This window comes from Mustelus asterias, chromosome 14, assembly GCF_964213995.1.
Source record: "Mustelus asterias chromosome 14, sMusAst1.hap1.1, whole genome shotgun sequence".
Lineage (NCBI taxonomy): Eukaryota > Metazoa > Chordata > Chondrichthyes > Carcharhiniformes > Triakidae > Mustelus > Mustelus asterias.
The window spans coordinates 13,923,800-15,077,232 of record NC_135814.1 but is presented as its reverse complement, the minus strand read 5'-3'; the positions used below and the strand labels follow the sequence as shown (position 1 = coordinate 15,077,232).

Genomic DNA, 1,153,433 nt, shown 5'->3' with positions numbered 1-1,153,433 from the left:
CCTGTGATGAAGAAGGCAGTTATTGTGCTTAATAATGCCGACAATATGCAGTGCGGAAACAAAGAAGAAAAGCTTTTCAGTCAACCGTGATTAATGAAAAACCAGTCGCTGCCAGCACAAAGTTGGCTGCAAACCAGAAGCTTATTTGATTTAAGGATAGACAATCCATGGAAACCTTGAATTGTCCATTCCTGAGCCAGCTACTGTGCAGGATCATCCACCATTATTGCTCACTCACCTTTTTTTCATTTCCTCTTCTCTGCTTTTCTTATCTCTAGCTACCTTCCCCCTCATTTTTTTTTTCTCCATCCCTATAATTGCGCTGTCGATTAAGCGAATGTCATTGCTTCATGCCTGAATAAACCAGATGAAGAAACTGGCCTGCTTTCAGAAGAATCGTGTAGTTTTCTTTTTCGATTAAACTGACGTGTATACGCTTACATGAGAGTGAAACCTGAGGAGATCCACCTCGAGAATGTGTCACCTAAAGTCATCCCAAGGTGTTATGTACTTGGGAATATAACTGCATATCGTGAGGCCTCTTCATCAAAGCCACATTAAAGCCTTGGTCCTTTGCTCGTATAATAGGGTGTCACGGTGGCTCACAGCGCCAGAGACCCGGGTTCATTTCCCAGCTTGGATCACTGTCTGTGTGGAGTCTGCACGTTCTCCCTGTGTCTGTGTGTGTTTCCTCCGGGTGCTCCGGTTTCCTCCCACAGTCCGAAAGACGTGCTGGTTAGATGCATTGGCCATGTTAAATTCTCCCTCAGTGTACCCAAACCAGCGCCGGAATGGGTCACTGTCTGTGTGGAGCCTGCACGTTCTCCCTGTATCTGCGTGTGTTTCCTCTGGGTGCTCCGCTTTCCTCCCACAGTCTGAAAGATGTGCTGGTTAGATGCATCGGCCATGCTAAATTCTCCCTCAGTGTACCCAAAAGGCACCACAGTGTGACGACTAGCGGACTTTCACAGTAACTTCATTGCAGTGTTCATGTAAACTTTCTTGTGACAATAATAAATAAACTTTAATACAACCGTGTTCTTCATTCTATTATAATTTGCACAATTGTGGTGGAGTGGACTGAGATGGGGTGGGGGGGGGGTGGGTGGGGGTGGGAGAGGGGGTCTGTGGGAGGTGGCATGATGAGTTATGAAAAGTAAGAGAACAAGTCATCAAGATGGACTCTCCTAGACCAGGGAAATGCATATCACATTCGCGTTGTGTGGACTTGATTATGCTGCATCACAGTTCTTGTTAATCTTGACTATCGCTCAAGAAAAGGGGCAATTGCAAGTTTATTTCTACTGAGAACTAAGCTCAGCTTAGTTGAATCAATATGGACATTTAGCTCCCAGCTAAATGTAGCTGCATGAGCCACTGTAAATGCAAAGAATTTTCTTGGAAATGCTCTGCAGGATGTAACAAATATTAAACTGCTTGTGTTGAGTCTGTCGTGTAACATCCATGTTGTATCCACCTTTGCCCATTGTGCTGGAGTTTGAATCCAGCTAATGTGGACAAGTTGAGAAAGAGTAATATTAAATAATCTGTGTTGTCACCACTCATCAGGTTAATTTTAGAGTAAAATAGCCTTTGGCTTTTAGACTCATTTGCTTGTATTTTTGCCTCTGAGTGTGAAGTTAGAAGGTTCAAACCGCAATGGCAGAACTGAGTAGAGAAACAAGACTGGAGGCGAAGTGCAGTCTTGAGTGATTATCAGAGGTGCCGTTATTTAGATGAGACATTAGATCTGTTACAAGTGCATGTGAAAAAAATCCTGTCACATATTGAGGGTGGCATGGTGGCACAGTGGTTAGCAATGCTGCCTCACAGACCCAGGGATGCAGGTTTGATTCCAACCTTGGGTGACTGTCTGTGTGAAGTTTGCACATTCTCTCCGTGTCTGCGAGGGTTTCCTCCGGATGCTCCGGTTTCCTCCCACAGTCCAAAGATGTGTATGTTAGGTGGATTGGCCATGATCATTGTGTGGGGTGACAGGAATAGTGCGGGGGAGTGGGGCTTAGGTAGGGTGCTCTTTCGGACGGCCAGTGCTGACTCGATGGGCTGAATGGCCTCCTTCTGCACTGTAAGAATTCTATAGATTCTATGGAATTTGCAGACAGGAACAGAATCTTCTAGTCTAATATCATTCTCCTGCATGCTTCTGTCAACATTCCTCTCTCAATGAACACCACTCGCAACAGACCATCTCGTCATTCAGTACTTCTTGTTGGAAGGTGGGAAATGCAGACAAATTCTCGTTGTGTGCTAGTTTGCCAGCGCCTTCCCGCCTCCGGCCTCTTCTCATGAAGGTGGTGTCTGGGAATTGGCAGGCAGCCAGTCAGACTAATTAAGGTGCCAGGACACTTTTCACATGCCATCTGGATTGTCCAGGGGCCAGGAACACATACTGCAAAGCAGCCCAGCAGGAACCCGATGGGTCAAAAGGGCGACAGCTATGGACACCAGGAAGGTTATCAGTCAGCGAATTTCCCAGCCCAGTCAATAATTGCCTTTAATTCCACTCTAGCTAACAATCTTTGATAAGGGGCATCTTCAAATGCCACATGGAAGTGCACAAAAATAACAAAGACATTTTCCTGTCCTCCACTTTAGTTACTTCTTCAAAAATTTCAAACGTGTTCATCAGACATGACCTCCACTACCTCTCACCGATCTGCTGAAAATGTTCAAGGTGTTCAGCCACTCCATCTTTAATTATAGACTCTCCTCATTTCCCGGCAACAGATGTTAGGCTAGGTGATGTACAATTCCCTGGTTTGTCTCCCCCTCATCGGGAATGTAATCCAATTTTGAGTTTTACCTCGTAAATCCCAAATGTTTGCCTGCTGCGCCTTATGATGCAATCTGGGCCCCTCAATTAAATCGACAACCTCGGAAGTGCTCCTTGCTGTACCATCCTATCCAGTTAAGAACACTTCAGCCATTTGTTGCTTGAGCTCAGTGTACGTTACTGTCGTGATGGAGATAAATCACACAGACTTCAATGTCCATCTGGAGGTCATTTGCTCTGACAGTTCTTCATGAAGTATTATTAGTCCGACGGGATCTAACAGACCAGCAGGGGGGCATTTGATCCACTGTGCCCGTATTGGCTCTTTGAAAGAGTTGTCCAAAGGAGCCTGACACCCCAATCTTCCCCCCACCCCCCCTCCCCATCCCCCGTAACCCTGCAAATTAGTTCCCCTCAAATGCATGTCCAATTGACTATTGAACATTCCTGTGAAGGTTGATTCAGGTAGCGCATTCCAGATCATAATAACCCTCATCAGAGTGAATTGTGGCAATTTAATTGCTTAAGAAAAACATATAAATCCACTCCATCAGTTACGATTATCTGCCATTAATTAATCTACGACCTATTCTGTCAGCACATTGTCCCTGGTCCTTGCAGCCACTGAGAATGACTGACCTTGAACTGGAATTAGTTGATCATGCTGATCCAACAGGAAAGTTGATTAACTGTTCAATGTAAGCCGTGAATGTACTTGAACTCCTTCTTGTGTCATTGCTCTATACTTTTAGTATTATTTGTTAGCTGCACACTCAAGCAGAAACTTGGGGCACAGATTAAGTAGATAGTCAACATCTTTTCCCAAAAGTAGCACAGTCTAAAATTAGAGGGGCATAGGTTTAAGGTAAGAGGGGAGAGATGCAAAAGGGTGCAGAGGGGCAATTATTTTTCACTCAGAGGGCGATGAGTGTCTAGAATGAGCTGCCAGAGGCAGTAGTTGAGGCAGGTACAATTTTGTCTTTTAAAAAGCATTTAGACAGTTACATAGGTAAGATGGGTATAGAGGGATATGGGCCAAATGCGGGCAATTGGGACTAGCTTCGTGGTAAAAACTGGGTGGACAAGTTGGGCCGAAGGGCCAGTTTTCATGCTGTAAGCCTCTATGACTCTATGACTCTAACTAAACAACAGGATCAAATTAGACCTCACGTCTATGACCAATCGAGATTGAGGAATCCGTAGCATCTTTTTTTCAGCCATTATTAAATGCAACGCTGACCAGAAATGTAGAAAGTACAATTTGCGGCTCCAGGACCTTTTAGTGGTGAGGTATGTCCAATCAATTGGCCTTGGGGGAAGATTAGCTTTCCAGACACATTGCACACAAGCCATATCTCCTAGTTATCATTCTAAAATTCTCATTGCATTGCATTTTAACAAAGTTTTTCAAACGGTGAAGCACCCTTCTGAAACAGTCATGGGCGAGACGAGAAGGTGTAAACCATCTTTTAATCAACCATAAATCTAGTCTATTTTGTTTCAAATTTCATCCGTCTCTGTACTAATATTGACTGTTGATTAACCAACACCTCAAAATTAAAGTTCTTATCCTCCTATCTAAATCACTTCCCCGGCCTCACCCTTTCCTTAAAAAGCATCTTCCAGTCCTTTGAGAAATGTTCTGTCAATGCTAATCTTTTACGTATCACCCAATCTCTTCGCTGTGCCCCTGAACTCTAGAATTTCCTCCTGAAAACCTAATGCATCTCCCACTTTCTTTTTTTTTGGATTTGATTTCATTTATTTTTGTCATATGTATTGAGATACAGTGAAAAGTATTGTTTCTTGCGTGCCCTACAGACAAAGCATACCATTCATAGGGTACAGAGGGGAGAGGGAAAGGAGAAGGTGCAGCATGTAGTGTTACAGTCATAGCTAGGGTTTGGAGAAAGATCAACTTTATATAAGGTAGGTCCATTCAAATGTCTGATGGCTGTAGGGAAGAAGCTGCCCTTCAATCAGTTGTTACATGTTCTCAGACTTTTGTATCTTTTTCCCGATGGAAGAAGGTGGAAGAGAGTATGTCTGGGGTATGCGGTGTCCTTGATTATGCTGGCTGCTTTTCCGAGGCATCGGGAAGTATAGACAGAATCAATGCATGGGAGGCTGGTTTATGTGATAGACTGGGCCATATTCATCATACCTTGTAGTTTCTTGCAGACTTGGTCAGAGTAGGAGCCATACCAAGCTGTGATCATAGAATCCTACAGTGCAGAAGGAGGCCAGTTGACCCATCCAGTCTACAGCGACAACAATCCCACCCTATTCCTGTAACCCCACGTATTTAGCCTGCTAATCCCCCTGACACGAAGGGACAATTTAGCATGGCCAATCCACCTAACCCACAAATCTTTGGAGCGTGGGAGGAAACTCATGCAGACACGGGGAGAACGTGCAAACTCCACACAGACAGTCCCCTGAGGCTGGAATTGAACCCAGGTCTCTGGCGCTGTGAGGCAGCAATGCTAACCACTGTGCCACCATGCTGCCCCAAAGCCTACTGCACCTGGTATTCCTAGGCAGTCGCCCATCCAAATACTGACCAGGCCTGAGTCTGCTTAGCTTCTGAGATCAGACGAGATCGGGTGATTTCAGACTAGTGTGACCGTAGGTTGCGATATATTTGGAAAGGATGCTTTTCAATGGTGCACGTTCTTTAAGACAATCTTCAAAACTGACCTCTTTGCCCAACCGATGATTTACTTTTCTTAAAATCTCCTTCAGCTCGGTGTCAATTTACAATTGATGGTCTTTCCATTGAAACAGCTGACATTTTCCCGTGGTAAAGGTACTTTATATAAATGCACGTTGTTGCGTGTTTTTGTTATTGCCATTGAAATACACCTAAAATTATTTTCTTATTTTTTACATATAGCAAAGTTAAAACAATCAGAGTTCACTGGCTCCAGGGGGCAGTTTGCATTGCAGGGTGAACCCATTTGTGCAGGAATTGATTAGTACATCTTGACAATTTTCTTGACTTTACTGGAAATCCAAAAATTGAAACAATGAGAGCTGTTTCCCGTCTGATCACACAGCATAAAAGTAGAAATGCAAGATGAAACCTGGCAGTATTACTATCATACCAGCTTATTTGCTGCTCCTGAAAGAATATTTGAAACAAAACTAAACCTTATATGTGCAAACGTATGAGTAATTCAATCATTATTTCTCGACAATACTAATCTCTCAAGTAGCATCATGAAAACACATTACCCAATCATTACTACATTGCCAACATAAAAGCAAAATGCTGCGATGCTGGAAAACTGAAGTAAAATAGAAATTGCTGGGTTGTCTCGGTAGGTGTGGCAGCATCTGTGGAGAGAGAAACAGAGTTAATGGACAAAATTCTCCCAAGACCCCACCAGCAGGTTCAATGCTGGGCAGGAGGAAGTGGGGGTGGGGGGGAGGAGAATTCGGTGGGAGATCCAAACAACAGTTTTATGCTGGTGTGAATTTCCACGGGATCTTCTGCTGGTGCCTGCCATGTTGAATCAGAAAAATTTCATAATATTTTTTACATTTCATAGAATCCCTACAGTACAGAAGGAGACCATTCAGCCCATCGAATATGTACCGTCCACAATTCCACCCAAGTCCTATCGCCATAACCCCATGTATTTACCCTAGCTTGTACCCCTTTTATACTAAGGGGCAATTTAGCATGGCCAATCCACCTAACCCACATACCTTTGGACTGTGGGTGGAAACCGGAGCACCCGGTGACCCAAGTCAGGAATCCCTAGTGTTGTGCATGGGATCAGAGGTGAGCTGGCAAGGTGGATACAAAACTGGCTCGGTCAAAGAAGACAGAGGGTAGCAGTGGAAGGGTGTGTTTCTGAATGGAGGGCCGTGACAAGTGGCGTTCCTCAGGGATCAGTGCTGGGATCTTTGCTGTTTGTATATATATAAATGATTTGGAGGAAAATGTAACTGGTTTGATTAGTAAGTTTGCAGACGACACAAAGGTTGGTGGATTTGCAGATAGTGATGAGGACCATCAGAGGATACAGACCAGTTGGAGACTTGGGTGGAGAGATGGCAGATGGAATTTAATCCAGACAAATGTGAGGTAAATCATTTTGGAAGGTCTAATACAGTTGGGAAATGTACAGTAAATGGCAGAACCCTTAAGAGTATTGATAGGCAAAGGGATCTGGGTGTACAGGTACACAGGTCACTGAAAGTGGCAATGCAGGTGGAGAAGGTAGTCAAGAAGGCATACGGCATCCTTGCCTTCATTGGCCAGGGCATTGAGTTTAAAAATTGGCAAGTCATGTTGCAGCTTTATAGAACCTTAGTTAGGCCGCACTTGGAATATAGTGTTCAATTCTGGTCGCCACACTACCAGAAAGATGTGGAGGCTTTGGAGAGGGTGCAGAAAAGATTTACCAGGTATTGCCTAGTATGGATGGCATTAGCTATGAGGAGAGGTTGGAGGAACTTGGTTTGTTCTCACTGGAACGGTGGAGATTGAGGGGTGACCTGATAGAAGTCTACAAGATTATGAGAGGCATGGACAGAGTGGATAGTCAGAAGCTTTTTCCCAGGATGGAAGAGTCAATTACCAGGGGGCACAGGTTTAAGGTGTGAGGGGCAAGGTTTAAAGGAGATGTACAAGGCAGATTTTTTACACAGAGGGTGGTGGGTACCTGGAACGCGTTGCCGGGGGAGGTAGTGGAAGCGGATACGATAGTGACTTTTAAGGGGTGTCTGGACGAATACATGAATAGGATGCGAATAGAGGGATATGGTCCCCGGAAGGGTAGTGGGTTTTAGTTAAGTCAGGCAGCATGGTCGGTGCAGGCTTGGAGGGCCGATGGGCTTGTTCCTGTGCTGTAATTTTCTTTGTTCTTTGTTCTTTGACTGAGGCGCGGAGAAATCTTTTCACCCAGTGTGTGGTGAATCTGTGGAATAGATTACCACAGAAAGTAGTTGAGGCCAAACGTTATGTGATTTCAAGAAGAAATTAGATATAGCTCTTGGGACTAAAGGGATCAAGGGATATGAGGGGAAGGTGGGATCAAGATATTGAATTTGATGATCAGCCATGATCAAAATGAATGGTGGAGCAGGCTTGAAGGGCCGAATGGCCTACTCCTGCTTCTGTTTTCTATGTTTCTATGATTCCAACAGACTCATATCACACCTGGAACTGACCATGCCCATTTCAAAGCAGAACCAAAGGAACGGATAAGCTCACCTCGCTAGTAGAGTCAGGAGCTGGAACTCTACCACCTCACCTGCCATGGAATTGGAACGGGTGAGGGTCCGACAACAGAAGTCTTCCTTGACCTCGGGTGGGAATTTCCAGTCTCGCCCGAGCAAGGCCACAAAATCCCGCCCAGTGTGTCTGCCGAGACAATGGCTTCCCAGTGTCCAACCCTCAAAATGGATGGTAACTCTTTCAGCAAATAACAACTGGGACGTTATCTGAGATCAAAGCCAGTTCCAGACAATGGGGATAACCATCCCTTTTGGAAGTGGTGAAAGATGGTCATGTGACTTGAATGACCATTTTGAAATCACCACTTGCCTGTGAGAACTGAGAAATTCCCAGACAGAGATTTTAAATTCGACCTGAAAGGACTCCAACAGCCTGGCTGAGGGAGCAGATGATTCCCACTTCACAGCTCCACGAAACGTGCTTGAATTTATAAGTCTCTGATCAGCACCTGCCAAGCTGTCTGAACACAGAGAGCCCATTGTGCTGCGTTTCCTTCCAGGATTTTCATATTGTTATCTCCAACCAGAATTCATCAGAACTGAACATCGCCACAAAGGACTCTGATTTTGGACTCTGGAAATCACGTGAACAAATATTCATTTCTGCAGTCCTTGTACTCCACAATGTTCTTGTTCTACCCACTTTTTGTGTGTGTATATACATACATATGTCTGTGTCTGTGTGCATTTGTGTGTGTGTGTGTGTGTGTGCGTGTATGTGTGTGTGTGTGTGCAAGTATGTGTGTGTGCATGTATGTGTGTCTGCATGTATGTATGTCTGTGTGTATGTGTCCATTGGGGGGAAACTTTCCCATTCCGGCCAACACGGGAAAAGAACAGGGGACGGACCATGCAAAGGTCCATTGATCTTGGGTGGGATTATCCTGTTTTGGGGAGCGCGGCCGGACATAGGATCAGTCAAGCTAGGAAAGTGTTTATTTGGAGTCAGGGCAATTATGAGGCTATTAGGCAGGAAATTAGAGGCATAAATTGGAAGGAGGTTTTCTCAGGGAAATGTACAGAAGAAATATGGCAAATTTTCAAGGAAAATTTGTCTGGAGCTCTGCACAGCAACGTTCCAATGAGACAGGGGAGTTATGGTAGGTTACAGGAACCATGGTGCACGAAAGCTGTAACGAATTTAGTCAAGAAGAAAAGAAAAGCCTACAAAAGGTTCAGGGAGCTAGGTAATGTTAGAAATCTAGAAGAGTATACGACTAGTAGGAAGGAACTTAAGAGGGAAATTACAAGAGCAAGGAGGGGTCATGAGAAGGTCTTGGCAGACAGGATAAAGGAAAACCCCAAGGCATTCTACAAGTATGTTAAGAGCAAGAAGATAAGATGTGAAGAAGTAGGACCTATCAAATGTGACAGTGGGAAAGTCTGTATAGAACTGGTAGAAATAGCAGAGGTACTCAATGAATACTTTACTTCAGTATTCACAATGGAAAAGGGTCTTGGTAGTTGCAGTGCAGACTTGCAGTGGACTGAGAAGATTGAGCATGTGGACATTAGGAAAGAGGATGTGTTGGAGCTTTTGAAAAGCATCAAGTTAGATAAATCGCCGGGGCCGGATGGGATGTACCCCAGGTTACCGTGGGAGGCGAGGGAAGAGATTGCTGAGTCTCTGGCGATGATCTTTGCGTCATCAATGGAGCCGGGAGAGGTTCCGGAGGATTGGAGGATTGCGGATGTGGTTCCGTTATTCAAGAAAGGGAGAAGAGATAGCCCGGAAAATTATAGACCAGTGAGTCTAACCTCAGTGGTTGGTAAGCTGATGGAGAAGATCCTGAGAGGCAGGATTTATGAACATCTGGAGAGAAATAGTATGATCAGAAATAGCCAGCACGGCTTTGTCCAAGGCAGATCATGCCTTACGAGCCTAATTGAATTTTTTGAAGATGTAACTAGACACATAGACGAGGGAAGAGTGGTAGATGTAGTTTATATGGATTTCAGCAAGGTGTTTGATAAGGTGCCCCATGCAAGGCTCATTGAGAAAGTGAAGGGGCATGGCATACAAGGGGACATTGCTTTGTGGATTCAGAACTGGCTTGCCCACAGAAGGCAAAGAGTGGTTGTAGATGGGTCTTTTTTCAGCATGGAGGTCGGTCACCAATGGAGTGCCCCAGGGATCTGTTCTGGGACCCTTGCTCTTTGTGATTTTTATAAATGACCTGAATGAAGAAGTGGAAGGATGGCAAGTTTGCTGATGACACAAAGGTTGGTGGTGTTGTGGATAGTGTAGAGGGATGTCAGCAGTTGCAACGAGACATAGATAAGATGCAAGACTGGGCGGAGAAGTGGCAGATGGACTTCAACCCAGATAAGTGTGTGGTGGTTCATTTTGGCAGGTCGAATAGGATGAAAGAATATAATATTAAGGGTAAGACGCTTGGCAGTGTGGAAGATCAGAAGGATCTTGGGATCCGGGTCCATAGGACGCTCAAAGCAGCGTCACAGGTAGAGGCTGTGGTTAAGAAGGCGTATGGAATACTATCCTTCATCAATAGAGGAATTGAGTTTAGAAATCGGGAGATAATGCTGCAGCTGTATAGGACCCTGGTCAGACCCCACTTGGAGTACTGTGCCCAGTTCTGGTCGCCTCATTACAGAAAGGATGTGGAAGCCATAGAAAGGGTGCAGAGGAGACTTACAAGGATGTTGCCTGGATTAGGTGGCATGCCTTATGAGGATAGGTTGAGAGAGCCAGGTCTTTTCTCCTTGGAAAAGCAAAGGATGAGAGGTGACCTGATAGAGGTGTATAAGATGTTGAGAGGTATTGATAGAGTGGATTCTCAGAGGCTTTTACCCAGGGCTGAAATGGTTGCCACAAGAGGTCACAGGTTTAGGGTACTGGGGAGTAGGTACAGAGGAGATGTTAGGGGTAAGTTTTTCACTCAGAGGGTGGTGGGTGCGTGGAATTGGCTGCCAGTAGTGGTGGTGGAGGTGGATTCGATAGGATCTTTTAAGAGACTTTTGGATAAGTTCATGGAAGTTAGTAAGATAGAGGGTTATAGGTAAGCCTAGTAGGTAGGGACATGTTCGGCGCAACTTGTGGGCCGAAGGGCCTGTTTGTGCTGTAGCTTTTCTATGTTCTATGTTCCATGTTCTATCCTCCCCCAGCTCCCACTCACCCCCCCCCCCCCCCCCCCCCCCCGCCACTCTACACAAGCTAACCGCCTTCCCTGCATTATCTACTCTAGCATCTTATCGCTCAAGCCCCTTTATTGATTCTACCAGTTACCTGGTACCAAAAAGTCCAATTGCTTTTGCCTATGTCTGCTGGTTCACTACTTACCCAGCAAGTTTACACACCTTGAGTTCAATTACACTGGGGCTTCTGCCCAACATCTTGCAGAGGCATCCCATTTTCCTGCCCTCTTTGATCTGGACCAATAGTTAGCCTTTGTTACATTTACTAGCTTTGGGATGGCACAATGGCACAGTAGTTAGCATTGCTGCCTCACAGCACCAGGGACTCGGGTTCGATTCTCAGCTTGGGTCACTGTCTGAATGGAGTCTGCATGTTCTCCCTGTGTCTGCGTGGGTTTCCTCCGGGTGCTCTGATCTCCTCCCACAGTCCAAAAGACGTACTGGTTAGGTGCACTGGCCATGCTAAATTCTCCCTCAGTGTATCCAAACAGATGCCAGAGTGTCGCGACTATGGAATTTACACACTAACTTCGTTGCAGTGTTAATGTAAGCCTACTTGTGACACTAATAAATTAATGTTAACTTTAGTTCCACAATCTTTTTTACAGACAGTAGTAATTGCTGTTGTAACTTATAATTCAGTTACCTACTAAATGACCAGCACTTTCCTGAGACCACCAACCTGTTTGAACAGAGAGATTTGTTCTAACATGTAGTTTGCATTTTAGAATTATTTGGATCACTACACTATCAAAGATAAGGTTGTATCATTACAATAGCGTGTTAGTAAATGAATAATCCATGATAATCTTTAGTCCACTGTGATACCTCTCCAGTGTTTGCTGATTTCGTCTCAATGTTTTAATGTTGTCCCTCAATTCACTGTCGAGTTGCAAATGTGTTAGCTGTCAACATAGTGTAATTTTACAATGTAAGCCCTATCGCAGTGCCACCTACAGCTGTGACTGGAACTCTAAGTAAATATTGACACACTCACAATGCAACTGATGAATCCAAAAAAACAGGATGAAAGGACAAAAAGTACTAGAAAGGCACAAGGAATGTTGGCCTTTATTGCAAGCGAGATAAAGTATAGAAAGCATGCAAGTATTGCTGCAACTGAAAGACACTGGTGAGACCACACCTAGCGTACTGAGTACAGTTTTGGTCTCCTTCTGAGGGAAGGAGAGACTTGCACTGGAAGTAGTTCAGAGGAGACTCACCAGGCTGAGTTTTGGGGTGAGGGGTTCATCTTTACAGGGAAACGTTGAGCAGGTTGGACCTATACTCACTGGTGTTTAGGAGAATAAGAGGTGATCTTATTGAAACATATAAGATTCTGAGTGTGGGGTTTGGGGGAGGGGTGTGCGTGGTGGCAGGGTAGATGCTGAGGAAGTTTCCTTTCATGGGAAAATCATGGGCGTGATGGGTGGATGAAGGATGTGGTCGGGCCCACTGACCCAGAAGCAGAGCATAGGTGGCCACAGACCCACTGGGCCCGATTTTACCAATTGGAGCCTAAGGGCGGGATCCGGGCATAATACGGATCTGAGCCCGGAATCCTCTTTGCAGCGCTCCCATACTTGTTTTGCCGGCTCCGGCCCGATGTGCGCTGTCGGCGGGGCTTAGCACTGGCGGACCGATCTGAGTTGTGAACTGCGCATGCGCAGTTCGAAAAAATTCCGAAGCAGCGCGCCCGGGCGCGAAATACAAAACAGCAGAGAGAGCAGAGAGGGGAGGGAACGGATGGACTTGGGAGAATCTTGCAAACTGCAAATAATGTAGCATCCTCTTTGTGCTGCCTAATTATCTATGGGAAAGGTAATTAAACTACAGTGTCCTAGTGAGCAAGTAGTGACCTGTATAATACATTTGTGATCTGTAACTGGATTGTTGATGCTCAAATGTTCAGAGTCCTGTGGTGAACTTGGAAGAATTGTCCCCGTGGTGGAACTTGGTTGGAAATAAGATTCAAGGAGATTACTACATCTGGGAAACCAACCATAGTGAAAAGAAGCTTGTATTGGCAATACTTCTCTCACATTCCATGGCAGATGTGCCCCTACTTATGAATGTGACTTGCATGGGCAACATTGGGTGCAGCTACTGTGCCTCTGGAGCAGCCTTGGATCCTTTGTTTTCATCTGAACATTGCACAGAATTAGAGGAATCCCCTTTGGAAGATAATGTCAAAGTTATAATCGCAGGGACTAAAAACCTGACAGTCAAAAATCTGGGTTAATATTCCAGAACATGGATGGGCGGATATACATTTTGGAATGTGAGAGAAGTGTTGCCAATTCAAGCTTCTTTTCACTATGGTTGGTTTCCCAGATGTAATAATCTCCAGTTACAGAGCCCCCATGCCCCCGAGTCCCTCCAGCCACATGCTGCACACAGTCACAGCCCCCCCATGCCCCCCAGTCCCTCCAGCCACATGCTGCACACAGTCACAGCCCCTGGTAACATTGGAAGGCTGCAGCAGTGCTATCTGCACTGTATGCACATCTTCAGCCTTCAGCCTGAAGTGAGCTGCAGTGCTAGGATCCAGCTGCACTGCAGGACCCGAGGTCTGTGCTGCCACACGGACATCGGAGTTCGTGCACTGCAACAGCCCCCCCTCCCCCCCACACACTCGCAGATACGCCACGGACCCAAGACAGCGGAATAGCCGCCACTCAAGACACACATAAGTACCGGGGAGCCTCCGAACACAACGCGCCTGCCTCCTCACCAACCCTCACTGAGGAAGTGCCGGCTTCCGACTTTTATTTACTAGGTCGTTAAAAACACGGACGCGGATTGGGCCGCACGGTGGTAAAGTGGGATTTGGCGGTAGAGTTGGGCGCGCGCTTCATTAAGTCGATTTAAATGCATGCAAATGCATTTAAATCGGCGGGCCACCTGATCCGGGTGCAGGCCTGGCCCACGCCCGAATTGGGTGTTGGTAAAGCCGCGCTCTGCTCGGAATTGGGTGCGCACCGCGTTAAAGGCCCGACGCCCAACTTTACCGCGATTTTGCGCCCGAAAACAGGCGCGAAGTTTTGGTAAAATCGGGCCCACTATCACACACCTAAAGAGTACGGAGATGGGCTGGATTGAAGGTCTGCCTCAATTCTTTGTGATTTCATTCCATCTTTTATAGAAGACACTTGATTGGATTTGATTTATTATTGTCACATGTATTAGCATACAGTGAAAAGTATTGTTTCTTACATGCTATACAACAAGGCATACCATTCATAGAAAAGGAAAGGGGAATGTAGTGTTACAGACATAGGTAGGGTGTAGCGACCGATCAACTTAGAGCAAGGTAGGTCCATTCAAAAATCTGACAGCAGCAGGGCAGAAGCTGTTCTTGAGTCAGTTGGTACGTGACCCCAGACTTTTGTATCTTTTTCCTGATGGATGAAGATGGAAGAGAGAATGTCCGGAGTGTGTGGGGTCCTTAATTATGCTGGATGCTTTTCCAAGGCAGCGGTAAGTGTAGAAAGAGTCAATGATTGGGAGGCTGGTTTGCTTAATGGACATGGGTTTCATTCACAACCCTTTGTAGTTTCTTGTGGTCAAGGACAGAGCAGGAGCCATACCAAGCTGTGATACAACCAGAAAGAATGTATTCTCTGGTGCATCTGTAAAAGTTGGTGGGAGTCGTAGCTGACATGCCAAATTTCCTTAGTCTTCTGAGAAGGTAGAGGTGTTGGTGGGCTTTCTTAACGATAGTGTCTGCACGGGGGGATCAGGACAGGTTTTTGGTGATCTGGACACCTAAAAACGTGAAGCTCTTGACCATTTCTACTTCAACCCCACTGATGTAGACAGGGGCATGTTCTCCACTCTGCTTCCTGAAGTCGATGGCTATCTCCTTCATTTTGTTGACATTGTGGGAGAGATTATTGTTGCCGCACCAATTCACCAGATTCTCTATCACATTCCTGTACTCTGTCTCGTCATTGTTTGAGATCGACCCGCTACGATGGTGTCATCAGCAAACTTGAAAATGGAATTGGAGGGGAATTTGGCCACACAGTCATAGCTGTATAAAGACTATAGTAGGGGCTGAGGACACAGCCTTGTGGGACACCGGTGTTGAGGATGATCTTGGAGGAGGTGTTGTTGCCTGTCCTAACTGATTGTAGTTTTGGGTTAGGAAATTCAAGATCCAGTCGCAGAGGGAGGAGCCGAGGCCCAGGCCATGGAGTTTGGAGATATGTTTTGTAGGAATAGTGGTGTTGAAGGCTGAGCTATAGTCAATAAATAGGAGTCTGACCTAGGTGCCTTTGTTATCTAGGTATTCCAGGGTTGACTGTAGGGCCAGGGAGGTGGCGTCTGTGGTGAACACGTTGCGGCAGTAGATGAACTCTAGTGGATCCGGGTAATCTGGGAGGCTGGAACTGATTCATGCATGACTAAACTTTCGAAGAATTTCATAGTGATTAGGCCCTCTAACCCTTTTCTCTGACATGCTCTCCTCCAGTACCCCACGCAACCCCCGGAGCCCACCATACCCTCCATGCAAGGTCAATGGCAACTCATGTCCTCTACCACTCCATGACCTCTCATACCCTCCATGCCAATTCAATACCAACACATATAGCTCACCAACCTCCATGGCCCCTTGGACTTTCCATGTCACTTCTATTGCCACTCACACTTTATCTCCTCTGGGCGGACCTCAGGAGTCATGTGGAGATGAAAATGACTTCTAACAACCTAACACAGATTTCACTCCTACACCCCTGATAGTGAAAAAAAACTCCCTTTTATAAAAGCCATTCAAAGCAATTAAATCTCGAGTGACTAAGCTCTCATCAAAGCAAACTTCTATTCAGACCCCACATCAAAGAAAGCTAATTCTTGCAAAAGCTCTTTAACTGTCATTCAAACTGTGAACTCAGAAACCCCTGTTGAGATCATCGTAGCCCTTTAAACTCATCCAAGCATTCATAATGATATAATAATGGCACTTGTGGAAACATCAATGAACTATTTTATTGACCAGATGCTACTTTCTTTTCCCGAACCTACTCTGATCAATCAAAGCATTCCAGCTCTGACTGACATCTGCAGGAAATTATTAAAAGTTTAAAAAGTTTGTTTATTAGTCAAAAAGACAGTTACATGGATAAGATGGGTATAGAGGGATATAGGTCAAATGCGGACAATTGGGACTAGCTTAGGGGTTGAAAAAAAGGGTGGCATGGACAGGTTGGGCTGAAGGGTCTGTTTCCATACTGTAAACCTCTATAAGTCTATGGGGCAGGTGGGACCTGTACAAGAAGGATGGGTTGCATCTAAACTGGAAGGGTATAAATATTCTGGCTGGGAGATTTGCTAGTGTCACACGGGAGGATTTAAACTAGTTTGGCAGGGGGGTGGGAATCAAAGCAAAGGTGAATCAACTGAAGGGGAACCAGAGAGTACGGCCAGTAAGACTCAGGCAAGCAGCAAGCAGGGTGGAGTTGCTAATCAAAGAGGGTCTGGTGGACTGAAGTGCATTTGTTTCAATGCGAGAAGTGTAACAGGTAAGGCAGATGAACTTAGAGCTTGGATTAGTACTAGGAACTATGATGTTGTTGCCATTACAGAGACTTGGTTAAGGGAAGGACAGGATTGGCAGCTTAACATTCCAGGATACAGATGTTTCAGGTGGGATAGAGGGGGATGTAAAAGGGGTGGGGGAGCTGCACTACTGGTTAAGGAGAATATCATAGCTGTACTGCGGGAGGACACCTCGGAGGGCTCATACAGCGAGGCAATATGGGTAGAGCTCAGGAATAGGAAGGGTGCAGTCACGATGTTGGGGGGCCACCCAACTGCCAGCGAGAGATAGAGGAATAGATATGTAGGCAGATTTTGGAAAGGTGTAAAAGTAACAGGATTGTTGTGGTGGGAGATTTTAACTTTCCCTATATTGACTGGGACTCACTTAGTGCTAGGGGCGTGGATGGGGCAGAGTTTGTAAGGAGCATCCAGGAAGGCTTCTTGAAACAGTATGTCGATAGTCCAACAAGGAAAGGGACCATACTGGACCTGGTATTGGGGAATGAGCCCGGCCAGGTGGTCGATGTTTCAGTAGGGGAGCAGTTCGGGAACAGTGACCACAATTCAGTAAGCTTTAAGGTACTGATGGATAAAGATAAGTTTAGTCCTCAAGTTAAAGTGCTAAATTGGGGGAAGGCTAATTACAACAATATTAGGCAGGAACTGAAGAATGTAGATTGGGGGCAGATGTTTGAGGGCAAATCAACATCTGGCATGTGTAAGTTGATAGGGATTCGGGACCGGCACATTCCTGAAAGGATGAAGGATAAGTATGGCAAGTTTTGGGAACCTTGGATAACGAGAGATATTGTGAGCCTAGTCAAAGAGAAAAAGAAAGCATTTGTCAAAGCTAGGAGGCTGGGAACACACAAAGCAAATGTGGAATACAAGGAAAGTAGAAAGAAACTTAAGCAAGGAGTAAGGAGGGCTAAAAGGGGTCACGAAAAAGCATTGGCCAGCAGGATTAAGGAAAATCGCAAGGCTTTTTATACACATATAAACAGCAAGGGGGTAGCCAGGGAGAGGGTTGGTGAACTCAAGGACAATGGAGGAATCTATCCCTGGAGCCAGAGGAAATGGGCGAGGTATTAAATGAGTACTTTGAGTCAGTATTCACCAAAGAGAAGGACTTGGTCAATGAGCTGAGAATGGTGTTTTCTCCTCAGGCAAATATCATGGGAAGGCTTATCTCTCTGGTAGATGGTGACTGAAAGAGCCAATTCTTCAGGCTCCTGAGCAGTCAGGGTACAGGACCTCCTGGTTTGGAAGGGCTCTGACATGAGCAAATTCCTTCCATTATCTGCACCTTGCGTCTGCTCGGAGGCTGCTTCCCTAGGTGTTCAGCACCAGCTGATTCTGTCAGCAGCTGTTGCACAATGTTAGCCAGGGAAAGCTGTCTTCTCATCTGGTATTTGATACATTAGCAGGGTACGCATCAATCTCACTAACCAGAGCATGGTTGATGATAACATACTGCTTTTGGCTTTCTGGAATCCTTCATCCGTGATACATGTCCTGCCCAGTGCAATTCGTGTTGTAAGATTCTATTCAATGTTGGGCAGATTGGCTCTGTTGAGAGCTACAATGTTTCTGATGTAGTCCCGCTCTCTGATATTCAGGTTGGATTGACAACAGCTTTGAAGGGAGTTTTTGACCTTGGACAGTCAATTGTCTACATCTTTGTTGACAGTAGTATCATTTGAGATCATGCAGCTTAGGTCGGTGAACTATTGGACTGCATTGAAATTTCTACCGTCAATGTTGTTCCACTGCAGAATGTAATTTCCTCAGGGAAGTTGTTGGTACAGCACTTCTGTTTTCTTCAGGCTAAAAGTAAGATGAAAGGCATTTGCTGCCTCAGAGAAACGGTGTACAATGACCGACATTGCCTCCTACACGTGCCAGTTTCACAATACGTCCTTCCACTCTTTTTGTCGGCTGCTGCATGTTGGAAGGGCAGCTGTTCAAAAACAGATGTGTATACCCTCTGTCAAACCAACCTTTGACGCATAAAGCATCACACTGAAGAAAATAGCGAAATAGGTTGGTGCCAGAATGCATCCTTGCTTAATGTCATGAAGCTGTCTGACAGTCCATGGACCAGGGTTCAATTCCAGCCTTGGGTCACTGTGTGTGTGGAGTTTGCACATTCTCCCTGTGTCTGTGCGCGTTTCCTCCGGGTGCTCCGGTTTTGTCCTACACTTCAAAGGTGTGTGGGTTAGTTTGATTGGCCATGCTAAATTGTCCGTTAGTGTCGGAGGGATTAGCAGGGTAAATATGTGGGCTTATGGGGATAGGACAAGGGTGGGATTGTTGTCGGTGAAGGCTTGATGGGCTGAATGGCCTCGTTCAGCACTGTAGGAATCTATTCTGCTCAACTTGACCTTTCTGGCCTTGGTGGAGTTGATGGAAAATGGTGAGGAAGTTTGTTGGGCACCTGAATCAGGATAGTATCACCTAAAGTCCACCCTGGCTGACTGCAGGAATTTTGATGAGAACTACAAAGAGAGTGTCCAAGCCCACCTCTTTTTCTCTACACATCTCCAGGACCTGTCTCAACACAAAGGTCACACCTGCAGTTACCCTGTTGGGTCTGAATCTACACTGACTTTCATAGAATCTCTGCAGTGTTGAAGGAGGCCAATCAGTCCATCGAGCCTGCACTGACAACAATCCCATTCATGCCCTATTCCCACAACCCCACATATTTATCTTGCTCATCCCCCTGACATTAAGGGACAATTTAGCATGGCCAATTAACCTAACCCCACCTTTGAAATGTAAGAAGAAACTGGAGCACTTGGAGGAAACACACATACAAACACGGAGAACATGCAAACTCCGCACAGACAGTGACCCAAGGCCAGAATTGAACTCAGGTCCCTGACCTGTGAGGCAGCAGTGCTAACCACTGTGCCGCCCTTTCAGTGAGGCTTTTGTCAGACCAACTCTATCTTGAGATACTCTGGTCAAAATTTTGCCTGCAGTGGAGAGCAAAATTAAAATCACACGAAACCCCTCAAATAAAAAGGTTTTCAGCTGAAATCTATAAACAGGGAGGAGCTGTGATCCTTGATAGGCTTACAGATCTGCTTACAGCATACTGGGAGAAAGGACAGTGCCTCAGGGCTTTTGAGATACATTGATGTCTCCCTTTACACAAACAAGGGAGAGAATCTGATCTACAGAGGCATCGGGTTGTGTTAAAAAGTCATAGGAGGGGAACATTTAGATCAGAAAATTGTAAGTAGATAAGGTAATTAAGAAAGAAAAATAATGCAATAGAAATTTGTGTTTGACTTAATCAAAGAAAGACTGAGGTTTACATAACGCTTTCCACCACAGGATGTTTCAAGGTGCTTTACAACCAATGAAATTACTCTTGAAGTGCAGTCACTGTTACGCAGGAAATGCAAGAGCCAATTTGCACACAGCAAGCTTCGGCAATGTAATAATGACCAGATAATCAGCGATTGTGATATTGATTGAAGGATAATTATTGACCAGGACACCAGAGATAACTCCCCTACTCTTCTTCAAAACAATGTCCTGGGGTGCTTTCACACCCACCCGGGTACATAGATTGGGAGGGTGGGGTTTTCTGGCCATGCGCACCCCAAGATGATTCTCATGGCGGGCGGAACCAAAACATCTTACCCGTCCTCTCGGTTTAAGTTCTCTTCTGAAAGATGGCACATCAAACAGTAAATAAATTAACTTTGCTTAGTATTCTGTGATTCTGTAGGCTATGGGTCAAATGATGGCAAGTGGGATTAGGTGGGCAGGTCAGGGCATTTCATGCATCGGTGCAGACTCAATGGGCCGAAGGGCCTCTTCTGCACTGTTGTATTCTGTGATTCTGCTTATGAGCATTATTCAACTCTCTGTTGTTCCGATGGCTAGTTAGCGGGTTAACTGATATGTCTTAAACCTTCAGTAACTCCGGGATATTGGGTTAATCACAATGGCTAAGCTGCTAAAATAAATCTGCCAACTAGTAAATGAAAACTTCAGCAAAACATTGTAGCTTTAGGATTATTGGAATGAAGCAGAAATAGTCAGAAAGCTGAATTATAAAAACAAAACTATAATTTTATTGCAAAATATCCATCCATGAAAGACATATTCAATTGAAAATTGGAATACTGCAAGGTCGGGTGCTTTTTCATTGCATTGTAAATGTGACATGGGAAACTTAAATACAGTAATTTGTATAGCTTTGAACACAGAGGAGTAACCAGCTATTTTAGTGCCTACGACCTGCTGTCATTCAGTGACCGAATTACATGGTACTGCATAAAATGATAGTGATAAAATATTGAACCCATTTCATTGCTGTGCAGAATTGCCAGTAGAGCTCTGCGCATGACTATGATGATAACAAAAGAAGTGAAATGGAATTTGCTGAATGTTGTGGTTATAATTGTGTTGAAGTCCCAAATCTTTGAGTTTTCATTAGTGAGCATTTGTAAAGTCCTGCCCTGGCTCATTTCTGCTATCTTGCTCTGATAATCGACTCACGACTTTAACCTCATGTGTCTCCTCTGCCACCCAGTTATGCTTATACTATCCAGCGAGGGTTCAGTGTCTGCCACAAGCTGCAAATCATGACTTCCCATCATGAGTTATGACACCCATATATTCATTTGTAGTTGCTGCAGTGCAGACGATAATTTAATGGGAATTTAGGGCGAGTGTGGGATGGTTTGAGGGGCAGTTCATAGAATCATAGAAACCCTACAGTGCAGAAGGAGGCCATTCAACCCTTCAAGTCTGCACCAACAACAATCCCAACCAGGCCTTATCCCCAAAACCGCCCATATATTTACCCTGCTAATCCCTCTAATGTATACATCCCGGAACATTAAGGGGCAATTTAGAATGGCCAATCAGCCTAACCCGCACATCTTTGGACTGTGAGAAGAAACTGGAGCACCTGGAGGAATCCTATGCAGTCATGGGGAGAATTTGCAAACTCCACATAGACAGTGACCCAAGCCAGGAATCGAACCCAGGTCCCTGGAGCTGTGAAGCAGCAGTGCTAACCACTGTGCCACCGTGCCGCCCAACTTAGGACTAATACAGATGGGAAATACACAGTAAATGGCAGAACCCTTAAGAGTATTGTTAGGCAGAGGGATCTGGATGTACAGGTACACAGGTCACTGCAGGAGGAGAAGGTAGTCAAGAAGGCAGATGGCATGCTTGCCTTCATCGGCCGGGGCATTGAGTTTAAAAATTGGCAAGTCATGTTGCAACTTTATAGAACCTTAGTTAGGCCGCACTTGGAATATAGTGTTCAATTCTGGTCGCCACACTACCAGAAAGATGTGTAGGCTTTGGAGAGGGTACAGAAAAGATTTACCAGGATGTTGTCTGGTATGGACGGCATTAGCTATGAGGAGAGGTTGGAGAAATTTGGTTTGTTCTCGCTGGAACCACAGAGATTGAGGGGCAACCTGATAGAAGTCTACAAGATTATGAGAGGCATGGACAGAGTGGATAGTCAGAAGCTTTTTCCCAGGGTGGAAGAGTCAATTACTAGGGGGCATAGGTTTAAAGGAGATGTATGAGGCAAGTTTTTTATGATGTGGAGATGCCGGCATTGGACTGGGGTAAACACAGTAAGAAGTCTCATGGTGTTGTGAGACTTCTTGCTGCAAGTTTTTTTACACAGAGGATGGTGGGTGCCTGGAACTCGCTGTGGAGGAGGTAGCAGAAGTAGATACGACAGTGACTTCTAAGGAGTGTCTGGACAAATACATGAATAGGATGGGAATAGAGGGATATGGTCCCCGGAAGGGTAGGGGGTTTTAGTTCAGTCGGGCAGCATGGTCGGTGCAGGCTTGGAGGGCTGAAGGGTCTGTTCCTGTGCTGTAATTTTCTTTGTTCTTTGTTCTTTAGCAGTAAATTTGGGAACGAAATAGATGCACACGCAGGAGGGCTGAGTAGCTTTTGTTTACTGTGTAAGTTCAAGTAAAGAACTTATTTAATTGTTTGGGATACATATGAATCCATCAGCAATTTAGTTTGGCATTTAGTTTATGGATGCTTAATGATTTATGCTGTATCACATGCCCCACTCTAATTAATTGTCCTCGGCTATATTGCTGTTCAACACTGTGTCATCTTTTACGATTCAACCCTGAGCCAAAAGATTGATTGGTTTTTTTTACATTCAGTAGATTTATGAAATGAACAAACCACTGTAGTTACTATTTACCAAATACAAACAACTGGTTAATCTTTACTTGAACTTACACAGTAAACACAAGCTAATCAGCCCTCCTGCGCATGCATCTATTTTGTTCCCAAATGTACTTAATTCAGCGCTAAGTTGGGAGCCCATGTCCTGTGATTCATGGCGAGAAGCTTAGGCAAAGAGATTGAGAAAGACACACGTTTGTAAACTGGGCCCTGTTGGAATGGAGAAGGAGCGTAGGCGCTGGAGAAGGCAGGAGATCATTTCTCAACAGGGGAAGACAGAAGGCAGAGAAGATAAAAGTTGTACAACTACAATTCAAAGAGAACAAACAAGGAGCAGCCAGAACAACTAATAATGAGTACACTGAGCTGTGTCAGTGACAGAGAAGCTAATTTAAGCTGATCAAACACAGTGCTACACTGCTATGGCACCACATCACCAAAGAATTCAATGTCACATTGTTTTTTTTCCCTTCCCACACCTAATGGTACACAAGGCAGAACAAAGAACAAAGAACAGTACAGCACAGGAAACAGGCCCTTCGGCACTCCAAGCCTGTGCCGCTCCTTGGTCCAACGAGACCAATCGTTTGTATCCCTCCATTCCCAGGCTGCTCATGTGACTATCCAGGTAAGTCTTAAATGATGTCAGCGTGCCTGCCTCCACCACCCTACTTGGCAGCGCATTCCAGGCCCCCACCACCCTCTGTGTAAAAAACATCCCTCTAATATCTGAGTTATACTTCGCCCCTCTCACCTTGAGCCCGTGAACCCTCGTGAACGTCACTTCTGATCTGGGAAAAAGCTTCCCACCATTCACCCTATCTATCCCCTTCATAATCTTGTACACCTCTATTAGATCTCCCCTCATTCTCCGTCTTTCCAGGGAGAACAACCCCAGTTTACCCAATCTCTCCTCATCGCTAAGACCCTCCATACCAGGCAACATCCTGGTAAACCTTCTCTGCACTCTCTCTAACGCCTCCACGTCCTTCTGGTAGTGCGGCGACCAGAACTGGACGCAGTACTCCAAATGTGGCCTAACCAGCGTTCTATACAGCTGCATCATCAGACTCCAGCTTTTATACTCTATACCCCGTCCTATAAAGGCAAGCATACCATATGCCTTCTTCACCACCTTCTCCACCTGTGTTGCCACCTTCAAGGATTTGTGGACTTGCACACCTAGGTCCCTCTGTGTTTCTATACTCCTGATGACTCTGCCATTTATTGTATAACTCCCCCCTACATTATTTCTTCCAGACTTTCACCTTTTCCCATATAGGTTTTCTTTTCCCTGCAAAAGGTTGCTAGCCTGTTGCCAGAGGTTTATAGCTTGAGGGGCACCACTCCGCATCAAAAATGGCTGATCAGGAATCCCTCCTGCTCTTACTGTCTACCATTAGAGTCATAGAGGTGTACAGCATGGCCATTTGGCCCAACTTGTCCATGCCTTGTTTTTACCATTAAGCTAGTCCCAATAGCCCACGTTTGGCCCATATCCCTCTATACCCATCTTACTCATGCCCAACTGTCCAAATGTTTTTTTAAAAGACAAAATTGTACCAACCTCTACTATTACCTCTGGCAGCTTGTTCCAGACACTCACCAGCCTCCGTGTGACACTCCAAATCCTTTGCATGACCCGTCCCCTGCTTGCTACAATTCCCGTGGCAGGCGAGATGGGAAAATTCCAGTAACTCTGTTTCCAACTCCGCAGATGCTGCCTGAGCTATTGAGCATTACATAGACTTTCTGCTATTAACTTCTATACCTGATTGTATCAATAATTAATTTCTAATTTTGGCAAAGTGATCATGAATAACTAAAGTAATAAGAATCTGATTAGTGGAACAGAGTGCAACTCTTTATTCAATACATGAGTGTGAGCTTGATTTATTATTTTCTAAATAATGGCAAAAAGTGACGATAACTTATAGATCTTATAGAAACATATAAAATTATGAAGGGAATAGAAAAGATAAAAGCAGGGAAGTTGTTTCCACTGGTGGGTGAAAATAGAACTAGGGGGCATGGCCTCAAAATAAGAGGAAGCAGATTTAGGACTGAGTTGAGGAGGAACTCCTTCATACAAAGGGTTGTGAATCTGTGGAATTCTCTGCCCAGTGAGGCAGTTGAGGCTGCTTCATTGAATGTTTTTAAGGCAAGGAGAGATAAAGGAATTAAGGATTATGGTGAGCGGGCGGGTAAGTGGAGCTGAGTCCAGAAAAAGATCAGCCTTGATCTTATTGAATGGGGGAGCAGGTTCGAGGGGCCAGATGGCCTACTCCTGCTCCTAGTTCTTATGTTCTTATACTTACTGCAGACTTGACTTTCTAGATTCTTGTAAAAAACAATTATTATTCTGATTCATTTCTGCTACAAGTGTCAGCTTTAGCTACGCATGCATTGTTTTCAAAAACGTAAAGTTTATTTATTAGTGTCACAAGTAGGCTTGCATTCACACTGCATGAAGTTACTGTGAAAATCCCCTAGTCGCCACACTCCGGCACCTGTTCGGGTACACTGGGGGAGAATTTAGTATGGCCAACGCACCTAACCAGCACGTCAGACTGCGGGTGAAAACCTGAGCGCCCGGAGGAAACCCACACAGACACGGGGAGAACATGCAGACTCAGCACAGACAGTGACCCAAGCCGGGAATTGAACCTAGGTCTCTGGTGTTGTGAGGCAAGAACGCTAACCACTGTGCCACCCCAATGTAATAAAGTGAATAAAACACTGCAGTAAAACAGTTCAGTCATGTTCCTCAGGTTGATCTTATTCACTCATTTTTACTCTATTGAATAGAATCACAGCATTCAGCGTATAAAACGTCAGATCCACAATGTCAACACTTTTGCTTCTCTGACACCTGGAGCATGTGATCTTGCTAACTTTCTCAAAGTAATTGCCTTTCCATTGAACTATTCCCAGTTCTCACTAGCGTTAACTCACGTCTTCCTCTAGGTGTTTTTGTTTGCATCTTATCCATATTTTCATCAGTCCAATGTCATTTGTATGATGGGGAAGTGATGGCCCAGTAGTATTATCACGAGACTATTAATCCAGAAATTCAGCTAATGTTCTGGGGACCCGGGTTCGAATCCCGTCCATGGCAGATGGCGGAATTTGAAGTCAATAAAAGAAAATCTGGAATTAAGAATCCACTGATGACGATGAAACCATTGTCGATTGTCAGAAAAACCCATCTGGTTCACTAATGTCCTTTAGGGAAAGAAATCTGCAGTTCTTACCCGATCTGACCGACATGTGATTCCAGAGCAGCAGCAATGTGGTTGACTCTGAAGTGCCCTCGGGCAACTAGGGATGGGCAATACATGCTGGCCAGCCAGCGACGTCCACATCCCATGAGAGAATAAATAAAAATTGCACCAGCTCTCAGGAATTAGTGCAACCCTGCCAAGCAGATTAATCTATGATTCCATGAGCCAGTACATCAATGCCATGTGGATTGCAGACTCATTAAGCTTATGTACAGTCACAGTGGGGGAGTAACATATTTTCTGCATTTGATGTTTTATGCAATGACTCTGCATCCGTCTGTGTGAAAAAGGCAAAAACAAAGAATAGAAAACAACCCCCTTGTAAACATCAAATGTGTTCCTGGTGAGGTGGAGATGGAGATTGGGTGGCATGGTGGCACAATGATGAGCACTGTTGTCTCACAGCACCAGGGACCCGGGTTTAATTCCGGACTTGGGTGACTGCGTGTGTGTATGTGTGTGTGTGTGTGTGTGTGGAGTTTGCACATTCTCCCCATGTCTGCATGGGTTTCCTTCGGGTACTCCGGTTTCCTCCCACAGTCCAAAGTTCTGTCGGTTAGGTCGATTGGCCATGCTAAGCTGCTCCTTAGTGTCCAAAGTTTTGTAGGTTAAGTGCATTAGTGGCAGTCTGGGTAATTTGATGTCTCGGAGAGTTGGTGCAGACTCGATGGGCTGAGTGGCCTCTTCCTGGACTGTTGGGATTCTATGGGGACGATTCTCCCATCCCGACCCGCAAAATGTCTGGCGGGTCGGGGTGGGAGGTGCGCGTCGCCGGCCTTGTTCCGGGATTTGCGCATGCGCTGGAGGTGCATGCGCGTCTTCCAGAGCAGGAGAACAGTCACTGGTCAGACCACACTGGAAACCGGCAGGAAGGTAGGTCAGTAATTTGAATATTTTAAAAATATGTTTTAAATGTCTTAAATTTAATTATTGGGAACTTACCGGTCCCGATTGAATCTTCCACCCCACCAGGACTACTTCATTCCAGCGGGGTTCAGACTAGCTCCCATGTTTGGGGAACTCATGGGAGATCCCACTGGAATGAAGGGGGAGCAATCAGGGCCCCCCAGAGGGTTGGGTGGTGGGGAGGTTGGTGCCCCCTGGGCAAGGGCACTCTGGCAGTGCCAGCCTGTGCCCCCTGGCACTGCCCAAGGGGCAAAGTGCTCATGCCCAGGCGGCACCTTGCCAGCTGGGTACTGAGCAGTGCCAAGAGGGCAGGGCCTGGGGCGATTGGTGGGGGTGGGGGTCCTGCTGCCACTCTGCATTGGGATCGGTCTGGGATAGAAGGAGTGCAGTTATTGGGGGGGGGCTGGGATGGTCGACCGAGGGGGGGGGGGGGAGGGCTTGCCTCCGGGAGGGGTCTGACCCTCAGAGAGTTCAGCGGAGGGGTGTCTGCTGGGATGGGGGGGTTAGGGGATCGCCATTGCTGGAGAGGGGTGGGCTGTACATCAGGGCGGTCAGGGCTGGCCTGGGAAATGTTGTGGGGGGCCACAATCGGGCCATGGGTGGGGTTGGAGAGGCAGCACTGTGGGGGTTCTGGGCTGGCCAGCGATCGAGCTGGCCAGCAAACGGGGAGACTGAAAGATCGGGACCACTGTGTATGCAGAGTTCCAGAACTGTCAGATTCTGGTGCAAATAAGCCCCACCCCCCTGGATTTTTAATGAGATTCACGATTGGGACCTCTGCAGTGCACAGAGTGGGGAGATTCGAGTGAGAAGTTGAACTGACAAAACTGTCGTGATCTGGAACAGTTTTCCCACCAATTCAGCACTTTTGGGAGAATTGCCCCCTATGATTCTTTGACTCTAAGAAAACTCCCTCTACCTTCCTTATGAGCACATTTCAGTCCGGAAGAACCACCCTCTCTGCTTATTATTGAAAAATTAGTAACATGTTGTCCATTTTCCAGAAAGGCCAAAGAAAAGTAGTTATTGTATCAGAAATTATATTGGTGATCTTTTTCATGTTAGAGCAGATGTCACTCTTGGCACCTGACTTCAGAGCAGATCAGTGGCTGGGAATTCTGTGGTGGCTAACACACCCTCTGTCTCCCCAAAGCATTTCCACCATCTATTCGACATAATTGTGGGCGGCACAGTAGTACAGTGGTTAGCACTGCTGCCTCACAGCGCCAGGGACACGAGTTTGATTCCTGGCTTGGGTCACTGTCTAAGTGGATTTAGCACATTCTCCCCGTGTCTGCGTGGGTTTCCTCCGGGTGCTCCGGTTTCCTCTCACATTCTGAAAGACGTGCTGGTTAGGTGCATTGACCCGAACAGGCGCCGGAGCGTGGTGACTGGGAGCATTTCACAATAACTTCATTGCAGTGTTAATGTAAGCCTTACTTGTGACCAATAAATAAACTTTACTTTTAACTTTAACTAGGAGTGTGATAGAACACTGGCCTGGAAGAGTGTAGCCCTGACAATACTTGCCCAGGGATGTGGTAGTACGTCTCTGCCAGAATCTCTGTGAGGCTCCCACACCACATGGCCTTGGAGGACATCCACTGCCAGTTGCTTTGAGGTTACTTCCACCCTGAACTTATTTGCCAGCGGATCTTTCCAGGAAGCCACTGAGGACTTTGCAGAATCTCACAATCGGCGATACATAAATTCATAAGGTAGGTGACAGGTACCCTTTCCAGTAATGCTCTCCATTATGTGGGGTTCCACATGGACGAAGCAAGACAGGTTGCCAGAGTTGTGGGATTCACAGTGATTTCAGGTTTCCTGTCGGTACAGGGCACCGTTGACTGCATGCATGTGACCTTGAGAGCTTCCTGGCAGCAGCCTGTGAGATTTATTAATAGGAAACGCAGAATGTCAAGCTCATTTGTGATCACAGAAAACAGATCCAGCCTGTGGTGTGCTAGCTACCCCCATACGAATCTTGCATCTTGAGTCACCTGCAGGTGCTAGACATATTTGAGGGACCTGAGCTCTTTCAAGGTTGGCTCCTCAGTGAAATAGCTAATGATGCCCATCCATCGGCATCTCTGTCCATTTCTAGACATTCCCCTGGCTCTGGGTGATGTGCCCTCATGCACTGTATGGGCAGTATTGTACTCAGTCTCACATTAAGTCCAGTTTCTGTTTTTTTTTTCTGCCACCAGCCATTTTGTTTCAGCCACTCATCCTTAAATGGCTCATTTGTCTTTAAACAGCAGGTGCATCACACAGATTTCCTACGTCCACTTTTCACCAAATCTTAGGAAGTAGACAGAATGCACACTGGATGGTCATGTCAAATGGACGTTTAGATTGAAGGAGTTAACACGGGAATGAGCTTGCAGAGCATAAGTAGCCAGCTCTACATCGTACCCAATGCTACAATGAGAAATGTGTCCAATACGGAACAAATAGGGGCCTTCGGGGACCTAATGCACAGCATAAATAATCAACAATAACTAGAATGAACAAATTCTGGCAAGTTGGCATTTTCTTTTACTCAAGAGATGCTATCAACATTTTACAAGAATTCAAAGTCTGCATTAAATCAAATGAAAAGCACTGGCACCAAAACAAGGAGTCCTATGGTTACAGCTGTCGAGACTGCCTGCATTGAAATCACTGAATACCTCAATTGCCCAAGTGTACAGTATTATGATCCCCGCTGATGTTATAACTGGATGGGAAGATCCCAGAATGGAACCCTGGCTCAAAATACCCTAACTTTAACGTTTTATCAAACGTGAAGAAACAGAGTCACAGGACTGCTAGTTAGTTTTAACAATAAGAAAATACTTTTATTAAACATGAGACAAAATGGGTTTTAATACAATATTCCTTTACCAACCTCCCCCGCCCTTTGGCTTAACAAATTACACAAAGGTTTTACAATTAATACAGATGACAAAGTACATTTAAAGTGACAATAGTCTCATTAGCACACAAAGTTAGTGTCTGTAGATTTCTCGTCAGAAACCCCCAGATGCTTGTCATATGAAAATTCCCAAATTCCACTCAGAAAAACCATATTTAAAACCTTTTCTCAGAATAATATGTTCCTTTTAGCAGTTTACATTCAAGAATCCAGTCCTGATTTTGCAAATGACACCTTCAAACAAAGCTTCCGTTCCACACTTAACAGGGTGTCCATTCCAGGATTTTGTTCCAATCCCTTTAGGTTTTCATTACCTTGGCTGACTCTCACAAATGTTGATATCCAGCTAATACTTTCTTCCCAATTACTTTAGAGTTTGTTCCCTGATGGTGGTAAGACATTCCAAACTTTAGGATTGTTTTAAAAACATTTTTCTAGCATTCTCACCAATCGATTCCTTCTCAACTTTGTTTGGGGTCCATGAACAGTATCCTGCTCTACATCCAGGTTTCCAGATCCAGCCATCCTCTGGAGCTGGCTTTCTTGCACAATACTCCATTATACAGCTTTTCTCCTAGCAAATGGGGTGGCACGGTAGCACAGTGGTTAGCGCTGCTGCTTCACAGCTCCAGGGACCTGGGTTCGATTCCCGGCTTGGGTCACTGTGTGGAGTTTGCACATTCTCCTTGTGTCTGCATGGGTTTCCTCCGGGTGCTCCGGTTTCCTCCCACAGTCCAAAGATGTGCGGGTTGGGTTGATTGGCTATGCTAAAATTGCCCCTTAGTGTCCTGGGATGCGTGGATTAGCGGGTAAAATATGTAGGGATATGGGGGTGGGATTGTGGTCGGTGCAGACTCGATGGGCCGAATGGCCTCTTTCTGTACTGTAGGGTTTCTATGATTTCTATGAAAGTTGAGAGAGATCTAACTCTCTAGCTTCTCCTGGCAGAGTTGAGAGAGAGCTGTTCACTGCTCCATGACCTGCCTCCAACTGCCTCTGGGTTCCAGCAGCTAAAACTTCAGAACAAAAAAAGTGTTTTGCTTTACCTTACAAAGGCCCATAGTTGCTAAGCAACTATATTTATTTTTCATACCATAGCCCTCTGAACACAATAGATTTCCAACTTGAATTGAAACTAATCCCAACATATACAAGTATCTTGATCTAGCATGAAACCTAACTATAAGTTTCTTCCAGGCACAGAAACATTACATTAAACCTACTTAAAACTATAGCCTATTTCTAATGTTTACCAATACAAATGAAAATCCCTTAAGACTACCTTTGGTTTCCTAACATGAAGCCCTGGCAGAATCACCAGAAGAGATTTCAATCAATGTTGTAAGGATGGTTTTCAATTAGATCTATGCAGTTATAGCAACTAGATAGGCGCAGTTAGATACTGCATAACGTCAGATATCAAAGATATGAGTTAATTTGGGCTGCATGGTAACATAGTGGTTAGCAATACTGCCTCACAGTGTCAGGGTTCAATTCTGGCCTCGGGTGATTGTCTGTGTGGAGTTTGCACATTCTCCCCGTGTCTGCGTGGGTTTCCTCTGGGAGCTCCAGTTTCCTCCCACACTCCAATGATGTGCAGATTAGGTGGATTGGGCATCCTAAATTGACCCAAAGGGCAGAATCTTCCAGCTGCACTTGCCCCAAGGCTGGAAAATCCCGCCCGTGGTCAAAGGACCTTTGCATGATCCATGTCCCGCTACAATCCCTCAGGCAGATGGGATGGTAAAATTCTGACCTTAGTGTCAGTGGAATTAGTAGGGTAAATACATGAGGTTACAGGGGTAGGGCCTGGGTGGGATTGTGGTCAGTGCAGGCTCAATGGGCCAAGTGGCCTCCTTCTGCACTGTAGGAAATCTATGATTCTACAATTCTATGAATTCCATGATATATGGTGCATCATTAAATAATGTAGGTTGAGATGAACATGACAAGTAATGCAATAAAAATAACACTGTAAGACAAAATAACAAACTGGGAAGCATTAGAAAGTTCTGCAGAGCGGGAATGGATATATTAGACATACAAGTGATATAGAATAAAAGTGGCAGAAACTTCAGTATACCCAGAATAAACACTGAAATGATGGGGCATTCAATAAAGCACCAGTGAATCATTGATGTCTTGTAATAACGCTAAATAAATGATATTATAATGGATGTCCCGAGGAAATAATTTAATCAAAACACGTTGCCATGTTCAAATTTGTGTTCAGTTTTAGTTTAGTTTATTTATTGGTGTCACAAGCAGGCTTACATTAATACTGCAGTGAATTTCCTGTGAAAATCCCCCAGTCGCCACACTCCAGCACCTGTTCAGGTACACTGAGGCAGAATTTAGCGTGGTCAATGCACCTAAACAGCATGTCTTTCAGACTGTGGGAGGAAACCGGAGCACCTGGAGGCAACCCACATAGACACGGGGAGAATGTGCAGACTCCGCACAGTGACTCAAGCCGGGAATCGAACCTGGGTCCCTGACGTTGTAAGGCAGCAGTGCTAACCACTGTGCCACCGTGCCACCCAATTGTCATCATGGCATATTGTACAACCCATGCTGATTAAAATTGAACATGTGTTTGTGAAAATCCCACCTCTGCTGGATAATCATAAAATCCCTACAGTGCAGAAGGAGGCCATTCGGCCCATCGAGTCTGCACCGACAACAATCCCACCTAGGCCCCATTCCCGTAACCACAAATATACGCCGCTGATCCCTCTAACCTACGCATCCCAGGACACCAAGGGTCAATTTAGCGTGGCCAATGCACCTAATTTGCACATCTTTGGACTGTGGGAGGAAACCGGAGCACCCGGAGGAAACCCACACAGACGCGGGGAGAACGTGCAAATTTCACACGGACACTTCAGACAATGAAGAATGTTTACAATACAAAGTAGAAGGGAAAGCCAACACAAATACAGTCTTCGAGAAATGAACACAAGTTGTTCCAATATTCTGCCTCAAACAAAATGGATTATATTGATTGAAATAAAATAAACATGTCATGTCAAGATTTCAGTTAAACAGTAAATGTGCAAGTGAAGATGTTGCCATCATTCCAATTTGTGTGCATTCCCGACTAATAGGCACCCCTGTGATTGATGCAAATTTGTGGCTGTTCCGTAGAAGTGCAGTTTCTGGCCTTTAGAACTTCTGGATGAACAAATACCCCACGGAATTTATGCTTTGTTTGCTCATGCTGCTGCAGATTGCACAGATATAAGAATCTGCCACTCCAAATTGTCCGATGATAAGCTCACTAAAGCTCAGGAAAGTCAGGGGGCAGAGTTGAATATGGTTGCCATCACAAAGGAGAAAGTGCTAGAGAAACTAAAAGGTCTGAAAATTGATAAATCTCCGGGCCCAGATGGGCTACATCCTAGAGTTCTAAAGGAGATAGCTGAAGAAATAGTGGAGGCGTTAGTTATGATCTTTCAAAAGTCACTGGAGTCAGGGAAAGTCCCAGAGGATTGGAAAATCGCTGTTGTAACCCCACTGTTCAAGAAGGGAACAAGAAAAAAGATGGAAAATTATAGGCCAATTAGCCTAACCTCAGTTGTTGGCAAAATTCTAGAATCCATCGTTAAGGATGAGATTTCTAAATTCTTGGAAGTGCAGGGTCGGATTAAGACAAGTCAGCATGGATTTAGTAAGGGGAGGTCGTGCCTGACAAACCTGTTAGAGTTCTTTGAAGAGATAACAAATAGGTTAGACCAAGGAGAGCCAATGGATGTTATCTATCTTGACTTCCAAAAGGCCTTTGACAAGGTGCCTCACGGGAGACTGCTGAGTAAAATAAGGGCCCATGGTATTCGAGGCAAGGTACTAACATGGATTGACGATTGGCTGTCAGACAGAAGGCAGAGAGTTGGGATAAAAGGTTCTTTCTCAGAATGGCAACCGGTGACAAGTGGTGTCCCGCAGGGTTCAGTGTTGGGGCCACAGCTGTTCTCTTTATATATTAATGATCTAGATGACGGGACTGGGAGCATTCTGGCCAAGTTTGCCGATGATACAAAGATAGGTGGAGGGGCAGGTAGTATTGAGGAGGTGGGGAGGCTGCAGAAAGATTTAGACAGTTTAGGAGAGTGGTCCAAGAAGTGGCTGATGAAATTCAACGTGGGCAAGTGCGAGGTCGTACACTTTGGAAAAAAGAATAGAGGCATGGACTATTTTCTAAACGGTGACAAAATTCATAATGCTAAAGTGCAAAGGGACTTGGGAGTCCTAGTCCAGGATTCTCTAAAGGTAAACTTGCAGGTTGAGTCCGTAATTAGGAAAGCAAATGTAATGTTGTCATTTATCTCAAGAGGCTTGGAATACAAAAGCAGGGATGTACTTCTGAGGCTTTATAAAGCACTGGTTAGGCCCCATTTGGAGTACTGTGAGCAATTTTGGGCCCCACACCTCAGGAAGGACATACTGGCACTGGAGCGGGTCCAGCGGAGATTCACACGGATGATCCCAGGAATGGTAGGCCTGACATACGATGAACGTCTGAGGATCGTGGGATTATATTCATTGGAGTTTAGGAGGTTGAGGGGAGATCTGATAGAAACTTACAAGATAATGAACGGCTTAGATAGGATGGACGTAGGGAAGTTGTTTCCATTAACAGGGGAGACTAGGACGCGGGGGCACAGCCTTAGAATAAAAGGGAGTCACTTTAGAACAGAGATGAGGAGAAATTTCTTCAGCCAGAGAGTGGTGGGTCTGTGGAATTCATTGCCACAGAGGGCTGTGGAGGCCGAGACGTTGAGCGTCTTCAAGACAGAAATTGATAAATTCTTGATTTCTCGAGGAATTAAGGGCTATGGGGAGAGAGCGGGTAAATGGAGTTGAAATCAACCATGATTGAATGGTGGAGTGGACTCGATGGGCCGAATGGCCTTACTTCCGCTCCTATGTCTTATGGTCTTATGGTTACAGTCTGATTGATGTCAGTCATGCTGCAATTGGGAAAGAGTTAATGACATAGAAGATGAGAGTTGTGGTCACCTTGATGGCCACTAGCAAGTCAATTGTCACCAACGTTTGCCCCTCTAAATCAATCAGCAAGACCCAACAAAGATCTATTATTATCTGCTTGCTGAGATAAATTGAAGGATAGTTTACATATTCAGTTCCTTTTTGCGAGCAGTCTCCTGCATCCACGAGGTTACCAATCTGATACTCACACATTCTTTTAGCTGTGAGCTTTGTGCTGAAGCAAATGCTTGGTGTAGCTCTTTCCCCTCCTTCAGTCTTGGATGGCAAAACTGACCATGTAAGTTATCTCATTATTTCAACTAAAAAGTGCAGTGGTGCAGGTTTAAGGGTCACTGCTTGCCCCTTTCATTATTTCCTGAAAGTAACTTAGGGAAATGGAGCTGGATTTTACTATGGTGGATGGCACGCGCCCCCAACACATCGCATCCCACCTTTCCTCAGGAGGAAAATTCAGCTGGATGCCAGCTTGCTCTATGTCAACCTGCCTTGCAGCCATAACATGAGATGGGCTGGCTAAATTGTTGAAGAGTGAGACTTCTGCCAATCACTCAATAGGAAGCCCCCGCCCTCAGGTGCTGCTGTCCAATCCAGTTGACTGACAGTTCCAGAGTTCAGTAGTGGGTGCTGCTGGGACTGCAGGAAGAAGACTGAAGATAAACATGTCTGCTCTGAGAAAGTTGGTTTGAGGGTGAACTTCCTAACCCACAGACCACAATCAGTAAGGATAGGCAACAACACCTCCTCCACAATCATCCTCAATACCGGTGCCCCACAAGGCTGTGTTCGCAGCCCCTACTATAGAACACAGAACATAGAACAGTACAGCACAGAACAGGCCCTTCGGCCCACGATGTTGTGCCGAGCTTTATCTGAAACCAAGATCAAGCTATCCCACTCCTTATCATCCTGGTGTGCTCCATGTGCCTATCCAATAACCGCTTAAATGTTCCTAAAGTGTCTGACTCCACTATCACTGCAGGCAGTCCATTCCACACCCCAACCACTCTCTGCGTAAAGAACCTACCTCTGATATCCTTCCTATATCTCCCACCATGAACCCTATAGTTATGCCCCCTTGTAATAGCTCCATCCACCCGAGGAAATAGTCTTTGAATGTTCACTCTATCTATCCCCTTCATCATTTTATAAACCTCTATTAAGTCTCCCCTCAGCATCCTTATATATACTCCTTATACACCTATGACTGTGTGGCCAAATTCTCCTCCAATTCAATTTTCAAGTTTGCTGACGACACAACCGTAGTGGGTGGGATCTCAAACAATGACGAGGCAGAGTACAGGAATGAGATAGAGAATCTGGTGAACTGGTGAGGCAACAATAATCTCTCCCTCAATGTCGACAAAATGAAGGAGATTGTCAATGACTTTAGGAAGCGTAAAGAAGAACATACCCCTGTCTACATCAACGGGGACAAAGTAGAAAGGGTCGAGAGCTTCAAGTTTTTAGGTGTCCAGATCACCAACAACCTGTCTTGGTCCTCCCATGCTGACACTATAGTTAAGAAAGTCCATCAATGCCTCTACTTTCTCAGAAGACGAAGGAAATTTGGCATGTCCGCAATGACTCTCACCAACTTTTACAGATACACCATAGAAAGCATTCTTTCTGGTTATGGCTCTTGCTCTACCCAAGACTGCAAAAGATCGTGAATGTACCCCAATCCATCATGCAAGCCAGCTTCCCATCCATTGACTCCATCTACACTTCCCGCTGCCTCAGCAAAGCAGCCAGCATAATTAAGGACCCGATGTACCCCGGACATTCTCTCTTCCAACTTTTTCCATTGGGAAAAAGATACGAAAGCCTGAGGTCACGTACCAACCGACTCAAGAACAGCTTCTTCTGTGCTGCTGTCGGAATTTTGAATGGACTTACCTTGCATTAAGTTGATCTTTCTCTACACCCTAGCTATGACTGTAACACTACATTCTGCACTCTCTTGTTTCTTTCTATATGAATGGTATGCTTTGACTGTATAGCTCGCAAGAAACAATACTTTTGACTGTATGTTAATACATCTGACAATAATAAATCAAATCAAATCGCTGAACATCATGTGTTTATGGTTCAGTTCACTGCCATTGTACATCATATTAAGGGCTTTTGAGATGGCTGAATGAGGAGATTTTGAGGCTTGAATTTTTTTTATTCATTCGGGGGACATGGGCGTCTCTGGCTGTCCAGCATTTATTGCCCATTCTAGTTGCCCTTGGAGGGCAGTTGAGGGTCAACCACATTGCCGTGGCTCTGGAGTCACATGTAGGCCAGACCAGGTAAGGACGGCAGATTCCCTTCCCTAAAGGACATTACTGAACCAGATGGGTTTTCCGACAATTAACAATGGTTTTGTGGTCATCAGTAGATTTTTTATTCCAGTTTTTATTTTGAATTAAATTCAAATTCCACAACCTGGGTCCCCAGAACATTAGCTGAGTGGATTAATAGTCTAGCGATAATATCACTTGGCCATTGCCTAGTGAATGTTTTAACATGAACCATTTATTGTTAACCTTGAACTATCGACAAATCCAATTTCTGGTCACGCATGGGGTTGTTCTATGCAGGTCACCTGCTTTTAGAGCTCTGTTTCTTGACTGTTGTTGAGAGTGACTCTATACATCATGCCATGGTGGTATTCTCCCACGTTAACCCTTGTTCTGCTGAGCACTTTTATATTACAATGCATGCAGGCAATAAGACAACATGGACAATGTATTTTTCAGGTCAATGGGCTTGTTAACAAGTGTGATGTTAGTGTATCTTTAAGAGATTTTTTAAAATATCATGATCTCTGCAGCTCTCATCGTCAGTGTACCTCATGTTCACAGATTTAGCTGATGTCATCGGTGGGAGGAAAAAGAAATTGTGGGCAGGTCAGGTGACAAGGGTTGTTTTTATTTTCAGTTCTGAGCTGCAGTTGGGTTTCAGAAGGGACAGCAAGTTAAAATAAGTATTTCCCTCTCTCCCTGTTGTTTTGAACATTCTGTTGGTTAGCTGAAAACAAGATCTTGTTTTCCTGAAGGGTAAAGTTTGCTGTTGTTGGGGGCTGGACCAGAGTCTCTCTTGTGCTTTAGGAAGCTGTCTTTTCTTCGAACTGTTCTGAGTCGAAAGAGCATTGGATTGCAGAATTCAACTAACGGCCTCAATCCCAGCGTCAAGTGAGCATTAGTCTGTGCTGTGTTAAACCTATGAAAAGGGTTTTTTGTTGTCTATGGGTTTTACTTTTAATTGGAACACATTAGAGATATTCATTAAGGATTATACATTGCAGTGGTTGTTTTGTTTCTTGTTTGTAATTGATAAAAATTCTTGCTAATTTTCTTACTATACATGTTAACTATATTCTTAAATAAACTTTGTTTGATAAAAGCTCCCCAGTGGGTCTTTTGATATCACACCTGAAGTGGAACATATCATGTTTGTCCTAGCCAAATTCAAGAGACAAAACTTATGATTCAAGTGGGCTTCATAAAACACTTTGGAGTTTCTAACCTGAACCATAACACAAGCCAAAATGACTCCTAATTATTTATTTATATGGCTCCTCTTCAATAGCCCAGCTGGTAGAACAGAAGACTGCAGAGGATTAAAACTGACATTCTTAGGTGTTGGTTCAGTTCTGGATTGAAGGAAGCACCATCTGTAATGGGTGGCATGGTGGCACAGTGGCTAGCACTGCTGCCTCACAGTGCCAGGATTAAAAAGATGCTCCAAAACTGAAGACTTCTAAGAGCCTTGCCCACAGAGGGTTTAGCCTCAGCTCAAGACAAAAACATAGAACAGTACAGCACAGAACAGGCCCTTCGGCCCACGATGTTGTGCCGAGCTTTATCTGAAACCAAGATCAAGCTATCCCACTCCCTATCATCCTGGTGTGCTCCATGTGCCTATCCAATAACCGCTTAAATGTTCCTAAAGTGCCTGACTCCACTATCACTGCAGGCAGTCCATTCCACACCCCAACCACTCTCTGAGTAAAGAACCTACCTCGGACATCCTTCCTATATCTCCCACCATGAACCCTATAGTTATGCCCCCATCCATCCACCCGTTCTTTGAACGTTAAACAAGCTGCATCAGGTTTGTGTGAAAAGAGATTGCCTCTCAACCACTCCTCTCCAACATGACTATTAAAGGCCAGCCCTGCTTGATGCCTTGATGTCACCCACTCCCATCAACTCACCAATTCACCCACATCTGCATGTGGCAGAAGGGCCTGAAAGAGCATTCGGTGGCCGTCCCATCCATTGGTTGGAGGGTAATTTATGTTACCACAGTCTGGTCCCTACTATCCCACTGTCAATCTTTTCATCACCATCTTGCCAATCTCAATCTGGTCTAGGAGAGGAAATATTAACCTCAAAAAATCAACCACATTGTGAGGATTAAAGGTCATATTGGATGAGGGGGTTGTTGGTTCCCTATTCTGAAGGACATTAGTTCGGGTTTTGCAATAATTGCAAGATGGATGGTTGTTACACGTCCCTGTTATGTGTTATTTTGGTGTTGGGCACATTAAATAAGTGCACTCACCTTCCAACCCACCCCTGAGCTCACCTCCATAATACACTATGGTGGGCATGAGCCAAAAGTGACAGTCTGTCCACCATATGTAGGTAAATAAGTAGGAGTCATTTCATCTTGTTAACAAGCCCATTGACCCGAATAATACATTGCCCATGTTGTCCTGCTGCCTGCATGCATTGTAATATAAACATGCTCAGCAGAACAAGGGTTAACGTGGGAGGATAGCATCGCCCACCCATGGCATGGTGTATAGAGTCACATGGTAATAACCTCTCAGGGAACAGTCCAGAAACAGAACTCTGAAGGTAAGCTACCTGCATAGAACAATTTCATACGTGGCCATACATTGAATCTGTGAACAGTTATGTAATATGATCATCATCCCTGGTTACAGCTCACAATTGCCCAGAATTATTATAGTCAGTGGCCAACATGTCTTTGTGAAATCAGGAATACATGATCCCAGATTTCATTCCAGTAAGTTAATCACTCCACTACCTAATTAGAGTTGTTTTGCGTCCACGCAGAGGAAAGGGATAAGATAAGGAGATTGGTTCCCTTTATTTCACAATTACAAACACAAATGCATGATTTGTCATCACAGATTACATTATAACAAAATACAGAATAAATTATTTATCTGTGTTAGGATCACAAGGGCATCAAACTACCGGTGAAAACAGCATGGGCAGCATGGTCAGTGCAGGCTTGGAGGGCTGAAGGGCCTGTTCCTGTGCTAAAATTTTCTTTGTTCTTTGTTCTTTGATGCTTCCAAAGTCTACAGTTTGTTTTCAGATTGGAGTTTACATTCATTAGCATCCTAAAAAGTTGCACATATGCAAAATGTGCCCCTTGCGTTTAGAAACAGCGTAAGAGTTTTAACAACACCAGGTTAAAGTACCTGGTGTTGTTAAAACTCTTACTGTGTTTACCCCAGTCCAACGCCGGCATCTCCGCATTTAGAAACAGCAACAGGTGGTTTAGTTTGGGTGCAAAATGCAATTGAAAAATGAAATGACATGTCCAAGCTGAAAAACTGAATGATTTCTCCTATGAACGGTCTTCATTTGGGAGAATAGAATATTTTTAGAAACATTACCCAGAACAATTTCACGACAATTCTCATGTGAATGCGTCACTAACCAGATTGCCACCTTTCCAGTAACAATAGCTCAGTCATACTTGAACAACTGGTCTCCCTGGTATTCACAGGCAGTTAGTGAACTCTTCACATCTGAAGTAATTGAATTGTCAACACCCTTTACTGCAAATAAACCAAAAGCAGGGATTGCACAACCCGCTGGCAAAACAAAATCAGAGAAAAAGCATGTTATCTTCAGTTTAGTAGGCAACTGTAAATTGTAGTTAAATTTCAAATGAAAGGAAGAGAACTTTACTTGCGTCGCATATCTGCTAACTGGTGACATAAAGCCATAAAGTTATTATGGCAAAGATAGAGGTCATTCGGCCCATTGGGTTCCTGTTGGCTCCCTGCAGAAAAATTGAAACAGTTCCATTCGTTGCGTAAAGACGTTCTTTCTCACATTCCCTACATCTCTTGTTCCAACCCTTAAGTCCGTGTCCCCTAGCCCTTGCGCCATCAACTTTTGTTCCTCTACCTTTTCTAAGAATGTAATAAACTCATACACCTCTATCAAATCTCCCCTCAATCTGCTTTGCTGCAAGGTAAACTGTGCCAGTTTCTCTAGCCTAAACTTGTAGCTACAATTCCCCATGTTTGGGATCAATCTGGTCAATCTCCTCTGCTTCTCTCTCAAGGCTTTTATATCCTTCCCAATGTGTAGTGACTATAACTGTGTTCAATGCCCTTGCTGTTGCCTAATCGGAGTGTTATAAAAGTTCAGCATAATTTCCCTGCTTTTGTACTCAATTTCTCTATTTACGAAGCCCAAGATAAGTCTATTTATTAATCACAAGTAAGGCTTACGTTAACACTGCAATGAAGTTACTGTGAACATTCCCCTAGTTGCCACACTCTGACGTCTATTCGGGTACACTGAGGGAGAATTTAGGATGGGCAATGCACCTAACCTGCACATTTTTGGACTGTGGGAAGAAACCGCAGCACCCCGGAAGAAACCCATGTTTCAGATTCCACTCAGACAGTGGCCCGAGCCGGGATTCAAACTCGGGTCCCTGGCACTGTGAGGCAGCAGTGTTAACCACTGTGCCACCGTGCCGCCCACTTGTGCTTTGCTCATTACTCTCTCATGATCACTTATGTTTTGCTCATTACTCTCTCAATATGAGTGGCTGCCTTCAAAGACCAATGTACATGAACCCTCTGTTCCTGCACACAGTGCCATTAAGTCTATATCATCTTAGTCAAGTTTATATAAGTCTGAATAGTGTCTTGTGCATTATTCCACCATTGGTGGCCATGCCTTCAGTTGCCTTGACCTCACTATGTCATTTACCTCCTTTAAGACACTTTTTAAAACCTTCCTCTTTGATCAGAATTATTGGTCATCTGACCTAATATCTGTTTATGTGGTTATGTGTCGTATCACCATCCTCCATCTTGAAAAATGACACCCTGACTTACTGTTTTGACTTCAGCCAATTTTTCATCTCGGCTGATTCTAGCCCTCCCTGATCCATTAGCCTTAATTTTGTTCTCATAGAATCAGAGAATCCTACAGTGCAGAAGGAGGCCATTTGGCCCATCTGCCTGCACCGACCACAATGCCATCCAGACCCTATCCCCATAACCCCATGCATTTACCCTAGCTAGTCGCCCTGACACTCGCTCCACAGGTGCTGCCTGACCTGCTGAGTATTTTCAACATAGAATCGTAGGATCATAGAAATCCTACAGTACAGAAAGAGGCCATTCGGCCCATTGAGTCTGCACCAACCACAATCCCACCCAGGCCCTAACCCCAAATCCCTACATATTTTACCCACTAATCCCTCTAACCTACGCATCTCAGGACACTAAGGGGCAATTTTTAACATGGCCAATCAACCTAACCCGCACATCTTTGGACTGTGGGAGGAAACCGGAGCAACCAACGGAGGAAGTGTTAGGTTTTTTAGGTAACATTAAAACTGACAAATCCCCAGGGCCTGATGGCATTTATCCTGGACTGCTCAGGGAGACAAGAGATGTAATTGCTGGGCCTCTGACGGAAATCTTTGTCTCTTCATTGGACACAGGTGAGGTCCCTGAGGATTAGAGGATAGCGAATGTGGTACCGTTATTTAAGAAGGGTAGCAGGGATAACCCGGGTTATTATAGGCCAGTGAGCTTGATGTCCTCCATGGTAGGGAAGTTGTTGGAGAGGATTCTTAGAGACAGGATGTATGCGCATTTAGAACGGAACAATCTCATTAGTGACAGACAGCATGGTTTTGTAAGAGGGAGGTCGTGCCTTACAAATTTGGTGGAGTTTTTTGAGGAAGTGACAAAAACGGTTGACGAAGGAAGGGCCGTGGATGTCGTCTATATGGATTTCAGTCAGGCATTTGACAAAGTCCCTCATGGCAGGTTGTTTAAGAAGGTTTAGGCTCATGGGATACAAGGAGAGGTGGCTAGATGGGTAGCGAACTGGCTTGGCCACAGGAGACAGAGGGTAGCAGTCGAAAGGTCTTTTTCCGGCTGGAGGTCTGTGATCAGTGGTGTTCCGCAGGGCTCTGTACTGGGACCTCTGCTATTTGTGATATATATAAATGATTTGGAAGAAGATGTAACTGGTGTTATCAGCAAATTTGCAGATGACACTAAGTTGGCTGGACTTGCGGATAGCGATGAACATTGTCGGACAATACAGCAGGATATAGATAGGCTGGAAAATTGGGTGGAGAAATGGCAGATGGAATTCAATCCAGATAAATGCAAAGTGATGCATTTTGGAAGAACTAATGTAGGGGGGAGTTATACAATAAATGGCAGATCCATCAAGAGTATAGAAACACAGAGGGACCTAGGTGTGCAAGTCCACAAATACTTAAAGGTGGCAGCACAGGTGGAGAAGGTGGTGAAGAAGGCATATGGTATGCTTGCCTTTATAGGACGGGGTATAGAGTCTAAAAGCTGGAGTCTGATGATGCAGCTGTATAGAACGCTGGTTAGGCCACATTTGGAGTACTGCATCCAGTTCTGGTCGCCGCACTACCAGAAGGACCTGGAGGTTTTAGAGAGAGTGCAGAGAAGGTTTACCAGGATGTTGCCTGGTATGGGGGGTCTTAGCTATGAGGAGAGATTGAGTAAACTGGGCTTGTTCTCCCTGGAAAGATGGAGAATGAGGGGAGACCTAATAGAGGTGTACAAAATTATGAAGGGTATAGATAGGGTGAACAGTGGGAAGCTTTTTCCCAGGTCGGAGTTGACGATCACGAGGGGTCACGGGCTCAAGGTGAGAGGGGCGAGGTATAACTCAGATATTAGAGGGATGTTTTTTACACAGAGAGTGGTGGGGGCCTGGAATGCGCTGGCAAGTAGGGTGGTGGAGGCAGACACGCTGGATTCATTTAAGACTTACCTGGATAGTCACATGAGCAGACTGGGAATGGAGGGATACAAACGAATGGTCTAGTTGGACCAATGAGCGGCACAGGCTTGGAGTGCCGGAGGGCCTGTTTCCTGTGCTGTACTGTTCTTTGTTCTGGAGGAAACCCACGCAGACACGAGGAGAACGTGCAAACTCCACACAGACAGTGACCCAAGCCGAGAATCGAACCCAGGTCCCTGGAGCTGTGAAGCAGCAGTGCTAACCACTGTGCTATCATGCCACCCCTTGGGTGTGATTTGGAGCTCGCACTCTCCGTAGACGGGATCACCAGCACGGGCATAAAATGAGGAGAGAATTGGGAAATGCGATTCTCTCCAGAGAGATGATGTTTCCCGATTTTCCCCACCCCTCGCCAGTGACGGCATGAGGTTCATGGTCAAAAAAGGGCAGGAGGATCCTTATTTAAATAGATGTCAATAAATTTTGATCTGATTAACAGGATCCCCTCTCATGACGCCACGTCAACAAGGTTTATAACAGGTTTGGCCAGTTGAGGGGGTCCCTCTGGGGGTGTAGAATTAAGTATCGCCCCCCCGGGGCAGAGAGGGACATGGCTGGTCACTGCTCTGGATGTGCCCCTGGCACAGATTGACACTACAAGTTTGGCATTACCCATTCGCCCTTTGTATTTATATTTCAGACTTATAGCATCGAGAGTATTTACTTTGATGTTTGACATATGGTGGCACCAAAGATCCATAAAATGTTTTAGTTTATTTCAACCGCTAATCAAGTGCTCTTGAGAAGTATTCCAGCACTTTTTTGATTATAGTTTCACAATGATCAGAAACCCTCAGTGAGAGGTCAAATCGCTTACGCAGCCTTTTATTGTGTGGAGATAGATGTTCCACCAAGTGATCACTGGTAAATTGGCTCTCCTTTCTTTCCATCTCTCGGTTAAGCACAACAGGTGCTTGAAAAGCATTTGCTTGCCAATTTAGTGAGCATTTATCCATTTAAGTACCGTGACTAAAAAAATCATCATAGCATCATATAGCGCAGAAGATGTCCTTCAGCCCATTGAGTCCGCACTGACGCATTAGAAACACCTGAACTCCCATGTAATCCCATCTGCCAGCACTTGGCCCAAATCCCTAAATGTTATGATGTGTCAAGTGTTCATCCAGGTACTTTTTAAAGGATGTGAGGCAACCCGTCTCTCCCACTTTCCCAGGCAGAGCATTCCAGACTGTTACCACCCTCTGAGTAAAACATGTTTTCCTCACATGCCCCCAATACCTCCTGTCCCTCACCTTGAACCTACGTCTCCTCATGAATGACCCTTCAACTAAGGGGAACAGTTGCTCCTTATTCACTCTGTCCATGTCTCTCATAATCTTGTACACCTCGATCAGGTCGCCCCTCTCTGTTCCAACGAAAACAACCCAAGCCTATCCAACCTCTCTTCACAGCTTAAATGCTCCATCCCAGGGAGCATCCTGGTGAATCTCCTCTGCACCCCCTCCAGTGCAATCCCATCCTTCTGATAATGTGTCGACCAGAACTGCACACAGTACTCCACACTGAGCTGTGGCCTCACCAGAATTCTATACAACTCCAACATGACTTCCCTGCTTTTGTAATCTATGCCTCGATTGATAAAGACAAGTGTCCCATATGCTTTTTTCACCACCCTACTAACATGCCCTTCCACTTTCAGAGATCTTTGGACAAACATGCCAAATTCCCTTTGTTCCATAGAACTTCCAGATGTCCTACCATCCAATGAGTGCTTTCTTGTCACATTATTCCTTCCAAAGTGTTTCACCTCGCACTTTCCAGGGTTAAATTCCATCTGCCACTTATCTGCCCATTTGACCATTTCGTCTATATCCTCTTGTAGCCTAAGACATTCCGTCTCACTGTTAACCAATCTTTGTGTCATCTGCAAGACACACATGGATCCTTGCAAGCTTCTAAAAGAAAAGAACATTGTATTTATTGCTGTTAACACCCTAGAGATGAAGAAAGTAATAAAATCGTTCCAACTCACACCCACGCATAGATCCAAGATACGCACGCGTAGATACACACATATACACACACACACACACACACACACACACACACACACACACACACACACACACACACACACACACATTACAAGGAGGGAGGATAGGTTAAATCACCTGAGAATCCAAAAGAAAATCAATCATACACAAATCCTATAGGTTGATGCATTGGATAGTTTCAGGCTGAGTTCGGTGATTTTTCCAGATTCTGTGTGAGACAATTTAAAGCCTTGGTTTAATGATCTCCGCTTTTTATTCTGAAATCTTGAAGATGCTGCGAGTGGTGTTTGTCTGGTCGTATACAGGCAGTGCACACATTTGCTGCAGACAGAGATCATTAATTTTCTTCTCACTGTTATCCACTCTTGATCTGAGTGTCTCTGACCCCGGAATAGCAGTTTATTTTCCAATGCAAAAGGTTAGCTTGCTATCCCATGACCACCATTCACAAATGAGCCAGTTAGTAAATACAATCAGCAAGCTGGAGAACCTTCATTGGAAATCCATTGTTTAGAGGGATTAGATGAAATGATGTGGAGATGCCGGCGTTGGACTGGGGTAAACACAGTAAGAAGTTTAACAACACCAGGTTAAAGTCCAACAGGTTTATTTGGTAGCAAAAGCCACACTGTGTGGCTTTTGCTACCAAATAAACCTGTTGGACTTTAACCTGGTGTTGTTAAACTTCTTACTTAGATGAAATGGTCAGTGGAGTCCCCGACTCAGCTGGGGTCCATTGTCCAAATTGATTGAGTCCACTGGCTTGGTTTACACCCACCTGAACGAACAGATTATGGCCGGATGCCTGTAGATATGTTTTTTTGGGGGTCAGACAGAGAGAGGACATGTCCCCTTTTCTTCGTGCTCTGCCACCTTCCTTTTGGCTCAGGTCCAACCATTGTTGCCCCCTGTGACGCCTTGCCCTTATATTTTGGCTTGTTATCTTCTTGTCTCCAGGGCCTTTCCCTTTTTTATATATATTGTTACTCTTGTTAGTTTTTTCTTGTGTGGGGTGGTGAATGAGGGGGTACTCTCATGTTGGGGGGGGGGGGTGTTGGGAAGGCCTGTGTTGTGGGGGGAAGAGGAAAACAGGGTGATGGTCTGGTTCTGCCGTATTTTAGGTGGTTGGGTGAAGGTAGTTGTTGAAGTGGTGTGTGTTAGGGGGAGGGGGCTGTTAGGTTTGGGGTTTATGTGTTTCTGGGGGCTGGGTTGGATGTCAAGGTGGTGTGTGTGTTGGAGAGTTTTTTTGGGGGGGTTTCCTGGCTGGGGAGATTTTGTGTCTGTTGCTGAGTGGGGGGTGGTGTCGCAGGTGGGCTACTGGGGGGGCGGGTCAGGCGGTTGGGGCAAATGTCCTGGGGGTTTCCTGATAAGGATATTGGTGGGTAGGTTGTGGGTTGAAGGGTGGTTTGTTATCTTCCCATGTCTTGGCACTTTTGCCTCCCGTGTATGTCTGTTTGGGTGGGTGCGGTGGTGGACTCCTGGAGTTGGTGGGAGGGGGTGACTTTTTATTTGTGTGTGTTTTATGTTGTGGTGGACAGGATGGTGTGTAGTGGATTCGGGTAGTATGTATCAGATTGGTGTGGGGGCATTAGTTGACGGAGCAAGGGGGTGTAGGGACATCTTCGTTTTTCTGGGTTTGGCATGAGGCAAGAACTTTTGTTGACTTTTTGACCATTTATTTATTTATTAATTAGTATCCAAAGTAGGCTTACATTAATAATGTAATGAAATTACTGTGGAAGGGTGCACTGAAGAAGAATTTATCATGGCCAATCCACCTAACCTACGCATCTTTCGAGTGTGGGTGGAGACCTGAGCACCCAGAGGAAACTCGCAGACTCCGCACAGGTAGTGGTGCAAGTTGGGAATCCAGCCCAGGTCCCTGGCGCTGTGAGGCAGCAGTGCTAATCATTGTGCCGCTGTGCTGGCCCATAAATGAATGATTTCACATATATTATATTATTTTAAAGTGATATAGCGGGTTAGTTCATAGAATCATAGAATCCCACAATGCAGAAGGAGGCCATTCAACCCATCGAGTCTGCACCGACCACAATCCCACCCAGGCCCTATCCCCATAACCCCTTGCATTTATCCTAGCTAGCCCCCCTGACACTAAGGGGAAATTTAGCATGGCCAATCCACCTAACCAGCACATCGTTGGGAGGAAACTGGAGCACCTGGAGAAAACCCACACAGACACAAGGAGAATGTGCAAACTCCACACAGACAGTGACCCGAGGCCAGAATTGAACCCGGGTCCCTGGCGCTATAAGGCAGCAGTGCTAACCGCTGTGCCACCGTGCTGCTCCCTTAGGAGTGTTTCTTTTGTTAGTGATGGGAAGTTACCCTGTGTCCAGGGTTCTTTCCAGTGCTCAAGGTGATTCAGGGAGTATAGACATTTGCATTTTCAAGGGAGAGCCCTTTTGTTAGTTGTAACGAGTTAACCTGGTCCAGGTTTCTGTGCGTTCAACCCCCTAAATAATTTTTGATACAAGGCAATATTTTTTCCTGTTCCCAGCTACATTATCACACGTGAAAATGAATTAAAATCCATCTGCTATTCCATAGCTCATTCACTTAACTGGTTCTTATTACATATCATATACTACATTGAGTTTACAGTACAGAAATCAACTGGTCTATACCAGTGTTCACTCTCCATACAAGCATCCTCACACCTGGCTTCTTTGGACCCTATTAACATATCTTCCTATTCCTTTGTAACTCATCGACTTAAACAGCATCCTCTAAAATGTATCTATACTATTTTCAGCTTGCTAATGTGATAGCACATTCCATATCTGACCATTCTCTGCGTTAAGAGGGTTCTCCTAAATACCCTTGGGGGCTTTGGGCAGTAGGAGGTCATGGGTGGAGACCTTGTGGCCAAACAGGCCATCTAAAATGGCGATTTGTAAAGCACTCTGGGACAATCGGGCAAAACTAAAATGACAGGCTGCAACCTAAAGGCAGAGACAAACAGGCTGCAACCCTGACGGGTGAATAAACAGGATATGGGTCATCTCCAGGATGAAAGAGACTTTCTGGTCACACTGGGTTGTGTACCAGACATGAGGGCGCCGTGGCCCCTTGTTTGGGGGGGAAGGTGTGAACTCTATGTGCCTCCAGCACCTACAGGCATGGCCATTGGGTACACACTCAGAAATCGGCGTGGCAGCACCTGATTGGACTCTTATCGATCAGGGTGATCAAGCCCTAATCGATTGATTAGCAGGAATCAGGAGACCGCCCAAAAAGGACACGAAACCAAGGAGGGATAAAAGCTGCTGCACAACAGAAGAAGCTCTCTCGCTCTCTCTCTCTCTCTCTCTGACCCCATGAACGAGCTACAACACCGGTGACCATCGCCAGCGACGACCAGCATGAGGAGAGCCACCACACCCGGGAAGGAAGGAAGACCAGAGCCAGAGTGCCAGACCAGACCAAAGGACCAGACTATGCAGAGGACGACCGAGACCAACGCACAGATAAAGGCCAATATCTGCTTGGGTACTCGCCAGTCACGCAAAGTTAAGTTAAGGTCTTATATTGGATTTGAATTCTAGTATTTTCTGTAAGATAACTTATTGTTGGTTGGGTGGGTGATTATTGATTGTGTGTCTTAAATAAATATTGGTTGTACTAACAAGACGTCTACTTGCAGTTATTTGTCCACCGTATAAGGATTAAAACAGACTGCGGCAGGCACAACAACCTGAAGGCATATCCCCTGCAGTCAGCCAAGTAGTTAGAGAGAGAGGTCAGGAGGACATGTTGAATAGTGGAGGGGTAGCAGGGAGCTGCCAGGTTTCCATGTCGAGTTTAGAGGAGCACTCTTACTCCTCCTGTCCTACAAGGTAACAAAACAAAAGAATTGTGAAAGCACATTCTTTGTAATCATAGGATCCCTACAGTGCAGAAGGAGGCCATTTGGACTATAGAGCCTGCACCAACAACAATCCCACCCAGTCCCTGCCCCTATAACCCCACAAATGTACCCTGCTAATCCCCCTGAAGGGTAATTTATCATGGCCAATCAATCTAACCTGCACATCTTTGGACTGTGGGAAGAAACTGGAGCACCTGGAGGAAACCCATGGAGACATGAGGAGAACATGCAAACTCCACACAGACAGTCACCCAAGCCAGGAATCAAACCCAGGTCCTTGGCACTGTGAGGCAGCAGTGCTAATCACTGCGCCACCGTGCCTGGGCCTCTTCTGACACCAGATCCACTTATCACACAATTCAGAAGACATTCCTGGAGCTCAAATTGCATATTTAATACAGGATTCCATTGACTGGCAAACTCCTCTACTTTCTCAGAAGACGAAGGAAATTTGGCATGTCAGCTACGACTCTCACCAACTTTTACAGATGCACCACAGAAAGCATTCTTTCTGGTTTTATCACAGCTTGGTATGACTCCTGCTCTGCCCAAGACCACAAGGAACTACAAAGGTTATGAATGTAGCCCAATCCATCACACAAACCAGCCTCCCATCCATTGACTCTGTCTACACTTCCTGCTGCCTCGGCAAAGCAGCCAGCATAATTAAGGACCCCACGCACCCCGGACATTCTCTCTTCCGCCTTCTTCCTTCAGGAAAAAGATACAAAAGTCTGAGGTCACGTACCAACCGACTCAAGAACAGCTTCTTCCCTGCTGCTGTCAAACTTTCAAATGAACTTACCTTGCATTAAGTTGATCTTTCTCTACACCCTAGCTATGACTGTAACACTACATTCTGCACTCTCTCCTTTCCTTCTCTATGAACGGTATGTTTTGTCTGTATAGCGCGCAAGAAACAATACTTCTCACCGTATGTTAATACATGTGACAATAATAAATCAAATAAATCAAATCTAATATCCCCCCATTCTGCTCAGAAGAAAAGAAAATATTCTTGCATTTATATAGCACCCCTGATGACCACAGGAGATCCCCAAGTACTTGGTAACCAATGAACTACTTTTGAAATGTTGTCACTGTTGCAGCACAGCAGCTAATTTGCCCACAGCAAGATTCCACAACAGCAACACGATAATGATCAGAAAGTCTGTTTTCTAGTTGGCACGCAGAAAAATGGCCTGGACACCAGGGACAACTCCTTGCTCCTTTCCAAATATTTACATTCAGCCGAGATTGCAATGAGGTTAAGAAACCCATTAGGAAGATGGTACCTTTCTCAGTGCAGCACTTCCTTAGAGTCAGCCTGGACCTTCCTCTTCAAGCCCTGGAGTGGGGCTTGAACCTACAACTTTCAGAACCACCAATGGAGCCATAGGTAACATGTTGAAAATGCTGCCCGCAGGAAGGCAGCAGGATTAGAGGCACTAAGTTGCTGTGGTTAGGTTAGCTGCCCATCTGCCCAGTTTCCAGTGGGCAGGAAGAGAATCACTGCAGCACAGAAGGAGGCCATTCAGCCCATCAAGTCCCCACCCTCTGATAGAGAACCTTACTCAGACCCGATTCCCGTAACCTCACATATTACCCCACTAATCCACCAACACATCTTGGATCACTAAGGGACAATTTAGCATAGCTAATCAACCTAACCCACATTTCTTTGGACTGTGGGAGGAAACCCACGCAGACACAGGGAAAGCGTGCAAACTCCACATAGACAGTCACCCAAGGCCAGAATTGAATCCGGGTCCCCGGCGCTGCGAGGCAGCAATGCTAACCACTGTGCCACAGTGCCACTTAATTGAGCTCTATTATCTTCTCCCCCCTGATGGCAGTCACCTTGCCTCACCTACACAAATTAACACAATTGAAATAATGGAAAATTTAGCAAACTGTTGTGTGGAAGGGTAACACAAAACAGCTGTCACTGAAATATCTGTCTCCCAGCACAGATGCTGAAATAAAGCACAATATCATAGCAGGTTCATTGCAATAAGAAACATTCTGCCAGTAACTCACACGGCAAAAAAACGCTGGATTATTTTATTTGTTGGGCTTTAATTTCCCTGTACCTTACTCATTGAGTTAGGTTGCTGGAGGATCTAATTCTCCCCTCATCTATTCAGGCCCCCTTTTCTTTCAAATTTTGAAAATTTTGCAATGCACAGTGAAGCAAGGGTGCCGACCTCAAAGAAAGCTACACTGAAAGATTTAGTGGTATCAGTGGGGAAAACATTTCAGCTCTGTGTCGCACATTTGAGAGTTCTTAAATGGAGAATCCTAGCATGGAGCTGCAGTGATGTCATCAAGCATTCCAAGTAACCAAGCACATTAAGGTAGTCTCACAGACAGCTAACCAGGAAAGATGATAGGGAGATAACGGTATTATTGCTAAACTATTGATTCAGAAACTCAGCTAATGTTCTGGGGACCCAGGTTCGAATCTTGCCATGGCAGATGGTGGAATTTGAATTTAATTAAAAAAACCTGGAATTAAGGATCTACTGATGACCATGAAACCGTTGTCAATGTCAGAAAAACCCATTTCATTCAACAATGTCCTTTAGGGAAGGAAATCTGTCATCCTTACCTGGTCTGGCCTACATGTGACTCCAGAGCAACAACAAATGTGGTTGACTCTCAACTGCTCTTGGGCAACTAGGGATGGGCAATAAATGCTGGCCAGCCAGCGACGCCCATGTCCCAGGAATGAATAAAAAAATGCAAAGCTCTCGAGTCAATTTTTAAAAAATAAATTCAATGTGGAACAATATAAAAGTTGTGACATGCACATGAGCAGTGTCTGGAACATTGTGGAAAAGTTTTAAAAACAAATCTTCACTTTTTAAAAAAAGAATGAAATCTTATAGTTAAACTTCATGTTGACATTTTATAACACTCTACGCATCCCAAATTATTTTTGCAGGGCTAGATCTGTTGATTAACATTAGAAGATATATTACTTAGATTGCTTTTGAAAAGTCAAGTACAGCTGACTGGGATTTCTAATAGCCACGTGGCAGCAGATAAGGGGGAAGTTCCCACCACTCAACCAAGATTGCAAGGATCACTGGCTCTGGGATGGTATAGGGGTGGGGATGGCAGGGGGTGGTGGGGTGTTTAGTGGCAGATTCCAAAATACACCCTGAGGCGAAGCTTTGACAGACATGACAGTGACTTCAAACCTTCCATGTTAATCTTCACTCTCCTTAAATCCTTAAAATGCGGTCATTTCCAGAGGGATAATAGTCGGAATTCTCCGGTCCCGCATGCCCCGCCACTGCTGCTAGCGAGAACGGGACAATTTGGCACTCAGCCAAAATTCCATGCGCTGCAGCGGGACCGGAGAATCCTAGCCACGGGCCAAGTTGGAGGATTAGGGCCCATGACTGCAAACGCTGACAGTTCGTTGCTAAAACCTCCCTGCAAAGACTCCGGCCAATGTCGCACGAGTGGGAGGCGTAATAAAGCTAAACATCTTTAAGATAAGATATCTTTTGCAATATCTAACCACAAAGCTAAATAGCTCCTCAGGTTCTACTATAAAGTTCTCCCAATTTGAAAACAAAAAACAAAGCTTTTAAAATGCCAATCAGGTAGCTGCTGGAACTGTTTATGACATTTTTCTTCCCTTGCGGTGAAACACGCTGTGTGATATTATTGACACAAATTGCTTCACCCAAGTTGCTTCTGAGCTATTTCAGTTTTTCTGATCACACACCGGCTTCTAGTTTGAAAACATTTGATAGGTGCACAGGACATGTTTTTTTTAACTTGTGTCAGAACAGTGCAAACAAAAGGCTTCCGTGCCTTAAATGATTTACTATTATCGTGTACATGCAAGTATGCAAAGGACAAGTTGTTTCAATAGAATTAACTAGGGAGCAGTCACTTATGAAAAATATTATTCAACTTGTGGCATAGGCTTGACTTAATTGATATATTATAAGCCATAAGAAGGCATTTATTGTCACAAATGTTCTGCGTGCTTGAGCGCATGGCAACCAAATGTCACAGTGTTATTTCACAATGTTCTCATTAAATTGTCAACGTATAATAAGCCATGAATTGTATTTTGTTTCTCAGCCATGATTAATACACATAATTTTATTTCTGTCATTAAATTCCATCTTATGGTTAATTCTTAAGAGGGAATATTTATTAATTATGCTAAATCATAATAAATCCCAATCATCTGCGTTTTTTGTCAATGTCCGGCAGTTTACACCAGGGAATGGCATTTCATAATCACTGCTATTCCATCAGTGGATACAACTGAGGTGTAACAAGTGCAAGTATGGGTACTGTGTCATATGCGTCTTTGTAAAGTAGAGGTGTTTGGCGGAGCAATGATTAATGTGGGACTGGAGAATAGCACCGGGCATAGTAGATGTATAGAGTCACATGGTGATAGATTCATCAAAAAGTCAAAAAGGAACCCGTAAGGGAGGGCGTGGGGGGTGGGGGGGGGGGGGGGGGCTGCTGGCAGGCAGCTCCATGCATGGCATTATCTGGGATTTGTACTTTGTTAAGGATTACCAATAAATGGCTCATGTTTAAACATACAGGTCTCAAGATCATCAATGAGACATGAAAAGAACCCAGAACACAAGAGATACAGGCCATCTGACCACTGCCAGCAACATCGGAAATATACAAAAAAGGGTTGGAAGATTAAATGCAATATTTTGATGAGGGCAGATTGATATAGAAAAAAAACATAGAACCATAGAAAATTACAGCTCAGAAACAGGCCTTTTGGCCCTTCTTGTCTGTGCCGAACCATTTTTTGCCTAGTCCCACTGACCTGCACTTGGACCATATCCCTCCACACCCCTCTCATCCATGAACCCGTCCAAGTTTTTCTTAAATGTTAAAAGTGACCCCGCATTTACCACTTTATCCGGCAGCTCATTCCACACTCCCACCACTCTCTGCGTGAAGAAGCTCCCCCTAATATTCCCTTCAAACTTTTCTCCTTTCACCCTTAACCCATGCCCTCTGGTTTTTTTCTCCCCTAGCCTCAGCGGAAAAAGCCTGCTTGCATTCACTCTATCTATACCCATCAAAATCTTATACACCTCTATCAAATCTCCCCTCAATCTTCTACACTCCAGGGCATAAAGTCCCAACTTATTCAATCTCTCTCTGTAACTCAGCTTCTCAAGTCCTGGCAACGTATCTGGACAATTTATACCAAACATAGAATGAGTCAGCTAAAGATTGTGCATAAAGAGTGCCTTCACTGTCACTGGGTCAAAATCCTGGAACTCCCTCCCTAACAGCACTGTAGGTGTACACAACAAGGACTGCAGCGGTTGAAGAAGGCTGCTCACCACCACCCTCTGAAGAACAACTGTGGATGGGCATGAAATGCTGGCCTAGGCAGCAATGCCCACAACTGCAAATGAATCTGGAAAAAAGCTCCGAGGCAGCTAGTCAATCTGGAAGTGAAGATCTTATGGGGTCGAGGAAGTCAAAAGAATGAAATAAATTACATTTCTCTATGGAAATCTCAGCATGATTATGCTGAGATTTGCAGCTGGGTAGGGCTGTGATCTCCACTATTACCCTCCAAACTGCCACAACAAGCAGAGGCGAATTTACCTGGACTCATTCACAGTATAGTGCCCAAAGCTCCTGGAGGCTGAGTCACAGCTGTGCCACGCCTGATGTTAGCTGTAGAAATTAAGTTGTAATCCCAGCTATGGCCAAATACTTAATTCACTTTGTTCTGTAAGATTAAGGATGCTCACTTCAAATAAAGCAATAAATATAGTGAAACTATAGTTGAAAGCAGTTACAAAATGCAAAAGCTGGTGTGGAAAAATTTAAGTTACAACATTTGTGGAAATTAAGTTATGACAAACAACTCTGTCAAATAATGGAAAAGATTATTAGCCAAACAAGGCCTTCGGTCTGGCCTTCAGTAAGGCCAGTGCTTACGCACTCAGGATAAGTGACTAAATCTAAAACCTTGTTCCATAAACACTGCATTCCAGGTTAGGACACAGGATGGCAACCTGTGGCAATTACCAAATAGCAAGGTATGGGGACATATTATGCTAATGAAGGATCCTCAGGAGACAGTTTTCTATTGGATAAGAATGGGCAAAATGCTATGCTATGATTGGTGGATATATATGCAAATGAAGGGTTAGAAATCATAGAAATCATAGAAACCCTACAGTACAGAAAGAGGCCATTCGGCCCATCGAGTCCGCACCGACCACAATCCCACCCCCCATATCCCTACATATTTACCCACTAATCCCTCTAACCTACGTATCTCAGGACACTAAGGGCAATTTTTAGCATGGCCAATCAACCTAACCCGCACATCTTTGGACTGTGGGAGGAAACCAGAGCACCCGGAGGAAACCCACGCAGACACGAGGAGAATGTGCAAACTCCACACAGACAGTGACCCAAGCCGGGAATCGAACCCAGGTCCCTGGAGCTGTGAAGCAGCAGTGCTAACCACTGTGCTACCGTGCCGCAAGTTACTCATTTCTCATTTGCTGAAAGTTGCTCATTTCTCATTTGCTGTAATTGACTATAACTATTAGATTTTCTGTATGAATCAGCAGAACACCCTGCAATGCTGGGCACTGCATTGTGGTCTCACTCGTGCACAAGTTATTAAAGCTCGGAATTTGAGTACTCTGGGTTTAAGTGTTGTCTGTACCCAAAGTCTACAACAGTGCCAAAGGGTGGCAGTTCAGGTTTAAAGTTTAAGTTTAAAGTTAAACTTTACTTAGTAGTGTCACAAGTAGGCTTACATTAACACTGCAATTAAGTTACTATGAATTCCCTAGTCACCACACTCCAGGGCCTGAGGGAGAATTTAGCATTCCCAATGCACCTAGCCAGCATGTCTTTCGAACTGTGGAAGGAAACCAGAGCACCCGGAGGAAATCAATGCTGACTCGGGGAGAACAAGCAAACTCCACACAGACAGTGACCCAAGCCGGGAATCGATCCCGGGACCCTGGTGCTGTGAGGCAACAGTGTTACCCACTGTGCCACCATGCACACGTATCCTCAGCATTTTTGGCTTTTTCTCCTTCACTCTGACATGAATGTCAGCTGCACCCTCATTTATATGCAGCCTACAGAGAGAGGCTTGAAATTGATTGACAGATTTCATCTTCTTTACAGTGCAGCAAGAGGAACATGTCACAGCTGCCCTGTATTGCAGCACTATTGCATTGCTCAGACAGAGTTCTTGGAATTGACAGCAAGTTTGTGGTCCTCCTCTGACACCACAGCTTGTTCCTGTTCACCTATACCCTGTGAGTCATCAAGTGATATCTTATCAAACTCACCAACTGCCTCTTCCAAGATCTTGCAAAGGTTAGTGAGTGGGATGCAGCATATAGTCAGGTCCTTGTCTTGTCCTGACCCAGTGGCACTGCTGACAGGCCTAAAGTGACAGTACCCAGTGACTAATGTTAGCTCCAGGACAGACGCCAGCAGAACTTACTTTGCATATGATGTTTCTGTGATTGTGTATGTAGGAGTGAGCAAAGTGAGGCAAGAGGTGGAGATTGCATACTGCTAGCCCTCATCTCATGGAAATGCTGTTTACATTATTTCTTATCCCCGTAGTATTCTTTAAGGCATGGCCATCCACGTCTTTTCTGAGCCACTCAAAAGGGTTATGATTTCAGCGTGCTTCCCCAATTCCATTTTGTTCCCTTCAATTAGGTGGCAATTTTTTGCATACGCAATCTTGAGACATAAGCTACAGGAGTGCAACGACAGTGAAAGATATATACAGGAAAAGGGCAGCTACTTCACCAGGCCTGTCACATACGGACATGTCGCAATGTGTGTACATGTTGATTCCATCCACCCCAACCTCCCCACAATTTTACGCTGTAGCAGGTGAGGCCAGTCCCACAAACCCCCCACTCCAATTCAAGTCTTTAAGTTGCCAGTTATTGAGCATTCAAGCGGCTGTTTCCAGACCAGCTTCAAGTTTCAGGCTGATGAGATCAGTTTTACGGCTCAAGCGGGAAGGGGGGCTTGGAGGGATTTGGGGTCAGGGTGTTGGGGGGGTGCCTTCACCAGCAGTTACCTTTTAATCTCGGGCGCCTCCCCTTAACAACAATACCTCCCTCCCCAACCTGTCTCCCAGACGTCCCCCACAACCCCACTGCCTCACCACTGACACCCTCATCCCCTTCTGTACCCCATGTCTCCCCTATCCTCCCCACCCGAAGACCCTAAGACTTACCTGACTTATCTGTTCCTGGGATCCCGGGACCAAGGCTCTGGGGGCTGCTTGCAGTCCCAGTCCTGGCCACTGCAGCTTGTGGCGCTACTCGGACTAGGGAGCTACCAGCCATTCAGATTGACTGGTAGCTGACTAAGGCAGACGTCCTCTCTTGTGAGAGACAGAAGTCCCATTCTTAGCCAATTAACACTCACTGTGGCGTGAAATCGTTGCAAGCAGGGAGTGCCATTGAGAAATCCCACCATGCTGAAAATCCTAGCCCAGGTACGCACTCAGAGGGTGGGAATTTCCAGCCACGCCCACCCCCAAGACAGGAAAATCCCGCCCGAGGTCAACGAACGTTTGCATGGTCCGTGTCCCGCCCACTACGATTCCCATGGTAGGCGCGACAGGAAAATTCAGCCCAGAAAGTGTAAACTCATGTGCCCACACTGACACTCTTCATTACTGATAAAAATAGGGAAATGCTTAAGTGCTTAAAGCAAGGTAGTTGTGTCTCCTTGAAGCTGCTAGAATTCTCATTAGTTTGACTATCTCCATTTGTGGAAATATTCATCCTCTGATGAATTTTTGACGTCTTTCTGCTTTACGACATGATAGAGAAAAGATGAGACGCCTTTCGGAATGGGTAGAAAATAATCCACCTGCCCTTTCGTCTGCCGTCTGGAAGATTTGCTTTGCAATGTCAGAATTTATACTTTTAATTAATACAGCCTTAATTAAATCGAATGGTAATGAGCTATTTCACTTGCTGTGTGGCGCAATCACGAGAGCCCTTTAACCTTTTGCATTGTTTCCATCGAGGCAAAGATAAGAATATGACAATTGAAGTCGTAATGACTTGAACGATCCAGTCCTCTCCAGATGCAGATGAGCATTAGACGATTGGGTGATGTTTATAATTATATCAGTGCGTTCGAATGTTTGTCAGTTCGACAGCAATCCAGGAGAACAGAGGCTGACACTACCTTCATAATTCTTCTCAACAGCTTCCGCCAGTAAGTGACTCATTAACCAGCTGATAAGAGTTTCAGTACTGCGCACACCAAACACTGAAGGGCAAAAATTCATTCAGAACTGTTTTGATTTGTGATCTGCCTGTGCCCATTCCGATCGAGACGGCTATTGCACAAACCTCACACTGCATCCTCATTTTAACAATTGTAATATTGGGCCTGGAAGGGACCCACGGTGCCACTGGTTAGTTCTTCCAAGTAAGGAGTCTAACAACACCAGGTTAAAGTCCAACAGGTTTATTTGGTAGCAAACGCCACTAGCTTTCGGAGCGCAGCTCCTTCTGAACGGTAGCTGCTCCTAGTTCTTCCAAGGCAGCCTGTACCTCTTAATTTTTGATTTGATTTGATTTATAATTGTCACACGTACTGGGATACAGTGAAAAGTATTGTTTCTTAGAAACATAGAAACTAGAAGCAGGAGGAGGCCATTCAGCCCCTCGAGCCTGCTCCGCCATTCATTTTGATCATGGCTGATCATCGAATTCAATATCCTGATCCACCCTTCCCCCCATATCCCTTGATCCCTTTAGCCCTTAGAGCTACATCTAATTTCTTCTGGAAATCAGACAATGTTTTGGCTTCAACTACATTCTTGAGCTCTGTAGAGACAAAACATACCATTCATAGAGTACATAGGGGTGAATTAAAGGATAGGGTACAGAATAGTTTATTATATTTATTTATTAGTCACAAGTAAGGCTTACATTAACATTGCAATAAAGTTACTGTGAAATTCCCCTCGTTGCCACGATCCAGCACCTGTTCAGGTCAATGCACCTAACTAGCACATCTTTCAGAATGTGGGAGGAAACCAGAGCATCTGGAGGAAACCCACACACACATGGGGAGAACGTGCAAACTCCACACAGACAGTGACCCAAACCAGGAATCGAACCTGGGTCCCTGGCGCTGTGAGGCAGCAGTGCTAACCATTGTGCTACCGTACCGAATATAATGTTATAGTAACAGATAGGGTGAAGAGAAAGATCGAAAGTCTGATGGCAGCAGGGAAGAAGCTGTTCTTGAGTCGGTTGATGTGATCTCGGACTTTTGTATCTTTTTCCAGATGGAAGAAGATGGAAAAGAGTATGTTCGGGGTGCGAGGGGTCCTTGATTACGCTGGCTGTTTTCCCGAGGCAGCGGGAAGTGTAGACAGTGTCAATGGATGGGAGGCAGGGGAGATGCTATCAGTCGAAGGAAACTGCTGATGGCTGCTTGTACTGATGCTGGCTACAAGAGCTACATAAATGGAGAATCAGTGAGAAGACAAATTCAAAGAAGTGACATTGGAGGCCTTAGTGATGGAGGTTGGTAGGAGGAGAGAGGCTATGTTCCTGTGGGTGGGGGACCAAGAAGCATTCAAGGATCAACCTCACAGGAGAACAGGACAAGTGACCAATGAGTCCAAGGCCCTAATTTTGGTGCTGAGGACCTTGAAACAGTGCTTCTTGAACTTCTTGGTCAATAAAATCATTGATCAAGAATTTCAACGATCTTATGCAGGTCAGTGAGTACATCATTACATGCCAGCTCCCTCCCATGGCACCATTAACCTCTCACACTGCTCAATATACCATTCTGCCATCACTCATTCATCAATAGTCCCTGGCAGTCTGGGATCGCATCTAACATGCAGATTCTGTACCTCACTCTCACGCACTCTCCAATGTTGCCAGCCACACACCGATCACTTGATGCCTCCACTTACCTCCACGTATGCAGCTGGGCAGGCAAATCACTCAAACATGGCGCAACACAACAATTGGCATTCTCCCCTGTCTTTTACAGGACAAGGTGCCCCATAGACACAGGGAGCAGAGCAGAACCATGATCTGTTCAATGTGAAAAGAGAATAGGTGGATTGAACATGCTGCATAAGCATGGAGGAAATGTCTATGGGATCTTTAATATTCACCTGAAGATTTACCTGTTCCTCTAGTACGAAACGCTTAGCATCTCATTGCACTTACAACAACAATTGAAACGTACATATTTCCAACACTTGAACTCAGTTGATTTTCTTCCAGCGCCTATAGTAGCTGTTCCACTCTGTCATCCAGGATGGAACATTCGGAATAGGATCTCTTGGAATATTTTTTACGAGCTCACGGTTTGTAGTCCAGGTAGCACATCAACTGCAGTTTCTATTTCCAGATCAGTATACTGAGAATAGGCACAAACTGTTCAATGCTACAGTGCTGAAATCTTCTATCAGAAAATGGTGCTCCGCAAATGAAGTTCCTTCATTCAATTAGCAGTGGCACTTAATTAACAAGTGGTTAATTAATCAAAGCATTCATTGGATTAAAATGTTACTGTGTGAAAAGAAATTTCGCATTAACGGAACAAGGTGCTCTAATTTCCTGCACATCTTGAAATTGATCATTTATTGTTGGTTAAAATGATGGAGAAAACATTGGAATTAATCTATTTTACGCGAATGTCTCAGATTGGCTTACGCTCAGATTCTTCATACCAATCTAAATGGAAATACGACATAATTGAAATCAATTTACTATTGTAGACATGCTTTTATAGTGTAAGTATTAGCTTCACACTGATTTACAAATTGCAACTTGATTTTTTATTCACCACGTTTCTCCTCTGCTTGTCATCCACACAGTCGCTGTCATTCCCACAATTATTTTATCCATTTGCCTATTTGTTTTTACATTTTCCGGCAATTTAGCTGCCTTTGTAACACTGTAATCTGAAAATGCGTCAATTCCATTAAAAGTAATTTGGAGGCTCTTTTAAACAATGTCCTTTATAGATTTGTTTTTGTTTGGTAACAGACACGTGAAATCTTAATAGATGAAAGAGGAACAAACAGCATAATGGAACACCCAGTAAATAACTAATAGATGCAGTGCCTGTGAACAAGGATGTGGGACTCATAGATTTTTCAAATCACCAGTCATTGTTCAATGATAGTTTCTTCATCATCAAAAATATTGTTACAATCTTATTTGATGAGTGAGAATGTTTCACCCTATTGGAAATATTTTGTTAGAGCGACTTAACACCTCTTGACTACTGATGTGATGCTCTGACAAGTGAATTGACAGCAATGGAGTGTGGACGGGCGGTGGTCCAAAGAGTAGCAACAATACAGCAGGATATGCTTGCTTCTTAGTCTACTGCTATCAAAGAGTTCCCAGTGCATTGCTAGTTTGTTTTTCTGCCTAACTCTACACTACATCATCCTTATGCTCGCATGCGTTGTAATTTTGAGCATGGCATCACTTAAAAGGAAGTGTGTCACACAGTCCAGTTTTAGTTTCACTTTTTCACACAGCTTTGCTTTGCTGTCAGTGTCTTCAAGTTTATGACTATGTCTATCTGTTTTCATGTGGCTGGTCTTGATAAATGAAGCCACAATGTGTTTACCCGATGCCTGATGAGCCTTAGTCAGCAACATAAAAACACCATAGCATGTATACGCAAAATTTGAATAGCCCCATTTTATTCCAGGGAGAGTTCAGTAGAAATGCAAGATTAAAAAGTGAATCAGCAAATGAATAAATGAATTGCACGAATACCATTTTAAAGAGATGGGAAGAAAGTTTTGTTCAGATTAGATAAATAAGGCACACTGAAGTAAATTGAGAAAATAGTTAGAAATTGCTATTGTGAGCTCCCACATTGGTGGGTAATCTCCCCATTGAGGACCTGCTACTCAGTATGCTGGGGTTTATGAGCATGCAATTTGTTGTGGGGAATTTGAATAATTTAAATGATGTCCAAAAATTTATGTCTAAAATCTTAGACTTTATTCAAAAAACTCACAAAAGGCAAAGCTTTTGTTCAAAAGACATAATAAAATTTATTTAAAACATAAAGTCAAACAGGACAAACAAAATATAAACGTATGGCCATTCCAGAGATCTTCCAAAGGTTAAACAGCTCAGGTTCAGAGTTGTAAAACCTCTCCGAGAGATCTGAGGCACTCAGCCAAATTACAAATCAGTTATAGTATTCTGTTATCTATAATTCCTCCTTCCATTAGCTTTGGATCGATTTCATTTAACAATTATACATCAATACACACTTTGTCCGATACTGGGCCATTCACAATTTGCCAACCAGAATAATGCTTTTTCACTGGTCCATATAGTACGGATGTCACCCTCTATCCTGCCAAAACTAACTTCTTGATTGCTAGGCACCCACAGACACTCTCCCCAGGCGTCTAAATGAACTTTTCCCACTGGCACATTGCCAAATGAATAACATGTGAACCTTGGGCCCGAGGTACGTATCGATTCTGTGTCTAGACAATGAATGCCGCTATTCATGAAGTTACAATATTTGTTCCACATGTGCAACATTTCTAATATCTCTTCCTGCTATCGAAGGGATATCCACCCAATGGTTCTCGGCTTCTGACCTAAATCATTATACATTGCGGCATCTTGTTCTTGGCCAAAGAGAACAATATATTAAATACATTCAATATTTTGATCTATATAATACATACTTTAAAATAATATTTACTTATTTTAATACTGCTACTGCATGCACATATGAGTAAACTGTCCATATTAACTTGTTATAAAGAATCATTTAACCCCTTCTTGCTATCCTGCCCCCTCAAAGACTACATATGTCTGTGAATCTCACCAGCTGATCTGAAATTCCCTTCTACACAATCCATTTCACCATCCAAATTTGGCAATTGCATATGTTCAGTGCAAAGTCACGAGGGGTTGACTACGAAGTCGCTGTAGGCATGCAATGTTTTAAATGCGCCCTTATGAAAATGAAGATAAAATTCAGGGAGAACCTTGCATCAGAAATTTGAAGATATCTACAACAATTTGGATCGAATTTCACACAAATGGTGTTTGCTTTCTGCTCCCTGTTCCTTTTTTTTGTGGAGCAGGGGCAGAAAAATGGCTGGCAGAGATGCTGGGTGACACCAGAGGAGTGCTGTTCATGCTCACTGATATGCCAACCATAGCTATAGACCCAGGTACTTGCAGCCTGGCTATAATTGGGATGCTGTAGCCTCCAAAGGATTGGGTTTCATAGGAAGACAGATATGGAGCTGTGGCAATTGTTTAAACAGATAAATTTAAACATTTGGATCACAGCAGAGGAGTCATCAAAATACCCTCAATCTTTCATTTTTTTTGTCCATTCCCACCCAAAATGTTGACATTATTTGAGCATTCAAATGCACTCAGCAATCATTTGACATTAAATGTTCTAATTTAGAATGAGTTTTGCATGCAGTCAGCAGCATTTTGCCATCTTTGACATGAAATGTGATCAAATGGCAAAAGACATTCTGACATAGGGGGACTAAATTAGGCTAATAGAAAACATAATCATGGTTTGAGAACACAAACACAATTCTGACTTAAGAGTGCATGATCTTCGACTATAGAAAGTGCTGACAAGATGTTGTCAATATAAAAGACAGATCTAACTGAAAAACAAGTATTTCTCATTTAAACATGTATCTTGAATTTCTAAAATAGACACAGCTTATTTCTTAGAATATATTTTGTAAAACCTCAGCTAGCGGCAAGATGCAGCAGGGTCTGTTGGGATGGGGCAGTGAGACAAACCTGCATTCTATAGGACAATGGTTTTACTGAATGACGCCATCTTATCAGAGTTGTCGGGAACCCAATGCCAGCTTGATGAATGGAACTATGTAGCTCAAAGCTGATAACACAGGTGCAAGACAGACATAAGGATTTTCTAAGGGTCGGACTAAGAGTCACGTGGGTTTGAGTCTGTGGGAATATTACCTTTAACCTTTGCTGTGTTGCTGGACAACCAAGGGAGGTAACATCCGAAATTAAGGACAAATAAGATCCCATGAGGTCAGGATGTAAATTGTTATTGGTTGGGATCGGTGACAGGGGTGATTATTGACTGATTTGTGTTAATGTTTGCTGGGCTATGCCTACCAGAAAGGTGGGAAATATAATTTTGAAAATGTACAATTACCCTCGTATTTTACCTTGTATTTCAGAGTGATATTGGGCTGCCCACATTCTCTACCTGGAGTGCTGGGCTTCTTTATATCATTCTCCCATTCGATCGTTTGGTTAATCAAGTCATGTCTTAGAATCAGTGGACTGAGTTTGTGAGTCTCTGTGTTTAGCTTAAGTTTTAGCAATACATAGCCTTGAAAAAAAACCCATCAACACATTCAAAGCTTTCAAATGTGCTCAAAGGTGGCACATGCCCTCCAGCAATCTGCATTGAAAAATAAAAGAACATTCATTATTTAAATATCTAAATTTATTCTGTTTTTTTCATTTAGTCCACAATACTAAATTGTGGACTAAATTTGCTTGAGAGCACTCACCAGATCCCCATCAGTTCTTAATTCATTTTAATCTCAGGGTCTATGCTTTCCATCTGCACACCACCCTGCCAATCTCAGGGTCTAAGCTCTCTAACTTCCCACCCCAGTCTCAGGGTTTAAACTCTACCTTCCCCCCACACCCCCTATCTCATGGCGTAAACTCTCCCCTAACCCCCAACCACATTCTCAGACTTTTTTTTGAACAAAAATTAAGAAACTTGCCCTTCCAACAGAAAGCCTAGCCGAGCTGGGGACTTTCACAGTATCTGTTGCATTCCTCCAGACAAACTGACTGGTTGTGAAAAAAAGTTTTAAAAGAAAGTTTATTTATGAGTCACAAGTAAGACTTACATTGACACCGAAATGAAGTTACTGTGAAATTCCCCGAGTTGCCACACTCCGGCGCTTGTTCGGGTCAATGCACCTAACCAGCACATCTTTCAGACTGTGGGAGGAAACCGGGAGCACCCGGAGGGAACCCACGCAGACACGGGGAGAATGTGCAAACTCCACACTGACAGTGACCCAAGCCAGGAATCGAACCCGGGTCCCTGGCGCTGTGAGGCAGCAGTGCTAACCACTGTGCTACCGGTGTAACAAAGCACTGCCTCTTAAAGCAATCCCCCCTGAAACATAAAATATTTGAATAGCACACTATCATCACAATCAGTAAAGTAAAAGTCACAGTGGAAAGCTTATAAATCTTAACCTCAGCAAATATTAGTGCTGGTATTTGTCTGTGGTTTTGAAATCCTGCAAGAGTATCAAATTTGTGTTAGCCAGATCCTAAATTGTGGGTGAGGTCTGGTAAGGAACCAATAATCTTTTGTTTGAAGCAGACAAAGTTTGAGAGGCAAGATGTCTACTACGTGAACAAAGCAACAAGATCCCATGTTTTGAACAAACAAAAATAAACTGTATTATACAAGATCAGAAAGACAAAACAATTTACAATGTCTTATATACTATCTTACACAGTCTTATACGCTAGATTCAGTGTACTTTTGTGGTACATGTGAATTAACAGGCAAACTGTAGTCAATCAAACTTGACACAATAAATGACAGATGCGACCAAAACAGATTCCACGGATTTCTCAGAAACCCACCCAGCTATTTGTCACACTGTGGTTGGAATTTTATTGCCTCATCCACCCTGGAATTGGGGTGGGCGAGATTCGCAGAATGGAATTCTCCATTGGCCTCGGGCGGGGTTTTACGGGCCTCACCCGAGCGAGGTTGTAAAATGTTGGCCTGTAAGTCAACCAATCGCACAGGCGCTCCATCTCCCCCTCTCGAGGGTTTCCAACAATAAACTTTGAAAAACTTGCATTGGAATTCTCTCCCAAAGTCTCTCCTGCTTGGAAGGCTTCAATATTGGCCCACTTCACAGCGTCTCAATCTCACCTTCCGAGATTCCGTTCACTGGGTTCCTGAATACACTCAAGCATCAGCTTACAAGTACAAGTTCAGCTCTTCAGCCACACTAAGCAAAACACCACAGACCCGAAGGTGTCTTTTTTCCCCAGCATGGAATCACCATCACACAGCATCCTTCTTGGATCTTCAGGGCTTCTTCTGAACCCTCTTTGATTATCAAAGCTTCTCCCAAGCCCATTTCACTTGCAGTCTGCAACCCCCCCCCCCCCTCCCCACCCCACACCACCACAGCTCTTTCTCTAATTGGAAACTGTTTCTCCTTTTTGTAACTCAATGGAGACCTGTTCCTGCCCCCTGTCTCTTGTCCCTCTTTCTGGGACACCTCTTTCTACCACGCCATTCTGCACCTGGTCACCTGACCTAGGTTTTCACACTATTATTTTTCCTCTATGTGAAGGCATGTAAGGCCTATCCTGGCCCTAAGGGTGCTAAAATATGCAAACCAAGCATGTGCAGCCAGTTCCCTGCATGGGAGGCCCAAGATTCATCAGAAACTGGAGTCCCCAACCTCAAGGTAAGCCTGAGTTTTATTATTGGGATTCTTAAGGCCAACAGCAGCTGGACGGGTAGTCTATCAGTGAAAAAGATGGTCATCACACTTGTTGTTGGAAACAAGGGTAAAGAGGATGGGTGCGAGGAGTTTAAGAAGACAGTTTGTAGTGGAGAAGTGAAGCTGGGAGGGCTCTTCTTCTCGAAATGCCATTAGAATATTTTACCTCCACCTCAAGATCCAACTGGGACCCAATTTAACATTGCTAATGAAAGATAGCAATTCTAGATTGGATCACTCGCTCTGTGCCCCATTAAATTGTCAGCCCCCTGCTTCCTCACCATAAATTCTACAAATTGAGTTAAACTGGCTTTACAAAGACAAGGAATATAAATAACACTGATGAAGCACACTTGAGCATTAAGTTAAGTGATACAGTTAAAATTTATTTCTCATAGACCAGTAAAAATCATGAATGAACAATTCAGGAATAAGGGGCGGCATGGTAGCACAGTGGTTAGCACTGCTACCTCACAGCGCCAGGGACCTGGGTTCGATTCCTGGCTTGGGTCACTGTCTGTGTGGAGTTTGCATATTCTCCCCGTGTCTGCGTGGGTTTCCTCCGGGTGCTCCGGTTTCCTCCCACAGCCTGAAAGACGTGCGGGTTAGGTGCATTGACCCAAACAGGCGCCAGAGTGTGGCGACGAGGGGAATTTCACAGTAACTTCATTGCACTGTTAATGTAAACCTTACATATGACTAATAAATAAACTTTGGAATAAATATCAGGCTAAGAGCACAATTTCAATAGGGATGGGAATGTTCTTGCATTTCAAACATTAACAGAGTTGGAGCCCTTTACGAGCTGCAGTTGTACATGATAACCTGCCAGGTAAAAGTCTGACCTGGAACCGGATCTGAATGATTTTTGTATTAAACTGAAGCCGGCACTGACCGGTGGCACACAGCATGTCAAGAATCCATATCCATTAGCATTCGACTTTACTGCTCAACTATTTCTCCAGCTATTAAAATTAATGGGCAAGGCTTCTCGTTGGCAGGGCAGATTCGTACAATTACTGCATGACGTCTTTACCATGCTTGGTGATCAACATTATCAGCAGCATAGTCCTTCAGGCTGATTCCTGATGGATGTCCCCAGGCACTTTATCCTCCACTCTGATTTCAAGCTCGCAATCACTGACATTGTTGCTGAACCCAATGAAGAACAGGAAAATCTAACTTGGCAATGTCAACTCCCACTAAGCAATTAGAGGTTTAATTGCCGTAGGACTGCTGCAGCTAGGCAGTGCTCTCCACTTCCTCAAGCTGAAATACTGCACTCCCTGTCATTCTGAGTTGACATATTAGGACCGCAGCAACTGCTGGAGAGTTTACAGGATAATCAAGTTTGCTAATGTTTGTTTCTTCTTTTAATCACTTTAGAATAGTGCAGGATAGTGTGCGTGGCATAGTTCTCTGGCAGCCTTCTCCAGCAGACATCCACAGAAGCATAAGAGAACAGAATCATAGAATAGAATTCCTGCAGTGCAGAAGGAGGCCATTCAGCCCATTGAGCCTGCACCGACCACAATCCCACCCAGGCCCTATTACCGTAACCTCACATATTTACCCTGCTTATCCCCTGACACTAGGGGCAATTTAGCATGGCCAATCAACCTAACCTGCACATCTTTGGAGTGTGGGAGGAAACCAGAGCACCCGGAGGAAACTCACGCAGACACGGGGAGAATGTGCAAACTCCACACAGACAGTGACTTGAGGCCATAAGACCATAAGACATAGGAACAGAATTAGGCCATTCTGCTCATCGAGTCTGCTCCGCCATTCAATGGCTGATATTTTTCTCATCCCCATTCTCCTGCCTTTTCCCCATAACCCCTGATCCCCTTAGTATTCAAGAACTTATCTAGCTCTGTCTTAAAGACCTAGCCTCCACAGCCTTCTGCGGCAAAGAGTTCCACAGATTCACCACTCTGGCTGAAGAAATTCCTCCTCATCTCTGTTTTAAAGCATCATCCCTTTACCCTGAGGTTGTGCCCTCTAGTTCTAGTTTTTCCTACTAGTGGAAATATCCTCTCCACATCCACTCTATCCAGGCCTCGCAGTATCCTGTAAATTTCAATAAGATACCCCCTCATCCTTCTAAACTCCAACGAGTACAGACCCAATGAGGCTGGAATCGGACCCGGGTCTCTGACGCTGTGAGGCAGCAGTGCTAACCATTGTGCCACCTTGCCGCCCCAACTCTGGCTCAATTATTTGGGCATGACTGCATGATACGGCCAGCAAAATAATAACAAAACAATAGCAATTTGTTTGTGCATATATCACAACTTGAATGTAGCAAAGCTCCCCAAGTTTTTGATTTGATTTAATTTGATTTATTATTGTCACATGTATTAACATACAATGAAAAGAATTGTTTCTTGCGCGCTATACAGACAAAACATACCGTTCATAGAGAACGAAACGAGACAGTGCAGAATGTAGTGTTACAGTCATAGCTAGGGTGTAGAGAAAGATCAACTTAATGCAAGGTCGATCCATTCAAAAGTCTGACAGCAGCAGGGAAGAAGCTGTTCTTGAGTCGGTTGGTATGTGACTTCAGACTTTTGTATCTTTTTCCTGAAGGAAGAAGATGGAATAGAGAATGTCCGGGGTGTGTGGGGTCCTTAATTATGCTGGCTGCTTTGCCGAGGCAGCAGGAAGTGTAGACAGTGTCAATGGAGGGGAGGCTGGTTTGCATGATGGATTGGATTACATTCACGACCTTTTGTGGTTCCTTGCGGTCTTGGGCAGAGCAGGAGCCATACCAAGCTGTGATACAACCAGAAAGAATGCTTTCTGTAAAAGTTGGTGAGAATCATAGCTGACCTGCCAAATTTCCTTAGTCTTCTGAGAAAATAGAGGCATTGGTGGGCTTTCTTAACTATAGTGTCGGCATGGGGGGGACCAGGACAGGTTGTTGGTTAGCTGGACACCTAAAAACTTGAAGCTTTTGACCCTTTCTGCTTCGTCCCCATTGATGTAGACATGGGCATGTTCTCCTTTACACTTCCTGAAGTCAATGACAATCTCCTTCGTTTTGTTGACATTGAAGGGGAGATTATTGTTGCCACACCAGCGCAGAATCGAACAAAATTTCACGTCGAGTCACATGTGCTGATATCAGGGCCATAGCCAAAACTTTGGACAAGGGGTAAATTTCTAAGGAGTATCTTAAAGAAGGAAAGAGAGGCAGAGAGATTTAGGGAAGAAATTCCAAAGCATAGGACCTTGGCTGGAGGAAGGGATGGCGGAAAGATTAAGATCTGTGTTGGTCAAGAAGCCAGAGTTGGAGGAGTTCACCGTTGTTGGAAGTCTGGAAGAGATTACAATGGTAGGGAGGTGCGAAGAAATGGATGGATTTAAAAACGAGGAAAAATCATTTACTCTGAGGCACTGCTTAACCAGGAGCTAGTGTAGGTCAATGAATACAGGGGTGATGTGGGACTTGTTGAATTTGGATGTGGCCAGCAGAGATTTAGATATCTTCAAGTTTATGAAGGGTGGAACATGGAAGACCAACCAGGAGTGTATTGGAATAGTCAAGTCTCGAGGTTACAAAGATATGGATGAGGGTTTAAGCAGCAGGTGAGTTGAGACGGGTGTGGAGTTGAGCAATGTTACAGAGCTGAGAATAGGCGTCTTAACTTAGTGCAAATGTTTGGTCAGGAACTCGCTAGGTCAAAATATGGCACTGAAATTATGAATAATCTGAATCAGACAGAGAGAGAGGGATGGATAGGTACATAAGTAGTATTTTCCATTTATAGGATACTGATGCCAATCCAAAAAGAAGTTCCGCGACCACACAGTTCAGCAATGTTGTAAAAGAATTACAGTGCATGCGCAATGCCAGGTTGATCACATCAAACAACATGTTTCTTTGGTTGTTCGGAATAGGCAGAGTTGAGACCGTACTCAAACAGTTCACGCTTGCAAACCCCAAAATGAAACAGCTACTGTTGAGTGTGATTCTGCATTTGGTCAGCACTTGCAGAGCAATCCTGAGTGTGTAAACAGCTATGGGAGGCGATGGCCTCGTGGTATTATCACTAGATTAATAATCCAGAAACTCAGCTAATGTTCTGGGGAGCAGGTTCAAATCCTGCCACGGCTGATGGTGGAATTTGAATTCAATAAAAAAAACTGGAACTAAGAATCTACTGATGACCATGAAACCATTGTCGAAAAAACCCATCTGGTTCATTAATGTCCTTTAGAGAAGGAAATCTGCCATTTTTACCCAGTCTGGCCTACATGTGACTCCAGGGCCACAGCAATGTGGTTGACTTTGAACTGCCCTTGGGCAACTAGGGATGGGCAATAAATGTTGGCCAGCCAGCGATGCCCATGTCCCACGAATGAATTTTTAAAAACCCATTTATGATTAGTTGAGCTTATAATTTGACACATTGTAGTTGACTCTGAACAGCCATCTAAAGTCACCTCGCAAGCCACTCAGTTCAAGAGTAATTAGGGATGGGCAATAAATGCTGGCCCAACTTGTAATGCCGATATCCCACGACATACATTCATTCACAGGGATTCGTTCACTGCAAACAAAAGGAACATGTTCAAGCCTTGCACATTTTATGAAACTGGCCAATCAAACTAGACCTGCTAACCCTTTTCTCCTGTAGTATAAACTGCAGTGATTGTTTGAAATTTGGAATTCTTGCATTTGTCCTGTTGACAAATGCAAATACTTTGACAACACGTCTCTTGATCCAGCAATATAACTTTAGCCCATAAAGCTGGTTGGTAACTGCAAGAATCTACAATTCTGGAAACTCAAACAATTTGGAAAGATTTTTTAAGCTTTTAAAAAAAGACTATGGCTTGAATTTTGCACTTGCTTGGGTCGGCGGGCTTGGAAGTGGATGTAGAATCCGTTAACGGATGTAATCGCATTTTTAATGTTTAAGGCAATTAAGGGCCATCCAGTGTGAAATGTCTCTTTTTACTGGTCAGAAGGGTTATAAGACCATAAGATATAGGAGCAGAATTAGGCCATTTGGCCCATCGAGTCTACTCCATCACTCAAACATGGCAGATAGGTTTCTCAACCCCATTCTCCGGCCTTTTCCGCATTACCTTTGATCTCCTTACCAATGAGGGATGGATTAGGAGAGTAAACTAGCTCAGAATATAAAAACAGATAGTAAAAGTTTCTACAAATATATAAAACAAAAATGAGTGGCTAAAGTAAACATTGGTCCTTTAGAGGATGAGAAGGAATAATAATAACTGGAAATGAGAAAATGGCTGAGGCATTGAACAAGTATCTTGTGTCGGTCTTCACAGTGGAAGACACAAATAACATGCCAAAAATTGATGACAAGAAGGCTATTGACAGGTGAGGACCTAGAAACTATCAGTATCACAAAAAAGGTAGTGTTGGGCAAACTAATGGAGCTAAAGGTAGACAAGTCTCCTGGCCCTGATGGAATGCATTCCAGGGTACGAAAAGAGATGGCCGGGGAAATAGCAAATGCACTAGTGGTAATTTACCAAAATTCGCTGGACTCTGGGGTGGTTCCCTCAGATTGGAAAACAGCAAATGTGACGCCACTGTTTAAAAAAGGAGGTAGACAGAAGTAACTATAGGCCGGTTAGCTTAACTTCTGTAGTAGGGAAAATGCTTGAATCTATCATCAAGGGAGAAATAGCGAGACATCTGGTTATAAATTGTCCCATTGGTAAGCATGGGTTCATGAAGGGCAGGTCATGTTTGACTAATCTGGTGGAATTCATCGAGAATATTACATGCACAGTGGACAATGGGGAACCTGCGAATGTGGTGTATCTGGATTTCCAGAAGGCATCTGACAAGGTGTCCCACCAAAGACTGCTGCATAAGATAAAGGTGCATGGTGTTGCGGGTAATGGATGGATAGAGGATTGGTTAACTAACAGCAAGCAAAAAGTAGGGGTAAATGGGCGTTTTTCTGGTTGGCGATCAGTGACTAGTGGTGTGCCTCAGGGATCAGTGTTGGGACTGCAATTGTTTATGATTTACATCGATGATTTGGAGTTAGGGACCAAGTGTAGTGTGTCAAAATTCGCAGATGACACTAAGATGAGTAGCAGAGCAAAGTGTGCAGAGGACGCTGAAAGTCTGCAAACGGATATAGATAGTCTAAGTGAGTGGGCGAGGGTCTGGCAGTTGGAGTACAATGTTGGTAAATGTGAGCTTATCCATTTTGGTAGGAATAACAGCAAAATGCGCTATTATTTAAATGGTAAAATATTGCAGCATGCTGTTGTGCAGAGGGACCTGGGTGTCCATGCGCAAGAATCACAAGGAGGTAGTTTGCAGGTGCAGCAGGTAATTAAGAAGGCAAATGGAATTTTGTCCTTCATTGCTAGAGGGGTGGAGTTTAAAAACAGTGAGGTTATGTTGCAGCTGTATAAGGTACACCTGCAGTACTGTGTGCAGTTTTGGTCTTCTTACTTGAGAAAGAATATACTGGCACTGGAGGGGGTGCAGAAGAGATTCACTAGGTTGATTTCGGAGTTGAGAGGGTTGGCTTATGAGGAGAGACTGAGTAGACTGGACTAGACTCATTGGAATTCAGAAGAATGAGGAGAGATCTTATAGAAACATATAAGATTATGAAGGGAATAGATAAGATAGAAGCAGGGAAGTTGTTTCCACTGGCGGGTGAAACTAGAACGAGGGGGAAAAGCCTCAAAATAAGGGGGAGCAGATTTTGGACTGAGTTGAGGATGAACTTCTTCACAGAAAGGGTTGTGAATCTGTGGAATTCCCTGCCCAGTGAAGCAGTTGAGGCTACCTCTTGAATGTTTTTAAGGCAAGGATTTTTGAACAGTAAAGGAATTAAGGGTTATGGTGAGTGGGTGGGTAAGTGGAGCTGAGTTCACGAAAAGATCAGCCATGATCTTATTGGATGACAGAGCAGGCTCGAGGGGCCAGATAGCCTACTCCTGCTCCTAATTCTTAAGTTCTTATGTTCAATTAGGAATCTATCTATCTCTGTCTTAAATGCACTCAATGACCTGGCCTCCACAGCCTTCTGTGGTAATGAATTCCACAGACGCACCACTCTCTGGCTGAAGAACTTGTTCCTCATCTCAGTTCTAAAGCATCATCTCCTTACTTCAAGGCTGTGCCCTGGGATCCTGGTCTCTCCTAATAATGGAGACATCTTCTTCAAGTCCACTCTGTCCATGCCTTTGTGTAAGTTTCAGTGAGATTCCCCCCCTCATCCTTCTAAACTCACTCGAGTGCAGACCCAGAGTCCTCAAACATTGGGTGAGGGCAGGAGCTTATCGGGTGCCGGGTCCAACGTCGACCTCTTGTGGGATTCAAAAGCAGCAGAGGGGGCTCCTTGAAGGCTGTCAGGGGACACAGAGGGGGCTGTCAAGCTCGAGTTAGGAAATTTTGTTCAGAATAGCAATGGCATCGGAACTAAAAAGGTGCTTGGCTTTGTCCATCCGTCAATAAGATGCCCAACATCTATTTAGGGATTCTTGCCAGTAATTAGGGTGCTCTGAGTGGAGTCGGGTGCTTCAGATCAGGATTTCAGATCAAGCATAAGACCTAGCAAATTCCTGCAACCCTGCGGCTTTCAGTTTTTGGATGCAAGGTTTGTCCCCTTTGTGCAACTGGTGCCATAAAAATGGCCAATATGCCGACTCTCAGAAGCAGCAGATGTAACTGTCTAGGTTGACAGAACTTTGCAATAAACAAATGTGAATAAATAGAGCTAAACATCCAGCTGGAGAACTTCCAAACTCTTTGAAGGAAGAAGCATCAAAAGATTGTGTCTGAGCCTCAGGGCAGAAGCTGCCAAACAAAGAAAGAAGACTTTATTCAGATTAAACAATTGCTATCATGAGATTCTCTGTTTCGTGGCCCAGGTTGCTGTGGAGTGAAGTGTTTTACAGCAGGCCCTGTTAGTTAAACATTTCCCTCATGCTTTAGACCAGTTTGCTGGAAGTCAGGATTGACAACAGCACAGCAAGAATAATGAGGCATTTTGGACCTTGAAGAACATTGGACCAATGGTCATAAAAGCATAGAAGCCTACAGGGCAGAAGGAGGCCATTTGGCCCATCGAGTCTGCACCGACCACAATCCCACACAGTCCCTATCCCCATAACCCCATGCACTTACCCTAGCTAGTCCCCCTGACACTGAGGGACAATTTAGCATGGCCAATCCAACTCACCCGCACATCCTTGGACCGTGGGAGGAAACCGGAGCACCTGGAGGACATCCACGCAAACACAGGGAGAATGTGCAAACTTCACACAGACAGTGACCCAAGCCAGGAATCGAACCTGTGTCCCCGGCGCTGTGAAGCAATAGTGCTAACCACTGTGCTACCATGCCGTCTTAACTGAGATTTAAGAATTGAGAAAGAAACGGGAGAACAATAGCGAAGGTGGCTGTAAATTAGATTCAAATCATATATAGACAGAGAAATAAAGAGAGGGTGGCATGGTGGTTAGCACTGCTGCCTCACCATGCCAGGGACCCAGGTTCAATTCTGGCCTTGGGTGAATGTCTGTGTGGAGCTTGCATGTTCTCCCCGTGCCTGAGTGGGTTTCCTCTGGGTGCTACAGTTCCCTCCCTCACTTCAAAGATGTGCAGGTCAGGGGGATTAGCCATGGTAAATGTATGGGGTTATGAGGATAGGGTAGGTTGGGGGGTGGGCCTGGATAAGATGCTCTTTCGGAGACTCGGTGCAGACTCAATGGGCCGAATGACCTTCTTCTGCATTGTAGGGATTCTAAGGTCTGTGGTTCGATGGATTGTATTAGGAATGAAAGAAGAATAAAGTGATAGATACAAACCGTAAAGTATAACATTTGAAAAATCTCCCCTTCTCCTGCCTGTAGGAGTGGAACTCTAGAGTTTCAGATGTTCACTTTCTCGGCCTTAAGGTAGTTGAAAGGGACAATAAATTTTCTCATAAAAAGGATCCTTAGCCTGTTAAGTACCAGCCCTAACTTTCCACAGTGAGATGAATTGGTAAATAATGTGAAAATGCAGTCATTTCTTAAAGCTCACAGGGAGGTTGACAGTATGAGGCTGATTGTAGAGGGGTATGTGCCATCCAGCAGTTTCTGGCCATTCACAACATACATGGTATCTCTTCTGCACTGAACGAGTTACATATTTGTAATCGTTGTGTCACCTGTTCTCAGGATCAGTTTGAACTTAACGTTTATGAATAGCTGTACCAGGCTAATACTAGTTAAGTAACATCTTACCATCATCACATTTGTAAACATTATGCAACCAGTGCAGAACACTGTACCATTCCATTCACTTGATGGCATCCTCAATGCCAGATTTACTTTTTCTAAATTAATTTATGGGATGTGGGCGTCACTGGCTAGACCAGCATTTATTGTCCATCCTGAGCTGCCCTTGAGAAGGCGATGGTGAGCTGCGTTCTTGAACCGCTGCAGTCCCTGAGGTGTAGATACATCCGCAATGCTGCTAACCTACCTGATAGTTTGCTAGCTTGGAGATACCAGCTTGGTTTCCTTCCAGACATTAGGCGGGATTTTACGGCCTCACTCGTCCCGGAACCGTAAAATCCCGCCCCAGGCCAATGGACCTTTCCATGGTCCGCCCCTCGCCCACTCCGATTCCCGTGGCAGGCGGGACGGTAAAATTCCGACCATAATTTTGGCAGCCCTCATTGTTCATGAATTCCAATGATCTAAAGTTTGTCTCTTTAGATCCCATTGACCTAAAGTTTGCTGGTCCATTAAAAGGTCCACGGCACACAACAGTCCATGAAAAACTCTTTCCTGCAGTGCTATCAGGGCATTCCCGACCTCAATTCACAATTTTATGTCCATTTGTAGTCGCTGCTGAGGCAGCCCTAGCAAGTCAAGCAGTCTGGCTGCTGGTTGATTCCATTCTTCTGTTGCTCCTGGTCCTGACACAGGGAACAATCTCAGCATCCTGAAGAGGACATCACCCAGAATAAAGTGACAGTGGGTGCCATTACTTTTAACTCAGGTGGAGAACCATGGCACCTAAAACTGGCACCTGAGCCCCTGGTCACAAATGCTGAAACGGCAATAAATTACTATTGATAATCAACCGAATCAATGATTCATTTTACAACTTTAATAAATGGGATTCTTCAAACTTCCACTTCAGCCATAACCTTATCCAATGACTTATAATTCTCCAAAAGATGATTTGGTAAATAAGCATCAGAGAACTGTATACAAGTATATTCCAATACCCAGCCCTGAAGAATCCCAGGTTTATGTCGTGCATGGATTGTATACCTGTCATCACTACTTGCAGGATGATATCATAGAAACCCTACAGTTCAGAATGAGGCCATTCGACCCATGGAGGCTGCACCATCAACAATCCCACCTGGACCCTATCCCTGTAACCCCACATACTTATCCCACTAACCCCTCTAATCAATGCATCCCGGAACATTAAGGAGAAACTTAGCGTGGCCAATGCACCTAACCCTCACATCTTTGGAGTGTGGGAGGAAATCTCAGCATCCGGAGGAAACCCACGCTGACACGGGGAGAACATGCAAACTCCACACAGGCAGCAAACCCAAGCCGGGAATGGCACCCAGGTCCCTGGAGCTGTGACGCAGCAGTACTAACCACTGTGCCACCATGCTTGGGATACGAAAGGAAAATTTAACATGGCCAATCTACCTGTATCCAATGTCCCTCTACCAACGTATGAGAAGAATCATAGAATCATTATAGAGTCATAGAATCCCGACAGTACAGAAGGAGGCCATTCGGCCCATTGAGTCTGGACCAACCACAATCCAACCCAGGCCCTTTCCCCGTAACCCCATATACTTATCCTGCTAAACATAGCCAATCAATCTAACCTGCACGCCTTTGGACTATGGGAGGAAACCGGAGCACCCAGAAGAAACCTACGCAGACACGGGGTTAGCGTGTAAACTCTGCACAGACAGAGACCCGAGGCCGGAGTTGAACCCGGGTCCCTGGCACTGGGAAGCAGCAGTGCTAACTACTGTGACATTGTGCTGCCCACAGGAGCATAGTACTGCAATAAAAGCTGTTACTTAGTACTTTTTCCCCCTGCCTCATCTGTTTATTGCCTGCACCACACAGCATTCACAGGTTATAGTGAAGGCAACCTGTCTGCTTATGTTGGCATTTTAAAGTGGAGTAACTTCCAATGGATTGCCTCACATTACAAAGGCAGCCGAAGGAAATGGCAGTCCCTGACATCTTGGTTACTTTTCTCTTGCTACATTGTGTTCCATACTTTCATGTTTGTATGTGTTAAGAACATAAGAACATAAGATCTAGGAGCAGGAGTAGGCCATCTGGCCCCTCGAGCCTGCTCCGCCATTCAATAAGATCATGGCTGATCTTTTCGTGGACTCAGCTCCACTTACCTGCCCGCTCACCATAACCCTTAATTCCTTTCCTGTTCAAAAATGTATCTATTCTTGCCTTAAAAACATTCAACAAGGGAAAAGCAAGTTACTGTGGATGCTGGAATCTGAAACAAAAAGAGAAAATGCTGGAAAATATCAGTAGGTCTGGCAGCATCTGGAAGGAGAGAAAAGAGCTGACGTTTTGAGTCCAGATGACCCTTTGTCAAAGCCCTATGAGCCTATTCAATGAGGTAGCCTCAACTGCTTCAATAGGCAGGGAATTCCGCAGGTTCACAACCCTTTGGCTGAAGAAGTTCCTCCTCAACTCAGCAACAATTCGCAGCTTGGAGCTGAATATTATGGCTGCACTCCTTTCAAACATCTGCATAACTTTAATTTCTGGGAAAAGTTCCATTCATTCTTTGAGTTCATCTATTTTTCTGCTGCTGCATCCAACTGCAAAGCAATTAATTACATCCACTGGAGATTAAATTTTTATGTTGTCTGAAATAAGTCTACTTGCACTATTTAGATTTGAACAGTAGCAAGGATTGTTTCCGATCATCATTTTTTCTCAAATGTGCTCAAGGGTGAAGAGTGTGAATTAGCAATTAGTTGCTTCTAATTCTTTCTTAATAGGCTTCACACAAAGCTATTAGTTCATTCAAACTGGAAAACAATTCAGTAAAACATTCATTCCTTTGAGCAGATGGTGTTAACTGCAAGAGACAAGAATGAAGACGTTAAATTTCACAACTGTCAAGTACAAATAGTGTGCCATAAAAATAATTTATAAAAGTCACGTCATTCCTGTCCAATCGGAACACCATTTTGTGATGTCAGGAGCAACTTCCAGTCAGTTGAAAGCGGTTTGAGATGTTAAGCTTCAAGCAGGCTGCAGCCGTGGAAACCTGCTGTTCAGAGGAGTCAATGTTGGAATTTAGCAACTAGAAACATTTCTAAAGTCCTTCCAAGTGCCTCACCAGCAAAATCCTATCTCATGTTTATCACTTTTATTAATGTGTGTGTGCGTGTGTGCGTCTCTCTCTGCCCCACTCGCTGTCTCTCTTTCCCTCTCTCTCTGTCCCTGTCTGTCTCATTCTTTCTATCTCTGTCTTTTTCTTTCTCCATGTCTCCCTCCCCATGCCTCTCTTTCTCTCTCTATCTCTCTATCTGTCTCTCTCTCTCACCCTCTCTCTCTGTTTCTCTCTCACTATTTCTCTCTCTCTGTCTGTCTGTCTCTCTCTGTCTGTCTCTGTCTCTCTCTGTCTGTTTCTATCTCCCTGGCTGGAATTTTACCGGCACGCCCACCTGAATCTCGTAACATCGTGCCCGAGACCAATTGAGATTTCGGGGTGGGCGTGCCGGTAAAATCAGGGCTTCTGTCTCTATCTCACTGTCTCTCTCTCTCTCTCTCTGTGTCTCTTTCTCTCTCATATATATGTTTCTGAAGTTAAATGTTCCAAAGGTACACAAGGAGCAAATTGATGTTGAAGGTGGATTTGATTAGCTTGTATGCCAGACCGAGTTGGAATTCCACGTTTTGGTTTGATTTGATTTGATTTGATTTATTATTGTCACATGTAGTAACATACAGTGAAAAGTATTGTTGCTTGCACGCTATACAGACAAAACATACCGTTCATAGAGAAGGAAACGAGAGAGTGCAGAATGTAGTGTTACAGTCATAGCTAGGGTGTAGAGAAAGATCAACTTACTGCAAGGTCGGTCCAGTCAAAAGTCTGACAACAGCAGGGAAGAAGCTGTTCTTGAATTGGTTGGTATGTGACCCCAGATTTTTGTATCTTTTTCCTGAAGGAAGAAGGTGGAAGAGAGAATGTCCGGGGTGCGTGGGGTCCTTAATTATGCTGGCTGCTTTGCTGAGGCAGCAGGAAGTGTAGACAGAGTCAATGGATGGGAGGCTGGTTTACGTGATGGATTGGGCTACATTCATGACCTTTTGTAGTTCCAGTTTAAGTTGGCCATCGTGCAGTTTTCTCCTTTCTCACAACCATTTGTTGTCATATATGCAAGTCTACTTTCAATCTTCATAGAATCAGACAATCCCCAGAGCGCAGAAGAGGCCTATTGAGTTTGCACCGACTCTCTGACTGAGTATCTGACCCAGGCCCTCTCCCCTACCCTATCCCTGTAACCCCACACATATACTGTGGCTAATCCATCTAACCTACACTAAGGGGCAATTTAGCATGGCCAATCCACCGAACCCGCACATCTTTGGATTGTGGGAGGAAACTGGAGCACCCAGAGGAAACCCACGCAGGCACGGCGAGAATGTGCAAACTCTACACAGACAGTCACCCAAGGCCGGAATTGAACCCAGGTCCCTGGAGCTGTGAGGTAACAGTTCTAACCACTTTGCCACCATACTTGTTTGACATCTCTTTCTTTTCATGCTTAAGTTTTATAGTTTACTTATTAGTATCACAAGTAGGCTTACATAAAGTAACAGGTGCCACATTCCGGCACCTGTTTGGATGCACTGAAGGAGAATTTAGCATGGCCAATGCACTTAACCAGCACGTCTTTCGGACTGCGGAAGGAAACCGGAGCACCTAGAGGAAACCCACGCAGATACAGGACAACGTGCAGACTCTGCACAGTGAATCAAACCCAGGTCCTTGGCGTTGTGATGCAGCAGTGCTAACCACTGTGCCACCATGCTGCCCATACGAACATAGGCACAAGATAGGCTATTTATCTCCTCATTTCTGTTCTGCAATTCAATGGAATGATGGCAGATCTGCAACCTACTACTTTGGCTCCATATCCCTTAATTCCTTTGGTTATCAAAAACATATCTCAAACTTAAAGTTGCCGGTGATCTCGCATCAATTGCCATTTTAAACTGTTCCATCCTCCTACCACCGTTTGTGTCGAGAAGCATTTCCTAATTTCATTCCTGAATGGTTTGGCTTTCATTTTTAGATTGTGCCCCCATGTTCAGAGACTCACCAACTAGCAAAGATAGTCTACCTCTGTCCACCCTTAACATCTTGAAAACTTTGATCAAGTTAGCTCTTAACTTTCTAAATTCCAGGAAGTGCAACCTTAGTTTGTGCCATCTCTCCATGTAACTTTATCCTTGGAGTCCAGCTATAATTCTAGTAATTCTAAAGCTAAAACATCATCCCTAGGGTGTTGTGCCTACACCTGATTGATGTACTCCAGGTGTGGCCTAGTTAGAGCTTTTTTTCTATTCAATTGTGGGCCATGGGCGTCCCTGGCTGGCCAGCATTTATTGTCCATCGATAGTTGCCTGAGGGCAGTTGAGAGTCAACCACATTTCTGTGGCGCTGGAGTCACATGTAGGCCAGACTGAGTAAAAATGGCAGATTTCGTTCCCTAAAGGACATTAGTGAACCAGATGGGTTTTTCCAAAAATCGACAATGGTTTCATGGTCATCAGTAGATTCTTAATTACAGGTATTTTTTATTGAATTTAAATTCCACCATCTGCATGGTAAGTAGCCTCACAACACCAGGTTAAAGTCCAACAGGTTTATTTGGTAGCATGGAGCTTTCCGAAAGTTTGTGCTACCAAATAAGCCTGTTGGACTTTAACCTGATGTTGTAGAAAGAAATCATAGAAACCCTACAGTGCAGAAAGAGGCCATCTGGCCCATCGAGTCTGCACTGACCACAATCCCACCCAGGCCCTACCCCCATATCCCTACACATTTACCCACTAATCCCTCTAACCTATGCATCTCAGGACACTAAGGGGCAATTTTAGCATGGCCAATCAACCTAACCCGCACATCTTTGGACTGTGGGAGGAAACTGGAACACCCGGAGGAAACCACGCAGACACGAGGAGAATGTGCAAACTCCACACAGACAGTGACCCAAGCCGGGAATCGAACTCAGGTCCCTAGAGCTGTGAAGCAGCAGTGCTAACCACTGTGCTACCGTGCCGCCCTGAGATTACTTACTGTACCCACTGCAGTCCAATGCCGGTAACCCCACATCTCACCTTCTGCCGTGACAGGATTTGAACCCAGGGCCCCGGAACATTAGCTAAGTTTCTGGATTAATAGTCTGACGATAACACCACTAGGCCATCGCCTCCCCTGTGTAACTTTGTATAGTTGCCGAAGGGTCATCCAGACTCGAAACATTGGCTCTATTCTCTCCCCACAGATGCTGTCAGACCTGCTGAGATTTTCCAGCATGTTCAGTTTTTAGAACATAGAACATAGAACAGTACAGCACAGAACAGGCCCTTCGGCCCACGATGTTGTGCCGAGCTTTGTCTGAAACCCAGATCAAGCTATTTCCTCCCTATCATCCCGAAGTGCTCCATGTGCCTATCCAATAGCTTCTTAAATGTTCCGAAAGTTTCTGACTCCACTATCCCTGCAGGCAGTCCATTCCACACCCCAACCACTCTCTGAGTAAAAAACCTACCTCGGACATCCTTCCTATATCTCCCACCATGAACCCTATAGTTATGCCCCCTAGTTACCGCTCCATTCACCCGAGGAAATAGTCTTTGAACGTTCACTCTATCTATCCCCCTCATCATCTTATAAACCTCTATCAAGTCTCCTCTCAACCTCCTCCGCTCCAAAGAGAAAAGCCCAAATTCCCTCAACCTTTCCTCATAAGACCTACCGTCCTCATAAGACCTACCGTCCAAACCAGGCAGCTTTTGTTTCAGATTCCAGCATCTGCAGTATTTTAGTTTTATTTCGAAATGTTAGAACTTCATTGAGTGTATTTCTTAGTGCTCTCGATGTTACTGGTACTCTACTTGAAAACTTAGACTAAATTCTGCACGCAACGGCGTTAACTAGCCCCACCCACAGGCTTCTGCAGCACAATTCAGAATCGGTGCTATTTTTTCAGGCAGAGTGCATATGGGGGCGCCGGAGAACGGGTCTAAAAGTCGGATCTGAAACACTCCCAGATTCAGCACTTAGAATCAAAGTGATAAAATCAGACCTATTGTTTGTTTCTTCACTTGTCCCATTTCAACTGCTGTTGACTCTTCACGACTGAATCCTTTATCGCATAATGTCTGCTGTCTTCTGCCTAATTAAAGTCCTTCCCTTTTGTTATTTTTCCATTTCACCTGCTTAAAACCGATTATATTTCTAACCTCTCCCAGTTCTGATGAAATATTATTGACCTGAAATGTTAAAGGTGTTCCTCTCTCCACAGATGCTGCGAGACCTGTCGAGTGTTCCCTGTGTTGTCTGTTTTTATCTCAGATTTCCAGCATCTGCAGTATTTTGCAGGTGGGGCGGCGCAGTGGCACAATGGTTAGCACTGCTGCTTCACTGTTCCAGGGACCTGGGTTTGATTCCCGGCTTGGGTCACTGTCTGTGTGGAGTTTGCACACTCTCCCTGTGTCTGCGTGGATTTCCTCCGGATGCTCCGGTTTCCTCCCACACTCCAAAGATGTGCGGTTTAGGTTGATTGGCCATGTTAAATTGCCCCTTAGTGTCTTGGGATGCGTAGGTTAGAGGGATTAGTGGGTAAATATGTAGGGATACGGGGATAGGGCCTGGATGGATTGCGGTCGGTGCAGACTTGATGGGCCGAATGGCCTCTTTCTGCCCTGTAGGGTTTCTATGATTCTATGATTCTATGCACTCAGTTGCGAAACCCTACATTTGAAAGTGATTTTTAAGTCATAATTTGATAAGGGAACTTAATCGAGCACCTGAAACTACGTCAATTGTGAACATTGATTTGCTTGCAAGTGTGGAAACCATATCAATTACAAATAGCAACCGTTCACCTGACAACATTGGTATTAAACCCTCGTGAATCAGTGATCAGCTAGCTTCAAAGTGCGCTCACAGCAAGTGCTTGGCCTGTTTAAGCACTCAGTGAGAATGTTGTTGAAAATTAACTACGTCCCACACAGCCCGTACTTGGAAATTTGCTTCCAGTTACTAATAGTCGTTTATGAATGCAGAAGATTGCTTCCGCAGCCTTGAAAACTGTGATAGGTTTCAAGAGTTTTTGAGTGCTTTTAATGAATCCTGTCGGACAGGATTGTGCTTTTGAGTGCTTTAGTTATCATTCCAAATTACACCATTTGAAAGCAGATCAGCTGTGATGGCTTCCGAATTTTGATAAACACCCAATCAATGTCAGATCTTCCAGATATTATGTTGTTACTCAGCATGCGACTGCATTGCAGCAGTGAATGTGGCACCCCAGGATATATATTCATAAACAATATGTATTATATAATGCCTCTTTAATCACTAAAAACCCTCCAATCAGTAACTATTTTCCTAAACGAAATAAAATTACCAATCGACTTTTATAATGAAACCTAAAGTCTATTATGACTTGTTTTCTTTGCCTCAGATGTGCCACAGGGTCAGAGTGGTGCTTCATTAGCAATCATCTCCTCTTTCTGCTGTGAATTTCTGTAATTCTACCATAAACTGCATGTCGCCGCCATTCATTAGATGCCTATCAGGAACATAGTTGGTCTACCTCTGAGTTTGCACTTCTCCATTCTCTTGTGGCATTCCTGTGTCATCCCAAGAAGCTTTTCCTGCAGTGTTTTGATTATGGTTATTCTGGTGATAATAGGGGCCAGAATCTTTTGGTCAGCGAGTGGTGGGATGGAAGCCTCTGGGGTGTCTGTTTCCACCCATGAGCACCAGGAGAACGTGGCTGAATGGTCAGCATGAATTGTGGCCAAGCGTACACCCTGTGCCAACGGCGGAGGTAGGAGCTTGGCGGGAACAGAGTTGACCAGTGATCCGGGGGGGAACATAAAAGGAGGCCAGACAGCTAGAAGAAGGCTGCGAGGGGCTGTAGAGTCATGGAGTCATAGAGATACACAGCATGGAAACATGCCCTTCAGCCCAACTTGTCCATGCTGACCAGGTTGCCTAAACTGAACTCCATACCCCTTGATCCCACAAGGGCCACATCCAGCTCCCTCTTGAACACATCTAACAAACTGGCCCCAACAGCATTCTGCGATAGAGAATTCTATAGCTTCACAACTCTTTGAGTGAAGAAGTTCTTCCTCATAGAATCATAGAATCCTACAGTGCAGAAAGAGGCCATTCGGCCCATCGAGTCTGCACCAACCACAATCCCACCCAAGCCCTATCCACATATCCCTACATATTTACCCACTAACCCCCCTAACCTATACATCCCGGGACACTAAGGGGCAAGTTAGAATGGCCATTCAACATACCCCACACATCTTTGTACTGTGGGAGGAAACCAGAGCACCCGGAGGAAACCCATGCAGACACAAGGAGAATGTGCAAACTCCACACAGACAGCGACCCGAGCCGGGATTCGAACCCAGGTCCCTGGAGCTGTGAAGCAGCAGTGCTAACCACTGTGCGACCGTGCCACTCCAGTCCTAAATGGCTTACCCCTTATTCTTAGGCTGTGACCCCTAGTTCTGCACTTACCCAACATTGGGAACATTCTTTCTGCATCTAGCCTGTCCAGTCCCATCAGGATTTTATATGTTTCTGTGAGATCATTCTTCTAAATTCCAGTGAGTACAAGCCAAGTCGATCCAGTCTTTCTTCATATGTTAGTCCTGCCGTTCTGGGAACCAGTCTGGTGAACTTTTGCTGGACTCACTCAATAGTAAGAATGTCCTTCCTCAGACGAGGAGACCAAACCTGCACACAATACTCAAGGTGTGGCTTCACCAAGGCTCTGTATAACTGCAGTAAGACATCCTTACTCCTATATTAAAACCCTCTTGCTATGAAGGCCAACATGCCATTAGCTTTCCTCACCGTCTGCTGTACCTGCATGTCAACCTTCAGCGACTGTTCCACCGTGACACCCAGGTCATGTTGCACTTCCCCTTTTCCTAAACTGCCACCATTCAGATAATAATCTTCCTTCCTGTTTTTGCCACTAAAGTGGATAACCTCACATTTATCCACATTATATTGCATTTGTGAACTATTTGCCCACTCAGCCAACCTGTCCAAGTCACCCTGCAGCATCTTAGCATCCTCCTCACAGCACACACTGCCACAAAGCTTAATATCATCTGCAAATTTGGAGATATTGCATTCAATTCCTTTGTCCAAATCATTAATGTATATTGTGAATAGTTGGGGGCTCCAGCACTGAACCTTGCAGTGCCCCACTAGTCACTGCCTGTCACTCTGAAAAGGACCTGTTCATTCCCACTCTCTGCTTCCTGTCTGCCAACCAGTTCTCTATCCACACCAATACATTACCCCCAATACCATGAGCTTTAATTTTGCTCACTAATCTCCTGCGTGGGACCTTGTCAAAAGCTTTCTGAAAGTCCAGATACACAACATCCACTGGTTCACCCTTGTCCACTCGACTGCTCACAGCCTCAAAAAATTCCAGAAGATTTCCCAAGCACGATTTCCCTTTAGTGAATCCACGCTGACTTGGACCGATCCTGTCACCACTTTCCAAATGCTCAGTTATTACATCCTTAATAACTGACTCCAGCATTTTCCCCACCACCAATGTCAGGCTAACCAGTCTATAATTCCCTGTTTTCTCTCTCCCTCCTTTGTTAAAAAGTGGGGTTACATTAGCTACCCTCCAATCCACTAGAACTCTTCCAGAGTCTATAGAATACTGGAAAATGATCACCAATGAATGAGGGCCACTTCCTTGAGTACTCTGGGATGCAGAGCATCAAGCTCTGGGGACTTATTGGGTTTTAATTCCAGCATTAAGCATTGTGTGGGAATTATAAGATGTGCCCTTCTCTGGCCAACAAAAAAATTAACATGACTTGTTAATCTTAACGGGAGGGAATGAGTAGACTCCTGTGCAAGACATCTCAGCTATAAATGACGGACATCTATGTTAACCAGTTATTGGTTGACACTCTGACTTATTCAACACAAGATATATGTTTAAGGAGAAGCATTGGCTTAAAGCTGAGACAACGGCCGTGATTCTCCCACTACTTTTCTGTCGGGTCCGGCCGGGAGACGCACGTCTGCGGCCTTGAACGGGAATATGCGCATGCGCAGGGAACGCATGCACATCTCCCAGAGCCGGCGAGCAGTCGCCGGTCAAACCACTCTGGAAACCGGCGGGAAGGCAGGTAAGTAATTTAAATATTTTTTAAATCTACTTTAAATAAGTAGATTTGCTAATTATCAGGACCTTTCAGGTCCCAATCGAATCTCCCACCCAGCCAGGAGTATTTCATTCTGGCGGGGTTTAGACTAGCTCCCCACATTCGGGGAACTAGCAGGAGACCCCGCCGGAATGAAGGGGGGGCAATCAGGCACCGCAGGGGGTCAGGCGGTGGAGGGGTAGTGCCACCGGGCATGGGCACCCTGGCAGTGCCAGCTTGTGCCCCCTGGCACTGCCCAAGAAGCAAAGTGCCCATGTCCAGGGGTCACCTTGACACTGACCATCGGGCATTGGGCAGTGCCAAATGGGGGGGGGGCCTATTGTGGGCAGAGCCTAGGTGCAAGTGGTGGGGGTGGGGGGTCCCGCTGCCACTCTGCATTGTGATCGGTCTGGGATGGAGGGAGGGCAGTGATTAGGGCAGGCTGGGGGTGGGGGGGTGGGGGGGGGGGGGGGGGGTTGGTCTGCTGGGGGCGTGCCTGCAGTGGGGTCTGGGGGGGTTCTGAGCTTGGGAGGGGTCAGCGTGGGAGGGTCCTGCTGGGGTAAGGAGGGTGGGGGGATCACCACTGCTGGGGGGTGGGGCCTGGACATCGGGGCGCTCTGGGATGGGGGTGTCAGGGCTGGCCTGGGAATTGTTGTAGGGGCCGCGATTGGGCCGCGGGGAGCTGAAAGGGCAGCACTGCGAGGGTCCCAGGCTGGCCAACGATCGAACTGGCCAGCAAACGGGGGTTTGACAGTTTGGGGCCACTGCGCATGCGCAGAGTTCCAGAACTGTCAAACTCCAGTGCGAATAGGCCCCGCCCCTCTGGGTTTTTAATGATATTCACAACTGGGACCTCTTCAGTGCACAGAGTGCAGAGATTCAGTTGAAAAGCTGAATTGTCAGAAGTGTCGCGATCTAGAACAGTGTTCCCGCCAATTCAGCACTTTTGGGAGAGTAGCCCCCAACATGCGTAATTAGCTAAAAACTTATTTCATTTTTTACAAGTTATAAACCAATTGGCTATTTCTAACAATTGACTGAGGCAAGCTTTCAACATTTTATTGGATAAAAAATAGGTCCCTAGAAACCATTTTGGTCGAGAGAGATGTTGAGAGAGATGTAGGGAGAAAGATAGAACATAGAACATAGAACATAGAACATTACAGCGCAGAACAGGCCCTTCGGCCCACGATGTTGCACCGACCAGTTAAAAAAAAAACTGTGACCCTCCAACCTAAACCAATTTCTTTTCGTCCATGAACCTATCTACGGATCTCTTAAACGCCCCCAAACTAGGCGCATTTACTACTGATGCTGGCAGGGCATTCCAATCCCTCACCACCCTCTGGGTAAAGAACCTACCCCTGACATCGGTTCTATAACTACCCCCCCTCAATTTAAAGCCATGCCCCCTCGTGCTGGATTTCTCCATCAGAGGAAAAAGGCTATCACTATCCACCCTATCTAAACCTCTAATCATCTTATATGTTTCAATAAGATCCCCTCTTAGCCGCCGCCTTTCCAGCGAAAACAATCCCAAATCCCTCAGCCTCTCCTCATAGGATCTCCCCTCCATACCAGGCAACATCCTGGTAAACCTCCTCTGCACCCTCTCCAAAGCCTCCACATCCTTCCTGTAATGTGGGGACCAGAACTGCACACAGTACTCCAAGTGCGGCCGCACCAGAGTTGTGTACAGTTGCAACATAACGCTACGACTCCTAAATTCAATCCCCCTACCAATAAACGCCAAGACACCATATGCCTTCTTAACAACCTTATCTACTTGATTCCCAACTTTCAGGGATCTATGCACACATACACCTAGATCCCTCTGCTCCTCCACACTATTCAAAGTCCTCCCGTTAGCCCTATACTCAACACGTCTGTTATTCCTACCAAAGTGAATTACCTCACACTTCTCCGCATTAAACTCCATCCGCCACCTCTCGGCCCAACTTTGCAACCTGTCTAAGTCTTCCTGCAAACTACGACACCCTTCCTCACTGTCTACCACACCACCGACTTTGGTGTCATCAGCAAATTTGCTAATCCACCCAACTATACCCTCATCCAGATCATTAATAAATATTACAAACAGCAGTGGCCCCAAAACAGATCCCTGAGGTACACCACTTGTAACCGCACTCCATGATGAATATTTACTATCAACCACCACCCTCTGTTTCCTATCCGCTAGCCAATTCCTGATCCAATTTCCTAGATCACCCCCAATCCCATACATCTGCATTTTCTGCAGAAGCCTACCATGGTGAACCTTATCAAACGCCTTACTAAAATCCATATATACCACGTCCACTGCCTTGCCCCCATCCACCTCCTTGGTCACTTTCTCAAAAAACTCAATAAGGTTAGTAAGGCACGACCTACCTGCCACAAAACCATGCTGACTATCACCTATCAATTCATTACTCTCCAAATAACTATAAATCCTATCCCTTATAATTTTTTCCAACATCTTGCCGACAACAGAAGTGAGACTCACCGGTCTATAATTCCCGGGGAAGTCTCTGTTCCCCTTCTTAAACAATGGGACAACATTCGCTAACCTCCAATCTTCTGGTACTATACCAGAGGCCAACGACGACCTGAAGATCAGAGCCAGATGTGGGTAGATGAGCGATGTTTGGAGAGGTGTTCAGAGCTGTTGGTTTTTCATGCTACGCATGTTTTCAAATCTGTCACTTCACGTCCTACTCTGAGAAGGGTGGTAAAAAATCTGTTCAATTGTTAAAGTCTTTCTCCTCTTGCTGTGAATTATAGAAAATTACTGCTAATTACTGTTAATTGATGCTTTGCTTTTGATCTTTCTGATTCGTTACCTTTTTAATAGCTAATAAACTTTCTGAATTCACCATTTAAAGTGTTCTTTTTTGTTATATAGTTGAGTCTCTAGAACCTGGTGTGATTTATAATTGGTGTCTTTTGCAAACAAGTGAATCCCATAAATCTTACTTCAATTAAATTAAGTTTCTGAGAGTGTGCATTTTTTTGTTGCTATTTCAACACTGCTGCCTCTCTCTTGACTTAACTGAAAACTAGATGTTTGGTAGTCAAATATTTTCATCCATCTACTCATGGGCTGGATTCTCCAGTCATTCATGCCAGTTCTCTGGTCCCACTGCAGTAAGAGTTTTAACAACATCAGGTTAAAGTCCAATAGGTTTATTTGGTCGCAAATGCCATTAGCTTTCGGAGCGCTGCTCCTTCGTCAGATGGAGTGGAAACAGTGAACAGACATTTGGCTGAGCGTCAAATTCTCCATCTTTGCTTATAGTGGCGGTGGGGCCTGAATGGCTATGGCTTTGTATGACCTGGTAAGAAGTCTCACAACACCAGGTTAAAGTCCAACAGGTTTATTTGGTAGCAAAATCCACTGGCTTTGGTAGCAAAATCCTGACAGTGTGTACAGCCTAAAATGTTGTTAGTTTCTCCTTTCCAATTATTTTTTGTACTTCAGTGTGTGCAGAGCCCCGAATGTGCTGATCTTAGCCACTTTTAAAAATGCGTCCTTAAATTTGTATTTTCTGGATGCTGTTTTCCAATCTTGTTATGCAATGGTCAACAGCTCACCTGATTCCTGCTTCAGGTCTTGAAATTCATTTTTCTCACAACATCTCTCTCTACCAAAATGGTTTCTAGGGACCTATTTTTTATCCAATAAAATGTTGAAAACCCGCCTTAGTCAATTGTTGGAAATAGCCAATTGGTTTATAACTTGTAAAAAATGAAATAAGAGTTAGCCCATCAGTTTTTAGCTAATTACGCATGAATTCATGTTCTGACAATTTGACTTTGGCTGGATATATATGTTGAGGTTTTTCAACAATGTCTGGGTTTCTGCTGTCTTCTTTACTCTGGTTCCAGCTTTTAGACAAATTCACCTTTCCCTCTTTCCCACAAGAGGATGTATGTGACCCTTGTTCTTAAGACCTTTTGGCAAGATACTGAAATTAACACTTATTTATTTTAACTTTTCAAATGTCTCCACATCATTAGCTGCATTGGCCATGCTAAATTCTCCCTCAGTGCCAGAATGTGGCAACTAGGGGATTTTCACAGTAACTTAATTGCAGTGTTAATGCAAGCCTACTTGTGACAAATAAATAAACTAGCTAAAATAATTAGCCTCCCGATTCACCATGTCCTAGAGCTGTATGATTATTGCTGTGACCACTGTTTCATTTTCATACAAGTTTCTCAGTTTTTTATTTCTCATTCTGGCACCAGTTTCAATTTAGTTCATTATTAACGTTGTTTAAAATGTTTGAGTTTTTGCTCAAAATACAGGAGCTTCATTGACTGTATTTCTTGCTGCTCTCTATTTGGCTGCTGGATTGATACATGGTTACTTGAAAAATGACTGCAGCGCGACAGTGAATGTGGCAGCCCAGGATAAACTCATTTAATAAAACCAATATTCAGTAAATTAAACAAACGGGAGGTCAAGCATTGTCACTAAAACAGAGCATCAAAAGGAAATTAATAAATTAAATCAAAATGTCATTCCAGGGGGTGTTGTTGCACCCCAGTCCCCACGACGCTCTCTGGTTGTGGAATGCCTGAAGCGTGTTGGTGGACACCACATGCTCCCTCCCCAAGGCTACCTGGCAGTGAATGCAGCCACAGTAGAGGGGCAGACAGTAGTGTCAAATAACCCCCTCAGCCGCAATCCACGATATATATTCACACAACAATTAATTCGTTACAAATTATATAACAATATAACAACCCTCTTTCCACATTTCTCCTTTTCCCCGTCTGCCTTTTCAAACTTTCCTTGCCCAAGGGTGTTGCGGCCAAACGCAATGCCCCGAATATGCTTCACATGACAGAACAGGAACCTCTCTGGTGATTCAACCCACACTAGACAGTGCATTTGACAAATGAGCTTTTGGAAAGCAACCAGGAAGATCAGGTAGCTGATATCATTTGTTTAAGCAATGATTTGTTGCCCGTATGTGTGCTGTTATTCATTTAATAAGAATAATTGGATGAAGGGAAATTTATCCTGCAAGCAAGTCTTCACTTAAAACACGTCAAAGCCATTGTGATAAATCAAAAGCAGCAACTTGAGAAAAAGGAAGCAAAATAAGAATTGGCATCTAGGAACATTGGCAATTATCTAGGATTAAAATGAATTATTCTATATTATTAAATTTCCAGTTTGAGATAGAATAACCATTATACAGATGTAATTTAGTCGTTTATGAGCACTTACTGTTCTTGTTTAAGATTTGTTTTGTCAATATAAGATACTTTAAAGTCTCTGCATGTCTTTTTTTTGTATTACATTTGCACTAGGTATACTGTGCATTGAATTTCCTGCTTCCGACCAAAATTTCACAATTATTTGTTCAAGTTCTTTGTTCCTGGCAAAAATTAATTAGCTTAAAACTGATATGAAGGTGACCTCATGATCAAATAACTTCTCAACACATCATTGGGTGGAAGTTTGTTTATGATTCTTTTGAAGTAATTTGATTTTCAAAATTCATTTTACAGGATGTGGGCTTCGCTGCCGAGGCTAGTATTTATGGCCCACCTCTAATTGTCTTTGAGTAGGTGGTGGTGAGCTGCCTTCTTGAACCGCTGCAGTCCAAAGAGACCAAGGAAATTTGGCATGTCCGCTACAACTCTCTCCAACTTTTACAGATGCACCATAGAAAGCATTCTTTCTGGTTGTATCACTGCTCCTGCTCTGCCCAAGACTGCAAGAAACTACAAAATGTCGTGAATGTAGCCCAATCCATCAGGCAAACCAGCCTCCCATCCATTGACTCTGTCTGCACTTCCCGCTGCCTCGGCAAAGCAACCAGCATAATTAAGGACCCCATGCATCCCAGACATTCTCTCTTCCACCTTCTTCCTTCACGAAAAAGATACAAAAGTCTGAGGTCACGTACCAACCGACTCAAGAACAGCTTCATCCCTACTGCTGTCAGACTTTTGAATGGACCTACCTCTCACAAGGGTGATCTTTCTCTACACCCTAGCTATGACTGTAACACCACATTCTGCACACTCTCCTTTCCTTCCCTATGTACGGGTATGCTTTGTCTGTATAGCGCACAAGAAACAATACTTTTCACTGTATGCTAATACATGTGACAATAATAAATCAAATCAAATCAGTCCATGTAGTGTCGGAACACCCACAGTGCCTTGGAGGGAATGTGATGGGGAGCGCGGGGGTTGTGGTGTATTATGTTTGTGTAAAACAAAAAATAAACAGGACATACTTTGTGTGGGTTGAAATAATGTTAGGGAGAAGCAAGTTAGGCATTTCAGAGAATAGCCTGTCATGCTCTTGAGTGGACTGCCCCATTGTATCGATATGGGTGTTTTATTCAGAAGGGATATTTGTAACCAATTACAAATTGAGAACAGAATGTTGGATAAACAAAGTGTTACATGAAGAATTTTTTTTAAATGGTGGAATCGCACTCAATGATAACACCGAAATGAAGGAAAGTACCTCTGATGAGTAACTTGATGCCCTGGGGGAGGCGATGGTCTTGAGGTATTATCGCTAGACTATTCATCCAGAAACTGAGCTAATGTTCTGGGGACCTGGTGGGTTCGAATCCCACCACGGCAGATGGTGGAATTTGAATTCAATATAAAATATCTGGAATGAAGAGTCTACTGATGACCATGAAAGCATTGTCGATTGTCGGAAAAACCCCACCTGGTTCACGAATGTGAAATCTGCTGTCCTTACCTGGTTTGGCCTACATGTGACTCCAGAGCCACAGCAATGTGGTTGACTCTCAACTATCCCCTGAAATGGCCTAGCAAGCCACTCAGTAAGGGCATCTAGGGATGGGCAATAAATGCTGGCCAGCTGGCAATGTCCATGTCCCACAATTAAAAAAAGTCTTCATAAATCTGCGTCACAAACACAGAGTCCGTGGGCTTTGACACCATAGTTCGCTTCCCTAGGCGGGCCTGAGACATTATCTGCCTTCCTCTTCTTCAGGGGACCCCCCCCATCTCTGAACTGCTACTTGAATTGGAGGACTTGACTCAATCCCACACTAACCCCCCAGAGCAAAACTCTTGTGTGAGTGTCGTTCACATGGAGCTGAGATATTTTCTGTCTTGAGAATCAATGGTCTAATTCTGGCCCAAAGTGACAATATAACAAAAGTATTCGCAACCATTAACCTTTCAGATTTTCAAAATTGCCTTTCCTGAACCCTCATGGATGGACAGGCCAACCCGTACTAATCACGGAATCATAGTAACCCTACAGGGCAGAAGGAGGCCATTCAGCCTATTGAGTCTGCACCGACAACAATCCCACCCCAGGCCCTATCCCCGTAATCCCACTAATTACCCCGCTACTTCCTCTAACCTACACATCCCGGGAGCTATGGGCAATTTAAATGGTCAGTCAACCTAACCTGCACATCTATTTTATGGCTGCATACAGGAACTGAAATTATACAACTGAATTCTAATGGCTGCCATGGGGTGGAAACTTATCTGAGCCAGTTTGTATTTGAATTGGGTGAAATAAATCTTTAAAATGGGTCATGGGCCTTTATTCTCATGAAATGAGCAGTAGATATTAGTGGGGGTCAGTTTAGCTCAGTTGGTTGGACAGCTGGTTTTTGATATAAAGTGATACCAACAATGTAGGTTCAATTCCTGTACCGGCTGTAGGTGCCGCCTTCTCAACTTGTCCCTTGCCTGAGGTGTGGTGAACCTCAGGTTAACACCACCAGCAGTCAGCTCTCCCCCTCAAAGAGGAGAGCAGCCTATGGTCATCTGGGATTATGACGAGTTTATCTTTAGATACTAGTTCATTGGCAGTTCGCTGAATTGGGTGTTGAATATCTGGCAACCTACATCTGAGAATAAGAATGCTTGACGCTCCTTACACTTTTCTCCAGCAAGTAACCCCCAACACCCAGCCCCTCCCACCCATCCACCCCACCCCACCACACCTCCCCAAGGCCTGTAAACACATAACATTAATTTTGAAGTGTGACATCAGTTGAAGCAATATGTGTATCTCTGTGTTGCGACATATCGGCACAGTGGTTAGCACTGCTGCCTCACTGCGTAGGGACCCAGGTTCAATCCCCGGCTTGGGTCACTGAGTGTGTAGAGTCTGCATGTTCTCCCTGTGTCTGTGTGGGTTTCCTCCAGGTTCTCCGATTTCCTCCCACAATCCTGGTTAGGTGCACTGACCATGCTAAATTCTCTCTCCGTGTACCCAAACAGGCGCTGGAGTGTGGCGACTTGGGGATTTTTCACAGAAACTTCACTGCAGTGTTAATGCAATCCTACTTGTAACACTAATAAACTTTATGGGTGGGATTTTACGACCTCGCTCGGGCGAGGCTCATAAAATCCTGCCTAAGGCCAACGGAGAATTCTGTTCTGTGAGCCTCGTCCACCCCAATTCTGGGGCAGGTGAGGTGGTAAAATTCCAGCCTATACCTCTGTGAGCACACAATCTTTTAGTATGGAACAATTGACTGGATTTTCCAAATTGGCACCATGACTGAGACCAAAGCTAGATGGGCAATTATGGACAATTATTCAAATAAGCTGATCATGGAAAAGTGCAACAAAATAGAGCCAGAATTGGACTCATAACAAAAAATATCCTCCATCGAAGCTGAGAAAAGGATTTGTTAAGGCCAGGCCTGCCCTAAATCTTTGTGAACTTTCTCTATTGTTGGCTTGGCAATCACCTAATTAAGGCACTTCTGAAAGCACATTTTCGTAATTGAGGAAGATTAAGGCAGCGAAATGCAATTTGCTGATTGCCAGAGGTCTGTAACTTTCCCATTTGCTCAGCTGCAAAGTGAAGCAAATTGGCAGCCTGCAAGTGATCTCTGTGTGTTCTTCACTGGAAAGAACATTTTGCAAGATCCTTGCTGCTGGGTCCACAGATTTCACAAAATGATATTTCCAAGCAGAGTGGAGACTCAAATAATTTAACCTTGCATTTCTGGTATTCCACCGATTTTTCTCTGATTTTACTCACCCAAACTATTCATGATTTGCTGAAGTTCCTTGCTACATGAATGTAACCTACTAACTATTTTCCGTGTTGGGCTTTATTTTCATCGATGCAGTTCACCGACTGCTTTGGTGATTCCGGAGAATTGAAGAAATGTAGCGATTCTTTCCATTCCTCCATTGGAAAATCTATTGTCAGACACGGAACTAGTTCATGAAGATTGTGATGATACTGTGCCTTTAAGAAATGTATTTGCCATATTTTATGTGCAGGGTCTGCTGCAGCAGTTTGTTGATCAGAGCCATTCTGTCTATAAGCAGCATCCCCCATTGTTTCAGCAGCAGCAGAATTGATCTTTATTGATACCATATTTATTTTAATCTGAACTATTGCAGAGTTCTGTTGTTTTGAGTTTTCCCCTGGGATAGCGTACAGTAGGGCTTGATTAGGTTGATTGACAGGTAAGGTCATATGACCGAGTGAGACTAGGCCTTCACAGAAAACTCAAGGCAGTCTGCTTTTGGGATCCTTAGAGAGAGGTCACTTTCTCAGTGAGGTCTGGAGACTGGAATCTGTCAGGAAATAAATCTCTTTCTCTGAGATTCTCTTGTCTGCGAGTTGAGCTTTCTCTGGAAGTTGTTGCCTGAAAGTCAGAAGACAGGTGTCTGTCTGGATCACTCTCCAGAATTGTCAAAAGTCTGGAAATCTAGTACCTACATAAAGAACTTTGGTTTCTGTGTTAATTGGTCCTGAAGAAGGGATTCATGTCTTTGCAGGATACTGCTAAATTGAAACAATAGAGATAGCTAGCTGTTAAGAATTATAGTTTGTCATATTTAAGTATTTTAGTTGGTAAAAGTTATGCTAATTCTTTTTGTTATATTCCAACTGTGTTCTTCAATAAAGGTGATTTTGATAAAAGCTTCCTAATGAGTCACTTGAATCATATCTGGAGTGAATTGCTTTATGTTCCCCCTCATGCCAAAATTAAATGTAAAAGTTAGGGTCTAGGTTCACTTCATAAAATGCCTTGGAGTGCCTGATCTAACTGTCTAATATTAGAGGGCGTGCACTTAAGGTGACAGAGGGAAAGTTCAAAGAAGATGTGAGGGGCAAGTTTTTTAGACAGAGTGTCTGGAACGTGCTGCAATGGATGGTGGTGCAGGCAGATACGATAGGGGTGTTTAAGGGGCTTTTATATAAGCACATGAATGTGCAAGGAACGGAGAGATATGGACCAAGGGCAGGCAGAAGGGATTAGTTTAATTTGGCATTACATTCGACACAATACCTGTGCTGTACTGTTCTCTGTTCTATCTGATCCTTAACAGGATCCCCAGATAGGGCTGGGTTAGTTTCTCTCAGTTGCACTGACAGGTTGGCACTCGAATTGGCCTCACTGCCTTCCAGCTAGGAACGGCAAGAAAAAAGAAAACAGCCTTCTCCTTCCTCCTCATTATAATTTTTAACAGAGGCTTCTTGAATTGGCTACTGCTCTCTGTGTTTCTTTTTGGCTCTTCTGGGAGACAGGGGAAGGAAGAGATGGCGCCGAGTAATAAATGCAGCTAAAGAACAGGACTTGACACTGACAGACATGATGACCTCTTCTCATCCCAGATATTTAAAGAGTCAGATGAAAAGGAAAGCTGAAATATTTTCCCCATGTGCAGGCATTGAAAAGAAGCAATGCTTTAAATTTATAGCTGTTTGTTAGATGTTTCTCTCTGCCTTCTTCCATTTCTCTAGCTGCCGGCACTTGACCTATGCTGCTCCTGGGAGTTTTTGCTAATTATACGAATGAGTTCACGTTTTGGAATTAAACGAGTCAGCCCGCTATCATCCAGCCTGCACCACACCGCCGCCAACTATTCCCCAGGTAGATTTTGTTCCTCTTGCAAAATTGGGGCTCTGAGTATGGCACTTGAATGAAGCAGCCGATACATGGAGACTTTTAACAAAGCATGAAGTCAGTGCCCGCAACGCACAAGGATAGAAAATTCAATGATTTTAAAAACGATTTTAAATTAACTTAAGTTTATTTATTAGTATCACAAGTATCACATTAACACGTCAATGAAGTTATTGTGAGAATCCCCTCCGGTGCCTGTTAGGGTAGGCTGAGGGAAAACCTAACGTGGCCAATGCCTCTACTATTTTATTCATAGCATCATAGAATCGCTACAGTACAGAAATAGGCCATTCAGCCCATCAAGTCTGCACTGACAACAACCTCACCCAGGCCCTATCCTCGTAACCCCATGTATTTACGTATGCTTCTCCCCCGACGCATGCTTATTCCCCCTGACACTAAGGGGTAATTTAGCACATCCAATCGACCTAACTTGCACATCTTTGGACTGTGGAAGGAAACTGGAACACCCAGAGGAAACCCACGCAGGCACAGGGAGCACGTGCAGACACCACATAGAGAGTCACCCAAGGCCGGAATTAAACCCGGGTCCCTGACACAGTGTGAATCATTATGCCACCATGCCGCCTTGTGTTGTCATTTTGTGTCATGGATCAGAAGCAATTCCATGACCAGAAGTTCCAATATCTGGGAATCTGAGGTGCGACTGCAACCAAAGAACAATGCGAGTGACTTTCGAAGGCTTTAATGTAAATAATAGTAACAGCTGCAAGAATAGGTTCTGTTTAATTACCACATTTAATGTTGAAAACATTTTCTAAGGAACTTCAATGAGATTGTAAATACACATTTTAAGAAAACATCTCATTTGCAAAGAGGTCAGAGAATCTTTACCTTTTGGTTAAATTCACAATAAATAAGTCATCAGGGGCGGAATTTTCCCATCCCACCTACCACAGGAATTGTAATGGATGGGACAGGACCAGGCAAAGGTCCGATTGTCTTGGGTGTGATTTTCTGGTCTTCTGGTAAGTGAAGAGGATGAGGACCAGCAAACTGGAAACTGTTGATATGATGTAGGGTATCAGAGGAATCACAAATGCCAGTGGGAATTGGCACAGTGGATTAGGACGCTATTCTATTAGGTTAGGTACTTGGGGTTGAATCCAGTACAGACTCCCATGTTTTGAGCACAGCAGATGTTAAGTTTTGAGCAAACCAAGCCTCAGAGGGAAAATTGACTCATCGGCAATACCTTTATTTTTATTCTAAAAGCAAGAAGGAAATGCATTGAACTCAGCAGCTCAAAATCCAGGAATACTTTCAGAATTTTAGAATTAAAAGTAGAAGGTTTATTAACAGGAAGAAGCGAAACTTAGGCACACAAGATTACGGTTACAGGGTTACAATTAGCCTTACAAAACATCCTGCCAAAAAGAATCCCTCCTTGGTCAACACCACAAATAAACACCATCCTGGCAACAATCCCTTATAGATGGATAACTATAAAAATCCGGTAATAATGGCTTTTCAAGGCTTTTCTGGCATGACTGATGGCTAATTCAAACTGAATCTCTTTTCCCAGACCATTACTGTTTTCAGCAGGTCTCCCTCACAAACCCAAGCCCTCAACCCTCAACATTGCTCCTTAAATATCTGCCTTACCTTTCATACATGATTCCTTAATCCTCAGCACTTCTTTGAATTTAACATTTTAAAAATATGAAAAATCTTTCATGTTTTCTAATGGCCTCCACTTTTAGGTCAAATAAAATTTAATAACCTTCCCTTGATTACCAATTAAACCTTTGTGAGCTTGTTTTACTTCTCTTCAACAGCTGAAAAGAACAAGTCTCTAGGTATCTCCCAAAGCAAATTTCAAAACTTAATCTATTTACTTACAAACCACTTGACCAGGAATGCCTAACATGTACCGAGCATCTTTATCCCTTTCCCATTAGCTCAAGGTAGCACGGTGGTGCAGTGGTTAGCACCACTGCCTCACAGCGTCAAGGACCCTGGTTCGATTCCTGGCTTGGGTCACTGTCTGTGCGGAATCTGCACGTTCTCTCTGTGTCTGCTTGGATTTCTTCTGGGTGCTCTAGTTTCCTCCCACAGTCCAAGAGACGTGCTAGTTAGGTGCTTTGGCCATGCTAAATTCTCCCTCAGTGTACCCGAACAGCTGCCGGGGTGTGGCGACTGGGGTATTTTCACAGTAACTTCATTGCAGTGTTAATGTAAGCCTACTTGTGACACTAATAAATAAACTTCAAACAACAAATCTTTCAGTCCCTCCCAAAGCAAATGTCTAAAGTTTGTCTGTTTACTTAAAAGCCACTTTACCAGGAAAGCCTCTTTACAAATACATGAACCTAGCACCTTTATCCTTTTCCCATCAACTCTTCCAGACAAAAATCTCGATCAACCTTTTCCAGCTTAATCAAAACACATACACATGAACCACCCCCGCGCACACACTTCTATACAAAAAAAACAAAATATTCCCCTACAAAATGTTTTTTAAAATCATCTATTCTCAAACATAGAATGAATAACATTTATTTCTGTCTCTGCTGGATATAAGGGCTCTAAGAAAATTGACTTTGAGCACTGTCATCTTCTGCACAGCATGCTTACAATTTGGTACTGAATTGGCAATTTAGTATGTTACAGAGGAGAAGATAAGGATGCTTGTTGGGGAGATGGAAGCATTTACATTGATCCACAGGTGTGCTTTTCTGCACATTAGGGTTGGAAAGGTGGAAAGTAGAAATGCATTGACACTTGGCATCGGACATGATGGTGACATTTCACTGTGTGCCCAGACTAGGAGTCGAGGTTTTCCTGAAATTGAGCCTCAGGTCCTGTTGACATTAATTGGGTGGGCTGCTGGTACAGGTGGTATGGCCAAAGACAGTTAGTGCATTTTGATAACTTTAGTTTTAGATTGGTGGCGCAAAGAAGTAGCAAGCGTGGAGGGGCAATGGATGTTAATTGTATAGTAACTGAAGGCATCCAGGTTGTGGGCATCACTTCGGGATTCGGCTGTGCCCCTATATAAAGGAGAAAACTGAAACTGTGGTGGTTGGATTCGCAGGTGCAACATGCAAATCTGTGAATAAAAGCTAAGAAGTGTGTAAAACGCTAGGCTCCAGTTCTATCCTTTAGCCCCTGGCTATCTGGAGTAGAACAATGGAGTGGGAGCGGGATTGGGAAGGGAGTGGGCGATTCCTATCCTTCACCAGCACTTGTTTTGTTACACATTAAAAACCATTCACCTTTAGGTGGCAATTGCCTAGCAACAGCATAAGAACCCTGTGACCTTCTCAGCTCTACAATACTGAAAATTAGCGAGGTGACCTAAAACTGGCATTAAACCCCTCATTGATGCATTTAAGAGTCTAACAGCTGACAAATTGTTCAATGTAACATCAGGGAGGCGATGGCCTAGTGGTATTGTTGTTAGATTATAAATCCAGAAACTCAGCCAATGTGCTGGGGACCTGGGTTCAAATCCCACCACGGCAGATAGTGGACTTCATATTTAATGGTAAAGAATATCTGGAATTAAGAATCTACTGATGACCATGAAACCATTGTTGGAAAAACCTATCTGGTTCACTAATGTCCTTTAGGGAAGGAAATCTGCCATCCTTATCTGGTGTGGTCTCCATATGGTTCCAGAGCCATTGCAATGTGGTTGACTCTCAGCTCATAATGGTCAATAAATGCTAGTCAGCCAGTGGCACCCATGTCCTATGAATTAATTTAAAAATGGAATCTTTCTGGTGGCCTTTGGGTGTGGGGTGCTAATCCCTGAAGATATTTTTTTTTAAAGTTCCATCATTTCCACTCATGTTATCAGCTTTATAGAAAAGGAAAAATAATAATCAGACAAAAAGAAAACATTGCTTGAAGGTGAGAACCACTGAGAGATTAGTCTAATGTCAAGGCCTTTATGAATAACCTAGTCATGATTTCAATATAGTTTAAAGTTTATTTATTATTGTCACAAGTAGGCTTACATTAACACTGCAATGAAGTTACTGTGAAAATCCCCTCGTCGCCACACTTCGGCGCCTGTTCGGGTACACTGAGGGAAAACTTAGCATGGCCAATGCACCTAACAAGCACATCTTTCAGACTGTGGGAGGAAACCGGAGAACCCAGCAGAAAACCATGCAGACACAAGAAGAACGTGCAGACTCCACACAAGCAATGATCCAAGTTGGGAATTAAATCCAGGTGAATGGAGCTGTGAGGCAGCAGTGCTAACCACCATGCCTCCATGTCACCCCACAATAATTGGTGATCTGCAGGAAAAGAAAAGCGTGAAAACAATATTTTTTCTCAAATACGCCATACATACCCTCGCTTTGTAAGCCAGATCGAAAAAACACTTTGGTGGCATATTGGACACATATGTGTTTTAATGTTAATAGTCTTTTGTTCACAGATTTACACCTTAAAAGAGGTGCTGGTACTTTGTTTTTCCATGAACCAAACTGCAGTATAATTAAATCTGTCCTATAATCTGCAGTTCTAGATCTTCAAACCACACTGCACTCCAGCAAGTCCGAAATTAAACAATATAACTTATATTTTTCATCAAGGGATTATTGTTAGCAACAATTTCACCATCCAATGTGCCCAGCAACTCAAAATAACATAATCTGGAGGGGACAGTACTGTCTTTGATAATTCATTACCACCAAGAGACAGATGGCCTGAGGTTAGATTTGTATTTATACAAACATTTAACTCTTGCCTTCTGCTATCTGACACAAAGGGCCCGATTTTACCATTTTCATTCTAAGGGCTGAATTTGGGCGCAATTCAGATCCGACTTGGAAATCAGGCGCTCCCATTAGCACTTAGCTCAAAAGAAATCGCGGGTCTGAATCGCGCCGTGGGCGAGGCTTAGCGTGCCTGAAATGATCGGAGCTCTGAACTGCGCATGCGCAGTTAGAAAAAAATTTGAAAAAGCGCACCCGTGTCAGATCGCTCCCGGGCCGCAAAAAATGGAGAAAGCGGCCCAGGAGTGAAAAGTGGGAGCGATGGACCCCACAAACATCACTGTCCCCCTTATCCACCCACCCCTTTGCTACCCAGACCCATTGCGACCCTCTGCCCCCTTCCCCCCCATCGATCGCCTGCAGAGTGGCAGCAGTCCTTCCATCCCCCCCACCAGAGATCCATCTAGCCTCCATCCCTCCCCCCCACCAGAGATACATCTTACCCACCTCCCTCCTCGCCCCCCCACCAAACCAGAGAATGATCTGGCCTCACTCTGCCCTCCCCTCCCCCCCCAGAGGTACATCTGACCCGCCTCCTCCTCCCTCCCCACCCCCTCACCAGGGAATGATCTGGCCCGCCTCCCTCCACACCCCCCGCCCCCCCCCCTCAACCAGACAATGATCTGCCCTTCTCCCCCCCCCCCCCCCCCCCCACCGATCTGAGTCAGAGAGCTGTTGGAAGCTCTGAACTCACCTCTTCAGCAGCTGGAGTGCCCGAAACTGACTTTTCTTTTGCATGTCCATTTCGGCCCGATTCCGGATTGGCGAACACGGTGGTAAAGGGGAAAATGCTGATAAAATTGGGGGGGCAGTTCATTAATTCAATTTAAATGCATGTAAATTTACCGAGGCCATTCCCTGGCCTCGGTAAAGTGGCCATCTGCGCAGATGCGAGCGCAGATTGTGTTAATGGCCTCATGCCCGACTTTACCACGTTTTCATGCCCGAAAACGGGCGCGACGCAATGGTAAAATCAGACCCAATGGGTGGGATTTTCCAGCCACATTCGCCCCAAGGCTGGAAAATCCTGTCTGAGGTCAACAGGTTTTTGCATGGATTGTCCTGCCCACTACAATTCTTGTGGCAGGCGGGGTGGGAAAAGTCTGCCCAAGGTGCCTCGATAAGCACCTTAATTGACCAAATTGACTATCTGCCACTAACAGTTGGGTAAGTCTCACCCACACTGGAAACCACCTCCTCAAAATTCGCCGGAGGTGAGAACATGTTGGCTGACCGGTAACGCAAAATTCCTGGCATGCCTTCTTCCAGATCCACTTCCACAGTTCTGTGAAAATTCAGCTTGATATAGTTGACTGAAATTCCCCTCTAAAGAAGGCCTTAAAAGTTTTACAACAAATGGCTTATTGCCTTTGGGAAAGTAATGGAGGGAGTGATGATTTGCTGGTATCCCAAAGCATTATTGAACACCTTGAGAATCATACTATACAACAATTGACTCTGATGTACAGCCAGTGACACCTTGAAATAAAATCAAAGTACAGGAGTAACAGAGCTTTGTCATGAAAATATATTCTCTTTCCTTGCATGTAATTTCTGATGTTATAATTGCTGAGTTAGGTATACATATATATATACCTAACTCTGCAATTACAGCATATATATATGTGTTATATCATAATTTAAAGTACACATTCAATTTTTCAGACATTTTCAGGGTCTTAAAAATCACACTAGGAAGCTTTTGAAATCTTGATCCATTCCGAGTTGGAGTTATAATACATGCTGTTCGAAACACAATTGGTCCCAATGATTGTCTCCCAACACAATCAACACATTTCCTACAATGACTCCCCTTACAACCATACATGATCACTTTGGGAGTTCCCAACATTCCATCCTCATAATTCCTTGCTTGCATCCTTCCCTTTGCCAAAGTCATTACCGTTATGGGAGCTTCTTCCTTGCATATAAACACAGGAGATACACCAACACAGTACCATCATTTTATTTAAAGTTTTGCATGATGTCAGATTGCTTTGTGCTATGGTCCAGGCCATAAACTTCAAGGTGTTTTGTGAAGTTAGCCTAGACCCTAAGTTTTACATTTCAGTTTGGCAGGGGTGAGCATACGGTGTTTCACTCCAGATATGATTCAAATGACCCACAAGTTTTTATCAAAGTTTATTTAAGAACACTGTCAGGATATAAAAAAGAATTAGCATTACTTTGACCAATTAAAAGACTTAAACATGATGCAGTGTAACTCCTAACTCCTAACTCCTATCTCTGTTGTTCCAAGGTAAAGCAACATCCCACAGACATACACCCTTCTTCAGACTTAGCACAAAGACAAGTATACTCACATGATACTGGATTTTCAACTTTGTTACGCCTATAGACAGAAATCCAAGACAGCCATTTTCAAGAAGGATATATGCTCAAAGCAGCAAAATTTCAGAGAAGTAAACCCAGTCTCTGGCAGCGTCCAAAAACAACCACCCAGACAACAGAATCGCCAACTCCAGAGAGGGGGGAAAAACACTGCTGTCTCTCTCAGCTTGAAGTTTAACAACACCAGGTTAAAGCCCAACAGGTTTATTTGGTAGCAAAAGCCACACAAGCTTTCGGAGCCTTAAGCCCCTTCTTCACCTGAAGTTTACTCAATCGCTCCACATACGACAATTACAGGAAGGATGTGGAAGTCATAGAAAGGGTGTAGAGGAGATTTACAAGGATGTTGCCTGGGTTGGGGAGCATACCTTATGAGGATAGGTTGAGTGAGCTCGGCCTTTTCTCCTTGGAGTGACGAAGGATGAGGGGTGACCTGATAGAGGTGTCTAAGATGTTGAGAGGTATTGATTGAGTAGATAGTCAGAGGCTTTTTCCCAAGGCTGAAATGGTTGCTACAAGAGGACACAGGTTTAAGGTGCTGGGGAGTAGGTACGGAGGAGATGTCAGGGGTAAGTTTTTCTCTCAGAGGGTGGTGGGTGAGTGGAATGGGCTGCCCGCAACAGTGGTGGAGGCGGATTCGATAGGGTCTTTTAAGAGACTTTTAGATAAGTACATGGAACTTAGTAAGATAGAGGGATATAGGTAAGCCTAGTAATCGCTAAGGTAGGGACATGTTCGGCACAACTTTGTGGGCTGAAAGGCCTGTATTGTGCTGTAGTTTTTCGATGTTTCTATGCTTCTAATCACACCATCCCAGGAATCAGTCAGGTGAACATGTGCTGCACTCACCCCATGGCAAATGTATCCCTTCCCAGGCAAGGAGCCCAAAACTGCACACAACACACCAGGTGCAGTGTGGTCTCACCAAGGCCCTGCACAGTCGCAATAAGACATCCCCATTCCCGTACTCAAGTCTTCCTGTAACAAAGATCAACAAATCACTTTATCCTCCAACTGTCCACTGTACCAGCATGCTGGCCTTCAGCGACTGCCACATAAGGAAATCCAGATCCGCCCTAAACATCAACATTTCCTAATCTATCATCATTTAAACAACTCCCTGCCAGTCTAATCCCGATTGCAGTTGTCTCCTTGGCTGGTTGCTCATGCTGAATCAGCAATGGCGATTAATTGACCACTTGTAGGTCATAGTTGGCGCAAGGGCAGGTGGGTGACTCAATACATTTCCACCCACTGTTTAAAATTCCAACAGAGACAGGGTAGGTGACAGGCACAACCTACACCTGCCTTCATCCCCACCTGCCCTCACCCTCATCTGCCAACCTGCTCCTGGTAGGGGAGGCGGGGGTGGGGGGGTACAAAATTCTGCTCAAAGAGTAATCATAAAGGCTGGTGGAATGTCGTTCTTTATCTCCAGGATCCTAGAATTCAATAGCGAGGGAGCGGTTCTTCAGTTGTAGAGAGCCTGGGTGGCATGGTGGCACAGTGGTTGGCACAGCTGCCTCACAGCGCCAGGGACCTGGGTTCAATTCTTGCCTCAGGTCACTGTCTGTGTGGAGCTTGCACACTCTCCCCATGCCTGTGTGGGTTTCCTCCGGGTTTTCTCCCACAATCCAAAGATGTGCAGGTTAGGTTGATTGGCCGTGCTAAATTGACCCTCGTGTCAGGGGGATTAGCAGGGTAAATATGTGGGGTTATGGGGATAGGGCCCAGGTGGGATTGTGATCGGTGCAGACTCAATGGGCTGAATGGCCTCCTTCTGCACTGTATGGATTCTATGATTCTACCTTGAGTGCATTGTTCACTTTTGGGCATTGTACCTCTTAATATCAACATTGCAAAGAGTACAACACAGTATTGCCAGAGTGGTACCAGCGCTGAAAGGGTTAAGTTGTGATGGTTGATTGCATAAACCTAGCTTATATTTCAAAGGTTTACAAAGTCTATGGATGATTTAACTGAGGTGTTTAAAATAGAAAATGGATTCAATAAGGTGAAAATTTCATCTGATCAGGAAGGTTCCAAAGTCTCAAAGTCAGAGTTCACTCATTTAGGAGTGTGATCAGAAAATACTTTTTTTCACTCTATCTGGAATTAAGAATCTACTGATGGCCATGAAACCATTGTCGATTGTCGGAAAAACCCATTTGGTTCACTAACATCCTTTAGGGAAGGAAATCTGCCGTCATTACCTGGTCTGGCCTACATGTGACTTCAGAGCCACAGCAAAGTGGTTGACTCTCAACTGCCTTCAGGCGACAAGGGATGGGCAATAAATGCTGACCAGCCAGCGATGCCCATGTCCCACAAATAAATAAAAAATAACATCAAGATAGCATAAATCTGGAACACTCCTCCCCAAAAAACTGAAGCAGTGGATGGAGGAGGATCGATTGAAATTTTAAAGATTGAGACCACTAGATTTCCATTGGTTTCAGCTACAGTGGATATGGAACAACAGTGGGTATATGGAGTTGAGGTACCGATTAACCATGATGATATTGAATGATGGAATGTGCTTTATACTAGTAGACTTTTAGGGCCAGAGCAAAACTTTGATTTCATGAGATTATTGAATATGCCATTGCTCTTAGTTAAACATTCTTCTGTCCCAATAAAGAGCTTAAAACAGTAATTAACTGTAAGTGCAAGTCTAAACTCTGAAGGTCCTGGATTCCTACCAAAAGGGAAGTCAATGTTGTGCTTAATAACAATATATATTGGCCGTTTTATCAGGAAGTTACCAAGAAAACTCACTGCTTTTGAGATGTAAGTCACATAACAACAGGAATAAGCCATTCAGCCAATTAAAGAAAATGCAAGTGAAATGCTACTTCAACCGAAAGGCAAGCCTTGGCCAATGAGTGGGGTGGGGGGAGAGGAGCGGTGGGGCAGGAGGTAAAGGGACGGGTGTTGCATCCTGCATCCTTTGTGATTGCATGGGGAGGTGCTTTGGGGAAGGGATGAGTGGTTGGGATAATGGAGAAGTGGACTAGGGTGCCACAGAGGGAGCGGTCCCTCAGGAATGCTGACGGGGGAGGGAAGGGGAGATGTGTCTCATGGTTGCATCATGCGGGAGTTGGCGAAAATGGCAGAGGATGATCCTTTGCATGTGGAGGCTGGTGGGGTAAAATGTGAGGACAAGGGAGACCCCAACATGATTCTGGGAGGAGGTGAAGGAGTGAGGACAGAGATATGGGGGATGAGTCAGACATGGTTGAGTGCCCTTTAAACGACCGAATATGGGAGTGGAGGGCTGGGGGGTTCTCAGTTAATGAAAAAGGCAGAAACATCGGAATAATTTCCTTTGAAGGTCACATCATCGAAACAGATGCGATGGAGAATGCAGTAGAATCCTTACAGGAAGCAAGGTGTGAGGAGCTATAGTTCAGGGAGCTTTGGGAGTTTTTGGGTTTGTGATGAATGGTGGTAGTTAGTCTATCACCAGGAATGGAGACAGAGAAATCAAGGAAGGGAAGGAAGTGTTGCAGATGGATCATGTGAAAGTGAGAGAGGGATAAAATCAATGCAATTTTCCATGTCCAGTCGACACCATGAAGCAGCACTGAAAAAGAGTCATACGGATATGAAACGTTAACTCTATTTCTCTCTCCATAGATGCTGCCAGACCTGCTGCATTTTTCCAGCATTTTTAGATTTCCAGCATCCACAGAATTTGCTTTTATTTTTTCTCTTTGCACAATTGACCACTCGGCCAGTAGACTGCATTTTCTGGAAGAGAGCTTCCAGTGGCTCTAAGCGAGTTTCCCAGGTGTTGTTGCACACTACGCAATTGGCTAAGTTTACCACTACCTGGTTCATTGGCCTTTGAAACGTCGCTGGGGCACTGGGGAGTCCAAATATCATGACTTGACACTGGCATAACATGCCAGAGCTACAAAGGCGGAGGTTTCTGTCCCATCAAGGGAAGCTGCCAACACCCCTCAATTGGATCTCCTTTTGTAATGTAAGCTGCTTTACTTATCCTTTCTATGCAGTCTTTCAGAGGGGTCAACTTTCCAGTACTTAATGCACGAGCACAACTGGGGAGCTCCAGCTACTGCCGATGTACTCTGATAGCTTTTCTGGGCCTAGCTGAGAAGGGTGTCGGCTTATCACCAAATCATAGAATCACTACAGTGCAGAAGAGGGCCATTTAGCCCATTGAGTCTGCACCGACTCTCCGACAACGCATCTAACCCAGGCCCATTCCCCCGCTCTATCCCTGTAAACCCGTACATTTACCCCACTAATCCCCCTAACATACATATCTTTGGACACTAAGGGGCAATTTAACATGGCCAATCCACCTGCACATATGCTGGAGTGTGGGAGGAAACTGGAGCACCCAGAGGAAACCCACGCAGACATGGAAGAACGTGCAAGCTCTGCACAGATAATCACCCAAGGCCGCTATTGAACCCAAGTCCCTGGCACTGTGAGGCAGCAGTGCTAACCACTGTGCTACCATGCCACTACGGGATGGGGTGTCTCTCACATCCTCCAGGTCAGTGGCAACGGGGCAGACCATTACCTGCTTGTCCCTTCATCAGAAGGAGATGGGCTTTGGATGTCTGGTGCGAGCTGAAACATCTCTCCTCGCCTCCCTTTTAGCCATTCCCGTCTGCCTTTCCCTCCTTCACCATGGATGGTGGCCTTGTATTTTAAATCAATTTGTTCCGTCTCATTTCAAATTCCTGAGTCTCAGTTAAAGATTTCGAAAAATAATGTTTCAAAAAAAATAGCTGCAGCTCAGTGAAATTAGAAGCATGGATTTCTATATCAATAGTTATATTCAGAATTCAGTTAAAATTCCATTCTTCTGTAGCCTTTTGAGCAGCTATTTGCACAATTGCCTTTCCAATGTGAGGAGTTAAAAAGCCAATTGAAATTGCATTCCATTAGGGGGGAATAGTTTTGACAATGGAGGTGGAATTTCAATAAAGTGAGATTTGAGTATTTGTTCTTTTTAACCTTCGCTCTTTATCATTGGGTTCTGTCTCCGTGCCTGACAATGAAACTAAAAAGAATCAGAGCAGGTCAATGGCAGAAATACACAACCTGCATATTTGTGAAATTGAAAAATGTAATATCTTCATATTGCTTGGTGCTGGATGAAAACTATTAGGTTTCAGTGGCTTCTAACTAAATATATATGTCTGTATATAGTTTAGTTCCTCAAATCTATGTGACTTAAATGAGCAGAGTCATTGAGAAGGGTGCATTGTGATGGCACTTCACAGAATCACAGAATTGTTACAGCATAGATACCTGTCGGTGCCTGCGCCAACTCTCCGACAAGCGGCATACCTAATGCCACACACCCGCTTCTCCTCATAACCCTGTTCATTCTTCCTTTTCAGATATTATTCCAATTCCCTCATCGATGCCCTGATTGAACTCTGCCTCCGCCACACCCTCAGGCAGAGCATTCCACACCTTAGCCACACACTGCGTGCTACGTCATGTCTCCATTGCTTCTTATTTTAATAACTTTAAATCTGTGCCTTTTCAATCTTGATCCACCCACCAGTGCAAACAGCTTTGCCCTATCTAGTCTGTCCAGGCATCTCATGAATTTGAATACCTCTTTCAAATTTAACCTCAACCTTCTTTTCTCCATGGCAAACAGCCTGAACTTCTACAGTTCATCGATGTAACTGAAGCTCCTTATCCTTGGAACCATTCTCATGAAACTTTTCTTACACTCTCTAATCACATCCTTCCTAAATTGTGGAATGGGCGTGATATTCCAGTTGAGACCAAACCAGTGTTTTATTCAGGTTCAACATAACCTCCTAGCTCTTGTGCTTTATGCTCTGATTAAAAAAGATTAGGGACAGACTTTTCCTGTCCCACCCACCACAGGATTCATAGCGGGCGGGACAGGAAATTCGGCAGATCATGCAAAAGTCTGTTGATCCTGGGCGGGAATTTTCGGTCTTGGGGGCGAGTGGAAAATCCAGTCCTAGGATTCTGTAAGTTTTATTAACCACTGTCTCAACTTGTCCTGTCACCGCCAATGACCAATGGACTGATACATAGAAACATAGAAGATTGGAGCAGGAAGAGGCCATTTGGCCCTTCCAGCCTGCTCGCCATTCATTATGATCACAGCTGATCATCTAATTCAATAGCTTAACCCTGTTTTTCCCCAGAACCTTTGACCCCATTTGCCCCAAGTATACCCAGGTCCCTCTGCCCCCTGCACCCCTTTAAGAATCAAATCCTTTATTTCATATTGTCTTCACATTCCTCTGCATTAAATTTCACCAGTAAGAAGTCTCACAACACCAGGTTAAAGTCCAACAGGTTTATTTGGTAGCAAATACCATAAGCTTTCGGAGCACTGCTCCTTCGTCAGATGGAGTGGAAATCTGCTCTCAAACAGTGCAAACAGACAAAATCAAGTTGCAGAATACTGATTAGAATGCGAATCCTACAACCAGCCAGGTCTTAAATGTACAGACAATGTGGGTGGAGGGACATCCTTTCCTGCAGCATATCAGGTAGACAATGTTGGCCGAGTTGCAAGAGTAGGTACCGTGTACCTGGTAGATGGTGTTCTCACGTGAGATGATGGCATCCGTGTCGATGATCCGGCACGTCTTGCAGAGGTTGCTGTGGCAGGGTTGTGTGGTGTCGTGGTCACTGTTCTCCTGAAGGCTGGGTAGTTTGCTGCGGACAATGGTCTGTTTGAGGTTGCGTGGTTGTTTGAAGGCAAGAAGTGGGGGTGTGGGGATGGCCTTGGCGAGATGTTCGTCTTCATCAATGACATGTTGAAGGCTCCGGAGGAGATGCCGTAGCTTCTCCGCTCCGGGGAAGTACTGGACGACGAAGGGTACTCTGTCCACCGTGTCCTGTGTTTGTCTTATGAGGAGGTCGGTGCGGTTTTTCGCTGTGGTGCGTTGGAACTGTTGATCGATGAGTCGAGCGCCATATCCTGTTCTTATGAGGGCATCTTTCAGCGTCTGGGGGTGTCTGTTGCGATCCTCCTCATCCGAGCAGATCCTGTGTATTCGGAGGGCTTGTCCGTAGGGGATGGCTTCTTTAACGTGTTTAGGGTGGAAGCTGGAGAAGTGGAGCATCATGAGGTTATCCGTGGGCTTGCGGTACAGTGAGGTGCTGAGGTGACCACGACACCACACAACTCTGCCACAGCAACCTCTGCAAGACGTGCCGGATCATCGACACGGATGCCATCATCTCACGTGAGAACACCATCTACCAGGTACACGGTACCTACTCTTGCAACTCGGCCAACATTGTCTACCTGATACGCTGCAGGAAAGGATGTCCCGAGGCATGGTACATTGGGGAAACCAGGCAGACGCTACGACAACGGATGAATGAACACCGCTCGACAATCACCAGGCAAGATTGTTCTCTTCCTGTGGGGGAGCACTTCAGCAGTCACGGGCATTCAGCCTTGGATCTTCAGGTAAGCGTTCTCCAAGGCGGCCTTCACGACACACGACAGCGCAGAGTCGCTGAGCAGAAACTGATAGCCAAGTTCTGCACACATGAGGACGGCCTAAACCGGGATGTTGGATTTGTGTCACATTATCAGTAACCCCCACAGCTTGCCTCCTGGACTTGCAGAATTTCACTAGCTGTTCTGTCTGGAGACAATACACATCTCTTTAACCTGTGTTTAATGTTCCCTCCACCCACATTGTCTGTACATTTAAGACCTGGCTGGTTGTTGGATTCGCATTCTAATCAGTACTCTGCAAGTTGATTTTGTCTGTTTGCACTGTTTGAGAGCAGATTTCCACTCCATCTGACGAAGGAGCAGTGCTCCGAAAGCTTATGGTATTTGCTACCAAATAAACCTGTTGGACTTTAACCTGGTGTTGTGAGACTTATTACTGTGTTCACCCCAGTCCAACGCTGGCATCTCCACATCTTAAATTTCACCAGCCATTACTTATCTTGCCTGTGTCCTTTTGAAGTTCTATATTATTCTTCTCACAGTACACAATGATTCCAAGCTTTATCCAAAAAATTTTAAATTGTACTCTGAACAACTGCACTTCAATCACTCCATTTAAAATTTGACCACTGTAAAATTACACCCCATGCAAAATTTGACATAATTCATAACCAGGTTAACCACAATTAAAGCTAAAAATACAGTCAACTCCCATCATTCATGATCTCCTCCATCGCGAATTTGTTTACCCTCACAAAAGTATTTCTGCACCCAATCATGATTTAACAATTGAAACATCCCACCTAAACATAGCAAAAAGCTTCCATGTTGTCTTTTCCACATTGAAAGTATGCAATGTGCATGTGCCGTCTCGAATTGCACGTGATTTGCTGTGATTTACAGAATACAGTAAATTCCAACCAGTATTTTGCAGTGCAGGTACAGTCCACCACTTGACTAAAAATGCCCAAGGAAAGTGATAATGCTTGAACAACACATCACAATCGTGGATAGACTGAAAAACGGTGCAAGTGCTACCATGTTGGCCAAAGGAATATTCTGTCAATTAATTCACAATCTGCTAGAATAGGTAGTATGAAGAGAAAGTAAGGGCCTATGTTAGTGTCAGAGTGGCATATTGGCACAATGGTTAGCATTGCTGCCTCACAGTGCCAGGGACCCACATTCAATTCCGGCCTTAGGTGACTATCTGTGGAGAGTTTGCACGTTCTCCCCGTGTCGGCGTGGGCATCCTCCAGGTGCTCCAGTTTCCTCCCAAGGTCCACAGAAAATGGATTGGCTAGGCTAAATTACCCCTTAGTGTCCAAAGATCTGTAGGTTAGGTGGATTTGTCATGGTAAATGCATGGGGTTATGGGGAAAGGTTGGGGGAGGGGGAGGGGGAGGGGGAGGGTGGGGGTGCGGTTAGGTGGGATGCTCTTTTGGAGAGCCAGTGCAGACTTGATGAGCCAGGTGGTCTCTTTCTGCACTGTAGGGATTTTATGGTTCTGGTAGTCGTACCATCAGGTTAACTTTTGTATCTAGGAGAGATCCACACAGAGAAAATAAAGGATCCCAGTTAATGAATCCAATCATTGAGTGATTTCAAGAAGATATGAGATATAACTCTTGGGGCTAAAGGGATCAAGGGATATGGGGGGAAGGCAGGATTAGGATATTGAATTTGATGGTCAGCCATGATCAAAATGGATGGTGGAGCAGGCCGAATGGCCTATTCCTGTTTCTATTTTCTATGTTTCTATGTATCATTTGAAATAAAACACTTGAGTAATTGTATCAACACATAAAAAGTACTCAAAGGCATGTTGCTGGTGTCACTGGTGATGTTGAAGGAAGTACAGAAGGTGCCTCTACTTTCAAAGTATTCTCCAAAGCATTCTCTGCCAGCAGAGGATGATTCAAACGCTGCTTCGGGCTGCAATAATGTGAAGTTGCTGGACAACTTTCACAGTAACTTCATTGCAGTGTTAGTGTAAGCCTACTTGTGACACTAATAAATAAATAAACAAGGCTGACCATGTAGCTGCAGGAGAGTTTCCCCAAGGCACTGTATGAATACATTGAGGAGAGAGGCTATTAGGCAGAGCAGGTCATCAACACAGATGAAACAGGCCTGTTCCGGAAGAAAATGCCAAATAGGAACCACGTTTCGAAAGAAGAAAAGACAGCTCTTGGTTGTAAAGCAGCAAAGGACAGATTGATATTTCGACTGTGTGCCAATGTGGCTGGTTTTAAATGTAAACCAATGCTGGTTTCTAGGTCAGAAAACCCTCCAGTTTATAACAGGAAAAGTAAACCTCAGCTGCCAGACTTTTCTCAGGCTAACAGAAATTCCTGGGTTACAGAAGGAGTATTTGAAGACTGGTTTGCCAATTGCTTTCTGTCAGGGATCTGGACTTATCTGAGGGAAAAGAAGCTGTCTTTCAAGGTCTGACTAATCCTCGATAATGCAGCTGGACATTGGCACACTCTCTCGCAGAGAGATTTCCAAATGTGGATATTTTGTTTTTACCCCCAAATATAACCACACTTATCCAGACAATAGACCAGGGTGGGTCATTGCCTCATTTATGGACTACTACGCCTGATACTGGAGTTTATGTAGCTCAGTACTGGAGTGACTGTAGCTCATTACTGGAGTGAGTGTAGCTCAGTACTGGAGTGTGCGTAGCTCAGTACTGGAGTGAGTATAGCTCAGTACTGGAGTGTGTGTGGCTCAGTATTGGAGTGAGTGTAGCTCAGTACTGGAGTGTGTGTGGCTCAGTACTGGAGTGAGTATAGCTCAGTACTGGAGTGTGTGTAGCTCAGTCCTGGAGTGTGTGTAGCTCAGTACTGGAGTGAGTGTAGCTCAGTACTGGAGTGAGTATAGCTCAGTACTGGAGTGTGTGTGGCTCAGTATTGGAGTGACTATAGCTCAGTACTGGAGTGTGTGTAGCTCAGTCCTGGAGTGTGTGTAGCTCAGTCCTGGAGTGTGTGTGGCTCAGTACTGGAGTGTGTGTAGCTCAGTACTGGAGTGACTGTAGCTCAGTACTGGAGTGTGTGTGTAGCTCAGTACTGGAGTGAGTGTAGCTCAGTAATCTTAGTCTGTATAGCTTTGTACTGGAGTGTGTAGCTCAGTCCTGGAGCGTGTGTAGCTCAGTCCTGGAGTGTGCGTAGCTCAGTCCTGGAGTGTGTGTAGCTCAGTCCTGGAGTGTGTGTAGCTCAGTCCTGGAGTGTGTGTAGCTCAGTCCTGGAGTGTGCGTAGCTCAGTCCTGGAGCATGTGTAGCTCAGTCCTGGAGTGTGTGTAGCTCAGTCCTGGAGTGAGTGTAGCTCAGTCCTGGAGCGTGTGTAGCTCAGTCCTGGAGCGTGTGTAGCTCAGTCCTGGAGTGTGTGTCGCTCAGTCCTGGAGTGTGTGTAGCTCAGTCCTGGAGTGCGTGTAGCTCAGTCCTGGAGTGTGTGTAGCTCAGTACTGGAGTGAGTGTAGCTCAGTACTGGAGTGAGTGTAGCTCAGTACTGGAGTGTGTGTGGCTCAGTACTGGAGTGACTGTAGCTCAGTACTGGAGTGTGTGTAGCTCAGTACTGCAGTGACTGTAGCTCAGTACTGCAGTGACTGTAGCTCAGTACTGGAGTGTGTGTGGCTCAGTCCTGGAGTGTGTGTAGCTCAGTACTGGAGTGAGTGTAGCTCAGTACTGGAGTGTGTGTGGCTCAGTACTGGAGTGACTGTAGCTCAGTACTGCAGTGACTGTAGCTCAGTACTGGAGTGTGTGTGGCTCAGTCCTGGAGTGTGTGTAACTCAGTACTGGAGTGACTGTAGCTCAGTACTGGAGTGTGTGTAGCTCAGTACTGGAGTGTGTAGCTCAGTCCTGGAGCGTGTGTAGCTCAGTCCTGGAGCATGTGTAGCTCAGTCCTGGAGTGTGTGTCGCTCAGTCCTGGAGTGTGTGTAGCTCAGTCCTGGAGTGTGTGTAGCTCAGTACTGGAGTGAGTGTAGCTCAGTACTGCAGTGAGTGTAGCTCAGTACTGGAGTGTGTGTGGCTCAGTACTGGAGTGACTGTAGCTCAGTACTGGAGTGTGTGTAGCTCAGTACTGGAGTGACTGTAGCTCAGTACTGGAGTGTGTGTAGCTCAGTACTGGAGTGTGTGTAGCTCAGTACTGGAGTGACTGTAGCTCAGTACTGGAGTGAGTGTAGCTCAGTACTGGAGTGTGTGTAGCTCAGTACTGGAGTGACTGTAGCTCAGTACTGGAGTGAGTGTAGCTCAGTACTGGAGTGTGTGTAGCTCAGTACTGGAGTGACTGTAGCTCAGTACTGGAGTGTGTGTAGCTCAGTACTGGAGTGACTGTAGCTCAGTACTGGAGTGCGTGTAGCTCAGTACTGGAGTGACTGTAGCTCATTACTGGAGTGTGTGTGTAGCTCAGTACTGGAGTGGGTGTAGCTCAGTAATCTTAGTCTGTATAGCTTTGTACTGGAGTGTGTGTAGCTCAGTCCTGGAGCGTGTGTAGCTCAGTCCTGGAGCGTGTGTAGCTCAGTCCTGGAGTGTGTGTTGCTCAGTCCTGGAGTGTGTGTCGCTCAGTCCTGGAGTGTGTGTTGCTCAGTCCTGGAGTGTGTGTTGCTCAGTCCTGGAGTGTGTGTTGCTCAGTCCTGGAGTGTGTGTCGCTCAGTCCTGGAGTGTGTGTTGCTCAGTCCTGGAGTGTGTGTAGCTCAGTCCTGGAGTGTGTGTCGCTCAGTCCTGGAGTGTGTGTAGCTCAGTCCTGGAGTGTGTGTAGCTCAGTCCTGGAGTGTGTGTAGCTCAGTCCTGGCGTGAATATAGCTCAGTACTGGAGTGAGTGTAGGTATGCACTGGAGTGTTTGTAGGTCAGTACTGTTTAAGAAAGGGAATAGAAATGACCCTGGTAATTATAGGCCATTTAATCTTACTTCGGTGGTTGGTAAGTTGATGGATAAGGTCCTTAGGGATGGGATTTACGACCATTTAGAAAGATGCGGATTAATCCGGAATGGTCAGCACAGATTCGTGAAGGGCAAGTCGTGCCTCACAAAATTGATAGAATATTTTGTGGAGGTAACTGAGTGTGTTGATGAAGGTAGGGCAGTTGATGTCATATACATGGATTTTAGTAAGGCGTTTGATAAGGTCCCCCATGGTTGGCTAATGATGAAAGTAAGGAGGTGTGGGATAGAGGGAAAGTTGGCCGATTGGATAGGTAACTGGCTATCTGATCGAAGACAGAGGGTGGTGGTGGATGGAAAATTTTTGGACTGGAGGCAGATTGCTAGTGGAGTGCCACAGGAATCAGTGCTTGGTCCTCTGCTATTTGTGATTTTTATTAATGACTTAGAGGAGGGGGCTGAAGGGTGGATCAGTAAATTTGCTGATGACACCAAGATTGGTGGAGTAGTGGATGAGGTGGAGGGCTGTTGTAGACTGCAAAGAGACATAGATAGGATGCAAAGCTGGCCTGAAAAATGGCAGATGGAGTTTAACCCTGATAAATGTGAGGTGATTCATTTTGGTAGGACTAATTTAAATGTGGATTACAGGGTCAAAGGTAGGGTTATGAAGACTGTGGAAGAACAGAGATCTTGGGGTCCATATCCACAGATCTCTGAAGGTTGCCACTCAAGTGGATAGAGCTGTGAAGAAGGCCTATAGTGTGTTAGCTTTTATTAACAGGGGGTTGGAGTTTAAGAGCCGTGGGGTTATGCTGCAACTCTACAGGACCTTGGTGAGACCACATTTGGAATATTGTGTGCAGTTCTGGTCACCTCACTATAAGAAGGATGTGGAAGCACTAGAAAGAGTGCAAAGGAGATTTATCAGGATGCTGCCTGGTTTGGAGGGTAGGTCTTATGAGGAAAGGTTGAGGGAGCTAGGGCTGTTCTCTCTGGAACGGAGGAGATTGAGGGGAGACTTAATAGAGGTTTATAAAATGATGAAGGGGATAGATAGAGTGAACGTTCAAAGACTATTTCCTCGGGTGGATGGAGCTATTACAAGGGGGCATAACTATAGGGTTCATGGTGGGAGATACAGGAAGGATGTCCGAGGTAGATTCTTTACTCAGAGAGTGGTTGGGGTGTGGAATGGACTGCCTGCAGTGATAGTGGAGTCAGACACTTTAGGAACATTTAAGCGGTTATTGGATAGGCACATGGAGCACACCAGGATGATAGGGAGTGGGATAGCTTGATCTTAGTTTCAGATAAAGCTCGGCACAACATCGTGGGCCGAAGGGCCTGTTCTGTGCTGTATGGTTCTATGTTCTATGTTCTAGTACTGGAGTGTGTGTCGGTCAATACTGGAGTGTGTGTAACTCTGTACTGGAGTGAGTGTAGCTCAGCACTGGAGTGAGTGTAGCCCAGTGTTGGAGTGAGTGTAGATCAGTACTGGAATGAGTGTAGCTGAGCACTGGAGTGTGTGGAGGTCAGTACTGGAGTGTGTGGAGGTCAGTCCTGGAGTGTGTGTATCTCAGAACTGGAGTGTGTGTAGCTCAGTACTGGAACGTGTGTAGCTCAGTACTGGAGTGTGTGTAGCTCTTTCCTGGAATGTGTGTAGCTCAGTACTGGAATGTGTGTAGCTCAGTACTGGAGTGAGTGTAGCTCAGTACTGGATTGAATGTAGTTCAGTACTGGAGTGTTGCTCAGTGCTGGAGAATAGTTTATGCTGCAGCTCTTCGACGCTGAGTTGCGGTGTCTCTCTGGCATTTCCTGTAAGTGATATTGAACCGCGTGGCTCCTCCGCACTTACGTACGGATTCCCCGGGACCAAATAGCTGGCGCAGGGAAACGTGTTGTGTGGCAGGACAGTGGAATGAACAGCTGCTTTTAAAGAGGAAGAGAGAGAGAGAGAGAGCCAGGCAAAGCGGAATGTGCGCTGACATGGTCAGGAGTGGAGGAAGAGATCACTGAGCTCGCCCAGTCTCCAGATTCAATTGCTTCAAAACATGGACCCACACACTAGCAGAGAACGCTTCCTCTTCGCCTTTTCCCTCTCCATTATCAGCCTATGGATCTTCCTGACAACTGCACATTCCCGTAAGTACACCCTCTCGGTTTATTACTGGGGAAAGGAGGCTGAGAGAAGGGAATTGCAGACAAATCGGTGGAGGTTACGCAGCCAATATGAAGCCAAATGTCAGAAAGGACATGTTGAGGTAACGTCCCTGGAAATATATCAACCGTACTGCAGAGTGGTGATGATATTGTGTATAATAATGCCAATTAAAGATTCGCGCTGGTGTAGTGTTCGTGTTAATGCACCCGCGGTATTCGACGTATGTGCAAAATACTTTATGATCGAGTTTGTTCTCATGTTTATACCATGATGCCACATGTACAAAGTCCAGAGTGCCTAAGTTTTTATATTGGGTGAATCCCGCCATCTACTTGAACTGCCGTTTGCGCTGTTCTGTCTGTGCGTTGTGCAATATGACTCTGTCCGTGGTGCTGAAAGCAGTTCAGGCTCCGGGAACAGCACCGGACAGCTCCTTCTCAGAGTTGATGCTTTGGCGAGGAGTTGCTGCAGGGACCCGGAAGCTACTTAGCAAAGCATTGCCGTGTTGTGAGCTCCGAGTCAGATGCCAGGCAATGATGTACCGGCCACCTCTCCACATGCCGTTGTATTAAGCAAACGTCGTTGCGAAGAGTTAACGTTTTCATACTTCACAATGGCCTATACTGAAATTATTTTTTTTCAACTCGACTTGTCCAATCTTCAGATATCCGCATTCAATAAAGTGGGTCAGTGAGAGAGCCCTATTTTCAGGTTTCACTTGTGAAACCACTAGGATTAAGGGTACCCTAAATACAGACAGACTTAAGTGTGTATGCGTTGAGGTGTAGCAAATACATTCTACCTCTGTCTGTGCTGTGTCTGTGCGAGGTGGAGAGAAGGCTCGGGGGTGGGGATGGGGGCTGGCGGTGTGGAGGCGCGTAAGGGGGTGGGGGCCGGGGTGGGGGAAGTGGGTGAGAGAGGAAGGAGAGATACATAAAGCTAAATTATCAATTGACACCGTAACTTAAATTGTCCTGTTTTTTCAAACCATCTGCTGAAGGTACACCGAGGAAAATGTTGCACATCAAAATTCCTGAATGTTTTTATCCAGTAGATGTGACAAAAACGAACACTAACTGCAGGCTACTGTATCTAATTAGCTATGGGGTTGCTCCATTGTCTTGATTGAAGGATCTTTCCTTTTTAATTTATTACAATAGTTAGTTGGTTACTTATAGACTGTAGTTATACTGTCACGCTTGCTTCTGTGTAAATCCCTTTTGGGTGCACATTGATGGAAATGCGTGACTCAAACTTGAGAGTCAGATTCTGATTAAAGACCCCTGAATCTACTAAAGCCAGACAATGTGAGACCTCCTCCAGTTGGCAATCTTTATTCTGGGCAAAACTCCAATTTTATCAGCTTTGTGGCGGTATTTTATTCCTACCTATTTCAATTGCATTCAAATTTAATGGGTGGAAGTGCCACAAAAGCATGTTTCATTGAATCCCTACAGTGCAGAAGGAGACCATTCAGCCCATCAAGTCTGCACCGACCACAATCCAACCCAGGCCCTACTCTCATAACCCACATATTTACCTTGCTAATCCCTCTGACACTAGGGTCAATTTAGCATGGCCAATCAACCTAACCCACACATCTTTGGATTGTGGGGGGGAAACTGGAGCATCTGGAGGAAACCCACACAGACACGGGGAGAATGTGCAAACTCCACACAGACAGTGACCTGAGGCCAGAATTGAACCTGGGTCCCTGGCGCTGTGAGGCAGCAGTGCTAACCACTGTGCCACCTTGCATTCTGGTACTGTTTCTGAAGTCTGAAGAGATTCCAAAAAAAGCCCAGTCATTTAAATAACATGCTATCATCAAACTACACTTTCATCAATTCATCCAAGGTCATATTTCATGTATGCATTAATTTTTAGCATTTTTTTATTAATGGCATTTAATATACAACAAAAATAAAGACAAAGAAGATTTTAAAGTCTGTGGAACAACAGGTAGGAGACAGTTAAATTGAGTCTTGAATATGCAACGTTATAGGGAGAGCAATACTTATAGCTTAATTCAACATAAATATGTGTGCTTATTTATCTGTGTGTGTGTGTATGTGTGTTTGTGTTTGAGTGTGTGTGTGTGTGTATGTGTGTGGGGGAGTGTGGGGGTGTTTGCGTGTTTGTGTGTGTGCATGTATGTGTGCGCAATGTGATGGGGTTGTGTGGGGAGATCATAAAATCATAAAAATCCTACAGTGCAGAAGGAGACCATTCGGCCCATCGAGTCTGCACCGACCACAATCCCACCCAGGCCCTATCCCCACATATTTACCCACTAATCGCTCTAACCTACACATCTCAGGACTCTAAGGAGCAATTTTTTTTTTTAACCTGGCCAATCAACCTAACCCGCACATCTTTGGACTGTGGGAGGAAACCGGAGTACCCGGAGAAAACCCATGCAGACACGAGGAGAATGTGCAAACTCCACACAGACAGTGACCCGAGCCGGGAATCGAACCCGGGACCCTGGAGCTGTGAAGCAGCAGTGCTAACCACTGTGCTACCGTACCGGCAGGGTGATATGAAAAAATAGACATTCACAGCAGAAAATTTAAAGTTATTGCCTCTTTCAATATTCTTTATAAAGGATATTGAGACTCTCTTGACTCAACCAATGAATAGTTCAGCAGGATGGAATGGGGGAATGATTTCCGATTCAATTCTGGATTTACCGATGATTTCTGCAGGGATTAAAGAGCATTTTTAGATGAAGGAAAGGTAAATTTCCTACTCATGGTCATATTTAGCCATCCCTACTGAAAGTATCCATGTGTAGGGATTGAACTTGACTCTGATACTCACTCTCAAATAATCTGACAGCAATCACTTTTCATGCCACACATGAAGGATATCTAAAATAAAAACAGAAAACATTGGAAATGCCCAGCTGGTCAGGCATCACCTGTAGAGAGAGAAACTGAGATGTTTCAGGTCGATGCCCTTTCATCAGCACCAAAGGTCATCCACCTGAAACATTAACTCTGTTTCTCTCTGCGCAGAGTCTGCCCAACCAGCTGAGTGTTTCCAGCACTTTCAGTTTTATTTCCATCATCTGCAGTACTTTGCTTTTGCATGCAGGATGGATACTGCATCTGTTATGTTTGGTACTGCACTTCAGTAAGGATCTGACAATGCAAAGGGGAGAGCAGAAATAAAATTGACTGAAATAGGAGAATATAAACAAAACTACAAAATTAGATTGCTGTTAACATGCTTCTTCTTAGTTTGCTTTTCCGGTAGATTTTAAGTTTGTTTTTAAGTGGTGAGTGATAAGGACTTGATTATGAGTCAGCTTGGAGGTGTTACTAAGCTAAACAAGTGTGGGAGACCTGTACTAATCTCACAATTGAAACCAAAACGCCTTAGGTTAAGAATTACAACTGACACCATTTCAACTTTTTATTTAAAGATTTATTTGATTAGTGTCACAAGTAGGCTTACATTAACACTGCAATGAAATTACTGTAAAAATCCCCGAGTCTCCACACTCCGGCACCAATTCGGGTACACTGAGGAAGAATTTAACATGGCCACTACACCTAACCAGCTTGTCTTTTGGACTGTGGGAGGAAACCGAGGCACCCGGAGGAAACCCATGCAGACATGGGGAGCACGTGCAAACTCCACACAGACAGTGACTCAAGCCGAGAATCGAACCTGAATGATAACCACTGTGTAACTGTGCCACTCCACTTCTTCATGCATATAATGTGGCCTTGTTATAGTACCTTGATGTACCTTGCACATATTTGGCTCACAGGCTACTAGCTTCTCATCCATGCAGCACTGTGTTCATCAACTTGTGCCCCGAAGGTCTACTCCATGACTGACAGTATGGTGTCAGAGTTCTTGGGTTCCGTGGCAGTATTATTTGGCTATTAACCATTTCCTTTTTAATAAAACAGCAATGATTGCTATTCATCGAGCACTGCTCATTGATTTTACTGCATGGAACGAGCCATTTGGCTCAAATGGTCCCTACTGTTTATGCTCCTGCCTCCTCCCACTACCCTTGAAATCACCTTATTAATGTAATTCCTAAGATGCAGGAAAACAACTTGGTCTTTTTACGACGAGGAGGAAAAGGATATCACGGGATCCAGGGTGAGGTATCTATATGGATACAAAATTGGATTCTTCACAGAAGCCAGAGGGTGGTTGTAGAGAGTTGGTTTTCAAACTGGAGGCCTGTGACCAGTGGTGTGGCTCAGGGACCAGTGCTGGGTCCACTGTTATTTGTCATTTATATTAATGATTTGGGTGAGAATACAGGAGGCATGGTTAGTAAGTTTGCAGATGACACCAAGATTGGTGGCATAGTGGACAGTGAAGAAAGTTATCTCCAATTGCAACGGGATCTTGATCAAGTGGGCCAGTGGGCTGATGAATGACTGATGGAGTTTAATTTAGACAAATGCGAGGTGATGCATTTTGGTAGATTGAACCAGGGCAGAACTTACTCAGTTAATGGTAGGGCGTTGGGGAGAGTTACAGAACAAAGAGATCAAGGGGTATATGTTCATAGCTCCTTGAAAGTGGAGTCACAGGTAGACAGAGTGGTGAATAAGGCATTTGGCATGCTTGGTTTCATCGGTCAGAACATTGAATACAGGAGTTGGGGCGTCTTGTTGAAGTTGTACAAGACATTGGTAAGGCCACACTTGGAATACTCTGTGCAATTCTGGTCACCGTATTATAGAAAGAGTGCAGAAAAAATTTACTAGGATGCTACTGGGACTCGATGGATTGGGTTATAAGGAGAGGCTGGATAGATTGGGACTTTGTTCTCTGGAGTATAGGAGGCTGGGGGGTGATCTTAGAACATAGAACATAGAAACATAGAAAAACTACAGCACAAACAGGCCCTTCGGCCCACAAGTTGCGCCGGTCATGTCCCTACCTACCTAGGCCTATATATAGGCTTACCTATAACCCTCAATCCTATTAAGTCCCATGTACTCATCCAGAAGTCTCTTAAAAGACCCTACCGTGTTTGCCTCCACCACCATTGACGGCAGCCGATTCCAATCACCCAGGTTTATCGAGGTTTATAAAATAATGAGGGGCATAGATCAGCTAGATAGTCAATATCTTTTCCCAAAGGTAGGGGAGTCTAAAACTAGAGGGCATAGGTTTAAGGTGAGAGGGGAGAGATACAAAAGTGTCCAGAGGGGCAATTTTTTCACACAGAGAGTGGTGAGTGTCTGGAACAAGCTGCCAGAGGTAGTAGTAGAGGCAGGTACAATTTTGTCTTTTAAAAAGCATTTAGATAGTTACATGGTATGATGGGTATAGAGGGATATGGGCAAAATGCGGGCAATTGGGACGAGCTTAGGGTTTTTTTAAAAAAGGGCAGCATGGACAAGTTGGGCTGAAGGGCCTGTTTCCATGCTGTAAACCTCTATTTCTCTATGACTCTATCATGAACTTGAGAAAAGGGAGGGAATAGGGAAGAGAAACTGAAAGAATTGTTGTTGAGGAGGCTTTTGAAAGAGTCTTTGTGGAGGTGGGGGGAGGAGAGCCATATGGAAACATAGGGAACTGAAGAGAGAGAGAGTTGCACGAGACAGGAGCATTGTGGCTTCCAGTGGGAGAGCAGAAGGTGTGTGAGGGATGAGGAGAAGTGCATTCGCAGAGGAACAGAGTATATGCATGTGGAGGAGGTGATCACAAATCAAATGTGGCATGAGGTCATTATGAGATTTATAAGAATTAGAATTTGGAAATCACTAACTGGCCATAAGGAACTAATGGAGCTTAAAGAGGACAGAGGTGAAAAGTGTGCAGCTCCATATCAATATGGCATGAGCTGCAAATGCTTGGATGAAAATGTGTGGAATGGTGAGATGGAGAGGCTATTGAGAAAATTAAAGCCGAAAACAGAAGAGGAACTGGGCAAGGAAGCAGAGCTTGAAGTTGAATAGCATGCTATGGCTCTCAATCTCTTGACTCAGCCTGAGATATTTGCTGGGATGTTTGATGGAATTGAGGCCAGTGTCATGGAGGTATTGATGGAAGCTATAGAGGATTGGAATAGATTTCTGGATGAAGTATGGGCATCAGTCTGACAATTTGAGGGTGTGGCAGCAATCTTTGTGATAATGAAAGAGACAGTAGATGAGGAGAAGTGACCTTTGTAAGATAAACATCCATAGTGACTTAACCAGTGCCATGTTCTTGTCCAGATAGAGCACAGAGAGGGAGGCAGCAAAATAGATGGGTTTAAGGAGGAAACTGTAGAGTTTAGACCCTAGATGGTTGAAGGCTAGGTGGGTCAAAAAGAAAAGGTTGAGAGGAGCCTTAATCAAGACCATCAGAGTGAGGTGCAGAGTTGGAGGCCTGCAGGTGATAGTAGGTAGGACTGTCGTGGGTTACAGAAATAGGGAAGGCTGAGGGATTTAACTAGAAGGGATTTAACAGATAGTGACATGGATTAGCAAAAGTATCAGTAACTTTTAAAAACATATTATATCAAAAATATGGAATTTGAAGTTTAAAGCTTTTGGAGTTTAAAGTTTATTTATTTGTGTCACAAGTAGGCTTACACTGTCATGAAGTTACTATGAAATCTCCCTCTTTCCAAAAATATGGACTTTATTACTATAATGGAGAAACTTGGCATTCAACTAACTTAAATGACATTTTATGTAACAACCGGTCCATTTCATAGTAATTATTAAGATATGACATTAAAAACCCAGTTGCACCTCATTCAATATTATGTACTTTTCCAAGGTTTTTGTTTTGAGAATAAGAGTGCAGAGTGAACATTTTCATCAGCTCAGTGATTTCTAGTTGTTTGATGTCTGGAGGATGGGATGAGGGGACCTCAATAGCACCCTTATGGAGAATGCAGAATTACTGACAGCAGCTTCTGCATTTCCCTGTTCAGCGACGCATATGCAGACTCCAGAAGCTGCTGTCAGTTTTGCTGTCATTACTACCAGAAAATCCCAGCCATAAAGTATTTACAACCTAATGTTGGCAAGAGGAATTTCCAGATTCCGGATTTAGAGGTACATAGAGTGAAAATAGTCCTTCTTTCACTGAAAAGCTAACACTGCTGATGGCCAACTTAAAAAAAATAGTGAACCACGTGTGAACTTTAAAGTTCACATTGCGCTGTACACTTTCCATGGCGGAATCCTGAGGAAGTAAGCACAAATTACAAGGTTGACATCCAAACCTTCGCAAGTTGCACTCGAGTTCGATTGGATATTTCCGGTTGCTGCAAAGCTAAATCTGGAGCAATGCAAAATGTGCAAACAAATCGTCCTGTGACAAACTCAAATCAGAATGACTTTCAGTTAGATCTAAACACCATGGTACGATAAACATCCAACAAATTACTCATTTGGATTCGGAGTTGCCACTTTGACTTTAATCCTTCCTTTCTTCTTAGCGCCAACTGTCGAAGGTGTAAATTAAAATGAGTGTTAAGTTGGAGAAGGAGGCTAAGACATGGTGATGTCAAGGCATCAGTGGTTCTGTTAACGTATGACAGTTGACATTCTGTTTCTCTGATCTTGCTAGTTAAAAGATAACTGGCCAGACTTCAAAGGTTTGCCGCAGAGTGATCATTCAGCACTTTCAATCCCACATATGGAGAAAAGCTGCTCTCTTTTATACAGCATATATGCATCTGATAGATATGATGCATTGATGCATATAAATAAAATGTGTGTGTGATATTTGTGCAGTTCTGGTTCCGAGTAGCATGGAGCAGGACACCAGAATTTGTTCTCCTCGCTCTCTCAGCCACAACTTTTTTCTTTTATAATATTTCAATGAATGTTTTTTTGATTTGATTTATTATTGTCACATGTATTAACATATAGTGAAAAGTATTGTTTCTTGCACGCTATACAGACAAAACATACCGTTCATAGAGAAGGAAAGGAGCGAGTGCAGCATGTAGTGTAACAGTCATAGCTAGGGTGTAGAGAAAGATCAACTTAATGCAAGGTAAGTCCATTCAAAAGTCTGATCGCAGCAGGGAAGAAGCTGTTCTTGAGTCGGTTGGTACGTGACCTCAGACTTTTGTATCTTTTTCCCGAAGGAAGAAGGTGGAAGAGAGAATGTCCAGGGTGCCTGAGGTCCTTAATTATACTGGCTGCTTTGCCGAGGCAGCGTGAAGTGTAGACAGAGTCAATGGATGGGAGGCTGGTTTGCGTGATGAGTCCATTATGCTTTTTAATCCTGGCATAATGACGGTGGTGAGAAAGGTGTACACATGCCTGGAACATTGGTCTGCAGGTGAAATTCTGTTCCAATAATCTGTTCACACACAGACACCGATTTTACAGGTAGCCGGGTGAAGGGGGCAGGGGGAGTGCGGCGGAACTTCAGAGAGGCTCGGTTTTGCTGAATGCAACAGCCCCTGGAACAGTGCCTGGTAACAAGTCAGTTTGGCCAGCGAGCGGGTCAGCTGGCAAAACCAGAAACTAGGGACTGTCGTATGAGGGTTGCAATTACTCCCGACGTTTTAGTTGAGATGATTATTGTTTTTTTTTGGACGTAAAGAGAAATTCGAGGCTTGAGATTAGATTCCCAAACCTAATGTCGACGGCAGTCTATTGGAATGGGCGATTGATTTATCGAGTGCTGGTGAGTCGGGAGTAATGCAACTGGAATGCATGGTCTGCAAACACACACACACGCACAACGTCCTGGCTGTGATAGCCTGAGATCAGTTTCTTGGTCAGGGCCCTTGCTGGTCCCCTGCTATTCAGCACCAAGGGGAGTGGAGTAGGCGGTCCGCGAGTTACAAAAAAAGCAACACAGGCGGCGGGAGGGAGAGAGGAGCACAAAACGTGTGAGGCTGGGGTGAGGTGTAAGGAAACTGGAGAACCATTGCCTCGAGGGTCACCCAGACTTGAAACGTCAGCTCCATTCTCTCTCCACGGATGCTGTCAGCCCTGCCGAAATCTTTAGGCATTTTCTGCTGATTTTTGTGGAGTGGGGGGTTGGGGGGCGGGGGTGTGCTGGGGAGAGGGGCGAGAGAGTGGGAGACAGAAATGGGAGGAGGGAGAGAGACCCAGACAGGGGGTTAGGAGGTTGAGAAAGACATGCAAACACAGGGAGGGAGAGGGAGAAATATAAACTGGGGGTGGGGAAGCAGAAACCGGACCGGGGGGCGGGTGGGGGGTAATGGGGCAAGTGTTCATGTTTTGAATCTCGCTGTAGCTATGTTTATGAACTTTCTGTTTGGAGTCTTAAGGCCCGAATCTCACCTCCCTGAAACGGGGCTTCAATCCTGGGAATCAGTGTAGCGAATCCGCTTTGGTTTGGGTTTTGTTTTATTTATTGTTTTTACAGCTTGCCATCTATTGCCAAAAGTAAATAAAAAATGTACAAATGCTTCATTTGGAAGTTACTTACACCCATGATAATTTTGTCAACTAGGAGGAATTTGCTTCGTGTTTTTCTTGTAACGTAGAAACCGCACAGAATTTTGACTTAAATATTACAATGCCTGTTCTTGAATGTTCTCAAAAAACCCCAGAAAATGCTGGAAAAGCTCAGCAGGCCTGATAGCATTTGTGGAGAGGGAATAGAGCAACGTTTCGAGTCAAGATGACCCTTCTCTCTCGCCACATTTGCTGTCAGACCTGCTGAGATTTTCCAACATTTTCTGTTTTTGTTTCAGATTCCAGCATCCGCCAGTATTTTGTTGTAATCTTGAATGTTCTCAGTTTGATTTATTCGTTTCAGTAGAAAATAAAATTGTAGATATTTTATTTGGAGCTTGTCATTCTGGCATTCAGCCAATGTTTCCTCATTTTTGTCTGACCTGTTACACTGCCGGGTACATTGAAGCCTCCTACACGGCCGCACACTCGCATATCTTTCAGGAGAAATTGTCCTGGTGTTCGGCCCCTTATGTTAGATGGTTACTGAACTCGCACCCGTGATGCTTCGAGGAATCATTGCACTCAGCCAAGCTGAATACATTCGCAAACAATAGGTAAATGCCACTTTGTCAAATGTCATGCGATTAAATATTCCATCAGTTGTCCCCCATGATCAAATTTTTAGGAACAGGTCAAACTGGAGACGACAGCTTACTTGAGCAGTTCCTCCAACTCTACCTTCGCAGACAGATTCATTAACATTTCGGTAAAAAAAACATGCTAATATTTCATGAAACCATGCCTAAAAAAAAAGTAACAAGTCAACATCTAATTTCTAACGAAAAGTTATTGACCAAAATGTTAACTTTAAAGCTCCCGAAATAGCTGTTTCCTGACCCAATATTTCCAGCAACAAAAACAGAAAATGCTGGAAAATCGCAGCAGGTCTGACAGCATCTGTGGGGAGAGAATAGAGCCAACGTTTCGAGTCTGGATGAAACTTCGTCAACTCTAAGGCGCCTATGTGAGTTAATTCCTCCTGCTTCAAGGACCTGCAACGAAACTAATGAACTCACAGTGATAATTAATTCGACTTATCGAGTGAGGAACAGCTTTTTACCTGAAAAAAAGTTTATTCCAACAACAGGTTTGCCAAAGTGGGAACGGGACAGCCGGTCATTGTACCATACATTGCTTGCATTATCTCTCTCTCTCTCTATATATATATACATACAATATATATGCATAGTATGTATACTATATATCCTATATACGCACTATATATGTACTCAATATATAAAATATATGTATATTGTGTGGATATATATCCAAAGATGTGGGTGTTAAGTTGATTGGCCAGGCTAAATTTCCCCTTAGTGTCGGGGGGATTAGTGGGGTAAATATATGGGGTTACGAGGATAGGGCCTGGGTAGGATTGTTGTCGGTGCAGGCTCGATGGGCCAAATGGCTTACGTCTGCACTGTAGGGATTCTATGATTCTATGAAAAATGTGTGACTCTATGCTCTATTACTCGACACACACACACACATTGGTTTTATGTGGTGTTGGAGCCAGGGATTTCAGTACGTACTCACTTTATTGATTATTTGTTACCTTACTTTCATATTCCCTGTCCCAAACGCGATTCTCCCAGTCTGATTTTAATGGGATGTGTCCCAGGACCCAGAGCGATAATGGTAGATATCGCTACCCAGAATGCACAGCGCGGTAGAATATGCCCTATCTATTACAGTGGAACTAGACGCGCAGCCGCAGAAGGAGCTCTCCCTGAGCAGCGGCACTCAGTAACTCGTTTTACATTTTCCTGTCTGGAGGCAAAGAGTGGCATTATGATTGGATATTTAATATTTATATCAATATTAATGTTGCAGAAGGGTGAATTATTAGGTAATTTGATCCTAAAACTGGGAATAGCTTTTACAATTTATAACTAAGTGCAGGGCCAGACAAATGGGGCCAGAGGGTTGATTGGAGGAAAGAACTAGCTAAATGGGACTGACACATGCAGCCAGGGATTCTGTGAATGTTCTCAGGGTCACTCAGTTCCAAACTTCATTACAGCCTTGGTACAATCATGAACAAAAGGAGTTGAATTCTGGAGGTGAGGTGAGAATTGCTGCCCTTGACATCAAGGAGACATTAGACCAAGTGTGCAGGTTAGGTGGATTGGCCATGCCAAATTGCCCCTTCGTGTGTCCCTAGATGTGTAGGTTAGGGGGCGGTTAAGGGGATTAGCGGGGTAAATATTTGGGGTTACAGGGTTAGGGCCTGGCTAAGATGCTCTGTCGGAGAGTCAGTGCAGACTTGATGGACCAAATGGCCTCCTTCTGCATTGTAGGGATTCTACGATGCAGAAGGCTGGCCTAGTGGTATTATCGCTAGACTATTAATCCAGAAACTCAGCTAATGTTGGGAGACTCGAGTTCGAATCCTGCCTCCGCAGATGGTGGAATTTGAATTCAATATTTATCTGGAATTAAGAATCTACTGATGACCATAAAACCATTGTCAATTGTCGTAAAAACCCATCTAGTTCACTAATGTAATTCAGGGAAGGAAATCTGTCGTCCTTACCTGGTCTGGCTTACATGTGACTCCAGAGCCACAGCAATGTGGTTGACCTGGGCAACTAGGGATGGGCAATAAATGCTGGCCAGCCAGCAACGGTCATGTCCTATGAATGAAATTTAAAAACTTCTCAGTGTGACATCAACAAACCCAGTAGTGGGAAATGAGGGGAGCGTCTTCACACTGGATAGTTACTGCGCATACTCCTGCCAATGAGAGTCCTACTGAGGTCTCTCTCTCTAAACAGAAATCCTTCATTATTGCTTTAAAGAAGTTCTGCCATCCATCCTCCCAGATCTTGGGGTGTAGGGGACAATTTCAAAGCTGGCAGATTGCATGAAACTTGAAAGTGTTGTAAATGGGAAAGAGAGCAGTGTAGAACTTCAAAGGACATAGACAAGTCGACATGCCCCCATGCCGACGCCTATAGTTAAGAAAGCCCATCAACGCCTCTACTTTCTCAGGAGGCTAAGGAAATTTGGCATATCAGCTACGACTCTCACCAACTTTTACAGATGCACCATAGAAAACATTCTTTCTGGTTGTATCACAGTCTGGTATGGCTCCTGCTCTGCCCAAGACCACAATAAACTACAAAAGGTCGTGAATGTAGCCCAATCCATCATGCAAACCAGCCTCCCATGCATTGACTCTGTTTACACTTCCCACTGCCTCGGCAAAGCAGCCAGCATAATCAAGGACACCATGCACCCTTCTTCCATTGGTAAAAAGATACAAAAGTCTGAGGTCACGTACAAACTGACTGAAGAACAGCTTCTTCCCTGCTGCCATCAGACTTTTGAATGGGCCTACCTCGCATTAAGTTGATTTTTCTCTCCTCCCTAGCTATGACTGTAACACTACATTCTGGACTCTCTCCTTTCCTTCTCTATGAACGGTATGCTTTCTCTGTACAGCATGCAAGAAATAATACTTTTCACTGTATACTAATACATGTGACAATAATAAATCAATTCAAATCAAATCAAAAAGTTGGTGGAGTGGGCATATAGGTGGCAGATGAAGTTCAGTGCGGGGAAGTGTGAGGTGATGCATTTTGGTAGAAAAAACATAGAGAGACAATATAAAATAGGGATAAATTCTTAAAGGGGCGCAGTAGCAGAAGGACCTGGATGTACATGTGCGTAGATCATTGAAGGTGGCAGGACAAGTGGTGAGAGCAGTTAATAAAACATATGGGTATTCTGAGCTTTATTAATGGGGCGCAGAGTACAAGAGCAAGGAGGTTGTGGTGAAATTATACAAGACAGTAATTAGACCTCAGCTGTAATATTGTGTACATTTATGGGCATCACGGTATAGTAAGGGTGCGAATGCATGGGAAAGAGTGCAGAGAAGGTTTACAAGAACAGTCTCAGGAAGATAAATTTCAGTTATGTGGATAGATTGGAGTGGTTGGGCTTTTCTCCTTAGCGAGAAGAAGACTAAGAGGAAATTTAATAGAGATGTTCAAAATCATGAAGGGGTTGGACAGAGTAGATAGGGATAAATTGTTCCTGTTGGTAAAAGGACCGAGAGAGAGGGCACAGATTTAAAGTGATTTGCAAAAGAAGCAAATGAAGCAAAAAAAAACTTTTTTCACAGCGAGTGGTTGGGGTCTGGAATGCACTATCTGGAAGTGTAGTGGCGGTAGGTTCAATTCGAGGTATTTAAGAGGCCATTAGTTACTATATAGAAACAATGTGCAGGGGTACTGGGAAAAGGCAGAGGAATGGCACTAAGTCACAGTGGTCATTTGGAGAGCCGGTACAGACACAATGGGCCAAATGGCCTCCTTCTGCAGTAATTTTGTGAGGTTTGCTGTGGGAAAATGCAACCACAAGTGCACAGCTCACAGAGTTCCCAAACCTAAAATGACCCCATCGTTTGTTGGGGACCAAGGCGAGATGATTTCACCCGTGTCTTGTGACGCTTAATGTTTCATCAGGTACATCAACATTTTTGACTGACTGTTTTTGAAGAGTTTTCAATTCAAACCTCTTGTGTAGTTGTGATATAAACATGTTGAATGGTCAACAATCAGTCGTGATTTCTGATAAAGTGATGGGAAGCTTGGGAACATGCTGAGGAACCTGAGTGCAGGAGTTTCCAATCAGATGGAAAGTACAGTTAGAGGAAAGTGATGGCCTACCTACAACATCAGTCGCAAAGTGTAGGCGAGTGTGGTGGTCAGATGTCATGTGATCTTTCCAAGGTCAAAGCAGTGCAATTTGCTTCTGTTTGAGTCTGGGCTGTTGCTGGTTCTTTGAGTTCAGTCAGATGTACTAAATGGTTCGTTCATCTCAGCAGTGACTCAAGTGGAGGAGAATATTACAGTCACCCTTTATCATCTATTCCAAATCTTTTTTTTTCCTTTGCATAGATCAAACAGGTTATACATCCTGTCTATGAATCCAAATGAACAGTTGGAGTTGGAAAAATATCAAAGTTAACTTTCTATCAGTATATGCTATGTGACTACTTCAAACTTACACAATTAGATAAAACTTACAGCACAGAAATGGGCCATTCTGCCCATCTATTTGTGCTTCTGATTATTATTTTTCCCTATTTCGAGTTTGCTTGTTCTATGTGTGTTGTCATATTCTTCCAAGTAGAAATCCTTCCATTTCTGTATATGGTGACTACAGATTAGAAACAAAGATATAGGAATAAAAGGAGGCCATTCAGCCCCTCATATCTATTTCACCATTCAACTAGATTACGACTGAGCTGCATTTTAGCTCCACTCACGCACATTTGCTTCCTAATGCTTAATACACTTGTGAAAACAAAGTGCTGTCAGTGTCTGTTGTGAATGCAACACAGCAAGAAGTCTAACAACACCAGGTTAAAGTCCAGCAGGGTTATTTGGTAGCAAAAGCCACTAGCTTTCGGAACAGGCTGTTCCTTCGTCAGGTGGGTGGGAGTTCTGATCACAAACAGGGCACAAAGACACAAACTCAATTTACATGAATAATGATCGGAATGATGATTAGATTGAATTGAATCTGATCTCCGGGTAAGCGTTCTCCAGGGCGGCCTTCACGACACACGACAACGCAGAGTCGCTGAGCAGAGACTGATAGCCAGGTTCCGCGCACATGAGGACGGTCTCAACCAGGATATTGGGTTCATGTCACACTATCTGTAACCCCCAAAACCTGCCTGGATGTGCAAAATCTCACTAGCTGTCCTGTCTGGAGACAATACACATCTCTTTAACCTGTGCTTAATGCTCCCTCCACTCACATTGTCTCTACCTTTAAGACTTGATTAGCTGTAAAGACTCACATTCCAATCATTATTCACCCCCTCCCCCATCTTCTCCCCATAGCCAGTGGGGATGGGATAATTTGGGAGTGGACAGGACAGTTGCCAGACATGACGGACATAAGAAACAGGAGCAGGACTAGACCAGACACCCCCTCAAACATGCCCACCATTCAATACGATGGTGGCTAATCATCGACTTTAGCTGTGCCTTGCCACCTATTCACAATATCTCTTGATTCCCTTAGTGGCCAAAAGTCTGCCGATCTCAGCCTTAAATGTATTCAATGATGGAGCATCCAGGACTCTCTGGGATAGAGAAATCCAAAGGTTCACAACCCTGAGTGAAAACATTTCTCATCATCTCGTTCCTAAATGATTGACCCCTTATCCTGAGACTGTGGCCCGCGTTCTATATTCCCCAGCCAGAGAAACAATCTCTCAGTGTCTGCTCAATCTCTACCTGCCAGCAGCTGCTCTGGAGCTTACACTCCCACTCTGCTGGTGCTTAAATTGAGAATTTGTGATTAAAATTGCTACAGTGACTGGCAGGCATGAAAACAGCTCCTCAGAACGTATGCTCTCCGGGAATTTGGGCGTGTTGAAATCCATCTCAGTGAGCCAACAACTCAGTTAATTCAGAATATCAAATAAATGTTGTGGAAGGAAAATATTAGGGCAACCCTAGGCAATCTCAGACTTTATAGCAGATTGCATTCAGTAAAGATTAAGATAATACCAGCCCGAGCTTCGTCATTAAGGACATTATGTAAATTGCCACCTCTTGTTGCACCTGCATATAATCTGCATGACAATAATTCCAGCAATTAGATAAGGAGGATGAGGGTTACTGATCTCACTGAAACAGTGCTACGCAGTTTGTTGAAAACATATATTATGTTGCCTTTCATGGCATGATAATTACCTTCTCCCACAAAAGTCATTGTCAGTCTAAACATCCATTACAACCTGGTGAAACTGTGGATGGAAAGTGCTTCACTCATTTCTCTTCCTCCCTCTCCCACCCAGTATTTTTTGCTTCTTTCCTGAAGGCAGTGATTTAGCTTGGTGGGCATCCTTCATGTAAGATGCTGGATGCTGTGCAGTGGCCGAAACAGCTTTCAGAGCTGGAAGGTTGTGGATGGATTGATACAGGCCAGCAGATTGATTGGAAAGCCTTTGTTCCTGCATTTATCTTCTAAATCTCCTAAAATTGGGGCAAGTGTCCTCAGGTTCGGAGGATTAATTTGATTTGATTTATTATTGCCACACGTATTAGTATACAATGAAAAGTATTGTTTCTTGCGTGCTATGCAGGCAAAGCATACCATACAAAGAGAAGTAAAGGAAAGGGGGCAGAATACAATGTTACAGTCATACTAGGGTGTGGAGAAAGATCAACTTAATATAAGGAAGGTCCATTCAAAAGTCTGATGGCAGCAGAAAATAAGCTGTTCTTGAGTCAGTTGGCACGTGACCTCAGACTTTTGTATCTTTTTCCCGATGGGAAGAAGGTGGAAGAGAGAATGTCCGGGGTGCGTGGAGTCCTTAATTATGCTGGCTGCTTTGCTGAGGCAGCGGGAAGTGTAGACAGAGTCAATGGATTGGAGGCTGGTTTGAAGTGACGGACTGAGCTTCATTAACGATGTGTTGTAATTTTTTTGCCATCTTGGACAGAGCAGGAGCCATACCAAGCTGTGATACAACCAGAAAAATTGCTTTCTATGGAACATCTGTAAAAGTTGGTGAGAGTCATTGCAGACATGCCAAACTTCCTTAGCCTCCTGAAAAAGTAGAGGCATTGGTGGGCTTTCTGAACTATCACATTGGCCATGGAGGGACCAGGACAGGTTGTTGGTGATCTGGACATCTAGAAACTTGAAGCTGTCGACCATTTCCACTTCATCCCCGTTGATGTAGACAGGGCCATGTCCTCCACTGCACTTCCTGAAGTTGATGACAATCTCCTTCATTTTACTGACATTGAGGGAGAGATTATTGTCGTCGCACCAGTTCACCAGATTGTGAACACATTGTTGACCTTGTCCAATAGTTCTCATTAACCAGGCAACATTCTTGTTCTCTGTGGAATGTATGGTAGAAGTGACAAACAAAGCAATCCTTTTCACATCTGTATGGCATGGCAATAGCTGCACTTCACCAACTGTCAAAATTATTTGGATTGAGGGTAGGTGGGGAAACTGTTCAGGAGTTCAAGCACAGTCCAAAAATATGCAGGTTAGGTGGATTGGCCATGCCAAATTGTCCCTTAGCATCCAAAGATGTGCAGGTTAGGTGGATTGGCCATGGTAAATGTGCGGGGTTATGGGGATAAGGTGATGGGGGTTGGAGGGAGAGGGGGGCATTGTTGGGTAAGATGCTCTGTCAGAGAGTTGGTGCAGACTCAGTGGGCTGAATGGCCTCCTTCTGCACTGTAGGGATTCTCTGGTTCTCCACAAATTCCTTTTTCTGCTTCCACATTTACTTTACCAGCTCCTGATAGTTTCCAGCCTTTCAAAAACACCTGGCAAACACCTCCAAATAAATCCTTTCACAGACTTGTAGAAGCAATGCGGAATTTGCTGTTCCCCATCCGGTGAGTTTGCGGCACCTGCACTTTTCGTTGTGCACCAAGCATATTGAAGGAATCGGTAAACAGAATATCCTGTTCCGTACACGGAACAGGAAGCAGACTTCAGCAGATGGATCAATACCAACACACACTGTTCCAGAATACACTCACCCCTGCTGACAATCACGTAACGATGGAGCTGGGGAAACAAAGTAAATCAAAAAAACTTTTCTTTTTTCCCAGCTTCGGCGTCTTGACTTCTGCTCCGGCAAACCAGGATCAAAGATAAATGATGGAAATTTAAAAAAAACAAATGCTGGAAACACTCAGCAGGTCAGGCAGTGTTTGTGGAGAGAGAGGGAGAGTTAATGATTCAGAGCAGTGACTTTTTACATTATGCGCAATTGAAACTCACATCAGGTGTGATGGAATTGAGGTACTGTACTATCATCAAAGTAATCCTTCTCAGTTCTCTTTCTTCCTGGTTGCGATGTCCTTCTCTAATTGCTGTTTGTATATTCTGGCAGCCAGTTCTATGTACAGTATTCAAGGAGAGGTCATCAAGCTGAAACCTGAGGCTGTATTCCCACATCCCGCCCCCCACCTTCCCCACTCCCCCACAGAGACAGGGGGAGTGGTGCAGACTCAATGGCTGAATGTCCGTCCGTCACACCGAAACCAGAGTCAGGACTGTCTTCTGGTCTCAAATCTGTCTTTGGTGATCAAAGTCAAGACTGCCATGTGGGTAAATCCTTCATTGGCACAGAGACAGGTTCCTTGTCCAGTTTAAGGTGATGAGGGCGAGCTCTCGATACTCGAAGGTCAATAAGAAAGAAACCTTCCCGCTTCAGAGAAGCACCCAGCTGAGTACAAGCCAAGCCGTTGGGAGGGCGCCTCAGCAAGAAGTTGCCACTTTCTAAAAAAGCTTTAATTTAAAAAAAAATGGCAAACAGCAGCCAGTCACCCCTGTGGCAGTAGGGGTGGTAAGGTGGGCATTGACAGGGGGGTGGGGGGCGTCTCTTGAGGGTGACTTTTGAATGGACTTCCACCCAGACAGGAAGGGAGGCCTTCCAGGAGTATTGGTACTCCAGCTTGCCACTCGATTGCTGCATCCAAGCCACTGATGCTCCCCTTATAGCATCAGAAAACTGGTGGGAAACTCCAGTCAGCATCTATTACCCAACTTTAACAAGGTTTAGAGATTAAAAGAATGGGAGACAATCTTATCGAAACATGAGATTCTGAGGGGGTTGGACAGGTGAGATGCTGAGAAGATGTTTCTTATTGTGGGGCAATCTGGAACTAGGGGCACAGTTTCGAAATAAGGGCTTTCCCATTTAAGTTGGAGAAGAGGAGGAATTTCTTCTTTGAGCAGGCTGTTAGTTGTAGAAATTCTCTTCCTGGGATACCAGTGGAACCTGGATCGTTGAATATATTCAAGCTGGGATAGACAGATTCTTGATCAACAAGGGAATCAAGGGGGACAGGTACGAGTGTGGAGTTAAGGCTACACAATCAGACCAGACATGGCTTTATTAAATGGTGGAGCAGATGTGTGGGGCTGAATGGTCTCTTCCTGCTGCTACTTTTCAGCTCCCAGTCTAATTGCCTGCCCTCCTCATGGATGTGGGGAGCCTTCCCATGCTCCAAACCCATGTTGAGTAAAATGGCCAATGCTGGGAATGGGGTTGGGAATGAGGCACACAGGCTGGTTTTGTAATTTTCGGGTCACCTTTCCCTCCATTCCCACTGTTGGTGAGGCTTCAGCATTTAGTCCATTAGCTCTGTTCCTGTCTCCACAGACTCAGCCTGATCTATGAAGTGTCTCCTGTATCTTCTGCTTTTTCTTGTTGATTTCCAGCATTCCAATGTTTTTGTTTTAGGACCAACAATGATTTTACGGGGTTCCTTATGAAGGCAGGAATGATGGGATTGGAAAGCACAGCTGGAGGCCATTCTGGCCATCAAGCCTGTGCCAGGTCCCTGAAAGCAGTACCTAATTACTCTCACTCCCCATCGTACTCTTTTGAAAGTTACTATTGAATCTTTTGAGTTATAGCTCCAACAGCCCGTAGTTGGGAAGATGCTAGAGTCCATTATTAAAGAGGAAATAACAGAGCATCTGAATAAGAATGGTTCGATCAAGCAGACGCAGCATGGATTCATGAAGGGAAAGTCGTGTTTGACGAATCTACTGGACTTTTATGAAGATGTCACTAGTGCGGTTGACAGAGGGGAACCGGTGGATGTGGTGTTTTTAGATTTCCAGAAGGCGTTCGATAAGGTGCCTCACAAAAGGTTGCTGCAGAAGATTGGGGTACACGGAGTTAGGGGTAAAGTGTTGGCGTGGATTGGGGATTGGCTATCTAACAGGAAGCAGAGAGTTGGGATAAATGGGTGCTTTTCTGGTTGGCAGTTGGTGACCAGTGGCGTGCCGCAGGGATCGGTACTGGGGCCTCAATTGTTTACCATTTACATAGATGATCTGGAGGAGGGGACTGAATGTAGGGTATTCAAGTTTGCTGAAGACACGAAGGTGAGTGGGAAAGCGAATTGCATGGAGGACGCGGAAAGTCTGCAGAGAGATTTGGATAGGAAGGAAGGAGACAAAAGGCGGGTAACTATAGGCCGGTCAGCTTAACGTCTGTAGTAGGGAAAATGCTGGAATCCATTATTAAAGAGGAGATAGCAGGGCATCTGGATAGAAATGGTTCGATCAATCAGACGCAGCATGGATTCATGAGGGGAAAGTCGTGCTTGACGAACATGTTGGATTTTTATGAAGATGTGACTAGGGCGGTTGATGGAGGAGAACCGGTGGATGCGGTGTTTTTGGATTTCCAAAAGGCGTTTGATAAGGTGCCCCATAAAAGGCTACTGAAGAAGATTAGGGCACACGGAGTTGGGGGTAGTGTGTTAAAGTGGATTGGGGACTGGCTATCCGACAGGAAGCAAAGAGTCGGAATAAATGGGTGTTTTTCCGGTTGGAGGAAGGTAACTAGTGGCGTGCCGCAGGGATCGGTACTCGGGCCGCAACTGTTTACCATTTATATAGATGATCTGGAGGAGGGGACGGAGTGTAGGGTAACGAAGTTTGCAGACGACACAAAGATAAGTGGAAAAGTGAATCGTGTGGAGGACGGAGAAGATCTGCAGAGAGATTTGGACAGGCTGAGTGAGTGGGCGAGGATATGGCAAATGGAGTATAACGTTGAGAAATGCGAGGTTATACACTTTGGAGGAAATAATAACAAATGGGATTATTATCTCAATGGAAACAAATTAAAACATGCTACCGTGCAAAGGGACCTGGGGGTCCTTGTGCATGAGACGCAAAAGCCCAGTCTGCAGGTACAACAGGTGATCAAGAAGGCAAATGGGATGTTGGCCTATATTGCGAAGGGGATAGAATATAAAAGCAGGGATGTCTTGATGCACCTGTACAGGGCATTGGTGAGGCCGCAGCTGGAATACTGTGTGCAGTATTGGTCCCCTTATATGAGGAAGGATATATTGGCATTGGAGGGAGTGCAGAGAAGGTTCACCAGGTTGATACCGGAGATGAGGGGTTTGGATTATGAGGAGAGGCTGAGGAGATTGGGTTTGTACTCGTTGGAGTTTAGAAGGATGAGGGGGGATCTTATGGAGACTTATAAGATAATGCGGGGGCTGGATAGGGTGGAGGCGGAGAGATTCTTTCCACTTAGGAAGATAAAACTAGAGGACACAGCCTCAAAATAAAGGGAGGTCGTTTTAAGACAGAGTTGAGGAGGAACTTCTTCTCCCAGAGGGTGGTGAATCTCTGGAATTCTCTGCCCACTGAGGTGGTGGAGGCTACCTCGCTGAATATGTTTAAAGCGCGGATGGATGGATTCCTGATCGGTAAGGGAATTAAGGGTTATGGGGATCAGGCGGGTAAGTGGTACTGATCCACGTCAGATCAGCCATGATCTTATTGAATGGCGGGGCAGGCTCGAGGGGCTAGATGGCCTACTCCTGCTCCTATTTCTTATGTTCTTATGTTCTTATGATAGGCTGAGCGAGTGGGCGAGGATCTGGCAGATGGAATATAACGTTAGCAAATGTGAGGTTATCCACTTTGGAAGAAATAATAGTAAATTGGAATATTATTTAAATGGAGAAAAATTACATCATGCGACTGTGCAGAGGGACCTGGGGGTCCTTGTGCACGAATCGCAAAAACTCAGTCTGCAGGTGCAGCAGGTGATCAAGAAGGCGAATGGAATGTTGGCCTTTATCGCGAGGGGGTTAGAATATAAAAGCAGGGAGGTCTTGCTGCAACTGTACAAGGCACTGGTGAGGCCGCAACTGGAGTACTGTGTGCAGTTTTGGTCCCCTTATTTGCGAAAGGATATATTGGCCTTGGAGGGAGTGCAGAGAAGGTTCACCAGGTTGATACCAGAGATGAGGGGTGTAGCTTATGAGGAGAGATTAAACAGATTGGGTCTGTACTCATTGGAGTTTAGAAGGATGAGGGGTGATCTTATAGAGACATATAAGATAATGAAGGGGCTGGATAGGGTAGAGGTGGAGAGATTCTTTCCACTTAGAAGGGAAACCAGAACTAGAGGGCACAGCCTCAAAATAAGGGGGGGCCGGTTCAGAACAGAGTTGAGGGGGAACTTCTTCTCTCAGAGGGTAGTGAATCTCTGGAATTCTCTGCCCATTGAAGTGGTGGAGGCTTCCTCGTTGAATATGTTTAAATCACGGGTAGATAGTTTTCTGATCGATAAGGGAATTAGGGGTTATGGGGAGCAGGCGGGTAAGTGGAACTGATTCGCTTCAGATCAGCCATGATCTTGTTGAATGGCGGGGCAGGCTCGAAGGGCCAGATGGCCTATTCCTGCTCCTATTTCTTATGTTCTTATGTTCTTAACAGCACTCAAAGCATGAAGAGCTCCCGAACCATGTATGACCCACCTTGACACGCAACCCACCATCAGATTAATACTTCCACCTGTCATTCAGATGATTAATTCACAGCTCAATTATGTAACCAGCATAGAGGATTGCTGCATAACTTTGCATAGTTAATCCTGTTGCAGATGAGGAAGGTTACAGACCAAATTTTTCTGAAATTATTACCGTTATGCAGCGCTGATGCTAAGAAAAAAAGTTTATTTTTTTGTGATTTTTCATAGCTTCCATTCAGGTAAGCTCTTCCCAGATGAGGTCTATCATGACCAAGTACATGGCACAATGGCACAGTGGTTAGCACTACTGCCTCACAGCGCTAGGGATCTGGGTTCGATTCCCGGCTTGTGTCACTGTCTGTGCGGAGTCTGCGCGTTCTCCCCGTGTCTGCATGTGTTTCCTCCGGGTGCTCCGGTTTCCTCCCACAGTCCAAAAGTGTGCAGGTTAAGTGGATTGGCCATGCTAAATTGACCCTAGTGTCAGGGGGATTAGCAGGGTAAATATGTGGGGTTACGGGAATAAGGCCTGGGTGGGACTGTGGTTGGTACAGACTCAATGGGCCGAATGGCCTCCTTCTGCACTGTAGGGATTCTATGAATACATCAAAGTTCACAGGTGGGATTTCCCAGCCAATCCCTCCAGCAGGACCTTCTGATCCCGTTTTCTGCGATCTCCCACCATGGATTCCCTGGCAGCGTAGGGTGTGAACAATAGGAAACCCCATTGACAGTGGAGGGACTGGAAGATCCCACCAGCAGCCAAAGGTGGGCTGTCGTTGCCATTGTAAAATATGGCCCAGGGTGGGGGAGCGGAAAACCCTACCCAAAGTTTCAAGTCTGTGTGACTCTTCCTCAGAGCTAAAGAGAGGGAGAAATATGATGGATTTTATACTGTTAAGAGGGGGCAGAGCTGGTGGAGCAAAGGGGAGATTTTAACTTTGGTTGCTAAGCTGATTCAGATCCAGAGATGTAAGGCATGGTCAGTGACACTCTGCATCAGATAAGCAATCTGAAAGTAAGGGAACCCAAACCTTTCTTCAGGAACAAACGACAGGTGGCCTGGTGTGAGAGGGCGAGGGGGTATTTTGCATCGTGGCAATACATGCATGGAATATTAACAAAAGAAGAAAGGGGAGGTTTAAGATGGAGGAGAAAGGTCAAAACCTAAAGTTGCCAAACTCAACGTTGAGTCCCGAGGACCATGACATGACCAATTGGAAGATGAGATGCTGCTCCTGCAGCTTGGGCCGGGCTTCATGGAGCATTGCAGCAGGCCAAGGATGGGTGTGTGGGCATGAGAGCAAGTTACTGCTGAGTCATGTATTGCCTCTTTGCAAAACACCACCGCTCCACCATCACACCAGGCCATCTGTGTTGCTGCTTTGTGTTGGAGTTTCTATAGTTTTACACATTCTCACTCCTTTCGGCTCTGACATTCGAAACATTAACTCTGTTACTCTTCCTGACAGATGCTGGCAGACCTGCCGAGTTTATCCAGCGTCCTCTGTTCTTGCGTCAGATCCTAGCATCCCACGGTATTTTTTAAATTTATGTAAGCCTTTATTTCGGGAAGAAATTTGACTTTTTCAAATAAAATAAACATTTCCCTCCAAGTTTTGAACTGGGCATTGGGAATTTTTTCAACCAATTTATAAAACAAAATCCCACTAGATTTACTAGCTACTTGAATGGAGATCACAAGGAGGATTTTAAGGCCTCACTCGACCCAAGACTGGAAAATTCCACCCGAGGTCAATGGACATTTCCATTGTCTACCCTTCACCCGCTCCGATTCCATGGCGGGCGGGGCGGTAGAATTCCAGTACACATATTTCAATGAAGGTTTTAACAGCTGGTTAACCAACAGTGAAATAAAGTCACTGTTCTCAATTGCTAGTGATTAGATCTGGTTTTCAGATGTCAGGTTGCACACTATTCCGACCAGGTGAGAAAAGTTGAATTTGCTCCCCTCTATTCAGCTTCCATGATTGGTCAAAAAAAAGGTTCAAACTTCTTTTTCATAGGGGTATGTCTTTTCCAAATCAGAATGCGTTTAAGTACTTAAGTGGCGAGCAACAAGGAACCAACCAAGCTCTTCTCGAATCAAATAAAGAGCAAATTTATTAATCACTAAACCAAAAAGAAAAAGAAAACATAATAGTCACACACACACACACACATTATCAGAATTAAGGGAAGTTAGAATTCAAATAAAAAATGGTTCAAAGAATATACAGTTAAGTGTTCTTTAACTGTCCTAGAGGCACAGATATTTTAACATTGCGGCTGATTTGGATGAACTGGTTTCCTGGATGGGGTCAATTATTATGAGGATTGCTGGTAGATTTCGAGTAAAGTTGGCTTCTGAACTGGGTAATACACTTGTTCGAAAAGAGGGAGAGGGGGAGAGCTCAGCTTTCAGCCTCTCTCTTCTGTTGAAGTCTTTCTTGCAGTCTCACTGCAGTGGCTGTAGCCTTGCCTTGAAATATTCCACCCATTGTGTAATTCCAAGAGGTTTTGGGTGGATCTGCCTCTGACAGCCATTGTTTCAATATCCAGTGGTTTGCATTTTATGATGTGGAGATGCCAGCGTTGGACTGGGGTGGGCACAGTAAGAAGTCTCACAACACCAGGTTAAAGTCCAACAGGTTTATTTGGAATCACAAGTTTTCGGAGCACTGCTCCTTCATCAGGTGAGTGGAGAGGGAGGTTCACAAATATGCCGTGTTCGTGAACCTCCCTCTTCACTCACCAGATGAAGGAGCAGTGCTCTGAAAGCTCGTGATTCCAAATAAACCTGTTGGACGTTGCATTTTAATATCACTTTCTTAGACAGTGATCGGTTTTGATGGGTTTCTGAATTACAGGGAATATCTTTCTGTTCACACTCCCTTGGAGGTGGTTGGTTTGTTTTTTGTTCAGCTTCACCTTCACCTTGGAAGGTGGCATGGCCTTTCCAAAATGGTTTGTTGTGTCCCATTTCAAATTACAAAATTTCAAAGTCAGTCAGAAGTCTGTAAATCTGAACTTTAGAAGTCACTTGTGAACCAAGCTTTACGTTGCAGTAAACTAGTGATCAATGTCTCCAAAGCCCATACGGCAACTATAGTATTGTTTGATAAAAAGCTGAAAGAATGGCAAATTTAGGCATATTGGATCCAAACCTCTATTATTTCTCACACTTAAGTATTTTCTTAACCCTTGAAAAGCATTATAGTATGAGGAAAAGTTGAGCCTGTACTCATTGGAGTTTGGAAGAATGAAAAGTGATGTTATCGAAATATATAAGATCTTGAGGGGACTTGACAGGGTAGATGCTGAGAGGAACTTTCCCCTTTTGGAGAGTCTTGAACTAGGGGACACAGTTTATAAAATAGCATTCTCCCGTTTAATCTGAGATTAGTTTTTTTTTCTCTCTGAGGGTCATTAGTCTCTGTCTCAGAGAGCAGTGGAGGTGGGGGTCATTGAATATATTCAAGGCCTAGTTAGATAGATTTTTGAATCAACAAGGAAGTCAATGATTATAGGGGGGAGGCAGGAAAATGGAGTTAAAGTCACAATTGGATCAACCATGATCTTACTGAAGGGCGGAGCAGGGTTGAGGGGCCAAATGGCCTACTCCTGCTCCTATTTCTTGTGTTGTTGTAACTTTGGCCTGGATCTTCATCACAGTGTAGCATCCTCTCATTGTGGCAAAAGTATTGTAAAAAGGCCAACATTTCTAAGTTCCATTCACAAGACCAGCATTTTCCATCTTCGTGGAGGCTGGATTGAAGTTGGGTCAGAGTTCGCGCATTCACAATTTTCAGAGGTAGCTGGTGATTAAAATCATCTCCACTGAAATGGCACTCTGGAAGAACAGGAGTGTAGAAACTGGAGCTTGCAGTTTTATACAGGTAAGATGAAGCCTGAACTGGAGTACCCACTCTGGAGAGGTAAGGAACCTTTTTGGGATGGGTTGCAGGACACCTCTGGGAAAGATAAGTGTCAAAGCTGTCAAGAAACTGTCCAAGGATACTAGCTGAGTTGGCATGGAAGGGAAAAGAGCAAAAAGTGATGGGGTGGCATGGGTTGGCACTAAGTTTTCACTGGTGATATGGGGCAAGGGGGTGGGTCCAAGTGCATTAAGTTGACACTGGGATGTGAGGAGCCCTGCAGTGGGTAGAGGGTAACTAAGTTGGCATCAGGGTGTGGGGGCAATGGGAGTGGGTGGGTGGGCACAAGTTGGCATGGATTGGGCATAGGGAATGGGGATGAGCACTGGAGGAATTATTTTAGAGTCATTGGGTGGAATTTTACAGCCTTGCTCGGATGAGACTGGAAATTCCTGCCCGAGGTCAACGGAGATTTCCATTGTCGGACGCTTGCCTGCTCCGATTCCCTGGCAGGCGAGATGGTAGAGTTCTGGCCATAGACTTATAGAGCAATACAGCACGAAAACAGATCCCTCAGCCCAACTGGTCCATGCTGACTATGGTGTCCTCCCAGCTAGTCCCAATTACCTGCATTTGGCCCATATTCCTCTGATCCTTTCCGATCCATGTACTTATCCAAATGCTTTTCAAATGTTGCTATTGTATTTTGTTTTATTATTATTTTTTATTTCTTTGAACACAATGCCAGGATACATGCACAGCAGCCTACAGATTTGTTCCAGGCTCACCTGCCCTGATTCCTGTTTCAGCCAGCCCAAACATTCCACTTGCAGAGAGCCATTTTTAAAGGGCAAGTTCAACGAACTGGGAAATCTGAGTCACCTGTTCTATAATTTGTGTGGCTCGGTGCCAGACTTTGCCCAATAGCGATCCTGTGATGCACCTCATGATACATTACTTCAAAGGCACCATGTCCATGCAGTTGTTGTTATATTTGAATATAGAAGTGTCTTGACTTTGCTATGAAGCCAAAATTCTGTGAATTCAAATATGCAGTGTTTTCACAGATGGATGTAGCATATATACTTACTGTCAGAAGTGTGCTTGAAGAGCCTTTACACCAAATATGCTGAAAATAGGTTCTTTCAACTCTACATGATGCCCTGCCCAATGGTCTGACTGAGATCTGACAAAATCTGCCCAGAAGAATCATAGAATCTACAGTGCTGAAGGAGGCCATATGGCCCATCGAGTATGCACCGACCACAATCACACCCAGGCCATATTCCCATAACCCCATGCATTTACCCTAGCGAATCCCCTTGACACTGAGGGGCAATTTAGCATGGCCGATCCACCTAAGCCGCACATCTTTGGCCTGTGGGAGGAAACCGGAGCACCCGGAGAAAATCCATGCAGACAAGGGGAGAATGTGCAAATTCCACACAGTCACCTAAGCTGGGAATCAAATGCAGGGGTCCCTGGAACTGTGAGGCAGTAGTGCTAACCACTGTGCCACCATGCCACCCTTAAATAGCCTTTGGAGAAGTAAGAGACAGGATTTAACATTGGACTCAAAGCTTTACATCTTCATCTATTCTCCCAGCAACAACATTGTCTGTCAAATGTACATTTTCAATTTTGTTCTTAAGTATTTTATTATTTCGCATGGTCTAACAATGTTTTATTTTTAATTTGCTCATGATGTATTAGCTCTTACCTTTCTATTCAGGAACTAATTATATTTGTGTGTGGTCACCAAAATAAAAATAAAATTCTATGTTTTGGCTGACTGCAGGAACAGTGAATCATACTGGGAATGATATTTCAAAGCCTAAATTTAATAAGATAGTGGCAAGAAAGAATCAATTGAACTAATTCCCCATTAGGAATTGCTGAAGAAGCGTAGACACACTCAGTGATGATAGCCACATATGCATAATTGTATATAATGATAAATATTCATCCTAAAAGTGCGTGGAGTAACTGCTGTGTGCTAGTAATGATTCAGTAAAGGCAATGTGTTCATTTGATGTGGATGGTGTCTTTCAATGGGATGATGTCGGACTCTGAATTTATAAACACGAATGTTAATGCTGGGGAATATCCTGCAGCATTTTCCCTTCAATTGATGAAGCCCTGGAGTTCCTTCCATGAAGCTCTCTGACTGCTTTCTTTTTAGCCAGTCCGTGTAACTGATCTCTTCAACCAAACCTTTGGTCACCTGTCCAAATATCTCCTTAGCTGACTCGGTATCAAATTTTGTTTGATCACACTCCTATTAGGTGCACCTTTTACTGCATTCAAAGAACTATATAACACAAGCAAACTGCCGTTGCTGTAATACCATGAGATAGAGTACCGAGCATTATGTTTTATATTTTGTAAAGCTAGTATGCTGACGTGACAAGTTCACACATGGCCAGCACTGTTCTTACTATTTCCTAGTCTGGCACTATCCGTTTCTCTCACTATCCTTCACACCTTGCTGTTCCTCTCTCGTGTTACCTCCTGGTTCCCACACTCCAGCCAAATTAATGTAAACCCTCCCCAACAGCTTAAGCAAATCTCCCTGCGATGGAATTGGTCCAGGCTCTGTTTGTGTGTAACTGGCCAGGCTTGTACAAGTCCCACCTCCCCCAGAACTGGTCCTAGTGTCTCTGGAATTCCAAAGCCCTCCCTCCTGTATCATTGTTCCAGCCACATAAATATCTGCTTTATTCTCCTATTTCAATATTCACCTGCACCTAGTCCTGGAGGTAATCTACAGATTACTTTTGAGGATCGAGCTCACTAAGTTCTGACTGCAGGACCACATTTCTCTTTCTGCCTATGCCATTGGTGCCAATGTTGACCATGACACCTGGCTGTTCACCCTTTCATCCTCTACCTCCACTCTATCAGAGAGTGGTCAGCCTGTGGAATTCGCTACCTCAGATAGTAGTTGAGGCCAAAACATTGTGACCGGAATTTTACCATCCTGCCTGCCACAGGAATCAGAGTGGCTGAGAGGTGGACAATGGAAAGGTCCGCTGACCTCGGGTGGGATTTAATGGTTTTGGGACAAGCGAAGCCATAAAATCCTGCCTTGTATGTTTTAAAAGAGCAGTTAGATATAGCACTTGAGGCGAAGGGGATCAAAGGATATGGGGGAAGGTGGGATCAGGCTATTGAGTTGGATGATCAGCCATGATCATAATGAATGGTGGAGCAGGCTCGAAGGACCGAATGATTTGATTTATTATTGTCACATGTATTAGTATACAGTGAAAAGTATTGTTTCTTGTGCGCTATATTGCTGCTCCTATTTTCTATGTTTCTACCCCTTCAGGGTGCTTTACAGTGACTCACTGCATCAGTTATTTTTATTAATTTATTAGTCACAAGTAGGCTTTCATTCACACTGCAATGAAATTACTGTGAAAATCCCCTAGTCGCCACATTCCGACGCCTGTTCGTGCATACTGAGGGAGAATTTAGCATGGCCAATGTACCTAACCAGCGCATCTTACTATTTGTTTGAAAGTACAACTCTGATTTTTTTCTCATTTGTTTGTGTGTATTGCTGGGTCCTTCTCCCTATGTGTATACCTACAGTAGGTTCCTCTCCTCTTTCTCCCTCTCTGCACTGATCTGTATGTGTGTGTGTACCTGTAGTCTGTCTCTCTTTTGCCCTGTGTGTACTTGCACTATCTTGCCTGTATAAACCTCAATTTTCATTTATATTTCTAATCAATGCATGAAACCTCGAGATATTTCTAGGGAGGCTGCCGTGCTAGTCTAAAATTCAATGTTTCTTAAAATCCTAGAGTGTAAGTTCAAACACCAAATTTTATGAAAACCCGTTTTTGCAAAAAAATCATCCAACTCATTAGAGTCAACTCAAATTCAGATTCTGCAGTGAGAGTGGGACACCTTTGCTAAGGCTCCCCTGAAGTAACGGCTTAACAAGCTCTCTTGAATAATAAATATTCAAGGCTAGCTTTTCATCCACATCCACTGAATCATAGAATTTGACCAAGTTTTATTTTAAACTGTTGCCCTGTAAAATATTTTGATCTGTAATGTCTTCTCATATTTATATTGTTAAAAATGCCAACACCTTCTATTTTTGGATCCCTCCCTTTTCCTGATTAATATGGTGGCCTTCAGCAAACTCATTTATTGGAATGGGGTCAACTTCCTTATATTACATCACCGATAAATCTTAAAAGATCTCCAATCCCCCCTCAACTTAAAATTGTAAAATAAAACACCTGAAGACAATCTATTCATCACCCAACAGAATCTCTGCATCCAAATCCCCGGTTTCATCCTTGGCTGTTTGTTCATCAGAATCGAGAAATGTTCAATCTCATTGTCCTGACTCTGACTCTGAGCCCAGCTTCAATTCCCATATCCAGTACACTGTCGGGATTAGTAATGTTCACCTCTGTGACATTATCCACCCTCAGAAATAAACTTACGCTCAAAAATTCCTTTCCGTCACCTTCAAGGTCAACATATTGAATTGCCCCAAATTCCATTCTGCATAAATCCCAACCTATCCAATCTCCACGCTCACATCAAATCCCACCATAGAACGTCACCCATTCCTCACTAGAATGCATCCAGTCCTCAATGCTACAGCACTTTGATTTCAAAATCTTTGCCCTCATTTATAAATCCCTTCACACTTTTGTCCCTATTTATTCCTCTCCTTATGTGCTGCTATGTGTTACCTCCTCCTGTGACTTTAGCTCTTTTTGCATTCCTCCCTCTTTCTGCTCCATGTTTGGTCACAGGGGCTGGATTTTTACTGCCCCACCGGCCACAGGAATCAGAGTGGGTGAGAGGAGGACAATGGAAAGGTCCGTTGACCTAGGGCAGGATTTTACGGTTTCGGGACAAGCGGGCCGGAAAATCTCGCCCAGTGTCTTCAACCACATTGGGCGATATTCTGGAATGTTTCTTTCTCAGTCCTTCCATCAACAGGCTCCTCAAAACCTGAATAGAATAGAATAGAATAGAATAGCATAGAATAGGAATAGAATCCCTGCAGTGCAGAAGGAGGCCATTTGACCTATTGAATCTGCACAACAAATACCCAGGCTTACCCACTAATCCCCTATACTACACATCATGGGACATTAAGGGGTAATTTAGCATGGCCAATCCACCTAACCTATACATCTTGGGACACTAAGGGGCAATTTAGCAGAGCCAATCCACCTAACATTGCACATCTTTGTTCATTGTTCCCAACTATTCTACTTTTGCCCATCTTGCGTGTCTACCTCTGTTACGTACTTTGGTACATTTCCCCGTGTTAATGACACAGAATAAGTGTGTGATTTTTTTGTATGATGTAACCTAAAATGTTAGGGGTGAAAAATAAACACTGGCTAACTATTTTCCAAACAGTCTTAACAACATATCTGTTGCTTTTATTGTATAAATTTGGACAAAAGAAATGACTATTTTTAGAAATTATTGAAACAAAAATAATCTCCTTGTCATCCTTGTTCTGGTTATATGTTACTTTTCAGTAACGTCCCTTTGGACTTCTCTTGCTCTCCACCCAATTTGTACTTTTACCTTGTATCTCTGCTTCTATCATTTGTTCTCTCTATAAATATTTACAACTAGAGATTTAACCAAAGATCCAGGGACACTAGCTGAAATATCACTGCACCGAGAGAAAGTAAAGTCAACACAAGGAATACTTGATGGCCAGCAGGGAACTATGTTTTTCCTTCTGCTTTGGAATATTTATGGCACATGTTCTGATCGCTTTGAAATTGTTTACTGGTACAATCTGCTTAGTTGTTGAAACAACACCGAGTGAACAGCGAATGTGTTTATTAACAAAAAATGTGCAAAAAAAAGGATAGGCTTACAGTCTTCAACCATTTTTTCACTCCCTGCGGCTGAGAGGCATCGTGGACTTGTGGGAGACAATTGTCTGAACTGTATGTATGAAGGATTGAACTTAATTTGTTTTTAAACTGGAGGTGTGTGGGGGGAGAAAAAAGTCCTTCCGTTTTTGTCAAGGGGGGAATCCAACCACTTACCCAGATGGATTCACTCAGTTAAAAGTAAATTATTAAAATAATTGATTAAAAGACTCTGCTGGGGGCTTCCTCCACCTTAGCTGCACATCAGAGGCAAAATTCTTGGTCATAATTGCGATCAAACTGTGCAGGAAATAAATCTGCACCCTGCAAAGAGGAAGGGCAAAAACTACACAGTTTGCCACGGGCAAGGCCGCGAATTGTTTATTTGAACCCTAAACATCATGGTTTTAAGTTTATGCCTGCTAATATGCCCCTATAACAATGGAAGAAAAATCAAGCCTAAACTGGTGAAATACAAATTGTTGGACAGTTGAAATATCGATCCAATGTTGGTAGCTCAAATCTTTTGTGTTCAAAGATTAAACAGTCCACATTCTGTTTTCTTCAGCCCTTTCATCAACTCATAAATTATGCAGGCAGATGTTTGAAAGAATGAATAACAGCAAAATAGTACAGTTGCCGAATGTTTCCAGTGTGAGATTAATCAACATAAAGTAGGACGTTGGTCGTGACAGTGATTATAGAATTCCAGCCATAGAATTGAAAACAAGAAGTATGAATTAGAATATTTATTTCGTTGTGAAATCATGGAAAGAAAACAAAATAAAGAGTGGGAAAGAAAGATGGGATTAGGGAGAGAAACTTTAAAAAGTCACAAAAGGAACATTTATAAAAGTAATTAAGATACCAACATAGGATTTAGGAGCAGAAGTAGACCATCAAGCCTGCTCTGCCATTCTATAAGATCATGGCTGATCTGGTTGTGGCCTTAACCCCAAGTAATCTGTCTGCCTTTCCGTAACCCTTGACTCTGTCCTATATCAAGAATCTATCTAACTCATCCTTGAATTAATCCAAAGACCCAGGCTCCACCAATTTCCAGAGAATGAGACTCCAGACTTGTAGATGTACATTTTCTGGACCAAAGAGGTTGTTGGGCAGTAATTAGGAATGCGTAATGATGTTAAATATTCATTTACATCTGATTGGACAACCCTAACCAGAAACCCATTGATAGTGGTGGGATCTTCTAATCCCAATGGCAAGTCATACTCCATTGCCACGAAACATGCCCTGGGAAGCGTGGAAAATCCCATCCCTACTTTTCTAGTTCCATATTGGCAAGTAACAAATAACATGTTGATTACAACTGGTGCTTGCTTACTCTGTTCAAATATGTTGAACACAACAATGCAGGTTGCATATAAATATCAAAATGGCTAACATATTCTGGGACACTAGCTGAGATCAAAATTGCTGCTAATGCCAGTAAGGCATTGTTAAAAAAATAAAGAATTTATGTGCAACATTTTGTAACTGTGAAATATAATTACCTGGCTGTATTGAGAAACAAATCACTTCCCAAAACTTCCCAATATTAAATAGATTAAAAATGAATTTCTGGTTGCGTCCATCATGGGTCCGTAAATTCCTGCCAAAAGTTAATGGACCCTTTGCTGCTCCGTCAATGATTCCCATTCCACATTACAACAGTGACTACATTTCACAAATACTTAGTGGCTGCAAAGTGTAACATCGCCTGTCTCTATCCCTGTCTCATCTCACCCAACCTTTTTGTCTGGTGTAATACAGATCATCTTTCTCGTTTGAAAAAATATTTTATTCTTTGCGTTAAAAGTTCGTCAGTGGACAAAAGAATTTGTTCAGTAATCTTCCAAGGTTTTCTAAAAAAAGATTAGGATCTATCAAATCAGGTTTCACTCTGGGATCTGAGTTATCCGGTATTAACATCAGCTGGGATTACAAAAGTAAATGGTCATTCATGCTCTTAAGGACTCACAGAAGTATCCCTTGGCTGATAACCTACGCCGTAAACTGTACCCAGGCATCTTTTAGGATTTCCGGTGGCTTCTGGTCATCCAAGGGAAAATGTGTCTCCCTTCACTCATTCAGTGCCTGAGGAAGGTCCATCAATGAAGCAGTGCTGAACTTCAGAGGAGATCCTGCAAGGACTCTGTGACATCTGTCCGGTGATACAGTTCAGTCCCTCAATGTGTCCTGCAGCCCCAAAATGCTCCCTCCAGCTGGCAGGGATACTGGCTTCTTGGAAAACCTTTCACTTTATGATTCAGCTCCTTCCAGCACCCACTTTCCCTGGATTTTTACAGCAATTAGTGGTGTTGCTGCCTTTTAGAAATGGCAACAACACCTGCGGCGGGATTGTCTGGCAACGCTCGCCCCAAGATTGGAAAATCCCGCCCGAGGTCAACGGACCTTTGCGTGTTCCGCCCCCCCCCCCCCATCCGCGACGCTTCCCTTGGCTGGTGCGATGGAATAATTCCGCCCCTTGTGTCACGTGCTCTGCGCCCAACACCTGATCGCTTGCGCACCTGGCGCCAGTTCCGTTAATTAGCCAGTTGACGCATGATTGTGTTCAGCTCTCAATACAAGTTGTTTTTGGTGATGTCACCTTCGTGCTCAGGTAATGAAAGGCGCTATATAAATATAAGTCTTTCTTCTTTCAGTGCCTGCAGCTGAATGTGGAGGTCAGACACACACCTGGTACAAGACCTTGTCCCCCATTCCATGAAGCATGCAGGTGGTATCACTGAATGTTTGGTCGCTACAGTGCTAGTAGCATCTCTTAAGCAAGAGTCGGATGGTGGGGTTGGAGGGGTGGGGTTGGGAACTGGCCAGAGTTGTAATTATTCCTCAGTTCATGTGGCAAGGGGGAAGAAGCGGGGAAAGAAGTGGCCAGTTAAGATGACATCAAGTGGAGCATTCCTGCCCCTCATATTTCCACATATAGTAAAGCCGGAGGAGCCTTAATGCCAGCGAAAACTGGAGGCATGGGCAGGAGGTGTGCTCTCACATACACCCCTCACACAACAGGAGAAAGTAGAGTTGACGGCATGTCCTCAGCATCATTTGGAATCTGACTCACTGTCCATTTAATTTGATTTGATTTATTACTGACGCATAGAACATAGAACATAGAACAGTACAGCACAGAACAGGCCCTTCGGCCCACGATGTTGTGCCGAGCTTTATCTGAAACCAAGATCAAGCTATCCCACTCCCTATCATCCTGGTGTGCTCCATGTGCCTATCCAATAACCGCTTAAATGTTCCTAAAGTGTCTGACTCCACTATCACTGCAGGCAGTCCATTCCACACCCCAACCACTCTCTGCGTAAAGAACCTACCCCTGATATCCCACCTAATATCTCCCACCATATGTTGGAATACAGGGGAAAGTATTGTTTCTTGCACGCTATACAGATGAAACATAGCGTTCATAAAGTACACAGGGGAGAAGGAAAGGAGAGGGTGCAGAATGTAATGTTGCAGTTACAGATATGGTATCGAGCAAGATCAGCTTAATATATGATAGGTTAATGCAAAGGTCTGATGGCAGCAGGGAAGAAGCTGTTCTTGAGTCAGTGGGTACATGATCTCAGACATTTGTATCTTCTTCCTGATGGAAGAAAGTGGAATAGAGTATGTCCGGGGGGGGGGGGGGGGGGTCCTTGATTATGCTGGTTGCTTTTCCGAGGCAGCGGGAAGTGTAGACAGAGTCAATGGATGGGAGGCTGGTTTGTATGATGGACTGGGCTATGTTCACAACCCTTTGTTGTTTCTTGCGGTCTTAGTCAGATCAGGAGCCACACCAAGCAGTTCACTTGTTCATGCAGGACAGGTGGGCTGTACTATGCAAGATGCACAGTCGGTGAGTGAAGCACTTGTGCATTTGGAAATTGCGGAGAAGCCTTGTGAGATGCACAGGGCCTTAAATTAATTCCAAGTTTTCTACCTTCTAACATTCCCAGCGCGTACTCCCACTGCCATGCAATGTGGCGGCGGATGGCTCACTTCCAGTCAGAAATGTGCATGCACTTCCTGCCTCTCACACTGGGACCTAGGAGGCTGTTTAACTGAAAGGTGGCCACTGTGTGATCGAACGTCTTTGGTGAATGGTTAAGATGTGGGGTGGGATTTTTCTCCCTCTCCGCAGTGTGCTTTGCACCGGCAGGAGGTGGCGTGCCGCTCGCTGGCAGCGGGGTCTCATGGTCCCGCCATTGTCAATGGGGTTGAACGCACTCTTGCCACCTGGGAACCTGCAACAGGGGTGTGCTTTCAGCAAAATCCTGCCGGTGTGAACAGCAGCAAGATTCCAGCGAATGAATATAATACATATCAACATCGGAAAAGACCCCTAATTAGGCCTGAGACAGATGGAGGACAGATTACACCTCAGCAGCTTAATATATAGTAGCTGATTGAAAAGTACCTCAAGAAATTAAAGCAGTGTGCAAGTTACATCTCGCGTTTGCTGTCCAGAGTTACAGATGTCAAAAGAGTCGAAATCTGGGCCTTTGACAATGTTAAAATGTGGGTTAAGCTGAGAGAAACTTGCAGTGATAATCAGGGTCCCTTGAATGACTATTTCATTTTCAAAAGGTATGATTTACTTCTCATTTTCCTCTACGCGGCCTTCACAATTCTCTGTTACAGATGATGCCATCTAATGGTTAAAGGAAAAACATTGGCTCTGGGTGATGCCTGTAGAATTTGTAATCCTTCCATTGCCTGCTAGTTGATGCATTTATGACTTACTGAAGGTGGGTAGAGCTCTTAAAATAGCTGCAAATGTTAATATGCCATCAAGCATGTCAAGTATTTCTGTGAGAGAATCCAAGAACTCACTTAAAGAGCGGCAGGTACATTTTATTGCTGTTCCTGATGCCTTAGCTACTTCTCAGGCTAGCAATCAAATCAGAAAATGCTGGAAGAACTCAACTGGTCAGAGACTGGAGGTGGGGAGAGAGGGGGGGGGGGGGGTGGGTGGGATGGTATGGTGACGCGAGCAGAAAATCCAGAGACTTGGGAAAGGCAATTCTCTCGATAGATTGCGGTTTTTGATTTTCCCTGCCCCACGAGGTTCACACCCACAAAGAGAACCTCATTTAAATAGATTCTCATGCACTTAAGTATTATTAATGGCCCTCCGCCACATGACCCCCCCCCCTCCCTCACTAAATATTCAGAAGTTACGTTGGTGAGGTTTACAACCGACTTGGCCAAATGAGAAACAGTCGGAAGGATCCACCTGAAGGTGAGTATAGCCCCTGAGTGGAGAAGGACATACCTGGGTAGTGCCTTGGCATTTCTCCCTGGCCCTGCCCCCTCAGCGCAGGTTGGCAGTGCCAACCTGACAGTGCTACTCCAGCAGTGCCAACCTGTGTGAAGGGGCTGTGCCAGGGGCTGGCCCCAGTTTGAGCCTCATAGGGTGGGGTGGGGGAGGGGGGGGCGGTGAGGGGGATTGCAGGCACGGAGGGGTGCAAGGAAATATCAGAGATGATTGTCAGTGGGGGAGGCATGGTGTCGGGGAGGCGGTGCGGCAGCGGGGTTAATTTGTTTTTTGTTTCTGTTCAGGGGGTCGTTTAAAGATGGTGCCCTGATCTCAGTGGATCTGGTCATCCTGTGCTGTCAGGCCCTACCCCACCTGAGTGACAGCATAAACTCCACCCACTAATCTTTTTTACTCAAAGAATTTCAAGATCCGGAGAGAAACTTGGCCGGTGGAGATGGAGAGTTACACATCGGGTTTCAGTCTGAGCCTAGCACTTTGGGCGGGATTTTCTGGCTGCGTCACCCCAAGACCGGAAATTCCCACCCGAGGTCAACGGACGTTTGCATAGTCAATGTCCTGCCCGTGGCAATTCCCACAGCGGGCGAGTAGGATGGGAAAATTCCGCCATTTGGTAAAATTCTGTCCAGTATCTGTGGGGAGAAAAACAGATTGCATGTTTTAGTTTGATGATCTTTCATTAGAGCAGGTTAATGGAACAATGGACATGAATGTTTAGGATGTATTGAAATTCCCTTCCTATTTTATTGAAATCGTTCATCAGTTTACTAGAAATTGGATCACATTTTTGCTGAAACGGGGAAGAGGAATTTACAGTCAATGCTTTCAGCATTTGTACCTACGTGTAAACATCTTAATGTTAATTAAGGCATTATTTATGCCTTATTCTGACCTTCCCGTTGCTTGCCATTTCAACACACGATCCTGCTCCCATGCCCACATATCTGTCCTTGGTCTGCTGCAATGTTCCAGTGAAGCTCAACGCAAACTGGAGGAACAGCATCTCATCTTCTGGCTGGGCACATTACAGCTTTCCGGCCTCAACATCGAATTCAAAACTTCAGATGATTAGCTCTACCCCACCTCGACCCCTTTTAAAAAAAATTATTTAATTTTTAACTGTTCTCTACCTTTTATTTCTTTATTGTTTTTCTTTATTCCCCCCCCAACTCTTTCCCCCTATTTTATCCCCCTTTCCTTACCTTTTCTCTTCCTTTGCTTCCCTTTCCCCCTTTCTCTCAATTTTACCTCTCTCCCATCTCCACCTTCCCATCCATATTTTCATCTGTCACAGTTTACCCTCCAATTTCAGCTTCTCTGCCATTTGGCTATTCGCACACCTTCTATTCTCTCTATGGAGTGCCATTAGCAGCCTTTCTCCTGGTTTCTGTGACTATGATTCATCTTTCATTCCCTCGCCCTGCAGTATAAATATCTCCCACTTTCTATGCCTTTCAGCTTTGCCAAAGGGTAATCTGGACTCAAAATGTCAGCTCTTTTCTCTCCTTACAGATGCTGCCAGACCTGCTGTGATTTTCCAGCATTTCCTCTTTTGGTTTCAGATTCCAGCATCTGCAGTAATTTGCTTTTATTTTAAGGCATTATTTATATTTGGTGACATGTTGACACAGCCCTGACCGACATGAATTTGTTTTGTTAGCATTCTTTGACACCCTACCAAACTGTGCTCTCGTTAGTTTTAGCTACACACACAATAGCCACATAAACTCTGTTAATAATAGTGTTTATAAAGCTGGACCAAAGCGATGCACAGACTTCAGGGTACAAATAATATTAACTGCATAGAAAACTTTGAAAACAAACCTTGCAAATTCCTTATTCTGCTGAAAGCTTTAAGTTTCAGAAACAACATATTCCATTGCACATCACCAGATTTATCCCATGGCTTTAGATTGATTATGGTTTTAATCAAGCATTTTTGCTTTTAATTTCATTATCTATTGCTTTTGGAGCAGTATTGGCTGATTTGCTGCACAATTTATGCATTATTCTTATGCAGCATGCAGTCAGTCAAGTGCGGATAATCTCACGGGCTGTAAACTGCTACTGCCTGTGATAGCCAAGTAAAGTTAAGTGAGGAATTCTCTGAAGCATTGAGTGGTCTAGACTGTCACTAAGAAAGGTTTGGCCTCTGGGCAAAAGTTAAAGTAAAGTTAATTTATTAGTCACAAGTAAGGCTTGCATTAACGCTGCAATGAAGTTACTGTGAAATTACCCTAGTCGCCACAGTCCAGTGCCTGTTCAGGCCAATGCACCTAACCAGCACGTCTTTCAGAATGTGGGAGGAAACCGGAGCACCCGGCGGAAGCCCATGCAGACACAGGGAGAACATACAAACTCCACACAGACAGTGACCCAAGCCAGGAATCAAACCCAGATCCTGGCTGCTGTGAAGCAGCAGTGCTAACCATTGTGCTACTGTGCCGCCCAGGCAGGAGCTGTGAGGGAAAAGAGGAAAAAGTTATAATTTTCAAAATGCTCTTTTCTATGTATCTTCCATTTTCCCTCCCTTTCTGAGTGCGGTGCCAAAGTGACAACTTTAATGGCACTCGCTGGGTACTAATGTGCAAGTCATTATGTAATTTGTGTTGAGGAAGCGATACCCCGTGGATTATGAATCACCATAAGTTGCTGTTCCGTCTTGCAGAGACACCTGGCTCACCTTCAACCTCCCCACTGGTTCCATGAAATTAGATGCATGAGGGGAAATATGGCACTTTTCCCGATCGTCAGATGTCTCAAAGTGCTTTGCAGCCAATTTAAGTTCTTCCGAAGTGTAGCCACTGTTCTAACGCACGAAACACAGCAGCTGATTTGTGCAGTGGGGAGATCAGTGGTGGAGCCTCCCCTGGAATTTATACCCTGGGATGGGTGTGTGAGCGTGTGTATGGGGGAGGTGGGGTGCGGGGGGGGGTTGGGGGGCAGAAGACCTGTCTACTGAGAGTCACCAGCCAATCAGAGGCAGGCAACTCTGCACTGAGCAGCGCCAGGGCTGCTGCTAGAGAGACACCCATACCCCTCCCCACCTCCCCCACTCACTCCCTACCCTTCCTCAACTGCCCCCCTATGATGGTGGCGGGAGGGGAGGCGGGGATGGGGTGTTAGAGACAGGGAATAAACAAAAAGGATGGGGAGAAGGTGCTAGCATTTAGTATCCCTCCTCACACCCTTTTTCATTGTCCAGTCCCTCTATCAGGTTCCGGGGGGACATATCTCGGCCGGAGATAACAAGCAACCCACCCACTTTCTCCTGCCGTGTGTGCACACGACATGGGGCCAGGCCTACTGGCATCTGGGTAATTCCCTGTGGCAGGGCGATGAGGCCCGTAACTAGCCATTAGTCGGAGGTGGGGTTCTTGCCGCTCAGGATGTAATTCTTGGTGGAGGTGGAAAGGGGGTGGAGTTTGGGGTATGCTGCCATCCTGCCCTATTACAAACCTCCAAGCTCGCCACCGGGAAGAGTGGCAGGTCAGTCAGCAGCTGCATTCTCAGCGGGCGTTTTGGGTGAGCGCTCCCTCACAAATGGAAAATGAACAGGAGGAACAGTAAAGGAATTGGGAACGGGAATTAAAACGGGGATGGCTTGCAAAATGTCTGCGTGGAAAACGATAGATGGTTAAATGGCTGAAGAGCGGTTACACTTTAAGCAGGTCATCTTCTTTCTGCCTGCCCTTTCCTTCGCCTCCTCCCTTTGATCTCTACCTGTTGTATGGTTGCTTATTCCTGAAATTGAATGTCGGAAGTAGAAATATGTTTTACTCTGAACACTATCCTCAATTATATTGGCCAGCCAAAATCAATTGCTTCCAGCCAGAAAGAGAGATGAGGCGTGAATCATTCTATTTTGGTCCAGATTTTATTATTTTCTTTTCAACATAAGAGCGCAAATCAAAACTGCGCAGTAACAATTTAAATTTAAGGAGGAGTTAGAGAGATTTTTAATTGGGAATGGGTTGAAGGGTTATGGGGAGAAGACAGGAAAATAAGGATGAGGAGCATGATTGAATGGCAGGACGGACTGGATGAGCCGAATGACCTAATTCTGCTCCTCTATCTTATGGATAAACTTATTGTTGTTTACTGGATGATTTGGATTTGGGCAGACCTACTTTGTAACAAATGCAAAATTATTCATTTCAATGCCAGTGTCATAATGACGAGATTAATTCCATCTGCACACTTGAATGTCAATTCAGTTATCATTCTAAAGTAACCTGTACTTCAAGTAAATATAACAAGTATGCTCTCTGGCCACAGAAGAAAAGATCCCTAAGTACTCAGTTATTTTGTGTTTACTTGACTAACACAGGAAATTAGTACATTTCAAGAATTGTCAAGCCAATACTCCTGTTAAAACTGGTTTGACACCATTGTAGCCTTTGTCACGAGCCACGCTGATGTTATCGGTGAGGATGTCCCAACTTGAAACATAAGTTTGTGGTGGTGCATAGTTTTGTTTTTGGAATGATGTGAGGAGTCACATGAAAGCTCGGTGAGAATAATCAGTCCAGCTATCATAAAACAATTATTAAAGACTATTTATTAAATTAAAGAGACAAATAAACATGAATAGGACGACAGTACTCCAAGACAATTAAGCATATGAATCACTAAACACACGCACCATTTATGCAGAAATTACCCCTTATTCCAAAATATATCTACAATCGCTGAACTCTTTAAGACCTCCAAACTAAATAAACCTACAAGTCAAATCCAGTTTATAATTACCACACAGTACAAGGCTGAGGATCAAGCCTGGAAAACATCTTTTCCTGGTCCAGTGAAGATAGTTAAACTGCTCTTAAGAAAGTTTCTGCACTGTCTTGGCTCGAAGATTTAGATGCAGACCTGGCTGTGAATTGTGGATTGGCCTCTCAGGCTGTTGGATGTCATCTGGCCTGCCTGCTTCTGGCAATTATACCATTTTTCCTCTTTTATTCTTCATTCTGAGCATTTGGCTGTCTGCATCTCTCAAATTCCTTGACTCCAGAAATTCGCTGTGTATACCTCCACTGATTTCTCAGTTGCCTAGGTAAGCTGCTTCCTAATAATAGGACAATTTGCAACTTGGTTCTGTCTAGATGCCTGCCAATCTCAATACTGGGAAATATCACACCTTTTGAATATTGGCCACTGCTATCACTAGGCAGGTTTCTACCTGTTGTTGGGCAGATTGCATCCGATCATGCCTTGTTAAATTCTTGGTACCACTGTTCCTAGGCAGATCTATGACAGTACATTGGCAGATTAAGTTTCCTGGCACGTGAGGATTTTCACTGCTCCACGAATGACCTCCCGGGTCTCCTCGCTGCTGTCCAAGAGATGGAGCAGATTTCTGAAGAGGATTCCCCTAAAATAAAGATGCAGCAGTATTTATTTCGAGTTGTGTTTCGCCTGCAGTGTCCTGAACTTTCCTATACTTCTGGGTTAAGGTTATTTACTTGTTGGGCCCATTGTGGCTCTCCCTTGCCTATTGGCTCTTGGTCCACCAATTTAAAATTCCTGATAACACCTTCAAATCCCTCAATGGTCTGAGCCCTTCCAGCTCTGCAAATCTGAGATACCTACACTGCCCCAGAATCTGCAGTTCATTTTGCTTTTGTCATTTTTTAACCCATGCATGAAACACGAAGGCCAATTTTAACCTAACCATGCAGTCGGGAATCTGGTGGGATCAAATTTTATTCCCCAGTGAATTCCTTTAAAAAAGAAACTTAAAAAAAACTATGGAGTATCTTTTATTATTTATTAGTGTCACAAGTAGGCTTACATTAGCACTGCAATGAAGTTACTGTGAAAATCCCCTAGTCGCCACACTCCGGCACCTGTTCAGGTGCAGTAAGGGAGAATTTAGCATGGCCAATGCACCTAACCAGCACATCTTTCGGACTGTGGGAGGAAACCAGAGCACCTGGAAGAAACCCACGCAGACATGGGGAGTACATGCAGACTCCACATAGATAGTGACCCATCCGGGAATCAAACTCAGGTCCCGGGTACTGTGAGGCAAAGTGCTCACCAGTGTGTCACCATACCACGTGTAAAACTAGAATTCTGCCCGATCTGCCAGGGCTCCCACCCAATGTTATATTCTTCTATTATTCCAATATCATTTAGGAACTATATATTCATGTGTATGTATGCACGGGTCTCCAGAGTGTCACATCACTCATTACAGTACGGCATTCATGGCGCCAAGTTTGAATCCATCCATGACAAAGTAGCCCCACTTGATTGGCACCCCATCCACAAACATCACTCCCTCCACCACTGACACACAGTGGCAGCAGTACGTACCACCTACAAGATGCACTGCAGGAACTCAAAAAGGCTCCTCAGACAGCACCTTCCAAACGGATGACCACTACCACCTAGAAGGACAAGGGCAGCAGATACATACGAACATCACCACCTGAAAGTTTCCCTCCAAGCTCACCCACCATTCTGACTTACAAATATATCGCTGTTCCTTCATTGTTGCTAGGTCAAAATCCCGGAACTTCCTCCCTAACAGCACAGCGGCTGTACCTACACCCCAGGAACTGCAGCGATTCAAGAAAGCACCACTTTCTCGAGGGTAATTAAGAATGGGCAATAACTGTTGGCCCAGCCAGCAATGCCAACCTCCTTTGGATGAATAAATAAAAATGCAACAATGTCTCAGTCCACCACACATGGCGTGAGATTCATGAAGCAGATTCAGTGGAGGCTCCAGCTTTTACTGTTTGAGAGTGTGATCATTTCAAACTTCTGGGAACCACAGGCCTTATCGCGAAATTCGGTTAAAACATTTTCTCATCCAATGTTACTGGAAGTTTCCCCAAAATGAACGAGGCTCCAATTTGTGTCTAGGTTAGTTAGCGATAAGGTTTGGCTTTTGCATATCTGCCTTGCTGGCAGGGAGGGGTGCACTTGCTGGCACATCAGAAAGTTGCCCCACGTGCTGCTGTGTAACGGCCCGAACATCACGGGCAGTGTCAGCCAGAGTTTCTGCTTTGATCTGTGAGACTCTTTGCTGTCACCACTGTTTAATCACAGGTAAACACTGAACATAATTACTGGGGTCACCGATTTATGATGATTGACTGAGTTTAACTGCAATTTTATTGCACTGCCTTGCTCAGGTGTTAAATTACCTCAAGGAGCATGTTATTGCAGAGGGGCACATATAGTCCAGTCTTATTTGGGCAATCGCTGAACATTCAAGCAACCTGGGGTAGCTGAATTCAGGTGAGAATTCCTTGATGTTATATTAAATTCAGTGACGTGCAGTTCAAGCATTGTTTAAATGGTATGATAAGGTTATAAATCATTTTAAATGAGCAAGTTCTAAGGCTAGGAAATTATGTGCAAGATTATACAAATCCATAATGTGTTTGTGTCATATTTGTTTCTCCACTATTTTATATAATGGGGTTTATATCTGTTGAAAGATCATAGAATCATAGAATAATAGAATCCCTACAATACAGGAGGAGGCCATTCAGCCCATTGAGTCTGTACTGACCACAATCCCACCCAGGCCCTATTCCTGTAACCCTCATTTACCCTGCTCATCCCCCTAACACATGCATCCCAATTTGTGATGTATGTGCCTTGCACCTTATTATTTTATGGTGATAGATATCAGGGTCTCCTGCCATGGTGAGGAGATAACTTAACCCGCACATCTTTGGACTGTGGAAGGAAACCAGTGCACCCGGAGGAAACACACACTAGACATGGGGAGAATGTACAAACTCCACACAGACAGTGACCCGAGGCCGGAATTGAACCCAGGTCCCTGGCGCTGTGAAGAAGCAGTGCTAACCACTGTGCCACCATGCCACCCGCAGATGCAGGTTAGGTTGATTGGCCATGCTAAATTGCCGCTTATTGTAAGGGAGATTAGCAGGGTAAATATGCGGGGTTACGGGGATCGGGCCTGGGTGGGATTGTTGTCGGTACAGGCTCGATGGGCTGAATGGCCTCCTTCTGCACTGGAGGGATTCTATGATTCTATGAAATAACAAATAATTTAATGTAAATATATAAGAGCCTCCCCACTGATGGCAGGGGAGGTTTGTATATTGAGCAGATGTTGGAGGACAGGGTCGATACGGATTAAAAACATGTTTATGGGAAGAGCATCCCAACTTGTGATGCATGTGCCTTGCACCTTATTATTTTATGGTGATAGATATCAGGGTCTCCTGCCATGGTGAGGAGATAACTTAATTTAAATCAGACTCACACAGCACAATTTGTTGCACAGGTTTCCCAGATTGCTTTTGTAACTTACTCCATCCCTACAGCCCTCCAAGACGATGGTGTTCGTCCATTTTTGTCTCTTGCACATCCTTGATTTTAAACCTCTCCAGCATCGGTGGCCATGCCTTCAGCAGCCTGTGCCCTAAACTTTGGAAATCTCTCCTGGATAATATTTACTTTCCAATCAACGTTGTTAAACTGGATGATCTGGCCATCATCGCATTGTTTTTGGAGGAGCATGCTGTGCTCAAATTGGCCGCTGGACTTCCTACGTTCCAACAGTAAGCACACTTCAAAAGTTCTTCAATTGGGACACTCCGAGGTCATGAAAGGGACTATACAACTACAAGCCACTTTCACTCTTTTTCCATTTCTCTCCCTCCCTCCTTAACACCTTCCTCTGGAACCTTACTTTTGGTTACCTGTCTTAACAACCCCTTTGATGGCTTGTGTCAGATTTTGTTTCCTGTGCAGCACCTTGGGATGTTTCATTTCCAAGGGTACTATGTAAATGCAAGTTGTTGTTATTTTAGTGGAGGTTATTTTAGTTCAGTCACTAGTTTGAAGTTAAAGAAATTATTAGCCAAATACAGATGTTAGCCCCAAGCTAACAAAGAACAAGGAACAAAGAAACGTACAGCACAAGACAGGCCCTTCGGCCCTCCAAGCCCATGCAGACAATAATGCCCTTACCAAAAAGTAAAGTTTATTTATTAGTCACAAGTAATTTTCTTTGTTCTTTAGATACGGTAGTGGCTTTTAAGGGGCGTCTTGACAAATGCATGAATAGGATGGGAATGGAGGGATATGGTCCCCGGAAGGGTAGGGGGTTTTAGTTCAGTCAGGCAGCATGGTTGGTGCAGGCTTGGAGGGCCGAAGGGCCTGTTCCTGTGCTGTAATTTTCTTTGTTCTTTTTTCTTTGTAAGGCTTACATTAACACTGCAATGAAGTTACTGTGAAACTCCCCGAGTCGCCACAGTCCAGCGCCTGTTTGGGTCAATGCACCTAACCAGCATGACTTTCAGAATGTGGGAGGAAACTGGAGCACCCGGAGGAAACCCACACAAACACTGGGAGAACATGCAAACTCCACACAGACAGTGACCCAAGTTGGGAATATCGAACCCAGGTCCCTGGCGCTGTGAAGCAGCAGTGCGAACCACTGTGCTACCGGACTAAACTACAGAAATAATCTTCTGCCCTTACTCGGTCCGTATCCCTCTATTCCCACCCTATTCATGTACCTTAAATGTTGCAGATGTGCCTGCTTCCACCGTGGGTAAGTCATGGGTAAGCAGGTCTCTGAAAGGTTTGAGAGAGGAGTCAAGTTACTTTTCAATTGACTCAGTGGAAGTGAATTGTTCAGCTTCACAGCCAGATATTTGGAAGGATCCAGACGCATAGAATCCCAGAAACATACAGCACAGAGGGAGGCCATCCAGTCCAAAACCGCGAGTCTCCCCTGCAATACCTGAACCACTATTAAATTCTGGGGGGCTCCGGGATAATTGGCTCATTAACGTAACTAACTGGTACCCCACCAGCATTGGGTGGGATTCCTACATTGAACCCTTCCCACTCCCAACTTGGGATATTTGGCCTGACTCCAAAAATCCAACGTGGATATTCCCACCCGATTCACCCAAACTCCCATCATGATGACCACTCCAGCCAGCTCCATTAATTTGTGCCCATTCGAGGAACCAGTGCTTTATATAGGTTCACCATAAGTTCCGCACTTTAGTGTTCTGTGCTTTCTATATGTTCTGGATCCTGTATGCCTGATTAACCAAGTTTGTCAATCTGCATCGTTACCTTCAGTGATTTGTGTACAGATACCTCCAGGTCCCTTTGCTCCTGCGCCCCTTTTTAGAATTCATAGAAATCATCATAGAAACCCTACAGTACAGAAAGAGGCCATTCGGCCCATCGAGTCTGCACCGACCACAATCCCACCCAGACCCTACCCCCATATCCCTACATATTTTACCCACTAATCCCTCTAATCTACACATCCCAGGACACTAAGGGCAATTTTAGCATGGCCAATCAACCTAACCCGCACATCTTTGGAATTGTAACCTATTTTATTTTATATTGCCGTCCTTTATTCGTCTGGCCAAACTCATTCCCAGTTCTGAGTAAGGGTCATCGATCTGAAAGATCCGCTCTGTTTCTCTCTCTCAGTTGCTGCCTGACCTGCTGAGTCTGTGCAGAATTTTCTGTTTTTATTTCAGATTGCCAGCATCTGCGGTATTTTGCTTTTGTTACATTGTAGTTCGTTCCTCGTTGACTTGTGCTTTATCAACTTCCCCCTCTTCCTTCTTCAGTGAACCAACAAACGAGACTATGCTTTTGTCTTCCAACTCCAATTCTGTCAGGAAAATATACGCATGTTTAGTTTGAGAGCTGAATGGTTTGTTAAGTTCCATAGTAAATTGTAAGTAGCAAAACAATACAAAGCAAGAATTTGAATTGTTACAATACAAACTACTTGCAGGGAATTTCACCAGGTTGTTGGAGGTGGTGAAAGAAAATCAGAGAAAAATTCATTGGGATGGTTTGCTGATGACATGTTCCCATCTCTATCTGCTTTTTCTGATGATGAACTCAGTCTGATGTTGGCATCAGAAGAGCATGATTCAGCAATTTAGTACAATTTTCCACAGATATAGCAGTTTTCCCATTGTCGCACAGGCTCCGTGCTGTGTTAACAGCTCGGCAACTCAGAGGCAGAGGCCGCACAGAAGGAAATCATAGTGGAGAAGGCTTTCTAATCTTTAATGGCAAAATTGTATTGCCATTCAGAGAGATCGGAATTCTCTGACCTCACCCACGACTGGGATTCTCCTGTCCCCTGCAGTGAATGCTAAGCGTCAAATTCTCCAATCTCGCTGGCAATAAGGGCGGGGCATACGAGATCAGAGAATCACAGCCAGAGACTTGCCATTGCGCAAGAAGCCCCTGGAGACAGATGTCTCCAATGCTATTGGGAGTGATTCAGTGACAGTCACACACATTAGACTGATTGCTCCTCCTTTGCATCCCTCTGCAGCACTGAGTGCAGTCATTTAGGCAGTGTTCAATGGAAGCTACAGGATGGGGGTAGAGGAGTTTGCTCACTAATCCACCCTCAGAGTCCACATCGCCTCTTTGAGGGAAGGCCAGCTGACGTAAGTTCCACTTGAATGGACAGTGTCAGGCCTTCCCCAAATTCAAGGACCTCAGGGGAGGAAGTCCCAGGTAGCTCCATTGAATAGCAGTGCCACTGGGATGATGGTGGTTGCTGTGGGTATGGCAGTAACCCAAAACCATGTATCACCACTGAACGATGTAGAGGTGCCAGCGTTGGACTGGGGTAAACACAGTAAGAAGTCTCACAACACCAGGTTAAAGTCCAACAGGTTTATTTGGTAGCAAACGCCACTAGCTTTCGGAGCGCTGCTCCTTCGTCAGGTGAGAAGGGAGAGCTGTTCACAAACAGCAAACAGGACATATAAAGACACAAACTCAATTTACAGAATAATGATTGGAATGCGAGTCTTTACTCTAATCAAGTCTTAAAGGTATAGACAATGTGAGTGGAGAGAGCATTAAGCACAGGTTAAAGAGATGTGTATTGTCTCCAGACAGGACAGTTAGTGAGATTTTGCAAGTCCAGGCAAGTCGTGGGGGTTACAGATAGTGTGACATGAACCCAAGATCCCGGTTAAGGCCGTCCTCATGTCTGCGCAACTTGTCGGCCAACGTTGTCTACCTGATACGCTGCAGGAAAGGATGTCCCGAGGCAAGGTACATTGGGGAAACCATGCAGATGCTACAACAACGGATGAATGAACAACATTTGACAATCACCAGGCAAGACTGTTCTCTTCCCGTTGGAGAACACTTCAGCGGTCACGGGCATTCGGCCTCTGATCTTCGGGTAAGCGTTCTTCAAGGCGGCCTTCATGACACACGACAGCGCAGAGTCGCTGAGCAGAGACTGATAGCCAAGTTCCGCACACATGAGGACGGCCTCAACCGGGATCTTGGGTTCATGTCACACTATCTGTAACCCCCACGACTTGCCTGGACTTGCAAAATCTCACTAACTGTCCTGTCTGGAGACAATACACATCTCTTTAACCTGTGTTTAATGCTCTCTCCACTCACATTGTCTGTACCTTTAAGACTTGATTAACTGTAAAGACTTGCATTCCAATCATTATTCTGGAAATTGAGTTTGTGTCTTTATCTGCCCTGTTTGCTGTTTGTGAACAGATCTCCCACTCACCTGACGAAGGAGCAGCGCTCTGAAAGCTAGTGGCATTTGCTACCAAATAAACCTGTTGGACTTTAATCTGGTGTTGTGAGACTTCTTACTGTGTTCACCACTGAATCCCAGAGCTATGGATGAGATGATTCAGGAAGGGCGTTATGGGGGGTTTGGGTTGGGGGGTGGGGCGGGGGGGGGGGAGAGATGGGGGGAAAGGGTCTGGCAGCAAGGGTAGAAGAGTGGCTCTCAGCGAGCCACCTCCACCTATATCAGGTCCTTTTCACAGGTGCTAAATGCCTTTCAAGGAGGGACCCACCTGGGAGTCCACAAGCAACCCAGCAAGGGTTACTTCTCATGTTCCCCGCTTGGCAAAGTGGTTGCTGCCAACCTCAGCAGGATGAGGCCCCTATGTGGGAATTGATTGCTCATTTAAGGACCTCAACTGGTGGTGGGGCGGGAAGACTGTCCCCGGGCCAGCAGGCTCTTAACCGGGGTGGAATCAGGAAGGCGGCGGGGTCACCATGTACCACCGTACCATCTGATTGAATGCTGGTCCCACCACAAAACCTGCCTGGAGGAGGGCATTAAATTCCGCCCAGTGTAAGCTGCCATCTGCCCTTGCAATTGAGTGTGTTGACTCGTTTTCTTCCCTGTCAACCCTAATTGGGTTTCTTAATTGGGCATCTTCAGGTGGATTGAACCGGAAGGCGTGCTGCTGTTGCAAACGAGATCAGGAGCTGAGCAAATTTCTAAGCCGGAAAATTTCAGTCCCTCACCTCTTTCTTGTGAAAGTGGACCCGTGGCTCTTTTCATGTATCTGAAACAGCTTAAAGATTTGCCCCGAAGCCAGTGGAGCTATTGCTGTTTTCTCACGTCGTGCCAGAGCTTCACATTCAGAATGTATATCACTTATCAGAAAATGGCCTTTGGCAGTTCCATTATCCTTCATCTCGACTTGCTGCTTGATGTGCCTCGGGGTTTCTATTCATGGCCTGCCAACCTTCCCCTTGCATGTCATCACATTTACGGCACCTGTTCTATTTTTTCTCCTGCTATCTGGTGAGAGGAAGAAAGGGCTTCCTATGAAGAGAAACATTTATCCCAGTATGTATAAAAGGAAAGAAGACTCTCTCTTAACTTTATAATGCCGATGCTTCCATGAGAAATACCATTTCAGGTCTTTTCTTTCCTTTCCCTTTATCTGAGTGCCTGCCTTCAACTCAGCAACTGCCCAGTGTGGCACAATGAAAATCAGCAATTGTCATCTCTTTGAAGACTCATTAGGTATTTTGACACTATTAACTCACAGTTTTAACAACTTGTTTTTCTTCTTTCCTTGTACACGCATTTTTTCTGGATACCCTCTAACTCTATTTCTGATATTTCATCTGTAAAATCTTCATGTTCCGATGAAGGGCTATTGCTGAAATACCGATGTTTGCTTATCTTTACAAATGCTACCTGACTAGCTGAGTTTTGAGGGCTTATTCTTGCTTTTGTTTTCAGATTTCCAGCATTGGCAGTAACTTAGTTCCTTCATGATTTCGGCAAATGGTCAATCTGTGATTTTGATTTTGATTTGATTTGATTTATTATTGTCACATGTATTAACATACAGTGAAAAGTATTGTTTCTTGCCTGCCTTACAGACAAAGCATACCGTTCATAGAGAAGGAAACGAGAGAGTGCAGAATGTAGTGTTACAGTCAGAGCTAGGGTGTAGAAAAAAGATCAACTTAATGCAAGGTAAGTCCATTCAAAAGTCTGACAGCAGCAGGCAAGAAGCTGTTGTTGAGTCGGTTGGTACGTGACCTCAGACTTTTGTATCTTTTTCCCGAAGGAAAAAGGTGGAAGGGAGAATGTCCGGGATGCGTGGGGTCCTTAATTATGCTGGCTGCTTTGCCGAGACAGCGGGAAGTGTAGACAGAGTCAATGGATGGGAGGTTGGTTTGTGTGATGGATTGGGCTACATTCATGACCTTTTGTAGTTCCTTGCAGTCTTGGGCAGAGGAGGAGCCATACCAAGCTGGGAGGAGATCCATCAAAAGAGATCCATCAAAGATGCCAAAAGACAGTACCGGACCAAGTTAGAGTCCCAGGCTAGCCACACTGGCCCTCGCTGTCTATGGCAAGGTCTACGAGACGTAACAGGCTACAAGATGAAAGCATATAAAATCGCCAGCTCTCTGAAACACGCTCTCTGGGGAGATGGTGGAAGCAGTCAGTTTGGGGGCATGGTGGCACAATGGTTAGCATTGTTGTCTCACAGTGCTAGGGACCCAGATTCGATTCCTGTGCTTGGGTCACTCTGCGGAGTCTACCCGTGTCTGCATGGGTTTCCTCTGATGTGGGTGAGGTTAACTGACCATGATAAATTGCCCCTTAGTGTCAGGGTGATTAGGAGGGTAAATATGTGGGATTACGGGGATAAGACCTGGGTGGGATTGTTGTCAGTGCAGGCTCAATGGGCCAAATGGCCTCCTTCTACATTGTAAGGATTCTATGATTCTATGAATTTCTTTCTGAAAATAACATTTTGGGATACTGTGGATGAGTAATTTGTAATGTGATGTGATAAGTGTGGAGGGAAAAGATTGCTTTAGATTAGAACTAGATGGATTAAGGGCTGGGCCAGTTCACAAAGCTCTCTACAACTGGCGTTTCCCTCATGTCTGGACCTGTTGGAGACTAATTGGGACATTGATTACCATGATTATTCCAATTGATTTGCTCCGTTATCAATGTATCATGCGAAGGCCAGATTAGCAGGCAAACTAGCTGAACCTTGACCTTGTTTTGTTTAGCAATGTTCAGTTGCCCGAAAGGAAACTTGGAATAAAAATCAGGCATATTTCAAATAAAAATATTAAAATAATTCAATTGGGCGTGACTCTTGCAGAGAATCTAACTCCTCTTCAAACAAAAAACAATGGGAAATGGATCATGTAAGAAAAAGAAGTATCAAATTTGTTTGTTGAGTTCAGTCCTTGTGAAGAAGTGCTCAGTTTTGAAATGCAAGAAACACCTTTGATTTGAAGAGCTGCCCGAGAATATCTATTTGTGCTACGCTTTTCTTTATTCATTCACAGGACGTGGGTACAGCTGGCCAGCATTTGTTGCCCATTCCTAATTTTTAAATATGCTTTACTCCATTAGAATTTATATTTAGAATCCCTACAATGCAGAAGGAGGCCATTCGGCCCATTGAGTCTGCACCGACCACAATCCCACCCAGGCCCTATTCCCGTAACCCCACGTATTTACCCTGCTAATCCCCCTGGTACTAAGGGGCAATTTAGCATGGCCAATCACCTAATCTGCACATGTTTGGACTGTGGGAGGAAACCTGAGCACCCAGAGGAAACCCACGCAGGCACGGGAGAATGTGCAAACTCCACACAAACAGTGGCCTGAGGCCGGAATCGAAACCAGGTCCCTGGCATTGTGAGGCAGCAGTGTTAACCACTGTGCCGCCCCATTCTCAAAGCTACAGAGCCAATGTGCAGAGTGGACTGGCCAAGCCGTTAATCCATCTCCTTGCTTGCTCCAAAAACCAAATCAAATTGAATCCAATTCATGACCCCCACAAGAGAAACAAACAAGGTCCAAGCTGACAAGAAAGGGCAACACACCTGATCTTGGGATTTGATCTGATGCTTGATCTGAGCCAAATTGCCCTTGTGAAGGTCGTGGAGAATTGGCTCCTTTTTTAAAAAGTTTATTTATTGGTGTCACAAGCTCACTTACATGAACACTGCAATGAAGTTACTGTGAAAATCCCTGAGTCACCACTCTCCGGCGCCTATTCAGGTACACTGAGGGAGAATTTAGTGTGGCAATGCACCTAACCAGCACGTCTTTCAGACTGTGGGAGGAAACCAGAGCACCCAGAGGAAACCCACATAGACATGGGGAGAACGTGCAGACTCCGCACAAACAGTGACCCAAGCCAGGAATTGAACTTGGTCCCTCATAATGTCAGGCAGCAGTGTTAATCACTGTGCCACCTCCTGAACTAATGCCAATTTTGTATGCCTTTCCAGTGTATCCACACTAACATCAGGTTCCCCAATATTAGAGGGGGATGAAAATTGCATTTCCTAACCCCTGCGTGTTTAGCCAACTGAATCAATGTACATCTCCTCTGTTGACTCGTGAAGGAATTCGCCTGGTCAGGAAGATCAAGGTCGTAAGTAAAGTGCAGCAACTTTTCTGAGTGTTTTTTTTCTGCGGCTATTAAACCAGCAAACCACTGCCTGAAAGCAAGGTGATTGTCTGGCCGGGGTGGGGAGAATGGAAGGAGGATTTTCTTAAAGGTAAACCTAACACACCTGAACACCAGCAAGAAGGAGCTCGGTCTTCAAGCTCGGCCTCTTAAGGCAAGCAATCTTAACAATCTGCTCTCTAGATTGGCAGCAACCCCATCCCCATCTACAGTGCAAAGATGCACAAAGGGACTAGCAATAGCCTGAAATGCCTCGCTTGCTCCCTCCTCACACAGTTCAAAGGCAGGGGAGGCACCATCAGGCCGTAGATGATTTGACCTATGTCTTAGGTCCGGAGATGAAGAATCATGACGGACACAATCTCAGATTAATTCCCGTACCTTTGGGGAACTTTAAAGAAAACAGCTTCAACTAAATCATATCATTATAGCTGGGGGGAAGGCGGGATCAGGGTATTGAATTTGATGATCAGCCATGATCAAAATGAATGGCGGAGCAGGCTCGAAGGGCTGAATGGCCTACTCCTGCTTCTATTTTCTATTATCCTTTAGGTGAGGAACCTGAGATGACTGTAAGTAACTTAAAAGTGATTTTTGACCGAAAGCCTGCTGCTTTGCTCACTAGGGCTCTTCCTGTTGATACGTATCTCCATTTTGGAGCAATCTCCATGTGGAACCCTTTTCAGGGGTTTGCAAATAGAAGACAGTTTGTGAATCATACACAGTCCTCTGCAGGATCTGGATTGCTTAATTGGGTGCATGATTGCCTGTTAGTTGGTTAGCGTATTCCCGAGTTGTCTTGCATTGGCTTAGCTGCTAAAGAAATTCTTCATGTCACGCTTAAATACCTGTCTAGTTTCAGTCAGCCTCCACTGATTTCAGCCAGTTTGCTGTGATTAACAGTTCTATTCAATTCACTTTATTCTATTCAAATTAGTGCAATTAACAAGTTTCAGTGTAATTAAAAAGTATTGCACCCATAAGTTTTCCCTATCCCATAGTCCGTGGTATACAAATCAACCCAGTGTATACAATGACCCCATTTTTCCAGCCCCAACACTCTGGTTTTTGGTATAAAAGCTGACCCCTTATTCAGCAACTTCACACTATACTTGCATTAGTAGCCAGGCTCAATTTTCTATCCCACGAATGCATGTTTTACTTAACTGGGCTCAAGTGATCAAAGAGATCTATGGGCTGTGTTGCAAAAATGTGCAGGGGGTTTAAGACACATCCAAAGAGTGGATCCCATGTGGCGAATGATGAAAAGAAATTAGTCTTCCATCAAAACGCTTGAAGTACGAAACTGGCTTCAAGTTAAAAGTCATAACCTTTGCTGACACAGTCAAATGACTGTGCTGCAGTGAGGGAATTTGGTGTCAGCATAAAACTGGTACGAGAATGGATGAAGAAGGAATCCACTTGAAGATGGTGCCCAAGACCAAATGCACCAAAAGAAAGGGACCAGTCACTGGACTGATCTCGAGAAATACGTATCCGAATGGGCCCGAGAGGATCGTCCAAAAGGTTTCATTGTCAATATGACATGCATAAATACATTGCAGTGAGACAAATCAAATCCTGAGTCCAGCAAATGTTTCAGAGCAACAGCTAGTTGGCGTAGCCATTTCACGGAACAGAAATGAATAATGAAGGCCAAGATTTCCCAAGCACTACCAAAAGACCTTGGAACATAGAACATAGAACAGTACAGCACAGAACAGGCCCTTCGGCCCACGATGTTGTGCCGAGCTTTATCTGAAACCAAGATCAGGCTATCCCACTCCCTATCATCCTGGTGTGCTCCATGTGCCTATCCACATAACCGCTTAAAATTATTAATTTCCAGCAATCCTTCATCAGACAACAGCAAAAATCGCAAGTACCCATTCTGTCATATCGCTAACTTGTGTGAAACACCAGTGAATTTCAATATGCCCAATAAACCAACTGTGGAGTCAAAAGACTCAAAAACAGCTCCAGGTGATAAACCACAGGCCATGAGAAGACAAGGTTCTTGGTGGTACTGGCCTACATTTCTAATGGAGCAAAGTTAAAGCTTATTGTGATTTTTAAACATAAAGACATGCTGAAAGTCAAATTTCCATCAAGAGATTTTTTGCATGTCCAGAAAATTAGTTGGATGGGTGAGAACAGAGCGAGGATTTGGATCTGTGGATAAGGCATTCTAATGGCTTATCAAAAGATTGCAGCTTATGAGAGTGGAACATGTTTTAGAGTCCATATAACCAATGAGGTCAGGAGATGGTCTGTGAAAAATATCACTGACGTTGAGGTTAAACAAAGATCAATCTTTGTATCTGTGCCTGAACAAGCTATTCAAGGATTATGTCCATGCTGAATGATTTGATTTGATTTATTATTTGATTTGATTTGATTTATTACTGTCACATGTATTAGTATACAGTGAAAAGTATTGTTTCTTGCGTGCTATACAAACAAAGCATATCGTTCATAGAGAAGGAAATGAGAGAGTGCAGAATATAATGTTGCAGTCATATCTAGGGTGGGGAGAAAGATCAACTTAATGCAAGGTAGGTTCATTCAAAAGTCTGACAGCAGCAGGGAAGAAGCTGTTCTTGAGTCAGTTGGTACGTGGCCTCAGACGTTTGTATCTTTTTCGCGATGGAAGAAGGTGGAAGACGGAATGTCCGGGGTGCATGGGGTCCTTAATTTTGCTGGCTGCTTTGCTGAGGCAGCGGGAAGTCTAGACAGAATCAATGGATGGGAGGCTGGTTTGCCTGATGGATTGGGCTACATTCGCGACCTTTTGTAGTTTCTTGTGGTCTTGGGCAGAGCAGGAGCCATAGCAAGTTGTGATACAACCAGAAAGAATGCTTTCTATGGTGCATCTGTAAAAATTGGTGAGAGTCGTAGCTGCCAAACTTCCCTAGTCTTCTGAGAAAGTAAAGGCGTTGGTCGGCTTTCTTAATTATAATGTCGGCATGGAATGGTGGATGGTTGATAGACAAAATAAACCTTCACAAAGTGGAAATAAGAGTGCTGCCACACTAGATATTTTATGTAGTTTCATCCTCAAATCATGGGATGCAATTAGTGCACAAGCTATCATCAGATCATTCAATTTCCAGTTTAATGAATGGAGAGGAAGGTGATTCGCTGTGGAGGGATGATTTTGGGGCAGCCAAAGAGTGGTGAATCTATGGAATTCATTGCCACAGAAGGCTGTGGAGGCCAAGTCATTGAGTGTATTTAAGACAGAGATAGATAGGTTCTTGATTGGTAAGAGGATCAAAGGTCACAAGGAATAGGCAGGAGAATGGAGTTGAGAAACTTATCAGTCATGATTGAATGGTGAAGCAGACTCGATGGGCCGAATAGCCTAATTCTACTCCTATATCTTATGAAGTGTAGGGTGTAGTCTACTGCATGTATTCGATATGACGTACACTCTATGTGAATGCTGGGAGGCACATTATCTGAAACAACGACCATTTCCTGACTACGTAATTCCACTGCGACCACTGCAAAACGTTTTTATGTGTTGGCATATGCAATGTTAACATAGGTTCATTGGAAAATTGACTTCCTGCCTAATGAACAGGCCACAACCCAGTGCCTAGGATCACTGTTCAGGAGATCCATTTTCTTGTATTTCAGGAAGGAAATGGAATGGACCTTAAGTAGTAGAAATGGATACACATTTGAACTTGAAAAGGAACAATTTGTAGGGATTATGCGGAAGAGCAGGATGGTGGGACTTATTAGGAAGTTCTTTCAAAGTGCTGCCAGTTTGGGCTGAATGACCTTGTTCTGTACTATAGAAAAGCTGAAATCGATGATTGAAATATAAATGCTCAGTTTTTCCAAGCTTGTTTTACGATTTTAAGCAGTTGCGATTTAACAATTAGACAAGCTGAAATTCTTTTATATCGTAGGAATGGCCAGCTGGCTTTCTAATGGTTATGTTTGCAACCGGACATCCAGATGCCTGTACCTCAACTAATTTAACCTTAAAAGCCATCTTTCACAGTGTTGTAAAGATACCAGTGGGCGGGATTTTCCTGTCGCACTTGTCCCAAAACCGGAAGATCCTGCCCAAGGTCAATGGACCTTTACATGGTCCATCCCTCACCCACTACGATTCCCATGGCGGGTGGAAGGGGAAAATTTGTCCCTTTGTATCAATTGAAGTTGTGTTTTTTAGACCTTCTCAGGCTGGAGATGGTGCCAGAGTATAGAAGAAATCTGCCCTGAACTATTCACTTAGAAAGGAAAATGCAACCAGGTGAGGTGGACCTGACACAATTGCTGGAATTTTATTGGCATACTCGCCCCGATTGCCAGTTGGCCTTGGGCGGGATGTTACGAGCCTTGGGCAGGTGAGGCGGTAAAATTCTGGCAAATATATCAAATAATCCTGAGCCTACACAGATTTTCCTCAATTTAGTTATTTTGCCTCACAGTTCTGGGCTGCGGTTTTGAATACACAGTTGAAAGTCCAACAAACATATAGCCTGGAATTTACTCCATGCTGGTTTGCCATGGTAACTGTACTTGTGTTGCAGCAGGACTTGCAAACCCAAAGATGTTACCCTCTTGGGGAAAACTCCCAGTCTGCTTCCTGAAATAGTCAGGAAGGAATCACTAGGAGGCTGGTTACAACAAAAAACTTCAAGGGCCGAATTTTCCCATTCCACCCACCACGGGAATCGGAGTGGGTGAGGGGCAGACTGTGGAAAGGTCCATTGAACTCGGACAGAATTTTCCAGTTTCAGGGTGAGCGCAGCCGGAAAATTCCACCCAGAACCTGTTTGGCTTCTTTAGGTGAGTGAAACACCCAAAGGATCATTACCAAACAGCCTTTAATGCAGAGACATATAAGGAGATATTTGGAAAAGCGACCCCCCATAGCTTGGTCAAAGAGGTAGGTTTTTAAGAAGTTCCTTAAAAGGAGGAAAGAGAGGTTCTCTCAGGAGAACTGACAATAGGAGTAAAAAATGAAGCAGTTATTGTGTGGCAAAAAGGAAAATTTATTCTCAGCACTTTGCTACTGGAGAAGAGTCTTTCTTGATACTGTTTCTTGTTTGATTATTTCTTAATAGACACATGAATACATAACATATATGTACCGTTGAATGACAATCTGGTAGACCAGTGTCTCCAAGATATTGCTGGAGATGTTTAGAACATAGAACATAGAAAGAATACAGCACAATCAGGCCCTTCGGCCCACAAGTTGCGCCGGTCATGTCCCTACCTACCTAGGCTTATATATAGGCTTACCTATAACCCTCAATCCTATTAAGTCCTATGTACTCATCCAGAAGTCTCTTAAAAGACCCTATCAAGTTTGCTTCCACCACCACTGACGGCAGCCAATTCCACTCACCCACCACCCTCTGAGTGAAAAACTTACCCCTGACATCTCCTCTGTACCTACTCCCCAGCACCTTAAGCCTGTGTCCTCTCGTAGCAGCCATTTCAGCCCTGGGAAAAAAGCCTCCAAGAATCCACCCGATCTATACCTCTCAACATCTTGTACACCTCTATCAGGTCACCTCTCATCCTTCGTCTCTCCAAGGAGAAAAGACCGAGCTCCCTCAACCTATCCTCAGAAGGCATGTCAACCAATCCAGGCAACATCCTTGTAAATCTTCTCTGCACCCTTTCAATTATTTCCACTTCCCTCCTGTAATGAGGTGACCAGAACTGAGCACAGTACTCCAAGTGGGGTCTGACGAGGGTCTTATAAAGCTGCATCATTATCTCCCGACTCCTGAACTCAATCCCTCGATTGATGAAGGCCAGCACACCATATGCCTTCTTAACCACCTCCTCTACCTGCGAGGCCGATTTAAGAGTCCTATGGACCCGGACCCCAAGGTCCTTCTGATCCTCTACACTGCTACGAGTCTTACCCTTGATATCATACTCCTTCATCCCATTTGACCTGCCAAAATGGACCACTACACATTTATCCGTGTTGAAATCCATCTGTCACTTCTCCGCCCAGTCTTGCATCCTATCTATGCCACGCTGCAGCTTCTGACATCCCTCCAAACTATCCACAACACCACCAACCTTTGTGTCATCGGCAAACTTACCAACCCATCCCTCCACTTCCTCATCCAGGTCATTTATGAAAATGACAAACATCAAGGGTCCCAGAACAGATCCCTGGGGGCGAAGGAATTCCAGAGCATAGTGGCCAGGTAGTCGACAGGGCAGCCATCAGTGGTGGGACAACTGAAAAGGAAAGAGAGAACACAAACTGTTGACTTAAGTACCAGGGAAGCAGATAAAATGGCAAGGGTGTGAAATGGGAGCGTCGCCTGCTAATGAAATTAGGCAAAAGTTGCAGACAGAAAGCCCTTAGGTATTGTGTGGCTGGCACCAGTGCCTTGAAGGTCAGTCTTCTGTTCCAGCAAAAATGTGGGATGATTGTCCAATTGGCACCCATTGGGATTTGATGCCGTTTAATTTTTAAATAAAAGTTTGAAAGTTTATTTATTAATGTCACAAGTAGGCTTACATTAACACTGCAATGAAGTTACTGTGAAATTCCCTGATCCGCCACATCCAGCACCTGTTCATCCAGCAGCACGGTGGCACTATTGTCTCACAGCGCCAAGGGCCCGGGTTCGATTCCCGGCTTGGGTCACTGTCCGTGTGAAGTTTGCATGTTCTCCCCGTGTCTGCGTGGGTTTCCTCCGGATGCTCCGCTTTCCTCCCACAGTCCAAAAGATGTGCAGGTTAGGCAAATTGGCCGTGCTAAATTCTCCCTCAGTGAACCTGAACAGAGGATTTTCCCAGTAACTTCATTGCGGTGTGAATGTAAGCCTACTTGTGACTAATAAATAAACTTTACTTTACTTTTGTTCGGGTACACTGAGGGAGAATTTAGCATGGCCAGTGCACCTAACCAGCACGTCTTTCGGTCTGTGGGAGGAAACTGGAGCAACGGGGGGGAAAGCCCACGCAGACACGCGAAAGCTTAAGGTTCTCACCAACCAAATTCAGAAAAAGGATACCAACTGCAACAGTTAGCACTGAATTTACAAAAGGACCAAAGATATTAAATTGCAGTTTTTTGTTTTGCTTTTTATTTAAAATTGTGACGTGAAGTGGAAATTCGATTAGTAATGCTTTATTGACTTTGCGGCTTTTTCCACAATTATTTTCACCTGAATCTACAGATTTAATATTTGTGACTGCTAGGGCATGTGTGATAGAAAAAATGTAACTAAGATCTGAAATATTTTAATTGCGTAATCAATTATTTGGATTGATATTGTATTGCAGTTTATGCTTAATGTCAAAATAATAATCCTAAGTGCTCTGCACATTCAATTAAACAATGCAAATGAGGTCCTTTCAGGCAAACTGACAATAGGAGTAAAAAAGTGAAGCAGTTATTGTGTGGCATTAAGGAAAATTTATTCTCAGCACTTTGCTACTGGAGAAGATTCTTTATTGGTACTGTTTCCTATTTGATTGTTTCTTAATAGATACATGAACACATAATATATATATTGTTGAATGACAAACTGTTGGGTAGCATTTCCAAGTTAATGAAGTTTATTGTGTGTGTAATTAATGTTCCCCTTTACTTTATGTTAGAGTAGGTAACAAAATCTGTTTGTTCCTTTGCAATAATCTCTCTTTTAATAAGCCATAAATGCCATAGGCCAATTTCTCAAGTACAGTGAAACACACTTAATGCCTATATCCAGATAGCATCCTGTGTATGACTGAAAATTAATTTGTTACTTTCCCCACAGTGTGTTTGCAGAATCTGTTTAAACATGTAGTGGCAAAATTAAATACTTTTATATCAAGTACATTCTGAGCGTTAACCTTTTGGGTTACCTTCTGAATAAATTAAGATATTGTTGTGATGCCTGACTGCTGCCTAGTATTTTGTTATTATATATAATGTTGCAACAGTTGTAACTGTCAGAGATTAATGATGGAAATTTTAGAGTCATTACAATTCTTTAATATTTTTCAGGTTAGTTGTCTATTTTTTAATACAGTCAGTTTACAGTGTATAGTATAAAAATTGTAAACAGTTTGGCATGGAAGTAATTCTGTGTTGTAGCTGTGTTGACACCTTATTTTTAGGTATGCCTGGTGCTGCTCCTGACATGCACTCCTCCACTTCTCATTGAATCAGGGTTGATCCCCTGGCTTGATGGTAGTGGTCAAGTGGGAGGTATGCTGGGACATGAGGTTATAGATTGTGATTATACATTTTTTTAAATTAATTTTTTTGACTCTACCCTTAAAGTTACAAAGCCAATGCTCAGAATGGAACGGGCAAATCCATTCCTTGCTTGCTCCAAAAACCAAATCCAAATTCCAACGAAATCCAATTCAAGGTCCCCACAAAAGAGACAACAAGATCCAAGCTGACAAGATGAGATATTGCAGCCCATCTTGGGCTTGGTCTGATGCCGGATCTTAACCAAAAGGCCGAGAAATGATGATTCTGGTTGTATACAGTTCTGCTGCTGCAGATCACCCACTGAGCCTCATTGTTGCCGAGACTTAAGTTGCTAGATTTGTTCAAAATCTCTCCTATTTTACATAGTTATCATTAAAACCCTACAGTGCAGAAGGAGGCCATTCGGCCCATTGAGTCTGCACCGACAACAATCCCACCCCACGCCCTATCCCCACAACCCCACACATTTACCCCACTAATCCCTCTAACCTACACATCCCGGGAGACTAAGGATCAATTTAACATGGCCACAAAAACAAGGGGAAAGGCTGCTAATGGCAGCCCCTCGAGAGAATAGAAGGTGTGAATGGCCAAACGGCAGAGAAGCTGAAATTGGTGGGTAAACTGTGACAGATGAAGATGTGGGGGGAGGGGGGGGAGATGGGTGGGAGAGAGATAAAATTAAGAAAAAAGGGGGAAAGGGGAAGCAAAGGGGGAGAAAAGGTAAGGAAAGGGGGGATAAAATAGGGGAAAAGAGTTGGGGGGGAATAAAGAAAGACAATAAAGAAATAAAAGGTTGAGAACAGTTAAAAATTAAATAAAAGAAAACAAAGGGGTGGAGGTGGGGTAGAGCTAATCATCTGAAGTTATTGAATTCGATGTTGAGACCGGAAGGCTGTAGCGTACCTAGCCGGAAGATGAGATGCTGTTCCTCCAGTTTGCGTTGAGCTTCACTGGAACATTGCAGCAGGCCGAGGACAGACAGAAATATCTCCCACTTTTTCTATGCCTTTTAGCTTTGACAAAGGGTCATCTGGACTTGAAACGTCAGCTCTTTTCTCTCCTTACAGATGCTGCCAGACCTGCTGAGATTTTCCAGCATTTTCTCTTTTGGTTTAAATGGTGAGATTGAAGGAGGGGTTTTCAAAGAATGCAGGGATGACGGTTACGCCGCCAGTGGTGGAGTGAAGCCAGTGTGGGCGGGAGGATGGAAAGAGAAAAATAATGAACCTTTCCATACACATTTAGAACTGAATAATCTCATTAGTGACAGACAGCATGGTTTTGTACGAGGGAGGTCATGCCTCACAAATTTGGTTGAGTTTTTTGAGGAGGTGACAAAAATGATTGACGAGGGAAGGGCCGTGGATGTCATCTACATGGATTTTAGTAAAGCGTTTGACAAGGTCCCTCATGGCAGGCTGGTGCAAAAGGTTAAATCTCACGGGATCAAAGGTGAACTAGCTAGATGGGTACAGAACTGGCTTGGCCATAGAAGTGGAGATGCCGGCGTTTCCACTCCATCTGACGAAGGAGCAGTGCTCTGAAAGCTTATGGTATTTGCTACCAAATAAACCTGTTGGACTTTAACCTGGTGTTGTGAGACTTTTGGCCATAGAAGACAGAGGGGAGCAGTGGAGGGGTCTTTTTCTGATTGGAGGTCTGTACTAGTGGTGTTCCGCAGGGCTCTGTACTGGGACCTCTGCTGTTAGTGAAATATATATAAATGATTTGGAAGAAGATGTAACTGGTCTGATTAGTAAGTTTGCGGACAACACAAAGATTGCTGGAGTTGCGGATAGTGATGAACATTGTCAGAGAATACAGCAGGATATAGATAGGCTGGAAAATTGGGCAGAGAAATGGCAGATGGAATTTAATCCAGATAAATGCGAAGTGTTGCATTTTGGGAGATCTAATGTAAGGGGGAGCTATACAATAAATGACAGAATCATCAGGAGTATAGACACACAGAGAGATCTGGGTGTGCAAGTCCACAGATCCTTAAAGGTGGCAGCACAGGTGGAAAAGGTGGTGAAGAAGGCATATGGCATGCTTGCCTTTATTGGACGGGGCATAGAGTATAAAAGTTGGCATATGATGCAGTTATATAGAACGTTGGTTAGGCCACATTTGGAATACTGCGTCCAGTTCTGGTCGCCACACTACCAGAAGGACGTGGAGGCTTTGGAGAGAGTACAGAAAAGGTTTACCAGGATGTTGCCTGGTATGGAGGGTATTAGCTATGAGGTGAGATTTAGTAAACTAGGGTTGTTCTCCCTGGAAAGACGGAGGTTGAGGGGTGACCTAATAGAAGTTTATAAAATTATGAAGGGTATAGATAGGGTGAACAGTTGGAAGCTTTTTCCCAGGTCGGAAATGACAAACACAAGGGGTCATAAGTTCAAGGTAAGGGGGGGGCAAGGTTCAATACAGATATGCGGGGGATGTATTTTACACAGAGGGTGGTGGGGGCCTGGAATGCACTGCCAAGCAAGGTGGTTGAGGCAGACACACTAGGATCATTTAAGACTTATCTAGCCACATGAGCAGACTGGGAATAGAGGGATACGAACGGATGGTCTAGTTAGGAGCGCATGATCGGTGCAGGCTTGGAGGGCCAAAGGGCCTGTTCCTATGCTGTATTGTTCTTTGTTCTTTGTTCTATTTGGTCGCAAATTGGATGTTTGCAATAGTAGCAATACAAAAAAACCTTGGGTTTTTTACATGACATTATTTCCACGACTGTGGAGTTTTCACTATTACACAGAAATAAGTATGGATTCAGGGTGGAAATTGAGGAAAATTGAGAGTTAGGGAAGCAAGAGGGAGAAAAGAAAACTGATATCCAAGTTCTTCAATTTATAGATTATTGATACAAGTATATATTTTTAGAATTAGGGTAATACGATAATCCAGAAAACTGATCAAGTGAGTTATTTGGATGCTTTACTACATGAAAGGTGCTACATAAATGCATTTTGTTGCTTTTATATACAGTGTGTGGGGGGGTCAGCAGGGGGGAAGTAATTGTTGGGGGTTCGAGTTTAGCCTAGATTGCTAAGTAATCATTTTTGGTGTGTGAAAATACAAAGAACAAAGAAAATTACAGCACAGGAACAGGCCCTTTGGCCCTCCAAGCCTGCACCGACCTTGCTGCCCGACTTAACTAAAACCCCCTACGCTTCCGGGGACCATATCCCTCTATTCTCATCTCATTCATGTACTTGTCAAGATGCCCCTTAAAAGTCACTACCGTATCCGCTTCCACTACCTCCCCTGGCAACGAGTTCCAGGCACCCACCACTCTCTGTGTAAAAAATCTGCCTCGTACATCTCTTTTAAAACTTGCCCCTCGCACCTTAAACCTATGCCCCCTAGTAATTGACTCTTCCACCCTGGGAAAAGGCTTCTGACTATCCACTCTGTCCATGCCTCTCATAACCTTGTAGACTTCTATCAGGTCTCCCCTCAACCTCTGTCGCTCCAGTGAGAACAAACCAAGTTTCTCCAACCTCTCCTCATAGCTAATGCCCTCCATACCAGGCAACATCCTGGTAAATCTTTTCTGTACCCTCTCCAAAGCCTCCACATCCTTCTGGTAGTGTGGCGACCAGAATTGAACACTATATTCCAAGTGCAGCCTAACTAAGGTTCTATAAAGCAGCAACATGTCTTGCCAATTTTTAAACTCAATGCCCCGGCCAATGAAGGCAAGCATGCCGTATGCCTTCTTGACTACCTTCTCCGCCTGCTTTGCCGCTTTCAGTGCCCTGTGTACCTGTACACCCAGATCCCTTTGCTTATCAATACTCTTCAGGGTTCTGCCATTTACTGTATATTTCCTATCTGTATTAGACCTTCCAAAATGCATTACCTCACATTTGTCTGGATTAAACTCCATCTGCCATCTCTCCGCCCAAGTCTCCAACTGATCCATATCCTGCTGTATCCTCTGATGGTCCTCATCGCTATCCACAAATCCACCAACCTTTGTGTCGTCCGCAAACTTACTAATCAATCCAGTTACATTTTCCTTCAAATAATTTATATATATATTACAAACAGCCAAGGTCCCAGCACTGATCCCTGAGGAACACCACTTGTCACAGCCCTCCATTCAGAAACGCACCCTTCCACTGCTACCCTCTGTCTTCTTTGATGAGCCAGTTTTGTATCCACCTTGCCAGTTCACCTCTGATCCCATGCAACTTCACCTTCTGCACCAGTCTGCCATGAGGGACCTTGTCAAAGGCCTTACTGAAGTCCATGTAGACAACATCCACTGCCCTATCCTCACCAATCATGTACAATGATAAGCTAATGAGGCATGCCAGTAAGATGCAATTAATGTATTGCCTATTTGTTTGACTAAATGTCCGAATTTAAGTTACTCCATTCCATGTTAATTTTTATTTTTGTTATTGTGAGCACTGAAAGGCACCAGCAGAGTCCACTTTGGGACTTTGGAAGGATAATAATCACTTCGGTAATGACTTTGGAAGCAAAATATGGATCTTCATGGATGATCCCAAAGTAATCATGAGAAAAAGTGCAGCCATATTCAAAAGAATTTGGACCTTTAGGAAGGTAATTGGGCCACTAGGCCAATGTAAAAGAATTGGTTTGGGTGGTAGGAAGCCATGAGATAGTTATTAAGACATCTATAAAACCATCTGTTAATAGCAAGGTGTATTATTTAGCTTCGTAAGAAGTCTCACAACACCAGGTTAAAGTCCAACAGGCTTATTTGGAACCACGAGCTTTCAGAGCGCTGCTTCTTCATCAGGTGAGTGGCACTGATTCACCTGATCAAGAAGGAGTGTTCTGAAAGCTTGTGATTCCAAATGAACCTGTCGGACTTTAACCTGGTGTTGTGAGACTTCTTACTGTGCCCACCCCAGTCCAACGCCGGCATCTTCACATCATGGCTTTATTTAGCTTATGTGACATAATGAAATGTGCTTCACAGAGGTTGGGGACTCACAATCTTTGGACTGTGGGAGGAAACCAGAGCCTCAGGAGGAAACCCACGCAGACCAGGGGAGAAAGTGCAAACTCCACTCAGGCAGTGACCCAAGCCAGGAATCGAACCCGGGTTCCTGGCGCTGTGAGGCAGCAGTGCTAACTACTGTGCCACCGTGCCACCCAATACTCACACCCCATAAAAGAGTAAAAACAAATTTATCTATTCACAACCAGTTCTTCTTCCAATGTGACAAACAATTTAAATATTCTTGTGGGGTGGGGCAAGTGTGTGACAGCGAGGAGGTTCTGGGGAGAAAATGAGTTAAACATGAGGCAATTGGATTTCAGAACATTATACAGTGAATGTTTAATATTAAGCCACAAAGGGAAATGTTAGATCAGGTGATTAAAAGCTTGGTCAAAGAGTGGATTTTAAGGAGTGTCTAAAATACAGAAAGCAATAAATGGTAAAATGACTCATATCACATTTTTTTAAAAATGGTGCAGTATATATTGTGTTTGGGCGTGTCAGGTTACATGGAAATGCATTCATGTGGAAAATTAGGCCTCCTTGTCTATCTGCTTAACCTGAATTTGAAGATGGCTCCTCTGGGATTTGACTCATCAAGAGTTTGTCTTATGTTGAGAGGAGGGACTTGATGTAATTGGGAATTTTTAAATTGTGACAATCGAGGCAGATCGCAGGAAAATATTGATGAGAAAGTTGATTCCAACTCCTCCACCTAGAAATGATATATCGTCCCCCCATCCCGTCCGCACCCCCCTCACGCGACCATAACCCCAGCAGGAATGTGACGGAATACTCCCCACTTACCTGGATGAGTCCAGCTCCAACAACACTCACATCATCCATTATGAAACAGTCCTCGGCATCCCATCCACCACCTTCAACATTCACTCTCCCACCACCGACGCAGAAGTGTGTACCATCTACAAGATGCACTGCAGCAACTCACCAAAGCTCGTTCTACAGGATCTTTCAAGCCTGCAACCTCTACCACCTCAAAGGAGGAAGGTAGCTGATGCACGACCTGCAAGTTCCCCTCCAAGTCACACACCATCCTGACTTGGAACTATATAAATGTTCCTTCGCTGTCCATGGATCAAAATCCTGGAATTCTCTCCCTAACAGCACTGTGGATGTGGCTACACCTCAATGGATGGCAGCGGTTCAAAAAAGCTGCTCGCCACTCCCTTCTCAAGGGCACTTAGGGATGGGCAATGCATACTAGCCTCGTCACCAATTCTCACATCCCATTAAAGAATAAAAACAACTTTATGTATTAACAACATAGTTCTTCTTCCAATGTGACAAACAATTCCAATATTCTTGGTGGGGGGAGGTGGGTGCGTGGCAGCGGGGGGGGGTTCTGGGGAGAAGATGAGTTAAACATTTTGATTTGATTTATTATTGTCGCATGTATTAGTATACAGTGAAGAGCATTGTTTCTTGCACATTATACAGACAAAGCATACCATACATATACAAGGAAAGGAGAGAGTGCAGAATGTAGTGTTGCAGTCATAGCTCGGGTGTAGAGAAGGATCAACATAATGCAAGGTAGGTCCATTCAAAAGTCTGATGGCGGCAGGGAGAAGCTGTTCTTGAGTTGGTCGGTACGTGTCCTCAGACGTTTGTATCTTTTTCCCGATGGAAGAGTGTCTGTCCGGGGTGCGTGGGGTCCTTAGTTATGCTGGCTGCTTTTACGAGACAGCAGGAAGTATAGACAGTGTCAATGGGTGGGAGGTTGGTTTGAATGATGGACTGGGCTTCGTTCACGGCCCTTTGTAGTTTTTTGCGGTCTTGGACAGAGCAGTGGCCATACCAAGCTGTGATATAACCAGAAAGAATGCTGTCTATGGTGCATCTGTAAAAGTTGATGAGAATCCTAGTGGACATACCAAATGAGGCAGTTGGATTTCACTGGACCTGCATACCAAGTTAAAACGTGAAGCCATTGAGGAGAAAAATGTAAATTGATGCAAGAGGGAACCAAATTGAAAGAAGCAAATAAGAGATGTGATGAGAAAGTAAGTATGTGGCACTAAAATTAATTGAAAAGGAGCCTGATAGCCTTTTTTTGTTTATTTTACATAGAAATATAAATATATATTTTACGTAGTCATCTGTGGTTTAACTCACAACGATGCAGTCACTCAACTCCTTGCTTGATGAAACTGCAAAAAATCCTGTTGATATGTCACTGAGTATTTTCCACATAAATTACTTCCTGGAGATAACAAAGTGGCAGTGCTCCAAAGCTAAGAGTAATTATCACTTATCATACTTCTCTGGATAGTTTCAAATTAATTAATAATGTTCTGTGATTCAGTGCCACTTGAAACGGAAAATTAAAACGAGAAGATTAAAGCAGCTCATTGGATTTTTCTGCTCATCATTTCTCTTTGGTAAGGTGGTTTTAAAACTTTCCTGGGCAGCTTCTTCAGTTAAAAAACATGGCAGTTGCTAGAGGAAACTATCAACATAAAAAGGAGTGTTTCCCTTTGGGTGAATCAGGGAAAGCACTCGAGCATTCAAACAAAAATACACGTTGCACACATTAGCAGTCAATTCATCAGGTACTAAGTCCTACAACCAAAATATTCCTGAGCTTTTTGGAGATTTCATTTGCATGGCCTGGACCCGATTAAATTAACCCACATTTAAGTAAATTTGCCCAATCATGAATTCCATGATGGTTTTGGCCTTTTCATAGCATTCCTTTGTGTTTTATTAAAAGTTTGTCACAAGTAAGGCTTACATTAACACTGCAATGAAGTTACTGTGAAATTCCCCAAGTCGCCACAGTCCAGCGCCTGTTCGGGTCAATGCACCTAACCAGCACGTCACTCAGAATGTGGGAGGAAAGCGGAGCACCCAGAGGAAACCCACGCAGACACGGGGAGAACGTGCAAACCCCACACAGACAGTGACCCAAGCCGGGAATCGAACCTGGGTCCCTGGCGCTGCGAAGCAGCAGTGTTAGCCACTGTGCGACAAGTAACTTTCTGTTCCTGTACTCTGGCAAAAAGCAATCTTTCCTTTGAAAGATGGGAGATGAAATGCAACAGCCCGTGACCTTCGCTTCCAGGACCTTGGCAGATGCAGAGAGATGTTACTCCCAGATTGAAAAGGACGGTTTGGTGATGGGGTGTAGTGGGTAAAAAGATTTCACCGGTATGTATATGGGTGGCACTTCATATTCTTTATGGACCACAAACTGTTATTGGGCTTGGTCAAGGAGGTAAAGTCATTTCTCCCAATGCCTCAGCCAGAGTCCAACGTTGGGCGTTGTTGTTAGCAGCCTATGAATACTCATTCCAGCACAGACCGGGTACTCAGCTATCAAACACAGATACCTGCCCTTACTGCAGAGCGATTCACCACTGGCAGTGCCACAAGAGATCATACACACCCAGAACTTTTTGGATACCCTCCTGATTTCTGCCCAGCAACTCCAGATGTGGACCCAGAGACATCTAGTGCTAGCGAAGGTAAAAAGAATAGTCCTTCGCAGTTGGAATAAAGACAGGTTGGAACAGTTCCAGACCTATCAAATCCAAAAAGAGGAGTTGAGCGTAGAGGGCGGAGTGCTTTTGTGGGGACCCAAAGTAGCTGCTCCCTCCCTCCCAACCTACTGCTACCTACCCCCATCCCCACCTCAGCCAAGGAGACACTGCTACTGGGAGATACACGCTGCTCAAGATGAAGAGGCTGACACACTATACGTGTCCATGCTACAGCTTCAGGTGGGTAGCCCTAACTGCACCCAAACCCACCTCAGGGAAATGGCCTAAATGCATTAGTTTGCAGGCAAAGCGATAGGCTGGCCAGCAGCACAAGATTACTTTATTGTCCGTCTTTATTCCCATCCCATAATTGGGGTGAAATTTCCACCTCTCAGATGGGAAATTGAGATCTTTTATTGTTCTGGAAGTCTGAAGTAGTTTGAAACATAGAAACTAGAAGCTGGAGAAGGCCATTTGGCCCTTCGAGCCTGCTCTGCCATTCATCTTGATCATGGCTGATCATTGAATTCAATATCCTGATCCCCCCTTCCTCCCATATCCCTTGATCCCTTTAGCCCCAAGAGCTATATCTAATTTCTTCTTGAAATCAGACAACGTTTTGGCCTTAACTACTTTCTGTGGGTAATGAATTTTACACATTCACCACCCTCTGGGTGAAGAAATTTCTCCTCACCTCAGTTCTAAAAGGTTTACTACCATTTATCCTCAAACAATGACCCCGAGTTCTGGATTCCCCCAACATTGGCAACATTCTTTTTGAATCTATCCTGTCTAACCCTGTTAGAATTTTATAAGTTTCTCTGAGATCCCGTCTCACTCTTCTAAACTCCAGTAAGTATAATCCTAACTGACTTAGTCTCTCCTCATATGCAGATCTGTTATTCTGTTGTTAATTCTCGTGAAATATGGAAATATAATGTGCGTAATGTAAGTGAACAAGAATTTTCAATAACTGATTTAACTTCTCCCATTTCTTTTTAAATTGTGTTGTGAGGAGAGGAAAACCAGATATTGGTAATCTGTGTACTGCAGCTGTCCAGTTATGTCCTATGCCTGTAAAACCTATCAGGAAGATCAACATTTTACCTTGATTTCAAAGAACAGCATGGAAGGGACAATTTAGCTGAATGAAATGTACTCCAGGCAAACAAGGTGACATATTTTGTGGTTTCTATCTGGACAAGCTTTACCTCATGTCTGAACATGCCTCTCTGAAGACATTAAAATGTAAATGTGCTTGTGGATGATCGTCCGTTGACGAGAATCAGGATACACCAAGAACACTTGGAGAAACTCAGATATCGTGGTCACCCCAGACTTGGCTCCTGCAAACCTGAAATCTAGCAGAGTGGGGTTGTGAAGGAATCTTTTATCAGCAGAAGTTGCGAATGGCAGGCGTTCATTCCCCATTATGTGTCATTGGTTTATCGAATCATTTGCATTGTCACATGGCTGAAACTGGCTGGAGACAGCCAACACCTCATTATTCCATTAGGGTCAATCCGGGAGACCAGGGGGTAAACCATGTCTAGTCTGGCACAAGATTGGAACAGGCTCGAAAAGAAAGCCAATGCAGGCCGTGACGTAGGGATCATTCATCGTACCTCATAGAATCCCTGCAGTGCAGGGGGAGGCAATTTGGCTCATCAATTATACACCGACTCTCTGACAGGCGATCTTACCCAGGCCTCTCTCCCACTCCATCCCCGTAACCCCACACATTTAGCATGGCTAATCCGTCTAACCTACACATCTGGGGACACTAAGGGACAATTCTGTTTTCCATGCCCAATCCACCTAGCCTGCACATCTTTGGACTGTGGGAGGAAACCGGAGCACCTGGAGGAAACCCATCAAACACTAGGAGAATGTGCAAACTCCGCACACACAGTCACCTGAGGCCGGAATTGAATCCGGGTCCCTGGAGCTGTGAGGCAGCAGTGCTAACCACTGAACCACCGTGCCGCCCTGCAGACTTATAAATTGTGACATGAACTTGACACAATCTTGTCTGAAAAAGCGAGGAATCTCCAACCTGCATTGTGTCTATTGACCCAAGAGAGAATGCTTCAAGCCTGCAATGTTTAAATAAGTGACCTGTTTTGTTTATCCTTTAAGTGCATGTTACATCTTTAGAAATAAACTTTTTGTGTGTGTCTAGTATGCGTGAGGAGTGTGTGTTTAACGCGATTACAATTCCATGAGAAATAAATCATTTAATCCTTCTTTTGATTAAATAACTTACGAGAAAGCCTGTTTTCTCTGTCCACAACACCCATTCTCAAAAATATATCTTGTGGCGAGCCAAGAGGTGAGAAAAAGGGAAAATCATGGGGGTGATTTTCTGGAAGCGCACATCCCAAGACTGGAAATTCCCACCTGAGGTCAACGGACCTATAAATGGTCCGCCGAATTTTCTGTCCCGCCTGCTATGATTCTCGCAACAGGCGGGATGGGGAAACTTCCAGTCTATATCATGGGGGTATTCGAGGCAGACTAGAGGTGTGGAGGGGGGTGGTGGGGGGTGGGGGGGGGGGGGTGAGGCTGGCCCTGACACATCCAGGGGCCTAGAGATCAGGTGGTGGGGGTCACACAGCCAGCGATGCGGGGTCACGGGGCTGACCAGCGATGCGGGCTGGCCAGTGATCAGGAGGCCGGCAGTGCGGGGCTACTGCGCATGAACCGAATTCTGTGCTGACAAATCGGCGCATGCACAGTGGCCCGCTCAGCGCTATGCTGCCGGCCTCTCCAGCGGGAATAGGCCCCACTCACTGATCTTTAGTAATATTCACCCCTAGTGCACTCTGCAGTGCAGTGTGGGAGGTTTGTCTGGAAAATCTCACTGAAAAACAGTGGGATTTACTCCAGTTTTTACACGAATTCGACACTTTATTTTGGGAGAATCCCACCTCTTTCCCCATCTATAGCAGAAGCCTGATACGAGTCTTTCCCCATCTGCAAGATGAGAAAGCAATCATTTGTTCTATTTTCCTCTGGCAATACTCATAGAACACTGCTCATTAAATACAAAATAAGACAATTTACAGGTACTATTGTCTGTGTTATCTTGCCAGGAAGTAATACATTCATTGGCACAGATCATATCATGAGCATGGAGACGGGAGATCAATTGGCATGTTAATGAGCTGCTGAACCTCAAGTTGAAGCATCTAATCTTATATCGATTCAGAAAAAGCAATTCATTTGAAAACAAGAAGGCAAACAAACTCCTCATTGAGGACATCTGTGGGCTGCAGTGATTGAGACCCATAATTCAAATAAAAGTGACAGAGACAAACTTTACATTCATGCTGAGGCTGGGTTTGTAAGGTGGGCTGGGGTGTAAAATTGGTCCACCAATGCCCACTCCCACAAGTATTTTACCTGCCGGATGTCAGGTATGGATCTTCCTGCATTCCACGGACCAATTAAGGCCTTTAAATGACCAACGAATGGCCATTCAAGGGCTCCATCTATCACCACTGGGACTTTTCCTGCAATGGGGAGACCAGCCCTGTGGTGACCAGGCTGCCAAGTTAAAAAAAGAGTTAGCAAGGTCAATGCTATCTGTCCCATTCTCTAACATTCAGAATTAACATGAGGTGAACATGAAATAGCAGGCAAGCTTTGTTTATACACACCACAAACTGCATGTTAAATCATTCACAACCAAGACAAATTTCTCAGGAACCAACACAGATGCCAGGGATCACCGAGAGTTACAAAAAAGACTTTAAAACTATAACCTCTGGCTGCATGGTGGCACAGTGGTTAACATTGCTGCCTCACGGCACCAGGTACCTGGGTTCGATTCCCGGCTTGGGTCACTGTCTGTGTGGAATCTTCATGTTCTCCCCATGTCTGCCCTTCCGCTGGGTGCTCCTGTTCCCTCCCACAATCCGAAAGACGTGCTTGTTAGGTGCATTGGCTGTGCTAAATTCTCCCTCAGTGTACCCGAACAGGCGCCGGAGTGTGGTGACTAGGGGATTTTCACAGTAACTTCATAGGAGCCTGACCTATACAAAAAAGCCAGATACGATCTAAAGAGATCCACCAAAGATGCCAAAAGACAGTACCAGACCAAGCTAGAGTCCCAGGCTAGCCACACAGACACCCGCCGACTATGGCAAGACATAACAGGCTACAAGATGAATGCATGTAAAATCGCCGGCTCCGACACACCCCTCCCTGATGAGCTCAATACATTCTATGCCCGTTTTGAGCAAGAGGTCAGCGAGAGCATGCCCTCCACCCTGGAAGCACTGGATGAACCTGTATCTGGGGTCACCATTGCAGATGTCAGAGCAGCTTTCTCGAAGGTCAACCCACGGAAAGTGACTGGGCCAGATGGGTTATCCGGACATGCACTCAGATCCTGCGTGGATCAGCTGGAGGGGGTATTCGCAGACATCTTCAACCTCTCTTTACAACAATCTGAGGTCCCTATCTGCTTTAAGAAGATGACCATCATCCCGGTACCTAAGAAAAACCAAGCAGCATGCCTTAGTGACTATTGCCCAGTGGCTCTGACATCCATCATTATGAAGTGCTTCGAAAGGCTAGTCATGGCATGAATCAATTCCAGCCTCCCAGACTACCTGGATCCATTACAATTTGCCTACCGCCGCAAGAGGTCCATAGACACCATTTCCCTGGCCTTGCACTCAACCCTGGAACACCTAGATAACAAAGACACCTATGTCAGACTCCTATTTATTGACTACAGCTCAGCCTTCAACACCATTATTCCCAAGAAACTCATCTCCAAACTCCATGGCCTGGGCCTCGGCCCCTCCCTCTGCGACTGGATCCTGAACTTCCTAACTCACGGACCACAATCAGTAAGGATAGGCAACAACACCTCCTCCACGATCATCCCCACAGGACTGTGTTCTCAGCCCCCAACTATACTCCTTATGCACCCATGACTGTGTGGCCAAATTCCCCTCCAATTCAATTTTCAAATTTGCTGATGACACTACCGTAGTGGGTCAGATCTCAAACAATGTCGAGACAGAGTACAGGAATGAGATAGAGAATCTGGTGAACTGGTGCGGCAACAATAACCTCTCCCTCAATGTCAACAAAATGAAGGAGATTGTCATCGACTTCAGGAAGTGTAATGGAGAACATGCCCCTGTCTATATCAATAGGGATGAAGTGGAAAGGGTCGAGGGAACTTCAAGTTTTTAGGTGTCCAGATCCCCAACAACCTGTCCTGGTCCCCCCATGCTGACGCTATAGTTAAGGAAGCCCACCAACGCCTCTACTTTATCAGAAGTCTAAGGAACTTTGGCATGTCAGCTACAACTCTCACCAACTTTTACAGATACACTATAGAAAGCATTCTTTCTGGTTGTATCACAGCTTGGGATGGCTCCTGCTCTGCCCAAGACCGCAAGGAACTACAAAGGGTTGTGAATGTAGCCCAATCCATCACGCAAACCAGCCTCCCATCCATTGACTGTATCTACACTTCTCACTACCTCGGCAAAGCAATCAGCATAATTAAGGACCCCACGCACCCAGACATTCTCTCTTCCATCTTCTTCCATCGGGAAAAAGATACAAAAGTCTGAGGTCACGTACCAACCGACTCAAGAACAGCTTCACCCCTGCTGCCATCAGACTTTTGAATGGACCTACCTTGCATTAAGTTGACCTTTCTCTACACCCTAGCTATGCCTGTAACGCTACATTCTGAACTCTCTCCTTTCCTTTTCTATGTTTTGTCTGTATAGTGCGCAAGAAACAATACTTTTCACTGTACGTTAATACATGTGACAATAATAAATTAAATCAAATCAAATCAAATCATTGCAATGTTAATGTAGGCCTCCTTGTGGCAATAATAAATAAACTCTAAAAACTTCCTCATGAGGGATTTTCCTTCTTCTTCTTCGAGGATCCAGCCACTCATTTCTCTCAACAACAGCTCCAGCCCAAGCGGTGGGCCCACTTACTTCTTCCTCCCACAATGAGTTTTCAGGCAGTCGGATTCCATCTCAGACTGCCACAACAGATTGTTTGCCTCCCAACCACTCAATCACTTCATCCGAGACTGTGTTCCCATTGGGTTGGTCAGGTTGCGCTCCAGTTCCTAACCGGCTGCACAATCCTGGCTATCCAGCTGTACTAAGCAGACGGCCACACTCCGGCGCCAGTTCGGGGTACATTGAGTGAGAAATTAGCCTTGGCCAATCCACCTAACCAGCACAACTTTCGGATTATGGGAGGAAACCAGAGCACCCAGAGGAAACCCATGGAGATACGGGGAGAACGTGCAGACTCTGCACAGACAGTGACCCAAGCCAGGAATCGAACCTGGGTCTGTGGCGTTGCGAAACAGCAGTGCTAACCACTGAACCACCGTGCCACCTTGATAACGAAGATAACTGACTGTCTTACCTCCATAATAATTTGATGAGAATTTGATGTTCGGAATTCTACAGCCTCTCCTGCCACGGAATTGGAGTGGGCAAGGGGCGGACAACAGAAAGGTTCATTGACCTTGGGCGGGAATTTCCGGTCTCACTCGAGCGAGGGCGTAAAATCCTGCCCAATATCTGAAACCACAGGGACTGGGGAGGACCAGATGACCACCACCTTTTCAAGAGCAATTAGGGATGGGCAATAACTGCTGGGCTAGCCGGCAATGCCCACACCACACTCGAACAACAAAATAAAATAAAAAGAAAGTTTTACAAAGCGGCATATTGGAGTGAAATTAAGCTATTTATTTCCATTATACTTATGCTTTCCTCAATGTGTTTTACTTTATAAGATGACACAATTTAAGATCATTTTACAGATGAAATAAATCAGCATAATTTGTTTTGAAACTGTTACCCATTTTGAATGAATGTGTACACTAGAAGCCATCTGTCATGACAGAAGCTGCGAGTGTGGTGAATATTTATGATCTGATGAACATCAGCACTTTACAGCATTGTTATTAATTAATTCCTCAGTTGTACACGAGATAAAGGGAGCCTTGCGAGTTCCCTGTTGCCAGTTTTTCTAAGTTATCCCAGGCTCATAGAGGCTACCTGGGCAACTGTTTGAGCCATCCATCTATGCTGTAATTTTGCCCAAATGCATCTCCTAATGTAGGGTGTCACAGTGGTTAGCACTGCTGCTTCTCAATGCCAGAGACCCGGGTTCAAACCCGACCTCAGGTGACCGACTGTGTGGAGTTTGCACGTTCTCCCTGTGTCTGCGTGGGTTTCCTCTGGGTGTTCGGATTTCCTCCCACAGTCCAAAGGTGTGCAGGTTAGGTTGATTGGCCATGCTAAATTAACCCTAGTGTCAGGAGGATTAGCAGGGTAAATATTTGGGGTTATGGGGATAGAGCCTGGGTGGGATTGTTGTTGGTGCAGGCTCGATGGGCTGAATTACTTCTTTCTGCACTGTAAGGATTCAATAATGTGCAAACAATGCATTTCTAAAAAAAGTTGAAGTCAAAGTTTATTTATTAGTCACAAGTTGGCTTCCATTCAGACTGCAATGAAGTTACTGTGAAAATCCCCTATTCGCCGCCTGTTCGGGTACACTGAGGGAGAATTTAGCATGGCCAATGCACCTAACAAGCACATCTTTGGACTGTGGGAGGAAACCGGAGCACTCGGAGGAAACCCACGCAGACACGGGGAGAATGTGCATACTCTGCACAAACAGTGACCCAAGCCGGCAATTGAACCCAAATCCCTGGTGCTGTGAGGCAGCAGTGCTAACCACTGTGCCACCAAGACAGAAATAGACGATAGTTTTAATTTCTTCATTCTGAAATCCGTGTTTAATTTATTGCTGTAAATTAAGAAATACTTTTGACTTGTTCCGTTGGTGCAGCATCTTAATGATTATGTTGTGCTGTAGATTGGTAAGGGTAGTCTCCCCATTTCACACAGTGGGATCTCCATCTTGGCTGAGCTGTTTAAGGAACAGCATTTGTTCAAAGCATGGCACTTTAATGAGGGAAATAAGGTGAATTAACTTCCTCCAATCTTGTTCACCTATTGGCTAGTTGCAGGGTATCATTGGCTGTGGACTGTGAGTCGGCTGTTGCAGGATCCCTTTATTTGGCCTGGAGTGTAGTGCAGTGTGTGCCAGAGGGGTGTGGAGATGGGCGATGCTGGGCGGACCTAAGGAAGGGCTGAAAATAATCAGGCAAAAGTGGAAAACGTCCAAAACAAACACATGGTTACATTGTTTTAATATGTGTGAGAGCTATTTATATGCTCATTGTCTTATAAACTGCACAGATTTTGGTTCACAATATGTCAGCAATTTCACTTGACGACCATCTAGGTCTCTTAAGGCTTTGTTAAGATTCTCTACTGCACTTGCAATTAGCAGAAACATATTGTGCAGCTAATTGATTGAAATTTAATGCTTTTCTTCGTCTGGCAGATAACTGTGATGATCACTTGGTGTCTGATTTGCCTCAGTTGGTGTTCGATTCGTCCTCCGAGTTGTCTAGCAGTCACAGTCCTGGCTTTGCCAAGCTGAACAGACGAGATGGTAAGATGCAAGCCATTGATCAACAACCATTCATGTTTATTTTTTTAAAGTTTATTTATTCATTAGTGTTACAAGTAGGCTTACATTAACACTGCAATGAAGTTGCTGTGAAAATCCCCTCGTCGCCACACTCCGGCACCCGTTTGGGTACACTGAGGGAGACTTTTTGCATGGCCAATGCGCCCAACCAGCACATCTTTTGGAGGAAACCGGAGCATCCGGAGGAAACCCACGCAGACACGGGGAGAACATGTAAACTCCACATGGAAAGTGACCCAAGCCGGAATGAAATCCGGGTCCCCTGCGCTGTGAGTCAGCAGTGCTAATTACTGTGCCACTGTGCTGCTGCAACTGGTCTTGATTAACGATGAAAAGACATTAAGTTTGATAAATGCAAAATGTCAGATGCTGTAACTTGTACTTCAAGCTATGTGTGTTATGAAGTTAGAAATGGGGTCACTCCTTCAGTAATCTTTGTTTAAAATTCAAAATCACTCTATAGAATCATAGAAACCCTACAGTGCAGAAAGAGGCCATTCAACACATCAAGTCTGCACCGACCACAGTCCAACCCAGGCCCTATCCCCCATCCCTACATATTTACCCACTAATCCCTCTAACCTGCGCATACCGGGACACTAAGAGGCAATTTAGCATGGCCAATAAACCTAACCCGCACATCTTTGGAGTGTGGGAGGAAACCGGAGAACCCAGAGGAAACCCACGCAGACACGGGGGGAGAATGTGCAAACTCCACACAGACAGTGACCCAAGCTGGGAATCGAACCCAGGTCCCTGGAGCTGTCAAGCAGCAGTGCTAATTACTGTGCTACCGTGCCGCCCATTATCGTCTTGGGAGGATAATAATTGATGGTGGCAATATTCCCTTTCTATCTGTCTTTGTATTTTCCCATTTTCAAAATATTTACATTCTCATTGTTAATGGCAACCTCAAGAGAGAATTTACTGAGTTCATCAGTTCATAAGATCGTAAGGTATAGGAGAAGAATTAGGCCATTCGGCCCATCGAGTTCGCTCTGCCATTCGATCATGGCTGATATGTTCCTCATCCCCATTTTCCTGCCTTCTCCCCATAACCTTTCAACTTATTACCAATTAAAAATCTATCTAATTCCTCCTTAAATTTACTCACTGTCCCAGGATTCACCGCACTTTGGAGTAGCGAATTCCGCAGATTCAGAACCCTTTGGGAGAAGTAGTTTCTCCTCAACTCTGTTTTAAATTTGCTACCCCTTATCCTATAACTATGACCTCTCCTCCTAGAATGCCCCAACAGCAGAAGCATCCGCTCCATGTTACTTTATCCATACCTTTTATTATTTTGAATACCTCGGGCCTGATTTGACCATTTTGAGTCTAAGTGCCGAATCCGGGCGTCAAATAGATCCGCGCCTGGAATCTTCTTTCCAGCGTGCCCATATGCGTTTTGCCAGCTCCGGTCTGATTCGCGCTGTGGGCGGGGCTTAGCACTGGCAGACTGATCAGAGCTCTGAACTGCGCATGCGCAGATCAAAAAAAATCTGACAGAGCGCGCCCGGGCGCGAAAGAAAAAAAAAGCGGAGAGAGCGGCTCTCGGACGATCATCCTCTGGTCAGGGGCGGCGGGGGGGGGGGGGGGGGGGGGAGGGGGGGGGGGGGGTGGGGGGTCCACTGCCAGTCTGCGGCTGATCGGTGGGGAGGGAGGGGGCAGGGGGGTCCGCCGCCACTCTGCGGGCGATCTCTCCTCCCCACTGGAGGAACGAATCCCTCCTGCCGGAGTGGACGTGCGGCCATGCCATCCCACAAAACCTTCAGGATGAAGTGATTCCTCGCTAAGAAGATGAAGCAGAACCGGCCAATTCCACAATGGATCCGCATGAAAACCGGCTAAAAGATCAGTACAAGTCCAAGAGGAGACACTGGAGAAGGACCAAGCTGGACCTGTAAAGGGATACACCATCACTGGTACACTACCAGCCGCAGCCATCTCTCCCGCTCTCTTGCCCCTGCAGGGAAGAGTAATCTTCACCTTGTGAATTAGCCTTTTGTGTGGCACCTTATTAAACACCTTCTGGAAATCCAGATATACTACATCTACTGGATCCCCATTATCCACTTTGCTTGTTACATCCTCAAAGAACTCTAGAAAATTAGTCAAACATGATTTGCCTTTCATAAAACCATGCTGACGCTGATGGATAGTGTTTTGACTTTCCAAATGTCCTGATATTTCTTCCTTGATAATTGATTCTAACACTTTCCCAACAGCAGATGTTAAACTAAGTGGTCTGTAATTTCCCACATTTTGCCTCCTTCCCTTTTTGAATAAGGGCTTTATGTTAGCATTTTTCCAATCCATTGGAACCTTTCCTGTGCCCAGGGAATTTTGGAATATTATAACCAATGGATCCACTATCTTCGCCTCCACTTCTTTTAATACCCTAGGATGTTGGCCATCAGGCCCGGGGGACTTACCTGCTCTCAATCCCAATAACTTGCTGAGTACCTTTTCCCTATCGCTGTTGATTGTTCTAAGTTCTACCCTTTCTATTATCTCTGGCTTGCCCGTTCCTATAGGAATGGTACTCGTGTCCTCCATGTGAAAACTGAGGCAAAGTATTGATTTAGCATCTCTGTGATTTCAGTGTTCCCCTTATTAACTCTCCGGTTTCATCTTCCAAGGGACCAACATTCACCTGAGTGACTCTCTTTCCTTTTATAAACCTATAGAAGCTTTTGCTATCCTTCTTGATATTTTGCACTAGTTTTCTTTCATAATTTATCTTGGCTCTTTTTATTACTTTTGTAGTATCCCTTTGTTTATGTTTGACAGTTTCACAATCTTCCAGCCTGCCACTGGCCTTTGTAATATGGTATATCTTAGTTTTTGTCTTTATATTGTCCTTGACCTCCTTGTTTAGGCATGGATGTTTTTTACCCCCCTTACCATCTTTCTTCCTCACTGGAATACATTTTTTGGTTTTGAGGACTTGAGTATCTCCTTAAACAACAGCCATTGCTCATCCGCTGTCTTGCATTTTAGCCTTCCCGCCCACACTGCTCGGGCCAAATCTGTCCTCATGCCTATATAATTTCCTTTGTTTAATTCCGGAACGCTAGTGTGGGATTCCACTTTCTCACCCCCAAACTGAATTTTAAATTCTATCATTCTATGGTCACTACTCTCTAGAGGATCCTTAACTATGAGGTCATCAATTAATCCCTCCTCATTACACAATACCAAATCCAGAGTATCCTGCTCCCTGGTTGGTTCCGCAACATACTGTTCCAAGAAACAGTCTCTAATACATTCAGTGAACTCTACCTCCTGGCTACCCTTGCCAATTTGATTCTTCCAATCTATGTGTATATTAAAATCACCCATTATTGCCATATCTTTCTTGCAAGCCCCCCCTGTGTTTCCTGGTTTCTACTGTGCCCCACTGCGGAACTACTGTTTGGCGATCTATAGATTACACCTACCAAGTACTTCTTTCCTTTGCTATTTCTTATTCCTACCCAGACTGATTCCACATCTTGATCTCCTGTGGTTATGTCATTTCTCAATACAGCACTGATCCCTTCCTTCACTAGCAAAGCTACACCATCTCCTTTTCCTTTCAGTCTATCTTCCCGAAATGCTGAGTACCCTTGGATGTTCAATTCCCAGACCTGGTCTCCTTGTAACCATGTCTCAGTAATTGCCACCAAATCGTACCCTTTTGTTTCTATTTGCGCTGTTAACTCATTAACTTTGTTCCGAATGTTTTGTGCATTTAGATACAAAGCTTTTACATTTGTTCAACTGGTAAATTTCCCTACTCTTTTATAATTCCTTGTTGCATAAAGACATTCACCCGTTCTGTCCCTCTCTTTTATTGTCTGGTAACCATCCACCAAATCGTTAACCTGCACTCTTACTTCCTCCTTCTAATTTCCTCTACAATTGAACCCTCTATTCAGTTTAAAGCCCTGAGTGAGTGAACCTGATGTCATTTGTCCAACTAAAGCCACAAAGACACGGGGAGAATGTGCAAACTCCACACAGATGGTGACCCAAGCCGGGAATTGAACCCAAGTACCTGGGGCTGTGAGGCAGCAGTGCGAACCACTGTGCCACTGTGCCGCCATTGATGTGCACTAAACCGGCAAAAAGGTGCTTAATAATTCTGAGACCACAGAGTGGACTTTTGTGCGTTTATCCCACACTTTTCTACTGAATGTTGTTTCACTCCAAATTTTTGGGAACAGATAACATAGATTGATCCTGGGATGAGAGGGTCAAGTCTGGCCAGGAGAGATTGAGTAGGCTGGGTCTGTATTCTCTGCGGTGTAGCGTGAGGTGGAAAGACACACTCTCACCATATTACACTTGAATGCTCTGCTTTATTTATTACTCATGAATTTATTTTGCTCAGCACGTTGTTTCTTTTCACATTTCAGGGTTTTTTGTTGAAATTCATGCTCAATGTCGTGCCAAACTTTATCTTTCTGAAATTTGCACATTGGCCCTTTGAGTGAGAAAAACTCCCCTGTGCCCCCTGCCCAGCCCCCGCAAGTTAAAGCTTAAAGATTATTTATTAGTGTCACAAGTCGGCTTACATTGACACAGCAATGAAGTTACCGTGAAAATCCCCTCATCACCACAGTCCGGCGCCTGTTCGGGTACTCTGAGGGAGAATTTTTGGCATGGCTAATGCACCTAACCTGCACGTCTTTCTGATTGTGAGAGGAAACTCACGCAGAAACCCATGCAAACTCCACACAGACAGTGGCCCAAGCTGGGAATAGAACCCGGGTCCCTGGAGCTGTGAGGCAGCAGTGCTAACCACTGTGCCACCATGCCGCAAAGCTGGGCACAAGAACAAACGCCCATTAATTCGGACACTGCGCTGTTCAGGCATCTACCTAATATGTGTGGCCTTTGAATGTGCCTGCAGCAGTCGCAAGCAATCAGATGGCCGACCTTGGAAGTACAAGGGCAGCAAAGTATTGCTTTGAGAGCTGATGCAACACGTTTCAGCACATTTCTCCACTGTGTTGTGCCCGTGAGATATGAGTTATTTGGACAAACAAACAAAAAAAAGGAAAATGCAATTCACTATAGTTCAAATAACTGTAATCAGCATGGAAACAACATCCACATTTCCTCTTAACCCATGGGGAATGGAGCTAATTCCAGTAGTCCAAAAGTGCCCAGGAACTTGGGACCAATTGGGGGTCTTAACCATTTAGGACAGAGATGAGGAGAAAATCTTTATCTGAGGGTCGTGAGTCTGTGGAACTCTCTTCACTCGAGTGTGGTAGAGACAGAGTCATTGAAGATTTTCAAGGCGGTGGTAGCTAGTCTCTTAAGGTAGATAAGGGAATCATAGGGTGGGATTTTGCGGCCGCGCTCGCCCCAAAACCGGAAAATCCTACCCGAGTTCAACGGAATTTTGCATGGTATGCCACCCCACTTCCCCCCGCAATGATTCCCGTAACAGGCTGGATGGGAAAATTGCCTCCCATAGGGCATTGGTGTTGAGTAAGGTATTGGCAACTGAGGCCACAATCAGATCAACCATGAGCTTATTGAATGGCAGAGCAGGCTCGGGGGAGGGGGGGGGGGGAAGAGGCGAATGGCCCATTCCTGCTTTGTATATTTGTATCTAAACTCTGGACAATATGGACCCAGTTTACTCAGTCTCTCGTCAAGTATTGTGTGTGGAAGCACACCCCACATTCTCATCACTAGTTCATACAGAATGATCACGTCTTCTTTCCGAAGCTTTCTGAAAGGGCGGCATGGTGGCACAGTGCTTAGCACTGCTGCTTCACAGCTCCAGGGACCCGGGTTCGATTCCCGGCTTGGGTCACTGTCTGTGTGGAATCTGCACATTCTCCCCGTGTCTGCGTGGGTTTCCTCCGGGTGCTCTGGTTTCCACCCACAGTCCAAAGATGTGCAGGCTAGGTTGATTGGCCATGCAAAAAAATTGCCCTTAGTGTCCTGAGATGCGTAGGTTAGAGGGATTAGTGGGTAAAATATGTAGGGATCTGGGGGTAGGACCTGGGTGGGATTGTGGTCGGTGCAGACTCGATGGGCCGAATGGCCTCTTTCTGTACTGTAGGGATTCTATGTTCGATGAAATCAGCATTTGCAGTGGTTTCTGATGATGGGAATTTTAATGTAGAACGTGTAGCTATCCATAGTAATTTGAGATTTCTTCATCCGCACTTGAGGGAAGCCTGAAGACTATTGTTACCAATGGCTTTCTCAAAAATTGTATTTCAGGGGCAGGCGGCTGGTCCCCACTGGAATCTAACAAACACCAATGGCTGCAGATAGATCTTGGTGAGAGAACAGAAATCACGGCTGTAGCAACTCAAGGTCGATATGGTAGTTCAGATTGGGTAATAAGCTACCTGTTAATGTTCAGTGACACTGGAAGGAACTGGAAACGATATCGTCAAGAAGACAGCATTTGGGTAGGTGGTCCACACGCTTATTTTCAAAATGTCATTATAAACATATAAGTGAAATGTATTCAACAAGAAATATATAATAGAAATAGCTACCACAATTATTACCGAATAAATAATAACCCTTTTTTTACCCCCTCATACATATCACCAACAAACAGTTTAATAATTTTTCTTCAAACTCACTATTTATTATCTTTGCTCCAAAAAGGGTTTCTATGTCAGGTTAAACAACTTGTGCCTCATCTCTGACCACCTCCTCTCACATTTTTCTGTGCAATCTTAAAACTTTGCATTGTCAGCTTTACAAACTATTGACATTGTGTTGAAGTGAGCAAGCTGCAAGGGCTGTGATAGAACAATGTGTTGCTGTTAGCAAGATGCCAAGACATACAAGACTATGGGCCAAGTGCTGGAAAATGGGATTAGAATAGTTAAGGTGGTTTGTCTTTGACTGGCACAGATGCAATGGGCTGAAGGGCCTTTTGCTGCGCTGTGTACCTCTGTGACCCTATCAGATCAGATTGAAGTGACATTGAGGTGCACAGAAAATGCATCTGTGGAAGAAAAGTGCTCTTAAAAGGAAAGCATGTGCATTAATATCCTTTACAGAATATTCTGATGAAAAAGAAAGTCATACTTAATCATTGGCAAACTTAATCAACATCAAACTTAATCAACTCCAAAGATTGGCCATGCTAAATTGCCCCTTCATGTCAGAGCGGCTAGCTAGGGTAAATACAAGGGGTTATGGGGATAGGGCCCAGCTGGGATTGTGGTCGGTGCAGACTTGATGGGCCGAATGGCCTCCTTCTGCACTGTAGGATTCTATGATTCTATGATTGTTTTTTTGCCGTCAGTTGATTTTTTACCTCAGATGCAGTGAAGGTTAGATTTTTCTTCTTGAGTAACATTCTGACAAATTGTGAGCTTGGATTTCTTGAAGGCGAAAGCAATTCTCTTTGTTGAAACTTGAAGGTCATTTAAAAAAATGCGAATGGTAGCCCAGTGATTAGGGAACTGAACCAGCAAACTATTGTGTCACTAGTTCACACTGTCAAGTTTAATTCACCAAATGTGAATATATGTGGCCTGGAAAGAAAACAAAAACTGTTTAATGTTTACTATCTTCCTTTGCTGGTGGCACCTGTTAACTTTACCCAGTGTGTCCTGCATGAGAATCTGGTCCCACACTGCATGATTGTCTTACAACACCTCAGGCAGAACTTGCTTTGGATTATAAATGCTGCCATGCCAACATTGCTTCCGTCCCAAGGACAATCAATGGGCCTCAGGATTCAAAGTTGGAGTGACTAACTTCTTCCACGCTGCCCTTTCATAGAGTTGTGGTATGGTATGTTGTATAGCACTTCAGATGTGGAGAGTTTGTGTGCTGCCAGGGAATGGCATCTGCTAACCATCTGCACTGGTGGAGCAGAATTTCTTTCGTTTGGCTTCAGTGGGTAAAACAAACTTCAGGAGCGAGGTTGATGACTTGCTATTCATATTAAACGATTGCACAAAGTCAAGATCCATCCTGCTGGTTCTCTCACTGTCATTGAACAGACTGGTGTGATTTGATCAAAATAAGAATAAAAAGGAACTCTGCACTGAATTTAGGGTATTCCCTCCTTCGTACTGAAGTTGTGTGCATATGAAATAACAGCAATTTCTGCTTAAAGTAATCCCAGACAATTTTTCACCACCATTACGATTTGCAGCCTTCGCCTCACTGTCTAAAACCCTGTATTTATTTCAAATTTGTGCTTGTATTTAGTCACATGGCATGGTGGCACAGTGGTTAGCACTGCTGCCTCACAGCGCCAGGGACCATGGTTCGATTCCCGGGCTTTGGTCACTGTCTGTGTGGAGTTTGCACATTCTCCCCGGAAACCCACTGTGTGGGTTTCCTCCGGGTGCTCCGGTTTCCTCCCACAGTCCAAAGGTGTGCGGATTAGGTGGATTGGCCATGCTAAATTTCCCCTTAGTGACAGGGGGACTAGCTAGGGTAAATGCGTGAGGTTATGGGGATGGGGCCTGGGTGGGATCGTGGTCGGTGCAGACGTGATGGGCCGAATGGCCTTCTGCATTGTGTATGATTCTATAAATACAGAGGCATAAAACCTTCAGCTTGCCTCGGCCAAGCTACTTTCAAACTGCAGCAGGTAGGGCGTTAGATTTAACAATCGGCCTGTTTCAAACATGCAGAAGCACTGGGGGATTTTCACGTCCCTCCCCATGCCAAAAGATTAAAAATCTCAAACCCCTATCCACTTTTGGATTTAATCCTTTAATCGAGGCAGTTCGGTGGGTGGGTGGACTGGTCACTAACTAGCTCGTTTAAACACCATCGCGAGGCTGTGCGCTTCAGGATTATTTCTCCTTTTTCGGTTTAATCCTGACCAGCTGGGTTTCCCATGAAATGTCAGGATCGGAGACAAAACCATTCTTTTCAGTACCCCGAGGCAAAACAGCTTCTACTCCCTCCCCGCCTCAGCATACAACTGTGCGGCTAATGTATTTGTACACTTCACTTTAACTAATGAATTCTCTGGGTTTCCAAGCTATAAGATGGAGCTTTCACACTCTGCATTTATATGACAATATTAGCTTGTACTGCCGAGGTCTTTCTAAAAATAAATAAATGCGTACCCTTTCTGGACGTCTTTCGCACCCCTCCAAATCCCCTCCTTTTCTGGAAACATTAAGTCATGTTTAATAAATTGTCTCACATGCTCCCTCTCGTACTGTTATCTCGATTATACAACACAGAAGCAGGCCATTTGGCCCAACCAGTCCATGCTGGTATTCATGCTCCACTTGAGCATCCTCCCATCCAACTCTTACCCCTTATGTTCATATTTTATACCTTACCGAAATGGCAATTCTTCACATGAGCCTAATCAGTAGGCATTTGGCTCACGGAGCAACAGTCAAGTCAGAACCTCTTCCTACCTTGAATTCATGCAGAAAGCACTTTCCAGGAAACATCTCTGGAAGACTATCTTGAACAGGGACCGTGAGTATCCCCCTTGCTCTCCTGAACCAACCTGAAGATTAATCAGAATAACTCCTATCCCAGCTCAGAGCAACTAACTCAGCACAAGTTGTGGATTGAACGGAGATGTTTTGCTGTCTCTGACTTGGATCCACACAAAACGTTGAGCTTGTCAACTGAGATTTAAAGGAACCTCTTTCCATTTCCCTGGCTCTTTTTAAGTGTTTCCATCAAATCTCTTCTCAAAGGAACTTGTTATTAATTTTACCAGATGTGCATGGGTATGTGATCTTATTAGAATGGCAAATTGCCTCAAACACATGGCATTGTAATTTCAGTACTGCTGAAAAAAAGAGACACACTGTCAAAACTTCCCATCTTGCACTCATCAGGATAGCTCAGAAGAAAGTACCAACAGTAACAAGGAACAACAATCTGTGGAAAATCTCAGAGCTGATGAAGGGTCATCCAGACTCGAAACGTTGGCTCTATTCTCTCTCCACAGATGCTGTCAGACCTGCTGAGAGTTTCCGGCATTGTCTGTTTTTGTTTCAGATTCCAGCATCCGCAGTATTTTGCTTTTAACAACAATTTATACTCCATGAGAAGAGAGTACTGGTTGGTTGGCAAGTGGGATTTGTTTGGTACAGGCATTGCCATGGAGATTGCAGCATGGAACAGTTAACTGTCCAGCCTTGTTCAAATCCGAACCAGGCAGATCGACTCTAATTAATCAAGGGATTGCCCTGGTGAATAAACCAGGGAATATCTGTTCCCCCAGTTTTGTTTAAAAAGGCGTAATGTACGGACATGGTCCTTCTGTCTGCAAAGCATAGGGCCCTATATGTGAATATACTAGCATGTTAGTAACAGATGGAGGTGGCAGGCCAGTGCTCCAGGCAGGCTTTGAGGCCCTCTCCCAGCCTGTCCGGTTCCAGCTACCTCGAACAGCCAGGCCACCATTATGAAGCCTCATGAACGGTGACCTGGCTGCTAAGGGAAATTCTTATTTAAAAGTTAAAGTAAGTTGGAGATAGAAGATGCCTCTCTCTCTCACTTACCAGAAAAGGCTGCTTGCTGCTGCTTCCACACTGAAGGGCCCTCCAGCTATGAGCACTTGTCCGCTGTCCTTAATGGGCAACAGGCCCACCCTCTGTCTACTAATTGGCCAATTTGAGCAGAACATATCACAGCTGGTTGACTGTTCCCCATACTGTGTGCGCTTCTAACTGCCATTTGACCTTGATGGCTTGGTCCGCAGGGAAAATCCTGCCCGGGGCTGCTTTGATCTTGTATAAATGGAAATCAACAATCATTTTTACCTTTCCAAGTGAGATGTGAAATGGCTTTTCCATACGATAATAAGTAATATTAAATAGTTTCAATTGGAATAAATTTCCCATGTGTTCTTCATCTGCCTCTCTCACTTCCTACTCTTTGTTTAGCTTTAAGTTTCTTTTAGGTTTTTCTATGTTGCCCTGGCTTTCCCTGCTGTTTTGACCTTATCTCTGTTATCTCAGCACCATCTATATTTAGATCTTTAAGCTCAGGCGCTGGAGTGAGTGCTGATGAGGAAAAGAGATTCTGTGGTTTTAATGGGTAAATTAATGAGTGCTTGGGTAAGGCTGGGAAAGACAGATAAATAAGTACCTGGTTGTAAGAAAGAGAATGCTATTTCTTTAACAAAAAACACAGCATTTTTATTGCGTACAACATTGTTCAGACTCCCTCTGGACTAATGTGATTAGGTTTGGTCACTTAATCAAAAGGGTTGCAAGTGAATACAAAATGAACAATAAAAATGATGATGCTAATTATTAAGAGTTTAAATTTTAAGCAACAACTAAGCAGATTTACTCAATGAAAAGGGGAGTCCTCGATGATCCATATGAACCTTTCCAAGGTTTGACACAACTATCCACATGCCCATTTAAACACTTAGACACAGCCGGGCAGCAGGGATGGCACAGTGGTTAGCACTGCTGCCTCACAGCGCCAGGGACCCGGGTTCAATTCCAACCTTGGGTGACTGTCTGTGTGGAGTTTGCCCGTTCTCCCCATGTCTGCATGGGCTTCCTCCGGGTGCTCCAGTTTCCTCCTACACTCCAAAGATGTGCAGGTTGGCCATGCTAAATTGACCCTCAGTGTCAGGGGGATTAGCAGGGTAAAAACATGGGGTTATGGGTGGGATTGTTGCCGGTGCAGGCTGGATGGGCTGAATGGCCTCCTTCTGCACGGTAGGGATTCTATATTGATTTTTGGAGGATATTGGTTGGCTGGAGGTACGCCACACCACTTCCTCTTTTTTGCTGGGCAAGAGAAATTGGAAGGACTCTTCCCAAAAAAATGGCAAAATGTTAGGCTGGAATGTTACAGCCATTCATGCCGGCGGGATTCTCCCACCCCGCTGCAGTGGACAGAGATTTGGTTGGGTGCCAAATTCTCTGACTTTCCTGCAGCAGAGTGTGGCGTGAACAGCCAGTAAGATCACACTCTCAGGGTCTGACTGAAAACCGTTGCGTTTCTCTCCAGAGAGAATGTTTTCTCTCCAGTTCTTAAGGCACTTTGTCAAAAAAGAGGGTTGTTAGTTTCAAGAATTCACTGGCATCTCATGGTCGGATACAAACTCACGAGTTTATTAGGAGTTCCTTCCTTGTTTCTAAAAAGATGTTCACCAGCTTCTCAGTCTCTCTCTCTCTCACTCTCTCTGACGTGATGTCACCAGTCTTCCTCGCTATTGTTCTCTGTCTTACAATCATTATTATAAATTATTTCAAAGAACACCCATTTACCTTAATTGGTTAATTGAACACATTTGCAGAGGTGGCCGACACTGATTAGTCTGGACTCTGGTCATGTATAACGCATGAGTTAGTTGTTTCTGCTGAGCTTAGCTGGTCACACAGTGATGCGCGACAATCAAGCACGTGGAACAAGGCTTCAGCTATTGAAGGCTTTTATTAGCAAACAATGGAACTAACTAACACGAGTACACCAGTTCAGACTGGAGGGGTCCCGCCGGAGCAGAGGGTCTTATACCTCTCCCCAGGAGGCGGGGCCCGACCGGGATGTGCCATAACAACATTTACCACAGGTAAACACCCTAACCCAACAACATTATACAACCCCCACAGTGGCAACACCCTAACCCAACAGTAACATAGAAACAACCCACAGTGGTAACCAACGATGGTTCACCACATTCACCCCTCCTTTAAAAACAAAGGCCGGCGGGGTGCGAAAACAGATTACATATGTACAAAATTCACAAGTCCAGATGGTCTGGAGGACCGCACCGTCGCTGTGATCTCCTCAACACCGGTTGCGACACTGGAGCAGGTGCTTGCGGTGGCGTTCTCTCCAAAACAGCGTCCGGCTGTCCCCTCGAGGACTCCCGGGCCGGTTGACCCTGGTGAGGCGATGGTGCAGGGGATCCTGGAACCTTCTGTGGTGGCGCCGATCTCCGAGTCTCAGGCAAGCTGTACATGGGAGTATAACTGTTATGCACTGGTCCCGGTGCTGACCGCGCCACGTCTGGGGAAGAAATAAGTGATAGGGGATTCGTGACAGGGGGTATGGGAGCGACAGGAGTTGCTACGTCCCCTGCGGGCGCCAGGTCTCAAATGGAGACTGTGTCCTCTCGCCCATCAGGATATGCCACATAGGCATACTGAGGGTTGGCGTGGAGGAGTTGGACCGGTTCGACCAAGGGGTCGGACCTGCGGGCCCTCACATGTCACCGCAGAAGGACGGGTCCTGGGTACGTCAACCAGGCTGGTAAGGAGATCCCCGAGGACGACTTCCGAGGGAATGAGAACATCCTCTCGTGGGGAGTAGCATTGGTTGCCGTACACAGGAGGGAGCGAATGGAATGAAGCGCATTTGGAAGGACCTCCTGCCAACGGGAGACTGGAAGACCCCTGGATTTCAGCGCCAGTAGGACAGCCTTCCAGACTGTAGCATTCTCCCTCTCCACCTGTCCGTTACCCCTAGGGTTGTAGCTCGTGGTTCTACTAGAGGCAATCCCGTATGAGAGCAGGAATTGCCTCAAGTCGTTACTCATGAACGACGAGCCCCTGTCGCTATGTATGTAGCAGGGGTACCCGAACAGGGTAAAAAGGTCACTGAATGCCTTAATCACAGTGGCAGTCGACGTGTCCGCACAGGGGACAACAAACGGGAACCGGGAGTATTCATCTATTATATTGAGAAAATAGACATTCCGGTCCGTTGAGGGAAGGTGGCCCTTAAAATCCACACTCAGCCTCTCGAAGGGGTGAGTGGCCTTGACCAATTGTGCCCGGTCCTGTCGATAAAAGTGCGGTTTGCATTCCGCACAAATCCGACAGCTTCTTGTCACTGACCTGACATCCTCCACCGAGTAGGGCAGGTTGTGAGCTTTTACGAAGTGGTAGAGTCGGGTGACTCCAGGATGGCACAGGTCATTGTGGAGGGCCTTCAAGCGGTCCTCCTGCATGATGGCGCATGTTCCGCGCGAGAGGGCATCCGAGGGCTCATTGAGCTTCCCTGGACGATACATAATATCGTAATTATAGGTGGAGAGCTCAATTCTCCACCGCAAGATCTTATCGTTCTTGATCTTGCCCCTCTGCGTGTTACTGAACATAAACGCCACGGATCGTTGATCCGTGATCAGAGTGAACCGCTTCCCCGCCAGGTAATGGCGCCAGTGTCTGACGGCCTCCACAATGGCCTGAGCCTCCTTCTCCACCGCTGAGTGCCGAATTTCGGGGCCTTGAAGGGTGCGGGAAAAAAACGCGACGGGCCTGCCTGCCTGGTTTAGTGTGGCGGCTAGGGCGAAATCAGATGCATCACTTTCCACCTGAAAAGGGATGGATTCATCCACCGCGTGCATCGTGGCTTTCGCAATGTCGCTTTTCAAAGCCTTGAAGGCCACTTGGGCCTCCGGCGTGAGTGGGAAGGTCGTGGACTTGATGAGCGGACGAGCTTTGTCCGCGTAGTTGGGGACCCACTGCGCATAATACGAAAAGAAACCGAGGCATCTCCTCAGTGCTTTTGTGCTAGCGGGCAAGGGAAGTTCAGTAAGGGGGCGCATACGGTCTGGATCAGGGCCGATGACCCCGTTTTCCACCACGTATCCAAGGATAGCTAAACTGCGCGTACGGAATACGCACTTCTCCCTGTTATAGGTCAGATTCAGGCGAGATGCAGTGCGCAGAAAGTGTTGGAGATTCGTGTCATGGTCCTGCTGGTCATGGCCGCAGATGGTGACGTTATCCAGGTACGGGAAGGTAGCCCGCAACCCGTTCTGGTCCACCATTCGGTCCATAGCACGCTGGAAGACCGAGACCCCATTGGTGACACCAAATGGAACCCTAAGAAACTGGTATAGACGACCATCCGCCTCAAAAGCCGTGTATTGTCGGTCCTCTGGGCGGATGGGGAGTTGATGGTAGGCGGACTTAAGGTCTATGGTAGAGAACACCCGGTACTGCGCAATCTGATTGACCATATCAGAAATGCGCGGGAGAGGGTACGCATCCAGTTGCGTATAACGGTTAATGGTCTGACTGTAGTCGATGACCATCCGAGGTTTGTTCCCGCTTTTAACCACCACGACCTGCGCTCTCCACGGACTAGCACTGGCCTGTATGATCCCTTCCTTGAGGAGCCGCTGAACCTCAGATCTGATAAAGATCCGGTCTTCAGCGCTGTAACGCCTACTCTTAGTAACGATGGGCTTGCAGCCTGGTACCAGATTCTTAAATAAAGAAGGTGTGGTGATTTTTAGTGTGGAGAGATTGCATGCGGGGCGCTTTGGGCAATTTGGAGGCTGCGGCTGATTCCCTACTGCCAGTGAAGGGAGTGGCCCACCGTACTGTAGGATCACACTCTTCATGTGGACCATAAAGTTTAGTCCAAGGAGAATTGGCGCACAAAGGTGCAGTAACACAAGGAGCCTGTATCGCTCGTAAATTGTGCCCTGCACCTCTAGGGTTACCATACAACGTCCTTGGATCGGTACAGACCGGGACCGTGATGCCATGGAAATTGTCTGTTTGGCAGGTAGAACCCGGAGTCCACACCTTTTTGCAGTGTCAGGGTGAATAAAACTCTCGGTGCTCCCACTGTCAAACAGACAATACACAGTACGACCATTTACCTTGATGTTCATCATGGAATTGTCAAGCCTGTGATGCTTTGTCTGGTCCAGAGAGATCAACGCCACCGTTGGCCCCTGGGCGTCACTGCATGCAGCCGAGGTTGATGCTGAGGACCCCTGCTGGTCGCTCCTAGTCGTCATTGACCATGATGGCCGCCCCCATGAATCGCACGTGGGTGAGGGCGCCAAACGTAGCGACTCCTGGTGGTCTTCCTCCTCCTCCGTCAGCCACGATGGCGCCGTCCTGGATTCGCACGTGGTCGGACCTCGTGGGTACTGCGACGCCGAAGGAGATTGTCTCCGCTCTGGAGGGTCACAGGCTGCACTGCCGTTTTTGGGCTTTGACCTGCAAACTTTAGCATAGTGCCCCTTTTTACCACACTGGCTGCAGATCGCCGTTTTTGCAGGACACTGTTGCCGTGAATGCTTGGCTCCGCCGCAAAAATAGCATCGCTGGCCGCCTGGAGCTGCCGCCGTCGTCGGATCGATATGGGAGCGCGAGCCCGTGGGGCGAGGAGGGATTTGTGCTTGCTCTTGCCACGTTGTCTCCACGTGGTCTTCGGGGTACAGAGCCAAGCTTTTCGACGCTGCCTCCAGCATCTCAGCCATCTCCATCGCTTGGGTCAAGTTGAGGTTCCCTTTCTCTAAAAGCTTAAGCCGGATGTACGAGGACCCTACCCCTGCTACGAACGCATCTCGGGCGAGGTCGTACATATATTGCTCTGCTGACACATCTTTACAGTCGCAACCCCTGGCAAGCTGCAAGAGCTCATTGGCGTAGTCCTCCATGGTTTCGCCCGACTGCCGACGTCGTGTAGCGAGGAGGTAACGAGCGTGAATCTCGTTGGGTGGTCTCGTGTATCGTTTCTTCAAGAGCTCGATGGCCCTCGGGTAAGTGGTGGCCGCACGAATCGCAAGATAAATCGTGTCGCTTACCCTCGGGTGGAGGACCTGGAGTTTGTCGTCGTCTGTAGTAACAGCTGCAGAGGCTGCCAGGTAGTCTTCGAAACACTTCCACCAGTGGTCGAAGGTGTTAGCAGCACCGACCGCACGTGGGTCCAGCGCCAGACGCTCTGGTTTTAATATTTGTTCCATACTCCCTTTTACTGTTGAGAGTTTTATGTTTGCTAATAAAATTGATGCGCGACAATCAAGCACGTGGAACAAGGCTTCAGCTATTGAAGGCTTTTATTAGCAAACAATGGAACTAACTAACACGAGTACACCAGTTCAGACTGGAGGGGTCCCGCCGGAGCAGAGGGTCTTATACCTCTCCCCAGGAGGTGGGGCCCGACCGGGATGTGCCATAACAACATTTACCACAGGTAAACACCCTAACCCAACAACATTATACAACCCCCACAGTGGCAACACCCTAACCCAACAGTAACATAGAAACAACCCACAGTGGTAACCAACGATGGTTCACCACACACAGTGAGTACGTGACAAGTAGCACAATAGCAGAGCAGTACATGCCCCATGCCCCATGCCCTAGTATAAACAAGATCGTAGGAGTCATCTGCAAATCTATGGTAGACATAATATCAACTTACTGTAGAAAATCTTAACACAAATACATTATAGAAATTGTTATAAAATTACAAAAGTATAAAAGTAATATAAAAGTACAAAAATAATTAAAAAGTAACAGTTTTATTTAAAAAGAGGTAAAAAGGTAACGGGGAAGCGGTGGCATGGTCACTGAATTAGTAATCCAGAGACCCAGGATAATGTTCGAGGGACCTGGGTTCGAATCCCACCATGGCAGATGGTGAAATTTGAATTCAATAAGAATCTGGAATTAAAAGTCGAATGATAACTGTGGTAAACCACTGTTATGTTCTGATAACCACTGTTATGTTCTGATAACCACTGTTATGTTCTGATGACTGGACACACCCCTGCCGGTGCTGCCTGAGGCTCCTCCCCTGTTCACTGGGGTATAAAGGTGGCTGCTCCTCCCCTTCGCCTCATTCTGGTCCGGTCCCTCGGTTAGAATTTACTGTAGAGTTAGTTCCCTTTTATAGTTAATAAAAGCCTACTATTCCAGATTCCGTCTCTGGGTGTTGATAGTGCATCAATAACCATGGAATCATTGTTGATTGTTGTAAAATCCCATCTGGTTTACCAATGTCTTTCAGGGAAGGAAATCTGCCGTCCTTACTTGGTCTGAACGACATGTGGCTGCAGATCCACAGCAATGTGGTTGACTCTTAAATGCCCTCTGAAATGGGGCATTCAGGGGTGGACAACAAGTGCTGGCCCAGCCAGCGACGCCCACATCCCAGGACTGAATAAATGAATAAAGAAAAACAGGTAGCTAAAAAGATAACAGCTAGCTTCCCACAGGGGCATGTTTCACATCAGCATGTTGAGTGGCGGGGACTAAAATGCCGCTAAAGCCCGCTGCACTGAAATTGGGGCACCCTTTAAAAACTGATGACATCACCGGCGAGGGGTGGCAAAAATCAGAGGTTGGCAATCTCACCAGCGAGATTCCCGATCTCCGGGTGTTGCCGGATCTTGAGCCCTGCCAGCAATCCCGCAGACGGAGAGTGCAGGCTCAAGATTGTCTCCATTATGTACAAACTAAAACTTGAAAATAAAATTGCAATGAGGGGATCAGTTGACGAATTTTATTCAATTTAGCGGCATTTAATTTCTCTCATCGAAAAATAACAATGCTCCCATTTGGTTGGAGCATATGTGCACAAGCTGTTCCTTGAGGACCTGGTTAGCACTGCTGCCTCACAGTGCCAAGGACCCGGGTTCAATTCCGGCCTTGGGTGATTGTGTGGAGTTTGCACATTCTCCCCGTGTCTGCGTGAGATTCCTCCGGGTGCTCTGGTTTCCTCCCACACTGCAAAGATAAGCCTGTTAGGTTACTTGGCCATAGCAAATTGCCCCTTAGTGTAAGGGGGATTAGCAGGGTAAATATGTGGGGTTACAGAGTTAGGGCCTGAGCGGGATTGTTGCCGGTGCAGTCTCCTTGAGCCGAATGGCCTCCTTCCGCACTGTAGGGATTCTATAATTCTCAGGCCTCATTACATCACTGGTGAGAGGTGATGAAAATCGGGAAATGAGATCTCACGGGCGAGAATCTCATTTCCAGACCCTCTTGGAATTTTGCGCCCGCTTTGCAGTTTATGCTCACAACAGACATGGGCTCAAAATTCCACCCTATTCATTTCTGGCAACAAAATTACCCCATACATCTCCAATGTACTTAAATTCATTAACTTCATTCATTACAGGTCTCTGGTTTACATTTTGAACTCAACTACTCAAAATCATATGCAGACAGGAATACTTTCACACCTGATTGATTGTTGGAATCTCATTAAACCAATCCAGCCGATGCTTGCAAAAATAGCCACCAGTTAAAGAGCTGTGAACAGACATAATTTAAACTCATTTCAGTTACTCACTTTCCCCTTTATTCCTAGAGGTGTGAAGTCCAAGGGTTGATGATGATCTCTTGGGTATAATACCCTTGGACAATGTTTGATAATTATAACTTGAAATATTCCACACTCTGCATAACAAATTGTTATTTCTGATAGGGGGTACTGTTTTAAAATTAGGGGTTACTCTTTTGGGACAGAAATGAGAAGAAACATTTTCTCCCAGAGGGTTGTACAACTTTGGACCTCTCCACCTCAGAAGGCAGTGAAAGTAGAGTTCATTGAATATTTTTAAGATGGAGGGAGAAAGATTCTTTTTGGCCAGAGAATCAAAAGTTACCGGGGCAGATGGGAATGTGAAACGCAACACAAACAGATCAGCAGTGATCTTATTTAATGGCAGAGCAGTCTCGAGGGGCTGAATGGCCTACTTATGCTCCTATTTTGTATGTTCGTCTGTTAGAACATGAGAAATAGGAGCAGGAGTAGGTCATTCAGCCCTGCTCTTCAATGAGACCATGGATTGACGGGGCTACCATGTCCCCAGCTCTTCTGGACTCCTGCAATGTCTATTGTGAGCATTTTTTTGTGTAGTTTTCAGCAGAGTTGGATTACTGCCCCCCCACTGCACCCTCCCCCTGCATCACCCCCCACCCCTTGTGATATCCAGTGGAGGACACTCTGTTGCTGTTTAAAAAGTTAAATCATTTTTACCTCGCTCTCATTGAAATAATGCTTTATATCTGGAAAATAATTCTGACCAGCGGTTCTTTTGGTGTAGATTAATGCATGTTATAAACCTAATAACATATGCTTTTATAGATTGCAAAGAACAGTAAAATTCTGGAAAATGTTTGTGCTTTCATTAAATAAAGGGGAGAAAAGCCATTTATAGTCTTTTGAAATGCTTGCTGTTCATACTTGTGAGAAATGCAAACGTTATCGTATCACTTATTAAGATATCATAATGTCCAAAGTTAATGAAAGGTCCAGAGACATGACTTTCATTTGAATTTGGTTGGAAATGTAGCTCTCGCAGTGAAACTCTGCACATCCAACTCCAAGATTAATGCAACGCTTTGTACTGATAAAATACTCTTGCGCGCTGGTAGTAAATTTGAACTTCCAGAAAATAACAAGGTACGGACAATCGCTTTCAAGTGAATTATACATTAAAAAAAAGCTGTTTTATAAAAGCTTTCTCAGATATAACTATAATGGCTAACCCCTGTCACCTCTTGTATCAACATATTTATTCAACTGCATATTGTAACAGCCAATTCTAACTGACCTACTGATCTTCAAAGGAATATTTCTAATTTCAGGCTGTAAAATTGGAAATATTCGATCTGAGATGTGCATTAAATTGCAATCACAATCCATTTTAATTGGCTCAATTTGACCTTGGTTTATAGTTTCTTTAAGCTACCAATTTTTTTTGTCCCTCTGTCTGCTCCACAATGAAGCATGAATCCCTGAATTTCCTTAATGTCGGTTATGCTGTACTTACACGGCACAGTTACACTGTTCGCCATCAGCGAGATTAACACACATCTCTCATCCAGGTTAACATTGACCAGAAACTGAACTGAACCAGCCAAATAAATCATAGAATCCCTACAGTGCAGAAGAAGGCCATTCGGCCCATCGAGCCTGCGCCGACAACAATCCCACCCAGGCCTCATCCCCTCAACCTCACATATTTAGCATGTTAATCCCCCTTACCATAAGGGTCAATTTAGCATGGCCAATCAACCTAACTCGCACATCTTTGGGCTGTGGGAGAAAACCGGAGCACCCGGAGGATACCGGGACGAATGTGCAAACTCCACACAGACGGTGACCCGAGGCCAGAATTGAACCCGGGTCCCTGGCGCTGTGAGGTAGCAGTGCTAACCACAGTGCCACTGTGCCACCCTACTGTGGCTATAAGAGCAGCTCAGAGACTAAGAGCAGGATTTTCCTCCCCCTCCATGGTGTGTTTCACAGCAGTGGGAGGCAGTTTGCTGTTTGCTGACGGTGGGATCTTTTGTCCCACCATTGTCGACGGGGTTTCCCATTGAATGCAGCCTTCACCATCAGCAGAACTGTAAGATCTTGCTGGTGTAAATGCCAACAAGATTTTGGCATAGAAATCCTGTGGTGATTAACTCACCCCCTGAATCCTCAAATGCTGTCCAAGGCACAAGTCAAGAATATTCTTCATGTGCCTGGATGGGTGCAGCTTCAACAACACTCATGAACCTTGACACCATCCAGGACAAAGCAGCCCGCTTGATTGCATTCCCTTCCACAAACATTCACTCCTTCCGCCATTGATGAACAGTGGCAGCAGTGTGTACCACCTACAAGATGCACTGTAGGATTTCACCAAGGATCCTTAGGCAGCACCTTTCAAACCCACCGCCGCTTCCATCCAGAAGGACCAGGGTACAGACACATGGTAACACCATCACCTGGAAATTCCCCTCCAAGCCACTCATCATCCTGACTTGGAAATATATCCCCATTCCTTAACTGCGGTGGGTCAAAATCCTTGAACCACCTCCCTAACAGCACGATGGTTGTACCTACATCTCAGGGACTGTAGCAGTTCAAGAAGGCAGCTCACAACCATCTTCTCAAGGGCAATTAGGGATTGGCAATAAATACCCAGCCAGTGATGCCCACATCCCATAAAGAACAAAGAACAATACAGCACAGGAACAGGCCCTCCGGCCCTCCAAGCCCGCGCCGCTCCCTGGTCCAAACTAGACCATTCTTTTGTATCCCTCCATTCCCACTCCGTTCATGTGGCTATCTAGATAAGTCTCAAACGTTCCCAGTGTGTCCACCTCCACCACCTTGCCCGGCAGCGCATTCCCGGCCCCACCACCCACTGTGTAAAATACGTCCTTCTGATATCAGTGTTAAACCTCCCCCCCCCTCACCTTGAACCTATGACCCCTCGTGAACGTCACCACCGACCTGGGAAAAAGCTTCCCACCGTTCACCCTATCTATGCCTTTCATAATTTTATACACCTCCATTAGGTCACCCCTCATCCTCTGTCTTTCCAGTGAGAACAACCCCAGTTTACCCAATCTCTCCTCATAACTAAGCCCTTCCATACCAGGCAACATCCTGGTAAACCTCCTCTGCACTCTCTCTAAAGCCTCCACGTCCTTCTGGTAGTGTGGCAACCAGAACTGGGCGCAGTATTCCAAATGTGGCCGAACCAACGTTCTATACAACTGCAACATCAGACCCCAACTTTTATACTCTATGCCCCGTTCTATAAAGGCAAGCATGCCATATGCCTTATTCACTACCTTCTCCACCTGTGACGTCACCTTCAAGGATCTGTGGACTTGCACACCCAGGTCCCTCTGCGTATCTACACCCTTTATTGTTCTGCCATTTATCGTATAGCTCCCCCCTACGTTAGTTCTACCAAAATGCATCACTTCGCATTTATCTGGATTGAACTCCATCTGCCATTTCTTTGCCCAAATTTCCAGCCTATCTATATCCTTCTGTAGCCTCTGACAATGTTCCTCACTATCTGCAAGTCCAGCCATTTTCGTGTCGTCTGCAAACTTACTGATCACCCCAGTTACACCTTCTTCCAGATCGTTTATATAAATCACAAACAGCAGAGGTCCCAATACAGAGCCCTGCGGAACACCACTAGTCACAGGCATCCAGCCGGAAAAAGAACCTTCCACTACCACCCTCTGTCTTCTGTGACCAAGCCAGTTCTCCACCCATCTAGCCTCCTCCCCCTTTATCCCATGAGATCCAACCTTTTGCACCAACCTACCATGAGGGACTTTGTCAAACGCTTTACTAAAGTCCATATAGACGACATCCACGGCCCTTCCCTCGTCAACCATTCTAGTCACTTCTTCAAAAAACTCCACCAGGTTAGTGAGGCAGGACCTCCCTCTCACAAAACCATGCTGACTATCGTTAATGAGTTTATTCCTTTCTAAATGCACATACATCCTATCTCTAAGAATCCTCTCCAACCACTTCCCTACCACGGATGTCAAGCTCACCGGCCTATAATTTCCCGGGTTATCCTTCCTACCCTTCTTAAATAACAGGACCACATTAGCTATCCTCCAATCCTCTGGGACCTCACCTGTGTCCAGTGACAAGACAAAGATTTGCATCAGAGGCCCAGTGATTTCATCTCTCGTCTCCCTGAGCAGCCTTGGATAGATTCCATCAGGCCCTGGGGATTTGTCAGTCTTTATATTCCCTAAAAAATTGAACACTTCCTCCCTTGTAATGGAGATTTTCTCTAACGGGTCAACACTCCCCTCCGAGACACTTCCAGTCAACACATCCCTTTCCTTTGTGAATACCGACGCAAAGTATTCATTTAGGATCTCCCCTACTTCTTTGGGCTCTAAGCATAATTCCCCACTTTTGTCCCTGAGAGGTCCGATTTTTTCCCTGACAACCCTTTTGTTCCTAACGTATGAATAAAATTCTGTTAGCTTTAGGATAGTGATGGAAAAGGATGAGTGATGTCCCAAGGGTAAGGTGTTGGATTGGGGGAAGGCTAACTTTAGTGGGATTAGGCAGAAATTGGCAGCTGTTGATTGGGAGAGGCTGTTTGAGGGTAAATCCACATCTGGCATGTGGGAGTCTTTTAAGAAACAGTTGTTAGGGCTGCAGAATAGGCATGTGCCTGTAAAAAAGAAGGATAGGAAGGGTAGGATTCGAGAACCGTGGATAACCAGGGAAATTGAGGGATTGGTCAAAAAGAAAAGAGAGGCGTACGATAGATCCAGGCAGCTAAAAACGGAGGGAGCTCTGGAGGAATACAAAGAAAGTAGGAAAGAACTCAAACGAGCAATTAGAAGGGCAAAAAGGGGTCACGAAATGTCCTTGGCAGACAGGATTAAGGAGAATCCCAAGGCATTTTATTTATCCCATGAATGAATAAAAACAAACAAACCTTCCGGTGTAAGCTAATTTACAGTTTTTGGTGCATCTCTGGTGAAATACAAGTGTAGAAACTATGTCCTTTGCTAACCTCTCCTGCTCAGGAAACTTCTGTGCAACAGTGCATATATCTTTAAAGACTCTATAGATGTCTGTATGTCTGTTTTTAGAATAACACTGCCAACAGCTATATCATAGAATGCATCTCTCATCTGCAGCATCAATCCAGATTGTCATTTGCACACTAAGTGCCAACTGTGCCCACTGGGCATTACTCCAAGGTACCATGAAGAAGAAGCCCAACTACCAACATCAATCATGACACTGTGAACTGCCACTGACACCCAGGACTGATCAAAGGAGTAGAAAGAAGAGACATCACTTCATAAGAGCAGCTAATGTCATCACACTCTCCCTTTTCTCCCTGCTCACCTTGGGCACCTCCACACTCTTCACACTCTTAAAGCAACACTTACACTATACTCTTGGTGTGTGTTCTTACAGCTCCCCGAAAGTACAATTGTTTTTCATAACCCCCAAAGTACCTTCCTCCACTTTAACATCCTTACATCTCTCATGTCAGCTGCCCCATTCCAGTTACCGGACATTCCTTAAACATAGAAACATAGAAGATAGGAGCAGGAGGAGGCCATTTAGCCCTTTGAGCCTGCTCCGCCATTCATCACGATCATGACTGATCGTCCAACTCAATTGTCTAATCCTGTTTTTTCCCCATAACCTTTGATCCCATTCACCCCAAGTGCTATATCCAGCTGCCTCTTGAAAGCATTGAATGTTTTGGCATCAACTATTTCCTGTGGTACTGAATTCCACAGGCTCACCACTCTTTGGGTAAAGAAATGTCTCCTCATCTCTGTCCTAAATGGTCTACGCTGAATCTTCAGACTGTGACCCCTGGTTCTGGACTCCCCCACCATTGGGAACATCCTCCCTGCATCTACCCTGTCTAGTCCGTTTAGAATTTTATAAGTCTCTCTGAGATTCACCCCCTCCCCACTCATTCATCTGAACTCCAGCAAAAACAATCCTAACCAAGTCAATCTCTCCTCATACATCAGTCCCGCCATTAACTGATAATCTTATCCTCAAATACAACAAACCATCCCCTTTGCTTGCAGTGGAAGAAATGTTTCCTTTGCAATATACTTTGCAGTTGTCTTGTGATTTATGATGAAGGTAGGAAAGTAGAGAATTTGATCAGAGTGACATAGCAAAGACATGTGGCCTAGATGGCTCCCTTTAATTCTGAAGGATTCCCCAAATTCCCCAAAGGAATCTCCCATTGAAACACGTTGTGAACGCTCCTTCCATGGCTAACAAATCCTGGCATTGGATTTGAGCACGGGGCTTCCGGTGCAGAGGTAGGGATGCTATCACTGCACCACAAGACCTTCCAGTAAAGGTGCAGGTTCAAGCCGCATTGTGTTACTGACTGAATAAACGCACTGGCCTGAGCCCCATGTTTGCCAACCTCGGGAGGAAGGTGGAGAATCAGGTCATTCTCCCATTTGCTCCTACTTTTCTATTTGCCATTCAAGCGATGACACAAATCCATTTTGGGGACACACATTTCCTCTACCATTTTGCAAACAATCACGTTGCTTCACTTTGTCACAGGGAAGTTAGGTATATAGTGGCAGACAGATCATCTCGCGTTCGGAGAAAAGTTGTTTTCTGTTGCTGAGCTTCTTGAAGAAATTAGCTCTTGTACCCTAGACAAGACCATCCATCTTTCCCACCCCATTGCCATGTTTCTTCTTCCAAAAATGTAGCCCTAGTGGATTGCTGCTTCGTGATGGCATTATACTGCTTACTGGATAATAGTCGGCGCAGTTGCACAGTGGTTAGCACTGCTGCTTCACAGCTCCAGGGACCTGGGTTCGAATCCCGGCTCGGGTCGCTGTCTGTGTGGAGTTTGCACATTCTCCCTATGTCTGCGTGGGTTTCCTCCGGGTGCTCCGGTTTCCTCCCACAGTCCAAAGATGTGCGGGCTAGGTTGATTGGCCATTCTAAATTGCCCGTTAGTGTCCCGGGATGCATAGGTTAGTGGGGTTAGTGGATAAATATGTAGGAATATGTGGATAGGGCCTGGGTGGGATTGTGGTTGGTGCAGACTCGATGGGCCGAATGGCCTCTTTCTGCACTGTAGGATTCTATGATTCTATGGTCAATGGTGTTTTTAATGATGTTTCTGAGGTCAGATTCCACCTGAGAATTCATTGAATGCAAACCCTATCTATGGAAGTAAACTTCAGGATTAATGTGATCATAGAAACCCTACAGTGCAGAAGGAGGCCATTCGGCCCATCGCGTCTGTACCAACCACAATCTCACCCAGACCCTATCCCCATAACCCCATGCATTTCCCTTGCTAGTCCACCTGACACTAAGGGTCAATTTAGTGTGGCCAATCAACCTAACTGCTCATCTTTGGACTGTGGGAGGAAACCAGAGCACCCGGAAGAAATCCACGCAGACACAGGGAGAATGTGCAAACTCCATACAGATAGTGACCCAAGCTGGGAATCAAACCTAGGTCCCTGGCACTGTGAGGCAGCAGTGCTAACCACTGTGCCACCTAGCCGCCCCGATGTCCACATGGATGTCAGTCTGCAGTCTGCATGAAAGAGAAGCCTATCCCCAGTGACAGCTCTGTGCCCTGTCCAGCTGATTAAAGGTGTTGCAGACTTGCAAACCTGGTAGCTGTCAGTTGCTTGATTCTTGCACTGAACTATGCCTGATAGTCTGCATTTTCCTCAGATGGTTCGGGAGGAACTTCGTATGTGGTAACATTCACCCCTACAGGAAGAGCTGACAATGTTGTCTACAGACCATCCCTCAGCCTCTGGTACAATGCTTTGCTTTGTGAAGTGAAGGCAGTGAAGGCTGATCTCTGACCATTCCAAGTGGTTGGAGAGGTCCATAATGCAGGCCCCCAGGATTATGACAGATGTCATAAGGGCATCATGGAGGCACAGTGGTTAGCACTGCTGCCTCACAGCGCCAGGGATCCAAGTTCAATTGGGTGACTCTGTGGAGTTTGTATGTGCTCACCGTGTCAGCGTGGGTTTCCTCCAAGTGCTCCGGTTTCCTCCCACCGTCTAAAGACGTGCTGGTTAGTTGGAGTGGCCATGCTAATAAGCTCCGTAGTTTCCCAAAATTAGCTGTGGGGAATGTGTGGGGTTAGGGAATAGGGCTTGGGTAAGGTCCTGGGCAAGATACTCTGTCAAAGAGTTGGTATAGACTCGATGGCCAGTATTTTACAACCTCGCTCGGGCGAGGCTCGTAAAACCCTGCCGGAGGCCAATGGAGAATTCCGTTCTGCGAGCCTCGCCCGCCCTGATTCCAGGGCAGGCGTGCCGGTAAAATTCTGATCGTTGTTCAAATGACTTCTTCTGCACTGTAGGGACTCTACGATTCTATGAAGAGAGAAGAACATTTATTGCACCTGCATTTGATGGCACCTTACCATTTTCTCTCACTCTTCAGAATGCGAAAGGAAATGCCAATCTTGCTAATTGAAATAATGAAGGGAAGCAATGTGTGTCAGCTTGGCTCAGTTGGTGCTATACTTGCTTCTGAATTGGAAGGTTTTGAGTTCAAGTGCCACTTGAGGAATTGAGCACATATCTAGGTTGGCAATAGAGTGCATACGTAATGCTCATTTCCAAACACATCTTCCAGGTAAGAGTCATAGATTTTATTCCTCCTATTAATGAGGAAAGTTTTTTTTCTTCTGTAATGGGATGTGGGCATTGCTGGCTTGGCCAGCATTTATTACACATTGCTAATTAACATTAGGTGGTGGTGAGCCGACTTATTAACTGCTGCTGGGCAATGTAGTGTGTCGGTAGACCCACAGTGCAGCTAGGAAGGGCGTTCTAGGATTTTGATGCCACAACAGTGAAGGAATGGTGATTTAATTTCAAATCAGGATAGCATGGAGGAGAAGTTGCAGCGGTGCCTTTGTCCGAGAGATCGCGAGTTTGAAAGGTACTGTGAAATGAGCCTTGGTGAGTTGCGCACTGCTGGAACTGTTGGAGGCGAAGGGAGTAAATGTTGAAGGTGGTGGATGGGTGCCAATTTAACAGGCTACTTTGTCCCGGATGGTGTCGAGCTCCTCGAGTGCTTTTGGAACCACGCTCATCCAACTCAGGAGATGAGTTATTGTAGAATTCCCAGCCTCAGCCCTGGTCTCTTATCCTCAGTATTTCTATGACTGGCCCAGTTCAGTTTCTGGCTGTTGGTAACCATAAAATCCCTACAGTGCAGAAGGAAGCCATTCAGCCCATCGAGTCTGCACTGACTCTCTGAAAGAGCATCTTGCCAAGGCTCGCCCCCCTGTCTTATCTTCGTAACATGGTAATCAACGTAACCTACAGATCTTTGAACATTAAGGGGAAATTTGATGGCACCTTAGCCTCCCGGACGACCATATCTGTGCTGGGTGTGTTGAGCTGCGGTTCCTAAGGGACCATGTTAGGGAACTGGAATTGCAGCTCGAGGACCTTCGCCGGGTTAGGGATAGTGAGGAGGTCATTGACAGGAGCTATCAGCAGGTGGTCACACCGGGACCACGGGAGGAGGGTAACTGGGTAACAGTGAGGAAGGAGAAAGCTCAGTTGATGGTGAGCACCCCGGTGGATGTGCCCCTTAATAATAAGTACTCCTGTCTGAGTACTACTGGGGTGGACAGCCCACCTGGGGGAAGCAGCGGTGGCAGTGTCTCTGGAGCTGAGCCTGGCACAGTAGTGCAAAAGGGTAAGGAAAGGAGGGTAGTGCTAATTGGGGACTCTATGGTGAGGGGGTCAGATAGGCGTTTTTGCGGACACAGACGGGACTCTCGGATGGTGGTTTGTCTCCCTGGTGCAGGGGTCCGGGATGTCTCTGGTCGAGTCCCAGAAATCCTGAAGGGGGAGGGAGAGGAGCCGAAGGTCGTGATGCATATAGGTACTGCTGACATAGGTAGGAAGAGGGAAGGGGTCATGAAAAGAGAATATAGGGAGTTAGGTAGACAGCTGAGAAAGAGGAATGCAAAGGTAGTAATCTCGGGATTGCTGCCTGTGCCGCGGGAGAGTGAGAACAGGAATCGGTGGAGAATGAATGCGTGGCTGAGGGACTGGAGCAAGGGACAAGGATTTGGGTACTTGGATCATTGGGACCTCTTTAGGGGCAGGTGTGACCTGTTTAAAAAAGACGGGTGGCACTTGAATCCCAGGGGGACCAATATCCTGGCGGGAAGGTTGGCTAAGGCTACTGGAGAGACTTTAAACTAGAAAGGTTGGGGGGAGGGAATCGAAATGAGGGGACTGAGAGCGAGGAGGTTAGCTCGCAAATAGATAAGGAATGTAAACAGGGTAAGAGGGAGGTTAGACGAGTGATGGAGAAGGGAAGTGCTCAGGCTGAAGGTCTGAGATGTGTCTATTTTAATGCCAGGAGTGTAGTGAATAAAGTGGATGAGCTTAGAGCGTGGATTGCTGCTTCGAATTGTGATGTGGTGGCCATTACGGAGACTTGGATGTCTCAGGGACAGGACTGGGTGCTTCAGGTGCCGGGTTTTAGATGTTTCAGGAAGGGAGGCAAGAGAGGGGGGGGAGTGGCACTGTTGATCAGGGATAGTGTCACGGCTGTAGAGAAGGTGGACGCCGTGGAGGGATTGACTACGGAGTCTCTGTGGGTGGAGGTTAGGAACAGGAAGGGGTCGGTAACGTTGCTGGGTGTTTTCTATAGGCCGCCCAATAGTAACAGAGATGTTGAGGAGCAGATGGGGAAACAGATCCTGGAGAGATGTAGGAATAACAGAGTTGTCATGATGGGAGATTTTAATTTCCCAAACATAGATTGGAATATCCCTAGGGCTAGGGGTTTGGATGGAGAGGAGTTTGTTAGGTGTGTCCAGGAGAGTTTCCTGACACAGTATGTGGATAAGCCTACTAGAGGAGAGGCTGTACTTGATCTGGTGCTGGCTAATGAACCTGGACAGGTGGAGGATCTCTCGGTGGGTGAGCATCTTGGGGATAGCGATCATAATTCTATCTCCTTCACGATAGCATTGGAAAGAGATAGGATCAGGCAGGCTAGGAAAGTGTTTCTCTGGAGTAAAGGGAAATACAGTGTCATCAGGGAGGAAATTAGACGGGTAAATTGGAAGGAGGCATTCTTGGGGAAAAGTACCGAAGGAAAGTGGAGGATTTTCAAGGAATGTTTGTCTGGAGCTCTGCATGACAACGTTCCGATGAGACAGGGGGGTGTTGGTAGTGTACGGGAACCGTGGTGCACGAAGGTTGTGATGAACCTGGTGAATAAGAAAAGAGAGGCGTACAGAAGGTTCAGAGAGCTAGGAGGTGTTAAGGATTTAGAGGAGTATACGGGATGTAGGAAGGAGCTTAAGAAGGAAATTAGGAGAGCGAGAAGGGGTCATGAGAAGGCCTTGGCGGGTAAGATTAAGGAGAATCCCAAGGCTTTCTACAAATATGTCAAGAGTAAAAGGATGAGATGTGAAGGCATAGGACCCTTAAAAGGTGAAGGGAGAAAAGTTTGTGCGGAACCGTTAGAAATGGCGGAGCTGCTTAATGAATACTTTACCTCGGTATTCACGGTGGAAAGGGATCTGGGTGGTTGTACTGCTGGTTTGCGGTGGACAGAAAGGATCGAGCATGTGGACATAAAGAAAGAGGATGTGTTGGAACTATTGAATGGCATCAAGGTTGGTAAGTCGCCGGGACCGGATGGGATGTACCCCAGGTTACTGTGGGAGGCGAGGGAGGAGATTGCGGAGCCTTTGGCGATGATCTTTGCATCGTCGATGGAGACAGGAGAGGTTCTGGAGGATTGGAGGATTGCAGATGTGGTCCCTATATTCAAGAAAGGGAACAGGGACAGCCCGGGAAATTACCGACCGGTGAGTCTAACCTCAGTGGTTGGTAAGTTGATGGAGAGGATCCTGAGAGACAGGATTTATGATCATCTAGAGAAGTTTAGTATGATCAAAAGTAGTCAGCACGGCTTTGTCAAGGGCAGGTCGTGCCTTACGAGCCTGGTTGAGTTCTTTGAAAATGTGACCAAACACATTGACGAAGGAAGAGCGGTGGATGTGGTCTATATGGACTTCAGCAAGGCGTTCGATAAGGTCCCCCATGCAAGACTTCTTGAGAAAGTGAGAGGGCATGGGATCCAAGGGGCTGTTGCCTTGTGGATCCAGAACTGGCTTGCCTGCAGAAGGCAGAGAGTGGCTGTGGAGGGGTCTTTCTCTGCATGGAGGTCAGTGACCAGTGGAGTGCCCCAGGGATCTGTTCTGGGACCCTTGCTGTTTGTCATTTTCATAAATGACCTGGATGAGGAAGTGGAGGGATGGGTTGGTAAGTTTGCTGACGACACCAAGGTAGGTGGTGTTGTGGATAGTTTGGAGGGATGTCAGAAGTTGCAGCGAGACATAGATAGAATGCAAGACTGGGCGGAGAAGTGGCAGATGGACTTCAACCCGGATAAGTGTGTGGTGATCCATTTTGGCAGATCCAATGGGATGAAGCAGCAGTATAATATGAAGGGTACCATTCTTAGCAGTGTAGAGGATCAGAAGGACCTTGGGGTCCGGGTCCATAGGACTCTTAAATCGGCCTCGCAAGTGGAGGATGCGGTCAAGAAGGCGTACGGCGTACTGGCCTTCATTAATCGAGGGATTGAGTTTAGGAGTCGGGAGATAATGCTGCAGCTTTATAGGACCCTGATTAGACCCCACTTGGAGTACTGCGCGCAGTTCTGGTCACCTCATTACAGGAAAGATGTTGAAGCCATTGAAAGGGTGCAGAGGAGATTTACAAGGATGTTGCCTGGATTGGGGGGCATGCCTTATGAGGATAGGTTGAGGGAGCTTGGTCTCTTCTCCCTGGAGAGACGAAGGATGAGAGGTGACCTGATAGAGGTTTACAAGATGTTGAGAGGTCTGGATAGGGTAGACTCTCAGAGGCTATTTCCAAGGGCTGAAATGGTTGCTACGAGAGGACACAGGTTTAAGGTGCTGGGGGGTAGGTACAGAGGAGATGTCAGGGGTAAGTTTTTCACTCAGAGGGTGGTGGGTGAGTGGAATCGGCTGACGTCGGTGGTGGTGGAGGCAAACTCGTTGGGGTCTTTTAAGAGACTTCTGGATGAGTACATGGGATTTAATGGGATTGAGGGCTATAGATAGGCCTAGAGGTGGGGATGTGATCGGCGCAACTTGTGGGCCGAAGGGCCTGTTTGTGCTGTGGCTTTCTATGTTCTATGTTCTAAATTTACCATGGCCTATTCACCTAACATGCACATCTTTGGACTGTGAGAGGAAACCGGAGCACCCAGGGGAAAGCCACACAGACTTGGGGAGAACATGCAAACTCCACACAGTGACCCGAGGCTGGAATTGAATCCAGGTCCCTGGAGCTGTGAGGCAGCAGTGCTAATGACTGCACCACCGTGCTGCTCTTCTAAAGTTCATTTCTGTATTGCTCTTTTAAGTTTGCTCTTTTAAGATTACAGGGTCAAAGGTAGGGTTCTGAAGACTGTGGAGGAACAGAGACATCTTGGGGTCCATATCCACAGATCTCTGAAGGTTGCCACTCAAGTGGATAGAGCTGTGAAGAAGGCCTATAGTGTGTTAGCTTTTATTAACAGGGGGTTGGAGTTTAAGAGCCGTGGGGTTATGCTGCAACTGTACAGGACCTTGGTGAGACCACATTTGGAATATTGTGTGCAGTTCTGGTCACCTCACTATAAGAAGGATGTGGAAGCACTGGGAAGAGTGCAAAGTAGATTTACCAGGATGCTGCCTGGTTTGGAGGATAGGTCTTATGAGGAAAGGTTGAGGGAGCTAGGGCTGTTCTCTCTGGAGTGGAGGAGGTTGAGGCGAGACTTAATAGAGGTTTATAAAATGCTGAAGGGATAGATAGAGTGAACATTCAAAGACTATTTCCTCGGGTGGATGGAGCTATTACAAGGGGGCATAACTATAGGGTTCATGGTGGGAGATATAGGAAGGATGTCCGAGGTAGGTTCTTTACTCAGAGAGTGGTTGGGGTGTGGAATGGACTGCCTGCAGTGATAGTGGAGTCAGACACTGTAGGAACATTTAAGCAGTTATTGGATAGGCACATGGAGCACACCAGGATGATAGGGAGTGGGATAGCTTGATCTTTGTTTCAGATAAAGCTCGGCACAACATCGTGGGCCGAAGGGCCTGTTCTGTGCTGTACTGTTCTATGTTCTAAGTAGTGGACTTCAGATTGCATCAAGCTGGATGGACAGCATACCTACTGTCTTGCATAACTTGGTGAAGCAAAATCAGGAAGGAAAAAAGTAATGAACAGAATATTCCGACTTCGCTCGCCCCGAATCTGGAAAATCCCGTCAGAGGTCAACAGACTTTTCCATGGTCTGCCCCTCACCCACTCCGATTCATGTGGCGTTTGGAGCAGTAAAATTCACCCCAATGATCCAGTTAAGTCTGAATCAGTGGGCAGCTCGGTGGCACAGTGGTTAGCTCTGCTGCCTCACAGCTTCAGGGATCCGGGTTCGCTCTGTGACTGGGTGACTGTGATGACTTCAGCCAGGTTAATGAGGTTGGCTTGCTAGAGTATGAACTACCTGATGAGTGTTCATTTGAGTTTGTTTATTTGGTTGGTATACAAAAAAAAAGAGATACCTGATGAGTCTTAATTGATGGTTAAATCAGGGAGCCGCATGCTCCCCATTTAAAGCAGGTGTGTCAGACTCCCAGCCTGCATTCAGCAGGGAACAACTGAAGAGCTGGCTGTGTACAGATGTATTGTGTAAATAAAGTAACTTGATGATGGGACTTTCGCCTCCGTGGAGTTATTACAGTGACTGTCTGTGTGGAGTTTGCGCATTCTCCCCGTGTCTGTGTGGGTTTCCTCCAGTTTCAAAGAACAAAGAACAAAGAAATAAAACAAAGAACAAAGAACAATACAGCACAGGAATAGGCCCTTCGGCCCTCCAAGCCCGCGCCGCTCCCTGGTCCAAACTAGACCATTCTTTTGTATCCCTCCATTCCCACTCCGTTCATGTGGCTATCTAAATAAGTCTTAAACATTCCCAGTGTGTCCGCCTCCACCACCTTGCCCGGCAGCGCATTCCAGGCCCCCACCACCCTCTGTGTAAAATACGTCCTTCTGATATCTGTGTTAAAACTCCCCCCCCATCACATTAAACCTATGACCCCCTCGTGAACGTCACCACCGACCTGGGAAAAAGCTTCCCACCGTTCACCCTATCTATGCCTTTCATAATTTTATGCACGTCTATTAGGTCACCCCTCATCCTCCGTCTTTCCAGTGAGAACAACCCCAGTTTACCCAATCTCTCCTCATAACTAAGCCCTTCCATACCAGGCAACATCCTGGTAAACCTCCTCTGCACTCTCTCTAAAGCCTCCACGTCCTTCTGGTAGTGTGGCGACCAGAACTGGGCACAGTATTCCAAATGCGGCCGAACCAACATTCTATACATCTGCAACATCAGACCCCAACTTTTATACTCTATGCCCCGTCCTATAAAGGCAAGCATGCCATATGCCTTATTCACTACCTTCTCCACCTGTAACGTCACCTTCAAGGATCTGTGGACTTGCACACCCAGGTCCCTCTGCGTATCTACACCCTTTATGGTTCTGCCATTTATCGTATAGCTCCCCCCTACATTAGTTCTACCAAAATGCATCACTTTGCATTTATCTGAATTGAACTCCATCTGCCATTTCTTTGCCCAAATTTCCAGCCTATCTATATCCTTCTGTAGCCTCTGACAATGTTCCTCACTATCTGCAAGTCCAGCCATTTTCGTGTCGTCTGCAAACTTACTGATCACCCCAGTTACACCTTCTTCCAGATCGTTTATATAAATCACAAACAGCAGAGGTCCCAATACAGAGCCTGCGGAACACCACTAGTCACAGGCATCCAGCCGGAAAAAGACCCTTCCACTACTACCCTCTGTCTTCTGTGACCAAGGTGTGGAGATGCCAGCGTTGGACTGGGGTGAACACAGTAAGAGTTTTAACAATACCAGGTTAAAGTCCAACAGGTTTATTTGGTAGCAAATACCATAAGCTTTCGGAGCGCTGCTCCTTCGTCAGATGGAGTGGAAATGTGCTCTCAAACAGGGCACAGAGACACAAAAATCAAGTTACAGAATACTGATTAGAATGCGAATCCCTACAGCCAACCAGATCTTAAAGATACAGACATATCTTTAAGATCTGGCTGGCTGTAGGGATTCGCATTCTAATCAGTATTCTGTAACTTGATTTTTGTGTCTCTGTGCCCTGTTTGAGAGCACATTTCCACTCCATCTGACGAAGGAGCAGCGCTCCGAAAGCTAATGGTATTTGCTACCAAATAAACCTGTTGGACTTTAACCTGGTGTTGTTAAAACTCTTATTCTGTGACCAAGCAGTTCTCCATCCATCTAGCCACCTCCCCCTTTATCCCATGAGATCCAACCTTTTGCACCAACCTACCATGAGGGACTTTGTCAAACACTTTACTAAAGTCCATATAGACGACATCCACGGCCCTTCCCTTGTTAGCCATTCTAGTCACTTCTTCAAAAAACTCCACCAGGTTAGTGAGGCATGACCTTCCTCTCACAAAACCATGCTGACTATCGTTAATGAGTTTATTCCTTTCTAAATGCACATACATCCTATCTCTAAGAATCCTCTCCAACAACTTCCCTACCACGGACGTCAAGCTCACCGACCTATAATTTCCCGGGTTATCCTTCCTACCCTTCTTAAATAATGCGACCACATTAGCTATCCTCCAATCCTCTGGGACCTCACCAGTGACGAGACAAAGATTTGCATCAGAGGCCCAGCGATTTCATCTCTCGTCTCCCTGAGCAGCCTTGGATAGATTCCATCAGGCCCTGGGGATTTGTCAGTCTTTATATTCCCTAAAAAACCTAACACTTCCTCCCTTGTAATGGAGATTTTCTCTAACGGGTCAATTTCCTCCCACAGTCCAAAGATGTGCGGTTTAGGTTGACTGGCCATGCTAAATTTGACCCTAGTGTCAGGGAGATTAGCAGGGTAAATGTGCGGGGTTACGGGAATAGGGCCAGGGTGGGATTGTGGTCGGTACAGACACGATGGGTGAAATGCCCTCCTTCTGTACTGCAGGAATTCTATATACTATTCTATATACGGTGAGTCTGACTTTAACTGCCAGATTTCACACATGTGATTCCCCCTGTTCTTACCTACCTAATGAATATCCCACCTTTGCATTAACATCAGGGCCTTTTCCATTGAACTTAAAGAGATCATGCCCTGCTGATCCTGTCCAACCCACATGAATTGAATCTAAATTGGTTCATTGCATGCATTCTTTGTCAATAGTAATTCCACACCGACAGTGGTTGACTGCTTGTAGTTTTACTCTACTCTCGGCTCAGCAGTACATTTATATGAAGCACAATAGAAAGCACTTTGTCTTCTCGAATGAAAACGTTATTAGTTTCCTCATAGACACTTGTCAGTTTTGCTTATCCACCACAATAAAGCATCTGGAAAAGCTGAGAGAGATATGCAGGGGCCATTTTACCTGCAGACAGCAGCAGAACACACGCAGGCTTTTCCCGTGTGGAGAATCCGACCGAAAATCACTGAAACCTATTTCAAAAAATGCACATTTTGGGCACCTTACCTTTCCAGCGTTAAAACATGGCTGCAGGGCACGTCAAAAGAACTTCATTGGCTTTCACAAACAAAGACACAAAATGCTGGAAAAGCTCAGCGGGTCTGGCAGCATCTGTCGAGAGAGAAGCAGAGTTAACGGGCGGGATTTTACGACCTCGCTCATGCTGAAACCATAAAATCCCGCCCAAGATCAACAGAACTTTCCATGGTTCGCACTTTGCCCACTCCGATTCCCGTGACGGTAAAATTCCAGCCAATGTCTCAGGTCTGTATGGGTCTTCAGAACCGCAGCATTCTGCTTTTATTCATTGACTATTAAGTAGATTGCGGTGTCCTGAGGTTGTGAAGAGTGCTTGGTAAAAGTACGTTTTTATTTTTTTTTAAGCATTAATTGGACAGAGGTCATTATAGGTCACTAAACTTGGGCAGTTCAATGTCTGGTACCAGAAGAATGAGCATTGAGCTGGATTTACACTTTCTACATCAGTGTGATGTCAAATCAGGATGTGTGTATAATCCAAATGCAAGCTATGTTATCTAAAGTAAACCCTTTATGCCTCTGCACTGCAGTATTTCTTTATTCTAGATGTTGGATCTAAATTTAAGTGCAATCCTGTCAGAAGATAGCTGATCCCCTGACTTTGATTCTACCAGAGCTCACAAGCTTAGAGTCCCTGTAGTGCAGAAGAGGCCGTTTGGCCCATCGAGTCTGCACTGACTCTCCAACAGATCATTCCATCCAGGCCCTCTCCCCCACCCCATTCCCGCAACCCAAAGATGTGGGGGTTAGGTTGATTGGCCATGCTGAATTGACCCTCGTGTCAGGGGGATTAGTAGAGTAAATGTGTGGGATTATGGCAATAGGGCATGGGTGGGATTGTGGTGGGTGGGACAAGGGACTTAACACAGCAGGATTGGAAGAAGAATGGGTGCCTGACAGTGGGAGGTGGAGAAGGATGACCAACCAAGTGGTGATCCCAATTAAATGGGAAGATCTGAAAGAAGAAGGGAAAAAAGAAGTCGAAGGATACAAATCTCTGAAAGGACATGATAGGCATTGAAGGAGTGGGGAAAGCAAACTCCAGTAGAGTTTTCCTCTTGACAAAATGTTGAAAACATGGCCTTGTCAGAACCAATGGGCGGCACGGTAGCACAGTGGTTAGCACTGCTGCTTCACAGCTCCAGGGTCCCGGGTTCGATTCCCGGCTCGGGTCACTGTCTGTGTGGAGTTTGCACATTCTCCTCGTGTCTGCGTGGGTTTCCTCCGGGTGCTCCGGTTTCCTCCCACAGTCCAAAGATGTGCGGGTTAGGTTGATTGGCCAGGTTAAAAAAAAATTGCCCCTTAGAGTCCTGGGATGCGTAGGTTAGAGGGATTAGTGGGTAAAATATGTGGGGGTAGGGCCTGGGTGGGATTGTGGTCGGTGCAGACTCGATGGGCCGAATGGCCTCCTTCTGCACTGTAGGGTTTCTATGATTTCTATGATTTCTAATTGTCAGCGCCATTTCTGCTTTGACAAAGGGTCATCTGGACTCGAAAAGTCAGCTCTTTTCTCTCCTTACAGATGCTGCCAGACCTGCTGAGATTTTCCAGCATTTTCTCTTTTGGTTTCAGATTCCAGCATCTGCAGTAATTTGCTTTTATCCAATATCCTGTTACACCAGCAAAGCCAGCACAAGACCTCATGGCAACAGCCACAGTCCAACACTGGCATTTGCTTGACTACATCATCATTGAAACAAGGGACCACAGAGATGACCACATCCTCCACAACATGACAGGCACCAACTGGTCACTGCCTAATCCGTCCTGGTCCCTCCTTCTCAGGAGGCTAAGGAAATTCGGCATGTTTGCGGCGACTCGCATCAATTTTTACATATGCATCATAGAAAGCATTTTTTCTGGATATATCACAGCTCCTATTCCTGCTCTAACCAAGACCGCAAGAAAATACAAAAGGTCCAGAATGTAGCCCAGTCCAGCCTCCCATCCATTGACTCTGTCTACACTTCCCGCTGCCTCGGAAAAGCAGCCAGCATAATTAAGGACCCCACGCATGCCAGACATACTCTCTTCCACTTTCTTCCATCGGGAAAAAAATACAAAAGTCTGAGGTCACGTACCAACCAACTCAAGAACAGTTCTTCCCTGCTGCTGTCAGACCTTTGAATGGACCTACCTTGCAGTAAGTTGATCTTTCTCTATACCCTAGCTATGACTGTAGCACTATATTCTGCATCCTCTCCTTTCCTTCTCCCCTATGTACCCTATGAATGGTATGTTTTGTTTGTATGGTGCATAAGAAACAACATTTTTCACTGTATCCCGTTACATGTGACAATAATAAATCAAATCAAAATCAAATCTAATGCGCCTCTTCCATCAGCTTGGCTCTCAAATGGCAGAGGCACCAATAGCAATGCCACAACAAAATTAACATCAAAAACCTCAACGCAGCAAGACCTGGACAATGCTCAGACTTGGACTGGCACAAATGGCAAGTTACATTCATACCAAACAAGTGCCCGGCAGTGACCATCTCCAACAAGAGAGAATCTATCCATCGCCCCTTGACATTCAGTGGCATTCCCACCACTGAATCCCTCCACTATCAACTTCCGGGGTGTTACTATAGACCTGAGACTGAAGAAGACCTGCCGTAGAAATACTGTGGCTACCGGAGCAGGTCAGAGACTGGGGATTCTGAGGTGAGTAACTCACCTCCTGACTCTCCAAAGCCTGTCCACTAGCTACAAGGCAAAGTCAGGAGTGTGATAGAATACTCTTCACTTGCCTGAATCAGTGCAGCTGCAACACTCAGGAATCTGAGCACCATCCAGAACAAAGAAGCCTGATTAAGTGGCACACCAACCATAACCTTGAACATTCATACAAAGTAATATTCTGTGGATGCTGAAATTCTGAAATAAAAACAGAAAATGCTGGATAAGCTCATCAGGTCTGGCAGCATCTGTGGAGAGAGGAACAGAGTTAATGTTTCAAGTCCATGAGACTCTTCTATAAAACTTAAACATTCACTCCCTCCACCATCAATACAAAGTAGCAGCAGTGTGTACCATCGACAAGATGCACTTACTCACCAAACCTTCTTTGACAGCACCTCTACCACCCAGAAGGAAAAGAGCAGTAAGGAACACCTCCAGCTGTAAGTTCCCCTTCAAGCCACTCACCTTGGAACTGTTCCACTGTTCCTTTATTGTCACTGGATCAAAACCCTGGCACTCCCTTCCTGACAGCACTGTGGATGTACCTACACCATATGGATCAAGAAGGCATCGCAGCACTACCATCTCAAGCAAAAGTGTCTTAAATTTCCTTTTTAATACCATTCTCAACATCAACACAACAGTTTGGGGGTCTATATACAACCTCCGCTAATGCTTTTTGCTCCTTTAGTGTTTCTCAGCTCTACCCATACAGATTTGATAGTGTCGGAGCTGATATCTTTCATCGCTATTGCGTCAATTTCCTCTTTAACCAGCAATGCAACTCCATCACCTTTTCCTTTTTGTTTGCCATTCCTAAATACCAAATACCCCTGAATGTTCAATTCACATCCCTGGTCACCCTGCAGCCATGTCTCCCTAATCTGAACTATATCATACCCGTTTATATCTATTTGCGCAATTAATTCACTTTATTGCGAATGCTCTGTGCTTTAAGGCACAAAGCCTTAAGGCTTGTCTTTTTAATATTACATGTCCCATTCCCATTCCTACTATTTTCCACTGTTTGAGTCTGGCGGCACAGTGGCACAGTGGTTAGCACTGCTGCCTCACAATACCAGGGACCCAGGTTCGATTACAGGCTTAGGTCACTGTGCGGATCTTCACTTTCTCCCCGTGTCTGCATAGGTTTTCTCCGGGTGCTCCAGTTTCCTCCCACAATCTGAAAGACGTGCTGGTTAGGTGCATTGGCCATGCTAAATTCTACCTCAGTGACCCCAGACAGGCGCTGGAGTGTGGCGACTAGGGGATTTTCACAGTAACTTCATTGCAGTGTTAATGTAAGCCTACTCATGACGCTACTAAATAAAGTAAACTTGATTTCTCTGCCTTTCACTTTTCTGATTGCCCTTTCTGTCTTTTGTTCTTGTCTTTGGTTCCCCCTCCTCTTACTGGAGGGGGAATTTTATAGCAATGATTGGCAATCAAATCGAAGGGTTCTTTGTTGAAGCACAACAGCATAAGGAGAGGCTGGACAAACTAGGGTTGTTTTCTCTATAGTGACAGAGGCTGAGGGGTGACATGATAGAAATCATTAAAATTATGAGAGGCATAGATCGGGTTGATAGTCAGAATCTTTTTTTTGCCAGAGGTGAAATGTCTAATACTAGGTGAGAGGGGGAAAGTTCAAAGGAGATGTGAGGGGCAAGTTTCTTACACAGAGAGTGGTAGGTGTCTGGAACGTGTTTGCCAGGGATGGTGGTGGAGGCAGATATGATAGGGGTGGTTAAGGAGCTTTTAGATAAGCAGATGAATATGCAAGCAAGAGAGGGATATGGACCATGGGCAGGCAGAAGGAATTAGTTTAATTTGGCATCATCTTTGGCACAACATCGTGGGCCAAAGGGCCCGTTCCTGAGTTGTACTGTTTTATTGTCTATGTTCTATTCCAGGAGAATATTCACATGTTACCTGCTGATCAACATTGTTCCAATTACTCTATCACATGTCAACTTGCATCACTTACTGTGATGATGTTACCAATTTGGTGGTATTGTTGATCAATATGTTAAACTGCAGGCACTGCAAAGCAATATCACAACAATAACCTTCTGATGCAAAGACTATTGTGGTGACCATGGTGATTGTCCTTTCAGGACAACAAAGCGGAAGAGGTTCTCATAGTTTCAGGGACCAATTAGGAATAGAGTGAGTAATCACCCCCGGGGGTGGAGCTCTCTCAGGCAGAAGACAGTCTGAAGACATGTAGGGACTGGGGCAGTGAGCCTCTGTAGAGTTTTTCCTTATTAATAAATACCCTTTGTGTTTCTGATGAAGTCTACATTGTGCTTCATTACAACGACCAACTGAGTTAACGTTGACACTGTGCAGCTCATTGTTCAAAGAAAGACTTCCATTTCCACCTGTGTGTTCTTTTTGGTACGGAAACGATGCCATCTACTCAATAAGATCAAAACCACTGGCTGCGGTATGTTATAAATATGTTCCCTGATGTTCCACAAGCCCCATAGAATTACAGCAATCAATAAATATCATGCTTTCAAAATGACAGGAGAAAGGCTGAAACATGACATGCAGAAGTTCAAATTGCATCGTATCTGTTCTGTCAAAATGAACACTCTGAAATCTTCTGTTAAGGAATAACTAACACAAGAGCCATCTTAAAGTCTAATTGGCAAAAATGTTCTCACTACCATCACAGGAATCTATTCAGTTAAGAACATGCAGATACCTTACATATAAGTGCCAACCTTGAAATGTCAAACCAGAATGGCACACCTGGACTTAGACATGAATACTAAGCAGTTCTATTTATGAAAGGGAAAGTGCTTTGCCTGAGACTCATCAGTCTGGTGAGTATGTAATGCAAAAGAAATTAAAAGCACTGTTTATGACAGCAATTTTGAAGCAATTGATTTCCACGAGTGAATTTCTGTTTTGTAATTCCTCAGGTCCCCAGAGTCACATAAATTATTCTTGAGTTTCTGACATCTGCAGTAATCACTTTACGTTTCGCTTTCATGTTTTTAATAATAACTTTGTATTACATATGTCCTTCATGTCCACAATGAGTCATCTCCCTCCAATTCCATTGCATCCCTCCCTAAGGCTATAAGACTCCCATAGGAGGTCAATGATAATACATAAAGCAACATTAGCGGAAGAAAAGGAACATCAACCATCAAAGATGTGCCTCCCAGGGGACACAATCCAAACTGCGCAAAAAGACACTGGCCTTGAATTTCTGCAGCGTTTTCCCAATTTCTTGCGATCGTTTTGGGAGGGAAGGCAATGGAGCTCTGGAGAGGTCCAGCTATGTCCAGGTGTGAGGCTGGAGTTCAGAGTTCGTGTTCCCTCAAAGGGTGCTACCACAGCTTGGCAAGTGATTGCCATTTGTTTGGAAGGCACTTTCCATGTCAAGCACGTCCCTGTCAGCCTTCTGAGTGACAAAGGAACAGCTTATGCAGCTTCACTCTTCACCTCTACTGAGGATTAAAGGCGGCAGGCTCACCACTGCCTACAGCTCCAGCAGCAGCAGGGGCAAAAGCAGCCTTCTTCTCAATGCCCCTCTGCAGGGCAGATGACATGGATACTGAGATCCAGTTGGAAGGCGGTGAGACCCCCAATCTAGATGTCAACAAGGCAGGGGATCAGTTGCTCTGACATGTCTGAGCACCAGTGCCTCAGGATGTTCAGGCTCTCCCATGGCAGGCCACTGCTGACATTTGCACCCCCCCGGAACAGGACCTTCATCCCAGTGGATCTGGTGAGTCAGTTGCCTGTTATTAGAGGGCCTCCTTCCACTGCTCTCCCTCACCACAACACATATCTCTACCTCTCAAAAAGTTTTTTAAAATTTCTTACTCCATCCTTAAAGTTACAAAGCCAATGCTCAGAATAGATCGTGCAAACCCAAATCCATCCCTTGCTTACTCCAAAATCCAATTCAAAATTCATTTGAATCCCATTCATGGTCCTCACAAGAGAGACAAAAAAGATCCAAGCTGAGCAGATGAGACATTGCACCCCGTCCTGGGCTTGATCTGATGCTTAAGTTGTGTGTTGTCTTGTCCTGCATTGAGGGAAAGGAAAAAGGTGTGAGTGCCTGTAATGGCTTGTGTGGAGAGGAGGGAAGGACACCATTTGTAGAGGGTGACTGTGAAGTATTAATGCATGAGGGCATTAGGATGAGGGTGAATGTGATGCTGGCTTTTCAGATGGGGATGCGAGGGACCTGCAGAGAGAGGAATGAGTGGAATTGTAAGGTGTGTACACATGAAGAATTCTGTGTGGGAGAATGCTGAGTAATTTGGAGTGTGATAGTTGGTGCCTGAAAATGTTACACCGCTCATAGAAACATAGAAACCCTACAGTGCAGAAGGAGGCCATTCGGCCCATCGAGTCTGCACTGACCACAATCCCACCCAGGCCCTACCCCCACATATTTACCCACTAATCCCTCTAACCTACGCATCCCAGGACACTAAGGGGCAATTTTTTTTAGCATGGCCAATCAACCTAACCCGCACATCTTTGGACTGTGGGAGGAAACCGGAGCACCCGGAGGAAACCCACGCAGACACGAGGAGAATGTGCAAACTCCACACAGACAGTGACCCGAGCCGGGAATCGAACCCGGGACCCTGGATCTGTGAAGCAGCAGTGCTAACCACTGTGCTACCGTGCCGCCCATGCCTTCCTGAAATCTAGAATCCTCCTGGTGCACAGTCTTCATGTTGCTTCTGCTGCTGACTTCCTCCACTTCCATCCATGCCTGCTCGGTTGGAGAGGCTTAGGAAAGTTCTACTCCACTACAACCCCTCAACTCCCTCAGCTGGACCTTTGGGTGAGAGTGAGGCGCCGGTGGGGGTGGGGGGGCATGGAGGGCAGGCTTCCCCAAATTCATCGCTATTACTGTGCTGCTGAAGCCTGAAAATTCCAAGTGCTGGTGAACCTTTCGGAAACATGTGTTGTAAAAGATTGAGACCCCTCACGCCTGTGAGTTTCAGTAAGCAAAATCCTTATTCAAGCTGCGAAGAGAGAACCATAGCTTACCATGGTGTCTCCCTATGTGGTGCAGAGTTTATAGCACATACTTATAGCTCTTATCTTCCTACTTTTCACTCTGATATTTCTCAATTTCTTAACTACCGTACAATTCAATAGGCAGATGTTCCCATTGTCTCACTATCCAGCCTTGTTGTCAGCCTTTAGTTTCCCCTCATCTCCTTCTTGTTCTGTTTAGGATTGAATGTCTGTGAAAGCTATTATTGCTATAACATGGGCTCGCCACCCCTTGGCCAAGGAACCCATCATGCCTTTAGTACTAGTGGGCGGCATGGTGGCACAGTGGTTAGCACTGCTGCCTCACAGTGCCAGGAGACCTGGGTTCGATTCCCGGCTTGGGTCACTGTCTGCGTGGAGTTTGCACGTTCTCCCCATGTCTGCGTGGGTTTCCTCTGGGTTCTCCGGTTTCCCCACAATCTGAAAGATGTGCTGGTTAGATGCATTGACCCGAACAGGTGCTGGACTGTGGTGGCTAGGGGAATTTCACAGTAACTTCATTGCAAGCCTTACTTGTGGCAAATAAATGAACTTTACTTTATTGGCTAAATCTCCCATCATGCTGAGAAAGGGCTCTTGCTACCTTTAACGCTGCTCATAACTATATGTGCCTGCGTCAAAGCTGTTACTGCTCATCTTAATATCAGTCTTCATATCAAATTATTTCAATTACCGCACTTCACATGCCTTTGTCCCTTCAATTAGAGATTCCCCCCTGGCAAAACTGATGCGTCAACCTGTCCACCCAATTAACTGGGACATCAGGAGGTGAGCTCTTAATTGGTCTTCTCGTCATTGGTATGTCGTGAAGATGTGCTCTCTGCCAAACAATTACTTTTAATCCACTAGCTGGAAATATGAACTAAACTTCCAAAATACAGGGTGGCACAGTGGCACAGTGGTTAGCACCACTGCCTCACAGCACCAGGGACCTGGGTACCATTCCGGCCTTGGGTCACTGTCTGTGTAGAGTTTGAATGTTCTCCCCGTAACTGCGCAGATTTCCTCCGGGTACTCTGGTTTCCTCCTACAGTCCAGAGATGTGCAGATTAGGTGGATTGGCCATGCTAAATTGCCGCATTAGTGTCAGGGGGACTAGTAGGGTAAATACGTGGAGTGAAGGGGATAGGGTCTGGGTGCCATTGTTGTCGGTGCTGACTCGATTGGCTGAATGGCCTCCTTCTGCACTGTAGGCATTCTATGATTTAAAAACACAGACAAATGGCAACTTGAACTCACAGCCAAGATGACCACCCAATTTGCATTGCTAGACATTCCAAAATACAATCCCCATTCAGATGCAGAGAATGCCAAAATCCATCAAAGACAATGACCCTAGTATTTGTAGTGAGGAAGTGAAACGGTGAAGGGGCTGTGAGAGTAGCAGGGACCTTGGAAGCCGCCACCGCCCCCCCCCATAGGTGACTCTGGAGGGCCCTGCCACCTGTGAAGATGACATCACCGCCATTTGGGTGGTGCTACACCCACCCCAGGTAGTTGATGATATAAGGGGGAGGAAGGGAGGGTTAGGATGGAAGGCAAGGCAGACCAATGCTCACTCCCCCAGGTAGTAAGTTGCTGTTAATATGGCACGGGGGGGGGGGGGGGGGGGGGGTGCGCGGAGGGAGCAAGTGAGAGAGAGAGAGGGGAAGAGCAGCCGGAGGATGAGAGTGGGCCACTTGAGAGAAGGGGGAAGCAGTGGGAAGGTGAGAGCACTTGGGTCTTGAGATTTATGACCGGAGAGTGTGAAGTCCTTCCAACTTCTGTCTCGTTAGCCAGACATCTATGGCAATCAAATATTCAACTGTTGGAAACAGGCTGTTAAGGCTAAAATTGGACTTTGGCAAAGAGGGTAATTTTTAAACCTGATCTAATGAAGTTAGAATTGGAAAAAAAAATTATGTTTGCTGGCCATTTGGAGAGAGCAGTCACGTGAGAAGCCAGCCCCTTTGTTTGTTTTAAGTACATGCTCACTCTCCAGAACTGAAGGAGGAATTGAAAAGCTAAGAAAGATCCTTCATCCTTCTCTCTCTCTGTCTCCCCCCAGCCAGCTTGCAGGATTTTGGGACCTGTCTGCTATGGTCTGACTCTTTCTTTCCATGTGGAGGTTTTAAAGAAAGAACTCAACTCCATGTCAGCTATGTCATGGAATCATAGAATCGAATCATAGAATACCTAAAAGTACACAAGGAGGCCATTCGACACATTGAGCCTTCACCGACAACAATTCCACCCAAGCCCTATCCCTGTAACCCCATGTATTTATCCAGCTCATCCCCCCCGATACTAAGGGACAATTTACCCTGGCCAATCAACCTAACCTGCACTTCTTTGGACTGTGGGAGGGAGCATTGGGAGGAAACCCACACGGAGAGAACATGCAAATTCCACACAGACAGTGACCCAAGCTGAGCTTCGAACCCGGGTCCCTGGCGCTGTGAGTCAGCAGTGCTAACCATCGTGCCGCCCCAAGAGAATGGTGACAAACCATTGTCACCAAGAGAATAAATAGTTAATTGATCTACAGTCTTAAACCATCTCGACATGGAAAGCAGAAGGCCGCCGGAGAGAGCCTAAAGCCAGTTTAGTCACCAAACCACCGACTGTAAACATTTTAACCATTTCTTTACCGACCCTAATTTGATTAAGCTATCCTTACCCACTCTGTAATCTGTACTTTTGGGTGTGAAATTTGGTGTGTATTTTATTATTTAACTTAGATAGATTTCAGTGTAATAAAGTTAACCTGTTTCTTTATTAAACTCCACAAATCCTGTCCAATTGCTCCCTTTGTCATCACAGTGTGTAAGCAGTTAAGTAACACTGAATTGGCAAGTGTATCCTTTTCAAATAAAAAGAACCTGTTGCCTGTCAGACGAGGAGAGGGAAAAGAGGGGAGCCATTTAACATCTCTTCACCTGATTGTAATGGTTACAAAGAACACCCCCAAAGCCCTCACACCGAGGAATTGCAATCCAAACCCAGAACTGGTCACACTGTTGTGCCAGAGGCGAAGATTCCATTCCGATACACCTGTGGGTAATCTATAGTCTGAACCCGCTACGTTTACACAGTGCACAGGCAGATGTTCCACTTCAGTGCTTCTGGTGTGCATCGGGAATATATTTTAACAAATTGCGTCTGAATTGAAGCTATCATATCCATGCAGGTGCTTGGTGTGTGCAATCTAAAACTAATCCCACTGCCCTGCTTTCTCGCAATAGTAGTAGATCTTTCACTGGTTCAGGCATTTACCCACTTCCAGTGCCAAAAAGCTTCCATGCACTGAACAGCTCACTGCATAAAATAATAGTTGTTAAACTTTATCAGCTCCTTCCATAGTAGGGAATTATATTTTTCTCCAACTCTTGTGCTATGACTGTAATTATCTTTTAACAGTTATTTTATTAATCCTTTCCTCACTGACTGCTGAGGTCCCCGAGCTTATCTTTACTTCAGAGATTCCAGTTACCTAATCACTCTTTGAAAAATACCAATCATTGGTTTGAACTGGAGCTGTTTTGCTAATTGAAGAAATCCTTGAATTTTAAATCAACTAGTCATGTTATCCAGGAGGCGGTGGCCTAGTGGTATTATTGCTAGACTATGAACCCAGAAACTCAGCTAATGCTCTGGGGACCTGGGTTCGAATCCTACTATGGCAGATGGTGGAATTTGAATTCAATTTAAAAAAAATCTGGAATTAAGAATCTAATGATGACCATTAAACATTGTCGATTGTCAGGAAAAACCCATCTGGTTCACTAATGTCCTTTAGGGAAGGAAATCTGCCATCCATACCTGGTGTGGCCCACATATGACTCCAGAGCCACAGCAATGTGGTTAACTCTCAACTGCTCTCCAAGGGCAACTAGAGATGGGCAATAAATGCTGGCCAGTCATCGATGCCCATGTCCCACAAATAAATTTTTAAAATAGACATGTTTATATTTGAGTTGTTTGGCTTAAGAACATAACTATTGTAAGTGATCCTTCAGGCATGCTCCACCATTCAATAATATCATGGTCAATCTTCACCCTGAGGAACATCTTCCCACACTATCCACTTATTCTTTGATTTCCTTAGTATCCAAACGTCCATCAATCGCTGACTTGAATATACTAAATGATTGAGCCTCTACAGCTTTTTGAGATAGAGAATTCCAAATGTTCACACCCCTTTAAGTGTAGAAATGTTTCCTCACCTCATAACTAGCCAACCCTTTGTTACGACTCCATATTCTAGGTATCCCCCAGCCAAGGGAAACATCCTTCAAGCAAGTATCTGTTTGAGCCCCTTAAGTACTTTATGCGATCACTTCTTGGGATAGCCCACATGCCTTGCATGGGGAAATCACTAATTGACCTCCCTGCAGGACTCGTTGAGTACGAGCTCCCTAGAGATTGATAATTAACCAACCAGATGGAGCTTGTATACGGAGCCCTGTATAAAGCAGGCCCCTGAGTGGCTCCATCATTCCTTAGCCCTGGTTGGAACCAGTTGAGTTCACCACAGGCTTGTGGTTTTGCTTTACTTTACTTTATTTTGTGCAATAAAACACTATTCCTTTAGTGCTGACTCCTGGAGTTATTATACTTCTCCTGGGAAATATAGGCCTCAGGTATTTGATTCATGCTCATAAAATAATCATATCATCCGCAGATCAGTCCAGTGAAATAAAAACAGAAAATGCAGGGAACAAGTCATCAGGTCTGGCAGCATTTGTGGAGGGAGAGAGTTATCATTTTGAGTCTATTTGGTTCTTCTTCAGAGCTCTGAGGAAGAGTCATAAGGAGCATTAACTCTGTTGCACCCTCCACAGATGCCATTAGATCTGTTGTTTGTCCAGCATTTTCTGCTTTTATTTCAGAATTCCAGCATCTGCAGTATTTTGCTTTTATTTCAGTCCAGTGAAGCTTCATTCTGCAATCCCTGAGGCAAGTATATTTATCCAATACTACAGATGTGGCTTCACTAAGACCCTTGTCCAAGCCATGTTCTGGCTCCACCCTCAAATAAACAATCCTGAGATCAAGCTGATTAATTGCTGCCACATTATGAATGTAAGTTGAAATATGGGGCGAGATTCTCCGGCCTCTCAGCTCCATGTTTCCCACTGGCAGGAGGTGGCTCATTGTTTGCGAGCAGCAGGATTCTCTGGTCCCGCTGCTGTCAATGGGAATTCCCATTGACGTCACCCCACGCCGGTGGGAAACCCGCGGGTGGAGGTGTGCTATCGGCGGGATCAGAGAATCCTGCCAGCGTGAATGGCCGGAGAGTCCCGGCCATGATTTCTATGAGAGTAGTTAGTGCCTAACCCCTATGTTCCAGAGCAAAAACAGGGACATTATGAAGCTAAGCATTACGCTCAGATACCATTTTTTCCAATTTCAAGTCGCAGTAAAATTATGATCGGAAAACTGGGAAAGGAATACAAAGGCAATATAGCAGAGAAAAGTTTCTGTGGTGGCAATTAATCATGTGGCAGTTTCCATTGGGTAGAAATTAGTGTGGGCTTGTTTTCAGATCCAGGTTCGATGCTGCAATAACATTGCATATCCCAGGCTTAATAAAAAATTGGTCCTTGGGTTGTGCCTGCATACTCGGGGCATGTCCCCGTGGGATATGGTACTAGCATCACTGGAAGCGGCACTCAGCTAAGTCCCAGCTCCAGAGAAAGGGATGCTTGTGACACATGTGGAGCTAGGGGACCTCTCCTGCTTCTTCTGGCTTTATCGGGTGATTTATAAAATAACAAAAGAACAAATTCCAAAACGGATCCATGTTTTGTTATTGTGGGACTGCTGAAAAAGCCTGAATGTGGTAGATCAAATTCCTGCTACATTCATGGGGGTGGGTGTAAATCAATGTGTCTCAGGGGTCCTTAAACAGGAATTAATCCCCCCCCCCCCCCCCCCGTTGAAGTTCACGTTATTTAACATCAATTTTCAGGCACCCACTACCTTTAAATTTGTCAGCGAGACTAATGCCGATACAGATTGGAGAGAGGCCATCCCGACACCAAATTGGTATGCGTTGCGTTGGTTTTGCGACCTGAATCACATACCAATTCCTGCCCCAATTTATCCAGCAGAAAATAGATTCATTATCTTTGACAGCAATGAACACAGCATGAAAAATTCATCAGAACATTCGTGATAAGTTGTCTTCAGAAAAGCGAAATCAACAGCTTGCAATTATACGTAATTATGTATTCGACAGGAACTTTTTTTTCAACTCCCCAATTATAACATGTGATTTCCTTGTCAGCCACGTTGTTATTGTTAGCGAAAGGATTCATATCATGATAAAACAAAATGATTTTGCAAGGTTTTAAAAGCAATACATTTAGCTTGAACTGCAATCATTGCAGCCTAATTTCTCATTAGATATAATAACGTCAGTGAAAACTTGATTTTTTGAGTGTTTTCATCTTCAAAGCCGCTAATCTTTTTATCGCGTCTTATTATCTATGAAGTGTTCAGCTACATCCATTTTGGACCTCCTCTGTATATTTATTGCGATTTCAAGTGGTTGTGTACGGCAATAAATAGCAGCTGGATACAGCTGCAACAAGGACAGATGTCGAGCTAGTTTCCTCGCGTGTTGGTTGCTGAGAACGTAAACTTGCCCCTTTTTGCGATCTTGCTGAGTCCGTGGACCATGTTTACGTTCATTGTTTTAGGCTGCACTCCCTTTTTAGTTATCTTCAAAACCTTTTACTGATGTTCTGTTTGCACTTCAGTCCCACGCTCCTGATTTACAGGCACCTGGTGCGGAGTGGGTGGGGGGGGTCGGCGTCGGGGTGGGGGGTCGGGGGCGGGGGGGTGGGGGGTCGGGGGCGGGGGGGTGGGGGGTCGGGGGCGGGGGGGTGGGGGGTCGGGGGCGGGGGGGTGGGGGGTCGGGGGCGGGGGGGTGGGGGGTCGGGGGGGTGGGGGGTCGGGGGCGGGGGGGTCGGGGGCGGGGGGGTGGGGGGTCGGGGGCGGGGGGGTGGGGGGTCGGGGCGGGGGGTCGGGGGCGGGGGGGTGGGGGGTCGGGTGGGGGGTGGGGGGTCGGGTGGGGGGTCGGGGCAGGGGGGTGGGGGGTGGGGTCGGGGGCAGGGGTCGGGTGGGGGGTGGGGGGTGGGGTCGGGGGCGGGGGTCGGGTGGGGGGTGGGGGGTCGGGTGGGGGGTCGGGGCAGGGGGGTGGGGGGTCGGGGCAGGGGGGTGGGGGGTCGGGTCGGGGGGTGGGGGGTCGGGGGGGTGGGGGGGTCGGGTCGGGGGGGGGGGGTCGGGTCGGGGCGGGGGGGTCGGGTCGGGGCGGGGGGGTCGGGTCGGGGTGGGGGGTGGGGGGGGGTGGGGGGTCGGGGCGGGGGGGTGGGGGGTGGGGGGTCGGGGCTGGGGGGTGGGGGGTCGGGGCGGGGGGGCGGGGGGTGGGGCGTCGGGGCGAGGGGGTGGGGGGTCGGGGCGGTGGGGGTCGGGGCGGGGGGGTGGGGGGTCGGGGGGGGTGGGGGGTCGGGGGGGGTGGGGGGGTGGGGGGGTGGGGGGTCGGGGGGGTGGGGGGTCGGGGGGGTGGGGGGTCGGGGGGGGTGGGGGGGTGGGGGGTCGGGGGGTGGGGGGTCGGGGTGGGGGGTCGGGGGGTGGGGGGTCGGGGTGGGGGGTCGGGGGGTGGGGGGTCGGGGCGGGGGGTCGGGGCGGGGGGGTGGGGGGTGGGGGGTCGGGTTGGGGCGGGGGGTGGGGGGTCGGGTCGGGGCGGGGGGGGGGGGCGGGCGGGCTGGTTGGTTGGGGGGGGCGGGCGGGCTGTGGGGTGGGCGGAGAACCTCCTCATGAACCTGTTCCTGGACTTAACTAACGTGCTGTTAACAAATCCAGGCAGCAGGCGACCGAGAGGGGGGTCATCCGACCCGACCGTCTGCCCTTCTCCCATGGCTATATTCATGGCTGGGTGTCCCTGGAGAGGGAGCATGCTGAGTCCATGGGGATCATCGAGCCGCTGCATGTTCATTGGGCACCACAGGGACAGGGGTGCATTATCGACCCCTTTAACCATATTTTGTTTTAATGTCTGAAGTTTTCTTTTTGCTTTTGTTTTTGTTTCGGGCGATTCCCTTTTTTGGCGGGGGGCGGTTGCCCTTCTTGCTTTGTCCCTCAGTTTGTTTGTTTTAGTTCATTTGATTTAGTTGATTTGATTTGTTGAGAACATGCTGACTGGAGAGACTTCATTGCTGAATGTGAATGCCTTTACTTTTCAGGGTGAAGCTTTTCAGTCAGAAGAATGGAACTTCTCTTGCACTTTGACACTGTAAGCTAGACAGTGCTAAGTTAATAAAAGTCAATGCTTCTTCTTTAATGCTTTAACTTGCACCTCAAGTCTGATGTGAGAGAATTATTTATTACTATGAGGTGGAGTGAAATTCGCATTCCCAAAGCCATCTTATCTTGTTGAATTTCATTCAGTGCAGGATTCTGAGCTTAGTGCTAATTGGGGTTGCATAACTTGAAGTACTTTATTGTAGCCATTGAGAATTGACTTCCTACTGCTCCAGATTGACTTCTCGTCAGCTGCACTGATTTACCTGTGTAAATTTGACTCCACAGGTCAATTCTCATTCAAGCCAACAGTACAGGTGCGTTGGACTGACCAAGTATCCTTGAGTCTACCAGTTTTCCCTGAAATGTAAAACACCATCAGCAAGCATTGCCATTTATGTCTGCAGCTGATGAGATTGGACATCAGATGCCCTAATTTGTACATGTGTAAATCTATGTTTGACGTCCAGCTGGGTTCTGAGTGATCAGAAGTGTGGTGGTTATAACCAGGCTGCATCAAATTGCAGGATCTGTCAGAGTTGATTGGGGAGTTGAAATTATTTCCAACTCTCTTCCCGCAACTACTGGCACACTAAGGCAGACTTCCATCTGCTTCCATAGCTAGTAACTCCTGGAGCAGGTCACTAGTCTGTCACTGAGGCTTGAGGAACACTATAGTGGAGGTGACGGCCCAGTGGTATTATCACTAGACTATTAATCCAGAAACTCAGCTCGTATTCTGGGACCCAGGTTCGAATCCCGCCACAGCAGATGGTGGAATTTGAATTCACTAAAAGAAATATCTGGAATGAACGATCGACTGGTGACCGTGAAATCATTGTCGATTGTCGGAAAAACCCATCTGGTTCACTATTACCCTTTAGGGAAGGAACTCTGCCGTCCTTACATGATCTGGTCTACCTGTGAGTCCAGAGCCACAGCAATGTGATTGACTCTTTGAAATGGTTTAACAAGCCACTCAGTTGTTCAAGGAGGCAGCTCACCACCACTAAGGGCAACTAAGGATGGACAATAAATGCTGGTGACACCCATATCCTATGAATGAATTTAAAAATACTCCACATCAGCCGTGGCTAACCAGGTGTCTCACCCATTCTTGCCGCATAAGGAAATTTGGCATGTCAGCTACGATTCTCACAAAACTTTTACAGATGCACCATAGAAAGCATTCTTTCTGGGTTGTATCACAGCTTGGTATGGCTCCTACTCTGCCCAAGACCGCAAGGAACTACAAAAGGTCATGAATGTAGCCCAATCCATCACGCAAACCAGACTCCCATCCATTGACTCAGTCTACACTTCCTGCTGCCTCGGCAAAGCAGCCAGCATAATTAAGGACCCCACGCACCCCGGACATTCTCTCTTCCACCTTCTTCCATCGGGAAAAAGATACAAAAGTCTGAGCTCACGTACCAACCGACTCAAGAACAGCTTCTTTCCTGCTGCTGTCAGACTTTTGAATGGACTTACCTTGCGTTAAGTTGATCTTTCTCTACGCCCTAGCTACGGTTGTAACACTACATTCTGCACCCTCTCGTTTCCTTCTCTATGAACGGTATGCTTTGTCTACATACTGCACAAGAAACAATACTTTTCACTGTATGTTAATACATGTGACAATAATAAATCAAATCAAATCAAAATCAAAAATCTAATTTGTGTGTTTGGAAGGATTTGCAGGTTGACATTCAACCTGTTTGACCACGTTATGAATGTGAATGCACCTTCCTTGGACATCAAGTCCTTGGGGGGACTTGAACATGGAGCTTCTGGCTCAGGGGCAGGGACGTTATCCACTGCGCCACCAGACCTCCTGTTTAAATTATAGAGATAAGTAAATATGATAACAGCAAAGTTATGATATTAATCTGTCATGAGATGGAGCTGAGTAAGTCTTTCAACTTCCCTATTTTTAAAATAATGTCCTGTAATGTTATGGGTTCAAACATTTCTTTCTTAATTTGTTGAGATTGTGCCCACTGTTCTATGCATTTCAAAAAAGAAATCAGACAATTGTGCAATTAGTTTTCATAGCAGATTGATTTTCTACCTTGAACAGCTTTCATTTTATAAAGTGGCACAATTTGTCTTTATATTGATAATTAAGTCTAGTCCCTATAATTCAGACTGGCACTAACAGTTGCTGCATTCGAATTATAATGAGCTCTTGAACTTTAATTATAATTTATTCATTTTCATGAGAAGACACATTGCTACGTTGCATGGATATGAAGTGAATGGTGCTTTCAAACTCTTATGGTGTTTTAAGTTTTCATTGAGTAATGTGAAAAAGAAAGACTTGCATCTATATAATGCCTTTTACCCACCTTGGGATGTCCCACAGCACTGTACAGCTTATTAAGTATTTTTTTATAATGCGTACGTAATGAACTAAGCATTTTTGCCTAATGTTTCCATAGCTAGTAATTCCCGGAACAGGTTGCTAGTCTGTTGCCAGAGGCTTATAGCTTGAGGGCCACCACTCCGCGTCAAGAGTGGCTGACCAGGAGTCGCTCCCGCTTTACCGCCTAAGCGTCGATTATTTTAAGGACACCTCAGCACATCAATGTCTCTTTTCGCCAGCATAATTAAGTACCGCACGCAGCCCAGACATATCCCCTTCCGTCTTCTTCCATCGGCAAAAAGATACAAAAATCTGGGGACACGTACCAACTGCCTCAAGAACAGCTTCTTCCCTGCTGCCATCAGACTTTTGAATGGACCTACCTCACACTAAGTTGATCTTTCTCCGCACACTAGCTATGACTGTAACACTACATTCTGCACTCTCTCCTTTCCTTCTCTATGAATGGTATGCTTTGTCTGTTTTGCATGCAGGAAACAATCCTTTACATTGTATGTGAATACATGTGACAATAATAAATCAAATCAAATTATACGAAGATAGTTTTGATATTATTTCAGATATGTGTCAGGAATCTCCTGCGCTTTTGCTGATGGACTAAAAATGTTGGTATCTTTCTCCTAATAAATATCTCTCTTTCATCCATTTCTCCTTTTCTTTCTCTCTTTGTTTGTCTCACATTCTTCTTATCTCCCTCCAGATACATGGTTTTATCTCATTGGTACCAAATGGAAACATTCATTTCATGTTAGAATCGGGTTTTTTGCATCATACTGAATCCTGAGATTAACCAGTTTCCTGCTGTTTGTTACGTACATCAGTAAATTATCTGTGGCACCGTTCTGGGGGGCTTAATGAATAAAAGGTCTTGTTCTTCGATGATGATGGATTTGGGAGAGAAACTTGGGAAAAATAATTCAGCCCATGGAACCACCTAGTGGCCAGAACAAGAACTATGTTACATCGGAACATAGAAAATCAGAGCAGGCGGAGGCCATTCAGCCCTTCAAACCTGCTCCACCATTCATAGAATCATAGAGTCATAGAGGTTACAGCATGGAAACAGGCCCTTTGGTCCAACTTGTCCATGTCGCTCCTTATTTTTTTTTAAACCTCTAAGCTAGTCCCAATTGCCTGCATTTGGCCCATATCCCTCTATACCCATCTTACCCAAGTAACTGTCTAAACGCTTTTTAAAAGACAAAATTGTACCCGCCTCTACTACTGCCTCTGGCAGCTTGTTCCAGACACTCACCACCCTCTGTATGAAAACATTGCCCCCCGGACCCTTTTGTATCTCTCCCCTCTCACCATAAACCTATGCCCTCCAGTTTTAGACTCCTCTATCTTTGGGAAAAGATATTGACTATCTAGCTGATCTATGTCCCTCATTAGTTTATAAGATCACCCCCTCAGCCTTTTACACTCCAGAGAAAAAAGTCCCAGTCTATTCAGCCTCTCCTTATAACTCAAACCATCAAGTCCCAGTAGCATCCTAGTAAAACTTTTCTGCACTCTTTCTAATTTAATAATATATTTTCTATAATAGGGTGGCCAGAACTGTACACAGTATTCCAAGTGTAGCCTTACCAATGTATTGTACAACTTCAACAAGATGTTCTAGCTCCTGTATTCAATGTCCTGACCAATGAAACCAAGCATGCTGAATACCTTCTTCGCCACTCTGTCCACCTGTGACTCCACTTTCAAGGAGCTATGAACCTGTACCCCTAAATCTCTTTGTTCTGTAACTCTCCCCAACGCTCCATCATTAACTGAGTAAGTCCTGCCCTGATACAATCTACCAAAATGCATCACCTCACATTTATCTAAATTAAACTCCATCTGCCATTCGTCAGCCCACTGGCCCAATTGATCAAGATCCCATTGCAATTCGAGATAACCTTCCTCACTGTACACAATGCCACCAATTTTGGTGTCATCTGCAAACTTACTAACCATGCCTCCTATATTCTCATCCAAATCATTAATATAAATGACAAATAACAGTGGACCCAGCACTGATCCCTGAGGTACACTGCTGGTCACAGGTCTCCAGTTTGAAAAACAACCCTCCACAACCACTCTCTGTCTTCTGTCATCAAGCCAATTTTGTATCCATTTAGCTACCTTACCTTGAATCCCATGAGATTTAACCTTATGCAACAACCTAACATGTGGTAGGTACCTTGTCAAAGGCCTTGTTAAAGTCCATGTAGACAATATCAACTGCACTGCCCTCATCTACCTTCTTGGTTACCCCTTCAAAAAACTCAATCAAATTTGTGAGACATGATTTTCCACTCACAAAGCCATGCTGACTGTCCTTAATCAGTCCTTGCGTCTCTAAATGCCTGTAGATCCTGTCTTCCAAAATACCTTCCAACAACTTACCCACCACAGATGTGAGGCTCACCGGCCTGTAGTTCCCGGGTTTTTCCCTGCGGCCTTTTTTAAACAAATGTACAACATTTGCCACACTCCAATCTTCAGGCATCTCACCTGTGACTATTGATCATTCAAATATCTCTGCTAGGGGACCCACAATTGCCTCCCACAATGTCCTGGGATACACTTCATCAGGTCCCGGGATTTATCTACCTTGATGCGCTTTAAGACTTCCAGCACCTCCTTCTCTGTAATATGTACACTCCTCAAGACATCACTATTTATTTTCCCAAGTTCCCTAACATTCATGCTTTTCTCAACAGTAAATACTGATGAAAAATATTCATTCAGGATCTCACCCATCTCTTGTAGATCTGCACATAGATGACCTTGTTGATCCAAAAGTAATTTTTGATGCTGTTCACACCGGAGTAAAATTGTAATCAAACATTCCCTTTCCTTCCTCACAACTGTACCCTAACATTACCAAACACATCCATATCTTGTTGTAAAAAGAAAACTAATGGCGGCATGATGGCACAGTGGTCAGCATTGCTGCCTCACAGTGCCAGGAACCCGGGTTCAATTCCAGCCTCAGCCACTGTCTATGTGGAATTTGCACATTCTCCCCATGTTTGTGTGGGTTTCCTCCGGGTGCTCTGGTTTCCTCCCACAGTCCAAAAGATGTGTGGGTTAGATTGATTGTCCATGGTAAATTACCCCAGTGACAAGGAGATTAGCAGGATAAATATGTGGGTTTACGGGAATAGGGCCTGGGTAGGATTGTGGCCGGTGCTGATTTGATGCGCCAAATGGCCTCCTTCTGCACTGTAGCGATTCTATGATTTTATGATATTCTGAACGCCTTTATGTTTACTGTCTCAATCAGAACGAACACACTTGATCTCATATCCTCATGATCATGCAAGATTTTACCATTGTTACACAGCAACAATAAATAAGATCCTATTTTCAGAATCATCCATCAAAAAAAAGGATTATAAACAAGAGTCTGGCATCTGTTGCAACAAATAATTCAATTTAGCGTCTATGCTGTTGTTTATAATGACTTTCCGCTTTGCTCTCTTTTTATTCTACAGGATGTGGGCATCACTGGCAAGGCCAGCATTAATTGCCCACTCCTAATCGCCCTTGAGAAGTTGATGAGGAGCTGGTTTCTTGAATCGCTGTAGTCTATGTGGTGTAGATGGAACCGCAGCGATGACAGGGAGGGAGTTCTCGCATTTTCACTGTGTGGCAGTGAAGGAACAGGAAAATAGCTCCAAGTAAGGATGGTGTGCAGCTTGGAAGGGAACTTCACAGCTGCATTCCCATGCATCTGCTGTTCCTTGGCCTTCCAGGTGCTAGAGATTACAGGTTTGGACGATGCTGTCGAAGGAGCCTTAGCAAGTTACTGCATTGCATCTTTTCAATGGCTCACACTGCTGCGACTATGCATAGGCGGTAGAGGGAATGAATATTGTAGGTGATGGACTATGAGTGAGATTTTCCTCCTACTCTGTGGTGTGTTTCACAGTGGCGGGAGATGGCTTGCTGGCAGTGGGATCTTATAATAGCGGCAGGGGTGCACCATTGGCAGGACCATAAGATCCTGCCGACGTAAATGATGGCAAGATTTTGGCGTATGATGCCAGCTGAATGGCTTAGAATCATAGCTCGGAATTTTACTAGCACGCCCGTCCCAATTCCGGGGTGGGTGAGGCTCCGAGAACAGCATTCTCTGTTGGCCTCGGGTGGGATTGTACAAACCTCGGGTGGACGTGCCGATAAAATAGAATTCTCCCCATAGTCATAGATGTTTACAGCATGGAAACAGCCCTTCGGCCCAACTTGTCCATGCTGCCCAGTTTTTTAACCACTAAGCTAATCCCAATTGCCCGCATTTGGCACATATCCCTCGAGACCCATCCTACCCATGTAACTGTCTAAATAGTTTTTAAAAGACAAAATTGTACCATGTCTACTCCTACCTTTGACAGCTTGTTCCCGACACTCACCACCCTCTATGTGAACAAATTGCCTCTCTGGACCTTTTTGTATTTCTCCCTTCTCACCTTAAACCTGTGCCCTCCAGTTTTAGACTCCCTTACCTTTGGGAAAAGGTATCATAAAATCATAATCATAAAACCCTACAGTGCAGAAAGAGGCCATTCGGCCCATCAAGTCTGCACCGACCACAATCCCACCCAGGCCCTACCCCCATATCCCTACACATTTTATCCACTAATCCCTCTAATCTACGCATCTCAGGAAACTAAGGGGCAATTTTATCATGGCCAATCAACCTAACCCGCACATCTTTGGACTGTGGGAGGAAACCGGAGCACCCGGAGAAAACCCACGCAGACACGAGGAGAATGTGCAAACTTCACACAGACAGTGACCCGAACCGGGAATCGAACGCAGGTCCCTGGAGCTGTGAAGCAGCAGTGCTAACCACTGTGCTACCGTGCCGCCCCTTTTAAAATTTATAAATATATTTCCCGCTGTGTAACTGTGCTTTCTGCTGTTCAGAGATGTTCACTGTTGTTGTGCAAAGTGTTTCACTGTTTTTCCTGCTGTGCTCTATGATATAGAGGTTTACAACATGGAAACAGCCACATCGGCCCAACTTGTCCATGCCGCCCAGTTTTTTTACCACCAAGCTATTCCCAATTGCCCGTGTTTGCCCCATACCCTATGACTATCTAGGTGATCTATGCCCCTCATTATTCTAATAGACCTCTATAAGTTCACCCCTAAGCCTCCGATGCTCCAGGGAAAAGAGGAAGTGCAACCTTGCACCTCATGTCCAGGTATCCCATGTCCAGGCATCTCTTCATATAATGTATCCATCCTTTTGATATTAATAATACTGATTTTCTCTTTGGAACTGCTTCTCATTCACTACCAGACAACTTTAACATTGTTTGTTTTGTGGCTTCTACTTCTTTTCACCAATCATTCGCTACTTAGGATTATGAGTATAAAATTATGAAAGGCATAGATAGGGTGAACGGTGGGAAGCTTTTTCCCAGGTCGGTGGTGGCGTTCACGAGGGGCCATAGGTTCAAGGTGAGGGGGGGGGGGGACGTTTAACATGGATATCAGAAGGATGTATTTTACACAAAGGGTGGTGGGGGCATGGCATGCGCTGCCGGGCAAGGTGGTGGAGGCGGACACACTGGGAACGTTTGAGACTTATCTAGATAGCCACATGAACGGAGTGGGAATGGACAGATACAAAAGAATAGTCTAGTTTGGACCAGGGAGTGGCGCGGGCTTGGAGGGCCGAAGGGCCTGTTCCTGTGCTGTATTGTTCTTTGTACTAGTGCTTTTCATGATCTTGATTTTAATTGGTCTTGTTAGATATCTTATGGTTTGTTTGATGGGTTTCTTATTTGCAGTGACCTCTGTACTAGTTAATAGTTTCCTAACATGAAGCTTCTTGGTCTGTTTGTCTAGTTTTGAGAGATACAGATGGCGAACCCATGAATGAGTCAGTTGCAAGCTAACAAGCAGTTTCAATGCCCAAAAATCCATTGTTCACCTCAGAAGATAGATGGTGGCTATCCATGTTTCTGCAGGTATATCAAGGTTTGGCGGTGCTTCTTTTGTTCTAGGACCACGGTTGGTAATCGGATCATCTACTGGGTCCTGGTTTCATTCATTGCCCTGCATCCTCACAATGAGGGGTATGGGTTTCCACAGGCCTGCAGGTTGAGCTTTTGTCCTGTAACAGCTGTTAGAATTTTCCAGAAACTGTAACCAATGTTTGGTTTAGCAAAGTCCACTTTTTAAATCGCAACAAAGTAAGGTTTGATTTAAACAGTTTATGATCTATTTCATTTCTTAAGGACGTCTCAGATGGGGTAATGTTGATTTGCATTGATCAGTGAGATGTTAATGAGAGGGGACAAATTTAAAGTTTAAGTTCATTTATTCGTATCACAAGCAGGCTTACGTTAACACTGCAATGAAGTTACTGTGAAATTCCCCTAGTCGCCAAACTCCAGCACTTGTTTGGAGACTCTGAGAGAGAATTGGGGTTCATATCCATAGATCTCTGAAGGTTGCCACTCAAGTGGATAGAGCTGTGAAGAAGGCCTATAGTGTGTTGCCGTTCATTAACAGGGGGTTTGAGTTTAAGAGCCGTGGGGTTATGCTGCAACTGTACAGGACCTTGGTGAGACCACATTTGGAATATTGTGTGCAGTTCTGGTCACCTCACTACAAGAAGGATGTGGAGACACTGGAAAGAGTGCAAAGGTGATTTACCAGGATGCTGCCTGGTTTGGAGGGTAGGTCTTATGAGGAAAGGTTGAGGGGACTTGGGCTTTTATCTTTGGAGCGGAGGAGGTTGAGAGGAGACTTGATAGAGGTTTATAAGATGATGAGGGGGATAGATAGAGTGAATGTTCAAAGACTATTTCCTCGGTTGAATGGAGCGGTAACTAGGGGGCATAACTATAGGGTTCATGGTGGGAGATATAGGAAGGATGTCCGAGGTAGGTTTTTTACTCAGAGAATGGTTGGGGTGTGGAATGGACTGCCTGCAGGGATAGTGGAGTCAGAAACTTTAGGAACATTTAAGAAGCTATTGGATAGTCACATGGAGTACTTCGGGCTGATAGGGAGGAAATAGCTTGATCTGGGTTTCAGACAAAGCTCGGCACAACATTGTGGGCCGAAGGGCCTGTTCTGTGCTGTACTGTTCTATGTTCTATGTTCTAATTTAGCATGGCCAATGCACCCAACCAGCACGTGTTTTGGACTGTGGGAGGAAACCGGAGCGCCCAGAGGAAACCCACGCAGAGATGAGGAAAACGTGCAGACTCCGCACAGAGAGTGACCCAAGCTGGGAATTGAACCTGGGGCCCTGGCACTGTGAGGCAGCAGTGCTAACCGTTGTGCCACCGTGCTGCTCTAGAAAAAGGCTTCTTGGAAACTAGGAACATTAAAGAGTACAGGCGAACGAGAAGAATAGAATTTAATTCTGTGTTGCAAAGAGAGAACCACCACCTTAGACTTGAGGAACCAAATTACCTGTTTCCATGGTGCAAACATTCTAGAATATGTAGTCACTTGCAAATGTGCTGTATTTCAGCACATGATCCATATTGTTGATTTAAAGCAACACCCAACTGTCAGTAATCATTTCTCGTGACCTTATTTGATGTCAAATTATTGAGACTTAGGCAGTTTTGAAAATGATCTTAAGTAATATGTTGAATTGGACTTGGCTTTCACATTTCTTATCTTAGTGAATCACAATAGTTCTGCATGTGGAGAATTATTACCCTTGGCTGATTTATCAGAACTGAACAGGGGTAGGGCAGAGGGGAGGAGAAAATTAAATCATATTTCTTCTCTCGATGCTATCATGCGTTTCCGAGGGAACATTTCAGAATGGCGCTGGAGGATATCTGGAAGCAGTTTCTCCACCCTCCACCACAAGTGACTCAGGAAAAATAGAAAAATGTATGGTCTGGCGAAAAGGGATGATCAAGAAAGAAACAAGTGCAGAATTAAATAAGCAGCATTAAAATTAAATGAAAATGTTGGATAGTAAAGTGAGATAAAATATAAAAATGTCCAAATATCCAGATAATCATCATACAATGAAGATAAAGGAAATGAAGTGATAATGGCTAAGATATGAACATTTCATTTGAATTTCATTTTAGGATCATAGAATTACATAAAATGTAAATCACAGAAACATACCATTTATCTGGTTCATAGAACCAGTGCAGGAGGAGGCCATTCGGCCCATCAGGCCTGCACGAGCAACAATCCCACCCAGGCCCTATCCCTGTAACCCCACATATTTACCCTGCAAATCTCCCTGACACTAATGGCCAATCAAACTAACCTGCACATCTTTGGACTGTTGGAGGGAACCAAAGCACCCAGAGGACACCCACACAGACACGGGGAAAATGTGCAAACTCCACACAGACATTGACCCAAACTGGGATTCGAACCTGGGTCCCTTGCACTGTGATGCAGCAGTGCTAACCACTGTGCCACCCTAGTTCATACCACTATTTATTCTCCACATGAACCCTCTCCCACCTCACTTTATCTAAACCTATCAGCATATTATTCCATTTCTACCTCCCTTGTGTACTTACCTAGCTTCCTCTTGAATAAATCAATCCTATTCATTTCAACAACTTGTTGTCATGAGTTCCACATTTTAACCACTCTTTGGTTAAAGCAGTTTCTCCTGAAATAATTATTGGATTTATTAGTGACTATCTTAGAACAACAATGACTAGTTTTGGACTCCCTCCCCTCACCTCCTCCCCAACTCCCCCTCCTCACCAGCCCCTCCCACACAAGTGGAAGCATCTTCTCTACGTCCACCCAAGCAAACCCCTTCCTAGTTTGAATGATCTCTGTTCAGTCACCCCTCAGCTTTCCATTTTCTGCTGAAAAGCATTTCGATCCTATCTTTCCTGATAGTTAAAAGTGTGCAGTTCTTGTTCGTGCTGAGTGATGCCCTGAAGAACTGGCAGTGAAATTTCCCTGCACCGCCAAAGTTTTGTGTCTTGAAGTGACCACAACCTTCAATTGTCATTTGTCAGAGTTCCTAAAATGTGCCACAGAAGATCTGACTCGAAAAGATTTGAATGGTCCATGCCGCAGGGCACTGGTGCATCCACAATGTCATTCAGGTTCCACCAAGGCACATAACGACAAGGTGCATTTTGTCACCAACCATAACACCAGACGTCCATGTTGGAGGCCTCTGTGATAATTGACAACCTCCTACTGGTAGAGGGCACCAAGTTGCAGATGTAAACCCCTCTCAGCTTCATTAACTTAGGTCATGCCCTACAATGATTAAAGGAAGCACATTATTCAAACATTATCCAGATGGTGCATGATGTCAGCCTGAGACCTGCTGCCTCAGCAGCTGCAAGAACACAACATTTATGAGCTGGTCCATTCAGATGTCAAACTGAATGGATGGCTCTTGAGTGATTTGATCTATCCTCTTCCACCTTATCCAATGGCACTCGTCACAGTGGTAGCCAACGGCGATCAGGATGCTTATCATGGGGGTTATTCAAAAACAATGGTGTTCATTGGACAAATCTTTTCAGTTTTGATGCCTATATATCTGGGGGTAAAATTACAGAGTGTCCTGAGAAGGGTTATAAGGTCGTAATGGTCTGCTGTATGCACGAAGGGGAGGCAATGGCCGAGTGGTATTATCACTAGACTATTAATCCAGCAACTCAGCTAAATTTCCAGAGAGTTTGAACCCCGCTACGGCACATTGTAAAATTTGACATAATTAAAATAAGAATCTACTGATGGCCATATCGATTGTTGGGAAAACCCATCTGATTCACTAATATTCTTTAGGGAAGGAAATCTGCCTTCCTTATCTGGTCTGGCCTACATTAACTCCAGAGCCACAGTAATGTGTTTGACTCTCAGCTGCCCTCGGGCTACTAGGGATGGGCAATAAATGCTGGCCAGCCAACGACACTCATGTCCTATGAATGAATAAAAAAATGTTGTGAGTGTCACGAGGATATGTTTTTTGAAAATCCAATTTCTCGTTTTTCTTTTTCTGGATGGACTTTATAAAAACTGGGACCATATACAGATGCTAGGAAAACTACCCAGATTGTCGCAGTACACACAATTTTGCATTCTGTCAACTGGGATGAAGACAGATGCTCAAACAGCAACCCCACCCCTGTGGAACATGCCCCTGTCAATTCAGACCACCCTAACACTTTTCTGAGATGAGGCATCAAAGTGCCATTACCTTTCTGAAGCAATAACTGCAGCAGACATGAACTAATCAAATTTCTCAGGTATGTACAACCAGCAAGATACTTCAAGGGCCTTATCAAGCAGGAGAATGAGAATAATAATGCTGTTCTGAACACAGATTGATTGAAGCTGTGCTCTCTCTCTCTCTCACCCTCACTCTCTTGAATGTGCTGTGCCCTGTTTTTCAAAGTAACCATTCTGAGAAGAAAAACCAACTGCAAATGGAGATCTCTGCAAAGAAATGTGGAAATCTGCTCCATACCTCCCCACCCAGGAGTACAGCTAAACTAAATGACTACAACATTAAACATCGTCCACCGTCGAATCACCAATCAAGGAATCGCCAACCCTACATTCCTTGATTTAACTTTGCTATGATCCCAGTTGATGTTACTACTGGATGGGAAGATTCCAGAATGGAACTCTGGCTGAAATGACCGTAATTTTTACTTTTTTTAGAGGGTGCAGAAGAACAAAGTTGCAGGACTTTGGCAATAGAAAAGAACATTTACCAAACATGAAAAGTTTGACTATAAAACAATACTCCTTCACCCTATCTATATGTTCACAAATGTACACAGATTTTCAGGATAACACAGATTATAACATGTATCTTATGCCACAATGTTCTCAGTAAATACTCAAATAAGCCAGCTATGGTCAGAAACACCCCACTCTGAAATCATGCTACCCTAATCGAATTTCTGTGGATATTTCCTCAGATTCCCCAAGATGATTATTACACAGTAAGCCAACTAGTCACACTGAACTCTAGCTTCCACATGCATGTTTCCTAAACTCCACTCTCGAGAAGAAACATTTTCAGATCTTCTTCCAAACGATGCTTTCCTCAACTGTTTTCAGCAAGGTCCACTTCCAGGATTTCCAACTCTCCTTTCAGTATTCCTCTGCCTTGGCTTACCATGTGTGTTCAAACTTCCACATGATCTCTCAGGTACTTAGCCAAGCCAGTAGAACACTACTGCTTCATCGGCTGTTCTAAGATCACCTTATCTTAAGAAATGTGTAGCGCTTTGCTGGAATTGATTGCTGTCAAATGATTCCTGACAATTAATGTCAACATTTTCATGGACTGGCACTAATCTCATATCCTACTTGAAGTAGGTGCATCATCTGAATGTCAGCAAGTCCCCTACCTGCTGTTATGGGGCTGTCACAATGTTGTTCTTGTTGCATTTAAAACTATCATTTCTCTCAAGTGGCGAGACAAAGGCATGAATGTTTCAAGGTGATTTATTGACAACTGTAGCACTACAGGACTCCAACTAAGCCATTCAGAGTGCAGAATTCAGAAATACACAAGCAATTATAGTTTCAGATTTGATTACAAATAATTAACATATACCAATAAAACCATAGGAATTATATCTATCCATCATTATTATTGATTAAGGTATCATCATGCATACATAAGGGTATAGTGTCCAATTTTAATCTGTGCATGTTATATCATCAAGAAATGATAGCTGTATCTCTGACCAATGGTATATCAACCTTCCCTTCCATTATTCCTTGTTGTAACGGGCGCATGAGTTGCAGCTGCACATCGTTCAATTAAATAGTCCTTGACTCTTATCTAGGTCTGTTTTAATCAAGACCTATGGTTTTCACATATCTTTCCCTGAGATTTTTAAACTTGTGTAATTATTAACCCTTCCACCCTCAAAGACAGGAGATGTTGCAAAATACTGTTGAAGGCATGCAGATACTGGTGTGGTAACGGAGGATACTCAGGATTTGATTTTCCCGTATTGAATCCGGCTGGAAGCGAGATGGAACAGCAAAGATAAGGCCCCCAGTGGCCTGTATGTCAACCTGCCACCTCCATTCTCGACTACTGACTCTCCTGAGGAAAGGGGGAGATCCAGCGTGGGTAGAAAAGTGAAGTTGCCTGCTTTGTTAATTGGTTGTGTTGCTCATTAAGAGCTCACATTCTGACCACTCTAAATTTTCAGCGGGGAGGGTGGGCGGTCATTAAGAACTCTCCGAGGCTGGCTGGTTTCAACGTGGTCAGAACAGGGGCAGCACGATTGAAACAATATTATTGGTCGGAAAAAAAATTCAAATTTGGGCAAAACAAGTACGAAGCAACGATGATATTCTAATAACCAACCTTCCCTTACTCTAACCCAGGTCCCAGCCCTCCATTGTCCCTGGCCAGTTTGAAGACACCAGTACTCTCATTTCTTTAAGACCATGCACAGAAGCAAGCTATAGCAATATTTGAGCTAGGGTGTGGTGTATTTCGCTGGTTTCCCACTTCCAGTTACATACATTTTCCCAAACCCTGCACCACCCCTCCCCCCCACTCTAAACCCTGCACCTCCCCGGGACCCAACCCAACCATTAATTGGTTAGCAGACCCACCTCTAAGGTCATTAAGACCCTGTGAAAATCCCACCAGCTGGCAGACTGGAAACTGAGGCAAGAATTCAAGCCAGGTTTGGGCCCGATTCCCACCTCAAATGGAGAATTCCAGCCCCAAATCCTGAAGGAACAAGCATTTCATGCAAAGCATCACTATTTGATTACCTTGTTGGTGCGGACTTCTCCAACTGTGTCTGTCTCACTCCAGGTCAACCTGCAAATACTTCTAGGCTTCAATATGCTTAGAGAGAACAAGCAATAAAAAGACAGTGTCCAGTCAATGCTGCAAGGTAACAGTAATCATTCAATCATAGAATCATGGAATCCATACAGTGCAGAAGGAGGCCATTTGGCCCATTGAGTCCTGCACTGACAACAATCCCCAAGGCCCTATAACTGTAACCCCACTATTTACTCTGCTGGACCCCTTCAACTGAGGTGCAATTTTACTTGGCCAATCAACCTAACCCACCCATCTATGGAGCGTGGGAGGAAACCGAAGCATCCACGCAGACTCGGGGAGAACGTGCAAACTCCACACAGACAGTGACCCGAGGCCGGAATTGAACCCGAGTCCCTGGTGCTGTGAAGCAGCAGTGCTAACCACTAACACAGTTCGGCAACACTGTAGATGTAACCAGAAGAGCAACGTTCTTCTTGGCCAAGTTTGCTAATTTGACTTGGTGTGGCTAATGAGCATTCGCCCAAGGGGACCCAATCCCAACTTAACAGTGAGCAGAGGGGTAACGTTCATCAATGTGCTGTTATGTTTGTATTGCGGGAGTGGGGAGGTGGGACAAGGGGACGCAACATCTAAAACTTCCACTCTATAATCGGGCAGTGATTCCTAAATACATTTGAAACTCAAAAATATTCTCAATCAGGAGTAGAAAAAAGTCATTAATAAATGTAATACCGTGGAAATACACCATAGAAAATTATGGAAATTTGTGCTAATTTCAGAGAACTCATTCTGCTATTTCAGCTCAGACAACAAGAAAGAAACAAACCTTTTGACCCATCAATTTCATTTTCAGTGGATGAACATCACTATTCAATTGCAGACAAGAGGGTTTGGTGGTTACGCGCTAAACATTTGCAATACTAATGCTACACAGCAATGTTTCCCAGGTGTACTGAGTATCCTTTAATCACTGCAAAATTATTTTTCTCTCCCCCTGTAGAATTGGAACCATATATTAGTCAGGATAATTACAGTGCTGTAACAGCTAACAACTGAGAAAAGGAGGAAGGCTGAAAGCAATGGCTGATGCTGTTTTCTAGCATTTGTTATTAAGCTGTGGGCATCGCTGGCAAGGTCAAGATTGGTTGCCACCTTTGCTTGCCCTTGAGAAGATGATGGTTGGCCTGTCTTCTTGAGCTGCTGCCATCTGTAGGATGTTAGGTTGTTAGGTGGCGAGGTGGGAGGGTGGGTGGGGCGGGGATGGGGGGGGGAGGTGGGTGGGGGTTGTTGAGGCGGGGAGGGGGGGGTTAGTGGTTCCAGGGTTTCAGCCCAGTAGCAATGAAGGAACGGGATATGCAACCAACTCAAGATGATGTGTATCGTAGAGGGAAACCTGGAGGCAAAGAGGCATCGTTCCCATGCACCTGCTCCTTTTCTTCTCAAAGGTGGTGGAGATTGCGGTTTTTTTGTTTATTCATTTATGGAACATGGGTGTCGCTGGCTGGGCCAGCACCTATTACCCATCTCTAATTGCCCGAGGACAGTTGAGAGTCAACCACATTGTTGTGGTTCTGGAGTCACATGTAGGCCAGACTAGGTAAGGACGGCAGATTTCCTTCCCTAAAGGACATGACTGAACCAGATGGGTTTTTCCTACAATCGACAATGGTTTCATGGTCATCAGTAGATTCTTAATTCCAGATTTTTTTTTTATTGAATTCAAATTCCACCATCTGCCGTGGCAGGATTCGAACCTGGTTCCCCAGAATATTAGATGAGTGTCTGGATTAATAGTCAAGCGATAATACTACTGAGGTGCTCTCTCTATTTGGCTAGGCAAATAGAAGAGTTCGGCCCCATCATGGCTGCCATCTGACTTTGCTGTTGGCACCAGGCAGGCAGCTGCCGCTTCCTTGTGATGCTAGGTGACACGAATTGCATGTGAAGCTCACCTCTTGCCCCTTCAAGACATTAGCACTTGGAAATAATGTTGTGTGAGTGATGCAGAGCCAGCAAGGGACTGGGAGCTGGAAGTCATTTGGGCATTAGATTTTATAGACTCATAGAATCCCCATAGTGCAGAAGGAGGCTATTTGACCCATTGAGTCTGCAACGACCACAATCCCACCCAGGCCCTATTCCCGCATCCCCACACATTCACCCTGCCAATCCCCCTGACACTAGGGTCAATTTAGCATGGCTAATAAACCTAACCCGCACATTTTTGGACTGTGGTAGGAAACCAGAGCACTGGAAGAAACCCACACAGACATGGGGGAAATGTGCAAACTCCACACAGACAGCAACTCAAGGCCGGAATTGAACCCAGGTCCCTGATGCTGTGAGGCAGCAGTGCTAACCACTGTGTCACCATACTGCCCCAAAAATGATCAGGAAATTGTCTATAATTCCCCTGCTCTTTTTTTTAATTCATGTGGGCATCAGTGCTTGGGTAGCATTTATTGCCCATTTCAGGGAGGCAATTAAGACATTGGTTTCATGGTCACTATTAGACTTCTAATTCCAGATTTTCATTGAAATCAAATTTCACCATCTGCTGTGGTGGGATTTGACTCTGGGTCCCCATAGCATTACCCTGGGTCTCTGGATTACTTGCCCAGTAACAATACCACTACACCACTGCCTCTTCTATTTGTTGCCCCACATTGAAAATCCGGTCCAAGGTTTCTTGAAAACATGTGAGGCAGATAAGAATCTGTTATAAATAACCATAATTGCTAGACATTAATATAAAATTATAGCTTTCACTGTGATCACACTTAAAGTGAAAGAAAGTTGATTTTGTTGATTCCTGCTATTATTGTTCAGCCAGCATAAACTAATTGTTAAACAGGAGTGAAGTATTTAACATATGCCTGACAGATGCCCACTTACCTGTCTAAAATATTTACTGTCGTGTGGGCCAGAGAGGCATAAATATCTCTGAATATGATTTAAGTTCAAGTTTAATCTTGCACGAATGCCTGTTGATTATTTTGCAATGAATGGCGTGTCTGTTTATATCACTCAAATTCAGAAGTTTAGTAGTTTCGATTCTCCTTGGCTTAGCCATCCCCCAGATGTTTGCATGGTTGGAAAAGTTTAATTCCTCTGGCAGTGATGGATGGAGCGTGATATGCACATGTACCTCAGCAGTCTCATAAATGAATATATCCATGAAATGGGTAAAAACTTGAATTAGTCAGAGCTGCTGTGATTTTCTTTGTATTCAAGTGTGCATTTTTTTGTGATTTTCCAGCTGTATTTAAGATCCATCAGCTTTCATAAACTTGAGTATATAAAAACGTGTTTTAAAAAGCACTAATATTAGTTTGCAATTAGTAAGATCGACAATTTTTGAATTTTATTTCTTAAATTCCAAGCACTTTAAAGCTCATTATTAATTGTACACTATTATTAAATGTTGCTTTCTTAGTACATGTGGATTTATTCATCCTTTGACTCTCAGATTGATGTAACTAAGAGTAACAGAAAGCATTCATCGCAACTACAACACTAACTTACAAGCAAACATAGGAAACAGAATCAGGTGTAAGCCATTCGGCCCTTCAAGCCTGCTCCACCATTCATTATGATCATGGGTGATCATCAAATTCAATATCCTGATCACCACCCCCCCCTTCCACCCCATAGTACTTGATCCCTTTAGCCCCAAGAGCTATATCTAATTTCTTCTTGAAATCAGACAATGTTATGGCCTCAACGACCTCCTGTGGTAGCAAATTTCACACATTCACCACTCTCTGGGTGAATAAATTTCTCCTCACCTCAGTCCTAAAAGGGAGGAAGGGGGGAATCAGGATATTGAATTTGATGATCAGCCATGATCAGAATGAATAGTGGAGTAGGTTTGAAGGCTGAATGGCCTATTCCTGCTTCTAGTTTCTAAGTTTCTATGTTTACCCCCTATCCTCAAACTATAACTTCTAGTTCTGGATTCCCCCACCAGTTGGACCATTCTTTCTGAATCTACCCTGTCTAATCCTGTTAGAATTTTATAAGTTTCTATGAGATTCCCTCTCACCCCTCTGAACTCCATTGAATACAATTCTAATTGACTTAGTCTCTCCGCATATGATATCCCCGGAATCAGCTTGGTAAACCTTTGCTGCACTTCCTCTTAGCAAGGCCATCCTTCCTCAGATAAGGACACCAAAACTGCACACAATACTCCAGGTGTGGCCTCACCAACGTCCTGTACAATTGAAATAAAACATCTCTATCCCTATACTCAAATCGTCTTGCTATGAAGGCCAACATAGCATTTGCCTCCTTCACTGCCTGTACCTGCACGTTTACTTCCAGCAACTGATGCACAAAGACACCAAAGTCTCACTGAGTATCCAGCTCCCCCAATTTACACCCATTCAAGTAATAACCTGTCTTCCTATTATTGCTACCAAAGTGGATAATCTCACATGTATCCACATTATACTGCATCTGCCATGCATATGCCCACTCATTCAGCCTTTCCAAATCATGCTGAAGCATCTCTACATCCTTGTCACAGCTCACCTTCCCACCCAGCTTTATCTAGTGCCTTTAGCATCATCAGATGCTTTAAAGCACTTCACAGGACTGTTATCATACAAAATTTGACATATGAGTAAGGAGTTCTGAGGAAGAACCTGCTCAAGGAAGCAGAGCATCTTAAAGTAGGAGCAAGGTCAAGTGAACAATTACAAATCTCCCACTATATTTCCAGTTAGTACTATTAAATATATGCCCAAAGTTAATCAATGAGTCACAAAAGCTATACGTAAAAAATGCTAATCTATCTGCTGTAATTTTTCTGGTAATGTATTACATGACTGGGTACAACTTTTGTGAAAGCTTGATTTTTATGCAGACCTTGTACCATTCATGGGATCTTCTTTTTAAAGGTGTGTGGGCTTATATTTAACATCTTTGTTCCCATTTTAAGAGTGCAGAGTATTTAAAGCTTATTTATTGGTGTCACAGGTCGGCTTATATTAACACTTCAATGAAGTTACTGTGAAAATCCCCCAATTGCCACACTCCGGTGTCTTTGGTGTACACTGAGGAAGAATTTACCATGGCCAAATGTGCCTAACTAGCACGTCTTGTGGGAGGAAACCGGAGCACTTGGAGGAAACCCAGGCAGACACGGGGAGAACATGCAGATTCCGCACAGACATACCCAAGCTGGGAATCAAATCCAGGTCCCTGGTGCTGTGAGGCAGCAGTGCTAACCATTGTGCCACCATGGGGGTACAATAGCAATATATTTTAAAGGGTGAAGGCCAAGTTGCATGTGTAGCCATGCACAGGTTAAGGTAACAGTGTCTTTCTTTCACCAAAATGACAGCCACTGGAAAAGAGTGCAAGCCGCATTTTTAAAAAATTCATTTGTGGGACATGGGTGTTGCTGGCTGGCCAGCATTTATTGCACATTCCTAGTTGCCCTTGAGAAGATGGTGGCGAGCTGCCTTCTTGAATCGCTGCAGTCCACGTGCTGTGTGTTGACCCACAATGCCAAATTCAACATCAAGCAACCCAATCGCCAAATTGATTGAAAAGTTCCAAATACTGTCTCAGGTTCCACAATGGCCTATAGGTCTTCAAAGGGCAGCTGCAAAGGAAGCCAGAGTCATGGAATCTTACAGAAGGCCATTCAGTCTATCATGCCTGTGCAGCTCTTTAAATAGCTATGTTACTTAATCCCATTCTCCTGCTCCCTGCCCATGGCCCAGTAACTTTCTTCTATTCAAGAATTGATCCAATTTCCTTTTGAAAGTCACTACTGAATCTGATTCCTCCACCCTATCAGACATTGCATCCCAGATCATAAACACTTACTGTTCCCCCTACCCCCCAAAAAAGCTTTCCTCATCTAGCCTCTGGTTCTTGTGCCAATAGCCTTAAATTGGTCATTTGTTTTACGCCCTTAAGCCAATGGAAACAATTCTACCTTATTTATTCTAATAGAAACCCACACATAACTTTGAAACTTCTGTTAAATCACCTCCTATATTGTGGAGTTGGGAGCTCCAGCGCATTTACTCCATTTGAACAGTGTGGGATACTCTGGTTACTAATGCTTTGACCTGTTTCAGTTTTGGTTAGAATGACTTTATTTGCCACATAAGACATCCATAAAGCAACATTTTATTTTGAAATAAGACAAGAATAACCAATTATACTCTGCAAGGGTAAGCATTTTCCTCTAATCTGTTCCAATGTATGAAAACCAGTTTGTGAAGTCAATGGCATCTTATGATTTTCGCTTAATTATGATAGCAATGCTTATACATGAATTTTTTAGGCTTAATTGGAAAAAAAATCTAAACTATTACTTCTTTGAGCTGATGCATTAAAAATAAGAGGACAACAGCCTGAGAAAGTAACATTAATAATACAGTTTCTTGATTGGTGTTTGCTTTGTATTAGCTACCTTTGTACTAAGAATCACATAGTCAGTGGCTGTTCTCACATCAATAATGTTTTCCATTCAAGCCAATTGAGAATCGTTGCAATCGTGTGGTTTTGTGTTTGTTGGCATAATCCTTTTAATTACAGTTTTGGAGCCTGACTGGGAGTAGAGGAGGGAAACAAGTAAGTATTTGGTTTCTGTCTTGATCGTGATAATGGAGTAGCCAGGGCAATGGTTCATAACATCCTGGCCCCAATTGAACTGCTTGAAGGCATGTTTTCTGTGATTTATATTTCACTGCATTAGGCATAACATTTTGGGTATTCAGATTTTCCAAATAGCAGCAGCGTTGAGAAAATGTGTCTGATAATTGTCGCATCATGATTACCTCCCCGGATTGGTTTTAGGGTTGTCAACTATTGTTGAGTGCGTGAAATCATCACAGACAATAGACCATTCCCCCCCGCCCCCCCCCGCTCCCCCCCTCCCCCCTCCCCCCCACCATCCATCTTCCCACTATGGGCTGCCAAACATGTCCATCCTTATGCTGCCACTAGTTCTTGTCCCACGATCTCCAATGACCCATCATTCTGCTCAGGACAGAATCTCTATATGATCCTCTCTCTCTCTCCGCTAAAATTGGAATGACAAAGATGACAGGTGGTTGCTTGTTCGGGTTTTGAAATGCAAGAGTACATGTCCAATCTGGCTTGCCATAGTCATGTGATTCTGCCATGAGGCACGCAATGTAGGTTGACATTTCTGGCCAGTTCAATAAAGCCTCTCACAGAGACAAACACTGAAGAAGTACAGTTGTCCCTGTGCATGAAATTGATGGGGAGAAGACACTGTGAACCCAGCAACACTGAAAGGTTCAAATCTGCAAAGGAGCAGACAAAGGCTATAACTTCATTTCCAGAGATGTCAGCTGGATGTCACATACAAGCAAGAAAAGCAGCTGCACACTGTGGTTATGCAGTCAATAACAGTGCTCCCAATGAGGAGGCTACAGCAGAATACAACAGTCCAAAGATGTGCGGGTTAGGTGGATTGGCCATGCTAAATTGCCCGTTTGTGTCAGGGGGCACTAGCTTGAGTAAATGCGTGGGGTTATGGGGATAGGGTCTGGGTGGGATCGCGGTCGGTGCAGACTTGATGGGCCGAATGGACTCCTTCTGCACTGTAGAGATTCTATGATTCCATGAACGTCTTCCAGATTCAATGTGAAACAGCATCTAGACTGATACATACACCATCAGTAAAGCAGATACATTAAATCTGACAAATAAGTACCTTGCTCAACTTAAGTGAATTGCCCAATGAGATGCAACTCTACAAACACCACATAATGTAGCGATGACAAGGATGGTCTGAGATTGTCAATGACACACCTGTAATCACAAGCATATTGGGCACACTGAGATGAATTGACAGCCCAAGATGTCATCTTGTTCAAAGAAAATAGAGTCATATCTCTAAGAACATGAAAGGAGGGATGTGAAAACCATCAAGAAATTGAATTGATGCTGTAAAAGTCAAGAAGTGTGTTTTACTGGCCCAATATGAACAACAAAATTGAAGACCGCATTGGCCAGTGTGTGCATGTAATGAGTACCAGGCTAAACATGCTAAAGAGTCATTGATGATGCATAGCATGCCAGACAGACCAAGGATGGATCTGGGAGTAGACCTTTTCACTTTGGCCGGAACTGATGACAGATCACTGACTACTATTCTGACTACTGGGAGTTAGACCAGTTGACTTCAATGATGATGAGAGAAATAGTAAAATACCTGAAAGCACACTTCAGTTGGTACTGCATTTCAGGCCTCAGTTCACAGGTGAAGAATTCAACTGATTCACAAAGGATTGGAAAATGTATTTAAAGTTTATTTATTTAAACTTTATTTAAATTAAGCACTACTCGTAATCTCCACAATATTGCCAGCCAAATGGTAAGTCTAAGGTGGCAGTGAAAAACACCAAAGGACTCATCAAGAAATTGAACAAATCTAGCATCATTGAGTGGAGTAACACACTGACTAAAGACATGGTTCAGTAGTCCTGTCCAGAAACTGATGTCGTGCTGCACGCAAACTACTCTTCCAATAGCAAAACGTTACTGAAACCACCAGAAATAACAAGAGAAGATCAAGGTGCAGCATCAGAAAGCCAAATTTTAGTTTGGCAAGATTGCAAACCCATCACAGGAGTTGAGCACTGGAGAGCCAATCAAAGTGCAAACTTTTAATGCTCTCGACAGGTGTCAAAACATGTGAAAACTTGACATGTGCGTAGAGAAATTGTCACCTCGATTGTACACAGTGAACAACCAAATGTACCGGCACAGCTGCAGATCTAACCAAACAATCAATGAAGCTGTTCCTTCAGAACGATTGGATGTTCAAGGAGAAGGGATCTCACCAGCTGTACAGAGTATGAACTAGCATCAGTCCCAGAGGTCCGTGAGTCCCCAAGAACAACCAATGTCAATGTGCATGCATAGAGTCATAGAGTCAGAGAGGTTTACAGCATGGAAACAGGCCCTTCGGCCCAACTTGTCCATGCCGCCCTTTTTTTAAAAACCCCTAAACTAATCCCAATTCCCCGCATTTGGCCCATATCCCTCCATACCCATCGCACCCATGTAACTATTTAAATGCTTTTGCATTCCATGAATCGACCTGCATGGTTTAAAGACTATGGTTGAGATTTTACAGCCCCACCACAACGTGCATCTCCTCAATAGGTGCGGTGGGCCATTTCTGTTTACTTCAATGGGATTGTAATATCCTACCGGACGGGAGGGACAATAAAATCCTGGCCTGTGTGTGCAATGAATGTGCAGAGACTGACTAGCAGACCAAACAGTTGTTAATGAACGAGAACAGTGGGTGTGCTGTGGCTAACTTGGGTAATTAACAGTCACACAGGATCCTGCATGCAAATATGTCTTTTGTTCGCTGGACAAAGGGAGATGTTTGTATCTTTTGTTCAATAGGAAAAGAGGGATGATTTTGTCTTTTTAGTATGAAAAAGGGGTATTTGGATTTTGAAATGCAACTTTCCTGTATGTCCAGTCTGGTTTGCCATAGTCTTGTGACTTTGCCATGAGACAAGGCTGCCATTTCTGGAAAGTTCAAGAAAGATTGACACTGAAGAAATACAGCTGTCCTTATACATGAAACAGTTGCCATGTTCAATTTGTTTTGAAGTCAGAAGTTATGTATCCTGAAAAATCAAAGTTGCATTCACCCAAAAGATTGATTTTTAAATCCTCAATTCTCTGCATTTGTTTATTGGAGAAATTCTGATGTTAGTTTTATTTGCCACTATGAAAGCATGCATGAGTGTAATATTGATCATTGCTAAAAGTAAGTGATCTCTCCCTGCATTACTCATGACTGTTCTAATGTTCATAACTTGGTTGTGAAATTTTGTTGCTAACTTGGCCTGTGCCTTTAAGGCCCACTGCTCCCATTCTCCCGACAGAGAGCACATCCTGAACCCAGTCAGAAGCTGATTGCCACAGCTACAGGAGATTTATCTCGATTGGGAGGTGTTTGCTCTTCCTGAGGGACAAGCAAGTTTATCTCAAGGTCAAGAAAATTAGCACAGGATCGCTCATTTGTGATTTGATCGAGTTTCATACTGACGATAACTTCCATCTTCCACAACCTCAAAGCTTAGCAGACCTGAAACATTGTGAAGCCACTAGCTTTCCTCAGAAACAATCACACTAATCTCTGTCTCATTTAAAGGGTAGCATCTGTATCATGACTAGACTTATTCACAAAGTCAGCGTGTCTAATCCAAATTCAGAATCCCTGCTCTGAATTAAATGTTTTGACAAATATATTTGGTTGGCTTGGTGGTTGAGGCGGGAGGGCAGGGTGGGGAGTGTGGGCAGGGGGGGGAGGGGGGAGAGGGTTGCTGGGGGTGCGGGGAGTGGGGGGGGAGGGTTGCTGGGTGTGCGGGGAATGAGGGGGGAGGGTTGCTGGGGGTGCGGGGAGTGGGCATGGGGTGGGTGGGGGGGGGGGAGGGTTGCTGGGGGTGCGGGAAGGAGGGAGGGGGTAGGGGAGGAGAGACAACTTTCCAGCCCTTCCTTCCAGCTGGATCTTCTGGTATTGTTGAAGGTGACCCATCCCCACACCGTGGCGGATTCCCCAGCAGAGGTACGGGTGAGCCACACAAAATGCTGTAGACATCAGCGGGACTGGAAGACCCTGCATACGGCCAAGGCTGAGCCACCTCCGCCTGCTGGAAGACATGTCGTGCGGGGCACGGGGAAGGAAAGGGGGGAAGGGAGAGGGGAAAGGGGGGAAGGGAGAGGGGAAAGGGGGGAAGGGAGAGGGGAAGGGAGAGGGGAAAGGGGGGAAGGAAGGGGGGAAGGGAGAGGGGAAAGGGGGGAAGGGAGATGGGAAGGGAGAGGGGAAAGGGGGGAAGGGAGAGGGGAAAGGGGGGAAGGGAGAGGAGAAAGGGAGGAAGGGAGAGGGGAAAGGAGGGAAGGGAGAGGGGAAAGGGGGGAAGGGAGAGGGGAAAGGGGGGAAGGGAGAGGGGAAAGGGGGGAAGGGAGAGGAGAAAGGGAGGAAGGGAGAGGGGAAAGGAGGGAAGGGAGAGGGGAAAGGAGGGAAGGGAGAGGGGAAAGGGGGGGAAGGGAGAGGGGAAAGGAGGGAAGGGAGAGGGGAAAGGGGGGAAGGGAGAGAGGAAAGGGGGGAAGGGAGAGGGGAAAGGGGGGGAAAGGGGAAGAGGGGGGCAGGGGGATGCAGAAAATCCCACCCTTGAATTCCTCCTTTAGTAGGATTTGATCAGAACCTAATTTTGATGTTTACGCTAGCACACGAAGACAATTCACTCCATATACTAGACAGTGTTCAGACAATTACATTGCAATTCAGTGCAGCAACATACATTTATGAAATGCATAGTGAGACAACATGATTGAATCTGTTTATCTCACCACTGCTTCCCTAAACAGCACTTCAGTTATCATGCTGGGAATCTCCGAAGTAGATTGAATCTTTTTAAATATTCTACCGAAGTGCAGGAATCTCGATTCAGCTGACCTGTCTAATATCTTATCTAATGCATACAAATGCAAACCTGAGCTGTCATTACTGCCATTAACTGCTTTCTTGAAGAAAAACGTGGAGAACATTTTGAACTTGAATGCAAATTTTAATACAAGGAGCTAAATAATTTAACGAATGTCCTGACCGACCCAGAGAGCTGCCTCACGGGTGAGCTGGAGTAGTTTGACTTGTTGGATTGTATTTTATTTGATGGCCAAAAGTAGCCTTTGCAGATAGAGAGGGCAAATTGGAACACTCACACCTCCTTTTGTTGCCAGTAAAATTAAATGTGAAGTATTCTGCGATGTTTTATTCATTTTTTTTCAATAGAATGTTCAGTGGGTATGCTATTTCTTTTCCCCATTTGCCGGCAAACTTTCCGGCATGGTCTTGTAACTTCACCCACAATTGACACATGGGCGGCACGATGGCATTGTGGTTAGCACTGCTGCCTCACAGCACCAGGGACCCGGGTTGGATTCCCAGTTTGGGTCACTGTCCGTGCAGAGTCTGCACGTTCTCCCTGTGTCTGCGTGGGTTTCCTCCGAGTGCTCTGGTTTCCTCCCACATTCCAAAAGACATGCTGGTTAGTGCATGGGACGTGCTAAAGTCTCCCTCAGTGTACCCAAACAGGCGCTGGAGTGTGGCGACTAGGATTTTCATCGTAACTTTATTGCAGTGTTAATGTAAGCCTGCTAGTGACACTGATAAGTAAACTTAATCCTTACTTGTTTATCGGCTGGAAAATTGATATTCCAATTTCAATCTAAGCAACTTCCAAAGGAGGGTGATACGGGCTCGAAACGTTACTCTTGCTTCTCCCCCGTCTGATGTTGACAGACCTGCTGAGTTTTGCCAGCATTGTCTGTCTTTTTATTCCAATATCATATGCTGATTGTGTGCAGTTTTGCTGTCATTTATATATCAAGTTGTCATTTCAAACAGTGTTATTCCTTGGAATTTATTGATCAAAACTTTCAAGATTTCAGGGGAACTGATCGAGAAAAATTGTTATAGGGAGTCTACAGGATGTGACCAAAGAGTGGGGTCTTTCAGAAATAACTTACAAAATCATTTCCATATACAGAAAATAGGGTAGAAATTCAAAATTGGTTCATCAAATACCAATTCATTTTAATATTTGAGATTGATAGGGGCCTGAAGGGGAGACATCGCATGGGGAGCTGTGCATGATGAAATCGGGGATCGCCGGGGTGGTGATTGATCGGCCTGGGGGCCTGTTGAACTGGGTTGCTGATCTGCTGGGGAGGAGGGGAGGAATCGGGGGTGGACCGTAATGGGGGACGGGCACTTTCAGGGGAAGGGACCACAATCAGGGACTGCAATCGGGGGCGGGTGTCATTAGGGGGGTGGGTGAGGCGATGTGCGGGGGAGTGGGGGGGAGTGACAATCTCCCAGTTGTACATAGTGCACTGGGAGATCATGCGCAATAGCATCCTCTGGCAGTCAACACTGCTTCCCAGCATAGATATACTCCATTCACTCCCCCTACTGGTGAGAATTACACTTTGTCTCATTTTTTTTCTAAACGTGATAAAATATGAATTTTTCTCTTGCCGAAAAACGGATCTGAAACTCTCCCATTTTCATGCTCATTTGGCACTTAGAATTTTTTTTGGTACGATCGCCCCATAGAGTTTTACAGCCCAGGAAGAGACCCTTCGGTCCATCTTGTCTCCACTGGCCATCAAGTAGCAATCTATTTAATCCCATTTTCCAGTACTTGGTCCGTATACTGGTACTTAACAAAGAGAAACAATTTATATTTGTATAGCAATGTAACAAAATGTCCCAAGGCACTTCACCAGAGCACTATTGAATAAAATTAGACATTGAACCACAAAGGGAAATATCGTGACTTCAATCAGGCCATTGAGGTTGGCCTATTGAAGTATGAACTCCTTGATTAAGGATCCACTAAAAGAGTTCCCTGATTAAGGATCCAATTGATGGGCCAATCAGGGGGTCTTTGCCTTGTACTTAACCTGGAACGTACACTCTGTGTACTGCTGTTAGAGTTTCTAAATAAAGGGATTTTGATGAAGGGACTTCTGCCTCCGAAGACTTATTACAGGAAATATTAGGCCAAATGACAAAATCTTGATCATACAGACAAGTTTCCAGGACCAATTTAAGGGAGCAGAGTGTGGAAAGGTAAAAGATGGCAATTCTTGAGTATAGGGCCTAGACAGCTGAAACTATGGCTACCAATGGTGAGGTGATTAAAATTGGATATGCTGTATAGACCAGAGTTTGAGGAGCCCAGATACCTTGGAGGGATGTGGGACTGAAGGAGTTTGCAGAAATGATACGAAGTGGAAGGGAGTGACGTGGTGGTGTTGTCACTAGACTAGTAATCCAGAGACCCAGGGTAATGCACTGGAGACCCGGGTTCAAATCCCACCATGGCAGATGGTGAAATTTGAATTCAATAAAAATCTGAAATTAGAAGTCTAATGATGACCACAAAACCATTGTCGATTGTCATAAAAACCAATCTGGTTCACTAATGTTCTTACCTAGTCTGGCCTATATGTGACTCCAGACCCATAAGACATAGGAGCAGAATTAGGCCACTTGGCCCATCGAGTCTGCTCCGCCATTCAATCATTGCTGATATTTTTCTCATCCCCATTCTCCAGCCTTTTCCCCATAATCCCTGATCCCCTTATTAATCAAGAACCTTTCTATCTCTGTCTTAAAGACACTCAATGACCTTGCCTCCAGAGCCTTCTGTGGCAAAGAGTTCCACAGATTCACCACTCTCTGGCTGAAGAAATTCTCCTCATCTCTGTTTTAAAGGATCATCCCTTTAGCCTGAGGTTGCACCCTCTGGTTCTAGTTTTTTCCTCTGAGTGGAAACATCCTCTCCACGTCCACTCTATCCAGGCCTCGCAGTATCCTGTAAGTTTCCATGAGATCCCCCCTCATCCTTCTAAACTTCAACGAGTACAGACCCAGAGTCCTCAACCCTTCCTCATACAACAAGCTCTTCATTCCAGGGATCATTCTTGTGAATCTCCTCTGGACCCTTTCCAAGGCCAGCACATCCTTCCTTAGGTACGGGGCCCAAAACTGCTCACACTACTCCAAATGGGATCTGACCAGAGCCCTATACAGCCTCAGAAGTACATCCCTGTTCTTGTATTCTAGCCCCCTCGACCCACAGGTATGTGGCTGACTCTTAACTGCCCTCAGGAATGGGCAATAAATGCTGGCCCAGCCAGCGATGCCCATATTCTGTGAATGAATCAAAACAAAAAGAAAACAAGGAGGGGAGTTTAAAAATCAAAGCGTCGCCTGACTGGTTGCTAATACAGATCAACGAACACAAGGAAGATGGAAATTAAACTTGATCAGATATAAATAATTCTCCCATTATATTGCACTCCATCTCTTGGCATATGAAAGTGATTACAGGGTAATAATTGGATTTTAAGATATTTTTTCTGTGGCATTGAACAGTAAGTGATCCTCTGAAAGAAACCATTGTAATGTAATCACTCAGGGGAATGCATTGTTCATAATTTTACTGCTTAGTTAATTATGAGCTGCTCCTGAGCTCCACTGGTCAAATTCAATCAACGAGTTAATTTTATGGCAAGCTTTTCCTTCTGGAATAAAGCTACGGAATAAATTACGATTGGTATGGTATGTTTCAACTGTATATTCTTTATAACCAAAACCAAATAGCCTCTTAGTTAACATGATGCCCTATCTTCTGATAATTTGGAAGCTAACTTTGCAACGAGTGGAAATAAACCACTTAACTTCAAGGTTTAACATAGAAACCTAGAAAATAAAAGCAGGAATAGATCATTCGGCCCTTCGAGCCTGCTCCGCCATTCATTTTTGTCATCGCTGATCATCAAATTCAATATCCTGTTCCCCCCTTTCCCCCATATCCCTTTGTCTCTTTAGCCCCAAGAGCTATATTTAATTTCTTCTTGAAATCGCACAACATTTTGGCCTCAACTACATTCTGTGATAGTGAATTCCATGCATTCACCACCCTCTAGGTGAAGAGGTTTCTCCTCACCTCAGTTTGAAAAGGTTTACCCCTTATCCTCAAAGTGTGATCCCTAGTTCTGGACTCCCCCACTATTGGGAGCTTTCTTTCTGAATCTACCTTGTTTGACCCTGTTAGAATTTTATACGTTTCTATGAGATCCCCTCTCATTCTTCCAAACTCCATTGAATATAATCCTAACTGACTTAGTCTCTCCTCATCTGATAGACCTGCCATCCCAGGAATGGTGATGATAACCACAGCCCCCAATTTCTGACATGGAGTTAATTTAGCATGAAGCAATAAATTTTTGTGGATTCTCAACTCCAGCTGAGTCCATTATAAAGTAATTCTGGCATCTTAAAAAAAAGTCCTTAAATCATGACCCGCTGATTTCTTTTTGTCTTCTTGAGCATAAATTGCCATTAAATCCATGCACAACTTGCAGATATCTCAAGTTGGTGTTGCTAAGCAACTAACCACCAATGGGACAAGTGCCGCTTAGTCCACCAGAGAAAAAAAACGGCATTCAGATTTTAAGTTTGCCGAATTTCTGGTCCACCATGTTTAGATAAGAGATATACAGGGTAGTGGACGCTTGCACTTCATTCCCTTCCTTTACCACCACAAATAAGTAGCGTCAACATATCAACAGCAGTTAGAGTTGATACAGACACCATGGAATCATTCGATGGGATAGCGCAGACATTGACCATTCAGCCCATCATCTCTGCACTGTCGAAGAGCAATCCTGTATGTCACACTCTCATGCTCTTCTCTGTTGGGGAGTCAGGATAATGTAAGTGGTGCGATTTTGATTTTGGGGTTGCAAGAACAGAGGGATCTGGGGGACCATTTTGAAGTTGACAAGGTGAAGTTGATAAGGCAGAATAATTGGCTTTGTTAATATGGATATTTAATATAAGGAGAGGGGCGGCACGGTGGCACACTGATTAGCCAGCATGGTGGCACAGTGGTTAACACTACAGTCTCACAGTGCCAGGGACAGGGGTTCAATTCCCGGCATGGGTCATTGTGAGGAGTTTGCACATTTTCCCCATGTCTGCGTGCGTTTCCACTGGGTGCTCCGGTTTCTTCCCACAGTCCAAAGGTGTGCCGGTTAGGTGGATTGGCCATGTTAAATTGCCCCTTAGAGTCAGGGGGACTAGCTAGGGTAAATGTATGGGGTTATGGGGATAGGGTCTGGGTGAGATTGTGCTCAGTACAGACACGATGGGCTGAATAGCCTCCTTTTGCATTGTAGGATTCTATAATTCTATAAATGTGGTGGAGGAGTCAACTATACTTGCTTGATTCTACCTAAGCCTTTACAAGTTAGTTTCAGCTGGAATATTATGTACAATTCTGGACATCACGCTATAGTTAGGATGTCAAGGCCTTAAAGAGGGCACTGAGAAGCTGTACCCGGGATTTGATTTTATTGTTTATGGGATGTGGGCGTCGCTGGCTGGGCCAGCATTTATTGCCCATTCCTGAAGGCATTTGAGAGTCAACCACATTGCTGTGGGTCTGGAGTCACATGTAGACCAATCCAGGTAATGATGGCAGATTTCCTTCTGTAAACGACATTAGTGAACCAGATGAGTTTGTTTTTACAACAATCGACAATGGTTTTGTGGCTGTCAGTAGACTTTTAAATCCAGATTTTTATGGAATTTAAATTTCATTATCTGCCATGGTGGGATTTGAACCTGGGTCCCCAGAGCATTACCCTGGACCTCTGGATTACTGCTCCAGGATGATACTGGGGATGAGGGACGTTGGATACGTCATGAGATTGCACACTCTGGGATTGTTCTCTGGAGAGTAGAGATGGTTAAAGGGAGACCTCCTGGAGGTATTAAAATTATAAGGGTTTTAATAGAGCAAGTAGAGATATGCTGTTTCTTTTAGCGCATAGTCAGTAATGAAAGGTCAAAGATTTAAAATAATTGGACAATTAGTGTAGGAACTCAGAGCATATTGAAAGAGGACTTACTTGCAGAGCTTTGAGGAGAAAGATGGGTGCGATACTACATTGAACAGTTCTTTCAGAAAAGCTGAGAGAGGTATGATGGGCTGAATAGACTGTAAGATTCTATAAGTAAATTCAGTTTAATTGAGCAGATTGTTGATAGCATTTCGATAAAAAGCATTGTCTCAGGAAAGACTTAGGAAAGCCCAGAAAGTGGCAGTGTACCATGTTTGCTAATTACTCTTTCTTTGCAGAAATAATTATCCTGTCAATTCAGCACACATTGTTGTGCCTCATTTCATTATGTTTGAGAAGCAAGACACTCAGCTGGCAGCATTGGTGGAGACAAAAGCTTAACATGTGAACCGTTGAAAAACCTGTCAACTGTGAACTTGTACTCTGTTGTTACAAAGCTTCATAAATGAGTTGAACTTCACTCATGACTATAACCGATATTGCCTCGGTAATTCCAGGAGCAACTCAACTCTCACTGGAGCACAACTGCAGAATGCCATTATCCATGTCTCACTGCAGTACTTCAATTAACAAGGAACTTTTCTCGATTGACTTCAATGAGAAAGGGAGGGAGGGAAAAGTTATCTTCCATGAGTTAGAGCTACATTTCATTGATGAGACTCCTTTAAGTTTGTTCTTTCCAAAATGTGGCAACCACATCACACCTGAATCAGGGCAATTTGTTTGCTGCTGGTATCAGTAGCAGGTAAATCCAAGATAGCTATAAGTATGCGGATTATTAGCACACTGGCTTTCTCTCAAATGTTACTCAGCCTGTCCAAAGTGTCCCTGCGCCTGTTAGAGCCTTAGATTGCCTGTATTTAGGTGGTTTAGCTCAGTTGGCTGGACAGCTGATTAGTGGTATGGAGTGACGCAAACAGCATGGGTTTGATTCCCTTACCGGCTGAGCTTATACGTTAAGGCCCTCCTTCTCAACCTTACCCCTTGCCTGAGATGTGGTGATCCTCAAGTTAAATCACCATCAGTCAGCTCTCCCCTTCAAAGGAAGAGAGAGCAGCCTATGGTCATCTGGGACTATGACTACTTTATCTTTTTTTATTTAGTCAGCTCTGATATTTATTGCAACCTGATTGTGCTGTCAGATGTGGCTCGGGTGATAGCGCTGCCACCTCTGGGTCAGAGGCTATGGTTTGATAGCCTCTCTCCAAGCTTGAGCCCAAAGAACAAGGCTGACCCAACAGTGCACTATTGATGAAGCCCTGCACTGTCGGAGGTGCTGCCATTCAGATGAATTGTTAAATTGAGCTCCCATCATATGTGGGAAACACGCCTGCTGATTGAGACGGCATGGTGGCACAGTGGTTAGCATTGCTGCCTCACAGCCCCAGGGATATCGGTTTGATTCCCAGCTTGAGTCACTGTCTGTGCAGAGTCAACATGTTCTCCCCGTATCTGTGTAGGTTTCCTCCGGGTGCTCCAGCTTCCACCTACAGTCCAAAATACGTGCTGGTTAGGTGTATTAGGTATGCTGAATTCTCCCTCGGTGTACTCGAACAGGTATCGGAGAGTGGTGACTAGGGGATTGAGAGGTTGTAAAAGATCCCTGACACTATATTCAAAAAGAGCAGGGCAGTTATTGCTGGTGGCCTGTCCAATATTTATTCCTTAGGTTTTAAAGTCTATTTATTAGTGTCACAAGTAAGCTTACATTAACACTGTGATAAACTTATTGTGAAAATCCCCTTGTTGGCACACTCCAGTACCTGTTTGTGTCATGTCAGCTATGACTCTCACCAACTTTTACAGATGCACCATAGACAGCACTCTTTCTGTTTGTATCACAGGTTGGTATGGCTCCTGCTCTGCCCACGGCCACAAGAAACTACAAAGGTCATGAAAGAAGCCCAGTCCATCACGCAAACCAACTTCCTATCCATTGACTCTGTCTACGTTTCCCGCTGCCTCAGGAAAGCAGCCAGTATAATTAAGGACCCCATGCACGCCAGACATACTCTCTTCCACCTTCTTCCCTCGGGAAACAGATACAACTGACTCAAGAACAGCTTTTTCCCTGCTGCCATCAGATTCTTGAATGGACCTACCTCACACTAAGTTGATCTTTCTCTATATCTTATCTATAACTGTAACACTACATTCTGCACTCTCACCTTTCCTTCTCTATGAACAGTATGCTTTGTCTGTATAGCATGCAAGAAACAATACTTTTCACTGTACACTAATACATGTGACAATAATAAATCAAATATTTTTTCTGGCACAGGTAGACCATTAACTTCTGCTGTAATCAGTGTGAAACCTTTTTCATTTAATATTACAAGGAATCTAAATATCTGTGCTTCTCCTATTTATGATTGTCAGGTTTGGTTTATTTTTAAATTGTGTTGCCCTCCTCACTTATCATGGTCTGACTTGTGCATTATATGATACGGATCAACAGGGAAATTAACAACTCGCCAATCTAGTGTAATCTTTTGCATCTAATGATAGAACTCCCCTCTATTTCTTGATAATGGAATACTATTATGTGAGGTTGAACTGGTTAGCCTGCATAATGCATCTCAGACAGCGAAGAGAACATCCACTGTCCTAGAGGTTGAGACACTAGTCAAGCATTTGAGCCTCTAAAAAAACTAATCACAAGCTTACAAAATTATGTTGGTTACAAGATGCAGATCTCCCAACCAATCTCATATTGAATTGTAGGTACGGCGCTCACCATATTGATATGGGCAAAAAAACCACGCATCCAGAGTCTGAACCTGAAACAGGCACCAGGCCCTTGGCAAACACAGATAAAGGGTATGGCGCTTGTTTGAGCCTCCCTCTGAAATATTGGCTTGTCTTAAGGCTGCCAGTGCATAGCTTTATCGGGAAAGTCAGGATCATATACACTCTAACAGGCAGTCCTCAGTTTTTCAAATCTTGGGTGTTCATCCAAGGTACTCTTCAGTTATAGGAATGAAATGAAACAAAACTTACTCCAACAAAGAAAAAGGTTTCATAAAGGAACTTCATTACTCCAACATTTGCGGTCTCACCCTGGGCTATTCCAAGTTCCCCCACAATTCCCAACAGGTTCTTATTTATACTGAGTCAGCTGGTCAGCTGATCATCACATCATTTTGTCATTGGTTCCATAGTTTACTGGGTCAGATGACCCTTACAGCTTGTTACCATTGGTCACACGACAACAGATCCAATGTTATCATTGGTTCCATTCTAACATTGGGCATCATTGCTGGTAGTGGAAGAGCATTAACAGAGACAACTGATCAAAGAATAATTGTGCATAAACATATAGTGCAGTTTTGTTGCTCTGTGATTCGCACAATTTTGGGTCCTTTAGATATATGTATAACAGCTGGAGACATTTTGCTGGATCTGAGCTCAGATATTCTCGATTGGATGTAAATCAACGGGAAATCGGCCATATCCAATTTGTGTAGAGTGAGCAGGGGAGATCTACCAGAATGGCAGCAGGGATGCGATACTTCCTCTATGAGAAACGAGAATCTAGGAGTGTTCCTTTTACATCGGAGAAGATTAAAAGAGAGACATAATAGAAGTGTTCAAAATTACGAAGGGTTTGGAGAGAGTCGATGGGGAGAAACTGTTTCCACATGCTCAAGTAACTAAGGGACAAAGATAAAAGTTAAAAAGTAAAGTTTATTTATTTGTCACAAGTAAGGCTTACATTAACACTGCAATGAAGTTACTGTGAAATTCCCCGAGTCGCCACACTCTGGAGTCTGTTCGGGTCAATGCACCGAACCAATGCACATTTTTCAAAATGTGGGAGGAAACCGGAGCACGCGGAGTAAACCCTTGAGAGCAGACACTTGGGAGAACGTGCAAACTCCACACAGACAGTGATCCAAGGCAGGAATCGAACCCGGGTCCCTGGCGCTGTGAGGCAGCAGTGCTAACCACTGTGCTACCGTGCCACCCCTGCTACTGTGCCATCCCAAGATTTAAGACAATTGGCAAAAGTCCTGGTGGTGGATTGAGGGAAACTTGTTTTACAGAGAATATCTTAGCATCAGAACACAGGAAACAGGAGCTAGAGTTGGCCATTTAATCCCCCAAACCTGCTCCTTCATTCAATAGTATCATGGTTTGTTTTCTACCTCAACACTACCTTTTTGCATTAGCCCACGTCTCTTAATTTGCTTAGTCATAGAATCATAGAATCATAGAGTCATATAGTGCACATTCAGCCCAGTGAGTCCGATACACAAGAAGCACCTGACCGCCCATCTAATCCCATTTACCAGCACATTGCCCAGAGCCTTGAATGTTATGATGTACCAAGTGCTCATCCAGGTACTTTTTAAAGGATGTGAGGCAACCCACTTCCACCACCTTCCCAGGCAGCACATTCCAGACCATCGCCAATCTCTGGGTGAAAACGTTTTTCCTCACATCCCCCTTAAGCCTCCTACCCCTCATCTTGAACTTACGTCCCCTCGTAAGGGGAACAGCTGCTCCTATCCACACTGTCCATGTCCCTCAGAACCATGTACACTTGATCAGGTCACCCTCAGTCTTCTCAGCTCCAACAAAAACAACCCACGCCTATCCAACCTCCCTCTATAACTTAAATGTTCCACCCTAGGCAGTATCCTAGTGAATCTCCTCTGCACCTGAAGGAGGGTAATATAAAACTTATAGTATAAAAGCCCCTTGTTTTAAATTTACTATAATAAGTAGACTAGGTTAAGGTAAAGATTACAAGGTGCCTTATATATAGAATAAGGATTCATCATGTGCCTAATACAATATTCAAAGGTATTGTCTGTATAACCATAATTTAACCAAGTATTATGAAGTTAAACTGTAATCTTAATGTGTTTTGTCCAATGAGTGATCTAACTGTTCAGCATGATGGGAAATATACAGTTGCAGGCAGACCAAATTCTTTTGAGACAATGGAATATAGAGAGAGCAGTTCTCCTTATCAGCTTGAGTCAAGCAACTGCAAGATAATCAGGGCTTTGGAATGTACGGGAGTGCATTAGCTCATGGTTAATGAGGTTGGTACGGTTTCTCATGCTGATAATGGGACTGGACATAGGCAAGGGAATTGACTCTCTTTACCAATTAAAATTTGCAGGTGATAGCAATATTCTTGAATCTACCGGATTTATGTAGTTAAGTTTCCTAGTAATGGGGGGAGAACTTTCAGGTGCAATGTACTAATGAGCTCCTAATCCTGCTGATAGATAGAGCATTATTGGCTAAGGTAATAGTGTGTAATATCATAATTGGACCCTCCGGTTTGGTTGTCAAGCTGGGTAGGAAATTGAAGTGCTTAGAAAAGTCTATCAATATCACATGTGTACTGTTATGTCAGAAAGGGTAGTTGGTGCTTGCTGACTACTTTTTCCCCTGATGCATGCGTTAGCAATAAACTTCTTTTCACTCTCTAACTACATGCTGTCTTTCGTACTCTCTGTATTGGTTGAGTTCAGCTGGGTACAAGACTCAATACAAGGGATACCCCAGAAACTTCCTCTTACAGCATCCCCTCCAGTGCAATCATATCCTTCCTATAATGTGGCGACCAGTATCCAAACTTCTTATGATTTTTGTCTTGAATATAGGCAATGACTAAGCAGCCACAGCTGGCCATAGTGCTGCATTCCAAAGATTCATAACCTTTAGAGCGAAAGAAAAATCTCTCCTCATCTCAGTCCGAAATGCTGACCCCTTATTCTGAGACTATGACCCTGTGCTTTAGGACTCTCCATCAGGAGAAATATTTTCTCAACATCTACCCTGAAGAAATGTCCATGTTTCAAAGAGCCAACATGTGGAGTTGCTAGTGTTGGACTGGGGTAGGCACAGTAAGTAGTCTCACAGGTTTATTAGTCTCACAAGTAGTCCAACAGGTTTATTTGGTAGCATGAGCTTTTGGAGTGCTGCTCCTTCATCAGGTGAGTCTCCTGATGAAGGGACAACGCTCTGAAAGCTCGTGCTGCCAATAAACCTGTTGGACGTTAACCTGGTGTTGTGAGACTACTTAATGTTTCAAAGAGATCGTGCCAGGGAATAACTGGCCTAGTCTTCTCAAACTGTACTCATAAATCAACCTGGACTGTACTGCCTGAAAGTTGGTAAGCAGCTATAATAATACCTTTCAAAACAAAATTATGTATATAGAAAGATAAGAACATAGGAAATAGGAGCAGGAGTAGGCCATTCAGTCATTTGAGCCTGCTCCGCCATTCATGATAATCATGGCTGATCATCCAACTCAATAGCCTTATTGCATCTTCCCCCATATCCTTTGATCCCCTTTGCCCCAAGAGCTATATCTAACTCTGTCTTGGAAACATATAATTGATTTGATTTGATTTGATTTATTATTGTCACATGTACCAGTATACAGTGAAAAGTATTGTTTCTTGCGTGCTATACAGACAAGGCATACCGTTCATAGAGAAGGAAAGGAGCGAATGCAGAATGTAGTGTTTCAGTCATAGCTAGGGTGGAGAGAAAGATCAACTTAATGCCAGGTAAGTCCATTCAAAAGTCTGATGGCAGCAGGGAAGAGACTGTTTTTGAATCGGTTGGCACATGACCTCAGACCTTTGTATCTTTTTCACATCAGAAGGAGATGGAAGACAGTTTGTCTGGGGTGCATGGGGCCCTTGATTATGCTGGCTGCTTTTCCAAGGCAGCGGGAAGTGTAGACAGGATCAGTGGATGGGAGGCTGGTTTGAGTGATGGATTAGGCTACATTCACGACCCTTTGTAATTTCTTGTGGTCTTGAACAGAGCAGGAGACATACTAAGCTGTGATATAACCAGAAAGAATGCTTTCTATGTGCATCTGTAGAAGTTGGTGAGATTTGCAGCAGACATGCCTAATTTCCTTAGTCTCCTGAGAAAGTAGAGGTGTTGGTGGACTTTCTAACCAAAGCGCCGGCATAGAGGGACCAGGACAGGATGTCGGTGATCTGGACACCTAAAAACTTGAAGCTCAGCCATTTCTACTTCGTCCCCATTGATGTAGACAGGGGCATGTTCTCCACTATGTTTCCTGAAGTTGATGACTATCTCCTTCGTTTTGTTGACATTGTGGGAGAGATTACTGTCATCACACCAGTTCACCAAATTCTCTATCTCTTTCCTGTACTGTGTCTCATCATTGTTTGAGATCCGACCCACTACGGTGGTGTCATCAGCAAACTTGAAAATCGAGTTGGAGGGGAATTTGGCCACACAGTCATAGGTGTATAAGGCGTATAGTAAGGGGCTGAGAACACAGCCTTGCAGAGAATTAGTATTGAGGATGATCATGGAGGAGGTGTTGTTGCCTATCCTGACTGGCTGCAGTCTGTGGATTAGGAAGTCCAGGATCCAGTTGCAGAGGGAGGAGCCGAGCCCCAGCCGAAGTTTGGAGATGAGTCTCGTAGGAAAAATGTGTTAAAGGCTGAGCTGTAGTCTATGAATAGGAGTCTGACATAGGAGTCTTTGTTATCTAGGTGTTCCAGGGTTGAGTGTAAGACCAGGGAGATGGCGTCTGCTGTGGACCTGTTGCAGCAATAGGCGAACTGTAGTGGATCCAGGCAATCAGGGAGACAGGAATTGATCTGTACCATGACTAACCTTTCGAAGCACTTCATAGTGATGGATGTCAGAGCCACCGGACAATAGTCATTAAGGTATGGTGCCTGGCTTTTCTTTGGTACTGGGCTGGTGGTCATCTTCTTGAACCAGGTAGGGACCTCAGATTGGTGTAAAGAGAGGTTGAAGATTTTTGTGAATAGCCCACCAACTGGTCCGCATAGGACCTGTGTACTCACCCGGGTACCCCATCTGGGCCAGTTGCTTTCCATGGGTTGGGTTTTGAGAAGGTTGCTCTGACGTTGGCAAAGGTGACCTCGGATACAGTTTCCTCCAAGGCTTCCAGGATGGAGGGCGTGCTCTCGCTGACCTCTTGCCCAAAACGGTCATAGAATGCATTGAGTTCATCGGGGAGGGGTGCATTGGAGCCAGTGATTTTACCTGCCTTCAACTTGTAGCCTGTTATGTCTTGCAGACCTTGCCATAGTTGATGGGGATCCATGTGGCTAGTCTGTGTGGCTAGTCCATGTGGCTAGCCGTGTGGCTACAATGTTTTGGCCTCAACTACATTCTGTGGTCACGAATATTTGAAAAAGGATTCATTTTTGTGGGGATAGAGTGGGCAGTGAGTACAGCATGCCTCACATCAGCAAGCCTGTTATTGGAAGATAGAGACTGCACAACTGTCTGAGGTCAGAAATCCTGCACTGCAGCCATCTGTGTTGATCAGGGATTGGGTGCACTGATCAATAGGTACATGGTACTTTTGATGAATAAGTTTTGGGACTAAAAAGTGCATTTTTGTCAAAGAGGAAGTATGGGCCAAATGGGCCAAGCAGCCCACTTCTCATGGCGTAAGGTTCTATTTTTCATTGGTTACCTGTCCATTTTCCCTTCCATTGAAATTGCAGTCATGGTTGCAGTCACATGAGGGTCCAGTTCACTGGAAACACAAAAGGCCAGGGTCTGCCTTTGCCCTTGGATGCAACAGCACACAGCAATGGCTTGCGTATATATTTTTGCCCATACAGAGGCAATTGTGTCAACCACAAAAGATTTTCCAACAAAGCAGCATTTAAAACTCATTGTATATGTAGGAAATAGGGAAAAAAGAGATGATTTTTTTAAAATTTAAAGGCCTTTGTCCATTCAGCATCCAAGAGTGTTACCTTGTCCTTTCGAGGACAAACAGTCCTAGAGGTGAACAGAGGTAACGTTGGCTACAAAAAGTGGAAACAATGTGACATTCAACACTGAGAAACTTCAGCTGGGTAAGCACAAAGAAAATTCTTTACCATGAAAAGGTTTTCATCAAAACATAAGTAAGTTCAACTTTTCAATAAAAGTGCAGAGCTAAAAAAGAAAAAGAGTTTAAAGAGTGCCAGTAAATTGGTTGTGCTGATGTTCACTGTAATGAAAGAATATTGGGTAAGTTCAATTGTGAATTGTGAAGGTGCTTGTGTGGAGTTGGACTGAATAGCAGTCAGGCAACCTTAAAGGGCAAGTGGTATTTAGATGGGCTTGGCTGATGAGACGCGGGTTCGAATCCCGTCACGGCGGATGGTGGAATTTGAAATCAATAAAAAACAATCTGGAATTAAGAATCTATTGATGACCATGAAACTATTGGCAGAAAAACCCATTTCGTTCACTAATGTCCTTTAAGGAAGGAAATCTGCTGTCATTACCTGGTCTGGCCTACAAGTGACTCCAGAGCCACAGTAACGTGGTGGTCTCTCGGGCAACTGGGGATGGGCAATAAATGCTGGCCAGCCAGCGTCACCCATGTCCCACAAATGAATAAAAATAAAATGAGAAGCTAAAGAGACCATAATTTTAGGAAGTGGGAAGTAGCGTTTTGATTAATTTGTGCCCACCCCAGTCCAACGGCGGTAAGTCCACATCCTGTTTAATTTGAATTTGCAAGGTTTGCTAGGTGGAAGGGTGAGGCAAAGGAAAAGTGCAAGTGACGACGTTGAATGGGGAATTGGACTAGTTTGGAAAGCTTGTGATGTATTAGGTGGTGGACACAAGAAAAGCAGCAGTCATATGGGCCAAAAATTTCCCACCTTGCCCGCCACAGGCAAGACAGAAAATTTGGTGGACCGCTTAAAAATCTGTTGAGCTTGGGTGGGAATTTCTGGTCTTGGGCCATCCGTGGCTGGAAAATCCTGCCCATGGACTGAGGAAAAGGGATAGATAAAAGGGTGGGCTTATAAACAAAATGGCAGAGGGTGGGGTGTGGACTCTGCTGTCCGTATCTTAACTTACATCTCAATTTCTGTTCACCTGTCACCCCTGCACTCCCTGACCTCTATTAGCTCCCAGTTAACCAATATTCTGATTTAAGAACTTTCCTTTTGAAATGCTTTTCTGGTTTTGCCCCTCCCAATTTCTGTATTCTTTTTCATGTCCTGGAGCCCTGAGAGATATCTGTACTAATTCAATTCTCGCCGCCTACACGTCATGATTTTAGTTGCTTCACTATTGGGTATCAGGCCCTTAAGTTCTGGAATTCCCTCCCTGAACATCTCCTCCTTTCCACTTCACTCTTCTTTAAAGCACTCGTTACACCTTGCACTTTGACAAAGATTTTGACAGTTGTCCTAAAATCTCCTTATGTGGCTCAGCATCAAGCCTTGTTTAATAACTTTCCAGTGAAAAACCTGGGGTTGTTTTATTATGGTTTTTATCATTACTGGCTATCCATGGCTAGTCATGATGTGGAGATGCCGGTGTTGGACTGGGGTAAATATAGTAAGAGTTTTAACAACACCAGGTTAAAGGCATTTTCTAATGGCATTTGCTGCCAAATAAACCTGTTGGACTTTCACCTGGTGTTGTTAAAACTCTTACTATCCATGGCTAGCCAGATTGATTGTCTGCCAGGAGTCCGAAGATGGCTGATAAGGCTCAATTTGAGCTCTTCAGATTTTATGGCATGCGGGGCATTTGTTGTCATGTGGGATGTCTGGTGACATTATCAGTTCGTGTCGTGTTTGTTCTTTTTGCCACTGTTGCTTTTCCTCTTCATTTGGTCATTGTTGGGTCTCCAAATGTTGGAATTCTTCCAACAGACATTGCTGCCATCTGGTTGGGTCCAGAGCAATGGTCTCCCAGGAGTTGATGTCACTTTGTTGCACTCCTTCGTGCTGACTTTCAGCACATCCTTGAAGCGCTGCTTCTGTCCTCTTTCAGGTGTAACTTCCTTGACCGAGCTGGAGAAGAAGACCTGCTTTGTGAACCTGGTACCTGACGTACACGCTATACGACCAACCCAAAGAGCTGATAGAGTATGATCATTCCTCAATGCTTGATGTGTTTCCTTGTGAGAGGACACTGATGTTGGCGCATCGGCCCTCCCACTTAATATGTAAAATCCTCTGCAGGCAGCATTGATAGCATCAAGGTGCTATATGAATGCAAATTCATGGTACTATTATTGAGTTGTTTGAATGGGGAGGCATATGCTCCAATTGGCTGCTGCGAAGTGTGGGAGATGATGAAGAGAAGGGAAGCAGCAAGTAGGTGTGATAAAGGAGTCAGGAGAAGTGGGCATTTGATACGGAAAATGCTTGGGAAGGCAGACAGGATAATCAAATTAAGGATGGAAAACCTGCAGAAGACAATGAGGAGATTTTGTTTATGAACATTGAACAAATTGACCACTTTGTGTCAACCTTGGGCTGATTGGTAGCACATTTGCCAGTAAATCATGAGTTCATAGAAGAAACATAGAAACCCTACAGTGCAGAAAGAGGCCATCTGGCCCATCGAGTCTGCACCGACCACAATCCCACCCAGGCCCTATCCCCATATCCCTACACATTTACCCACTAATCCCTCTAACTGATGCATCTCAGGACACTAAGGGGCAATTTTTTTAGCATGGCCAATCAACCTAACCCGCATATCTTTGGAGTTTAAGTCCAACTAAGTCCAATTGAGAATCTACTGATGATCCATTGTCGAAGGTTGGGAAAACCCATCTGGTTCACGAATGTCCTTCAGGAAAGGAAATCTACTGTCCTTACCTGGTCTGGCCTACATGTGACTCCAGAGTTACAACAATGTGGTTGACTCTCAACTGCCCTCTGATATGACCTAGCAAGCCACTCAGTTCAAAGGCAACTAGGGATGGGTAATAAATGCTGGCCAGCCAGCGATGACCATGTCCGATGAATAAATAGAAGAAAAACACCAATGCTGGAATTCTACTGCCCCGCTTGCCATGGGAATCGGAGCAGGCGAGGGGCGAACAATGGGAAGGTCCATTGAACTCGGGTGGGATTTTCCGGTCTCTGATCAAGCACGGCCATAAAATCCAGCCCCAAAACTTTTCTAAATTCTCAGCGGACACTTCAGAACAGGACTGAGAAGAATTCGTTTTTGAATGTGACATTATGAAGCCTTCCTAAACTACAGAAAAAACAATCCTTCCTTTCAGTGGTGCCTTGATGTTGGGTTCATTCATCCTTCAAAACACAGCAGACTAACAGATGATTCAGCTTGCTGCTGTTTATTTGACCTCACTGAGTGAACTGGTTGATGCATTATCCACAAAACAACAATTATCATGCTTCAGTGTTCACAAAGCTCCCTGAAATATACAAAGGATGCAGAACGCAGTGCATAAATCCAAGTCATTTCTTTATTGATGGCAATCGTCCTTCCTCCTTCCCACAAACTTCATCCATAACTGGCTGGGATATAGGATGCCACTTAGTTCTGCCTTGCACCATTATTGATGCATTCAAGTGAATCCTACAAATTCAAACAAATCAGCACCAGAGGTCATCATCCTTGTCTGATTGCCAAATTTTCTACCTATCCATTTTCTACGCTAATTTCTCTTGCCCTCTTGCCCTTAGTATCCTCCCTATTCATGGTTGAACTTCAGGATCTGTTTTTTCAGGATGGTAGGGAACACATTCCCACTGACTCCAACAGGTCTGCTGCCATTTTGCACTCTAAACGCGTTGATTGGCCAAAGGTCAGACCTCTGTCCTCACTCATTGGAACTCTCACCTTGGAGATATCCAGCACCTCCAGGTATATTGCTACAGGGGCTGGAAGAGACACTGCAGCAACATGCCTGGGACTAAGTGTCAGGGCATGAACCATATAATTCCTACAGTGCAGAAGAAGGCCATTCAACTATCAAGTCTGCACCATGTCTCCGAAAAAGCATCCTACCCAGACCCACCCCCTATTATATCCTTGTAACCCCGTGCATTTTCCAAGGCCAATGCACCCTGAATATACTCTCTTCCACATTCGTCCGTTGGGAAAAAGATACAAAAGTCTGAGGGCACATACCAACTGACTCAAGAACAGCTTCTTCCCTGCTGCCATCAGACTTTTGAATGGACCTAGCTCAAAATCATAGAAAGAAATCATAACCTACAGTACAGAAGAAATCATAACCTAAAGAAATCATAACCTACAGTACAGAAAGAGGCCCTTCGGCCCATCGAGTCTGCACCGACCACAATCCCACCCAGGCCCTACCCCCATATCCCTACATATTTACCCACTAATCCCTCTAACCTACACATCTCAGGACACTAAGGGCAATTTTAGCATGGCCAATCAACCTGACCCGCACATCTTTGGACTTATAAAGATGGCTCATATAAAGATGATCTTTTCCGACACCCTAGCTATGACTTTAACATTACATTCTGCATTCTCTCCTTTCTTTCTCTATGAATGGTATGCTTTGGCTGTATAGCACACAAAAAACAATACTTTTCACTGTATACTAATACATGTGACAATAATAAATCAAATCAAATCAAATATTCGGACACTAAGGGGAAATTTAGCATGGCCAGATGACCTAACCTGCACATCTTTTGATCTCATGGAGGCCAGGTAAGTGACAGGGGCTTCAGGGAGGGGAGGGTAGGGAATGCCTAAGGAACTCACAAGGATAGCGATTGGGGTATTAGGGTGTAAGGTCAGTAGGGGGAGGGGTAAGCAGAGGCAGGTCCAGAAATATCAAAACCCCCCCTCCAGGTAGAGCACATAAAATTCAGGTCCAGGTGTATTTAACTGGCAAGTATATGTCCAATACTTTCTTACCAACAAAGACACAATGGACCAAATTGATTTTCAATTTGTTTTCACTTTCCAAAATGGTCATCTGTTTAGAACAGATAAGTGCAGTGAAGAGGAAAATCGATTGGCTGTTATGGTCGACCCTTCATACAATTCTTACATTGGTGCAACAAGTCAAAAAACATCTTATGGCTTAATGCACCTGAAATTTTGTGTCAGACATTGAACCACACCAGCATCTTAGATTGCATCGTAGAATTATAGACTGATTACCACACATTTGGTCCATTGAATGTGAGTCCGCTCCCTGCAAAAGCTGTTTAGCTAATACCACTCCCCACCTTTTCCTCTTACAAGTGTATTCCTTTCAAATGCTTATCCAATTCCGAGAGGTGGCACGGTGGCACAGTGGTTAGCACTGCTGTTTCACAGCGCCAGGGACCCGGGTTCGATTCCCAGCTTACATCACTGTCTGTGCTCAATCTGCACGTTCTCCCTGTGCCTGCATGGGTTTCCTTCGGGTGCTCCTGTTTCCTCCCACAGTCCGAAGGTGTGCTGGTTAGGTGCATTGGCCAGGCTAAGTTCTCCTTATATGTACCCGAGCAGGTGCCAGAATGTGGCGACTGGGGGATTTTCACAGGAACTTCATTGCAGCGTTAATGTAAGCCTACTTGTGACACTAATAAATGAACTTTAAAAATTCTCTTTTGAGAGCCAGAATCGAATATCTGTCTCTGCCACATTCCAGGCAGTTCATGCCAGATCCTAACCACTTCCTGCCTCAATTTTTAGGCTGGCAGGCACTGGATAGATTGGGGAGTGGTGTAGGGTGGGGGAGAAAAACTAAAATCCAAAATCTTGAATGAGAAAGTGATGGGGGTGCCTCCATGAAAATCCTCCTTCCTCTGAAGCCATTCTCCTCTGCCTCTATTTGTAACGCCCAGGATCCCACATGCTTTATTGACAGCTTTCTCAAACTGCGTAGCCACTTTCAAAGATTAGTGAACGTTGAAACATAGAAGATAGGAGCAGGAGGAACCCATTTGGCCCTTCGAGCTTGCTCTGCCATTCATTACGATCATGGCTGATCATCCAGCCTAATCCTGCTTTTTCCCCATAACCTTTCATCTCGTTCGCCCCAAGTGCTCTATCCAGCCGCCCCTTGAATACATTCAATGTTTTGGCATCAACTACTTCCTGTGATAATGAATTCCACAGGCTCACCACTCTTTGGGTGAAGAAATGTCTCCTCACCTCTGTCCTAAATGGTCTACCCTGAACATATATCTACAGCTATTTGTTCCTGTATCCCTTCTAGATTTGTACCTTTCAATTTGTATTTCCTATTCTTGGTCTCCCTGCCCGAATCAATCACTTCACCTTTCTCTGTGTTAAGTTGCATCTGGTTTATTTGGTAGCACATGCCACAAGCTTTCGGAGCACTGCCCCTTCATCAGGTGAGTGGGAGCTGTGTTCACAAACAGGGCATATATAGACACAAACTCAATTTACAAGTTGGACCTGTTGGACTTTAACCTGTTGGACTTTAACTTGGTGTTGTGAGACTTCTTACTGTGCGTACCCCAGTCCAACGTCAGCATCTCCACATCATGGCTACGACCGACACCGCAAACTGCTGGCTCCAAGTGGAGAGGATCGCCAAGAAGATCGCGCATATCGACACAGACATCAAGTTTCCACACTTGTAAATTGAGTTTGTGTCTATATATGCCCTGTTTGTGAATACAGCTCCCACCCACCTGATGAAGGGGCAGTGCTCCGAAAGCTTGTGGCTTGTGCTGCCAAATAAACCTGTTGGACTTTAACCTGGTGTTGTGAGACTTCTTACTGTGCTTACCCCAGTCCAACTCCGGCATCTCCACATTAAGTTGCATCTGCCAGGATCCTGCCCGTTCTACCAGCCTGTCTCCTGGAGCCTTTCACTCTCTTCACCGTTCACAATACTGTCAAGCTTTTTCATCTGCAAACTTTGAAATTGTACCCTGCATACCGAAGTTTAAGTCATTAATGTACATCAAGGAAATCAGTGGTCCTAATACTGACCCCCATAGAACAACATTCCTCCAGTCCAAAATCAACCATTTGCCATTTACACTCTGTTAGCTTTCACTCAGCCAACTTCATATCCATGCTACCACACTTTATTTTATTATAAGAGCTTCAATTTTGCAGTTAAGGCTGTTATTTTATTAAACACTGTTTGAAATATACGTCATATCAATTCCCTCTGTTATCTCATCAAAAAACTCAATCTGAAATATGACTTGTCTTGAACATCCATGCTTGCTTTTCTTAATTAATTCCCACTTGTCCAAATGACTTTTGTTTCCCAGACTACGGCTTCTAAAAACTTTCTCATCATTGAGGTTAAATTGATTAGCTTGTAGCTGCTGTGTTTATCTACGCATTATTTTGGGAACAAGGTATAACTTTTGCAATTCTCCAGCCCTCTGGAACCATTCCCATAAATAAGAAAGATGGGGAGATTTTGGTCAGTACCTTTGCAATTTTCACCTTTATGGTCCCTGGGCATCCTTGGATGAATTGCCATGGTCTTGGTGACTTATCAACTGCGTCTCCTTTTTTTGTCCCCTATTCCGCTTCACCCCTCCTCTTATTACCTTTATACAGCACGGTGGCACAGTGGTTAGCACCGCTGCCTCACAGCGCCAGGGTTCGATTCCCAGCTCGGATCACTGTCCGTGCAGAGTCTGCACATTCTCCCCGGGTCTGCGTGGGTTTCCTCCGGGTGCTCCGGTTTCCTCCCACAGTCCGAAAGATGTGCTGGTTAGGTACATTGGCCATGCTAAATTCCCCCTCAGACTAGGGGATTTTCACAGCAACTTCATTGCAGTGTTAATGTAAGCTGACTTATCGCACTAATAAATAAACTTAAACTTGAAGAAAAGTCCATGTTTCAAAAGCAATCGCTCCAGGGAATAACTGTCCTAGTCTTCTCAAACACTCCTCATAAATCAACGTGGAACGTATTGCCTGAAAGAGGGTCAGCAGCTATAATAGTCCCTTTCAAAACAAATTTTTGTAAATAAAAATAGAAAAAATAGGAGCAGGAGTAGGCAATTCAATCCTTTGAGTCTGCTGCACCATTCATTATAAGCATGATGTGGAGTTGCCAGCAGTGGACTGGGGTGGGCACAGTAAGTAGTCTCACAACACCAGATTAAAGTCCAACAGGTTTATTTAGTAGCACGAGCTTTCGGATCACTGCCCCTTCAGGTGAGTGAAGGGTTCGGTTCACAAACAGGGCATTTATAGACACAAACTCAATGACGGGATAATGGTAATCAAGTCTTTACAGGTGCAGACAATGTGAATGGAGAGAGGGTTAAGCACAGGTTAAAGAGGTGTGGATCGCCCCCAGCCAGGAGATCATGATCATGGCTGATCATCCAACTCAATAGCCTGTTCCTGCCATCCCCCCGTATCCTTTGAGGAGGTATGCCAGGGGATTTTCACAGTAACTTAATTGCAGTGTTAATATAAGCCTACTTGTGATTAATAAATATAGTTGAACTATTTCTATGTTGATAGAAGGTTGTTGGATTCCCTTTCATGTAATCTGCCAGCGTCTTCTCATACTCTCTCTTTTACCTTTTATTTCTCATCGCCTCTGGATTTTCTGTGTTCGGCCTGGTTCTGACCTGGATGACCAACATGACATCTGCCAGATGCCCCTTATTTCTGCTCCTTAAACCAGATAATGACTATTCTTTTATCAATACACAGCTAGAAAATATACAATGACGCTTAAAATTAATGTCATGCTGCATGTTTGTTCTTTGTAGCATGAAGCAAGTGGGAACATTCCTCTCTTTTGGAATAACACAGTGATCTACAACTGTAAAAGGAAAAGCCCCCAGAATAAATGTAAAATTGAACATCTGCAGGCACACATCTGGAAGGACATGGCCTGTCCTTTTCCATAAATGATGACTGCCCTGCTGTGTATTGCCAGCATTTTATCCTTTAATTGTAACAATCTCTGAACCTGTGGTCCCGGATGATTTTTACACAAATGGACATTACAGTTCCCGCTCTAACAACTCATTAAGCCTACCGATTCGGACAGACGCCTTTCATCATACAACTAGATGTTTTACTGTAAAAGAGTCACACCATTACTGCTTGCAGTAAAGTGCGATCAATATTAACAACATTCAGTCTTTGAATTTGGCAGGTTGTCAATACACTTGCGAGGTGTAAAACGAGTTTCATTTCTGAATTTGCAAACCATCACTCTTAAATTGGACAAAGGTTGTCCTTGAGCATGATGGGCACTTATTAGCAGGAATCTCGGCTTTTTTAAAAACTCCGCAAGTTCCTGCTAAGGAGGACTGTCATTAATTAGTTCGATGAAGGCTGATTGTGTTATGGACTTGTCCATGTATTGCGGCTGACAGAAAGGCCCAGTTTAGCACTTATTATCTCCCACAACTGAAATTGAAGACCGATAATCAACAACTACAGATTCTATTCGACAGAAGTGCACTGTTGGTGTTTGAAGAAGGCTTTCTGAAGGGCTGCAGTCATATTTCTCTGATAATGTGCAGAAACATCACAAGATTACAGTGTTTGTTTCATTAGGAGCGTGCGGCCAGGCGAGAGAAAAAGACAAGGTGCCACCATGCATTAGATCGCTGTCCTTTCAACGATGTGGATCTAAAAAGAAAAAATACTGCAGATGTCAGAATACTGAAATAGAAACAGAAAATGCTGGAAATGCTTTGAAGGCCAGGTCGCATCTATGGAGAGTGAGGCAGGGTTAAGCAGGAGAACTTCACTGGCCCTGCATGAGTTGGGAGCAAGGAGGGTGTTTATGGGGGGATGGGGGGAGGAGAGGGTGGTGGGGGGCGGGGTGGTGGGATGGGGGGTTGGTGGAGAGGGTGGTGGGGGGCAGATTGACCATATCCCTGACCACATTCTGCTGTCGGGGAATTTTATTATTGGCAGGAATGGGATTGGACTGGCTTCCCACCACAAGGATGCAGGAAGCCAGTTTACGCACGCATGGGACCTGTAATGGGTCATGTTACCATGCTATCAGCATTGCGCCAAGAGTCGATCAACCCTCTGCTGGGAGGATGCCAGGAGATGGCCTCCCAGTGGCAACCCAGAGAGAAGGAATTTTGAACTGTAGAGCAGGCTGCAGGCAGGGAAGGCTGTGCCCCCCTCTATTTCTTGAACATTTGTTTCTTATTTGTTCTTTTTAAAGTTTATTTATTAGTGTCACAAGTAGGCTTACATTAACATTGCAATGAAGTTACTGTGAAAATTCCTGAGCGTACCTCCTCAATGCAGGAGGGCCGCTCTCTGCCTCAGCAGCAACCACGATTGCTGGGGGGCACTCCTGGGATGGTCTTGTTGCTGACCCTCTGATGGGGTGGGCGACTGTCCCAAGTGAGGCAGCAACCCCGATGGCAGCGACTTAATTGAATGCCGCCTGAAAAATTTGGTGGGAAATCCCACCGGCCCGCCTATACGGTCAATGTCCTTGGGTCCTCGATGAATCTTGGTAAAATCCTTCCTGACCTTTCAGAACTGGGAACAGTTGGGAATGTAATGGGTGTTAAGCCAAGAGAGAGAGCGGAGCATTAGAAACAGAACAAAAGGGGAGATTTGTGATCATATGGAAGACAGTGTGATGATACTGTGCCTTTAAGAAATGTATTTTAATCATGTGTCTCTGCAGGATGTTTGGAGCAGTCCCTGGCATTTTGTCGGAGTCATCTGTCTGCAGCTGGTATCCTCTATTGTTACTGAAGCGGTATAATTGACATCATGTTTGTTTTAATCTGACCTAATGCAGTGTTCTGTTGATTTAGTGTTCCCCTGGGATTGCAGAGTAGATTTTGATTGGAATAATTGACAGGTCAGGTCATATGACTGGGGACAGCTATGTTTTCACAGAGAATTCCAGCCTCATGCTGTTTTCAGATGTAGTTTGGAGTTCAGAGAGAGAGAAGTGTCTCTTTTTTCCCCTCTCTGGAGTTGGAGTTTTTGCTGCCTGAGTGCTGATGTTTAGGAAGCTGCAGAATGAGAGAGGGACGTAACCTTTCCTGTTTCTGAAGTCTGAAGACAATGTTCTGTTGTTGTGGCCACATTGAATGAGCCCATTTAGAATTTGTTCAGCACTCGCATGGTGAAAATTATGGTGTGCTGTAGGTAAGTTTCACCCTCTGTTTCACTGTCTTGAGGATATATCCTTCTCTGAAAACTGTTGAGGGTGGCACAGTAACACGGTGGTTAGCACAGCTGTCCCACAGCGCCAGGGACCCGGGTTCGATTCCTGGCTTGGGTTACTGTCTGTGTGGAGTTTGCACGTTCTTCCCGTGTCTGCATGGGTTTCCTCCGGGTGCTCCGGTTTCCTCCCACATTCTGAAAGACGTGCTGGTTAGGTGCATTGACCTGAACAGGTGCCGGACTGTAGCAAGTAGGGGAATTTCACAGGAACTTCATTGCAGTGTTAATGTAAGTCTTACTTGCGACTAATAAATAAACTTTACTTTGTTTGGATTCCTGTCCATGGGTGATAAAATCTGGAAACCTAGTATCATGTGAACGTATTTATTTTAGCGTGAACTAATTCTGAAGAAGGATGTATGTCTAGGTGGTATTGCTTTTAAATTGGAACAACAGAGATAGCTAGCTGTTAAGAATTATACTGTGTCATGTTTAAGTCTTGTAATTGGTAGAAGTTATGCTCATTCTATTCGTTATATTCTAACTGTGTTCTTAAATAAACTTCGTTTGATAAAGGCTTCCTAGTGTGTCACTTGAATCATACTTGGAGTGAACCATCTTATGCTCACCCCTGCCAAAATCAAATGTAGAACTCAGGGTCTAGGCTAACTTGATAAAACATCTTGGAGTTCTGGCCTCGGACTTAACAACAACCACAATTAAAGACTGCTATTGGTGGTGCAGGGCAAAGAGAGTGGTAATGGAGCAAGTAACAAAAGAAAAGATTGTCTATGGTTGATGTGAATGGCAGAAGCCAAAGCAAACAAAGAGGAAAACAAGGCATGAAAACAACACCTGCAAAGAAAATGGAATCAAAATGGGGGCAGAGGTTATGGTCTGTAATTGACGAACATATGTCCGTGAAATGCTTCATCACAAGAAGCCTTCAGCTTACATTGAGCTCGATTGGAACTCTGCAGTGGTCAGAACAGAGGGTGACCCATTTCTAGCGATAAAGAAATGTACAACTTTTTTTTTAACCAATAACTTTTTCTAAGTTGTTGGGGAAATTGCATTTTTTAAATGTGAGAAATCTTGATTCAAAAACTTATAGTTCCAACTGAGAATAAATTTCACTGGGCATTTTGATGATCCACGCTCGTCTCATCCTGAGCATTAGAGGTAGCAACGGAACACAAAACTGAGGAAGTAACAAAGGTGAATAGGAGGTCGAGTATAAAACAAACCATTGATGGTATGAAGACTAATAGTAAACATTATTTAAGTTGCTACAGAGAAACAGTTTGCCACAGGAAGACATGGGCCCCATTAAAATCACCATCTACTTACAGTAACAGTGTACAATGATACAACTGACTGGCAAAAATAATGGGCATGATTCTCCTGAATCGGGGCTAAGCCAGAAGAAAAACCAGAATGTTTCCTGTTGGCATTGGCAGCGTCTGTCAGGTGGGATTCTCCCACTGGAAAGATGTAAATTTATGTATCCCAATAATCAGGCCGGCCAGCACTACTGTTCAAAGATTGCGTGCCTTTTAAAAAGGATGTCCTTATTTCCACGTTCCTGGACAGGTTCCACCTCCCCCAAAAACCAAAATGGTGACTCCTCTGTTGACAAGGGAAGCACCACCAATCCTTCAGCCAAGAAGGGCATTCTGGCCCCACCACTGAAATATTGGGCCACAACCCATGCCATGCAGGCATGAGGGTGAACCAACCTGACCCCCTCCCTCGGCCCCCCTCTCCCCTCTGACCCATCCCCGTCAGCCGGATTTCCCCCTCTGGACTCCTTCCAGACACCATCAGGTCTCACCCCTTGGCAATGCCAATGGTGTGCTGCCCCCTGACAGTGACATCCTGTCCTGGCATGTTGGACCCCAAGAGGGGTCAAACAGGTGGGTCCAGTGCCCATGTGTGCCTCTGCCTCTGCCAGGCTCCTGAAGAAGGGTTCCCCAAGGATCCTGGGGGTTAGGTGGGCTCAGGCTGAGGACAAGAGGTTGACCTCACTATACTCCCCATGATGGGGTCTTCATGGCTGGTCTGCCCCTTCTAGCCCTGGGAAAGGTGTTGCTGTGTTTCAGGATGGGTTTCAGCTGAAGGGATTCCCCTTTCTCTCTCTAGGAAGCTGCAGGTGTGATAAAATCCCTTTCAAGTCCAGTGGCTGAAAGAAGACCGTCACTTTCATCAGGGGGGAATTTTCATCTCCACAGCTGTTCACTCAGCCCCACTGTTTTAACACAGCATTTATTTCAAGTCTCTGAGCCTTCATAGAAAGCTAAAAATCTTTGAAATACCTTCAAACCCTCTCACAACCTTTGTTTCCTTTGAACTCTCATTTGATTGACAGCTTAATGATTTTTACTCATCATGCAGTCGGCTGTGTTTATTTACCTTTTCCCTTCATGTTTGAATGCATCTCAAGTACCCCCATTGTTCCTAACTGCAACGTTTATACAGAAGAGGAAGTGAAAACCACTTAGCTGGTTTGAAGTTGCCTGCATCTGCTTGTGGTTACATGTGTCTTTTAAGTGCCAGTGTTGTAGCTGTGGTAGAACACTGGAATTTGGTTACGGATGTAGCTGGTTTAGGAGCACAAGTTTTCAGTATTACAGCCGAGATGTTCTCATGCATACAAACGTACGAACATACAGTTTAGGAGCAGGAGTAGCCCGTTTGGTTCCTAGAGCCTGCTCTGCCATTTGATACGATCTGATTGCAACCTCAACACTTCCTTCCTGTCTATCCCAACAACTAATGTTGCCCTTATCAATCAATTGTAATAATACAGGGACAATTAGAGGTAGGCAACAAATGCTGGCTTAGCCAGTGACGCTCAACTCCATGAAGGAATATATTAAAAATGCCGTTTTCCTGGAGATTATTGCTGGGATATCATTTCTCTCCCTTGCTGAAAATACTTCTAGTGTGTCTCAAGAGCAGCAGTCTGGCAATATAGCAAGGAGTGCCTGTGATGTTAGGCTGACCTACCAAAGAATCAGGTAATCATTCTAGCAGTGAGGTGCAACAAGAATACAGTAAATGGTAGAACCCTTAAGAGTATTGATAGACAGAGGGATCTGGGTGTACAGGTACACAGGTCACTGAAAGTGGCAACACAGGTGGAGAAGGTAGTCAAGAAGGCATGCGGCATGCTTGCCTTCATCAGCCGGGGCATTGAGTTTAAAAATTGGCAAGTCATGTTGCAGCTTTATAGAACCTTAGTTCGGCCACACTTGGAATATAGTGTTCAATTCTGATCACTGCACTACCAGAAGGATGTGGAGGCTATGGAGAGGGCACAGAAAAGATTTACCAGGATGTTGCCTGGTATGAAGGGCATTAGCTATGAGCAGAATTTGGAGAAATTTGGTTTGTTCTCACTGGAACGACGGAGGTTGAAGGGCGACCTGCTAGAAGTCTACAATATTATGAGAGGCATGGACAGAATGGATAGTCAGAAGCTTTTTCCCAGGGTGAAAGAGTCAATTACGAGGGGCATAGGTTTAAGGTGCGAGGGGCAATGTTTAAAGGAGATGTACGAGGCAGGTGTTTTACACAGAGGGTGGTGGGTGCCTGGAACTCGCTGCTGGGGGAGGTAGTGGAAGCAGATACGATGTTGACTTTTAAGGGGAGTCTTGACAAATACGTGAATAGGATGGGAATAGAGGGATATGGTCCCCGGAAGGGTAGGGGGTTTTAGTTAAGTCGGGCAGCATGGTTGATGCAGGCCTGGAGGGCCAAAGGGCCTGTTCCTGTGCTGTAATTTTCTTTGTTCTTTGTTCTAATACTTGCTGAAGCAATCAACATAACATGCTGGCATGCTCAGTGCTAGCTGGCAAATTAAGCTCAAACCTTAATATTTAACACAAAATGTGGAACCAAAATCAATCCACTATTTCGTATTCTTAATTCTTAAACTTCTTTCGCCATTTTTAACTTATTCAAAAAAGCTTCTTTACTGCATTGTGAATCACTGCCTGCCACCTTCTCCTGTATCCAAACTCTATAATTTGAGATTATCTACATAGTTTACTCATGATTTTGTTTCATGTGTGCTTTGAGTACCGAAATTTTAATCACACAAACACACATGACCAATTACTGGCAGGGACCACTTGTTAATAATGAGGAAGGAAGACGATTTATACTCCATGTGCGTAACTTATATTAGATGTGGGCTTTGATAGTCAGAGAGTAAAAGGAGCCATTTCCCAAAATAATGTTTATGACAGTCACAAAAGGATCTTCATGATGTAAGGAAGTTAAAATATAATGGTGGGATTTTCTAGTTGAGGGCAGCTCACCATTGGCTGCTGGCGGGACCTTCTGGTGAGCACCAGAACTGGAAAGGCCCAAAAATCCCACCCAGTGAATATACTTACAGCATAGTGAGTTTGAGATAAAGCCTGACATCTACAAGGTTCTGAGGTGTTCAACCTTCAGATTGTCTTGTAACCCTACCTTGGAATGGCCACTTCTCCTCTAAGAAATGTTCTGCCATTCTCTGTTCTAAGCCCCTCCCTTACGTACACCAAAAGCACCCACATTCCTAATGGTTTTTGTGACCTCGTGAGGCCTCCCAGCCATCATGTCCTTTCTCCAGAGACCGTACCGTCCTTGATAACACATTGTACCCGACTCAGGACTCTCTTAAAACCATCCTACTCGTTTTCCATAAGAACAGAAAAAGAGTTGGAATTTCCATGCAGATGGAAAGGCTCTTTGTCTTTGCAAACATGGTGGCACAGGTCCAGATCCAGACGTCTTGCCCCCCCCCCTGTCATTTTTGCAGGAGGATGGGGTCAAATTCTAATGTACACATCTGTGGTTAATGGAGACATCTGCACATGTTAAAATGCAAATGCCTCTCTCAGATGTGACTTGGACTGGCGGGATGTCCAATACATGACTTGTGTACTTTAGACCTGATAGGAGAGTTCTTCTTCGATAGGGCCGGCATTCACATGATGGGCTTAATGGCCTCCTTCTGTGCTGTAGCTATTCTACGATTCTAGGTAAAGCTATTGAAAATAATGTTAGAAGTAAAAGCATTTCAATATTAAAGTCACACAAAGGGGTGAATTTTCCTGTTCCGCCCACCATGGGAATCAGAACGGGTCAGGGGGGAGGCGGACCACAGACAGCTCCGTTGACCTCGGAGGGGCTTTTCCAGTTTCGGGGCGAGCACAACCGGAAAATCCCACCGAAAATGTTTTTCTGCCATTTAGGTGTCTTCACTGACTGAGGTACCAAAACATTTTTGAAAAAGTTCATTTGTGGTTTAATGTTGTCTAATATTAGGACACTGGGCCAAGTGTTGGCAGATGGGATTAGGTGGGAGTTCAGGTGTTTCTAATGTGTCGGTGCGGACTTGATGGGCCAAAGGGCCTCTTCTGTGCTGAATGGTTCTACGGGGGCGATTTTACCATCACGTTGCACCTGTTTTCAGGCGCGACGTGGTCGTAAAGTGGGGCGTAAAGTCATTAGCGTGACTGGCGCCTGGTTTCACGGCTGGGGCCATTTAACGAGTGCCGGCTTTCCGGCGCGGTCAGCCTCTCGCCAGAAATGGGCGAGAGACAGGTTAAGGTATTGAAATTTATTTAAATGCTATTTAACATCTGCTTTGTGAGCCTGGTGCTCAATCGTCCAGGCTCACCCCACCTCCCTTTATGACCTCGCCGGGAAAGGTTCTTGCCGGCAAGGAATAGACATGCTCCTCATGAACGGGGCGCAGTCGATTTGGCCTCGCTGGTGGAACTGGAGGCCATTGAGGCCCCACAGGGAGACCGAGGGCAAGGGAGGGTGCCCCTTGGGCAGTGCCGCACTGGCAGTGCCACCCTGGCATCTGGGCAATGCCCACCTGGGCAATGCAAGGGGCAGGGTTAATGAGGGAGGGGCGGGGCCAGTGGGAGCCCGGCTAATAGGGAGAGGGGGCCCACTGCCACTCTGCAGTGACCAGTGGGGGGAGGGAGGGAGAGGGAGCCTGCTGCCACTCTGCAGCAATCGGTGGGGGGAGGATGGTGGGGTCCGATCGGTGGGGGAGGGAGGGGGTCTGCGATCGGTCTGGGCAGCTGGGGGGGGGGGGGGGGTGGGTATATGGTGGGGGCAGTATCTCGGGCCACGGGCCCCTGTGATTGCAGGGTCCTGACAGCTCTCTCTTTGTCTGACAGACCCCTGCTACTGCTCATGCGCACGTGCAGCGTCAGAGGCCTGCACATGCGCACTACCTCCCTCTGCAAGCTTTCTGGCACGCTAAGCTCCGCCCATAGGCTTCTGCAGCGAGCAACAGGCTCGCTCGGAATTTTGCAGACAGAGTGCGTATTGGGGGGGGGCCAAAAAACACACCCAAAAGACTGATCTGAAATCTCCCTGTTTCAAGTCTGCCCAGCACTTAGACAAAAAATGGTAAAATTGCCCCCAATGATTCTAATCAATTCATCCAGACTACCTTTCCCTTTAAAAATCCTGCAAATTTCACTGCAGTCTCCAGTAATTGATTGCCTCATCTGTCAATCCAGTTGAAATAAACAGTTTCCGAATATATCTTCCCTGGGAATAGCAGCAGTCAACTCGCACAAAGGGAAAATTCAGCTTTGATACACCTCTGTGACTGCTTTGTGAGCGTACTATGGATTGCTGTGTAAGGTACAGATTTTATTCCTGCACACCAGCTTTAAAAATGCTCCAGTCAAACCCATTAAAATGCAAACATGGTGATTTTCAAATTTAATGACAGGAAATGTACCTCAGTGTTGTCTTTTAATTACCATGGCAGTACCACCCATGTCTCAGGTGCAAAGGGTGCTGTCCAGTTTACCAGAAATGGTATAAGATGTCATGTTGAAGCGACTCATTAATATTGATGGATTCGTCACCTAATCTTGGCAACTGGTAATTTTGAATGTTCCCCTGGAATAATATTCCCCGCAGTCAATTCTATTCCTAGTTTAGGTTTAGCTGAAGTCAGGATTGAGGAGGTTTGTGAGGAGGTATATACCAGCAGAGATCAACTTGGTCAAATGTCCTGTTTTGGCAATGTGTACAGAATCATAGAATCCCTACAGTGCAGAAGGAGGCCATCCAGCCCATCAAGCCTGCACTGACAACAATCCCACCCAGGCCCTATCCCCGTAGCCCCACATATTTACCCTGCTAATCCCCCTGACATTATGGCTTAATTTAGCATGGCTAATCCCCTAACCGACACATCTTTGGCCGATAAGGGGCAATTTAACACAGCCAATCCACTTAACCAGCACATCTTTTGGAGTGTGGGAGGAAACCGCAGCACCTGGAGGAAACCCACGCAGACACAGGGAGAACGTGCAAACTGCACACAGACAACAGTTACCCAAGGCCGGAATCAAACCCGGGTCCCTGGCACTGTGAGGCAGCGGTGCTAACCACTGTGCCACCGTGCTGCCCATATAATTCAATGCATGTAAGTGCTGTCTTGTCCCTCTTCACGATTACATTATGCAAATATAGATACAAGTTCACTGCCCTTCAGTAATTAGTCAGGGTGTGAGAGGAACAGTCAGCATCTCTCTTTGCTCTCATTTTGCCTTTACCATAAGAGTCTCTGTGAGAGAGAGAAGTGATTATAGCTTGCAGGGCACCACCCTGCATCAAGCATGGCTGACCAGGAATCTCTCCTGCTCTTACCACTTGCCATGGGCATGTCGGAAAGATTAGCAGGTTGAATATTGTTTGACAGTAAATGCTGCCAACTGTGGCAACCAAACCATGTCGATAAGACAACCTCACCATGTTCTTGAATACCTGCAGGTATGAGATTTACATCTCATATTTACTGTTCACCATGAATTTATTTTAAAAAAGTAATGAGAAGACAAACTGTTGAAATCAAGACTCAGGACAGGAGTATGAGCTTGTATTTATATATTACCTTTCGCATCTTCATGCTGTCACAAAGTACTTGGCAGCCAATGAATGTTGTGCTGTGGACATATGGTTCAATGGGTATGCACTGGTTATCAACTCTTTTATTCGGTAGGCAGATGAAACAAACAAATGCAAAATAAAAGCAGATTACTGCGGATGCTGGAATCTGAAAGTGGCATGGTGGCACAGTGGTTAGCACTGCTCCCTCACAGCGCAAGGGACCCGACTTCAATTCCTGGCTTGGGTCACTGTCTGTGTGGAGTCTGCATGTTCTCCCTGTGTCTGCGTGGGTTTCCTCTGGGTGCTCCGGTTTCCTCCCACATTCTGAAAGACAAACTGGTTCAGTGCATTGACCCGAACAGGCGCTGGAGTGTGGCGACTCGGGGAATTTCACAGTAACTTCACTGCAGTGTTAATGTAAGTCTTACTTGTGACTAATAAATAAACTTTAACTCAAACAAAAATGGAAAATGATGGAAAATCTCAGCAGGTCTGACAGCATCTGTAGAGAGAGAATAGAGACAACGTTACAAGTCTGGATGACCCTTCATCAGAGCGAAGGGTGGACGAAACAAACTGGTTGAATGACGGGTGAACAGCAACTCTACCCGACCACCTGTGCATCTTGCACTCATGTTCACTTTTAAGGGACCAATGATACTGGCCATGCTGAGCATGTTAATCGTAGGATCATAGAATCCCTACAGTACAGAAGGAGGCCATTCAGCCCATCGAGCCTGCATTGACAACAACCCCATCCAGGCCCTAACCCTTAACGTATTTACCCTGCTAGTCCCCCGACACATGGGGGCAATTTAGAATGGCCAATCAACCTAACTCATGCACCTTGGGACTGCAGGAGGAAACTGGAGCATCCAGAGGAAACCCACGCAGACACAGTGAGCATGTGCAAACTCCACACAGACAGTCACCCAAGGCTGGAATTGAACCCAGCTCCCTGGAGCTGGGAGGCAGCAGTGCCAAGCACTGTGCCACCGTGCCACTATCTATTCTTCACTTGTGTGGCTGTGTTGCCGCCGGGTGTGTGAATATTGGAACAAAAGGTGGATTTGAGAACGATGGCAGATTGAAGTGTCCCCACAGAGGACAGTGAGTCCCCAAGAACAAGAATTGAACATGAAGGCATTAACAGCTCACATTCTCAACTTTTCAAAGTACTACTTGTGACTAATAAATTAACTTACTTAACTTAATCCATTTTTGAATTTCTTCTGTTGGCTCGCCGATGAGCCTGTGTGGAGATCTTTCATTTTGTTTCCTTTCACGTTTGGAACGATATCGAATTCATTCCACATTTTATTTTAGATTTCCTGCATTATTTTGCTTTTTGAATTCATTCTGCCCAGAGCGCGTTTCGTTTCTTGCACTTTCACACTTCCGTTGGAGACAAAAGCGGAGCGATATGGTTGAAATCAAAATTATTTTGGGTCCAATTATAAAGCATTGCTGTGCAAAAAAATGACTGATAAGTCTACAGCTAGTAACTACTGAATATGTGCTGTTCAGTCTGAATTGGGTCAATACTGTGAAGCATAAATTATAAAGAGACCTCAATTATCACTTCAGGCATCCAGGAGATAAAAATAAGAATTGGCATTGCTTTGTATTTGAATGCAGCTGAATTAAAATATATCATGTTTTATACAGCAGTGTTTTTGATGAAGTACATTATTACAAGTTATTGTTAACAATTGGAATGATGCTACCAGTTAGGTGTAGCTGCCAGTTCCAGAACTTTGGAGAACTTGATATACTTAATGTAATTGTACAGAAATGTGTAGGTCGATTATAGAATACTTCAATTAACCACCTTCTCCCACATTATTGTGCCAGTAAGTGCGTGAGATAAGTAATGTATTTTTTTCCTTCGTTCATGGGACATGGCCGTTGCTGGCTGGGCCAACATTTAGTGTCCACCCCTGAGGGCATTTGCGAGTCAACCACATTTGCTGTGGTTCTGGCCTCACATGTAGGCCAGTCCAGGTAAGGATGGCCGATTTCCTTCCCAAAAGAACAATAGTGGGTTTTTAACAACAATCGACAATGGTTTCATGGTCATCAGTAGATTCTGGGAGGGTGATTCTCCCAAAACAATCCTAAGTGCCAAGTTTGCGAGAAAACTAGAGTAATTCAAGCTGGTTTTTTCAGTGGGAGTTCACACTAGAATCTCTCACACTCTGCAATGCGGAGGCCACCAGCATGACTATCATTAGATTTCAGGGAACTACGCACGCTGGAGAGGCTGAAACCAGCTGGCCTCAATGCATGCACAGTGGCCCCAAAGTGTCAGTCTCTCGTTTGCTAGCCAGCTCGATCGCTGAGCAGCCTTAGACTCCCTCAGTAATGGCCCCCAAACACCCACAGCCTGATCGTGGCCCCCTGTCCATTCACGGGTCAGCCCCAACCTTCCCCCACCGTCCTGGCCCACCCCAATCTCTAGGCCCCCACCCCAGCAGTGACGGTCTCCCACCCACCCGCAGGCAGCCCCCTCTCAGCAGTGACGATCCCCTACCACCCCACCGGCAGTCCCACCTGGCAGATCCTTCCACAGATCTCCACACACAAACCCCCCCCCCCTCCCCTCACCTGACCACCTGCCTGCCAGCCCGCCCCGATCGCTGGCCTGCCTCCACCCTGACCAGATCCCAATAGAGAGGGGCAGCATGACCCCCACCCTCACCGATTGCCCCCTAGGCCCTGCCCCAAGCAGGCCACACTGCTAGGCCTAGCCCCCAAAATACCCTGGCCCTTTGGTACTGCCCCATGACCGGTGGGCAGTGTCAAGGTGCTGCCTGGGCATTGGCACTTTGCCTTTTGAACAGGGCCAGGAGACATAGACTGACACTGCCAGAGTGCCCATGCCCAGGGGCCACCAACCTCCACCGCCCGACCCCCTGGAAGGCCAGTTTGTCCCCCCTTCACTCCAGCGGGGTTGTCCCGCTCGTTCCCCGAAAGTGGGGAGCTGCAGTAATCCCCGCTGGAGTCAAACACTCCAGCGGGGTGGGAGATGCTAGCGGGCCTGGAGAATTCAGTCCCAGGCCTGCTCAGAGCATTTAAATAATATGTAAAATACTATTTAAATACTAGCCCCGCCTCCCAGAGGATTTCCAGCGCCCCGCAGATGCCATCGGAAATCCGGGCCTAGGAGGTGCAAGCACGGTGCGAACACTCATGGGAATCCCACAAATCAGCTGACGTACGATTCTTCCGGCCCATTGCACTCAGGAGAATTCACCCCATTAATTCCAGATTTTTATTGAGTTCAGATTTCACCATCTGCCGTGGTAGGATTCGAACCTGGGTCCCCAGAGCATTATCCTGGATCTCTGGATTTCTAGCCCAGTGACAATACCACAACGCCACTGCCTCCCTAAATATATGTTTTCAGCACAGCAGCTACACCCTGGACAACCGCAGTGGGGATTTTGCATTCTGATTTATTTATATATTTCAATTTTATCTCCTCTCTTGATCTTTTTCCTGCATACATTTCCACAGATGCTGCCTGCTCAAGTGGCCATTATTTCTGATCCTGGCCTATGCTGTCTACTCCCAAAATGGCGGCCACCTTCTTCAATGTTGAAAAAAAATGACACCTGGGCCCCTATTTTTTTGGTACCTTTCAGTACTTTTATTCTAACCAAAAAAACCCAATTGAAATTGAATCCAATTCATGGTCCCCACGTAAGAGACAAACAAGATCCAAGCTGACAGGATGAGGCATTGCACCCCATCACAGGCTTGATCTAATGCTTCATCTTAGCCTAAAGTCCGAATTGGCTTTGGAAAATTGCATCCGGTAAAGCCTCGGTTTTACCTCATTGGCTACCCTGATCGCTTACTCTACCCTAGCCTGGGCAAACCATCGTTGCAGGCATCAGCACACCTCCAATGCAATGGACTAGTCTCGTCCCCTGCTTGATCGTGGTTTCACCCCAGACCCCTCATGAATATTCCAGGCTTCTGATGCTGACTAATAGTTCAAGTGCACTCGGAGCGCCAAACTTCCAGTTCCCCGGCTTGGGTGACTGTCTGCGTGGAGTTTGCACATTCCCCCCCGTGTCTGCATGGGTTTCCTCCGGGTGCGCTGGTTTCCTCCCACAGTCTAAAGATGTGTGGGTTTGGTGAACAGGCCGTGCTAAATTCTCCCTCAGTGTACCCGAACAGACGCTGGAGTGTGGCGACTAGGGGATTTTCACGGTAACTTCATTGCAGAGTTAATGTAAGCATACTTGTGACTAATAAATATACTTTAAAAAAAACTTAAGTGGCTCCTGTCACATTTGGGGTGGGGAGGGGAAGGGGAGGGGAGGCCCTATGTAACACCAACGCTGTGGGAAAATGGCCCTTGATTGGAGCCTTAATTGACTTCATTGCCTGCTGCCTCAGAAACTTGAATTCTGAGTGATGTGTCACCAGGTACACCCAATTTGCATGCAAAATCAATCAGCCTTATTACTGTGAGGAAGCCTTACGTAACCTTTAATTAGCTGATTTACATTTCTGCGAGAGTTTCATTGCCACGCATAATCATAGATCATAGAGGTTTACAGCATGGAAACAGGCCTTTCAGCCCAACTTGTCCATACCGCCCAGTTTTTACCACTAAGCTAATCCCAATTGCCCGCATGTGGCCCATATCCCTCAATACCCATCTTACCCATGTTACTGTCTAAATGCTTTTTAAAAGACAAAATTGTACCCGTCTCTACTACTGCCTCTGGCAGCCTGTTCCAGGCACTCACCACCCTCTGTGTGAAAAAATTTCACCTCTGGACCCTTTTGTATCTCTACCCTCTCATCTTAAACCTATGCCCTCTCATTTTAGACTCCCTTACCTTTAGGAAAAGATGTTGACTATCTACCTTATCTATGCCCCTCATTATTTTATAGACCTCTATTCGGCACCTATAAGAGAATTTGCTTTCTGTGTACCTAACTTGGAGGAAGTTATTTATTTTTCCTCCCGTAGCATACATTTGGCATTCTTTCAGAGAACGATGGAATCCCTAATTCTTCTTAACTGCCCTTTGCAAAATTCATCTGTTATCCAAACTCTGGAGTCAAACGTTTGCTGTAGGGTGATTCATCTGCCATATCTTTAAAACGCTTGAGTTTTATCCCCTGACAGTCCAGTCTTTGCAGTGCTGTATATATCTTTGATTGACTGCGTGTTCAGAGTATCTGATGCATAATTTATACAATAGATCAAGGGGATTTGATTCGCTTTCGAGCTTTCTGAATCTATATTTGCTGGATTGACCAAGATGCTTTCCTTCAGTCCCAATATTACGTTTCTGTATTTACTGCTGCTTTGATAGCTGGAGGTATTCGGCACCTAAAATTACTTTGAATATGTAGAGGCATCTAAGAAGAAGCTAGACAAGCCTCCAAGGGAGAAAGGAATAGAGGGTTCTTGCTGACCGTGTGAGGGGAGGAAGGATGTGAGAAATGGAGCAAAAGTGCCAATATGGACCGTTTGGGCCGAATGGCCTGATTCTGTACTATATCTCCTATCTAAATCTTTAAATCCTCCTCCTACAAACATTGCCCTCTTATTATTTGCCAGAGATAAAACTAAAACCTTTTCTAGGGACAAATTAAAACATTTGATCAGTACAGTAAATGTCAGAATCTACTGGGTGATTCTTGAACAATCGACATGATAGTCATTTGGTACTTCGGAACTTGAGAACTGCTGAAAAATGAGACATGTAATCAAAGTTTTTTATCTTGCACAAATCAGGACACTTACCAACATTTTAAACTGGTGGGGGGGGGGGGGGAAACAACAGTTCATACTGCAGGAGAAGAGAGTACTGATTGGTTGGCAAATGGACTCTGATTGGAGAAGTTGCCATGGAGAATGCAGCATGGAACAGTTAACTGCCCAGTTTTGTTCAAATTCAAACTGGGCAGATCGACTCTGACTGGTCATGGTATTGCCCTGGGGAATGAACCAGCGAATGGCTGTTCTGCAAGCTTCTGTTTAGTTAAATAGGGCACTATTGTGGGAACATGCCCAAGGTGGCAACATAGGTGTGCAGATGGCAAGGCAGACAGGTTGGAAGGCACATCTCTTTTTACCGGGGCATTAGCACAGTTGTATTCATGGCTTTTTAGTCCCTCTAGCCCTCACCCTTCTCCAGCCCTCATATCCCCCTTGTGCCCTGCTTGCTCACTCATCCAGAAGTCACTAGGTTCACAACTAATGAGTCTTTTAATATACTGGCAAATATTTGAAACACATTTGAAAAAGAAAGGAAGATTCATTGAACATTTCAATCAAATGCTGGCAGTGGAAGTCCCATTGTGGAAACCTGTATTCCACATCACACCACTTATTCTTGTCCAAATAAACACATAGGCATTGAAAAAGCTCTTGGAAGAAGAATCAGGTTATTACAAAGTAATAAATGTGTGAGTCACACAATGCTAGCATTTCCCTTACTGAGTACAGAGTATATAGTACCTCCTGAGTTGATTCCTAACTGAGTAAAGAGTATATAGTACCCTACCCCCTGAGTTGATTCCATTGGTCATTCTTGGAGCTCAGTGAAGCATTCGTAATGAGGACACCCGGAAAAACAGATGTTAATCCACCTGCTTACACTTGACTGATAGCTTTATAAGAATGCAAGAGAGGCAATATTTTTCAAAGAGAATGGTGATTGCATAGCCATTTTATTTTTGGTTCCCATCTCAAGACTGTGGTTCCGCATGGCACATGAATCCTCTGTGGTGCCCTGGGCCACATCTTCTAATTCAATAGGTCTAACCCTCATCATCATTATGGTGCCTTTGACACATCTATCACTGCAGTGGAGCCAGCAAGGTTGGGAGTTCCTCATGTGGGTTTCGCTACCAGCTTCCTTGCCCCACGCCAGCAAAATTGTTGGAAACAAGACTAGGGCCAGGAATTCCAGAATTGTGTTCCTCCTGCCTTTTTTTCAAAGGCCTTCAGATTCAACCAGACTTCACAAAAATTTGAGCCAGAGCAGCCATTCTAAATAGGATCAGAGCAGAGGGTTCAGTGCAAGTCTCTGATCCATCTCATTGTTATCAGGACCTCGCAAGAGAGTAATTTATGCCTTTTCAACCTGTTTTATTTCTAGATTGTCCACAATTCGGAACAAAGTGACAATGAGATAGGTGATAGGTTGGCTTGACACAGAAAGTGGCACAGATTGTTAGCTTTCAGCCTATCATGTAAGACATTTTTAATCCCTTGCATATTCCACCCTTATTGAGTGCTGGAGGTTAAAGTCAAGACCAGCATTCCTCTTCTGGGCAATACTACATAATACAATGGAAAGGGTGACACATCATTCACATACACACGCATTGAATTACATGGAATTAACAGCACAGAAACAGGCCATTTGGCCCAGTTGGTTTACGCCCATGTTAATGCTCCACACAAGCCTCCTCCCACTTGATTTCATCTCAATTTACCTGCTTATCCTTCTATTCCTTTCTCCCCTATGCACTTAAAATTCCCCTTAAATGCACCTAATCTAGTTACCACAACTATTCCGAGTTCCCTATTCTAACCTCCTTCTCGGTAACAAAGTTATATCCAAATTTTTTTTACTGAATTTATTGGTGACTTTCTTATATTCATGAACTTTACTTTTTGACTCCTGCACAAGTGGACACATATGAGTAGCTCTACCCAATCAAAACACTTCATAATTTTATTATGTCACCCTTGATGTTCCCTTTTTTGGAGAAAATATATTTCAATACTTACATAATGTTGAAGGAGCTTGTACATCCTTATTGGGTTTTGCCTATTTTGCAAGTCAACATTTTCAATGATGTAAACATTTTGTGAGTGCACGTGTTGCTCAATGTCTAAGCATAAACTGAAGGTGACACAAGGACTGCTCTTTGACTTGGAGCCAGCGATTCACAAGCACTGGGCAATCCTTTCTTGAGTACTGGGCAAGGCTTTCTTGAGTACCTGCGTAGTGGCTTGAAAGGGCCAAGTACGTTGCAGGTAAGTTTTACACTGTCTACAGATTCCAAGCAATGCCACAGGGCATCAGCTACTTTGATACATACTCCTTTTTGTTAATAAGCATGTAGTCATTTTCTTAGAAGTACATAAACATCTCTGACATTGATTGCAGTTAAAGGAAAATTGGCACAGGCTAGGGTGATGCATTTTGCATTAACACGTTTCCTCATTTGGTAACTGCCACTCGGAACGAGGGAAATTAGAATTCTATTGCAGACTTTAAAGGGCTGCTGCTAGTTAAAGAGGGACAGCAATTGTTCAGCAGCAGGAATTACAGTTCAAGGCATTTGAATTAGCAAAAGGCTTGGGGTAAGGGCGCAGGAGGATGGGATTAAGCTACAATTCCCACCCACCTGAAGAAGGGGCTTGGGGCTCCGAAAGCTTGTGTGGCTTTTGCTACCAAATAAACCTGTTGGACTTTAACCTGGTGTTGTTAAACTTCTTATTAAGCTACAAGTCAGACTTCCAGATTCTCTGATACAATTGTGAATGCATGGCCTAAAATACGGGCTTAAAGGGAGTCACTTTTGGGCATTGCATAAAGGAAGCGGCTACAAAGTGGCTGTATCTCTTTGCATTATCCCTCTCTCTCGGTTCCACTAGTGTACAAAATCTACCATTATCAGGATTGAACTTCAACAACACTCTGTGATGGGGAATTACAAATGTCTACAGCCCTTTAAGTGAATAAATTTCACCTCAGCTCTGTTGCAAATGACTGACCCCCTTACTCTGCGACTATGACCCTCAGCTCTGGACTCCCCAGCCAGGGAAAATATCCTCCCAACATCTATCCTGTTAAGCTCCTTAAGAATTTTACATGTTTCAATGAAATGAATGCTGCACTTGACATCAATGCCAATGTCCCCAAACAAATAAAGAAAAATTCTTCTAAACTCTGGGGAATTTAAGCCTAGTCTATTCAGTATTTTCTCATGGGACAACCCTCTCATCCCTAGAATGTCTAGTGAACCTTGCATTCACTCCCTCTGAGATTAATATATTCTTGCTTAGATAAGGAGGCCAAAACTGTACACAGTCACCAAATGTTCTCTCACCAAGGCCCCATACAATGGCAGCAAAACTTCTTCACTGTAATATTTGGGTCTCTTTGTAATAAAGGCTAATCTACAATTTGTTTTCTTCATTACTTGCAGTACCTGCTTGTTAACGTTTTGTGATTCTCCCACGTGGACATCTTTCTGAATAAAAGCATTACACAGTCTCTCAGCATTTGAGAAAATTCTGCTCTACTAGCTTTCCTATCAGAGTGGCTAAGTTCGTATACCTAAACACTATCCTCCCTTTCTGTTATTGCCCAAACACTGAACTATCAATATCCTTTTGCATCTTCTTTATTGTCCCATCCTAACTTTATATCATTAACATATATTGCACTCAGTCCCTTCATCTAAGTCATTGACAAAGACTATCAATAATAACTAATTAAAACCCAAGTACCGATCCTTGTGATACCCTAATAGTTACAGCCTGCCAACCGCAAAATGATATATGTCCATCCGTCCATTTTTTGTTTGCCCGTCCGTCTCCCTCTCTGTCTCGCTCTCTCTCTATGTATATATATATATATTTAGAGATTTTGGGGTGGGGGGTGGAGGTGATTTCCATGCTCCTGCAATGTGTTTCTCAGTGGTGGGAGACGGCCTGCTATTGGACAGCGGCGGGATCTTCTGGTCCTGCCACTGTCAATGGGATTTCCCATTGGATCCATCCACACCACTGGGAACCTGCAATAGGGGTTCACCATCAGTGGGACTGGACGATTCCACTGGTGAGAACAGCTGAAAAATCCCCCCCTTTACTTTTTATTATGTGTGTATATATATATAGAGTCCAAAGATGTGCAGGTTAGGTTGATTGGTCATGCTAGAATTGCCCCTTAGTGTCCTGGGATGCGTAGGTTAGAGGGATTAGTGGGTAAATATCTGGGGATAGGGCCTGGGTGGGATTGTGGTCAGTGCAGACTCGATGGGCCGAGTGGCCTCCTTCTGCACTGTAGGGTTTCTATGTTTCTATGTTTCTATATATACAATAAAATATGTCACTTTTACCCCACAACCCTTAATCTTATGCAAACACTTCATAGAATCACTACAGTGCAGAAGGAGACCATTCAGCCTTTCAAGTCTGCACCAACAACAATCCCACCCATGCCCAATCCCCGTAACACCACATATTTACCCCACTAATCCCCTTGACACTAAGGGGCAATTTAGCATGGCCAAACCACCTAAGCTGCACATCTTTGGACTGTGGGAGAAAACCAGAGCACCCGGAGGAAACCCAACGCAGACATGAGGAGAACGTTCAAACTCCACACAGACAGTGACCCAAGCTGGGAATCAAATCCGGGTCCCTGGTGCTGTGAAGCAGCAGTGCTTGCCACTGTGCCACCTGTTCTTGATTCGCACCTCAATAAATCCTTTTGAAAATCCAAATACACTACATCCACTCATTCTCCCTTATTTAGCCGATTGTTACAGCCTCAAAAAAGATTTTAACAATTTTTTCAAACCATAATCATGTTTTGATTTACAAAGGACCTTGTTATCAGATCACTAATAATAGATACCAGCTGTTTCCTTATGACTGACAAAAGGCAAACTGGCTGGTAGATTTTTAAAAATCTCTTTTCTATCCTGTCTTAAATGTTTGCTTCATCAATCAATGGAAACCGTGCTGAAGAATTTATCCAAGTCAGAATGAAGCCACTCCCTTAAACACCACAATATTTATAATTTTATATCTATATATATAAAAAAACCCTACAGATGCATGAGAGTTGTTTCAAGGTTACAATCTCATGTCTGGTTTCAGATGACAGTTATAAAGCACTCAAAGCTTAGCTCTCACAGTTTGAGATGTCATGTAAGCCAGGAGATGAGATTATTGCCTTGTAATGACTCCCTGCCATCCGTTACTTCCAAGCTGACGGCGAAATACAGCTCGCTTGGGTCTTTAAACTCATTTATTTTTCCAAAGGGTTCGATTCTGCAATGTTATTTCAGAATTAATTTACCAGACCTTAGTAGTATTATAGCTACAGTCAGAAACGCCTGTGTGAGAGGAATGTGTTAAACTCAGACAGAGGTGATGGAAATTATTGCTGGCTCATTATAAACCTCCATGAGAATATGGCAGAATAAAAACATCCTAAGTCTTCAAGCTAGGAGCAAACATTTCGGGTATTATGATGCTTTCGTCATGCTGACGGTGTATACCCACATTAAAATGAATTGATTTCTGGTGACTGGTGACAGTCTTAAATGCGCCATCATTGACAATGATAGTAACAATTTATCCCTGGAAGTAAATCCATGATACCCATGGACAGCTTTGTCGAAGCCTTAAAGACTGAAATGTGCCGCTGAAGAAAGTTGCATTGATTTTCCCATTATACATTTACCTGTATGAGTCTCAATAAACAATTATGTATAATGCAAGTGAGAAGTCAGATTTAACATCAGCTCGCCAATACAAAAGTGTTCATTAAAAACTATTAATTCTGTACAATTTCTTGCAAAAACATACTTTGCAAAGTTAATAAAGTAAACTAGCTATTTTGTCAGGTGTTCTGTAAAATCAGTTCTCCCCATGTAAAGTAGGTGCTAAAGACTTCAATCCCGTGTGGAGAGAAAGTCAGGATTAACATCAGCATAAATTGCCTGGCAAGAATTGAGCCTCTGCCTGCTATTGGTAATCCAATCAAGCTATCATATGCTTAGCCAAGGAACCAAGCAAGGTTATTAAGTGTTGAAGTCCAAAATAGCTTTTTCCCCAGGCTTCGAAAGTAAACCGCAGAAAATCTGTCCAGCTCCCTTTGAAATTCATTTGATGTTAATCTCTGAGGCATTGTATTGAGTTGCATGATCAATAATAAGGTTTAATGTATCCAAGAGGACACAAAAACATTTACATCATCTCAAGGTTTATAAATGAGAAACTGAAAATGGAGAAATTAGTTATATTAACCTGTGAGGTTTAAGCATTGATCTGTTGCTGATGGTCCCAGGATGGCAGGGTTAGCACTGCTACCTCACAGCATGAGGGACCTGGGTTCAATTCCAACTTGGGTGACTGTCTGTGTGGAGTTTGCATGTTCTTCCCGTGTTTGCATGGAATGCTCTTTCGGAGAATCAGTGCAGACTTGATGGGCCAAATGGTCTCCTTCTGCACTGGCATTCTGTGAGATACAGATGCATGCTGTGGGTACAGCTTCTTCCCTACTTTAGTGTGATTGATTAGAAGGTTTGCAACACCCCGCCCCCTCCACACCCACCCCATCCTTCCAACCCGAGGGTAAATCAAAATAATTAATGTAGCTTTTCAATGGATTTAGCTTACCAAATAGCTTGTTTCTTATTTTTGATGGGATGTGGGCATGGTTGATAAGGCCAGCATGTTTGCCCCAACCTTAATTACCCTTGTGAAGATGGTGGGGAGCCATCATCTTGAATAAAAATGAATGATGTTCTAGCTCATTTCAGAGAACAGTTAAGAGTTAACCCTATTGCTGTGTGTCTCGAGCCATATGCAGTGCATACCTTGGCGGCATGGACAAGTTGGGCCAAAGGGCCTGTTTCCATGCTCTATGACGCTATAAGGATGGCGGGTTCCTTCCTCCTTCCTCCAAAGGGCATTAATGGACCAACTATTAGATTCACGGTCACCGTTAGACGCTAGCTTTATATTCTAGATTTATCACAGTCATAAAAGACCATCTGGTTCACTAATGTCTTCTGGGGAGGAAATTTGCTGTCCTTACTTGATCTGGCCTACATGTAACTCCAGATCCACACCCCAGCTGGTAAATGCCCTCAATGCCTTGCCTCACAAGAAACTAGTTGTATTAAACTGTAAAAAAGCAGGCAATAAGGAATGAAACCAGACTGACCACCCAGCATCAACCTAGCACCTGAAATGACATTGGCAAACGCACTGTTGACCTTGCAAAGTACTCCTTATTAACATCTGGGGACTTGTGCCAAAATTATTATTCTTAATTTTATTATTGTTGCTATTTGAATGGGTGTAAATTGAGAGAGGTGCATACTGAGCGAGCCCTTGATGTCCTCAGTCACTGAAAATAAGCGCAAAGGTACAGCATGCAGTAAAGAAGGCAAATGGTACGTTGGCCTCCAAAGCGAGAGGATTTGAATATAGGAATGGACACGTTTTACTGCAATTCTACAGGACGTTGGTGAGTCTGCACCTGGAGTATTGGTCTCCTTATCTGAGGAATTATATCCTTGCTTTAGAGGGACTACAGCAAAAGTTTAACAGACTGATTCCTTGGATGGCAGGTCTGTCATATGAGGAGAGACTAAATCGGTTAGGGTTATATTCATGAGAGTTTAGAAGAGTGAGAGGGGATCTCATAGAAACTTATAAAATTCTAACAGGATTAGACAGAGTGGATTCAGAAAGAATGTTCCTGATAGTGGGGGAGTCCAGAACTAAGGGTCATAGTTTGAGGATAAGGGGTAAATCTTTCAGAATTGAGGTGAGGAGAAATTTCTTCATCTGGAGGGTGGTGAATATGTGGAATTAACTACCACAGAATGTAGCTGAGGGCAAAATGTTGCGTGATTTCAAGAAGGAATTAGATATAGCTCTTGGGGTTAAAGGGATTAAGGGATATGGGGGAAGGCGGGATCAGGGTATTGAATTTGATGATCAGCCATGATCAAAATGAATGGTGGAGCAGGCTCGAAGGGCTGAATGGTCTAATCCTGCTTCTATTTTCTATGGTTGTTTCTAAAATTCAGAGAACTGTCTCACAGACTTGTCAGGCAACAGCCTAACATGGTCATACTCACGGAATCACAGTTGCAGCAGTGTGTACCATCTACAAGATGCACTGCAGGAACTCACCAAGGTTCCTGAGACAGCACCTTACAAACTCATGACCATGAACATCTTGAATGATAAGGGCAGCAGGTACATGGGAACACCACCACCTGCCCATTTCTCTCCAAACCACTCATCATCCTCACTAGGAAATATATTACACTTCCTTCACTGTCACTGGGTAAGAATTCTGGAACACATTCCCTAACAGCACTGTGGAAGCATCTAAACCACATGGACTGCAGCGGTTCAAGAAAGAAGCTCACCATCAACTTCCAAAGGGTAATTAGGGATGGGAACTAAATGTCTGTCTAGCCAATGACACCCACGTTCTGTGAATCAAATAAAACAAGCAATACTTAGACTGTGTGGGGGTGAATTTGGTCTTTGCCAATAGTGCAAAGGAGGCTTGTGGAATATCAAGACAATTATTTACCATGTCTGATCTTTACCCCCATCCCTTTAATCCTTCTCCCGTAGCTTCTCAAACCTAGTCATGCAATGCCCTCACACATTTGCCAGGCAGATCTCACCGATGCCCTCACTTAACTGACCTCCTTTTCTTCAGGAACTGCCAGTAGTCCCAGAAGTGGCCACCACGTGAAGCTGGCGCTGTTGAGCCTACAGTGCTGCCCATCAATCGATTGGTCAGTCGCTCTCTAAGGTGGGAGTTCCTCCCCAGATGGGTGCGAAAGTCCTGCTTGGAGTCAATTAACACCCCAGCAAGAAGAAAATAACTGCAGGCTCCCGGCGGGGCTGATCTTTCAGTCGGGGGGGTGGGGCGGGGGGGGGGGGGGGGGGGGGGCGTGTTGTGGGGGGGGGGGGGGGGTTGGGGAATATGGCACCCCATATAAATTCACCCACCCTTTCTATCAAACTGCACTTCAGACAAATTACTGTGAGAGAGACGTTACAATATGCTAGACATGTGGCAAAGTGTTCCAGAAACACAGAAAAGTCAGTCATCGCCTCAAAGAGAAAGTTGGGATAACATTTCAGCTGCAAACCTTCATTAATATTGAGATTGCTGAAGGGTTACACATGAAAGGTTAGCCTGCTGATCTTTCCCTTTCACGTGACAGTGTTGTGCATTTCTAGCAGCTCTGACTTTCCTGTTTTATCTGAAGCAGGCTTTCTTAACTCCTGCGAGATAAGATATTTATTCCCCCTCTCAAATTGCCATCTGTAAGTTGACAACGTAAAGGAATAGGTTGTTTTGGAAACAGAGAAGCATAAAGATATAGAAAATAGGAGCCCTTTTGAGCCTGCTTCGCCGTTCATTAAGATCATGGCTGATCATCCAACTCAGTAGCCAGATCCCGCTTTCCCCTTATATGCTTTGATTCCTTTAGCCCCAAGAGCTATATCTAATTCCTTCTTGAAAACCTACAATGCTTTGGCCACAACTGCTTTCTGTGGCGGAGAATTTCACACACTCACCAATCTCTGGGTGAAGAAATTTCTCCTCATCTCTGTCCTTAGACTGACTCTGGGTTCTGGACACTCCCACCATCAGGAACATCCTTCCTGCATCTATTCTGTCTAGTCCTGTTAGAATTTCAGAGGTTTCTATGAGATTCCCTCCTCATTCTTCTAAACGCCAGTAAATATTGAACCATAGAATCCCTACAGTGCAGAAAGAGGCCATTCAGCCCATTGAGTCTGTACTTAGTGGCCCTAATTTTACTGGCACAGCCACCCAAGGCTCGTAAGATCACGCCCGAGGCCAAAAGGGAATGCCGTTCTGTGAGCCTCACCCTCCCAATTTCAGGGCAGCCGTGCTGGAAAAATCAGGGCCAGCATCTTACCTAAGCCCTTGCCACCACTCTTTCCCGTAACCCCACAGATTTACCATGGCTAATCCACCTAACCTACACATCTTGGGACACTAAGGGGCAATTTAGCATGACCAATGCACCTAAGCAGCACATCTTTAGACTGTTGGATGAAAACGGAGAATTTGGAGGAAACCCACACAGACACGGGGAGAGCATGCCAACTCCACACAGAGAGTCACCCAAGGCCAGAATTGAACCTGGGTCCCTGGTGCTGTGAGACAGCAGTGATAACCACTGTGCCACCGTGCCCCATAATCCTAACAAACTCAATCTCTCCTCCTACGTCAGCCATGTCATCCCAGGAATCAGTCTGGTAAACCTTCGCTGCACTCACTCCATAGCAAGAACATCCTTCCTCAGATAAGATGACCAAAACTTTACACAATAATCCAGGTGTGGTCTCACCAAGGCCCTGTAAAATTGCAGCAAGGTGTCCTTGCTCCTGTACTCAAATGCTCTGGCTATGAAGGCCAACATACCATTTGCTTTTCTCACTGCCTGCTGCCCCTGCGTGCTCACTTTCTGCAACTGGTGTACAAGGATGCCCAGGTCTTATTATGCATTCCCCTCTCCCAATGTATAGCCATTCAAATAATAATCTGTCTTCCTGTGTTTGTTATCAAAGTGGATAACCTCACATGTATCCACATTATACTGCATCTGCCATGTATTTGCCAACTCTCTCAACTTGTCTGACATCTCTGCATCCTCCTCACAGCTCACCCTCCCACCCAGCCTTATGTCGTCTGCAAATTTGGAGATATTGGCTGGAATTTTACCTCCCCCCCCAAGATAGAATCTGAGCAGGTGAAGGACAGACAATGGAAAAGTCTGTTGACCTTGGGCGGGATTTTACGGTTTCGGGACAAGCGAGGCCTTAAGATCCCACCCATTACATTTAGTTCCCTCATCTAAATCATGAATACATATTGTGAAAAGCTGAGGTCCTAGTATTGATCACTGCAGTACCCACTAGTCACTGCCTGCCACTTGGAAAAAGCTATTCACAGACTAAAAATTGAACATGTTTGAATGAAGTTGGAATCAATTTTGCAACTAATGCAGAAATTTCTCATAGCATTACACACACAACTTAAGGGTAAAAGTCTTGGATTTGTTTCAAGTGATGTACAAACCTAAAAGACTAAGAAAAATTGTCGCATTGTCTGGTACAAACTATTAGAGCCTTATATTAAATGATAGAAAGCACATTATTCATTCACTTGTTTTATGATGAATACATTTAATATTATCATTACCTAAGTTCTACATAAATCAGAGATAAACTGATTGCACATGACCTTTAATGTCTTATTAATAGCTGAACACATTAAATACGAGTTAAATCATGGTCTTTGCAAACACTTTCTTGATTATAGTTATATATCACAATGAATGAATCACAACACCCTAATTAGGTGCAGTATAAATCTAATGGAGGTAGACATTTTTGCTCCGTATTCCAGCCTGCTTAAAACTAATACTGCATTACCTTGCAAGAGGTCATTATTTTTGTTCATTGATACTTTGGCACTTTTCCAGATATTGACACAGGGTTCTTTGCAAGTCATGCTGCTTTGTTTACATGGACATAGTGATGTTATTACGAAGAATACGCCATTAAGAATTAGCCCCGTAATTTAGTATAAGCAGATGAGCAACATAAATGGCAATTAAACAACCTGATAAATCATGCAGCACAGTGATTGCTTTGTGAGCCATATGGAGATGAAGATAGAAGCTCGGAAGGAGCATTTGAATGGAGGCAGGCGAGGGGAGGGGGGAGGATGGAGAGATTGTTGCTTCTTAATAAGTGATCAATCAAATGTGGTTTCCCATTCCCTGTACTTAAGTGGCACGGTGGCACAGTGGTTAGCACTGCTGCCTCCCAGCGCCAGGGACCCGGGTTCAATTCCTGGCTTGGGTCACTGTTTGTGCGGAGTCTTCACATTCTCTCCGTGTTTGCGTGAGTTTCCTCTGGGTGCTCCGGTTTCCTCCCACAGTCCAAAAGACGTGCTGGTTCGGTGCATTGTCCATGTTAAATTCTCCCTCAGTGTATACGAACAGGCATCAGAGCGTAGCGACTAAGGGATTTTCACAGTAACTTCAATGCAGTGTTAATGTAAGCCTACTTGTAACACTAATAGATAACCTTAAAACTTCATTCCATTAGGTGGGCTTGTGGTTGGGTAAATGTATTGAATAGAAGCATCTATTCAATCTGAATAAAATCAAAAGGAGACAATTGATATTGTTATGGAAGCCTAATGGCAATTATCATTGCTGCACAAAGTGTTTCCTGCATCCTTGCACATGGAAGTTTTGTGTTCTAGAAGTAATTAATTTTGAATGGCCTCTTTTTGCACTGGAGGGATTCTTTTGTTATTTGGTTCTATATTCGCTAGAGTTTAGGAGAATAAGGCGGGTGGGTGGGGGGATCTCATAGAAACCTGTAAAATTCATATAATCCCTACAGTGCAGAAGGAGGCCATTCAGCCCATCAAGTCTGCACTGACCACTATCCCATCCAGGCCCTATTCCCGTAATCCCACCTATTTACCCTACTAATCCCCCTGACACTAGGGTCAATTCATCATGGCCAATCAACCTAACCCACACATCTTTGGGGTTTGGGATGAAACCGGAGCACCCGGAAGAAACCCACGCAGACATGGGGAAAATGTGCAAACTCAACGCAGACAGTGACCCAAGGCCAGAATCGAATCTGGGTCCCTGGAGCTGTGAGGCAGCAGTGCTAACCACTGCGCCACTGTGCCGCCCCAATTCTAACAGGACTAGACAGGGTAAATGCAGGAAGGATATTTCCGATGGCGGAGGTGTCCAGAACCAGGGGGTCACAGTCTAAGGATACACGGTATACCATTAAGGACAGAGATGAGGAGAAAGTTCTTCACCCAGAGAGTCATGTGCCTGTGGAATTCTCTACCACAGAAAGCAGTTGTGACCAAAGCATTGTATGTTTTCAGGAAGGAATTAGATATAGCTCTTGGTGCTAAAGGAATTAAAGAATATGAGGTGAAAGTGGGAACTGGCTACTGAGTTGGGTGATCAGGCATGATCTTATTGAATGGTGGAGCAGGCTCTTATTTTCTATATTTTGAACATTTTCGAGAAGTGATAAACAGCTACAATAAGGTTATTTTTTCTCTCTTCCTTTCCTAACCACACAACTCCAAAGCTCCAACACAAAATATTTGTAGCCCAGAGGCCAGGAAGAGAGAACAAATAGATAAAGTTAAAAAAACAATATAAAGTTGAAAATAAAGGTAGGATAGATTTTCAAATTGCCGCCCTAGTGTAAAACTGAGGTTGCAGATCAGTCATTCATTATAACAGCTATCCTATCTTCATTTCAAAAAGTAGAGGATGATTTGCATATGATGGCCTCAAGATGTCTTCCCATGTTTTGCAATTAATGAATCCTTCTGAAGTACAATCCGTGTTATTATTTTAAATGGGACATGGGCATCACCGGCTGGGTCAGCATTTATTACCCATCTCTAATTACCCTTATTCTCTAATTATCTCTCAATACAAAACACAGTTAAGTGTCAACCACATTGCTGTGGACCTGGCGATACATTTTTTTTATTCATTGGTGGGGCATGGGTGTCGCTGACTGGTCAGCATTTATTGCCCATCCCCAGTTGCCCTTGTTCAGGGGGCAGTTGAGAGTTAAACACATTGCCCCTTAGTGTCATGGGGACTAGCAGGGAAAATATGTGGGGTTACGGGCTGATGTAGGGGTCTAGAATAGGCTAATAAACACAACCACAGATTTGGGAGCACTAACACAACTAACTTTAGAATGAGTGATCTTGGACTATTGGAACATAAGCCAGCCAGGGCTGTTCCCATAGAAGTCAGCTTTGAACGATTAACAAATATTTCTCATTTAAAACATGTATTTTGAATTTACAAGATGGATGTGTTTTGCTTTTGGTTACATTTTGTGAAACTTCAGTCAGTGACAAAATACAACAGGCCAGGTGGGAGAAATGAGGAACAATAGTTCCTCTGAAAAGCAGTAAAAGCAGTGGTCGGGAACAAGATGGCTACCAATGCCAGCCTTATGAATAGGGTCATACAATTCCGAGAGATAACGCAGATGGGCAGACATGAAGAATTCCTCAGGGTCGGATGAGAGTTGCATGGGTTCAATTTGGTGGGAATCATTTCACTGTCCAGCGTCCCATATTGCTGGGCAACAGAAGGGAGGTAACGTCCGTAATTTAATAACAAATTAGATCCCATTTAGCTCACGATGTGTATTGTTATTGACTGGAGTTAATGACAGGATGATTATTGACTGATTTGTATTAATGTTTGCTGGATAGTAATTCCACCGGAAAGGCGGGCAATATGATTTCAGCTTTCACAGGGGCATTGTTCTTCAGACTGATATCCGGCTGCTGGCATTCTATACCTTGAGTGGAGCGCTTCCTCATATCAGTCTCCCATTCAATCGTTTGGTTAAATAAAGTCACGTCTTCACCATCAATACACTGCATTTTGAGCGTTTGTAATTAGCTTAAGTCTGAGTAAATACATAGCGTTGAGAGGAAACCCCCGTCTACACGGGGATGGGGCCTAGGTGGGATTGTTGTCAGTGCAGGCATGATGGGCCGAATGGCCTCCTTCTACACTGTAGGGTTTCTATGGTTCGACCCACAGATGCCGCCTGACGTGCTGGGTCCTTCCAGCATTCTCTTTTTAAATTTTATTTCAGATTTCCAGCATCCGCAATATTTTGCTTTTGCATTAAGTACATCAAGCATTGGTAGAACAGCTAAGAAAAAATAATTCATTGTCAAGCACAGCATTATTAGATTGCCAATAGGTTGAACGATTTTCCAGTCGCACAGAACTGGAGTACGACAGGTCAAGACGTCCAATTTTCTGGTGTTTGTGGTGAAGCACTGTAGTTGTCTGTTTATGTGATAGTTTATGTGATATGCCTGGACACGCCCCTGCTGCCTCAATCCGGGGCTCCGCCCTTCTCGGGGTATAAAGGTGACTGCTCTCCGCCCCTTTTGCCTCAGTTCGGATTAGCTATCGGTTCGGGAGTGCTCCAGGTCTTTGTTAATAAAAGCCTGTTATTTCGCAACAACGAGCCTTTGCATAATCAATGGTGCATCAATTTTATTAACAAATATTTTGGGATGGAGCAACTCCTGAAACCTGATAAATTGGACTTGGATCCCCAGGCTGTTGGGGCCCCAAACTCTTTTGATCTCTGGCTGCGCTGCTTCGAGACCTTCATCGCCTCCTCCTCCGCCATCGTCGTAACCGACATCGACAAACTACACGTGCTCCACGCCCGTGTCAGCGCTCACGTCTTCGCGATGATCCGAGACGCGGAAATTTACCAGGAGGCAATCGATCTCCTAAAGAGCCAGTACAACCGGCAGCCGAATGAGGTCTACGCCAGACATCTGCCGGCCACTCACAGACAGCAGCCGGGGGAATCGACTGAACAATTCTTGCGCGAACTGCGTGCACTCGGCAGAGCCTGCAACTGCAAGGCCGTTTCAGCCGCCCAAAACGCCGACGACCTGATCAGAGATGCCTTTGTCGCGGGCATCAGGTCGACCTATATCTGGTAGCATCTGCTGGAACAAGGTGGGCTGGGCCTGAAGAAAACTGTGGAGCTTGCCGGCTCGCTGGAGGTGGCTTTCCGGAACCTCGAGGTCCACACCCCCGACCACGAGGGCGCACTGTGGACACCGCAACCGCAGCCATCTCTGTACCCAGGAGGGCCGCAAACCTACGCCACGCCCCATCCCGACGCCGAACTGACCACTGCGGCAGTCTCCGGAGGCCTGAGGTGCTACTTCTGCGGCCTGGAGAAGCACCCACGATGACGCTGCCTGGCGAAAGACGCGATCTGCCCTGGCTGCGGTAAGAAGGGCCATTACCTGAAAGTTTGCAGGGCAAAGTCAGCCCCCAGGCCCAGCAATGCCGCGTGCGATCCGCGGGAGGCACTGTCTTCGATGCCATCGGCCGCGTGCGATCCGCGGGAGCCGCCATCTTGGACACCATCAGCCACGTGCGACCCACAGGAGCCACCATCTTGGATGACGTCAGCCGCATGCGAGTCACTGGGGCCGCCATTTTGGGAACCATCCACCGCATCGCCTAATCCGAAGGTGGCCTCGGTCACGTTGGACCAGTCCAGGCCTCACCAACTCGCCTGGTCTATGAAGGACATCAAGGTAAACGGCCACACTACTAACTACCTATTTGACAATGGGAGTATGGAGAGTTTCATCCACCCTAACACGGTGAGGCGCTACGCACTGTCAGTACTGCCAATGCAGCAATCAATCTCCATGGCTTCGACGTCCCAGTTGGTGAATGTCCTCGGCTACTGTGTGGCAACTCTGACTGTACGGGGCACGGTGTACGGGAAGTGCAGGCTCCTCGTGCTGCCACAGCTCTGCGCTGCCCTTCTACTGGGGCTAGATTTCATGTGTCACCTTGGGAGCGTCACTATGGTGTATAATGGGCCTTTTCCCCCAATCTCCGTCCAAAATCCACAGCTATTAGACCAGCCACCGCGCACCACCTGTGGTCTCTCGACCCTTAAAGTCGCCCCTCCCTCGCTCTTTGAACACCTCAACCCCGACTGCAAGTCCATTGCCACCAAAAGCAGACGGTACAGCGCTGAAGATAGAGCGTTTATTAAGTCCGAGGTGCGACGCCTCCTGGGGGAGGGGATCATTGAGGCCAGTACCAGCCTCTGGAGAGCCCAAGTGGTGGTTGTTAAGACTGGGGAGAAACATCGCATGGTTATTGACTACAGTCAGACCATCAACCGATATACGCAGCTGGACGTGTATCACCTTCCCCGCATCTCTGACATGGTCAATCAGATTGCACAATATCGGGTGTTCTCCACCATTGATTTGAAGTCTGCATACCACCATCTCCCTATCTGCCCGGAAGACCGCCAATACACTGCCTTCGAGGCGGATGGCCATCTCTATCGCTTCCTTCGGGCCCCCTTCGGCGTCACCAACGGAGTCTCGTTTTTCCAGCGTGAGATGGACTGAATGGTGGACCAGAACGGGCTGCGGGCCACCTTCCCGTACCTGGATAACGTCACCATCTGCGGCCATGATCAGCAGGACCACGACGCCAACCTCCAAAAATTCCTCCACACTGCGGCACTCCTCAACCTGACCTATAATAAGGAGAAGTGCGTATTCCGCACGTGCCGCCTCGCCATCCTTGGTTGTGTTGTGGAGAACGGGGTCATCGGCCCCGATCCCGACCGCATGCGTCCCCTACTGGAACTTCCCCTCCCCACCACCCTCAAAGCACTGAGAAGATGCCTAGGCTTCTTCTCATACTATGCCCAGTGGGTCCCCAATTATGCGGACAAAGCCCGTCCGCTCATCAAATCCACATCTTTTCCCCTAGCGGGCGGAGGCTCGGCTGGCCTTTGACCGCATCAAAGCGGATATCGCGAAGGCCACGATGCACGCTGTAGACGAATCCACCCCATTCCAGGTGGAGAGCGATGCGTCTGACTTTGCCCTAGCCGCCACTCTTAACCAGGTGGGCAGACCCGTGGCCTTCTTCTCGCGCACCCTCCAGGGCCCTGAAATTTGACACTCCTCTGTCGAAAAAGAGGCACAAGCCATCGTGGAGGCTGTGCAGCACTGGCACCACTACTTAGCTGGCAAACGGTTCACCCTACTCACGGACCAACGGTCCGTTGCCTTTATGTTCAGTAACGCGCAGTGGGGCAAAATCAACAACGATGAGATTTTGAGGTGGAGGATCGAGCTCTCCACCTACAATTACGACATTTTATACTGGCCTGGGAAGCTCAATGAGCCTCCAGACGCCCTGTCCCGGGGGACCTGTGCCAGCACGAACCTCGACCGGATACAGACTCTCCACGATGACCTCTGCCACCCGGGGGTTACCAGGTTCTTCCACTTCATCAAGGCCCGGAACCTGCCCTATTCCATCGAGGAAGTCAGGTCTGTAACCAGGCACTGCCAAGTCTGCGCAGAGTGCAAGCTGCACTTCTATCGGCCAGACAGAGCGCACCTCATCAAAGCCACCCGCCCTTTTGAATGCCTAAGCGTTGACTTCAAAGGCCCCCTCCCCTCCTCTGACCGCAACATATACTTCCTCAACGTCATCGATGAGTTTTCTCGGTTCCCCTTTTCTATTCCCTGCTCGGATATGACCTCAGCCACGGTCGTCAGGGCCCTGCACAGCCTCTTCATCCTGTTTGGTTTCCCCAGCTATATTCATAGCGACTGGGGTTCCTCTTTTATGAGTGACGAGTTGCACCAGTACCTACTCTCCAAAGGCATAGCCTCGAGTAGGACCACCAGCTGCAACCCCATGGGGAACGGACAGGTGGAAAGGGAGAATGCGACAGTCTGGAAGGCCGTTTTATTAGCTCTCCGGTCTAAGGGTCTTCCAGTCTCCCGCTGGCAAGAGGTCCTCCCTGATGCGCTACACTCAATTAGGTCACTACTGTGCACGGCTACGAATGCCACCACTCATGAACGAATGTTTGTTTCCCCCAGGAAGTCCTCCTCGGGGACCTCACTACTGTCGTGGCTGACGTCCCCAGGCCCTGTCCTGCTCCGGAAGCACGTGCGGACCTATAAATCGGACCCCCTGGTCGAAATGGTCCGACTCCTCTACGCCAACCCCCAATGCGTATCACAATGGGCGAGAGGACATGGTCTCCATTCGTGACCTGGCACCCGCAGGTACTACGTACCACGGCCCCTCACCCCCAGCTCCCAATGTTGCCCATGATGCAGCAGGGTCGCAGCATGCTCATTTAGCCCCCGTGTACGGCACGCCTGAGCCCCAGGAGCAGCCTCCACACGCCCGGCAGTCTGAAGGCACTACGGACGGCTTCACCGATTATGGACTGGTGTCTGACTCATCACCGCGGCCTCCTGAACCGGCACCACGGCCGACACTGCGGTGGTCGCAGCGGCAGGTCAAGCTCCCGGAGAGACTGAACTTGTAACTCTGTGACTGTCGTTCCACCACCTCGCCCCTGCCGAACTTTTTTTAAACAGGGGGTGAATGTGGTGAACCACTGTAGTTGTCTGTTTATGTGATAGTTTATGTGATATGCCTGGACACGCCCCTGCTGCCTCAATCCGGGGCTCCGCCCTCCTCGGGGTATAAAGGTGACTGCTCTCCGCCCCTTTTGCCTCAGTTCGGATTAGCTATCGGTTCGGGAGTGCTCCAGTTCTTTGTTAATAAAAGCCTGTTATTTCGCAACAACGAGTCTTTGCGTAATCAATGGTGCATCAGTGTTGCAAAAGGAATGCAGATGAAAAGAGAAACTGTGTGACAATTGAAAAAAAAACAAGGGATTTTTACAAAGCTGTGAAATCATCAGCAAACTAATCCTAAGCAGAAAACAATGTTTTCGGCCTGTGGAAGGCAACAATTTATTTAATATTTCTCCCGTTGTCTCTTATTCAACCCTGCTACCTCAGCAAAGCAGCCAGCATAATTAAGGACCCCACGTACCCCGGACATTCTCTCTTCCATCTTCTTCCATCGGAAAAAAAATACAAAAGTCTGAGGTCACGTACCAACCGACTCAAGAACGGCTTCTTCCCTGCCGCTGTCAGAGTTTTGAATGGACCTACCTCGTATTAAGTTGATCTTTCTCTACACCCCAGCTATGACTGTAACACTACATTCTGCACTCTCTTGTTTCCTTCTCTATGAACGGTATGCTTTGTCTGTATAGCGCGCAAGAAACAATACTTTTCACTGCATGCTAATACATGTGACAATAATAAATCAAATCAAATCAAACCCCAGCGTGTAGCTAAATAATCTTTTAGAATTTGAATGACTCGCAATAGATTGAACGCTTAGGCAAGAATTTAAGGATTTTATGCTATCGCCCACCTCTTGGGTTCCAAGGTGAGGAATGGTGCATAAAGTTGCGTGGATGGGATTCCCACCAGGATCTTATCCACCTCAATCTAGACACAATTTAATGGTCACTTAAGGTCTTTTTTCTGCCAAGTTTCAATTTTTAGGTTGGCAGGCATCATTTGGGGCAGGCTGCCAAATAGAAAAAGTCAGCAAACTTTATGGGCGGGATTTTATGGCTTCGCTCATCCCAAAACCGTAAAATTCCGCTTGAGGTCAACGAACCTTCCTAGGTCCGCCGCTCGGCCGCTCCGATTCCCATAATGGGCGGGCCGGTAAAATTCCAGCCGATATCTTTTTATATTTTTATATCATCTGTTAGGGCATAGCAGGGCATCTGGATAGAAATGGTTCGATCAATCAGACGCAGCATGGATTCATGAGGGGAAAGTCGTGCTTGACGAACATGTTGGATTTTTATGAAGATGTGACTAGGGCGGTTGATGGAGGAGAACCGGTGGATGCGGTGTTTTTGGATTTCCAAAAGGCGTTTGATAAGGTGCCCCATAAAAGGCTACTGAAGAAGATTAGGGCACACGGAGTTGGGGGTAGTGTGTTAAAGTGGATTGGGGACTGGCTATCCGACAGGAAGCAAAGAGTCGGAATAAATGGGTGTTTTTCCGGTTGGAGGAAGGTAACTAGTGGCGTGCCGCAGGGATCGGTACTCGGGCCGCAACTATTTACCATTTATATAGATGATCTGGAGGAGGGGACGGAGTGTAGGGTAACGAAGTTTGCAGACGACACAAAGATAAGTGGAAAAGTGAATCGTGTGGAGGACGGAGAAGATCTGCAGAGAGATTTGGACAGGCTGAGTGAGTGGGCGAGGATATGGCAAATGGAGTATAACGTTGAGAAATGCGAGGTTATACACTTTGGAGGAAATAATAACAAATGGGATTACTATCTCAATGGAAACAAATTAAAACATGCTACCGTGCAAAGGGACCTGGGGGTCCTTGTGCATGAGACGCAAAAGCCCAGTCTGCAGGTACAACAGGTGATCAAGAAGGCAAATGGGATGTTGGCCTATATTGCGAAGGGGATAGAATATAAAAGCAGGGATGTCTTGATGCACCTGTACAGGGCATTGGTGAGGCCGCAGCTGGAATACTGTGTGCAGTATTGGTCCCCTTATATGAGGAAGGATATATTGGCATTGGAGGGAGTGCAGAGAAGGTTCACCAGGTTGATACCGGAGATGAGGGGTTTGGATTATGAGGAGAGGCTGAGGAGATTGGGTTTGTACTCGTTGGAGTTTAGAAGGATGAGGGGGGATCTTATGGAGACTTATAAGATAATGCGGGGGCTGGATAGGGTGGAGGCGGAGAGATTCTTTCCACTTAGTAAGGAAGTTAAAACTAGAGGACACAGCCTCAAAATAAAGGGGGGTCGGTTTAAGACAGAGTTGAGGAGGAACTTCTTCTCCCAGAGGGTGGTGAATCTCTGGAATTCTCTGCCCACTGAGGTGGTGGAGGCGACCTCGCTGAATATGTTTAAAGCGCGGATGGATGGATTCCTGATCGGTAAGGGAATTAAGGGTTATGGGGATCAGGCGGGTAAGTGGTACTGATCCACGTCAGATCAGCCATGATCTTATTGAATGGCGGGGCAGGCTCGAGGGGCTAGATGGCCTACTCCTGCTCCTATTTCTTATGTTCTTATGAACGTCGCCACCGACCTGGGGAAGGGCTTCCCACCGTTCACCCTGTCTATGCCTTTCATGATTTTGTACACCTCTGTTGGGCCTCCCCTCGTCCTCCGTCTTTCCGGGGAGGGCGGCCCCAGTTTGCCCAATCTCTCCTCGTGGCTGGGCCCCTCCATGCCGGGCAGCATCCTGGTGGACCTCCTCTGTACTCTCTCCGGGGCCTCCGCGTCCTTCTGGTGGTGTGGCGGCCGGAGCTGGACGCGGTATTCCAGATGCGGCCGAACCAATGTTCTGTGCATCTTCAACATCGGACCCCGACTTTCGTGCTCTGTGCCCCGTCCTATAGAGGCAGGCATGCCGTGTGCCTTCTTCACCGCCTTCTCCACCTGTGGCGTCACCTTCGGGGATCTGTGGACTTGCACGCCCGGGTCCCTCTGCGTATCTACACCTTTTGTAGTTCTGCCATTTGTCGTATGGCTCCTCTATACATTGTTTCAACCAGGATGCATCACTTCGCATTTGTCGGGATTGAACTCCATCTGCCATTTCTTTGCCCAAATTTCCAGCCTATCTATATCCTTCTGTAGCTTCTGACAATGCTCCTCACTATCTGCAAGTCCTGCCAATTTTGTGTCGTCCGCAAACTTACTGATCACCCCAGTTACACCTTCTTCCAGATCGTTTATATAAATCACAAACAGCAGAGGTCCCAATACAGAGCCCTGCGGAACACCACTAGTCACAGGCCTCCAGCCGGAAAAAGACCCTTCCACTACCACCCTCTGTCTTCTGTGACCAAGCCAGTTCTCCACCCATCTAGCCACCTCCCCCTTTATCCCATGAGATCCAACCTTTTTCACCAGCCTACCATGAGGGACTTTGTCAAACGCTTTACTAAAGTCCATATAGACGGAAAGTTGGGCGGAGGGGTGGCGGATGGAGTTTAGTCCGGATGGATGCGAGGTGATGCATTTTGGAAGGGATGGTGTGGGGAGGAGTTGTACAATAGATGGCAGAGTCATCGGGAGTGTGGAGACGCGGAGGGACCTGGGTGTGCGGGTCCACGGGTCCTTGGGGGTGGCGGCGCGGGTGGAGAGGGTGGTGAGGAGGGCGTGTGGTGTGCTTGCCTTTGTGGGACAGGGTGTGGAGTGTGGAGGCTGGAGTCTGATGATGCAGTTGTGTGGAGCGCTGGTTGGGCCGCGTTTGGGGTGCTGCGTCCGGTTCTGGTCGCCGCACTGCCAGAAGGACGTGGAGGCGTTGGAGGGAGTGCAGAGAGGGTTTGCCGGGATGTTGCCTGGTGTGGAGGGTCTTGGCTGTGGGGGGGGATTGGGTGGGCTGGGGTTGTTCTCCTTGGAGGGACGGAGAGTGGGGGGAGATCTAGTGGAGGTGTACGGGATTGTGGGGGGTATGGATGGGGTGAACGGTGGGAGGCTTTTTCCCAGGTCGGAGGTGACGATCACGAGGGGTCACGGGCTCAAGGTGAGAGGGGCGAAGTATGACTCAGATATCAGAGGGACGTTTTTTGCACGGAGGGTGGTGGGGGCCTGGAGTGCGCTGCCAGGTAGGGTGGTGGAGGCGGGCACGCTGCCATCGTTTGGGACTTACCTGGATAGTCACATGAGCGGCCTGGGAATGGAGGGATACAAACGATTGGTCTGGTTGGACCAGGGAGCGGCGCGGGCTTGGAGGGCCGAAGGGCCTGTTTCCTGTGCTGTACTGTTCTTTGTTCTTTGTTCTTGATTCGGCGCTTTCACCGCCGCGGCCCGGGTTTGGTTCCCAGTCACAGAATGGAGATTTATGGACGGCACAGTAGTCAGCACTGCTGCCCTCACAGCACCTGGGACCCGGGTTCAATTCCGGCCTCAGGTCACTGTCTGTACGGAGTTTGCATGTTCTCCCCGTATCTGCGAGGGTTTCCTTCGGGTGCTCCGGTTTCCTCCCACAATCCAAAGATGTGCAGGTTAGGTGGATTGGCCATGCTAAATTACCCCTTAGTGTCAGGGGGACTAGCTAGGGTAAATGCATGGGGTTATGGGGATAGGGCCTGGGTGGATTGTGGTCGGTGCAGACTCGATGGGCCGAATGGCCTCCTTCTGCACTGTAGGGATTCTATGATTCTATGATTCTATGTTAGTATTAGACTATGATCTGTGGTAGAAATGTCCAAACGTTTAGTTTTAATGGACCGCATAGGTATGTACCGCAGAGCTTTAGGGGGCATACATTAAGTTTAAATCTATGTTTTGATTAATTTGCAAGTATCTCAGACTGTTCATTCTAACAGAACTTTAGGTACAAATTCAAGCTTTGCCCACCATTGAGGTAATAATAGTAAGAATGTCCCGTCTGATAACCCAAGCACAGACAGGTTTTGCTGCACTCTTTCACAGGGTGTGGGCATTGCATTTATTGCTCACCCCAAACGGCCCTTGAGGAACTGATGCCTCAGCCATCTTCATCAACTGCTGCAGTCCTTGTAGTGCGGGTTCACCCACAGTGCTGTTAGGTAGAGAGTTGCAGGATTTTGAGGGAATGAATAGTTAAGTTGGTCAGTCCAATTAAGTGGGTTATTATTTCCTGGGTGATGTTGATTTGATTTATTATTGTCAAATGTATTGGGATACAATGAAAAGTATTGTTTTTTGCACGCTATACAGTGAAAGCATAGCGTACATAGAGAAGGAAAAAAAAGGTGCAGAATGTTACAGTCATAGCTAGGATGCAGAGAAAGATCAGCTTAATATAAGGTAGGTGCTTTCAAAAGTCTGATGGCAGCAGGGAAGAAACTGTTCTTGAGTTGGTTGGAATGTGATCTCAGACTTTTGTATTTTTTTTCCAATGGAAGAAGATGGAAGAGACTATGTCTAAGATGTGTGGGGTCCTTGATTATGCTGGCTACTTTTCTAAGGCAGCGGGAAGTGTAGACGGAGTCAATGGATGGGAGGCTGGTTTGCGTGATGGACTGGGCTATGTTCATGACCATTTGTCATTACTTATGGTCTTGGTCACAGCAGAAGGAGCCATACCAAGTTGTGATACATCTGGAAAGGATGCTTTCTATGGTGCTTCTCAAGTGATGTTGGAGCTGCTGTCCACCAGAATAGATTTTCTAACACACTCCTGACTTGTGCACTGTAGACAGACTTTGGGGAGTCAGGAAGTGAGCTACTCACCACAGAATTACCTGTGTCCGACCTGTTGTTTTAGCTATAGGGCAATAACCAGTGGCAATCAGTGTAGGATTACCACCCTGTACCCACTTAGCTACGCTAGATTTCTTCAGTGCCTGTCTTTCCTGATCTTCTTGACTCAGGCCGGAAGATGGGTCCCTGGGTCCAGTGTCAGAGTAGAATCAGAGAGTCATAGAAGCTACAGCGCAGAAGGAGGTAATTTGGCCCATCGAGCCTGCACTGACAACAATCCCACAAGGTGCTTCCCTGTAGCCCCATATATTTACCCTCCTAATCCCCTTGACACTAAGGGACAATTTAGCATGACTAGTCAACCAAACCCACACATCTTTGGACTGTGGGAGGAAACCAGAGCACCCGAAGGAAACCCACGCAAACACGGGGAGAATGTGCAATCTCCACACGGGACCCAAAGCCGTGTCCCTGACGCTGTGAGGCAGCAGTGCTAACCATTGTGCCACTGTGCTGCACCTCAGAGAAACTGTGCGAAGGAGGATACATCTCCTTCTGCATAGCACTAGCTGCCTGAAAGTAGGTGAGTTTAAAGATCCCATTGAAAATAACAGGCCAAGGTGAAAATAAGTGTCCAAGGTAAGTGGATGGAATTTGGGGGAGTGGGGGGAGTTAGACATGGGGATGCTGGGAGTGGGGTGTCAGTAATTGGGTGTAGGGTGTAGGACATGGGGTTGTGGAGGGGTCGGATATGGGAGGTCAGACATTGGGGTGGGGTTTCAGACATGAGTGGAAAAGTTGGACATGGGGTGCTGGGGGTCTGGATGGACTGAATCAGGTTGGGGTGGAGGGGGAGGGGTGCTCTCCAGCCAGGTCAGGTTGTATTGGGTAGGAGGGGTGTGGGTCAGGATTGGGTCAGGGGTTCTGGTCAGGTCTGTGGGCGGATGCTTAGTGGGGGCGGGGGGGGGGGCGGCGGCGGGTAGTGGTGGGGAGGTAGTCCCATGTGAGGTATGGTCTCGGTATTTAAAATAGCTATACTGAAATGGTTTTTCAGAGTAACTATTAGCATAACACGGGCAGACTATCTGAAGTTAGTGATTTAAATCACTTTGTCAGATGGTTACCAGCGCTGCACAATTGTCCAAGAGGAGTTAGCCCTTATGGTCAGTTGCCATGTGAACCTTTACCTGGGAACTTGCAAGAGCGAATCCCCAGGGAATCTTTCAGGTAGCTCCCTCAAATCTGATGCGGGGGAGCCAGGAAGTTACAGATAGTATATATGTGGCTGGTCCAATTAAGTTTCTGGTCAATGATGCCCCCCAGGATATCACTGGTGGGGAATTCAGCGATTCTGGGACTTTTGAATGTTAAGGGGAGATGGCTTGATCCTCTTGCTGGAGGTGGTCATGGCTTGCCTCTTGTGTGGATGTTACTTGTCACTTAGTATCCCAAGCCAGAACGTTGTCCAGACGTTGCTACATGTGGACATGGATTCCTTCAGTATCTGAGCAGCAGCAATTGAACACTGTGTACTCACTAACAAACATCTCTGCTTCCAATGTAATGACAGAGGGAATGTCATGGACGAAGCAGCTAAGGGTGGTTGGGCATTGTAATAACCCTTGCATGCTGTCCTGAGAATCTCCTGCCGTGATGTCCTACAAGGCTGAAGTGATTGGCTTGCAAGAGCCATGATCATCTTTCTGTGTGCTAGATATGATTCCAACCAGTGGAGAGATTTCCCTTGATTTCATTGATTGCAATCTTACCATTTAACACAACAGGAGAAAGCCAGTAATTAAGACAAATAAGCAAAAAGGACAATGCTGGTGGTGCTCAGTTATCTAAGTTTAAGATTATTTATTAGTGTCGTAAGTAGGCTTACATTAATATTGCAATGAAGTTACTGTGAAAATCCCTGGTTTCATTTCTTCTAACTCTTTCAAAGAACAAAGAACAATGCAGCACAGGAACAGGCCCTTCGGCCCTCCAAGCCTGCGCCGCTCATGTGCCCAACTAGACCATTCTTTTGTATCCCTCTATTCCCAGTCTGTTCATGTGGTTATCTAGATAAGTCTTAAACGATCCCAGCGTGTCCGCCTCAATCACCTTCCTTGGCAGCGCATTCCAAGCCCCCACTACCCTCTGTGTAAAATACGTCCCCCTGACATCTGTGTGGAACCTTGCCCCCCTCACCTTGAACCCCTTGTGTTCGTCACCTCCGACCTGGGAAATAGCTTCCCACTGTTCACTCTATCTATGCCCTTCATAATTTTATACACCTCTATTAGGTCGCCCCTCATCCTCCGTCTTTCCAGGGAGAACAACCCCAGTTTACCCAATCTCTCCTCATAGCTAAGACCCTCCAAACCAGGCAACATCCTGGTAAACCTTCTCTGTATTCTCTCCAAAGCCTCCACGTCCTTCTGGTAGTGTGGCGACCAGAACTGGACGCCGTATTCCAAATGTGGCCGAACCATCGTTCTATACAGCTGCCAAATCATATGCCAACTTTCAGAGTAACTATTAGCATAACACTGGCAGACCATCTGAAGTTAGCGCCTGCTCGGGTACACTGAGGGAAAGAATTTAGCACGGCCAATGTGCCGAGCCAGCACATCTTTCGGATGTGGGAGGAAACTGGAGCACCCGGAGAAAACCACGCAGACACGGGGAGAACGTGCAGACTCTGCACAGACCATTACCCAAGCCGGGAATCCAGGGTCCCTCGCACTGTGAGGCAGCAGCGCTTAGCACTGTGCTACCGTGCCACCCCGCTAATTGCCAGTTGTCAATTGATATACTGCACTTTGGATATGACTTTTCTGCGAAGGAGGTTTCAAGATCTATTTCAAACGTTTCGTTTAACATCAATTTTGTTCCACCCAAATCAGTAGCAGGGCACTGTTGCTTTCTTGCCTGATTTTTTTTTATCTTTCTGTTCCCTTCGCAGGCTTTCACAGGGAACTCCAATGCGGATGGTGTCATGCGGCATAAATTGCAGCATCCTATTAAAGCAAGACTCCTTCGTTTTGTTCCCCTTGAGTGGAACCCTCACGGTAGGATCGGGATGAGAGTTGAAGTTTACGGATGTTCTTACAGTAAGTATGCACTAATAATGGAATGTTTTAAAAGTGTGTCTCTCAAGCACTGACACCACTGGGGTCACGCTGAACTGCAATGAGGAATGCCGTCACTTTGTAGTTCAGTTATGTACAGATTTAAATGAAGAGTCCTGGGGACTATCTTATTAAAAGTTAATTGAACGACAGTCAGTGAATCAACCAACACAAAATGAGATGTGTTTTATAATGAAGGATAGCGAAAATTAAGTCAGAATCTTTATCAGCTTTACTGCAAGAGGTGACAGTTCTGAAACATAACTGATTTATGTTAATTCAGCTTAAAAGCAAACTTTGACTAGAACAGCTAATAGTTCAGATCAATTGTTTGACACTTCTTACAGCTTTGTGGCTGAGGCATCTGAAATTAATCTGCACTTGTGTTGTAATTATTTTGAATAAATCAGCATCTTGTCTGAATCCGTGGGGCAGGATTTTAATTGGGAGTGGGCCCTCAATGAGTGCGGGACTGAGCAGAATGGAAAATAAAGGGATAAGGGAGTATGGGGAGCAGTAGGGAGGTCAATTTGAGACCAGGGTGAGATCAGCCATGATCTGATTGAATGACGGAGCAGGCTCGAAGGGCTGAATTTGCCTACTTCTGCTCCTAAGTCCTATGAATGTAAAACCACCCTAATGCCGTCGGTTCGGATTATTTTACATCCTGGATCCCAATTGCATCCATCCAGCTGCCCACCAGAAATGGAGAGGCATCTGGTTACCCGTGGCCAGCTAGAAATCGTGGAACCCAGATCAGGGGGAATCGGATCCATTTCAAGGGTTGCAAGGAGAGGTAGTGACGTTCTCTGTGAGGAAGTGTGGAATGTGGGCCAGGTTTAAGATACTGCAATTTAATTTTGTGTACGTATTCACGGAATGCCTTCACGCACAGTTTTGTCATAAAACACAAAAGGAAACGCAAAAGGACATTCTGTCCTAAGATGGATGTTTTGAAACAGCACCTGAAGAAATATGTTATTTTATTCATTGTCTCTGGCTGGACGAGCATATATTGCCCTTGAACTGCGTGACTTGTTAGGCCATTTCAGAGTCAGCCACATTGCTATGGGTTTGGAATCACAGGTAGGTCAGATTGGGTAAGGGTGACAGGCAAAGTAGCTGTTTTCTTTTACAGCAGTCGACAATGACCGGCACAGTGGCACAGTGGTTAGCACTGCTGCCTCACAGCGCCAGGGACCTGGGTTCAGTTCCCAGCTTGGGTCACTGTCTGTGTGGAGTTTGCACATTCTCCCCGTGTCCATGTGGGATTCCCCCGGGTGCTCTGGTTTCCTCCCGCACTCCAAAGATGTGCAGGTTAGGTGGATTGGCCATGCTAAATTGCCCCTTAGTGTCAGGAGGACTAACTAGGATAAATGCATGGGGTTATGGGGATAGGGCCTGCGTGGGATCATGGTCAGTGCAGACACAATGGGCCAAATGGCCTCCTTCCACAATGTAGGGATTCTATGAATGGTTTCATGATCGTCATTTGACTTTTCATTCCAGATTTTTATTGAATTCCAAATTTCAATATCTGCTGTGATGGGATTCAAACCCGGGTCCCCAGAACATCACCCTGGGTCTCTGGGTTACTAGTTCAATTGACAATACCACTAACACCACCACCTCCCCAATGTACAATTAAGGTCAGAAAAATATTAGCCAGGAAAGGGACTCAGGAAATCAAATGCAGCTAGTCTTCCACAAACTCAATGATTTAACACTGATAAATATTAAAAAATATGGACACATCCTGCTCACAAAATCCAATTAGTGTTGTGGTTAGATAATACCAACTCCAGCAACCAGTGGAGGCAAATTGAAAATTGGGGTGTGGGCAGCCATTTCACCTAGTAACATGCCTTAAAGTTTAATCATTAGTGTCACAAGTCGGCTTGCGTTAACACTGAAATGAAGTTACTGTGAAAATCCCCGAGTCACCACACTCCGATGCTTGTTCAGATACACTGAGGGAGAATTTAGCATGGTCAATGCACCTAACCAGCACATCCTTTGGACTGTGGGAGGAAACCGGAGCACCTGGAGGAAATCAACACAGACACGGGGAGAACGTGCAAACTCCACACAGACGGTGCCCCAAGCCAGGAATCGAACCTGGGTCCCTGGCACTGTGAGGCAGCAGCACTAACCGCTGTGTCACCGTGCTGCCTATATGCCTGAATTGGACTTAGAAACATTACCATTACTGAAAGATATATTCTCAAATCCTCAGTTCACCTTAAACATCTACATGCATATTTTCCACTGATTATTGCACTCTGGGTGAGGGGTATGTTAGCACCAAACAGGTATGGCAGGGATAGGGCTGAAGTAAATCTCTCCGTACTCTGCCACATAATATGACTTTACCCTTGCTCTTAGGTCAAGTGTTATGTATCATGGAGTGGACTTCAACATCTCAAATCATTAGCAGCTGTCATCTTTTTTTCCTGCAGATGCCCATGTTGCTGCATGATGCTCAATGGCAGCTTGCAAAACAAACGCTTGCTGCCACATAATATGACTTTACCCTTGCGTCAGCATAACAGCTTTGTCTCATCAGTGTGACTTTGTGCATTTCCCAAACCAATCATTCAAATGGCCTTTTCTGAGCAAAACTGTCAATTTTGGGGAGAGAGCGGGTAAATGGAGTTGAAATCAACCATGATTGAATGGTGGAGTGGACTCGATGGGCCGAATGGCCTTACTTCCGCTCCTATGTCTTATGGTCTAATTTGCTTCCAATTAGCGCTGATTTATTAGTATACTTGTGGTTTGGACCTTTTCCTTGTCTACCAGGAACTAAGCTGAGTCTGGCCAGATCATTAGATCATTATTTCACATGACGAATCATGCCCCCTCTTGGCCCACTGCATTTCTCTGAACTGGATGCTGGAGGGACTAACATGCCAGAGTGGGGTTCCTGAACCCCACTTGGTGCTGCTCAACACAGAGTTGTCCAGCATGTTTCAAACCATCGCTTAATGAGACAGAGAGCTCCACAGAATCCGATTCTTAACCGTGAACAGAAATTCCATTAGTCTGGGATGGATTTGAACCCAGGTTCCTACTCCTTGTGAAAGAGAACTGATGCAACAATCGATTCTCACAATGCCAAGTAACACTTTCAGTAAGCGTTCGTAAAACAGTCATTGGGCAACTGTTAGCACTTTTGATTACTTTTTTCTTACTGTGCCTCAGCACATGCATGTACATCTCATATAGTTTGAACAAATGACCTCTCATAAAGCCAATGATATTGGTGTCAAGCATGTTTATTTTTCATACACATTATTCAGAACCAATGGAATCAAAAAGAGAGAACTTGAAATGATGCAGTGGAGTAAGATTGAAAATTGTCTATAGTAACAGTTGCAAAGCTTTTGTTAGCTAACTCTTGATTTTGACATTAAGGCATTTACATTCATACTAAGTATTGCGTGATGTCACAAATCCTGTTGAAAGTATATGTTGGGATGGTGTTGATTACAGAATGTGTCTATCAAAGAGGTCTTTATAGTCTTCTGTATGTCAACACTAGTCTTCATTAACTATCTAGTTATATAAATACAGACAAGTGATTTCCCTATATCAGGGTCTTAACATATCTCTGCTCCACAGTACAGAGTTCAGAAGAATGAGGGGAGATCTTATAGAAACGTATAAGATCATGAAGGGAATAGATAAGATAGAAGCAGGGAAGTTGTTTCCACTGGCGGGTGAAACTAAAACTAGGGGGCATGGCCTCAAAATAAGGGGGAGAAGACTTAAGACTGAGTTGAGAAGGAATTTCTTCACCCAAAGGGTTGTGAATCTATGGAATTCCCTGCCCAGTGAAACAGTTGAGGCTACCTCATTGAATATTTTTAAGGCAAGGATAGATACATTTTTGAACAGTAAAGGAATTAATGGCTATGGTGAGCGGGCAGGTAAGTGGAGCTGAGTCCACAAAAGATCAGCTACGATCTTATTGAATGGCGAAGCAGGCTCGAGGGGCCAGATGGCCTACTCCTGCTCCTAGTTCTTATGTCCTTGTTCTTATGTTCTTACACTGATCCTAGACCTGGGTCATATGTCTTCTTACATCGCTGTGTGGGAGGTACTGTAATCAGACCCGCATTACACCTTCAAGTTCCGGACCCTTATAATACACTCAGAGGCAGGTTTACAATGAAAAACACTGTGTCCAGGCACAGGGCCACAACCAATGAGGGGGCCCCGTGCCAGTCAGTGTCTGTGGCAACGAGTCTGAGCTGAACAGCTCTCCATTGGCTCAATATCAACAGGCAATGCAGAGCAACACCAGTCTCTGATTGGTCTAGTCTCCTTAGTGCAGGATAACATTGGTCTGAATGTTGTTTGAGGTGATTGGGAGGGAGGGAGGCAGAAGAGGCGCAGATCCTGTGTTTTACTTAAGATAAAAGCAAAATGCTGGAAAATCTCAGCTCTGACGAAGGGCCATCTAGACTCAAAACGTTGGCTCTACTCTCTCTACACAGATGCTGTCAGACCAGCTCTGACGAAAGGTCATCTAGACTCGAAACGTTGGCTCTATTCTCTCCCCATATCCACATCTGAATCTGTGGAACTCTTTGCCACAGAAGGCTGTAGAGGCGAAGTCATTGAGTGTCTTTAAGACCGAGATAGATAGATTCTTGGTTCATAAGGAGATCAGGAGTAACGGGGAAAAGGCAGGAGAATGGAGATGTGAAAAATATCAGCCATGATTGAATGGTGGAGCAGAATCAATGGGCCGAGTGGCCTAATTCTGCTCCGATGTCTTATGGTCTTATGGTCCCACAGATGCTGTCAGACCTGCTGAGATTTTCCAAAATTTTCTGTTTTTATTTTACTTAACCTTAGTTCTGTGGAAAAAGCAGCCAGCAGGTTTCAAGATCTCGACCCAGAGCTGAGAAGGGCAGGCCAGATAGTGAGCCAGCAACAGCGAGGCGAGAGGGCGACTCACATTGTCAGTCGCCGTGGTGGAAGCAGTGTTGTGATGGCTGAACAAGCGATGGTGGCTATTGTGCAGAGCTTTAATTACTGCTTTGTGATTGCCGTCTTACAGAATGAGTTTTAACAAGGCAGGAGGAAATCTGAGGCCCTCTCCCCCTTGTAGTACATGATTCAGATTGTTTATGATTAAGCGATGTGGAGCAGCAAGCGTTTGTTTTGCAAGCTGCCATTGAGCATCATGCAGCAGCATGGGCATCTGCAGGAAAAAAAAGATGACAGCTACTAATGATTTGAGACGTTGAAGTCCACTCCATGATACATAACACTTGACCTCAGAGCAGTGAGAGATGGACTTCAGAAAGAAATAACTGCTGAGGGCTTTATGAAACCCATGCAGATGCAATGCTCTTTATACAGAGCAGTGTCTGCTGCAACAATCCATCTGTTAGCCAGGCTATGCAGTTAGAAGTGTATCACCACCAATATCCTGTCTGGAGCTTCGCCTGGACAAGCAACATCAAAAGATCTTACAAGTAATTGTGTACAAGCAGACCAGGGTATACCATTGCTGACAAAGAGGCTACTTGAGTCTCACATGCTGAAATAAGTAGCTAGTGGACGCTTGTTGGAATTCTTTAAATATTGAGGGAAACAGATAGAGTACAGAAGCATAGAATCCCTACAGTACAGAAGGAGCTCATTCGGCCCATCGAGTCTGTACCAACCACAATCTCACCCAGGCCCGATTCCTGTAACGCCACACATTTACCCTGCTAATCTCCCTCCACTAGAGTTGATTTAGCATGGCCAATCAACCTAGCCCACACATCTTTGGACTGTGGGAGGAAACCGGAGAACCCGGAGGAAACCCATGCAGACACGGGGAGAACGTGCAAACCCCACACAGACAGTGACCTGAGGCCAGAATTGAACCCAAGTCCTTAGCGCTGTGAGGTAGCACTGCTAACCATTGTGCCACTGTGCCGCCCTAAAGGGTAAAGAGAGAGAGAGAGAAAGTCTAAGACTGGAGGACATAGTCTTAAAATTTAGATCCAGATCTTTCAGGAGTGAAATTAGAGAACATATCGATAAACAAAAGGTGGTAGATGCTTAAAACTCTCTCCCACAAACATCAATTGATGTTAGATTAATTATTCATTTTAAATCTGAGATTGTTGGATATTTGTTACCTAAAAGATATGGGCCAGATGCAAAGAACAGGACATCACAGGAACAGGCCCTTCGGTTCACCAAGTCTGTGCCTGTGCAGGTATATGAAGTCATGATATAGATCAATCATAATCTCGTTGAGCGGGCTTAGTGGCTAAATGGCGTACTCCTGTTCTCATGTTCCAACTCTATCTTGAGTTCTGGGATCTTCAGCTCAAGTAATCCCAGTCTAAAAGGTTTCCCATTAATAACTCTGTCCCAGTTGGCCTCTTGAAACTCCCGTTCTCTACAGAAACCGAACTGCACTGTCCTACAGACACAGAAAGTTCATGTGGATGTTCATGGGGTCACCATGTGCTGCAGCAATTCCACATGTTTTGAAAACTGTGTTAGCCTTTCATGTTATGGCTGCATATGATTTCAATGTAGTCACAGTGTGATGTTGCAAGGGGTCGGGTGATGTTATAGGTGAGGTTTGGAGACACAAAATAGGCAACCAGAAGACCAAGTCCAATTAATAAACAATTTCCTGGTTAACACACGTGAAGGCACATAGACAAGTTCATGGTCATAAAGACAGAAGAAAGGTTCAAGTTACCAAGGCAGGTACACAAACATTCTGTAGCCAGGTTCCAAAGCGGGTTTGCTGTTTGGTCCTGGTTGTAATCCACAAGAAACACAGCAAATGGCACAAAGCAAGTCATCCACACAGAAATCTAACATCCTCCTTGCTTTCATTCCAAGGTTTCCATCTTTACTATTGCTTGATTATCTACTGAACCTCATCTCCAAGGTTGACGTGGAAGCACTTCCTGGCTGAAGGTTGCCAGTTCCTTCTGGGATTGCCTGGTAGCCATCTTGTGTGAGGCCTGGCAGTACTCAGCAGCCATGTTGAGTGGAGGGACGGATGCAACCTAGAAAGTGGAGGAATGAGTGTTGGAAACACCGCCCCCTCCAGCACCCAGCCCCTTGTAACATTACGACAGGCATGTTAAGACAGGGTGTCTAAGACATGCATAGCACAGTAGAGCATCATAAACTAAAAGCCTGCTTCGTGCTGTTGCCTCGGTGAAACTGGTGGTTTAAAAAGAATAGTTGAGTGTTACAATCATGCTTACTCTAAGTGGGTTTGATATCGCTTAGATGCAGGTCTGAGTTTCAGTGATTATTTATTTCTTGAGCTCCAGCCTCCTGACATTTTACCCTTGGTAAGATCAAGGTTGCCATTCCCTGGTGGCTTACATTCAAAGGTTATAGTGGAAGTAGGTGGTCTTCATTGTATAGCCTCCCCTTGCCCCTCCTCATTGTTCAGTAACAGCACATTTACCTATTCCCCCATGCTGCTGTGTGTGGATCGAAACATCTGCATTGCTGTTCATTACATGTCCAGCTGTGCACTGCACTGGTCTCCATACGGCATATTTCACAGATTTATAGCAAAAACAACTTGTATTTATATAGAGGCTTTAACATGAGGTGCTTCACGCGGCCACTTGTAAAAATATATGACTCTGAGCTACATTAGAAGATAGGAGGTGGGCTGACCAAAAGCATGGTCACAGAAATAGGTTCTGAGGAGTAATCTAAAGTAGGAAATGCAAGGAAGAGAGGCAGAAAGGTTTGGTGAGGGAATTGGAGAACTTAGGGCCCTGACAGCTAAAGGTGTGACCACCAATGGTGGAATAATTAAACTCAGGGATGCTCAAGAGGTCAGAATTAGAGGAGTGTTGGTATCTTGGACAGTTGTGGGGCTGAAGGAGAGAGATAGGGAGGGGCAAGGTAAAGGAGGGATGAAAACAAGGATAAGAATTTTTAAAATCTAAACGCCCATGAAGGTGAGTGAACACAGTGGTAATGGGTGAATGGGATTTGATGCGAGTTAGGACACAGGATATGAGTTAGGAAGTGAGATATGAGTTAGAACATGGGACAAGAGTTAGGACATGGGATATCATAGAATCCCTACAGTGCAGAAGGAGGCCATTCGGCCCATCGATTGCCAACAACAATCCATCCAGGTCCAATCCTCATAACCCTACATATTTACCCCACTAATCTCTCTAACCTACACATCCCAGGATACTAAGGGGCGATTTGGCCAATCAACCTAACCTGCACATCTTTGGACTGTGGGAAGAAACTGGAGCACCCGAAGGAAACCCACGCAGACTCGGGGAGAATGTGCATACTCCACTCAGACAGTGACCCAAGCCGGGAATTGAACTCAGGTCCTGGAGCTGTGAGGCAGCAATGCTAATCACTGTGCCACCATGCCGGGTGAGATAGGACATGGGATATGAGCTAAGACACAGTCCACAAAGTCCTCGATAACCTTTGGTTTACAGATGGTAGAACGTATGAGGCCAGGGCTACGTTAGACTCGTCAAGTCCAGAGGTAACAAAGTGATGGATTAACAAATGTATTAGCGATTAACAGACGCATAACAAGCCAGAACAATTGAATCTGTGAGTTAATGTGCACTAGTTTGGTTCAGTCCCAAGAGGGGCTTTGGAAATGGGAAGAAAAGTACATTAATTCTTCAGTCAGGCTAACACTCCACACTAACATACACTCAATGCATGCATTAGTCCGACTGGACCTTCTCCCGAACTGTTTTGCTTAACAATGAGCAATTCAGTCCGATGTCATGAAAATACTGGCATGGAAATGTGGCAGCTTTGTAAGAAAGAAAAACTGACTTTATCGATATTGGGGACAATAGAAATGGAGCTGCAGGTTTTGAAATGAATTCATTCTGAGAGAGAACATTGGTCACTTATGCTTCTCTCGAAAGCAAAGTAACCCTCACTTCCGAACACACCTCCTTCCTCTCAGTCTGAAGCGATTACATTTTCACAGGAATAATCACGCCATCAAAGCGACTTGCAAATATTCACAAAAGGGCACTGATTGCCCTAATTTTACATCTCAGATTGACTTCACATGGAGTATCCAGTTTGTGAATTTAGTCATAATCATTCCTTTGATCTGCTTCCCTTCGATTATATTCTGCTCATTTCTTTCTGTTCATTTGGCTGATTCCTGGGCGGGGGGGCTGAGGGGGCGGCGGGGGGAATGGTGGGGGGGGGGGGGAGGGCGGCGGGGGGAATGGTGGGGGGGAGGGGGGAAAGGGGGGGAGGCAATGGCGGGGGTGGGGGGGTGGGGGGTAGGGGGCTGCTGGGTAGTTGGCCAATGGAACCATGACTGAGTCATTGCATTTTTACCCTGGAAATGTTTCCCTTTCAACTCTCAGGACAGGAAGATAGGAATTAGGAGCCAGAGTAGGCAATTCAACCCTTCGGACCCGCTGCGCCATTCTATATAATCATGGCTGATCTCCATCTCATCCTAACTCCACTTACCCGCCTTTTCCCCACAGCCCTTTATCTTGCTTTTGACCAGATATTTATCTGTCTCTTTCTTGAATCCATCGATTGATTCTGCATCCACTGCAGTCTGGGGCAGTGAGTTCCATAGATTCACAACCCCCTGTGAGAAGTAGCTTCTCCTTATCTTGGATGTTTGCCACTTAGTTTGAGATGTTTACATAAAATTCTTGCCAAAAAAGGAACCTGGGTTTGCTTTAAAATTCTGCTCTTAAAATTTGGAAGCAGCATGCAGAATATTACTTAAAGACAGGAAATTTAGTCTTCTGTAATTATCTATTGAGTCGATTCACTGAATAACTAAATCATAAATCCCAGATCTGATACCCCAACTCAATTGCTGTTATGGTTGGATTACTATATTTGACCTCAGTCTGCTGACCATTTTGGAAGATCAAAGTCATGTTGTAAATGGCAGAACATTTAGGAGCTTTGACATACAGAGGGATCTGGGCATGAAGGTCCACGGAGCTCTGAAAGTGGCAACACAGGTGGATAAAGTGATCAAGCATTATTGGCCAAGGATTCGAGTATAAAAGTTTACAAGTTATGTTACAGCTGTCTAAAATTTTAGTTAGGCCACATTTGGAATACTGCCTGCAGTTCTGGTCGCCACACTACCAGAAGGATGTGGATGCTTTGAAAGGGTGCAAAGAATATTGGCTGGTCTGGTGAGTTTTAGGTACGAGGAGAGGTTGGATAAAATCAGACTGTTTTCGCTGGAAAGGCGGAGGCTGAGGAGCGACCTGATAGAAGTCTGCAAAATTAGGAGAGGCATAGATAGGGTGGATAGTCAGAGGTGTTATCCCAGGGTGGAAGGGTCAACTACAAGTGGGCAAAACTTAAATGTGAGAGGTGGTAAGTAAATGGGAGACATGCAGGGAATGTTTTTCATACATAGGGTGGGTGGGTGCCTGGGACGCACTGCCTATAGAGGTAGTGGAAGCAGGCACATTAGCAATGGTCAAGGTGTGTCTTGATAGACACATGAATGGGAGGCAAACAGAGGGATCGAAACCGTGTATTGGCACAGGCTTGGTGGGCTGAAGGGCCTGTTCCTGTGCTGTATTGTCCTTTGCTCCTTTTCTCAGCACCAATCCCTGAGAAAGAGGGAAATCAACTAGCAACTATAGTTTCAATCACTATGCAGTGGAAGTATTAACAGGATTGAACTGCACAGTACTGTAGCTCACAGTGATATCAGAGGGTGACAGAAAGTAGCATCAATGATGAATGATTAACAGAGGTACAGGATTGGAGCTGATTGCTATTTATGGAAGTGTACCCCAGCATATCAATGTGCTTACCAAAGATCTAACACCTTCAGGAAAAGAGAGGGGTTGAGAAAAGATTTGCCTTTGCAATAAAATCCAGGATTCCCTTAATCACAGGTTCATTTAAAAAAAAGACTAAATATTTTCCAATTTGTTTAGGCTGGGGTGGCATGTCTGTCATATGAGGAAGAGACTAAATTGGTTCAGATTATGTTCACTGGAGCTTAAAAGAGTGAGAGGGGATCTCATAGAAACTTAGAAAATTCCAACAGGGTTATACAAGGTTGATTCAGAAAGAATGTTCCTGATGATGGGGGAGTCCAGAACTAGGGGTCATAGATTGAGGATAAGGGGTAAACCTTTTAGAATTGAAGTGAAGAGAAATTTCTTCACCCAGAGAGTGGTGAATCTGTGGAATTCACTACCACAGAAAGTAGTTGAGGCCAAAATGTTGTGTGATTTCAAGAAGAAATTAGATATAGCTCTTGGGGCTAAAGGGGTCAAGGGATATGGGGGAAGGGGGGATCAGAATATTGAATTTGATGATCAGCCATGAACAAAATAAATGGCAGAGCAGACTCGAAGGCCAAATGCCTTACTCCTGTTTCTATTTTCTATGTTTCGATGTTACTTTAACTTGCAAACAATGGTCCATTTGACTGGACCATTTTCCATGTTGTTTTCGCCCATGACTTGGGGAATTAAACCTAACCCACTCTTGGGGAAATTGATGGGATTGGGTTCGACCCCGGTTTTGCATCCCACCTAGTTTGCTCTCTGTTACTCTCACAAGGACATAAGAAATAGGAACAAGGCATTAGATACTTTGAGCCTGCCCCACCATTCAATGGTAATCTTCTACCTCAACTTCACTTCCCAAAATAAATTACTAATCACTCATAAGGGGCAGGTGATGGCCTAGTGGTATTATCACAAGACCATTAATCCAGAAACTCAGCTAATGTTCTGGGGACCCGGGTTCGAATCCCGCTATGGCAGATGGTGGAATTTGAATTCAATTTTTAAAAATCTGGAACTAAGAATTTACTGATGACCATTGTTGATTGTCAGAAAAACCCATCTGGTTCACTACTGTCCTTCAGGGAAAGAAATCTGCTGTCCTTACCTGGTCTGGCCTACATGTGACTCCAGACCCACAGCAATGTGGTTGACTCTCAACTGCTCACTGAAATGGTCTGGCAAGCCACTCAGTTCAAGGGCAATTAGGGATGGGCAATAAATGCTAGCCAGCCAGTGATGTCTACGTCCATGAATGAATAAAAAAATAAATAAACCAAAGCAATGACGCAGTCCTCCCATTTTAGTTTTAATTTTTAAGTAGAAATTCTATTACAAAACAGCAACATAATATTTAGTATAGCTATCTCATCCCATTCAGGTTGCTGTCCATTGGTTCTCACAGAACTCGAATAAGCTCCCCGCGGCAAACCGAGTTGAGTGAAGACTGATAGCGAATGGAACCGCAATGCTAGATTTGGAGGTCAAGTTAACAAATTAAACTTCTTCCCATTTGACTGGACCATTTTCCATGTTGTTTTCACCCATGACCTGGAGAATTAAACCTAACCCACTCTTGGGGAAATTGATGGGATTGGGTTCGACCCCGGTTTTGCACCCCACCTAGTTTGCTCTCTGTTACTCTCACAAGAACATATGAAATAGGAACAAGGCATTAGATACTTTGAGCCTGCCCCACCATTCAATGGTTAATCTTCTACCTCAACTTCACTTTCCCACCTCTGCTTCCTAGATTCCTCGATTCCCTTGCTAGCTCATGGAACAATCAAGTTTAGGACATTGGCTTTGTGACCATTTTGTTAGGAACCTTTTATAATGATAGCTGGTTTCAACAATGGAACAGCTGAGATATAATCCAACTATTATAGATCCCATCATCCATTTACACTCATTACCATATAAAGGCGGCACAATGGCACAGTGATTAGCACTGCTACCTTGCAGTGCCAGGGAGCCAGGTTCAATTCCAGCTTTGGATGACTGTCTGTGTTCAGTTTGCACATTCTCCCCGTGTCTGCATGGGTTTCTTCCGGGTGCTTCAGCTTCCTCCCCCACGCCAAAGATATGCAGGTTAGGTGGATTGGCCATGATAAATTGCCCCTTAGTGTCAAAGGGATTACCAGGGTAAATACATGGGATTGCGGGGATAGGACACGGGTGGGATTATTGTTGGTGCAGGCTCAATGGGCTGAATGTCCTCCTTCTGCACTGTGGTGATTCTATGATTTTTCTGAAGTTTCCAATAAAATAAAATGTGTCAAATCTAGTGAAAAGCTGCATGTTAATACATGTTATATAATTGTTCCATCTGACATAACCTACTTTTCTCAAAACATTCAGAAAAATGAAGAACAGTTTACATTGTAGAACAGCAGAAGTGAGTTCAAAATCCTTTCTTTTAACAGCCTTAGTAACATGTTCTTCCTACATTTAAACCTCTGGTTCATTTTTATACCGAACATTCACTGAAGAGAATGTTACTTTCCAATTCAGTACATTCAAAAGGTTTTTACTCTTTAGAATCAAACTGACATGAGCAATAATATGAATGAAATAAGACTGACTAGCCATCATCAGTTCTTTTAAGTATTTATTCTTATCCATATTAAGTTACGCTCAAATATTGTTGGCGCTTTCTCCTGGACGACAAAATAGTTTGAAAGGCCATTTTAGAGACATGAAAAATCAACCATAAAGTGTGGTCTAGAAGAGTGATTTTGTGGGGACATTCTGGGAGACTGTGAAGCAAGGTGGGTGACCCATAAGGGCAAGGTGCTTAAGAGATAGCCAGTGAGTAGCAATTGGAGGTGTGCTCTGCTCTTCCATGCTTCTGCAATCCTCCCCTCTACTTCACCCCTACACTCTCTGTCTTCTTGCTCTCTCTGTCTTCCTGCTTTCTCTGTATTCCAGCTCTTTCTGTGTCCCTACACTCTCTGTGTTCCTGCTCTCTCTGTGTTCCTGCTCTCTCTGTGTCCCTACTCTCTCTGTGTCCCTACAGTCCCTGGGTTCCTGCTCTCTCTGTGACCCTATGCTTTCTGTATTCCTGCTCTCTTCGTGTCCCTACATTCCCTTTGGCCCTACACTCTCTGGGTTCCTAATCTCTCTGTGTCCCTACACTCTCTGTGTTTCTGTTCTCTCTATGTCCCGACACTCTCTGCGTTTCTGCACACTCTGTGTCCCTACGGTCTTTGTGTTCCTGCTCTCTCTGTGTTCCTGCCCTCTGTGTGTTCCTGCTCTCCCTGTGTACCTGCTCTCTGTGTGTTCCTGCTCTCTGTGTGTTCCTGCTCTCTCTGTGTTCCTGCTCTCTGTGTGTTCTCTCTCTGTGTTCCTGCTCTCTCTGTGTTCCTGCTCTCTCTGTGTTCCTGCTCTCTCTGTGTTCCAGCTCTCGCTGTGCTCCTACACTCTCTGTATTCCGGCTCTCTTTGTCCATTCTTCTGCTGTGTCATTGCTGTATCTCTTTAAGGCTCCTGCTCTGTGTGTTCCTGCCAATATTTACAAACTCTTCATTGAGAAATTAACACATCCACCTCACCGATATCTCTAAGTAAGTAACTGTTTTCCTAGAACCGCAATTATAACAGCCTTTAAATGTGATACGTCCATTTTATGAGCTTCATATAGCATTATAATTAAATTGGGACTCCAAGATTATTAATCCAATGGAAAGTGATCTTCATCTAAAGGTGATTGAGGAGCACTGGACTCGACTCAATTGTGGGTCAATTTGAGGAGCAGCGGCAGCTTCTCTGCCCTGTAGGACATCAGCGACTGGCTTTGTTTCACGAGAAATATGGTGCCATTTTGAAAAAAATTACATTTTATTTTCATTCATTCATGGAATGTGGATGTCTCTGGCTGGGCCAGCATTTATTGCCCATCCATAGGAGGTATTCTCGGGGAAATCTACTGAAGAGAGGTGGCAGTTTTTCAAGGAATGTCTGTCTAGGGTTCTACAGGACAATGTTCCGAGCAGACAGGGAGAAGTTGGTAGGTTAAAGGAACCGTGGTGCACGAAAGCTGTGCGGGACCTAGTCAAGAAGAAAAGGAAAGCGTACAAAAGGTTCAGAGAGCTTGGCGAAGATAGAGATCTAGATGAGTATACGGCTTGTAGGAAGGGACTAAAGAAGGAAATAAGGAGAGCCAGAAGGGGTCACGAGAAGGCCTTGGCAAGTAGAATTAAGGAAAACCCTAAGGCGTTCTATAAATATGTGAAGAGTAAAAGAATGAGACGTGAAGAAATAGGGCCTATAAAAGGTGAAGGCGGGAAAATCAGTACGGAACCAGTAGAAATGGCAGAGGTGCTTAATGAGTATTTTGCCGCGGTTTTCACAGAGGAGAAGGACATGGGTGGGTGTACTGTGAGCTTGCGGTGGACTGAAAAGATTGAGTATATGGACTTTAACAAAGAGGTTGCGCTGGAATCCTTGAATGGTATCAAGATAGATAAGTCGCTGGGTCTGGATGGGATGTACCCCAGGTTACTGTGGGAGACGAGGGAAGAGATTGCAGAGCCTCTGGCGATGATCTTTGCATCGTCGATGGAGACGGGAGAGGTGCCGGAGGATTGGAGGATTGCGGATGTGGTTCCTATTTTCAAGAAGGGGAATAGGGATAGCCTAGGAAATTACCGACCGGTGAGTCTAACCTCAGTGGTTGGTCAGCTGATGGAGAAGATCCTGAGGGACAAGATTTGTGAGCATTTGGAGAGGTTTAGTCAAAGGCAGATCGTGCCTTACGAGCCTGGTGGAGTTCTTCGAAAATGTGACTAAGCACATTGCCAAAGGGAAAGCGGTAGATGTGGTTTACATGGATTTTAGCAAGGCGTTCGATAAGGTCCCCCATGCAAGGCTTCTAGAAAAAGTGAGAGGGCATGGGATCCAAGGGGCTGCTGCCTTGTGGATCCAGAACTGGCTTGCCCAAAGGAGGCAGAGAGTGTGTATAGATGGGTCTTTTTCTAAATGGAAGTTGGTCACCAGTGGTGTGCCCCAGGGATCTGTTCTGGGACCCTTGCTGTTTGTCATTTTCATAAATGACCTGGATGAGGAAGTGGAGGGATGGGTTGGTAGGTTTGCCGATGACACGAAGGTTGGTGGGGTTGTGGATAGTCTGGAGGGATGTCAGAAGTTACAGAGGGACATAGATAGGATGCAAGACTGGGCGGAGAAGTGGCAGATGGACTTCAACCCAGATAAATGGGTAGTGGTCCATTTTGGCAGGTCAAATGGGATGAAGGAGTACAATATTAAGGGAAAGACTCTTAGTACTGTGGAGGATCAGAAGGACCTTGGGGTCCGGGTCCATAGGACTCTAAAATCGGCCCCGCAGGTGGAGGAGGTGGTTAAGAAGGCGTATGGTGTGCTGGCGTTTATCAATCGAGGGATTGAGTTTAGGAGTCCGGGGATAATGATGCAGCTATATAAGACCCTCGTCAGACCCCACTTGGAGTACTGTGCTCAATTCTGGTCGCCTCATTACAGGAAGGATGTGGAAAAGATTGAAAGGGTGCAGAGGAGATTTACAAGGATGTTGCCTGGATTGAGTGGAATGCCTTATGAGGATAGGCTGAGGGAGCTCGGTCTTTTCTTCTTGGAGAGACGTAGGATGAGAGGAGACCTAATAGAGGTATATAAGATGTTGAGAGGCATAGACCGGGTGGACTCTCAGAGGCTTTTTCCCAGGGTGGAAATGGCTGCTACGAGAGGACACAGGTTTAAGGTGCTGGGGGGTAGGTACAGGGGAAATGTTGGGGGGAAGTTTTTCACACAGAGGGTGGTGGGCGAGTGGAATCGGCTGTCGTCAGTGGTGGTGGAGGCAAACTCAATAGGGTCTTTTAAGAGACTCCTGGATGAGTACATGGGACTTAATAGGATGGAGGGTTATAGGTAGGCCTAAAAGGTAGGGATATGTTCGGGACAACTTGTGGGGCCGAAGGGCCTGTTTTGTGCTGTAGTTTTCTATGTTTCTGTTTCTAATTGCCCTTTAAAATGTGCTGGTGAACTTACTTCTTGAACCGCCACAGTCCTTGTGGTGTAGGTACAACCACAGTGCTGTTAGGAAGGGAGTAAGAAGTTTAACAACACCAGGTTAAAGTCCAACAGGTTTATTTGGTAGCAAAAGCCACACAAGCTTTCGGAGCTGCAAGCCCCTTCTTCAGGTGAGTGGGAATTCTGTTCACAAACAGGGCATATAAAGACACAAACTCAATTTACATGAATAATGGTTGGAATGCGAATACTTACAACTAATCAAGTCTTTAAGAAACAAAACAATGTGAGTGGAGAGAGCATCAAGACAGGCCAAAAAGATGTGTATTGTCTCCAGACAAGACAACCAGTGAAACTCTGTGGGGGTTACAAATAGTGTGCCATGAACCCAATATCCCGGTTGAGGCCGTCCTCGTGTGTGTGGAACTTGGCTATCAGTTTCTGCTCAGTGACTCTGCGCCGTCGTGTGTCGCGAAGGCCGCCTTGGAGAACGCTTACCCGAATATCAGAGGCCGAATGCCCGTGACCGCTGAAGTGAAGAGGTTATCCGTGGGCTTGCGGATGAGGAGGATCGCAACAGACACCTCCAGACGCTGAAAGATGCCCTCATAAGAACAGGATATGGCGCTCGACTCATTGATCAACAGTTCCAACGCGCCACAGCGAAAAACCGCACCGACCTCCTCAGAAGACAAACACGGGACACAGTGGACAGAGTACCCTTCGTTGTCCAGTACTTCCCCGGAGTGGAGAAGCTACGGCATCTCCTCCGGAGCCTTCAACATGTCATTGATGAAGACGAACATCTCGCCAAGGCCATCCCCACACCCCCACTTCTTGCCTTCAAACAACCGCACAACCTCAAACAGACCATTGTCCGCAGCAAACTACCCAGCCTTCAGGAGAACAGTGACCATGACACCACACAACCCTGCCACAGCAACCTCTGCAAGACGTGCCGGATCATCGACACAGATGCCATCATCTCACGTGAGAACACCATCCACCAGGTACACGGTACATACTCTTGCAACTCGGCCAACGTTGTCTACCTGATACGCTGCAAGAAAGGATGTCCCGAGGCATGGTACATTGGGGAAACTATGCAGACGCTGCGACAACGGATGAATGAACACCGCTCGACAATCACCAGGCAAGACTGTTCTCTTCCTGTTGGGGAGCACTTCAGCGGTCACGGGCATTCGGCCTCTGATATTCGGGTAAGCGTTCTCCAAGGCGGCCTTCGCAACACACGACGGCGCAGAGTCGCTGAGCAGAAACTGATAGCCAAGTTCCGCACACACGAGGACGGCCTCAACCGGGATATTCAGTTCATGGCACACTATTTGTAACCCCCACAGAGTTTCACTGGCTGTCTTGTCTGGAGACAATACACATCTCTTTAGCCTGTCTTGATGCTCTCTCCACTCACATTGTTTTGTTTCTTAAAGACTTGATTAGTTGTAAGTATTCGCATTCCAACCATTATTCATGTAAATTGAGTTTGTGTCTTTATGTGCTGTTTGTGAACAGAATTCCCACTCACCTGAAGAAGGGGCTTGCAGCTCCGAAAGCTTGTGTGGCTTTTGCTACCAAATAAACCTGTTGGACTTTAACCTGGTGTTGTTAAACTTCTTACTGTGTTTACCCCAGTCCAACGCCGGCATCTCCACATCAGGAAGGGAGTCCCAGGATTTTGACCCAACAACAGTGAAGGAACGGTGATGCACTCTGTGTGGTGTGTGATTCAGAGAGGCATTTGCAGGTGGTGGTGTTCCGGTGTATCTGCTGCACTTGACCTTAGTGCCAAAAGTCACGGGTTTGGAAGGTGCTGTTGAAGATCCGTGGTGAGTTCCTGCAGTGGATATTGTAGATGGTACACACTGCTGCTACCTGTATCAGTGTTGGAGTTGCACTCCTCCAGCCAAGTGGATGGTATTCCACCACATTCCTGACTTGTGCTTTGTAGATGGTGGGCAGGCAGGAAATGAGTGACTCGCCGCAGAATTTCCAGCCCCATTTTCAGTTAGCTTGGCGAGATCTGAACTCATGATGGCGGCATGGTGGCACAGTGGTTAGCACTGCTGCCTCACAGTGCCAGGGACCTGCATTCAATTCCCGGCTTGGGTCACTATCTGTGTGGAGTTTGCACATTCTCCCTGTGTCTGCGTGGGTTTCCTCCGGGTGTTCCGGTTTCCTCCCACAGTCCAAAGATGTGCAGGTTAGGTGGATTGGCCATGCTATAATTGCCCCTGAGTGTCAGGGGGACTAGCTAGAGTAAATGCATGGGTTTGTGGGGCTAGCGCCTGGGTGGGATTGTGGTCAGTGCAGACTCAATGGGCCAAATGGCTTCCTTCTGCACTGTAGTATTCTATGATTCTATGACCTCTAGATTGTTACGTCAATACCTTACCACCAAACTGCCATACCCAGTTCGGAGAGGAACACTTAACAAGGGGGAGTTTTTAATCTTGGATGGCTGACCGATGGAACGCATGGGCATACCATGTGGCAGGTAAAGTCAGAGGCTCAGTCTAAACTAATGGACAGTCCTCATCTTAACGAACCCTCCAAGTTTCATGTCCCAAACAGATGTCGAGACACAGCTTATTGATTTTGGGTCAAACCACCATTAAACAGCCCAAAAGCAGCAGGACCAGCCGCAAGGTAACAACAACAACAACTATAATTATATAGCACCTTTAGCATAATGAAACATTCCAAAGGCACTTCACAGCAGTACTATCACAGCAAGCCACATATGAAGTTAATGGGTCAGATAGCAAAAAAGCTTAGTCAAAGAGGTAGGTTTTGAGGCATGTCTTCAAGGAGGAAAATGAGGTGGAGATGTTTGGCAGAGTATACTCCAGAGCTTAGGAACCAGGCAATCAAAGGTGCTGCCACAAATGGTTGTTTTGTTGCTGTTGCGCTTCCTGTACCTCATGGTGCACAAGGCAGGCTTTCATCACTCCCCATAGCAATGTTTTTCTGGGAACAGGTCACTAGCGTGAGGATTAAAGCCTGCCACTTCTCATCAAGCACGGCTGATCAGGAGTCTCGCCTGCTCTTACCTCCCCCCGCCATTGGTGTGTTTGGAAGCATTTTACAGGTTGATGTTCAACCTGTTTTACTGGATTATGAACGCCTCTTCCTTAGCCATCAAGTCCTGGGGTGGAACTCGAACCTAGAGCTTTTTGCAGTGCACTGCGCCACAAGGCCTCCATCAGCAATGGTGGAGCAATTAAAACAGAGGATGCTCAAGAGACTGGAACTGGAGGAGTGCAGATGTCTTGAAGTGTTGTGGGATGGAGGAGATTACAGAGATAGTGATGGACCAGGCCATGGAGGGATTTGTAAATCATAGATCATAGAATCCCAACAATACAGAAAGAGGCCATTCAGCTCATTGAGTCTACATAGACAACAATCCCACCAAGGCCCCAAAACCCCACATATTTACCCTGCTAGTCTCCCTGACACTAAGGGGCAATTTAGCATGGGCAGTCAACCTAACCCGCACATCTTTGGTGCGTAATGTGGAGATGCCACCGTTGGACTGGGGTGGGTACAGTAAGAATTCTTACAACACCAGGTTAATGTCCAACAGGTTTATTTGGCATCACTAACTTTCGGAGCGCTGTTACTTCATCAGGTGAGTGACGTGCGGGAGGAAACAGAAGCACCCGGGGGAAACCCACGTAGGCATGGAGAGAATGTGCAAACTCCACACAGACATTGACCCGAGGCCAGAATTGAAACTGGGTCCCTGGTACTGTGCAGCAGCAGTGCTAACCACTGTGCCACCGTGCCTTCCTAAAATATTGTTTCTGCCCGGTTTCGAACCAGGGACCTTTCGCATGTTAGGCAAGTGCAGTAACCACTACGCTATGGAAGAATTTTAAAATCACTGACATTGGTCAGGAGCCAGTGTAAGTGATGATGGGAGTGGGTTCAGATGGATTTGATTTGATCTGATTTGAGTTATTAATGTCACATGTATTAACATACAGTGAAAAGTATTGTTTCTTGCGCGCTATACAGACAAAACATACCATTCATAGAGAAGGAAACAAGAGAGTGCAGAATGTAGTGTTACAGTCATAGCTAAGGTGTAGAGAAAGATCAACTTAATGTAAGGTAAGTCCATTCAAAAGTCTGACAGCAGCAGGGAAGAAGCTGTCCTTGAGTCGGTTGCTACATGATCTCAGACTTTTGTATCTTTTTCCCGAAGGAAGAAGGTGGAAGAGAGAATGTCCAGGTTGCGTGGGGTCCTTAATTATGCTGGCTGCTTTGCCAAGTGTAGACTGAGTCAATGGATGGGAGGCTGGTTTGCGTGATGGATTGGGCTACATTCATGGCCTTTTGTAGTTCCTTGTGGTCTTGGGCAGAGCAGGAGCCATACCAAGCTGTGATACAACCAGAAAGAATGCTTTCTATGGTGCATCTGTAAAAGCTGGTGAGCGTTGTAGCTGACATGCCAAATTTCCTTAGTCTTCTGAAAAAGTAGAGGAGTTGGTGGGCTTTCTTAACTAAAGTGTCGGTATGGGGGGACCAGGACAGGTTGTTGGTGATCTGGACACCTAAAAATTTAAAGCTCTCGACCCTTTCTACTTCATCTCCATTGATGTAGACATTGAGATAGATCTTGGGAATGTGGAAAAGTGGGTGGCTGTGACAATCACGGCCCAAATTATTTGTAGTGAGTCTTGAACCTTGTGGGCCCCTCATTCTCTTGTGAATATTGCTAAGATCCGAGGTTAGAATGGAAAAAATAAGATTGAAAATAATTTAGAATGGATTATTTCAGGATCAAGAATAAATATATTCCATGGAAATGAGCTTACGTTTTAGTCTAATATTGCAAAGGGGAATTTAAATTTTACTGTAAAGGTTCATATTTCTTGATGTGTAACACAAGAGCCAAAGATTTGATGGATTCAGATGGAAGTCTGGAAAATGATGAAGAATCATTTGCAATTCAAGTTAAAGTGCTAACTGCTGATTTATACGTTACCTACTGTAGTTTAAATTGTCACTCAACGAGATAATATTTCATCCAAGTGTGCACCAACATAAAAACTGAAAAGTTGACTTATCGTGATAAGTGCTGTATTTAATAATGCTGTCAAATATCAGTGAGCTATTTTTGAAACTTCCAACATTACTTGTGAATACCAGGAGCTTTCAACACAATAATTTAACTTCCTGCGGAGGCACTGCTGAATTTAACCACAGGTCGTGCTTTAAATAGAAGTACACAGACAAGTGCCTGGGTCGCTGCCGGATTCATTAACTGGCCAGTGGGCGGGAGCAGACACTTGGCTGTGGAAGGAGGTAGCCAGGGATAGGTGGTAAAGGTCCCCCGTCATTCAGTTGATGGTGGGGCTTCAAGGTTCACTGGCTCCCCTGAATCAACTCAAACCTCTTCAAGTCTATGTGTATTTTGCCCCTGTTTTTTAAATTCTTTTGTGGGACATGGGTGTCGCTGGTTGGTCAGCATTTATTGCCCATCCCTAGTCACCTTTGAACTGAATGGCTTTCTAAGCCATTTCAGAGGGCAGTTGAGAGTCAACCACATTTCTGTGGGTCTGGAGTCACATGTAGGCCAGACCAGATTTCCTTCCCTAAAGACATTAGTGAAGCAGATGGGTTTTCCCGAAAATCGACAATGGTTTCATGGTCATCAGGAGATTCTTAATTCCAGATTTTTTTTTATTGAATTCAAATTCCACCATCTGCTGTGGCGGGATTTGAACCCAGGTCCCCAGAACATTAGCTGAGTTTCTGGATTAATAGTCGAGTGATAATACCACTTGGTCATCAACTCCCCCTATTTTCTTTTTCTAAAATCTTCCCCGCCACTCATCTTAAACTGACTGACCTGTAGATGCTAGGGGCTGTCTTTCTATCCTTTCTTGAATAAAGGTACCACATTTACCTCCCTTCAGTGCTCTGATGCCTCCACCACATCTGGAGAAGGTTGGCAGATTATGGCAAGCTCTTCTGCTCTTGTCATCCCCATTTCCTTCAGCAAAGTAGGATACAAGCCATCCGGGCGGCACGGTGGCACAGTGGTTAGCACTGCTGCCTCACAGCACCAGGGACCCAGGTTCGATTCCAGCCTTGGGTGACTGTCTGTGTGGAATTTTCCCCAAGTCTGCATGGGATTCCTCCGGGTGCTCCGGTTTCTTCCCACAGTCCAAAGTTGTGTAGGTTAGGTGGATTAGCCATGGTGAATGTGTGGGGTTATGAGGAAATGGCGGAGGGGAGGGCCAGGGTGAGATGCTTTTTGGAGACTCGATGGACCCAATGGCCTCTTACTTCACTGGAGGGATTCTATGCTTCTATGAATCAGGTGATTTATCCACCACATGACCTCAACCATCTCTGCTTCTACTGATAATTTATCAGCATTCTCTTCCTTTGTAAACACTGACAAAAATACTCTGAATACTTAACCGATGACATATTGGGGCTTAACTTTTGAATTCTAAGTCATGTGCCCCACTTTGTCTTGGAGTCTCGATTTTAGGCTTTTAAACACTCACTGACTGTTGAGGGAGGGAGTTTGGCAGAGAATCCCTGACCATATCATAAAACATCGGCTCGGACAATATCTGTCATGTGGGACCTGTACATTTCGTCTTAGTGGAACTGGCTTCAGGCAAATTAAAGTCCTGGACAGTTTGTTTATTAACTATTAACCTAGTTAGTTTAAATTTAGCAAAGAAATGCATACAGATGGTAATTACAGTAAATTCTGATTGAGAATGCAGATCACTGTCCTCCTGAGAGATTGTTCATCTGTTCTAATTTTGCATTCATTCAGCTGGATGTTATACAGTGGCAGCATTCTTGAGCAGTTATGATTTATCGCTGTTTTCTCATCATCATGTCTGTTGAAGTCTGCTTTCTCATCATCATGTCTGTTGAAGACTGATTTCACATTCCTTTTCATTTCCCCTCTGTGACTGCATGGAATCACAAATTTTCTCTGAGTTTCGATGCAACGTTGCTGAATTCAGTCAGCAAATATTATTCAACTCACCTTTGCATGATGATGACATAGAAACATAGAAAATAGGTGCAGGAGTAGCTCATTCAGCCCTTCGAGCCTGCTCCACCATTCAATATGATCATGGCTGATCCTCGATCTCAACATCATACTCCTGCACTCTCCCCATACCCCCTGACATCTTTACAGTCTAGAAACATATTTGCTTCTTAAATCTATTCAATGATTTGACCTTCACATTCTTCTGTGGTAGAGAATTCCACAGGTCCTCCACCCTCTGAATGAAGAGGTTTCCCCTCATCTCAGTCCTAAGTGGCCTACCCCTGAGACTGTGACCTTTATTTTTAGACTTTGGGGGCAAATCTCCCAAAAAAGTTCTCAGTGCTGAATATGCGGGAAAAATGGCGTAAATCACGATTGTTTTTTCAGTGGGAGTTCAAACTCGAATCTCCCGCACTACGTGCACAGCAGAGGTCACAATCGTGAATATCATTAAAAGCTTGGGGCGTGGAGCCGATACACGCCAGGGACTGACAATTCTGGAACTCTCCACATGCGCAGTGGCCCCGAAATGTCAGCCTGCACTTTGCTGGCCAGCTCGATCGCCAGCCTTGACCCCCCCTCCTGTCCTGGAGCACTCCGATCTCCAGCCCCCCTATGGGAAGCAGACACCCCACCCCGGTGAAACCCCCCCCCCCCCCCCGGCCCCGCCGCCAACGGGAGGCAGATCTGATGCCTGGTGAGCAGTGCCTAAGGTGCCCCCTGGGCATGGACACTTTGGCCCTTGGGCAGTGCCAGGAGGCACAGGCTGGGGGGCCCCGATTGCTCCCCCTTCAGTCCAGCGGGGTCTCCTGCTAGTTCCCGAAAGTGAGAAGCTACTCTAACCCCACCGGAGTGAAATACTCCTGGCGGGGGTGGGAGATGCTTTCGGGCCCGGAGACTTCAGTCCCGGGCCTGATAATAGAATCATAGAGGTTTACAGCATGGAAACAGGCCCTTCGGCCCAACTTGTCCATGCCACCCTATTTTTTAAAAACCCCTAAGCTCATCCCAATTGCCCGCATTTGGCCCATATCCCTCCATGCCCATCGTACCCATCTAAATGCGAATTGACAATTACATTTAAATCACACTAAAATAACCCTGATGTTCCCATCGGTTTCTGCATGGTCCCGACAGCACCAGATTTCCGACACTGGGAGATGCCGCATGCGCAGATTCTGCGAATCAGTGCACGTGTGAATCTTCCGGCCCGAGTCTGCACCGACTGCCTGACAGAGCATCTTACCCAGGCCATCTCTCCTGCCCTATCCCTGTAATCCCACACATCTCCCCTGGCTAATTTATCTAACCTAGATATCTTGGGACATTAAGGGGCAATTTACTATGGCCAATCAGCCTAACCCACATATCTTTGGAGTGTGGGAGGAAACCGGAGCACCCGGAAGAAACCCACGCAGACACGGTGTGAATGTGCAAACTCCACACAGAGAGTCACCCAAGGCCGGAATTGAACCCAGGTCCCTGGAGGTGTGAGTCAGCAGTGCTAACCACTGTACCACCGTGCCGCTCCATCCTCCATGAAGAGAGACACAAAGTAGCCATTTAGTTTCCCCGCCATTTCCCTATTCTCCATTATAAATTTTCCTATCTCTGCCTGTAATTGATCTATATTTGTCTTTGTTAATCTTTTCCATTTCGCATACTGATAGAAGCTTTTATATTATGCTTTTATATTTCTCACCAACTTGCATTCATATTATTTTTTTTCCCTTTCTTTGTAAGTCCCTTGCTTACCCTTTGCTGGTTTCTCAATTGCTTCCAATCCTCAGGGCAGCACGGTAGCACAGTGGTTAGCACTGCTGCTTCACAGCTCCAGGGACCTGGGTTTGATTCCCGGCTTGGGTCCCTGTCTGTGTGGAGTTTGCACATTCTCCTCGTATCTGCGTGGGTTTCCTCCGGGTGCTCCAATTTCCTCCCACAGTCCAAAGATGTATGGGTTAGGTTAATTGGCCATGCTAAAATTGCCCCTGAGTGTCCTGAGATGCGTAGTTTAGAGGGATTAGTGGGTAAATGTGTAGAGATATGGGAGTAGGGCCTGGGTGGGATTGTCGTCGGTGCAGACTCGATGGGCTGAATGGCCTGTTTCTGCACTGTAGGGTTTCTATGATTTCTCAGGCTTACAACTTTTTCTGGCAAGCTTATAAGCCACTTCACTGATCTAATGCAATCTTTAACTTCTTCAGTAGTCACGGTTGATACATCTTTCCTGTTGCGTTTTTTTTGTCTGAGAGGAATGTATATTTGTTGTAGGCCACGCAATACTTTTTAAAAATACTAGCCATTGCCTGTCTACCATCAAATAGTTCAGTGTATTTTCTCAGTCTACCACAGCCAACTTGCCCCTCCTCCCTTCGTAGTTTCCTGCGCTCAGATTCAAGCCCCTTATTTCAGAATGAACTATATGCCTTGTAAACTGAATGTAAACTTCTTTTATATTATGATCACTATTTCCTAAAGGCTCCTTTACAGCAAGATCATTAATTATCCCTTTCTCATTACATAATAATAATCTCATTACATAATCCCAAATCTAAAATCCCAAATGTATTGCTCCAGAAGCCAGATATTCATCCTCCACTGTATAAGTGTCAGTTAGGTTTACCCACTCTATATGTACATTGAAGTTGCCCATATTATCTGTATTACATGCAGCTCTAATTTTCTGTTTTATGCAGTGCCCAACTCTACCACTACAATTTGGTGGCCTATAAGCAACTCCAACCAGTGTTTGCTGCCCTTTCCTGTTTCTTAGCTCCAACCTTCTTCAATCTAAGATCCTCTCTCACTAATGTACTGATTCCATCCCTTGTTAACAGTGCTACCCTCACCTCCTTTCCTACTTTGCCTATTCCTAAATGATGAATACCCTTGACTACTCAGTTCACAGTCTCGGTCACCCTGTAACCACTTCTCCATAATGGCAATTAAATCATAAACATTGGGGCGTATTTCCCCGTTCCACCCGCCACGGGAATTGGAACGGGCGAGGAGCGGACCATGGAAAGGTTCATTGACCTTGGGCAGGATGTTTTGGTTTCGGGATGAGTCCAGCCAGAAAATCCCACATATTTGCCAGAATCTTACCGCTTCGCCCGCCCAAAGCTCGTAAGATCCCACCCGAGGCCAATGGAGAATTTCGTCTGTGGCCTTCACCTGTCCCGACTCCGGGGTAGGCAAGGCTCGCAGAACACCATTCTCTGTTGGCCTCGGGCGGGATCTTATGAGCTTCAGGCGGGCGAAGTGGTAAAATTCCAGCAATTATCCCAATGCTTTTAAATCACCTATATTGTTGCAAATACTGTGAGCATTCAGATAGAATGCCTTTAACTTTGTTAATCAATAATCTAACTAACTGTGCCTTAAAAATTCAAATACTCTGCTTCTTCTGTCTTTTGAGGAAGAGTGTTCCAGAGACTCACAAGCATCTGAGCGAAAACATTTCTCCTCATCTCTGTCTTAAAAGATTGACCCTTTATTTTTAAACAGTGACCCCGAGTTCCAGATATTCTGACAAGAGAAAACATCCTCTCCACATCCACCCTGGCAATACTCCTCAGGATCTCAAAGGTTTCGGTCAAGGAGTGGCATGGTGGCACAGTGGTTAGCACTGATGCCTCACAGCGCCAAAGACCCAGGTTCAATTTCAACCTTGGGTGACTGCCTGTGTTCTCCTCTCGTCTAGGTCGGTTTCCTTTGGGTGCTCCGGCTTCTTCCCACAGTCCAAAGATGTCAAACATTATTTATTAGTGTCACAAGTAGGCTTACATTAACACTATAGTGAAGTTACTGTGAAAATCCCCCAGTTGCCACACTCCAGCGCTTGTTCGGGTAACACTGAGGGAGAATGTAGCATGCCCAGTGCACCTAACCAGCACATCTTTCAGACTGTGAGAGGGAACCATAGATGTACAGGCTAGGTGGATTGGCCACGCATTGGCTTACGACGTTAGGGCGGGGGCTTTGGCCTAGGCAGCATCTTCTTTCGAAAGGTACGGACCTGATAGGTTGAATGGTCTCTTCTGTACTGTAGGGATTCTATGATTTTAAGTAACTTCTTACTCTTCTAAACTCTAGTGAATACAAACCTAATCTCTCCAACCTTTCCTTATAAGAGAACCCACCCGTTCCTGGAATTAGTCGAGTACACATCCCTGCGAGGACGTTAGTCTCTGTCCTGCGAAGTTGAAACCCATCCATCTTGTACAGGTCCCACTTGCCCAGAACCAATCCCAGTCCCTCAGAAACTAGGCTGATGTTAGAGTGCTGTGTGCAGTTTTAGATGTCTAAGTCTGGAAAGGGCAGCAGGGCTACATCAGGCACTCAGCAGCGATTTATCTCGATAATGATAGAGATGGGAATTAATGCATAATGAGGTACTTGAGATACGGGGATTATTTCCACTGAAGCAAAGCAAACTAAGAGAACGTTCAGTGAATACTCTGTACAGTTGTGAATAGGGAAAGATTATTTCTGCTGGTTGGGGGGTGGGGGGGTGGGGGGGGGGTCATCAATTTAAAATTGTCACTGAGAAGGAAGGCTAAAAAGATTTTCTTCTTATGCAAGGACTTGTCAATGTCAATGTCAAAGGCTTGCGTGGCAAGCCTTGCAACAGGGAGTTGTGCATTCCCTGTTCCCTTCTGCTCACAATGCACTTTGGGGAGGTTGGGAAGGTGATGGCCGAGTGGTATTATTGCTAGACTATTAATCCAGAAACTCAACTAATGTTCCAGGGACCCGGGTTCGAATCCCGAGACCAGTGCGTCACTTAAGGGTTACTGAATCAAGGCAGGCAGAGAGAATTGAGAAAAGAGATCAGCCGTGATCATGGGAGAAGGGGCTCAAGGAGTTGAACATGGGGAAGTGTGAGCTTATCCATCTCAAATCTAAATAGAAACAACCTGATAAATTCTTCCACACAAGGGATTATCTACAAAAATGAGAGCGTGCAGCATTAAAACTTATGGCATTGAGGGCAAGACTTGGTTTGGAGATAGGTGACAGAGAGCAAGCATGAAAGGTTTGTGGGATGTGAGAAGTAATGCTTCCCTAGGATTCGAACCAGCACCTCAGATTTCTACATTAAATATCAGTGACGTGGATGCAGCAATCGAAAGCTGTAGATCCAAGTTTGCAAATGTCACAAAGTTAACTGGTTTTGTCAGTAAGTTGTAGCCATGATGTGGAGATGCCGGCGTTGGACTGGGGTAAACACAGTAAGAAGTCTCACAACATCAGGTTAAAGTCCAACAGATTTATTTGGTAGCAAAAGCCACTAGCTTTCGGAGCGCTTGCTGCTACTTCGTCAGGTGAGTGGGATTTCAGTTCACAAACAGGGCATATAAAGACACAAACTCAATTTACAAAATAATGGTTGGAATGCGAGTCTTTACAGGTAATCAAGTCTTAAAGGTACAGACAATGTGAGTGGAGAGAGGGTTAAGCACAGGTTAAAGAGATGTGTATTGTCTCCAGCAGGGACAGTTAGTGAGATTTTGCAGGCCAGGCAAGTCATGGGGGTTACAGATAGTGTGACATGAACCCAAGATCCCGGTTGAGGCCGTCCTCATGTGTGCGGAACGTGGCTATCAGTCTCTGCTCAGTGACTCTGCGCTGTCGTGTGTCGTGAAGGCCGCCTTGGAGAATGCTTACCCAAAGATCAGAGGCCGAATGGCCATGACCACTGAAGTGTTCCCCAACATGAAGAGAACACTCTTGCCTGGTGATTGTCGAGCGGTGTTCATTCATCCGTTGTCGTAGCGTCTGCATGGTCTCCCCAATGTACCATGCCTCGGGACATCCTTTCCTACAGCGAATCAGGTAGACAACGTTGGCCGAGTTGCAAGTGAATGTACCATGTACCTGGTGGATGGTGTTCTCACGTGAGATGATGGCATCCGTGTCGATGATCCGGCACGTCTTGCAGAGGTTGCTGTGGCAGGGTTGTGTGGTGTCGTGGTCACTGTTCTCCTGAAGGCTGGGTAGTTTGCTGCGGACAATGGTCTGTTTGAGGTTGTGCGGTCGTTTGAAGGCAAGAGGTGAAGGTGTGGGGATGGCCTTGGTGAGATGTTCATCTTCATCAATGACATGTTGAAGGCTCCGGAGATGATGTCGTAGCTTCTCCGCTCCAGGGAAGTACTGGACGACGAAGGGTACTCTATCCGCCGTGTCCCGTGTTTGTCTTCTGAGGAGGTCGGTGCGGTTTTTCGCTGTGGCGCGTTGGAACTGTCGATCGATGAGTCGAGCGCCATATCCTGTTCTTATGAGGGCATCTTTCAGCTTCTGGAGATGTCTGTTGCAATCCTCCTCATCTGAGCAGATCCTGTGTATACGGAGGGCTTGTGCGTAGGGGATGGCTTCTTTAACGTGTTTCGGGTGGAATCTGGAGAAGTGGAGCATCGTGAGGTTATCCGTGGGCTTGTGGTACAGTGAGGTGCTGAGGTGACCGTCCTTGATGGCCATCCTCCCCATCGTATCGGGCAATGGGACCCTGTGCGAGAACCTCTCCGGCTACGTCAAGGGCATCCTGAAACCCATTGTACAAAGAACCCCCAGCTTTTGTCGCCAGACTACGGACTTCCTACAGAAACTCAGCACACATGGAGTTGTTAACCAGGAGCACTCCTCATCACAATGGATGTCTCGGCACTCTACACCAGCATCCCCCACCATGATGGCATTGCTGCAACGGCCTCAGTACTCAACGCTGACAACTGCCAATCTCCAGATGCAATTTTACAACTCATCCGCTTCATCCTGGATCACAATGTCTTCACCTTCAACAACCAGTTCTTCATCCAGACGCACGGAACAGCCATGGGGACCAAATTCGCACCTCAATATGCCAACATCTTCATGCACCGGTTCGAACCAGACCTCTTCACCGCACAGGACCTTCGACCGATGCTGTACACTAGATACATCGATGACATTTTCTTCCTTTGGACTCATGGTGAACAATCACTGAAGCAACTATATGATGACATCAACAAGTTCCATCCCACATCAGACTCACCATGGAGTACTCTCCGGAATCAGTTGCATTCTTGGACACACGCATCTCCATCAAGGACGGTCACCTCAGCACTTCACTGTACCGCAAGCCCACGGTAGCACAGTGGTTAGCACTGCTGCTTCACAGCTCCAGGGTCCCGGGTTCGATTCCCGGCTCGGGTCACTGTCTGTGTGGAGTTTGCACATTCTCCTCGTGTCTGCGTGGGTTTCCTCCGGGTGCTCCGGTTTCCTCCCACAGTCCAAAGATGTGCGGGTTAGGTTGATTGGCCAGGTTTAAAAATTGCCCCTTAGAGTCCTGGGATGCGTAGGTTAGAGGGATTAGCGGGTAAATATGTGGGGATAGGGCCTGGGTGGGATTGTGGTCGGTGCAGACTCGATGGGCCGAATGGCCTCCTTCTGCACTGTAGGGTTTCTATGATTTCTATGATTCTATAACCTCATGATTCTCCACTTCTCCAAGTGCCAAGTTCCGCACAAAAGAGGACAGCCTCAACCGGGACCTTGGGTTCATGTCACACTATCTGTAACCCCCATGACTTGCCTGGGCTTGCAAAATCTCACTAACTGTCCCTGCTGGAGACAACAGACATCTCTTTAACCTGTGCTTCACCCTCTCTCCACTCACATTGTCTGTACCTTTAAGACTTGATTACCTGTGAAGACTCGCATTCCAACCATTATGTTGTAAATTGAGTTTGTGTCTTTATATGCCCTGTTTGTGAACTGAAATCCCACTCAGCTGACGAAGGAGCAGTGAGCGCTCTGAAAGCTAGTGGCTTTTGCTACTAAATAAACCTGTTGGACTTTAACCTGGTGTTGTGAGACTTCTTACTTTGTCAGTAAGAGCAGACGGCAGTAAGGAAATGTAGACAGACTGAGTGAGGGGCCATATTTGGACAGCATGAAGTCATCCACTTGCGATCTCAGAAAGACAAATGAGAATACGTTCTTATTGATGAGAGACGCAATGACGAGTGGAGATGGTGGGAGTCGTGTTGGTGTTGTCTGTCTCTTTCAGACTGCATGGCAGAAGAGGGTCACCTGGCTTGAGGGACCAATGGGAACAGAGAGCGAGTGATCACCCTTGAGGGTGAAGTCCTCTCTCATGCAGAATCATTGAGCAGCCATGTAGTCAGCATGAAAGAACTGGGGCTCTACCTCAAGATGTGGAGATGCCGGCGTTGGAGTTGCATCTGCTCTACCTCAAGGCAGCCATTGACTGCAATCCCCTGCATCCAATTTATCAACAAACAAATATCTTTTGTTCCTAACATAATGCCTTGACATCGGCGAGGGGTGCCAGGCTATTACAGTGGGCATAGTGGACTAGTGCCCAAACGTCTATGCTACTGCTCTGAGAGCACAGGTTCAATCCCATTATGGGAGTCCATGGAAGTTAAACTAAACTAATACATAATTGTTAAATATATCTGGGATTGAAAGCTAGTCTCAACAATGGTGACCATTAAGACTGCTGTAGAAACCCACCTGGTTCACTAATGCCCTTGAAGAAAGTGCCTATCATCCTTACTTGGTCTGACCCACATATGGCTCCAGATCTGTGCTAACATGGCCTGCTCTACACAGCCCTCTGAAATGGCTTCACAAGCCATTTTAACTTGTCAGTAAAGGGAACAAAGTGATGTGGTGCCCATGTTTACAATTACTAAAAGTGGGTACAAAAAATAATCAAAAATTCTCATGGGATGTTGGCCTTCATCACAAGGGGATTGGATTTGGAATTCAGGAGGTGATGCTTCAGTTGTACGAAGTAAGACCGCAAAATTTGCGTTGAGTTTGGGACACCTCAGGAATGATATCGTGCCCTTGAAAGGAGGACAATGCAAATTTACCACTATGATAGCAGGGCTTACAGAGTGAAATTATGAGCACATGTTGCATAAATTTGGTTTACATTCCATTGAGTTTCGAAAATTAAGAATATTGCGGTAACTGATTATTACAAAGGAAGAGATGTGGCTATTATAATTAGCCACAGGGACTAGGAAGGGGAGATTTCAGCCAGAGCTCCTGGTCTGCATGGTAACTGAATTTCCCTTCTTGCAGAGCAGAAATGTGTGAAAATCTGGGATCAGGATTGTTTAGTGCTCTTCATGTTTTCAAGCCCATTCTCCTCTGCTCACAATGCACTTTGGGGAGGTTGGGGACGCGGTGGCCCAGTGGTATTACCGCTAGACTATTAATCCAGAAATTTAGCTAATGTTCCAGGGACCCAGTTCAAATCCCGCCATGACAGATGGCAGAATTTGAATTCAATGTAAAAATATCTGGTATCTACTGATGACCACGATTGTCGGCAAAACCCATCTGGTTTACTAATGTCCTTTAGGGAAGGAAATCTGCATTCCTTACCTGATCTGGCCTCTGGAGCCACAGCAATGTGGTTAGCTCTCAATTGCCCTCGGGCAACTGGGGATGGGCAATAAATGCTGGCCAGCCAGCGACACCCATGTCCCACGAATGAATAGGACAAAACTTGCCAACCCTACTTGCTAGGTTACTTCAAATCTAACAGTAAATGATTTGATGAGGGACTAGGGGATTAGCAATGGCTGTGGAATTACATCCTGAAATGGGTGAACAACTTGAGAAGCTTGAGAGGACAGAAAACAGGGTGGGAGGCATTAAGTCTGGAATATGACCCATGTTCAAGATTGCTATATCCCTGCAACAACAATCACTCTGAACAAATGGACCACTTAATTCTCCCATTTCAGGGAAAGGCCAGATAGGTTAATTATTCCAGTCGCATGGAATAGAGTTGAACTGTCTTCGTATTGTTCCCTGATTTCTAGTGGTTTGCTATTATTTTGTTGTAATGTCTCTGTTATTTTGTCAATATTTTTCATTAAAGTCAGATCACTGTCTTGTATAATCTTTTGATAAAACAACATTTTAAAACAGAAATCAATGACTGTGTTTTTTCTCCCCTCATCCAAAGTAAATGATACTGTTACTCTCACTCAAGGGTTTAGATTTGTGATCAATAAAACTTTAGCATCTGCCAACAAGTAGTATATTGGTATAAACCTGCTTCACTAATGGAAATGCTGCTAAATAGCAGAGATTCGATGGTATGGAGGGCAAGCAGACAGGATGGATGCTAATCCTGCAGTTCTGCAATGGGTGGCACGGTGGCACAGTGGTTAGCACTGCTGATTCACAGCGCCAGGGACCCGGGTTCGATTCCCGGTTTGGGTCACTGTCTGTGTGGAATTTGTACATTCTTAGAATCTGTTAGAACCTTAGAACCTACAGCACAGAAAGAGGCCATTTGGCCCATCGAGTCTGCACCGACCAGAATCCCACCCAGGCCCTACCCCCATATATTTACCCACTAATCCCTCTAACCTATGCATCCCAGGACACTAAGGGCAATTTTAGCATGGCCAATCAACCTAACCCGCACATCTTTGGACTGTGGGAGGAAACCGGAGCACCCGGAGGAAACCCACGCAGACACAAGGGGAATGCGCAAACTCCACACAGACAGTGACCCAAGCCAGGAATCGAACCCAGGTCCCTGGAGCTGTGAAGCAGCTGTGTTAACCACTGTGCTACCGTGCCGCCCATTGTCAGCGTGGGTTTCCTTTGGGTGCTCCGGTTTCTTCCCACATTCTGAAAGACGTGCTGGTTTGGTGCGTTGACCCGAACGGGCGCGCCGAAGTGTGGCGACTAGAGGAATTTCACAGTAACTTCATTGCAGCGTTAATGTAAGCCTTACTTGTGACCAATAAATAAACTTTACTTTAAAAAAAATTATGCCAAAACTATTACTTCACACGTTACATATTTTGCATGGAATTCGTGGGCTATTAATGTAATGACTCAATAAACTTGCATTTCTGCAATGTCTTCAGTAAAATATCTCAAAGCAGTTCATCAGAGTGTTATCAAACAAAATTTAACATCAAAGGACTATTAGAGCAAAAGGAGGCAGGTTCTAACAAGCATACGAACATACAAATTAGGAGCAGGAGTAGGCCACTCAGCCCCTTGAGCCTGCTCCACCATTCAATAAGATAATGGCTGACCCGCTTGTAACTTCAACCCCACATTCCTGCCTACCCTCGATAACCTCATTAATCAAGAACTCTGCCTTAAAAATATTCAAAGCCTCTGCTTCCATTGTCTTTTGAGGAAGGAGAGTTCCAAAGAGTCACGATCCTCTGAGAGAAAAAGAAATCTCCTCACCTCCGTCTTAAATGAGCGAACCTTTCTTTTTAATCCATGAGCTGTGGTGAACCATCGTTGGTTCACCACTGGGGGTTGTTATTATGTTACTGTTGGGCTAGGGTGTTGTTACTGTGGGGGTTGTACAATGTTGTTGGGTTAGGGTGTTTACCTGTTATAAGAGTTATCATGGCACATTCCAGTGGGGTCCCGCCTCCGGTGGCGAGGTATAAGACCCCCTGCTCCAGCAGGACCCCTTCAGTCTGAACTGGTGTATTCGTGTTAGTAGTTCCATTGTTACTCTATTAAAGCCTTCAATATCGAAGCCTTGGTTCCACGTGCTTAATTGTCGCGCATCAATTTAATAGAGGAACAGAAAACTCACAGCTGTACAAAAAAAAACAGAGAGTATGGAACAGATCCTAAAACCGGATCGTCTGACACTGGACCCACGTGCGGTCGGTGCCGCTAACACATTCGACCATTGGTGGAAGTGTTTTGAGGACTACCTGGCAGCCTCGGTAGCTATCACTACAGACAGTGATAAACTCCAGGTCCTCCACGCAAGGGTAAGCGACACGATTTATCTAGCCATTCGTGCAGCTCCCACTTACCCGGGTGCCGTCGAGCTCCTAAAAAAAAGATACACGAAGCCACCCAACAAGATACATGCTCGTTACCTCCTCGCTACACGACGTCGGCAGTTGGGCGAAACCATGGAGGACTATGCCAATGAGCTCCTGCAGCTTGCCAGGGGTTGCGATTGTAAGGACGTATCAGCCGAACAATATATGTACGACCTCGCCCGAGACGCGTTCGTAGCAGGGGTAGGGTCCTCGTACATCAGGCTTAAATTGCTGGAAAAGGGGAAACTCGACTTGACCCAAGCAATGGAGATGGCCGTGATGCTGGAAGCGGCGTCGAAGAGCTTGGCGCTGTACCCCGAGGACCACGTGCAGTCAACGTGGCTGGAGCAAGCTCAGCTCCCTCCTCGCCCCGCTAACCCGCGCTCCCAGATCGATCCGACGACGGCGGCAGCTCCAGGTGGCCAGTGATGCTATTTTTGTGGTGGGGCCAAGCATCCACGGCAACAGTGTCCGGCAAGAACGGCAATCTGCAGCCAGTGCGGTAAAAAAGGCCACTACGGCAAAGTCTGCAGGTCCAAGCCTAAAAACGGCAGTGCAGCTTGTAACCGTCCAGAACGGAGACAATCTCCTTCGGCGTCGCAGTACCCACGAGGTCCGACCACGTGCGATCCCAGGACGGCGCCATCGTGGCTGACAGAGGAGGAGGAAGACCACCAGGAGTCGCTGCGCTTGGCGCCCTCGCCCACGTGCGATTCATGGGGGCGGCCATCATGGTCCACGACGACTAGGAGCGACCAGCAGGGGTCCTCAGCATCCACATCGGCAGCATGCAGTGACGCCCAGGGGCCAACGGTGGCGTCGATCTCCCTGGATCAGACCAGGCACTACAGACTTGAAAATTCCATGATGGATATAAAGGTTAGTGGTCGAACTGTGAATTGTCTGTTTGACAGTGGGAGCACCGAAAGTTTCATTCACCCTGAAACTGCTAAAAGGTGTGGGCTCCGGGTTCTCCCTGCCAAGCAGACAATTTCCATGGCATCACGGTCCCGGTCTGTACCGATCCAAGGACGATGTATGGTAACTCTTGAGGTACAGGGCACAATTTACGAGCAATACAGGCTCCTTGTGTTACCTCACCTTTGCACGCCAATTCTCCTCGGACTAAACTTTATGGTCCACATGAAGAGTGTGATCCTACAGTACGGTGGGCCACTCCCTTCACTGGCAGTAGGGAATCAGCCGCAGCCTCCAAATTGCCCAAAGCGCCCCGCATGCAATCTATCCACCCTGAAAATCACTACACCATCCCTTTTTAAAAATCTGGTACCTGGCTGCAAGCCCATCGCTACTAAAAGTAGGCGTTACAGCGCTGAGGACCGGATCTTTATTAGATCTGAGGTTCAGCGGCTCCTCAAGGAAGGGATCATACAGGCCAGTGCTAGTCCGTGGAGAGCGCAGGTCGTGGTAGTCAAAAGCGGGAACAAACCTCGGATGGTCATCGACTATAGTCAGACCATTAATCGTTATACGCAGCTGGATGCGTATCCTCTCCCGCGCATTTCTGATATGGTCAATCAGATTGCGCAGTACCGAGTGTTTTCTACCATAGACCTTAAGTCCGCCTACCATCAACTCCCCATCCGCCCAGAGGACCGACAATATACGGCTTTTGAGGCGGATGGTCGTCTATACCAATTCCTCAGGGTTCCATTTGGTGTCACCAATGGGGTCTCGGTCTTCCAGCGTGCTATGGACCGAATGGTGGACCAGAACGGGTTGCGGGTACCTTCCCGTACCTGGATAACGTCACCATCTGCGGCCATGACCAGCAGGACCACGACACGAATCTCCAACACTTTCTGCGCACTGCATCTCGCCTGAATCTGACCTATAACAGGGAGAAGTGCGTATTCCGTACGCGTAAGTTAGCCATCCTCGGATACGTGGTGGAAAACGGGGTCATTGGCCCTGATCCAGACCGTATGCGCCCACTCACTGAACTTCCCTTGCCCGCTAGCACAAAAGCACTGAGGAGATGCCTCGGGTTCTTTTCGTATTATGCACAGTGGGTCCCCAACTACGCGGACAAAGCTCGTCCGCTCATTAAGTCCACGACCTTCCCACTTACGCCGGAGGCCCAATTGGCCTTCAAGGCTTTGAAAAGCGACATCTCGAAAGCCACGATGCACGCGGTGGATGAATCCATTCCTTTCCAGGTGGAGAGGGATGCATCTGATTTCGCCCTAGCCGCCACACTAAACCAGGCAGGCAGGCCCGTCGCGTTCTTTTCCCGCACCCTTCAAGGCCCAGAAATTCGGCACTCAGCGGTGGAAAAGGAGGCTCAGGCCATTGTGGAGGCAGTCAGACACTGGCGCCATTACCTGGCAGGGAAGCGGTTCACCCTGATCACGGATCAACGATCCGTGGCGTTTATGTTCAGCAACACGCAGAGGGGCAAGATCAAGAACGATAAGATCTTGCGGTGGAGAATTGAGCCCTCCACCTATAATTACGATATTATGTATCGTCCAGGGAAGCTCAATGAGCCCTCGGATGCCCTCTCGCGCGGAACATGTGCCATCATGCAGGAGGACCGCTTGAAGGCTCTCCACAATGATCTGTGTCATCCTGGAGTCACCAGACTCTACCACTTCGTCAAAGCCCGCAACCTGCCCTACTCGGTGGAGGATGTCAGGTCAGTGACGAGAAGCTGTCGGATTTGCGCAGAATGCAAACCACACTTTTATCGACCAGACCGGGCACAATTGGTCAAGGCCACTCGCCCTTTTGAGAGGCTGAGTGTGGATTTTAAGGGCCCCCTTCCCTCAACGGACCGGAATGTCTATTTCCTCAACATAATAGACGAGTATTCCCGGTTTCCGTTTGTTGTCCCCTGTGCGGACACGTCGACTGCCACCGTCATCAAGGCATTCAGTGAGCTTTTTACCCTGTTCGGGTACCCCTGCTACATTCATAGCGACAGGGGCTCGTCGTTCATGAGCAACGACTTGAGGCAATTCCTGCTCTCATTCGGGATTGCCTCTAGTAGAACCACGAGCTACAACCCTAGGGGTAACGGACAGGTGGAAAGGGAGAATGCTACAGTCTGGAAGGCTGTCTTACTGGCACTGAAATCCAGGGGCCTTCCAGTCTCCCGTTGGCAGGAGGTCCTTCCAAATGCGCTCCATTCTATCCGCTCCCTCCTGTGTACGGCAACCAATGCTACTCCCCACGAGAGGATGTTCTCATTCCCTCGGAAGTCGTCCTCGGGAACCTCATTGCCAGCCTGGTTGACGTACCCAGGACCCGTCCTTCTGCGGCGACATGTGAGGGCTCGCAAGTCCGACCCCTTGGTCGAACCGGTCCAACTCCTCCACGCCAACCCTCAGTATGCCTATGTGGCATATCCTGACGGGCGAGAGGACACTGTCTCCATTAGAGACCTGGCGCCCGCAGGGGACGTAGCAACTCCTGTCGCTCCTATTCCCCCAGTCACGAATCCACTACTCCTCATTGCTTCCCCAGACGTGGCGCGGTCAGCATCGGGACCAGTGCATAACACTTTTACTCCCATGTACAGCTTGCCTGAGACTCGGAGATCGGCGCCACCATCATCACCACCACCACCACCACCAAAGGTTCCAGGATCCCCTGCACCATCGCCTCACCAGGGCCGGCCGGCCCGGGAGTCCTTGAGGGGACAGCCAGACGTTGTTTTGGAAAGAACGCCACCACAAGCACCTGCTCCGGTTTCGCAACCGGTGTTGAGGAGATCACAGCGTCGGTGCGGTCCTCCAGACCGTCTGGACTTGTGAATTCTGTGAATTGTCTGTTTATATGACCTGTTTTTCTTGCACCCCGCCACCTTTTGTTCTTAAAGGAGAGGTGAATGTGGTGAACCATCGTTGGTTCACCACTGGGGGTTGTTATTATGTTACTGTTGGGCTAGGGTGTTGTTACTGTGGGGGTTGTACAATGTTGTTGGGTTAGGGTGTTTACCTGTTATAAGAGTTATCATGGCACATTCCAGTGGGGTCCCGCCTCCGGTGGCGAGGTATAAGACCCCCTGCTCCGGCAGGACCCCTTCAGTCTGAACTGGTGTATTCGTGTTAGTAGTTCCATTGTTACTCTATTAAAGCCTTCAATATCGAAGCCTTGGTTCCACGTGCTTAATTGTCGCGCATCATGAGCCCTAGAGGAGGAAATGGCGATAGAAAAGGAGAAAGGTTTAGGGAAAGGATTCCAGATCTCGGGAACCTGGCAGCTGAAGGCACGGCTGCCAAAGCTGGAATGGGGATAGAATTAGAGGAGTGCAGAGATCTTGGAGGACTGTGTGCCTGGAAAAGGTTACAGAGATAGAGAGGGCCAAGGTTGTGCAGGGATTTGGGAGCTATTATGATCCTTGACCAGACCCTGCGACATCAGTGGTAGATCGGGTTAGGGACCAGTAATCTTGTTTAAAGTGGTTAAAAGTTGAAGTTAAAGACGCCTGCTTTTGGAATAAAGCCACAATATTTCATGGGTTTTGAACCAAAGAAACAAAATTTATTCTACAAGTTATATCTTATACACTAACTAGCAGGGGATGCATGTGAATTAACAGACAAACTGCGGTTAAACACACTGCACTAGATTAAATGACAGGTACAATAAATGGTTTCTCAAGAACCCATCCAGACATTAGTAGTCATAAAATCTACAGTGCAAAAGGAGGCCATTTGGCCCATCGCACCTGCACTGACAACAATCCCACATAGTTACCCTCCCAATCCCCCTGACATTAAGCGGCAATTTAGCATGGCCAATCCACCTAACCCGCACATATTTGGAGTGTGGGAGGAAACCGAAGCACCTGGAGGAAACCCACGCAGACACAAGGAGAATGTGCAAACTCCACGCAGTCAACCGAGGCCGGAATTGAACCCGGGTCCCTGGGGCTGCGAGGCAGCAATGCTAACCACTGCGCCACCGTACCATTGTAAGTTACACAATCTCTTTTAACTCTGTCTTCTCCACAAGAGATTACAGTTCTGTACTTTCAAAGATCCAACTTCAGAGCCCCCTCAAAGCCACTCTGACTTGGACTGCCTTAACTACTGCTCCCTTCCCAGGGTTTCCAACTCATTTTTGAAGACGTCATTCCCTTGGCTTCCTGAGTCTGCACTCCAGTCCTTTAATATTGGTGTAATTTCAGCTTTCTAGGGCTTCTTCCACAAACTCTCTAACTGGTGCCCATCAACATAGCTTTCACAGCAGTAACCCCTTGTGTGAAACTGGCCATCTTCTTTTTCGACTGCTCCCGACTAACATTGAATGACTAAAATTAACAGACCCTTGAACGGCTCTTCACTGACCCTTGAACTGCTCTGGATGGCCTATTAAGATGCTGGAAGAGGGCACCACCCTTGATTCTCGGCAGAGACCACTGTAACACCATTGGAACATTCTGTCCCTCAAATGTTACAATGCCCTTAGACTACAAACTAACATTGTACACCAAGACAGAATGAATTGAATTCATTAAAAAGCGAGGATGAGAATTTGAAAAATATTTTGAAACATGTTGGGGGTGATCTTACCAAAAAAATTCTCAGTGCCAAATGAGCACAAAAACGGAAGAGAATCGCACTTTTTTGGGGGTGAGTTAAAATGGAATCTTACCTCGCTCTGTCAAAAAAATGAAGCAGGATCTGTCTTCTGCCAGCAAGGGAGGGGCCGGGGCCTCAGCTCACCGAAAGCCAGCAGATAGCAGTAGAGGGCACCTTTGTGCATGTTCAGATCTCTGTTCTGTGAACAGAACACAGAGATATAGCAGTCGCTGCCGACCCCAGCTACTGCTCGCCTTTGTGACTGATTTCACCCCTCCCTCCCCCGCACACCCACCAGCTATCGTGGGACTCCACAGTCAATCCGCCCTCACACCCTCCAGCCTGGACTGATTGCTCCCCCTCCCCTTTACAGTCCGATCTCTGCCCCCTCCCCCGCTACCGCGGGACTCCGTGGCTGAAATCCCCGCCTGAAATTTTATGGGTGGGGTAGGAATGGGGGGAGGTGTTATCGGCAATCCATCACGCCTGGGCTTATTGATGCCCTTAAGTGCCCACTTAAATTCAGGTTTAATAAAGTATAAATATTGAGAGAGCAGGGTCAAGCTAATGAAGTGGAAGGAGATATTCAGATAGAAAGAGAAAGAAGGTAGATGAGTTAATTGGAAATATATAGGAAGAAAGAAGAAAACCAATTATTTCATTACTGCTTGTTAAATGGTAAATCGCTCTTGAATATTAGTTAGATGTGTTTTTGTTGTGATTACAGTAAAAACAAGGCATACAACTCAACGTGTTAATATTCAGGTATTGTTCATATTGGTTTCATCATATTGTATCTGGAAAGTTATGTACATATTGTTACGACCCAGGCCAGAAACTCCAAGGTGTTTTATGAAGTTAGCCTTGACCCTAAGTTGTTACATTTGATTTGGCAGCGGTGAGCAGAAGTGTTTCACTCCAGGTATGATTCAAGTGATCCACTAAGAAGCTTTTATCAAACATAGTTTATTTAAGAACACAGTTAGTGATGGCAGAATGGTTTGCACTGCTGCCTCACAGCGCCAGGGACCTGGGTTCAATTCCCGGCTTGGGTCACTGTCTGTGTGGAGTTTGCACATTCTCCCTGTGTCTGTGTGGGTTTCCTCCCACAGTCTGAAAGATGTGCTAGTTAGGTGCATTGGCCATGCTAAATTCTGTCTCAGTGTACCCGGAGCGTGGTGACTGGGGGATTTTCACAGTAAGTTCACTGCAGTGTTAATGTAAGCCTACTTGTAACAATAATAAATAAACTTTAAACTTAATTTTAAAAAAGCATAACTTTTACCAATTACAAGCAATAACCCTCATATATATAAACCCTAACAGCCAGCTAACTATGCTGTTCCAAGTCAAACAACACCCCATAAACATACACCCCGTCTGAAACTTGGCACAAAAAACCTAGTATGCTCACATGTTGCTGGATTGTGCAACTGTTTAACACCTGCTATGAATTGGTCCTTTGAAATGTTGGATTAAAACTGAGGCGTCCTGGTCCTGGGACTTTCAGAACATTTCTGGGGAGAGAGATAGAAAGATAGAGACACTGCCTGACTCCACCACCCCCTAGCTAGCAACGGTCAGACAGCAGAATTTCCAACTTCAGGGAGAGGGAAACAAGAAACAATGCTTTCTGTCTCAAGTCCAAACAGCTTCTGAGAAAAATGAAACTAAAACCTTGGACTTTACGTTGAAAAAAAAAACGCCCCCGAGGCATCACCTGACATAAGAACATAAGAACATAAGAAATAGGAGCAGGAGTAGGCCATCTAGCCCCTCGAGCCTGCCCCGTCATTCAATAAGATCATGGCTGATCTGACGTGGATCAGTACCACTTACCCGCCTGATCCCCATAACCCTTAATTCCCTTACCGATCAGGAATCCATCCATCCGCGCTTTAAACATATTCAGCGAGGTAGCCTCCACCACCTCAGTGGGCAGAGAATTCCAGAGATTCACCACCCTCTGGGAGAAGAAGTTCCTCCTCAACTCTGTCTTAAACTGACCCCCCTTTATTTTGAGGCTGTGTCCTCTAGTTTTAACTTCCTTACTAAGTGGAAAGAATCTCTCCGCCTCCTCCCTATCCAGCCCCCGCATTATCTTATAAGTCTCCATAAGATCCCCCCTCATCCTTCTAAACTCCAACGAGTACAAACCCAATCTCATATATATAAACCCTAACAGCCAGCTGTTAATCATCCCCAAATTGGGATCCCTTGATCCCTTTAGTCCCCAAATCATCCCTGTCAATCATCCCCAAATCAAGCCCCAGTCAGCACTCTCAAGGGATCATTAAAACCCCAGGACACTGCAGTCGCCCAGATTCAAATAAACATGTTGTCCGTTATATTGCTTCAGTAACAGTGAGAGGTCATCACCTCCAGACAGTTCGGCAATATTAAAACACTAGGACCTGTTTGAAAAACCTACAAAGAATCTTGATTAAAATACATTTCTTAAAGGCACAGTATCATCACATAGAAACTAGAAGCAGGAATAAACCATTCGGTCCTTATAAGGCTGGGAATAACTAGTGAATCACACCTTTATGCCTTTCGTGTGGGCATTTGGTTTTGAATCTAGTAAGCTAATGGAATTGTAACTTTTTATTTATCTGTTGTTAAAGCTTAAAGGTGTTGTTGAAGGAGCCTGCTCCGCCATTCATTTTAATCATGGCTGACCATCAAATTTAATATCCTGATCCCCTTTCCTCCCATATCCCTTGATCCCTTTAGTCCCAAGAGCTGTATCTAATTTCTTCTTGAAATCACACGACGTTTTGGCCTCAACTACATTCTATGGTAGTGAATTCCACACATTCACCACCCTTTGGGTGAAGATATTTCTCATCAGTTCTCAGTTCTGAAAGATTTACCCCTTATCCTTAAACTATGATCCCTAGTTCTGGACTCCCCCACCAGTGGGAACATTCTTTCTGAATCTATCCAGTCTAACTCTGTTAGAATTTTATAAGTTTCTATGAGATCCCCTCCTACTCTTCTGAACACCAGTAAATATAATCCTAACTGACAATATACCATTGTGTGTTTTAATGTATAATTTGTTTTTTTGAAGTGGATAAGGAGTGTAATATATTATAGACCTACCCTCTTTGCTTCCCTCTCTGTTTTGTGGGGAGGTTTAAATGAATTTAGTTCAACAATGGCTGCCTACTCTATAAGTCCACGTTTTTCAGTGCAATACACAAGAGTCAGTTTTTAAATATTACATCTCATTACACATCAAGGAAATTTGACATGTCAACTACGACTCTCACCAACTTTTGCAGATGCACCATAGAAAGCATTCTTTCTGGTTGTATCACAGCTTGGTATGGCTCCTGCTCTGTCCAAGACTGCAAGAATCTACAAAAGGTCGTGAATGTAGCCCAATCCATCACGCGAACCAGCCTCCCATCCATTGACTTTGTCTACACTTTCCGCAAAGCAGCCAGCATAATTAAGGACCCCATGCACCCCGGACATTCTCTCTTCCACCTTCTTCCGTCAGGAAAAAGATACAAAAGTCTGAGGTCGTGTACCAACCGACTCAAGAACAGCTTCTTCCCTGTTGCTGTCAGACCTTTGAATGGACCTACCTCGCATTAAGTTGATTTTTCTCCAGACCCTAGCTATGACTGTAACACTTCATTCTGCACTCTCTCATTTCCTTCTCTATGAACGGTACAGCGCGCAAGAAACAATACTTTTCACTGTATGTTAATACATGTGACAATAATAAATCAAATCAAAACATCGAATCAATGTTACAGGAATAAAATAAAACATTGTTTAAATCAAAACATCGAATCAATGTTACAGGAATAAAATAAAACATTGTTTAGTTTATTCAGTGTTTTTTAATGTTGAGATATGACACTGATAAGAAAGGGACAAGAGTGGGAAATAGGGTATTGAAACAGAATTTATTTTTATGTGATTTAATCCAGTGGTCCAAACTTAACATTTTAAGATATTCCTTCAATCACTCATATAAACCCAGTGTGTAAATGTTCAACGTTATCAATCTTGGCAATAAATGATTTTCACCGAAGTGATGTTGTCTTAATTTCACACGAACAATGTCTGGGATGGAAAAGATAATGTAAATGTCATTGGTTCAGTTAACTCCTGACAATATCAGTGGAAATGTATAAAGAATGATGGTGCAAAATAAATTAGCCCATGATATCCAGAAACATCTAATCAGAATTTCAGAATCATCTCATCAGAAAATATGAGGCATATTTTGTCTCCAGTTAATTTTTTTTTTATTGACGCTGATCAAAATAGGAAATAACAAACCCACAGGCAATAGGATACTTTCCCATGTTGCTCATCCAGTGTCAAGAGGAATATTCAATCAGGGGGTAAAATTCAATGTTTGGCCAGGACATGGAATCATGGAAACTTCGCAAGAAAAGCATAATTCAGAATAACGTTGTCAAATTCATACTTTGAATTGTCTATAGTGTCATTAACCTCCTTCAATTAAAATTTTTATTTGACTATATCAGACTCTCCTGAATATTCTGGGCTGAGACATATTGCTTTAATCTGAAGGTGCGAGTCAGAAAGTTAAATTGAGATTGTGTCTGCCTAATCATGTGTTGTTTACCTGGACCTGGGCTCAATTCCGGCCTCAGATGACTGTGTGGAGTTTGCATGTTCTCGCCGTGTCTGTGGGTTTCCTCTGGGTGCTCCCACAGTCCAAAGATGTGCGGGTTGAGTTGATTGGCCATGCTGATTGACCCTTAGTGTCAGGGGGACTCGCTGGGTAAATACATGGGATTACAGGGATAGGGCCTGGGTGGGTTCGTTGTTGGTGCAGGCTCAATGGGCCGAATGGCCTTCTTCTGCACTGTAGGGATTCTATGATTCTAAATGCATTTTGGAGATATTCCATTTTTCATTTACATACCTGAAGTAATATTGCAAACAAGGATATAATTCCGCTCTGTACTCCTGACTCTGTCAACCCCAGGAGATTGAATTCCTTCTCTGGAAAAGACAGGAACTGCTGCAGTAGATGTTACTCCAACTAAGGGTAGTAGCAGAGGTCAATGTCGGAAATCCAGTTGCACATTCGCAACACAGTTAACTCACCCTCTTCTTACCTGACTCATCCTTTTTCCGACTAATGACAGCACTAAAAAAACCTGAGACATCTTTCTCCTGCTCAGTCTTTTCTGATTGGCAAGATGGGGTGCCACAGGGCTTGATCCTTGGGTCCCAACATTTTACAATCTATTTGAATGATCTGGACGCAGGGATAGAAGTGACTATAGCCAAATTTGCAGATGACACTAAAATAGGTGGGATAGTTAGGGTGGGATTTTCCGTCCATGCTCACCCCAAGGCTGTAAATTCCCACCCGAAGTTAACGAACTTTTGCATGGACCTGTCCCGCCCATTACGATTCCCATGGCAGGCGATACAGGAAAAATTCCACCCTAAGTTGCGATAAAGAAATTTGCAAATGGATATCGATAGGTTAGGTGAGTGAGCCAAAATGTGGCAGATGGAGTTTAAGGTGAATAAGTGTGCGGTTATCCATTTTGGCCAGAAAAAGTAGAAAGGCAAATTATTATCTAAACGCAGAGAAACGTCAGAGTGCTTCAGTGCAGATGGATTTGTGCGTTCTTGTGCATGAATCGCTAAGAACAGGTATGTAGCTACAGCAGGTAATAAAGAAGGCAGATGGAATTTTGGCATTTATTGCGATTCTATTAAGATTAGCTTTCTGCAGTCCTGCGGTGTGTTTCACGCCACTCCCCCAGTGAGGGGCCCGGGAAGATTGGAATTCGGAAATTCGCCGGCACGAACCGCGCTCTCCGGATTCTGAGCACGCGCCGCCATTCCCGCAGACAGAGAGTGCAGGCTCAAAATCGTCCACATAGAAATTGCAATCTTACTGTTTAGCACGCAGACATGGTGAGAGAAAAAAATAATAATCTTCATGTCTTGAAGTGTGTTGAAAGAGGACCCTATCCACAGACAGCATACAAATTGCTGTGATAAAATAGCGTAGATAGACAGTCCCTATTGATTTCTTTAAGGAAAAGAGAATCAGTCAGCTGAATAACATCAATTGTTGGTGGGTTTTCTTTACATCTTCATTGAGTCACCGACTCCATGAATTTATCTCCTCAGATTAATTATCCTTTTTTTTTTGTTCATGCTGAGTGTGATTAGTGGTTTTGTCAAACATTGGATTTTTTTCCCCCTTTTTTTTTTAATGATTCTATAATGTTATTATGCTGCACACCTTCTTCAGCCAGGATTGCGGCTAATCAGATTTTGTCTTCTGTGCTTTCTCTGCCTGCATTGTCACATATCAAACCACTCGTTCTCTGAAGACCTGAAACGGGGAGATTAGGCAGACAGAATTATCATAGAATTATCATAGAAACCCTACAGTGCAGAAGGAGGCCATTCGGCCCATCGAGTCTGCACCGACCACAATCCCACCCAGGCCCTACCCCCCACATATTTACCCGCTAATCCCTCTAACCTACGCATCTCAGGGGCAATTTTAACCTGGCCAATCAACCTAACCCGCACATCTTTGGACTGTGGGAGGAAACCGGAGCACCCGGAGGAAACCCACGCAGACACGAGGAGAATGTGCAAACTCCACACAGACAGTGACCCGAGCCGGGAATCGAACCCGGGACCCTGGAGCTGTGAAGCAGCAGTGCTAACCACTGTGCTACCGTGCTCAGTCTTTTCTGATTGGCAAGATGGGGTGCCACAGGGCTTGATCCTTGGGTCCCAACATTTTACAATCTATTTGAATGATCTGGACGCAGGGATAGAAGTGACTATAGCCAAATTTGCAGATGACACTAAAATAGGTGGGATAGTTAGGGTGGGATTTTCCGTCCATGCTCACCCCAAGGCTGTAAATTCCCACCCGAAGTTAACGAACTTTTGCATGGACCTGTCCCGCCCATTACGATTCCCATGGCAGGCGATACAGGAAAAATTCCACCCTAAGTTGCGATAAAGAAATTTGCAAATGGATATCGATAGGTTAGGTGAGTGAGCCAAAATGTCATTGCCGACGTGGCGATGACTCACAGAACCTTCCATTTGTTTTTTTGGGATCTGAATGGCTGTCAGTGAGAGGAGACATTCATCTCCTTTCCCCAAATGGATTTAACTCTGGGCTTCAAAGGTGAAGGACAGTTACTGAGATTAGTAGCCAGCATTATGTTTGAAGCTATCAAAGTTATTCCATAGTACTTAAGTGCTTTTAACGAAGAAAATAATATACTCGCATCCATATAGTACCTTGTGTGGCCGCAGAATGTCTCAAAATACTCCAGGATCAATCAAGGGCTTCTCAACTGTAGTCACTGCTGTCTTCATCTTCTTAGACAGCTCCTCAGGGTAGAGAATGCCTTGCTCGCTTTGGGAGGCACGGTGGCATAATGGTTAGCACTGCTGCCTCACAGCACCAGAGACCTGGGTTCAATTCCGGCCATGGGTCGCTGGATGTGTGGAGTTCTCCCCATGTCTGAATGGCTTTCCTCCGGGTGCTCCGGTTTCCTCCCACAATCCAAAGATGTGCGGGTTAGGTTGATTGGCCACGCTAAATTGATCAGGGGGATTAGCAGGGTAAATCTGTGGGGTAATAGGAATAGGGCTTGGGTGGGATTGTGGTCGGGTACAGACTTGATGGGCTGAATGGCCTCCTTCTGCACTGTGGGGATTCTATGATTCTGCACTAAAACTGAGTTCTCAGGTAACAGAGGAGGCCAGTGCATGGCCTGCAGTCTCTGTCACAGGTTGAGCAGATAGGGGTTGGAGGAGAGGATAGGTTGTGTGCCTGGGTTCCCACACGCTCCTCTGAAGCTTGGCTTCAGCTTGCTCTCAGCGATGAAACTCTGCGGCTCCCTCCCCTGAGATCCTTGCACCACTCCCGGTGGTCTAGGGCCAGGGATTCCCAGGTGTCAGTGGGGGCTTCATGTCATTGTTGACTTGGCAATTTTTTGGGATTTGAACAGCTGTCAGTGAGAAGAAGCATTCATCTCCTTTCCCCAAATGGATTTAACTCATAAGGCCACACACGGGCTGCAGACAATTTGCACACAACATGATCACACAAACAGAAATGAGGACCAAAATTTTCTGGACATTAACATTCCGCCACTACTGCAAGCGAGGATGGAGAATTTGGTGCTTAGCCAAATCTCCGTCCATAAGACCAAATGACATTAAGATATAGGAGCCATTCGGCCCATTGAATTTTCTCCGCTATTCAATCATGGCTATGATTCTCATCCCCATTTTTCTGCCTTCTTCCTGTAACCCTTGATCCCCTTATTGATCAAGAACTTATCTCTCTCTGTCTTAAAGACACTCAACCACATTGCTGTAATTCTGGAGTTACATGTAGGCCAGACAACCGCAAACTTTCTTCCTTAAAGGACATTAAGGCGGCATGGTGACACAGTGCTTAGCACTGCTGCCTCACAGTGCCAGGGACACGAGTTCGATTCCAAGCTTGGGTCACTGTCAGTGTGGAGGTTGCACATTCTCCCCGTGCCTGCATGGGTTTCCTCCAGGCGCTCCAGTTTTCTCCCACAATCTGAAAGACGCGCTGGTTAGGTGCATTGACCTGAACAGGCACCGGAGTGTGGCGACGAGGGGAATTTCATAGTAACTTCATTGCCGTGTTAATTTAAGCCTTACTTGTGACGAATAAATAAACTTAGTCGAACCAGATTTTTAAAAAATGATAATTGATGTGAAGGTCACCATCACTGAGACTAGGTGTTAATTTGAGATTTTATGACGGGAATTGAAATTTCACCACCTACCATGGTGGGATGTGAACACATGTACCCAGAGTATTAATCTGGGCCTGTGAATTACTAGTCCAGGTACATCACCACTGTACTGCCATTTCCCTACCATATCTGAGACTTAATATTCAACTCAGCATTGATTTTATTTGAGAATACTATTACTGAAAAGCTTCAGATAAGATTCCCCTTTATCACATCAAGCAACCGATGCAAAGATGTGGACTGGATTGTCCATTCCAAAATTGTCCCTTCATGTCAAGGAACGTGTCGGTTAGGTGGTACAGAGTGTGGCGATGGTGGGGGGTGGGGGTGGGGAGGTGCAGTGGGAGGGGGGTGGGGGGTGCTGGTGGGATGCTCTTTCAGAGAGTTGGTGCAGACTTGTTGGACTGTATCACCTCCTTCTGCACTGTAAGGATTCTATGGTTTCTAATCTGATAGGATAATTAAGAACCCAGCCTTTCTTTCTCCGTTAAGCTTGGGTCACTGTCTGTGTGGAGTCTGCACATTCTCCCTCTGTCTGCGTGGGTTTTCTCCGGGTGTTCCGGTTTCCTTCCACAGTCCGAAGGACGTGCTGGTTAGGGTGCATTGGCCATGCTAAATTCTCCCTCAGGCGCCGGAGTGTGGCGACTGGGGGATTTTCACAGTAACTTCATTGCAGCGTTAATGTAAGCCTACTTGTAACACTAATAAATAAACTTTAACTTTAATAACTTTAACGTTCTGGTAGGCTACCTGTTCATTACTGTCTAATCCAATGCCCTACTAGCAATGGCTTGAAGATTTTTGGTAAACCTCTATTGAAAGCCGATGGAAGATAATTCCACATCTGATTCTTCAAGGAGCTCTTATATTTTTAATTACCTTATTGTGTGACTTGGAAGTTCTTGACCCACTTAAAGATTAAGATACATCCAAGTCAATTTTCTAAAAGAGAGTGATTCATACTGAACAGCTTCAAAGGGACAAACCTTCAGAAAAAACTCTGCATTCAATTTTGGCATGAAAGTTCGATAATAACAGTGACTGAAATCAATTATTTTGAAAAGAAAATGATATTTTCCCCCAAAATTGCAAGCATGCAATGCTGACTCATTTGGATTCTTTCAGTATTTTTTTCCATTAATGCTGACAGTTATTAAGGACTCATGCGCACAGACCTACTCTCACACGAAGAAAGAAATAGTATTTTGAAAGTTCAAATCAAATGAATATATATTGCTTTCCACAATGGAAACTCATTGATTGTAATTCTAGATCGCTGAAGAAAACAATTTCTTAGACAGCACCATATAATACAAAAAGAAATTCTTTATAATGCCTTCCATTCCTTCTATAATGTGATGCCTGTCTATCTTCCACACTGAGAAGTCCTGGCCTAATGTGGCGAAACTTTGTGATGACTGGGCAGAGCCGAGGAGACGGGGAGGAGGAGGGGGAGAAAGGGAGTTTGAAGATGAGTGATGCTGTGAGGTGTTGGAGTATGCTGTCGAGCTTCTTAAGTATTGTTGAAGCCAGACTCATCCAGGCAAGTGGAGAGTATTCCATCACACTCCATCACTTGTGCCTGGTAGATAATGGACAGTTTTTGGGGGAGTTAGCAGGTGATTTACACTGCTCAGAATTCCCAGCCTCTGACCTACTGTTGCAGCCATTGTATTTAAAGGGCTGGCCCATTTAGGACGGTGTATTGACTTCAATCAAACCATTGAGGTTGGCGTATTGGAGTATGAATTCCCTGATTAAGGATCCGCAGGGATGGGGTGCATTATGGACCACATTAATCACATTTTAATTTGATGTCTTAAGTTTATTTTCCGCTTTGTCTTTTGTTTCGGACAGTTCCCCTCCTTTTGGGAGCTGCCCCTTTTGAGTTGTCCCTAAGTTAATTTGATTTTGTTTATTTGGTTGGGCACCAAAAGATGTCCCTGATCCAATTGATGGGCCAATCAGGTGGTCTTTGCCTTGTACTTAACCAGGAGTGTCAGTTCTTCTGACACCCCCGGAGTTAGTCTGCTAAATACTAGCACTCTGTATGCAGTTCTGTTAGAGTAGTCTCTTGGTGGGGGGAGGACTCCTGTCTCCAACAACTGAGCAGGGTGTTGAGGCTGGGTACGGTTGCTGTGGCCTGGGGCCTAGGGCCGAGGGGCCTGAGGCCTATGTTTCTGGCCCTGTTTCCCATTGCTTTCTCTGCCTGAAGTGCCTCCCTCTCCAGAATTTTATTCTCAGTGCTGGTGCCAGTTGGAGCTGATTGCTGCTTTGATAACCTGGCAACACTTTCCAGGCCAACAATCTCCATGAAGCAGAGTCAAAGCCACCCCTGGGCCTCAGTAAATTCCTCCTCCTGGGTCTTCTTTTGATTCCTGTCTAAGGGTCAAAGTGTGTTTCCATCTGTCTTGTTTGGGAATCGTACAAGATCGTTTGTCGCGGCTGGGACTTGTGTGAGAGGTGATGTTCCAGTTGAGACTCGCGTGACCTGAAAGGCGTGGCCCAGCAACTCTAGAAGACCCAACCCAGGAAAGAGTACCCCGGAAAATGTGATTTAGGAAGATTCAACCCTGGAAGGTGCAACTTAGGAAGGTGTGATCTTGGAGGCGTTACCTCAGAAGATCTGGTCCAACGAGGTGGAACCTTGGAAGTATTCAGATGAACTTTGCGAAGGCATAACCCTAAAACCGAAAGCCATGAAAGATGTCGCCCCTGGAATGTTGCAAGATAACCTGCAATGGAGTCTATTGTTGCTGAGAGTGGACTATATTGTTAATTATAATGGACTCTATTATTAATTATAATGGACTCTATTGTTATAAAGGGATTGGCTGTTATTGTATTATGAGGCCTTGTATTGTATTAGTCTGTGGGAATCCCCCCCTTTTCTTTTTTGTATTGTTTGTGGTCCAGGGGCCGTTTTCCCCCCTCCCCCACCCGGATAGAGTAACCACCAGGGGGTGTAACATCCGACAAGGGAGAGTTCCAAAAGGTGAAGCCCCAGACAGAGTAAACCCGGAGGGTCCCCATTGTCTCGGGGAAATTCCAGAAGGTAGTGCCCGGACTGAGTACCCCGGAGAGCACCCTCCCCCACCACCCCGGCCGAAAATCTGAAAAGGAGGTCCGGACAGAGTAGCTCCGGGGTGGCTTCCCCCACTCCCCCCAGCTGAAAATTTGTAAGGTGTAAACCCTGGACATAAGTACCTCTGGAGGGTTCCCGGCTGGGGAAAAACCCAGGAAGCAGTGCCCTGGAGGGTTGCAGACAATCTGCGATGTTTATTTCCAGCATAATAGAGTTGCTTGTTATATTGTGTTAATACTATTTTTTGGTTTACAATCTGTCCTTGTGGATTGCCTGTAGTAAAGGATAAAGTAACCCCTGGATAATCAGGCAGGCAAAAATCCGGGAGGTGAGAACATCCAGAAGATGAAACCCTGGAGGTTGCAGACAACTCACAATGGTTATTGTATTGTGATGGAGATATTTGTTGTTATACTGTGGTGTGATCCCCAGACGGTCAGTCTCGGAACGTGTAGTCCCGAGAGCTGAACCCTCGGGAGGGGGAAATATAGAGGGCAATGCCCTGGAAAGTCAAAGATAACCTACCACAAACCCTTTCTTAATGCAAGGTAGTGGTTGTTCGTTATTGGTTAATGGATGGGGTTAGCAATCGGTACAGTTTACATAAAAAGTCACTGGCTTATTATTGTTGTGAGTTGTCTGCAGCTTGGAAGGTGGATTGTGGACAACTTGCAAAGCATACCAGCAATCCGTTATGGTGCTTTGTTGTTTGTGCCGTTGTATTTAAATGACAAGTTTGTTGTTGAGTGTTAACTTTATAATCTGTAATTGAGGTGGCATTTTTTGAATAGTGTAAAGTACTTTTGTATTTGTATAACTGTTTTGACAATAAAAAGAGTGGATCCAACTGATGGGCCAATCAGGGAGTCTTTGCCTTGCACCTAACCGGGAGTGGCAGTTCCTCTAACACCCTCGGAGATAGACTGCTGACTGCTAGCACTCTGTGTACTGCTGTTAGAGTTGTAAATAAAGGGATTTTGATGAAGGACTTCTGCCTCCGAAGACTTATTACAGATGGCACGGTGGCACAGTGGTTAGCACTGCTGCCTCACAGCGCCAGGGATCCGGGTTCAATTCTGGCCTCGGGTCACTGTCTGTGCGGAGTTTGCACATTCTCCCCGTGTCTGCATGGGATTCCTCCAGGTGCTCCGGTTTCCTCCCACATTCCAAAGATGTGCAGGTTGGGGTTGATTGGCTATGCAATATTGCCCCTTAGTGTCAGTGGAGACTAGCAGAGTAAATACATGAGGTTATGGGGATAGGGCCTGGGTGGGATTGTTGTCAGTGCAGGCACAATGGGCCAAATGGCCTCCTTCTGCACTATAAGGATTCTATGATTTCAGTTTCTGGTCAATGGTGACCCCCTTCTCCCCCAAGATAGTGGTGATACAGTGATGTTAATTCCTTTAAATGTCAAGGGGGGAGGAGTGGGATTGTTGATTTTCTTTTGTTGGAGATTGGAGATGGTCATTGCCTGGCAATGTGATACAATCTGTAGCGGGGGTGGGATACTAATCAGATATTAGGACAATGTCAATGGAAATAAATTAATCCTTATTTGACAGTGAGTGATGAACTCTTGCAGGGCTCCTCCAGATTGATTTCTGTAATTTCAGTCACAGATTCCGAGCAATCCAATATTTATATTATTTCTCCAGGGCTTAGTCCTGGATTTGCAGCTGCAGTCACTGTGGCTGACTCTTCACAAAAATTCAGCCCCTTCCATTTTAGCTTTGCCACGGGACATTGAGAATTCTTTTGAAATTTGACATGAGCGTGTTTTCCTCCTCTGCAGAATCTGACGTAGCTGACTTTGATGGAAGAAGTTCCCTACTTTACAGATTCAATCAAAAGAGTATGAGTACCGTCAAGGACATCATTTCTTTGAAGTTCAAGACGATGCAGAGTGATGGCGTTATGTTGCATGGAGAGGGGCAAAGGGGAGATTGTATCACACTGGAGCTAAAGAAAGGCAAACTCTCACTGGAGATCAATTTAGGTAAGTATTTGAATACACAAATCTGCAATAATAATAGAAACATAGAAACACAGAAGATTGGAGCAGGAAGAGGCCATTTGGCCCTTCGAGACTGCTCTGCCATGGCTGATCGTCCAACTCAATAGCCTAATCCTGTATTTTCCCCATAACCTTTGATCGCTCCAAGCGCTATATCCAGCTGCCTCTTAGAACTACATAAACTACAATCCATCTTGTGGGGAAATTTATGGGTGGGGCAGAGGAATGGCCAAAGATAGATCTTGAGGAAGCCCTACAAATAATGATCAAGGCAAATTGCTGCGTCTGCCGGAATCTGAAACAAAAACAGAAAATGCTGGAAAATATCAGCAGGTCTGACAGGGGCTAGGGTTCTCCAACCTTGTCCACGGCTGGGATTCTCCAGTTCCGCTGCTGTGAATGGAGATTTGGCTCAGCGCCAAATTCCCCGTTCTCGCCAGCAGTGGTGGTGGGGTGAACGACACTGGGGAACCCCAGCCAACATTTGTGGAGCAAGAACAGAGCTAACATTTCAATACTGGATGACTCTTCATCAGAGCTAAAGAGGACTGGAAATAGGATGAGATTTATATTGTTGTGGTAGGGTGGGGTGAAGATGGGGGGGGGGTGGGGGAGGCAAGAGCAGTAGGAAGTGGCACTCTACCAGCTCCCACTGCCCCCCCTCCCCCCTCAACACACAGAACAGTATAAATCTCATCCTATTTCCAATTTTCTTTAGCTCTGATGAAGGGTCAGAGGTTAGCATTGCTGCCTCACAGTGCAAGACACCCAAGTTCGATTCCAGCCTTGGGTGACTGTCTGTGTGGAGTTGGCATGTTCTCCCCGTGTCTACGTGGGTTTCCTCCGGGTGCTCCAGTTTCATCCCACACTCTAAAGATTAGGTGGATTAGCTAACTTGTTCCTAAAGTGGCCCAAGATGTGTAGGTTAGGGGGAATTGGACATGGTAAAAGCATGGGGATATGCAGACAAGGCAGAGGGGTGGGCCTGGATAAGATACTCTTTCAGGGAGTCAGTGCACCAAATGGCCTCCTTCTGCACTGTAGGGATTCTAAGAGTCATCCAGACTCAAAACATTGGCTTTGTTCTCTCTGCACAGATGCTGTCACACCTGCAGAGATTTTCCAGCATTTTCTGTTTTTGCGACAGATAATGATGGTGGCGCTGAGGGCAAAGTGTGAAGCTTATCCATCGTTAAAGATGCTGTGGCAACAGTTGTGTAAATTAGAGTGAAAGCGAGCAAGGGCCATGACAGTTGGGTAGGTAGTTGATAGGCCATGTGAAAAGGATCGGAAAGTATGAGGAAGATGAGGAGGGAAGGTGCACTGTATACACAGTTACTGAGGAAACCTTTCTTGGTCTTTGTTACATTCACTTATATTGGTGGACAGTAAGTGTGATCGGAGAGTTTCAAACACAAAATAATGGAAAGGAGGGGCATGAATTTGGAAAGTGACAAACTTTCACTGATTTTAAGGGGGCTGCCAAGGGGACAATGAGTTGTGGGAAGAAGGACTGGGGGAACACGAATGGACATTTTTGAAGAGTGAGCGGGAGTGTTAGTTTTGTTAGAATGTTAGAAAGAAACATGCAGGATGCCTGAGGAAAGGGAATCATTCGCAACGTCAACTTGTGCAAGAACCATAAAAATGGCAGTTTAGTGGAAACAGAGTCAATGGAGGAGAAGTTGGGCCTGATTGACAAGATGAACTGCGAGAATGCACGAGGAACGAGTCGAGGAACACAAAATTGATTTGCAGATTCAGGCTAACATGCGTGGAGCCTGAGGCAAGGTTGGCAGGACAAAGGAAAGCAGCATAGGCAGATGAACAGATAGTCAATGACAAGGAAGTCCGCAAGTGTCTATTGGGATCGGCAATTAATATGGACAAGGGAGAAATTCGAAGGGGATGGTTGGCAGTGGAGTTAAGAAACTGGGAGATGCTCCTTGGGGAGCGGAAAGGTTTTGCAAAAGTGGGTGAAGGGTTTATTTGATGTGCTGAGACAGCAGTGGTGATGAGTGGCCAAACCAATTGTGTATAACACCCTCAAAATTGCTCCCATTGGACAAATTGGAGGGAAGTCGGGGCTGTACTGGAGAAATGATCATCTTGGGAGAGAGATAAGGATTTTTCTGGAACAGGGGAATAAATTGTGAAGGTTGTGGAGCAAATTAGTGGTTGCAGAAGTGATGTGTGTCAGGGAGGGGGCTGGGTGATGCTAAAAGACTAGACAGCTGGGTTTGTGAAAACAGTTTCATGTCACTTGGGGGAATGGAGGTGAATAGAAGGAACTAATTGGAGATGACCTGGTCATTGATCCAGCATAGCAACATCTTCACAAAATGGGAGGTCGAATGGATGGCCACAATTAGAAAAATATATAGGAAGAGTTCATGGAGTACAGACATAGTGAGTTCTGAGGAGAGAGGGAAAAGAGAGATGAGGTGCAGATTGAGTTTATCACAGATGAGTATTTGTTTAGCTGAAAGTTTAAATTCCACCCAGTGTTGGAAGTAGAACCCATGCCATCTCCAAAAAGGAGTGTGGATAAAAAGAGGGGATTGAGAAGTGGAGAGAAGAAGGGACAAAACAATAATGGAGACACGCAGAATGGAGAGGCTGCAGAAAAAAATGGCAGACAAGATTTGGAATGAAAAAATGAGGAGCAATAAAATTTTTTAAATGGTGTCATTTTAAGGTGGATACAGGTGTGTAAGGCTCATATACAGGGCTCATATACAGGGCTCATATACACATATCTTCAAAAGTGTCAGGAGAAGTGACAAATCATTAAAAATACTGTAATCCATTGATTCATAAATAGAGGCTTGAAGTACATAGTTACTCCCTTCAATTAATCCCTGGTTTAGGTTTCAGCTGGATTATTGTACCCAAAGAGTGGACACCAAACTTTAAGAAGGGTATTGAGAACTTTGAGAAAGGTGCAGAGGTGATTTACCGCAGTGATTTTAGGCATGAGGACTTTCAGTTATGCAGAGAGACTTGAGAAGCTGGAATTGTTCCCTTTCCAGTGGAGAGGTTTAAGGAGAGATTTAGTTCCGAGGGTCTTGCTGAAGGAAGAGGAACTGCAAGGGGTCCATATTCAGAGGAGGCAGATTTAAGATAATTGCCAATATATTTTTACCAAACGGGTCAGTGACCAGGGTATGCCCGAAAGCATGGCGGAAACAGAATCAACAGTAACCTGCAAAAGGGAATTGGATAATTACCTGAAAAGGTAACAAAGCTAACAATTATAAGGGCACGGTGGCACAGTGGTTAGCACTGCTGCCTCACAGCGCGAGGGACCCGGGTTCGATTCCTGGTTTGAGTGACTGTATGTGCGGAGTCTACAAGTTCTCCCCCCATTTCTGCATGGGTTTCCTCTGGATCTTCCAGTTTCCTCCCACAATCCAAAAGACGTGCTGGTTAGGTGCATTGGCCATGCTAAATTCTCCCTCAGTGTACCCGAACAGGCGCCTGAAAGTGGCGACTAGGGGATTTTCACAGTAGCTTCATTACAGTGTTAATGTAAGCCTACTTGTGATACTAATAATTAAACTTTAAACTTTAGCAAAACTCTCAGAGAAGAAGAGTGACTAATTGAATAACTTCTCCAGAGAGCTGTAAAGGCCAAATGATCTGAGAAACCTCCCACAATGTTGTAAGATCCTTTGATTCTACAATCAGACTCCTTTTTCCTGCTGTAAACTTCAATGTCTCAGGTGGATACCCATCATTTAAAATTGATCAAACCAGTTTCTCTGTTGATTTAAAAGTTCCCATGTTTCATTATATAGCTCAGCTGGATTTCCATTTTGATGCTTCAGGCGTATCTGTCAAGGTTTTCATTGATTTGGGAAAATGTGACCGTACTTTTTCTGCATTTTAGGTAGCACAAAGTTGCATTCCATTAACGGTCACACCTCGGTCACACTGGGGAGTCTGCTGGACGATCAGCACTGGCATTCCATTACAATCGAACGCTACAACAAGCAAGTGAATTTCACCGTGGATAAGCACACGCAGCACTTCCGAACCAAGGGAGAGTTTGATTATCTGGATATTGATTACGAGGTGAGACTTGTAGCTGAGGAGAAGGCAAGTCAAACATTGAAAATAAGTATTTCCAAGTTTTCATTCACGTTGCAGATGAGATCAGGACTAAGATAGGCACTCATAAATCCAATAAGGACTTCATGCTTGACCCAGAGAATGGTAAGAATGTGAAAATTGCTATCGCAAGTTGCAGCATCGATCAATGTAAATGGAAACAAGATGAGGAAGAAATGAATAGAATGATGTGTTGACGATGGAGAGTGGGAGGAAGTTCATCTGAGGTGAATGAATTATTTCTCCTGTGCCTTAAATAAATACTTCGTAATATTTGTCAAAGCGTCATTGTGACACAGGAAGAGGCAATTCAGTGCATCAAATCCAGGGCGGCACAATGGCACCATGGTTAGCACTGCTGCCTCACAGCTCCAGGGACTCAGGTTCGATTCCCAGCTTGGACTTCCTATCTGTGTAGAGTTTGCACATTCTCCCCGTGCCTACGTGGGTTTTCTCTGGGTGCTCCGGTTTCCTCCCACAGTTCAAAGATGTGCAGGTTAGGTTGATTGGCCACGCTAAATTGCCCCTTAGTGTCCTGGGATGCATATGTTCGAGGGATTAGCAGGATAAATATGTAGGGTTGCGGGGATAGAGCCTGGTTGAGATTGTTGTCAGTGCAGACGTGATGGGCCGAATGGCCTCCTTCTGCACTGTAAGGATTCTGTGGATTCTATGTGGGCTCTCTGTAGAGCAATCCAGTCAGTACCATTCTGTCCGTCCTACCTCCCTAGCTCTCACGTTTATTTCCTTCAAGTACCCATCCAGAATCCTTTTGAGTTCCAGGTCATCACCATTCATTGAATAAGAATTTTCTTCCTCACGTCCCCATTTCATCTCTTGCCCAAAACCTTAAATCTGTGTCCCTTCGTTATTGCACCATCAGCTAACAGGAAATTATTTGCTTTGTCCACTTTACCTTAACCTGTCATTGTTTTGTACACCTCTGTCAAATCTCCCTTCAAATCCCTTTGCTCCAGGAAGAACCACTTCAACCTCTCCCACCTAATCCTATAGCTAAAGTCTCTCACACCCGGTCTGTACCCTTTCAAGGGCCCTCCCATCCTTTGTCAAGTGAGGTCACCCGACTCTGGACTGGTTAACCAGAACTTGATTAATGTTACAGTTTTTTTGTTGTTGTTCAAATAGAGATCGCTTGTTCTGTACAATCTGTTGGATGTTAATTGGTTTTGAACGGCTTAGATAGGATGGACGTAGGGAAGTTGTTTCCATTAACAGGGGAGACTAGGACGCGGGGGCACAGCCTTAGAATAAAAGGGAGTCACTTTAGAACAGAGATGAGGAGAAATTTCTTCAGCCAGAGAGTGGTGGGTCTGTGGAATTCATTGCCACAGAGGGCTGTGGAGGCCGAGACGTTGAGCGTCTTCAAGACAGAAATTGATAAATTCTTGATTTCTCGAGGAATTAAGGGCTATGGGGAGAGAGCGGGTAAATGGAGTTGAAATCAACCATGATTGAATGGTGGAGTGGACTCGATGGGCCGAATGGCCTTACTTCCGCTCCTATGTCTTATGGTCTTATGGTTTTCCTTTTACATCAATGTAAACTGCTTCGCATTGCTAAGCATGGAGTAAACTCAGTCTCATTTATAGAAACATGATGTCTCACCGAGAGGTATCTCATGCTCCATTGGCTTCACATTGGTTGCAATATAATTTTAAAAATTAAAATGTCTCTTTTTAAATTCCTGTCCGCCCCCGTGGTGAATTTCCCAGTGGCAGAGGCAACCTGCCATTGGTCGGCGACAAGATTTTCCAGTCCCGCCGATGACGACGGGGATTTGTGTGCCACATACCCTATGCCGCTGGGGAACATACCACAGGATTCACCATCGGCAGGACTGGAAGATCCCACCAGTGAGAAGGGCTGGAAAAGTTTGGCCAATGGAACATTTGGCAATCCAGATAACTTGGACCAGTTTTCTGCACATGTTTATCCCCGGAGGTCCCATTGTCCCATCAGTTTTTATAGTGAAATAATACTCTTGAAATGGTGAAAAACAAGATGGGATAAAGCACTAAAATTACTTCAAACACAAATTGATCAATTTTTAAAAGTATAATTACTATGCACAATTGAGAACAACTTTCCCCAGTCAGGAAGCACAACAGAAATAATTTATTTCCTTATCGAGAACTCTGCCACATTTGTTCCGAATGACTGGAGACGTAACAAATCCTACTTATAGGATTATAGGGACTCATCATGAATAATCTCATATCCAGGACTCGCTTCAATGCCATATATGTCACTCCTGAAGACATTGCATGCCAACCTCATCAAACTAACCTCTAATTCTCAAACATCCTGAAAAAGTCAAATAACTTTTTAGTGTTTACATTTTCCGACTCTCCCTCCCCAACACACATCACCCCCCGCATCGCACCCCACCTCCACTCCCCTTCACCCATGATCCCCCCCACCCCTCCACCCAAACCACCCCTCCAGTTTTCTCCTTCGTATCCTGAATATCGCGACCTAAATTGGACGATGAGTTCAACACACGCCAATCTGATTACTCACATGACAATGGAAATAGTGAATTGACTCCATTATATCTGTACCTTATAATAGAAGATGAAAATGATAGATAAATTTGGCAGCATCTCTGGAGAGAGGAACAGAATTAATGTTTCGAGTCCATGTGACTCTAAGAGCACCCCAAAATACATTACTTCAGGCACGGGGGCAGCATGGTGGCACAGTGGTTAACATTGTTGTCTCACAGCACCAGCGACCTGGGTCTGATTCCTGGCTTGGGTAACTGTCTGTGTGGAGTTTGCATGTTCTCCCCGTGTCTGCATGGGGTTTCCTCCAGGTGCTCCGATTTCCTCCCAAAGTCCAAAGATGTGCAGGTTAGGCTGATTGGCCATGCTAAATTGCCCCTTGTCAGGGGGATTAGCAGGGTAAATATATGGGGTTATGGGGATAGGGCCTGGGTGGGATTGTGGTCGGTGCAGACGTGATGGGCTGAATGGCCTCTTTCTGCACTATAGGGATTCTATGATTCACATTAAGAGGCTGTAAGATGCTGTATCTGTAAGTGAGATTCAGATCTCCAGCTTTCACGATTTGGACCTCTATTTGTGACAAATAACCAGACACAGTTTCAGGACAAAATTCCGGTGTATTTATTAAACACAAAGCTAAATCCAATATATAGCTAAAGGATAAATTACAGGAAATCGTACAACACAATGCAATGCTCAAAAAAGGACAAGTTAAATGTCCATCACATCAACAAATAATCAGTTCAGAGGAGGGCTTAGGTGCCTCTTTCTATACGATGGATCCAACTCACTGCTGCAGAAGAGTGCTAAATTTCTTGGAGAGTCAGTTCTCATACTTTTCTTCCTGATGCCCCAAATTGCACTGGTTAATTAATGTCCGCTGTTGGTATCTCTGATCCTTATTGATGGTCAGTGGACCTCATGGTCACTTATGCCTGAGGAGGAAGGCCGAACTTGCAAAAAGGTCATTAATTTGTGATGGCTGGAAGATTTGTTCTCACAGAGCTCTCAAGCTGTGTTTTCTTAACTTGGATGCAAATGTCCGAACAGCAGCACCAGTGGTGGCCCCATTTAGTCTGATATCATTATCTGTTTTTTTTTTGTGTCAGCAGTTCGAGCTAACAAGGTAACTCTTTCAGTTCAGCAAGCTTTAAATAAATTTACCCATTAACACACTGCTGGTACATTAAATTTGATCAAGCTTCAGTAATAATTCCTTAAATTTTCAAAATAAAATCTTGACTGTACAGTTTTACCCTCATCATGAGGCTGTCTGAGATCACCTAACTCAGGATAGACCATAGATCAAATCTGTAATCTATCCAGTTCACATGGTCCATGTATTGCTGCTGATTGCTACATTCACCACCACATTTACTAACGCAGTGTTAGGGAACATGACATGAGATAGCTGCGTTCATACCCCAATCAATCATGAGTAATTCACTTCTTGTCTCAGTTAAATGTTCCACAAAAGCAGAATAATAAGGAATCAAATAGCCTGCATTTTAATTAATGTCAAAAGCATGTTGGACACAATTATAAGTTTCTCATTGCGTCACAGGAATTTAGTGCCGCATTGTAACACGGTGTTTGATCTTAACCCTGTGAAACTTGGGTGCAATGCTTGCAGATACAAAGGCCCAGGGCCGATTTCTCTGACCTCGCCCGTGGCTGGGATTTTCCCATCCTGCTGCAGTGGATGGAGATTTGGCTGAGTGTAAAACAGTGGTTCGCACTGCTGCCTCACAGCGCCAGGAATCCGGGTTTGATTCCGGCCTTGGGTCACTGTCTGTGTGGAGTTTGCATGTTCTCCCCATGTCGGTGTGGATTTCCTCTGGGTGCTCTGGTTTCCTCCCACAGTCAAAAGATGTGCGGGTTAGGTTCATTGGCCATGCTAAATTGCCCCTTAGTGTCCCAAAATGTGTAGGTTAGGGGGATTATCAGGGCGAAGACTTGGATTTACAGGGATAGAGCCTGGGTAAGATGCTGGGTAAGGTGCAGACTCAATGGGCTGAATGGCCTCCTGCACTGTAGGGATTCTATGATTCCACACAGGTGAATTGTCACATTAGAAACACCACAAAAGCTAAAATCAGGACTGTTGGATTTACTTGTTGGAAGGGGCCAACATTCCTGCAAGAATTGCATTTCATAGCTGAACAAAAACATTTTATTGATACTGTGGGTTAAAACCATTATGCCTGATGTTGTGTACGACAATTCTCAGTGCATCCGTTTTGATCACTTACAACGTGAACAAAAGTTCCAGACCCTATGATGAAAACATCAAGTTCTAAATTGATTACTTCTCAATAATCAAATCAGAATTACTCTGCCAGCTATTGCACAGCAATTGGAAACTGAGAGTCATTTAATTATCAGGGAAAAATGCTGTATTGCAGCACCTGAAAAAAACAAAACTCACAGGGTGGAATTTTCCCACGGGAATCATAACAGGCTGGATATGGACCATACAAAGGTCCATTGACCACGGGCGGGATTTTCCAGCCTTGGAGCGGGCATGGCCGGAAACCGCTCCCCCCCCCACCCCCCCACCCCCCCCACCCCCCCACCCCCCCCCACCCCCCCCAACCCCCCCCACCCCCCACCCCCCCACCCCCCACCCCCCCACCCCCCCCACCCCCCACCCCCCCCCACTCCCCACCCCCCCTTGTGAAGCAATGCTGTAATAATCATTCCTTTTTATCTGTCCTTTTTATTTCCCTTTCAAAGCTCAGTTTTGGAGGTATCCCAGTTCCAGGCAAATCGGTGAATTTTCTGAGGAAGAATTTTCATGGCTGCATCGAGAATCTCTATTACAACGGAGTGAATATCATTGACCTGGCTAAGAGACACAAACCTCAGATACACATTATGGTATGATCGGCAACATCGAATCAAGAGTGTTCATGAAACAGAAAGCGGCCACAAGATCCATTTTGTCACCATGCTCACTCTGTGTCTTGGACAGAGGATTAAATAGAGTGTTATAATTCAGGCCAAAAACACCCAAAGTGTTTTATGGAGCCCACCTGGATCATAAATTTTGCACTTTGAATTTGACTAGGTCGAGCATGAGATATTTCACTTCAGATATGATTCAACTGACCCACTGAGGAGCCTTTATCAGACAAAGTTTAGTTAAGAATATAGTTAACATGTATCATAAGAAAATTAGCAATAACTTTTATCAATTATAAACAAGAAAAAAAACATGATATTGCATAAACCTTAACAGCTAAGCATCGTTCCAATTAAACAAATCCCATAAACAAAACTCTTGCCACAGGTATAACACAGCAAAGACTATTGTTCATGTGCTACTGGAATTTAGTCCTTTGGTTGAATGCTATAGTTCTCTTGAGGCATACACAGAAACTTGGAGTCAGAACAGTTTCTCAAAACACCAGGGAGATCTAGTCAAGCCAACCACCAACAACAGATTTTTTACTGCAGAAAGGCCAGGAACCTTGCTTCCAGCTAAAAGCAGAATTTCTAAAACCAAGGAGAGAGAGAAACACTGCTTTCCAGCTTGATGTCCACCCCCTTCTAAATTAAATCTGAAAATGAATCCTTAGATTTCTTTCCTGGGGAGGAACCACCTGACTTTGACTTGTCAATCAATCTTCCCCCTCACAATGTAAGGTCATAAAAGATCCCAGAGTAAAAATAAACAAAAACCCAATTTAAGCCATTGAAGTAGCAATAAAAGGACTTCTGGCAGGTGACCCGGCAACAATGAGAAGAAAAAGGAAAAGGTCTGCTTACAACCGCAGAGAGCATTTAAAAAAGAACATTTCTTAAAGGTACACTGAGGTCACAAGAGCCTTAGAAACACTGCAGTAAAACAGATGTTCTGAAAGGCTTGTAGAACAAAGCATTTGGTAAATTGTAGAGTGTCAATGCTGGCTCAGTTGATAGCACTCTCATTTGGGATTAAGTAGGCCAGGTGTTGAAACCAAACTCCATAGACTTCAGCCCAAAATACCAGGCTGACATTCCAGTGGGCTGTTGCACTGAGGGAGATGTCATTTTTGAATGAGATGTCAAAATGAGATCCTGTTCAGTCAATGTAAGAAAAATAAATCTCTTCGCATTCTATTGAAGGAGAGCAGGGCAGTCCTTCTCTGTGGGATCTTACTGTGTGCAAAATGGCTGCTGTGTTTCCTACCAGAAAATAGCAACCAAGAAATGGCCTTAAAGGGTGGAAGCAGATAAAAGAATAACTTTCAAAATGGAAATGGATAAACAGTTGACAGGAAAAATGTTACAGGGCGAAGGAGAAAGAGCAAGAAAATCGGATAGATCGTTCAAAAGGTCAGTACAGGCATGATGGGCCAAACTGACTTCGCCGCAGCTGAACCATTCCATGATTCTATGAATAATTTTATTTATAATTAAATAGTAATAAAAAGCATATCATGTCAGAAAGTAATAATTGATTCAATGAATACATTTGTCACAGACCAATTGTGTTGTTTCAGCTCCATTTTGGTATTGGATGAAAAATATTGGCCAGACTTTTCCGGTTGTTCTCGCCGGTGGGATTCTCCAGCCCCCCTGGAGTGAATGGTGATTGGGCTAAGCGCCAAATTCTCCTTCCTTGCTGGCGGCATCGGCAGAGCGTGAACGCCTTGAAGATTCCAGCCATTCTGTCGATTCTGTGACACATTGGATTCTGGCCAGGCAGTGGCAGATCAACCACCTTGCCTTTCCATTGGCTCCCATTCTCGCCAATTCCCAGTTCCAATTGGAAATACTTCTGCACCATGAATCAAAAAATTTGCTGTTTTCTTTCAATATTCTGTCCAATTTTTTGGCCTGCCACTGACCTATGCACAATGACTGGTACCGAACCCCTCACCCGGCATTCCAAAATCCAGAAGGATCTGAAAACCGGAAGTATTCAAAGCTGGGTGGTTCTTTTTGAATAAAACACTTTTATTCTTTATTTTTCATACTTTGCTTTGTGTATTGTGAGCATGTGCCAAGCCCAAAACCTGTAAAATCCCCAAGTCTGTCACACATCCAGTCCCAGAAGGTGGCCTGTCATTGGCTGGTGACAGGATCTTCTGGTCCCGCTACTGTCAAAGGGATTTCCCATTGAATCCACCCCCAAGCTGCCGAGAAACCAGCGGCGGGGTGCACTGTCAGTGGGACTGGAAGATCCTGCTGGCGTGAAGGGTCGGAAGATCTTATCCTTTTTTCTTTAAGTTTGATACTATCTTAACTTTTTTAGTTAACCGCTAAGTTTGATCCCACCCACACCGATCATTGGCCCTTGGCCTCCCATCCACCCCGATCATTGGCCCCTTGGCCCTCCACCCACCTCCCAGATCATCAGCCCTTCACCCCTTCGCTGATCATTGGCCCCTACCACCTCCAACTTTCTCCCAACTCGATCTTCCCCACCCCGGTCATCGGAACCCTTCCTCCTCCACCTCGCCCCAATCATCGGCCTCTTCTCCCCCCCCCTCCCCCCCAACAGTCTGAACCTGCGCCCATCTCCAACACTGCCCCCCCCCCCCCCCCCCCCCTCCCCAACCTCCCAACTCCCACTCCCCATGGTCATTGCTGGCACTCCAGCTCCTCCGTTTGCTCCCGGCCACCACCACATCTCAATGAATTCCACAACCCTTCACATGATTCTCTGATTGGGGCCCAACCTTGGCACAGGTTGGCACTGACAGGTTAGTGCTGCCAAGTTGGCAGCACCAGTGCCAACTTGCGCCAAGGAGCAGTAAGAAGTTTAACAACACCAGGTTAAAGTCCAACAGGTTTATTTGGTAGCAAAAGCCACACAAGCTTTCGGAGCTCTAAGCCCCTTCTTCAGGTGAGTGGGAATTCTGTTCACAAACAGAGCTTATAAAGACACAGACTCAATTTACATGAATAATGGTTGGAATGCGAATACTTACAACTAATCAAGTCTTTAAGAAACAAAACAATGTGAGTGGAGAGAGCATCAAGACAGGCTAAAAAGATGTGTATTGTCTCCAGACAAGACAGCCAGTGAAACTCTGCAGGTCCAGGCAACTGTGGGAGTTACAAATAGTGTGACATGAACCCAATATCCCGGTTGAGGCCGTTCTCGTGTGTGCGGAACTTGGCTATCAGTTTCTGCTCAGCGACTCTGCACTGTCGTGTGTCGCGAAGGCCGCCTTGGAGAACGCTTACCCGAATATCAGAGGCCGAATGCCCGTGACCGCTGAAGTGCTCCCCAACAGGAAGAGAACAGTCTTGCCTGGTGATTGTCGAGCGGTGTTCATTCATCCGTTGTCGCAGCGTCCACGCTCCCACCACCTGGGCCAGATCATCCTTTGGGCGTCAAGAGGAGGAAGAAATGTCTGAGAAAGGAGCATCAATTCTGACTAACCAACACTCCAACATCTCAGTTACAAGCACTCCAAAGGGATGCTGGACTTGTAGAGTTGATGGCACAGGGTAAAAGTCACTGTACCAGAGTGCAGGGGTAGATGCCAGAGTCCGAGACGTCTGTTTACAGTCGCCCTTAGAGGAGGGGGGAAAGTCCCCATGATGATGCTCGAGTGGGCAGGGATGTTAGGCCTCAGGTGTCAGTATTTAGATAATCAGCAGCAGATGTGTGGACATCTGGCGGAGTCCCCGGAGATACTGGAAGCTGTTGAACTCTGATTGGAGGAATCCCTCGGCATCATGAACTCCGCATTGTCCTGGTGGCTAAACTACCTAAGGTCTGACCATGAGAGATTGGCTCAACTCATGGAGAGACTCATGCAGCAACACTTGAGTTGATGCAAAAACAGGGTATTAGCCAAGAAAGGATGCAAGCCTCCCTTAGGGAAGAAAGCCTCACCACGCCTGGTGAGGGATATTAAACCAATTGGGAAATCTGAGATAGTGGCTGGAATTTTACCTCCTTTACTTTAGGCTCGCAGAATGGAATTCTCTGTTGGCCTCGACTGGGATTTTATGGGGTAGTCCTGATGGCATACCAGTTGCTGGATTGGATCCATCCGTCCTGAGTCCATCAACCCCACCTGAAGACCAAATTGGGCTGTGAAGCTCACTGAGGAGGGTGGAGGTATCGAGAAATTCTCATCTTCCTCCACCTCCTCAGCCCCTCTGTCGAAGCCCTCGCCTGCTACACATGTGCCAGTGACCACGGCTGCCCACATAGAGGTGCAGAGGCTGCAATCTGAGGAGGTCCCAAACGGGAGCCGACACGACAAGACTGGTCGCCACGCTTATCATTGTCATTTAGACAGAGAGATAAGCCGCCTCCACCTCCTCCAAAGTCTAAGGTCATGTATCAACCGACTCAAAAACAGCTTCTTCCCAGCTGTCATCAGACATTTTGAATGGACCTACCTCACACTAAGTTGCTCTTTCTCTAGACCCTAGCTATGACTGTAACACTACATTCTGCTTTCTTCCCTAAGGGAGGCTTGCATCCTTTCTTGGCTGATACCCTGTTTTTGCATCAACTCAAGTGTTGCTGCATGTGTCTCTCCATGAATTTAGCCAATCTCTCATGGTCAGACCTTAAGTAGTTGAGTCACTATGAACGGTATGCTTTGTCTGTACAGCTCACAAGAAACAATACTTTTCACTTTATACTAATGCATGCAACAAAAATAAATCAAATCAAATCAGACAACACAGGGGCAGGGGGCACTTCTTAGGAGCATGCGAGAGCTAAGGTTGCCATCTCACTTAGAGCGCTATTGAGTTCACATTGTACATAGCACATTTGAGCATTTCTTAAATATATTTGCTTACATTTGTACATGACATGGTGTGTGTGTACACTTAAAGAGAGTTCAAAGATTGGTGACATTATTGTTCTTACCAGTAATAATGAGGGCAACATGCTGAGGGCTATTTTGATTTGCCATCAATAGGATCAAGGTTGTCTGCCAATTTGTGATGCTTCCTTCTCTGCCATATCACATAATGTTCCAGTGTTCAAAAACTCAAGCACTGAGCACTTATGTCTTTCATTCTCCATTCCCGCTTAACTTTAAGGGAGGCTCAATGTTCAGAGTCCATCAACATATGCTGGGTAGCACATTATTCTCAGACATGAGTGCTGGTGCAAGGCATTCATCCACACAAGAGTGTTCCGCATTGGCCGAAGTGTAGGCGTTGCAGCTCAGGAGACCACGGGCCCTATTTTACCATTTTGATTCTAAGTGCTGGGTGGACTTGAAACTGGGAGTGTTTCAGATCCAACTTTTAGACCCGTTCTCAGCTGCCCCCATACGCACGCTGCCTGAAAAAATATCAGCGATTCCGAATCGTGCTGCACAAGCCTGTGGGTGGGGCTTAACGTCCCCGAAACCCCACAGCTGCCACCAGCACCTCCAACTGCGCATGCGCAAGAAGAAATAATAGAATGCAGCTCCTCTGCCACATCCCTCCCAGGCCGGATAATGCCTCCCCCTGGCCCCTACAGACATTGGCCCACCCCCACAACATTACTGACTCCCTTATCCCTCCACCCCCTCTGCCACCCAGACCGACCGTGGGGCCCTCCCCCGATTCCCCCCCACTGATCTCAGGCAGAGTGGCAGCGTACCCCCTTTCACCTCCACTGATATCAAGCCGAGTGGCAGCAGAACCCTTTTCACCCCCACTGATCTCAGGCAGAGTGGCAGCGGACCCACCTCCCCCTCACACCCCACTGGTATCCAGCAGAGTGGCAGCAGACCCCCCTCTCCGCCCCCACCAATCTCAAGCAGAGAGCTGTCGGATGCTCGGCACTTACCTCCTCACTGACTGGAGTGCCCAAATTGGACTTATATGGAGCATGTCTGTTTCGCACCGATTCTGGATGGGTGAACGCGCTGGTAAAGGGGGAAGTTGGGCATGCAACCCATTAAGTCAATTTAAATGTATGCAAATGCATTTAAATGGCTGTCGCACCCTTTTCGGGCACGGTCCTGATCGCGGCCATTTTTGGGCCTTGGTAAAGGGGGAACCACCGTGGAGGCGGGCGCGGATCGCGCTACTCGCCTCATGCCCAACTTTACCAAGTTTTCACACCCGAAAATGAGCACAATGCGATGTTAAAATCGGGCCCTATGTCTCATGCATGTAATATTAATCCAATGCTGTGCCCACTACTTTGCTGTGTTTGCATTCCAAGTTGATAAGATATGTTTTGTACAGTGAGCAGAGGAACATGGAAATCAGGAATGTTGCATGTGGCACCCACATCAGAAACTGGACCATTGGCTGGGTGGGATGTTGCTCAAGTTCAGAGATGTTGTTGCACAATATTGGGCTCCTCATGCATGAGATACCTTATCTGCAGGTTTGCTGCAAAATACAACCCTATCAGTATGTGTTAGGTTTGAGTTGTGACATTCTCAGCATTGTGAACATGGTTTGATGGTTTCATCGGCTGTCAACTCATGCCAACCCATGCCCCCTGCTCACTACTGTTTCCCTCCATGTCAACTCACCGAGAATTGTTTGACAGTTCTTTGACAGGTTTGACAGTCCCAATAACTTTCTACACACAATTATGTTTCTTTTTAATAATCATAATGGGTGTCTTACCTTTCACAAAGGATGATTTAAGTCTTCCAGATGTATCCCAGGACCATATCCAAAGGAGTGCCTTACCTCCCAAAGAGGTATCCTCGCTATCCAAATAAATCCATCAAGTTCAGATCGTGCTTACCATGTCTAATCTGGAAGCTCTGAATTGTACACTCTCAGTCTAGCAAGATCCCACATCAATGGAGGCAGCTAGTTGTTTAAATGGCCAGCTGCCCATGCAAACCAAGCATGCATGGACCCCAGCCCGACTCCAGTTCCACCCCTGCAAAAATAGGAAGTGCCACGTTTGAGGCCGGGGCTTAGATTTTCCAGGGTCGTCTGACATTTTCCCCAGGACAGGGAGGTTCTCCATCACACAGAAAATGTGGACATTTGGGTAAGCATCTAATCTCGGGGCTTTTCACAGTAACTTCATTGCAGTGTTAATGCAAGCCTGCATGTGACTAATAAACAAGCATAATCATACTCTTCAGTTCATATCAGCTTGAGTTTGCAATTTTAAGACATTGCTTTAACAATCAGGATCTGACAATGTGCAATGTGGACTGTTCCAGCCTGCAAGTTTTGTTTTCAAGACCTGCAATTTTGGCACGTACAATAGTTATACCTTAATCCAGGGTAGGCTTTGTGCAGGTGATGGGAGGAGCACTGGGTCACCCACTGGAAATCCCTGCGGACAGGTCCAATTTATTTTGAGCACTGGTTTCGGTAGGGGAACATGTGGCAAATAGTGACCACAATTCTGTTAGCTTTAGGATAGTGATGGAAAAGGATGAGTGGTGTCCCAAGGGTAAGGTGTTGGATTGGGGGAAGGCTAACTTTAATGGGATTAGGGAGAAATTGGCAGCTCTTGATTGGGAGAGGCTGTTTGAGGGTAAATCCACATCTGGCATGTGGGAATCTTTTAAGGAACAGTTGTTAGGGCTGCAGGATAGGCATGTGCTTGTAAAAAAGAAGAATAGGAAGGGTAGGATTCGAGAACCGTGGATAACCAGGGAAATTGAGGGACTGGTCAAAAAGAAAAGAGTGGCGTACGTTAGGACCAGGCAGCTAAAAACGGAGGGAGCTCTAGAGGAATACAAAGAAAGTAGGAAACAACTCAAACGAGGAATTAGAAGGGCAAAAAGGGGTCACGAAATTTCCTTGGCAGACAGGATTAAGGAGAATCCCAAGGCATTTTATTCATACGTTAGGAACAAAAGGGTTGTCAGGGAAAAAATCGGACCTCTCAGGGACAAAAATGGGGTATTATGCTTAGAGCCCAAAGAAGTAGGGGAGATCCTAAATGAATACTTTGCGTCAGTATTCACAAAGGAGAGGGGTGTGTTGACTGGGAGAGTCTCGGAGGGGAGTGTTGACACGTTAGAGAAAATCTCCATTACAAGGGAGGAAGTGTTAGGTTTTTTAGGGAATATAAAGACTGACAAATCCCCAGGGCCTGATTGAATCTATCCCAGGCTGCTCAGGGAGACGAGAGATGAAATCGCTGGGCCTCTGACGCAAATCTTTGTCTCGTCACTGGACACAGGTGAGGTCCCAGAGGACTGGAGGATAGCTAATGTGGTCCCATTATTTAAGAAGGGTAGGAAGGATAACCTGGGAAATTATAGGCCGGTGAGCTTGACGTCCGTGGTCGGGAAGATGTTGAAGAGGATTCTTAGAGATAGGATGTATGCGCATTTAGAAAGGAATAAACTCATTAACGATAGTCAGCATGGTCTTGTGAGAGGGAGGTCATGCCTCACTAACCTGGTGGAGTTTTTTGAAGAAGTGACTAGAATGGTTGACGAGGGAAGGGCCATGGATGTCGTCTGTATGGACTTTCGTAAAGCGTTTGACAAAGTCCCTCATGGTAGGTTGGTGCAAAAGGTTGGATCTCATGGGATAAAGGGGGAGGTGGCTAGATGGGTGGAGAACTGGCTTGGTCACGGAAGACAGAGGGTGGTAGTGGAAGGGTCTTTTTCCGGCTGGATGCCTGTGACTAGTGGTGTTCCGCAGGGCTCTGTATTGGGACCTCTGCTGTTCGTGATTTATATAAATGATCTGGAAGAAGGTCACCAGGGGTGATCAGTAAGTTTGTGGACGACACGAAAATGGCTGGACTTGCAGATAGTGAGGAACATTGTCAGAGGCTACAGAAGGATATAGATAGGCTTGAAATTTGGGCAAAGAAATGGCAGATGGAGTTCAATCCAGATAAATGCAAAGTGATGCATTTTGGTAGAACTAACGTAGGGGGGAGCTATACGATAAATGGCAGAACCATAAAGGGTGTAGATACGCAGAGGGACCTGGGTGTGCAAGTCCACAGATCCTTGAAGGTGACGTCACAGGTGGAGAAGGTAGTGAATAAGGCATATGGCATGCTTGCCTTTATAGGATGGGGTATAGAGTATAAATGTTGGGGTCTGATGTTGCAGTTGTATAGAACATATGTTCGGCTGCATTTGGAATACTGCGCCCAGTTCTGGTCGCCACACTACCGGAAGGATGTGGAGGCTTTGGAAAGCGTGCAGAGGAGGTTTACCAGGATGTTGCCTGGTATGGAAGGGCTTAGTTGTGAGGAGAGATTTGGTAAACTGGGGTTGTTCTCACTGGAAAGACGGAGGATGAGGGGTGACCTAATAGAGTTGTATAAAATTATGAAAGGCATAGATAGGGTGAACGGTGGGAAGCTTTTTCCCAGATCGGTGGTGACGTTCATGAGGGGTCATAGGTTCAAGGTGAGGCGGGGGAGGTTTAACACGGATATCAGAAGGACGTATTTTACACAGAGGGTGGTGGGGGCCTGGAATGCGCTGCCGGGCAAGGTGGTGGAGGCGGACACACTGGGAACGTTTAAGACTTATCTAGATAGCCACATGAATGGAGTGGGAATGGAGGGATACAAAAGAATGGTCTAGTTTGGACCAGGGAGCGGCGCGGGCTTGGAGGGCCGAAGGGCCTGTTCCTGTGCTGTATTGTTCTTTGCTCTTTGTTCTTTGTTCTGGGCGGTTTTCCATTGTCCCAGTGAGCTGTTACTGCCTCTCGCGTGCTTAAAGGCAAATTCCTGGAAGAGAAAGTGGGAATTCTGATGGCTCCACCATGGGTGGGAGGTGCAAATGGGTTGCTGCAAGTTGGAAGACTTCAGTGAAACATCCAACCTTCCAGTATCTAAACAGTTGCGTTGGGGTCAGAGGTGCATCAGAACATCTCGAAACAAGGATTACCTTGTTGGACCACCCATGCAGCAGTCCCAAGAAAAATGGAGCCAGGCAGAATTGGACCTGTTACGACAGCATTGGGCCTGGTACAGCAGCTTAACATTAGCCTGAATGTGTTTAAAGCGTGAGATAAACGTTTTGCTTTTTCATTGAGTCTTGATTTACAAAGAATCCTGACCCATGTTAACTCAATCAGCATTTTTATTTTCTAAAAAAAACCCCAAAACAACCATCAATATATGTTTCTTTTTCTCTTCTTCAGGGCAATGTAAGTTTTTCATGTTCGGAGTTGCACATTATTCCGGTCACGTTCATGGCTCCCAGTAGTTACTTGCTGTTGCCTGGCTCGCCTCAAATGGACGGGTTATCTGTCAGCTTCCAATTCCGCACATGGAACAAGGATGGCCTGTTGCTGTACAATGGACTTCGTGAAGCATCTGGAGCTCTGCAGATACATCTCCGTGATGGAAGGCTGAAAATAACCATTCTGAAATTGTCAAGGACCCAAACTGACATCGCTACAGGTAATTACAACAGTTGATTACTTCATGTTCGGCGAGTGCAGAAATATTGAAACTGAAAGTCAGACAAATCTCTTAGGTTTTAGGAAGGCATTTTGGCAGACAATTTATTTTTCTTCCTAGGGGTTGTGAAAATGTCAGTAGGTTTTGCGTTAATGCTTCAGTACTTTGCAGAAAATGAGTTTTGTGAAGGTTTGGGAACTATTTATCATGGAACCCTACAGCTTCAATACCTGAAATTTAGGGCATCAATTTGGGAGGTCTAGGCTGTCAATCACGGACCCAGCCTACATCATTTACACAGGGAACTAAGTGTCAGATGGCAATCAGCTGATATGGTTCCAATCAAACAAACGTGCGGAGGTTCCAAGGAGGAGAAAGACTGGAACACCCATCTGCATATAGCCCAGAGTGTCTCGGTTTATTGGTCCTAAAGAAAATATCCATTCAGGAAAAGAACATGAGGGGGTTGAAAGAAAAGTGCATTTATAAAGTTCATTTATTAGTCACAAGTAGACTTACTGCAATGAAGTTACTGTGAAAATCCGCTAGTTGCCATACTCCGGCGCCTGTTCGGGTACACTGAAGGAGAATTTAGCATGGGCTACGCACCTAACCAGCACGTCTTTCAGACTGTGGGAGGAAACCGGAGCCCCCGGAGGAAACCCACGCAGACACAGGGGGAACGTGCAAACTCCACACAGTCAGTGACCCAAGCTGGGAATCAAACCCAGGTCCCTGGTGCTGTGAGGCAGCAGTGCCTACACTGTGCCACCGTGCCACCCTACATGTTTCACATCCTCAGGACATCGCAAGGTGCTTTACAGTTAATTAAGTGCTTTGGAATTATCGTCGCTCTTCGGAATGATAGTGGCCAAGTTGCACACAGCAAGCTTCCTTATACAGCACTGGGATCAGACCATCTGTTTCTTTAGTAATGTTGATTCCTAATGTCAGTCAGAACAATCAATAGGGCGTTTCTCCCCTGCTCCTCTTCAGAGCAGTAACTTTAGATTGCTTACATCCAACTGAAAGAGAAAACAGGTCTCTGTTTAATGTCGCACTCAAAGGGTGATATTTCCAACAGGGCAGAGCTGCCTCAGTACTGCACTATGGAGTCAACCTGGGTCTTGTGCTCCAGTCTGTGAAGTGCTACTTGAACCCGCGACCTTTTGATCTAGGCATGCAAACTCCTACTTATTCATGATTGATAGGTTAGCCAAGGGTGAGCGTGGCTTATTCTCACCATATTTTGACATGACTAAAGTTTTATTTCCCCCGACCCCCACAAAATTAGAGTCTTATTTGTGAAGCGAAGCATACATTTAGAAGACTTTGTACACTGCAGTGCAATTTTGCACTGCAGTTCTGAACATTTTGAACACTTTTCCATTTGAGATTTTTCTTTTGATACTGGATCAAACCAAACTACCACTCCACAACATGTTCAATCACAAGGAAGGCGTTGGTCAGGTGGTATTATCACTAGACTATTAATCCAGAAACTCAAGTAATGCCCTCGGGACCCGAGTTCGAATCCTGCCACGGCAGATGATGGAATTTGAATTCAATAAAAAATATCTGGGATTAAAAATCTACTGATGACCATGAAACCATTGTTGATTGTCAGGAAAAACCCATCTGGTTCACTAACATCCTTTAGGGAAGGAAATCTGCAGTCCCTACCTGGTCTGGCCTACAAGTGACTCCAGAGCCACAGCAATGTGGTTGACTCTCAACTGTCCTTGAGCAATGTGGGATTGGCAATAAATGCTGGCCAGCCAGCGCTGCCCATGTCCCACAAGTGAATGAAAAAAAACACGTCAAATGTATTAGAACAATTGCACTTTATGCTCTAAACATATTCAAAATGACAAGCATTTGTAATTTAATCTAAATCCTAAACGAGTAAAATTTACTATATCACTTCGCTACATTTTTTCCTTTTGAGTTCTAGAGAAAGTTACAGCTGTTTTAGTACAATATCCATTGATGCACCCCTGACCCCTACCTGGCCCCACCCCAATTTCTAAGTATTACACATTTCAATAACTATTCCATATCTGAGGAGTTGCAGTAGTTTCACTCTGAGTGATGTAACCATTTGGCAGTAAAACTTCTGCAATTACATCTCCTTTAACTGCTTAACCTATTAAAGAAATAAAGAAGATAACTTACATTATGCAGTAACTTATCATGTCCTCGGGAGCTCCCAAAGTGATTCGCATTCCATTAATTACCTTCTGAAATATTGTCAGTGTTGTGGCAGAAGTTAATTTCCTCACAGCAAGGTCCCATTAACAGTAAAGGAGAAAAATGCCATTTAATCTGTTTATAGCTGAAGGTAAATGTTGACCAGGACACGAGGAGAATTCCCTGTTCTTCTTCAGATTGTTGCTGTGAAGACTTTTACATCCACCTGCACAGCTAGATAGGGTTCGGGTTTAACAGCTGAAGTGAACAAGGTCACCTTTACAAATGCAACACTTACACTGCGCTTCTCTAAGTAGAATGGCTCTGATTAAGCCAATCATGAGGTTGTATTGTTGTGCATGATTTTCAACATTGGATTGGAGTCTCCAAGTTCATAGAATAGAATCCCTACAGTGCAGAAGGAGGTCATTTGGCTTATTGAGCCTGCACCAACAACAATCACACCCAGGTCCTAACCCTGTCAGACCATGTATTTACCCTGCTAATCCCCTACTAAGGGGCATTTTTTTTTAGCATGGCCAATCCACCTAACCCTATCTTTGGAGTGTGGGAGGAAACCAGAGCATCTGGAGGAAACCCACGCAGACACAGGGAGAACGTGCAAACCACACAGTCATCCCAGGCCAGAATTGAACCTGGGTCCCTGGTGCTGTGAGGCAGCAATGCTAACCACTGTGCCACCCATTGTTCATGGATCAGATGACCAGATTTCTACAAGCTAACTGTTAGTTCCACTATTGGACAAATTAGCTCTTGACAGATGTTTGCAAGAACACTTAAAGGAGGTACAATGGGTGAAATTCGATTTTATGCATAAAGTATACACTTATCTCTTTGCAAACAAAATTAATAAACTACATTTCATCTTTTTGGTGATATGGGTAGTGTACTTTGCCTGGCCCTCCCCCCAACTCCTGATCCAAAACAGAGCTGTTAAATGGTTATTTTGCATCAGTTTATATGACTATAATTGGTGGTCCAATATTATAATTGGTGGTTCAATATTAGCGGTGGGGTGTGCAGTGGACAACAAAATCATAAAGAATAATAATTAGAACTGTTGAAATAAGAAAGGATGCCAACTTGAATAGAACAGAAAATAGGCTTTACACGAACATAAGAATATAAGAAATAGGATCAGGAGTAGACCACATGGCCCATCGAGCTTTTCAATATGATTATGGCTGAGCTTGAACTTTAACTCCATTTTCCACCTGTTCCCCCTATTCCTTAATGTCCCCAAGATCAAAAATCTGTCTATCCCAGACTTAAGTATACTCAACAATGGAGCATCCATAACCCTCTGAGGTAGAGAATTCCAAAGATTCCCAATCCTGTGAATGAAGTAATTACTCCTCATCTCAGCCCACTGTCCTGAGGCGCTATCATTGTTCTTTAGATTCTTTGACCAGTGGAAACAATCTCTCAAATCCAGATGGCACCCACCAACAATACTAAAAGAAATGGGACAGGTGCATTTTGATCACAATGCCAATATCTTCAAGAGCTCCATAGAAACAGGCACTGTTCCTTTAGATTTAATTGATGTGAAGATGCTGGCGTTGGACTGGGGTGCGCACAGTAAGAAGTCTCACAACACCAAGTTAAAGTCCAGCAGGTTTATTTGGAATCACGAGCTTTCGGAACACTGCTCTTTCATTAGGTGAATGGGCCCACTCACCTGATGAAGGAGCAGCACTCTGAAAGCTTGCGATTCCAAAAAAACCTGTTGGACTTTAACCTGCTGGACTCCACTCACCTGATGAAGGAGCAGCGCTCCGAAAGCTCGTGATTCCAAATAAACCTGTTGGACTTTAACCTGGTATTGTGAGACTTCTTACTTTATATTTAAAGATAGCACATGTCTTATTGATTTTCAAAAAATGGGGGTAAGACAGAATCAACAAGAATAGTTTGATGCCAGGGAACAGGCTATTTTAGATTCAGCAAAGTGCAATGTGATGTTGGTAGTTTATAAGTTTGTAGTAAAGGGGAGTCTGGGGAAGTGTGATCATAATATGACAGGATTTTGTATTGAGTTTGAGGGTGATGCACTTCGGACAATATTGGGGTTTTAAATCTGAATAATCTATAGAGTTGCTATAGACATGTTGGTGAAGGTAGTGTTACAGACAGGAGGAGGTTTAATTTAAAAGAGTGCTCATTTCTCCGCTCACCACCTGTCTATAAACAGAAAGGTGCTTTTTGATTTTCCCCTTTTTTAAGTGGTAGCATATTTTTCACAACCTCTCAGTTTTGGAGTGATCCAATCCTCTATTAATAACCCTACAACAAATGTGAAATAGGGCAAACACAGAGGGTTAGTTTATTTTATAAACATTCAAAACACGGGAAAGGATTTGCAATGTCCTCCCCGCAATATCCACACACCCTCCCCAACTAGATTTTGGAATTCATATAATAAAAGACCAATGGTCTATTCATTCAGAGAGGTTAGCAGGCAAAAGCTGATGTAGGATAGTCCTCTTTTCCAATAACACTAACTTCCACTATGGGATAAGCACGTAAAGATGAATCAGTGTTACAGTACGTACTGGTATAAAAGTTCAGACACTCCAGTAGGAAACAATGTAGATGGTGACCTGTGCAAAGCTCTGTTTATACTGATGCTGTTTTGTTGATGGAAGATAGCAGACTGTCTTTGCTCATCTCTAAAAGACAATGTTACAGGCTCTGGGGGTGGTGGGGTGGGGGCATCTGAAATAACTTCCACCTCTTCCCCTTGGTTTGGACAAAGGATGTATGGATTCTTGAGATAATTAATGTTGCATCCATTAATAAGTTCCAGAGGTTTGTCCTCGCAGATACATCCGCTGGAATTCCCATCCACCACAGAATTGGAGTGGGCGAGGGACGAACAACGGAAATGTCCATTGACCTCAGACGGAAATTTCCAGTCTGGCCGTAAAATTCCAACCAACGTCTCTATTGGTCTAAGCCCAGCCTTAGAAATGCAAATGTTCTTGAAATTTGATTTTCAGCCCCTTATATTCTTACCGATGATTGAGAGGACATTAAACCTATCAAGCTGCATTTTTGCAATCACTGGGAAAGCAGGTATAACAGTGGCACAGTGGTTAGTGCTGCTGCCTCACAGCGCCAGGGAACCAGGTTCAATTCCGGGCTCGAGTCGCTGTCTCTGTGGAATTTGCACAATCTCCCTGTGTCTGTATGGGTTTCCTCCAGGTGCTCCGGTTTCCTCCCACAGTCTAAAGAAGTGCGAATAAGGTTTATTGGCCATGCTTAAAAAATTGCCCCTCAGTGTCAGGGGGACTAGCAGGGAAAATACATGGGCTTACGGGGTTAGGGCCTAGGTGGGATTGTTGTCGATGCAGGCTCAATGGGCTGAATGGCCTCTTTCTGCACTATAGGGATTCTATATAAAACCATCAGAGGCCATTAGAAATTAGTAACATGACTTTAGGGGGAAGAAAAATTATCACTTACAAAACTGCTTGAGTCTTTTGAAGAATTTACTCAGGTGGTGAATGAGAGTAATCAAGTGGATGTTGTTTACCTGGGTTTTCTGACAGCATTTGCTAAGGTACTTGACAAAATAAAAAATTGTGTAATCAGCCGAAATTTGATCCATTAGACTTGGAGTTGGTTCCAACCCTGCAGGCAGAAAGTTGTAGTCACTGGTTGTGGATCAGCTTGGTGGCAGGTTACCACTATAAGCATTGGTGTCAGAACCAGGACTTTGTAACTATTTCCGTTCATCGCCTGGACATTTATATTGGACGTGTGATCAGTAAGTTTGTAGAAGATATAAGAATATGTGCAAGCATTTAGACTGTTACAGTATTCTGCAAAAATAAAACGATTTAGATACATAATGAAATGGGTCAAACAGTGTCAAATTGCAATTAACCTAGATAAATGCAATGTGATCCATATTGGCAAGCCCAAAAAGAATATAATTAGTACTTCCAGGCAATAATACTGAATTCATTTGAGAAAGAGACGCATTGAGGTGTTACTGCACAAAGTTCATGGCCAAAGCAGAGAAAACATAGCTATGAACAATTAATTGTACAATTCAGTATCAGTCAAAGGACACCATTCTGTCCTTATATGGGACATTATTTAGTCTGCTTCAAGAGAACAAAGTCCAGTTTTTGTCCCCTTACATAGTGGCCCTGAAATCGGTTTCGAGGAGAGCCAGAAGACTGATTCCCAGCTTAGAGGATTTTAATTACTCAGATAAGCTTCAAGCTAGGTCTATTTACTTTAAAACAATGGAGAATTAGTTCTGACCCGATAGAGGCATATGAAATAATGAAAAGGCTGGAATGTGTACCTACCTATATTCTATGATACTCTGTCAGAGAGCCCGTCCAAACACAAAGGGCCAAATTGCCTCTTCTTGCACTATGAGGATTGTATGATTCTATGATAAGGCAAGAAACTAAAAGGGAATGCGTAGAAATGTCTAAACATAAGAGTAATACATGTCTCTGTGTTGGAGTTTTGCCAGTATCTTTGGAGCAATTCAATAGCTGTTTCTGAGTAGCCTGGAGTCGTTAATTAAGTTTCCTATCCTACCCTAAAAGGAAGATGATGAATTCTGAATGTGATGCTATGATAACAGTTTTTCATACTCGCAAATGATGGATATAATGTAACGTTCTGCCTTTTCTACTATGGTTTACCCCTTATATTTCAGAAAAATGGTGATAGGTAATGGCAAGTGTGCACTTTTCCTTCATCGAATCATAGAAACCCTACAGTGCAGAAGGAGGCCATTCGGCCCATCGAGTCTGCACCGACCACAATCCCACCCAGGCCCTACCCGCTAATCCCTTTTTGTACCCGCTAATCCCTCTAACCTACACATCCCAGGACTCTAAGGGGCAATTTTTAACCTGGCCAATCAACCTAACCCGCACATCTTTGGACTGTGGGAGGAAACCGGAGCACCCGGAGGAAACCCACGCAGACACGAGGAGAATGTGCAAACTCCACACAGACAGTTTCCCGAGCCGGGAATCGAACCCGGGACCCTGGAGCTGTGAAGCAGCAGTGCTAACCACTGTGCTACCGTGCCGCCCCATTTTTCCTTGTTGGTACAACAGAAAAGAAGTCATTACCCTAGCCTGACCTGAAAGATGAGGCTACTCCAGGACATTAATTATGTTGCTATCTCTGGTCGCACATTATCTTCTGTGAATCAGAGCAGACAATGCGAACTCCTTCAAATTAAAATGGAGACATTGTTCAATATGTTTCACATATTGTACTTCCTGTCATGCTTAAAGTCAGACCTTCGACTCAGATCTGAAAACTGCAATTCTTATAAATTCAATCTTGGGGTGAGAGTATCGTTGACAAGGCTGCGATTTATTGCCCATCCCTAGTTGCCCCAAAAAGTTGGTGGTAAGCCTCCTTCTTAAGCTACTGGCACAGATTTGATGCAAGGAAGTGACTTAACAGGCCACTTCAGAGGGCAGTTAAGAGCAAGCTAAAGTGAAGTTGTGCTGGAATCATGTACAAGCTCAAATGGTAACAATGGAATGTTTCCTTCCGATAAAGACATGAGGGAAACAGTTGTGGTTTTAGCCACAACCTGGCTGCTTCATTCTCCAGAATAAGTGCAACATTTCTCACTGAAATATTAATGACTATATCCTCTTATCCAGTTATTGGTAACTGTAAAGATAAAATAGAAGATAGATTAAAACTTCCAGTGGAGTAAGCGAATGGGACATTAGCATTTGGCAGGAAGCTACAGATCTTGAATGAGCATTCCAATGGAGCTTGCCCATTGCGGGCCAGTGCAACATTTGGATGGCCAGATTGGGGACCCAGGTTGTAAAACCATGCGCCTGGCCAGGGTGAGATTTTCAATTGTGTGGGAGAGAGAATCCCAAGGCAATAGCAGTTCATATTATTCTTGTGGAGTCCAGCAAATCTCTACCTGCTTCTCCTAAGCCCACAAAAATAATTTTACCACTCAAAATTGTTCTACCAGTGTTTTGCCAAGTGTAACACCCACAGTCACCATAGTAGACATTAGCATTAGTATTGGTAGCCTGCTCTTTCTGCACAATTGCAGTTCTTCTTGGCACAATTCGGCTGAAATCAGCCTAACCATGTAAAGGATTGTGAATTTTCAGTGCAGGTTTATGTCTGGCCTGAATTTCCACCACCTTTTGCATTGTGTCAGGACTGTCACTGTTGACCAAGCCAAACCTCAAGGTAAGGTCTGCCTCACTGATCATAAACCCTTTGTTTATTGTGAAAGCGAGGAGGAAGAGCTACTGACCCTAAACGATTGAACTGCAGTAACACCAGTAACATGCCCCTGTCTACATCAATGGGGATAAAGTAGAAAGGGTCGAGAGCTTCAAGTTTTAGGTGTCCAGATCACCAACAACCTGTCCTGGTTCCCCCCATGCTGACACCATAGTTAAGAAAGCCCACTAATGCTTCTAGTTTCTCAGAACGCAAAATAAATTTGGCATGTCAGCTATGACCCTCACCAACTTTTACAGATGCACCATAGAAAGCATTCTTTCTGGTTGTATCACAGCTTGGTATGGCTCCTGCTCTGTCCAAGACTGCAAGGAACTGCAAAAGGCTGTGAATGTAGCCCAATCCATCATGCAAACCAGCCTTCCATTTACTAACTCTGTCTACACTTCCCGCTGCCTCGGCAAAGCAGCCAGCATAATTAAGGACCCCATGCATCCCGGACATTCTCTCTTCCACCTTCTTCTGTCTGGAAAAAGATACAGAATCCTGAAGTCACATACAAACCGACTCAAGAACAGCCTCTTCCCTGCTGCTGTCAGACTTTTGAATGGACTTACCTTGCATCAAGTTGATCTTTCTCTACACCATAGCTATGACTGTAACATTACATTCTGCACTCTCTTGTTTCCTTCTCTATGAATGGTATGCTTTGTCTGTATAGTGTGCAAGAAACAATACCTTTCATTGTATACTAATACATGTGATAATAATAAATCAAATCAAATCAAACCTTTAGAATTTTAAAAATGAAAAGATTTATTCACAAGAAAAAAACATTGTGCACGCAAAATTAAATTTACACAGTTAAAATAGTCTTATAGAACAATCCTCCCCCCCAAAAAAAAAATCTGCTTGGATACAAGTATTCTACCTTCTTGAAAATAACCCCCTTATAGATTGTCAACTCCAGTAATATCACCCAAGTCAAGGAATTGTCACTTCAATAAAGGAATACCACACAGCTTTTCAAACACTTCCTCTCTGATGTGAAATTCAAACTGTTTTTCAAAAGCAAAGATTTCTGGTTTAACTCTGGGTGGCTGCCTCCAATTCAAAACATTCATAGCAGCCCACATACGAAAGAGTTGGTCTTCAGGACTTTTCCCCTCAGCCACTCTAACTCAGTTAAATATCCCTCTTTAAATATCCTCTTCTCCTTTCACCTCAGTTTCCATTCTCCTCAATTAATTTCTCCAAATATAAAAAAAGTTTCCACTTTGCCTCTACTTTTGGGTTAATTAAATGTTACATTTCTCCATTTATTCATTGTAAGATGCAAATATTCCTTGTCACCTCTGAAATTCCATAGCTGAAAAAAAGCTTTCCCACTTATCTCACAATGCAAATTTCAGATCCAATTTATTTTACTTGTAACTCAAACTCACCATAATCTCCCATCAGCAGTACATTACCACAACATCTTTAATGTTCAGCTCTTAAATGCTGATGACACCAAAGTCGGTGGTGTGGTAGACAGTGAGGAAGGGTGTCGTAGTTTGCAGGAAGACTTAGACAGGTTGCAAAGTTGGGCCGAGAGGTGGCGGATGGAGTTTAATGCGGAGAAGTGTGAGGTAATTCACTTTGGTAGGAATAACAGATGTGTTGAGTATAGGGCTAACGGGAGGACTTTGAATAGTGTGGAGGAGCAGAGGGATCTAGGTGTATGTGTGCATAGATCCCTGAAAGTTGGGAATCAAGTAGATAAGGTTGTTAAGAAGGCATATGGTGTCTTGGCGTTTATTGGTAGGGGGATTGAATTTAGGAGTCGTAGCGTTATGTTGCAACTGTACACAACTCTGGTGCGGCCGCACTTGGAGTACTGTGTGCAGTTCTGGTCCCCACATTACAGGAAGGATGTGGAGGCTTTGGAGAGGGTGCAGAGGAGGTTTACCAGGATGTTGCCTGGTATGGAGGGGAGATCCTATGAGGAGAGGCTGAGGGATTTGGGATTGTTTTCGCTGGAAAGGCGGCGGCTAAGAGGGGATCTTATTGAAACATATAAGATGATTAGAGGTTTAGATAGGGTGGATAGTGATAGCCTTTTTCCTCTGATGGAGAAATCCAGCACGAGGGGGCATGGCTTTAAATTGAGGGGGGGTAGTTATAGAACCGATGTCAGGGGTAGGTTCTTTACCCAGAGGGTGGTGAGGGATTGGAATGCCCTGCCAGCATCAGTAGTAAATGCGCCTAGTTTGGGGGCGTTTAAGAGATCCGTAGATAGGTTCATGGACGAAAAGAAATTGGTTTAGGTTGGAGGGTCACAGTTTTTTTTTTTTTAACTGGTCGGTGCAACATCGTGGGCCGAAGGGCCTGTTCTGCGCTGTAATGTTCTATGTTCTATGTTCTATGTTCTAAACCTCACAGACAATCTGTCCTTAGTAACCTTCCCCCTGTTTAATTCACTCTACACTCTATACACACACACACACACACATACACATACACAGCTCTTAAACCTCACAAATAATCTGTCTCGAGTAACGTTCCCCTGTTTAATTCACCCTATACACACACACACACATACGCACCTTTCTTTAACCTACAAAATACCAACTCATCTTATATTTAAATTAGTGTGTAATACACCTCAATTTCACACAGGTTAACATTTTTCAAGCATTTGGAACCCCAATGTTACCCAGTTTAAGTTAATCAGTACTAAAGGTTAATAACTAGGAACCAAGTTACAACCTTAATGTAGAAATAAAAGTCCAGCCTTTCATAGAAATCATAGAAACCCTACAGTGCAGAAGGAGGCCATTTGGCCCATCAAGTCTGCACCGACCACAATCCCAACCAGGCCCTACCCCCACATATTTACCCGCTAATCCCACTAACCTATGCATCTCAGGACTCTAAGGGGCAATTTTTTAACCTGGCCAATCAACCTAAGCCGCACATCTTTGGACTGTGGGAGGAAACCGGAGCACCCGGAGGAAACCCACGCAGACACAGGGAGAACGTGCAAACTCCACACAGACAGTGACCCGAGCCGGGAATCGAACCCGGGACCCTGGAGCTGTGAAGCAGCAGTGCTAACCACTGTGCTACCGTGCCGCCCCAGCACTTTGTCAACATTTCCAATTCAAAACACTACCCCAATTTGTGCAATTTAAAATTTTAAAAAATCTCTCATCAAAACTACTCTTTCAAAAAGTATGCACTAAAAGGTGACACTCTGCACATAGTTGGCCACAACCCCAGGGAAAATTATAGGAAGTAACCTATCTTTACTCTCAGACACATTCTTTCTCTTTGGGGAATAGTGGTGGAAAGATTTACAAGCTGACTAATAGCCCATTGAACCATGGTCGGAACATTCCTCCAGTGGCTAACAAGTTCTGGACTGAAACCCAGAACGTCTGGTCTAGAGGTAGGGAATCTAAACGACGTGCCACAAGAATGTCTTCCACAGTACCGAATAAGACTGCATTTATTGATCCCACAACACTAGGGGTGCACTCCCCATCTATCTCCACTAAACTGCACAATGGGCCTCAGTTTTGGAATCAATGTCCTGCACCTCACGGGCACCATGAAAACTTCTGACCGGATTCTAAGAACAACAGAGTTATAATGACACAGTAGATTTTAATTCTGCCACCTCCCTACTTTGACCAGGTGCAGTCTATAAATCGCTGATATTTGGCAATGGAATGGACAGTTTTGAGGTTCCATTGTCAATAATCTACTCACGTAACAATATCCTATAATACAGAAATTAGCAGAGTGATGTTCCTGCTGGCTTGGGATCTACTCCAGCAGGGATGATAAACTAATTCTGCCTTCCATAAATGTGTGAATGCCTGCTTTTGATGGCAGGCTTGTAATAGGAAAATGAACCATCCCAATAGTGGGATTTTGTGGCCATTCCCAATGATGATATCTTCTGGTCCCACTGACAGTAGCTTCCCCCGCATGCCCCCCCCCCCCCTCCCCTGCCCCCCCAAACCCCACCCATCCACTCACCATGGGTGCAATCGACAGAAATCCTATTGTCAGCAATGGGACCAGCAGATCTTGCTGCTGGTAAATGGCAGACCGCCTTCGCTTCTGGGGACGGAGGGTGGGGTGGGGGGGTGGGAGGGGGTGGCTGGTTCCGTGGAGGGCAGAAAAATCATAGAATCCTTACAGTGCTGGCAGAGCTGGAGAACATTCAGGCTTGAGGTGACAAGTGGTGAGTAACATTCACGTCACACAGGTACCAGGAAATGATCATCTCCAAAAAGGGAGAATCTAACCATCTCCCCTTGCCATTCAATGGTATTACCATTGCTGAATCCTCCACTATCAATATAGAATCATTGAATCCCTACAGAGTAGAAGAGTTCATTTGGCCCATCGAGTCTGCACCAACTCTCTCTGACAGAGTACCTTACCCCTGCCCTTTCCCCCACCCTATCCCCTTAACCGCGCACATTTACCACGGCTAATCCATCTAACCTGTACATCTTTAGTCACTAAGGGGCGATTTAGCCTGGCCAATCCACCGAACCTGCAGATCTTTGGATTGTGGAAGGAAACTGGAGCACCCGGAGGAAACGCACGCAGACACGGGGAGAACGTGCAAACCCCACACAGTCACCCGAGGCTGGAATTGAACCTGGGTCCCTGGAGCTGCGAGGGAACAGTGCTAACCACTGTGCCACTGTGCCGCCCCTTGATTCCCAAAATTGAATCCCATTTTAGCGCGTTTGATTTCCATCTTGGAATGTTTTGTTCAGGCGGATGTGAAGACAGAGTAATTGCACTCGCTTGTTGGTATTCTGGTACTCAACATTTTTTAAAAAAAGTTTTACACTAAAAACATCAACAGAAAACAATAAATGAACCAAGGAAGACATGACAAATGCTTTAATTCTGGGCATGACAACTTTATGACAACTCCCATAATGTGAACACAGCTTAAGTTGTGCACCAGCAAAACTGCTCCCCAGTTGAAACATCTGTTTATAATAATCCATTAAAATGGATATGAAGGGTGGTTATGAATCATTCCCCTGTGGTTGTGAGCGATTTCATTTTTTATTATCATCTACGTTGTATCCACACCTTAAAGTGGAAGTGAAGTTAGTACTGCTTTGTTTTTTCTTTTGAGGCCGGTGTTATTTAATTCGTAACCTTCGCTCTGCCATTCCAGGAGTTTACTTTGGGGATCAAATACTTACCTCGTTTATAACTGAGTCAGATGTAACAAGGAAACCTTGCACCATCTGGAATTTCAAAGCTGTTGCACTTCAACTCATCAGAGCATTACAGAAAATCATTAAGTTCTCAAATAGACAACACGAGATTGCTTTTCTGTGGGTTTTGTTGACAGTAACAAAATCAAATGATACAGTTCGGGTTACCACTTTCTACCCAATACTAAATCTGATAGTGAAAACAAGACGTTCAAGGTTGGGGGGTGGTGGGGGGGGGGAGGTACGGGGTGGCACATGGTGAAGCATTACGAAAAAAACAACATTGCAGTATACGTGAAGATAAACCATTTTGCAGCTTCAACATGTATCTGTTATGGAAATATATTCCATATCATCGCAGTCTCTCTGTTCCAGGATTCTCTCCTCCTTCTCCTTCGCAGTGAGAAGTTTAACAACACCAGGTTAAACTCCAAGCCCCTTCTTCACCTGAAGAAGGGGCTTGGAGCTCCGAAAGCTTGTGTGGCTTTTGCTACCAAATAAACCTGTTGGACTTTAACCTGGTGTTGTTAAACTTCTTACTGTGTTTACCCCAGTCCAACGCCAGCATCTCCACATCCTTCTCCTTCATCAGTCCTTTGTGCATGCACTGCCGGTTCACATCCGATGCCTTTGGATTTTAGTTGCAGCTTGGTTTTTGCATTCCTTTTTGTACTGGACCTCACCTTGAGTGGCTGGATGGTCTCTCTGGCAGCATTTAGCCTATGCAACTGGACCGATGAATCTGTGATTCCACCTCCTGGATCCTTGCTTGATTTACAATACATGATATGTTTGACCTGACCTAGCATACTCTGGCACCAGATAGGAGAGTGTTTCCCACTTGCTCAGTTTCAGACACGTTCTTAGAATCTCTACAGTGCAGAAAGTGGCCATTTGGCCCACCAAGTCTGCATCAACACTTACCAGGCTTTCCACATAACCCCACGTATTTACTCCACTAATCCCCCTCACCTACATATCTTGGGACAGTAAGGGGCAATTTAGCATGGTCAATCAACCTAATCTGCGCATCTTTGTGGGAGGAAACCAGAGCACCGGGAGGAAACCCACGCAGACACAGGGAGAACAAGCAAACTCTGCACAGTCACCTGAGGCAGGAATTGAACCCGGGTCCTGGCAGTAGTGCTAACCACTGTGCCACCGTGCCACCTGTTCAGATGACTCTTGCAAAGGATTTCACTGCCAATGTGCCTTTTGCTCACCCCATCCATTTGAAATATGTATTAACATCATTAAATTTGTGATTTTGTTTTTGACCTCGCTCTAATTCTTCAAATTATGCGAATCCACAGGGTGATATATTTATGCTGGTGCTTTTGGCAGGGGTTTGCTAGTTCAGCATTATGAGCTGCTATTGGTACTCTTGGCTGTTTATTGTTTGGAAGGGGGATATATATCCAAGTCATAATGGTGGGAAACATGAAGTAGATGGTGTTGAACAAAGAACAAAGAAAATTACAGCACAGGAATAGGCCCTTCGGCCCTCCAAGTCTGCACTAAACATGCTGCCCGACTGGACTAAAACCCCAACCCTTCCGGGACCATATCTCTCTATTCCCATCCTATTCATGTATTTGTCCAGACGCCCCTTAAAAGTCACTATTGTATCTGCTTCCACTACTTCCACCGGCAGCAAGTTCCAGGCATCCACCACCCTCCATGTAAAAAATGTGTTCTCATGACATTGCTGCTCCGGCCTTCTTGAGGTCACAGGTCACAGAGTGACAGAGTCATAGAATTGACCTCGGTACTTGAGTTGCTGCAGTTGTTTCTGTAGAGGGGGTGGTTACGAAGTCCAGTGAGAAAACTGTTCGTAAAATAACCTGCTCCCGCTTAGATGGTGTTCATTCTTTTTGGATGTTGTTGCAGTTTTTTGTTATTCATTCAGAGGATGTGGGCATCGTTCGCTGGGCCAGCATTTATCGCCCATCCTTAATTGCTCTTGAACTGAGTAGTTTGCTCGGCCATTTCCGAGGGCTTTTAAGGGTTAACCACATTGATGTGGCTCTGGAGTCACATGTAGGCCAGACCGGGTAAGGGTGTCAAATTTCCATCCCTAAAGGACAATAGTGAACCAGAATGGGATTTTTTACAACAATCAACAAATGATTTTATGGTCATCATTAGACCTGTCATTCCAGATTTTTATTGAATTCAAAATACACCATCTGCCATGGTGGAATTCAATCTTGGGTTCCCAAGGCATTACCCTGTGTCTCTGGATTACTAGTCCAGTGACAATACCTATGCCACTGCCTCCTCCATTCAGCCAACTGATGAGAAATCCCACCACAGCCGCTGACTTGAACCTTGTAAATGGTGGACAGGCTTTGAGGGATCAGATAGTTACTGTGCCCTGTTCTTGCAGTCACCACCTAGATATGGATGGCCCAGTTCAACATTTGGTCAGTGATAGGCCCTTGCATGTTTATGGTAGCGGTCGCAGCAATGGTGGAGCTGTTGAAGGTGAAAATGGTTGAGCTTTTTCTTGTTCAGTATGGTTGTTAACCAGCATGCATTCGGCATGTGGCAAGCCTCCACCCTCATTCCATCAATACCGAACCTGGAAACTGATAGAGAAAAAGTTATCCAAGGGGTTTCAAAATGTGGAACATACAGGCCGGAATTTTACAGCCCCACTCACCACGGGAATCAAAGCGGGCGAGGGACGGACAATGGAAAGGTCCGTTGACCTCAGGCGGGATTTTATGGTTTCGGGACAAGTGAGGACGTACAATCCAGCCCATGTGATGTTGTTAAAAGTTATCTTGCATTATTTGTATCCTGCTGCTGATGTACAGTTAATGAAATGTGAGCTTATCTTCTCAAGATGATCTGGCATCACATTTATTGAACTAAGTCTGGTTTAAATCTCTGCAGTGACACTAACGTTTCTGCCTTGCATCAATGCATTTTGCAACATAAATTGACACAAGAATTGATGTATAATGGGCACATGTTTATGCAGGGGGGGCATGGTGGCACAGTGGTTAGCACTGCTGCCTCACAGCACCAGGGATCTGGGTTCGATTCCCAGCTTGGGTTACTATTTGTGTGGACCTTGCACGTTCTCCCCGTGTCTGCGTGGGTTTCCTCCAGGTGCTTCGGTTTCCTCTCACAATCTGAAGAATATGCTGGTCAGGTGGATTGGCCGTGCTAAATTCTCCCTCAGTTCACCCGAACAGAGTGTGGTGACAAGGGGATTTTCACAGTAACTTAATTGCGGTGTTAATGTAAGCCTACTTGTGACTAATAAATAAACTTTACTTTACATAGAGGCATTATACCCAGGAAAGAAAAGTACATAAATAGCTATTCAACAACAAAAAAACCCAACAACTTATATAGCAGCTTTAACATTAAGGTGCTTCATAGGATCATTGTAAAACACTACATGAGATATTAGGACAAAGCTTGGCCAGGGATAGGTTTTAAGAGTTTAAGGTTTATTTATTAGTGTCACAAGTAGGCTTACATTAACACTGCAATGAAGTTATTGTGAAAATCCCCTAGTTGCCACACGCCAGCGCCTGTTTAGTTACACTGAGGGAGAGTTTAGTACAACCAATGCACCTAACCAGCATGTTTTTTGGACTGTGGGAGGAAACCGGAGCACCCGGAAGAAACTCAGGTGGACACAGGGAGAATGTGCAGACTCCGCGCAGACATGACCTGAGGCACTGTGAGGCAGCAGTGCTAACCATTGTGTGACCGAATCATGTTAAAAAAGGGAAGATAGAAACCCAGAGGCAGAGAGGTTTAGGGAGGGAATACCTGAGCTTTGGGACTTGGCAACTGATAGCATGGAAACTAATGCTGGAGCGATTAAAATTTGAGAGGTTCAGGAGATCCCAGGGTTAGGAGAGTGCAAAAATCTCAGAGGGTCATGGGCTGGAGGAAATTACATTGGTAGGGAGGAGTGAGGTCCAAAGTATGTCAGCAAACCCAGAGTTAATGGGTGAACAAGACTTAGTGCGATTATGGACATGAGCATCAGAGTTTTGGATAGCCTCATGTTTGTTTGTGAAGGGATACGGGTCAGAGGATATGGTAATAATGCAGAATTAACATGTTGAAAATTTGCTTTTCAGTAAACTCACAGAGAAAAATGTTTTTTTCAACAAAAGTCAGCACTAGTTTGCCAAGCATGATGGTGTTGCTCCCCTTCACAACATTACAAATTCATTGATAAAAAAATCCAAAATATGGGGCTGAATTTTCCAGCCCCTGCTTTCGGCGGGATCTTTCAGTCCCACCGATAGCGATCCCCTGCGGCGGGTTCCCTGGCAACATGACCGACAAGCAACGTAAAACACTGTAGACATCACTGGGACATTGTTGGGAGCTGAGGCAACAAATGGTTAGGGCAATATGTGTGAGTAGTATTTCGAATGAAAAATATAGGTCCAAGAGACCAACATCAGTACAATTATTTCTAACCTATAATGCTAAATCCCAATCATAATGCAGCATAAATTTGAGCTCTAGTCTTCTCTTTCCATCCCTCTGTCTTTTATAAGTCAATATTAAACATGACAAAATGCTGCTGTTTGAATTTCTGTTTTTATTATTAAGAACAAGGGTGTGAATTAACATTTAAGCAGGTTTATTTGGCCTAAGATGTTAGAATCATAGAAGCCGTTAGTCTGTCTTCCGTATAAAATGTGAGATTATTTCAATACAGTGTTTCACTCAGCAAAGATTAATAATAGGGAATAATAGCTGTTCTTTCCTTAAGGTGTGCACACAATTTTAGAACCAATATGGAATAAAATGTATATTTTTCATCAAGATAATGTATTATAATACTAAATTTTGCTTTGCAACTTTTGCTCTTGTTATGGTTCAGGTTAAAAGCTCCAAAGTGTTTTATGAAGCCCCCCTGAATCATAAGTTTTGCACCTTGAATTTGGCTAGGATAAGCATGAAGTCTTTCACATCAGGTGTGATTCAAATGACCCACTAGGGAGCTTTTATCAAACAAAGTTTATTTCAGAATATAGATAACATGTATAGTAAGAAAATTAGCAAGAACTTTTATCATTTACAAACAAGAAACAAAACAACCACTATAATGGTTAATAACTCTTAATGAATATCTCTAATGTGTTCCAACTTAAACCAAAACCTACAGACAACAAAAAAAAACTTTTTCAAAGGTTGAACACAGCACCGACTTATGCTCACTTGATACTAAGATCAATTATTTTCCTTATGAGGCTACAGTCAAATACTCCTGTGACTCAGAGCAGTTTGAAGACAAGAAAACTTTCCAAAGCACCAGAGAGACTCTAGTCCAGCCCTCCAAAACGCAGCAGACTTCCATCCTTCTGGAAAGCAAGATCTTGTTTTCAGCTAACCAACAGAATTTCCAAAAAAAACCCAAACAGGGAGACAGAAGGACTTGATGCTTTAAGCACTTCATCTCACAAACTGAAACTGAAAATGAAATCCCTGTCACCTGAGCTGTACATTAAGAAGTAATTTGTAGAAACTTGATATCTGTGTCGATATGCGCGATCTTCTTGGAGATCCTCTCCACTTGGAGCCGGCAGTTTGCGGTGTCGATAGTAGCCATGATGAGGAGATGCCGGCGTTGGACTAGGGTAAGCACAGTAAGATGCCGGCATCTCCTCATCATGACCTGAGCTGTCCACAGTTTTTTCCCCCTCCCACAATGACATCACCGAAGGCTGTGAGCTGCAGAGATCATGATTTTTTAAAAAAACTCTTAAAGAGACACTAACGTCGCATTCTCAACATTTAAAGGAATTCAATCCTTTACTTCCAATTCTCAATTACATTTCAAGTCCTGTACCTGCACATTTTACCAGTAATTTCTGTGTTGATATATTGCATTATTGTGCTTGCTTGTTGAATCATTTTGAAGTATATTGAATATAATCATAGGTCATTTATAGCACAGGAAGAGGCTATTCAACCCATTGAGTACCTGCCAACTCCCTGTCGAGCAAACCAGTCAGTCACATTACAACACTTCAACCCATGGCCTTCTACTGCTCATCCAATTTTCTTTCGTAAACATTGATTACCTCCACTTCCATCATCCTCATGGGCCAGGTCATTACCACTCACTGCATAAAAGGCTCTTCTTCACATCCTCCCTCACCTTTTTTCCAACACCTGAAATCCATGCCCCTGTCCTCATATCAAACGCTAATCACAAAATCATAGAATCCCTACAGCAGGAGGAGGCCATTTGGCCCATCGTGCCTGCACCAATAACAGTCCCATCCAAGCTCTATTCCCACAACTCCATGTATTTACCCTGTTAATTCCTCTGACATTAACTCTGGGATTATCCGGCCGTGCTCACCCCAAGACCGGAAAATCCCGCCCGAGGTCAATAGACCTTTGTCTGGTCGCCACGCTTCCTGTGGCGGGTGGGACGGGAAAATTCCCCCCAAGGGTCAATTTAGCATGGCCAATCAACCTAATCCGCTTATCTTTGGAGTGTGGGGGGAAACTGGAGCACCAATAGTCATAGTCTTTTTTTGTGCGCTTTATCTAGACCTGCCATAATCTAGCACACTTTTATCAAATCTCCCCTCAATCTCTTTTGGTCCAGGAGAACAACCCCAGATTCTCCAACCTAACCCTGTAGCTAAAATCCCCCATCCTGCAATCATTCTGGTAAATCTCCACTCCACCTTCTCTGGGTCCCTCACATCTTTCCGAAAGTGTAGTAATCGGAACTTGATGCAAAGATTTAGTTGTGGCCTAGTCAAATATTCCCACAACAAGTTCCCACAAATAGTAATGAGAAAACGTGCCGAGAAAAGAATGATTGGAAAATAGAAATGGCAATTTGAAATTAGATTTTTGTATAGCTTCTTGCTTCCATTGTAAAGCCAAAACTGAGTTCATACATATTTCAATGCGGTTACATATTAGAAAATCTTAGAAAATCGTCACTGGAGAAATATTCCAAATCTAAAAATTGGGTTTGTTTACAAGTTATGACAAGGGATTATAGAATCCTGGAAGTCTAGCGTGATCCAAAATGAAGCTTGAAAATAATCTGTTTCCAGTTGGTAGAAATAGTCATTGACTTGTTGTGGATATTGTGTCCCATTTTTCTTTAGCTAACACTGCAAGGTGAGGCACTTTAAAAGCAGGATCTATCAAAAACTAGATTTGAATCCAGTTTGGAATGCCCATATAATGAAGATAGCAATATATATCCATCTATTGAACTTTAATTCAAAATGCAATTTGTTAAGATTTTTATACAAGTACATCTAACCTGAATAAAAACTCTATTTTTTTTTGTTTTACTGTCACTTGCAACTTGAATTTTATTTTCCAGTCTCTGATTGAAAAGATATATATCACAATGTTATAGAACTGCATTACATGGTTATAAAAATCGATATTTTATCATTGCACTGTAACAGTGACGAACCAATGGATAGCTGGTGAAATTATTGCAGCTATTGTATTTTATCCATCTTCATGAAATACAATGCAAAAGCTCCCCTGATGTCTCGGTAAATTTATCCAGCGAGTAGTTGGGACACGTAAGCCCAGAAGGTGCAAAGTTTGGTCTTCTGTCTGCACTGGGCTATCCAATTCAGCAGAAGGATGTTGTACAATTGCTCTCAACACCCCTCTGTCAGGAGAGGAGCAAAGGTTCTTCTTTGTTATTGTTACTCTGTAATTCCCGCTGTTGTGTACCAGACAAGAAACTCCAATGTAAATTATGCAGTTAGCCAAGACCCCAACTTTTACATTTGATTTTGGCATTAATGTGAGCACCAGGTATGATTCGATTGACCCACCAGGAAGCTTTTATCAGAACAAACTTTATTTAAGGACATAGTTAGAATATAACAAAAAGAATTAGCATAACTTTTACCAACTAAAATGCTTAAACATGACAAAGTATAATTCTTAGCAGCGAACTATCTCTGTTGTTCCAATTTAAAGCAATAACCCCACAAATATGCACCCTTCTTCAGAATTGGTTAGCACAGAAAACAAGCATGCTCACATGGCGCTTGATTTCCAGCCTTTTAACACTTCTGGACAGAGATCCAGACAACAATTTCCATGGAAGGATATATCCTCAAAACAGCAAAACTTTATCGAAGTAAACCTAGTCTCTGGCAGCTCCCAGTCTCCTGAGGGGAAAAGAGGGGAAAAGAGAGGCACTCCTCTCTCTCAGCTCAAAAGCAGCATCTAAACAGCAACTAAGCTTGAATTCTCTGTGTAAGCCTAGCTCTACCCAGTCATATGATTTGTTCGCTGTCATTCATCCTAATCAAGTCCTACTCTGCAAAATCCCAGGGGAGCACTAACAACACCAATTGTTCAGATGAAAGAGAGCATTCTAGCCATTGGAAGCAATTATGCTGCTGCAGTAACAGTGCAGGAATATATGATTGCTGTATATAGACAGAACGGCCTCAGTAATAGCAAATAAAACTGCTAAAATAGATTCTGCACAAGAATCATGACAAACACATTTCCTAAAGGGACAGTATCATCACACTACTGAAAGTGCATGTGTGTGGATATCAGTGGAGGGCTGGTTTGGGATGCACTGTTATTCCCTGTTCCAATCCAGTTATTAAAATCATTCTCTAAGATGGAATGTTAGTTGAAAGTTTGCTTTAACACATTGGCTGATGCTGCAGTGCAGTACATATGCAGTGCTGCACAGCTGCAAGTGCTTTCAAGTGAGATTTTTTTTCCCCCAAGACACTATTCAACAGGATAGCAGCAGAATTCTCCCCGGTGAACTGGCCAGCATGTATCTCTTAAACGACATCACAAAATTTGATATGATTTGATTTGATTTATTATTGTCACATGTATCAATATACAGTGAAAATTATTGTTTCTTGCACGCCAAACTGACAAAGCATACCGTTCATAGAGAAAGAAATGAGAGAGTGCAGAATGTAGTATTACAGTCATATTTAGGGTGCAGAGAAAGATCAACTTAATGTGAGGTCGGTCCATTCAAATGTCTGATGGCAGCAGGGAGGAAGCTGTTCTTGACTCGGTTGGTACATGATCTCAGACTTTTGTATCTTTTTCCCGACGGAAGAAGGTGGAAGAGAGAATGTCCAGGATGCGTGGGGCCCTTAATTTTGTTGGCTGCTTTGCCGAGGCAGTGGAAAGTGTAGACAGAGTCAATGGGTGGGAGGCTGGTTTGCGTGATGGATTGGGCTACATTCATGACCTTTTGTAGTTTCTTGCGGTCTTGGGCAGAGCAGGAGCCATACCAAGCTGTGATACAACCAGAAAAAATGCTTTCTATAGTGCATCCGTAAAAGTTGGTGAGAGTCGTAGCTGAGATGCCAAATTTCCTTAGTCTTGTGAGAAAGTAGAGGCATTGGTGGGCTTTCGTAACTATAGTGTTGGCATGGGGTACCAGGGTAGGTTGTTGGTGATCTGGACACATAAAAACTTGAAGCCTTTGACCATTTCTACTTCGCCCCCATTGATGTAGACAGGGGCATGTTGTCCTCTACGCTTCCTGAAGTCGATGGCAATCTTCTTCATTGTGTTGACATTGAGGCAGAGATTATTGTCATCACACCAGTTCACCAGATTCTCTGCCTCATTCCTGTACTCTGTCTCGTCATTGTTTGAGATCTGATCCACAACGTTGGTGTCGTCCGCAAATTTGAAAATTGAACAGAATTTCTGACGATTGTTGGCGTTGAGATCTTGCTGTGCACAAATTGACTGCTGTGTTCCTTACATTACAGCGGTGACTACATTTCCAATGTACTTGCTTGGTTATAGCGTGCTTTGGGATGTTTGAAGTCATGAAAGGCAGTGTATAAAAGCAAGCCTTCATTTATTTTTAAAACTGGAAATAGATTGCTGCTTCTGTACAATATTAATAATGTTGGCCATCATAATGCTGCTTAGAACAGTCAACCAACAGTTGGTGACAATGTCAAAATCTTGGCTGAACTGGTGAATAAGGGTCCAGATGGCAATATTAATTGTAACAGTTACACAAGTGCCGTGTGGTCCATTGCTGATTCATGTTAAGGTTGATTTTCAATCTTCTTCAAGTAAAGAACAATTTTAGTGTTCCAACTGTTTCATATCTGACAATCAAATTGCTTTTAATGAGCTTGGTGCAATGCAAACCCATGCACACACAGAGGGAGGAGAATTCTAGGTTCAACCACCTGCTCTGTGTTGTATTAGCAGAGTTCACATCAGGCAGCTGTCGTGATGTTATCATTGTTTTCAGTCTTGCACTGATGGGGAGGGAGTTGGCAGGAGGGGAATTGTAGGTTGGGTGGGGGGGGGGTAGTAGGTGGTGGGTGATTGTGCAAATCATTTTGTTTGCTACCTGGTTAACCCTGCTGGAAAACAGACTGATGTGTTTTCATAGGTACAGAAGGAACTCAGCTTTTTGAAGTATTATTCAAAATTTCGATATATAGGGGTAAAATTTAGAATCGTAGAGTTCCGACAGTGAAGAAGGGGGCCTTCGGCCCATCGAGCCTGCACCAACAACAATCCCACCCAGGCCCTATCCCCATAACTCCACATCTTACTCTCTAATCCCCCTGACACTAAGGGGCTATTTAGCATGACCAGTCAACCTAACCTGCACATCTGCACACCCACAAAGGTAACAACAGACAGCTTGGTGGAATTAGCTCAGATGGTAGAGTGCTCGCTTAGCATGCAAGGGATAGTGTGATCGATGCCCATATTCTCCACTTTGTGGGGGGCAGAGTGGTTAACACTGCTGCCTCACAGCACCAGGGACCTCGGTTCAATTCCAGCCTCCACTGTCTTTGTGGAGTTTGCATGCTCTCCCCGTGTCTTCGTGGGTTTCCTCCGGGTGCTCAGGTTTCCTCCCACAGTCAAAAGATGTGCAGGTTAGGTGGATTGGCCATGCTAAATTGACCTTAGTGTTAGGGAGACTAGCAGGGTAAATGGATGGGGTTATAGGGATAGGGCTTGTGTGGGATTGTTGTCGGTGCAGGCTCGATGGGTCGAATGGCCTCCTTCTGCACTGTAGCTGTTCTATGATTCTATGATCTTTGGAGTGTGAGAGAAAACCAGAACACTTGCAGGAAACTCACGCAGAAATGGAGAGAACATGTGGACTCCTCACAGACAGCGACCCAAGCCGAGAATCAAACCCGTTGTGAGGCAGCAGTGCTCACCACTGTCAAGCGTCATTCGATATAAGTATTGTGACTCTTTTGGCTATAAAATGGTTGCACAGAGTACTAATTTAGCATTGGAACAGCTTGTACCTAAACTGTGTACGGTTGTGAACCCCTTATTTTAGAACACATTGGAGCCTAGAGTCTACTGAAGGTCACAGTCCCTGAATTATTCAGTACTGATCAGGAAATGCTTTGCACGCAATCAGGATTTTTCAGTCGCTTGCCACAAAAGGTGAGTTCATTTTTTTAAATTCCAAAAACAATTCCTGGGGAGTCAGGAAGAGCACAAGGGCTCACTTCCCTCCCCGGTAGCCAATCCCAGCTCCCCCTCCTCCTGACACTTATCATTGAGCCAGTGTCAGTGAGGCTAGTGACCCGAGATTCACCTCTTTTTGTTTATTCATTCGTGGCACATGGGCATCACTGGCTGGCCAACATTTAGTGATGATGTGGAGATGCCGGCGTTGGACTGGGGTAAACACAGTAAGAAGTCACACAACACCAGGTTAAAGTCCAACAGGTTTATTTGGTAGCAAAAGCCACTAGCTTTCGGAGCGCTGCTCCTTCGTCAGGTGAGTGGGAGTTCTGTTCACAAACAGGGCATATAAAGACACAAACTCAATTTACAAAATAATGGTTGGAATGCGAGTCTCTACAGGTAATCAAGTCTCAAAGGTACAGACAATGTGAGTGGAGAGAGCGTTAAGCACAGGTTAAAGAGATGTGTATTGTCTCCAGACAGAAGTTACCTCAAACAGACTATTGTCTGCAGCAAACTACCCAGCCTTCAGGAGGACAGTGACGACAACACCACACAACCCTGCCACAGCATCCTCTGCAAGACGTGTCGGATCATCGACACGGATGCCATCATCTCATGTGAGAACACCATCCATCAGGTACACGGTATATACTCTTGCAACTCGGCCAACTTTGTCTACCTGATATGCTGCAGGAAAGGATGTCCCGAGGCATGGTACATTGGGGAGACCATGCAGACGCTACGACAGCGGATGAATGAACACCGCTCGACAATCACCAGGCAAGAGTGTTCTCTTCCTGTTGGGGAACACTTTAGCTGTCACGGGCATTCGGCCTCTGATCTTCAGGTTAGCATTCTCCAAGGTGGCCTTCACGACACACGACAGTGCAGAGTCGTTGAGCAGAGACTGATAGCCAAGTTCGACACACCTGAGGACGGCCTCAACCGGGATCTTGGGTTCATGTCACACTATCTGTAACCCCCATGACTTGCCTGGGCTTGCAAAATCTCACTAACTGTCCTGTCTGGAGACAATACACATCTCTTTAACCTGTGCTTAACGCTCTCTCCACTCACATTGTCTGTATCTTTGAGACTTGATTACCTGTAAAGACTTGCATTCCAACCATTATTTTGTAAATTGAGTTTGTGTCTTTATATGCCCTGTTTGTGAACAGAACTCTCACTCACCTGACGAAGGGGCAGCGCTCCGAAAGCTAGTGGCTTTTGCTACCAAATAAACCTGTTGGACTTTAACCTGGTGTTGTGAGATTTCTTACAACATTTAGTGCCCATCCCTAGTTACCCTTGGAGGGCAGTTGAGAGTCAACCACATTGCTGTGGCTCTGGAGTCAAATGTAGGCTAAGCTGGGTAAGGACGGCAAATGTCCTTGCCTAAAGGACATTCATGAACGAGATGGGCTTTTCCGACAATCCACAATAGTTTCATGATCATCAGTAGATTCTTAATTCCAGATACTTCTTATTGAATTCAAGTTCCAGCACTTGGGTCCCGAGAACATTAGCTGAGTTTCTGGATTAATGTCCAACAGGTTTATTTGTAATCATGAGCTTTTGGAGCACTGCTCCTTCATCAGCTGAGTGATTCACCTGTTGGACTTTAACCTGGTGTTGTGACCGCCCCAGTACAACGCCGGCATCTCCGCATCATTTCCGGATGAATAATTTAGCGATAATACCAATGAACCATCACCTTCCCTCTTCATCCAGATGAGTTACTTGTGAAGGGCAATGAGGCTTGAGGGCCAATTTATATTGATCTTTGACCTCTCGGTTATGTTATGTGCCAGTCTCAAATACAGGGCCGAATGAAAATCTCATCCAGCATTTACTTTACATCAGGAGGTGGTCCTGGGGTCTACCAGACCAGCGTTCTCTGTTTTCTTTCAAATTGCAGCATCTGCAGTCTTATGCTTATTTTTCTGTGATGAGAGGATTCTTCCATGATGAGAGATTGAGCAAATTGATAGGTGATCTCACTGAAGCATACAAGATACTGATGAGGTGTCAGGGTAGACACTGAAGGGTTGTTTTCGCTGCCTAAGGAATCTGAAACATGGGGGCACAGTCTCAGGAAGAGGGGATGAACATTTAGGACTGAGGTCCTCCCTGAGGTGAGGAGAAACTTCTGAGTGTTGAGAAAGATAGCTGCAGGGACAGTGGTGCATCAGTGATCATCTTCTAACATTCTGCAGATTCTGGAACTGTTCCTGCAGATTGGAAGGTGGCAAATGTAACTCCACTATTTAAGAAAGGAGGGAGAGAGAAAACAAGGACCTGTTAGCCTGACATCAGTAATAGGGAAAGTGCTAAAATCTATTAGAAAGGACGTGATAACTGGACCCTTAGAAAATCATGGTGGAATTGGGCAGTCAACATGGATTTATGAATGGGAAATCAAGTTTGACAAATCTGTTTTTTGTGGATATAAATTTTAAAGTTTATTTATCTGTGTCACAAGTAGGCTTACATTAACACTGCAATGAAGTTACTGTGAAAATTCCCTAGTTCGCCATAGTCCGGCGCCTGTTCGGGTACACTGAGGGAGAATTTAGCATGGCTAATGCATCTAATTAACACATCTTTCAGACTGTGGGAGGAAACCAGAGTATCCGGAGGAAACCCATGCAGACATGGGGAGAATGTGCAGACTCCGCACAGACAGTGACCCAAGCACGGGAATTGAACCCAGGCCCCTTGTGCTGTAAGGCAGCAGTGCTAACCGCTGTGCCACCGTGCTGCCCTGAATTATTGTAATTAACAGAATAGATATGGGGAACCAATGGATGTAGTATATGAGGATTTTCAGAAGGCTATTGATAGAGTCCCACACAGGAGATTAATAAGCAAATCTAGAGCACATGGGATTGGGCGTCATATACTTGCACAGATTGAGAATTGGTTAAGAGTTGGAAAACAGAGTAGGAATAAATGGGTCATTCTCAGGTCAGCAGGCTGTGACCCATGGGGTACCACAGGGATCGGGTCCCAACTATTCACAACCTGCATCAATGATTTGGATTTGCGGACCAAATATAATATTTCTAAGTTTGTTGATGACACAAAACTAAGCGGGAATGTGAGTTGTGAGGACGATGCAAAGGGGGTTTTGACAGAGTAAGTGAGTGAGCAAGAACATGGCAGATGGAATACAATGTGGAAAGATATGAAGTTATCCACTTTGATAGGAAAAATAAAAATGCAATTTATTTCTTAAGTGGTGATACATTGGGAAGTGTTGATGACCAAAGGAACGTGGGTGTCAATGTCCATAAGTCACTGAAAGCCAAAATGCAGGTGCAGCAAACAATTAGGAAGGCAAATGGCATGTTGGCCTTGATTGCAAGAAGATTTGAGTACAGGAGTGAATAAGTCTTGCTGCAATTGTATAGAGACTTGGTGAGACTGTACCTGGTGTATTTTGGTCCCCTTCCCTAAGGAAGGATGTCATTGTCACAGAGGGAGTACAATGAAAGTTCACCAGAACTAATCTCTGGGATGGCAGGATTGTCCTGTGAGGAGAGATTGAGGAGACTGGGTCTGTGTTCTCTTGAGTTTAGAAGAATGATCTCACCGAAGCATAGAACAATCTTACATGGTTCAACAAGGCAGGTGCAGAAAGCACGTTTCCCGTTGGGTCTGGAAGCAGGGGTCACAGGCTCAGAGGAAAGGGTAGGCCATTTAGGACCAAGACGAGGAAAGATTTTTTTCAATCGGAATTTGGTGAATCTTTGGAGCTCTCTACCCCCGAGGGCTGTGGAGTCTCAGTCATTGATTATGTTCAACGCAGAGATTGATAGATTTCAGGATATTAAAGATATTAAAGTTAAGGAATATGAGGATAATTTGAGAAAATACCATTAAGATAGAAGAGCAACCACAATCATACTGAATGGCAGAGCAGACTCGAGGGCTCTTAAGGGCCTACTCTTGCTCCTTTCTCTCAAGTTCTAGTGCTCTTATGGCTTTTGGCTCATCACATAATGGCAGCACTTAAATTGCTGGTTGAGCTTTCTGATAATAAAATTTTGCAAGTCCACACTCACTCACAGTGCGTATCCAAAATTTATGCTCCTCATAATTCTTTAACCCAATGGTGCACTTTTGGAACTTAGCCGCAAGTCATTTCTGATTTCTGACGACAATGTACAGAAAATCATGGAAAACATGTTCCTCAATTTCCACAATGCATTTTCAGCAGGTGACTCACCTTTGTGAAATAATATTCAAGGACATTGTCAAAGCGAGGAGGCAGGTGAATCAGAGTGTTATTGTCTACTCAGACCATTGCCATTAGGATTATTTTGCTTGTTTTGCCCCTGTGCTTGTTCTTGCTCTTTCTTGTCACCACAACCTGCTGCGCACATGCCTCATTGAATTTCACAGAAGTCCAGAATCACTAAGTAAAAGCAACTCGTTCGTGAAATTCTCAATCGCCAGAGTGCAAAATCTCGTATCACCATTGTTATTTTGGAATTCTTGAACATTCTGCTGTATTATTTCATAGAATCATAGAAACCCTACAGTACAGAAGGAGGCCATTCGGCCCATCAAGTCTGCACCGACAACAATCCCACCCTATCCCCATAACCCCACATATTTACCCTGCTAATCCCCCTGAAACTAGGGTCAATTTAGCATGGCCAATGCACCTAACCCGCACATCTTTGGACTGTGGCAGGAAACCGGAGCGCCCGGAGGAAACCCTTGCAGACACGGGGAGAATGTGCAAATTCCACACAGACAGTGACCTGAGGCAGAAATCGAATCTAGGTCCCTGGCACTGTGAGGCAGCAGTGCCAACCACTGTGCCACCGTGCCGCCCAAGGTTGACGTAAGCTTGATGTAACCAATTTACTTGGCATTGAAATTCAGCATTGGTGCACGGGATAATGTTGTGGGTCACTTTTAGTAGCACTTTTGACACTGAGACTGAAGGTTGTGGGTTGAAGTCCCACTCTAGAACTTGGACACAAAGTTAAAGCTGACTCTGCAGACAGTGCTGAGGGAGTGGTGGTGCTGTCCTTAAAATTAGATGTTAAACCAAGGCCCCAACTGCTCCCTCAAGTGTACATGAGAGATCCAATGGCATTATTTCAAAGCAAGAAATCTCACAACACCAGGTTAAAGTCCAACAGGTTTATTTGGCAGCACAAGCTTTCGGAGTCTCGCTCCTTCTTCAGGTGAGTGAGGAGTTGTGTTCACAAACAGAGCATATACAGACACAAACTCAATTTACAAGATAATGGTTGGAATGCGAGTCTTTACAGGTAATCAAGTCTTAAAGGTACAGACAATGTGAGTGGAGAGAGGGTTAAGCACAGGTTAAAGAGATGTGTATTGTCTTCAGCCAGGACAGTTAGTGAGATTTACGAAGCCCAGGCAAGTTGTGGGGGTTACAGATAGTTTGACATGAACCCAGGATCCCGGTTGAAGCTGTCCTCATGTGTGTGGAACTTGGCTATCAGTTTCTGCTCAGCGATTCTGCATTGTCGTGTGTCGTGAAGGCCACCTTGGAGAACACTTACCTGAAGATCAGAATGCCCGTGACTGCTGAAGTGTTCCCCGACTGGAAGGGCACACTCCTGCCCGGTGATTGTCGAGTGGTGTTCAGTCATCTGTTGTCGTAGCGTCTGCATGGTCTCCCCAATGTACCATGCCTCGGGACATCCTTTCCTGCAGCGTATCAGGTAGACAACATTGGCCGAGTCGCAAGAGTGTGTACTGTGTACCTGGTGGATGGTGTTCTCACGTGAGATGATGGCATCCGTGTCGATGATCCGGCACGTTTTGCAGAGGTTGTTGTAGCAGGGTTGTGTGGTGTCGTGGTCGCTGTTCTCCTGAAGGCTGGGTAGCTTGCTGCGGACAATGGTCTGTTTGTGCTGCCAGATAAACCTGTTGGACTTTAACCTGGTGTTGTGAGACTTCTTACTGTGTTTATCCCAGTCCAACGCCGGCATCTCCATGTTATTTCAAAGGGCAGAAAGGGAGATATCACTATTATCTCGACCAATAATTTCCTAAATCAACATCACAAAAACAGGTTGTTTGTCACTGCTTGTGGAATCTTGCAATGTGCCAAATTGGCTCTCACATTTTTAAAAATTGCAATGGTGATGACACTTCGAAAGTACTTCTCTGGCTTTGAAGTGCTTTGGACATTCTGAGACCACGAAAGGTGCCACAGAAATGCAAGTCTTTTTTTAAATTCAGTTCTTATTGCGCATTCTCTAAATAACAATGAATCTTTCATTTTGATGCAGTGTGATACTAACATTATATCTTATTGTATTGATGTGAAAGTAATGTAATTTTACACTTGGTACCTTATTTTGAAGGTTTTCTTTTTAATTGTGTCCCTGAACTGAAAAATTAAACACTTGCAGACAACAGGTATTTCAAATTGGCTGCTTAATAATTCCTAAGTTAATACCCCCAAAAAAATCAATGCCCAAATTCTAAGGAGTCCTAAGGTAGGATGCATATCGCTTCTGCACTGGAATTCTACCGTCCCGCCCGCCAAGGAATTGGAGTGGGTGAGGGGCAGACAACGCTTGAGCAAGGCCGTAAAATCCCGCCCCTGATGTCTCAATATATGTTTTATTCCTTTGCAAAACTTCCGCTAGCGTCAAAAGAGTTGCCAGCAATTCAGTCAGACATCTGGGTTTATGATGAAATACCATCTTATATTCACATGGTGCAATTATTGTAGCAAAATGTCAAAATGAGCAGCAGTTCACAGTTTCGGTGTCAAATTTGACTCTGAGATGAGTTTCCAACCTCATTTGTGCCATCACTAAGGCTGTCTATTTCCACCACCTTGACATCGTCCGAACCTGGCTCAGCTTATTCGCTGTCAAAACCATCGTTCATGCCTTTGTTACCTTTAGCTTTGACTGCTTGAAAGCACCACTGGTTGATCTCCTACATTCCAACTTCTGTACACTCCAGGTTGTCCAAATCTCTGCTGTCTGTGCCCTAATTCACAGCTCTGTGTCTGCTGGTTCCTGGTCAAGCAATGCCTTCGCTGTAAAGTTCTCAACCTTGTTTTCCAATCCTTCCATGATCTCCCTCCTATAATTGCCCCACAATGCTCTGAGTTGTCTGCGCTCGCCTAATACTGGTCTCTTGAGCATCGCCAATTTTAATCGCGGCATCGTTGGTGGCCATGCCTTCAGTTGCCTAGGCCCCACACACTGGAATTCCCTTCCTGCACCTTTCAACTTTGGTTTCCTCTTTCAACCTCAAGAGCAGACAAGCTCTTGTAGATGTACCTAGGCATCCTGCATCAACCCAATCAACACAGAATAGTGGCAGCAAAGCATTGTGGACTGCTGCTGTCATTACCTGTGGAACTATCTCCCAAGCAGTGCTGTCAGATGTAACATTGTCTCCTTGTGCAGAATTTTAGTGGCTGAACCAGGACCATGGACTATATGTTAGCCACGGGAAAACTCTGAACTTCCTACAAGCACAAGAGCCAAGAGTGTAATGCAGCGCTCCCTTGACACTGAGTCGTACATTGTTGTCAGTATCACATGTAAACCTCAGCCATGACGTGGAGATGCCGGTGTTGGACTGGGATGGGCACATTAAGAAGCCTCACAACACCAGGTTAAAGTCCAACAGGTTTATTTGGAATCACAAGCTTTCAGAGAGCTGTTCCTTCATCAGGTGAGCGGAGGTTAGTTCACAAACACAGCATATATAGGCAAAAACACAACTGCAAGATAATTACAGATTGGAATATGAAGAATGGTTGGAATGTGAGTCTTTTCAGGTAATCAAGTCTTTACAGATACAAACAGTGTATGTGGAGAGAGGGATAATCACAGGTTAAAGAAGTGTGAATTGTCTCAAGCCAGGACAGTTAGACCATAAGACCAGAAGACATAGAAGCAGAATTAGGCCATTCAGCCCATCGAGTCTGCTCCGCCATTCAATCATGGCTGCTATTTTTCTCATCTCCATTCTCCTGCCTTTTTCCCACAGTGGCACAGTGGTTAGCACTGCTACCTCACAGCTCCAGGGACCAGAGTTCGATTCCCAGCTCGGGTGACTTGGGTGCGGAGTTTGCACGTTCTCCCCTTGTCCACGTGGGTTTCCTCCTGGTGCTCCAGTTTCCTCCCACAGTCCAAAGATGTGCAGATTAGGTGCATTGGCCATGCTAAATTACCCCGTAGTATCCCAAGATCCGTAGATTAGAGGGATAACCGGGGTAAATATGTGGGGTTATGGGGATAGGGCCTCGGTGGGATAGTTGTCAGTGCAGACTCGATGGGCCAAATGACCTCCTTCTGCACTGTAGGGTTTCTATGGGTTTCTATGATAACCCCTGAGCCCCTTATTAATCAAGAACCTATCTATCTCTGTCTTAAATACATCCAATGACCTGGCCTCCACAGCCTCTGTGGCAAAAAGTTCCACAGATTCATCACTCTCTGGCTGAAGAAAATCCCAGCACTGACCCCTGAGGCACACCACTAGTCACCGGCTGCCATCCTGAAAAAGACACCTTTGTCCCCACTCTCTGCCTTCTGCCAGTCAGCCAATCCTCTATCCATGCCAGGATTTTACCTTTAACACCATGGGCTCTTAACTTATTTAACAGTCTCCTATGCCACACCTTGTCAAAGGCCTTTTGGAAATCTAAATAAATCACGTCCACTGGTTCGCCTTTATCTAACTTCCTTGTTACCTCCTCAAAGAACTCTAACAAATTTGTCAGACATGACCTCCCCTTGACGAAGCCGTGCTGATTCAGTCCTATTTTATCATGCACTTTCAAGTACTCCGTGATCTCATCTTTAATAATGGACTCTAAAATCTTGCCAATGACCGAAATCAGGCTAACCAGCCTGTAATTTCCTGTCTGTTGCCTCCCTCCCTTCTTAAACAGCGGCATTACATTAGCTACTTTCCAGCCCTCTGGGACCCTCCCTGCCTCCAGTGATTCCTGAAAGATCACCACTAATGCCTGCACTATTTTCTCAGCTATCTCTTTTAGACCCTGGGGTGTAGTCCATCCGGTCCAGTTGATTTATCCACCTTCAGTTGATAGGATTTTGCAACCCCAGGCAGCATGGTGGGGGTTACAAGTAATGTAATATGAGCCCAAGGTCCCAGTTGTGGCCATCCTCATGCGTGTGGAACTTGGCAATCAGCTTCTGCTGTTGTCGTGTGTCTTGAAGGCCGCCTTGGAGAATGCTTACCCTAAGATCGATGGCTGAATGCCCTTGACTACTGAAGTGCTCCCCGACTGGAAGGGAACACTGCTGCCTGACAACAATACAAATGATTTATAGCCAATGACTAAAAGAAGTTTCAAGATTTAAAGTTTATTTATCAGTGTCACAAGTAGGATTACATTAAAACTTCAATGTAGTTATTGTGAAAATCCCCTAGTCGCCACACTCGGCACCTGTTCAGATACACTGAGTGAGAATTTAACATGACTAATGCATCTCACCAGCATGTCTTTTGGACTGTGGGAGGAAACTGGAGCACTCGGAGAAAACCCACGCAGACACGGCAAGAATGTGCAGACCCTGTATAGACAGTACTTTTCTTTGTTTATTTGGTCTTTGTTCAAATTCTGGAGATTTCAGGCCCTTTTCTATTGAGGACAGAATTTGGGTTGGAGATCAATGAAGATTCTGAAATTGAAGGGAAGTCTTTTCTCTTAGGTTTCTACTCCTTCAGTTCTGCAGTGGCAAATTCCAGCTGAGCTGAGTTTGTGCTCATTCTGACAGTCCTCTCACCAGACTGAGAATAACATGGGGAGACGTCTACAAATTAAAGCTGGACAATTCAGGAGTGAATCAGGAGACATTCTTTGCAGAAGATAGAAAAAGATCTGGAAATCTCTCCCTCAAAAGCCTCAATGGGTAGCCATACTTGAACCATAGAATCCCTACAGTGCAGAAGAGGCCATTTGGCCCATTGAGTCTGCACTGACTCTCTGACAGAGTATCTTACCTTGGCCCTCTCCCCCTCCCTATCCCCGTAACCCCACTCATTTCCCATGGTTAATGGGACACGAAGGGGCAATTTAGCATGGCCAATCCTTCTAACCTGCACAGTGGAGTTGGCTCAAGGCATTGAAAAGCTTCCTTCTATTGCTGTATTCTTACCTGAGGATCCAGCCACATTCACTTTCAATAGGTCTTGAGGTACCTACATCTGCAAGGAGACATAATGAGATATATGTTGAATAATAATCAGTGGCTGTTATGATGGCCAGGAAGGCCACAGGGGATCATCAATAGATCTACCCGTGGGCTTCATGGAGTATGAACTGCCTCATTGAGTGAGCGGAGACTTTCCCAAAGGGAAGCAGCTAGCGGGGGTTTTTAAGCCTGGAACTTTATCTGGACTGGAGTTGTAGGTCCCGGAGCGAGGACCACCTGACTGTAAGCCGTGGGAGTGGCCTTTTCCTTTGGTTCACAATAAAACGGTGATGGGAACCGGCGTGAAGTTGAATTACTGACAGTAACCATTCTGGTTATCTGTCTAGGGCTGCCATTTTCACAGTGACTTTAAATAAATTTGTAATTGCTACCTGTCCTTGGCCAGTGGCTTCCCATCTTGGATGATCACCTGTCACTTTGAGATTTGGACTGTTTGTTGCAATGAGTGAGAACCCCTAACATTTTCTTTGCACTTGTGTGTTATTAATGTATCCAAAGTTTGACTGAAGTTTCAGACCAAGGGTCAGTTCAAGCAGGAAAGTGTTAAAGAATGGAATGGAATCAGGGTGAGGGAGGGGGAGAAATGTGAGGACAGGGAGTGGTGGGAGTAGGGAAAGAGGCAGGAAGCATAGTGGTTTAATTGGACCGGAGTACATCGATGTAATGGGAGGTCTTGTGGCGCAGTGGGTAGCATCCCTGCCTCTGAGCCAGAAGCTCCGGGTTCAAATCCCACGACAGGACTTGATAGCCAAGGAACTTGGAATCTACAGTACAGAAGGAGGCTATTTAGCCCATCGAGCCTGCATCAATAACAATCCCTAGATTCTATACCCGTATCCCTCCGTATTTACCATCCCAATCCCCCTGACACGAAGTGGCAATTTCGCATGGCCAATCAACCTAACTCACACATCTTTGGAGTGTGGGAAGAAACCAAAGCACCCGGAGGAAACCCACGCAGACATGGGAAGAGCATGCAGACAGCGACCCAAGGCTGGAATTGAACCGGGGCCCTTGGCACTGTGAGGCAGCAGTGCTCACCACGGTGTCACCGTGCCACCCGTGAAACTTGTGTTCACAATCTGGCCAAACAACCTCCGAATCCTTCCAACATGTTAATGGCAGGCGGTAAGGTTGGGAGATTCTCGTAGTCAGCCATGTTTTATGTGCAGTGGCAACCCTCAAGGTATAAGCCTCTGATGACAAGCCAGCTATTTGTTCCGGGGAACAAAAACTCACTATGAGAAGAGATGAAAGTCTGTCTTGTGTACCACAAGGTGCGGGAAGTGAAACAACAATATAGATGAACTCATCTATGGGGGTCAGTTGGCTCAGTTGGCTGGATGGCTGGTTCATGATGTGGAGCAATGCCAACAGTGTGGGTTCAATTCTCATAGCGGCTGAAGTTATTCATGAAGGACCTCCTTCTCAACCTTGCCCCTCACCTGAGGTCTGGTGATCCTCAGGTTAAATCAACTCTTCCCCCTCAAAGGGGAGAGCAGCCTATGGTCATCTGGGACTACAGCAACTTTATCTCTTAGATGAACTTAGTCTCCACTTTGACGTGGAGATGCCGTCGTTGGAACGGGGTGGGCAGAGTAAGAAGTCTCACAACACCAGTTTCCATTTTAACAGGCCTCACAGGGACCTGGGTTCGATTCCCAGCTTGGGTGACTGTGCGGAGTTTGCATATTCTCCCCATGTCTGCGTGGGTTTCCTCCGGGTGCTCCGGTTCCCTCCCACAGTCTAAACGACATGCTGGTTAGGTGTGTTGACCCGAATAGGTGCCGGAGTGTGGCAACTAGGGTAATTTCACAGTAACTTCATTGCAGTGTTAATGTCAGCCTTACATGTTACTAATAAATAAACTTTAACTTTAATATGCACTGAGTTCTTATTGCTGTACACAGGCACGTCCACAGTAAGAATTTTGATAATTTTAGACAGGTAATTGCCTTTGGGGGTAAAACAGCACACAGGGATATTTACAGCCTACCCCCTCTTGCCTTTGTTACTAATATAGCACTGTAGGACCAATACCTCAAACACCTATTTTTAAAAACAAAACACAATTTAAGCTTTCATGTGCACATTAGGTGAAACAACAGATGGCATCGACATGCATCAGTTCAACATCAATTCATGACTATAAACCTCTCAGAAATATGTTGATGATCATCTGTCTCACTGAAAATGTTAAAAGATGCTGATGTCTAAAGCGGGAATTCATGTGTCATGAATGGTGATGACACAACTGAATAAGTTGAGTGCGAGATGCAGCACTCCCATTTATCATATTCCAACAGGAGCCTCTTCGATTTTCTAAGGATCTGATTTACATTTTGCAGGTACAGGGCTGAATGATGGGCAGTGGCATTCTGTTCATTTTAATGCAAGAAGGAATCAACTCAGCGTCACGCTGGACAATGATGCTGCCTCGACCGTCCATTCGACTGTACAGATTAATTCAGGAAACAGTTACTATTTCGGAGGTAAGTCATCTATCAATTACGCTCATTAGTCATTTTATTTAATATGTTACTGCTTTATAACGTTGTGAATCAGTGACATCCAACTGAGACCATCTATAAAATTCACTTTTACAAAGGCTCCACTCTTTCCACAGATTATCTTAACCATTTACTTAATAACCTCAGGGAAAGTTCTCAAACGACTCTTCTTAAACCCCAGGACTAATCCAAATCCTATTTTCCATCATTTATGTATTCAATAAGCCAGAAGATATATTTTTCCACGCAGAGGGTGGTTATGGTCTGAAAAGCACCGCCTGAAAGGGTGATTGAATGAGATTTCATAGATGTTTTAAAAGGCAATTGGTCATGTGCTTGAAGAGAACTAATTTACAGGGAGAAAGCTGGGGCATGCGACTAAATTAGATAGCTCTTGCAACGGGCCTGCACCCACACAATGGACAGAGTGGCCCCCTTGTGTGCTGTAAGGTTTGACAAGTCTATGATTCCATTATTCAAATCTAGCTAGTATTTTGCTGTATTGATGCCTCCTTTGCCTCAAAGCTCAAAAATCCTCACATTCCGAAGAATATTGTCGTGATACTGTGCTATTTTGCTATGTGTTATGTTTAAGATGGCCTTGTTTTAAGAGCCTGTGTTTTGTTACAAGAGTCAGTCTGTCTGGTAAACATACAGCAGCTATTAAGAATGCAGGGTAATAATAATTTCAGCTAGGAATGTGTTACCTTGTAGAGTTAATGGATCTTTTGTTTATTTAAGTTGCTCTGGGATTTTAGACAAGGTATGCAGAGTCATGTGAGTTTTTGATTAGGTGTGAGTCGTGTGCTTACTGGGAGGAGCTAAGCTTGCAGGAAAGCCAATTTCAATTTCATTTAAAAATACAAGCAGTTGCTACCTGGGCTGTCTTCTGTCTTCAGAGGTGTTCTGAAAGTTCTAGGACTGTTAAACCAAGCTTCAAGAAAGTAGGCCTGTGTTTTGCTAACTAATTACAAAGAGAGGTTGAAGTCAATAAGGAAAATGTTGCTTGGAATTCATACTGAAAGGTCAGCAGTTGAGAATTGTATCTTGTCATGTTTAAGTATTATTCAAGTGTTAAAGGTTAAGCTAATTCATTTGTTATAGTTAAACAATATTGCTAAATGAAATTTGTTTTGATAAAATTTCCCTAATTTATGCCTTTTGCCCAAGCAACAAAACTGGTGAGCTAGGCTTCCAGCATCCCAGCCACATATATTATTGCAGACAAAGTGGAATAAGGCCCTTAACTAGCCACTACTTGGCCATTTAAGGGCCTTATTAGGTTGAAGAGTGGTTTGGGCTGTCCGATGCCTTACCGATCTACTATGATATGGGGCACACCTCGAGGGTGGGCAGGGAGGTGGCCACCCATTTTATTTGACATGACCTGTTGTAAATAGGCTGCCAGGTGGCTGTAATCGCACCCCCCCCGCCAACTCCCCGCCACCCCACCTCACTGCCACATGGTTTCAGATTCAAAATATCTATTTGGAGAGCACAAAGCATGTGAATGATGTGGGACAACGGAATAAAGCACCAGCAATAAAGAAGGCTTGCCATCTTAAATTCCTGAGAGCAATCCCATATCATGGGAAGTATGAATCCTCCACAGCTTCAGAACATGTAGCCAAAAGGGAAAATGCCGGAAAATCTCAGCAGGTCTGGCAGCATCTGTAAGGAGAGAAAAGAACTGATGTTTCGAGTCCTGATGACCCTTTGTCAAAGCTTTGACAAAGGGTCATCAGGACTCGAAACGTCGACTCCTCTCTCTCCTTACAGATGCTGCCAGACCTGCTGAGATTTTCCAACATTTTCCCTTTTGGTTTCAGATTCCAGCATCCGCAGTCATTTGTTTTTATTCAGAGCTTGTAGTTTCTTCATTGGTGTGCGGAATCTGAAAATAAAACACTTGTAATGTGTGAAATAAAGACAAAGCGATTCCAGCATTGGCGCTCCAAACTGCGTCCTGGATGGTTACGCAGTGAGGATCCTGATTATCCGTGGCGGGAAACAAATGCATTGCTCCAGTTGTGATTGGTTCTAGGAAAGTACACATAGTGATTTTCATTATGCAACTGGTTATTCAGCAACTTTATAATGTATGCTCTTTATTGTTCTTTCACTTCTTCCATTAAACGTCTTAGTGACAGACCTTAATAGAAATTGTCAAAACAATATAATGGAGTATCATTATCTCTTACTTATATTGGACCCATGACAATAAAGGAACCTACAGAAGATAGTTTCTTGATTGTTTTTGTTGCCAACCACAAATGTAAATAATTACTCATTCCCTGGTCTTTGATGTACGACTGCTGTCACACACAGAGCTTTGTCTTTACTCATGATATTCTTAACTAATTTTTATGCATGTGTTGTGTTCCTAAGGCTGCCCTGGAACTGTCAGAAATGCTGGATGTTCAAATCCCTACGGTGCTTTTCATGGCTGCATGCGACTCATCTTCATAGACAATCAGCCAGCAGATCTCATTCTGGTACAGCAAGGCTTACGGGGAAACTTCAGCGATCTTCAGATAGACTTGTGTGGTATCGTGGACAGGTAAACATTCCTCGCATTTCATACTGAGTAGATAGCTGTGCTTTGTTATGGTTCAAAACAGTTAAGCGAATAGAAGGGGGGCACAGTGGTTAGCATTGCTGTTTCACAATGCCAGGGACCTGGGTTCAATTTCAACCCAGGGTGACTGCGTGGAATTTGTACGTTCTCCCCATGGGTTTCCTCTGGGTGCTCCCACAGTCCAAAAATGAGCGGGTTAGGTTGATTGGCCATGGTAAAATTGCCTCTTTGTGTCAGAGGGACGAGCAGGGTAAATAGATGGGGTTATGGGAATAGGGCATGAGTGGGATTGTGGTCGGTGCAGATTCGATGGGCCGAATGGCTTCCTTCTGCACTGTAGGGATTCCATTGTAATCTAATCTAAGTAATCCAAAATAGCACCACACTGAAGCACCAGCTCAAAGTCAAAGACCAATTGTAGAGCTTGATCATTAACAACCAATAATGCATTGTGTGGATACTTTCTGGATCAAGGTTGCTTTGTTTCACTTGCTTGTCCTTTGGAAAGGGTGGCTACAGGTTTTTACCATTTTTGTGAGCATTAGGAAACAGGCTGCTGGATCTGTTAGAGAACAGCAAAGCATTAATGGAGGTAGGCCTGTGTGCCTGTTGCCTATAGATCCAGCTAATTGCTAAATGTAGAAAAGGCAGAGCAAAATTTAAATTTGCCACACGCTTTCTACCTTCATTCACTTTGACAAAGGCATTTGCTGGTGTGCCTCTAATGAAAGGTAGACCAATTGAGGGGTATGACTATGTGCTCAAGGCTGGGCTGCATTTTCTGTGTCCTACTCAAGTGTTTCTTTGGTGGTGAGGGGCAGGTATCCACCCCATCACCTTCCCACCCAACCCAAGTTCAATCTCGTTATACAGGGAGTGGGTGGGTGCTGAAATTGGCATATTTGAAATAGGTAATTAAGGGTGAATTAGGCTTGTTACCAAACCAATTGATCCTGACAATATGCTGCCCACTTCATTAAGCAGTTGGCATGGGCAGTTGGACAGAAGTGAGCATCCTGATTTTAAGGAGATAAATTCTTCAAAGGGTAGAAGGAAGGGGGGAGTTCCATCTTCAGGGGCTGCCCTTTGCTGATTGGGAGGTACCCTCCTAAGATAGAACCCTCCCTTTTTTTCCTCCCCACATTCAGCCTTAACCAACCATCCCCACATCTCCACCTCCTTTCCTAACCTACTCAAACCCTCCTTGGCCAAGACCCCAGACTCGCCTGTTTCTGGGGATGTATTGCTCCTTTTTTTTGTTCCTTGTTGCAGTCCCGCTTAAATGTTTTTGGTGCCAGGACAGACAGAGCTGCTGGCCAGTCCAATTGGTTGTCAGTTCTTGATGGCAGAGCTTCCTCTCCAGTGAGGAGCGGAAATCCCACCCCTTCCTTGTTTTAGAACATAGAACATTACAGCGCAGAACAGGCCCTTCGGCCCACGATGTTGCACCGACCAGTTAAGAAAAAAAAAAACTGTGACCCTCCAACCTAAACCAATTTCTTTTCGTCCATGAACCTATCTACGGATCTCTTAAACGCCCCCAAACTAGGCGCATTTACAACTGATGCTGGCAGGGCATTCCAATCCCTCACCACCCTCTGGGTAAAGAACCTACCCCTGACATCGGTTCTATAACTACCCCCCCTCAATTTAAAGCCATGCCCCCTCGTGCTGGATTTCTCCATCAGAGGAAAAAGGCTATCACTATCCACCCTATCTAAACCTCTAATCATCTTATATGTTTCAATAAGATCCCCTCTTAGCCGCCGCCTTTCCAGCGAAAACAATCCCAAATCCCTCAGCCTCTCCTCATAGGATCTCCCCTCCATACCAGGCAACATCCTGGTAAACCTCCTCTGCACCCTCTCCAAAGCCTCCACATCCTTCCTGTAATGTGGGGACCAGAACTGCACACAGTACTCCAAGTGCGGCCGCACCAGAGTTGTGTACAGTTGCAACATAACGCTACGACTCCTAAATTCAATCCCCCTACCAATAAACGCCAAGACACCATATGCCTTCTTAACAACCTTATCTACTTGATTCCCAACTTTCAGGGATCTATGCACACATACACCTAGATCCCTCTGCTCCTCCACACTATTCAAAGTCCTCCCGTTAGCCCTATACTCAACACATCTGTTATTCCTACCAAAGTGAATTACCTCACACTTCTCCGCATTAAACTCCATCCGCCACCTCTCGGCCCAACTTTGCAACCTGTCTAAGTCTTCCTGCAAACTAAGTGCTGTTTGTCTGCAGCGCAGCATGGTTGTGGGGCAAGCGATCATAGAACCGTCCGCTCTTCCTGTAATATGCAGTCCGCTGACTCTGAATTCCACAGTCAAGTGCAAATATAGACCAATATTGATCAGTATATGATACGTTTTGGAAGAAATGCATCCAACTATTTTCCCCTTCTGCTTCCATCCTGTATTCAGTTGGGTACAATGAAAACTTTAGAGGATTGGACTCTGAGGTTCAAATAAGGAACTACTTGATGCTCTGAAACACAGGGTGGGATTTTCCCGCCTTGCTTACCTCAATACCTGAAAATCCCGTCCAAGGTCAATGGACCTTTCCATGGTCTGGCCCTCGCCCTCTCCGATTCCCATGGCGGACGAGATGGTGTGCATGAGTGTATATTTGTGCCCATGTTTGCCTTGATCTCTCTTCTTGATGGCACAACCAACTATCAGCTATGAAGAGAGACTGGATAGGTTGGGTTTATTTCCCTTGGAGCAGAGGAGGCTGAGGGGGTTTCTGATAGAGATATACAAAATTATGAGAGGCATGGATAGGGTAGATTTTAAGAATATTTTCCCCATGGCAGAGGTATCTAAGACGTTTAACGTGAGGAGTAAGTGGTTTAATATGAATCTGAGGAAAAAAAATTCACCCAGAGGGTGGCAGAAATATGGAACACACTGCCTGAGAGGATGGTGGAGGCAGATACTCTCACAGCTTTTAAGAAGCACCTGGACGAGCACTTAAATCGCCAAGGCATAGTAGGCTATGGTCCAAGTGCTGGTAAATGGGATTAGTACAGATTGGTATTTGATGGTCGGCATAGACATGGTGGGCCGAAGGGCCTGTTTCTGTGCTGCCTGACTCTGTGATGCACTTATCTTGCAAGGCAAACAAGAGTTTCTACAGATTATCCAGTTAGAATCTCTAACTGGATAATCTGTAGAGACTCTTGTTTGCCTTGCTTCCACTAGCATGGAACACTGTCCATGTTATCTTCGGTAACACTGGCGTGTACTCAGTCAGTGTCAGCTCATGATTGTTCAACTACTAGGTGTCAGGTAGGCTCAGTTGGCAGCGCTCTCACCTGTAAATCAGACTTTTCAAACCCTACTTCAGGACCTGAGAATAAAAATCAATGCTGGCACTCCAGTGCAGTACTGAGAGAGTGCTGCATTGTTGAAGGTGCAGTCTTTTGAATAAGATGTGAAACTGAAGCCATGTCCTTCCCCATAAGTGGACATGAAAAAATTCCATGTCATTACTTTGAAGAACATTGGAGTCATCACTGGTGTCCAGCTCGATATTTCAACACCGCTAAAACAGATTATCTACTCATTGCTTTGTGCAGATTAACTTGTGTTTCATACATTACAACAGTGACTACATTTGAAAAGTATTTCATTGACCGGCAAACACTTTGTGACATTGTGAAAGGTACTTTCTTTTTCTTTCTGTTAACTTGCTGTACTTCTCAATGCAATGATTGAGTAAGGGCTGGTGGCTTTTGCATAGTATTAAATGAATGGGTAATTGAAAGAAATAATTCATTTTCACATAGCAGTTCATTATATCCTCAAGATGTCCCAAAACATGGCAGAACCAATGAATTACATTTGACGTGCAGTCGCTGTGCTGGTGCAGGTGACTGCAGCAATCCACCTGCGAGGTATCACAATGGTTAACAGGAGTGGAGCTGCTGCACAGACTGTTTTGAATTTGGCAGCCACTCCCTTAGCTAACCTGAGTATCTCAAATTTATGGAGAATGACCCACGTTGCAGCATACCTACACATGAAATAGAGAGATGATAGTTGCTTTTCCTTGTGAATTGGGCTATACACTCGTGTGTTGCATATGTATTTCTTCAAGAGCCGCATAAACAGTAGACGAGGGGTAATTTTGTTCAAATCATTAGTATATCAATTCAACGTAAAGTAAATGGACAGAACTTTAGTAATGATCAGATGTGCTTAGTTCGACCTATAGATATTGGTTGGAAATTTGCCTAAAAGTGACTAGGTGTCATTTTGGGTGAGAAAACAGTGCGATTGCTCACGCCAATCAAATTGCAATTTTCCCACACTTGGCCCTTTTTTGGGAGAGGGCCGAGTTTTGCACTGGTTCTTGAGGCGGGGGGGGGGGGGGGGGGGGTGGTGTGGCTAAACAGCGGCACAGTGGTGGGTGGCACTGTGGCACAGTAGTTTGCACTGCCTCACAAAGCCAGGGACCCGCGTTTGATTCCCGGCTTGGCTCACTGCCTGTGCGGAGTCTGCACATTCTCCGTGTGTCTGCGCGGGTTTCCTCTGGGTGTTCCAGTTTCCTCCCACAGCCCAAAAAATGTGCTGGTTTGGTGAATTGGTCATGCTAAATTCTCCCTCAGTGTACCCGAATGGGTGCCGGAGTGTGGCAACTAGGGGATTTTCACAGTAGCTTCATTGCAGTGTTAATGTAAGCCTACTTGTGACTAATAAATAAACTTTAAATAAGTAAACATAAACACATCGGCAAACCTGCCTTCACAGAGATTGGGCATTGTTTTTAAAGGGTGTCCCAATCTCAAAGTGATTGGACATCTGGGATCCCCTCCATCATTGGAGGCATGTTTCCAATGGGTCCCCCTTCAAGACCCCCTGCATGCACCCCCTTTCATCCCCCCCTTCATGAACTCCTACAGCTCCCCCCCACTTTTGTATAACAACTTTTGAGAAAAGAATTCTTCATTCACTCCACAACCAACATAAAGCTAACTTGGTCTACGGTTGCCTGGATTTTGTTGCCTTTTTTTACAAAGATAAAAACCAGATTAATTATCTGCCAGTCATCTGGCACTTTATTAGGTATGATATAGTGTCTCTCTTGCAGGTGATGCATATCTATGAGCCATTTTCATCCTGTCTAACACAGGAGGATCTCAATGGCCAGAGTTGAGTGACAGTGTCAGCTCATTGTCAATGAGCAGTCAACAGTGGGGCTGTAATAACTGGCAACAATCTCCGTGACACTTGAGGTGAAGCTAAACAGTTTGATAAGTGAGATCATTAACACATTGCCCACTGATTACCATCACAGCTGAGACCAAGTAAGCGAATGTGTGCTGAACCAATGTTTATCTGATGTAAATCTCAAGGCTTAGAGTGAGTAGTGTTCTGTTTGTTTAAGTATCAATTTTATTTCTTGAAGAATCACTGGGGTTGTTTTACACCACTGCCTCAACAATTGCTGGAAGATCCCCTTCTAAAAGAACGGTGAACATTCCATTTTCCAAAGCATTTATAGAATAGAAGATTATCAGCCCAAAGTCAACTTTCCCATAATAGTAACGAATATTCTGACTGGAGGAACTCAGATTTGTTCTTCTTGGGTCTATTTGTATCACAAAGTGTTGCAGCTCAGAAGCTAATATGTGTGAAAATAGTCAAGTGGCTTTTCTTTTGTAGAGAAAGGGACTCATGGTGCCCATGACAAATGAGAAGGGCTTGTTTGGGACTTGATGGAGACACTGTTTACATTTACTTGCATTTCTGGAGAGTGTTTTGAGTTCACTCCACAGAGGAAAGGAGATGAGAGCGTACTCATAGGGGTTAAGGGTTACCGCTGAATTGATTGCTGGTCATTCTGCTCAGCTCTCTGGTGAGTGCAACTCCAATCCACATTACTACCCTTGATTTGGCGTCTAATTAATCAGCAGTAGCCTGAGGCAATCCAGGAATAAAAGTGGGGGGAAAAAGAACAGTAAATCTGGGGCACTGAAACAGGGCTTTTTCAAAGGAGTCACTGCTGCATTGTTTGAACAAACGCGAGTGAATGCAATCGTTCAAATTCACCTACTCTTTACAATAAAAATGCAAGGAGTTTTTCAGCTGTAAAAGCGTGATTTTGTCTTTGCTCTGAAGTTTTGTAAGCAAGGTTGCAACAGTTTTGTTCTGGTATCAGCATCCTAATAATTGTCCATTTATGGAGCCATGTGAAAAGCAATTCTGGAAGGCACTGCGTAAATCTCCCTGATCTGTCAGCACACACACATAGGTAGAATCATTGAATCATAGAATCCCTACAGTGCACAAGGAGGCCACTCGGCCCATCGAGTCTGCACCAACCACAATCCCACTTAGTCCTTAATCCCGCAACCCTACATAGTTACCCTGATAATCTCCTGACACTAGGGTCAGTTTAGCATGGCCAATCAACCTAACCCGCACACCTTTGGACTTACCTCTACATAAATAAAGTAACATAATTACCTCTTACAAAGCTGGACATCCGACATGGAGAGATGTGGCCTAGTGATAATGTCACTGGATGAACATTCCAAAGGCCTAGGCGAATGGGGACATAGAATCAAATATCCCAGCATGGCAGTTGGTTGGATTTAAATTCAATTAATAAATTCTGCAATTGTAAAACTAATCTCCATAATGGCTACCATAACAACAGCTACCATCAACTGCTGTGAAAAAATAAATCTGGTTCACTTAGGGAAGGAAGTCTGCCCTTCTTGTCTGGCTCCAGACCCACAGCAGTGTGGACTCTTAACTGCGCTCTGAAATGTCCCAGCTAGCTACTCAGCTCAAGGGCAATGAGGGATGATGAACAGCAGCCCACATCCTCTGAAAGAATAAATAAAACCCAGCGGCAGCATGGTGGCACAATGGTTAGCACTGCTGCCTCACAGTGCCAGGGGCCCAGGCTTGATTCCCAGCTTGGGGTCTGCCTTATACAGTCTCAGCTGTACATCCCTGCTCTTGTATTAAATAAACTTTAACTTTAACATATCCATCTCTCTTAAAAATTACCTGCTTCCAGTGTAGCTACAATGTAGCTCGAAGCATTGATGCCCCTTTTCCATTTCCCCACACTACATGGCCCAATCTTTAGCCATGATTTGCTGGCAGGTTTGAACAGCTTATCAACTCAACTGTCATGAGGCTAGATGTCTAATTATTAAGGGCACCTCGGGCAAGGAATGTCCTTCATACCTAAATTTCTCGGCCAAAGGCTGACTGAGGGTATATGGCAATGGGTGGACTGCGAGTTGCCAGCACAGCATGACATTCCTCAAGACAAGAGATCCAACACTGAACAAAAGAATTTAGAGAAGAGTCTACAGTTGGGTTTCACTGAGTCTTTACTCATCAATACAGCTTTATTCAGTCTATAACATCCAGTAGAAGCACTGAGAAATAACTTATTCGATGTAGACAAGTCAGCGTCAAGTGGAAGTCTTTTTACAAGTTTAAGAGATACCTGGGGCAGAGGATTAAAATACTATTCCTTCACCTCGGACTATCTGCTCCTTCTGTGACGTGTGCAAATTGTGTGAGGTTCACTCACTTCCGTTGTGGCCCATTCGAAGGAACGTAAGTTGATGAAGCAGATTATCCATTGCCATCACCAATCACTGAGAGATGGACAGGGGTAGTTGGAGTGGCAAATATATATATGTTGGCTCAGAAAAGCTGATTAAAGTTCTGATGCTAATTGCTTCATTCATCACCCATGTAATTCATTTAGTTTAACAAGAATAGCATCTAATCTTGTAATTTGAATGTTGTCCAACTCATATTCTGGAGAAATCAAATTAGTTACTAATATTGCTTCACCGCTCCCTACTATTTAACTGAATAGGCTTGGATGATGCACAGAATCTGTCAGAGAAAGGACGAGTACAAGAAACAAGATGAATGAGTTCCTGAAAAATATTCTGTTACATACACATAAAACCATCAGCAAACACAGCTATCATTTCACATCAAAGCTCATCACAGAGTCCCAATGTGCCAAGAGATTATTTAATGCTGATAAATATGTGAATAACTTCCGAACTTGAATATTTTAATTGTTTCATAGCTCAGCTAGTCGAATATATTAATTCCCGTCTCATGTACAAAAACAACAATTTGCATTTATGTAACACCTTTAATGTTGTAAAGGACCTTAGTGATGATGGATTGTCCCCTAACTTTAATGAATGAGTGCTCAACAAAATAAAATGGTTCACAGTTTAGCTTGATATTGCCTCATGTGTGACGTTAGGCCGAGTCTTGATTTGCAGAACCAATTGCAAATTCTGCATATGGAGTCAGTGTTGGATGGATGGATGGATGGATGGATGGATGGATGGATGGATGGATGGATGGATGGATGGATGGAGGCATTGCATTGCACTGCACTCACTTGTCCTGGAGGGAGTTGACACTGTTCTCCTCAAATATCCAAACTGCTTGATGATAGAGACATGCCCATTTGGGTCTGCCCAAGGTCGTTCCATCCCATATATTGGGATCCAGCTTGCAAGCTCTGAGCATTGCCTGTCATATTTATATTAATTCATATGTAAGTCTGGGATGATGTATGGTGTGGGTTCCCGGGTTCAGATAGCTGTAGAGCATTGCATTTGGTATACAGGAATCCTCCATGCGAGCCACATGGCTTACCCAGTGAAGCTGAGCTCTGATCAGCATACTCTGGATACCAGGTACATAGCACTCAAAGAACCTCAGTTTAGGGGATTCTATCCTGCCTGGTGTTGCCAATAGTTCTCAGACGGTGACAGAAAGCTTCAAATTGTTTTTCATGATACCAGTAGTGTGTCCTGACTTTGCATCGAGAAAGAAGTGATGTAAGAACCACTGCCTGGTAGACCTTGATCTTTATTTTGAGACAAAACTCTTTCCAAAGTCTTGGGTGAATCTGCTAAACACTGACCTGACTTTTGCCAGATGATGGCTAATTTTGTCACCCAGCGTATGTTACTGGAGAGGATACCCACAGGAAAGCAAAGCTGTACTGAACAGAGGGATGTATTATTGATAGTGGCTGTGGGTTCCTGGAGGACATGCTAGGGCAAGTTGGTACCAGAGATCTCCATCTTCTTCACCCTTATTGTCTGGTCAATTCTGAGGCTGGGACAAAGTGATCAACAAGCATCTGAGTGTATGTGTATGAGAGTGTAGCCTTCCATGAACAAGAGTTTACTCGGCAGCTGTTCATTAACCTTCCTGCTTGGGTCACTGTCTGTGTGAAGTTTTCACATTCTCCTCATGTCTGCGTGGCCTCTTTCTGCACTGTAGGGTTTCTTTGTTTTTTGTTTCTTTGAATGTGTATCCCTGTGGTAAGATACTGGGAAGGACAGAGTTTTGTGGAATTTTATGGATTAATGCCACAAATGGTGAAAGAGCAACTGACAAAATTTGTGAGACCTACCTTTGTTGCTTTCACTATTTAAAACACAGTTTCTACTGATTAAAATTTGCTAAGCTGATTGTTAGTGTAAACGCTCTATGAAATAAAATCACGACCATTGGGTTTTTCCATTGGAGTGATTTGGGAAGTTCAGTTCTTTAATGTTTCTGTTCTCCACAGAGATCGTAACACCATCATGACTCAATCTATAAAGGACATTGCTCACAGTCCCCTTAACAATGAATCCCATATAAATTAAACCCTTGGTAGTATCATTGTTTTGGCAGATTTTTTGTTGGTCTCCCATCCAGTATAATGGAGGTTCAAGAGTTATGATGTTAACTAGCAGTTATAATTCAGCAATTGGTTGTCAAAAATTAATCAATATCTTCTTCAATCAGCTGAAAGTAGTTAGTGAAGGTAACACTATTGATAATGCAATTGAACAGTTTCATTCTGCAAGTTATTACTTACTGCCAGGCTGAGAATCCACCACCCAGTAATGCCTCATCTCTCTCCAACTATTTCATTATCTTTCCCTCTCACTCGTTCACATTGACTTTTATGGTAAATATTGTTGCAGTAAATATTTTCTGGGGTAGGCAGCACAGTGGCACAGTGGTTAGCACTGCTGTCTCACAGTGCCAATGACCCGGGTTTGATTCTGGTCTTGGGTAACTGTCTGTATGGAGTTTGCACATTCCCTCCGTGTCTGTGTGGGTTTCCTCCGGGTGCTCCAGTTTCCCCCCACAGTCCAAAGATGTGCAGGTTTGGTGGACTAGCCAAAGCAAATTGCCCCTTAGTATCCCAAGATGTGTAGGTTAGGGGGATTAGCTGGATAAATATGTGGGGTTACATGGATAGGATCTGGGTGGGATGCTCTGGCACTGGAGGGGGTGCAGAGGAGATTCACTAGGTTGATTCCAGAGTTGAGAGGGTTGGCTTATCAGGTGAGACTGAGTAGACTGGGGCCAGACTCATTGGAATTCAGAAGAATGAGGGGAGATCTTATAGAAACATATAAGATTATGAAGGGAATAGATAAGATAGAAGCAAGGAAATTATTTCCACTGGCGGGTGAAACTAGTACTAGGGGGCATAGCCTCAAAATAGGGGGAAGCAAATTTAGGACTGAGTTGAGGAGGAACTTCTTCACACAAAGGGTTGTGAATCTGTGGAATTCCCTGCCCATTGAAGCAGTTGAGGCTACCTCATTGAATGTTTTTAAGGCAAGTATAGATAAATTTTTGAACAGTAAAGGAATTAAGGGTTATGGTGAGCGGGCGGGTAAGTGGAGCTGAGTCCACGAAAAGATCAGCCATGATCTTATTGAAAGGCGGAGCAGGCTCAAGGGGCCAAATGGCCTACTCCTGCTCCTAGTTCTTATGTTCGTTTGTTCTCTGTCTGAGAGTTGGTGTAGACTTGATCGGCTGAATGACGTTCTTCTGTACTGTAGGGGTTTTATGATTCTATGATTGGGAGAGGTCCACAATTTTTTTTCGAAACGGTACCAGAGAATTATTTTTGTCCGCATGAGAGTGCAGATGGGACTCAGGCATAGAACGTTTTTGCCTACAATTGGATTCTTTTTCGACTGAACCACAGACACAGACAGCTTCTAGTACAACAAACCAATTTCCCTCCTGTCTTCAAAATGAAATGCCTGTGACTGAAACAACAGAGTGCCAGCACAATAAAGGCAGCAGCACTCTCCCCATGGCTCGTACTGTAGTAATGATCCAAGTCTGTCATGCTATAAAGCTTCTCTGTCAATCTATCTATCCTCATAATGATCTGCAGGCTTGAGGAAGACAGAATCACCAAGTTAGTTTGTTGCTTGCATGGAATTCTTAAGTTTCTGCTTGAATCCTTTTCATTTAACCATAATGGCAATGTAGCAGGAAGTCAGATGGAGAAGAAGTTGGTCTAATTGTGATGGTATTGTCAAGACATCCTGGACTTCTTTAAAGTTTAATGGGGTAATTAGCATCCATCCGAACAGGCAGGCAGTGTCTCATCCAAAGGTTGGCACAGCAGACAATTCACCCCTCCATCAATGCTGCACTAAAGTATCAACCAAGATTGGACGCTTCAGCTACTGCAATAGTGTATTATATCACAAGTTAGATGAGAATGCCATCAACTAAACCAAGGTGACACTTGAACAGAATGAAAATTGTGTAATCAATGTGGGACGAGAGTAGAGAAATTGCCCATTGAGCAATAACGATGATTTGCATTTACATAGCTCCTTTCACAAAGTAAAAACATCCCAGAGGATTTCACAGCCATGCACTCAGTCAAAAAAATTGATATTGAGCCAAAGGTGGAGACATTAATTGGGCTAGAAGTTTACTATCAAAGTAATAGTGAGACTGTTACCATTGTTATGAGTAAATGTGGGTTAGGTTGATTGGCCATGATAAATTGCCCTTAGTGTCAGGGGGATTAGCAGGTTACGGGGATAGGGCCTGGGTGGGATTGTTGTTGGTGCAGGCTCGATAGGCCAAATGGCCTCCTTCTGCACTGTAGGGATTTGATGATTCTATGAAATGTTATAGGAAATTCAGATGAGTATCAAATTCTCAGGCAGATGGCAATACCTAAAGGTTGCTGTCCATGTGATGCCATTTTGTAGTTAATTTTGCAAAAATGGCATTTTGTTGTCTTCCTCACTATCGAACTACATTGAATGGTGTGAAGTTTTTGCATTTGTGCAGTAGATATGGACGAAACTTGCCCCACAAGTTATGTCTTAACATTGCACATGTAAGTACCCTTTTAACAACATAATTGTTAATTATTCCCAAATCAACCTTTCTGTTACCAAATATTACAAATTCCAGGTATGAATTGTTGTTGGAGATGTTTCTTATTTTTCCCTTCTGTTTCGTTTTTCCCTCTCAACCCCGTCATCTTTCCGTCTCTTCACTTCTCTTTCAGTCCTGATTTGTCATTGAACACACCCATTTAAATTCATCCTCCTGCCTCAGTCCTTGTGTTACTTCTTTCTTAATCCTTGAATCTCATTGTACAGGGAGATACTGAATTACTGGCCCTGTTCCTTACGGGACTGGAGGTTATCACATAAATAGGGAGTAGCAAGGCCATGGTGGGATTTGCAAACACGATTAGAACTTTCAAATTGAGACATTGCTTAACTGGAGGGCCAAGTTAGGTCATCGATTATGAGGATGATGGTTCTAAACAGAAAGCTGTATTTTCTAGAGTTAAAACGGAATTATTTTCCCATGTAAAAATGTTTATTTTTTCCAAATACAAATCCAAAAATGTGAAGAGTACCAGCAATAGGACCATCCTTCCAAATCCAATATATTTGCATGCAAACTTAAAATACCTACAATTCAGAAGGAGGCCATTTGGCCCATCAAGTCTGCACCAACCACAATCCCATCCCAAGCCCTATTCCCACAACCCCACATATTTACCCTGCTAATCGCCTGACACGAAGGGGCAATTTAGCATGGCCAATCAACCTAACCCGCACATCTTTGGACTGTGGGAGGAAACCGGAGCACTTGGAGGAAACCCACACAGACATGGGGAGAATGTGCAAACTCCACACAGACAGTGACCTGAGACTGGAATTGAACCTGGGTCCTTGGCGCTGTGAGGCAGCAGTGCCAACCACTGTGCCACCATGCCGCCACTTAGAGGGTGGAATTCTTTCATCAGGGGACTAAGTCCTGTGGCAGGGGCAGGAATTCCCACTGTGGAATCCGGCAGAAAATCTCGCCAAATCTTCAGACCCCCAATCTCATTAATTATGCAACAAGGCATTTTGCACTGTATTCCATGGTAGGGCAGGCCTGATGGTGCATGGTACATGATCCTATCCGGGTACCAAATTGAAAAGGTGCCCAACACCACTGATCCATTATTGAAGTGAGGAGATGGACCCACTGAGAAAGAAGATGTTTCTCTAGGAACATTCTGAGGCTGGGAGATGGATCTCCTCCAAGATGCTGAATCTGGAAGGTCCACCTGTAGATGCTTCCTCCACCCACTGCAGAGCCATTCCCGAGTCCAGCATTGCAGGCACATCCCATCCTGTCTGAGAAAAACAGTGCTGGAGAAATTAATGGGGCTGAAAGCTGATAAATCCCCAGGGCCTGATAATCTACATCCCAAGGTACTAAAGGAGGAGGCCATGAAAATACTGGATGTGTTGGTTGTCACCTTCCAAAATTCTGCAGATTCCAGAACAGTCCCAGCAATTGGAGGGTGGCAAATGTAACTCCGCTATTAGTACCCCTGCTATCTAAAAAAGGAGTGAGGGAGTAAACAGGTAACTATAGACCAGTTAGCCTAACATCAGTTGTCGGGAAAATGCTAGAGTCTATTTTGAAGGATGTGATAACAGGACGCTTATCAATGGAATCAACATGGATTTATGGAAAGCAAATCAATTTGAAAAATCTACTAAAGCTTTTTGAGCACCTAACTGGGAGAATGGATAAGGGTGAACAGTGGATGTGGTGTATTTGTTTCAGAAAACTTTTAATAAAGTCCTACATAAGAGGTTAGTGTGTGAAATGAAAGTGTATGGAAATGTGGTAATATATTGGCATTGATTGAGAATTAGTTGGCAGACCAGTAAACAAAGAGTAGGAATAAATAGGTCTTTTTCGAATGGCAGGCAGTGACTACTAAGTTCCTGCCGGGACCAGTGCTTGGGCTCAGCTATTCACAATGTACATCAGTGATTTGGATGAGGGAATCAAAAGTGATATTTCCAAGTTTGCTGACGACACAAAACTTGGTGGGAATATGAGTGGTGAGGAGGATGTTAAGAAGCTTCAATGTGATGTTGGCAGGTTGAGTGAGTGGGCAAATACTTGACAGATGCAGTATACTGTGGATAAATGTGATGGTATTCACGTTGGTTGGGGAAACATAATTTAAGTGGTGATGGGTTGGTAAATGTTGATGTGCAAAGGGACTGTGCATCCTATTACGCCAGTTACTGAAAGCAAACATGCAAGTGCAACAGGAAATTAGGAAAGCAAATGGTATGCTGGCCTTCATTGCAAGAGGACTTGAGTACAGGATCAAGAATGTCCTTCTGAAGCTGTACAAGACTTTGGTGAGACCACACCTGGAGTACTGTGTGCAGTTTTGGCTTCCTTATCTAAGAAAGGATTTATTTGCCATAGAGGGAGTGCAGCAAAGCTTCACCAGACTGATTCCTGAGATGGCAGGTTTATCATGTGAGGAGAGATTGGGTCAACTGGACCTGTATTCACTGGAGTTTAGAAGAATGAGGGAAGATCTAATTGAAACACATCAAATTCTGACAGAGCTGAACAGACGAGATGCAGGGATGTGGTTTCCTCTGGCTGGAGGGGAGGGTCTAGAAAAAGGGGTCACGATCGGCCATTTAGGAGAAATTTCTTCACCCGAAGAGTGGTGAACGTATCACAGAAGGCTATGGATGCCAGGTCACTGAATATATTTAAGAAGGAAACAGAGACAGACTTCTGGACTCCAAAGGTGTTAAGGGGTACAGGGAGATACTGAAGTCTGGTATTGGGATAGAGGATCAACCATGATCATACTGAATAACAGAGCTGGCTCAAAGCACCGAATGGCCTACTCCTGCTCATATTTTCCATTATGAACCATCGAATGGCTGTCACATATTTTATTTAACTGAAACAGGTGCAATGTGTGTACATGCTTTTTTCCGTCAGCAATATTAGGTTCTGTACTAGTGAATGATTATTTTTATAAATGGAAACACTGCAAACGTCTGGTTCCTAATTTGTGATTAGTTGGTGGTACCAGGGATATTAGAGTAATCTGCAAAGACCATGGGCTGGAAATGGCAGGCACTGGCATAATGTTGGTCTGAATTGAATGGCTGTAGCTGTGGGCCCATTGATCAGCAGGAGAGCTGGTGGTAGTCCTACCATTGCCATTTCCCAGCGTCTTGATGGCATTATTTCTCAATCTGACACTTACCAGCCTGACTCTGAGGTACCCGGATCCTAGAATGAGATACCACAGGCCAGAGGGATTGGCCAACCAGCACTGTCACTGGTGCCTAGTGGTGTTCAGGAGTAGCCATTGTGGCCCGAGAGTGAGGTAAAGGAAAGGCCTTTCTGGGGCCAGTTAGGCAGACCCCAGCCACAGGTGGAGTGGAAACAGGGGATGTGGTGTTCTCCCTGTGAGTGGGGGCAGGTGGCCTTGCCACTAGCGGGGCCCTCTGTTGCCACATATAGTACCGATGAGGAGGGGGGCTCACTCCCTCAGCCTACAGCAAGACCCATGTGGTGTGGTTTCCCCTCGGTGAATTGTGAAGTGATGTGATGTGGTCCGGCCCTTCCCTGGCCTATTTTAGACCTCAGTTGTCCCAGCGGGGCCTCCTCTAATGTTTTGCTCCCAGAATTAACTGGCGAAAATTGGGAAGGCCGTCTCACTCCTTCCTCCTTGATTAAGCATCTCCCACCAGCTCCTGGACTGCAGAATGTAAGATAGTAACTTCTGCTGAAAGCTGGATGCATATAGACATTCGCTGCATCCGAGGTGAAGCTTGTCCCAGATTTTCCCCACAGTTCATTAGACACCTGGTGAAAAAATGGTGTCAGTTTTTGAAGGATGATTGGCTGTTGAATCATCAGCTCAGCATGAATCAGTTCCTTGGGAAGAGCACCATTGAGAAAAAAACAAATCTAAATTCCCTTTGTAAATGCTCCTAAGTTTGCACCGATTTTCTCAATTTTTTCAATGTTTTATTAATGGTAAACTACCACAACCTTTACACTTCAAATTACTTGTTATCTCCACTTTGAACACATTGGATTTTCACTCTGTGTGGTTGCAGAGCTTTCAGGTGTCACATGCTGTAACAAGGAGACAATTTCAAAAGGTTTTTGAAGAAAGGTTTGTAATTGTGTTGCACTTTCCATGAGCTCAGGGCATCCAAACGTGCTTTGAAGCCAATTAAGTACTTCTGAAGTGTATTCATTCTTGTAATGTAGAAAGTGAGAGCTGGCTAGCTCAGCTGGCCAGCTAGCAAGTGTGTAGTTTAGAATAATGCCTCACAGCACACATTTGATTCCTGCTTTGGCTGAGGTTGACTTGGACTTACCTCCTCACCCTGCCCCTGAGGGTTGGAAGGCAATGGCAAACCACCACTCACACAAACTGCCAAGAGAAAGGGATCGGGATGAAGCGCCAGCACATAAAATGCCAGCTATCTACCATCAGGCAGAGCATTAATGGGCTGTTGGAAATATGGTGGCTAATTTTGTCTTCAGCAAGACTGCGACGCCTGCTTCCTGCAGGCAGTAAAGGAAAGTGAGTCTCCAGACAATGATCAACTGGCTCCCTAATCAGCTGACAATCCCCACTCATATGATGGGATGCTGTTTGTTTCTTTCACACATCGACTCTCGTTGGCCTTGGAGGGTGCTGGCACCAAGAGGCAGATGTCTCGCCTCAACTTGCAACTATTCCTCACAAAGCTGTGGCCGTCAGGGCATACCACTGTCTCGCCTCCCCCAGCCTAGGCCGCCCTGCATTGAGACCACCTGGCAACCACAGCACACTCATCATTCACTCAGACTCACCCTGGTGGTGCTGAGGAAGTCATTGACCCCCCACCCCCCCACCATTCTGACACTAAAGTCAGTTGAGCTGCTGGACCCCACAGCTGCTAACCCCCACTGGTACCTGCTGCCCATGCTTCCTTGATCAGGCAGAAGTTACTCTTCTTTCTGTCCATTGGGCACGAGATCCCTGGCAGTGCCCTTACCACCTAAAGGTGAATCTAGTACCAGAGGTTCATGCTTTGTCTGGCTATGGATCAGTATGGATACTGATAACTAACTGATAGCCAGGTTCCGCACACATAAGGACGGCCTCAACCGGGATATTGGGTTCATGTCACACTATCTGTAACCCCCACAACTTCCCTGGATGTGCAAAATCTGGAGACAATACACATCTCTTAAACCCGTGCTTAATGCTCCCTCCACTCACATTGTCTGTACCTTTAAGACTTGATTAGCTGTAAAGACTCACATTCCAATCATTATTCATGTAAATTGAGTTTGTGTCTTTGTGCCCTGTTTGTGATCAGAACTCTCACCCACCTGACGAAGAAACAGCCTGTTCCGAAAGCTAGTGGCTTTTGCTACCAAATAAACCTGTTGGACTTTAACCTGGTGTTGTTAGACTTCTTACTGTGTTTACCCCAGTCCAACACCGGCATCTCCACGTCATGATATTCCATCTGCCAGGTTTTTGCCCACTCACCTAACCTGTCTATATCCCTCTGTAGACGCTTTGTGTCATCCTCACTCCTTGCCTTCCCACCTATTTTTGTGTCATCCACAAACTTGGCAATAGTACATCTCACTTCCTTTGTCCAAGTCATTAATATATATTCTAGATAATTGTGGCCCCAGCACTGATCACTAGTTGCAAGTTGCCATCCTGAAAATGCCGCTCTTACCCCAACTCTCTGACTTCTATTAGTTAGTCCATGCTGATATACTACCCCCAACACCTTGGAGTCTTATCATACTAAGTAACCCTTTGTGCGTAGAGTGGGGAATTCTGCTTCAGTGGCCAGATTTCTTTAGAAAAATTGAAGTAATTCTGAAAATGTAAACTTTGCAAATGTAAAATGACGCAGTTTTAGGGCGTAACAAAATTTATTTATTTAAAACTAGTTTAGTAAAAGCATAGAAGAAAAATCAAACATGACATACAAAACAATAGAACAATAACTTCAAAGTTAAAGTTTATTTATTAGTCGCAAGTAAGGCTTACATTAACACTGCAATGAAGTTACTGCAATAAAGTTAATGAACTTCAGCCAGAGGGAGACCTCGGATATCCAGGCAGTACAAACAGCACCACAGAGCTTTCTCAAAGATCTCGACTTTCATGCCAAAATACAAGGCAATTATACTTTTCTGTAATCTTTAGTTCAACCCATTCATTAGCTGAATGTGGTTTCATTTATCAAAAATATGTCAACCTAATTATGACAGGATTGCTTCAATCAATTAAAATCAGCCACCTGAAATAATCATTTTCCATTAGTTCATTCCAATTAGCGGAAGTCCACCTCTTGGCATGAGTTACTTCCTTGTTGTTAGGATGTCCAAGAAGTTATTTTTTTGTCAAGCTCAGCACTGGCTAAATGCCAAGACTTGGTCCAATGCCAAATGTGGGCCCAGTCCAAGCCTGGGAGGCTTGATTCACTTACAATATATCATCGAATGTCCTCGTCTACAAGATATATTTTGAATATATCTGTTTGCAACCACTGTTGTTCTTATTGCTGGTTACATAATAGTCCATCAAATGTTGCCGAATCTGCATTCTTTCATTAATGTTACTAATTCTTTAGTCAGTACACTGAAAAATTGCATGTTTTGCTTTATAAGTTTTAATGAATACAATTCAATGGATTATTTCAATATAACAGATTATTTCAAAATCATTTTAATCGATTTTGTTCATATTAAGCATATAGATCATAATTCAATGTCATTACAAACCCTTTCACATATAATTAACTGCTCACAATCATCATGTTAGGTAAGATTGGTTTATTTAACTCTTTCTTTCCTAATTGTTAGCTGCTAATGTCTATCTTAATTTTAGAAACCCCTTCTACTGTTTCTTCAGAAGGAACTCTTCAAATGCAGAAAATGAAAATATAACAAAACTTGCTCCAACATATAAATCAAAGAAACGGTTTAATAAAGAAACTTCATTACTCCAAACTTGGGGCCTCAGCCTGGGCCACTCCAAGCTCAGCGCAGTTCTAAACAGGTTCTTATTTATAGTGAGTCAGCTATTACATCATTCTGTAATTGGTTCCATTGGTTTACTGGGTCAGCTGACCCTTACAGCTTGTTACCATTGGTCACATTGCATCTAATACAAAGTTGTCACCGGTTACATTCTAACCTCCACAGTGCGGAAACATGTGATCATGTTCAGACAAGCACTTCCATCCCAAATCGCAATGCTGTCCACTTCTTATCTGTTGCCGTGACCTGGGCCACTGACATTATAGTCTGCCTACTAACTCTGTTTGTCTCCACCGATGCTGCCTTACCTGCTGAGTATTTCCAGAACTTCCTAGTTCTCTTTCAAAAATTCTTCCCGAGGTTTTGCAAACAGATCTCTTGTTCTCTTGCTTTAACTTAAAAAAAGTGCGGGTTGTCCGAATCTTTGCATACAATTTTAATAAAATCAACCACAGAGACAGCTTGTTTTCTGCCTGATTAAAACAGCAAATCGTTCTGTGCACTCAATTTTTCCTTGAGATTGACTTCTTTATGGTTAACTTTTTAATGGAGTTCAGATTTTTACCGGTGATATACATTTGCATTTATATTGCTGTAGTTGTGCTATTTAATAAATTATCAATGGTTAAATAATTCAGCATTTGTTCGTATGGATTGACTGCCTCTTAGCTGATGTGTTACATTCGAGGGGGTGAGCTGTTGGAAGCTCAAGTCACACAAAAGCTGAGTTGCATTTGAGTTTCATATTTTGAGACGTTGGGCTTCAACTTGAAATGAGTCAGCGATTGATTGAGTGGGATAAAGATTTTCTTTCACCGTTTCCAGGACAAGCTTCTATCTGAAGTTGGTTTCAAGGCAACGTTGAGGGTAGTTCGTGACAATGATTGAGCAACAACAGCAAGTTATTATTCGAGATGCCTGGAAAATCAGTGTCTATTTTTGTGCTCACTCTTGCCTCAACAGTGTGCCACGGGGCAGTTCAGGGATTTGAGAGAAATGTGTTATGGATATAAAGAACACGTGATGTGATTATATGTTATAAAAATAGAGAATGCTGGAAACACTCAGCAGATCTGGCATCAGCGGAGAAAAGGTCAGCGTTTAATTTTAACTCTGCTGAAGTGTCACAGTCGGGTGAGGAGTGGTCGACTGGCTCCCCTCTTTTCCGTCTCCTTGTTTGAGCGCAGCTGGTTTTGTGAAAAGGATTTAGTTACTGATAGAAGTCTACAGGATTATGAGGGGCATGGACAGACTGGATAGTCAGAAGCTTTTTCCCAGGGTGGAAGAGTCAATTACTAGGGGGCATAGGTTTAAGGTGCGAGGGGCAAGGTTTAAAGGAGATGTACGAGACAAGTATTTTACACAGAGAGTAGTGGGTGCCTGGAACTCGCTGCCGGGTGAAGTAGTGGAAGCAGATACGAAAGTGACTTTAAGGGGCGTCTTGACAAATACATGAATAGGATGGGAATTGAAGGATACGGTCCCCAGGGTTTTAGTTCAGTCAGGCAACATGGTTGGTGCAGGCTTGGAGGGCCGAAGGGCCTGTTCCTGTGCTGTAATTTTCTTTGCTCTTTGCTTTGCTACTAATTGAGTGAGCAGTTAAGGGTTTGCACGCTGTGATCATCAAATACATAATCAAAGAGTTCTGTCTGGGGCACTTGGATTAGTCACAATCGGCAGGCAGGCTTCAAAAACTCGAATGTTGGTAAAGAAAGAGAGAGAAAGAGAAATAGAGAGAGAAAGAGAGTGAGAGGAAGGAACCCACTCAGGTCCTTGGTCCTTCAGTGACATGGCTGCTTGCCCTGTTCTGCAGAGAAAGTTGGTGCTTAAAACACACACAAGCTTCTGTCCGTCAACTGACCTATCCTCGCCAGCCGTCCAGGGATCCAAATAATGGCCTGTGTGTTCCAATTGTATCTTGTTTAGTTCACGTCTGGGAATCCCTCTCTCAGTAAGAAGTCTCACAACACCAGGTTAAAGTCCAACAGGTTTATTTGGTAGCAAATACCATAAGCTTTCGGAGCGCTGCCCCTTCATCAGATGGAGTGGATATCTGTTCTCCAACAGTGCACAGAGACACAGAAATCAAGTTACAGAATACTAATTAGAATGCAAATCTCTACAGCCAGCCAGGTCTTAAAGGTACAGATAATGTGGGTGGAGGGAACATTAAACACAGGTTAAAGAGATGTGTATTGTCTCCAGACAGAACAGCTAGTGAGATTCTGCAAGATCAGGGAGAAAGCTGTGGGGGTTACTGATAATGTGACATAAATCCAACATCCCGGTTTAGGCCGTCCTCATGTGTGCGGAACTTGGCTATCAGTTTCTGCTCAGCGACTCTGCACTGTCGTGTGTCGTGAAGGCCGCCTTGGAGAACGGCCAAGAGAACTCCAAGGCGGCCTTCACAACACACGACAGCGCAGAGTCGCTGAGCAGAAACTGATAGCCAAGTTCCGCACACATGAGGACGGCCTAAACCGGGATGTTGGATTTATGTCACATTATCAGTAACCCCCACAGCTTTCCCCCTGATCTTGCAGAATCTCACTAGCTGTTCTGTCTGGAGACAATACACATCTCTTTAACCTGTGTTTAATGTTCCCTCCACCCACATTATCTGTACCTTTAAGACCTGGCTGGCTGTAGAGATTTGCATTCTAATTAGTATTCTGTAACTTGATTTCTGTGTCTCTGTGCACTGTTGGAGAACAGATATCCACTCCATCTGACGAAGGGGCAGCGCTCCGAAAGCTTATGGTATTTGCTACCAAATAAACCTGTTGGACTTTAACCTGGTGTTGTGAGACTTCTTACTGTGCTTACCCCAGTCCAACGCCGGCATCTCCACATCATCCCTCTCTCAGCCATGGTCACATTGTCTAACTGGTTATGTCCAATGGTTTGCCTCCTTCTAGTTGGGTACCTAGATGAGTGTCTGGATGCTGTGCTAATGTGAAAGGGCATGTAGTTCATACACATTCCTCTAATGTGATTGTCTTTAGTTGTTTCTTTGCTGGCAGGTGGACTCCATACAATGCTGTTGGTATGTCAAAGCACAGTAAGAAGTCTCACAACACCAGGTTAAAGTCCAACAGGTTTATTTGGTAGCACAAGCTTTCAGAGTGTCGCTCCTTCTTCAGGTGAGTGAGGAGCAGTGTTCACAAACAGGGCATATATAGACACAAACTCAATTTCCAAGATTAATGGTTGGAATGCGAGTCTTTACAGGTAATCAAGTCTTAAAGGTACAGACAATGTGAGTGGAGAGAGGGTTAAGCACAGGTTAAAAAGGTGTGTTTTGTCTCCAGCCAGGACAGTTAGTGAGATTTTGCAAACCCAGGCAAGTCGTGGAGATTACAGATAGTGTGACATGAACCCAAGATCCCGGTTGAGGCCGTCCTCATGTGTGCGGAACTTGGCTATCAGTTTCTGCTCAGCGATTCTGCGTCGTCGTGTGTCATGAAGGCATCTCGACATCATGGCATGTGCAAGGTTCAGGGATGTGAATTGTACAGCCATCTTTAGCTGCCAGCTTGAGTCACTGGAATGTAATTGCACTTAAAATAGTGACTACACTTCAACACACTTAGTGTCTGCTTAGTGAACACTGCAGAGCCAGCAAATTCTTGGGGTTGTGAAAGGTGCTATTCAAATGCATGCCTTTTGTTCTGAAATACAATATATGTTGTAGCATGTCCCTTGTTCATGAGCAGGACCATAGAATCATAGAATCCTTACAGTGCAGAAGGAAGCCATTCAGTCCATTGAGCCTGCACCGACAACAATCTCATCCAGGCTCTATCCCTGTACTCCCACACTAAGGGGCAGTTTAATATGGCCAATCAACCTAACACACATAACTTGAGAATGTGGGAGGAAACCAGAGCAGCCGGAGGAAACCCATGCAGACACGGGGAGAAAGCGCAAACTCCACCCAGACTGGAATTGAATCCAATTCCCTGGCGCTGTGAGGCAGCTATGCTGACTACTGTGCCACCGTGCCACCCAATCTATAATAACCAAAAACAGCTTTGGAATCTAATAGGTGTAGCAGGTGTTTCTCAGCGGGGAACAAATATTCCCCGAATTCTCGATCTGTAGTTCTGAAACAAAGTGAACAAATGTTTTCTATGAGACTGTCATTCCAAGTCTAATGAAAACTCGCCAGGCCTCCACTACTCTTCCAGTATATTCAAATTATTTCCAGCTGTACCTTCTTAGTGAAGTTTCTCACAACCTTTATCTCTCCTTGTTCACCCAGAAACAGACCTGCTTCAGTCGGGATGTTCCTCTCGTGGCACTATTCAGATGTCAGATTCAGCAGATCGTTCCCACCTGTCTGCCAAGGGAATCACTGCCTTTGATAGTTGCATCCTGATCAATCCTAGCCGTAGGAGACTCAGTCCACAGCTGGTATCTGGTATCTCTTGGGCACAAACATTATCCCGAATTGCAATTCCCTTGTCTTGCAGAATCTTTTGAGTGAATCCATCCTTTCAAGGTCATTCGGCTCAGGCTGAGCTTCCTTGCTTTACTTTCTTTACATTATATCCCTTCCAGATCTGACCTGGGGGGGCGCGATTCTCCCAGCCCGCTGTGCTGCCCGAGCAGTGCAGTGGGCTAGGAGACATCAGCGGAGGCTGTTTCGTGGGCTCCCCATATCATTAGCGGACCTGGGACTGAAGTCTCCGGGCCCGCTAGTATCTCACCCCCACTCCCACTCCCCCCTCCTCCCACACCTTCCCCCCACCCGCCAGGTGTGATTCACTCCAGTGGGGTTTACAACTGCTCTCCACGAACGGAGAACAGGCAGTCAACCCCACTGGAGCGAAGAGAGGCCATTGAGGCCCCCCCCCCCCAGGATGTCAGGTGTAAGGGGGGCGGGTGTCCCCTGGGCAGTGCCAGCCTGGCAGTGCCAGCCTGGCCCCCTGGCACTGCCCAAGGGAAAACTGGCAATGCTTAATGGGGCAGGGCCAGAGGGGTGGGGTCTATTGAGGGGGTGGGGCCTATTGGGGGACCGATCGGTAGGGGTGGGGGGGAGCTGCTGCCACTCTGCCAGAGGATCGCAGGCCGAGGGAGGGAAGAGGAGATCAAGGCTGGCCATTCAGGTGGGGCGTGAGGGTGTGGATGTCAGGACTGCTGGGGGTAGGGGGAATGGTCGGGAGAGCTGGCCAGCTGGAGGATCGGAGAGATTAGGACGGTCCATGCTGGGGGTGGGGGTTTGCGGGGGATGGGCCGACATTGGATCTGGCCTGGAGAGGTCCAGGAGGCCAGCAACTGAGGGGTGGGGGGATCAGAGGGACAGTGATGGGGAGTCACGGGGCTGGCCATCGATTGAGAGGCTGGCAATGTGGGGCAAACGCTGATCTTGGCGCTGGCAGACCAGTGTATGCGCAATGGCCCTCTCAGCGCTTTGCTGCTGACCTCTCCAGCGGGGAGAGGCTCCTTCCACTGATTTTCAGAGGGAATCCCACCGGGGCACTCTGCAGTGCTCAGAGTGTCGGAGATTCAATCTGAAAATCCCACTCAAAAAATCAGCGGAGTTACTCCCGTTTTCACATGAATTGGGGACTTAGAACATAGAACATAGAACATTACAGCGCAGTACAGGCCCTTCAGCCCTCGATGTTGCGCCGACCAGTGGTACCAATCTAAAGCCCCTCTAATCTACACTATTCCAATATCATCCATATGTTTATCCAATAACCACTTGAACACTCTCAACGTTGATGAGTCCATCACTGCTGCAGGCAGGGCATTCCACACCCTTACTACTCTCTGAGTAAAGAACCTACCTCTAACATCTGTCCTATATCTCTCACCCCTCAATTTAAAGCTATGTCCCCTCGTGCTAGCCAACACTATCTGAGGAAAAAGGCTCTCACTATCCACCCTATCTAATCCTTTGATCATCTTGTATGCCTCTATTAAGTCACCTCTTAACCTTCTTCTCTCTAACGAAAACAACCTCAAGCCCCTCAGCCTTTCCTCATACGATTTTCCCACCATACCAGGCAACATCCTGGTAAATCTCCTCTGCACCCTTTCCAACACTTCCACATCTTTCCTATAATACGGCGACCAGAACTGTACGCAATACTCCAAATGCGGCCGCACCAGAGTTTTGTACAGTTGCAGCATGACCTCCTGGCTCCGAAACTCAATCCCTCTACCAATAAAAGCTAAACTTAGAATTTTATTGGGAAAATCTGGCCTGGGGAGCATTATTTACTTCCAATGTTTGCAAATCTAGCAAAAGAGTCAGATGAGAGATGAGGAGATTATCTCTGTTGCAGCAAGGTCTGTCATTCTGGAATTCTTTGCTAGAAAGTGCAGTGAGACATAGATTCAACAGCAAATTCATAGAGAATTGGATAACTACACAAAGGGGGAAGGAATTACATGGCTGAAAGGAAAGGGCAAGTGACTGGAACTGGTTGGATAGCTCGCTCAAAGAGCCAACACGGACACAATGTCTCCACAGTGGCCGCCTAGAAGATGTTTCATTCATTGATTCTGTGACTGGTATGACTGGTGTAATAAGTGGCAGAAAGAAGCTGTTGAGTCGTCAGTTCTGCTTTGACCTTAGACAGTGCATTCACCCTGCGAACCAGAAAAACATTACTCCATATTCGTCCCCCAAAAACTGATGGAAATAGTGACTGGCTGGTCCAGTGCTAATTCCTTCGTTGCTTTTCTATTATTTCCTGCTTGACATCAAGGTGCAGGGAGGCATGACTTAGCCATAATATTTGGCAACTTTTTCACACAAGGAAAACTATGACAATTTGTACTTATTTCGTTAAGAACTAGGGGTCAGAAAACTTGCAGACCAGGCAGTTCAGTGGCAAATGAACTTTAGCATAGATAAATATGAATTGATGTGGTTTAACAGGAAAAACAGAAGCAGCACCTTGAGATTAGTAAGTAATAAACTGAATGCAATAGAAAAGTAAAGTAATCTAGGGATACAGGTGAATAAATCATTAAAAGCATCATCGCAGGAGAGTAAAGGTGTTAACAAAGCACTGGGATTTATTTGTGGGAGTATAGAATTCAGAAGTAGGGAAGTCTTACATCAGGGGTAGGGAAATTATTGGAGAGGATTCTTCGAGACAGGATTTATTCCCACTTGGAAATAAGTGGACGTATTAGTGAGAGGCAACATGGTTTTGTAAAGGGGAGGTCGTGTCTCACTAACTTGATCGAGTTTTTCAAGGAAGTGACGAAGATGATTGATGAGGGTAGGGCAGTGGATGTTGTCTACGTGGACATCAGTAAGGCCTTTGACAAGGTCCCTCATGGCAGACTGGTGCAGAAGGTGAAATCGCATGGGATCGGAGGTGAGCTGGCAAGGTGGATACAGAACTGGCTCGGTCAAATAAGACAGAGTGTAGCAGTGGAAGGGTGCGTCTCTGAATGGAGGGCTGTGACAAGTGGTGTTCCTCAGGGATCAGTGCTGGGACCTTTGCTGTTTGTAATATATATAAATGATTTGGAGGAAAATGTAACTGGATTGATTAGTAAGTTTGCAGACGACACAAAGGTTGGTGGATTTGCGGATAGCGATGAGGACCATCAGAGGATGCAGCAGGATATAGATCAGTTGGAGACTCGGGCGGAGAGATGGCAGGTGGAGTTTAATCCGGACAAATGTGAGGTAATGCATTTTGGAAGGTCTAATACAGATAGGAAATATACAGTAAATGGCAGAACCCTTAGGAGTATTGATAGGCAAAGGGACCAGGGTGTGCAGATACAAGGTCACTGAAAGTGGCAATGCAGGTGGAGAAGGTAGTCAAGAAGGCATACAGCATGCTTGTCTTCATCGGCCGGGGTATTGAGTTTAAAAATTGGCAAGTCATGTTGCCGCTTTATAGAACCTTAGTTAAGCCGCACTTGGAATATAGTGTTCAATTCTGGTCGCCACACTACCAGAAGGATGTGGAGGCTTTGGAGAGGGTACAGAAAAGATTTACCAGGATGTTGCCTGGTAGGGAGGGCATTAGCTATGAGGAGAGGTTGGAGAAACTTGGTTTGTTCTCACTGGAGCGACGGAGGTTGAGGGGAGACCTGATAGAAGTCTACAAGATTATGGGAGGCATGGACAGAGTGGATAGTCAGAAGCTTTTTCCCAGGGTGGAAGAGTCAATTACTAGGGGGCATAGGTTTAAGGTGCGAGGGGCAAGTTTTAAAAGAGATGTACGAGGCAGATTTTTTACACAGAGAGTGGTGGGTGCCTGGAACTCGTTGCCGGGGGAGGTCGTGGAACCGGATACGGTAGTAACTTTTAAGGGGCATCTTGACAAATACATGGATGAGATGGGAAAGAGGGATATGGTCCCTGGAAGCATAGGGGGTTTTAGCTAAGATGGGTAGCATGGTCGGTGCAGGCTTGGAGGGGCGAAGGGCCTGTTCCTGTGCTGTAATTTTCTTTGTTCTTTTTCTTTGTTCTTAATGTTAAACTTGCTTTGGAGGCTAGTCTGGCCACACATGGAGCCCTGTGCACGAGGGGAGATTGTGATCTCGTGGTAAAGTCAATGGACTAGTACTCCAGAGGCTCAGACTAATGCCCTGGAGTGTTCAAGTCCTACTATGACAATTGTTGGAAGTTAAATTCAATGAAATTTGCAGCTTTATAGAACTTTAGTTAGGCTGCACTTGGAATGTAGTGTTCAATTCTGGTTGCCACACTATCAGAGGATGTGGAGGTTTTGAAGGTGGTACAGAAAAGAGTAACCAGGATGTTGGCAGGTATGGAGAGCATTAGCCAAGAGGAGAGGTTGGAGAAACTTGGTTTGTTCTCACTGGAACGATGGAGGTTGACGGGCGACCTGATCAATCTCTACAAGATTATGAAGGGCATGGACAGAGTGGATAGTCAGAAGCTTTTTCCCAGGGTGGAAGAGTCAATTGCTAGGGGGCATAGGTTTAAGGTGCAAGGGGCAAGGCTTAAAAGAGATGTACAAGGCAAGTTTTTTGCACAGAGGGTGCCTGAAACTTGCTGTCGGGGGAGGTAGTGGAAGCAGATACGATAGTGAATTTTAAGGGGCATCTTGACAAATACATGAATAGGATGGGACTAGAAGTATATGGTCCCCGGAAGGGTAGGGAGTTTTAGTTCAGATGGGCAGCATGGTGGGTGCAGGCTTGGAGGGCCGAATGGCCTGTTCCTGTGCTATAATTTTCTTTGTTCTTTGTTTTTTGATAGAATCGGGAATATAAAGGTAGTCAAAGTAATGGTGTGGTGAACCATCGTTGGTTACCACTGTGGGGTTATTCCAATGTTACTGTTGGGTTAGGGTGTTGCCACTGTGGGGGTTGTTATAATGTTGTTGTTGGGTTAGGGTGTTTACACTGTGGGATTAATATACCTGTGGTGGATGCTGTTATGGCACATCCCGGTCGGGCCCCGCCTCCTGGGGAGAGGTATAAGACCCTCTGCTCAGGCGGGACCCCTCCAGTCTGGATTGGTGTACTCGTGTTAGATAGTTCCATTGTTTGTCAATAAAAGCCTTCAATCGCTGAAGCCTTGTACCTCGTGCTTGATTGTCGCGCATCAATTTTATTGACAAACATAAAACTCTCGACAGTAAAGAGAATATGGAGCAAATGCTGAAACCAGAGCGTCTGACGCTGGACCCACGTGCGGTCGGTGCCTCTAACACCTTCGACCACTGGCTGAAGTGTTTCGAGGACTACCTGGCGGCCTCTGCAGCAGTTACTACGGACGACGACAGACTCCAGGTCCTCCACGCGAGGGTAAGCGACACGGTCTACCTCGCGATTCGTGCGGCCACCACTTACCCGAGGGCCATCGAGCTCTTAAAAAAACGATACACGAGACCACCCAACGAGATTCACGCTCGTTACCTCCTCGCTACACGACGTCGGCAGTCGGGCGAAACCATGGAGGACTACGCCAATGAACTCTTGCAGCTTGCCAGGGGCTGCGACTGCAAAGCTGTGTCGGCTGAGCAGTACAAGTACGACCTTGCCTGAGATGCGTTTGTAGCAGGGGTAGGGTCCTCGTACATCCGGCTTAAGCTATTGGAGAAAGGGAACCTCAACTTGACCCAGGCGATGGAGATGGCTGAGATGCTGGAGGCTGCGTCGAAAAGCTTGGCGCTGTACCCCGAAGACCACGTGGAGACAACGTGGCAGGAGCAAGCACAAACCCCTCCTCGCCCCACGGGCTCACGCTCCCATATCGACCCGACGACGGCGGCAGCTCCAGGCGGCCAGCGGTGCTATTTTTGCGGAGGAGCCAAGCATCCACGGCAACAGTGTCCAGCTAAAACGGTGATCTGCAGTCAGTGTGGTAAAAAGGGGCACTACGCTAAAGTCTGCAGATCGAAGCCCAAGAACGGCAGTGCAGCCTGTGACCCTCCAGAGCGGAGACAATCTCCTTCGGCGTCGCAGTACCCGCGAGGCCCGACCACGTGCGAATCCAGGACGGCGCCATCGTGGCTGACGGAGGAGGAGGATGACCACCAGGAGTCGCTACGCTTGGCGCCCTCACCCACGTGCGATTCATGGGGGCGGCCATCGTGGTCGACGACGACCAGGAGCGACCAGCAGGGGTCCTCAGTATCAACCTCGGCTGCATGCAGTGACGCCCAAGGGCCAACGGTGGCGTCGATCTCTCTGGACCAGACAAAGCATCACAGGCTTGACTGTTCGATGATGAACATCAAGGTAAATGGTCGTACTGTGTATTGTCTGTTTGACAGTGGGAGCACCGAGAGGTTTATTCACCCTGACACTGCAAAAAGGTGTGGACTCCGGGTTCTACCTGCCAAACAGACAATTTCTATGGCATCACGGTCCCGGTCTGTACCGATCCAAGGACGTTGTATGGTAACCCTAGAGGTGCAGGGCACAATTTACGAGCGATACAGGCTCCTTGTGTTGCCGCACCTTTGCGCGCCAATTCTCCTCGGACTAAACTTTATGGTCCACATGAAGAGTGTGATCCTACAGTACGGTGGGCCACTCCCTTCGCTGGCAGTAGGGAATCAGCCGGAGCCTCCAAATTGCCCAAAGCGCCCCGCATGCAATCTTTCCACACTAAAGATCACCACACCTTCTTTATTTAAGAATCTGGTACCAGGCTGCAAGCCCATCGCTACTAAAAGTAGGCGTTACAGCGCTGAAGACCGGATCTTTATCAGATCTGAGGTTCAGCGGCTCCTCAAAGAAGGGATCATACAGCACAGTGCTAGTCCGTGGAGAGCGCAGGTCGTGGTGGTTAAGAGCGGGAACAAACCCCGGATGGTCATCGACTACAGTCAGACCATTAACCGTTATACGCAGCTGGATGCGTATCCTCTCCCGCGCATATCTGATATGGTCAATCAGATTGCGCAGTACCGGGTGTTCTCCACCATAGACCTTAAGTCCGCCTACCACCAACTCCCCATCCGCCCAGAGGACCGACAATACACGGCTTTTGAGGCGGATGGTCGTCTATATCAGTTTCTTAGGGTTCCATTTGGTGTCACCAATGGGGTCTCGGTCTTCCAGCGTGCTATGGACCGAATGGTGGACCAGAATGGGTTGCGGGCTACCTTCCCGTACCTGGATAACGTCACCATCTGCGGCCATGACCAGCAGGACCATGAGACGAACCTCCAGAACTTTCTGCGCACTGCATCTCGCCTGAATCTGACCTATAACAGGGAGAAGTGTGTATTCCGTACGCGCAGGTTAGCTATCCTTGGATACGTGGTAGAAAACGGGGTCATCGGCCCTGATCCAGACCGTATGCGCCCCCTTACTGAACTTCCCTTGCCCGCTAGCGCAAAAGCACTGAGGAGATGCCTCGGCTTCTTTTCTTATTATGCGCAGTGGGTCCCCAACTACGCGGACAAAGCCCGTCCGCTCAAGTCCACGACCTTCCCACTCACGCCGGGGGCCCAATTGGCCTTCAAGGCTTTGAAAGGCGACATTGCAAAAGCCACGATGCACGCGGTGGATGAATCCATCCCTTTTCAGGTGGAAAGTGATGCATCGGATTTCGCCCTGGCCGCCACACTAAACCAGGCAGGCAGGCCCGTCGCGTTTTTTTCCCGCACCCTTCAAGGTCCCGAAATTCGGCACTCAGCGGTGGAGAAGGAGGCTCAGGCCATTGTGGAGGCCATCAGACACTGGCGCCATTACCTGGCGGGGAAGCGGTTCACCCTGATCACGGATCAACGATCCGTGGCGTTTATGTTCAGTAATACGCAGAGGGGCAAGATCAAGAATGATAAGATCTTGCGGTGGAGAATTGAGCTCCCCACCTATAATTACGATATTATGTATCGTCCAGGGAAACTCAATGAGCCCTCGGATGCCCTCTCGCGCGGAACATGCGCTATCATGCAGGAGGACCGCTTGAACGCCCTCCATAATGACCTGTGCCATCCTGGGGTCACTCGGCTCTACCACTTCATAAAAGCCCGTAACCTGCCCTACTCGGTGGAGGATGTCAGGTCTGTAACGAGAAGCTGTCGAATTTGCGCAGAATGCAAACCGCACTTTTATCGACCTGACCGGGCACAATTGGTCAAGGCCACTCGCCCCTTCGAGAGGCTGAGTGTGGATTTTAAGGGCCCCCTTCCCTCAACGGACCGGAATGTGTATTTTCTCAATATCATAGATGAATACTCCCGGTTCCCGTTTGTTGTCCCCTGTGCGGACACGTCGACTGCCACAGTGATTAAGGCATTCAGTGATCTTTTTACCCTGTTCGGGTACCCCTGCTACATACATAGCGACAGGGGCTCGTCGTTCATGAGTAACGACTTGAGGCAATTCCTGCTCTCATACGGGATTGCCTCTAGTAGAACCACGAGCTACAACCCTAGGGGTAACGGACAGGTGGAGAGAGAGAATGCTACAGTCTGGAAGGCTGTCCTATTGGCGCTGAAGTCCAGGGGCCTCCCAGTCTCCCGGTGGCAGGAGGCCCTTCCAAATGCGCTTCATTCCATTCGCTCCCTCCTGTGTACGGCAACCAATGCTACTCCCCACGAGAGGATGTTCTCATTCCCTCGGAAGTCGTCCTCGGGGACCTCCTTACCAGTCTGGTTGACGTACCCAGGACCCGTCCTTCTGCGGCGACATGTGAGGGCCCGCAAGTCCGACCCCTTGGTCGAACCGGTCCAACTCCTCCACGCCAACCCTCAGTATGCCTATGTGGCATATCCTGACGGGCGAGAGGACACAGTCTCGATTCGAGACCTGGCGCCCGCAGGGGACGTAGCAACTCCTGTCGCTCCTATACCCCCTGTCACGAACCCCCTTTCACTTCTTTCTTCCCCAGACATGGCGCGGTCAGCACCGGGACCAGTGCATAACAGTTATACTCCCATGTACAGCTTGCCTGAGACTCGGAGATCGGCGCCACCACAGAAGGTACCAGGGTCCCCTGCACCACCGCTTCACCAGGGTCAACCGGCCCGTGAGTCCTTGAGGGGACAGCCGGACGCTGTTTTGGAGAGAACGCCACCGCAAGCACCTGCTCCGGTGTCGCAACCGGTGTTGAGGAGATCACAGCGACGGTGCGGTCCTCCAGACCGTCTGGACTTGTAAATTTTGTATATATGTAATCTGTTTTCGCACCCCGCCGGCCTTTGTTTTCAAAGGAGAGGTGAATGTGGTGAACCATCGTTGGTTACCACTGTGGGGTTATTCCAATGTTACTGTTGGGTTAGGGTGTTGCCACTGTGGGGGTTGTTATAATGTTGTTGTTGGGTTAGGGTGTTTACACTGTGGGATTTATATACCTGTGGTGGATGCTGTTATGGCACATCCCGGTCGGGCCCCGCCTCCTGGGGAGAGGTATAAGACCCTCTGCTCAGGCGGGACCCCTCCAGTCTGGATTGGTGTACTCGTGTTAGATAGTTCCATTGTTTGTCAATAAAAGCCTTCAATCGCTGAAGCCTTGTACCTCGTGCTTGATTGTCGCGCATCAAATGGTGACCATGAGGCTGTATCAATTGTTGTGAAAACACTTTACTGAAGGAAACCTGCTGTCCTTACCTGCTCTGGTCTACATGTGACTCCAGACCCACAGCAGTGTGGTTGACTCTTAACTGAATTGGCCTGTCAAGCCACTCAGTTCAAGGGCAATTAGGGATGGGCCATAAGTACAGGTGTTCACTGTGATGCCCACATCCCATGGTATAAAGAGTTTCTCTGGTCTCCATACCAGAGAAACATTGAAGAAAGCACAAAGGGCACGACAAGAAAGTTACTCAGGCTGAGAGATGACAGCTGCCTGGAAAATCTGAACAGGTTGGATTTAGAAAAGAGAAACCCTGATAGACATTTAAAAAATTAAGAATAGATTGGACAGATGAGATATGGAGAGAGTGGATGGGATTCTCTGGCCGTTCACGCCAGCGGGATTCTCCCATCCCACTGCAGTGAACGGAGATTTGGCTGAGCGCCAAATTCCCCGTCCTCCCTGGCAATGGTGGTGGGGCGGGAACAGCTGGAGAATTCCAGTCAATGTTTCCACTTTTTTGCAATATCCATATCTACAAGATACTAAATCCAATTGGAAGAAAAATGGAGAAATTCATTTACTCAGAGAATGGTTAGAGTGAGGAACTTGCTACAACAGGACCGTATTGGAGCAAATAGCTTAGATACCTTCAAAGGGAAACTAGACAAGTGGAAAGTAGAATCGAAAGATATACTAAATGGTTGAGGTGAGGTAGATTTTACTTTTACTGTTTCACAGTATGTGGGTATTACTGGCTAAATCAACACTTTTATTTCCCATCCTTAATTGCTCTTCAGAATGTGGTGGGGGGCCACCTTCTTGAACGGCTGCAACCTTTTTCAAGATAGAATGGGTGGAGGTTAGTGTGAAACACGGTGGCACAGTGGCTCGCACTGCTGTATCACAGCGCCAGGGACTGCCGTGGTTCCCCGTGGACGGCAAGAAGAATTCATCAATCAGAATAGAGAGTCTGAGTCTTGATCTTCCAGGCAGCAAGGCTTTATTAGCTAATACATTTCAATAAAGCCGGGATTTCCAGACGAATCCAAAAAACCAGTGCTCTGACAGTCCTTTTTATCCACATTTAGCTTCATATTTCATCATTCTTATCTTACAGTCAAGGTTTTTTTGTTGCAGACCCCAAGGCCACTTTTCGTTAGCCACCATGATTTACTAGACCTACGTTATCTGCCTTCTTTCTGTTTTTTCACTAATGAATGTGCTATGATATCACTGTGGTTACATCCTGCCTTCTTATCTGAAGTTTATTGTCTAATCAGCCAAGGTTGTTGCTTGTTCAACCATTGTAGGGCATCCTGCTATGCCAAGTCTTTTTTCCCGTTGTCTGACTTTCTCACGTTTATTTAAGAAATTACTTTCAGCTTCTATGTTCATTTATGTGAGTATCCATGTGTATGCTTAATAAGATATGTGATATATGAGAGCTTCTCAAGTAGTGATTATCTCTTCTATGTTAATTATTATCTCCTACTTGTCCTAATAATTATTCCTTCCAATATATGTTGTCTTAATGATTATTCCTTACAGGACCCGGGTTCAATTCTGGCCTCGGATCACTGTCTCTGTGGAGTTCGCACATTCTCCCCGTGTCTGCATGGGTCTCCTCCGGGTGCTCCGGTTTCCTCCCACAGTCCAAAGATAGAGTCATAGAGGTTTACAGCACGGAAACAGGCCCTTCGGCCCGACTTGTCCATGCCGCCCGATGTGTGGGTTAGGTGGATTGGCCATGATAAATTGCCCCTTAGTGTCAGGGGGATGAACAGGGTAAATACATGGGGTTACGGGGATGGGTCCTCAGTGGGATTGTTGTCAGTGCAGGCTCGATGGGCCAAATGGCCTCCTTCTGCACTGTAGGGATTCTATGAAACATAAACTTTAGCACAGACTAAGTGGGCCAAATGGCTTGTTGCAGTACTATATATGCTATGTAGTTCGAGATAAACCTAGATTAATCATAAAAGAAAACTTTGGTTTTCTGTCATACTGACTATATTATTTAAAATGTATTATTGAGGTTCAATGGCTTCTGTTGTTAGTGTGAGATTCCCACTGGCCATCTTTCCTCTATTAACTTCTCTTAGGCAATTGAATGCACTGGGGCATACATAGTTCTCCAAAGGTCAGCGCCAGCCAATATCTCACTCAAATGGCCAATTTTAAATTATGTTTCAGATAAATTAGCAATTACGGATGGGCAATAAAAATACTGGCCTGGCCAGCGACACCCTAGGGCATTCTTACAGCAGAGCATTGGACCTGATGCAGATCTCATCAAATTTCAATGCACACCCGCTTTGCCGGGAGAATCTGTGAGTAGTAAATTGACCCTGATTAATTGTTCTGTTCTTGAACTTTTGGACATTGAGAGTAATTGTTGAAGTTTATTTATTATTGTCACAAGTAGGCTTACATTAGCACTGCAATGAAGTTACTGTGAAAATCCCCGAGTCGCCACACTCCGGCGCCTGCTTGGGTACATTGACAGTGAATTTAGCATTGCCAACGCAGCTAACCAGCACATCTTTTGGACAGTGGGAGGAAACTGGAGGAAACCCATGAAGACATGGGGGAGAACATGCAAACTCCGCACAGACAGTGACCCAAGCCGGGAATGGAACCAGGGTCCCTGGCGCTGTGAGGCAGCAGTGCTAACCACTGTGCCACCGTGCCACTCTCTGAAATCAGGTCATAATTACTACAACTTAGATCAGTCCTAAAATCCTCCCTGCTTGTAAGGCTCAATACCTCAGCATATGGTGCACATGCACTCTCAAGGGAACCAGGAATAATTTTTATAAGCTGCCTTTTTCCTTCAATGCAAATTTTGCCTCAATAAAAGGGTTTCTAATTTGTTAAGTTTCATTCAAACTATTGTTTATTTTTGGTCTCAAAACAAGCTTTCACTAAAATAATATGACGTGGCGATTTTATCAGATGTAATAAAAAAACTGTTTTACCAACTGAAATGTAATGAAGCTTTTATTGGAGTTTAATGTGCAGTGCAAGTAAAATATAGTATGCACCATATAGCAAATACATGGTTTTAGTTGTGGTATACCTTTAAGGTAGAACTGCTATGCATTACCAAACAAGATAAGGGTAACACAATGGCACAGTGGTTAGCACTGCTGCCTCGCAGCACTAGGGACCCAGGTTCGATTCCAGCCTTGGGTGACTCTCTGTGTGAAGTTTGCACATTCTCCCCGAGTCTGCGTGGGTCCCCTCTGGATGCTGTGGTTTCCTCCCACTGTCCAAAGATGTTCAGGTTAGGTTGATTGACCATGCTCAATTGCCCCTTAGTGTCAGGGGGATTAGCAGGGTAAATACGTAGGGTTAGGGAGATAGGACTTGGGTGGGATTGTTATCAATGCAGGCTTGATGGGCCGAATGGCCTCTTTCTGCACTGTAAGAATTCTATGATTCTTGGATGTGATATATATGCTCATGTGATCTGCAGGCGGAAGATACCAGCAAACCTTGTGAGGGAATCTGTATGTTTTTGAGGCAGATCCGAGAACAGAAACTGAACTGAGAAATGTAACTGAAAGGGAAGTAGGAAAAAAGAGCCCAGAAATGAAAATTAATTTTCCAGTTTCTATGAAAAGCGCAAACAATCTGTTTGGGGAATTAAAACTGAAATCTGGTTGGAAGATACAACAGGATACAGATCAGTGCACGTAGGAGTTGTTGAGTCTACTGATGTAGATGACAGTCCAGAAGCGGTGGATAAGTTGCTGCAGCTGTTTCTGCTACTGGAAGACAGCATTGGTGGGCCTACCCCATCCAGTCTGAGTTGAGTAGGTTCTGCAGATATGTGCCATTTGTGGTGAAGACCATACCCCTGGAATTTGGATTAGTTGTGCACAGATGTGGCTGGGAATCAGGCTAGCACCTAGAAGGACGGGCGCTGAAATTCCTCATGAGAGCTTGAAGGACTTTGTGACTCATTGTGATCACTGAAATCTGTGCCACCCTTATCCTATCTGGTGATGCACAGCAGTTCTACCTTAAAGGTATACCGCAACTAAAGCCATGCATTTGCTATATGGTGCATACTATATTTGACTTGCACTGCACATTAAACTCCAATAATAGCTTCATTATACTTAAGTTGGTCAGGCAGTTTTTTTTTTACATCTGATATAATCACCTCAGGTAATACTATTTCAGTGAAAGCTTGTTTTGAGATCAAAAATAAACGGTAGTTTGAATAAAACTTATCAAATTAGAAACCCTTTTATTGAGGCAAAATTTGCATTGAAGAAAAAAAGGCAGCTTATGAAAATCATTATTCCTGGTTTCCTTGAGAGTGCATGTGCACCACATGCTGAGGTATGCTAAGCCAATTGATAAGATCTGCCTTTATTGTATCTACTACTTAATTTGCAATTTATAATTTACATTTGGCCACAATTTACGTTTATCGTATTAATTTAGGATGTAAGGGTCCAGGAAAAAGAAATATTTAATGTTTGCTTTGTTGACTCTTATATTGTAAGCATTCTTCTGCTTCAAGCTGTAGAACTGTGTGGCTTCATTCCTTTAATAAATAGTTGGGATTTCATATTTTTAAAAACATTACTGATCTTGACCGAGATCATAATAACCTAACAATTAGATGTGTTAACTAGTCTCCTAGATATTGTTGAATATAGTTTTGTTTTTTCAAATAAAAGAGCCTACATTGTTTGAGTTAACAAACCTTCTTGTGTGGTTGGGATGTTTGTATAAGCATTGCAAAACACGATATGTTTCTGGTACAGCTAGATGGGCTGAATGGTCTCCTCTGTGTGGCATCATTTTAGGAGTTTGTAACGTTCGATATGAGCTTACATGTGAAATTGAGGTTGATGAGCGCACTTCATTATTTAATGGTTATATGATGAGAGTTCTGTAGATCTTTTCCTCCCTTGACAATGTACAAGTTGGGTCTTCAGGTGAATGCAACATTGTGTGGCAAGCAGTTTGAAGGGAAGGATATGTTCTCAGGCATAGTCGGAAAATAGGTAGAATGAAATAGGAACCGAACACACACAAATGAGACAAAGCATTAGGACAGAGATAATAGAAATCGGATATTGTTCTTCTGTGAATAGAAGGGATTTGTGGGAGGATTATGAGAAGAAAGTTAATCATCGGATAGATCCCCAGTGATTGCCAATGTCTAATTTAAAGCAAATGAAGAAACATGTCCAAATACAATTTTAATCAAAATGAATTTTTAAAAATTAAACTGCATTGAAGGACATCCTTTTTTTTTGTTTTTACAATAATTCTGAGCTGGTCATTAACTATGCATGGAGACTCAATTAGTAGCACAGAAGACAAGAGGGAGTAATAGCAGAACAGGTGTGTCTATGAGAAAGTACGTACAACACAGCAGATTGCTTGGTATGTGAGATTATAGGTGATAAGAACATCAATGCACCTCATCACGCCTGATATTAAAATTCTCATCCTCAGTTTCAAATCCCTCCATGCCCTTGTCACCCCAGATTATTGTAATCTCCTCTAGTTGCATAATACTAACGTATCTCCCCTATAGAGGGAGCGCAGCGGAGGTTTACCAGGCTGATTCCTGGGATGGCAGGTCTGCCATATGAGGAGAGACTAAGTCGGTTAGGATTATACTCATTTGAGTTTCGAAGAGTGAGAGGGGACCTGATAGAAATTTATACAATTCCAACAAGATTAGGCAGGCTCGATTCAGAAAGGAGGTCTACAACATTATGAGAGGCATAAACAGTGTAGATAGTCAGAGGCTTTTTCCCAGGATGCAAGTGTCAATTACAAGGGGGCACAGGTTAAAGGTGAGAGAGGGAAAGTTTAAGGGCGATGCGCAGGGAGGTTTATCATGCAGGCAGTGGTGGGTGCCTGGAACGCGCTGCTGAAGGAGGTTGTGGAAGCAAGCACATTAGCAATATTTAAGAGGCATTTGGATATGGATACATGAATAGGGAGGGAATAGAGGGATACGGACTGAGTAAGGGCAGATTTGTTTTGTTAAGTTGGGGCATTATGATCGACACAGGCTTGGAGGGCCGAAGGGCCTGTTTCTGTGCTGTACTTTTCTTTGTTCTTTGATCTTTGATGTTCTCAATGCTTGGGCATCCAGAACTTGGGGGTCATAGTTTGAGGATAAGGGGTAAACCTTTTAGGACTGAGGTGAGGAGAAATTTTTTCACCCAGAGAGTGGTGAATCTGTGGAATTCACTCCCACAGGAAGTTTTTTTTATATTCATTCGCTGGACATGGGCATCACTGGCTAGACCAGCATTTATTGCCCATCCCTAGTTGCCCTTGAGAAGTGGTGGTGAGCTGCCTTCTTGAAACACTGCAGTGCACATGCTGTGAGCTGATCCACAATACCGTTAGGTAGGGAACTCCAGAACTTTGACCCAGCAACTGCGAAGGAACAGCGATATATTTCTAAGTCAGGAAGGTGAGTGACTTGGAGGGGAACTTGCAGGTGGTGGTGTTCCCATAGTTGAGGTCAAAACTTTGTATGATTTCAAGAAGATATTTGATACAGCTCTTGGGGCTAAGGGATCAAGGGACATGGGAGAAGGTGGGATCAGGATATTAAATTTGAAGATCAGCCATGGTCAAAGTGAATGGCAAAGCAGGGCTGAATGGCCTGCTCCTGCTTCAATTTTCCATGTTTCTGAGTTCCTCTAATTCTGGCCACTTGAGAATTAGTGGTTTCAGTTGCTCTACCATTGGCAGCTGTGCCTTCAGATGCCTAGACCCCTAAGTTCTTGAATTCCCTCTGTCATGAAGGCCACAAAGGGTAGAGCGGTTCATTGATAGATCTCCCTGTGGGCTTTGTGGAGTATGAGCTTCCATATTGAACAAGTAGAGGCTTGCCCAGTGAGAAGGGATGAGCGGGGGCTTTTAAAATTGCTGCTCAGCCCAGACCTGCGTTGAAGGTCCCAAGGTGTAGACTGATTAACTGTAAATCGCAGGTGCGGCTTTTCTCTTTAGTGCATAATAAAGGTGACAGGAAACTGGTGTTTGGCTGAATTACTACACCCTCCCTATCCTTTCTGCCTCTCTACCCCTCATTCCTCCTTTAAGACATTCCTTAGCACTACTTTTGCCCCAGTAACCCCTGATATGACTCAGGGCAGTGATCTTTTGTGTTATCACCTGTGAAGTGCTTTTGGATATTTTAATGCATTAAAAGGCAGCATATAAATACACAGATGACACAGCGGCACAGTGGTTAGCACTGCTGTCTCACAGCGTCAGGGACCCGGAGTCGATTCCTGACTTGGGTCACTGTCTGTGTGGAGTCTGCACTTTCTCCCCGTGTCTGCGTGGGTTTCCTCCGGGTGCTCCGGTTTCCTCCCATAGTCCAAAAGATGTGCTGGTTAAGCGCATTGGCCATGCTAAATTCTCCCTCAGTGTACCCAAACAGGCGGAGTGTGGCGACTCGGGGATTTTCACAATAACTTCATTGCAGTGTTAATGTAAGCTTACTTGTGACACTATACTTAAACTTGTTGTTGATGGACTAACCAGAATGTTCCTTTATCTACAAATAAAAAAAACCTGAAGCTTTAAAGAAATAAAACAAAAATTACTCACCTTTATAAACTGTGGTGGTTTCCCTGAAGAAAAAACTTGTACTAAACAAGTGGAAAATCACTCCCATTGATGACTTAAGCAAAAAGGTTCTTAAGGCACTATTGGCAAGCATAAATTAATAGTGCTAAAATGAGATTTTCAATGAAGTCTGTTAGGTGTTAATTAATAAGCAGTTTAAATATATGAATGGATGGATTCACAGTTTACTGCTTAGCAAGTATGTACTTACAATGAAACTAGACTTTACAATCCACCTTTTCCAGTTTGGAATAATATCTGGAAAATGCGCCACCTGCTGGATATTTCAGTGAAATATAAATCCTGTTTTTTTAAAAATTGAAACCCGAAAAAATCAAGGCCAGACTTGGAAGAGCACAGATATGTCAGTGGGTTGTCAGGTTACAGCAGGTTACAGAGGTAGGGAAGGGAGTATACCTTGGGGGAGGTTTGTAAACAAGGATGAAAATTTTAAACGAAAAACTCAATGCATTGCTGGACCGGGAGTCAATGTTGGTTAGCCGGAGGTTTGCGGAGGTCGGAAGTTGGAAGGCTGTCCAGGACTGCGATGGAGGTTTAAAAATAACAAGGCTTGTAGATGGGGATTTCAGCTGCAGGTGAGCTGAAATTGGGCTGGAGTCAGGCGATGTCAGGGAGGTGAAAAGAGGCGATATTGGGATGGCACGGGTCTCTTTTTGGAGGCTCAGCACGGGGTCAAATATTACATCTAGGTTGTGAACAGTGAAAAAGATACAAAAGTCTGAGATCACGTATCAACCGACTCAAGAACAGCTTCTTCCCTGCTGCCACCAGACTTTTGAATGGACCTACCATATATTAAGCTGATCTATCTCTACATCTTAGCTACGACTGTAACACTACATTCTGCACCCTATCCTTTCTTTCTCTATGTACGGTATGCTCTGTGTAGCGCGCAAGAAACAGTATTTTTCACTGTATCCCAATACCTGTGACAATAATAAATCAAATCAAAAAGTCTGGTTCAGCCTCACACAATTTCTGGGGAGAAGGATGAAGTTGGTGGCTAGAAAATGGAGTTGATATCCTTCTCAAAAGTCTTTCTTCTATTGTCCAGCTTAATGGTTTTGTCTAGTCCCACTCTCATCAATCCGATCAAAGCCATAGATTCTCCGACAGTAGTTTTACTTCTGGGCCCCACACTGTTACCTCTGGCATCTCACAGGAACTAAGCCAAGAATGTCCCTTAAATACAATGCATCACCTGAAGGAGATCTTTTGGAATACTGTAACACTGACGAGTGAAAAATCTGTCAATTAAAATACAATGAAAACTCCCTGACATGTGTATAATGGTATTTCATGAATGATTACACACAATTTTGTCATAAGTTGACAAGCAAATTTCATTAGCAAGATCCATTTCTCTGATAACTAGGCATTTATGCTTTCATTCAGAAATGAAGGACCCAATCCGTAAAATACTTCATTGCTGTGGACTAACAAAACATCATCACTGCACGTGCCAACATCTCTCCCAGAACAGACAGCGATGTAGAGGACTTATTCACGTATCCATCAGCTTATCTTTCCCTTTCAGATGTTGGGCTGCTTGCTGTGAATTTGCAGTATTGTCCGTTAACCAGCATGTTTCTTGGTTCGTTTCTTTTCTTTCAAAGCTTGGGAATTGTAGGGCTTAATGTCAAAAAAAAAATTGTACCATACTTTATGCAACTTTACAGCATTCCAAAGGATTCAAAGCGGCAATCTGCAGAGCTGAGCCACCCCACAATCAGTGAATTTTGATTTGATTTATTATTGTCACGTGTATTAGTATACAGTGAAAAGTATTGTTTCTTGCGCCCTATACAGACAAAGCATACCGTTCATAGGGAAGGAAAGGAGAGAGTGCAGAATGTAGTGCTACAGTCATAGCTAGGGTGTAGAGAAAGAGAAAGAGGTAGGTCCATTCAACAGTCTGACAGCAGCAGGGAAGAAGCTGTTCTTGAGTTGGTTGGTACGTGACCTCAGACTTTTATATTTTTTGCCCGATGGAGGAAGGTGGAAGAGAGTTTCCCCGGGGTATGTGGGGTCCTTGATTATGCTGGCTGCTTTTCTGAGGCAGCAGTAAGTGTAGACAGAATCAATGGATGGGAGGCTGGTTTACCTGATGGGCTGGGTCATGTTCACAACCCTTTGATTAGATCTAAGCTCTACTGCCATGTCCCATCCAGTCGTGAATTGTGGTGGACAATTATACAACTAATGGGAGGTTGCAGTAGCTCCACAAGTATCCCATCCTCGATGATGGGGGAGCCCAGCACACCAGTGCAAAACACAAGGTTGAAGCGTTGGCAACTGTCTTCAACCAGAAGTGCCAATTGGATGATCCATGTCGGCCTCCTCTTGAGATCCCCAACAACACAGGTGCCAGTCTTCAGCCAATTCAATTAACTTCACATGATATCAAGAAATAGCTGAAGGCATTGGATACTGTGAAGATTATGGGCCCTGACAATATTCCAGCAGTAGTACTGCTCCAGAACGAGCTTTGCCCTGAGGCAAGCTGTTCCAGATAAAACACCGGCATCTGACAAATGTGGAAATTGCTGGGCATGTCCTCTACACAAATGGCAGGGCAAGTCCTACCCAGCCAATTATTGCCCATCAATCTACTCTCAATCAACAGCAATGTTATGGAAAATGCCAAGAACAAAACAACCAAGCAATACTTGCTTACCAGAACCTGCTCACTAACAGTTTGGGTTCTGCCAGAGCCACTCAGCATCTGATCTCATTACAGCCTTGGTCTAAACATGGACAAAAGAGCTGAATTTCAAAGGTGAGGTGAAAGGGACTGCTCAAGGCAGCATTTAACCCTGTGTAGCGTCAAGTTGCTGCAGCAAAACTGGCGTTAATGGGAATCAAGAGGAAAACTTGACACTGGTTGGAGTCATACCTGGCACAAAATAATTTCAGTCCCAGGACATTGCTGTGGGAGTTCCTCAGGATCTTCAGCTGCTTCATCAATGACCTTACTTACCTCCGTCATAAATTTAGAAGTGGGATGTCTGCTGATGATTGCACAAAGTTCAGTGCCATTTACAATTCCTCAGATACTAAAGCAGCCTGTGTTCATATGCTGGCAGAACTGGAGAACATTGAGGCTTGGGCTCGCAACTGCCGAGTAACACTCGAGTCGCACAAGTGCCAGGAAATGACCATCCCCAAAAAGGAAGGTTAACACTGCTGCCTCACAGCGCCAGGGACCTGGGTTCATTCCTGGTTGTCTGTGTGGAGTTTGCATATCCTCCTCGTGTCTGCATGGGTTTCCTCCAGGTGCTCTGGTTTCCTCCCCCAGTCCAAAGATGTGTTGGTTAGGTGGATTGGCCATGCTACAAATTGCTCCCTAGTGTCAGGGAGACTAGCTAGGGAAAATGCATTGGGGTTATGGGGATAGGGCCTGGGTAGGATTGTGGTCAATGCCAACTCGATAGGCCAAATGTCATCCTTCTGCACTGCAGGATTCTATGATTCTATTAATCATCTCCCCTTGCCATTCAATGGCATTACCAATGACTGGATCCCCCACTATCAACATCAGGGGAATTACCATTGAGCAGAAACTGAACTGGACCAGCCATATAAATACAGTGGCTACAAGAGCAGGTCAATAACTAGGAATTCTGTGGCAAATATTTTACCTTCTGACACCCCAAAGCATGTCCACTATTTACAAGTCTCAAGTCAAGAGTGTGATGGAATGTTCTCCATTCGCTGGGATGAGTGCAGCTCCAACAACACTCAAGAAGTTTGACACCATCCAGGACAAAACTGTGATTGACACCCCAACAACCATCTTAAACATTCACTCCCTCCACCACTGATGCACAATGGCAACAGTGTGGACCATCTATGAGATGTTTTGCATCAACTCACCAAGGCTCCTTCAACAGCACCTTTCAAACCCATATCCTCTTCATCCTAGAAAGATAAGGGCAGCAGATGGGTGGAAATATCTCCAGCTGCAAATTTCCCTCCAAGCCACACACCATCCTGGCTTGGAACTGTATTGCTCTATTTTCATTGTCTGTCTCTGGGTCATAATCCTGGTACCCACTTCCTAACAGCACTGTGGGGGTATATCTTGTGGACTGCAGAAGTTCAAGAAGGCAGCTCACTCACCCTCCTCAAGAGCAAATAATTATGGGCAATAAATACTGGCCTCGCCATTAACACCACATCTCATGAACAAATAAATAAAAATAAAAATTCCAGACTGTAAATTGAATTTCAATTGAAATGGATCCCAACCGAAAACCCAATTATCCAGCCAATAATGGGGCGGAATGGTGGCACAGTGGCTAGCATTGCTGCTTCACAGTGCCAGGGACCTGGGTTCAATTCCGGCCTTAGTGGTCTGTGTGCAGTTTGCACATTCTCCCCGTGTCTGCGTGGGTTTCTTCCGGTTTCCTCCCACAGTCCAAAGATGTGCAGGTTAGATGGATTGACCATACTTAACCGAACCATTTTAACATAAGTTCATTTTTCAAGACTTTGGAATTGGAATCAAATGGGTTAGAAGGATCCCAAATTCACTTCTCTGTTTGTGCTGAATTTCTTAGCAGTTGGATGTCACAAATATTCTCAATACCATTGGTCTAGCCTAAGCGGAGGTCACGGCTGGTAAAATTCCGCCCCACGTGTCCATGGTTCCCAACCCAGAACAGTATCCAGTGATCTCTGCTGGCAAGCTTAGTTTGATTTTATTGGGGTAGTTGATAGTATAGTGGTAATGTCACTGGAGTAATAATCTACAGATCTAGGCAAATGCTCAGGAGAAATGGATTTACATCACGCTGTGGTAGATGGCAGAATTTCTGGAATATAAAGCCATTGACAATTATCATTGGTTATTGTTAAAAACGCAAGTGGTTCACTCATGTCCTTCAGGGAAGGAGATCTGCAATCCTTACCCTGTCTGGCCTACATTTCACTGAAGGTCCACAGTAATGTGGTTTATGCTTAACTGCTCTCTGAAGTGGCCCAGCAAGCCATTCAGTAAAGGGGCAAATAAGAATGAGTATCAAATGCTGGCCTTCTGTGTGACACCAATATTGCTTGAAATAATAAAAGAAAACCTCCATAGCTTTCCTGATGGTGACCCTTACACAGGCTAGTTAGTTCTCATCTGCTGTTCACTGTATTCAGAAAGTTGTTGAGATTTGAAACCCAGCAGGAAGACTCACAATGTACTGAGTACTCATGGTTGTAAGAAACAGGAATTTTACATTGATATAGGGGAGAGCTTTCCCATCCCCCAGCCACGGGAATCGTACCAGGTCAGGAGGCAGACCACACAAAGGTCCGTTGACCTCAGGTGGGATTTTCCAGTTTTCGGGCGAGCATGGCTGGAAAATCCCGCCAATAGTGTCCCAGTTGGCTCAAACCAATATTACTTAAAGGGATTGTTGCAGGCAACTTCACGTCTGGCCAATGCTTTTGTTTTGCTTTCATTTTTTATTGGGGCCAGGATGAGCTAGCGTGTTCCTCTTGGCCCCACAAGAATATTCTGGTCTGTTGCTGATTCCTGTTCCATGATTGCACCCTCTGTCCTCCCCGACCTCACCACCTCCCCTCCAGGTATGTCTCCTCAGGAAAGGAAATGTGCAGTTTCTTGCCCGCTCTGACTCTCAGGCTGTTTAGTATTTGCACACAGTTACGTGCCAGTGAAGTTCCTGTGCTACGATGATTTGACCCCTTTGCTGCTCCTGTTGATGCACCCACTGCCCATTCTCCAGTCCCACTGCAATTCAAAACTGACCCATCCTTCAACTTGATCTGGAAGCAGTCTCAGTAACAACTTCTGTTACCATACATGAATTCCAATCAGGTTTGATTGAGTTGTCTGCACCATGGGTGGCCATGTCCTTAGCAGCCAACTCTGCAGTGAAGCTCTCGACTTTTCTCTCTCGACCTCTCCACACTTCTCCATCTCTCTCCTCCTTTGAAGGGCTCCTTTAAATCTACCTACTTGTCCAAGATTTTGGTCATCTCTCCAAATACCTCCTTAGGTTTCAAACTTCTCGCTGATGATGCTCCTGTGAGGTGCCTTGGGGCATTTAGAGCAAAGAACAAAGAAAAGTACAGCACAGGAACCGGCCCCTCAGCCCTCCAAGCCCAAGCCGATCATGGTGCCCGAACTAAACTGAAAAAAAAATCCTTACTCAGCCCATATCCTTCTATTCCTTCCCTATTCATGTACACATCCAGATGCCTCTTAAATGTGCCTGCTCCCACCAACTCCTCTGGCAGCATGTTCCAGGCACTCACCACTCTCTGAATGAAAATCGTCCCCTGCGCATCTCCCTTGAACTTTCCCCCTCTCACCTTGAACCTGTGCCCCCTTGTAATTGACACTTCCACCCTGGGGAAAAAGCCTCTGACTATCCACCCTGTCTATGCGTCTCATAATTTTGTAGACCTCTATCAGGTCTCTCCTCAGCCTCCGTCTTTCCGGTGAAAACTATGTTAAAGGAACTATTTGAAGGAAAGTTGGCGTTGTTGAGGCACATTTATTTAGTCACTTCCTTTTTTGTGCTCTAGATGTTTACCAAATTACTGTGAGCATGGAGGAGAATGCTCGCAATCCTGGAGCACATTTTACTGTGACTGTGCAGGGACTGATTATAAAGGAGCCACCTGCCATAATTGTGAGTATAACTATGTCAACCTCTCCTTTTAAACAATGAATTTTTAAAGGAAAGTACTGCCAAGTTAAGACATCTTACTCTGGTAGCCACTTTATTTGTACTGAGTTTAAAATTATTCCATATTTTAAATTATTTATTCACTTCTATGAACGTGTGGTTGTAATAATGTTCAACACATCAATGTGTAACTTTCTACTAGAGTAGGAAGATGTGAGTTAGATGGAACTACTTATCTTGTCAAGTCTAAAATTAACTTGAGCATGAACTTTTCATGACTTATTAAATCTGCTGAGGGAAAGCTCTGTTTAAATATTCGCTGGTTGCTGAAGGAAACCAAATAAACCTCCACGAATATTCATCCATCTCCACATTTCCATTATTGAGCATTGGCCGACATCTCTCTACAGAAAGGACTCTCATTCCTCCCTTTCTCCACATACATAAAAAAATTATTGTGGATATTTTCCAGTCTTTTTCTACAGCGATGCCAAAAGTCACCAATTCAGTTCCCAACCAGATCATGATCTACTCTCTTTGTGAGGGAGTTCATCAATAAGAAAAAATCCTGCCCCCACCATGGGTGGAATGGTGGCGTGGTGGTTAGTATTGCTGCCTCACAGCACCAGGGACCTGCGTTCAATTCCGGCCTTGGGTGACTGTGTGGAGTCTGCAAATTCTCCCCGTGTCTGCGTGGGTTTCCTCAGGCTGCTCCAGTTTCCTCCCACTATCCAAAGATGCGCAGGTTAGGTTGATTGGCCGTGCTAATTTACCCCTTAGTGTCAGGGGCACGAGCAGGGTAAATAAATTTAATTTTATTAGTGTCACAAGTAGACGTACATTAACACTGCAATAAAGTTACTGTGAAAATCCCCTAGTCATCACACTCCGGCACCTGTTTGGGTACACCAAGGGAGGATTTAGCATGGGCAATCCAGACAGTGACCCAAGCTGGGAATCTCTGGTGCTGTGAGGCTGCAGTGCTACTTGAGGTTATGGGATAGGGCCTGAGTGGGATTGTTGTCAGTGTTGATGGGCCAAATGGCCTCCTTCTGCACTGGAGGGATTCTATGATCTGACGTCTCATGTTTTTCTTGAGGCTGATCATTGTGCTTTCTAATCCTGCCATAGGTTAATTCATTTACCATGTTTCACCGAGGCTACTTATGGTTATTCTATTTTTTTGTGCGTGAAGGCATTTCCATGGTCATAGACTACCTGTTACTATCTCCGCCAGTAGCTTTGTGGAATCAGAATGGAGGTGGCCCAAGAACAAAAAAAACACTTTCCCTTTGATACGCGATTAAATCACTCGGGAGGCTGGATCGTACCCGGGAAATAAAGGCTTTTATTACTAACAAGAATGGAGCATACTATATACAATACAATCCCAGACTAAAGGGTCACCAGGCAGTGCAGTGACCTTTATACTCCTCCAGGTAGGCGGAGCCAACTGGAGTGTACCACAGAACAATATCAACAGGTAGAACACCCCCAACCCTAACCCCAACAGTGACAACAGTAACATATCTACAAGTACCCATAGTGCTGACCATCTATGGTTCAGTACCCATAGTGGTAACCATCTATGGTTCACCACACCCTTCATGTCCCCCCATCTCTAATTGCTCCTTAATCACCACCCATCCCCTTCCCCACCAGACAACTTTCTTGTAAAGGTGCTCATTCATCAGTTTTGGGAAAACACAACTTGTTTATTTACAAGTTAAAACTATACAAAGGCTTGCAGCCTCGTGGCTGCGATCAGCTCCTGAGATAACTCTGAGTACAGAAGCCCGCACTTACCAGGTGATCTCCCATTCTGCTCTCCAATTGGTTTCTGGGTCATGTAACCCTTGCCCTGCAAATTGATCCATAAAGGGACAATCACCACATTTCCCCAACTCTTAATCTATTGAAAGAGTTGCCCTTGCCATTCTATCTTGTCTACCGTATTCCCTAGGTCACCTTCCTGAGGAGAATTTGTTTCATTAATTTTCCTTTATTTGTTCATGGAACGTGGATGTCATGGCCTGAGCCTGTATTTATTGCCATTCCTAATTTCCCTTGAGGGGGGCAGTTACGAGTCACCCACATTCATGATGCTATAATCTTCCAAACAAACAATTCCAACTCTGTATAAACTTTGAATCTTCATTCTTTGCTTGACAACTTCAAGCTCATTTTCAAGATTAAAAGATAGGTTCATCGATGCGCCAAAGTTTCTGACACAGAAGGCCATTTGGTCCATTCTGCCCTTGCTGGCACTTTGCTAGGACAAGCCAAAGCTAATTCTGCGACTCTGCCCACCACTGATACCTTTCTCTGTTTCATCCACTTAATCTAAGAATAGGAACATAAGAATAGAAGAACTAGGAGCAGGAGTAGGCCACCTGGCCCCTCGAGCCTGCTCCGCCATTCAATAAGATCATGGCTGATCTTTTCGTGGACTTAGTTCCACTTACCCGCCTGCTCACCACAACCCTTAATTCCTTTACTGTCCACAAATCTATATATCTTTACCTTAAAAACATTCAATAGGTCGCCTCAACTGCTTCACTGGGCAGGGAATTCCACAGATTCACAACCCTTTAGGTGAAGAAGTTCCTCCTCAACTCAGTCCTAAACCTGCTCCCCCTTATTTTGAGGCCATGCCCCCTAGTTCTAGTTTCATCTGCCAGTGGAAACAACCTCCCTGCTTCTATCTTATCTATTCCCTTCAGAATCTTATATGTATCTATAAGATCTCCCCTCATTTTTCTGAATTCCAATGAGTAAAATGGTCTCCATCTCAGCCCCTTAATTCCATGCTCTGCATAAATCAATTGATCCTCTATTCTTTCCTTACTTACTTGTGAATCATTTTCAACTGACAACTCCTCACCAATGCCTTCTAAACCTGAAATAATCTTTCCCCATTAACTCTATCAAGAGTCTTCATAATTAATAAAACACTTATTAAATCACCTCCTAGAGGTCTGTTTTTGTTCTCTTCTTCCAAATATCATTTATCTTTTGAAATTAAGGTTTGATTAATGTTATGGAGCATTTTGCTCGTAGAACAAACATATTTGAAATGTTGGCATGAAATTTTCCAACCCCAGGATGGCAGGCTTGAAGGTGGGATGCTGAGAAAGTAGCCGTGACTCCCCAATACATTCCCCCCACTCCATCGAGAGAGTTCTCCAGAGGCAGGCAGTATCTAGCTCAGCTGCCCACTAATTAGAGGTGGGCCGCCATTTTCAGTAACTTAGAACCGGATTCTCCGACCCTCGCCCGTGGCTGGGATTCTCCAGTCCCGCTGCTGTGAATGGAGATTTGGCTGAGTTCCAGATTCTCTGTTCTCATTGACAGTGGGATGGGTGTAAGACATCAGAGAATTCCATCCTAAAGCTCCAATCAGGGTGAGTTTTCAGGCTGACTGGCATTTCCCATTGAAGTGGCTTTCATGCAGGCTTGGAGGGAGGGGGGGTGCGGGGATCGATGTGGGGGGGGGGGGGGGGGGGTGGGGTGGTGGGGGGTGTTATGGGGATCAAATGGTGGGGGAGGGTGGGAGTGGAGTCTTCAGTGCCAGAGATTCCATCTCCCAAAAGCGGGGTGGTATGGCAGAAGAGGCCCCCACTATGGCAGTGCCCACTTCCCTTGGTGGGGCAGCCCAGGTTGTAGGGCTGCCACTTTTTGATTAGATTGGCAGCTTCAGGAGCCCACTAACCATCCTTAATAGGGTGACAAACATGGAGATGGGGAATTTGGAGGTCACCTCAGGAATTAGCTTTGCCCAGCTTGGCGCCCAGTAAATGTGGACTTGGGGCCCCCATTTGGTCCTGGCATCAAGGCCCCAATGTCCATGGACAAGCTCTGCCCATTAACTTTGTTTATCACTGCACAGATGCGATCTGATCCATCTCTTCTTTCATTTCAGATTTCCAGTTTTCATGGTATTTTGCCCTAGCGTTTGCTCTCGATGTGTGACAGAATGTTTGTAACATCCTGGTTTTATTACATTGTCAAATGCTTAGACTGAAAGAGCCCTTTTTATCTTGTCTGCCTTATTGCAGCCGTGCATGAACAGTCATGTGAAGCTTACAAACACAAAGGGAATACATCAGGTTTCTTCTCCATTGATCCAGATGGCAGTGGTCCAGTGGGAGCACTCCTTGTGTACTGCAACATGACAGGTGAGCTGCTTTACATCATTGTTGCTTTAAAAAGTCAATAAATCAGAACATATAAGGGAGTCAAAAACCATGAAACAGGCAAAGCATTTTCTCCCGCCCCCTGAAGAGCTTTATTCCTTGTTCTAATCTTTCTTTGCAAGGCAAAGATCAGTTTTATGGGAGTTGTTAAGACATAGGTATGAAATGGAAGACATGACAATCAACTTCTGAAGGAGAAAGACAGAATCATGTTCTTGGGTAGAGGTTGGGAGGGAAATATGACTCTTCACGATTCTTGGACTATAAGATCAGGGTTACAATCGTATTGCCAGTAGGAAGCTGTGCTCACAGGGAGAATGATGAGAGACAGCGCTACCACATTGTAGCATCAATTCTTCAACTCACCGCGAGAGTAGGATCTCTAAATCACTCCTTAATGACCTTTCTTGTTCTTCCAGTTCCTGAGTGGCAAGTTGTGCATTTCCACAATTTCCTGATCTGACAGGGTGGCACAGTGGTCAGCAGGGACTTGGGTTCAATTCCGGCCTGGGGTGATTGTCTGTGTGGAGTTTGCATGTTCTCCCCCTGATCACGTGGATTTCCTCCGGATGCTCTGGTTTTCTCCCACAATCCAAAAGATTGCCGGTTAGGTTGATTGGCCATGCTCAATTGTCCCTTAGTGTCCCAAGATGTATAGGGTAGGGGAATTAGTGGGGTAAATATATGAGGTTATGCGGATAAGGCCTGGATAAGATGCTCTGTTAAAGAGTCAATGCAGACTTGATGGGTCAAATGGCCTCCTTCTGCACTGTAGGGATTCTACGATTTCTGGTTCCCTGGTCCCCAGAATAGTCTTTTGCTTCACACTTTGATCAGACTTTTAGATCATAGCTATTTGCAAAAAATATATACTTCGGATTTCCTAATGCAGGTTTAAAGTGAAATAAGAATTGCCTCATGAATCCTAGTCACCTTTAGCTTTTAAAATTTCAACTTTGACTCCAGGTGGTGTACACTGCACTTCCATTTGTGGGAGGTGAGGGTGAATCTCGCAAACCTGGATAGAAACAGCTCCTCAACCTCAACAGCTCTAAGCCTCTCAAAGGATATTGAATTATGGGCCGTTCATCTACCCATGTCAATAGTCAGTTTGAGTCTGCAGTGCACAATGGGCCTTCGTGTAGATTTGAAGTGGAAGTGGAAATATCACACTGCCGCAGCTGCAGGGATAATTGCTCTTCAGGAATAATTATTTAGATGGTGACAAGAGCCCTATCCTGCATCTGAAGTGCATTGTGCATTGAAGCGATGGGTGCCTGGAACGCACTGCCAGAGGAGGTGATGGAAGCACGCACATTAGCAACATTCAAGGGGCATCTGGATGGGTACATGAGTAGGGAGGGAATAAAGGGATAAGGTCCGAGTAAGGACAGAAGGTATTTTTTTCAGCTCAGTTCGGACATCATGATCGGCACGGCCTTGGATGACCATAGGGCCTGTTCCTGTGCTGTACTTTTCTTTGTTCTTTGTTCTTTTCTTTGTTGTTACCGGATGCCAAGAAGTGGATAAAATTTCCTACTTCCTGGTCCTGAATCTCACTGCAAAGAGCAAAAAAGAATTCCGAAAGTATAACAGCATTGACAACAATGAAAAGAAATGGAAAAATATAATGCAAACGTTGAACCTAGTTATTTTGTCTAGTGACATTATCGTGCTAGCGTGATTCATTTTACTAATTCTCGTGAAGTGGGTTTTGCTGATAAGGTCAGCAATAATTTTGGCCATTGGTACCCTGTGAAGATGGTAATACAATGAGTGTCTGGCTAGGCTACTTCAAGGGGCAGTTAATAATAAACCCCATTGATGTGGAATTGGAGTCAGATAGGGTAAGGACGGCAGATTTTCTTCCCAAAAGGCCACTGATTGCACACAATAATTCATCTTTAGCAAATCTGTCAAATGTTGTAAGAATTGCAAATAGTTTGAATAAGGCAACCTTTTTTTTATATAAGAATGAGGGAATGATTCTGTAAGCTGCTTGATCTTACTATGATGGGACATGAGTGAAATTAACAATCTCTCTCATAGTATATTTCCCAAAGTGCTTACATGCGCAAAGCTGTTACTCAGTGATTGTACCTGCCAGGGGCCTGAGTGTCATGTGCTGTCAATTAAATTGCCATCAGTACATCAGTTAAAAACACCTGGGGTGGTACGGTGCCACAGCACCAGGGACCCAGGTACGATTCCCGGCTTGGGTGACTGTCTGTGTGGAGTTTGCACGTTCTTCCCGTGTCTGCGTGGGTTTCCTCCGGGTGCTCCGGTTTCATCCCACAGTCTGAAAGATGTAGGGCAGAATTCTCTGGCCGCGCTGGTCTAAAAGCCGAAAATTCGGCCCGACTGTCGATGGCATTTCACATTCTCCGCAACCCGCCCGCTAGAATTCCAGCAGCGGGAGGGTTGGGAGAATTCTGGCCGTACTGGTTAGGTGCATTGGCCGTGCTAAATTCTCCCTCAGTGTTCCTGAACAGGAGCCAGAGTGTGGTGACTTGGGGATTTTCACAGTAACTTCATTGCAGTGTTTATGAAAGCCTACTTGTGACACTAATAAATAAACTTTAAATCTTTAAACTTCTTTTAGTCATTGGCTGTAAATCATGTGTAATTAGTTACATGGTCATGCAATTTGATTGTGGAAATTGTAACCCCTGGAAGAATTTGAATATGGGCAGAGTGAGCATCTTGGTGCTAACTTTCATGTTTTTTTTATACTTTTCCAATTCAATCAACTCAAATCCAATTCAGAGTCTCAACAAGTTGAGACATTTCAGATCCAGGCTGACAAGACAGGACGGGAGACCAAAACCACCCTGTCCTGGGCCTGATCTACATGAGTCAAGCTGATTGGAGAAGGGGGAGGATCCTCCTCCAAGACTTGAGCTCATTTGCATCTTAGCCAAAAGGCCGAGATGCCGCTTTTAAAAATTGCTTCATATGAAACATATGAAGCCTCAGCATAACCTAATGATCTCAACCAAGTGCAGGTGATCCATACTACACTTGATCTTAGCCAAAACTTTCATGTTAGAGAAGGAACCAACCACTCACACGGAAGACAAAGCAAAAGGTATGACCGTGACAACTTATTTGTCATCAATTCCTCCACTTTAAGGTTGATCTCTCCATTCCCAACAAAAAAAACACATTCACAAGTAGCTATTCAGAGTTACACAGCCCATAGAATCATAGAATCCCTACAGTGCAGAAGGAGGCCATTTGGCCCATCAAGCCTGCACTGACCACAATCCCATCCAGGCCCTATTCCCATAACTCCACATATTTACCCTGCTATTCCCCTGACCCTAGGGTCAATTTAACACGGCCAATCAACCTAACCCGCACATCTTTGGATGTTGGAGGAAACCAGAGCACCCGGAGGAAACCCATGCAGACACGGAAAGAATGTGCAAACTCCACACAGAGAGTGATCCGAGGCTGGAATTGAATTCAGGTCCCTGGCACTGTGAGGCAGCAGTTCTAACCACTGTGCTGCTGTGCCGCCCATAGTTGACTGTTAATTTTAATTGTCAGCAAATTTAAAATGGTACACCCACAATTTCCCATACTGCCTTAGGCTGGCACCCCAGAAGCCTTAGGGCGGCACGGTAGCACAGTGGTTAGCACTGCTGCTTCACAGCTCCAGGGTCCCAGGTTCGATTCCCGGCTCGGGTCACTGTCTGTGTGGAGTTTGCACATTCTCCTCGTGTCTGCGTGGGTTTCCTCCGGGTGCTCCGGTTTCCTCCCACAGTCCAAAGATGTGCGGGTTAGGTTGATTGGCCAGGTTAAAAATTGCCCCTTAGAGTCCTGGGATGCGTAGGTTAGAGGGATTAGTGGGTAAATATGTGGGGGTAGGGCCTGGGTGGGATTGTGGTCGGTGCAGACTCGATGGGCCGAATGGCCTCCTTCTGCACTGTAGGGTTTCTATGATTCTATGGGACATTTTCTTCAGTCACAATCTTTCCTTCCTTTTTCCGTCAGTGGGGAAACTGTTCCAAGCCTTAGTAGATTATAATTTAACTACTTTTCTCAATGTTTTATCTTCACCATTACTTTAAATTTATTTTTACAACAAAAAAACAAGCTTTGAATCATAGAATCCCTACCGTGCAGAAGGAGGCCATTCGGCCCATCAAGTCTGCACCGGCCACAATCCCACCCAGACCCTATTCCCGTAACCCCACGTATTTACCCTCCTAATCCCCCTGACACTAAGGGGCAATTTACCGTGGCTAATCAACCTAACCCGCAGATTTTTGGACTTGGGGAGGAAACCAGAGCATCCGGAGGAAACCCACACAGACACAGGGAGAACATGCAAACTCCAAACAGACAGTGACCCGAGGCCGGAATTGAACTCAGGTCCCTAGCGCTGTGAGGCAGCAGTGCTAACCACTGTGCCATTGTGCTGCCCTTAATTTGATTTTGATTTCTTTTTTATCTTCCTGTGTGCTCAAATAGTCACAAATATAACACGGTGGCCTGGATTTTGCAGTTAGCGGCAATGTTACAGTGTTTGCAGCTGACCTCAAAGAAAGCTGCCTACAAAGATCTGGAGACATGTTGCTGCAGTAATGACAGCAAACAGGCTACAGACAAATATCTTAAAGTATTCTCATAGGCAGCAAACCCGAAAGTTAAAAACACTGAATCCCTTTACTTTTAATTTATATCTTCAGATAGGGGGATAGATGATTATGATGAGATATTGCTAAAAAGAGAGACATATTACCAAAGTTATTTTTTTGCAATCATCTGGACAAACGCAAGTTTTCCAATTTTGCTTTCCCCACAGCAATGCCTCAGCCAATCAAAGTTAATTTGCCAACCTGACCAGCATCCTTTTTCCCTCTAGTATGAATTGTTGGGGTCATTTGAAATTTGGCATTCTTGTGTTTGTCCTGATGAGTGCAAGGTGAAAAGCTTCGGCAACATGTCTCTCTTTTCAACATATTTTTTGTAATACTAAGGGACTGATTATGACTCAATTAAAATAGAAGCCGCAAGAAAGAGAGCCAAACTTGAAACAATGGGCAGGATTCTCCAGACGTTCCCTGGGGGGCGGGATTCTTTGGTCCTGGCGGAAGCCCACCCCCGCCCATGGGTTTCCTGGCAGTGTGGAGTGGCTTCAATGGGAAATTCCATTGACAGCGGCGGGACTGGAGAATCCCACTACCCACAAACGGCACTTTGCCTCCCACTGTCGCAAAACACATGGCTGGAAGACCAAGGAATCCCACCCAATATATTTTATTTTAAAAGATATGTGGAACATTGACATTCCACTAATATAAAATTAGCTTTTTACAACCAGTGAGGATACAGCATTAACTATGAACAGAGTACATCGTTACAAACTCAGTTGCATTTCATTCAACAAGGTGTAACTTTTTCAAGCATTTTTGCAGTGGGAGTGGCTCATTGGCACAGTGGTTAGCACTGCTGCCTCACAACACCAGGGACCCGGGTTTGATTCTGGCCCTGGGTGACTGTGTGGAGTTTGCACATTCTCCTTGTGTCTGCATGGGTTTCCTCCGGGTGCTCTGGTTTCCTCCCACAGTCCAAAGATGTGCAGGTTAGGTGGATTGGCCATGCAAAATTGCCCCTTAATGTGCAGGGGTTACGGGGATAGAGTCTGGCTGGGATTGTTGTCAGTGCAGGTTTGATGGGTCGAATGGCCCCCTTCTGCACTGTAGGGATTCTATGATTCTATGATTAACAGCATAGGGCAAGAAATTTACATCAATTCAAAGATTTCCCATTGATTGGTCTGGGTAAGAGAGGCTCAACTGTTACCTCTGGAGAAACAGAATGATTGACAACAACTTCTGAGTAGCTGTGTTATTCTGCGCATGTGGAGACTCCCTGAAGTTGCTCACCGTTTCAGTGGAGTATTGATGATGATGCTGACTTTTCACTGGAATTACTACCATTAACTCTGAGCCATGATAATGGATCTTCAAGATCAAATGTTAGTTACAGGAAAATTACACCGGCATGGAAAAAGCTTTTCCAGATTGCATTGCAAATCAATTACAGTTCCTGTATGTATGCCATTGCCATAATGTGCATTTATTGTTTTTTATTTCTTTAAAAAAAAAATCAGAGGACAAAACCTGGACTGTGATTCAGCACAACAACACTGAGCTAACCAAAGTACGAGGCTCCAGTGCAGAAAACCCCCATCTCGTGCAGTTTAACTACAATGCCAGCATGGAACAGCTCCGGGCCATGATTAATAGCATGGACTACTGTGAACAGCAAGTAGCCTACTACTGCAAGAAGTCACGCCTTTTAAATACACCCGGTAAGTACCAGTGCCACAAATGACAAAACAAATTATGTTGGAGCATTAAGGCTCGACATCAGCCTCTTACGTCTCATTGCCTTGACGGAGAGACACCAAGTGCAAAATTAGCTTCAGTCAAAAGGCATTACTTTTATTTGACACTGGTGTGTTATGCCCCACAGTGCTACTCTAGGAACCGGGAGTTTGTATAATGAGTGTCCCAAATCACATCTTGACGGCAGGAGCGCACAAGGATGGTGCAATAATGCTCAGGAAAACATATTGATGACCTGGATATTAGAGACAATCAAGCAGGCTGATTACTTGAATGGAAACAATGTATAGGGGTATGGGGAAAAGGCAGGGGAATAGTACTAAGCCATGATGTTCTTTTGGAGAGCCAGTGCAAACACAATGGGCCAAATGGCCTCTTTCTGTGCCCTAACCATTCTATGATTCTGTGATACATAAATACATTAGATACCGTGATGCACCTAAAAGTGACATATAGATTTTAATTAATGTCATTAAATATGTCACATATTTATATGTGTAATAGTTTGATTGAGCGGGCAGGGAAGTGGCAAATGGAATACAAACTGGAAAAGTGAGAGGGAATGCATTTGGGGAGGGCAAACAAAGCAAAGGAATGCTCAATAATTGGGAAGGTATTGAGGGGAATTGAGGAAGTGAGAGACCTTGGAGTGCTTTTCCACCAGGTTCGTGAAGGTGGCAGGACAGGTGGTCAAGAAAGAATATGGAATGCTTTCCTTTATTGGATGAGCAGGGATGTAATGATGGAACTGTATAAAATGCTGATTAGGCTACATTTGGAGTTTTAGCTACAGTTCGAGTCACCACATTACAGGAAGGGCATAATTGCTCTGGACAGAATGCAGAGGAGGTTTACAAGAATGCTGCCAGGCCTTGAAAATTGCAGCCATGAGGAGATATTGGATAGGCTAGGGTTGCTTTCCTTAGATCAGAGGAGGCAATGTGGCGACCTAATTGAGGTGTACTAAAATTATGAGGCGCCGAGATAGGGTAGGCAGGAAACACTTGTTTCCCCGAGGTGAGGTGTAAATTTTAAGGAGAATAGATGTAAGGCATGATAAAAAGAAGAAAATGCTGGAAAAACTCAGCAGGTGTGGCAGAACCTGCCAGACATATGGAGGTTGGTAGACGGATTAGGGGAGACATGAGGAAAAACGTTTTGACCCAGGGGATAATGGGGTCCGGAATTCACTCATTTAAAAGGTACCCGGATCTGCATTCATTTGTGGGAAATGGGCATCGCTGGCTGGCCAGCATTTATTGCCTATCCCTAGTTGCCCTTGTACTGAGTGGATTGCTAGAGCATTTCGGGCAGTTGAGCGTCAATCGCATTGCTGTGGATCTGGAGTCACATGTAAGCCAGACCAGGTAAAGATGGCAGATTTCCTTCCCTAAAGGACACTAGTGACCAAGATGGCATTTTCCAACAATTGACAATGGTTTAGTGGTCATCAGCAGATTCTTAATTCCAGATTTTTTTTCATTGAATTCAAATTCCACCATCTGTCGGGTCCCCAGAACATTAGGATTAAAATGAACAGTTAGTTACTTTTGAGACTTTTTCTGGCCAGCGCTGATGTGATGGGCTGAATGGCCTTTAACATCATAAGTTTTCTATGCTTCTATACATTTTTATATTTCTTATCCACTCTGAACTTGCTTCATTCTCCAGTTCCTCAGCATTATATTACTGACCTCGAGAAGATATAAAATGATTCGTGATCGTGATCGTGCTAGCTTGATTTATGCTTAGTTTTCTCTAACCCCTGTAGCTTCATACCCAGACTTGCTCATCACCTTCACAGAAATCACAGAAACCCTACAGTGCAGAAAGAGGCCATTTGGCCCATCGAGTCTGCACCGACCACAATCCCACCCAGGCCCTTCCCCTACATATTTACCCGCTAATCCCTCTAACCTACACATCTCAGGACACTAAGGGGCAATTTTAACATGGCCAATCAACCTAACCCGCACATCTTTGGACCTTCCTTAACTCAATAGGCCAGATCAAGGCCACTACATCTAGGGCCTGAAAGTTGTCTGTACATAATTTACCATTCTGGGTCCAATTGTATCAAACAATGAGTTGGAGGCAAGGTGGAACTAACGGCAAGACTTAGGAGAAACAAGTGCCGTTTGTAGCAAAGTTAATTTACTCAATGAACAGACAAACCAATAAAGACTCCTTTACAAAGTCTATTTAAACAGTCTGTAAGTACTACAGCAAAGAGAACTCATGAACAAAACTGCAGCAACTTCTACTAATAAAAGCAGGATTATTTTTCCAGCAAAGTGCAATTGGTGGAGGATAGTTATATTATGCAAATTATGACTGTAAAATCAATCCTGAACACCTACGGTTATAGAATCATAGAATCCCTACAATGCAGGAGGAGGTAATTCGGCCAATCGAGTCTGCACTGACAACAATCCCACCCAGGGCCTATCCCCATAACCCCAAATATTTACCCCACTAACCTTCCTAATCTACAGTTTAAGAGGAAATTTAACATGGCCAACCCAGCTAACCTGCACATCTTTGGACTGATTATTTAATTATTAATTGACTATTCAACTCGATATTAAGGAGCAATTTATCATGGCCAATCAACCTAACCTGAACATCTTTGGACTGTGAGAGGAAATCAGAGCACCCAGAGGAAACCCATGCAGACACGGGGACAGCTCCGTACAGACAGTTACCCGAGGCTGGAATTGAACCTGGGTCCCTGGCAGCATGAGGCAGCAGTGCTAACCACCATGCCACCCACAATCGTATAATCTCCAACCATTATTGATGAAGGAGCTACCCAATCATCTCCATTCTGGTCAGGACCAGTGGTGGCATTATATGCAGCCACTAGTTATCTCGCCCACCACATCACTAGGTAGTAGATAAAACTGCAAGCATATAAAAGGGAAAGGTCTTCCAACACAATAATATTCAGACTTCAGTCTCAATTGTTAATCCAGCTGTAAGTCATCCGTTGCAATATAGCAAAGCAAAAAGAAAACGATTCTGGAGTAAAAGCTTCAAACAGCTTTATTCACGTAACAAAGAGGTGCAAGAACATGCAATAGCAGGTCACAAAAGCTTCTTCAGTTTTGACAGGCAAAAGTGAACTAATATATGAGAAGATGAGTGTCTCTGTTTGACTACTTCAATGTTTTTACTTGTTGGCTTAGCCATGGAAATGTGCAAATGAAAACCATTTTTTAAAAAATGGTATTTTAGCAGTTGAACAATCTATTTTTAATGCAGATTTATGGTAGCAACATTTTAAAGGTACACTTTGTGTTTGGTAATGTGCACTACATTGCAGGATTGCTTCCTTCTAACCATGCCTACCATCCTGTCTGGTGCCAAGCAGCCTGTTAGGGCACAGAACAACTAGGCAACTGGTGCTGGTCGCTTACCACCTTCCAGCCTCCTCCGAATGCAGGCCTACACATAAACACTCAATCAAGGTGCAAAGTGGCTTCCTTACTCACCTTTGAAGACTGGAGTTCATTCAACAGCTTCTGACTCTGCACTCAGGTCTTTGAGATGACCCCCACAGCTGCTGACTAATGCTACCACCTCTGTCCATGCTTTCTTGTTGACATGCGAAGGTCTCCTCTTGCCCTCAGATGTCAGCATTATCTCACAGCGATCATTTACCACCTGCATGAATGTCCGCAAGCAGTCATCTGATAAATAAGGGGCTGGCTTGGCTGTGGCCATTCCATGCTCACTTCTGCGGCTTGACCCTCTGGACAACATTACTCAAGTCCACGCACAAGTTGCTTCTGCCTTTGAATCTAATGGAAAATATTTAATTACTCCAGCCACAACACAAACTTCCAAAGCTCCTCCTCATGACCTTCACAGCTTCCTTCCCCTTGTATCTTTTTAACACGCTCTCCACCAGCTGTCCCCTGCCTTCAGCTGACTCCTTGGGACACCCACCCTGTTCTGTTACCCCACCCACCCCCATTACCGCTGGGCTCTCAACCCTTTCACGTTGGGTTGCTATTAACCAGACAGCCAGATGGTGGGAGCAGAGTTTACATTCGCTTCCAGGCCTACCAGACAGGCATATGCGCAGCAACTGAAAAATTCAGGGCATAATTATGATCAAATCATGAAAATATATGACAACAACAACAGTAGCCTGTGTTTATATAATGCTTTCAACATGGCAGAACATCCCAAAGTTCTTTACAGGAACATTATCAAATAAAATATGACACAAAGCAGCACAAGAAATATTAGGGTCGGTAACAAAATGGTTGTAAGGAGCATCTAAAAAGGAAGAAAAAGATTAGGAAAGGCGGAAAGTGTTCAGAAAAGAATTCTGCAGTTCAGCACTTTAGTAGCTGAAGACATAGCCTCGAATGGTGGAGGCTATTAAATCCGAGCTACACTTGAAGCTGGAGGAGTGCAAGTCTCTCAGATGACACTTGGAATACTGTGCACAGTTCTGGTCACCCTATTATAGGAAGGATATTATTAAACTGGAAAGAGTGCAGAAAAGATTTACTAGGATGCTACCGGGCCTTGATGGTTTGAGATATAAGGAGAGGCTGGATAGACTGGGACTTTTTTCGCTGGAGTGCAGGAGGCTTAGGGATGATCTTATAGAGGTCTATAAAATAATGAGGGACATAGATCAGCTAGATAGTCAACATCTTTTACCAAGGTAGGGGAGTCTAAAACCAGAGTGCATATGTTTAAGGTGAGAGGAGGGAGATACAAAATGGGCCAGAGGGGCAATTTTTTCACTCAAAGGGTCATAAGTGTCTAGAACGAGCTGCCAGAGGCAATAGTACAGGCGGGTACAATTTTGTCTTTTAAAAAGCATTTAGACAGTTACATGGGTAAGATGGATGTAGAGGGATATGGGCCAAATGTGGGCAATTGGGGCTAGCTTAGTGGTAAAAACTGGGCGGCATGGACAAGTTGGGCCGAAGGGCCTGTTTCCATGCTGTAAACCTCTATGATTTTATGATTGTATGCCTTGAAGAAATTAAAGAGAAGATGAGAGGGGATGCCATGGAGGGATTTGAAAAGAGGAAAGAGAATTTTAAAATCAAGGCATCATTTGACTGGGAGCAAGTATATGTTAGTGAGTACAGGAGTGAGGGCTGGATAGGTCTTTGCCTCGATTTACTGTATGAATTCCTTTCAATTCTGCAAAAACCTCAATAAAATCACCCCTTAACTTTTTACATTTGAGGAAATGTCAAACTAATTTTTGTAATCTCTTATAATCTGACTCTTGGAGCCCTGGTCACAGTTTGAACCCCAACATGGCCAATATATCCTTTCTAAACAGTGGTTCTCAGTATTCAAAGCACTGCTTAGCATGTCATGTGGCATAAACTCAAGAAATTGTTGTGTACTGCAATATCTTAGTTTTGAAACAAGCATGCTGCAACTTTTCACCTCCTTTCTGCTGTTTGAAAACTCATAGTTTTACATTTCAAGACTGATTCAGGCCTGTGATTTGACATGTTGGTTGCCTAATTGAGGGAAAGTGTTTCAACATGTCTCCTTTGAATCTGCGACAGTGTAATGATGTCTTGTATCATAGCTGATCATTCTACATTTCTTTCTTGTTAGTGTCTCAATGTTATGGAGTCATGTTGTGGCCCTTGATATGAAAGCTTCAATAATAATGAAAGCATTATATTGTGGAGAACAATAATTTAAAAAGATACATTTCCTGTATCTGGCTAAAAGAAGCACATGTTAAGAATATGAGTTTTAAGACTTGCAATGTGGCAAACAAACTAAACAAAATGGCTAACTCCTATTTAATCAGTATCTTATACTTTAAACAACAGAAACACCGCACTTGTGACTTCTAAAATGACTAAAAACCCTATGCCACACATAGTCAACACGTCCAAAAATCCCACCATTATACTTTATACTGTCTTTTAAGTGGCCACTTTATTCTCGCAGAACCAATCTAAAGCCATTCTCCGCTCCCAAAACCTGACCCCTTTTTTTTCCCAGCTGGGTACCTTCTAGATTGGGATGTTCCATCCCCCCCTCTGCAGTGGGATTTCCCATGGCAGAAGCAGTGAGTCACTGGCCGCTGATCTTCTGATTCCCCCAGGAAGTTGCTTCATTGGAGGCAGACTTCATTCTTAAAAAGTGTATTCATAAATGATCAAATAATCTTTGAACACTGTAGCTCCACTGGAGAAGGTCCATCCTTCCTTGCCACCATGTCTCACTGAGAGGTCTGGAGGTTTGTATGGTTAAACATTAAGGGTTTATTAACAACGCATAGCTATATACATCCAAAGGTACAGTTTGGCACGGGTGCTGTCTCCATGCTGACTTCTGTTTGGCTACTACTCAGACTAATATCTCTCTTTACATCATACTATGCACAGTACTCCTGCCGTAATGCTTCCCAGTCCCACATTAACCCTTGCACTGCCCAAACATCCTCTGCGGAAGTTTCCATGCAAAGACTTCATTGGAGGCAGACCTCGTTAATAATGAAACCAAAATGATGACCAATCTCTGAATCAGGGGGGAGAAAAAAAGATAGGAATTAACCTAAAATGTCTGATCAAAGCTGAATTGGAAGGTTTGAAACACAAGATTCAAGCTGAGTATATACCTTTGAAAGCACGTGATAAAGTATATTTTTCAATGAACCAAACTGTTCAAGATCTGAACAAATAAATTTCTGAGATGCCACAAAGACTCAAAGGGACTTTGAAAGAAGCAGAAAGGTTGAATGTTTGGATGAATGCAAGAATTGAAAATCTTAATCGTGTGCAGATTCAGTATGTATCTCCAGAAAAGCGCAGGGAGGAAATAATAACTCTGAATTCCATTGTTGGCAAGTTGAAAAGGGAGTTTGAAAAACTCAACCAGAAGGACAGCCAGGTAAAATAGCAGGCAGAAGATGTACTCAAAGAAGTTCTGCCTTGAAAGGCTCTGAAGAATCAATATGTGACCCTGGAAAAACATGGGACTGTACAAGAGATGTTGAATACTACCTCAGAAAAGGGTACACTGAAACCAGCAGCAGCGACAAAGCAATGCACTGAATTTGATTTGATTTATTATTCTCACATGTAATGGGTTACAGTGAAAAGTATTATTTCTTGCACACTATATAGATAAAACATACCGTTTAAAGAGTACATAGAGGAGGAGTAAAAGGATAGGGTGCAGGAAACAGTGTTGCAGTTACAGGTAGGGTGAAGAAAAAGATCAGCTTAACATATGAAAGGACCAGCCCCACCGACACTCAGCCCTACCGACACTCAGCCCCACCGATAGCAGGGAAGAAGCTGTTCTTGAGTCGGTTGGTACGTGTTTTCAGCCTTTTATATCTTATCTTATATGGGTGGCACGATGGCACAGTGATTAGCACTGCTGCCTCACAGCGCCAGGGACCTGGGTTCAATTCCAGCCTCGGGTCACTGTCTGTGGGGAGTCTGAACGTTTTCCCTGTGTCTGCGTGGGTTTCTTCCGGGTGCTCCGGTTTCCTCCCACAGTCTGACAGATGTGCTGGTTAGGTGCATTAGCCATGCTAAATTCTCCCTCAGTGTGCCCGAACAGGCACCGGAGTGTGGCGACTGGGGGATTTTCACAGTAACCTCATTGTAGTTTTAATGTAAGCCTACTTGTGACACTAAGAAATAAACTTTAAACTTTTACGATATCAGAAGATGGAGTTGGAGTAGAATTTAGCCAGGCAGTCATAGGTGTATAAGGAGCATAGTAAGGGACTGAAGTGTAATGTAAGTTTGCAAGAGGTCAACAAGGAAATGAACAATTTAAAGAACAGCTAACCGTCCTTCAATATCAAATGCAACAGGAGCATGTAACCCTTCAGCAACATGAAGCATTGAAGTCGACCTTGAACAGCAGAATGGAAGGACAGCACAAATATAGTTCTAACCCAGTGTCCACATTTAGAAATCATGTCATGGAATTAATATCTTACACATATATCTGTGTTCCAAGAATTCTATCTGAGCTTGCCCTGCCACTTAGCCTGTTCAAATTAGTATTATTAAAGAACAAATGTATCAGCCCCTTCAAGATTACAAAGTTGGCGTAAAACCAAAAAAAAAATCCTTCCTACAAATTAACTCAAGGTGCATTGATATTTTAGTGAAGTATTTTAATAATACCTGGAAAAATATCTGCCTATGAATGAAGCTCAAGAATATTGTGATAAGTGTATTTAGAGACAATTACACACAACAATGACTTTGCACCTGAGAATCAAAGAACATTGTTTATGTGGTATAACTGATAATACTTTTTAAAGAAAGATTACGTTTGTCGGAGAAAATCCAGAGATTTTTCTTATCGGAAGCATTGTCTGTGGCTGTTCAGAGCTTGATAAAATCAAGTAATTTGAGCTACACAATAGCAGACAAATTTACATATAAGCCAGTCAGAGAGAATGAATTTCTTGGGCCACGGGGCAGTTATTAATTTATTTTAGTGGATATGTTCTTCTACTTGTCTGAGATAAATTTGTAGAATTCTGCACGTATAAACCTGGAGCTAAAAGTCAAGGGCAGAACTTTCCAATTTTTGGCTAAGTGCAGTGGTGGGCGGTTCTGGAAGCACCATTGAGAACCTGCTCAGAACCTCATTAATTATGCACAAGTGAATATCACTCTGAATCACCTGGCGGCTCAGGAGATAATTCCGTCAGCAGCGGGGGTTCAAAGGTCTGGGTGCCATATTTAAATGCCAGTCCAACACATTCATTTCATTCTCGCCAGCCCACCTGACTTCATGATAAGGCTAAAGGTATCACCCATCCAGAATTGGAAAGCCCCCAGCCTACTTCATAGAATCATGAAATTATAGAATCCCTACAGAGCAGAAAGAGGCCATTCAGCCTATCAAGTCTGCACCAACTCTCTGAAAGAGCACCTTATCAGGCCCACTCCCCATCCCATCCCCATAAACCTATGCACTTAGCATCGCCGATCCACATAACCTACACATCTGTGGACTCTACGGGGCAATTTAGTATCGCCAATCCACCTAACCTGCGCATCTTTAGACTGAGGGAGGAAATTGGAGCAACTGGAACAAACAAAGAACAAAGAAGAACAAAGAACAAAGAACAATACAGCACAGGAACAGGCCCTACGGCCCTCCAAGCCCGCGCCGCTCCCCGGTCCAGGATTGAATCCTGAATCCAGGATCCCCGCCCAATTTTCCAGCCTATCTACATACTAATATCCTATCCACCGAGCTGTCCCTCACAACTACGATGCTTTGTTCATCACAACCTATTAACTCACCCCCACCCCCCCATTTCAGACCATGTGATCTCCAGGGAGAGGCGAAAACCCAGAGTGAAAACCCCAGGGCCAATATGGGGAAAAAGATCTGGGAAATTCCTCTCCGACCCCCTGAGGCGATCGAAACGAGTCCAGGAGATCACACTGGCCCTGATCGGAAAATGCTTCCCAACCCTATTCATTTCCACTTCCACGAACACCATCTGAATTCCCTGCCCCCGAGACAGGTTCCCAACTATCCGCAGTCTCGCTCTGTACTGGCACTAGCAAGATGATCATAGAATGAAGCCTTGAAACGAGAAACAAAGAACAATTAGCCCGCGCCGCTCCCTGGTCCAAACTAGACCACTCTTTTGTATCCCTCCATTCCCACTCCGTTCATATAGCTGTCTAGATAAGTCTTAAATGGAAGAAACCCACGCAGACACAGGGAGAATGTGCAAACTCCACACAGTCACCCAAGGCCAGAATCGAACCTGGGTCCCTGGTGCTGTGAGGCAGCAGTGCTAACCATTGTGCCACTGTACCACCTGTATTTCTGCTCCTACACTTTATGGTCTCTAACCAACAAGGCCCCTTGAGGGCCTTGATTTGAGGAGTCTGGGTGCAGAGACATGTTGTCTAACTATGGGATGGCTCCAAAAGCATCCCAATGTCACCTTTCCGTACTGGGAGGCAGTCACCCAAGAGGTCAGCGTGGCTGGCAACCCTGCCTGAAATGCCACGCAGTGCAGGAAGAGGATGAATGATCTCATCTACTCGGCGAGGTTAAGATCTCCTTCAACCCCCTCCAACATCTAACTCCGCGAGGGTAAGATATCCTTCAACCCCTTCCAACATCTAATCATACGCCGACTCTCTCCACAGATCTCACACATCCATTAGCGGGGGGTACATATCAACACTCAACCTCCATCTTTTAGCTCTTCTCGGGAAGGGGGCTCACCACCCAAGGGGGATGTGTATTTCAGCCAACCTCTTCCCCATCCCCTCTGATCACCATGCTTTTTTTTACTTTCGTACAGACTGAGCTGCCACACAACAGACTTGAGTCAGCCCAGACGGGGGAGGGCTGACCAAGATCCTGGTGCGCACCGTATTTGTGGAGGTTATAGCCGACCTTTCTGGGGAGGACAGGGTCCCCTCCTTTGGGATGACCACTATGGAGACCTTGGTCCAACAGGTCTTGTCGGTTTTGAGCTTGAAGCTGCACTCCGTGGCCACAGATGCTGGTGGACACCATCAGGATGTAGACGGTAGGGGATGAGGCAGTTTGACCTCACTCCAAATACACCGTCCCCTGAAGGAGTCAGGCTGGGACCCTCTAGTATTCACAGGGAAGATGAACATCAGTGGGACAGCCTGGGAGCCTCCTCTCAGGACACTTCAAGGGTGTTCAGCTGTTCACCATCTGCCTGTGCCCAGATCCAATTCAGCAGCATGGCCACCAAGGGTGCTTCTGACCCGGAGCGGGACACCTTTATCAGGCCAGAGGTTGGGGCTGCCCCAAGGTGTAGTGGTGTCTCTTCTAGTGAATGGGTGAGCTCTCCCAGGAAATAAATTGCACTATTTCTAAATCATTTGATGGGCATGTGAATATGCTCGTCAACTGAAGGTGTTGTGAATTTATACTTTGGAATCCTCTTATCTCTCGGTTTAGTCATCCTCGCTCTATTGTGGTAGTGTACAACTGTGAGATGAACATGTATGTGATGTCAAACTCAGTGCAAGTAGTCACTGGACCCTTTCCAAAGAGGACTAAGGACATCAGTGACCATCTCCAACCACACCATCCCCAACTTCAGAGTGCTCATGTGATCCATCCCTAATGTGCTATAATAATGACCCCCCCAGTCCCTTCTCACTCTTCCAGATTCTTACATTAAACAATGAGATGTTCTTTTGAACCCTTTGTTGGGGTTCAGTTTCCTGCCCCTGAGTCTTCCCTCTGCCTTACATTGTTTGCCATTCTCCATCTCCTTGCCCTATGCTGTCACACCCTCCTTGCTCTTGTCCCTCACTTGCACAGCCCTCCTTCTCCATTGCCTCCCTTTTGTTTGCCCTTCCCTTCCCAGCCTTTGCACAGTCCACCTTTCCATTCCCCCCCCTTGTCTTCATCAACCCTACCCTCACCTCACATCCCACCCGTAGTCGAACTTCGAGTTAGGCAAAGTGGAGGTTGTATGCATATCGCAGCACAGTGCTGCTTATACAGAAAATGACATTGAGAACAGAAGAGCCTGCAGTCCTCAACCCCTGGTGCTGTATTGATCAGAGTTGGTCAACGTGGAGGCTTCTTGAGTCCTGCAACATAGTGCTGCCCATAAAGACAATGGAGCTGAAGGACACATTACAAGAGAGGAAGTGTTAGGTTTTTTAGGGAACATTAAAACTGACAAAGCCCCAGGGCCTGATGGCATCTATCCTCGACTGCTCAGGGAGACGAGAGGTGAAATTGCTGGGCCTCTGACGGAAATCTTTGTCACTTCTTTGGACACGGGTGAGGTCCCTGAGGATTGGAGGATAGCAAATGTGGTCCCGTTGTTTAAGAAGGGTAGCAGGGATAACCCAGGAAATTATAGGCCGGTGAGCTTGACGTCCGTGGTAGGGAAGTTGTTGGAGAGGATTCTTAGAGACAGGATGTATGTGCATTTAGAACGGAACAATCTCATTAGTGACAGACAGCATGGTTTTGTAAGAGGGAGGTCGTGCCTTACAAATTTGGTGGAGTTTTTTGAGGAAGTGACAAAAACGGTTGATGAAGGAAGGGCCGTGGATGTCGTCTATATGGATTTCAGTAAGGCATTTGACAAAGTCCCACATGGCAGGTTGGTTAAGAAGGTTAAGGCTCATGGGATACAAGGAGAAGTGGCTAGATGGGTGGAGAACTGGCTTGGCCATAGGAGACAGAGGGTAGTGGTCGAAGGGTCTTTTTCCGGCTGGAGGTCTGTGACCAGTGGTGTTCCGCAGGACTCTGTACTGGGACCTCTGTTATTTGTGATATATATAAATGATTTCGAAGAAGGTGTAACTGGTGTAATCAGCAAGTTTGCGGATGACACGAAGATGGCTGGAATTGCGGATAGCGAAGAGCATTGTCGGGCAATACAGCAGGATATAGATAGGCTGGAAAATTGGGCGGAGAGGTGGCAGATGGAGTTTAATCCAGATAAATGCGAAGTGATGCATTTTGGAAGAAATAATGTAGGGAGGAGTTATACAATAAATGGCAGAGTCATCAGGAGTATAGAAACACAGAGGGACCTAGGTGTGCAAGTCCACAAATCCTTGAAGGTGGCAACACAGGTGGAGAAGGTGGTGAAGAAGGCATATGGTATGCTTGCCTTTATAGGACGGGGTATAGAGTATAAAAGCTGGAGTCTGATGATGCAGCTGTATAGAACGCTGGTTAGGCCACATTTGGAGTACTGCGTCCAGTTCTGGTCACCGCACTACCAGAAGGACGTGGAGGCATTGGAGAGAGTGCAGAGAAGGTTTACCAGGATGTTGCCTGGTATGGAGGGTCTTAGCTATGAGGAGAGATTGGGTAGACTGGGGTTGTTCTCCTTGGAAAGACGGAGAATGAGGGGAGATCTAATAGAGGTATACAAGATTATGAAGGGTATAGATAGGGTGAACAGTGGGAAGCTTTTTCCCAGGTCGGAGGTGACGATCACGAGGGGTCACGGGCTCAAGCTGAGAGGGGCGAAGTATAATTCAGACATCAGAGGGACGTTTTTTACACAGAGGGTGGTGGGGGCCTGGAATGCGCTGCCAAGTAGGGTGGTGGAGGCAGGCACGCTGACATCGTTTAAGACTTACCTGGATAGTCACATGAGCAGCCTGGGAATGGAGGGATACAAACGATTGGTCTAGTTGGACCAAGGAGCGGCACAGGCTTGGAGGGCCGAAGGGCCTGTTTCCTGTGCTGTACCGTTCTTTGTTCTTTGTTCTTTGACACAAACCATTCAGTCCCAGCAATATGGTTGAATCTCAACTGCCCTCTGAACAAGGGCAACTTGGGATGGGCAATAAACGCTCGCCAGCCAACCACACCCATGTTCCACGAATGAATAAAAAAAGTGACATCCAGTGCAACAGGGGTCATGCAGCACTATGGCAGGTTGAAGTTTCAAGCTGACTGAGGTCCAACTTGTGCACACCACTCATTTTCAAACAGGTTTGAGGCTGACATAATTTCCCTGCTCGTGTGACACAAGATTGGAAGGCGCGGAGAGATTCCAGTTCTAATGAGCATTCATTAGATGCGCTGGCGGGTCTCCGACTTATTGGCTCCTGCTAGATTCTCCCACCCACCACCAAACCCACAGCGGGCGAGAAGAGAGAATCCCACCCCAAGGCCGGAACCTTATCACCGTTCACGCCGGTGGGATTTTCCCATCCCGTTGCATCGAACAGAGATTTGGCTGGGTGCCAAATTCTCCGACCTCGCTGCGGTGGGAGTGTGGCGTGAATGGCAGGTAAGATCGCACCCCAAGTCTTTTCAAATAGCATTGCCAACATTGTCCATATCCCAAGAAAAAAATAAGTTGAAGTCAAAAATTTTCTTATCTGTATTTTGAGCTTTTAGTCCAGGGAACTATCTCTGGTTCAGTGTCATTTCTGGGAGTGCAGATTCTGCTTTTGTCTGCTCAATATCTAGGCAATTCATAGCATGATCACAAATACAACTGTAGAACCTTGTTACTGCATTGGGATTTTCTGGTTTTCGCATGCGTCCTCAGATGATTTCTCTGAACTGTGGAAAATGATGGAATAAACATTTCATTAGAACAAGGCTTCGGTTATAAACTGTCAAGTAGATTTATTATACAATGAATGGCTAAGTGAACAAAATAAATGGCACGATGTTGATTTTCAATAGATAGCTACCGTTCTTCAGAAGAGAGAAAAATAAAAGTCATTAATAAGGTAATAGCTACAGCGTTAAACTGCAAAACAACTTGTACTGGACATCAGTTGGTTGAATATTTACCCTTACACAATGGTTTGTTGCTGATTTTACAGTCCATGATTTATTTCTCTCTTCTGCCTCCAGGCAATGTATCCAATTTTGAAAGGACCAGACTGAGAAGTAGTTTCCAAAATTTGACAGGCATAAAGGAAATTCAAGTATGAGTCTCTTATCTCCAAAAGGAATACAATCAAACATATACTCAAAATGACCCTGCAAGATGTTTGTATCGCAGTTAAGTAATTTAGTAGGTTCACAGATAACTGATCAGACATAATCAAGATCAGAGGCTGGAAATACTGCAGTAAGTAACTCACCTCCTGACTCCCCAGAACCTGTCCACCATTTGCAAGGCACAAGGAGAGGTGCATAAAATTATGAGGGGAAGAAATAGAGTGGACAGGATACAATTGTTTCCCTTGGTGCAGAACCTTTGTCTTGTACCAGGACACTTTAAGTGGCAGTAGGTGTAGTAGGCAGTAGGTTTATGAGGAAGAACTTTTTTATGCAGAGAGTGGTGGGTGTCTGGAATTTGCTGCTCGAATTTGTGGTGGAGGTAGAGACCTTAAACTCTTTTTAAAAGTACCCAGATCGGCACCTCAAGTGCAGTAAGCTACAGGGCTGTGAACCGGATACAGGAAGGTGGGTTTAAAAAGGGTCCTCGGGCTGGGATGGAGAAGATGAGCCAAATGGTCTTCTTCTGTGCTGTAACTTTTCTATGGTTCTGAGTCAGGAGTGTGATGGAAGACACTCCATTTGCCAGAATGAGCGTAGCTCCAACAACGTTCAAGAAGCTTGGCACCAGCCACAATAAGGGAGCCACTCCACCATCTTAAATATTCACTCTCTCCACCACCAATGCACAATCGCAGCAGCGTGTGTACCATTTACAAGATGCACTGCAGCAACTCACCAAGGCTCCTTTGACAGCAACTTCCAAACCCGCCACCTCTACCACCTAGACAGACAAGGGCAGCACATGTAGGGGAACACCACCAGCTGCAAGTTCCACTCTAAGCCTCACGCCATCCTGATTTGAAACTATATAATCGTTCCTTTACTGTTACTGGTCAAAATCGTGGAACACCCTCCCTAACAGCACTGTGGAGGTACCTATGCTATGTGGACCACAGCGATTCAAGAAGGCATCACCTTCTCAAAGGCAATGCATGCTGACTTTGCCAGTGATGTTCACATTCCATGCAATAATAAATTTTAAAAATGTATGACTTCTTAAGTATATTGGATTGAATGATCCCAGTGTTTAATGGAGAAACAGTTGGGGGGAAGGGGTGCTTGCAAAAGAACATGCCTGACTTTGATTTGTTAATTTTAATGGGATGAAAACAGATCATGTTCCATTATCCATCCTTTACAGTGAAATTTCCCCTCTGTTCTGAGCCCAAATGATCCAATATGCCCGAAGATGGGAAAAGCTTTTGCAAAGTCCAAACTCTGAGATTTTGATGATGAAAATACATTGGACCTTTTTCTGGTGGGAACCCTCACAACATCTCAGAAACACTTCGATGAGCATTGGAATGCCTTGGCTTACAAGGCTACTAATCAAGTGCTGGGAAATGGGATTAGAATAGATAGGTGTGATATGGGTGGAAAGGTAGTATATGGAATGAACTGTCAGAGGAGGTGGGTACAATTACAACATTTAAAAGACATTTGGACAGGTACATGGATGGGAAAAGTTTATCTTAGAAATCCGACAGCACAGAAAGAGGCCATTCGGCCCATCGAGTCTGCACCGACCACAATCCCACCCAGGCCCCACCCCCATATCTACCCACTAATCCCTCTAACCTACGCATCCCAGGACACAGTAAGGGCAATTTTAGCATGGCTAATCAACCTAACCCGCACATCTTTGGACTGTGGGAGGAAACCGGAGCACCCGGAGGAAACCCACACAGACACGAGGAGCATGTGCCAACTCCACACAGACAGTGACCCGAGCCGGGAATCGAACCCAGGTCCCTGGAGCTGTGAAGCAGCAGTGCTAACCACTGTGCTACCGTGCCACCCAGATATGGGCCAAATGCAAGCAAATGGGACTAGTTCAGTTTAGGAAACCTGGTCGGCATGGACGGGTTAGGCCGAAGGGCCTGTTTTCTAGCTGTATATATCTATGACTCTATGAGGTGCTTAATGGTCGAAGCAGACATGATGGGCCGAAGGGTGTATTTTTGTGCTTTAAACTCTACAACTGAATCAGATGTGTGCCATGATGTAATAAAAAAGGCACTATATTACACAGAAAAATCTCCTTTCTTGCCATCTCCTACCCATCATATATCTTGGATTTGTAGGTATCATATTTCAGTTCAATGAATTTATCCAAGTAGCTGATAGATTTTACGGACCAGCCGATCTTTCTGAGCAAAGGGAGAGACACGTGAGGCAGAACTGGCTAATGGGCCACGAGTTATTAAATTACCTTTGTGATCATGGTTAAACATTTAAGGCCAGATTTAGTCTGTGAATCAAAGGATTGAACATGTCTGCTGGAGGTCATTGGTGCACGAGCGCTTGATATAACATTAACTGCTCTTTGTTGAGTGAACCATCCGCCAACCAGAAAGTAGGCGCACTAACCGGACAAGTGAGCAAATAATTCAACCGCATTCTGCACGATGCGTCACAATTATGACAAAAAACTGATGTAGTGTAAAGCACCCAGGTGGAATTTTGACACTAAATCAGGCATATTGCACTTTATTTCAATTCAATGTTTCGGGAATAAAAATTTGGCATCTTGCTGCTTTCAAAGGAAAAGCTTAAATCAATTCCGATCCACAGCAAAACATACACAGGAGATGTAAATTTTGTTACCTGACACCTAAGTATTGAATTTTCTGAGAGATTCATGATTATGTTTGCCAGAATAAGATGTTAGAAGCACCATGCGTGCATTAGAGCAACACAATAATTCCTCTCTTTGGAAAAAGCCATTCAATCTGCCTTTAATACAATGGATATGTTTAGGTTTTATCACTGAACAATCTCATTATTCCTGATTTGATCGGTACCCACATTTAAAGATTCATTTTCCCCATAATGTTCCCTTGTAGTTATCAGCTTCTTGCTGTTAGATGTTTGACTGCCTTATATTTCTTTCAAGTTATCCACCAGGAGAGGTGGGACTGGGAAGAGTTTGACTTTGCCGAGCCACATTTTCAATATCACGGATGGGGAAATAGAGAACCTTTCGGAACACGTTTTAGTTTCAGTTTCAAAAGCAGACAGAGGTCATAGAATCCCTACAGTGCACAATGAGGCCATTCGGCCCATCGAGTCTGCACCAAATCTCCAAAAGAACATTTTACCCAGGCCCACTCCCTCGCCTGATCCCCTTAGCTCCACTCATTTACTCTGTTTAACCCACCTAACCTACACAAATTTGAACACTAAGGAGTAATTTAGCATGGCCAATCCACCTAACCTGCAAATCTTTGGAGTGTGGGAGGAAACCGGAGCACCCGACGGAAACCCACGCAGACACGGGCAGAATGTACAAACTCCGCAGAGACATTCACCCAAGGCCAGAATAGAACCCGGGCCCCTGGTGCTGTGAGGCAGCAGTACTAACCTCACCGATGTGATTTGATAAACTAGCACTCTGATTTAATTTACTTTCTTCCTCTTTATGGTATGATCACTGAGCTCCTCAAGGAAACGGGTGGCGCGGCGGCACAGTGGTTAGCACTGCTGCTTCACAGCACCAGGGACCCGGGTTTGATTCCCGGCTTGGGTCACAGTCTGTGTGGAGTGTGCGCATTCCCCCCGTGTTGGCGTGGGTTTCCTCCGGGTGCTCCGGTTTCCTCCCACAGTCCAAAGATGTGTGGATTAGGTGGATTGTCCATGCTAAAATTGCCCTTTAGTGTCAGGGGGACTAGCAGGGTAAATGCACGGAGTTATGGGAAGAGGGCCTGGGTGGGATTGTGGTCGGTGCAGACTTGATAGGCTGAATGGCTTCCTTCTGCACTTAGGTTCGATGAAAGCAAGGTGCTTCCTCTTCCTGCGCCCGTTTCAAGGGACAACTTTATTTGAACAGAGATCTAATTGGGAACAATTACCAGTCTTCTATTTATAAGATCACTGTGCTACCTTCACCCATACTCTATGTAGAGAAATAACTCGTAGTATTAAGAAAACGGTGATCCCAATGAACAGAAACTCTACAGATATTATAAATTGTAGAAAATAAATTTAAATGTTTTTATTAAAATATTCCATTTGTATAGCTGGGGCTGGTGATGATATGATTTGATGTGTTATAACTGTTAATATAATAAGCTATAGTTGAAGTTGCGCATTGTGGGTGAAACTGGATACAATGCATGGTGATAAGAGTGGGGATGTTAAGGTTACATGATGCTGTGTAACTGATTCACCAAGTGATACGGTTCATCCTGCATGATTAAAAACTGAAAACATTTGCCAAGCAAGACCCTATATACAGAGAGATCAAATGGGAGATTGGATGGATCCTGAGTGACACTGACAAACTGAAATAAAATTACCAAGATTGAGGAACAAGGCTCTAAAAACGTGCAGAAATAAAGATACATGTACAACAATTAGCATCTGAGAACAAAGAACAATACAGCACAGGAACAGGCCCTTCGGCCCACCAAGCCTACACCGATTCCTATTCCTTATTTAGACCCACTACTTATTGCCCATACTCGATTTCTGTCCCTCCCGTTCACGTGTTTATCAGAATCATAGAATCCATAGAACCCCGACAGTGCAGAAGGAGGCCATTCGGCCCATTAAGACTGCACCGACCACAATCCCACCCAGGCCTTATTCCCATAGCCCCACATATTTACCCCCCTAATCCCTCTGACACTAGAGTCAATTTATCATGGCCAATCAACCCAACAGGCACATCTGGAAACCCATGCAGACACAGGGATAACGTGCAAACTCCACACAAACAGTGACCCGAGGCCGGAATTGAAGCCGGGTTCCTGGCGCTGTGAGGCAGCAGTGCTAACCACTGTGCCACCATGCCGCCCCTCAAATATGCCTTGAACACTGCTAATGTGCCTGCTTCCAGCACCTCCACTAGCTGTGAGTTCTAGGCATCCACCACCCCTCTGTGAAAAACTTTCCCGCACATCTCCCTAAACTTTCCTCCTCTCACCATGAACCTGTGCCCTCTTGTAACTGACCTATCCACCCTGGAAAAAAGTCTCTGACTATCCACCCTATCTATGACTCTCATAATTTTGTAGACCTCTATTAGGTCGCCCTTCAGTCTCTGTCTTTCCAATGAAAACAATCCGAGTTTATCCAACCTCTCCTCATGCCTAAAACAAGCTGTAATGAAGTATTGTTGATATGTGGAAGGAACAAAAGGTCCAAACTCTGCCCCAGCCAAGCATCACATTGAACGCCAAAGTACCAGAAGAACTCAGAAACCTGCAAGTTTGACAGTATGTCCATAAAAGTAGATACCTTACCAATATATAACACTGGGCAAGTACTAGAAAATTGAATTGAGTATATATTTTAAGCAAATGCGACAATTATGGCTAGCATGCTGGTCTGGAGGGGGTAGGGGCAAATGAGGGGCAGGGATGAGGCAGGATTATATTCACTGACCCAAGAAAAGACAGATGGAATGTGTCACTAATTGGACCATCCTATGCATAATGCCAATGATATGCTGCGTACATTCTGCCCTCTTCTGTGCACTATTGCATCAAGGTGGCAATGGATGCAATGTTTAGGCTTGCAAGCCTTCACATTCACCACAGATGAGGTTCATCAGGCAAAACAAGCCAGAGGATTTCGGAACATTGCTAGATTCCTAAAAGTGCAAGATTGCATAGATTGCGTGCATGAAGGCGTGGAGTTGCCAGCTGGGCCAGCCAGGAGCATGTGTAAACTGTAGAGGGTTTCATTCTCTATATGTCCAGCTGCTGAGTGAGTACTGACAAAGCTTAATTCAGGTTTGGACATGTTATCCAGTACAACACGTATATCATTGGGCACGCCCAGATCCTAGAGCTGTTCCATCAAGAGCTCGATTCTTGAGAACAAGGGCTATCCATTGAAGAGATAACTCATGATCCCGTGAAGAAAGCGATCAGATGATGAGCTGCTTTACAATGAGAGCCACTCATCCAATACTTCCATCATTGAAAAGATTTTTGATCTGCTCAAAATGAAATTCAGATAGTTGGACCATGCAGGAGACATTCTGCAATATGACCCAGCTTTGATCTCATCTAATTGTTATATATAACCTGGCACACAGAGAAGAGTTAAAGTTAAAGTTTATTTATTAGTCAAAAGTAGGCTTACATTAACACTGCAATGAAGTTACTGTGAAAATCCCCCAGTCACCACACTCCGACGCCTGTTTGGGCACACTGAGGAAGAATTTAGCATGGCCAATGCACCTAAGCAGCATGTCTTTCGGATTGTGGGAGGAAACTGGAGCACCCGGAGGAAACCCACGCAGACACAAGGAGAACATGCAGACTCTGCACAGACAGTAACCCAAGCCAGGAATCAAATCCGGGTCCCTGGTGCTGTGAGGCAGTAGTGCTAACTACTGTGCCACCGTGCTGCTCTAAACAGGAGGATTTGCTGGATCTGGGCTATGTCCTCTAATGACAGAAGCCGAGAGGCTTTCAGAAGCAGAGAGATGCAGGAGTATCTCATTCTGTAACATTTCACCTGAGAATGTAGATCACTTCTAACAATAAAGATCATTAAGTCATAGAACTCTATATTGTTACCGTGGGCCATCATTGCTACCTGGGCCATTGTGCATATATCAAAGGCAAGACAGACCCTCAGAAAAGTCACTGGGGCACACATGATCTACAATTCCCTGGTTAACAGTCCCTCAAGTCTACACGCATTGACTTACATGAATCATTGTGGGTAAAACCAAAGCTATGAAGGCTTCCAGTAATGCTGAGAAAAGAGCATTTTAACAGGAGTAAATTTGGATTAGGTGGGATACATTGGGAAGTATATTAACTAAAGATGGCAACAGTACCCAAAGATGTGAGAGCTAATGTTTACGGGGAGAAATGTTACGTTTAAGAGAAGGAAGAGAATATTGCATAGACAATTAAATGGAAAACTGAAACAAAGATCAGGGACGGGATTTTACAGCCCTGCTCATCCCGGAACTGTAAAATCCTGCCTGAGGTGAACAGACCTTCCCATTGTCTGTCCCTTGCCTGCTACGATTCCTGTGGCGGGCAGGGAGGTAGAATTCTGGCGCAGAAGTTTGATATGGAGTGTGGCACTGAAACACAGATTTGAATGAAAGACAATGCTGGGCTTCTCAAGCATTCTGAGATATGACCTTGGAGATACCTAGAGCAAATAAAGTGGACAGACAAGAAAAGTAGGGAGGAGATGTTGCAAATGCTAAACTAATATTATCAGGAAAAGGCATTTGAGTTGGATGCATGTACTGAGATGGATGGGAAAAAAGTGTTCAAAAACTAAATGTAAGGAAAATAAACCATGAGGGAGGAAAATAATTATGCTTTTGGATCAATAGAACATGGGCGATTGTATAGACAATTGAAGAGTAAAACACATCAGAATAGAGAACAGATTGATTTAAGACCTGCATTAGGCAGATCAATGATGATGACATGGAGGGCATTTGATCCAATACACCTGTGTTGGATGTCGGAAGAAGCTATTCATGTCGTCTCATTCTCCTGCACTTTCATGTCTTTGTTTTTCAAAGCTTATCGATCTTGCTTTCAACTGCTGTTATGAATTCTGCCCTTACCAGCATCTCTGCAGTCAAGGGACATCATTTAGATCCCAGCACCATTTCTGTTTCTGCTCATCTGCTACTACTAGTTTCTGCTCAGGTTCACCACCTATACAACGCAGTGACAAGCAATGGGAGAAATTGTCCTCAAAAGGGATCCTCAGCTTCTATCAAATCAAGGTGGATGGACCTTTTAAAGAGTTGTCTTTATGGCCATCTTTTGTTTTTGATTTTCCATCTTTAATGGAAATGAAATCACAGAATAGAATAATAGAATTCCTGCAGTGCAGAAGGAGGCCATTCAGCCCATAGAGCTTACATCGACAACAATCCCACCATTAACCTAACCCCAAATATTTACCCCGCTAATCCCTCTGCCACTCAGAGACAGTTTAGCCAGTCAACCTAACCTGCACATCTTTGAAGTGTGGGAAGAAACTGGACCACCCAATGGAAACCCACGCAGATACGGGGAGAACGTGCAAACTCCACACAGTCACCCAAGGCTGGAATTGAACCCCGGTCTGTGGTATGAGTTGGTTCGTTAATTATTTTAATTGCCTCCTCGATTGTAACTTAGGGAATCATATGGGCATGTTGCTGTGGGTTCATCTGCATTCAATAACTATTGTTCCACAACAATATTTCCTTCTTTTTCCTATTTTATTGTGTTGTTTGTTTGGAGTTGTTTCATTAACTCTGAAGGACCGTGAAACATGCTAACTTTCTTGTAACATATGTAGGACAATTATGAGAACATCAGTGTCTTTCCATGTTGCTCTCTCCTTGACTCAGACTCAGACCAGATGAGTCATTTCATTCTGTGACATCACAGACCATTACAGTTAACCCTTAGCGGGACTTAGTCTAACATGCTCCATTCTATCATGGGCTAACTATATTGAGCTCGTATCACCGATAGTTGAGATTTGGCATATTTGCAGAGCTGGCTGTTCCTGGTGTTGAGCTATTTTTGGGGAATGTGTTTCATGCTGTCAGCTCACCAACTGCATTTTAATGAGTGCCAGCCATGATAAAATCAGATGAGGTTCTGCCCTGCGCCTTCTGTGCCATCACCAGGCGCATTCTGCCCTTACCCACCCATTTACCATGTCCATCCAGCAGCGAGGATACTTCAGTTGCAAGAAATACAAGAACTAACTGCACAAAGTAAATCAAAATAAAAGGTTTAATAGAGAATCTTCATCACCCCAACACTTGGGCCACACCCTGGGCCACAAATGCTCCCCACAATCCCCATCTGCTTAAAATTTATACCGGGTTAGCTGACCACCCCATCATTTTGCTGTTTGTCACATTGTCTACTGATAGCTAACCAGCTGACCCTCATAGCATGCTACCATTGGTTATATATTAACAGATTCCAATGTTATGATTGGTTACATTATAACATACCAGAGCACCTGAAATTACATAATAGCCCTTTATGTAGACTTTGATCAAGTTCCTTTTCCAGGAATCGGAATGACACTTCAATGGCATCCCCACTTTGAATCCCGGCAAATTTTACCATGCTGCTACATTATCCACTCTGATCCTTTTCTGTTTACCTCTCTGTAATGACTTCAATCTGGCCATTGAGGTTGGCCTATTGGAATATGAACTCCCTGATTAAGGAGTTAATTGATGGGCCAATCAGGGAGTTTTTTCCTTGTATTTAACTGGGAGTGTCAGTTCCTCTGGCACTCTGAAGGTAGACTGCTGACTGATAGCACTCTGTGTACTGCTGTTGGGATTGTAAATAAAAGGATTTTGGTGACGGAGCTTCTGCCTCTGGAGACTTATTACACCCCCCATCTCTTTTTTGTGTATCTTTTAATTCTCCCCCTTGTGTTAAATTCAAGGCAAAGTATCATTTAGCATGTCTGCCATTTCTTTATCCGATGGAGATTATCCTTTTGCCTCTAAATGGTCTTACCCACTATTAACTTTTTGTTACATCTCCTGTGTTTATGAGATCACTGTTCAATATTTGCTTTTATATTTCCTGCCAGACTTTCTTCAAACCCCGCTTAATCCTTTAATCTCCCTTTCTTCTTTAGCTTTCTCAGAACTTACATGCTCAGAACTTAATTTTAATTTCCTTAAGTACTGCCGAATTTGCCCTCTGTCTTTTGGTCTGATTTTCATTTTAAATTCTCCACTCATCCAAGAAAGTAGTTTTCGCTGCATCCCAATTACTTGTGGGAGTCTATTCCAAGCTCAAAAATACTTCTGTTTGAGCATTTTTCATTGTTCATCCAAAGTCTTATCTACCAATTTTTCATTCCAATTTATCTGGAATGGTTTTCTTTTTATCTTATTGAAATTTGTTTTTTTTTCATGCCGAGTGCTTTTATCTTTGAATGTTCTTCCTCCTTTTGAATTGTTCGATTGAATCAGATGGTCGGCTCTCATTGTAATGAATAAAGATTAAAGGCAGAGGGGTCTAAATTTGATAGCCCAAGAAATGGGAATCGGAATCAGCGCGCGTTATTAATCTGTTCCCATTGATTGCAATGCAAGCCGCGCAGCAACTTTGTGCTATCTGCTTATATCAGTGATCACAGATACAAGCCAGCACCATCCGTGTGATTGATTGGCAGGGCACCGAAGCAGGAGGCTAATATTGTGAGGGGCCAGCTGAATTACAACAAGCCACGCTGCTTAAAGTTATCCTGCACCTCTGAGCAGAGAGTTAGATTGTGTCTGCTGCAGGCATTGGCAATTATAAAGGAAATGTATCTGACCTGGGAGAGCGTGGGCTCCATGGTTTTCAGATGCTGCACTACAGGCTGTTTTGAGGATGTGGCAAAGAGAGATGTCCTCTACTCATTCAGAGCCAGAGACCTGAAGGATACATGCTCAGAAGGGAATGGGAGAAGATAGATATGAGGTCAATGCAAGGAATCAAGACCTAAGGAACTGGATGCAGTTTCATTAGCAATTTAATGACCTCAAATGAGGTCACTAAATACATCTTCAAATGACATTTCCTACTCACTACACCATTTGCCTCAGCTGAAGTCACCCCATCCCCATCACTCATTCCTCAACTATCCTTATCAATATAATAAGGATTGATATCTGACTCTGTGCATTCATCACATATCACAGTTGCAAACCTCACACCCATATCTCATAGCTTGAGCATAATGCCATCTGTTTACCTGCAGCACCCACATCACCCAACAGATTGTACAACACTCGCTGGCATCCTTTCTTCTCTCTTGTAGAGTAAGGTGGACACATGGAAACCAGCCAGAGCCAAGAGATCCTAAGTCCCATGGAGGAGATGGTACTGGCCCTTATTAGGACAGTCATTGCAGAGGCCATGGCTGAAAGTATAAACCATCCTCACACCTGATCCTCAATCTCACATCCCACTTCATCCTCATCCCACACTGTCTCCTGCAGAATGTGTAAGAGGAACCTCTTACATTCTCCTTGCCATCTCCACAACCCAACCTTATCCTTCTGCCTTTCTCCTGACAGACTATCAAGAAATATCCTTGGCCAAGGAGTGAAGGAACAACAGGAAGAATAGAAAAGCAGCATATTATCTAAATGGAGAGAGATTGCAGAACTCTGAGGTACAGAGGAACCTAGGTCTCCTGCTACATTGATCAGGAAAAAGTTATTGTACGGGTACAGCAAGTGATTAGGAAGGCAAATTGAATGTTGTCATTTATTGCAAGAGGAATGGAATATAAAAGTAGGGGTGTTTTGCTGCAGTTGTACAGGGTGCTGATGAGACCATATCGAGAGTACTGGGTGCAATTTTGGTCTCCTTATTTAAAGAAGAATATAAATGCATTAGACGCGGTTTGGAGAAAGGTCACTTGACTGATACCTGGGTTGGTTGAGGGAGAAGGGGAGAAGTTATCTTCTAAGGGTACCTATGGGCAGCACGGTAGCACAGTGGTTAGCACTGCTGCTTCACAGCTCCAGGGACCTGGGTTCGATTCCCGGCTTGGGTCACTCTCTGTGTGGAGTTTGCACATTCTCCTCGTATCTGCGTGGGTTTTCTCCAGGTGCTCCAGTTTCCTCCCACAGTCCCAAGATGTGCGGGTTAGGTTGATTGGCCATGCTAAAATTGCCCCTTAGTGTCCTGAGATGCGTAGATTAGAGGGATTAGTGGGTAAAATATGTAGGGATATGGGGGTAGGGCCTGGGTGGGATTGTGGTCGGTGCAGACTCGATGGGCCAAATGGCCTCTTTCTGCACTGTAGGGTTTCTATGATTTCTATGATTTCTGAGGAAAAGTTGGACAAGTTGGGCATATATCCATTGGAGTTTAGAGGTGATCTTATTGAAACATTAAGATCCTGAGAGGATTTGACAGGGTGAATGCTGAAAGGATGTTCCCCTAATTGGAGAGACTAGACCCAGGGGACACAGCTTAAAAATAAGAGGGCTCCTAGTTATGTTGGAGATGAGAAAGATTTTTTTCTCTTAGAAGTTGTGAATCTTCGGAACTCACTTCCCCAGAGAACAGTGAAGGCAGAATCAATGAATATTATCAAGGCAGAGGTAGATAGATTCTTAACTAACAAGGGAATCAAATGTTATAGAATCATACAGTGCAGAAGGAGGCCATTTGGCCCATCGAGTCTGCACTGACCACAATCCCACCCAGGCCCTATCCCCCTAACCCCATCCATATACCCTAGCTAGTCCCCCTGACACTAAGGGGCAATTTCACATGGCCAATCCACCTAACCTGCACATCTTTGGACTGTGGGAGGAAACTGGAGCACCCGGAAGAAACCCAAGCAGACGTGGGGAGAACGTGCAAACTCCACGCAGACAGTGACACAAGCCAGGAATTGAACCCAGGTCCCTGGCACTGTGTGGCAGCAGTGCTAATCACTGTGCCACCGTGCCGCCCAAATTAGGAAAGGATTTAGGGGAGGTGATGGCCTACTTGTATTATCGCTTGACTAACAATCCAGAAATTCAGCTAATGTTCTGGGGACTCAGGTTCGAATCCTGCTTGCTTCTCTTCAGCAAGAGAGAGTGTGAAATGTAGTTAGCTGTCAACGAATAGAGAGGTGTTACAATGTTTGTCATGGTCAGTTCCTGCTGTGAAGGTGCCAGTCATTGGCAACCTGGATCTTGCTCTGTATTGTGGTTGCAAGGAGTAGATGATTTCAGTGAGGACTTCCTTTTTGAAATGCTAATGTGACACAAATGCTTGCTTGTTGAGGTTCAGGTAGGAGAACAGAGTCCTGAATACCGGCAGTGGCTTTGACTTACTGCTGAGAGCCTTTCTCCCTTTCCTTCTCTTCCTTCCTCTTCGAGCAGCTCGTCATAGAATCATAGAACCCTACAGTGCAGAAGAAGGCCATTCGGCTCAGCGTGTCTGCACCGACAACAACCACACCCAGGGCCTATCCGTAATCCCACGTATTTATCCAGCTAATTCCTCTAACCTGCGCATCCTGGGACACTAAGAGGCAATTTAGCAATTTAACAATTTGTCCTTCTCTGCTTGACCTCTGTTAATTTTCCAAGTCAGGAATGTATTCCAAGAGGAATGGCTAAGAGCAGCTTTTTAAAGTTTTTTAAAGTAAAGTTAAAATTTATTCATTCATCACAAGTGAGTCTTACATTAACATTGCAATGAAGTAACTGTGAAATTCCCCTAGTCGCCACACTCAGGCACCTGTTTGGGTTAAAGCACCAAACTAGCACATCTTTCAGAATGTGGGAGGAAACCGGAGCACCCGGATGAAACCCACGCAGACATGGGAAGAACGTGCAAACTCCACACAGACAGTGTGGAATCGAACCCAGGCCCTGGCACTGTGAAGCAGCAGGGCTAAACATTGTGCCACCGTGCCGCCATGGGTTGAAGCCTTGAAAAGTCAGGTAGAGCTCCAGCAGCATCCGCACCGTCAGTCATTGTTGACTTTTGCGACTTTAAGGAGCTAAAGAAAGCACTGAACACTTGTAGGATTGAAGCAAGAACCAGATGAAATCAGACAGGAACTAAGCGTTAAGTAGTTGATTATCCCTGGAAAACAATGCGGGGGGAATCCTTCCTGCTGTTGAATGCGGGTTCAGCTGTGCAAGGTTATGAGAGGAGATTAGCTTGAGAATTGAGTTCCAAAACTTATCTAATAACATGGCATGTTGATTGATTTCATGACCTACCTTCTCTGCACACTTCTAGTGGTCATTTACTCGTTTAAGTTTATTTAATAGTGTCACAAGTAGACTTACATTAACACTACAATGAAGCTACTGTGAAAATCCCCTAGTTGCCACACTCCGGCACCTGTTCAGGTGCACTGAGGGAGAATTTAGCACGGCCAATGCACCTAATCAGCACGTCTTTCGGACTGTGGGAGGAAACCGGAGCACCCAGAGGAAATCCACGCAGACACGGGGAGAATGTGCAGACTCTGCATAGACAGAGACCCAAGCCGGGAATCAAACCCGTGTCCATGGTGACTGTGAGGCAGCGGTGCTAACCGTGGTGCCACCATGCCAATGCTGGCACCCTCACCAATATTGCATCTGGCACAACTTACTGCAGCAGTGTGTACACCATTTTGGAAGTCATAGAGCCCAAAGAAATTAAGCATTAACCATCCTTATTTTGTGCTGCGAGGGTGTTTATGTGTTAATAGAGAAACCAAGAGACATAAAACAACTGAGAGAGTGGGGGTGAGGAGGTGGTAAATTGTGACTTTATATTGAATTATATTCAATTGAGAGGAGCGAAACAGACTATCAGTTCACTACCATTCTTTCAAACAATCCCACACCAAGTCAGAATTACCCCACTGTGTGTAAATGATATGAGCAGAGATCTCACGATGGGTTAACATGGCTGCAGTTTGCTTTTATCTATTGCTGCATGCCTCATATACAAGTACACCACTGGCTGTGCACAGGCCGAGGCAGGATTTAATGGTTTGAAATTATTCCAGATTAGAGAACAGCTATTATTCCCAGCAGGGAATCATGGGTACACTGAGCAATTACTTAGCCAATTTTTCTTCTGATTTGGTTAAAGAGGGTTGAATTACTCACGCTGCTTAAATTAATTTTGTGGCTCATCTTATGAATATTCTGCGACTTAAGTTCCACACAATTCAATTTCTCTTTGTTTTATCAGATGAAAAAGCTACCATTGCATCATGCAATATTCTATCTCTTGAAAAGGAGAGACTTAAACCAAAAATATTTGAACACTGATGCATTTTTTTATTTTTTCTTATTTCATGGGATGTGGGCACCATTGACAAGGTCAACATTTGTTGCCCATCCCTAATTGCCCTTGAACTGAGTTGCTTGCCAGGTCATTTCAGAGTCAACCAGATTGCTGAAGGTCTGGAGTCAGGTGTAGGCCAGACCAGGCAAGGATAGTGGATTTACTTCTCCAAAGGAAAAGTAAAGTTTATTTATTAGTCACAAGTAGGCTTACATTCACACTGCAATGAAGTTACTATGAAAATCCCTTAGTCTCCACAGTCTGGTGCCCGTTTGGCTCCACTGAGGGAGAATTTAGCATGGCCAATTCACCTAACCCGCACATCTTTTGGACTGTGGGAGGAAACCGGAGCACCCGGAGGAAACCCACGCAGACACGGGGAGAATGTGCAAACTCCACACAGACAGCAAAATGGGAATTGAACCTGGGTCCCTGGTGCTGTGAGGCAGCAGTGCAAACCACTGTGCCCCCGTGCTGCCCCTGCCACTGTGCCACCCCTAAAGGGCATTAGTGAACCAGTTGGGTTTTTACAATAATCAATGGTTGTTTCATGGTCACTGTTGCTGAGCCTATCCTTCAATTATGGATTTTATTCATTAAATTTAAATGCTACCAGCTGCTGTGGTGCGATTTGAACCCATGTTCCCTAAGCCTGAGCCTGGGCCTAAGAGCAGGGAGAGATTAATAAAGACAAAGGGGGAGGAACTTTCCACTCCTGTTTTCTTCGGGTGTAGAGGTAGATGCACAGTGGCAGATTCACCCTGCTCCCTTGGTGCAAATGCAGCTGAAGACCACCCTGTGGATGGATTCCGTGTTTCCCCCTTTAGTGATAGCCTGGCTCTTTTATCCTCATATTTATTTAAAATGTTTAATAAAGTTTAGGAGAGGCCACCTCCATGTTTAAGCCTCCCAGTTACTTACCCTCCACTGTAATCTTCTTTCAGGATTGAGTCCAGCGTGCTGCCTCACTGCCGGCTTGGGTCACTGTCTGTGCGGAGTCTGCACGGTCTCCCTGTGTCTGTGTGGGTTTCCTCCAGGTGCTCCGGTTTCCTCCCACCGTCTGAAAGATGTGCTGGTTAGGTGCTTTGGCCATGCTAAAATTCTCCCTTAGAAGTTTAGGCGCCGGAGTGTGGCAACTAGGAGATTTTCACAGTCAGTTCATTGCAATACTTGATTTGATTTGATTTGATTTATTTTTGTCACATGTATTAGTATACAGTGAAAAGTATCGTTTCTTGTGCGCTGCACAGACAAAGCATGCCGTTCATAGAGAAGGAAAAGATAAATTGCAGAACGTAGTGGTAGAGTCTAGCTCGGGTGTAGAGAAAGATCAACTTAGTGTGAGGTAGGTCCATTCAAAAGTCTGATGGCAACAGGGAAGAAGCCTTTCTTGAGTTGGTTGGTACGTGACCTCAGAATTTTGTATCTTTCTCCCGATGGAAGAAGGTGGAAGAGAGTAAGAACAACAAAGAACAAAGAAAAGTACAGTGCAGGAACAGGCCCTTCGGCCCTCCAAGCCTGTGCCAATCATGATGCCTGCTTAAACTAAAACCCTATGCATTTACAGAGTCCGTATCCTTCTATTCCTATCCTATTCACGTATTCTTCTAGATGCCCCTTAACTGCCACTATCGTATCTGCTCCCACCACCTCCCTGGGCAGTGCGATCTGGACATACACCACCACAAAGCTGAGAATTTCTTTCTCTCAGAAGGTCATGCGTCTTTGAATATCTTCTCCTCAAAAGACAGTGGAAGCAGAGTCTTCACCAGGGGGCAGCACAGTGGCATAGTGATTAGCACTGCTGCCTCACAGCTCCAGGGACCCGGGTTCAATTCCCAGCCTTGGATCACTGTCTGTGTGCAGTTTGCACATTCTCCCAGTGTCTCCGTGGGTTTCAGCTGCTCCAGTTTCCTCCCGCAGTTCAAAGATGTATGAGTTAGCTGTATTGGCCGTGCTCAATTGTCCCTTGATGTCAGGGGACTAGCTGGGGTAAATGCATGGGGTTAAGGGGATAGGGCCTGGGTGGGATTGTTGTTGATGCAAACTTGATGGGCCGAATGGCCTGCTTCTGCACTGTAGGATTCTATGATTCTATGATTCCACCAGCTGGGTAACAGAATTCAGTTGGCGGAACTTCCATTGCTAATTTCCCATGGGCGGAACTTCCATTGCTAATTTTCCATGGCAATGTGACCCAGATTACCTTGTCATGCAGTCCAGAAGGGAATCTACCTCTCCTCCTGGCCTCTTGGGGCACTGTCTGGTGGTCAGTCTGTGTTTCCAGCAGCTGTATGGCCACACAACTTCTATTTCCTGGTTCTCGAGCCAATCTCAGAGGGTTCAACCTGCCCTATTTGATGACTGAGTTCCCTGCTTGGTGTCCTCCCAGGCTGATGACCTCTGCGGGCATGGCCCTAGTGCCCCTCAAGAAGTGCCCAATGGTGACCAGGGCCTGGCATCTGATTCTGCTCTAACTCAGGGCGCTGAAGTACCACTCACCTCCCCTGAGATTGATTAATAAACTCAATCTCAGCACCAGCTCAGAGCAAATCTATTTTTATGTATCTAAGAAGATCCTTGAGATACACAATCTAACACCAATATACTTATCACTGATAGATAAAAAGAATAGAACCTTGCCTGTTTTCTGTTGCTTCATGCTCATCCTACTTATGATTTATATTTATAAAATAAAATGTATTTATAACATGTCACCTTCATATTTACCAGATGACAGGAATTCTGCAGCAAGGAAAGAAAAGGACAATATAACTAACAACTTGTAAGCTTTGAGTATGTTGAAGGTGAATACGTGAATCACACTAATTCTCTGATCTTCACATTGTATCACAGAATGCTTCCAGCATTGTCCCTGTGCAGGATCTCTGCAAGAACACATCAGCAAGTCCCGTTCCTCATTTCCCTCTTGTTCTGCAAATGTTTTTCCCAAAGGTGCTGATCCGATTCCCTTTTGGAAGCCACCAGTGAGCCTTTCCCCACCACACTCTCACACAATACATTCCAGATCTTAAGCACTCACTGCATTCTTTTTTTGCTGATGTTAATTCTGTTCTCAATCACTTTAAATTGGTGCCCTCTCTGTTCTGCTGATGAAACAGTTTTTCCCTCTGTCCACTGAGTCCTGACCCCCCTCATGATTTTGAAGACCTCTATCAAATCTTCTCTCTGAAGAAACTGACCCCAGCTTCTGGGCAGAATGGGCGGCACAGTGGCACAGTGGTTAGCACTGCTGCCTCACATCGCCAGGGGACCAGGATTCAATTCCTGCCTTGGGTGACTGTGTGGAGTTTGCACGTTCCCCCCGTGTCTGCGCGGGTTTCCTCCGGGTGCCCTGGTTTCCTCCCGCAGTCCAAAGATGTGCAGGTTAGGTGGATTGGCCATGCTAAATTGACCCTTAGTGTCCCAAGATGTCTAGGTTAAATGAATTGACTATGATAAATGTGCGGGGTTGCAGGGATAGGGTGGGGGAGAGGACCTGGGAAGATACTCTGTCAGAGAATCGGTGCAGACTCGATGGGCCAAATGGCATCCTTCTGTACTGTAGGCATTCTATGAATTTGATGGATTCTCCCATTTATCCCTGGAACCATTCTTGTGAATCTTTTCTGCACTCTCTCTAAAGCCTTTGCATCCTTCCTAAATGTGCATTCCTATCTGTGCCTTCAACATGCTCAAACCTCTCAGGACCATTGTCGAAGAAAAAAACTAGATACCAAGCTACATAAAGAGGTAAAAGTCAATGAAAGCCAGATGAAAAACGATGATTGTATGGAGCATCTTAAAGAAGAAGAGAGATGCGGATGTTTAATTTAATTAATTTCCTTCTAGCCGTGCATCTTTCTCCTTATTACTGACTATAACTTTACACCGGCCTCCCTCGTCAAGCAAGCAGCAGATTTGTACTGTCAGAAGGACTTTGTGACACTAAAAATCACAGCTTTCAGAATCAAGACAGTCTCAAAGATTGGCCTTCATTATCTCTTCAAGACTTTCTGGGAGATATCCATTTTCAAAGTTAACTGTCATCCACTCCTAAATTATCAGTTTTGGAGACCAACTTTCTGCAGCAATTATTGATTTGATACCAGCAGTTGGCTGGACTTTGTCATACATTTCAACTTCTTTCTTTAAAGAACACCGAGGAGCATCAGTGATACCATTTTAAGAAAGAGAAAAAGTGTAATGATTTTGAATGAAAAGAAGAAGTGTGAGATGAGAATTAAATGCAAATGCCCATGGACAATGACCAGTCTTGTGTTTGGCAGCTTCAGATAATCTCAGACAAGACAATGGAAGACAAGACAATGGCTTCACAACTGTGGAAAATGCCCCCATTGTTGGGAAAGAGACAGGCCACATTGGGATCCACCATCAAGCTTCAATTTTCCTTTCTCCCTCTCATCCTCCTCTTCTTCTTCTCTGGATGAAAGGAAAAAATGAATTAGGTTGAATGTATAGTGTAGAAATAGTCCATTAGGCCCACCCAACCCATGCTGGCTTTTAGACTCTACTCAACTCTCCTCCCATTGTTCCTCATTTAACTCTTAATCCTCCATTCCCTTTTCTCTCATGTAGCCTCCCTTTAAATACATTGATATTATTCGCCTGAACCACTGCATGTAGCATTCATACCATTCTCTGGTGAAATAAGTTTCTTCTGAATTCCCTATTGGAATTCTTGACTTATTGATGACCTTTAGGTTTGCTTTTTTCCACAAGTGGAAACATTCTGTGTCCACTGGTTAATAGAAAAGTTCATCCTTTGCTAAATCTCATATTTCTGAAGAAGCAGAGATATGGAATTACATCTCCCAGCCCTCTTTACCTCACACCTGGCCAGCATTATAAGTAATTCCCTTGGTCAAGAACCCTCCCTGAAGTTATTTCTTTGAGTTCTTCGCACCAAAATGGTTGTTGTCTGCCAACCTTTATCAAAAAGCAAAAAAAAAATCTTCTATGTTAATTTTGATGAATCATCATTCAACCAGTTAAATATATTAATTATGTTGAGGTCCTTTGAAGTCCCTCCTTATTCCCTGAGAAGTTAAAAGATTTTTACTACACCTTTTAGAAATTGATGGACATCCGTGAAGGGGTCTTTGCATTTAGAATGACATCTCATAGCCAGCTCAAGAGAAATGAGTCTGACAAGGTTTGACTGTCACTGGAAAATGGCTTGTTGTCTGTCCATACTACCATTTTGTAAAATGCTTTTAAACTCAATGTAATACCAGAAACGTGTCTTTAAAACAGTTGTCCATATAGTTTAGAATATCATAATTACATATAATTACATACATCGGGCAACTGAGGTAGTGTGATAGGGTGGGAGCATGGGGTGGAATTAGGTCTAGGCTACTGTGTGTGCTATACAGTTGGAAACAGCTGAAGAGAGGAAGGGCAATGGATTGTGAATTGGAAAAGACCTATTGCTGCTTCTCTCAGTGTTGCCATCGCCCACTCAACAATTTAAAAGGATCAGAGAACCATAGAACCATAGAATCCCTACAGTGCAGAAAGAGGCCATCCAGCCCATCGAGTCTGCACCGAATTTCCAAAACAGCATCCCATCCAGATGAATGCGACTCAAAGGCCAAAATGATTGAGTGGGAAGTGAGAGATCCTACATAGCAGAGGCAGGACTTGGAAAGAGTGTGAGATTACATGCGGTCCCACATTTGTGCAGGATGTAATGTGAGTGCTTGTAGCGACATGAGGTGTCCACTGGTTGTGTCAACAATTTAAAGCACAATTTGTCTTTTTATTTGAAATATACTTTACCTTATAATTAATGTTTGAATAATGTTGTTATAAGTTGGCTTGTTAGGATAAAAGCTTTAAAAAGTGAAATCTCATTCAACAGTTTTCTTTTCCTTCACATCGTAGTGCTGGGAAATAGGTTCCAAGCGCAGGCTGCAGCCTTCATTTCCACACAGCTCCAAGAGTTCTAGTTGTGTTAAATATATATGAGGCAAACCTGAATTTGAAGTCTGAATAAGAAGGTTGTACCCCCTTCTTCTCATAAGTACAGGGCATGTTGTACACTGATTTCTATTTAAAGAAAAGGAACATAACTGGATGAGCGGATGAATCTGTATTCTGAATGGAGCAACCCATTTCCGTGTCATTTTATGATGTGGAGTTGCCGGTGTTGGACTGGAGTGGGCAGAGTAAGAAGTTTCACAACACCAGGTTAAAGTCCAACAGGTTTATTTGGCATCACGGGCTTTCGGAGCGCTGCTCCTCCACTCACCCGATGAAGGAGCAGCACTCCGAAAGCTCGTGGGACCAAATAAATCTGTTGGACTTTAACCTGGTGTTGTGAGACTTCCTGCTTGTCGTTTTAGCTTGTGCAGAAAGCTTAATTTCCATTCTTGTGAAGTAAATTATTCAAAGAATACGCCACAGCTTGAAGGCAAGATGTTTCTACATTGAGATGAATTTGTTGCCCAGTACTTGTAGTCTGAAACTTCGTGTATGCTGAATGAGTTTATTGTAATACACTTGAGTTTATCAGACCTCCATCTGGCCTGAGTCATCCAGCTATCTTCAGCGTGTTTGAGCAAACAAATAGAATTGGTGGAATCTGTGTGAAACTCCCACGTAAACTGAATCAGTGAAGCACTAAAAATGTTCTGCTGAATAATGATATTAGAAATTCCTGGCCCAATTAGTGCATAGGAGCAAAGAAATCATTATAAACTGATACCACAGTATTGTCAGCCTTGTTTGACACGAGATGGAATAAATCCAATGTTATTATTGGGACCTGTTCTTATTTGTTTTGAGTTTTCCTCCATATGGTTAGAAATGAACGATTAAAAAAAACTTGGAAGAAGCAAGCCAATCTTTTTTTCAAATACGCTTCTTCTATTTCCATTTAACTTCTCTGTTTCACAATGTGGAAATGCAAGAAAACAGGCTGCACTTCACATTGGGGGGACATATTGCTCCAGCCCCCACACAGCCTACTGTGATAAAATTCTGCACTCTCTCCTTTCCTCGTCCCCTATGTACTCTATGAACGGTATGCTTTGTCTGTATAGTGCGCAAGAAACAATACTTTTCACTGTGTCCCAATATATGTGACAATAATAAATCAAATCAAATCAAATCCACTGATTATACGATGGCTCAGCTCTGCAGATTGCCGATTTGAAGCCTTTGGAACGCTGTATAGTTGCACAAAGTATGGTTCAATTCTATTTTTCTTGACATTTCTATAGGAGCATTTCTGTACAAGGCATTGTTGAGGCCGCACCTGGAGTATTGTGCACAGTTTTGGTCCCCTTATGTGAGTAAAGATGTAGTGGCATTGGAGGCAGATCAGAGGAGGTTCACTAGACTGATTCCAGTTATGAAGGGTTTGTCGTATGAAGAGAGATTGAACAGTTTAGGCCTATACTCTCTGGAATTTAGAAGAATGAGGGGAAATCAAATTGAGGTGTGCAAGATGGTTAAAAGTATGGATAAAGTAGACGTGGAGTGGATGTTTCCTCTTGTGGGGCATTCGAGGATAAGAGGTCACAGTCTTAGGATAAGGGGTAGCAAATTTAAAACAGAGTTGAGGAGAAACTACTTCTCCCAAAGGGTTGTGAATCTGTGGAATTCACTATCCCAAAGTGCAGTGGATGCTGGGACAGTGAGTAAATTTAAGGAGGAGTTGGACAGATTTTTAATTGGTAATGGGTTGAAAGGTTATGGGGGGAAGGCAGGAAAATGGGGATGAGGAGCATATCAGCCATGATCGAATGGCGGAGTGGGCTTGATGGGCCGAATGGTCTAACTCTGCTCCTATATTTTATGAACTTATGAAAATTAAGTCCTATAGTTCCCAAGCTTTGAAAGAAAAGAAACCAAACATGAAACAATAAATCAATAGGGTGGCACGGTGGCACAGTGGTTAGCACTGCTGCCTCACAGCGCCAGGGACCCGGGTTCAATTCCCAACTTGAGTCACTGCAGAGTTCCCATCAGTGCGGAGTTTGCACATTCTCCCCATGTCTGCGTGGGTTTCCTCCGGGTGCTCCGGTTTCCTCCTACAGTCTAAAGGTGTGCAAGGTAAGTGGACTGGCCATGCTAAATTGCCCCTTAGTGTCAGGGGAGTTAGTAGGGTAAATACGTGGAGTCACGGGGTAGGGCCTAGGTGGGATTGTTGGCGGTGCAGGTTCGATGGGCCGAATGACCTCTTTCTGCACTGTAGGGATTCTATGATTCTATGAAATATACTGGGGCGGGCTTAATGAGCTGAGATTGTGAGTTCCACCCCGCATGGAAAGAAAGTCCCGCCCTTGAGAGCTGCCATCTTCTCTGACTGGCCTCCAGTTGAGTAATCCCAGCAGCGCCAAAACTCGAGATAGTGGTCGCTGCTGGAACTGCTAGCAGACCCCAGGAGAAAATCAATGGTGACCAGACTTAAAGGTAAGTCCTCAGCTCTTGGTTGGGGAGGGTTTGATGTCCCTGAGGACTGGGGAACGAAAGGTGGGGTTTGGGTTTTGTAGGCCAGGTATGGCAGGGGGAGCAGTCACAAGGGCGAAACATCTTGGGGTGTGTGACCCCTGGTGGGCCCAACTCAATTGGTGAACTTACGGGGCTAGCCTTCTTCGTTCTTCCCCAGCCACATTTATTATTGTGGCGAGAACTAAAAATCAGGCCCTTGAATGGCCAGTTAAGGGCCTCAAAAGCTTAAGGGCAGGTGGATGTGTTATTTTGGGGGAAAGTTTGGGGTGGACTGGAAGCTGGTGGCCTAGTCACCCATCCTATTTCATGTCTTGCCTGCCTACAGATATACTGGACAGATTTTTGGGCACTTAGGGGGGTATCAAGGGATATTGTTTAGATCCTCATGGATACTGGTAATTTTAAACAAGAGATTTAAATTCCCGGTGGAAAGGATTCACATCTCCCAAGTCAAATTGTATCATCAAGTGGCCATCAAAAGGCGTTTCCCTCAGTTTTCAGAGACCACCAACAGTTAAAATCCACCCAGTCTATGTTACATCCCGACTTGGCCAGGGCAAATCTTTTTCATTCATTTATTAGTGTCACGGGTAGGCTTACATTAACACTGCAATGAAGTTATTGTGAAAATCCCCTAGTCACCACACTCTGGCGCCTGTTCAGATAACACTGAGGGAGAATTTAGCATGGACAATGCACCTAGCCAGCACATCTTTCAGACTATGGGAAAAAACCAGAGCATCTGGAGAAAACCCACACAGACATGGGGAGAACGTGCAGACTCCACACAGACAGTGACCCAAGCCGGGAATTGAACCCGGGTCCCTAGGCTGTGAGACAGCAGTGCTAACCACTGTGCAACCATGCTGCCCCAGATATCATCCAGATATCTCAGTTTTCCACAGGCCCAATGGGTCATACGGTTTATCCTTACCTCTCTTATGTTCTTATGTCCTCCTCCATCACAAGTATTCCCTGAATGATTCCCCCCTGCCCCTTCCCCCATATTTCCTGGCACTATGATTACTGCTACATCTCTAACATTTGCCAGTTCTGAAGATTGGGCATTAACATGAAACATTGAATGGAATTTAGTATCAGCAATGGGGATCCTACCCACTGGTTGGAGAACCAGTCAAAACCCCATGTCGCTTTCCCCAGGAAGCACAATGCTATTTAAGTGTCATCAGGTACTTACCTAGGCAGTGTTTTACCTTTCACCCAAGCAAAGCCCCATTGGGCCAGGGATCCCTCCATTGAGACTTGCTGGTCAATAGAGGCTGGCAGTTCCTCAGTACCGGAGAATGGCGGCTGGAGCCAGTAATGCACTGAGGCCTTCACTTGGGATCGTTGCTGGAAGCCTGGAGACAGGTAAGTGGAGAGGACACAGGGAAACATAGAAAATAGGAGTAGGAGTAGGCCATTTGCCCCTTTGAGCCTGCTCTGCCATTCAGTATGATCATGGCTGATACTCTATCTTAACACTATACTTTTGTGCTCTCCCAGGCCCCATGACACTTTAGAGTCCGGTAATAGAGGGGATAGGGCCTGGGTGGGATTGTTGCCGAAGAAGGCTTGATGGGTCGAATGGTTTCTTTCTCCACTGTAAAGATTCTGTGATTCAATGATTCTAATAACTTGCCTCTTAAATAATTCACTGATTTGGCCTTCTGTGGTAGAGAATTCCATGGGTTTACCACCCTCTGAGTTAAGAGGTTTCTCCTCATCTCAGTTCTAAGTGGCCTTCCCTGTATCCTAAGACTGTGAACCCTTGTTCTCGACCAACCCCCGCCAGGAGATACAATATCCCTGTATCCAGTCTGTCCAACCCCATCAGAATTTTATACATTTCAATGAGATCCTCTCTCATTCTTCTAAATCCCAATGATTACAGATTCAGTTGACCCAATAGTCGACCCAATATCTCCTCATACGACAATCCTGCCATCCCAAGAATCAGTCAGGTGAGCCTTCACTGCACTCACTCTATGGCAAGTATATCCTTTCTTAGGTAAGGAGACCAAAACTGCACACAGCACTCCAGGTGTGCCCTCAGCAAGGTCCTGTACAACTGCAGTAAGACATCCTTGCTCCTGTACTCAAGTTCTCATGGAATCATAGAATCTATTCGGCCCATCGAGTCTGCACCGACCACAATCCTACCCAGGTCCTATCCCCATAACTACATGCATTTACCCTAGCTAGTCCCCCTGTCAGTAAGGGGCAATTTAGCATGGCCAATCTACCTAACCCGCACATCTTTGGACTTCTCTTGCACTAAAAAGCATTGAAGGGAAGAGGGGATGTCAGATTCAAGGGCCAGGGGTTGGCTTTCATTGGCATTCCCTTCCTGTTGTTGGGTCTCTTGATTAGGCCCCTGTGAATGAGGGATTCCGCCCCCACTCCGTTCGGGTGTTGGCAATTCTTCTGGAGGTGTGGGAGATACGTGTGTGTCCATTTATATACCTGAGTCGCCATTAAATCTCAGTGGGATCAGGGTTAATATCTCTCAAGTGGATCGTTTATGAGCCTAATTGATCTGCCGCTACCAGCGGGTGTGATTCCTGCACTGGGTCCTCCCTGCCCCCAACTAATGCAGTTTTCCCAATGCCAGGAATCAGATGTAGACACTGCTGTGCCATTCTCCCAGTGTGCCCGGTCATCCTGCCCAGTGGAGGGAACACCACAAAATCCTGCCTGTTAACTCTGTTTCCCTCTCTACAGATGCAGCATGACCACATAAGAATCTCCAGCCTCTTCTGTTTATATTCCAAGTTTCTCATAACCTCTGATGCAGGACAATGATAGTGACTGACGGTTATTTTCAGGGTGTGAGAATATTAATGCTCTTCAAACTTGCACCACCAATTTTTTATTTGTTCATGGGATGTAGCCATTACTGTCTGGGACAGCATTTATTGCCCATCCCTGAGGGCATTTAAGAGTCAACCACATTGCTATGGCCAGACCAGGTAAGGACGGCAGATTTCCTTCCCTAAAGGACATTAGTGAACCAGATAGGTTTTCACGACGATCAACAATGGTTTCATGGTCATCATCAGACTTTTAATTCCAGATTAATTTTTATTGAATTCAAATTTCACCATCTGCTGTGGTGGGATTCGAACCCGGGTCCCCAGACCATTACCCTAGTCCTCTGGATTACTAGTCCAGGGACAATACCACTATGCCACCGCCTCCCCACCTACTGCCACGTTACAGTTGTCGGACTCAATGGGTGGAAATTTCCTGTCCTGCCCGCCACGGGAATCATAGCGGCCAGGACACGGACCATGCAAAGGTCCGTTGACCTCAGGTGGGATTTTCCGGTCTTGGGGCGACTGCGGTCGGAAAATTCTGCCCAATGTATGAGTTTGATGCGACAGTATTTATTTGAACCTTTTGTATTGAAGGGCAATGCTTGCAATAGTCGGACTGGCGTCACACAACTGTGTTTCCAAATTGCTGCAATGTGCAGTCCTCATGTTGTGAACACTTGTGTGAAAAATAGTCACTGTAAATATTAAGCTGTGTGAAATTGTTTTAAAAACTAAAGCACATAGAAATGGATCTTGGCCTTTCACCTATTTTTCCCTGATACCAGTCAAGTGTTACCATTGTAAATTACCCTTGGGAATATTCATGCAGCTTGTGCATGCACGAAGGTCATTTAAATGTTAATAACTAATGTCAAATGTTTGTTGTTGTGCCTTGGGCAGAGTGCATACACAGGAGAATTTCTCTCCCAAAGGGAAGAGAAACATTTATTTATATAAGAAAGCAAATATCTGAAAGGTAACATTCCAGTTTCCCGGTTGACAACTTATCATTCCGATAGAAAATATTGTGGGAAACTATTTTCAATGAATTATATGAGAAAAGTAATCAAATCTACGAAGGAAGTGTTTGGTTGGGAACTAGCTATGCATTCTCATTACCTGGGGGGTGCAGAGATTTGGTACATTTTTGCTCTTTAAGTTTGTTAAATTGGATTGTGCTAGTGCCAGTGTAAATCATGGTCACGGTTGTCCCTCGATTGGAGGATGATGGCTACTTGGGGTCGCGAGCCTTCATTTGACTGAACAGGCCGATTGTCATCCCCCAGAACTTTCAGCATATGGGACAGGATGTCCCATGAGGTAGTGAGATCCGGAGAGTGGGATTTGCTCCCTTTCCTTTCCTTCTCTGTTGCCGTTCTGCCTCATCATACAAAGAATGAAGAACAAAGACGATTACAGCACAGGAGCAGGCCCTTCGGCCCTCCAAGCCTGCAACGCACATGACGCTCGACTGAACTAAACCCCCCGACCCTTTCAGGGACCAAATCTCTCCCATCCTTTTCATGTATTTATCCAGATGCCCCTTAAAAGTCACTGTTGTATCTGCTTCCACTGCCTCCCCCAGCAGTGAGTTCCAGGCACCCACCACTCTCTGTGTAAAGAAAACTTGTTTCGTACATCTCCTCTAAACCTTGCCCCACGCACCTTAAACCTATGCTCCCAAGTAATTGACTCTTCCACTATGGGAAAAAGCTTCCAACTATCATGAAGGTGTTGTGACTCAAAGTGTGGCGACAAGCTGTCGCCATTTTAAACGATTGATAGCAAACTCCACTCAGCCAACAATGCGCAAGTACAGTACTGCCAACACTCTCGATTTTGTGAATGATTGATTGACTTTGCACAACTGTTTCATGGTGTAGTTTTCACGGGATAGAAGGGTGAACATTTCTCTCTCTTACTGGCTCCTCTGTGCCATAAATAACACACATTAAAATCATGCGGTATCAATGAATCGCAGAAATTGCGAGCGTTGGTCATGTTGATGACAATTCAGATTGAGATCTAGGCAAGATGAGAGGAACTAGTTTAGGCATCATTATGCATCATTCTGATTAAGTTACTAATTTTCCGTATGAGCAGCTGAGTTTGTATGCGATATTTGTCGGAAACCCTTATTTTGGGCAGGATTTTTTTGGCCCTTTCCACCGGTGGGATCTTCCAGTCCCACTGAAGGTGGCCCCCATGATGAGTTCCCCAGCAGCAGGATGGGCAAGCCATGCTAAACATCGTAGACTTCGGTGGGACTGGAAGATCCCAACGGTGGCTTATGGCGAGGTGCCTCCGCCACCGGAAAACTTACCGCAGGGATGGGGGTGGAGCATATAATCCTGCCCTTTGTTTTCGGGACTTTAAACGAACATGCAAAGGTGTTTACCTAACATGAGGTCCATATGTTAGGGACATTCCTCTGAATTCAATTTAAAAGCCTCAAATGTAATGAAAAAGTGGATTGACAAACCCCTTGTGATCTCAACAGAGATGTTCATCTATTTGATAACTTTCTTCATTTTTTTCTCACGTTTACATAGAGTCATAGCCATAGAGTCATAGAAGTTTGCAACATGGAAACAGGCCCTTCAGCCCAACTCGTCCACACTGCCCTTTTTTTAACCACTGAGCTAATCCCAATTGCCCACATTTGGCCCATATCCCTCTATATCCATCTTACTCATGTAACTGCCTAAATGCTTTTTAAAAAGACAAAATTGTATCTGCCTCTACAACTACCTCTGGCAGCTTGTTCCAGACACTCACCGCCCTCCGTGTGAAAAAATTGCCCCTCTGGACCCTTTTGTATCTCTCCCCTCTCACCTTAAATCCATGCCCTCGAGTTTTAGATTCCCCTATCTTTAGGAAAAGATGTTGACTATCTAGCTGATCTATGCTCCTCATTATTTTATCGAGCTCTATAAGATCACCCCTAAGCCTCCTACACTCCAGGGAAAAGAGTCCTAGTCTATCCAGCCTCTCCTTATAACTCAAACCATCAAGTCCCAGTAGCATCCTATTAAATCTTTTCTGCACTCTTTCTAGTTTAATAATATCCCATTGCAATGTTAGATAACCTTCTTCACTGTCCACTACGTCACCAATCTTGTATGTTAAACATGTGAAAAAAAATGGCCTATCTGCCATAATTGATGAAGAAATGTATCACTTGCACATTTACTGAACATAGCTCTGGGCAATGATGCAACTGTAAAAGTAACTCACCTCACCCCACCTGTACCCCATGCCCAGCAGATGTTTCTCTTCAGGTAACTATCCGATTCCCTTTTGTGAGCCACAAGCGAATCTGCCTCCACCTACGCTGTCAGGCAGTGCATTCCAAATCCTAATCACTCACTGTGTTAAAAATAAAAGCATTACCTTGTATCATTATTGCTTCTTAAATCAGTGCCTTATGCTACCCAATAACAAATACCCAAAAACATGCGACACAATGGCATAGCGGTTAGCACTGTTGCCTTAAAGTGTCTGGGTTCAAATCCGGCCTCGGGTGACTGTCTGTGTGGTGTTTGCATGTTCCCCCCATGTCTGCGTGGGTTTCCTCAGGGTGCTCTGGTTTCCTCCCACAGTCCAATGAAGTGTGGGTTAGGTTGATTGACCATGCCATATTGCCCTTTAGTGTCGGGGGATTAACAGAGTAAATATGTGGGGTAGCAGGGATCGGGTGAGATTGTTGTCGGTGCAGGCTTGATGGGCTGAATGATCTCCTTCTGCACTGCAGGGATTCTATGATGTGCTGCAAAGCGGAAAGTAAAACCAAAAAATTGTTGATGCTTTAATCCCTGCAGTTGGGCACAATTGTTCCAACAGCTAACACTGAAAAAAGTCTTTCAAACATTATCTGGCAATTTTAGAAACAGCCGGCTTGAAGACACATCTGTTAATGTCCCAGCATCCTTTTAATTATCTTCCGATGCCCGATCACAGAGCTCATGATGAAACCTTTAGTAAATGTCTCTCCGGTTAAATAATGTTCAGGTTTGAGCTTGAATAGAGCAGGAGTGACTCCTGGCACATTTTTAACAAATCCCAAAAGACACACTGCCCGAGTTCTTTAAACATTTCGTGAATACTGGCATTTTTCTTCTCATCATTTTCCAAGGGTAAAAGTACAGACAGCTGGAGAAGTGCCATTAATTAATAATAATAACCCTTTCTTTCATGATGAGGTCAACAGTATTTGTTGCAAATTATATTTTGGAATTGGATTCATTCCAAATACTTTGGTGATACAGAATATTAACCGCTTAATAATCAAGCATCTTTTATAAGTGAGAGAGCATATGGTTAAAATCATTGTTGTAACATCAGTAATGATTGTCCCTTTCATCCTGCACTTTAGTGGAAATCAAAGCTCTACCATCTGTACGTATAAAGGATAGGTCAACAAGTTCAGTATTTCTGATAGCCATCGCTTGGCAGAATATCAATGATTAATGGAATTACCTCCTTGTTTCATTTGGCACCTGTGAAATGTGAAATGACCACAGGTGAACCTCAACCTGTTACAACAAACTTGAAAAACGCTCACTTGATATGTTAAAGTGGAAGTGCTCACGATGGGCGGTACGGTGGCACAGTGGTTAGCACTGCTGCCTCACAGCACAAGGGACCTGGGTTTGATTCCGGCCTTGGGTGACTAACTGTGTGGAGTTTGCACGTTCTCCTTGTGTCTGCGCGTGCTTCCCTCACGTGCTCCGGTTTCCTCCCACAGTCCAAAGATGTGTGGGTTTGATTGATGGGCTGTGCTAAATTGCCCTTTAGTGTCCAAGATGTGTAGGTTAGGGGGATTAGCGGGTAAATATGTGCGGTTACGGGGATAGGGCCTGGGCTCTGTCAGAGAGTCAGTGCAGGTTTGATGAGCCAAATGGCCTCCTTCTGCACTGTCGTGTATCTATGATTTTATATCGAAGTGACAACTTCAGCATTTTCTCTTAAATCTTTTCCACAAATGTGTAAAGACAAGCGTTGATCAGAGCACTGACAAAGGGTCATCCAGACTCAAAGGTCACGATTCTCCCAACCCACTGCGCTAATTTTTTAGCGCACCGCACCGGGTGATTCTCGCATCAGTCGATTCACGGGGTTTGTGCATGTTTTCCCGCTGTGATAGCGTCTCCCAGGGCCAGATTTCTGGCAGCGTCAGCTCCGCGCCGGAAATCGGCAGGGAGATGCGGAAATCATTTAAATAGTTATTTGAATCTCATTTAAATGAGAATAGCGGGCCTGGAACTGAAATTTTCAACCCGCTAGCATCTCCACCACCCCCCCTATCCCGCCCCTGCCTGCCAGAGTGGTTCACTCCAGCGGGGTTTACAGTAGCTCCCCACTTCCAGGAAACGAGCAGCCCGACCCCGCTGGAGTGAAGGGGGGAGTAATCAAGGCCCCCCTGTGAGTCGGGGAAAGGGGAGGTGCCCCCTGGGCAATGCAGCCTGGGCCCCCTGCCACTGCCCATGGGGCAAAGTGGAAATGCCCAGGGGGCACTTTGGCACTGCCCACTGGGCATCAGGCATTGCCAAGGGAACGGGGCCTAATTGGGGGGGTGTCTCTGTGGAGGGGGAGGGGGGAGGCGATCGGTTGGGCTGGGGGATCCCGCTGCCAGTCTGTACTTGGACTTGGTGACAGAGGGAGGGAGGGACTGAACATAGGGGTGGGGAGGGGATGGGGGTGTCGGCCTGTCAGGGGGGCTGGGTCTGTGGGGGAGTGGGGGAGGTGGTGGGGGGACTGCCGGTGGGGGGCGGAGGAGAGATTGGGACTGTTGGGGGGGGGGGGAGATCGAGGTGGGCCACAGTGGTGGGGGGTTGGAGGCTGGCCCTGAAGACTCGGTGAAGCAGTGAAGTTGGGACTGCGGAACTGGCCAGCAATCGGGAGGCAAGCAGTGCACGCAACTGTGGATGCACTGATCTTGGTGCTGACAGATCAGTGTAGGTGCAGTGGCCCACTTAGCACTGTGCTGCCGGCCTTTCCAGTGGGGATTCCCCCCACCCCCTGATTTTTAGCGTGATTCAAGCTAGTGCACTCTGCAGTGCATCACGTGTGGAGATTCATTTTGAAACTCCTGTTGAAAAACCCGCAGGATTTACTCATTTTTACGCAAATTCGACACTTAGTTGGGAGCATCGCTCTATTAAACTTCAAACTCTACCTTATCAATTAATTCACTCTGTGTTTGAAGGCCAATTAAATGTGAAAGATATTCGATGCCTTTTGCTCCCTGGCTTGCTGTCTGTGAGAATTCTTCAATGTGATTGGCTGATTGCTCTGCTTGCTGACATTAATGTTGTTGGGTTCCCTTGGAATTGCACTAGATTCAAATTAATGTTGGAAAGGAGGAAATCCACACATGAAGATCACTCAATCCTTCTGGGAAGCCTCCCCTGAGGTCAGCAACAAGTTTCACTGCCTCTCCTGCTGATTAAATGATCATGCTGAGAGCTACGCTAAGAAAGAATGTCAGTATACTTTTTCACCATACGTAAGATAATGTTAGAAATCTAATAGAGTGTGGATTAACCAGACATTAATCAGTGCTACTTCATAGAAGAAAAACCTATAATGATTGAGATTTTCATTAAAGGTACTTGAATTATGAGAGACATGGACAGAATGGATAGTTGGAATCTTTTTCCCAAGGTAAAAATGCAATCACGAGGGAACAGAGGTTTAAGTAAAAAGGAGGAAAGTTTAAAGGAGATGTGAGAGGCAGGTATTTTACACAGAGGATAGTAAGTGCCTGGACTGCACTGCCAGAGGAGGTGGTAGAAGCAGATACAATAGCAAAAGGCATATTGGCAACTTGACAGATGCATGAATAAGCAGGGAATAGAGCATTATGGACCGTGTAGAAGAAAAAGGTCTTTGGTTTAGAAAGGCATCATGTGTTAGTGCAGTCTTGGCGGGCTGAAGGGCCTGTTCCTGTGCTGTACTGTTCTTTGTTCTTTGAAACTAATTTAGAAACGCAAAGCTATTTGTACATTTTATCGATGGTTGTTGCCAGCAGTGAATAATCCTGGTGGTAAGATGATTTGGTATTTATTGCAAACCTTTATCAAATTTACTTTGAGTGAACAGAATTAGAATGACCTCCTTTTTAATCTTTGCAGCTTCGGATAATACGGTGCAGATTCTTAGCTGAGTGTTGAGAGGTTTTGCTTTGAAGACAGGAAACAAACAAATTCGAAACATAACCTCATTTGAAAATCTCTGATTGAAAAAAAAACTTCTAAAACAGCCAATAATTTCTTTGTATATCTACTTATTCATTACCATCTATCTCACCCCAGCAGGGAATCATAGAATCATAGAATACTTCAGTGCAGAAGGAGGCCATTCGGCACCAACCACAATCCCACCCAGGCCCTATCCCCACAACCCCATCTTACCACCCTAGCTAATCCCCCTGACATTAAGGGGCAATTTAGAATAGCCAATCCACCTAACCCGCACATCTTTGGTCTGTGGGAGGAAACCGGAGCACCCGGAGGAAACCCACGCAGACACGAGGAGAACATGCAAACTCCACACAGACAGTGACCCAAGCCGGGAATCGAACCTGCGTCCCTGGTGCTGTGAAGCAGCAGTGCTAACCACTGTGCCACCATGCTGCTCCAGAGAATACCATTTGGTCCCCAGAGATGAGGCGCTGCCATGAGAATCAAGTCTCCCTCACCTCACGAATAACTCTTGCAGGCAAAAAAATTTTAAAATTAAAAACAAAACTCTTTTGTCTTGGCTCTACGAGTTAATGCCAGCTAAAGTTTAACTTCATATATTAGTGTCACAAATAGGATTACATTAACACTGCAATGAAGCTACTGTGTAAATCCCCTGGTCAGCACACTCCGGCATCTTTTCGGGTACACTGAGGGAGAATTTCGCATGGCTAGCACACCTAACCATCACATCGTTTGCACTGTGGGAGGAAACCGGAGCACCCGGAGGAAACCCACACAGACATGGGGAGAACGTGCAGAGTCCACACAGACAGTTACTTGAAGCTGGAATCGAACCTGGGTTCCTGGCGTTGTGAGGTAGCAGTGCTAACCACCGTACCAACGTGCAGCTGCCTGCCTGTCAGCAGCTACGGTGATGAGGAAAGTGTTTGTGAGGCCTGAAGGCTGAGCGGAGAAATGCAGATGCAAATTAATATAATTCAGTGATCCTTGTGACTATTCTTTGCTAATCTGTAGTTGAGTGTCTTACCTCTACAGTTGAAAGGAACGGAAGGGCGAATTTGCATCAAAGAGTGATGCAAAGCATGTCATTGCAATGTTCTCAAATGAATGGCATTTAATCTTCAAAAGGAACGGCGATATATTTCCAAGTCAGTGGTGAGTGACTTGGAGGGGAACATCCAGACGGTGTATTCCCAGGGATATGCTGATATTGTCCCTTCTGATGGTAGTTGTTGTGGGTTTGGAAGGTACTGCCTAAGGAACCTTAGTGAGTTCCTGCAATGCACCTTATGGATGGTACACACTGTTGCTACTGTTTGTTGGTGTTGGAGAGAAAGAATGTTTTGTGGAAGGTGCAGCAATCAAATGGGCTACTTTGTCTTGGATGGTGTCAAGCTTCTTGAGTGTTGTTGGAGCTTCAAGTGGAAAGTCTTCCATCACACTCCTAACTTATGTCTTGTGGATGATGAACAGGTTTTTGGGAGCCAGGAGGTGAGTTACTCACCGTAGTATTCTTAGCCTTTGACCTGCTCTGGAATCCACAGTATTTATATCGCTAGTCCAGTACATTTTCTGGTCAATGATAACCCCAGGATGTTGATAGTAGGGGATTCAGTGATGGTAATGCCTTTGAATGTCAAAGGGTAATGGTTAGATTCTTTCTTGTTGGAGATGATCATTGTGTGGCATCAATGTTACTTGCCACTTGTCAGCCCAAGCGTGGATATTGTCCAGGTCTTGTTGCATTTGGACATGAATTGTATCTGAGGAGTCACGAATGGTGCTGAACATTGTGCGAACATCTTTTGACCTTATGATGGAAGGAGGGTCATTGATGAAGCAGCTGAAGATGGTTGCGCTGAGGATACTACCCTGAGAAACTCCTGTAATGATGTCCTGGAGCTAAGATAATTGACCTCCTTTGTGCCAGGTATGACTCTAACAGCAGAGTGTTTTACCCCGATTCGCATTGACTCCAGTTTTGCTAGCTCCTTGATGCCACATTCGGTTGAATGCTGCCTTGATATCCAGGGCTGTCACTCTCACCTCACCTCTGACATTCAGCTCTTTTGTCCTTTATTGAACCAAGGCTGTAATGAGGTCAGGAGCTGACTGAATAGAGCTTTGTTATTCAAAAACACCAAGACAATGTAAAGGGGATGTTAGAAGATTTTGTTTTTACATCAAAGGCATCTTTGTCCATTTCCCAACATTGCAATTCTTTCTCCTGACTGGCAATGCCAATCCACGTTACGTTCATTATGGGGTGTCGTGGGTGGCTGGAGTTGGGGCTACCATCTCTTGAACGAGGGTGAAGGTGGAAGTGAACATGAGTGCTTGCTAAGGTAGATAGGCTGGAAGACCCACCTCTGTTCCCTGTGACATTGACCCAGTTCTGTACATGAGCATTTGGCAGCCAAGCCCTCATTCTCATATTCTGCCCTCTCATATGCCACTCATCTCTCACTCACCTTCCTGCCTCCTCCATACATCCCATGTCCTCTCCATTTGCCTTCTGGCCTCCTCATATTCACCCACTCCCCACAAATTTGTTCATGTCTCTTCCATATACCACTCTGCCCCCCTCAATTTCCTCATGCCTCCCCCCCCCCACCCATATCCCACCATGTCCAGTCATCTAGTATCCACTAAGGACAGAATTCAGAGACCTTTAATAACATTAGGAAGTCTTTGGGATCCTTATGGAATTGTCAATATGATAAAAACACTCAGTCAAGTCTCACTTGAAAAAAAGCATAATCCTATTGAATGGTCATATAACTGTCAAAATGAACGAAAGCCATTCAAAAAACATAATCATTAAACTATCAATCAAAACAAGGCTCATATTTTACTTGACCATCTTATCAACAGCCAATGCTGAATGGGGTCTATTAGTGAGGTTTGGAGTTTAATCAAGCATTCATAATGAGATTTTCTTGCACAACTGTATCAACAAAGCCTTCAGAGTAGAATATATTAAAACCTTTGAAATTATAAACATCTATTGCGCTGTTTCAAAAGCTGAACAGATGGCTGACCTGTCAATCAATGAAAAGATTAAAGTGCGGGCTGTAATAGACACAGTGAAACCTGAATCTTCACACTGCTCAATGCAGTAAAACTGTTTATCCACTAGATAAATTAATCTATGAAGGCTTCCACGATTTAATGATCACTTACTTTTTCGAAAAAACGAAACCCTCTCAAAAATTATTGAATTAAAGAACATATTTAACTGATCATACGTGATTACATTATGAGCTGTGAAGCTGACAACACATTTAGAACTCACCTATCAAAAGATTCCTGACTGCAGACTGGGGTCATCCCTGGTTCATGATACCTCTGAAATGCAATGGACCACTTTGGTCACCACAATGGGTCAGATTCATTGAAAGTAACATGGGTCTTCCAATGCTAACCCCGGGAATGAAGCTGGCAATGTTAGAAATGCTGCATGCGAGCTCGCTTTCTTAAACCATGCCACTAAAGACAGCCGATGACAGGATTGGGGACAAAATCATGGACCGGAATTTTACCGGCACGTTCACCCTGACTCCTGGGCAGGTGAGGCTTGCAGAATGGCATTCTCCATTGGCCTTGGGTGCAATCTTACAAGCCTGTAAAAGACGGTAAAATTCCAGGAATGGAATCAGATCAGGCTTACCATTTTTAAAGCTTGCCCACAGGCCCGCCATTTTCCAAGCCTTCCTGCCTCTGTTCCCATACAGAACAAGGCATAAAAATCCTTGACTTCAGAATCAAGTATGGAAGCATGATAACTTGTAAAAGGGAAGGATAGAAATTCTGAATAAAAAATATTTAAAGAGTACCAGGAAAGGGCAGGGGAATGTGACTAAACCAGCTCAACCTACTGGAAAGACATTGAACCATAGATATTAACAACATCTCAAGAGGCCATTTCAGCCACTGGGCGGGATTTTCTGGCCACGCTCACCCCAAGACCGGAAAATCCCACCCGAGGTCAACAGGCCTTTGTATGGTCCGTGTCCCGCCCACTACGATTCCCGTGGTGGATGGGACAGGAAACTTCCGCCCAATGTGTTTCTGCCAGGTGTCTGCTAAAGAAATCCGAACCTAATCCCACTGCTCCAGTGTTCACCCTTAGCCCTGCACACCCTGGGCCAATAACACAGCAGTGGACCAAATTGCCATTTTTGCCATAATCATCTATGAATCTATATGCTGAGTCAAAATCCCCTAGCTCCCTACCGTGCAACACTGTGGGTATAGCTACAACAGGACTGCACTGGCTAAAGAAGGCAGCTCACCAGCAGTTTCCCGAGCGCAATTAGGGATGGGCAATAAAGGCTGGCCTGGCCAACGATGGCCACATTCTTCAACAAATTAAAAATGCAATTCCATTAAGTGGGTGGCATGGTGGCACAGTGGTTAGCACTGCTGCCTCACAGCACCAGAGATCTGGGTTCAAATCCAGCCTCGGATGACTTTTTGTGTGGAGTTTGCCCGTTCTCCCTGTGTCTGCATGGGTTTCCTCCGGGTGCTCCGGATTCCTCCCACACTCTAAAAACGTGGGGTTAGTTGGATTGTCCATGCTAAATTACCCCTTAGTGTTAGGGATATTTGCACGGTAAATATATGGGTTTGCAGGATAGGGCCAGGTGGGATTGTTGTCGGTGCAGGCTCAATGAGTCGAATGGCCTCCTTCTGCACTGTCGGGATTCTATGATTCTTTTAACAATATTTGCCATAATCCTTATCCATCAATCCGCATCTACATCATACTTTCCAGTGTTTTCAGTTCAAGATTATGCTGAAGGGCTTTCTATGTTTAGCTCATTTCATTTAGTTACGATACAGAGTGTGCAATGGAGCTTTCAATCTTGTAGTTGCAGGCATGCTTTTGGAACCAAGCTTCATTGATTACAAGTAAGTTGGATCAATTGGCTACGTGTTAAATACACCTCTTCGTGAGATTGCAATAAACATCTAAAGGTAGAAGCTCCATTTACACAACGAAACAGACTTGCTTCTGCACCGTCCTGTTCATTAGCTTTTGCTCCTCCCAAGTTGCCACTTCTAAAGGATTTGAATAAGCAGAGCGGATGGGAAGCTGCTATGTTACCATTTCACATGCTGCACAATTATTGCTGACTAACTGGAATATATTTCAGTGTCAGAGTATTGGATGTCCCAATTGCATTACATGTATGGTAAGTAAAAGGTAATGTAGGATTCATCCATACCAAGATTGTGTGCTTCAGCGTACCTGTACGTTCCTGATAAGTAATCATAGAAAGCTGCCTGGCAGAGGCGAAGTGGGGAGTTCAAATTTGGAGGTCGGAAAAGCCCATAGAAATGAAATTAAAAATAGTTTCACCCATTTTGTTTTCGGTCATAAATTGAAGATGAGAAGAGTTAATTTGGAATCACGATCTTCCATCACCAATCTCTCACTATCCCATCCCTACTCCATTCCAACTGCCCCCCCCTCCCCCCCACGATTTTTGCTGCTCCTGATTTATGCGCCAGTTACTGTTGGAAGTGTTTTGGTTATAGAATGGTGTGTCAGTCTTTATAGTTTTCGGTAGGTTAACCATAAGTCTTCATTTATGACTAGAATTATTTACAGATGAAAGGTAAAGGGTACAGGCTAGGAGCTATCTCCATACTCAGGCCTTTACCTGTCTCTGCTCAACACGACAATGAACTCTGGGTCATATGCATCATGGGGGGGGTATCTTTCCCATCCTGCCCGCCATGGGAATAATAGCGGGCGAGGGGGAAGACCATGCACAGGTCCGTTGACCTCGCATGGGATTTTCCGTTTTTGGAGCGAGCGCGGCCAGAAATTCCTCACCATATGCTTTCTTACATCATTGTGTAGGTGGTACAGTACTCAGTCCCACATCGACCTTGTCTGTGCCAGACCCTTATACTACATCTCCCCAATGCACCAAGTCTTTATCCAATGTATGTAGTTTAATATATGTTTATTTAATGCCTTACATTGGGATCAGTCTAATACAGTTACACTGTGTTTACCATATTATGGCTATGACTACTGTTGCGAAGTCGGGTAGAGTAATTGTAGAATGGGAGGTAGAAAGTTAGAATTTGGTGTTTGTAAAATTGTAAAATGCTGGGGCGGGGGGGGGGGGGGGGGGGGGCGTGGAAAGCATTGCATGTTTAAAGGCAGTGCTTTTTCTGTGCTCAGAGATTTAAAATGCAAGTACACAGAGAGCCCAAACTGAAACATTTGTATCGAAAGGCCAAGCAGCAGTTTTTTACCAAGACAACAGGTTTTTGAATTTACCCACTTGATTCGGATCAGACACTTAGATACCAAAAACCTATTAAATTTAAATCTGTCAACTTGGACCAATCCTATTATGGGAAATATTGATATGTCATCACAGGTATAAAAGAAGGGGACTGTGGGACAAAGGGGAACAGCAACTGCCAGAGCTAACAGCCCTCAGCTCTCAGCTCTCTCCTCTCTCAGGAGAGAGAATCGCTGGCTCCCATAACTTCATCTATGTCTTAGAGAAAGCACCATCTAAATAGAAAAAGTACCAAAGAAGAAAGAAGTTCCAGACAGAAGAATCAACAGAGAAGGCCCAGAATATTCCAGAGGGCACAAAACCTGGTTGTAATTTAGAGAGTGACTAAATTCCATTTTGTTAATGAGTGGGAATTGTATTTATTTGAACAACATACCATTAGAAATTTGTTTTATTTGGGACGGTTAATAATTAGAAGGGATTTATTCAGTTTGTTAATAGTTCAGTTGATTTGTTCACTGTCAGTTACATAAATACAATGTTACGTGTTGATTTTAGACAGAGTGTTAAGGATTTATTTTGTATTTAAGCACTAGAAGTGGCTGAAGAGCAGGTCACATCACTTCACACATATTTTCTACAGATTATAGGGTGAGATATTCCTCTTTGGGTGTTTCGGTGTTACTTCTCAGAGGGGGGATCAACCTCAGCTTTATAACACGACATTATAGCTAACTAATCTTCTACGTGCCAGGGATCAGTGGTAGGCCCACTGTTATTTGTCATTTATATCAATGATTTGGATGAGAATATAGGGGGCATGGTTAGTAAGTTTGCAGATGACACCAAGATTGGTGGCAGAGTTGACAGTGAAGAAAGTTATCTCCAATTGCAACGGGATCTTGATCAATTGGGCCAGTGGGCTGACAAATGGCAGATGGAGTTTTAGACAAAGAGGTGATGCATTTTGGTAGATTGAACCGGGGCAGGACTTACTCAGTTAATGGTAGGGCGTTGGGGAGAGTTACAGAACAAAGAGATCTCGGGGTACATGTTCATAGCTCCTTGAAAGTGGAGTCACAGGTGGACAGAGTGGTGAAGAAGGCATTCGGCATGCTCGGTTTCATCAGTCAGAACATTGAATACAGGAGTTGGGACGTCTTGTTGAAGTTGTATAAGACATTGGTAAGGCCACACTTGGAATACTGTGTGCAATTCTGGTCACCCTATTGTAGAAAGGATATTATTAACTAGAAAGAGTGCAGAAAAGATTTACTAGGATGCTACCAGGACTGAGTGGATTGAGTTATAAGGAGAGGCTGAATAGACTGGGACTTTTTTCTCTGGAGCGTAGGAGGCTGAGGGGTGACCTTATGGAGGTCTATAAAATAATGAGGGGCAAAGACAAGGTAGATAGTCAATATCTTTTCCCAAAGGTAGGGGAGTCTAAAACTAGAGGGCATAGGTTTAAGGTGAGAGGGGAGAGATACAAGAGTGTCCAGAGGGGCAATTTTTTCACACAGAGGGTGGTGAATGTCTGGAACAAGCTGCCAGAGGTAGTAGTAGAGGCGGGTACAATTTTATCTTTAAAAAAGCATTTAGTTACATGGGTACGATGGGTATAGAGGGATATGGGCCAAATGCGGGCAATTGGATTAGCCTAGGGGTTTTGAAAAAAAGGGCGGCGTGGACAAGTTGGGCCGAAGGGCCTGTTTCCATGCTGCAAACCTCTATGACTCTATGACCTTTAAACAGTAGTTATGAACAGGAGGCTGATTGCTGATTACGAGCAGCCAGGTGGCGGTGTTACAGGAGGCCAGTCCATCTCTCCGAACTGCGAAATGGCGTTGTTACTGGAGGCTGTTACAAACATGAGACTGGGAAATCGGAAAGGGTTATATAGCTGTCTGGTGTGTCGGAAAAAGGGGGCAGTGGTAGAAGTGTGAACAAAGCAGCACAGGTTCTGCTCAGCGTTTTGCCACTGACCACCATTGGTGTATTTCTCCTCTTGATCTGTGTGTTTGTCATCCACTCGTTTATGCTTATTTTCTCTTTGTTGGCAATTGTGTCACTGTTGAGGCAGAGGTGTATTCTTTTAGGATTATTTTGTTCTTGTTGTTTTGTCAGGTGTACTCAAATCTACCGGCTTCATAGCAGTTGGTTGGATGTAGGCTACAGGCAGGGTGATGGTTGGATTGTTGGAGTGGCACGGTGGCACAGTGGTTAGCACTGCTGCCTCACAGTGCCAGGGACTTGGGTTCAATTCCCGGCTTGGGTCACTGTCTGTGTGGAGTTTGCACATTCTCCCCGTGTCAACGTGGGTTCCCTCCAGGTGCTCCGGTTTCCTCCCACAGTCCGAAAGACATGCTGGTTAGGTGGATTGGCCATGCTAAATTGCCCCTTAGTGTCAGGGGGATTAGCGAGGGTAGATGCATGGGGTTATGAGGATAGGGCCTGATTGGGATTGTTGTCGGTGCAGACCCGATGGGCCGAATGGCCTCCTTCTGCACTGTAGGATTCTATGATTCTCTCTGAGTTTTCCATTTGTTGTTTTGCACTCTGCCTCTGTTTGTTTTTCTTTATATTTGCTCAGGCTTCTGTCTCATTCTCCTCAATTTCCCTCAGGGTTCCTGTCCTGCCTTTTTTTTCTCTTGACTTTCTTGATGAGCTAAACTGCTATTGACTGACCGACTTTCTTTACAAATCCTCTTGTGTGTCTTTCTCTTTTTGTCATGACCATGGGTGGTAATAACAGAATTGTCTGCAGACAGCTTTCTGGAAGCTTTGGGCTGTAACGCAAGCAGTTACCAAATCTGAAGCTGGTAGTTTCTAGGCCTGCGAGGTGCCAACCGGACACAATCATTAGAAACCTGAGATTTTCAAATTGTAGTTCTCATGGTCCATTGTATGACCTGTTAGTTGACGCCAAAACGCTGTCTGAAATTAGATATAACTGTTGGGGTTAAAGGGGTCAAGGGATATGGAGAGGAAGGGGTGGGGGATCAGGGTATTGAATTTGATGATCAACCACGATCAAAATGAATGGCGGAGCAGACTTGAAGGGCTACTCCTGCTTTGAGTTTCTATGTTTCTATGACTCCAATTGCAATCAATATACAAGCATAGAATCATAGAATCCCTACAGTGCAGAAGAAGGCCATTCAGCCCATCGAGTCTGCGCTGACCACAATCCCACCCAGGCCCTATTCCCATAACCTTACATATTTACACTGCTAATCCCCCTGACACTAAGGGGCAATTTAGCATGGCCAATCAACCTAATCTTTGGTCTGTGGGAGGAAATCGGAGCACCCAGAAGAAACACACACAGACACGGGGAGAACGTGCAAACTCCATGCAGACAGTGACCGAAGGCCGAACCGAAGCCTTGTACTCCAATGCCCTATTGAGTAGGATTATCCCAGTTAGACAAGTGGCAATAAGTTTAACACTGCTCTGTACTGGCAAATTGTACAGTTCCAGCTAGTCACATTATTAGTCCTGCTGTATTTCACCACAGGGTGTAGCTCAAAGTAGTTCCTTGCTGGGGACTGGAATGGGAATGCTTCTTAATAAGGAAAACCCAATGTATTCCCTGAAATTAACAATGAAACAATATTCCTCCAACAAATATAATGTTTATTTTAGTATTCATTGTAACAAAAGCAAAATGCTGCAGTTCCAGCCTTGGGTGACTCTCTGTGTGGAGTTTGTATATTCTCCCCATGCCTGATCTGCAGAATAGTTTCAACATTTTCTGTTCTTTTTCTTGCATTCTGTTCGGGGAATTTTTTGAACCAAAAAAACTGACAAACAATTCTGCATTTACAATTCCAAGAAAGAAGAAAAGCATTGTTTTGAAGAAGAGAACAGACAAGATATATAATACACAATTGGCCATGTGAGCATGAGAAAATTCATTGCACAGTGTAATTGTTTTATGAGGCATTCTGGTGTCTGATGGTGCCATATAAATGCACACGTTAATCTTATTTCATTAATTCCCCAAAGGTTTGAGTAACCTTGGTGCTAATGAGAAAACAGAACCCTAATCTTTCACGTGCCTAGCGATTGAACCTTTTATCCCCTTTTTTATTGTAACAGTTGTTACTTACCGAAGCTAATTTAGTTCATTGTGATCAGCACTGTGTATTGGGTCTGGCTATAATATATATGTGTTGCTATTACGTTTAATGGCTAGATTCCTTGGTTGTTGGGAATTGGAGGCTTCAACTCCCCGATCATCTTAATAGCAGATGCCATAAAATATCAAAATCAACTGAAGACTGAGCAGTTTGTCAGAAATATTAGGTACAGCAATAGATTGTTCAGTGGCTCTGGCCCGTACTGCAAACCAAGCAGATAGTGGTTTGCTTAACTCTTTCAAATAGCCTTTTTCACCATATCCCTTTACAATCTTGACATCTGGACCCAATACCACAAATTGTGTAGTTCTAGCGAGTTACATTGCAAGTCCTTCCATATTTCATCATGGGGTGTAGCAGCAAAGAAGTTCCCTGTTGGGGACTGGAATGGGAATGCTTCTTAGTAAGGAAAACCCAATGTATTCCCTGCAAATTAGCAATGGAACAATGGCAGTGATTCTCCCATTGCGACCCACAACCTTTCTGTCGGGTCGCGGTGGGAGATGCGCGTCTCCAACTTTGAACAGGGATTTGCGCATGCGCCGGGGGCGAATGTGTATCTCCCAGAGCCGGCAAACAGTCGTCAGCCAGACCGTGCTGGAAACCGGCGGGAACGCAGGTAAGTAATTTAAATGTTTTCTGCATGTATTTTAAATATGTGTATGAGTTAATTATTGGGACCTTTAAGATCCTGATTGAATCTCACACCCCGCCAGGAGTACTTCATTCCGGTGGGGTTCAGACTAGCTCCCCAGGTTCGGGGAACTAGTGTGGGCAACTCTGCCGGAAAGAAGGAAGGGGCACTCGGGGCCCCCCAGGGGGTCAGGCGGCAGGGGATGGTGCCCCCTGGACATGGGCACCCTGGCAATACTTGCCTGTGCTCCCAGCACTGCCCAAGGGGCAAAGTGGCCATGCCCAGGGGGCACCTTGACACTGCCCATCAGGCATCGGGCGGTGCCAAGGGGGTGGGGTCTATTGTGGGTGGGGCCTAGGGGCAATCGGTGGGGGGTCCCGCTGCCACTCTGCAATGGAATTGGTCTGGGATGGAGGGAGGGCAGCGATTGGGGCGGGCTGGGGGGGGGGGGGGGGAATGGTCTGCCAGGAGGGTGCCTGCCTCCTGGGGGGGGGGGGGGGGGGGGGGGGAGAGGGTCAGCGAGGGAGGGGGTCTGCTGGGGTAAGGGGGGGTGGGGGGAATCACCACTGCTGGGGGATGGGGCCGAGACATCAGGGTGCTCCGGGACGGGGTTGGGGGGGGGGTCAGGGCTGGCCCGGGAATTGTTGTGGGGGCCACGATCGGGCCGTGGGGTGGGGGGGGCTGGAGGGGCAGCACTGCGGGGGTCACCGATCAAGCTGGCCAGCAAATGGGAATTTGACAGTTTGGGACCACTGTGCATGCACAGACTTCCAGTGTCAGACTTCCAGCACTGTCAGACTTCCAGCACTGTCAGACTACGGCGTGAATCGGCCCCGGCCCCGCCCCGTCCCCTGGGTTTTTAAATGAGATTCACGACTGGGATCTCTTCAGTGCACAGAGTGTGGAGATCCAGGTGAGAAGCTGAACTGACAGAACAGTCGGGATTTAGAACAGTTTTCCCACCAATTCAGCACTTTTGGGAGAATCGCGGCCAATATTCCTACAGCAAATACAATGTTTATTCTAGTATTCATTGTAACGAAAGCAAAATGCTGCAGTTCCAGCCTTGGGTGACTGTCTGTGTGGGGTTTGTACATTCTCCCCATGCCTGACCTGCTGAGCAGTTCCAACATTTTCTGTTTTTTCCTTTTCTTGGCTTTCACCATTCTGTTCAGGGAATTTATTGAACCAAAATGTATTGAACCTTTGCTTCAGTTGCATTATGTGAAGGTTTTTTGAAATCATGGTAAGGTCTTGTCCTGGAGAGGATCCAAATCTAAATGATGTAAAAATCCCTAAGTTGTTTAAATAAAAGTCTGTGGGGAGCGGACAGAGAGGTGGAGATGAGGCTGAGATGAATTCAGTTATGATCGTATAGAATGCCAGCTTGAGGGGTTGAATTACCTACTCCTGCTCCTAGTTCTTATGTTTAAGTTCTTATGTAAGAGATTGGTATAACTGCCACTGCGATATTAAAAATTCTGGGAAGCCATGACAGAAATTGATAATTTCTCCATTCCACGCTGGTTACACCAGGAGATATTTATACTGTAGAGTGAGGGAATGAAAGATGGGTCATAGTTACAAAAACAAGGGGAAAGGCTAAGAGGTGCTAATGGCAGTCCAGAAAGTGGGAAATATATATAGACTATGGTATATGGACTTCCATTAGCACCTCTTAGCCTTTCCCCTTGTTTTGTGGCTATGACTCACCTTTCATTACCTCACCCTGCAGTATAAATATCTCCCACTTTCTATGCCTTTTAGCTTTGACAAAGGGTCGCCTGGACTTGAAATGTCAGCTCTTTTCTCTCCTTACAGCAGCTGCCAGACTTGCTGAGATTTTTCAGCATTTTCTCTTTTGGTTTCAGATTCCAGCATCTCATTGCTGTTTGCAGAACCTTACTGTGTACGAACTGGCTGCTACATTTTCTACATTAAGAACAGTGACTACACTTCAGAAAGTACTTAATTAACTGTGAAATGCATGGGACATGTTGAGGTCCCGAAAGGTGTCAGATAAATGTGCTTTTATTCTGTTTTGAAGAGTTGATATGTTGTGGTCCACGGTACACCATGCTCTGTAGCAGTGAAGGTTTGAGTTGAACAGTGGGCTTCTGAATGATACAATGTCCGGTGTACTTAACTCTATTATGGCATAAAATCAATAAGCAAACCTAAGGAGATTAATTTATCAAATCTCGAAGAGTTACAACAGTACACAATCTGGATTAGGGTTCTCACAGACTTGAAGCCAGCATAGAAAGCTTTTACAAGCAGCAGATTATAAACAGCAATAGACCTTAATCATAGAATCCCTACAGTGCAGAAGGAGGCCATTCGGCCCATCGAGTCTGCACTGACCACAGTCCCAACCAGGCCCTATTCCCGCAACCCCACACACTTACCCCATTAATCCCCTGACTCCAGGGTCAATTTAGCGTGGCCAATCAACCTAACTCGCACATCTTTGGACTGTGGGAGGAAACCCACGCAGACATAGAGAGAATGTGCAAACTCCACAAGACAGTGACCCAAGGCCGGAATTGAACCCGGGTCCCTGGCGCTGAGAGGCAGCAGTGCTAACCACTGTGCCAATCGCACCCACGTCTTCAATCATGGAGCACTGAGTCAAAGGGTGTTGAGATTCTCTTTCAACATAGCCAGATAATCGTGATACAAGACAACTTCAGGTTTAGTAACTGGCAGAGTATTCTATACAAATTACAACTGAATATAGGATAGGCTCACTGAAGCTTCGTGGTAAATGGTGAATCCATGAAACAGCACAGGAGGAAGAGAGTGCGGTAAAGCTGAAGAAGAGAGAAAGAGAGCGAGAGAGAGGTGAATCAATGAAACAGCCTGAGAAATAGAGAGAGGGAGAGAGAGAACGTGCTAAATCCTTGAAACAGCATCGAATTATAGAATAGAATCCCAACAGTGCAGAAGGAGACCATTCGGCCCATCGAGTCTGCACAGACCACAACCCCCACCCAGGCACTATTCCCGTAACTCCACAAATAATCCTGCTAATCCCCCTGACACTAGGGTCAATTTAGCATGGTCCATCAACCTAACCCGCACACTTTTGGATTGTGAGAGGAAAGCGGAGCGTCCAGAGGAAACACATGCAAACACAGGGAGAACATGAAAACTCCACACAGTGAACCAAAGCTGGAATTGAACCCAAGTCTCTGGAGCTGTGAGGCAGCAGTGCTAACCGCTGTGCCAATGATTTGAAGGAGTGGGAGAGAAAGAGACCGAGAGTGAAAGAGTTTCTTCCCGAACAGAACATGAGTGAACCGGATGGGTTTTAACAGTAATCAATAATAGTTTCAGGGTCACCATCACTAGCTTTCAGTCCCACATTTTATGAATTGAATTTAAATTCCGCTAGCTGCTGTGATGTGATTTAAACCCATGTCCCCAGATAATTAACCTCTGGCCACTCGCTCACTAAACCAGTGATCCAACACGTCACCATCTCCTCAATGAAGAGAACGTGAGTTGCATGGACCAGTTTGAATAGAGAAGATGAAGGAGTCATCCAATTGATCTTTGTAGGAAGGTGAAATGTTAGAGAGAGAGAGACAAAGGGCGGGATTCTCCGGCCGTTCACGCCAGTGCGATGCTCTGGTCCCGCTGCAGTGAACGGAGATTTGGCTGAGTGCCAAATTCCCTGAAATATCTGGCAGTGGTGGTAAGGTGGGAACGGCTGGAGAATTTCAGCCAAAATATTTCCTCTGATGGTGGACAAAGAGGCTAACCCCTTTAAAATTAGAGTTAGATAAGTCAGGGGTGATGACAGGAAGCAATCCTGTGGTGACACGATAGCACAATGGTTAGCACTACTGCCTCGTAGCGCCAGGGACCCTGCGTTCAATTCCGGCCTCGGGTCGCTGTCTGTGTGGAGTTTGCACATTGACCCCGTGTCTGTGTGGGTTTCCTCTGGGATCTCTGGTTTCTTGCATAGTCCAAAGATGTGTGGATTTGTTGGATTGGCCATGTTAAATTGCCCCTTAGTGTCAGGAGAACCATCAGGGTAAATAATTGGGTTGGCGGAGATAGGGCTTGTGTGGGATTGTTGCTGGTGTAGGCTCAATGGGCCGAATGGCCTCCTTCTGCATTGTAGGGATTCTATGCTAAAGATTCTATGTTTACAGAACTGGTAGTGAAAATCTGAAAAACTCTCCCTGAAGAAACTGCTGAGCTGAAGGTCAAATTGAAAATGTAAAATCTTTCAGCGCTGATGCATTGATAGATTTTTGTTAAGCAAAGGTATTAAAAAATATGATTTGGATAAACAATGTTAAGATATAGATCTTCCATGATCGAATTTAACAGAATGACAGGCTAAAAATGAGTATTATCAGAGCTCTGCCTGATTGCAGTGGTCCGCTCAGGGGAAGATTATGGCTGTCAAAGCATCATGTAGAGATGCCGGCGTTGGACTGGGGTAAACACAGTAAGAAGTTTAACAACACCAGGTTAAAGTCCAACAGGTTTATTTGGTAGCAAAAGCAACACCTTTTGAGACTTTTGCTACCAAATAAACCTGTTGGACTTTAACCTGATGTTGTTAAACTTCTTACTGTGTCAAAGCATCACCAGGAACAGAATGGGCAGCCAGAACACCGTATTTTTCAGGATTTTGCAACCACATTTCCATCGGACAGCAGGGCTCAAAATCTATCAAAAGTGTTCAAACACACAAGGGTGGAGGGAGGCCATTCAGCCCATCTGGATTCAACACCTCCCACAGTAAACAATCTCAGCACCTACCTGCCACATGTGAGATTTGAGTGTTTTAATCAGCCCTAGTGTGATGGACTGGGAGATGGGTGGGCCGGTAAAATGCCAGGAAGTCATATCAGGATGGCTCACGCTGATGGGTGAAGTTTCTCAGTGAATCATAGAATTCCTACAGTGCAGAAGGAGGCCGTCTGTCCCATCAAACTTGCACTGATAATAATCCCACCCAGGCCCTATCCCCGTAACTCCATGTATTTACCCTGCTAATCCCTCTGACACTAAGGGTCAATTTAGCATGACCAATCCACCCGACCCACACATCTTTGGACTGTGGGAGGAAACCCACGCAGACACAGGGAGAACATGCAAACTCCATGCAGACAGGCACCCAAGGCCAGAATTGAACCCGGGTCCCTGGAGCTGTGAGGCAGCAGTGCTAACCACTGTGCCACCGTGCCGCCCATCATGGCGGTTAACTAACGGCCCAATTCAGGACCATGTTGCCAGGCACCGCCTCCTCAAGCTTGCTGGCCACCCAAAGATCTCCTCAATGTCGAGGCCACCCCTCTTCTGGGAAAATTCCATTCTTTGCCTACATCTTTGTAGCCAGAAAAAGAAAACTCTAGTCCATGTAAATGCTTCTGGTCATCAATCTTGACATTACCTTTTACCAGTTTCCCATTACAGCCTAAAATAAAAGCAAAACACCTGCAGTAGTTAGGGATCTGAAATAAAAACAGAAAGTTCTGGAAATACTCAGCAGATGGGGCAGCATCCGCAGAGAGAGAAACCGCGTTAATGTTTTGAATCCAATAGAACTGTTCAGTTCCAAAGAAGAGTCTTTTGGGATTCAAAATATTAAATCTGTTTCTCTCTCCAAGGCTGCTGCCCAATTTGTTGTATGTTCCCAGCACTTGCTGTTTTTATTTCAGATCTCCAGCATCTGCAGTATTTTGCCTTTATTTCAGGTTACAATGGCAAACTGGTAAAAGGCAAGTGTATTTGTTGTCATTCTAACCACTTGTCCTATGTTTGTATCTAAACATGAAATAATGTTTGGGTAAACAGTTTCCAGTCCAGTTCTGGTCACCCTATTATAGAAAGGATATTATTAAACTAGAAAGAGTGCAGAAAAGATTTACTAGGATGCTACCGGGACTTGATGCTTTCAATTAGAATGAGAGGCTGAATAGACGGGGACTTTGTTCCCTGGCTTAGTGGGTGATCTTATGGAGGTCTATAAAATAATGAGGGGCATAGATCAGGTAGATAGTCAACATCTTTTCCTAAAGATAGGAGAGTCTAAAACTAGAGGGTATAAGTTTAAGGTGAGAGGTGAGAGATACGAAAGGGTCCAGAGGGGCATTTCTTTCACTCAGCGAGTGGTAAGTGTCTGGAACGAGTTGCCAGAGGGAGTAGCAGAAGCGGGTACAATTTTATCTTTTAAAAAGCATTTCGACAGTTACATGGGTAAGATGGGTATAGAGGGATGTGGGCAATTGAGACTAGCTTGGTGATAAAAACTGGGCGGCATGGACAGGTTGGGATGAAGGGCCTGTTTCTATGCTGTAAACCTCTATGACTCTATTCATGCTTTTTCTATCATTCTAAGCTCCTTTCTCAGTAACTCCCTTTAAGGACTAAAGCACCTGAGTGTTTGAAGCCTCTCATTGTGTCCTCTGGCATAAGGAATCAGCCCTATGTCTTTACCTTGTGATGTTTTATTAGTAGATTCCTAACATCTTCTGTTTGACTGAGAATTTTTTAACAGAAATGTTAATTTGCAGGCCAGGATTTTCTAGCCAGCAAGTGTTGCATGTGAGACTGGAAAATTTCCTCCCTCCCTCAATTTTCCATCCCGCCCATAACAATGCCTTCTGCTGGTGGGACTGGAAAGTTCTGCTCTAGCCGTTGCCAAGTTAGTACTTTTTGTCGGACTTCATTGAACTTAACGTTCAGTTGCACATTCTTTATTTCTTCAGTCCTTTATATTTCATTATTTTATACTGGGGTGGCATGGGTGGCACAGTGGTTAGCACTGCTGCCTCACAGCGCCAGGGACCCAGGTTCGATTCTGGGCTTGGGTCATTCTCTGTGTGGAGTTTGCACATTCTCCCCGTGTCTGCATGGGTTGTCTCTGGGTGCTCCGATTTCCTTCCAGAGTCCGAAAGACTTGCTGGTAAGACTTGCTCACCTGAATAGGTGCCAGAGTGTGGCAATTAAGAGAATTTCACAGTAACTTCATTGCAATGTTAATGTAAGCCTTACTTGTGACTAATAAATAAACTTTACTTTCTGTCCCAACTCTAATGGTTATTTCTGTATTTAAAAAGCTAGTCGTGTTAGTCTCATGAGAATTATATTTACAAAGTACACACATAAATTCATGGAATTATTTAAGTTTACTTTGAGAATATGAATAAATCAGACCCCAAGTTTCATTCTGTTAAAAATAGAATTACTCTTAATTTACTCTGGGGTGTCATTTCCAGACAGTGTGGAGGAGATAAGAAAGAAGAGAGTGGGTTCTTTGATGTGACGTTCTTTAATCTTCTTATCTATTTATCAATTTATTTTCCCCAAACCACAAAGGCCACTACTTTAACTACAGCGGCACTATTTAATACCCTCTTGCTCATCTTTAAAGTGCTTTACTGCAGAGAGGAGATGCCTTCGCTGAAATCAAAGTTCACGAGAAAATGCATTGTTTTGGGGCAAAGAAGTTGAATTCCGTCGTAGAAGAAATAAAAATTAAACAAAATGATGGATGGAGTTAAATTAAATACTTTAATCTTTTTACCCATTTCTCATTTTTCAGTGTGTGTACTCTTGAAAGGTAACATCACAACTGTGCTAAGAATTACTTGTGTTAGTTCGAAGCAAGACTTGCATTGATATAGGAATATCCTAAAACACTTCCTATACAGTGAATTATTTTGACATGGCAGAGAACTGGAAAATGGTTAGATTTTTGACTGAAATGGATGTGACGCAAAATCTAGACTGACTAACAGGACTCCATTAACCTACCATTCCTGTGTCCATAGAATCGCCACAGTGCAGAAGGAGACCATTTGGCCCATCGAGCCTGCACTGACCACAATCACACCCAGGCCCTATCCTTGTAACCCCACGTATTTACCCTTGCTAATTCCCCTGACATTAAGGGGCAATTTAACATGGCCAATCAACCTAACCCGCACATCTTTGGACTGTGAGAGGAAACCGGAGCACCCAGAGGAAACCCATGCAGACACGGGGAGAACGTGCAAACTCCCCACAAACAGTGACCCGAGGCCAGAATTGAACTTGGGATCCTGGCACTGTGAGGCAGCAGTGCTAACCCCTGTGCCACTGTGCCACCCCCGTGTTCGCTGACCAATGTTTGGGCTTGAGGCCCAACAAAGTCCTGTTTTTAAAATCCTCACCCTTGGTTTTGGATCTGTCCAGGACTTCACCCCTCCTTATCCTTCTAGTCCCTTCCAGCAACATCTCTCCAAGACCTCTCTGCCATCTCTACTTGTGGTATCCAAAACAACACTGCTTTTATTTTGCTTCACTGTTGAAGGTCACGTCTTCAGCTGTCACGGCCCACAAAGCTTTCCAAGAAGGCCGAAAGGTGCATGAAGAGCACTGCTTCCAATTCCCACTCTGAGTCACACGTCACCCTCACCGGGACATACGTCGCCATTCCTTCATTGTTGCTGCTTAAGTGTAACCTCCATTGGGGTGGCACGATGGCACAGTGGTTAGCACTGCTGCCTCACAGCACCAGGGACCCAGGTTCAATTCCCGGCTTGGGTTACTGTCTGTGTGGAGTCTGCACGTTCTCCTCGTGTCTGCATGGTTTTCCACCGGGTGCTCTAGTTTCCTCACACATTCTGAAAGACGTGCTGGTTAGGTGCATTGCCCCGGACTGTGGTGACTGGGGGATTTTCACAGTAACTTCATTGCAGTGTTTGTGTACGCCTTACTTGTGACTAATAATAAATAAACTAAAATAAAACTTAATGTTGAACAACATTTTCTTTGTTTCTTTAGCCCTTTACAGATTTGTCCCAACTCTAATTTTTTTAAAAATTCATTTGTGGGACATGGGCATCGCTGGCTGGGCCAGCATTTGTTGCCCATCCCTCGTTGTCCGAGGGCATTGAGAATCAACCACATTGCTGTGGTTCTGGAGTCACATGTAGGCCAGACCAGGTAAGGATGACAAATTTCCTTCCCTAAGGGACATCAGTGAACCGGATGGGTTTTTCCAACGATCGACAATGGTTTCATGGTCATCAGTAGATTCTTAATTCCAGATTGTTTTTATTGAATTCAAATTCCACCATCTGCTGTGGCGGGATTCGAACCCAGGTCCCCAGAACATTAGCTGAGTTTCTGGATTAATAACCTCGTGATAATATCACTAGGCCATCACCTCCCCCATTTCAGTATTTAAAAAACAATTCATTTAGTATCCTGAGAATTATATTTACAAAGTACACGCAGAAACTCATGGAATGACTTAAATGTTCAAAATAGGAATAAATCAGGCACCCAGTTTCTTTCTTTGAAGAATAGAATTGATCTTAATTTACCCTGGAATGTCATCTCCAGACAGTGTGTTAACGCAAAATACAAAAAGATTCACTGCCCGGATTGCGGTTGTTCGAGGAGTAGGTTCACCACGAGCTGCTCAATGGCAACTCAGGCAGGTGGGAAATAGTTGCTGGCCTTCACAGCAATACCACAGTCCAAGAATGAATTAAGGAAAGATCACACCAAATGGGTTTTCATTCAGTTTACAACGAGAAGCTGAATCAATGCAAAAAAAAACAGGGGGCAAATTTTCCTGTTCATAGGGAATCGTAGTGGGCGAGGAGCGGATCATGGGAAGGCCTGTTGGCCTCGGGCAGGATTTTCCGGTTTTGGTGTGAGCGCGGCCGGTAAGTCCCACCCCCGATGTCCAAATTAAAATACTTTTTTGGTTACAAAAAGCGAATTGCTCACAAAAATTTAGAATGCTGCTTTCGTGGCACTTGTGATTGAGTTTTCGGAATCATAGAAAGGTTACAGTGCTGGAGGAGGCCATTCAGCCCATCTTGTCCATGCCAGCCCAGGACACCCAGGTACCCTCTCTAATCCCACCTTCCCGTACCTGGCCCATCGCCCTGTAGCTTACAGCACTTAAGGTGCAGAACCATGTAGTTTTTAAAAGAGTTTAGGGTCCCTGCCTCCACCTGCAGCTCGCTCACCGAATTCCAGCCACCCACCACCCTTTGAGTAAAACAGTTCTTCCTCATGTCCCCCCTATACCTTCTGCCACTTGTCTGTTTTGCTTTTGTTTTGAAATGGCAATGGAACAACCATACGATTCTTGATCCACTCACCAATTTAACTCCAGGAAATAGTAATCTGAGGTTTTTTTGCTGGGTCACCTTTGTCTTCACGCTGCAGGAAGTACAGTTGGAAAGTCATGTCAAGTGGGATATTATGAGCAATCGTTCTCAATCTTGTGAGTACTTATAAATCTAAGGATAATCTTGAGAAAATCGATCATCCTACACACTAAACAAAACAATCACCACCTGGAAGCAAAGCTCTTCTGGCTATTGACGAGTTCCATGGTATGAATTAGTATTGACAGATGCAGAACACACTATACGACTGCCAGACCAAGATTGGCACTGGAGCATAGGTCTCTGATTATTTTGTGAAGAACTATGTGCATTGGATGCACGAAAAGCATCCCAAATGCTTTCAAGTATCTCCATGGAAATGTTACACTTCAGGTTACCTGCGTACAAGGATTTTGTAATTCAATATTTTATGATAATGAAGAAGAGAACAACTTTCTACCTGATAATTTTAGAATCGAGTTTGGATGTGTTCGAATCCAGAAATTGGTGATCCATCAATCTCAGCGGGAATCTATTGGTATACTTGTCATCTCCCTTTTCTGTTTATGTCTGATGTCCTTCCAGTGTATCCAGCTAAGGGACAAGTAGGCCAATCTTCATGTGCAGGTATCACCCAACGATCCATTCAGACCAAGTGCTACAAGTCAATTGCCCATGGAATGCAACTGGTGATGGGTTACATGTTTAATTTTTTTTTGCAAGGGAGCTTTAGCACCTCTTGAAGGGTGAAAGAGGGTCAGTTGGGGGTTAAGTCAGCAAACTTGCAAAATGCCGAGCTCATCCCACCCACAAAGACACCTACTTGCATTTTAACCATGATGGGTTTGAGGGGGAAGGGGAGATCAGAGCAACCAAAGTGGAGAAATGGGTCCATCATTACAATAAATTATATTGTACATCAAGCCCCATTCCTCATCTTTTGATAACCATTTGACTATGACACTAGCTGGCGGGGCATCCCAGGGCTCAGGAAACTCAGCAGATGAAGCAAGTTTGGAGGAGTTGAATCCAGCAGATAATTTTTTATTTTGTACAGCATTGGTTCATCCTGGGCCCATCAGGCAAGTATTGTGTCGCACCCAACTAACCACCATCCTCCGTCCCCAAACTTGTGATCTTTCCCCGGCCTTTGTTCCTCCTGATTTTGGAGAGGGTTGAGAGAAGGTTACATAGAGGTGCTCAAAATCGTGAGGTGTCTGGATTGTGTAAATAGAACAAAACTGTTCCTGTTGTCCAGACGATTAAAAACCAGAGGGCACAGAATTCAAGTGACTGACAAAAGAAGCAATGGTGACACAAGTAAAAAGAGGCCTGAATTATATATGGGTGATGGTGAGTGATAGGGGATGGATGAAGATGTGATGAGGTTCATAGAAAGGGCAGGATGATTGCGCTTGCAAGATCAGGTTTGGAAATAGGTTTGATTGAAAATTTTAGGTTGCATTACTGGTATTTGTCAGTAGTGTCCTGTACACATACGGGTTATGTACTTTGATGCTTTCATATACTGTGCTTTGATATTTAAGAAGCTCAGTGCAAATATCGAAAACTGTTCAAACAGGTGCGATTGGCGTTTTACTGCTTTGTGTCACAGTGTCATCCTCAGCAGAAGCAGTTGGCATTTGTACAGAGCTTTACTCAACAGCATCTAAATTCCTTTGACAACTGCCAAACCCGTGACCTCTATCTACTGCCTAGAAGAACAAGGATAGCAGGTGCACAGAAGCACCAAGCACTTGCACGTTCCCCTCCAAAACACACAGCACCCTGAGTGGTAACTATATCGCCGTTCCTTCACTGTCACTGGGTCAAAATGTGGAGATGCCGGCGTTGGACTGGGGTAAACACAGTAAGAAGTTTAACAACACCAGGTTAAAGTCCAACAGGTTTATTTGGCTTTTGTGTGGCTTTTGCTACCAAATAAACCTGTTGGACTTTAACCTGGTGTTGTTAAACTTCTTACTGGGTCAAAATCCAGGAACTCTCGACCAAACAGATTTTTGATTTGAATTGATTTATTATTGTCACATGTATGAGTATACAGTGAAAAGTATTGTTTCTTGCGCAGTATACAGACAAAGCATGCCATTCATAGAGAAGGAACGGTGGCACAGTGGTTAGCACTGCTGCCTCACAGCGCTAGGGAACCGAGCAGATGGAATACAATGTGGAAAATGTGAGGTTATGCAATTTGGAAGGTGGAATGGAGGCAGAGAATACTTTTTAAATGGGGAAATGCTTAGGAAATCAGAAATAAAAAGGGACTTGGGAGTCCTTTTTCAAGATTCTCCTAAGGTTAATGTGCAGGTTCAGTTGGCAGTTAGGAAGGCAAATGCAATGTTAGCATTCATGTCGAGAGGGCTAGAATACAAGAGCAGGGATGTACTTCTGAAGCTGTATAAGGCTCTGGTCAGACCCCATTTGGAGTATTGTGAGCAGCTTTGGGCCCTGTATCGAAGGAAGGATGTGTTGGCTTTGGAAAGGGTCCAGAGGAAGTTCAGAAGAATGATCTCTGGAATGAAAAGCTTGTCGTATGAGGAACAATTGAGGACTCTGGGTTTGTACTCGTTGGAGTTTAGAAGGATGAGAAGGGGTCTTATTGAAACTTGCAGGATACTGCGAGGCCTGGATAGAGTGGACATGGAGAGGATGTTTCCACGAGTAGGAAAAACTGGAACCAGAGGGCACAACCTCAGATTAAAAAGATGATCCTTTAAAAGAGATGAAGAGGAATTTCTTCAGTCAGAGAGTGGTGAATTTGTGGAACTCTTTGCCCAGAAGGCTGTGGAAGCCAGGTCATTGAGTGTCTTTAAGACAGAGATAGTTGGTTCTTGATTAATAAGGGGATCAGGAGTTATGGGGAAAAGGCAGGAGAATGGAGATAAGAAAAATATCAGCCATGATTGAATGGCGGAGCAGACTCAATGGAACGAGTGGCCTAATTCTGCTCCTATGTCTTATGGCCTTATGGTCTTATGCGTTCAATTCCGGCCTTGGCTCACTGTCTGTGTGGAATTTGCACATTCTCCCCATGTCTGTGTGGTTTTCCTCTGGGTGCTCCGGTTTCCTCCCACAGCCCAAAGTTGTGCTGATGAGGTTGATTGGCCATGCTAAATTGACCCGAGTGTCAGGGGGATTAGTAGGGTAAATATGTGGCGTTACGGGAATAAGGCCTGGGTGGGATTATGATTGGTGCAGACTCGATAGGCCAAATGGCCTCCTTCTGCACTGTAGGAATTCTATTCTATGAAAGGAGAGAGTATGGAATGTAGTGTTACAGTCATAGCTAGGGTGTAGAGAAAGATCAACTTAATGTGAGGTAAGTCCAATCAGAAGTCTGATGGCAGCAGGGAAGAAGCAGTTCTTGAGTCAGTTGGTACATGATCTCAGACTTTTGTATATTTTTCCCGACGGAAGAAGCTGGAAGAGAGTATCCCTGGGGTGCGTGGGATCCTTGATTATGCTGGCTGCTTTTATGAGGCAGCAGGAAGTGTAGACAGAGTCAATGAATGGTTTGAGTGATGGACTGGGCTTCGTTCACGACCCTTTATAGTTTTTTTGTGGTTATGGACAGAGCAGGAGCCATACCAAGCTGTGATACAACCAGAAAGAATGCTTTCTACGGTGCATCTGTGGAAGTTGGTGACAGTTGTAGCGGACATGCCAAATTTAATTAGTCTCCTGAGAAAGTAGAGGCGTTGGTGGGTTTTCCTAACTATAGCGTCCGCATATAGTGTGTGTACCTACACCACATGGACAGCAGCTGTTCAAGAAGGTGACTTACCACCACCTTTTTAACGGCGATTAGGGATGGGCAATAAGTTCTGGATGAGCCAGCAATGTCCGCACCCCTGGACAGAATTCTTTAAAATGCTAGTGAAATTTTCCAAATGGTTGTTTTGGCTCATTAATGGCACTGAAAGCCTGCAAAGTGGTTTCATGGGGTCCGATTTTACCATTTTGATTCTAAGTGCTGAATCTGGGAGTGATCCAGATCCGACTTGTAAACCTGTTCTCCGGTGCCCCCATACGCACTCTGCCTAAAAAAAAAAGCAGCGATTCTGAATCGCGCTGCAGAAGTCTGTGGGCGGGGCTTATCGTACCTGAAACCCTGCAGCTCCGATTGGCGTCTCCCAAAACAAATTTGAAAAACGCTCCCCTGCCACAAGGCTCCCGGGCCGCTTTATGTGGCCCGGGAGTGATAGCCCCCACAGACATTGCGCCACCCCCACATCATAACTGTCCCCCTTATTCATCCACCCCCCTGCTACCCAGACCGATCGTGGCCCCTATCCCACTTCCCCATCCACCGATCGCACGCAAAGTCGCAGCAGACCTTCCCCTTCCCCCCCCTCCCCCACCAGTGAATAATCTGGCCCGCCTCCTTCCTCCTCCCCCCCACAACCAGAAATCCATCTGGCCCACCTTCCTCCTCTTCTTTTGATTTGATTTGATTTGATTTATTATTGTCACATATGAAAAGTATTGTTGTTTGCGCGCTTTACAGACAAAGCATACTGTTCATAGAGAAGGAAAGGACAGAAGGCAGAATGTAGTGTTATAGACATAGCTAGGATGGAGAGAAAGATAAACTTAATGCGAGGTAGGTCCATTTAAAAGTCTGACAGCAGCAGGGAAGAAGCTGTTCTTGAGCCGGTTGATACGTGACCTGCCCCCCCACCAGAAATCCATCTGACCCACCTCCCTCCCCCTCCCCCCCACCAGAGATCCATCTGACCCGCCTCCCTCCCCCTCCCCCCCACCAGAGGTCCATCTGACCCGCCTCCCTCCTCCTCCCCCCCACCAGAGATCATCTGACCCGTCTCCTTTCCCCTCCCCACCCCAGCCCCCCCCACCAGAGAACGATCTAGCCCTCCTCCTCCCTCCCGCCCCCACCCCAATCACCAACCTGAGTTAGAGAGCTGCTGGAAGCTCTGAATTTAGCTCCTCAGAAGCTGGAGCGCCCAAAATGCAGTCTGTTTTGTGCCGAATCTGGATGGGCGAATGCGGTGGTAAAGGGGGAAATGCAGGTAGGTTTGGGCGTCCAGCCCGTTAAGTCGCACCCATTTTGGGCGCCGTGCCGATTGCGGCCATTTTAGCCGCTTGGTAAAGGGGGAACGGGCATGGAGGCGGTCGCGGATCATGCTACTCACTTCATGCCCGACTTTACCAAGTTTTCACGTCTGAAAACGGGCACAACCTGTTGGTAAAACCGGACCCATGGTGTTTCCGAACATTTCACTACATGGTATAATTGGAAACAGCGTGAAGTTGCAGGATTATCAGATGACTGCCTGAAGTGGCCCCTGCTTCTGTTAAATCAATTTTCAGGTAGATGCCTTCAACAAGCTGTGCTGCAGATTCTATTTTGACTTGATAAAGGAACCAAATTAATACAAAATATTCATAAATAACCGGCCCTTTAAAATGATTTGAAGCAAGTGCTTAAAGGAACTCTCAGTTCACAGCCCTGGCCCTGGAGTACGTGGCACTAAGAGTGGCTGTTTTTGTCTCCTCTCCTCAGATGGTGTACCATTCACATGGTGGATCGGGAGAACCAATGATAAACAAGCTTACTGGGGCGGTTCATCACCAGGAGTGCAAAAATGTGTCTGCGGATTGGAGGGGAACTGCTTAGATACAAACTATGACTGTAACTGCGATGCTGATAATGATAAATGGTAAGTCAGGCTTTAATTTGTGAAAAAAGATAACTGCAGCTTGTCACCTCTTGCTAGATTGATAAGATACTATTTTAAAAGTACTTGGACAAATCATTCTAAATTTAATAATGATGTGGAGATGCCGGCGTTGGACTGGGATGGGCACAGTAAGAAGTCTCACAATGCCAGGTTAAAGTCCAACAGGTTTATTTGGAATCACAAGCTTTCGGAGTGCTGCTCCTTCATCAGGTGACTGAAGGACTCACCTGACAGATCCCTCGGCTTTGTTGCATGGAGATCTGTGCATGCACGATAGCACCTTCTAGTGCAAACAGCCGACTTTCCAGCGAGAATAGATTCTGTCCACTCCCTGTACTGGCGCGAATCAGATCATGCATCATTGAATGAAACACTCATCAAGTCTGCACCACCAACAGTCCTACCCAGGCCCTATCCCCATAACCCCACATATTTACCCCGCTAATCCCTCTAACCTACACATCCCGGGAAACTAATGGGCAATTCAGCATGGCCAATCCGCCTAACCCGCATATCTTTGGAGTGTGGGAGGAAACCGGAACATCCGGAGGAAACCCACGCAGACACAGGGGGAACATGCAGACTCCACACAGACACTGACCCAAGCCGGGAATCGAACTCGGGTCCTTGGCGCGGTGAGGCAGCAGTAATAACCACTGTGCCACCGTGGCTGCCCAACAAACACAAACTAACGCAAACACAGTGATGTTGCCAAAGTGGAGTGTTTCGTCAAGAAATGCGCTGCGGGGCCTGAAAGTTGGCATCTTGTGTCTGAAAGGACAAGACGACAGCCTGTTATGCGTTGACACTGAAGATGAAAAAAGAAGAACTGCCCCACAATAATGGAAAATTGCAGTGTCTCAGGATCAACCGAGTTCTATTATGCGATTGAATCTCATAGTCCTCACATATCACCAACATTGGACCCACCCAGCCCTGTCTCAGGACAGAGGCAGCTTCAGAATAATCACATTTCAAGAGAATTTTTAAAATCAATTGTTCAACAATAAGGATTGCTGAGAGGCTTGACGTTGCAAAAGCTTTGCAATTAAAAGCTTTGCAATTAACAACACAGGGGCAGCACGGTAGCACAGTGGTTAGCACTGCTGCTTCACAGCGCCAGGGTCCCGGGTTCGATTCCTGGCTCGGGTCACTGTCTGTGTGGCGTTTGGACATTCTCCTTGTGTCTACGTGGGTTTCCTCCGGGTGCTCTGGTTTCCTCCCACAGTCCAAAGATGTGCGAGTTAGGTTGATTGGCCAGGTTAAAAATTGCCCCTTAGAATCCTGAGATGTGTAGGTTAGAGGGCTTAGCGGGTAAATATGTGGGGGTAGGGCCTGGGTGGGATTGTGGTCGGTGCAGACTCGATGGGCCGAATGGCCTCCTTCTGCACTGTAGGGTTTCTATATTCTATAAAAATAATCTACAATTAATCAATTTCAAATACATTGTTGACTTCCATTTAATTTTTAAAATGATTCTTTAAACTTTTTCCGAAGTTAAATTAGCAGGCTGTTCATATTAATATTTTACTGAATAACATTAAATGAATTATGTATTTAACTAAATTAAATGGCTTACGAGATGATTTTAGCATTTAATATTTCAGTGAAATTTGCTAAGTGGTTGTTTCAGGTTTTCAGTGAATGTAATATGACAAGTAATGTTTTCAATATTTGATTCAATTATATTTGATTATAGTTGAGAAAAGTTGGATGAATAATTGGTTTAAATATTCAATGAAGAAAGTGCTGATTTCAATATTTCACTTCTTTCGGAAAAATGGATGATCATTTACTGAATTAGGTAAGAAGTCTCACAACACTAGGTTAAAGTCAAAGTATATTTATTATACTTACATTCACACTGCAATGAAGTTGCTGTGAAAATCCCCTAGTCGCCACACTCCCGTGCCTGTTCAGGTACACTGAGGGAGAATTTTTCATGGCCAATGCACCTAAGCAGCACCTCTTTCCGACTGTGGGAGGAAACCGGAGCACCCCGAGGAAACTCACGCAGACACAGGGACAATGACGACACAGACAGTGACCCAAGCCGAGGATCATACCCGACACCCTGGCGTTGTGAGGCAGCAGTGGTAACCACTGTGCCACCGTGCCAGGTTTACTTGGAAGCACGAGCTTTCGGAGCACTGCTCCTTCATCAGATGAGACTCACCTGATGAAGATCAGTGCTCCGAAAGCTCGTGATTCCAAATAAACTTGTTGGACTTTAACCTGGTGTTGTGAGACTTCTGACCATGCCCACCCCAGTCCAACGCCAGCATCTCCACATCATTACTGATTTAGGTCAGACAGATGTTTTTTATATTAAATAATCATTGAGAAAACTTGATTTCATTGTGTTTAACAATTTTAATATTTAATTATTTATATTAGTTCAACATTGTTTTATATTTCGTGATATGGGATGCTCTATCTTTAATATCAGTGCCTTGAAACCTTAAGGAATTAACTTCATTTTTACTCTGAATTCTATAGGAGATCAATTGGTATTTATTGTTACAATGAGCTGGCAAAGGGCCAACCAGACTCAAAACATTGGCTCTATTCGCTCTCCGCAGATGCTGTCAGACCTGCAGAGATTTTCCAGCATTTTCTGTTTTTGTTTCCAACGTCCACAGCATTTTGCCTTTATCATAACATACAAGGATTTGAGACAAGTGCTGGAAAATGAGATTAGCGCCACTTTAGTGGCAATCATTGTCAGTGTAGCCTCAATGAGGGTGATCTCACTGGCTTGTCACACCAGTCGATTGGCGTGGCAGCCGGTAAGATCGCGCAAGAGGAGAAAAATCAGCTATGTGCCTGGTTTCTCGGGTCTCGCGGTCTTATCAGCTGCCTTTTGCCGTCGTAATCAGCCTCACACCCGGGAAGGCCGCGAGACTGATTATAATATTCATCATATTATTTTAACATCATTTGTGAACTCAGGACAGAATTGTCCAGATCACATGCCTTAATGGCCTCACCAGTGGAAGTTCTCACCGGCGAGGATCATGTATGCTCAGCAGCAACAGGGATCAACCATGATGGCATTGCCAGTGTTACCAGATTGAGATCACCCGGGTGGTCGGGGGCAGTGGGGGTGGTGCCAGCTTAGCACTGCAAACTTGGCACCCTGGCAAGGCCAGCCTGGCACCTTGGCATTGCACACCGAAAACCTGGCAATGCCAGTCTGGCAACCTGGCAGTGCCAAGGGGTGGGGCCTAATAAGAGAAGGTGGGGCAATGATGGGGGCGCGGGGAAATGATGGGGAGGCAGGGGGAGTACTCTGCATTGGGGATCAGATGGGGAGGCCAGCGATTGGCCATGGAGACCAGTGGTAAGCCAGGGGGTCCAGCATTCAGCTGGGAATGGCAGCAACTGGCTGGGGAAGACAGCATTCAGCAGAGAGGCCAGCAACTGGGGGGGAGGGTATTGTCTGGGAGATGGGGTTTGTAACCAGTGGGAAGTAGGGGGGCAAGTGACAGATCTTTTAGTGTACTGTGAACACTTGTACACAGTATTAGGAGGAGTGAACGGAGTTTATTCTCATCTTGGCACCTGCGCAATCGTGCCCCTCGCAGTCAGCAGCCAGCTTCCCAGTGAGAATAGACTCTGTCCACTCCTCCTACTGGCGTGAATCACACTTTGTCTCTTTTTTTGCACTAAATGCCGCATGATTGTGTGGGAGCACATCCAAAAATGGGTGCGATTCTTTCCTGTTTTCACACTTGTTTGGCACTTAGAGTTCCTTGGTAAGATCACACTGATGGGCTGAAGGGCCTTTTCTGCCCTGTACAACTCTATGAACAGTGGGATTTTCCAGCCTGAATTCCAGTTGATTGGATCTTTCAGTCCTGCCGAAGGCAACTCACCAGGTCAGAAATCCACTTGACTTTAATCCACTTCAGAGTTTAGACGGTCCTTCGTTCAACGTCTAATCAGAAAGACAGCAACTTCCACATTGAGTTTAGTTGCGATGGAACTTCTTCAGGGCTGCACTTGAATAGATTTCTGGTGTGGGCCTTGAACCCACAACCTTTTGACTCAGAGGTTGTCAGACTGAGCTAGGACTGGCACCTTGAAGTCAAGGATATTCGAAGAAGCCTAACAATAGTCTGCAACAAAAACATAAATCGACTGATTCAATAAGTAATCCTGATGATAAATTATGCATCCGCCAATGAATAATATGAAGGCCCCTCTGGCTCATCAAGATCAATGCCATGGAGAAATCATGTCATGCTTGTTGCCTATCACACTTTCCGCTCCACACTTGAAACAAAATTTCTCTTTTCGATTGACAGACACATTCTGAGTAATTTTCTGTCAGAGCAATTTTTAAAAGTAAACAAACGCAACCAAGTTGTTGACAGTACTTTAATTAGCATAGGAGCCAGAATAAAACTCAATCTGGCTATATAGAGGCAAGATACCAAAAGAAATCCCCACTGGATTTGTTTTCCCAATTATCTTAAATCTGTGTCCTTTAGTTATGAACACTCCTGCCAGCAGAAATGTTTTTTTTTAACCCTATTTCCTCAAAACCCAGTAGAATTCATACATGTGTTTAATTTAATCATAGAATCCCAACAGTGCACAAGGAGGCCATTTGGACCATCGAGCCTACACCAACAACAATCCCACCCAGATCCTATCCTCGTAACCCCACGTATTTACCCGACTAATCCATCTGACACTAAGGGGGCAATTTTAGTATGGTCAATCAACCTCTTTGGAGAGTGGGAGGAAACCGGCGCTCCCGGAGGAAAACTACACAGACACAGGGAGAGCATGCAACCTCCAAACAGACAGTCACCCGAGGCCGGAATGGAACCCGTGTTCCTGGCAGGTTCCTGGTGCTTTGAGGAAGCAGTGCTAACCACTGTGCCATCCCTGGCAAATCTCTCTTAACCTTTCAGCTCTAAGGAGAATGATCCCTGCTTTTCTGGTTGTTCCAGTTGCAAAAGTGGTGGAGGCAGATTCAATGGTAACTTTCAAAAAGGAATTGAGAACATGCTTCAATTGACAGGACTATGGGATAGAAAGGGGACAAAATAGATAGCTATTTCTAAGAGCTGTCACAGGTGCAATGGGCTGAATGGCCTCCCTTGATGCTCTATGATTATATGGCACTCAAAACTTTCAGTGAGATGCGGAGATTGGAGGGTGAATTTTCCCGTTCTGCCTGCCGTGGGAATCGTAGCGGGTCAGGGACCATAGAAAGGTCCATTGCCGCGGCGGGATTTTCCGGTTTTGAGGCGAGTGTGGCCAGAAAATTCCAACCTGGAAGTTAGGATACGAGATAGAGAAATCTTGGTAACTTCTGATACCTTGGCTCGAATTTTCCAGCCGTTAGCACCAGTGGGATCTCCCGGCCCTGCCAACAGTGCATCCCCCCCTGCAGGTTTCCCGGTGGCGGCAGTCTGCATTTACCGGGAAAACCCATTGACAAAGGCACGACCGGAATGTAAAATAACCCACCACTGAGTACAAATAGAAAGATAAACTTCAAATGATGAAGATGTAAATAAAAACAAAAGTGGAAGGGAGAACTTGGTTTGTATGCTGGAAGTATGTTGAATGTACTGGCACTGGAGGGGGTGCAGAGGAGATTCACTAGGTTGATTCCGGAGTTGAGAGGGTTGGCTTCTGAGGAGAGACTGATTAGACTGGGGCTATGCTCATTGAAATTCAGAAGAATGAGGGGATCTTCCAGAAACATATAAGATTATGAAGGGAATAGATAAGATAGAAGCAGAGACATTGTTTCCACTGGCAGGTGAAGCTAGATCTAGGGGCAAAAACAAGGGGGAGCAGATTTAGGACTGAATTGAGGAGGAACCTCTTCACCCAAAGGGTTGTGAATCTGTGGAATTCCCTGCCCAGTGAAGCAGTTGAGGCTACCTCATTGAACGTTTTTAAGGCAAAAATAGATAGAGTTTTGAACAGTAAAGGAATTAAGGGTTATGGTGACCGGGGGTGGGGGGTGGGGGGGGGGGGGGGGGGGGGGGGGGGGAGGTGCGGAGGGGGGGGGGTGGAGTGGAGCTGAGTCCACAAAAAGGTCAGGCATGACCTTATTGAATGGCGGAGCAGGCTCGAGGGGCCAGATGGCCTACTCCTGCTTCTACTTCCTATGTTCTTATGTTCTAAGTTCACAACAATTCATATAACATCCACATTCAGTAAGAGTCATAGAGTCATGGAGTCATAGAGGTTTACAGCATGGAAACAGGCCCTTCGGCCCAACTTGTCCATGCTGCCCTTTTTTTTAAACCCCTAAGCTACTCTCAATTGCCCGCATTTGGTCCATATCCCTCTAGACCCATCTTACCCATGTAACTGTCTAAATGCTTTTTAAAAGACAAAATTGTACCCGCCTCCACTACTACCTCTGGCAGCTTGTTCCAGACACTCACCACCCTCTGTGTGAAAAAATTGCCCTTCTGTATCCTTTTGTATCTCTCCCCTCTCACCTGAAATCTATGCCCTTTAGTTTTAGATTCCCCTACCTTTGGGAAAAGATATTGACTATCTAGCTGATCTATGCCTCTCATTATTTTATAAACCTCTATAAAATAACCCCTCAGCCTTCTACGCTCCATAGAAAAAAGTCCCAGTCTATCCAGCCTATCCAGCCTAAGGACAAGATAACAACTGAGTGTACATCATTTATCAATACACCCAGGAAAATCAGCCAAATGAGAAGATGTTTTTGTCTAGATTTCAATGGTAGTAATGATAGCATGTTGTTCTATTTACACTGCCTGAGTTTGCTGTTTTATGTACATGAACTGCATTCTGGAGCACAGCAAACACAAGAGGAGATGGATATATCTTCGACTTAAAGTCCTTATGTAAAACTAATTTGTGATTTTAATTTTCATGCAAGGCAATGGTAATGCAAATCAGACTGCTTATATCATAGGCAGCTGGTCTGTTCCACTATTAACCTGATGAAGGAGCAGCACTCTGAAAGCTCATGATTCCAAATAAATATTGGACTTTAACCTGGTGTTATGAGATGTCTTACTACTTTTACACCCAGGCAGTCACTGCAATATCTACCCCCATCTTTGCGATCGATTTATTGATCTTGAAACATCTTTATTTGAAGTATATTTATAACTTTCTACTTATTGGCAGGACTAATGACACAGGACATCTTTCATACAAAGATCATTTACCTGTAACACAGATTATTATTGGGGACACAGACAGAACAAACTCAGAAGCTGCCTACAGACTTGGACCACTTCGTTGTTATGGTGACAGTAAGTGTCAACTTCTATTTCAGGACCAGACTCATGAAAGTTTAGCAACCCTTGATATCAGTCGACAGAACCTCACATTAATTTTCTACTTGTTTACCTGTCTTCAGCAAAAAGTGAACTCATTCTGTTGCTTCTTGTTAAGATGCGCATATTGATCTATTTTAATGCACAGAATTGTTTTTGATGTATGCTCCATATTTCCTTATTGAACATTGATGGGCGGCACAGTGGCACAGTGCTTGGCACTGCTGCCTCACAGCGCCAGGGTTTGACTCCAGCCTCGGGTGACTGCTTGTGTGGAGTTTGCACATTTTCCCTGTGTCTGTCTGGGTTTCCTCTGGGTGCTCCTGTTTCCCCCTACAGTCCAAAGATGTGCTGGTTAGGTGGATTGGCCATGCTAAATTGCCCCTTGGTGGCCAAGATGTGTAGATTAGGTGGATTAGCTATGAGCAATGAGCGGGGATAGGGCAGGGGATAGGGCCTATGTAGGGTGCCCTTTCAGAGGGTCGGTACAAACACGATGGGCTGAATGGGCTCTTCTGCACTGTAGGGATTTATGATTCTATGAAAGGTTTAGCCAGCAGGCAAAAGCAGAATCCTGTTGGTGTTTGTTGTGTGGTCCGCAGCAATAAGTAATGAACGATTGAAATGAAAAGGGAAGCTTTTGCAGTATCCATTATGATTGGTGGAGAGACAGGCAGCATGGGAGAGGTTGCACCTAGCTATGGCCCACTAAAACAACGAGAAACAGGGATAGAAAGACTTCACCCTTGTAGCCTGGCTCAGGTTATTAAAGATTCTGATAATGTTGATCCCGTGGGCAGAAAACAATGGCTGGAAATCTCTGGCTATTCACGCCAGTGGTTCCACCGGTGGTGCACTCTCTGCTGCGGGTTTCTTGGCGGTGAGGTGGCTTAATGGGATTTCCTGTTGACAGTGGCGAGATCAGAGGCTCCCGCCACCAATGAACGGTGCACTGCCTCCTGCCACCAAGAAAAATGCTGAGGGGAGGCCAGAGAATCTCATCCAATGTCTGTTGGAGGAGATCCATCCAACTGAAGGGCTGTGTAGGCCATCTGACCCTTCAAGCCTGCTTTGTAATTCAGCAAGCTCGTGGTTGATCTATCACCTCAGCTCCACCTTCCCAATATCCTTTAATTTCCTTAGTATAGTTCGCTACTTTAAATTTATTTATTAGTCTCACAAGTAAGGCTTACATTAGCACAGCAATGAAGTTACTGTGAAAATCCCCTAGTTGTCACACTCCGGCGCCTGTTTGGGTACACCGAGGGAGAATTTAGCATGGCCAATACACCTAATTAGCATACCTTTCGGTCTGTGGGAGGAAACCAGAGCACCCGGGGGAAACCCATACAGACGTGAAGGAATGTGCAGATTCCACGCAGACAGTGACCCAAGCCGGGAATCGAACCCGGATCCCTGGTGCTGTGAGGCACCAGCGGGCACTTCAGCGGTCACGGGCATTCGGCCTCTGATATTCGGGTAAGCGTTCTCCAAGGCGGCCTTCGCGACACACGACAGCGCAGAGTCGCTGAGCAGAAACTGATAGCCAAGTTCCGCACACACAAGGACGGCCTCAACCGGGATATTGGGTTTATGTCACACTATTTGTAACTCCCACAGTTGCGTGGACCTGCAGAGTTTCACTGGCTGTCTTGTCTGGAGACAATACACATCTTTTTAGCCTGTCTTGATGCTCTCTCCACTCCCATTGTTTTGTTTCTTAAAGACTGGATTAGTTGTAAGTATTCGCATTCCAACCATTATTCATGTAAATTGAGTCTGTGTCTTTATAAGTTCTGTTTGTGAACAGAATTCCCACTCACCTGAAGAAGGGGCTCAGAGCCTCGAAAGCTTGTGTGGCTTTTGCTACCAAATAAACCTGTTGGACTTTAACCTGGTGTTGTTAAACTTCTTGCTGTGAGGCAGCAGTGCTAACCACTGTGCCACCGTGCTGCTCCTGTAACAGTGACTGCACTTCAAAAGGCAAGTAGTTCAGTGACTGGAAAGCAGTCTGGGACGATTGTGCAATTTACTTTCTTCAGCTGAGGGGAGAGCAAAAAAAAATTAGAGCAGTTTCTGAGCTAGGTTTCAATATTCGAAGATAAATCTCCATTTTAAATGTCTTTTCGCCCATCCAGGAAATTACTGGAACGCAGCATCATTTAACACCGAGTCCTCGTATCTTCATTTCCCCACCTTCCACGGCGAGCTCAGTGCGGACATTTCATTCTTCTTCAAGACGACTGCTTCCTCGGGGGTCTTCCTGGAGAATCTCGGAATTAAGGACTTCATCAGGATCGAGCTGAACTGTAAGTAAAGAGACAATAAAACTCGTCGTTAGGATGTGAATATAGAAAAATGCAATCTTTCACTTGTTTTCAGTTTCTTAATATCATGGGTAATGCAAAATTTTTTTTTGGGCGGCACGGTGGCACAGTGGTTAGCACTGATGCCTCACAGCGCCAGGGACCCGGGTTCAATTCTGGCCTCAGGTCACTGTCTGTGTAGAGTTTGCACGTTCTCCCCGTGCCTGCGTGCGTTTCCTCCCACAGTCCGAAGATGTGCAGATTAGGTTGATTGGCCATGCGAAATTGCCCCTTAGTGTCAGGGGGACTAGCAGGGTAAATATGTGGGGTTACGGGGAATAGGTCCTGGGTGGGATTGTGGTTGGTGCAGACTCGATGGGCTGAATGGCCTGCACTGTAGAGATTCTATGAAAATTTTTATAAGTTACTGTAGCCCTTGGAGTAGTTTCACAGTAACAGTAAGGTTACACATAGGGCATTCAACCTACAGTCATTGAGGGATGCCTTCACCAAAATAAATAACTGAAGAGAATAAAGGTTTTAAACTTGACTTTTTAAAAATCAATTCTCTCCTACTTCTCTGGGAATTCTTTTGTGTGGTGGTATATGAATCAAAGGCACCTCACAGCCATCCCACCTCCTCCAAGTGGCCATTTTTCATGAGGGAACTCAAGCTATCAGTTGAACCGTAGAAGGGCGTGACTGCCAAGCTTGGCACTGCCCTCAGCTGGCACTGGTGAACAGACCATTTTAGCAGAGAACAGTGCCCAGGAGCGGAAACCCTGACTAACTTTATGGACCAAAGCCAACAATTCCTTTGACACTTTTTTCCCTTCTTAATGATTTAGTGGATGTTTGGTTGAAATCCTGTTCATATATATATATATCGGCCGGTGGCACAGTGGTTAGCACTGCTGCCTCACAGCGCCAGGGACCCGGGTTCAATTCCAGCCTCAGATCACTGTCTGTGTGGAGTTTGCACGTTCTCCCTGTGTCTGCGTGGGTTTCCTCCGGGTGCTCCAGTTTCCTCCCACAGTCTGAAGATGTGCGGATTAGGTTGATTGGCCATGCTAATTTGCCCCTTAGTGTCAGGGAGATTAACAGGGTAAATATGTGGGGTTCGGGGGATAGGGTCTGGATGGAATTGTTGTCAGTGCAGACTCAATGGGCTGAATGGCCTCTTTTTGCGCTGTAGGGATTAGATGATTCTATGCTCCGGTTTCCTCCCAGAGTCCAAAGATGTGTGAGTTAGGTGATTGGTCATGCTAAATTGCCCCTTAGTGTCAGGGGGATTAGCAGAGTAAAATTAGTAGGGTTACGGGGATAGGGTCTGGATGGGATTCTTGTCAGTGCAGACTCTATGGGCCGAATGGCCTCCTTTTGCACTGTAGGGATTCTATGATTCTATGCTCCGGTTTCCTCCCACAGTCCAAAGATGTGTGGGTTAGGTTGATTGGCCAGGTTAAATTGTGCCTTAATGTCAGCGGGATTTACAACATGGGGCCACAGGGATAGGGTCTGGGTGGAATTGTTGTCGGTGCAGGCTTGATGGGCCGAATGGCCTCCTTCTGCACTGTAAGGATTCTATGGTTCTGTGGTTCTTCATCAAGTGGGTTTGGCCCAAACCTACTGAGGTAGGAGAAGCTCAGCGAAATTCCCTGCCTAGGACTCAAATGCAAACCTGAACCTTTGTGGTCTATAAGAGCTGTGAGTGTTCACTTGTGGTTTCTGGAGGCAGTTATGCTGTTCGATTAGATATATTATTGTAATCTGTCCCACCGATCCACTATTTCATGTCATATTGATTCTCCAGCAATCTTGCTCGATATTTTAAAATTTGTACTTACATTTATTAGACAATTTATTTTACATTGTTTGAGCATCGGCAATGTGCTATCAGGAGTTGAATGGTTTTCAAAAACAATATTTTTCTTTGATGATGATTTTTTTTTTATTGCACAAGCCACTTTATCTGAACTTGCTTAGATATAATGAGCACTTAATTATGTTTCCTATCCGGTGTTGCAATTTTTTCCCGGCTGGACTTCTGGGCTGTTAGGCTTCATCCTGAGTTGTGTTGCTATCTCAATAAGGCTTAATAATAATATGGCTGAAAAGAATACCCTGAGACAAAAACCTTTGTGTTAAATGATGCACACCGGCTATCTAATTATATTATCGTCTTCAGTGAAGAACAGAACAACTGAGTGCGTTAGTGGTAATCTTTCCTGTGACGGGATCAATTGCCAGTACATTTTCCTTGTAGTTTCTTAATCGTTCATGTTTAATGGGGGATTGCAGTAAAGACATTGCTCAGAATCCTAGCCTTGAAATTATGCCGTGGGATATTAATGTACTGATTCTTTCCTCTGAACTATCTTTTTCTCATACTAGTTTTCCATCGCCAAGTGTTATATGTTAGTATCTTGGAATGTAATTTAAAGACCTTTAAACAATGAGATGCCACAATTTGATTTCATAATCTACATAACTACATTTTTGCAAATTCTATCTCAGTAAAGAGCATTATAGAAGCTATTTATATTCTTGCTTCCAAAGCATTTAAAATAAATGCTTTAGTCATCATTAAGAAAATATGTCACCCTGCTTTGAATGGTTTTGTGATTTCTTGGCTGTATAGTTAAATGAAGAAGTTCAGAAACACAGAAGCATAGAAAATAGGAACAGGAGTGGATCATTGGACTCTTCGAGCCTGCTCCACCATTCATGGTTAGCACTGCTGCCTCACAGCGCCAGGGACCCAGGTTCAATTCCCAGCTTGGGTCACTGTGCGGAGTCTGCACGTTCTCCCCATGTCTCCGTAGGTTTCCTCCGTGTGCTCCAGTTTCCTCCCATGGTCTGAGAGATGTGCTGGTTGGGTGCATTGGCCATACTAAGTTCTCCCTCAATGTACCCGAATAGGCACCAGAGTGTGGCGACTAGGGGATTTCACACTAATTTCATTGCAGTGTTAATGTAAGCCTACTTGTGACAAAACAAATAAACTTTATACTTTAACAAACAGGTGCCGGAGAGGGGCGACTAGAAGATTTTCACAGTAACTTCATTGCAGTGTTAATGTCGGCCTACTTGTGACACTAATAAATAAACTTTAAAACAACAAGATCATGGCTGATCCTTTATCTGAACACTGTGCTCCTGTGCTCTCCCCATACCCTTTGAAGACTTTAGAATCTCAAGTGACGATGAAGCTGGAATGAGAGATAATGCCATTGCCACAACATTATCAATCCTATTTATCTGAACACATTTTGAAAATAGAATATCGAAGGATTTCAGTTTCACCACCGACCACCTCATAATAAGATTACAATTATCTTGCATGAATCAAGTGACCATGATTGTATTTGGTTCCTTGTGACTGGAGCAGATTTAGATCTCAAAATTCTAAGTCACATCCTACTCTATATCTAGATAATATTGTATGTTAATTCTTCCCCTTTCTCATCACAAGAGAAAAATGACATACCTATCCAAACTTAACTTACCTTTAATAAAGAGAGAAAAGGAAGAGGAGGGTGGAATTTCCACCTCATGTCTTCTTCTTCTTAGGCAGTCACTCGGGATCGAGGAAGACATGCTTCCACTCCAGTTGAATGGGTTCTGAGATGGGTGATAAGTACAGTGTGTGACCTTCAGACACTGCCACACTCGGGGCAGATAGTGCCTGAAGGGTTGAGAAGATCAGGGGTATAATTTTCCTGTCCTGCCTGCCGGGAGAATCATAGCGGGTGGGATAGAAAAGTTTGGTGGCCCATTGAAAAGTTTGTGGACCTTGGGCAGGAATTTACGATCTTGGGCTGCACACGGCCAGAAGATTCCGCCCCGGTGTTGGTAGGATTATGCCCTCTCTCTGATGCCCTGACTTTACCACTATGTGCTCCTGACAAAGTCGCTTGATGTGTTTGCTGCCTTCATGAATAAACGTTCTCCATTTTGGTCAGTCACAAATCAGGGACTCCATGAGTTGGAGGGAATGTTTGATCTCTTTGTCCCGAAGTCCTCCTAGGCGCCTCCTGCACAATGGAGTTCTGAGTAGAGACATTGCTTTGGGTGTCAGACATATGACTGACATGTCTCACCCAATTGACTTGATTTTGAATGATTCTGGGCTGAGCAAATGGCCTGAGAGAGGACTCTGACATTGGACTGCCTTTCTTATCACCAGCTTTGAAGTACTGTGAAGACACTGCTGGTCTCCAGTGCTTTGAGGTATCTGCTGTGGTTCAGCCAGGTCCCTGAATCATGTAGGAGTGTGGGATCGCTGCTGCCTCGTAAACAATGGCCTTAGTATCAGGCTTCAATTTCTGATCTTCCAGTGCTCTTTTCCTCAATCAGGCTGAAGGTTGAGCTGGCACATTGATGAATTTCTCCATCTTCCTCACTGTAATGCCATACCTCACCTCCAGCAAGTTGCCCATGAAGGTAATTGACAAAACGGACAAAAGACTATGTTGCCCTCATTGCTAAATCAAAATCACTCCAATTTCAATCATAGAACTTCAGTGTGCAGATTACGCTCGCACTCACTCAAGAACTGAGCCCCAGGTCAACATTGGTTGCTTCTCTGAAGCATTTGGGAAAATGGGCCTTTCACTTAACACCTAGAGAACTAAGGTACTCTTCCAACCAGCTCCCACAGCTGAGGCACTAACCTTCTGTCTGTTTGAGGTATGTTCTCCATGGTCTATACATCTGACCAGGTGAATTCTGCAGATAGGACACAGAATATTGATGCCTCACTGGTTTGGCATCCCTTTGTTAGTCTTAATCTTTTTACTGCAATGAGGCCAGACAAAAGGGGCACCTCATGGGGAAACAATCAGGTAATGCTAATCATACTGGTGGAGAATGTAAATGAGGAAACAGAACAATTGGCACTGAGAGAAATATAAACAGGAGCTGGAACAAATAAAAAATAGAAACCGCAAATAATGCTGTTCATGATTCTTCTGACTAAACATTTAATCCACGTCAATCATGAAATCCCTAGCAAATCTGAATCTCCATTATAAATAGTGCGAATGCCCACCAGTATGCTGTTTGCACCCATTACAGGACTAATAAGATCACCTTTTCACATTATTTCAATATTCATAGAATCCCTACAGTCTAGAAGGAGGCTGTTCAGCTCATTGAGTCTGCACTGACTCTTCGACAGAGCATCTTATCCCCCCCCATCCCCATAACCCCACATATTTACCCTGATAATCCCCTTAAGGCAATGGCCTAGTGGTATTATCGCTGAACAATTAATCCAGAAACTCGGCTAATGTTCTGGGGACCCAGGCTTGAATCCCGCCAAGGCAGATGGTGGAATTTGAATTCAATAAAAGATATCTGAAATTAAGAATCTACCGATGACCAAGAAATCATTGTCGATTGTTGGGAAAACCCACCTGGTTCAATTATGTCCTTTAGGGAAGAAAATCTGCTGTCCTTGCCTGGTCTGGCCGACATGTGACTCCAGAGCCACAGCAATGTGGTTGACTCTCAACTGCCCTCTGAACAAGGGCAACTAGGGCTGGGCAATAAATGCTGGCCTGCCAGTGATACCCTTAAGGTAATGGCCTAGTGGTACTATCGTTGAACAATTAATCCAGTCCCACAAATGAATGAATAAATAAGTCCTCACATCTTGGGACATTAAGGGGAAATTTAACATGGCCAATCCACCTACCCTGCACATCTTGGACTTTGGGAGGAAACTGGACCACCCAGAGGAAATCCACACATACATAGGGAAAATGTGAAGCTCCACACAGACAGTCACCCAAGGCTGGAATTGAACTCGGGTCCTGGCGCTGTGAGGCAGCAGTGCTAACCACTCTGCCACTGTGCCATCCCATGAAGTTCCTACCTGCTTCCATGGAGAGTTTCTATCCCTGTTAGTTTTGCGAGTCATGATGTGGAGATGCCGGCGTTGGACTGGGGTAAACACAGTAAGAAGTTTAACAACACCAGGTTAAAGTCCAACAGGTTTATTTGGTAGCAAAAGTTTTGCGAGCACAGGGCATTTGCAAAGTGGGCAAGATCCAATGTTATGCATGTTCATTAAACTCTGTTAAGTCCAATTAAAACCTGTTAATTAAGTCTGTTGATTCCATTCAGAGCCATATCACTGTTCAAAAATCTGCTCTAATGGCATCAAATGCAGTTAAGAGCAATTTAAAAGCTATTTTAATTAAATAAAGTGTTCGATGTATGTTTTAAGCTGGGAGGGAGAAGAGTTCTATTCACTCTCCCCATCAATGCAATATTATGTTGATGCTATTGGGTATGATAGTGTAATGGTTACGTTATTGGACCAATAAATGCCCCCGAGAGTGAGTCCAAATCCCACCATCACAATCTGAAAATATGAATTCAGTTTAACAAAAAAAAACTGGAAATAAAAAGCTATTTTCAGACAATAAAGCTGCTGGATTCACTTAAAAACCAAATTGGTTCACTAATGTTCTTTAGTGAATGAAATCTGCTGCCTATCTGGTCTGGATGTGACTCCAGTCTCCCACCAGAGTGGCTGATTCTGAAGTGACCTTGCAAATCACTCAGTTGTAGAAGTATAGAAGCATTGAAAGTAGGAGCAGGAATCAGCCATTTGCTCTTTAGAGCCTGCTCCGCCATTCAACACGATCATGGCTGATCCCCTATCTCGACATCATACTCCCGTGCTCTCCCCATACGCCTTGACACCTTTAGAGTCTAGAAATCTGTTTCCATCTTAAATATATTCAATGACTTGGCTTCCACTTCTTCCTGTGGTAGAGAATTCCACAGGTTCACCACCCTCTGTGTGAGGAGATGTCTCCTCATCTCAGTCCTAAATGGCCACCCCCATATCCTGAGACTGTGAGCCCCTGTATTCAAGAAACGCCTTACTCCCATTCTCTCAGGGTATCCTAGCAATGGGAAATGAATGCCAGCCTTGCCTGTGATGCCCACGTCCTGAGAATGAACTGTAAACAGTGCCTTTCATCACAATGAAGGTATATCTCGATTCCCGGCTTGGGTTGCTGTGTGGAGTTTGCACATTCTCCCCATGTCTGTGTGGTTTTCCTCCGGTTTCCTCCCACAGTCCAAAGATGTGCGGGTTAAGTGGATTGACCATGTTAAATTGCCCCTTAGTGCCAGGGGGACTAGCTATGGTAAATGCATGGGGTTGTGGGGATGGGACTGGGATGGGATTGTGGTCGGTGCAGACTCAATGGGCCGAATGGCCTCCTTCTGCACTGTAGGGATTCTATAATTCTATGATATTTATATACAAAAATAGTTTGTCCCTTTAAGAGAAATAAGAGTCCTTGGAGTAATTGAACAAAAACTACCGCCGTAACCATAATTTATTCCACTCAGGCTCCTGACTGTGATAGGTGAAGAGTTACATGAATAATAAATCCGTGTCCTGTGCTATTTTTCAGAGATGGGTCAGTGTTAATAGAGTAGGGACTAATTGTATGTAGTCCTGACGAGAAACACAAACACATTATCCTAGGGCACTCTTGCAGAAGCCTTCTCTTCAGGTCAACCTTTGTTTGTGTCTGCTGTGATTTTCAGCTCCAATGGAAGTGGTTCTTTCATTTGATGTGGGTAATGGACCATTCGAGGTGACTGTGAAATCGCCCATGCACTTGAACGACAATCAGTGGCATTATGTTGAAGCTGAACGGAATATCCGAGAGGCATCCCTTCAAGTGGATCACCTGCCGAGAAAGGCTCAGGGGGCCCCCTCTGATGGACACATCCAGCTACAGCTCAGCAGTCAGCTGTTTGTAGGTAGGAGCTCATTGTTTGCTATTAGCCTGTCATTCTTTGTGACAGTTACACATTGATGCCAAGTACCATTCTATTTGGAGAACCATGTTTTTCTTTGCATTATTTAGAGAGTGGAAAAATGTACAGTGTGACAAGGTGAACACATGTAAGTCATTGATCCACAGACAAATTCATTGTCGTAACGGAGATGGAGAAGAGATGATACCTGACTGAAAATAACACTTTCAATAATGTGATGAACCTGAAGATTATTGATTTAATTTATTTATTGCCACTATGCAGTGATTCCTATGTATCCACACAAAAAATGTAGCATACTCTGAGGATTACTGATATATGTTTTAGAATTTGATATAGAACTTTGTGTAATTTGTGAATGACGTCAAGTGATCTTAACTTGTAAGTAACCCACATAAGGAGGAGGTACCAACACAAAGAATGTACATTATGTTAATGCACTGGGGTTCTCTACAGTACATGTGGCACTGTAACACACTCATAACTGTAACCCACCATCCATAACACACTCTTCATCCATTACACACCTCACCCTTTGCACACCCAATTCACAACAGCACAATTATTATATATCCCATCGAATATAGCCCCATTAAAGTTGAAAGTTTATTTATTAGTGTTACAAGTCGGCTTACATTAATACTGCAATTAAGTTACTGTGAAAATTCCCCAGTCGCCACACTCTGTTTGGGTACAGTGAGGGAAAATTTAATATGGCCAACGCACCTAACCAGCACATCTTTCAGACTGTGGGAGGAAACCAGAACACCCAAAGGGGACTCACGCAGACACAGGGAGAATGTGCAGACTGCACACGGACAGTGATCCAAGCCGGGAATTGAACCCGGGTCCCTGGTGCTGTGAGGCAGCAGTGATAACCACTGTGCCACCAAGCCGCAGAGGCTGCTGTTTCACTTTCAGTTTGTACCCTGTGCAGTGCATCTCTTTCAATAAATCTATTGTATGTTAGCTTGAATCTACATGTGCAAACCACGGCCGGGATTCTCCGACCTCGCCTGCAGCTGGGATTCTCCAGTTGGTTACACATCCAAGCCTGCCTGTTACAAACATTGTCCACTATACTCTCAGCTACTAACACCCCAACTACTCCACCCCAACCCATAAAACACCCCATCCATGACACACCTCACCATTCACACACCCCCTCCACCAAATCGCCATCCATTACACACCCAATCCAATACATCTCCATTCTTCACACAACCCACCCACCACATACCTGTAATGTCCTAACTAATGTTAAGAGTTGTGGGTTTTAACAAAAAGAAACACCATGGGCTGGAATTCTCTGGTCTCACATGTCCCGCCAGTGAGATTGGAGAAAGTGGTGCTCTGCCAACTTTCCATTCATAACAGTGGGACTGGAGAACCCCAGCTGCAGGCGAGGTTGGAGAATTCTAGAACATAGACCATAGAAAAGCTGCAGCACAAGTTGCGCCGAACATGTCCCTACCTACTAGGCTTACCTATAACCCTGTATCTTACTAACTTCCATGAACTTGTCCAAAAGTCTCTTAAAAGATCCTATCGAATCCGCCTCCACCACCACTACCGGCAGCCAATTCCACGCACCCACCACCCTCTGAGTGAAAAATTTACCCCTAACATCTCCTCTGTACCTACTCCCCAGCACCCTAAACCTGTGACCTCTTGTGGCAACCATTTCAGCCCTGGGTAAAAGCCTCTGAGAATCCACTCTAACAATACCTCTCAATATCTTATACACCTCTATCAGGTCACCTCTCATCCTTCGCTTCTCCAAGGAGAAAAGACCTAGCTCTCTCAACCTATCCTCATAAGACATGCCACCTAATCCAGGCAACATCCTTGTAAATCTCCTCTGCACCCTTTCTATGGCTTCATCATCCTTTCTGTAATGAGACAACCAGAACTGGGCACAGTACTCTAGGTGGGGTCTGACCAGGATCCTATACAGTTGCAGCATTATCTCCCAATTTCTAAACTCAATTCCTCTATTGATGAAGGCCAGTATTCCATACGCTTTCTTAACCACAGCCTCTACCTGTGACGCTGCTTTGAGTGTCCTATGAACCCGGACCTCAAGATCCTTCTGATCTTCCACAATGCCAAGCGTCTTGCCCTTAATATTATATTCTTTCATCCTATTCGACCTGCCAAAATGAACCACCACACACTTATCTGGGTTGAAGTCCATCTGCCACTTCTCCGCCCAGTCTTGCATCTTATCTATGTCTCATTGCAACTGCTGACATCCCTCTACACTATCCACAACACCACCAACCTTTGTGTCATCAGCAAACTTGCCAACCCATCCTTCCACTTCCTCATCCAAGTCATTTATAAAAATCACAAAGAGCAAGGGTCCCAGAACAGATCCCTGGGGCACTCCACTGGTGACTGACCTCCATGCTGAAAAAGACCCATCTACAACCACTCTTTGCCTTCTGTGGGCAAGCCAGTTCTGAATCCACAAAGCAATGTCCCCTTGTATTCCATGCCCCTTCACTTTCTCAATGAGCCTTGCATGGGGCACCTTATCAAACGCCTTGCTGAATTCTGGCCGTGGTTTACACATGTAGATTCACACTAACATGCAACAGATTTATTGAAAGTGATTCTCTCTGCACTGCACAGAGTCCAAACTGAGAGTAAAACAGTAGCCTCTGTAACACCCTAATGCCATCAGCAGCAAATCATGTGATCAGCTCTTAAAGCAACAATGCAACCATTTAAATATATAACAATACCGATCCATTATTTAACCTACTTGTATAATATACCCCACTTCTACCTGCTACACCCTCATTTGTTACACAACCCTTTCACTACATCACCCTCCATTACACACATTGACCACTATATCACCATTCTTTACACAACCTGCCCACTGCACCTCCATCTGTTACACACTCTAGCTGTTACATGCCTCACCCATTGCACCCCCATTCATTTTACACTCCTCTAATACATACCCTGCCTTTACTACATTCACATCTGTTGCTGCACACGCCCCTATTACATACCTCACCCACTACACACCCAACCCTTTGCATACGCCAACAAATAAACACCCTGACCACTGCACCCCCATCTGTTACAAACCTTGCCTATTACAACCCCCATCCACCAGATCCCTAACCATTACACACCCTGCCCAATACAAACCCTGCACAATACATCCCTATGTAAAAGTCAAAATACAGTTCCAGATATGACGAATTTATTTGACTGATCCGTTACCAATAACTTTAGTTTTCTTTACTTAGCGAGCTATACATGGGGGCACGGTGGCACAGTGGTTAGCACTGCTGCCTCACAACCCCTGGGACCTGGGTTCGATTCCCGACTTGGGTCACTGTCTGTGCGGAGCCTGCACATTCTCCCCATGTCTGCGTGGGTTTCCCCCCGGGGTGCTCCAGTTTCCTCCCACAGTCCAAAAGTTGTGCTGGTTAGGTGCATCGGCCATGCTTAAATTCTCCCTTAGTGTACCCAAACAGGCGCTGGAGTGTGGCAACTGGGGAATTTTCACAGTAAATTTATTGCAGTGTGAATACTTGTGACACTAATAAATAAACTTTAAACTTTAATCCTGTCACAGAAATCCCCAATGTAACCCAATGTGAAGAATATCCTCACAGATTATTGCTCCATCTATTTATGTCCTCAGTGCTGTGTTTACACAGACTGGGGCACAGATCCATGTAAATCAATTCTCTTGATAGGATGTTTGTTTAAAATAACTCCACACATCACATAGATTACAACGGTTAAAACAAATTCAATTTATCTGCTGAACCGCTGATCAATTATTAAACAGTAGCGTCATCAGCCTCTGTTGTTTCCTGGAATAGATGTTGTTTTCAACCCGTGTCTCTGATAAGTATTGGCTACAAGTGATCCCGACAAGTTTGTTGATTCAGTGATAGTAATGACTTTACTCGAGCCTCATTTTGTTGCATGGATTTAACTTCAAGCAAAGCACAAACATTTCTCGAGAAAGTCTAGATTAACAATTATTGATGATGCACTCTTTTCTTGTAAATTAATCGTTGCTCGGTGATGTACCTATGCTCTGCAATGCAAACAAATCTATATGTCCCAAGGTATTCTTAGTTAGACTGCTAATAGGGTTTGAATTGTGACGATAAACAGATTGGGTTCTGTGTGGCCTTGGGAGCCAGTTGTCCTGCAGCTCATTTGATGAGGGCTGCACAGTATGATGGTGGTGGCATGGTGGCACAGTGGTTAGCACTGCTGCCTCACAGCACCAGGGATCCGGGTTCAATTCCTGGCTTGGGTGACTGTCTGTATGGAGTCTGCATGTTCTCCCCGTGTCTGTGTGGGTTTCCTCCGGGTGCTCCGATTTCCTCCCACACTCCAAGATGTGCTGGTAAGGTCAATTGGCCGTGCTAAGTTCTCCCTCAGTGTGCCTGAACAGGTGCCGGAGCGTGGTGACTAGGGGATTTTCGCAGTAACTTCATTGCAGTGTTAATGTAAGCTACTTGTGACTAATAAATAAACTTTTTTAAATGATAAGGTCCAATTTTAACAAATGGTGGGTTGGGAGGTGAATCAGGCGGGAAGTTCATGTGGAGGTTTGAGCATGAGGTTTGCACCATTTTAACCCCTGGCAGGCTGGAATGGCATCAAGGACTGCTAGGTTGGCGCAGGAATCTGGACTGGAGCTGACAGCCACTGACGTCCCAAGGGAATGGTTCCATGCCACAATGAAGAGGAGTGGTCAGTTCTGGGGAGATTCATTGCGAGCACTGGAGGAGGTTTCTTTGGTCTTCCCAGCCCACCATAAAACCTCGCAGGAATTATGGCCAGAATTCCCTGGCTGTTCACACTGGCGGGATTCTCCAGTCCTGCCGGCAACGCATTCCCACCCGTTGGATTCCCGCCGGCGTGGGGCTGACTTCAATGGGAATTCCCATTGACAGCAGCGGGACCAGAGAATCCTGCCACTAGCAAATAACATGCCACCTCCCACAAGCAGGAAACTGGGAGACTGGAGAATCTCGACCTATAATGAAAAATTACCTCGGCCACTTATGGTAGCTTTGCTTCCTCCCTGTAGATTTGCCTTTTTTTCATTCATGCGGGACATGGCGTCACTGACGAGCCAACATTTGTTGCCCATCCCTAGATGCCCTCACTGAGTGGCTTCCTGAATGATTTATTTACAAAAAAAGAATGCATCATCTCTAATTGTTAATTTAGACTTTCTCAAGAAATGTTTGTGCTTTGCTTGACGTTAAATCCATTCAACAAAATGAGGCCATTTCAGAAGGCAGTTGAAAGTCAGCCACATTGCTGTGGCTCTGGAGTCACATATAGGCCAGACCAGGTAAGGACAGCAGATTTCCTTCTCAAAAGGACATTCGTGAACCAGATGGGTTTTCCCGACAATGGTTTCACGGTAGATTCTTAATTCCAGATATTTTTATTGAATTTAAAATCCACCATCTGCCGTGGCAGGATTCAAACCCGGGTCCCCAGAACATTAGCTGAGTTTCTGGCTTAATAATGATCTGGTGATAATACCACTAGGCCATCGTTTTCCCCTTTCCTGATGCCTTTTAGTATTCTACAGGCCTCCCCTTTCCTAGTTAAGATAGTGATATAACATCAGAGTGTTAACCGGGTTTCCATCCAGCTGGCCTACTTTTGACAAGTATTTTTGTCAAGTTAAATAGCCATAGGCGGGGACAAGCCCTCTCCCTGACCACCATTTTGACTCTGCACCATTCCCATGTCAACAGGTTTTGTTAAAATTGTGAAAGCTTTGGTGATGTAATTTGTACCAAAGAAAAGTCCTGAAGGAAAGTCACTTTGCTATTTGTCTGAGGTATACCAGTCCTTCTAGTGACATTCAAATACAAACTTATCCAGTTCTTTGTTTCAGGAGCATTCTCCCTTCAAGAATGAAGACGTACAGAATGAAAGATGCTCGGTTAACATGGATTGGCTATGCATAATTGCCCCTTAGTGTCAGGGTAAATGCATGGGGTTATGGGGATAGGGCCTGGGTGGGAATATTGTCGGTGTAAGCTCGATGGGCTGAATGGCCTCCTCCTGCACTGTAGGGATTCTGTGATTCTATTCAAGATAAGGTGTTTTTTCTGCTTCTCTTTGTGCCCCAGGTATAGACAAGCCATTACTCATTGCCGTATTGGCCGATAATTGTGCATGGCGGATTTCTCTGCTTCCGGATTGACTGTTGCAGATTACCTGATTTATTCTGATGAGGTCCAAGGGTGAATTTTCTCCCACAGTTGTTGTGTTGTGCCAGACCCGAGCACAGATAGAGGCAACAGGGAGTTTTGGGCAGCACGGTGGCACTGTGGTCAGCACTGCTGCCTCACAGCACCAGGGGTCCGATTTCAATTCCGACCTTGGGTCACTCTCTGTGTGGAGTTGGCACTTTCTCCCTGTGCCTGCATGGGTTTCCTCCAGGTGCTCTGGTTTCCTCCAAAGATGTGCAGCTAAGGTGGATTGGTCATGCACAATTGCCCTTTAATGTCAGGGTAGATGCATGGGTTATGGGGATGGGGCCTGGGTGGGATTGTTGTTGGTACAGACTCGATGGGCCGAATGGCCACTTTCTACACTGTATGGATTCTATAACTCTGTGATTCTATGAATCTCCCATTGAGAGTGGAGTTTGTTTGAAAGGCGCCGCTTTGAGTGGCTTTACTCAGATTTGTCGATCTATTGAAGCAGTTTTTGAGTTTATATCAATAAAAATGCATCATTGGCAATGCAGATATTCACTCGTGGTGTTGACCACCCAAGGAAATCTACATAATGCAACTGGAAGGAGAACCATGCAAACAGTTTCTCCTCCATTGGATCTCAGTTAGGGGGGGATATGATATCATTCAACCATCTCATTGACTGTAAGTTAATATTGATTTAAACTTTCATTCAAAAATCTCAACCAAATCATATGGGATAGAAGGAGGCTTTTTGGCCCATATTGTGCCTTTGCCCATTTTTTTGAATGACCTGTCCAATCAGACACCTAATGGTTTTGGTGCGCAGTTGATTACATTACATTTTATGGCTCTTTTGCGAATGGAGGACACGCAGAACAGCTACAGTTCAGTAAGCACTTGGCTGCTTTGCAAACCTTGCTGAGAAATCACAATGGTTTTAAATTCTCTTGAGTGAGAAACCTGGAAAGATTTAACTGCACTGCTGAAGGAGACACTTTAACTCCACAGGGGAGAGTCCCAGATCTTGATACACGAGCAGTCAATTTAAATTCCATTTGAAAGACTCCACGAACGATCACGACAAATATACATATTAAAGGAAGAAAGGCATTTCAAAATAATTGTCCAGCGATGTACCACAGGGGATCTGCGTTGGGCTCCCAATTCGTCATTTAAATAAATGATTAGTAAGTTTGTGGATGACACAAAGTTTTGATGGGTGGTTAACAGTGAGGCGGAGTGTCTTGGGCTACAAGAAGATATAGACAGAATATTCAAAGGGGTAGATAAGTGGCAGATGGAATTTAACCCTGAAAAGCATGAGGTGATGCATTTTGGAAGGAGTAATTTGACAAGAAAGTACTCAATGAATGGTAGGACACCAGGAAGTTCTGTGGAACAAAGGGACCTTGGCATGTTTGTCCACAGATCCTTGAAGGTGGAAGAGCATGTTAGTAGGGTACTGAAAAAGGCTTATAAGATAAATTAAATTTAAGTTTATTTATTCGTGTCATAAGTAGGCTTACATTAACACTGCAATGAAGTCACTGTGAAAATCCCCTAGTCGCCACACTCCAGCGCCTGTTCGAGTACACTGAGGGAGAATTTAGTATGGCCAATGCACCTAACCGGCATGTCTTTCGGACACTTGCCTTTATCAATCGGGGTATAGATTACAAAAGCAGGAGTGTCATGTTGGAGTTGTACAGAGCTTTGGTGAGGCAACAGGTGGAGTACTGTGTGCACTTCTGGCCGCCATATTATCAGAAGGATATGATTGCACTGGAGAGGGTGCAGAGGAGATTCACCAGGATGCTGCCAGGGATGGAAAATTTAAGTTATGCAGAGGGATTGTGTAAGCTTGGGTCGTTTTTGTTGGAGCAGAGAAGACTGAGGGGTGACCTGTTTGAGATGTACAAGACTATGAGAAACATGGACAGAGTGGATAAGGAGCAGCTGTTTCCCTTAGTTGAAGGGTCAGTCACAAGGACACATAGGTTCAAGGTGAGGTTCAGGGGGGATGTGAGGAAAACCTTTCTTACCCAGAGGGTGGTGACATTCTGGAATGCACTGCCTGGGAGCGTGGAGGAGGCAGGTTGCCTCACATCCTTAAAGAAGTATTTGGATGAGCACTTAGCACACCACAACATTCAGGGCTCTGGGCCAAGTGCTGGCAGATGGGATTAGTTGGGAGTTCAGCTGTTTCTAATGTGTCGGTGTGGAGTCAATGGGCCAAACGGCCTCTTCTTCAATGGGCTGAAGGGTTCTATGATCATGTGATTCTATGAAAAGTGACTGAAGTAGCAGAGGAAAGAATTCTGACAGTTGCACGTCGAATGCAAAGACCATGATATCAGGTGAACAGATTCTCATATTACAGCGCACAGCTACTGACTATGGGCGGGATTTTCTGGCCCCAGTCGCTGGCGGGATCTTCCAGCTCCACCAAAGCCAAAGGGCTTTTAAATAGATTGCCACACCCACCGTGTGAAGTCCTGTCACAGCAGGCTGGAAATGTGTGGTGTTTGATTCTGACTGTTGTATTGATAAATTTATACCCATATGCCTATTATATAGGAATGATGATGCAGTTGCTATTTTAAGAAAGGTGGTCAAATTTTAATTGTTACCCTTAGAATGCCTTACAAGTGCTTTATAAAATGTTATTCCCTAAATGTGATGGTGACATCTACTTGCAGAACATCAGTAATGCAACTCTTTTTATTGATAACACACTGAAGAGCGGCTAACATGGAAGATTATTATTTGGAGTTTTAATTGGGTTGGATTGGATACGGATGTTAATCTAATAAAATCAGCCCTGACCCAGTGCTAAAACTGTCAACACTGTGACAGAAGGCCATGGGTTCATAGATCCACTCCAAAGAACTTGAGCTCATGATCTAGGCGGATACTATAGTGCCATACTAAGGAAGCGCTGCACTGTCAGAAGTGCTGTGTTTCAGATGAGACATTAAACCCATGCCCCATTTGCCCTTGAAGTTGGGCGTAAACAATTCCATGGCATTCATTAAGAAGTGATGTGGATCTTCTTGGAGATTCTCTCCACTTGGAATCCACATTCCAATCATTATTCTGTAAATTGAGTTTGTGTCTCTGTATGCCCTGTTTGTGAGCACATCTCCCACTCCACCTGGGCAGCGCTCCGAAAGCTAGTGGCATTTGCTACCAAATAAACCTGTTGGACTTTAACCTGGTGTTGTTAGACTTCTTACTGCATTCATTAAGAAGGACAGGGAAGTTCTCCCAATTTCCAGACTAGCATTTATCCTGACCAACATTCATCCCGCAACCAATACTCTTAAAACATATCCTGCTCATTGCTGCTTTTTCTCACATTGGCTGTTCCATTTCCAGGCATTACAGCAGTGACTGCATTATTTTATTAGTTTATAAAATATGGACCTCATTGGCTAGGCCAGCATTTATTGTGAGTCAATAATTGAATATTATCTGTAAGGTATGATTTCTCTGAGTATCACTATTGTCAGATTGTTCCTTGACTAGTCTGTGCAGCTCTCCAATGTAGACTCGTGCCCCAGATGCTAGTAAGAAGGACTTTGTAGGGTCAACAGGGCTGGATTTGCCATTGCTGTTTCTGGTGTCTAGGTCAATGCTGAGTGACCCATCCAATTTCATTCCTTTTTGCGGTTTTTTTTACAACTGAGGCCACTTCAGAGAGCATTTCAGAGTCAACCATATTGCTGTGGGTTCTTCATAATGAAGGAATATTTCATAACCTTTGTCCTGAGACTATCCCCTTCACTCCTTTGTATTCTTTCATGGGATGTGGGCGTCGCTGGCTGAGCCAATATTTATTGCTCATCCCTAGTTGCCCTTGAACTGAGTGGCTTGCTAGGTCATTTCAGAGGGTATTTAAGAACCTGAAGTCACATGTAGGCCAGACCAGGTAAGGACGGCAGATTTCCTTCCCTAAAGGACATTAGTGAACAGATGTTTTTTTAATTGAAAATTGACAATGGTTTCATGGTCATCATTAAGACTTTTAATTTCTGATTGTTTTATCAAATTCAAATTTCACTACCTACCGTGGTGAGATTCAAACTGGGTCCCCTAGAGCTTTACCCGTGGTCTCAGGATTATAAATCCAGCAACAGTACCACTGTGCCATTACTTCCCCTACTCCAGGGGAAACACATCTGTTCTGCCAAGCTCAGTAAGAATGTTCTACATTCCAATAAGATCACCTCTTATTTGTAGAAACTCCAGAACATGTAGGCCCAGAATATAATTAACTGTGAATACAGTAGGAAAATCAGAAAGACAACTGTTTCTCATGGTTAATCTTGGGATGCAGTACATATTTGCCCTGTGACGTTTGCCCTTGCCTCATTTAGAGAAGCAGCAAATATTGGTACTTTACAGCCTATATAGCCCATGTGTCTTTGTTGCCCATCAAGTCATCAGTGCTCTGCACTGTGACTCAATAGAGAACCATAGAAAGAAAGAGCCATAAAAGCCCTACAGCGCAGAAGGAGGCCATTTGGCCATCGAGTCTGCACCGACAGCAATCCCACCTAGACCCTATCCCCATAACCCCACATATTTACCCCGCTAATCCCTCTAACCTACACATCCCGGGACACTGAGGGACAATTTACCATGGCCAATGCACCTAACCCACACATCTTTGGACTGAGGGAGGAAACCGGAGCACCCTGAGGAAACCCATGCAGACACGGGGAGAACGTGCAAACTCCACACAGACAGTGACCCAGGTTGGAATTGAACCCAGGTCTCTGGAGCTGTGAGGCAGCAGTGCTAACCACCGTGCCACCGTGTGCCACCCACCATGCCGCTCCTCAGGCACAGAAAATATGCATCTCACTGATTTAACTGCACTCCAGGTGCCCAGTGGGCCTTTGGGCTCGGAACTTGCAATCACATATCCACGCGTTACAAGCCATCCCACACATGCAATCAGCTTATTGCCTTTTCCTTACTTGAGAAGGAGAAAGTATTTGCAAAGCCACTTAGCTATCTTCAACACACACAACAAAAAGAGAAATTGCTGGAAAGTCTCAGCAGGTCTGACAGCATCTGTGGTGACAGAATAGAGCCAAAGTTTTGAGTCTGGATCGAGACTCAAAATGTTGGCTCTATTCTCTCTCCAAAGATGCTGTCAGACCTACTGAGATTTTCCAGTATTTTCTGTTTTTGTTTCAGATTTCAGCAGTATTTTGCTTTTTGAAATCTTTAAACCTGTAAATTCAAATTTCCCATGAGACAGCAAGCTATCCAATCATTCACTGTGGCTACAGACAATGTATACAATGTTGTTCTTAATGCTCAGGCTCTCTGGCTTTCACAGCTCCTTACAGTGTGCATGTGGATCTCAGTTTTGTTTTCAATAATGTTTCATGCAATTGAGAACCTGCGATGGCTTCTTCCACTTGGGTGTTATTTTCAGTACTTTCCCCCACCCCAAATTAATACTTTGATACTTCATAAGATCCCAATATAAGATCTTGAAAGTCATTAGAATAAAATTATCTCTCAGACCTGATAGAAGTCTGCAAGAATATGAGGGGCATGGACAGAGTGGATAGTCAAAAGCTTTTTCCCAAGGTAGAAGAGTCAATTACCAGGGGGCATAGATTTAAGGTGCAAGGGGCAAGGTTTAAAGGAGATGTACGAGGCAAGCGTTTTACACAGAGGGTGGTGGGTGCCTGGAACTCGCTGCCGGGGAAGGTAGTAGAAGCAGATATGATAGTGACTTTTAAGAGGCGTCTGGACAAATACATGAATAGGATGGGAATGGAGGGATATGGTCCCCGGGAGGGTATGGGGTTTTAGTTCAGACGGGCAGCATGGTTGGTGCAGGCTTGGAGGGCCGAATGGCCTGTTCCTGTGCTGTAATTTCTTTTGTTCTCTTTGTTCTTTGTTCTAAAATGTTGAACTGAGGCTCTGCTTGCCCCTCAGATGGGCGTTCGAGATTCAGGAGCTTTACTCAGGGAGACAGGGAGAGTATATTACCCTGGTATCCGAGCCAATGGTTATCTCTCAGCCGATGTCTGTGAAATAGATAATGTGCTGTTTGTGGGAGCGTGCTGTTTGTAAAACTGGCCACCAGGTATCCTAATTTAAAACAATGACTGCACTACAAAACACTTCAATGGCTGTAAAGAGCTTTGCGACATCTTGAGGTCATAAAAGGCACCACACAAATATGAGCCATGGCGATGGCTCAGATATTATCGCTAGAATATTAATCCAGAATCTCAGCTAATGTCCAAGGGGGCGGCATGGTGGCACAGTCATTAGCACTGCTGCCTCATATGCCCGGAGCCTGGGTTCGATTTCCGGCTTGGGTCACTGCCTGTGTGGAGTCTGCATGTTCTCTCCGTGTCTGCGTGGGTTTCCTCCGGGTGCTCCGGTTTCCTCCCACAAACTGAAAGATGTGCTGGTTAGGTGCATTGACCCGAACAGGCACCGGAGTGTGGTGACTGGAGATTTTCACAGTAACTTCACTGCAGTGTTAATGTAAGCCGACTTGTGACGCTAATAAATAAATTTTAAAAAAGGACCCAGGATCGAATCCTGCCAGAGCAGATAGTGGAATTTGAATTCAATAAAAAATATTTGGAATTAGGAATCTACTAATGGCCATGAAACAATTGTCGGCAAAACCCATCTGGTTCACTAATGTCCTTTAGAGAAGGAAATCTGCCATCCTTACCTGGTCTGGCCTACATGTGACTCCAGAGCCATAGCAATGTTGTTGACTCTCAACTGCCCAAGAGCAACCAGTGTTGGATAATAAATGCTGGCCAACCAGTGACACCCATGTCCCACAAATGAATAATAAAAGAAAATCATTCACTTAAGTTCAGGGCACTGACTAGCTCGTTAGCTAAGAGTGTGGCACAGAATAATGTCAACCGTGTGGGGTCAATCTCCATCCCTGCTGAGGTAGTTTATGGGGCCTAGTCCCATCATGCCTTGCCCCAAAGTGACATGGTTCCTGAGAAACCTTGGATCATCCTCTCCTCTGCAAAAGCAGCAGAGAGGGGGCAGCAGCACACACTCCTCCGCCTATGGAATGTCAAATTCCAGAGCATAGATTCAGCTGTAGAAGTGTAACCCTTCATCACATACAGTTTGGACATACTTGGACAACAGAATTCTGCCACTACTATTTTTTTCTTTTATACTTTGAGTTATAAGGAGAGGCTGGATAGTCTGGGGCTGTTTCCCCCTGGAGTGTAGGAGGCTTTGGGGTGACCTTACAGAGATCTATAAAATAATGAGGGACATAGATCAGCTAGATAGTCAACATCCTTTCCCAAAGATAAGGGAGTCTAAAACCAGAGGGGAGAGAGACAAAAGGGTCCGGAGGGGCAATTGTTTCGCATAGAGGGTGGTGAGTGTCTGGAACAAGCTGTCAGAGGCAGTAGTAGAGGTGGGTGCAATTGTGTCTTTTAGAAAGCATTTAGACACTTCCATGGGTAAGATGGGTATCGAGGGATATGGCCAAATGTGGGCAATTGGGATTAGCTTAATGGTAAAAACTGGGCCCAAGGGCCTGTTTCCATTATGTAAACCTTTATCACTCTATGACTCTACCCATCTAGTTGAATAATACAAAATGTCTAGCCTCAGTTATGAATAATTAACAGAAGTAAACTGGAAGCAATTTAATAGCAGACAGGATTTGATGTGCAAATGTCTGAATGAATGCATCAATGTCATTCAGTTGGTCTAAATATAGAGATAAAGATATAGAATGAGAAAAAAGCAAACATAATTAAATGCATGTTATTGGGTGAAAGAAACTGAAACTATTGATTTTTCAAACTTCCTCAACATTTGAAGGACAGTGAAGAGGAGATTTCCTTGCGGAGGGAAGTGGCAGGTTACAGAGGGACATAGATAAGCTGCAGAGCTGGGCTGAGAGGTGGCAAATGGAGTTTAATGCGGAAAAATGTGAGGTGATTCACTTTGGAAGGAGTAACAGGAATACAGAGTACTGGGCTAATGGTAAGATACTTGGTAGTGTGGATGAACAGAGGGATCTGGGTGTCCATGTGCATAGATCCCTGAAAGTTGGCACCCAGGTTGATAGGGTTGTTAAGAAGGCGTACGGTGTGTTAGCTTTTATTGGTAGAGGGATTGAGTTTCGGAGCCAGGAGGTCATGCTGCAACTGTACAAAACTCTGGTGCGGCCGCATTTGGAGTATTGCGTACAGTTCTGGTCGCCGTATTATAGGAAAGATGTGGAAGTGTTGGAAAGGGTGCAGAGGAGATTTACCAGGATGTTGCCTGGTATGGTGGGAAAATCGTATGAGGAAAGGCTGAGGGGCTGTAAAGTTCTATGTTCTATGTTCTATGTTCTACTTAGGTCATCATGGTTAACCGCATCGTCCTGGAGTATAACCCACAAAGGCTGAGGGGCTGTAAAGTTCTATGTTCTATGTTCTATGTTCTACTTAGGTCATCATGGTTAACCGCATCGTCCTGGAGTATAACCCACCAATCTGCTTTTCTTATTCATTCATGGGATGTGGGCATCGCTGGCTTTAGGCCAGTATTTGTTGCCCATCTTTAATTGCCCTCGATCTGAGTGTCTTGCTCAGCCATCTCAGATAGGTAGTTAAGAGTCAACCACATTGCTGTGGAGTCATGTGGAGGCCAGAATGGGTAAGGATGCCAGATTTCCTTCCCAAAAGAACAATCTATATCCACAGAGGGTGGTAGTGGAAGGGTCTTTTTCCGGCTGGATGCCTGTGACTAGTGGTGTTCCGCAGGGCTCTGTATTGGGACCTCTGCTGTTTGTGATTTATATAAACGATCTGGAAGAAGGTGTAACTGGGGTGATCAGTAAGTTTGCGGACGACACGAAAATGGCTGGACTTGCAGATAGTGAGGAACATTGTCAGAGGCTACAGAAAGATATAGTTTTTAATGACAATCAACAATGGTTTCATGGTCATCATTAGACTTTTAATTCTAGATTTTTATTGAATTCAAATTTCATCATCTGCCATGGTGTGATTCGACCTCAGATCCCAAGAACATTACCCTGTGTCTGTGGATTTCTGGTCCAGTGACAATACCACTATGCCACTGCTTCCACCTTTTTGATTTGATTTGATTTATTATTCTCACATGTATGAGTGAAAACTATTGTTTCTTGCGTGCTATGCAGACAAAGCATACCGTACATAGGGAAGAAAAGGAGAGAGTGCGGAATATAGTGTTACAGTCATAGCTAGGGTGTAGACAAATGTCAACTTAATGCGAGGTAGGTCTATTCAAAAGTCTGATGGCAGCAGGGAAGAAGCTGTTCTTGAGTTGGTTGGTGATCTCAGACTTTTATATCTTTTCCCCGATGGAAGAAGGTGGAAGAGATAATGTCCGGGGTCCTTGATTATGCTGGCTGCTTTTCCACGGCAGCGGGAAGTGTAGACAGTGTCAATGGGTGGGAGGCCGGTTTGAGTAATGGACTGGGCTTCATTCACGACCCTTTGTAGTTTCCTGCGGTCTTGGGCTGCTCAGGGAGACGAGAGATGAAATCGCTGGGCCTCTGACACAAATCTTTGTCTCGTCACTGGACACAGGTGAGGTCCCAGAGGATTGGAGGATAACTAATGTGGTCCCATTATTTAAGAAGGGTAGGAAGGATAACCCGGGAAATTATAGGCCGGTGAACTTGACGTCCGTGGTCGGGAAGTTGTTGGAGAGGACTCTTAGAGATAGGATGTATGCGCATTTAGAAAGGAATAAACTCATTAATGATAGTCAGCATGGTTTTGTGAGAGGGAGGTCCTGCCTCACTCACCTGGTGGAGTTTTTTGAAGAAGTGACTAGAGTGGTTGACGAGGGAAGGGCCGTGGATGTCGTCTATATGGACTTTAGTAAAGCGTTTGACAAAGTCCCTCATGGTAGATTGGTGCAAAAGGTTGGATCTCATGGGATAAAGGGGGAGGTGGCTAGATGGGTGGAGAACTGGCTTGGTCACAGAAGACAGAGGGTGGTAGTGGAAGGGTCTTTTTCCGGCTGGATGCCTGTGACTAGTGGTGTTCCGCAGGGCTCTGTATTGGGACCTCTGCTGTTTGTGATTTATATAAACGATCTGGAAGAAGGTGTAACTGGGGTGATCAGTAAGTTTGCGGATGACACGAAAATGGCTGGACTTGCAGATAGTGAGGAACATTGTCAGAGGCTACAGAAAGATATAGATAGGCTGGAAATTTGAGCAAAGAAATGGCAGATGGAGTTCAATCCAGATAAATGCGAAGTGATGCATTTTGGTAGAACTAATGTAGGGGGGAGCTATACGATAAATGGCAGAACCATAAAGGGTGTAGATACGCAGAGGGACCTGGGTGTGCAAGTCCACAGATCCTTGAAGGTGACGTCACAGGTGGAGAAGGTAGTGAATAAGGCATATGGCATGCTTGCCTTTATAGGACGGGGCATAGAGTATAAAAGTTGGGGTCTGATGTTGCAATTGTATAGAACGTTGGTTCGGCCGCATTTGGAATACTGCGCCCAGTTCTGGTCGCCACACTACCAGAAGGACATGGAGGCTTTAGAGAGAGTGCAGAGGAGGTTTACCAGGATGTTGCCTGGTATGGAGGGGCTTAGTTATGAGGAGAGATTGGGTAAACTGGGGTTGTTCTCACTGGAAAGACGGAGGATGAGGGGTGACCTAATAGAGGTGTATAAAATTATGAAAGGCATAGATAGGGTGAACGGTGGGAAGCTTTTTCCCAGATCGGTGGTGACGTTCACGAGGGGTCATAGGTTCAAGGTGGCGGGGGGGGGGAGGTTTAACACAGATATCAGAAGGACGTATTTTACACAGAGGGTGGTGGGAGCCTGGAATGGGCTGCCGGGCAAGGTGGTGGAGGCGGACACACTGGGAACGTTTAAGACTTATCTAGATAGCCACATGAACGGAGTGGGAATGGAGGGATACAAAAGAATGGTCTAGTTTGGACCAGGGAGCGGCGCGGGCTTGGAGGGCCGAAGGGCCTGTTCCTGTGCTGTATTGTTCTTTGTTCTTGGGCAGAGCAGGAGCCATACCAAGCTGCAATACAATCAGAAAGAATGCTTTCTATGGTATAGAAGTTGGTGAGAGTTGTAGCGGGTATGCTCATTTTCACCTGCCCTAAGGGGTTTATTTTGAGATGACAGACATTGAATAAAGTAACAATTCAGATAATTCAGCAGTGTTTTGCCACCCAGCACTTGCCCTACAACCCTTGAATACCAGCCAGTAACAGGAGCAGCTGCTTAGCCACTGAGGGAAATCCTTTCCTGTTACACTTAAATGCTTTTGTTCTCCGAAGACGCTCAGAGGTATATATTTCGCCTATTTATTTTGTCCAGCTATTGGAAGGAGCATAAAGCCTCTGTTTGAAATGTGGCCACTGGGTCATGGGAAAGCTGATATTTTGAGCTATTTCTGGATCTGTTATTGGGTAGCTGGCTGAATGTATTTAAAATTAGCAAAGTTCACCTCCCCAGTGACTCCGTAGGTTTGCAGTGTTGATATCGTTTGCTTAAAAGATCAAACTGGTTCATTTCCTTGATTTAATTAACTTTGATTCCCTAACGTGAAGCTGTTTATTCCTGGGCATAGTTATGTACCATTCAATGATGTACTAAAGCACTAAACTGATGAATTATTGCAGTTGTAATTCTTGATTCTATTATTATTATTATTAACAGCACTTACAACCATATACAGAATAATTGAATATGCCTTATTTTACATTATAGTTCCCACATGATTGGAAGCGTTCTGTATGGTTGTGCAATTTATCTTCAACCTCCTTAAGTATCTCTTTAAGTTAAAAATTAAAGTTTATTAATTAGTGTCACAAATAGGCTTACATTAACATTGCAATGAAGCTACTGTGAATATCCCCCAGTCGCCACACTCTGGTGCCTGTTCAGGTACACTGAGGGAGAATTAAACATGGCCAAAGCACCTAAGCAGTGCATCTTTCAGGCTTGTGGGAGGGAAACTGGAACACCCAGAGGAAACCCACGCAGACACAGGGAGAACGCGCAGATTCTGCACAGACAGTGACCAAGAAGGGAATCGAATCCAGGTCCGTGGCATTGTGAGGCAGCAGTGCTAACCACTGTGCCACCGTGCCACACAGTCAAACTAGGATGCTGAGGAACATCACGGTGGCACAGTGGTTAGCATTGCTGCCTCACAATGCCAGGGACCTGGGTTCGATTCCTGGCTTGGGTTACTGTCTGTGCGGAGTTTGTACGTTCTCCCCGTGTCTGCATGGGTTTCCTCCGGGTGCTCTGGCTAATGTTTATTTATTATTTATCAGTCACAAGTAAGGCTTACATTAACACTGCAATAAAGGTACTGTGAAATTCCCCGAGTCGCCACACTCCGTCGCCTGTTCGGGTCAATGCACCTAACCAGCAATCTTTCAGAATGTGGGAGGAAACCGGAGCACCCGGAGGAAACCCATGCAGACATGGGGAGAATGTGCAAACGCCACACAGACAGTGACCCAAGCTGGGAATCTAACCCGGCTCCCTGGTGCTGTGAGGCAGCAGTGCTAACCACTGTGCTACCGTGCCTCCCCACAGTCCAAAGGTTAGGTGTATTGGCCATGCTAAATTCTCCCTCAATGTACCCGAATAGGCGACGGAGTGTGGCGGCTGGGGGATTTTCACAGTAACTTCGTTGCAGTGTTGATGTAAGCCTACTTGTGACACTAGTAAATAAACTTTACTCTAACTCGTGTTCTGAAGGGCAGCTTGAGTCTGGGGGCTCTCTATCTGAGACCAGGCAGACAACACACTCTTCCCCGGCCACATTTAATACTGCAAAATGAGCTGAAACAAGAAATATCATCAAGCAAATTAATGTGTCGAGGCAATGGGTTGTTCTTGGAGGCTGTTTACTAATGGGCTGTTTCTGCAGCGTTATGGTTGACTCATGAATGCGTGATTAAATTGGTTTCAGTGTGGGAAGAAGCTTAAACTTTATTACTTCTTGTAGCCTGAAACTAATTAATCAATTTGTATTCCTTTGCAGGATGATTAAAGTCACAGGTAATTGGATTCTGAATAGATAAATTTCAAGATAGACGTATTCTATGTCATTTAGACTGCATTTTGCCATCTGATTGCACACTGGATACTCAATAATTTCTTCAGTAACTAAATATCTGGAAGATATTCAGTTCTAAAATGGGTGTCATTATTACATCCTGCATGTATTGCACAGGGAGAAAACTCTTATTCATAGAATCCCTACAGTGCAGAAGCAGGCCATTCGGCCCATCGAGTCTGCACCGACCGCAATCCCAACCAGGCCCCATCCCCGTAACCCCACATATTTACCCTGCTAGTTCCCCCTGACACTAAGGGACAATTTAGCATGGCCAATCAGCCTAACCCGCACATCTTTGGACTGTGGAAGGAAACCAGAGCACCCGGTGGAAACCCACGCAGACACGGGGAGAACATGCAAACTCCACACAGACAGTGACCCGAGGCCGGAATTGAACCCGGGTCCCTGGCGCTGTGAGGCAGCAGTGCTAACCACCGTGCCACCGTGCTGCCCTATTCTGCAGTGCATTTCTACGTCAAACCTTATAAATAAAAAGCACCGTGAACCTTGATGAAGATATGAAAGAGCTCCCACTGTGAAAGCTGAGATATGACACAGAAGTCACGTACTGTACTTGTCAGTCTTCAGTCTGAGTTCAATTTATTTGACATTGATTAACATACATGTGTAATATAGGCACTTTCACTGCAGGACACACGTTTTCAGTCAAGTGAGTTTGACTTATTAATAAAGTGCCACATGCTGATGTACAATTGCTGCTTGATCTAATTGTTACGCAATTTTTAATAATAACAATGCAATCAATCTTTTGTCAGATAATTGCTCATACTGGGAAGCTGACGTCAGCAGGAGCGTGTAGCCAATCGACAAGAAAATTAATCTGTTAGTGTTCCTTCAGGTTCTTTCAGCATTTAATTGAAATGCCACAATTTACAAGAAAATCCTTCAAAAAAAAGTTAAAGTTTATTTATTAGTCACAAGTGGGCTTATGTTAACACTGCAATGAAGTTACTGTGAAAATCTCCTAGTCGCCACACTCCGGCACCTGTTCGGGTACACTGAGGGAGAATTTAGCACGGCCAATGCACCTAACCAGCACGTCTTTCGGACTGTAGGAGGAGACCAGAGCACCCAGAGGAACTAGGCAGACACTGGGAGAATGTGCAGACTCTGCACAGACAGTGACCCAATCCAGCAATCAAACCTGGGTCCCTGGCGCTCTGAGACAGCAGTGTTAACCACTGTGCCACCATGCCGTCCCTGCTATGGGTGACTATATGGGCCTGCCACATTGAGAAACAAGAAGACATTGAGATGATAGAAAATTATATCAGCTATTTAACTTTCTTTCTCTCTAATAAATACATAGGCCGGAATTCTCCCATCATGCCCGCCACCGGAATTTTAGCCATTGACGGTCGGGTAGGAATTTCCAGCTTTTAGACCAGCGCGGCTGGAGAATTCAGCCCATATATTCAAATCAACTTTGGACAGAGGTTGTTTGTGTGTGTGTGTGTGTGTGTGTCTGTTTTCGAGGGACAATAGCTATCATTAAAGGCGCGCTAATCCCATTTTCCTGCACTTGTCCCATATCTTTGAATGTTATGATATTTCAAGTGTTCACTCAAATATTTTTCACAGGTTGTAAGTTTTCCAGCCTCCACTACTTTCCCAGGCAGCGCATTCCAGATTCCCACCACCATCTGAGTGAAAAAGTTTTTTCTCAAATCCCCTCTAAATTTCCTGTTTGCCTTGTGCAGTGTGGGTATTGTCTTGACATTCACAAAGCAATGTGGCTCCTTGGACTTTACTGTCATAAAAAGCAGCAGCTTTTTAATGCCGAACATATCGGCGCAGACCATAGTAGGGACATGTTGGCTTTCTCTGCTTTCCTTCGTTACGTGTTTTACATCAAAGACCGAACAGGAAAAAGACAGAAAACATTTCATCCAAAATGTCTTGTGGCGCATATTCACTGAAGGCATCAGCAAGATTGTTTTGCTATCTGCCATTGCTGCCATAACCATTGCTCACTGAGTGGGATGTGATGCTGTGCCCCTCATCTTGAATTGGTCCTGTCCATTGCTGCAGGTGAACTCCATGTGGATCAACAGGATTTTCACAGTAACTTCATTGCAGTGTCACTAATACCCACTTGTGACACTAATAAACAAACTTTAACTTTAAACTTCTTTGCCAAACTTCCCTTCCTGGAGGATTGGACCAGTGTTGGGAATATTCTCTACTCCAACTGCCCTGAACAACATTAGCAAAATGTCTTCAAAATTGGGATTGGCAACAGTTTACATTCGAAAGTTTATTTTTTACTAGTGTCACAAATAGGCTTACATTAATACTGCAATGAAGTTACTGTGAAAATCCCCTAGACGCCACACTCTGGCACCTGTTCGGGTAGACCGAGGTAGAATTTAGCATGGCCAATGCACATCTTTGGACTGTGGGAGGAAACTAGAGGAAAGCAAAACCCATGCAGACATGGGGAGAATGTGCAGACTCCGCAAGGACAATGACCCAAGCAGAGAATCGAACCTAGATCCCTCGCACTGTGAGACAGCAGTGCTAGCCACTGGGCTGCCGTACTGCTCCCACAGGGAATGCTTGTTGCAGAGAACACCTGCTTGTCGAACTGTTTCAAGATGTTTGCCTTGTATTTCACAATGGTGGATAAACCCAACAGTAAAATCTCCCACTCATTCGCAATATCCACTTGCCACTCACACTACAATTTTCCAATTGCTGTTTCAACTTCATTTTCTTTCCAATCGACGACACTTTTAACTTTCTTACAAATTTAGTGGTTCTCAAAGGCTTTGAATGTCCTTTCACAGAGCAACCCTTTGATGTCAAATATTCAAGAGCATAATTTCATGCTCTTGAATGGAGCAACTTTGCTCTGATTGGTTGGCACTGTCATATGATAAGCTTAGACAAGTTTGGCCAATTCGGAGTTATCAGTGCCAAATTTCAGCCTATTACGGGCATTGTTCTATTGCTATTCTTCCGGCAGGATTAGTTGTCAACTTGAACATGACCAAAATTTCATATAATCCAAATTTGACTCATCCGTGCTTCCACTGCAGTGCAATTATGTAAGAGTTTCAGCCATGTCTCAGTTGGTAGCACTCTCACTTCTGACAGTTTTGGGTTCAAGTCCCACTCCAGAGATTTGAGCAGCAAGTCTAGGCAGCACTCCACTGCAGTACCAATGGAGTGCCGGACTGATAGGAGATGCCATCTTCCCGATAAGACATTGAACTGAGGCCCCAGGTGAATGCAAAAGATTCCATACGGCACTTTCTGAAGCCAGGAAATCGAGTTATCTCTGTTGACCAAGTCATTATGTCCCCTTTAAACAACTTTGCAGAAACAGATGATCTAGTTGTGAGCACATTGCTGTTTGTGGGAGCTTGCAGTGCCTAGATTGGCTGCCATGTTTCTTACAATACAACAGTGATTACCTTTGAGAAAAAGTTATTTGCGACATCCTGAGGTTGTGAAAAATGCCATGTAAATGCAAGTCTTTGCTTTCTCTTCAGTCTCTTAATACAAAAACAGAAAATGCTGGAAAATCTCAGCAGGGTCTGACAGCATTTGTGAAGAAAGAATAGAGCCAATGTTCCGAGTCTGGATGACCCTTCATCAGAACTGCATCTCTAATGAAAGTTTAAAGTTTATTTATTAGTGTCCCAAGTAGGCTTGTGTTAACACTGCAATGATGTTACTATGAAAATCCCCTAGTCGTCACACTCTGGTGCCTGTTCGGGTACACTGTGGGAGAATTTAGCATGGCCAATGCACCTGACCAGCACGTCTTTCAGACTGAGGGAGGAAACTGGAGCACCTGGAGGAAACCCATGCAGACACAGGAAGAATGTGCAAACTCCACACAGACAATTACCCAAGGCCAGAATTGAACCCGGGTCCCTGGCGTTGTGAGGCAGCAGTGCTAACCATCCTTTGTCCATATTGGTGAACAATTACTGATTAATTCTTGCCATTATTGTACACTCCTCCTGAATCTGCCAGCTGTTCTTTTCTCCCAGTGTTACAGCTTTGTCTCTGTTATAATTTTCCCATGCCTTAGACTCTTTACACTGACTCTGACCTCAATCGATGTACACTTTTTCCATTCTCACCACTGACAGCATTAGCTTGAGAACCATCTGTGCAACAGAAGTGCTGTTATAAAATTACAGTTTTCGATACGGGGCAATATAAGTCAAGCATTCCCATCAAAGCTTACATTTTTTAAATTACATCTCAAAGCAACTAAATTCTTTTAATGCATGAAGCTAAGTGCTTCCCCTGAAGCAGTAACCTCCAAACGCGAATTGTAATAAGACCCGCAAAACCAGAGGAAAAAGTCTCACTGACAGATTTACACAGGAAAGAGGAAGCCCTGCAAATACGCAAATTGTGAACCAGAGCTCCCAAAAACAAAAAAAGCAAGGACAATCTTTTGATTTTATTTTCAAGAATAATGATTCTTCTGAGGACTAGTCCACTGAGGTCTGATTTCTTCTTGTTCTCAGTTGAAATCTGTCCACCTCTTCCCCTTTCAATGGAAGAACATAACTTTTCACTTCCATTCACAGCCCTTCATTCTCGCCAGTGCGCGATGCTTTATTTCAGCATCATTTGCATTAAGTCATGCCTGTAATGGATAGACTACATGCTGAATGACAAACAATTCACCTCCCACTTGGCTCTCGTGTGTTCCGAGATGAACATGTGGGATAAAAATTATATCCTGAACCTTTTTATCTCCTGAAACGACATGGAGGATCTTCTAAGCAGGATATTTTCTTTCCAAATATAATATTTGCAATCATCATGCATTATCTATCCCACTGTATAAACCCTAGATTTATTTGTATGCTGTAGGTTGGCCTGATAATTCCTCAGGAAAAATAACTGCATTAATGTGTAAAGTGTATTTAATGTAAATTGAGTTCCACACGCTAAGGACTGGGGTGAATCAATTTCCTCTGCTGTAGTGACATGACAGAGTGTTCATTCTTGAATAAAACATACTAATGGTCTTTAAACAAGTGACATATACTAAGAATTTTCCAATGACATGATTCAAGAGTATGATTACACTGTATTTTTCATAAGATTAGTAGTGCCGTGATGAATTTAAATAGGGAATCAATGTTGTGCAAGTGCCAGAATAGTGGTTTTAAAGAGTGGTTCATAATGCTTTTTGTGGATGTCTTTGAAAAGAGCATGTAAAGAGGAAATTCTCTCTTTTCATTGGCAACATCAAGTGAACAGATTCATACTTTCGAAACATTTCACTTTTCTTTGGATCAGTTCATAGTGGCACATGTAGAAGGAGATTAATTGGAATATTGCAAGAGACATGATGCCGGAGTGTTTCATCTTGCGGCCATCGGGACAAACTCAAATGGCGGAATTCTCCAGCCATATTGGTCTAAAAGCCAGAAATTCCCGCCCAACTCTCAATGGGATTTCACATTCTCTGCAACCCGCCCGCTAAAATTCCAGTGGCAGGCCGGATGGGAGAATTCCAGCCAAGAAGTTTAAAGTTTATTTATTAATGTCACAAGTAGACTGACATTAACACTGCAGTGAAGTTACTGTGAAAATCCCCTAGTCATCATACTCCTGTTCGGGTACACTGAGTGAGAATTTAGCATGGCCAATGCATCTAACCAGCATGTCTTTTGGACTGTGGGAGGAAACCGGAGCACCCGGAGGAAAGCCACAAGGGCACTGGGAGAACGTGCAGACTCTGCACAGACAGTGACCCGAGGCCGGAATCGAACCTGGATCCCTGACGCTGTGAGGCAGCAGTGCCAACCACTGTGCCGCCCAGAAATGCCTAACTTCAAAGGATCACAGCAATAAACCATCATGCTGGCAGAGCATGGGTGAAATTTTCCCATATTTTATTCAAAGTGTCGGTTCCAGGGAGATAACCGGTGGGAATACGCCAATGGCGGGAAAACTCACCGAATATTGAGCCTTATTAATAAAAATGTTCTCCCCACATGATTCAGGTTGTGCTCGGATGTCTTGTCTCCGATTAACTCATCCCGGGGTACCTTAATCATAGAATCATAGAAATCATAGAAACCCTACAGTGCAGAAACAGGCCATTCGGCCCATCAAGTCTGCACCGACCACAATCCCACCCAGACCCTACTCCCATATCCCTACACATATTACCCGCTAATCCCTCTAACCTACGCATCTCAGGACACTAAGGGGCAATTTTAGCATGGCCAATCAACCTAACCCGCACATCTTTGGACTGTGGGAGGAAACCGGAGCACCCGGAGGAAACCCATGTAGACACAAGGCGAATGTGCAAACTCCACACAGACAGTGACCCAAGCCGGGAATCGAACCCAGGTCCCTGGAGCTATGAAGCAGCAGTACTAACCACTGTGCTACCGTGCCGCCGATTAATCTCTCTAATCAGTGGGGCACACCTTTCCAACCCCTCCAGAAATATATTCAATCTCATTCAAAAAGGCTTTGCATCCATTTTGGGCATGGAACCAATCTCGCTGGCAAAACAGGGTGTTCCGAATGTGCGGGGGGAATCTCCCACTGGTCCTCCATCATCGAGAGCCTGCTCCCCCCCACCACCCCCCCCGCCTCCCCCCTACTACCAACCCCCCTGCCCCGCTCCCCCACCATCCACGCTCCCTAATTGGAAATTTACTTGACCATTCCTTTAAAAATAGAGGTGAGCATGTCTGGAACACGCAGTGTGAGATCGGGACATGGACCGGTCCCCACATCAACTTCCCGACTCTGAAGTGAACATTCATGATTTATTTTCCCAGTTACTTGTGAGAGCCACTACCACTCTCTGTAAGGCTTAAATATGCTTTTTAAATATTTACAACCTCTGTAAAGCCTGCAGTAACTGCACCCCCCCCCCCCCGCCCCCCCAACCCCCCGGGTGGCTATTTGCCTTCAAATTGTTACATTACTTTATATCTTTCTGTCCTCCAAGCATTATGGATCTGAAACTGTTTCCTTTTCAGTAATCCTGGCGTCAGGCTGAATAAGAGACCTGGGTTAAATTCTCGGCTTGGGTCACTGTCTGTGTGGAGTCTGCACGTTCTCCCCGTGTCTGCGTGGGCTTCCTCTGGGTGCTCCAGTTTCCTCCCACAGTCCGAAAGATGTGCTGATTCGATGCATTCTCCCTCAGTGTAGCTGAATAGGCGCTGGAGTATGGCGACGAGGGGATTTTCACAGTAACTTCATTGCAGTGTGTTAACCTACTTGTGACACTAAGAAATAAACGTTAAAACTTTGAAACTTTAAACTCAGCAGCAAATCCTACTGGAGTTTGAGATGTGTATGCTAGGCACAAAACTAATCCAACAGAGTGAATTCAGTTAATGGGTTCTTTATTTATGGTGTAAAAGCCATGTCTACGCACTGCCATGACACTGCCCCCCCCTGGCACCAACCCCTGGCAGTGCCAACCTGCCCCGAGCAGGCTTGCCAGCTCTATCAGGCCACACTCTACCCCATGATTCTTTTTGACAAAGTGTCAGTAGACAGAGTGAAAATCTGCCTCTGTTTCTCGGAAGAAACACACACTGGGGGCGATCGTACCAACGTGCCCTGCCGGCGATGGGTGGTTGAGCCGGTAAGATCACCAGAGAGCCGAGAAATCAGATTTGCGTCCGATTTCTCGTTTCTCGCGATATTGCCGTTACCGGATATCCACCCATTTCTGGTGCAAGGCTGAATAAATTATTTAAATTTATTTTCATGTTAATTTCAATGTGATTAGCAAGCCCGGGACTCAATCGTCTGGGCTGTCTTGCCTGTGTGGCCTCGCTGGGGGAGGTTCTGTCCGGTGAGAATCACGTATGGTTCCCCCATCAACGGATCCATACGTGATGGCATTGCTGGGAGAAGTGGAAGCTATTGAGGTTCCCCACCCCCCCCCCCTCCCCGGGGGTCAGGGGCAAGGAGGGTGCCCCTTGGGCAGTACCAGTCTGGCACTGCCAGCATGGCAGTCTGCCACTGCCAACCTAGCACCGCCCACCAGGCACCGGGCAGTGTCAAGGGGACGAGGCCTGATGGGTTGGAGCCTACAGGGGGGTGCCATATTGAGGAAGGCTGATCGGTGGAGCATGGACGGCCAGTGTTCTGTACAGCATTCGGTGTCAGGGGGGAGACGGGACCGCTGCTGCTCTGCACAGTGATCCGTGGGTGGGGGGAGTGGGTGGAGAGGTGGTGATTGGTCTAGCCGGGGCTGGGGGATGGCAGTGGGGGCAGGAAGGTGATCAGTCCAACTGGGAGAGGGGGGAAATGGATTTCAGGATTTTTTTGAGTGCACTGAGTGCATAAAATTCAACATTTGGACTTGCCCAAAAAACAGATGTGAAACCCTCCTATTTTCACACTCGTTCTGGACTTAGAATTTGTTTCATAAGATCACCCTCAGTGGTTTACAGTCAGAATTTCAAGCTTTGCCAGTATTGGAAACCAGTCGTGATTCCTGCAAGTAGGATGTTACAGCAACGGGCCGGGGAGGGGTGGGGTGGCGGGGGGTGGGGGGGGGAATATCTAATGACCCCACAAGCTATGACCTTAACCGTTTAAGCATACTTAAATCCATGTTAAAGAAAAAGTAAAGTTTATTTATTGGTCACAAGTAGGCACACATTAACACTGCAATGAAGTTACTGTGAAAATCCCCTAGTCGCCACACTCTGGGGCCTATTCGGGTACACTGAGGGGAAATTTATCATGGCCAATGCACCTAACCAGCATGTCTTTCGGACTGTGGGAGGAGACCGGAGCAACTGGAGGAAACCCGTGCAGACATGGGGAGAATGTGCAAACTCCACACTATCTGTGTGGCCCAAACCAAGAATCAAACCCAGGTCGCTGGCGCTGTGAGGCAGCAATGCTAACCACTGTGCCACCATGCCGCCCTATTAATTCATGCAAATCAGTTTCACGCCCTCACTGCGCATGAACCTGATTATGTTACCTGCGTGGGTGGGGGGAGATCTCAAACTGAGACCTTGCCGAGAAAAGAATCCCACTATGGCCATCTCACGAGAGAAATGAGATTTACGCCCTTAGCGAATGGGCCCAGGGAATCTTGCACATAAATAGTTATCCAATTAAAAGTTTAACATGTCCGAATATTTGGTTTCCTTCAAGGAAGCACAGATTTTGGGACAAAACCTGAGAATATTGGAAAAACACAGTTAGTCTGGCAGCATCCGTTGGGAGAGAACACAGCGTTAACGCTTTGAATCCATATGACCCTCATTCAGCACTAAAGAGAGGAAAAATGCTTTGTATTATGTACTCTATAAGAGGGAGTGGGACAACTGGAGTTGTGATTAGTGGCAGCTGGGAGAGATTGCTCCTAAGGTGGAGCAAAATTTAAAAATAAGTGACAGATAGCCCAGTGGAGGAGAGGAGGGAGGGTTTTTACAAAGGAACAAAAAATGTGTGGGATATTGAAGAAAAAGGTTACGATGGAGAGCAAGGTCAAAGTCTCAAGTTGTTGAATTCAGCATTGAGTCTTGAGTTTAATGTGGGTAGTAGATTTGTTGTGATTTTTTTATACAGTAAAAAAATGGAAATTACGGAGAGCTTCTGGTGAAGCTGGCTGGACGGGAACGGTCATTAGCTGATTATACTTTACATTACCTTTGACTCATTTTATGAAAATACAGAGATGTGAAGTTGGTGTGCGGGTTTCATGCCTGTCTAGTGAATATGTATCCACCTCCATTGCTGCCTTGGTGCATACATGCTGCCTCATGACAATCCCTGGAATGTAACTGGACCCACTGGGTCTAACTGAAGCAAGTAGAGTGATGTTCTTGGGTAAACTAATAAGGAGCGTACAGGTTATCTGGAGCAGTCTATTATCTGTGCATTTTTATAAGAATATATCCCTGTATCACGGCATTTGGTGAATAAATAAGCTAATCCTTTTGATGGCTCGCAGAAGAAAAATACACAACGCGAGAAGGCTAGGCTTTGGCTGATCTGTCTTTAATCTCATAATGGTTTATTTTATACCTTTGAAATTAAAATGCAAATACTTAAAATAATAACACTGGTAATTTTCTTCATAATTTTACAGTTCATGTCCTCGTATTATTACAGACACTATTCTCCCAATTGCTTACGAACTAGTTTTCCCATTGTGAGCATGATGGTTCTTTGAAAGGTCCAAAATTACAGCTTTATTCAAACATGCTTCTGAATAAATTATTTCATTTGGTATGGTGTTTTTTAATGTTTGGTCCTCTTAAGTGGATACTCTGGATAAGCAATTTCAAAAAATGGGGATTTACTTATTTAATTACCCTGAGTGCACAGTGTCTGGAATAAGAAGAGCCCCAGTAGAACTGGCGAGGTTAATGCAAGTGCCACTGTTTCCTTTCAATATCTGTTAGGCTGGTATCTGCTGGCAAAAAAATTCATTGGCATGCGTTCCTGATATCTATCGGAGCACAGGCTTAATGCTGCAAAGCTGGACGAGAGGTTTATTTGCAAAGCGACAAAACAAAACTAATCTGCAACTGTGTTTTCATAATGACATATTTATTTTTTAAAAAGTATCATTTGTGCAGCTTTATTCAGGGTCAAACCTTGTCAGAAGATGGAGCTGGAAGCATAATGCTGTGGAGGATAAAACATTTGAAATACATTTTGTAAAGCATTGAATGCCTAAAGGGATTATTGCAAGTAGTATTTATAATAGAGTACATTAATCACTGAGCTTTAGCTGCTTAGTTTTATTACCTTTCTTAAGCTTTATAAATACCTGCATACATCAACACAACAGTAAAGGGAATTCAGCTTTACTCTTCACATTTTAACACTTCTACTGAATGTGTAGTCTTCTACTCCGCTAACTCTGTAGAGGCTTTTAATAATAATACATTTAATAGTATTTAAATAATATTAACATTCAAAAGCTGTGTCTTAAATTTTATTGGGTCCAGTTTTTTCAGCCATGCCACTGTTTATGGACACAGTTATGTAAAAGTGGAGGCGGTGGCGCTCTTTAAGTTTCGTACCAGTGTCTTGCACTGGGGAAAAAGTTAATTGGAACAACTCCTAACTGTTATTAACCCCAAACCCACTCTGGTTTAACATTGACACCCGGATCTTGCTTATTCATCTCCTCTCAAGTTCATTTGGATATTGGCAAGATCAGGGAGTATTTTGCTAACCTATTACTTCCCCTAACACAGAGAATGTGCATTTAAATAAAGAATCGGGAATGTATTTATAAACATTCACAGCAGCCGCAATTTACATTACTTCACTCCCTCAAAAAATTAAACCCAGGTTCCAAAAGACGTGAGTCCATCATTTAAACATAATTTTAAAATGTCAGTCACTGACATCTGTGCAAGAACATTTAAGACATTCATGTGACATTCCGCTATCTGTTATTTCAAGATACGGTTAAACCTTGTCCAATTAACAAATACATTAAAATAATGGCCAGCGGAATGTCATGCATATTAAGTTAAATAATTTTCGGCCTTGCATTCCTACTCAATTGAACACTTACTAAGATTGGGCAGCACGATGGCAGAGTGGTTAGCACTGCTGCCTCACCCTGCCAGGGACCTGGGTTCGATTCCCGGCTTGGGTCACTGTCTGTGCAGAATCTGCATGTTCTCCCTGTGTCTGCACAGGTTTCCTCTGGGTGCTCTGGTTTCCTCCCACAGTCCAAAGAAGTGTGGCTTAGGTTGACTGGTCATGCTAAATTGACCCCAGTGTCAGGGGGATTAGCAGGGTTACGATGATAGGGCCTGGGTGGGATGTGGTCAGTGCAGACTCGTTGGGCTGAATGGCCTCCTTCTGTACCATAGGGATTCTATGGATATGGTTTTTGCAACAGGATTTCTGTAACTTGCCAATACAAGCGCCTGACTAATAAATATGCATATTCAGTATTCTATCGTGTAATTTGATCCCAAGATAGGAAACGAAAACTCAACATTTCACACAAAAAAAATCTTCTAAACTGAAAACAGGAAGTACTAGAAAATACTCAGCAGGTCTGGCAACATCGGTGGAGAGTTAACGGGCGAGATTCGTTGGCCTCCCAGCTGCGTGTTTCCCGCCGGCGGGAGGTGGCGCTCTGTTTGCTAGTGGCGGGATTCTCTGGTCCCGCCGCTGTCAATGGGAATTCCCAATGATGTCACCCCACGCCAGCAGGAAACCTGCGGGTGGGGGTGCGCTGCCAGCTGGAATGGAAAATCCCGCCAGTGTGAACGGCCGGAGAATTCTGGCCAGGATTTCGAGTCCAATGTGACTTCTTTGGAACTTTTGTTAGAATATACTGGTGTTGAGATGAAACTTAGCCAATGATTGTATTTCACATGTTAAAAACTGGAAGATTAATGGTGTTTGTTCTTCGATCAAAGCAATTATATCATCAAGGTGCACGAGAGCTGATTTTGTACATTGGATGCATCTATTTGCTTATTTGGAATTCACCCTGCATCGCAAAGAATAATAAAAAATGTTAAGTTGCATCATGTGTGCTGAGGATGTTATCATTTTTTTGCAGCTATTGTGGGAGTTCTGTTCTTCCTTAGTGAGCTGTGTGTTATTTACTGTTGACAAGGGCACAAGCAGCTACGATTGGACACGAGTCTTTTACCCACCCCCACCCCCTCCAGATTTACTTAAAATCAGTCGATCTGTTTTCAGGTGGGACTGCCTCAAGACAGAAGGGATTCCTTGGATGTGTTCGCTCTTTACGGTTAAATGGAGTCACCCTTGATCTTGAAGAAAGAGCCAAAATCACCCCTGGGGTGAAGCCCGGATGCCTGGGGCACTGCAGCAGTTACGGTAACCTGTGTCACAATGGAGGGAGGTGTATAGAGAAATACAACGGCTATTCGTGCAATTGCAGTCACTCTGCATACGATGGACCATTCTGTAAAAAAGGTAAGCAGATGCCCGCCTATTAAAATCAAGTCAAATAACGTGAATGGCTTTCTTTTTGATGGTCGTACATTGGATTTCAGCAAGCTTTCCTTTCCAGATTAGAACGGAATCATTTGTTCTGAGTGTCAAAATGTTGAGTCATGCTCACTACATAGTAATAAAAAACATTAAATGCAGGTATCTAGGTTCTCTGTCATGTAAAGATACCCATTCCATTGTGTCTCTCACAGTCATGCTTCTGTACGAGGATCTTTGCTGAAACTTTTTTTCAGAACTCTTGGTTCCTTTTGTCTGGCTAACACTGTGTCATATTTTCCACCTGCCTAGATTATTCTCAGCCTTTTGGTTGTTATTCAGTGGTGAGATTCAGCATCTAGTGTAATGCAACTGATGAGAACACTTTGATTTGATTTGATTTATTATTGTCACATGTATTGGTATACAGTGAAAAGTATTTCTCGCGCACTACAAAGCATACTGTTTGTAGAGTACATAGGGGAGAAGGAAAAGAGAGAGTGCAGGATGTAGTGTTGCAGTCATAGAAAGATCAACTTAATATAAGGTAGGTCCATTCAAAAGTCTGATGGTAGCCGGGAAGAAGCTGTTCTTGAGTCGGTTGGTACGTGATCTCAGACTTTTGTATCTTTTGCCCGATGAAAGAGAGCATGTCGATGTATGCCTGATATAGGTTTGAAGGTGTTTCCCTTAAAAGGGCCTAGGATATTGTGCGCAGTGTTAGTCTCCTTATCTGAGGAAGGATGTTCTTGCCATAGAGGGAGTGCAGCAAAGGTTTACCAGGATGATTCCTGGGATGGCAGGACAGACGTAAGAGGAAATATTGAGTCAGTTAGGATTATATTCGTTGGAGTTTAGGAGAATGAGGGAGAATCTCATATAAACCAATAAAATTCTCACAGGACTAGACAGGGTGGAGGCAGGAAGGACCTTCCCGATGGTGGGTATGTCCAGAACCAGGAGTCATAGCCTAAGGATTGGGGTAAAGCCATTTAGGACTGAGATGAGGAGGAATCTCTTCAAGCAGAGGGTGGTGAGCTGATTCGTTATCACAGAAAGCAGTTGTGTTTTCAAGAAGGAGTTATATATAGCTCTTGGGGCTAAAGGGATCAAAGGATATGGGGGAAAGTGGGAAAAGGTTATTGAGCAGCCATGATCAGACTGAACGGCAGAGCAGGCTCAAAGGGCCGAATAGCTTCCTCTTGCTCCTACATTTCTATCTTTTTTCCACTGTATCGCTGAACGTACTAGTACTGACAAATCAAATAAATAGGGCAAATTTTAATTCAGATAGGGTTTTCAGCAGGCGATTGCTCCAGTGAGTTGATTTTCTGCAAGGCAGATGCAGTAATTGTGCAGTCAGCATCTGCTGGAGGGGTTGAAGCTCTTTCTGCCTTGAACAGACAAAAAGAGGGAGCAAAGCCACTGCCAGCAGATGAAGATGGAGTGGTCTTCAGCTACCTACTGGCTTCCATTTTGCGGGGCATTGGAACCAGTTCAGTGAAAGGTGGGAAGGACGGCATACATATGGCAGCGCTGGATGAATGAGCAAATAATTCTATATTTCTGTGCACTTCTATACTCGATGGAGGATTGTGTGGAGTTTGCACGTTCTCCCCGTGTCTGCGTGGGTTTCTTCTTGGTGCTCCGGTTTCCTCCCACAGCCCAAAGATGTGTGGATTAGGTTGATTGACCATGCTAAATTGACCCTAATGTCAGGGGGGCTAGCAGGGTAAATGTGTGGGCTTACAGGAATAGGGCCTGGGTGGGATGTAGTCGGTACAGACTGGATGGGCTGAATGGCATCCTTCTGTGCTATAGGGATTCTATGATTCAATAAAAATTGGAGAGAAAACAATTTATGCAAATGTCAAACATTCTCCCATGAAGGATGGGGGAGGGGAGGGGGGTGGGGGGATCTAATTGAAACTTACAGGATACTGAGAGGCCAAGATAGAGTGAATGTGGAGAGATGTTTCCACCAGTGGGAGAGATCAGAATTTGAGGGCACAACCTCAGAGTGAAGGGACGCTCCTTTAAAACTGAAATGAGGAGAAATTTCTTCAGCCAGAGGGTGGTGAATCTGTGGAACTCTTTGCCGCAGAAGGCTGTGGAGGCCAGGTCATTGAGTGTCTTTAAGACAGAGATACATAGGTTCCTGATCAATAAGGTGATCAAGGGTTACGGGGAGAAGGCAGGAGAATGGGGATGAGAATCATATTAGTCATGATTGAATGGCAGAGCAGACTCGATGGGCCGAGTGGCCTAATTCTGTTCCTATATCCTATGGTCTTATCGTCTTATAATGAAGAGTTATTCGGAGTGAAAGGAGAAATAAGAATAGTAACCTGAAACAGCAAGAAAAGAATGTTAAAATAGTTCAGAGAAAAATAAAGGATTTAGCAACATGGAGAAAGAAAAGTTAAGATCAACTGGTTGTAAACAGGGGAAAGCATGAGTTAAAGGAATATGGATGTATGAGGCTGGATTTTTTACAGCAGGCGCCAAGCACATATACTTCATGTCAGAAGCTGCTCGATATTCAGCAGTCCCACTGGGGAGTACCTTTGAGAGAGGGACCCCCACCCAGACGCCCACAAGCAAACACACAAGGGCTGACTTGACGTCTTCCTTGCATGATGAGATCCCTGAATGTTGTTGGGTTAATACCAGTGGTGGTGGGATGAAGTCCTTAAGTGGACATTAATTGTCTGCTTAAGGCCTCCATTGGTAGCTGGATTGGAAGGCCATCCACCGGCCTATTTGCTGTGGACATAGCAAGATGGAGGCTGGGAGGGAGGCAACAGGGTACCCACCTGCCATCCTATCGGCTGAGTACGTACCCGCCCAACCAACAAACGGGCTATGGGAGGAGGGCACAAGATTCTTTCCTTTAATCCAGGCAGGAAGAAAAAGAAAAGGAATTCCTAAAATGTGTACAGGGCTTCTTGCTGAAGGGAAGGGGTGTTGTTCGATCTACATACAAGAACCGAAATAGGTTGAGTTGATCAGTCAAACATCAAGAGCAGCGATCACAATCTGCTCCAAAACCATGTCTTATTATGGCTGGAATTTTCCCATCCCATCCGCCACTGGAATTCTCGTGGGTGGAGGGGTGGACCATGTAAAGGTCCATTGAAGTTGGATGGGAATCTCCAGTTTTCAGGCGAGCGTGACTGTAGAATCCCGCCCTTTATCACCTGATCAGAAAGCTGGGGTGGGATCTTGCCACGGCTTTGGGGTCTCACGTGCTGGCAGGACAGCCAGCAATAGACCCACGTTGCCTCTTTTCGGGAAGGCCCATTGAACCACTAGCCAATCAAACAGTGGCGAGGCCCACAGCAGGACTTCCTCCAGGATCAAGATTCCAGAGCGGGAATTCTTGCCTACTGAGAGAGATCGGCCAATCAGAGGGTGACAGGCCCTATGCTCTGCAGTGCCAATGTAGCGTCTGTGGCCGCTTCTGGAAGGACAGGGATCTCAGAGCGACCTGTGCCACAGGCAAGTGATGTTGGGGTGGAGTTAGGCAGCAAGGGCTGAATGACTTTAAATTGCAGGATTTTACAGCTTTGCCTTTAGCTAGCAACTTCTGCAGATGCAAACACTTATTTAAATTGTCCAACCTTGTGGTTTTGTACATCTTTGCATGTGATAATCCAACTATGTTCCAGTCCTGGCTCCTATACCATAGAATCATGGAATCATAGAATCCCAACAGTGCAGAAGGAGGCCATTCAGCCCATCGAGCCTGACAGAATTAGAAAATGTATCCCATTGAGGGAGAGGTGCTAAGGACAGCATTACATCGTACAAAATGAAAAGTGCAAAGATAAAAGCAAAATACTGCAGATGCTGGAATCTGAAACAAAAACAGAGAATGTTGGAAAGTCTCAGCAGGTCTGATAGCATCTGTGGAGAGTGAATAGAGCTAACAATTTGAGTCTGGATGACCCTTTGTCAGAGTTCAATGAAGCTCTGATGAAAGGTCATCCAGACTCGAATCGTTGGCTCTATCCTCTCTTATTGAAAAACACAAATACATTTATAGAGATCATGACATCGTTCCAGTAGGAATCGCTGTTCTGAATTTACATATAGAACATAGAAAGCCACAGCACAAACAGGCCCTTCGGCCCACAAGTTGCGCCGATCACATCCCCACCTCTAGGCCTATCTATAGCCCTCAATCCCATTAAATCCCATGTACTCATCCAGAAGTCTCTTAAAAGACCCCAACGAGTTTGCCTCCACCACCACCGACGTCAGCCGATTCCACTCACCCACCACCCTCTGAGTGAAAAACTTACCCCTGACATCTCCTCTGTACCTACCCCCCAGCACCTTAAACCTGTGTCCTCTCGTAGCAACCATTTCAGCCCTTGGAAATAGCCTCTGAGAGTCTACCCTATCCAGACCTCTCAACATCTTGTAAACCTCTATCAGGTCACCTCTCATCCTTCGTCTCTCCAGGGAGAAGAGACCAAGCTCCCTCAACCTATCCTCATAAGGCATGCCCCCCAATCCAGGCAACATCCTTGTAAATCTCCTCTGCACCCTTTCAATGGCTTCAACATCTTTCCTGTAATGAGGTGACCAGAACTGCGCGCAGTACTCCAAGTGGGGTCTAACCAGGGTCCTATAAAGCTGCAGCATTATCTCCCGACTCCTAAACTCAATCCCTCGATTAATGAAGGCTAGTACGCCGTACGCCTTCTTGACCGCATCCTCCACCTGCGAGGCCGATTTAAGAGTCCTATGGACCCGGACCCCAAGGTCCTTCTGATCCTCTACACTGCTAAGAATGGTACCCTTCATATTATACTGCTGCTTCATCCCATTGGATCTGCCAAAATGGATCACCACACACTTATCCGGGTTGAAGTCCATCTGCCACTTCTCCGCCCAGTCTTGCATTCTATCTATGTCTCGCTGCAACTTCTGACATCCCTCCAAACTATCCACAACACCACCTACCTTGGTGTCGTCAGCAAACTTACCAACCCATCCCTCCACTTCCTCATCCAGGTCATTTATGAAAATGACAAACAGCAAGGGTCCCAGAACAGATCCCTGGGGCACTCCACTGGTCACTGACCTCCATGCAGAGAAAGACCCCTCCACAGCCACTCTCTGCCTTCTGCAGGCAAGCCAGTTCTGGATCCACAAGGCAACAGCCCCTTGGATCCCATGCCCTCTCACTTTCTCAAGAAGTCTTGCATGGGGGACCTTATCGAACGCCTTGCTGAAGTCCATATAGACCACATCCACCGCTCTTCCTTCGTCAATGTGTTTGGTCACGTTTTCAAAGAACTCAACCAGGCTCGTAAGGCTCGACCTGCCCTTGACAAAGCCGTGCTGACTACTTTTGATCATACTAAACTTCTCTAGATGATCATAAATCCTGTCTCTCAGGATCCTCTCCATCAACTTACCAACCACTGAGGTTAGACTCACCGGTCGGTAATTTCCCGGGCTGTCCCTGTTCCCTTTCTTGAATATAGGGACCACATCTGCAATCCTCCAATCCTCCGGAACCTCTCCCGTCTCCATCGACGATGCAAAGATCATCGCCAAAGGCTCCGCAATCTCCTCCCTCGCCTCCCACAGTAACCTGGGGTACATCCCATCCGGTCCTGGCGACTTACCAACCTTGATGCCATTCAATAGTTCCAACACATCCTCTTTCTTTATGTCCACATGCTCGATCCTTTCTGTCCACCGCAAACCAGCAGTACAACCACCCAGATCCCTTTCCACCGTGAATACCGAGGTAAAGTATTCATTAAGCAGCTCCGCCATTTCTAACGGTTCCGCACAAACTTTTCCCCCTTCACCTTTTAAGGGTCCTATGCCTTCACATCTCATCCTTTTACTCTTGACATATTTATAGAAAGCCTTGGGATTCTCCTTAATCTTACCCGCCAAGGCCTTCTCATGACCCCTTCTTGCTCTCCTAATTTCCTTCTTAAGCTCCTTCCTACATCCCGTATACTCCTCTAAATCCTTAACACCTCCTAGCTCTCTGAACCTTCTGTACGCCTCTCTTTTCTTATTCACCAGGTTCATCACAACCTTCGTGCACCACGGTTCCCGTACCCTACCAACACCCCCCTGTCTCATCGGAACGTTGTCATGCAGAGCTCCAGACAAACATTCCTTGAAAATCCTCCACTTTCCTTCGGTACTTTTCCCCAAGAATGCCTCCTTCCAATTTACCCGTCTAATTTCCTCCCTGATGACACTGTATCTCCCTTTACTCCAGAGAAACACTTTCCTAGCCTGCCTGATCCTATCTGTTTCCAATGCTATCGTGAAGGAGATAGAATTATGATCGCTATCCCCAAGATGCTCACCCACCGAGAGATCCTCCACCTGTCCAGGTTCATTAGCCAGCACCAGATCAAGTACAGCCTCTCCTCTAGTAGGCTTATCCACATACTGTGTCAGGAAACTCTCCTGGACACACCTAACAAACTCCTCTCCATCCAAACCCCTAGCCCTAGGGATATTCCAATCTATGTTTGGGAAATTAAAATCTCCCATCACGACAACTCTGTTATTCCTACATCTCTCCAGGATCTGTTTCCCCATCTGCTCCTCAACATCTCTGTTACTATTGGGCGGCCTATAGAAAACACACAGCAACGTTACCGACCCCTTCCTGTTCCTAACCTCCACCCACAGAGACTCCGTAGTCAATCCCTCCACGGCGTCCACCTTCTCTACAGCCGTGACACTATCCCTGATCAACAGTGCCACTCCCCCCCCTCTCTTGCCTCCCTCCCTGTCCTTCCTGAAACATCTAAAACCCGGCACCTGAAGCACCCAGTCCTGTCCCTGAGACATCCAAGTCTCCGTAATGGCCACCACATCACAATTCGAAGCAGCAATCCACGCTCTAAGCTCATCCACTTTATTCACTACACTCCTGGCATTAAAATAGACACATCTCAGACCTTCAGCCTGAGCACTTCCCTTCTCCATCACTCGTCTAACCTCCCTCTTACCCTGTTTACATTCCTTATCTATTTGCGAGCTAACCTCCTCGCTCTCAGTCCCCTCATTTCGATTCCCTCCCCCCAACCTTTCTAGTTTAAAGTCTCTCCAGTAGCCTTAGCCAACCTTCCCGCCAGGATATTGGTCCCCCTGGGATTCAAGTGCCACCCGTCTTTTTTAAACAGGTCACACCTGCCCCTAAAGAGGTCCCAATGATCCAAGTACCCAAATCCTTGTCCCTTGCTCCAGTCCCTCAGCCACGCATTCATTCTCCACCGATTCCTGTTCTCACTCTCCCGTGGCACAGGCAGCAATCCCGAGATTACTACCTTTGCATTCCTCTTTCTCAGCTGTCTACCTAACTCCCTATATTCTCTTTTCATGACCCCTTCCCTCTTCCTACCTATGTCAGCAGTACCTATATGCATCACGACCTTCGGCTCCTCTCCCTCCCCCTTCAGGATTTCTGGGACTCGACCAGAGACATCCCGGACCCCTGCACCAGGGAGGCAAACCACCATCCGAGAGTCCCGTCTGTGTCCGCAAAAACGCCTATCTGACCCCCTCACCGTAGAGTCCCCAATTAGCACTACCCTCCTTTCCTTACCCTTTTGCACTACTGGGCCAGGCTCAGCTCCAGAGACACTGCCACCGCTGCTTCCCCCAGGTGGGCTGTCCACCCCAGTAGTACTCAGACAGGAGTACTTATTATTAAGGGGCACATCCACCGGGGTGCTCACCATCAACCGAGCTTTCTCCTTCCTCACTGTTACCCAGTTACCCTCCTCCCGTGGTCCCGGTGTGACCACCTGCCGATAGCTCCTGTCAATGACCTCCTCACTATCCCTAACCCGGCGAAGGTCCTCGAGCTGCAATTCCAGTTCCCTAACATGGTCCCTTAGGAACCGCAGCTCAATACACCCAGCACAGATATGGTCGTCCGGGAGGCTAGGAGCCTCCAGGACCTCCCATATCCTACATTGGGAACAACATACTGGCCTCACACTCATAATTGCCCCTTTAAACACACAGGGAAAAAAAAGGTGAATGAAAATTTTAAACTTACCTTTCCTCCTCCTGTTTTCTCCAAAGCCCTGCTCTCACTGGGTCTTTTTTTTTAGGTTAGAGGAGGAGGGAGGGTGGGATACTCTACAAGTGTAGAGTATCGGGATTCCTCTCTGTTCCAATTTATTGGGGGAAAAAAAAAAATCTCTCTCTCCCAGACCTCCCTGCGCGACCACTTCCGGGTTTAGATATTTTTAAAGAAAAAACCCGCGAAAAAGTAAGTTAAAAAATAACAGCGCTTACCCGCAGCACTCCTCTCGCGAATCTCTCCCTCTCTGCTGCACTTCCAAGACGCAATGAATTTGAATAATAAAGTCAATCCGGTTTGATATTGAATTCTCATCAAAACCTAGCTGCCCAATATTTACATTCACAGTGCATCCTCTGCTTTTCATCAGTGACAAAGCTCATGTCACGTTAACGGTTAGTTGAATGTTACATCGTATGAACAAATGCTGCAACAATCATCAATTAACAATTGAATGAATATTTATTGTGGCTGGAGTGATAGTGCTTCTGGCTAATGGTGGGACATGACTTTCTAATGTTTTCTGTGCAAAAACTTCATTTGAACTTCCAAGATATAAAGAAACAGAGTGCATTTCTATTACATGTATCTTTTATCATTAATTACAATTTTACACACATTGGAAAGGAAGGCAAAATGCCTAAAGGTTGCTGTAGGCAATTTTCTTCACAAAACCTCCCTGCATTCATCAGGTCCCCATCCATTTTAACAGTAAAGGCCACATTTGAAGAAGTACTTTTAAAATTTCTTATCTTACGAGGGAAATTGGATGCATGTTCTCTAAAGTGATGGGCGCTATAATTTATTTAAATTGCTTTGCGGCCTATCATCCTTCACCATAATTTAAAGATGTATATATAGAAACATGTTGTAAACTTGCAGGCATGGAATTGTTGCAGCCAAGATTCCCACAGTCCCTACACAATCTAGTGAAACTTAATGGTCCGCATGAAGTATTTAGTCGGACAAGTGTTGCCTCTAACTTACAGTTGACAAAAACCTTCTGGTCGAACGATGATGCTAGAATTAAACTTACAAGATAAATAACGTTGTATAATGTGTAACGGCTGTGTGGCTACAGCTGTAAACATGTTGTGTACATGTGTCTTCTTCACACAATAACTTGATATAATTTGTGGCCGCCAGTGTGTTTCTCTAAAGTTAACCCAGCAAAGCAAAATACCCTGTTACCATTTCTGGTATAAAGCCTAGTTGTGCTGTCTAAAATAAGTGTAATGAACACAATGCATTTGTATGAATTTATTTTGCTATATTAATGGAAGTGTTAATAGAGGTAATAGAGGTGCGGCATGGTGGCACAGTGGTTTGCACTGCTGCCTCACAGCGCCAGGGACCCAGGTTCAATTCTGGCCTCAGGTCACTATCTGTGTGGAGTTTGCACGTTCTCCCCGTGTCTGTGTGGGTTTCCTCCAGGTGCTCCGGTTTCTTCCCACAGCCAAAAGATGTGCGGGTTAGGTTGATTGACCATGCTAAATTGACTCTAGTGCCAGGGGGTCCTGCAGGCTAAGTGTGTGGGCTTACAGGAATAGGGTCTGGGTGGGATGTGGTCGGTACAGACTGGATGGGCTGAATGGCCTCCTTCTGTGCTATAGGGACTCTATGGTTCAATGAACATTGGAGAGGAAGTAATTTGTGCAAACGTCAAATATTCTCCCATACTGCTATAAAGCAAGAAGACTTTGAGGCCACTTTTTTTTATTCATTCCTGGGATATGGGCATCACTGGCTGGCCAGCATTTATTGCCTACCCCTTCGGCACAGCATGGTGGCAGAGTGGTTAGCACTGCTGCCTCACAGCAATAGGGACCCGGGTTCAATTCCTGGCTTGGGTCACTGTCTGTGCTGAGTCTGTACGTTCTCCCTGTGTCTGCTTGGGTTTTCTCCGGGTGCTCCGGTTTCCTCCCACAGTCTGAAACACATGCTGGTTAGGTGCATTGGCCGTGCTAAATACTCCCTCAGTGTACCCGAACAGGCGCCGGAGTGTGGCGACTAGGGGATTTTCACAATAACTTCATTGTACTGTTAATCTAAGTCTACTTGTGACACTAATAAAAAATAAAATAACATAGTTGCCCTTGAGAAGGTGGCCATGGTGAACTGCCTTCTTGAAATTCTGCAATATATAACTGAGTGGCTTGCTAGGCCATTTCAGAGGGCAGTTGAGAGTCAACCACATTGCTGTGGCTCTGGAGTCACATGTAGGCCAGACTGGGTAAGGACAGCAGATTTTCTTCCCTAAAGGACATTAGTGGCCTGATGGGTTTTTCCTGACAATCAACAATGGTTTCATGGTCATCAGTAAATACTTAATACCAGATATTTTAATTGAATTCAAATTCCACCATCTGGCCTGCAAGGATTTGAACCTACGTCCTCAGAATATTAGCTGAGTTTCTAAATCAATAGTCTAGCGATAATACCATGAGACTATCGCCTCCCTTATGGCACTGCAATACCATTTCTGACCTAATCATCACACAGATCATATTTGTAGAAAAGCAGTTTGTTTCTTTCTCCTGATATGTTGGCAAGCAGTATGGGATTAAAGTATAATATATTTGACCTGAATTTTTGTGTTTTTGTTCTGGTTTTTAGAGATCTCTGCCCTCTTTGAGTCTGGGACATCACTGATATACACGTTGGAGGAATCTTCCACCATTGTCAGGAACCTAAGTGACCCTTCATCCGCTGTGTCCTCAGATGTCACTCTCTTAAAGGAGAATATTGCATTCCGTTTTCGGACTGTACATACACCCTGTATGCTTCTCTATATCAGTTCTCTTAATGGGGAATATGTGGCTGTGACACTGTCGAAAAATGGTAAGATTGATGCACTTATAATGAATAGTTAGAACTCACATACTAATCTATTTCAAAAATATTTCCCCCTTTGTTGCTGAAAATGAGTTGATACAAAAAGTTAGCGTATAATCCATTTTTTAAGAGACAAATGCTATAAAATTGTATTCTAGATGGCCTTACTTAACACCACCCCCCCACCCCCAGCATATTTTCCAATGGTGGCGATGACTCAACATTGGCCACCAGTGGGATCTTTAATTCCAATATCTATAGTGTTTGGTATGGCGTGCCCATTCTTCCACCAAGTACTTCATTGTGGAGGGTGGGGAGGTGGTGGGGTGGGGAGGGGGGGGGGGGGGGGGGGGGGCGGTGGTGGGGGAGGGAGGAGGTGGTGGGGGGGGGAGGGGGTCATCCTCAGCGGGACTGGAAAATTCAGCCCTCATTGTGCCACAAATTTTCATGCTGAGCCAACCAGATCAGAAAGCTCTTACATCGAAACTAGATGTGGAGTTGCCGGCGATGGACTGGGGTAAGCACAATAAGAAGTCTCACCACACCAGGGTAAAGTCCAACAGGTTTATTTGGTAGCACGAGCTTTCGGAGCGCTGACTCTTCAGATGATGAAGGAGCAGCGTTCCGAAACCTTGTGCTACCAAATAAACCTGTTGGACTTTAACCTGGTGTTGTGAGACTTCTTACTATAAAAACTAGAAGCAGGATTAGGCCATTTGGCCCTTTGTGCCCGCTCCGCCATTCATTACAATCATGGTTGATCATCACATTGAATATCCTGACCCCCCCCTTCCTTCTTCCCATATCCCTTCATCCCCTTAGCCCCAAGAGCCATATCTAATTCCTGTTTGAGAGCACATTTCCACTCCATCTGACGAAGGAGCAGCGCTCCGAAAGCTAATGGTATTTACTACCAAATAAACTGTTGGACTTTAACCTGGTGTTGTTAAAACTCTTACTGTGTTCAAGGCTTCATACAGAGCTTGTTATCTAACATGACTAAATTCGGCCAAAATTTTGGCCTCAATTGTTTGAGACACTGAAGATATTCTTCTCTTGACAACTTCATTCCCGGCGTTCGATCATTTCATTACAACTCTCCAACTGTTATTGATCAAAGTGTTTGTCCTTCTTTCTCAACATGGGTAATTTTTCAAGACCCAGGCCCCTGCAGTAATTTGACAACTCAATTCCCAAACCTTACTTTGATTGACAGTAAGACTTGAATGCTTGACACCTAAATATCAATATCAGTGGCAGAAAGTGTATATTTATTCATACATTCAATTATACTTGGACCATGGAAAGACGCCACCTCAACGCCCTGGGGAAGTATCATCAAAACTGTCTGAGACGGATTCTCCGCATCAGCTGGGAGGACAGGCATACTAACATTAGTGTTCTTGAACAAGCCAAGAGCTCCAGCATCGAGGCCATGATCATCCATAACCAACTCTGCTGCACCAGTCACGTGATTAGGATGTAAGAGTCCCAGCCGCCAAAGGTAACTGCCTTTGCTCAGCTCATGGAAGGCTCCCAAACAAGAGGTGGACAAAGGAAGCACTTCCAAGACATCCTGAAAGCTTACCTCAAGAAATGCAACATAGACATCAATGTTTGGGAGTCCCTTGCTCAGAGGATACCGACATAGCTGATTGCTGATTGAAGGGACACACTTTTCGATGGCACCCAACGGCAAATGGAGCCTGAGAATGGAATACCGAACCCCTACCCCCCGTCCTGGAAAAACCTGCCTAGTGTGGGTTCGGAGGTACAGTTCTATAATCGGGCTCATCAGCCACACAAGGACCTACAGAACCCATGACCAGTAACACGGAGTTTCTGGCTGGACAATCAAACTCGTTAGTGACTGAGCGCCAAAGAATAAGAAATTTATTCACAATAATAGCAACAACTTGCATTTAAATAGCAACTTTAATGTAGTAAGAATATCCCAAGGTGCTTTGCAGGCATTGAACATGATCTGAATGAGACCTGACCCAAGAATTACTATTGTGCTCTTGTTTTTTTCCGCTATACTATTAACCCAGAAATTCTGGGATCCGAGTTCAAATCCCACCATGGCAGATGGCGGAATTTGATTTCAATTAAAAAAAAATCTGGATTTAAGAATCTACTGATGACCATGAAACCATTGCCAATTGTCAGAAAAACCCATCTGGTCATTAATATCCTTTAGAGGAGGAAAGCTGCCCATCCTTACCTGGTCTGGCCTACATGTGACTCCAGATTCACAACAATGTGGTTGACTCTCAACTGCCCTCCAAGGCAACTAGGGATGGGCATTAAATGCAGGCCAGCCAGGGATGCCCATGTCCTACAGAAGAATAAAATAAATGGTAGGATGGTGAGTGACTTGGAGGGGAACCTTCAGGGAGGGGTGATGTTCCCAGGTATCTGCTGCTTTCCTTCTAGGTGGTATTGGTTGTGGATTTGGAAGGTGCTGCCTAAGGGCGGCACGGTAGCACAGTGGTTAGCACTGCTGCTTCACAGCTCCAGGGTCCCGGGTTCGATTCCCGGCTCGGGTCACTGTCTGTGTGGAGTTTGCACATTCTCCTCGTGTCTGCGTGGGTTTCCTCCGGGTGCTCCAGTTTCCTCCCACAGTCCAAAGATGTGCGGGTTAGGTTGATTGGCCAGGTTAAAAATTGCCCCTTAGAGTCCTGGGATGCGTAGGTTAGAGGGATTAGTGGGTAAAATATGTGGGGGTAGGGCCTGGGTGGGATTGTGGTCGGTGCAGACTCGATGGGCCGAATGGCCTCCTTCTGCACTGTAGGGTTTCTATGATTCTATGATTCTATGATTGTTGAGATGCTGCAGTGCATCTTGTAGGTGGTACACAAAGATGCATCAGTGGAGGAGGGAATGAATATTTGTGGAAAGGATAGCAAGCCTTGTCCTGGATGGTATCAAGCTTCTTGAATGTTGTTAGAGCTGCACTCTACCAGGCAAGTTGAGAGTATTCCATTGCACTCCTGACTAATGCCTTCTAGATGTTGGACAGGGGAGTCAGGAGGTGTATTACGGGCCACAGGATTCCCAGCTTTTGACCTGCACTGGTTGCCACAGTATTTAAATGACTAGTCCAGTTGAGTTTCTGGTCAATGGTAACCGCCAGGATGTAGTTGATGACCGGTCGACAATGGGGATTCACCCTGATGTGACATCCTGTTATTTTCCTGGCCTCCAACTTGCCACCTCAGGGCTAGGAAAATCCTACCTAAAGTTTCAGGAACATGTGCCTGACCTGTGTCCTTTCATCAGAATCAGGTTATTGTTTTCTACTTAGACAGCAGCAGAAAGCAGAGTTTAAGCTTAAAAATGGAGAGGGGTAATTATTATAAAGCCACACTCCTGTACACTTATTGACCAGAACTTTCTGGTGCTCAATCAAACATCCATTTACTGCTGCGAGACCACAGAATCCCGCTGGCGTAAACGGCCGGAAAATTCCAGCCATTTAGTGACCTTCTATTTACAGTGAAACAAATAATTTCAGTTAATTACAGGCTAGCTTGTTTTCCATTCACAGTGGAGAAAGTGCTTGAGGACATTCCAGGTAATAAATATTTAAAGAGCACAGAAATCACAGGGAACAATCAACCTGGCTTTAGAATTGACAGCTCCTACTTACAAATCTACTGGAATTCTTTAAGGAGATAATTAAGCTAGTTCAGGTATTTAATTCAGTAGATGCCATTCGCTTGGATCTTCAACAAAGCACCTCATGTCAGGCCAATGGGGAAAGTTAAGTTTCATCGACCCGATAACGTGTTGCTGAGTTGGATTCAGGATTAGTTTCGCAATTGAAGTCAGAAGGCGGTGAGCGAATGCAGAAAGTTCTACTGAGGAGAAAAGCAACCAACGTTATTTCACGGCCCTGGTTCCCAGGATTCCAAACATTTGCAATCCTTTTGAATGTGGGGTAAAAGATAGAGTTTAAATATCTGGCAGTCAGGATGTGAGTCACGTCTGTTGACTGCTCCATCCTGGAGTCATAGGCTGGAATTTTACCATCCCGCCCGCCATGGGAATCGGAGCGAGAGAGGGGTGGACCATGGGAAGGTCCGTTGACCTCAGGTGGGATTTTACGGTTTTGGGACAAGCAAGGCTGTAAAATCCCACCCATAGAGTCATACAGTGCAGGAAAGTCCCTTTGACCCATTGACTCTGCAGCGACAATATCCATCACCAGTGCTGATCCCATTTTCCTGCACTTGTCGCATATCCTTGAATATTGTGATATATCAAGTGCTCATCCCAAATATTGTTTAAAGGTTGTAAGGTTTCCAGCCTCGACTACCTTCCCAGGGAGTGCATTTCAGATTCTCACCACCCTCTGCTCATTGCAGGAGGGAGGGTGCTGTCCTCTTTGAGAGCGGGGTCTTATTGACATCTTTGATGATGAACTGAGGGTGTGAAGCCCAGCACAATGTCATGCATGTCCAGGGTATGGCCATCATTGCAGCATGGTCTGTTTGAGGTGTAGTGGGGAAGAGTGAGAGCCCAGACATGGACCATCCTACCTCAGGCCCTCCTGACCCCACATTAATAAGTCAAAACGTATCAATGTACACCTCTTCTGCTGCACCCTACACCCTTCCCCATCCCTGTAAGGAGAATTGGGTGGCATCTGCCTGGCATTCAGTCCACCAAAATCACAATCAGGGTCCTACAGACACCAGCTTGCATATTGAAAGAGCGCACTGCCTAATACGGGCAGGCATTTGGCTTAGACAGTGGAAGGTCCTTTTCGGGATGCTAACAATTGGAACATCAAAGGACAAAGCAGCCCGCTTGATTGGCACCACATCTACAAATGTCCACTCCCTCCACCACAGACGCTCAGTAGCAGCAGTGTATACTACCTACAAGATGCACTGCAGCAATTCACCAAAGATCCTTAGACAGCACCTTCCAAACCTACGACCACTTCCATCTAGAAGGACAAGGGCAGCAGATACATGGGAACACCACCACCTGCAAGTTCCCCTCCAACAACTCACCTTCCTGACTTGGAAATATACCGCCGTTCCTTTGCAGTCGCTGGGTCAAAATCCTGGAGTTCCCTCCCAAACGGCATTGTGGGTCAACACACAACACGTGAACTGTGGCATTTCAAGAAGACAGCTCACCACCACCTTCTCCAGGGCAACTAGGGATGGGCAGTAAATGCTGGTCAGCCAGCGACGCCCATGTCCCACGAATGAATGAAAAAAAGCAAAGCAGTAATAGGAAAGCAAAATAATGCAGGTGCTGGAAATCTGAAAGAAAAGCAAAAAATGCTGGAAATACTGTGTTGTGAAGTTGGATATACAGCAATGCAGACATTGGTATGTGCCTTTAAGAAGCTGCATAGTGATCTCACTATGACATTACTGTGTGGATAAAAGGTACAACCTCCATGTTAGGTGTTCGCTATTGTCTGTGACCTCCCTACTGCAGATGTTTCATATTGTAAGTGATCCTTACTGCAGATATTCGCTGTTGTCTGTGACTCTGGATCAGCGAGACTTCATGTATACTTCGTGAATCAGGCAGACAGTCAAATAATTAGTCAATGTAACTGTTAGGACTCAGGCCTGACCAAGACCTGTGTAGAGTTGTAAATAGAACCATAGAAAAGTTACAGCACAGAAGGAGGCCATTCAGCCCATCTTGTCCATGCCAGCCCGAAGACACTCAGGTGCCCTTTCCAATCCCACCTTCCTGTACCTGGCCCTGTAGCTATTCGGGCAACGAATTCCAGACCCCCACTACCCTCTGTGTACAAAAAAAGTTCTTAGAGTCATAGAGGTTTACAGTATGGAAACAGTCCCTTCGGCCCAACTTGTTCATGCTGCCCTTTTTTTTTAAACCTCTAAGCTAGTCCCAATTGCCCGCTTTTGGCCCACATCCCTCTATACCCATCTTACCCATGTAACAGTCTAAACGCTTTTTAAAAGATAAAATTGTACCCGCCTCTACTACTCCCTCTGGCAGCTTGTTCCAGACACTCACCACCCCCTGTGTGAAAAAAATGCCCCTCTGGACACTTGTGTATCTCTCCCCTCTCACCTTAAACTTATGCCTCCTCGTTTTAGTCTTCCTCATGTCCCCTCTGCAACTCCTGGCACTTATCTTGAATCTATGATCCCTGGTTCTAGAATTCTCCACCAAGGGAAACAATTTCATCCTGTCCATTCTATCTCTTCCCCTCGTAATTTTGTATACCTCAATCAAGTCAGTCCACCAGCCTTCTTTGTTCCAAGGAATATAACCCCAACCTATCCAAATTCTCCTCATAGCTACACTTTGCTAGCCCTGGCAACATTCTTGCAAACCTCTGTGGAGAGAGAATACAGCCAGTGCTTTGAGCCTAGATGACTCCCTGCCAGAGGATAGTTGTTATTCGTAATAAACTTCATGTAATTGTCTCTGACCTAGGCTATCTCACTATCTTGCTCAGCGTAGCGACAGGTTCATATATTGAGACCCTCAACATTTATGATGGCAGCAGACCGGATGAGGCCATGGCACTCAGCACACCAGATCAGCACATTAGAACTCCCACTCACCTGATGAAGGGGCAGCGCTCCAAAAGCTAGTGGCTTTTGCTACCAAATAAACCTGTTGGCCTTTAACCTGGTGTTGTGAGACTTCTTACTCAGCATATCTACAGAGAGGGACAGAGGTAACATTTCAGGTCGAGATTAACTTTCACCAGTGCTGACAATGCCCCAATTGATGGCTGACAGCAAAGGTACGAGATGGCAAACAAGAGCCCGTTAGGATATAACAGCCAGCGTGACACTTTCTAAGCAGCCAAGCAGCCAGCTTCATTTTGTCCAGATATTCCAGGGTGAATTTTTCAGTCGGGGCAGAGATTTTTGCATCTTCCGCATTGACGATGTGTCGATCCCACTGGAGCCTTGGGGCTGGGCTCATTATAATTCTTCCCAATTTACTGCACAGAGAAGCAGGGTCTGTCATTGGATACTTGCTGCCTGTGGAGTCACATTCCCCTGTGCTGCACCTTAAAGGGGTGCTGCAATATTTGTGTCTTTGTTGCAAATGTAGAAAATCGCATCAATTTGTTTGGAAGAGCAGTGGCTGCAACATCATGTGCACTAACATTTTAATAAAAAACCCTTCAATGGGGGCTTTGCTTGGGACAAATACAGAAAACAATGAGACCTCAATCAGGAAGTCATGGGATCGAGATTAACCCCCCCCCCGACCCGAGACTTGAGCTTGTAATCGAGACTCACATTTTAATGGAAGTACCGAAGAAGCTTTGCACTCTCAGTAGTTCACTCATGAAGCATTCCGCTCCATCAGACATGCTTAAAAGATGCCACACCATTAATTGAAGATAAGCAGGGGAGATTTCCTGATAGCTTGGCGGACAATTAAGTTTAAAGTTTATTAATTAGTGTCACAAGTCGGCTTACATTAACACTGCAATGAAGTTATTGTGAAAATCCCCTCGTCGCCACACTCTGGCGCCTGTTCGGGTACACTGAGGGAGAATTTAGTACGGCCAATACATCTAACCAGCACATCTTTCGGACTGTGGGAGGAAACTGGAATATCTGGAGTAAACCCATGCAGACACGGGGAGAACGTGAAGACTCTGCATAGACAGTGACCCATTGAACCCTTGTCCCTGGCGCTGTGAGGCAGCAGTACTAACCACTGTGCCACCACGCCACCACGCCACCCCTTATTTCTCAAACATCACCATCAGAACAGATTATTTGGCCTTTTACCATGTTTCAAGTTGTGTGTTTTAGCTGTACTGCTTTGTTTCTCTATATCACACCAGTAACTATACTGAAGTGCTTATGGATGCTCTAAGGATGTAAAAAGTGCTATGTGTTCGACCTTTCTTACGCTCATGGATTACACTAACATCCAATTAGATATTGAACACTACATGCACAGTTGCAGGAGTAATGAGCCCCACTGTATCCAAATGACTATCTATAATTTTGTGCAATATTTCGACTAAACAAAGGCATGGGACCTACAGTAATGTAAATCCAACAATTGGAAGTATAGTTATGTGTACAGATGACTGTGGGTGTTTAGGATGGGTTGGGAAGTCGGGAAGCTATTACAGTCGGACCTTTAAGGAGTGAAATTAGGAAACACATTTTCACACAATGTTTGTGACTCTCTTCTGCAAATGGCAATTGATGTGAAATCAATTGTTAATTTTAAAACTGAGAATGATAGATTCCTGTTAGTCAATGTTAGTGGGCGGAATTCTCACAAAAAATCTCTGAGTTGACCCCAGCGGGAAAACCGATGAGATTCCCGTCGGGAATCACTTGTCAGTGCAATTCAGTTTGCAATTCAACCTCATCAGGAAATTCTTTTGGAGTGGGGCCCTAAAGATGCTGACAAGGCCGGCTCCCCAGAGAAGGGTGCTCCAATCTCCAGTCAACCCTTCCCCATACTCGCCAGCTAGGACCGTCCCCTCCTCCCCAACTCCCTGGCATCAGACCCCCACCCACTTGCTCATACCAGCAGCCTACCAACCCCGCTCCAAGTGAGCAACACTTGGAGCGGGGTTCAGAGCCCGCTATGGGGTCAGCCCCTTGGGCTCCTCCTTTCAGGAGCCTCCCCATGACCCCTCTCAAGGGCCCTCCCCATGATCTCCTCTGCCATTCTCCCCATGCACCGCATCTGCCTCGCCCTTTGAGATTGTCCACCTGACACCCTGGCACTGCCAGCCTGACACCCTGGCATTGCCAGCCTGGCACTGTCCCTGGCATCATGGCAATGTTAACCTAGCAGTGCCAAAGTTGGCACTGTTAGGTTGGCATTGCCAGGGGACAATGCCAAGATTTTATCCAATCATTTTCCTGTCCACCCAAAGGCTTCAATGGTCTCTGAGACTCCCAGCATGGTCATAACACCTGGTCTCATTTGTGGAGACCAGTAATGATCCCATTGAGTTCCCGCTGCATCCAAGAATCAGAGATTCCCAGGAGCAGAGAGAATCTTCCTTGAAATCGACTGATCATATTTAAATAGCAATTTTAAAATGCTAATCTCGTTTCTGCTGAAATTCTCCGATGTTGCATGACCTGCCACCACTGCCAGCGAGAATGGAAAATTTGGCAGCACAGTGACACAGTGGTTAGCACTGCTGCCTCACAGCGCCAGGGGCTTGGGTTCGGTTCCCAGCTTGGGTCATTGTCTGTGCGGAGTCTGCACATTCTCTCCATGTCTGCATGGATTTCCTCCAGGTGCTCTGGTTTCCTCCCGCAGTCTGAAAGTCATGCTGGTTAAGTGCATTGTCCATGCTAAATTCTCCCTCAGTGTACCCGAACAGGCGCCAGAGTGTGACGACGAGGGGATTTTCACAGTAACTTCATCGCAGTGTTAATGTAAGCCTAATTGTGACACTAATTAATGAACTTAAACTTTAAATCTCCATTCACAGCAGCGGGACTGGAGAATCCCAGCCACAGGTGAAGTCAGAGAATTCTGGCCTACATCTGGGCAGGGGAGATGAGGCTTGGAGAGTTCCAAGTGGGGTTCTCACCAGCGCTAAATACGCTCGGCTTCTCCACTGTGATTCTCCAACCACCTCTGGCTTGAGGCCAGAGAATCCTGCCCTTTATGGGGTATTAAGTTAGATTGCAGATAAGATGTGATGTCATTGAATGGCGCAACAGTTTGGAGATTCCTCTAAATGCTCCTCTGTGGGCTGGACCTTTGATTCCTCCCATTCATGATGCTTATTGTCAGTTGCTCCATTCTGATGCCTTGGTATATGGACAACCTGTGCAGCAAAGAAGTGGGATGCATTCATTAGACTGTATTAGGGCAGATCAGGGGGCTTAGGCTGGTGGTTCTGTGAAGAACAACACTGGCACAAAACCCTGATAAGTCCAAAAAAAAAGTTTTTGTGCTGTAACATTATGACTCAAGCGCAGTCCCTTGTCTTATAAAGCTGGATCCCGGTGAATGGTGTTCCATAATAATCTGAAGTCACCTCATTGATGTCTGCGATGGCTGAGAGATACCATGAGTCATGGCTCCCCAGGGCAGCAGGGCTACTCAAGAACTTTCTGTTTGAAATATTGGGAGCACTTTGAAACACCTTGAGATAAAACGGATTGTGACTGACGCTGCGACCTGAGGAGTGACCTGTGTTATTCCATCCCGATGGTCACAGATGAAAGATACTGCTTGTGATGCATAAATAGGTTGTGGACAGGGAACCACAGGTGTCACCAGTTAATCCTGGAAATCTGAGCAATCTTGTCATTTGAAACAAATGCAAGGCTTCCTCATGCCAGTGTTCGCAGTCCAAGGGCGATGAGAGGAACTGGTTCGAAATGTTGCAAACCGCGCTGTAATAAATCAGACTGAGATGTTCAATAATTCAAGGCTGGCTCTACATTGACAAGAGTTACAAAGATCATTTCAGCATAATTGTAATTTAATATGCCACAGTCGCTGTTTATAAAGTTCAGTTGAGAATGAGTTGACCTGTCATTTTCTTTTATATTCAATACACTAAAAGGTTGTTTCCACTGCTTGGAGAATCTTGAATATGGGGGAGGGGGGCAGAGGCTCAGGATAAGGGGCTGATCATTTTGGAGGCAAGGGTCGCTCAAGGGATACGGGGAGTGGACAGGGAGGGAAGTGAAGATCAGCCATGATCATATTGAACGGTGGAGCAGGCTCGACAGGCCATTTGGTCTCCTCCTGCTTCTACTTCTGTTTTTCTCTGGGTTTGTCGTCTGCTTTCATGTTTGATAACCCAACCAAGGACCTGGAGCGCACCAGGAGTTCTAACTATAAGTAAAATGTAGGATGGAATTAATACTCCCACACCTCACCTCACCGGTGATGAGTTTGGAGGCGAGGGGACCATTTATTCTGATAGAAAGGTACGGGTTGCGGACTCATGTCACCACCACTTTGTCCCTCACCAGCTGCCCTCCACATGAACCAGACAAGAAATAGAAGCCACCAGGCCTTTCAAGCCTGCCCCACCATTCAGTACGACCATGGCTGAGGTATGCCGGCTGTAATAAGTCTTTGGAGGCAGAAGTCCCTTCACCAAAATCCCTTTAGTTACAAACTCTAACAGCAGTGCACAGAGTGCTATCAGTCAGCAGGCTATCTCCGGGGGTGCCAGAGGAACTGACACTCCCGGTTAAATACAAGGCAAAGACCCCTGGTTGGCCCATCAATTGGATCCTTAATCAGGGAGTTCATACTCCAATAGGCCAACCTCAATGGCCTGATTGAAGTCAGTACACTGGCCTCAAGTCCTTTTCTGTGCCATTTTCCCATGGCCCTCTATTCCTCAAACCATCAAATATTTGGCCATCTCCACTTGAAATAATTCTAATGATGCAGCCTCCACCATCCTGTGGGGCAGAGAATTCCAGAGATTCACCATCCTCTGTGAGAAGAAATTTCTGCACACATCAGTTTTGAATGAGCAGCCCTTTATCTTGGGAGCTATTTCCCCTTGTTCGAGACTCTCCCATTGGTGACCATCTACCCCATCAAGTCCCCTCAGGATCTTATACGTTGAATAACATCACCCCTCTTCTAAACTCCAAGGATTACAGACCCTGACTATTGAGTCTCTCGTGATAAGACAACCCTCTCATCCCAGGAATTAGCCTGGTGCATCTCCTTTGGACTGCTTCCAATGTTACTGTTACCTTTATATCCTTTTTAAGGTATCGGGAGCAGAACTGTACACAGCATTCCAAGTGAGGCCTCACCAACGCCCTGTCCAAATGCAACAAAACCTCCCTATCTTTAAACTCCAACCCCTTTGCAATAAACCCAGCCCTCCCACAGACCCCCCTCTCTCTCCTCTTTAAGTTCTCAGATTTCTCCCCACTCTAACAGCCCAGGGTTTGCTTGACTCTTGCTTGCCATTGCTCTTCTTCTCCTTGCAGTCCCTGCAGCCTCGACTACTGACTTCCAGCGCCGCTGAGACTGCTGGAGCTGCCAGCCAATCAGATTGGCCAGCAGCAGCCAATGGACTTTGGCCGCGATCTTACCGGGCATTCACGCCACGCTCTCGCTGCTGTGAGAATTTGGCAGCCCAGCCAAATCTCCGTTCCCTGCAGCGGGATGGGAAAATCCCGCCAGCATGAACATTGATAAGATTTTGGGCCTTTCGTGTCCGCTGAGGGGCAGAAATTTGACCATGAGGAACAATATTTGATTTACCAGGATATTGCTTGGTATGGAGGGCATTAGCTATGAGGAGAGGTTGGAGAAACTTGGTTTGTTCTCACTGGAACGACGGAGGTTGAGGGGCGACCTGGTAGAAGTCTACAAGTCTACAAGGGACAGAGTGAATAATCAGACGCTTTTTCCCAGGGTGGAAGAGTGAATTACTAGGGGACAGAGGTTTAAGGTGCGAGGGACAAGGTTTAAAAGAGATGTATGAGGCAAGTTTTCTACACAGAGGGTGATGGGTGCCTGGAACTCACTGTCGAGGGAGGTAGTGGAAGCAGATACAATAGTGAGTTTTAAGGGCCGCCTACATGAATAGGATGGGAATAGAGGGATATGGTCCCCAGAAGGGTAGGGGGTTTTAGTTCAGTCGGGCAGCATGGTCGGTGCAGGCTTGGAGAGTCAAAGAGCCTGTTCCCGTGCTGTAATTTTCTTAGTCCTTTCTTTGTTCTGAGCTTGTTTGGTCCACCCCAACGTGTTATTACTCCAGGGCAGGCTTTTTAAGAGGTCCCTTGTAAAATCCAGCCCCCAGACTTCAACATCGCTTTCCCTAATTGTACTAATTAAACCGAGAAGTGAAGCTGAAATAGTAAATCTGTAGACTGATACGCTATCAATAAGGCGAAAGACTACCGGTGTGCCAATACAAGTGTAGGCTTTTATTCACAACAGAATCAGGAGCAGATCCCAACAAATAACCGACCTGGACTGAACAAGGGGGAGGAGACAGCCACCTTTATACTAGGTGCCGAGGGGAGGAACCAAACCGGGGAGGGGATGTGTCCAGGTATGACAAACACACAACGGTGGTCCATATAGGACAAAGGCACAACTGAGGTCCACCACATTCACCCCTTCCTTTAAAAAAACAACACGGGGGTGAAGCGGAAACAATATTACAAGTCCAGACGAACCGGAGGCTTGATCCACCGTCGCGATCGTCGTAGTGCAGGTCGCAGAGTTGTCCGAGCAGGGAGCGATGTCGGCCCAGGCTCCGTACAGTGAGCGTCGAGAGAAGGCGCCAAGTGGTGTGAAGCAGACCGATCCGTCGTCCCGTCCAGTCGTTGGGTACTGCGTGGCGACGGCTCCGGCGACTCAAGCGAGCTGTACATAGGGGCGAGAGGAGTGAGCTGTGGCCCTGGTGGCGTATGGAGAACAGTGGGAACCGGAGCTGGGAGGTAGGGGGCCACAACAGGCTCTGGGCGCACTACATTGGAGACAGAGACTGAAGGAGAGAGAGGCGTAGCTGTCTCCGAGTGGACAACACCGGGAACAGTGGGGCGGAAGGACGTGGTGGCCTCAGGGGCACCCACGGGTGCCAAGTCACAGACAGAAACCGTGTCCTCCCGCCCATCAGGGTACGCTACATAAGCGTATTGAGGATCAGCGTGGAGCAATTGGACCTCCTCAACCAAGGGATCTGCCTTATGGGTCCGGACATGCTTCCGAAGCAGAACGGGCCCCGGGGACGTCAGCCAATCCGGGAGCGAAGTACCCGAAGAGGACTTCCTGGGAAACGAGAACATCCGCTTGTGAGGAGTCATATTGGTCGCTGTACACAAGAGTGACCTAATTGAATGTAATGCGTCTGGGAGGACGTTTTGCCAACGGCTGACTGGAAGGCCCCTAGACCGTAGCGCTAATAGAACAGCCTTCCAGACGGTTGCGTTCTCCCGCTCTACTTGACCATTACCCCTCGGGTTATAGCTAGTGGTGCGGCTGGAGGCAACGCCTTTGGCGAGCAGGTACTGCCTCAGCTCGTCACTCATGAAAGAGGACACACGGTCGCTATGAACATAGGCTGGGAAGCCGAACAGGGTGAAGAGCGTGTTCAGGGTCCGAATCACCATAGCCGTGGTCATGTCCGGGCAGGGGAAGGCAAAAGGGAAACGTGAGTATTCATCAATGATATTCATCAATGACATTGCGGTTAGAGGAGGGGAGGGGGCCTTTAAAATCAATGCTAAGGCGCTCAAACGCGCGAGTGGCCTTCACCAGGTGCACCTTACCTGGCCGGTAGAACTGCGGTTTGCACTCAGCGCAGACCCTGCATTGCCTGGTAATCGTCCGGACTTCCTCGAGGGAGTAGGGCAGGTTACGGGCTTTGACAAAGTGGAAAAATCTGGTGACACCCGGGTGACAGAGGTCGTTATGGAGGGACTGTAGCTGGTCTAGTTGGGCGCTGGCACATGATCCACGGGACAGGGCATCTGGGGGCTCATTGAGCTTCCCAGGCCGGTACATGATGTCGTATCTGTAGGTGGAGAGCTCAATCCTCCACCGCAAGATCTTGTCATTCTTAATCTTGCCCTTTTGCCTGGTGTTAAACAGGAAGGCAACTGACCGCTGGTCCGTAATTAAAGTGAATCGTTGGCCCGCAAGATAATGGCGCCAGTGCCGGACAGCTTCCACGATGGCATGGGCCTCCTTCTCGACCGAGGAGTGTCGAATCTCAGGGCCTTGTAAAGTCCGGGAAAAGAAGGCCACCGGACGGCCCCTCTGGTTAAGGGTGGCGGCTAGGGCAAAGTCAGACACATCACTTTCCATTTGGAATGGGATGGATTCGTCCACAGCATGCATCGCGGCCTTCGCGATGTCCGCTTTGATGTCGTCGAAGGCCTGACGGGCCTCCTCCGCCTGGGGAAAAGAGGTCGATTTTAGAAGCGGATGGGCTTTATCCATGTAACGGGGAACCCACTGGGCATAGTAGGAGAAGAAGCCCAGGCATCTCCTCAGTGCTTTGAGGGTAGTAGGGAGGGGAAGCTGCATAAGGGGATGCATACGGGCTGGGTCGGGACCAAGGACACCATTTTCTATCACGTACCCAAGGATGGCGAGGCGGCGTGTCCGAAAAACACACTTCGCCTCATTATATGTGAGGTTCAGGAGAGTGGCCGTACGAAGGAATTTTTGTAGGTTGCATCGTGGTCCTGCAGGTCATGGCCGCAGATGGTGACGTTATCCAGATACGGGAAAGTGGCCCGTAACCCGTGCTGGTCCACCATTTGATCCATGGCCCGCTGGAAGACTGAAACCCCATTGGTGACACCAAAGGGGACTCGGAGGAGCTGGTAGAGGTGACCGTCCGCCTCAAAGGCAGTATATGGGCGATCCTCCAAGCGGATAGGGAGCTGGTGGTAAGCCGATTTTAAATCGATCGTAGAGAAAACCCTATAGTGCACGATGCGGTTGACTATGTCCGCGATGCGGGGAAGAGGGTACGCATCTAGTTGTGTATACCTATTTATGGTCTGGCTGTAGTCAATCACCATGCGGTGTTTTTCCCCCGATTTAACTACGACCACTTGCGCCCTCCAGGGGCTGGTGCTGGCCTGGATAATCCCTTCCCTGAGCAAACGTTGTACTTCGGACCGAATGAAGGCCCGGTCATCCGCACTATAGCGCCTACTTTTGGTGGCTATCGGCCTACAATCCGGGGTGAGGTTATCAAATAAGGCGGGGGGGGGGGGTGATCTTGAGGGTCGAGAGACTGCAGGTGGTGCGCAAGGGGCACTGCAGTGACGGCGCCTTGCAGACGGAGAGCGGGGGATAAGGGCCATTATACTGCAGGGTGACGCTCCTATGATGGCTGAGGAAATCTAACCCCAGCAGTACAGCTGCGCAGAGTCGCGGCAGCATGAGGAGCCGAAAACGCTCGTAGACTGTGCCCTGTACCGTCAGCGTCACCAAACAGCACCCGAGGACCTCCACTGAGTGGGAATTCGAGGCCATGGAAATGGTCTGGCTTCAGGGTCGCACGGAAAGGGCATATTGACGCACTGTGCGAGGGTGTATAAAACTTTCTGTGCTCCCACAGTCGAACAGGCAGTTTTCTGCATGACCATTTACCTTGATCTCCATTATTGACTTGGAGAGTTGATGAGGCTGCGACTGGTCCAGGCAAATCGATGCCACCATCGAATCCAGGAAGAATCCATCTTCGTCCGCGTCTGATGACGTCACGGATAAAGCTTCCTGCTCGGCGCGTCTTGATGACAGTCTCAAAGATGGCGATTCCCGCGCATCCGGTGACCGCATCAAAGATGGCAATTCCCGCACTTCCGGTGACTGCATTAAAGATGGCGATTTGCGTGCAGCCGCCGCCTGCATTAAAGATGGCTGCACCTGCGGAACACACGTGGCGCCACGAGACTTCGGAATCGGCTTCGCCCGGCATACTTTAATGAAGTGGCCTAGCTTACCGCATCCGGAGCAGATCGCATCCTTCGCCGGGCAGCGACGCCGCGGGTGCTTGGATAGGCCACAAAAGTAACATTTGGGCGCTGCCGGAACAGCCGTCGCGGTGGAGCCGTCGATAGAACGGGATGCAGGGTAAGACCCAAGATTGTGAGAGGCCGCTTCTAGCGTTTCAGGACGCGCAGAAATTGGGCGCACGATTCTCCTGGCTGCTGCTTACGGGTAGTTAGGAGATGTCTGGCGTAGACCACGTTAGGGCTCTTTCGGAACTGCCCTTTTAGGAGTTCAATAGCATCCGCGTATGTAGCAGCGTCCCGGAAGATACCGTAGACAGCTTCGCTTACCCAGGCGCGGAGCACGTGGAGTTTAGCGCCGTTGGCCGTAGCGGTGTCGACGAATGCTTTGAAGCAGTCCAGCCAATGATCAAATTTATCAGAGGCTCCGACCTCTTGAGGGTCTAATGTTAACTTGTCGGGTTTTAGAAACTGCTCCATGTTGGTCAACTGTTGTGAATAAAATTGATGCGCTATCAATAAGGTGAAAGACTACCGGTGTGCCAATACAAGTGTAGGCTTTTATTCACAACAGAATCAGGAGCACATCCCAACAAATAACCAACCTGGACTGAACAAGGGGGAGGAGACAGCCACCTTTATACTAGGTGCCGAGGGGAGGAACCAAACCGGGGAGGGGATGTGTCCAGGTATGACAAACACACAACGGGTGGTCCATATAGGACAAAGGCACAACTGAGGTCCACCACATAGACTAGCAACCTTAATATTCGGCTGCAAGATAGCAGAGCTTAATTTATTAAAACAAAGTTGAAAGGAATTATATTTAATTGAATTCCAGCAACTTACAAGTGTGCATTCAGAAAGTGAGACAAGAAGGTTGTTGACAGCTTTAAGTCTCATCCTGTTCTTTTCCTGTTCTTTGAGCAATAATAATATGTTTTTGCAAAAACAAGAGACAGGAGGAGAGAGAAGCTCGGGGAAACATAGAAGATGGGACGGTACAGTGATCAGCACTGCTACCTCACAGTGCTAGGGACCCCGGTTTAACTCCCAGCCTTGAGTCACTGTCTGTGTGGAGTCTGTACATCCTCCTATGTCTGCGTGTGTTTCCTCCTGGTGCTCCAGTTTCCTCCCACAGTCCAAAGATGTGCGGGTTAGGCCGATTGGCCATGCTAAATAATTCTCCCTTAGTGCACCTGAATAGGCGCCTCAGAGTGTTGCGACTCGGGGATTTCTACAGTAACATCATTGCAGTGTTAATGTAAGCCTACTTGTGACACTTGTGACACATAAATAAAGACCACTTGTGAGACTGCACCTGCCAGAGGACTGCAGACAGCGCTGTAGCTTTAAAGAAAAACTTCGGTTCATTTAACACCTGCAATGTCTAATCTCTCAAAATACTTTTTCATGCCCCGTATTGTTACAGTGCATCAGCTCCAGGCTTCACACATCAGTGCACTGCTGACTGATGTCTTCTGTGACATAATGGAAGGAGCCTGAGGCATAAAAGTTGAAGGCTGCAATGACCTTGACAGCCTCTGGCACTTCTGTGGGGGGTTTGCCTGGATGTCAAATTGCAATACATGGCATCTTCTCTCTTGTGAATTTAGCCCGTGTGGACACAGTTCCTCAAACAAATGCAGTTGGGTCGATCTCTGTTGAGGTTTATGGATTGAATAGTAATGGCTAAACAATATTAACCGTCTAACGTCCATTCTGTACTCGAGCTGCTCTTCTTTCCCTGCGGAACACAGAGATAAGCAAAGAGTGGCAGCAAGGCCACGCCTGCAAGTGGTGCAGTTTGCTTCAGATAATGTACATTGGAAACCCACAATTTTATCAATTTTGAAATGGCAGCAAATGAAAATGGCAGTGCCAAAACGCACGGGGGACAGGCAGGAAGGAAATGATGAAGCGTCATCCAGACTCGAAACGTTAGCTCTATTCCCGCTCCACAGATGCTGTCAGACCCAGTGGGCGGAATTTTATGATCTCATCGTACCCATTTTGCGGCCGGAAAATTGGGCATGACGCGATCAGCGGGAATGGCGCCCATTTCCGCGCCCATTCCCATTTTACCGAGAGATGAAATCAGCATGATCGGGGGCCCGCCCAAAAGGGGCGAAACGGCAATTTGCATATTTTTGCATTCATCATAATGTCATTAGTGAGCTTCACTCCCAATCATCCCAGCTCACCTGCCTTAACCACCTCACTCGCTGCAACTGGATCGGTCTGGAAAACACCTCCTCCATAAAAGTTGGATTCAGGCGCTTGATCAGTGAGGGTGACTGCTTTCAAACTACTCCGTGCTGTTCAGAGGGGGTTGTTTTGTGGCGGCCATGTTGAGTTTCGGGTCGGGGGCGGGGGGGGAGCCTGCGATTGTGTGGGGGATTGCAGGGGCTGTTGTTGCTCACTGGGTCCAACCTCGGAACTCTCAGCACGGACCCGGCTTAGAGCACTGACACTGGGTTTTAGCGCTGACTCTGGGTCCTAGTGCTGGCAGCAGCAAGCACTGTTGCTGGTGGGGGAATGGGTTGGAAACTCTCTGAAGTGGCAGTGCTGCAGCCTCAGGACTTGTCAAGTAGCACTGTCTGTGACCACTACTGCATGTGTTCTGGGTGTGTGTTTGTGGGTGGCTGCCGGGGTGGGGGGGGGGGGGTGTGGGGGGGGGGGGAGGGTGGTTGGTGAATGGGGGAGGCTGTATTGCCATCTGGGACCTGTGGGGGTGGTGGTATGAGGAGTGTGTGTTGCTGGGAGTCTGTAAGGCGTATGGGGAGTGTGTGTTGCTGGGGATCTTGGGGAGGGGGTATGGGGAGTGTGTGTTGCTGGGGGTCTGGTGGGGGGTATGGGGAGTGTGTGTTGCTGGGGATCTGGGGGGGGTATGGGGAGTGTGTGTTGTGAGGGGGCTGTGAGAGGTATGGGGAGTGTGTGTTGCTGGGGGTCTGGGGGGGAGGTTATGGGGAGTGTGTGTTGCTGGGGGTCTGGGGGTGTATGGGGAGTGTGTGTTGCTGGGGGTCTGTAGAGGGGTATGGGGAGTGTGTGTAGCTGGGGGTCTGTTCGGTGTATGGAGAGTATATGTTGCTGGGGGTTTGTGAGGGGGTACGGGGAGTGTGTGTTGTGAGGGGGCTGTGAGAGTTATGGGGAGTGTGTGTTGCATGGGGTCTGTGGTGGGGGTATGGGGAGTGTGAGTTGCTTGGGGTCTGTGGGAGGGTGTATGGGGAGTGTTGCTGGGGGCATGTGGGGCGGTATGGGGAATGAGTGCTGCCTGGGGTCTGTGTGGGGGTATGGGGTGTGTGTGTTGCTGGGTGTGTACGGGGGTATATGGGGAGTGTGTGTTGCTGGGGGTCTGTGGGGGTGTATGAGGAGTGTGTGTTGCTGGGGGTCTGTGGGGGGGTATGGGTAGTGTGTGTTGCTGGGGGTCTGTGGGGGGTGGGGTATGGGGAATGTGTGTTGCTGGGGGTCCGTGGGTGGTATGAGGAGTGTGTGTTGCTGGGGGTGTGGAGGGGGTGTGAGGAGTGTGTGTTGCTGGGGGTCTGAGGGGAGGGTATGGGGAGTATGTGTTGCTGTGGGGTCTGTGGTGGGGCTATGGGGAATGTGTGTTGCTGGTCTGTGGGGGGTATGAGGAGTGTGTGTTGCTGGGTGTCTGTGTGGAGGGTATGGGGAGTGTGTATTGCTGGGGAGCGGAGAGCCTGACAGTTCTGTACGTGACTGTCTTTCAAGCAACTGTCAGACATTTCATGCCGCTGATGGCTCCAGCTCCAAAAGGAAACAGTGTGATACCTGTGCCATTTGTTGCAGGAGCTGGCACCTTAAGGCATGGGGGAGTACCCACCTCCGGTGGCTGTGAAAGTGACAGCCGCCTTAAAATTTTACGCCACTGGGTCCTTCCAGACCGCCAGTGAAGACCTTTGTGGCATTTCCCAACCATCCATCCACAAGTGTGTCAAGGAGGTCACGGATGCCCGGGCTGGCCAGTGTATTAAATTTGACCTGGACCAGGCCCAGCAGGAAGCGTGGGCTGCAGGATTTGTGGCCATTGCAGGGACACCAAATGTACAGGGGGCTATATCCGGCACCTATGTCGCCATCACAGGCCCTGTGGCCTTTGCACATTCTCCTCGTGTCTGCGTGGGTTTCCTCCGGGTGCTCCGGTTTCCTCCCACAGTCCAAAGATGTGAGGGTTAGGTTGATTGGCCAAGCTAAAAATTGCCCTTAGTGTCCTGGGATGCGTAGATTAGAGGGATTAGTGGGTAAATATGTAGGGATATGGGGGTAGGGCCTGGGTGGGATTGAGGTCGGTGCAGATTCGATGGGCCGGGTGGCCTCTTTCTGCACTATAGGGTTTCTAAGATTCTAAGATCAAGCCCCTGGTGTAGGATCCAGGAAGATTCATGAACAGAAAGGGCTTCCAATCAATAAATGTACAATTGATGTGTGACCATCAGCTGAATATCATGCACGTCTGGGCCAGACACCCCGGCAGCGTGCATGACAGCTTCATAATGAGGAGTTCTGACATCTCAGAGGTCTTTGAGGAGAAGCCCAGGGTGCAGGGATGGCTCGTGGGGGACACGGGGTACCAACTTTGAACTTAGCTAATGAATCCTGTGTGGAGGCCTGAGACCGATGCGGAGACCCTATATAATGAGGCCCATGTTGCCACCTGTTCAATCATGGAATGATGCATAAGGCTCCTCAAGATGCGGTTCAGGTGCCTGGACCACTCTGGCGGTGCCCTTCAATATAGCCCCCTGATATCATCCCGCATTGTGGTGGTGTGCTGTGCCCAACACAACCTGGCGTAGCAGCGAGGAGATCTTTTTCAGGAGGAGGACATGGAGGTCGACCAGTTGGGCATCTCTGGTGGCGGGGGGGGCGGAGCGGGGGGGGAGGGGGGTGGGGAGGCCACCCAGCAGGAGGAGGAGGAAGATGATGACAATGAGCTACACCACCCAGACACTGGAAGGCTGGCGGCAGCAAGGATCAGGCATGCAAGGGCAGCAAGGGAGACCCTGATCACCACGCCCTTTGGTCACTCGCAGCCTGTTTTGCTGCACATGGGTTCCATTCCCCCCCGCTGCCGTGGAGTCCTACAACCTAACATTGTAACACCAGAGTGGTGGGCCTGGATATGCTGTGTTAGCAAGTTTCTGTGGCAGGCAGGAGGGTGATGACGACTCACTACATGCCATTGTCATGATGCCCTGGTGCAAACTCTTCTGACTCCTATCTGAGCTCCACATGCATGCTGGCACCTGGGCCCATGTCTGTGTGGTGGTTAAGAGAACACTAAACCCTCATGCAGGGTCCTGGGGTGGGTGGGGTGGGGGGAAAATCTCTCGTGGGTTCTGGAATGCCATGGCAGATGCTGTAAGTCGCTGCCAATATATGCCATCTGCTGTAGCCAGTAAATTATTTGAGCACCTTGATTTTCTCAGTAGCAGTGCATTGAAGGGCCTCCCCCACTGACATCAATGTGCAAGATCCCTTCGGTTACCGTTGTGGTAAGTACATCGCTGTTAGAGACTAATTAGAGACAAGTTAGTCACAGTTGTGAGGTGTAATAGCATTTATTGTTACCAATAATAGTACTTCCAAATAAGTGAGAATATAAAAACATGAGAACATGAGACTTTAAAGTGCCTAAATATTCTATCTGCCTAGTGTTGCCCTTCACCTGTACCATCTTAGTGCCGCTACAACTTCTTAACCTTACGTGGCCTACCACTATGTCTCAGTGTCTTCCTGGATGTACATCGGAGGTGGAGGTGGCCAGCTGCCTATCAGGCCCCGTGGCCTGTGATGTCCTTGGCAATTGTCCTCTGGAGGGCCTGAACGTTGAAGGCTCTGGCCGGCTTCCAGGTGTCAGGGACGTATCCATGACACCCTCTTCATCCCGCTGCCCCGGAGATGCCCCAGTGTCAGGAAGGGGGGAGTCAGAAGGTGCAGCCGCAGCTGCAGTCTCCTAGGTGGAAGGCCCCAGCACGGGCTCGAGCCCTTCTCCTGCCTTGGTGTTCCTGTGGGCCCCTGGATCACTCCATGGGACCACTTGGTCATCGTCTCCATGTGGCCTGTGGCCAGCTGAGTCTTTGCCTCCGGCAGGCCCCCACGTGCTAGAGGCCTCAGACATTCCCTCCTCCACCTGATGTACATGAGCAGAAGTGTTGTGCACATCAGAAAGTGACTCAGATGCCTCGCCATTAACTTGACCCACCGATGTGAAAGTCTCTGTGATGGTGAGTTGTGAGGTAGAAGCCGACGCAAAACTGGTGGTGGCCCCGGAGGTACATTCATCCGCTTCCTCTGAGGAGTCTTCTGAGCTGTTAGGGGCAGGTTGGGTGGGAGCAGCAGTGGGGACCATGATTCCAGATGGTCCAGGCGTGTCGGGGTCCCTTCCTGCAACACAGGCCACAAGGATAAGGGAGGGAGAAGAATCTGGGCTGCATGCAACTTACTTGAGATTTCTTCAACAAGTGGAGGATTGGCAGGTACTCACTTCTATACTCCAGCCCTACCTTGCTGTTGCTAACAGTCCACATCCCCTCCTTTCCCGCAAGCTCCACTGCCCGCTCCTCAAAGGGGGTGAGAACCAGGATCTCAGGTACACCACCCCACCGTCCTCGCCTCCGCCTGGCGATTATGGGTATTCTTCTCCTGTGGAAACAGAAGGAGCCATGAAAAATTTGATTGCACGACTCCTGCAGGGTTTCAGGGGGTGGTCCTCAGAAGGCAAGGGTTGTGATACTCCTTGGTGGGGGGAGGGGATTCATAGAAACTCTACAGTTCAGAAAGAGTCTGCACTGACTCTCCAAAAGAGCATCTTACCCAGGCCCTACACATCAAAAAAATAATTTTGTGGTTATTTTGCATTATTTTCCTTCCACACAATGGCCAGAATTCTCCGAACTCACCCACGGCTGGGATTCTCCGGTCCCGCTGCAGCGAATGGAGATTTGGCTGAGCTTCACATTCACCATTCTCACTGACAGCGGTGGTTATATGACTCGATAACCTGGCGAATGTGAAGGTTTATGTTCAGTGACATAAATATGGAATTATTTAGTAATCGCTGGACTCTTATTCAAAAATCATGCAGCACAAAGCAAAATTCATATGTGTTCATAATTTCGTATTTAAGGCAAAGTGACCCTTTTAGACCAACCATATCATTCTTGAATAGCAAGACAAAGCTCTAGATTTAGTCAGAGTTACAAGTTTCCCCTCAGAAGAGCGATTGGAACTGGAATGTTTGAAAAATTTATGGTAAATGATTTAAAAGGAAGTTGGACAAATACTTGAGGAAGTGAGTTACTAATGAAAAAAAAGGGACATGAAACTAAATTTCTTGTAAGCATTCAGTGTAGGATATGTGTTGGTGGCCAATGAATTCAAGAAAAAGAACATTTTGCTTTATGAATGACAGGATGTCCAATGTTTTCCTGGTATGTGGTGACAAAGTCATTACATGTAAACCTAGTTAACAATGAAACCTTCCCAATGTTCTACACATCCCAGAAAACCAGCTGGAATTCCTGCGGTAGATTCTTGAAATTGTCTCCAGTAGCTATTGGCCTGAATTCTCCAATCTTGCTCGCCCTGCCGCCCGCTGCCATGAGAATGGAGAATTTGACGCTCAGCCAAATCTCCATTCACTGCAGCGGGACCGGAGAATCCCAGCTGTGGGCGAGTTTGGAGAATTCTGGCCATTTTGTGGAAAGGAAAAGAATGCAAAATAGCCACAAATTTATTTTTCTCATGCGCAGGGCCTGGGCAAGATGTTCTGTTGGAGTGTCGTTGCAGATTCCTTCTGCACTGTAGAGATTAGGGGTGGCATGGTGGCACAGTGGTTAGCACAGCGTCAGGGACCTGGGTTCAATTCCTGGCTTAGGTCACTATCTGTGTGGAGTTTGCACATTCTCCCGTGTCTGCGTGAGTTTCCTTCGGGTGCTCCGGTTTCCTCCCACAGTCCAAAGATGTGTGGGTTAGATGGATTGGCCATGCTAAATTGCCTCTTAGTGTCAGGGGCACTAGAATCATAGAAATCCTACAGTGCAGAAGGAGGCCATTTGGCCCATCAAGTCTGCACCGACCACAATCCCACCCAGGCCCTATCCCCATAACCCCATGCATTTACCCTTGTTAGTTCCCCTGACATTAAGGGAGTAGCTAGGGTAAATTTACCCTTGTTCGTTCCCCTGACATTAAGGGAGTAGCTAGGGTAAATGCATGGGGTTATGGGGATAAGGCCCTGGGTGGGATTGTGGTTGGTGCCGACTCAATGGGCCAAATGGCCTCCTTCTGCACTATAGGTTTCTATGATTCTATGACCTGGCAAATGTGAAGGTTTATATTCAGTGACACAAGTATAGAATTATTTAGTAGTCGCTGTACTCTCATTCAAAAATTCAGTAACATCATGTAAAATTCATTTAAGCTATGATCACTTACATGGCATTGATGAATGCAAAACCAAAACACTTTAATCTATTTCTTCAGTTTACATGTATTACGGTGTCTGTATTATTTCAAACTTGCATTTTTGCAAAATTTAATCTAGACATTGCTTCTGTCAGTGTATGTTCCCAGTATATTCATCACTGATTCAAACTTTGGCATTGGCTTTCCCTACTACGTGTAAATTTGAGCGCAAAATTATATTTATTGAAGATTGATAAAATATATTGAATTATTTAGTGGCATGAATCAAATTATTATCTCATAATCTTATGTAAATCCCTGGATTTTTAAGGCTGTGCCTTAAGCAAACATGCATGATATCTAAGCAAAATGTTCACCCGATCCAACTCCCCAAAATGGGACGCACACATTTCAGTCAAATCCTTCAGATGGTTCTTGGTTATTTTAGTGTGGAGGTAGACTCATTGCTCGATGTCAATTGCTGTGTCATACTATTTATCTTCTACATTGCTGATAATTTCCCACCTTGGTTTTATTAACTCAATGGAACTTGATATCCATGCTCTCTCCATATAATTCAGTCTTTCCACATATGCACTGATGATAGCCTGTGCGAACTCACCTTTACCTCTCGAATCTTCCACTATTTCTAAACTGTCAGACTGCCTGTTCGACTTGCTGTGCTTGCTGAGCAGACATTTTCCCCCAAATAAACATTTGGAAGTCCAAAGCCAATGTCATCATAGAGACATAGAAATGAGAAGCAGGAGTAGGCCTTCGAGCCTGCTTCGCCAGTCATGGCTGATCATTAAATTCAATATCCCGATTCCCCCCTTCCCCATGTATCCCTTGATCCCTTTAGCCGCAAGAGCTCTATCTAATTTCTTCTTGAAACCAGCCAATGTTTTGGCATCAACTACTTTCAGTGGTAGTGAATTCCATACATTCACCACCCTCTGGGTGAAGAAATTTCTCCTCACCTCAGTTCTAAAAGGCTTACCCTTTATCCTCAAACTATGACCCCTAGTTCTGGACTCCCCCACCATCGGGAACATTCTTTCTGAATCCACCCTGTCTAATCCTGTTTGAATTTTATAAGTTTCTATGTGATCCCCTTTCACTCCTCTAAACTCTAATTAATACAATCCTAACCGACTTAATCTCTCCTCATATGACAGACATGTCATCCCAGGAATCAGCCTGGTAAACCTTCACTGTACTCCCACTATAGCAAGGACATCCTTCCTTAGATAAGGACACCATCAGTCACCATAGCAATTGCTTCTCCCTTTCCATTGACTCCATCCCTTTTCCTGGCAGCTCTCTGGGACTGAACCAGACTGGTTATAACCTTGGTGTTATCTTTGACCCCAAGATGAGGTTCCTGCCACTTACCCACACCATCACTTAGACCACCTAGATCCACTTCTATAACATTGCATGATTCTGTCCTTCAGCTCATTTGCTGCACAAATCCTCTTCCATGTCTTTGTTACCTCTGCACTTGACCAGTACAACATGCTCTTGCCACCTTCTCCCGCGAATGTACCCTCCATTAAGTTAAAGTTATCCAAACTTGCTGTCAGTCACATTTACCCATTAACCCTCTGCTTGCTGACCGACAATGGCTCCAGGTAAGCACAGACTGAATTTTAAAATTCCCATCCTTGTTTCCAGATCCCTATATGGGGTAACCCACCCTGACAGGCTAGAACAAAGAATGGCTGTTATGCACCCTGTCATTTGTGAGAGCAACTCAACTAGGCCCACTCCCACTTCTCCTGAAAAGAGTTCCTCTTCGAAAGATCTTCGCTTCATGATCCAATTTTTTTTTAGAACCATGATTGAATCTGCCTCCACCCGATTCTAAGACTTCAAATCATAAGAACATAAGAACATAAGAAATAGGAGCAGGAGTAGGCCATCTAGCCCCTCGAGCCTGCCCCGCCATTCAATAAGATCATGGCTGATCTGATAGTGGTTTAGTTCCACTTACCCGCCCGCTCCCCATAACCCTTAATTCCCTTATTGATCGGAAATCTATCTACCTGTGACTTAAACATATTTAACGAGGTAGCCTCCACTGCTTCAATGGGCAGAGAATTCCAGAGATTCACTACCCTCTGAGAGAAGAAGTTCCTCCTCAACTCTGTTCCAAACTGACTCCCCCTTATTTTGAGGCTGTGTCCTCTCGTTCTTGTTTCCTTTCTAAGTGGAAAGAATCTCTCCGCCTCTACCCTGCCTAGCCCCTTCATTATCTTATATGTCTCTAAAGATCTCCCCTCAGCCTTCTAAACTCCAATGAGTACAGGCCCAATCTACTCAATCTCTCCTCATAAGCTAACCCCCTCATCTCCGATATCAACCTGGTGAACCTTCTCTGTACTCCCTCCAAGGCCAATATATCCTTTCACAAATAAGGGGACCAAAATTGAACACAGTACTCTAGTTGCAGCCTCACCAGTACCTTGTACAATTGCAGCAAGACCTCCCTGCTTTTATACTCCATCCCCTTCACGATAAAGGCCAACATTCCATTTGCCTTCTTGATCACCTGCTGCACCCGCAAACTGAGTTTTTGCGATTCATGCACAAGGACTCCCAGGTCCCTCTGCTCAGTAGCATGTTGTAATTTTTCACCATTTAAATAATAGTCCATTTTACTATTATTCCTTCCAAAGTGGATAACTTCACACTTGTTAACATTACACTCCATCTGCCAGATCCTTGCCCACTCACTTAGCCTATCCAAATCTCTCTGCAGACTTTCCGCATCCTCCATGCAATTCGCTTTCCCACTCATCTTTGTGTCAACCGCAAACTTTGTTACCCTACACTCGGTCCCCTCCTCCAGATCGTCTATGTACATGGTAAACAGTTGAGGCCCCAGTACCGATCCCTGCGGCACGCCACTAGTCACCAACTGCCAACCAGAAAAGCACCCATTTATTCCAACTCTCTGCTTCCTGTTAGATAGCCAATCCTCAATCCACGCTAACACTTTACCCCCAACTCCGTGTACCCTAATCTTCTGCAGCAACCTTTTGTGAGGCACCTTATCGAACGCCTTCTGGAAATCTAAAAACACCACAACCACCGGTTCCCTTCTGTCAACTGCACTCGTTACATCTTCATAAAAATCCAGTAAATTTGTCAAACACTACTTTCCCTTCATGAATCCATGCTGCGTCTGCTTGATCAAACCATTTTTTTTCCAGGTGTCCTGCTATTTCTTCTTTAATGATGGATTCCAGCAATTTCCCAACTACGGACGTTAAGCTAACCGGCCTGTAGTTACCCGCCTCTTGTCCACCTCCTTTTTTAAACAGTGGCGTCACATTAACTGTTTTCCAATCAGCCGGCACTTCCCCAGAGTCCAGCGAAATTTGATAAATTACAACCAACGCATCTGCTATTACCTCTGCCATTTCTTTCAGTACCCTGGGATGCATTCCATTCGGGCCCGGGGACTTGTCTACCTTTAGTCCCATTAGCCTACCAAGCACTACCTCTTTAGTAATAGTAATCGTTTTAAGGACCTCACCCCCTACAGTCCCACGACATCAATTTTCGGTAAGCTATTTGTGTCCTCTACCGTGAAGACCGACACAAAAAATTTGTTTAAGGCCTCGGCCATTTCCTCATTTCCCATTATTAAATCCCCCTTCTCGTCTTCTAAGGGTCCAACATTTACTTTAGCTACTCTTTTCCTTTTTATATATTTGTAAAAACTTTTACTATCAGTTTTTATATTTTGTGCTCGTTTAGTTTCATTATCTTTCCTTTATCGCTTTCTTAGTAGTTCTTTGTTGTTTTTTAAAGCTTTCCCAATCTTCTAATTTCCCACTAGTTTTGGCCACTCTGTACGCTTTGGTTTTTAATTTAATACTCTCCTTTATTTCCTTAGTTATCCACGGCTGGTTATCCCTTTTCTTACATTCCTTCTTTATCACAGGAATATATTTTTGCTGAGTACTGAGAAAAATCTCCTTAAAAATCCACCACTGTTGCTCAGCTGTCCTATCAACTAGTCTGCACTCCCAGTCTACATTAGCCAATTCTGCCCTCATCCTATTGTACTCCCTTCTGTTCAAGCAGAGGACACTGGTTTGGGACCCTACTTTCTCACCCTCCGTTTGTATTAGAAATTCAACCATATTGTGATCACTCATTTCAAGAAAATCATAACCACTTGCTGTGGAAATAAGTTTTTCCTCATGTCGCCCTTGGGTCTTTGGTCATTCACCTCAAGTTTTGGCCATTTCCCTGCCTGGAGGCCAGCCTAATTGACAAGTTTGGCTTCCAATTAGACAGAGAGGATTCTGGAAGGCTTTGCAACCACAGGCAGGTTGCTCGCTGTGTCTAGTGGGAAAATGGGATTATGGCCCAATCTCTAACCTGGTGGAGAAGCTTTGCAGGGAGTGTGCAGCACTTCCCTTCTTCCCTTCTCTCATCAGCAGCTGGGTTTCCTGAGGCCTGGGGAACTTTGCTGGTTTTGGTTACACATGCAAAACAGGTTAAATCAGGGGTTGTCAGACTCATCCTGGGAGTGAGTCAACTGTTCCCCCCACCCTGCCGTTCCCCCTTGACCAATGCCTGTTGAATCCAGATTTTTATTACTCAATCGTGGGACATGGGCATCGCTGGCTGGCCAGCATTTATTGCCCATCTCTAGTTGCCCTTAAATTGACTTTGTAGCGATTGATGCGACTGAGTGGCTTGTTCGGCTATTTCAGAGGGCAGATGAGAGTCAACCACATTGCTGTGGCTCTGGAATCACATGTCGGCCAGACCTGGTCTAGTGAGTGAGGGATAGTTACACAATACAAATTACTCACAGCCACTTACATCATTGGCTGCTCATGGTCTCCAGGCTTGATTGACCAGGGGTTTGCAAGTCATTCCTGTCCTGCCCAAGGCTTCACTGGATGCAGTCAGACAATTTTGATGGGATTTTTGGCTCAGATATTCCTGGCACGTAGTAATGGCTGAAAGAAACGTGTGTTCCCATGTGAGCATCCTGTTATGCCTCAAGAAAAGAAAACCTTGGCTCCTTTTATCCTCATTCAGCTATATTCCATATTTTCACTGCATTCAGCTTTTCATTGGCTGTTCTGTGTATTTGTTAATTCCCCGACCTCATTAAATAGCACTAGCTGTCTTCCCATCCATTCCAAACAGGAAATGGTTAGGAAGCAATCTAAACTCATACACCCGAGAGACTGCCTCCTCCTTACCCCTTACCCACCCCACACCCCAACCCCGAACAGATAAACGTGTGGAATTGGTGGATAACCGGCTTATCTCCACAGGGTAAGGGATGGATAAAATCATGGAAGGAGAGGCCTAAGGCTTACTGGTTCCAGACTGAAATAATAGAAGTAAAATCAGACTTAATTTTATTGGTTTCAGATGCTTTGATTGTCTCCTGCACTGGGATGCTTGTCGTATGAGGAACGGTTGGGGACTCTGGGTCTGTACTCGTTGGAGTTTAGAAGGATGAGGGGGAATCTTATTGAAACTTACAGGATACTGCGAGGCCTGGATAGAGTGGACGTGAAAAGGACGTTTTCACTGGTAGGAAAAACTAGAACCAGAGGACACAACCTCAGGTTAAAGGGACGATCCTTTAAAACAGAGATGAGGAGGAATTTCTTCAGCCAGAGAATGGTAATCTGTGGAACTCTTTGCCGCAGAAGGCTGTGGAGGCCAGGTCATTGAGTGTCTTTAAGACAGAGATCGATAAGTTCTTGATTGATAAGGGGATCAGGGGTTATGGGGAAAAGGCAGGAGAATGGGGATGAGAAAAATATCAGCCATGATTGAATGGCGGAGCAGATTTGATGGGCCGAGTGGCCTAATTCTGCTCCAATATTTTATGGTCTTATGAATGGCCTGGCAGGATGTGGACAGCAATATAAAGTGCGGTCGAGATTGGTTAACGTTAGCAGGGCACATCATGCATGTGCTAGAAAAGGATCTGGCCTGACTTGAAAATGTGTCTTTAAAGCTAGCAGTGCAAACCCTGGAAGATGAGTTCCTCAGAGGTCCAGATGAGTCTAAGTGCCCAAGAGCATTTTACCAGCCTGACCGCAGTTTCTGCAAGGCGGAGGCAATAGCTGAGTGGCATTATCGCTGGACTATTGATCCAGAAACTCAGCTAATGTTCTGGGCACCCGGATCAATAAAATAAAATCTGGAATTAAGAATTTACTGTTGACCATTAAACCATTGTCGATTGCCGGAAAAACCCATCTGGTTCCTTTCGGGAAGGGAATCTGCTGTCCTTATCTGGTCTGGCCTACATGTGACTCCAGAGCCACAGCAATGTGCTTGACGCTCAACTTCCCTCGGACAACTAGGAATGGGCAATAAATGCTGGCCAGCCTACAATGCCCATGTCCCATAAATGAATTAAACAAAAAGATATGAATTAGAATCTGCCCTATGTACACTGCAGTTGATCTCATATTGGTCTCCAAGTATGACTTTGGCAGAAATTCCAGATAAATTGTGCTGAAAGCTAAAACATACGGACAAATGAGTTCAGATCAAATGTAAAATCACCAGTGAAAGGAGCTTGAAGTGAAATGCTGCAACGTCCCATCTGCATCAAAAGTGCGGAGAAAGGGCTAGTGAAATGTGCTATTTTGATGAGATATCAGGATGACCCTTTGTCAGAGCTCCAGCATCCACCAATGCTATCAGACCTGCTGAGAACTTTCCATCGTTTTCTGTTTTTGATTCAGATTCCAACATCTGCAATATTTTGCTTGTACCAATTGACATAATCGCCGGTGATCTTCCACCTGCTAAGATGATGACCATGCAGCCAATCAGGTTTATCAGGAGTGGGGAGGAAGTTAATATGGTGCGGTTCTGCCAATGGCTGAAGAGCTCAACCTGCCAGAGGCGGGTTGTGCCCCAAGTCCAGCAGGTGAAGTGATTATAGCTGATTGGCAGCATGGGTACCTCATTGTGGCACATGCTAGCCCACAGGTCATGTTACTCTGTGGCCAACTAGCGTCTCCGGGTGGGAGAATTGGGGTCCAGGGCCTTCCCGCCATGCTTGCAAACATCCTTGAAGCAGAGCTTTGGGTGTCCTACTGATTTATCTCCACCTACCCTTCCATACAGAAAATTCTTAGGTATATGTAGCCGTCTCCCGTCCCGGAAATATGACTGAGCCAGCAGAGCATGATGCACCAACATACTTGAGAGCTTTGCCTTTGGGAGGAGTGCCAAATTCATGGATATGCCCTTCCATGAGATGCCCAGAATGCATCACCGTTTATATTTGAAATAGTTGCAACCTGACTGAGGAAATCTTTTTTGCTTTCAATTGATGTGATATTCAGGATTTCAGCCAGGTTTCAGCACAGTGCTTCAAGTGAAGTGTTATTACTGAGGTGTTGCAAGCACCATTCGAAGGTTTGAACACTACCTGTCAAGCTGATGAGCCTGTCAGGCTTCTCCAGAGTAGTTTCAGCTACTTTGTCACCTTTCAGACACTTGGACATTCCGTCAATAAGTGTGGACAGTACGGCGTTCAACAGTGATCAACTTTTATTCAGCAATAAATACTGCCCAACTAACGATGCCCATATCCCAGGAATGAATAAAAAAAAAGTGGCCTCAAAATCTTCCTGCTTTTTAGCAACATGGGAGAATATTTGACATTTGCACAAATTACTTTCTCTCCATCTTTGGACTGTGGGAGGAAACCGGAGCACCTGGAGGATACCCACGTAGACACGGGGAGAACGTGCAGACTCCGCACAGACAGTGACCCGAGCTGAGAATCAAACCCGGGTCCCTGGTGCTGTGAGGCAGCAGTGCTAACCACTGTGCCACCCTGCGCCCATATTCTAAAAGACAACTGCAACTTTCATTTTTATATCACATTTAATGTCATCAAACATTCCACTTCACAGATGTATGATGAAGCAAAGTACAAGGGTATGACACTAAGCTACATAAGGAGATGTTAGGATAGATGACCAAAGGCTTGGTCAACAGGGGAAATTTTAAGTCAAGAGGCAGAGAAGTTTCAGGAGGAAACTGTAACGTTTTTGGGATTGGCAGCTGAAGGCAGCACACCAATGCTCATAGTCATAGAGTCATAGGGGGCAATCTTACGTTCTTGTCTCATAGGTCGATGGGCAGGGCGAGTTAGTAAGGCACGAGAAAGGCATAAAATTGGATTTGCGCCCGATTTCTCACCTATCGTGATCATACTGGCACCGGCTATCCAGCAAGATCGGGGGTGAGGTGATCTCAATATTTAAATTCTATTTGAACCTATTCAGGGACCTGTTGTGATGGCCTCACCAGTAGAACCATAGGCCATTAAAGCCTCCCCAGGAAGTCGGAGGCAAAGGGTGTGCCCATTAGGCAGTGCCAACCTGATTCTCTGACAGTGCCAAATTGGCACCCTGGCGACCAGCTGGCCCGTGCAAGTTGGTGGGAGGGGGGTTGATTGGCAGGCACATGCAGTGGAGGGGGGGAGTGATCGGCCACAAAGGCCAGCGATATTCAGGGTGGGGCAGAGGCAGTGACAAATTTCTCTGTTCTGTGCTATTGCACAGAGCAGAAAGATCTGCACATTCGCAACTGCACACTCTGTTGACAGCTTTCGGCTTTCAGGGAGCTTAGGGCCTGCCCCCTCCTGTTGCTGGTGGGAAACAGATTTAGCAAGATTTTTTGCAGAGAGTGCCATATGACTGGACTTGTGGCCTCACTGAAAAAGTGGATCTAAAACTTTCCCATTTTCACGCTTCTTCAGGACTTAGAATTTTTTTGCTAAGATCACCCGCATAGAGTTGTACAATGCAAAAACGGCCCTTTAGCTGATTGACTCTGCACCAACAAGAGCTAACATTAAAATCGCGCTTATCCCAGTTTCCTGCAATTGTCCCATGTCCTTGAATGTTACCCCAAGAGAAAACGCTGGAAAATCTCAGCAGGTCTGGCAGCATCTGTAAGGAGAGAAAAGAGCTGACATTTTGAGTCCAGATGACCCTTTGTCAAAGCTCAACTTTGTTGTCATATATATGGATTTTAGTAAGGCGTTTGATAAGGTCCCCCATGGTCAGCTTATGATGAAAGTAAGGAGATGTGGGATAGAGGGAAAGTTGGCCGATTGGATAGTTAACTGGCTGTCTGATCGAAGACAGAGGGTGGTGGTGGATGGAAAATTTTCGGACTGGAGGCAGGTTGCTAGCAGAGTGCCACAGGGATCAGTGCTTGGTCCTCTGCTCTTTGTGATTTTTATTAATGACTTAGAGGAGGGGGCTGAAGGGTGGATCAGTAAATTTGCTGATGACACCAAGATTGGTGGAGTAGTGAATGAGGTGGAGGGCTGTTGTAGGCTGCAAAGAGACATAGATAGGATGCAAAGCTGGGCTGAAAAATGGCAGATGGAGTTTAACCCTGATAAATGTGAGGTGATTCATTTTGGTAGGACAAATTTAAATGTGGATTACAGGGTCAAAGGTAGGGTTCTGAAGACTGTGGAGGAACAGAGAGATCTTGGGGTCCATATCCACAGATCTCTGAAGGTTGCCACTCAAGTGGATAGAGCTTGAAGAAGGCCTATAGTGTGTTAGCTTTTATTAACAGGGGGTTGGAGTTTAAGAGCCGTGGGGTTATGCTGCAACTGTACGGGACCTTGGTGAGACCACATTTGCAATAATGTGTGCAGTTCTGGTCACCTCACTATAAGAAGGATGTGGAAGCGCTGGAAAGAGTGCAGAGGAGATTTACCAGGATGCTGCCTGGTTTGGAGGGTAGGTCTTATGAGGAAAGGTTGAGGGAGCTAGGGCTGTTCTCTCTGGAACGGAGGAGATTGAGGGGAGACTTAATAGAGGTTTATAAAATGATGAAGGGGATAGATAGAGTGAACGTTCAAAGACTATTTCCTCGGGTGGATGGAGCTATTACAAGGGGGCATAACTATAGGGTTCATGGTGGGAGATATAGGAAGGGTGTCTGAGGTAGGTTCTTTACTCAGAAAGTGGTTGGGGTGTGGAATGGACTGCCTGCAGTGATAGTGGAGTCAGACACTTTAGGAACATTTAAGCGGTTATTGGATAGGCACATGGAGCACACCAGGATGATAGGGAGTGGGATAGCTTGATCTTGGTTTCAGATAAAGCTCGGCACAACATCGTGGGCCGAAGGGCCTGTTCTGTGCTGTACTGTTCTATGTTCTATGTTCTATGGACTCGAAACGTCAGCTCTTTTCTCTCCTTAACAGATGCTGCCAGACCTGCTGAGATTTTCCGGCGTTTTCTCTTTTGGTTTCAGATTCCAGCATCCACAGTAATTTACTTTTATCCTTGAATGTTATGATGTCAAATGCTCAGCCAAATATTTATTAAAGTTTGTAATGTTTCCAGCCTCCACTACCTTCCCAGGCAGTGCATTCCAGATTCCCACCACCCTCTGAGTGAAAAAGCTTTTTTCTCAAATCCCCTCCTGCCCCTTACCTTTGAACTCTGCCCCCTCGTGATTGACCCCTCAACCAAGGGAAACAGCTGTTCCCTACTCACCGTATTCATGTCCCTCATAATCATATACACGTCAACCATGTCCCCCCTCAGCCTTCTCTGCTCTAAAGAAAGCAATCCAATGGCAGATCAATTAAAATCAGGGATGCTGAAGTGGCCAGAATTAGTAGAGTGCAGAGATCACAGACCTTAGTAAGGCTGCAAGGGATCACAGAGACAGGGCGGAGTCAATCTATGGAGCGAGTTGAAAGCAAAGATGAGAAGTATAAGCACTTTTTTCATTGGGAATATTTTCCACTTTACTCACTCGGAGTCTGGGAGTTAGTTGTGAAGGAAAGTTTAAGACTAGAATCTTTCAATAGACTCCATGGTAAATCTCTTTGATATATTTCATTCCTCTTTTCCAGCAACATGACTTTGCATTTGTTTTTTGACAGTCAAGACAGGCAGAACTTGCTTTAAAATCTTTCACTGCCTCAAAATCTCCCCAAGTGCACCACTGCATTGACATGATGTTTTGGTGAATTTATCACTTTTGACTCTGAGATCTCTGTCTTGAAACATTTTTGTCATCTACTAATCCTATACTTCATGTGTTTATATTTACCGATAAATGTGTGACTTTACACTTACACGATGTGCAGCTTCTTTCTGTGTACATGTTCCACCCAGTTTTTAAAATGGCCATGCATGTCCCTTTGGAGCTTGTCTGCATCTTCCACCACCTAGAAGCATAGAATCTCTGCAGTGCAGAAGGAGGCCATTTGGCCCATCGGGTCTGCACAGACTGTCTGACAGAGCATATTACCCAGGTCCTCTCCCCCACCCGTAACCCCACACATTTACCATGGCCAATCCATCCAACCTACACATCTTTTGACTGTGGGGGTAAACCGGAGCACCCAGAGAAAACCCACACAGATGCGGGGGGAAACCTGCAAACCCCATACAGTCACCCAAGGCCGGGATTGAATCCAGGTCCCTAGTGTTGTGAGGCAGCAGTGCTAACCACTGTGCCACCATGCCGCTCATTAACCACTCCCGCTAGTTTGATGTCAATCACAAACCCTGAGATGATGCCATGGACACCTTTCATGAGATCATTTTGATGACACCAAGCCTTACCTGTCTCTGCCTTTTATCGCAGTCCAGTTCCCATTTACACACACCTTAATTCCTGTCATGTGGTGCTCTGCCTATACAGGCTGTTGCCAATACTGTTATGTTCTGTGAGACACCTCATCAAACACTCCATAAATGTCCAAGTAAGTATTGCCACCCCTTTAAATGTCCTTATTTAATTAAATATAAACAAAACAACAAACTTGCTCTGGCACAATTTCGCTTGCAAATCTCGCTAAATATTCGATCAGCTTGTGCTTAATTGATTTTAGAATTTTCCTGGTATCGATGTGAGAATAACTGGTTGATATTTTCCTAACCGCGCAGATTCTTTCTCTCTTACAATGCACCATGGTATGCTTGCACAGATTAGAGGCAGGTAGCTTGAATGCTTGGTGAAGGAAAGTTTATTTATTAGTCACAAGTAGGCTTACATTAACACTGCAGTGAAGTTACTGTGAAAATCCCCTCATCGCTACACTCTGGCACCTGTTCGGGTACACTAAGGGAGAATTTAGCATGGCCAATGCACCTAACCAGCATGTCTTTTGGACTGTGGGAGGAAACCAGAGTACGTGGAGGAAACTAACGCAGACACGGGAAGAACGTGCAGACTCCACACAGACAGTGACCCAAGCCAGGAATCGAACACGGGTCCCTGGCGCTGTGTGGCAGCAGTGCTAACCACTGTGCCACCATGCCACCCTTTAGATTTTACCCACAGGCTCCAGCGAGAATTGAACTTGCGACCCCTAATTTGCAAGATGAGTGCTCTAACCATTGAGCTCTGAAGCCAACTGCTGAGCACATCTACTATCTTACATGGAATTACAGTGAAATAATGGGTGGAACCTTGCCAAAAAGTGGCAGAGTGTCAGGATTTAACTGACTTTCTCACCAAATGTTATGGCAATTTGTCAAAAAAAACAGGTGGGTGTGTTTCACGTCATCATGTTGCAAGGCGGGGCCTAAACAAAGTCCAGCTCCCACTAGGATTCACCCTGGCACTCCTACCTGGCACAGATTGGCACTGCCAGGTTGGCACCTCTATACCCTCAGGGGTATCTACAAGACAGGCTGGGTTAACCTACTCTAAACCTTGCCAATGTGGCGCCACATCAGTATGGTTTGAAATTACGGTGAGGGGGCACTCATGCGGTATGGGGGTCATTAATTGTATTCAAATTAATTTAATTGAATGGAAATCAGGTTCTTGCTCATTATGGTGGTGAACCTGATTAGATCACCAGCGAGCAGCAGCCAAAATGTTGCCAGTGAGATTCCTGATTTCCAGGTTTTGCCAGATCTTGAGCCCCATGACCAATCCTGCCAGGCTCAAGATCTCATCCATTAGCTCAGAAACAATATATTCTGCCCTACCTACTGCCTATACCTATTGTTCTATAGGGTTAGACAGGGTAGATTCAGAAAGAATGTTCCCATGGTGGGGTAGTCCAGAACTAGGGTCATAGTTTGAGGATCAGGGGTAAACCTTTTCGAACTGAGGTGAGGAAAAAATTCTTCACCCGGAGTGTTGTGATTGTGTGGAATTCAATGCCACCAAATGTAGTTGAGGCCAAAACGTTGTCTGAATTCAAGAAGAAATTTGATATGGCTCTTGGGGCTAAAGGGATATGGGATGAAGGGGGGGATCAGGATATTGAATTTGATGATCAGCCATGGTCATAATGAATGACAGAACAGGCTTGAAGGGCCGGCGTGGGGGGGGGTTGGTGGGGGGGGCAGGACAGGTTGGTGATCTGGACACCTAGAAACTTGAAGCTTTTAACGAGTTCAGTCCTTCCCGATGGTTATAAACTATTATGACCTATTATGCATATTTTATGACCCATTTTTCTGTCATTTGATCATCATTTTAGCAAACTAAATGTCCGGCTTGTTCCTTGCGTTGTGCATGCTTTGGTGAGGATGCAAGCTGGATGTTCCGAGAGTGCCATCCTTCACTGTTAAATGTTATGGATAATGCAGAGGTGCGATTGGTGGGACCTTCTACACTGGGAATATCCTCATCTTTCACAATAATTTCTGTTGATCTCTACTCCGGGTGACTTGTAAACAATGACTAAGATGTTAAAGCAGCACCAAAACAGGCTATTGTCTTCTTAAAATGCAATATTGAGATGCAAGCGGGCTAATTCTTGTTTGCAGTAAACTCTTTCTCAAAAGTGCTGAGTGCCACCAATGCTAGTACTGACAGCATACTGCTGATGCTGCTCCTTGGCAAGGTGCCTGCTTACAAAGCAAAGCAGAATTCATTAATGACTTCCTTGATGAGAGCAAAAAAAAACTTCACACAAAAGGTCTCAGTGAGTTTGAGGTAAATGCACTGCCGTTGATATCAATGGGTTCTGCTGATTCTCCTCATACCTATTTGATCCTTCTAAGACGTTGTTCCTCCAACAGGATAAGACTTGAGGATGCACCCACACTACTCTGTGGATTGAAAGAATTGCAATGTTCCTCTCCCCAATTGTTGGTGCTGGACCTTTCCTGATTACACTGCTTCTACATGACCTTTGGTGTAGGTATCATTAATGCCACGTGCTTTGCAAGGCTGACGTGGACATATATGTACATATATCATGAGGTAGCTGTTAATGGGAAGCTTCACTTACTTGCTTTAAGCCAGTTCCTCCTAATAGTAGTTTTCCAGTAAAAAAAACATTGGGCGGGATTTTCCGCATGGCATGTTTTGCGGTGGCGCAGACAGCCTGCCATTGGTCGGTGGTGGAATCTTCTCAATGGATTTTCCCATTGTTCACACCCTCTGCCGCTGGGGTACCCGCAGTGGGTGGGGAGGGGGTGTCATCCAGAGAACTTGCCATTGGGAACACCCAAAATATCCGGCCCATTGTGACTGCTTCTTAGTGCTGACAAGGAAAATAACTTTACTGAGTGCTGTAGCTCAGTTGATAGCACTGCCGTTGTTGGGCTCAATTATTGAATGGTTCAGTGTCTGATTGTGTGTGTGGTTGACTGTTCTCTGTGTTTTGTGCTGTTAGTCAAGCCTATGGGTGTGGCTACAGGGAAACAGAAACTGGATGCAAGCTGGTGCTTCAGGCTGCAGACATTTTAAGAATTTTCTTTTGTAATAAAGTTTTATTCACGCATAGAATCTGCTGCGTGACCTCCCTGCACATCTCTGAGGCAGAAAACACAGGATTCACCTATGAATCACAAAGTTCTGGGTTCAAGACCCACTCCAGGGCTTGAGCACAAAGATCAAGCCTGACAGTCTAGTGCAAAATGGAGGGAGGAGCATTGCACTGTCAGAAATGCTGGCGGCGATCTTAACAGAACAATGCTAAGTGCCGAACGAGCGTGAAAACTGGAGAGAATCGCGCCGTTATTTTGGACAAGTTAAAAATCGAATCTTGCCTCACTCTGTGAAAAAAATTGTGCAAGATCTATTTCCCACCAACTGGGGGAAGGGGGCTGGGCCTAAGCTCACCGAAAGCTGGCAGCTTGCAGTAAAGGGCATAATTGCACATGCTCAGTGTGTCAGGCTGGCAGTGCCAGGTTGCCTGGTGGGCAGTGTCGGGGTACCAGGCTGGCAGTGCCAGGCTGGCACTCTCCAATGGGCACTACATCCCCCCTACCCCCGAACTCGCCAAGAGCCTCATAGGCCTCTGGTCCCACTGGCGAGACCGACACTGCAAGCCCCCATTGATGGTGATCCTCACCAGTGAGGACCTTCACGAGCGAAGTCGCAGAGGCAAGTGAGCCTGGACGATTCTATCCAAGGTTTGCTCACAATATTTAAATTTTATTTAAAATAGAATTTAAATATTGATATCAGCCTCGCATCCTATTCGGGCGTGAAGCTGATCTCGCCGGATATCCAGTGCCAGTAGGATCGCGAGAGGTGAGAAATCTGGCGCAAACCAAAATTCCTGATGATCTTACCGGCTCGCCCCTCCCATCAGCGGGTGGGGTGAGGTGGTAAGATTACCCCTGCTATCTTTCAGATGAGATGTTAAACTAAAGCCCCATCTGCCTTTTCGGTTGGATCTAAAAAGATCCCTTGCCACTACTTAAAAGAAGAGCAGGGGATCTTTCTCAGTGATCCAAGGACCTGGCTTGAAAGCACATGTGACATGGCATTTAGTATCTTCACATACCCGTGCCTACACTAAAAACATTCAATTACATTAATCAGCCACCATGCACCCATCAATAAATCCGTCTGAATCTTTGACCAACTCCCACTTGATAATGCTGCCTGTGAATGGCAATTTATGTGAACAGAAATCTAACTGGAAGGAAAACACTCTCGCCAAGACTGACTTATTAGATTTCGGTTATATTAGCAGCAATTTCAAGTTCAAAAGATGCATTTTCTGGTGAAGAAAGATTATTGGCAAGGGCCCAGGGGAAGCAGTTCAAATAAAATAACTTTCTTCCTCTATTCTGACCGTTACAATGCGAGGCAAAGCTATTAGCGCAGCTCTGAAATCAAAGACATTTACTCAGGCACTTCAGCAGATCCTGCCACTGACAAAAAACATATCCCACCGCAAGTTTCAGCAAAAACAAAATTCCTCAGTTTCACTTTGTGATCAGCGATTAGATATCAGAATTTGTACTTCATGTTGGTTTTATATGCAACTAACTCAGAACAGTCACAGTAAGTGTGCACATTTCATCTAATGCAACTGTCCTCGACAAGATAATCAGTTACTTGACAAAACGGCATTTTAACTTTGCACTTGCAGCATTTCTTTTCCTCCAATTCTAGGAGATTTTTTGTAGCTGGAAAAGCTTGATCTTTGAGGAACGTCAATGGCTCATGCAACCGACAAGAACGGCACTACTTTAAAGGGCGGCATGGACAAGTTGGGCCGAAGGGCCTGTTTCCATGCGGTAAACCTCTATGACTTTATGACTCTATGACCTAAGAATCAGAAAGCCATGCGATTCTGGTATATTTAAAATGCAAAACCCTGCATTGTTTGTTTGAACATGAAATTGCTTCAAATAAATATTCTGTTCTATTGCATTTTTCAAGACATTTAAACCGACAGATTGCTGTCGATTTTCTGGTCAGCACAGCTTGTGGGCGTTACAAGCAACTTGAAGTGCCCTTTCGCAAGCCTCATTTTATGAATGATAATGAGATGGATATTGACAAAGGCACAATTTCCAGATTTCTCTCAGGGAATTGGAAGTTTGAAGAGCAGATTATCACCCATTTGGATTCGAAAATAGGGGCAACGTTCTGAGCTTTGAGGGCGACCATCTATATTCTTTACCTGGAACATTTATGTAAATGGAACTTTTACTTTAGGCGTATGAAAGAGCTGAATTATTCAGTGTTTCTTTTATTGGCAGTTTTTTTTTACCCAGCACTAAATCAACTATCCTTTTTTCCAAACCAGCCCCCCAAAAATCTTGGAATTAAAAGGGTCAATTCCATCAGTCCAATTAATAAATGTTGATGATAATGTGTAATGTTCATCAAGGCTCTTAAATGTTAATTGGATGGTAAATCTTGTGCCGTCTATTCATGGTAATTGGGTGTTATGTGGTCTTACTTTGGGCCAGTGCACATTTGGGTTGGTCCCTAGGCAGGAGTAAATGAGATGGATGTCGGTCGGAGCTTCTTGGGATGTAATGACCCTCTGCCCTCCTGTGCCAGGTCCGAGTTAAAGTTAATTTATTAGTCGCAAGTCAGGCTTTCATTAACACTGCAATGAAGTTACTGTGACATTTCCCGAGTCGCCACAGTCCGGCGCCTGTTTGGGTCAATGCACCTAACCAGCACATCTTTTAGAATGTGTGAGGAAACCGGAGCACCCGGAGAAATCCCACGCAGACACGGGGAGAATGTGCAAACTCTACACAGACAGTGACCCAAGCCAGGTCCCTGGCGCTGTGAAGCAGCAGAGCTAACCACTGTGCCACCGTGCTGCCCCGCATGTTCTTGCGGTGATGTTCTTGTGACTGCTAGTGTCACCTGCAGTGGCACAGTGGCGGCATGGTGGCACAGTGGTAGCACTGCTGCCTCACAGCACCAGGGACCCTGGTTCGATTCCCGGCTTGGGTCACTGTCAGTGCAGAGTCTGCAGATTCTCCCCACGTCTCTGTGAGTTTCCTCCGGGTGCTCTGGTTTCCTCCCACAGTCCGAAAGACGTGCTGGTTAGGTGCATTGGCCATGCTAATTCTCCCTCCGTGTACCCGAACAGGCACTGGAGTGTGGCGATTGGGGATTTTCACAGTAACTTCATTGCAGTATTAATGTAAGCCTACTTGTGACACTAATAAATAAACTTTAAAAAAAACAGTGGCTATCCATTCATGCCATGCACTTTCTATCAAATCTTTTGTAACTTGTGGGGAAGGGTGCAAGAGGCATTAGACCTGGAATCATCTTGCTCAAAGTCCCAGTGCCAAGAGAAGGAAATATGCTAATCCGCTGGCCAGCAGGCCTCTGTTGCTTCACTACTACATCATCTGTTCCTTCTTAATCTCTCCTTATATAATTTAGTTATAAATCAGCCGAAGTGAATGAGACAGATCATGGTCTGACGGGTAGGAATTTGTTTTTGCTGGTCCGCAGCAGCTCCAACAACACTCAAGAAGCTTGACACCATCCAGGACAAAGTTTGATTGGCACCACATCTACAAACATCCACCACTGACGCTCAGTAGCAGCAGTGTGTACTATCTACAAGATGCACTGCAGTAATTCACCAAAGATCCTTAAACAGCACCTTCCAAACCCACAACCACTTCCATCTAGAAGGACAAGGGCAGCAGATAAATGGGAACACCAGCACCTGCAAGTTCCCCTCCAAGCCACTCACCATCCTGACTTGGGAATATATCGCTGTTCCTTCGCAGTCGCTGGGTCAAAATCCTGGAATTTCCTCCTTCACAGCATTGTGGGTCAACCCAAAGTGCGTGGACTGCAGCGATTCAAGAAGGCAGCTCACCACCACCTTCTCATGGGCAACGAGGGATGGGCAATAAATGCTGGCCAGCCAGCGACGCCCATGTCACACGAATGAATTTTTAAAAATGCGCAGAGGTTGTTTCAAGGTTATGTGCTGGAATGTGAACAAGTGAGCAAGTGAGTAAGAGTAATCACAATGATAGCAAGCTCTCAATCGCAGTCCAAAACTGGGCTTACCGGTTGTAGCATTATTCAAGATATCTCAATGTGTAAGCAAGTACAAAACTTACTGTTCATTATTCCCAATAATTTCATAGATCATAGAAACCTTACAGTACAGAAAGAGGCCATTCGGCCCATCGAGTCTGCACCGACCACAATCCCACCCAGGCCCTACCCCCATATCCCTACATATTTTACCCACTAATCCCTCTAATCTACACATCCCAGGACACTAAGGGCAATTTTAGCATGGCCAATCAACCTAACCCGCACATCTTTGGACTGTGGGAGAAAACCGGAGCACCCGGAGGAAACCCACGCAGACACGAGGAGAATGTGCAAACTCCACACAGACAGTGACCCAAGCCGGGAATCGAACCTAGGTCCCTGGAGCTGTGAAGCAGCAGTGCTAACCACTGTGCTACCGTGCCGCCCTTTAGTGGTGTTTTTAGTGCAATTTAGTGCAATTTAGTGGTGGGATCAGCGTGTGCTCCCAATATCCCATGGCACAATTGGCACAAGGATCTATCCGTTCAGTTTTGAAAATGCGACTTTTCAACTGTTAATTGATTGTAAATGTTGTATTTTGAAATGAGACGGAGCGAGCTACGTAAACATGCAAGGCCACCTTTAAAGTGAAGGTGAAAAGAGAAACAACCTTTAGAGACCCATTGAATCTATCACTGGCCTGAATTTTGCAGATGGCGGGGTCTCGCTTCCAAACATCTGGAGTGTCGACAGGGAACACATCCCCACCAACTCCTAATGTCCCGCAGCCATATCATGCTTGACTGAGTGTTGAGTGGCTGCATGAGGAACTTGAACCCCCATGAGGGAGACCCAACTTAGAGAGCTGATGGCCAATCTTATTGGCTGACAGCTCTGCAGTCCCTATGGCAACAAGAACTGCAGAACACTGAAGAGGAATTGTGGCAAGATGCCTGAGACTAAATCCTGGCACCAGTGGCCCAGGTAAGTGTTTGAATTTTTTGAGAAAGTGACAAAGATGATTGATGAGGGCAGCGTGGTGGATATTGTCTGCATGTACTTCAGCAAAGCCTTTGACAAGATCCATCATGGGAGTCTGATACAGAAGGTGAAGTCACGTAGAATCCACAGTGAACTGGTAGGATGAATACAGAACTGGCTTGGTCAGAGACAACTGAGAGTAGCTGTGGAAGGGCATTTTTCTGACTGAAGTTCTATGACCAGTGGTGTTCCTCAGGGATCAGTGCTGGGACTGCCGTTGTTTTAAATATATATAGATGATTTGGAGGAGGATGTAGGTGGTCTGATTAGCAAGTTTGCAGACGACACAAAGATTAGGGGAATTTCAATTCACATGGCCCTGGCCACCTGCAAGAAACTGGAGGCTGACTGGAAAATCCCCATCATGCCTCTTTGGCCGCAAGTACCTCTTAAATAGCTGGGAGCCAACGCTGCCACTCCCCATCCTGCCTCTGTACAAATAGCCTTAAAAAAGGGGAACCAACACTTCAGCTGATGGGGCTATTTGTCGCTCCCATTTGCGAACTGATTCCACCATTGAAAATCTGGGGTCAAAACCATTATTCACAGGTACAGAATATATATCAAAGCTGGCCTCTAAATGTACTTGGTAGCAGCACTGATCTGACTTTGTTTGTTAAAGCACTTTCCACGCGTTCTGCAACAGTGTTGAATGAGAAGTCATTGGTGAGCAAAATAAACTAAGATGCTTCCAACTAGTCATAGACATAGAATCCTACAGTGTAGAAAGAGGCCATTCAGCCCATCGAGTCTGCACCAACCACAATCCCACCCAGGCTTTATCCCCATATTCCTACATATGTACCTACTAATCCCTCTAACCTATGCATCCCGGGACATTAAGGGGCAATTTAGAATGGCCAATCAACCTAACCCGCACATCTTTGGACTGTGGGAGGAAACCGGAGCACCCGGATGAAACCCACGCAGACACAGGGAGAATGTGCAAACTCCACACAGACAGTGACCCGAGCGGGGTTGGAACCCAGGTCCCTGGAGCTGTGAAGCAGCAGTGCTAACCACTGTGCTACCGTGCCGCCTAAACAATGCAAACACACTGTTGCTGGAATTTCACCGGCACGCCCGCTCCGGAATCAGGGTGCGCGAGGCTTGAGAACTGCATTCTCCATTGACCTCGGGCAGGATCTTACGCGCCTCGGGCGAGCGAGGTGTTAAAATTCTGGCATGTAAACCAAGTCATATACTAATTTGTTATCAATTGATTCATCTCTGATGAGCACTTCTCCGACCCTCCATCCTCCTTAAATCAACTGAACCATTAAAGCTTTGTGAATTGCTCTTGCCCTTGTTCTAGAGAGGAGACCACCCAAAATCAGCACTTAGAGCATAGAACATAGAGCAGTACAGCACAGGAGCAGGTCCTTGGGGCGGCACGGTAGCACAGTGGTTTGCACTGCTGCCTCACGGCGCCAGGGAGTCGGGTTCGATTCCCGGCTTGGGTCACTGTCTGTGTTGGGTTTGCACGTTCTCCCCGTGTCTGCGTGGGTTTCCTTCCCAGCGCTGATGCCTGCGGAACACCACTGGTCACAGATTTTCAGTCAGGAAAAATGCCCTTCCACTGCTACTCTCTGTCTTTTATGACCAACGTAAGAGTTTTAACAACACCAGGTTAAAGTCCAGCAGGTTTATTTGGTAGCAAATACCATTAGCTTACGGAGCTCTGCTCCTTCGTCAGATGGAGTGGAAATGTGCTCTCAAACAGGGCACAGAGACACAAAAATCATTTATGACCAACCCAGTTCTGTATTCATCCTACCAGCTCACTGTGGATTCCATGTGACTTCACTGTCTGTACAGACTCCCATGAGGGATCTTGTCAAAGGCTTTGCTGAAGTACATGCAGACAATATCCACCACACTATCCTCATCAATCATCTTTGTCACTTCCTCAAAAAATTCCTTTCCTGGGTGCTCCGATTTCCTCCCACAGTCTGAAAGCCGTGCTGGTTAGGTGCATAGACCCGAATAGGCGCTGGACTGTGGCGACTAGGGGAATTTCACAGTAACTTCACTGCAGTGTTAATGTACGCCTTACTTGTGACTAAAAAATAAACTTTAATCTTTTCAGCTCACGATGTTGTGCCGAACAAGACACCAAATTAAACTAATCCCTTCTGCCTGCCCTTGGTCCATATCCCTCTATTCCTTGCATAGTCATGTGCTTATCTAAAAGCTCCTTATATGCCCTTATCGTACATGCCTCCATCACCACCCCTGTCAGCGCGTTCCAGACACCTACCACTCTCTGTGTAAAAACTTGCCCCTCACATCTCCTTTGAACTTTTCCCCTCTCACCTTAAGTGGATGCCCCCTAGTATTAGACATTTCAATTCTGGGAAAAAGATTCTGACTGTCAACACTATCTATGCCTCTCATAATTTTATAGACTTCTATCAGTTCTCCCCTCGGCCTCTGCCACTCCAGAGAAATCAACCCGAGTTTCTCCAGCCTCTCCCTATAGGTCATACCCTCTAACCCAGCATCCTGGTAAACCTCCTCTGCACCCTCTCCAATTTATGGCAATATACAGAATGTCCTTCTGCAATAATAGTAGGTATGCAGACAGCACTTATGCAGAATGGTTGGTAACTTCAAAGGAAATGAGTCAGATTCATGAAAACCTCACAGCAGGTTGCCATTTTATATATCTATGCAATAAAGGAAGTCTAGAGACATCATTGATTTTCAGTGATACGGGGTCACGAAGACAATTCTTCTGCTGATAAACATTTTCTTCACTTTTTATCCAGAGGTGATTTAGAATAAAAAAGATTTATGCAGAAGACGGCTAGTATATAGAATTTTCTGCCGCCAAGCTCTATTAATTCTTGATGTGGAGATGCCGGCGTTGGACTGGGGTGGGCACAGTAAGAAGTCTCACAACACCAGGTTAAAGTCCAACAGGTTTATTTGGCATCACGAGCTTTCGGAGCGCTGCTCCTTCATCAGGTGAGTGACGTATGTTCACAAACATGGCATAAATAGACAAAGACACAATTACAAGATAATTAGAGATTGGAATGTGAAGAATGGTTGGAATGTGAGTTTTTTCAGGTAATCAAGTCTTTACACGTAGAACAGTGTGCGTGGAGAGAGGGATAATCGCAGGTTAAAGAGCTGTGAATTGTCTAAGGCCAGGACAGTCGGTAGGATTTTGCAAACCCAGGCAGTATGGAGGGGGTTACAAATAGTATACTCAAGTAGTGTACTCCATCCACTCACCTGATGAAGGAGCAGCGCTCCAAAAGCTTGTGATGCCAAATAAACCTGTTGGACTTTAACCTGGTGCTGTGAGACTTCTTACTATTAATTTTTGTCGGGGAGAATTAGCTATTTGTTTGAGACAGAGAAATGTTAAAGGGTTTGGGAAGGGAGCAGGTCAGAATTAGACTAGGTCACAGAGCAAGAGGACATTGCTTCACCTATTTCTCATACACAGAAGGAGACCAGAAAGCACCAACTTCATGAGACTGACTCCAGGGACTCAAGACCACTTGAAATATGGCCAACTCCAAATTCAGTTGGCTTCTCAAATCAGATGCTAGCAAGCAAAGAAAGACAAGTGTTGCACAGTGCCTTTCACAAACTCAGAATGTTCTGAACCCCTTTACTCCCAATGTCGTACTTTTGAATTACGGCTGCTGTTGTACAATAGGAAACGTGGCAACAAATGTGTGCACAGCAAGCTCCCATAAACAGCAAGGTGATCATCTCTTTTTGTTGTGGTTGTTTTAAGGAAAATTATTAGCAAGGACACCACAGAGAACATCCCTGCTCTTCTTCAAGACCCACAGGAGTTTTTTAAAATCCATATGAGAGTAGATATATTGGGGTAAATTTTCCAGTCCTTCCTGCTGCCAGAATTGTTGGGGGCGGGACAGATAATTTGACCGACCATTGCAACATCCGTTGACCTCCATGAATTTCCACTCTCGGGGTGGGCAGGACTGGAACATCCCACCTACTGTCTTATCCAAAGGATGTCACCGCCACAATACTCCCTTCGTATGGCAATTGAAGTGTCATCTTGAGATTTCGTGCCCTGGCCTGGGATTCAATCCCACCACTTTCTGACGCAGAAGTAGAAGTGCACCTGCTGAACCACAGCTGACAGCATACAATTCACCAGCAATTCTATCCTCCCCATCCCTAAGTTTGTTTATTAGTGTCACAAGCAGGCTTACATTAACACAGCAATGAAGTTACTGTGAAAATCCCCCAGTCGCCACACTCCAGCGCCTGTTCGAGTACACTGAGGGAGAATTTAGCATGGCCAATGCACCTAACCAGCACGACTTTCGGACTGTGGGAGGAAACCGGATGACCCGGAGGACATTAATGGGAAGAACATGCAAACTCCACACAGACAGTAACCCAAGCATGGGAACTGAACCCGGGTCCCTGGCGCCGTGAGGCAGCAGTGCTAACCAGCGTGCCACCCTATCTCTCTCTTTCACTATTGCTGTGTAATCGCAATGTTCTGTCTTCCATCGTGGTGCTGATATCCTAAACGTGGCTCAAATGCAGAATCTTACCAATTCTTTAATTTATACTTCATACTGTGCAAAGGATGAAATGAATTGCAGCATTCTGTGTCGTTCAGTTCATACAAAATTCTTAAATCCTGGCGAGAAATTAGATATTGGTTTTACACGGACCACTTTTTAACTGTAGCCTTAAATTCCAAATAATTTGAGCTGCTTCAGGTGTTTTCAAGAGAACATCTTGGTCGATCAGAAACAGCAACACAATTCAAATGCCAAAGAACCTGCTTCTTAATTTTATCCTGTGATTTGTGTGTGAAGCTGCTGAGAGCAAGTGTTGCCAGTCACCAGCTGTCAACCAGGATGTCTGGTGGATGCACCCTCCGCAACTGAATATTTTATAATGTGGTTAGTTGCATTCTTTGGGTTTCACATCTTTGATGTGTCCATGTGTCCGTATCTTTGCCAATCTGTTTGATGGCTGGGTCACTTTCCACTCGCAGGTATGATGCTCAACTGCATGAAGAATTTGAAACACTCCGAATTGAATAATAAAAAAAGTCTTGAAATTGTTGCTAATAAGATTGTAAGAAGTAGGAGCAGGAGTAGGCCATTCGGCCCATCGATCTGCCACCGTCATTCAATAAGGTCATGGCTGATTTGGTTGTGGCCTTAACTCCACTCTTCTGTGGGCCCCAGTAACCATTATTCCCTCAAAGGTCAAGGAGCGAATTTTCCCCTTCCATCCACCATGGGAATCAGAGCAGGCGATGGCGTAGTGGTTTTATCGCCGGGTTATTAATCCAGAAACCCAGTTAATGTTCTGGGGACCCGGGTTCGAATCCCATCACGACAGCTGGTGGAATGTGAATCCAATAAAAAATATCTGGAATTAAGGATCTACTGATGACCATGAAACCATTGTCAATTTTCGGAAAAACCCATCTGGTTCACTAAAGCCCTTTGGAGAAAGAAATTTGCCGTCCTTATCTGGTCGGGCCGACATGTGACTCCAGCGACACAGCAATGTGGTTGACTCGCAACGAGAGATGGGCAATAATTGCTGGCCAGCCAGCGACGCCCATACCCCATGAATGAATTAAAAAAATGGCGAGGGGCAGTCCATGGAAAGGTCTGTTGACCTCGAGTGGGATTTTCCTGTTTCGGGGTAAATGGTGCTGGAAAAACCCGCCCCAAAAATCTAATAAATGTTCATTTGACAATTTTAAAAATCTCTAATTAACAATTTGCTACATGCAAGCGTGAGACCCAACAGCTTAAATTGATTCCTTTCTGGACCAAGGAGAGATCTATGGCCTTGTATAAACAAATTTCAAATCATTTAAATGCACGGTATCTGAAAGGGGAGGGAGAGGGAGTGAGATGGAGAGGTTTCAGGAGGGCATTCAAGAGATTGGTGTTAATTGTGATCCATTGCATTCTGCAGTAAGTTTCATGTGCAATTGATAAGCAAATTTGGCAAGCTCATAATCATCTGGCAAGCTCATAAACATCGTCTGTCATATGAGGAGAGACTAAGTCAGTTACGATTATATTCACCGGAATTTAGAAGTGTGAGGGGGAATCTCATAGAAACTTATAAAATTCTAACAGGGTTAAACAGGGTAAATTCAAAAACAATAGGCCCAATTTTACCATCGCATTGCGCCCATTTTCGGGCGTGAAAACTTGGCAAAGTCGGATGAGTGGCGAGTAGCGCAATCCGCGTCCGCCTCCACGCTGGTTCCCCCTTTACCTAGGCTCAAAAATGGCCGCGATTGGGACTGTGCCAGAAATGGGCGGGACGTTTGCATGCATTTAAATTGACTTAATGGGCTGCACGCTCAACTTTACCAGCACTTCCCCCTTTAACACCGCGTTCGCCCATCCAGAATCGGCGCAAAACAGACATGCTCCACAAAAGTCTGATTCGGGAGTTCCAGTTAGTGAGGACATAGGTGCCTAGCGTCCAACAACTCTCTGCTTGAGATTGGTTGGAGGTGGGGATGGTTCGCTGCCACTCTGCTTGAGAGCAGTGGGGTTGGGTGGGGGGGTGGGAAGTGGGGGTCCGCTGCCACTCTGCCTGAGATCAGCGGAGGGGGGAAGGGGGGGTCCGCTGCCACTCTGCCTGTGATCAGTGGGGGGGAAGGGGGTTCCACTGCCACTCTGCCTGAGATCAGTGGGGGGGAAGGCGGGTCCACTGCCACTCTGCCTGAGATCAGCGGAGGGGGGAAGGGGGGGTCCGCTGCCACTCTGCCTGTGATCAGTGGGGGGGAAGGGGGTTCCACTGCCACTCTGCCTGAGATCAGTGGGGGGGAAGGCGGGTCCACTGCCACTCTGCCTGAGATCAGTGGGGGGAAGTGGGGGAGGGGCCCACAATCAGACAATCAGTCTGGGTGGTTGGCGGGGTGAGGGGGGGGTGAGGGGGGGGTGAGAGGATAAAGGGGTCAGTAATGTTGGGGGGGGTGGGTCAATGTCTGTGGGGGCCAGAGGAGGGCATTATCCAGCCCAGGAACGGTGTGGCAGGGGAGCCGCATTCTATATATTTTTTTCTGCGCCTGCGCAGTTGGAGCTGCAGGGTTTGGGGCACGTTAGGCCCTGCCCACAGGCTTGTGTAGCACGATTCGGAATCGCTGATATTCTTGCAGGCATGGAGGCGCCTGAGAACGGGAATATAAGTCGGATCTGAAACACTCCCAGTTTCAAGTCTGCCCAATGTTCCCAATGGTGGGGGAGTCCAGAACTAGGGGTCATAGTTTGAGGATAAGGGATAAATCTTTTAGAACTGAGGTGAGGAGAAATTTCTTCACCCAGACGGTGATGAATGTGTAGAATTTGGTGTCACATTCGACACAGCATCGTGGGCAAAGGGCTTGTTCCTGTGCTGTACTGTTCTATGTTCTATCATTCTGCCTTGAAGTACTCCCTTCCACTGACCCTACTTTTATCTTTCTGAGACATTGAAAAGGATGGACCTTTTTATGTGCAATCAAGGTCACCAACCATCTCATTTTTTTTTACGAGATTGTGCTGCATTTGAAGTCATTGTCCTGTGACCTTGGTCGAATGCTGCTGGGATTTTTCAATATAATCATTGGAAATCTCTGGCTTGGTCTGGTACTGGGACTCTCCGGTGCTGCTGTAGAGAATGGAGTTTTCGCTGAATACTAAATACTCCTTTCTCGCTGGCAACAAGGACAGGAATGGGCGAGGTCAGAGAATCCTGCCCTATAAGTCTTGCGCAGTACCTACTCTCACAGTCCTGGTACCACATCACCCCGCTGCCCCCCACCCCGCCTAGTTCTCACAGCTCTGGCGGAACCCACTCTCATGGACCCCCCATGGAGAGAGTCCCAATCTCTGAGATTTGCCCACCCTAGAGAATGTGCTGAAATCATCCAGGAACGCAATGGCTCCCAGGAGCCCCTCACCCCAACGATTTTATCATCAATTTAATTCAGGAGATATCCCATTAATAACTTTTTAATTGATTCTTTCCCACCCCGTATAGAATTACTGCGGGCTTTATTTTATCATTGATGGCACAGCAGCAGGTGGTTGCGCAATGTATTTTCCAATATATTAATATTGAACGGTTAGTTATATCATTTAAATAGAAAATTTACTAAAAGCATATTCAAATGACAAATGTAAAAGTATGTCAAATTAAAAAGTATCTTCCAGTATTAGAGATGTCAGGTTTTATTATTTGAGGAAACATGTTTAATACGTGTGTTGTTGTATACCCGAACCTGTGTTTTCTTTTTACATTATTATCTTTCCTCGAGTACAAAAACTGATTCGGCATCTGAATTTTGACCTGTGTTTATTCTGTGCAGCAGATTGTATCTCTTCAATTGAAATCAATCAACTCTTTCCTTCCAGGGAGCTTTCAAATAAGATACAAACTGGACGGTGATAAAGATCCTGTTTGCCTGAGCGTTGATACCAGAAACTGGGCAGACGGCCAGCTTCACAGTGTCAAGATCGATCGAGAAGGGAAGGACATCTACATTCAGGTAATGTGCAGCATTAACTTGTGCACTTTTTAAAGAGAGTATTTGGCTCCATAGACAGCGGTAATATTGTGGTCATGTACATAATTTGAATGTTGTTTGTGAGCTATGCAAACTCCAGATCCTTAGTGTTTGGCTACATGGTAATCTTGAGTAAGCTTGGGTTGTTGCGTTCAAAGTAATTGTATGCATAGAATTTGTGCTTTGGGATGCAGTGAGGTTATGAAGGCATCATATAATTTACGGGTGGCATGATGGCACAGTGTTTAGCACTGCTGCCTCACAACGCCAGGGACCTGAGCTCGATTCCTGGCTTGGGTCATTGTCTGTGCAGAGTTTGCACATTCTCCCCATATCTGTCTGGGTTTCCTCCGGATGCTCTGGTTTCCTCCCACCATCTGAAAGATGTGCTGGTTGGGTGCATTGGCCATGCACATTCTCCACTTTGATTTGGGGCGGCACAGTGGTTAGCACTGCTGCCTCACAGCGCCAGGTTTGATTCCCAGCTTGGGTCACTCTGTGTGTGGAGTTTGCACTTTCTCCCCATGTCTGCGTGGGTATCCTCCGGGTGCTCCGGTTTCCTCCCACAAAATGAAAAACGTGCCGGTTAGCTGCATTGACCCGAACAGGCGCCGGAGTGCGGCGACTAGGGGAATTTCACAGTAACTTCATTGCAGTGTTAATGTAAGCCTTCCATGTGATTAAGAAATAAATTTTAACTTTATAAATGCAAGTCATTCTATTTCCTTTCTTCCTTCTTTATGGCAGTGTGGTTACCAAGAGCTCTAGCTTTTGTGACCAGAACTTCAAAAATAGTATTAACCAGTTCCCGCTAATCCAAATTGTTGGGAAATTGTTCCAGTAATGATTGAAACTGCAGGAAGGCTTCAAGTTTACCTCTTTGTACCCAAACATTCAATCTCACAGCCTTTGTGCTTTCAGCAACAACCGAGATTGGCTCAGTGAGATATTTATCATTCTGACGGCTGCCTTTCGCTGCTTGCACCCTGCAGCCATGCCACAGAACTTTAGAAAAAGAGGACAAAAGCAGGCTTCACTGAAGGCTCAGAGGGAAAAGCTACATTCTCTGAACAACAGGCAAAAAAAAGACACAGTGTGAGTGCTGTGGAGGCTGTTCTTCATCTGTCAATAAGTATCCATTGTATGGGGAATTAGATAAGTTCAAGGTTTCTGACATTCATTGCAAGCGTGCAGAAAACTTTGTAGTTTTGTAGTAACTGCATAGAGAATTATTGGAGACAAATGATCCAGTGTGGGGTGGGGGAGAGGGGGAGATTGGGGGTGCGGAGGGGTTGGGGGGGGGGGCGGTGGGGGATAAAAGTTTGAGCAGCTCCAGTGTTCATTTTACACAGTGCCGGTTGAGAGATGCCATTGCTGACCTGATTTCTAAGGAGCCCCGGAGTCAGGAAGTCACTTGGCTAAACAACGGCATGGAACTCATTGGGGGGAAGGGATGCTTAATAATTCATCAAGTCGTGGCCTTGCCTTGGCTCTCGTAAAATACAAAGCCTAATTGTTCCATTTTCTGGAGTCAGTTAATTAATGGTGTAGACAGGATCTAATTGGATATTGCTCGTACAGCACAGAGACTAGTGTAAATTATTAAAGGCAGGATACTGTCCAGTAGGTGCTATGATTCATTTTAATTGGGACCTTCAATTTCAGTTACAATGAATAAAAGCATTACTTACTAGGGTTTAGAAGTCGGATTATCAAACTGGAGACTCCATTCTCTAGTTATCTATCAGCGCATTGATATGGCCATCAGATTTCTGTGCATTTGTCTGAATATTACTATTTTTTTCCATATATGTCAGCGGACTAACTTGGGTAGCTGAAAACCCACAAGGTATACCCACAGGGGAAGCGATGGCTTAGTGGTATTATTGCTAGACTATTAATCCAGAAACTCAGCTAATGTCTTGGGACCAGCGCTCAAATCTCGCCATGGTGGAATTTGAATTCAATTTTTAAAAAACGTGGATTTAAGAATCTACTGAAAGCCATTGCCAATTGTCGGAAAAACCCATCTAGTTCACGAATGTTGTTTAGGAAAAGAAATCTGCCATCCATACCTGGTCTAGCCAACATATAACTCCACAGCCACAGCAGTTTAAAGTTTATTTATTAGTGTCACAAGCAGGCTTACATTAACACCGCAATGAAGTTCCAGTGAAAATCCCCCAGCCACCACATTCTGGTGCCTGTTCGGGTACATCCAGGGAGAAATTAGCAAGGCTAAGGCACCTAAGTAGCATATCTTTTGGACTGTGGGAGGAAACCAAAGCACCCGGAGGAAACCCATGCAGACACAGGGAGAACGTGCAGACTCTGCACATACAGTGACCCAAGCCGGCAGTCGAACCCAGGTCCCTGGTGCTGTGAGGCAGCTGTGCTAACCACTGTGCTGCTCTTGACAATGTGGTTGATTCTCAACTGCCCTTGGGCAACTAGGGATGGGCAAGAAATGCTGGCCAGCCAATGCCCATGTCCCACAAATGAATTTTTAAAAAATGGAATTACTCCATAATTGGAGGATGTCCCTTCAGCTGCCTGGGGTCCAAGCTCTGGAATTCCCTCCCTAAACCTCTCCACCTCACTCACCCTTCTTCCTCCTGTAAGATACTGTGGTTCCAAACTTTGTAATTTTTGAGACACACCCTCATAGCAAAGGGAAACCGAAAGGGGAAACCGAGAAAAGGAACTGACTCTCCCAGTTTCTAAAGAAATGAAAACTGAAACTGAGATTGCAAACCAAAACTTATGGTGAGACTGAAACTTGTTAAAACCGTAGACAGGGTACACAGATCCATCAGACCTCAGATGCTAATCCCTGTGGGGATGTATATACAGGACTGTGCAGAGGGACCTGGGGGTCCTTGTGCACGAATCGCAAAGACTCAGTCTGCAGGTGCAGCAGGTGATCAAGAAGGCGAATGGAATGTTGGCCTTTATCGCGAGGGGGATAGAATATAAAAGCAGGGAGGTCTTGCTGCAACTGTACAAGGCACTGGTGAGGCCGCAACTGGAGTACTGTGTGCAGTTTTGGTCCCCTTATTTGCGAAAGGATATATTGGCCTTGGAGGGAGTGCAGAGAAGGTTCACCAGGTTGATACCGGAGATGAGGGGTGTAGCTTATGAGGAGAGATTAAACAGATTGGGTCTGTACTCGTTGGAGTTTAGAAGGATGAGGGGTGATCTTATAGAGACATATAGGATAATGAAGAGGCTGGATAGGGTAGAGGTGGAGAGATTCTTTCCACTTAGAAGGGAAACCAGAACTAGAGGGCACAGCCTCAAAATAAGGGGGGGCCGGTTCAGAACAGAGTTGAGGGGGAACTTCTTCTCTCAGAGGGTAGTGAATCTCTGGAATTCTCTGCCCATTGAAGTGGTGGAGACTTCCTCGTTGAATATGTTTAAATTACGGGTAGATAGTTTTCTGATCGATAAGGGAATTAGGGGATATGGGGAGCAGGCGGGTAAGTGGAACTGATTCGCTTCAGATCAGCCATGATCTTGTTGAATGGCGGGGCAGGCTCGAAGGGCCAGATGGCCTACTCCTGCTCCTATTTCTTATGTTCTTATGTTCTTAAAGAAGACAGAGGCTAGATCCAAAAGCTTAGGATAGGCGAATAAACAGTTTCTGCAACTGTTTCTCTTACTTGAATATAACTTGGATCTACACCATCCAGTTCACCACTAGCAAAGTTCTGGAGGTTCTGGAGATGTGTACCTTTTTTATTGATGATTGCACCGCTGGAACACAGGTAGGTTGTACGCTGCTGTCGGCTAGGAATCCGGCTAAATCTGGGAGGAAGAGGAACTGAAATTCTTTGAGAGGATAACAGAGTTTTGAAAGACTTTGTGACTGAAATTGATTACATGGGCAGCACGGTGGCACTGTTGCCTCACAGGGACCTGGTTTCAATTCCAGCCTCAGGTCACTCTCTGTGTGGAGTTTACATATTCTCCCCATGTCTGCCTGGGTTTCCTCCGGGTGCTTTGGTTTCCTCCCACAGTCTAAAGACGTGCAGGTTAGATGAATTGGCCATGGTAAATTGCCCCTTGCGGGGGGCGGGGGGGGGGGGGGGGGGGGGGAGGGGTACATGCATGTGATTAGGTGCAGGAGTGAGCCTGGATAAGATACTCTATCAGAGAGTCGGTGCAGACTTGATTGGGCAAATGGCCTCCTTCTGCACTGCAGGGATTCTATGATATACTGAATGAACAGCGGGGCCAATTCGCAAGATCTCCTTTAGTTGTATCTGCTGCTGAATGTGGAATTTATAATTAATAACCGATGGCAATTTCACTGTAAATTTTTATTTAACTTATGTTGATTCTTGGTTTTAGAAGGTAGTTGGTTACCCAAAATAATATTGAGTGTTTGCTTTGTTTGCATTCTTTCCTTTTAAACCGTGAAATCTCATGGGATCAATCTTTCAGTAAATAGGTGGGAGTTTTCATATTTTTTCCCCAAAGCATTACTGGTCTTGACTGAGATCATAACAATGCTTCTTAAAGTTGCGGATTGGTTTAGCTCTGTTGGCTGGGCGGCTGGTTAGTGACGCCAACAGCGCAGGTTCAATTCCCATACCAGCTGAGGTTATTCACGAAGACCCTACTGTTGTGGAAAATTCACCACTTCGGAGTCAGACTTGGAGGTTCAACAAAACAGTTTTATTCGGACAAAGCTTTGGGAGAAGCACTGGTACTCTGCAGTACTAGCAGCTACCTTCTCAACTACACAAAGGTAGTTGAGCATCTTTTATACTTTTTAGATAATAGACAGTACGGACATTAGCCGTTAGCACATCGTTGCAAGTTGAGTCGACAGGTACGGACATTGACAGTTAACACATCATTGTACATAGAGTGGATACATTTATGCAGTTATGTCCTCTATCAATGACTGCTTTCGATATATACATTTATGTATTTATGTCCCCATCAGTGGCTGATCTTGTTATCAAACTCATTGTTCTGGGTCTGCTCTTATCTCAAGTCTTAAGGTGCCTCAAGGTCTGACCAGTTTCCTGCAGCAATTTAGACACTACAGGTTTTAACTCTTTGTGTAACTGTCTGTACCCAAAGTCAGTGCCTCTTAATGTCCCTTCCCAGAGTCCATTTTGTGTGCCAAGTAACCATTTTGTGTCCATCACTTTGATTTCACCATAACACCACCTTCTCTAACCTGTGGTGATCCTCAGGTTAAATCACCACCAGTCACTGCCTATAGTCATCTGGGACGATGGCAACTTTGCACCTTTACTTCTTAAGGTCTATTATCTCTTTGACCAAGCTTTTGATCATCCAACCAAATATCTCCTAATGGGACTCAGTGTCAAATGTTGCATTTTAACCCTCCTCTGAACTTCCTGCCTGGGGACATTTTAGGACATTGTACTTTATAAATACAAGTTATTGTTGTATAGAAACAAAAATAATATGTGGGGGAACGTTAGCTCAGCTTTCCCTTTGAATAGCTGTACGTTCCTGGAAGTGCCTCAATATTTACAAGTGGTCTTCGACCCAGAGACATTTATAAGCCATTGACTTCAGCTGATGAGGTTGAATGGTTGACTGAAAAAGCCTGAGAACCTTGAGATACAAGAAGGTAATGATACTTATTTGAGAGGTTGAACAGCCAAGATTTTCATTCAGGAGTACTTTGAAGGTATCCACGGCTCCACGGGTTTAGGAGGAAACGGGCGAGGGAGGGTAGGTTTAAAGGGGGAAAAAAATTTTTTATTTTTTTTTCAACTTTTAAATCTTAGTTCTTTCCCTGTGGAATCTGAGGAAAAGGGGCATTATGAATGTGAAGCCAAGTTTGCTGTTCTCAGTGCCGGATGTGGGAGGTCGTGGAGTCTCCTAACCTCCCAGAAGTGCATATCTGCGCTGGGTGCGTCGAGCTGCGGCTCCGAAGGGACCGAGTTAGGGAACTGGAGCTGCAGCTCGAGGACATTCGTCTGGTCAGGGAAAGCGAGGAGGTGATAGATAGGAGTTATAGGCAGGTGGTCACACCGGGGCCACAAGAAGCAGGCAAGTGGGTCACAGTCAGGAAAGGGAAAAGTCAGGTGGGAGAGAGTACCCCAGTGGTTGTGCCCCTTGAAAATAAGTACTCTTGTCTGAGTACTGTTGGGGTGGACAGCCCACCTGGTGGAAGCAGCAGTGGTTATGCCTCCGGCATGGAGTCCGGCCTTGTAGCACAGAAGGGTAAGGAAAGGAGGAGGAAGGCAGTGGTGATCGGGGACTCTACAGTGAGGGGGTCAGACAGATGTTTTTGTGGAGAAAGTCGAGAAACCCGGATGGTGGTTTGCCTCCCTGGTGCCGGGATCAGGGATGTTTCTGACCGTATCCAAGAAATCCTGAAGTGGGAGGGAGAGGAGCCAGAGGTCGTGGTGCATACTGGTACCACTGACATAGGCAGGAAAGGGGAAGGGGTTATGATAGGAGAATATAGGAAGTTAGGTAGGGAGTTAAGAAGAAGGAACGCAAAGGTAGTAATCTTGGGATTGCTGCCTGTGCCACGAGACAGTGAGGGAAGGAACAGAATAAGGTGGAGGATAAATGCGTGGCTGAGGGATTGGAGCAGGGGACAGGAATTCAGGTTCCTGGATCATTGGGACCTCTTTAGGGGCAGGTGCGACCTGTACAAAAAGGACGGGTTTCACTTAAATCTCAGGGGGACCAATATCCTGGTGGGAAGGTTTGCTAAGGCTACTGGAGAGCGTTTAAACTAGAATGGTTGGGGGGTGGGAATCAAAATGAGGTGACTGGGAGAGAGGAGGTTAGCTTAAAAATAAAAGGGGCTTGTAGATAGTGTGAGAGGGAGGAAACGCAGGTGACGGAGAAGGGGAGCGCTCAGACCGAAGGGTTGAGATGTGTTTATTTTAACGCAAGAAGTGTAGTGAACAAAATGGATGAGCTTAGAGCGTGGAGCACTACTTGGAAGTGTGATGTGGTGCCATTACAGAGACTTGGTTATCTCAGGGACAGGACTGGATACTTCAAGTGCCAGGTTTCCGATGTTTCAGGAGGGACAGGGAAGGAGGCAAAAGAGGTGGGGGAGTGGCACTGTTGATCAGGGATAGTTTCACGGCTGTAGAAAAGATGGACGCCACAGAGGGATTGTCTACGGAATCTCTGTGGGTGGAGGTTCGCAACAGGAAGGGATCAATAACTTTACTGGGTGTTTTCTATAGGCCGCCCAATAGTAGCAGGGATGTGGAGGAGCAGATTGGGAAGCAGATCCTGGAGAGATGTGATAATAACAGAGTGGTCGTGATGGGAGATTTTAATTTCCCAAATATCGATTGGAATATCCCGAGGGTAAGGGGTTTAGATGGGGAGGAGTTTGTTAGTTGTGTTCAGGAGGGCTTCCTGACACAGCATGTGGATAAGCCGACAAGAGGAGAGGCTGTACTTGATTTGGTATGAGGGAATGAACCTGGGCAGGTGTCAGATCTCCCAGTGGGAGAGCATTTTGGGGATAGTGATCATAACTCTATCTCCTTTACATTAGCATTGGAGAGAGATAGGATCAGTCAAGCTAGGAAAGTGTTTATTTGGAGTAAGGGCAATTATGAGACGATTAGGCAGGAAATCAGAGGCATAAATTGGAAGGAGGTTTTCTCAGGGAAATGTACAGAAGAAATGTGGCAAATTTTTAAGGAAAATTTGTCTGGAGCTCTGCACAGCAACGTTCCAATGAGAGGGGAGTTATGGTAGGTCACAGGAACCATGGTGCACGAAAGCTATAACGAATTTAGTCAAGAAGAAAAGAAAAGCCTACAAAAGGTTCAGGGAGCTAGGTAATGTTAGAAATCTAGAAGAGTATACGACTAGTAGGAAGGAACTTAAGAGGGAAATTAGAAGAGCAAGAAGGTGTCATGAGAAGGCCTTGGCAGACAGGATAAAGGAAAACCCCAAGGCATTCTACAAGTATGTTAAGAGCAAGAAGATAAGATGTGAAGGAGTAGGATCTATCAAATGTGACGATGGGAAAGTCTGTATAGAACCGGTAGAAGTAGCAGTGATACTCAATGAATACTTCACTTCAGAATTCACAGTGGAAAAGGATCTTGGTAATTGCAGTGCAGACTTGCAGTGGACTGAGAAGATTGAGCATGTGGACATTAGGAAAGAGGATGTGTTGGAGCTTTTGAAAAGCATCAAGTTAGATAAATCGCCGGGACCGGATGGGATGTACCCCAGGTTACTGTGGGAGGCGAGGGAAGAGATTGCTGAGCCTCTGGCGACGATCTTTGCGTCATCAATGGAGACGGGAGAGGTTCCGGAGGATTGGAGGATTGCGGATGTGGTTCCCTTGTTCAAGAAAGGGAGAAGAGATAGCCCGGGAAATTATAGACCAGTGAGTCTAACCTTAGTGGTTGGTAAGTTGATGGAGAAGATCCTGAGAGGCAGGATTTATGAACATCTGGAGAGGAATAGTATGATCAGAAATAGCCAGCACGGCTTTGTCCAAGGCAGATTATGCCTTACAAGCCTAATTGAATTTTTTGAAGGTGTAACTAGACACATAGACGAGGGAAGAGCGGTAGATGTAGTTTATATGGATTTCAGCAAGGCGTTTGATAAGGTGCCCCATGCAAGGCTTATTGAGAAAGTGAAGGGGCATGGGATACAAGGGGACATTGCTTTATGGATTCAGAACTGGCTTGCCCAGAAAGGCAAAGAGTGGTTGTAGATGGGTCTTTTTCAGCATGGAGGTCGGTCACCAGTGGAGTGCCCCAGGGATCTGTTCTGGGACCCTTGTTCTTTGTGATTTTTATAAATGACCTGGATGAGGAAGTGGAAGGATGGGTTGGCAAGTTTGCTGATGACACAAAGGTTGGTGGTGTTGTGGATAGTGTAGAGGGATGTCAGCAGTTGCAATGAGACATAGATAAGATGCAAGATTGGACGGAGAAGTGGCAGATGGACTTCAACCCAGATAAGTGTGTGGAGGTTCATTTTGGCAGGTCGAATAGGATGAAAGAATATAATATTAAGGGTAAGACGCTTGGCAGTGTGGAAGATCAGAAGGATCTTGGGATCCGGGTTCATAGGACGCTCAAAGCAGCGTCGCAGGTAGAGGCTGTGATTAAGAAGGCGTATGGAATACTGGCCTTCATTAATAGAGGAATTGAGTTTAGAAATTGGGAGATAATGCTGCAACTGGTCAGACCCCACCTGGAGTACTGTGCCCAGTTCTGGTCACCTAATTACAGAAAGGATGTGGAAGCCATAGAAAGGGTGCAGAGGAGATTTACAAGGATGTTGCCTGGATTAGGTGGCATGCCTTATGAGGATAGGTTGAGAGAGCTAGATCTTTTCTCCTTGGATAAACGAAGGATGAGAGGTGACCTGATAGAGGTGTATAAGATGTTGAGAGGTATTGATAGAGTGGATTCTCAGAGGCTTTTACCCAGGACTGAAATGGTTGCCACAAGAGGTCACAGGTTCAGGGTGCTGGGGAGTAGGTACAGAGGAGAGGTTAGGGGTAAGTTTTTCACTCAGAGGGTGGTGGATGCATGGAATCGGCTGCTGGTAGTGGTGGTGGAGGCGGATTCGATAGGGTCTTTTAAGAGACTTTTGGATGAGTTCATGGAAGTTAGCAAGATACAGGGTTATAGGTAAGCCTAGTAGGTAGGGACATGTTCGGCGCAACTTGTGGGCCGAAGGGCCTGTTTGTGCTGTAGCTTTTCTATGTTCTATGTTCTATGTATGGAGATGAAAAAATAAGAAACCTTGGGCACAACCTTCATGTCTTGTTGAGCACAGACACAGCAGATGTCTGAAAACTAACTCATGTTACGTCAAGTTTGAAAAGGTGGGAGCCATGTTCTTCAGAATGATGGTCATGTTCGCCTGATATCTAAAATGGGTACCACAATTATTAAGCAAAGGAAGTATTTTTTACTTAATGAGAATTATGCTGATAAAGTCAAGGCATCGTGGGTTTAGGCAAGTCAGAACATGTCCAACAAATTTCTTGGAAATCTTTGAGGATGTAAGAGTGTTAAACAATAATAGTAATATAATTGGTCTTGTAAGTCTCCACTGTTACAAAGCTTTTGATGAGATCCCATGCCAGAAATCAAAGTAGAACTTGTGAGGCTAAGTAGGAAGCTGTAAACTGATAATGATGGGTTGGATAATAGCAACTAGAGAGTACTTACCAATGGTAATGGCTCTATTATAGGAAAGCTAAGATCAGCTAAGTCTCCTGAAGCTCTGGTCTGGGGATATTATTCCGACCAAAATATTTATTAATGATTGTGACATGGGTACAGAGAATCGAATGCCTAACTTTACTTGGGGCGATGCCAAGCTTTGTAGGAAAGGATTCATTTCAGGGGAGAGGCATGATTTAAACAGATCTGTCCAGGCAATAAACATGCAAATGAGCAGTGGGTTGGCATACTGTATAAGTTTATTTATTACTGTCACAAATAGGCTTACATTAACACTGCAATGAAGTTACTATGAAAATCCCCTCGTCGCCACACTCCGGCACCTGTTCGGATACACTGAGGGTGAATTTAGCATGGCCAATGCACCTAACCAGCGTATCCTTCGGCCTGTGGAAGGAAACCGGAGCACCTGAAGGAAACTCACGCAGACACGGGAGAATGTGCAAACTTCACACAGACAGTGACCCAAGCCGGGAATTGAACCCGGGTCCCTGGTGTGTGAGGCAGCAGTGCTAACCACTGTGCCACCCTACTGAACACTTAAGGTCATTTATGTTATTACTAAAGTTGGCAACAAAGAAATCTTTGCGTCATAATGGAATACTTAAATGTCTTTCTAATGTTATTTTAAATGGATCATCTCACATCAAATTAAATGAATTTTAAGATAGCTGACTATGCATGTTCAAATCAGCATCGGTGGATTTTCCTCATGGAGGTTTTTTTAAATTCATTCGTGGAACACAGGTGTCGCTGGCTGGCCAGCATTTATTGCCCATGTTACCCAAGGGCAGTTGAGGGTCAGCCAGATTGTTATGGCTCTGGAATCACATGTGGGCCAGACCAGGTAGGGACGGCAGATTTCCTTCCCTAAAGGACATTAGTGAACCAGATGGGTGTTTCTGACAATCAACAATGGTTTCATGGTCAACAGTAGATTTTTAATTCCAGATTTTTTTTATTGAATTCAAATTCCACAACCTGCCATGGTGGAGTTTGAAGTCAGGTCCCCAGAACATTAGTTGAGTTTCTGGATTAATAGTCTATCCTTAATACCACTGGGCCACAGCCTCATGGAAGTACCTGTTGAATGCTCATTCCACTGGCTATACAAAGAAAAAACAGGGCAAAGCCTTATTCCATCAGCTCTTTTCGCCTGGGTTTACTGCCCCAGAAATTCCCTTGGGCTTCCCAAAGTAACGTGTCTGGTCTTGGGCCATCTTGTAAACCTCTATCCAGTCACGCAAGTCAAAAATACTTCCTTTCCTTAATAATTGTGGTATCCATTTTAGATATCAGGCTAACATGACCACGATTCTGAAGAACATGACTCTCATCTTTTCAAACCTGAAGTAACATTTTTCAATCACCACTCCAATTAAATCCATGACAGAGAGACCCGTGGACGGCCTTCTAATTCTACCATCACTGGATGGTCCAGTTCTCACTGGAAAGACGGACGTTGAGGGGTGACCTGATAGAGGAGTACAAGATGGCTGAGGCCTTCTGAATAGCAATCAAAAGACCCCATTGCTAGCAATAGGATGTTATGCAAATAAACTTGAAGGTTGCAAGTTCGGCCAACTGTCCCGGTTTTCTGATGCCAAAGCCACCCATATGTCAGGCTCTGGCCAACCCGCCCCACTCACACAGCCGGTATTGGAGGGCTTGTGATGACTTCAGCCAGGCTAATGCGGTCGGCTTGCTAGAGTATGAACTAACTGATGTTTAGATCAGGGAGCCTCATGCTCCCTATTTAAAGCAGGTGTTTCAGACTCCCAGTCTGCATTCGGCAGAAAGCAACTGGAGAGCTGGCTGTGTACAGATGTGCGGTGTAAATAAAGTAACTTGGTGACGGGACTTTCGCCTCCGTGGAGTTATTACAGGGCTGCTGGCTTCTGATTGAACTTCCATTTACCTGACAAAGGAGCAGCGCTCCGAAAGCTAGTGGCGTTTGCTACAAATAAACCTGTTGGACTTTAACCTGGTGTTGTGAGACTTCTTACTGTGTTTACCCCAGTCCAACGCCGGCATCTCCACATCATGGCTTCTGATTGGCCAGCAGCTGTCAGATGCAGGACATCTGCCCCATACCAGGATTTCTGAGGAATTCCCCTCCCCCCCCCACCCCCTCACAGGAACCGGGAAGCCCAATGGCAAGCATGGGTACAAGTAGCAAGTCGCCTGATTGGAATTAAATCTCATTAAACCACCCGTAAAAAGCTGAGGCGGATTTGCCACCTTGTGGAGGCAGTAGGCTGGTGGATGGTGTTAAATCTCTTAGTATTGAGGTGTCTCCTCAAGAACAACTCCACAGCCAGGCTTTAGGGAACACAGATCTTTATTCAGTCTAATGGCTCCACCCTCCAAACGTTGACTGTCCACTCAGGGTGGTCCGGATGGGATTTATCCAAGGATTCTCTGGGAGGCAAGAGATGTTGAAGTCCACTCCATGATACATAACACTTGACCTAAGAGCAAGGGTAAAGTCATATTATGTGGCAGAGTACGGAGAGATTTACTTCAGCCCTATCCCTGCCATACCTGTTTGGTGCTAACATACCCCTCACCCAGAGTGCAATAATCAGTGGAAAATATGCACGTAGATGTTTAAGGTGAACTGAGGATTTGAGAATATATCTTTCAGTAATGGTAATGTTTCTAAGTCCAATTCAGGCATATAGGCAGCACGGTGACACAGCGGTTAGTGCTGCTGCCTCACAGTGCCAGGGACCTAGGTTCGATTCCTGGCTTGGGGCACCGTCTGTGTGGAGTTTGCACGTTCTCCCCGTGTCTGTGTTGATTTCCTCCAGGTGCTCCGGTTTCCTCCCACAGTCCAAAGGATGTGCTGGTTAGGTGCATTGACCATGCTAAATTCTCCCTCAGTGTATCTGAACAAGCATCGGAGTGTGGTGACTCGGGGATTTTCACAGTAACTTCATTTCAGTGTTAACGCAAGCCGACTTGTGACACTAATGATTAAACTTTAAGGCATGTTACTAGGTGAAATGGCTGCCCACACCCCAATTTTCAATTTGCCTCCACTGGTTGCTGGAGTTGGTATTATCTAACCACAACACTAATTGGATTTTGTGAGCAGGATGTGTCCATATTTTTTAATATTTATCAGTGTTAAATCATTGAGTTTGTGGAAGACTAGCTGCATTTGACTTCCTGAGTCCCTTTCCTGGCTAATATTTTTCTGACCTTAATTGTACATTGGGGAGGTGGTGGTGTTAGTGGTATTGTCAATTGAACTAGTAACCCAGAGACCCAGGGTGATGTTCTGGGGACCCGGGTTTGAATCCCATCACAGCAGATATTGAAATTTGGAATTCAATAAAAATCTGGAATGAAAAGTCAAATGACGATCATGAAACCATTCATAGAATCCCTACATTGTGGAAGGAGGCCATTTGGCCCATTGTGTCTGCACTGACCACGATCCCACGCAGGCCCTATCCCCATAACCCCATGCATTTATCCTAGTTAGTCCTCCTGACACTAAGGGGCAATTTAGCATGGCCAATCCACCTAACCTGCACATCTTTGGAGTGCGGGAGGAAACCAGAGCACCCGGGGGAATCCCACATGGACACGGGGAGAATGTGCAAACTCCACACAGACAGTGACCCAAGCTGGGAACTGAACCCAGGTCCCTGGCGCTGTGAGGCAGCAGTGCTAACCACTGTGCCACTGTGCCGGTCATTGTCGACTGCTGTAAAAGAAAACAGCTACTTTGCCTGTCACCCTTACCCAATCTGACCTACCTGTGATTCCAAACCCATAGCAATGTGGCTGACTCTGAAATGGCCTAACAAGTCACGCAGTTCAAGGGCAATATATGCTCGTCCAGCCAGAGACAATGAATAAAATAACATATTTCTTCAGGTGCTGTTTCAAAACATCCATCTTAGGACAGAATGTCCTTTTGCGTTTCCTTTTGTGTTTTATGACAAAACTGTGCGTGAAGGCATTCCGTGAATACGTACACAAAATTAAATTGCAGTATCTTAAACCTGGCCCACATTCCACACTTCCTCACAGAGAACGTCACTACCTCTCCTTGCAACCCTTGAAATGGATCCGATTCCCCCTGATCTGGGTTCCACGATTTCTAGCTGGCCACGGGTAACCAGATGCCTCTCCATTTCTGGTGGGCAGCTGGATGGATGCAATTGGGATCCAGGATGTAAAATAATCCGAACCGACGGCATTAGGGTGGTTTTACATTCATAGGACTTAGGAGCAGAAGTAGGCAAATTCAGCCCTTCGAGCCTGCTCCGTCATTCAATCAGATCATGGCTGATCTCACCCTGGTCTCAAATCGACCTCCCTACTGCTCCCCATACTCCCTTATCCCTTTATTTTCCATTCTGCTCAGTCCCGCACTCATTGAGGGCCCACTCCCAATTAAAATCCTGCCCCACGGATTCAGACAAGATGCTGATTTATTCAAAATAATTACAACACAAGTGCAGATTAATTTCAGATGCCTCAGCCACAAAGCTGTAAGAAGTGTCAAACAATTGATCTGAACTATTAGCTGTTCTAGTCAAAGTTTGCTTTTAAGCTGAATTAACATAAATCAGTTATGTTTCAGAACTGTCACCTCTTGCAGTAAAGCTGATAAAGATTCTGACTTAATTTTCGCTATCCTTCATTATAAAACACATCTCATTTTGTGTTGGTTGATTCACTGACTGTCGTTCAATTAACTTTTAATAAGATAGTCCCCAGGACTCTTCATTTAAATCTGTACATAACTGAACTACAAAGTGACGGCATTCCTCATTGCAGTTCAGCGTGACCCCAGTGGTGTCAGTGCTTGAGAGACACACTTTTAAAACATTCCATTATTAGTGCATACTTACTGTAAGAACATCCGTAAACTTCAACTCTCATCCCGATCCTACCGTGAGGGTTCCACTCAAGGGGAACAAAACGAAGGAGTCTTGCTTTAATAGGATGCTGCAATTTATGCCGCATGACACCATCCGCATTGGAGTTCCCTGTGAAAGCCTGCGAAGGGAACAGAAAGATAAAAAAAAATCAGGCAAGAAAGCAACAGTGCCCTGCTACTGATTTGGGTGGAACAAAATTGATGTTAAACGAAACGTTTGAAATAGATCTTGAAACCTCCTTCGCAGAAAAGTCATATCCAAAGTGCAGTATATCAATTGACAACTGGCAATTAGCGGGGTGGCACGGTAGCACAGTGCAAAGCGCTGCTGCCTCACAGTGCGAGGGACCCTGGATTCCCGGCTTGGGTAATGGTCTGTGCAGAGTCTGCACGTTCTCCCCGTGTCTGCGTGGTTTTCTCCGGGTGCTCCAGTTTCCTCCCACATCCGAAAGATGTGCTGGCTCGGCACATTGGCCGTGCTAAATTCTTTCCCTCAGTGTACCCGAGCAGGCGCTAACTTCAGATGGTCTGCCAGTGTTATGCTAATAGTTACTCTGAAAGTTGGCATATGATGTTGCAGCTGTATAGAACGATGGTTCGGCCACATTTGGAATACGGCGTCCAGTTCTGGTCGCCACATTACCAGAAGGACGTGGAGGCTTTGGAGAGAATACAGAGAAGGTTTACCAGGATGTTGCCTGGTTTGGAGGGTCTTAGCTATGAGGAGAGATTGGGTAAACTGGGGTTGTTCTCCCTGGAAAGACGGAGGATGAGGGGCGACCTAATAGAGGTGTATAAAATTATGAAGGGCATAGATAGAGTGAACAGTGGGAAGCTATTTCCCAGGTCGGAGGTGACGAACACAAGGGGTTCAAGGTGAGGGGGGCAAGGTTCCACACAGATGTCAGGGGGACGTATTTTACACAGAGGGTAGTGGGGGCTTGGAATGCGCTGCCAAGGAAGGTGATTGAGGCGGACACGCTGGGATCGTTTAAGACTTATCTAGATAACCACATGAACAGACTGGGAATAGAGGGATACAAAAGAATGGTCTAGTGGGCACATGAGCGGCGCAGGCTTGGAGGGCCGAAGGGCCTGTTCCTGTGCTGCATTGTTCTTTGTTCTTTGAAAGAGTTAGAAGAAATGAAACCAGGGATTTTCACAGTAACTTCATTGCAATATTAATGTAAGCCTACTTACGACACTAATAAATCTTAAACTTAGATAACTGAGCACCACCAGCATTGTCCTTTTTGCTTATTTGTCTTAATTACTGGCTTTCTCCTGTTGTGTTAAATGGTAAGATTGCAATCAATGAAATCAAGGGAAATCTCTCCACTGGTTGGAATCATATCTAGCACACAGAAAGATGATCATGGCTCTTGCAAGCCAATCACTTCAGCCTTGTAGGACATCACGGCAGGAGATTCTCAGGGCAGCATGCAAGGGTTATTACAATGCCCAACCACCCTTAGCTGCTTCGTCCATGACATTCCCTCTGTCATTACATTGGAAGCAGAGATGTTTGTTAGTGAGTACACAGTGTTCAATTGCTGCTGCTCAGATACTGAAGGAATCCATGTCCACATGTAGCAACGTCTGGACAACGTTCTGGCTTGGGATACTAAGTGACAAGTAACATCCACACAAGAGGCAAGCCATGACCACCTCCAGCAAGAGGATCAAGCCATCTCCCCTTAACATTCAAAAGTCCCAGAATCGCTGAATTCCCCACCAGTGATATCCTGGGGGGCATCATTGACCAGAAACTTAATTGGACCAGCCACATATATACTATCTGTAACTTCCTGGCTCCCCCGCATCAGATTTGAGGGAGCTACCTGAAAGATTCCCTGGGGATTCGCTCTTGCAAGTTCCCAGGTAAAGGTTCACATGGCAACTGACCATAAGGGCTAACTCCTCTTGGACAATTGTGCAGCACTGGTAACCATCTGACAAAGTGATTTAAATCACTAACTTCAGATAGTCTGCCCGTGTTATGCTAATAGTTACTCTGAAAAACCATTTCAGTATAGCTATTTTAAATAGGAGTGAAAGTAATAGGGCAATTGTTATGGGGGATTTTAACTTGACTAATATTGACTGGAATTGTTATAGCTCTAGCTCGTTAGAGGAGTCAGTTTTTGTTCAAAGCGTGCAGGAAGGTTTTTTGACTCAGTATGTAGACAGGCCAACTAGAGGTGAGGCTATATTGGATCTGGTGCTGGGAAATGAGCCAGACCAGGTGCTAGACTTGGAAGTTGGTGTGCATTTTGGTGATAGTGACCACAATTCGGTTACGTTCACCTTAGTGATGGAAAGGGATAGGCATGAACCTCGGGCCAGTGGTTTTAGCTGGGGGAAGGGTAATTATGAGGCTATTAGGAGAGAATTAGGAAACATAGGTTGGACTAGGAGATTACAGGGACTGGGAACGTCCGACATGTGGAGTTTTTTCAAGGAGCAGCTACTGCGAGTCTGTGATAGGTATGTCCCTGTCAGGCAAGGAGGAATTGGTAGGGCTAGGGAACCGTGGTGCACCAAAAAAGTTTCTTTGTTGGTTAAAAAGAAAAAGGAGGCTTATGTTCGGATGAGACGTGAGCACTCGGGTAGTGCACTAGAAAGCTTTAGATTGGCTAAGAGGGAGTTGAAGAGCGAGCTTAGAAGGGCTAAAAGGGGACATGAGAAGACTTTGGCGGATAGGGTTAAAGAGAATCCTAAGGCGTTCTATAGGTATGTCAAGAACAGAAGGTTGGTTAGGGCAAGTTTAGGGCCAGTTATAGATGGCAGAGGGAAGTTATGTGTGGAACCGGAGGAGATTGGTGAAGCATTGAACCAATATTTCTCTTCGGTGTTCACGCAAGGGGACATGAATATAGCTGAGGAGGACACTGGGTTGCAAGGGAGTAGAATAGACAGTATTACAGTTGATAAAGAGGATGTGCAGGATATTCTGGAGGGTCTGAAAATAGATAAATCCCCTGGTCCGGATGGGATTTATCCAAGGATTCTCTGGGAGGCAAGAGAAGTGATTGCAGAGCCTCTGGCTCTGATCTTCAGGTCGTCGTTGGCCTCTGGTATAGTACCAGAAGATTGGAGGTTAGCGAATGTTGTCCCATTGTTTAAGAAGGGGAACAGAGACTTCCCCGGGAATTATAGACCGGTGAGTCTCACTTCTGTTGTCGGCAAGATGTTGGAAAAAATTATAAGGGATAGGATTTATAGTTATTTGGAGAGTAATGAATTGATAGGTGATAGTCAGCATGGTTTTGTGGCAGGTAGGTCGTGCCTTACTAACCTTATTGAGTTTTTTGAGAAAGTGACCAAGGAGGTGGATGGGGGCAAGGCAGTGGACGTGGTATATATGGATTTTAGTAAGGCGTTTGATAAGGTTCACCATGGTAGGCTTCTGCAGAAAATGCAGATGTATGGGATTGGGGGTGATCTAGGAAATTGGATCAGGAATTGGCTAGCGGATAGGAAACAGAGGGTGGTGGTTGATAGTAAATATTCATCATGGAGTGCGGTTACAAGTGGTGTACCTCAGGGATCTGTTTTGGGGCCACTGCTGTTTGTAATATTTATTAATGATCTGGATGAGGGTATAGTTGGGTGGATTAGCAAATTTGCTGATGACACCAAAGTCGGTGGTGTGGTAGACAGTGAGGAAGGGTGTCGTAGTTTGCAGGAAGACTTAGACAGGTTGCAAAGTTGGGCCGAGAGGTGGCGGATGGAGTTTAATGCGGAGAAGTGTGAGGTAATTCACTTTGGTAGGAATAACAGATGTGTTGAGTATAGGGCTAACGGGAGGACTTTGAATAGTGTGGAGGAGCAGAGGGATCTAGGTGTATGTGTGCATAGATCCCTGAAAGTTGGGAATCAAGTAGATAAGGTTGTTAAGAAGGCATATGGTGTCTTGGCGTTTATTGGTAGGGGGATTGAATTTAGGAGTCGTAGCGTTATGTTGCAACTGTACACAACTCTGGTGCGGCCGCACTTGGAGTACTGTGTGCAGTTCTGGTCCCCACATTACAGGAAGGATGTGGAGGCTTTGGAGAGGGTGCAGAGGAGGTTTACCAGGATGTTGCCTGGTATGGAGGGGAGATCCTATGAGGAGAGGCTGAGGGATTTGGGATTGTTTTCGCTGGAAAGGCGGCGGCTAAGAGGGGATCTTATTGAAACATATAAGATGATTAGAGGTTTAGATAGGGTGGATAGTGATAGCCTTTTTCCTCTGATGGAGAAATCCAGCACGAGGGGGCATGGCTTTAAATTGAGGGGGGGTAGTTATAGAACCGATGTCAGGGGTAGGTTCTTTACCCAGAGGGTGGTGAGGGATTGGAATGCCCTGCCAGCATCAGTAGTAAATGCGCCTAGTTTGGGGGCGTTTAAGAGATCTGTAGATAGGTTCATGGACGAAAAGAAATTGGTTTAGGTTGGAGGGTCACAGTTTGTTTTTTTTAACTGGTCGGTGCAACATCGTGGGCCGAAGGGCCTGTTCTGCGCTGTAATGTTCTATGTTCTATGTTCTCAGCCAGCTCACCCCAGATCACATGACCCATTTCCTTAAAGGGGCTATGCTCCAACATACATAACAGATGTGTCTCTCTGCCACCACTATTCTTTTTCTAACCAAAAGAGAAAAGGCTGGAAAATCTCAGTAGGACTGGTAGCTTCTGTAAGGAGAGAAAAGAGGAAGGTGGTGCTCCCTTGTTCAAAGGCACTCCCCAGAAGATAACAGAACAGTAATAAGAATAGTGGTCTGAACTGTGTTTTCTTTCTGGGTCTTTGCTTCATTGAGGGTCTCAGCATTAGGAAAGGCAGGGTCTGCTTAGCCCTTGCCGCTGACATGCCACCCCCCCTCCCCCCACCAAAACCTCCCCCCAATTTTTTCCCCGGCCACCCCACACACCTGGGACGATATGCAACCTGCATTTGCAGACAAAGAGAATGGCGATGCGGGTGGAAAACCCCAAGAAGATTGGAAAATGAGTGGCTTTCTGCACATGTCAGAGGGCATTTAGGAGCCAATCACATTGCTGCAGGTCTGGAGTTACAAGTAGGCCAGTCACCTCCAATTACCACCAGTGGTCATACATCAAGCATTGCTTAAGTCAGTGAGAACCTGTCCTTAAGCGACACTTTGACTGCTCCCAAAAGCTTTAGTTTCAATTTTTATATTTCTTGCCAGTTGCGCACTTCCTTTGAGAGATTGTTTGCTATCCAAAGGGATTAAGGAGTATAAAGGTGAGTACCCTTAGGTTACTGATGAGCCAAAGTCACCTTGAATGGCAGAGTAGGCTCAAGGATCATGGAACTGCAGCGTTTCAAGAAGGCAGCTCACCACCACCTTCTTAAGGGCAACTTGGGATGGGCAATAAATGCTGGCCAGCCAGTGACGCCCATGTCCCACGAAGGAATAAAACAAACTCCCCCCACACCCCCTCCCCGCTATACCACAAGGACTGCTGCGGTTCAAAGAGGCAGCTCACCATCACTTTCTTGGGGCAATTAGGAGTGGGCAGTAAATGCTAGCTGAGCCAGTGAAGCCTACATTCCTTGAAGGACTAAAAAAAAAGGAGCGAAATAGTCTCTTCCTCTTCCTATGTTCCAAATATATTTCCCATTGGGAATGTCCCTAGCTTGCAGGAAAGTAGGAAAAGTTACGAATATAGTGTGACGATACTTTGCCTTTAAGAAGTGAACAGAGTTGAAATTTGCAAGCTAAGCTAAGATTCTCTCATGCGAGAGTGCATTTTAAAAATGCCCCTTTATGATTTTGCTAAGGTTCCTCAGAACATGCCAACTGGGTGGCACAGTGGCACAATGGTTAGCATTGCTGTCCTGCAGCTCCAGGGACCCGGGTTCGATTCTCAGCTTGGATCGCTGTCTGTGCGGAGTTCTCCCCGTGCCTGCCTGATTTCCTTCGGGTGCTCTGGTTTCCTCCCGCAGTCTTAAAATCGTGCTGGTTAGGTGCATTGGCCATGCTAAATTCCCCCTCAGTGTGCCTGAACAGGCGCCGGAGTGTGGCGACTAGGGGATTTTCACAATAACTTCATTGCAGTGTTAATGTAAGCCTACTTGCGACACTAATAAATAAACTTAAAAGCTTAAACAGGTGTAAGAACAAGCGAGTTAGCCCAGTCGTTCATTTTTAAAATTTTTATCACCTTTTGTACAGTTAAATTCTATGTTGAGTTACGTGAATCAGCGTGTGAAAGACAGCTTTCTGGTTGCGTACAGTACAGGCTGAGCTTCTTCCTCAATACGTCATCCAGTAGTGAGCCTAATCCTTCAGGCAGGTCAGCAGGCCATTCGGTTTCCATTTCATATGAGACATTGAGACTTTAGCAGTTTATACATACAATCCATATAGTGCAGGAGGAGGCCATTTGGCCCATCGAGTCTGCACCGACCACAATCCCACCCAGGTCCTATCCCCATAACCTCACATATTTACCCTGCTAATCCACCTGATACTATGGCACAATTTAGCATGGCCAATCAACCTAACCCGCACATCTTTGGACTGTGGGAGGAAACTGGAGAACCCGGAGGAAACCCACACAGAAAGTGCAAACTCCACATAGACAGTGACCCAAGGCTAGAATTGAACCCGGGTTCCTGGTGCTGTGAGGCAGCAGTGCTAACCACTGTGCCACCGTGTCACCCACAACTAAAGTTTCTGATGTATTTTGAACCTAGAATTGCAGTATTTTATTGTCCTAAACTCTGAAACAAGGAACAAAGAGAATTACAGCACAGGAACAGGCCCTTCGGCCCTCCAAGCTTGCACCGATCATACTGCACATCTGAACCAAAACCCCTTACCCTTCCAGGGACCATATCCCTCTATTCCCATCCTATTCATGTATTTGCCAAGACGCCCCTTAAAAGTCACTATCGTATCTGCTTCCACTACCTCCTCCAGCAGTGAGTTCCAGGCACCCACCACTCTGTGTAAAAACATTTGCCTTGTACGTCTCCTTTAAACCTTGCCCCTCGCACCTTAAACCTACGCCCTCTAGCAATTGACTCTTCCACCCTGGGAAAAAGCTTCTGACTATCCTGCTTTGTACTCTCTACTTTGGATAACACTATTGCTATTCTCTGATCATTCAATGTTGTGTTAAGTCCAAGGAAACGCCCATTGTCTTAAATGTTTATTCTTTGTTGACGTTTTCAGGGGGGGATAAGGAAAGACTCACATTTATATTGCACTATTTGTGACGTCAGAATTTACTGCAGCACTTTACAGCCAATGACATACTTCTGAAAAGTTTACTTGTAATGTAGGGAAAGTGGCATGCAGTTATGCACAGGAAGATCCCATTAACAGCAGTGTGATAATGACCTGTAACCTGTTTTAGTGATGTTGGTTGAGGGATAATTATTGGCCAGGATTCTTTTGTTCTTCTGTGATATGATGCCATGGGACCTTTGATGTTCACCCGAGTTGGGAGACCGGACCTTGGTTTAAAGTGTCACCTGAAAGACAGTGCCTTTGACAGTGTAACACTCCCTCAGTACATAGAAACATAGAAATTAGAAGCAGGAGTAGGCCATTCAGCCCTTCGAGCCTGCTCCACCTTTCATTTTGATCATGGCTGATCATCAGAATTCAACATCCAGATCCTACATTTCCCCCCACATCCCTTGATCCCTTTCGTCCCAAGAGCTATACCTAATTTCTTCTTGAAATCACACAATGTTTTGGCCTCAACTACTCTCTGCGGTAGCGAATTTCACAGATTCACCACCCTCTGGGTGAAGAAATTTCTCCTCACCTCAGTCACAAAAGATTTTGTTCTTATCCTCAAACTATGACCCCTAGTTCTGGACTCCCCCACCATTGGGAACATTCTTTCTGAATCTACCCAGTCTAATCCTGTTAGAATTTTATAAGTTTCTATGAGAACCCCACTCAATCTTCTAAACTCCAGTGAATATAATCCTAACCGACTTGGTCTCTCCTCATATGGCAGACCTGCCATTCCAGGATTCAGCCTGGTAAACCTTCGCTGCCCTCCCTCTTTAGCAAAGACATCCTTCCTCAGATAAGGACACCAGTTTAGAATCATAGAATCCCTACAATGCAGAAGGAGGCTATTTGGCCCATCAAGTCTGCATCAATCACAATCTCACCCAGGCCCTATCCCCTTAACCCCACCTATTTACCCCCAGTTCTCCTGACACTAAGGGGAAATTTAGCATGGCCAATCCACCTAACCCGCACATTTTTGGACTGCGGGAGGAGACAGCAGTACCCAGGGGAAACGCACGCAGAGACGGAGAGAATGTGCAAGCTCCACACAGACAGTGACCTGATGCCGCAATTGAACCCGGGTCAATACAGTACCCTGTATCGTTCTGGAGTGTTAACCTAAATTTTATCCTCAAGTCTCGAGAGCAGGACTGGAATCCTTTACCCACTGACACAGAGGTGGCAGTGTTACTGCTTGCGATGAACTCTGATATTTACCTTCATTGGTTGTCGGAGATCAGGGGTTCGGAAGCCAGGAATGACAGTTGCCAGTGGGACTCAAGCCTCTAGCCCACGTGTCAGTCAGGAGCCGGCCACACGTGCACAGTTCATTGTTTCCATGCAAGTGCTGGCCACAGTTAATCATTTTGACCTTCTTTAGGCTGGGAACGGGCCCTGGGGAGGTGTGCAGAGGAGAAAGAGGGAAAGTGAAGCTGCACCACAGCTAAGGTCAGGTGCCTTGGAGATGAATGTCATTGCAGAGAGTGTGTCCCAGGGAGCAGGGTGCAGGAGACGGATGGGGAGAAGGTCCCAAACCAAGAGGCATGTCCCAAACAAGTGAATTGGACAGAGAGAGGTCCCAAAAGACAGCCCCAAGTAAGGAAAAAAGGACAGAGATCTGAAACAAATCCTGTTAGAACAGAGATCAATACAGCACAGGAACAGGCCCTTCAGCCCACCAAGCCTGTGCTGACCCATGACACCTTTCTAAACTAAAGACCTTTTGTGAAGTAAAGTTGAGAGAATGGTGCAGAGCAATAGGCTCCAAATTGAAGAGGGCGAGCCTGTAGGGAGCAGGCTCGAAGCAACATGGGCTTGAGAGAAGTGCTGAAGATCTGACATGGCAGCCAAAGGTTGTGTTCTGGGCTGCAAGGGCAAAGGCGCGCTGTGGAGCGTGATGTTTTGCTAGGCGTGCCCGAAGATCTGAAATTGTGCTTGGAAGCTGAAGCTTGGGTGTGCACAGAGATCCAGAGGAAAGGAATCTCAGAAGGCGAGATTGAAAGCCTGGAGGCATATCCTTGTTGGAACCATCTGAGAAGGAGCAACATTTGGAGAGGATCCCAAGGCGATTTCTTTAAATTTTAGAGATTGGAAACCCTCATGGGAAAGATGGAGTTTCGGTGGAACTCGTTGGTGCACAGTGTGGAAAGCATGTGGGCGGGTTGTTGAGAATTCCTCAGGAGGAGGTGTTTCCACCGCCTTTATCGACAGGCGTGAATGGTGGGAGAGAGGAGGGGCGGAGAACAAAGGGGAAATCCAAGAACAGCTTTTACATCAGTTGTATTTCTGACTTCAAGCTTGTTCTGTGCTTGTATCAAGAGAACTGCAGCATCCAACCAGAGGACTAAGTTCCAGCATCACCTGAGCCACAGGTTTAGCACAGAAGATACGAATGCTCACGTGATGCTGGAACTTAGTCCTTTGGTTGGATGCTGCAGTTCTGTTGATACACAGACAAGCTTAAAGTCAGAACAGCTTCCCAAAACACCAGACAGAGAGATTAGTGGGCTTCCCAGCCTGGAAAGTGCCCCCATTCCTCTCCCCCCGGGTTTCTGACAGTTTTTTAAAAATAGGAAACTGGCAAACAGTGTTATAATTCAGGTCAGAAACTCCAAAGTGTTGTATGAAGTCCGCCTGGATCATAACTTTTGCAATTTAAATTTGGCGAGTGTAAGTGTGAGATGCCTCACTTCAGGTATGATTCAACTAACCCACTAGGGAGCTTTTATCAAACAAAGGTTATTAAAGAATACAGTTAACATGTATAGAAAGAAAATTAGCAATAATCTTTACCAATTACAAACAAGAAGAAAAACAACCATGATATTTTATAAACCTTAGCAGCTACATACCGCTCCAATCAAACAAATCCCATACACAAGACCCTTGCCACAGATTTAGCACAGAAAATACAAATGCTCAGGTGATGCTGGAACTTAGTCCTATGGTTGGATGCTGCAGTTCTCTTGATACACACACACACACACAGACATACACACACACAGACAACCTTGAACTCAGAACAGCTTCCCAAAACACCAGGGGGCGAGAGAGAGAGAAAGTGACTCTAGGTATTAGCTAGCAAAACCACCAACAGCAGAATTTCCACTCCAGGAAGGGTAGGAGACCAGCTTCCAGCTGGACAGCAGAACTTACAAGACCAGGGGGAGAGAGAGAGAGAAAACCGGCCCGCCAGTTATAGAGTTATGGATTCATACAGTGCAGACCGAGGCCATTTGGCCCAAAAAGTCTGCACTGATCACAATCCCACCCAGACCCTATCCTCATAACCCCATGTATTTACCCTGACACCAAGAGGCGATTTAGCATGACCAATCAACCTAACCCGCACGGTAGCACAGTGGTTAGCACTGCTGCTTCACAGCTCCAGGGTCCCAGGTTCGATTCCCGGCTCGGGTCACTGTCTGTGTGGAGTTTGCACATTCTCCTCGTGTCTGCGTGGGTTTCCTCCGGGTGCTCCGGTTTCCTCCCACAGTCCAAAGATGTGCGGGTTAGGTTGATTGGCCAGGTTAAAATTGCCCCTGAGATGCGTAGGTTAGAGGTATTAGTGGGTAAATATGTGGGGGTAGGGCCTGGGTGGGATTGTGGTCGGTGCAGACTCGATGGGCCGAATGGCCTCCTTCTGCACTGTAGGGTTTCTATGATTCTATGATCTTTGGAGTGTGGGAGGAAACTAGAGCAGCCGGAGGAAACCCACGCAGTCACCCGAGGAGGGAATTGAAACCGGGTCCCTGGCGCTAGGAGGCAGCAGTACTAACCACTGTGTGACCGTGCTGTCCAACACTGTGCCGCCACTTGGCAAGCAAGACAACTTCTGACTAAAACAACAGCTTGCAGCCGAACTGAAAGCGAAACCTTGAGTTCACTATGAAAGAAGAAACAAACTGTCCGAAACACATGACCTGCTAAGCAGTTGTTCTCCTAACAATGCAGGGTCATAAAAAAACCCAGAAAGTACCTGAGGCCCCTAGTAAAAATAAACAAAACCCCATTTAAACCATTGAAGCAGCAATAAAAGGATTTCTAGCAGACAGCTTGGCAACAATGAAACCAAAAGGTCTGCTTACAAACTGCAGAGAACATGATTTAAAAAAAACATTTCTTAAAGGTACGCTAGTGTCACAACAGACACCGTCGGGGTCACACAGGTAACTACAGCCCCCAGGAGTAGAGGGTCATGCCCTGAGCAGTACTCACTGCCTGGATGCTACCCTCTGGCACCAACATGATGTTGTGGGAGCCGCAGCCAGGATTGAATTTTTCAGAGTATTTAAACATTTGGCAGGAAAAGCTGACAGTGCGGTTGATGGGCTATGCATCACTTTTCCCACACAGATTGATTCCCTGAAAAGAAATGAGCTAAATCCACCCATAAAATCTGCTTTGGTCGCACCTGTCAGTTACTTTGGAGTGTGGTGTATCTGACCACACTTTGCCAGTTGGTTCACATGTGCCGCATAAATACCCTGAATATGTGGTAGATATGGTAAAATTATTTTAATTTTCTGAATGAGGTGGCACAGTGGCACATTGGTTAGCACTGCTGCCTCACTGCACCAGGGATCTGGGTTCGATCCCCGGCTTGGGTCACTGTCTGTGTGGAGTTTACATATTCTCTCCGTGTCTGTGTGGCTTTCCTCCGGGTGGTCCGGTTTCATCCCACAGTCCAAAGACGTACTGGTTAGGTGCATTGGCCGTGCTAAATTCTCCCTCAGTGTACCCAAACAGGTGCCGGAGTGTGGTGACTAGAGGATGTTCACAGTAACTTCATTGCAATGTGAATGTAAGCCCACCCGTCACACTAATAAATAAACTTTGAATTTGTATTGCTGGGGTGAAGGAATAGTGAATATTTGAATCATTTTCATCGAATCCCGACAGCGCAGAAGAGGCCATTCGGCCCATCGAGTCTGCACCAATTCTCTGGCAGAGTAACTTACCCAAACCCTCTCGCTGTAACCCATTTTCCATGCCTAATCCATCTAGGCTCCATATTTTGGGACACTAAGGGGCAATTTAGCAAGGTCAATCCACCTAACCTGCACATCTTTGGACTGTGGGAGGAAACTGGAGCACCCGGAGGAAACCCACGTAGACACGGGGAGAATGTGAAAACTCCACACAGACAGTCACCCAAGGCTGGAATTGAACCCGGGACCCTGGCGCTGTGAGGCAGCAATGCTAACCACTGTGCCACCGTACGGCCCTAACGCGGCTGAGCATGAGTGCAGATGATCAGTAAAAGAGGAGACTCACTTAAGTCTTTCAAGTTCCAAGAATAAAAAGCTTCAGGTCTGGCTCATGACTCATATTTGTAGCCCTTTGTTGCTCATCATCAAGCATGGATGCCACAAATATCCCCTGAGGTGCCTCACTGTCCACGGTTGGTTATGCAACTTTACAAAGTTTGATTTGATTTGATTTGATTTATTAGTGTCACATGTATTAGCTGAAGAATATAGTGTTACAGCCATAGCTAGGGTGTAGAGAAAGATCAACTTAATGCAAGGTAGGTCCAATCAAAAGTCTGATGGCAGCAGGGAAGAAGCTGTTCTTAAGCTGGTTGGTACGCGACCTCAGACTTTTGTATCTTTTTCCCGATGGAAGAAGGTGGAAGAGAGAATGTCCGGACTGCGTGGAGTCCTTGATTATGCTGGCTGCTTTGCCGAGGCAGGAGGAAGTGTATTCAGAGTGAATGGGTGGGAGGCTGGTTTTGATGATGGATTGGGCTACATTCACGACCTTTTGTAGCTTCAGTGACTATACCATGTTTGGCACTTGGGAAGCATTCTTTATCTAAATACTAAACCCTTGAAACCTGGGCCTCTAGACTTCTCGGAAAAGGGCAATTATCTCTGTAACCTCTGGTCAGTAATCAGCAGGTTCCCATCCTCCAGTCCAAGCTCCTGCTCCAATTATTACTTAAATCATGAAAATTAGGATTAATGGAGGTCCAAAGAGATTTTAGAGATCACAGAAACGCAGGAGCTAGATGTAAAAAGTAATCCAAAAGGCTAATCGAACTTTAAACTTGACAACTACAGGTCCAGAATATTAAAGGGAAGAAGGTTCACTGCAGAAAGCAATACAAAGCTCCCATTTAGAACACATCTGGAGTACAGTTTTGGGTACCACACTTTAGCTACATTGACCTTGGAAGGGGAATTGCAAATTCACCAGGATGTCACCAAGATTTCAATGGTTAGATGATGAGGCGAGGTTACATGAACAAAGCACAGTGGCACAGTCGTTAGCACTGTTGCCTCACAGCACCAGGGACCCGGGTTTGATTCCCGGCTTGGGTGACTGTTTGTGTGGTGTTTGCACATTCTCCCCATGTCTGTGCGGGTTTCCTCCGGGTGCTCCGGTTTCCTCCCACAGTCCAAAGATATGTGGGTTAGGTTGATTGGCTGTGCTGAATTGCTCTTTAGTGCTGGGGTATTAGCAGGGTAAACACGTGGGGTTACGGAGATAGGACCTGGGTGGGATTGTTGTTGGTGCAGGCTCGATGGGCTGAATGGCCTCCTTCTGCACTGTAGGGATTCTATGTTTTGTCGCTGGGCATCACAATTGCTCCTTTTCAGCAGTTGCAGCAATGCGAGTTTTTCTGCTGCCCCGAATGTCCTGCTCTGTCAGCCATTTCAGAAGAGGGTCACTGGCCTCAGCCTATCCTGAATAACTATAGTGAGCCCACAGTCAGGAAAACAGTCAGAGGAAAAGCCAGCCGCTGGCTTTTCATGATGCTGCCATGCAGTAATAGAAGCCACCACTAGATGGAGGTGCATCCCTTTGTCATGACCATAGTCCAACGGATGAGAGTATTGTTGTCGATCATAATGCACCTGGGTTTAAATTCAGCGCTGGACTAGCTGATATGTAACCTACGCGTGAAATGAATGTGAATATCGTCAATCCAGTTTCTAATGATTGGTCAAGAGTACAACATTTCTCACAAAGTAGAACAAAATTCTAATTGCATGCTTTTTAAGCATGTTTACACAGCAAAGATTTGAATTCGGAAATTGGTAGCATCATATAGCATCACCCACATCGTAAAATGTCCCCAGACACTTCGCAGGAACATTATCGGAGAATATTTAAGCCTGCGCAATAAGAGATATTGGAACGCAGGATTATAGAAAACATTATTTTCGGTTGCATCACAGCTTGGTACGGCTCCTGCTCTGTCCAAGACCGCAATAAACTATAAAGTGTCGTGAGCGAAGCCCAGTCCATCACTCGAACCAGCCTCCCACCCATTGACACCATCTACGCTTCCCACTGCCTTGGAAAAGCAGCCAGCATAAGTAAGGACCCCACGCACCCTGGACATACTCTCTTCAACCTTTTTCCGTCGGGAAAAAGATTCAAAAGTCTGAGGACACGTACCAACCGAGCCAAGAACAGCTTCTTCCCTGTTGCCATCAGACATTTGAATGGACCTACTTTCGCATTTAGTTGATCTTTCTCTACACCCTAGTTATGACTGTAACACTTCATTCTACACTCTGTCCTTTCCTTCTCTATGAACGGTATGCTTTGTTTGTATAGCACGCAAGAAACAATATTTTCACTGTATGCTGATACATGTGACAATAATAAATCAAACCAAATTAAAAGTGAGAGATTTTAAGGACTATTTATAGCATAATCCAAGATGATGCTGGAGCGTGGTGACTTCTTGCAAGCTGTGACCAGCTAATTCTATCTTTTACTCCAGTTCAATGCTTTTAGAACTCTAACTCTTTTAAAATCTGTAACAAGGCTTTAATTCTGATCTTTCTCTACACCCTAGCTGTGACTGTAATGCTACATTCTGCACTCTCTCCGTTCCTTCTCTATGTACGGTATGCTTTGTCTGTGTTGCGTGTAAGAAACAATACAAAGATTTGGGTTCGGAAGTTGGCAGCATCAAATAGCATCACCGACATCGTAAAATGACAATAATAAATCAAATCAATTAAATCAAATCAAATGATGGTGAGGAGAGGGATCGACAGACAAGAGAGTTTCAGGGAGGGAAATTCAGAGCTTGGGACGAAGGTTGCGAAAGAAATGACTGCCAGAAAGTGGAGCGAAAGGAATCGGTCCCAGAGCACAGGCAGATTTACTCTGCAACCTCGAGAGAAGGAGACCAGCCAGACGTGTATTGAAATAGTCCAGTCTAGAGGTACATGTTGGGATTTAAACCTGTACTGGAGTTTATGGCCAGAATATTACCGGCACTCCCACCCGAGGCTCGTAAGATCGTGCCCGAGACCAGCAAGGAATGCTGTTCTGCAAGCATCTGTTCTGCGTGCTGGTAAAATCAGGGCCCCTGTTTCCCTAATGTTGCTGCCTAATTTTCAAGTGGTATTCAACAACAACCATTAAAGTAATAAACCAGCCTCCCATCCATTGACTCAATCTATACTTCTACATTGACCCGAACAGGCGCCGGAGTGTGGCGACTCGGGGAATTTCACAGTAACTTCATTGCAGCGTTAATATAAGCCTTACTTGTGACTAATAAATAAACTACTTCCTAAATCAGTGCCCCCATATGGAAGAGGGATTAAGAAGTCCAGCAAAGCTACTTATTCTGCATCCTTCAACTGCGGTACCTTAACCTGCTTTTTTTAGTTGCTGTTACATTTCTGACTGTTGCGAGGACCCGACGTCTTTGAGAAAGATCTGAAAACCTGCCTGGTAGCTGTTAGCTGAAACCTTCTCCGTGATGGCTTTGTCAGGGTAATGTTTAAATAATGAGAACAGTGACTCCAGTTTAATTAGTGTAGGTGCCGATACTGAGAACTTACATTTCTCCCGACTTGACTGGCCATGTCCTGAGGGCACCCGGGCTAATGACACTACCTGCAGTCGCCGGCACGGTGCGGTTTTTCCCACAGTTATGGCATTCATGGCTCGAAGCACCTGGATTCTGTCTGTATCTCCCCCCTCCCGCCGTCGAAATCTGAACTGCCTCAGTCTCTGGAGGGGCTAATTATCCGCTATCTGCACTGTGTTGGAGTGATATATGAGTCGGGGTATTTGCTGTGCTTGGGCTTGTTACAGTGACAACACACAATGATGCCCCAGCTTTCCCTCTGAATTCAGAATTAGCGATCATTAAAAGACATAAACTGGCATGCACGTTGGCAAGAATGAGGGGCATCAAGCTTTGCATAATGCTGTACCCTCCAGAGCTATTCCAAAAGCACCAAGGAGAGGGGCCATGTTTTTGAGGAAGAGAAGGTGTTACAGGCTATTGGCTGGAGGAAATAGATGTTCGGAGGGAGGATGTCCTGGCAGTTTTGAATAAACTGAAGGTCGATAAGTCCCCTGGGCCTGATTAAATATATCCTAGGATTCTTTGGGAGGCAAGGGATGAGATTGCAGAGCCTTTGGCTTTGATCTTTGGGTCCTCGCTGTCCACAGGGATGGTGCCAGAGGACTGGAGAATGGCGAATGTTATTCCTCTGTTTAAGAAAGGGAATAGAAATGACCCTGGTAATTATAGACCGGTTAGTCTTACTTCGGTGGTTGGTAAATTGATGGAAAAGGTCCTTAGGGATGGGATTTACGACCATTTAAAAAGATGTGGATTAATCCGGGATAGTCAGCACGGATTCGTGAAGGGCAAGTCGTGCCTCACAAATTTGACAGAATTTTTTGAGGAGGTAACTAAGTGTGTTGATGAAGGTAGGGCAGTTGATGTCATATACATGGATTTTAGTAAGGCGTTTGATAAGGTCCCTCATGGTCGGCTTATGATGAAAGTGAGGAGGTGTGGGATAGAGAGGAAGTTGGCCAATTGGATAGGTAACTGGCTGTCTGATCGAAGACAGAGGGTGGTGGTGGATGGAAAATTTTCGGATTGGAGGCAGGTTGCTAGCGGAGTGCCGCAGGGATCAGTGCTTGGTCCTCTGCTCTTTGTGATTTTTATTAATGACTTAGAGGAGGGGGCTGAAGGGTGGATCAGTAAATTTGCTGATGACACCAAGATTGGTGGAGTAGTGGATGAGGTGGAGGGCTGTTGTAGGCTGCAAAGAGACATAGATAGGATGCAAAGCTGGGCTGAAAAATGGCAAATGGAGTTTAACCCTGATAAATGTGAGGTGATTCATTTTGGTAGGACTAATTTAAATGTGGATTACAGGGTCAAAGGTAGGGTTCTGAAGACTGTGGAGGAACAGAGAGATCTTGGGGTTCATATCCACAGATCTCTAAAGGTTGCCACTCAAGTGGATAGAGCTGTGAAGAAGGCCTATAGTGTGTTAGTTTTTATTAACAGGGGGTTGGAGTTTAAGAGCCGTGGGGTTATGCTGCAACTGTACAGGGCCTTGGTGAGACCACATTTGGAATATTGTGTGCAGTTCTGGTCACCTCACTATAAGAAGGATGTGGAAGCGCTGGAAAGAGTGCAGAGGAGATTTACCAGGATGCTGCCTGGTTTGGAAGGTAGGTCTTATGAGGAAAGGTTGAGGGAGCTAGGGCTGTTCTCTCTGGAGCGGAGGAGGCTGAGGGGAGACTTAATAGAGGTTTATAAAATGATGAAGGGGATAGATAGAGTGAACGTTCAAAGACTATTTCCTCGGGTGGATGGAGCTATTACAAGGGGGCATAACTATAGTGTTCGTGGTGGGAGATACAGGAAGGATATCAGAGGTAGGTTCTTTACGCAGAGAGTGGTTGGGGTGTGGAATGGACTGCCTGCAGTGATAGTGGAGTCAAACACTTTAGGAACACTTAAGTGGTTATTGGATAGGCACATGGAGCACACCAGGATGATAGGGAGTGGGATAGCTTGATCTTGATTTCAGATAAAGCTCAGCACAACATCGTGGGCCGAAGGGCCTGTTCTGTGCTGTACTGTTCTATGTTCTATGTTCTATGTTCTATCCTCCAGTCAAATGCATTAAAAGTCGTGGATGTGTTTTTGAGATGAGGGCCAAAGTATGTTTAATAACAGGTACTGAAGAGAACAGCCTTCATCTTTGATTTGATTTGATTTGATTTATTATTGTTACATGTATTAGCATACAGTGAAAAGTATTGTTTCTTGTGTGCTGTACAGACAAAGCATATCGTTCAAGGAGAAGGAAACGAGAGAGTGCAGAATGTAGTGTTACAGTTATAGCTAGGGTGCAGAGAAAGATCAACTTAATGCAAGGTAAGTCCATTCAATAGTCTGATGGCGGCAGGAAAAAAGCTGTTCTTGAGTCAGTTGGTACCTGACCTCAGACATTTGTCTCTTATTCCCGATGGAAGAAGGTGGAAGAGAGAATGTCCAGGGTGAGTGGGGTCCTTAATTATGCTGGCTGCTTTGCCGAGGCAGCAGGAAGTGTAGACTGAGTCAATGGATGGGAGGCGGGTTTGCGTGATGGACTGGGCTACATTCACAACGTTTTGTAGTTCCTTGCAGTCTTGGTGAGAGCAGGAGCCATACCAAGCTGTGATACAACCAGAAAGAATGCTTTCTATGGTGCATCTGTAAAAGTTGTTGAGAGTCATAGCTGACATGCCAAATTTCCTTGGCCTTGGACATTCCAATAATTAATTGGAGGATATTTCTGTTCATGTGGAACTGGATTTCAGGCAAGCATTCTGGTAATCTATTTGTTAGTGTCACATGTAGGCTTACATTAACACTGCAATGAAGTTACTGTGAAAATCCCCTAGTCGCCACACTCCGGCGCCTGTTCAGGTACACTGAGGGAGACTTTAGCATGGCCCAATGCACCTAACCAGCACGTCTTTCAAACTGTGGGAGGAAACCGGAGCACCCGGAGGAAACCCACACCAACACAGGGAGAACATGCAGGCTCCGCACAGACAGTGAACCAAGCCAGGAATCAAACCCGATTCCTGGCACTGGGAGGCAGCAGTGCTAACCGCTCAGGGAGGATTAGGTGAGGGAGAGCTGGGTGTTGTCAGAACACTACACTTTTGGATGATGTCGCTGAAGGGGCAGCAGATAGGTGAGAAAAAGGAGGAGGAAGGTCTAAGGATGGAGCATTGGGTTACACCAAAGATAATGCAAGAGCAGGAAGCAAAACCATTCTCTGGCGATAATTAAACAAAAAGGAAAGAAACCAGCAAATGCAGTCCCAGCCAGTTGGACAATGGTGGAGAGGCATATTGGAAGGTCATGTGGTCAAGTGGGTCAAAAGCTCCAGACAGGTTGAGAAGGACGAGGAAGGAAAATTTATCTTTACTACAGGCACATTAACACTGCAATGAAGTTACTGTGAAAATCCCCTTGTCACCACACTCCGGCGCCTGTTCGGGTACACTGAGGGAGAATTTAGCATGGCCCAATGTACCTAACCAGCACATCTTTCGGACTGTGGGAGGAAACCGGAGCACCCCGGAGAAAAGTCACACGTGACTTTGGTAAGGGTTGTGAGAGGGCAGAAACTTGATTGGAGACAATCGAAATGAAGATCTGGGCATGCACTTGGGAGGCGGCAACACATTCAAGGACTTTGGGGAGGCAGGACCGACTGGAGATGGGGCGGTAGTTTTCAAAGAGGGTTGAATTGGCTTTTAAGGAGATGGGGTGACGATGGGAGATTTGGAGAGCCATTAACATGGCACGGTGGCACGGTGGTTAGCACTGCTGCCTCACAGCCTCAGGGACCTGGGTTTGATTCCCGGCTTGGGTCACTGCCTATGTGGAATCTGCACATTCTCCCCATGTCTGCATGGGTTTCCTCCGGGTGCTCCAGTTTCTTCCCACATCCCAAAGATATGCAGCTTAGGTGTAGTGGCCATGCTAAATTGCCCATTAGTGTCCTGGGATGCGTAGGTTAGAGAGATTAGTGGGGTAAATATGTGGTGTTACAGGAATGGGGCCTGGGTGGGATTGTTGTCAGTGCAGACTCGAAGGGTCGAATGGCCTCCTTCTGCACTGTAGGGATTCTATGGTTTCTAACAATGCCAGCCAACATGCGAACCAGCAGAGAACATGGGTGGTCAGAACTTCAGTGGGAATAGGGCTGTGGAAACAGGAGATGAGGTCTCATGGACAAGATGGGCTTGGAGAGGCCATTGGAGCTGGAGGACACAGGGTGAATTCAGGATTAAGGGAGGGAGAAACTTTAAAACCAACAGAAAAGCAACAATTTATATTTATATAGCACCTTTAATGTAATGAAACAACCCGAGGTGCTTCTTTCCCGAGGCATTTTGGACCAGAATCCCACAGCACATTCGACTCCAACAATGTTTCTATTTTGACAGAAATGTGAGGAAAGATGTTTTACTCCAGGACTAATTCCGTTGACAAATTAGGGACCTTATATCAAAACAAGCTTTATTCATAACAGTTTAAATATAACTCAAACAAAGGAAGCAGCTTAACCATTAACAGTTGAACAATTTTTTTTTGAAAAATGAAAGGAAACTTCTTCAATTTCTAACTTGTTACTGTTTCGGTTCCAAATAAGCAACATTCTCTTAGATTTAAAACTCCACTTTAAATACAACTAGCAACCACAAATAGACTTGTTATAATGAGTACAAATAGACATGAAGCTTTCAAAGCGGTTTTTGTGGATGGAGAGCAGCTTGTAGAAAACCTCTGTCCTCAAAACAAACCCCAGCCAGTTCCCCTGATACTAAGGGGCAATTTAGCACGGCCAATCCACCTAACCTGCACATCTTTAGACTGTGGGAGGAAACTGGTGCACCCGGAGGAAACCCACGCAGACATGGGGAGAACGTGCAAATTCCACACAGACAGTGACCCAAGCCAGGAATTGAACCCGGGTCCCTGGCGCTGTGAGGCAGCAGTGCGAACCACTGTGCCACCGTGCCGCCCTCACATTGTAGCCACACTGACTTTTCTATAGTCCACACATAATCCTTGTGTACCATCTGGTTTTGGTGCCATCATAATGGGTGAGTTCCAATCACTACAACTCACTTCAATGATATTATTCTGAAGCATGCTTTTAATCTCTTTTGAAACTTGTGCCAACTTTAATGGATTGAGTCTGTACGGATGCTGCTTAATTGGAACAACATTTCCAACACCTGTATCATGCATAATTACTTCTGTATTTCCTGGTTTGTTCCCACATATAGCTCAATGTGACACTTTCAGGTCATTTTAATTTGCTTCTAGAAAGTAACTCAGTAATTTATCCCAATTTCTGATTACTTCCCCATTGTCCAATCTAATTTGGAGAATGTCAAGCTCAGATTCATCCGGATTTGTGTCTTCACGCTGAGTTGTAACAACTAACACGTCCTTTCTTCTGCTTTTCTTCCCCATCAAAATACTGTTTTACCATATTAACACGACACACTCTATGAGTTTTCCTTATCTCACTTTTTTTTATTTACTAAGGCCCATTAAACCTTGTTTTTAATGGTAATGATACTAATACTTTCTCCCCACAATCAAAGCTACAAATTTTGACCCCTTATCTGATTCTTTTTTCATCACATGTTGTGCCACTTTTGAATGCCGTCTATCCAACTCACCAGCCCTAATCTCTTATAGAATCATACAGTGCAGAAGAGGCCATTCAGCCCATTGAGTCTGCACCGACACACAAAAAACACCTGACCTCCCTTCTAATCCCATTTACCAGCACTTGGCCCATAGCGTTGAATGTTATGGTGTGCCAAGTGCTCCTCCAGGTCCTTTTTAAAGGATGTAGGGCAACCCATCTCCACCCCCTCCCAGGTAGCGCATTTGAGACCATCACCACTGTCTGGGTAAAAACGTTTTTCCTCAAATCCCCCCTTAACATTCTGCCCCTCAACTTGAACCTATGTCTCCTTGTAACTGACCCTTCAGCTAAGGGGAACAGCTGCTCCTTATCCACCTTGTTCTTGCTCCTCATAATCTTGTACACCTCAATCAGGTTGCCCCTCAGTCTTCTCTGCTTCAATGAAAACAAACAAAGCCTATCCAACCTCTCTCTGTAACTTACATGCTCCATCCCAGGCAGCATCCTGGTGAATCTCCTCTGCACTCCCTCCAGTGCAATCACATCCTGCCTATAATGTGTCCCTAATTTTAACATATAGTCCAACAATGTCGCCTCAGAACACTGACTCACCAATTTCTCCTTGATCAATTTAAGTGCTCCTCTTACCTCATGTCCAAAATTCAATTTGAACAGACTGAATTTACTTAACTCATTCGGTGTATCCCCAGTTGCAGAAAGCACAAATGGAATTTCTTTATCCCAATTCTCTGGATAATCCTGACAATAGGCCCTCAACAAGGTCTTCAGAGTTTGATGCCACCGTCCTAAGACTCTCTGTGATTCTGGATGATACGTAGTTGCTGTAAATTGTTTTTCTTCTTAACTACCCATAACTTCCCTGAATAACTTTGTAGTAAAATTGGATCCTTGGTCTGATTGAATTTCTGTGGGCAGTCCAATTAAAAATAACAATTCCATTTCTACAAAGTCTCATCAAAAATGAAATCCATACATTTGGGTCCACGATGAATGCAGTTTTTATATGCTCTGCTCAGCATGATGTTGCTGTATACATTTCCGTGGCACACATTTTCTGAAATCTAATATTAGGAGTCATTAGGGAGTCCAAAGAGTTTAACTGTTCCAGCTTCCCGACTGCTATCATACTTGCCATCCTTATCATCACAAGCAAAAGCTAAGAGTGGTCGCTTCGGATGCCACGCGACAGTAAAAAAACTTGCAGCAACTCCTCTACAATCCTCTTCGCTGTAATATTATGTAATGGGATGGAAATCTAGTCAACCAAATTCCCACTTTTCATTTTAGTCAGGGGTCCCATGCAATCAATTTGGACCCGAGTAAAGGGTTCCTCAACATTTGGGACAAATGGGACATTTGTGCGAGCGATTCCCTGTCGCAGTTCATTCTGTCACAACATCGCTAAGGGATTTTTCTGGTGACCCCAGTACTTGTCAAGGTGTACGAATACCACAGTCAGTACAATTCAGGAGGTACTGACATTAAAATAAGTGTGACACATGAGCATTCAGAAGCAACTGTGTTGTCCTCGAAGAAAAACCAGACATCTATGTATGAACAGCTGAGGGACATTGCGATAGACCACATTTGCAGGTGCCTTAAGGCGGAATCAGTTGCAGACCCAGTGATTGTGGAAGCATTTTTTGCCAGTCTATTCAATCGCCTGTACATATCCCAAGAGAATGATAAGGATGCCCACCTGATTCCTGATCACATGATCCGTGCACTTGGCCACATGGCAGTGACATTGAGAGACACGCCAAAGGTGACGGAACCGATTCTGCAAAATCCTGCAGCAGAAATTCTGCCAACATCCATCCCAGCTGGATGTTCTTATTATCGATCAGCTGGGCTGCATGGTCATCACTGGGAATCAATATATTTACCAAGAAGTGTGGAACCTCTTTCAACAAATCAGTGTGAAAGCTAGTTCAGTTGTTTACTCAGCAACTAAAGACCACAAAGATCATCGATATAGGCACTTCTCCCTGGCAGTTATCAGTGCCCTTGCTAATTAAAAAACTAGTTGGAATCAGCAAACCATCAGAAGTTTCAATTGGCACCATCAGGAGAACTCTGAAAGCCAGTTGCATGCCTTTGAGCTCTCCGACAGAGATACTAATCCCAATTTCCTTTTTAGAGGGACATACATACAATGCGCTCACCTGCCATTGAACGCCTGGTGGGATGCAGGGACAGCGGCAAGGCAGACGTGTAATTTATACGATGTGTGCCTTTGACACTTTTTTTTTGTGTCGTGACAGAAAGAGCTAAATATTTTATGGACTTGTCAGGCCTGTTTTATTGAACAGTAATCTTGATTCATTTCATATTTGACGGGTAGCCGACTGCATACCTTTCAAGAAGAGAATAACTGTGTGTACATTGCTAGTAAATAATGCGTAATAACTTATTCAGAAAGAAGCAAGCTGAAATGCTCTAATTACTGTCTTTACATCCCATCAGTTTTCCACTTGAAGGTTATGTGCGATTCAATCTTTAGCAGGAAAATGATAAAAATCTTCAAGGAGTTTCGAGGGAAATTTATGCTGAAATGAATCCAGTACTAATCCACTATCAGAATAAACAAACAGAATTATTTCTTATGTATAGATCCTCCTTACGGATTAGCATTCCCTGACCCGTGATAAAATGTGAGTGTTGTGTCTTCAATAAATAATGACTGATAGACCATCCAGCCTTCTTCTCGCTTGTGTTAACTTCCTCTCTTCACTTTGTTTGGAAAACCAATTCCTGTCCACAGTACCTTAATGTTGTCTTTTTGAAGTAATTACAATGTTAAACTCGCACAGGCAGGAAATTATGCAAAGACTTTAAGCCGCGTTTTAAAATTAGTGGACAAAAAAAAGTAAACCGTAAAAAGTAAAAAGTAGAAGTAATGAAAAGTAAACTGCCGCAGTCTACCACTCCTCTCAGGATTAAGAGACACACTGAATGCTAGCGATGCATGCCTCACTCTCTCTCTATCTGAGAATATATAATATTACTTACTTCTGTACCCTACAGTGCAGAAGGAGGCCATTTCGCCCATCGTCAGGAACTCTACGACCTTGCCCACCATGGAATCGGACTGGGAAAGGGTCCGACAGCAGAAATCTCCGTTGACCTCGGGTGGGAATTTCCAGTCTCGCCTGAGCGAGGCCATAAAATCCCGCCCATCAAATCTGCATCAACTCTCTGACAGACTATCTTACCCAAGCCCTTTCCTCCACCCGATCCCTGTAACCCCACTCATTTACCTTGATAATCCACACATCTAGGGATACAAAGAGGCACTTTATCATGTCCAATCCACTTAATCTGCACATTTTTGAACACTAAGAGGTATTTTACATGGCCAGTCCACTTAACCTGCACATCTTTGGACAATAAGGGGCATTTTATATGGCCAATCCACTTAACCTGCACATCTTTGAACTGTGGGAGGAAACTGGAGCCCCCTCGGAGGAAACCAATGCAGACACAGGGAAGAATGTGCAGACTCCACACAGAGGGCCCGATTTTACTATTGCGTCGTGCCCACTTTTGGGCGTGAGGCGATTAGTGCGATTTGCACCCGCATCCACGCAGATGCCCATTTTACCAAGGCCCGAAAATGGCTGCGATCCGAACCGCACCCGAAACGGGTGCAATGGCGATTTAAATGTATTTGCATGCATTTAAATTGAATTAATGGGCTGCCCGCCCAACTTTACCAGCATTTCCCCCTTTACCATCGCGTTTGCACGTCCAGATTCAGCGCGAAACAGACAAGCTCGGCAAAGGTCTGTTTCGGGCGCTCCAGCATCTGAAGAGGTAAGTTCAGAGCTTCCAATGGCTCTCTGACTCAGATTGGTGGTAGGGGGGATGGAGGCAGGTCAGATCATTCTCTAGTGAGGGGGAGGGAAGGAGGAGGGAGGCGGGTCAGATGTACCTCTGGTGGGGGGGGGGGGGGAGGGATGGGGGGGAGGTGGGCCAAATCATTCTCTGGTGGGGGGGAGGGAGGAGGGAGGCCCGATCATTCTTTGGTGGGGGGGCGGGGAGGAGGGAGGCCAAATGGATCTCTGGTGTGGGGAATGCGGGGGGGCAGGGGGATCCGTTGCCACTCTGCGGGCGATCGGTGGGGAGAAAGAGGGGCAGAGGGTCATGATCGTTCTAGGTGGCAGTGGAGTGGGTGGATAAGGGGGACAGTTATGTCGTGGGGGTGGGGCGATATCTGTAGGGGCCATCGCTCCTGGGGTCGCTCTATCCGCTTTTTGCAGTCCGGGAGCGATGTGACAGGGGCGACCACACATGCGCAGTTCAAAGCTCCGATCGGAGCTGCAGTGTTTCGGGCCCCGCCCACAGCACAATTCAGACCCGCGATTTTTTTTTCAGGCTAAGTGCGTATGAGGGCACCTGAGAACAGGTTTACAAGTCGGATCTGAATTGCACCCAGATTCAGCACTTAGAATCAAAATGGTAAAATCAGGCCCAGGCAGGCACACGAGGCTGGAACTGAACCCAGGTCCTTGGCACTGTGAGTCAGCAGTGCTTGCCACTGTGCTGCCCATCTGTTTTTGCGATTTAATTGAGTGATTAATATTGACCAGACACCAGAAATGATGTTCCTGCTTTTTTCAGTTTAGACTTCTCAACCAAAATATGGCACTTGTGATGGTGCAGCACTTCCCTCAGTCCTGGGCCAGAATTGAACGTCCTCCCCAAGGCGGGTTGGTGTGGGTCATTTAATCACGTCAGAGGGTGACAGGTGGGGATCTCCCTTGCCTTTCCATCCCTGCCCCAATTAAGTCCAGGGCAGGGAAGGCTTATGATCAACGTTGTTGCCCCAACACCAATCGAGGCCCTTCAAGGAGCCAGCGTTGAGTAGAAAGGGGGTGGGTGGTGCTGTAACCAAGATTGAGACAAGATTGCTGTATGAGATTATGCAGCTTCAGAAGTGCTAAAGATTCTGTCAGGGTGTTGGGTGAATTTAGTCGGGACCATCGTTAGAGTGTTGACAACAGCTCCAGTATCAATATGAAAGGCAGAATCGAAGCCTTTAACTTGCACTCTAACTGAGTAAAAGTTTAGACTATTCCCAATTTTTTGGGTGGAGTGCCTTTCATAATTTATTTTGCCTTCTGAACAGAAGTACTTGAAATATCCAGTTTTGTCGCACAGTAACTACTTTAAAAAAATAATTTATGGTATGTGGGCATTGCAGGTGGAGCAGTATTTGTTGTCCATTCTCAGTTGCCCTTGAACTGAGTGGCTCACTGGGCCATTTCAGAGCACTTAAGAATCAACCACATTGCTGTGGATCTGGAGTCACATGTAGGCCAGACCAGGTAAGGACAGCAGATATCCTTCCCATTAGTGAACCAGATGGGATTTTACACAATTGCCAATGGTTTCAGGGTCATCATTAGACTTTTAATTCCAGATTTTTATTGAAGTCAAGCTTCTCCATCTGCTGTGGTGCGATTTGAAACCTCATAGAAGCATAGAAATACTACAGTGCAGAAGGAGGCCATTCAGCCCATCGAGCCTGCACTGACAACAATCCCAGCCAGGACCTATCCCCATAACCCACATATTTACCCTGCTAATCCCCCAACACTAAGGGACAATTTAGCACGGCCAATCCACCTAAACTGCACATCTTTGAAGTGTGGGAGGAAATTGGAGCACCCAGAGGAAATCCACGCAGACACAGGGAGAACGTGCAAACTCCACACAGACAGATACCTGAGGCCGGAATTGAACCTGGGCCCCTGGCGCTGTGGGGCAGCAGTGCTAACCACTGTGTCACCGTGCCAGCCTAATCCTCAAAGCATTACCCTGGTTCTCTGGATTACTAGTCCCGTGGCAATCCAACTGTGCCACTGCACCTCCTGCTACACAGTTCCGGTTACTATCCCCTTGGTGTACCTTGGCTGAAAGGCCTTACACAGTGACCTTTCCCCATTGTATCTCAGTGATGGCTGCTCCAAGCTTGAGTGCATCCTTCAGCACAGTGTCCTGGACCTTGGAATGTGCCAGTCTGCAACAAGTGGTGGAGGGAGATCAACAAGTTTTGGGTTGACCATATATTAGACCAGTGATGGGTAACCTAGACCACCAGGTGTCACTCCATACTGAGGTTCTACCTGTTGCGAAGGATGGGTTTGGCCATGTTGCTACAGAACGCTCCAAGTAGTCGGACAAATCCATATCGCATGTTCCTTGTGAAAAAATTTGTTCAGTAAAACACCTTTGACCACCTAATGTCCTTGAGGCCCTGAGGGAAAAGGAGGTGTTGAATCCTGTCAGATGGTTCCCTGAGCAGAGTGTCAGAGTCACTTAGCAGAATACCTCATCACTAGAACTTTCAAACGGGCAACAAGCTTGGCTGATGGCGAGTTGGCATTCCCCGTCGATCCTTCATGCATGTCCGGGATATCTGCGCCACCGAAAGCAGCCAACAAAGAGGCAGTAGGGGTGTGCTCCCTCTTTTTACACGATGCAACACCGTTGTACATATTAACGGTTAATTCGCTTTATATGACACTATGCTCCTCAATGGCCTTCTTCCATCAAGCAGAAAAACGCAAGAACAAGTATAAGTTACCAAGTTCAGATTCACCTATCTTCCCCTAATTGCAAGGCAATGACTTCCTGTAAGGGTTATGATTGCATTGGGATTCTTTATGTCTGTTGAAAAGTTTTAAAGTTTAGTTATTAGTGTCACAAGTAGGCTTACATTAACACTGCAATGAAGTTACTGTGAAAATCCCCTAGTTGCCACACTCTGACGCCTGTTTGGGTACACTGAGGGAGAATGTAGCATGGCCAATGCACCTAACCAGCACGTCTTTTGGACTGTGGGAGGAAACCGGAGCACCCAGAGAAAACCCACGCAATCACGGGAGAGCGAGCAGACTCCGCACAGACAGTAGCCCCAGCCAGGAATCGAACCCAGGTCCCTGTCACTGTGAGGTAGCAGTGCTAACCACTATGACACCATGCTGCCCAGGTGGAGGTTAAATTTACAATCTGGGCTCAGGAACCTGTTGGACATGTTGCACTGCCGTATGCGTACCTCCACAATCTGCTTTTCTTTTCAGGGCAGCACGGTGGCATAGAGGTTAGCACTTCTACCTCACAGCGCCAGGGACCTGGGTTCGATTCCCGGCTTGAGTCACTGTCTTTGTGGAGTTTGCACGTTCTCCTCGTGTCTGCGTGGGTTTCCTCCGGGTACTCTGGTTTCTTCCCATACTCCGAAAGATGTGCTGGTTAGGTACACTGACCTGAACAGGCGCCAAAGTGTGGCGACTAGGGAAATTTTACAGTGACTTAATTGTTGTGTTAATGTAAGCCTCACTTGTGACTAATAAATATACTTTACGTTTTGTTTTAAAATTTCAAATCAGCAGCCACGATAGTAGTGGTTCCTTGCTGTGCTTCCTACATCTGTGCACTGACCTGTCCGACACCATTCACTCTTCCCTTTCTTGCACTTGAACAATTGATCCTGTCCCTTTCCAGCCACATAACAAGCTCTTCAAGGAGCTTGACTGCAGGTTAATGGGAGGCAAGTGGCTGCTGGCTTCATCCCCTTTTGAAAATCGCAGCTCACCACGGAAGACTGTCACGCCATCCGAGATCGTTTTGTTTAAAAGTGCCCACACCCAAACTTGCCCTTGTGGTGTCAGAGATCCTGGGTACCAACAACCTTAGGCACTCTGAGTCGATTTGAGTACAAACAGCGCGAGACACCATGCATAATCCGTTACGGGGCCTTTAATGACATCTGCACAAGGAGAAACCAGCTTACAGCTGTCCTGCAAGTTTTTCTGAAGTTACAAACAAACAACTTAGCAATTATAGTCAATTACAGCAAATCAGAAACAAGCAATTTTTCTAATCCTTCATTTGCATACATATTCGCCAATTAAATCCTGGTGTTTCGCCCTTTCTCATTCGATGAAAAACTGACTTTTGCTCATCCTTCATTTGCATAGCATATCCCCATATCTTGCCTTTGGTATTTGTTATGGAAAAATTTGGTCTTGCTCACCCTCTGGTGAAGGCCGAAAAACAGAATGTTATGGGGCCCACGCAGATGAAGATTAGCCTGTTCATGCTGAATAGCAGACACTGACCCCTTTTGTAGATCTGCAAGCTGATAAACATTTTCCACTACTATACAGAGAAGGCATGAAGCTTTAATTTGAACACTTTAACTTCGGCACAATTTAACTTCCAAACTATGAAACTTCAATCTGAACATTTTAACTTCCACAGTGGATGATTGCAAATCTAGCCTGGGGCATCAGTTTGACATCTTACTTGAAAGATACCACCTCCAAGTCTTTCACTGCTGCAGTATCTTCGCCTAGATTTTCTCACTCAAGTGAGACTTTGAACCTACAGACTTTCTGAATCAGACGCAAGAGTGCTGCTAAGTTTACAACTGAGTCCAACTGTATTCCTACCAATAACAACTAGCACCCTGCCTGAAATCAGTAAAAGTTATCGTAGTCCCAGATGGCCATAAGCTGCTTCCTCTCCCCTTTGAGGGGGAGAGCTGACTGGTTTTGATTTAATCTGAGGATCACCACATCTCAGGCGAGGGGCAAGGTTGAGAAGGCAGGAACTTCATGAATTACCTCAGGTATAGGAGTTGAATTGAATTGAATTGATGTCACTCTGCATCACAAACCATCTGTCCAGCCAACTGAGCTAACCGACTCCCTGAAATCAGTACAAACTGGGTTGCTCCAAGACCGCTGTGTTTCAGCTCCATACAATGTTGTTCCAATTACCACAGATGATAGGGTACTATTGCAGATTTGATGTTGTATTTTGACTTATCACCAAAAGTTTATAAAACCAAGGGTGGAATAGATAAATTCATTCCTTGCTTTAAAATTAAAGAGAAGTATTGATGACATTGTGAAAAGAATCACTGCTCCAAAGGTTACTATCTGAATATATATGTTGATCAATGCTAAACGGCAGCATAAACTAGGAGTCCACCACAGGGATACAATATGACATTTAATATTTCTACCCTTTATTTGCAGATTGATCAACTTGCCACCATGAAGTACAGCCTCCCTGCATTTACAGATCTTGAATTCAATTCCATTAAATCTCTCATTCTGGGCAAGATCATGGGTAAGCAGTTGAAAGTTCCTCTTGATTTTAATGACGGCACTGTTTGTATTTGGTCTGGAATTCATTCCCTGAAAAGGGTGCTGGATGCAGATTCTAGTAGTAACTATCAAAAGAGATTTGGATAAGGGCAACATTTCCGAGGCTATCGATGCGGGTGTGTTCCATTTTGTTCTTTTAATGATCCGGGAGAATGTTAATAAGAGACAGATAGTCTCTAAACAATTATAAAGGTTCATTACAAAACAGTAAATAGTACAAGAGAAATACAAGCAATGGGTATCAAGGCCTTCTGCCCGTCGGGGACCATGGTAACAATGGCTGGTTTGGAGCTCGAGTGTTCCTGGCACCGTTCTCGATGCCAGTCCAAGGCGAAGTCCAATGTATCCGGGTTGAAGCCCCCATTTAGTGTGGGATAAACAACCTTATGTGAAACTTGGTATAAACACATGCTTGGAAAACAATACACAAAGATAACAGTAGAAGGTCAACTTGGCCTGCGGTTACAGTGATACTATTATATGGTGCAAAAAACAGCTTCACACCATTCTTAGATTCCCGTAGCATGGGTGTTGCTAAGTTGGCTGGCAAATATATTACCTTTCTACTAAGAAGTCTCACAACCCCAGGTTAAAATCCAACAGGTTTATTTGGAATCACGAGTGACTCACCTGATGAAGGAGCAGCACTCCGAAAGCTTGTGATTCCAAATAAACCTTTTGGACTTTAACCTGGGGTTGTGAGACCTCTTACTGTGCCCGTCCCAGTCCACTGCTGGCATCTCCACATCTTTACTTTCTATATAGGGTCAAATTGGATAATTCTTTCAGATAGGTGTGGCAAGCGCAGTGGACTGAATATCTTCCTTTGTGCTATAGAATTCCATGATTCTATCCTTTGTCTACAAATGAGTCAGTGCCTGTGGACTCGAGAGTGGTGACAGATGGTTATGTTTGTTTTGATAGCAGATGGGAGAATTCTACATGAAGAGAATAGGACTATTTGGTCCCATGGTGTACAGGAAGGTTGAATACATAGCAGCAATGCCAGTACTTTGAATGCCATGCTGATGTTGGTCAAGTGTGTTGGCATCTTAGTAAATGAATTTAAATGAGAAACATAATGAAGAACTTAAAGGGGATGCATGCCTCATCAAAAGTTAGAACACAGGTGCCTTGCCGTCTCGAAGGGGGCATAATGAGGACCCATTGCAACATTGTGTCTGTGTTTCATTACATGAGTCACTGTAAAAATGTCCTCTTCAAGAGTTTATGTCACAGTCCAGCATGGAACCCACAAAATGAAATTGGGATTCTGACAGAGAACAAAGAAGGGCTTGTGCCTTTCTTCTCGGTGTATCAAGCTCTGAAGATCCACTAACCCTCTGAGGTCAGGAATTTGAGATGGGAGCTGGCAAATACTTGGCAATGACCATCTCCACCAAGTAAAAATCCAAACCTGATCTTCACCGGCACCGCAATCACTACTCACCAAGGCTTCTCAGACAGCACCTTCGAAACCCATGACCACTACCATCTGGAAGGACAAGGGTAGCAGACATGTGGGAACACCACCACCTGGAGGTTCCCTTCCAAGCCACTCATCATTCTGACGTGGAAATATATCACCGTTCCTGCACTGTCGCTCAGTCAATATCCTGAAAGTTCCTTCCTAACAGCACTGTGTGTGTACCAACATCACAGGGACTGCAGCGGTTCAAGAAGGTAGCCCACCACTACCATCTGAAGGGCAATTAGGGATGGCCAATGAATCCTGGCCTAGCTAGCCATACCCACATCCCGTAAAATAACTTTAAAAACTTGTACCTCACCATCAACCCCCAGGGATCACAGTTGGCTAGCTTAACCAATATTATTGACAACTTGATCTGTTATTTCAACACGGTATCTTGTTTACCAAAAAGAAAGCACTGGAAGCTCTGCCATAGCTTAGAACTAACTGTTAAAAATTAGCCCACAAACTCGAGGTCGCAGGGCATTTTGTTGGCTCTGGATTTTTTTGACTGTTAATTTACCTCTTCCAGGAGATTGTATAATTGTTGGGGAGCGGCAAGAGGGAGGGAAGTGAAGCAGTGTTTAGTCATGGTGATAAACTGGATAGCCCAGCTGATTTTATTTTCTTACATTCAAATTAATTAATTTAAACTAAGTGATAAGCAAAAAATGTTGCAATCATACACCAGGACGGCGCGGTGGCACAGTGGTTAGCACTGCTCCCTCACAGCGCTAGGGACCCGGGTTCGATCCCCGGCTTGGATCGCCGTCTGTGCAGAGTCTGTACATTCTCCCCATGTCTGCATGGGTTTACTCCGGGTGCTCTGGTTTCCTCCCAAAAGGCATACTGGTGAGTGCATTGGCCATGTTAAATTCTCCCTCAGTGTACCCAAACAGACACTGGAGAGTGGCAACTAGGGGATTTTCACAGCAGTTCATTGCAATTTTAATGTCAACCTACTTGTGACACTAATAAATACATTTTAAAAACCAGGATTACTTTTTTTTAACAGAAGAAACTTACAGCAGAGGCTTCTCGCCATTTTAAACCTGCCAAGAATATTCTTAACTGATTTCATGACTGTCAACAGTGAGGAAAGGTCCAGTATTTTTTATTCATTATTTTAAGTTGCCACCCCTTCCATTCATAAATCATTTCAACTATTTAAACTAAAACATTGTTAACACAACCAGCAGGTACCTACCTGAGGGTGTGATGAATAGAGTCTGGAAATTCCCACCTGAGGTCAACGGAGATTTCCGTTGTCGAACCCTCGCCCACACCGATTTCTCAGGGGGTGAGGTGGTCGAGTTGTGGCCTTAAACTGTTTCCAAGGAATAATGAATGAGAATCCTTTTATTCCTGTTGCTGTGCTTTCTAATATAGAAATGCACCTTCTGCCCTCTTCAGTCGGAGAGGAGAATTTAGAAAACTAATTCTCCACCTTCAGTGTTTTTTGCTCTTTCTAGGCGGGATTTTACAGCTCATCCCGAAACCGTAAAATCCCGCCCGAGGTCAATGGACCTTCCCAATGTCCGTCCCTCGCCCACTCCGATTCCCGTGGCAGGTGGGGCGGTAAAATTCCAGCGTCTATGTGAGTGAAGTGAAATCTTCAAGCAGCTGTCGGCTGTTTATTTCAACGATTCCTCCACCTCTTGTCGTACAAATATTTTTTTCTGAACTCACTAAGCAAATTCTAATGCATTCCAAAAAAGTAATTGACAGTTTGAAGCGATTCATGAGTTTAGTTTATTCCATCAGCAGGTCCATTAGCATAGGATGTTAATGAGCAAATTGATTAATCATTGCATATCTAACGGCGTGCACCAGTGAGTGGCATGCAGGTGCAAGTGGCAATGTGGAAATATGAGTAGTTATAAGGGCACTTCAATGATCCAAATAGAGACTGGGGTAGTCTCGGTGTAAAGGACAGAAAGGGACAAGAGTTCCTCGAGTACGTTCAGGAAAATTTTCCACCGCAGTATGTTTCTGGTCCAATGAGAAAGGAAGCATTACTAGACTTGGTTCTTGGGAATGAGGTAGGCCATGCAGATTAAGGGACAGGAGGGGAACATTTAGCGGATCATGATCATTGTGTCATATGGTTTATGTTGGCTATGGAAAAGAACAGGGGAAGGTCCAAAATAAAAATAATTAACTGTGGGAGAGACAAATTTAAAGAGATAAGAATGGACCTAGCCCAGATAAATTGGAATCAAAAAATTAGCAAGCAAAACTGTAATTGAGCAATTGGCTGCCTTTAATACAGTTCATGTACAGTCCAAGTATACACTTAGAAAGAGGAAAGGCAGGACAAATAAATCCAGAGCTCCCTGCATGATGAGAGAGATAGGGGGGTGAATTTTCCTTGTCCACCTGCCACGGGAATCAGAGCGGGCGATTGGTGGACCATAGAAAGGTCCGCGGACCTCAGGCAGGATTTTCCAGTTTCGGGGCGAGCGTGGCTGGAAAAGCCTGCCCAGAGAGTAAGGTGATGTAGAAAAGGTATACTTATACTTAGGGGATGATACATTTACAGAACAGGTTGAACATCAAAGGTTCAGAGGGGAGTTGAAAAGGCAAACAAGAGAAGAAAAGAGATACTATGAGAAGAGACTGGCAGGTAACACCAAAGGGAATCTATAAATCTTCTATAGGCATATAACTATTTAAAGGATACTGAGAGGAAGAATAGGGCCTATTAGGCACCAAATATGGGATTTATGAATGGCGGCAGGATACATGGCTGAGATAGAATTATAGAATCATAGAATCCTATAGTGCAGAAAGAGGCCATTCGGCCCATCGAGTTTGCACCAACCACAATCCCACCCATGCCCTATCCACATATCCCTACATATTTACCCACTAACCCCTCTAACCTATGCATCCCGGGACACTCAGGGGCAATTTAGAATGGCCAATCAACCTAGCCCGCACATCTTTGGACTGTGGGAGGAAACCGGAGCACCCACAGGAAACCCACACAGACACAGGGAGAATGTGCAAACTCCACACAGACAGCGACCCGAGCCGGGATGTTAAATGAATACTTGCATTTGTCTTTGCCAAGGTAGCAGATACTGCCCAGGTCATGCTGAAATGGGTGCTGGCTCAGAACACTACAAACGTTTATAATTGATAAGGAAAAGCTTTGATTAGGCTGTCTATATTTAAAGTTGATAAAGCACCAGGACCGGATGAGATGCATCCAAGAATAGTGAAGGAATTGAAGTTGGAAATTATGGTGGCACAAACCATAATTTTCCAATCTCTCCTAGACTCAGGAATGGCGCCAGAGGATTGGAGATATCAAAAATCCTTGTCCAAAAAAAGTTGCAAAGATAAGCCCAGCAACTACAGGCCAGTTACCTTAACCTCTGCAGTGGGAATCTTTTAGAAACAATAGTTTGGGACAAACTTAATAGTCACTTGGACAAATGTGGGGTAATTAAGGGAAGCAAGCATTGCTTTGTTAAAGGAACATAATAGAGACATAATTAACAAAAATGGATTCAAAGGGCCTGATTTTACCAAAACTCTGGGCGTGAAATCGCGGTAAAGTTGGGCGTCGGGCCTATACTGCGATCTGCACCCGATTCCGAGCAGATCGCGGCTTTACCGACACCCAATTCGGGCGCGGATCCAGCCCGCGCCCGAATCGGGCGGCCCGACAATTTAAATGCATTTGCATGCAATTAAATCGACTTAATGAACCGCGCGCCCAACTCTTCCGCCAAATCCCACTTCACCGTCTTCTTGTCCGTTCCGCATCCGCGTTGTAAGCGACCTGCAAAATAAAAGTCTGAAGTCATCGCTGCAGCTTCCGAAGAGCGGGGTCAGAGCCTGCAACAGCTCTCTGACCTAGGTCATCCTCTGGTTGCGGGGGAAGGGGGGGGTTGGGGGTGGGAGGAGGAGGGGGGATGCAACCCAGAACATCCTCTGGTCGGGGGGGGGGGGGCGGCGGGGGAGTCCACTGCCAGTCTGCAGCCGATCCCTCCTCCCAGAGTGGACGTGCGGCCATGCCATCCCACAAAACCTTCAGGATGAAGCGATTCCTCGCTCAGAAGATGAAGCAGAACCGGCCGATTCCACAGTGGATCCGCATGAAAAATGGCTACAAGATCAGTACAAGTCCAAGAGGAGAGACTGGAGAAGGACCAAGCTGAGCCTGTAAAGGGATACACCATCATTGGTACACTACCAGCCACAGATTACTCCTCCCTGCAGGGGCAAGAGAGCGGGAGAGATGGCTGTGGCTGATAGTGTACCAGTGATGGTGCATTCGCAGTTCAGAGCTCCGATCGGTCCGCCAGCGCCAAGCCCCGCTCACAGCGCGAATCGGACCAGAGCCGGCAAAACACGTTTGGGCACGTTGGAAAGAGGATTCCAGGCGCGGATCTATTTGATGCCCAGATTCGGCACTTAGACTCAAAATTGTAAAATCGGGCCCAGAGACAGAGAACAAGAATGTTGTATAATGATAAATTTTAAAGAATATCTCAAAGGAGGTAACTGGCTGCTGAAATTTCTGGCCATTCTAGAATATTCTGCAAATGAATAACACGGCTGTGAGAGAGAAAAGTCTGAATGAAGTGCATTTGCTAAAATGTGCTTCCTCCCATCGGAAGATGATCAGGTATTCAGTTCACAATGTGCAAATATTCTACATATCACAATTACAATGTACAAATAATCATCTCCAATAATGAACCTGGTTAATTTCCCAAGAACATTAAAAAATATAGATTTTACGACATCATTTAAAAAATAGAAGCATTGGTTTTTTTTAAAATTCAGTAATGGTATGTGGGTGTCACTGGCTAGGCCAGCATTTATTGCCCATTCCAAGTTACCCTTCAGAAGGTGGTGTTTTTCATAGAATTCATAGAATCCCGACAGCACAGAAGGAGGCCATTCGGCCCATCGAGCCTGTACTGATAACAATCCCACCCAGGCCCTATCCCGGTAACCCCACATATTTATCCTACTAGTCCCCCTGACACTTAAGGGTAATTTAGCATGGCCAATCTACTATCCCACACATCTTTGGAATGTGGGAGTTAACCGGAGCACCTGGAGGAAGCCCACACAGACACGGGGAGAATGTGCAAACTCTGCACAGACGGTCACCCAAGGCCAGAATTGAACCTGGCTCTCTGGCGCTGTGAGGCAGCAGTGCTGACCACTGCCACCGTGCCACATAGAATTGCTACAGTGAAGAAAGAGGCATTGAACTGCCTTCTTGAACCACTGCAGCCCGGGTGGTGTAAGTGGTGTATACCCACAGTGGTGTTATGGAGAGAGTTCCAGGATTTTGACCCAATGACAGTGAAGGAACGACAATATAGTTTCCAAGTCAGGGTGGCGAGTGACTTGGAGGAGGACCATCACGTGGTGTCTTTCCAGGTGTCTCCGCCCTTGTCCTTCCAGATTGGAGCGATTGTGGGTTAGGAAGTTGCTGTCTAAGGATAATTGGTGAATTCCTGCAAAGCACCTTGTAGGTGGTTCACACTGCTGCCACTGTTTGTTGGTGGTGGGGGGATTGAATGTTTGTGGAAGGGGTAGCTGTCAAGTTGCTTTGTCCTGGATGGTGTCAAGCTTCTTCAGTGTTGAAGGTGCTTGGCACTCATCCAGGCTAGTGGAGAGTATTCCATCACAAATCCTGACTTGTGCCTTGTAGATGGGGTGGACAGGCTTTGCGGAGTCGGGAGTTTAAATTTTAAAGTGTATTTCTTAGTGTCACAAGTCGGCTTACATTAACACTGCAATGAGGTTACTGCAATGAAAATCCCCTCGTCGCCACATTGCCTGGTAGATGCCACTATAAATGCAGTATCATAGTGATTTTGTTACTGGAGTAAAGATCTAGAAATATGAGTTCAATTCCCTTCACGGCAGCTTTGGAATTTGAATTTTAGGGCGGCACGGTAGCACAGTGGTTAGCACTGCTGCTTCACAGCTCCAGGGTCCCGGGTTCGATTCCCGGCTCGGGTCACTGTCTGTGTGGAGTTTGCACATTCTCCTCGTGTCTGCGTGGGTTTCCTCCGGGTGCTCCGGTTTCCTCCCACAGTCCAAAGATGTGTGGGTTAGGTTGATTGGCCAGGTTAAAAAATTGCCCCTTAAAGTCCTGGGATGTGTAGGTTAGAGGGATTAGCGGGTAAAATATGTGGGGGTAGGGCCTGGGTGGGATTGTGGTCGGTGCAGACTCGATGGGCCGAATGGCCTCCTTCTGCACTGTAGGGTTTCTATGATTTCTATGAATTAAATGAACGTGGAATATAAAGCTGGTATCAGTAATATTGACCATGAAAGTACCAAATTGTCGTTAAAAAATCTGTTTCATCAATTTCCTTTAGGGAAGGGTGCCTACAGTTTTTCTTGGCCTGACCAATATGTTACTCCAGACCTACTAACTCTGAACTGCCTCTCAAATGCCTGCTCAATACTCTCAGTTGTATTGAAGTCGGGGGAAACACCATCATTTCCTCAAGGGTATTTAAGAATGGGCAATAAAGGCTGGCACAGCCAGACATACCCACATCCCATGAATAAATTTTCAACAATAGCCATGCAGTAATATACAGGAAAAATTGTACACGCCAACCCCAGGATTCTAATGAAAACCACAATACTCATAAGTATCAAATGACTTGGAGGTTTCTTTGAGTTTTTCAAGTGGAATTTGATAGTGTTTGAACTGGAGTCAGTCTCATGAGCCACAAGTAATATCTTCTGAAGTTTGGTTTTAACACTGTCGTGATTCACAACCTTCTTTGGCAGATGACTGAAGAGTTCGCATCACAATTGGGAACAGTTACTGGGAGGTTCTTGATTCATTTCACGCTGGAATAGATGAAACATCTGAATGTGTTTGAGGAGCTATAACAGTTACTTAACCCTAAATCGCACAAAGCAACAAAGTACATCATAGGCAATTGATTGACACAAATTTACAATCAGTCCTTATGCCAGTTTATTCATCCATCCAAACGAAAAATGTAACCACTCCAATCTTTGGTTGATTGACAAGTTCTCTTATCGACATAGATGTTCTCACACCAAGTTTGCAAGTGTCAATACGAGTGTAACTTCCTTCCAGTGAAGAACTTATCAGATGCCATACATAGAATGCTATGAAGTTGGTAGGATAACTCAAAATGCAGCTTATTTCTGATGCATGTTGCAAGGATCTACTTTAGAGAATATACCTCCAGCCCTCTCCGATTCTCCATTTGATTACAGGTGTCCGTCTAACTGGAGAAGCAACATGAGGCAAGCCTAGTGGTATTATCAATAGAATATCAATCCAGAAACTCATAGGCGTCACTGGCTGGCTAGCATTTATTGCCCATCCCTACTTGCCCTTGTTCAGAGGGCAGCTGAAAGTCAACCACACTGCTGTGGCTCATGCAGGCCAGACCAGGTAAGGATAGCAGATTTCCTTCCCTAAAGGGACATTAGTGAATCAGATGGGTTTTTCCGACAATTGACAATGTTTCATGGTCATCAGTAGATTCTTTATTCCAAATACTTTTTATTAAATTATAATTCTACCATCTGCCGTGGCGGGATTCGAACCTGGGTCCCCAGAACATTTGCTGAGTTTCTGGATTAATAATCTAGCGATAATGCTGCTAGGCTATCACCTCCCAACACTTGGCAAGATTAAGATACAAGGGCAAAAAAATAATTGAACCTCCGTGATACAGCACCAAGAACCATCATTATTAAGCAGGATGGCATGCTAACTGTTGAAGCTGATCGACAAGGTTTGCTGATACGCAGTACAGGAACATTCCGGAATGAACTTCCAACATCATTTTCAGGTTTAGGGAAGCTGAAGACCGAATTACCATTTAACCCTCAGAGCTGAGTCTAAACCAATTTGCCTCTTCACAGCAGAAAAGGTCCCTCATTCATTCTTGGACAAAGTCAAGAATGAAACTGAACATAAGTTACATCAGACGATTATTATCTCTCCTGTAACTGTATCAGCAAAGTGCTGTTCTGGAATAATCGCGATCCCAAAGCCAAATGACTCAATTAAAATCTGTGAGGACAATTTCTAGCATGGAGCTGGCGATGCCAGAAATCCGGCCGCCAGAGAGGCGCAGAGGCCGTGGTGCCCAGCGGCAAACTCGCTACACGGCCTCTGCTTACATCTCCTGGTCTACTGCACTGCTAGAGCAGTGCAATGGGCTAGGTGAATGGCCCCCTATGACTTAAGTTTTGAGGGCAAAGCAGGATTATCATTGCAACAGCACTTTATCATCAGGAGCGATCATCAGTAGGGTAAAACTAACCTGTCTCACGACAGGACAAAAGGTTATCAGAGGTAGGCAGGAACGTGGGGTTGAGATTACAATGAGATCAGCCATGATCTTGTTGAATGGTGGAGCAGGTTCAAGGGACCAAGTGGTCTATTCCTGGTCCTAATTTGTATGTTCGTATGTATGCCTGTATGTCGGACACATTGTCAGAGACAGCTCCACAGGGAGTTTATACTTAACAAATCCCTTAACATCACTCTTGCATCTGTTAGTGACATAATAGAGCCACAGTGTGCTATTCTGATTCATATTTAAAATTCTCTGCTCAGATAGGAGGCACAATCTTGTGTTGCCCTGTCCTCTTTGAATGTGAAGAAATACACAAACAAGTCTTCTCTCTAGCTTAGAATCCCTACACTGCAGAAGGAGGCCATTTGGCCCATCAAGTCTGTACCAACCGCAATCCCAACCAGGCCCTATTCCCGTAACCCCACGTATTTGCCCTGCTAATCCCCCTGACACTAGGGTCAATTTAGCATGGCAAATCAACCTAACCCACACGTCTTTGGACTGTGGGAGGAAACCAGAGCACCCAGAGGAAATCCACACAGACACGGGGAGAATGTGCAAACTCCACACAGACAGTAACCCGAGGCCGGAATTGAACCCGGGTCCCTGGCGCTGAGAGGCAGCAGTGCTAACCACTGTGCCACCGTGTTGCCCCTGTATCTTGGTGTGCCACCATGCTGCCTCTGTCTCACAGTGTGGTGTGGTTTCTTTCTTATGCTCCTTGATGGAACCTGCATAATGGACATTTGATTTTTGTCCTGCCTCCTGATGATTGATCGTGAAGCCATGGTATGACTTTCATCCTTATTTTTCTCTCCATAATGTCAACTCAGCTGCTTTTACTGGCATCAACCAACATAGAATCATAGAATCCTACAGTGCAGAAGGAGGCCATTTGGCCCATCAAGTCGACACCAACCACAATCTCACCCAGGCCCTATCCCCATAACCCCATGCATTTACCCGAGCTAGTCCCCCTGACACTAAGGTGCAATTTCGCATGGCCAATCCACCGAACCCGCACATCTTTAGGCTGTGGGAGGAAACCGGAGGGCTCAGAACAAACCCACACAGACAAGGGGAGAATGTGCAAAGTCCACACAAACAGCGACCCAAGCCAGGAATTGAACGCAGGTTCCTGGCACTGCGAGGCAGCAATGCTGCCCATGTCCCAATTAAGGTCTTCAATATGCATGGGTAGCTTGGAGAACCTGGAGCTATTCTCCTTCAAGCAGAGAAGGTTGAGAGGAGATTTGATAGAGATGTTCAAAATCACGAGCGGTCTAAACAGAGCAGATAGGGAAAACTGTTCCCATTGTCAGAGGACTCAAGAGTCAGAGGACAGCAATATAAGCTGATTAACAAAAGAACCAATGGCAACATGAAAAAAAACTTATTTTACTTAGCAGATGGTTAGACTTTTGAATGCACTGCGTGGGAGTCTGATGGAAGCAGAATCAACTATGGCCTTCGAAAGGGAATTAGATAAGCACCTGAGGAGAGGATAAACATAGCCTCATGGGGGAAAGGTTGAGGAACGAGCTAAATTGCTTTTGGAAGATGGCAAACCTGTTGCCCATCACTTTTACACATGTCTGTGATTTGTCGGTCAAAGTATTCTGTAAATGACATTTTTTCTTCCTTTATTCTTTCCTGGGATGTGAGCTTCGCTGGCAAGGTCAGCATTTGTTGCCCATCCCTGATTATCCTTGAACTGACTGGCTTTCCACAACATTTCAGAGGGCAGTTCGAGCCAACCACATTGTTGTAGGTCTGGAGTCAGGTGTAGGCCAGACCAGGTAAGGGCAGCAGATTTCCTTCCCTATAGGACATCAGTGAGCCAGATGGGCTTTTATCACAAGCAATGGTTGTCATGGTCACCATTATTGAGACTAGCTTTTCAATTCCAGACTTATGAATTGAATTTCAATTCCACCAGCTGCCATGGTGGGATTTGAACCCATGTGACTGTTCTGTTTTTCAACTTCTCTGGATTTACTGAAAGCCAGTTGTGATTTTGTTTTTTTCATTTGTAATCCCTACTCTATGTAAGTCTAAAATCTGCATTAGGTAAGAGCAACAAATTCTCAAATTACAAATCAATGCTCACATTGTGTTTAAGGGACTTCCAACTTAGTTAGGGAGTTAGCACCCGACATCAAACAAGTGGATTGGTGTCACCCACATGATGATGAAGTTTTTATAGCAACATTTTTAGCCTCTAGCCCATCCTTGGGGCACGGTGGCACAGTGATTAGCACTGCTGTCCCACAGCGCCAGGGGCCTGGGTTCAATTCCAGTGCCTGGGTGACTGTCTGTGCAGAATCTGCATATTCTTCCCGTGTCTGCGTAGGTTTCCTCCCACTGTCAGAAAGATGTGCTGGTTAGGTGCATTGACCATGCTAAATTCTCCCTCAGTGTACCCGGACAGGTGCCAGAGTGTGGGGCAACTCGGGGATTTTCACAGTAACTTCATTGCAGTGTTAATGTAAGCCTACTTGTGACACTCATAAATAAACTTTAGAAAGTTAAAATCTGCATGAGGTAAGAGTAACAAATCCTCAAATTACAAGTCAATGCTCACATTGTGTTTAAAGACTTCCAACTTTAAATTAATCGTTCATTTATTCGTGTCACAAGTAGGTTTACATCAAACGCTGCAATGAAGTTACTGTGAAAATCCCCTGGTCGCCACACTCCGGCGCCTGTTCGGGTACACTGAGAGAGGATTTAGCATGGCCAATCAATCCAACCTGCACATCTTTCGGATTGTGGGAGGAAACCAGAGCACCCGGAGGAAACCCATGCAGACACGGGGAGAACGTGCAGACTCCACACAGATAGTGACCCAAGCCGGGAATCGAACCCAGGTCCCTCGGGCTGTGAGGCAGCAGTGCTAACCATTGTGTCACCGTGCCGCCCCTAACTTTATTAGGAAGTTAGCACTCAACATCAAACGAGTGGATTGGTGTCACCAACATGATGGAAATGTTTTTAAAGAAACATTTTTATCTCCTTGCACATTCTCAATTCAAATGTGAGCAGTTCAGGGACTTAATAAGCATGCATCCACAATGTGTTTGTGTTGAAATTTTCTTAAGCTTTGGTGACTGGTTTCCATTTTCTGTGGGTTAAATTCACTTCAATCCTGGGTGTTAAATCAGACAACAACCTGCTGATGAGAGCACTACAGCCAGATTTAATGTGTAAAAATCAATACCAGCAGCAATATTGTTCGCCATTTGGCTTATCCTTTGTTACTTCAATTAATGATCGAATTCTGAAATTACACTCAGAAGAATGAATTAGTGGGTATAACATGCATCAACTCCAAGCTAAATGTTTTATCAGATTGATGTTGCTGCAGTCTAACCTTGAAATCGAAGAACTTCCATCGCATCCATCTAAGGTCATTGAGCGGCAAGTTCAGATGAATTTCTTCCAGATGAGATTGGCTGTGGGTGACATCAATTAAAGGAGGTTTTTGAGAAGTTGGGGAGGAGTGTGCAGCGGAGGGGAATTCTTATATGATATAAGACTAGGCAGACAAGCCACAGATATTGATTCAAAGCATTCACGACATGTAAATCTTCCAACAATCTCTGCAATGCATATTGCAACAAAGGCAATGTAATAATTGAGCTGCGATCTTCATAGAGAACGGTCAAATCAAATTGACAAAGGTGTCCAAAAGATCCTTTTCTGCAACGCGTTTGCAACAATTTACTGGAACAATGCACTTTTTTAAAGTTTTTTTTAAAGTTTACTGATTAGTGTCACAAGTAGGCTTATATTAACACTGCAATGAAGTTATTGTGAAAATCCCCTAGTCTTAAACTTAAACAAAGCTCGTTCCATGGGTATAAAGGCAGAATTGCCTATGGTTGGTTGAGTGAATAGACTAACATGTATGGCAGTAAATAAACAGTGGGAATTACTTAAATAAACAATTCAACATGTTCAACAAAATGTATGTTACAAAAGAAAACAGCTTACTCGGGGAGTTAAGGAGAGAAATGGAGTAAAATAAGATGCTTATAACTTTGTGAAGAATAGTAGTTAGCCTGAAAATTGGAATGTTTTCAGAAACCAAGAAAGAATTACCAAAGGAGTAAAATGGAATGTGAGAATAAAAAGGAGGAGAGTAGCTGAAGGAAATATTAGTCCATTAGCGGCTGATGTGCATGAGAAATTATTATGGGGAATGAGGATATGGCAGAGAGACTGAAGAAATATTTTGGCCAGGATTCTCCCAAAAAAATTCGAAATGCCAAATTTGCGTGAAAGCTGGAATAATTCCTGCTGTTTTTTTAAACTGGGATTTCAAATAAAATCTCTCACACTCTGTGCATCACAGAGTACCCTAGCGAGATTCACGATGAAAATCTGGGGACAGGGCCTATTCCCGCTGGAGAGGCCAGCAACATAGCACTGAGTGGGCCAATCAGTCATAGCGGAGATTGGTGCATGTGCACAGGCCCCACACTGCCAGCTTCCCGATCGTTGGCCAGTTCAATTGCTGGCCAGCCCCACGACCCCCACATTGCTGCCCCTCCAATCCCCTCACTCCCTGATTGCTGGCCTCCCGGATATCTCCGGGCCAGCCCCAATCCCTCCTCTCCCGCCAACCTGCCTCGATCCCCCCCACAACTCCAGCCCTGACCCTACCACCCCATCCCCTGCAGCTGCAACCCAACTCGATCCTCACCCCTATGGCCAGCCCCGATTGCTGTCGTCCCTCCCTCTGCCACTGATCCCAAGTGCAGAGTGGCAGTGGGACCTCCCCACACCCACTGATCTCAGCCACATTGTCCCCGCCCCTCTGGCCCTGCCCCCTTGGCACTGCCCGATACCTAATGGTCCGAGCCATGGTGCCCCCAAGAATGAAACCATGTTTCACAACTCCACTTTGCTTTTTGAGGGTGCAAGTAATAGGGTAGATAAAGGAGAAGCAGTCAATGTAAAAAATAAAAGCAAATTACTGCGGATGCTGGAATCTGAAACCAAAAGAGAAAATGCTGGAAAATCTCAGCAGGTCTGGCAGCATCTGTAAGGAGAGAAAAGAGCTGATGTTTCGAGTCCAGATGACCCTTGAGTCATCTGGACTCAAAACATCAGCTCTTTTCACTTCTTACAGATGCTGCCAGACCTACTGAGATTTTCCAACAGTAAATGCAGTTTATTTGGATTTCCAAACGACCTTCAATAATGTACCACACAAAATAATAATACACAAGATATTATTTAAGTTTATTTATTAGTCTCACAAGTAGGCTTACATTAACAGTGCAATGAATTTACTGTGAAACTCCCCGAGTTGCCCCACACTCTGGCACCTGTTCGGGTACACTGAGGCACAATTTAGCATGGCCAATGCACCTAACCAGCACGTCTTTGGACTGTGAGAGGAAATGGAGCACTCAGAGGAAACTCATGCAGACCCAGGGAGAAACGTGCAGATTGCACACAGTCACCCAAGCCGGGAATCGAACCCGGGTCCCTGGCATTGTGAGGCAGCGGAGTTAACCACTGTGCCACCATGCCACCTTATGGATTTGGGGTAGTATATTGAAATGCATGAAGGATTGGTCAATGGCACAAAGTAGAAAGTAAGAATTAACATGCCATTTTCAAATAGCTAAGCTGTAACTAGTGGGATTGGGAACATTCATGAGATGAGGAGAAATTTCTTCACTGAATGTTTGGAATAGTTTATCCTGGAAGGTTATGGATGCTCCATCGTCAGATATATTCACGACTGAGTTGGATGTGTGGCACGGTGGCACAGGGTTAGCACTGCTGCCTCACAGCGCCAGGGACCGGGCTTGATTCCTAGCTTGAGTCACTGCCTGTGCGGAGTCTGCACATTCTCCCTGTGTCTGTGTGGGTTTCCTCTGGGTGCTCTGGTTTCCTCCCACAGTCCAAAGATATGTGGGTTAGGTGGATTGACCATGCTAAATTGCCCCTTAGTCTCAGGGGATTAGCAGTGTACAGATGTGGTGTTACGGGGATCGGGCCTGGACGATCTGAGAGTGACCATCCTTGACATTGAAGCAGTATTTAACCACGCGTGGGGTCAAGGAAGCCCAACAAAACAGGAGTCAATGGCAATCAGAGGAAAGCTCTCCACCGGCTGGAGTCATATCTAGCACAAGGAAAGATGGTTATGCTTGTTGGAGGTCAGTTATCTTCATCCCCGTACATCACAGCAGGAGTTCCTCAGGATAGTGTCCTAGGTCCACCTTCCCTGCATCATGAAGTCAGAAGTGGGGATTTTTTTTCATTCATTTGTGGGACATGAGTATCGTTGGCTGGCCAGTATTTACTGCCCATCCCTAGTTCCCCATGAATTGAGTGGCTTACTAGGTCATTTCGGAGGGCAGTTGAGAGTCAACCACATTGCTGTGGCCCTGGAGTCAGATGTAGGCCAGATCAGGTAAGGATGGCAGATTTCCTTCCCTAAAGGACATTAGTGAATAGATGAGTTCACTGATAACTACATCATTCGTGACTCCTCAGATACTGAAGTGGTCTATGCCCACATGCCGCGAGACCTGGAGAACATTCAGCTTGGGCTGATATATGGAAGTAATATTCTCACCACATAGAGTCATAGTCATAGAGGTTTACAGCATGGAAACAGGCCCTTCTGCCCAACGTGTCCATGCCGCCTTTTTTTTTAAACCCCTAAGCTAATCCCAATTGCCCACATTTGGCCCATATCCCTCTATACCCATCGTACCCATGTAACTGTCTAAACGCTTTTTAAAAAGAAAAATTGTACCTGCCTCTACTACTACCTCTGGCAGCTTGTTCCAGACACTCACCACCCTCTGTGTGAAAAAATTGCCCCTCTAGGCACTTTTGTATCTCTACCCTCTCACCTTAAACCTATGCCCTCTGGTTTTCGACACCCCAACCTTTCGGAAAAGATATTGACCGTCTAGCTGATCTGTGTCCCTCATTATTTTATAGACCTCTGTAAGATCACCCCTCAGCCTTCTACCCTCCAGAGAAAAAACTCCCAGTCTATCCAGCCTCTCCTTACAACTCAAACCATCAAGTCCCGGTAGCATCCTAGTAAATCTTTTCTGCACTTTTTCTAGTTTAATAATATTCTTTCTATAATAGGGTGACCAGAGCTGTACACAGTATTCCAAGCGTTGCTCTGAATTATGTGTCAACAAGCTGTGTGTGTGGATGATCTTCTCTGGACAGGTGCGCAGTCTTCTGCTACACTGTGTGATTGGGCAGTTACTGAGATCTGAAGTTTTTGGCAGCAGTGTCCCATCTAGATCCAACTTGTTCGTTTAGTGGGTTGACCTTTGCTGCTACCTTCATTGAAATTATGAAAAGGTTTGATAGGGTAGACAGAGAGAAGAAATTTCCATATACAGGGAGACCAGACCTGGGACCATAAATATAAGATACATTTTCAATAGAGAATTCTGGAGAAACTTTTCTATCAAGAGGTGGAGAGGTGTCAGGCAATGACCATCTCCAACAAAAGAGAGTCTAAACATCTCCCCTTGACATTCAGTGACACTTCCATTGCTGAATACTCCAAAATCAACAACCAGGGGGTTACCATTGACCAAAAATTGGACTGGACTGGCCATATGAATACTGTGGCTACAAGAGCAGGTCACAGGCTGGGAATTTCACAGAGAGTAAAATACCTCTTGGTTTGCTGAAACCACCATGAAAGCACAAGTCAGGAATATGAAAGAATAAAAGCAAAACAGTGTGGATGCTGAAATCTGAAACAAAAACAGAAAATGCTGGAAAATCACAGCAGGTCTGACAGCATCTGTGGGGAGAGAATAGAGCCAACATTTCGAGTCAGGATGACCTTTCATCAGAACTGATTTGGTTTGATTTGATTTATTATTGTCACATGTATTAGCATACAGCAAAAAGTATTGTTTCTTGCGGGCTATACAGGCGAAACATACCGTTCATAGAGAAGGAAACGAGAGAGTGCAGAATGTAGTGTTACAGTCATAGATAGAGAAAGATCAACTTAATGCAAGGTAGGTCCATTCAAAAGTCTGACAGCAGCAGGGAAGAAGGTAGAAGAGAGAATGTCCGGGGTGAGTGGGATCCTTAATTATGCTGGCTGCTTTGCCGAGGCAGCGGGAAGCGTAGACAGAGTCAATGGATGGGAGGCTGGTTTGCGTGATGTATTGGGCTACATTCACAACCTTTCGTAGTTCCTTGCGGTCTTGGGCAGAGTAGGAGCCAAACCAAGCTGTGATACAACCAGGAAGTACACTTTCTATGGGAGCAATGAAAGAATGTTCTCTACTTTTCTGGATGAGTGTAGCTCCAACATCTGGATGAGTGTGGTGCTAATATCACTCAAGAAGCTCAGTGCCATTCAGGAACAAATAGCCCACTTGATTGGCACCTCATCCATCACCTTCAACGTCCACTCCCGCCAGCACCAACGTACAGTGCCTGCAGTGTGTTCCATCTATAAGATGCACTGCAGCAACTCATCAAAGCTCTTTAGCAGCACCTTATAAACACAAGAATTCTACCACATAGAAGGTCAAGGGCAACACATGCACGGGACAACCCACAACCCGCAAGCTCCCCTCCAAGCCACACGCCATGCTGACCTGAAACTGTATCGCCAATCCTTCAGTGTCATTGGGTCAAATCATAGAATCATGGAATGATAGAATCCCTACAGTGCAGAAGGAGGTGTTGTGGGAAAATTACCACCCAAGTCAGACTGGAGGTTCAATAATACAGCTTTATTTTGGACACGAAGCTTCAAGGGAGAAAGCACTGGTACTCTGCAGTACCTGACAGCTACCTTCTCAATAATACAATAGCAGTTGGTCATTTTTATACTTCTCAGACAATGGATAGTCCAGACATTAGCCATTTAACACATCGTTATAGTTGAGTAGGCAGATCATGGTGATCGGTAGTTAACACATTGTTACAATCAGACAGGTACAGACATGGGCATTTAACATCGCATTGTTTCAGAGAATGGATATCAATGACTATCAATGACTGGTTTCGGTCTTTACATATCGTGATTGGTTTTGCTGCATTTATGTATTTCTGTTCTCATCTATGGCTGATTGTGTTATCAGACCTTATTGTCCTAGGTCTGTCCTTATCTCTAAAGTGCCTCAAGCTCTTACTGGCTTCCTGCAGCATCTGATTCCTGCATGTTTAACTTTAAGTATCTGTCTGTCCTGCATGTTTGAACTTTAAGTAGCTGTCTGTGCTAAACGTCAGTGCCTGTTTAATGTCTCTTTCTCGGGCAACCATTTTATGTGCCAGGCAACCATTTTGTGTGTCAAGTACCCATCTCTGTGATTTCCCCCACAGAAAATCACAGAGCCTGTACCGACCACAATCCCACCCAGGCCCTATCCCCTCAAATCCCCCCTATTTATCCTGCTGGACCCCTGACATGAAGGGGGTATTTTGCATGGCCAATCAACCTAACATCCTGAACTCACTTCCTAACAGCACTGTGGGTGTACCACAGAGACTGCAGTGGTTCAAGAAGGCAACTCATCGCTGCCTTCTCAGGGGCAATTAGGGATGGACAATAAATGCTGGTCTCGCCAGCGATACCTACATCCCACAAAAGAATAAAGAAATGAATAAAAAGAGTGTGTGAAATAATAAAAAATAATAGCTCTTTGATTGCTGTCTAGGCTGCTCACAGTAGTGTACTGAATCCTAAATTCTTGGAGGCTCCAGGGCAACCCTAGAGGGTTGGCAACCCTCGATGGGCCTGTCACATTTGTAACATTAATTACTGCAAACTCTTTTGATTTGATTTATTATTGTCACATGTATTGGTATACAGTGAAAAATATTTTTTCTTGCGAGCTATACAGACAAAGCGTACCATTCATTGAGTATACAGGGCAAAGAAAAGAAGGGAGTGCAGAATGTAGTGTTACAGTCATAGCTAGGGTGCAGAGGAAGATCAACTTAGTATAAGGTTGGTCCATTCAAAAGTCTGATGGCAGCAGGGACGAAGTTGTCCTTGAGTGGGTGGGATTTCCGATTCCCGCGGCGGGTGGGGCAGTAAAATTCCAGCCAGTATGTCCGGGCGCGTGGGATCCTTGATTATCCTGGCTGCCTTTCCGAGGCAGCAGGAAGTGCAGAAAGAGTCAGTGGATGGGAGGCTGGTTTGCGTGATGGACAGGGCTACGTTCACAACACTTTGTAGTTTCTTGCAGTCTTGGTCAGAGCAGGAGTCATACCAAGCTGTGATACAGCCGGAAAGGATGCTTTCTATCGTGCATCTGTAAAAATTGGTGGGAGTTGTAGCGGACGTGCTGAATTTCCTTAGCCTCCTGAGAAAGTAGAAGCAAAAAGCACCATAGGGATAACAGAAAAGTGGAAATCTAAAAGTATAACAGAAAATTCTGGCAAGGCACAGCAGGTTTTGTTAGCATTTGAGCAGAGAACAGATAGATCTATTAGCGTTTCAGTCACAGCTATTTTGTCAGAACAGTTTCTTATCCAGAGTTCGTCTGATTAAAATTTGAGCTCCTCGTGGTACAATAATGAAGTTCTCATCAGAAAAAGCATTCATGGTCAGATTCATGGCTCTATGTTATGCTGTGTTTATGTCAATAACAAGGCTTGTGCCTCCCATTAGTCCACAATTTGAAATTAAAGCTTAAAATGAGACATGCTCATATAATCCAAATTTTATTGAATAGTTTTGCAATGTTGCTGTGCCTGAACGCGTCATTACACTCGATTGAGAGGGAGGGAGGCCCTATTTGAAATCAATTTTCGTCAGGATCAATTTCCAGCCAACCAAAGCCAGATAATGGACTGTAATGGCCTCAAAATGGGAACTTATCGCAATGTGAATACTTCCACTGCTGTTAGATTTAAAGGGGCTTCCTCTTGATCACCAAATGTGTTTTCCAGGTTGGCCACTCAGAAGGGAAAATTGGCCCCAAAATTCTACCATTTTGGCAGATCAAAAACAAATGTTGTTTTGTTGTAGGTTTGCTTGGATTTCAGATTTGTAGAAACATAGAAACTAGAAGCAGGAGTAGGCCATTCGGCCCTTCGAGCCTGCTCCACCACTCATTTTGATCATGGCGGATCATCGAATTCAATATCCCCCCCTTCCCCCCATATCCTTTGATCCCTTTAGTCCCAAGAGCTATACCTAATTTCTTCTTGAAGTCACACAGCATTTTAGAACATAGAACATAGAAAGCCACAGCACAAACAGGCCCTTCGGCCCACAAGTTGCGCTGATCATATCCCTACCTCTAGGCCTATCTATAGCCCTCAATCCCATTAAATCCCATGTACTCATCCAGAAGTCTCTTAAAAGACCCCAACGAGTTTGCCTCCACCACCACCGGCGTCAGCCGATTCCACTCACCCACCACCCTCTGGGTGAAAAACTTACCCCTGACATCTCCTCTGTACCTACCCCCCAGCACCTTAAACCTGTGTCCTCTCGTAGCAACCATTTCAGCCCTTGGAAATAGCCTCTGAGAGTCTACCCTATCCAGACCTCTCAACATCTTGTAAACCTCTATCAGGTCACCTCTCATCCTTCGTCTCTCCAGGGAGAAGAGACCAAGCTCCCTCAACCTATCCTCATAAGGCATGCCCCCCAATCCAGGCAACATCCTTGTAAATCTCCTCTGCACCCTTTCAATGGCTTCAACATCTTTCCTGTAATGAGGTGACCAGAACTGCGCGCAGTACTCCAAGTGGGGTCTAACCAGGGTCCTATAAAGCTGCAGCATTATCTCCCGACTCCTAAACTCAATCCCTCGATTAATGAAGGCTAGTACGCCGTACGCCTTCTTGACCGCATCCTCCACCTGCGAGGCCGATTTAAGAGTCCTATGGACCCGGACCCCAAGGTCCTTCTGATCCTCTACACTGCTAAGAATGGTACCCTTCATATTATACTGCTGCTTCATCCCATTGGATCTGCCAAAATGGATCACCACACACTTATCCGGGTTGAAGTCCATCTGCCACTTCTCCGCCCAGTCTTGCATTCTATCTATGTCTCGCTGCAACTTCTGACATCCCTCCAAACTATCCACAACACCACCTACCTTGGTGTCGTCAGCAAACTTACCAACCCATCCCTCCACTTCCTCATCCAGGTCATTTATGAAAATGACAAACAGCAAGGGTCCCAGAACAGATCCCTGGGGCACTCCACTGGTCACTGACCTCCATGCAGAGAAAGACCCCTCCACAGCCACTCTCTGCCTTCTGCAAGCAAGCCAGTTCTGGATCCACAAGGCAACAGCCCCTTGGATCCCATGCCCTCTCACTTTCTCAAGAAGTCTTGCATGGGGGACCTTATCGAACGCCTTGCTGAAGTCTATATAGACCACATCCACCGCTCTTCCTTCGTCAATGTGTTTGGTCACATTTTCAAAGAACTCAACCAGGCTCGTAAGGCACGACCTGCCCTTGACAAAGCTGTGCTGACTACTTTTGATCATACTAAACTTCTCTAGATGATCATAAATCCTGTCTCTCAGGATCCTCTCCATCAACTTACCAACCACTGAGGTTAGACTCACCGGTCGGTAATTTCCCGGGCTGTCCCTGTTCCCTTTCTTGAATATAGGGACCACATCTGCAATCCTCCAATCCTCCGGAACCTCTCCCGTCTCCATCGACGATGCAAAGATCATCGCCAAAGGCTCCGCAATCTCCTCCCTCGCCTCCCACAGTAACCTGGGGTACATCCCATCCGGTCCCGGCGACTTACCAACCTTGATGCCATTCAATAGTTCCAACACATCCTCTTTCTTTATGTCCACATGCTCGATCCTTTCTGTCCACCGCAAACCAGCCTCAACTACTTTCAGTGGCAGTGAATTCCATACATTCACCATTCTCTGGGTGAAGAACTTTCTCCTCACCTCAGTCCTAAAAGGTTTAACCCTTATCCTCAAACTATGACCCCTAGTTCTGGACTCCCCCGCAATTGGGAACATTCTTCCTGAATCGAACGTATCTAATCCTGTTAGAATTTTACAAGTTCATATGAGATTCTTTCTGGACTTCCCACCGCCTCGGAAAAGCAGCCAGCATAATCAAGGACCCCATGCAGCCCAGACATACTCTCTTCCACCTTCTTCCATCGGGAAAAATATTCAAAAGTCTGAGATCACGTACCAACTGACTCAAGAGCAGTTTCTTCCCTGCTGCCAACAGACCTTTGAATGGACCTACCTCACACTAAGTTGATCTACACCCTAGATATGACTGTAGTACTATATTCTGCACTCTCTCCTTCTCTATGTGTGGTATGCTTTTTCTGTATAGCATGCAAGAAACAATATTTTCCACTGTATCTCAATACACGTGACAATAATAAATCAAATCAAAAACTGATCCGAAGTGGCATCGTCTCCATGCAATCTTTTTAAATCCCGACTGTTTTTCCTGTGTTTTGATTTTCAGTTGACACAGTCATGTCCAACTGTGACACGGCTGCAGGCATTTTAAAGAGTTTTGCGTCTGAGCCCCGAGTTCAAAACTCCTAGAGGATTTGATGTTTCTATACATTAAACGCAGAGAATTGAAGCAAGCAGCTAGGAGCAGACTCACAATGAAAGCTAAACTTTCAAACTGAGCGTAACATAAAATTTCAGATCCAACGTAATATTTTAAATCCATTTAAGATCAAAAAAAGCATCATCTTTGATACTGCAGTTCAAATGTTCCTGTCCTGGTAGCTTTAAAAAAGGTGTGGCGTACGGGCAAGGAGGTACAAATGTCTCTTTATAGATGTTGAACTTTGACTAATTGTCATCCCCCTTGATATAGTCAGTGGCGACAAAGTAGAAAGGCTCGACAGCTTCATGTTTTTAGGTATCCAGATCACCAACAACCTGTCCTGGTCCCTCCATGCCAACACTATCGTTAAGAAAGCCCACCAACGCCTCTACTTTCTCAGAAGACTAAGATAATTCGGCATGTCCACTGCGACTCTCACCAATTTTTACAGATGCACCATAGAAAGCATTCTTTCCGGATGCATCACAGCTTGGTATGGCTCCTGCTCTGCCCAAGACCGCAAGAAAATACAAAGGGTCGCGAACGTAGCCCAATCCATCACGCAAACCAGCCTCCCATCCATTCACTCTTTCTACACTTCCCATTGCCTCGGAAAAGCAGCCAGCATAATCAAGGACCCCATGCACCCCAGACATACTCTCTTACACCTTCTTCCATCGGGAAAAATATACAAAAGTCTGAGATCACGTACCAACTGACTCAAGAACAGCTTCTTCCCTGCTGCTGTCAAACTTTTGAATGGACCTACCTCGCACTAAGTTGATCTTTCTCTACACCTTAGTTATGACTGTAATACTATATTCTGCACTCTCCCCTTTCCTTCTCTATGTACGGTATGCTTTGTCTATACAGCATGCAAGAAACAATACTTTTCACTGTTTACTAATACATGTGACAATAATAAATCAAATCAAAAATTGATCCGAAGTGGCATCTTCTTAATGCAGTCTTTCTGGAATTCTGTTCATTGTCCGTTTTCAAAAGTGTCCATCTTCAGGGTGATGTGAATCAACATTGGTCAAATCGAAGCAGATTAACCCTTACACAGAGCTCATTTGAGTTCTTCGTGATCCAGTGCAGATGACTGGATGACTATTACCTTTGTGCTGATTCCTATTTATTCCAGTGGAATAGCATGTCAGTTAATCATTGAGATTTCTCTCAGCTATGAATAAAGCCATTTCAATTCCAAAGTTCTCATTTCTCTCCAGCATTGTATTCCAGCATGCTACAGGGTATGATAGTGTCCTGTAATATGCAGAAAAACAAAGTCCAACATCATGCAGTTAAATCAAAACATAATACCACCTCACTTCCAATCACAGAATTCAATTGCGATGTCCTCTGGCCATCTTCCCCTGTCCATAAGACAACAGCTTACTGAAAACTGCAGAATATTGCACACATCCACAAGTTCCATTTATATCTTAGAGAACACCAGAGGGTTGGAATGCATTTCGAGGATGTAACATATTTCAAGCTTGATAAACCATGACACAAAATACAACAGCATTCTCCATTTTCATTTCAGTTTTCCAGAATTTTGCAGTTTTTCAGCTGATGAACTGTTCAAGCATTCTTCATCTAGTCTGTGGCAGGACTTCATTTCCACTATGTGTTATTACCTCCTGACAGTCACTGAATTATCCTTACAGGCACTCACAATTACCTATTCATTTTCTTCAGTACTATAATACAGATGTAATATAGACACCAGTCAATGTCCGTTTAGTTCATTGGAAGCATCATGTAGAAGGCAAAGCCATGCACATGATATAAAGAACAATAACAACATATATGGATAGCGTCCTTAGACACGGTGGGTAGCATCCCTGCCTCCGAAGCGGAAGCTCCCAGGTCAATTCCCACTCCAGGGGTGGAATCTTCCTGTCCCACCCGCCATGGGAATCATAGTGGGCAGGGAGAGTAGGGTGGAGTGGGGGACGGGGGGAACATGCAAAGCTCCGTTGCCCTCAGGTGGAATTTTCCGATCTTGGGGCCAGAAAATCCCGCCCCAAGACTTGATGACTGTGGTGAACCATTGTTGGTTCCCACCAGGTAGTGCTGAGCCATGGTCTGGCCAGTACTATGAGTCAGTAGATATGATACTGTTGGGGTTAGGGTTGGGCTGTTCTACCTGTTAATATAGTCCTATGGTACACCCCAGTTGGCTCCGCCTCCTGGGAGAGGTATGAAGGTCACTGCTCTGCCTGGTGACCCTTTAGTCTGAGATTGTATACTGTATATAGTAGCTCCGTTATTGTTGGCAATAAAAGCCTTTATTTCCCGAGTACATCCTGCCTCTTGTGTGATATATCGCGCATCAATTTTATTGCCAACAAGTAAATTCTTCTTTTTGAAAAAAAATCAAAAGAAAACATGGAGCAAATGCTTAAACCCGAACGGCTTACGTTGGACCCACATGTGGCGGGGGCATCGAACACTTTCGACCACTGGTTGAAGTGTTTCCAAGATTACCTCGACGCCTCCACAGCGGTCACCGACAACGCCGACAGACTCCGGGTCCTCCACGCGAGGGTAAGCGACGCTGTAAACTTAGCGATCCGTGGGGCCACCGACTACAAAGGGGCCCTCGAGCTTCTCAAGAAGTGATACAACAAACCGCCGAATGAGATCCATGCTCGACACCTTCTAGCCACTCGACGGCGGCAGCCCGGCGAAACGACGGAACAGTACGCGTGCGAGCTTCAGCAGCGAGCCAGAGCCAGCAACTGCAAGTCAGTGTCGGCAGCCCAGTACATGAGTGACCTAGTTCGAGATGCGTTCGTGGCGGGAATCGGCTCGTCGTACATCCGCCTTCGGCTGTTGGAGCAAGGTAACCTCGATCTCGCTAAAACCATAGAGTTAGCTGACGCTCTAGAAAGGGCCTCCAAATGTCTGGAGATGTACCCTGACGACCGCGTGGAGACAGTGTGGCAGGGGCAGTCGCAGACTCCACTTTATTCAGCGGGACCGAAAAACTGCGCGATTGCGTTCCCAGCCTCGGACCTGACAACGGCAGCAGCTCCAGGTTGCCCGCAGTGTTACTTCTGTGGGGGGGTGAAACACCCTCGGCAGCGATGTCCAGCTAAAGCGGTGTTGTGCTCTGCCTGCGGCAAGAAGGGGCATTATTCCAAAGTATCCCGGTCCAAACCTCCATCAAAGAACAGCAGTGCGGCGTGTGACTCCCTGGAGTCGGCCTCCTTGTCTTCTGCATCTTCAAGGTCTTCTACCACGTGCGATTCCAAAATGTCGCCATTCCAAACAACGGAATCGCAAGACACGTGCGACCTGCAGGGGCCGCAGGTTTTGGCGCCATCGTCCACGTGCGACCTATAGGGGCAGCCATTTTGGTCAGCACTGACCGCGAATGACCAGCAGGGGTCGTCATCAACCATCTCAGCTGCCTGCAGTTGCACCCACGAACCAACGGTGGCGTCGATCATCCTGGACCAGGCCAAGCCTCACAGACTCAACAAGTCCATGATGGACATACAGGTAAACAGACGCCAGATTTATTGTTTGTTTGACAGCGGGAGCATGGAGAGCTTCATTCACCCGGACACCGTGAAGCTTCATTCACCCGGACACCGTGAAACCCTGCAGTACGATGGGCCACTCCCTCCGCTTTCAGTGGGAGACCCGCAGCCTCTAAATTGCCCAACGCGCTCCACATGTAGTCTCTCAACCTTTAGGATTACCACACCCTCCCTATTCCAGAATCTCATGCCAGGCTGCAAGCCCATCGCAACAAAGAGCAGGCGTTACAGCGCTGAGGATCGGATCTTCATTCGATCTGAAGTTCAGCGGCTCCTCAAGGAAGGGATCATCCAACCTAGCGCTAGTCCTTGGAGAGCGCAAGTCGTGGTGGTTAAGAATGGGAACAAACCCCGGATGGTCATAGACTATAGTCAGACCATTAACAGATACACGCAGCTGGATGCATATCCCCTCCCGCGCATATCTGACATGGTCAACCAGATTGCGCAGTACCGGGTGTTCTCCACCATCGACTTAAAATCTGCTTATCACCAGCTCCCCATTCGCCCAGAGGACCGACAATACACGGCCTTTGAGGCGGATGGTCGCCTGTACCATTTTTTAAGGGTTCCTTTTGGTGTCACGAATGGGGTCTCGGTCTTCCAGCGTGCTATGGACCGAATGGTGGACCAGAACGGGCTGCGGTCTACCTTCCCGTACCTGGATAACGTCACCATCTGTGGCCATGACCAGCAGGACCACGATGCCAACCTGCTTAGATTCTTACGCACTGCATCTCGCCTGAATCTGACCTACAACAGGGAGAAGTGTGTATTTCGCACACGCCGCCTAGCTATCCTTGGATACGTGGTGGAAAACGGGGTCCTTGGCCCTGATCCAGACCGTATGCGTCCCCTCCTCGAACTCCCCCTGCCCACTAGCATCAAAGCACTGAGAAGATGTTTAGGCTTTTTCTCATACTATGCACAGTGGGTTCCCAATTACGCGGACAAAGCCCGTCCGCTCATCAAGTCTACCTCTTTTCCCCTAGCAACAGAGGCTCGCTTAGCCTTTGCAAGAATAAAAGCCGACATCGCGAAAGCCACGATGCACGCTATCGATGAGTCCATCCCCTTCCAGGTGGAGAGTGATGCATCTGATTTCGCCCTGGCCGCCACACTTAACCAGGCGGGCAGGCCCGTCGCCTTTTTCTCTCGCACCCTCCAAGGCCCTGAAATTCGACATTCGCCGGTGGAAAAGGAGGCCCAGGCCATTGTGGAGGCCGTTCGACATTGGCGCCATTACTTGGCGGGAAAACGGTTCACTCTGCTCACGGACCAGCGGTCCGTGGCGTTCATGTTCAACAACACGTTACGGGGTAAGATCAAGAATGATAAAATCTTGAGGTGGAGAATCGAACTCTCCACCTACAATTATGATATCATGTACCGTTCAGGGAAGCTCAACGAGCCCTCAGATGCCCTGTCGCGTGGAACATGCGCTAGTGTGCAGGAGAATCAATTGCAGGCTCTCCACAATGACCTCTGCCTTCCGGGGGTCACTCGGCTCTACCACTTCATAAAGGCCCGGAATCTACCCTACTCGGTGGAGGATGTCAGGTCCATAACCAGAAGCTGCCGGGTATGCGCGGAATGCAAACCGCACTTCTACCGACCTGACAGGGCACACCTCATTAAGGCCACTCGTCCTTTCGAAAGACTGAGTGTGGACTTTAAGGGCCCCTTTCCCTCGACAGATCGGAACATGTACTTCCTCAATGTGGTTGATGAGTACTCACGATTCCCTTTTGTCATTCCCTGTTCTGATATGACCGCTGCCACGGTTATCAAGGCATTTCGTGATCTTTTCACCCTGTTCGGTTACCCCTGTTATATCCACAGCGATAGGGGCTCGTCGTTCATGAGCGATGACTTGAGGCAATACCTGCTCTCATATGGGATTGCCTCTAGTAGAACCACGAGCTACAACCCAAGGGGTAACGGACAGGTCGAATGAGAGAATGCTACAGTCTGGAAGGCTGTCTTACTGGCGTTGAGGTCTAAAGGTCTTCCAGTCTCCCGTTGGCAAGAGGTACTCCCTGATGCGCTCCACTCCATACGCTCACTCCTGTGTACGGCAACCAACGCTACTCCTCATGAGAGAATGTTTGCATTCTCTCGGAAGTCTTCCTCTGGGACCTCATTACCGTCTTGGTTGACGTACTCAGGACCTGTCCTCCTGCGGCAGCATGTTAGGACCCGCAAGTCCGACCCTTTGGTTGAACAGGTCCATCTCCTCCACGCCAACCCTCAGTATGCCTACGTGGCATATCCTGACGGGCGAGAGGACACGGTCTCGATTCGAGATCTGGCGCCAGCAGGGGGCTTGGAAACCCCTGTCGCTCCCACACCTCCTGTTAGGGACCCCCCAACCATTATTTCCCCTCCTGACACGGCGCGGGCAGTATCGGGACCACCACTTAACCCTCTTACTCCCGTGTACAGCTTGCCTGAGTCCAGGAGATGGTTGCCACTTCAAGGCGTGCCCGAGTTCAGCGGATTGTCACCACCTCGTGGTCTACCGGCCCGTGAGGAACTGGAGGAGTCGCTGGACACCGCCTTGGAGAGAACGTCACCGCGATTGCCTGAACCGCTGTCATCGCCGGTGTTGAGGAGGTCACAGCGACGGTGCGGTCCCCCAGACCGTTTGAACTTATAGACAGATGATCAATTGTTCTGTGTTTTGTACCCCGCCGGCCTTTGTTTTCAAAGGAGGGGTGAATGTGGTGAACCATTGTTGGTTCCCACCAGGTAGTGCTGAGCCATGGTCTGGCCAGTACTATGAGTCTGTAGATATGTTACTGTTGGGGTTAGGGTTGGGCTGTTCTACCTGTTAATATAGTCCTATGGTACACCCCAGTTGGCTCCGCCTCCTGGGAGAGGTATAAAGGTCACTGCTCTGCCTGGTGACCCTTTAGTCTGGGATCGTATACTGTATATAGTAGCTCTGTTATTGTTGGCAATAAAAGCCTTTATTTCCCGAGTACATCCTGCCTCTCGTGTGATATATCGCGCATCAATGACCAAGGAAGGTGCATTCGTAATGTGACGAAATGGGTTGAGTATCAACTTGTAAATCCTGACAACACCCACCAAAGGCACTCGGTATGAACAGGAGAGATTACTGATTAGCCGTATGATAGAAAGAAAATTGGAGCCCCTATCAAAGATGATTTGGAGTTGGGGACCAAGTGTAGCATGTCAAAATTCGCAGATGACACTAAGATGGGTGGAAGAGCAAAGTGCGCAGAGGACGCTGAAAGTCTGCAAAGGGATATAGATAGTCTAAGTGAGTGGACAAGGGTCTGGCAGATGGAGTACAATGTTGGTAAATGTGAGGTCATCCATTTTGGTAGGAATAACAGCAAAATGGACTATTATTTAAATGGCAAAAAATTGCAGCATGCTGCTGTGCAGAGGGAGCTGGGTGTCCTTGTGCAGGAATCTCAAGGAGTTGGTTTGCAGGTGCAGCAGGTAATTAAGGATGCAAATGGAATTTTGTCCTTCTTGCTAGAGGGATGGAGTTTAAAAACAGCGAGGTTATGTTGTAACTGTATAAGGTGCTGGTGAGGCCACACCTGGAGCACTGTGTACAGTTTTGGTCTCCTTACTTGAGAAAGGATATACTGGCACTGGAGGGGGTGCAGAGGAGATTCCCTAGGTTGCTTCTAGAGTTGAGAGGGTTGGCTTATGAGGAGAGACTGAGTAGACTGGGGCTATACTCATTGGAATTCAGAAGAATGAGGGGAGATCTTATAGAAACATATAATATTATGAAGGGAATAGATAAGATTGTAGCAGGGAAGTTGTTTTCACTGGCGGGTGAAACTAGAACTAAAATAGCCTCAAAATAAGGGGAAGCAGATTTAGGACTGAGTTGAGGAGGAAGTTCTTCACACAAAGGGTTGTGCATCTGTGGTATTCCCTGCCCAGTGAAGCAGTTGAGGCTACCTCATTGAATATTTTTCAGGCAAGGTTAGATAAATTTTTGAACAGTAAAGGAATTAAGGGTTGTGGCGAGTGGGCGGGTAAGTGGAGCTGAGTCCACAAAAAGATCAGCCATGATCTTATTGAATGGCGGAGCAGGCTGGAGGGGCCAGATGGCCTACTCCTGCTCGTAGTTCTTATGTTCTTACGTTCTTATTATCACAATGCATAGCTCCAGACTGCAACATGCATGTCAGAGAGTCCATGCTGCCATGGCAACTCAGACTCCTAGGAGGGACAGGATGGCTCAGATGGCTTGACAGCTGGTGTGGATCACACTGGTGCCAGCAGTGAGGGGTTCAGTCCCCGTTTTAGCTGGTGTGGATTCTGGGCCCAGTTCTTTGCCCTATTCATGGTGGAGGTCATGAAGCTGTGGATCAGACCTTTATTCTGGCACAAAACTGAAGAAGAAGATCGTGGGTGAAATCTTTTGGCTCTTCACAGCGACGAGATCTTCGCCCTGCTGATGGCACATCCCCGCTGGGATCAATGGGAAACCCCCACCTTCTTGCCACTGTATGGGTAATGTAATTTATCCTAAATTCCTTATTAGTGATGATCTTTACTTATCTACTTTGTTTTTGGATTCCTCCATAAGTAGAAACATTTATCTATGTCTATCAAACCGTTTCATAATTCAATTAGGTCAACCTCCCAGCTTTCATCTTCTGTAGACAAGAGCTTAGCTTGTTCAGCCTTTCCTGATTAGCCTGTTCTCACAGTTCTCATATCAGCCTTGTGCTTCATTTTTTTCACCTTCTCTAGTGCATCTTTTGATAATCTGGAGATGATAGCTGTGCACAGTACTCCAACTATTTCCAAACCAAGTTCAATACAGGCTTAACATAGCTCCACTGTTTTTCAATTCTATTCCTCTGGAAATGAACCCCTTTGCTTGTTTGTATGGCTTCATTAACCTGGATCACTATTTTTGATTGTGTTCATCTCTACCACTAAATTCCTTTGTCCTTTACCCCATTTTCACTTAATGCCCAAGTAATAAGTAGCCTTCTTATTCTTTATGCCAAAGTGCACGACTTCACATTTATCTACTTTGAAATTAATTTGTCAATTGCATGCTCATTCTGTAAGTTTATCGATGTTTTGTATTTTGACATATAGGGCTGGATTTTCCGGCCACACTCGCCCCAAGACAGGAAAATCCCGCCCGAGGTCAGCGGACCTTTGTGTGATCCTGTCCCGCCTGCTATGGTTCCCGTGGCAGGTGGGATGGAAAAATTCCATCTATAATTCCTCAGTACTAACTAACCCCCAAATTTGGTCACACCCAAAATGTTTGAACTTGTACTTCTGATTTGCGATTCCAAGTCCAAATTGCCTGTGTATATAGGTGATCATCTGAGATCACAGCATCAATCCATTTGAAATACCACGACCCACCTCTTGTCAGGCTGAATAACTATCCTTAATCTCCACTCTGCTAACCATGGGTTCCTACAGAATTCTTATACTTTTTCGTGTTAGAAAGTGCTACAATTTGATTAGGTCATCAGATTGTTACTTTAAATTGGTTACAGTTCTGTTTTTGATCACATTATACAGTTCCATTGTCCTGTGTGCTTTAGCTTTAATCATTTTCTGGACCTATCCTGTCTACCTGTTTACAATATCAAAGCGTTGTGTTTGCCAAACCAATTTTGATGCTGTGTTAATTGTCCCATCTCCCTGATACTTGATTAGTTTTCCAGAGGAACAATGGCTCCTCTAGACATTGTGGAGCCTTGATAAGATATCTATTCTCTTATTGTTGCTGTAACCTTGGAAAGATCTCACCCAGGGTGTGACTGTGTTAGTGCTGTCTCGGATATGGTAATTTGTCGTGTCCGCCCACAGTGAGTGTGAATACTATAGTCAGGCTGTCTGTTTAACCCTTTCCATTCATTCCTCTCCTGCTGCAGCCCACACGCCCTGGGTTTGCCACACTACAAGAGTGTGGTAACAATCAGATCAGCCATGAATGGTGGAGCAGGCTTGAGCGGGCCGAGTGGCCTCCTCCTGCTCCTAATTTATCCATTCATAAGTTTGCATTCCTCGCTGCCAAGTGTGGATTCAGGACTCTCATCGAGTCTCGACAACAGAACCCCCGAAATCCAGAGCCTTTGAAACAGTAATGTTGGATTCCCAGGAGACTTATGACTTTCAGTATTGATCTTCTGGCAGTAAACTTGGTGATAAATGCTCTCCTGATAGTAATGAGTTTCTCCTGCCAATGGTCTAGGGACGTCAGTGAGAAAGTTAGGATGACACACAGGCAACTTTGATTAAAATTCTGATGAATTTACAATTAAGGGACTGCAGCCTGTGAAAAATTGACTTCAACATTTTCTATTCTCCCTTAAGTCTAATTAACAATCAATTTTTAGATGCACTTTGCACTTAGGATGTGGAGTGAATCGATGGAAGGAATGACAAAGTGCATGAATAATTTACGAATTGGTTTAAAATGGATTATAATAATTGCATTTAGTTAAAAATTTGTAACAGCTAATTTCATCACGTGTGGGGTGATCGTATAGATTCAATAAATAAAGCATTCTGATGCAGATTGTGGCTGATTTTGATAAATAATGTGTGGGCAGTTATAGGTGTTAATTTGTGCTTAATTAGCCTATTGTCAACTTTTATCATGTCTTGCAACTGACTAATTGCGCACAATGTTTAATTTATGTTTCAGACAACGATAATCTAGATAAAGAGATACTGAGGGCGAACACAGAGGGCTACGTTGGCTGCCTCTCATCGGTCCAATTCAGTGGGATTACACCTCTAAAAGTTGCATTGCATCAGCCAGAGTCTCCCCTCGTCTCTGTGAAAGGGCATTTGGTCGAATCAAACTGTGGATCCTCCATTGCGAGTGAATCGATAGCCGTCACTACATCGTACTCTTTAACAGGTATCCTTATTTTTAATAATCGGAAAAAGAAATCCTTTGGAGGTCATGTTTTTTAAAACACACATTTGATTACAATATGGCTAATAAGATGAATCACAAAAAGTTGGCTTGCAATAAATGGCAAAAAGATGGTTTGCGGGTGCAGCAGGTAATTAAGAAGGCAAATGGAATTTTGTCCTTCATTGCTAGAGGGATGGAGTTTAAAAAACAAGGCGGTTATGTTACAGCTGTATAAGGTGCTGGTCAGCCACACCTGGACTTCTGTGTACAGTTTTGGTCTCCTTACTTGAGAAAGCATACACTGGCATTGGAGGAGGTGCAGAGGAGATTCACTAGGTTGATTCCGGAGTTGAGACAGTTGGCTTATGAGGAGACACTGAGTAGACTGGGACTATACTCGTTGGAATTCAGAAGAATGAGGGGAGATCTTATAGAAACATATAATATTATGAAGTGAATAGATATGGTAGAAGCAGGGAGGTTGTTACCACTGGCAGGTAAAACTAAAACTAGGGGGCATGGCCTCAAAATAAGGGGGGCAGGTTTTGGACTGAGTTGAGGAGGAATTTCTTCACCTAAAGGGTTGTGAATCTGTGGAATTCCCTGCCCAGTGAACAGTTGAGGCAACCTCGTTGAATGTTTTTAAGGCAAGGATAGATAAATGTTTGAACAGTAAAGGAATTAAGGGTTATGGTGAGCGGGCAAGTAAGTGGAGCTGAGTCCACAAAAAGATCAGCCATGATCTTATTGAATGGTGGAGCAGGCCCAAGGGGCCAGATGGCCTACCCCTGCTCCTAGTTCTTATGTTCTTATTATGTTAATTTGGTTAGTGCTATTTTGTACCTAGACTGATTCACTACTAATTGAATGACTTTGAAAGTGTATGTTGTGTTCGAGTGAAACATTTAAGGTGTTACCATCTCTCTGTCAGAAGATCGCAAATCCCCACAAGCTAAGCTTCCACATCTCCCCTTTGCAAATTCAAGATTTTTGTAAGAATTGGAACAGTTGACAAATGAATGCTTCTGTGTGGTATCCCATCCAATGGGGGTGTAGAGATTGGAAATTTTCACCCAATCCTGCACTGCCTCATCATTTATTTCATGATTTTCCATCCGTTAAGTTAATAAGAGAACACATTCATGAAATTTGTTCTGTGCGTCATCACTGGGTAGTGAGGAAAACAATTGGAATGTGGCAGAGAATGACTCATCAAGTCTCATTATGTATGCTTAGATGAGAGCCCAGACAGCAATTAGAATATTAAAACAGTTGCTCCCCAGAGGAAACATTATTCTATTGACGACTAAGGCTCCCTGATCTCTGTGGTCAGTTTAACAATCTTTGTTCACATGGGTTAAGTGGTTTCAAGGGTTTGTGGTTTTTGAAACTTCAAACGGCCTGGTAGGTTGGCACTTTTATGAAATTGGCCCTGTTGTTTCTTTTCAAGAATAGGAGAAAGTTATCGATACCACTACTCACTATGGTGTTTATTGGTTCTAGAAAGTGTACAGTGGGTCAATGGGCATGTAATTGTCCGTGCTTGGCATAGGGGGCATAATGGGCTATACGGGAGTGATGGAATAACCGTGTTTGGAATAGGAGGCATTGGAGTCATAGGGGATGGACGAGCGGCATGAAGTGGCATGGATGGTGTATGTGGAGCATTTGGAAGGTGAAGTGGGTGTGAGAGCTGAGTGCAAGAAAACCTTTATGCTTGATTTTCCACTGGGATAAATTCACAAGGCAATGGGGCAGGCCTATTAAAAAGTCTATCTCCACACCCAGCTGTCCCTGTGGCTGCCTCTCCACTTCTCCCTGAGTCAGCTGGCCCGACTTCAGCCCGCATCTGGCCACCAGCAATGCAGATCCCTTTGCAGGCACAAATCCATAAAAACCCATCCAGTTCGCTATGTCCTTTAGAGAAGGAATTTTCCTCCCCTTACCCGGTCTGGCCTACATGTGATTCCAGACCCACAGCAACGTGGTTGACTCTTGAATGCCCTGAGTTCAAGGGCAATTAGGGTAGTGCAATAAATACTGGCCCAGCCAGTGATGTCCACACCCCATGAATGAATTTTTAAAAAGTTGGGCATTGAATATTGCCCATGGCCTCATTCTCCCTCTCATCAAATACTGCTATGACATTTTTTATATCCATGAGAGGACAAATGGATCCTTGTTGTAACATCTTAACTAAAATATATCAGCTCAGACATTCCAGCATTTCTTTCAAAATGTCACTCATGGACATCAAACTAAAGCAAGCACTTAAATTAATGGGGTGACTCTTGAAACTACATCCATTTTTACCACGAAGTCAAAGCTTGGACATAAATTATGTTTACATTGTTTTACTGAAGTTTTTGCAAACATTTCTGCTAAAGTTGTGATAGACAACAGAAGAACCCCCACATAATTTCATCTACATTATATGTATGTATTAGCATGCTTGTGTTTTAGCACACACATGGCATGGCTGTAGATTTGCAATTTTATAGAGTAAAAACATCAGATCCTTCTTGAATACAGAAGCAATTAATGGACATTGACAATAATAATATCTTAAAATATTTACAAGGGAACAGGCCAAATTCACTCAGCAGTCACAACTATGTAGTTTTATGCTTAACAATAAAATTATTATAGGGGGTGATCTTACCAGAATCTGGCAAAATTTTTAATTTTAATTTATTAGTGCCACAAGTAGGCTTACATTAGCACTGTAATGAAGTTACAGTGAAAATTCCCCAGTTGCCACACTCCGGCACCTGTTCGGATACACTGAGGGAGAATTTAACATGGCCAATGCACCTAACCAGCACGTCTTTCAGATTGTGGGAGGAAATCAGAGCACCCAGAGGAAACCCACGCAGACACGGGGAGAACGTACAAACTCCACACAAACAGTGACTCAAACCAGGAATCTGGGTCCCTGGCACTGTGAGGCAGCAGTGCTAACCACTGTGCCACCGTGGCACCATAGTGTTGGCTCTGGTGAGAAAAATGGACTGAATCGCCCTGATGGCTCCGGCATAATTTCTGACCGAATCTCGAGCCTCATTGACAAATATTTTGATGTCCATAAGCATAATGCTGCACCCATGGCGACCTCCCTCTGATTAGCCTGCCACGGCCGAACTTAATCGTGCCAATCACTGGGGAGCGTCCTATAAACAGCTTCCCAGCACTTACTCCACAGCTATTGCAGGAGATGACAGCCAGGAAGCCTTGACCCGACTTCTTGATGGAGGCTTTGGGCTGGATTGTAAGGCCCCTCAAGTGGGCTTGTTTTCAGTGGGTGAGAACATAATTTATGGGGGTTGGCTAGCCCACCATCCTTTCACCCACCCCGTGCTGCCCCCATAATATCGAGCAGGTGCAAAAATTGGTGGCCTGTCAGCCATATGTAAATAAATAATTACGGATTAATTGAGTTGTCTAAAAGCGCTGTCCATGCCATCACACATGGGCAGGCAGGAGGATGTGGCAGCCCATCCTTTCCAAAATATTTTGAGAAGCGCAGGAAGGGATGGGGTATTCTCTTTGGGGGAGAATGCCATTAACGCATTGGTGTCCACCTTCCACCCCCCGTTGCCCCCCCAAACATAGGCACGAAAGTCCCACACTTTCCTTGTTGTTCGGGCTCACAGTTTCTTATTACTGCTGAACGGACTTTGTCTTTTAGTTGGGGAAGGTAGATGAGCCCACCACTCCACCCCCACCACCAAACCCCTGCAAAGTCCAGCCCTCCCTATGAAGATACATTTCCTAACTTCTCTGCCCAAATGCCTGGTGATGATCTTAAGTCTCTTCGTCTTAGCCTATCTCCCCCAGCAAAAAACATTTCTTGCAAGCCACTCAACAAAGTGTTCAGTTGTTCCTTCATTATCAATGTTTATAAACAGAAGCAGAACATGCAAGGTAAAATGCAGAGAGTATACTGTGTAAATCATTATGCAGGTGTGGGGCAGCATGCTGGCACTGTAGTTAGCACTGCTGCCTCACAGCGCCAGGGACCCGGGTTCAATTCTGGTCTTGGGTTTGTGTGGAGTTTGCATGTTCTCACCATGTCTGTGAGGGTATCCCCTGGGTGCTCCGGTTTCCTCCCAAAATCCAAAGATGTGCGGGTCAAAATTGTCCCTTAGTGTCCCAAGATGTATAGGTTAGATAAAATCTAATTGTTATCATTGGACTAAGATGGCACGGTGGTTATTTAATAGACAGAAAATTATGCATACAGTTACCCTAACTATTCATTTCAAATTCCTTCAAGCCTTAACCAGACCATCCCTTAACCTTTTAGAGTTGAGAAAACATAGTTTATGTAATCTCTAACTATGAGAGCACTGGTAACATCCTCCAGTCAATCAGTTGTGCGCTCAATCCATGGTCAGTATATTCCAAGGGTACTCTATATAGTTTTGCAGATAAGGTTTGACCAGGACTTTATAAATACGCAGCAAGATTCACTTCTATATTTGAGCCGTCTCGTTAAAAAAGAAAACATCCATGAGCTTTTTTGATTATTTTGTTAGACAAACTACATTTTAATGATCAGCGTACATGACCCCTGATATCTCTCTTGTCCTCCATTGTTTCTCCTTTTAAATGGCACTCGGATATCCTTTTTTTTTGGTCGAACATAGATGACTTCATACATAACTGCATCGAAATCCACCTGCTATGTAGTTGTGTCCACTTACAATCTATCAATGTCTCTTAATAATGTTATGCTCGCATCTCACTACTTTCTACCCCTCCAATCTTTGTGTCATCAGCAAAATAACACATAAGTCAAAACTTAGTCTTGTAAACAGACAATGACACATGTGGTCCACTTGTCAGCTACCAAAATATGTGTCAGAGCTCGGTATAATAAGCTATCTATTCCACTTGTCTCCTCTCTCTGCGTCCTCTAGAAATGAAGTCAAAGCTTAATTATGCAGACAGATGACACTAGTGGCATTGCCTGCCAGGTTTCTAAAAGATCATATCAAAGCTTAGGCTTAGAAACTGATAATACCCCCACCAGGGACCTGGTCTATCTTCCTCCAGCAACCCTTGTCAAAAGTTAGTCTCGTAAACAAAGAGAAATATTTGGAATTTTGCTTGGCAGACTCCTGTTCTAGTGCAGTGGTGCTGTTTGACAGTAGATTATACAGTGGATCAAAGCACCAAGCGGGAACTAAGATGACAGAACAGCGCTGTTCAGATTGCCTGCCTATGAGTCACTCTAGCCATCGCCTTGCTCTTTGAGTTTGCATGGTTGTCGGCTTCACTGTATACATTTTGGAACACTGTAGAAGTAGTTGGGATTGCAAGTGATGAAATTTAAACTTGGTAAGGGCGCAGTTGTGGCTCGCCCACCCATTAAAGTTGATGCCCGATTTTCCTATCCACTGGAGCCAACATAAGGAAGGGACTGTCTGGGACGTTTAATGTGCTGACACATCCTCTACTATCCACTTGACACCCCGCAGATGTTGAATTTCAAGTCGACGGCAGTGATAAATTTTTAAATATGGGATACATTAGGCACAATATCAATGTTTTCCAGTGGCATGGATTAATAAAGCTGATAACATGAGTTTAAGAATTCAAATTCACGGCCAGCGATGCGGGGTTGTGGGGCTGGCCAGCGATCGAGTTGGCCAGCAATCGGGAGGCTGGCAGTGCGGGGCTACTGTGCATGTGCCGATCTCAGCGCTGGCAGATCGGTGCATGCGCAGTGGCCCGCTCAGCGCTATGCTGCCGGCCTCTCCAGCGGGAATAGGTTCCCATCAATGATTTTTAATGAAATTCATGCTTGGGCCCTCTGTGGTGCTCAGAGTGCGGGAGACTATTTTTGAAAATCCTGCTGAAAAAAACCAACGGGATTTACTTCAGTTTTTATACAAATTCAACACTTCAAATTTTTTTGGGAGAATTGCACCCATTGTTTTTCGGGGAAAAAGCAAGGAATGGGAGTATATTTTATACATAGAAAAAGAACTGAAGGGATAAGCCACATGACCTCAGGGATAAAATGGACACACCTTGAAAAGTTCAAAGGATTTCTCTGTAACCCCAGATCTGTTGTTTCTGGGAACTGTTAGTTAAGCTTTGGAACAGATTGTCATTGATGGATGTAGTCAAACAGGGTAGGCAATTTGCACTTGGCAAGATCCCACACACCACAAATGAATCAACGTCTAGTCATTTGTGTTTCTTGGAGGAAAGATATTTGGAGGATCATGTGGAGAATTCACTGATCTTTTGACCTATCTCTCGGGATTTTTTTTTAAGTCCACCTGAGCGGACACTGAGGTCTTGTTTACTCATCTTACATGGGAAAATGAAGCTCCTCTGATAATCTGAACACTTCCACATCTAATACTGAAATATCAATTGAAAGTATTTGCCCGTGTTCACAGGAGCTTAGACCATAAGAACGTAAGATGTAGGGGCAGAAGTAGACCATTCAGCCCATTGAGTCTGCTCCGCCATCCAATGAGATCACAACTAATCTGATATGATAATCCTCAGATCCACTGTCCCACCTTAACCCCATAACCCTTAATTCCCTTACTGATTAAAAATCTGTCGATCTCAGCCATGAACATACTTAACACAACTCAATGAGCCGAATGGCCTAATTCTGCTCCTATATCTTATGGTCTTACCGACCCAGTTTCCACAGCCCTTTACGGTAAAAAATCCCAGAATGCACTACTGGCAGAAAGGAGAAATTCCTCCTGACCTCTGTTTTAAATGGACAACCCCTTAATCTGAGATTTTGCTCTCTGGTCATGGACTGTCCCACAAGGGGAAATAACTGCTCAGCACCTACACTGTCAAGCCACCTGAGAATTCTATACGTCTCAATAAGGTCGCCTCTCATTTTTCTAAACTCCAATGAGTACAGGCCCCAACATACTCGACCTCTCCTCAGAAGAAAATCTCTCCATACCCAAGATCAAACTTCAAGATTAAGATCAAGAACAAGATTAACCTTCTCTGGACTGCCTCCAATGCCAGTATATCTTTCCATAGATAAGGTGGCCGAAACTGTTCACAGTATTTCAGGTGCAGAGCTTGAACCCAAGTCCTTCCGAATCAGGTAGCAGTCCTACCAACATAGTGAAGCTGATACCTAAAGAGAAGATGCTGGAAAATCTCAGCAGGTCTGGCAGTATCTGTAAGGAGAGAAAACAGCTGATGTTTTGAATCCAAATGACCCTTTGTCAAAGCTAAAAGGCATAGGAAGTGGGAGATATTTATACTGCAGGGTGAGGGAATGAAAGATGAGCCATCGCCACAAAAACAAGGGGAAAGGTTAAGAGGTGCTAATGGCAGTCCATAGAGAGAATAGAAGGTGTGAATGGCCAAACGGCAGAGAAGCTGAAATAAGAGGGTAAACTGAGACAGCTGAAGATGTGGTGGAAGGGGGGAGATGGGTAGGAGAGAGGTAAAATTGAGAAAAAGGGGGGAAAGGGAAGCAAAGGGGAAGAAAAGTAAGAAAAGGAGGGATAAAATAGGGGGAAAGAGTGGGGGTGGAAGAAGAAAAATAAAGAAGGACAATAAAGAAATAAAAGTTAGAGAACAGTTAAAAATTAAATAAAATGAAAAGATAGGGGTCGAGGTGGGGTAGAGCTAATCATCTGAAGTTGTTGAAGTGAAGCTGATACTCTACTAAGATGACACATCTCAGAATATTTAATCACAAAGTTATTCGGCCAGTTTCTATTACGGTACACGTTAGTGTGTCCCTTTGAAAAGTCTCAATTTTAATAACTTCACTGAGCTTCTTTACAAATGACTTATGCATTTTTATTTAGTCATGCTACCTGCATATTAACATTTGACATATTTAAAATATGATTATATTGTTCTTCATTATTAATATTATCCTCTAAAACAGAAAGATCAAGACTGAGAAATGTGAATACTTTAACATATCGCAGCTATCAAGTTGTGCATCCAAACAATAGCAATAAGAACACTTCGTGTGTTATGGATGACGGGGCATGGAGATTGAATTAAAATTACGACACATGAAGACTGATATAATGCAAGCTAATGTAATAATTTTACCACAGTGACTAGCTGAAGAATACTGCAGAGGTACATTCACGACAACACAGAAAATCAAATTAGATGCATTTTGAACCCTATGCTGTAGACTTGCTGAATAAATCTGGTGTGGGATCGTGATGAGGGATGGCCTTAGGGTACATGCCTCTTCAGATTGGTCTTTGGTGACATTGAATACATTACTGGGGCACCGATATTAATTCTGATTGCTTTTCCCCTGAATGCCTACCTGGGATTCCTATCGTCCAGATAGGACTGAGTTAATGCCTTGAGCAACCTGGAGCACAAAGATGGTCAGGGAGATTCGTACCAATGTAAATTAGGCATATTTAATCAATGTGTTCTGAAGCAGCAGGCAGAGCTCATAAAATATGCTTTGTCTAAATTTTAAGACAATAAGGAAATCACACTAACAATTACCCTTATGAGTAGTGATAGGCAGAGGGATCTGGGTGTATAGGTCACTGAAAGTGGCAATGCAGGAGGAGAAGGTAGTCAAGAAGACATACAGCATGCTTGCCTTCATCGCTGGGGCATTGAGTTTAAAAATTGGCAAGTCATGTTGCAGCTTTATAGAACTTTAGTTTGGCCGCACTTGGAGTATCGTGTTCAATTCTGGTCGCCACGCTATCAGAAGGATGTGGAGGCTTCGGAGAGGGAATGGAGAAATGCCTGGTATGGAGGGCATTAACTATGAGGAGAGATTGGAGCAACTTGGTTTGTTTTCACTGGAATGACGGAGGTTGAGGGGCGACCTGATAGAAGTCTACAAGATTATGAGGGGCATAGGCAGAGTGGAGAGTCAGAAACTTTTTCCCAGGGTGGAAGAGTCAATTACAAGGGGGCATAGGTTTAAGGTGCGAGGGGCAAGTTTTAAAGGAGATGTACGAGGCAAGTTTTTGACACAGAGGGTGGTGGGTGCCTGGAACTCACTGTCGGGGGAGGTAGTGGATGCAGATATGATAGTGACTTTTAAGGGGCATCTTGGCAAATACATGAATAGGATGGGAATAGAGAGATACGGTCATAGAGCCATAAAGGTTTACATCATGGAAACAGGCCCTTTTGTCCAACTTGTCCATGCCACCATTTTTTTTAAAACCCTGAAGCTAGTCTCAATTGCCCACGTTTGGCCCATATCCCTCAATACCCATCTTACCCATGTAACTGTCTAATTGCTTTTTAAAAGACAAAATTGTACCCGCTTCTACTACTGCTTCTGGCATCTTGTTCCAGACACTCACGACCCACTGTGTGAAAAAATTGCCCCTCTGGACCCTTTTGTATCTCTCTCCTCTCATCTTAAACCTATGCCCCGGAAGGATAGGGGATTTTAGTTCAGTGAGGCAGCATGGTCGGTGCAGTCTTGGAGGGCCGAAGGGTCTGTTCCTGTGCTGTAATTTTCTTTGTTCTCTTTGTTCTTTAAGGTAGCGTGCGTTCTTGTGTCCTTACTGACTCACGCTTTCCTTAAAAGACTGTTGCATAGCAGGTACAAATTACATGCTTTCATCTTCTGTATGTGGTTAAATCGGAAGATTGAATAATTGAAATGGCTAAATTTACCTTTTCTACTCAGTAGCAAAATATTGGGGTTACAGGGATAGGGGCCTGGGTGGAATTGTTGTTGGTGCAGGCACAATGGGCCGAATGGCCTCCTTCTGTACTGTAGGGGTTCTATGGTTGATCGGAATTTTCTGATGTTGTATGCCCCACTCCCACTGCCAGCGAGAACAGAGAATTTAGCGCTCGGATAATTTCCATTCACAGCAGCGGGGCTGGAGAATCCCAGCCGCGGGCGAGATTGGAGAATCCCGGCTATTAACTTTTAAGGATAAAAAGATGTGATGATAAACCTGATTTCATTCTGAATCGCTTAACTACCATTAATGATAGAATCGGATCATAGAAACTTGCACTGCGCAGAACAAGTTCATCCACCCATCATTGGTATCTTGGTTCTTGAAAGAGCATTTGGGCTTAGTCCCGCAGCCCCTCATTTGTCTGTAACCTGATAAGTTCCGCACTCTCGAATACCGATTCAACTCCCTTTTAAAATTATAGATGGAATCAGCTTCCACCAGCTTTTCAGATAGAGCGTTCCAAACCCTGACAACTCTTCCAGCTCAAATAACCTCCTCTTTATAACTTTCCACCCTCGACATTTGGTGAGTGTCACGTGTTCAGGGGAGGACAATGTTGGGTGCGGGGAGGGGGGCAGCTGAGGGTGGGGGAGTGGGGTAGATTTGACCTTCTCCAGTCCACTCCATGTAAACTGAAGTCCCTTAAACCTTCCGTCAAACATCCTTTGCACCTTCTCTAAGATATATTGCATTCATAACAAACTCAGTATGGTGACTGGCTAGCTAAGTCATGCACAACCTTATATTCAACGTAACCTTTGACTTATTTCTGTGATCCTGCAACTTGATGGTCCGTCACACTTGATTCATTTACACCAGCAGATGTATCTGCTTCTTATTGCAACTGTAATCTGCAGAGCACAGAAATATTATTGGGAAACAGCTGAATTTAATTTGCAGGCCATGAAATGACAGCCATTTATTATAGACATGTAGCAAAACTTACGAAATGGACTCTTTAATTGGCAACCATATGACAAATGGCTTCATAATGGATCAGAATGTGTGCTTTGATCAGTTGCTATCTTATCAAGTGTGTGTGCATTAAGGAATATCGCAGTTGGTAACCTGATTTAATATATTTCCTTCCTAAATGGGTCATTTTTGAATGCCAATAATTAATCAGGTTTTTTCCTTGATGTGTGAGGTCCTGAAATGCAGGTGACGAAAGTCCAAATTCAGCGTTGTTAAATCTTCATTTCTTCGAGAAAGAATTTCATTCATATAACACCTTTCAGGACATTCCAAAGTACTTTACAGCTCGTGAAGTGTTTCTGAAGTGTAGCCACTCTTCTAACGTAGACAGGAGGTGCCCAGTTTGCAGACAGCAAGCTCCCACAATTCAAAATGCAATGTTAGTCAAATAATATGTCTTTGTGGTGCAGGTTGGAGGATATATTGGCTAGGACACTGGGGATAACTCCCTCGTTCTTTTTTGAAACAGTTCTGTGGAACCACGTGACAGGTAGTTGACAAAATAGCAAGAATAATCCTCAATATGTGATGAATATTGTGAAAATTATTACATAGATGTATAGAATATAGATATAGAACCCCTATAGTGCAGAAGGAGGCCATTCAGCCCATCGGGTCTGCACCGACCACAATCCCACCCAGGCCCTATCCCCATAACCCTACTTGTTTACTCTACTAGCTCTCTGACACTAAGGGGCAATTTCGCATAGCCAATCTACCTATCCCGCACATTTTTTGGGGTGTGGGAGGAAACCAGAGCACTCAGAGGAAACCCACACAGACATGGGGAGAATGTGCAAACTCCACACAGACAGTGACCCAAGCTGGGATTTGAACCTGAGTCCCTGGCACTGTGAGGCAGCAGTGCTAACCACTGTGCCACCGTGCCACCCATTTAGAAATGCTGGTTTCCAAAGATTGGTGGCAAAGGATGTATAGCGGTAGCTTATTTAGTCATTTGAGCAGCTCTTACATGCTTCTAGTCTGCACGCGCTGCGGGGAGAACTCCCACGCTTCTGTCATGTGACCCTTTAAGTTGTCACGCTATCACGTGACTTCTTGGTCTACAATCGAATTTACAGCACAGATACTACTCAACGCAAAGGCCTATGTTTGCGTTATGTTCCACAGAGCATTCCCCCACACTATTTCAGCTAATCCTATTAACATGACCTTTTATTCATATCTTTCTCATGTGCTTACTTACTGAGAGCAATAACACAGTATGTTACTGGAATAATAATAATTCAGAGGCCTGACCTACAGACATAGTGATGTGAGTTCAAATCCCATCGTAGCAGCCGACGACTTTAAATTCAGATCATATCTTCGGCTAATTCTGGAATTAAAAACAATACTGCTATCTGCAGTGGTGACCACAAGAGGTAAGAACAGTTGGAAAAACCCATCTGGTTCATCGGGTAGATTTGTTGTCCTTACTTCTTTCAGCCGATATGTGACGTCAAGCACTCAGCAATGTGTTGACGCTTCTGCAATAGCGTAGCAAGTCACACAGCTCACCTCCCAGCACCTTCTCAAGGGAAATTAGGGACGGGCAATAAATGCTTACCTTGCCAACAGTTTTGTGAGTGAATTCAAAAAAATCTATCTTCTACTTCATTCCATTTGTTCTATTCACCTCAACTGCTCCGTGTGATCGTCATGGTTACATTCTTACCACTTTGAGAATAGTCTCCTGAATTCCTTGTTGGAGTTATCATCTTATATTTATGTCCCTCGCCTTTTTAAAAAAACCCACAAGGAGAAATATCTTTTCCATGTTTACTGTCTCAAACCTTTTCTTAATCTTAAAGACTTCCAATAGGTGCCCTTCATCCTTATCTTTTCTAGAACTGTTCAATCCCCTCTGATAGTTATAACCTTGCAGTTCTGTTAGTATGCATGCAAATCTTTTTTGCACCTTCTTCTGCACCTCACTCTTTATTTCTAATCATTGAAACAGAGAAAATAGGAGCAGGAGTGGGCTATTTTGCCCTTTGAGCCTGTTCCGCCATTCATTTTCATCATGGCTGATCATCGAATTCAATATCCTGATTCCGCCTTCCCACCATACCCTTTGATCCTTTTAGACCCAAGAGCTATATCGAATTTCTTCTTGAAATCACACACATTTTGCTCTCAATTACTTTCTGTGCAGTCTAACGGCCAGAACTACACAAGAGTTATGCTGGTATTGGACCATAATCTGCCATGGAAGGACATCTAACAGTATTTCTTTGTCAGCTATACTTGCTCTTGCGCATTTCATTTTGAAAAAATTTTATTTGGAAAGAGTGTAGGCCGTAATGTTGAAATGAGGGAAATCAGGCATCTGGGAACAGAGTGATCAAGGCAAATAACTATTTCTTCCTAACCCCCTCTTGTAATGATTCCTTAATCTTTCCCCAATTGTGGCAGCTGCTCTTAATTAACATAGAACATAGAACAGTACAGCACAGGGACAGGCCCTTCGGCCCACGATGTTGTGCCAAACATGACGCAAAATTAAACTAATCCCCTCTGCCTGCCCTCGGTCCATATCCTTCTATTCCTTGCATATTCAGGTGCTTACCTAAAAGACCCTTAAATGCCCCCATCATATCTGCCTCCATCACCACCCTTGGCAGCGCGCTGCAGACACCTCCCACTCTCTGTGTAAAAAAACTTGCCCCTCACATCTCCTTTGAACTTTCCCCCTCTCACCTTAAGTGCATGCCTCTAGTATTAGAGATTTTAACTCTGGGGAAAAAAACTCTGTTAACCCTATCTATGCCTCTCATAATTTTATAGACTTCTATCAGGTCTCCCCTCAGTCTTCGCCATTCCAGAGAAAACAATCCTAGTTTGTCCAGCCTCTCCTGAAAGCTTATACCTTCTAATCCTGGCAGCATCCTGGCAAACCTCTTCTGCAGCCTCTCCAAAGCCTTCCTGTAATGTGGCGAGCAGAATTGAACGCACAATACTCTAAGTGCGGCCTAACAAAAGTTTAATTATTATTTATTACTATTTTATTACCAATTTTAAAGCATTCACTTGATTGCAGCATGGTTCCAACATTCCTTTTGGCTAAGATCAAGTGTCATGTCTGTTCTTATCAGTCGCTTCTTGAGCTTTTGGCTAAGATCAAGTGTTAGATCAAGCCCTAGATGGAGTGCAATGCCTCATTTTCTCAGCTTGGATCTTGTTTGTCCCTTTGATAGGGACCATGAATTGGATTCAATTTGAATTTGGTTTTTGGAATGGATTTGGGTTTGCCCAGTCCATTCTGAACATTGGCTTTTTAACTTTAAGGATGGATTAAAAAAAACATTTAAAGAACACACCAAGTCACATGTGGAGTCATTGGGTCAGCCATCCAAAAGTTTGGTGAAAGAAGTAAGTTTTAAGGTGTCCTTTAAAAATCGAAAGTGAGGTGGGGAGGTAAAAAGTTGCAGCATGCTGCTGTGCAGAGGGAGCTGGGTGTCCTTGTGCAGGAATCTCAGGGAGTTGGTTTGCAGGTGCAGCAGGTAATGAAGAAGGCAAATGGAGTTTTGTCCTTCAGTGCTAGAGGGATGGAGTTTAAAAACAGCAAGATTATGTTGCACTGTATAAGGTGCTGGTGAGGCCACACCTGGAGTACTGTGTACAGTTTTGGTCTCCTTACTTGAGAAAGGATAGACTGGCACTGGAGGGGGTGCAGAGGAGATTCACTAGGTTGATTTCGGAATTGAGAGGATTGGCTTATGAGGAGAGACTGAGTAGACTGGGGCTATACTCATTGGAATTCAGAAGAATGAGGGGAGATTTTATAGAAACATATAAGATTATGAAGGGAATAGATAAGATAGAAGCAGGGAAGTTGTTTCCAGTGGCGGGTGAAACTAGAATTATGAGGCATGGCCTCAAAATAAGCTGAAGCAGATTTAGGACTGAGTTGAAGAGGAAGTTCTTCACATAAAGGGTTGTGAATCTGTGGAATTCCCTGCCCAGTGGAGCAGTTGAGGCTACCTCATTGAATGTTTTTAAGGCAAGGATAGATAAATTTTTGAACAGTCAAGGAATTAAGGGTTATGGTGAGCAGGCGGGTAACTGGAGCTGAGTCCATGAAAAGATCAGCCATGATCTTATTGAATGGCGGAGCAGGCTCGAGAGGCCAGATGGCCTACTCCTGCTCCTAGTTCTTATGTTCTTATGTGTGTGGATGGCATTGAAGAGTTTGAAATCAAAGCAACTAAAAACGCAGCCACTAATTGAACAGAGATTAAAATTGGGGATACACAGGGCGGTACAGTGACACAGTGGTTAGCACTGCTGCCTCACAGTGCCAGGGTCCCAGGTTCGATTCCCAGCTTGGATCACTGTCTGTGTGGAGTCTGCACATTCTCCCCGTGTCTGCGTGTGTTTTCTCCAGGTGCTCCGGTTTCCTCCCGCAGTCTCAATGATGTGCTGGTTAGGTGCGTTGGCTATGCTAAATTCTCCGTCAGTGTACCCAAACAGGTGCCAGAGTGTGGCGACTCGGGGATTTTCACAGTAACTTCAATGCAATGTTCATGTAAGCCTACTTGTGACACTGATAAATAATACCAAGTTAAAGTCCAACGTGTTTATTTGAATCACAAGCTTTCGGAGTGCTGCTCCGTCATCAGGTGAGTGGAGAGGAAGTTGAGACTGGTGTTGTGAGACTTCTTACTGAGCCCACCCCAGTTCAATGCCAGCATTTCCACATCATGGCCGCCATCGACACCGCAAACCGCCGGCTCAAAGTGGAGAGGATCTCCAAGAAGATTAAAAAACCCACGTCTCCACTCAACTGATGAAGGAGCAGCGCGCCGAAAGCTTGTGATTCCAAATAAACCTGCTGGACTTTAACCTGGTGTTGTGAGACTTCTTACTGTGCCCACCCCAGTCCAACACCAACATCTCCATATCATTGATAAATAAACTTTATAAACTTTAAGCGAACAGAAGGTTGTAGCATTGGAGGAGCTTACAGAGATTGGGAGATGTGGCTGAATAGTTTATTTTTAGATGCCAGTGAGGTTCACAGAGAGAAATTAACAATTATCCCATCATTGGCCTTTAAATGGACAGAAGTTAACTTTCTGTGGCAAGTTAGGTTCTTGTCCACCATGCAAATACAGCAATTAGATAGCATTCAGTGCAAGTCAATCGAGAGGTAAACAACAAGGTACCTTTGCCATTTTTGTGAAGCTAACAGTAGGACTGACATGACCGTGAATGCAACCTTTTGACAACTGCATATCCCACTTCCCTTTAAGTGCTTGTACCACTTGCACATAAATAACAGAAAGCATCATTAGCCTCACCATTATTTTGACAGCTATTTATAGTCCAAGGTTAGACTGGAAAATCACAAGCTATTTGCTCTTGAATTCAGACAGTTCTACAATAATAAATCCAAATTGGAAACTTTTCATTTCGGAAGATGACAATTACCTTAGGTTTGCTCTTTTCTTACCTCCAGTAGTTGTTGCATCAATGAAAAATAATTACCTGATTTTTATCAGTCGGACACCTAGGGACATTGTTACTTTACTTCCTGTGGGCTGTAACTTCAGCAGAAACCTCGGCCAAAATCTTCCGTCCTCGTTCGTGGCTAGGATTTTCCGGTGCCACTGGAAGTGAATGGAATTTTGGCGGCACAGTGACACAGTGGTTAGCACTGCTGCCTCACAGCGCCAGGGACCCGGGTTCGATTCTGGCCTCAGGTCACTGCCTGTGTGGAGTTTGCACATTCTCCCCGTGTCTGCGTGGGTTTCCTCTGGGTGCTCTGGTGTCCTCCCACAGTCCAAAGAAGTGCGGGTTAGACTGATTGGCAGTGTTAAATTGCCCCTGAGTGTCAGGGGGATTGGGAGGGTAAATATACGGAATACGGGGATAGGGCCTGGGTGGGATTGTTGACAGTGCAGACTCGATGGGCCAAATAGCCTCCTTCTGCACTATAGGTTCAATGAATCTATGGCTGGAATGTCAGATTTTCCCGTCTCGCTCACAAGTGGGAAGTGCTACCACAGATGGGGGCCAGAGAATCCTGCCCCTCCCCCTGCTTCTGCCCAACCTTTGGCAGTGGAGTGGGAGAAGGACCCAAGGGAATCTCCATTTACCAATCAATACCACAAGCTTTGAGATCTGAATAAAAATGTTGTTTATTGTTTCAGTGTTTTGTCCACTATGCTTCTCATGACCTTCACAAGCTTCAGAAAAATCCATTGTGCCTGTCCCCAGCTTTGAAAGAGCTCTCAATTTAAAATTCCACTAAATTTACTTATTATTGTCACAAGTAGGCTTCATTAACACTGCAAGTCCCCTAGTCGCCACACTCGGGGCACCTGCTTGGGTACACTGATATATTCCTATAATAGATTCCTATTTCCAGATATTTTTCATTGAATTCAAATTCCACGGGATTCGAACCTGGGTCCCTTTTGAAAGTTTATTTATTAGTGTCACAGGTAGGCTTACATTAACACTGCAATGAAGCTCCTGTGAAAATCCCCACGTCGCCATATTCTGGCATCTGTTCGGGTACACTGAGAGAAAATATAGCATGGCCAATGCACCTAACAGTCCAGACAGTTCCACAGTCATTTTTGGACTGCAGAAGGATACTGGAGCACCTGGAGGAAATCCACGCAGACACGGGGAGTAGGTACAAACTCCACACAGACAGTGATCCAAGCCGGGAATCGAACCCGGGACCCTGGCACTGTGAGGCAGCAGTGCTAACCACTGTGCCACCATGTTGGCCAGCAACCCAGCATTTTTTTTTTCCTTAAGGCATTTATCTGATTCCCTTTGGAAAGTTACGGTTGAACATGCTTCCACAAATCTTACATCATCAAATCATTGTTGTAGCTTCTGAGAAGCTGGATTTTACATCATGGGGAAATGAGTGTGGGCAACTGGCCAGGGTGAGTAAGCAACAAACTCGAATGTTGAGCCCTGCTGAAATTTTAACTCCTTGGTCTTATCCATGATCAGTGACCAACGCCTGGTGATGCCCAATGGAAAGTGCTGCCTGGCTGGCAGGCCTGGGCTTGGAAATCAAGCATTAAGGAGTCACCACCCACGGGAATGGAGTCCAGCAGCCTGACACACAGTAGGGGGGGATCTAGATATGAGTGAACAGGGGCAAGGGAAGCCCAATCTTTTCGTGTGGAAGGTTTTCCCACTATGAATGCAGATCCATTGCTCCCCTGTAAAGGCTGCAGGTTAAAGGTCTCAGTGACATCATCTACATTTCCACCGGCTTGGAAAGGAAACTTGTAGTGTTATGGGGAAAGAACAGGGAAGTTAGGAAGAATTGGATAACTCTTTCAAAGAATCAGCAGAGGCACAGTGGGCCGAAAGGCCTCCTTCTACGCAGTGCAATTCTCTGATTCCACATTAAGTTATTAGTTTAAAATTCTATTTAATCTTGTGTGGTAGCTTGTTCCAGACTGCTAAAATATATAAAAAAACAAACCCAGTATTTTTGAAGTGTAATGAAGGGCCTTATTACTAAACATTTATGCAGTCTTTCTTAACTAAAATCTTTAAAAACAGAGGAAAGTCTCTTACAATTTTCAATTTCAAGTAAATCTGTGAAAGAAGAATGAACTAGCACAGGCGGGCGAGCTGAATAGCCTCCTGTTGTGCTGTATCACTCTAAGATTCCATAAACATGGCATGACCTACATTCTTCTCCCTCTTGGCCTTTTTTAATGAGTCCGTTAGAGACATTGTGAAAAAAGAATGATAATGGATAGCTCTTCATTACAATACCAAAACATGTTATCTTTTTACTTACATTATTTCACTAAGTTTTGGTCACACAATTGTCCAAAGATCCCATGTGGGAGCTTGTACAAAAATGCATCTTGACCAATGCCTCCTGCCATGAGAGTAGAACATTTGTCCATTTACAAGTGTTACTGAGCGAGCGTCATTCAGTGCAAAGAAATGACAAATTATTATTTTTTTTGCTCCACTGTTTACCTTCCCATTACATCTACCAAATGACTCATCTGAAAGTGCTCAATTGACAATGTTAGTAATAGTGCATTCAAATTAAATTCCACTGCATCCTGTCTGAAATAAAGAATTAGTTGGTGGACATTCTTTTGAAATAATGTATCATTTAATTACAGAATTGTGGCAGCACAGATGGAGGCGAATGGCCCATTGTGTCTGTTCCAACTCTGTGAAATAGCAACTCAGCAAGTGCCATACCTGATTTGATTTGATTTGATTTATTATTGTCACATACAGTGAAAAGTATTGTTTCTTGCGCGCTCTGAAGACAAAATGTACCGTTCATAGAGAAGGAAATGAGAGACTGCAGAATGTAGTGTTACAGTCATAGCTAGGGTGTAGAGAAAGATCAATTTAATGCAAGGTAGGCCCATTCAAAAGTCTGACAGCAGCAGGGAAGAAAGAAGCTGTTCTTGAGTTGGTTGGTACGTGACCTCAGAATTTTGTATCTTTTTCCCGAAGGTGGAAGAGAGAATGCCCGAGGTGCGTGGGGTCCTTAATTATGCGAGCTGCTTTGCCGAGGCTGCGGGAAGTGTAGACAGAGTCAATGGATGGGAGGCTGGTTTGCATGATGGACTGGTCTACATTCATGACCTTTTGCAGTTCCTTGCGGTCTTGGACAGAGCAGGAGCCATACCAAGCTGTGATACAACCAGAAAGAATGCTTTCTACGGTGCATCTATAAAAGTTGATCAGAGTCATGGCTGACATGCCAAATTTCCTTAGTCTCACCGCCCACCCCCCCCAGCACCCCTCCACCAACCCACACCCCATCCTTGCCCTGTAGCCCTGCAACATTTTTCTCTTCAGGTAACTATCCAATGCCCTTTTGAAAGCCATGGTTGAATCTGTCCCCGCTACCCTCTCAGGCAGTACATTCCAGATCATAACCATTCTCTGCTTAAAGAAAGGTTTTCCCCCATGCCACCACTGGGGTACTTTTGCCATTCACCTGAAATCGGTGACTTTAGTCATAATCTTTGAGTCAATGGGAACAGTTTCTCCATACCTGCTCTCTCCCGAGCGCTCACGGTTTAGAACACCTCTATCCAACCTCCTCTTAACTCTCTCTTCCCTAAGGAGAACAGGTTCAGTCTCTCCAACCTATCTTCATAACTGGAGTCCCTCATCCCTGGGACCACCCTTGTTAAATTGTTGCTGCACTCTCTCGAACCCTTCGTAAAGTGTGGTGCCCAGAATTGGACTCAGTTCTCCAGCTGAGGCTGAACCAGTGTTCTGAAAATCATGGGTGGCACAGTGGTTAGCACTGCTGCCTCCCCGCTACAGGGATCTGGGTTTGATTTTCAGCTTAGGTCACTGCCTGCGTGCAGTTAGCACATTCTCCTCATGTCTGTGTGGGTTTCCTCCGGGTGCTCCGGTTTCCTCCCACACCCCAAAGATGTGCGAGTTAGGTGGATTGGCCATAGTAAATTGTCCATTAGTGTCAGGGGGATTAGCAGGGTCAATATATGGGGTTACAGAGATAGGACCTGGGTGGGATTGTTGTGGGTGCAGGCTCGATGGGCCAAATGGCTTCCTTCTGCACTGTAGGGATTCTATGATACAACGGATTTAACATTGTGTATTTCCTCTTCCACTTTGACTTTAGCAACAACTTCTTCATTACTAAAGACAAATGCAAAATACTAATTTAATACCACAACCATACATTCTATCTGTCTGTGCAAATCCCACTTTTTGTCCCTGATCAGCTCCACCCTTCCTTTTCTTACAGTTTCCTTATTTATATCGATTCATAGAGTCATAGACGTTTATAGCATGGAAACAGGCCCTTTGGCCCAACTTGTCTATGCCGCCTTTCTTTAAAATCCCTAAGCTAGTCCCAATTGCCCGCATTTGGCCCATATCCCTCTGGTCCCATCTTACCCATGTAACTGTCTAAATGCTTTTTAAAAGACAAAATTGTACCCCCCTCTACAATATGCTGATAGATGATTTTTGGATTTCCTTTAATGTAAGCTGCCAGTTCCCTGGGTCAGATCCATTCTAACCCCACTGAATTGGACCACCTCCAGTTAATTTTATCCTGAATTGCTCCTTTTCCTTTTCCATAGCGACTGTAAATCTTATGATCACTGTCTCCTAGACGTCTGTTAGAAAATTCTCCTTCCTGAAGACATGTCACAAACTCTTCTGCCCTCTTTGTCCTTTACGCCATTGCTATCACTGACTATAGTCAGATAATAAACATCTCCCATTGTAACTGTGCTGTGCTTTTTGTATCTCTCCAGGATTCCCTTTCAAATTGGTTCCTCTACATCTTTCCCACTAGTTAGTAAACAGAAGAATTTTATTGAAGAATATTAATGTGTCTTTTAAAGTTATTTATTTATTTATTCATGTCACACATAGGCTTACATTAACGTTGCAATAAAGTTACTGTGAAAATCCCCCAGTCGCCACACTCCGGCTCCTGTTCGGGTACACTGAGGGAGAATTTAGCACGGCCAATGCACCCAACCAGCACATCTTTCGGACTGTGGGAGGAAACTGGAGCATCCGGAGAAAACCCACACAAGCACGGGGAGAACATGCCGACTCCGCACAGACAGTGACCCAAGCTGGGAATCGAACTCATGTCCCTGGGTGCTGACAGCATTAGTGCTAACCGCTATGCCACTGTGCCGCCCCTCTTATTATTTTAAAACAGTACAATGTCAGTTTTCTCTTTAACACTTGTTGGTAGTATGTGGGTAGGGAACAGCCAGCTATCGAAAAGTAAACATTTTTAAAGTTTATTTATTAGTCACAAGTAGACTTACATTAACACTGCAATGAAGTTACTGTGAAATTCCCCTAGTCACCACATTTCAATACCTGTTTGGGTCAATGCACCTAACCAGCAAGTCTTTCAGACTGTGGGAGGAAATTGGAGCACCCGGAGGAAATCTACGCAGACTCGGGGGAGAACGTGCAAACTCCATACAGACAGTGACTCAAGCCAGGAATCAGACCCAGGTCCCTGGCATTGTGAGGTAGCAGTGCTAACCACTGTGCCACTGTATTCATACTTTAAAAGGAACCATGGTATATTTTTGATCACAGGGCCACAGAGTTGTTACAGGGCAGAAGGAGGGCATTTAACCCATTGAGTCTGCACTGGCTCGCTGTCTGAGCAATTCATCCAGTGTCATTTTCCTGCCCTCTCCCTATAACCGTGCGCATTCTTCCTTTACACATAACAATCTAATTCCCTTTTGAAAGCCTTAATTGAACCTGCCTGCACCAAACTCTTAGGCAATGCATTCCAGATCTTAACCTCTCACTGACTGAAATGTTTTTCCTCAAATATCGCCTTTACCTCTTTTGCCAATTACTGTGCCCTTCCCCCTTATAACTCAACTGCTTCTTCTTAAAGACACGTTTCCTCTGGAACAAACTATTTGAGAGCAGAATTCCCTGCCAAAGGTCGGTTATATTCTAAATATTTGGATGATTCATGCATTTCACATTTTATGATGACTAAATTAATTTTTGCGTCAGTTACTGATACTACTTCAGTGATCACTGTCAGTACATTTGTCAGCCCGTAGGATCATTAAGTTAAAAATCATTCATTGGAATCCTTGCCAGTTTTAATTCCTGAGATGTTGCGATTTGAAATATTGGATCACTTTAAATTTCCATTATTCTACCTGTCAAATCAGCAAATATAATGCATAGGTAGTGAACCTTTTGAAAGACCATAACCAGAAATGAAACAAATTAATTGCATGTAACTATATCTATTAATAAGCTGTTACTATGGGCTATGTTCTATCATGAAAATAGATCTAATTATCTAATTTATTGCAGTACCATAGCCTAAGGGTTCACTCACCACTTTTAATTGTTGATATACTATGAAATAGGACATACGGGTGCTTAGTTTGTTAATTGTCTCATAATTTATTTGATTAATATATTATGAAAAGAGGAGATAATTTGTGCCAAAATTTAAAAAAGGAATTGGGGGTCTGTGAGGGGTGCGTGCGTGCGTGCATGTGCGTGGGGGGAGGGGGTGGCAGTAGACTTTACCTGTTCTTCATTTTTATCAGCCTGTAGCTTTCCCTCACAGCTAACCTTCAGAAGATCACCAACCAAGTTTACTGTGGCATCATAATAAAAACTTTCAAACTTGACACTACATAGAAACATAGAAGATAGGAGCAGGAGGAGGCCATTCGGCCCTTCGAGCCTGCTCCGCCATTCATTACAATCATGGTTGATCATCCAACTCAATAGCCTAATCCTGCTTTCTCCCCATAGTCTTTGATCCCATTCGCCTCTAGTGCTATATCTAGCCGCCCCTTGAATACACTCAATGTTTTGGCATCAACTACTTCCTGTGGTAATGAATTCCACAGGCTCACCACTCTTTTGGTAAAGAAATGTCTCCCCATCTCCGTCCCAAATGGTCTATCCTGTATCCTCAGTTTGTGACCCCTTGTTCTGGATTCCCCCACCATCGGGAACATACTTCTTGCATCTACCTTGTCTAGTCCTGTTAGAATTTTATAAGTCTCTATGAGATAACCCCTCATTCGTCTGAACTCCAGCGAAAACAATCCTAACCTAGTCAATCTCTCCTCATACATCAGTCCCACATCCCCGGAATCAGCCTGGTAAACCTTCGCTGCACTCCCTCAAGAGCAAGAACATTCTTCCTCAGAAAAGGAGACCAAAACTGCACACAACATTCTAGATGTGGCCTCACCAAGGCCCTGTATAATTGCAATAACACATCCCTGCTTGAAACCTCTCGCAATGAAGGCCAACATACCATTTGCCTTCTTTACCACCTGCTGCAGCTGCATGCGACTGGTGCACAAGGACACCCAGGTCCCGCTGCACACTCTCCTCTCCCAATTTACAGCCATTCAGCTAGTAACCTGCCTTCTTGTTTTTGCTTCCAAAGTGAACAACCTCACATTTATCCAAATTATACTGCATCTGCCATTGATTTGCCCACTCACCCAACCCGTCCAGATCATGCTGAAGGATCTCTGCATCTTTGCATTTTATGCAATAGAATTGCATTAACTATCCAGCACAGAAACATACGCCAAAGTCTTGCTGCCGTTTACACTGGCGGGATCTTACTGTCCCACCGATGACGCACCCCCTCCCCCTGTGGGTTTCCCAGCTGGAAGGGGTGCATTCAGCGGGCGACCCCATTGACAATGGCGGGACAATATGATACCGCTGTCAGCAAGCATCGCGCCATCCCCTGCCACTGCGAAACATGCCACGAAGGAGGAGGAAAATCCTGCCCTTGGAATTCAGTCCAATCAGCCAATGCCTATGTTCCACTTGAGCCTCCTTCTGACCTGTGGGAGCAAATTTCACAGTCTGGAAGTTTCTTCTGAATTTCCCATTTGATTTCTCGATGACTATCTTAATATTAATAGCCTCGAGATTTACCAAGTCCAGATGAGAAGTAGCAAATTGGATTCTTCATCTTAGGAAGTATTACTACCTCCAATAAGACTGATAGCTTGCAGCAGAAAGTAAGATGAGATAGCAAACCGAGAGAATATTCTCTTCACATTTCTAAAACACTTCCTATTCTGACTGTCTAACCAAGTAATGAAAGTTCAAATGATCTCATTGAATCCCCCAAAGTCATTCTTCCTCATGCTACAGAATCTTGCAACACAGAGGGAAAATCCCAAAGAGAAAATGCTGGAAAATCTCAGCAGGACTGGCAGCATCTGTAAGGAGAGAAAAGAGCTGACATTTCGAGTCCAGATGGCCCTTTGTCACGGAGGGAGGTCATTTGGTCCGTTATGTACCTGCCAACTCATTGAAATAGTTTTATAACTGATTCAAGCAAGAGGCTGTTTTGGATGATCAATAAATTTAGGGCGGCACAGTGGCACAGTGGTTAGCACTGCTGCTTCACAGTGCCAGGGACCCGGGTTCAATTCCAGCCTCTGGTGACTGTCTGTGTGAAGTTTGCACATTCTCCCTGTGTCTGCGTAAGTTTCCTCCCACTGTCCAATGATGTGTGGGTTAGGTTGATTGGCCATGCTAAATTAATCCAAGATAGTCACATGAGCAGCCTGGGAATGGAGGGATACAAACGATTGGTCTCGTTGGACCAAGGGGCGGCACAGGCTTGTGGGGCCGAAGGGCCTGTTTCCTGTGCTGTACTGTTCTTTGTTCTTTGTTCTTTGTTTGTGTCAAGGGTTAGCAGCGTAAATATGTGGGGTTACAAGAATAGGACCTGGGTGGAATTGTGGTTGGTGCAGACTCGATGGGCCGAATGGCCTCCTTCTGCCCTGTAGGGATTCTATTCTATGAAGATGTAACAATAGTTAAGGGTAAGAAAAGTTAAGGCATTTGACCACTCCTTTTGTCACCCTGAATATCAGACATCATGATATGATATACAAAGACAAAGAACAAAGAACAATAATACAGCACAGGAACAGGCCCTTCGGCCCTCCAAGCCCGCGCCGCTCCCTGGTCCAAACTAGACCATTCTTTTGTATCCCTCCATTCCCACTCCGTTCATATGGCTGTCTACATAAGTCTTAAACGTTCCCAGTGTGTCCGCCTCCACCACCTTGCCTGGCAGCGCATTCCAGGCCCCCACCACCCTCTGTGTAAAATATGTCCGTCTGATATCTGTGTTAAACCTCCCCCCCTTCACTTTGAACCTATGACCCCTCGTGAACGTCACCACCGACCTGGGGAAAAGCTTCCCACCGTTCACCCTATCTATGCCTTTCATAATTTTATACACCTCTATTAAGTCTCCCCTCATCCTCCGTCTTTCCAGGGAGAACAACCCAATCTCTCCTCATAACTAAGCCCCTCCAATACCAGGTAACATCCTGGTAAACCTCCTCTGAACTCTCTCCAAAGCCTCCACGTCCTTCCAGTGGCGACCAGAACTGGACACAGTATTCCAGATGCGGCCGAACCAACGTTCTATACATCTGCAACATCAGACCCCAACTTTTATACTCTATGCCCCGTCCTATAAAGGCAAGCATGCCATATGCCTTCTTCACCACCTTCTCCACCTGTGACGTCACTTTCAAGGATCTGTGGACTTGCACACCCAGGTCCCTCTGCGTATCTACACCCTTTATGGTTCTGCCATTTATCATATAGCTCCTCCCTACATTATTTCTACCAAAATGCATCACTTCGCATTTATCAGGATTGAACTCCATCTGCCATTTCTTTGCCCAAATTTCCAGCCTATCTATATCCTTCTGTAGCTTCTGACAATGCTCCTCACTATCTGCAAGTCCTGCCAATTTTGTGTCGTCCGCATATGTGTTTCTTGCAAAGACTAGGAGAAGGTAGGATAAACACTTCATCTATACTGTGCTCGCCTGCACCTTTACAAAAAAAAGTACAATCTTTGAACCTGATATCTCAAACAGGTTATTGAGTGACGGATAATATAACTCTCTTGTGGAAGTGGAGACAGTGAAAGCAGCTGTCTCTGACATCCCCAGGTACACCAGAAGGGTTTTTTTATGTATGGCTCAGGCTGTGAACAAACACCTAAGATGCAATTGTGGTATCCTCATAAACTATGAGATGCATTGTCTCTTCCCTCTGAGATCTGAGAAAATTGGGGAACTGATTGAAGATAACGTGCTGCCTCACTGGAAAAATAATTAATTGTAATCTATTTCCATCCTGAGTTTTTAAATTATCTTTTATTTGTGGATGACTGAAGGAAACTTTCAAGCAGGTTCCTTCCATCCACAATTCCCTTTAGTGTGCTTGCTCTCTTCCATATTCTAGTGACCCAGATATAACACTGAAACCCGTGTTGGTAATCAAGTTTCTCCATGAAGATGCCATCATGCTAAAATGTGCATTGGTTCCCTTGCTGGAAAGAATTGAATATCTAAGATGATACCTTGGCTGTTCATTAAATAATGGAGGAACATTTTTTATCAAAATAAACAAAGTCAGATCCTCTGGAAAGCAGAGGAAGTAGAAAGAATGCAAATTCCCATTGCAAAATGAAAGAATGCCAGCCGGCATCAACACTTCCTATTAATTTATGGACACAGTAAGAAGTCTCACAACACCAGGTTTAAATCCAACAGGTTTATTTGGAATCACGAGTTTTTGGAGCATTGTTCCTTCCTCAGGTGAGACTGATGAGCTTTCGGAGCGTTGCTCCTTCCTCAGGTGAGTCTCACCTGAGGAAGGAGCAGCGCTCTGAAAGCTCACTATTCCAAATAAACCTGTTGGACTTTAACCTGGTCTTGTGAGACTTCTTAGTGTGGCCATCCCAGTCTAACACTAACATCTCCACATCATATTAATTTATGATCCTATCGTAGAAATTAAATTTACCAAATTCTTAAGGCGACATATTTGTATTTTTTAATGTATTTTTTTTCTCCATTAGCAAGAATGTTTTCAAGAGTTTAGGTTTATTTATTATTGTTGCAAGTAGGCTTATATTAACACTGCAATGAAGTTACTGTGAAAATCACCGAGTCGCTACACTCCGGCACCTGTTCTGGTACACTGAGAGAGAATTTAGCATGGCTAAAGCTCCTAACCAGCACGTCTTTCGGATTGTGGGAGGAAACCGGAGCACCCGGAGGAAACCCATGCAGACACAGGGAGAACATGCAGACTCAGCACAGACGGTGACCCAGGCTGGGAATCGAACTTGGGATCCCTGGCGCTGTGAAGCAGCAGTGCTAACCGCTGTGCCACCGAGTGAGTAACCTTTACTGAAAAACCTCAGACTTTTTCTGTGAAAGTGTGATCCAGTTCAGAAAAGCCTGGCTCCAGACTGCCAAAAGCTTTGTGAATTGTATAATAATGTGTTTATTTAATGACAAACGTGAGAACAACTGAATCCCCAGGATTGGATTTAATTAAGAATATTTCAATAGATAAACAGCATCAATACACAGCAATAATACTCTCTGGAATTTCACACGGAAGTAAGCAAAGAAATATGTACATACAGCCGCAAAAGATAACTAGACACCATTAGTAGCGGGTAATCAACTATTAGCACAGAGCGTATGTTAGGACGCCATAATGTCCTACAACTCCTGGAGATTTGCTACTGCATATTCGCTACCCCAAATTGTGGTGGATGCTGGGACAGTGAGTAAATTTAAGGAAGAGTTAGACAGATTTTTAATTGGTAATGGGTTGAAAGGTTATGGGGGACGGCAGGAAAATGGGGATGGGAGCATATCAACCATGATCGAATGGTAGAGTGGACTCAGTGGACCAAATGGCCTAATTCTGCCCCTGTATCTTATGAACTTATGAACTTATATTGCAAGAGGCAAAGCAGTGAACATGTTGGTACTAAAAGGAATGTCCACTAGGGTTCTTGTGAGCTTCTGCAGTAATGTTGGTGGAAGGTTAGCAGAAACCTCAGGGGCCTGTATGCCCCATTTTTCACGGGGGAAGTATGGGGTTTCCATGATCTTCCCCTGGTTTTATGAATGGAGATCAGAGAGCCTCACAGTTATGATTTCCTCAGTATCTCTGCTCATTATTGTCTATAGCTATGTAAGGGCTAACAAATAATTCAAATATAGGGGTATTTTCCTTTTCTCGTGTACTGTCTGCTGAGAGTACTTACTGCAACACTCTGCGATACGCTGCGCACAGCTTGCCAATCCATTAATAATATGAAAAGAATGCTCAACATGTGTTGCAATTGCCAGCATATGGTCTTGGCAGAGGAGGGTCCCAGTCTCCCGTACACAGTTAAATCCTTGCCCCCCCTACCCCCACCCCCTCCCAACTCCCCCTCCCCACCCCCGAGATGTTAACTGTCTCAAACATTTTGTGACTATTTGTTTATAGCTAGGGGAGTCGGGATTGTCACTGGGTTTCAGCATCACCCTTCCCACTGCCATGCCTTTGTTAAGGAAAAGACTGAACCAAGGTGCCATGAGCACTGTAGCCACAAGTTGAGTTGCTGGATGGTAGTTGTCATGGTGGATGTGTTGATTTCCCACTGGAACATTGGTGTGTGATCAACGGAAACCCTCAAAGAGTAGGAAGTGGCAGGCTATTTGTTTAACAGAACATCGGAGTCAATTTTAACATGTGGATGGGTGGTGAGTGCGGTAACCGGAATGCCTATTCGACAGCACCACTGAGAGCCAGGAGCCAGATTGTCAGGCCTCATTTGTAATCTAATAGACAAGTTATCTATGCCTTTACAGAACTGATTGGCACCTCGATGCTTTGGAATGCAATCTATTTAAAGCAAATATAAATCTTTTAAAAGAGGGAAATCTTTGATCTTGTCAACTATCTCTCTTACACAGTGCAAAAGGGTCAGTGATAGGTACTGTACCCACAGAGTAACAGTTCACAGACAAGCACATCAGAAGATCAGAATAAAAGGATCTGTACAAAATCTTGAATCAAAATCAAAATCTTGAATCTTGAATTCCTGAAGCATCATGTCCAGGGCACACGCACAGCACTTCCAGCAAACCTCCCCTTAACCTTTACTATTCTAAGCAGATCCCGGGTTTGATTCTGCTCTTGGGTATCTGCCTATGTGCAGTTTGTACATTCTCCCCATGTCTGCGTGGGTTTCCTCCGGGTGCTCCGGTTTCCTCCCACAGTCCAAAGATGTGCCGGTTAGAGGGATTGACCATGTTAAATTGCCCCTTAGTGTCCTAAGATGTGTAGGTTGGGTGGATTAGCCATGGTAAATGCATGGGGTTACGGGGATAGGGCGGCATGGGTGGCCTGGGTAAAATGCTCTTTCGGAAAAACGGTGTGGCCTTGACGGGCTCCTTATGCACTGTCGGGATTTTTTGATTTGATTTGATTTATTATTGTCACATGTATTGGTATACAGTGAAAAGTATTGTTTCTTGCACACTATACAGACAAAGCATACCATTCATAGAGCAGGAAAGAAGAGGGTGCAGTGTGTAGTGTTACAGTCATAGCTAGGGTGTAGAGAAAGATCAACTTAATGCAAGATAGGTCCATTCAAAAGTCTGTTCGCAGCAGGGAAGAAGCTGCTCTTGAGTTGGTTGGCACGCGACCTCAGATTTTTATATCTTTTTCCGACGGAAGAAGGTGGAAGAGAGAATGTCCGGGGTGCGTCCGGGGCCCTTAATTATGCTGGCTGTTTTGCCAAGGCAGAGGGAAGTGTAGACAGAAGTTAATGTATGGGAGGCTGGTTGCGTGATGGATCTATGGTAACCCTAGCTTCTCTTGTACCTAAACAGAGCTGAAGTCCCTCATCCTCTGGCATTGTTCTAGTCAATCTCATCTTCACACTGTCCAAGGTCTTTGCATCCATCCTCATGTGTATTGCTGTATATTCCAGCAAAGTCCTAATGGATTATTTATTAAGGATAAGCATCGTTTCCTTGATTTATTCATTTATTAGGAAATGTTGCCTCTTCTTTGGTTGTATGTATTCATTGTGGAGTGAGAATGAACGGTTTTGTGAGCCTGCAGAGGATATAACTGTTATTTACAGAAAAAAACCTGCATTGATTTTGCCTGAGTTTCTATAACTCTTAATAGACAGAGATATGTATAAATACCAAAGTGAAATAAAGCTGGATTCCTTAATTTCCCAAATGTGTTATTTTTTATTAAAGTAAAATATTTGATTTGTGAGACTACTTTTTCCCAAAACCCAAAAAACCCAACAAAACGAAAGCATTGGATATTAAAATGAAAGCTTCCTTCAGCTATGTGACAGTGTGCAAAGAAATACATTTCAATAAATCTTTTATTATGAAAATGCAAATTCAATCTCTGGATTGTCACTGGTTGTGTTTGGCACTGTGTTATTGTTTCCTCCCTGAAATTTAATAATCTTTTAAGATTATTTTCGATTTCTCACTCGCTTCTTCGTTATGTGCCCAGAGAAAAAGAAGCATTGTTATGAAACTGCTTCTTGCGATGATGAGGGTGAGTCCTTAGCTTCCCAATGTTGGCCACAATCTTGCTGAGGGATTGCCTGACTGTTGTAGAAGCGTTTCAATGTTAATTGCATTTCATTTCAATAGAATGATAATCAGATGAGATCCATAGCACATCCTGACATTCCTACAATGTTGATGGGTGAAGATTCTATAACTCCCTACCCAGCAGCACTGTGGGTGTGCCTACACCCACACAGAATGGAGCAGTTCATGAAGGCACCTCACCACCACCTCCTTCAGGGCATTTAGAGATGGACTTGTCAGCAACAACCACAACCCATGAATTAATAAAAAAGGATTTGGTCAAAAAAAGTTGGTTCTTTTCAATATGGGAAAGAAGCATTTGGATGAGGACCTGGTAAAGTTATTCCACTTACAATAAATAGCTTGTAAAGTTAAGACATAGCAGAGCAGCTCACCGAGTGAAATGTACATCCTGTGGCATGTGGGGAGGCATATTCTTACCATGTGTTCTAAAGAAACACATCTGAAGGAAGTGTCACCAACTGCAAAAGTCCCTGCTTTCAGAAGTCAAATATATGTCCCTGTTTTTGAATGCGGTTGGAGTTGCTGTGGTGCATCTGTGAGGCAGGAAACTGCATGGATAGCACAGCTAGGGAGGTAGTCACACTGGAGGTTAGAAGCATTCAGGCAGAGATTCAATGGGTGGCCCCAAGGCAGTATGAGATAACTAGATAGATAGTGCAAGAACTACCTGGGTTGATCTTGCTCACTAACTTGTTTTCAATTTTTGAATACTGACAGTTTCTTAGAGGGTGGCATGGCGGCACAGTGGTTAGCACTGCTGCCTCACAGTGCCAGGGGCCTAGGTTCGATTCCTGGCTTGAGTCACTGGCTGTGTGGAGTTCTCCTGATCTCCCCGTGTCAGTGTGGGTTTCCTCCGGGTGCTCCGGTTTCCTCCCACAGTCCAAAAGACATGCTGGTTAGGTGCACTGGCCATGCTAAATTCTCCCTTAGTGTACCCGAACAGGTGCCAGAGTGTAGCGACGAGGGGATTTTCACAGTAACTTCACTGCAGTGTTAATGTAAACCTACTTGAGACACTAATAAATAAACTTTAAACCTTACACTTTGGGAGTGCAGCAAGAGCCATGTCTGAGGTACCGAAATGGCTTAGCTGTACAGGAAGGTGAAAGAAGAATGTAAGAGCAATAGTGATCGGTGATTCATTAGTTAGTGGAATGGATAGGTGTTTCTGTGGATGTAGATGTGCTAATTAATAGCCTTGCTATAAAGGAGCATTTAGGAAATAGTGACCATAATATGATAGAATTTTACCGTAAGATTGAAATTTTAAAAGACCGTAATTCTCCAACCTCACCTGTGATTGGGATTCTCCAGTCCCACTGCAATGAATGGAATTCTGGCGAAGTGCCAAATTCTCCATTCACACTGGGTGCAGTGGCACCTGGAGCTGTGAGGCAGCAGTGCTAACCACTGTGCCACCATGCCGCCCCTCTTATCTTTAATCTGAATCTCGGGTCCATGGTGGTATGAGGGGCAAGTTGGTTGTGGTGGATTCGGAAAGATTTGTAGATAGACAGACAATGTGTAGTATTTAAAAGTATAATATCATTTATAACAAATATACATTCCTCTAAGACACTAAAACCAAACAGGAAAAGTGAATTAATTATGGCATTAAAGATTGCAATAGGTCTATGGAAGTAGCTTTCAGGGTTAGAATCATAAAATCCCTACAGTACAGAAGGAGGCCATTTGGCCCATCGTGTCTGTACCCACCACAATCCCATGCAGGCCCTATTGCTGTAACTCTCATTTACCCTGTTAACCCCCCCTGACACTAAGGGTTAATTTTAGTATGGCCAATCAACCTAACCCGCGCAGCTTTGGACTGTGGGAGGAAACCGGAGCACCCGGAGGAAACCCACGCAGACATGGGGAGAACGTGCAAACTCCACACAGACAGTGATCCGAGGCTGGAATTGAACCTGGGTCCCTGGCGCTATGAGGCAGCAATGCTAACCACTGTGCCACCCGATTGTCATAGAAAGTGGCAAACCTGAGGGCTGGAAGCAATTGATAAATCAGCAAAGGATGACAAAAAAACTGATAAAGAGACCATGAATGCAAGCTGAGAAATGTAAAGGTGGACTGTAAAACTTCCTTTTAAATCAGTGAAGAGGAAATAATTAGCAAGGGAGGTGACAGGAGAATTTATAATGGAGAATGGGGAAATGTTGGAGAAACTACGGCAGGATTCTCCCTCATGCGTGCCTCAAGACTGGAAATTCCCGTCTGATCATAGAATCATAGAAACCCTACAATACAGAAAGAGGCCATTTGGCCCTTCGAGTCTGTACCGACCACAATCCCACCCAGGCCCTACCCCCATATCCCTGCATATTTTACCCACTAATCACTCTAACCTACGCATCTCAGGGCACTAAGGGGCAATTTTAGCATGGCCAATCAACCTAACCCGCACATCTTTGGACTGTGGGAGGAAACCGGAGCACCCGGAGGAAACCCACGCAGACACGAGGAGAATGTGCAAACTTGACACAGACAGTGACCCAAGCCGGGAATCGAACCCAGGTCCCTGGAGCTGTGAAGCAGCAGTGCAAACCACTGTGCTACCGTGCCGCCCCATCTCAATGGACCTTTAAATGGTTTGCCAAATTTTCCGTCTCGCCCACTTATATGTCCTGCGGTGGGCGAGATTGGGGAATTTTGGCCTAAACAATTAAATCTCTCTTTATAAACGAAGATGCAGAAAATCACCCATAAATCTGAGAGAACCAAGGAACTTGTGAAAATGAAGAACTGAAATAAATTTGTATAAATAAAGAGATAGCACTTGAAAAATTAAAACGGTTAAGTTGAAAAAAGTGAATAAATCCCCCAAACCAAACAAAACATTCCGGTTTTGAAGGCGGAGCTTTAGAGATAGTAGATACATTGGTGGATAGAATCATAGAATCCCTACAGTGCAGAAGAAGACCGTTCAGTCAATCGAGTCTGCACTGACCACAATCCCACCCAGGACTTATCCATGTAACCTCACATATTTACCCAGCTAATCCCCCTGACGCTAAGGGTCAATTTTGCATGGCCAATCAACCTAACCAGCACACCTTGAGGCTGTGGGAGGAAACTGGAGCATCTGGAGGAAACCCACGCAGACACGGGGAGAATGTGCAAACTCCACATAGTCAGTGACCTGAGGCTGGAATTGAACCCTGGGTCCCTGGAGCTGTGAGGCAGCAGTGCTAACCACTGTGCCACCGTGCCGCCCCTCTTATCTTTCAAATCTTTTGGCTTCTGGAAAGGTTCCTGCAGATTGGAAAGTAGCAAATGTAATCCCACTATTTAAGAAAGGAGGGAGAGGGAAAATGGAGAACTAGAGACCTGTTCGTACAGAGCTAGTCAGTAGTCTGGAAATTGTTAGAATCTATCATAAAGGATGTGATAACTGGATACTGAGTAAATAATGATCTGATTGAGTAGAGTGAACATGGATTTATGAAAGGGAAATCATTTTTGACAAACCTGTTGGAGTTTTTCATTGAGGATGTTACTTGTAGCATAGATAAAGAACCAGCGGATGTGGGGTATTTGGATTTTTAGAAGGCTTTTTGATAAAAGTCCCACACAGAGGTTAGTAAATGAAATTAGTGCACATGAGATTGGAGGTACTACACTAGGAGGGATTAAAAATTGGTTAATTCAGAATAAGAATCTGATACATAAAGAGTTAATGTGGCATTGAGTACAGCACCACTAAACAGCGATGTAAGTGAACACGTGACTTAAGGGTCAGTGCAGTGTTGGACAGAGCCCTGTGTAAAAGCAAGCATGGAGACAGTTCCTAACTTGAATCTTTAAAGTAACTATGTATGTAGATTTTAGTAGTTAATAACTATATACAGTTGAACCATCTAAAACTATGAATATCTTAAAAAGGACTACATGCAATACCTTACAGCAGTTAATAAGCATAAACAGAGCGTAGGAATAAATGGGTCATTCTCAGAATGGCAGGCTGTTCCTCGTGGGGTCAGCAGGCATCAGCATTGGAGCCACAGTTGTTACACACTCTATGCAAATGATTGAGATATGGGCACCGAATTTACATTTTCAGATTTGCTGTTGACACAAAACTAGACGGGAATGTGAGTTGTCAGGCAAATGCAAGGAGATTTTTCAAAGCGAAGTGAGTGGGCAGGAACATGGCAGATGGAATATAACGTGAATGAGTGTGATGTTATCCACCTTGGTGGAGGAGACATGAAAGCAGAGTATTTTGTAAATGATCAGAGATTGGGATTTGAGTACAGGAATAAAGATGTCTTGCTGCAATTGTATAGAGCTTTGATGAGATCGCATCTGGAGTACTGTGTGCAGTTCTGTTCAGGAAGGATATGCTTGCCTTGGAGGGAGTACAACAGGGGTTGAACAGACTAATCCCCGGTATGATGGGGTTGTTTTATGAGGAGTGATTTTGGAAACTGAGCCTGCATTCTCTATAGTTTCGAAGAATGAAAAGTGATCTTATTGAAGCTTTCAAAATTCTTACAGGTGTGATAGGGTGGATGTAGATAGGATATTTCCCCTGGCTGGGGCATCTGGAATCTGGGGAGACAGTCCCAGATTTAGGGCCTTTTGTAAATTCATTTGTGGGAAATCGGCATCACTGGTTGACCAGCATTTATTGCTCATCTCTAATTGCCCAAGGGCAGTTGAGAGTCAACTATATTTCAATGGCTCTGGAGTCACATGTAGGCCAGACCAGGGTAAGGATGGCAGATTTCCTTTCCTAAAGGACATTAGTGAACCCGATAGGTTTTTCTGACAATCGACAATGGCTTCATGTGAACTCTCAATTCCGGATTTTTTTATTGAATTCAGATTCCACCATCTGCTGTGGTGGGATTCGAACCTGGGCTCCCAGAATAGTAGCTGAGTTTCTGGATTAATCGTCTAGCAATAATACCACTAGGCCACTAGACTGAGAAAAGGACTAAGAAGTTGGTGAACATTTTGAGAGTTCTCTACCCCAGAGGGTTGTGGAACCTCAATCACTGAGCATGTTCAAAACAGAAATTGATAGAATTTTGTGCACGAATGACATCAAGTGATGTGGGGGTACTTTGGAAAAATGGCATAGAGATAGATGAACAAAGAACAAAGAACAATGCAGCACAGGAACAGGCCCTTCGGCCCTCCAAGCCCGTGCCGCTCCCTGGTCCAAACTAGACCATTCTTTTGTATCCCTCCATTCCCACTCCGTTCATATGGCTATCTAGATAAGTCTTAAACGTTCCCAGTGTGTCCGCCTCCACCACCTTGCCTGGCAGCGCATTCCAGGCCCCCACCACCCTCTGTGTAAAATATGTCCTTCTGATATCTGTGTTAAACCTCCCCCCCTTCACCTTGAACCTATGACCCCTCGTGAACGTCACCACCGATGGTCAACCGTGATCTGTCTGAATGGTGAAGTAGGCTCGGTGGGTTGGATGCTCGGTCAATGAAATGGAAAAAATTTACCTTGATGCTTTAATAAACTGTCTAACACGTCAAGTGCTATTTCATTCTTAGAGGACAAACTGTTAATAATTCCAAAGCAAAAAATAATGAAGCTTATTGACAGAGACGTGAAAAATATTGATGTTTTTGTGAACTAGGCAACCTTGTAAATTAAGTTTTCCTTTCACCTAAAAGTCAAATTCGATTCCCGTCTAGGCTACTGGGATAAAAACTTACCAGGGACCCGGGTTCGACTCCGGCCTTGGGTGACTGTGTGGAGTTTGCGCATTCTCCCTGTGTCTGCGTGGGTTTCCTTCAGATGCTCCGGTTTCCTCCCACACTCCAAAGATGCGCGGGTTGATTGGCCATGCTAAATAGTCAGGGGGATTAGCAGGGTAAATACATGGGGTTACGGGGATAGGGCCTGGGAGGGATTGTTGTTCGTGCAGGTTTGATGGGCCGAATGGACTCCTTCTGCACTGTAGGGATCCTATGGGTGGGATTTTCTGACTGCACTCGGCCCAAAACCGGAAAATCCCATCTGAGGTCAACGTATCTTTGCATGGTCTGCCCCCCCAACTTGCTCCAATGCTCGTGGTGGGTGGAATGGGAAAACTCCCCCCTATGATTCTATGATCTCACTGCTTGTTGTATCTTGCAAGACCTGAGCATTTTTTTATATTGTGCTCGCTGCTGCCCCCTCTGTTGGTCAGGTTTAAGTAAAGTTAGTTCAGTAATGGCGGCCTGCAGTGTTAGTCTTATTCAGAGCAATTCAGAGCAGAAAGGTGGCGACAAGGCTGGAATGGGAATTTTCTTTCCAACTTCACTTGAGAAATGAAGGACTGAGGAACATTGTGTCACAATCTTTGGAACTCCCACAGTTGATTCCGAGGAAGTTTCAATTATTTGATTTGTGAGGACATCTTGTTGGGGTATATAGTAGGGCAAACCCAGGGGAGTAGGACAAAACCCAGGGCTGCAGCAGGAGAGGATTGATTGGAATGGGTTAAACAGATACCCTGACTATTGTATCCACACTCACTGTGGGCAGACACGGCAAATTACTACATCCCAGACAGCACAAACACAGTTGCACCCGAGGTGAGATCTTTCCAAGGCTACAGCAACAGCAAGAGAACCAATACCGCTTAACAAGATTCCATAATGTCTAGAGGCGCCATTGTGCCTCCGGAAACTAATCAAGTATCAGGGAAATGGGGACAATTAGCACACCATTGAAATCGGTTTGACAAACACAACACTTTGATGTTGTAAACAGGTAGTCAGGATATGTCCGAGAAAGCAATTAAAGTTAAAGCACACAGGACAATGGATCCATATAATGTGATCAAAGCAGAACTGTAACAAATTTAAGTTCGTAGTTTAAATTTAAATTTGTAGTTAGTGCCAATGTATACTAGGTAATTGGAATGGAGGGACATGTAATGTGCTGTTTCTGCATGATGTGGGAACTGGTGATTCCCAGTGAACATGTCTGCAGTAAGTGCTGGCTGCTTGAGGAGCTCCAGCTCAAAGTAGACAAACTGGATGCAGAGCTTCAGACATTGCGATATATCAGGGAAGGGGAGTGTTACCTGGATAATGTGTTTAAACATAGAGTCACACCCCTTAGACTAACTTACTCAGCCGGGGTTTAGGGACAAGTGGGGGTGGCTGCAGGTGAGGCAGGGAGTGGGGGGAAGAAGGCAGGGAGTGGGGCAAAGAAGGCAGGGAGTAGGATACAGGAGGTAGAGTCCCAAGAGCCTCAGCCCCTGAATCTGTACAGCAGGTTTGAGATTCTTGCTACCAGTAGGGACGGGAACGGGGACTGCAAGGAGGACGAGCAAACTGCCCACGGTACCATGGTGCAGGGAGCCGTTGAGGCAGAGGAAGTAAAGAGAAATGTAGTGGTAATTGGGGATAGTGCAGTTAAGGGCATAGACACTGTTCTTTGTGACCAGGATAGAGAATGCCGTAGGTTGTGTTGCCTGCCTGGTGCTCGGGTCCAAGATGTATCATCTGGGCTGCATAGGAACTTGGAGTGGGAGGGTAAGAATCCTGTTGTCGTGGTCCATGTAGGTGCCAATGACATAGGCATAACAGGAACAAAGGATGTGCAGAGAGAGTATGAAAAGCTAGGAACCAAATTAAAAAGCAGAACCAACAAGGTGGTAATATCTGGATTATTACCTGAACCACATGCGAATTGGCACAGGGTCAATAGGATTAAGGAGACGAATGCGTGGCTCAAGGATGGGTGTGGGAGGAATGGGTTCGAATTCATGGGACATTGGCACCAACATTGGGGCAGATGGGACCTGTTCGGATGGGATGGTCTCCGTCTGAATCGTGCTGGGACCAGAGTCCTGGCAAATCGTATAACTAGGGTCGTTGATAGGGCTTTAAACTATTAAATGGCCGGGGGTGGGGGTGGGGGGGGGGGGTGGGGGGGGCGGGGGGGGGGGGGTGTGCAGGAGTATGGGGAATTACAAAATCGAAGGTAAAGGAGAGAGTACAAGTGCAGGTTAATGTTGAGAACATTCAACTAGTTAAAGGAGTAGAGGGCTTAGGAGATGTTAGGAGCGTTTCAACCAACCGGGTCCAGATAAAGGCTGGTGTAAAGACACTTTGCCTGAATGCACGAAGCATTCGAAACAAAGTAAATGAGTTGATGGCACAAATGGGTATGATCTAGTGGCCATCACAGAAACGTGGTTGCAGGATGACCGGGACTGGGAACTGAATATCCAGGGGTATCAGACATTTAGGAAGGATAGCCAGGTAGAAATAGGAGGTGGGGTAGCTCTGTTAATAAAGGATAATATCAGGACAGTAGTGAGAGACGACATAGGCTCTAAGGAGCAAAACGTGGAATCGTGGGTGGAGATAAGGAATAGTAGGGGAAAAAAGACGCTGGTAGGCGTGGTCTATAGGCCCCCAAATAATAACTTAGAGGTGGGGAGGGCTATAAACAAGCAAATAATGGATGCGTGCAAAAACAGAACGGCAATAATCATGGGGGATTTTAACCTGCATATTGATTGGTCGACTCAAATTGGAGGGCTTGAGGAAGAGTTCTTAGAATGCTGTCGGGATAGTTTCATTGAACAGTATGTTACAGAACCTACGAGAGAGCAAGTTATCTTAGATCTGGTACTGTGTAATGAAATAGGTAGAATTAAGGATCTTCTTGTGAGAGATCCTCTTGGGTTGAGTGATCATAATATGGTTGAATTTCTGATACAGATGGAGGGTGAGAAAGTAGGGTCCCAAACCAGTGTCCTCTGCTTGAACAGAGGGGAGTACGATAGGATGAGGGTGGAATTGGCTAATGTAGACTGGGCGAGCAGACTGGTAGGTAGGAGAGCTGAGGAACAGTGGAGGATTTTTAAAGAGATTTTTTTAAGTACTCAGCAAAAATATACTCCGGTGATAAAGAAGGACTGTAAGAAAAGGGATAACCAGACGTGGATAACAAAGGAAATAAAGGAGAGTATTAAAATAAAAACAGATGCGTACAGAGTGGCCAAAAAGAGTGGAGAATTAGTGGATTGGGAAAGCTTTAAAAAACAACAAAGAACGACTAAGAAAGCGATTAAGAAAGGAAAGATAGATTATGAAACAAAACTAGCTCAAAATATAAAAAATGATAGTAAAAGTTTTTACAAATATATAAAAAGGAATAGAGTGGCTAGAGTGAATGTTGGACCCTTGGAGGACGAGAGGATTTAATAGTGGAAAACGAGGAAATGGCTGAGACTTTAAATAAGTTCTTTGTGTCGGTCTTCACGGTGGAAGACACAAATAGTTTACCGAATATTAGAGATTGAGAGTTGGTGGGAGGTGAGGTCCTTAATACAATTACTGTTACTAAAGAGGTAGTGCTTGATAGACTAATGGGACTGAAGGGAGACAAGTCCCCAGGCCCGGATGGAATGCATCCCAGGGTACTGAAAGAAATGGCTGAGGTAATAGCAGATGCATTAGTAGTTATTTATCAAAATTCGCTGGACTCTGGGGTAGTGCTGGCTGATTGGAAAACAGTTACTGTTACGCCGCTGTTTAAAAAAGGAAGTAGACAAAAGGCGGGTAACTACAGGCCGGTTAGCTTAACGTCCTTAGTTGGGAAGATGCTGGAGTCCATCATTAAAGAGGAAATAGCAGAGCACCTGGATAAGAATGGTTTGATCAAGCAGACGCAGCATGGATTCATGAAGGGAAATTCGTGTTTGACGAATTTACTAGATTTTTATGAAGATGTGACTAGTGCGGTTGACAGAGGGGAACCGGTGGATGTGGTGTTTTTAGATTTCCAGAAGGCATTCAATAGGGTGCCTCACAAAAGGTTGCTGCAGAAGATTGGGGTACACGGAGTTGGGGCTAAGGAGTTGGCATGGATTGAGGATTGGCTATCTAACAGGAAGCAGAGAGTTGGAATAAATGGGTGCTTTTCTGGTTGGCAGTTGGTGACCAGTGGCGTGCCGCAGGGATCGGTGCTGGGGCCTCAACTGTTTACCATTTACATAGATGATCTGGAGGAGGGGACTGAGTGTAGGGTATCAAAGTTTGCTGATGACACGAAGATGAGTGGAAAAGCGAATTGCGTGGAGGACGCGGAAAGTCTGCAGAGAGATTTGGATAGGCTGAGCGAGTGGGCGAGGATCTAGCGGATGGAATATAACGTTGGCAAATGTGAGGTTATCCACTTTGGCAGAAATAATAGTAAATTGGAATATTATTTAAATGGAGAAAAATTGCATCATGCTACTGTGCAGAGGACCTGGGGGTCCTTGTGCACGAATCGCAAAAACTCAGTCTGCAGGTGCAGCAGGTGATCAAGAAGGCGAATGGAATGTTGGCCTTTATCGCGAGGGGGAGAGAATATAAAAGCAGGGAGGTCTTGCTGCAACTGTACAAGGCACTGGTGAGGCCGCAACTGGAGTACTGTGTGCAGTTTTGGTCCCCTTATTTGCGAAAGGATATATTGGCCTTGGAGGGAGTGCAGAGAAGGTTCACCAGGTTGATACCGGAGATGAGGGGTGTAGCTTATGAGGAGAGATTGAACAGATTGCGTCTGTACTCGTTGGAGTTTAGAAGGCTGAGGGGTGATCTTATAGAGACATATAAGATAATGAAGAGGCTGGATAGGGTAGAGGTAGAGAGATTCTTTCCACTTAGAAGGGAAACCAGAACTAGAGGGCACAGCTTCAAAATAAGCGGGGGCCGGTTCAGAACAGAGTTGAGGGGGAACTTCTCTTCTAAGAGGGTAGTGAATCTCTGGAATTCTCTGCCCATTGAAATGGTGGAGGCTACCTTGTTGAATATGTTTAAATCACGGGTAGATAGATTTCTGATCGATAAGGGAATTAAGGTATATGGGGAGCAGGCGGGTATGTGGAACTGATTCGCTTCAGATCAGCCATGATCTTGTTGAATGGCGGGGCAGGCTCGAGGGGCTAGATGGCCTCCTATTTCTTATGTTCTTATGTTCTTAAGTAACAATATGATGACCTAATGTAAATGTAATGTTTTGTAACATAAAAAAGGGTACAAGAATGTGTAAGAACCTTTGAGGAGTAGAGTAGCTCAGAAGCAAGCTCCGAGTTCTGCTCTCCCTCATACGTGTTTAATAAAAGTTGTTTTTCTTGAAGTTCGATGCAGTCTCAAAAGACTCAGTTTGTTTATTCCCTCCAACATGGTACACAGTGAATCAGCACTGAAGGCATGTTTGGGGACAATAGAGGAATTCAACCCGAATAAAGACGATTGGTATAACTATGAACACATTTATCTGAAAGTGAAAAGAAGAGGAGATGAAGAGAAAGTAAATGTTTTCCTCACAATGTTGGAACCAGATGTAGCTTTTAAACAATGTTGTGTGAAAGACCCCAGTTCTGTGAAATATGATGATATTAATGAAATTCTGGACTCATATTACGGCGTGACTGCGAATAAAACTGCACTGAGAATTGTTCCATCAGAGGAAGCAGCTGCCAAGTGAGGCAGTTATAGATTATATTCTCAAATTAAATAAACTCTCTCTTCACTGTCGGTGTAGCACACATTCAGAAATTAACCTTGGCAATGCATCCGTAGGAGGGCTGAAGAACAATAAACTCCAGGCCAAACCTTTGCACAAAAGCAATAAGTGGACAAAGACTTGTGATCAGGCTACGATCATCGAAATGGCAGAAGGAGATAGTCGCAGATTGTGAAGGAGTTCTGTTCCTGAGTCGAGAGGGGAGGTCCATCAGATTTCAGTGAGATCCAGATCACGGCAGCAAAGTTCACAGCCTCAGAGTCAGAACTGTAGATACTGCCGTTGTCACGGTTTCCATCATCCATTTAAATTCCCTCATTTCCAGTTAAAACGCTGGGCCTGTGGGGAAGTTGGTCAAATCCGGATGCAGCAGAGGGAACAGTAATGTTCTGGGTTGTGGTAAAGGTCCAGGTTGCAGCCACGCACCAGGCCGAGTTTGTGACAGATCTAAAGCTAGTTCAGGAGTCCGAAAATCTTCCCATGCGCATACGGTAAAAATGAAAACAGAAGTTGACGTTATCGAGCAGGAAGATTAAGTGTTGTACTCAGTCAGAGAGCATGGAATCAGTTTGTGCAAGGTGAGAGTAAAAGGGCTGAAGATAGAGGGTGGGATCTTAAGTCCTTACTCTCAGGCTGCAAGATTGCTGATGGGGGCTCAGGATACGGCAAAATCCAGCTGTGAGATTGTCGGCCGGGGCTTAAAATCCGGCAAAACCCGAAAATCACGAACCTCGCAGGCAAAATTGCAATTTCCGATTTTCGCCACCCCTCGCCAGCGACGTAATCAGGTGTGAACCTGATTTCAATATATTTAAATACATTTAAATATAGTTAAGTACCCTCCTCATCAGGTTCCCCCCCGCTCCACGAGATTTTCATACCTCACCATCGTGACATCACGATAAGTTAAGACTTATCTAGACAGCTATATGAACGGAGTGGGAATGGAGGGATACAAAAGAGTGGTCTAGTTTGGACCAGGGAGCGGCGCGGGCTAATTGTTCTTTGTTTCTCGTTTCAAGGCTTCATTCTATGATCATCTTGCTGGTGCCAGTACAGAGCGAGACTGCGGATAGTTGGGAACCTGTCTCGGGGGCAGGGAATTCAGATGGTGTTCGTAAAGCAGAAGTGGAAATGAATAGGGTTGGGAAGCATTTTCTGATCAGGGCCAGTGTGATCTCCTGGACTCGTTTCGATCGCCTCAGGGGGTCGGAGAGGAATTTCCCAGATTTTTTTTTTCCCCATATTGGCCCTGGGGTTTTCACTCTGGGTTTTCGCCTCTCCCTGGAGATCACATGGTCTGGAATGGTGGGGTGGGGGTGAGTTAATAGGTTGTGATGAACAAAGCATCGTAGCTGTGAGGGACAGCTCGGTGGATAGGATATTAGGATGTAGATAGGCTGGAAAATTGGGCGGGGATCCTGGATTCAGGATTCAATCCTGGACCGGGGAGCGGCGCGGGCTTGGAGGGCCGAAGGGCCTGTTCCTGTGCTGTATTGTTCTTTGTTCTTTGTTCTTGTTATCACACTGGTGAGATTCACAATAACAGACTCATCCAGACGTAAACCTGTGCCAGGGGGCAGTCATGATGTGGAGATGCCGGCGTTGGACTGGGGTAAGCACAGTAAGAAGTCTCACAACACCAGGTTAAAGTCCAACAGGAGCGGCGCTCCGAAAGCTAGTGGCTTGTGCTACCAAATAAACCTGTTGGACTTTATCCTGGTGTTGTGAGGCTTCTTACAGGGGGCAGTGCCAGGAGTGGATCCTACGGGGAGACTCATGCATGGGGACTCATCTTTTTGTGGCGGGGGAGCAGACACAGAGAGCGATAGGGATGCTGGCTATAATAGGGGAAAGATCGGGGATGATCGATGGGGGTTGGGGAAAAGGGGATGCCAGGGATGCCCAGGGTGGGGGGAAGGTAACAGATACTTCCATGGTGGAAGGGAGGGAAGTTTAACATTTCTTTATGTGATCAATCTCATTGGAGCTGATTCCTAACTCTAAGGGCGGAATCTATCTGGCCCATCCTCCACAGGAATCGTAGCAGGTGGGGGCAGACCATACGAAGGCCCGTTGACCTCGGGTGGGATTTTCTGGTCTTGGGGCGAGCGCAACCAGAAAGTTCCCGTCTCACCAGATTGATGGTGTTAACCGCGCCTACTTTTTTGGCAGTTAAGGGGGCAAGATCTGGAGAGAAAACTGGCCAGAGGAGCTAGAGACCGGAATTTTACAGCCTCACCCGACCGAGGCTCGAAAGATCCCGCCCAAGGCCAACGGAGAATGTCATTCTGCGAACCACGCCTGCCCTGATTCTGGGGTGGGCGAGGCAGTAAAATTCAGGCAAGAGAGTTCCACCCTTGTTTTTTTCACCAGAATTGACACTTTGCCAACTTCTCATGAGATTCCATCTATAATTCCAGTTCCCGTATTTAATTTCATCATTGATGCAGTTGCACTGATACACTCTGCCATCTCTGAGAGTATGAGAAATCCCTAAGTCACTTGTCCGAATGAAAAACTGGTGTCAAACTGATTTATATCTCAATAATAGTTTGAGGTGAGGTTAGTGTCAGAGTTGAATATGGTGATCATTCTCTTATAACTTGTCATTGGTACGAGTATGAGGGAAACAATCTCTCTCTGATGGGAAGGAATTGGCCTAAGATGATACGGTTAAGCTGGCATGAGTTATTTATCGTAGGAATCAGTAACGATATGTTTGAGAAAATGCTGAGTGGACACAAACTGGTCTTTGTGCAAGAAGGACCAAATAATAAAATTTAGCATCACCAATGCCGAAGTCATGATAAAGGACAAAAAGTACTGCCAATATTTTGCTCATAAGGGCGGCACGGTGGCACAGTGGTTAGCATTGCTACCTCACAGCTCCACAGACCCGGGTTCAATTCCAGCCTTGGGTGACTGTGTGGAGTTTGCACGTTCTCCCCATGTTTGCATGGGCTTCCTCTGGGTGCTCCAGTTTCCTCCCACAGTTCAAAGATGTGCAGGTTAGGTGTATTTGCCATGCTAAATTGCCGCTTTGTGTTCCAAAATGAGTATTTAGGGGTATTAGCGGGGTAAATGCACGGGACTATTGGGAATAGGGTTGGGTGTGGGTCTAGGTAAGATATCCTGTCGAAGAGTTGATGCAGACTTGATGAACTGGATGGCATCCTTCTGCACTGTAGGGATTCTATGCAAGGCTAAGCCAGTGCCTTATGCACAGTGAGAAGTAGGTAAGTGATGAACTTGACAGATTAAAAGGAACAGGGGCAATTAAGAAGATGAAAAGTTGTGAAGTGCGTCTCAGAATGAGAAATGGTCCAACCTCTTTTATCCCATGGTCAAACACAAGAAAACTGTGGGAGTGAATACACATGGATTCCTCTGAGCAAGACAGGAAGGAGTACCTTGTTTTGGCCAATAGCTATAGCAAGTGGGTTAGGTCTGTGCCCAATGCCACAGTGCCAAGACTATTGAGGTTTTGAGAAGTTGGTTTGCAATTTATGTGATGCCAGCAGAGTTGGTGTCAGATAATAGTGCACAGTTTATGTCAAGGGAGTTTGAAATATTTCTGAGTATGAATAGCATCGAACACATTCTACCATCATCAATATTAGTCAGTGTCGAACAGTGCGACAGAAAGAAGCATACAGATTGTAAAGAAATCTTTAACAAGTATTTGCTTGCTAAAAAGCTAGTCAGTAATTTCTTGACGAAGGGTCATCCAGACTTGAAACAGAGCCCCCTGGCTCTATTTTCTCCCCACAGATGCTGTCAGACCTGCTGAGATTTTCCAGCATTTTCTGTGTTTTTGTTGCAATAATTTCTATATTTCTCCCTGACACAGGCTAGACAATGTTCTGTTCTCTTAGAGAATAACCTTGCAGTCTACAATAGGTTGTTCAGCTCACGAGTTAGTGTTCAAACATGCCGCTAAGGCAAGGTTAATATGCTTAAACCTGAAGTCAATAGAAAAGCAAGACAAAATGAAGATGGATCATGATACATGAATCAAGAAACCTAAAGAATTTGGTGTTGGTCAGAAGGTCATGGGGAAAACCACCGATACGATAAGGAGAAGCATGCGACTGAGGTTGTTTTAAAGAGACTAAGTGCATTCAGACATCTAGTGAAGATTGGAGAGAGACTTCTTCAGTGTAATATAGATTAAAAGAGGAAATTAGACTATAGGAAAGCATGAGAAACCCTTTATAGTCCAAATTCTTCAGAGAGTACAAACTGATGGTCAAAAAGAAACTGAAAATGTGTTGGTATTGCAGAATACACTGGTAGAGCAGTGAGTCAGAATATTTGATTAAGACACATCAGAGTCCCAACCATTCAGTGGAGATTTGAGTCAACATTAAAGTTCCGGTTTTACACAGTCAGCAATTTGAGGGAGCAGAGTCAAACAAATAGCGATGTAAGAAGGTATCCTGAAGGAAAAAAAGCCAGACAGATTGACTAAAATTATGTAGGGGGAAGAGGAAATCAGTTTTATTTTAATTAATTCTTGTTTAATTATGATATTTGTGTTAAACACTTACAAGTATTAAGAACAAAACAATTTTTTGCACGTAAATTTCTCTGGTGGAATCCTGGTCTTTTAGTTATGTTCACAGTTAAAACCGGATACACAATCCAACTGGTTAACTTTTCATGTATTGTTGATGTTGGTTTCCTCACATTGTATTCTGGGACTCAAGTATATGTCCAATTTCACACTTTGAGCTGTAAATTGTATTTTTTCTAATGGGGAGGAAATGCAGTACATTGTAAAATCTGAGCATTTTGTTATACTGCCCTCTCTGTTGGGGAGGTGTAAATAAAGTTAGTTCAACAAATCGTTGCCTGCAATTGTGCATGTGTTAGTCATCATGCAATGCACAATACTGCCAGTTGCAAGAATCCAACATGAAATGAGTTTGGAATAGTGTCAATTCCGAGCAGTTCCAAGCCAACAAAAAGGGCAGAGCTTTGAGAGAAAACATTAGTGTTAATAATTGCCAGACTTTAGCAATAACAGGTACTGTTTGGAAGCTTTATTGCACCCTCATAATTCGAGATAACATTTAACCCAAATACTCATCTGATGTGAAATTGCACGGTGGTCACGATTCAGTGGGAAAAGGGGTGACAGCATTGAAAATATATTGTATAGCCTATTCAGCCTCCCTTCAAATTGTTGAATCATTCAGTCTCTTAGCATAAAACATTTTGATTTGATTTGATTTATTATTGTCATATGTATTGGGATATAGTGAAAAGTATTGTTTATTGCATGCTACGAGGACAAAACATATCGTTCATAGGGGGTGATCTTGCTGGCGCAACACACCGGTCGATGGGCGTGGCGAGCCAGTAAGATCGCAAGAGGGGCAAAAAACTGGGGTCGTGCCCGGTTTCTCACCTCTCACGATTAGAGTGGCATTGGATTGCCGGCATGATTTGCCTTGCGCCCGGGAATATATGATAGGAGCAATTCCCCAGATTCTCTATCTCTTTCCTGTACTCCATCTCATGACTGTTTGAGATCCAACCCACAACAATGGTTTCATCAGCAAACTTGAAAATCGAATTGGAGGGGAATTTAGCCACACAGTCATAGGTGTATAAGGAGTATAGTAGGGGGCTGAGAACACAGCCCTGTGGGGCACTGGTGTTTAGGATGACTGTGGAGGAGATGTTGTTGCCTATCCTTACTGATTGCGGTCTGTGGGTTAGGAAGTCGCGGATCCAGTTGTAGAGGGAGGAGCCGTGCCCCAGGCCACAGAGTTTAGAGATGAGTTTTGTTGGGATAATGGTGTTGAAGGCTGAGCTGTAGTCAATAAATAGGAGTCTGACATAGGTGTCAGACAGAAACATGACTTTATTATTATTATAAATAGTAGGTCTTCCAATATATTTCTGACTGAGGAACTACAAACTCAGTGAAAACTATTGACAAAGGAATAAGCTTAAGATGGTTGCAATCGTGTTAGTCTTTCAGCTAACCACCCATCCCAAAACAAATAAGTTTACAGTGCAGAAGGGGGTCACTTGGTCCATCATTTTCATGTTGTCTGTTTTATTCTAAAATTCATTCCACTACCTTATTCTCTGCATAGACTGCTTCAAGTAATAGTCCAATTTTTTATTTAAAGAAGCAATAGTCTCTTTGCCAAGTGTATGGAAAACAATCCATACTTAGCTGAAATAAACTGCTTTACATTGTTCATTGGTCCAAATATGGACTTTGTAACTTTTCTGATTTACACTCCCAAATTACCCCAGTAAGATCACAGGTGGCCAAGTACCATTTTAACACATCTTGGACTGTATTTACATCACGCTGTTCATAACCACAGGCTGTCTGCAAGGACTTTAAAGCCAATGCAGAAATCTTGAAGTGTAGCCACTGTTCTCATATAGGAAAGGCAGCAGCCAATTTGTGCACAGCAAGGTGGCACAGTGGTTAGCACTGCTGCCTCACAGCTCCAGGGACTTGGGTTTGATTCCTGGCTCAGGTGACTGATTGTGTGGAGTTTGTATATTCTCCCCATGTCCACGTGGGTTTCCTCTGGTTTCCTCCCACAGACCAAAAATGTGTGGGTTAAGTGGATTGGCCATGCTAAATTGCCCCTTAGTGTCCAGAGATGTGTAGGTTAGGTGGATTGGCTGTGCTAAATGTATGGGGTCACAGGGATGAGGGGGGGGGACGGAGTTGGGACTGGGTAAGATGCTCTTTCGGAGAGTTGGTGTAGACCTCATGGGCCAGGTGGCCTCTTTGTGCACTGTAGGGATTCTGTGGTTCTACGTGGTTCAAGCTCCAACAAACAGCAAGGTAATATTGTCCAGATAACTTGTTTATGTGACGCTGATCGAGGGATAAATATTGTTTAGGGACACCAGTGATAACTCTCCTATTCCTCTTCAAAATACTGTCATAGGATCTTTTACCTCCAAAGCAGGAAAATGGAGCCTCAGTTTAATATCTCATATGAAAGACAACCTTCAGACAGTGTAGCACTCCCACACTACTGCACTGGAGCACCAGCATTGATTTTTATGCTCAAATCCTGGAGTGGGACTTGAGCCTGACTCAGAGGCAAGAGTGCTGCCAACCAAGGCAAGACTGACACCATCACAACCGTAATGAGACTGATTCTCCGCCCCCATCCATGGCTGGGATTCTCCATTCCTGCTGCAGTGAATGGAGATTTGGCCGAGCGTCAAATTCTCCGTTCTCACTGGCAGCAGCGACGGGGCGTGAACGGCCAGAGAATTCCAGTCAATATCCCAGTTCCAGATTCAACACCCACACAAGACTCTGCTTACTCTGTGAGCAGAGTAAATTCGCCTCATTGCAGGAATATACATTGTCGCCCAATTTGATGGCATTATTGTAGACATGTATCTCTGTATCTGTATCTCACACCAGCCCATGTTTCACAGCAGGAAGAGAAATCCTTCCAAGCAGATTTGTATGAGATGATTTCAGGGACTTGGAAAATCAAATGCAAAATTTTGAAAACCATGCCTGTCCAAATAAGTGTTTTAATTATTTTACTTTGAAATGGATCCGTCAACATATTAGTTCATTGTTGTAAGACGGGGCAATCTAGGCCAGTGAATGGGCTGTATGAGTGGCCCTCCTTTATCTTAGTGGGTCGTAAGATTGAAATCAGGATTGCTCACTAACTATGACCCCATGAATAAGATTAAATACATTTAATACACTCTGAATATTTCATAACGAGTTATAGAATACGCTCAATCATTTATATACCAATAGAACTGACATCAATTTCAAATGGTACAAACAAAAGCAATATTTACACTTTGCAATCAGCATGCATCTCACTTCACTTGCCCTTGTTTTGTGTATGTGTCCTCGTTGTCATGCTGGTAGGAAAACAAAACTACGCAGCGACAGAAATCAGCAGAATGTGGCAACCCTGGGTGGGCAATGGTCAATCAGTTGTCTCATGGGCCACACTCGGAACCCAGATGGGCCACATGTGGCCCCAAGACTGCAGGTTGCTCAGTACTCTTGTAAGGGCTGGAAAGGGAAGGCATTACTATTGGTGGTGCTGTTGTATAAATATTTAATATACTCTAATCAAATTATCCCTGCTGCTATTTAATGGAAGATTAACTCATTTATGTTGGGCATTAAGCACTCATACAATAACATCAATAACAATTATTTCCATTCTTGGTGCGTTGCTGAATTTTAGCTATATCGAGAATCAAATAATGATGACTAGACTGAGGGAGAGACACCATTCAGCAGATTTACCAAGACCCAATTCAATATACATGTAACGAGAGAACTTCATGCAATTAAAATCATGAGGTTGCACTTAAGAATAAAAAAAAGTATTTTTCAAGTACAATTTAGTGTATAACTAAATGAGGATACTGAACTAAATTTTTAATTAGGTACAGAAAAGTCGAGATGAGAAGAGGGAAATGGCCACATACTTTTCAATGAAGCAAATAACACAGCAGGTTTTTCATGATTGAAGTATCAGTAATTACCAATTATATGATCTGTAGCAGGGTCTTGAATGAAGGGGTGTCCTGGCAGGATGGAGAGGATAGGGGAGACTCTTTTTCGGAATGAACTGTGGCGTGGAATAGATCTGAAGTGTAGCTCAGTGAGCAGGATGTGGCTGAGGTCAGTCTTATGACCTCAATCGAATTGTGCAGACAATCAACTATCAATGCTTCCTTCGCAGTGAAGGTTACCACTGACCTCATTTTGGTGCCCCTGGTTCCATCTAAGCACCCATACAATCAATTGCTATGTATTAAAAGACAACAAGTTGATTGTTTTATTCATTCGTGGGACATGGGTGTTGCTGGCTGGCCAGCATTTATTGCCTTACCCTAGTTGCCCAACCACCTCAACCACATTGCTGTGGCTCTGGAGTCACGTGTAGGCCAGGCCAGGTGGGGGCAGCAGATTTCTTTCCCTAAAGGACACCAGTGAGCCAGATGGTTTTTTCCGACAATCGATAATGGTTTCATGGTCATTAGTATATTCTTAATTCCAGATTAATTGGCAGAATCCGAACCCAGAACATTAGATGAGTTTCCGGATTAATAGTCTAGCAATAATACCATTAGGCCATCGCCTTTGCTAATTCAGCATGCACCCATCTACATAAACTTCAGAGAAGGAAAGACATGCATTTTTAAGGCACGACCCATTCCAAAATGCTTTAAACGAATGAAGTACTTTTTAAAGTGTACGCACTGTTGCAGTGTCAGAAACAGGCCACTAATTTGCATAAAGAATCAGAGAATCCCTACAGTGCAGAAGGAGGCCATTCAGCCCATCAAGTCTGCACCGACAACAATCCCATTTCGGCCCTATCCCCATAACCCCACATATTAATCCCAGTAATCCCTCTAACCTACGCATCCTGGGGCACTTAGGGGCAATTTAGCATGGCCAATGTACCTAACCTGCACATCTTTGGACTGTGGGAGGAAATCGGAGCACCCAGAGGAAACCCACACAGACACGGGGAGAACGTGCAAACTACACACAGAAAGGGACATGTATTGGCCACGACACCAGGGATAACTCCCCTACTCTTCTTTGGAACAGTATCAGGGGATCTTTTACATCCAGCCAAACAAGTAGGTGGGGCAACAATTTAAGCTCTCATTCGAAAGACAGCACCTCTGACCATGTAGCACTCTCTCGGTGCTGCATTGTAGAGTCAGCCTAGATTTTTGTGCTCAACTCCTGCAATGGGTCTTGAACCCAGAAACTTATCATTCAGAGACAAGTATACCTCATTACTGCAGGAGTCACTATGATAGTGGATGTAGCTACAACACTTACAGTTGTCTCATTTCTGTAAGATAGAGGATGGGGTTGATTGCTATGCACACTTCTCAAAAGTTTTACGGCAAACTCCCAAAATGTAAATAATATGCTTCCATCAGCAAAAAGTAAGAGTTATCAATACATGGGCCAGAATTCTCCGGCCGTTCATGCCGGCAGGATTTTCCGGTCCCACCGGCAACACAACCCTGCCGGCAGGTTTCCCACCAGCATGGGATAACACCAATTGGAATTCCCATTGATAGTGGCGGGACCAGAGAACCCCACCACTAGCAAACAATGCGCCACCTCCTGCCGGCGGGAAACACGCGGCTGGGAGGCCGGAGAATTCCACCCATACTTTCCAGGAAAATCTCACTAAAAATAACACAACTCCATGAAGGAGAAGGAACAATTTGCATCCAGGTTATCACACGTAAATTACATGATCCAACCGTGGTTAACAATATCCCTGCACAATAGAACCCAAGTACAGAGAGGCCATCGGAAAACCAAATTAACTTCAACTATTTGGGTTGTTCAGGTCTTAATTCAGATATAGAGATGATGAAGAAAGCGCAACTTGGGAAGAAGTGGGACCTGGAATAAAGAAATAGTTGGATCCAAACTGGGGCAGTGGTGCAGACCATATGGTCAAGCTCTGGTTGTCAGCCATGCCTCTGTTGGTGGCACTCCTGCCTCTGAATCAATTGGTTCTGGGTTGACATCCCACTCCAGCTCTTGAGCCCAAAAATGTGTGGTGAAACTGCAGTGCAGTACTGATGGAGTGCTGCACTGCCATCATTTGGATGGGACATTAAATCAAAGGCTGATCTGAATGTAAGGGATCTCATGGCATTATTTCAAAGAGTTATCCCCAGTGTCATGGCCAATATTTGTCCGTCAGTCAACTTCACAATGAAGCAGGTTATCTAGCCAATATTACATTGCTGTTTGTATAAAGTTTTTGCTCTATGTGCACAGGTTGTCGGCCAGGTTTCCTACATTACAACTGCGGGAAACATGGCAGCCTGTGATCACACTGAAAACATACCTCATTTGTTGCCAAGTGATTTCACAGGTCTGATGGTCATGCCAATGCAAAATCATCATAGTTCCAGCTGATCGTAGCTGCTCCCTGTTTTGAAAGGGAGAGCTGACTGGTGATGATTTAATCTGAGGATCGCCACACCGCAAGCGAAGGGCAAGGTTGAGAAGGTGTGACTTCATGAATAACTGATGGAAAAACTCATGCAAGTCTTTCTCTCCAAGGGGCGGCACAGTGGCACAATGGTGAGCACTGCTGCTTCGCAGCTGCAGTGAACGGGTTTGGTTCCTGGCTTGGGTCACTGTCTGTGTGGAGTTTGCACGTTATCCCCATGTCTGCGTGGGTTTCCTCCGGGTGCTCTGGTTTCCTCACACAGTCCAAAGATGTACAGGTTAGGTTAATTGGCCATGCTAAGTTGCCCATAGTGTCCCGGGATGTGTAGGTTAGAGGGATTAGTGGGGTAAATATGTGGGGTTATAGGGATAGGGCCTGGGGTGGGATTGTTTTTGGTGCAGGCTCGACGGGCCAAATGGCCTCCTTCTGCCCTGTGGAGTTTCTATGATTTCTAAAACTGAGACAAGGACAGAGGACAATAGGTGTGGGGACCCAAATAGAGAGGAATTCGGTCAGACCATAAGGTGTAGCAACAGAAGTAAGCCATTCGGCCCATTGTGTCTGTTCTGCCATTCAATTAGGTCATGACTGATCTGATGTGACAATCCTCAACTCCACTTTCCCGCCTTATCTCCATAACTCTTGATTTTGTTACTGATTAAAAATCTGATGATCCCAGCCTTGAGCATACTGAACGAGGTTTGTGATATGACCCTAGAAAGGAAAGAATTGCCCTGGGGCCCATAGGGTAAACCGAGAAAGGAGACATTTGCGATGCTAACCAGTTTGTTTTAGCTGTGGGTGATGGCGGCAGGAGAGGAAAAGGGAAATGAAGGGTGTCAACGAGCAAAAGAACAAAGGACAGTGCAGCACAGGAACAAGCCCTTCAGCCCACCAAGCCTGTGGGAATCACGTTGTCCTATCTAGACCAACTGCCCGTATCCCTCTATTCCCCGGCTGTTCATGTGTCTATCCAGATAAGTCTTTAATGTTGCTAACGTATCTGCCTCAACCACCTCACTTGGCAGTGCATTCCAGGCCCCCACCACCCTCTGTGTAAAAAACTTCACCCACACATTTCCACTGAACCTTTCCCCCCTTACCTTGAATTTGTGCCCCCGTATAATTGTCATTTCTGCCCTGGATAAAAGCTTCCAACTGTTCACCTTATCTCTGCCCCTCATAATTTTATAAACTTCTATCAGGTCTCCGTCTTTCCAGGGAGACCAGTTTATTCAATCTCTCCTCATAGCTAATACCCTCCATACCCAGGCAACATCCTGGTAAACCTTTTCTGTACTCCCTCCAATGTGTCCACATCCTCTGGTAGTGTGGTGACCAGAATTGGACACAGTATTCCAAATGTGGCCTAACCAACGTTTTATGTAACTGTAACATAATTTGCCAACTTTTATACTCGATACCCCAACAGATGAAGGCAAGTATGCCACATGCTTTCTTCACCACCTTTTCCACCTGTGCTGCCACTTTTAAGGATCTGTGGACCTGTACTCCCAGATCTCTCTGTGTGTCTATGCTCCTGATGGTTCTGCCATTTATAGCTCCCACCTGAATTGGATCCACCAAAACGCATCACCTCGCATTTGTCCAGATTAAATTGCCTCTGCCACTTCTCCGCCCAATTTTCCAGCCTATCTATATCCTGCTGCATTCTCTGACAATCTTCATCACCATCCGCAACTCCAGCAATCTCAGTATCATCCGCAAACTTGCTAATCAGACCAGTTATATTTTCTTCCAAATTATTTATATATATGTTACAAACAACAAAGGGTCCCAGCACTGTGGAACACCACTAGTTACAAACCTTCATTCAGAAAAATACCCTTCCACTACTACCCTCTGCCTATTATGGCCAAGCCAGTTCTGAATCCATCTAGCTAGTTCATCCTTGATCCTGTATGATTTAACCTTCTGCACCAGCTGGCCATGAGGGACCTTGTCAAATGCTTTACTAAAGTCCATGTAGACAATATCCATGGCCCCTCCCTCGTCAATCATTTTTGCCACCTCCTCAAAAAACTTAATCCAATTAGTGAGACATGCCCTCCCTTGTACAAAACCATGCTGTCTGTTGCTAACAACATAATCAACATAGATGTTAACTAAGCTGATGATTCTAAGTGCCCCTTTTTCGAAACTCAAACTGTGGGACTTTACGGCCTCGCTCGTCCCAAAACCGTAAAATCTCGCCCGAGGTCAATGGACCTTCCCATGCCGCACCCCTCGCCTGCTCGGATTCCCATGGCGGGCGGGCCGGTAAAATTCTGGCCAAAGGATTAGAACCAAGTAGATGTGAAGAAGGAAAAAGAATGGGAAGAATTTCAATACAAATTTGGGTTAAACCTAGTTGCTACGAGAATGCTCTAAATATACTGGCTCACCTCCGCTGTTCAACACCGATGCATAATATTGAATAGTTTTGTGTGGGAATTGAGTATAGGAATAGACATTAATTAAATTGCCATTGCAATTTTTTTTTGGTGGACCTAAGTAGAGCCTCAGGCTAAAGCCTGGAGAACTAATTGGTTCAGAGAGCAAAATCACTGCATCACCCTCTTGAGAAACGATTTCAGGTTTAGTAGAAAATATAGAGATCAAGACAATTAATCATTCATGGTTTTCACTTTTACAGCTAAAATGATCATGGGTTCTGGTGTGATGGTTCTGAGAGTACCATTCTTGTTGGGAACCCACGTAGCCCAGGAAATGTAACCATCGTGTTAACAGAAGTAGATTCTAAAAAAAAAAGCAATCCCAACACTCAAATAATTGTTTGATATTAACACGTCATTTCACCATTATCGTGTTATCCATGTGAAATTATGATCCAGATCATTTGCAGTATTAACCATTGAATAAATTATTTTTTTTTACAAATACTTTATTTACCACAGAGTTTATACATAAAGAGAAAGGGGGGGGGGTGACACTGTGGCACAGTGTTGGGGTGCGGCACGGTGGCACAGTGGTGGGGGTGGCATGCTGGCACAGTGATTAGCACTGCTGCCTCACAGCACCAGGGATCCAGGTTCAATTCCCGGCTTAAGTCACTGTCTGTGTGGAGTTTGCACATTCTCCCCGTGTCTGCGTGGGTTTCCTCCGGGTGCTCCGGTTTCCTCCCACAGTCTGAAAGACGTGCTGGTTAGGTGCATTGGTCATGCTAAATTCTCCCTCAGTGTACCCGAACAGGCACCGGAATGTGGTGACTAGGGGATTTTCATAGTAAGTTCATTGCAGTGTTAATGTAAGCCTACTTGTGACACTAATACTTTAAAAAAAATTGGTGTACATGGCAATTTTAGTATACTGAGGCCATTAATGTTCTGTCAGCCAAAAGTGACCTTAAACTACTCATCATACTTTCTATTTGGAATTCCTCCTCTAAAGCTCTCCACCGTTCTTTCCTCTGACAAGACTCTCCGAAAAATCTACCTCTTTGATGAGGCTTTTGGTCACCTGGCACTGTGGCACAGTGGTTAGCACTGCTGCCTCACAGTGCCAGGAACCCAGGTTCAATTCTGGCCTTGGGTGACTGTCTGTGTGGAGTTTTCATCTTCTCCCCGTGTGGGTTTCCTCCCACAGTCCAAAAATGTGCGGGTTAGGTGGATTGGCCATGCTAAATTGCCCCTTAGGGGGATTAGCAGGGTAAATACATGGGGTTATGGGGATAGGGCCTGGGTGGGATTGTTGTCGGTGCAGGCTCAAAGGGCCAAATGGCCTCTTTCTGCTCTGGAGGGGTGCTATGATTCTAATATCTAATAATGTGGCTCAGTTTCAAATTTATTTCCATAGTCGTCTTGCTTTGGATCATTTAACCACATTAGAGGTGCTGGCGGCATGTTAAGCCGAAGGGCCTGTTTATACAAGTTGCAGTAAGAAGTCTCACAACACCAGGTTAAAGTCCAACAGGTTTATTTGGTAGCAAATACCATAAGCTTTCGGAGCACAGCTCCTTGCGCCAAAGGGCCTGTTTTCATGCTGTAATCCTCTATGACTATATAAATACTCATTGTATTCTCTTTCCTACTATCCTTGCTATTGAGCCACTTTGGTAAGTTGAAAGCTTCACAGTGCATGGGCTTGATTTGCTAGAGTTATTACAGGCTCAATGTGAATCACATAAATAATATATGATGGCTCAAAGCAGACAATTCACTTACGATTCACCTGGTGCTGCAAGCCTTTTGTGTGGTTTATCTATAACTACAGTTCCTAATGTACTGTAAACTAGATAACCTCACAGTAGCAGCAGAAATAAATATTTCAGATCATGACAAACTGTTTCGAGCAAGGAAAATATGTACAACAGTTGCATAAATACAAATGTGAACAGCTCCCGTGATAGGTATGATAAGGGACGATACATTTACCAATGTCAGCTTTTACAGGACAAGCATTCCTACACCACTGACAACTTAATTCATAAACTAAAACTGCACTGGTTTGGGATTTACTATAGGGTACACAATATTTATGAACGCAGCAATATTCAACCAGACCAGTGGCAAATTAGTTGAAAGTCCAATTTCGAGCTGTTTGATTGTAAATTGACTTATATACTGGCTTAAAATACAGGTCAAAATCTAATGTTGTGTCAAAGACATCAACATGTAAGATCAGAGTTTTTGGAGTGCGAGAATCTGTGCACTTCTCCTCACTGACTCAAGGAAGAAGCAATCTGTTCCAGCAAAACAGTGCAATTCCCAATCAATCCAAAGATAAATGATCATCGTGCTCAAGATCAACAACAAACCTAAAAATAAAGCAATTACTGAAACCATTTTGGAGAAAATCTCTCTGCTGTGGAAGCCTCTTTAAGACTGCCACGAGGGAGAGCAAAGTGCTAGACTAGGATTCTAAGACCTCGGGCTGTGGATCATTGGGCATTCTTAAAGCAATTAAAAAGGATCACAATCTTTATGTTAGGATTTTCTAACAAAACCTGTGAAATTCATCTTTTATTCCCGATGTCTTTGTAAAAATAAAGTCAAGATTCCACAATAAAATTGACTGTAATGATGCGTTATAAATATTTCTCAGTTCATTTCTGTTTCTTGAAGATCAGTCAATGTAACGGCCTACAAATTTGTTTGTGCAGAGCCTGTTTTTCAGGGGCTAAGCAGCCTACTAAGCAGCCAAGAAGCATGGACACATTTCTGGCTGGAAAGGTGCTGTCTGCAGTATTCAGAAAGTCATGATACCATCAGGCAGGGTCAGCATGATGATCTGAAAGGGAAATCATGTTTGAATAACTTGTTGGTGTTTCTTGAGGAAGTAAGAAACAAGGTAGACAAAGGGGAACCTGTAGATGTGGTGCACTTGGAATTTCAAAAGCTATTGGATAAGGTGCCATATCAAAGGCTGCACAAGATGAAACCTCCTCTTCACGTGGACCCTGTCAACATATCTCAGGATCTTATATGTTGCAATCAAGCCGCCTTTCACTCCAACAGATGCAAAGTAAAGAACAAACAAAGAACAAAGAACAGTACAGCACAGGAAACAGGCCCTTCGGCCCTCCAAGCCTGTGCCGCTCCTTGGTCCAACTAGACCAATCGTTTGTATCCCTCCATTCCCAGGCTGCTCATGTTTTATTTATTAGTCACAAGTAAGGCTTACATTAACACTGCAATGAAGTTACTGTGAAATTCCCCTAGTCGCCATAGTCCGGCGCCTGTTTGGGTCAATGCACCTAACCAGCATGTCTTTCAGACTGTGGGAAGAAACCAGAGGACCTGGAGGAAATCCACGCAGACATCAGGGAGAACGGGCAAACTCCACACAGACAGGAACCCAAACCGGGAATCAAATCCGGGTCCCTGGCACTGTGAGGCAGCAGTGCTAACCACTGTGCGACCGTGACGCCTCGCCTGTCTAACTTTTTTTCATAAGAAAACACACTCATTCCAGGAATAGTCTGGAAAACCTTTTCTGAACTGCTCCCAATGTATTTATATCCTTTCTTAAAAAAGGAGATGAACACAGTATCAAATACTCCATATTTCCCTCACCAATGTGCAATATAACTAAGGCATAACGTTCCTACTTTTGTATTTATTTCCCCTCACAATAAATGATAACATTCTATTAGCTTTCCAAATTAATCCAAATCATGTTTCTATGGGACAAGGCTATTGAGTTGGATGATCAGCCATGATCATAATGAATGGCGGAGCAGGCTCGAAGGGCTGAATCCTATTCCTGCTCCTATTTTCCACGTTTCTATGTTACTTGCTGTATAGAATCATAGAATCCTACAGTGTGGGCGGCACGGTAGCACAGTGGTTAGCACTGCTGCTTCACAGCTCCAGGGACCTGGGTTCGATTCCCGGCTTGGGTGACTGTCTGTGTGGAGTTTGCACATTCTCCTTGTGTCTGCGTGGGTTTCCTCCGGATGCTCCGGTTTCCTCCCACAGTCCAAAGATGTGCGGGTTAGGTTGATTGGCTATGCTAAAATTGCCCCTTAGTGTCCTGGGATGCGTAGATTAGAGGAATTAGCGGGTAAAATATGAAGGGATATGGGGGTAGGGCCTGGATGGGATTGTGGTCGGTGCAGACTCGATGGGCTGAATGACCTCTTTCTGTACTGTAGGGTTTCTATGATTCTATGATACAGTGCAGAAGGAGGCAATTTGGCCCATCGAGTCTGCACTGACCATAATCCAACCCAGGCCGTATCCCCATAAAGTCATGCATTTGCCCTACTAGTCCCCCTGACACTAAGGGGCAATTTAGTATGGCCAATCCACCTAATCCACATATCTTTGGACTATTGGAGGAAACCGGAGCGCCCAGAGGGAACCCACACACATGTGGGGAGAACTTGCAAACTCCACACAGACAGTGACCTGAGCCGGGAATCGAACCGGGTCCCTGGCGCTGTGAGGCAGCAGTGCTAACCACTGTGCCACCGTGTCGCTGCAATACTTGCCTTTTTGTGATTCATGCACTAAGACAGTGGTTCCCAACCTTTTATATGTCATGGCACACCTCTATACTATAAAAATAATTTTGAGGCATACCTCTTATTTTCTCTGTCCTCTTCTCTTACTGGGAACTTTGTTTTTAACTTCTCCCTGTCCCCCTCCCTGTTTTTTTTTACCGTCTCCCTGTCTCGCCTCCTTCTCCCAGGGTTTTTAAGCTCGTTTTGAGTTTTAGCTTTTTCTGCTGTCACATGGGAACCTTTGTCTTCAGCTCCAAATCCCGTTGGTCATGTGCAAGGGCCTGGCCAACATAAAAAATCTAAACTGCGCTAGTGCAGCTCTGTCCCAGCTGATGCATACATGGGAGGTCCAAGATTCATCGGGTCCTGGCAATACCAACCACGGAGCTGCAGACCAAGGTCAGTTTTAGTTTAATTGCATGAATTTTAATCATTTTGTATCTTTTTGCGTGGCACACCTGGGTGGTCTGGTCAACACACCAGTGTGCCATGATAAGAGATTGCAGAGCTTTGAGATGCAGAGTTATGCGGGTTCTAGTACAATGGTTCCCTTTCTAATTAAAAATACTTTATATTCCAGACATGAAATGTAGCAAACAAATAGTCAAAAAGTACGGAGGATAAAACAGTACAGGGCATAAATACCGTGGTGAACCATAGATGGTTACCACTATGGGTACTGAACCATAGATGGTTAGCACTATGGGTACTTGTACATATATTACTGTTGTCACTGTTGGGGTTAGGGTTGGGGTGTTCTACCTGTTGATATTGTTCTGTGGTACACTCCGGTTGGCTCCGCCTACCTGTAGGAGTATAAAGGTCACTGCACTGACGGGTGACCCTTTAGTCTGGGATTGTATTGTTATATAGTATGCTCCATTCTTGTTACTAATAAAAGCCTTTATTTCCCGGGTACGATCCAGCCTCCCGAGTGATTTAATTGCGCATCAAATACTTCTAGCTAACTGTGGGTTATGTAAATACAAGTTTGGTTGCCCTCTCCCCAGATATTTGAGGATGCCAGACGGGGGTTCTGTCCATCAACAATAAAGCAGACAAAACAGGCAGGACAAAATGGCAGCTCCAACTAGAATTCTGCGCCAAAACAGGCACCTACTGAACTCATCCACAAACTAAATTCTTCACAGAAAAATAATTAGTCATTTGAAAAGTTGCTTAATAATAACATTATGGCCTGTGTGTAGGTGGAGGAGTTCCCTGCACAGAAGTCCTCCCACACAACCTGACCCCCTCCTGCTATAAAACTGGAGAGTCACCTTTGCAAATTGGAAACTGATACTTTTCTAATTATTTCCAAGATTCTTTAACACAGGCAACTCACAAAAATATGTTTGCTCTCTTACTGGGATCTTGCAACAAGTACGGCAACTGGAGAATCTGAAAATGAACTTACTTACAGCTGGAACAGGAAAAGTGAGAATCCAATTTGTTGTGTGGCATCAAGGATGATTGACAACATCAGAGAAGCGATATGATACATTACATGGATACTTCCCTGTCTGAACTGGGTCATTGTTTTTCACCCCTCATGTAGAGAAAGAACCACTGAGATGAAACGTTATTTCACGGTTGAACCTCACACATGATATAACACAGATGAGACTCTTTTGTTGGAGTCACTTTCGTCCATGAAACCAATAAAGTGCCTTAAACTCCACCACTTAAAATCTCCAGGCAGTCTACAAATCCTCATACTTAACAATTAACAGATTCCTCTTCTGTTTATAATGATTGAGTGAAAAAGAATATTAGTACGGCACACTAAATTGCTTCCTACCCTCATACTTCATGCATGGTAAGTCCCCTTGCATCACGATTATAGTTCAGGTTTCTGTTTGTTCCAGAACCATACAGTTTCCACTCACAGAGTGGAGTAGAGGGCGGCGTGGTGGCACAGTGGTTAGCACTGCTGCCTTACAGTGCCAGGGACCCAGTTCAATTCCCAGCTTGGATCACTGTCTGTGTAGAATCTGCACATTCTCCATGTGCGTGGGTTTCCTCCAGGCACTCCGGTTTCTTCCCACATTCTGAAAGACATGCTGGTTAGGTGCATTTGCCGTACTAAATTCTCCCTCAGTGTACCCAAACAGGCACCGGAGTGTGGCGACTAGTGCATTTTCACAGTAATTTCATTGCAGTGTTAATGTAAGCTTACTTGTGACACTGATAAATAAACCTTAAAATAGAATTCCTGCAGCAGGAATTTCAACATGTCCTTTCCCGGCAACTATGAAAATAATGCATGGCAATTCACACAAGAACAGCAATTTTTCTTAATGCAGTGTCAATATAATAAAACATCCTAAGAGGTTTCACAGAGACATTATAAGACAAAAGATGACACAAAATAGCATAAGGAGATATCAGGGCTGATGACCATAAGTTTGGTCAAAGAGCTAGTTTTTAAGGAATATCTACAAGGAAGAAAGACAAGGTAGAACAATGGAGAGGTTTATGGAGGCTATTCCAGAGCTTAAGTTCTCGACAACTCAAGGCATGGTCACTAATGGTGGAGCGATTAAGATCAGGGCTGCCCAGGGGACCAGAACAGGAGGCCCAGACATATCTGCATTCTATCTCCACAGATGCTATCAGAACTGGTGAGATTTTCCAGCATTTTCTGTTTTTGTTTCAGATTCCAGCATCTGCAGAATTTTGCTTGTATAACCACAGATATCTCGGAAGGTTGTGAGGCTGAAAAAGATTACAGAGAGAGAGAGGAACAAAGCCATGAAGGGATTTGAAAATAAGGATGCAAATTTTATAGTCAAGGCATTGTTTGACCATGAGTCAATGTAGGCCAGCGAGCACAGGGGGGAAGCGGAACATGGTTTGCTGACAGTTATGAAGCATGGCAGCACAGTTCTGGATGACCTCATGCTTATGGAGGGTAAGACGTGGGAGACCATCCAGGAATTCATTGAAACAGTCAAGTCGTGACATGTGTAGCATCTCAGAAAAAACACTAATAATTAGCGTGAACAAGAAAAAATTCAATTATCAGGAATTGGCTCTTAACCCTATGCGTCTAAAATTAGCAACTTGAAGGGTTTCATGAGTAATTCAGAGAGTTTCTTCATTAGTATCTACAGATCAGAAGTGTCACAGCTTTGCTAAGTGAGCCGGTATCAGTGGAACAAAATAGGATAAATTCAATTTGTTTCCAGGCTCCACATTAAGGAAAGGGAAGATGATTGCATTCCCTAGTTCCAATCCATATCTGGTAATCCTTGTTGGAACATGTACATCTGCAAAATTCAGTGAAGTTAGGATTCTGCATGTAAGAACATATCCTATTCAACCCCATGAACCGATTCCTCCAACTAATGTGATCAGCGCAGATCTGTGCCTGAGCTCTATTCATCCATGGGCAGCACGGTGGCACAGTGGTTAGCACTACCGCCTCACAGCACCAGGGACCCGATTTCAATTCTGGCCTCGGGTGGATTGTCTGTGTTCTCCCCGTGTCTGTGTGGGTTTCCTCCGGTTACTCTGGTTTCCTCCCACGCTTCAAAGATGTGGAGATTAGGTGGATTGACCATGCCAAATTGCCCCTTAATGTCAGGGAGATCAGCAGGGTAAATACGTGGAGTTCCGGGGATAGGGCTTGGGTGGAATTACTATCAGTGCAGACTCGATGGGCTCTTTCTGCACTGTAGGAATCGATGGTTCTATGATCTTGTTCCGTAATCTGTTCTTAACAAAAACCACAGTGATGTCAGTCTTGAATATTTCACTATTTACAGCCATTTGGAGGAGAGGGTCCCGAACTTCCACTCCCCTTGTGTGAAAAGAGTGCCTCCTGATTTCATTCTTTAATGGCCTAGTTTTAGTTTTGCAATCCTGTTCTGGATTTCCCCACGAGATGATGGTTTCTTTGCAACCATCCTATCAAGTCCCTCTATTATTAAACACCTCATTACGATCACTTCTCAACCTTCTTCCCTACAAACAATCCCAGTGATCATAGGAGAATTGTGATCAGGCCCATTTTTATCTGATGTTTTGAGGCCAAATTGCAACCATTCAATGAATCACCTCATCTATCACAGACTGGTACAAGATGAGAGCATTCAGCCATCAAGAGTTAAGAACCAACCTTTCTCAAATTATTTTCTGAGGAGGTGGGCAATTATTTAAGTGTCCCTCCCTGTGGTGGACCTCAGTTGTGCCTTTGTCCTATATGGACCACCGTTGTGTGTGCTTGTCATACCTGGGCACATCCCCTTCCAGTTTGGGTCCTCCCCTCAGCACCTAGTATAAAGGTGGCTGTCTCCTCCCCCTTGCTCAGTCCAGGTTGGTTATATGTTGGGATCTGCTCCTGATTCTGTTGTGAATAAAAGCCTACACTTATATTGGCATATCGGTAGTCTTTCGCCTTATTGATAGCGCATCACTCCCATGTAATTGTTTTGTGTGCACACACATGGGCATCACTGGCTGCCTATCTCTCATTGCCCTGGGAGGGCAGTTGAGAGTCAACCACATTGCTATAGCTCTGGAGTCACATGTAGGCCAGACCGGGTAAGGACGGTGGATTTCCTTCCCTAAAGGGCATCAGAGAACCAGATGGGTTTTTACCACAATCGACAATGGCTTCATGGTCATCAGTAGATTCTTAATTCCTGATTTCTTTATTGAATTCAAATTCTACCATCTGCCGTGACGGGATTCGAACCCGGGTCCCCAGACCATTAGCTGAGTTCCTGGATTAATCGACCAGCGATAATACAACTAGGCCATTGCCTTCCCCTTTTCCTATTAGTGCTCAGAGATGGTATCATTAGCCTATGGTTGAGGGGAGGATCCTATCCAATGCAACTTGTCATATGATTTTTAAATTAACCATTCACAAGCCTGCTTTGACATCTCTATTGGTTCTATATATGTTAAATTTATTGGCATATTTACTACTTCACTTGTGAGGTTTCTGTCTATTCTGAAGTATGCCAAGCTCTGCAACGGATTCTAATTGTCATTGAAAATCCATGAAAGATCACCCACCTATTGATACAGTGAGGTTGAATTTTACAGTGGACTGTCGCTATCTCAGCTATCCAACACTTGATTGCATGTGCACAGGCGGCATGTGGACTCACCAGTTTTTGTTCCACCTCCCCCCCCCCCCCCTCAATTGGTCAGCAAAATACAACCCCTTTCATCAGTCCTTTGCCTTAACTGGGGAAAAGTCTTTTGAAAAGCAGTCACTGATTATAATGGATAAAGTCCTTTATGTCACACTTACACTTTTTGGGGGCGGGTGGGGAGGGCGGTGGTGATAGCCCGACGGTGTTATTGCTAGACTATTAATCCAGAAACTCAGCTAATGTTCTGGGGACAAGGGTTCAAATCCCAACACAAATTCCAACTAGCTTGGCAATATTGCAAAACATGGCAGGCATGACTTGCTCTGGAGAGCTCCATGTGATGGGATACCCGCAGGAGATATGTGGTTTGCGACCCATCTGCCAGGTTTCGAAGGGATCCAAATATATATGGAAGACTTCGCTCCCCCAACTCAAGATGGATTTTACTTCCACTGGTTAGTCTCTTTCTATAACTGGGTACATCAGTCTCCAGGTGTATTCCCAATATTGGAACAAATGGAGATTTTGCCCTGAATAAATGCCTGTTCAAATTACCAGGAAAGGCTGGAATCTACATATCTAGATCCCAACATAACCTGTAGCTCTTTCCCTGCACTTCGCGACTGGATGAATGGTTGGATTGTGGCATTTATGCCACGTACTTTCAACCCAGAGGTTGCCAATCATAGTTGATCCATTCTCTTCTGAAAAGGGAAGGATAGTGATGGCATTTAAACTGAGATTTGAAGCTTCCAGAAGTTATCTGAAGAAACTGAGTGCTGACAGATGTGCAGATACGGGGGTTAATAGTGTCATATTTATTGAACAGATCCCTGCTCTGGATCCATGTTATAGATGAGCCCCACCTGAAATGCAAAAAGGAAAATTAACTGCTGTGGACTGAGTAAATAAGAGCATAAGGGACGACACGGTGGTTAGCACTGCTGCCTCATAGCGTCAGGGACCCAGGTTCGATTCCAGACTTGGGTGACTGCCTTTGTGGAGTCTTCACATTCTCCCCATGTCTGCGTGGGTTTCCCCCGGGTGCTCCGGTTTCCTCCCACAGTACAAAGATGTGCAGCTTAGCTTGGATTGGCCATGTTAAATTGCCCGTTGGTTTCAGAGGGAACTAGCAGGGTAAATACGTGAGGTTACAGGGATAGGGTGGGATAATTGTTGGTGCAGGTTCAATGGGCCAAATGGCCACTTCTGTGATTCTGTGATTTGTACTAGATACTACTTATATGTGGGACAAGCAAAATACCAATATAAGTGTTACAATGCATTAACCTCCAATAATTTTTTAATCCAACCACAGATCATTCTGGGGCAATAGATGTGGGGCAACCATTAAAAAATTCAGTCAGAAGTGACTCAGCCGTCATTGGAGGTAAGCGTGTGAACTGGCCACAAGACTATAACATTTAAATCTTATAAAATTCACATCCTTGTTTTCAAATCCTCTACGACCTTGCCCCTCCCTACTTCTATAACCTCCTCCAGCCGTACAACCCTCCAAGATGCCTACCCTCCTCCAACTCTATCCTTTTGGACATCCCTCATTTCATTTCCCCACCATTGGCAGCCATGTCTCCAGCTGCCTCGGCTTCAAGCTCCAGAACTCCCTCTCTATATCTCTTTCCTCCTTGAAGATATTCCTTAAAACCTAACTTTTTGACCAAACTTTTGGGTACCTGTCCTAATATCTGTTTATGTGGCTCTGTGCCAAATTTTGTTTGATAATCACTCTTGAAACATGCCTCAGGATGTCTTTCTATGTTCAAGGTCTAAAATAATTGCAAGCTTCCACTGTTATCAAAAGCTCATCTAATTATCTACAAGGTTCAAGTCAGGAGGGTGATGGAATACTCTCCACTTGCCTGGATGAGTGTAGCTGCAACAACACTCAAAAAGATCGACACCATGTGCTATTGCCAATACTGCAAAGGCTATGGGCCATGATAACATTCCGGCAACAGTACTGAAGACCTGTGCCCCAGAACTTGCTGCACTCCTAGCCAAGCTGTTCCAGTACAGCTACAGCACTGGCATCTACCCAGCAATATGGAAGCTGCCCGGGTATCCTGTCTACAAAAAAGCAGGACAAATCCAACCAGGTCATTACAGTCCCATCAGTCTACTCTCGATCCTCAGTAAAGTGAAGGAAGGGGTCATCAACAGTGCGATCAAGCAGCACTTGCTCATCAACAGTGCGATCAAGCAGCACTTGCTCATCAACAGTGCGATCAAGCGGCACTTGTTTTGCAATAACCTACAGACTGATGCTCAGTTTGGGTTCTGCCAGGGTGACTCAGCTCCTGACTTCATTACAGCCTTGGTCCAAACATTGACAAAGGACTAAACTCCAGAGAAGAGGTGAAAGTGACTGCCCTTGACATCAAGGCAACATATGATTAAACGTGGCATCAAGTAAACCCTAGCAAAACTGCAGTCAATGGGAATTGGGGGAAAACTCTCCACTGGTTGGAGTCATACTGAGCACAAAGGATGTGCAAGGCTGTGGTTGTTGGAGGTCAATCATCTCAGGCTAGTATTCTCAGCCCAACTGCCCTCAGCTGCTTCATCAATGACCTTCCTTCCATCATATGGTCAGAAGTGGGAAATTTTACTGATGATTGCACAATGTTCAGCATCATCTGTGACTCTTCAGATACTGAAGCAGTCCATGTCTAAAGACCTGGACAATATCCAGCTTTGGGCTGACAAATTGCAATAACATTCGCAACACACAAGTGCCAGGCAATGACCATTTCCAACAAGAGAGAATCTTACCAACATCCTTCGACTTTCAATGGCATGACCACTGCCAAATCCCCCATTATCAACATTGTCGGGAGACCAGAAACTGAACTGGACTAGCCACATACATATTGTGGCTACAAGAGCAGGTCAGAGACTAGGAATCCAGCAGCAATTAACTCACCTCCTGATTCCCCAAAGCCTGTCCACCATCTACAAGGCACAAGTCAGGAGCGTGATGGTATTCTCCACTTGCCTGGATGGGTGCAGCTCCAACAACATTCAAGAAGCTTGACATCATTCCGGACAAAGCAGCCCCGCTTGATTGGCATTCCATCCACAAACGTTCCACACCAACAAAAGTGTCAGCAGTTTGTACCATCTGCAAGATGCACTGCTGGAACTCACCAAGGCTTCTTAGGCAGCACCTTCCAAACCCACAACTGCTACCATCTGGAAGGACAAGGGCAGCAGACACATCGGAACACCATCAAGTTCCCCTCAAAGTCACTCACTATCCTGCCTTGGAAATATATTCAAAGATGTGTGGATTAGGTTGCTTGGCCAAGCTAAATTAACCCAGGGGAATTAGCAGGGTAAATATGAAGGGTTACAGGAATAGGGCCTAGGTGGGATTGTGATTGGTGCAGATTTGATGGGCCGAACAGCCTCCTTCTGCACTGTAGGGTTTCTATGATTCTATGATATCGCCATTCCTTCACTGTCACCCAGATCAAAATCTTGGAACTCCCCTCCCTAACAGCACTGTGGATGGACCCAGACCAGATGGACTGCAGCGGTTCCAAGAAGACAGCTCACCATCACCTCTGAAGGGCAACTAGAGATGGGCAATAAATACTGGCCTAGCCAATCACTCCTACAGCCCATGACATATTGTTTAAAAGTCAACTATTTCTTAAACCAGTGTACATTACACATCCAAATAAATGTGTAAAGATGACCAGCGCTAATTAATAAGAATTTAATTTTTAAAAAAATATTTGTTCTTGGGACAAGACTGGATTTATTCCCGAACCTCGCTACCTTGAACAGATGACTATTTTCTTGAATTACATCAAAATTGCAGCTGTTGTATTCCCACCTTTATTTTCAATCAGCATTTGAACTGTTTATAATCGGAACAGGAGGAGGCTATTTGGCCCTTCGAGTCTGCTCTGCCTTTCAGCATGATCATGTCTTATCATCAAGTAATATTATTACAGTAGGAACTTATGAAAAGTTGATTCTGTGTAATTGAAAGACAAATACATCTAAATTGAACTGAAGTATTTTAAGATGTGCTGTTGAAAATGTCAAAGGAAAATTACTCCTTATCAATTGGTTTGAGTTATGAGAAACAGATAATGCAGATCAACTTGGCGTTCAGTCATATATTTTTATACTTTTTATGAGGACGAGTACAAATTGAGGGTCTGTAACAAGTTGATTGTCATTCCTCACTTCCATATTTCTTCCTGATCATGAAAATATTGGCATTAATATGACACTATAAATTTGAAGGAAACTACAACTCAATTCTATGTGTCCTGTCCAGCGAATGCCTCTTTTCCACAATAAAAATGACAAAGAAGCTGCTCTTTGCAGACATCTGCTTGACCTGTTTATTGAAGACTTTTTGCTGGTCTGAAAGTCATCCTCAACCATTTCCAGTACCTGCTACAGCCAGAATACTCCAGCCCTTTGAGAGCTGACGGCTGGATTTGAACAGAGCGATATCATCGCTAGACTACTAATCCTCGGCTAATGTTCTGGGAACCTGGATTCGAATCCCGGCATAGCAGGTGGTGGAATTTGAATTCAGTAAAAAAATATCTGGAATTCAAAATCTACTGATGACCATGAAACTTAGACTGCGATTCTCCCAAAGTAGTTCTAAGTGTTGAATTCATGGAAAAATTGGTGCAAACCACATAGAACATAGAACATAGAACAGTACAGCACAGAACAGGCCCTTCGGCCCACGATGTTGTGCCGAGCTTTATCTGAAACCAAGATCAAGCTATCCCACTCCCTATCATCCTGGTGTGCTCCATGTGCCTATCCAATAACCGCTTAAATGTTCCTAAAGTGTCTGACTCCACTATCACTGCAGGCAGTCCATTCCACACCCCAACCACTCTCTGCGTAAAGAACCTACCTCTGATATCCTTCCTGTATCTCCCACCACCAACCCTATAGTTATGCCCCCTTGTAACAGCTCCATCCACCCGAGGAAATAGTCTTTGAACGTTCACTCTATCTATCCCCTTCATCATTTTATAAACCTCTATTAAGTCTCCCCTCAGCCTCCTCCGCTCCAGAGAGAACAGCCCTAGCTCCCTCAACCTTTCCTCATAAGAGCTACCCTCCAAACCAGGCAGCATCCTGGTAAATCTCCTCTGCACTCTTTCCAGTGCTTCCACATCCTTCTTATAGTGAGGTGACCAGAACTGCACACAATATTCCAACTGTGGTCTCACCAAGGTCCTGTACAGTTGCAGCATAACCCCACGGCTCTTAAACTCACGACTGCTTTTTTCAGTGAGAGTTCACACTAGAATCTCCCACACTCTGTGCAATGCAAAGGTCACAATCGTAAGATAATTAAAAGCTCAGGGGGTGGGGCCTATTCATGCCGGAGGCAGACAGTTCCGGGCCTCTGCATATGCACAGTGGCCCCGAACTGTCAGCCTCCCATTTGCTGGCCAGCTCAATCGCTGGCCAGGCCGAAACCCTCGCAGTATGGCCCGATCATGGCCCCCCGTCCATTCGTGGGTCAGCCCCGACCTCCTCCCGTGTCCCGGAGCACCCCAATCTCCAGGCCCCCTCCACCCCCAGCAGTGATGATCCACCCGCCCTCAGTGGATCTTTTCCCCTTGGGCAATGCCAGGGGGCACGGCTGGCATTGCCAGGCTTCCCATGCCCAGGGGGCATCATCCCCCACTGCCTGACCCACTGCAGGGTCCTGATTGCCCCCCCCCCCTTCACTCCAGCGGGGTCATTCTGCTTGTTCCCTCAAAGTGGGGAGCTCGTCTGAACCCTGCTGGAGTGAAATACTCCTGACAGGGTGGGAGATGGTAGTGGGGCCGGAGAATTCAGTCCCGGGCGTGCTAATCGCATTAAAAAAAGAAGTAAAATATATTAAAATGACTTACCTGGTGTTTCCACCTGTTTCTAGCGTGATTCCGAATATCCGCTGCTGGGAGATGCGCGCGCGTCGGGAACATAGAAACATAGAAAAACTACAGCACAAACAGGCCCTTCGGCCCACAAGTTGTGCCGAACACATCCCTACCTTCTAGACCTACCTATAACCCTCCATCCTATTAAGCTCCATGTACTCATCCAGGAGTCTCTTAAAAGATCCTATTGAGTTCGCCTCCACCACCCCTGATGGCAGCCGATTCCACTCGCCCACCACCCTCTGTGTGAAAAACTTACCCCTAACATCTCCCCTATACCTACCCCCCAGCACCTTAAACCTGTGTCCTTTCGTAGCAGACATTTCCACCCTGGGAAAAAGCCTCTGAGAGTCCACCCGATCTATGCTTCTCAACATCTTCTACACCTCTATTAGGTCTCCTCTCATCCTTCGTCTCTCCAAGGAGAAAAGACCGAGCTCCCTCAGCCTATCCTCATAAGGCATGCCACTCAATCCAGGCAACATCCTTGTAAATCTCCTCTGCACCCTTTCAATCTTTTCGACATCCTTCCTATAGTGAGGCGACCAGAACTGAGCACAGTACTCCAAGTGGGGTCTGACGAGGGTCTTATATAGCTGCATCATTATCCCCGGACGCATGCGCGAATCCCGCAAATTGGCTGACACGCGATTCTCCCAGCCTGACCCGCCAAAAAATTAGCGCGACAGAATGGGAGAATCCCACCCCCTACCCCACAATGCCAATTGTCGGAAAAACCCACCTGGTTCACGAATGTCCTTTTAGGGAAGGAAATCTGTCGTCCTTACCTGGTCTGGCCTACATGTGACTCCAGAGCCACAGCAATGTGGTTGACTCACAACTACTCTCTGAAAGGGCCCAGCAAGCCATTCAGTTCAAGATCAATGAGGGATGGGCAATAAATGCTGGCCCAGTCAGCGACACCCCTGTCCCATGAATGAATTAAAAAAGAGTAATTTTAAGAGGTGCTGGGCTGCTCCCATCCCCTACTAGGGCATGTAGTCGCTTGTGTTTCTGGGATTTAATTAAGTTCAGGAAAGTACAATTCAGATGAAACCATGGACAAAATCTTCCATCCTCGCGGTCCTCCAGTGCCACTGAAAGTGAAAGGAATTTTGGCTGGAACGCCAAGTTTTTCCTTTCTTGCTCGCAATGGGTCTCGCCGTGTTCGAGACTGGAGAATCCTGCCCATTCTCTCTACAGCCACAACACCCATCTGAGAAGTAAGTTTCATTAATCCCGACTCACTACACAATTAGCCCAAGTTGATCCTTTTCCACTGATAATTTGTCTCCTGTTTCTGTTACCTCCTTTGTTTCTGGTGACCCTCCAATCGCCTGCTGCCATCTATTGGCTACTCTTAATCCCTTTCCTCTCCTTCTGAGATCCTTCACCCTGGACCTGAGGGATCAGAACTCCTCTATCTACACTGTAAGGGGCTTCTGACGGTGGTCATTTTCTAGTGATTGACACTTTAGAATCTGAAATGATGAATGTAGCTGGGTGGCTTCTGCATCTCATCCAACAACAACAACAAGCACGTATACACCACCCTTACAGGTGAATGATGTCGTAAGGAGCTTTGGCAAGGGCGGGAGTTGAGAGAAAAAAGTAAAAGGGACGCATAGCAAGACATGGTGGGGAGGCGTAATTTGATTTGATTTGATTTGATTTTATTATTGTCACATGTATTAGCATATAGTGAAAAGTATTTCTTGCATGCTGTACAGACAGAGCATACCGTTCATAGAGAAGGAAAGGAGAGAATGCAGAATGTAGTGTTACAGTCATAGCTAGGGTGTAGAGAAAGATCAACTTAATGCGAGGTAGGTCCATTCAAAAGTCTGACAGCAGCAGGGAAGAAGCTGTTTTTGAGTCAGTTGGCATGTCAGTTGATGTTAAAGGAAGATACAAGCTACTTGACTACAAGAACTTGACTTCTGTAGCATGGTTTACATGGTATAATGTCCCATGGTGCATTCCCTGCTGACTCTTTGGATGGTGGGGGTCAAGTCCCAATAATCCTTTAAATTCTGGCCTAGTACTTAAGAGCAGGAGTCGAATGTTCATCCATTCAAAACTGCTCCTCTGTTCAACAACATCATGCCTGATCTGACTGTGGTCTCAACTCCAATGGTCTGTCTGCCCAAAACCCATCAAAGATCGATCTAACTCAGCCTTGAATAAATTCAATGACACAGCCTTCTGGAGATGAGAAATGTGCGGATTAACGATTCACTGAGATTGGGCGGCATGGTGGCACAGTGGTTAGCACTGCTGCCTCACAGCGCCAGGGACCCGGGTTCGATTCCCAGCCTGGATCACTGTCTGTGTGGAGTTTGCTCGTTCTCCCCGTTTCTGCGTGGGTTTCCTCCGCATGCTCCGGTTTCCTCCCATAGTCCGAAAGAAAAGCTGGTTAGGTGCATTGACCCGAACAGGCGCCGGAATGTGGCGACTAGGGGAATTTCACAGTAACTTCATTGCAGTGTTAATGTAAGCCTTACTTGTGACTAATAAATAAACTTTAAAAAAGATTCTCCTCATTTCTAATCTTAAAAGGGAGATCTTTCATTGTTAAATACTGTCCAAGGCCCCTCAGCATCATATCTACTCTGTCCAGCCCCCTCGTGATTTTGAACATACCTAGCAAAACCTCTTCTGAGCCGCCTTCTCTCCAAGGAGAACAGTCCCAACCTCTCCAATCTATCTGCATAACTGAAGTTTCTCATCCCTGGAATCATTCTTGTGAAACTCTTCTGTACTCTCTCCAATATTCTGTACTCTCTCTCACATTCTTCCGACAGTGAGGTGTCCAGAACTGTGCACAAAATTCCAGCTGAGATCTATTTAGTGTCTTGCATAACTTTAGAATAACTTCCTTGCTCTTGTACTCAATGCCCTCAGTAATAAAGCCCAGAATACTACATGCTTTGTTAACTGCTCTCTCCACCTGTCCTGCCACCTTCAATGATTTATGCGCATGTATACACACGTCCCTTTGCTCCTGCGCGTCTTTCGGAATTTTATCTCTTTTTTACACAGGTTCCTCTGTAACCAACTTGCTTGTTACATCCTCAAAGAACTCTCATAAATTAGTTAAGCAAGCTTTCCCTTTCACAAAACAATGTTGGCTCTGCCTGATGCATTATGATTTGCTAAATATGCTGTTATAACATCCTGAATAATGGATTCTAGCACTTTATCTGTTTCCCTTTTGTCATTGGAACTGAGACTTCTACTGGGGGCAGCACGGTGGCATAGTGGTTAGCCCTGCTGCCTCACAGCGCCAGGGACCCAGGTTCAATTCTGGCCTCGGGTGACTGTCCATGTGGAGTCTGCATATTCTCCCAGTGTCTGCATGGGTTTCCTCTGGGTGCTCCAGCTTTCTCCCACAGTCCAAAGATGTGCAGGTTAGGTTGATTGACCAAGCTAAATTGTCCTTTAGTGTACAGGGGGAATTAGCAGGTTAGGTGCATGGGGTTACAGGGATAAGGCCTGGGTGGGATTGTTGTTGGTGCAGGCTCGATGGGCTGAACGGCCTTCTTCTGCCCTGTAGGGATTCTATGATCTATGATTCCTGCCCCGTCTATTCTTCGCTCACCTGCTCAACTTCTTTCTTCTCATCCGCAGGCGTGATAGCGATTGTGATCTTTGTCATCCTCTGTGTGGTGGCTGTAACGGGACGTTTGTTGTACAGGCACAAAGGCACATACCGCACCAACGAAAGAAAGGGAGCGGACTACGCTGAGAATGTTGATGCCACGCTGAAGAACAATGCCAATTATCAGGATTCTGTTCGTGAAGGCAAGAAGGAGTATTTCATCTGACAGCGATAGAGGTTCTCCTCATTACCTCACGGCAGAAGATTAACAACACTCAAGCTGGGACTCACTGACTGTACAATGAGTTAGCCACAGACTCTGCAGACTAAGCGGTCACAGTAACTGTACATGGCATAGAACTGGTTCACATGATCAGATGGTGCGGAATTTGTTGTTTTCTGTTAACTGTGGGTGAGCTCGGGGAGTTAGACATGCAAATTCTATAGAATTTAACAAGTGTTTAGAAGCAGCTATTGAAAGGTGAAATCTTTTCATTTTAGTGGTCCAAAGCAGATATCCTGTTAATTACAGTAGCATTATTTTAAAAGCCGATAGGGGGAAAATGGTGCACATTTCCATTGAAACAGTTGAGTGACACAATAAAGAAACTCGGACTGAATCACAGCCTTCTGAGATTCTGATCATTGGAACTTCAATGTTGATCAAATTAATGCCACTTTGATAGAAAGCATCTTATTTTATTTAGTGATCTGCTCCAATTGTTTCATCTCAGAAGGGTCCATTGTATTTTTTTCCCCCTCCTTCCTGTGTTCAAGTTAAAATGCAACCACACTGTTTCTGCACATGCTGGCAACTGCACAGAGATACACCAGGGAAAATTGGATTCCAATTAGCACAATAGACAGGAAGGTGGTCAGATTCTATTTTCCAATGAATCTGACTTCTGGAGCAGTCAAACCACGTTTTAGATCACCAACTGCAACTGGTGTGACCCAAACGACATTAGACAAACGTGGACCTATTCTGTGTGCATTCCGTTCACAGCTCAATTCACCATCAGAGAGTTGGCTCATGGACCGCCACTCGGTCGGAATAATTGAGACAGCTTCTTGGCTGTATCAAAGCAGTTTGCGTATCGCAAAGCTGCCCCGTTGCAATTCTAATTGGTGCCGAACTGGCAATCTTATCAGAGAAGCCACAGAATAGACTTGTGCGGGAATTAAAAACAAATCTCTCTTGTTGCAGGAAGGGGCTGTTTCACACAGTGCAGGTCCCAGGGTGGAGGGAACCGGGTCCTAAACCTAATGATCCTGTATCTGAGCTCTGAGTGCTTAATGCGAATGCTGGGTATCTCAAATGGAAAGTGTTCACATCCCTAAATACTAACACCTTGCAAATAAATGTGACATTGTTATAAAATTGTGATTGTTAATAATATGGTCAGGAGTTAACGAGTGCAGTAGTCCACTCTGAGTAGATAGTTTTCTATTTAAACTCTTACATTATAATATATAATCCACCCTTTATTATACAGTTTGTCTTTGTTTGGTAAATACTATCACTGACATTTAAGACCAACAACAGACCAATTTATAAGAATTGAAATAAGAATTTGTTTCTAGAATGTGACTGAAGTACTACGATGAATTTAAAATGACTGCTGCAGCCTTACATATATTTATAAAAGTGCTTTGTAAAGTCTTGTTACGTGTTCTGATTCTTGAAGTACCTCTTTGTGTGAAGATTTTACAACTCTTTTGTAAGAAAAAGAACATTTAAAACCATGTTAATACTAATAATGAAATCAAAGTGGTCAAGTGTAATTTCAGACAATTGTTGTCCTTATCCTTGTATTTTGCATCTACAAGATATCTCTTACATTTACGATTAAAGTAATACCATGGAAACTAACAATATGACATCCATAACCTTTTCAGTAAAGGAATTTTGTTTTAATTTTTTTACTGGGCTTTGCCTGGGGGTTCAAGCGTGCAATGAGTCAATAGAACTGTTCCATTGATTATTGAGATGGTTTATTTGCAATTAAACCAACCTTTGCAGAAAACTGTATGCCTGTGACAGTCTTAAATGCTACCGTGGCTCTCTAACCCCATGCCCAGTTGAGTTTGTTGCAAACTGAATTTTGACACATGGCAAAATCCAAAATGGTCAGCCGGTTATGGTGGCTAGGGAGTGTTGGAACCAGTCAGGGTGAAGACTAAGAATTGTGAAATAGGGAGAGAGAGAATCCTTCTAGTTATGGAAATACAGATTGTTATGTATTAATGGTGATTCTTGGTAGCTGCACTAAGCAGTGTGTGTTAATATATTCATGTATTCACCAGAAGTGACCTCACATGTCACTCGTGTGGAAACCTGCCTGAGTGAAGAAGCAACGATGTAGTGAACACCAACTTCTAAATAAAGCTCTGTTATTTTTAACCCTCTGTGCTTCCTAGTGTCAATTCTCCAATAGACAACGTAGAAACTGGTAGTGAGGAATTTGAATGGCGTTGGCTAGTCAACAGAGTGGAAGGAAATTACCCACAAAATCAGGACGTGAAGATTTCAAAGAGAAGTTGTTTGTATATGCTCCAGGCATTACAGGCGAGGTGGACATGAGTAATGATCCTCTGCAGAGCAATTAGAGAGCTGGGTGTATTTAGCAAGAGGCTGAAGCTCGGGATGTTGCCTTGTTTAAAAATAAAAAAAATATTATGGTAGCTGCGACAAACACATGGCAAAGTGCACAGACAGGGAACATCCGTGAGTAAGAAAATGGTGGAGGTTTTCGATATTGTGAGACCCTTCAATGAAAATGTGGAGCGATGGAGTTCCTATACTGAGCATGTAGACTATTTTACACAGGCAAACAAAACAGCAGAAGATATTAGTGTGCCCATGTTCCTGAGAGTAATGGGGCAAAAAAACATTTAAACTCCTCAGAGGTTTAGAGCAACTGGAGAAGCCAGGCATTAAAACATAAGAAAAATCATTGATATTTTGCAAGCACATTTTTCGCAGACGCATTTTGTGTTTGCGGAGAACTTCAGATTTCACAAAAGAAATCAAGAAGTGGGCAAATAAGTTCTGCAATTCGTAACTGCATTAAAAAGACTCGCAGAATATTGTGAGTTTGGTGATGTGCTCAATGACACAATTCGGGACAGATTTGTCTGTGGTGTGCAAAGTGAAGCAATACAGAAACCTTTGCTAAACAAGAGTAACCTTACTCTGAAACAGGCCATGGAGAGCTCTGTTTGATGGAGCTGGTTGCAAAAGAATCTCAGCAATTGAATTTGTGCACTCAAATAAACAAAAAGTCAGCTGAATCGACAGGTAAGTGTTTTGAAACTTGGGCATATCACCAATGTGCAAAGCCAGGGTATTCAGCTGCAGGATGCTGGTATGAGATTTGGAGGCTATGCAGAAGCTGTGGAAAAAATGATAAATAAGGCATGCCTGTTGGAAGAAAAAGAAAGCAAAAATAATAAGCTAGAACAAACCAAAACAGCATGTAAACAGAATAAAAGAAGTGTTCTTGTTGTGTAAAAGGCTCGCAAGAAATGAAGTGACTTAAAGTCTGAGGAGAAATTATGACTGAATGTGCTAGCCAGTGTTGCTGCCATGAATAGATACTGGGTCACTCCAGTGCTGGATGGTCAGCCAGTAAGGATGGAAATCGACACTGGGACAGGAGTCTCACTGGTGCCAGAGACTGTATGTAAGGAAAAACTCAGACATATTCCCTTGAACGCTTCAAGAATGGTGTTGAAGACATACACTGGTGAAGTGGTTCCACTGAAGTGCCACATTGAAGTAGCTGTGCAATTTAATGGATAAACAGCAGATTTGTCTCTGCATAGTATACATAGAACAGTACAGCACAGAACAGGCCCTTCGGCCCACGATGTTGTGCCGACCTTCATCTGAAACCAAGATCAAGCTATCCCACTCCCTACCATCCTGGTGTGCTCCATGTGCCTATCCAATAACCGCTTAAATGTTCCTAAAGTGTCTGACTCCACTATCACTGCAGGCAGTCCATTCCACACCCCAACCACTCTCTGCGTGAAGAACCTACCTCTGATATCCTTCCTATATCTCCCACCATGAACCCTATAGTTATGCCCCCTCGTAATAGCTCCATCCACCCGAGGAAATAGTCTTTGAACGTTCACTCTATCTATCCCCTTCATCATTTTATAAACCTCTATTAAGTCTCCCCTCAATCTCCTCCGCTCCAGAGAGAACAGCCCCAGCTCCCTCAACCTTTCCTCATAAGACCGACACTCCAAACCAGGCAGCATCCTGGTAAATCTCCTCTGCACTCTTTCCAGCGCTTCCACATCCTTCTTATAGTGAGGTGACCAGAACTGCACGCAATATTCCAAATGCGGTCTCACCAAGGTCCTGTACAGTTGCAGCATAACCCCACGGCTCTTAAACTCCAACCCCCTGTTAATAAAAGCTAACACACTACATGCCTTCTTCTCAGCTCTATCCACTTGAGTGGCAACCTTTAGAGATCTGTGGATATGGACCCCAAGATCTCTCTGTTCCTCCACAGTCTTCAGAACCCTACCTTTGACCCTGTAATCCACATTTAAATTAGTCCTACCAAAATGAATCACCTCACATTTATCAGGGTTAAACTCCATTTGCCATTTTTCAGCCCAGCTTTGCATCCTATCTATGTCTCTTTGCAGCCTACAACAGCCCTCCACCTCATCCACTACTCCACCAATCTTGGTGTCATCAGCAAATTTACTGATCCACCCTTCAGCCCCCTCCTCCAAGTCATTAATAAAAATCACAAAGAGCAGAGGACCAAGCACCGATCCCTGCGGCACTCCGCTAGCAACCTGCCTCCAGTCCGAAAATTTTCCATCCACCACCACCCTCTGTCTTCGATCAGACAGCCAGTTACCTATCCAATCGGCCAACTTTCCCTCTATCCCACACCTCCTTACTTTCATCATAAGCCGACCATGGGGGACCTTATCAAACGCCTTACTAAAATCCATGTATATGACATCAACCGCCCTACCTTCATCAACACACCTAGTTACCTCCTCAAAAAATTCTATCAAATTTGTGAGGCACGATTTGCCCTTCACAAATCCGTGCTGACTATCCCGGATTCATCCGCATCTTTCTAAATGGTCGTAAATCCCATCCCTCAGGACATTTTCCATCAATTTACCAACCACCGAAGTCAGACTAACCGGTCTATAATTACCAGGGTCATTTCTATTCCCTTTCTTAAACAGAGGAACAACATTTGCCACTCTCCAGTCCTCTGGCACCATACAAGAAACAATACTTTTTACTGTATGCTAATAGATATGACAATAATAAATCAAATCAAATGAAATGTGCATGTAGTAAAGGGCAATTATCCAGCCTTGTTGGGTCGAACATTGTTAAAGAATATTCAACTGAACTCTGCCGAAGCCAACCTGATGACTCATGGAGAATTAGGCCTCAGAAAAATTCTTAAGAAACAAATAGTTGTGTTTGATAGAGAACTGGGGAGTATGAAAGACATCACAGTTAAATTGAAGATTAAAGAAGTAAGCCAAGCGAAATGCTTGAAGGCAAGAGTGGAACTCAATACTATCAGGTTGAAAGTGGAGGCTGACTTGGAATGACTTGTGAAGACAGGAGGTTAGCTATTAAGACATTAGCTATGACGAGAGGTTGGAGAAACTTGGTTTGGTCTCACTGGAATGACGGAGGTTGAGGGGCGACCTGATAGAGGTCTACAAGATTATGAAAGGCATGGACAGAGTGGATAATCAGAAGCTTTTACCTGGGGTGGAAGAGTCAATTACTAGGGGGCACAGGTTGAAGGCGTGAGGGACAAGGTTTAAAGGAGATGTACAAGGCAGAATTTTTACACAGAGGGTGGTGGGTGCCTGGAACTCGCTGCCGGGGGAGGTAGTGGAAGCGGATGCGGTAGTGACTTTTAAGGGGTGTCTTGACAAATACATAAATAGGATGGGAATAGAGGGATATGGTCGCCGGAAGGGTAGGGGGTTTTAGCTAGGTCGGGCAGCATTGCCGGTGCAGGCGTGGAGGGCCGAAGAGCCTGTTCCTGTGCTGTAAATTTCTTTGTTCTTTGTTCTTTGAGTCTTGAAACCTGTCATCATTAGTAAATGGGCCACACCAATAGTTCCAGTCATCAAAAAGGATGGATCTGTAAACACTAACTCCAGCATTATGTGTGGAACAGTACCCATTACCCCACGTCAATGATCTGTTATGGGATTAGCAGGAGGCCAACATTTTAGCAAAATTTACTGAGGCCAGGCTTAGTTACAGATGAACATCAACAAGAAGTCACAGAAACTTCTGACAATCATGACACATAAGGCCTTGTTTCCATGTGAAAGATTGCCATTTGGTATCATATCTGCTCCTGCATTGTTTTGAATAGTCATGACTCAGTTCCTGAGTGGACTGAGTGGAGTCCAGCGTTAGCTAGATTACATCTTAGTCACTGGAAGAGATGAAGAGAAATATCTTCCCTGGATGCCACTCTTCGGAGATTGGAAGATTATAGTCTGTAAGGACACGTGTGAGCTCTTTCAGTGCTCTGTTGAGTATTAGGGGCATGTGATTGACACCATGGGCCTTCATTAATCTCCTTCCAAGAGTCAAAGCCACTGTAGAGGTGCCTGCACCTCAGAATATTAACCAATTGCGATCCTTCCTATGATTGTTGAACTACCACGGAAGATTTGTTTCAAATTTGGCGACCATTTTAGAACCATTGCACAACCTTTTGTACCAGAACAGAAGTAGAAGTGGTCCGATCAATGCATCAATGCTTTCTTGCAAGTCAAAGAAGTGTTGCTCAAGTCTGAAGTTCCACTGCATTTTGATCTTAACCTACCCCTACAGTTGGCGTGTGGTGCATCCACTTACGGTGTTGGAGCAGTGGCATCCCATATGCTGTCAAGTGGAGAAAGGGCTATTACTTTTGCATCTCAAACATTGAGCAATGCTGAAAGTAACTGTGCACAGGTTGAATAGAGTGGCACAGTGGTTAGCACTGCTGCTTCGCAGTGCCAGGGACCGGGTTCGATTTCTGGCACAAGACCGTCTGTGCGGAGTTTGCACATTCTCCCCCGTGTCCGCATAGGTTTATTCCGGATGTTCTGGTTTTCTCCCACAGTCCAAAGATGTGCAGGTTAGGTTGATTGGCCAGTGCTAAATTCACCCTGGAGTCAGGGGGATTAGCAGGGTAAATATGTGGGGTTATGGAAATAGGGCCTGGGTGGGATTGTGGCCAGTACAGACATGATGGGCTAAACAACCTCCTTCAATACTGAAAGGGGCCGTTCAATACTATAATTCTATGAAAGGGAAGTATTTGGGATTATCTTTCAGTGAAGAAATTCCATTAATTCTTGAATGGAATAAAGTTCACACTGTTGACAGACCATTAACAGCCATTTTGGATCACAGAGTGGAATTCTACCACTGACAGCATGTAGAATGCAGAGATGTGCATTGCTGTTGTTTGTACATACTTATACCATCAAGTATTGACAATCAAGTCGACATTGTAATGTGGATGGACTGTCACAATTACCACTAACAAGTAGTTCTTCAGCTAGTAGCTTGTCAAACTACTCAAGCAGAAGTATCTTCTACTTTGAACAGGTAGACAGTACACCAGTCACTCCTTGGCAAGGGAGGGAGTACAGTCAAAGTGATCCGTTACTCTCAAAAGTGGTGGACATGGCATTACGAGGGAAGACATCAGAACTAACACTTGACTTGAAACTGTACTCCTCCAGAAGATTGAAGTTGCCAGCAATGTACAAGTTACAGGAGGGTCATTGCAGAATTGTGCAATGAAGGAAATAGCCAGGAATTATTTACGGTAGCCTGGACTGGACGCGGAAATTGAAGCAAAAGCTGGAATGTGTCTTTCGTGTGTGAAGGAAAGAAACCTGCCACCCTCAGCACTGCAACATCCATGGGAATGGTCAGAGGAGGCTTAGCAATAAGTGTGTGTTGACTTTGAGTGACCTTTTGAAGGACATTGGTTCATCCAAAGTGGCCAGAAATTGCTATAATGAAATCTACCTAATTGGAAAAAACTATCAAGAGGCTTGGAGAACCCTTTCGAAAGTTTGGATTCCCTGAACAATTGGTAAGCAACAATGGACCTCAGTTTGTCTCCCAAGAGTTGAAAAGTTTATTGAAAGAGAATGCTATTCAACATATTAGGCCTGTACCCTACCATCATACTATGAACAGGCTAGCAGAACATTTTGTCTAAACCATGAAATATACATTGAGAGCACCAGTGAATGAGGTTTGCTGATCAAACATCTTAACCAATTCTGACTAATAATAGAATTATAGAATCATAGAATCCCTACAATGCAGAAGGAGGCCATTTGGCCCATTGAGTCTGCACTGACAACAATCCCACCCTATCCCCATAACCCCACATATTTACTCCACTAATCCCCCTGAAATTAGGGTCAATTTAGCATGGCCAATCAACATAACCCGCACATCTTTAGACTGTGGGAGGAAACTGGAGCACCCAGAGGAAACCCATGCAGACACAGGGAGAATGTGCAAACTCTACATAGACAGTGACCCAAGCTGGAAATCGAACGCGGGTCCCTGGCGCTGTGAGGCAGCAATGCTAACCACTGTGCCACTGTTCTGCCTCTAATGTATATGAATACCACTCATTTGACAGCCAAAGTCTCTCCTGCATTACTAATAAAACAACTTGATACAGCATTCGACTTGTTGAAATCTCCGAAAATGAAAGAAATCGTACAACAGCAACAACAAGGATAGAATGGCAGGAACGCAAAGCAAAATGTTATGTCTTCCACCAAGGACAAGGGGTTTTGGCTAGGAATTACTCCACAGGTGAGAAATGTGTTACTGCTACGATCTTTGCACAGACTGGATCTGTCTCATATAATGTCCAAACCAGAGATGATGTGATTTGGAGGATGCATGCAGAGCAGCTGTTGGTGGGAAGAACAGATCTGCTGGAAATGGAGCCTGCTGAAAATCAGGGTTCAACTGAACAAAGTCCTGACCTGAACCTTCCTGTAACCCTGACATTGACAGATACTGTTGATGAAAGCAACAGCTCACCTGTAGACCAAACACAGAGTCAACCTTCAGTTACAATGCTAACGCCAGTCAAATCAACAATCAATGATGTTCATGCAAAAACGAAAATGCCAGAGGTTGCAACCAGCGCAAAGAACAAGACGCCAGATGTTTGCCGTCAATTGTTCCAAAAGTGACAACTTCCAGACCGTCTGACTTAATTGTTACTTCTTTTTTTTATTCATTCATGGGACATAGGCTGGCCAGCATTTATTGCCCATCCCTAGTTGCCCGAGGGCAGTTGTCTGTCAATCACATTGCTGTGGCTCTGGCATCACATGTAGGCCAGATCGGGTAAGGACGGCAGATTTCCTTCCCTAAAGTGAACCAGATAGGTTTTTCCAACAATCAACGGTTTCATGGTCATCAGTACATTCTTAATTCCAGATATATTATTGAATTCTACCACCTGCCATGGCGGGATTTGAACTCAGGTTCCAAGAACATCAGTTGAGCTTCTGGATTAATAGGCTAGTGATAATACCACTCGGCCGTCACCTCCCTTTTCCTTATTGGTCATGTTTCACTTTATTGAATTTGTTGGGGACGTTCAATTTAAAGGGGAGGAAATATTATGTATTAACATTATTTCTTGATAGCTGCACTAAGCATTGTGTATTAATATATTCATGTCATCATCAGAAGTGACATCACAGATCGCGAGCACTGGGAAACTACCAGAGTGAAGATGCAGGTATGTCGTGAACACCACCCTGTCAATAAATTTCAGTTATTTTTAACCCTCTGTGCTTCCTAGTATCAATTCTCCAATATACAACACATATTTACATATTCCTATTGATGGAGAAGGCAAGACTGATACAAGAGCAATAAGTGCTTTCATATTACGAATCATACAAGTTGATTATTACGTTTAGTTCATCTATTCACCCTACAGCCTCACCATCCTTTGAAAAGGATACAGATGACTCTGCATTGGGGGTGAATCTGTACAGTAACGTACTAGTTATGTTACTGGGATGATCATTCAGAGACACGGGGCTGGATTTAACTCACCAGCTATGTTTTTGGTGGGGTGAGCATGTAAAATATGCCTGAGGGATGGTAGTGCACTTCTTTCCCCACCCAACAATGTACCATGGGTGACCGAGGCACCAACTAACCCATTCATCCTTAAGTCAACTGAGGACCTGGGGGGGGGGGCACGGTGGCACAGTGGTTCGCACTGCTGCCTCACAGCGCCAGGGGCCTGGGTTCAATTCCTGGCTTGGGTCACTGTCTGTGCGGAATTTGTACGTTCTCCTCGTGTCTGCATAGGTTTCCTCCGGGTGCTCCAGCATCCTCTCATAGTCTGAAAGGTGTGCTGATTAAGTGCATTGCTCATGCTAAATTCTCCCTCAGTGTACCGGAGCCAGAGTGTGGCAACAAGGGGATTTTCACAGAAACTTCATTGAAGTGTTTATTTAAACCTCCTTGTGGCCCTAATAAATAAACTTAATTGCCCAATGAAACACCAGTTAAGGTCCTTAATCTGCCTCCATTGATATAATACACTGGGTAATGGAAGGCAGGCGAGAATAGGAAAGCTGTTTTCTCACCAAAATTGGTGGAAAAAATGGAAGGTAAGGTGGGGGGGGGGTTATTCATTGTGGGGTGGATGGGGGGCGGTGAAATTCCTTATGCATATCAGGGGCACTTTCCCTTAATATCAGAAATCCCCCACTCTGTCTTTTGCCGCCTGGCCTCCAAAATCGAACCCTGCCTCCTCATCCCCTTGCCTAGGGTGCCCAAATCCCTCCCTGCCCAAAAACTTATCCATGTCCAGTGTCCATGAAGCATCCTCCTGGCGCCTCCTTACAGTTCCAGCAACACCCACTACTTTCTTCTGGCGCTGCTGGGACTTTAAGAGCTGCTGGCCAATCAGATTTGCCGGCAAAACTTGAGAGCGGCACCTCCTTCACTGAGGCTGGAGGCCCAACCTTCAGCTTGTTCAGGCCATCCGCAGCGTGTGGCCTGAGTTGGGCAACTTTTTTTTTGCAAACATCAGTTGATTTCCGACCGAATTTTCTTCCGGGGTGTGGGGATGAGGTAAGCTATTCACCCCTTCATTAAATCCTGCACACACATTCAAATTTCATCAGAGCAGCTGTGGAATTTAAATTTGCTTACTTAAATAAATCTGTAATTAAAAACAACAGTAATGGTGACCATGAAACTATCAGACTGTCATAAAAACCCATCTGGTCTGTCAGTTTAGGGAAGGAAATCTGCCATTTTTATCTACTCTGCCCGAGATGATGGCCCCAGGCCCACAACAATGTCCTTGAGCTCTTATTTCCCACTTAAATGACCCAGCAAGCCACTCAGATATATTCAAGAAGATGGCTCACTACCACTTTCTCAAGGGCAATTAAGGGTGAACAATAAATTCTGACCTTCCCAATGCCCACATCCCTTGAATGAATTTTTTAAAAATTAATTTGCCACAAATGTTAAAATTTTTACAGAGAACTGTGACCTTTCCCTCACATTTTGACTATAAGACCACAAGACATAGGAGCAGAATTAGACCATTCAGCCCATCGAGTCTGCTCTGCCATTCAATCACAGCTGATATTTTTCTCATCCCCATTCTCCTGTCTTTTTCCCCATAACCCCTGATCCCCTTATTAATCAAGAACCTATCTATCTCTTTCTTAAAGACACTCAATGACCTGGCCTCCACAGCCTTCTGTGGCAAAGACAACCACAGATTCACCATTCTCTGGCTGAAGAAATTCCTCCTCATCTCTGTTTTAAAGGATCGTCCCTTTCGCCTGAGGTTGTGCCCTCTGGGGTTCTAGCTTTTCCTACGAGTGGAAACATCCTCTCCATATCCACTCTATCCAGGCCTCGCAGTATCCTGTAAGTTTCAATAAGGTCCCCCCTCATCCTTCTAAACTCCAACGAGTACAGACTCAGAGTCCTGAACCATTCCTCATAGGACAAGCTCTTCATTCCAGGGATCATTCTTGTGGCCTCCTCTGGACCCTTTCCAAGGCCAGCATATCCTTCCTTAGATATGGGGCCCAAAGCTGCTCACATTACTCCAAATGGCACCTGACCAGAGCCTTATGCAGCCTCAGAAGTACCTCCCTGCTTTTGTATTCCAGCTCTCTTGACATGAATGGTAACATTGCATTTGCCCTCCTAACTGCTGACTCAACCTGCCCGTTATCTTTAAGAAAATCTTGAACAAGGACTCCCAACTCCCTTTGTGCTTCTGATTTCCTAAGAATTTCCCCATTTAGAAAGTAGTTTACGCCTCCATTCCTACTTCCAAAGTGTATAACCTCACACTTTTCCACCTTCCTTCTCATACTTATCATCTTTTTTGCTCTGCCTCAGGTTAGATCCCTGCCATCTTCTATACTCTCTGTTCTATTAAGTGGTCTTGAAACTTTACGAACCTCTCCTGAGCCCTCGGCTCCTCTAACTAGTTGAAAGTCCTCATCAATAACCTGCACTCCTACCCTCTCCTTTAACTTTGATTTTCTAATTCTTCATACAACTGAACCCTCCTCCCAACTATTTAGTTTAAAGCCCTATAAAGAACAAATAACAAAGAAAATTACAGCACAGGAACAGGCCCTTCGGCCTTCCAAGCCTGCACCGACCATGCTGCCCGACTTAACCAAAACCCCCTACCCTTCCGGGGACCATATCCCTCTTTCCCATCCTATTCATGTAATTGTCAAGACGCCCCTTAAAAGTCACTGTCGTATCTGCTTCCACTACCTCCCCCAGCAGCGAGTTCTAGGCACCCACTACTCTCTGTGTACAAAATCTGCCTCGTACATCTCCTTTAAACCTTGCCCCTCGCACCTTAAACCTGGGCCCCCTAGTAATTGACTCTTCCACCCTGGGAAAAAGCTTCTGACTATCCAATCTGTCCATGCCTCTCATAATCTTGTAGACTTCTATCAGGTTGCCCCTCAACCTCTGTCGTTCCAGTGAGAACAAACCAAGTTTCTCCAACCTCTCCTCATATCTAATGCCCTCCATACCAGGCAACATCCTGGTATATCTTTTCTGTACCCTCTCCAAAGCCTCCACATCCTTCTGGTAGTGTGGCGACCAGAATTGAACACTATATTCCAAGTGAGGCCTAACCAAGGTTCTATAAAGCTGCAACATGACTTGCCAATTTTTAAACTATCTACAGGTACATTGAACATAATTCATCATAATGAGGAACAGAACATTACCTCAGAGCCCATACTGGTGCTACAAATGTCCTAGTCATTTGACAAATAATCTCAATGCATTTACATCCAAAGGCTTTATTTCTCGCCTGGAGAAAATAACTGGACAGGATTAATTGGAGCAATATATGAGATAAAAAGGAGTTCACATAAGGAAGAGAAAATCCTGTCACCCATGGCACCTTCCCATGCAATCGCAGAAGGTGTAACACCTGTCCCTTTACCTCTTATATGCTCACCATCCAAGGTCCAAAACATTCATTCCAGATTAAGCAGCTTTTTAATTTGGTGTATTGCATTCGCTGCTCCCATTGTGGTCTCCTCTATATCGGAGAAGCCAAGCGTAGACTGGGTGATCGCTCTGCTGATCACCTTTGGTCTTTGTGCAATCAGGACCCTGACCTTCCAGTTGCTTACCATTTTAACACACGATCCTGCTCCCGTGCCCACATGCCTGTCCTTAGCCTGCTGCAATGTTCCAGTGAAGCTCAACACAAACTGGAGGAACAACATCTCATCTTCCGGCTAGACACTTTACAGCCTTCCAGTCTCAACATCGAATTCAACAACTTCAGATGATTTGTTCACCTCCACCTCGACCCTTTTGTTTTCATTCTATTTTATTTAATTTTTTACTGTTCTCTACATTTTATTTCTTTATTGTCTTTCTTCATTTTTCTTCCCACTCTTTTCCCCTACTTTACACCCCTTCTCTTATCTTTTCTCCCCCTTTGCTTCTCCTTTTCTAACTCTTACCTCTTTCCCATCCATTTTCACCCCTCCCCCCCTTCCCCCTCCCCAAACATCTTCATTTTAGCTTCTCTGCCATTTGGACATTCACACCCTTTATTCTCTCTGTGCATAGCTATTAGCTGGTTTCCCAGGTTTCTGTGGCTATGACTCATCTTTCATTCCCTCCCCCTGCAGTATAAATATCTCCCACTTTCTGTGCCTTTTAGCTTTGACAAAGGGTCACCTGGACTCGAAACATCAGCTCTTTTCTCTCCTTACAGATGCTGCCAGACCTGCTGAGATTTTCCAGCATTTTCTCTTTTGGTTTCAGATTCCAGCATCCGCAGTAATTTGCTTTTAGAACATAGAAAGCCACAGCACAAACAGGCCCTTCGGCCCACAAGTTGCGCTGATCATATCCCCACCTCTAGGCCTATCTATAGCCCTCAATCCCATTAAATCCCATGTACTCATCCAGAAGTCTCTTAAAAGACCCCAACGAGTTTGCCTCCACCACCACCGACGTCAGCCGATTCCACTCACCCACCACCCTCTGAGTGAAAAACTTACCCCTGACATCTCCTCTGTACCTACCCCCCAGCACCTTAAACCTGTGTCCTCTCGTAGCAACCATTTCAGCCCTTGGAAATAGCCTCTGAGAGTCTACCCTATCCAGACCTCTCAACATCTTGTAAACCTCTATCAGGTCACCTCTCATCCTTCGTCTCTCCAGGGAGAAAAGACCAAGCTCCCTCAACCTATCCTCATAAGGCATGCCCCCCAATCCAGGCAACATCCTTGTAAATCTCCTCTGCACCCTTTCAATGGCTTCAACATCTTTCCTGTAATGAGGTGACCAGAACTGCGCGCAGTACTCCAAGTGGGGTCTAACCAGGGTCCTATAAAGCTGCAGCATTATCTCCCGACTCCTAAACTCAATCCCTCGATTAATGAAGGCTAGTACGCCGTACGCCTTCTTGACCGCATCCTCCACCTGCGAGGCCGATTTAAGAGTCCTATGGACCCGGACCCCAAGGTCCTTCTGATCCTCTACACTGCTAAGAATGGTACCCTTCATATCATACTGCTGCTTCATCCCATTGGATCTGCCAAAATGGATCACGACACACTTATCCGGGTTGAAGTCCATCAGCCACTTCTCCGCCCAGTCTTGCATTCTATCTATGTCTCGCTGCAACTTCTGACATCCCTCCAAACTATCCACAACACCACCTACCTTGGTGTCGTCAGCAAATTTACCAACCCATCCCTCCACTTCCTCATCCAGGTCATTTATGAAAATGACAAACAGCAAGGGTCCCAGAATTTGCTTTTGTTCACATACGGAAAATGGAACAGGTATAAATGAACTGTGTGGCTTGAAGAAGCCAGAAGTTAATATGAGAGATTTGTTTCAAATGCCTGCCAAGTGAATGAAAATGAATTAATCTGTAAGAAGACCAGGTTAGTCGAGGTGTAGTGATTAAACTATGATTATTAAACCAGGGTGGCACGGTGGCACTGCTACCTCACAGCTCCGGGGACCTGGGTTTGATTCCTGGCTTCGGGTCACTATCTGTGCGGAGTCTGCACGTTTTCCCCGTGTCTGCATGGGTTTCCTCCGGGTGCTCCAGTTTCCTCCCACAGTCTGAAAGACGTGTTGGTTGGGTGCATTGGTCATGCTAAATTCTCCCTCAGTGTTACCCGAACAGGCACCGGAGTGTGGCGACTAGGGGATTTTCACAGTAACTTCATTGCAGTGTTGATGTAAGCCACTTGCAACACTAATAAATAAACTAAAAACTATAAAACCATGCTCGCAGAGTTCACATTTTCATTCATAAAATGACCTTTTGGAGATCAAGGTGTTTTCACACCAGCAGATTTGGGTTCACCTTCCAAGTACATTATATGATGAGCAAACAATTCTGTTTGACACGGGCAGTGAGATCCATTTGTGTGAATTGTATCAGATTCTTTTTATTCATCCATGGGACATAGACGACGCTGACTGGCCAGCATTTATTGTCCATCCCTAGTTATCATCAAGTTAGCAAGGTACTCAATCAAATCCACATACTCAGGATATTTTGTGTCTCTCACACTAAAGTCAATTGGTTCCTTGATAGTACAGAGCTTGAGTGTTGCTGTGAAAAGAGATATGCTGTCGAAGCTTTTCATCTTGCACTCATCAGGACAGAATCGCAAGAATACCAAATCTCAAAGGGAGCAACAATTTTAACTGTATGAGAAACGGGTGATGAGAGGTTAAGAAATGGACTCCGCCTTTGAAAATGTAAGTTTCAAAGAACAAAGAACAAAGAACAAAGAACAATACAGCACAGGAACAGGCCCTTCGGCCCTCCAAGCCCGCGCCGCTCCCCGGTCCAGGATTGAATCCTGAATCCAGGATCCCCGCCCAATTTTCCAGCCTATCTACATACCAATATCCTATCCACCGAGCTGTCCCTCACAGCTATGATGCTTTGTTCATTACAACCTATTAACTTACCCCCACCCCCCCATTCCAGACCATGTGATCTCCAGGGAGAGGCGAAAACCCAGAGTGAAAAACCCCAGGGCCAATATGGGAAAAAAAAAAAAAATCTGGGAAATTCCTCTCCGACCCCCTGAGGCGATCGAAACGAGTCCAGGAGATCACAATGGCCCCGATCGGAAAATGCTTCCCAACCCTAGTCATTTCCACTTCCACGAACACCATATGAATTCCCTGCCCCCGAGACAGGTTCCCAACTATCCGCAGTCTCACTCTGTACTGGCACCAGCAAGATGATCGTAGAATGAAGCCTTGAAACGAGAAACCAGGAACAATTAGCCCGCGCCGCTCCCTGGTCCAAACTAGACCACTCTTTTGTATCCCTCCATTCCCACTCCGTTCATATAGCTGTCTAGATAAGTCTTAAACGTTCCCAGTGTGTCCGCCTCCACCACCTTGCCCGGCAACACATTCCAGGCCCCCACGACCCTCTGTGTGAAATATGTCCTTCTGATATCTGTGTTAAACCTCCCCCCCTTCACCTTGAACCTATGACCCCTCGTGAACGTCACCACCGACCCGGGGAAAAGCTTCCCACCGTTCACCCTATCTATGCCTTTCATAATTTTATACACCTCTATTAAGTCTCCCCTCATCCTCCGTCTTTCCAAGGAGAACAACCCCAGTTTCCCCAATCTCTCCTCATAACCAAGCCCCTCCATACCAGGCAACATCCTGGTAAACCTCCTCTGTACTCTCTCCAAAGCCTCCACGTCCTTCTGGTAGTGTGGCGACCAGAACTGGACGCAGTATTCCAAATGCGGCCGAACCAACGTTCTATACATCTGCAACATCAGACCCCAACTTTTATACTCTATGCCCCGTCCTATAAAGGCAAGCATGCCATATGCCTTCTTCACCACCTTCTCCACCTGTGACGTCACCTTCAAAGATCTGTGGACTTGCACACCCAGGTCCCTCTGCGTCTCTACACCCTTTATGGTTCTTCCATTTATCGTGTAGCTCCTCCCTACATTATTCCCACCAAAATGCATCACTTCGCATTTATCAGGATTGAACTCCATCTGCCATTTCCTTGCCCAAATTTCCAGCCTATCTATATCCTTCTGTAGCCTCTGGCAATGTTCCTCACTATCTGCAAGTCCTGCCAGTTTTGTGTCGTCCGCAAACTTACTGATCACCCCAGTTACTCCTTCTTCCAGATCATTTATATAAATCACAAACAGCAGAGGTCCCAATACAGAGCCCTGTGGTACACCACTAGTCACAGGCCTCCAGCCGGAAAAAGACCCTTCCACTACCACCCTCTGTCTTCTATGACCAAGCCAGTTCTCCACCCATCTAGCCACCTCCCCCTTTATCCCATGGGATCCAACCTTTTTCACTAGCCTACCATGAGGGACTTTGTCAAACGCTTTACTAAAGTCCATATAGACAACATCCACGGCCCTTCCTTCGTCAACCATTTTGGTCACTTCTTCAAAAAACACCACCAGGTTCGTGAGGCATGACCTCCCTCTCACAAAACCATGTTGACTATCGTTAATGAGTTTATTCCTTTCTAAATGCGCATACATCCTATCTTTAAGAATCTTCTCCAACAACTTCCCCACCACGGACGTCAAGCTCACCGGCCTATAATTACCCGGGTTATCCTTCCTACCCTTCTTAAATAACGGGACCACATTAGCTATCCTCCAATCCTCTGGGACCTCACCTGTGTCCAGTGACGAGACAAAGATTTGCGTCAGAGGCCCAACGATTTCACCTCTCGTCTCCCTGAGCAGCCTTGGATAGATTCCATCAGGCCCTGGGGATTTGTCAGTCTTTATATTCTCTAACAAACCTAACACTTCCTCCTTTGTAATGGAGATTTTCTCCAACGGTTCAACACTCCCCTCCGAGACACTCCCAGTCAACACATCCCTCTCCTTAGTGAATACCGACGCAAAGTATTCATTTAGGATCTCCCCTACCTCTTTGGGCTCCAAGCATAAGTCCCCACTTTTGTCCCTGAGAGGTCCGATTTTTTCCCTTACAACCCTTTTGTTCCTAACGTATGAATAAAATGCCTTGGGATTCTCCTTAATCCTGTCCGCCAAGAACATTTCGTGACCCCTTTTTGCTCTTCTAATTCCCCGTTTGAGTATTTTCCTACTTTCATTATACTCCTCCAGAGCTCCCTCCGTTTTTAGCTGCTTGGACCTAACATACGCCTCTCTTTTCCTTTTGACCAGTCCCTCAATTTCCCTGGTTATCCACGGTTCTCTAATCCTACCCTTCCTATCCTTCTTTTTTACAGGCACATGCTTGTCCTGTAGCCCTAACAACCGTTCCTTAAAAGACTGCCACATACCAGATGTGGATTTACCCTCAAACAGCCTCTCCCAATCAAGAGCTGCCAATTTCTGCCTGATCCCAATAAAGTTAGCCTTCCCCCAATCCAACACCTTACCCTTGGGACACCACTCATCCTTTTCCATCACTATCCTAAAGCTAACAGAATTGTGGTCACTATTTGCCACATGTTCCCCGACCAAAACTTTGAAGACCTGACCGGGCTCATTCCCCAGCACCAGGTCCAGTATAGCCCCCTCTCTAGTTGGGCTGTCCACATATTGTTCCAACGAACCCTCCTGTACACATTTTACAAATGCCTCCCCATCCAGAGTCCCTGCCCTCAGCGATTTCCAGTCTATACCAGGGAAATTGAAGTCTCCCACTACAACAACCCTATATTTCCTGCACCTATCCAGTATCTCCTGACATATCCATTCTTCCACTTCCCTTGGGCTGTTGGGGGGCCTGTAGTACACCCCCAACATAGTGACTGCGCCTTTCCTGTTTCTAAGCTCCACCCAGAGTGACTCGCTACACGACTCCTCCGAATTGTCCTCCCTCTGCACCGCTGTAATATGCTCTCCAACCAATACCGCTACTCCCCCACCTCTTTTGGCCCCTCCTCTGTCTCGCCTAAAACACTTGTACCCTGGAATATTCAGCTGCCAGTCCTGTCCCTTTTTCAACCAAGTCTCCGTCACCGCAACCACATCCAAATTCCTCGTGCGCATTAAGGCCCCAAGTTCGTCTGTTTTACCTGCTACGCTCCTTGCATTGAAGTATAAGCACTCCAGACCCCCAGGCTCAGTGAGGTCGTCCTCCCCCAGAGTGCTCTTCTTCTTTGCCAGCCTTGTCCCAGCCCCAAGCTCGTCCCCAGCCACCACACTTATAGACCTAATAGTTTGATCCCCACCCCCCTGCCATACTAGTTTAAACCCCCCCGAACTGCATTAACAAAGCTCCCAGCCAGGATATTTGTGCCCTTCCAACTTAGTTGTGACCCCCCCCCCTTGTACAGGTGCCATCCTCTCCTGAAAACCTCCCATTGGTCTATGAAAATAAAGCCCTCCCTCCTGGACCAGTCCTTTAGCCAGGCATTCATTTGAACCAACTCCCTATTCTTATCTTCACTGGCACGAGGCATTGGGAGCAGCCCAGAGATGGCCACCCTAGTGACCCTACTTTTTAACCTATTTCCCAACTCCCTGAATTGCTCCCTTAGGACCCCCCTACTCTTCCTATCTACGTCATTTCCACCAATGTGTATAATGACATCCGTTTCTTTATCTTCCCCTTTTAAAATGCCTCCTATCCGCTCGGAGACATCCGTGACCCCAGCACCAGGTAGGCAGACTACCATCCTGGAGTCCCGTTCGCCCCCACAGAATCGCCTGTCTGTCCCTCTAACTGACGCATCCCCCACCACTATCGCTCTCCTAACCCCTCTCTTCCCTTTCCGGGCCACAGAGCCTGACTGTGTGCCAGTGACCTGGTCACTGTGTCTTACCCCTGGAGAGGCACACTCCTCCACACTATCTAAAACAATGTACCTGTTTTGGAGTGGGTCAACCACAGGTGACCCTTCTTCTAACTGTCCACTCCCCTCCCCTCTCACACCTGTCACCAAGCCCTTCCTATTTTGAGACACCTCTGGAGACCTCCCTTGTACTTTACCCTTCTTATAGAACAGTACAGCGCAGAACAGGCCCTTCGGCCCATGGCCTATTCTCAGCAATAAAAGGCAATTGCATGGTGTGGTAATTTGAGATCACCATAAAGGTGGACAGATGCATTGTTTAAAAGAAAGATCTTCTTTAGAAAAAGGAATAATGAAGTTTAACAATAACAGTAACTCAACAGAACAGTAATAACAGTAATGACTATAAAAACAAGAGCATTAGTAAAACAGATCTTGCTTGCAGAACATTCTCTTGCACATGGTTATATATTTCAAAAATTCAGACAAGTAAATAATTTAGAGATATGTGAAACAAATTGAAAATTAGCATATGGTTTACAAAGGATATCAGAAATGGTTTTGCATTTCTATAGCATTGATGCGCGATTAATCCACTCGGGAGGCTAGATCGTACCCGGGAATAAAGGCTTTTATTCGCAACAAGTATAGAGCATACTGCTTAACAATACAATCCCAGACTAAAGGGTCACTAGGAAGTGCAGTGACCTTTATACTCCTATAGGAAGGCGGAGCCAACCGGAGTGTACCACAGAACAATACCAACAGGTGGAACACCCCAACCCTAACCCCAACAGTAACAAGAGTAACATATGTACAAGTACCCATAGTGATAACCATCTATGGTTCAGTACCCATAGTGGTAACCATCTATGGTTCACCACATTCACCCCTCCTTTAAAAACAAAGGCTGGTGGGGCAAAGAAACAGTACAAACTGTCCATATATTCACAAGTTCAGTCGTATCGGAGGTCCGCACTGTCTCTGCGACTTCCGCAGCACTGGCGGTAGTGTCGGTTCTGGTGACCGTGGTGTCCCTCTCTCCAAGGTGGTGTCCAGTGATTTCTCCAGTTCCTCACGCACGGGTGGACCTCGAGGTGGCGACAATCTCCTGGACTCAGGCAAGCTGTACACGGGAGTAAGAAGATTAAGTGGAGGTCCCGATACTGCCCGCGCCGTGTCAGGAGGGGAGAGAATGGGCAAAGGAACCCTAACTAGGGGTGCGGGAGCGACGGGGGTTTCCCAGTCCCCTGCAGGCGCCAGATCTCGGATAGAGACCGTGTCCTCTCGCCCATCAGGATATGCTACATAGGCATATTGAGGGTTGGCGTGGAGGAGATGGACCTGTTCAACCAAAGGGTCGGACTTGCGGGTCCTAACATGCCGCCGCAGGAGGACAGGTCCTGAGTACGTCAACCAAGACGGCAGTGAGGTCCCAGAGGAAGACTTCCTGGGGAAGGTAAACATCCGCTCATGTGGGGTAGCATTGGTTGCCGTACGCAGGAGGGACCGGATTGAATGGAGCACATCAGAAAGTACCTCTTGCCAACGGGAGACTGGAAGACCCCGAGACCTTAACGCCAGTAAGACAGCCTTCCAGACTGTAGCGTTTTCTCTTTCGACCTGCCCGTTACCCCTGGGGTTGTAACTCGTAGTCCTACTTGAGGCAATTCCTTTAGAGAGCAGGTATTGCCTCAAGTCGTCGCTCATAAACGACGAACCCCTATCACTGTGGATCAAACTGGGGTAGCCGAACAGGGTAAAAAGACTCCGCAGGGCTTTGATGACCGTGGCAGCGGACATGTCAGAACAGGGAATGGCAAAAGGGAATCGGGAGTACTGGTCAACCACGTTGAGGAAATATACATTCCGATCTGTCGAAGGAAGGGGGCCCTTGAAATCAACACTCAGTCGTTCAAAAGGGCGAGTGGCCTTAATGAGGTGTGCCCTGTCAGGTCGGTAGAAGTGCGGCTTGCACTCTGCACAAACCTGGCAGCTTCGAGTTATCGACCTGACATCCTCTATGGAGTAGGGCAGATTCCGAGCCTTTACAAAATGGAAGAGCCGAGTGATCCCCGGATGGCAGAGATCATTGTGGAGGGCCTGTAGCCGGTCCTCCTGCACACTGGCACATGTTCCACGCGACAGGGCATCTGAGGGCTCATTGAGCTTCCCCGGACGGTACATGATATCATAGTTGTAGGTGGAGAGTTCGATTCTCCACCTCAAGATTTTATCATTCTTAATTTTTCCCCTTTAACGTGTTGTTGAACATGAATGCCACAGACCGCTGGTCCGTGAGCAGGGTAAACCGTTTTCCCGCCAAATAATGGCGCCAATGCCGTACGGCCTCCACAATGGCCTGAGCCTCTTTTTCCACAGAGGAGTGCCGAATTTCAGGGCCTTGGAGGGTGCGAGAGAAAAAGGCGACGGGCCTGCCCGCCTGGTTAAGTGTGGCAGTCAGGGCGAAATCAGATGCATCACTCTCCACCTGGAAGGGGATGGACTCATCGACAGCGTGCATCGTGGCTTTCGCGATGTCAGCTTTTATCCCTTCAAAGGCTAAGCGAGCCTCTGCTGCCAGGGGAAAAGAGGTAGATTTTATGAGCGGAGGGGCTTTGTCCGCGTAATTGGGAACCCACTGTGCGTAATACGAGAAGAAGCCTAAGCATCTTCTCAGTGCTTTGATGCTAGTGGGTAGGGGAAGTTCAAGGAGGGGACGCATACGGTCTGGATCGGGGCCGATGACCCCGTTTTCCACCACGTATCTGAGGATTGCTAGGTGGCGTTTGCTGAATACGCACTTCTCCCTGTTATAGGTCAGATTCAGGAGAGATGCAATGCATAAAAACTTCAGGAGGTTGGCGTCGTTGTCCTGCTGGTCATGGCCGCAGATAGTGACGTTGTCCAGGTACGGAAAGGTAGCCCGTAGCCCGTTTTGGTCCACCATTCGGTCCATCTCACGCTGGAAGACCGAGACCCCGTTAGTGACGCCAAAAGGGACCCTTAAGAAGTGGTAGAGACGGCCATCCGCCTCAAAGACCATGTATTTTCGGTCCTCTGGGCGAATCGGGAGCTGGTGGTAGGCTGACTTCAAGTTGATGGTGGAGAACACCCGGTACTGCGCAATCTGGTTGACCATGTCAGATATGCGCGGGAGAGGGTACGCGTCCAGCTGCGTGTACCTATTAATGGTCTGACTATAGTCTATGACCATCCGGGGCTTGTCTCCAGACTTGACCACCATGACTTGTGCTCTCCATGGGCTAGTGCTAGGTTGAATGATCCCTTCCCTGAGGAGCCGCTGAACCTCAGATCGAATAAAGATCTGATCCTCAGCGCTGTAACGCCTGCTCTTAGTTGCGATGGGCTTGCAGCCTGACACGAGATTTTCAAATGAAGAAGGTGGGGTAATTTTGAGCATCGAGAGACTGCATGTGGAGCGCGCTGGGCAATTTGGAGGCTGCTGTTCTCCCACTGAAAGTGGAGGGAGTGGTCCATCGTACTGCAGGGTCACACTCCTCAGGTGGACCATAAAGTCTAGCCCCAGGAGTACCGGAGCGCAAAGCTGCGGTAACACGAGGAGCCTGAAGTTCTCATAAACTGTGCCCCGCACCGTTAGAGTTACCACGCAGCTCCCAAGAACGGTAACAGATCAGGACCTCGCGCCTTAGAGATTGTCTGCCTGACAGTTTGTACGCGGAGAGCGCACCGTTTCACGGTATCTGGATGAATGAAACTCTCCGTGCTCCCGCTGTCAAACAGACAATGTATCAGGCGTCCGTTTACCTCTATGTCCATCATGGACCTGTCGAGTCTGTGAGGCTTGGCCTGGTCCAGGATGATTGACGCCACTGTTGGATCCCGAGTGCAACTGCAGGCAGCTGAGATGGTCGACGATGAGGACCCCTGCTGGTCGTCTGCGGCCGGTGTCGACCAAAATGGCTGCGCCCATGGATCGCACGTGGTCAATGGCGTTGAAAGTGGTGGCACCCGCAGGTCGCACGTGTCTTGCGTCGTCGTCCTCAGGAATGGTGGCGCCCATGAATCGCACGTGGTTGAAGACATCGACGAAGCTGGAGACGAGGAGACGGATCCTGGGGAGTCACACGCAGCACTGCTTGGCTTCGAAGGGGGCTTCGCTCGGCACACTTTAGCATAGTGCCCTTTCTTCCCACAAGCGGAGCAAAATACCGTCCTGGCCGGACATCTCTGGCGAGGGTGCTTCGCCAATCCACAGAAATAGCACCGTGGGCCTCCTGGAGCTGCCGCAGCCGTCAGGTCCGAGGTTGAAAACACGATCGTGCAGTTCCTAGGGGCCGCTGGGTAGAGTTGAGTCGGTGGCTGTACTTGCCACGATGTTCTCACGTGGTCGGTGGGGTAAGTTTCAAGACTTCTGGAGGCCGTTTCCATTGCATCAGCCAATTCAACTGTCTTAGCTAGGTCCAAGTTACCTTGCTCTAGCAGCCGCAGGCGAATATAGGATGAGCCGATTCCCGCCACGAACGCATCTCGGATCAGATCGTTAGTGTATTGAGTTGCCGACACTGGCTTACAATTGCAGGCTTTGGCTAGCTGCTGAAGTTCGCGCAGGTACTGTCCCGTTGTTTCGCCGGGCTGCCGCCATCGAGTGGCTAGTAGGTGACGAGCATGAATCTCGTTTGGCAGTTTATAGTACAGCTTTTTGAGTAATTCGATGGCCTCTTTGTAGTCTTGGGAATCACGGATTGTTGCATACACAGTGTCGCTTACCCTTGCGTGGAGGACCTGCAATCTGTCGGCATCATTTTGGACTGCTGTTGAGGCGTCGATATAATCCTGGAAACACTTCAACCAATGGTCGAAAGTTTTCAACGCTCCAGCGGCACGCGGATCTGAGGTTAGCCGATCGGGTTACAGCATCTGCTCCATTTATTTTTTTCAGAACAAAATTTGTTGCGAATAAAATTGATGTGCGATTAATTCACTCGGGAGGCTAGATCGTACCCGGGGATAAAGGCTTTTATTCGCAACAAGAATAGAGCATACTGCTTAACAATACAATCCCAGACTAAAGGGTCACTAGGAAGTGCAGTGACCTTTATTCTCCTATAGGAAGGCGGAGCCAACCGGAGTGTACCACAGAACAATGCTAACAGGTGGAACACCCCAACCGTAACCCCAACAGTAACAAGAGTAACATATGTACAAGTACCCATAGTGATAACCATCTATGGTTCAGTACCCATAGTGGTAACCATCTATGGTTCACCACAAGCATCTTCCACATCCTCAGCATTTTAAAAAGTGTTTTACAGCCAACAAGTTATATTTGAAGTTCAATCTCTGCTGTTTCATAAGCAAAGCACAGAAATGCCACAAAATATTACAAAGAGCAACAAAATGAATGACTGAATCATCCCTGCTACGAGAGAAGTCAGATTGCAGCGTGAACCTGGCTAGTTAGATCCTAACTTTTTTTTTAGAAACTGTGGAGGGCAGTTATTGAACACATTCACAGGAGTCTGCTAGTGACATTTTAACAAGAGAATAAAACATTGAGTAAACAAAGAAAATTATATCACACCAGACAAAAATGTTGAAAAGATTTCACCACAACCACCAGAAAATGAATCAAATCACACTATTCCTTCACTCTATTGGTGGCACGGTGGGACAGTGGTTAGCACTGCTGCCTCACAGTGCCAGGGTCCTGGATTCATTTCTGGCCTTGGGTCACTGTCTGTGTGGAGTTTGTACATTCTCCCCTGGTCTGTGTGAGTTTCCTCCAGGTGCTCCGATTTCCTCCCACAGTCCAAAGATGTGTAGATTAGTGGATTGGACATGCTAAATTGCCCCTTAGTGTCAGAGGGACTATCAGAGTAAATAGACGGGGTTACGGGGATAGGGCCTGGGAGGTATTGTTGTCAATGGGCCGAATGGTCTCCTTCTGCACTGCAGGGATTCTATGATGTTTTGTTGATACATGCAAAAATGTGTAAAGATAACACAATTTACAATATCTATCTTATACTCAAATACTCAGGATAAGGATACAGTACAAGTGAACTCCTAGACAAACTACGAGACGAAACATCCTGAGGCCTTGTTCATCGTGGCCGGGGACTTCAATCAGGCCAAGCTCAAGAGCGTACTACCAAGTTACCACCAACACATCCCGTGTTCCACCAGCGGCCCAAACATCCTGGACAACTGCTACACAAATATCATGATGTGGAGATGCCGGCGTTGGACTGGGGTAAGCACAGTAAGAAGTCTCACAACACCAGGTTAAAGTCCAACAGGTTTATTTGGTAGCAAATACCATAAGCTTTCGGTATCAAATATCAAATATCAAACATGCCTACCGCTCTGTCGCCCGCCCACACATTGGCAAATCAGACCACAAGGCTGTGCTCCTGCTCTCGGCTTCCAAGCAAAAACTGAAGCAGGAGAATCCATCAAAGAGAGTCGTGCAATGTTGGTCTGAGGAATTGGATGATCTCCTATGGGGCTGCTTGGAGTCAGTGGACTGGTCAGTATTTAAAAACTCTGTGACCAGCCTGAACGAGTACGCCACTACCATAACTGACTTCATCAGTAAGTGTGTAGAAGACTGTGTGCCAAAGAAGCAAATCCGCGTGTTCCCCAACCGGAAACCATGGATGAACAGGGATCTACACTGCATGTTGAAGTCTAGGTCTGAGGCTTTCAAGTCAGGCGACCCTGACCTATAGAAGAAAGTCAGATCGATCTAAGGAGATCCATCAAAGATGCCAAATGACAGTACAGGACCAAGCTATAGTCCCAGGCTAGCCACACCGACCCCCGCCAACTATGGCAAGGTCTGCGAGGCATAACAGGCTACAAGATGAAGGCATGTAAAATCACCAGCTCCATCGCACCCCTTCCTGATGAGCTCGATGCATTCTATGTCCGTTTTGAGCAAGAGGTCAGCGAGAGCATGCCCTCCACCCTGGAATCCCTGTGTGAACCTATATCTGGGGTCGCCATTGCAGATGTCAGAGCAGCTTTCTTGAAGGTCAACCCACGGAAAGCGACTGGCCCAAATGGGATGCCCGGACAAGCACTCAGATCCTGCGCGGATCAGCTGGTGGGGGTATTCGCAGACATCTTCAACCTCTCTTTGCAACAATCTGAGGTCCCTATCTGCTTTAAGAAGATGACCATCATCCCGGTACCTAAGAAAAACCAAGCAGCGTGCCTCAATGACTATTATCCGGTGGCTCGGAAATCCATCATTATGAAGTGCTTCGAAAGGCCGCAGCAGGTCCACAGCAGACGCCATCTCCCTGGCCCTGCACTCAACCCTGGAACACCTAGATGACAAAGACACCTATTTATTGACTACAGCTCAGCCTTCAACGCCACTATTCCCACAAAACTCATCTCCAAACTCCATGGCCTGAGCCTCAGCTCATCTCTCTGCAACTGGATCCTGAATTTCTTAACTCACAGAGCACAAACAGTGAGGATGGGCAACAACACCTCCTCCACGATCATCCTCAACACCGGTGCCTCACAAGGCTCTGTTCTTGGCCCCCTACTATACTCCTTATACACTGATGACTGTGTGGCCAAATTCCCCTCCAATTCGATTTTCAAGTTTGCTGATGACACCACCGTAGTGGGTGGGATCACAAACAAAGACAAGACAGAGTACAGGAATGAGACAGAGAATCTGGTGAACTGGTGCGGCAACAATAATCTCTCCCTCAATGTCAACAAAACAAAGGAGATTGTCATCGTCTTCAGGAAGCGTAAAGGAGAACATGCCCCTATCTACATCAACGGGGACAAAGTAGAAAGGGTCGAGAGCTTCAAGTTTTTAGGTGGTTCAGATCACCAACAACCTATCCTGGTCCCCCCCATGCCGAACAATAGTTATGAAAGCCCACCAATGCTTCTACTTTCTCAGAACACAAAGGAAATTTGGCATGTCAGCTACAACTCTTACCATCTTTTACAGATGCACCATAGAAAGCATTCTTTCTGGTTGTATCACAGCTTGGTTTGGCTCCTGCTCTTCCCAAGACCGCAAGGAACTACAAAAGATTGTGAATGCCGCCCAATCCATCACGCAAATCAGCCTCCCATCCATTGACTCTGTCTACACTTCCCACTGCCTCAGCAAAGCAGCCAGCGTAATTAAGGACCCCACACACCCCGGACATTCTCTCTTCCACCTTCTTCCGTCGAGGAAAAGAAACATAAGTCTGAGATCACGTACTAACTGACTCAAGAACAACTTCTTCCTGGCTGCCGTCAGACTTTTGAATAGACTTACCTTGCATTAAGTTAATCTTTCTCTACACCCTAGCTATGACTGTAACACTATATTCTGCACTCTCTCATTTCCTTATCTATGAATGGTATGCTTTTTCTGTATGGCGCGCAAGAAACAATACTTTTCACTGTATGCTACTACATGTCATAGAGTCATAGAGATTTACAGTATGGAAACAGGCCCTTCGGCCCAACTTGTCCATGCTGCCCTTTTTTTTAAAACCCCTAAGCTAGTCCCAATTGCCTGCATTTGGCCCATATCCCTCTATACCGATCTTACCGATGTAAATTTCCAAATGCTTTTTAAAAGACAAAATTGTACCCGCTTCTTCTACTGCCTCTGGCAACTTGTTCCAGACACTCACCACCCTCTGTGTGAAAAAATTGCCCCTCTGAATCCTTTTGTATCTCTCCCCTCTCACCTTAAACCTATGCCCTCTGGTTTTTGACTCCTCTACCTTTGGGAAAAGATATTGACTATCGAGCTGATCTATACCCCTCATTATTTTATAGATCTCTATAAGATCACTCCTCAATGTGACAATAAAAAATCAAATCAAATCAAATCAAACTCTGGCCGGACAAAGCACATTCCAAAACCAAGAGTTCGAAGCCATCAAAGTAGACTTGATGGGTTTCTCATCAACCCCAAGATGCTTCGCACAACGTGAGCCAACCAGTCTCATTGGAACTCTGGATGGGATTTTCAGGTCCTGCCTGTTGCCAGGATCATCCAGTCCTACTGAACACTAATGGACTTTTAACTGGCTTGCCAAATCTCCCTGGCAGTTCGCCACCTTCTCAAGCAGTGAGTTCTAGATTCCCACCACCCTTTGGGTTAAAAAGTTTTTCCTCAAATCCCCTCTAAAGCTCCTGTCCCTCTGACCTTAAATCTATATATAGAAAATGCATTTTCATATTTAACATCCACTCCTTAATCTACAAAAAACACAGGTAGTTCGGCTAGATCAGTGGATTTGGATTTAAACTGCAAGTGGCAAGATATGCAAATACTGCAATAAATCATCTGTGAGTTTTTTTATTGCCTTGTACCTGGCCAGATTGTCGCTGGAATAGAAATGTACAGAGCAGGGTATTGATTCTCAGCGCTATCTGGAGAATGCAGATGAATCCCATTCATTGCACTTGTCACAATTGAGTTCAGCTAATCTGTGCTGTAACTAACAATTAAACTATCGTGATTCACATTGATATTGATGTCTCCAGACCCAAGTCTTCCAGAGCTCTTCTGACTGTCCTCTCTTCCCTCCCCCCAACTCCACATTTTCCATGCTGTGTAAATTGACTCACCTGATGAAGGAGCAGCGCTCAAAAACCTCATGATTCCAAATAAACCTGTTGGACTTTTATCTGGTGCTGTGAGACTTCTTATTGTGCCCACCCCCAGTCTAACACCAGCATCTCCACATCATGTAAATTTTAGCTTATGCAGTATTCTGCTGTCCTATCCTTACCCATTCCAAGCTCTGTACATCCATCAATTACTGGCTTGTATTCGCTCCTGATAGACCAACTAGTGAATATATCAGCAGCAAATGACTGAGAGAAACAGTCTCTGATTTTGCAGCAGCGAGCAGTGTGCTAAGGAAAGCTAAAGTATGTCAAAGCTGGAGTCCTGGGAGCCAAACTATGAAGGGCTGGAACCAAGGGAGACAGGCGCGGCAGGGCTGGAATATGGGCTGGGATGTGGCTGGAGATTCCCGATATTTTACGACCTCACCCACCCGATGCTCGTAAGATCCTGCCCTAGCTCAACGGAGAATGCCATTCTGCGAGCCTTGCCTGCCCCAATTCTGGGGTGGGCGAGATCATAAAATACCGGCACAGGGGTCAAGGCGTGGTGAGATGGAGCTCAGGGGGACACGCGCGGCAGAACTCGAGATGAGGAGACAAGTGGGTGGGATGGAGCCCAGGGAGACAAGCACAGTGAGACTGCAGCCTAGGGAGACAGGTGGGGCAGGGCTGGCACCAGGGTGAGACAGGCAGGGTGGGATTGGAATCTGGGGAGACACGGATGGCAGGATAGAGCATTGGGAGACACTGAAGAGTCTGAGCCCGGGAGAAAAACAGGCAGGGTTGGGCCAGGAAGGGTGAAGCCTTGGAGACCAGGAAGAGGAAAGTCGAATCGGGCTCAAAGAGGCTGTCATTATGGCAGGACCAGGGTGGAGATGGTGACTGACTGAGTGTGTGTGTGTTTGTGTGTGTGAAAGATTGATTAAGTGATTGAATTGGAGTGAGTTAGTGAGTGATGGATGGAATCTGTGAGTGTTTAAGTGGGTGAGGGAGTGAGTGTGTTGGATTGAATGGGTGTGTGGGAGTGAGTGGATGTATGAGTCTGTCTTATGCCTAGTCTTAGTTTTCTCACTCACTCTCACCACCACACACCAACACATGCACAGACAAATGTGCCCGTGCACAACCACCCACATACACTGACCCTCCAACATTCTGGTCATTTTAATTGTTTGCTCCTTTTTAACTCAATAGTTTATTGCTGCAACATTGTGTCACACTTGTTCAGCAATTGCTTCTTTTCTTACAACCACAACTTTTTTTTTGAAATTCATTTTATTGTTTTGCCAAACCTTATCCCTCCAAAATTTGCTTGTCCCCTTGAGTGCGAAAAATATGCAAATTTAGGCCCCCCCCACTCCCCCCCCCCCCCCCACCGCCCACTGCTCCAAGTAAAAATGTTAGACAAGCCTGCCCTACAACCACCTCTTTCTACTCTCTAGATTGTAAATCATCAGGTTCAGTGGATTTATCAAGTTTCAATTCCAGTATATTTCTCCAATGTTACTCCTCATACGCATTTCAGTTCTCTTTTGGTATTAGTGTGAGGATATGATCTTTCACTCCAGGTGTAATTATATTGACAAACTAGGGAGCTTTTATCAAAACAAACTTTATTCAACAATACAGTTTAACTATAACAAATGAATTAGCTTAACGTTTAACACTTGAATATTACTTGAACATGACAAGGTACAATTCTTAATTGCTGATCTATATCCATTAGTTCCAATTCAAGTAATATTCCTCTTACAGACATAAAACCACTCTTCAAAATCAGTTAGCAAACACAGGCTTACATGATTGTATGTGTTAAAAATCCTAGAGTCTGTTGGACACCTCTAGAGAGGATCTTTTCAGAGAGAGAGAGAGGCACTTCTCTTTTAAGCAGCTCCATTCAGCAACTGCTCTTGATTTTAAAAATAAAACTAAAACATTTTTTTTCTTGCAAGCTTAGCTCCTCACATTAATCACATTAATCTGTTAATCAACCTAATCAAAACCCTACTCTGAAATGCCAAGGGAAACCTAAGTAAACAAACATGCATTAACTCTGTTTAGACAAACACACCATTAGCTAAAATCAGTCATTGTCCTGCATTCTCAACATTTAAGTTGCCTGCTGACCAGACAAATCGGCACAATATAAAACCGAGCTGATGTCCAAACATAACCCTTACAAGAAACATGATAAAAAATACATTTCATGAAGGCACAGTATCATCACACCCAACTCTCTGCTGAATTCTGGGGAGATTGCCTCCTACATTTTTGGGGATGGAGTAGGGTTTGGGATGTGGTGATGAAGGTGCAAGGGTGAGTTTTTTGAATGTTGCCTTCACTGAAAACCAGGGGAATTCTGGTTTCTTTAAAATTCAAAATCCACGGTGGCACAGTGGTTAGCACTGCTGCCTCACAGCACCAGGGTCCGAGATTCAATTCTGGCCTCAGGTCGCTGTCTGTGTGGAGTTTGCACATTCTCCCTGTGTCTGCGTGGGTTTACTCCGGGTGCTCCGGTTTCCTCCCACAGTCCAAAGATGTGCGGGTTAGGTGGATTGGCCATGCTAAATTGACCCTAGTGTCGGGGGGATTAGCAGGGGGTTATGGGAATAAGGCTTGAGTGGGACTGTGGTCAGTATAGACTCGATGAGCCGAATGGCCTCCTTCTGTACTGCAGGGATTCTATGATTCTATGATTCACTGATGGGGTTGAGAATGTAAAGGTTTGAACTGTGCTAAATCTGAGAATTTCTTTTCCTTTTCAAAGCAGTACAATGCCCACAAACAATGAATAAAAGCAGACAGGACAAGACCATTGGATTAGGAGACATTGGGACACAGTGCAGTCAAACATACTATTTGCCCATCCTTCAGTCACATAAATTACAGCACCGATTTGACCCAATGGTGCATGCTGCTGTTTATGATAGACATGAGGCTCTGCCCATCCTCCTTTATCTAACCATAACATCATCGTTGTGTATTCCTTTCTCCTCACATACTTATATAACACCCCCTTTATATTGCTTACTTTAATTACTCCCGTGGTACAAACTTCCATGTTATAACTACTCTCTGCATAAAGATGTTTTCCCTGAACTACACATTGAATTTCTTAACAACTATCATATTTATGCATCAAGTTCTGATGTTGCCCACCAGTGAAAACAACTCCCCATGTCGACTATATCAAAACTTTTCTGAATATTAAAAATCTCACTCAGCTCACCCTCAGTCTTCTATTACCTTGTGAACAAATTAATTATTTTAGCTGCCAGCAAATATTTATTTTCCAATAGATGCATCACCCTGTGGAAGTGTTCTTATTGATTGCAATGTCACGATGACCAAATAGTCTATTTTTAGGGATGTTGATTGAGGGATAAATATTGGCCAGGATACCGGGAGTAAATCCTATGTTCATCTCTGATATTTTGCCATGGGATCTTTTACATCAGCTGAGAGACAGACCTGGTATCATTCTAATGAATCTGTTTTTCACATTCTCGAGTACCGCTATATTATTTTTACAATATGGAAGCCAAGAACACTGTACTTCAATTATGGTTCAACCAAAGTTCTATACAAGTCTTTTTTTTCAACTCTTTCACAGGAAATGGGCTTCGCAGGCCAGCATTTTATTGCCCATGCCTAATTGCCTTTGAAAATGTCATGGTAAGCCAACTTCTTGAACTGCTACAGGCCATGCGGTGTTTGTATACCCACAGTGCTGTTTGAAAGGGAGTTCCAGAATTTTTATCCAGCAACAGTGAAGGCAATATAATTCCAAGTCAGGATGGTGTGCGATTTGCAGGGAAATTTTTTTATTCATCCATGGGATGTGGGCATCGCTGGCCGGACCAGCATTTATTGCCCAACCCTAATTGCCCCTGAACTGAGTGGTTTGCTAGGTCATTTCAGAGAGAGTTTAAGAGTCTGGAGTTGCATGTAGGCCAGACCGGGTAAGGATGACAGATTTCCTTCCCTAAAGGACATCAGTGAACCAGATAGGTTTTTACAACAATGGTTTCATGATCATTATCAGACTCTTAATTCCAGATTTTGTACTGAATTCAAATTTCACCGTCTGCTGTCGTGGGATTCGAACCCGGGTCCCCAAAGCATTATCCTGAGTCTCTGGATTTACTAGTCAAATGACAATGCCACTATGCCACCACCTCCCTTGCAAGTGGTGATGTTAGAATGCACGTTCTGTATGTTGCCCTTGTCTATCTAGTCAGTAGAGGTTGAAGGTTTGGAAAGCATTGTTGCAGGATCTCGGATGAGTTGCTGAAGTGTATCTTGTAGATGGTAAACACTGCTGCCACTGAATGTCAGTGGTGGAGGGAGTGGATGTTGAAGGTGGTGGATGGGGCACCAATCAAGCAAGTGGCTTTATTCTGGATGATGTTAACCTTCTTGAGTGTTGTTGGAGTTGCACTCATCCAGGCAAGTGGAGAGTATTCCATCACACTCCTGATTTGGACCTCATAGATGGTGGGCAGGCTTTAGGGAGCCATTGCCTTTAAAGTGATTTGGGATGTCATAGAACATAGAACAGTACAGCACAGTACAGGCCCTTCGGCCCTCGATGTTGTGCCGAGCTTTGTCCGAAACTAAGATCAAGCTATCCCACTCCCTATCATTCTGGTGTGCTCCATGTGCCTATCCAATAACCGCTTGAAAGTTCCTAAAGTGTCCGACTCCACTATCACAGCAGGCAGTCCATTCCACACCCCAACCACTCTCTGAGTAAATAACCTACCTCGGACACCCCTCCTATATCTCCAACAATGATCCTTATAGTTATGCCCCCTAGTAACAGCTACATCCATCCGAGGAAATAGTCTCTGAACATCCACTCTATCTATCACCCTCATCATCTTATAAACCTCTATTAAGTCGCCTCTCATCATCCTCCGCTCTAAAGAGAAAAGCCCTAGCTCCCTCAACCTTTCCTCGTAAGATCTACCCTCCAAACCAGGCAGCATCCTGGTAAATCTCCTCTGCACTCTCTCCAATGCTTCCACATCCTTCTTATAGTGAGGTGACCAGAACTGCACACAATATTCCAAATGTGGTCTCACCAAGGTCCTATACAGTTGCAGCATAACCCCACGGCTCTTAAACTCAAACCTCTGGTAATAAACACTAACACACTATAGGCCTTCTTCACGGCTCTATCCACTTGAGTGGCAACCTTCAGAGACCTGTGGATATGAACCCCAAGATCTCTCTGCTCCTTCACATTCCTCAGAACCCTGCCTTTGACCCTGTAATCCGCACTCAAATTTGTCCGACCAAGTTTGTCCTTTGGTCATGAAAGACATAGGGCGGAATGTTCCCTTCCTGCCTGCCACAGGAACCATAGCGGGCAGGATATGGACCATGCAAAGCTCTGTTGACCTCAGGCAGGATTTCCCAGCCTTGGCGAGCGCGGCCGGAAAATCCTGCCCATAATAATATAAATGCAAGTCTTTCCTTCATGAATAGCAATGAGAAGTTAAATTGCTCTGAATGAAGTTGTTGAAATTCTAGCACTCATTGCTCCTGATGCATTTGTAAGATGTGTTTTGAGATCACAGTTCAATGTATTTTACCTTGAAATATTGCCAGGAAGAATATCAAAAGCACAACCTGTCTTTTTCAATACTTCCAAGTTACACAAATGTGGAAGTAAGCACAATTTCTGCTTGATGTTAATGATTCTCAAAGGTGTGTAAGTGATTATACATCAATGGCTTTTTAAAAAGTAATCCGTTAACCTTTCATTTCTATCACCTCTGTGATCTGGCTTCTCCCCATATCTTCCCAGGCAGAAACATCAATGGATAGAAATTACTCTGGACAATGTAATTTTGCAAATGTTTGATGTACCAATTTCCTCTGATTTTTTTGATGAAATGTAAAATATTAAGCATTTAGACAATAACATCACCAGTTATAATATCGATCCTCGTCGCTCAAACCTGCTGTTGAATAGTTAACTATTCTCTTTTGTAACATGTTGGTAGAGATTGATAGAAAGGGGAATTGAGTGGAACAATGAAACTTGGATTTTTACCAAGCCTAAAATAAATGAAAGTTTCAATCTCTTAAAGGTATTAGGATCTTGTGACAAAATTAATTTGCCCTGTCTAAACTTAGAATCGCTACAGTGCAGGAGAAGCCATTCGGCCCATCAAGTCTGCTCTGACTTTCTGACAGAGTTTCTTCCCCAGGCCCTCTCCCCCACCCCATCCTTGCAAAATCACACATTTACCATGGTTAACCCAACTAATCTACACATTTTTGGACACTAAGGGGCAATTTTTAAGCATGGCCAATCCACTGAACCTGCACATCTTTGGAATGTGGGAGGAAACTGGAGCACCAGGAGGAAATGCGGCGGCATGATGGCACAGTGGTTAGCACTGCTGCCTCACAGCGCCAGGGACCAGGGTTCGATTCTGACCTCGGGTCACTGTCTGTGTGGAGTTTGCACATTCTCCCTGTATCTGCATGTGTTTCCTCTGGGTGCTCTGGTTTCCTCCCACAGTAAGAAGTTTAACAACACCAGGTTAAAGTCCAACAGGTTTATTTGGTAGCAAAAGCCACACAAGCTTTCGAGGCTCTGAGCCCCTTCTTCAAGAAGGGGCTCAGAGCCTCGAAAGCTTGTGTGGCTTTTGCTACCAAATAAACCTGTTGGACTTTAACCTGGTGTTGTTAAACTTCTTACTGTGTTTACCCCAGTCCAACGCCGGCATCTCCACATCATTCCTCCCACAGTCCAAAGATGTGTGGGTTAGGTTGATTGGCCATGCTAAATTGATCCTAGGGTCAGTGGGATTAGCAGGGTAAATATGTGGGGTTACGGGAATAGGGCCTGGGAGGGATTGTGGTCGGTGCTGACTCATCTGCACTGCAAGGATTCATAGAATTCATAGATTCCTACAGTGCAGAAGAAGGCCATTCGGCCTATTGGGTCTGCACCAACTACAATCCCATCCATGCCCTCACCCCATAACCCCATACATTTACCCCAACTAGTTCCCCGGACACTAAGGGGCAATTTAGCATGGCCAATCCACGTAACCCGCACATCTTTGGACTGTGGGAGGAGACTGGAGCACCTGGACGAAACCCACGCAGACATGGGGAGAATGTGCAAACTCCACACAGACAGTGACCCACACCGGGAATCGAACCCGGGTCCCTTGCTCTGTGAGACAGCAGTGCTAACCACTGTGCCGCCCCACCATTGTGCCACCATGCCGCCTCTAAGATTCTATGATTCTATTCCGTGAAACCAATGCAGACATGGGGACAACGTGCGAAGTCTGCACAGGCAGTCACCTAAGGTCATCATAAGCATCAGTCAAAAAGCCCAATTCTTCCCACATGTCTTCTTTGAACATGTCAAAGGCAAATATATTTTCACTCACAGATCAGTTAGTGTAAAGCCAACCATAGATGAGAATGAATTGCAAGAAGACTGGAGTCTCAAAGCATTAAGCATTCTCTTGCGTAACCATCGCATTTCAATATTTTTGACCAGTTTTCTGCAGAAAGTATTTGAAGGAGTTACTGTTAACTGTTTTAAAAAAGTAGACTGTACACAGAAGTTTAAAATAAGCACAGCGATGCTCCCTGAACCCCTCCGCTCAATATAATGCCGTGCGATTTTTCACAGCCACCTTCGGGAGCAGACACGTTGGGATCTGTTAATAGACTGGAGATTGAAGTTGCTTTCCGTAAAGACTGAAAACAATAAGCAACTTGTCAGCCTGTCTCAGTAATCGATACAGACCTCCTGCCCATTGCACTGGAAAATCTCTAGCCCCAGACTCTCGGGGGAAAATTATTACTCTGTTTTCTTCTGGCTATGAGCACAGGGGATTATAATAACAGAATCTTCTCTGGAACAAAACAACTGGAAAGAGAAAAAAAGAAAAAAAAGGGGCAGGTGGGGTTGGCTGGAGGGGTGGTATGGTGGACTTAAAGAAAGAAAGAGAGGAAGAAAGGAAGGACTCACATTTATATCGGGTCTTTTTGAACTATACATTACTTTTTGGAGGATGCGGCTGTGTATAAATTACCTGTTTATTTCCTACACTGCAACATTCAGAAGTATTACCCTGACTGTGAAGCACTTTGGGGTGTCATGGAAGGTCCGACAACTGCAAGTCTTCTTTCCTTAATTATTCTACCCTACAACACTGGTGGGACTGGTGTCCTAAGTTTGTAGACACCAGACATACAACGAAGTGGGAAAACAGGAACTGAGTTGAGAGAAGAGGATGCAAGCGGGGGAGACAATTCTTGGGCATCCAGATACAGTGTTCAGTACATCAAAATTGAACTTACCTGAATGCTTGCGCCTGGCAATGGTCAATGGTCCTCCCAATGAATCTGGGGGATGCAACAGAGGCACTTTCGGTGCAATTTCTCTGACTCTCTTATGTATTGTACACAGTCCAGGCCTTGCCACAGGCGAGAAGTGTGGTGATGCAATCTGTTCTGTACATGAGAGGGTGAAGTTTACAGGGGGTGGGGGGTGCATTACTTGCTGTGATATCATTTTGGGACAGAAGGAGATCGATGTAAAGTTAAAGCACATGGAATTGCAGGTAATGTCTTGAGATGGACAGAAAGTTGGTTAGCAGATAGGAAGCAAAGAGTTGGCATAGATGGGTCTTCTCCTGATTGGCAGTCAGTGACTAATGGGGTTCTGCAGGGATCTGTGGTAGGACCCCAACTGTTCACATTATATATTAATGATTTGGAAGAGGGAACTGAATGTATTATCTCCAAATTTGCAGATGATACAAAGTTGAATGGGAGGGTTAGCTGTGAGGAGGATGCAGAGATGCTTCAGTATGATTTGGACAGACTGAGTGTGTGGGCATCTGCATGGCAGATGCAGTATAATGTGGCTAAACGTGAGGTTATCCACTTTGGTAGCAATAATAGGAAGACAGATTATTACTTGAATGTTATGTTGGCCTTCATAGTGAGAGATTTGAGCATAGGGATAAGAATGTTTTGCTGCAATTATATAGGTCGTAGGTGTGGCCATATCTGGAGTATTGTGCGCAGTTTTGGTATCCTTATCTGAGGAAGGATGTCCTTGCTATAGAGGGAGTACAGCAAAGGTTTACCAGGCTGATTCCTGGGATGGCAGGTATGACATATGAGGAGAGACTGAGTCAGTTAGGATTATATTCACTGGAGTTTAGAAGAGTGAGAGGGGATCATGTAGAAACTTATAAAATTCTAACAGGGTTAGACAGGGTAGATTCAGAAAGAATGTTTCCAATGGTGGAGGAGTCCAGAACTAGGGGTCATAGTTTGAGGATCAGGGATAAACCTTTTAGAACTGAGGTGAGGAGAAACTTCTTCACCCAGAGGGTGGTGAATGTGTAGAATTCATTACCCACAGAAAGTAGTGAAGGCCAAAACGTTGCCTGACTTCAAGAAGACGTTAGATATAGCTCTTGGGGCTAAAGGGATCAAGCGATATGGGAGGAAGGAGGATCAGGATATTGAATTCGATGATCAGCCATGATCAAGATGAATGGTGTAGCAGGCTCAAAGGGCCGAATGGCCTATTCCTGCTCCTAGTTTCTATGATGCAAGCACATAAGGTTCAAGTATCCAACTGAACTAGTTTATATACATATGTATACAAATGGCCACAAGAGGATGCTTTTACAATTGCCCCAACATCCCCCAACTCTGGTAGAAAATTTAGTCACAAACAGGCCAACTTTAAAAAAAGCTGTCCTTCAGTGATACTATGCTGTGGGAGCTCAGTGTGGGACCTCTGCTTCTTCAGTGGGAGGAAGTCCTACCCACCCCCAAGTGCCGCTGGCCAATCTTGCAGTCCCAGCAGTGTCAAAAGCAAGTGGTGAGTGCTGCTGGGAATGTAAGCATTGCCATGAAGAAGACAGCATGGACACCAGACTAAGGTGAGTTTGGGATTTTTATGCAGGTATGAATCAGGCACCTGAGGGAAGGGTGGAAGGCACGTGGGGGCGGTAATAATTTGAAAGCCAGGAGAAGGGGTGGGAGGGGGAGGCATGAGGGAGGGTTTCCACCCCTGATGCACAAAGGCATGCCCCAAAGGAAGTCCCCATTTATTCCCCTTTGTTCAGCAAAAACCAGCCTATTTACTCTCATCCAATATGTACCGTATCCAACTGAGTTCGTTTATATACATACATATACAAATGGCTATAAGAGGGTGCTTTTATAATTGTCCCTGTTATGGTTCAGGTTAGAAACTTCAAAGTGTTTTATGAAGCCTGACTGAAGCATAAGTTTTTTTACATTGAATTTGGCTAGGATAAGAATGAGATGTTTCACTTCAAGTATAATTCAAGTGACCCACCAGGGAGCTTTTATCAAACAAAGTTTATTTAAGAATATAGTTGACATGTATAGCAAGTAAATTAGCAGCAACCTTTATCAAATACAAACAAGAAAAAAAAACAACCATTATAATGTCTAACTCTTAATGAATATCTCTAAAGTGTTCAAGTTACAACGAAAGTCCAGATGTATCACTGCACAGGCTAAAGCTCACATCATACTGGAATCCAGTTCCCTGGGTTGAGTGCTGATTTCAAATGATCTTGAAAACTCAGAGCAGCTCATGATCTTCAGCTCACCAAAATACAGACTCGTTACTGCAGAACGGCAAACAAGATGTGCTTTCAGCGAACTGGTAAAACTTTCAAAATAAAAAAAATGAGAGAAAGAGACTTCTTTTCCAGCTTGCTTATAGCACTGCAGCCAAAACAAAACTAAAAACAACCCTTGTCACCTGAGCTACACACAATTTTTTTCACCTCCGAACAATGATGTCACCCAAGACTGTGAGCTGCAGATTTCATGATTTAAAATAAAATCTCTTAAAGGGACACTAATGTCACATCACCAACATCTCCCATCCCTGGTAGAAAAGTTAGTCACAAACTATATGGATATGTAACTATATTATGGAGGAAATAGGATTAGACCTTTAACTCTCTTAATTGTACAGCTAAGGGTCTCCACAGGCCGCAGAACCAGCAGACTGTTGAGCAATGTAGCCACCAACTGTGTTGTGAGGAACGAGTCGGGAGTGAGCTAGCCACCTGACATATTTTTTCATGCCCCGTCACCACCTTGTCCCCTCACCAAAACGTAATATCCAGCCTGAGGGCAGCCTTTGTTTCTCCTATTGAAGACAAGATTTACAAGCAGACGTCGACCACAATAAGTCTGGCTTGATTTATTTTTTGGATTTGTTTTGTTTCTTTGTCCTCCAGTCCATGAACATTGATCTTTGATTAAAGGTGCGGAGGAAAGAGTGTTTGCAATGCAGTAATTCAGTTGCAAATTGCAGACATTAATTCACGAAAAGGACATTTTATTCCTAAATAGGTATTTTTTTGCCTTGGATTTTAAACAGTGGTAAATTGTAATTGCATGATTTGCATTTCAACATGATTTTTGTGTATTTTATAACAGGAATGCTAAAAATACTGCTACATTGAAATGTTTTCCCTTCACGTACTGTTATTCAATTCTCTTTTGAAAGTAACTGGCGAATCTGCCTCCACCACCTTTTCAGGCAGTACATCTCCAGATCATGACAATGTGCTAAATAATAAAATCTTGCCTAATGACTTCACCTCTGGTGCTTTTGGCAATGACCTTCAATCTCGCCTTTGATTAGGCTGTTCTTCCACTGTAATAACTAAATCATAGAATACAGTATGGAAGGAAGCCATTAGGCCCATCGAGCCTGCAGCGACAGCAATCCCACCTATTCCCTATCCCCGCAACACCATGTATTTACCCTGCTAGTCCCCCTGAAACAAAAGCACTTAACCAGCACATCTTTGGAGTGTGGGAGGAAACCGGAGCACCCGAAGGAAACTCACACAGATACGAGGATAACGTGCAAATCCCACACAGACCAAAATTGAACCCAGGTCCCCAGCGCTGTGAAGCAGCAGTGCTAGCCACTGCGCCACCCCTCTGTCTAATTTCCTCTGATCTAAGGAAAACAACCACAGTTTCTCGAGTGTCACTATAAAACCTGAGTGCCTCATCCTTGGTAACATTCTAGTAAATCTCTTCTTCACCCTCTCTAAAGTCTTGACTGAAGTGTTATGCTCAGGATAGGACACAATACCCAAGCTAAAGTCAAGCCAGTGTTTTATGAGTCTTTAGCACTACCTCCTTGCTGCTTGCTGTATGCTATTGCCGTGATTTGACCTTGCCACACTGGGCGCAGATCATAATAATCTGGGACAATTGCATGCAGGCCAAAAAACAGGTTTTGTGCCCAGCGCCAAATGGTTTGCAATCGCCTGATCCCTTGCCACTGGCACAGACTAGATCTTGCCCAGAAAGGGCGCAAAGCCAACCAGCATGCTTAAAGTATCCTTAGCCTGTTCAAAGCCGGATTCTCTCAGCTCCGGGGATCCTCCCACCCTCGGGCTTGATAAGAAACAGATGAGAATCACTACTGGTCTCCACTAGCAGAGACCAAATGTGAAGGCCACACCCAGGGGGCTTGGAAGCCAGTGAAGCACCCAGGTGGTCGGGGACATGGCTGGGATGTCCCCATTTGGAACTGTCAAGGTGAGCACTGCCAGTGTGCCTTGGGCACTGCCAAGAGATTGAGTGGGAGTGGGGCCTGAGTGGAGGTGGGGCCTGAGTGAAGGGGTGGGGCATGAAGTGGGGGCTATCAAGGAGAGCCAATGAAGGGGGGGGTCATGAATGGGTGGCATGGATGGGGTCATGTTAGGGGATCATGAAGAGGATCTCATTGGGAGGGTCTCACTACCCCAATGCTGGCCATCTGTGTCAGGGGGGGGGGGGTGGGGAAACATGCCACCCATGAGGGGAGGTCCTGATGTCCATGGAGTGAGGGAGGGGGGGTTTTCCAGTGCAACGTGAGATCGGACAGACTGCCGTGGATCACTCAAGTTTTCTCGCCGTTATGACACTAAGGGCGCGATCTTATCGGTTCACTGTGCCAGTCGATTGACACAGCGAGTCAGTAAAGTTGCATGAGAGGCAAAAAACTGGGAACATACCTGGTTTCTCGCCTCACACACAATCATACCGACCCTATTTTGTCTATTTTGCCGGCAAGATCGACTTTGTGCCCAGGAAGGGCGCAAAGCCAATTTAAATATTAATGCCATGATTACCATATTATTAACGAGTTCCGCACAGCATTGCTCTGGCTCATTTCAACTTCCCTCCTTGCCGGCCGGTCTTCACACGGGGGTTTCCGGATGATGTTTCTCCTCCCTATGGGTGTGTAACGGCACCTCCCTGACACTGAACCAGAACTGAAGGGGAAGAAAACCATAGCTTTGAATGAATAACGCTCGGTGAAATCATCGGGGGCGATTCCCCCCAAAACATTCGAACTGTCGGATTTGTGTAAAAACTGGAGTAAATCCTGTTGGTTTTTTCAGCGTGAGTTTCAAAATGAATCTCTCACACTCTGTGCACTGCAGAGTGCCTCAGCGTGAATCACGCTGAAATTCAGTGGGCGGGTCCTATTCCCGCTGGAGAGGCCGGCAGCATAGCACTGAGTGCGCCACTGCGCATGCGCCGATCTGTCAGCGCAGAGAGCAGAGATCGACACATGCACTGTAGCCCCGCACCACTGGTCTCCCGATCGCTGGTCACCCCTGCGACCCCCATATCGCCGGCCATGCGATCCCCCCCTCCCCCCCATGGCCCAATCATTGACCACCTGGAAGTGTACGGGCCAGCCTCGCCCCCACCCGTGGCCTGGTCTGCCTCGATCTCCATTGCCCCCCCACCTCCTACCCATAGCCCCAATCTCCTGATCACCCCCCCCCCCCCACCACCGGTAGCCTCAACAACACCCCCCCCCGCCCCACCCCGGCAGTCCCAACCCCCCTGCAGCAGGCTGACCAACCCCGCCACCTCCCCCACACTGATGTTCAGCCCTGATCGCTGCCCTCCCTCCCTCTGTCACTCAGCCCAAATGCAGAGTGGCAACAGACCCCCCACCCCCACTGGAGATTTCAGTCCCGGGCCCGCTAATGAGATACAAAATATATTTAAACAGACATTTGCATTAATTATGCAACTCCATGCCGGAGAGTCACAGAGACCGTGGTGCCCAGTGGGGAGCCCGCTAAACGGCCACCGCTCAAGCCTCCCGGCCCGCTGCGTGCTGCTTTTGTAGCACAGTGGGCTGGAAGAATCGTCCCCAACATCTTTATGTCACTGACGCTATGGCATAGAATACAAGACTCTCTCAGGAATCCAGGTTCAATTCCCGGCTTGGGTCACTGTCTGTGCGGAGTCTGCACGTTCTCCCCGTATTTACATGGGTTTCCTCTGGGTGCTCCAGTTTCCACCCACAGTCCAAAAGACGTGCTGTTTAGGTGCATTGGCCATGCTAAATTCTCCCTCAGTGTACCCGAACAGGCTCCGGAGTGTGACGACTATGGGATTTTCGCAATAACTTAATTTCAGTGTTAATGTAAACCTACTTGTGACACTAATAAATAAACTTAAAACCTGCCACTCCAGTCTGCTTTGAACAAGCAGGAGAAGCTGAGATGTATTATGAGGAGAATCGCAATTACAAATTTCACAGGTCTACACTGGATATTCTCATAAACTCGACGTCAATGCTCATTCCCCTAAACAGACCTGACACTCGCTATAATCTGGTCTGGACCCTGACCACCTGAGATCTAATTAAACCATCGCAAGATCAGAAAGTGTAATGGATACTATGATCTCATGCATACAGCCACATGCGGACAACTGCGGAGATGTATCGTGACCAAGGCATTTCTAATAAGAATCCTTGTATGTTAATGACTGAGGACAGGATACTGGGTTAATTCAAATCCCCCTTCCTAGTCCCTTGACAAGAGTCAACTGTAACCCAGGTGATTGCACAGAGCAGGTACGGCTTGTATCTGAATGTCATTGTGAGATATTATAATAACCTTTCTCGCCCATCGATCTTTAACTTCCCTTGGGTGGAACTGTGTCCATTGCAGCGATATCATCTAGAGAACTGAAGGCGGTTATTAATGTTTCCTCTTGTTAGGTAACAATTGAACAGACTGGGACTCTTCCCTCTGGGAAAGAGAAGACTGGGTGGTGACCAGATAGAGGTCTTTAAAATTATAAAGGTTTTCAATCATCTAGACCGAAAGAAAATGTTTCCTCTTGTTGGGGAGTCCTAAGCTTGGGCTATCAATATAAGATAGTCACTTATAAAACCAATAAGGAATTCAGGAGAATATCCAGAGAATGATTAGAATGTGAAACTTTGCTACATGGAGTGGTTGGGGTGAACAGTACAAGTGCATTTCGGGGAAACCCAGATAGGCGCTTGGAATCCCTACTGTGCTTAAGGAGGCCATTTGGCCCATCGAGTCTGCACTGACTCTGACAGAGTATCTTGCCCAGGTCCTCTCCCCCGTCCCAGTCCCGTAACCCCACGCATTTACTCTGGCTATTCCATTTAACCTGCCCATCTTTGGACAAAAGGAGGGAACCAGAGCACCCGGAGGAAACCCATGCAGACACGGGGAGAACGTGCAAACTCCGCACAGGCAGTGACCCAAGGCCAGAATTGAACCCGGGTCCCTGGCGCTGTGAGGCAGCAGTGCTAACCACTGTGCCACCGTGACACCCCCATGAGGGGGAGAAAGAAATAGAAGATGTTAATAGGGTGGGATGAAGTAAGGAAGCAAATGCTTATGTAGAGCATAACTATTATTAATTATGGCCTGTTTCTGTGCCGTAATGTTCTGTGAATAATGACCACAACTTCAAGCATTTTTACTCATCTGTATGGTTCTGCATTAGCATTGTTGAGTTTTAATTTACATTGTAAACTCACCAGATCAGGAAGAACATGTTCAAATTCACAGCCATCAAACTGAATGGAGCAAACACTGAATCTTACTCCACATAAGCCTGGGGGTCAACAGTATTGGAAGAGCATTTGAGACTGGTTTATGCAGAATAGTACCACTGTAAATAATAGCTTTTAATGTGAGACAATGCATTTTCTCTTTGATTGTTACACAGGTAGAAATAGCTAGAATCATTTTTATAAGACACAATTTTTGAAATGCAGTGCTACAATCTCATAATATTTAGCAAGGTTTTGTTAAAATCTGGTTTGATTACAGCAATTTAAACTGAAAACCTTTGAAGTGGCATTGTAGACTTGAATACAGCTCCGTCAATGGCAGAATTTAAAATGTAACCCTGAATTGTATAATTACGAGAAATCTGTCAAACTGCACGTGTCGAAAATACTGCATGATTATACGGTATCACTCAATATTACCACATCTTCAAGGATTGATTGCAAGGTTTTAAAGAAACAAAATTATATTAATTCATGGGACATGAGTGTTGTTGGCAAGGCCAGCATTTATTGCCGTGTCTCGTGGCGATCAGCCTTCTTGAACTGCTGCAGTCTAAGGGGTGATGATACCCCCAGAGAGCTGTTAGGTACGGGGCGGCACGGTGGCACAGTGGTTAGCACTGCCGCCTCACAGTGCTAGGGACCCGGGTTCGATTCCCAGCTTGGGTCACTGCCTGTGTGGAGTCTGCACGCTCTCCCCATGTCTGGGTGGGTTTCCTCCGGGTGCTCCGGTTTCCTCCTACAGTCCAAAGATGTGCGGGTTAGGTGGATTGGCCATGCTAAATTCTCCCTCAGTGTACCCGAACAGGCACCGGAGTGTGGCGACTAGGGGATTTTCACAGTAACTTCATTGCAATGTTAATGTAAGCCTACTTGTGACGAATAAATAAATATGGATTTTCAAGAATTTGACCAGATGAACCTTTAAAATCAGTGATACAGTTCCAAATCCGGGCTGTGTGCGCCTTGATAGGAACCTGAAGGTGGGGATATGTCCATGCAATTGTTGCGCTGGTCTTACTAGTTGGTAGAGATTGCAGGCTTGAAGGACGCCCAAACAAAATGCACACTGTATTGGTGGTGGATGGAGTCAATGTTTAAGATGGGGCGGCACGGTAGCACAGTGGTTAGCACTGCTGCTTCACAGCTCCAGGGACCTGGGTTCGATTCCCGGCTTGGGTCACTGTCTGTGTGGAGTTTGCACATTCTCTTCGTGTCTGCGTGGGTTTCCTCCAGGTGCTCCGGTTTCCTCCCACAGTCCAAAGATGTGCGGGTTAGGTTGATTGGCCATGCTAAAAATTGCCCTTAGTGTCCTGAGATGCGTAGGTTAGAGGGATTAGCGGTTAAATATGTGGCGATATGGGGGTAGGGCCTGGGTGGGATTGCGGTCGGTGCAGACTCGATGGGCCGAATGGCCTCTTTCTGTACTGTAGGGTTTCTATGGTGGATGGAGAGCCGATCAAGCTGGCTGTTTTGTCCTGGAGTTTGTTGATCTTCTTGAGTGTTGTTGGAGCCGCACTGGTCCAGGCCAGTGGAGAGCATTCCATCACATTCCTGACTTGTGCCTTGCTTGGGGAGTCTGGAGTTGAATACCTCACATCTGACCATGGCTAGGATTTTAGATAGACGATCAGCCATGACCATAGTGAATGGCATAGCAAGCTTGAAAGGCCAAATAGCCTACTCCTGCTCCTAGTTTCTACGTTTCTATAACCTGCTCTTTCAGCTGTAGTGTTTACATGGCAGGTCCAGTTAAGTTTTTGATCAATGTTGACCCCAGGATGCTGATGTGAGGGATTAATAAGAATATAAGTGCTTAAGAAATGGAGGATGTAGCAGGAGTAGGCCATTCACTTCCTAGGCAAAATTTCATAGAATCCTTACAGTGCAGAAGGAGGCCATTCGGCTTATTGAGTTTGCACTGACTCTCTCACAGAGCATCTTACACAGGCCCATCCCCCCACACTATCCCCTTAACTCCACACATTAACCCCATTAATCCCCTTAACCCACACATCTTGGGGCACTAGGGCACAAGTTAGCACGGCCAATCCACCTAACCTGCACATCTTTGGACTTTGGGAGGAAACCGGAGCACCCGGAGGAAACCCACACAGACATGGGGAGAACGTGCAAACTCCACACAGATAGTCACCCGAGGTCATAATTGAACCCGAGTCCCTGGCGCTGTGAGGCAGCAGTGCTAACCACTGCTCCACTATGCTGCTCTGGATATCTGCATATTCCTCGATGCCTTGGTATCCCAAAATAATCCATTAACTTCAGAATTGAATATCTTCAGCAACTGAAACATTCATGCAGAAGTTACCCAAATAGATCAAAGCTCTGATTATTGTAAAGTTACTTTTAATTAAGCTTTAAATACACCCACTCAGAATGATGTTTTGCGGTAAAGAATTATCAGTAATGTTCCCACAAAGTGTGCACATCTGTGATGTCCGTAAGGCATTGCACAGGCCTTCCCCCTTGTTATTACATGTCCTCAGAGCCACAGAGGAGAACTTAAAGGTACAGAGCATTGAAGAAACTGGCTGTATACAACAACAATATTTTGCAGGAAATGTTGACTGTCACCCCAACTCCAGCTCCTTTCATTTGCACTGCACCTTTAAAGTAATAACATGATCAGGTCGCTCCATGAGAGTGTTATCCAACCTTAAAGATGATCAATGGTCAATAATTTATTCGAAGAGGCAAGTTTTAAGGAATGTCTGAAAGGACGACAGAGAGGTTTAAAGTTTAAAAGTTTTTAGTTTATTTATTAGAGTCACAAGTAGGCTTACATTAACACTGCAATGAAGTTACTGTGAAAATCCCCTCCGGTGCCTGTTCGGGTACACTGAGGGAGAATTTAGCATGGCCGATGGCTGTTTTGTCCTGGATTTTGTTGATCTTCTTGAGCGTTGGAGCCACGCTGGTCCAGGCCAGTGGGGAGTATGCCATCACACTCCTGACTTGTGCCTTGCAGATGGTGGCTTTGGGGAGTCTGGAGTTGAATACCTCACATGTGACCATGGCTAGAATTTTAGACAGAGGATCAGCCATGATCGTAGTGAATGGCAGAGCAAGCTTGAAGGGCCTACTCCTGGTCTTAGTTTCTACGTGTCTATAACCTGTTCTTTCAGCCATAGTATTCATATGGCAGGTCCAGTTAAGCACGCCTTTCGGACTGTGGGAGGAAACCAGAGCACCCAGAGGAAACGCACGCAGACACGGGGAGAACGTGCAGATTCCACACAGACAGGGAGCCAAGCTGGAAATCGATCCTGGTTCCCTGGTGCTGTGAGGCAGCAGTGCTAACCACTGTGCCACCGTGCCGTCCCCTTCACTTTTCCAAGTGAAGGAGTGACTACACATAAAAACAAACTTCTCTCTTCCCAAGCATTGGACCACTTTTAGGCAATTTTTGGCTTTCCCCCAGCCTGCCCCTCTGTTTTCTTCCTGTAGCTCCTTTAAATCTTTGTCGCCATTTTCAATTGTGTTTCACTGGCTACTCAGTTGTAATTGCTGTAAATCTAGAGAGAAGCAAGCTGGAAATTAAATTAATTAAGTAATAAATAATTCAACAGCACAAGTGTGCTTAAGTGCCACAGAATAGAATCGAATTTTAGCACTAAGCTCCAATGTCGATATAAATAGCACAAATAAAATTACTGTCCTTATTGCCTCTCTGAGTAGGATTAGCCAGATATTACCTAAATAGCAAACTCCGATGAAAGGTTAATTCGGATGAAAGGTCGCAAACCTGAAGCAATAACTCTGTTTCTTCCTTCACTGGGATACTAAGTGTTTCCCAGCATTTTCTGTTTTTTTACTATCTAAGTAGGGTTGACTCATATTAAGTATCTACTGTTGAGACATATTTTCCAGCCGTGCTTTAGTATTGATCAAAGAGCAGAGTTCCGGAAGGTTCTGTCTAATGCTGGAAGATGGTTCCATGCGCGCCACTAAGCTTGCAGGCGAGACCTTTCCTCAACGTTGGGCCTTGACAGTGAATGAGCAGATGGGGGGTAGGGGGGGGGGTCAGGAGGACGTGTGGGGGGAGGGGGGAGAGTGGGGCAGAAAAGGGGTGTTGAGGCATAAGAGTTGAGTCTAGTTCTGTCTTCATCTGACTTCTATACACACTCATGCTTTACTGGAAGAGGCAGTGAACACGAGAGCACAAGAACTCCAAAATCAAGAGCAGAATTGGATTATATGCTGCACCCTCTACTTTCCTTCTCACCTATGTGCTCTATGAACAGTATGTTTTGTCTGGATAGTGTGCAAGAAACAATACTTTTCACTTTATCCCAATAGATGTAACAATAATAAATGAAATGTGAGCAATTTTGGGCCCCACAACTGTGAGCAATTTTGGGCCCCACACCTCAGGAAGGACATACTGGCACTGGAGCGGGTCCAGCGGAGATTCACACGGATGATCCCAGGAATGGTAAGCCTGACATACGATGAACGTCTGAGGATCGTGGGATTATATTCATTGGAGTTTAGGAGGTTGAGGGGAGATCTGATAGAAACTTACAAGATAATGAACGGCTTAGATAGGATGGACGTAGGGAAGTTGTTTCCATTAACAGGGGAGACTAGGACGCGGGGGCACAGCCTTAGAATAAAAGGGAGTCACTTTAGAACAGAGATGAGGAGAAATTTCTTCAGCCAGAGAGTGGTGGGTCTGTGGAATTCATTGCCACAGAGGGCTGTGGAGGCCGAGATGTTGAGCGTCTTCAAGACAGAAATTGATAAATTCTTGATTTCTTGAGGAATTAAGGGCTATGGGGAGAGAACGGGTAAATGGAGTTGAAATCAACCATGATTGAATGGTGGAGTGGACTCGATGGGCCGAATGGCCTTACTTCCGCTCCTAAGTCTTATGGTCTTATGGTCTTAAATCAAATCAAATCAAATCAAAATGGAGTCTGTTCCACCATTCAATATGATCATGGCTGATCTTGGATTTCAACTCAACCTTCCTGCCCGTTCCCCATATCATTTGATTCCCAGAGAGACCAAAAATCTATCACAGCCTTAAATCTATTCAATGATGGAGAACCTCAGCCCTCTGGGGTACAGAATTCAAAATATTCACAACCCTATTGAATGAAATTATTTCCCTCATCTCAATCTTAAATGGTTGGCCCCTTATCCTAAGACTGTGCCCCTGTATTTTAGGTTCCCCAGCAAGCGCAAACAATCTCTCAGCAGTTAGCTTACCTCTTTGTTTCAATAAGATCTTCCCCCATTCTCAGCTCCTAAGACCATAAGACCATAAGACATAGGAGCAGAATTAGGCCACTCGGTCTATCGAGTCTGCTCCGCCATTCAATCATGGCTGATATTTTTCTCATCACCATTCTCCTGCCTTTTCCCCATAACCCCTGATCCCCTTATTATTCAAGAACCTATCTATCTCTGTCTTAAAGACACTCAATGACCTGGCCTCCACAGCCTTCTGCGGCAAAGAGTTCCACAGATTCACCACTCTCTGGCTGAAGAAATTCCTCCTTATTTCAGTTTTAAAGGATCGTCCCTTTAGTCTGAGGTTATGCCCTCTGGTTCTAGTTTTTCCTACGAGTGGAATCATCCTCTCCACGTCCACTCTACCCGAAGAAAATAGATCCAATTTGCTCAGCCTCTCATCATAGGACATCACAGGAAACAGAGCAGGTATAAATGGATCATTTTGATTTTGATATGATTTGATTTGGTTTGATTTATTATTGTCACATGTATTAACATACAGTGAAAAGTATTGTTCCTTGTGCGCTATACAGGATCTACAGGCATTTAGAGATGCAAGGACTGATTAGGGACAGTCAGCATGGCTTTGTGAGTGGAAAATCATGTCTCACAAATTTAATTGAGTTCCTTGAAGGAGTAACCAAGAAGGTAGATGAGGGCAGTGCAGTTGATGTTGTCTACACGGACTTTAGCAAGGCCTTTGACAAGGTACCGCATGGTAGGTTGTTGCATAAAGTTAAATCTCACGGGATCCAGGGTGAGGTATCTAAATGGATACAAAATTGGCTTCTTGACAGAAAGAGTTTTAACAACACCAGGTTAAAGTCCAACAGGTTTATTTGATAGCAAATGCCATTAGCTTTCGGAGCGCTGCTCCTTCGTCAAATGGAATGGATATCTGCTCATAAACAAGGCATACAAAGACACAAACTCAAGAAACACAAACTTCTTGACAGAAGCCAGAGGGTGATTGTAGAGAGTTGTTTTTCAAACTGGAGGCCTGTGACCAGCGGTGTGCCTCAGGGATCAGTGCTGGGCCCACTGTTATTTGTCATTTATATTAATGATTTGGATGAGAATATGGGGGGCATGGTTAGTAAGTTTGCAGATGACACCAAGATTGGTGGCATGGTGGACAGTGAAGAAGTTTATCTCCAATTGCAGCGGGATCTTGATCAATTGGGCCATTGGGCTGACGAATGGCAGATGGAGTTTAATTTAGACAAATGCGAGATGATGCATTTTGGTAGATTGAACCAGGGCAGGACTTACTCAGTTAATGGTAGGGCATTGGGGAGAGTTACAGAACAAAGAGATCTAGGGGTACATGTTCATAGCTCCTTGAAAGTGGAGTCACAGGTGGACAGAGTGGTGAAGAAGGCATTCGGCATGCTTGGTTTCATTGGTCAGAACATTGGATATAGGAGTTGGGATGTCTTGTTGAAGTTGTACAAGACATTGGTAAGGCCACACTTGGAATACTGTGTGCAATTTTGGTCACCCTATTATAGAAAGGATATTATTAACCTAGAAAGAGTGCAGAAAAGATTTACTAGGATGTTACTGGGACTTGATGGATTGAGTTATAAGGAGAGGCTGAATAGACTGGGACTTTTTTCTCTGGAGCATAGGAGGCTGAGGGGTGACCTTATAGGAGGTCTATAAAATAATGAGGGGCATAGACAAGGTAGATCGTCAATATCTTTTCCCAAAGGTAGGGGAGTCTAAAACTAGAGGGCATAGGTTTAAGGTGAGAGGGGAGAGATACAAAAGTGTCCAGAGGGGCATTATTTTCACACAGAGAGTGGTGAGTGTCTGGAACAAGTTGCCAAAGATAGTAGCAGAGGCGGGTACAATTTTATCTTTTAAAAAGTATTTAGATAGTTACATGGGTATGATGGGTATAGAGGAATATGGGCCAAATGCGGGCAATTGGGATTAGTTTAGGTGTTTTAAAAAAAAGGGCAGCATGGACAAGTTGGGCCAAAGGGCCTGTTTCCATGCTGTAAACCTCCATGACTCTATGCAGACAAAGCATACCATTCATAGAGAAGGGAATAAGAGAGTGCAGAATGTAGTGTTACAGTAATAGCTAGGGTGTAGAGAAAGATCAACTTAATGCAAGGTGAGTCAATTCAAAACTCTGACAGCAGTAGGGAAGAAGTTGTTCTTGAGTCAGTTGGTATATGACCTCAGACTTTTGTATCTTTTTCCCAATGGAAAAAGGTGGAAGAGAGAATTTCCGGGGTGCGTGGGGCCCTTAATTATGCTGGCTGCTTTGCCGAGGCAGCGGGAAGTGTAGACAGAGTCAATGGATGGGAGGCTGGTTTGTGTGATGGATTGGGCTACATCCACGACCTTTTGTAGTTTCTTGCGATCTCGGGCAGAGCAAGAGCCATACCAAGCTGTGATGCAACCAGAAAGAATGCTTTTTCTGGTTGGCAGGATGTGACAAGCGGTGTGCCATAGGGATCAGTTCTGGGGACCTAACTCTTTACAATTTATATCAGTAATTTGGTGAAGGAACCACTGGTATGATTGCAAAATTTGCTGATGACACAAAGAAAGGTAGATGATTAAGTTGTGAAGACTACACAGGCAGGCTACAAAATGACATAGGTTAGGTAAAGAGGCAAAGATCTGGCAAATGGAGTATAATGTGGGAAAATGTAAAGGTTGTCCATTTTGGCAAGACAAATAAAAAAGAAGTGCATTATCTAAATGGTGAGAGATTGCAGAGGTGAGATGCAGAGATCTGGGTGCCCGAGTGTATATGTGCAGCTACAGCAAGCAATTAGCAAAGCTAATAGAATGTATAATATATATTGCCAGGGGAATTGAATACAAGAGTAGGGAATTTATGCTTCAGTTATACAGGTAGCACAGTGGTTAGCACTGCTGCTTCACAGCTCCAGGGACCTGGGTTCGATTCCCGGCTTGGGTCACTGTCTGTGTGGAGTTTGCACATTCTCCTCATGTCTGCGTGGGTTTCCCCCGGGTGCTCCGGTTTCCTCCCACAGTCCAAAGCTGTGCGGGTTAGGTTGATTGGCCATGCTAAAATTGCCCCGTAGTGTCCTGAGATGTGTAGGTTAGAGGGATTAGCGGGTAAATATGTAGGGATATGGGGGTAGGGTCTGGATGGGATTGTGGTCGGGACAGACTCGATGGGCAGAATGGCCTCCTTCTGCAATGTAGGGTTTCTATGATTCTATGATTCTAAGACAAAATCTGTGTCGAGTATTGGTCTCCATATTTAAGAAAGATGTAAATTCACTGAAGCAGTTCAGAGAAGCTTTATTCGATCTAGACCTGGAATGTATGGGTTGTCCTGTGAGGAAAGGTTGGACAGGCTAGGTTTGTATATGTTGGAGTTTAGAAGAGTAAGAGGTGACTTAGCTGAAAACACAAGATCCTGAGAGGTCTTGAGAGGGTGAGTGTGTTTCCTCTTGTGCGAGAATTTGGAGCTAGGGGTAACGAGGGGACGAAGTAGAAATGGTTGAAAGCTTCAGGGTTTCAGGTGTCCAGATCACCAACAACCTGCCCTGGTCTCCACATGCCAACACTATAGTTAAGAAAGCCCACCAAAGCCTCTACTTTCTCAGGAGACGAAGGAAATTTGGCATGTCAGCTACGACTCTCACCAATTTTTACAGATGCACCATAGAAAGCATTCTTTGATTTGATTTGATTTGATTTATTATTGTCACATGCATTAACATACAGTGAAAAATGTTGTTTCTTGCACGCTATAGAGCCAAAACATACCGTTCATAGAGAAGGAAACGAGCGAGTGCAGAATGTAGTGTTACAGTCATAGCTAGGGTGTAGAGAAAGATCAACTTAATGCAAGGTAAGTCCATTCAAAAGTCTGACAGCAGCAGGGAAGAAGCTATTCTTGAGTCGGTTGGTGCATGACCTCAGACCTTTGTATTCTTTCTGGTTGTATCACAGCTTGGTATGGCTCCTGATCTGCCCAAGACCGCAAGAAACTACAAAATGTTATGAACATAGCCAATCCATCACGCAAACCAGTCTCTCATCCATTCAGTCTGTCTACAATTCCTGCTGCCTCAGCAAAGCAGCCAGCATAATTAAGGACCCCACGCTCCCTGGACATTCTCTCTTCCGCCTTCTTCTGTCGGGAAAAAGATACAAAAGTCTGAAGTCACATACCAACTGACACAAGAACAGTTTCTTCCCTGCTGCTGTCAGACTTTTGAATGGACCTACCTTGCATTAAGTTGATCTTTCCTTACACCCTAGCTATGACTGTAACACTACATTCTGCACTCTCTTGTTTCCTTCTCCATGAACGGTGTGCTTTGTCTGTAGAGCTCGCAAGAACAATACTTTTCACTGTTTGCTTATACATGCGACAATAATAAATCAAATCAAAATCAAACTGTTTAAAAGTATGAGGTCACCCATTTAAGGCAGAGGTAAGGATTTATTTTCTCTCTGAGAATTGTGGGACGATTTTCCCAGCCCGCTGCACTGTTCCGGGCTGGCCAGCGATCTGGAGGCCGGCAATGCGGGGCGAGTGCGCATGTGTCGAACTCCACGCTGACAGCTGGCAGTAGCCAACTCAGCATTATGCTGCCGGCCTCTTGGGCTGGAATAGACCCCGCGCCATGATTTTCAGAAAGAATCCTGCACAGTGTTGGAGGTTCATTGGGCACTTAGAATTTTTTTGGGAGCATCCCGGCTGGTGTATTTGGAACTCTCTTCCACAAGCAATGTTCGAGGCGGAGTCTTGGAATATCTTTAAGGCAGAAGTAGATCGATTCTTGATAAACAAGGGGGCAGGAATGTGAATTTAAGTTTAAAAATGATCTGCCGTGATCTTATTGAATGGCAGGGCAGGCTTGGGTGGCTGAGTGATCTACTCCTGCTCCTAATTCATATGTTTGTGGGAGAACCCCTCAACCCAGGGACCAATTTAGTGAACATTCATTGTGTCACCTCCAATGCAAGTGTGTCTTCTCATAGAAATCAGGAATGACAGATTCCATCCCCGACTCCCACCCTACACCCCCTACCCCTCCACCCTACACACAGAATTACACCACTCTTTCTGAGAGAAGAAACTCCTCCTCATCTCGGTCTTAAGTGGGCCCCTTATTCTGAGATGATGCCCTCTGGTCCAACACTCTCCCACAAGGGGAAACAACCTCTCAGCATCTACCCTGTCAAGCCCCCTGAGAATCCTATGTGTCTCAACAATGTCGCCTCTCATTTTTCTAAACTCCAGTGAGTACAGGCCTGACCTACTTAACTTCTCCTCATAAAAACATACCTCCAAACCCAGGATCAATCCAGTGAATCTTCTCTGGACTGCCGCTAATGCCAGTATATCTTTCCTTAGATAAGACGGCAAAAGCTGTTCATAGTATGCCAGGTGTGGTCTAACTAGTGCCTTGTATAGTTTTAGCAAGACTTCCCTATTTTTATGCTCTATTCCCTTTGAAATACAGGTCAACATTCATTTGTCTACCCTATTAACTGCTAACTTGCATGCCTGGGTTTTGTGATTTATGCATGAGAACCTCTAAATCCCTTTGAGCTGCAGCTTTCTGCAGTCTTTCTCCATTTAAATGATATTCGGCTTCTTTATTCTTCCTACTGAAATGCATAACTTCACATTTCCTCCACTATATTCCCACCTGCTAAGTTTTTGCCCACTCCCTTAAATTGCCTATCTCCCTCTGTGGACTCTATGGACGGAATTTTGCCGGCACATCTGCCCGAGGTTTGTACGATCCCGCCCGAGCCCAACGGAGAATGTTGTTCTCCGAGTCTTGCCTGCCCCCGGAATTGGGGCGGGCGTGCCGGTAAAATTCTGGCCTATGGGTGGGATTTTCTGGTCGCCCTGGCCCCAAGACCGGAAAATCCCGTTTGTGGTCAAGGGACCTTTGCATGATCCCATCCCGCCCACTACGATTCCCATGGCAGGCGGGACGGGAAAATTCCACCCTTCGTGTCATCGTCACCACTTGCCTTCCCAGCTATTGTTTTGTCTTCTGCAAACTTGGCAATAGTACGTACACTTCCCGAGTCCAAGTCATTAATATCTATGTTGTGCTCAGGATTGCACACGGCCTTCTAATCTTACCCTAATCATTTCCTTGTATAAATTTTTAATTACTTTTTTACTCAAGTGAAGCAAGGTTACAGGTTTGGATTTAGGCAGGAACCATGATCGCACAGCATTTTAGCACAACATTATCAATAAGTTGGACAGTGCAGGAAAGGACTCCATTCACTCTGAAGCAGTAACATCCCTCACCTTAATGAGCCCGGAAAACATTTGTCAAATATTCAGTCCTTTCTCTGGCACGGCAGCACATGCTGGCTGATTGAATAGTCAATATTATTTTTCTTTTACTAGGCCGTGTATCTTTCAGTTCTTTGTTTCTTTTTCTACCTATCTCTCAGTGAAAAGCTCATCAGTTACATAATACACACATCCATTGCAAACAACGGTACTCAGGATAAAAATCAGAACCGAACATTTGAGACAAAGAGACTCTGGCATAGAAGCATGAATGCATCTCAAATGCACTCAATGGATTAGCATTTTCCCATTGTATCTTTAATCAAATACAGTAATATATTCATTGTAATGCTTACAATAAGAATTGCTCTGTGATTAACAAGAGATTTGCTGTGAAGGGCTTTTTAACTGCACTTAGAGATATTGTGATCCTCGTTTGAATATTAACATTTGATGGCTCCTGTTGTAATGCTGCAAGGCATTTCTCTTTCTCAGAAGCCACTGCCACAAATCAGGAGAGTGTCCTTTTAGTTTTATGGCCTATAAAAATCAAGATTGTGAAATTTGGTTAGGACCAAAAACAAGACACGGGGATCACGATGTGCAATTAATATGTGTCCAGTGTTTCAACTCACCAAACCTATCTACATCTCTTTTCAGCCTCTTTGTGTCCTCCTCACAGCATTCCCACCTAGTTTTATTGTCAGAAAATTTAGATACATTTCTCTCCATCTCTTTGTCTAAGTGATTAATTGGTCCCTGAAGACCCTGGCTGTACGTGGGGGCCTTGTAATTACTTCAATCAGGCCATTGAGGTTGGCCTATTGGAATATGAACTCCCTGATTAAGGAGTCAATTGATGGGCCAATCAGGGAGTCTTTTTCTTGTATTTAACTGGGAGTGTCAGTTCCTCTGGCACTCCTGAAGGTAGACTGCTGACTGATAGCACTCTGTGTACTGCTGTTGGAATTGTAAATAAAGGCATTTTGGTGAAGGGACTTCTGCCTCATGGAGACTTATTACAGGCCTCAAGCTGATAGCCTTTCTACCCTCTTTCCCTCTTCCAGCAGCTTGTCCTCCTGATTGTCAACTCTGCTCATTCTCTTAATCAGGTTGTAGGCGAAGGGGAATACTGCATCCATGCCTGGAAGCAAGGGATCTGAGCTGAACTCAAAGTTAAAAATAATGCTTTCAACATGTGCCACACCATTCCCTGCGGACTCCAGCAACTTCGAATCGGAGTACAAAAACCCAAACATTTCCACTCACTCAGCAGCAGCCAATAGCAATCAATAAGCAGCAGCAACCTGGAAGTATCTGATGGTGTTAAATGGCTAGGGTTCCTGCCAGCTCCAGAATGCATCTATCCAGCTGGCCAGAGTGGTAGGCTAGCGGCAGTGGTGTCAAGTTAGCAATGCACGTTGACAGATGTCACAATCTGTCTACTCTGCACAGCTTCACCGCATGCTTCCTTCACTCACACTAGCACCTTTACCGAAATGTTAAATGAAACCAACACCAGATGTGCCGCTGGGATTTTCCACCCGTGTTGTGGTGGATGCGGCGGGCCATTCAAACTTCCGTTCAGTTCGGTAGGACTGGAAGACTGGAAGATCCCACTGGAGGGAGGGGCTGGAAAATCCCAGCATGCGTGCATATGTGCATGTGTGTGTGTGTGTGTGCGTGTGTGTGCATGCATGTGTGCGCACATGTGTGTGTGCATGCCAGCGTGCGTGCGTGCATGTGTGTGTGTGTGGCCCAGACACCGTCTTGAAGCCATAATGGCACTGCAAATACGTACGGCTGAGGCCCATGTTTTCTTTTCAAATATGAGTATAAAAATATCATTTTGGGATTTGCAAATGGATTTTATTTGAATACCTCAAAGGCAGTCTGCTTTGATCTCCTAAGGGAAATGAGGCAACTATTCAGGACAGTGAGAGTGCTCAGCTTTCCATGTTGATGATTGGTCTCTGCATTTTGGCATATGACAATGATTTGTGTTGGGTTTCAGTTGACTATAGCAGTCAGGATGAACCCATTGTCCATATTTCAAAGGAGCCCAGCTGCTTCTTTTTAATTGACATAATGGTCCTCATTTGAAAACAATTTCCTCAGCAGTGTGAAATCTTGAGTCCAATAAAAGCTAGCAAATGTGTGTGCTTCTGGAGCACTGCACAGAAGTAAATTGTTATAGTTTGTTGGCAAGCAGGAACATGATTCCTAATTGCTGAAATGGTTGACATCAGCTTGTTGCAGTTACATGCGGTGAGCTCTGATTCCACGAGAAATTGCCCTCCCATTGGCGAGTAATAACATTATGCGACGTCTGGTGTTGACAGCAATTGCTTCCTTCTTCAAAGAAATTAAGAAGTTTTTGAGTTCTTGTTAGATCTTTCACATGGAAGAATTCTATGACTGTTCAGCTCCACTATCACTTCTTTTAATCATTTGTGGGACATGGGTGTCGCTGGTTGGCCGGCAATTATTGCCCATCCCCAGTTGCCCTTGGCTAGGCCATTTCAGAGGGCAGTTGAGAGTCAACCACATTGCTGTGGCTCTGGAGTCACATGTAGGCCAGACTGGGTCAGGACGGCAGATTTCCTTCCCTAAAGGGGCGTTAGTGAACCAGATAGATTTTTACAACAATCGACAATGGTTTCATGGTCATCAGCAGATTCTTAATTCCAGATCTTTTTTGTTGAATTCAAATTCCACCCTCTGCCGTGGCGGGATTCGAACCTGGGTCCCCAGAACATTAGCTGAGTTTCTGGATTCATAGTCTAGCGATAATACCACTAGGCCATCGCCTCCTCGGTTTACCTGAAACAATATAATGCTGTTTATTCCAGAATATAGTGAAATTTCAAGGGATACAATTGCATAACCGATGAGAACTCCAAAGAAACTCTCTGTATTTGTTCACCATTTTCCACTTTAGAATATATATCTAATATATTTTATTGTAAATAGTACTTGACTGCAAAAAGAAATGATTTGGATGTGCTGTTGCCTGTCCAAATCAGGTTTACTGTTTAATATTACTTTCTTATCAGATAGATTGAAGAATATTGGGATCCTCACATAAAGTTATATAATGCTGGTTAATATAATCACAGTTGATTGTTAGACTTGAGTTATGAGCTGGAATTTTACCGCCCCAGAATCGGAGCAGGCAAAGCTCGCAGAACGGCATTCTCTGTTGGCCTCAGGTGGGATCTTAGGAGCCTCGGGTGGGCGAGGCGGTAAAATTCCGGCAATATAGCCTCTCTGCACCCTCTCTTTCCTTCCCTATGAATGGTATGCTTTGTCTGTACAATGCATAAGAAACAACACTTTTCGCTGTATACTAATACATGTGATAATAATAAATCAAATCAAATATTAACTCTGCATGAGTAAAGAATCTCAGATTTCTGCAGGTAAGCAATCCACCCCATTGGATTGTTTAAAAAAAATACCTGAATAGAAACAGCTATTACATATCCTGCCTGTTATTCTGTTTCCCTGTAGAACTTCTGCCCACCACGCTCCTGCTCAGCTTGAGGCTTGTAATTTTATAAATCTGGTTTTAGTGCTTTTAACTGCTATTTTATTGCAAAGAAACTAACCGCTGGCTTCCTGTCCCTCCAGTTGCGGTTCTTTCAAAACCTAATCTGATGTGTCACAGCTTCTGTAAATCCCTTTTTCCATCCCTCTTCCATTCAGCTGACGCGACATTTAGCTGTTCAAAAGAGAAAGCGAGCCTTTGTTCTCACCTTTCTCTTGAAAAGAAGGCAAATGTTATGTTGGCCTTCACAGCGAGAGGATTTGAGTATAGGAATAGGGAAGTTTTATTGCAACTCTATAGAGCATTGGTCAGGCCACACCTTGAGTATTGTGTGTAGTTTTGTGTCCTTATCTGAGGGAGGACTTTCTTGCTATAGAGGGAGCGCTGTGAAGGTTTACCAGGCTGATTCCTGGGATGGTAGGACAGTCATATTGGGAGAGACTAAGTCAGTTAGGATTATATTCATTGGAGTTTAGAAGAGTGAGAGGGGATCTCATACAAACTTACAAAATTCTAACAGGACTAGACAGGATAGATTAAAACAAAATGCTCCTGATGGCGGGGGAGTCCAGAACTAAGGGTCACAGTTGAGGTTAAGGGGTAAACCTTTTAGGACTGAAGTGAGGAGAAATTTCTTCACCCAGAGAGTGGCGAATGTGTGGAATTCACTACCACAGAAGGTAGCTGAGGCCAAACGTTGTGTGATTTCAAGAAGGAATTACATATGGCTCTTGGGGCTGAAGGGATCAAGGGATATGGGAGGAAAGGAATTTGATGATCAGCCATGATCATAATTAATGGTGGAGCAGGCTTGAAGGACCTACTCATAGAATCATAGAATCCCTACAGTGCAGAAGGAGGCCATTCGGCCCATCAAGTCTGCACCGACCACAATCTCACCCAGGCCCTACCCCCACATATTTTACCCGCTAATCCCTCCAACCTACGCATCTCAGGACTCTAAGGGGCAATTTTTAACCTGGCCAATCAACCTAACCCGCACATCTTTGGACTGTGGGAGGAAACCAGAGCACCCGGAGGAAACCCACGCAGACACGAGGAGAATGTGCAAACTCCACACAGACAGTGACCCGAGCCGGGAATCGAACCCGGGACCCTGGAGCTGTGAAGCAGCAGTGCTAACCACTGTGCTACCGTGCCGCCCCCTGCTTCTATTTTCTATGTTTCTATGTATGACTGTGACCTGGAGGATTTTGTTGAGGAAGATTCACAGTATTTGACCAGAATTGCAAAATGATCCATGTTAATCTATATACTCAAATTGTCATTCACACCCACTGCTGTGTGGAAACCAATGCAAGGTTTTGTACTGGTAGTATTCCTTCCAATACTCTTGAGATATTTGAATATTATATTCAGAAACTATTTCAGTCTCAGTTCACCACCAGAACTTGCATATGTTTGCACTGTATCAGAACGTACAGGTTACAAAAGATTGGTTAACTGTGACGAGGAATTCAGGAGGGAATAGGTTAGCAGGTTGGGTGGGGCAATGTCAGATGAAGGATAATTAGAAGAAACCATCCAGGGCACTTGTTAGATCACATCTGGAATATTGTGAACAGTGTTGGTCCCATTATCTAAGGAAAAACATATTGGCGCTGGCGGCAGTCCAGAGGAGGTTCACTAGATTGATCCCAGGTGCAGAGGGATTTTCTGATGAAGAGAGGATGAACAGTTTGGGCCTGCATTCAGAGTTCCGAAGAATGAGAGGTGACCTAATGAGGAATACAGAATTCTCAGGGGGTTTGACAGGGTCGATACTGAGCCTTTGTTTCCCCTTATGGGAGAGTCTAGAACCAGAGGGCATAATCTCAGAGTAAGGGGTCGGCCATTTAAAACAGAGATGAGGAGGAATTTCTTCTCTCAGAGGACAGTGAATCTATGGAATTCTTTACTGCTGAGGTTGGTTTGTTAATTATGTTCAAATCTGAGATGGATAGATTTCTAATCAGTAGGGGAATCAAGGGTTATGGGGTTAAAATGGTTAGTCAAGTTATATAGTTTACCAATGGCATAAGACACAATTAGACCAGGCTTTAATAATGGCATTAAATAAACAATGGCTGCCTTGGCATTGACAGGCTTTTTAAAATTCTTTCATGGGATTTGGGCATTGCTGACTGGCCCAGTATTTGTTGCCATCCTTAATTGCCCTTGAACTGAGTGGCTTTCTCGGCCATTTCAGGGAGCAGTTAAGAACCAAGCACATTTCTGTGGGTCGGGGGTAGGCCATTAATAAAGGTTATTAATATGAACTAGATGGGTTTTGTGACAATTAACAATGGTTTCATGGAGGTCATCATTAGACTTTGAATTCCAGCATTTCTTGGATTCACACTTCACCAAGTGTCCATAGTGGGATTCGAACCCAGGGCCCCAGAGCATTGTTAATTGTCATAAAAACTTATCTGGTTCATTAATAACCTTTAGGGAAGGAAATCTGCCGTTCTCACTTGGTCTGGCCTACACCAGATCCACAGAAATGTGCTTGATTCTGAACTGCTCCCTGAAATAGCCTAGCAAGCCATTCAGTTCAAGGGCAATTAAGAATGGGCAACAAATACTGGACCAGCCAGAAATGTCCAAGTCCCATGAAAGAACAAAAAAAAACCTGTAAATGTCAAAGCAGCCATTGTTTATTTAACGTCATTATTAAAGCCTGGTCTAATTGTGTCTTATGTCATTGGTAAACTATATAACTTGACTGGACTCTTCTGAGGCACACCACTCAGAGTTGAGAATGACTTGACTCCACGCTAAAAATGAGTTCTCAGGCGACTGAATGTGTGACCTGCAACCTCAGTCGCGGGTGGGATAGAAAGTGGTTGGAGGAGTGGATAGATGAGGTGAGACACTGACACTCCAGGACCAGAAATTCATTTTCAGGATGTCAAAACCTCCCCCCAACTCTCGAGGTAATGAGCAGTCCAGAAGCAATACCACTGAATGTCATCTGGCCCAATACATACTTCTATGGCTTGCATATTGTGTTAGGGCTCCTGTGTAGTTCCTGTGGTTGTTTTACCACATACGATGTGTTAAATAAGTGCAAATGGCTGTTGCGGTGGGAGATGACACAATGAAATGGAATTGTGCTAACGACGTCTACTAAGCTGATCCTTTATTATCCCGCGACATTTTATTTTCACTTTGATGCAAATATTTATTCGCACAACTTCTCAACTAAATAACCGAAATGTCTGAACCTGGATTGATGGATTGATCGTGATGTCCTTTCAGCCAGAACTAATGTGAATTCCTTTCACCTCCGGCAGAACTAAATTCAATTTTAGCCTTGTAGAAGGTGAAATCCGTCAGCTGGAGTTGTGTCAGACTGATACCACATAACACAGTTTGCTTGTAATTTTTGACAGCCGTCAGCTGCAGTCTGTCTCCGTGCGTTTATGTTTTCTGGAAGCTCAGATCAAGTAAAGCTGCTATTCTTTCCATTCCGTTGCAGTCTCAATCCAACTCAATTAGCCTGATGAAACATCTGGTAAAGTTCCAAGTCCTTTCCTCAAAAAGGCAAATGAAGCAAACTTCCCGACTAACTAAGAGATCGCGGTACGGTGGTTAGCAGTGCTGCCTCACAGCGCCAGGAACCCGGGTTCGATTCCCGGCTTGGGTCACTGTCTGTGTGGAGTTTGCATGTTCTCCCAGTGTCTGCGTGGGTTTCCTCCGGGTGCTCTGGTATCCTCCCACACTCCAAAGACATGCTGGTTAGGTGAATTGGCCATGCTAAATTCTCCCTCAGTGTACCCGAACAGGTGCCGGATTGTGGCGACTAGGGGATTTTCACAGTAACTTAATTACAGTGTTACTGTAAGCCTACTTATAAATAATAAATAAATAACATCCCTTACCAGTCACCTTTACATGCAATTTCTAGCTTGAGAGTAGCTCAGAGATCATAGGACCATAGAATCTCTAAAGTGCAGAAGGAGGCCAGTTGGCCCATCAAGTCTGCATCAATTCCCTGACAGATTATGATGTGGAGATGCCGGCATTGGACTAGGGTGGGCACAGTAAGAAGTCCCACAGCACCAGGTTCAAGTCCAACAGGTTTGCCGTGACTGTGAACCTACCTCTCCGCTCACCTGATGAAGGAGCACCACTCCAAAAGCTCGTGTTTCCAAATAAACTTTAACCTGGTGTTGTCAGACTTCTTTCTGACAGATTATCTTACCCAGGCACTCTCCCCTATCTATCCCCGTAACACATTTACCATGACTAATCCATCTAACCTACACATTTTCGGACAATTTATCATGGCCAATCCAGCTAACCTGTGGACTGTGGGAGGAAACCAGTGCACCTGGAGGAAACCCACGCAGACCCGGGGAGAACATGCAAGCTCCACACAGACAATCACACAAGGCTGAAATTGAACCCGGGTCCCTGGCCCTGTGAGACAGCAGTGCTAACCACTGTGCCACCATGCCGCCCAATCATCTTGTCTATTTTAAATAAAAATAGAAATACGCAGGAGATCAGGCAACACCTGTGGCGAGAGAAGCAGAAGCCTTCTAGGGCAATGACATTTCTTCGGAATCTTCCTGCAGAAAGGGCCTTGACCTGAAACATTGGGTGGAGTTTTGCCAAAATTACACAGAGTGCTGGATTGGTTGAGGAAAGCTGTGTGAAACTTTTTGCCTTCACAGACATCTTTTCTTTCCTGGTTGAAGTTCTGGTGATGATTATACAGCCAGCTCGAGGGGCCGGGCCTAAACTCAGCAAAGCCAGGAATCTGAGTTTTGAAAAGGGCCTAAAGTTTATATCTAAGATCCCCTCCCTCCAAGAATATAGGTATCCCTTCTTCAAGTATTGGGGCAACCACACACCACAATGCCAATATCAGAACATCCCTCACCCCTGTGCTGTCATCAGAGCTCTCCCCTCTCCCCAACCCCATTCTGTCATCAGGGCTCTTCCATCTCCTCCGATACCACACATAAGGAGAACCCCACCCCATTGGAGAAGGGTTAAGCCCCCCTATCAGAGCTCCCTTGGCATTGCCTCTTCATGTACTTACTTGGCACTACCCACTTGGCATTGCCCCCTGGCAAAAGTCCCAACTGCTCACTTGCCTTTTCTGACACAAAGGGCCCGATTTTACCATTTTGAGTCGAAGAGCTGAATCTGGGCGCAATTCAGATCTGACTTGGAAATCTGCTTTCTGGCGCCTCCATACGCACTCAGCCTGAAAATAAAACCACGAGTCTGAATCGCGCTGTGGGCGGAGCTTAGCGCGCCCGAAACGATCGGAGCTCTGAACTGCGCATGCGCAGTTAGAAAAAAATTTGAAAAAGTGCGCCCATGTCAGATCGCTCCCAGGCCGCAGAAAGCGGAGAAAGTGGCTCGGGAGCAAAAAGCGGGAGCGATGGTCCCCACTCACATCACTGTCCCCCTTATCCACCCACCTCCCCCCCACCCCCGCTACCCACAGACATCACTGTCCCTGTTATCCACCCCCCTGCTACCAAGACTGATCGCAAACCCCTGCCCCCTTCCCCCCCACTGATCGCCCGCAGAGTGGCAGCGGACCCTGACCCCATTCCTCCCCCACCAGAGATCCATCTGCCCCCCCCCCCCGCCACCCCCACCAGTGAGCAATTGGGCCTCTCCCCCCCCCCCCCCCCACCACCAGACAATGATCTGGCCTCATTCCCCTCCAACCAGAGAATGATCTGACCTGCCTCCTCCCCCTTCCCCACCACTGATCTGAGTCAGAGAGCCGTTGGAAGCTCTGAACTCGCTCTTCAGCAGCTGGAGCGCCCGATTCAGACTTTTATTCAGCAGGTTCATTTTGGTGCGATTCCGGATCGGCGAACACGGCGGTAAAGGGGGAAATGCTGATAAAGTTCAGCGGGCAGTTCATTAATTCAATTGAAATACATGCAAATACATTTAAATCGCCGTTGTGCCCGTTTCGGGTGTGAAGCAGATCACGGCCATTCCCGGGTTTCGGTAAAGTGGCCATCTGCACGAATGCGGGCGCGGATTGTATTAATGGCCTCACACCCGACTTTACCACATTTTTGCACCCGTGATGCAATAGTAAAATAGGGCCCAAAGACTCATTGATGCTTTTACTGGCTTCTGTTTAGGCAATAGCAACCCTTCTCTTGGAAGTCACCACCCAATCCACCCCTCCAAATACTTCCCAAACTCTAATCTACTTTTCCCAATTTTCCATTTTTTTTTACCATTCTCTCAATTTCAAATCATTCCTTTTATGTACAGAATGGTTTTCTGGACCAATATCTTGAGGAAGAAACTAGAGAAGAGGTCATCTTAAACTGGGTAATGCACAATAGAACATAGAAACACAGAAGATAGGAGCAGGAGGAGGCTATTTGGCCCTTCGAGCCTGCTCCACCATTCATTACAATCATGGCTGATTGTCCAACTCAATAGCCTCATCCTGCTTTCTCCCCATAACCTTTGATCCCGTTCGCCCCACGTCCTATATCCAGCCGTCTCTTGAATACATTCAATGTTTTGCAATCAACTACTTCCTGTGGTAATGAATTCCACAGGCTCACCACTCTTTGGGTGAAGAAATGTCTCCTCACCTCCATCCTAATTGGTCCACCCAGAATCTTCAGACTGTGAGCCCTAGTTCTGGACTCCCCCACCATCGGGAACATCCTCTCTACATCTACCCTGTCTAGTCCTATTAGAATTTTATAATTCTCTATGAGATCCCCCCTCATTTGTCTGAACTCCAGCGAAAACAATCCTAACCTAGTCAATCTCTCCGCATGCATCAGTCCCACCATCCCCAGAATCAGCCTCGTAAACTAACGAGAGAGGAATAATTGGCAATCTAGTTGTGTGAGGCCCGTTGTGGGTGAGCAACCATAATAGGTAGAATTCTTCATTTTGGAGACTCACGTAGTTGATTCTATGGCTGAAACCCTGAATCTGAATAGAGGAAACTATGATGGTATGGGGTGTGAATTAGCTATAATGGATTGGGGAATGTTACTTAAAGGGATGACAGTGGATAGACAATGGCAAACATTCAAAGAGTGCATGGGTGAGGAGAGATTAAAGAAACAGGAGTGTTTTCTGTCAGTAGGAGGGGGTGAAGAGGAGATCTACGCGAGGTGTTTAAAATTATGAGAACTTTAGCTGATAGAAATCAGAAAAAGAAAATTGCGCTTACCAAGTGAGTCAGTAACTAAAAAGGCATAAAATTAGAATCATCACCAGAAGCAATGAGAACACTTAAAATTCATCTTATGCCAGGAATTGTTAAACTGCTCAGAAACAGTGATGGAAGCAGAATCTATAATCCCTCCTCAAAGGAAATAGGATGAATATTAAATAGCAAAAGACAAAAGCCTACGGTGCAGCTCTTTCAGAGAGGCAGCACAGCATTCTGGGCAGAATGGCCTCCTCTGGTGCTGTAGCATTTTATGAATCCATTAAAGAAAGCAGCAGCGTGTTTACAGTGAGCGGCTTTGAATTAATATTGCTGTCATTACCACTCTGCTGCATATTTCAAAAAGTAACAAAAATAACTTGTCTTTCAGAATGCTTCGTATCAGAGCCAGCACAAAGAACCCGCTCAGAACTAAAAAAAAAACAGGCCAGCACAATAAATAAATAAAGTAAATTAAATCAGCACTCTCATGTTCACAACACTAATGCTGTCTAAACCTATTGTATCTGGGGCACTTTCAACTAACAAAGAAAGCCAAAACTTGCCTCCCACAGCCTGAGTTGATTGAAAGCCATGTCAAAATGGTGACAGGACGACAAATTAATCCACCAAATTATTGTGATTCTCCCAATAATATTTTTCATTTATAATCTTCGTTTGAAATCAAAATTTTCAAAGAAAATAAAGTGATTTTCTCTTCTCTGTGTGCCGTCATGACAATTGTTTACTTCCACCACTTTAACATTGCCCATCTCCGCCTCTGCCTCAGCTTGTCTGCTACTGAAACCCTTATCCATGGCTTTGTACCTCAGAACTGACCATTCAAATGCACTACTGACCAGCCCTCCACAATCTGCCCTCCTTCAACTTGAGATCATCTAAACCTTTGCTGCTGGTGTCTTAACATGCACTGAATACCGCTTGCCCATCAACCAGTCAGATACACACCAGTCAGATACACACCAGTCTGACAGATGCCCATCAGTCCGTCAGATATCCAACAACCAGTCAGATATTCAGCAACTAGTCAGATATCCATCAGCCAGTCAGATATTCAGCAACTAGTCAGATATCCAGCAACCAGTCAGATACTCACCAGCCTGTCAGATACCCATCAACTAGTCAGATATCCAACAACCAGTCAGATACCCAGCTAATAGTCAGATATCCATCAGCCAGTCAGATATTCAGCAACTAGTCAGATATCCAACAACCAGTAAGCTACCCTGCAACCAGTCAGATATCCATCAACCAGTCAGATACCCAGCTAATAGTCGGATACCCATCAGCCCATCAGATATCCAGCAATTAGTCAGATATCTAGCAGCAAGTTAGATATCCATCAACTAGTCAGATCTCCAGCAACCAGTCAAATACCCAGCTACGAGTCAGATATCCTGCAGCCAGTCAGATACACATCAACCAATCAGATATGCAGCAGCCAGACAGATATCCAGCAGCTAGTCAGATACCCACCAGCCAGTCAGATACCCACCAGCCAGTCAGCTATCCAGCAGCCAGTCAGATACCCCATCAGCTAGTCAGATATCGAGCAATCAATCAAATACCCAACTACTAGTCAGATATGCAGCAGCCAGCCAGATACTCATCAACCAGTCAGATACCCAGCAACCAGTCAGATATCCATCAACCAATCAGATATCCAGCAGCCAGACCGAAATCCAGCAACCAGTCAGATATCCAACAACCAGACAGATATCCAGCAACCACTCAGATGCCCAGCAGCCAGTTAAATATTTGCTGATACAGCTAGCTCCTGGTTAAGCAATGCCTCAATTTTAAAATTTTAATCATTGTTTAGAGCTCCCTCCATAGCCTTGCCCCTCCCGATCTCTGCAATCATCTTCATCCCTACAACCTTCAGGTGCCTTCAGTTGCCTAGGCTTGAAACTCTGGACTTCCATCCCTGCACCTTCCATCTTTCTAGTGTTCTACCTCTCTTTCCTCCTTTAAGAAACTCCTGAAAACCTACCAATTGGATCAAATCTTTGGTAATCTGCCCTCATATCCCTTTATGTGTTTCAGTTTCATATTTTGTTTTATAATCGACTCTGTGAAGCACCCTGGGATGCATTATCATGCAAAAGGTGCTATATAAGTCCAAGTTGCTGGTATGAAGTGTGATCATTCAATAATTCATTTCCAAGCCTAAGAACTAACTTTGCCCTTAAACAAGCTGTTCTGATATCGCTAAAACTTTGCTATTCGCTCCACAGTGTGGAAAATTACCCGGGTACTTCCTGACCATGAAAAGAACAAATCTAAATTGGGCCCGTCAGCTTACATCAAATCATCAGCAAACTAATAGAAGGGGTCATCAGCACTGCTATCAGTGCCACTCAATGTTAGTCTACCTCACTGATTATACCAGAAACATTTAGTCCTGGACCTCGCTGCAGTCTTGAACCACGCATGGACACAAGACCTGAATTCCCAAGGTGACGTGACAGGAACTTGACAGGAAGACAGTACTTGATGTACTGCAGCACCAGGTACCAGAGCAAAACAGGAATCAATGGGGATCAAGTGGAAAATTCTCTGGCCACAGCTAACTCAACGTTAGAAAATTGTTGCAGGTTACCTCAGTGCCAAGGGTTCTTCAGTGCAGCGTCCTTGTCTTAACCATCTTGAGTTGCTTCATCAATGATCTTCCATCCATTGCACAATCAGATGTATTTACTATTGATTGTACTCCGATAAGCTCGTATAAAGCACCTCCCGACTCCTAAACCCCCTCCACAACCTACGAGGCACAAGTCAGAAGTGTGAAGTTTAAAGTTAAACGTGTATTTATTAGTGTCACAAGTAGGCTTACATTAACATTGCAAATCCCCTAGTTACCACACCCTGGTGCCTGTTCAGGCACACTGAGGGAGAATTTAGCATGGCCACTGCACCTAACCAGCAGGTGTTTCGAATTGAGGGAGGAAACTGGAGCACCCGGAGGAAACCCACGCAGACACAGGGAGAACGTGCAAACTCCACACATACAGTGACCCAAGCCGGGAATCAAACCCGGGTCCCTGGTGCTGTGAGGTAGCAGTGATAACCACTTGCGTCACTGTGCCATGAAGTGATGCCCCCCACTTGGCCCTTTGGGTGAAACTGCAACAACCTTCTTGACACAACCAGGCCAAGTAACCAGGGGGTTGTGGAGGGGGTTTAGGAGTCGGGAGGTGCTTTATACGAGCTTATCGGAGTACAATCAACAGTAAATACATCTGATTGTGCAATGGATGGAAGATCATTGATGAAGCAACTCAAGATGGTTAAGACACAACCAGGCCAAGATTGGTGTGCCATCCACTGCCCTTAAATATTCACTCCCTCCGCCACCAGCGCACAGCAGCAACAGTGTGCGCCATCTACAAGATGCAGCGCACCAAGACTCCTGTGACATCATTTTCGAAATCTATCACCTCTACCACCGAGAATAATAACGGCAGCAAGTGCATGAGAACACTGCCACCTTCACATCATGTGAATTGCAATTATATGGGTGTACATGCATCAATGCTGGACAAAATTCTGGAACTGAACCTGAAAGCACGGTGGGAGCGCTTTCACTACCTGGACTGCAGTGGGTCAACTGAAAAATAACCCTTCTTCAAAATCTGCCAATAGGTAATCTTCAAAAAATAAATGTATTTGCCTGCATTTCTTTAAACCTATCAGACAACAATGGCGCTAAGGGATGGCATATATGTGGGGATATATTTCTAGCAACTCGACAGTAATTATGTAGATTGAGCTTGATCAGACTAATGATTAGTACCACACTGCTATCCTCAAATGAACAGTATTGAACTCCCTCAAGTCCATTAATGATATTCATCCATCTTCTTCTGGCTTGGAATTTCTTTCCCTTTTCTGTGCATGTGTGGATGAAGGACTGCTATTGAAGCAACCTTTATTGCCTGCTGCATTAAATAGATTGTTAACATTATGTGAATCCATCAGGAAATCTTTACTTTTTTTTTGTTCTGTGTACCGGTGTGTACATGCAGGCTAACGGAAACTTGGCAACAAGACTGGGAGGCAATCTCCTGACATCAAAAAGCACGAACGTGACGCTGAAGCAGTTTATCAATGTCACCTGAACCCCAAGTTGTGTTACGTCCTTGAAACAAACTTCAAGGTCTGTTCTTCGACACACTGGTGGAGATCGCAAAGTTTGTTTGCAGCAACTTTGCTTTTTTCGCCTTAATACATCAAATAAACTGAAGCAAAAGCAAATTACTGCGGATGCTGGAATCTGAAACCAAAAGAGAAAATGCTGGAAAATTTCAGCAGGTCTGGCAGCATCTGTAAGGAGAGAAAAGAGCTGACGTTTCGAGTCTGAAGCGCTATCAATTAGGCAAAAGACTACTTGTGTGTCCAGACAGGACAAAGGTGCAACTGTAGTCCATCACAGAGTCCAGATGAGTTCAGCTTTGAAAAAGGGTCATCTGGACTCGAAACGTCAGCTCCTTTCTCTCCTTCCAGATGCTGCCAGACCTGCTGAGATTTTCCAGCATTTTCTCTTTTGGAAATAAATTGAAGTTCAGGTTTTACTAGCCCTTCGAAGGGCTAATAACATACAGTGGGCAGGATTACCCAGCCCTTCCCATCGGTGGATCTTCCAGTCCCGCCATAGGTGACTTCCCACGGCAGGGTCCCATTGGAACATAAGAATAGGAACATTGGAATTAGGAGCGAGAGTAGGCAATTCAGCCCTTCAAGCCCACTCCACCATTCTATATGATCATGGCTGATCTCCATTTTATCCTAACTCCACTTCCCAATCTTTTCCCATTGTCCTTTAACCCGCTCTTGATCAAATATCGATCTATTTCTTTCTTGAATCCATCGATTGATTCTGCATCCACTGCACTCTGGGCAGTGAGTTCCACAGACTCACAACACTCTGTGAGAAGTAGCTTCTCCTTATCTGTGTCTTGAACCTCCCCCCTCTTACTCTACAACTATGACCTCTTGTCCTAGGCTGTTCTAGAAGGAAGAACTTTTGATTAACATTTACTTTGTCAATCCCGTTGAGTTTTTTTATATACCTCAATCAAATCCCCCCTCATTCTTCTGTACTCCAGAGAGTACAAGCGCAAGCTACTCAACCGCTCCTCATACGACAGCCCCTTCAAACCTGGAAGCAATCTAATGAGATTGGCAGTGGGTGGGTACGGGCAAGCCATGAAAAAAACCGCAAACATCGGCAGGACTGGAAGATCCTACCAGCAGCCAGCGGCGAGTAGCCTCCACTCATGTAAAACATGCTGCAGGGGCTGGGAAGGAAGTGCAGAAACTCCCACGCAGTATATATAAAGTGCCTTAAAAAATTGTACTCTCCACTTTAGGCTCAGTCCCAGGAACAACCGATAACTTGTGAATTTCAATTTTGTTGTGATCTTCTTTAATGGTCACACTTTACATGGGGAATTTTAAGCACGACAGTGCAGAAGCAGGCCATTCAGCCCATTCGTTCCCAGGCCAGCCCATATTGCAGGGGCAATCCATAACTAATCCCACTTCCTCGTACACGCCTGATTTCCATGAAGCTTTCCTCTACTGCAAATATTTAACAAACTTTCCTTTAAAACAGGCAACAGCATCTGCCTTGAATATTCTCCTTGGCAAAATATTCCACACTCCAACCACCCTCTGTGTCGAGAAATGTCTCTGAGTCTCTCTCAGCCTCTTAATGATGATGTTAAATTGATGATCCTTCGTCTCTGAGGCTCCAATGAGAGATAATAGTCTTTCCAAAATTACTCTATCAAATACGTACGCTGTCGGTTTTGAATTTTCCATATGGCATATGAGCTTTTAAACAAAAAAAAAGGATGCCACGGCTAACTTGTCTTGTGAGCAACTTTGGAAACTCAAAAGCAAACTTGGGATGTTAGCACTCCTTCTTATTCCTTACTAGCTCTGATTAATGTAAGTTAATTAAGCTGTAAGTTCACATTGCCACAAACAACACACAAGATATTTATAGTTTTTCTTTTTAAAATGTCGTGTTTTGATTAAAAAATAGGGTTTTTTTTAGCACTGCCCATGAAAATGTAATTACGTGTCTGCTCTTTCCACTGTTTACCAACCAGGTCGATTGTTTTCGAAGACTAATTGTCCAATTAAAGAAAGAAAACTATGCTTGACTGATGTGATATTTATATATCACAGAGCACTTTTCATCTCTTTCAACCCTTTAAAGAAGAATCTGTTCACAAGCTCTTAATGATAATTAATCATGCCCTTATACTAATCAGCAACATGTTGGGATTGAAACTTTTCTACAGGAATGTTCGCATCAGGCCTTATCTTTGAAAGAAATATCCATTTTTGTCTCCTTTACTGTCCTTCATGCTGAATGCATGGCCCGAACAAGCCTCCCTCGAGTGCAGCATGTAAATGATACAAATCATTGGGGATATGTAGTGAGCCGTGTTGTCAGGATTTGTCTTTCACTGTAATACGACTGCCAATCCTAGCTGCTTCCGGAGCCAAAGAACGGGGAATGGATTATTGAAAGAGGTAGGAATGCTCTCCAATAAATTGATTTCGGGGATGAAGGGGTTGATATGTGAGGAGAGTTTGAGCTTGTACTCGCTGGAGTGAAGAAGGAAGAGAGGGGATCTGAGCGAGGTATATAAAATTTTAAAAGGGATTGATAAAGTAAGTGTTGACCAAATATTTCCTCTTATGGGGCAATCTCGAACAAGAGGTCACAGGCGTAGGTTGTGAGGCAGTAGATTTCAAACTGAGATGAGGAGGAACGATCTCTCGCAGTGTGTGGTGAATTTGTGGAACTCTCTGCTCCATGGTGCAGTGGAGTCTGAATCGTTGAATGGTTTCAAGAGGGAGATAGACATATTTGCAATTTTTAAAAAAGGGAGAGAGAGAGAGATGGGGAACAGGTGGGGAGGTGGATTTCAGACCAGGGAGAGATCAGCCATGATCTGTTTGAATGGCGGAATAGGTTTGAAGGGGTGAATTTGTCTACTTCTGCTTCTAATCGAAATATTCTAATGTTCCTATCTTCAACTTCAGCCCCCAGCATCCCTGCCCCACCCAATCCACCAAAGATTTGGTGAAGAGCAGGGAACAATTCCAGGCCTCAGATCCTCTGACTTCCACCTCATGAAAAGACCAGCCATCTTTTTATTTTATCTCCGATAGCCCAACATCTGTTAAATTAACTTTTCTGTTCTCTCATTAGATCCTGACAAAACTACTGTGTATTATTCATTATTCTCTGACGATATTGGATTGGAGAGATTTTCACTCTTGAATACATTGATGAGTTTTTGCTTTTAGAAGTGAACCCGATGGGGCAAATGGAGTCAGAGGGGACTAGTCCAAAGAACACCCAAACTTGATCCTCAGATCTTACCTTGATCATTTGGACTGTTGTGCTGACAAAGGCAACTTAGCCACTTCGAGAGATCCATTTCATAGAATCATAGAATCCCTACAGTGCAAAAGGTCACCATTTGGCCCAGCGAGTCTGTACTGACCACAATCCACACACAGGCCCTATTCCCATAAACCCACATATTTACCCTGCTAATCCCCCTGACGCTAGGGTCAACTTAGGGTGGCCAATCAACCTAACCTGCACATCCTTGGATGTGTGGGAGGAAAACCGGGGCACCCAGAGGAAACCCACGCAGACACGGGGAGAATGTGCAAACTCCACACAGACAGTGACCCGAGGCCGGAATTGAACCCGGGTCCCTGACGCTGTGAGGCAGCAGTGCTAACCACTGCGCCATCGTGCCGCCCTAATTTATAATCTGCCTGCCTCATCAGTGGTCAATAGGAGTAATAGCCTACTTAAAATGGACAGGTTAGCCCAGTTAAAATAGATGGGAGAGAATTTGATAGGAGAGCTTTAAGCTTTTGTGAAAAAAAAACATCAATCACAGCAAATTACAGATTCATCTCATTATTATTTGTCAAGTAAAAGCAGTTTCAAATGTAAACTCACTCCTGCCCAAAGCGATTGTGAATCAAGGAACATTTAATAAATAATCAAACTTAATCCAGGAGAATCGTCACTGAGTTCAGATTTGTTCAATCCTAAAATGGCAGGTTGGGTACTTATTTTTGCAAAACATTAAGGGTGGGATTTTTTTTAGGGTCATGCTTGTCACAAAACCATAAAATCCCACCCGAGGTCAATGGAGTTTTGCATGTCCCGCCCCTCGCTCGCTCCCATTCCCGTGGCGGGCAGAGCGGTAAAATTCCGGCCTAAGAATTGTTTTTTTCATGGATTTTTAAAAAATTAATTCATGGGCGTCGCTGGCTGGCCAACATTTATTGCCCATCCCTAGTGGCCCTTAGAGGGCAGTGGAGAGTCAAGCACATTGCTATGGCTCTGGAGTCACACGTAGGCCAGGCCAGATAAAGACGGCAGATTTCCTTCCCTAAATGACATTAGTGAACCAGATGGGTTTTTCCAACAATCGACAATGGTTTCATGGTCATCAAAGAACAAAGAACAGTACAGCACAGGAAACAGGCCCTTCGGCCCTCCAAGCCTGTGCCGCTCCTTGGTCCAACTAGTAGATTCAGTAGATTCTTAATTCCAGTTTTTTTTTACTGAATTCAAATTCCACCATCTGCCATGGCTGGATTTGAACTCAGGTCACCAGATCATTCGCTGAGTTTCTGGATTAATAGTCTAGCGATAAAACTACTGGGCCATCAACCCCACCTTCCCCTCCTTAAATTATATAAATTACAATTAATATAATCATAGACACTACTTTACTCATAGAATCATAACATTCCTACAGTGCAAAAGGAAGCCATTCAGCCCATCGCGTCTGCAGTGACTCTAACTGAGTACCTTACCCAGGCGATCTATCCCACCCTATCCCCATAACCCCACACATTTATCATGGCTAATCCATCTAATCTACACATTTTACGACACTAGGAGGCAATTTATCATCAATCCACCTAACCTGCACATCTTTTGGACTGTGGGAGGAAACCAGGTCATCTGGAGGAATCCCACGCAAACATGAGGACAAAGTGCAAACTCCGTACAGACAGTCACTGAGGCCAGAATTGAACTCAGGTCCCTGACGCTGTGAGGCTAACCAATGTGCCACTGTGCCGCCCCAATGATATTGCTACTGGATAAATGACCAATAGACCTGGAATAAGTTCAAATCCCACCATAGCAGTTGGAGAACTTGAATTTGGTTTTCAGTGATCTGGAAATAAAAACGTGCCCATGAAGTTTTCTGATTGTCTGTTAATGTCCTTTAAGGAAGCTGGTCTCATTCTGACATATATGGGACTCCAGTCCCGCACTAACTGTTTAGCTGCCCTCTCGAGTGACCCAGCAAGATACACAGCATTTTTTAAAAATTCATTCGTGGGACATGGGCATTGCTGGCTGGCCAGCATTTATTGCCCATCCCTAGTTGCCCGAGGGCAATTGAGAGTCAACCACATTGCTGCAGCTCTGGAGTCAAATGTAGGCCAGACCGGGTAAGGACGCAAATTTCCTTCCGCAGAGGACATCAGTGAACCAGATGGGTTTTTCCTGACAATCGACAATGGTTTCATGGTCATCAGTAGATACTTAATTCCAGATGTTTTGTATTGAGTTCAAATTCCACCATCTGCCGAGGCAGGATTTGAACCGAGTCCCCAGAACATTAGCTGAGTTTCTGGATTAATAGTCAAGTGATAATAGCACTAGGCCATCGCCTCCCCATCACCACTTTGAGGTGACCAATCACCATCTTTGCAGAACGAAGAGAAAGAGGCAATAAATTCTGGCTAGTTGCCAGCAACACCTACATCCTAAGAATTAATCAAAAAATAAGGTGTGTTTCTGACAGTCACAAACAAAATTCATAGCTGGCTGGAAGGATGTGGAGAACATAACGTTCAGCAGATGTCCACCTGGGGGTGCTAATAAACCTCCTTTAAAATAAACTAACGCATGACAGCCGTCTATTCAATTCGACTATTCATGTTTTGAAATTAGCTTTGTTGTGTGATATCACATTGAGTAAGACTTAATCAGTATCAGCTGAAAATGATCTCTTTTTCATTTACTTTGAATATCCTTTTTTTGAAACCTCAGGATTTTTCCTGTGTAATGTCTAAATGTTTCCTTTTGCAAAGGGTCTTGACAAAATCAAATGAAGCATAATTGTGTTGCTAATAAAGAAAATCACTGCTGTAGATTAAATAAATGGTTAAACTGGTGAAGTTGCCACTTCATATAGCAGAGTTTCATTAGAAAATTGACTGCAGTACAAATGTTTCACTGAACCAGATTCCAGCATATTTCTTCCCCAGGCTTCCTTGCCATGCCCCCCACCTTCCAAGGCGCCCTGAGTCCATAGGGGAAAAAAAAGAAGAGGATACGGTTAAATAGCCATATCCACATCAATGGAATTCAGTTTTGGCTCTATCTTAACCCAAGAATGGCAGCCTGACTACAAAGTGCTCAAAGGCAAAATGCAAGACCAGCACAAATAGGTAGAACAGAAGACCATAAGACATAGGAACAGAATTAGGCCACTCAGCCCATCGAGTCTGCTCCGCCATTCAATCATGGCTGATAATTTTCTCATCCCCATTCTCCTGCCTTTTCCCCATAACCCCTGATCCCCTTATTAATCAAAAACGTATCTATCTCTGTCTTAAAGATGCTCAATGACCTGGCCTCCACAGCCCTCTGCAGCAAAGAGTTCCACAGATTCATCACTCTCTGGCTGAAGAAATCCCTCCTCATCTCTGTTTTAAAGGATCGTTCCTTTAGCCTGAGGTTGTGCCCTTTGGTTCTAGTTTTTCCTACGAGTGGAAACATCCTCTCCACGTCCACTCTATCCAGGCCTCGCAGTTTCCTATAAGTTTCAATAAGATCCCCCCTCATCCTTCTAAACTCCAACGAGGAGTTCCTCATATGACCAACCCTTCATTCCAGGGATCATTCTTGTGAACCTCCTCTGGACCCTTTCCAAAGCCAGCACATCCTTCCTTAGATACGGGGCCCAAAATTGCTCACAATACTCCAAATGGGGTCTGACCAGAGCCTTATACAGCCTCAGAAGTACATTCCTCCTCTTGTGTTCTAGCCCTCTCGACATGAATGCTAACATTGCATTTGCCTTCTTAACTGACGATTGAACCTGCATGCTAACCATAGTCTCCTGCCAATGAATGATGACTCTTCATAGAGTGCCCTTATGATCCAAAGTTGCTAAACATAACTTACATTATGGTAACGCCATGACACAAGGCAAGGAAGTGAGCTCCAACAACAATGGGGGTGATTCTCCCAGCTGGCTGCACTGCTCTAGCAGCGCAGCTAGCTGGGAGACATAAGCGGAGGCCGTTTAACAGGCGCCATGGCCTCTGCACGTCTCCGGCCACTGGAATTCCGGCGACATTAGCTCCATGCCGATTTTAAAAATGTTTCAATTCAAATTTACATGTCATCAGCGGGCACGGGACTGACGTCTCTGGGACCATTAGCCTCTCCCCCCATCCCACCAGGAATGTTCCACTCCAGCGGGGTTTACAACAGCTCCCCAACTCACGGGAGCTGGCGGCCCAACCCCGCTGAAGTGAAGAGGTTAGGGGTAAGGGGGATGCCCCCCTGGGCATTGCCAGCTTGGCAGTACCAGCCGGTCCCCCGGCACTGTCCAAGAGGCAAGCTGGGCCAATGGGGGGAGGGGGAGATCGGTGGGAGTGGGGGATCCCGCTGCCGCTCTACATTTGGAATTCGTCACAGAAGGAGTGAAGGGCCGATCGGAGCTGGCTACTGGGGTGGGGGTGTTGGGGTCGACCTGCGGGGGGGGGGGGGGGGGATCGGGACTGCGGGGTGTTAGGTCAGAGTGGGGGAGGGGGGGAGGGCGGTTTGGGATTGAAATTTGGAGATCAGGACCACTGGGGAGGAGTAGATGGGGAAAAAGGCAGGCCTGGGAGTGGTGTTGAGGCTGGCCTGGAGACATCCGGGATGCCAGTGGGGTGGGGTTCGGAGGGGCAGTGGTACGGGGTTGTGGGGCTGACCAGTAATCGAGCTTGCCAGCGACCAGGAGGCCAGCAGTGCGGGGCTACTGCACACGTGCCGACCTCCACTATGACAGATCAGGCATGCGCAGTGTACCACTCAGTGCTTTGCTGTTGGCCTCTCCAGTGGGAATAGGCCCTGCCTACTGATTCCTATCAAGATTCACGCTAGTGCACTCTGCAGCGCACAGAATGTGAAGATTCAATTTGAAAATCCTGTTAACAAAAACAGCGGGATTTACTCCTGTTTTTAAACAAATTTGGCACTTGGAATTTTTTTGGGAGACTCCCGGCCACCATCAGTCAGTACAGGAATTGATTGTTGTGTGATTTCAAGAAGAAATTAGATATATCTCTTGGGGCTAAAGGAATCAAGGGATATGGGCCGGGGGAGGCAGGATCAGGATATTGAATTTGATGATCAGCCATGATCATAATGAACGGCGGAGCAGGCTCGAAGGGCTGAATGGCCTACTCCTGCTTCTATTTTCTATGTTTCTATGAACTGACACAGTTGACGTTAATTTGTTACACTCTAGACATTTAGCTAACTGAACCAACCAAACACCCTAGTTTGGGTTAAGTGTACGATAATCGCAGTCCGACTGCGATCACCACTGTCCTTCATGAATAAAAAAAATTCTGGCCTGCCCTCTTATGTCCAATCATGCATGTGCAAAGCTGCATAGCTGTCAACCTCAGCACAAGACATATGCAGAAGACTTTTTATTCATTTGTGGGAACTGGACGTCACTGGTTAGCCAGTATTTATTGCCCATCCCTAGTTGCCCTTGGGGGACAGTTGAGAGTCAGCCACATTGCTGTGGCTTTGGAGTCACATGTAGGACAGCAGATTACCTTCCCTAAAGGGCATAAGTGAACCAGATTGTTTTTTTTCGGACAATCAACAATTGTTTTATGGTCATAAGTAGATTCTTAATTCCAGATATTTTTTATGATATTCTGCATTTCAGATATTCTGCCATGGTGGGATTTTTTTATTGAGTCCAAATTCCACCATCTGCCGTGGTGGGATTTGAACCCAGGTCCCCAGAGGATTAGCTGAGTTTCTGGATTAATAAACTAGTGATAATACCACTCGGCCTATTTATATAATCTGCAGTTTAAGCATTTTACTATACAGGCACAGACCCTGTATAAACCTGGAATATAGCTAAGGAAGTGTGTAGGTTGCACTGATCTGAAAATTCAACAAGAAGATGTCAAATTTGTTCTTCCTGAATGTAATACAGTGGCTAGAAATAAGATTTTTAAAAATCATTTGAAATTTAGTCAGGCAATCCGCCACTTTTCTTTCTCAGAAATAATTTTACCCAAATATGCTATTTTTTTCTGGAAAAGTCGTGTTTCTGCCAATACCATTTCCTGATAAATACAACTTTGGAGAAGTGGAAGTAGCAATGCATTGGTTAACAGCGATAAAAATAAAGACACTGGTAATACGTTAAGGGAAATTAAAGCTTCAAAAAATGAATAAAACATTACAGATCGGTGATATTTCAATGACGTTCTTCAGAGAACATTAAAAGTGTATTTTTTTTAGATAAGTTCAGCTGAAACTTTTCCACGTATTTTCATTATCTCTCAATCATTTTAAACATTTTAATCCTTTATGCTCAATAATTCTCACTTAGGAAAATGATCGTATGTTACGTTTCCATTGCAACTTGCACTTTGCAGATATCGAATATATAAAGTGCAAAAGTTCCAGTGTTTTTTATACACTTTTATATTTGCGGATGTATTATTTCCCGGGGGTTATTGCCTGTGTAAACATAATGCACAGAGAAACCTAACTGCATTTGAATATGAAGACTGAAATTGGAATTGCTGCCAGAGGCCACAGATTTAAGGTGAATGGCAAAAGAAATAAAGGAAACATGAGGAAAATAAAATTTACACACCGAATTTGTGTGATCCACTGCAAGAAAGGGTTTCGGCCGATTCAACTGCCTCGCAGAGCCAGGGACCTGGGTTCGATTCCCGGCTTGGGTCACTGTCTATGCGGAGTCTACATGTTCTCCCCGCATCCATGTGGGTTTCCCCCGAGCTCTCCGGTTTCCTCCCACAGTCCGAAAGACGTGCTGGTTGGGTGCATTGGCCCTGCTAAATTCTCCCTCAGTGTGCCCGAACAGGTGCCAGGGTGTGGCGACTTAGGGATTTTCGTAGTAACTTATTGCAGTGTTAATGTAAGCCTACCTGTGATACTAATATAAAAAAACATTGACTTTCAATATGGGATTGGCCATGTGTTTGAAGGATGAATATTCACAGCACTTTGAGGTAAGGGCACGGATTGTCAAAACCTTATCAATTACATTGTTAGAGCTTGTTAATTTCAATCACATGGGTGTTTGAACACATATAAATAGGGGATAGCTGGGGAATTGGGTGTGGTTGAAGAATGTTGTCACTGAACAATGGCAATGAACTCCACCAGCAAGAAAAGGTTGTGTGTCTTAGTTTTGACTTCACAGGGAGGCGATGGCCAAGTGGTATTATCGCTAGACTATTAATCCAGAAACTCAGCTAATGTTCTGGGGACCCGGGTTCGAATCCCACCACGGCAAATTGTGGAATTTGAATTCAATAAAAAAAAATCTGGAATTAAGAATCGACTGATGACCATGAAAGCATCATCAATTGTCAGGAAAACCCCATCTGGTTCATTAATGTCCTTTAGGGAAGGAAATCTGCCGTCCTTACCTGGTCTGGCCTAAATGTGACTCCAGAACCAAAGCAATGTGGTTGACAATGTGGGGCGGCACGGTAGCAGGGGCGGCATGGTAGCACAGTGGTTAGCACTGCTGCTTCACAGCTCCAGGGTCCTGGGTTCGATTCCCGGCTCGGGTCACTGTCTGTGTGGAGTTTGCACATTCTCCTCGTGTCTGCGTGGGTTTCCTCCGGGTGCTCCGTTTTCCTCCCACAGTCCAAAGATGTGCGGGTTAGGTTGATTGGCCAGGTTAAAAATTGCCCCTTAGAGTCCTGAGATGCGTAGGTTAGTGGGATTAGCGGGTAAATATGTGGGGGTAGGGCCTGGGTGGGATTGTGGTCGGTGCAGACTCGATGGGCCGAATGGCCTCCTTCTGCACTGTAGGGTTTCTATGATTTCTATGACTCTCAACTGCTGTCTGAAATGACAAGGGCAATTAGGGATGGGCAATAAATGCTGCCTGCCAGTGACACCCATGTCCCATGAATGAATAAAAAAACAATATGGATCCTGCTAACCAGAATGTTGGAATAATTGGATAGCTTAAATAAATAGCTGGGACAGCTATAGAACGTTAAATGTACCATTCTATAGTTCTACAATTCTAGTAAATTGCATGATGTGGAGATGCCGGTGTTGGACTGAGGTAAACACAGTAATGAAGGGGCAGTGCTCCGAAAGCTCGTGCGACCAAATAAACCTGCTGGACTTTAATCTGGTGTTGCGAGACTTCTTACCAGTAAATTGCAGTTTTTCAAAACATAACGGCAACACAATTTGAGTTTAATAGAATGCCTAACCTCAATACCAATTAAAGTAGGTTCCTGTCATTAAATGAAATTATATCGTGCCCCCCTCTCATTGTAGAGATGTGTTCAAATAGGCAGTCAGGCAACTATCATATTCTTTGGTGCTCGTAGAATCATAGAATCCTACAATGCAGAAAAAGGCCATTTGGCCTATTGGTTCAGCACCGACCACAATCCCACCCAGGTCCTATTCCCATAACCCCATGCATTTACTCTAGCTAGTCCCCCTGACACTAAGTGGCAATTTAGCATGGCCAATCCACCCAACCCGCACATCTTTGGACTGTGGGAGGAAACCGGAGCATCCGGAGGAAACCCACGCAGACACGGGGAGAACGTGCAAACTCCACACAGATTTTATTTTATATCATATTTTAAATTATTTAAAATCATATTTTAATCATCCACTGCCAAGTAATACCTTAATCAAGGCTGAGAAATATCAAATTATTGTCCCAAGGATGGCTTCCTCACCTTCCTCTCGATGGATTACTTGAAGCTTCATTACCCATTATGATGTCTTGCATGACCTGTTAGCCCCCAGCAAAGTACCAACAGTGACACAGCTGTGTGATCGGCCTTATTGTTCACGCATCATTAGAACTGAAACAGCACCAGGCAACTCCCAGAATCCATCAAGCCGGGTTGTTTTGGCAACAGGAGATCACATGACACAGCCCAGTGGGTCCAGTCATTTCAGACCTGCCTACTCCGAATTGACCTCATGACCTGAATGTGCAAGTTGATGGGGCAGAGAGCGCACACAGCATTCAAGGTCGTCCAAGATGTCTTGAAGAGATGCTTCGGTTTCCGCCTCTCAGTGGGCTAGACATTCCATTCTCTCCGCTAATGCTTTCAGAAGAATAGTCTGCATTTAATAGCTGAAAAAACGAAGCTATTGGTCGAGAATATGAAACAGTAACTGTTAGTAATTTAAACTGGATTTAGCGTGCAGGCAAGGTTGTGACATTGGCATGCATAGATATGTACTGATTGTTATTCAGCAAAGAGGAGCAGAAATCTAAAATAGTTCAAAAACAGCCAAAAGCCATTAACAACGTCAGATGCCTTTATGGCAATACAAGGCACATTAGAAACAATCGAATGGAATTAGAGGTACACACAGCTTGCAAATTACGGGCAGCACAATAACATGGTGTTGAAGGAAAATAGAAACTAAACTGTGGAGAAGTTGTGAAAATAGAGCAATGAAGGCTGGTCTTATTTTTCAAAGATGAAGTAACCGCCATGAAATAATACAAGAAAGAGGTAATTTGGTTGAATGCAATAGAAAATAAAGGTAATAGAGACAGAAGTTGCATTTACTCGTAGCTGCAGACAGCAGCTCACGGTAAACTGATCAGCAATGAGTTGCTTGAGCAAGGGGAGTTTTCAGGGAATTTTAATGCAGTAATAGGGGAAAATGAGGAGATGGGACACCATCAAAATAAAATAGTGAGTGCATATGCAGCATCCAGACAGAACAAGGGGCAGGGTGCTGGAGTGCCTACTCTATCAGGTTCACACTTCATGAGAACCTGTTGGAAATCTGGAATGAATGAACATTTAAATGCGAGTCATGGTTGTATAGTGAAATTTGCTTTCATAATTGAAGCTAAAAATAACAATTTTAAGATGCTTCCAATTTCGGAAGATGAATCACCAGAGAAATAAGAAGAAACCCAGGGAGAATTAAATCAACAGCACTTTAAAAACACAGGGAAATTAAACAATGAACATGTGTAGGACGCATTAAAAAGGGAATGCTTACCTCTGAACTAAAAAGAGAACGATAACAAGACCAAGATGCAGTGAGTGAATAAAGCAATCAAGAATTCAGAAAGCTAGAAATCTTAAAACAGTGAGAAATGAGGTACAAAAAAAAAAGAATTTGCTGATAAGATAAGTCATCGAAGGATGATGATTATGACAGAAAGGTGGATTGCCAGCAGTTAGTAGAAATCTAAGGATTCTTTTTTCTGCAGTGTGTGAAGTGGGCAGAATGTTAAGAACATAAAGGGGTAAAGCTGAACAGAAACATCATTGATGACCAAGAACTAGCAAATCTGTTAAATGAATTATTCACATTTGCAAGTGAAGACAGAGGACAAATTCCAGATCTCGTCAAATTGGCTTGGGATTCCGTAATGTATGCAGAGGTCAATGAAATATGTGTTGTGTGGAAATTCAAAGAAATGGAAGGGCTGTTTTTTTTTCCATGGGATATTAATTTTTATACTAACTTATCATCGTGCAGTACATTAGTACTTCTGTCCTTGTAGAGCTGCACTTATTCATTGTCTCCCAATGCACTAAGTCCTCATCCTCATCTTCAAACTGTTCCATGCTCCATCCATTCTATTTTTGCAAGCTCATCAAGACTGACTTTTCCCATTTGGTCACCTGATTTCTGTGCATCCTCCTCCCCCCCACCACCTCCACCACACCTTGCCACCTCCCATTCCCCCATTTTTGTCCCACTTTCTTTCTTTTAAATATTAATTCCTGGGATTGGGTTTTGTCGACAAGGCTGACTTTTATTTCCCATTCTTGGTTGCCATTTAGAAGGTCGTGGTGAACCTCCTTAAACCACTGCTACTGACATGGTGTTGGTGCACATCCAGTGCTCTCAGCTAGGGGTCGCCAAACAATGGAAGGAACGGCGATATATGCAAGTTAAGATGGCGCGTGACTTGGAGGAGATGATGTAGTTGATGGGGGTCCCATACACTTGCTGCCCTTGATCTTCTGGCTGATTGAGGTCACTGGTTTGGAAGGTTTTTGGTGGCACAGTGTTTAGCACTGCTGCCTCACAGCGCCAGGGACCTGGGTTTGATTCTTGGCTTGGGCACTATCTGTGCGGAGCCTGCACGTTCTCCCCGTGTCTGCGTGGGTTTTCGCCGGGTGCCCCGGTTTCCTCCCACAATCTGAAAGACGTGCTAGTTAGGCGCATTGGCCATGCTAAATTCTCCCTCAGTGTAGAAGGCAAATGGGATGTTGGCCTATATCGCAAGGGGGATAAAATATAAAAGCAGAGATGTCTTGCTGCATCTGTACAGGGCATTGGTGAGGCCGCAGCTGGAATACTGTGTGCAGTATTGGTCCCGTTATTTGTGGAAGGATATGTTGGTCTTGGAGGGAGTGCAGAGAAGGTTCACCAGGTTGATACCAGAGATGAGGGGTGTTGATTATGAGGAGAGACTGAGCAGATTGGGTTTGTACTCGTTAGAATTTAGAAGGCTGAGGGGGGATCTTATAGAACATAGAACATAGAAAGCCACAGCACAAACAGGCCCTTCGGCCCACAAGTTGTGCCGATCACATCCCCACCTCTAGGCCTATCTATAGCCCTCAATCCCATTAAATCCCATGTACTCATCCAGAAGTCTCTTAAAAGACCCCAACGAGTTTGCCTCCACCACCACCGACGTCAGCCGATTCCACTCACCCACCACCCTCTGAGTGAAAAACTTACCCCTGACATCTCTTCTGTACCTACCCCCCAGCACCTTAAACCTGTGTCCTCTCGTAGCAACCATTTCAGCCCTTGGAAATAGCCTCTGAGAGTCTACCCTATCCAGACCTCTCAACATCTTGTAAACCTCTATCAGGTCACCTCTCATCCTTCGTCTCTCCAGGGAGAAGAGACCAAGCTCCCTCAACCTATCCTCATAAGGCATGCCCCCCAATCCAGGCAACATCCTTGTAAGTCTCCTCTGCACCCTTTCAATGGCTTCAACATCTTTCCTGTAATGAGATGACCAGAACTGCGCGCAGTACTCCAAGTGGGGTCTAACCAGGGTCCTATAAAGCTGCAGCATTATCTCCCGACTCCTAAACTCAATCCCTCGATTAATGAAGGCCAGTACGCCTTCTTGACCGCATCCTCCACCTGCGAGGCCGATTTAAGAGTCCTATGGACCCGGACCCCAAGGTCCTTCTGATCCTCTACACTGCTAAGAATGGTACCCTTCATATTATACTGATGCTTCATCCCATTGGATCTGCCAAAATGGATCACCACACACTTATCCGGGTTGAAGTCCATCTGCCACTTCTCCGCCCAGTCTTGCATTCTATCTATGTCTCGCTGCAACTTCTGACATCCCTCCAAACTATCCACAACACCACCTACCTTGGTGTCGTCAGCAAACTTACCAACCCATCCCTCCACTTCCTCATCCAGGTCATTTATGAAAATGACAAACAGCAAGGGTCCCAGAACAGATCCCTGGGGCACTCCACTGGTCACTGACCTCCATGCAGAGAAAGACCCCTCCACAGCCACTCTCTGCCTTCTGCAGGCAAGCCAGTTCTGGATCCACAAGGCAACAGCCCCTTGGATCCCATGCCCTCTCACTTTCTCAAGAAGTCTTGCATGGGGGACCTTATCGAACGCCTTGCTGAAGTCCATATAGACCACATCCACCGCTCTTCCTTCGTCAATGTGTTTGGTCACATTTTCAAAGAACTCAACCAGGCTCGTAAGGCACGACCTGCCCTTGACAAAGCCGTGCTGACTACTTTTGATCATACTAAACTTCTCTAGATGATCATAAATCCTGTCTCTCAGGATCCTCTCCATCAACTTACCAACCACTGAGGTTAGACTCACCGGTCGGTAATTTCCCGGGCTGTCCCTGTTCCCTTTCTTGAATATAGGGACCACATCTGCAATCCTCCAATCCTCCGGAACCTCTCCCGTCTCCATCGACGATGCAAAGATCATCGCCAAAGGCTCCGCAATCTCCTCCCTCGCCTCCCACAGTAACCTGGGGTACATCCCATCCGGTCTTATAGAGACCTATAAGATAATGAAGGGGCTGGATAGGGTAGAGGTGGAGAGATTCTTTCCACTTAGAAAGGAAGCTAGAACTAGAGGGCACAGCCTCAAAATAAAGGGGGGGTCAGTTTAGGACAGTGTTGAGGAGGAACATCTTCTCTCAGAGGGTGGTGAATCTCTGGAATTTTCTGCCCACTGAAGTGGTGGAGGCTACCTCGTTGAATATGTTTAAATCACGGATAGATGGATTCCTGATCGGTAAGGGAATTAGGGGTTATAGGGATCAGGTGGGTAAGTGGAACTGATCCACTTCAGATCAGCCATGATCTTATTGAATGGCGGGGCAGGCTCGAGGGGCTAGATGGCCTACTCCTGCTCCTATTTCTTATGTTCTTATGTTCTTATGTACTCGAACAGGTGCCGGAGTGTGGCAACTAGGGGATTTTCATAGTAACTTCATTGCAGTGTTAATGTAAGCCTACTTGTGACACTGATAAATAAACTTTTAAAACTTTTATTGACGGAGATGCCTTGGTGAGTTGCCTAAGTGCTTCATTCGGATAGTACACACTGCTGCTATGATGGGCTCTGGTGGTGGAGGGTGTGAATGATTAAGTTGGTCGATAGGCTGCCAGTCAAATGTATGGTTTTATCCTGGATAATCTTGGACTTAGTGAATGGTTTGAGAGTTGCATCAATCTAAGCAAGTGGAGGGTACTGCGTTTCACTCCGGATTTGTCTTTTTTAAGTGCCAAATTGTTGCTAGTACTCTGCCGAAATCCCTTCGCCTTTAATTTTCTCTCCCACTTTAACATCATCCTCAAAACAAATCTTCATACCTAATCCTACTATTGCTCCTCATAAACTCTTTCCCCTAGCTAAATGTTACCGCTCAACTTACTGCTCTTTGAAAAGCTTCTTGGGATTTTTTTTCTGTTAAATAAAAATATTTGCTCCGGATGAAAATTTAAAACTATATTTGCAACATTTTAATAAAAACAGAAAATGCAGGATAAGCTCAGCAGGGTCCAGTCCAGTGAAGGAACAGTGGTACAGTTCCAAATCAAGATGGCACGGTGGCACAGTGGTTAGCACTGTTGCCTCAAGCGTCCGGGACCCAGGTTTGATTCCCGGCTTGGGTGACTGTGCGGAGTTTGCACATTTTCCCCATGTTTGCATGGGTTTCCTCCCACAGTCCAAAGATGTGCGGGTTAGGTTGATTGGCCATGCTAAATTGACCCTAGTTTCGGGGGGATTAGCAGGATAAATATGTGGGATTACTGGGATAGTGTGGGCTCGTTGTCAGTGCAGGCTCGATGGGCCGAATGGCCTCTTTCTGTACTGTAGGGATTCTATGATTCTAAGTTGGTGTGCAACTTGAAGGAGAACTTGCAGGTGATGGTGTTCACATGTGCCTACTGCTCTTTTCCTTCTGGGTGGTAGAGCTGTCAAAGGAGCCTTGGTGAGTTCTTGCAGCGCATCTTGGAGATGGTACGCACTGCTGCCACTGTGCATCGATGGTGGAGGGAGTGAATGTTTAAGTTCTGTAGAAGAGTCATATGGACTTGAAACATTTCTGTTTCTCTCTCCACAGAATGCTGCCAGACCTGATGAGCTTATCCAACATTCTCTATTTTTATTTCAGATTTCCAGCATTCACAGCACTTTGCTTTTATTAGCAACATTGACACCACTTATAGTAATTCTAATTTAGGTTCAACATAATGGTTAAGGTATAAAGTTGGCAGATTAAAGACACATTGTGAACAAAGGGCAAAACTCCAATGAATTTAAATCACATTGAACGTCCCACTTAAGGAGCGAGTACCTCCATCACCTGGACTGCAGCGGTTCAGAGAGGCAGCTCACCATCGCCCTCTCAAGGGCAGTTAGGGACGGGCAACCAATGCTGGCCTCGCCATGGCGACACCCATGTTCCATGAATGAATAAAAAAAGGTTAGTCAAGTTATATAGTTTACCAATGACATAAGGCACAATCAGACCAGTCTTTAATAATGGCATTAAATAAACAATGGCCGCTTTGACGTTGACAGCTCTTTTTTCCCCTCGGGCACATTTGAGGATGAGGGGGGGAGTGGCACACAAATAACTATCACAGCGCTCACCATCATGCTGACCATCCTCTGGTGCAGAGACACACCATGGTCGGGTGCAGCTCTAGATTAGACTCAGGTTCTCTCTCTGGAGAACTCTGTTCAGCGGTACAGGAGTGCTATTGACCACCGATTGGCCGGCAGTTCTCTGAGGCAGGGCTTCCTGATTCAGAAGGGCAGAGGTCCTGCCTCCAGTCTGCTAATGGCCAATCAGCCTTTAAGTGCTGTGGGGCTGTCACTCTTCCCCTCCAGGGGCCCCCTTCCGTCCGTGATCTTTTAGCTCGGAGGGTAAATCTGGCGGCTCATAGAATTCAGCCCTTGGTGGTGGACATTTAAATCCCCCCAACCAGAGTACGTTTTGAGCCCTCAGTGCTGCTTCAAGTGGTGTTCAACACGGAGGAGCAATGATTCATTAGCTGGGAGAAATGGGAATCAGCAGATTTCCTTGCCCATGTCAGGAGGCTTCATGTTATCTAAAGTCAATTTGAAGGACTCCCGGGGCCACTATCTCCTGATTGTATACTGCTGTGCCATCCTCTCTTTTGGGTCTGTCTGATGGATGGGTCAGGATGTGCCCCGCAATCATGATGAAAGTGTCTGAGATATTGGCTACAAATCATGATTCCATGAGTAGTCTACGTTAGGCTATTTGACAAATCTGTGGGACAACTGTCCCAACTTTTTGGCACAAGTCACCACACGTTAATGAGAGCTTTGCAGGATCGATGGGCTCCTGTTGCTTCAGTGACTACGTCAATGCCTGGTGCTTCAGCCAGTTTTTGTTTCATTCATTCATGGGACATGGGCATCACTGGGCTGGCCAGCATTTATTGCCCATCCCTAGTTGTCCTTGGAGGGTAGTTGAGAGTCAACCACATTCTGTCGCATGTAGGCCAGACCGGGTAAGGGAGGCAGATTTCCTTCCCTAAAGGGCATTAGTGAACTAGATGGGTTTTTCCGACAATGGTCTCATGGTCATCAGCAGATTCTTAATTCCAGATATTTTCTATCTAATTCAAATTTCACCATCTGCCGTGGCGGGATTCGAACCCGTGTCCCCAGAACATTCGCTGAGCTTCTGGATTAACAGTCTAGCGATAATACTATTAGGCCATCGCCTCCCAGTTGTATTTGTAACAAATGGAATACTAGCATTTCTTAAGAAAACTGATCCTTACTGTTGTGTATATGAGTTGTTTCAGCCTGAGATAACTACTATCTGCCGACTGAGGACTGCACTCAGCCGCTGTGCTCTTGTCACTGCAGTCTCAGAGTCTGTGTTCATTGTCCTGATACTGTCAAAGGCAGAATACAGAAATAAAGCCCTTGCATTTCTCGAGTTCATTTCACATGCTCAGGCACATCTCAATGTGCTTCACAGGCAATGAACTACTTTTGAAGTGTCATTGTTGTTTAGTAGGCAGGAATGGCAGACAATTTGTGCACAGTAAGATTCTACATTCAGAATGAGATGACTGGCCAGAAACACTACCAGAAAATGAAAATAAACCAGGATATTGGGAGAATAGATTATTTTCTGAAATATCTGTCGTTTTCCCTTCTTTCATGAAAAAAAAGTCTGTGAACGTTTCCATGCTCGCATGTTTCCCAAGATAACTCCAGGAAAGATTGATAAATTGATTCCTGATCGAACGGTGGAGGGTTTCACCGAGATCACTGTTGCTGGGGGAGGGGAAGAGGAACCTTCATATTCAGATTCTCAATCTACCTCTTCACCTGGGATTCTGGATCAACCGTTGCCAGAGTCACCAGTGGTGTTGCATAGCTCACATCGCAACCATAGAGCTCCAGACAGATTTCTGTATTGTTCTATTTTTGTCCTGATGGATGGGGAGTGTTACAGAGTGTCATTTTGAGTACAGGGCATTCTTATAAGCCTTTCTCCTATGTAATTGTCTTACTGCCATCTGTTGAAGATTCTGACCATGTGTGGGCTTTAACTGGCTTTTCATTCTGCAAAGAGAGTGACCTGAAAGCAAGGCCTGTTTTACTCGTGTTCCTGTTTTCATGGTTATTACTGTTCTGCTGAGTTACTGTTATTGGCAAACTTCGTTATTTATTTAAAGAAGCTCCGTCTTTTAAACAGCATATTCGGCTACCTTATTTGTGCTCTCAAGTCATCACATCCTCGAAGACACTGAAGCTGAAAGATCCACTGATAGGCACTTCCCTCACCCACTGCTGTGGTGTTCCAGGGTCCAGGGTCACCGGTAACCTCCATCCCAAACTCCAGAGGCATCCCAAGGCCTTTTACAAGTAAGTCCCAATTTCTGCACGGCTTTGGTTCAGACATGTTCTGGATTGGCGTGTTTTCCTGCTGGAAAATGGTGGAAGATTCCAGTCAGGCTTTCACCTGCTGCCCATTAGTGGGATTCAAATTGGTTTCACACTGGCTTCCGGCAGGATTTCTGACCGACTATTGCAAGCAGCATTGGAAGATCCTGCTGTAATTTCACACAACCCCCCACCACACCCACCCCCCCCCCCCCCCCCCCCCCCGCCCCACCTCCCCCACCTCTCCACACATGCCATTGATCCCGCCAGTGGGAAGCATTGGATAATTCCACCCTTTCATTGAATGTTTAAATCCATTTCTATTTAGATATTCGAAGCAGGAGTAGGCCATTCGGCCCTTCGAGCCTGCTCCACCATTCATTTTGATCATGGCTGATCATCAAATTCAATATCCTGATTCCCCCCTTCCCCCGCATATCCCTTGATCCCTTTAGCCCCAAAAGCGATATCTAATTCCTTCTTGAAATCAGACAACGTTTTGGCCTCAACTACATTCTGTTGTAGTGGATTCCAGATTCAGCACCCTCTGGGTGAAGAAGTTTCTCCTCACCGAATATTTCTTAGATTATTTCAGTATTTTGGGTTCCTTGTACCTAATCATCTCTTAACAAACAATGATTTACATTTGCTGACTATTTCTGACAGGTGAAAGGAGGGACCAAAACATAATCAGATTCATTATAAAATTCTAACTGGACTAGGCAGGGTAGATGCAGGGGGGATGTTCCCGATGGTGGGGGAGTCCAGAACCAGGGGTCACAGTCTGAAGGTTCAGGGTAAACCATTTAGGACGGAGGTGAGGAGACATTTCTTCACCCAAAGAGTGATGAGCCTGTGGAATTCATTCCCACAGGAAGTAGTTGATGCCAAAACATTGAATGTATTCAAGAGGCGGCTACATATAGCACTTGGGATGAACGGGATCAAAGGTTTTGGGGGGAAAGCAGGATTAGGCTATTGAGTTGGATGATCAGCCATGATTGTAATGAATGGCGGAGCAGCCTCGAAGGGTCAAATGGCCTCCTCCTGCTCCTATCTTCTCTGTTTCTATGTTAAGATTCCCAGGCAAAAAAAACAATTAGGCATGGCACCAAATAAACTGTCTTATCCGAAAAATGTCATCAATAAACCATTGCGTGCAGTTCGAACCAGATTCCAAGATGAAATATTCCCCAAAATTTTATTATTACATTTTTCAAATCTCTTCAAGATGCCACTGAAAGACACGGCAACACTTGTTTCTAATTTGCATGACACTAATTTCAATGTTTGGGGCAAGTGCTGCCGGATTGCAGAACATCAGCATAGCATTCAAACATCAATTAGCCTGACCTCTCAGCAAGGTGGAGATGGGGCTCATGTCAAGATGGAGCAAGTTAATTTCGCATCAGGTCATTGTCACACGATAATGTCAATACAATTGACTTGAGGCTGCTCATTTGCTCAGTCGATGTCATTAGCTTTTGATGCTGTTCGCTCTGATGGCGACATTAGCTTTCGCTTCTCCCTATTGCGGATATGCTTCATTGGTGGGTCCATCAGAATTTCTTTGCCCCTTCATTTAATGTTTTCTGACTCACTCGGGGACTCATTTTAAATGCTCGAGGCACATCAGGCATCCCTGAGGTGACACTCAGTAGGTCAATTACTTATTTCAAATAATAAAACAGTGTTCATCACATGCAGCCCTGTGTTTCCTTGCCATGGATCTATTTCTTTTAATTTATCCCCAGGATATGAGCATAACTTTCAACATTGGTCAAGTCACAGAATCACTGAATTGTCACGGTACAGAAGGAGGCCATTTGGCCCATCGTGTCTGCACTGGCTCTGCGAATTAGTATGATGGCTTAGTGCCATTCTCCTACCTTTCCCCCGCACCCTGGCACACTGTTTGTATTTAAATAATCATCTAATGCCCTTTTGAATGTCTCGATTGAATCTGCCTCCTCCACACTTCCAGGCAGTGCATTCCAGACCTGAACCACTCGCTTTGTGTAAAAGAATTATCTCACAACGTATTTGCTTCTTTTACAAATCACTTCAAATCTGTCCCGCTCACTCTCAATCCTTTTATGAGTGTGAACAGTTTCTCCCTATATATTTTGTCCACTCCCCTCATGATTTTGAACATCTCCATCAAATCTGATCCCAACCTTCTCCTCTGCCAGAAAAGCCGTCCTAACTTCTCCAACTACAAAATGAAGTTAAGAATAAATGGGACAATGTAGTATATCCTGAACTCCATTTAAAAGCAACCAGAAAATAAGAGCAAGTCCAGTGAAGAATTGAATCAGGGGAATAAGAGCTTGAAGAAGGGAACCTTGACAATGAGAAATTAACTGAAGAGGTAAAAACATTGAAATTGACAGTGGAATCATCAATTCAGACAAAGAAAGAAACTGAGATTACGTGCCAGAACAAGGTTGCTGAAATGGCCATGTGAATTGAAAAGCAGCAAGCCTGCATGGAAGAGCTCCATGCAAGACTGTATTTGGAACTGTGCATCATTAAAGCCTACCAATAAAGGTGTTTATGTTTAAAAACACACAAGCTTCAAGATCTCATCAATGGGCCAGCACCACTGCAACAATTAAAAAACCCATATTAACTCAATAATATGACATGGTGCCACAATATGAAACTTCGGGAATGGATCAAGTTAGATCTCTGGAATTATTGGGCGGGATTTTCCGGCCGCGCTTGCCCCAAGACCAGAAAATCCCATCCGAGGTCAATGGTCCTTTGCATGGTCCGACCTGCTAAGATTCCCGTGGCGGGCGGGACAGGAAAATTCGACCCATTGTCTCTGTGACTGTGACCGGTAGGCATGGAGGCGCGGTTTGTTCATAAAGTTATGGGTCGCTTGAGGAGCAGAGAGACATGTCAGCTGTTAGTGTTGCTGTCCAGAAATATTTTTGAAGCTATGGGCACCAAAATACTTGATCACCTGTTATGCCTCTGCAGAAATAAATTGTAATGAACTCCCTGTGCCAGAAGAGGTATCCATTATTTACAATTCCTGTTAACGTTGATCCTGTGGAAGCATCTCGGTCTACAGAATTACTCTGTTCTACAAGAAACAGAAAAATCCCTCAATGTCTTGATTTATAATTGTCCAAGTTATTTAGTTCGAATTTGGGCTTGAGTAAGTTGGTTATTGAAGATTGTACAAAGGATTTAAAGGGTGTGGTGATTGTTTCTTTCAGGGAAACACAACAGAAGAGGGTCATTTGGCTTGAGGGACTAATTGGTACTGAAAGTGGATAATCACCCCTGGGGGTGGGTCATATCTTGGGCAGAAGACAGTCTGAAGACATGTAGAAGACACGTAGGGGACTGGGGAAGCCAGTGGGCTGCTTCAAGGCACAGTAAGAAGTCTCACAACACCAGGTTAAAGTCCAACAGGTTTATTTGGTATCATGAGCTTTCAGGGTGCTGCTTCTTCATCAGGTGAGTGGCTCACCTGATGAAGGAGCAGCGCTCCGAAAGCTCGTGATGCCACCAGGACTTTAATCTGATGTTTGTGAGACTTCTTACTGTGCCCACCCCAGTCCAATGCCAGCATCTCCCATCACTGCTTCAAGGCAGCCAGGGGGCTGCCAGCCTCTGTGCAGTTTTTCTTTTTTAATAAATATCTCTTGTATTCCTGACACGGTCTATGAGTGTGCATCATTACAAACATAGAGGAATTGGGCTGAAATACTTTTTTCTGTGCTGCAGATGCAATGTAATTCTTTCCATGGGAGGTGCACTGCTGATATACTTTTCTGGTGTTGGAGAATGTGACTGCTCTGACAAAGAGTCATCCGGACTTGAAACGCTCGTTCTGTTCTCTCTCCACAGATATTGTTTGGTAAATATTATTCTTACGAAAGTTAGTGCTGTACAATGGGAAACTTTTCATAGGGCCTCCAGCGTCAGCCACAGGAACTTCCACTTCAGCTGCACCCTTTTACCCCTCTGCTCTAATAACCTGGCTTTAGCCACAACCTCAGGGGGGAAAAAAAAAAGATTGACATGATTGCTGAAGTGGAAAATGTAAAAAAAAATGCCAGTCCTGTGGCACTTTTTCCATTTCACGCACCAACCAGCTGTGATCCACCTGAGGGAACTTTCTGCTGAGGGGCTAAATAATAATAATGTCAAATTTGGGGTATTTTTGTTCTGTCGACTTGAAGCACTAGGAAGAAGTTCAAACTCATTTCATTTGGGACTTTTACAACCAGCAAACGCAGGGCTACTTGATTGCACCAATCAGACATCATTTTGGACTCAGGTTGAAGGCCAGTGTCTGGGTCTCTGCGCAGAAACAGCATGGTTACTGTGGAGCATTACGCTTACAATTTTGAAAATGACAATGATAGAGTCAATGACTTTCCATCATTTGAGCTACTGTATGGGAACTAGACACGAGGTAGATTACCGACTTGCTGAATTATTCATCATAATAGGTTTACTCAATGAACAAAAGTTACAACGTCAATTTTGAATTGCCATTATAGAGTTAGGTGAATAATTTAGAAAACAATTACCATTCTAACGCAAGACCCACGCTTCATCTTCAAAAATACAACTGCTATCACAAATAATAACACTCTGACATTTATATTAATGCTAATATATCAAATTCAAAAATCTATGCTAAGGTTTCCATTTTCTCCTTTCTTTTGTGTGTTGCATTTATGCAGAAGGAATACTCATTTGTCTCTTTTTCTTTTCCCTTATTCAGCTTTCTGTATTTGGCTTTATTTTAGAAAAAGAGAATATATTTTTGCAGGCAGAAGATAATGATAAATATATTCTGAGGCAAACTTGATCATGTTGAATGAGTTATGGTCAGCATTACGAGTGGAAGTATTTTTTTTTCACCGGATAACTGACTGTGGTACGTTCATAGAGTCATCGAGGTGTACAGCACAGAAAAAGGCCCTTCGGCCCATCATGTCTGTGCCAGTCAAAGACAAACCATGTAACTAATGTAATCCTATTATCCACACTTGGCCCATAGCTTTGGCGTCTCAAGTGCACATCTAAATACGTCTTAAACATTATGAGGGTCTCTGCCTCTGCCACTCTTTCAGGCACTGAGTTCCAGGCTCCCACCAACCATTGGGTGAATCATAGAATCATAGAATCCTCCAGTGCAGAAGAAGGCCATTCGGCCCATCGAGTCTGCACCGACCACAATCCCACCCAGGCCCTATCCCCATAACCCCATACAGTTACCCTAGCTAGTCCCCCTGACACTAAGGGGCAATTTAGCATGGCCAATCCACTAATCCGCACATCTTTGGATTGTAGGAGGAAACCGGAGCACCCGGAGGAAACCCACGCAGACACAGGGAGAATGTGCAAACTCCACACAGACAGTGACCCAAGCCGGGAATCGAACTCAGGTCCCTGGCGCTGTGAGGCAGCAGTGCTAACCCACCATGTGAAAAAGGTTTTCCACACATCCCCTCTAAACTCCCTGCCCCTCACCTTAAATCTATGCTCCCTGGTCATTGATTCCTCTACCAAGGGGAAAAGTTTCTTCCTGTCTACTCTATCTATGCCCCTCATAATTTTATACATCTCAATTATGTCCCCCGCCCCCACCGCTCCCCCCCTCCCCCCACCCCCACCCAGTCTCCTCTGCTCCAAGGAAAACAACCCCAGTCTGTCCAATCTCTAAAACTCTCCAGCCCAGACGACATCCTTAAAAATCTCTGCACCCTTTCCAATTCTATCACATCCCTCCTCTAATGTGGATTCCAGAACTGTGCACAATACTCAGTTTGCAGATTGCACCAAAAATGCTTGATAAAAGAAACAGAACAAAAGAACTTGCTCTGATGTACAGCTCTGATAAAGGGTCATCTAGACTCGAAACATTGGCTCTATTCTCCCTCCACAGATGCTGTCAGACCTGCTGAGATTTTCCAGCATTTTCTCTTTCTGTTTCCAATTCCAGCATCTGCAGTATTTTGCTTTTAACATCCTCAATTCATCTGCTTTGCCCTTAAGACGTGCTGCATTTATATAAATGCCATCCAGTCTTCCCATATTCCTTTGTGCCTTAACATGTCTATCTTCACTCTGTTTTCCAGACTGGCTTGGTTTCTCTTCTATATTTTGCTGTGCATCACCGCTTACTGTCCCTCCATTCCATAACCCATCCTCCTGCCAAATTGGTTTAAACCCCCTCAAAAGCACGAGCCAACCTTCCTGCAAGAATGTTGGCCCCGTTCCGGTTCAGGTGCAACCTGTCCGACTTGTTAAGGTTCCACCTTCCTCAGAAATGGACCCAGTGATCCAGGAAACTAAAGCCCTCCCTCCTGCACCATCTCTTCAACCACGCATTCATCTGCACTCGCCACCCTCCCCCCCCCTCTTCCTGTACTTACCAGCCTATGGCACTGGAAGAAATTCAGAGATTACAACCTTTGAGGTTGTTTTCCAGTCTGCCACCTACTTCCCTAACTTCTTGTTGCAGGACCTCACGCCTTGGTCTACCCATGCCCTCGGTACCAATATCAACCGCAACCTTTGACTGTTCACCCTTGCCCTTCAGAATGCCCTGCAGCCGTTAGTGATGTTGCTGACCCTGAAAATGAAATCATTATTTTTTTTTAGATTCTGGCAGAAAAATAAGGGAAATGGGAACTTTCAGATTGTCACAATAATCCAATTGTTCTGTTATTGCCTTCAGGGGATGTGAATTTGCTAACCCATCCACCCAGTTTGGCCTACATGGGATTCCAGTCTCACGCTATATAAATAAGAAAAGAATTGGAATCCCTTATGAATTGTTCAAAGCTAACTCCATATTGGTAATAGTCATGGTTTTATTTCAGCATAACTGAGATTTAATATGTTACAGCATTTGAGCAGCAAATTACAAAGACCAACTGAGAATAATATGACCCAATCCCCATTTCTCCTACTTAGATACGCATCACAGTGATGGCACAGTGGCACAGTGGCTAGTACTGCTGCCTCACAGCGCCAGGGACCCGGGTTCGATTCCCAGCTTGGCTCTCTGTCTGTGTGGGGTTTGCACATTCTCCCCATGTCTGCGTGGGATTCCTCCGGGTGCTCTGGTTTCCTCCCACAGTCCAAAGATGAGCAGGTTAGATGGATTGGCCATGATAAATTACCCCTTAGTGTTAGGGGGACTGGCTAGGGTAAATGCATGGGGTTATGGGGATAGGGCCTGGGTGAGATTGTGGTGCAGACTCGATGGGCTGAATGACCTTCTTCTGCACTGTAGGATTCTATGATTCTATGATCTGCACCTGTCTGGATCAGTGTCTCTTCTAGTGCTAGTACACTCACAGTGACCCAACACTACAGGAATATACCCTAAAAACCTGATCGACAGAAAAACCCATCCAATCATGTACACTGCACTCAATAAGACCTAAGTTTATATAACACGTAAATTCACAATTAAACTATTAACCTCCAGTCCAACAAAGCATAATACTGAGAATTAGTGCAACAAATTTAATTGGCTACATTTCAATGATTCACAAGTTTCACTTTCCTTTGGACAAGAACTGACTGAAAGACAGTTAAAAGCCTCTCCAGCTTTTTGCCATATCCACTGAAGCAAAAAAACACGGACAATTCTACAATTCGCAAGACCATTGGTGATACAAGCTCCATCTGAAGTCTGAAAAGTGTGGCATTTTGCAGACTAGTAATCTTAGTCTTCTGTTTGTGGTCATTTAACTCCTAGAATGTCCAATTCTCCCAAATACCCATTAAAAACCCAAACTGTAGACGTCAATTTGAATCTCGCCGCGAGGTCTTGTTTTCCGATTCTCCTTGCCTCCAGCCATTGATGTAACAAGATTCCCAGCTAGAAGTGGAGGTGGTAAGATGACCCCTCATTTCAATAAATTTTAATATGATTAGGGGGCTTCACTGCCATATCGTTCCTCCACATAAAAAATTCCCCCTCGCAATTGCTTTTTAAAAACGAGGTGAAGGGACCCCACCGGGTAAGTGTAGCCCCTTGGGGGAGAGGATATGCCCAGGCAGTACCTTGGCATTGCCAAATGACACTTCCCCCCTGGCATTGACCCCTGTTTCTGTGTGCGTGTGGGGTGAGGTTGTTCTTCTGTAGGGATCTCGGGACTCCCGGCTGCCAGTTCTTTTAAGTTTACCTCTCTGCCAGCGTGATACCATGGACCTGCAGAGTGCTGGATTACCTGGAGAGAAAAATTGGCTGCGCAGCCTGCGAGCCAGTTTTCTTGCCTCAGCCAGCATCCTGTGCAGAGAATGGAACATGCCGTCCGTTATTTCTGACTCAACGTTATTTTTTTTCCTTCTGCAGGACACTGGCCGAGATTTTCCAGCCCCTCTCCCCCGCACTCACGCAGGTGGGTTTTCCAGTAGTGCAAGTGGCTCGCCATTTACCAGTGATGGGGGTCTTCCGGTCCCATCAATGTGTTGTGAAGTTGCATAAAAGAAATGTTAAGCGAAAAAAGAAGAAATCATATAGCATTGCCTCTTTATGCGTGGATTTTAAGATTGCAGAGTGTAGGCTGCAGAAGCAGGTCTTTGCAACATTTCTATCAAAGACTAGCAGTCAGTGTTCCAACCTAACCAACGCAGGCTTTTGAATTGGACCAATGAGTTTAAAGCAAGCACGCAGAGACACAGAACCAATGGAATTCAAATGTGAGGGTAGTTGACAGCAAGCCACTCAGGTTGCAGGAATACTGTGAGGTAATTCCAGGTATATACACCCGGACAAGAGGGGATAACTGTCAGAGTATGCTTGCCACCCTGAGTCGGAAGGCGGGTAGGCGAGGCTCTCATGTAAATCCTGCACTTTCATGCATGAGTTCATAAAACCACCATCAAAATAGAGAGAGATACCAACTCATAAAGTGTTCCTGATGAGAGCATCACCGGAGAAAGTCATACTTCTAAAAGATGCTTGTTTGCATATTAATTGAGAGCGATTGAATTCTGTAATGATTTTTTTCATTATTCCTGAATGAGTCTGGTAATATTTGAACCGCATTCTACTGGGATTTTATTCAGTGTGTTAATTGTTTTAATAATGTTGTCACCAGTTTTAAAGACTAAAGATCTGTTAATTGTTCAGGATAGAGAGTGTCAGATCCTGCTTTAATTTACCAAAACCAGTAACTTCCTACTACCTCACAGACACACACACACTTGCACAAGATTACGAGGAGAGGTATATCCCTTTGGGTGGTTCCAAAATCGAGCAGAGGGAAAATCACCTCCGCGTCATAACAAAAGTCAAAGGTCATTTGTGTTGCTCAGTGGTCGCGCCACCAGGGATCCTGTCGGCCAATGGTGGCCTGCCCCCGCTGCCAAAATATCCCACCATGGCGGGAGGCCATAAACTCCCAGCCGCTGTTGATTCTAAGCTGTTAGCATCTCAACCAAGCACATGTGTGTCAAGCCACAGATCATGATACAAAGAAAATCATAATACATCAGAGTTAAAATTAAAGTTCCCCATATGGTTAATACATCTTATGGACTGAAAAGACCCTTCAGTTCTCCCCTGACGCATTTGCACCTTGTGGATAATTTTTACTAAATATGATTTCTCCCCAACCCTCAATTGTCCCCATCAAAATTGCATGACTCTCCCTATTTTAACACCAATCCCTAACCAGGTAACTATGGGCGGGATTTTACGGCCTGACTTGTCCCGAAACCATAAAATCCCACCCTAGGTCAACGGACCTTCCCATTGTCCGCCCCTCGCCCGCACTGATTCTCATGGCAGGGTGGGGTGGTGGCATTCCGGCCAGTGTGTTTAACTATATCCTGATGATTCCTTTAATTAAATATTTTTGGTGTAGTTTGTGTCAGTGCCTTGATCATTTGAAACATTACCTCACCCCACTGAGCCGCATGGTGGTGGTGGTAGCCAGCCAATTAGAGGAAGTGATGTGTGGGGCCTGTCCAATTACTTGGCGGGGATGAACATTTTCTCTCTGATAACTCTGGAGCCTGCAGGCACTTCCCTCAGCTCTGCTTCTCCATTGCTCATCAGACCAACAATAGGGCGTGGTCTGAGTTTAGTCCCTTCACTGGCTGCTAACCCTGAATTTAAAGTGCCAATGTATGCTTATTGGACTCTACCCTCAGCTCCTACCTTCCCATCAATATACTTCAGAATATATCATCAGCCCTTTGCCCTCCGATCTATATCCCCAGACCATATCATCAGCCCTTCCCCCTCCAATCTATACCTCTCAGAATATACCATCAGCCCTTTTCCCAATTTATCCCCTCAGACTATAACTTTGTGAATCATGTATTCTGCTGAGGAAGGCAGCTACAAAACAGCTGGCCTTCCATCCATGGAGAGACCCCTGACTTCAACATTACCAATGACTGGGAATCTGATGACCCGCTCGCCACCTACATAACTCCAAAAGGTGTGCTTGCCAGCATTCAGCGGCATGCAAATGACTCTTAACTGCATGCTTACTAATCTTAATTAGCTTCCCATTTCATGCCAGTTTTCCACCTGCACCCCCACCATTTCATTCCTCCATCAGTTTTCTCCATTGGTATCCGGATCCACTTGCTCCAATGCGATTCTGCGGCCCTTCCCACTTTGAATCGTGCTACTGCCTTCATATTGTACATTTGTTGGATTGACGGGTTGTCAAGTTTCAATTTTATTTCCTCCCAAACATTTTTCTTTGATGCACAAAGATCATGTAAACTACTTTCCGTGAGTCTCTTTTAATGAAAATGTGATTATTCCCTCAAATGTGTGACGTTAGTGTACCTTCAAGAAATTTTTTTAAAAAATCATGTTCTCTGCAGTTGTAAGCTGTTTTTTCTCATTGTTGCTGGGCTTTCTGCTAGAAGTCCTTTTATTGCTACTTCAATGGCTTAAATGGGGTTTTGTTTATTTTTTGCTCTGGAATCTTTTATGACCTTGCATTGTGAGGGGGGGAGATTCATTGACAAGTCAAGGTGGTTCCTCCCCAGGAAAAAAATTAAGGACTCGTTTTTCAGTTTTAGTTTTGAAGGGGGGTCATCAAGCTGGAAAGCAGTGCTTTTCTCTCTCTCTCTCTCCCTGGTTTTGAAAATTCTGCTGTTAACTGGAAGCAAGGTTCCTGGCCTACCTGGAGTAGAAAATCTGCTGTTGGTGGTTGGCTTGACTAGAGTTTCCCTGGTGTTCTAGGAAGCTGTTCCGACTCCAAGTTTGTCGAAATGTGCCTCAAGAGAACAGCAGCATTCAACCAAAGGACTAAATTCCAGTATCAAGTGAGCATTAGTCTTTGCTGTGTTAAACCTGTGGCAAGGGTTTTGTTTGTTGGGTTGGTTTGATTGGGACACTTTCTATATTCATTAAGGGTTATACAATATCATGACTGTTTTTCTTTCTTGTTTGAAATTGGTTAAAGTTATTGCTAATTTTCTTTCTCTACGTGTTAACTGTATACTGAAATAAACTTTGTTTGATGAAATCTCCCGAGTGGTCAGTTGAATCGTACCTGAAGTGTTCATGCTCACCCTAGCCAAATTCAAAGTGTAAAACTTATGATCCAGGCAGACTTCATGGAATGCTTTGGAGTTTCTGACCTGCATTAGAACAAACTTCAGAGAGAGTTTCCCATCCCGAGTGCTTGAAGCAGAACTGAGTTCAATTTTATTTTTTTATCAGTTCCAATTTCTGAAGACATGTGATACCCAGCCTCGGTGGTTTTACATTAGGGACAGACGTGCTTGCAATTAATTTGGAGGTAGTTTTCATATCGCCCCTTGTGAGGCACTCTGTCATGAACAACTGATCCTGAATAGGTAAATTTCTTCATTCTTTCATGGGGGCGAGGATTTTATGGCCCTGCCCACCCAGCAGGATAGCATGGCAAGGCCATAAGATTCTGGCCAGGATATCAGCGTCACTGACAAGGCTGGCATTTGTTGTCTGTAAAAGGTGTTCATTAATTTGGTTAAGAAAAACACAACTTGTTTATCTACAGGTTAAAACTATACAGAGGCTTGCAGCTTCATGGCCGCAATCAGCTCCCAAGATGTCTCTGAGTACAGAAGCCAGCACTTACCAAAATGATCCTCCACCCTGCTCCCCGATTGATTGGTTCCCCAGGTCATGTGACCCTTACTCTCTGCAGATTGGTCTTTAAAGGGACAATCACCCATCCCAAGAAGCCTTTGAATTGAGTGTCTTGCTCGGCCATTTCAGAGGCAAGAGTCAACCACGTTGCTGTAGGCCTGGAGTCGCATGTAGGCAAGGCCAGGTAAGGATGGCAGATTTCCTTCCCTAAAGGACATCAGTGAACCAAATAGATTTTTATAACCATCAATGAGGGCAGCATGGTGGCACAGTGGTTAGCACTGCTGCCTCATAGTGCCTGGGACCCGGGTTCGATTCCTGGCTTGGGTCACTGTCTGTATGGAGTTTGCACGTTTTCCCCGTGTCTGTGTGGGTTTTCTCCGGGTGCTCCGGTTTCCTCCCACAGTCTGATAGACGTGCTGGTTAGGTGCATTGGCCATACTAAATTCTCCCTCAGTGCACCCGAACAGATGCTGGAGTGGGCGACTAGGGGATTTTCACAGTAACTTCATTGCAGTTTTAACGCAAGTCTACTTGTGACACTAATAAACTTTAAACTTGATAGTTTTCATGGTCAAGATGAGTCGAGCTTTATATTCCAGATTTATTGATTGAATTTAAATTCTACCAGCTGCCTTGGTGGGATTTGAACCCATTTCCCCAGAGCATTAACTTGGGGTCTCGGGGTTATTAGTCTAGTAACATGCCCACCGTCTCCCCTCCAACCACCGATGGGCAGGATTGCCCACCCAACCTGCCGCATGTTTCACGGCAGAGGAGATGGCCCGCCATTGGCCGGCGACGGGACCTTCTGGTCACCATTGTCAGTGGGGTTTTCTATTGAAGGCTCCCCTTGCACCCACGCGGGGGTGCACCATCGGCAGGACCAGAAGATCCCGCCATCGTGAACAGCCAGAAAGTTCTGGCCAAAGACTTTAGTCCAAATAGTCACCAGGCTGTGATATATATGTATAGAGATTCTTAAATCCTTAAAATTCTAGTGGATCTCTGCTGCATTATCAGTATGCTTGTGGTGGCTGTCTGTTTTAAAGATAAGCAAATGGAGAATCCAGAGTAGCTTTACTCAAGAGCCCAAGAGATTAATTTATCAAATCATGATTTCCATTTGTCAATATAAAAACTGAGGGGGAGAAATTTGTTCACATACGGACAGACTTGTGTTGATTCCTCATGAAAAGGGTGCACTGTGGACCATTACCTATATGCCCTGCACTGCCTCCTGCATTAATATCATGGAAGAACACTGTGGGTCAAGCAGGTAGTCGTCTACAGTGCTGCCTGCCCCAGTGATTTGATGTATGTCTGTGTATGTTTTTAAAATGTAATATTTATATGCAGGCAGACATAAGTCTTCTTGCCATTATACTTGAGTGTGCTAACATGTTTCTGGCTGACCACACATCCCCCCTCCCCATGCCGCCCCCCCACCAGCCCCACATTTTAGACTCCAAATCACTTGAAGTCCTCCAAAACTGTGATGCCCAGTTCTTACTCACACAAAGTCTTGTTTGTTACATATGTTGGGGGCATGTCCCTTTTTAAGAGAATGGGTCAGGTGACCTGGGACGCACCCTGGGAAGAGCTTGCCTAAATGCTCTGTACCGCAAGCCCACGGATAACCTCATGATGCTCCACTTCTCCAGCTTCCACCTTAAACACGTTATAGAAGCCATCCCCTACGGACAAGCCCTCCGTATACACAGGATCTGCTCAGATGAGGAGAACCGCAACAGACACCTCCAGACACTGAAAGATGCCCTCATGAGAACAGGATATGGCGCTCGACTCATCGATTGACAGTTCCGACGCGCCACAGCGAAAAACAGCACCAACCTCCTCAGAAGACAAACACGGGACACGGCGGACAGAATACCCTTCGTCTTCCAGTACTTCCCCGGAGCGGAGAAGCTATGACATCTTCTCCGGAGCCTTCAACATGTCATCGATGAAGGTAAACATCTCACCAAGGCCATCCCCACACCCCCACTTCTTGCCTTCAAACAACTGCACAACCTCAAACAGACGATTATCTGCAGCAAACTACCCAGCCTTCAGGAGAACAGTGACCATGACACCACACAACCCTGCCACAGCAACCTCTGCAAGACGTGCCGGATCATCGACACGGATGCCATCATCTCACATGAGAACACCATCCATCAGGTACACGGTACATACTCTTGCAACTCGGCCAATGTTGTCTACCTGATACGCTGCAGGAAAGGATGTCCCGAGGCATGGTACCGGGATCTTGGGGGTCATGTCACACTATCTGTAACCCTCACAACTTGCCTGGGCTTGCAAAATCTCACTAACTGTCCTGGCTGGAGACAATACTACACCTCGTTAACCTGTGCTTAACCCTCTCTCCACTCACATTGTCTGCACCTTTGAGACTTGATTACCTGTAAAGACTCGCATTTCAACCATTATTTTGTAAATTGAGTTTGTGTCTTTATATGCCCTGTTTGTGAACAGAACTCCCACTCACCTGATGAAGGAGCAGCGCTCCGAAAGCTTGTGGCTTGTGCTACCAAATAAAACTGGAGGACTTTAACCTGGTGTTGTGAGACTTCTTACAGAGCTTGCCTCGCCAGACTTGTGTTGACTGTTGTGGTAATATAATCAGGGCCTAGTTTTAAGGCTGATTAAATTGGATATTCTAAATTAAAGAATTGGGCATATTAAAATGAAACACAGTTAAACCTCGGCAGGCCAATTATATAAATAACCAAATATGTCTGGGCCTGACCCATCAAAGATCATTGCACTCGACTGAGACCCAGTAGGAGATCATCGCACCCCATTGAAATGCACCGGCCTATTGTTAGAAGCCCAGATCAGGCCAGACTTTCTGTCACCCTAGATTTCCTGCAGTTACCTTATCTGACAGCAGGTTACATGTAAGTGACAGCATGGAGATGGACACCTGGGGGCAGGCCCCAGTGTCTTGTCAGGCAGACATCAAGAAACTCACTGGGTATCGGAACCCCCTCCTGGGACCTCATTGGCCGGAAACCAGAGACGTTTCTGGAAAGGCAGGCAGGCCGGGGGATAAAGGTACCCATCTCAGACACACCAGCAGCGAAGACTCGACGAAGGAGGCGAACTTGACCATCCGGAAAACTGCCCAGAGAAGGAAGGAAGGAAGAAGCTTCCATCGAGACTCACCTTCATGACGACGGAGCAGAGGGACTCAGAGAATCGAGCCTGCAGTTTAACCAAACCATCTTTGCGGGTAGTATACTTGAATCTGGGGTATCCTCTTGTTTTATGTGGGTAATTTAAGGGTTAATAGTGTTATTATTAATAAACTTATTGAACCTTTACTTGTGTTTATCCTTTGTCCATCTTGTAAATAAGGGCACTGGGGTAAAACCTTGGAGTAAGCAAACTGATCGAAAGTATCTGAGAATTAACAGGTACAACACTGTGTTAGGATAAAGACGTGTTAATAAACTGTTCTCGTTAGTTTACTGCTGTAAGAACTCCACGGAGGTGAAAGTCCCGTCACCAAGTTACTTTATTTACACCATCCATCTGTACACAGCCAGCTCTCCAGTTGCTCCCTGTTGAATGCAGCCTGGGAGACTGGCACACCTGCTTTAAATAGGGAGCATGAGAGACTCCCTGATCTAACCATCAATTAAGACTCATCAGGTCCTTCCTTTCACACTCGAGCAAGCCAACCTTATTAGCCTGGCTGAAGTCATCACAACTACCACTGGTCTTGTGGTTTATTATTAGTCTCAATATCAGACCACAGACATAATATTGTTCACTCGTCTCCCCTGTGCTCGCTGACCTACCTTGGTTCCTGTTAAGTAACACTTTGATTTTAAAATGGCTCTCCATCTTTTAAAACTTGTTGTTTGAAAACAACATTCACGCCGGCAGGATTTTCCCATCCTGCTGCAGTGAATGGAGGTTTGACTGGGCGCCAAATTCTCCGACCTCGCTGCGGTGGGAGACTGGCGTGAACGGCCGGTCAGTCCAAGATCAGATGGTATTGAATGGTGGAGCAGGCTCGACAGACCATACGGTCCTATCCCTTCTGCAACTGAATAGGAGATGAAGGTTCACGGTTCAACAAAAGCTTTTTAACATTCTTACAATAAAGGAAAGGTGGGTGAAGCCACAGTCTGGAGTGGTATTGAAATACTAATGATGTGGAGATGCCGGCGTTGGACTGGGGTAAACACAGTAAGAGTTTTAACAACACCAGGTTAAAGTCCAGCAGGTTTATTTGGTAGCAAATGCCATTAGCTTTCGGAGCGCTGCTCCTTCCACTCCATCTGACGAAGGAGCAGCGCTCCGAAAGCTAATGGCATTTGCTACCAAATAAACCTGTTGGACTTTAACCTGGTGTTGTTAAAACTCTTACTGAAATACTTACACAGGCTTTTTCAAAGAAACTGCTCTGAAATATTGCTGCCTCTCAGAGTAGAAAAGGAATAAAACCTTTCAATTTTTTCCTCCTTTATCTCATCATTGATTAAGTTCATGCTTTTTTTTCTCAAACCAATTTACAATTGGATGCTAGTTATAACTAAGTCGATCTAATTCTATTAGTTTTTGGATCAATCTGCTACCTAGCCACTGACTAAATGGCCCACCTGATAAACCTGCTAAAATCGCAAGTTATCTTGTATTGTTATCATTGTAGCTTCTGTTAAAGGCAAATTAACATCTCGAGTCCTCAATATGACAGCTGCCTGGATTGATCCAATCCAAAGGGCCTCACCCTGCACCTCTGTAAGATCCATCGGGGATATTCCGATTTTGAATGTTATTTATCTCGCCCTGAAACAAAGTAGCTCCCGCACTTCTAATATAATATCAAACCTCTTGGCAATCTGATCTTTCCCACTGTTCTCACTGGTTTTTTTAGGTAGCACCTTCCAAGCATACGACCACCACCATCTAAAAGTCAGGAAGTCACACAGTCTGTGTGGAGTTTGCGCGTTTACCCCTGTGTCTGCGTGGGTTTCCTCCGGATGCCCCGGTTTCCTCCCACAGTCCAAAGGTGTGCAGGTGAGGTTGATTGGCCATGCTAAATTAACCCTAGTGTCAGGGGGTTAGCAGGGTAAATGTGTGGGGTTACGGGAATAGGGCCTGTTTGGGATTGTGGTCAGCGCAGCCTCGATGGGTCGAATGGCTGCCTTTTGCACTGTAGGGATTCTATGATTCTAAGTGCAAGGGCAGCAGACACATGGGAGCACCGTCATGTGGAAGCTCCCCTCCAAGTCACCTCACCATCCTGACTTGGAAATATGTCGCCATTCCTTCACTGTCACTGGGTCACATTCCTGGAACTCCCGCCCTAACAGCAGTGTGGATGTACCCACACCGCAGCCACTGTAGCGGTTCAAGAAGGCAGCTCATCATCACCTTCTCAAGTGAATTCTCTTTTATTCCATTTGCTTCTTACTTCTCAAAATCTTCAGGTGTCTGGGAAAAGTCAATCACATTATCAGACCTTGCACTTGAAGGAACCAAAGATATTGCTTTGTAAAGTTTCAAATTGATTTAAAACAATTAAGGCCAGGCATTCTTAAGTTAACTGTAAGTATCTTGTTTTGCTGTATTCCAGTTCACACAAAAAGTATTTTAAAAAGTTTAGATTGTCTTAACTCCCTACATGCTCAAAGGTTTCCCGAATTTTGGGTGTACAAGTTTAAAATGACATTATGACCGCGTTTACAGTTTCATCAAACTGAGAAATAGTGACCTCTGTAATGGGTCAAGAACTCAGATTGCCAGGTTTTTATTTGATATTCCCAGATCAAGAAATATTCACAGTATAAACTGATTCAAAACCAAAATACGGCTCAAGAATCTCACAAATAATACTTGTATCTATAAATACATAGAACAAACAATTAGCAAATTTAAACCATACTGTTAACCATATAGTGGTGGGAGGCATGGTGGCACAGTGGTCAGCACTGCCGTCTTACAGCACCAGGGACCAGAGTTCAAATTCCAGCCTCAGGTGACTGTGTGGAGTTTGCACGTTCTCCCCGTGTCTGCATGGGTTTCCTCTGGGTGCTCTGGTTTTCTCCCACATCCAAAGATGTGTAGGTTAGGTGGATTGGCCATGCTAAACTGCCCCTTAGTGTCAGGGGGATGAGCAGAATAAATACGTGGGGTTATGGGGATAGGGTCTGGGTGGGATTGTTGTTGCTGCAGGCTCAATGGGCCGAATGGCCTCCTTTTGCACTGTAGGAATTCTCTGATGGTGAGCTGTGATCCATGATGATCTATGGTGCGAATCCAAGGGAAAGGTACAGTGCACAGCACAGAGGCAGACACTGATAATAAAAGCGACCAATAACACGTGCTTCTTTTACAACAGACTTCAAACGTAAGAAATTCTGGTGAAAGAAATTCTGGAACTTCTTAAAAATTGACAGTAAATTTCCATAAACCTGGTCACGTTTCCACACCAAGTGAAATCCGAGCAGTCTTTGCTTTTATTCCACTCAGTAAACCTTTGGGATTTTCTGACCTCCTTGCTGCGTGGTTTTCCTGGCGGAAGGCAGTGCAATGCTTGCTGGTGGTGAAATCTTCTGCTCCCGCTGCTGTCAATGGGATTTCCTATTTTACTGGCGGTGGGGGGCGGGGAGCGCCCAAGTCAAGTGGGAAGCTTAGCAGCTATCACTGGGCAGGCCGCTGAGGGTCAAGAAGGGGGCAACCTGCTCATTCAAAAAATTCTCCCAAGGTGGAGAACCCTGTGGCGGTTGTGGTGGCGGGCGGGGGGGAGGGGGGGGGGGGTGGGGAGGGGGTTGGCGGTGGGGGATGCACTATTGGCAGCAGGACCAAAATATCCCACCAGCATGAACAGCCGGAAAAAAGTTGTGTTTCATTTTCCTGGCACAGAAGCTAGTAGCATTTATCATCAGCTTTTGTTGCAATTTCAACTTCTAAGTTTCTTTCCATTCACCTTTTCAATTGTTGTCTCCACAGTTTCCTGTTCTTTTCCTTTATTTATCAAGTTCCCAGAGCTTTCACCGCTAATTCCAGCATCCCAGCCCAGAATTGGGTTAGTCTACAGCTTAGTCCACCATGCCTGATGTTAAGCTGCTGGTGTTCTTTGTCTAATTGGCTGCTGGTGTTCTTTATCCCTCTCCCATTCATCTCTCTAATAATTATTATCCTTTACATCATAACTCTACACAATAACACTGGCGATATGGTGCAACAACGGTCTGCATTGTTCTAATTTGATTTTACTCAGGATTATTTAAATCTAAACAAAGTCTTCTGCCTTTTGATATGAGTTTGGGCTTCTGAAAAGCTCGAAACTACAGGAAGTCTGACCCACATAACTTACTAAAATACTTGTCTGTGGCCCAATCAAAATCAATTGAGTCCATTACTTTTCTGTTCTTCAACACGACACATCTGGATGTCTCAAAGATAGCACTAACTGTGTCGCACATCTTTCATCTCTGGCTCTCTCATTTGTCCCTGTTATCTTCAATGAACTGCCGCAAAACGGCAGGGTGTCCTGCACTCCCTGAAGATTTTTCATTCTTAATTGGCTAGGCAGCACTAACGAGACCAGTCCTAAGATTTCTACACGAAAACATTCAATAACTGATAATAAGCTCATTGCTGGCTCGCTATTCAGAAGAATTATAGAATTCCTACAATGCAGAATGAGGCCATTTGGTCCATCGAGCCTACATGGACAACAATCCCACCCAGGCCCTATCCCTGTAACCCCATGTGTTTACCCTGTTAATCCCCCTGACACTAAGGGGCAATTTGCCACGGCTAATCCACACATCTTTAGACTGTGGGAGGAAACTGGAGCACCCAGAGGAAATACACACAGACATGGGGAGAACGCACAAACTCCACACAGACAGTGATCCAGGCCGGAATTTAACCCAGGTCCCCGGCACTGTGAGGCAGTCATGCTAACCACCGTGTCTCCCCACTATTGTAGGAAACAAATGGAGTCCTTTCAGACTATGTTTGTTTTTATTCATTTGTGGGTCATGGGCGTTGCTAACTGGCCAGCATTTATTGTAAGAGTTTTAACAACACCAGGTTAAAGTCCAACAGGTTTATTTGGTAGCAAATACCATTAGCTTTTGGAGCGTTGCTCCTTCGTCAGATGGAGTGGATATCTGCTCTCAAACAGGGCACAGAGACACAAAATCAAGTTACAGAATACTGATTAGAATGCGAATCCCTACAACCAACCAGGTCTTAAAGATACAGACAATGTGAGTGGAGGGAGCATTAAGCACAGGTTAAAGAGATGGGTATTGTCTCCAGACAGGACAGCCAGTAATTCCAGGAGGCAAGCTGTGGGGGTTACTGATAATGTGACATTTATTACCCATCCCTAGTTTCCCTTGAGAAGGTAGTGGTGAGCTGCCTTCCTGAAACTCTGCAGTCCATGTGCTGTGGGTTGACCCACAACACCGTTAAGGAGGCAATTCCAGGATTTTGACCCAGCGACTGCGAAGGAACAGCGAATATGTTTCCAAGTCAGGATGGTGGGTGGCTTGGAGGGGAACTTACAGGTGGTGGTGTTCCCATGTATCTGCTGCCCTTGTCCTTCCAGATGGAAGTGGTCATAGGTTTGGAAGGTGTTACCTAAGGAGCTTTGGTGCATTTCTTGCAGATAGTACACACTACTGCTACTGTGTGTCGGTGGTGGAGGGATTGAATGTTTGTGGATGTGGTGCCAATCAAGTGGGCTGCTTTGTCCTGGATGGTGTCAAGTTTCTTGAGTGTTGTCGGAGCTGTACCCATCCAAGCAAATGGGGAGTATTCCATCACACTCCTGACTTGTGCCCTGTAGATGGTGGACAGGCTTTAGGGAGTCAGGGGGTGAGTTATTTGCTGCAATATTCCTAGCCTCTGACCTGCTCTTATAGCCACTGTGTTTATGTGGTGAGTCCAGTTGAGTTTCTGGTCAATGGTAACCCCAAGGATGTTGACAGTGGGGATTCAGTGATGTTCAATGGTTTGAAGCTGGTTCCATGGTTATCATTTCAATTAAGATAATTGATAATTGAGTGGGGCGGCACAGTGACACAGTGGTTAGCACTGCTGCCTCACAGCGCTGGGTTCGATTCCCAGCTTGGGTCACTGTCTGTGTGGAGTTTGCATGTTCTCCCCACGTCTGTGTGGGTTTCTTCCGGGTGCTCCGGTTTCCTCCTGCAGTCTGAAAGACGTGCTGGTTAGATGCATTGACCTGAACAGATGCCGGAGTATGGCGACTGGGGGAATTTCACAGTAACTTCATTGCAGTGTTAATGTAAGCCTTACTTGTGATGAATAAATAAACTTTATTTTAAGATAAAGTGAGATTTAATATATTACAGTATTTGAACATATTGTCATTTGGTTTGTAGGCATGGCCTGTTCTTTGTTCCTTCTTTATTTGATTGCTGGTTTATACTGGTCTGGACTGGTGATCCTTCTGGCCCCACCATACCAAACTCCCTGAAAACCAGAATTCCCCATAAATCCATCCAACTACCCATCATGAGAACAATGAATTTTCAATCTCGTTTTTAACAAGCCTTTCTTGAACTGTGAGATGTAGGCCAGATGTATAAAACTACACTCACTTAATAAATAATAAACTGGGAAATTTTAATATTAAACGACCTCCTGTAGTAAACTTTAATATCGAACTTATCAAAGGGAATTTAATTGGCTATGTTATGATGGTTTGCGAATTTGACTTTTCCTTGTTCAAAAACCAGCTGAGAGGCTCAGAGGCTTTCTTGTTCATTTCACCGCAGCCTTGAAAGCAAAAGCAAGAACAACGTTGCTGTGTACAATGCTATCTGTGAGACACCCTTCAATCGGAGGGAGCTGTGGATTTCTGTACAACGGCAGCTTTAGCATAAAGCTTCATGTCATTCAACACTCACAATTCCAGATTCCTCAAAATACCCTCAAAAGCCAACAGTGATTCGCTAAAGTATAAGAAGATAAGAATTAGGAGCAGGAGTAGGCAATTCATCCCCTCGAGTCTGCTCCGCCATTAAAATATGAACATGGCTGATCTCAGCCTCAACTCCATTTTCCTGCCCATTCACCACAGCTCTTCAAACCCTTACCAATTAAAAATCTCTCTACCTCTGCCTTAAATTTACTCAATGCTCTGAGGTTGTGAATGCGACACTTTGGGAGAACACTTTGAGAGAAATAGTTTCTCCTCATCTCTATTTTATGTCTCCACTCCTTACCCGGGCGGCACGGTGGCACAGTTGTTAGCATTGCTGCCTCACAGCGCCAGGGACCCCTAGATTCGATTCCTGTCTTGGGTCACTGTCTGTGTGGAGTTTGCACATTCTTCCAATGTCTGCATGGGCTTCCCCTGGGTGCTCCGGTTTCCTCCCACAGTCTGAAAGACGTGCTGGTTAGGGTGCATTGACCTGAACAGGTGCGGGGGTGTGGCGACTTGGGGAATTTCACAGTAACTTCATTGCAGTGTTAATGTAAGCCTTTCAAAACTAGATAAAAACTAAATAAACTTTCAAAATTATGACCTCTTATTCTAAATTGCCCCACAAGAGGAAACATCTTCTCCATGTCTACTTGTCTTTACTGGTTTGATTAGTAAGTTTGCGGATGACACAAAGGTTGGTGGATTTGTGGATTGCGATGAGGACCATCAGAGGATACAGCAGGATATAGATCAATTGGAGACTTGGGCGGAGAGATGGCAGATGGAGTTTAATCTGGACAAATGTGAGGTAATGCATTTTGGAAGGTCTAATACAGATAGGAAATATACAATAAATGGCAGAACCCTAAAGAGTATTGATAGGCAAAGGGATCTGGATGTACAGGTACACAGGTCACTGAAAGTGGCAACACAGGTGGAGAAGGTAGTCAAGAAGGCATGCGGCATGCTTGCCTTCATCGGCCGGGGCATTGAGTTTAAAAATTGGTAAGACAGGTGGCAGCTTTATAGAACCTTAGTTAGGCCGCGCTTGGAATATAGCGTTCAATTCTGGGCTCCACATGACCAGAAGGATGTGGAGTCTTTGGAGAAGGTACAGAAAATATTTACCAGGATGTTGCCTGGTATGGAGGGCATTAGCTGTGAGGAGAGGTTGGAGAAACTTGGTTTGTTCTCTCTGGAAAGACGGAAGTTGAGGGGCGACTTGATAGAAGTCTACAAATTATGAGAGGCATGGACAGAGTGAATAGTCGGAAGCTTTTTCCCAGGGTGGAAGAGTCAATTACTGGGGGGGGGCATAGGTTTAAGGTACTAGGGGCAAGGTTTAAAGGAGATGTACGAGGCAGATTTTTTACACAGAGGGTGGTGGGTGCTTGGAACTCGTTGCCCGGGGAGGTAGTGGAAGCGGATAAGGTAATGACTTTTAAGGGGCATCTTGACAAATACATGAATAGGATGGGAATAGAGGGATAGGGGGTTTTAATCCAGTCAGGCAGCATGGTCGGTGCAGACTTGGAGGGCCGAAGGGCCTGTTCCTGTGCTGTAATTTTCTTTGTTCTTTGTTCTTTGTCAATCCCCGTTATCATCTTGTACACCTCACTTAGATCTCTTCTCATTCTTCTAAACTCCAGGGATTATAGGCCTAAACTTCTTAATCTCTCTTCATAAGCCAAACCCATTGGGAGGAATCTTCCCATCCCGCCCGCCATGGGAATCATCGCGGGCAATGGACGGATCATGCAAAGATCCCTTGACCTCAGGTGGGATTTTCCAGTTTTGGGGTTAACATGGCCCCAAAATCCCTCCCTTTAGCATCCATGGCTTATGAGGGAAGTCAAGGACAACATAAAAGCAAAAGAAAAAGCATAGATAGTGGCGCGGATTAGTGGGAAGCCAGAGGATTGAGGAGCCTTTAAAAGTGAGCAGAAGAACACTGAAAAGCAATAAGGGGGGAGAAGATGAAATATGAATGTAAGCTAGCTCGTAATATAAAAGAAGATGGGAAGGGTTTTTTTTTCAATATATAAAAGGTAAGAGAGAGGCAAAAATAGACATTGGACCACTGGAAAATAAGGCTGGAGAAGTAATAATAGGAAACAAAGAAATGGGAGAGGAAATGAATAGTTACTTTGCACCAGTCTTCACAGTGGAGGACACCAGTGGGGTGTCAGAGCTCCAGGTGAATCAGGGGGCACAGGTAAGTGTCATGGCCATCACTAAGGAGAAGGTTCTGAGGAAACTGAAAGGGCTGAAGGTGGATAAATCACATGGACCGGATGGACTACACCCCGGGTTCTAAAAGAGATAGCTGAGGAAATTGCAAAGGCATTGGTGGTGATCTTTCAGGAATCACTTGAGGCAGGGAAGGTCCCAGAGGACTGGAAAGTAGCTCATGTAACACAGCTGTTTAAAAAGGGAGGGAGGCAGCAGACAGGAAATTATCGGCCGGTTAGGCTGATTTCGGTCATTGGCAAGATTTTAGAGTCCATTATGAAAGATAAGATTGTGGAGTATTTGAAAATGCATGATAAAATAGGACTGAATCAACACGGCTTCGTCAAGGGGAGTCATGTCTGACAATCTGTTAGAGTTCTTTGAGGAGGTAACAAGGAAGTTAGATAAAGGAGAACCAGTGGACATGATTTATTTAGATTTGCAAAAGCCCTTTGACAAAGTGCCGCATAGGAGACTGTTAAATAAGTTGAGTCTATGGTGTTAAGAGTAAGATCCTGGCATGGATAGAGGATTGGCTGACTGCCAGAATGTGGAGATGCCGGCGTTGGACTGGGGTAAGCACAGTAAGAAGTCTCACAACACCAGGTTAAAGTCCAACAGGTTTATTTGGTAGCAAATACCATAAGCTTTCGGAGGGTGCTGCTCCTTCGTCAGATGGAGTGGTTATCTGTTCTCCAACAGTGCACAGACACAGAAATCAAGTTACAGAATACTAATTAGAATGCAAATCTCTACAGCCAGCCAGGTCTTAAAAGGTACAGATAATGTGGTTGGAGGGAACATTAAACGCATCTCCATTAAGGACGGTCGCCTCAGCACCTCACTATACCGCAAGCCCACGGATAACCTCATGATGCTCCACTTCTCCAGCTTCCACCCTAAACACGTAAAAGAAGCCATCCCCTACGGACAAGCCCTCCGAATACACAGGATCTGCTCGGATGAGGAGGATCGCAACAGACACCTCCAGATGCTGAAAGATGCCCTCATAAGAACAGGATATGGCGCTCGACTCATCGATCAACAGTTCCGACGCGCCACAGCGAAAAACCGCACCGACCTCCTCAGAAGACAAACACGGGACACGGTGGACAGAGTACCCTTCGTCGTCCAGTACTTCCCCGGAGCGGAGAAGCTACGGCATCTCCTCCGGAGCCTTCAACATGTCATTGATGAAGACGAACATCTCGCCAAGGCCATCCCCACACCCCCACTTCTTGCCTTCAAACAACCACGCAACCTCAAACAGACCATTGTCCGCAGCAAACTACCCAGCCTTCAGGAGAACAGTGACCATGACACCACACAACTCTGCCACAGCAACCTCTGCAAGACGTGCCGGATCATCGACACGGATGCCATCATCTCACGTGAGAACACCATCTACCAGGTACATGGTACATACTCTTGAAACTCGGGCAATGTTGTCTACCTGATACGCTGCAGGAAAGGATGTCCCGAGGCATAGTACATTGGGGAAACCATGCAGACGCTACGACAACGGATGAATGAACACCGCTCGACAATCACCAGGGAAGACTGTTCTCTTCCTGTGGGGGAGCACTTCAGCAGTCACGGGCATTCAGCCTTGGATCTTCAGGTAAGCATTCTCCAAGGCGGCCTTCACGACACACGACTGCGCAGAGTCGCTGAGCAGAAACTGATAGCCAAGTTCCGCTCACATGAGGACGGCCTAAACCGGGATGTTGGATTTATGTCACATTATCAGTAACCCCCACAGCTTGCCCCTAGTCTTGCATAATCTCACCAGCTGTTCTGTCTGGAGACAATACACATCTCTTTAACCTGTGTTTAATGTTCCCTCCAACCACATTATCTGTACCTTTTAAGACCTGGCTGGCTGTAGAGATTTGCATTCTAATTAGTATTCTGTAACTTGATTTCTGTGTCTGTGCACTGTTGGAGAACAGATAACCACTCCATCTGACGAAGGAGCAGCTCGCTCCGAAAGCTTATGGTATTTGCTACCAAATAAACCTGTTGGACTTTAACCTGGTGTTGTGAGACTTCTTACTGTGACTGCCAGAAGGCAGAGAGTGGGGATAAATGGGTCTTTTTCAGGATGGCAGCAGTGGTGTGCCTCAGGGGTTGGTTCTGGGACCACAACTTTTCATAAAATACATTAACGATTTGGGAGAAGGAACTGAAGGCACTGTTGCTAAGTTAGGAGAGTGGGCAAAGAAGTGGCAGATGGAATACAATGTGGAAAAGTGTGAGGTTATGCACTTTGGAAGGAGGAATCAGGAAATGCGTAGGAAATCAGAAGCACAAAGGGTCTTGGGAGTCCTTGTTCAAGGTTCTCTTAAGGTTAATGTGCAGGTTCAGTTGGCAGTTAGGAAGGCAAATGCAATGTTAGCATTCATGTCGACAGGGCTAGAATACAAGAGCAGGGATGTACTTCTGAGGCTGTATAAGACCCTGGTCAGACCCCATTTGGAGTATTGTGAGCAGTTGTGGGCCCCATATCTAAGGAAGGATGTGCTGGCCTTGGAAAGCATCCAGAGGAGGTTCACAAGAATGATCCCTGGAATGAAGAGCTTGTCATATGAGGAATGGTTGAGGACTCTGGATCTGTACTCATTGGAGTTCAGAAGGATGAGGGGGATTATATTGAAATTTACAGGATACTGCGATGCCTGGGTAGAGTGGACGTAGTGAGAATGTTTCCACTAGTAGGAAAAACTAGAACCAGAGGGCACAACCTCAGGCTAAAGTATTAAGCGTTTGTGCAGCACCTTTAGAACAGAGATGAGGAGGATTTTTTTCAGCCAGAGAGTGGTGAATCTGTGGAACTCTTTGCCACAGAAGACAGTGGAGGCCAGGTCATTGAATGTCTTTAAGACAGAGATAGATAGGTTCTTGATTAATAAGGGGGTCAGGGATTATGGGGAAAAGGCAGAAGATTAGGGATGAGAAAAAAATCAGCCATGATTGAATGGCGGAGCAGACCTGATGAGTTGAGTGGCCTAATTCTGCTCCTATGTCTTATGATCTTATGTCTTATGGTCTTATGGTCACCAATGCAACTGTATCCCTCCGCAAGTAAAGGGACCAAAACTGTGTACAATATTTGAAGTGTGGACTCACTAATGCTTTGTACAGCAGCAACAACATTTCACTACATTTATATTCTATTCCTTTAGCAATAAACGCCAAGATTCCATTTGCCTTCCTTTTTACCTGCTGGACTTGCATACTAGTTTTGTGCAATTTATGCACAAGGACATCCAGATCCCTTTGCACTGAAGCACTCCAAAGTTTCTCTCCATTTAGATAATAATTTGCCTTTGTATTTTTATAATGGATGGCGTCACATGTATTTACATTAAATTCCATCTGCCAATTTTTACCCATTCACTTAACCTATCCATAACGATTTATAACTTTCTTACTTCGTTATCGCAACTTATTATCCCACATATTTCACTCTCATCTGCAAATTTGGATGTGGTATGTCCTGTCATGTAAAGTCACCATAGTCCCAGATGACCAAAGGCAGCTCTCCCTTTTTGAGGGTTAGAGCTGTCTGGTGGTGATTTAACCTGAGGATCACCACACTTCAGGCAAAGGGCAAGGTTGAGAAGGCAGGACCTTCTTGAAAAAAGCTCAGCTCGTACCGGAATTGAACCCAAGCTATGGGTATTTCTTTACATTACTAACCAGCTTGTACAACCAACTGAGGTAAACTAACTCCAGGTATCTACTGTTCTTGCATCCAAGTAATTAATATAGATTGTAAATAGTTGGAGTCTGAGGACTGAACCCTGTGGCACTCCATTAGTTACGTCTTGTCAACCCAAGAAGACCCATTTATCCCGACTCTCTGATTTTTGTTGGTTAGCCAATCATCTATCAAAGCTCATAAAGTAACTCTAATCCCATGTGAACTAACTGTGTGTATTAAGTGTTTGTGCAGCACCTTATCAAATGCCTCCTGGAAGTCCAGAGAGATTACATCTATAGGATCCTCATTATCCACCTTGCTTGTTACGTCTTCGAAGAATGCAAGCAAATTAGTCAAATATGATTTACCCTCATTAAACCACGAAGACTACATTTTGACTTTCTAAATGTCCTGTTGTTAGTTCCTCAATAGTGAATTCTAACAATTTCCCAGTGAGAGATGTTGGACTAATTGGCCTATCATTTCATACGTTTTGCCTTCCTCCCTTTTTGAATAAAATTAGCATTTTTCAATCCACTGGAACCTTTACTGCATCCAGGGTTTTTTGGATTATTTTAACTAATGGATCCCTGTTTCCAACGTTACTTCTTTTAAGACTCTAGAATGTAGGCCATGAGGCCCTGGGGACTTGTCTGCCTTCAAAGTTTGCTCAGTGCTTTTTCCCCAGTGATGATAATTCTAAGTTCCTCCTTCCCTATAACTTCTGCATTTTCTGTTACAACTGGGATGGCACAAGTGTCATCAGCCGTGAAAACTGAGGCAAAATATTGATTTGGTGTCTGAGTCATTTCTGCATTTCCTACTATTAACTCTCCAGCCTCATCTTCCAAGGGACCAACATTCACTTTAGCCACTCTCTTCTGCTTTATATGCATAGTGAACCTTTTGCTGTCTGTTTTTATGTTTTGTGTTAGTTTTTTTTCATAATTCACCTTTTCCCTTTGTAATACCTTTTTTAGTGACCCTTTATCTTTAAAAGTTTCCCAACCTTCCATGGTGCCAAGGGCCTTTGCAGCATGGCATGTCTTAGTTTTTGTCTTTATGTTATCCTTAACATCCTTGCTTAGCCATGGAAGTCTTTCCCCCCTCTTACCACTTTTCTTCCTCCCTGGAATACATTTTAGTCAGGAGGACTTGAATATCTTCTTAAATATCTGCCACTGTTCATCAACTGTCCCACCTTTTAGACTTCCTGCCCAGTCTTCTAGGGCCAAATCTGTCCTCATGTCTACGTAGTTACCTTTGTTTAACTCCCAAATGTGGGACTCCAGTTTCTCGCCCTCAAATTGAATTTGAAATTGTATCATGCGATGATCACTCTTCCAAAGAACAAATAACAAAGAACAGTACAGCACAGGAAACAGGCCCTTCAGCCCTCCAAGCCTGTGCCGCTCCTTGGTCCAACTAGACCAATCGTTTGACCAATCAATTCAATGATCTTTCCCTTGAAGTACCCTTGCCAATTGAATTATTCTGGACAATATGCATGTTAAAATCACCCATGGTTGTTGCCATACCTTTCTTAGTATTTCTTGGTTAATAATGTGTTCCGCTGTGGAACTAGTGTTTGAAGACCTTTAGATTACTCCACCAGGGATTTCTTTCCCTTGTCATTTCTTATTTCCAGTCAGACTGATTCTACCTCTCCACTGCCGACATCATCTCTCACTATAGCACTGATCTCTTCCTTAACTAACAAATCTACACCACCTCCTTTTCCTGCCTGCCTATCCTTCTGAAATACTGAATACCCTTGAACATTCAATTCCCAAACCTGGCTTCCTTGCAACCATGTCTCAGTAATCGCCACTAAGTCGTGGCCATTTTTCTTGATTTGCACTGTTAACTCATTAATTTTATTCCAAATGCTTCATGCATTCAGATACACAGGGGTGATATTGGGAAAAAAATTCCAAGTGCCAAATGAGCAAGAAAGCGGGAGGGAATCGCACTCATTTTTGGGGCAAGCTCCCAGATGCTGTCTTATGGCGGCGGACAAAATAGAGGCAAAATGTGATTCTCACCAGCTGGGGAAGTGGGCAGAGCCTGTTCTCACCGGGAAACTGGCTGCTGAGCTGTAACAGCTATAATAGCAACAGTGCCCCTTAATAATGCACTGGGAGGTCTGTCACTCCCCTCCCCTCCCCCCCCCCCCCAGCCCACCGGACATGCCATTTCCCCCTTCCCTGATTGCACCACCGGCCACGGCCCCACCCTCCCAATTGCCCCACCCCAATCGCAGCCCCCCCCCACCCCCTGCAGATATTGCCCCCCCAGCTGATCACTGCTCGCGATCCTCCTTTCCCCGGATGATTGCCACTCTGGCCAATCCCCAGCCCTGATTCAGAGTACCCCACCCCACCACCTGTACCCCACCCCACCACCTGCACCCCCCCCGCACCCCCCCCCCCCTGCACCCCCCCCCCCCCCCCCCCCCCCCCCCACCCCCGTCATCTCACCATTATGGCCCCACTTCCCGTCATGTGCCCGTCTCATTCAGGCCCCGTTCCTTCAGGTCCCACCCCAGTGGGTACTGCCAGGCAGGCACTGCCCAAGCAGCACTGCCCTCCCCTGCCCTCAACAACCTGGGGGGCCTCATTAGCTTCCAGTCCCACCAGCGAGGCTATCACCTCCAGTCTATCACGCCAATTGTCTCGTCTGACGAGCTAGTAAGATCGCTCCCAAAGCCTTTAATTTGTTTTATTATCTAATTTCCCTCTTCTTGTATGACTCCTTGGTGCAATATGACTTTCATATCATCTGTCACTGCCTTTTCCTTTCTGTTGACACTCAGACCTATCACTCACCTACAGTCCCACAGTGCTACCTCTTGGATCCCTCTATCTGCCTCACTCGCGGTCACAGCCTCCTGTCCCTGACCACTGACAGAATTTAATGCAGTTAATCTGAGGGGTGTGACTGCCTCCTGAAACATTGCATCCAGGTAACTCTCCCCCTCCCTGATGTGTCGCGATGACTGAAGCTCATACTCCAGCTCTCTAACTCTGTGCTGAAGTTCCTTGAGCAACCAACATTTGCTACAGACGTGGTCGCTATGAACCACAAGAGGGTCCATGAGCACCCACATGTTGCAGCTACAACACATCACCTGGCCCTGCATCCCTATTTTATTTAATTTAGAATTTCAGGTTATTTTTTACTTATACCACTAATCTTTACTTTCCACAATTTCTCTTTCCCTATCTAACCTTCACTTCCAAAGTCAGAAAGGTAGAAGAGAGAAAGACTCACCCACACTTGGGTGGCACGGTGGCCTCATAGCGTCAGGGACCCAGGTTCAATTCCGGCCTCGGGTCACTGTCTGTGTGGAGTTTGCACATTCTTCCTGTGTCTGCGTGGGTTTCCTCCGGGTGCTCCAGTTTCCTCCCACAGTCCAAAGTTGGGTTGATTGGCCATGCTAAATTGATCCTCGTTTCAGGGGATTAGCAGGGTAAATATGTAGGGATACGGGAATAGGGCCTGGGTGAGATTGTGGTTGGTACAGACTTGATGGGCCGAGTAGCTTTGTTCTGCACTGTAGGGATTCTATGATACCCATCACTTTCCTGTGCTATCAGACAGACCTTTTCAATCAATACTGTAGTCTGACTGCAACTTATGGCCCACCTCTCCTGCTTTGGCCTGCACCTACCCCCACTGATCTGTGGACACAGTAAAGAAAACAAGACACAGCAAAACCTCCTCCCACATTTACCTCAACTCCCAAGCACTCTTCGCAGAATGGCACTCCACGCAAGGGCACTGGCAATCTTGTTTTTCTAGTCTCAGCCTCTCCTGTGTGAAAAAACGAGTCTGAACTGGGTTTCTAACTGCTCTACTTTACTCCTCTGGCTGGTCCCACAAAGGAACCTTGTTTTTACCTTTTTTAGATCTGAAGGATTTTCAAATTTCCACCAGCAATTTATAAACCAGTAAATTTACCTGAAATTTATGCTAGATTTAAGAAAGAAGAAAAAAAGGATTTAGGTTAATTCTGTTAAATTCTCCAAATATTCTCTTAATCTCGCACAGTAACCTTAACTCCTAAGCACTCAGAACAAATTCGCACTCCAAATGCCTTGTGATGTGACCTAAGAAGCCATTCAGTTGCAGAGGACAACTTGGGATGGTTACTGAATGCAACTTTCTCTGAATTACTCTTGTTCCGGAAGCAAGATGAAAACTGTGAGTACTGATCATAGAATCCCTACAGTTCAAAAGGAGGCCATTCAGCCCATCTAATCTGCACCAACTCTCCGACCGAGCATTTTACCCAAGCCCACCGAAGTCCTATCTCCGGAACCCCACATATTTACCCTGCTAATCCCCTTGCCACGAAGAGGCAATTTACCACGGCCAATCCACCTAACCCGCACATCTTTGGAGTGTGGGAGGAAACTGGTGCACCCAGAGGAAACCCATGAAGACACAGTCGAGAATGTGCAAACTCCACAGAGGCAGTCACCCAAGGCTGGAATCGAACCCGGGTCCCTGGTGCTGTGAGGAAGCAGTGCCCCCCCCCCCCCCACCCCCCCGCAAACTGGCTGAGCTGAATGACCTGTTTTCATGCTTCCAATAATTTCAAAGGCAGCTTGTTGTGGCTGCAACTTATAACTGATTTATTAATAACAATATTTATATTTGTACAATCATTGCTCTCATAGAATTATAATGGATGACTACTCTCTCCTTGTTGGTCAGGTTTTGAGGTGGCCGGGTACTGTCAGAAATTTCAGACAATACAAGACTCACGAAGCCAGTGTCTCAGTTTAAAGATGTAACCTTTATTTTGACCAGTGGCTGCTGGGAGAAATTATCGAAGAGTCCTCGGACCCTCCAGGCGTAGAACAGCCAGACATCTCCAATAAGTTCTGACGTATACAGTTCAAGATAGATCTGTTTTTTTTTAAATTCATTCATAGAAATCATAGAAATCATAGAAACCCTACAGTGCAGAAGGAGGCCATTCGGCCCATCGAGTCTGCACCGACCACAATCCCACCCAGGCCCTACCCTCACATATTTACCCGCTAAACCCTCTAACCTACGCATCTCAGGACTCTAAGGGACAATTTTTAACCTGGCCAATCAACCTAACCCGCACATCTTTGGACTGTGGGAGGAAACCGGAGCACCCGGAGGAAACCCACGCAGACACGAGGAGAATGTGCAGACTCCACACAGACAGTGACCCGAGCCGGGAATCGAACCCGGGACCCTGGAGCTGTGAAGCAGCAGTGCTAACCACTGTGCTACCGTGCCGCCATTCGTGGGACATGGGTGTCACTGGCTGGACAGCATTTATTGCCTATCCCTAGTTGCCCTTGAGAAGGTGGTGGGTGAGCTGCCTTCTTGAATCGCTGCAGTCCATGTGTTGTGGACAGTCCACACTTTCTTATCAGATACATCCGCCTTTTCATTAGTTTTGAATCAATCATCTTCATTATACATAAATCAACAATAATATCAGTCATATACTCCAGCCAATTGCACCTTACTTTCTGGCATAATGGTATTTCATTTGTCTATAAAATCTGGATGTTTCTTCCCATCTTAGCTAACTTAACTTCCTCTGTTGCCTGGTAACCTCAGACACTAGCCACAAAGTTCAATGTGAACGTTCCCATAAATTCCCCTATATGTCACTGCCAAACCAGATTAATAGATGATTCCATGTCTGGGCATGTATCCATCTTATCTGGACAGTGAATAAACCCTATTCATGAAGTTTGATTAAGTGTTCAGGAGGTTCTTGCTATTGGAAAAGCTGCTGATAAAAACTTGCATATTTCCAAGGTTTCAGGCTTCCCTTAGAATATGGTTATGTCTTAATGCCCTTTACCATGATGCTTGCAGCAATCTGCCTTTGGCTAAAGTGAACAATGAATCTTAAGAATGTATTGATACATTCAAAATATCAGCATATCCTTTTTAAAATCATAATCACTTGTGTAAGTGTCTTACTGCATTTCATATGTGTGTAAACTGCTTTCTTGTTAACTTATAAGTCTGTTTTAAAGTTATTTAACTCAATGCTGGTAGTTCTGTCAGTGCATTAATGTCTCATGGTTTTAAAATGTTTACTAACCTATTAAGATTTCTTCTCCTTACACTTCTCCTCCCTGGTTCCAACTGAGGCTCCTCCCTGACCAAGGATGTCTACCCTTGCTCCTGATTGACTCGGCTTCCCATGTCGGCTCTCCATTGGGTCCAGCCCCATCACATGACCCTCAAGGATCACCCCCTTAAAGGGGCCATGTTACCACAATGCTGCAGTATGTGAACACATAGGCTGGATTTTATGGCCCTTCACCAGCATTTGAAGGTGGGACTGGACACATAAAATGCAGCTGGTGGCCTGCCCACTGCCTTCCCATCCAATCCCCCTCTCATTTTACTGGGGGCGGTGGAGAATCCAGATGGACCACTTGCCCTTGGGCCCATTGGGGCACTTAAAGGAGCCAATTGAGTGCATTATCCAACCTTCCCCACTATTCCACCTCCAGTAGGAGGCCAAAATTAAGTGAGGAGACTGGCAGATATTATTGGGCATGCCAGTGGCACAGTGGTTAGCACTGCTGCCTCACACCACCAGGTACCAAGGTTTGATTCCCGGCTTGGGTCACTGTCTATGTGGAGTTTGCACATTCCCCCTGTGTCTGCATGGGTTTCACCCGGGTGCTCCAGTTTCCTCCCACCGTCTGAAAGACGTGCTGGTTAGGTGCATTGGCCATGCTAAATTCTCCCCTCGCTGTACCCAAACTGGAGTGTGGCGATTCAGGGATTTTCACAGTAACTTTATTACAGCGTTAATGTAAGCCTACTTGTGACACAAATAAATAAAGTTTAAAACTTAAATACAGTGAGGGTCAAGGGAGGGGCAACTGCTTTGCGGGTTACTTGTGCTCATCTGAAAAACTCTCCCCTTCCCCTAAGTCATAATGACTGCAACGCTTCCACTCTCCCCACTCCCACCCCCCCCTCCAGCACCCCCTCAAACCTCCCTCCCTGGATTCTCAAACCAGGCTCCCACCTCCCTCACGCTACCTCGCTGAGTCTTGCGAGCCAGCATCGCTGATACCAACCACCCTCCCCCAACAGCCCAAACTTACCTTCAGTCTGGCTTCCTTACCCTTCTCTTCCTCAGATTAAGCTTGAAATCCTAGCAGTGGCCCCCTCTCACCTGGTGCTGCAGAACTGCCAGCCAATCCTACAGGGGGTGGAAGTCTCGCCCTGAGCTAACTAATGCCCCATTGATGTGGGGCAGCCAGCTATGGTGGGCGGGCTCCTGATCGACTTTCTGGTCAGGATGGTGGGAACACAGACCCATGTATCAAAATGAAAAAAAAAAGGAATTGCGGAGTTGTCTATCAACCGCTGTTTGTTTTTTTTCTATTTCTCATTTTATTTTCTCCAGCATTTTATTATTATTTTCATGCCATTAATCAGTGGTGCACCTTGAAAACTGCAATGCAAGTGTCTTACTCAATCAATTAGATTTACTTAGTTATAAAGAATCATTATTTCATTTTGATGTTGACACAACGCTGAATAAATAGGAATAATCATATGTGCACTTGACGGGTAGCCTGGCAGTCACAGTTTGTACCCCACCTGCTTCAGAACCAGATGGTCTCTGGTTCAAATCTCAAAACAGCATGTCTTTTGAACTGAAGCACAGCTTTGTAAGGAAAGGGTCTTTTTGATGTTGGATCAGAACACTCTCAAGCGACAGAAAGACAGAAATGAGAAAGAGAAAACTTGCATTAACATAGCACCTTACAAGACCTCAAAATGTCCTACACACTGTTCCACACACAATGACGTATGTTCATGCCATGTAGTCACTGCTGTAATGTGAGAAGCACGGCGGTGAACTTGTGCACAGTTGCTCCCACATTCAGCAATGAAATAAATTTCATTTTGTTTTGTTTTCGGTGTTGGTTGAGTGATCAGTGTTGGCTGGGACACAGTAGGACTCTTCTATTCTGCTTCCTTTTACAACAGGGGCGGCACAGTGGTTAGCACTTCTGCCTCAGAACGCCAGGGACCTGGATTCGATCCCCGGCTTGGGTCACTGCCTGTACGGAGTTTGCACACTCCCCCCGCGCCTGCTCCGGTTTTCTCCGGGTGCTCTGCTTTCCTCCCACAGTCCAAAGATGTGTGAGTTAGGTGGACTGGCCATGCTAGTGTCAGGGGGATTAGCTGAGGTAAATACATGGGGTTATGCAGATAGGGCAAGGGTGGGATTGTGGTTGGTGCAGACTCGATGGGCTGAATGTCCTCTTTCTGCATTGCAGGATTCTATGATTCTAACCTGAGGGGGCAGTTTGATGTCTCAAAAACAATCACTTATATTTATATCATACTTCTAATGTAACACATTGTCCCATGGTGCTTCACAGGAGAGTTGTGAAACATCAAACAACATAAAGAGATATTGGGTGGGATTTCCACAACCTCCTCCCCAAGGCCACGGAGGAATTTTAAAATTAAGATGTCCCCACCCCCCCGACTCGTGACGTGTTTTGCAGCAGCGAAGGTGGATCTTCCAGCCCTGCCGCTGTCAATGGGGTTTCACACTGTTCACACCGCCCGCCACCGGAGTACCAGCGGGCTATTATCAGTGGGACCAGAAGATCCTGTCTGCGGAAAGAGCTGGAAAATCTCACCTGTTGCTTCGCGAGTGGCCAATATTGTTTTTTTTCATTCATTTGTGGGACATGGGCATCGCTGGCTGGCCAGCATTTATTGCCCATCCCTAGTTGTCCTTGGCTAGGGCAGTTGAGAGTCAACCACATTGCTGTGGCTCTGGAGTTACATGTAGGCCAGACCAGATAAGGACGGCAGATTTCCTTCCCTAAAAGACATTCGTGAACCAGATGGGTTTTTCCGACAATCAACAATGGTTTCACGGTCATGAGCAGATTCTTAATTCCAGATATTATTTAATGAATTCAAATTCCACCATCTGCTGTGGCGGGATTCGATCCTAGATCGCCAGAACATTAGCTGCGTTTCTGGATTAATAATCTAGCGATGATACCACTAGGCCATCGCCCCCCCTCAATGTGCAGAGGGGTGATGAGAAAAAAAACTTGGCGTGAGTCACAACACAAGCAGAGGTTCTGGATGATTTCAAGTTTATGGAAGGTAAAATCTGGAAGTGCGTTAGAATAGCCAAGTCTCGAGGTCACAAAGACATAAACGGGAGTTTCAGCAGCAGATGAACTGTAACAGGAGACTCAATGTAAAGACTTTATTTCTCTCAGCACCGCAGTGAAGTGCCAGCCAGGATTATGCACTCATACCTCTGTCATGCAATTTGAACCCCTCAACTTTCTGACTCAGAGGGCAGGAATGGCCGGATGCACCCCCACCACCAGTCCCCCCCCCCCCCCCCCCCCCCCCAAAACACCTCAGCACCACCAGCTCTCCCGCCCCTCCCACCCACTCCCACCACCCCAGAATTCCAGCCAGCGATTATACTTTCACTGCTTAGCCACAGCTAATACTGTGACACAGAGCTGGAAGTGTACCTACTATTAACAAGATACAGCACCAGCTCTGAACATAATCATTGATCAAACTCCATCTCAGCGGCATGGTGGCACAATGGTTAGCACTGCTGCCTCACAGCGCCAGGGACCCAGGTTCACTTTCCAGCTTGAGTCACCGTCTGTGTGGAGTTCACACATTCTCTCCGTGTCTATGCATTTTCTTTGGGTGCTCCGGTTTCCTCCCACAGTCTAAAGGTGTGCGGGTTAGGTGGATTGGCCATGCTAAATTGATCTTTAGTGTCAAGGGGAACTCGCTAGAGTAAATGTATGAGGTTATGGGGAAAGGGCCTGGGTGGGATTGGGGTCAGTGCAGACTGAAGGGCCGAATGGCCTCCTTCTGCACTGTAGAATTCTATATCTGTATCTAAATCTCTCACCCTTGTGGTTGAAGAGGCAATGTAACAATAAGCAAAAGTAACGGATCAAACAATTCATAGATTAATAAAATCATAGAATTGTCGCGGCATAGAAGGAGGCTATTCAGCCCATTGTTTCTGTGCTGGCTCTCTGCAAAAGAAACTCAGCTGGTACCACTTCCCCACCTTTTCCAATAGACTTGCACATTTATTTCTCTTCAGATAATAATTCAATTCTCTCTTGAAAGCCCCGATTGAATCTACCTCCATCATACCCTCAGGCAGCTTATTCCAGCTCCTCAACACTCCCTCCTTTTCCTCATTCCTCCTTTGCTTCTTTTGGCCAATCAAATTATCTCAGTGTCCTCTGGTTCTTGATCCTTCCACCAATGGGAGCAACGCCTCCCTCTCTCTCCTGCCCTGACCCCTTATCATTGTGAACACTTCTATCAAATTTCCTCTCAATCTGCTCTTCGCCAGAAGTATGGTGCCCAGAACCAGGCACAATACTCCAGGTGTGGCTGACTCAGTGTTTTATGCAGATTTATCACAATGCACTGGAGCAGGGCAAACCCAGGGAGTGCAGGCTGCAGCAGGAGAGGAATGAATGAAAAGGGCTAAACAGGCAGCCTGACTGTAGTATTCACACTCACTGCAGGCAGACACATGACAAATTACAAATAACTACACCTCTGACGGTACCAGCGGTCACACCCCAGGAGAGATCTTTCCGAGGTTACAGCAACAATAAGAGAATCCATATCACTTATCAAGACTCCACAATGTCTAGAGGGACCATTGTGCCTCTGGAAATCTAATCAAGTAGCAGGGAGATGGGGGGCAATTAACACACCATCGAAACCGGTTTGACAAACACAGCGCTTTGATATTGTAAACAGGTAGATGGGGGATACCCAGAAAATGATTAAAGCTAAAGCATACAGGACAATATATCTGTATAAAGTGATCAAAAACAGAACTGTAACCAATTCAAAGTAACAATATGATGACCTAATGTAAATGTAATGTTTTGGAACATGAAGAAAAGGGTATAAAAATATGTAAGAACTGATAGTGAGCCGGGTAGCTCAGAAGCAAGCTGGAATTATACCTCCGAGTTTAGGTCTCCCTCATGCATGGTGAATAAAGCCGTCACAGAAGGCTCAGTTCATTCATTCCCTCCAACACACACTTTCTGGAGTACTCAATGCCCCTATTTGTAAAGTCTCTGTGATCCTGTATATATTACTAACCACTCTCCCCAGCTGTCATGCCACCTTCAATGTTTTGTGCGCATATACCCCAAGGTCCCTCAGCACCTGCACCCCGTTACAATTGTACGCTTTATTTTATATTGGGGAAAGTTCTCCTCAGCATGTTTCTCGACAATGGGAGGTGGTGAGCCGTTCACTGGCGATAGGATGTTCTGGTCCCACCTTTGTGAATGGGAATTCCCATTGAAGCCACCCCACGCTGTCGGTGTGAATGGTGAATTCTGCCTTCGCCTCTTCTCATTCTTCACACCAAAGTGAAACACTTCACGCTTCTGACTTGAAACCTGAACTCAGTGAAGCAAAGGAGTTTTCAATTGTTGCTGAGTCGTTTTTATGCTGACATTCGAATTAGCACCAGCTCGCATATTCAACCGCAGCTTTTGTTGGTGAGCTAAATTAAAAAGCTTCACTAATTATCAGTGGCCAGATCCAATTAAGAAGCAGATGCAATGCTTACTTTCACATCGATGTGAGCTTGACAGCAAAGCGTCCGTGGAACTCGGAATCAGATTGGTAAGGGGTGTAATCACCTCTGCCATATGCAGACAGCAATGTGACTGCACACTGTGAATTTAAAAATAGCTTCTCACCAACAGCGCTCTGCGTCACACCACAGAGCAGGCTTATTGCTACCAACAGACTAAAGTAAATATGTTATAACTCAGTTTTATCTGACAGAATTTATCATCTAAAACCAGTGTTGGTGTTTAATATTGTTACGTTCTCTCATGTCGCTGTGTGACAGACCCTCTCGTGTGTTGTTACCGGTGAGTGTGCCAATGTGGTTGGAAACTGGGGAATGAGTGCAGTTGCCACTGCATCATCTTCTCTCCATTGCTATGTCTTCCGCCTGTGAGGCAGACCAGTTGTGGATTCAAACCCCTGGTCTGTGATTTGAGCACATCATCCAGGTTTACAGTTCCTTGCTGAAGAAGTGCTGTATTGTTACGGTTACTGCCGCTCGATTTTAAGCTGAGAAGCTTGGCTGGCTGGTTACGAGGATAGAACACATTTCCTGTGCATATCTAAAGAAAATCAGGGAGTCCTCTCGTCCAGGCTAGGATTTGTTCCTCGAATGAAAGAAGCTGAATTTTGTTTTAATTACTTTGCTCTGCCATAGAATCACACTGTTGGTTTCTGCATTTATGGACATAACATAAGGCACTACATTTTAAAAAGTAACCCATCAGTTCTGAAGCACTTTGGGAATGATAAGGTACTATATAAATGTAAATTCATTTTTTTTTGTACGTGGAGGAATTTATCAGCTGCAAATGGAACAAGTGAAATATTCATGACTATATTGATGATAGCGGTACCCCCTGGAGAAAAGAGTATCACACATGACTGAGCAATGAAGAAACTTAAATAGCTGTCCCGAGGACAGTGAGCAGGAAAGAGTAAAAAGATATAAATAGAACATAGTGGGCAAGAAATGGGGCTCGTTAAACTTGGAGTCCATGGTCTTCCTTTTTTATAGTCAAACATCTCAAGGCGCATCGCGAGAGAATTGTCAAACAAAGTTTGACACTGGGCCGCGTGAGGAGATAGAAGAACAGAGAACCAAATGACTGCTTAAAGTGATAGGCTTTAAAGAGTGTCTTAATAGAGGACGGAGAGGCAAAGAGGTGTAAGGAGGGAGTTCCAAACCTTGGCAGCTGAAGGCACAGCTACCAATGACGGATTCAACTCAGGGATTCCCAAGAGGCCAGACTGCGAGGATTGTAGATATCTCAGAGGATTGTAAGGCTAGATGTGGTGCAGAGGAGATTTACCAGGATGCTGCCTGGGATGGAACGTTTAAGCTATGAAGGGAGGTTGGGTAGGCTTGTGTTGTTTTCATTGGAGCAGAGAAGACTGAGGGGTGACCTGATTGAGATGTTCAAGATTATGAGCGGCATGGGCAGGGTGGATAGGAAGCAACTGTTCCTCTTAATTGAAGGGTCATTTACGAGGGGACACAATTTAAAAGTGAGGGGTGGGAGGTTTAGGGAAAACATTTTTACTCAGACGGTGGTGACGGTCTGGAATGCACTGCCTGGGAGGGTGGTGGAGGCAGGATGTCTCACATCCTTTAAAAAGTACCTGGATGAGTACTTGGCACGCCATAACATTCAAGGCTATGGACCAAGTGCTGGCAAGTGAGATGAGGTGGGCAGGTCAGGGCCTTTCATGAGTTGGTGCAGACTCAATGGGCTGAAGGGCCTCTTCTGCACTGTAGTATTCCGTGATTCGGTGACTCTATGAGCTTACAGAGGTATGGAGGGCAAACCTAACGAGGGATTTAAAATCAAAGGTGAGAATTTTTAAATTGAGATGTTGCTGCACTAGGTCAGCAAGAACAGGTCTGGTGTTTGTTAGGACAGGGGCAACAGAGCCTTGCTCTGTGTAAGAACATCAAGTTTACAGAGAGTAGAATGTGGAAGGCCACCCGGGGGTGTGCTGGAATAGTCAACTCTTGATATAATGGAGGTGTGAAAGAGGGTTTCAGCAGCAGGTGAACTGAGGTAGGGAAGCTGTCGGGGGTGAAGTTACAAAGGTGGAAAATCCCTGGGTGCGCAACTGGTCGCAAAGTTTCCCCTGGCCAGGTGATCCTGCCGAGTTTCTGCCAGGCCATCTAATCTCACCTGCAGCAGTGATGGATCAGTGCTGCTATTCCCAAGGCACATTGGTAAATGTAAGAGAAGACATGCAAAAGGAGAAAACACCTCCTTTTGATGACATTGACTGTTGTATTCAGACAATTTTTAAAGATCACAAGTTTTTCAGTGGTTTAGTGAATGAGTGAGGAGTGAGTGAATGAGTTAGTGAGTAAGTGGTTAGTGAGTGAGTAAGTTAGTGAGAGTAGGTGATATAGTGGGTGAATGGTAGATGAGTGAATGAGTTAGTGAATAGGTTAGTGGGAGTATGTTATATAGTGGGAGAGTGAGTGTGTGGGTGAGTGAATGGGTTGGTTAGTGAGCAAGCAGGTGAGTGAGTGGATGAGTGAGTGATTTGGAAGAGTAAGTGAGTGAGTTAGTGAGTGAGTTACTGAGAATGAGTAATGGGTGAGTGAGTGAATGGTTGTTTGAGTGGCTTGAGTAAGTGGGTGAGTGAATAGGTAAGTGAAAGGGTGAGTGAGTGAATGTGTGGGGAGTTGAAAGGGTGGTTGAGTGGATAAATGCGAGGGTGAATGATTGGTTTAGTGGGTGGGTGAGTGAGTATGTTAAGTGAGTGTGTGGATGGGTGCATGAGTGTGTGTGTGTTTGTGTGTGTGTGTGTGTGTCTGTGTGTGTGTGTGTGTGTGTGCGTGCTTGTGCGTGTGTGTAAGATAGTGCCTGTGTGAGGGGATGGTTGGGTGGCTGAGTGATGGGGTAGGTGAGTGTGTGGTTTGGGGAGAGAGTGGTGTGTGAATGGGTGAGTGGGTGAGTGAGTGAGTGAGCGAGTGAGTGAATGAGTGGGAGTGAGTGAGTGGGTGGGTGAGAGAATGAGTGAGTGAGTGAGTGAGTGAGAGAATGAGTGAGTGAGTGAGTGAGTGGGTGAGAGAATGAGTGAGTGAGTGAGTGAGTGAGTGAGTGAGTGAGTGGGTGGGTGAGAGAATGAGTGAGTGAGTGAGTGAGTGAGTGAGTGAGTGAGTGAGTGAGTGAGTGAGTGAGTGAGTGAGTGAGTGAGTGAGTGAGCTCTCTGGGAGAGGGTGGAAGGGAATGGTGGAAGAGCCCAGCCCATATGTGGATAGTATGGGAAATGGAAGAGAAAAGTTTCAAAATTAGTGCTGTTAAGGAAGAAGAACTTGCCTTCAAATCATCAAGAGGACATCTCAAATGAGTTTCTCAGCTAATTAATTATATTTGAAATTTCATCACAGCAAGAGGCTGGGGAACAAAGTCTTAACAGCATTTCCACTCCAGTAGAAAACAGACTTTTGCCATGTTAATCTCTTATTTTGTACAGCTCCTCTGAGATACGTGTTTTTATTATATCCACTGTGGACCTGGAGACTAGGTGTCATGATCTCGTTGACTAAGATTGCCCTTGTCGGAGGCTGAAGTCGTGAAGCACAATATTCTTTTTTCTGAACTGAAAATCAAAAAGTACTTAAGTAGATAGAAATCCCAATTCTGCTATTCTTCAATATGTAAGCGTTAACTTAAATCTATGGGGATGACTCATGCCCAGGGCTAAAGAAACACCATTAGTGACTTCCTAAAGAACACAGTCAAGAAATGATAGAGTGGACAGTTGAATAAGTAGACCACTCAACAGCAGCAAGCAAGTTATTCAAGGGAGACTTCAAGCACAGCTTTGTAATTCATTTTATTTGTTTATTGCTTTCCACTTGATTCATAGCCGAGAGGATATTAACAAAGAACAAACACAAGAAATAAAGGAAATATATATGACATATAAGTTGATGATAGGAAGAATCTGGGAGGAACAGATTTGGCAGAAAAGTGGACAGTAGTAACGGGTTGAATATAAAGGTTTTACTGGTGTAGAGATTTGGGGAGATTTTAACTGCTCAGACCAGAGATACCAGTGGAAGGGTTATACCTCTCACCGTGTTCCTGTTTGTTCTCATATTACTTAGAACCTTCACTGAACAGCTGAGCTGATGACTTGAATCTCATTCGTTTGATCTCTATATGCACCTATGTGATGTACCTGGGGATGCCAGTGACATCTTAACTGCTCATTGGATGGAACATTTGCTATGGATTCTTCTCTTCTCTCAGTAAACTACATAAAAATGTAAGCAGCAATTATTTCTTTCTCATGTGGGGTCAGGAGGAGCGGGAGAAGGAACTTTATCTAAATGGGGAGGGACTTTGGGGTGCCCCGGTGCAGAAGGATCTTGATTTGATTTGATTTATTATTGTCACATGTATTAACATACAGTGAAATGTATTATTTCTTACATGCTATACAGACAAAGCATACCATTCATAGAGAACGAAACGAGAGAGTGCAGAATGTAGTGTTACAGTCATAGCTAGGGTGTAGAGAAAGATCAACTTAATGCAAGGTAAGTCCATTTAAAAGTCTGACAGCAGCAGGGAAGAAGCTGTTCTTGAATCGGTTGGCACGTGACCTCAGACTTCTGTATCTTTTTCCCAATGGAAGAAGGTGGAAGAGAGAATGTCCGGGGTGCGTGGGGTCCTTAATTATGCTGGCTGCTTTGCCGAGGCAGTGGGAAGTGTAGACAGAGTCAATGGATGGGAGGCTGGTTTGCGTGATGGATTGGGCCACACTCACATCCTCCTGTAGTTCCTTGTGGTCTTGGGCAGAGCAGGAGCCATACCAAGCTGTGATACAACCAGAAAGAATGCTTTCTATAGTGCATCTGTAAAAGTTGGTGAGAGTTGTAGCTGACATGTCAAATTTCCTTAGTCTTCTGAGAAAGGAGAGGCGTTGGTGGGCTTTCTTAACTATGGTATCGGCATGGGGGGACCAGGACATGTTGTTGGTGATCTGGACACCTAAAAACCTGAAGCTCTCGACCCTTTCTACTTTGTCCCCATTGATGTAGACAGAGGCATGTTCTCCTTTATGCTTCCTGAAGTCGATGACAATTTCCTTCTTTTTGTTGACATTGAAGGAGAGATTATTGTTGCCACACCAGTTCACCAGATTCTCTATCTCATTCCTGTACTCTATCTCGTCACTGTTTGAGACCCGACCCACTACGGTGGTGTCGTCAACAAAGTTGAAAATTGAATTGGAGGGGAATTTGGCCGCACAGTCATAGGTTTATAAGGAGTATAGTCGGGGGATGAGAACATAGCCTTGTGGGGCACCGGTGTTGAGGATGATCGTGGAGGAGGTGTTGTGGCCTATCCTTACTGATTGTGGTCTGTGAGTTAGGAAGTTCAGGATCCAGTCACAGTGGGAGGTGCCGAGGCCCAGGCCACAGAGTTTGGAGATGAGTTTCATGGAAATAATGGTGTTGAAGGCTGAGCTGTAGTCAATAAATAGGAGTCTGACATAGATGTCCTTGTTATCTAGGGTTCCAGGGTTAAGTGCAGGACCAGGGAGATGGTGTTTGCTATGGACCTGTTGCAATGGTAGACAAACTGTAGTGGACCCAGGCAGTCTGGGAGGCTGGAATTGATTCGTGCCATGACTAGCCTTTCGAAGCACTTCATAATAATGGATGTCAGAGCCACCAGCCAATAGTCATTAAGGCACGCTGCTTGGTTTTTCTTAGGTACCGGGATGATGGTCATCTTCCTGAAGCAGATAGGGACCTCAGATTGTTGTAAAGAGAGGTTGAAGGTGTCTGTGATTACCCCCGCCAGTTGATCCACGCAGGATCTGAGTGCTGGCCCGGGTACCCCATCCGGGCCAGTCACTTTCCGTGGGTTGACCTTCGAGAAAGCTGCTCTGACATCTGCAATGGTGACCCCAGATACAGGTTCATCCAGGGCTTCCAGGGTGGAGGTTATGTTCTCGCTGACCTCTTGCTCAAAACGGGCGTAGAATTCATTGAGCTCATCAGGGAGGGGTGCGTTGGAGCCGGCAATTTTACATGCCTTCATTTTTTAGCCTATTATGTCTTGCAGACCTTACCATAGTCAGCGGGATCTGGGTGTCCTCGTTCATGAGTTACAGAAAACTAGCATTCAGGTACAGCAGATAATTAAAAAAAGTGAATGGAATGTTGGCATTTATAGCTGAAGGAATAGAATATAAAGGTAAGGAAGTATTGTTGCAACTGGTGAGGCTGCACCTGGAGTATTGTGCACAGTTTTGGTCCCCTTATTTGAGGAAACATGTCGAGGCAGTTCAGAGGAGGTTCACTAGATTGATTCCAGAGATGAGGGGTTTGCTGTCTGAGGAGAGATTGAACAGTTCAGGCTGATACTCTCTGGAATTTAGAAGAATGGGGGAGATCAAATTGAGGTATACAAGATGATAAAAGATATGGATAAAGTGGACATGGAGCGGATGCTTCCTCTTGTGGGGCATTCTAGGGCGAAAGGTCACAGTCTTAAGATGAGGGATAGCAAATTTAAAACAGCGTTGAGGAGAAACTACTTCTCCCAAAGGGTTGTGAATCTGTGGAATTCGCTCCCCCAAAGTGCGGTGAATCCTGGGACAGTGAGTAAATTTAAGGAGGAGTTAGACAGATTTTTAATTGGTAATGGGCTGAAGGGTTATGAGGAGAAGGCAGGAAAAAGGGGATGAGGAACATATCAGCCATGATTGAATGGCAGAGTGGACTCAATGGGCCAAATGGCCTAATTCTGCTCCGATATCTTTTGAATTTATGAACTTGTATCTGCTTGTGTCGAGAGGAGGCTCCTGGGGTATCAGGCATGCTCTACATTGTAATGGAGCTCACCAGAGAAGAGAGTACAACAGTAACTGCAATTCCAAAGTATTTAGTGAGCTGCAAAACACTTTGGGAATCCCAAAAGGCAGTATACAAATACATTTCTTTCCTTCTTTACTATTCTTCCCTTTTCCAGTGTCTGGGTGCTTAATATTGCACTGACCCAGAAATGGTGAACTCCACTGGGACACCCACTGAGCACCCATAATGCTCAGAATATATATTAATAAAGATCCTAAAGTCAATCACCAGATTTTAATTCCTCAGCGGATTGAAAGGTGAAAAACATTGCATCCAGTTAAGGATGCAGAAAAATTAATTCAGTTTAGTCAGTATTGTTTCTCTCTTAAGTTGATGTTGTCCAGAAGAGGTTGATCTTCATTGTACAATGAGCAAGGATAACATGGAACTGGGAAAAGGACAGAAAATGCTTGAAAAACTCAGCTGCTCTATCAGCATCTGTGGAGAAATAGAGCTAAGGGGCGGAATTTTACCAGCAGGTCCGCCTGAGGTTTGTACGATCCCGCCCAAGGCTGACGGAGAATGCCGTTCTCCGAGCCTCGCCCGCCCCTGGAATCGGGGCGGGTGTGCCGGTAAAATTCCGGCCAATTGTTTTGAGTCCCGCATCACTCTTACTTGGAACTGAGGCTTGCATTTACTTTCATTTTGAGAGATAAGACAAAGCATTAGATTAAAGTGCTTCACACACAATGAATTGCTTTGAAATGGTCTATCTTTTGGATATAGATGAGCAGTGGCTGACATATAATTTGATTTATTTGGGCAAATATTGGCAGTGGCGATCGGGACCTCTCCACCCTAACTTGCTTTGAAAGGGAAGCTCGCTACCCAGCACTGAGCAGCTTGAGTGTGAGAGGGGCCGCGTGACTAAATACTTTGGAGGAAGATTGTCACCAGATGGTCAAGTTGGCAGCAGTTCAATGTGGGAATCAGGAGAAAGGCCAATTGCTATCTATCTGTGCGCACGGTCTGGAGCTACAGCCTGGGAAGACATTCCATTATCCTCCTCAAGTTGTTATTGTGGATTTCCGTAATGTCTGAAGATTCAAAATATTAACAAAGTTGGAATGAGAAATGGCCGCTCTGACAAAAAAGCTGCTCCACTTTTCAGAGATTAAATTTTTGTTAGGTACATACATGCTTTCTCAGAACATGGTTTTATACAAAGCATCTGCTAGGATACGGATACCTACAGTGAGGGTTGCAGAGTTCTGCGGGTACTCTGTGACATGATTTCCCATTGAAGAGGCTGCAGGCTCTTGCCTTGTTACTAAGGCCAGAGAATACATTTTTCCCTTGTCGATGAGAGTCAAAATAACCAGAGCATCTACATAGCAGTTAAAGCCGTTGTCTAGTTTCACCAATGTTCTTGCATCATAATAGCTCTTTGCTATCTCACGCATAAGGAATATTAATGAAAGTGCAAGCAAAACAAAACCTATAGCTTTTGGGTATTTTTGTTCATTTATACAGTGGGAGCCACATATAAAAAGAAAGAAAAAGTAACCCGCAATGTAGTACTTGTTTTTTAAAGAGTAGTCACTGTGTAGGAAACAGGGCAAACAAGATTCCATGAAGAACACTTTTATATTGGTTGAAAGATAAATATTGGCCAGGACTCGAGGAATAACTTTCCTGCTCTTCTTCTAAATATATATCTTAAATCATTTTGTGGGATGTGGGCCAGCCTTTATTGCCCATTCCTAAGTGCCCTTGAACTGAAGTCATTTTAGAGGGCATTTAAAAATCAACCACATTGCTGTGGGTCTGGAGTCACATGTCGGCCAGACCAGGTAAGGAAGGCAGATTGCCTTCTCTGAAGGTCATTAGTGAACCAGGTGGGGTTTTTTTTATAATCGACAATGGTTTCATAGTCATCATTAGACTTTTAATTCTACAATTTTATTGAATTCAAATTTCACCATCTGCTGGGGTGGGATTAGAACCCGGGTCCCCAGAATGTTGCTCTGGGTCTCTGGATTACGAGTCGAGTGATAAGGTAGACAAGAAAATATTGTTCCCATTAGCTGATAGCACAAGAACCATGGGGTACAAAGTTTAGGTTTTTGGGCATGATTTAAGGAAGATCACTCTTAGTAATTTTTGATTTGATTTATTATTGTCACATGTATTAGTATACAGTGAAAAGTATTGTTTCTTGCGCGCATACCATACAGAGAGAAGAAAAGGAGAGAGTGCAGAATGTAGTGTTACAGTCATAGCTAGGGTGTAGAGAAAGAACAACTCAATGCACAGTAGGTCCATTCAAAAGTCTAATGGCAGCAGGGAAGAAGCTGTCTTTGAGTCGCTTGTTACATGATCTCAGACTTTTGTATCTTTTTCCCGACTGAAGAAGGTGGAAGAGAGAATGTCCGGGCTGTGTGGGGTCCTTGATAACGCTGGCTGCTTTGCCGAGGCAGCGGGAAGTATAGACAGAGTCAATGGATGGGAGGCTGGTTTGCGTGGTGGACTGGGCTTCATTCATGACCCTTTATAGTTTCGTGCGATCTTGGGCAGAGCAGGAGCCATGCCAAGCTGTGATACAACCAGAAATAATGCTTTCTATGGTGCATCTGTAGAAGTTGGTGAGAGTTGTAGTGAATATGCCAAATTTCCTTCATCTCCTGAGAAAGTAGAGGCATTGATGGGCTTTTTGAACTATAGCATCAGCATGGAGGGACCAGGACTCGTTGTTGGTGATCTGGAAACTTGACCTTAAACTTGCTACCCATGAGGGTCCTGGACTTGGAGACAATCAATGATTGCAAAGGGAAATTGGATGAGTTTGTGAAGGAAATGAATTTGCAGAAATGGGGGTAAGTAACTGATTGCTCCATGGAAATTCAGCATGGACTCGATTGATTAAACGGCCTGCTTCCCTACCTTCCCTGCTTCAATGACTGTGTGCATACAAGTTGTTGTTACTGAGAGTAATCTACATAGTTCAAGTTCAAATACATTATTGAGATAGAGTAGAGAAGTTCTGCATTACAGCTGCTGTGTGAGAGAGAGAGCCAGTAGGAGCAATGGGGAGTTTTTTTTTTCCCCATTTACCAGTGCAGTCACCCTTCACTTTGACAAGCAAAGAATTGGCAAACAATTTTTATTTCTCAAAGGATGTTTACAAATGAATAAATGCTGATTACGCTGCTGGGGCCAGCAGAAGATAAAACATGTAACAGATGCGTCAGATTTGTACAGTCATAATCAACACAAATCAAATAAGTGGATCCTTCTATTTGTGTAGTCTGTACCACCGCACTTCCATTATAATATGGAGATCTGATAATAGCACTTTGCGAGAAATAACACCAGCAGTGGGTTTAGTACTTAGACGATGAGCTATTGGCAACCTGTGAAAGAGGGCCAACTGTCAGAAGTGACAGCAAATCCTTGGATCCAATATAATCCCCGCTGATCTTAGTATAGCAAAGCTGCAAACAGTGGCATCTGTACAATGTGACATTGGCCATCGCACGATGGTCCCATCTGCAGCCCTACAGTAATCAAGAACACAGCCATGGAGACCAGCCTGTCCAGTGTGATCAGCATGTGGCAGTAGATTGTTCCCAAACTGTGGCATGTGGTCAGTTGTTGAGGATAAATTTCTTGATGTTGAAAAATTAGAATGAACGTGGCAGACTAACAATGAAAGTCGGTGAGGTATCCCTGCCTCACAGCACAACAATGATAATATAATCAGCCGAGCATCAAACTGCTCGAGGAAAATGCTTTCCTTACAAACCTGCGGTGCCAGGATAAATATTAAATCTATTCTATATTGGAACCGTATGATTGGCAGGTTTTGTGCCATCGATAGGTAAATTAGAATGCTATTAATCATCATTCTTAAGGTATAGGTGGCTTTAACGGAATGAAATGGAGAACGTGTGGGCTCCACCTGAACAGATCTGGGATATATGCGAAGTTTGCGCATTCTCCTCATGTCCGCGTGCATTTCCCCCGGGTGCTCCGGTTTCCTCCCACACTCCAAAGATGTGTGGGTTAGGTTGATTGGCCAGGTTAAATTGACCCCAGTGTCAGAGGATTAACAGGGTATATATGTGGGTTTGCAGGAGTAGGGCTTGGGTAGGATTGTGGTCGGTACAGACTCGATGGGCCAAATGGCCTCCTTCTGCACTGTAGGGATTCTATGATTCTATGAAAAGACTAAACAGGGTGGTCACAAGGACTTAAAACTAGTAAATAGAGGGGGCAGGGTGAGTCAATACAGTTTCAAAAACAAGCAACAGGATAGAGAGAAAAGAAAGAGTCCGGAATCTTTCTTCAGATACGACAGGTAATTTTCTTTTATTCATTCATGGGAATTGAGCATCTCTGGCTGACCAGCATTTATTGCCCATCCCTAGTTGCCCTTGAAAGTCAACCACATTGCTGTGGCTCTGGACTCACATGTAGGCCAGACCAGGTAAGAACGGCAGATTTCCTTCCCGAAAGGACATTAGTGAACCAGGCGGGTTTTTCCGACAATCGACAATGGTTTCATGGTCATCAGTAGGTTCTTACTTCAGGTATTTTTTATTGAATTCAAATTTCACCATCCGCCGTGGCCGAACTATTAGAAGGATATTGATGAAACCAGTAAAGAGAAATAATAAACAGGTGAATAAATTATCTGTGCTGAGGGACAGGTCAGAATGTATGGCCCAAATAAGAGTTGTATATAGAATCATAGAATAGAATCATAGAATCCCTACAGTGCAGAAGGAGGCCATTCAGCCCATCAAGTCTGTACTGACCACAATCCCACCCAGGCCCTATTCCTGTAACCCCACACAAATACCCTGCTAATCCCCCTGACACCAGGGTCAATTTAGCATGGCCAATCAACCTACCTGCACATCTTTGGATTGTGGGAGGAAACTGGAGCACCAGGAAGAAACTCACGCAGACACAGGAAGAAAGTGCAAACTCCACACAGACAGTAGCCAAGAGGCTGGAATTGAACCTGGGTCCCTGGCGCTGTGAGGCAGCAGTGCTAACCACTATGCCACTGTGCCATCCTGTACAAATGCATGGAGATATAGCTCTAGGGGCTAAAGGGATCAAGGAAGATGGGAGGAAGGGGGATCAGGATATTGAATTCGATGATCAGCTATGGTCAAGATAAATGGCGGAGCAAGCTTGAAGGGCCGAGTGGCCTTCTCCTGCTTCTAGTTTCTATGTTTCTATGCGTGTAAGAAGTATATTAAATGAGCTGCAAATTCAAATTGGAGATGATGATATAGTCACCATTACTGAGACATGGCTGCTGGATGGTCGAGGCTGGGAACTAAAAATATCAGGCTATCAGGTTTACAGGATGGATAGGGAAAATAGCAGAGTGGGTGGAGTAGCCTTACTGATTAGATACAAAATCACTTCAATGGTGAAGGAGTTGTTGCGTTTAGAGCCCCGGTAGCAGCTCTGAAGTGCTAGATTGTATAAATGCAGAAATGAGGTAAATCTGAAGAAAAGGCAGAGGAGTATTAATGGGGAACTTTAACTTTAACATAGATTGGGAGACACAAACAAGCAGTTGTGAGAAAGGTAGTGATTTTCTGCAGTATGTCCGGGATACTTTCCTACAGCGATATGTCCTGGATGCAACAAGGGAACAAGCAACATTGGATTTAGTAATGAGTAATGAGCCCAATTTTATTAGTAACCTAATTGTGCATGAAAATGTATCAAATGGTGATCGTAACATGATCGATTTCAATGTAGGTTTTGAAATGGAATCACAGAATCATAGAATCCCCACAGTGCAGAAGGAGGCCATTCAGCCCATTGAGTCAGCACCGACCACCATCCTGCTAATCCCCTGACAGCAGGGTCAATTTAGCATGGCCAATCAACCTAACCCGCACATCTTTGGACTGTGGAAGGAAACCGTCGCACCCAGAGGAAACCCCCGCAGACACGGGGGAAAAACGTGTAAACTCCACACAGTACAAACTCCGCACAAGTGGACACAAAGTACAAATCAGCTACTTGTTATTCTAGATTTAGGTAAGGCCAATTTTAATGGGATGAGATGTAGATTGTCCACAGTAAACTGGGTAAAAGAACTGAAGAACAGTGGAGGATATTTAAATAAACATTTAACGCAATACAGAACCAGTTTTACCCCTGAGAATGCAAAGCTCCATTTCACAGAAGAAGAAATAGCCCTGGACAACTAACGAGATAAGGGACAGCATTACATTAAAAGAAAGAGATTATCAAAATGCAAAAAACAGCAGAGTTCCTCCCAAAAGGTAATTACTTTGCCTCAGTATTTAGAGCAGGGAAGGGGATCAGGGACAGGGATTAAATATGATTCATGTAAGTAAAACACCGATAATGAGGAAATTAATGGAACTAAAGAGTGACAAATCCTCAGGACCTGATGGTTTCCATCCGAGGGTGTTAAAGGATAGGGGAGCACATTGTTGATGCCCCAATTATAATCTTCCAGAGTTCCCTTGATTCAGGAGTCATCCCTCTGGATTGGAAAATTGCTCATGTCACTTTGATTTTTAAGAAGGGTGGAAGAGGATATCCAGGGAATTACAGAGCAGTTAGCCTAACATCTGTGGTGGGGAAATTGTTGGAGTCTATAATCAAGGACAGGAGAAATGAACACCTTGAAAATTTTCAGTTAATCAGAGAAAACCAGCATGATTCAGAACAGGTAGGTCATGCCTGATAAACCTCACTGAACCTTTTGAAGAGGTAACTAAGGTAGTGGACAGGGGAATCACAATGGATGTTGTTTATATGGGTTGCCAGAAGGCCTTTGATAAAGTCTCACACAAGGGACTGTTAACTGACAAAGGTAGTAGACAGAGGAATGTCAATGGATGTTGTTTATGCGAATTTCCCGAAGGCCTTTGATAATAGAACAAAGGACAAAGAACAGTACAGCACAGGAAAAGACCCTTCGGTCCTCCAAGCCTGCACTGATCACCTTTGCCTATCTTGACTAACCGCTTATATCTCTCTATTCCCTGTTTGTTCATATGTCTATCAAGATAAGTCTTAAATGTGGCTAATGTAACTGCCTCAACCACCTCACTTGGCAGAGCATTCCAGGCCCCCACCACCCTCTGTGTAAAAACTTCCCCCTTATCTTGAACTTGTCATTTCTGCCCTGGGAAAAAGCTTCCAACTGTTCTCCCTATCTATGCCCCTCATCATTTTATAAACTTCTATCGTGTCGCCCCTCAGCCTCCGCCTTTCCAGGGAGAACAATCCCAGTTTACTTAATCTCACCTCGTAGCTAATATCCTCCATACCAGGCAACATCCTGGTAAATCTTTTCTGTACTCTCTTCAAAGCCTCCTCATCCTTCTGGTGGCATGGTGACCAGAAGTGGACACAGTATTCCAAATGTGGCCTAACCAACAATTTATACAACTGTAACATAACTTGTCAACTTTTATACGCAAATCTTTCACACAAGAGACTGCTAACTGACTAAGGTAGTAGACAGGGGAATATCTATGGATGTTGTTTATATGGACTTCCAGGAGACCTTTGATGAAATCTCACACAACAGACTGCTAACTACGATAGATCCCCACGGAATTGATGACAAATTACTGACATGGCTTGGAAATTGGTTGAATGGCAGGAGACAGAAAGAAGGAATAATGGGTAGGTACTCAAATTGGCGTGATGTGACTGGTGGTACCCCAATAGGATCTTTGATGGGACTTCAACTGTTCACATTATTTATTCATGACTTGGGCAATGGCACAGGAAGTCAGGTATCTAAATTTTCTGATGGCACAAAGTTAGGTGGCATTGTGGATATTGTAGATCTGATTGCATCAAATTATAAAGGGATATTGATAAACTAGATGAATGGGCAAAACTGTGGATTTCAATCTAATCAAGTGTGAGGTCATTCATTTTGGACTGAAAACGGATAGATCAGGATACTTTCTAGATGGTACGAAGTTAAATACAGAGAATGTCCGAAGACACACGGGGGTTCAGGTGCATAGATCTTTAAAATGCCATGAACAGGTGCAGAAAATAATCAAGAAGGCTAATGGAATGCTGGCTTTTTATCCAGAGGATTGAAATATAAGGACTCAGAAATGATGGTGCAGCTATACAAGATGCTGGTTAGACCCCACTTGGAGTACTGTGAGCAGATCTGGAAACCACACCTTAGTAAGAATATATTGCCCTTGAATTGAGTACAGTCTCCCATAGTCCAAAAATGTGAGGGTTTGGTTGTTTGGCCATGCTAAATTGCCCCTTGGTGTCAGGGGGATTAGCAGAGTAAATATATGGGGTTACGGGGATAGGGCCTGGTTGGGATTGTTGTCGGTGCAGGCTCAATTGGCCGAATGGCCTCCTTCTGTACTGTAGGGATTCTATAATTCGATGATCTGTTGCTGTGTGGTAAACCACTGTTAGCTTATTGCCTGTGTGTGTGACATGCCTGGACACGTCCCTGCCGGCCCTGCCCGGGACTCCTCCCCCCCTGGTCCAGGTATAAAGGCGGCTGCTCCCCACCCCCCTGCGTCAGTCTGGACCAGTTCATCGGCATAGATGTGCGCCAAGTCTTTTGCTAATAAAAGCCTATTTGTTCTTGCATACAAACTAGTCTTTGCTTGATTGATGGTGCATCATGCTGTTACTTTCACAGCCATTAACAATGGGTGTCCTCAGAGTCTACATTGTGCCAATTCATGGAGAATGTGGCAAATGTGAGGGACCAGCTCCATGGACATGCAGACGCATTGGCGGCAACATTGGTTCTTGCTCATTTCCAGATAAACCTGCAATTCCTGTACACCCTGGATCTAGAGAGATGGCCTACACAATGTTTCCATTTCCCTCACCCTCTGTGCCCAGAAGGGACTCTGCTGCCCCTTGGAGTTGTTCCTCCCTTTGGCAAGCCTTGGCCACATTCTTCTCCTTCCTCTCTCATGCTTGTATGCAATTATGCGATGATTCCAGGCTCCGGTTTCCTGATGGCTCCCACTCTGCATCTCATTGAGAAACAAACAGCCAGGATTCATCTGTAAAGGTCCTCAATAGATCAATGAATCATTGGCCAATTCATGGGCTTCGTTGCCATGCAGGGCCCTGAAAGGATTGTCAGCACTGGGTGCATGATGAAGTCCTCTCACCACCCACTTATGTGACTGCTACGAGATTGCATTGGCCAGGTACCTGGGAGTGCACCTTTCAGCCCAGGCACTGGCATCCTCATTCACAGCAATGCAATGTTTGAGTCATTGCTGTGAATGTGCGTCATTGCTAGGTCAGCCATTGAGATATTTTGATGGGGGCCTGAGGTTTCTGTTTTGTCACCCATCCATCAGCACCTAGAAAAGACTTGCAGGAGTCCCGTTGTTGTTAACCTCTTCATCAATCTGGGCAATGCCAGTGCCGTGAGCAAGAGGTGAAACCACTGAAATGGATTGGTGCCACTTTGTGCAATTAGTCTCACATGAATGTGCATCATTGCTTCACTTTGGTGATTCCCTGCCAGTATTATTCAGTCACTACTAACATATCTCAGGTGTGCCTCACACCTCCGCCATGCCTCTGTGCGTTTAGCTGGCTACCAAAGTGCCCGCACAACCCTCACCAGCAGAGTCTGTTCACATTTGAAACTTGTGCTGGGTAATCGCTGCATGTTTGAATAGGGTGCTGCAGAGCCCTCACTGGCAGACTAGCTTGGATCTTCCTTTTGCGAGTATAAAAAACCCAACACCCCATCCCACCATCAGTTCCATGGCCTTTACCAATAAGAAATAGCCTCCATTGTAGACCTCTCAGTCTTCCCCCTGTATCCCTTGATCCCATTGTTTCTCTGGTGGATAAGCACTTGAAAGCCCATGGGCATGGTGAGGTGGAGAAGCCAATGCCCCGTGTCCATCTCGCCCATTACCACCTTGAGGCCACTTTCACAGATTAAAACTTTGACCCACATGCATTGTGTGCTACCCCCTTCTGCAAGCAAGCCCCCACTCTGGAGCCTCTTCATTTCACTCAGGCCAATCATCCAGATCAGATTTAGGTGTCCAGATCACCAACAACAACCTGTCCTGGTCCCCCCTTCAATGCCGACACTATAGTTAAGAAAGCCCATCAAGGTCTCTTTCTCAGAAGACTAAGGAAATCTGACATGTCAGCTACGACTCTCACCAACTTTTACAGATGCACCATAGAAAGCATTCTTTCTGGTTGTATCACAGCTTGGTATGGCTCCTACTCTGCCCAAGACCACAAGAAACTGCAAAATGTTGTGAATGTAGCCGAATCCATCACGCAAACCAACCTCCCATTCATTGACTCTGTCTACACTTCCCGCTGCCTCGGCAAAGCAGCCAGCATAATTAAGGACCCCACACACCCCAGACATTCTCTCTTCCACATTCTTCCATTGGGAAAAAGATACAAAAGTCTGAGGTCTCGTACCAACCGACTCAAAAACAGCTTCTCCCCTGCTGCCATAAGACTATCAAAGGGACCTACCTCGCACCAAGGTGATCTTTTTCTACACCCCAGCTATGGCTGTAACACTAGATTCTGCACTCTCTCCTTTCCTTCTCTATGTACGGTATGCCTTGTCTGTATAGCGCGCAAGAAACAATACTTTTCACTGTATACTAATACATGTGACAATAATAAATCAAATCAAATCAAATCACCCCCCCCCCCTCCTTTCCACAAACAAACCCTTACCCTGTAGCCATTGAGAAGCCACCCTCGCCTTACTGCCGGTCTACCGGTTGGAGACTTGACACTGAGCCTTCCTGGAAGAGTTATGGTGCTGCTTGTGAAGCCTGGCATTAACGACCATGAGCATTCCCCAAAGCAAGGGAGGTAAACATACCGCAAAAGCTCGAACAAGGTGCAAGTTGCTTCTGTACCACTGTGAAATGCAATCAAGCCGGTCGTGACCTCATGATCCACTCTGAGGGGATGATTCCTGCGAGCAGGATCCTAATCAGATGCTAACGCATGGAAACTAGGTTCCTGATGTCTGCCACTGGGAAATGTGACCCACTCTTGATGGGTAGAGTGGATGACCGCAAGCTGTCTTTATAATGACGCGAAACCGATTTTTGCGGTCTCCCAATATTTTCCACAACCGCCCGCCATAATGTCCACCACGAGTGAGGCTGGAAAGTCCAGCCCACTATTTCAGATGAGTATGCATCCTATCAAATTTAATATCCTATTACAACTAAGCAGTAAGCATAAAAAACGTCTACCGCATCCTGATCCCATTGAGAAGATGGACTTTTTTGGATATGTGAATTACCTAGTGCACTGATGAATGTGCTAAATGGCTTTTTCAAAGGATGTAAGCATCAAGTCTTAATAATGGCCACTTAACTCAGCATCGCAACACTTCATCAGCAACCTCTCGGGAAGACGTGCTTGAACATACTTTGCTTTTCATTTTCACCTATAACGTAGTGTCGCCAGAAGTGACATTGCTCCAGTTAATAATGAATTCATCCTCTACATTGTGGGTAATTTCAACTTTAAAACCCCAGGAAGGGATTGAACAACTATAGGTTAATATATGTGAAAATTCATGAGTACTGACTGTCTCAAACAAGAAACCAAACATGCCAGAAATAGACAGAATATCTGCCTCTGAGAGATGAGGCTATGTTGGTGTTTCAGATTCAGGCTGTCATGCAAGGCAAGGTGGGTGCAAAATTTAAAGTGCGGACCTTATTCACTGTGGACAACCAACAGAGAAATTGTTCAAAATATTGGTTTAAGAGGTAATTGTGTCTCCAAAAAGGCCACAGACCATCAGGTGACACTTGGGTCGATCCCATGACCTGCCTCATAAAGACAAAAGGTATATTCCAGACTAAATTGTGTTCATTATACATATCTTGATAAGCCATTAAAAGGCATTCCTGGATTCAACCGGTCTTTTGAAAAATAAGTAGTTGTTCGAACCTATCAAGGTGCGCGTCTTAATCAATGAGAAGATAATTCAGAAACAATTAAACAGGATGTGGTTTATTGATGTAATGACACCACCATATTTGGTAAAGAAATCACAGTCATAGAATCATAGAATCCCTATCGTGCCGAAAGAGGGCATTCGGCCCATCGGGTCTGCACCGACCACAATCCCACCCAGGTTCTATCCCTGTAACCGCATGTATTTACCCTGCTAGTCTGCCTGACATTTAAGGGGCAATTTAACATGGTCAATCAACCTAACCCACACATCTTTGGACTGAGGGAGGAAACTGGAGCACCCGGAGGAAACCCACACAGATACGGGGAGAACGCGCAGACTCCGCACAGATAGTGACCCAAGCCGGGAATTGAACTGCGAGGCAGCAGTGCTAACCACTGTGCCAGCGTGCCGCCCATGAGGAAGTGGAACAGCTATGTTTGCCCTTTCTGAGCCTTGGAATAAGAAATGCTGTTCGCTTAAAGAGGAAAGAAACAAGACATAGAAAAGGTAGCACACCTGGGGTGACATTGAACTCACCCCCTGACCCCATCTCCAAACTTAAGTCTGTGCTTTCTCCAGCCTGCAAAACAGCTAACAGTCTATGTGGACACCGGCAGATAGTAACATAGTGATAAAGTCACAGGATTGGTAACCCAGAGGCTCAGGCTACTGCTTTGGAGACGTGGGTTAAAATACAACTGATGGAAATTAAGTCCAATTAATAAATCTGGGCCAAAATTCTCCGAACTTGCCATGGCTGCAAAACTCTGATCCCGCTGCAGTGAATGGAGATTTGGCCGAGTGCCACATTCTCCATTCTCACTGGCAGCGGTGGCAGGTGCGCGACATCGGAGAATTTGGGCAGCACGGTGGCACAGCGGTTAGCACTGCTGCCTCACAGTATCAGGGACCTGGGTTCGATTCCAGCCTCGGGTCACTGTCTGTGTGGAGTTTGCACGTTGTCCCCGTCTCTGCGTCGGATTCCTCTGGATGCTCCAGTTCCTTCCCACAGTCCAAAGATGTGCGGGTTAGGTCGATTGGCCATGTTAAATTGACCCTAGTGTCAGGGGGATTAGCAGGGTAAGTGTATGGGGTCACGGGAATAGGGCCTGGGTGGATTGTGGTTGGTGCAGACTCGATGGGCCGAATGGCCTCCTTCTGCACAGTATGGATTCTATGATACTATGAATTCCAGTCCTGGAATACAAAGGTAGTTTCAATAATGGTGACCATGACAACTACCTTTGATTGTTGTAAAAACTCATCTGGTTCACGAATGCCATTCAGCAAAGGAAATCTGCTGTACGTACTTGGTCTGACCTACATGTGACTCCACACCCACTTCTGAAATGGTTAAGTTAAATCACTCATCTCCTGGGCAGCAAATGCTGGCCTTGCCAGCGATGTTCACTTCCCAGGGAAGAGTTAAAAAAGACATCAACCCACACAAGGGCTGTTCATGAGTTCAGCAAATGACCAGAAACCAACATCACCCCTTCAAGAGGATTCCCGCAAACCGCTCAGTGACGAGTCACTGAACCAACGTTTGGACAAAAGAACAGATCTCATCAGGCCTGCAAATCGGTCTTCAGATTACATCAGTTGAGTGATATATGAACATTTTCTATTTTACTTACAAGTTGCAGCAATGAAAGTCCGTGTTATAGGAGGTAATATATTGGCAAGGATAGATTGACTGGCTAAGATGAAGCAGAGAGTAGGTTAGGTGAAATGAGTGGTGTGCACAGGGATCAGTGCTGGGAACTCTACCTTTTCCAATTTATATTAATGACATTGGATGAAGGGATTGAAGGGATGGTTGTCAAATTTGCTGATGACACAAAGATAGGTAGGGAAGTAAGGTGTGAGGGGGACACTAAGAGGCGACAAAAATATATAGGTAGGTTAAGTGAGTGGGCAAAGAGCTGGCAGATGGAGGATCATGAGGGAAAATGTGAAATTGTCCATTTTAGCAGGAAGAATAATATTGAGGCATATTATCTAAATGGTGAGAGATTGCAGAGCTCTCAGGTGCAGAGGGATCTGGGATTCCTGGTGGATGAATCACAAAACGCTAGTATGCAGGTACAGTAAATAATTAGGAAAGCTAATAGAATGTTATTTATTGCGAGGGGAATTGAACACAAAAGAAGGGAGGCTATGCTTCCGTTGTACAGGACACTAGTGAGACCTCATTTGGAGGACTATTTTGGTCACCTCATTGGATGTAAATGCATTGGAAGCAGTTCAGAAAAGGTTTACCAGACTAATGCCTGGAATGTGTGGATTGTCTTATGAGGAAAGGTGAGTCAGGTTAAACATGTATCCATTGGTGGCTAGATGGAAACATATAAAATCCTAAGGGTTATTGACAGAGTGGATGTGGAGAAGATGTTTCCTCTTGTGGAAGAATCTAGGACTAGGAGGTCACTGTTCAAAAGGAAGGGGTCACCTATTTAAAATGGAGATGAGGCGAGTTTTTTTCATCAGATGTTCATGAGTCTTTAGAACCCTCTTCGGGAAAGTTGGTGTAAGCAGAATCTTGGACTATTTTTCAAGTTGAGGTGGATAAATTCTTGGTGAGCAAGGGGGGGGGTGATTGGTTATCAGGGGTAGGCAGGATGCAGATTTGAGGTTACTATCACATGAACCATGATCTTATTAAATGATGGAGCAGGCTCGAGGGGCTGAATGGCCTACTCCTATCCTTGTTTTTATGTTTGTATGCCTTTTATCCCGGTACCTTTTCTTGCGTGTGTTCCTTTGAGTGAGTGTTTGTGTGAGTAAAGTGAAGTTAAGTTACTTAGTGTTTTAGTATTCATTGTACAGTCTGTTGCTGTACAATTTTGTGTCTACCTCCTCAGGAGGTTAAAACAAACACACACACTATTTCTATTCATTAACCTCGCTTATCAAGGGCAGTTTGAAAAGGTTCATTTTCAACCCGATTGTGGCAAGACAATTTATCATAACAAGTGTAATGAAGAAAGGAGCCTTTCTCACAGAACTAATTGGTTGATAACCTATCCTTCTCTATGTCAACCATTGTTGCCTCTGAATCAGAAGGTTGTGTGTAGTTTTGATTTTAGTTTTCAATTTTGAAGACAAAACTAGACTTACACTCCAGTGCAGTCCCGATGGAATACTCTACTGTTGGAGCTGCTGCTTTTTGAGACATCAACTAAGACCCCCCATCTGCTTTTTCAGGCGGACTTCAAAGATCCTATGGAAATATCTCACAGAAAACCTGGGGAATTAAGTTTAAGTTTATTTATTAGTGTCACAATTAGGCTTACATTAACACTGCAGTGAATTTACTGTGAAAATCCCCTAGTCTCCACACACTGGCGCCCGTTCGGATACACTGAGGGAGAATTTTTTCATGGTCGGTGCACCCAAGCAGCACGCCTTTCGGACTGTGGGAGGAAACTAGAGCACCCGGAGGAAACCCACGCAGGCACGGGGGCTGGAATTTTACCGTCTCGCCCACCTAGGGAATCGGAGCAGGCAAGGGGCAGACAATGGAAAGGTCTTTTGACCTGAGGAGGGATTTTACGGTTTCAGGGCGAGCGAGCTGTAAAATCCTGTGGGGAGAAGGTGCAGACTCTGCACAGACAGTGACCCAAGTTGGGAATTGAATCCGGGTACCTTGCGCTGTGAGGCAGCACTGGTAACCATTGTGCCACCGTGGGAATCAAAGAACAGCACAGGAGTAGACCCTTTGGCCCACCAAATCAGTGCTGTCAGAGATGCCTCTCTAATCTAATATTTTCTTGCCTCTACATGGTCCATATCCCTCTATTCCCAGCCTATTCCTGTACCTATCCAGGTGCCTCTTGAATTTTTGTTATAGAATCTGCTTCCACCACCTCCTCCGGCAGCGCGTTCCAGGCATTCACCACCCTCCGTGTGAAAGACTTGCTCCTTAGATCTCTTTTAAACTTTCCTCCTCTCACTTTCAACCTATGCCCCCGAGTAATTGACCCTTCAACCTTGGGAAAAAGACCCTGACTATCTACTATAACCAAGTCTGTCATAATCTTGTAAACCTCTATCAGTTCCCCTCTCATCCTCTGACACTCCAATGGAAACAATCCAAGTTTGTTCAACTTTTCTTCATAGTCCTTTTCCTTCAAACCAGGCAACATCCTGGTCAATCTTTTTTGCACCCTTTCCAATGCATCAATATCCTTCTGATAGTGGGGTGACCAGAATTGTACACAATACTCCAAATGTGGCCTAACCAAAGTCTTATACAGCTGCAACATGAGTTTCCAATTTCTATACTCAATGCCCTGACCGATGAAGGCCAGCATGCCATATGCCTGCCTGATGACCTTGTCTACCTGAGTTGCCACCTTCAGGGAACTGTGGATCTGCATGCCTAGATCCCTAGATCCCAAGAGTATGCTAATATTTCTAAGGGCTCTACCATTTACTGTAGACTTTCCATCTGCAGTAGACCTCCCAAATCACATCACCTCACATTTGTCCGGGTTAAATTCTATCTGCCATTTTTCGGCCCAGGTTTCCAGCTGATTTATATCCTGTTGTATCCTCTGACAATCCTCATCACTCTCCGCTACTCACCCAATTTTTGTATCATCTGAAGTATTTACTAATCAGACCACCTACATTTTCCTCCAAATCGTTTATATATATTACAAACAACAGAGGCCCCAGCACTGATCCTTGTGGAACACCACTTGTCACAGACCTCCAGTTAGAAAAGTACTCTTCCACTGCTACTCTCTGCTTTCTATGCCCAAGATGTGGAGATGCCGGCGTTGGACTGGGGTAAACACAGTAAGAAGTTTAACAACACCAGGTTAAAGTCCAACAGGTTTATTTGGTAGCAAAAGCCACACAAGCTTTCGAGGCTCTGAGCCCCTTCTTCAGGTGAGTGGGAATTCTGTTCACAAACAGAACTTATAAGACACAGACTCAATTTACATGAATAATGGTTGGAATGCGAATACTTACAACTAATCCAGTCTTTAAGAAACAAAACAATGGGAGTGGAGAGAGCATCAAGACAGGCTAAAAAGATGTGTATTGTCTCCAGACAAGACAGCCAGTGAAACTCTGCAGGTCCACGCAACTGTGGGAGTTACAAATAGTGTGACATAAATTCTGATTCTAGGATCGCATGATAAAGACTCAGGAGGAAAAAAGCAGAAATATTTATGTGAAATAGTGTGACATAAACCCAATATCCCGGTTGAGGCCGTCCTTGTGTGTGCGGAACCTGGCTATCAGTTTCTGCTCCGCGACTCTGCGCTGTCGTGTGTCGCGAAGGCCGCCTTGGAGAACGCTTACCCGAATATCAGAGGCCGAATGCCCGTGACCGCTGAAGTGCTCCCCAACAGGAAGAGAACAGTCTTGCCTGGTGATTGTCGAGCGGTGTTCATTCATCCGTTGTCGCAGCGTCTGCATGGTCTCCCCAATGTACCATGCCTCGGGACATCCTTTCTTGCAGCGTATCAGGTAGACAACGTTGGCCGAGTTGCAAGAGTATGTACCGTGTACCTGGTGGATGGTGTTCTCACGTGAGATGATGGCATCTCGGCCAACGTTGTCTACCTGATACGCTGCAAGAAAGGATGTCCCGAGGCATGGTACATTGGGGAGACCATGCAGACGCTGCGACAACGGATGAATGAACACCGCTCGACAATCACCAGGCAAGACTGTTCTCTTCCTGTTGGGGAGCACTTCAGCGGTCACGGGCATTCGGCCTCTGATATTCGGGTAAGCGTTCTCCAAGGCGGCCTTCGCGACACACGACAGCGCAGAGTCGCGGAGCAGAAACTGATAGCCAGGTTCCGCACACACAAGGACGGCCTCAACCGGGATATTGGGTTTATGTCACACTATTTCACATAAATATTTCTGCTTTTTTCCTCCTGAGTCTTTATCATGCGATCCTAGAATCAGAATTTATGTCACACTATTTGTAACTCCCACAGTTGCGTGGACCTGCAGAGTTTCACTGGCTGTCTTGTCTGGAGACAATACACATCTTTTTAGCCTGTCTTGATGCTCTCTCCACTCCCATTGTTTTGTTTCTTAAAGACTGGATTAGTTGTAAGTATTCGCATTCCAACCATTATTCATGTAAATTGAGTCTGTGTCTTATAAGTTCTGTTTGTGAACAGAATTCCCACTCACCTGAAGAAGGGGCTCAGAGCCTCGAAAGCTTGTGTGGCTTTTGCTACCAAATAAACCTGTTGGACTTTAACCTGGTGTTGTTAAACTTCTTTCTATGCCCAAGCCAGTTCTGTATCCATTTTACCAGCTCACCTTGGGTCCCATTTGACTTTACCTTCTGTATCAGCCTGCCATGCGGAACCTTATCAAAGACTTTACTAAGGTCCATGTATACAACATCCACTGTCCTGCCCTGGTCAATTTTTCTTGTCACTTCCTCAAAGAACTCAATCCAGTTTGTGAAACACGATCTACCCTTCACAAAACCATGCGGCCTATCGCTAATAAACCTATTCTCATCCCCTACATCATAGAAATCATAGAATCCTATAGTGCAGAAAGAGGCCATTCGGCCCATCGAGTCTGCACCGACCACAATCCCACCCAGGCCCTATCCCCATATCCCCACATATTTATCCACTAACCCCTCTAACCTATGCATCCCGGGACACTAAGCGCAATTTAGAATGGCCAATCAACCTAGCCCACCAGCACTTACCTTCAACCGACATTGCTGTTTGTCAACCAGCACTTGGTGAACCAAGGTTGGCAACAGGTGTTCAGCGAAGTTTTTACCAGATTTTCGTCACTTGCATTGACCGGAAGGGTTGCTATGAGGAGACAGTTGTCCTCATCTCAGTTATCTGCAGCACCCCCTTTTCGATGGCAGAGCCAGACTGGTAAAGGGGGAAACCTGTGGAAAAATATTTAGAGCTGGATTTTCCTGTACCCGTTCCGCCACCACGGTGTGTTCCCTGGCAATGCAGGTGGCTCACAATTAGCCATTGACAGGATTTTCCAGCCACACCAATATCCATGGCGTTGCGTATGGATCTCTCACACAGCTGCCAGGCAACCTGCTGTGGAGGGGGAGGTGGGGGGGGGGGGGGGGGGGGGGCGGAGGTAGGGGTGGCCTTTGACGGTGCCAGAACATCCCACTAGTGGGAAGGGCTGGAAAATCCCGCCCTTAGATTTTGGGAGAGTTAGTTAGCAGAGATAAGGAATAAGGGATATGGAGAACAGGTAGGGAGGTGGATTTGAAGTCAGGGAGAGATCAACCATGGTCTGATTGAATGGTGGAACTGGTCTTGAATCTGTTGATACGTGTTTCCTTTTGCACCTTTTTCCCGATGGAAGAAGGTGGAAGAGAGTATACCCAGGCTGAATTTGCCTACTTCTGCTCCTAGTTCCTATGCAGGTTTTCAACTTTAAACAGGAGACTATTAAATTCTGGACTCACTTCAACAATTCAGACCAGATCTTCACTTAATGCGAATATAAACAGAGCTGGTGACTTCCTCGGTGCAAGTGTCAGCTACTGACAGAGGTGGATCTGATTAGCGAAGTTGAATTATACATGCAAATTGCTGAATACGCTGCATAGCTGATAAAGATGATAGCTTACATTCATAATAGGTAATTAGTCTGTATAAAAGACGACAAATTATTACTACCTCGGTGCCCAATAACTGACAATGCTTCAAACATTTCCAAACATGCATTCAATTACTGTGACAATCTGAAGGCTTGTTCCAAAGATGGTTAGCCCATAGCATATAAATTTCAGACTCACGGTTTGCACTAATTTACTGTTTGTACGTTGGGAATCTGTTGTTTTTTCCCCCGCAGTTAGCTGGGGTATTGATTCTTTGCAATGCATTTGTCTCCATGACAGAAATAGTTTCCTCTCACTGAAAGTAAGGATGAATTAACTATGCCAAAACTGATTCTCACAGTCGCAGCCTTAGTTCAATCATTTCAACATAAAGTCTTGCCAGAGTTTTGATCCTTTTCCTGTAGCGAGAAGGAAAATGCCTGTTGACGCAACCTGCTTTCATTGGATCAATCTCTAACATTTTTGTATCAAAAATACATGAGGGAGCGACTTTTGCAATGATCAAGCAGAGTGGGAGATGACTGAATTTTAACAGAGAGCTGGGTCTGGCCTTCTGGGTCTGGCCTTCTGGGTAAGGGTTAGTCCTCCAAGAGCTGCTAGCCCACCAGGGCTCCAGCAAATCTTCAGTCCCAGCAACACAATTGGGGTCACTGCCCAATTGCTGGGAATGCAGGGAGCCTGGCACAAGGAACAGACCCGAAAACACCGGAGCAAACATAAGACAAATCCAGGCACCCTGGACATACTCTCTTCCACCTTCTTCCATCGGGAAAAAGAAAACATGTACCAACAGATTCGAGAACAGCTTCTTCCCTACAGTCATCACACTTTTGAATGGTCCTATCATTTACTAAGCTGATCTTTCTCTTCACCTGTAACTGCAACACTATGGGGGCGATTCTCCCAATCTGACGTGCTAATTTTTTAGCGCGTCGGGCCGGGAAAATCACGAGTGGGTCGATTCGTGGGATTCACGCATGCTTTCCCAACGCACGCACATCTCCGAGCGATGGGACCACACTGGAAACTACCTGGAACAGCAGGTGAGTGATTTTAATCTCATTTTAATGCTATTTCAATGTCATTATTGGGCCCGAGACTGAAATCTCCGGGTCCAATAGCATCTCCTACCCCGTCAGTACAATTTCACTCCGTCAGGGTGTAGAATAGCTCCCCACTTTCGGGGAATGAGCGGGAGACCCCGCTGGAATGAAAGGGGGGCAATTGGAGCTTCTTTGGGCATCAGGCAGCAGGGAGGTGGTGCTCCCTGGTCATGGGCAGCCTGGCAGTGCCAGACTGTGCCCCTTGGCATTGCCCAGGGGGCAGGGCCAAGGGACGGGGCTTAGGGGCAATCGGTGGGGAGTCCCACTGCCTACTCTGCCATTGGGATTGTTCAGGGCTGGAGGGAGGCCAACAATCGGGACGGGTTGGGGGGTTGTCTGCCGGGGGCGGGGGGGGGTCTGCCTCCCGTGGGGTAGAGTCTGCAGGGGTGAGGGGGTCAGCCTCCCAGGGTGGGGTCTGCCGGGGTGGGTGGGGATGGGGGGATCGTCACTGCGGGGTGGGTGGGGGCTGGAGATCGGGTTCCCCCAGATGAGGGGGGGGGGTTGGGGCTGGCCCGGGAATGGTCGTGGGGGCCGCGATTGGGCCATGGGGGGGAAACTGGGGGGGGCGCCACTGCGGGGATCCCGGGCTGGACAGCAATCGAGCTGGCCAGCAACGTGCAGGCTGACAGTTTGGGGCCACTGCGCATGTGCGGAGGCCCAGAAGCGTCAGCATTCGCCTCCCCGAGCTTTCAGTGATATTCACAATTGTGACCTCTGTATTGCAGAGTGTGGGAGATTTGAGTGTGAACTTCCACTGAAAAAGCAATCGTGATTTACACCAGTTTTCCCACGAATTCAGCACTTAGAACTTTTTTGGGAGGATCACCCCTTATATTCTACACCCTCCCCTTTTCTTCTGCCCTATGCACTCTATGAACGGTATGTTTTGCCTGTGTAGCATGCAAGAAATGATACTTTTCACTGTATCCCAATACATGTGACAATAATAAATCAAATCAAATCCAAAGTGAGGCAGCTAACTGTAGCCAACCCTTGGTTCAGCAAGTGATGGTTAACTCTGAGTAACAAAGTGCAATGTCCCACACACAGCACTGTGATAATGACCAAATCATGGGTGGAATTTCCTGGCTGTCCATGCCGGCAGCATTTTATGGTCCTGCTGCAGTGAATGGCGGTTTCGCAGAGCGCCAAATTCTCCATCCTTACTTGCAGCGGCAGCAGGGCGTGAACGGCCAGAGAATTCAGGCCCATTGTGCTTAGGGTCCATTGGCCAATAGCTTTAAAAGTTTAAGGTTTATTCATTAGTCACAGGTAAGGCTTACATTAACAGTGCAATGAAGTAACTGTGAAATTCCCCCGGTCACCACATCCGGCGCCTGTTCGGACCAATCTACCTAACCTGCACGTCTTTCAGACTGTGGGAGGAAACCAGAGTACTCGGAGGAATCCCACGCAGACACGTGGGAGAACATGCAAACTCCACACAGACAGCGACCCAACCCGGGAATTGAATCCGGGTCCCTGGTGCTGAGGCAGTAGTGCTAACCACTGTGCCACCGTGCCACCAATAAGATCACACAATAATATTTGTGGAACAGCAGAGGAATTCTAAGTAGTGTCAAGACCAATATTTATAGAACCATAGAACCATAGAAAATTACAGCTCAGAAACAGGCCTTTTGGCCCTTCTTGTCTGTGCCGAACCATTTTTTGCCTAGTCCCACTGACCTGCACTTGGACCATATCCCTCCACACCCCTCTCATCCATGAACCCGTCCAAGTTTTTCTTAAATGTTAAAAGTGACACCGCATTTACCACTTTATCCGGCAGCGCATTCCACACTCCCACCACTCTCTGCGTGAAGAAGCCCCCCCTAATATTCCCTTTAAACTTTTCTCCTTTCACCCTTAACCCATGCCCTCTGGTTTTTTTCTCCCCAGCCTCAGCGGAAAAAGCCTGCTTGCATTCACTCTATCTATACCCATCAAAATCTTATACACCTCTATCAAATCTCCCCTCAATCTTCTATGCTCCTGGGAATAAAGTCCCAACCTATTCAATCTCTCTCTGTAACCTTCAACTAACTCCAAAAAGGGGTCGAGAGCAAAAAAGAAAGCACTCCTTTGATTCTTTTCCAAAAGTATCTATTGTTGTTGTTTATATTTTCACTTGATTAGAATTGAATTTTGAATTTCATTTAACAATTTTTGCACAATTGTTCAACAAGTCAAGATTGTAATATTTTAAATTAAATGCTCTGAGCTTCCTTTCTATAAAAGGTTAAGTAGTGACATGCTGAACTTTCCAAGCTGCCACACACACACAGAGCAATGAAATAAAACAGAATGTGAAATCTGTAAATTTACACCTGTGTGCTAACGGGCTAAAATTTGACAGATGTGATTCCTTCTCTCCTCTGCCCTGGACTATCAATCAACTAAGAATACACTTGTGCATGAAATTTGGTCTCATCCTGTTCGACATTCTAATCTCTTACCTCGTCAGTAGGCAGTTAGTGTTGCACGATGTTGATTGTCAAATTAATTAACCCATTAAGATTATAGTGAAATGAACTTGCCCCATTATTTAGCGTCCATCTACCCGACATGTTAGCATTTTTAAAATGTTCGCTCTTGGGATATGGGTATCAATGGCAACGTCAGCCTTTATTGCCCATCTCAAGTTGCCCCTTATAGAAATGACGAGCTTGTTCAACCACTTCAGAGGCCATCTGACATGGTACTGGAGACACAGGTAGTCCGCACTGGCTAAGGATGACAGGTTTCCTTCCTTAAAGGGCATTAGTGATCCAGTTGGGTTTTTACTTTAATCATTGTGTGGGCAACACATTTGAAAATTGCACAAAATCTTTGGGAAACACTTAGCCCCGTCCTCCACCTTACTGTGAGTGTGGCCATTCAGATTGCTCAGCTATGGCTCCTGCTCTCCGCCAGATTTCAACATTCCTAATAAACATGGCTTATTCAAATCTGAGAACACCTTTTCTTTGACCTCGCAGTCAACAGATTTTTTTTGTACCATCTAAAAAAATATTGCCTCAATTTAGTTGAGGCTGTCTCGAAAATACATTAAATCGGATATTCAGGAGGGCATTCTTTTTTAAGTAAGCTGCAAACGTGCCTGAACCTAACACACTGCGCATAATTAATTTGAAATCAAAGATTGAGTTTCTCACAAATCTACTCCCAACAATTAGAAAATGTACCTCGCGCCTGAGTAGCAAATAAGAGAAACAGAGTGGGAGAACATCAATTCCTTACTGAAATGCAGATTGAATAGTTTTATACGCTGTTAAAATTTAAATCTTTGATTCACTATTGAAAATATAAAGAATGAACTGGAAAGCAAATGACTGAATCATTGAATAATGGAAGCTTGCGGCACAGAAAAGGCCATTCGCTCCATTGTATCTGTGCTAACTTTTTGAAAGAGGTATCCAATTTGTTCCACACCCCTGTTTTTGCCCATAGTCCCGCTAATCTTTCTTTTTCAATTGTTTTTCCACCACCCAGTCAGAAAAAAAACAATTTGGACCTGTGTTCTTATTTCCCAGTTGTTACTGATGTCCAATTTTAAGGTAAACATGATCAGTTCGGGGCATTATTCTTATTCTCCTGTTTTTATTGCTTTTTTTCCCTCCTGGGCACCTTTTGAAAGTGACAATTGAATTTGTTTCCATCACCCTTTCAGACAATGCATGTTAAGCAGAATCTTAATTTTATTCAGTAAGACCTTCAGTAGTAAATACTGAAGAGGATTTATAATGATGCCACCCAATATTGTTGTGAGCATCATGCAATTTCTCCTTTGGGTAGAATCATAGAATCCCTACAGGAGGCCTGTTGAATGTATAATTGAATGTATTCAAGAAGCGGCTAGATATAGCACTTGGGGTGAATGGGATCAAAAACTATGGGGCAAAAGCAGTATTAGGCTATTGAGTTGGACAATCAGCTATGATCGTAATGAATGGCAGAGCAGGCTCAAAGGGCTAAATGGCCTCCTCCTGCTCCTATCTTCTTTGTTTCTATGAGGCCATTTGGCCCATCGAGCTTGCACCGATAATCCCACCAAGGCCCCATCTCCGTAACCCCAAGTATTTTACCCACTAATCCCCCTGACACTAAGGGACAATTTAACATGGACAATCAACCTAACCCACACATCTTTGGAGTGTGAGAGGAAACTGGAGCACCCGGAGGAAACCCACGCAGACACAGGGAGAACGTGTAAACTCCACACAGACAGTGACCCCAAACCGGGAATTAAACCCAGGTACCTGGCGCTGTGAGGCAGCAGTGCTAACCACTGTGCCACCGTGCAGCAAATTGCACTTGACTTTGTGCTAGTTTGATTACACTGAAGTTTCCAGTAAAATTCATTTGCAAATGTAAAATCTCCCACGAAGCAACTCAATTGATCAGCGTACCTTCAATGGGTAACCATTGTTTTTCACTGGCCTTTCAGAATACTGAAAGGCCTGGATAGAGTAGACATGGGAAAGATGTTTCCATTAGTAGGAGAGACTAGGATCTGAGGGCACCGCCTCAGAATAAAGGGATGACCCTTTAGAACCAAGATGAGGGCTTGTATTCACTGGAATTTAGAAGGATGAGTGGGGATCTCACAGAAACATATAAAATCCTGATGGGACTGTACAGGCTAGATGTGGGAAGAATGTTCCCAATGTTGGGGAAGTCCAGAACTGGGGTTGGCAGTCTAAGAATAAGGGGTAAGCCAGTCAGGACTGAGATGAGGAAGAGTTATGAATCCGTGGAATTCTCTGCTACAGAAAGCTGTTGGGGCCAGTTCAGTAAATATATTCAAGAGGGAGCTGGACATGGCCCTTGTGGCTAAAGGGGTCAAGGGGTATAGAGAGAAAGCGGGAGTGGGAGACTGAAAATGCATGATCTGCCATGATCATATTGAATAGTGGTGCAGGCTCGAAGGGCCGAATGGCCTACTCCTGCACGTATTTTCTATGTTTTCAATGTTTTCATCTGCTGTAGCTCAAGTTAGATTATTAGTAAGTGATCCGGATGAAAGGCATACAGACTTTAATCACACATCAAGGATGCTGAGACTGTCCTTATTTTCTTATCAAATATAAGCAAGGCACAATGTTATGTTGGAAGGAATTTCTTCAGCTAGAGGGTGGTGAGTCTGTGGAATTCATTACCACGAAAGGCTGTGGAAGCCAACTCATTGAGTGTATTTCAGACAGAGATAGATAGGTTCTTGATTGGTAAAGGGGTCAAAGTTTACAGGGAAAAGGCAGGAGAATGGGGTTGAGAAATATATCAGTCATGCTCGAATGGCGGAGAAGGCTCGATGGGCCGAACAGCCTAATTTTGCTACTATATCTTATGGTCTTGATGCACCTCAATGAGCACCCGGAAACAAGGCTTTAGAACTGAAGGCTTTAATACATTAACAATGAAACTACTAACCCAAATTCACCCGTTCAGACTGAAGGGGTCCTGCCGGAGCAGGGGGTCTTATACCCTGCCACCGGAGGCGGGACCCCACTGGAGTGTGCCATGATAACACCCAGGACAGGTAAACACCCTATCCCAACAACATAGTACAACCCCCATAACAACAACACCCTAGCCCAACAGTAATACAATAACAACCCCAGTGGTGAACCAACGATGGTTCACCACATTCACCCCTCCTTTAGGAACCAAAGGTGGCGGGGTGGATGAAAACAGACAATGACAAAAAAAATAACAGGATTCACAAGTCCAGACGGTCTGGAGGACCACACCGACGCTGCGATCTTCTCAACACCGGTTGCGAAACCGGAGCAGGTGCTTGCGGTGGCTCTCTCAAAACAACATCTGGCTGTCCCCTCAAAGACTCCCGGGCCGGCCGGCCCTGATGAGGCGATGGTGTAGGGGATCCTGGAACGTTTGGTGGTGGTGGTGGTGGTGATGATGGTGGCGCCGATCTCCGAGTCTCAGGCAAGCTGTACATGGGAGTAAAAGTGTTATGCACTGGTCCCGGTGCTGACCGCGCCACGTCTGGGGAAGTAATGAGGAGTAGTGGATCTGTGACTGGGGGAATAGGAGCGACAGGAGTTGCTACGTCCCCTGCGGGCGCCAGGTCTCTAATGGAGACAGTGTCCTCTCGCCCGTCAGGATATGCCACATAGGCATACTGAGGGTTGGCGTGGAGGAGTTGGACCGGTTCGACCAAGGGGTCGGACTTGCGAGCCCTCACATGGCGCCGCAGAAGGACGGGTCCTGGGTACGTCAACCAGGCTGGCAATGAGGTCCCCGAGGACGACTTCCGAGGGAATGAGAACATCCTCTCGTGGGGAGTAGCATTGGTTGCCGTACACAGGAGGGAGCGGATAGAATGGAGCGCAGTTGGAAGGACCTCCTGCCACCGGGAGACTGGAAGGCCCTTGGATTTCAGTGCCAGTAGGACAGCCTTCCAGACTGTAGCATTCTCCCTTTCCACCTGTCCGTTACCCCTAGGGTTGTAGCTCGTGGTTCTACTAGAGGCAATCCCGAATGAGAGCAGGAATTGCCTCAAGTCGTTGCTCATGAACGACGAGCCCCTGTCGCTATGAATATAGCAGGGGTACCCGAACAGGGTAAAAAGCTCACTGAATGCCTTGATGACGGTGGCAGTCGACGTGTCCGCACAGGGGAAAACAAACGGAAACCGGGAAAATTCGTCTATTATGTTAAGAAAATAGACATTCCGATCCGTTGAGGGAAGGGGGCCCTTAAAATCTACACTCAGCCTCTCAAAAGGGCGAGTGGCCTTGACCAAATGTGCCCGGTCTGGTCGATAAAAGTGTGGTTTGCATTCTGCGCAAATCCGACAACTTCTAGTAACTGACCTGACCTCCTCCACCGAGTAGGGTAGGTTGCGGGCTTTTATGAAGTGGTAGAGTCTGGTGACTCCAGGATGACACAGATCATTGTGGAGAGCCTTCAAGCGGTCCTCCTGCATGATGGCGCATGTTCCGCGCGAGAGGGCATCCGAGGGCTCATTGAGCTTCCCTGGACGATACATAATATCGTAATTATAGGTGGCGAGCTCAATTCTCCACCGCAAGATCTTATCGTTCTTGATCTTGCCCCTCTGCGTGTTACTGAACATAAACGCCACGGATCGTTGATCCGTGATCAGGGTGAACCGCTTACCTGCCAGGTAATGGCGCCAGTGTCTGACTGCCTCCACAATGGCCTGAGCCTCCTTTTCCACCGCTGAGTGCCGAATCTCTGGGCCTTGAAGGGTGCGGGAAAAAAACGCGATGGGCCTGCCTGCCTGGTTTAGTGTGGCGGCTAGGGCGAAGTCCGATGCATCACTCTCCACCTGGAAAGGGATGGATTCATCCACCGCGTGCATCGTGGCTTTCGAGATGTCGCTTTTCAAAACCTTGAAGGCCAATTGGGCCTCCGGCGTAAGTGGGAAGGTCGTGGACTTAATGAGCGGACGAGCTTTGTCCGCGTAGTTGGGGACCCACTGTGCATAATACGAAAAGAACCCGAGGCATCTCCTCAGTGCTTTCGTGCTAGCGGGCAAGGGAAGTTCAGTGAGTGGGCGCATACGGTCTGGATCAGGGCCAATGGCCCCGTTTTCCACCACGTATCCGAGGATGGCTAACCTATGCGTACGGAATACGCACTTCTCCCTGTTATAGGTCAGATTCAGGCGAGATGCAGTGCGTAGAAAGTGTTGGAGATTCGTGTCGTGGTCCTGCTGGTCATGGCCGCAGATGGTGACGTTATCCAGGTACGGGAACAAAACATAGAACATAGAACATTACAGCGCAGAACAGGCCCTTCGGCCCACGATGTTGCACCGACCAGTTAAAAAAAAAAACTGTGACCCTCCAACCTAAACCAATTTCTTTTCGTCCATGAACCTATCTACGGATCTCTTAAACGCCCCCAAACTAGGCGCATTTACTACTGATGCTGGCAGGGCATTCCAATCCCTCACCACCCTCTGGGTAAAGAACCTACCCCTGACATCGGTTCTATAACTACCCCCCCTCAATTTAAAGCCATGCCCCCTCGTGCTGGATTTCTCCATCAGAGGAAAAAGGCTATCACTATCCACCCTATCTAAACCTCTAATCATCTTATATGTTTCAATAAGATCCCCTCTTAGCCGCCGCCTTTCCAGCGAAAACAATCCCAAATCCCTCAGCCTCTCCTCATAGGATCTCCCCTCCATACCAGGCAACATCCTGGTAAACCTCCTCTGCACCCTCTCCAAAGCCTCCACATCCTTCCTGTAATGTGGGGACCAGAACTGCACACAGTACTCCAAGTGCGGCCGCACCAGAGTTGTGTACAGTTGCAACATAACGCTACGACTCCTAAATTCAATCCCCCTACCAATAAACGCCAAGACACCATATGCCTTCTTAACAACCTTATCTACTTGATTCCCAACTTTCAGGGATCTATGCACACATACACCTAGATCCCTCTGCTCCTCCACACTATTCAAAGTCCTCCCGTTAGCCCTATACTCAACACATCTGTTATTCCTACCAAAGTGAATTACCTCACACTTCTCCGCATTAAACTCCATCCGCCACCTCTCGGCCCAACTTTGCAACCTGTCTAAGTCTTCCTGCAAACTACGACACCCTTCCTCACTGTCTACCACACCACCGACTTTGGTGTCATCAGCAAATTTGCTAATCCACCCAACTATACCCTCATCCAGATCATTAATAAATATTACAAACAGCAGTGGCCCCAAAACAGATCCCTGAGGTACACCACTTGTAACCGCACTCCATGATGAATATTTACTATCAACCACCACCCTCTGTTTCCTATCCGCTAGCCAATTCCTGATCCAATTTCCTAGATCACCCCCAATCCCATACATCTGCATTTTCTGCAGAAGCCTACCATGGTGAACCTTATCAAACGCCTTACTAAAATCCATATATACCACGTCCACTGCCTTGCCCCCATCCACCTCCTTGGTCACTTTCTCAAAAAACTCAATAAGGTTAGTAAGGCACGACCTACCTGCCACAAAACCATGCTGACTATCACCTATCAATTCATTACTCTCCAAATAACTATAAATCCTATCCCTTATAATTTTTTCCAACATCTTGCCGACAACAGAAGTGAGACTCACCGGTCTATAATTCCCGGGGAAGTCTCTGTTCCCCTTCTTAAACAATGGGACAACATTCGCTAACCTCCAATCTTCTGGTACTATACCAGAGGCCAACGACGACCTGAAGATCAGAGCCCGCAAGGGAAGGTAGCCCGCAACCCGTTCTGGTCCACCATTCGGTCCATAGCACGCTGGAAGACCGAGACCCCATTGGTGACACCAAATGGAACCCTGAGGAATTGGTATAGACAACCATCCGCCTCAAAAGCCGTATATTGTCGGTCCTCTGGGCGGATGGGGAGTTGATGGTAGGCGGACTTAAGGTCTATGGTAGAAAACACTCGGTACTGCGCAATCTGATTGACCATATCAGAAATGCGCGGGAGAGGATACGCATCCAGCTGCGTGTATCTATTAATGGTCTGACTATAGTCGATGACCATCCGAGGTTTGTTCCCGCTTTTGACTACCACGACCTGCGCTCTCCACGGACTAGCACTGGCCTGTATGATCCCTTCCTTGAGGAGCCGCTGAACCTCAGATCTAATAAAGATCCGGTCCTCAGCGCTGTAACGCCTACTTTTAGTAGCGATGGGCTTGCAGCCAGGTACCAGATTTTTAAAAAGGGATGGTGTCGTGATCTTCAGGGTGGATAGATTGCACGCGGGGCGCTTTGGGCAATTTGGAGGCTGCGGCTGGTTCCCTACTGCCAGTGAAGGGAGTGGCCCACCGTACTGTAGGATCACACTCCTCATGTGGGCCATAAAGTTTAGTCCGAGGAGAATTGGCGCGCAAAGGTGAGGTAGCACAAGGAGCCTGTATTGCTCGTAAACTGTGCCCTGTACCTCAAGAGTTACCATACATTGTCCTTGGATCGGTACAGACCGGGACTGTGATGCCATGGAAATTGTCTGTTTGGCAGGGAGAACCCGGAGTCCACACCTTTTAGCAGTTTCAGGGTGTATGAAACTTTCGGTGCTCCCACTGTCAAACAGACAATTTACAGTTCTGCCACTAACCTTTACCTCCATCATGGAATGTTCCAGTCTGTAATGCCTGGTCTGATCCAGAGAGATCGACGCCACCGTTGGCCCCTGGGTGTCACTGCATGCTGCCGATGTGGATGCTGAGGACCCCTGCTGGTCGCTGCTGCATGCTGCCGATGTGGATGCTGAGGACCCCTGCTGGTCGCTCCTAGTCGTCGTGGACCATGATGGCCGCCCCCATGAATCGCATGTGGCCGAGGGCTCCAAGCGCAGCGACTCCTGGTGGTCTTCCTCCTCCTCTGTCTGCCACGATGGCGCCGTCCTGAGATCGCACGTGGTCGGACCTCGTGGGTACTGCAGCGCCGAAAGAGATGGTCTCCGTTCTGGAGGGTTACAAGCTGCACTGCCGTTTTTAGGTTTGGACCTGCAGACTTTGCCGTAGTGGCCTTTTTTACCGCACTGGCTGCAGATTGCCGTTCTTGCCGGACACTGTTGCCGTGGATGCTTGGCCCCACCGCAAAAATAGCATCGCTGGCCACCTGGAGCTGCCGCCGTCGTCGAATCGATCTGGGAGCGCGGGTTCGCGGGGCGAGGAGGGAGCAGAGCTTGCTCCAACCACGTTGACTGCACGTGGTCCTCGGGGTACAGCGCCAAGCTCTTCGACGCCGCCTCCAACCTCACGGCCATCCCCATTGCCTGGGTCAAGTTGAGTTTCCCCTTTTCTAATAATTTAAGTCTGATGTACGAGGACCCTACCCCTGCTACGAACGCGTCTCGGGCGAGGTCTTGCATGTACTGCTCGGCGGAGACATCCTTACAGTCACAACCCCTGGCAAGCTGCAGGAGTTCATTGGCGTAGTCTTCTATGGTCTCGCCCGACTGCCGACGTCGTGTAGCGAGGAGATAACGAGCGTGAATCTCGTTGGGTGGCGTAATGTACCTATTCTTTAGGAGCTCGACGGCACCCTGGTAAGTGGAAGCTGCACGAATGGCTAGGTAAATCGTGTCGCTTACCCTTGCGTGGAGGACCTGGAGTCTATCACTGTCTGTAGTGATAGCGACCGAGGCTGCCAGGTAGTCCTCGAAGCACTTCCACCAATGTTCGAACGTGTTAGCTGCACCGACCGCACGTGGGTCCAGTGTCAGACGATCCGGTTTTAGGATCTGTTCCATATTCTCAGTTAATGTATTAAATTGATGCACCTCAATGAGCACCCGGAAACAAGGCTTTAGAACTGAAGGCTTTAATACATTAACAATGAAACTACTAACCCAAATTCACCCGTTCAGACTGAAGGGGTCCTGCCGGAGCAGGGGGTCTTATACCCTGCCACCGGAGGCGGGACCCCACTGGAGTGTGCCATGATAACACCCAGGACAGGTAAACACCCTATCCCAACAACATAGTACAACCCCCATAACAACAACACCCTAGCCCAACAGTAATACAATAACAACCCCAGTGGTGAACCAACGATGGTTCACCACAGGTCTTATGGCCAGAATTCTCCAAGTTCGGCCGTGGCAGTGATCCTCCCGTCCCGCTGCAGTGAATGGAGATTTGGCTGAATGCCAAATTCTCCATTCTTGCGGGTAGTGGTAGGGGACTGGAGAATTCCGGCAAATGTCTTGAGTTGAAGAATATTCTCAGCTGTTATTGAAGATGTGGAGCCTCAATTTTGTTTTATTCATACAACGTGACGTGGGTTTGTCACAACAAAGTAAGTATTATTTTTTATTAGTCGCAAGTAGGTTTACATTAACACCGCGATGAAATTACTGTGAAAATTCCCGAGTCGCCCCACTCCGGCACCTGTTCGGGTACACTGAGGGACAATTTAGCGTGGCCAATGCACCTAACCAGCACGTCTTTCGGACTGTGGGAGGAAACCGGAGCATTCGGAAGAAACCCACGGTGACACGGGGAGAACGTGCAAACTCTACATAGATAGTGAGCCAAGCCAAGAATCGAACCCAGGTCCCTGGCACTGAGAGGAAGCAGTGCTGACCACTGTGCCACCGTGCTCACATTCATTATTGCATAAAAGTGTCACCCCTGATTTTTGTCATCATGTCCCTAGAATGGGACTTGAACCACAACCTTCTGACTCAATCAAAAGTGCCACTAACTGAGCCGCAACTAATACCAGGCCTATGCTTACTGATTATCTTGAAGTTACGCCAATGTTTGTGCATCCAAGTGGCCTCCTGGCATCAATATTTACAGGTTTCACACTTTAAAACAAAATTCTTTTTTTCTCATTTCACTACCAACTAATCTTAAACCTTTGGGGGAAGACGGAGGCACATAGTAGTAATTGAAGCAGTGATGCAGAAACCCAGGCGAATGCTCTGGGTTCAAATCCCACCGTCCCATCACTGAATTTGGTGGAATTTCAATTCATTTAAAAAAAATTGGAATTCAAGCAAGGCTCAGTAAGAATAACTATGAAACCAATGTCGGTTGTCAATTGGTTCATGACTGCCTTTTAGGGAAGGAATGCTGATGTCCTTACCTGGTCTGACCGACATTTTTTTTATTCGTGGAACATGGGCATCACTGTGCTTATTACTAGGATTGGACAATAAATGCTGGCCATTTCCCACAAATGAATGAAAAAAAAATATTGCCCATCCCTAGTTGCCCTTGTTCAGAGGGAAGTCAACCACATTGCTATGGCCCTGGAGTCACACAAATGCCAGACAGGTAAGGACAGCAGATTTTCTTCCCTAAAGGATATTAGTGAACCAGATAGGTTTCTCCAACAATGGTTTCATGGTCATCAGTAGATTCTTAATTCCAGTTATTTCTTATTGAATTCAAATTCCACCATCTACCGTGGCGGGATTTGAACTCGGGCCCCCAGAACATTCGCTGAGTTTTTGGATTAATGATCTAGCGATAATACCACTCGGCCATCGCCTCCCCATTTTGATTTGATTTATTATTGTCAAATGTATTAGTGTACAGTGAAAAGTATTTTTTCTTGAACACCATACAGACAAAGCATGCTGTTCATAGAGAAGGAAAGGTGAGTGTGCAGAATGTAATGTTATAGTCATAGCTAGGGTGTAGAGAAAGATCAACTTAATATGAGGTAGATCCATTTAAAAGTCTGATGACAACAGGGAAGAAGCTGTTCTTGAGTTGGTTGATATGTGACCTCAGACTTTTGTATCTTTTTCCCGATGAAAGAAGGTGGAAGAGAGAATAAAAGCAAATGGATAAAAGCAAATTACTGCAGATTCTGGAATCTGAAACCAAAAGAGAAAATGCTGGAAAATCTCATTAGGTCTGGCAGCATCTGTGAGGAGAGAAAAGAGCTGACATTTCGAATCCCGATGACCCTTTGTCAAAGCTAAAAGACATGGAAAGTGGGACATATTTATACTGCAGAGTGAGGGAATGAAAGATGAGTATGTCCGGGGTGCGCTGATTTTGCTGGTTGCTTTTCCGAGGTGGCAGGAAGTTACTGGAGTCATTGGAATTTGTGTGAGGGCGAGTTGGAGTTACTGAAGTTTCAGCTCTGGACAGCTGCTGTGAGGGTGTGGTGCATTGAGTAGTGTGAGAGACTGGTAATGTGGTGGGTAAGAGATGTGTTGTGTAGATACATTCAGTGATCATTTCCATCCACATGAGGCCAGTACATTTATTCCAAAATTTCTGTCAGGTTAGACTTTGAGCGTTGACCTCACCCCCTCAACCCCACCCACCCCCACTCCCCACACCCTCCCCACTCCCCACCCCCCCACTCCCCACACCCCACTCCCCACCCCCCTCACTCCCCACCCCCCAGTCCCCACCCCCTCCCCACTCCCCAACCCCCTACTCACCATCCCCCACTTCCCAACCCCTCTACTCCCCCCCTCCCCACTCCCCACCCCCTCCCCACCCCCCACCCCCCCACTCCCCACACCCCACTCCCCACCCCCCCACTCCCCACCCCCCAGTCCCCACCCGCTCTCCACTCCCCAACCCCCCACTCACCATCCCCCACTTCCCAACCCCTCTACTCCCCCCCCCTCCCCACTCCCCACACCCTCCCCACTCCCCACGCCCTCCCCACTCCCCACCCCTTTCCCACTTCTCACCCCCCGCCAACTCCCCTCCCCCAACCACCCACTCACCCACCCAGCCATATTTCGAGGGCTTATCTTCGAGGGACTTCTGGTCCCCTGTAGAAATATGACCTTTCTCCTCTTGTCCACTCCCATGACTGAGACCAGCAGTGCTGCATCCACAACTGCACAGCCCTCTCCCTGCCCTGGTGCTCCTTGCTTGCAGTTGGAGAGCTGGTATTCAAGCTAATCAGTTTGGTCCTTCGGTGTAGTTTCCCTTTGAAAATCTCAGGCTACCTTTAAGAGCTGCGGTTATGCCAACCAGCTGCTGGAGGCAGCCTTAAAGTCATTGCTAGGGATCATTTATATCCATCTGAAGGGGCAGACTGGGCCTCGATTTAATGTCTCATCCAATATAAACCTAAGCTGAAATACTAAATATTTAAAAGAGCCCAGGTTTAGACGCCTGTCCTTCAAGGCACCCAGCGTTGCTAGATTTTCATTATTAACATTCGGCTACGAACAGATTTTATTAACTTTGGACCCCAGCCAGATGCCAGCAAGTATTTATTGAAGGAACAGTCAATGCTGTTGATCTATAACTGTGACAAATGAATAAGAAAATCCTTAGTCAGATGTCAACCATTTGATATATACCAATGCAAAAAAAAACAAATATTAAAAACTATGTTCTGTGAAGCCGTGGAACTGAAAAAAGATTATTTAAACTTTTACTTTAAAAGCTTACATACTTCAAGTAAAAGTTACATGGTACTTCAATAAAACTGAAATGCTTGACTGAAAAAGTTGTTAACCAACAAGGAATTGTCCTGTTTGAAACACACCGTAACATTTCATAAAGCAGGATAGAGCAGCTAGTTAAATCATTTTTTTTTGTACGATTTGACACTGAGTGCTATTCTGGATTGCTTCTGTTCTCAGGCATGTGACATCTGTTGTATTATCCTTGCCTGTTGGTGGCAATTTGAATTTTAAATAGCAAAGTTTTATTAAGCCATTCATAAAATACTTCTTTACCGGGGAAGTTAGATTGCTATCCATTACACTGTGACACTTGCTGAGGTGAATGATTGAGGGGTTTTCACAAGGCTTAGGCACAACATAGATTAAATGTATTTTGTAGAGGAGTAATAATTCATAAACTGCCATAGATTAGTCACATTGTCGAACTCTTGATTGTACATTCAAACTCCAGTGTATTAGAGAATCCCATTTTCCACTTCTATCCAATATGTAGCTAACACTTCACAAAAACGATTAAGGAACTTGCTGGGGGAATGAATGGCTCCAGAAACACAGCAAAATGCACTCTCCAATGTGTCATCACTTTGGTGCTACCGAGGTGATTTACGACTTCCGTGTTAATAAAACACCATATAAAATAATTCTCGACAAAACCTCCCTTAATTATGGGAACTTTTAGTGTTACTCCCAAAGGCTATGTGGAAAGGGAGCGTAAGAGTCTTCCCGTTTAACATATAAATAAGCTGTTTCTTGGAGAAAAATAACAATGCTTCACAGCAACAGTGGAGTATAAATTTTCCAATTGGCAGTACCTGTGTTAGGAAATTTGGTGATGCTGAACCCTCGATGACTTTCCACCCTGTCCCATTTTGTCATGTAATTTGGGATAATATCAGTCACAGCCTGCAGATTGTGCACAGAACCATGCAAACTAGGCCAAGGTAACATTGTGGCGGTGATTGATGTTGGCTAGCTAGAAAATGAGAGTCTTAGTGTTTTCAGATTCCACCCCCCAACACCCCATCTCTCCTCCCCCACCTCCCCCCCCCCCCCTCCCAACCCTATTGCCACCCCCTCCTCTCCACCCCACCGCCCCACCCAAAAAGGCCAGGAACCTCATTTCAAAAAATTATAATGTAATTGAAGGGCTTCCCTGCCATATCGTCCTCCCACATTGGGATCTCCCCGCGCGCTGATATAGGGCACGATCTTACCGGCCATCTGTGTCTCACTGCCAGCAAGGACAGAGAATTTGGCGTTCAGCCAAATCTCTGTTCATTGCAGCGGGACTGGAAAAGCCCGCTGATGTGAACGGTCGGAAGATTCTGCTCATGATGTCAAATCGGCGAGGTTTACAACAGGTTTTGAAAAACGGGAACCCAGCGGTGGCAATCTTCTAGAGGCGCACAGGTCAGTATAGCCCCTGGTCTTAGAGATACATGCCCAGATAGTATCCTAGCACTGCCCTGGCACTGCCCTGGTGCTGTCCCCAGAACTGCCTCCTGGCTCTGCCAGGGTATGTAACCTTTCCACCATTCCTCTGGTCCATTATTGCGCAACCCATCTGTATAACTTGATATCGGCACCATTGAATAATGTACACTGAAGGAGGTCACTTGGCCCAGCATGTTGGCTCCTTTGAGGTACAAACCAAGTGATCCCACATGCTGGGTCTATCTCCATATCCCTGCAATATTTATTTCCCCAACTATTTATCCAACTTAAGTTAAAAGCTACTCTTGAACCCATGTTTCCATTCCCCTATCAGACAGTGGATTCCAAATCTTAGCCACAGGTGGCATGGTGGCACAGTGGTTAACACAGCTGCCTCACAGCTCCAGGATCCCGGGTTCGATTCCCGGCTCAGGTCATTGTCTGTGCGGAATTTGCACATTCTCCCCAAGCCTGCATGGGTTTCCTCCGGATGCTCCGGTTTCCTCCCACAGTCGAAAAGGTGCACTGGTTAGGTGCATTGGCCATGCTGGAGTGTGGCAACCGGGGGATTTTCACAGTAACTTCATTGCTGTGTTAATGTGAGCTGATTTGTGACCATAATATATAAATAAGCTTTTCCTCATGTTGCTTCTAGTTCTTTTGCCAATCACCTTCAATCTGTGCCCTCTGGTTGATTATTAAACAGTTCTGGAAATCTCTTCTTAGCCATCTCTGCTCTAATGAGAATTCTACAGGGTTACCGTGGACAAGCAGTGAAAACCCTAGGGACATGAGAAAGATCGAGTTATGACAGGAAATGGAGTGAGTCATTGAAGAATTTCAGAGCTTGGTTGTTGCGAGGTGTGAAACGCTGAGCTATGTCAGTAGGTATGTTTAAACCATTCGAGCTGAATTTTCATGCCTCTGTCCTTGTTGGAATGGAGCTGGGCAGGATGTAAAAGTTGTTTGCAGGATCCAATTCCTGGATTCCCACCACACTCCCATTAGGTGGGATTTTTATGGGTGTGGGATAAGGTTGTGTGCAATGTGCCCACATGCAGAAATCCTACCCTTATCTACTCTATTGCAGGGTTAGGCATTTTAGAATCCCCCCCACTCTCCGCTGCCCCCCCCCCCGCCCCACCCCCCCCCCCCACCCCACCCACCCCACTGCCCCCCCCCCCCCCACAACCCCGGAATACTTCCACTGAGTCAAGCCTATTTTGGTAGGACATGTAGTTCACAACACTGCAGAGGAGTTGTGAACTATGTCTGAAGTTGGTAATCTTTGACCATTAAGTCCAAAAGGTGTTTCTAGCTTCATATGCCCTATTGAAATGCTATATGATAAATTATTTTTTAATACATTGGGTAATGATGGGGCTTCGTTTAAAAAAATATAAGTGACCATTAAATTGACAAGCATTGCTAAAGATTTCTGATACATTTGCGCAATTTCTTTAGTGGATTAAGTGCACCTCTGCATTCAACATTATTGAGATTCAGATTTTAATGTGTCAATTTTCCACTGTGGTTTAATATTTTCTTTCATTGATCTGTTCAGCTTTTGAAACAGTGCACAAATGGCTATCTGTTCCACTACCTCAAAGGTTTTATTGTATTAAGCTCCGGAGGCTTTGTTGACACAGTTGTGCAATGGAAAGCAATTAAGACTGATTGGCTAAACCCGAAAACCCACTAAGGGTGTCAGCTCAGCAAGGATTGATGTTTCTGCTGTCAAGGGGACTGTGGGCATTGTCTTGATTTATGAGCAGTTAACAAGATTATGTTTTTGAGGATGTTTTTCAATGCCTGTTTGTTTTTTCCAAGTATTTCAAAAACTTCCCAATAGGGTATATGATTCTATCTAGAGTGGATCGTGGGAAATTGAGCATGGAGGGGGAGATGTGAGAGGAAATTGGTGTTATGGAGAGGCATGTGGTGTATGCAGGGGGCATTAAGGGATTTTAGGGGAAGAGAGGGTGGATATGTCTTTGTTGAATTTTGGGTGAGGTTTGAGGGGGAGTGAGGGGTAAGGACTAAGTGCCGAACACTGATATATAGAACAAGGCAACTGAGAGGCTGAGAAAAAGTGGACACGAAGAGGATTTTCCACGAGTGGGAGAGACTAGAACTCGAGGGCACAACATCAGAGTGAAGGGACACTCCTTTAAAACTGAGATGAGGAGGAATTTCTTCAGCCAGAGGGTGGTGAATCTGTGGAACTCATTGCCACAGAGGGCTGTGGAGGCCAGGTCACTGGGTGTCTTTAAGACAGAGATAGATAGATTCTTGATCAATAAGGGGATCAAGGGTTATGGGGAGAAGGCAGGAGAATGGGGATGAGAATCATATCAGCCATGATTGAATGGCAGAGCAGTCTTGATGGACCAAATAAAGAACAAAGAACAAAGAACAGTACAGCACAGGAAACAGGCCCTTCGGCCCTCCAAGCCTGTGCCGCTCCTTGGTCCAACTAGACCAATCATTTGTATCCCTCCATTCCCAGGCTGCTCATGTGACTATCCAGGTAAGTCTTAAACAATGTCAGCGTGCCTGCCTCCGCCACCCTACTTGGCAGCGCATTCCAGGCCCCCACCACCCTCTGTGTAAAAAAGTCCCTCTGATGTCTGAGTTATACTTCGCCCCTCTCAGCTTGAGCCCGTGACCCCTCGTGATCGTCACCTCCGACCTGGGAAAAAGCTTCCCACTGTTCACCCTATCTATACCCTTCATAATCTTGTACACCTCTATTAGATCTCCCCTCATTCTCCGTCTTTCCAAGGAGAATAACCCCAGTCTACCCAATCTCTCCTCATAGCTAAGACCCTCCATACCAGGCAACATCCTGGTAAACCTTCTCTGCACTCTCTCTCCAATGCCTCCACGTCCTTCTGGTAGTGCGGCGACCAGAACTGGACGCAGTACTCCAAATGTGGCCTAACCAGCGTTCTATACAGCTGCATCATCAGACTCCAGCTTTTATACTCTATACCCCATCCTATAAAGGCAAGCATACCATATGCCTTCTTCACCACCTTCTCCACCTGTGTTGCCACCTTCAAGGATTTGTGGACTTGCACACCTAGGTCCCTCTGTGTTTCTATACTCCTGATTCTGCTCTTATATCTTATGGTCTAACGCTCATAACCCAGTAAATAAAGGTGAACATTCTAACTTTAGTATCCACTGCCTTGAATTCCACCTTGGGCCTCCTTTGGGAAGTTGCAATCCTGGCCACCTGTCATGAAAGTCAGATGGGAGAGCTCTGCAGGACAGGAGGCAGGATTGTGATGCTGGGAAACAGCACAACTCAAAATTCCCAACTTCATGATGCAAATCTGGGACCTCAGTTCTTTCTGAGTTCCATGCAGTTATGAGGAAGGGTTTCTTCCAAGGGGATGGAGGAAAAGGGGAAAAATTCCAAATGGCTGTGGAAAGTGGTTACCGTGTGATATTTACTCCCAAAAGAGAATGAACTCTCCCAGGAAAGAAAGGAATTGATTCAGATCGGTAATAATATGCCATCAGTAGTGTTGAGTTAGTAATTATGTTGTTCTCAGTTAAATTTAGTAGTCTCATAGAATATTTGTATGGTGATGTGTAAATTGTGCTGACAGATGGTCAATAAATCCTTATCTAAAATCCACTTTGTGAATACAAAAACTTACATCAGACTGGTGGGTCTCATGATTTTAATATCTTAGTGTAAACACTGAGAGACTTTCATCCTCAAGATGGGAAGCATAAGTCGGGTCATTTCCCACTGTTGTAATTCCCCCTCCTGTCTGACTGTGCACAACTACTGTACACCAGGTGGCACGGTGGCACAATGGTTAACATTGCTGCCTCACAGCATCAGGGACCCGGGTTCAATTCTGGCCTCGGGTCACTGTCTGTGTGGAATTTGTACATTCTCCCTGTGTCTGCGTGGATTTCCTCTAGTTTCCTGCCACACTCCAAAGATTTGCAGGTTAGGTGGGTTGGCCATGCTAAATTGCCCCTTAGTGTCCAAAGATGTGTAGGTTAGGGGAATAGCGAGGTAAATATGTGGGGTTATGGGGAGAGGGCCTGGGTAAGATACTCTTTTGGGGAGTCAGTGAATGGCCTCCTCCTGCATTGTAGGGATTCTATGATTCATGATGGGGTTATAGGGACAGGCTGGAGCCAGGACTTCTACCTCTGGAAGCAGGCCAGAGGCTGGATTAGAGGTGGGCTGATGTCGAAGTGGCCAAGTTGGAAGGCCCATCTCCATTCATATGGGGCTTTGGCACACTAGCCTGATATCCTCACCTCTCTCCATAGCCACAATGTTCCCTTCAGATTCCCGTGCCCAGCATATCCTCCCCATGCCCAATCCACCACTGATGTGGAGATGCCGGCGTTGGATTGGGGTGGGCATAGTAAGAAGTCACACAACACCAGGTTAAAGTCCAAAAGGTTTATTTGGAATCACAAGCTTTCAGAGTACTGGCCCTTCATCAGGTGACTCACCTGATGAAGGAGCAGCGCTCCAAAAGCTTGTGATTCCAAATAAACCTTTTGGACTTTAACCTGGTGTTGTGAAACTTCCTACAATTCCCCCACTATCCAGGAAAAAACAAATTACTGTAGATGCTGGGATCTGAAACAAAACCAGAAAATGCTGGAAAATCTCAGCAGGTCTGACTACATCTGTGGAGAGAGAATGGAGCTAATTGGCAGGATTCTCCTGCCTCGCCAGATGGCCCACAGGAATCCCAATACTCAGGAACATCCATCAAAAATTGGGGTTCCCAAAAGGCATTAAGGCAATTGAGATTCACCTGCCCTGCCCTGCCAGCCCCGATTGGATTCCCGCCCATAGTGGGTGACAACCTGATAATTATGTAAACCCATTAATTGTCATATAACCATTCAGTAGCTCCCTGCCATGCAGGGCCGTACGGCTACTCCTTCTTCTAGTTTCTATGTTTCTATGTTTCTGTGCTCCCAATCCCTCAATGGGAACTGCAGTCATCTGGGGTTTGGTGTTGGTGATCACCAGTGTGGACATGGCATGCTGAAAGAGGGGCATCCCCCCCACCATCCATCTAAACTAATGGGCAGAAAATCAGAAGCTGCAAGCTCATTACCTCTTGAAGAATACTCCCCATCAGTCCCATCCTTCACTTGGTAATGAATGGTAGAAGAAATACGTCCTTGGGTTCCACTGACCCATAGAATGCTCAACAGCCCTTGCAATTGGCTCTTCCCTTCCACACAAGATCATCAGGACTGATTATGGAGTCACCATCCCAAGTGCATTATCTGGCACCAAATCTAACTGAGATATAACTCTGGAAAAATAAGTAAGATGGAGCATGGGGTTAAAGATAGCATTGCAACCTCTGAGTCTGAAGGTGATTGGTCTGAATAACATGCACCAGAGTGGAGAGTCTATGGAGTCCTGGGTTGACATCCATCAGGATTAATGTGACTGGTGGATCCACACACCACTACACAACACCCCTCTCCCCCCACTGCCGCACCCCTCCCCCACTCCCCCCAACCTCATTGTAAGGCTTGTGAGAACTCATAAAACCAATAAAAGATTAACCATCCCCTTAGCCAGGGTATTATCATTAGACTATTAATCCAGAAACTCAGCTGACGTTCTGGGGACCCAGGTTCGAATCCCCCCACGACGGATGGTGGAATTTGAATTCAATAAAAATATCTGGAATTAGGAATCCACTGAAGACCAGGAAACCATTGTCGATTGTCGGAAAAACCCATCTGGTTCACGAATGTCCTTGAGGGAAGAAAATTTGCCGTCCTTACCTGGTCTGGCCTACATGTGACTCCAGAGCCACAGCAATGTGGTTGACTCTCAACTGCCCTCTGAAATGGCCTAGCAAGCCACGCAGCTGTATCAGCATTTCAGGTTGGCAGCTCAGCACCCCCTTCTCAAGGGCAACGAGGGATGGGCAATAAATGCTGGCCAGCCAGCGACACCCAGGTCTCACAGATGAATAAATAAAAAAATACAGCGCTGTTTACAGCCATTGCCATGGAAGGAGTGTTTACATTCCAGCCTGTCAGACAATGAATCAGCAAATCCTTCCACTATTTCACAGATTACCTTGAGAAGGTATAAAGACCTCAACAACCTGAAGAGGATATATTGATCACAAAGAGAAAATATTTCAATAGATTGTGGTTTTTCCTCCTTTGCCAGCAGCAAAATGACATAAACTATTGACTGGAATTTCCAGAGCATTCATTTAATAAAATATGTTTTCTCCAATGTTGCGTAAAAGGGGTGATAACACTTTCAAAATATTTCCAAGTGATCGACACAAAACATTTAATATTTCATTGCCAACAAGGACAAATTTATGTAGAAACAGCTGTACATCAACATCTTTTCAAAGATGTGGTCACACAACCGTATTATTTATCATCATTATTAATTTATCAGGACCACTTCTAGGCCGATAATATTCTGTTTTAGTTTTTCACGTTTTGATCTCATTGACAAAGCCAAAGAATTGGTCAGCACTAATAAAAAAATAAGATTGTTTCATAAAATGTCTATTGTGTGATTTTATTTAATTTAGTTTGAAAAGCAACTGCTGCTTAACCTGTGATATTTATCCTTGTCGTTGGAACTCATTGCATATTTTTACTGAGTGCCAAAATATCTTGTATAACATCTTACACGGCTCCTCCCTCTGAGACTGGGTCCTGAACTTCCGAACCCACAGACCACAATCAGTAAGGATAGGCAACAACACCTCCACCACGATCATCCTCAACACCGGTCCCCACAGGGCTGTGTTCTCAGCCCCCTGCTATACTCCTTATACACCTATCACTGTGCGGCCAAATTCCCCTCCAACTCGATTTTCAATTTGCTGATGACACCACCATAGTGGGTCAGATCTCAAACAACGATGAGACAGAGTACAGGAATGAGATAGAGGGCCTGATTTTACCATTTCCAGACTAAGGGCCTGATTTTACCAAAACTTTGCGTCCGAAAGCGGGCGCGAAATCGCGGTAAAGTCGGGCCTCGGGCCTAAAACGCGATCCGCACCAGAGTTTTTGCAAATCGCGCCTTTACCGACAGCCGATTTTGGCGCGGTTCCGATGCGCGCCCGAATCGACCGGCGCAATGATTTAAATGCATTTGCATGCACTTAAATCGACTTAATGAAGCTCCCGCCCAACTCTACCGCCGATTTCCACTCTACCAACGTGCGGCCCAATTCGCATCCGCGCATTAAGCGACCTGCTGTATAAAAGTCCGATTTGGACTTTTATTCAGCAGGGGAATCGCCGAGGCCCACCCTCGCAGACCCCCCCCCCCCCACCTCTCCCGCTAACTGCCCGGCAGACCCCCTCCCCCCCCCCGGGATTGGGCCCCTCTGGGAGGCAGGCGCCCCCGGCAGAGCACACCCCGAACCTACCTTGATCGACAGCCTGCAGCACGTTGCTCGAAACTGACTTCGAGCCACGGCTGAAGGGACCGGGCTTCACACAGGTCCACTGGCGTCTGCCACCGGGGGAGGCGGGGGGGAGGGGGGCAGTTGGAACTCTGGTGGGGGGGCGGGGGGATGAGGAGAGGGGTGGGCCCACATCGCCTTCTTGGAGGGGGGGGGCGGTGGGAGGGGAGGGGTGTGACTTATCATCCCTCTTGGGGGGGGGGCGGGCAGAGAGTGGGTGTGATGTATCATCCCATGGAGGGGGGGGAGAGGGGGTGTGACTCTCATCCTGTGGTTGGGGGGTTCCGCTGTGTCTGCGGCCAGTGGCTGAGCGTCACACCCCCTCTCCCCCCCCCCCCCCCACCATGGGATGATACATCACACCCCCTCCCCTCCACCCCTCCTCCCCCCCGACCAGAGGATGAACGACAGAGAGGCTCTCTCCGCTCTCTGCTTTTTTTTTCGCGCCCGGGCGCATTGTCAGGTTTTTTCCGAATTGCGCATGCGCCCTTTGGACCGGCACCGGAAAAGAGCGTATGGGCGCGCTGGAGCGCGGCCTCCGGGCCCGGATCTGTTTGGCGCCCGCACCCGGCACTTAGGACCCGATTTTACCAACAATTTGCATCCGTTTTCGGGCGCAAAATCACGGTAAAGTCGGGTGTGAGGCCTGTATTGCGATCTGCACCCGCGTGCGAGCAAATCACCACTTTACCGAGAGCCGCGAATGGCGGAGATTCGTCCCGTGCCCGAATCGGGCGGACCGACGATTAAAATGCATTTATATCGATTTAATGAACTGCCCGCCCAACTCTATCAACATTTCCCACTTTGCCACCGCGTGCACCAATCCAGATCCGCGCTTTTAGCGACCTGCTGAATAAAGGTCTGAAGCCGACATTTCCTCAGTGAGGGTTGGCGAGGAGGTAGGTGCATGGCATCCGAAAGCGCTCCGCTACTCACAGTTGTCCTGCCGTTGCGGCCATTTCGCTGTCTCGGGTCTGTGGCGACTCTGCGAACTTGTGGGGTGGAGGGGGGGCTGTTGCTGTGCACGATCTCCGATGTCCATCTGGCAGCACGGACCCGGGTCTCAGCACTGACCTCGGGTCCTGCAGTGCTGCTGGGTCCCAGCACCGCAACTCACTTCAGGCTGAAGGATGTGCACAAAGGGGGGTAGGTACAGAGGAGATGTCAGGGGTAAGTTTTTCACTCAGAGGGTGGTGGGTGAGTGGAATCGGCTGACGTCGGTGGTGGTGGAGGCAAACTCGTTGGGGTCTTTTAAGAGACTTCTGGATGAGTACATGGGATTTAATGGGATTGAGGGCTATAGATAGGCCTAGAGGTGGGGATGTGATCGGCGCAACTTGTGGGCCGAAGGGCCTGTTTGTGCTGTGGCTTTCTATGTTCTATGTTCTAAAGCACTTGCAGATAGCACTGCTGCAGCCCCTCAACGTTACCAGGGGCTGTGACTGTGTGGAGCATGTGGCTGGGGGGATTGGGGTACATGGGGGGGCTGTGACTGTGTGGAGCATGTGGCTGGGGGGATTGGGGGGCATGGGGGTGCTGTGACTGTGTGGAGCATGTGGCTGGGGGGATTGGGGGACATGGGGGGGGGCTGTGATTGTCGGTGTGCTAGGGGCAAGCAGCATGGCATGACTCCAACATTTGTTCATCCCCCCCCCCGCCCCCCCGCTTCAGAATGACGAGATGGCTTTTGCAATGCAACCAATCGATCTTGCTGTTCTTCTGGTTGCTGCTGGAGCTGAGGAGGAGGACATGGAGGAAGAACTGCGGGCCCAGGAGGCTCGGGCCGTACCACTTCCAGGACCGGAGGCAGACGACCATCAGAGGCAGGAGGTGGCCGCCATTCACCCAGAGCGGGGGCTTCGGAGAAGGAGGGAGCAGAGACCCCGGCAGTCCCGTGCACGAGTGTCCTTCGAGGAGATGTCGGACACCGTGTGCCGCCGACGTCTCCGACTCCGAAAGGATACCGTGCGACACCTGTGCAACCTGTTGCTGGACCTGGTGCCTCGGGGGGGGTGGGGTGGGGGGTGGGGGGGGGGGGGGGGGGGGAGAGGGGGACACCCACTCTCAGCGGCTGTCAGATTGACGTCTGCTCTGAACTCCTATGCGACTGGCACCTTCCAGAGCCCGACCGGAGATGTCCGTGGCATCTCCCAATCCTCAGTCCACACCTGTGTCAAGCAGGTCACTGAAGCCCTGTCTGCCCGGGCTGGGCAGTAAATCAAATTCAACCTGGACCAGGCCCATCAGGAAGCCCGGGCTGTGGGTTCGTTGCAATTGCGGGGATGCCGAATGTGCAGGGGGCGGTCGACTGCACCCATGTCGCCCTCAGGGCCCCCCTACAGAATCCACGAAAATTTGTCAATAGGAAGGGGTTCCACTCCCTGAAGGTACAAATCGTGCGTGAGCACAACATGACCATCATGCACGTCTGCGCCAGACATCCAGGCAGCGTGCATGACAGCTTCATTCTGAGGAGGTCGGACGTCCCGCAAGCATTTGAGGAGGAGCCCAGGCTGCGGGGGTGGCTCCTGGGTAATATGGGTTACCCGCTTTGTCGCCTGTGCGGAGGCCTGTGACCGAGGCGGAGACCCGCTACAATGAGGCCCACGTAGCCACCCGCGCGACAGTAGAGAGGTGCATTGGGCTCCTCAAGATGCGGTTCCGGTGCCTGGACCGATCCGGAAGGGCCCTCCAGTACAGCCCCCTGATCTCCTCCTGCATAGTGGAGGTGTGCTGTGCCTTGCACAATCTGGCTCTGCAGCGAGGTGACTGATGCGCTGTCAATTAGGCAAAAGACTACTTGTGTGCCAATACAACTGTAGGCTTTTATTCATTACAGAACCAGGAGCACATCCCAACAGATAACCAACCCGAACTGAACAAGGGGGAGGAAACAGCCACCTTTATACTAGGTGACAAGGGGAGGAGCCGGCAGGGGATGTGTCCAGGCATGAAAAACACACAACGGTGGTCCAGGCAGGACAAAGGCACAACTGACGTCCACCACAGTGACCTCTTGGAGGAGGAAGAGGACGTGGAGAATGACCAGCCAGCCGTCACTGGAGAGGATGACCAGCAGGAGGAGGAGGAAGGGGAGGAGGAGGAAGAGGATGATGGGAGCACCGTGGAACACCTGCCAGGTGGTGCAGGGCTGGCATCGCAGCTGAGGCATGCGAGGTTGGCCAGGGAGGCTCTGATAACCAGGCGGTTCAGTCGCTAGGGGATGGTGATTGTGGGTTCCATTCCCCCCCCCCGCACCCCCGAAAAATGCCTTCCATTTATCCTGCACACTGTCACACCAGAGTGCTGGGCCTGGGTACTCTGTGCTCGCAATATTTTTTCCAGGCAGGAGGGTGATGACGACTCGCTCAGCACCATTCTGATGATGCCCTGGTGCAAACCAGTCTGGCTGCTGCCTGAGATCCACATGCACGCTGGCACCTGGGCCCACGCCTGTCCAGTGGGTAAGGGATCCGAAACCCCCAGACAGGGCCCTGGGGCAGGTGGGGTTGGAGGACGGGAGGTCATCGCTCGTGGGGTATGAGAGACCAATGGCTTCCTTTTCTCAGTGACACCGCATTGAGGGGCCACCCCAACTGATCTCACCATGAGGCATCCATCGGGTGATCGTCAATGGGGCAGGAATCCTATTCGAAACAACCTATTTGCAGGTGGTTGTGGAGAAGAAAACATTTATTTACAGTAAAGTTGTTCAGATAAGCTGGTGAAACTCAAATACTTGTGACAAGAAAACACTAAGGTGCCGACAGTCCTTTCTAACTAGTGCAGCCCGTCACCCGTGCCATCTCAGTGCAACTACAATTTCCTAACCGTACGCTGCCTCACACTACGCCTCAGTGACTCCCCAGAATGTACATCGGAGGTGGAGGGGGTCAGCTGCCGACCTCACCCCGTGGCCAGTGATGTGCGTGGCGGGCATCCTCTGGAGGCCCTGAACCTTGAGGGCCCTGGCCGGCTTCCAGGTGTCTGGGATGTTTCCATGATACCCTCTTCATCCCGCTGCCCCTGAGATGCCCCAGTGTCAGGAAGGGGTGAGTCGGAAGGTGTTGCCATAGCCACAGTCTGCTGGCTGGAAGGCCCCGGTGTGGGCTCGCGTCCTTCCTCCTCCCTTGGGGTTCCTTTTGGCCCCTGGGTCACTCCATGGGACGCTGGTGCTTCTGCAGTGAGCTCCAGAAGCTCCAGCGTCACCTGGCACTGCCAGTCCTGGAGGACCACCTGCGTCCAACCCATGGTGGTCGACCCCTCCGCGATGGTCACTTGAGTCGTGGGCCATCTCTCAATGGCCGCAGCAAGTGCCCTGTGAGACTGGGCCATGCTCTGCAAGCCCTCAGCCGTGGCCCTCTGAGACTGGGCCACCTTCTCAAGAGTTGCTGCCATTGCCCGCTGTGTCTCAGTGCTGTCCCACTGGGTCTCCTGCAGGCTCTCGAGCCTCTCAGCCATGGTCCGCAGAATCTCAAGAAGCCTGCCCAGTCCCCCCGCTGTGGCCTGCTGTGACTCGGCCATTGCTTGGAGCCTGCCACCCATGGTGAGGATCCCTGCCCCTGGCTTTCCACTGTAGACGCCGCCCTTGCAGTGTTGGCATTGGAAACACGCATGACAGGCAATAGCTGGTCCGCCTGAAAACGTTGGGACTCCTCCCAGTGGCCTCGCAGTTGGTCCAGCATGGCCGTCAGCCCCTCCTGCATTCACGGGCTCCGTTGCTGCATCTCCAGCAGCTGAGGGAGAAGTGATCTCAGAGGCCCAGCATGTAGGCCTGGGGCCAGCTGTGTCCTCGCCTCCAGCAGGCCCCCGCATGCCAGAAGCCTCGGACATTTCCTCCTCCACCCGATGTACATCAGCAGATGTGTCGTGCTCACCAGAGAGTGACCCAGAAGCCTCAACACTAACTGGACCCACCGACGTGTGTGTTTCTGTGATGGTGATTTGTGAGGTAGAAGCTGACGGATAAATGGTGCCACCCTCGGAGGTCCCTTCACCCATATCCTCCGAGGATTCGTCCGAGCTATCGTTCCTAGGATGGATGGGAGCTGTAGCCGGGGCCTGCGGTCCAGAAGGCCCTGGGGCGTCAGGATCTGTCCCTGAAACACAGGACACAAGGTTAAATGTAAGGGAGGGAGAGGAATCCGGGATGCCAAACGCATGAATCACATGGCTCCCTTGAACATAGAACACTGAACCCAGACAATTACATCACAGGGACAGGCCCCTCGGACATCCAACCCTGTCGCGACCAGGCTGCCCATCTGATTTGTTTGCCCCCATATGCTTCTGTTCCCATCCCATTCAGACAGCTGTAGAGATGCCTTTTAAATGTCCCTATAGTTTCTGCTTCCACGACCTCCCGAGCAGTGAGTTCCAGGCACCCACTATCCTCTCAATGCGAATACAATGCCTCATACAGCTCCTTTACACCCTTGCCCCTTGCACCCGAAACCCATGCCCCCAAGAAGTTGCCTCAATGTGAGTGTAGGAATGACAGGTGCTCACGTCTGGATGGAAGACTGACCATGCTGTCACTGACAGCCCGCGTCTCCCCTTCTCTGGTGAGCTCCAGCGCCCGCTCCTCGGACGGGGTGAGGACCTGGAAGTCTGGCTCACCACCCCCTGTCTTCGACCTCTCACGAGTGTTGTGCTCGGTCTTCCTCTGTGGAGACAGAAGGAACCATGAAATAAATGGTGGCGTTACTCATGCAGAGAATCAGGTGGTGACCCTTAGAGGGCAAACACAGTGGGGCTCACTGGGGGGAAAGGACGTAGGTGCTTGGGGGTCAGGAGTTGGGAGCATGCAGGGTGCTGGGAATAGGAGGATCTGGGGGAGATATGGGGGAGCATGCTGAATGGGGTTCAGCACTCACCCTTGCTGCACAGATGAGGTCACTGATTTTTTTCCGGCACTGCCTTGTGGTTCGGGGTGCCAGTGCCCTGACCGAGGCGGCAACTGCCTCCCAGGCCACATGGCCATCAGCCCCCCTGGGTCTGCGTCCTCCTGGGAGGAAGAGGGTGGCCCGCCTCGCCTCTGCTGCATCCAGCAGCCTCCCCAGGTCGTCCTCAGAAAATCGGGAGACTGTTCGTGCGCACATAGTCCTGCACTGCCTGCCTGTCCATTCTGGAGTTTCTTATGGAGCTTCCCTCGTTAGGGCAGATCAGCTGCAGGCGGTTTGACAGAGCACTCCAGCAAGTTCCATGCAGTTTGCTTGTTAGCATTGAGGGGAAGGCAAGTGAGCACTTGCAGGTGTGCTGCAGGGGAGGGGTGGGGGGGTTATGGGAGCGGGGGCAGTTGTGGTGGATGAGTGCCTCCATGATTAGCGACAGGGGAGAGAGAGGGGGGTGTCACACAGCCATCGGAGTGTAAGTGGGATGGGGCCTTGTGCGGGATTATCCGGCCTGGCAGTGATGTGACGGGCGCGCAGTTTTTCCAACTGCGCATGCACGGTTCGGAGCTCCGATCGTTCCGGCAGTGCTAAGCCCCGCCCACAGCGCGGATCGGACTGGAGACGGCTGAAAGCATATGGGCGCGCTGGAAAGAGGATTTCGAGGTCGGATCTCTACTACGCCCAGATTCGGCACTTCGAATCAAAATGGTAAAATCGGGCCTTTAGTCTGGAAATGGTAAAATCGGGCCCGAAGTCCCGGGTGTGGGCGCCAAACAGATCCGGGCCCGGAGGCCGCGCTCCAGCGCGCCCATACACTTTTTTCCAGCGCCGGTCCAGTGGGCGGGGCTTAGCGCCGCCGGAACGATAGGATCTTCGAACTGCGCATGCGCAGTTCGGAAAAAACCTGACAACACGCCCGGGCGCGAAAAAAAAAGCAGAAAGCGGAGAGAGCCTCTCTGCCATTCATCCTCTGGTCGGGGGTGGCGGGGGGGGGGGGGTGGGGTGGGGGCGGGGGAGGCGGTGGAGGGGAGGGGGTGTGATGTATCATCCCATGGGGGGGGGGGAGGGGAGGGGGGTGTGACTCTCACCCTCTGTCCGCAGACACAGCGGAACCCCCCCGACCAGAGGATGAGAGTCACACCCCCACTCCACCCCCCATGGGATGATACGTCACACCCCCTCCCCTCCCACCCCCCCCCCCCCCCACAAGAGGGCGATGTGGGCCCACCCCTCTCCTCATCCCGCCCACCCACCAGAGTTCCAACTGGGCTCCCCCCCCCTCCCCCCCCCTCCCCGTGGCAGACGCCAGCGGACCTGTGTGAAGCCCGGTCCCTTCAGCCGTGGCTCGAAGTCAGTTTCGAGCAACGTGCTGCAGGCTGTCGAAGGACTGAAGGTGAGCGGGAAGGATGGTGGAGGGAGACCACGATCAAGGTAGGTTAGGGGTGTGCTCTGCCGGGGATGCCTGCCTCCCAGAGGAGCCCGATCCCGGGGTGGGGGGGGAGGGGTGGGGGGGGGGGGTCTGCCGGGGTGGTTAGCGGGGGGGGATGGGTCCGCGAAGGGTGGGCCTCGGCGATTCCCCTGCTGAATAAAAGTCCAAATCGGATTTTTATACAGCAGGTCGCTTAATGCGCGGATGCGAATTGGGCCGCACGGTGGTAGAGTGGAAATCGGCGGTAGAGTTGGGCGGGAGCTTCATTAAGTCGATTTAAATGCATGTAAATGCATTTAAATCGTTGCGCCGGTCGATTCGCGCGCGCATCAGAACCACGCCAAAATCGGCTGTCAGTAAAGGTGCGATTTGCAAAAACTCTGGTGCGGATCGCGTTTTAGGCCTGACGCCCTACTTTACCGCGATTGCACGCCCGAAAACGGGTGCAAAGTTTTGGTAAAATCGGGCCCAGGGAATCTGGTGAACTGGTGCAATGACAACACTCTCCCTCAATGTCAACAAAATGAAGGAGATAGCCATCGACTTCAGGAAGTGTCGTGGAGAATATGCCCCTGTCTACATCAATGGGGACGAAGGGGCGAGAGCTTCAAATTCTTAGGTGTCCAGATTACAAACAACCTGTCCTGGTCCCCCCATGCCGACACTATAGTTAAGAAAGCCCACCAACGCCTCTACTTTCTCAAAAGACTAAGGAAATTTGGCATGGCAGCTGCGACTCTCACCAACGTTTACAGATCATAGAATCATAGAAACCCTACAGTGCAGAAGGAGGCCATTCGGCCCATCGAGTCTGCACTGACCACAATCCCACCCAGGCCCTACCCCCACATATTTACCCGCTAATCCCTCTAACCTACGCATCCCAGGACTCTAAGGGGCAATTTATAACCTGGCCAATCAACCTAACCTGCACATCTTTGGACTGTGGGAGGAAATGGGCGCACCCGGAGGAAACCCATGCAGACACGAGGAGAATGTGCAAACTCCACACAGACAGTGACCCGAGCCGGGAATCGAACCCGGGACCCTGGAGCTGTGAAGCAGCAGTGCTAACCACTGTGCTACCGTGCCGCCCCACGATGCACCATAGAAAGCATTTCTGGTTGTATCACAGCTTGGTATGGCTCCTGCTCTGTCCAAGACTGCAAGGATCTAGAAAAGGTTGTGAATGTAGACCAATCCATCACGCAAACCAGCCTCCCATCCATTGACTCTGTCTACACTTTCTGCTGCCTCGGCAAAGCAGCCAGCATAATTAAGGACCTCACGCATCCCCGGACATTCTCTCTTCCACCTTCTTCGGGAAAAAGATACAAAGGTCTGAGATCACGTATCAACCGACTCAAGAACAGCTTCTTCCCTGCTGCCATCAGACTTTTGAATGGACCTTCCTTGCATTATGTTGATCTTTCTCTGCACCCTAGCTATGACTGTAAGACTACATTCTGCATTCTCTCCTTTCCTTCTCTATGAACGGTATGCTTTGTCAGTATGGGCAGAAGCAATACTTTTCACCGTATACCAATACATGTGACAATAATAAATCAAATCAAATCAAATCAAAATCAAACCTTCAAAATAGAAACATCCCAAGGCACTTTACAAAGGGAAAAAAGTAAGAGGGTATAATGGAACAGTAAGAAGACATGAAGGAAAAATTTATGGAAGTAGAGAGGGTGACAGTAATGAGGAAGATGTGGAGAAATTAAGTCTAGAATGATAAAAGTGTCAGTAGATGTTTTAACTGCATTCAGAGTGATGTGGAGGTGAAGACAAATGATGCTGCAAAGGTGGAGGTAAATTATGATGACTTGAGGTTTCAGATGCAAACATGACTTGAACAGAGTGCATAAATATTTGCACATGATGACCAGAGGAAAGAAAGGGAGAAAGGAAGAAAGAAAAGGAGAAAGAGAGAAAGGGAGAAAGAAAGAAAGAAAGAAAGCAAGAAAGAAAAAAAGAAAGATAGATGGAAAGAAAAAAAGAAAGAAAGGAAAGAAGGAAAGGAAAGAAAGGAAGAAAGAAGAAAAGAAAGAAAGAGGAAAGAAGAAAGGAAGAAAGAAGAAAAGAAAGAAAGGAAAGAAAGAAAAGAAAGAAAAGGAAGAAAGGAAAGAAGGAAAGGAAAGAAAGGAAAGAAGGAAAGGAAAGGAAGAAAGAAAAGAAGAAAGAAAGAAACCCCATGCATGTGAGGCATGTCAACCAAAGGGCAATATGGAGATAATGACTCAAATTATTTGAATGGAAATCAATCAAGTACGTTAATGGGTGGTCAAATCCATCTGCCAGATTACCAGGAGGCTGTGAAGATTAAATTTGCCCAACATTATCTTTGAAGATGAGAAAACGTCACATCATAGACATGTTGATTACCACACTGACTACCTGATTTAACACACATCACTCCTCGATCCATTCCACACAATGCCTCAACCTAGTGGATTGATGCACACCACTGCCTCCCAACCACCAGAAACTCAAAAACTTTCCTTAATACCGCTTGGGGTAATGCAAGTCTTTTGAACCCATGCATTAACTATGACAAAGCAACTCCAACCCTGGAGAAACTTGGGAAGCTGAATAGGCTTCAGAAGAAGTCACAAACACCTGTGGCATTGCTCTTTTGCAAAGTTCCTACAACATTCACACAAATCATAGCCGGATATGGATACTTGATGCACATGTGGAAAATGTAAAACCCTCCAATGTGCAACTGTGGTCACCCAGAAATAGTCCATCAAGCATATAACAACTCAAAGTCTGATCCACATCTGCTATTCTTGACGCAATGGTCTGTTATTAATCTACATCTACATCAACCATAAGGTGAGGATGGAGGAAATGAAAGTAAAAAGGGTAAAAAAGGGCCAAATGCGGGCAATTGGGATTAATTTAGGGGTTTAAAAAAAAAGGTGGCATGGACAAGTTGGGCCGAAGGGCCTGTTTCCATGCTGTAAACTTCTATGACTCTATAAAATACCCTGCGATCTTTTCAGTACCAGATCATGCTTGATATTATCAGTATGACTATCCTCCTGCCTCTTTAAGTTGCAGACCTAGCCAGCATGAAGAACCACTGGTCTCATCTCTCGCAAGTGCTCCTTGTACTGTGGCTTGGCAATCAGAGTGAAATTCAAGCATGATAAAACTGGTACAATTGAATTCCAGAGCACCTGACAGACGAGTGATATCCACACAATTGTTAAAGTAAAAAAAAACATGCCATTTAATATACCAATATTGATTGAAGTTAAGAATTATTACTGTTAAGTATTAACCCAAAGGTTTCAGAAGTGACCAGAAGTAATTGCTTACTCTCTATCATCACTGCAATTTCAGAAGCAATGTAGTGCTTATTTCCCCAAACTGCAGTCAATGTTCATTTTATGGTCCTATCATTAAAATTGAATTTATTTCTAAATAAGGCAGAGAACAAGGACTGTTTGTCTCAGGTTTACTGGGCCCTGATACCACTCACTAAAAATGGAAATCGAAACATTACTCAAGCCCGTCTCCTTAAATTCAACTCTGGGGCAGGAGAAGGGATGACACAAAGAATAATGCACCACAAAACTCTCATAAACTCTTTGCATGCACTCAATGAATTCACACCAGTTCTGCAAAAGCGAAGTAGACATAAGGAAGTTTGAGTCATTGGAGCAGATTCTCATTTATTTTTACAACACACATTCTTATTTTAATTATTTTTAGTTATTTTCAGGATACTAGCACAATCCAACAGCCAGCATTTATTCCCAACCCCATTTTCATAGAAATCATAGAAACACTACAGTGCAGAAGGAGGCCATTCGGCCCATCAAGTCTGCACGGACAACAATCCCACCCTATCCCCAGCACCCCACATATTTACTCTGCTAATTCCTCTAACCTATGCATCCCGGGACACTAAGGGGCAATTTAGCATGGCCAATCAACCTAACCCGCACATCTTTGTACTGTGGAAGGAAACCGGAGCACCCAGAGGAAACCCACGCAGACACGGAGAGAAAATACAAACTCCACACAGACAGTGATCCAAGCCGGGAATTGAACCCAGGTCTCTGGAGCTGTGAGGCAGCAATGCTAACCACTGTGCCACCGTGCCGTCCAACCTTGATCTTGAAAAGATGATGATGACCACCTTCTTGAGTCGCTGCAGTCCATGTGTCAAGATATTTCCACAGCCACTTTTCAGTACAGAGTTCTATAATTTGATGGTGATGATGAAGGAATGGCTGATATATATTTTCAACTGGAATTGTATGGGACAAGAGGGGATCTTTGAGGCGATGGTGTTCCTCTGCGTGTGTCTATTGAATACGCTCTAGTCTGTGCTTGCAAAACCCAAAACAAAGCATCTACTGTTCAGTGCAATTTCACAACTGGGCAGTGCTTGCAGAACAATCCTGAATGCGTTAATAGCTAACAACCAATTTAAGATAATAGTTAACAACCAATTTAAGATGGAAAATCATGTCTCACAAATTTGATTGAGATTTTTGAAGGGGTAACCAAGAAGGTAGATGAGGGCAGTGCAGTTGATGTTGTCTACATGGACTTTAGCAAGGCCTTTGACAAGGCTGTTGCATAAAGTTAAATCTCACGGGATCCAGGGTGAGGTATCTAAATGGATACAAAATTGGCTTCTTGACAGAAGCCAGAGGGTGGTTGTAGAGAGTTGTTTTTCAAGCTGGAGGCCTGTGACCAGCAGTGTGCCTCAGGGATCAGTGCTGGGCCCACTGTTATTTGTCATTTATATTAATGATTTGGATGAGAATATAGGGGGCATGGTTAGTAAGTTTGCAGATGACACCAAGATTGGTGGCATGGTGGACAGTGAGGAAGGTTATCTCCAATTGCAGCAGGATCTTGATCAATTGGGCCAGTGGGCTGACGAATGGCAGATGAAGTTTAATTTAGACAAATGCGAGGTAATGCATTTTGATAGATTGAACCAGGGCAGGACTTACGCAGTTAATGGTAGGGCGTTGGGGAGAGTTACAGAACAAAGAGATCTTGGGGTACATATTCATAGCTCCTTGAAAGTGGAGTCACAGGTGGACAGAATGGTGAAGAAGGCATTTGGCATGCTTGGTTTCATCGGTCAGAACATTGAATACAGGAGTTGGGACGTCTTGTTGAAGTTGTACAAGACATTGGTAAGGCCACACTTGGAATACTGTGTGCAATTCTGGTCACGCTATTATAGAAATGATATCATTAAACTAGAAAGAGTGCAGACAAGGTTTACGAGGATGCTACCGGGATTTGATGGATTGAGTTACAAGGAGAGGCTGAATAGACTGGGACTTTTTTCTCTGGAGCGTAGGAGGCTGAGGGGTGACCTTATAGAGGTCTATAAAGTAATGAGGGGCATAGACAAGGTAGATAGTCAACATCTTTTCCCAAAGGTAGGTGAGTCTAAAACTAGAGGGCATAGGTTTAAGGTGAGAGGGGAAAGTGTTCAGAGAGGCAATTTTTTCACACAGAGGGTGCTGAGTGTCTGGAACAAGCTGCCAGAGGTAGTAGTAGAGGCGGGTACAATTTTATCTTTAAAAATGCATTTAGATAGTTACATGGGTACGATGGGTCTGGAGGGATATGGGCCAAATGCGGGCAATTGGGATTAGCTTAGGGATTTAAAAAAAAAATAAGGGCGGCATGGACAAGTTGGGCCGAAGGACCTGTTTCCATGCTGTAAACCTCTGTGACTCTATAATCAGCTGAGCTTTTAACATGGCTCATTTATGCTTACTGGTGGGGACATACCTTTAAAGGCAGCAATCCATTCCCTAAAAGCAGGAGGAATATGTTCCAGTGCGGCGCCTATCTTTAATTACCAAGAATTTGGGGAGCCCATAGCTTGCCATTGATTTCACCAGGGCAACGCCTCAGCCAATCAAATTCAATTTGCGAACCAATCAGCACTCTTTTCTCCAGCGGGATAAATTGCTGTGATCGTTCAAAATTTGGCATTCTTCTATTTGCCCTGAAGAGTGCAAGATGAAAAACTTCAACAACATGTCTCTCTTTTCGACTATATTCAAGTTCAGTCCTTACATTTATATTGAATCTTTCACAATTTAAACACATTTCAGCTAATTGTGTATCTTTTGAAGCATAATCCCAGGCCAGGATCTCTCGCCCACTCCTCCAAGTCAGGTTTTCCCACGATGGAGGTGACTCACCATTGGCTGTCAGTGGGATCTTCCAGTCCTGCCAAAGTCAGTAAACATTTGCATTGTTTGCTGGCCACGCTGCCACGGAACCTACTGCCACGGGGCCAGAAATTCGCACCCATTGCTGTAATAAAGGAAACATGGAAGCCAATTTGTGCACAGTAAGTTCCCAATATCATCAATGGGATAATGAGCTGAGAATCGGTTTTAGTGAAGCCGGTTGAGAGTGTGATGGTACTGTGCCTTTAAGGAATGTATTTTAATCATGTTTCTCTGCAGGAATTTGTCGGCACTGTGTCGTCTGCAACTGGTGTCCTCTAATTGTTACTGAAGAAGTATGATGGACATCATACTGATTTTAATCTGGACCAATGCAGTGTTCTGGGATTTTAATGGGTCCCCTGGGATTGCTGAGTGAAACTTGATTGAGGATGATTGATAGGTCAGGTGAATTGATCAGGTGAATTGCCTGGGGACAGCTATCTCTTTTACAGCATTCCAAGATTTTAGTTTAGTTTCTTAGTTGCTTCCAGAAGCTGGTGGAGAAGGCAGTGTCTCTCTGTGTCTCTCTGCAGAGGCTTTCTGAAAGATCTAAGACGATGGGGCTTTGGAGATTTTATCCAACATTCAAAGGACCAATTCACAGCAGGTGTTAAAAAGCTGCAAATGCAGCATCACGTGAGCCCGCTAGTTTCTGTCCAATGTCTGGAGAAGGGTGTGTGTCTGTGGGATGGTGTTTGACTTGGAACAAAAGAGATAGCTAGATGTTAGGAGTTATACTGTGTCTGGCTTCAGTCGTGCAATTGGTGTAAATTATGCTAATTCTTTTTATTATATTTTAACTGAGTTCTTAAATAAACTTTGTTTGATAAAAGCTTCCTCGTGGGTCACTTGAATCATACCTGGAGTGAAACACTTTCTGCTCACCCATGCCAAATTCAAATGTAAAACTTGTGGGCTGGGCTAACTTTGTAAAACATCTTGGAGTTTCTGGCCTGGGTCTTAACAAGAGTCAGAGAGTCATAGAGGTTTACAGCATGTCTACAAGCCCTTTGGCCTAACTTGTCCATGCCGCCTTTTTAAAAAAACTCCTAAGCTAGTCCCAATTGCCCGCATTTGGCCCATATCGCTCTATACCCATCTTACCCATGTAACTGTCTAAACGCTTTTTAAAAGACAAAATTATACCTGCCTCTACAACTACCTCTGGCAGCTTGTTCCAGACATTCACCACCCTCTGTGTGAAAAAATTGCCCCTCCGAACCCTTTTGTATCTCTCCCCTCTCACCTTAAACCTATGCCCTCTAGTTTTAGACTCCCCTACCTTTGGGAAAAGATATTGACTATCTGGCTGATCTATGCCCCACATTATTTTATAAACCTCTATAAGATCACCCCTCAGCCTCCTACGCTCCAGAGAAAAAAGTCCCAGTCTCTCCAGCCTCTCCTTATAACTCAAAGAGAGATAAAGATTGATGAGGACAGCAGGAGAAGAGGGGAGCGACTCCCATTCTTCTATGAAATTATGCTGCTGGCTCATTCATGTCGTTTAATGAAGAAGATAAATATTTGCTGGGTCCAGGCAGACTCACACAATGTTAACATTAAAATGAACAGTCCGTGCAGGCTGAATACATTTGCTAGCAGTTTATTTCCCCTCACTCATTTTTTGCTGAAGCATCATTCACTTATTAAAGTACTTAAAGGCATTATTCCAAATGGAAATGCTAATTCTGTACTCAACAAATACGCTTACTTTTAATCTAATTGTCAGAATAAATAACTAAATTGATTGCTCATTGGAATGCAGTTATACACTGAACCATCTATTTAGGTCAACTATTTTGCAATTAGGCAGACTGCACCTGAGTGACAAGGTACATTATGGTCACCATTTTGCAATGGCTCCCCCATAAAGATTTAAACATTTGACACCTTGTGAGCTATTTTTAGGCAATCAATTGTGCACAAATTGGTATTTGTGCTTTTTCAACATGGTCATTAACTGAATAAGTGATTTAATAACTGCACGAAAAAAAGACAGACTGGAATTTCCATGAACAAACGTGTTCAAGTTAACACAAAGGGCTCGATTTTACCATTGCGTCGCGTCCGTTTTCGGGCGGGAAAACTTGGTAACGTCGGGCGTGAGGCCATTGATGTAATCTGCGCCTGCGTCCACGTAGATGCCCACTTTACCAAGGCCCGAAAATGGCCGCGATCTGAATCGCGATTTAAATGCATTTGCATGCATCTAAATTGAATTAATGGGCTGCCCGCCCAACTTTACCAGCATTTCCCCCTTTACCATCGCGATTCAGCGTGAAACAGACCTGCTCGGCAAAGGTCTGCTTCGGGCGCTCCAGCTTCTGAGGAGTTAAGTTCAGATCTCCCAACGGCTCTCTAACTCAGATCTGTGGTGGGGAGGGGGGGAGGGGGGGGGTGGGTGGAGAGGAGGGAGGCAGGCCAGATGTATCTCTGGTGGGGGGGAGGGAGGAAGGATGGAGGCCCGATTGTTCTCTGGTGGGGGGGGGGGGGGGGTGGGGGGGAGGGAGACCAGATCATTCTCTGGTGGAGGCAGGGTGGGGGGGGAGGAAGAAGGCCAGATTACTCTTGGCGGTGAGGGGGGGGAAGAGGCCCAATCATTCTCTGGGGGGGTGGAGGGGGGAGGCCCAATCATTCTCTGGTGGGGGGAAGGCCCGATTGTTCACTGGTGAGGTGGAGAGGCCAGATGGGTCTCTGGTGGGGCAGGCAGAGGGGACCATTGCCACTCTGCGAGCGATCAATGTGGGGGGGGGGGGGGGGTCACAATCGGTCTGGGTAGCGGGGGGGGGAGTGGTTGGATAAGGGGGACAGTTATGTTGTGGGGGTGGGGCAATGTCTGTGGGGGTCATCGCTCCCGTTTTTCGCTCCCGGGGTCGCTTTATCCGCTTTTTGCTGCCCAGGAGCAATGTGACAGGGGCGTGTTTTTCAAAAACTTTTTCTCACTGTGCACGCACAGTTCAAAGCTCCGATCAGATCAGCAGCGTTTCAGGCGCGATAAACCCCGCCCACAGCGCAATTCGGACTCACGTTTTCTTTTCAAGGCTAAGTGCGTATGGGGGCGTCTGAGAACACATTTCCAAGTCGGATCTGAATTGCGCCCAGATTCAGCACTTAGAATGAAAATGGTAAAATCGGGCCCATAGAGGCTATTAACCCTAGAATTTTAATTCATGGCTCTGAATTACTTCATACTTCTGGGCAGCATAGTGGCAGTGGTTAGCACTGCTGTCTTACAGTGCCAGGGGCCTGGGTTCGATTCCAGCCTTGGATGACTGTCTGTGTGTGAAGTTTGCATGTTCTCTCTGTGCCTGCAAGGGAAGTTATTTGATTTGATTTGATTTATTATTGTCACATGTATTAGTACACAGTGAAAAGTATTGTTTCTTGCACGCTATACAGACAAAACATACCATTCATAGAGAAGGAAACAAGAGTGCAGAATTAGTGTTACAGTCATAGCTAGGGTGTAGAGAAAGATCAACTTAATGCAAGGTAAGTTCATTCAAAAGTTTGACAGCAGCAGGGAAGAAGCTGCTCTTGAGTCGGTTGTTACCCGACCTCAGATTTTTGTATCTTTTTCCCAATGGAAGAAGGTGGAAGAGAGAATGTCTGGGGTGCGTGGAGTCCTTAATTATGTTTTTCCAAGGCAGTGGGAAGTGTAGACACATTCAATGGATGGGAGGTGGTTTACGTGATGGACTGGGCTACATTCACGACCTTTTGTAGTTTCTCGCGGTCTTGGGCAGAGCAGCAGCCATACTAAGCTGTGATGCAACCAGAACGAATGCTTTCTATGGTGCATCTGTAAAAGTTGTTTTTTAAAAGTCAGGAGAAACCTCTTTAAGTTTATATTTAAGTTTATTTTATTAGTGTCACAAGTCGGCTTACACTAACACTGCAGCAAAGTTACTGTGAAAATTCCCTAGTCACCACAGTCTGGCGTCTGTTCGGGTCCGCTGAGGGAGAATTTATCATGGCCAATGCATCTAACCACCGCATTTTTTGGACTGTGGGAGGAAACCAGAGCACCTGGAGGAAACCCATGCAGACAGTGCAAGGAGTAGTTAAAACGAACAGCATAGATGCATTCCCAGTTTATACTGACTTAGCAGTTTACAACCAGGGAGGGAAAAAAAACAGCAGCAGAATCAAAGGCTGGAAAGTCCCAGGGCTGATGCAGGAAAACACTGGACAGTGTTACTACTCCTAATCCTCATCTAAAAGTGTATGGATAGTAGAGGATAACAACATCAGCCTCTGCTGCCAAGCACTCTGTACCTGAGCAGCCAGATGATGGAGTATTAAGACTCACACATCGATATATGAACCTGGGTGCTGCCTAGTAGAACTGTACAGTGAGTGAGTTACTGTTGGTATTTTTCTTCAAAAGTCCTTCTCATGTGAATAAGAATAAAATTAGAACTTAATGTTTTAGCAATAAGGTTGAAATCTCACAGGGAATTCAGAATACACATTAAGAGTATGTAATAAATGATAGAAATTCTTAGCTGGAAACTAATCAACAATGCATTTATCTAGCACCTTTAATGTCGTAAAATGCTCCAATTCCCTTCACAGGAATGTTATTTGGCTAAGTTTGACACCGTGCCTTATGTATCGATATCAGGGCGGGTAACCAGATATTTTTAGGATTAGAAAGGTGTCAAGTAACCTGAATAAAGTAATAATTTAAGAATTGGGTAAAATAAAGATAAAAGAAGCTGAGGAGACAAATAACGTTTAAATAATCGGATCAAAGGAAATTGATATGAGTGCAACTGTCTGCAGGGATTTTCGATATGCGAATTGGGTTAGCAGCAGTTTAAACAGATGTTTACTTATGTGAAGTGGGGAACAATAAGGTATAGAATTGTAAGTGTTGAAATTACCAAAGATGTGAGTTCAAAGTGAAGGCATAAGAATGCACGTCATGAGATCAAAAAGGAAAAATGATATATCAGCAGCAGGGTTAGTTCTATACTGGAGGAGAAGCAGCTGATGAGAAACTAAGATGATAGCCATGTCCAACTGGAAAGAGAAGTTCTCCCAAAAGCAGGTTTCTATGCTAGAAGCTGCTGTTTGATAACTTCAGAAAGTACAAAAGAAAGGCTTCCCAAAATTAAAGATACAACTCAGAAATGGTAATTATTTGCTGTATTTGAATCATCGGGCCCGATTTTCGGGTGCGAAATCACGGTAAAGTTGGGCGTCGGGCCTATACCGCGATCTGCACCCGATTCCGAACAGATCACGGCTTTACCGACACCCGACGATTTAAATGCATTAGCATGCATTTAAATCGACTTCATGAACCGCGCGCCCAACCCTACCGCCAAATCCCACTTTACCGTCTTCTGGCTCGTTCCGAATCCGCGCTTTTAGCGACCTGCAGAATAAAAGTGCAAAGCGGATTTCTATTCTGCAGGGGAACCTCTGAAGCCCTCTCTGCCCTTGTGAGGTCACCATCCTCCTTGACCATCCTTCGCAGACCCCCCCGCTAACCACCCCGGCAGACCCCCCCCCGGGATCAGACCCCCCTGGGAGGCAGGCCCCCCTCGGCAGACCCCCCCTCCCCGGGATCAGACCCCCTGGGAGGCAGGCCCCCCTTGGCAGACCCCCCCCCCCCCCCGGGATCAGACCCCCCTGGGAGGCAGGCCCCCCCCGGCAGAGCACACCCCCAACCTACCTCGATCGCTAGTCTCCCTCCACCATCCTTCCGTTAGCAAGATAAGCTGTATGTTCCTCAGCTAGATCCACTTTGGTCAACACAAAGATGGTCCTTCTGCCATGTGGGTCCATCTGGCTCACCAAGTCAGTTACAATACTGCGTTCAGCACCTACTGAACCATCTTGGATACAAAGGATAATGAATGGTACTGGTCGATCTTCCTGGTGCTATCAGTACTGTAACATCAGGAATGGCTGCCGACACCAAGGATATAATTTTTAGCATTAGCAAGGCTTACATGCAGAACCCTCATGCCATTATCCTTTGTATCCAAGATGGTTCAGTAAATGCTGAACGCAGTATTGTAACTGACTTGGTGAGCCAGATGGATCTGTCACACCCTCTCCCCCCCGCCCCCCCCCACCCACCCCCCCCACCAGAGGGTGATCTCGGACTCATAGAACATAGAACAGTACAGCACAGAACAGGCCCTTCGGCCCACGATGTTGTGCCAAGTTTTATCTGAAACCAAGATCAAGCTATCCCACTCCCTATCAGATTGGTGTGCTCCATGTGCCTATCCAATAACCGCTTAAATGTTTCCAAAGTGTCTGACTCCACTATCACTGCAGGCAGTCCATTCCACACCCCAACCACTCTCTGCGTAAAGAACCTACCTCTGATATCATTCCTATATCTCCCACCACGAACCCTATAGTTATGCCCCCTTGTAATAGCTCCATCCACCCAAGGAAATAGTCTTTGAACGTTCACTCTATCTATCCCCTTCATCATTTTATAAACCTCTATTAAGTCTCCCCTCAGCCTCCTCCGCTCCAGAGAGAACAGCCCTAGCTCTCTCAACCTTTCCTCATAAGACCTACCCTCCAAACCAGGCAGCATCCTGGTAAATCTCCTCTGCACTCTTTCCAGTGCTTCCACATCCCTCTTCTAGGGAGGTGACCAGAACTGCACACAATATTCCAAATGTGGTCTCACCAAGGTCCTGTACAGTTGCAGCATAACCCCACGGCTCTTAAACTCCAACCCCCTGTTCATAAAAGCTAACACAATATAGGCCTTCTTCACAGCTTATCCACTTGAGTGGCAACCTTTAGAGATCTGTGGATATGGACCCCAAGATCTCTCTGTTCCTCCACAGTCTTCAGAACCCTACCTTTGACTCTGTAATCCACATTTAAATTAGTCCTACCAAAATGAATCACCTCACATTTATCAGGGTTAAACTCCATTTGCCATTTTTCAGCCCAGCTTTGCATCCAGCTTTGTCTCTTTACAGCCTACAACAGCCCTCCACCTCATCCACTACTCCACCAATCTTGGTGTCATCAGCAAATTTACTGATCCACCCTTCAGCCCCCTCCTCTAAGTCATTAATAAAAATCACAAAGAGCTGAGATTAATAAAAATCACAAAGAGCAGGGGGTCTCGCCCCCTCTCCTCCTCCCACCCCCACCCCCCCCAAGGGTGATCTGGGTCCCGCCCCCTCTCCTCCTCCCACCCCCGTCCCCGAGGGTGATCTGGGTCCTGCCCCCTCTCCTCCTCCCACCCCCCCTCCCCCCCCCGAGGATGATCCGTCACCCCCCTCTCCTCCGTGCCCCCCCCCCTCCCCCCAGATGATCTGGGTCAGAGAGCCGCTCTCTCTGCTTTTTTTCTCCCCGCCCGGGCGCGCTGCTTCGGATTTTTTTTCGAACTGCGCATGCGCAGTTCAGAGCTCCGATCGGTGTGGCAGCGCTAAGCCCCGCCCACTGTGCGAATCAGACCGGAGCGGGCAAAAAACGTATGGGCGCGCTGGAAAGAGGATTCCAGGCGCGGATCTATTTGACGCCCAGATTCAGCACTTAGACTCAAAATGGTAAAATCAGGCCCATCGTGTTCAATTGTATGAATCATCGAATCCCTCGAGTGAAGAAGGAGACCATTCAATACATCAGTCCTGCATCAACAACAATCCCACCCAGGCCCTATCACCGTAACCCTACACATTTACCCTGCTAATCCCGCTGACACTAAGGGGTAATTTAGCATGGCTAATCAACCTAACCCACACATCTTTGGAGTGTGGGAGTAAACAGGAGCACCCAGAGGAAACCCACACAGGCACGGGGAGAACGTGCAAACTCCACACAGTCAGTCACCCCAGGCTGGAATCGAACCCAGGTCCCTGGTGCTGTGGGGCAGCAGTGCTATGGGATGTTGTTTTGGAACAAGAGAACAGAGTTAATTCAAGGATACTGTGTGTATATATATGTGTGTGTGTGTGTGTGTGTGTGTGTGTTTAGTAATTATTGTAGTTAATTTTTTGATTTCAATTCTGATTTGATTTATTAATGTCAAATGTATCAGTATACAGTGAAAAGTATTATTTCTTGCATGCTACACAGATAACGCATACCGTTCATAGAGAAGGAAAAGGGAGAGTGCAGAATGTAGTGTTACAGTCATAGCTGGGATGTAGAGAAAGATCAACTTAGTACGAGATAGGTCCATTCAAAAGTCTGATGGCAGCAGGGAAGAAGCTGTTCTTGAATCGGTTGGTACGTGAACTCAGACTTTTGTATCTTTTTGCCAACGAAAGAAGGTGGAAGACAGTATGTATGTCCTGGGTGTGTGGAGTCCTTAATTATGCTGTTAAGTTAAGTGTACTTTTTCATATTGTGGCCTTTCTGTTTGCATGTTTTTGCAATCATTCAAACATTTTCATATTTGAATGATCGCCACAAGACTAAATCTATCCTCATTGGTCTGCATATCTTTCCTCACATTGCAAAATAAATAATTAAGGACCAGCTTTCCAAGTTACCCTTCTCGGTTTTGGGGTACCTTCATGTCTAACATCAACGGGGCTCTTAACTTTCAGGAACACATTAAGGCAGGAGAGAGATAGATAGGTGAATGAGTTTAGAGAAGGAATTTGAAAGTTTAGGGCCTGTATAGCTAAAGGCACATGGATAATCAATCAAATTCAGCACGCTGACAGAAAGCCAATCTGAGCACTACAATGGGAGTCTTTAAAGGAATTGGATTAATGGCAAGTTACCTCAAGCATAAACCTCTTTATAAATTTACAGCCACCGAAAGTTGAAAGCCCAATATGAGTAGTTTTAGTTGAAGCTCTTTTTATTGTAGGACATTAGCAGGGTTAGATTCTATCGCATTTACGAGCCAGGAGAGCAATGCTGATTGTTTGTGTACCATCACAACGATGAAAATGACATAAAAATAATGCATGGCCATTTCACGCCTCTCCAGGTTTCTACAACTGATTCAAAATAATTGGTTCTACATAACTAAAACACGTTTGTATGTGTTAGTGACGCCCGCGATATGGTCAAGATCTGTCTAATCTTTGATATGTATGCTTCTCACATATTGTTAACTGAGCATTGGAATGACTCCCTGATGGGAGTAATCATATTGCAGCAATTTCTCTCCAATATTGTCTTCTATTAATTGTATTATTCTTTGACAAGATTCCCATAACGGGTCAAGAAATAAAAGCATCGCGTTGTTGCCCCACCGATTAGAGTATTTTTTCCCCCAAGCATTGCAACCTTTACTCAAAGAGAAAATGCTGGAAAATCTCAGCAGGTCTGGCAGCATCTGTAAGCAGAGAAAAGAGCTGATGTTTTGAGTCCAGATGACCCTTTGTCAAAGCTAAAAAACATAGAAAGTGGGAGATATTTATACTGCAGGACGAGAGAATGAAAGATGAGCCATCGCCACAGATCCAAGGGGAAAGGCTGCTAATGGCAGTCCATAGAGAGAATAGAAGGTGTGCAAATGTCCAAAAGGCAGAGAAGCTGCAATCAGAGGGTAAACTGTGACAAATGAAGATGTGGGGGGAGGAGGGAGATGGGTGAGAGAGAGATAAAATTGAGAAAAAGGGGGAAAGGGGAAGCTCACCTTCCAGATGTTGCCAGACCTGCTGAGATTTTCCAGCACATCTCCCAGAGCCGGCAAACAGTCGCCGGCCAGACTACGTTGGAAACCGGCGGGAAGGCAAGTAAATAATTTAAATCAGGTCCCGATCGAATTTCCCACCCCGTCAGGAGTACTTCATTCCGGCAGGGTTCAGACTAGCTCCCAACGTTCGGGCAATCGGGGCCCCACAGGGGGTCGGGCGGCAGGGGGTAATGCCCCTGAGCATGGGCACCCTGGCAGTGCAAGCCTATGCCCCCAGCACTGCCCAAGAGGCAAAGTGCCCATGCCAAGGGGGCACCTTGGCACTGCCCACTGGGCATTGCGCAGTGCCAAGGGAGTGGGGCCTATTGTGGGGGGGGGGGGGGGTAGGGGCAATCGGTGGGGGTGAGGGGTCCCGCTGCCACTCTGCATTGGAATCGGTCTGGGATGGAGGGAGTGCAGCGATTAGGGCGGGCTGGGGTGGAGGTGGGTGGTCTGCCGGGGGGGGTCTGCCTCTGGAGAGGGTCTGACCCTGAGGAGTGTCAGCAGGGTGGGGGGGAGGGGGGGGGGGGATATGCCGGGGTGAGGGGGATGGGGGCTTGGGCATCGGGGCATTGCGGGACGGGAGGGGGGTCAGGGCTGGCCAGGGAATTGGTGTGGGGGGCTGCGATTGGGCCATGGGGGGGTCTGGAGGGGCAGCACTGCGGGGGTCCTGGGCTGGCCAGCAATCGAGCTGGCCAGCAAATGGGAGTTTGACAGTTTGGGCCACTGTGCATGCGTAGAATTCTGGAGCTGTGAAACTCTGGCACAAACAAGCCCCGCCCTCCTGGGTTTTTAATGAGATTCACGACTGGGACCTCTTCAGTGCACAGAGTGCGGAGATTCAGGTGAGAAGCTGAACTGTCAGAACAGTCGGGATTTAGAACAGTTTTCCCACCAATTCAGCACTTTTGTAACGTGTTTCTGGATCTCAGGCTTTGCTGGGCCCAAGAATGCTAATGTGCTATTGCTGTCTGCAAGAGAAGTATTTAAAGGACTTCCTTGTGTTTCTGCTCCTGGGCCTTGCTAAGATGACGACTCAACTTTCCAAGGCTGATTGTAGCTGATAGGATTGTGCAATCCAGTTGCCGACCTCTATTTCATTGTCTTATTCATACCCAGCTGTCCTTGCAGAAGAGAAAGCATGCCTGTTGGTACGCTTGTAGTAGCAGAATGGGCACTGGAGACATGATTTAATTTATTCAGTTCCCTTCAGTCTGACTCATAATCAGAGTCACTGGGCTGAATGCTCTCCAGTTGGAAAACATTTCAGCCAGATTTGAATGTCCCAACACTGCCCCTGTCACAATCTTAGGGAAGGCAACCAATTAAGTGGCCATCTCTTCATTGGCTGTCCAATTAGGGACAGTGTGATGGCTAATGAGGCGGGAGGACCAATCAGGAGCTGGCATGCAAGAACGTCAGGCAACCATCAATGTGGTTGCCGTGGGAATGTGGCAACAGCGGCAGAGACGCAAGAGGGAGCAGCACTGATTGAGGGAAGTGAGGAAGAAAGTTCCCGGGGGAATTCCCTTCAGTTCCAGCATGCTCAGTGGAGGCAGGTTGCTCGAGATTCTGATTCAGTGACAGGGATTCTCTCCTTACAGATGTGATCCTGAGATTATTCCCAGATCCAAACCAGCATGCATTTTAAGCTGGTGAGCCATGCATTCTGTGGGTTCCCGGTCATCTCCTGGAAAATAGGAACTCCGTGGGAAAATGCAGCAACACCTCCTCAGCTGCCTTCAGTGGTTTCCTGCCTCGGCCAGGTGGACTGTCGTCAGCGACCCTGCGAAACGTGCAGAGAGGTGGGAAAACATTAAGGAGCCAGCCCGTGATATCTTTTCACAACTTGTATGTCCCCTCTGCCTCCAACCCTGATTCCAAGCTGAGCAGAGAAAATTCCAGCCGTTGTGCTGACTCTTTCAAAAGGGCAATTTTGTTAAATTGATGACTCATAGAATCCCGAAAGTGCCGAAAGAGGCCATTCCGCTCATCAAGTCTGCACCGACCACAATCCCACCCAGGCCCTATTACCGTAGCCCCACATATTTATCCTGCTAATCCCCTTGACAGTAGGATCAATTTAGCATGACCAATCAACCTAACCCACATATCTTTGGACTGTGGGAGGAAACCAGAGCACCCGGAGGAAACCCATGCAGAGACGGGGAGAATGTGCAAACTCCACAAAGACAGTGACCCGAGGCCAGAATTGAACCCGGGTCCCTGGCACTGTGAGGCAGCCGTGCTAACCACTGTGCCACCGTGCCGCCCAACTCAATTTGGTTTCACAAAAAAAGATGAAAATGCCGGAAATGCTCAGCAGGTCAGACAGAAAAAGAGTTATGGGGCAGGATTTTACGGCCTTGCCCTGAAACCGTAAAAGCCTGTCCAAGTTTAACGGACCTTCCTGCTCCGGGACCTTGTCCGACCCTTGCCCGCTCCGATTCATGTAGCGGGCGGACCGGTAAAATTCCAGCCATGATCTTATGTCAAAATATTTTGGACAAAAGGTCGTCAACCAGAAAAGTTAACCCTGTTTCTTTCTCTTTATATGTTGTCTGACCTGCTGAGTGTTACTCGCATTTACTGTTTATTTTCTAATATCAGATTTTCAGCATCTGCTGTATTTTGCTTTGGTATAACAGATGGAATTTATTTTTCCAAAACCCTTGGGACTAACTGCGTTTCGGCTTTCAGACAACTTTGGTTTTCAAATCTACTATATGCACAGTAGTCCAAGGCCTACTTACATTACAGTAACCTCAGCCTAGGCTAGCTATTGTTGACAAATACTAGGTTGCTTCTCCATTTGTCAACTTGCACGCACCCTACTTCTTAACTTTTGATTTGATTTGATTTAATTTATTATTGTCACATGTATTGAGATACAGTGAAAAGTATTGTTTCTTGCGCACTATACAGGCAAAGCATATAGTTCATAGAGAAGGAAATGAGAGAGTGCAGAATGTAGTGTTATAGTCATAGCTTGGATGTAGAAAAAGATCAACTTAGTGCGAGGTAGTTCCATTCAAAAACCTGACAGCAGCAGGAAAGAAGCTGTTCTTGAGTTGGCTGGTACTTGACCTCGACTTTTGTATCTTCTTTCTGATGGAAGAAGGTGGAAGAGAGTATGTCAGGGGTGCGTGGTGTCCTTGATTATGCTGGCTGATCTTCCGAGGAATTGTAACAGAGTCAATGGATGGGACGCTGGTTTGCATGATGGACTGGGCTATGTTCACAACCCATTGTAGTTTCTTGCAGTCTTGGTCAGAACAGGAGACATACCAAGCAGCGATACATCCGGAAAGGATGCTTTCTATGGTGTATCTGTAAAAGTTGGTGAGAGTCATAGTGGACATGCCAAATTTCCTTATCCTCCTGAGAAAATAGAGGCGTTGGTGGGCTTTCTTAACTATAGAATCCCCATGGAGGGACCAGGACTGGTTGTTGGTGATCTGGACACCTAAAAACTTGAAGCTCTCGACCATTTCCACCTCAACACCATTAATGTAAACAGGGACATGTCCTCCACTCTGTTTCCTGGAGTCAATGACTATCCTGTTCACATTTATGACACCTGCAATATCACACATTGGTTTACTAACAAACAAATTAACTGCATGGCTGTTCAAACCATCATTGGGTTTTTGGATGTATTCAGCTACTGGATATATAGATGAAGATTATCTGACTGACAATCAGTATGGTAGCATGGTGGCACAGTGGTTAGCACTGCTGCCTCATAGTGCCAGGGACCCAGGTTTGATTCCCAGCTTGGATAACTGTCTGTGTGGAGTCTGCATGTTTTTCCTATGTCTACGTGGGTTTCCTCCGGGTGCTCCAGTTTCTTCCCACAAGTCTGAAAGACATGCTGGTTAGATGCATTGGCTATGCTAACTTCTCCCTCAGTGTACCTGAACAGGCACTGGGGTGTGGCGACTAGGGGATTTTCACAGTAACTTATTGCAGTGTTAATGTAAGCCTACTTGTGACACTAGTAAATAAACTTTAAAATTTGATTAAATAGAACAGCATAATTGCACTATTCATCCAACTGGGCTGCTTTTCCCTTTTCCTAGTAGGGAAGTATCAGGCTTCCACTGAGGTAACCAGCCTCTAGCCTCCAGGAATGAAAGATTCATTTCCAGGATGCCGCTCCAAGTGACGCAGGCCAAAAATAGTGGCGTTCTTATTTTGCACTTTTCTTAAACGGTGAACTTTATTAGTTATAAAAATACTGGGGGTGGTTAAAAAAAATGATATTGATTGGGCAAGGGCTTGTGAAGTCAACATGTCATAGAACTGAGGTGATCCTTGAGTTGCAAATGAACAAATAAGGCTTTCAGAAGTGAAAGTGATGAGACGCAGAATGAGGTGGACATGCACGTTTCACAAATACCCTCATTTCAAACTGTTTCACAATTGGGTGGCACAGTGGTTAGCACAGCTGCCTCACAGCGCCAGGGACACAGGTTCAATTCCGGCATCGGGTCACTGTCTGTGCGGAATCTGTACGTTCTCCTTGTGTCTGCGTGAGTTTCCTCCGGGTGCTCCGGCTTCCTCCCATAGTCCAAAGATGTGCGGGGCAGGTTGATTGGCCATGCTAAATTGCCCCTAGTTTCAGGGGGATTAGCAGGATAAATATGTGAGGTTACAGGGATAGGGTTGGATTGTTGTCAGTGTAGTTTTGATAGGCCGAATGGCCTCCTTCTGTACTGTAGAGATTCTGTGATTCTAATTTCAGCCAAACATTTGTTTGCCATTTTATTTTCAAATCATTTAGCAAGCTTCAGAATCTTCTCCTTCAGCCCAACATTTTCATTTTTCTAGTTTGTGGTGCTTCAGAATTAAATTTACATTTTTCTGATCCTATTTTTGTCTTTTCTTTATCTGTCTGCAGCAGAACTTTTCTTTTAAACCAAAGGTTTAAGGCAGCTGATTCTTCAGCTCTTCAATATTTCTCCCGTTGTTGTTGCACTTTGGGTACAGTGTCAGCATTTTCAAGAACCTCTGCACAAGATGTTTCACTGCAGGTGAAACCCCCAGGTGACCAGGTGGGTCACTCAAGTTAACCACTAGGAAGCTTTTATCAAAACAAACCTTATTGAAGAACATAGTTAGAATATAACAAACTGAATTAGCATAACTATTGCCAATCAAAATACTTAAACGTGACAAAGTATAATTTTTAAGAGCTCGCTACCTCTATTGTTCCAGTTTAGCAGTAGCCTCACAATATCAGAAATCCCATCTTTAGAGCCAGTTGATACAGAAAGCAAGGATGCTTACGTGGGTACGATATTTCTGGCCTTTCCACATCTCTGGAGAGTGATCCAGATCGATACTTGTCTTCTAATTCTCATGTAGCAACTTCCAGAGATGGTGGCACAGCGATTAGCATGGCTGCCAGACCACGCCAGCGACTCGAGTTCAATTCCAGCTTTGGGTGACTGTGCAGAGACTGCACGTTCTCCCTCTGTCTGTGCGGCTTTTCACCAAGTGCTCCTCCCACAGTCCAAAGATGCACAGGTTAGGTGGATTGGCCAGGCTGAAATGCTCCTTAGCCTACACTTCCCGCTACCTTGGCAAAGCAGCCAGCATAATTAAGGACCCCCACGCACCCCAGACATTCTCTCTTCCACCTTCTTCCATCACGAAAAAATACAAAAATTTGAGGTCACGTACCAATCGACTCAAGAACAGCTTCTTCCCTGCTGCTGTCAGACTTTTAAATGGACTTACCTTGCATTAAGTTGATCTTTCTCTACACCCTAGCTATGACTGTAACATTACATTCTGCACTCTCTCGTTTCCTTCTCTATGAATAGTATGCTTTGTCTGTATAACACGCAAGAAACAATACTTTTCATTGTATGTTAATACGTGTGACAATAATAAATCAAATCAAATCAAATAAAAATCAAATCTTTGTGTCCTGAAGCATGTGGGCTAGGTGGTAAGCCATGGTAAATGCATATCATTACATGTGTCTTCAAGAAATGTATTTTAGTCATGCTTCTTGTGCTGGATCTGTTCTATGCACTCAGAGCCATCTTGTCTGGCTCCAGCATTGTATTGTTACTGCAGCAGTATGATTGATATTAATTGATACAGGGCGGGAATTTCCAGCCGCGCTCACCCCAAGACCATAATATCCCTCCCAAGCTTAATAGACATTTGTATGGTCCTGCCCCACCTACTACAATTCCCGTGGTAGGCGGGACAGGAAAAGTCTGCCCACAATGGGTGGCACAGTGGTTAGCACTGCTTCCTTCATGGCGTCAGGGGCCCGGGTTCGATTCCTGGCTTGGGTCACTGTCTGTGTGGAATTTGAACATTTGCATGGTCCGTGTCCTGCCCGCTATGATTCCTGTGGTGGGTGGGACAGGAAAATTCCACCCTCAGTGTCAGCTCAGATTATTTACTCAAATCACTCAGGAGAGGAATATACTTTATGTATTCTACCTTTATTTGGGGCGGCACGATGGCACAGTGGTTAGCACTGTTGCCTCACAGTGCCAGGGACCCGGATTCGATTCCCGGCCTTGGGTCACTGTCTGTGCAGGATATGCACATTCTCCCGTGTCTGCGTGGGTTTCTTCCGGGTGCTCCGGTTTCCTCCCAAAGTCCAAAGATGTGCAGGTTAGGTTGATTGGCCATGCTAACTTACCCCTTAGTGTCAGGGGTAAATGGGGATAGGACCTGGGTGGGATTGTGGTCAGTGCAGACTCGATGGGTTGAATGGCCTCCTGCTCCATTGTAGAATTCAATGTCTATGTCTAACATTTGTTTTAATCTGAACTAATGCAGGATTCTGATATTTGTGTTTTCCCCGAGATATTCCAGAGTAGGGCTTGATTAGGTTGGTTGATAGGTAAGATCATATAACTGGGTGAGCTAAGCTGTTACAGAGAGCTCAAGGCAGTCTGCATTGTGGGATCCTTAGAGAGAGATTACTTTCTCTCTGTCTCTTACTGTCTCTGAGGTCCGGAGACTGGAATCTGTGAGGAAATAAGTATTTTCCTCTGAGATTCTGCTGTCTGGCCTGGAGCTTTCTCTGGAAGTCACTGCATGAGAATTAGAAGACAAGTATCTGTCCAGATTACGCTCCAGAGGTGATAAAAGGCCAGAAATCTAATACCCATGTAAGCATTTTTGGTTTCTGTGCTAACTGGTTCTCAGAAGGGATTTATGTCCATGTGGGGATACTGCTCAATTGGAGCTAGAGAGGTAGCTAGGTCTTAAGAATTATACCTGGCCATGTTTAAGCATTTTAATTGGTAAAAGTTATGGTAATTATTTTTGTTATATTCTAACTGTCTTCTTAAATACAGTTTGTTTTGGTAAAAGCTTCCCAGTGGGTCACTTGAATCATGCCTGGAGTGAATTGCATTATGCTTACCCTAATGCCAAAATCAAATGTAAAAGTTGGGGTCTAGGTTCACTTCATAAAATACCTTGATCTGGTCCTTCTGGGATAGGGTGGGGGGCTGCCCTCCCTTTACTGCCCTCCCTTTGGCGCTTTATTTCAGGGGTTTCTTGTTGCCCTTGGCATTTCATGTTGCCTTTTGCATTTTATTGGTAGTTGCCCCTCTCTCTGTGATCTCTTGTTGTCTTCTCACTGGTGCTTTTGATTCATTCAGCAATTTTGTGTGGTGTGCTCGGCTGCTCATGTCTGGTATAGCCATTTTCTTATCCAAAATGTGCCTGGCTCTTCTAATTTTCTGCCCATGGCCATTTGTTTTTTTTTCTTAGGATGGCACGGTGGCACAATAGTTAGCACTTCTGTCTCACAGCACTAGGGACCCAGGTTCAATTCTGGCCTCAGGTGACTGTCAGTGTGGAGTTTGCACATTCTCCCCGTGACTGCATAGGTTTCCTCTGGGTGCTCCGGTTTCCTCCCATACTCCAAAGATGTGCAGGTTAGTTCGATTGGCCATGCTAAATTGCCTCTTAGTGTCAGGGGGATTAGCAAGGTAAATACATGGGGTTATGGGGTTAGGGCCTGGGTGGGTTTATTGTCGATGCAGGCTTGATGGCCCAAATGACCTCCTTCTGCACTGTGGGGATTCTATGCTTCTCTGATTCTATGATTCATGTAGTTACAGCTTTAAATTGTCATGGTCACAACAAAACCTCCTCCATGATCATCATCAACACCATTGCCCCACAAGGCTGTGTCCTCAGCCCCTTACTATACTCCTTATACACCGATGATTGTGCGGCCAAATTCCTCTCCAACTCGATTTTCAAGTTTGCTGCTGACACCACCATAATGGATTGGATCTCAAACGACGAGACAGAATACAGGAATGAGATCGAGAATCTGATGAATTGGTGCAGTGACAATAATCCCTCCCTCAATGTCAACAAAACGAAGGAGATCGTCATCGACTTCAGGAAGCATAGTGGAGAACATGCCCCTGTCTACATCAATGAGGACGAAGTAGAAATGGTCGAGAATTTCAAGTTTTTGGGTGTCCAGATCACCAACAACCTGGGAGTGTTGGAGAGGGTTTCAGGTCTGTCTGGTGGGGGAGCAATCGGGTGGCTAGATGGAGGTTGGGGAGATTGGGACTGGCTGGGGCGGTGGGGAGGGGGTATATCGGGGCTGGCCCAGGGAGGTCCGGAAGGCCATTGATGGGAGGTTGCAGAGCTGGCCAGCGATCGGGAGGCCGGAAATGCGGGGCTACTGTGCATGTGCCGATCTCAGTGCTGAAGATCGGCACATGTACAGTGGCTCGCTTAGCACTATGCTGCCAGCCTCTTGAGTGGGAATAGGCCCCACCTCTAGAATTCCAGAGGGAATCCCACTCGGGCACTCTGTCAAGCATAGAGTGTTGGAGATTCATTCTGAAAATCATGCTGAAATTTGGTGGGAGTTACTTCCATTTTCACCCGAATTGGAGACTTAAATTTTTTGGGGGGAGAATCCCAGCCATCATGTTGCAGTTACAGATAGGGGGAAGAGAAAGATCAGCTTAATATATAATAGGTCCATTCAAAAGTCTGATGGCAGCAGGGAAGGAACCGTTCTTGAGTTGGTTGGTCAGTGCCCTCAGACTTTTGTATCTTTTTTCTGACGGAAGAAGGTGGAAGAGAGAATGTCCGGGGTGCATGGGGTCCTTGATTATGTCGGCTGCTTTTCCGAGGCAGCGGGAAGTGTAGACAGAGTCAATGGATAGAAATCCTTCCTTTGACAGATCCATCATGTCATCTTGTCTAATCTCCCTAATTGTTGGGGAACCAGAGGTGGGATGATCATCAAAACCTGCCGGTCAATAAACAGGGTTGCTGACACACCTTAACTGTGCCACCATTTCTGCAGGGATTCAAATGCAGAAATTTCCACTCGTTCCTCCTCAAATATTTTATATCACAATATAATTCATACTGCAAGACTCTGGGAAAAAATAAGCTGCTTATTCTTTTGAAAATTACTTGGCCCTTATCCTTCGCGGCTGGAATTTTCCAGCCTTTGTTCTGTTTTTTCCTCCCTGGGCCGTGGTCCCTTTATATTTAGAAGAAGCGCAATGCTCACTTTACTCCACTCTCTTTTTCGTTATTTATAACTCTCACAGTCAGCCGCTGAAGATCATCTGTGGCAGCAGAGAATGAGTCTTGTCTCCTTGCTGAGTTTAACAATCTATCATTTAAGCCTTGGAAGACCTTTATAGGACGACAGCGTCAAATAGATTCTTCTGGAAATGTTTCCTTGTTGTTTAATCTGACGCTCAATGGGTCTTTTTTTAAAGAAATGTTACTGTGTCTGTGCAATTCCCCGACAGGCTAGTGTCTGAAACTTATTACAAATTCCACTTTTTATTGTCCAATTTCCATGCCAGTGGGTCTAAATAGTTCCGGTAATGGGTTAAAAGCAGTAAACAAATGCCTCCGGATATACCTAATGTCGTGTCTCTGCAATAGGTATTATTTTCATGGTAGTTTCTTCATCATGGCTCATCATGTTTCATGCTTTGGTTGCTCAACCAAGAAATCCAATTGTACCCAGAAGTTGCTCATGCTATATTGTCCCTTAGTGTCCAAAGATGTGCGGGTTAGGTGCATCGGCCATGCTAAATTGTCCCTTAGAGTCCCGGTAGGTTAGAGGGATTAGGAGGGTGAATATGTAGGATTACAGGAATAGGGCCTGGGTGGGATTGTTGTAGGTGCAGGCTCAATGAGCCTCCTTCTGCACTATAGAAATTCTCTGATTATATGAATTTTCTAAGATTCTATGGCAAATGGCAAATGCACAGTGTTATGGAGAGAGGGCTGAGGGGATGGCCTGGGTGGGATGCTCTTTCACAGTTAGTGCAGATCCGATAGAGCAAATGGCTTCTTTCTACACTGTAGCAATTCTAAGATTCCACATATTATATGTAAGCGGAGTTGATGCCTGGAACACCTTCTGCCTCCAGGTGGGGGAATGGCGAGTGAGGGCACAGTAAGGGTAGGACATGTCCTCCCTCTTGTTCGGTGCCTTACAGTAAGGATTACAAGGCAGCATCCTTGGTACTCTCATCAGCCGCATCACTACTTCCAAAAGTGCATCTGAAACTGGAATGTACCACCCCTTCAAGAGATGCTGGCTGCCTTTAAGTGGCATCTGGGAAGTTAAGGTAAGTATACACAGACTAGTAAAAAGTTTTTACCATTGAGCTAGTCCCAATTTCCCACATTTAGCCCATATCCCTCTATATCAATCTCTTGTGAGATATTCAGAAAATATTTCTGTACCTGGTGGAATAACCTGTACTCTAGGCTGTACTCTAGATTTATTATTGTCACATGTATTGGGATACAGTGGAAAGTATTATTTCTTGTGCGTTATACAGTCAAAATGTACCAATCATAGAGTACATAGGGGAGAAAGAAAGGAGAGGTTGCAGTATATACTGTTACAGTCACAGCTAGGGTGTAGAGAAAGATCAGCCTAATATATGATAGGTCCATTCAAAAGTCTGATGGCAGCAGGGAAGAAACTGTTCTTGAGTCGGTTGATACGTGATCTCAGATTTTGGTATCTTTTTCCTGGTGGAAGAAGGTGGAAGATAATGGGTGGAATTTTACAAGATTTTTTTCTAAGTGTCCAGCTGGTCTGAAAATGGGAGAATTCCAGATCCGTTTTTTGGGCAAGTTTTCAAACCCAATCTTCTGCACTCTGCTTCTGAAATTTTGGGCTAGTTATTTTCTAGCCAAGGAGGCTGTGATCGGGGCTTAACTCACCAGAGAGAGGTATTGCGCACGTGCAGATCTCTGCTGCTGCACATGTGCATTAACAGTAGCAGGGGTTTGACAGACAGAGAGAGAGAGAGCTGTCAGGCCCCTGCTACTGCAGGCAGCCTCAAACAGCAACCCTCCCACAATTGAGTGGGCAGGTAGCCCAGTATGCAGCCTCTGCCGCACCCCATCCCCCACCCATCGTCCAGATCGATCGCGGCCCCCATTCCCACCTTCACTGATCGCAGGCAAAGTTGCGGTGGGCCCCTCTCCCCCCCGCCTTCCCAACTGAACACATGCAGAGTGGCAGCGGGCACCCCTCTCCCATTGGCCCTGCCCCCAATGGCCTGTCCCCATTGTCCCACCCCATTGGCCCTGCCCCAATTGGCTCCACCCCCATTGGCCTGCCACTGACACTGCCCCCAAAGCCCCTGCCCCAGCACTGCCTGAGTGGGTATTGCCCAGGTGCGAGGTTGGCACTGCCAGTCTGGCACTGCCCAAGGGGCATCCCAGCCTTCTGACCTGGGGCCATAATAGCCTCCGGATCCACTGGTGAGGCCAAAACGACTGTTCCCCATTCAATGGGAACAGGTGTTTCCCTTGCCAGAGAGAACCTCTGCCAACGAGGCCATTAAGGCAAGCGAGCCCGGGTGAGTGAGCAACGGCCTTGCTAAGCACATTGAAATCAATATTTCCATCAATTTAAATAAATTATTCAACCTCTCACCCATTTCCAGTGAGAGGCTGACTGCAGCAGATGTCCGAGTGTCGTAAAATTGCAACAGGGATGAAGACCGGTGTCATTCACGCCAGGAGCTTTAAACCCAATTATACAACATTGGCCTGCTGCAAAATGGGCGTAAAGAAGTCGGAAAATTTCAGTACGTCTGGGATGGATGGGGTCCTTGATTATGCTGGCTGCTTTTCCGAGGCAGCGGGATGAGTAGATGGAAGGGAGGCTGGAGGCATGGACTCCTTTGTAGTTTCGTTCCAATTCCATGGGCTTTTACTGTATGTCCCAGCCTTTTGTGTGGCACCTTGTCAAATGCCTTTTGGAAATTTATATACACTACATCAACAGGTTCCCCTCTATCTACTCTCCCTGTTACACCCTCAAAGAATTCAAGAAAACTTGTCAAACATGATTTACCTTTCATAAAACTAGGTTTGATTCTATTCAGCTTTCCTAAGTGGTCTGCCATGTTTCCCGCACTGGTCAAATTGCCGGAATGAGCTCGCAAATTCAAATTTGGACACCTGCCTGCCCCGACCCTACAATCAGTATGGGTTTACCACACATCAGGGTGGCAGATTCTATGCCGAGGTTATTGACACAGCAACACACACACACAAAAGAAAATCAGCAGCTGCACAATTTGGAAATCGTCCAAATTCTGCATTCAAACTCAAACAATTAGTTTGCGCTTACAAAGTGTCTTCAAAGTAGTAAAATATCACAGCCTCCTTCGCAGAGACGAGGGATAAGGAAGGGAAGTGTGGGCTGAACCTTGGTCAAAGAGGTCGCTGGTGAAGAGAAGGAGATGGAGGAAGGAAATGCTTTAAATATAAACATAGAAACATAGAAAAACTACAGCACAAACAGGCCCTTCGGCCCACAAGTTGTGCCGAACACATCCCTACCTTCTAGACCTACCTATAACCCTCCATCCTATTACGCTCCATGTACTCATCCAGGAGTCTCTTAAAAGACCCTATTGAGTTCGCCTCCACCACCACTGATGGCAGCCGATTCCACTCGCCCACCACCCTCTGTGTGAAAAACTTACCCCTAACATCTCCCTGTACCTACCCCCCAGCACCCTAAACCTGTGTCCTCTCGTAGAAGACATTTCCACCCTGGGAAAAAGCCTCTGAGAGTCCACGCGATCTATGCCTCTCAACATCTTATACACCTCTATTAGGTCTCCTCTCATCCTTCGTCTCTCCAAGGAGAAAAGACCGAGCTCCCTCAGCCTATCCTCATAAGGCATGCCACTCAATCCAGGCAACATCCTTGTAAATCTCCTCCGCACCCTTTCAATCTTTTCCACATCCTTCCTATAGTGAGGCAACCAAAACTGAGCACAGTACTCCAAGTGGGGTCTGACGAGGGTCTTATCTAGCTGCATCATTACCCCCGGACTCCTAAACTCAATCCCTCGATTGATAAAGGCCAGCACACCATACGCCTTCTTAACCACCTCCTCCACCTGCGGGGCCGATTTCAGAGTCCTATGGACCCGGACCCCAAGGTCCTTCTGATCCTCTACAGTACCAAGAGTCTTTCCCTTTATATTGTACTCCTTCATCCCATTTGACCTGCCAAAATGGACCACTACACATTTATCTGGGTTGAAGTCCATCTCCACTTGTCCGCCCAGTCTTGCATCCTATCTATGTCCCTCTGTAACTTCTGACATCCCTCCAGACTATCCACAACCCCACCAACCTTCGTGTCATCGGCAAACTTACCAACCCATCCCTCCGCTTCCTCATCCAGGTCATTTATGAAAATGACAAACAGCAAGGGTCCCAGAACAGATCCCTGGGGCACACCACTGGTGACCGACCTCCATTTAGAAAAAGACCCATCCATACCCACTCTCTGCCTCCTTTGGGCAAGCCAGTTCTGGATCCACCGGGCAGCAGCCCCTTGGATCCCATGCCCTCTCACTTTTTCTAGAAGCCTTGCATGGGGGACCTTATCGAAGGGGACCTTATCGAATTTAGGAGAGGAATCGGAGAGAACAGGACATTGCTGACTGAATAGGCAACCATTGACGGTGCTGTGGAGTATTTGAAATACAGATTTAGTGAGTGTTATTTTTCCTGTCACATTCTGAGATTAATATTACTTTCTAAACCATTATCGGGAAGCAGTAAGATAAATCTGCAAACAGGCTGGATAGTAGTTCGGTGTTAATATGAACACATTTTTAACTCTGTTGGGAAGCAAGGAGGACAATGAGCACAAAGTAAGGGCTCACTGTACAATTTGAAAAACAATCTTGAAGTGCCACAACATGACAGCACGGGTGGCACAATGGTTAGCACTGCTGCCTCACAGCGCCAGGGCAGCACAGTGGCACAGTGGTTAGCACTGCTGCCTCACAGTGCCAGGGTAGCACAGTGGCACAGTGGTTAGCACTGCTGCCTCACAGCGTCAGGGTAGCACAGTGGCACAGTGGTTAGCACTGCTGCCCCACAGTGCCAGGGCAGCATGGATGGCACAGCGGTTAACATGCTGCCTCACAGCGCCAGGGCAGCATGGGTGGCACAGCGGTTAACACGCTGCCTCACAGCACCAGTGCAGCACGGTGGCACAGTGGTTAGCACTGCTGCCTCACAGCGCCAGGACAGCACGGGTGGCACAGCGGTTAGCACTGCTGCCTCACAGCGCCAGGGCAGCACGGTGGCACAGCGGTTAACATGCTGCCTCACAGCGCCAGGGTAGCACAGTGGCACAGCGGTTAACATGCTACCTCACAGCGCCAGGGTAGCACAGTGGCACAGCGGTTAGCACTGCTGCCTCATAGCACCAGGGCAGCACGGTGGCACAGCGGTTAGCACTGCTGCCTCACAGCGCCAGGGCAGCACGGTGGCACAGCGGTTAGCACTGCTGCCTCACAGCGCCAGGGCCCCGGGTTCATTCCCAATCTTGGGTGACTGTCTGTATGGAGTTTGTACATTCTCTTCGTGTCTGCGTGGGTTTACTCCGGGTGCTCCAGTTTTGTCCCACAGTCCAAAGATGTACGGATTAGGTTGATTGGCCACATGCTAAATATTTGATTTGATTTGATTAATTATTGTCACATTCACACACAGTGAAAAGTATTGTTTCTTGCGTGCTATACAAACAAAGCATACCATTCATAGAGAAGGAAAGGAGAGAGTGCAGAATGTAGTGTTACAGTCATAGCTAGGGTGTAGAGAAAGATCCATTCAAAAGTCTGACAGCAGCAGGGAAGAAGCTGTTCTTGAGTCGGTTGGTACGTGACCTCAGACTTTTGTATCTTTTTCCCGATGGAAGAAGGTGGAAGAGAGAATGTCCAGGGTGTGTGGGGCCCTTAATTATGCTGGCTGCTTTTCCGAGGCAGTGGGAAACGTAGACAGAGTCAATGGATGGAGGCTGGTTTGTGTGATGGAGTGGGCTACATTTACCTTTTGCAGTTCCTTGCCCCTTAGTGTCCAAAGATATGTAGTTTAAGGGGATTGGCAGGGTAAATATTTGGGGTTACAGGGATAGGGACTGGGTGGGACTGTTTTTGATGCAGGCTCGATGGGCTGAATGGTTTCCTTCTGCACTGCGGTGATACTATGATTCTATGACAGTGCCACTAATTAATCATCAAATAAGCAGTCAGAAGTCCAGCTCATTGATCATCACATCCTCACCAATAAACAGTTAAAAGAAGTATGTTTAATTATTCAGCCAGACCATGTACTAGGACAAAATGGGCACAGATAAACAAATAGAAACATAGAAACTAGAAGTAGGAGTAGGCCATTCAGCCCTTCGAGTCTGTTCCAACATTCATTTTGATCATGGCTGATTATCGAATTCAATATCCTCCCTGATCCCCATGTCCTTTGATCCCGTTAGCCCCTAAAGCTACATCTAATTTCCTCTTGAAATCAGACATTTTGGTCTCAACTACATTCTGTGATAGTGAGTTCCACACATTCACCACCCTCTGGGTGAATAAATTTCTCCTCACCTCAGTTCTAAAAGATTTACTCCTTATCCTCAAACTATAACCCCTAGTTCTCGACTCCCACCCTATTGAAACTTTTTTTCTGAACCTACCCTGTCTAACACTGTTAGAATTTTATTAGTTTCTATCAGATCCCCTCTCATTCTTCTAAACTCCAGTGAATATAATCCTAACCAATTTAGTCTCTCCTAATATGACAGACCTGCCATCCCAGGAATCAGCCTGGTAAATCTCCACTGTACTCCCTCTGTAGCAAGAACATCCTTCCTCAGATAAGGACGCCAAAACTGCACACATACTCCAGGTGTGGCCTCACCAACACCCTATACAAGTAAGCCATATACTTGTTTTTGCTGAAGATATGTGTACAATTAAAACCAATGATTCGACTTTACAACTAAACTAAATGCTGCAATTTTAGCTGGATGCAGCAGCATAGACAGAAATGGGATTCATGTATGAAAAAGGTTTTGATCGATGTAATATCCTAGCTATGTTAGGGGTTGTGGGTTTTACACAAAAAGGAAAAGATGTGGGACCCAATTTTACCATTGAATCGGGCGCGAAAACATGGTAAAGTCAGGTGTGAGGCCATTAACGCGATCCGCGCCCGTGTCCGCGCAGCTTGCCACTTTACCGAAACCCGGAAATGGCGGCGATCCGCTTCGCACCCAAAATGGGCGCAACGGCGATTTAAATGCATTTGCATGCATTTAAATTGAATTAATGAACTGCCTGCCCAACTTTATCAGCATTTTCCCCTTTACCACCGCGTTCGCCAATCCAGAACCGCGCCGTAATGGACCTGCTGAATAAGAGCCTGAATCGGGCGCTCTCCAGCTGCTGAAGGGCGCGTTCAGAGCTTCCAACGGCTCTCTGACTCGGATCAGTGGTGAGGGGGAGGAGGGAGGTGGGTCAGACCATTCTCTGATTGGGAGGGGGGAGGGGAGTGAGACTAAATCATTGTCTGGTTGGGGGGGAGGAGGAGGAGAAGGCGGGTCAGATATATCTCCGGTGTGGGGGGGGGGGGGGTGGTGAGGGGAGGGCTGATCATTGTCTGGTGGGGAGGGAGGAGGAGGCGGGTCAGATGTTCCTCTGGTGGGGGAGGTGAGTGAGGCCAGACCATTCTCTGGGGGGGGAATGAGTAAGGCCAGATCGTTGTCTTGGGGGGGGAGAGGGGGGCGGGTCAGATGGATCTCTGGATGGGGGGGGCGAGGCCCAATCACTCACTGGTGGGGGGGGGGCGGGGGGGGGTCAGATGGATCTCTGGTGGGGGTGCGGGGGGACAGGGGGGTACGCTGCCACTCTGCGGGTGATCAGTGGGGGGGGAGGGGGGGCAGGGGTGGTGATCGGTCTGGGTAGTGGGGGGGTGGATAAGGGGGACAGTGATGTGTGTGGGTAGTGGGGGGTGGATAAGGGGGACAGTGATGTTTGTGGGTAGTGGGGGGTGGATAAGGGGACAGTGATGTGTGTGGATAGTGGGGGGTGGATAAGGGGACAACGATGTGTGAGGGTAGTGGGGGGGGTGGATAAAGGGGACAGTGATGTTTGTGGGTAGTGGGGGGTGGATAAGGAGACAACATAGAAACATAGAAACATAGAAACCCTACAGTGCAGAAGGAGGCCATTCGGCCCATCGAGTCTGCACCGACCACAATCCCACCCAGGCCCTACCCCCACATATTTTACCCACTAATCCCTCCAACCTACGCATCTCAGGACTCTAAGGGACAATTTTTAACCTGGCCAATCAACCTAACCTGCACATCTTTGGACTGTGGGAGGAAACCGGAGCACCCGGAGGAAACCCACGCAGACACGAGGAGAATGTGCAAACTCCACACAGACAGTGACCCGAGCCGGGAATCGAACCCGGGACCCTGGAGCTGTGAAGCAGCAGTGCTAACCACTGTGCTACCGTGCCGCAACGATGTGTGTGGGTAGTGGGGGGTGGATAAGGGGGACAGTGATGTGTGTGGATAGTGGGGTGGGTGGATATGGGGGACAGTGATGTGTGTGGGTAGTGGGGGGGTGGATAAGGGGGACAGTGATGTGTGTGGATAGTGGGGGGGGTGGATAAGGGGGACAGTGATGTGTGTGCATAGATGGGAGGCGGTGGATAAGGGGGACAGTGATGTGTGTGTGCAGCATCGCTGCCACTTCTCGCTCCCAGGCCGCTTTCTCCGCTTTCTGCGGCCCGGGAGCGATCTGACACAGGCGCGCTTAAAAAAAATTTTTTCTAACTGCACATGCGCAGTTCAGAGCTCCGATTATTTCGGCTGCACTAAGCCCCACCCACCGCACGAATGGGACTAGCGATTTTTTTTTTCAGGCTGAGTACGTATGGGGGCGCCTGAAAGCAGATTTCCAAGTCGGATCTGCATTACGCCCAGATTCAGCACTGAGAATGAAAATGGTAAAATTGGGCCCATGGTGTGCACATGTCGATTCAAACTAACATACAACAGGTTTGAAAGAGTTGTTCTATCGACAGAGTACAAATTGACATTAAAATAGTAGTCTGTGCAACACCCTAATGACATCACCATCAAACCATGTGACTGGCTCTTAAAGCAATCATGCAACTACTTAAGTATATAACAATGGAGTAAGCAGCAAGAAAAGTCAACACACAGAGGGGACAGATTTAAGGTAATTAGCAAAATAACCCGAGTGACTGATCACGATTTGGAATGCACTGCTTGAAAAGTGGGGTGGAAGTGGATTCAGTGATAACTTTCAGAGATAATTGGATATGGACACAAAGAAAAAATATTTCTAGGCCTGTGGGGAAAAAAGCAGGTCAGTGGGATTAATTGGCCAGCTCTTTCCTGAAGTGAGCAAAGTCACAGCGTGCCAAATGGCCTCCACCCGTGCTATATGATTCCAGGACTTATAACATTGGAGTAGGGGGGCTGATGATGGGGGTGGGGAAGGATGGAAGTATAATGGCAAGGCATTAAAGAGTTTTGCTTAGGTGAGATTCAAGAAAATATCTTCTCAACTATAAGATTACTAGTTGTATCTGAGTGCTGATCACTATAATACCATGACAACCCAGTAAATTGTGGGAAAATAGTAAATGAAACATCATATTTTTTGCAAACATCTCTGTCCAATACAAACAGCGCTGCCAATATTTTCAGAAGTTATCAGGAAACCATTAGTGCTAACTACGTCAATATTTCTGGAGAACATGTGACAATGCAATTCACTCTTTTCCTTTGGTTGGAACATGTAATCCACAATTAAAAAAGCAAAAATAACGAATGTTGCCTCAAGACCTGTTGGGCATTTTGCACACAAGTTCAGAAAAGATTTACTAGAATGCTACCGGGACTTGATGGTTTGAGTTATAAGGAGAGGCTGGATAGACTGGGTCTTTTTTCTCTGGAGCGTAGAAGGCTTAGGGGTAATCTTTTAGAGGTCTATAAAATAATGAGGGGTATAGATCAGCTAGATAGTCAATATCTTTTCCCAAAGGTAGGGGAGTCTAAAACTAGAGGGCATAGGTTTAAGGTGAGAGGGGGAAGGTACAAAAGAGTCCAGAGGGGCAATTTTTTCACACAGAGGGTGGTGAGTGTCTGGAACGAGCTGCCAGAGGTAGTAGTAGGGGCGGGTACAATTTTGTCTTTTAAAAAGCATTTAGATAGTTACATGAGTACGATGGGTGTAGAGGGATATGGGCCAAATGCGGGCAATTGGGACTAGCTTAGGGTTTAAAAAAAAAGGGCGGCATGGACAAGTTGGGCTGAAGGGCCTGTTTCCATGCTGGAAACCTCTATGACTCTAAGTAAATTCAGGGAGATGTGCAGTCAGGACATTCTGGAAACACGTTAGTTAATGTGGTGCCACGGGCCAGAAAGCTAAAACCAAAAATGCAAAGAAGTGGGAGAGAAATAAATATATTTGCATTTATAGCACTCTCACACTTGGGACATTCTAATTCTTAAACAGTGGTCAGAATTCTCCAGTCTCACATGCCCCATTGTCAGCAAGAACAGAGAATTTGGCATTCAGCCAAAACTCCATTCATTGCAGTGGGACTGGAGAATCCGAGCTGCGGGCGAGATCGGAGAATTCTGGCCAATGTATGTCTTCATTTTTGGGGTTATACTTGATTCAAATTCTTTTGCATTATCTTCTTTTGTTTGATAACGTCAGTGAAAAATGTTTAAATAGAAAATTTGATTGAGTCTCAATTAAAGTCATGGGCCAAATTTTGCTGGAGCAGGAATCATAGAACCACTAAATGATAGGATGGTTGAACCACTGAAGGAGGCTGTTTGGCCCATCAAATGTATACTGGCTCCTTTGAAAAGCAATCCAACTAATCCTACTTCCCAACTCTTGCCCCATTTTCTTATTTTGCCTTCAACTATGGATGACACAAAGATTGGTGGAGTTGCTGATAGTGCCGGGGATTGTCAGAGGATACAATAGGATCTAGATAGATTGGAGACTTGGACACAGAAATGGCAGATGGAGCTTAATCCAGACAAATGCGAGGTGATTCATTTTGGAGGATCAAATTTAGGTGTGAATTATACTGTAAATGGCAGAACCCTTAGAAACAGTAACATACAGAGGGATCTGGGCGTATAGGTTCACAGTTCCCTAAAAATGGCAACACAGGTGGCCAAGGTGATTAAGAAAGCATATGGCATACTGACCTTCATCAGTTGAGGCATTGAGTAAGAGAGTTGGGAAATCATGTTGCATCTCTATAAAACCTTGGTGAGGCCACATTTGGAGTATTGTGTGCAGTTCTGGTCACCACACTACCAGAAGCTTTGGAGAGAGTGCAAAGAAGGTTCACTAGGATGTTCCCTGGTTTCGAGGGTGTTGCTTATGAAGAGAGGTTGAATAAATTAGGATTGTTTTCACTAGAAAGATGGGGGCTGAGGAGAGACCTGATAGAGGTCTACAAAATTAGGAGAGGCATAGATAGGGTGGATAGTCAGAGGCTTTTTCCCAGGGTGGAAGTGTCAATTACAAGGGGGCACAGGTTCAAGGTGAGAGGGGGAAAGTTTAAGGGAGATGAACGGGGGAAGTTTTCCCACACCAAGAGTGGGGGTGCCTAGAATGCGCTGCCAGAGGAGGTGGTGGAAGCAGGCGTATTAGCAACATTTAAGAGGCAGCTGGATGGGTACATGAATAGGGAGGGAATAGAGGGATACGGACCGAGTAAGAGCAGAAGGATTTTTTTTAGTTTAGTTAGGGCAACATGATTGGCATGGGCTTGGAGGGCTGAAGGGCCTGTTCCTGTACTGTACTTTTCTTTGTACTTTGTTCTTTGTATAGCGTGCAAGAAACAATACCTTTCACTGTATATTAGCACGTGACAACAATAAGCCAAATCAAATCAAATCAAAAAAGTGTGGAAACATACTTTATAGGGCATCATGATTGGCATGGGCTTGGAGGGCTGAAGGGCCTGTTCTTGTGCTGTGCTTTTCTTTGTCCTTTGTTCTTTGTCGTATTTATTCAATCTTCTTTTGAAAGCCGCAATTGAATCTCTTTCCACCACCCTATCACCTCTGACAACGCAGTGCCCCATCAGTACTGAAGTATCATCCAAGATTCAAGCTTAAGTCTTTGGAGTTGCTTAATGAGTCCACAACTGTTGATTCAGAAATGAGAGTACTTCTCACTGAGCTGGAGCTCTCACCTAATCCATGTCATTGTTTGTTGACAATAATATAATCCAATAATACTTTAAAGCATGTTTTGGAAGCAATGGAGAAAGGGAAGGATTGAGTGCGTCAGGTTTTTTTTATTTGGAGCACAGGAAGTGAGTGATGTTATTATTAAGCTTTCTGTTTGGGATCGCCTTGAGCAGCCAACTCAAGAGTTCTTCGGATGCTGCTTCCAAAGCCAGAACTATTTGCGCATGAGGGAAGCAACTTGAAATTTAAGAGGATTAAGAAATCAAACACAAGAATTGTGGCAAGCTGCCAAGACGCTAGACAATCAAACGCTCAGGAAGCCAAGTTCAAAGAACTGAACTGGCCCATGTTCACCGAATGAATCGAATTAATAGGTTAATTTCACGTAGTGGAAACTGGGTGACCTCACAACAGGCAGTGCATGGGAATCTATCACCTCTCAGCATCCCTGGGGAACTTATTTTTCATTCTTGATGGGATGTGAGCATTGCTGAATTGGCCAGCATTTATTGCCCATCGCTAAATGCCCTTGAGTAGGTGGTGGCAAGCCACTTTCTTGAACGGCTGCAGCCCTTTTGGCATGGCGCCAAACCAGCTACGAGAGGCAGCATCTTCAGTAGAGAATTGAAGCTTTCTTGTTGAAGAGTTTAATTCTTTTCCTTTGTGATTGTAATAAATTTACGATTTTTTAGGGTAACAGTTTGAAAATTGAGAAATTAATTTCAAACAGCCAGTGAAATAATTTGATCTGATTGAGATTTACGGTTATTTTGAATGCTTGACAAACTGTTTCACTTGAGAGCAAGAGCAGAATAATAATTCTCTTAGTGATGGGGAAGTACAGATAAATATACATATTACATGGCACAATTTGGTTTTGTCTAAATATTGGACAAAGAAAATTTACTATTGATGAGAGCTGATACATTCGGGGAGGTTTAAATGGCAGAATAGAAATCAAATACTAATGAAACTAATGCTCCGGACAATATACTGATAGACCATTTAGGACGGAGATGAGGAGACATTTCTTCACCCAAAGAGTGGTTGAGCCTGTGGAATTCATTACCACAGGAAGTAGTTGAAGCCAAAACATTGAACATATTCAAGAGGCAGCTGGATACAGCTCTTGGGATGAACGGGATCAAAGGTTATGGGGAGAAAGCAGGATTAGGCTACTGAGTTTGATGATCAGCCCTGATTGTAATGAATGGAGGAGCAGGCTCGAAGGGCCAAATGGCCTCTCCTGCTCCTATCTTCTATGTTTTTATGTTTCTATGTTTCTGACATTCAGGGTTATGCACCTATCACTTCGGTCATTGGTGTTCTTCACTGGCTTTATCGCCCAACTTGCACTGATTTCAAAGTTCTTCAAAATTCCGAGGTCAGGAGATTTCTGTTGTCGGACCTGCACCCGTGCCGATTCCATGGTGAGCAAGGTGATAGAGTTCCAGCCATGGAATCTTAAATCCCTACAATGCAGAAAGAGACCATTTGGCCCATCAAGTCTGAACTTACCACAATCCCACCCCGGCCCTATCCCCTTAAACCTGCACATTTACTCTTGCTGGTCCCCCTGACACTAAGGGGCAATTTAGCATAGCCAATCAACCTAACCTGCACATCTCTGGACTGTGGGAGGAAACCGGAACACCTGAAGGAAACCCATGCAGACATGGGGAGAAAGTGCAAACTCCACGCAGACAGTCACCCAAAGTTGGATTCGAACCTGGGTCCCTTGTGCTGTGAGGCAGCAGTGCTAACCACTGTGCCACCATGCCGCCCCTAACGCAGCTATAAAATAACCCTGCCTCCACAATTCTCTGGGAGGAGAATTCCACAGACTAATGACTCTCTGAGAGTAAAGAAATTCTCCTCATCTCTGTTTTAAATGGTAGGCCCCTACTTTGAAACAGCGGCCTCTCTCAGGAGGGGAAACATCCTCTCAGCATCAACCGTGTCAAGCCCCCTCAGGATCATACATGTTCCAAGAGGATCAACTTTCAATCTTCTAAATTCCAACAGAGTTGTAGTCAGTTCCACCAGTTTAGCAGCAAGTGCTGATTAAACTGTGTTTCCTGCTTCGCTTCTGCGGCTCTGAGCCTGCCAGCCTCCAGTCAATATGCTTCAACTCTCCTAATGACCAGACTGATCCTTCAGTAGCTCCTGTTCCACTGCCTCAGCCTGCAATGAGGTCTCCATCCCACCCCCGGGGCCATGGGATCAGCGTGCCAATTATTTCTGAGATTTTCTTCTTGGGCAGCCCCAATCCTAGATGAATAGGCTGGATACATATCAACGAATCACGGCAGTAACATCTGGAAAGGCTGAGGTAGGCGGGAAGAAAATAATTTACAGATGTGAAACATGTCCCGGGGTGTCCATTTGCTACTTGTATGGTGTTGAGATTTGTTAGAATGTAACTGGTGACAACTTTGTATTGGATGTGGTGTGACCAATGGCAACAAACTGTCAGCGTCAGCTGACCCAGTAAACCATGGAACCAATTACAGAATGATGTGATAGTCAACTGACCAGCTGACTTGCGATAAATAAGAACCTGTTGGGAATTGTGGGGAGCTTGAAGTGGCCCAGGGCGAGGCCCCAAGTTAGGAGTAATGAAGTTTCTTTATCAAATCCTTCCTATAAGTTGGAGTAAGTTTTGTTGTATTTTAATTATCTGCATTTGAAGAAATAAAATTCACACATCCTGCGATCTTTTGGTAACCACGGGAACAATTACAGGTTTCATTATTTCCAACAGTTGCACCTTGGAGTGTTACGTCCTGAATGAATTTTAAACCAGAACTATTGCTGTGGCAGCCTATGGAGAACAGTAAGAGATAGCTTGATTGATGTAATCAAATGCATTTTTAAATGTACAATCACTTTTTAACCATGTCACAATTTATTATTATATCCCTAAATGTAGCTGGGTTGTGATGTAGCCCAGTGCGTGGAGTCTCATGGTGGTAATTCAGACCACCGAGATGGAAGGAAAAGCTCAAGGCCAAAGACATCTTGAGAATTGCGTAGCATGGGCGTGGATGAAGTTTGAAGTTTCTTTATTAGTGTCACAAGTCAGCTTACATTAACACTGCAGTGAAGTTACTGTGAAAATCCCCTCATCGCCACACTCGTGTTTGAGTGCACTGAGGGAGAATTTAGCTTGGCCAATCCACCTAACCTGCACATCTTTCGGACTGTGGGAGGAAATCGGAGCACCGGGAGGAAACCCACGCAGACACGGGGAGAACGGGCAGACTCTGCGCAGACAGTGAGCCAAGATGGGAATTGAATCCGGGTTCCTGGCGCTGTGAGGCAGCAGTGCTAACCACTGTGCAAGCATGATGGGTAATTTGGCCAAACTTGCTAGAATCAGCAAGTTCTGCAAGAGCAGATTAAAAACTGCAAAAGTGCTTGCCTCAGACTGTGAGAAAGACAGACTCCTTTTTGCTCATAAAAGGGATAATAAACATTCCTCCTTCACCCAGCTTTGGAGATTGATAGCCGTTTTAGAGATAACAAAGGGGAGTTAAGTTGGCTGTGGTACATCAAGCATAACCTTGAAAGGGTGGCTAAACAGGAAATATCTGGAGAGGGGTAACTGTGAACCTACTGAATTTTATTGGGATAAGGGCAGCGAAGTAATTGAAAGTCAGCTCAATGGGCTACAACCATGGCACCAGGCCAGAGACGGAAAGGGTATAAAAAATGATAACATAGAGGGCAGAATTTTCACATCCTGCCCGCCACAGGAGTCATAGCAGGTGGGATATGAACTTGAGTGGATTTGTTGGGGGCGAGCGAGACCGGAAAATCCTGCCCAAAGACATCAGTGCTGCTGTGGTCAGGGTGATTTGGTCAGTTACCGTGAACACATATGTACACGCACATACACACGTGAACACGCACATGCACACACGCGAACATCTCGTCAGCTGATTGAGGACCAAGACAAATTTAGGCCCACCACGTTACTAGGTAACCAGTCATCACTACAGTGCATGAGGAGGCCATTTGGCCCATCGAGTCTGCACCGACTCTCTGACAGAGCATCTTACCCAGGCCCACCCCCTGCCCCATCCCCATAATCTTATGTGATTACCCAACTAATCCCCCCCCTAACCTACACATCTTGGGGCAATAAGGGGAAATTTAACATGGCCAAGCCATCTAACCTTCACATCTTTGGACTGTGGGAGGAAACTGGAACACCTGGAAGAAACCTACGCAGGCACGGGAGAAAGTGCAAACTCCACACAGTCACCAAAGGCCGGAATCGAACCTGGGTTCATGTTACAGTGAGGCAGCAATGCTAACCACTGTGCTACCGTGCCACCCCGACAATAGTATGTAGTATTGCTTGGTGGTATTGATCAAACTATACCACATTTTGTCGAACAATATCCAAGCTGTTGTGTGCATTGATACCAAGAGGAAAGGTAAGAATGGTTAGACTACAGAAATGATCTTACATTTATAAAGTCTGTTTCTACACTTTTTTGACTTGAATTGATTTATTCTTGTCACATGTATTGGTATCAGTGAAAATTATTGTTTTTTGCATGCTATACAAAGAACTAAGAACAAAGTACAAAGAAAAGTACAGCACAGAAACAGGCCCATCGGCCCTCCAATCCCATGCCGATCATGATGCCCTAACTAAACTAAAGAAAAAACCTTCTTCCCTTATTCGGTGCGTATCTCTCTATTACCTCCCTCATCATGTACCCATCCAGATGCCTCTTAAATGTTGTTAATGTGCCTGCTTCCACCACCCCCTCTGGCAGCACGTTCCAGGCACCCACCACTCCCTCGCACATCTCCCTTAAACTTTCCCCTCTCACTTTGAACCTGTGCTCTCTTGTAATTGACACTTCCAACTTGGGAAAATGCCTCTGGCTGTCCACCTTGTCTATACCTCTCATTATTTTGTAAACCTCTATCAGGTCTCCTCTTAGCCTCCATCTTTCCAGTGAACCTCTCCTCATAGCCAACACCCTTGAGACTAGGCAGCACCCTGGTGAATTTTCTTTGCACTTTCTTCAAAGCTTCCACATCCTTCTGGTAATGTAGTGACCAGAACTGCATGCAATATTCCAAATGTGGCCTAACCATGGTTTTATATAGCTGCAACTTTATTTCCCAAATCTTGTACTCAATGATAAAGGCAAGCATGCATATGCTTTAGTAATCACCTTGGCCACCTTGCCACTTTTGGGGAACTGTGTACCTGTACATCCAGATCCCACTGTCTGTTAATGTTCCGAAGGGCTCTGACATTTACAGTATAATTCACACCTAAATTTGATCCTCCAAAATGCATCACCTCACATTTGTCCAGAAAAATGTATCTGTGTATACAGACAAAGCATACCATTCATAAAGTACATAGGAGAGAAGGAAAGGAGAATGTATTGTTACAGTCATAGCCAGGGTGTAGTAAAAGATCAACTTAGTATATTTCAGGGGCGACTAGACTAATACATGAATAGGATGGGAATGGAAGGATACGGACTCCGTAAGTGCACACGGTTTTAGTTTAGGCGCAGGCTTGGAGGGCCGAAGAGCCTGTTCCTGTGCTGTACTTTTCTTTGTTCTTCTTTGTTCGAATAGATGGCAGGTCCATTCAAAATTCAGACAGCAGCAGGGAAGAAGTTGTTCTGAGTCGATTGGTACGTGACGTCAGACTTTGGTATCTTTTTCCCGTTGGTGGAAGAGAGTATGTCCAGGTTGCGTGGGGTTCTTGGTTATGTTGGCTGCTTTGCCGAGGCAGTGGGAAATGTAGACAGAGTCAATGGATGGGAGGCTGGTTTGCCTGATGGACTGAACACCCATGCACTCTGACAAACTCCTTTCTGCCCTCTGGTACTCCAGCAGCAAAGGAATGGCAAACAAGCTGCAAAATTGGTGGGCAAAGGTTCTTGAAGTCATAACGTGCCTGGTGCTAAGAGAGAAAATCAGAAGGCTGGTGGATGCAGTGTTCAATTGTTCAACTGTTCGGTGCTGGAATGTGTGTGTCTTTTGACTGTTCACTGTGGGTGTGGTTACGGAAGGTAGGACTTTCCAGTCCCACACACCACCAGGATGGTACGGTCCCACTAAAAGTCAGCTGGGCCGTCGAATTTCCCACGGCCGGTCCCACTACGACGGGACTGGAAAATCCCGACCAGAGAAAATGAAACAACAGTGAGCATGAGAAAGCTGACATTTTACTGGTATTGAAATAAAGCTCCTGTTTACACACATAACCTTCTCATCAACTTAATGCGAGGTAGGCCCATTCAAAAGTCTGACGGCAGCAGGGAAGAAGCTTTTGTTGAGTCGGTTGGTACGTGTCCTCAGACATTTGTATCATTTTCCCGATGGAAGAAGGTGGAAGAGAGAATGTCCACGGGACACGGAGTCCTTAATTATGATGGTTGCTTTGCCGAGGCAGCGGGAAGTGTAGACAGAGTCAGTGGATGGGAGGCTGGGAGTTAATGAGTGGGATTCTTTGGCCTTGCTCATCTCGAAACTGTAAAATCCCGCCCAAGGTCAATGGACCTTTCCATGGTCTGTCTCCTGCATTCTCTGATTTCCGTGGCAGGCAGGACGGTAAAATTCCAGCCAATGTTTTGAGTCTGCATGACTCTTTTTCAGAGCTAAAGGGAGGGAAAAATGTGACGAAATTTAGACTGTTAAGAGCGGATGGAGCAGGTGGAACAAAGGGGCAATTTTAACTTTTGAAGAAGGGTCAGACTGGCTTGAAACATTACCCCAGCGTTTTCTGTTTTCATTTGCAATTTCCAGCTTCTGCAGTATTTTGCTTTTATTTGGTAGATTGCAATTGTTTCAGTCACAAAAATATCAGCAAGGACGTTCTAAATGCCAATCATAAACACTAAAAACTAGCAAAGGAGCAGAAAGGGCCCGCATGAGGTTTTGGGCAGGTCGATATAAAATATACAGATTTATATTGTACTGGTAGAAATCACAAGTGACATCCAGCTTATCGTAGCTCCCATGGCAGTTCGAGTTCTTTATCACCCCGACTCGCTGGGCTGAATTTTATGGTTCACCATCAGTGTGTTTGCAGGTGGGAGGGCTCAAAACATTTCCCGGGAGGACTTCACAGAATCTACAGTGCAGAAGGAGGCCATTTGGCGCATCGAGACCGTACTGACAACAATCCCACCCAGATCCTATCCCCATAACCCTACATATTTACCCTCCTAGTCCCCCTGACACTAAGGGGCAATTTATCATGGCCAATCAACCTAACCTGCACATCTTTGGACGACGGGAGAAAACCGGAGCACCCGGGAAACACGAGGAGAATGTGCAAACTCCACACAGACAGTGACCCAAGCCGGAATCCAACCCAGGTCCCTGGCGCTGTGAGGCAACAGTGCTAACCGCTGTGCCACCATGCTGCCTTCCTGCTGCACTCCCGTGTGCCTCAACCTGTCTGCAATTTTACACCAGACAGGTGAGGGCAAGCACAGCCCACCAGCCCTCCCACTATTGAGGCACTTAAGTGGCTAATTAATGGCCACATAAGGACCACTTCCCATCCAATTTGCAGGCTAGCGGGAGGAATTTAGGAGCAGGGGAAAGATCTTCTTGGGGTCCAGGTGGAAAGTGGGATTGCCTTCCTCAAGGAACTCGTGAAAGGTCTGCTACCCAGAAAGAACCACAAGAACTCAAAATGTTCGCTCTTCTTTCTAGCATCTACACTGACAGCCATACCGTTATCCTTATTGCAAATTCCAGGGGAATAACATCATTCATTGTTGGAGTGGTTAGAAAATTGCTTTGATTTCTTTGTCTCTGCTTAACCCTCTGGGGAAAATGATGCCGTTTAATTTCCTGCAGGCACCACAATAGACACGATTCAGAAAGAAAGGTATTCATTGTGACCTTCTGCTGGGTGCTTGACCATTCCTTTCAGATGAAGGGAAGATAATGCGGGCTTAACCAGTCATAGTTTAACATGACCTTAATGCTGCATCATTTCTGAAGGTCCAGGTGAGAAATCCCAAAGCACAATGAAATCTTTTGAACAAAATAGGTCTTAGAATATAGGGACAAAGATTTCAGCTGAAATTAAAATAAAAAATGCTGCAAAAACTCAGTAGGTCTGGAAGCAAGCGTGGAGAGAGAAATAGAGTTAATTTAGTCCAATATGACTCTTCACTGGAACTGAAGAGAAGCAGAAATGTGATGGGTGCAATACTGTTGATCAAACTTTGATAAATTTAAGTAAACAGACGATCTGTCTATGGAGGTGTGTATTATGGACTTTGATGATGGCATAACAGCTTGGAAAAGTTTAACCTTGAAATCCCAGACTGCATTTAAATTACTCGATTGTGTACGTATTTCCGATGTCGATAGACCTTTCATATTGATGGGGGTTCGATTGCCTGGGAAAGAATCTCACCGAGACCAAATAGCTGTTGCCCTACAGAGAAAACTGGGGAAAAAAAGTCATTTCCAGCTGCGCCCCCACCAAATACAGGAAACTCTGTGATAAAGCAAAGGATGGAGGATTCACTAATGGTCGGATTTTGGGGATTGCACTGGAATCTATTGATAAAATTGATTTGTATTCAGTGACTCCTCGCATGCAAACGTTGGTAATGGGTTTACAAGAGGAGGTGATGGCCTAGTGGTTGTATCACTAGACTATTAATCCAGAAATTCAGCTAATGTTCTGGGGACCTAGATTCGAATCCCGCCACAGCAGATAGTGGAATTTGAGTTCAATAAAAAGAAAATTGGAATTAATTAAGAATCTACTATGAACCATGAATTGATTGTCGGAAAAACCCACCTGGTTCACTAATGTCATTTACAAAAGGAAATCTGCTGTCCTTACATGATCTACATGTGACACCAGAGCCACAGCAATGTGGTTGACTTTCAACCGCCCTCCAAGAGAAACAAGGGATAGGCTGGCTGGTCAGCTCGCGACACCCATGACTCAGAAATTAATTTTAAAAAGTGCAGTGGATTACATAATATTTTTGATTTGATTCATTATTGTCACATGTATTAACATAGAGTGAAAAGTATTGTTTCTTGCGAGCTATGCAGACAATGCATATCATACATAGGGAAGGAAAGGAGAGAATGGAGAATGTAGTGTTACAGTCATAGCTAGGGTGTAGAGAAAGATCAACTTAATGTGAGGTAAGTCCATTCAAAAGTCTAATGGCAGCAGGGAAGAAGCTGTTCTTGAGTCAGTTGGTATGTGACCTCAGACTTTTGTATCTTTTTCCCGACGGAGGAAGGTGGAAGAGAGTATGTCCGGGATGCATGGGTTTCTTGATCATGCTGGCTGCTTTCCCAAGGCAGTGGGAAGTGTAGGCAGCGTCAATGGTTGGGAGGCTGGTTTGCGTGATTGACTGGGCTACATTCACGACCCTTTGTAGTTTCTTGTCCTCTTGGGTAGAGCAGGAGCCATACCAAGCTGTGATACAGCCAGAGAAAGTGCTTTCTATGGTGCACCTGCAGAAGTTCATCTTATGGATGAAAATGGGAAGTGACTTGACCTGGAAGAAAAAGAGAAGTAACAGACATACCCTGGCTGCAGAGACCCTCACATTAGTAGAGGCGGGTCGACAGGACATTCTTTTTATCTAAAATTTGACGGAAAATACTACAAGGAGGAAATGACGAAGGGAACGTCCCAGGAGAGTGTTATATTAACGGTTGTTCCCTCCGCAAAGAGTGAAGGATAAAAGGTTACAAATTGATATTGCAAGTCTAAAACAAATGGTGGAGAAAAAAGGAAATCTCTAAGCTCCAGTGGGTTGATTCAAGTCATCCATTATCTGAATCCTTCACCAAAATGAATGTTTGTAGTGAAAAATTGTCGGGAGTTTTAGAAGACGGACGATTCACGATGTGAGTTTTTTTCTGAAAATGGGTGATTTATTTTTCTGTCTTTTCTGTTTTTTTGTATTCCTTTTTTGAGAAGGAAAAAAAAATGCTTGTGTTTTATTTTTGCTAAGAAGAGAATCTGTTTGTCGTGGTTGTTTCTTTAAGGTTCCACCTGCAGAGTCAGGGTCACACGAGCTGAGGAGCCAATCAGGTAGCAGGGTGGGGGGTCACACTTGTGAGCTCAGATTTCTGTTCCAGAACCTTCTTGGAAGCTGACTGACAGCCACAGGGCTGCAAGCCTCTGTATTATAGTTATGTGGAAATAAGTTGCAGTTGTTTAACCACAGTACTGGAGATTGAACAGCATATGTATATTTGAAAAGCACACATTTGCAGGGCTGCCGTAATAGTAAAAGTAAAGTAAAGCTTATTTATTAGTCACAAGTAGGCTTGCATTCACACTGCAAAGAGGTTATTGTGAAAATCCCCTAGTCATCACACTCCGGTGCCTGTTCGGGTACATGGAGGGAGAATTTAGCATGGCCAAACCACCTAACCTGCACATCTTTCGACTGTGGGAGGAAACCGGAGCACCCGGAAGAAACCCACGCAGACACATGAAGAACATGAGGGCTCCACTCAGACAGTAGCCCAAGCCGGGAATCAAACCCGGGTCCCTGGCGCTGTGAGGCAGCAGTGCTAACCACTGTGCCACCGTGCCGCCCCAATTATCCCCAATAGAGAGTGGGGATAATTGAACAACTCTTTCAAAGTTCAGCGTGGGCATAAAGGCTCCTTTTCATGGTGTATTTTTTCCAAGTTTCTATGAACTATGCAAATGCATTTGTAGCATAGGGTCTGCCACATGTACAAATACACAAACAAGGGTCAGGAATAGGCCATTCAGCCCCTTGAGCATCCACCGCCATTTATTTAATAAGGACGGCATGGTGGCACAGTGGTTAGCACTGCTGCCTCACAGTGCTAGGAACGTGGGTTCAATTCCAACCTCAGGTCACTGTCTGTGTAGGGTTTGCTCTTTCTCCCCATGTCTGCGTGGGTTTCCTCGGGTGTTTCCTCCCACACTCCAAAATGTGCGGTTTAGATTGATTAGCCGTGCTAAATTTACCATTAGTGTCAGGAGGATTAGCAGGGTAAATACATGGCGTTATGGCGACAGGGCCTGGGTGGGATAGTAGTTGGTGCAGACTCAATGGGCTGACTGGCCTCCTTCTGCACTGTAGGGATTCTATGAAGACCATGGCTGATCTGATAATAACCTCAAATCTACATCCCACCTACTCCGACCCCCTTGCTTACGAAGAATCTATTCGCCTTTGCCTTAAAAATATTCAAATACTCCGCCACCTTTTAAGGAAGAGTTCCAAAGACGTACGACCCTTTGGGAGAAAACATTTTGCTTCATCTCTGTTTTAAATGGGTGACCCCCTTTCTCTAAAACAGTGACCCCCAGTTGTAGATTCTCCCACAAGTGGAAATATCCTCTTCGCATCCACCCTGTCATGATCCCTCAGGATCTCGTATGTTTCAATCAAGTCACCTGTTACTCTTCTAAACTCCAGCACACATAAGCCTAGCCTATCCACCCTGTCTGCATAAGTTCATAAGACATATGGTATGCTTGCCTTTATAGGACGGGGGCATATGGTATGCTTGCCTTTATAGGACGGGGTATAGAGTATAAAAGCTGGAGTCTGATGATGCAGCTGTATAGAACGCTGGTTAGGCCACATTTGGAGTACTGCGTCCAGTTCTGGTCGCCGCACTACCAGAAGGACGTGGAGGCATTGGAGAGAGTGCAGAGAAGGTTTACCAGGATGTTGCCTGGTATGGAAGGTCTTAGCTATGAGGAGAGATTGGGTAGACTGGGGTTGTTCTCCTTGGAAAGACGGAGAATGAGGGGAGATCTAATAGAGGTATACAAGATTATGAAGGGTATAGATAGGGTGAACAGTGGGAAGCTTTTTCCCAGATCGGAGGTGACGATCACGAGGGGTCACGGGCTCAAGCTGAGAGGGGCGAAGTATAACTCAGACATCAGAGGGACGTTTTTTACACAGAGGGTGGTGGGGGCCTGGAATGCGCTGCCAAGTAGGGTGGTGGAGGCAGGCACGCTGACATTGTTTAAGACTTACCTGGATAGTCACATGAGCAGCCTGGGAATGGAGGGATACAAACGATTGGTCTAGTTGGACCAAGGAGCGGCACAGGCTTGGAGGGCCGAAGGGCCTGTTTCCTGTGCTGTACTGTTCTTTGTTCTAAGACAAGATTTAAGAGCAGAATTAGGCCATTCGGCCCATCGAGTCCGCTCCGCCATTCGATCATGGCTGATACGCTCCTCATCCCCATTCTCCTGCTTTCTCCCCATAAGCCTTCAACCCATTACCAATTAAAAATCTGTCTAACTCCTCCTTAAATTTACTCACTGTCCCAGCATCCACCGCACTTTGGGGTAGCGAATTCCACAAATTCATAACCCTTTGGGAGAAATAGTTTCTCCTCAACTCTGTTTTAAATTTGCTACTCCTTATCCGAAGACTATGACCTCTCTTAGAATTCCCCACAAAAGTTAAAGTTTTTAAAAGTTTATTTATTAGTAAGGCTTACATTAACACTGCAGTGAAGTTACTGTGAAATTCCCCTAGTCACCACTATCCGGCACCTGTTCAGGTCAATGCACCTAATCAACATGTCTTTCAGAATGTGGGAGGAAACCAGAGCACCCGGAGGAAACCCATGCAGACACAGGGAGAACGTGCACACTCCACACAGACAGTGACCCAAGCCAGGAATTGAACCCGGTTCCCTGGCACTGTGAGGGAGCAGTGCTAACCACTGTGCTACCGTGAAGCATCTGCTGCACGTCAACTTTATTCATGATGTGGAGTTGCTGCGTTGGATTGGGTTAGGCACAGTAAGTAGTCTCACAGCACCAGGTTAAAGTCCAACAGGTTTATTTGGTAGCACGAGCTTTTGGAGCGTTGCCCCTTCACCTGATGAAGGGGCAACGCTCTGAAAGCTCATGCTACCAAATAAACCTGTTGGACTTCAACCTGGTCTTGTGAGACTACTTACTGTACTTTATTCGTACCTTTCATCATCTTGTTTACTTCAATTTGATCTCCCGTCATAAGACAAGGGTTAACATGGGACTGAGTACAGTGCCACCCACAAAGCAATGCAACAGAGCACATGACCCACATCCAGGGTCAGTGTAGTGTTGGACAGAGCCGTGTATACGAGCAAGCATGGACTCAGCTCCTGGTTCCTACCCTTTACAGTATAATTGTAAATAGTTCTGAGAGTCAAGTAAGACTGATAGCTAACCTATGTATGACTCCGAAAACCTCCTCAAACCTATTCAACAGTAACCAGCACCCTGAAACAGGTTTAACATTGGGTTTAATTGTTAAAAACGTGCATTGATGTGGCACCTATCACATCCTCAGGACATCCCGAAGTGCGTCACAGTGCTTTTGAAGTGTAGTCACTGTCGTACAACTGGACTTAATGCAGCCCATCTTGGCTGGAACTATGGCGACTGGACACAATCAGACTCCCTGAGGTGGCAAAACCTCCCCTGATTTAGTGGGAGGGTGGGAGGGATTGATGGGAGATTCCCAGCGGCCAGTGGTAAGATACTGTTTAAACTCATTAATGAGACACTCAAAATACTTGAGCCCATCACAATGTAATGGTGGCTCAGGGATTAAATAAGAGATGCACAACTCTCCTGCACTTCCGCAAGACTGATCAGCAAACCTTCTTGGGTTTGCTGGAAGCTTTCTGAGCTCCCTCGTTGTCAAGAACTCTGTGTCTAATCGAGGCGTTGGGGGGGGGGGTTTAACACGGATATCAGAAGGACATATTTTATGCAGAGGGTGGTGGGGGCCTGGAATGCGCTGCCAGGCAAGGTGGTGGAGGCGGACACACTGGGAACGTTTAAGACTTATCTAGATAGCCACATGAATGGAGTGGGAATGGAGGGTTACAAAAGAATGGTCTAGTTTGGACCAGGGAGCGGCATGGGCTTGGAGGGCCGAAGGGCCTGTTCCTGTGCTGTATTGTTCTTTGTTTGTTTGAATGGGGGTGGGGGGGGGGGTGGGGGGGGGGCACTGAAAGTCACCTCCCCTGCCCTTTCCTATGTCCCTTTACACCTCCCCGTCCTGTGAGCACTCCCCGAAACCCCACCCTCCTTCTCCATCCCACTCTCTCTCACCTTTGACCTGGGGACTCTTTGTGGGCCTGGGCACCTGGTGATTATTTTTGCTGGCCGCTCTGCTGCTCGTGGCGTTGATGGCAACATTTGCCTGGCAGCTCGTGGTGGCCGGGACTTCCCAACGACCAGGGCCCTGAATCCTGGTCAAGATCTGACGGTGGCCACTTGTGCAACCGAAGGACATTTAATAGCATTGGGCCTCCCCTGGTGGAACTGACAGGGGTTCCCCACCAGTTCTTCAAGTGGTGGACTGTCTAAATCCAGCCCATAGTGTAAGGAATGTGGCAGCCAATTTCATACAGCGGGATCCCAGGAACAGAAATGTGATATTGACCAGAGTCATAGAGGTTTACATCATGGAAACAGGCCCTTCGGCCCAACTTGTCCATGCCGCTCTTTTTTTTAAACCCCTAAGCTAGTCCCAATTGCTCGCATTTGGCCCATATCCCTCTATACCCATCGTACCCATGTAACTTTCTAAACCCTTTTTAAAAGACAAAATTGTACCTGCCTCTACTACTATCTCTGGCAGCTTGTTCCAGACACTCACCACCCTCTGTGTGAAAAAATTGCCCCTCTGGACCCGTTTGTATATCTCCCCTCTCGCCTTAAACCTATACCCCGTAGTTTTAGACTCCCCTACCTTTGGGAAAATATATTGACTATCTAGCTGATCTGTGCCCCTCATTATTTTATAGACCTCTATAAGATCACCCTTCAGCCTTCTACGCTCCAGAGAAAAAAGTCCCAGTCTATCCAGCCTCTCCTTATAACTCAAACCATCAAGTCCCGGTAGCATCCTAGTCCCCCTGACATTAGATAACCTGCTTTGCTGATGCTGATCGATGGATAAATACTGGGCAGGACACAAAGGATTTCCCTTCAGTGAAATAGGACTTTTACATTCACCTGAGGAAGCAGATAGGGCCTTTATTTATGGTACGCTCAGGCAGCAGACCCTCAGATTAACAATGAAGTCAGAAAATCCTGCCTGAGGTCAACAGACCTTCGCATGGTCCATGTCCTGCCCGCTACGACTCCTGTGGTGGGTGGGACGGGAAAATTCCGCCCTCAGTGTCAGCTCAGATTATTTACTCAAATCACTCAGGAGAGGAATACACTTTGTGTATTCTATCTTTGTTTGAGACAGCACGGTGGCACAGTGGTTAGCACTGCTGCCTCACAGCGCCAGAGACCCAGGTTCGATTCTCGGTCTCGGGTCACTGTCTGTGTGAAGTTTGCACGTTCTCCCTGTGTCTGCGTGGGTTTCCTTTGGGTGCTCCGGTTTCCTCCCACAGTCCAAAGATGTGCAGGTTAGGTGGATTGGTCATGCTAAATTGCCCCTTAGTGTCAGGGGGACTAGCTAGGGTAAATGCATGGGGTTGTGGGGATAGGGCCTGGATGGGATTGTAGTTGGTGCAGGCTTGGTAGGTTGAATGGCTCCTTCTGCACTATATGATATCTATGATATCTATGTAATGTCAAGCCCAAGCAAGGATTGCACTGGGCTTCCTTGTGAAGTCGGTACAAAGCCTGATGTGCAGCAATGTCTCTTGTTGATGTGAGGCTGAAATTTATTTGCTGGAACAATAGACTTGCAATAGGAACTCATCCTTGGCTTAAAGGTCAACACATAAGGGGTCCGATGTGAAGTCAGCTTAGAAGAAGCGTTAATACAGTTCCTTGTGATTACAAGCCAACAGTACAAAACTGTCTTCACATTTCAACGCAAAATTATCAACACTCAGGAGAACACGATGATTATTGCTACAGGAAGTAAAATGTCAAACTGGAGTAATAATTTTGAGGACAGAAAATGTTACACGGAAGCCATGTTATACTGGGAATACTCAGTGCAGAAGGGAGGAAAAGGCGTTCCCTATCACCTGTACTAAATTATCTCATCCCAATGAGTACAAAAGAAAATGCTCCAGTACAAATACAAGTCAAATACACCTTCAAGGTTCTGTTGAGCTAAATATAAAGTCCCACGGGTTGGGAATGATTGAAAATTGCTGTGGAAGGAGCAGTCTAAGAATTCTCACAGCCAGTACTACAACAATTTCCCTATCAATTCTGACCCGGAATGACAAGGACATATCTTCTCCTGTGGGCATTCTCGTATGGAGATGCCAACAAAAAAAGTGTTCAGAGAGCTTCACCTGTTGCATTTCAACGTAACTAAATTAACATCTCACATACCGCACAAATCCTTAAAAGAAAAATGCATCGTGTGCAAGTTTTCCAACCAATGAAGGCACATTTAAGATGTTAGCCCTTGCTTCTCTGCTACACATGGGTGCAGACTGTTTGAAGTTGCAGGTTTAAAAAAGGAATTTATTTGAGAAACAATATTAAAATAAGATCCATTGAGAATAAGGGGAGGGCAATGGAGGAAGAGGCCTTACCAAGCTGGAGGCATCTATAATATTGTTCCGCTTATATTTTCCATTTGTTTTACCAGGAAAGTTAACTGGAAGATTTAGCTACCACTACTTTTATTGATTTGGTTTGATTTGATTTACTATTGTCACATGTATTAACATACAATGAAAAGTATTGTTTCTTGCGCGTTATACAGACAAAACTTATTAAATTGAATTGAATTGATTTATTATTGTCACATGTATTGGGATACAGTGAAAACTATTGTTTATTGCGAGCTATACAGATAAAACATACCATTCATAGAGTACATGGGGAGAAGAAAAGGATAGGTGTAGCGTATAGTAATGCAGTTACCAATAGGGTGAGGAGAAAGATCAGCTTAATATGTGATAGACCATTCAAAAGTCTGATGGCAGCAGGGAAGAAGCTGTTCTTGTGGCAGTTGGCATGTGCTTTCAGACTTTTGAATCTTTTTCCCAATGGAAGAAGGAGGAAGAGAGGTCCACTGGGAGGTCCACTGGCACCATGCCTCTGAGCTGGTGGTTCCAGGTTTAAGTCCCACCACGGGACTTGATGGCCAAGAGACTTGGCGACAGGCTAGCAACCTGCCCCAAGAAACTCTGGCTATGGGAACAGACATGATTATGTGGTCTGTCTGCCTCAGATGCCTGGTGGGCACTGGGTGATGATGATGACTGTTATATTGTGGGCAAGCGTTGAAATCCAGCATGGGATACTCATTGAATACTAAGTATGAGCTCATCTAAAACAACAATGAAAGGAATATCTAATGAGCATATTAGGGAATTACATTTTGACATCCCTCTTTCAATTTGAAGGCCATAAGAGTTCCTGTAACGAATGACCTGTGGCCGGACTAAATGGCTGCCCCAGAGACGCCAGTAATTCAGGTGCTGGTTTTCATAACATTTCAGTGTTACTCATGACCTCGTCTGTGTGCTCACTATTCATCTCTCCTTTTGCCTCGGCTCATCTGCTGTTTCGGAGACCTCCCTTTACAGTAACTTCGCTGCAGTGTTAATGTAAGCCTATTTGTGACACGAATAAATAAACTTTAAAAAAACAACCCAGCATCTCCATGAGGTTGCCTAGTGAGAGAGGGTGCAAGAATAAAGGAAATAAGAAAGAGAGAGAGAGAGAGAGAAAGATGACATTTGTGCAATGCCTTTCATAATCTCAGGACATTCCAAAGCACTTTATAGTCAATGAAATTCCTTCAGTGTAGACACTGGTTTAATTTAGGAATAAGAACATTTAATGTGGGCACAGTAGGGTCCCATAAGCAGCAATGAGATAATGACTGGATAATGTGCTTTAATGATCATGCTTGCGGGATAAATATTGGCCCAAGGCATGGAACTTGCTCTGCTCCTCTTCAGAATAGTGTTATATCTGTCTGAGATGGGCGGGGGGACTTGATTTAACCTCGCAACTCATCATTCCCCTCATTGTTGCACTGAAGGATCAGATTTAGTGCTGAAGTGGGATATGAACCTTCAATCTCCTGACCCGAGGTAGCTATGACTGAGCAATGACTGACACCCAACTACACTACGATTACAGCTCTCAGCAAAAGATAGTGGGTCGGATCCCCCGACCTCACCCATGGCTGGGACACCTTGGACCCGCTGCAGTGAATAGAGGCTGAGGGCCAAATTTTCCATTCTCTCTGGCAGCGGTGGCAGGGCGTGAACGGGCCAGAGATTTCCGGCCCTTGAATCACTGCTTTGATATATTTATCACTGTGCATTCATGTGCCCGTCCTGTATTGTGATGCTGCTTAGTATCTGCCGCTAAATAGCCTCCATGAAAAATGCAAAGAGGAAAGTTCTCTCCAGTGGTTAAGGAAAACAGATGGTGCACATTTCAAGTTTACTACGCAGGTACATCAGCTTCCGACATTGATATTCTCGCCAGGAACTATCTCCCACACAGCCCTTTCCAGGTCTTTGACCTTAGAGCTATAGAATATTTTATTCCTTCATTAAAATTTCAAAGGAGTAGAGGGTCCAGTTCATAACGGTGTGTCCATTGACACATTGCTTGGAAACGTATCCCCGTGAGATCGAAAGTGTATTCCATCGCTTCAGAGTGAACTGTGTTGGTTACTGTTTCGAAAGATCTGATTGGCATGTCATTATCCAGTTTTATAAAATTGTTGCTCCACATGGGAGTGCATCAACAGGCAGGAATATTTTTCGAGGATATTTTTGTGTGTGGTGGAATCATTTCCAAGATAATGTGCCATATCTATTAGCACAGTGGGCGTTTTGGTCTTAGTCAGAGTGATCTTGTGGCCATAACACATGCATCACCTGGGATCCTTTTATTTATGTACATATGAAAACAGATGGAGGAGACAGATTAACCCTCCTGGCGACATTTACCAGGCACAGGGAGTAAAATATTTGATGGTGTCAGCTGTTGACTGGACAATCACTTCTGGAACTGTTTAGCTGACCTCCGAGTATTAAAGAAAGAGCTTTTATTTATATAACTTCTTTCAGGGTGTCTCAAAATGATTACAGCGAAGCTCCCAAAAGCAGCTGAGATGAATAACAAGCTTATCAAGATTTTTAATGGCATCGACAGGGGGAGCAATGCTGACCAGGAGAATACTTTATCCTTTTCAAATAATGCCATGGGAACTTTAACATTTACCAAGTCAGTCCTTGAACCCATTACCTTGTGACTCAGAGGAGACAGTGCTGACAGTATTGCCGGAAGTTTACTGCCTCACCCGCCCAAGGCTCGTAAGATCCCGCCCCGAGGCCAACAGAGAACACTGTTCTGCGAGCCAGTGCGGTAGAATTCCGGCATGTTGAACCATTTGAACGCAGAAGTAACATTAGGCATGTTCCACAGGTCCTGTCAAGTTGGGGCGGCACGGTGGCACAGTGGTTAGCACTACTGCCTCACAGCAGCAGGGACCCAGGTTTAATTCCCGGCTGAAGTCACTGTCTGTGTGGAGTCAGCATGTGCTCCCCATGTCGGCGTGGATTTGCTTTGGTTTCCTCCCACAGTCCAAAAGACGTGTTAGTTAGGTGCATTGGACATGATAAATTCTCCCTCAGCGTACCCGAACAGGCGCCGCAGTGTGGCGACCGGGGAATTTTCACAGTAATTTCATTGTAGTGTTAATTTAAGCCTACTTGCGATACTCTAAGTAGAGACTTTGGGAATAAGGACTTAGTAAATTACCACAGTTGAAGATAATGGTCAGTTTATTAGTCCCAAGTGAACCATAAACTCACAACTACCTTGGTTCATCTCAATGGCCATGATATCCATCTTTACTTCACTCAAGGCCAAATTAGCCACATCTCCCCTGAAATAATATGTCGCATTTATCTGACCTAAACCATTTAACATTTCACTGGGATCTCCTGTATCACTGCTCAGGATTGTCAGGGAAGAAAAAGGCGGCTTTTGACACCCTTGGAACATCACATAAGTACTTAACAGCCAACAAGGTACTTCCAAAGTGTGGTCACTGTTGTTCTGATGTAGAGAACCATGACAGCCAAATACAGCAAGACCTCACAAACAGTAATCAGATACATGACCGGATAATGGGGTGGGAATTAGAATTCACTGCACAAGTTTCCTCTGGAATAAAGCAAGTACTGAGCACTCATAAGAACATAAGAACTAGGAGCAGGAATAGGCCATCTGGCCCCTCGAGCCTGCTCCACCATTCAATAAGATCATGGCTGATCTTTTCGTGGACTCAGCTCCACTTACCCGCCCGCTCACCATAACTCTTAATTCCTTGACTGTTTAAAAATGTATCTATCCTTGCCTTAAAAACATTCAATGAGGTAGCCTCAACTGCTTCACTGGGCGGGGAATTCCACAGATTCACAACCCTTTGTGTGAAGAAGTTCCTCCTCAACTCAGTCCTAAATCTACTTCTCCTTATTTTGAGGCCATGCCCCCTAGTTCTAGTTTCACTTGGCAGTGGAAACAACTTCCCTGCTTCTATCCTATCTTTTCCCTTCATAATTTTATTGATTAATTCAAATTTAGCAGTGGGATAACCCCTACCCAACATGCACAGGCAGAGATCCCATTGTTAAATCCAATGGGCTTCTTTGTTAAGCATCTCAGCTGTTCACCTAAAGCAGCTGATTGAACAATTGTTAAGACATCCAATGTCCTTTGAAGGACCCTCTCAACAATGAACACAAAGTGCTTCAGTTTTTGGTGTGGTGGCAAAATAAAAACAAGTGTTCTTTTAAAAAAAAATCTATGAAAGCCATAAAAGTTTATTCATCACAAGTAAGGCTTACACTGCAATGAAGTTACTGTGAAATTCTCCTAGTTGCCACACTCTGGCGCTTGTTTGGGTCAATGAACCTAACCAGCATGTCTTTCCGACTGTGGGAGGAAACCAGAGCACCCAGAGGAAACCCACGTAGACACGGGGAGAACATGCAAACTCCACACAGACAGTGACCCAAGCCGGGAATCGAACCTGGGTCCCTGCCGCTGTGAGGCAGTAGTGCTAACAACTCTGCCACCGTACTCACCTGGCTCCACAATATGGGCGGCACGGTGGCACAGTGGTTAGCACTGCTGCCTCACAGCTCCAGGCATCCAGGTTCGATTCCCGGCTTGGGTCACTGTCTGTGTGGAGTTTGCACATTCTCCCCGTGTCTGCGTGGGTTCCCTCCGGGTGCTCCGGTTTCCTCCCACAGCCCAAAAATGTGCAGGTTAGGTGAGTTGGCCATGCTAAGTTCTCCCTCGGTGTACCCGAACAGGCATCGGAGTGTGGTCACTAGGGGATTTTCACAGTAACTACATTAAAGTGTTAATTTACGCCTACTTGTGATTAATAAATAAACTTTAAATAATTGGTCTCTGCTCTTGCCTGTTCTCTCCCTCCTCCCAAAAGGAAGAGCTGGGGAGATTTCAGGAGGGAACTCCAGGTAGCTGAAGGCACAGACACCGATGGTGGGAGTGAATTAAAATCTGGGATGTGTGGAAGCTACGAATTCGGAGAATAAAGCCTTGTTCGGGAATTAATTTAACATGATGGGCGTCCCTAACATGATGGTGGCCGGGTGCAATTATATTTTGGTAATGAGGGAGAGACAGAAAGCTGTTTCCTGGCATTCAAAGGCAATCCTCTCTTTCTGTTTTGGGAGGAGGTGTGGTGGAACGTGTTTTGATTTGTACTTTTGTCTGTGAATTGAATATATTGTTATAATGAAGTGCACTAAATATATAAGTGAGTGTTCAAGTGTTTTTTTTGTAATTGCTGCTCTTGAGTGAATGTGAAATTTGAGCTAATCAAGAGACTACATGACTTGTCAACACGTTGGCAGTTTCCCTACTCTCTGCAGATATGTCAGACATGCTCCAGTTACATAATTTTTAATTATATAGTTATAACTTGATGAGAATCCTCTCCATTTTGCTTCAGGAATTTTCTGTAAAAAAACTTTCTTCTTTCCTCATTCATAGAATCATAGAATCCTACAGTGCAGAAGGAAGCCATTGCAATGACCACAATCCCACCCAGGCCCTAACCCCATAACCCCATGCATTTACCCTAGCTGACACTAAAAGGGGCAATTTAGCATGGCCAGTCCATCTAACCCACACACCTTTGGAGTGCGGGAGGAAACCGGAGCACCCCGGAGGAAACCCACACAGACACAGGGAGAATGTGCAAACTCCACATAGACAGTGATCCAAGCCGAAAATCGAACTCAGGTCCCCGGCGCTGTGAGGCATCAATGCTAACCATTGTGCCACCGTGCCGCCCCATTCACATGCTACTCTTTTTAGCACCAGTCAATTTACAAATCTGTTTCTTTCAATTTGTGAGGATAGGACATCTGCACCGCACTCTGAATCTGACAACTTTTATTAAAGATTCCACTCACTGTCGACTTGTCTTTGCTTTAACTATGGATCCTGACGTTCCACCGTTAATCACTGCTCCAAACGATGACTTTATTGTAACTCTCTACTCGATTTCTAATCTCTATGCTAATTCTGTTCCTTTTTTGTATACCTATCCCGTGCAGGGTATTTTCTTTTTTCAAGCCAAGTGTGTTAATTTTAAGCAGAGGGGAGGAGGTTCAGAGGGGGTTTGAGGGAAAGTAGGCCTCGCGCCACTGTCTATGTGGAATTTGCATATTCTCCCCATGTTTACGTGGGTTTCCTTCGGGTGCTCCGGTTTCCTCCCACAGTCCAAAGATGTGCGGGTTACGTTGATTGTCCATGATAAATTGCCCCTCAGTGTCAGGAGGATTAGGAGGGTAAAAATGTGGGGTTATGGGAATAGGACCTGTGTGGGATTGTTGTAGGTTCAGGCTCAATGGGCCAAATGGCCTCCTGCTGCATTGTAGATAATATGAATCTATAAACGTCTTTTCACCCAGAGGGTGGTGGGAGTCGGAAATGCATTCCCTGGGAGGATAGGGGAGGCGGGAAACCTCACAACCTTTAAAAAGTACGCGGAGGAGCACTTGAAATGTCATAAAACTCAAGGCTACAGGCCAAGTGTTGGAAACTGGCATTCGCGTCGATTTAGTGTAGTTTTGTCTGTGCAGAATCAATGGGCCAACGAGTCTCATCTGTACTCATAGAATCATACAATCCTACAGTGCAGAAGGAGGCCATTCGGCCCATTGAGTCAGTATGACTATTCTTAATCACTGTGACATATACAGAAAAATGACAATAAGGTTGGGATATAATTCATTTTTTGCATTTCATTTGAAAAATTAAAGAGTGAAGAACATTGTGACACATTTTTGATTTTGATGCACTTTGAGAAGTTAGAAAGAATTGTGTTTGGAGTCACAGTGAGTCAGCACAGTCGATAATTGAACGAAAGGTCATTGAAGCCATATTTGGGGACAATGGGAGAATTCAACCCAAACAAAGAGAACTGGTATAATTAAAAAGAAAGGTTACACATTTCGCTGAAAGCGAATAAAATATAAGATGTGAATAAAGTAAACGTTTTTGTTGACCGTAATAGAGCCAGATGATTTTGATGTGGTGTCCAACTAAATGTTGCCCAAAAGACTCCAGTACTGTGGACATTCTGAAAGAAATAAGATTCTGGACTCATGATGGCACAACTAAGATTGGAATTGCGCTGAGTTGCATTCCATCAAAGGAAGCAGTTGCCAAGTGACACTGTTGCAGGTTACTTACTCGAATTAAAGAAACCCTCTCATCACCAAGGAGAGGTCAAATGTTTGGAAAGCAACCTCATTGGTATAAAAAGAGAAAATGCTGGAGGAGCTCAGCAGGTCTGACAGCATCTGTGGAGAGAGAATAGAACCAACATTTCAAGTCTGGATGACCCTTCATCAAGACCCTGTAGCATCCGAGTAAATCTTTTCTACATTCTTTCTGGTTTAATACTATTCTTTCTATAATAGGGTGACCAGAACTGTACATAGTATTCAAAGTACTCTCCACAACTGCTGTCAGACCTGCTGTGTTTCTCCAGCATTTTCTGTTTTTGTTTCAGATTCTGGCATCCACAGTATTTTGCCTTAACCTTAGTGGTGTGTTTGTAGGAGGCCGAGAGAACAGTAAAATTCATGCCAAGCCTTTGGCAATAGGTTGATGTGGAAGGAAGCCTCGGCACAGGCTGAGAGGGCCAAAGGGCCTGTTCCTGTGCTGGACATTATTTTTTGTTCTTTGTTTTCTTTGATGAGGCTATAGCCACGAAACTGGCAAAAGGAGATAATTGAATATTGTAAGGGAGTTCTTTTCCTGAGCCAACAGGGGAGGTCCATCAGATTTCAGTTGGATGTGTGCCACATCAGTGAAATTTGTAGTCTTGGGGTGGAATTTTCCCGTACCGCCCACCACGGGAATCATAGAGGGCGTGGGCGGACCATGTAAAGGTCCGTTGACCTCGGGCGGAATTTTCCAGTCTTGGGGCGAGTGCTGCCAGAAATGCCTGCCCCCCAGAGTCACACATTTAAATGTTACCATCGCCACCAACCATCTGAATGCCCCCACTTTCTGCCAAAGTGCTATGCTGATGCGAAATCTGGACATCTCCACACAGCAGAGAATTTCACCAGCTGTAGTGCTGGAATTTAAATCCAGTGCCCCAGAATAATTTATAAAAGCAAATTACTGCAGATGTTGGAATCTGAAACCAAAAGAGAAAATGCTGGAAAGTCTCGGCAGGTCAGGCAGCGTCTATAAGGAGAGAAGAGCTGACGTTTTGAGTCCAGATGACCCTTGTGTCAAAGCTGGTCATCTGGACTCAAAACGTCAGTTCTTTTCCCTCCTTACAGATGCTGCCAGACTTGCTGAGATTTTCCAATGTTCTCTCTTTTGGCCCCAGAATAATTTCTTTTGTCAGAGAGTTGCTGGTTTCCTGAGAGCAATGGAGGATATTTCAGTAATGTTCCAAATCACTGAATATATCAGGCTGAGTTTGTGATAGATCTAAAACTAGTCCAGGTGTCTGGAGGTCTTTGAGTGCATATGAGATGGATGTGGAAACAGAATTTCATGTTTTCGAGCAGGAAGATCAAGAGTTGGACTCTGACAGAGAATACGAAAAACAGAACACCTGCGATGAGAATAAAAGGGCTGAACATATCATTCTAGCATGAACAAGTAGAAATGAAAGTCAGAGACACAGCCTACTTTTATTGTGAGCTGCAGCCATGTCTGTTATCTCAAGAGAATGCAAGCAATCTCTAAGTCACATTCCCTAATGAAAAACTAGTTAAACTGACAAGTTATTCCAGTGGTAGTTGAAGTTAGTAATGATTCCTATTACTTACCATTGATAGTTGCAGGAAGGAATAAAATCTCCCTGAGGAAGGAATTGGCTTCAGAAGATGCTTTTAAAGTGGGCCAAGTTATTTACGATAGGGATCATTAAGACTACATCTGACATTGAGGATTTGGCAGGAGCACAATGTGGTCTTTGAGTAAGGAAGACCAAATGATAAAATTAGCCATCAGTATGCTGCTAAATATTGTGAGTCAGCAGATCATGGGAATAGAAAAGTTCCTTTGGGATTTCCTGTGAAGACTGATTCAGTTCCATCTGCTGAGTTATCTGTGAATTACTTTACATACACAAATGACATTCCAGTGTTTACCAGAGAAATTAGTGAAGGAACTGGAGAAGAGATGGCTGAGGTGAGATTTGATAAAAGTATTTTAAATCTTGAGGGGCCTGGACAAGGTAGATAGGGTGAAACTGTTCCCATTGGTAGAATGATTGGGAACCAGATTGGGACTTTAGGTAAATGGTTGGGGTCTGGAATGCACTGCCTGAGAGTACGATGGAGACAGGTTCAATTGAGGCATTCAAGAGGGAATTTAATGATTATTTGAAAATAATCTCTACAGAGAGAAGGCAGAAGAATGGCATGAGGTGAAATGCTCCCTTGTAGTCTTCTGGAACCATTCTGTGATTCCAGAAACCTGCAAGGATGAGGCAATCAGTAAAGTGCTCAATTATATCATGAATGGCTGGCTAAAGAATGTGATGATGGAGGATTGCAGAAGAATTTTGCATATAGAAACCATCAGAGAGTAGATAAAGGCTGTCTCCTATCAGTTATAAGAATTATTATTCTACCTAGGTTTAGAGAGAGAGAGATTGTTAGAGGAATATCTTCAAGAGCACACGGGAATTACACATATGAAAGCAATAGCAAGAAGTCATTTTTGATGTCTAGAAATAGGTATTGTAAGGTTGTTGAAGAGTTGGAATGTGTGCCTCACAATGAGAAATGATCCAACTGAGATTCTTTTCATTCTATGGGCCAGCAGAAGGAAACCATGGGAAAAAGTTCATAGAATCTCTACAGTGAAGAAAGAGGCCATTCAGCTCATCAAGTCTGCACCGATTCTCCGAAAGAGCATCTTATCCAGGTCCAACCTCTCACATCCTGCATCCCCCCATATTCCTCTTGTTTTTCTAAATTCCAGTGAGTAGAGTCCCAACCTGTTTAACCTTTCCTCATAAGACAATCCCTCCATACCAAGGATCACCCCAGTGAACCTTCTTTGAACTACCTCCAATGAAATAATATCTTTCCTTCAATAAGAGGACAGAAAATGTTCACAGTGCTCCAAATGTTGTCTCATCAGTAGCTTTGTACAGTTGCAGCATGACTTCCCTACTCTTAACCCCCAACCTTCTTGAAATAAGGGCCAGCATTCCATTAAATGGAACAGACTCGTGATGTTTAGCAGCATACTGATGGCTAATTTTATCAGTTGGTCTTCCTTGCTCAAAGACCACTTTGTGCTCTTGCTAAATCCTCAATGTCAGATGTACTTCCTGATTACGAGCTGTGTGCCAACCTCCTGAGTTTTAACTTCCTTTGTGTTGCAGGTTTTTGCAGTTTTTCTCCATTTAAATAATACTCATAGAATCATAGAATCCCTACAGTACAGAAAGAGGCCATTCGGCCCATCGGGTCTGCACCGACCACAATCCCACCCAGGCCCTACCCCCATATCCCTACATATTTTACCCACTCATCCCTCTAACCTACGCATCTCAGGACACTAATGGGCAATTTTAGCATGGCCAATCAACCTAACCCGCACATCTTTGGACTGTGGGAGGAAACCGGAGCACCCGGAGGAAACCCACGCAGACACGAGGAGAATGTGCAAACTCCACACAGACAGTGACCCAAGGCGGGAATCGAACCCAGGTCCCTGGAGCTGTGAAGCAGCAGTGCTAACCACTGTGCTACCGTGTTCTTTTGTTCTCCCTTCCAAAATTAACAACTTCACATTTTCCCATATCATGCTCCAACATTTTGCCCACTTACTTAGCCCATCAATATCTCTTTGTAAACTGTTTATATCCCTCTCACAGCTTGCCTTACCACCTATTTTAGTGTCATCTGCAGATTTGGCATTGATCCCTGTGGAACCTCACTGGTCACATATCGCTAATCTGAAAAAGAACCCCTTATCCCCACTTCCTGCCCATCAGCCAACTTGTTATCCATGCCAATATACTACCTTCAACACCATGGGTTCTTATCTGATGACTTAACCTTTTATGAGGTATCTTTTCAAACGCTTTCTGGAAGTCCAAATACAACACATGCGCTAGTTCCCCTCTATCGACTCTGGATGAGACTTGCTCGAAAAACTCCAATTATTCAGACACAATTCCGCTTTCATGACGCCACGTTGACTCTGCTTGATTAGATTATGATTTTTCAGATGTGCTGCTATCACTTCCTTCATAATTGATTCCAACATTTTTCCAACATTAAATGTTAGGCCAATGGGCCTATAGTTACCTGCTTTTCACCTTCCTCCCTTTTTGAATAGGTGTGTCACATTGGCAGTTTTCCAATCCTCCAGTACTCCTCCAGAATCTGAGGATTTTTGGAAAATTACAACCAATGCATCCACTATCTCTGTAGCTACTTCCTTTAGGATCCTAGAATACAGGCCATCAGGTCCAGGGGACTTATCTGTTTCTGCCCAATTAGTTTGTCTAATATACTTGTCTAGTGATGGTAATGGTATCTAATTCCTCCCCCAAATTCTTTAATATGTTCAAAGGATCTTCCAGCTTAAAGAATCCTCTGGCATTTTCTGGTTCTCCATAACTATCTCCCCAGATTCATTTTCTAAGGGGCCTATGTTCACTCTGACCTCTCTTTTCCTTTTTATATATTTAAAGAAGTTATTGTCAGTTTTTATATTCATGGAATCATAGAATCCCTACAGTGCAGAAGGAGGCCATTCAGCCATTGAGCATGCACTGACAACAATCCCACCCTGGTCAACCACATTGCTATGTCTCTGGAGTCACATGTCGGCTAGACCGGGTAAGGATGGCAGATTTCCTTCCCTAAAGGACATTAATAAACCAGATGGGGTTTTCCAGCAATCGACAATGGTTTCATGGTCATCAGTAAGTTCTTAATTCTAGATTTTTTTTAGTAAATTCAAATTTCACCAGCTGCCATGGATTCCAACCCAGGTACCCAGAACTTAGCTGAGTTTCTGGATCAATAGTCTAGCGATAATACCACTAGCCCATCACCTCCCCTTTCCACTTGCATGCTGGAGCCACGACATCAGACAAAACATGGATGGTCTCCTCCAGTCTTCTGTCCCATCTGCATATGAACCTGGTAACTCTGCCTGATATTTCCCTCCCTGTCTCTGTGTCTGCAACATGACCCTCATGACGGACCCCAGAGGCTCATCTTTCCCAGGAGGCTAAGGAAATTCAGCATGCCCACTGTGGCTCCCACCAAATTTTACAGATGCACCATAGAAAGCATCCTTTCCAGATGTATCACAGCTCCTGCTCTGACCAAGACCGCAAGGAACCACATAGCCCAGTCCATCACAAGAACTAGCTTCCCATCCATTGACTCTGTCTACACTTCCTGCTGCCTCAGAAAAGCAACCAACATAATCAAGGACCCCACGCACCTCAGACATACACTCTTCCATCTTCTTCCATCAGGAAAAAGATATAAAAGTCTGAGATCACGTATCAAACGACTCAAGAACAACTTCTTCCCTGCTGGTGTCAAACTTTTGAATGGTCCTATGATATATCAAGCTGATCTTTCTTTGCACCCTAGCTATATTCTTCACCCGCTCCTTTCCTTCTCTATGTGTACCCTGTGAACGGTATATTTTGTCTGTATATCACGCAAGAAACAATACCCCAGTGTACTCCAACACATATGACAATAATAAATCAAATCAAATCAAATCAAGCATGGGTCTGAGTGAAGTACTGTTCTATGACAGTCTACCAAGTGTCCGAGTCCCCAGTTGTCATCTCCTCCTCCATGCCAGTGATGCGCTCACCAAATAGTGACCCGAGTCTACTGTAGAACGTGAACTCACCAAGATGACTGTTTTTGTGTTGGTGGAGGTTGCAGGTAAACACTGTGATGGTGCATCCACTGAGGTTTCTGAGGCAAACTCCTCAGAGGTGGCTTGGGGCTGTTGCCGGTCTTCCTTGTTGGCCTCCCTCACTTTTTGCTTATGCCTGGAATGGAGAAAAGAAAGAATTAACAATGGACCAAGCAGAATCTTTGATGTCTCACCCTGTGGACGCAGCTGACAACTGCAGGATGGAGGCACCTTCACTCGCTTGCTGAGGGAGTTCTGTCTCACCTTCAGCACAGGCATGGCATCATCCTGTCCCTGGCGATCCTTGTAGACTGCTCCCCATACAGGATGAGGAGTTAAATATCTGGAATTTTGGATTCAAAATTGGCTCAGTTATAGGAGATAGAGGGTGATGACAGAAGGCTGCTTTAGCGACTGGAGGTCAGTGTCCAGTGGTGTACTACAGGGATCTGTGCTGGATTCCCCTATTAACCTTCATTTACATAAACAAGGTAGATGCCTATGTGAGGGGTAGGATTGGTAAGTTTATGGATGAGGCAAAGATTGGCCCGGTGGTTAACTGTGAGGTTGAGTGTCTTGGTAAACAGGAAGATATAGACAGGATGATCAAATGGGTAGATAAGTGGCAGATAGAATTTAATCCTGAAAAGTGTGGGGTGATACACTATGGAAGGAGCAATTTGTCAAAGAAGTATTCAATGAACAGCATGATACGAAGAAGTTCTGAGGAACAAAGGGACCTTGGCGTGTTTGTCCATCGGTCTCTGAAGTTGGAAGGGCATGTTAGTGGGGTGGTGGAAAAGGCTTTTGGGACCCTTGCCTTTTCAAGTGAGGCATAGATTACAAAAGCAGGGTGGCCATATTGGAGATGTATAAAACTTTGGTGAGGCCATAGTTCGATACTATGCACAGTTCTGGTTGCTACATTATAGGAAGGATGTGATTGCACTGGAGGGGGTGCAGAGAAGATTCACCAGGATGTTGACTGGGATGGAGCATTTAAGTTATGAAGAGAGGTTGGATAGGCTTGGGTTGTTTTCTCTGGAACAGAGAAAACTGAGGGCCGACCTGATCGAGGTGTTCAAGATTATGAGGGGCATGGGCAGAGTGGATAAGGAACAGCTGTTCCCTTTCGTTGAAAGGTCAGTCATAAGAGGATACAAGTTTAAGGTAAGGGGTAAGAAGTTTAGAGGGATGTGAGGAAAAATCGTTTTACCCAAAGGGTGGTGACAGTTTGCAATGTGCTGCCTGGGAGAGTGGTGGAGGTGGGATGCCTCACATCCTCTAAAAAATATCTGGATGAGTGCTTGGCATGTCATAACATTCAAGGCTACAGGCCAAGTGCTGGCAGATGGGATTAGGCACCTCGTCCTCAGAATGTGACATAACTGAGATCATCTTTAAGATTGATTTATTATTATGGTAAATGTGTTTGCAAATTTATCTACACTGTTGAAGCCATTGCACACTTTGTCCAGCAAGTATGGCACTGAACAGAAGAATATGAAAGAGCTTAGAGAGAGGTAAAAGAAGCCCTGAAGAAGTCAGAGCTAGTCGTCCACTTCAATCCCAAATTGAAGTGACACTCTGCTTGCAATGAATCACCCAATGGGGTAGGCGCAGTCGTCTCACTATACTGCCCTCAAGAGAAGAGCAGCTGATAGTTTTTGCTTCACAATCTCTTACTAGCACAGAAACACATCATACTCAGCAAGAGAGTGAAGCTTTGATTATTATATTCGGAGCAAGAAGATTTCATTGCTGCCTTTATGAGCACATTTTATACTTTGATGGATCTCCAACCCTTGATGACAATCTTTGGGCTGCATAAAGGTTTTCCTTCTTTAGCAGTTAATATGTTACAGAGATGGTTTTTGATATTATCGGCCCACACACCTACCATATTAAATATTGTCAATTGGAGCAGCATGAGGGCGCTGATGCTTTGTCAAGATTGCCGTTACAAATCAAACAAGAACCTAAAGAAAATTTTGTCAACATCCTATATTTCTCACAAGTGATAGTGCACTTGTGATTTCATCTCAAGTTCAGAGACACACAAGTGATAAGGAAGGTTATTGATATGGTCCTATAATGGAAAAATGGCGGAAGTGCATTGTAAAAACCCAGACTCGAGCCTTGCAATAAGACTTGAGCTGACAAGTTCAGAGTAGAGCCTTATTATGGGGAATCTGAATGATTATTCCTCTGCACTTGCACGGAAGAATCTTTGAACAGCTACATGATGGACACCCAGTTGTATTAACTGGCACATAGTTATTTTTGGTGGCCAGATGCACAGGTCGAAGAGAAAGTGGGGCAATGTCAGTCTTGTGCAAACCTAAGTAGCACTCCACCACTACAACCTTACATCCATGGGAATGGCTGGAACAGCCATGGCAGAGAGTGCACAGATTACATAGAATCCCTACAATGCAGAAGGAGGCTATTTGGCCCATCGGGTCTGTATCGACCACAAATCTCACCCAGGCCCTATTCCCATAACCCTCGTTCACCTTGCTAATCCCCCTAACACTAGGGTCAATTTAGCATGGCCAATCAACCTAACCTGCAAATCTTTGGACTGTGGGAGAAAACCAGAGCACCCGGAGGAAACCCATGCAGACACGGGGAGAAAGTGCAAACTTCACACAGACGGGGACCCGAGGCTGGAATTGAACCCGGATCCTTGGCGCTGTGAGGCAGCAGTGCACTGTACCAACGTGCCACCCCACTGGTCCAATAGAGGGACACATGTTCCTGCTAAATGTAGATTCATATTCTAAATGGCTGGAAGTAGAGGCCATGAAATCTATGAAAGCAGAACAAATTATTGAGAAGCTGGATGAAATTATTGCTAGATTTGGTGGACCTGAGCAAATTGTAAGTGACTATGGGACACAGTTCACTTGAAAGGAGTTTGAAAACTACTTGAAAGCAAATGGTCTACAACATATCAAATTGGCTCCGTACCATCCATCCACAAATGGATTGGCTGAACGATTCATACAGTCAATTAACCACTCAATTAAGGCATCAAAGGACTAAGATACATTGTCAAGATGAGTAAATAAATTCTAGATATCATACCGGAACACCGCCCACGCAACAACACTAAGTTCACCAGTGAAGCTGCTTTTAAACAGAAAGCTAAGAGCAAAAGTTTAATCTTTTGATACCACCCGATATTTCATTGTTGAACAAAAATAAAAAAGCACAGATTGCTAGGAGGGAATAGAACTCTAAAAATAAAGTATTTACTCAAGGAAAATGAGTGCTAGCAAGAAGCTACACTACCTATGAAAAATGGGTCCCTCCCTTTATCCTAGCGAAAGCAGCTCCAATATCTCACACGGTACAGATAGATGATGAGAGAGTTTGGCCATGTCAAGCTGACCAGATATTAGCCTCATGAAGTGAAATCATTGAAGCTTCACAAGATGTGATTCCATCAGAAGCATTAAGTGGTGATACCTCTGAACAGAGACTAACCACACAAGACAAATCCAGATTCTGGGGGCAATCTTACCAAAATAATTCTAAGTGCCAAACGAGCGTGAAAACAAGAGAGAATCATGCCGAATTTTTTGATCGAGCTCTCAGAAGCAATCACGTAGCACCAAGAAAAGATGGAGGCAAAATGTGATTCTCGCCAGTGGGGGAAGTGGGTGGAGCCTCTTCAGGCCAGGAAGCCGGCTGCTGAGTTCTAGGGGCGCCATTGCACAGGCACTCCAATCTCCAGTGGACTGTGTACGCTTGAGCTCTCTTGTCACTCCCTTACACCCCACATCCCCCAGACATTTCCCACCCCCAATCACCCCCTAGGTATTGCCCTCCCCCGATCACTCCCCCAGATATCACCGCCCCCAATCCTTCACTCCACACCCCAATCACTCCCCTGAATATCATCCTCCTGATCAATTGCCGCCCCCAATCCCCCACCCCACCGATCACCGGCCCCGCGCCCCCTGGCCGATCGCTGCCAACATACACTTTCAACATACCATTGAAGAAGTCTTTAGATATTCACTTGCTCTGCTGTGACCTCCATGGCTATGGGCCAAACACTGAAAATGGGATTAATATCGTCATACCTTTGAGAAAACTATGGGCCGAATGGCCTCATTCTGTGCTGTAAATGTCTATGAGCCCATGATTGAGCAAAATTTATTTTCAATATTCTTAACGCTGCCATCCCTACTTCAATTGTTCCCATGTGGACAGCCGAGTGGTATTATCGCTGAACTATTAATCCAGAAACTCAACTAATGTTCTGGGGATCCGGATTCGAAATTCGCCATGGCAGATGGTGGAATTTGAATTCAAAAAAAGAATATCTGGAATTAAGAGTCTACTGATGACCATGAACCTATTGTCGATTGTTGGAAAAGCCCACCTGATTCATTAATGTCCTTAGGGAAGGAAATCTGCCATCCTTACCTGGTCTGGCCTACATGTGACTCCAGAGCCGCAGCAATGTTGTTGACTCTGAACTGCCCTCCAAGGGCAACTAGGGATGGCAATAAAGGCTGGCCAGCCAGCGACGCCCATGTCCTACAAATGGATAAGAAAAAAGGTCTGAAGGCGTTTTAAGTATTCATTGCTTTTCAACATTTTCCACAACACAACACCCTGATACAATTTGCGGCATAAAGGTATCACTTTGATTAAGGCATTCATTTTAACATGCGCAGGAAGATCTCAAGAAACTGTCATTAAAAATAGGAGTTAGAAATTGATATTTCACAATCGATACATGAAATGGCCTAATGCCTCCAAGAGCCCAGTTAGCACTGTTTTACTCTTGAAGGCTGTTCTCTGGTAAGGATGTAAATGGAAAGTGGGAGGCCTTCAAAGGAGAAATTTTGAGAGTGCAGAGTTTGTATGTTCCTGTCAGGATTAAAGGCAAAGTAAATCGGAATAAGGAACCTTGGTTCTCGAGGGAGATTGTAACACTGATTAAGAGGAAGAGAGAGTTGTATGAAATGTACAAGCAGCAAGGAACAGATCAGATGCTCGAGGAGTATAAAAAGTGCAAGAAGCTACTTAAGAGGGAAATCAGGAGGGCTAAAAGAAGACATGAGGTTGCTTTGGCAGACAGAGTGAAGGAAAATCCAAAGAGCTTCTATAGGTATGTTAGGAGCAAAAGGATAGTGAGGGATAAAATTGGTCCTCTTGAAAACCAGAGTGGTAGACTGTGTATGGAACCAAAAGAGATGGGGGAGATACTAAATGGTTTTCTTGCATCCGTATTTACTGAGGAAATGGGCATGGAGTCTACGGAAATAGGGCAAACAGGTAGGGAGGTCATGGAACCTTTACAGATTAAAGGGGAGGAGGTGCTTGCTGTCTTGAGGCAAATCAGAGTGGATAAATCCCCAGGACCGGACAGGGTATTCCCACGGACCTTGAGGGAAGCTAGTGTTGAACTTGCAGGGGCCCTGGCAGACATATTTAAAATGTCAGTATTCACGGGGGAGGTGCCGGATGATTGGAGGGTGGCTCATGTTGTTCCGTTGTTTAAAAAAGGTTCCAAAAGAAATCCGAGAAATTATAGGCCAGTAAGTTTGACGTCGGTGGTGGGCAAGTTATTGGAAGGTGTGATAAGGGATAGGATCTACAAATATTTGGATAGACAGGGACTTATTAGGGAGAGTCAACATGGCTTTGTGCATGGTAGGTCATGTTTGACCAATCTATTAGAGTTTTTCGAGGAGGTTACCAGGAAAGTGGATGAAGGGAAGGCGGTGGATGTTGTCTACCTGGATTTCAGCAAGGCCTTTGACAAGGTCCCTCATGGGAGGTTAGTTAGGAAGGTTCAGTCGCTAGGTATACATGGGGAGGTAGTAAATTGGATTAAACACTGGCTCAATGGAAGAACACAGTAAGAAGTTTAACAACACCAGGTTAAAGTCCAACAGGTTTATTTGGTAGCAAAAGCCACACAAGCTTTCGGAGCTCTTAGCCCCTTCTTCAGGTAAGAAAGGGCTAAGAGCTCCGAAAGCTTGTGTGGCTTTTGCTACCAAATAAACCTGCTGGACTTTAACCTGGTGTTGTTAAACTTCTTACTGTGTTTACCCCAGTCCAACGCAGGCATCTCCACATCATCAATGGAAGAAGCCAGAGAGTGGTTGTGGAGGATTGCTTCTCTGAGTGGAGGCCTGTGACTAGTGGTGTGCCGCAGGGATCGGTGTTGGGTCCATTGTTGTTTGTCATCTATATCAATGATCTGGATGATAATGTGGTCAATTGGATCAGCAAGTTTGCTGATGATACAAAGATTGGAGGTGTAGTGGACAGTGAGGAAGGTTTTCAAAGCTTGCAGAGGGATTTGGACCAACTAGAAAAATGGGCTGAAAAATGGCAAATGGAATTTAACGCAGACAAGTGTGAGATATTGCACTTTGGAAGGACAAACCAAAGAAGAACGTACAGGGTAAATGGTAGGACTCTGAAGAGTGCAGTTGAACAGAGGGATCTGGGAATACAGGTACAGAATTCCCTAAAAGTGACATCACAGGTGGATAGAGTCGTAAAGAGTGCCTTTGGTACATTGGCCTTTATAAATCGGAGTATCGAGTATAAAAGTTGGAGTGTTATGGTAAGGTTATATAAGGCATTGGTGAGGCCGAATTTGGAGTATTGTGTACAGTTTTGGTCACCTAGTTACAGGAAGGATGTAAATAAGGTTGAAAGAGTGCAGAGAAGGTTCACAAGGATGTTGCCAGGACTTGAGAAGCTGAGTTACAGAGAGAGATTGAATAGGTTGGGACTTTATTCCCTGGAGCGTAGAAGATTGAGGGGAGATTTGATAGAGGTGTATAAGATTTTGATGGGTATAGATAGAGTGAATGCAAGCAGGCTTTTTCCGCTGAGGCTAGGGGAGAAAAAAACCAGAGGGCATGGGTTAAGGGTGAAAGGAGAAAAGTTTAAAGGGAATATTAGGGGGGGCTTCTTCACGCAGAGAGTGGTGGGAGTGTGGAATGAGCTGCCGGATAAAGTGGTAAATGCCTTTATAAAGGCACAAAGTGCAAACATTTAAGAAAAACTTGGACGGGTTCATGGATGAGAGGGGTGTGGAGGGATGTGGTCCAAGTGCAGGTCAGTGGGACTAGGCAAAAAATGGTTCGGCACAGACAAGAAGGGCCAAAAGGCCTGTTTCTGAGCTGTAATTTTCTATGGTTTTATGGTTCTAAGGGAATGTAATAATTATAAGTTTTTCTTCAATTTCAGAGCAATCCAGAAGAGCTGATCCCACATTGCTTTGGCATTACAGAGAAAGAAATAGCACTGATTGGCAGTGTGACGTGTCTGAACTTAAAGTTTCCCACCATGTGTCAGTAAAACGGAAGCCTGATGGACACAGATGCCTTAATTTCACCTCTTCAACAGCCGCACACGATGGTGAAATATTCTGCTTATGCAGACAATATGTAAAATTAACTCAGCAGTCTCCTGGCAACAAATTGTGTCTATTTCACCTTAGTAAATCATATTAGAAAAGTGGCAGGCAAATTTTAAACAGTCAAGACAGTAAAATTAAATTGTTGTTTTTACGAAACAGAATGTGTCACTTCGCTGAATTATGTTTCACAATATTTAATTCACGCACATATTGAATAAACTTCAATTGTGCTGGGACTATAAAATTAAATCCTTTGTTTATGTGTCAGTTGTTTTTCAGAGATGAAGTGTGCTTTCTCTAATGCTTTGTTTTCTTCAACGTGGATCTGCAACTATCTACTGCCCTATTATCCATCCTAATTACCTGTCAGAATCTTTCATCTTACCTCTGACTGTGTACTGCTGTTTCAACAGGTCCACTCACAGTATCGACTGTTTGCACTTTGCAAAATATCTTGTGCTCTGTTGGACTAAAGCTCAAGCGCCAGATCAAGACCAAGACGGGGTGCAATGCCTCATCTTGCCAGTTTGGATCTTGTTTGTCTCTATTGTGGGGACCTTGAATTGGTTTCATTTGATTTGATTTGATTTATTATTGTCACATGTATTAGCATACAGTGAAATGTATTGTTTCTTGCTATTGTTTCCTTTTGTTTCTTCATTACGTGTGCAGTGGACAATCAGGAACATGTGGATGTGGTGTATCTGGATTTCCATACTATTTGACAAGGTACCACACCAAAGGCTGCTACATAAGATAAAGTTGCATGGTGTTACGGGTAACGTATTAGCATGGATAGAGGATTGGTTAACTAAAAGAAAGCAAAGAGTGGGGGTAAATGGGTGTTTCTCTGGTTGGCGATCAGTGACTAATGGTGTGCCTCAGGGATCAGTGTTGGGACTGCAATTGGTTACGATTTATAGAGATGATTTGGAGTTGGGGACCAAGTGCAGTGTGTCAAAATTCACAGATGACACTAAGATGAGTGGCAGAGCAAAGTGTGCAGAGGATGCTGAAAGTCGACAAAGGGATGTAGATAGTCTAAGTGAGCGGGTGAGGGTCTGGCAGATGGAGTACAATGTTGGTAAATGTGAGGTCATCCATTTTGGTAAGAATAACAGCAAAATGGATTATTCTTTAAATGGTAAAAAATTGCAGCATGCTGCTGTGCGGAGGGACCTGGGTGTCCTTGTGCATGAATCACAAAAAATTGGTTTGCGGGTGCAGCAGGTAATTAAGAAGACAAATGGAATTTTGCCCTTCGTTGCTAGAGGGATGGAGTTTAAAAACAGTGAAGTTATGTTGCAGCTGTATAAGGTGCTGATGAGGCCACACCTGGAGTACTGTGTACAGTTGTGGTCTCCTTACTTGAGAAAGGATATACTGGCACGGGAGGGGGTGCAGAAGAGATTCACTAGGTTGATTCCGGAGTTGAGAGGGTTGGTTTCTGAGGAGAGACTGAGTAGACTGGGGCTATACTTACTGGGATTCAGAAGAATGAGGGGTGAGCTTATAGAAATATATAAGATTATGAAGGGAATAGATAAGATAGAAGCAGGGAAGTTGTTTCCACTGGTGGGTGAAACTAGAACTAGGGGGCATGGCCTCAAAATAAGAGGGAGCAGATTTAGGACTGAATTGAAGAGGAACTTCTTCACACAAAGGGTTATGAATCTGTGGAATTCCCTGCCCAGTGAAGCAGTTGAGGTTGCCTCATTGAATGTTTTTTAAGGCAAGGATAGATAAATTTTTGAACAGTAAAGGAATTAAGGGTTATGGTGAGCAGGCTGAGTCCATGAAAAGGTCGGCCATGATCTTATTGAATGGCGGAACGGGCTCGACAGTCCAAATTGCCTACTCCTGCTTCTAGTTCTTATGTTCTTGTGTTCTTGCATGCTATGCAGAGAAAGCATACCGTACATAGGGAAGGAAAGGACAGAGTGCAGAATATAGTGTTAAAGCCATAGCTAGGGTGTAGAGAAAGATCAACTTAATGCGAGGTAGGTCCATTCAAACTTCTGATGGCAGCAGGGAAGAAGCTGTTCTTGAATATGGTTTTTGGTGCAGGCAAGGAATGGACTTGGGTTTTCCTGATCCATTCTGAGCATCAGCTTTGTAACTTTAAGAATGGAGTAAAAAAAGAAGTGACTTGTTGTCCTGAAATGTAGCTTTTGCTTTTGGTCTATCTTCAATAATGAATGAATTACTGATTCGATGAATAACTAATTATTACTAATGTCCTTTTACTAATGTTCCCTCATGCCCTTTAGGGAAGGAAATCTGCTGTCCTTACCCGGCCTGGCCTACATCTAACTCCAGGACCACAGCAATGTGGTTGACTCTCAACTGCCCTCTGGACAAGGGCAAATAGGGATGAGCAATAAATGCTGGCCAGCCAGCGACGCCTATGTCCCATGAATGAATGAATTTTTAAAAAGTGTGTTGAGAGGATGGCTAGCCATCCTGGATTCAACTTCTAAAGAAAGATTTTGGGTCAGAATTTGGGTCTGGATTTTCAGGCTGTTCACACCACGGGATTCTCTGATCCCGCTGCAGCGAGCAGAGGTTTAGCAGAGGGCCAAATTCTCCTTCCAGGTGAACACCCTGGAAAAATCCCCTCCTTGTTTTCAATTAATTAAGGCTCGCAATTACGTGGACGAGACTATTACGATTAAGGAGTATGGAAGAAATGTGATAGCAGCTTTGGTTTTTGAAAGCCTGAAGATTGCAGAAGGAAGGGAAGAATGAAAAAGGCAAGCTGCGTACCCTGGTCAGAATTCTCCAGTCCCGCCACTGCCGCCAGCGAGTGCGGAGAATTTGGCGCGCAGGATCGGACAATCCCAACCCCGGGCAAGGTCGGAGAATCCTGGCCCCCATTTCTTCATTCATTTCGGATTGCAGTGCTTTAATTAGCGGCTGGTTAACTCAGCCAGCACGAAGGTCAGCACGTGGATTAGGTTGACACCAACATTACAGGGTTCGATCCCACTGAGGCTGACTCAGGACCTGCTTCCTTATCCTTCCTATAACAAAATAAATCACCATGCTTTGCTGTGGTTTGGTGAATAATCACCAAGGGCCTTTCTCTGGACAGCAAATTGACAAAGAAGACAAACGCTTTGAATCCTTCAAAGTGCTATCACAAAATAGCTAATTACACCAATTTATTTCATGCTGTGATGAAGATTTTCAAGTTGTCACAGAAGGAGGTGGAATTCAAAATGTCAGCCATGAACTAATGCCAGGAACCTGTCCTTCACTTCTGACTTCTTTCAAGTCATGAAGCTAGAATGAGGAAGCATGCAGGATTGCATCAGGGGGCTTGACAGGGTAGATGCTGAGAGGTTGTTTTCCCTTGTGGGAGAGCCAGGACCAGAGGGCATAATCTCAGAGTGAGGAGATGCCGGTGTTGGACTGAGGTGCGCACAGTAAGAAGTCACACAATGCCAGGTTAAAGTCCAACAGAATTATTTGGTATCACGAGCTTTCGGAGCAATGTTCCTTCATCAGGTGAGTGGCTAAGCATGAATAACTAGTTGTAACAGAATAAGGTGTTACCCATTTAAGACGGAGATGAAGAGGAATTTCTTCTCTCAGAGGGTAGTGAATTTGTGGAATTCTTTACCACAGAGAGTTGTAGAGGTTGGGTAATTAAGCATGTTCAAGGCTGAGATAGATCTCTAATCAGTAAGGGAATCAAGGTTTATGGGGATGAGGTGGGAATGTGGAGTTGAGGATTATATCAGATGAGTCATGATCTAATTAAACGGCCGAGCAGATTTGATGGGCGAATGGTCCACTTCTGCTCCTACGTCTTATGGTCTAATGGTCAAAGAGCCTGTATTGGCCTCCCGAAATGGACCTTCACTGCAAAAGCTTCAGCATCTTAAAATAAACAATGCTAAGGGGGAAAATAGATATGTGATAAGTCATTTCTTTAGATTATCGCAGCTGCTGTTTGACATTACAGCACAGATGTTCCTCATCTTCATCGTAAGGAATATATTTGCTGATAAACTGCCTCATTAGAACTGGAAGTGATTCTTTGCCAGCTCTGCTCTTGCTTAAAATCTATCAAGCATCCAACTGCTTTCCAGTTCATGTGGAAAGATCGCTGGCCTACTTCTATCTCCTCAGATGCTGCCTGATCTGCTAAATATTTTCAGCATTTTCTATTCTGAAAACATTGCACGGTTTCTCAATTCTACAGTCCTTGCCCAATGTTGGTATGTAAAAATAGGGCAACACGATCAAAGACAAACAAAGCCCACCAATGCCTCTAATTTCTCAGAAGATTAACGAAATTTGGTATGTCAGCTACGTCTCTCACCAGCTTTTACAGATGCACCATAGAAAGCATTCTTTCTGGTTGTATCACAGCTCGATATGGCTCCTGCTCTGCCCAAGACTGCAAGAAACTACAAAAGGTCGTGAATGTAGCCAATCCGTCATGCAAAGCAGTCGCCCATCCATTGACTCTGTCTACACTTCCCACTGCGTCGGAAAAGCAGCCAGCATAATTAAGGACCCCACGCACCCCGAACATAACCTCTTCCCCCTTCTTCCGTCGGGAAATAGACACAAACGTCTGAGGACAAGTACCAACTGACTCAAGAACAGCTTCTTCCCTGCTGCCATCAGACTTTTGAATGGATCTACCTCAAGATAAGTTGATCTTTCTCTACACCCTAGCTATGACTGTAACACTACATTCTGCACACTCTCCTTTTCTTCTCTATGAACGGTATGTTTTGTATGTATGAAATAATACTTTTCATTATATACTCATACATGTGACAATAATAAATAAAATAAAATAAAATCAATATCAATGGCCCTGTGTGTGTATAATTTAGTTACCATGTTCATTATTTCAGTCATGAACCTGAGAATCCAGGGGTGTTTCTGTAACAAACATGGTCTATTTCAAGATTTTGATAGGAACCTAATTGAAAGCAAGATGTTGTAACATTTTATTTTTAGATCATGCTTTGTGGTACAGTTGACAGCTGCATTAACAAATGATTAAGTTACCCTTGTCAGCAGCAGGACTTCCCTAATCCAGTACTGCCTCTTATTTTCTGGAAATGACAAACTAAACAATTTACTGAACTAATGTGAGCACTTCGTTTTCAAACGAACTTTCTATTTTTCCCAAAAGCTTCATGCAGAAATTTCAGGTGGAATTTTATGAGAATGATTCTAAGTGTCCAGTTAGCGTGAAAATGGGAAGAGTTCCTGATCCATTTTTTGGGCGAGTTTTCATGCCCAATCTTACAGACTTAGATATTAAAAAATGAGCTAGACCACTTCTCATTGCAGCAGGCAGTGGGCTGGGCTTAATTCGCCAGCCGGCCTATAGAGGGGGCCATTGCGCATGTGCAGACTTCTGATTCTGCACATGTGCAATTCCAACAGCAGTCGTCTGATAGACAGAGATAGAGTTGACAGGCCCCTGCTGCTGCAGGCAGCCTCACAAACTTCCCCCCTCCTGCAATCACAGAGTAGCAGCGGATCCCGCCCCCGATCTGATCATGATGCAGTGGGCTCCCTGCCCGCGGTTGGGTCACCACTTCAGGCCCTGCCCCTTATAGGCCCTGCCCCTGCCACAGCCCACCAGATAGTGCCAAGGTGCCCGGTGGGCATTACCAAGATGGTAGGCTGGTACTGCCCCAGGGGCACGTCCCATTGCCCTCGCCCTCCCCGGGGCGCTTCAATGGCCTCCGCTTGCACCGGTGAGGCCAACACGACTGTTCTGCTTTCATGAGGAGCAGGTGTTTTCTTCGCTGGAGAGAAGCTCTCCTGACGAGGCCATAAAGGTCAGCAAGCCCAGATGATTCAGCGCCTGGCTTGCTGATCATATGTAAAGTTGCATTACAATAAATTTGAATAATTTATTCAGCCGTTCGCCCATTTCCAGTGAAAGGCTGACCGCTCCGGAAATCCAGCTCTCATAAGATCGCGAGAGCCGAGAAATCAGGCGTGATTTTAATTGCTCATCCCGCCCATCGATGGATAGGGTGAGCCGATAAAATCATGGCCCACATTTTTGATCGTGTATGTGTCTTATGTTACTGGCAGCATTTGCAGTAGAAGTTCTTGTGGTTCAATGGGGAACATCTCTGCTTCTGAGATAGAAGCTCAGCAAACTATTTTCCAGCTATTGACTTAAAGGTCAAAATTTTATGATTCTCGTGCAGGTGGCATGATAAACTGGGTGGGGTGTATTTTGGGCACCATGGTGGTGACGCTATGCCTGCTGCCTAGCCACCCTCGCCTGGTTTCATTAGCCATGGAAGGCAGGAGGTGGGGGGGCGGTGGGGGGGGGGGGGGGGGTGCTCACTGATCCATGGCCCATTTGAGGCTTTAATTGGTCATTTCAGACCCCCCTCCCTCCATTGCTGGGATCTTACCCAACTTAGGGTTGGACGGTCCCAAATGTCCAGGCTGACAGTTGAACACAAGCAGTCTAGAAGCAAAGCAAGGGTAGGTACCTCTTCTCCTAGTCGCTGCATCCATTAGAGCACCCCTCCACCAAGGTAATTCTCCCCTCCATTGGGATTCTCCTGCACCCGCCTCACAAATCCATTCACCTCACTGTTGGACTGGCTCCGAGCACAATGCCAGATTTACCTCACACCCAGGCACCATCACTGTCTCTTCCTCGGCAGAGAACCATATAACCATAGAACATTACAGCACAGAAACAGGCCTTTTGGCCCTTCTTGGCTGGGCCGAACCATTTTTCTACCTCGTCCCACTGACCTGCACCTGGACCATATCCTTCCACACCCCTCTCATCCATGTACCTGTCCAAGTTTTTCTTAAATGTTAAAAGTGAGCCCGCATTCAGTGTAGTCCCTGTAGTGGCCACATGGAGCTGCTGAGGCAAAGGTGCCAGCCATTTGATGGGTTAGCAGCTCTTTGAGGTCGGACCTCTTTCCTGTTGGAGGCAGAAGAACTGTCCCAAGCTAACCAATAGCCCAGAGATCATTAAACAGTTATGGGATGCATTGACCAAGCAGAAGTAGGCTCGCCCCCGACTTTTAACACCCAAGAGTGGTGTAATGTATGTTGGGGCATGCCCCTTTAAGAGAATGGGTCAGGTGACCTGGCTCTCAAGCTCCACCCTGGTTGGAGCTTGCCCAGCTAATCTTGTGCTGACTGCGCGAGGAATAAGACGTTTTAATAAACTGTCCTAGTTAGTTACTCCCACTTACCTCGTGGTCTTTTATTAGTTTTCATATCTGACCTCAGGGGAGGCGATGACCTAGTGTTATTATCGCTAGACTGTTACATCAGAAACTCAGCTAATGTTCTGGGGACCCGGGTTCGAATCTCGCCGTGGCAGATGTTGGAATTTAAATTCAATAAAAATATCTGGAATTAAGATTCGAGTGATGACCATGAAACCATTGTCGATTGTCAGAAATGTTCACTAATGTCCTTTAGGGAAGGAAATCTGCTGTTCTTATCTGGTCTGGCCTACATTTGACTCCAGAGCCACTGCAATGTGGTTGACTCTCAACTGCCCTCCAAAGGGAACTCTGGATGGGCAATAAATGCTGGCCAGCCAGCGACGCCCATGTTCCATGAATGAATAAAAAAAATTCATACATAATACGTGGGGCTCCCACTCCAGTGTAAAATTCAGCCCCATGAGTGTGTCTCAATTTTCATTGCATCGTTTCACAGAGTCAGAAATTATCATTTGGAGTAGGGAAGTGATTAAAATGCTCGCAAGCGTATAAAAGTAAAAATGTTTATTCATTCGTCACAAGTAGGCTTACATTAACACTGCAATAAAGTTACTGTGAAAATCCCCTAGTCACACTCTGGCGCCTGTCTTGGTACACTGAGCGAGAATTTGGCATGGTCAATGCACTTAACCAGAACGTCTTTGGACTCTGGGAGGAAACCGGAGCACCCGGTGAAAACCGTCACAGACACGGGTAGAATGCACAAACTTTACGCAGACAGTGACCCAAGCCGGGAATCGAACCTGGGTTCCTGGTGCTGTGAAGCACCAGTGATAACCACTGTGCGACCCCATATTGACATGCTATGGAAAAAGAAAGGTTGGAGGATTTCTTAACCTACTTACCTCTCCATCTTATGCTGCAAATCCAAAAGAAGAAAGTTGGAACAGTCACCAAATGTTTATCAGTTCAAAATCTGATTAGTGGTGAATCTTCCAGCATGAGGAAGGTTTCACTTACAAGTGGATTTGTGAGAATTGGGATCAAATAGCTGGCAACAGTTTCGACTGTTAAGGATGATTTGCTGAAATTAAGGAGCTCATTATACAGCCACAGTGTTTACTGTGCGATGGCGCTGGTATAAATAGCCTAACTTATTGACTGCATTTGAAAAATATATCCCTGTCATATGTCTACCTCTATTAATCATTTGCATGCTTGTGTGCCACTCTGCCAGTGAATAGAAATGATTTTGGGATTGTTCTATCTTTGTGCAAAATAAACTCGCAAACCCCAAGCTTTATTTTGGATGGGTTTTTGATTTATTGCGTTTAATGATTCAGATGCTGTTTTCTGTAGCTTGAGTTGAACGTTATGCATTTCTCAGCTTTTTTTTCCGATGGTCACATTTATTTAAATTACCGTGTCTCTCGTTTGCAAAGCGAGGCAACAAAAGGAGTTTCATTTTTCTGTGCAGATGCCGGTGGTGGGGGTGGAGGTGGCTCATCTAATTTTTAATTAAGATCAATGAGCCACTGGATGTTGGCTTTGGTATAATTTCCAAATGTTCCGCCCCAGCAGTTCTGCCTGTTGCTGATCTATTTTATATGCCTGCGATAATCTCGCCGAGGCCTGTCTTCCGTCACCAACATCCTCCATTTACAACGTGCGTAAGGTACCGCTTCTGCGGCTGCAGGTCGAGCCCCAGAGTCCTTTGACTGTCGGCTTGAGTAGCTCCAGCTGGTTTTAAACACCCCCCTCCCCCACCCCCCACCCCCCACCCTCCCACTACTACTCCTTCCCTATTTGGCAAATCTCCACTCACTTAATAGAGGGAGCTTGCACGCTACGAGGCCCATGGGGAGATGATTGACTATCCTCCGTGGCCATCATAACAATGCCCATTTTATCAATAGAAATGTTTAAGAAATTGTTGACAGCAGAAACATGCGCACTTATACTTCCATTGTGTTACATTACTTGTCATCAACTCCTATTATATGTAATGCACAACATGCTTAAATTCAGATTATTGATCTTTGGCTATGAGAGAGAACAAACTTCTTTACAGGAATCAAGAGGGGAAATAAATTGACAGATGAATCAGCTACACACCTCAATACAGTGTATTAGCCAGGGTAGGTGAAGCAAGAAAGGTGGAGGAAAACAAATGGCAGGAGAAGGATTTTAATATGAGCACAAACTTCCCTGTCATCGCAATTGGCAGCGGCGCGGTGGCACAGTGGTTAGCACTGCTACCTCACAGCTCCAGGGATCTGGGTTCAATTCCCAGCCATGACTGTGTGGAGTTTGCACATTCTCCCCGTGTCTGCATGGATTTCCTCCCACAGTCTAAAGATGTGTGGGTTAGATGGATTGCTTATCCAAATTTGTTTTATGGGTTGTAAGGTTTCCGGCCTCCACTACCTTCCCATGCAATGCATTCCAGATTCCCACCACTCTCTGAGTGAAAGAAAGTTTTTTTTCTCAAATCCCCTCTGAATCTCCTGCCCCTCACCCTAAAATATGCCCCCTTGTGATTGACCCCTCACCCAAAGGGAACAGCTGCTCCCTACTCATCCTGTCCATATCTCATATAATCTTATATACCTCAATCATGACCGTCTCTCAGCCTTCTCTGCTCTAAGGAAAACAATACAAGCTTATTTAGTCTCTCCTCATAGATCAAATGCTCCATCCCAGGCAGCATCCTAGTGAACCCCCTCTGTACCCCCTCTAGTGCTATCCTTCCTATAGTGAGGTGAGCAGAACTGCACACGGTACTCCAGCTGTGGCCTAACCAATGTTCTGTACAACTCCAACAGGTTTGAACAATCTCTCTTTCCAATTGTAAATCTGTTCCAAATGGAAAAGAAAATTTCCATAAGTCAGTTATGGCTTTATTAATAGTCAACAGTGCTATTCAGACTTATGGTTTGAAAATGAAATGGAATGACCTCGCAAAATACATACTAAATTCAGCTAGGACAATGGCTCTGAGCACTTTATATATTGTGACTATATTTGAAGGGACAATAAGCAAATAATGAAGAGACAAACAACAGCAGGACATTTTTGTCACTTAAGTTTTACTTAAATTGCTGCCCAGAGCCAAAAGGAAGCGATGTAGCTATTACATTTTCAAAATCTGAATAGCGTGTAGTATTTCTATCCAACAATACGGTATTGTCCTTTCCAAACTTTGATATAACTTTATATATATATATGATAAAACATTCTTCCAATGATATAAATTGCAGAAGGCAGCATTCAGATTGAAAAAAAATCGCAATTCATTTGCACCAAGGTCTTGAATATTTCTGTGCTTTTTCCATACAATCAGTGGTGTCACCCGATTTCACAGGGGCTGACCAGCTATTTGATAGCAATCTGATTGGGAAATGAGGCAGAATAGGAGATAGCAGAAGATGCCATTCATCACCAAGATAGCCCAGTGGCCTTTTTAACACAAATATGGCAGGATGAAATATGTTGCTGATATATTCCTCTACACTCTCCACTGATCATATTTTTTTTTTGCTGGATTAAACACCCTTCTTTTAAATTCATTAAGTTATTAAAATGCCCATTCGTCATTTGCGATTTGCGGGAATGGAACATGGAAAGACAGCGACATTCACTGATGTCTTATGATAAATATCCCTCACTATCTTGGCCAGCTGATCAAAGCCAGTAAGGTCTGTTATTAAAGGTTTTACAACGTCATTATGTATGGAGCCTGAGCTTGGGTGGGAAGGATGTACATCTTTCTGACAGGCTGATCTGGCTGGTATTGAATGAATTGTGGAGGGGTGAATCAGGGAGGAGCTTTGGAAATGTCACCAGGCAGAAAGTGCCACTGTCCCTTGACTGACAGAACATTAGACACAGTAAACAATTAAACCTTCCATCATTTCCCTTTGTCTTCCTTGCCCCTCTTCCTTCAATGAGTTCTGTCATTTTGCTTCTCTCTCTATCCCTCAGCACTGCACAGTAGTCGAAGGATGTTTACCAGCCAAAATAGTTTATGAAATGCAATGTACATTTGTGTCATCTGCTTGCTGGTAACGCAGGAAGTGTGCTTCACCTGATGTATTGAAGTGGGCCACGTATAGTAGCATGAGACTTGTATTAATGTCTGCATTAATTATTTGCTCGCTTGAGCTTTCTTTTAATAAATTCCTCATCTGACAAAAAAACTGTTGACACAAGTAAGCATTTAGAAATTGCACTCAGTAAAATAACTCGGTTTTACCCTCACTGCTATAATAAGTATTCTCCAGCCACAAAGGAGTATACTATTGGTTTAACAAGTAGGAAACTCACATTTCAATGTACAGACATGAAATGAACTTTACCCGCTCTGGTGGTTGAGCTACACCACTCTTCAGCTCTGCCAAAACCTAACGTCTGGTGCTGCCAATGATTGGGACTGATGTATGAGGACAGATTGACCAGGTTAGGATTGTTTTCACTGGAGTTTAGACGAATGAGGGGGAAATCTCAGAGAGACTTATAAAATTCTAACAGGACTAGACAGGGTAGCTGCAGGGAGGATGTACCTGTGGGAGTCCAGAACCAGAGGTCACAGTCTGAAGATTCAGGGTAGACCATTTAGGACAGAGATGAGAAGACATTTCTTCACCTAAAGAGTGGTGAGCCTATGGAATTCATACCACAGGAAGTAGTTGATGCCAAAACATTGAATATATTCAAGAGGCGGATGGATATAGCACTTGAGGCGAATGGGATCAAAGGTTATGGGGAGAAAGTAGGACTAGGCTATTGAGTTGGCCGATCAGCCATGATTGTGATGAATGGTGGAGCAGGTTCGAAGGGCCAAATGGCCTCCTCCTGCACCTATCTTCTGTGTTTCTATTCCAACCAAAACCAGGTTAAAATTTGTTTCCCAATAGAAATAAATCCTGGATAATTTGTGCTGTATTGGGACTAAATGGTGCCCTCACATTCTAAGTAGGTTCAAGTTCCACATTGAATGTTCTCCCCCACTGAACTTCTTCAGATCAAATAACAAATGGGGCGGAATTTTCCCGTACCCCCCGCCACGGGAATGGTAGCAGGCGGGACAGGACCATGCAAAGGTCCATTGACTTCGGGTGGGACTTTCCAGTCTTGGAGAGAGCGTGGCTGGAAAATCCCACCCAGAAGCACTGACCTGTTTTTCTTTCAGTATTAAGTTGATTAAGTTGTGAACACCACTGACAAATTGGGTAATAAATGGAGCGGAAAATAAAAATACCTCAATAGGTTAAAAAATGTAAGCATATGTCAGAGGGATAAAAGGGTTTTAATTCAGTTAGTCACAGGAATCTATGCAAGGAAAGAAAGAACGAGTGAACATTTATGTGATGCCTTGCATATTGTCAGGATACTCTAAAGGTGTTGCACAACGAATTACTTTCGAAGTATGGTCATTGTTAAGCAGTCAAATGTGGTAGATAATTTGAGGGCAGCATTGTGACATAAAAATACAGTGAGAAGAATGAATCCGTAAATCCATTTTGGTAATCCAGTGATGATTGGGAGATAAAAATTGATTAGGACAATGCATCTAATCTTCTTTGAGTCGTATCACGGGATCTTTAATTTATAACCACATGGGGCCTTGATTCAACATCTTATTCACCAGATGATACCTCTGATAAAGCAAGTCAATGGAACAAAGGCTGAATGTGTTCAGCAACAAGAATGACGATAAACCTCTCTGCAATTGTCTTTCTTTATTATTTGCTCTCAGAATACGGGTGACACAGGCAAGGCCGCATTAATTTTCCAATGCTGCTTTCCCTGAGAAGGTTGGAGTGAACATTTTTTATTGAACTGTCACAGCCATTGATGAGGAATAATGAGATATGTCCAAGCCATGATGGTGTGTGGCTCGGAGGGGAAATTGAATGCGATGATGTTCCCACTACTGCTGTCATGCTTTTTGATAGTAGAAGTCAGAACAGAGAGTGAGAGGTGCTATTGAAGTGATGCTAGTGAGTTGTTGCAGTGAATCTTGTGAATTGTACATACAGCAGCTATAGTGTGCCAATACTAATTGCAGTGGGGGAAGGGGTGGGGGTGAGGAGGCTGGGGAATATTGTGTCCAACGGCAAGATCATTTATCAACTGAAGTGCTTCACCTTTGCCTTCTGACTGTGTCCATCGTAGTGAGTATCTGAGTACGCTTCCCAGTTGAGGCTTTTAGATGATGCAGAATCTCTGCGGGGTTAGAAGATGAGTTGTTTGTCAGGGAGCACCCAATTCCTGTCCTATTCTTAAACAGCCACAATCCAGTCAGCTTCTGCATATTCATGGTGATCATCAAGTTGCTGATGGTGGAGGAATCGTCAACGCCAGTGCAGTCGAATGGCAAGCTGCAATGGCTGGGCTTTCCTTTGCTCATGATAGTCACAAGTTGACACTTGTTTGGCATAACGGTTCCCAACCAATTGTCAGTCCAAAGATGTGCGGGTTAGGTTGATTGGCCATGCCTAAAATTGCCCTTAGTGTCCTGAGATGCGTAGGTTAGAGGGATTAGTGGGTAAATATGTAGGGATATGGGGGTAGGGCCTGGGTGGGATTGTGGTCGGTGCAGACTTGATGGGCCGAATGGCCTCTTTCTGTACTGTTGGGTTTCTATGATTTTCTATGAAAGCTTGAATGTTAACAACCATTCAGCAATGTCAGCTGATTATGCCTGCAAGCATTCAACCTTGTGTCTTTCACTGAGGGCAGCACGGTGGCACAGTGGTTAGCACTGCTGCCTCACAGCGCCAGGGACCCAGGTTCGATTCTGGCCTTGGTCACTGTCTGTGTGGAGTGTGCACATTCTCCCCGTGTTTGCGTGAGTTTCTCCGGGTGCTCCGATTTCCTCCCACAGTCCAAAGAGGTGCGGGTTAGGTTGATTGGCCATGCTAAAATTGAACCTAGTGTCAGGGTAAATGTGTGTGGTTATGGGGCTAGGGCCTGGGTAAGATTGTGGTCAGTACAGACTCGATGGGCCGAATGGCCTCCTTCTGTACTGTAGGGATTCTATGAACTTGTTACAGACAGGATGGGGGGTCCGTTCAAGCAACATTAATTTCTCTCCTCGCCACCCATCTCTAAACAGAAAGCTATTTTGATATGTTTCCATTTTAATAAGCGATGGTGTATTTCCCAACCCCTTTTGCGTGATCCATTTCCTAATAACCCTTCAGTAGACTCGAGCTAAGATGAACTCAAAAGATTAGTTCATTGCAAACATTCAAAAACCGCAAAAATGAAGAACCGCAACATCTCCTCCGCACACAGGCAGTGAAGAGAGGGATAAGAAAAGGAGGTTCTACAGTACAGAGATGACAGAGAAAATAAACATTGACTCACTTGAGTTCCAGAGTCCAATGTCCAATGAGGTATTCTTTCACAGAGGTTGGCAGACAGACTGCAAACCAAGAATGTGAAATTTGCTTCACCGGTGCTGTTGACTCCACAAGGTGAAATAGGCACGTGGGGATGGATCAGCTTTGTAGACAATAGGACAGAGCTTTCGACAGAGGCAGGATCGTCCAGGTTGGCTGGAGCTCCTTCTTTATGGCCTGCTGGTCAGATGTTGTGATGTGGAGATGCCGGCGTTGGACTGGGGTGAACACAGTAAGAAGTCTCACAACACCAGGTTAAAGTCCAACAGGTTTATTTGGTAGCAAATACCATAAGCTTTCGGAGCGCGGCTCCTTCGTCAGATGGAGTGGAAATGTGCTCTCAAACAGTGCACAGAGACACAAATCAAGTTACAGAATACAAGTTCTGTAACTTGATTTTGTGTCTCTGTGCACTGTTTGAGAGCACATTTCCACTCCATCTGACTAAGGAGCAGCGCTCCGAAAGCTTATGGTATTTGCTACCAAATAAACCTGTTGGACTTTAACCTGGTGTTGTGAGACTTCTTACTGTGGTCAGATGTTGAAGCAGCAGACTGGTGTGCAGGTCAGAAGGACAAGATTAACTTGTTCAACAAGCCAGGGTTTTAGGCTACGTCACCTGACAAGGGCTTCAACAAAGGACATTTCAATCCAGTGTCTGGAATTCGACTTGATCTTCAGAAATGCTCAGACCGCACCCCCGCTCCCTCCTCCCTCCCCCCCTCCCCCCCCTCCCCCACATTCGACTTGATCTTCAGGACTACTAACATCCACCCCCTCCCCACCTCCCCACCCCCCAACCTCCCCATTATGGGTTAAAGGGAATGTTTGAGAGGCCATTGTCTTAGTAGACTTCGTAGTCTCGTTTATGTTGGGTGCTAGTCGTGAAGGTGAACAATTAGCTATTTAGGTGAGTAAATTAAACCTTTAAGGTAAGTGACTGCAAAGGTGAGCCTGGTCTACCAAATGCAAATGGCATTTGAAGTTAGGCTCTGTAGTCCTTAGGTGATCTGCTAACAGCTCCTCAGATAGCATGAGATGTGACATTTTCCTCCCACAGTCCAAAGATGTGTGTGAGTTAGGGGCATCAACAATACTAAATTGCCTCTTAGTGTCCTGGGATGTGTAGGTTCGAGGAATTAGCGGGGTAAAAATGTGGGGTTACGGGGATAAGGCCTACGTGGGATTGTTGTCAGTGCAGACTCGATGGGCTGAATGGCTTCCTTCTGCACTGTAGGGTTTCTATAATTTCTATGATTTCTATGACATTTCCAAAACCGAGAAGTGGCTTCTTTTGTCGTGGTGATTCACAGACAATAATTCACTGACAGAGGGTCAGCCATCTTAATGGTCTTTGTTCAGCTGAAAGCTCCAGTTTAAAAATGAGCAATAGAATCATAGAATCCTTACAGTGTGGAAGGAGGCCTTCAGCCTATCTTCAACCACAATCCCATCCAGGCCCTATTCCCATACTCCACATATTTACCTTGCTTATCCCCTCAGACTAGGGTCAATTTAGCATGGCCAATCAACCTAGCCTGCACATGTTTGGACTGTTGGAGGAAACTGGAGCATCTCGGAGGAAACCCATGCAGACACGAGGAGAATGTGCAAACTCCAGACAGACAGTGACATGAGGCCTGAATTGATCCACAGCCTGGCGCTATGAGGCAGCAGTGGTAACCATTGTGCCACCATGCCGCCCGTAATTGTCCTGAGGATATAATTTTATAAAAATATACAGTGTTAGGTTCTGTCCCATCACTCACTCATGAATTGGCTTCACTGTGGTTGAAGTTGAGGATATTTATTTAACCTCCTCCTCTCGTCAATTACCTGGTTGTCCACCTCCATCCACGAGTGAGTGTGATAAGGCAAAAGGTTTCTGTTGGTTGTGAGGACATTTAGCCGTGTCTATAACCTATAGCTTTTGGTGTTAATCATGGAGGAGCTTCTTCTGTAATAGTTAGGTTCGTCCCTCATTCTGATATATGCTTGGTGCTGCTACTGACGTGACTTTAAACACTCCATATTGAACCAATTCTGCATTCCTCACACTACACTGCTCAAAAATGAGGGTGTGCTGGGACTTAAGATTACTCATTGTGATGTGTGGACTGGCTGTTTATTTTGTTTAGTTTTTGAGTTATTTTTAGAAAAGTGTCTGAGGCAGCAGTTTCTTATAAGAATGCTATTTTAGTTCCTCCAGCCTGATCCTCCTTTGAAGTTGGAAGGTTTCCGTTTGGCCCAGTTTCAAGAGCCCAGTCTTTGGGTGGAATCTTGTGCTCTCACTCGTGGCAAACCCGGAAAGGGCTTTACATTGACGAGGTGCTGCCGCACTTAAACCCCATCACCTTTCCAATTAATGTTCACTTAATGACCTCTTCCCACCATCACTGCTATTAGCCCACTGGAAGGTGAGCTGTTGCCATGTGGCACCCTCGACAGGCAAACATGTGTGGGTCATATAACTTTGACAAAGGGTCATCTGGACACGAAAGGCCAGCTCTTTACTATCCTTACAGATGCTGCCAGACCTGCTGAGATTTTCCAATATTTTCTCTTTTGGTTTCAGATTCCAGCATCCGCAGTAATTGCTTTTATCCCAGAAATGACACTTTGGTTTAGTCGGTTAAATTTCCTTTGAAGTTTTGTTTTAGTTACAGCGCCCCACCAGAGAAGTTACATTGCCCTACAAGGGACTGTCACCCCATCCCATTGGTTTATTTTATCGATTTTTGTTTTATTTAAAATTGGAATGAATAGGGGATAGCCAGCAGTGTTTGCAGAGAGTTGTTTCTGTAGTGGAGTGGTTATCACATTCACAACATTTTCTGGGTTCAAAAGTAGACAGAATCAATTGTCACGCTGTAATGTTGAGCATGTGGTCTGTATACAACAATGCAGAAGTTTTTAAAATGCCAAGATTGGCAGTTCCAGCCTCACCAAGAGCAGCTTTTCATGTTGTACCATTATTTCATGTTGGGCGGCACAGTGGCACAGTGGTTAGCACTGCTGCCTCACAGCGTCACTGAGTTCAATTCTAGCCTCGTGTCACTGTCCGTTTTTCCCGTGTCTGCGTGGGTTTCCTCCGGATGCTCCGATTTCCTTCCACAGTCTGAAAGACGTGCTGGTTAGGTACATTGGTCATGCTAAATTCTCCCTCAGTGTACCCAAAAAGGCACCGCAGTGTGGCGACTTTAGGGGATTGTCACAGTAACTTCATTGCAGTATTAATGTAAGCTTACTTGTGACCAATTAATAAACTTTAACTTTAACCATAAGATTGGAGAGTTGCAGCAAAAAAGGACAAGGATTAATCCAGGGAGAAAAAAAAACCTAATTAGGAAGAACCCATAATTTGTTAACTTGACCTTTTGTTAATTTGGTCTTTCTGTTTATTCGTTCTACTTGGAAGAATTTAAAAAGGGGATAGCTGGGACACTGGGCATGTGAGAGGAGAGCTGAGAGAGGAAACAAAGTTACTAAACTCTCTCAGTAAAGCAAAGCTGACTGTTGTCTTGCTTTCTATTAACATCCACTGCCTGACTGGCATATATTCAAGACATCTTCCTGAAAGAGGGCAGTATAGGTCACTTGCCTTCTCTCTCCAGCTGGCATGTGAAACAATCGATGTCTCAAAGATTCCATCCACTGCCATTTATTCGACAAGAAACCTATCTCCATGCCTAATTAAGAGGGCAGCCAGGTCAAATTCCAATCAGTAATTGGTTTAGAATCCCTAAAGTGCAGAAGGAGGCCATTCAGCCCATCGAGTCTGCATCAACCACAATTTCACCCAGACCCGATTCCCCTAACCCCACCTATTTACCCTAGCTAGTCTCCCTGCCACTAAGGGGCAATTTAGCGTGGCTAATCAACCTAACCCACACATCTTTGGACTGTGGGAGGAAACCGGAGCACCCGGAGGAAACCAACACAGACACGGGGAGAATGTGCAACCTCCACACAGACAGTGGCCTGAGGCGGGAATTGAACCCGGGCCCCTGGCATTGTGAGGCAGCCGTGCTAACCACCGTACCACTGTGCACCCGTTTGACACCCGCCAACAGCTCTTCCTCTCCATCTCTCCCACCTTCCCTCCTTCCCGACTCCCCCTCCCCTCTCCAAATTGAACATTTCCCTCAGGGTGTTTGGGAAGAAATTTCAGATTGGGATCGCTTGCTGAGTGAAGACTCTGCCACCAATGGGGAAATTAAAGAACTGGACTTCTGAGAAGAATAGTGAGTCTAGACAAAGGCAGGGCAGAACAACTTGAGGTATTTCTAATAACAATTTTGAAATCAGTGCAAGTTGGGCTCTGGAGCCAGTGAAGAACAGCAATAACAGAAGTGGAAGGCACATAGCCCTGAGTGTCAGATAGTTTGTGGGATGATAGAGCTAATATATTTCATTCTGCTGTTGGTTGATGCTATTAGCAGCAAAGCTTTGAACGTGAAAATTGTGCAGTCTAATGTTCCACAGTATATAGCCTTATTATCGGGGATATTGTAGATGTGAAGATATAGTGCTGAATTTGAAGATACATTAGTACTGATTTATATTAAAGCATTTCATTTGTAATGTTATTTGTATTTAATCAGGCCCTAGCATCTGCATCACGCATCTTGATTTGATAAGAACCAATTTAAGATTAATTCTGAGGAACGATATTAGCTAAGCTAGTTTGTGCAGTTGCTCACTGGGTCTCAAAGTCTGTGTCAGGTTGATAGAGAGCATAAGGAAAGATCTGAAGCCAACACTAAATAAACATGACAATAAAAGGAATTAAGCATATTGTTCGTACAATAACTGTTCCAAATACGAGTACAGTATCAGACCCAATAAATGTTTCTAATTTATGCTGTTGTCCTTCTAAGTTCCGCAAATCTATTTCACTGGCTCTAAATGAAAAATTATGGTAACAAAAACCTTCCGATAATTGAATTCCAAGAAATATATGCAAAGGCAAGAGTATTTCTGTTGCTCAGCATGCAACTCCAGATATGTCACTCATGATTATGAGCCAGCGCACTTATTAAAGCAGCTAAATTGATGTTAATAAAACATGCATCTGGTCCAGAAACATTCTCACTAAACTAGCTCAAAAGAATATCTCTCCTTCACTCCAAGTTGTTCACAGTATGTCAGAAACTTGACAATGTTATGCTATTTAGCTACATTGCTTACACCAGTCTCACAGGGCTGCAGTTGGAAGGTGATGGGTTCAAGTCCCACACCAGCAAAGAACCCAGACTGACGCCTCAGTGCAGTAGCGCAATGCTCCCTTGGTGTTGGGTTCATAACAAAAGGACATCATTCATAAAACTGAAGTGACGGGCCACTGAGGGTTGATGTCAGCAAGCAGTTATTCACACAAGGGTAGTGGAAATCTGGAAATCTCTCTCTCAAAACACTGTTGAGGCTAGGTAATTTGAAAGATCAGAGTAATACACGTTTTTGTGAAGCAGAGATCCATTTGCATTGAAGAGAAGAAGAAGCTCTTTGCAATAGACCTCAGTCCCTTTGCCTCACCTGTAGAAGCTGTACTTCCAGCAGTTTAAACCTCTTATTCTGGAATGTCCATCCCGCACTTTCCTCATCTCCTTTAAGACCCTCGTTAAAACTTCACTTCTTTGACCAAGTTTTTCCTCACCTTGCCCTTTTTCTTGCTATTCATTTTTGGACATTTGGACATTTTTCCATGTTAAAGGCACTAACTAATTGTAAGCTGTTGTCACACCTTTTTTTATTTATTTGTGTGACTTGGGCTTCGCTGGCTGGCCAGCATTTGTTGCCCTCTTGTTCAGAGGGCAGTTGAGAGTCAACCACATTTCTGTGGTTCTGAAATCACATGTAGGCCAGACCAGGTAAGGACGGCAGATTTCCTTCTCTGAAGGACATTAGTGAATCAGATGGGATTTTACGACAATGGTCTCATGGTCATCAGTAGATTCTTAATTCCAGATATTTTTTACTGAATTGAAATTTCACCATCTGCCATGGTGGGATTCGAACTTGGTCCCCAGAACATTAGCTGAGTTTCTGGATTAACAGTCTGGCGATAATACCACTAGGCCATTGCTTCCTGGATCACTTTCATTTCTTTGTCTTTCTATTTTTAAGAGTTCCTTTCATGTATTGATCACTGTTTATGGGAAATATTAACAACATGAGTTTCAATTGATCACGCGATATGTACAGATTGGGAAGATGATTGGCCAATTTTAGTTCATCCATTCAAAGAGACCTTTCTGCCCCCCTCACTGTAACATTTGACTGTTTCTTAAATGATTTTGGGGTCTTTGCCCTGAATTACTACTTTATTTGGAAATCAGGTCCATGTATTGATCATTCTGTTCCAAAGATAAACTTCCTAACATCAGTCTTACATTTTCCTTTTAAGTGCTTGAGGGTATGAACCCTTTTATTGCTCTTCCAGTCAAAATGATATTCTGGAACTGTATTTAAGATCATCACTTTGTTGCCTTCTTTGAAAGGTGAAAGGCCTTATAATTTGAACGCTGACACGAGACATCCGTCCTTAGCTGTTCTTTGCACTGTCGCGAAGGTTTGAATGTTTCACTTGTGCCTCAGTAACAGAAAAGGAAACAGCCCACTGAAGGTCTGAACTGAACAGACTACTAAAAAAAAGGTTATTTATTAGTCACAAATAAGGCTTACGTTAACACTACAATGAAGTAACTGTGAAATTCCCGTAGTCGCCACACTCCAGTGTCCGTTTGGGTCAATGCACCTAACCAGCATGCCTTTCGGACTGTGGGAGGAAACCGGAGCACCCGGAGGAAACCCACGCAGACACGGGGAGAATGTGCAAACTCCACACAGACAGTGACCCAAGCCGGGATTCAAATCCAGGACCGAGGCACTTGCTTACTTAAAGTAAATGGGGTTGATAATTCCGCTAAAGTAGCAAACAGACAAATTTCAAATGCATAATACCACTACTCAGAGGACCTCCAAAGTTATTGTTCATAAATTTCATCAAATATGTCAGGAGACTTTCAAAGGATGATTCCAGCCTTGGGTGACTGTCTGTCCGGAGATTGCACACTCTCTCCATGTCAGCGTGGGGTTCCTCCGGGTGCTCTGGTTTCCTCCCACTGTCCAAAGATGTGCAGATTCGATGGATTGGCCATGTTAAATTGCCCCTTAGTGTCAGGAGGATTTGCATGGTAAATACGTGGGGCTATGGGGATAAGGCCTGGGTTAGATTGTGGTCGGTGCAGACTCGATGGGCTGAATGGCCTCCTTCCACAATGTAAGGATTCTATGATTTGATGATTCTATGAAGTACTAAGGGTTCAAATTAACAGTCGATTTTAACCGCATCCGGTCTTCTTTCTATTGAAATTCACAGGACGATCGTTCAAACTCCTTTGTGAGACTTGTGTCACTTTTTCTTGCTGAGAAAGCTTGGCAATGTTTTCCAAGTCAATTTGGAAATTCAAATGTGAAATATGTCAACAGAATTATTTCTTGATTCACTCTGTGCCTGTTTTCTGTCGCTGAGGTTTATCTACTTAACCCTGCCAAAGAATTTTTTTTAAGACTTTAAACCGAATGACTTTGCTGTGCAAAGTCTACAGAATAGTGAGCAACTTTCATTTTTACTAGAACCGTAGAATCCCTACAGTGCAGAAAGAAGCCATTGGGCCCATCGAGTCTTCACCAACTCTCCAACAGAGCACCTCACCCAGGCCCTCCCCGCACCCCACATATGGGTGGCACAGTGGCACAGTGGTTAGCACTGCTGCCTCACAGCTCCAGGGACCCGTGTTCAATTCCCGGCTTAGGTTGCTGTCTGTGTGGAGTTTGCATGGGTTTCCTCCGGGTGCTCCGGTTTCCTCCCACAGTCCAAAAATGTGCGGATTAGGTGCACTGGCCATCCTAAATTGACCCTTAGTGTCCTGGGATGTGTAGGTTAGTGAGATTAGCGTGGTAAATATGTGGGATTACGGGAATAGGGTCTGGGGTGGATTGTTGTCAGTGCAGACTCAATGGGCCAAATGTCCTCCTTCTGCACTGTAGGGATTCTATGACTCTATGACTTCTATTTACCCCACTAATCCCCGAATCTACACATTTTGGGAGACTAAGGGGAAATTCACCTAACTCGCACATCTTTGGACCTTGGTGGAAACAAAAGCACCCGGAGGAAATCCAGGCTGACACGGGGAGAACGTGTGAACTCCACACCGAGAGTCACCTGAGGCTGGAATTGAACCTGAGTCCATGAAGCTATGAGGCAGTAGTGCTAACAATTGTGCCACCGTGCCACCCACCAGGATAAATTGATTAAGGTTCAACAGTTGATTTTTATGCATACTTCATAGAATCATAGAATCTCCACAGTGCAGACAGATGCCATCCAGCCCATTGAGCATACACCGACAAAATCTCATCAGACCCTATACCCGTAACCCCACATATTTACCCTGCCAATCACCCTAACATTAAGGGACAATTGAGCATTGCCAATCCACCTCATCCGCATATCTCTGGACTGTGGGAGGAAACCCCTGCAGACACGCAGAGGATGTAAAAACTCCACACAGACAGTTACCTGAGGCAGCAATTGAAACTGGCGCTGTGAGGTAGCAGTGCTAACCACTGTGCCACCATGCCACCTTGGATTGAAGAGGTTCTGGCATTTAGTCAAATCTTGCGATTGTATGAGTATCATTCATATAGAGGGAAACCCTTAAACACATGAGTCATTAAAAACACTGAACATCATATCTACTGCTGCACTGATGAATACTTTAATAGGTCAGATGGAACAACACGCTCTATATAATTAACTGGAACTTTCAAATTACAATGAAAAAGCGATTGAAAAGAGTTATAAATAAATTCCTCATCGACCGTAAATATCATAATATGATTTTAAGAAAAGAAGGATTCGTTTGCACTTTGTCTCATCACATCTCTCCTACAAGTTTAAGTTTATTTATTAGTGTAACAAGTAGGCTTACATTAACACTGCAATGAAGTTACTGTAAAAATCCCCTAGTCGCCACACTCCAGCGCCTGTTCGGGTACACTGAGGGAGAACTTAGTATGGCCAATGCACCTAACCAGCACTTCTTTCGGACTGTGCGAG

General features: G+C 45.3%; 1 protein-coding gene and 1 pseudogene across 1 annotated transcript; one reads left to right on the top strand and one right to left on the bottom strand.

Annotated features, from left to right (window-relative positions):
* Positions 1–5,309: 5,309 nt before the first annotated feature.
* Positions 5,310–5,428, bottom strand: LOC144504184 (5S ribosomal RNA; annotated as a pseudogene).
* A 194,804-nt stretch (positions 5,429–200,232) lies between these two features.
* LOC144504124 (contactin-associated protein-like 5) lies at positions 200,233–864,302 on the top strand. The gene is made up of 24 exons (XM_078229300.1): positions 200,233–200,263; positions 200,366–200,476; positions 206,750–206,943; positions 347,076–347,223; positions 402,194–402,401; positions 406,312–406,492; positions 411,793–411,936; positions 422,074–422,335; positions 460,028–460,171; positions 462,578–462,749; positions 510,186–510,292; positions 514,348–514,467; positions 520,610–520,810; positions 595,361–595,517; positions 602,688–602,815; positions 604,978–605,148; positions 612,724–612,942; positions 645,019–645,258; positions 655,979–656,203; positions 709,257–709,390; positions 755,311–755,404; positions 789,058–789,276; positions 855,852–855,923; positions 864,106–864,302. The coding sequence occupies exons 1-24, from the start codon at positions 200,233–200,235 to the stop codon at positions 864,300–864,302; spliced, it is 3,879 nt and encodes a 1,292-aa protein (XP_078085426.1).
* The last annotated feature ends 289,131 nt before the right edge of the window (positions 864,303–1,153,433 follow it).

Coding starts and splice junctions, on each gene's coding strand:
- LOC144504124 (XM_078229300.1), top strand. CDS start 200,233: ATGTCAGCAATTTCACTTGACGACCATCTAG. Junction 422,336..460,027: donor CCAAACTGACATCGCTACAG/GTAATTACAACA, acceptor TACATTTTGCAG/GTACAGGGCTGAATGATGGG. Junction 605,149..612,723: donor CATCAGGATCGAGCTGAACT/GTAAGTAAAGAG, acceptor TGTGATTTTCAG/CTCCAATGGAAGTGGTTCTT.